Below are 1153433 nucleotides of genomic sequence, written 5' to 3' on the forward strand. Positions count from 1 at the left end.
AAACATACTTCCCTGAATACTTAAACAATATGTTAAAGTGGGTTGCGCATTCCAGTTTCTACATCGCTTTTGTTCTGCAGTGCCCTAAGTTTTCAGGCATCTGATGCAAAGATTATGGACTGCTGTAGTCCTGAGTTATCTAATATCTGAATGTTTCATTGCTACAGGTATAATATTGCTACTGCATGTTGCCTGCTTCAGTCGGGAACTTTTCTTCCTACTGTCACAAATTCGCTTCCTTTCGATTCATGTGCTCACACAATCACAACCTTGATTAACTAAATTGGGCGTGAAAGTAAATGCACCCCATCATTGCAATCAGCTTATGTGACAAATAGCGTCTGGGCAAGGCAGGCTGTCTGAAAAAAATAAAGATATCAGTAGAAAGTTGTGAATTTTAATAAAAACAGCTTTCAGCAGTCATGTGTCTGGCTTACTTTTTCTTCTTGTTTACTCCCCATGTAGCTATTTCTAAAGGCAAGAGAATAGCAATAAATTCAACAACAAAAGGTAAATGAGCAATCCATTTCTGAGCCATGAAGTCCCCATGGAGATGAGAGATTTTTCAAGGTTGAATAAAATAAAAATCAGAGTTTTGACTTTTCTTTTATAATTGGTTTATAATGGAGGTCATTTTTTCATATTGCAAAGTTGCAAAGTATATTGCCCTGGTCAAAACAAATTATAATTGGCAAAGTGTACTCTACATATTTAATAAGCTTTCCTCAGCCTACTTCATAAACTCACTTAATAAAAAATATGTTTGTAAAATGTGTATATGTGCTCTACGACCTCCATTCCATTGCGGTCAAGAGGCATGCAAAAAATTAGATGAAAACGTCCACAAGGCAGAACCAAATATCCCCTGAGCTGACTCAAAGATTTTGTTTACTGCCGAGGAAAGAAATACCACGGGCAAAAGTGTCTCCAATAAATTTGTCCTTTCTTGAGGCTCAATAATTTGGTAGGCCTATGCCCTTTGGGTAATATCTGCCCACTCCAGTGGTTTAGATCAATCTTCTGCATATCCCATAAAAAGTAGAATATGAAACTCACAATATATGTTAAGTTTTTTCCAGAGCTATCAGACTCAGATAGCAGCACTAAACTCTGACTATTCTATTTAAAGAGGTGGAGGTTCCAACTATAGCAATTTCATTAGATGCTGATAAGGCTTTTGATTGGGTAGAATGGGAATATTAATTTCATGCTTTAAGTTGGTTTGATATTGAAAAATCCTGTGAGTTGTTGCATGGGGCCCCTAGAGAGAGGTCATCGTGAATAATATCTTTTCAGATTCCTTTGTTCTAGACCGAGGTAACTAGGTAGGATGCCTCCGGTTTCCACTTTTGTTTAATTTTGCACGAGAAACTTTAGTAACTATTTATTTATTTTTATTTATTTAAAACTTTTTTTTATACCGGCATTCGTAGGACACATCATGTCGGTTTACAAAAAACTGAGAAGGAAAGGAAATTACAAAGAACAGGGTAGGGGGTAACTGGGTGAATATACAAGTGTAAGAGAGTAAAGTTAAAAGGCAGCGATACAACTATTTGCATTCGATTCGGATTAGATATGCAAAAGAACTAATATACAATGTTACATGGCATGTGCATTTGATACATTTAGCATATGGAACTTATTTACAGTGCAACATGGCATGTGTACTTGATATACAGTGATGGTTGCGGGGTGGGGGGTGAGGGGGGGAGGGGGCAGGGGGGGTGGGGAGGGTTGAAGAGAATAAGGTAAGAGGATATAGGGTAGGGTGGGATTGAGGTGAATCAGGGAAAAATCTGTTAGGATTGGGTGGAATTAGGGTATGCTTGTTTAAAGAGCCATGTCTTGATTCCTTTTTTGAAATGGCTCAGGGACGGTTCTAAGCGGAGATTGACGGGTAGGGAGTTCCAGAGGGTGGGGCCCGCAATGGAGAAGGCTCTATTCCTAGTGGCGGTGAGGTGCCCAATTTTAAGTGAGGGGGTTTGGAGAGTACCCGCAAGGGAGTTTCTAGTGGGACGGTTAGCTTGACGGAATTGTGGCATGTCTTCAAGCCAGGGTGAATTGTTGTTGTGTAGCGTGTTGTGGAGAATGGTAAGGGTTTTATATTGGGAACGGAAGGTGATGGGGAGCCAATGGAGGTCTTGGAGTATGGGAGTGATGTGGTCAGTTTTTCTAGTGTTTGTTAAAATTCTTGCCATGGCATTTTGGAGGATTTGGAGTGGTTTCATGGTAGAGGATGGGAGTCCTAAGAGGAGGGAGTTGCAATAGTCGAGTTTGGTAAGTATGGTGGTTTGCATAACCGTGCGGAAGTCATGGGCATGGAGAAGGGGCTTCAGTTTTTTGAGGATTTGTAGTAGCCCCCTTTTAGAAGGGATTTAATGTGAGATTTGAAGCAGAGTTGATTGTCAAGGGTTACTCCTAAGTCTCTGACACTAGGCGGTAGTGTGTGAGATTGTGAGGCATTGAGGATCATTTGGTGGATTGAGTTGAGGGGTTGGTTAGCTAGGATGAGGATTTCGGTTTTCGAGGTGTTAAGTGTGAGATGGAGATTGGAGAGGAGAGAATTAATGGATGTCAAGCATGTTTCCCAGTATTGTAGGGTTTCGCTGATGGATTTTTGAATTGGAATAAGTATTTGTACGTCGTCAGCGTACAGGAAGAATTTTAGTCCAAGTTTAGAGAGGAGGTGGCAGAGAGGGAGTAAGTATATATTGAAGAGGGTGGAGGATAGAGAGGAGCCTTGGGGTACCCCTTGTGTGAGGGGAATGTGTGTGGATTCAAAATTGTCAAGCTTGACTAAGTATTTGCGGTGGTCTAGGTATGAGGAGAACCAGGATAAGGCTGTGTTTGCGATGCCTATCTCTGCTAATCGTGATAACAGGATTTGATGATTCACGGTATCGAATGCGGCTGAGATATCGAGAAGGGCGAGTAGATATGATTGGCCGTGGTCCATGCCTTTGAGAATGGTGTCCGTTAATGCGAGTAGGAGTTTTTCGGTGCTGCGGTCTTTACGAAAACCATATTGGGTGGGGTGTAGGATATTGTTTTCTTCTAGGAAATCGGAGAGTTGCGTGTTAACCACTTTCTCCATGATTTTAGATATGAAGGGCAGATTAGAGATGGGTCTGTAATTTGCAGGGTCATTGTGGTCAAGGGTAGGTTTCTTTAGTAGTGGCTTCACGATGGCGAGTTTAAGTGGGTCGGGGACTTTCCCGGAAATGATGGAGCAGTTTATGATATCTGTTATAGGTTTTGCAATGGCAGAGGGAATGGAGAGTAGGATTTTTGATGTGATGGTGTCTGCGCTATGCGTGGATGGTCGCATCTTTTTTAGTATGGATTAGAAAAACTTTTTTAGTATGGATTAGAAAAACTAAAGAAATTCATGGGTTCAGTGTTATGACACTACATGTAAATTATTTATCTATGGCTAGGCAGATGATTTAATAATTGTGTTAGATGTTTCCATTTCTAAACTGTCAGACACTATTGCCTTATTTTCAGATTGGCCAGGTTACAAAATCATCTGGTCCAAGTCAGAAGCTCCCTTCCTTAGTATTCAAGATACAAAGGCTACTGTAAATCCTTACTCATTTCAATGGAAACAAGAGGTGATAAAAGTATTTAAAAGTAATATACACAATGATTTAGAAAAGACAATTTTGATTAATATGGAAAAAACTTATACTTCAAGAAGTTTCTTTAAAATGTTCACCATTATACTTATTGTGGTGGGAAACTATTACAATGTCTATTACACAGCAGATAAATTCTATACTATGGGTTGGATTTTAATATCTACATGTGGGCGTAGATTTGTGCGCGCAACCCGGCGCGCACAAATCTACACCCGATTATATAACATGCACGTGCAGCTGTGCGCATGTTATAAAATCCAGGGTTGGCGTGCTTGTGCATCTTGCGTGCGCCGAGCACTAGGGGAGCCCTGATGGCTTTCCCCGTTCCCTCCGAGGCCACTCCGAAATCGGAGCGGCCTCGGAAGGAACTTTCCTTCTGCCCCCCCCTTCCCCTATCTAACCCACCCCCCAGCCCTACCTAAATCCCCCCCTACCTTTGTGATGTTATTTACGCCTGCCTCTGGGCAGGTGTAAGTTGCGAGCGCCGGCCAAGTGCCGGTGCATGATCTCCGGGCCCAGCGGGAGTGGAGAGGCCTCTGGCCATGCCCACACTCTGCCCCCGGACCGCCCCTCCCCACCCACGTCCTGCCCATGTTTTCAAGCCCCGGGACTTACACACGCATCCCGGGGCTTGCGCACATCGCCAGGCCTATGCAAAATAGGCTCGGCGCACGCAGGAGCGGATTTTCGGGGTTACGCGCGTAACCCTTTGAAAATCCGCCCCAATGTTTCCCATACTTTTTCTATTTAAGTTTTATAAAAATGTGGACCATATATTTCTGATTTCCTCTGGAAAAAGAAACTTCTGTATATATAGCCCTCTAGAGCAGGGCTTCCCAAACCTGTCCTGGGGACCCCATAGCCAGTCAGGTTTTCAGGATATCCACAATGAATATGCATGCGATAAATTTGCAACAGTATATGCAAATCTCTCTCACACATACCCACAATGAATATGCATGAAATAAATTTGCGTCCGTATATGCAAATTTATCGCATGCATATTCATTGTGCATATCCTGAAAACCTGACTGGCTATGGGGTCCCCAGGACAGGTTTGGGAAGCCCTGCTCTAGAGGCTTAAAATGAGCAAAGAGAAAGGTAGGATCAAATTAGAGGGAATAGAGCAGTCTTTGATGCTTAGAGGTGGAATGTGAAAGAGTCTTTCCTCTTCCTCTCAGTCAGATTCCATGTAGGGTTCCCTTCAAAACATTGACGAAAATTGACTATTAACATCAGCATGTAAAGCATTTAGAAATGGGATAATTCATTGAAAATTAAAAGAAAAGAAACTGCCAAAATGTTTCTATAGTGCATCTTAATGTTTAAAATTAACAGTTTTGCTTTGATTGGTCTGGGTGGCAATTGTTGCGTCCGACCTCAGACAGCTTCAACCTCTGTGCCTCACCTTTCTTCCTGCTCTCTCCTCAAGCCTTGGGAAGTTGGCTGCCACCACGTCTTCTTGCCGCTCTCCCTGGCGTCCCCGGATCGGCTACGGCGACGGCGTTCGCCATGTTTCTCCTGAGGGCCTCCTGAGGTGCGCGCACGCCACCCACGTCTTTATCCACATCATGGAATGAACCTCGGGGGTGTCCCCCCTCGAGTGACATCATCACATCCTGGTATTTAGCCTGCCCTTCGTTTGCTAACAAACTGAGTTAGCAAGGATTGCAATAGCTGCGGTCTAATCTGCTCTGCCGCTTCCTAGCTGCCGCGGGAAGCTCTCGTCACCCTTCTGGGTTTTGCTACTAACTTGGGTACCCGCTCCTCGGGGGCCCTTCTTCTTTCCTTCAGGTGCCTCTCCTGGGGTCCCAGGTACTCACTCCGAGGGCCTGCACTCCCTAGACCTGGTGCCTGCCACTGAACAGCTTCTACCTGCCAGGACTACTACAGATACAGCTTCTGCTTCAGTGAGTACTATCTTCAGTCTCTCTCACCTACAGATACAGCGCTTTACATCCGGGACCTGTTCCTGTTCTCTGCATTGTCTCCATCTATCACTGTGAGGTGGGTTCTCCCTGCTGAGGTCCTCTGGACTGTTATTGCTGGAGCTAACCATCACCACTGTCCGCTCCTCGGGACAGTGCTGTATACCGTGCTGTATACCGTGCTGTATAATACAGACTATGTTATCTGTGTGTGTGCAAAGAGTCTAGCCTGGCACTAGAGTTCCTCACGGGGCTCCTCCCCATGGGAGTGTCCATCACTGTAGTACCCAAGAATCCACTCCAACTCCTCAGAACCATAACAGCAATGACAGGGCATATGGATGTTGGATCGGATATTAAAAAGAAAAGGCTTATGATCTTCCAAGAGATAAATGTGAAACCAAACTTAGCAAGTTCTTGAAGATTTGTATGGCTTCACTTGAGGCTCTGAATGTTAGTAGGGAAAACTGATATTCAATGCAACAAAGATTTTCTTTTAATTTTTGATGAAATGCTGGCATCCTTTTAAGTGGCTTTAGGGTTCTATCATTTTCTAAGGCTTTTTCCCTATTCTGGGTTTATAGGAAAAATGCTTAGCAAATCAGGCCCATTGTTTGCAGTTATTGGGGGTTAATGAGGGGTGGGAAAGGCATGAAACTTGCACAAGGGGCTATTTTTTTGGAGTAAATTGCTAATAGGTTTTGATGTCTGTATTTCTCATTCAGACATTGCATTGTATTCCTTATAGGGCACTCCGGACCAGCAAAATCCCCCCAACTCAGTGTTCAAGAAGATAATAAATGTTGGTTTTGACACACAGAAAAAGGATTATTTGTACTTATGTTACATTTCTATAACAGCATAAGCACGTTCTGGGCAGGGTTATGGGGAAGGATTATAGATATGCTGACTAACAACTATGCAATGTAAGTTTCCAGTTCAAACTATTTAGAAATTGATGGCAATTACAAACAATATTTCTGTCTGTGCTGAGAAATGGATAGATTGATATTTTGTTATAACACTGACATTCTCAAGAAAAATAAAATTAAAACTGAAAAGGAAGGTCCCTAGTTGTACAATTTGGTAGTAGCGTCCTCTCAGATGAGCTAATACTACATTCACTAAATAGAAATAGTATAAAAATGAATTATTGTGAATGCAATAAAAATATATGAACACAAAGCCATGTCCATATAATTTAGATGTAACTTTTTTTTTTTATATATTCACATCTAGAAAGCTGTTTCAAACCTGCCTGTTTTATAAACAAACTGAACCAACGCGCAAGCAAGAGCCAGGGAAAGATATGCAACCAATTTAAACCGTAGCACGCTGTTGCCTAAGTTATAATGAATGCTATCAGCATACTGCTATAGCACTGCAGTTCATCAAATGTACTTTTTAATATTCATGATTTTCTGTACCTATCCTGCAGAGATAGTCTGACCTATTTTCACATGATTTCAGTTGCCATCAAACTAGCAACTCGCTTGCAGCATAAGGAACAAATAAAAGGGCATGCATCCAGTTAAACTTATTTTGAAGATCCTTTTTGGCCCACTAAAACAAAAAACAAAACTCTTTGGCAAATCTGCACCGTAGCTTCTAGCCATTTAGTTTTTCTACAGTTTATTCTTTTAATATTGCAGTTTTTAATTGTGTTGATTTTTTTTTACAACAAAACAGGACTGTTTATATGTAGAAGATGCAAAAATCTATAACCAAGTAAACGTACTGGAAGGACTGAAAAATACCAAAAGGAGATTTTTAAAAAAAATGGGAAGAATGGTGCTAATGGTCAGTTTGGAAAATGAGCTTGAGTGCTAAAAAGTGCAAAACTGTGCATCTGGTATGCAAACGTCATTAAACCATTTCTCAGTTATAACTGGAAACTGTGTTTCAAGAAAGAGATCTAATAGCATTCATCTCAGATGAGCACAAGGTAGCCAGTCGATGTAATAAAAGGACGGTGAAAGTAATAGCATGATCGGTTGCATAAATTGAAGTACTAGCAGCGTGGAGAAAAGGAGGTAGGGATCACCAAACGTCTCCCTTTCAATACTATGTTCAGTTCTAGAGGCTGTATCTTCATACCGATAGGCGTCTACTCTACAACACAGTGGACATCCTTGTCTACATCATTTATGTATGTATATTGCTGTTCTCCACCACAGACAATATTGCGATGTGAGCAGAATCTAAATTGTTTTAAATAAAGGGAGAGGCCTAACAAATGGAGGTCATTGGTGAGGCCACACCTAGAGTACTGTGTGCAACTCTGGAGGCTGGAGATGGTCCAGGGCAGAGGAAGATCCAACACATAAGTACTAGAGCACACACTGCACTCAGCAATATTAGTATAAACACCACAAGTGCAGCAAAGTTTCTTGATGGTCTTAGTGGAAACTTTATTAAATCATTAAATGTATGGCAACTCCACTGTATTGTAATCAAAATTTTAAAGGGTTCCACCAGGGCAGAGGAAGGCCACATAAGACATTTCAAACCACCGAGAGGGCTGGTGAGAGGGTGGTCCCCTTGTACTTTGCTACAGGGAAAGGGAAAAAAGCAAGGGGCAGGGTTCCTAAAAGTGTCAGTAATAATGTTTCGCTAATTGTACAAACCCTAATCTATATAACATGTAACCAATCTAAGTGCAAATGACCTGTTATATGGATGTCAAATAGGATTAGAAATCTGAGTGTACCTTCATATGATGCTGTAAGAAATACGGCTATCGTGTCTGTAAGCCTATATGAGGGCTTTAAAAATCATTAGGTACCCCAGTAATGAATGAAAACTCTTGAAGTGTCCACTTTGAAATTATTACATTGATGATAACATGGATACCGCCGTGATAATCACTTATCTTTGGCTCGTGGTCGGTCTTGCTTCAGCCCGACTGAATCAAGACCGACCACGAGCCAAAGATAAGTGATTATCACGGCGGTATCCATGTTATCATCAATGTAATAATTTCAAAGTGGACACTTCAAGAGTTTTCATTCATTACTGGGGTACCTAATGATTTTTAAAGCCCTCATATAGGCTTACAGACACGATAGCCGTATTTCTTACAGCATCGTATGAAGGTACACTCAGATTTCTAATCCTATTTGACATCCATATAACAGTAATAATGTTTCTGCATTTCTTGGAAGCTAGCAACTGTGCCACACCCTGGGAACCCTTCCTTCTACATCTGCCACCCCACCACCCCAAAGTATATGTGGGGGGAATATCTTTGTATGTGTCTTTATGTATGTATAGCATACTCCCTGCCCTCTGTTTTCTCCCCACTCTATCCTATCAGTAACCCCCTTCTCTTCCCTCACTCCCCCTTCCATCCCTTCATTTCTCCTCCCTTTCATTACACCCCTTTAGCTCCCCTCCTCCCCACTTACTTTCACTACCTTCCCTCCCTTTTCTATGCCTAAGGTGGTGGCAAATTCTTTGCCACCCCAATGCCCTGCAATCCTGCCACACCTGCTGCTGCCCTTCCCCTCCCCTCCCAGATCTCTGTTCCCAGCTCCAGCAGCGATCCTCACAAGGAAGTAAACACAGGGACTGAGTCTGTGCTGACAGGCCACACCCCCCTGCATGGAAGCCAAGAAGGGGTGGGGCCTGCAAGAACAGGCTTAGTTCTCCACGCTAACTTTCCTGTGAGGTTCACAGTTGAGCTGAGAGAGAGAGAGCTGCTGAAACCTTTGCCAGGGCAGGCAGAGACAGCACTTAAGCAGTGCCTCAGGAAGGCAGAGCTCTAAATCCATCCCTGCATTTTGGTCTTTATCTGTTGATTTTTATTACCAGATTACTATGAAGTGATTTGCAAAAGGAAATACTAAAATGATACAAGGAGAGTCACTCAACAAAACAGCACCCTGGGCAAGTGTTGCTTTTGGTGCCCCCCCCTTCCCCTTTGGGCTCTCATGTTTGAATACACACAGAATGACTCAAAAGGGTGGTTTTCCCCTCCTTGTACCCACCATATGCACGCACGCCTTGTGATGGGCTTGAATGTAAGGTCTGTAACACAAACCCTACAAAGAGGATGAAGATGCTCAAACTGCAAGAGAAAAGAAAGAGTAGGAGAGATATGATAAAATCATTCACATATTTGCTAGATCAATAAAGTTTGAAAGATGAAATTTGTCATAGAAAAAAAAAATTTAAGGACAAGAGATCATCAAATGAAGTTGAAGGGAAGAAGGCTGAAAGGAAAATACTTCTTTACTGAGAGGGTTGTAGATGCCCAGAATAGGCTAATGAAAGAGGTAGTTGCAAACAAAACCAAGACTGGATTTAAATACGCTGGGAACAGACACAGAGTACAGTGGTAAGGACAAATGGAGAGAAATCAGTGGAAAATATGAGGGAGGGGGCTTAAGAGTTTGTTCAGTCATATGTTATTTTAGAGGGCCAAAGAGGACAGAGTGGTGGTTCGGCTTTGTTGAGCTTCCAAGACTAGGGATAACCTGCACAGAGAAGCCATGGTTAGAACCTTCACATCAACAGTACAGCTGTATTGGGTTTCCAAGAAGGCCGGAGTAATTTCATGGCGTGGCCATGGTTACAACTAACAACAACAGTACGACTGCCTCAGACTTCCAATAAAACTGACATAACCTGCATGGGGCCATGATTATAACCTTCAGAGGCTGGCCAGATCTCTTGGATAACAGCATCAATAGTTTTGGCCACTGCTTGGAGGTAAAACATGGGAGGGTGGATTTGGATACTGCATTAAGTTTGGGACTTGTATGAATGACAAAGGAAGACAATAAGGCCTGTAATGGTGTCAGGGCTGATCAAACCAGAAATTGGCTTTAGCACGAGGGGAAGAAACCCTGCTCCCTGGTAAAGCCAAATCCATGTAAGTAAAATGGCTTTGTGATGAGCTCGACATGGACCAACAGCCACATCCTTAAGGAACCAGACTGGCCCCCCTCAACCCTGAAAAACAGACTGCAGGAAATGGCAAGCATTCCCAGCATCATTATGGCTACTGAGCACCTGAAACTATCCAGCACCTGAAGACTGCCTGTCTGGTCCTATGCACAAAGGCTACCAAGCACTTCTAGGTTGCTTGGTTCTATGCTAGTGTACCTGACCAATAAGTGAACATTTCCCAAGGCTGACAGAGAAACTCAAAACCTTCACAGAAAAGAATTAACAGGAAAAACTCTATGTAATCCTGGGGAAAAGAGGAGCAACATCAGCTATAATGAAGTTCCCTAAATACATATTATTTTTATTGGATGATAAAAAGGAATCTTGAGCATCAGGAAAGGGAGGAAATCTAGGGGATGGGGAGAAGAGAAGATGGTGAGAGGACCAGGGAGGGGGAAAGAAGGGACTGGGAGAGGAGAATGAGGAGGTCAAGGAATGAGGTAAGGAGGTGAAAGAACTAGGGATGGAGGGAGGAGCGTGAGGAGAAGAAGAGATGACTAGGGATGGAGGAGAAGGATAGAACCAGGGATGGAAAGCATCAAGGAAGAGGAAGATAGATAAGAGGAGAAGAACCAAAAATTTGGGATGGGGAGAGGGAGGAAGATTCTGGTATTGAGGATGGGGAAGAAAGGAATAGGAGAGGATCAGAGGAGGGAGGATCTTGGATCAGGGGTTGGGGGTGGGTTGCAGAATTGATGGAGAGGTAGGAAGGAATGGAGCAAAATATCCTGTCACCAAGCCAAAAATGAAACCTGACCAGGGATAATATGAACCAGCACCAAAACATGAGTTTTGTACCTATTGTACTTTCTGTAGCCTGTTATTTTATTCCACTGTTATTTTATATTGTTTTATTTTCCTTTCTTCCTCTTTTATGGTCAAATCTTTGTTTTCAACAATAAAATACAACAAAATGTGGGGTCACTGGTGTATTCTGCTTAGTATCCAGCACAATCAGTCGACAATAAATGAACAATAACCCTCCCGGCCCCAACCATACCCCCAGCACCCATTATCATTTCTCATTAAGCGTACTACTTTGGCAACACGTAAAACTGTAGTGCCAATAAAGCTATCTGAATCTGCATACACTAACCAGTGCCACCTGAACTGCCTGAGAATTCTATGAAATTAACTGGACTTGAGCCAATTCTGCACTAAAGAAACTGAGAATTATTCCTGAATCCATCCATGTCCCGAGGGAGCTAGTATTTGGGTTTTGAATCTGTTTAAGGAAAGAACCTGTATTTTTCTGTTAACCTTGCTGTTTGAGATGAATCCTACTTGGCATCTGACAAAGGTTTTGGTTTGAATAAACTCAGTCTTGAAAGCTGACAGAAAGCCTACAAAAGCCTGCACAGAATGGAAGTTAAATATAGGATAACCCTTACTGCAGCCCTGGAAAACCAGGAAGAGATTCGCAAAACTCAACAACCAGGATTCGGTCCGGCGGGAACCACCAAAGGCTGGAAGGCCCCAAGGGAGCTTTGCACTCAACCAGGCAAAAAAAAAAAAAAAAATGAAGCTCCACACTCAACATGTTTTGTTTTTTTTCCAAACCAGAGAAAGAATTTATGAAAAGAAAAACAAAACAAAACACAAAGCCCAAGCAGAAAGCAGGTAGATAATAAAATAGTCCAAGAAAACCCAAGATAAAAGAGTCTCCTAGTTCAGTTGCTCCACAACACTACTCACATTTAGCTAACTCCTCTAAACCCAAGGGCTTCGGCAAAGCTCTCTATGATCACCCTCACAGGAAGTTTCTTTTTCCCCTCATCCAGACCCAGTGAAGAAAACAATTGCCCTTTTCTTTCCTTCACTCCTGACTACGGGCTTCCTCTTAGGATTTGGGCACACACAGAACCATCAATCTGCTCCTCCAGCAGCTTCGTGGCTCCACACGCCAGCCCTGGACTCTTGGGCTGCGACGCCAACCCCCAGATTTTGCCGCTTATCCGGATATCGTCAGAAGATTAGCTGGTTAAGCAGCACTGCTTTTAAATAAAAAATAAAGAGGTAAAAGGTCCAGTGGCCCAGTTCCCTTCCTTTCTCCCATGAAACGTCATATGGCTGCGGACCATGCATACCCTCCCCCCCTTAAACGTACAACTGAGATCCTGGGGGCTCACAGTTCGGTTCCCCCTTCCCCTGTTCTTTTCAAAAATAAAAACCTGGCTGCCCCCCTTCCCCCCATGACCCAGCCATTTGCAGTCCCTATTATGCTGAGCTGCCCCCCCCCCCCCCCGGACCCTCCCCCTGATATCGGCCTCTCTCAGGAGCTGGAATGGAGGGGGGGTCTCAATTGCAAGCCCCGGGGGAAGAGGTTAAGAGGATGTTCTGCCCGATAGGGCCATATGCAATCATGTAGGGGACGGAGGCCATAAACCCTTTTACATTTTACATTTACTACTTGCCCAGATATCTTTCGATAATATTCAGATAAGTAGCAGGTTATCCGGCCACACAAGGCTGGATAACTTGAAAATACGAGTAAATACTTTGGGAAACACTAGTGTCGAATCGTATATTGAAACAAAAATAGCTAGTGTTATATTTTTTGTAACTTCTGCTCTGTAAAGATTCTCTCAAACAATTTTTCTCGTGAGATGCTGGCCACGTCTGTGGTTTTTTTTGTTTTTTTTTTTTGGGAAGTTCCAGTTTCAGCGTTGAAAAAGACCCACGATCACTATCAGAGAAGACAACGGGAAATGTAAGGTAAGTAAACGCTGATGCTTTGAATGAAGAGGAATTTTGTAATTTCTGCCGGGCGTGCTTCTGCTTGATTTAAATCAGTAGAACCAGAGGACACGAAATGAAACTCCAGTTCAGGGACAATTCAGAAGCAATATCAGGAAATATTTCTTCACAGATGCCGGGAATGCCCTTCCGGAGGAGGAGGTGAAGACGAAAACAGTCAAAGAATTCAAAGGGGCATGGGATAAACACTGTGGACCCCTAAAGTTTAGAGGATGGATAATGAAGAAAAGGGTGCTTGGGGGTAACCTCTCAGTGCGGTAGTTACTACCCTTAACAGAAGGCATGGAGATTACTACCTTTAACCAATAAGCCTGGATGCTTTTGATGCAACTGCAACATCACTTTCCATTTCAATGGCTTTGGGGGGGGGGGGGGGGTGAATTGAATTCAGGCAACAACCAACAAGGGTCCTGACTTTTATGGTCTGGGGTACTGATAAGTTTGGGGGTAACATGTATGGAATGGGAATCACTATACCCTTAACCAATAAGGCTTGATGCTTTTCACGCAACTGCAACATCGCTCCCCACTTCGATGGTGGGAGGGAGGGGGAAGGGGGGGAAAGGGGGAATTGGATTCACAACACAAGCCATGACTTCTGCAATCTGAGGAAGGGATATGCAGACCTAAGGGAAAAAGGACAGGACTGTGTCTGTGGCCAAATCCAAAAATAGAGCAAGTCAAGCGGCATTGTCTGAAATTTCAAGAAGGCTCCTCACCCAGTAGATATGTTGCTAGCAGTAATTTTTGTATGGGTTTGACAGTTGCTTGGTAATGATTATGAATATTACTACCCTTATCATAAGGCTTGGGGATAAATGCACGAACTACCCTTAAAAGTAACATAGGGCATGCCAGATACTACCATAAGAAGCTTGCTGGGCAGACTGGATGAACCATTTGGTCCTTTTCTGCAGTCATTGCTATGCTACTATGTTACTATATTCAGAGCAAGTTATGCGGCTGACTTTAGCCAGATAACTTGTCAACTAAATGGCTTACTGACTAACCTATCTTGTAGAAAGTCATGCCACAAGGATGCTGGTGTCTGTGGTTTCCCTTTCTCAAGTCAACTTTGCAGTATCCTATTCTTATAAATGTACCTGCTGTTCTACTATTTAGAAACTATGCAGGATGTACTTTTAATTTCTAAAGGGGCTTTACCATCTTATTTAAAAGCTTTGTACCTATTGGTAACTAGCTTGAGAGCTTTGAGCGTAATACAAGAAGGATCTGCTAAAACTGAGCTAGCTCTGAGCCTAACACAAAATTATGAAAATGTTAAAGAAACAATTGTGGGTAAGGTTTGCTTTCACACCGAACAAGTCTAAGCGACAGAAAATGGAAATTAGGGAGGGAATAGGAAAAGAACAAGTTTTAGATTTCGCCCTTATTTTTATCACAGTAAGATGACAGCCTTACAGACCCTGAAGCTGTAATAACTGGCTTATGCAAACATATATTCCAGCAAATAACGTAATATCATTGGATAGAAACAGAATATCATATTTCATCCTAGTCAAGACATATCTATCTTGACACCAATTAAGAATGAATGACAACTAAATCATAAAGGGAAGAGAATGTTTGTTTTATAAATTTCAGTTGTGGAGAATATTAAATTTAAACCAGTACCTTCTCTTCGGTATTGTAATTAGCTGTGGAAGAAGAAGTGGTATCTGCTAGCTTGCAGGATGCAATTATTATTATTATTATGGGTTACATATAAAGCAAGAACAAAAGGAGTGCTCTGGGGTACTTGTAGATTAGAAAAAAAAATTATTTAGGAAGAGGCCCAAAATTGGCTTAAATCACAGCAATAAAAAAGTATTGCTCACCAGTGCCAGCCAAGTGAGAATAGAATCTGGGAAGAAAGCACACATCAACTAAGCATCATTGTTGAACACATTGCTGTCTGTATCTAGAGCTGTAGAATGCTACAAATTATTTTACAAAAGACGTTTCTAAAATAAAGATGAATTAGCATAGAGAAATTTAGGATGCTACCCCAAAGTGCTTATAATCCAAGTCATGGCAGAAGTGGTAGGCGTAACATAGAAAGACACACTGCAAGAGAACCAGGGACAACGTCAAGTTGCAAACGCCTAGAGAACAGAAATGGCAGAGGAAAAGGGAATAAATAATGATATCAAAACCTGCAGAGCATTCTAGAAGGATAAAGATGGATTTGCCAAAAGGTACATTAGCCTGTGCCTAGGGTGGCAAAATTCTGGAGGAGCAGCAAAATTGCTTCCTCTCAACTATGCTGAATCTCACTCAACTCTCTGCATCCTGCCTCATACTCTCTCCTCCCTTCCCCTCCCAGGTAGTGTGCAGGGAACAGCAGGGGAGGGGGCGAGACTGGAGCAACAGGACAAAGATAAGCTGCTCTGCTCCCTAATCCAGCCCTGCCCACACAACATGCAAAGAACATAGTATTGACGGCAGAAAAAGACCAAAAATGGTCCATCCAGTCTGCCCAGCAAGCTTCCAAGTTAGTAACTGCCGCTCTGTGCAGGTTACCCCCATTTGGAGGCTGCGAGCGAGGAACAGAAGAGTCTCACAGAAGAAATGGGTGAGAGTGAAGGCCATAGAATGGCTGAATGTTTTCTGAAGGGTTTTGTTCATGACAAAATTTGTGAAGCTTTGTGAAACAGTAGAGGATGGGAGAGGGGATTTTTAATGCTATTTCCATGGATAAAAAGAGCGCTCTACTCACTGAAAGTGCCCTTCCCGTAAGCGAGTGAACTTATTGGCGTGGTGCCATTACCCGTGTAACTTCACCCACGATGGTCGAGAAGGTGTTCCCGGGGCAGTGAAGTGCTCAAACTGGCACGTGTGCTTTTGAATTTTCCAGACATGTAGCATGATTTTGCTCAGGAGGGGGGGGGGGGGGGGGAACTATCCCCACAAATCAGCAGCTGTAAATGTGTGCAGGTTTGTTTTCCCGGGAAAAGGTTCGCATTTTTATGTGTGCGCATACCTTCACTTTGAAAATGAGTGTAAAGTTCACTGGGGAAAAGTACTCCCACCAACCTGGGCAATTTTAAAATTACCCCCTTTGTGTCTATTTGGGATCCTTAGGACATCTGTTATAGGGAGAGCCATGCTAAATCTGAGTTAAACTTATATGAGAATGTTCTCCATAATACAGATAGCCATAAACAGGCATCGCTATAACTCTTGACATAAGATAGCATAAAGCATTTATCTTCACCATCAGTGTTGCTGTATTTCTCTGTGGCTACTGATGGATGATGAGTGTTTGATCGATCGCAGTATTCCTTTTCTACATGTACTGCGTTACTTTCTTGTAATGACTAGATAACTATAGTGTGGTGCCCCGTAGGCAAGGAACAGAGGGTAGGTTAATATGATGTGCAAGAAATGGAATTTATTGACTGCACAGCAAATGATGTACCTGGAAGAAGCTGCTGAAAACCTTTTTTTTTCCCTTTCTCGGTTACAGTCATTTTCAAGCAAGCAGTTATGCAAAAATTACGCACATCTTTAAAACAGCATCTATACACCGTGTTCCTAATGAGTTTCAAACGGAGGAAATGTGTTTCCAGACAAAGGAATATTAGATATAAAGTGAATTATCTGGCAAGCAGTTAAGACTTTTCTGAGTTCATGCAGCAGGTTCATCTTCCATGCACTCTGGGACTTTGGGAAACTGTATATTCAGTAATTGATTGCATTGATTTAATTATGCTGTAATATTCATAAGTCTTCTGTTTCAGTTGTGCTTTGCAGTTCATCGTGCGAAGGGCAGACCTAGAGAGACTTTGGAATTAATCAACAGTAGAGCAATAGCAATTAGTTATTAAATTGATTGAAGGTAGCAATGTAGTGTCATAAGCAAAGCATCAGCCTGGAATAACGCCTTAGTCACTCAGCATCACCACCTCCACAGGGGCATCTGGTCAGGGTAAGCAGAATATATGCAAGGCCTACTCTGTCGCTCTCTACTCACTTCCAATGTCTTTTTAACTTTTATTCATTTCAACTTCCAAGAAACTTTGCTGCAAACATTTATACTTTTATACTTATGTAAACTCTCCCCTCCCCCTCCTTTCTTTCTCGGGGGGGGGGGGGGGGGGGGTCACCTTCGGGCACCGCAGGAGTGGACAAACCAAACAGGAGACCCGGATATGGATTCATCCCATGGAGATAGCAAAAGCATTTTGCACACACCAAGAAAAGAAAAACAGCAGTCCACACCCAAGTTATGTTCCAAAAGGAGATAAAACCAATCATCTATTGAAAGTCCAATAATCAAAGTGCAGAAGATAAGGAGAAAAAAAAAAAACAGTCCAAAGTGTACAAAAAAATTTTGAAAAATACAATTCCTTAGTCAATTCACCAATTTCTCAGCGGTTACTTACTCTCCTTTCATGTAGCTTGAGTCACCAGTTAGCAGAACTTTTCAGCAATCCACCTTAGGACTTCATCCTTTCTCAAGTCCCATAAGACAGAAAGGGAATCCTCTTTGCACCTTCCTTCCAATCACTAGTAGCAGACGTCCCCAGGGGGGAAAAAAAAAAGGAATGATGCCCCCCCTGGACTAAGGGTCTGCTTCTCCCAGCAGGCCTGTGCACTGTGCCAGAGAGATGTGTCAGAGCTCCCTACCCCCCAAGGACCAGCACAACACAAGGGATTTCTTCCTTGAGCTCCGGATAAAATATCTTACGACCAACTTTCTCACAGAATCCCCCCCCCCAACTTCCTCCCAGTGCCTCGTGGAGACATATCTGCACCACCAAGCCCATTTGTCTTTTTTGGGAAGGAACCCATCCTTTCTCAAACTGCCTTGAACCTCTCACTGGCGGAAAATTCTCCGTTACAGATTTTAGTGACTTCAAAGGGATCACGCTCAGACAATTGTACTTCCTGGGCATCATTTGAGTAAGGATTTTACATTTTTTAACTGACTTTCATCTTCCTGATGCTTCTTCTCCCAGTCACTGTGGTTGATTACAGCAAAACTAATTTAGTACAATTACAAAATTATTTAATTGACCGAAATGACCAAAAAAATGTATCATAACACAATTCATATAAAATCCCAATTACAATAATTTCATATACTGACAAAACAGTAAATACAATTAAAAATAATCCATTTATTCTGTAGTACACAATAAATCAAAATACACATATAGCAAAATATCAAAAATATATCCAAGAATCAACATGACTTATCAAATTGTATTGTATTTGAGATTTTTTCTGAGTTTATTATGTTATGATAAATTGTTTTTAGTCATTTTGGTCAATTAAATTATTTTGTAATTATATTAAAGTTGGTTTTGTTTGTTTCAGTGCATGGTTGCCATCCTTTATCCTTTGCTGTTTATGGTTCCATTATAAATTCCTCTTTGTTTTTGCAGCAAAGTTATTTGCCTTCCTCAAAGCTGCACATGCTCACAGGCTTCTTGTCTCGCTGCTGTATATCCACTAACTTAATTTTGGTTTTGACTTCTAGTCCCCCTTTCATGACTGGCCAGCCCCCCTGGAGGGCAGACAACTCTTGTGACTCTCTCAAAAGAAGGGACTCAAGACCCAAATTCTAGTAATGAATCAGACTCTTTCTCTGGAGTAAAAATAAAGGCTGCTTGTCCGAATCCACCTGACATCTGCCCATATAAGCTGAGGCTGTGAGAGGTGAGTGGGAATGAGGATTCCTGCTAGGGAAAGAAGGCTACAGATGGGACATATCCCCCTGGTCCCCTATATAATGTCTCACCAGCTGCCACTGCCAACCTCTGGCCAGCCTACCTTGCTAATGGCCCAAACTTATACTTTCTTTTCCTCCTGTGCATCTCTCTCTTGTCTCCTGAAACATGATGACCCAGTTGTTGTCTGATGAAATATCATCACATAGCACTTTTCTTCTCCTGGTTATTCCTACTGTTTCTATCCTTAAAACTCTCTTCTTCTCCCTAATGTGTAGCTAACAGAAATTCATGTATCCAAAATACAGAAGGAGAGATGGTTTTATTAGGTGAGGAAAACGTTTGCTTCTAACTGGATTATCAAAATGCATTCATAGCAGTGGGCTTTCTTTGTTTATGCAATGCAGAAGAATATGAGAGAGAAAATAATTACTAGATTCCTCAGGCAAAGACGGGAGATTGGTATATCTGTCTCATTTGATTGAAACTAATGTTGTGGCAGTGTGAGTTGAAGGGTCCTTTTGATCTAAGGACCAAAGATACAGAAGCTGAGCCACCATTTTGAACTAGAAACTAGAGTATCTGGAGGTTCTGAGACTTTTTATTGTGCTAACATTAAAAGTATCTAGAGATCTTATGCTTGAGCATTCAAGGCCATAGAATTCCCTTTGTCTACAGACAATTAGAACCCTGTGTCAATGACCAGGGTAAGGAGATGGAAATGCATGCATTTGGCCCTAAGTGAACTAAAATTTCCCAACGAGCTAATACAGCATACTGTATGTCAATTTATCTGTGTTAACCAGGAGTTTATGAAATATTTACAGAGGAGAGCAATTATTTTTTTTGATCATCTTTTGGACTTTGACACATTTCAATCCTACTATAATGTCTTGATAAATGTTTTCCCCGACAGATCAGTGAGACCTTAACTTGCAAGAAAAGACATTCTCACCTGGAAAGAAAAAGCTGGGGGAATCCGATTACCTTTTATTAGTATATCGGTGGGCAGAGAAACATTTTGCATTCATGATAGTGAGTCAAACAATGCACCACCTTAAGATTATAAAGAAAGAGTCTTTTAAGATGAAATACTTTATAATTATCAGAATATACTGCTACCTCGGTCAGTTCTATCCACATCCATGAACATTTTTATTCTTTAAATTAAAGTAAATGAGTTCCTGGAGGCTAATAGAATTACTGGATATTTATATATATTAAGATTCTAATTAATAGATACTCATCCAGTGATTTTCTCTTGTTGCCTTCTTGAAGTCAAGAAGGAATTCTTTTGCCTGTAAATTATAACTGGTTTTTTTCCCTTTATGTCTTTTTCTGGATCACCACCAATAAATAATTGGACAGATGTGAGTAGTTCAAATGAGATTAAACTCGATGGGATGATATCTTTTTTCTATCAAATTAACCACTGTACATATGTACTGTATAGGAGGACAACAAGAAATCATTTTGCAATTCAACAGCCGTCAAATGAAATTAACTCAATTTCAACCTTCTACACTTGTCTGAACAAGCAAACAAATATCATGAGATAATATTGGAAAATTGTTAATTTAAAACTGCAGAAATAGAGGTCAGAAACCAGCTGAAATCTTTTTATTGGACTAAATCTAACTGTGAATAACTTTTCAGATCTCTGCTGCATTCATCAGGTCAGTAAAGAGAGAGCACAGTTATACGGATTAAATAGCACAGAGTCAGCTAGACATGAGATTGCCTCTAGTGCTTTTTCTGGAAAAATAAGGAGCTGGCACTCGTATGCAGGAGAGGGTCCACAGAGCAAATTAAGCAGATGGAGGAAAAAGCTGCAGGTACTCAGCAAGTACCTCTTGAAAAAATAACCCTGGTTCTTTGTATATACCAGGAAGTTACAGGTTACATTACAATTATAGCTCAGCAAAAGGATTGTGGAGTGGTGGTAGGGGCTGGCGGGAACCCTGGTTTCACAAAGGTGACTGAGGTGATGACATTACGTGAGCTCTCTCTCTCTCTGCGACAAACAGCCCCAGCTCTTCAAAGATATACATATCCAAAAACGAAAAACGCCCTCCAGCTCCGTGCCTCACCTGTGCCACTTCAGCCATGCTTTCGAAACTGCCGCCCTTACCGGATACTCTGCTACCCTGCCCACTTCTGGTACCCTATGCCATTGCCTATCCCGCCTATTGCTTCTGCCGGCCCTGACTTTACAGGTCCAAGGGGTCTATGTCTGACAATAGTTGAGAAAGCCAATGTCCTTAAGTTCTTTTGTGTTGGTTCCAAAGTATTTGAACATCTGAGTTTCAACTATTTTGCGTTCTAGCATAGCTCTGAAATTCCCTTTAAGTACTTTGATTATGAAGTTAAATGAAGGGAACATTTAGTCAATCCAATACAAAAGTATTGCACATGATTTGTTTGTTGAACTTTAGTTCTACATATTCCAGTGGACTAATAATAGCAACAATTATTTAAAATTAAAATGTGTAGTCTTCCAACTACATACATGCAACTATTACAACTATACCTCTGTATGCAGAATAGTTATTTCAGAAATGTGCAACAAAATAATGTCATCTGTTTTGCATAAAATGAAGCAGTTATTCCATCTTATAAAATGAAGCTGTTTGCTATTGTAACTATCTGGACTGTCACAGTTGCCCTGCCAAAAAAGTGGTAAGAAATATTGGATAAGAACATAAGAAATTGCCATGCTGGGTCAGACCAAGGATCCATCAAGCCCAGCATCCTGTGTCCAACAGAGACCAAACCAGGCCACTAGAACCTGGCAAGTACCTAAACACCAAGAAGCTCCCATGCTACTGATGCCAGTAATAGCAGAGGCCATTCCCTAAGTCAACTTGATTAAAGGAATACTAGTTCCTGCTAATTCTCGTTCCTGTAGTACCACAGATCAGTCCAAACCACTAGGTTCTGCCTCCCCTCCAGCAGTGGAAGATGGGAGCTGTCAAGGGATTCAATGCTTTGCATACTTGCTGCACCTGGCAGTAAGTGATACCATGAGGCTGGGGGCCAACTGAATATTTTCACCATAGCATGAAGGGAGGGCATAATGTAGAAGCCTTGGAAGCTCAAGCAGAAGCAGAGGAGTTAAATAAAAATGTTATCAAATCCGATACTGCTTTGTAGAGAAAGGTAGAAAACCTACAGAATGCAAGAAGGAAAAAATAACTTGAGGTTCACTTTCCCCATAAGCCCTATGTTGCTCCTTTGGTAATGTACAAGTGGTTTTTGCAAGAAATATTAAAGATCTTAGCAAAAGCCTTTCCTCCTACTGCAAAAATCTATTATCTTTGAGGGATCCCGTTAGTCCTCTACTAGATTTAAGAAAAAAAATATACCAATTGGTGCGTGAAGAGAGAGCTAAAAATAACTGTGGGTTTACAGCTCTTCCATGAGGAAGCTGGTGAATTGTATGTCCCTCGGGCACTTAAAGCCAAGGCACCATTTTGCTTTGTGGATTCCCCTTTTGATTTTGGAGTTCTTTCCACCCTCCCAGTCCACCTTAAAGACTTTACTTAATTTATTTAAGTGGGAGTGCCCAGCAACTTGGGACTTAATTAAGCTAATTTGTTTTACTCTACTATCAGTTGGAAGAGGGTCACTTCATGCAAAATGGACCTGAGATCACCAAGATCCAAGCAGAGGATGATGTTCAGCCACCCTAAGGATGGGAAGAAGGGGGGAGAGAAGTTGGAGTGGACCCCAAACTGGTTGATGCATATCTACGAAAAATAAGAAGATGCTACAGGTGTCATCATGATACTGAACAGGAGAGAAGGAGAAGGACTTGTGCCTTTCAGGTACACTGAGTATTGCGACCATCGCTGCTTGATGTCCTCACTCCGCCTTCTTTACCTCTGTGATGACTCCCTCCGGGTCTGATGGACGGGTGGCTGCCGCGGCATCTCCATGCAGTCTCCCTCCGGCGACCCCGGACCAGCTTGACGTTGCAGATCCACCATGTTGCTTGAAGACCTAGGGTGAGCGCGCATGCTCTGATTGAAGTACCAGCAAGAATGCGAACCTCAGGGGCGTCCCCCTGAGATGATGTCATCCACTTCCAATATTTAAAGGTCTCTATTTCACTAACAAACTTAGTTAGCAAGGAATGTCATTGGACTCGCTTCGGCTATCCAAGCTACTCTGCCTCCTCAGACTTACCAGAGGTACCCGCTCCTCGGGGGCCTCGCTCTCTTTACTTTCAGATTACAGATAGGGACTGGTACTCGCTCCTCGAGGGCCCATGTTCTTGGACACTCTGAAGATTCTCTACTGCCTGGAAGCTATCATTGCTACAAACATTTGTGAGTTACCATCGCTCTCTCAGAGCTTTCCCTGGAACCAGGTACTCGCTCCTCGAGGGCCTAAACCTTTCCAGCTCCTGAGCTTCCTTGAGACCTTATGTGAGTTTTGTCATCTAGTTCTGTTCATGAACTCTGTCTACTCTGCCTACTCACTTTCTACAGTTTCTCAACAGCTCAGCCATCCTGGATCACTGTTCCAATACCTGAGGGACTACAGCCCTGCCGGGCATATCAGCTCACTACTGCCACCTCTGGTGGTTTCAAAAACCTGTTTAATAAAAGAACTAATGTGTGTCTGTCTCCATACTCAAGCCTAGCCGGTGGTCCCTCTCGGGATATCCTCCCAGGGGTGTGGTCATCTGCCACCAGTCCAGGGATCCACCCACAACTATATCAGATTCATTACAGATTGCTACTCCTTAGCAAGACGATATCTGAGACACTGCAGGATTGCTGACTCCTCCTCCTTAGGAGCCAAAAATAACAGATTGCTAACTCCCAGCTCTAACACAGAGCTTTCCTACAGATTGCTAGCTCCTCCCTTCTTCAGGAGCCCGCAACACAGATTCTAACACTGAGGAGGTCAAAGGAGAAAACTACAGAAAGGAGGTAGAAGATAAAATGACTATGTAAGGCCATCTCTTGATACTTCACCAACCTTGAGAGGGAAGAATAATATCAACTTAAGAAATAAATTGATTTAACATCTTGAACTTAAGAACATGCCATACTGGGTCAGACCAAGGGTCCATCAAGCCCAGCATCAATTGGCTTTAATATCTGAGACTTAAGAAAGACTGAAAGAAGTTACAAACTTACTAAAAAGCACTTGTACCATCAAAGTGAATTAACTCAGCTGTAAAGAACTTTATTTCAGACATGGTATCTTATCAGTAAAGAGAAAAGTCGGAAACCACCAGCATTTTCAAGTATTTCTCTGAGTTGTGACTTTAAAGCTTATTACTGCTGAGATAATCACTGTTGTGCATGATACATTGACATGGGACCTTTACTGAATGCAATGCAAAGGGCCTTGAAAGCTTACCTTCTCCCCTGTGCAGGAAAACCTGGAAATACACCTCGTAGCATAATGACAGTGTTCCACTTAAAATATAAATGTGAGATATGGCCTCTGGAACTTTTACCTGGGTTCAACCAGCACAGGGGTTTAATATATGTAACCCCCCTCTTCGGGGACCTACAGGAAATTCAGGGGACACACATTCTTTCAGCTCTATCTTTTCTCACACCAACACAGTCCACGGTCTCACCCCCAGAATGCCGGGGTTCTCTCCAGTGGGGAAAAAGGATTTAACCTCCAGGGCACCTCTGCCCTCTAAGCAAGGACATCTCACAAAAGACAACAGACATGCTGTTAGGGTGTTCCAAATTAAATTTACTGCAACCGAAAATACTGAAAGTCCTATTAGCAACAAAGATTATCCAATTGATCTTCTCACAAAAATTAAACAGTCCAAAAATATGTCTTTACTCAGTTCTGTCAGTTGAGTCAATATCCTTTAGATGGCAAGTACTAGACAACAGCCCAACATCCTTTAGTTGTAGAAAGTGGGCTCCTAGTGGGAACTGGGATCTTCTAGCTCGTTCTCTGATGTTAGCTCTTAGACTTCTGGTGTTAGAAGTCCCAAATGATATCCAAACTCCAATGATTTCTCTCTCTCTGTAGGTAGGAATGGTGACAAACAAAAAACAAAAATCCCTCCCAAAACCATAGGAACACAACTCCTCAAAACGCACAAAGTGTTGCTCTCTTCTTCTCTGTCAGGTTGCTGCTGTCCCTCCTTAGCAGGGGAAGGGGAAAGAAACCACAGCACTTGATCCTGACCTTCCACAGGCAGGGGTGAATGCCCTCCTGGGCAGGACCAGGATCCAAAAAGGGAACACTCTTCTCAACACAAACAGTTCGCCAACTAAAAACTCCCCCCCCCCTTCTCTTCCAGACCTGGGGGGGAAGCTACTCTTTTCCCCTGTGGGGCCTAAATTGGGGACCACTGCAACTTTTGCCTGCTTCTCCAAATCGCAGCTCAAAAGCCACCATCTTGCTCCTCATGCTCAGCAAACTACTTAATCCTAACTCAAGGTTTAAGCTATAAAAATTGAGTTAGTGAGGGACCTAGAGGGTCTCTTACATGTACCACCAGCTAGGAAAGTTGAAACTTCATTCTGGGCTGAAGGAGAGAATCAAGTTTCTTTTGATATATTAAATCTCTCTCAGAAACCTTTTGTAGAAGAGGTATGATCTCTCCTGCAGTTCTTGTGATTGCCTATGTTTTTGAGACTAACAAGGAGTCAATTCTAAACTTTTTTTTTTTTTTTTTTTAGAAATAAAGACCTAGAATTTGTTGTTTGAAAAACACGGTATTCTCAGCTTCTTGGGGTTTCCATTTCAGTTTTCTCTGCATGCTTCCGTTTTTAATTTGTGGTCCCTTATTTTCTATTACTTAAGGGTTGGACTGGGTGACTGAGGTGAGGGATTCTGCTAACATGTATTGTCTGTGTGGGATCTATAGCAATCTGGCTGGTGTACTGGTGCTTTAGGGCCTGTAGTAATATTTGATTTGCTGCCCTTTTTTGGAAAGGGTTGCTACTATTTGAGTCCTGGAAGTTAGTGCTGTTATAGTATAGCAAATTTGCTACCTAGGTTCTGTGTCTTTTTTGCAGGATTTTGTGTTACTTCAAAAAAGTGTCTGGCAGTGAAAGGTATTTATGTTGCTGTTACTGCGGGGGCACTTGGATTTAATTCTTTATTTTGCATGGCAAGTTGTAATGGGAAATCCTGCCTGCTGTTGAGAGAATTTCTGTGGATACAGAGTATGTGTTACAGAACTGGAAGTGCAGGATTTTTGTTGAGATTCTGACTCTTCCTGTATAGATTCCAGACTTCACTCCCTACATAGATGAATTGATTAAATGATGCTATCAAACAATAAATTAATATTACAATTATTTGATTTATATTCCACCTTTCAAGCACTTCAAACTGGATTACATTCAGATGCTTTAGATATTTCCCTATTCCCAGAGGGCTTATAATCTAATGATAATTTTACCAGGTGGTAGAAACTGGCTAGGAAGGGGTTTGTTTAATTGCATGGATGGTCTCTGGAACATTTTCTTATAGCCAGTTTAAACATAGGGGGCCATCCTGTGCAGACATGTCACTGACTTGCCCCCTTCCATATTCAGCTGGTTCCCTTGTCACCTCCTCAAATACTTCTGTCTAGAGACACAGCTATTGCTCTGGGATGGAGACAGTCAGATGTTCCATCAAGGTGCAACTAAACAGGATTTTCAGATCAAGAGGTGTCCTATAAGGTGAAAGGGTTCCTTTGAAATAGTCAGAGAACTTTCTGCAATGAATTAAAAAGATCCTGATTGGGACATCAGATTCTTCATCAAGTAAATGCGCTATTTGTCAAACCACTTCTATTAAAACCATTTTGTTACAGTAAAGACTTTTGTTTGGAGGGCAACAAAATGGATTAGATGCCAAAGTTTCTAATTGGACAACCTTTGATGTCTAATCCATTTTGTTGCCCTAACGGCTTTCTTAGATAGCCGACCCTCCTGTTTTGTTGGTCCCAAGACTTGTTTGGAGCACCACTTTTGAGAGCAGAAAACTTAATGGGACCAAGTCACTACAAATTAAGAGCCTTGAAGTCAAGGTCCCCCCCTGCTCAGAAATGAGCCATACCCAGAGACCCCCTTCCTACTGAAACAAGTGTGTGGGGGGGGGGGGGGGGAGAGGGGAGGGTGACATACAATTTTGTCTCATGTAATGGAGGTGAGAGATTATTAGCACTAGCTGGGCTTTAGACAGACACTAAGCAATCTTCAACGCTCTGCTCTGTCAGTCAGTGAGACCCTCCCCTCCCCTGGAGCATCCCTTGGTGTGGTATTTCTGTGATTCAGACAGCCCTGTCAGTGTAACATTTTTACTTAACTGTAGAACCTTCTGCTAATCCAGTTCTGCTAATCCTGCTTGCTTCCATAGGGGAATGCCATCTGCCCAGAGATTTCAATTCAGAGCACCTTTGTTTTATTTAGTAAATTTTTCTCAGATTCACATTTTACTGCCAAGTTGGCTCATTTTGCATATCTCTAACACTGACTTGGTCTCGATTGTCTGAAATACGGCTATGTTTGCCTCCATCTGTTTCTTATTTTCATGCCAATGTGTTTCTGAGAAGACTTCCTTGTTGGTTTATACCAGCGTTTTGCAATGTCTTCAGACAGCCCAGGTCTTCTAGATTTTCCGGGCTGCTCCCGTGTTGGCTGCTTCTCCTTCCTGCCTTTCATTCTCTGCTCATTCTACCATTCAGCAGTTTCTTTCATTTCACAACTGTTCCTGGCAGCCAAACAAATGCAAAGAACCACCAGCACTTTAAATTGCTTCACATCTACTGTCCGTACAAACAACAACTGAATCAAGTGCTGCTATTTTCCACAGTTTTGTGTTTTTAGGATTTACATTTGTAAGCGGGTTGACTGACTAAGTCTATACCACTGATAGGACCTTGGACTGGGAATTCTGTGCTGTTGGAATGATGGCATAGAGGTGCAATCTAGCATAGCCAACCAGCAAGGAACAGGGGAAGTCTATTTAGCTTCCAGTCTAAGTGAAAGGTAGCTCCTGTGAGGTGCATGTGGTACACAAAGTTGGAATCCCTAGCACTGGAGGATGTGTTCGACTGTCCTCTGCAGATATGTGAGAACTATGGGAATTCCTGCAGTGGTGTAAGGAGATGGGCAGTGTACAGCTATTGTAGTAGCACAGAAGTAGAAGAAACTAGCCAAGCTTATCCCAAGAAAGTGGACCTAAGGTGATACCAGTTGCCTGGAAACAGCATAAAGTTTCCATGACTTGTTTAGGAGAAATAACTTTAAAGCAATTGTAGTGCCCCCTAGCTGTAACTGGTGGAAATGGTGACTCTCTTCCACTACGGTGGTTCGAGTTTCCAAGGGGCGGTGGGGTAGGTCAATGGTAATGGAGCTGAGTTGCAACTATAGTGGTTCCACACATTTCCCTCTTCCTGACTGGGTAATTTAAAAGAAATGGGAAATCCCACCCAGCCAATGGAGCTCCCAGAGGTTGGGATGGGAAACAGGCAGTAAGAACAATATTATGTAGGAAAAAATTGTTTAAAATTAACAAAAGCTTTACGGTGGTAGCAATTATGAAATGCAAATAAAAACATTTTACCAGCTGGCAAGGATGTTAAAACCAGTTTCAACAGCTATTGGGAACCAGCAGAAAATACAATTCACTTTAAATCTTTTGCAGTTGAGATAGTCACTATGGTAATTAGCATTTCTTTCTAAGTCTCTCTCAAAAGAAGCAAGATGCTTTCAAAACAGTTATTCAGACAAGTCACAATATTGTCCACTCTTGTTCTTTATACTGTATTTTACTTAACACCAATGCATTCTCTGAACTTGATGCTTTGGTCTGCTCTCTAACTTGCAGTATCTTTGAATATTTTTTCTTGCATAAGTATAATTTTCTTCCTGTAATTCTGTTATGTATTTCTTTTGTTTTTGAGTGAATGTCATTAGTGTCTGGCCAGACCTAGGCTGTTGTGAGAGTGCAAACTTAGCTGTAGGATGCAGGGTGTGTTGTCTCTGATGCTCCAACCTAGGTGCTTGTGGTGCTGATTGAGAGCGAAGCACTCCTGGTTTTGAGGGTATAGTCCTCTTCTCTTTGGTCACCTTCCAGGAAATGCAGGAACAATCTATTGACCTGACTTTAAGAAAATAAAAAAGAGGAACTAGCTGCCTCTCACTGTTTATCTTCTGGCAATCTAACAATATGACCCTATTATGTGTGCCACAGGAACCTACCATGTACTGAAATTCTAATAAAATAAAAGGATAAACAATTGTCCTTAACTACTGGCCCTTTCTCTTCCTGTGGGAACAGAAATTATTTAAATTATTTTTCCAGTCACTCTTCCAAAATGTCCCACTCCTTCTTTGTGCAGGGAGGAGTTTGAATTTGGTATCTCCTTTAGAAGTCTGGCTTTTTGCTTGGATTGATACAAAAACCCCAAACAATTTAATTGTCCCGCTTAATGTCATTTGACTGTCCAAACAGTAACACTGACTCAAAACACTGATTTTTCTTCAATGGAATAACATTTCAGTATATAGAAGGCAAAATGGGGTAAAGTCACTTCTCACTGGTTCAGTCCAGTTTTTTCCCCCTTTGTCCCCTCTGGCAGAAAAGTTTCACTCTGGGACTAATTGGATTCAGAGCTATGCCACAAATCATACACTTCATTCTCCCCTTCTGCTTGGAATCTTGACTTAAAATGTTACTGGAAAAACTGTAAACTGGTAAATCACTCCTGAATAGAACAGGTAGGTTCTGCAATCCTGTTCATTTAATTGTTTTCTAACTTTGTCTGTATTTCTTCCTTACCTTGATAGTGGATTTCCTTATTTTCATAATCTCCTCCACTCTTTTGCTCAGGCTTTAACAATGATAGATTTTCTCTCCCTTTTCCCACTATTTCTGTCTCAAACAAACAGGGTTTTCTCCTTTGTCCCTGATTTCAAGGCAGAGCTCCAGCTGTAAGCCTCTGCTTCTGCACAAGACCAGTCTCTTTCTGCACGTGGCTTTTTTTCCACAAGGAGGATTACTGCCCTGGATGAGGTCACAAAACAGAAAATAGTTCCTCACATAGTGCAATATATCCTTAAACACTTCTTACTGGACTCCTTTATAACCTCCTTAAGATGACAGAAGTCTGACCATTAATATAATCCAGTTAGAACTTCTGTTGTTAAACACGGTACTAAACTTTTATGAAACACAGTCAACTCACAGCTCCTTGATTCTTCCACAGCCTTTTTACAACTAAGCACGAGGCTTTCTTGCAGCTAACGTCAGCATCCATGCAAATTAGCCTGTCACGGGGGAACTATTGACACACAGAACCTTGTGGTACCAGCTGAATGGTGCAGCTCCTTGACCTACCATAGATTTGCATTGGCTCCAACTGCTTCTTGTGAAACACCATCCAACTTCATCTTCTAAAACTTTTTTAAAGCTTAGTTTTGAAATAAAAATTATGTGAAGGGATTGCTCAATGCTTGCTCACATTTAGGCTGGCACTGGTTTCAATTATTTTATTCTTTTTTTTCAGAATAATTTACATTACTGGAGCTCTGTGCTCATGTCACTTCCTTTTTCCCTTCCCTGCAGACCCAGCTGATTCAAAAGGTACAACTGCAACTTTCTCAGTGCACTCCCTCTGTTTTTCTGTGAGTCCTGCTTCCTCTGTAATGAGATGAATCCTTTCTGTTCTGACTTCTGACCTGGCTGAAGCCTGCTTTTTGCTGTTTTCAGAAACATAGAAGGTAATCAGGCATGGATGAGATAAAAACACAGGCTGGCTCTCTCAGCCTGTCTCCCTGTTTTTAACCATTGCAGTGTTTCTGGGATTTCTTTCAACCGGGCATACAGAATGCAAGTATTTTTTTTCACTTATTTACACTATTATTGGAAGCAAAGGAGTAAGGAGAGCCACTTACACACATAAAAATGTATTTCAAGTACATAAAAGGCTTTGAAAATTAGACACCCCCTTCCCAAATGTACTTGTACTTATTGCTAATAAAAAGATGTAAAAAAAAAAAATCTGACCAAAATACTTACAGGTGAAAACAATTGCAGGCCTCTACCCCAAAAGTTAAAAGTAATGATGGAAAAGAAACATGGAAGCTTAAGATAGTGTTGTTCAGTCAGGAAACTCTTGCTATAAGGCCAGATGTATGAAGCATTTTTATTCACTATAGGGAAAGCCCTTCATGCCTCCTGCCCTCATTCAATAGAGATTTCATCTATAGGCACAGAATAGGGAATAGACCTTTATTGACGTAACATGGCAGGTAGAGATGCAGGTTAACGAACGACCGGCACTCCTGACCATACAGCACAGTTCCTCTGTGCTTCTCGGCTGGCAGAAACAGTTTGCCTTCTGCATCGCAACGAGCCTCGGGTGAGTAATTGTAGAATCATGCTACTAAACACAGCCAGGCTCCGCAACACTACTTTAAGCTAAAAACATATTTCTTTCCAAAAAAAAGAAAAAGAGTTTTGTTTCTTTTCCAAAGGTGTACAATTTTAAACTTAGTGCGGCACAGCTAGCCACAGTTCCCAGACATATTATTCATCCCTTTTAGAGTAATGCATGATCCTCCTGTTCCCTGGAAACTCTGGGTAATCATTCTAATTTATTTTGGTGACATTTAGCAGGGAGAGCAGGCCGCATCAATTGCAAGCAGTTCAGATCATTCCAACAGATGCTCCCACTTTCACCATCATAAATAACTTTTTTTGGATTGATTTTCCTCCCATCCAATAGGGAAAGGCTGACATCACTGATATTAGATCACCTGACAGGGTAGGAAAGCTGCCGTCGAAACCGATGTCTAACACCCATTCCTCCTTTCACTTACACAGATAATGGTGTGGTTTGGCAGTGCTAATTTTTCACCTAAAGCCAGTTTTGATAGTATTTTCAGAGACATAATGTCTTCAGATAGCATTTCATACGAAAGTTGAAGAAGCCATTGTATGAATCCTTTAAATTTATTGGTATATTTACTATTAATCTGGTAGTGATCTGCAACGGGATAATTAAAGTATTGATAAGGCCTGGAAAATCCTGTGTTTTAGATAAAAGGCTAATTGATTTTTAATGTGAAAGTATCCCCTGCCTATAAATCAAAGGATGAGCTAGGGGTGGGTGGGACAAAAGACAAATATACACAAACTTTTTCCTACCTTTGGCTTGCCTTTTATAACAAATGCACACACACACTAAAGAGCCTAAATTTGGCTTGCAGAACCTCCCTTCCACATTTTCCTATGTTGTTGGTGCCCACATGTACCACGACAGCCAGCTCCTCCCCAGCACTGTCTAAAATCCTATCTAGGTGATGCGTGAGGTCTGCCACCTTCGCACCAGGTAGGCATGTTACCAGGCAATCCTTATGCCAACCAGCCACCCAGCTGTCTACATTCCTAATAATGGAATCACCAGCTATGATGGCCCACCTAACCCTTCCCTCCTGGGCAGTAGCCCTGGGAGACACATCCTCGGTGCGAGAGGACAGTGCATCACCTGGAGAGCAGGTCCTTGCTACAGGATCATTTCCTGCTACACCTGGTTGGTGCTCTCCCATCATGAGACCTTCCTCTTCCAAGGCAGCACCAGGGCTGCCAGACTAGAGATGGAACTTGGCTACTATGTCACTGAAGGCCTCATCTATTTACCTCTCTGTCTGCCTCAGCTCCTCCAGGTCAGCCACTCTAGCCTCCAGAGATCGTACTCATTCTCTGAGAGATAGAAACTCTTTGCATCGGATGCATATATATAATTTCTCACTGGCAGGTAAAAAAATCATACCTGTGACACTCGATGCAGAAGACTGGGAGGTCCCTCTCTTGCTGCTGTACTGCTACCTTTATCTTAAATTTCTTCAGTTCCTAGTTAAATTTTAGGTTTCTATGGGAGAAGGACTGCATACAATTAGGGTCCTTTAAATGTATTAGTGTGTTCACTATATATCTGGTAGTGACCTACAAGGGAATGATTAAACTCTTGATTATGTGTGGGGAGCTTCTGAATTTAAAAGGCTGATTAATCTTTTTTTTTTGTGTGTGTGTGAAATTGTCACCTGCCTACAAATTAAAGGATGAGCTAGGGGTGGGTGGGAGAGGAGGGGAAAACAAACACACAAACTTCTGTTTTTTGCCTGCCTACCCAATACTTTTAAGTTTTAAAAATGTCTCCAAGCAGTACTTACTGATTCTTTTCTGCCACCAGCAGGGCGATCCTCTCCTCTCAGTGCTCCCACTGGATTGTAGGTTACCGAGCTCTTCCCATGCAATGCTGGTACCTAATCATATCAATCACATTACCCTAACTCCTTTCCAAGATGAGTAACTGACCTTTTTCACCCTTTTTACTTAGGTATACACTACTCCTATCTTATTTCTACTTTCTGGCTACCATTTTAATACAACACACAAACTTCTGTTTTTTGCCTTCAGCAGGGGACAGCTGAAGGCAATGCACCCCTACAAGGGAAGCTTAAAGCTTCCACAAAGTGAAATGGTGATCACAGTTTATATACCAGCTGAACTTACCATTTGCCTTCTCCCACATTAAGGAACTACCTACCTACATGGTTACTATGTTTCCTCTGGTAAGAATATACCCCTTACCACTATCATCACATAACCTACTATTTATTCTGATGGAGCAAAGGCAACCTAAAAAGAGTGAATGACCATCATATCATCAGTGCTAGCTCATGCTTATTAAACCATATGCCTTATGCATAATCATAGGTCCTACAGTCCAGGTATTCTCTAATAAAGCCTTCCTTTTTGTTTTTATACTGAGTGCAAGCAAAAGACAAAACTAGTCACTTATCCTAATAAAATGAGAAAATCACACGTATCTGCTCATTATTTTGCTTATGCGTTTCTTGCAATGATACTTGTGGTACTTATCTTTTTTTTGGGATGATGGTTTTTGTTCTCCACACAGATCCTAATGTCACAATGGAATCAAAAGGCCAAACATCCCAACACAGGCTTATGTTTCAAACTACGTTTTTCTTTCGAGGGTTGGTTGTTCACAAGCTGCCGCAATTGCTATAAATATGCACTTTCTGGACTTTGTTTCAGTTACTGTGTTTCCTCACCACTCAAGGGTTTCTGGTACAGAACTAACAGGATCTCTACACAAGAAAGCATGGAAAAAACAACGCCGAATGCGTACCATGCTGAACGTGCATTTTTTGTAGCAACTATGGTATCTTCTGAACAACACGACCCCTAAAAAAGAGCACAGTCTGTCCAGATGTTCGGCGTTTTGATTTCACTGCGACATTAGGATCTGTACGGGGTCTATAGACCATCATTGCAAAAAACGTATAAGTATCACAAGTGTCGGTGTGAAACATTCATAAGCCATATAACGTGTGCGGATAAGACTGGGACCTACCATTGTAGGGGCCGAAGGACAAAAGGGATGGGATCCAACAGCAGTAAATCCTTGGGCTCCTGGAACAAGCAAGGATGCAAATCCTGGGTTGGGGAGGGTGGCTTGGCATTCAAATTTTAGCACAGGTGGGTGAAGTATGTTGTACCAGCCTTGAAATTTTCCATCTCTCATCTATTGCCAACCCCTAAGTTCACCACACACTGAGCTCCTATTGTGGGGGCTCATTTTTTCCCACTTAGGGTTATGCAACAAGGTTAATCCTTCCTACACAATTTCCCTTCTTTTGATACAGTAATCTTTCGTTTAAAATACTTTCTTTTACTGTACATTTGCTTTTTTTCTATAGCTCGCGCATGCAGAATTTCATGGTTCATTTTTCAAATATATATCCTTAAATTGTATTTAAGTGAATGCAAAATGCACTGCAACTAATTACCATCAAACACTGGTATCAACCATAAAAGTAAATTCTGCATGGACAGAGGTAGCTGAGAGCCCAGCAGTGATATAATTATGTTTAGCATGGCTAGCCATTATCTGGAGGATGTTTCTTTTGCTGTCATTGGAGAAATGATTTATAAGCTTAAGCCCCTAAACAAGTACACAACTGAATTCATATTAGCTGCATGGCAGCCTGCTGTAGCTTTAAAATTAATGCCATTGCTTTACTTGTTCTTGTGATCTTATAATAGCATGGATTTTCTGTTTTGCTTCCCCCCCCCCCTGGGTACATTCTCACTGCATTGCTGCATCTGACTTATTTTATTTCAGCTTTACCATTATGAAACAGAGCAGACTTGGTGGTACAGCGCTGTCCATTGTAAAATTAGTTTTCCAGGACTGCCTCCTGTGACTTGTGTTCAAATTTCCTACCTAACATGTCCGACAAGTTTTGGGCGTGCCGTGGAGGAAGCTATGCTTAAGCCTGGAAGGAAGGTGAGATATCTGCCGCTGCTGCAATGACTCCTGCTGGCCATAGAGAAGAACTGAGGGTAGGACTGCCACCTCCTAGGGCAAGCCACATAGGTTGTGCATCTTGTGTCCAGAAATCAAGTTTATGAAAGAATGTCTGAATACTAATCAGTGCTAACCTCTGTCACTGTCATATGATCTATTTGATATTTTGTTTATTCCCCAGAGGTATTCTTCACTTCTGAAATGCAAAATGATTACTCAAAAACACTAGAGAAATATGACTAAATACACAAAAGATGTTGTTATAGGTACTACTATTATGGAGGCAGTGAATAATATAAAAACAATCAGGTGTCTTGAGTCCAGTTTGGGGATTTGCAGTATAAAAAGAGAACTTATGAACTAACTGGGAGCCCAGTGAGCATGATGAATCATGTTAAGCACAATAAAAGATAATAATGCTGGAATTATTAAGAACCAAAAAATATCCACTTAGGGAATACTGAATCATGCTTAATGCTTACGTGCATTATAGATAACAACTAAACAGTTAGAAGTGATAAAATTTAAGAGGGCTGAGGAATTACAGGATCACCAGGGGGATTGCTAGTGTAGTAGGAGCTCATATTATTGAGTACAGAAATGGCTGAGAATCAGCCAGTCAATATCATACGTTTCTCCTGATGTTATTACATTATTAGTGCCTTCGGATCTCATGGGACAGCTGCAGTCACTCAGCACCATATGTTAGTTTAGAGTATTTGCTCAAAATGAATACAGGTAGAGCAGGAATTAGTGCCTAAACTGAGGAATAAACAGGGTGGATGTGGCCGTCCCTCTGTTTTAATCCTGCAGCCTCTGCAAACTACTCAATAGTCTTCCCTCAGCTCTTCTACTCACTGGGATAAAACTAAAGCAATGACTTGGGACAGGGCTTACTTCATTTTGTGCACAGCATTCCCAGGAATGAAGCCTGGATTTCCTGTATGGCAGTGCAAAAGCACGTGGCGTCGAACCATTGGCCGACCCAAATAACATTGGGTCTAAAGCCAAGCAGCTTTCAGAAGCCCATGTGGACCTATTTGCCAGGGTATATTTTATGGTCTTCAGAATATGTTCCACTGCGCTTTCCTGAAAACCTTAAAGAACGGAGCACGCAGGAGTAGGGATCACCTTTATTTTTACATCTGTTGCTCTCACCAGATTCAAAACTGTTTCACTTTACTTCTCCCGAGTTCTTTTGTCACATGTGAATCGCAAGCCATTTTTCCCTGGGTTGCTGGATGATTTGCCTCCATTCAAGTTTAGATTCAAGCACAGGTTTTCTACTTAAAGGAATGGGTTTTTTGTATTTCTGATATTCATCTGCATGTTTTTTTCTCTTGTGTGGCAGGCTAATCTTTATATGCTATCTGAACTTGAACTGGATTCTAAGTTGTAAAAATGTTTAAGTCCAGAACCTCGGAATCGCACGGATGGTGCTGGTGACTGAAGTCCTCCATTTGGCTGCTGTGAGGAGAGTTTTCTAAGGCTTGCTCAGCATCCACGTGCTTAATACATAGAGTTACCTACATGGAAGGCCCAAATCCACAGAAGTAAAGTTTGAGTTTCCTTGAAAGTACATGTGTGTTTTCACAACACGCATACCTTAAGTCACATGGAAAAGAGGCATTCGGGCTGGTAAGGTGCATCTTGGAGTTGTGGTTGGAAACCTCGTTGCAATTAATTTCCAAAACGTAATTTATGTGATTGTTCAACGCTGCTTTAAAGTGTGCGTTGTAGAGCAAGCTGTTCTTAAGAACCAGTTACCTAGGGTCCCTTGTGTTTAAAAATTGGATGAATTTGTGCTGGTTGAAAATTACACACACTAAAAAGTCAGGCACCTTACAAAATATGTATTCTTTTCAAGTCTATACATAGACTTATAGTTAGTTTTGCTACTGTTTGACATATCTATAGTACTTCTAGACATACACTGTGCTGCACACATGCATCAAATAGAGACAATCCCTGCTCTATGGAGTTACAATCTAGGCAAGACAAATGATTTCTAGTAATCACTTAATTATTACAGTAAAAGCATGTTTAACTTGAGGGATAAAATCAAGAAGAGTCTGGTATTTTGGATTTAAAAGAAATCTCAAAGAGACAAGTCTTGAAGTGGGACCTGACTAGTTTAATAAGAGGTAAGATGCATTCACGCTGTACTCTGGCAAGACTACTAGATGGTTAGTGGATGCTATGCCAGCTCGACGCATTTGCAAGGAGTAAAAAGCTCTGTATTCCTTAATCCATTGATGAGATGCAGTCATTTTGTAATCCAGAGCTTTTGTAACTGGGAATTACTTAAAAAAAAAAAAAAAAGTCAGAAATAACAAATAATATACAGAAAAGTTGACAAATAATTATTAATTAACTTTGGTGATAAGGGATTATCTTAATGGAAAATAAAATGTCAAACTGGTTAAACCTAATGTTTAAGAAGTGGATATGATAGTATGAAAAATGATTTTACAATGGTGTGGAAAGGTTCATGATTACATGCAAATCACTGGAACGAGAGAAACTGCTGCATGGAAAAGATAAGGTATGGGATGAAATCAAAAGGAAGCTATCCACAGTAGAAGTATGGAGATTATTTATAAAACTTTGTTATTCCACTGCAGAAGAAAAGTTCTCCATTTGTGTATGTGTCTAATTCAGAGGCTTTAATGTTAAATATGTAGTGATTCCTGTGGTTTGGTCAGTTAGCCGAGGAAATAAGCTTATTTTGCAGTAGTTATTTCTCAAGTGTCATCTACAACAATGGTTCTAAATCTGTAGGTCAAACATCCAAACTGGCTTAACTGTTCTAATTGGCTCGAATATGAACCTCTATTAGGAAAATCAGGAACAAAGGACAGACAGTAATTAGTTCATGTTTTCAGAACAAACTAGTCAGAGATGCAAAAAAAACACAACCCCAAATAAAACATGAAACTGAGTGGCAGATGACCAAATGTAAATTGCATGCAGTGTATAAGGGCAACACTGAACGGTGTTAAAGAATGCTCCATTATGAGAATATGTTGTGTTGAGGCAGTGGATATGTACTTGAGGTAGTGGTGAATGGAACAGCCTCCCAATGGAGATGGTGGAGACAAGAACAGAATGTGAATTCAAGAAAGCATGGGATAAACACAGGGAATCTCAAAGGGAGTGATGGGAACTAGAATACTAAATTAGTTGGGCGAATAGACAGACTAGATAGGCCATATTGTCTGTTTCTGCCGACATGTTTCTATGAATTCTGTAGTCAGAGAATCATGTGTAACCATGAATGCATTCACACTATGGACTTTTCTCCTTTTGTAATTACCTTGGGCCTGATATTCAAACAGCAGATAGCCAGTGGCCGCTGAATATATCTGCTCATGTTCAGCAGCCAGTAGATAGCTAGATAAGTCACTTTCTGGGCATTGGGTGGTGCTACTTGATGCTACTCAATAGCAGGTCTAAACTTAGACGGATATAACATATCTGGCTAAGTTGCAATATATACGTGGATATTCAGCAGCATAACCGTGCCACTGAATATACTTGCAGCTTAGTTGGATAATACTTATCCAGCTATGTTACTTAGCCAACCAGGATTTGAAAACTGATCTCCTTGTTTGAGGGAAAGAAGTTCAGCTCTCCTTATTTATTGTGGTATGGCACTATTAATCTAGTACTTGCGTCTAGCTTATATATGGCTCTTTACTAAGCTTTTTTTTTTCATTAGAGAGAGAATGAGAAACAAGCCATAGTAAATCAAGTGTGTTGTCTGTAACTGTCCAGAAGTTCTTGATGATTGTGGATAAAACAATATTATTAATATTTTATGCTTACTATATTATATATGCTATTTACATGTTTACTGATATTTCTCATGTTTTAATTTTATTTATTGCTTGATGTAAAGAAAGGCTAGTGATATTCATCTTGGTTTAATTTAATTTTGCTATTAAGGTTTGATTTTATTTGGTTTATTGTTTTTATTTTTCTGTAGCAGTACCTCCATTTGTGTTGGTGACATCATCCAGGGCATTACTGTTTACTGGGATTCGTCCAGTGGGGGAGGGGGGGGAGTTCCTGGGCCCCTGCCCCTGGTGTGGTCAGTAGTCCCACAGCTCAAACAGTCCACAATTCAGTTGGGTGATGCTTAACAGGTGCAGAAAATGCACAAAAGACCAAGGAGAAAAGAGTAACAAAAGTGCTCAATAACAATCAGCCCACTTACCATCCATTCAGCATGGACAAAGTAGAAAAAATAAATCACCCACAATTAAAACTAAGAAATGAACAGAGTGGTCCGTTCCATACATAACTGTTTATAGATAAGGGAATGTGCTCTTTCATGGAGATAGGCCTACTCAGATACAAAATTGTCTGATTTAGACTATTTGTATCGGATATCATGGATGTTCTTCTAAGGAATCCATGGCATTAAAAAAAGAATTATATGAATGTCCTGCCCAGCAGACATAAGAGGGCAATTGAACCTTCAAAATTCAGACAGATGTGAAATACAAATGTGCTGACTGCACAGCAAACATCAAAGAAGGAACAAACTATTCTTCCTGGTTCTTGATAAACTTCAAAGGAGAAACACCAAACAAAACTCTTGAAAACATATGAAATGGACTCATCAAAAAGCATGCATTAATAAAATGAGCCTGTCACATCATTCTTTCAATGATGGATTGATTGAAACGCTCAATATTTTCTTGAGCTGTGATGTACCAGACCTGCCTATTACTCTGCACTGCTTCGAGTTGTACATCTGAGGATGGTTTTCTGCAATAACCAGATCTCAACATATTGCAATAGAGTCTAGACAAAATTGTCATCCATGTCATTAAATTCATTTTTTTTTTTAGGTACCTCCTGTACTGTTCCCACCCTCACACACAGTTTTTCATAATAACCTGTTCTCACTTCCACCTCCTAGGGTACTTCTCTCTCCCTTCCCTCTGTGGTAGGACAATATAAATTAGTTAAAAAAAATACAGCTTCCTGATGGATTTACAGACCTCATGACAATAGTCATCAACTTTTTTTCCCCCAAGTTATTTTCAAATATAACACATTTTGTTAAGAAGCTTTGGGCATTATTTTTTTTCATTCTACCACAACTGGATTTTGAGCTACACAAATATCAGACCTTTTTGCTGCAGTCCTGTTTATTTTTTTAAACTCATATGGAAAAACATTCTCGGGTCTCAGGTCATTGTCTCCATAAGAAAAAGTGGTCTACAAATCCAATTATCCTTATTGCTAGACATTAAATTAAAAAAAAAATTGAATAAAAAGATTAGCGGGAAATGCACACACTCATGGCCTGATCTGGTCACCCTATATTAGCCATTTTATTAAAGGACCAGTACAAGCAAAATAAGTTAAGGATCTGCCTTTCTTTCCTAGAGAGAGATTTGTATTGAAAGTTATTGCAAAACCTTATTATGTAGCAACTCTTCCCATGATTATGAAGGAAATTAAATCAACGTTCTGCTGTGTTGATCTCATGCCTGAACCACAGCCATAAGAGGCATATGACCCAAACAGATGAAGGGTGACCCAGGAAAGGGAAATTTTAAAACCAGGCAATTTAAACTCCAGGTTGCACATCTTTTATTACAACAACCTACGAAATGAAATATATTAGAGCAAAAAAGAAAGGACATCCAGGAACAAGCTTGTTGCAGATGTACCCTAAGGATCAACATTATCCTCTGCTCTTTTTAATATTGTTTTAAGACCATTAGGTGTACTTTTATCTTCTTTGGATGTTGGTTATGCTTTTTTTTCATTCAGATGACATCCAATTTTATATTTCGTTTGATCCTAAAAGATTGTTTCCCCGCTACAAGTTACTTGATTGCTTTATTCAGATAAGTGATTGGATAAATAATAATGGACTAGAAATACATTTACAAAGGACAGCATTGGTTTGGTTTGGGAGGGAGTGTTGTCTGGTTTTCAAGATACATGATATTAATGATGTAAATGAGTCTTGCCGGTGTAGTTCCTTTCTCTGTATGCCTGTCACAGAAAAAATGTCAGAGCAATAGTGCTTCAATACTACTGACCCACTCAACATGGCTGCTGTAAGAACATAAGGCTTGCCATACTGAGTCAGACCAAGGATCCATCAAGCCCAGTATCCTGTTTCCAACAGTGGCCAATCCAAGTCACAAGTACCTGGCAAGATCCCAAGGGGTGGATAGATTCCAAGCTGCTTATCCCAAGAATAAGCAGTGGATTTCTGCAACTGTACCTTAATAATGGTTTATGGACTTTTCCTCCAGGAACTTGCCCCAACGTTCCTAAAGGAAATGTTCATAAACCAGATGCAGATATCCCCCATCAACATATCCTATGGGTGAATGGGGCATCTGTTCATCGCAGCTACACTAGCATCTGCTTAAATATTGATGGACATTTTCAGAAACTCAGAGGGTACAGTCATGTGGTTGCTAACTTCTGTATGATAAGGGACACTGAGTGCTGCAACACACACATGGGTGGAACAGGAAATTATACTCTCATTGTCAGGTTTGACCTAGCAAAGTCATTCTCTATCTGTATAAATTAGATCTTGATTGCTTCAATCCTATATCAGCTCCTCCATCCTTAGCTCAGACCATTTTCTTTGCTAATGCTATATAAAATCACTTACTCTGAGCTCTTAAGGCAGGGGTGGACATCTCTGGTCCAAGGGCCACAAACCAGTCAGGTTTTCAGGATACCCTTAATGAATATGCATGAAATAGATTTGCATGTACACTGCCTCAATTGTATAGAAGCCTATCTCATGCATATTCACTGGGAATATCCTGAAAACCCAACAGTTTGTGGCCTTGAAGGTCCAGAGTTGCCCACCTCTGTCTTAAGGACACAAGCAATCAGATTGCACTTCCATTGACCAGAACCACAGTGGTTCTCAACCCGGTCCTCAGGATATACTCAGCCAGTTGGGTTTTCAGGATATACACAATGGGGTAGATTTTAAAAAAGTGCGCCTTCGCGTACTTTTGTTGGCGCATCAGGCGCAAACAAAAGTACGCTGGATTTTAGTAGATACGCGCATAGCCGCGCGTATCTGCTAAAATCCTGGATCGGCGCGTGCAAGGCTGCCGATTTCGTGTAGCCAGCGCGCGCCGAGCCGCACAGCCTACCTCCGTTCCCTCCGAGGCCGCTCCGAAATCGGAGCGGCCTCGGAGGGAATTCTCTTTCGGCCTCCCCTCACCTTCCCCTCCCTTCCTCTACCTAACCCACCCCCCCGGCCCTGTCTAAAACCCCCCTACCTTTGTCGGGGGATTTACGCCTCCCGGAGGGAGAAATAAATCCCCGCGCACCAGCGGGCCGCTGGCGCGCAGAGACGCGACCCGGGGGCGGTTCCGGAGGGCGCAGCCATGCCCCCGGACCGCCCCGGGCCGAAACCATGCCCCCGGGCCCGCCCCCAAAACGTCGCGCCGATCGGCCCCGCCCCCGACACGCCCCCTCGAAAAACCCCAGGACTTACGCGAGTCCCGGGGCTCTGCGCGCGCCGGCAGGCCTATGGAAAATAGGCCTGCCGGCGCGCAAGGCCCTGCTCGCATAAATCCAGGCGGATTTATGCGAGCAGGGCTTTTAAAATCCGCCCCAATGAATATGCTTGAGACAGACTTGCATTTAATGGAGGCAATGCATGCAAATCTCTCTCATGCATATTTATTGTGGATATCCTGAAAACCAGACTGACTGTGTTTCTTCTGAGAACTAGCTGAGAAACACCAAACCAGAGGGTAAATTCCAATGAGTATGATGTAAAAGGTTAAGTGTGTATAGCCTCTTTTTGAATGTGCTACTCATCGACAACTCTACTTCTCACACTCTACACTGAAATATTATTTTGCTAGAAGCCAAGATAATCAGCAAATACCTAACATGACTGCTATGAAAAAAATAAAATGTGATAAAACACATGCAGTTACAAAACAACCACCAGAATTGTTATGGTCATGTCCAAGCTATCAACAAAAATGCAGAAAGTACAGAGGAAGAAGATAAGCTGATAAGAGTACCTTAAATATGTAAGGTTCCTTTGGTTTTCCTTACCAGGAGTGTACTAACTTGCTGGGGAGGTTCAGAGAGCTTACGGGCCGATACAGTACGGACGAGCAAGAAAAAGTGCGGCAGTGCCGGGCGCCTGCTCGTTTGATGCGCACACATTTTGGTTCACAAGCCGCTCGATTCAGTATTCAAATTAGACGCAAATCCAAGCGGCAGCAAACGAGCGTTCAAAGCGCGTCAATGAAGCAGTAGGTGTTCGTAATCCATTTTACTGTATAGAGCGGTATACAGTATCCAGGGTGCGCTGGTACCTGTCATTTCAAATGTCATTCCACCAGGTAAGTGGATGGTTCTTTTCTACAGACCCCGCATGGACACCGGGGCTGCTGCCCTGAGCATCCGGACGTCCTCTTGTTCGGAGGCCTCCCCCAACCTTCCACGTCCGGATGCCCAGCCGGACGTCCAAGGTCGGGGTTTCCGTTCATGGAATTTCCAGCTTCTATCTGGGCATCCATGATCGGAGGCCCCGTTGCCTTTGATGAACACATATAAATCATTTAACAGCACATACATGGATAGATTTACTAGCAGGGCAAATAGAAAAAGTTTCCCAGTACATACATGGATATGCAACACTGTGGATTCTCTGGTATGCAACACTGTGGATTCTCTGGTATACATAGTTTTACTAGCAGCACATATAAATTATTTAACAGTACATATATGGATCTGCAACACTGTGGATTCTCAAGTTTGTATTCTTAAATAAGCTATGCGTTCTTAACTAAGCTTTTACTATTCAGAAATGAGCTATGCGTTCTTATTTGAGTGTTTACTACAATCAGCAGCCTCAGGGATGCCTAATTCTTGACGCAGGAGGAAGGCTCCGTATAGGCGCCCATATAGGCGTCCATATAGGTGTCCGCTGTCCCTCCCCCCCCCCCCCCCCCCGTGCCTCAGGATGCCTAGCAGACACCGGATGAAGGCCTGGTGCGGCTCCCATCTCTCCGGTGTCCGTAGAGGCGTCCATGTCCGGAGCCTCAGAGACGCCCAGAGATGGATGGTACAGTTGAACCCTGGCTTGGCGCGGCTCGCATCTCTCTGGCATCCGTAGAGGCGTCCATGTCTGGAGCCTCAGAGACGCCCAGAGATGGATGGTACAGTTGAACCCAAACAGAACACATACTTCCTCCGGTCTTGCTGCTGGGTTCTCCGGTTGGCTGGGTTCTCCTTGCTGCTGGGCTCTCCTGTTGGCCTCTCCAATCTGCTGAGCATTTCTCATTCTGCTTCTCAAGCAAATGAAAAATATCGCCAGAGCCAATATATGCATGTTGTCCATGGCGCTGTCTGGTACAAAGTAGACTGAACACCACACTAATGCCAGGGTAGGCGGTAAATATTGAGGTTAAAGACGCGATAAATAAGCTGGTTTAAAAGGCGATAATTTGGGCGCACGTTACTGTATCGGGGGGAATAGCTAATCCGATCATTAACATGTCATACATGCGGTGGGCGGTAATGGATACACGTCTTTCGGCAAGCGCTAAGGACGCGTAAAAGATGATACTGAATCACGCGTCCATCTTACACGCCCAAAATGTGCGTCCGAAGCGGGTTAAAAACCATGCAACCGCGGCCGCGCTTTACTGTATTAGCCTGTTAGTGAGTAGAGGTCGAAGTTGTGACTCCCCCACGTGGGAGCAGCAGATGGTATGCTCTAGTAGTATATAAACTCTTGCCTCTGTCTTTGGGAGTAGATTTCAGTTTGGATTTCTGTTGTGGATTCTTAGTTCAATTTCTCTTCAGTTACCCTGCTGTGGGACAGCCCTGCTTGTGCAACCCCACTGTTGATTATTTTTTTTGGGGGGAAAGAGGTCTGAGAGCCTTCTTTCACAGAGACCTGGGTAAAGAGAGAGTTGGAAACAGTGTCTTAACCCTACTGTTGGTCCAGAGATCTGGAGACTTTTGTGGCTGGAGAAAGAAGATTTTTCCACATTTCCTTTCTCTCATTTGGTTCCCTTTTTTCATTAAGAGTTTGTTGTCTGTGTCTTTACTGACCAAGAACCCTAGGACCCGGGGACTCAGATTTTGGATTATACTGAGGAAGAGGTGCCTCTCCCTGGAAAGACCCCGAGAAGAAGCTGTGCCATCGCAGACGGAATGGATTCACATCCACAGCCAGAGAAAATGAATTAAGGTATTTTTCAAGAGTATTTTCACTACTGACTCAAGTACCGCCAGAAGGAGATTTAGGAAAATGGAAAAGACTTCAGAAGAGATATGAGAATTGGGACTTTTCATTCTGTAGCTGGGACTAACTTTATATCTGTTATACAGTGGAAAGAATATTCAAGCAAATTTGGGAAACTGCAGAAAAGATTACACTTTCTTCAAATCTGAAAAGTGAAGGACCTAAATCATTAAGGAATTGGCTAATACAAATTCCAAGTACTTTTGCTGGACGAGTAAGGTCATGAATTGATTAACTTTAGTTTGTAAATCAATTAGATTTAACATCAAAGAGCTGTAAAGAACTTTTCAGCCATCTTATCAACTATCAGAAAAGTTGGAAACTACTTCACATCCAGCATGATTATTGCTGCTGTAGACTGTTGGAGGTTGTCAGCATGGATGTGAATCGGGTGCCCAATCGTTCCCACTTTTGGGTTCATCTGACCATGGGAAAATCTTGTTTTCCCGCGGATCCATGGGGGTTTTTTTCATGAAAAATCGATTTTCGGGTTAGTGCGCGCTAATGGGAGTTAGCGCGCACTAACAAAAAATAGCAAAAAGTAACAAAAAATAGCAAAAATAATTTTTTTGTTAGTGCGTGCTAGCATGAGTTAGCGCACACACTAACCTGAAAAACGATTTTTACGAAAATTTGGGGGGGGGGGGGGGGGGGAAGTGATCATTTCTTTTTTTATCCGATATATAACGAATTTAGAAATATCGTACGATATTTCAATTCGTTTGAAAAACACTTCACATCCCTAGTTGTCAGAACTGTTTACAAGGGACCTGACGGGCATTGTAAGGGCCTTGAAGCTACACTCCCCCGCCCCCCCCCCCCTCCCACAGGGAACCCTAGGGCCTCAGATTTATTGAACTCCTTTGATAACATTGCAAGTAGGGTCTGAACTTTTATTGTGCGCCTTTGGGTCAATTATACAGGTTTTCCCACCCTGGGGTTACAGATACAAACAAGCAGCTTCTGAAAGCAGGTTCAACGTCAAGGCCAACCAAAGCTCAAAACAAGAACATCAGATAGGAAATTCGATTCAGGACCAAGTCTGACACCTCATGCATATCCAGCATAGTTCTCTGCTTCAACGGCAGGCGAGCAAGACTGATGCTTCACTTTCAATGCATAGCCAGCATGGCTCTCTGCTTCAACGGCAGGGAGGAATGAAGAAACATGGATCTATATTCAGACAACAACCAACAAGGACTGAATTACATAGTCTGGATAAACAGATAAGCATGGGTGTAGCTTGCTTATTGCGATGGTTAATACCCCTAACTAATTAAGCTATTTCACTTAGATGCAGTTCCAACACTGCTCTCTACATTAATGGTGGGGGTGGAAGGAAAATAGAATAAAAAAGGTTACTAAGAGCCAAGAGTAAGCTTGCTGGGAAGACTGGATGGGCCGTTTGGTCTTCTTCTGCCGTCATTTCTATGTTTAGTGAGCATGAAACCAGATGCAGGCCAGGAACAGAAGTATTGGAGATTGAAAGAACAGGAACATGGGAACAGGTCAGGAATGGATCCAAAAAATCCAAGATGGAACCAGGAACAGGTCCAAACAGAGTGATACCAGACAAGAGCAGGTGTGAACCTGGAAGCTCTCTAAGGCAGCCAATCTGGCTGACCCCTGCTGGTCCCATCAGAAGACAGAGGGTAGCATCAAAAGCAGACTCCCAGGTTAAAAAGGTGAGCTAGCTAAATGATATTAAACACTAACTGGAAGATGTCGATCACCACGGAGATCATATAACTGTGGAAGCAGCAGGGAATTGGTTCATGACAGGCTAGCAAGAACAAAAATAAATTCCAAAGATGCCATAGAATTGCACAGAAGGAAAGCTATTGAGCATTACGGAATAACATTTGCTTCCCTGCAATAATGTTGAATCAGATTAAGAGATTATTCATGCTACAGTTTACCATTTGTTACCAGCTCTCCAAGCAGATTACAGAAGAATTTCCCATGTTAATGTTCAGTAATCTGCCCTTAATACCAGCACAGATTAATTAGCCCCTGCTGCCAGCTAAAGTCTTTAAATATGAATCTTTTCTTATTTACAATGTGGATGAAAAGCATACAGATGTGTAGAGGAAGAATGCAAATAATGTAGTATGTGCAGCTGAAACGTTTTCCATATCCATAACAAAGCATTATAATTAGACATTCATGAATAATGTTCTATTATTATTACATTTGTGAGCAGCAAATTATTCTAATAGCAATTGCCGGTGTTCTGTTTATCATTGTTGAAATTTACATTTGTAGTCAGTAACACTTTGGGATCAATTTTCAAGGGATTTAGGAGCCCAATTAAAGGGGGATAGGAAACGAACTGGGCCCCCTTTGAAAACTGACCAGGGCTGAGCTCATTTAGTCTCTTAATTTCACTAGGAACATAATCTTAGCTGCCTAGAACAGTGGGCTCCCATCCTTTCAGGAAACTCAGACCCCTTTGCAGCTTCCGAAAGTTTCACATTCTCCTCCACACTTCTCTCTAATTTTTGCACGCCATAACAAAAAGAAATAACGAGATTCACCCCAGAATCATTCATAAATGCATACAACTTTGATCTAAGCTGAAAACGTAGGGAGGGCAGGTTCCAAAGCCATTTTAAAAATCCCCCTCATAATTGAAGTTGAGGCCACTCCACCGCCCACTGCAGCTGCAAAGGGGAAAAGGAAGCAAGTGGCAGAAAGTTCAAAAACGTTCCAGGCCGGCAAGCTTGGAATGACCCGGCAGAAAATCAGCACCGCTGCCCGCAGACCTGCAATCTAAGGGGGAGATTTTAAAAGGTGCGCGGATTTTATAATCCGCGAGCACATGTGCGGGTGGTGCATGCGGGGAGGGGGATTTTAGTAAATTACACGCGGCGACGAAATCAGGCCTATCCCCTGTTCCCTCCCCCCTGCCTAACCTCCAGGGCCGGTGCAAGGGGATTGGGCGCCCTAGGCACCTTCAGCCTTGTACCGCCCCCAGCCCTGCCCCCTGTCGCAGCCCCGACTCCAGGGGCAGGGACCACATGCCGCCACTCCCCCACCCTCCCAACCTCCCCCCCCAAAAAATTACAAAACACCTGGTCCAGTGGGGAGCCCAGGAGTGATCTGCCGCTGCCGGGTTGTCGGCTGCCACTAATTAAAATGGCGCCAGTGGCCTTCAGCCCCTACCATGTGACAGGGCTACCGGTGCCATTGGTTGGCCCCGTCACATGGTAGGGGCTAACTGCCACCGGCACCATTTTGGTTAGTGGCAGCCGAGGCCCCGGGAGTGGCAGATCGCTCCCGGGCCCTCCACTGGACCACCAGAGGGGCATCGGGAGGGTGGCACCGGACAGAATTTTAAGGGGGCACTTTTTGCCCTTTCAAAATTCTGCCACCTGAAGTAGCCGTGAGTGGCAGCGGTGCCCCCTAAATCTCGGTGCCCTAGGCACAGGCCTAGCTCACCTAGTGGTTCCTCCGACCCTGCTAACCTCCCTTCCCTCTCTCCACCCCGACCCCTAACCCCTTCCTACCTACTTACATTTTTTTTTGTTTCAGTACTCACTGCTCCTCAGTCTCTCCCCGCCCCCTTTTTAAGGGCCCGGCACTCGTGCGCATATCGGGAGTCACGCGTGTGCCCAGGCCATTTTGAAAATGCGCGCGGTGCACGCAGGGCCCGGCCACGCCCATTACTGCCGGTATCTGCGTGCGTGGCCATTTTAAAATTAGTCCGTAATTTTCAAAGGGAAGCTGCCCGCAGAGTGCAGAGTTTCCTTTTGAAAATTCGGGCTGGCAGGGGAGAGCCAGTACTTTTGTTCCTACGTACTTTTCATCTGTGTTGAAGCAGCTGCAAAGTCCGTGCATAAAAGCAAGCCCGAGGATTTCAGAAGTAAATCTCTGCGTGTACTTCCCCTCCTCCAGTCTGGCCCTGCTCCTTTCTTCCGCTCAGCAGGTAAAAGTCTGCAATGCTGGTCACAGTGTGGGTACTTTTATCCTCAGTGGCAGGGGGAAGAACAGTAATTTTCAAAACAGCCCTCCCTGAAAGCTGACCCCCTTTCAGCCAGCTTTTATTCCCCCCCCCCCCCCCAATTATATATTTACTAATTATATCCATCATAAACAATATAACAAAGAAAGGCATACAACTGAAGAATACATAAACAAAGGAAAATATCCTCAAATATCATCCAGTTCAATTCCTCATCAAGGGGCATTGTCCGGAAATATAAAAAGAAGAAACAAAAGTAAAATTCACTGTTGTCAGTCAAAAATGAAAAAAAGATTTAAGTAAAATATCTCTCCGGATCTAAACATTAAACCTTAGGTGCTTTACCGTTGAGGAAGCGATCTACAAACACATAGGCGTTCCCCTGGTAGCTCACTACACATTTACAGGGAACGTTCAAGAGAAACGTAGCCCCAAGGAGAACAGCGCGCTGCCTCGTTTTTGTCTCACGGGTTACGTCGGGGATCACTCGCACTTTCTGCCAGCAGAATTTTTCAGCCTTAGACTTGAGGTGCTGCTTAAGCACAATCTCCTTATCCGTATCAGAAATCAAAGAGACCCACAAGGTTGCCCTGGTTGAAATTACATCCTGGGAACCCTGAGGAAAATCAGATAAGTTAGAGCTATCTACAGGCGCAAGCAAATCTAAACCCCACTTCAGGCCTCACCTCTCCTCTCAGCTCAGGGAGATAACATTTAGATAACGTTATATCTTTATCCTGAGCTCCCTGTAATATTATATATATATATATATATATATATATATATATATATATATATATATATATATATATATATATATATATATATATATATATATATATATATATATATACACACACACACACCTAACACCTTAATAACCTAGTATTTCCTTTCTCCAGCATAAAACTGCTATCATTCTATTACCCAACTATGTACTTATACCAGAATGTACCTTTTCATGCTGCCCAGATGTAGATTATGACCTCTGTAATACATATATAATATCTAATATACTGTACCACTCGAATCTTGTAAACCGTTATGATGGCGAAACCGAATGACAGTATATAAAACTCAACAAATAAAATATATACACTTCTTAAATAATTCAATTGCAGAAATAATTCACGATTTTGGAAGGTTTAGTAATCTCCAGTTTTTAGACCTCGCTACATTTTCTATAGCTTCAGTTCTATTATGCATAGCTAAACAATCCTTAACATAGGATGCCACAGACAACTGCAATGTTTTAACAGAATTGTCAATAGCCAACGTCTACCTTTCCACAGCGTCCATGCTATGGCCAAGGTCTATGAACTTCTAGAGAAAGCACAACAATTGGGAGACTGACTGGGAAAGTGAAGACCCCATCCTAGAGGCCACCTTCCAAAGGTCCCCAAGGGTTATATATTTTCTGGCTCTTCAATAGGCACAGCAACGAAATCTCTCCGATCAGAGGATAAGCAGCACAGCGGCCGGAATCGGAACCCGAGGATGCCGCTCCCGCTTCACATGGCTGCTCTCGCTGTACAAAGAAAAGCGGTGATACTACAGGCTCTGAAAGGATTACGTGAAACAGCTAGCTTTTCTCCCTCTGCTCTGTGGCTGGGAAATGGCGGCGGAGTACGATCACCCACACTCAGGGAAACGCCACCGGAATCTGGCAACACAGAGTCCTCTGGGTGGTACAGTGCTCTGTCGACTCCATAGTGGGTGTCGAGGCTGAGGAGGGAAGAATCAACTTCCCTTTTCCCATTTCTTTACCAATTCTAATACCGGGGAAAAAAATTGGCTAGAAGGGGCGCACCCCCCTTAGGCGTGCGGCTTTGGCGCGCAGCAGACCGGCCACTTATATCCCCAAAGACTGCCTCAGGTGCCCGCAGAGACGCAGGATTGAACCGCAGGCGAAGGAAACTCACAGTGCACTGGATAGATGAGAAAGGTCCCCCTAGCCGACTTTCCTTTTTAAAAACACATGCAGAAAACGATAGTCAAAAAGTAATGCCGATTTTACAAAAAGCAATACAATAGCCTGCTTTTCAATGGGAAGGCGGCTAATGAGATCGGCATGACTGTCTGTCTCCCCCTAAATAGCTCATGTTTAATGTCACATCTATTCCTGGCTGCTCTCTCTTCCTCCTTCATCCCTGGTGGTCATCTTTCCCTTCTTCCCTCCTGGACCGTGGTGGTCTTCTATCCCTCTCTCTCTTTCTACCTCTGTCCAGCATGATCCCTACGGGTCCTCTCCTTCTCTCCCGACAGTCTGCCATCCACTCTCACTCCCCCTTAACCAGGTCATTCATGGATTCCTGTCTCCCTCTTCATCCTCCATCTCTTCCTTCATTCCTGTCTGGTTCCTGCTCCCACCTTTCCCCTCATACTGTCAACCCCAGTTCCAGTTCCTCTTTTTTCTTCCTTTGAGCCATTGTGCTCACCTTTTTTTTTTTTTTTTGGCGCTGCTCTCCCCTCCTGTCAGGCCAGTGGCAGAGCTTATGGCAATAGTGGGAAAGGTTTCTCGATGCTGTGATATAACCCAAGCTCTCCCTCTGCTTTCCTCAGTGTGCAGCAGACTTTACAAAGGTTCTGCTCCCCTCTCTTCCCAAAGTGCAGCAGTGGGGAGGTTTATGATTCTCAAGGGGTTGCAACCTGTCCTTCCTTCTTCACTACCACTAAAAAAAATGCAGCAGTGTGAACGGCCCCCTCCCTGTCCCTCCTACTCTTGGTCTGCAGCAACGTGGGATGACGTTTTCAGGGCCATAATGGGTCCCACTCTCACTCTCCTGGCCACTGGCAGCAGCCCCGCTAATCACAGGCGGCAGCAGCCCCACTCATTTTCTCTCTAGCTTTCTTGCATCCCTTCTGAAGGAAACCCGGTTGGGAACTGCTGAAGCGGAGTTAAGGAGGAGAATAAAATAGGGCTTAGTGTTTATTCTCAGCTCTAGACATCTAAATTTGGAATATTAAATCTCGGTAAATGAACCGGAGGCCTCCATTTAGGCACTTGGGTTTCAGGTTCCTGAATGCTGGTCCTGCCCTAACCCGTTCCTTTAAAAAGATGATGCCTGACATCTTTTTGGTGCTGGTCTCGGGTCCAGTTGTCACCATTATATTTGGGCATCCATGCAACATAACAGCGCCAGCCAGCCGTGAGACCAGTGCCAAAGGGATGTCACCATGGCACAGGCTTCAAGGCTACTGGTGCCAAATCTGAAAGGAACAGCTCAGGGCAAGAGAGGGCGGGGGCATTGCTCTTTACCCTTTCTACACCACTGACCCCCACAGAAAGAGTAAGCGGGGGCTGCCCCAGAAACTTTTATGGCAGGGGTGGGGGGGGGGAGGTCAGAGGGACCCATGAAAGCCCCAGTTGGGCTCAGCTTACCCCAGCCAGCTAGGCCCAAGGCCACGCAGCTTTCTCTGCAAGGGTGGAAAAGGGGTTGGAGGGATGTAGGGAGGCTCTAGTTGGGTTTGGCTCAGCTCATCCGGGTAGGCCTGGGCCTATGATTCTCTTTGGGGGTAGAAGGGGGTTTGGAGGGCCTCAGGGAGGCCATTTTTATAAACGAAATAAAAATAGCTGATGATTTTTGTGTCTTTCCATTCAGAATGAATCAAAAATTGCCCTTTTCAGTTCAGATGTGCCATTTGTTTAAAACAAATGCACATCCCTAGTTACAGACAGATAACCGCCTCTTCCTGGGTACTTTTAACCGTATTGAGGGGAGGTGTTCCTGGGGCATATTTATATCGGGGGATGAAAAGTACATGAGTAGACTGCATTTTCAAATCTTCCCTCACAAAAATACTGCACAAATAACTGTGTGAGACAACATTCAAAGTAAAAATGTGCTTGTACTTTCATTTTGAAAACTGGTGCAAAATCCATGGGTAAACAAAAAATACACACACACAGTCTTCATCCCAATGCAAACAGTTCGAAAATTGCCCCCATAGAAAAAATATGGTTTTGCACAAAAGGGGAAAACCCATAAGAATGGTGCTTTTTAATAAAAACTATGTGGAAGGGACTGGGTAACTTGGGTGGTCATGGCTTGAGAAACAGCCAGTGGGATAAAGGAGGCTGGCCATTTCCTTATGTTGCTATTTGATTTACAGTGAAAAGCAAAGCAAAACAAACTAAATGCAGCTCACCTTGCAGGTCTGGTAGCACTAAAGCACTAAACATAACAGGTCTTTGCAAATACCTACTCCCCAGGGCCTGTCTAACCCTTCTGGGCCCTGACTCCCTATAGTATGGTGAGGGGAGCTTCCCTTCACCCAGAATCCCTTGCAGGGCTGATCCTTAAGGAGGACCAGTCCAGATAGCTGTGGCCAGTCCCTTAAGGTGGTTTGAGGGAGTTTCCTGTACACTCCCTCACAGGGACCCAACATGACTAAAAAAAAAACCCAAAACAAAGTGCACACTACAACAGTAAACCATAAAAATTCTAAACATGGTACAACAAAATCACCAAACTATAGATCCAAAGATTTCCATGATGTAATATAAATAATGAAAGGAGGCATCAACTGGACTGCTAAGATATCAAATACTTCCTCTTAACATGATCTGACATTCATCATTTGCCTCCCAATAAGCTTTATTCAAGCCGTTTTTGAGCATATTGTATGTCAATTTAATCAGACCATGTTACTTAGCTCAAAATTATAAAGTGCTTCATGAAGTCTCATTTTTAAGACATTAAATCGTTTGCAACCGCATATTACATGGTGGAACCTTTGCATCTATGGTTTGGCGATAAGGATTTTGTCATAGCATGTTTGGAATTTTTTTTGAGTCTACTGTTGTAGCGTGTTTAATTACTGTACATTCATTACAGTCATTCGCTATCACCATTCCTTTTCCATAGAAGAAAATGGGTATGAGTTTTGCTGTCACATCATGCAGAAACCTGCACTATTCTAAGCCATTAGATGCTCTTTAGATATTTGTTTCATCTCTGTTTCTAATGCATGTGGCATAGCAATTCATGACCAGTTACTGGAAGCTAGCAAGAAATTCTGAAACAGTTACTGTCATGCCCTGCCTTTTGTTGCACTGATGAATGGAATAATTCAGTAGAGCAGCACACTGCCATATTTTAATACGAGTTCCCGGATCCTGATTTGTAAGTGTGTGAACCATTAAATGTTAATGGCTTAGTAGAGTAGCAAAGATCTCAGGGGCTTTTTCGTTTATCATTGAATGACCTTGCATTTTCCTTGATACATTTGGAAACCTAAAATCATAGCAAAATATGCCCAAATTCACCTGGCCACAAACAAAGGTAATTCTGCTTATACTACAGCTCTTCTTTTGTTTGTGTTTCAATTCACAAAAGTTTACTTTGGTCTCTGGAGATTAAATAGTGGGGAAAATGTAGTAAAAGCTGTTATTAGGGAAATTTTTTTATTTAAAATAATAAAATAACTGTCATAGCCTGAATAAAAGCTATTCCATGCACAAGATGCTCCATTAATGCCCCCATTCTGCCCAGCCTAAACATTTCTTTAAATGCATCCACGCCTTTTATTCATCTCTGGAAGCTCTCAGACTCATATATAATTACTCTAATTTCAGACACTGGGCTGTAGTTATGTAGGTCCCATTACTTCTTATAAGAGTGATCTAGACACTAGTAAAACATTTTCATACATCCAGAAAAAAAATAGGAAATCAGCTGAAGTGATAATACTTCTGGCCAAATGTTACTCCTTCACCAATTTTTAAAGACTGCTTACTTTTTCCCCATTCAAAAGCTACTTAGATGATCAATGTTACTTTTCCTGCTAGTTGCTCATTTGGAATATCCTAATGTCTGAATTAACCTATGGAACAATCAAATCATAACCTTGTTATAGATATATCATTACATTCATTTCTTCACTCCCATTCTCTCTTTCATCCTCAGACAGACCTCAAATACTTAGCCTACCACACTACAACTTTCTATCAGGCTGATCCAATAAATCTGCGCGGAAAATGGGTTGTCGGCGTTATCGCCCGCTTTCCTAACGCATGCCCAGCCACCTCTCCTGGGCACGCACTCGAATATTTAAATGATGGGGGTCAATCTACAAAGGATGCGTTAGGGACAAACGTGCGCCCCTAGCATCTCCTTGGCAGCGGACACCCAGGAAAGGTGGCTATCAGCGGGTTAGGAAAACGGACACTCAGTTTTACAAGCGTCCATTTTCCTAACTTGTGCACAGCCATGGATTAGGAAAATTGATGCTCGTTAATTGAGCGTCCCTTTTCCTAATCTCACTGCCAGCACACTTTTTTTTTTTTTTTTTTTTTAACATTCTTGTCCTTTTTGTTCCTTCGACTTAATATCGCTACAATATTAAGTCAGAGGAAGTACAGAAAAGCAGTATTTTCTGCTCTCCTGTACACTTTTTGGGCTGCTCAGAAATTAACGCCTGCTCTGGGCATATTGTATTGTGCATGCAAACCTTTATTCACATATGTATGTCTCATCTTCTCAAACAGCATAATTAGGACTCTATATAAAAAGTACTGTATTGCTTTCATAATTTTTAGTACTGTCATACAAAACAGCTATCTTAACAAGCAGGATTCAAACATATACTACTCATAGAACTACCTATTACTACTATATGCAATTATATCTCTCATCATACAAACTACTGTACACATATGTCATTCAACCCACCTTCATACCACATGCAAAATACCTCCACATATGATTCAACAGCTCCATAATCTAGTAAATGCATACTACAGCAGTAAACATTTCATCCAGGAAATTATTCTCAAAAAATGAAGGAGAAACCAAAATGTGTCACTTGGAACTTAGAAAAATTACAAAACTTTAAAGACAAAGAAAATATAAACAAAATTATTCACAGAAAAAAAAAGGGGATCATACCAAGGCCATCTACAGTACACGAATACAGAGCTAGCTTTTTGTAATCACCTACCTCTTAATCTATTATAGTTAACTCAGTGGATACTTAAAAACATTTTTAAGTCACTAATGAGGTCAATTTTCAGTAAGCAGGTAAGTGCTAAAGTTATCCAGATACCCTTAGTTGAATATTTAGTAGAACTTATCCAGATAAATGCTCCGCTGAATATTCTTGGCTAAAACTACCCAGGGAAAGTTATTCAGTTAAGTTCGCCACTCAAGGGCTTACTGATTTAAAAACAAAAATAGCAGCCAAGCAGTGGCCAATCCCCCTTCCTCCCTACCCCCCAATATCTTAACAAATTGTCAGACGAAGCAATACTGAGCCCCCTCCCTTAAAAAAATTATGGATAAAAATCCTCATTCCCAACCTCAGTGTTCCCATAGCAGAGCAGGAGGAGAGGATCTTAGCTCCTCCAGCTTTGCTAGATGCTAACTGCTGGTATAGCCACTCTTGGGATTCATTTATTCACTTCACTAGCAGGTGAAACAGCCAATCTCTGCTCAGAACTCAGCGCTGAACTCTGATTGGCTGCTTCCCTGTCCGTGAGAGCTGAACAGGGATTGGTCTCTTCCCTGTCAGCAAAGAGACCCAAGCCACATTGAGCAGTCACTGACTCCAACTTGCTAACTGGAAATTTTTCCATATCACAAATCTGTTAAGTGTTAATGAATGGCTTGAGTCACCCAATCACTGAACTTTTTATTAATCTTTATGTCCTGTAAAAATTGCTATCCAATTTCACGTATTCTTTCCTGGGCAATAATTGGGATGTATGAGAGAAACAGAATTTGGGATCATAAGTAAATCAGCTACAGCAGATGTTCACAAATAGTGTGAGTAGTATCTTTCTTGGTTCAGGATGTATCATGCGATGCTGGTGAGTAAGAGACCCACAGGGCAGCATGGTTCTTGGTTCTCTGCCCAGAGCTGAATAATATCTTGCAGTATAGTACTACAACCTGTCCAATAAGCAGACTTCAAGAGGAGGTGCGTAGGGAGAGATGAGAGAGAAGTAATGACTACAGTCTGTGAAATTCCAAAGTGTAAAATAAAGCATACGCAGGAATAATTCTCTATGCTATTGAGTGGAGTACCCTGGAGTTGGCTCAAATATTTTTTACACCATGAGAAAAACCTTTTTATAGGTCAATTATCTAGGTTTGGACATTTATATAAGAAAGAAAAAATGATAGAATGGAGACTTTACAGAAGAGAATATCAGTTACTTTCCAAACATGGAAACACAGAATATAACAGATAAGGACCACAAAGCCCATATAATCTTCCTAATTTACTTTCTGGTGCAATGCCATAGATCCCAGTTGACCTCTGGCTTTCTGTCCACTTTTTCACAACTAATGATCCTCTGTGCTTGTCCCATGTTTCATAATATTCTGTTACCACTGCAAAAAAAAAAAAAATAAAAATTGTACCAGGTCTGGCCCAGCGATGGCCTCCACCTTCCACTTCAGTTACAATGGGGAAAAGGAAGCGAGTTCAGAAGAGTTCCAGGTTAGCACCAAAAGATACAGGTTGGAGATCTGGCATCACCTGGCAGAAGATCACCACTGGGCACCCCCCCCCAGGGAAGCTGCTCCATGTATCAGTGCTGTGAAACCATCCAACGCGAAAGCGCACCTTTCATGCGCCAGTTATTAAAGTTTCAGCCCTGCCTGCTGTGAAGGAATAGGCTCCGACGTTACTTCTAAACCCTCTGAGTCCCATACCATGCAAAAAGCTGATTGTGTTTATATTACTGTATCATAAAGAAGCTTTGATTCTCTCAACAGTTATGTGTTCTCACGTAAAGCTTCCAAGTTTTCAAAACCCGTTGAGCAGACAAGCTTACATTCTAAGGGGCGGATTTTAAGAGCCCTGCTCGCCTAAATCCGCCCAAATCCGGGCGGATTTAGGTGAGCAGGGCCCTGCGCGCCGGTGAGCCTATTTTACATAGGCTCACCGGCGCGCGCAGACCCCGGGACTCGCGTAAGTCCCGGGGTTCTCCGAGGGGGGCGTGTCGGGGGCGTGTCGGGGGACGGGCCCGGTCGTCGCGGCGTTTCGGGGGCGTGGCCGCGCCCTCCGTACCCGCCCCCAGGTCGCGGCCCGGCGCGCAGGAGGCCCGCTCGCGCGTAAATCCCCGGAGAAAGGTAAGGGGGGTGTAGACAGGGCCGGGCGTGTGGGTTAGGTAGAGGAAGGGAGGGGAAGGTGAGGGGAGGGCGTAAGAGGATTCCCTCCAAGGCCGCTCCGATTTCGGAGCGGCCTTGGAGGGAACGGGGGTAGGCTGCGCGGCTCGGCGCGCGCCGGCTATACAAAATAGATAGCCTTGCGCGCGCCGATCCAGGTTTTTAGCAGATACGCGCGGCTCCGCGCGTATCTGCTAAAATGCAGCGTACTTTTGTTTGCGCCTGGAGCGCAAACAAAAGTAGGCCTATTCGCGGAGTCTGAAAATCCGCCCCTAAGAATCTGCATGGGTTGGGTGATGTTTAGCTGCAGTGGAAAAACTGGTAACAAAATATGAAAAATGTGCATTACCTTTAATCTTAAAAAAATAATGTGAACACAAAGGTCAAACAAACAAACTGTAGGTGATACTTTGTTGGTCTAACTCAATACACCTGTGACTTGCTTTCAAGAGCTGTGCTGCCTTCATCAGGTCAGTGACAGAATAGCACAGTTACCCTGGATTTAAATACAGAATTTTGCTACAAAGAACACAATTAAGATCGTTTCCCCCTAAATATAATCTCCAGCTATAATCTGCTATGAAGAGAGTAATCAGATTATTAATTATTTTAATTAATGTAGTCAATTTATACTCCTTCCAGGTCTAAGATTAAATCTTTTTAATAATTCTAAAAAGGTTTGCTATGAATCCACAGCTGCCTGGGTTCCTGGCTGGCTAGAATGTGATGTTTAAAGACACAAAGATGACACACCCTCTTTCAGGGTGACCACAACACAAAAGTTCCTAGACATGATAGTAAGGGACACTTTTGTGACACTCTTACACATATCACAACCTTACCTCTGAAGCATTACAGACAAGGAGACACCCAGTGCCAGGCTCCAACCAAGCATGGGGCTTCATCTTGTGGGCCGAGAGGCAGGACTTCCTGTGGCTTCTCATTGGTGTATGCCAAGAATTTGTAATCAATTAAACAAAAGTGTTACATTCTGGCCTACAACGGAGACTTTTGGGAGGTCTTCCAGGTGAAAAATGTGTATTTCGGCTACCATTGTATCTAGATCAAATCTCAAATCATAAACTACAATTGTAATTGCACCAAAGGATTTCAGTGGTATTGTAGACTATTCGCTATTTTGCCATCTTTTATGCTGTATATTCAGGGGGTTGTTTTGTATGTATATACAGTATATCAATCTATCTATATGTACACATATGTGTGTAGATACTGTATATATAAAGGTATATGTACAAGTATATACATGTATAGACAAAGCTTATTCCACACAGGTGTAATGAGCTAGAATTCATCCTAAATTGCAAGTGTGTCCTGGGTACTGTGGGACAATGGAAGATTTAGTGTTGATTTGCCAGAAGTGCAGTAATTGATTATGTGCCTGGTTTCATGTCATTTGAGTTTCTTATCTGCCAGAAAACACAGTTTTCTGTTTACATCAAGGGAGACAGCTGAATATCCAAGCAGGCTGAAAGGGTCCAGATTGTCTCAGAAAATGCTAATTAAACTTGATATTTTGGGGATAGCAAAAAAGAAGTTGCTTCTTTGAAGGAAAATTTAAATGACTGCCTTGGCGTAAAACATGATGTTGAGATCCTGAAGATGATGGATAGTTTTCAAGCATAGCTATTTCAAAAACAGTAGTGATATGTCTTCATAAGACCACTCTTCCTCCATTTTTAAAGGGACCATTAGAAGACATAGGATCCGTTCAAGACAGTTTTGCAAAAATAGAATGGGGGAAGCCATTTTGAAGAAAGTTATGTAATAAGCAACCAAGGCACAGTACTAAACTTTCGGGTTTTGTGTTCTCTTGACTCCGGATGTTTGCCTAGGCCTGGATTTCCCGCTAACCAGCAATGTGGGCAGCTGCTTAAGGTCACCAGGCTGAAGGGTGCCCCTCCTCCTTCTAAGCTTGAGAAGCTGCACCCCATTTGGACCAGCCCCCCTTTGAAGGCACAGGAATGGTCCAGCAGCACTCAGAGCACAGGGATCTGCTGCCAGCCTGGTGGCTCTAATGAGACAACGAGCAGAACTTGAAAGAGGAAGAGAAGAGAGGAGGCCGTCTTTCACCAAAGAGCTTCTCTGGGCAGACACTGCATGCTTGGAGAGGGGTTTGCCCCCATCCCATGACTAAGGGCACCAACAAGATAAACCCAGCCCTCTGTCTACCCTCCTAACCATCTCTACGCCGCGAGCAGACTGAGGGGTTTTGTGCGTACGTAATGTAGGGCACTTCTTCATATCCAGGCACATGGCTGAGGTGTCTTATTAAACTGCAGAAGACATGGATGCTTGTGCCAGAAAGTTTTTTTGTTTGTTTTTTTTTAATTTGCTTTGTAGAGCCAAGCACATTGCCACAACTGTTTTTATGTAGTGCAGTAGCAGAGAATTACAGTACATGTATGGTCAGAGAGCAGCCAAAAGACTGTTTTCCCTAATCACTTTTTGGGAGACGAGGCTGATGACCTCTATAGATCTTCAGAGAGGAGAACAGAGGAGGAGGAGGAGGATCTTGGTTATAAGGAGTCTGCATTAAGAGCATGCTCTTAATGCAATCATTTTAGTGCACACTAAGCGGGTTGTAACGCTCACCAAATGCTTTTGGCATGCTACAATGTTAGTGCATGCTATAAATGAAAAAAAAAAATAGAAAAAAAGAAACACAAGTTTTTCCCCCTAGCACACTGCTAGCCTGCATAGTGCTGCCACCGCTACAATGTTTCTGCTTTCTGTTATCACAGCAATTCTGTTTATATAACTGGTATTTTTTCTCAGAAGCTTAGCTTGCCAGAGCCCTGCACTGAAACTATTCTGGGCTGATATTTTAAAAAACTGACCATGTTTATCTTACCTCTGGCTAGGGAAAAAATAACTTTTAATTTACATTTTTGCGTTGTTTAAAGGGCCAGTATACTTTGTGTGGCCCTTGGACACCCTTGTAAAAAAAGGTGTAAATATTAATGGAAACTCCACCTGGATTCTCCTTAAGGAGTAAAGGCACACACTCAATACCAAGGCTAAGTTCTAGCCTTCTCTCTATCTGCCCCAAATGCAGATCCTCCGTTGGGGGAAAGATAAGCTTCCAAGGTCCTGGGTGTTCACTGTATTTTGTTCTTACAAATGCGATGAAGAAGCTGGACATTGAGATTGCTTTGCAGCATAAAGCTTTACTGAAACGGTAGCTCAACATGAATAATATGGCACTCGATACAAGTCTCTCAGATTATCTCCATACTGCAACTAAAAGCAGTAAATCTGTGAATTTATGGTCCCTTAATCCTTCCCACTGGGCAGAACAGGTGTAAGGGTATTGGGTGCCGTTGGCGAACCTTCAGTCTCGCACCCTTCTTCTTACGCTCCTAGCGGAGGCAGCTCTAGCACAGCATCCACCTCTCTCACCCCACTCAGCATCCCTCTTCACCTCTGCCAAATCCTGCATCCCCCTTTCCTTTGTCCCGTCCACTTGTCCAGCATCCCTTTTCTCTATCCCCTCCCCCCCCGCATCATCCTTCTCCCCTTCACTCTGCACAGCAAGCACCACCCTAATCTTTTTGCCATTTTGCTGTACCCAGTGTGACTGACCCTTCGGTTAGCCACTACATGGCCCTAGCTTCCTTACCATCAAGACTAATAACTGCTTAGTGGGGTTTTACATTCCTTTCCAGTCTCTCCAATGAGCTGACTGTGATTGGCTATCCCAAGGGCATAAGGTGGAGCAAAAGGTATAGAAAGTGTGGTCATTTTAGTTTAGCTCTTGAAAGAGTTAGGAGCTATTTTTCCTTTCACCCTGCTGAGTTTGAGGCTACCTGCCCAACTTGGTATTTTTCCTGCGAAGGGAGGCGATTTCCCATCAGTACACTCCCCGTCTGAGAGGGTCTGCCTCATTTTTGGAAGAAAGACGATTCGGTCAAGTTTTGATTAATTGTTTCTCATTCTGGGAAACACCCTGTACCCCTTTAGAGAGGGGAAACCCCCCAATCCAGAGAACAGGGGCCGGAGACCTGTGAGCTACCCCTCTACTCCCTAGAGGAAGCAAAGCAGTGACAGCACAACCCAGCACGGAATTCTTAGGATTTTGAGAAATTTGGGGGTTTTCCCCTTTCTTGTTAGTGTGGAGGTGCTTTCCCAGCTCTCCTCACAGAATTGGATTTAGTAAGCAGATAATTTTGTCCAAGACTGCAAACATCAGACTTCTCCTCCCAAGAAGACACACAGAGAGGAAATAGAATACAGGATTGAAGCATCAAGATATGGATACTCCCCACAGGATCTCCACCCCAAAGGGACCAAGATATAGGCTGTGGACAGGAGACAGAACTTTTGACTCAGGTAGGATCTGTTCATGTTTTAGGGGTTTCCCCAGTAGGAATCCCCCTACAGTTTAGGGCTTGTACACTGATGAGTAAAAAGAGGCAAGCTCCCCTCAGGACTTGGAGAGAAGGATACACTATGCCAATGCAGTAAAGTGCGCATGAGAGCCGGCGCTCCGAGGCGAGTGCCCGCTCTCCTGACGCGCGCCCAGGCCAATCTCCTGGGCACGCGATTCACTATGCAAATGAGGGCCCGCGCTAATAAGGAAGCGCTAAGGACACTAGCGCGTCCCTAATGCCTACTTATTGGCAGAAGCGGCGGCTGTCAGCGGGTTTGACAGCAGACGCATAATTTTACTGGCGTCAGTTGTCGAACCCCCTGAAAGCCAAGGGTTCGGAAAAAGGACGCTGGCAAAATTGAACATCCAGATTTTTTTTTTTAAGATTTTTTTTTTTTTTTTGGGGGGCCTCCAACTTAATATCGCTATGATATTAAGACAGAGGGTGTACAGAAAAGCAGTTTTTTCTGCTTTTCTGTACACTTTCCCGGTACTGGCCAAAATTAACTCCTGCCTTTGGGTAGGTGCTAATTTCAGAGAGAAAAATGTGCAGCTTGGCTGCACATTTTACTTTCTGTATCATGCGGGACTAACTAATAGGCTCATCAATATGCATTTGCATGTTGAGGGTGCTATTAGTTTCGAAGAGGGGTTGGCCATGTATGTAAATAGTTCAAGTGTACAGTTTTTGTGGGAAGTATGCTGGACTATGATAGACATTTTGGAGATAATTGGTAAATTTTATTTGAACACCCAGTCTATGTCCAGCCTGTCTGTCCCTGAGGAAATTTCCATACTATAAAGATACAAACACTTAGCGAGAAACACACCATCAATTGCACCAAGAAGTATTTCTTCCCCCCCCCCCCCCCCCCCAGCAAGACCTCCCTCCCTGTGATCTCAAATGAGAGGAAAGAGTAAGGAAAGATTTGTCCCAAAGACCAAATATTTTTATGGCCCTAGGGGAAACTGCAAACCCCCCAGCAAATGGTTTCACTAGCATCTTCTTTCTCCATCCCCTACCTGACTAGTCCCCTCTCTCTCTCCACGCCACCCTCTCCCGCTCAACACACACTCTCTCTCTCTCCTACCCAGCACCCTCTCTCCACAATTCATCTAGCATCCTCTCTGTCTGCACACCCCTCACAAACACATCTACCCAGTATCCATTACCTTCTCTCTTATAGTGCTGTGACTTAAAAGTGGGAAGGCAGCACCTAGAAGATGTTGTGGAGGCAGTGCTGACAACCCTTAGGACAGGGGTGGCCAACTCTGGTCCTCCAGAGTCACAAACAGGCCGCTTTCAGGATATCCATAATGAATATGCATGAGACAAATTTGTATGCACTGCCTTTGATTGTATGTAAATCAATCTGATGCATATCAATTTATTTATTTATTTTTATTTATTTGTTTTTCTATACCGATGTTCAGACATATCACACCGGTTTACAGTGTAACAGAGGGGTCTATCAACATAGACTTCCTATTTTACATTGGAACTTCGCGACATTGTAACTATTATTATTATTGTTGGTATCCTGAAATCCTGGCCTGTTCGTTACTCTTGAGGACCAGAGCTGGCCACCCCTGCCCTAGAGGGAGAGAGTCTCAGTCATCATGCAATAGCGACACCTAGAGGTCAGATTTAGGGCCCATGACTGTAGAGTTCCCTACTGCATGACCCACAGCCAAGCACTGCCACTGTAATGACTGGACTAAGGCCTAGATTTTCTAACGTACCGCGGCGGCATGAATCGCGCAGTACAGGGGGGGTGGGGGGCGGGCCTGCGATAGCCGGTAATGATTGCACCTCCACGGTGTGATCGCTGCCGTTTTCGCACCCAATAGCGCCATCGTAAAAGGTGGTGCTATTGGGAGTGAAATTGGAAGCGAAAAGGCTCCTTACCTTTTCGTCATCCACGCTGTCTTCGCAGCGTCCGCCCCGACTCCTCCTCTTCCGGGGCAGAAGCCGTCCTGACCCCGCCCCTTTTTAGCTATCGCACACGAAAAGGGACTTTTCACGTGCAAAACATCCCTTTTCGCGTGCGCTAGCTTTAGAAAATGACCCCCTAAGTGAGTTGGAAGGGGAGAAAAAAAATAAGGGAATGAATGGAAATTCATGGCTTCCTTAGTTCTGACTGAGCTGGAATCCCACAGGGAGCAAGAGAAAATGCTGTCCTCCCTCTCTATCCCCCCCCCCCCAAAAAAAAAAACAACCAATAGAAAACCTTGAGTAGTTGCAATGAAGTGTTATATACTGTGGCAAGCAGAGACTGGCTCTGATTGAGCTGGAAATCCAAAACAGCAGGAGAAAACTGCACCATACCCCCATCATAAAAAAAGAATAAGTTGTCTACTTCTTGCTTCAGCAGGTAATCAGACCCAAAAGTATCCAGTTTGCTCCTTTCAGAATTAACATACACTTACAGTACACAGATTTTGCTGATGCATTTTCACTATCCGCTTTGATATTCATTTTCCTTTGAGCTTCTAATTTTTTAATAATCATCTGCTTAGGAACCAGTCAGTCAGTAACATGCATTTCAGTACCTCAAAAAGCCTTGTGCCTTAAATCCTAAGCATCTAAATAAGTGAAAATTAATTCATAAAATCTTATTCAAAAAGTCAGGAATACTTTATTTCTTACATCTTCAGATTTTCAGGTAAATGTCACGTACTATTGTAGCAATTCTCAAAAGCCATTTACACGTGTAAAATGCACCTGCAGGTGAATATCTTATGGACAATTCAATGGGATATACTGTAGAATTTTCAAAAGTCCACTTACATGGTTAAAGTACGGTAAATGCACATGCACGCGTGTAAATGCTTTTCACAATCAAAAAGTGTGTAAATCTTCTCCCAGAAAACTAGTTTTGTTTTATTTCTCTTATACAGTCATAGCTTGTGGCTCATGAATTACCGTGCTTGCCAGTTTAACCAGACTTTCAGTAATCCAGCATATATTCATTTTTTATTCTATTGGATGGAAGGATGTGCATTTAGATGTTACGGTTGCTTGTCAAACAATTATCACAGGGGGATGCTACCAGGGGAGGATTATAGGACAATATCAGCTCCGGGGGGATTTTTCAAAACCAGCCCACATAATACCTGACTCCCTCGTGCACTTTCTGGGCAGCATATGCATCAAGATCTCCCAAAAGCACGACAAGCCAATCTCTGACAAGTACAGCCTTTGACCTGGAGTCTAGCAAAATTGAGCCAAAATATCTCCAACATAAATTTCACATTTTTCCTAAATAATTAAAGCTTACCCTAGACTAGACATGAGCAAACAGAGCTGCAGTCCTCATGTCATCCATTCAATTTGATGCTGCTTCCCCCTCCCACTCAAGTTTAGATAACTCTCATATATTTAAAGATATTCCTGGCCTGATGCCAACCAGTCAGCTTTTGACCAGTTGCCAAGAAAGGAGGCAAACCACACTGCCAGCCAGTGGCTCCTACATACACACACATTCTGTTGCTGTTCTGCTGTTCATGTGCTCACTCAGTGAGTGTCCCCCACATCATTAAGTAAAGTTCTTGCATGCTGCTAGCCCTACCCTACAGCAGCCCCCTTCCTTTCTCTTTCCCACACTCTCTCTCAGCCCACCCACTCTCCAGGAAACTCACTGGTTCCATAGGCAGCTGTCCCTTTCAGAGCTTAGTTTAGCCACCTGATACAGAAGCCTCACTCTACAGTGCCACTCACATACTCATACTGAGTCATACTCATGCACACATTGTCATGCATGCATACACACGATCAGACTCTCACACACCATCACACACATACATGTTGACACGCACACTCACACATGCTTACTGACTCACATAACTGAAAAAAAGTTTTACTTACATTGGTGGTTAGGGAGAAATCCAGGCATGGCCCCAGGAGAACAGGGCAGGGGCATTGCTAGGTACTTCAAAGATCTGGGGCACTGGCCCACAGGTCTTTCCTATCCTCCCCTGCACCCTCCACATTTCCACGAAGCCAGGGGGAAGGAGGAACCTGATCACCTGATTCTCCCCCTCTTTTTTGCCACCATTGCCCCTGAACCGGCCTCCTCTCTCGTCCTTCTTTTCCTTTTATTCTAACATCCCCACTGAACAATCTAACAATGGCACTGAACAATCTAATAATGGATCAACAGAACCAGCAGGACCACCAATGATGAGTGATACGCTCATGATTCAACATGAAACATGAAAATGATGGAGCACAATCTGCATGCCATTAATTGTCTGCATGCATGTGTATTGTGGGTATATTGCTCATTTTTCCCAATATTATGGAAATATTATGAGTGCATTAATCATCCACACTCTTTACTGACTTCTTCTTAAGGTGCTCCTAACAGATGGCTTCGCAGGCACTGTGACTAACACCAACCATGTGACTGAGCTGACTGGCCCACCGGGGCATGCCCGAAGCCCTGATAGGCCAATCTTCCCCTCGACGCTACAGTCCTCCATCATTTTGCAATACAAAAGCAACACAAAATTGGTCACTTGTGGCTTTGAATGAACAGGAGGAAGCTAACCCACATCCATAAATACCCAAGGCAAAACAGAAAACCTAGACATTCCAATCACAACTTGCCAAGTTGCCAATGCAGTTTAACAATAAGATTATGAACAAGACTAATCTTGAATGCTACTCTGAGTCTATCTAGTTCAGGGCTTCCCAAGCCGGTCCTGATGCCTCCACAGTCAGTCAGGTTTTCAGGATAGTCACAATAAATATGCATGAGACAAATTTGTGTAAGGAACCCTAGGTTTCCTTACCAAAGGAGTGAACCAGTTTTATAGGAAGGAACAGAGAGATTAGTCCATATACTGTAGGTTGGTGTTTTGACACCCTCATGTGGGAGAAGGAGATGACGTCTGCTGCAACCACAGCCACCATCTTAGGGTGTGGAATTTTAGACCTCAGTGCATTTCTGTTGTGGATTCTTAGTTGGATTTTTGTTGGCTTCTCCTGAGTTACCCTCCTTGGGTCAACTATCTGACCCATTTTAGCTGTGTTGGGCTTTTGATCCACATTATGGAACTCTTTTCTGTGAGATCCTTGGTTCTCCTTCACAGAGGATTTGGGAGGCCCTCTGTAAGGTTAGACTAAGGGGTAGGGAAGATTCTGCTGCTCCCTATCTCACCTCAAGTGGATAGATCAGTTGGTGACCCGATGGAGAGAGATTCATTTTTTAGTTGGGTTTTCTCTCATTCTGGGAGATATAAAGAAGCTTCCCCTCCCCCACCCCTTACTGTCTCTTGTTTGTTTTTTCCCTTTTTGTTCTTTTGGGACTGAATACCCTTGGTACCTAATTTCCAAATCATGGGGAAGAAGGGATGCCTTTCACCTAGGAAGAGCCTGAGAAGAGACTTCATCTTTGTGGAATGGATTCCCGGAAGGAAGGCGTTGAAGGTATTGGGAAAGAGTGAGGGGGTTGTTTTGCTGACTCAAGTGTGCTGTATTTGAGAGGAAAGTGCCAACCCAGTGCTTCCAGAAGGAGATCTAAGAAACTGAAGAAAGACTGCAGGAGAGCTGTGAGCTTTGGCACCTGTGTTCTGATAAGTAGTGGGGACTAAATTCTAACCATTCTACAGTGGGGAGAAGCTTCAGATACATTTGAGAACTGGAAGAAGGATTACACTTTCTTCAACCTGCTTAAGTGAAAAGGAAGAGGAGATAAATTGTTAAGGAATTGGCTTCCATAAATTCAAAGACTTTACTAGAAGAGTGAGGTCACAAATTTATTAATCTTTTTCTTCATTATTGTTCAACAACTTTATTTAAAACCCGAGTGCTGTAAAGAATCTTCAATCCATTTATCAACTATCAGTAAAGGAGTTGGAAACCACATTGCTTTTCAGTGTGATTATTGCTGCTATAGACTCTAGAGATTATCAGTGCTGTTTACAGAAATCAGAAAAGGGCTGTGCACTTTGGTAAATGCAAAAAGGCCTTAAGCTACACTTCCTCTCCCACCCCACCCCCTCCACCACAGGGAGCTCTGGACCTCAGAAGTAAAAGCTATCCATGGGAGAATTGTTAGCAAATAGGGTCTATTTTATTTCTATGTGTCTCTGGGTCCAGCACCTGGGTCTTATGGCACCCGGGAATTACATTATACATATTATTACATATATTTGTGATATGTGATATATAATTAGTGAATATCAACACTATAAACCGTGGTGATCTAGTGATTTTCACATGGAACAATGGTATATAAAACCTCTAAATAAATAAATTAATTAATTAAATTAAATAAATGTACCTCATGCATAATCATTGTAGACATCCTGAAAAGCTGACTGGCCCTGGGGTTCACCAGACAGGTTTGGGAAGCTCGGATATAGTCCAAGAACGGAGTGCAAATTGAAAGATACTTTCTAAACCTCTGATATGAGGAGGCTGTTGGCATTTGCAGAGCTGATGCTACCCATAGCCCATGAAGCTGTTTATCTTTATTTGAATGACGGCTCTGCTTCCATTCTTTGGCTAGCGAGATTGTAGCCATTATAATCAGCAATGCGGTATATGTAATAAGTTCAGCAGCGAAGATGAATGTCAGCTTTTTTTTAAAAAAATAATAATAATGGTTGGTTTGACAGTGTGGAAATAAAAGTTCTCATTTGTATTACAAGAATATACAGTACAAAACGAGCTACTGGCTTGCATTTAGAAAAACAGAGTAGATCTGCTCAGGGTCTCCTGCAAGCTAGCCTTCATTTCATGTAAGCCAAAACAGCCGTGAAAAGTGTGCTAGGCACCTCCTGACTTTCTGAAACCTTTCCTCGCTCTGGCCAGTGGAGGAAATAAGAGGCAGCTCAGTCGCCATCAAGAATAACTTTAGTGCTGGTAGTTTATTTACAAATACATGTGTGCAATTTAAGTTACCAGCACTTTAACCCAAACAAATAAAAGTTTTCCCCCTGGAAACCCAACTACACAATGGCTGGCTTTGTTGGCACCTCTAACACAGTGCAATAACCAGCTAGGCTGAACCTCTGCTTCTTTGCAAAAGTCAGTCCCTGGTGTTTCATCCTCTGTCCATCATTGCTCTATCTGTTCTCATCTTCTTTCACTCTTTAAGGAGAACTGTCCCCAACTATGTCAAACCTAACAGGGTCCTTTTCTCCCAAAATCATAACAGCAGTGGCAGAAAAACACCAGGAGATAGATATTAAGACTTATCTGGGTATGTAAGCTAGCCAGACAAGACTCATCCGGGCCAACTTACCTGGGATATTCAGCTGCACAGCTATACTGCTGAATATCCATGTGCAAAATGTAAATGAGCCGGATAAGTCTTACCTGGCTAAGTTAGACCTACTCTATGGCAGGTCTAATTTATCCAGTTAACTTAACCAGATAAGTCTGAATATCGGCACTTATCCAGCTAAGTAGCACCCCCCGTTATACCCATTGCCCATCCCTGATTTATCCGTCTAAGTGGTGATTGCTGAACATGGGGCAAGTGATGAGGGCCATTCCCAACGGCATGGGCCTAGAGAGACTGGGGAAGGAAGAGGGCTGAAGCAAAAATCCAGTAAATCGACAGGAGCCAAACGTGAGGCACTGAGAATACCGAAGCTGGAACAGGAAGACAACAGCAGGTAATACGGAAAGACCAAGGGGGCGAGACTGCAGGGGGTAAACCTGCTTTGATACATCCACGTTAGGATTTCTCAGACGACATGCCCAGACAAGGCATTCCCTAGAGTGACGGTTGCATTTTATTTTCTTCAGCCTGTGAGTTTTGAAATTACATTTTACACTGCAAAAGGGGGGCTCACTTCAATCGCCGCTGAATGCATTTAAAACCGGTTTGAGTCGGGTTTCAAAATCTATTATGGCGAAATTAAAATGCAGGCTACGCTACTACTGCTATTAGTCAAACATAATGAACTGTTGACTTCAAGAGAGACCAGACTACCTAGGTCCATATCTGTAACGATTGCCAGAATCCTGCCAGCCTGTTTGATCTTGTGGAATTATTAGACACCGTAAGAGCCTTGTGCCTTCTGCACTGTGGAGTACAACATCACCGTCGTATAAACAGGAAAGAGTATGAGCTCTGGCTAGTCAGATGTAAAACATTAATAAGGCAAGGCAAAAAAAGAATTTCAAACGATGCCTGCCACTAACAAAAAAAAAAAAAAAAGCTAATGAAAAAATTTCAAGGACATTCAAAGCAAGAAACCTGTAAAAGGGGTCAGTGGTATCGCTAGTTGACCAAGGGTTAAAAGGGGCACTCAGGGAAGACAATTGCAACCCGTAACAGCAGTGGTACGATTGCCTCCCTGCCCTCCTGAGCTTATACCGTACCAGGTCAAGGAACTGGGACACGAAACCATACTGGATGTGGGGGGTGGGGGGGGGGGGTTTCTCCCCCTCTTCAGTGGTGGTTCACTCTTGCTTTCCTTAGCTTGGGGTCTCCAATTGTCCCAGCACCAGAAAAACAAAAGAATCAAGGAGTGTGCTAAAAAGCTGAAGGTTGTGCAGCATTCAGCCTATTACTTGTCCTGGCTGCGAGAACAAAAATGGAACTAAAACAGTTGTTTTATTAGCTTTGAGCTACTGTCTGCAAAACCCAGCAAAAGGGTTAACAGGCAAAACGATGCGAGCTGGAAGGGAGGGTGGGAATGGGAGGGAAGCTGCATGGAAAGCCAGAAAGATGCTTGGCTGCATAGGGAGAGGACTGGTCAGCAGAAAAAAGGAGGTCACTTTCCCCCTGTATGGGTCCCTGATGAGACCTCACTTGGAGTACTGTGTACAATCATGGAGGATATAAACAAGATGGAGTCAGTCCAGCGGGAGGCATAGGGGGATAGACATATATCTAAATATGTGCGCAGTAGGGGAAAGATGAGATAAGGAAGATATAATAGGGACATTGAAAAATCTCAAAAGTTTTCATGCACAGAAGGTGAGCCTTTTCCATGGAAAGGAGACTCTAGAACGGGGGGGGGGGGAGGGGGTCATGAGATGGGTTAAAGGGGTAACATCAGGAGCAATATTAGGAAATATTTCTTTATAGAGAGAGTGGTGGATGTGTGGAACAGCCCCCAGTGGAAGTGGTGGAGACAAAAACCATATCTGAATTCAAGAAAGCAAGGGGTAAATACAAGGGATCTGTAAGGAAGTGATGGGAATTATAATGCTAAATTAATTGGACGGATGGGCCATACGGTCTTTTTCTGCCGACATGTTTCTACATTTCTAAGTCAACTGACTGCAGGAGCTGCAGAATCTCCTGGGCTGCAGACAGAGAAAGAGAGACACTAGGGAGCAGAGAGGAAGAGAGACGTTTGCCCTTGCATCTCCGGGGTCTATGTGGAGAAGAAATAGGAGCAGCACACCGGTGCTTCCGAGGATCTGGAGAAAAAAAAAAAAAAAAAGTGTGAAGGTCAAGGCTTCAGCTGCACCAGAGTGGCTGAGGAAGCTGGGACCTGCGATTTTGAGATAAGAGGGCAGGGAGATTTGTTTTCTCTAGTACAGCTGGAAGTACTTTTCATGACAAACACCCACTAAGAACTGCGGCCACCTTCACAGTGCTTGGCTGGCACCTCAGAAGCAGTTTTGGCTGGCTAGTAAGGGTTGTTAAGCCAGGAAAGAGGAGGAAGGACTTCCTTAGAAAGGAAGACAACCATTTCAGTGCACTGCACCCAGCCTCTGGTAGCTTGCTCTGTGCATACAAATAAACCCGCAAGGGTCCAGTCGATATTTTTTTTATATTTGTGTACATACAGGGACTATAGCCTGAAACTGGGATACCCCAGGTTACAATGTTTACAGTCTGGCATTAGGATTAGATAAACTAATTGTCCAGTGAACTGTTAAATGTTACTGAGTTCAATGCAAGGAGAAATTCCTTATATATGTGGTGAAACTAGGTCTCCATAATCTATGCCAGGGTTCATTCATTGTTCCTTTTCATGTTTTATTCTTTTTCCAATATTTGATTACCCTCAGTTCTCTTTACTGTTTTGCCAGTAAGCCCTTAAACTGTTTCTTGGTGTTTGGGGTCTCTGGGGGGGATGTGAGGAGCCTGGTTGATCAGGCAGACACAGGGTGTCTGCCTGATCAACCCCCCCAGAGACCCCCCCAGAGACCCCAAACACATCTTAGTGTTTGGGGTCTCTGGGGGGGGGATGTGAGCAGCCTGGTTGGGGGCAGACACAGGGTATTGTATTGGGGTTGGGTATGCTGTCTTGACCCCTTTCCCTCCAGGCCTGCAGACTAAACTGTTTGCTTGTATGGTAACTATCCTTCCTTCCTCGGCAACAAATAATCTATACTACCTCAGACAGGGGTTACACTTGCATCATGTTAACCTGCACAAAATGGCAGCTGCAACCCAAATACATCAGTGGTACGATTGCATCTGGGCTCCATGAAACCATGGGGGTAGCCTACAACTTCATCAAGGCTCAAAGAAAACATGGGGAGGCCAGAACTGATGACTGTGATGTATTTGGGCATACTTGGAACAGATTTGATATGAAAGGGTTGAGATGGGGTGGAAAACCCAGTGGGGGAACTGGTGTTGGGTTGCATTTTGGAATTCTATATGCACATCTATCAAGAAAGGATGAATCTCAACTAGGCAGACAAGGTGGGCCATTTTCATCTTTATCTGCCTTCCTTTACTATGTTACCATGTTATCATTTATAAAGCACTACCTGACATATACAGTGCTGCATAGATACTCATAAGAGACAATCCCTGCTCCATGGAGCTGATAATCTAGACAAGACATACAACAAAAAATTAAGAGACTTTGGGGTAAGAAAGCAAAGCCATGACTGAGATGAATTAAAGTAGGTGGTTATAGTTGGGATTAAACTGAGGATATTAATAGACTATCATGCAATGTTTATGTTGGGTGTCTGTAAATATTTAAAGGAGAACTTTAGATATGCCATCCCACCAGATCTCAGAAATGAGCCATGCCTCCTAACTTTTAGGAAAAGACTTAAGACATGGCTGTTTAGGCAAGCCTTCCCGAACTCCACTTAACATGCCCACCATTAAAGACTCCACTCAGCAACTGTATATTTCGGATTGTGTATATATACTGTACTATTGTATATAATTAACCTCCTTTTTCTCTTTCTATTTTCCCCCTCCCAGTTATCAGCCCCTGTTAATTGTAACTGCATCTCTTCTTCACGTTTATTTATGTTCTTGGTTGTTTCTTCACACCCCTGTTTCATGTAAACCGGCATGATGTGAATGCTTTCATGAATGCCGGTATAGAAAAACCTTAAATAAATAAAATAAATAAATAAATATGCATATTTGTTTCCAGTCAGCCTTTTTTTTTTTTTATTTATATTTGATATCCTACCTATGCACCATAGGCCTGAGAAGGCATACAAATTCATTATATACAATTATGCAATACCAATATCATCATAAATTAAACACCATCACAAAACAGTGAATGATCACAAAATATATAATATAACGTACTTTTTATTTTATTTATATTCCACTTTTCAGCACTTCAGAGTGAATTCCATTCAGGTACTGTAGGTACTTCCCTATCCCCAGAGGGCTTACAATTTGAGGCAATGGAGGGTAAGGTGACTTGCCTAAGGTCACAAGAAATGGCAGTGGCATTTGAATCCTTGTTTGTAACCACCAGGCTACTCCTCCACAAATCTGTTAAAGACCCTTACCTCCTATCCTACCTCATCCCCCAAAACACATCTCTACCCCCCTTCCACAACTCGATGAAAATAATTATAACTCCCAATACTCCTCACCCATATCATCAATCAAATGCCCTTCTTAATCAGCGGAGCCAGGCTCTTTTTACTACCCCCCTCCCACAGTACTATCACAAAAACTCTGCCTGAAGAAGATATTGCTCAGTCGGTCCATTTAACTACTGACAGGACCTTATTGTCCATTCAAAGCTCTTCTGGCACAAAGTTCCACATTTTATGGACATAGCAACAAATGGCCAATTTCCTGGTCAAAACTAGTTTAGCTACTGATAAAGGCAGAAGCTGCAAGCAGTTACTGCTACTGCGAGGACTGTAAGGCCCTACTACATGAGAGTACCAGGGAACTTTTTTCTCCTTTCCTGTTCCTAGTTGTTGGAACTCCCTACTGTTAGTGCTCTACCTAGAGAAGGATTACAATAAGTTTAGGAAAACACTCAAGACCTGCCTATTCCTTCAAGCCTTTTCATCTGATCAGACATTTTATTACCAATGAGACTTTTTAATACATCTAATAGACTTAGTTCTGCTATTATTATTTTATGGATCCTGATGTGCGGTTGTTTTTTTTTAGCTGGTTTCTGTTTTGATGTTATCCTTGCTAAGTTTTTGATAAAATTGTTTTTGTTTTTTGATACCTGTACAAAATAATTGTAAGGTATCTTAACTATTTATATTATACATTGATTTATACCATTTTGAATGTTTATTTATACTGTTTTATTTTTAATTATCTAGTTTATGTTCTTATTGTATATTGTATTATATTATTTATTTACATTGTCTAAATGTTATTGTATATCACATTGGTTTACAAATTGTAAGAATTATGATTAATTAAGATAAATAAACGTATAATATTCAAATCAATAAGACAAATCAGACCAGCTCCACCAAGATATTTGTAAACCAAGCTTGAAACCTGAAATTATATTCTGCCAGTTATAGGGGGTCAGTAAAGCTCTTGCAGGATCAGAGTCATATGAGCTTGCTAAGAGTTCCTCACCAGTAGCCTCGTTGTGGTATTCTGGAGGAACTGGAGGAATTAAGAGTAGAGCTGGCAAACCTTAAAAAAAAGAATTGCCAGAATCCAAACAATTAAATACCAGTTTGTGAATAACACTGGCTAATTCGTTCTTTGGTAGAAAAATATGAAATGGACAAATTTGCTAAAAGTGTCCAAACACCCCATGCACCACTGCTGAAATCTGAACAGTCAGATTTAACTGTGCATCTATTTTATTCTTAAGAGGAATATTTACTCCAGAAATAGCATAGTGTAACACCCCTTACCTACAGATACTTCTGGCATAGCTTCCCAGAGTGTGCTGCATCCTATGGCCTAGTTTGAACTACCTACACTTCCTGAAGCCCTTTTTTAGACCAGGCAGCCAGCACTTCCTGGGGATACCAACTCTTGATGTCATCTCTGCTCTAGCATAAAAGGAAGCTCTGCACAGCAACCCAGCACCTCAGCAATAGGTCTCCTGCTGTGCTCCTGCCTGCTGTGCTAGTTGCTTCATGGTCCTGACTTGCTGTGTGCCACGCTTTCTGACCTCCTGCTTTGTCTGGGTCTCCCTGGTCTTTATTAGAGATGTGAATCATGTCATCGATCGACTTAACGATCGATTTTGGCTGGGGGGGGGGGGGGGGGGGAGGGAATCGGATCGTCGCGGTTTTAGGTTTGTAAAATATCATTTAAATCGTGTTTTAGTGTGCCGGGAAAACGGCACACTAAAACAACCCTAAAACCCACCCGACCCTTTAAAATAAATCCCCCACCCTCCCGAACCCCCCCCCCAAAATGCCTTAATTACCTGGGGTCCAGAGGGGGGGGTCCCGGTGTGATCTTTTACTCTCGGGCCTCCGGTGTGTTGTAGAAATGGCGCCGGCGCTACCTTTGCCCTGTCATATGACAGGGCAAAGGTACAACACACCGGGACCCCCCCCCCCCTCTGGACCCCAGGTAATTTAAGACATTTTGGGGGGGTTCGGGAGGGTGGGGGATTTATTTTAAAGGGTCGGGGTGGGTTTTAGGGTTGTTTTAGTGTGCCGGTTTTTCCGCCCTCCCCCTGATTTACGATTTTTTATGATAAATCGGGGGAATTCCTATTATATATCGCCTCTAATGATTTTTGACGACTTAAAATATATCGGACGATATTTTAAATCGTCAAAAAACGATTCACATCCCTAGTCTTTATCTCCTTGGCTTTGTTCTTCAGTTGCTGACCTCAGACTGGACATTGACCTTGCCTTGCATGCCACCTGCTATGTCCTTACCTAGACTTTGTCTATACCTGTGCCTGCTGCCTGCCTTGACCTCAGACCGGAAACTGATTTTGTATTTGCCTGCTGCCTGCCTGCCACAATCCCAGGTTGGATCCTAACCATTCTCACTCTGCCATTGGCCTGCAGCTTCCCATATGGGAGACATCGCACTGGCCCAAGGATCCATGCAGTACCATGTTGCAAACAAAGGGACAACAGTGGCCTATTTATGTGACTAATCCATAGGGCTTCAGATTTTGCTGGATTCAGGTATAGCTCATGCCAATGCAATCATCTGGCCACTGCTTTTAAACTTGCGTTCAAAGCTGCCAGCCCTGGTCTATATCCAGATGTGCTAATATCTAGATATCATCTGCATATAACTGACACATCAAATGAAACCCATGAATAAGCACTGCAAGGGGGACCAATTAGATGGTAAATAGGACCAGAGACAACACCGAGCCATGGGGGAATTTCCTGCTTCAAGTAACGAACATTGCTATTTCCAGTATACCCATTGCTCCCTACCATTCAAAAAGCAGTCAAATATCTTGATGATGCTTTCTTATTTAGTGTAAGTAGGCATAGAATATCTCTCTCAGTTCTATTCAAGAAACTGAGGAGACCCACAGTCTAGAGCCCATATTGATGAATCTGTTGCATGAGCAGGAAGAATTAAGATTCAAATATTAAACACATAGGAGGCATTAAGTTATGACAGGGAGGCCATGATTGGCAGGAAGAAAGCCCGGTGGGTTACATGTAGTTAGGTTCAATGCTGATATACATTTATACATATTAATTTCCCTTCTTTGACAGATGTCTGACCATCTTTTTAAGGTATCAAAGTCTTTTTGCATTACATACAGCTTGTCCACATTCACTGTATCTTTCATGTCATCAGTGAGAAATTATTCATCCACTCACATTCAAGATCATTTTTAATCTGTTAAAGAGTCATTGTCCTAAATGCAAGGCCCACAGAGCTCTGTTTTTCACAACACATCAATCATACACAGCAGCAAGTGAGTACCATTAATTAATAACCCCTGGCATTATCTTCTTAAATGATTTCTGATTCAGTTGTAAATTTTGCTTCAAGCATGCAACAAATATTGGGTACTTGATATGCACCTAAATATTCAGGAGCAAAAGAATGTTTTACATAGTAGTAAACTCTTAAAATACCAGTATCATTTGCACACAAAGGTACCTTATAGATTGCAGAGAAACATGAGGGCAGAAAAAGACCATATGGCCCATCTAGCCAATTTTTCTAGCCCTTACAATTCCTATCTCTCTCTCAGAGATCCCCTGTATTTATCCCATGCTTTTCTTGAATTCAGATACAATTTTTGTCTCCACCATGTATGTTATTAGTGAGCTTTGCACAGTACTTCCCAGTGGAACAACATCACTAATTTCCACATATTTCCCACAGCACAAATGTTTTATCTGAAACCCTTGAACCCCGTGATTGATGGCGAGTCGTGGCTGCCTGTGCTAGAGGATATATAGTATTGTTGGATATCATGCTATATAATAAAAGCTAGTCTCTGTCTGTCATGCTCCCTTCCATAAAAGGAATGTGGCACCCCCCACCCTGGAGTTGCTGATTAGCTGCAAGGAGACAAAGATCAGCCAAACACTCTAACGTCTGCTGCTATCACTGCCACCACAGGTGATACAACCTGGTGCAGCTGCCTCTCGAGCATCCAAAGTGCTACTGAAGCAGCATCCAATCCATGTCACTCTGCTACAGGCTGAATTACCATGGCCGACACGAGAGTACCCGAACGCCACCAAGTCAGGTCTTCCCGCTCCTTCACCCTGATCTCCAGCAGTTGTGGCACCTCACGGACAGCTCCACTGGTCAAACAGAGCCAATGATTAAAGAGGAAAAGTCTCAATAAACAAGTCTGACACACACACAAACAGCAGCAGTCTCATTCACAAATTCACCTAGACGACACAACTTATTCTCTCTCACATATACCTACACTCTTCCTCTCATTTAAACACACATCCTTTCTCCTCACACACAGTCACCCTCTGCATCTCACCATGAAATATTTGAACTATGAAATCCTGTCTTATTTTTTAAAGGCTTTTAATCTAGACTGTTATATAACAGGCTTTGAGAATCCTGTTATGTGAAGGGACAATCCGTGAGAAATTAAGGATTCCGTTTATGGCACTAATGAATGACAATACATTTTTTACATTGCTTGCCAAACCAGATCTGCAGGAGGATGTCTTCAAAAAATTCAAAACGGTTGGCTTTTTCACCAGGTTTAAGTTGCATGCAGCTGATACAACACAATGGCATTTTCTACGGCTACATTTGTTCTGGCTGGTACAATGTGTTACATACCAGCATTTTTCAGTTTTGAGTAGTATTGCCACTTAATCCAGATAAGCTTGGATGGATGAATCTGTTCCTATCTGGGACATGTAGTCCTTTTGCCATTGAAAAGAAAATATATCTGGACTATATGTTTCAGAATGCAGTGGAAAAGGTTTTAGAAGAGCAAAACTGGCTTAGCCTGTCAAGGTTAACTTGAGTTAGAAGGCAACAAAAAAAAATCTAAAGTCATCCTTTAAAAATGTCATCAATAAGCTAAGAAAAGGTGAATAGAGAATCTTGATTTGTATTTCAGGTATAGCTAGGCAGGAGATAGGAAATGGAAGCAGAAGAAGGAAGATCAGGTGTGGATTTGGTTGTTATAGTATGAGAAAAAGATCACAATCATATAGAATATACAATACATATAATATAGTATGAGAAAAATCTTTCATATAGGATATATAATACATTTAAAATGAATATAAAACATTTACAAGGTATTATTTTGGTCTTGGTATTTCTAAGGCATTTTTAATTATTTGAACTTCAGGTTTTAAGAATAAGGCTGCATTAGGCAAGTTAGATTAAATCTAGAACGCCAATCTTGTCTACTCCCTCTTTGGGTTACTAGGAGTGGGAGGAATATGAAACTTAACATGGGCTTTTATGGTTTGGCCTAGATCTGACTTGATGCGTGTAATGAGTATTTCAGTTCATTTTACCAACTATTCACAAAACCTCAGTATTGGTTCACATGATGGAAAGTCACATTTTCATCTTCCATTCCAGAAGTATCATCACTGTTTTCAAAACGTCTTGGAAATTGTGCAAACGTCCGTGGTATTTCTGGGACAGAAGGTGAAACTTTGACTTTCCAGTTCCACCACCTGTTGGGGTTGATGTAAATGTGCATCCATGTGTCTTGCAGCTCCTTAGCACCTACCCCTTTCTACCCTTACCCTCCATCATGCTTCTGCTCCTGGGACCAAGCCAACTGTGACTTGAGAGCAGGGTTACAAAACTGCAGTGGCCAAATGGCAACCATAACACTGGATCATCTGACCGGGTTTACTTCGGAGGTAATGTGGCACATATTCAGTGGCCGAGTGGTCACTTTAAAACTGATTTGATCACTGGTTTCATTAGAAGCGAGCCAAATGACCATCAAGATTTCAGAGGATCTAAGCTGAGTCCAGTATGATTCTTCCAATTCTGCTGAGGAAGATAAAAAGGTAAATATTATAAACTTTATTGAAAAGGTTACTGTTAAAAGAATTTTTTTTCCTGCAATATGAGCTTCCTTTGTCTTAGAAAACTGATGTTCAGGTTTACTAATGCCGTAATCCTAGTTAAAAAATAGTACAGGTTTCTAGAGTTTCTGAGCTCTTGAGCACTGAAGAGCATTTATTTAAAAAAAAAAAAAAATGAATTGTCGTCAGGGTCCTTGTATCAGGTGAACTATGCATTTTATAAGCAAAATAAATAGTGTATTTGCTGTCACATAAATTTTCCTCACATTTTGCTGGATTTTCTTTAATTCATTGATGCATATTTCTGGTTGTTCATAACCTAAGGTGGATTAGAATAGCTCTGGTGGAATTAAAAAAAAAATGAATATGCCATCATCAATCAGCCTAGTGAAACATTAGACTAGTTTCCATGACCACAGTGGGAGAGGAGATTTATTGCCCTTTCTCTTGTGGGTGTCCAGATTACTGACTGATGTTCAACCTGCATGTTGAGCTTGCTTAAAAAAAAAAAAAAGTAAGATTTTGTTGCATCTAAATCACAGAGTTCTATGTAATGAGCTATGGCAGCCTGGAAACAGTCTGAAGTGAGGAAGGGAGAATACATCATCGGGCTGACCTGCTGGCCCAGCAGCAGGGCTGTGCATTTCTGTGCAGACTTCCGTGTGGCTGCCACATGGAAGTCTTGGAGCAGGAGACTTTGTGGAAGCACCGTTCATAGCCTGGGGAAAACACCAGTCATTGATGCCTACAGTGCCTCAAGGGTCCATATCCTAGAGGTAACCATGGTCAATAATAATTATTGAAAGTTTTAGAAAGTTCTTTCTTTCTGGCATGATAGGATCTCCATTGGAAATTCATTCTAATTGAAGCCTGCACAAAACAGCCTGATTTTCAAATATAAAGTAGCTGTATGAGTTGGGTTTGAATACATGGCTAAGAAGTACACACATGGCTTTAGTCATATGTGTAGCGGTAACCTGCCAGTTCCTCATGTACATATTTGGAACCTGAAATGTGCACACACATACACGTTACAAGCACGCCTCCAAAATGACTCTAGAATGCCTCTTTTCTTTTGTGGCTGTGTGACAGCCGAATAAAATCTTTAAAGGCTGGAGCAGGAACCACGCTGACTCCAGCCTGTCTTCATGCAACTCAAACTTGTATTAATTTAATCAGCAAAACCTTCATCAGCAGACTGCCTAACCTTCTAGCAGCAGCCCTCACAGCTTTAGTCAGGACAGAAATGTATTTAGGAGCTGCCTTCTCCCAGAGATGCAGGGCCTGGTCTGGCCTGCTATCTCCACCTGGGTCTCATCTTCCTCCCCTAGGGCTCTGCCCCAAGAGCTCCCCTCCCTAGGAATTAAGGTGGACCTGGCTAGATGCCCGGTTCTGCACAGGTTAAGGAGGGGTTCCAGAGCCACTCCTTCACAGTGGCCAAATGTACTTTAGGTGTGCTATGAAAGTACAGGCAAATGAGAATCCATTTATGTGCATCCAGACAAATAACTCCCACAACTCCTTAGGCACACAGATCCCGGCCAACCCTTCAGAACTCTACATAGATTAAGATATTGCTAAGCTGATTCTTTGCAAAATGTAATGGAGATGAGGTACCATGTGCTTCCTCTTGAACTATGAATAGAAACGCAGAGATGAAATCAAAGGCCTTGTGTGCTAATTCCTTTCTCCCTCCTTTAAAATCTCCGAGTCACAGTTTTGCTTGAAATAAACTACTTCTAGTCTGTAAAAAGCTTCTCCCCCCAACCCCGGCCATTACCACCACCATCACCACAAAACCAGCCATGATAAATGGGTCAAATGAAGGGAAAAAAAAGGGGAAAACAAGGTAACCCGAACAACCGTATGACAGTTGCAGAAGTTTAAAACATCTGTGATAAGATATCAGTAATGTTCTGTTTTGTAAGGGTCCTTTTCCTTCTTCTTAATGCCCTGAATATTCTTTAATGGTCTCAATTGCACAAAGTATTAGAGGCTCCAGTGCAGTAGCATCACCAGACAAAGCACTGGCTGAAAGGAATACAGGATACTACACCCAAAAATGTGAAGGGAATAGAGGGGTAAATCTAAGGCTGTATTAACATCAGGTGCACCCCCCAGGCACAGATGTGGTGGTGGTGGGGGGAGACTCTTCTGAAGTTGCGAGAGCAAGATTGGGGGTCCCCTCAGACGCTATGGCATCAAGGCAAAGGGGGGGGGGGCATCCTCTCCAAGGATGTACCATGAACATTTCCTCCAGGTGACCACCTCTCACCTTGGACTTGCCTCCTTAAGGGCACACAGAGTCCTCCAGACACAAGGCATGCTAGACAGGTACCTTCTGGGCCTAATGGGAAATCCAGCTGTGCATAAATCCCTGTCTCACCATCTAATGATGGGAGCCGGATATGGCACGGCACTCAGTATACATTAGTAGGGATGAGAGAATTTTAACTTGTATTCGGGTATATGGAATATATTGCAGAATTTAAAAATGATCATATTTTGTTAAATATTTCGGAATCTACTTGCAAAAGATTTCCCCCTACTCTTTGCTGACAACAAAACTGTTGAAACTTAAACCTGGTGACCTGTGATTTATATATATACACATGCATTTATTTATGTATTTATTTGAAGGCTTGTATCCCACTCTATCCACAGTTCTATGCGGAGAACAAACTGAACATTCAGAGAATGTTCTCCATAGCAGGCCCCAAGTTGCGGACTTCACTTCCAGAGTCATTACACCAGATAACAGAAAAAAAAAATATATCAAAGGTGAAATGAAAAGATGGCTCTTTAGAAAAACTTATGATTTAACATAAAACACCATTAAACTGAAAACTTAATTGTCAATACAAGAGACAATGGTAGTAAAGTGAGCAATAAGTAATGATTGATGTAAAATGTATAGATAGTTGAATTAGAATCTGCATTTGCTGTAATGCCGACTTTCAAAGATGTACAAATATGAAGACAATAAATCTACTGTCATGTTGACCAAGAATATGTACGAACATGAATAAATACCTCCACGAGGGACCGAGCCCTCTCCATCGCCGGGCCCACCCACTGGAACTCACTACCCACGAGCCCCAGGCTTGAGCCTTGTACCATTAAATTCAAAACTAACTTAAAGACCTGGCTCTTCAAACAGGCCTACCCCGAATAGATCCTCTGCACTCTTAACACATGCCGCACCAGCACTCAGCCCGATACTTGGTATAAGTTATGTTACAATGTTTTCTTGTTCTTGTTTTTTTTGTTTTTCTTGGGATTTCAAGCAGCCTGTTGCTCTTGTTTGCCAGTTCCAAGCTATATATCTCTGTTCCTATGTAATCCCATCCCTGGTGCCTGTTTAATGTAATTTCAATCTTCAGTTCTGCTGTAAACTGATATGATGTAGCTACTAATATCGGTATAAAAAGTGTTAAATAAATATCTGCTGTGGTTCTGACCTAGATTGTGAATGCTGGCTAAGAGTATGATTGTTAAACAAGAATATGAACAATGATTGCGTAAAACATGATCTTATTCTGGAACAGTATATAAAATGCCTAAATAAATATAAATAAATTAAATCAAAATGTACATAAAACAATGGACTAAAAACAAATATATAAACAAGACTATAATAAAGGCATGGGAAGATGTCATTTGAACCTGATAACAGAATGTCTGCATGTAATCTCTCTCAGCACGTAGTTCAAATGCAACATCAAGAAGAACAGAAAGGCACTGAACTGAAGGTAGTGCCACGTGACAAAGTGGGGGACCATGAATTGGACTAAATACAATAGTATTTACCCTTTAAATGGAAGTATAAATAAATAGGTTTTTAACATCTTCCTGAACTGAGATAGAGAAGATTCAGTTTTGATAGTCTCTGGTAATGAGTTCCAGAGGAGGAGACCAGTCACCCCATACAGCCTGTCCCAGGTCTCAGCCAGTTTGATAAGTCTCGGGGATGCTATGTTAACCAAACAAAGTGATGAGGATCACAGAAGACTGTATAGTTTTAGAACAAAAGCAAGCCCATAAGGGCTTTGAAAATCAATGTCAGGATTTTAAACTTAATCCTCCAAGAAACCAGAAGCCAATGAAGTTCAACAAAGACAGGCATGATGTGTTCACATATAGCAGTGAGTGGCTGTATTTTGAATATGTTTTAGAGCTCTAATGGTGGATTGAAGAAAGCCAAGATAAAGGGTGTAACAGTAATCAATAGAAGAAATCATGAAGTGACTGCATGACACTAAGGCAGGTTAAGAGAGAATTTGAAATGAAGTTGGCCATAGAGGCAAAAACTCATAATAAAAACTTTTAAAATATATATCCAAATCAAGAAACCTGTGAGGGAGTTGATTGGATCATTAGATGACAGAGGGATTGAAGAGGCTCTTAGGGAAGATAAGGCCATTGCAGAAAGACTAAATGAATACTTTGCTTCTGTGTTTACTAATGAAGATGTTGGAGAGATACTGGTTCTAGTGATGGTTTTCAAGGGTGATGAGTCAAATGAACTGAACCAAATTACTGCGAACCTGGAAGATGTAGTAGGCCAGATTGACAAACTAGAGTAGCAAATCACCTGGACCAGATGGTATGCACCCCAGGGCTCTGAAGGAACTAAAAAATGAGGTTAGGGCTGTTCAGCTTGGAGAAGAGATGGCTGAGAGAGGATATGATAGAGGTCTTTAAAACCATGAGAGGTCTAGAACAGGTAAATGTTAATCAGTTATTTACTCTTTCAGAAAATAGAAGGATGTGACTCTGGATTATCTTGAATAAAGATCCTAACCGGATCCCTCTCTACACTGGTGGTAGTTGTGCTTTCTTCTTGGACTGCCTATATTGGTGGGGTAGTGGACCAACGTTTAACCCTTCATTTACCACGTTGTTCTGATATCAGCATCTTACTCCTGTCATACCTGAAGCGTAGCTCTTTACTGCAATCCTAGACACCGGAGAGGTATTTGCAGTGGTTATGCATCAGATAGGTGCAACTTCTCTCCTAAGAACATAAGAAATTGCCATGCTGGGTCAGACCAAGGGTCCATCAAGCCCAGCATCCTGTTTCTAACAGAGGCCAAACCAGGCCACAAGAACCTGGCAATTACCCAAACACTAAGAAGATCCCATGCTACTGATAAAATTAATAGCAGTGGCTATTCCCTAAGTAAACTTGATTAATAGCTGTTAATTGACTTCTCCTCCAAGAACTTATCCAAACCTTTTTTGAACCCAGCTATAATAATTGCACTAACCACATCCTCTGGCAACAAATTCCAGAGCTTTATTGTGCGTTGAGTGGAAAAAAAAACTCTTCTCCTCTTCCTTACTTCTTTTACTCCCTTTGGACATGAATGTCCAAGTTTTTCATTAATTTTGGTTAAGTGGGTGCTGTATATCTCGGATGGAGAGAAACAGATGAGCAAAATCAATCACAATGTTCAAAGTGGCAGGACAGGTGGATAAACTTGCTTCAGAGTAAATTCCAACTTGCAAAAGCCATCTCTTCATCAAAAGGGAAAACAAAGAAAGTCTCTTAACTCTTCTCCAAATCTAGACCCCAATGTGCAGAGCCTTCTTCACAACAACCAAGAACTCAAAAGGAAACACTCCTCACTCTGACTTTCATCTGAAAGAGATTCACCTATCCACTTGGGGTCTTGCCTTATACAGAGACTAGGCAGCAACCGCTGCATCAGCCTCAGGGCCGGAGGAACCACTAGGCGAGCTAGGCATGTGCCTAGGGTGCCGCAATTTAGGGGGCGCTGCGGCAGGTGGCAAAATTTTGAAAGGGCAAAAAGTGCCCTTTCAAAATTCTGCCAGCCCCTGCCTCGCCATGCCACCCTCCCGACGCCCCCCTTGTGGTCCAGCGGAGGGCCCAGGAGTGATCTGCCGCTCCCGGGGCCTCGGCTTCCACTAAGCAAAATGGCGTCGGTGGCCTTTAACACCTACCATGTGACAGGGGCCAACCAATGACACCAGTAGCCCCTGTCACATGGTAGGGGCTAAAGGCCACCGGTGCTATTTTGGTTAGTGGCAGACGAGGCCCCAGGAGCGGCAGATCGCTCCCGGGCCCCCACCTGGACCACCAGGTATTTTGTAAGTTTTCTTTTTTGGGGGGGGGAGGAGGAGTCAGGGCTGCGGCTGGGGGCGGCGCAAGGCTGAAGGTGCTTAGGGCACCCAATCCCCTTGCACCGGCCCTGATCAGCCTTATAAGGGAGTGCTGTGGCATAGATGGTATGCTCCTCTCATCCTGTTCTACAGGAATAGCCCCACTGGGGCCCTACATGTGTATTTGTACAGAGCTGCAAATGTCTAGTAGTGCTTTAGAAATGATAAATACAAATAGTACTAGTAGTATTAGTGTGTTAAAATAAAGTCAAGCTTGAAAAGGGTCTGTGTTCCAGTATCTTCAGACTCAAAACCTGATAAAAACCCAGACAATAGCTATTTACAGGTTCCCGTTCCTTGATCTGACACAGTTTACCTTGTGTTCACAGTTCTGGCACAGTTCTGACACAGTTTTACTTGTGCGCACAAGAAAGCTTACAAACTAAGGCTACAATTATTAGACCATCATTACTAAAACAATTTTTCTACTGGAAAAAGCAGTGGCTGGAGGCGGTCCAGCATTATTGAAAGATAGCACTGCTATCTCAGTCCTGGCTGAATACATCAACTAACATATTTCAGAAACAGCCATAATACTCAGCAAAAAACCCAGAAAGATAAGACCCAGTGGGGAGGAATTACCATAGACCCAGCATGGTCTCTATTTTCAATGACAGACCAAGCAATTTGACTGATAAATACTTGATGCTCTCTGTTTTGAAAGGTATTTTATTTAATGACAGCACCTTTAAAGAGTTTATGGTAGGAAATACAAAGAGAATCCACACAGAATGCTTCAGATGTCACTATAGACTGATCTGACTGTGAGAATAGCATTTAACCAAAGCATTTATTTCTCTGAGACAATAAAACTGTCCCATCTGTTTCTGCACTGCTCCCATAGAATTGCTCATAATTCTCACTTGAATAAATACAGAAGGATCTACTTGCTGTGCAACACTAAAAGAAGTTACCATGTGCTAGCTTTTAAATGTGTTCTCCTTCCAATGACTTTTCTGTCCGCTACCTTACTTGACTCTCTGAGCTCATCATTCTCCCACATAGAGCCCGGCTGTGCAGGAGAAAACACTGAAGATCCCATTTGTATGAGCTCCCAGTGGGTAATGTGTAGCGTTCAAGTGTTTTGAAATGAAACAAAACATTTTGGTGCTTGAGATTCGATTTTCCTGTACTCAGTGTTGAGAAAAGAAGGATTATACTTCTTCAGCATAGCAGTTCATCATCTGCCTTTGCTCCATTTCACGAGATCTGACTCGTTGACGGTTCACCCAACACACCCCAGTGCTAACAGTAGGCTGCAGACAGGGTAGTTTACAGTTACTGGAGAAGACCAGGACCAAGGGAATGGAGTAGATGCCAATTGCTTTTTTTCATATCACAGGCTACTGAATAGTCTAACTCAGGGGGTTGGCAATGCCCAGCAAGTAGTACACAAATGGATTCATAACTGGGACACCAAGTCATAGAAAAATACTTGCATCCTGAGCATTTTTTAAAACTCATGTTCTGGCTCTGCTGACCTTGCAATGCACACGAGAAGCCGGGCTGATCTCTGAATGTTGAAAATGCTCATGGTTATAGCACTTTGCCGGGTGAATAAGCAGTGGTGGCAGGGGTGATAGTGTCTAATGATCTGAAGTCGGCGAAACAATGTGAGAAGGCGATAGCTACAGCCAGAAGAATGCTGGGCTACATAGAGAGAGGAATATCTAGTAAGAGAAAGGAAGTGATGATCTCCTTGTACAGGGCCTTGGTGAGGCCTCACCTGGAGTACTGTGTTCAGTTCTGGAGACCATATCTCCAAAGGGACAGAGTCAGGATGGAGGCGGTCCAGAGAAGGGCAACCAAAAAGGTGGATGGTCTTCATAAAATGACTTATGAGGAAAGATTGAAGAGCCTAAATATGTACACCCTGGAGGAGAGAAGGAGCAGGGGTGATATGATACAGACTTTCAGATACTTGAAAGGTTTTAATGATCCATAGTCAACAATCTTTTCCATTGGAAAAAAAAATCAGTAGAACAAGGGGACACGATTTGAAGCTCCAGGGAGGAAGACTTAGAACCAATGTCAGGAAGTATTTCTTCACAGAGAGGGTGGTGGATGCCTGGAATGCCCTTCCGGAGGAAGTGGTGAAGACTAAAACTGTGAAGGATTTCAAAAGGGCATGGGATAAACACTGTGGATCCATAAAGGCTAGAGGATGGGAATGAAGAGAAGAGCCATGGGGGTGGAGTACTGGAATAGAGGCTACTACCTGATGATTACTACCCTTACTCAATAAGCCTTCGCAACTGAATGACAGAGAGGATACTTCCCTATAGGGGAATGGGTTCTGTTTTGGTATAAAAAGTGCTTCCCAAAGGCTCAAGGTGGCGTTTAACTGTCAGATAAAAGAGTTCTGCAAGCAAGTCAAGGCTTTTACTTTGTTCAAACTTTTGGCTAGCTATGCTCTTATTGCTTGGCCACTGTGATTTGGTTGATTTTATATATTTGGTTTGTTAAGATTGAGATACCATTGTTATACACTATGAATTTTTTTTACATTGTGTTCCAGCTAAAACAATTTAAGGATTATGGTGGAATATTTTTTTAAAGTTATGCTCTGCGGTATTCCAAGCCTACACGCCTTGCTCTGTGTCTTTCTAGGCCTTATGACTTTGCTCTGTGAGCTTTCAGGTCTACCTGCCATGCTCAGTGCCCTCTTGGGCTTTTCCATCCTGCCTTGCAGCCTTTGAGCCTTTTAGGTTCTTCTAGCCAGCTTTGTGCCCCGTTTTGGGCTTTCTTGTTTCTTGTTGTCTGTTCAAGTCCTAACCTTGTGCAGTCCTTGTCACAGAGCCGTAGTGTACCTATAGCCTTGGCCACAGGCACTGCTACCTTAAGCACACCCTAGTGCTGACAGCCCCGCTGGAATTGCCGGCAGAACTGCCCTACAAAGGAGGAAGAGCACCAAATTTCTGCCAGAATTGCAGGTGGAGCCTTAAGAGGAAGAGGAACCTGGCAGCCATGCTAGAATTGCCAGTGCAACTTGAGTTAAAGGAGCAGGAGCACTGTTGCAGCCCCGCTGTAAATGTTGGAGGGGCCTTAGAATGAGAAATACCATGGGTGTGCTAGCAGCTCCAGTGAGCGCTAACGAGGAGGAGCGAAGTGGCCTGCTTTGGAGGAAGAGCACTAGGCCATAGCTGGGTTAGCCCCAAAAACACGTCATTCTGTTAGCTGCAGAGGCTGAAGAAGAAGACTGCTGCTGCTGTTTCAAGAGAGGGAAAAGTGAGAGAGAGCATAAGCATGTGAGAGTGAAAGAGCATGTGTACATATGTGTGAGACAGAGAGAGAGCATATATGTGTATGTGTGTGAGAGGGAGCATATAGTGTGTGTGAGTGTATAAGTGAGAGAGCATGTGTGTGTATGTGTCAGAGAGAGAGCATGTGTGTTTGAGAGAGTATGAGCATGTGTGAATAAAAGAAAGCATATATATGTGTGTGTGTGAGAGAAAGAGAGCATGAGCATGTGAGAGTGAGAATGTGTGTGTGTAAGTAAGGGAGCATACATGTGTGTATGTGTGATAGGGAGCATATAGTATGTGTGAGTGTATAAGTGAGAGAGCATATGTGTATGTGTGTGTGAAAGAGAAAGCATGAGCATGTGAGAATGTGTATAAGTGAGAGCATATGTGTGTGTGTGTCAGAGAGAGAGCATGTGTGTTAGAGAGAGTATGAGCATGTATGAATAAAAGAGAGCATATATTTATATGTGTGTGAGAGAGAGCATGAGCATGTGAAAGTGAGAATGTGTGTGTGTAAGTAAGGGAACATGTGTGTGTGTGTGTGTGTGTGAGTGTGTGTGAGAGAGAGTGAAAGAGAAAGAGATGGAGCATGTGTGTGTGAGGCAGAGAGCATGAGCCTGTATGAATGAAAGAGAGCATATTTATGTGTGTGTATGAGTGAGAGTGTGCATGTGTGTGTGTGAGACTGAGAGAGCATGTATGTGAGGAAAAGTTTGTGCATAACAACCCCCCTTCCTTTCTTTCTGTCTGCTAATCCATGACAATCTCAGGGTATCTGGAAATCAAAAAGTTTGCAGGTAAGGAAAAGCAGGGATCTTTTTAAAATCCTTATTAGTTTTAATTATTGCCTGTTATTTGATATGTCAGTTTTTAAATATTTTACTGGTGTTCGGAAAATGTTTACATGAGTTTTTAATTATTGGGTATTATTATATTTGTTAGCTGTTTTGAATTATACTTTTTATTGATGTGGTTTTACAACAATTGATATAATTTATGTTTTTATTGTATTCTTTTATGAGGAATAGTAATGTTTCTTTTTTTCCATTGTTGCACTGCAAACAGAATTTGGCTTGCAATGTATTCTGTTTTTGAAGGTCTGTCTATGTTCTGCATGTGTGACTGAATTAGGTATTTCACTAGAGTGTAGTTTCTGTGGAGAGATTTATAGCAGCTTGGTTTATTCTATTTTCTGAACTGGAGGTGCATTGGTATTTTAGGCCTGGTTTTATATTTGCAGTGTTGCCTTTTCATAGGTAGGGCTGTTGCTGTTTGAATGCTAGCAGTTAATGCTGTTTTGATATAGAAAGCTTATTGTATTGTAATTCTGTTTTCTCCTGGCTTTCTCAGGGCCAAGCCCATGCCCATGGCACTTTACAGTAGACCTAATGCAATATGGGGTCCAAGTGTGCTTTTTTTGCAGGGTTTTCTGCAGGCCCCACAGCATTGCATGTAAATATACATATTGTAAGTGATATTTTACTTCAAAAGACTATACTTTGAATATCCCTTTTCATGTAAATGTTATTAACCCCATATTTACTTATCCAAGTTATATCGACCTGTTCATTGTAAGACATTTACTTGTCAATGTTACTGTTAATATGTAAACCGAATTGATCAGTAACTCTGTTATTGGAAAGTCGGTATATAAAAATGCTAAATAAATAAAAATAAATGTAAAATCTGTTATTCTAAATGTATAACTTTTAATTGTGTATAGGGAGAGCATGACAGGGTTCAAGGCTGTAATTTTTGCCTGGGGCACCTAATATCCACGCACCAGCCTTTGGCTTTGCTGGACAAATATTTAACAGAGTCTCCCTACTCTGTTGTGTGTTCTGTAATGGGTGAGGGCACATTTTTTCACTAGGCCAGAGGTGCCAGATTGCCTAGCTATGGCTCTGCCTTGTCCAGTCCAATCCTCGTCTTGCCCTGCCCAATCTAGTCCCTTGTATGCTTGCCTCTGAACCAAGCCTACTCTTGATTTCTAGCCTGTACCATGTTTCAGCTCCCAGCCTGAGACATGTTCTAGTACGAGCTATGTTTATTTATTTATTTATTTATTTAAAGTTTTTTCTATACCGACTTTCCAATAACAGAATTATTGATCAATTCGGTTTACATTTTGAACAATAACAGTGACAAGCAAATGTCTTACAGAGAACAGGAAGAATAACTTGGAAATGAATATATGGGGTTAAACAAAGAAATACAATATACATAGCCTAATATAGGCAGAGGCAGATAACTTCTGTGTGGGGTTGATTATAGCTTTTAAGACTGTCAGGAGGTTGGGAATTGCATTTTGTACTTTTGGGCTGCCAAGGAGTTAAAGTTGAAGAATTCTTTGGGGAATTCTTTGTGATGATCTATGGAGTTCTTTGTGTTGTTCTATGGGGTATTGAATAGGGGTTCAAAGAGTTTTTAGAATTGAACTTGTCTAGTTCTTGTGTAGTTCTCTTATAGGTTGTTGACAATAGCTGATGTTCTTATATAGTTCTCTTATGTTTCCAGATAAGTCCTGCTGGCTACCTGAACACAAGGGCTCAACCTGCAGGAGAGGTGGCTGGTATAGGCAGAAGATCCAGTCTGGCCCTGCCTCTGCTGGGGGAAATCCTAGCCCAGCCTGCCTGCCCCATGACAAAAGTTATTATGATAATTGTCCTCAAACACAGTTCATTCCTAAGGATAAAAGTGTAAGAAAGCATGAATCCATCAAAATCGCATAGGAATGAAAGCTCAAGGCACCGGGATCCCAACCCTGGTTCTGCTTGAACTGAAGGCCCAAAAGAAAAAAAAAAAAAAAAAAAAAAAGAGTATTGCTAAGGCAATCAGATTTATTCTCATCTCTTTCCCTTTAACCAGTGTCATTAAGTCTTAAAAGAAAGATAGCTGCAGGGTAGGCATGAGAGAAAAACATCTGTGCAAAAATAAGTGTATGAAACCCCCTCCGCTTGGATAGAGGGGGAGTCGCGCTTCGAAGCAGTGTTGAGCATTGATCCACTCATTGCCAGGGTTGGGGACATGGATTCTGTGATAGGGAATAACTGGGATCGCTCTCCACCAATAAATAATCCACACTAAAAATTGTGTTCCAAACAGAAAGAACCAAAAAGTTTTTACTGACGCAAATTAGAAGGTCAGCAGCTACAAAAACAGGTAAGAGCTCGGATTACAAAAACTAAAGCAGGACAAACAGTTTTTCACATCCCATAGGCAGCAAAAGTAGAAGCACCAAGCCTTATGCTGTGCAAGTACTGTTCCACGGCAATAAGATCCCAAAAAAGCCTTTAACTCTTCAGTCCCCAGAACCCCCATGTTCTCACTCTGAATGACTCCCGAGTGGCAGGTTGGTGAAAGACAGTTCTCTGCCCAGATCCTGGTCCAGATTCCTCCTTCTCTCCCACTTTCGCCACTCATACATTCGAGACCCCGAGCAGAGCCCAGCCCTCGGGCTGCTCTCCTTGGGTCCAATCTCTTTCCAAGAACTCCCCTTCCCCCCCCCCCCCCCCCCACCAGTGACTCACCGAGTGATCGTTCACTCGCCCTTTCACCCTGTTGCTCCCAGTTGACCGCCTTCTCCTGGAAGCTCCCATTGCTGGAATTTTACCTCGAATGTCCTACGGGGGAGACCTAACCCCCTTTCGCCTATGCGATTTGGATTCTTTCCTTTCTTTGTTTTCTCGAAGTTCAAGGGATCTTTTCTGAAGGGCACGCATCTTACCCTTGACGCTGATAGAGAAGATGGCAGGTAAACTGCGTGCCTTCACTTTCCCTTTTTTCCATTAATTTTTGGAGGAAACTGCTTGCCTAGGGCAGCCGCTTTCTACCACTGAGGAATTGTCTCAAATCAATATTCCTCCTTTGCTGTGAGACTACTGAACATGCAGGTCGAGTCGTCCTCGGCGCTGCGTTCGCTGGAAGGCATTCCTCTCTTCTCATGTTGGGAAAAGCGGGCCGGCAAATCCTCTGAGCTCTTTGACTGTTCTGCCAATTATGATTCACTTAAGCACTTCCTTTGAAGTTATTACCCAGGCTTTACTTCAGACGCTGAAAAACTGGAAGCTAAGGGACAAGCCTAGTTATTTTGTTCCCCTGGAAGAGCAGTAAGGAAATGTCGTCTATTTTCATTTTGCGCTCTCCGATCGTGAAATCAGGTTTTGGAGGTTAATGGCCAGTTTTACTTTTTAACTCTTTTGGAAAGTTAGTTTTCTCTGAAGGGATGTTTCGTTTATACATAGCCTCGTTAGGGTACGCTCATGATACCAGTCAGCCAGCTTGGTTCTTTCACATGAAACTAGAGAACCCCCAACTTCATGCCACTTCTTGTCCACTCTGTTCCCTAAACAGCGCTGCAGGTTGTGCATTGCTCAGTCACTCAAATGACTGGATTTGCTTGCATAAGAGAATCTCCTATTTTCTACTGTTTTAGAAGTTTGATGCATGAAAAGAAGTTGGGTTTGGGTTTTTTTTACTTACAGTGGAGCAAAGTGGTTTCCAACCCTATCCTGAGGCACATGTCATCTAACCAGTCTAGTTTCCAGGATATCCAGCAACAATATGCATGAGACACAGTTGTGTAAGGGCCCATTGAGAGCCTTATTAAGGAGTGTGTCCTTGTAGAAGGGTAATGTGGGCCAGAGGAATGTACCATGTGTCCATAGTACCTCACTGAAGGTTGCTAAATTGGTTCAATCCTATTTCTATATTGGAGAGAGTGACCATTTACTGGTTCTTGTGGACTTTTGAATTGGAGTTTCCAAATCCTGCTTCTCAGTAATTGATTTGAAGGTCCAAAGCCTGGATGGGGAGCCTTGGTCTGGGTTGAGAGATTTGCTGCTAGCTCACACCCAATGACTAGTAGGCTATTTTCTCTCTTTTGTACTTTTGTTTTGAAGGGGAATTTTAATTTGGTCTTCGGGGGAACAAGACCTGGTTGTAATTTTGTAAGAAGAAAGTTTATATTTTAGAGGCTGGAAGTTTCTTTTTTTGGGGGGGGGGGGGAAATCTGTGTCTTGCAGCCTGAGATATTAAGTGCCAATGGAGCAGAAGTTGTTTGTGTGCCAATCTTGTGCCACATTGGGAGAAGGAAAACTATTGAGTTACTCATCTGGTGCCCACCCAGTGGAGACAGCATGTGCACATAAGGTACAAAAAGGAGGAGTGGCGCTGAGTTGCAAGCTGAAGCAGTGGATCCCGGGTATCAACAAGGGGAAACTTTAAGAACCTTGCCAGCTGCTCTGGGGCAGGTCCTAAAGCCCATGAGAATACAGAGGGGACCCAAAATTAGAGAATCAAGGGACTACATAAGTGTATTTCATGTTTCAGTTATACATCATGGATGCAACCAAAAATAAAATGTACAAAGTGCCAAAATTATTTCTGTTGAAGAATTGATTCAGTAAATTTTTATGTTGAAACACCAACAAGGAGTTCTGCCTAATTATTGGTACTATCTAGATAAAGAAATAGTAAATGACTTGGGCCCTGGAGGATAATCCTTCCCCCCACAGAGGAATACACACAAGGTTCTGAAGCAACTGAGACTCAGTGCTGGTACTGAGTGTGGATCCCTGTACACACAGGAATTGCTCAGGAAGGAGTTACAGTTGCATGCTTTGGAGATCTAGTGTATGTAAATCTATCTTATGCATATTCATTGAGGCTATCCTGAAAACAAGACTGGGTAGTGCACCTCCAGGACAAGGTTGGGAAACACTGGGTATAACTTATAAAGCAATACTTACACCGAGTCATGCTCAGATTGTGAGTTCAATCCTCACTTAGTGCTGGTATGTATAATCTCCCTGTGTGATAAGACAGACTTGCAGTATGCATATTTAATCCATATGACTATTAGAACTCTAAAAAAATAAAAATGGAAGATCCTCAGGCTTTATTAAACAGAACTGCACACAATTCACGACGCAATAGCTCCTACCTCGCCAGCTAACAGAACTCAGGGGCTCACTGGGATCCATGCTTCTGGATTCCTCTCCCAAGAGGCAGAAAGGAAACATCTTTCAAGGCCATTAGGATTTCATAGAATTCTTCTGCATTACTTTAGTAAAAAGAAACACACAGGCACCAGGGGCTATTGTTCGCAATTAAATCCTTTTACTGAAAACGTGATTGGAGGTGTAAAATCACTGTTAAACAGCGCACATCAGTGCATATCAATGCTGAAAATAAAGTTCCAGAAGAAAAGCAGCGGATACCATCATTAGCTAATCTGCACACTCTCTGGCAATAGGTACTCTTCACAAGGAGGCCCCCATTGGTACCTACAAGCAAACTGGATAGAGACTCCTTAACAGGAGTCAAAACTGGAACTCCTCCTGATGAACTTTAGAAACTCCTTATCCCCGCAAGGCAGTCTTTCATCTGACTCCCTCCACCCCCCCATAAAGAAAATTATTTTTCTCTAGCATACTACTCTGTCAGACAGATTATGCACGATGAGATTAACATCCCTCTTCTGAGAAACTCTGCTTCTTTGGAATAAATCAAGAAGTCTGCTCTTGGACACCAACACAGATCTCCCTGACAATCCCACCCTTGGTTCACTAGCCACCTTCTCTAGATAGCAGACAGGCAGAAAAAGAGAGACCCTCCCCCCAAGAAGAATCCACCTGAAGTCTTAGCCACTCAACACCAAAACAACCCCAAGCCCAGTGGCCTCAGTAGTTTTGACAAAACACCACAATAGAAAAGACACCTCTCACTGGGGACTGTCGGCCACATTGCTTCACTCCTAATCCATCCTACCTCAGTGTCCCTTGAGACACTGATCTCACTAGTAAGGGACACCCTTACATATAATTCTAGTTGTTTGATTAATTTTGCACCACATGGCATGATTCATACCACAAGAGACCACAGAAATATGTAAGCCTTTACTAGATTTCAGCAAAGTTCATCAATTTATTTCATTTCCTGAAAAAAGAGCTCAGAAAATAAATTCTTGTAATGCTTCTTGATATTCACATACTATGATAGACAGACTGTGCAGTAAGAAAGATAGATCTATCCAGAGTAGGATAAAGGGTTCTAGTAAGAGGTACAATACGTGAAGGATCTTAAAATATCGACAGTGGGGGAAATGGCCCGATGACAACATCATGCGCTACTATCTGGAAAGTCCCTAGTTTCATTCCTGGATTAGATCTTCTGCACTCTAGGATAGGGGATGCTGCAAAGTGGGGAAGTTTAATGGCCATCAACAAAGGGGACACCTGGTGGCTGGATTTGGACCACACTTGAAGGGGCGGATTTTAAAAGGGTTACACGCGTAACCCATTTAAACCCCTCCTCCCTCCTGCCCTGGGATGCGCGTATGTCCAGGGGCTTGAAAAAAGGGGCGGGGGCGTGGCCAGAGGCCTCCGAAGGCTCGGTAGGCCGGGGGATCATGCACCCGCCTACCGGCCAGCGTGTGCAACCTATGCCTGCCCAGAGGCAGGCGCAACTTAAATAATAAAGGTAGGGGGATTTAGGTAGGGGAAGGGAGGGGAAGGTGGGGTGGGATGAAAGGAAAGTTCCCTCCGACGGGGAAAGCCATCAGGGCTCCCCTAGGGCTCGGCGCATGCAAGGTGCACAAGTGTGCACCCCCTTGCGCGTGCCGACGCCGGATTTTATAACATGAATGCGGCTGCACGCACATGTTATAAAACCGGGCGTAGATTTGTCGCGCGCGCAAATCTACGCCCGCGCGTAGGTTCGAAAATCTGGCCCTAAGGGTTTCAGAAGGAGAGCTGGTGCATGGCTCGCAGCCTAAGGCCTGTTAACTGCAATAACCGGACTAGGAACAGCAGGAGGGGGAAGGTCTATTAAAACAGGGAAAAAATCCCTGCGTAGATGTGAACGAAGGCTCATGCCATGGCACCAGGATCTCATCACTGTTTCCTTTTGAGCCAGAGGAAAATGGAGAAAGGGGGGTGGGGGGGGGGGGGGGGGGGGGGGGGGACGACTACCGAGCCAAAAAAAAAAAAAATAAGAGCCTCTAGGTAAAATCGCTCGTATACTCGCTGCTCAAATATATTCTCTGGTGTAATGCATGGATGTGTCACAGCCTCTGTGCTTCCCCTCCCTTCCTCCAGCTACCTAAATGCAGCCGAATGACCTGAGCCAAAGGAAAGCCTAAAGTTTCTAGCTCTAATTTTTATGGTTGCTGCCACTTCAGACTCCACAGAATTGGTCAGCTGTACTGATGTTTTTTCAGGGTACCAGAGTATTTTAAAGAATCCGCTAAATTTCATTTGCTTAAAACGTGGTCTCTTTCATGCGTTTTCTGATGTTTGGCGGGGCATTGCGGCTTTATTTGCCTGCCAAAAAAACGGCTTCATTGTTCCGACTGGCTGATGCAAATGTTACTGACGAATAAAACTGCAATGCACGGGAAGCTATGAAATGATGCAAACCCCCTACCCTTTGCTGATGATAAAGTTAATGTCTTTGCTGCTACGGTGCTTCTCCTTTTTTTTTTCACTGGCAGACCACCCTGGTTATTGTAACTTGTCAGTCTAGCGCCTTGTTATCTTTTATTGGTTTTGAAAAAAAATTCAATAAAAAGTATTGAACTGGAAGAAGGAAAAAAAAAAAAAAAAGATACGCCACGAAGAAATGTCAAGTCTGTTGCTATGAAGAAGTATAGGAAATTGCTATTTTTTTTTTCCTGTCTGCTAAAGAGCAGAGCTGCCTTCGTATCGCCGTGGAGTTTTAGCGCAGCAGCAATACAAAATGCGCCATATGGAACACCCCAGCCTATAAAACGTACGGAAGCGGGAAGAAACAGAACTAAATGAATCCGACTATAGTTAGGTGACAGATGATATTTTGCCAACTGCAAGATACAGTATGAGCGCTATAAATTATTTGGGCAGGGCAGTTTTTCAAAGGCTTTTTCCCAAGCAAATGGTGTTTTGCTGGCATAAAATCGTCTGCCTGAAATGTGCTCCCTTTCTAATCGGGCTAAAAAGCGACTGCAGGGATCCATAGCCTGTGAGCGTTTAGCTACGTTCAAAAGAGTTGGCCCCCGGAGATGTGGTTAGGCCCCGGGAGGAAAAGCGCCTCCATACGGTACTTTCCACTTTCAGAAAAGGGCTTAATGTTTTTTTGCTGCCACTGAGGCAGCCATGCAAGCATCAGGGGGAAAGTTTGCAGATACTTTTAGCGTGCATTCAGAGACGGATTTAGGGGGTTTGCCGCCCCCTGGGCACTGCTGCTACTGTTGCACCCCCCCTCTTCCACCCGCTAACCCCCACCACCCCCACTCCGGGGTAAGGTCAGAGAGCAGTGAGCAGGAAATGTAAGGCGGGGTCCCACGCTTGGCTGCGGCAGCTCAGGCACAGATTCAGTGGCAAAAAACTGGAACAATCTGAAGCACCTTGGCAAACATTTGCATCTTTCATATTATAAGAATTAAGTGACTTTCCAATCTTGCATGTATCTGTATTATGATTTATTTTTTTGTATTGGGTGAGGAAAAAGGATGTCAAGTGTCAGTACAGGGATGGACAAAAGAGAAGGAGAGGGTGAGAGGGCCAGGGATGGGAAGAGGAAAGGAGGAGGACTAGGAATGGGGGTGAAGAGAAGGCAAAAGGACTTGGGGATAGGAGGAAAAAGGACTGGGGATGTGGGAGGAAAGGTAGAAAGGGATGAGGAGGATGGGACATTGGGAAGGGAGAGGAAAGGGAGAAATCAGGAATCTGAGATGAGAGGAAAAGAGGGAGAGGGACGGGAGAAGGAAATGTTGGAGGGTGGGTTCCAGGATCTGGAGAGAAGGAAGAGGAAAGAAGGGAGGATCCAGGACCTGGGGGATAGAATCTGAGATCAAGGGAGAGAGAACCTGAATTGCAGTGGGTGGGGGAGGGGGGGAAGGAGAGGAGAGAGGTGTCCTTACTGTGCACCGGGGTCCTGCTCCCCCTTACAACTCCTCTCTATCCACTCAATCTGGCGCACATACAACACCAGCTCCAATCTCTTCTCACACACACACACACACACCAGCTTCAATCTCTTCTCACACACACACACACACACATACACAGAAACACTTCCCCCTATCCTCCCATCTGATCCACTCTCCCATCAGCCTCTCTTCTCATCCCCAATGATCCCCATTCAGCCCCTCCTAATCTTACCAAAATGATCCCCCTTTACTCTCTGTGCTCCAGGCTCTCCCCTTCCCATTTTGTTCCCTGCGCGCTGCCTGGGAAGGGAAAGGCTGGATCAGGAGGGAGAGGGCTGTTCTCTGGCTGAGTGAGATTCAGCACAGCTGGAAAGCGGTAAATCTTCGGCCAGCCTGCTGCCCCTACCAGATCTTTGCCTCCCTAGGCACAGGCCTCGTGTGTCTATTGGCAAATCCAGGCCCGTGTGTGTATATAACCCTCCTATTAGTAAACATCCTGGTACCACAGGGTTTCCAGTCAGGCACACAGTCTCCGGGATCAAGAAATAATCGGTTAAAATACTGGAACGGACCAGGCTCAGAGGTCCAAGGAGTGGAAATCATTGCCTGGACAGTAAAAACAAGTAAAGAAAAACCTTCCCTGCTTGGTGGCCATCTAACTCTCCCCTACCATACACCCCTCAACCGGTGGAACTCGTGCCCTCTTCTAAACTCCTCATCTTCATCAAGCCCACAGCCCTGGATTCAGCAAAGGGCATCTCAAACTCTGGCATTATCAAACTTCATTTTCTCTTCTGGGGTACCAGCAGTGACGAATATAACAAGGAAAATTCATGAGATGCTAACAGCAGTGATACTGATAGTCCTGGGTACACAGATCTTCATTTTTGATAGAAGCATAATAATTAGATCTCCGCTCAGCTTTAGAAAAAAATATAGAAAAAAAAAACCCCTTCAGTTTACCCCTTATAAATCAGATAGTCTGAGTCCTTCTGCAACGGCCTTTATGCATTATGAGTGAGTCTTTGAGAAAAATATTTTTAACTCAATTATTTCAAGCACTTACCAACGTTAAAAAATCCTTATTAATCTGAACTAATTTATATTTGTTGCAGTTTATAAATACAGAAGATGAATATGTAAAAAGCAAAAAAAACACATAAACAGCAGATCCAATCACTCATGTAATAAAATAAATATCAATGTATTCTTTCATGAATCCTCTTTCCAGAAAGGCAGAGATTACAACTACATTAAAATAGTAATAATCATTAGAGTGGGTGCAGAGCAGAACTAGGACAGTTCACATTACAACCCAACATGCAAAAAAAATATATTTAAATTCTGGAGTCGCTGCAGCAAAATAAAATTCCTGCACTGCTAAATAGTCATGAATTTTCAAAGGAGTTAAGTGTATAAATGTAACATACTATTGTAGCAATTTTCAAAAGCCATTTATGCATGTAAAGTGCACTTACATGTGAATATCCTATAGACAATTCAATGGTATATATTGTAGCAAATTTCAAAAATCCACTTACAAGGGTAAGGTGCATTTATATGTGTAAAACCCATTTTTAAGAGTGGAAATGCTTTTGAAAATCAGGCCCTTGGTGAAGTTACACAAACCACTGAAAAAAAAACCCAGCCATACCATACAATAACAGCACTAACTCTCAGGACTCAAACAGCAATTTTATCTATGAAAAGGCAGCAATGCAAATATTACACTAGGCCCTAGAACTCTAATATACCACCTACTGGGGTAACAGAACAAGCCGGACTGCTACAAATCCCTAAGAAGAAACTACACATAGCAGAAATGCTGCATCTCGGACACACATACAGAGCACAGACCATCTCTTACCTAATATGAAATAAGGGATTACAAATTAGAAACAAAAACATGCAGATGAAACGGAAGCGTGAGAAATCAGCCTCTGAACAGTGGAATACTGATGAAAGATCAAAATACAAAAATATGGCATGTTCCATTACTCCTCTCACCAAATTCTGTGCTCCACTGAGAATTCGATCTAAAACTGCTCCCTCTCTCATTGGTTCCTGAACCAATTGCTCCATAAAACTGTCATTTATTCCATCCAGGAACTTTATCTCTCTAGCATGTCCTCATGTTTCATTTACCCAGTCAATATTGGGGCAACTGAAATCTCCCATTATTACTGCACTACCAATTTGATTATCTTCCCTAATTTCTCTTAGCATTTCACTGTCCGTCCCACTATCTTGGCCAGTAGTATATACTTATCACAATACTCTTCCCCAACAAACAAGGGATTTCTACTCATAAAGATTTGATTGTGCATTTTGTCTCATGCAGGATCTGTCTCCTGTTGGACTCTCTGCCATCCCAGACCTAAAGAGCCACCCCTCCACCAAGATGCGCCTCTCTGTCATTGCAATATAATTTGAATCCCAGTATAGCACTATCCCATTGGTTATCCTCTTTCCACCATTTCTCTGAGTTGCCAATTAAGTCTATGTATGTGTGAGAGAAAAAGGGAGCATGTGTGTGTGTGTGTGTGAGAGAGAGAGAATGGGAGCCTGTGTGTGTGAGAGAGAGAGAGAGAGAATGGGAGCCTGTGTGTGTGTGTGTGTGTGTGTGTGTGTGTGAGAGACACCTGCCTATGAATTAAAGGATGAGCTAGGGGTGGGAGGGTTGAAAAAATACAAATACACAAACTTTTGTTTATTGTCTGCCTTTCTGACTACCTATTCAGTACAGACACACAAATAAACTAAATAAAATACCCCAAAAGTTTATTTCTCCCTAATACTTCTAAGTTTTAAAAATTTCCCCAAGCAGTTCTTTTCAGTCACCAGCAAGGTGACCCTCTCCTCTCAGTGCTCTCTCACACACACACACAGGCTCCCACTCACACACACTCCCATTTTCTCACACACACATACAGGCTTCCACTCTCACACTCTCTTGCATATACACAAAGAGCCTCTTCTTCAGCAGCCACCAGACTCCTTCAGTTGCCATGGGATGTGGTCCATAGTGGACCTCTCTTTTGACCACCACAGGATGGGATCCATAGCGGAATGGGTCTGTGGCATCCCTCTCATTCTTCAGCCACTGCAGAATGAGGTCCATGACAGTCCTCTGCTTCTTTGGCTGCCTTTGAATGGGTCCATGGTGGCCATTCTGTAGGCCTTCCAGTGTCAGGCAGGCATGATTGAGTATGCCTAAACCCAACGTGAGCCCAGGCCTACACTTGGGCTCACTTAATCTAGCCTTTCCAAGGGTTTGTCAATAAGTATTTGGTTTTATGTACAGGGTACTTGCCCTGGAGATGCTAGTCTAGGAAATGAATATATATGGAAGGAAGAAATTGGTGGTACCATTGTTGGCATAAAGAGTAATTCTCAAGAATGTAAAATATTGGCCTGAATCTGTTTAAAGAAATGGCAAGATTTAGTCTACATCACTGCTTCATTTGAAAAACTGATATCCCGTATGAATGGTATAAGTGTCTTTTCACAGAATCTAGGATAGGATTTTTGCTTATTAGGATGGGGGTTGAATCTTTATGTAGGGAGATCCCCAATTCTGTGTTCCTTTTCTGTTCTAATTGTACCAGATATTTTGGGTGAAGGATACCTTGAGATTCTCATTGGTTAAAGTTGATCTAAAATATTTTAACTGAAAGTATAATACCTCTGAATGATGGCATTTGTTTTGGGGAGGTCTATATGATGTCTTAATGTTGTGGATATGGTGTGGTATGTTGGCCTTCTTGAAAGTGTGACATTATGTGATTGGTGAACTGCTGTGTCCATGGGAGGATTTGGCAGGAGTTTGCACTTTCTAGGTTGGAGCTGGTAGAGGGAGGGACCTTCAGGATGTAGGGACCCCTCCATATGGAGAGGATCTTGCAGGGGAAAAGACCCAAAGCCATGGCATGGAAAGGAGAATTCCTTCCATGAAGGAAAGGGGTCCAGGAGCCGAGAGACCCAGGTGTTTCCTCCATCTGAGGAGCAAGCCAGAGTCGGAGGAGAAACCCCTTGAAGTCCAGATCATGGAGGAAACTGGAGAATCCTTCACACTGCTGGAAGATTGAAGTGGAGGAGACTCACAGGGATACAAGTGAGTAATATGATGGGGCTGGGGTACAGTGGTGAGAGGCCCCTAATTAAGGGAGGTGAATTCTACATCCCACAATGGAAAGCAGATATATATATATATATATATATATATATATATATATATATATATATATATATATATATATATATATATATATATATATATATATATATATATATATATATATATATATATATATATATATATATATATATATATATATATATATAAACTTCCCAGTGTTTATGGACTGGAGAAAACTAACTCCCTGAGGTATATATATATATATATCTCTATCTCAGGGAGTTAGTTTTCTCCAGTCCATAAACACTGGGAAGTTTGAGGATTGTAGCAGGGTATAAACTCTGCATCCTGCCAAAGATTATGGAGAAATAAAAGGTGTTGGATACAATTGGGGACTGGGAGGTCTGTCATTGAAGTGAAGACATACTCTTACTTCTAGGTCTCCAGTAAACATCTCTGCCACTGACGATATTCCCATGAACTCTGATATTTTCAATATTTATTATATTATCCTCTACTAAAATGTATATAATTACTGACTGGAATATCCAGAATAAATAAAAGTTGGAAGTTGGTTAAGTTAGTGAGTTGGTGTGGCATTGTTCTTATCTTGCACTTGAGCCAGCACTAAAGTAGAGATACAAGTTCATGGGGAGCAGAGCGAAGCATGCCTCTCTTTCCTCATTCTAAGCGCAATGACCCTCTACCTATCTGCCTTTACCTGGGTCCACCTCACCATCTGCATGACCTAAAACTAAATTAGAGAGCCTGCCTCATTACCTATGACTCAGAACTTGTCTTCATTTCGTATAGCCCCGAGAATGGGGCTACATTTAATTAGCTAGCGATTTTTCACCTAGATTCATGAGTACTGACCATGGGGAATGGAGTGGCGTGAGTACTGGAAAGGAGAAGTTTCTGGTAAGAGGCTGGGTATTGACGGGGAGCAACGGTTGGGTTTTGAGAGCATGTATGGCTTGGAATTCTTTTATTTCTTTTTTGACTTTGCGGCATTTTATAAAGAGATTGTCAGATGAGAATGAAATTCCGAGAAGTATTGATAAAACTCCTGTTGGATTTTTCTTTATCTGTTAGAATGCTGATATATGCTAAGAACAAGAAGTTTGTTTTGTTAGGAAACAGTATAAAGTAGCTCCCTCAATAAAAACTTTTGAATACAAAAAAAAAAAAGCAGTAGAAGAGAGAACCAGTTCAGACTATTTATTTATTTTTATTTAAGATCTTTTAATATACCGATACTCAAGACAAATGTCTTATCGTACCGGTTTACAGTGAAACAAGGGGATAACCAGTAATATAGGAGAAAGTTACATAAAACAGGGAGATGAAAAACAGGACAACTAAGGAAAGTAGAGTTAGCTTAACATAGTGCTGCTATAGCTTAAACAATAAGTAATTTGTAATCGTAACTTGGTAAACAATAGGCAATTTAAGATCGTCACTTGGCGAGAGACCTAAAAGGAACTCAAAAAATAAACAAAACTAACAATTCTTCATGGATGATTAAATCTATGCCAGCCGACGCATGAACGGAAATAGAGTTGTAACTTAGAGGGGAGGGGTTGGGGGGGGGGGAGGGTGAAAAAGGGAGAACGGAGGAACTAACGGTGGTGGCTTGCATTATTACTTGTTAAGGAGCAAGAGAACGGCAAGAGTTATGGAGGTTCTTAAAGGAACAGAGTAGACTAGTTTCATTGTGTTATTCCTCTCATTCTTGGAGCATGCCTCCTGCCTGCACCATGGCTCACTGCATAAGTTACCACTAACTTTTTACAAGTTCCCACTCTCATGGAAAACTAAGATTGGATTTTTGAGCCTTAAGTCTTTCCTATCAAATATGCTCTGGCTTTTTCGGTGTCCCTGATCATGTCAAGACAGCTGGACGTCATTCTCGGGGGACTTTCTAAAGCATAAATAGAAGGAGACAGCTGTAGGTGGGAGGAATGACTTTGACAGTGTCAGAGTAGATGCTGCTTGCCGTCTTAGCCCTCTGAGTTTAGAATTTGAAATGAGTCAGGCCTTTTATTTGCATGACTGTTTGCTTTGGTGTAGGTGGCACGTGGTAAGGGATTTGTTGCGATGTTTACTTACAGCTGGCAAATTGGATGATAATATTTTGGCTGTGCTGCATGCAAACTCAAATTATACAAAAGGGGTGCCAATAATATGTAGGACTTCTGCTGACAGCTATTCAAGGCTTACTGTTTGTTATACAAGAGACTGCTAACTAATGAGTCAATGTGGTCTTAGCAAAAACAAGTGTGAGGCTTCTTTGGCACATTCACAAAACTGGAAATATTTTTAAAAACTCAGCTGTGCCCCTTTGCTACATTTTAAGAAACTGCAATAATTCATTTATATCATTCCATGTGTTACCTTCTAGCACTTGAATTTTAAAAGGGAATCATATGGCAAATTTCATTTAAAGACTGCAGTTTTATGCATTCATCTAAAGTCCATTTCCAACATGATCTTGAAGTGCTAATGGGCTGAATTTGTTGGGATGCTGAATTATTATTGTGAAATGGGAAGCATAAGACAAAAGTTCCTGCATGCATTAAGCAAACATTATAAACACAAAAAAAAAAAAAAATCAGTAAATCATATAAACTCATCTTCTGATCATTTTACCTTATAACTGTAGGAAATTTTATACAGGTTTATTTTCACTCTGCTATTTCATTACGACTCAAGTGAATTCAACTATGTTTCTCCCTATTACTAGTATGTCACTTCCTCTTGTGAGCACTTCAGATGTGTGTACATGAGCGATAAGACAGGAAATAAATTGCCAGTATCCTCTCTTTCCCATTTCGCTCTAGTATTACACTTTCATTGCATGCACCTGGGTTTTGGTTGTTTTCCCAAAGTCTTCTGAAAAGTTGTCTGCAGCACCCAGTTTGCATCAGAATGACTTTTGCCTATACCGGGACATCTGTTTTTATTCTGCTTTGTAATAGCACCAGTTCAAAAAGTACTGCAGTCAACTGAGATATCAATCCAAAATCATCTGAGAATCTCCTCTGGCAACGTTTAAAGGGCTGAGTAAATGTAAATGAATCATAGAAATAAATACTACAGCGCTTATTCAGGCCATAAATAATCTGGAATGTATGCTCTATAAAGGATTGTAGTCAAATAGTAAATGATCATCTCATGTCTTCTAGGACAGTGGAGCTTTACCCAGTGGTAGCTTCAGTGAAAACGAACTTTTCACTCGTTTATAAGATGTCCCAAGCTAGGATATAAAAGAAAGTTTTGTTCTTCTAGAAATACAACTTAGGTTTCTATAATAATTATAAGCATTTACTAATATATAGTATATATTTTTAAAAAGGGGAAAGGGATAATATGATTTTTTTTTTTTAATCTTAAGTATCTGGCAAAATTCATAAGTTATAAGACTGTAGCATTTTCTTTGGAGAAAGAAGTTCAAAGGCATCAAGTTGAAAGCTGTGAGGCTCAGAAGAAATGCAAGGATATACAGAGAAATGCTTCCTTACTGAAAGAGGAGTAGATGCCTGGAATCGCCTACTAGCAGAGATGGTAGTACCAAAACAGTGACAAAATCCAGGCATGTTTAGTGCCTCAGCTCTAGGGGAAGCGATTTCCATAAAAATGACCCAGCATACAGAACTGCTCTTTTCTGCGTGCCCACATATTTGATATTTCCAACAAAGGTAACAACAAAAGAGCTTCCTGCAAGGGCTGTAATGATCTTGAAGGTTCATGAAAAGAAAAACGATCACAAAGATATTGTGGACCCATATCATTTTAGTGATCTAAAAATCAGAGACAGAATTTTAAACTTACCCACCCCTCCTACTGTTTAATTTAGTTACATCATTTATAAACTCACCTTATCCAATCAAATACCTGTGCAAAGCGGGGAAGAACATGAAGGAAAAACGTCAGCATCAAGGGCCAGCCCCCATTCCTTATCTGGTCACTGCAACACCAGTCCTGAGGCCGGGAGCCATGTACCAGGGCTCCTGCTAGAATCTTGCATCCTAACTCTGGCCACCAGGTGTCGCCCCTTAATGATCATGACTCCATCCAATTCCCGCCCTCAGGGACTGTGAGCAGTGCCTCTGCCGTACCCCTAAGCCTGATCCCAGAACTGAAATGGGGAGACTTCTGCATGACAGGGCACAGCTCTTCCCCCTAAGCCACTGGACTGGCCTGGGAGCCTTTGTGTTTCTTCCCTGCTCTTTGAACTTCATTACCATTTTCGCCTGCCCCAGCTCAACTAAGAGGCATGATTCGACCATCCACTCTGAGCAGAAATATCTTCTGTTGTTGCTTCTGCATCTCCCCCTTGGAGCCTCATGCTGTCTATGACCGTTTGTTCTCAAATATTCTTTCATCGGAAAAAGGTTTGCTCCTGGTGAAGTTCTGTTTCTATATCTCGACCATATCCTGCCTAGCTATCCACATACACTCAGGACCCCGTCTCATCTCACATGGCCCCTGGCCTGCAGACCCTGTATCATCTAATTCCCCGTTTGATACATATTCATATCCCAGCCCCACTCGTCATGCAATGCTTCCTCAGATTGCTGTACCTCAAATGCACAACTGCATGTTTTGCACCGAGCCTTAACTGCGAAATGATCCACCATAAGAGCATAATTTCATGCTTTGTATAAATATATTGCTTTCCCCTGCACATGAAATAGAAACAGAAATCCCGAAATTTAAAATTCTCAATAAAAAGAAATCAAAGAGATCAAATAAAAACAACATCTGTCAAATTTTTGTTGCCAGCGCAATGTGATCATTTGTCCAGAAGGAGAAAAAAATCCTTCTGTTACTATTGACAGACATAAAATCTAACCAGACAATATTAAAAAGGCAGCATGCACAGCACTCTATTTGCATCCAGACATTCTTCTCCAATAGAGTCCAGGCAGTTGGGGCCCGGTATTTATATAAACTATAAAGCAGAACAATGAAACACAAAGGATTCCTCTCCATTGTTCATTATTAAATGGAACTGGCATCTCACTGAAATAACAAAGGAGTTTAATCTCTCTGTACTTCCTGTGAAAGGAAAACCACAGTTGAGTCACATTTGCAGTTTATACTGAGAGAAAAGACCACCCTTTATAAAAATTAGCTAATAATCATTGTATGCCAGTGGTGCCCAAACCATTCCTTCGGCCCCCCTCCCTCCCTTCGCCAGTCAGTGTTCAGGGTATCCCTAATGAATATGCATGAGATATATTTGCATGCAGTGCCTCCGAGGGATACAGATATCACATGCATTTTCATTAGGGATATTCTGAAAGTCTGACTGGCTGAGTGGGGTTGGTGGGGGGGGGGGGGGGGGGATTTTGAATCCTATAATCTATTCAATAAGAATTTAGAGCACAGCTTCCCCGAAGTTCTGTCCTCAGAATATTAGACAGGAAACAGATGTATTACTTATTTCCCATTTTTTTAGGCATTCTTTCGGAAATGAAAAAAAAATAGAGCTTCTTATGTGCTGGTCCTATCCGTTTGGTTATCTGTATGACCTTATTTTGATGTCACGCTCTGGGATGTGCCATGTGGCTGGTGCTGTGCCAGGGGGGGGGGAGAGGAAAACCAATGGCACTTGGAGCCCCGGAGCCATGGATCAGCCAGATGCAGCCAACCAACACGGGAGAGCACCCGCACATTGGCACGGCGGTGAAAGGAGACACACGCACTAGAGCCGGGGGCTCAGGGGAGCCGCCGCACCAGGGAAGCTGCAACGGAGCAAGACGGACGCTTAGAGTCGCCTGGGCTGACGCGCCCGCACGGCTATGTGGCAACCAACTGGGGCCCGCAGGACGCTGGAGACAGAGACCCACAGACCAATCCCAGAGCAGGGCTGGCACAAGGATATCTGGCATCCTAGGCGAACCTACGGTCATGCACACCCCCCTACCGCAACTTCCCTCCAGAATAGTGCTCCCTGCCACCGGAGGCCGTGACTCCAGCACTGCGCCCCCTTCTTTGGCAGTACTGGCTCTGGCACAGCTCCCCATGGGCTTCGTCCCTCCCCACACCCTCCACTCCCCAAATTTTGGCCCTCTAGGCGAGCGCACCTGGAAGCACCAGGCCTGGCACAGAGGAGAGGATGTACACATTGGACCCGGTGGAGGGTGCAACGGTAGCACGGAGCTGCTGGGCTGGGAGTCAGGAGAGAGAGAGAGAGGAGCTTGTGAGCCTTGGAGACAGCATGGCCTGGCGTAAAGAACATCGACTTTTTCTGTACAATCCCCAGGAACACAAACTATTCAACTTTTTTGTTTACACTCTGTTATTTTGCAATCAAGTCAAAGTTTAAAAAAAAGACAGCTTCTTTAATCTGGCAGATCCTAGGAGGCTGCCCTTGTTGTCAATAAACAATTTCCATTCCTTTTTTTTTTTTTTTAATAAACGGTTACAGCTCAAGAATATAAAGTCATAGACATCTAGGGGACAATAATCAAAAGTTTTACATAAGTAAACCTATGCTTACCCTTGTAAAAACACAAATTGATTACGCAGAACCTCCTCCCACTCCCCCTCATATGTGGGTAACAGTGTTCAGTGTGTTTCACAGAGTGAGTTCCTTTACCTGCAGAAAAATGTGTGGTTATTATGAAGTTTCTGAATTGTTTCGGGAGTATTTCCTGTTTTCTTGATTTCAAACTTGTATTTGATGCAATATTGTTAAAATGCTAATTGAAAAAATCTGGGTGGATTAATGTTAGGGGAGTGGAAGAATGGGAGAAGACTGAATTTTCAAATCTCTGCATGTACATTACAGCATGCACTTTGCAGCTGCTCCCATGCAGGCGAGCACTTTTGAACCCACGTGGTGCATGCTGGTCATATTTTTGAAGGGAGGAGCATCCCTTGTGTAAATTAGCTTGGCCTGGAAGCTCCACTGGGAGTCTCATTCTTGCCCTTGCCAAATATATCGTGCACGTCTAAAATGCCCGTAAACAAAACAAAAATCAAGAGCAGACTGGCCGACTGGGGGATCGAACATCCCCCCATGAGCCGGTAAAATTGGTCACATATTAACAGAAGGAAGCATGACCTCTATTGTGTCCCCACAGCCTGGTGAATGGCCGAGAAGAGCCACTGCTGGAAGCTGGCCAGTGGGGCCAAAACTGGAGAAGAGAGGCTGCCAGACACCATCGGTGCCCAGGCCGGCAGCAGCCAAAGAAGAATCAGAGACGCTGCACCAGCCACCATCGGAGCCCAGGCCGGCAGCAGCCAAAGAAGAATCAGAGACGCAGCTCCAGCCACCATCGGAGCCCAGGCCAGCAGCAGCCAAAGAAGAAACAGAGACGCTGCACCAGCCACCATCGGATCCCAGGCCAGCAGCAGCCAAAGAAGAATCAGAGACGCTGCACCAGCCACCATCGGAGCCCAGGCCGGCAGCAGCCAAAGAAGAATCAGAGACGCTGCACCAGCCACCATCGGATCCCAGGCCGGCAGCAGCCAAAGAAGAATCAGAGACGCTGCGCCAGCCACCATCGGAGCCCAGGCCGGCAGCAGCCAAAGAAGAATCAGAGACGCTGCACCAGCCACCATCGGAGCCCAGGCCGGCAGCAGCCAAATAAGAATCAGAGACGCTGCGCCAGCCACCATCGGAGCCCAGGCCGGCAGCAGCCAAATAAGAATCAGAGACGCTGCACCAGCCACCATCGGAGCCCAGGCCGGCAGCAGCCAAATAAGAATCAGAGACGCTGCACCAGCCACCATCGGAGCCCAAGCCGGCAGCGGCGGCCAAAAATGAAAAAGAGAGGCCGTGTGCTGCGGGCCTCCAGTAGACTCCAGGCTGGTTGCTGCCAAAAAAGAAAGAGAGGCTGAGGACTGCCGGCGCCATCAGAGACCAGGCCGGCGGCGTCCAAAAAAGAAAATGAGAGAGGCCGGTGGTGGCTGAAATAAAATGAGGTTGTGTGTATATGAGAAGGAACCTGATTGTGTGTATGAGAGAGAAGGAGCCTGCCGGTGTGTCTGAGAGGATTGAGAAGAAACCTACTGAGAGAGAGAGAGAGAGAGAGAGAGAGAGAGAGAGAGAGAGAGAGAGAGAGAGAGAGAGAGAGAGAGAGAGAGAGAGAGAGAGAGAGAGAGAGAGAGTTTATGCATGTGTCTGAGGAAGGCAAACATTTGCACACCTCCTTTCTCCTGCTAATCCACAATCTTAGGATGACTGGAAATCAAACATTCCCAGGTATGGAGAGCATGGGGTATTTTTGTATCCATTCTAATTTTAATTATTGGGTATTATTTGATGTGTCTCCCAAATACAAAAAAAAAATTTTACACATTACATTTTTTTTTAAATGTGATTTTTTATTTTTTGGATAGTCTATTCATCAACTGTTTTTAAATATTTGCTCTTTTTTAACCATGTTTATATTTCTTGATTTTATTTGATGTTTTATGAGGAATAGTAATGTTTCTGTTTTTTGTATATGGTATCTAGCTTGTTGTTGTTTCCAGTTCAGTTTTTGCCTGCACATTTCTGTTTATGATCTCTTTTTATTCTGTATTTGGTGAGGGTCTGTTTGTGATCTGCCTGTCTCAGAGCGAAGTGAAGTATTCCATAATGGAAACAGAACAGTTTAGCTTGTTCTGTTTTCCTAATAGGAAGTGTATTGATGTTTTAGGGCTTGCAATGTGGCCTTTTCATAAGTAGGGTTGTTACTGTTTGAGTGCTGGCAGTTAGTGCTGTTTTTGTATGGGAGGTTTACTATATTGTAATTATAATTTAGTTTACTCATGGCTTTCTGAGGGCCAAGCTCATACTCACTGGGCCGGATTTTAAAAGGTACACGTGGGCGTACATTTGTGCATGCAACCCGGCGTGCACAAATGTAGGCCCGATTTTAAAACATACGCATGTAGCCACGCACATGTTATAAAATCCAGGGTCGGCGCGCGCAAGGGGGTGCACAATTGTGTAACTTGCATGCGCCGAGCCACGCAGCCTTCCTCCGTTCCCTCCGAGGCCAATCCGAAATCGGAGCGGCCTCGGAGGGAACTTTCCTTCCTCCCCCCCCCCCCCCTACCTTCCCCTACCTAACCCGCCCTCCAGCCCTACCTGTAACCCCTCTTACCTTTATCCTATAAGTTGCGCCTGCCTCCGGGCAAGCGTAGGTTGCATGCGCCAGCCAATGGCCGGCCCACAATCCCGGGCACAGCAGCAAATGGCCACTGTGCCTGGAGGCTCTGGCCCCGGACCACCCCGCCCATGCCCCACCCCTTTTTTCAAGCCCCGGGACATATGCGCGTCCAGGGGCTTGCGCGCGTCACCGAGCCTATGCAAAATAGGCTCAGCGCGAGCAGGGCGTTTAAAATCTGCCCCACTGTGCGTTACAATAGGACGAATACCATATGAGTTCCAAGTGTCTTTTTTACTTTTTTGCAGTGTTTTCATGTTGGCATCACAACAATGCCTGAAATATAGTTTACATGTTGTGATATTTTTATTTCAGAAGACCTTACTTTGTCCTTTTTTCATGTCAAATCTTATTACAAATGCATAACTTTTAATTGTGTGTATGTGTACGTGTAGTATGGTGGGGCTGGGGATTGCAAGGCTGTAAGCTTTGCCTAGGTTGCCTAATACTCTAGCGCCGGTCCTGGCTGCCCTGGCTCCACGTTGTGGGAAAGCAGATTTTTGATTTGGAGTTATTTTAATCATGGGCCAGGCTTTCCTCAGTCTTGGCTGCGGCAGTGATGCTTAGCTGATAGTGTATAATTTTCATTTTCTTAAGCCCCTGGGGGAAGCAGGCAGTACGGATCACCTCTAGTCCTCACTTCCCCAGGAGTAGGTAGGCAGAGCAGAGCCTAGGGAGTCATATAAGCAGCAGACTGTAGCACAGAGTCAATGAGAATGTGCCGGAGCGGGGAAGGCCCTGGGAAGTGGAGCAAACTACTGTCAGAGAGGGAGAGGATGAGCAATGTTAGTGAGACTTCTGCCTCAGGTGGCTGGGCTGAGCTTTGAGAGGCAACCGGCTGTGGAAACGACGAATCTTCTGGAGAAGTGAGGGTGCCAAGAAGGGGTGAGAATGGGAAAGGGTTGAGGTTGATGAAGGGCTGGCAATAAGCATCACCTTTTACATAATGATGCAGCAGTGCTGGGGGTGGGGAGGGGCAGTCACTGAGCACGAGAGACGCAGCACCACAGCACATGCGTGCGTCTGAGTCACCGGCTGGCAGTGCGGTGGTCTCATTACTTGGCAACTGGTTCAAGAGCTGATTGGTTGGCATCAAAAGACTTTTAACACCAGCCCAGGATATATAAGAGATGTAACCAAACCTGGGGACCCCAATCCATTACATGGATGGGAGGGGGGTCTGCAGCTGAGTTTGCTTATGCCTGGAACCAGAATGTGCTCTGCTTAAGGCCTCATTTACTAATCATTTTTCCCATAGACACAGAATGGGAGAGAAGCCTTAGTAAATCAAGGCCCTTCGTTTGTTAGGAAAGATGTGGAATTTTATTTGAGGATTTTTTTGGCTCAGTTCTGCCAGCCTCCGACCGGTGTTCCTCTCGATGATTAGCTCGGGGGTGCTTTTTGGGAGCTGCACAGAAAGTGCACGAGTGAGTCACAGGTACCTCTCGTGGGCCAGTTCTGGAAAAAAAAAACCCAAAAAGCCCCGGGCTGATATTTGCCTGCAATCCGCCCCTTGCATAGAATGAACAATGAACTTTTCCTTAGATGCCCCCCTGGCGTCTGCTCTTCTCAAAGGGGACCTGTGAAATCATTTCCACCTAACTCGCTTCACCTTCCGTGGAGCGCTGCCCACAAAACTGGGTCTTTTTCAACTGTTGACCACCCAACGATAAATGGTATCTTCACCTCCGAAAGAAATAGTACATTTTGGTTTTTTCTGGGTTGGGGGGGAGTGGACAGTTTACCCAAAGAAGCCAAAACCTTTCCAAATTCACCCCAGCCCTGTGCGTGGTGCCGGAAGCGGGATTAGGGTGGGACCAGTGAAGCTCATGGCAAGGATTTTCATTTTGAAATCTGACCCCCTGCGGCACTATCCCACTGCTGGATTTTCAAAGGGAAACTCCTCGGGGGTGGGGGAGGGGATGAGTGGCTTGCTACCTGCAGACCTGCAAGCACTGCGGGGGGGGGGGGGGGGGGGGGGAGGCTGAAAAATCGATAATTCATTTAATACAGAATCACATTCATCCCTAGCTTTTAAAACCAGAAACAGAACAATCTTTAAGCGATTAACTTCATAAGGGGTTCCCCAGTCTGTTTGAACACCGTCCGTAATTATCCATTTTTTTTTATTACAAAGACAAATTTGAAGTTCTATTAATGTAACAAATACCAACATCAGCTGTGTTTCTGTAACTGTCAACGTATCAGAAATCATTATCATCTATTATTTACCCAACTAAAGCCCAAAATTAGCTTTGTTTAAAAACATCATTACATATCAATCAGGATGACTTATCCAGGAATGTTTAGACTACATATATATATATATTTTATTTTTTTTTTAATGTCTAGTGTATTGTGGACAAGAGAAAAAAAAAAAAAAAACATTTACTTTTTCTAACTTACTTGTTAGGGGGGGCCATGCCCCTGAATATGCCTCCCCCTGAAGGTGCCCCACCGGCACGGGCACAGGCTGCCTGGCGCACGTTTAGGCCTGGCTGGAGCAAAGGCTATCCCAGCCCTAGTGGAGCAGTTCAGCCAAGAGGTGGGCTAAGGCCCTGACTTCTTTTAAAAAGAATAAAAAGTTGATTCCCCACCCCCCCCCTCCTGCTGCTCATTCCTCATTGTTTCTAACCTCCCCCCCCCCCCCCCCCCCACTCCAGCACCTGCAAGGAGGAAGAGTTCATCCTAGCAAACACAGTAGCCTGACGGGATAGACCAGATCCCTCTACATACAAGTGCAGGAGAAGTCAGGGCAGTGCCTCTCTCTATCGGGCCGATACAGAAAACTTCGCCACTCTCCTGGGCGCGCGATCCAGTAAAGAAAATTATGCAAATGAGGGCCCGCGGTAAAAGGAGCGGCGGCTGTCAGCGGGTTTGACGGCCAACGCTCAATTTTACCGGCATCGGTTCTCGAACCCGCTGACAGCTACGGGATCAGAAAACGGACGCCAGCAAAATTGAGCTGTCCGCGCAGGCAGATTTTTAATGTTTTGTTTTTTTTAATTTTTACTTTTTTTTTACTTTTTGGGCCTCCGACTTAATATCGCTGATATTAAGTCGGTGCCGGCCGAAATTAACGCCAGTCTTTGGGCAGGCGTTAATTTTTGAAAATGTGCGGCTTGGCTGCACATTTTACTTTCTGTATCGCGTGGGACTAATAGGCTCATCAACATGCATTTGCATGTTGCGGGTGCTATTAGTTTCGGGGGGGGGGGGGGGGGGGGGGGTTTGGCCGCGCATTTTCGACGTGCTATTACCCCTTACTGTATAAGGGGTAAAAATAGCGCGTCGAAAATGCGTGGCCAAACGCGGGCTAACAGTGCGCTCCACCGGAGCGCACTATACTGTATCGGCCTGTATGGAAGCCCAGCATCCATCCTTCTGGCCTTAGTCACTACCTTGTCACATTGCTTTGCTACCTTCAAATCCTCAGTTTTCTCTCCTGGTCTGTAGGCGTCAGTCTCTTGCCCCCTTCATCTATATATGTTCCTAGGATTACTGTGCCCCAAATGCATGACTATAGACCTTCACACTGAATTCCAGCTGCCGAACCTTCCCGCATTCCTTCAATTGTTTCCTACATCTAGCTTAATAGCGCTTTACTCTGCTTTTTTTTCAGATAGATTGTACAAGGCAGATTACAAAACTAAAACAGTGAACATTGAGATAAAACATATCCCATTAGCACCCAACAATACAATTAAAGACAAAAGAAGAAACTTAGCTTAACCAAAAATAATAAAACTAACAGATACATTTTAAAAGGAGCGCACATGTGTCCATTGGCCCGCGAGCAAGGATGTGCTTAATTTTATATCATGTGTGCCAGTGCACGCGTATCCTTTAAAATATCCCTGCTGCATGTATGAAGCCTTTATGCGCATATTAGGGCATATGCCCTAATCTATTACCCCATCTTTAACTAATCTTTTCCTTAATCTATTACTCCATCTTTACCTAATCTATCACTGTCTTTTCCCTAATCTGTTACCCTTAACTTTAACTTCATCTATGCCCTTTTCTGCTCATTCCTTCTACTTTTGTTACCTTCTTATAACCACTGATTTTGCCTTCTGTATATATGTATATAACCCATTCCTTCCTGACCCCTTATTTTTCCTCCCCGTTCCAATTTGCTCCCCACCCCACTCTTCCCTCCATTTTTTGCCTTGATATTAGATTAAGTTATGCTATTACAGTTATTTTTTACTATATTTTATAATCTATTATTAGCTAAATAAGTTGTTCTTGATACCGTATTATACTGTTTTAATGTAATTTGGATTTCAGCTACTATTATACTGTTATATGTACACGCAATTGCGTATTTTTGTTCTATGTACACCGACGTGATATCTTTGATGAGCGGCGGTATATAAAAACCAATAAATAAATAAATAACTAAAATAATATTTTAATAACATGCTCACACAAGTGACCTGGGGGGAGAGAGACAGAGAGAGAACCTCTGTTAGAGAAACAATATGATACTCTATATATCTCCCACTGAAGAGGGGCACTTTTAACTAAAGATGGGTTTTCGGGGAGGGGGGGTGTTACACTACAGACCACTGCACCCGCCCCAAAACGCCTATGCCCCACCCCTTTTCTGCCTCCTTATTCTTGACGCACGCACAGGTATGTACGCGCGTACTTCCCGGCTTCCTAAAATTTGTGTTGCTCGCGTGCGGCCCACATACATCTATATGGGGCCTTTTTTTTTTTTTTAATCTACCTGTTTGTAGGAAACATCGAATATGCTTTGGATAATAACCGAGATTTAACTACTTCCCAAACACTGTGAAATTTGACTTAATGTTAGCGGCAAGCTGTTCCATACTATAGGTCCAGCAAAGGAAAAGGGCACGGAAGGAAGACAAGTCATGGCGCTGAACTGTGAATAGATTGCAATGGAGAAAGACACTTCAAGGGGATGCCTGCAAAGAGCAGGCTGCAGTAGTCTAAGCAGGAGGCGAGAAGAGAGTGCGTGAGCATTTTGGTAGCATGCATGCAACAAAGTGCCGGCGTTTAGTGACGTTAGAGGAAGAAATGACATGCTTTAGCAGTGTTTGGGGCGCGCGCTCCACACATGTTATGCAGGAGAAAGCATTCTGGTGGCCCCCAGGACCTTAGCAAGGCTGATGGGAAGCGTGGAGGGCAGCAACTCTAAAAGCTGAGGGAAAAGAAAGCCTGAAAGCTCTTGAGGGATGAGAGAAGGCAATGCTGCGGGGCATCAGTTCAGACACACAAAAAGGGCTGAACTCCCCCAGGACTCCAGATAGCAGATGGAAGTACAAATGGACACAAGGCACGAGTCCCAGTTACGTCTTTGTCTAGCAGTATGCAACAATATCTGCCATAAACAGAAGCAGGATATTTATTGTTGGGCTTTTTTTTTACTATAAAGGACCCAGTGGCTGCTGGAAGGGCCTGTGAGCTGATCTGCGCAGGAAGACCACAGGGGGGGGTGAAGAAATCAAACACAGGGGCAGGGAAGGACTTGCCGAATTTATGCAGCCTTGACATTGGAAGCAGGAGGGAACCTTTAAGCCACTTGAACATTAACTTCCTAGCAAGAGTTCACATGTTTGCATGTGAAGAAAGGTGGCAAGGCTGAGCCCGGAGTACAAGCCACCAGCAATCCCACAGGACGGCCCTGTGGCACCATGAATGGCCTTAGAGTAGCCAGAGGGCAGATTCAGACCGGACTCTGGCAGAAATCTTGCAGAAACTCCTTTATTAGTGACAAGAAATCAAACTAAAGCAGCTCTGCTATTCTTCGCAGCTCAACAAGAGAAATGTAGTATCACAACTTACAGTTCTCAGCAGCGCTCTCTCTCTCTAGGCTTCCTTCTCTCCCCCTGGGCTTGCTGTTCCTTCCTAGGCCTGGCTAAGGACCTCTGCCTGAACCAGGATTCCCTGCTATCCCGGGCTTAAGGTGGACCAGGCCAGATCTCTGGATCCGGGGCTTTAAGGTGTTTTGCGGTTTTTCTCCTTTATAACTCCTTCAGAGGCCTCACATATTCTGCATGAGTACAGCCAAAATGAGCGCAGTGCCACTCTTTAAAAAGGAAATGCCCAACCCCTCTTTCAGCAAAGAGCCCGCAATACTTTCTCATTCTTTTTTTTTTTACTCTTCAGATGTGTCCACTCTGCTGAAGATCTTAAGTGTCACATTCCAGACCAGTTCCACTCTGTCTAGCTTGATTTAAAAAAAGATTCATTATTATGCTTCCCCCATATTATTTAATGACAGTAAACCAAATGGACTGAAAAAAATCACGGAGGGGGGGGAAGGGTTTGGATACCTCATTGTTACTTTTCACTTGCAACCAAATAAACATCAATGCATTCGTTGCATTTTTCTATTCAAAAACAAAAGGATCCCTAATATGAACCATAGAGGTTTTAGCATCTGATAATGGGGAGCAGAATAATGTTGTCAAGTTATTTTGGATGTTCTCTTTCATACGGTTACTTAATATTTTCTGCAGCATTCCTTCCTGCTGATTAAGTCCTATTTACCCCAATTTTCTAAAGAACTGTTCTGACTTTGGATCTAAGGAGATAAAATGTTCTCTCTCCAATGTCTACAGTTAAGCTAAGCTTGCAGCAATTCTGTAATTGTTCTGCCGCGATTACAGTACACTGTCACAGTACAGTAAACCTTACTGGTGAGGTTATTTTTCAGTACAGACTTCATCTAATTCTTGATGCAAAATTTCAGAGAAACAATTTCCAAAGGCATTTCTGCGAGCGAAACGGTGTTTCATGCATGGCAGTGTGCTCCTTGAAAACTCCCTACCCTCTCTGGGCATCAAAAGGAGCACGCAGTGCCAGCACACATGCAGAGAGAGGGACTCTCTACCTGGGTAACATCAAGCTAGGTTGAGAGAACACTACACACATCTCATCTTTGGGTGAGTTTCCTGACTCCGAAGGTCATCAAATCTTCACAAGAGAGCACTGCTCTGTTTGTACGTCTCACTTTGAATGTCAAAGTGGCCCCTAACCCCTACACTAAAACCTAAACCTCACCTCGAGTTACTAGGTGGGCCTCCTATAGAGGTAAAATACCTACCTAGTATGAGGGCATTATGGCTAGGTATGTTCTCTCTCTCTCTCCCTCCCTCCCCCCCCCAGTGGCTGTAGGAAGGCCCTGATAGCTAGGCTGACTCTCCAGGAGCTTAAAACTACTGAAAACGGCGTTTGTGAAAACATCGCAAAGTGTGATAAAGCCCTATCGCACGGCTTTACGCAAATGAAAAAGGTGTAGTTAAAATCTGCGGTAAAGTCGTGCGATAGGGCTTCGCAAAACTGTGAACCCAGCCCACTTGGCCTCCAATCCCACCCCAAACTCCTCCCCTTTTTTTGATTTGCATCGCACCATGCGTTATGGTGCTTTCGCATGCGAAAACACCATATAGCACTTTGATAAATGACGGCCCAAGTTAGCTAAGAATTTCTTACCTACAAACAAATGTTAAAAGATATTAGGCATATGTTTACATATATAATATAGTCTGAAACACCACAAATGCAGAGGCCTTTCATAAACATGATGGATCCTATTTTCAAAAGGATTTTCTCCCCTTTCTATGCCTAAGTCAGAACTCTCTAAAATTAGAGTATGATGAATTTTTGAATACTAAGGAAACATTAACTACTTTGCTTATGTTAGCAAAGTTAATCAGAAAATAATGACATGATACATTTTGTGACAGTAAAGCTTATGTAAATTAGATATTTTACACAATGCTTCTAGGAACCAGATGCTAAAATAAATAGCAGATGGCTACCAGCCTACCACCATCTTAAATTACATTACATTAGGAAAATCTAATATATATTTTGAAAAGTTTGTATGTTCTTTATCCATTTGGACACCCTTCAAGTAAATGCAACCAAACTTTACAGGGGATAATTTTTTGTCTAGAGGAACGTCATAGATTATATTTTGACCCAAAATGTCCAGTCTTATGTGAGCTAAAGGCTTGAACCTGAGATTTTTGCATTTAAATGAAATATGTACTTGCATTAGCTAGCATGCTTTGTAAAACAAGAAGCAAATTTGTGTTTTCTTTGGAACAAACTGTTTAAGATAAATAACCTGTGGGTTTTTACAAAGATATAATAAAGAGGCCATTTTTCAATTCGAAAATAATGCCGCCAAAATGAAGAATCCCAATGGGCAGAAGAACAAATGTAGAACAGAGGTGAATTTGGTTAATCACAGCAAGCAACCTCATGGCAACCAAAAAATGTGGCCGTGAGGTGAATTTAGTTAGATGAAGAACAAGACAAGCAGTTTCATGAGTAGCTGCAAATATAGAAGTCCATCAAACAAGGTAGCAGATAGTAACCTCGAAACTCCTTGCATTTCTCATGGGCAATTTTATGCAGCATGCTCAAGAGTTGAAACTAGAAAAACAATTATCTGTTCACCCTTAACTCTAAAACATAAAGCATTGATTATTCCACTGCTTTGCAATAAAAATTGGATATAATATATATTTTACAAAGTATATTTGACTTTGTTTGACCGCTTTGTAATATGTCAGTCATTAGATATTGGATCTCCCAAGAAACTCTGGGTAACTCATCTAGTCAGAAATAATTTACATAATTTGCGTAGTAGATAAGGAGCAAAAATCATAATCCACAACCCCTTTCTCTTATCTGGGGGGTTGTCTGCATGCAAGACTTTTCAGATCTCAAGCCCTGATTGGGGAAAATCCAAAGTCTCGAAAAAGGGAAACAGAATGAAAATGTGCCTGATATGATCAACAAAATGAAAATGGGTCGATCCTCCAAGGCAATAAGAAAGCAAGCATTTTTCACAATGCTCAGAAAAAATATATATATTTCTTACCCATTGGTGGATTCTTTGCAGCTTGTGATCCCATTACCTTTTATTGTACCAACGTAAGAATGATCTGAAGTTTATGATGTGCCTTGTGCTTTTGAGACTACATAGGGGTTTTCTTCAAACGTGGGATGAAACGTTGGAACCATTGGCCAATGGAGACTGCCATGGCTACAGCAGTAACTTCTAAGGAAGTTTGGACTCCCGATGTTTCTAAAAAAAAAAAAAGAAGAAAGCAGTTTCTCTTATTGAAGCCTACAGCTGAAGGGCTGGCTATTCTTTTTTAGCTACATCCATGCAAATGCCTAGTTACGTTTCAAGGAGCTAAATATATCTTTTTTTGTCCCCTCTCAACTCACCGTATTTCTGAGCAATAAGACTGAATCAAACCTCTGAGCACCTCTGCTTATCTAGTTAGGTTATGGTATTACTGGTCCCTTGTTTGTTTAATTTTTCCTATATTTTGTTATTTGTACGCCCTTTTGTGGACCTGTGGATTATCTGTGCTACAATGTTTTTCCTCTTGATCGATATATTCTATGTTGGAATATTTTCTTTATTTTTTTTCTCAGTTTTCCTTTTCTTGTACAAGTTTGTAACTTGCAATTTGCTGGTTAAGAATCAATAAAGTAAAAAAAGAAATAAAAGGAAGATTTGATATGGATCAGGGAGAATGAAGATGAGCGTAGCTTTCAGAGAAAAATGGAGATCGAGGAATTTAAGCTGAATTTCTTTCGACCACAGGATTTTGCTTTTGGATTTCTTGCCTTATGTGCACAGACATTTTATTCATTCTGTTTTGGTTATTATTTTTGTTTTTTTATTTCATTAGCTTGTTTCATTTCTTTTTGTTGCTTAAAAAAAGCAGCAAATGAAATTTAAAAAACAAAGCAATCTAAAAGTAAAGAATGATGGGGTCCACAACCAAACCCTTGCCCTCCCTCACCCCCCCCCCCCCACCAGGCCCTCCCCTGATTCTTCCGAGCACTTCCCCCTTTTCTGCCAGAGATGTTCCTGTCTTGCAACCATCGCTATTGCAAATGGCACCGGCAGACTGAAGCTGACACCACTATAAATGTTTGCAATAAAATAATGGCACTGACGTGGGCCTGGCCGCAGGAGGGACCGGGAACTGATCCCACCCCGGGAAGAATTTTTTCAACAGGAGACTAAGAGGGTCCTGGTTAGGGGGAGGCTGGGGAAGGCTCCAGGAGTGGGAGGGGATTGGCAGTGGTAATGGCGGCCTTATTTTTAGTTTAGTTTAGAAAAAATGTTGCGGATAGGAGACAGACATTTATGGATGCAGAGAAACTCTCGGACATCAGTAATGTAAGTATTTAGATCAGGACCTTCATACCACCCCACGGATGGTGAATGATAATGCCAGTCAGTATTTTCACCACTGGGGGGTCACTTTTATTCATCTGTCCACTAAAAAAATATGTTTTGCAATTTTTAGAAATGTTTCAAAATTCGTAAAAAGAAAATACTTCTCTGCACCCATAAATTTCTCTCTCTTATCCGCAACGTTTTTTTTCTCTACTATTCTTGTTTCCTTTCGGGGCCTTATTTTTATTAACAAAAATGAATTAAAACAAACTCAATTTCATTTGATTTTCATTCAAATTGCTCATTTTGTTTCTAACAAATGTACATCCCTACAGATTACCATGCAGAAAGAGCTGCTAAGCAATTAGAAGTTACAACTTGATAGACCTCTGGTATTCTAATAAACTAAGCAACTATGTAAATGAGCATGCCAGTGCTGTCTGGGTAAAATTATGTTAAAGCTGTTTTTATGCTTTCCAACATATGGAATGTTGGAAGGAATTATGTCCGTCTGTAGACAAAAAAGCTCTGCAAAATAGGGATGGAAATGCACCAAATTGGCATGCAGGAAGAAAATGTGACTATCTCGGCTGCGTCTGAAGACCAGACAATCAGATCAGTATTTTCAGAGAAGCCTCCAAAAACAAAATCCCCGTTGCTTTGAATGGGAGAAAAATCCCCATCGTTTTCTGCGGGAAACCGCTGGAAGCTGTTTGACTGCTAGAAAGCCAAGCAGGGTTCCATTCCAAACACCTCCCTTGCCGGCTCTCGCTACCCTTCCAGAACTTTGGGACAAAGCAACACAGGCAGAGAGACAGAGAATAATAACTGCAGCAACCAACAAAGAATGGCACGGACATGTGCTTCCAATGTACACACACACACACTGCACCCCCCACGTCACCCCCTCCCCCCCCACACACACCTACACACTCCCATATACTCCCTCTCCTCCCAATCCCACCCACCTCCACAACCACTCTTACACACACAGATACTCCCATACAACCCTACACACACCTTCACATGCCCCCAACACACACAAACATACACCTCACATACACTCGCACACACATCCATACACAAACACCTCACATACTCCCTCCCACACACACATACATATCCCACACACACCACAATACATATATAACTCCCCCCCACACACACACACACATGGAAAATAAATGACAGAGCTTCTGAATTCATCCCCACACATTTTCACATACATACAGACACATGCTTGCTCTCTAACCACACCACACATCTACTCACACACACACAACCATACCCTAAAAATATCCACACCCCACAACACTCATAATATACACAATGCTGCCTCAGAACTCCCCACATAGAGAAGCCCACCCAAACACACATCTGTTCCCCAACACACACCCGATAGCTACACACATCCACTTACATTCTCCCACACCTATATATCCAAACTCCGAAACATCTTCACACTGCAGGCAGGGCTTATTTTGAGGGGGGGGGGTGTCTGGAATGCAGTTCAGCCACAACCTTTTAGACTTCAGAGGCAGAACAGCAGGGGGCGTTCTCCTCTAGCCCCTCCCCTTCAGGCAGCCTGCAGGGAAGAGGGGGATGAGCCTAGCCCCAGTGGCATACCAAGGGGGGGGCAAAAGGGCCAATGCCCCCAGGCACAGGGGGCACTGATGGCTAACAGCTGCCGGTGGACTTCATCCCACCGATCAGGAAACTACTGCTATGCTGTATGCAAGCCACACGCAGCAGGAAGATTGGCCCGAAGAAAAAGGTCACCTCCAAACCTTCAGATGCTTCTCCTCCTTCCTGCCTGGGGGGTCTGTGTGTGTGCATGTTTCCAACAGTGGCCAATCCAGGCCATAGGAACCTGGCAAGTACCCAAAAACTAAGTCTATTCCATGTTTCCGTTGCTAGTAATAGCAGTGGCTATTTTCTAAGTCAACTTAATTAATACCAGGTAATGGACTTCTCCTCCAAGAACTTATCCAATCCTTTTTTAAACCCAGCTACACTAACTGCACTAACCACATCCTCTGGTTGTAATGGGCAGGGACATTGTATTTACTAATGAAGACATATAGTATGTCTCACATCGTCTACTGAAAATGCTAGATTTTATTTACTGCTTGCTTACAACAAAGCAGATTTGCAAATTGTACAGATCAAAGAAAGCAACATGTGCAAGAAAGAAAATAAAAAACAAAAATGATCCTGTCTGTTAGATATATTCTAGGATGTTCTTTCGTTTTGAAATGAAACAGAAACATCAATGACATTCGTTTCATTCCATGTTGTTTTCAAAACAAAACAGAAAAAAAAAAAACGTAGCATGTTCTAAAACAATTTACCATCCATTAAACATGCACTAAACTATTTAGTGCACAGTAAATTGTTTTAGTGCATGATAAATGGTTTTAAAGTGGGCTCATCCCTTTTTCGTGCACGCTAAAACTAAAACTTGAAACACAATAAAAACATAATTGAATGAAATACAATGAAAAAAATATCTCCAACAGGACAAAACAAATAACAAAATAAAATATGTTTTCCCTGCTGGCTTTACAAAAATCAAGGATTTCTACTTTGCAAGGGTAGAGCTCAATGAGGCTAGCAATGCCGGACCATCTTCTCTTGGAGGTAGCTGCTGCAAAGCAGTTAAAGTCAAATCATCTTGAATTAAGCCCACAGCAGTTTGTGAAATGAGACATCGCATTTGTCATTGGTTAGTAAACAAACCCACTCTTTTCACATCAGAATAGATTTGATGGCATTATCTAACACCAAACTTTGACAATGGGAAATCATTATAGTTTGCTTGCACGGTTAAGTTGCTACTGCCTTACAATGTATACATGAATATGGCCTCGAGAGAAGGAAGTTGTCCTTTAGGTAAAACCAAGCTGACAGGTGATGACATACAGCCCCATGTACATATTGTTACGGCTATAATTGCTACACAGGGGCACTGGGGCAGTGAGAAAGCAAAGTGCCTTTCTAGCAACTCCATTACCCACAGAACTGCATGCGTAGCATTACCAATAAAAGGACAGGATGTGCTGGAATACCCGACGTAGGGATAAGAGAGTGAAGTTTATTAGGAGAGGTACAGGCTGGGAACTTGGATAATGGGAAGCAGAGGAAGGGGTTAGGAGGGTGTTGACAGCAACTACTTCGGTGAAGCTTTAGGTGAGTCTTATCAAAATCAACTACTAAAAAAAAAAAAAAAAAAAAAAAAAAAGTACTGTACGTGTGCATTAACCCATTACGTCCCAAATTGCTCTAAATAGTACACTACGACATAATGGGTTAAGAGATACAAAAGCATTTATGCAGGCAACGAGCAATGTACCAGGGCAAATTGGCGAACAATTGTCTTCCCTCAGTCGGGCTAAAAGTACTTTTAGAAGCCTTTGGGGGAGGCGTTCCCTGTTTTGGGATTGTAGTTTCGGACCTGCACGGTTGCACTGTTTACCATGAAGCGTCTGCCTGCGTGAAAAGCAAATGCAGGCCTGCATGGGCACTTTGTGCCCGCAGCCGTCTTTCAAAGTCTGTGGGCAAGATGTGCCTTCTAGTGAGGTGATCACAATAAAAGAGAGGGGGCGCTGGGTTTACACCGGGTTACAATCTGTACCGGCTTGACTGATGCCTAGAGGTGCCTTCGCTAGTAAGGAAACAATTCGTAGGCCGGCTGACTTTGTTGATACTTCTTGGTTTTCCATGTCCCAGGCGGCAGGATGAGGCAATAATTGGTTTATAGGGTGCAGGCAGTTTTGCATAATTCTGCACTAAAGTGATTCATGGATGTACTCTGTGTTAACAGCTACATCTTTAAAAGTCAGTATTTCTTCCACAAGCACTTAATTGCTCAGCGTACTACCCTAATTTTAAAGGTTATTTCGCAAAGATAAATTCAGATTCAGATCATTAACTGTGATGCTCTGAGGAAAAAAAAACTCTAGACTCCCAAAACAATATGCTAGTTTTTCCTCGGTTAGATCAGCACCGCTTCAGGTTATCACAAAACTTTCCTTGCAGTCTGCACTTCATGTTGATCTCTGTAGCTGAGTTTTGTTTTTTTCAGTCACACAGGGCTCAAGGTCTACTAAGACCTGCCCTCTACCTCACACACAAACACTGCTCCCCAGGGTAATAACCCCAGCTTTAGAAAGTTGGGCCTTTTGCCATTGTTCATAAGAACATAAGAAATTGCCATGCTGGGTCAGACCAAGGGTCCATCAAGCCCAGCATCCTGTTTCCAACAGAGGCCAAACCAGGCCACAAGAACCTGGCAATTACCCAAACACCAAGAAGATCCCATGCTACTGATGCAATTAATAGCAGTGACTATTCCCTAAGTAAATTTGATTAATAGCCATTAATGGACTTCTCCTCCAAGAACCTATCCAAACCTTTTTTGAACCCAGCTACGCTAACTGCACTAACCACATCCTCTGGCAACAAATTCCAGAGCTTTATTGTGCGTTGAGTGAAAGAAGTTTCTCCAATTAGTCTTAAATGCGCTACCCTTGCTTCCTGTACTGAAGCAAGGGTCACGGGACCCCCAGGTAGCCCACGCACTGCAGCAAGAGTTACACAGCACCCATTTGTAGCTATCGCAATCGCGCTCTGTCACCTTGTTTTCTCATTGGGCCGCATTTCAGATTTATTTTTCACACAGATATGAGGTGCAAGCATGCCAGATTGCACAGAAAAACCTCTGCAATTCCCCTCTGCTCCGGACTCGCGGGATTAGTACCGTGCGCTAAATTTGGTCAGTTGCATTATTTTCAGCCTTGCTTCGACAGAAAGGAAAGCTTATCAAACCATGCCTCTGTGTGTGTGTGTGCGCGTGTGCGTCCCTTAGAACTTTTGAACGACCAGATCTAGTTCAGTGGGGGGGGGGAGGGGGGGGGGGGAAGGGCATTAGAGGTGCTGGCAGGGCCACTGGAAGAGGTGGGCGAGATGGGCACAACCACTTGGGGCGCCAGGCCCAGGGTGGCACCGGCACACCTCATCATGGGGCGGGATGCCAGCGCGCCGCACCACTGCAGTAGCTGCGGATCTTCTGAGCTTTCATGGCGGCTGCTAGCTTGCAGCCCACCTCATCGGGGAGAGACCGCAATCAGCAACTTTCCAGGGGGGGATCCCCACGCCCCTTACGGCTGGCCTCATCTCCCAGATTACCCGGGGCGCTGGCTGGGGCCAGCAACAGGTCTGGGTGTGGAAGGGGGACAAAGATGGGAATTTTGCCATACGAGATGTATTGGGACGAGAAGCGAGACTTAGGCCTGGATTTTCTAAGGTCGCAGACCTTAGAAAATCCAGCGGTAACGGGGGAGGAAGCAGGGGGGGCGGGCCTGCGAAAAAGCCATCGCACCACTGGCGGCGATAAGGGTCCTTACCTTTCGCCGCCAGCGATGTAGCCGCCCCGGTGCCGCCCCGACTCCGCCCCCATTTAGTGATTGCACACGAAAAGGGATCGCTTTTGAAAATGACCCCCCCCTTAGACAGCACGTTTGCTCCTTCTAAATATCGTGCTCTTGGCAGTCACTCGTACAGGTCAACAACATGCATGGTTTTGAAAGCAGATCTCTTGGGTTTTAAACGGGAAAGGGTTCGTGCCTGCATTAAAAAAAAAAAAAAAAAAAAAGTTCTTGCTTGTGCCGAGGCATGGCCTGCCCCCAGCAAAGACCACAGCAAAGTAGCACCTACCGCTAAAATAAGCCACCCGCTTGTTTCAGATACAGCAAGCGTAAAGATCTTCTCGGAGGATTATAATCTATTAACCCCATCAACCAATGTCTGAGTAAATATTTAAGTAACCAATTTGTTTTCTGGCAAATGAGAAAGAGGTAGGTGGGGATCCAATGTGCTCTTAGATGCCCTGGCTATTGACGTAATTGATTTGCGGTAAGACCTTTAATTGTTAGAGGTGGATGGAGGCGGGGGTCACAAAGGACTGCTTAAGTCCACATTTAACACTCATGTTATAGAGTCAAAGGGATATTACCATCTGCAATCCGAGAGCCAGAATGGCTATTTCATTCCTAACCACGACAGGGAGAAAATTGAAGCCGTTTGAGCGGAACAGCTGCTTCATTCCATAAAGAACAAGGGCACCATTTATTATTTTTATTTGCTGTTTTGTTGCTCTTGCTTTGTGTGTGTTACTTGGTGGTGTGTAGGAAGGGTTGATAATATGCCCATTAGCAAATTAACGTTCTTTAAAAAAAATCCACAGAAAATAAAGAGTCGTAGCTGGCTTGAATCCAAATGCAAGAACTAAAACTTTACTGGAGGAACAAAATTAAGCCGGAGAGATTCAGCTCCGCGGTGAGCTTTTTAGTCAGAGTAAACTTAAGGGGAGGGAATTGCACCAAAACAGACCGCTTAGTGCCATAACTGCAATGATATCAATGCAACTCAAACACACATTCTTTAAAATTGTTTTCTAAAGGCAAACACAGAGATATTTTTTTTTAAAGGGAGAAACAAATTTGGCAAAAAGGCAGGCGGAAGAGAAATCCTACCCTGCCTTAGGGATCAGTTTAGCCAGTCATCCTACCGTTGTTTCCTTGTTCCCCCCACACCCCTGGTCACTCTCCGGCCCTCTCTCCAGCTCTGAACATGCCTGGCTTTCAGGATATCCCCCCCCCCCCAGGAATATGTATGAGATACATCCACACACTTTGCTAGGACAGCTTCCTTTGCAGAGTTTGGTTATCCTGAAAATCAGACCTTTCTCCCTAGCTCGGGCCATAGGTTAGGGGTTAGGAAGGAGGCAGGGCAGCCCAGCCTTGCTAGGCACTTCCTGTGGAGCTGGTCTGCCAGCCTGTACGAGTGTTCAGTTCGAGTTTTGTAAAAGGAGGAGTGTGCTGCTTTGGAGTTTCCCCTGTTTCAGATTTAGGCCCCACATATGGCCAGGTCCCTGGGAGAAGGGAGAGAGGGGCCAGTACCCAACTGGACTGGAAGGGAGAGGTGGGGGGGGGGGGGAGCCATGGAGAGAGAGAGAGTGTGTATCTTGAGTCTTTCTTTTTGTGTGGATCCTGGTCCTGCCTCTGGGGAGATTGTTCATTCACCCTGCCTGGAGGAGGTCAGAGAGACCTGTGCTTACCTCCTGCCTGCAGTACAAGGAGGGCCAGCAGCATATGGACATCAAAGAAGTGAATTGGGTTGGGGTTTTTTTGTTTTGGGAGATTTTTGTTTTTCTTTTGGGAGCAGTATTAAACCATTGTTCCTGCTTAGGAGCTGAGGAGGACAGTATTTTTTTATTTTTTGGAACTGTCTACTAGAGAGAACCCTGGAGGAGAGAGGAGGGGCAGGGAGACCCAGACCCCACTATGGACCTGGCATCCCCCATCCAGAAGTAAAGGGTTCTCCTAATGCCTTGCCATCCTGAGGGGCACACAGAGGAGCAGGACTGAGCATCGGCGGGCACCAGTGGGTTTGATGTGGAGGATTCAGTAAGATATATGCACTTTTTCAGCTGATGTGTTATGACAGCATATTTAAACCTTTTCAGCAACCAAAACAAGGTTATGCTACCTCTGATAGTATTTCAGACTGTGACATGTGCTAATTACGATAACGGGGAAACGATAACAAGATTCCTCAGTTGTCTCCACTAGCAGAAGCAGTTCTATATTCAAAACCCAAACTAACAAAGTCCTTTTACAATAAAACGCTGCGCTCTGATGGCATATCATGGGAGAGTGTGAGGAAAATATGAGAAATGGATACAGGAGTCCTATCTGATAAAAACTGAACGGCAGTAGTTAAGTATCTCAGACATGTCAGTCAATAATAACCTGGGATTCATACATTTTACTTCATTCACAGAATTTCTTATTCAATGGTTGGGTTGTTTAAAATTGATTGACTGCCGCGGCGGATACTTTTATTCCATTTAGGTCTGTGGCTTGTGCATTCTGGATGGAAGTTAAAACCGCCCTGGAGTCTGCGCATTAAGCCAGAATTGATTTTGATCCGACTACGTTTTTACTGGGCCGCCCTACTGAAATGAGTCTTTCCAGTGATTTTCTTTTTTTTGGTGAGCTTCAGGGTAGTTTCAGCTTTGACTCGTGTTAGGATTGCCATGAAATGGAAGGAGAAGACTCCTCCAGTAAAGGAAGTTTTTTTTGGTTTTTTTTTTTACATATATTAAATGTGATCCCCAAGGAGAAGGCAGCATATGTCCACCAGGGTGACTGAATTTTCCATGGATCTTAACTGGACACCCCACAAAACCTGAGGACTAGGGGAGGAGGAGAAGGAGAGTCTTCTGTTACGTTGAACATTCTACAAAAAAGTATTAGACATTAAAAAAAAAAAAAAAAACCCAACAGATCAAGACAAAAATATAAATATAGTTAAAAAGGAATTCCTGGTGCATACATTTTCAAAACTATACAGACAGGTTCCATGCTTGTACTTTCCTTTTGAAAAACTGCTCAAGGAAGAAGTACCCCCCAAAGATCTGCATTTGCCTTTTCTGTTGACATGTTTTCCAAACTACGCACATGGTTGCATCCCCTGGCCTAACCCTGCCCTGGAAACATCTCCACAAAAAATGCAAGTAAAAGTGCATGTTTTTTTTAAATAATTTGCATGCTTTTATTCAAATATAGGGTAGATAGCTTTAAAAGAGCTCTCATCCTGGTATATAGCATTTATCCAGGTAAACAGCTTCTGAAAATTTCCCCTGTAAGGAACTTCTGCAGGTCAAACAGCACTTCACTCACAGAAATGGCTCTGTGTGCATAAGCATTTCTATGCAAGATAGAGGAGATATGATAGAGACATTTAAATACCTCAGAGGTATCAATGCACAGGAGGTGGGGCTTTCAATGGAAAGGAGGCTCTGGAAGGAGGAGTCATGGGATGAAGGTGAAAGGGGGTAGACTCAAGAATAATCCAAGGAAATATTTCTTTACAGAACAGCCTCCCAGTGGAAGTGGCAGAGACAGGGACAGTATCTGAATTCAAGAAAGCATGGAAGAAACACAGGGGGTCTCGGAGGGAGTAATAGGGATTGTAGAGCTGAGCAGCTGTGTGGATGGGCAGACTAGACGGGCCGTGTGGTCTTTTTCTGCCATCATATTTCTGTTTTTTGGAGATTTCGAAAAATATGCACAGAAATTTCCCCAAAATCTCTTACACAAAGAGTGACTTTCTACCTTTGTGCGGGTAGCTTTTGTGAGATAATTTTCAAAGCAAATTTACATGTGTACATTTGTTTTGAAAACTGGTGTAACTTAGGAGTATAACAGCCCTCACATTTACCCAGGCTGTTATAAAATTCTCCCAACGTGAGCAGCTGAAGTCAGCCAAATCCAGTCTTTTGGAACCTTTAGTCTCCATTGTTCATTCTTCTCTTAAATCGTATCCAGTCAAAATCAATTATAGTGCAGCCTTTACTCGAAAAGCCACCTTACATCCATTTAAATCTTTTAATTACAGGCCGATCTCTGGTGTCTCTTTTTTGAACGAAGCCATGGAAAGAAAAAACTGCGTCTGCTCAGTTACAAGAGTTCTGGGGTTTCAAAATGTATTTGATCCATTGCAATCTGGATCCAGGTGCTATTACAGCATAGAACGCACTCTCCTGGCTTTTTTTTTTTAGACTATCTTTGGCAGGAGCTGGACAAAAGCGCTGACTCCTTTTCAGTTCTTATAGAATTTTATGAGATTGCTGATTGGTAACTTAGCCTTTAATTGCTTCGAATCTTTCTTGTCTAATAGATCACAGATTGTCAGGCTGGGTGAGACATCCTCCTCCTATTTGTTTGGGTTGCAGTGTGAGGTTTCTCCAGGGGGTCCACATTAGTCCCAATCTTTTTAACATTTATTTTCAGCCTTTGGCTTCTCTACTACAAAACTGTGGGATTCAGGATTTTATGTTTGCCACTTGACAGTGATGTCCAATTGGTGGCCCCCTTAGGGCCCTGACCACGAGTTGGTGGCAGCTGAGCTGAGTTTACGGCTTAGACAGATTTTTAATTGGTCTACTCGGAATAAGATGAAATGAAATCCCGTTCATTTATCCTGCCCTATATTATCTTTGAATGATGCCCCTTGGATAATTAAACATGAAATTAGAAGACTGGGGGCGATCCTCGATTTGTCTTTGAATCTAGATGCTCAGGTCACTGCTGTGGCAAGGAGGCTATTTTTCCAGTTACACTTTGTTCTCCTCTCTAATCATGATTTTGCCACAGTACTCTGTGCCGTTATTTTGCATCTAGATTATTGTTTATATTTATCTATCTACATATATAATACATATATACACACACACACACACACACATAAAATAAACTTAGCCCACAGGATGGTGTCTGTCGATAATCGATGTGGTGAGAATGCACATGTCACCATCCAATGAAGAGCCTACGCATATAGCTCTGTGTTCTCACCAAGCTAGGTGCACAGCTCCGAGTGCATGTGCATAAGCACTGTGTTATGCATGTAAGCGCATAAATAAGAAGTTACACATATGCATGTGTAGGCATGCATTCCACATTAGGTGCTTACTCTTCACTGTGAGATAAGTGGTCTATGCGTCCCACCCACCACTGAGGATCCTATGCATGTAGCAGACAGGGACTGTCAGCAGAGCCATAGGAAACCAGAGAGCCACAGCACTGAATGAAGTCCCAGTGACATGCGGCCTGCAAAAGAGGGCCATGGAACCATGGGGAAGTAGATGGGTGAGATGGGGGAAACACATGATTACTCGGATTGGGTCAGATCAGAGTGGGAGAGGAGGAATGGGAGTGCTGGGTTCAGGCTGGGAGTTGGTGGGGTGGCAAATAGCCAGGACTTTGAGACTCTGTCCTGTCTTGGTTCTCTTCTTACTTCTCCCATTGCACTTTTAGTGTTTCCTCTAGTGAATCCTTCTCTATTGCCATCGCACTATCAATTGGTGAGCCTCAGGGTTCTGTCTTGGGCACCCTTCTCTGCTCTTTATTTACTAATTCCCTTGGTGCTCTGAGTTCCTTTCAAGGCTTTCAATACCATCTTCATGCTAATGATTCCCAGATTTACCACTCTGCACCAGAAATTTCATCAGAATCCAGTCCCAGATTTCAGCCTGCTTGTCTGACATTACTACTTGGATGTCCCACCGTCATCTTAAACTCTACATGGCCAAGATAGGGCTCCTTATCTTCCCCCCAAACCTTCTCTCTCTATTTCTGTGTATCAAAAAGCTCAAAATCTTGGTGTGCATATTGACTCACGCCTATCTATGTGCTTCCACATCTCTACTATAGTAAAAAATTCAATTTACAAACCTCATCTGCTAAAACATTTCTGTCCTTTGCTGTTTTCAAATGATTTCCATACTGTTCTACAATCTCTCATCCTTACAGGCATTGACTACTGCAACGCCCTCTATCTTGGCCTTCCAGAAAATGCTCTCCGCCCTTTACAATTAATACAAAACTCAGCTGCAAGCATTCTAACAGTCACTTCTCGCAAAGAGCATATATCTCCAATCCTATACTCACTTCACTGGCTTCCGGTCAGATTCAGAATAAAATACAAAATTTTATCCCTCATTCACAATCTAATTCATAACGACACTTCAACTTGGCTATGCACCCTACTTTGAATTTATCAACCCAGCAGACAGCTCCGCTCACTACATAAAAATCTTCTGGAGTTACCATCTGTCCGGCTAGCTAGATTAGACATCACCAGACGATGTGCCTTCTCTGTTGCCGGCCCTTCACTTTGGAACACCCTCCCAGACCATCTTAGACAAATAACATCACACACAGACTTTAAAAAAAAATGTAAAGACATACCTCTTTGCTTTAGCCTTTGGCCCTCTCCTGATGCCTTAACAAACAATACCCTGACTTTTGTTCGCAAATCACTTTCTCTGGAGCCTCTCCTTTTAAAAGTTTCCCTCTTCACCTTACCCCTTATATTTTAGCTCTCCTTTTGTTACTTGTTTTTGTCTGTTTTTATGTCATTTTTATTATGTACATTTGTAAACCATTTTGCCCAAGTATTTAGTTGTAAAAGCGGTTTAAATACCGCTTTTACAACTAAAAACCGTTTTTACAACATTTTTAAACAACGTTTTTACAACGCTTGCCATAGTACTTTCAAAAAGAAACTTAAGACTTGGTTCTTCACACAAGCATTCCCGGAGAGCTAAGAGCAGGAAGAATGACATTATCAGCATAGTCGTTGTTCCCCAGCCCTTTCTGTACATAAGTTCCTGAAGAGTTCGTCATTGATATTTATACAATCATGAATGTTCACTGTAAGCTCCACTAAGTTCCTCTTTGCGCCTTCATGTTGTTGTTAATTGTTATTTGTTAAATGTTTCAATGTAAACCGCCAATGAGGCGACAGTTTCTTCCTTGTAAACCGGTGTGATATGTATACTTTACAGGAACATCGGTATATAAAAATAAATAAATAAACTCCTTTAAATAAGTAAATAAATAAATACCACTGTCATCCTCCCAGTCCCTTCAGCCTGTAACCTAGGAGTCATCTTCGACTCCTCTCTCCTTCTCTGCGCATATCCAAAACACTGCTAAAATTTCTCTCTCTATAACATCGCCAAAATCCATCCCTTCCTTTCTGAACTCACTACCAGAACCCTCATCCATTCTTTCATCAGCTCCTGCTTAGGCCATTGCAACTTGCTCTATACAGGTCTCCCAGTGAGCCATCTCTCTCCATTGCAATCTATTCAAAATTCAGCTGCACGACTTATCTTTTGCCAAAGTCACTACACTCATACAATCCCTCTTCTCAAGTCACTAAATTGGCATACGTTTCCATTTCAAGCGCCTCTTACTCACCTACAAGAGCTTTCACTCTGCAGCTCCTCACTGCCTCTCCTTCCTTACTTCTTTCTACACCCCTCCTTATGCACGCCATTCATCAGGCAAGTCACTCCTATCTATGCCCTATTCCTCTGCCACCAATTCCAGACTCTGTGCTTTCCACCTGGCTGCACTATGTGCTTGAAATAGACTTCCTGAGCTAGTGCATCATGCTCCCTCTCTTGCCTTACTTAAATCCTGTAAAAAAAAAAACAAAACACCTTTTTGAGGATTTTTTTAAATCTTAATTTTTAACCATATTTTTAATAAATTCTCAAACTCTCTCTTGCCCTGTATGTTTGTCTTGATTAGATTGTAAGTTCTTTCAAGCAGGGCAAGTCTCTTATATGATTTTGTATAATCTGTAGACATCGAGTAGTGTTAACAAAGTATTAAGTAGTAGTAACAGTAGGATGGAGGTGACTGGAGGAGAGACGGAGTACGCTGGAGAAGGGGTAGGGAAAATGATGGGGTTAGGCTGGGGAGAGGAGTCGAAGTGTGCTGGTGTCAGGCTGGGGAGGAAAGAAGAAAACTCTGGGTTCAGGCTGATGAAAAGGACTGGAGTGTGCTGGGGAGGACTGGAGAAGGGGAAATTAGTGTTCTGGGAATGGACTAGGGATGGGGGTGTCAGTATATGGCTGTGGTCAGGCTAGGAAGGAGGGGTGTGAATAGAGACCTCTGAGTATCTACCAATTATCTGCTAGTTCTCAATATATTAGACTAATTAATCATATCCAACTTGTTTAGAACTCAGCAAACTCATTAAAAGACAGGAAACAGAGAGTAGGATTAAATGGTCAGTTTTCTCAGTGGAAAAAGGTACTCAGGGATTTGTACTTGGACCGGTGCTTTTTAATATATTTATAAATGATCTAGAAAGGGGTACAACAAGTGAGGTGATCAAATTTGCAGACGACAAAATTATTCAGAGTAGTTAAATCACATGCAGATTGTGATAAATTTCAGGAGGATCTTGCAAGAATGGAAGATTGATCATCCAAATGGCAGATGAAATTTACTGTGGACAAGTGCAAGGTGTTGCATATAGGGAAAAATAACCCATGCTATAATTACACAATGTTGGGTTCCATATTAGGTGCTACAACCCAGGAACAGGATCTAGGCATCATAGTGGATTATATAAATTAAATAAACGTTGAAAGAGTGTTTCTTTAAAATACACACCCTAAAGAAATTAAAATCTTTGCTCCACCTTCCTGACTTTTGTACACTACTACAAACTACAATATTTTCTAAAATCAATTACTGTAACTCACTTCTCCTAGGCTTACCCAAAAACTCCATCCACCCACTCCAAATTCTACAAAACACAGCTACCCGGATCCTTACTAACATGCGCAGAAAAGAACCCATTTCACCCGTTCTAAAGGAATTACACTAGCTCCCTATCGCATCCCGAATCCAATACTTGTTCTCATATTTATACTTGTTCACTTGTTCTCATATTTATACTAGACCCTATGTTTTAATGTAACGCCTAAGCTGCCACTGTTATGTTGTTCTATTTACTCTATTAGAAGCTTTGTTTTAATGTAACACCTTAACCGCGATTGTTCTGTTAGATTGTAAACCGATATGATTTGTCAATTGTACAAGAATGTTGGTATATAAGAATTCTAAATAAATAAATAAATATATATAAGACCCTCTCTATCACACATAAGGCTCTTCACAATCCCGATATGAAATGGTTCAATGATTCACTGATATTCCACGACTCATCTAAACCAACCAGTCTCCAATACCTTGCTACCATACGTACACCTTCCCCCAAAATCACCAACCTGGCATCCACAAGAGCACGTGCACTCTCCATAGCCGGCCCCGCCTTATGGAACACAATGCCAGTAGATCTACGCCAGGAGGACTGCCAAAACATATTCAAGCAAAAACTAAAGACGTAGCTGTTCGCACAAGCTTACACCTAATCCTACCTATCCCAGTCACCCAGCATCCTCCTCTGTTCCATCCTCATGTTGACGTTTGCCTATATTCTTGATACATGTGCAATAATCTCTATTTCCTAACTGCTCTTAACTAATCTCTAAGGTCTACTTTGAACCATACCACCCTCTATTCTGTACCTCTTAACTTCAATACAGATTCTGTTCTGTAACTAATAGGGGATAGATAGATAGATAGCGCCACTTAAGCGTAGTTTCTCATTTACTGTAAACCGATGTGATATCCCTAATGAATGTCGGTATATAAAACTGTTAAATAAATACATTATGGAACACTCTCCCGACTAACCTAAGAATGCAACCCAACCTAAAAACATTCAAAAAGGACTTACAAACATGGTTGTTCATCAAAGCCTACAAAGACACCCATGGTCAACCAACATCCTACCCACAACAGACCTACCAACCAGACCTAAACACGCCAGCTCCCCAAAGTCAACATAACAACATGACTACCCAACAGCAACAACCAAGAACTTAACTATTCCCTTTGCACGAAAACTGCCTCTTTACTGTAACCTCAATATGATCCCTTACCATAATGGTCTTTGCCCAGACTGCTCCTTTCCCTTTGACCACTTGTACCCTTGCATGCCCACGTTACTGTACTTTGAGCCTCCCTTCTAATTTCAAAATATGTAAACCGTTGTGATGGCAATTCCCGAAGACGGCATATAAAACTCGATAAATAAATAAAGCAATACCAAATGTCTTTGCCTTTGATCTCCCCAGAGATACCAAATGTTCCTTGGGGCCATCCCAGCTATTTATCAGCTCATTGTTTCCAGAATGTCTCAGGAATGCAGGGAACACATGGTAATAGTGTCATGCCTTTATACAATCTTAGTACTTAAATTATATGTAATATATTGGTTCATACTCAGTCATTGAGTCTGTTCTGATCCATAGCTGCCTAAAATTATCTTCCCACAGCTGATAACTGATTTCATGAGTTTTAGGAAGTTCCTTAAAACTCAACTGGGTATTCTGGCTTTTAAGTTGTGAGGATTGTGTTCGATGTATTATGCTGCTATTCTGTTTTGTTATACTTGTATTGTGGTTGTCTTATAACTATTGCTATTTTGTGGTTGCCTCGGCATGCAGTTATATTTTTAATATTATTGGATTTTATTTGTTATGATAAATTATAAGGTTCTCTGCTTTGGGCTCTGAAAAATGAATCATAAATCAAATGATAAATACATAATAATAATAAAAAAAAACAAAACCAAATACCAGCTACCAATTCTCCCTCTTTACAAACAGTCCAGTATCTCAATTGTTAATTACTGAAGCTCGTTTTGCCCGGTATACAAGCATATTTGCTCACCTTGTCCTCCTATCCACCACCGCCACTACCACCCCCCCAGAAAAATAAAATAATTCACCCTTTCTGTAAAAAGATCATCTGTGATTAGAAAGGCACAGCATTTTGAGCCCTGGAGGACAAGACATGCCTTGCCTATGCCCAGGGCTGCTGGAGGAAAATGGGACAAAGTTCTGCCACACTGCACGCATTCCAGCAAATATAAAACTCATTCTCCTTTTTCAGCCTTCTTCTCATCTCTGCTCCTTTCTATATAGCACGTAAGACCATAAGAAAAGAAAAAAAAAAAAAAAAAAAAAAAAAAGAGAGGCTCAATTAGAAAATTCAACCCTGAAAATAAAAGAAAATCAATAGGCTTCTATTACAGAAACCATTGGAACAAACGAAAATGAAAGGGAGGTGGACTGTAGGTAGTTTTAATTTCAGCTCGCTTTTGGACTATGAGAGGTCGATACATAATATTTCCGCAGGTCAGATATCTAGCAACACAACTACAAAATTGCTCAGAACAAAACAGCTACAGGCGATATTACCTGGGACTAAAATCAACAACTACAGGATGCCAAAGGTCCAATTCTGGGGGGGGGGGGGGGGGGGGCAAGACCTGGGGCAAATCACAGTCCGTGCAGAGGCCCCCCTTAACATTGTCCTATAATTTAAAAAAAAACTCACTACAATCCATGCTCCTGTCTCCCCCTGCCTGCCCCCCACCCCTGCACAATCCTCTCTCTCAATGCCTTCCCCACCCTGTGTGTGATCCTCTTTTACCTGCCGGTACATCTCCCTGCCAACATGATTAACTTTCAGCTGCTGGCACCCCATTCCCACACTCATGAATTTTTCAATCTCCCCGCCATATACACACATAAATAGATACATACACTCATGCATATACACACACACACACACACACACACACACACACACACACACACACACACATATGCATATATACATATTGTCGTAGGCTCCTCCGGCTGGCTCCCCGGCAGGGCTTATTTTCTTCCTCCCAAGCTTTGCAGGCCCTCCAATCCTGATAGCACGGCTGCAACTGCTGGTGTCTGCTGTAATCCTAGTGGCTCTGACAACCCTCCAATGTGGTTATTTGCAAGCCTTTCAAAACAGGCCCGAATCCTTAACAGGGCTAATCACTCTAGCCAGTACCCTTTTCAAGGTCCACACAAGTGGGGGAATAACAGTTTTCCCCCTCCCCCACAGGGCATGGGTTAACAAACAAAACAAAACAACAAAGAATAATTTAGTATTAGTTCCAGCTTATTCCTCTCTCTCAGTGTTGTGCAGTAATCCTTCTTCTATAGTCCCGTGACAGAAAAACTGCAACCTGGAACCTCTTTACCCAAATGTCTGCTGTCAGGCTTTAATCCAAGCCCTAACAGCCTTTTTTTTTGTTTGGGATCCAGCACAACTCACCCTTTCTCCCCTACAGCTGTGCTATAAGTAATGTTTTACCTCTACCACACAGTCAGCACCTTCTTTAGTTAGTGCCTTTTTGGAGAAACAGGTGAGACAAACAATTTCCCCCAACAGGTTTTTTCTCAGTTCTGCGTCACATTACTTCTCCACTTACTCTATTTCCATGCTGGATAAAGAAGAGTCCTCTGTAGGCAGCTCCCAGTCCATCTCCTCCTCCTCAGAGCAACTGCTCTCTTCCTTTTCCTCCTCACTCAGGGACACACCCTCTCCTTCCCACAGCATGGACTCAGCTGAATCTAATTCCCCCAGATCATCTTCAGCAGCCACCTCAGCCTCCTTCTGGTCACGAGCCTTCCACTGCCGCTCTGGAACTCTGGGTATTGTAGTCCGTACAGGTTGTCTCAACGCCTCCTGCTGTTTCCCCTTGGGATAGTTAGACAACTGTTTAGTTTGGACCCGCTTACTGTCCTGCCGGGATAGGAGCTTGGTGCTCTTCTCCTTACAATATACATACATAATTACATACATACATACACACACATACATACATACACACACACACAAATGCATACACACATACAGCATACATAATTACATGCATACACACACATACATACACACATACATGCATATATACATACATACACACATACATGCATATGCACACATGCATACACACATACATGCATACACACACAAATACATACACACATACATAATTATATACACACATGCATACATACACACACATACATATGCATATATACATATACATACATAATTATATACATACATACACACACATACATACATACACACATGCATACATACACACGCATACATATGTATATATACATATACATACATAATTACATACATACATACACACATGCATACATACATGCTTTTCTCTCTCCCCTCTTCCACATACACACTCACAGTGGAAGTGTTTATTTCCTCCCTGCTGATACAATCCTTTCCCCCATAGCACATCATAATTCTAACTGTCACTAGTGTCTTCTTTCTCGTGGGGCCTGGGACCCCTTGAGCACGTCATAAATCCATTCCGCCACCGCCGCCATCTTCTTGCAGGGGCTGGACCCCTGTATTGCATCGGCCTGTGACAGGGGGTCTCTTCGCTTCAGTCGCGTGGCTGAAGAAACGAGGCCACCGCCTGCCGGGCCGCGTGGCTGAAAAGAGAAGGCCGGGCAGCCCAAATGACAGCGGCCGCTTCCCTTCAGCTGTGTGGCCCGGCCAGCAGGGGCCCTCTTTCTTTTCTGCCACCCGGGCCCAGCTGACAGGGGGGGGTCTCCTTCTTTTCCGCGGCCCAGCCCACAGAGGTGTCTTCTTTTCCTCCGTGTGGCCCGGCACAGGGTAGCCCCGCAAGCCACGTGACTGACCTGGCTGGCCCACCGAGGCATACCCAAAGCCCCGAAAGGCCAGTCCGCCCCTGGCAGCTGATGTTGGTTTAAGTCTGGCAATTTATAGGCTTAATCTTCCCAAAGCGGTATAGAACCAGGCAGAAAAACAACGGGACAGACTGAGTGTGCGGGCTAATGGCTTTTATATCTGGTGTCATCTACTATATTACTGTGGGGCCAATGTACTAACCCAAGGGAGTTCCCCACAGGTCAGCAACCTCCTTTGCAGGCAACTTTGCTCCTGGGGTGGACGAAAAACGACACCTATATCTCATTGTGGTGTATTTACCTTTTTGGCAACAGGTGGTGTGCAAAGATGTTTTTGCACACTGGCTTTTATGAACTTCATAAACAATGAGCTGCTTTTCATGCTTTTGTATTGCAGCGGCTCACTAAATAAACTTTCACGCTGAGCGGACCACTCACGGAAAGAAGAGAGGGCAAAATTTTGCAAATTTTTTCGCAAAAAGGGAGCGAGACGCCTACAAAACACTGACAATCCTGCGTTTTTGTGAGTTGTGGGGCATTTTGTGTGTGTGTTTTTCGCACATGTGTTTTTCTATAAAAAAAAAAAAAAATGTTTGCTTTTCAGTACATCAGCCTCTGTGTTATTTAAAAGTTTTGCTACATATTTGCTAATGTGTTCTGTGCAAGTAATTGAGGGCTCTGTTGCTGGAGGTGATGCCGAGGAGTATACTTGAAATGAAACGCACCCTCAGCCCCTGCATGTTGAATTTCACTGCCTTTTTAATTAAACCATACAGTGAAGGCATGCATACTAAAAATGAAAAGAACACTGAAGGAAATATTCACCAGTCCTTTGAAATCCCTATTTAATCTAGTCACGTTCTCTTTCATTCGCACATCATATTTATCAACAGACTAGGATAGCTTAATAGCATTACTGCCGCTAATACTGAAATAAGGCCACTGTGTGTGTGAAGTGGAATCTCTCTGTCTGAAAAGTAAAGCACATATTCCCCTTAACTAGTGAATCTCCAGGGCAGAGGGCATGCACTTGGCTTGCCTGGACTCTTGCCTCATGAATATGAAAACGAGTTTGCGAATGTGAAGAACAGAGCAGAGACGCGCACAGCAGGGGGCGCTCTCACTAGGAGGCTTGATTAGGACACACCAATTTAAATGGGGGAGAAATATTAGAGAACAGAGTTTAAGTGATCCCTTGATATCTCACGATGCGGCTTGCTTTGTCGGGAGGACCTCAGGGTCGCCCCGCTGGGGAACATTCTGGCATAGCCACCTCTGTCTGCCGTGAGCTCGACTGAAATGCTCGCTGGCAGCCTGACTCTGCTCCTTACTGAGCTTGCAAAAAAGGCCTGCAACCGACATACTGAATGGTTGATTGCGAAGGGCTCAGCGTTAATGATGGGGATACCTGTAGTAAACCAGCCCTACCATACGGGCAGAAAAGCAACAGATTATTAGGCACACTACTAAAATGCTCCCTGCTTGGCTGCTTGGTACAAGCATTGCCACTAATTTTTCCCTGCAGTGGTGTTGTGAGGAAGGCTCCTAATCTTTCACTCCACCACTCGTGACCTTCTGCCCCATACGGAATTATTCATTAGAAGTATCATCAACAATTTTTTTTTTTTAAATTTCCTATGTATAGAATGTCAATTCATTGTTAAGGTCAGAATTCTAACATTAGTCTTGGAGAGAAATGGATTATATTCCGTATTAGAGCAACATAAGAGGTATCCAAAGAAGGTGATGTAGGTGAGCTCTTGACACCACTTGGGTCCCTTCTTCAGATGCTATGTTCTTCTGAATGCTTTCTGGTTAGAATGAGGCAGGGAAAGACAGAGAGAGAGAGAGAGAGAGAGAGAGAGAGAGAGAGCATTCTTCCTCTGAATGTAAAACAGAGAGATGAGGCCAGAGGAGGACACAGAGACTGCACACTTCTTTAAAACAGGTTCGCTGAACTGGAGAGAATTTTCAAAGCCTGTTCATCAAGCCAACTCAACTTTTGGAAGAAAAAAAACCGAAAACAATGTGAAAGCTTGTATTTGAAAATTCTCTTTGAAAAGTCTGAGGTTTGGGTAAATCTGCTGGAAAAAACTCCAATAGATTTTCTCTAATTGATCACGTGGGTGGATCACTAAATTTGAACCGGGCTGATACCAACTTCAAAACTGGTTGCGGGTCTCTGCAAGATGAAAGTGAGAAGGGGGAAGAAATAATAAAAACCCTGTTGGGATCATGTGAAATGCTTTGTGGGACTTTAATACTTAGATGAAAACAAAATGTCCTTCCCAGGCTGCAGGAACACGTGGCTGAGTGCATGCTGGTGGCAGGGCGTGCAGCGTGTACATGGCACTTCTTTGTGCAGCTGGCCAGAGGCCCTGACTGTCCTATCAGACAAGCCTGGGGTTTGTGACGCCAGATCAAGAGATGCAAACAGTTGCTGTCCCTCTCCGTTGAGGGACCCTAAGATCTCTGCTACAAAGAGAGGCTAGGCTTTGCCATCTACTACAGTACATCTCGGTGACCTTAGCTGCCTCTATTTTGTTTTCTCCTACCAGTAACTTCCAAAATATTTATAATGTCTTTACAAAGAATAAAAAGGTAAGCCACTGTCTCCCTAAAGGTTCCACTTTATTGCAACAATCTTTGGCTATAATAACCTAAGAATATGAGGTACGAAATCATTAATCTCCATCGTGTTCACCTCTATTTTTTCAAAGGTCATACACAGGATGGGTTCTCATTACAAACAGCCATATGCAAATATATGCCAATTCATATGTAAATTAAAGATGGTGCATGTAAATTTGTTTCATCCATATGGAAATTGGATAGCCTAAAATCCCGACCTGCTTGTGGCCCTTGAGGACTCCAGTCAAGTGCCCTTGTCATACTGTATTTGAAGCTGCTGCTTTGTTTAAAAAGTTAGTAGGCATTAAAGATGCAAGGAGCTGTTCGGTATCATTTCTGAGAAGTCAAAAAGTCACAAAGAATTGAGGAAATTCATCTATAACAAATAGGGCTTTGTTTGCCTCTTTTCCAAAGGAAAGCTCGTCCTCGGCAGCCCTTTAAGGAACTCATGAAAGGATTAGCTGCATCCAGTGTGCATTACAAGGATATGTCAAAATATTTCATAAATTATACGTACGTGTTTACAGCTCACATTGGTATTTTCTGTCTATAAACAAAATCCAGAATGTATTCAAATTCAAATTTTATCTGTAAGCTTTGTTCACTGCAGTTTATCTTTAGGATCCCTGTCTTCCCATGTCTCTTCTCTTTTTTTCTTCTCCCTTTCCCGGTTTAAGGGGTATTTCTCACATAAGAACAATCTGTCTCTAGTACAGTACATATTTTCAGTGTTATATCAATCTCCCTAAATATGTTTACAAGCATGATATATTTGCACTGGCTATTTCCCTGCGCGGCCTCTAAAGTTCGTCTAGAATGGAGGAGGTATAATCTTTATTCTCTTGTGAGCAAGTGAATAAGGGGCGGGAAGTAATTATGGGATACAGTATGCACTGTTACGCACATGAGCTGCCTTTTTCTGCCATCCCAGAGTTAATAGTAATATGGAGATAAATAATGACTTTTGATAGGGATGAAGGTCAAGGCATTGACTCAAGAGATCAAAGTTGAACGAGAAGCTGGGGCCTTTACTAAAGCAGAGGGCAGAATGTGAGTTGCAGTCCAGCACCTAGATCTTTCCTCAATAAAGAAATGCATTTTCTATGAAAGAAAGCAGTTTAGAATGAAGGTTATAAGCATGAGCTTGCATAACACTCCCCAGCTCCCTCCACCAACAAGGCTGATTGAAGCGGGGCTCTGTATCCCTCGTCGTAAATCAAGGGAAGTCCACCAGACAGCTCATCCTCCTCAGCGGTGAAATACGCTAGCATGGGGGGGAAACGTTCTATGATTTTATGAAAACAGAGCCGGGGAGAAATAAAATGAAGGTAGAGGATGGGAAGAGGGATATCAAAAGGAAAAAAAAGGAATAACAGGGAGATGAAAAAGTATGAAGTGAGAGAGATTGAAGAGATATTGGAGATATGATGGGCAAAAGTTCAGGTAGGGTTAAAGATAGTGAGGTGGACACGGTAAGCAACAGACATGACAGGAAAAAGAAATGTGAGGTGTTAGAGACAGCGAAGAGAAACGAAATGTGGGGAGAAAAGTAAAGGTTTGAGAAGAGAGGGGTAGAGAAAGGAGAGATGAGGAGGAAGAAAAAGAAAATGAAGGGACTAAAAATAACAAAGGTGCAGATGGAAAGAAACAGTGAGAAGGGAAGAAATAAGGCAGAGAATGATGAAAGAATAAGTGGTGACAAAAAATGGGCTAATGGGGTCCAGGGCAATGAGAGAAACAATGGAAAGAAAGATGACAACAGAAAAAAAAAAAAGATTCCAAAGATAAGACAAGAATGGACTCTGGAGATAAAGTGGTATAGAGAAAAGAGAGAGCTGATACTGACACACAAAGAGACAAGGGAGAGACAGAAATCCAGAAAGCAGATGGAGGAAAGAAAAAATACTCAGAGATGGAATGGAACTGAAAAAAGCAAGATTTTTGAATTCACAGTGAGATTTAGTGAAGCCAGTGAGCAGAGATAAGATTAAATATTTAATTTGTTCTACAAAAAGGAACTTTTACAAATTTTAAATGAAAGCTACATTTTTAAACAAGCCAATCTCTTTGCATAGTTATCTTTCTTAGTGAACTTTTAAGAGCTTTGAAGAGCAAAGACGACCCTAGTCACCACTGCTCACTTACAAGTAAATTTTCAAAGGCCTGCACGTGCAAATATTGGTGGATACTGGCGTGGCTGGGCCCTGTGCGCGCCGCGTGCATTTTCTAAAGGGCCCGGTTACACGCGTAACCACCGATATGCGCAGAAGTGCCAGGCCTCTCAGAAGGCGTGAGCCGGGGATGGGGTCTGGGTGCTGAGGGGCGGGCTGGGAGAGCAGAGCAGAAGTTCTGAAATACAAAATTTGGGGTTCCTTAGGTTAGAGTTAGGGGGCAGGGAGGAGAAGGGAAGAGGGAGGAAGGTGAGGTAGTGGGGCAGGGAAGTTCCCTCCCAGTCCGCTCCTTAACTGGGAGGGAACTGGGGTAAGACTGATTGCATCGCCACGTATATTTAGCAAAATTCCCCTCCCCACCCCCGTGCATGCTGCTTGCACATGAGCGCACAGATTTTAAAATCCGGTGCGCATGTGTGCATGGCCATCAGATTTTATAACATGTGCATGCCGGGAACCGCGCGCACATGGACGAATGCACACTGCTTCTAAAATCAACCCTTTAGTTCCCAAAACCAGACCTGCCATGGGGATCCAAAGAATGAATTAAGTATTATAGTGGTGTGGATACTGTAGAAAGTCTTGGGCAACTTATCACCATGGGAGAATGTACCACCCCCACCAAAGAGTCATCTCCAGGGATGCAGCTGGTCTCCTTCTGGAGCCTTCTCTTACATCTCTGGCACATAAGAGAGAAAGGAAATGAGCAGTAACAAACCTTTTCTGGGTTTAAAAAAGTTTTGGATAAGTTCCTAGAGGAAAAATCCATAAACTGCTATTACGATAATTAATAAGCAATAGTAGCTTGAGATTTATCTAATGTTTGGGTACTTGCTAGGTACTTATGACTTGGATTGGCCACTGTTGGAAACAGGATGCTGGGCTTGATGGACCCTTGGTCTGACCCAGTATGGCATAGCTTATGTTCTTACCTCCATGCCCTTTCCTGCTGGTAGCAAAGAATAGGTGTAAGGAGGGCAGCCCTTGCTGGTGTCAGAGGGGTAGCCTTCAGGCCACTCCATCAGCCCTTTCAGACAGGGTGTAGGCAATGTGGGGAACGGTAGCTGAAGTGCAGTAAAGAAAAGCCCAGGTGTCTACCTTGTCCACAAGCAGAGATACCAAGTCCAAGTACTGAGTGGATCAGGCAAAAAGCAACAGAGTCTGATAGAAGATCCAGGGTCAGGGCAAGCAGCAGGCAAGCAAAATCCAACACAGTCCAGGATCGAGGCAAGCAGGCAGAGTCCAGAATGGTCTGAGGTCAAGATGAGCAGTAAGCAGGCAGAATCCACAAAGGTCTAAGGTTGGGACAGGCAGCAAGCAGACAGAATCCAGAACAGTCTGAAGTCGAGACGGGCAATAAGAGGCAGAATCCAGAACAGTCCGAGATCGAGATAGGCAGTAAGCAGGCAAAATCCAGAACAGTCCTAGATCGAGACAAGCAGCAGGCAAGCAGAAGCCGTCTCCAGAACCAGGCATATAACAAGCAAGGCAGGGACCAGGAACAGGCCAAAGAACCTGATGCCAAGGCAAGGAGTCCTGAGCATGTGACATTATCATCAGGGCGATTACCCGACTCTTCTGCCAGAGTGACAGAATCATACACATCAATGCACACGTACACCCTAAGCATCTCTTCGCCAAGTCCTAGCAACATACGTGTCAGAGTGTGCAATGTCATCTCCCGCACAGTAAGCAGTCAAAGCCAAGGAGTCTGGGAAGGCAGCCCCTCCCTCCAAGGGCCTCTCCCCAATCTTCTAAGTCCATGCTTGGCAGGAAATCCACAATGAAAATTCCAGATTAACTGAGGAGCCTAAAGATTGTCTGCTGGTTTCCAGGAGTTCTCCTCCAACCGTAATCCTTCCAGACTATAAGATACTGGAGTTTCTTTTGTATCCTTCTGGAATCCAAAATTTTGCCCACCTCATATTGAGTATCCTCTTCCACCATGATATCCGAAGGTTGATGTGGAGTCTAGAAGGCCAAGACAAAACGGCGGGCTTTAAAAGGGAGACATGGGAAACGTCATGTACCTGACGTGTGGGTGGTAATCTTAGCTAGTAGGCCACACTCCCAATCTGGCATACCAGCAGAAAAGGCCCTGCAAAATGAGGAGCAAATTTAAGCAAGGGCATGCGAAGTCATAAGACAAGCAAAGTATGTTATGTAAAAAGTGAAACTGGTCAGTCTCCTTAGACCCCCAAATACTATATACACTTCTGAAATCCCTGAATAAGTGCAGATATTAAAACATAAAGATCAGTGATTTCAGCATTTCAATCTCTCTTATGTCGAGATATTCTTGATACTGCTAATAGTAACAAAGATGTATTGCAAGAGTTTTTTTGGGGGGGTTTTTACAATTGGAAAACTTGAATATTATTGACTTATCTCCACATCTTGCCTAGCAAATGTGTTCTGGAAAGCATTAGGAAAACAAATATAGAATTGATTATGCAAAGGCCAGTTATTTGTGTAATGAATCTCTATGCTTGTTGTACTCCGGTCTGTTTTATGAAGGTTATAATTCAGAGTCATCAATAGCAGTCATAGAGACTTGGGATCAATAAATATTACAAGTTTTGCTTCCGCTCCATTGATCTTGTTGCTTTTCATTTCTTGTTGGTTTCTCTCCCGTGTACAGCAGTTGGGCTGAGAGCAAAAACTTAATCTACATAAATAAGCTCCCCAAATGTTCTGCTTCACTTTGAAGAGAGCTATGTGGAATCAGGCAGGTAACAAAAGAATGAGAGGGCGCTCGCTGAGGGATTTCAGTACAAACCCCAGGAGTGGGGAAGGCAAGAAGGCTGAATGCAGAGCACCCTCAGCACTCCAAAATGTGTACCAGACTCCTTTAGACACTGGAAAGTGACACTAATGTGGAACCACGGGCAAACGCGATTCCTCTGCACAGAAGCGAAAGTAAGGAGGAGTCTGAGGAGCGCAGGCTGGTTACTCTAGCCTCAGTGATGAGTAAATTAATGGAATCGCTACAAAAACAGGGGATGGTGCAGTTTCTGGAATCCAAATGGATTACATGATGAGAAGTAGCATGGTTTTACCAGAAGCTGATCTTCTCAGGCAAATCTGATCAGTTTTCTTTGACTGTGTGAATGCAGAGTTGAAGCGGAGAGAGTGCTAGATGGATAGTACTTGGATTTCAGCAAGTCCCTTGATATAGTTCTGATTAGGCAAATTTATAAACAAACTAAACACCCTAGGTATGAACAGTAAAGTGCCTGATTGGGTTAGCAACTGGTTGAGTGGGATGTGACAAAGGATAGTTGTAAGTGGCATTCATTCCAAGGAAATAATGGTTACCAGTGGTGTGCCACAGGGATCGTCCTCTGTCCACTTCTTTTCAATATTTTCATTAGTGATATTATGGAAGGATTGCCAGGAAAAGTTTGTCTTTTTGGGGATGATACTAAAACCTGCAACAGGTTAGACACCTTGCAAGGTAGGGAAAACATGAGGAGGGATCTAATTAAGCTTTCAGAATGGTCTAGAATTTGGTAGCTAAAATTTAATGTTAAAAAAAATGCAGAGTTATATATTTGGGTTGCAAAAACCCAAGGGAACAATGCAGTAAGGGGGCTCAAGTTCTGTGCATAAAACAAGAAGTCTAAAAAAATAAGAAGGGAGAATTAGATGGCTGAATTTTAAAATGGCCGCATGCTTAAAAATTGGCACTTGTGGGCGAAGCCGGGTCCTGCGCGCACCGCACGCATTTTCAAAAGGGCCTGGCCACATGTGTAAGTGCCAATAAGTGCACAAGTGCCGGGCCCTGAAAAAGGGCCGGGCCAGAGGCAGGGTGGGACAGATACCAACCGGAACAGCGGCCATTAACCGCTGTTCCAGGGAAGTGCGTCGGCAGCTGGCTGGCGCACGCAAGTTGCTTCTGCTCCAATGGAGCAGTAGGTAAAAAAAAATATTAAAAATTCTTTTAGTTAGGAAGGGGGTAGGGGTCAAGTGGAGAGAGGAAAGGGAAGGAAGGTTAGGATTGGGGCTAGGGAAGTTCCCTCGTAGTCCAATCCTTAATTGAAAGATATAGCAGAATTAGAAAAGGTACAGAGAAGGGCAACTAAAATGATAAAGGGGATGGTAAACAGGCTAAAGAGGTTAGGACTATTCAGCTTGGAGAAGAGACAGCTGAGGGGAAATATGATAGAGGTCTATAAAATAATGAGTGGAATAGAACAAGTTAATCACACTCAGTTGTTTACTCTTTCAAAAAGTACAAAGACTAGAGGGCACACAATGAATTATTAGGTAATACATTTAAAACTAATAAGAGAATTTTATTTTTTTACTCAATGCAGAATTAAGCTCAAATTCATAGCCAGAGGATGCGGTGCATGCTATTAGTGTAGGTATGTTTAAAAAAGGTTTGGACAAGTTCCTGGAGGAAAAGTCCATTAACCATTGAGGTAAAGTTGCAGAAAGCTACTGCTTATTCTTGGGATAAGAAGCTTGGAATCTATCTAATCCTTGGGATTGTAACAGGCACTTGTGACTTGACTTAGCCACTGTTGAAAACAGGATACTGGGCTTGTTGGACCTCTGGTCTGACCCAGTATGGCAAGTCTTATGTTCTTATTTCTTATCTGGGGGTGATCATGTCTAACGATCTTAAGGTGGCCAAACAGATAGACAAGGCAACAGAAAAATGCTTGGGTTAGAAGGAAAGGAATAGCCAGCATTTAGCTATCTCCATGGAATAAATGCACAGAAAGGAGGATCTGAAATGAGGAGTCAGGGGATGAGGGTGAAAGGGGTAGACTTAGAAGTAATCTAAGGACATATTTCTTTACAGAAGGGGTAGTGGACACATGGAACAGACTCCCTGCAGAAGTGGTAGAGACAAGGACCATATCAGAATTCAATAATACATGCAACAAGCACAGAAGATCTCTAAGGGAGAGGAAGGATCTATAAATTTGAGCAGGAAATGAGAATGGCAGAACGGATGGGCTGCATGGTCTTTATCTGCCGTCATGCTCTATGTTCCTGAAGCTGGACCTGGAAGCTAAAGCTGTTGCTACAGCCACAATTAGGAGCAGAGTTTCACTGCTATAGGAGAGAATTCACCTCGCTAAAGAGCTTGGGTAGCCCTCTGGTTGCTGTGAACAACTTCCTAATTCCCAGCAATACCTTTATGCCAATATGGTTCATTGGGGCCACCATCTCCCTTCCTGGTCTCTTATGGTCTCGTTTGTCTCCAGCATGCTGGTTAGCTTAGTTGCTAAGACTTCAGCCCTTTCTCTCCTAGTTATCACTGCTTGGAATCCTACTGGTGCTTTTGCTTAACAAGCTGTAATCACATGCTCTGAATCCAGGCTGGCTCTTTGCCAAAGGTCAATCACTAGATGTTTCCTGAATATTATAGTCCTGATAAGGCAGAGCTAATGACTTCTTAGCTTGCAGGAGCCATAGGCACAACTCAGATTTTATTGCCCTTGGGTCCAGAAAAAAAAATATGTATTTTACTTGTAAATTATTTGAAAAAGAACTTTGAGCAATACAGCAGAAAATAAATATTTGAAATTTCAATAAAGTTAAAGTGTGGTAAGATGTAATGTAGCACTGTTAAAGCTAAAACAATAACAAATATGGTGCTGTAGCTAGAGGACCCGACTTGAACCAATAACTAAAGCAATGTCCAACCATCCTTGTGGCCATCATAATAGGCACTTCCGGCAGAAAACCACTTTCCTTTGCCTTACGTTTAATCATAGGCCAATCAGTCCTTTTTTATGAACTTTTATAATGCAGATAAAAATTACTTATCTTTTTCCTTTTTGAAAAGAAGAAACAGATTCCCCGACACGGGACTGTATAATCGAGCATCTGCATCAGGGGGATTCTATTTCATGGTCACATTCGCTGCCTATTACACAGAAGAAACAGCTCTCGATCCCGTGTCAGGGAGCCCGTTTCTTCTTTTCAAAAAGAAAAAAGATAAGTAATTTTTATCTGCATTATAAAAGTTCATAAAAAAGAACCGATTGAAAAGCAATGGATGACCATTACGCAAACTATACTAGGATATACTCCAATAATGAGTTTATTCTGGAGACGAAAATGGCCGAATATAGAGGAATTGAATATTCGATGCACACTTATACTTTGGGCAAAGTGGCGGACAAAATTAGTAAGGAAAGAAGTGGTGTTTTTTCCAACCCCGATTAGGTATCTGGAAGGCTTTTCAAGTGGCAGGGAATATGAGGTCTTTAAAAAGTGGGAAGAGAAGGAAATTCGAAGAGTGGGTCAGGTTTGGATAGCAGGCTCAATGATCCCCTTTGCAGAACTTCAGACTGGGTATGGGATATCATAAGGATTTCCTGGCATATGCCCAGTTACGACACTTTTTCAATACAAAAGAAGCTAAACAAGAACTAATGAAAGGGGCCACCCAAATTGATCTCTAAAATCTATAAAGCTTTAACAGAGGAGGAACCATCTGACCCTCACATTAAAGCACAGGAAGGAGATTTGAAGGCTCAATGAGACAAATCAAAATGGGATGACTGGTTTCAAAGAATAGGGAAAAATATTGGGGCCATTTCCATGATTGTAAATAGATACAAATTATTGTATAGAGATGTGAATCGGTTCCGGAATCGGTTCCGGTATCGGGTTCATAGAACCGAGGGAAATCTTCATTTCCTGCAGTCCTGACCGTGTTTTTTTTCGGCTGTCCCGAGTCGAAACCCCCCCCCCCCCAAAAAAACTTTCCTAAAGTACCTGGTGGTCCAGCGGGGGTCCCGGGAGCAATCTCCCGCTCTCGGGCCGTCAGCTGCCAGTAAACAAAATGGCGCCGATGGCCCTTTGCCCTTACCATGTGACAGGGGCTATCGGTGCCATTGGCCGGCCCCTGTCACATGGTAGGAGCAATGGACGGCCAGCACCATCTTAAAAAAATATCCTGCCAAGCTAGCCAGATGGTACCCTGCAGTATCTGATAAATGTTGGCGTCATTGTCAATCAATAGGTACTTTTTTTCATGTATGGTGGACGTGTGAGATAATACAGAAGTTCTGGCTTGGGGTAAAAAAAATGCTTACAGAAATTCTGGGGTGCGAGGTACCCATCCAACCAGAGGTGTGGCTCCTGGAAGTATTCCAGGAAAACAAATTAACACCCCAAAGTCATCTTATTAACTTTGCTGCTACGGCCACACGCCAAGTGATGGTGGCATGGTGGTCTCGGGGAGAAGAGCCTCCAAGATCTCTGGTAGTCAAAAAACTAATGGGTATATGGGGCATGGAAAAAATCTTAGCATTAAGACAAGACCGATTAGCTAAATATGAGTTAATTTGATCGCCTTTTGAAAAATGGTTGAAAGTACAGCAACTGCAGTATCCATCACTAACTAAGCGGGTCATTTTCAATAGCTTTTCCACACGAAAAGTCCCTTTTTGTGTGCGATAGGGTGATCGGGGCAGAGTCGGTCCCGGAAGAGGAGGAGTCGGGGCAGCACTAGGGCTGACGCTGGTTTTCCAGTAAATCCCCAATGACTATACAAAAAAGATATATTTATACATACAGCAAAAGCTCCATTTCCTGCATATATGAGGCACTGTCAATGCCGGTTAGTTGAATATGCTAGCTGTCTGAGAGCCATAGAGAACAGGAAGGGAGAGAGGGCAATGCTGGAACGCAGAGCAGAGAAAAGCTACTCTGCTCTCTAACCCAACAACCCCCCCCCCCCCCCCCCCCCCAATCATCTCTCCTCTTCTCCTCTCCTGTCTCTTGCAAGGAACAGGAGAAGACGGGTGATGCAGCAGTGGACATAGCAGGGAGCAGAGCAGAAAAAAGCTAATGTGCTCCCTAATGTTGATTAGCATTCTGTTTAAACCTGCTTGGCAAGTCTCATTGCTAAATGCCAATTGAGCTTTCCAGTTGGTTGAATGCTGGATAATGGGGCCTTTACTGTATTTGGTTTAACAGCCTAGTTTACATAGTTTCGTTATTCTAAAACCGAAATTTAGCTGAGGTCTGGAGTTGTGCACTCCTGTATTAACTGCCCATTAAAAGGTTTCAGGGCAAGATCATACACTGCTGTTTTACAACATAAAACTTGATTTATTTATTTTTTTAATAGTTTTGCAGACTTAAGGGCTGGCTGACCATTGATCACTGTAGGGAGAGCCACCAATACTGAATCCATGTCAAGTAAAAATTCATTTCATCATCCTAGCTGACTGCAGGTTATGTACTGTGGAGGATTTCATTGTATGTACTCAGTGACTCTGAACACCCAGGAGGTACATATAAATCATTTGATGGTCCCAGGAGAAAGTATATTTACTTTACAATTTTTTAAAATTTGTCCACCTGCAAATGTACAATTAGTTATTTCAGTTGAAGTCTCAGAGACGTTTCAACACATTGTGAAATCAAACATTATGGAAGCTACTTTACATAGATTAGGTCTTTCTGATGTCACCAGGCCGGAAAATTGAAATACTTGGTTGTGTCAATGCCTGAGAAATCATAGTGCTTTATTTTTCTCGTTCATTCCATAAGTGAGAGATAAGAACTGACACACTAGTTTTCAATACAATGAAACCACCCCATATAATCCCAGTAAGGCTTGACATTCCAGGTTCCTGCTTGCCTAATAACAGCCCAATATAAAAAGCATTACAAATATTATATATTATACATTACAAACATCACAAATGTTTTTATTAAAATAATGCCAGTATAGCTATTAAAATTAATGAATATTCTCTTTCTAGAATACATGGATGTCACCTGTGAGGTAATGTCCTATGTAACAACCAATCAGTTGGTGGAATTCCTTCCTTCCCCCTCCCTGATCACATGTATGAGTGGAACAACTAGAAAGAATATATTCAATGTTGTGATATTAAGGTAGTACTTTTATTATTACTATTATTATTATGATGATGATTTTATCAGTACTATATAGAATGTGTTTATTATAACTTGGATATATGCATTGTCATGTTTGGCCACCAGGGGGTACACTAACATCCATTTACACTCTGTGTGTTCTGAATGCTAGTATAAAATAACCATTGGCAACTCTGGTCTCCATCCATCACTGTTGACGCTTCCCAGGACATTTGATAATAGCCTTACAATGATATAGAGGGTACAGGAAACTGATTTTATTTAGACAGACACACACAAGCACATAAAGTGATTCCTTTATTTATTTTTTAAAATTTCTATCACACTGATTTAGAAAAGGGAGTATAAATACCTTAGCTTTCTGATGTTCCCTGTGCCATCAAGTTTTTAAACAGGACAAACTACTTCTAGAGCTGGCTCAAATAGCACAACACAGATTTAACACAAATTAGCCACAATTAGTTACAAATGACACGTGCATTGTATTGTTTCCTGGTGCACAGCATCCTAGCTGTACACCGGAAAGAGGTGTAGAAAGACAGAAGGAATCTTTATAGGTTGTGATAGCTACAAGGATTCCAGCTTTCTCCCATGTGGCTACGAGAACTGCACTACAAAACGGTCGGTAACAAGCATCTAACAAAATCAATGAGCTGCACAAAATGATAAAATACAAGAAAAGTAAAGTATGAGTTACATTCCAACCCCTACAGGCTTTCAACTTACATGGGTTTGTGTGCTGAAAGAATAATATTAGCCATTTTAAAGTCTCGTTTCCCTTTCCCTGTATATTTCTAGCATTTTGATCACATCCACAGTCGGACGTCTTAGTTTCACTGATTGCGGTTTTTACTTTCTTCAATATCTTCTTGCTCCTGAAAACTTCCGTACTCCGTACTATTCCGGATGGCTCTTTTGTCTCTAAAGCTGCTAAAATATCCCTCCGGTCTTTCTAACTGGGACATCTTTATTTACAGAAAAAAGTGGGAGATGCACGGAGCAGCCTCCCAGTGGAGGCAAAAAAAAAAGTTAAAGAATTTATGAAACCATGGAATAAGCATAAAAGAGGTGAAAGGGAAAACTGGTGAATAGGTGGGGGGGAGGTCTACATATCATAACAGAGAAGAAAATTGGGCCAACTAGCAGGGCCTTACAGTCCTTCTCTGCCATCACATGCTTTGTTTCTCTGTTACTGCCCAATGTGCTTAAAACGCTATCGGCGTTCTCTGCCAGGCACTTTCCCTCGTCCCTGCGTTACTTCATTAGAATTCTGCCATGTAACTCATCGGAGACCGTGGCTTTGTCAGATTTGTAATACTCATAATTTGCTAATTATCTGCTCCAGTGCATTGGTTAGGGCACTTTTTTTTTTTTTATTAAACTTTTATTGAAATATTATAATACGAATAATGAAACATTTAATGAACAAAACAAGAAAATCCAACATCCCTCACATCACTGAAAATAACAGAGAACAAGTACAATATCCAGTGACCTTCCTAACAGCCAGAATTACAGATTTTAGGTTCTAAGCACAACCAACCTGGTGCTCTCAAACGTGACTGAATTATTTGTAACCTGAAATCTGAGCGAGCTCTGCAGAATACGCTGCAGAGGCGAATAGCCTTCCCACATTACCTGCAACTGTTGCTTAAAACAGTCCCTTGTGAAAAGCAGTTTCCAAGACTGTTCCTTGGACAGGTGTAATCCCGTTTTTTCCTCCAGGCGCTCCCTGAAGGGGCCACCTTCAGATGCTGCAGAGTAGGAAAAATCCAGATCAGTGGGGGAGGGCTGAAGCTGTGAAACCTAAAGAGGATCACCACACACTGTCTCAATAAAAGAAGTCCACACAATGGGTCCAGTTCCAACATTCGTACTGAAGATAAACATCAGTCAAGTTTTTGTAGTAAATAAATACAGCCTGTATAGTTTCAACAGTCTATGCCATAGACTCTATGGCACAAAAATGCAGATCATCAAGCCACTTGAGGAGCAATTGCAGGAAACTGGGATTTCCTCTTGCTCCCAATAGGTTTCTTACTCCCCGAAACCCATTTTGGAAACTATGACATTCTCTTAAGCTACCCAAAGAAGCGGAAATGCCTTAGCTGGTCGTGCAGAATCCTGGACAGCCCATTGCCTGGAACAGAAAGCTTCCTATACCGCTGACTGCACGCTGGATCCTCCTGGAACCCGCTCCCAACAGGAAGAGGGGAGCAACTCACTTTATCAAAAGGTCAAGGAGGACAAATGGTCCTTCCTCTGTTGCATCAGTGGGATACGGACTCGCGTCCAATCGCGGGTTAGACCGTGCGTTGCAGCCGGCGCACGGTATGGCATCGGCCTGAATGCTGGAACTTTCCACATTGTTCACCTATAGACTTCTCTTTCCCTACGGGTAGAAGCCTTAGGGGGCACTACAAGCTGTTTGGGGTTCACAAATATGGACCCGAGCTAATTCTGTTTTAGATGGAAACTTAGCGTAACTACAGTACGCAGGAAAACACGTTCCCAAAACTACAGCAACACAGATTAATCTGTGGGAAACCAGGCAACAATTTATTTTTAGAGTAACTTTAATCCTTCGCTGCGGGACAGTCCACTGATTTGCCGATTCTCTGTTTATTAGTGTAGAAACCCCTTAGATCTCCACTAGATGGCCCTAGCTCCCAGCCCTTGGGTTAGCCAGTGGTAGAGGCAATTTACATGGGTTTGTGGGATGAGAGATTAATATTAAGCCATTTTACAGTGCCATTTCCTTTTCCCTGTATCTTTTTAGCATGTTGATCACATCCACATTCAGACGTCTTACTTTCAACTGACTGCATTTGTACTTTCTCCAGGATCTTAAAACATCCTCCGGGGAGTAGCCAACTGAAATGGTGAGCTGCCAGTGCACAAGGGGGAGGGGGCTGGAATAGAGGAGAGAGTGTGTGCTCGTTTTGCTTTGGATTTTGCAGCGTGAGGAGTTTGTTTCTGTTGTCTCTGATTTGAGTTAGGACTGACGGGCCTGACTTGAGGGGTAGGGAGAAAGGTTCCTTTCAGTGCATCCCTGGCCCGTGAGGGTCTGCCTCCAGTGTAGAAAAAGGAACTATTGTTAGCGCAGTTTCTGGATTTTTCCCCTCCTGGTCATTCTGGAGTAAGGACATCCTCAGATCCGGTGGTCCGGGGAAGGAAGGTTTTTGGTTCGTGGTCTTACTGCCGTCCCTTCCTCACACCAAAGTCGGGCTTCTACGTCCCCGCTTCTTCCAGCATCAGGACCTTTCCCCAGGAGTGGTTCACCGAGGCGGAGTCCAGCGTACGAAGGAAATGGAGGGGAGAGGAGAGGTCAATGGAGGCCCATCCCTGGGATCTCTACCCTATGGGACAAAGGGCTCAAGATAGGGTTTTTCAGAACTGCAATTCCATGGACCGCAGGTACGATTTTTTTTTGGGGGGGGGGGGACTAAGGAGATCCTCCTCGCACATTGTATTACCCTGCCCAACCGGGATAGTTTACCCATCCACTCCAGGAGGGGTAGAGCTGTAGCCCAGGAACTGTACCGAGGACACATGCAGAGAGGGAAGAGGAGCTCGGCGAGGAAAGAATATTAAGCCTGAGCACAGAGGCAATTTGGAACAGTTCCCAAGAAACTGGACTTTATTCATTCTGAAGAAGTCACAGTAAAATGGAATTCGAACACCTAAATTGTGCGCTGCCTGGTCCCCGCAGCATCATCACCACTGCGAGAAGGTGCGGTAACTCCCAAAGGGCAGCGGTTTCCACGTACTCGCCTGGGGCCTGAAGGACATCCTTCCTCCCATTTGAAAGAACCGACCGCCAGCCCCACAAGGACTAGTGAAAGTGACAGGTGGAGTTAGCCCTGAGATATATTATCTTTTTTTATTCCCTCATCACCTTGAATTGGGGTTACATTGGAATCTGGCATGACAGCATCAAATCCATCCCTAGCAAGAGGAAGATCTTTTGGAGTTATTGTGTTGCCTTTCAATTCAAATTCCATCCTCCCTGGGCTGGGTTTTTTTTTTTTTGCCAATGTGAATGCTATTAAGAATAACCCTGGGGGAGATTTCCTGGCATGTCACCCTCCCTGCTCTCTGCTTCCACGACAAGAGGTAACGGGGAATTGGACTCAAGGTAGCAATATACATGGGCCCTGACTTTTACAGTCTGATCAGTATGGGGGGTGACCTGTTCGGCGCAGCGGGTGCTGCCGTGGGCTTGCTGGGCGGACTGGATGGACTGTTTGGTCTTTTTCTGCCATCGTTTCTAGCTTTCTATGGACCCCTTGGCCAAACTCTCTCTGGCTATGCTGTAAGAAGAACCAAAGGCAGAGGGGACACAAGAGGGAGATGCCGGAAAGAGAGTCAAACGCTCCCCACCTGTAGCCGGTCTGAAAGTGCAGGGTAGTGCAACGGCATTCACTCCCCCCCCCCCCCCTCCCTCAAGTCCTCGGGGAACACAAATCACACCCGGATTTAGGCACAGGCAACTGCCTCCACTGCCAAGCTTTCATAGCTGACAGGACGCTGCCGCCCTGCCCCCCCATCCAGGCCCTGCCTCCAAGCTGCTGTTTCTTACGTAGGAGGGGCGGCGCTCCAATCTCGCAGCGGCAGTAACTTTATAAAGGAAACTCAGTGCGGTGCTTCCCCATCGTGCGCTCACAGGCGACTGTGGTGGGCCGGGGCCGGGGCCCCCCCCCCCCCACACACACACACAGGGTTTTCACAGCAAAGAAAGGCCGGCTGGGAGTCCTGTGCAGAGGCAGTGCACACAGCATGCAGCAGGGACACCTAGCAGCCATAATCAAGGGGGAGGGAGGGGGATAGTTATGTACCCCCCCCCCCCCCATGGCAAAGGATCGCTGCTGAGATATCTGGCCTAAGAGGAAGGGAAAGGGACATAAAACAGGAGTGAAATGCACTGGGCGAGTTGTGAATTAAGGGTCATGGCACCTATTCAATTCATAGCCCCGGTTCTAACTGAGCTGGAAGAATAATGGAGGAAGAGAAAACTACCAGGACCAAACAGAGGCATATATTGCAAAACTGTTTATCCAGGCTCCCTGTCGGAATTGGAGGTTGCCTGATCTCTCATGTGCATGCCTGCCTGTGTTCGTAAAAATAAATAAATAAATAAATAGTGTGACATTTCATGATGCCTGATTTTCTTTGTTGATACAGAAATCCGAACATAATTAGGACAATGTTTGTTGTGCGGAATATCTTTGTAATAAGTACATTCGGGGTGGGCAGGCAAAAGATTTTCTTTTCATTTTGGGGTTTTTTTTTGTTTAAAATGTGTTTTTGTTATTATCATTCCTTTTGTTTCCATTACAGTCAATGAGCGCCTCCCTCCTCTGCACTCACTGACTGCAAAGGAAGCAAAATGATGCCCTTTTCCCCCCTAAGTGAAGGACTAGCCCTGGCGGTTAGAGCGGTGGGGTATGACCCAGTGAAGCCGGCGATCAAATCCCACTGCTGCCTCTCGCGACCTTGGGCAAGCCACTCCACCCTCCATTGCCGTGGGTATAAACTTAGACTGTGAGCCCACTTGGGAGAGGGAAATACAAAATAGCACCTGAATGCCATCCTGTCTGAAAGGTAGAAAATAAATAACCCCTGCCTCTTCTCCCCTCTTCCCATCCTCTGCCACCCAAAGACCTAGCATTTGTCTGGTTACCGCCATCATCCATTCCCTTTCTCTCTCTCTCTCTCTCCTCCTCCTCCTCCTCCTCCACACCTCCCCCCCCAGTATTGTAGCAGTTCCCAGTCATCTCCCCTCCTCTTTCAGCTGCTGGCGGGACGTCTGCTCCGCTTTCCTGGCTGCCTTCTCCTCAGCCACCGGCCATCTCCCCTCTCTTTCAAAAGCAAAGTTAAAATGACATTTCGGCTGTGTTTCTTTTCACGTTGTTTCCAAATAACACGAAGCAAAAACAACTCGTCTCATCGGTCTTTTCATGGCCATTTGAAAATGAAAGTGCAAGTACAGCATTAAACATTTTGAGCCGTATTGAAAAGCAGGCAAGAGACGGAGTCAGCCAGTGACCTCAGGAACTAAGCAAGGCCAAGGAGTTTTCAAGGCAGGCTTAATGTCAACAACGGGCAGGGCAGTTTTAAAAAATGCTCCATGCAGTCCCAATGGGCTCTTACCTCCCTGAGATTTCAGTTTAACTTGAACTGAACTGCGCTGGCCTGTTTCGCTGCAGGAAATAAACAGGAAAGGGATTTGAAGTGTCAGGGGGAATCGAGGACACATGAAAAGTATGAGCAGGTATTCCACCATCCGCGGCAGAAACTCGAATCACGTTGGATGAATGATTCAAAGGTTATTGGGGGGGGGGGGTGAGGGGTGGTTTTTACAACTGTAGCGATGGTTTGGGTCGGCCGCCTCGGGAGGCTGCGGAGCGAGCCAGAGCCGTTTGCATTGCTGTCTGAAGTCCAAGACCCGTGACCACGCAGCCCGGATGGTACAGGTTGGTCTTCGGGGGGGGGGGGGATTTATTTAGAGGGAAACGGGACGTTGTTCCAGCAGCTTGAGAACCGGGAGATCCGCCCTGCCCGAGTGGTGCACTTCCCCAGTCAGGCGGAGTAGATGATTAAGCCTGAACCGCAACCTCCAGCTGAGGCCCGAGGTCGCCCCTGTGAATGCGCTGCACGCCCAGCACCGGCGGAGGTGCCGTGCTGGAAGTAAGGCTAACCAAGCGTCTCATTTGAAAATAAACACTACGTTTAATGTTTCCAGGCTGGTAAACCTGACAGTTTGAGATGTTTTAAGGCGTAAGAGCTGAAATAAGAGGAGGAAACAGGAGCAGGGTTAAGTACGAAATTACTGGAATTTATTTTCAAGACAGCAGCACGATGGGAGCACCAATGCCAATGCTAGTGTTTTATCATTCTGGTACGTTTCACAGACACATGAAACGGAAACATACAAACTAAAATTCAGGGTTACGTTCATCTTGAGTTAAACCCTTGGTTTGTTTTTTTTTAAGAGAGAATACTGTATTTCTCCATGATTTTAAGAAAACAAAGGTCTGACTGGTTTGCTTTGCATGAACATAGAGTGTATAACAAAGAAGACTTTACCTGGTGCTAGAGATGTCTATCCACTTTTCCCAACAATTTTCTGACCTCAAAAACTTCTGGAGGGCTCACAGACATTTGTTTGTTTTGTTTTTAAGTTAAAACTGTAATATTCTCTAAATATCATGGACAGAGATGTAGTCATGGACTTGTTTAGGTCTCTCTTTTCCAAAGTGAGCAAAATGAATGTTAATTAGAGGTGTGCATGCTGAGGAAATCCTCAATGCAATCCCACTTGATTTAAATCTCAGTCATGGCCTTGCTGTTTTTAATCAAAGCCTCCTACTTTTTTGGTGTTGTTGCGTGTCCTGACTATCCATCTTCACTAGATTGTAAGCTCCAATGAGTATGGACTGTCCATTAGGTGTCCCTGTATAGCGCTGCATGCATCTGATATGCACTAGACAAATCATGACAATAATAAAAATAATATTCATGTGTGCACCTGTGAATATAGAAATTACACATTTATCAAAAATCTAGCCTGCCTATGGTCATTTGATCAAACATTTTTTTTTTTGGCTCACTTTTGAAAATGGCTCTTGCAGTGCTTCTCCCGCTCTATGCCATCACCCCTCCAAATCATCCTCAAAGCCAGATTCCAAGCTTGCTGCTTCCTCTAGGGATTTTTTGTTAAGGTGACCAGCTGGCTCTGTCAGGACAGGCAAAACCAGTTCTGGTTTTATGTCCCTGAATGCACAGTCTTTTACTGCTACAAGTCGAGATGTGTAATGGAATAAAACTAGGATGCGATCATCCTGTCCTGATAAAAAAAAAAAGTTAGCAGGGCTGTCAAAGTCATTTCAAGGATGGGCCACGTTTTAGATGCACGCACTTGAAGCAGGCTGGTCGAGCAGCAGGTGGGCGGGTGGCCCCCCTCAGCGCTCCTTAGTCTAGACAGCATGGCAGAAAGTGGGTAACCAGCTTGAGCACTTATATTACTTGAAATCGTGCTCGTATCAGCTATGCAATCAAGCTAAGACCTGAACCCTTCAAATAGACAGTTGTATAATATATCTGCCATTCACTCAGATACAATTCACATGGTGCGATTTTTTTTTTTTTTAGTTATCTAATGCAAGCCAAAGAGGTTTTGTCTGATGGGAATGGATGGTGCTGACTGATTGATCACCAGATTAAAATCCAATGATGTCTGTTTCACTACTATAGATGGTCTTGAAGGCACCAACCAGCCAGACCCATACCGTCATTATCTTGCTTGGGAGATCTTTTTCTTTAGGACATTTTTATGTTCAGGGACATGACATCAAGGATAAACAGTCCTTTCCTTCATTGTCCATGTTTCTCCTACTTTTCACAGAAATGTGCACCTGCTTGCATTTCTTGGTTGACTGGGATAGAATGGGTCCCATTCTTGGCGATCAAGCACCAACAAGAATATAGTTGCTAAAGAGCTTGCATTGGGTTCCTACTTTTGCTGTGCAACGTTATGATGGCTGCTTCTGTAGAACTGTGCTTATTATTATTATTATTATATGTTTATAGGAAGAAAAAGATGCATAATGAAATGTCAGCTTGATCTACTCTTCTTTCAAAATCATTGTGCATTCATCTTATATTACAATTAGGTGGCTAATATTGTTCCATGTCAACAGGCACAGGAAGATGCAGTGCTGGTTTTCTCTCACTGCATATATAGCCCTCTAGCCCTGGGTTTCCTAGGAAAATCCAAAGTACATTTTCATGCAAGATGTAAAATTAAGATTGAATCAGCTCATCCCATTTGGCATGGAGCTCCTTTGTCTCCCTAGTGCAGTGTTTCCCAATGTTTTCAAGCCCAAGGCACACCTATACTAACAAAAATGTTGTGTGGCACACCAGCCTCCACAGGGCAGGCAATGTGGCTGTGTATAAGATCAAAAGAGCTGGGGATGCACTGAAAGCGCCACCAGTCTCTCTTCTAAATTTTAAAACAAAATGAGAGAGGAGGCAGAGACACACATGAACCCGTCATGATGGACCTGCTCCTTCTATGCAAGAGTGCACAAGAAGGGAGAAGTTGGTGTGGCGCGGGTAGCTGGCTTGGTTAGTTACCTTGACTGCTGTACGTGACTGCCGGAGCTCCTTCACTACTGCTATGCCCAACACTCAGGGTAAGCCACATCCAGTGCTTGGTGCATGCACTGAGGCTGGAAACACTCAAAGGAGGAGGCTCGGGAAGAGGAGGAAGATGCTGCTGGGTGCAATGTGTGTGCTATACAAAGTGAGACCCAGCTACCCGTGCCCTGCATGCTGCCCATTAGTCACCATACCCCGGGGCTCCTACTGTAGCTAGGAAGAAGAGACATGGATGATTGCACACATTCTCAAAAAGGGACTCCTACATGTTTAAGATACATCACTAGTGTGTCTTGTTGCTGCGAGGTGCTGAGAGCAGAGCCCAGGGGCTTGCCTGGATCTGAGCATCAGGCAATGGTGACTTTTCCATGGCACACTTGACTTGATCAGGTCTGAAGGCGCAGCAGTACACCATGGCACACTGCTTGGAAAACACTGCCCTAGTGAATAGAGATCTTATCATGCACTAAAGAGCAGGATAATCTAAATGGTATGTACTCAGACCTGTTAAACAAAGAAGAGTCTATCTCCAATTCTGTCAGTCTCTGCAGGGAATAGCAGGCATTTAACTAGAAATTGGCATTGGGATTGCAGAATTTCACCAGGGCAGCTGTCTGACCTCTGTCACTGGTGATCATGGCCATGCATTATCTCTTTAATAAAAGCCTGCTTCAATCCTCATCCTTGCATGCTCACTAGAATTTCGAAATGATTAAAGGGAGAGCAACAAATACGCAATGTAAGCAAGAGTTTGGCACACAGATAGTTAGTGAAGTGGAAACCAACTTCTTGTTCCCCACTCTCTTATCGGATCCACACATGGTCTATCAATGTTGCAAGGTCTGTGAGGTCACATCTAGGGGGCTGGCATTCTCCATCATAATCTTCATAATATTGGATGGAGATCTTAGGCCCAAGTTTGTGTAATGAAAAGATCATGAAACAGTTCATCCTTCCTCTCGGGTCAGGCAGGCAGCTCATATGTCATGTTTACAGCAAACAGCCAGCTGCAGAGGTTCCCCAGGGATCCTGCTATCAACCCTAACCTTGTCCCAATTTCAGAATGCTCCCTTCCCCTGTCGATATTTTCAGGTCACAGCTATCCCGTTTCAACAGTCTTTAACAGAACTGGGTGAAAATCGTTGTGTTATCTGTAAACTGGGTGAAAATGTTTTATGTTATCTGTAAACTGGGTGAAAATCGTTATGTTATCTGTAAACCGGGGTGCTGCTCCCAACGACTCTCGGTATATAAAAAATGTTTAAACAAATAGATAAATAAATAAAATCGGCTTTGTTGCAGATTTAACCCAGATCTGAATAGAACTATAGGAGATTAAAACTAGATACTTCATCCCAAAAGTGCTGTCAAGAGTAATGCACATGCAACAGTGTCATGCAGTCAGCACAGCATGTAAAGCTTTCTCAAGTCATTAGTTGACAGTACTTTCATTCTGCCTCTCTACTGGACATGAAAGACAATGGGCATCAGGGGACTTTTGTGACATAATTCATGTGAAGGTGACTGCAGTGGCTTAGCCAAAGGGTCACTCTGCTCACAAACCCCCAACCTGCTATCTCCCACCACCAACAACAACTTGAATGGTTTATTCTGTTTTGCTCAGTTTAGAGGTGTCAGGCCAGGGTGTGCTAGGAGTGGTCGAGTGCAGAATTAAAATTCCTCCGTGTGCAAGGGGGCTGTAGTCTTGCACGTTTGGAATATTCAAAAGGTTTTCAAATTAATGTTAAAAACATATTTATTCAAAACAAGCCTTTGACTGAGTACTCTAAATAGGGATTCCCATTACCTGTTCTAGGATTTTGGATTTTGTCTTCTGCATCTTATTCTGATGTTTTTGCTTTGTTATATGTGTTGCCTTGTAAGTCACTTAAGGTATTTGTAAGCGCTTAACAAATAAATAAATAAATCAGTGTGAAGGAATTGGTTCCTTAATAAGGAAGTGAAGGCAAGCCAAGGTATAGAATGGAAATGAGAGGGGAAGGTTTTATAGCTGTTTTATTTACATGTGAGTCTTACACAATCTTTCTAAAATGATCTCTGCACACTATCATAAATGTAAAAGGGTTTTTTTCAATCGTTTTGCCACAGTTTAGAATTGTTCCTTATTTCTGCTTTCCACATTGAATCCTATGGATTTATTTACATTGGGAATTTTGAGTATATTTTTTAAAAGACAGCTGGGTAACTAAAATGGCATGTTTTATTTTCTTTCCAAGATACACATCGGCTCAGAGCCACGGCTTTTTTTTTTTTTTTTTTTTTTAACATAGGATGCAATTATTTTTTATTCACCAAAAGGGCTGAATATCTTCTAAGTCTTTCGGAGTGGTGGTGAATGGAAAAGCTCTGATACTTTCTGTTCATCCACCAGAGAAGCTGGATGAGCTGGCTGCCTTGCCTCCCCACACAGGGCTGTGTATGTGTTGTTAAGAGTAGGACTCTGCCAGGGTTAACCTTTTCTGTGTTTCTTTGTGCTCTGAGAAAGGATCACCGCTTAGTGGGCAGGGGGAGGCTGATATCTTGCTCTTAGCATTGAATTTCCAGGTCTGAACCAAACTGCTTCTCCGAACACAATTTCCACTTCAAACTTTCCTTGGGTTGCCCAGAGGGCCAGAGCGTGAGGCTCCCAAGCGGCTGAAGGAGAGCACTAAAGAGGGCAACGTTCAAAGCCGCTCCTGAGTATAAATAGTGATTGACGGGCTAAATTGGCAGTTTAAAGATTGTCCTCCCTCCATAGAGCCACCAATATGCATGTTGTTTTACAATGAGCTTCCTTTCGCTCGCATTTCCAGGAGGCATTCTCGGGGCACATGGAGATCATATTATCAACTCTGTGGCACATTATGTCCCATGAAAAAGCAGGTGCCACCTCCCCTGGCAGGTTTCACAGTAAAAGTGCAGGTGCAGGCTCTCTCTTTGAAAATCGAGGTGATCACGGTAGCTGGGGCAAGCCTTTACAATTTCTTACGGTGAAAAGTCCGTAAAAGTTGACCATACCTGTGGACTTAGTCCCAGTGCAGACACTGGAGCTGATCCAAAAAAAAGAAGTCTGAATACTCAGCACCCCGCTTTCTTAGCTTGCCCCAGGCACCTCTCCTGGGGGGGGGAGGGGCACCATGCAATATTTAAATTAGGAGTTGCGCTGTCAAGGAGGTGCTAGGGTCGATTTCATGCCCTTAGCGCCTCCTTGATAGCGGGAGCCCACAAGCGATTGGCTGTCAGTGGTCGTCTACCAGTTAGGAAAACGGACGCTGAATTTATCGGCGTCTGTTTTCCTAATCGGCGCACAGACACGGGTTCGGAAGAAGGACACTTGTTAACTGAGCGTCTCTTTTCCGAACCTGTCTGCTGGAATATTTTTTAAACTTTTTTTAAAAAACTTTTTAAAAGTTTTTGTTCCTCTTGCTTAATATTGCAATGATATTAAAATAGGAAGGTGTACAGAAAAGCAGTATTTTCTGCTTTTCTGTAGAACTTTTGGGAGTGCTCAGAAATTAATGCTTGCTCTAGGATGCTTGCTGTGGATATGCCTACACAACCTGCGTCCAACTGCGGGTTAAACAGTGCACTCAGCTGAGTGCACTGTATTGCATCGGCCCCATTGTCTATGATCTCTATTCAACCTCACCATGTTTTGACACAGATTTCAAAGAAATCTGTTCTCCTGATGCAGCGAAATTCCTGACCATGAATGAAGGTTCATCATAGAAATTCAGCATTTTCTCTAGGTTGTCAGCACTTGATAACATTTTGAATGTGAATTTTAGAATTATATCAACAAAACCAGGTACAAAATGAGCAGTGGCTTTTTAAATCAACCTACATCTTTGCCTCTCAAGACTGCTCTGTTTCTGAAGGTCCAGCTGCCAGGAAAGAGTAGTTTATTTGTGTCTGTGTCCATTTACTCTTTGGCCTGCAGGTCGAGACTGCCAACAAGGGTGGCACCCGATAATGCCTGATGTAATGTGGACCACGGTCTTAGACCAGGGGCCATTCCACTCATTCATTCCATGGTAACAACATCCAGCCACTGCAAGGCAGCACTGCAAGTGCTGGTCTACTTAAAAGGTAAGACCCTCTACAATACGACTGTTCATTTCATTTAAACTGTTGCCTGCCATCAGAATTTCATTCTACAACATTCCAGGAGGACGATCGCGAGAAAACTGGGACATTTGAATAACTTTGTTTTACCCAAATCCACAATCACGTTATTACAGTTAATAGGAAACCATTGGCAGTAACTCATCAGTGCATAATGCAGATAGTTAAAATCTTTTGTTTGGTTAGCAGACCTGAGATGGGACTGGCTCCCAGGGTGGCGGTGATTACAAATGCCAGGGAGAGCCCTGGAGGAATGAGTGACAACTTAAAAATGCTCATCTACAATTCAAATTTCCATTCCTATACATTCCATCTCTCCTGGGGTTTCCGAAATGGAGTACCATCCTTTTACTGCTAATAGGGAAACAAAAACCTGATCAGGCCAAAAAAAAGGAACATTTTTTTCAGGAAACTTGAAGGGATCAGTCTGGTTTCTAGTTTGAAAAAAATCATTCTGTTGTTGAGATTATACATTTACAGCTGCCACTGTATACCATACTTGAGTTAAGAGTCAATTAATGTGAATGCTTGAAAACCTGCATATGGACTGCCAAAAGTTTAGACAATATGAGCAGATCTGCAGGGTGTGATGGCATACAGTGGCCCTCTGCCTGTCATGTTATAAAGGCCGAGGCTAAGGAAACCTATTCGTAAAATGACTGTTTTATCTGACTTTTACTGAATGTTTATGCGCTGATTTGCTTTTACAGGCCTAGATTTATCATGTTCTTGTTTTGGGCTGGATAGAGAGACAGAGAGACTGTTTATAAGGCTCTCATATTAGGCAACTATTTATACCACCCTTAGGAGGAGGGGTCAACTACTAACATGAGATGAGGTTTTTGGTGGTGGTCTAGGGCTTGGGGGCCAGTTTTACCTGCACAGTCAGAGGTACAAGCAGCACCGTACACATCAGTGAACATTTGATGTGATTTGGAGTGAGGAAAGGTACACAAGGTTAGAGTGCATCGAGCTAGGGTGATGTGTACTGTGCTGTTCGTACCTCTGACTGTGCATGTAAAACTGCCCCCCAAGCCCTAGACCACCATCAAAACCTCACCCCAAGTTAATAGTTGACCCTTTGACTCTCCTACAGTGGTATAAATAGTTGCCTAATATGTGTGCCACCCCCAGAGGCGCTCTCTCTCTCTCTCCTCCACTCCATTCCTCTTCCTTTCCCCCCTCCCTCTCCTTCCTGCCCAAAATGGGATTTGCAATAAATATCACAGAGTTTAACAGCAGAGAAAAGCTTAATGCCAGGAAAAAAGGGGTAGTTATTTCCAGCATGTGTTACGCTATTGCACACATCATTAAACACCCCTCATTTCATAAACCCCGCCAAACTCCTCCCCTTTGAATACATTTTCAAAATCTGCATTTGCATCATGAAATGCAAAAAAATAACGCATGCGTTATGGCGTTATCACTGGCATTAGGGCCCTAATGCCCGCAATAACGCCATAACACGATTTGAAAAGTGACCCTGTTACTTTGCTAGAATCAGTCGTCTTGATTGGCTAAACTTTGACCGGTATCACTGGTGTATGGATCAGCAATATATCTGACATCAATTTCCTTTAGCATCGTAATTGGTAAACCGCTATCCACAATTTTATAAAAACCCTCCATAAACGCCCCATACTAATAATGGTCCAATAATGACAGTGTTAGAAAATGTTGATACATCTCAAGCAGTCTGATTTGCTTCCCTCTTTCTTAGAAGAGCTATCAAATCCCACCTTGACGTTTAACCCGTGCAGTACACAGGCCTAGACATACACACAAGCCTAGCAGGTCTAGGACTAGGGTAGCAAAGTTCCTGTTCACCTGTGGAGCTCCAGTCCTGCCCCAAACGCTCAATCCCTTTTCTCCCACTGCACTCACAGACTCCAAGGCCCTGGCCCTGTCCATGCTTTCAGCAGAAGGCAGCGAGTGCTGAAAGCACAGGACCCGCCGACTACACAGAAGCCCAAAGAAGCTGAGGCTATTGTGGTGCCTGTGAGTGCAGGTCGACTGAGTCCCTGGTACGCATTGCTTTCTGCTGACAGCGCTGCCAGGGCCCTGAGGTTTGCAAAGGGGTGGAGGATGGGGGAAAAAAGGGATCAGCAATCTGGGGAGGGGGATACTGGATAAAATCTAAATCTGGGGCATGAGGGAAAGCAGTGTAAATTTATTTTCATACCTTTAAATAGGGAGGTTTGGAGGGGGGGGGTGGGAATTGAGGAGAGCTTGCAAGAGTCACTGGTGCATTCAGGAGTTGTTCCTCTTCCCTGTCGCCCCCAGTCCGTGTTTCGAGTGCAACAGTCTTCCCTCCCACTGCAGAGCAATGCAATGACATCAGCAGCCTACGCCTAATAACTATCTAAACAGCGGTTGCAGGTAACAAGACAGCATGCTGCTAGAATAAAGCTGCTGTAGGAGTGCTGCCTGTGACAGGAGAAGCATATGGAGGAGTAGCCTAGTGGTTAGAGCAGTGGGCTACGAACCAGGAGACCAGCGTTTGAGTCCTGCTGTCACTCCTTGTGACCTTGGGCAAGTAACTTTACCCTCCATTGCCTCCGGTACAAACTTAAGATTGTAAGCCCTCTGGGGATAGGGAAATACCTATAGTACCTGAATGTAATCCACTTTGAAGTGCTGAAAAAAGTGCAAAATGCAGAATATAAATATCCATTATCAGCCTTACATGTTGCTACTATGTGGAATGACATCTCATACCCACATTTGTTGAAAGGGGAGTACTGAGTAAATCAGGAATCAGCAGCAACCAAGCAGTGCCACTCAAGAGATACTGGACTCCTTTAGCACTCATTGCCTATCTGTTTGAAAGTGGTGCAAAGAATGAGTAGTCCTTCTGAAAAAGAGGGATTTCCTACTCTCCCTCTCCAAGGAAAGTCCACCAATTATAGAGAGCAATGTAAAGAGATGTAGTTTGCAAAACTGAAATCTACGCAGGAATGTCAACACTATGGAGGAAGGCAAAAATATAACAGGCCCACTTGAAACCTTTTTTCTAATTCTACACCAGCCTCAGTGAGGATCTTTTTCTGATTAAAAGATTCAGTTGAAGATACTTTATAATTTTTATTTATTTGAAAATTATTAATTTTCATTTATTTGCAATTTGTGCCCAATAGATTGTGCTGTGAAATCCAGTAGCTCATTTTCACAGGGAGTCACATAAGGTAGTAGGTACACACTCAGTTATTACACACACGTCCATGCAATAATCATAACAAGGATTATATAAAATTATAGCACTCTATTCTTTGAGTGGCAGTCACAAAGTAAAGTCAAAGCAAGCTGAGACATATTTATATAACCAGTATTAAAATCATGAAGTTTATCAATAGTTTATATCTCTGTGAAAAGCTTCTCATATTCTTTTGTGGCCTGTCTCACTACTGTTTTTCATCTCATTTAGCAGTGCTTATGCTCTTGGCTATGTTCCTCACTTGGGTCTGCGTTCCATTTTTTGAAAGATGACCTTTTGGCTTTAACTGTCTCTTCAACTCATCATTAAACCATGCTGGCAGTTGTTTAGTCATAAGAACATGCCATATTGGGTCAGACCAAGGGTCCATCAAGCCCAGCATCCTGTTTCCAACAGTGGCCAATCCAGGCCACAAGAACATGGCAAGTACCCAAAAACTAAGACTATTCCATGTTACTGTTGCTAGTAATAGCGGTGGTTATTATCTAAGTCAACTTAATTAATAGCAGGTAATGGACTTCTCCTCCAAGAAATTATCCAATCCTTTTTTAAACACAGCTATACCAACTGCACTAACCACATCCTCTGGCAACAAATTCCAGAGTTTAATTGTGCATTGAGTGAAAAAGAACTTTCTCCGATTAGTTTTAAATGTGCCACATGCTAACTTCATGGCGTGCCCCCTAGTCTTTCTATTATCCGAAAGAGTAAAAAAACGATTCACATCTACCCGTTCCAGACCTCTCATGATTTTAAACACCTCTATCATATCCCCCCTCAGCCGTATCTTCTCCAAGCTGAAAAATCCTAACCTCTTTAGTCTTTTCTCATAGGGGAGCTGTTCCATTCCCTTTATCATTTTGGTCGCCCTTCTCTGTACCTTTTTTAAATGCATGGAATACATTTTACCTGGGCTTCCAAGATAGTATTTTTAAACAATGTCCATACCTCATGCAACCTTTTAACCTTGACAACTGCTCCATTTAGTTTCTTTTTAAATTTCCTCATCTCTCTATTATAGTTTCACATTTCAAAGTTATATGCTAATGCAACAGTTTTACTTTACTTAATAAAAGAACTAATATGCTACAGTTAAGCTAAAACTCTTAATACATGGGGCATGAGATCATCATTAGTATTTTTCAGGATTAATAGGATGTAGTTTAAATATAAGACATGCTACACTTATTTTCCTTCTGCAAAATGGAAATACTAGGCGATTCCACCATTATGATATCCAGCATGCCACTTCCAGGGAGTCCAGGAAGACAAATTAACTTGCAGGACCTTGACTTCTGAAGAACAGAGTACTATTGCCAATACTTGTACTAGCAAGGGCCTCAGCCAATCTTCAGGATCTAGGGACTAGAGGGATGCTGAGGCACTAAAAGCTGATAACAAATGACCAACCAAGTACAGAAAAGACAGGAAGGACCGCAAACCTATCCTTCAATCTGATGAAGTGGAGGGGTCTTAGTTCATAAAGTGGCCTCACATTTCGCACAGCTTTATGGGAAGCATTCTAGGACCACTGGAGAGGCATGTCTTGGCTGCCATAAATAGCATTGGATTGGCACCCAGGGAGATGGAAGAATTCAAATACAGGTGATGTGAAAGCACAGGTGATCTGAAGGGCTACTAGGACCAGCAGCTATACCAGAGAGTCTATTGCCAAAAACACCATTTTTTAAGTCACTGAAAGCAACCAGACAGTTTTATCCTGAGAAGAGACAAATCCAACTCATTCTACATCACTCCCATAACTCTCTCTTTGATGTAAGACACCATGTCTACAGGTGTCTGATACCAAAGGGCATATGTATATAATTAAGACAAACACTGGAAATGATGTTTAACAGACTGCACAATGATACTAAAAACCTTAATTTTATACTCATGATAGAAGTACCATTTTTTTTTTTGTTTTTTTTTATATATACCGACATTCGATCTCAATCGAGATATCACACCGGTTTACATTCAGGTACTGTAGGTATTTCTCTATCCCCAGAGGGCTTACAATCTAAGTTTGTACCTGAGGCAATGGAGGGTAAAGTGACTTGCCCAAGGTCACAAGGAGCGACAGCAGGACTCTTTCATCATGTTTATATGATGAAATAATAATAAAAAAGAAAACCTAATAAATCCACCACAATAATAACCCACATTTCACCGTGGACTTGAACCAATGCTTATAAGTGACAAATGCAATAGAATATGCTAAAAAAAGAAAAGAAAGAAACATAACCACATGGTGAAAAAGAGAAAACATACATTGCGTTGAATCTATCCTTCAGGCAAAAGAAAGTCCCTTCAAAAACTTGAATTGTGAGCCCTCTAGGGAAAGGGAAATACCTTCAGTGCCTGAATGTAATCTGCTTTGAAGTGCCAGAAAGCGGAATATTATATAAATGAATAAATGCGTAGACCATTGCCTCCGCATGCATGCTTTTAGTCAAGAGGAATTTACATTGTCCTCTCCTTCTGAAGCCACGCATTTACAAGGCCACCACTTCCTGAAGGACCCAAAGCACTCATCGTCACTCCATCAGCCCCAACCCCCCCCACCTCATCACTGTCTCTAGAGGGACTCACTACACCCAACAGTCACCCTGGAAGTAAGCATTCCTGGAAATGAAACTTTATCTGGTACTTTGCGTTGTCTGATCATGGTCACAGCACATGGAAACTTTGGCAGTTTTATAGTTAACAGCTGCATGATATCATCTAGGACAAAGTTGTATTTTGTAACATGATGGTCCCAATCCAATCACATCACTTCCCAGGTCCCCATCTTCTTTCTCCCTTTTCCTACTTAGTGACGGGAGATTGATGTGTGCTCTCCTTCAATGGTTTAATTCTGCATCCCTTGCAGAAAGAGCCATTGGGAGGCTACACCAACTTGTATATCAATGTGATTTTACAGGTATCCAGGACTGGATTTAGGTGGAGGCATGTGTCTAGCATGCTGAAAACTGAGACTCCCTCCATTGTTCTCTGAGTTCCCAGGAGAAAATCTCCCTACCCTGAGTCCTCTGCCTATGGGCGCTGTAATTTTAAATCCAGCCCTGCAGGTATCTGGATGCAAAGGTCTTTTGTCTGGTATGAACAACTTCTAAGGATGTCTTTAGTGGGGTATTTTGTCTCCATAGCTGCCTTCCCTAATGCATGGTAGTTATGGAACGAGAGACTGAATCTCTATGTGGGCAGATTTTGAGTGAGCATTGTGTAGGTGAAATGGGTGCCATATTTTTTATAGATTATTGTACATCATGGGGAGATTGCTATGGCCTGCTTGATGTCCTGCTTTGACATGTAAAGGTAAAATGTTGCTGACGTGATGCTGTCCTGGACAGGAAGATTTCAGAAAATACCCAGACAGCTTGAAGGACGTTGGTGAAGGACGTGGAATAGTGTTCGTGAAGAAGTGTGAAACTTACAAACAGCCGCTATATTCAGGGACAATCTTAAAAAAAAATCAGGGACTTCTGGTAACCCTGCCTCCGTGGATCATCACAAAGAAGACTGCGTCGGATGCCTCAGAAAAGGTCACGATGTCTTTGGATGTGGCATCTGCTTGAAGATGTCACCTTGAACTATCTATTCCATTTGGAAAGGTCCCATCACCATCATTTTCAGAATAGATTTCTTTGGGGAGCACTTGCAATCCTTCCTGGCCATCAGTAACCTGCAAGGAGCAGCCTTGGTATTAACACTAATAACCATGAGCATGATTTGAACAGATGTGAAAGGCAGTGGTGGGAGCAGGGTTAACGGGTGGGGGGAAGGACATGCTGCGGGGCAGGGGGAGCTGGTGTTCATTTGGGTACTGGGAGTTTGTGTGCATATCTTCCTAGTGTGACAGAGAGCAAGTGAGGAAGACAACTGGGCAGACTCAGGGTGCTAATTGGTCTTTATCTGCTGTCATTTTACTGTCATGATGAAACTTGATTTTGTGAGCAGCATGACAGTACTGAGACCGAACAATTTGTGCAAAACTGTTAAAGTGTCAAAGATGTTCTTAAAAAGGTGAGTGTTGCGATCTCCTGTAGAGAAAGCTGTACTCTCTCTTTAAAAGTATCTTCTGTGATTTGAAAGTGCCAGTGGGGGGGGTGGTGTTTTGTCTGTGTGGATGAAGATTTTTTTTTTCCCCACCTTTCCCTATCATTTTGCATTGACAACTGGCTCCATTTTTTTCTGGGCAAGTGGATCCAGTCCTGGAGTGTTTCCCCACTGCATGCAGGAATTGTAGTTGTGGTTTTCTTAAGACTGTATACATTGTATTGCCTGGTAATTGAAGTACTAGTAAGGGAGGGTTACAGCTGCGACTGATGGAGGAAACATCAATCACTGTATTTATTATATGGTTTAATATTTGCTGAGATCTGTTTTGCCGTATTCGTGATAAAACGGAAAATCAAATCCAAATAGAAGCAAGTCTATGGGCCAGATTTTCAAAGGGATACGCACGTACCCCCTGAAAACCTGTCCCAAACACCCCCTGCACGCGCCGAGCCTATGTTGAGTAGGCTCGGCAGCGTGCACAAGCCCCGGGACGCGTGTAAGTCCCGGGGCTTTCCTGGGGGGGGGGCATGTCGGGGGTGTGTCGCGGCTGACGCGTCATCGGGGCATTCTGGGGGCGTGGCCGCGGCCTCTGTACCAGCCCCTGGATCGGACCATGACGCGCCGGCGGCCGGCCCAACGCGCGCAAGTTACGCCTGCTTCGAGTAGGCGTAACTTGACAACAAAGGTAGGGAGGGGGTTTAGATAGGGCCAGGGGGGGGGGGGGTGGAAGGAAAGTTCCTTCCGAGGCCGCTCCGATTTCTGAGCGGCCTCGGAGGGAACGGAGGCAGGCTGCGTGGCTCGGCGCGCACAGGCTGCCGATTTTGGTCAGCCTTGCACGCGCCGACCCCGGATTTTAATGGATACGCGTGGCTATGCTCGCATCTATTAAAATCCCACATACTCTTGTTTGCGCCTGGTGCGTGAACAAAAGTACGCGTGGGCACAGATTTATAAAATCTACCCCTCTATGTGCACAGTGGTTTAAAACCAGGAGTGGATCTGCCTGTCTTGAAAGAATGGAGCCAGTTAGCATCCCTGCTTTCACTACATGTGATAGAGGGAAATGGCACAGATTGATTAAACTATGTGTGTGCTCTTGTTGCCATGAGGGGAATAGAACATGGAAGTGTCAAAATCATTCCCATAGACTATAACGGGAGCAAGGGACCTTCAGGAAATGTTCCATCCCCAGGCAGGAGTAAATATATTCAGGTTTAAAGGCTTCTGGCGTCAAATGCTTTATGGAGTAGTCGTGGGTCATTCATGGAGCTGATTCAGTGGTTGGTTCTCCTGCCTGCCCTGAATATTTCTTCAGCTGCTTTTATTCCAAATATCCCAGGCTGTTGTCTCTCTGGATCCCAAAATTACAGAAAAGTGTGAGCAGAACCCTTTATGTTCACCAGCTGTGAATAAATCGAAATTTACTGTCAGCGTTTTAAAAGGAAGAAAAAGTTAAAAAAAAAAAAAGAGACACAGGCACGTTAGCCTTCATGTCACTTTGGCATTGATTCTCCGCTACGAAGAGAAGCCTGATTTGTCCTGCGGCTTGAGAGGGCCAGGCCGAGCTACCATCTCCTAGTGCCCGGGGGAGCCCCAGTGCTGTCAAAGTCCCCAGGCTGTGCGAACGTTCCCTCCCCACGCCTCGCTCTGATTTGGGGAGCAGCCAGCTGGGCCAGGCAGCGTGAGTCCGGTCCAGCAGCCGGCAGGTGTCCCCCGCGGGAGGCTTTGCACCCCCCTTCCCCCTCCCGCATGGATGTGGTGCGGGCAGATGTTCACTCGGTAGCCCTGCGCTGCCAGAGACAGCCCCTGCCAGTCCCGTCAGCACCCCCCACCCCACTCCACACGCACCCCACACGCACACGCAGCAGGCAGCACTTGGCAGCTGAGCCACGCCGCCCAGCTTCACTCGCCAGCCTCAATAGGCATTTGTAAGTTGAAGTGGGGGGAGTGGAAAGGGAGGAGGGAGAGGCTGGCGCTGGTGGCGAAACATGGGCGAGCGGTCGCTACCTTCTTCTCGCCGCTCGCAGGGACCCGGTAGTTTTGGCCACGCTTGGTTAAAGGGACCGGGCGCCGCGGCGGGGCTTTGAACCTCTGGCGGGGAGAGCGATTGCCCGTCTGATTCCCTCCATCCGGAGGGGGGTGGGGGGGGGGCGGTGGTGGAGGGGGAGGAGAGGGGGGGGGGCGCGCTCCGGCACCATGAAGACGAGCCGCCGGTACAGAGCCCTGCTGGCAGTGTGCCTGAACCTGGTGGCGCTCCTCTTCTCCACCACCGCCTTCATCACCACCTACTGGTGCGAGGGCACCCAGAAGGTCCCCAAGCCCAGCTGCGGGAAGGGCAAGAGGACGAACTGCCTGAGCGCCGGCGGCAACGAGACGTCCGGCGGGAGCCGGCAGAGCGCGGTGCATTACAGCTGGGAGACGGGGGACGACCGCTTCCTCTTCAGGTACTTCCACACGGGGATCTGGTACTCCTGCGAGGAAAACATCAGCGGGCTCGGTAAGTAGGGGGGGGGGGGGGGTTGCTGGCCCTGGCTTTGACTCACAACAACTTGCAGGCTGCCTTTAGCGTTTGGGGCACCTCTTCCGTAGGCTGCAGGGGAAAGGTTTTTATGCAACGAAAGGGAGAGGGGGAGAATCAGAAGGGACTGTCTCGGACATCTCAGAGGCAAACTAATGCATGCAACACGGTGCCGCTGCCTTCCACCAATCCAGCATGCCAGCTTTTTTTTTCATTATTATTTGCGATTCTCGCTGGGGCTCCTGGCAATGTCGTATCTTGCAGAGGCGTCCTGTTCTGCAGGAGAGCAGTCTCCTCTTCTGAGTCACAGGGATCCTTCCCCCCTGCCTGTCATGTACTTAGCACATTTCTGTCCCTTTCTAACTTTCAATACCAGTCAGTTTGCAGCCTGCCTGCTTCTCGCCCCTCCCCATCGTCTACTTTGTGAGATGGGTTTTATAATCTTTCTGCCTTTTTTATTTCCCCCCCCCCCCCCCCCCCCCTTGAACACCAGGCTTTCTTACAAGGTCTGTAAAATACTAGTGCCAGAGAGGAAGTGCTTCAGCATGCAGGGGGTTCGCTCGGTAGCCCTGCGCTGCCAGAGACAGCCCCTGCCAATCCCGTCAGCACTCCCCCCCCCCCCTCCACCCCACACGCACACGCAGCAGGCAGCACTTGGCAGCTGAGCCACGCCGCCCAGCTTCACTCGCCAGCCTCAATAGGCATTTGTAAGTTGAAGTGGGGGAGTGGAAAGAAAGGGGGGAGGCTGGCGCTGGTGGCGAAACATGGGCGAGCGGTCGCTACCTTCTTCTCGCCGCTCGCAGGGACCCGGTAGTTTTGGCCACGCTTGGTTAAAGGGACCGGGCGCCGCGGCGGGGCTTTGAACTTCTGATTTATTTCATCCGGAGGGGGTGGGGGTGGGGCGGTGGTGGAAGGGGAGGAGAGGGGGGCGCACCGGCACCATGAAGACGAGCCGCCGCTACAGAGCCCTGCTGGCAGTGTGCCTGAACCTGGTGGCGCTCCTCTTCTCCACCACCGCCTTCATCACCACCTACTGGTGCGAGGGCACCCAGAGGGTCCCCAAGCCCAGCTGCGGGAAGGGCAAGAGGACGAACTGCCTGAGCGCCGGCAGCAACGAGACGTCCGGCGGGAGCCGGCAGAGCGCGGTGCATTACAGCTGGGAGACGGGGGACGACCGCTTCCTCTTCAGGTACTTCCACACGGGGATCTGGTACTCCTGCGAGGAAAACATCAGCGGGTTCGGTAAGTAGGGGGGGGGGGGGGGGGGTCGCTGGCCCTGGCTTTGACTGGCAACAACTTGCAGGCTGCCTTTAGCATTTGGCTGCAGGGGAAAGGTTTTTATGCAGCGAAAGGGAGAGGGGGAGAATCAGAAGGGACTGTCTCGGACATCCCAGAGGCAAACTACTGCATGCAACACGGTGCCGCTGCCTTCTACCAATCCAGCATGCCGGCTTTATTTTTTTTAATTATTATTTGCGATTCTCGCTGGGTCTCCTGGCAATGTCGTATCTTGCAGAGGCGTCCTGTTCTGCAGGAGAGCATTCTCCTCTTCTGAGTCACAGGGATCCTTCCCCCCCCCCCTGCCTGTCATGTATTTAGTGCATCTCTGTGCTTTCTAAGTTTCAATCCCAGTCAGTTTGCAGCCTGCCTGCTTCTCGCCCCCTCCCTGTCGTGGGAGGGTGGACAGCCCAGTACTTAGGGAGATGGGTTTTATAATCTTTCTGCCTTCCCCCCCACCCCCACCCCCTCCTGAACACCGACTTTCTGACAAGGTCTGTAAAATACCTAGTGCCAGAGAGGAAGTGCTTCAGCATGCAGGGGTTTAAAAAGGCAGAAATTTGGCTGTGCCCAGAGTTCGGAGCTAGCTGCCTAACCTCTGGGTGCCCAGACTTCTGCTGTGAACTCTTTGAGGCAGGGACCTTAAGTTGGCACCACAGAGATTTCAGCTCTCCCTGTTTGATACAGAGGCTGAGTTTGCTAGTTCCCCTATGCCAGGGCAGCTCGGCAGCTGTCACCCCCCTCGTTCCTCAGCAGATCTCTCTGGGAAAGGGGTTTCAAACACTCGTGTGTATAGGTCTTTGAGCTTTATCTTATCCAGAACCCTCCAGCAGATATAAAGAAAAAGCTGGACCTGTTATAATTTATGGGGCAACATCAGAATGAGAGAAGGGAAATGAAATGGGGGGGTGGGGAGGGGGGGAGTATACAAGGTACACAGTGATGCAAGGAAACTCTATAGATTAGGTTTAGTTATGTATATTTATTGCTCCCTCCATGTGCACAAGTGGAAAGAAAGCACTTTAAAAAAAATGCCCTGTGAACCCTCAATAGATTTTTCTGATGTTTTAAAAGGTTTTCTTGAAAGAATACTTTGCATTGCTAATGAATAAATTAATTCTAGCTAAGCCATCCTGGAACTGGCAATTAAGGTTGCAAATACTCCTGAGCAGTAAAATTCAACAAGAAGCTGAAAAAAAAAGTCCTCAAATGCCCTTATTTCAGCTACATATATTGCAATTAAAATAATGAATATTTATATTACCTAAGTGTTCTAACTATAATAAGCCACTATTTCGAAGCTTCAGCGACTCAGAAATAGAGCAAACCATTTTATTGTTTTTATCATCATTAGTTTATTCAGTGCTCTTCCCAGGTCTACAGATGCATCAGTGTGGCTGCTTGCTGAGTTTTTTGATACAGTCAGGTTCAGCTCATCTATTGTGAGAGGAGCTGTGAAATCATGGCGAGCCTGGCATCTCACGAGGGTATGGAGCCAGAGTTGCCACCTCACCCAGATCACCTATGACCGTGGCTGATCCATTTCTGGTTCCAACCTATTGGCTCTATAGACTTATAGTTGCAATTTCTCTAGGAAAGGCAGCCCTGCAAGTCCATAAATCCAGTGAGGCAGAACTGGAAATAAATCAGCCTGTTAGGGTTGACCTGGGCTAGGTGAAAAACCCTACATGGAGATAGATGGGCATCATGGTTGTCATGCAGGGATTGCGGTACCTAAGACCATTTGTCAATTAAAGGACACCTAGCTAGCGACTGAGGTCATCTATGTTTACCGGTATGCAGAAAACACTGTAGCTTTGTAGAATAGCTTGCAAATTACTGTGATTACATCTGGTGAGATGTTGTTTGCCTACATGCCATGCATTAAAATGCATAGGGTTGGCAATGTGACATAGTTACTGGACTACAAAGCTGTGAACCTCTGGGCTCGGGTTTGGTTTCTCTTTCCATTGCTCACGCTTAGGTTGTAAACTTTAAAGGGCAGAGACATAGATATTTAAAATGTCTTTTATAGCAATGTGTACATTGCTGCTGGCAGTTTCCATAGTGATATAATATATATTATAAAGCATTGCTTAACACCTTTTCAGGAAGACCAAAAATCTATAGTCCTAATGGAATCTTAATTAGGTTCATTCTTCTGAGGAATCAGGTTCTGCCTGTCCTCCAGCCCTTACTTTTCATTGGAAGAAAGGCGATTAATTCAGTAAATAAACTAACAATGGCCATGAATACAAAAAAGCCTGGGCCAAGGAAGGGAAACACGTGTTCAGATTAGCCTAGGGTAAGAAAAGCCTTAGGTTTGGGTAGAGCTGCAATCACATGTAGGTGCCGAGGGTGGCACCTTGCTGATCATTTTATGCCTTGTGGTCAACACAAAGTTGGAAAAGCTCTTTGTATGATTGGAACCTTGGGTACAATACCATTAGTATGATAACTTTCTGTAACTATTGTTTACAGTGAACCTGCTGGTTTCCTACTACCGCTAATTAATGTACACTGATGAGTAAAATATATGTCAGAAGTGTTATGGTTAAAAAAAATGCCAGGTGTTCTTATTAAACTGCTCAAAAGCTGCCAACTGCATTGGCAGAAAGTCAATTCCAGCTAAGCACACGTGCCGCCTGCTTTCTTGGTTAAGAAATGGCTTAGAAAAACGAATACTCCTCTGTAAAAACAGCAATGATGCTAATTGAGTTTCTCCTGGTCTTATGCATTATCCAGAACCTATAAAGCAATTGGCCCAGCAGTGTAATCTAATAAACTAGGTGTTTAAACTTGAGGGGGTGGGGGGTGGCAGATGGAAGGCAATAGAGTTGGGTTATTGACCCCAGTGAGAAATCCACAGGCTACCCTTGAGCAAAGGGGTGAACAAGGGGAGCAGGTATGAGATTATCAGAGTACAAACAAGGCTGCAATACAGTTCCAGATCTGTAAGTCTTAGTGGCAGAAACAAACCTAGGGGCCGATGGAATACACTATTTATCCCATGGTTGGACGCACGTTTTGAACATGTGTTCACAACCCCTTATGCTATAAGGGGATTAGCGCATCCAAAATGCGTATCCAACCCCCCCGGGAAACTAATAGCGCTCATCACATGCATGTTGATGAGGCTATTAGCTAATGCCCCTGATCTGAAAAAAAAAATAGTTTTTTTATGGTTCCTCCTACTTAATATTGTTGCACTACTAAGCAGGAGGAACTACAGAAAGCTGCAACAACAACAAAAAAAAACTTGACAGTGGTCAGGTTAGGAAAAGGGAAGCTCAGTTTATGAGCATCCATTTTCCTAACCTGTTGACTGTACACGGGTTAGGGAAACGGATGCTCAGAAAATTGAGCATCCGTTTTTCTTACCTGAGTACAGCCACATCTCCTGGGTGCTCGATGGCATGGATGTGCTAGGGACGCGCAAATTATCCATTGAGCGTCCCTTTTAGCGCGCCAGCTCATTAGAATATTAGATCAAGCGCCCAAAAGAGGGGGGATGTGCGCACGTTCAAAAAATGTGCATCCAGTTTGGACGCACATTTTTTGCGCACATGCTATTTCATCAGCCCCCAAGATATTGTAGCCATCATGGAGATATGGTTGAATGAGCCCCATGAATGGGACACAGACATACTGGGCTATAATCTGTTCAGGAAGGATAAGGATGGCAGAAGAGGGGGAGTGGTAGCTTTTTTTTATGTAAAAACTAATATCAAAACAGCTGAAAAGTGGGGGTGAGGGGTGGGGAAAAGAGGAGGAGTTCTAGGTTGTCTTAGGAAGGGAACCCGGCACTTTCATACGACAGAGGTCTGGTCAAAGACATCCAAAAAGTGAGTCTGAAGAGAATGTGGTGTTGGTGGGAAATTGAACCCTGCTTGATACGGATTGAAGTTCCCTATCTACAGAATCTGTTAGAAGCAGAGAGTTGCTGGACTCTTGTCAAGGGGCTTTCTTCAGATATATATTAGTAGAACCCACATGGGAAGAGGTGAAACTGGATCTGGTTCTTATGAACAGAGGATGCATTTCTAATGGCAGCAGTGATCATCAGGCAGTCTGCTCTGAGACACCAGCAAAGGCAGAGGGAGCCTCACAAATGTCACGGTCCTGAATTTCAAAACTACTAACTTTGGTAAAATGGGGAGGTTTCAGAAGGAGATGCTGGCGGGGGGGGGGGGGGGGGGGGGGGGGAGAGATTAGGTGAAATGAAGGAATAGTGGGGTAAACTAAAAGAAATTGTAAAAAAAAAAGGAAAACATCTTTTCGTTAAGAAAGTAAATGAAAGTAAGAGGAAAAGGAGACTGATGTGGTTTTCAAAAGAGGTGACCAAAAAAAGTGAAGTCAGCAAGGTGGGGATGCCACATTGTGAAGTTTGCCCAGGGTAGCCAGAAACCTTGCACTGGCCCCAAGAGACTCCATGAGACTGGAGAAGGGCCAGTACTAGTATCCATTGTATAAATGTGGTCACAGAGAGAAGGTTGCAAATTAAAGGCCAGTTAGTCTGACTTTGGAGGTAAGAAAAAATGAATGGGGGCTCATGTGATGAAAAGGAGAGTGAAGCATCTTGAGCCCAGCGGGTTGTGGGGATCAAAGGGAGCATGACTTTGTTCCTTCAGTTGGATGGCCAGGAAATTAAATTGGCGGTGGGCACTGGGTATGGTTTATTTTGATTTCAGCAAAGCTTTTGATACAATCGCCCAGGAAGCTCATAAATAAACCGAGCAATCAAGGGTGAGACCTAAATTGGTGGCCTGGATTAGAAAGTGGTTGAGTGACAGATGAAACATGGCACGGAGTGAAGATCAGTTTGTCCGAAAGGCGATGAGTGGAGTATCCCCGGTACTGGTCCTGGGGCATAGCTCTATGAAAAAAGGAACCGATTATGCCTTTGTGCATAACTGGAGTCCATGCTGCTGTAAGAGTATAGGCAGAGTGGAAATGGTTCAGAGAAGAGACTACCAAAATTGTTTGAGGTCTGGATCAGAAGCCCTGCGAGGAGAGGCGAGACAAAGGCGATATGATAAAGGCATTCAAATATCTATCAGGTATTCATCACACACAAACCACAAACATGTTTTCAATGGAAGGAAAGTTCTAGAACACATAGTTATATTAAGGGTCTGAGGAAGACTCAGGAGTAATGTCAGGAAATGTTTTTTCACGGAAAGGGAGGGTGATGGATCATGGATGCCTGAAACGCTCTCTTGGGGTAGGTGGTGAGGGCTCAAGCGGTAATGGACTTCTTGAAGGCATGAGGTTGTAACCCCCCCTGACAGGGGCACATAAAACATGAGAGGCATCTGATGCCTGTTTTGGAGCCAAGCACCAGTCTTTCTGCGGGTTCAATAAAAATACGATCAAGCAGATGGTGCAATGGACCAGGCACAGAGGGCAACCGAAAAGAGGAACTCAGAGCACTCCTGTTTCACCTCTGTGATCCCCCACCTTCCTTCTGGTCTGATTCCTATCTCTGAACTATCTCAGACCTTGACATAAAGTAGGGTCTCACACACAAACAGAACTTTTATTTTGTGGTTTCTGGTAGACAGAATACAGAAAACAACAAGAGATGTTAAAAGGCAATGATTTAATAAGGGGTTCACAGGCATCCACAGCATTGGGCCTTCCAGCCCATTCAATTCAACCTCTTCAATTAATTCAGAATACAGCTGGTCCGCAAATTAGCAAATTCTACCTGGCATGAACATACCACACCCATCCTCCGAGCCTTGCACTGGCTACCTATATCCTTTCGTATACAGTACAAAATTCTCACAAAGATTCACAATTTAACAAACAATAACTTTTCTATCTGGTTATGTACAACCTTACATATCTACAAACCTGGAAGGCACTTCCAATCAGCAAATAAAAACCTCATAGACATTCCTATGACTAACGGGCCGATTCAGTAAAAACGCGGGAGAGCGGACGAACGCCCGCTCTCCCGGCGCGCGCACCGGCCACTCGCCGATGTGCGTGATTCAGTATGTAAATTAGGTGGTGCAGTAGAAATGGGCAAAAGGAGGTGCTAGGGACACTAGCACCTCCTAGCACCTCCTTTTGACCCGGAGCGGCGGCTGTCAGCGGGTTTGACAGGCGACGCTCAACTTTGCCGGCGTCAGTTCTCGAGCCCGCTGACAGCCACAGGCTCAGAAACCGGACGCTGGCAAAATTGAGTGTCCGGTTTTCGGCCCGACAGCTGCCAGCCCAATTTAATTTTTTTTTTTTTTTTACTCTTTACATCCTTCGAGACCTCCGACTTAATATCGCTTTTCTGTGCACTTTCCCGGTGCCGGCAGAAACTAGCACCTACCCAAAGGTAGGCGCTAATTTCTTAGAGTAAAATGTGCGGCTTGGCTGCACATTTTACTTACTGTATCCCGCGCGCATACCTAATAGGGCCATCAACATGCATTTGCATGTTGAGGGTGCTATTAGGTGCCGCGGGTTGGACGTGCGTTTTCCGCCCCTTACTGAATAAGGGGTAAGGGAAAAGGCGCGTCCAAGGGCAGGTACTGTATCGGCCTGTAAGGTAGCTAGACTTGACCTCACTAGAAAGCATGGTTTTTTATCTCTCCTCAGAATGCTTTGCCTGGCTTGCTCCACTTAACATCTGATATTAAAGAGTTTAAGAAAAATTTAAATACACACCTCTTTAAAAAAGCTTTTGGCAACACAGGTTGAAAAGGTTTCTGTCAATTTAGATTAATATTTTTATTTATCTAAATACTGAGATATGTCCGCAAGTAAATGTTTTCTTTTTTTTCTGTAAATTGTTCACTATGGGGCAGATTTAAAAACATACGCGTGGGCGTAGATTTGTTCGCGTAACCCGGCACGAACAAATCTACGCCCGATTTTATTACATGCGTGCGCTGCCAAAATCGGAGCGGCCTTGGAGGGAACTTTTTTCCCCCCCCATCTTTCCCTCCCTTCCCCTATCTAACCTACCCCCCAGCCCTAACTAAATCCTCCTCCCCTACCTTATTTTGTGGAGTTACGCCTGCCTCTGGAGTTACGCTCCTTGCCCCGGCACAGGCCGCGATGTCGGAGCACTCGACCTCGCCCCCGGACCGTCGTCACGCCTCCGGCCCTGCCCCCTCAGCATGCGCAGGGGGAGGCAGAGGTAGGTTTTCGGGGGTTGCGCACGTATCTTACGCACGCAACCCTTTGAAAATCTATCCCTATATATTTAATTTATTTTATTTTTTGCTTTTTGTTTTAAATGTCCTAATTTGTTTTATTAAGTAACACTGTGAATGTCGTATTGTAAACCGCCCCGATCAATATTGTTTGAAGGGTGCAGAATATAACTTTTTTTAAATAAATAAATAATTAAGGCTGCAGTGTTAGCAACAACTCCATAAACATTAACCAAATGCTTGTCTTTCCTCTATGTACTTCTTCCTCTTTTCTGAGAGAAATACTCAAAGGTTCTCCTCATAAATAAACAATGTTACTCACAATCTTTTTACTCTTCACATCAATGGCAGTAACTATGTTACTCACTCATTGGATGTAAAGTAACTCTTCTCATCCTTTCATGTATCTCTGTGTCTTTCTTGTACCAACTCTTATGTCTTCTTCAGGAATTTTCCTGGTATCTCCAGCCCTCACTCCTCAGAGACCTCCTCATCTCCCAGGTCTTCCACCATCAATGGGGCATCTGGCAACCCCTGTACCTCCAAGACCCAGCTCAGGTTTCTTGGTTGTTTCCCTGTGGGAAGAGCCCTGCGGAGCTCTTTCCTTGAGAAGAGGTACTCTGAGCGCCCCACACTCCCGGTGAGTCTCTCCAATCCCCACCCTATTCCCCCTAGAGCACCCTTTTCCCCAGATATCTTAAAGGAGACACCCCATTAAAACTCAGCAGAACTTCTATTCATAAACTTCCCATTAATTAACTTACATCATAATCTTTTGTCATGTGCCCTGTCATCTAGTGGCTATTAACAGGTACTTGTCAGCATCAGTCCATTTGCCCAGTCAGCCTTTCAGAAACTCCACATGTATTTGCAAAACCCCAGGAAGAAGATAAGTGAACTCCTCCACCCAGACCTCCAGGCCACATTCTGGTGAGATAGAGCCTAAGTTTGGAGGCCCATCACAGGATAAATACAGAGAAGAGCTAGAGAAAAAAAAATAGCAGCTGAATCTATTGGGCAGGATGCAAGTACAGTAATAATTAGACAGCAGAAACACAGGTACTTACTAGTTGGATCTGTCTGGCAGATTTCAGTGACTGAATTATTTAGCAGTTGAGTCTGTTTAGCAGTCTGCTGGTACAGAACTAACTAGCAGTCCTAGAAAAAGCCTGGGTACTCCCAGAGCTGGTCTTTCTGGCAAGCTACATGCTCCTCATGTTGACCTGATCCATGCAGAGGGTTGGTGGTGTTGGGGAGCCATCTGGAAAGGCCAAGGGTAAATGTTCAGCTAACAGCCACGCTGGTATTGATGGATGTATGGATTATTGTGGATCCTTGTGGTTGGAAATGGGAGGGAAGGAGTGCTTAGTGTCAATTGGGGAGGGGGAGGCTCTTGCTTGTAGACTAACCCTCGAGGGTAGAGTGCAATAAAAGAAGATGGTACAAGTTATCCTGGATAAGGAATGGTATCCTACAGGTGATCATGTTCTATGGCTGGATGCTGGGATATTTCCTTTGCATTATAGACAGGAATAATGTGGCAGAAGGTCTGCAGCACTGATCTTTTTCTATCATCATCTACTATGTTACTGGGGTTTTTTTAGGGGTGAGCAAGCCAAAGAATGCCATTTTGTGACGTGTTGTTTTGGGGGTCAATTTTTGTTGTCGTTGATGTTTTCCTTTTTTGTATGTTTCTGAAAGAGTGCGCATTATTCAGAAATAGTATGCACTAAACATGTTAGAAGAAAAGACATGACATTTTCTGTTTTCTTCCTATTGTTTTGTTAATGTTGTTGACATTGTATCTTTTCAAATGAGTGCACATCCCTACTGTTTTATCCAAAAATCCCCACTGGTGGGCAGAATGAGGATACAAGGTATGCGCTGGAAATTCTGCCTTCCTCGACATGTAATTTCCCTTCTCTGTCCTTTCTGTGTCTCTTTTTCTCAGAGGAAAAGTTTAGGTGCACTCTGAACGTGCATGCACTTTTATCTCCATTTTCACACAAACGTAAGTTTTCCAGTATAAAACATTCTCATCATTGCCCACTAAATGTGTTAAGGGCTCTCTTACCCTCAGAAGCTTTGTTAAACCATCCACATTGTCATCCATATGTAGGCTGAGTGTTGAAGTTCTTTCACTCACTGTGGGCTGGATGCTGAGGCTCCAGTTACAAAGGTATTTCTTCTGTGAAACCACGGGTCTTATCTCTATGCTGTTTTCCCATCTCACTGGGCTTCAGAGAGTGCAAGACAGTCCAACAAAGACTGCTCTTTTATTGTAACACGGCACTGATCAAACTCACAGCGAGCGGCAAAGCATACGGATTGATGTTAAATCGTAATCAAATCTTTTGACTATTCTGTAAAAAGTCTCTATAAGTATGCTTCCACTTCATTAGTATTCATCCTCCACTTGCAGCAGCTCTGAATATTCTGTCTCATGCTCCATGCTCTTAGCACAGTCCAGAGTACTCCCCCAAAGTCTGTTCTGCCGATTCCCCAGATGGAGCAGGAAATCCATTGGTTTAACCCATGGGTCCTCCTTAGGAGCTAGCAATGCTCAACTGAGAAGCTGCTATAGCTCACATATCCAGATGCCATTGCATCCACTCGGTGAAAGGTTTCTAAGATTGTCAGACGCCTACGGATAGGGTTCTCTCTGTGCCTCTGCTCCTCTACCCTCTCCCCCCAATCATGCTCAGTACCAAGCAGGGTGACCGGGCTACACCCATTTAGCAGGTATGGGTTAGACATCTGTATCCTGCTCAGAGATGCCCAAAACTATATACTCACTTCAATTTTCCTCCTGCTCAATTCCCCCCGTTTAAAAACCCTAAGCACCATAATGGTCAGTTTTAAAAATTTTCCATGCCCAAGTTAGGGCTCTAAAGATAGGCAGATTTTCAGCCACATTTTGGCACATAACTTTTTGATATAAAATTCACCAAAATTTAGGAATCTAGAGCCTGATATTAAACTCTGGCCGGTTAAGTAAATTAGCCGAATATGACTTATCTGGCTAAGTTACAAGGGATATTCAGTGGCATGGCACCGCTTATCCGGCACTCCTTATCCGGCTAAGTACTGCCACCTAGATCTGCCCACTGTCTGCCCACTTTCAAGCCGGCTAAGACATAGCCGGATTAAGTGACATCGAATGCGCAATCCGCAACATATAGGTCCCTATTTGTTGCATTCGTGGGTCCACGAAATGTATGGCGAACCCCCACGAATGCAACATATAATTAATGAATAAACCCCCCTCCCCTCCTGACCCCCCCCCCCAAGACTTGCCAAAAGTCCCTGGTGGTCCAGCAGGGGTCCTGGAGCGATCTCCTGCACTCAGGCTGTCGGCTGCCAGTATTCAAAATGGTGCCGATAGCCTTTGCCCTTACTATGTCACAGGGGCTACAGGTGCCATTGGTCGGCCCCTGTCACATGGTGCTCCTCCTATGTCACAGGGGCTACTGGTGCCATTGGTCGGCCCCTGTCACATTTTGAATACTGGCAGCCGACGGCCCGAGTGCAGGAGATCGCTCCAGGACCCCTGCTGGACCACCAGGGACTTTTGGCAAGTCTTGGGGGGGGGGTCAGGAGGGAGGGTTGAAGTTAATTAAATTTAAAGGGTTGGGATGGAGGGTTTTTTTGTTTTTTTTCCAACTTTAATGGAAAACAAATACCGAATGCAACTAATGGATAAATTGGGATTCCCTGAAAACGGATGCAACGGATTTGTGTCCCGGCGCAACGAATACCGAATAGCAATGAATTGTTTTCCTTCTGCACATCCCTATTATCCGGCTATCTAGCGGCTTCTGATTTTCAGTGGACTGCTAGATAAGTCCGACTTCTCTGGCTATCAAGCGCTGAATGAGCTTTCAATATTGAGTTCCTAGAATTTAAGCGTGTAAATTGAGGCCTGCAATTTGCTGCCCTAGATTTAGGGATCTAAGTAAAGTGCCTATTGCTAAAAATCAGTGCTAAGTTCTTAACATTTTTTCTGTACCCTAACTCCACCCCCCCCCTTTAAGTACCTAAATTTATGTCCCTAATGAAAATAAGCTCCTAATTTTAGACATTTAGTCCTCATCGGTTTTTCAAAGGGGCTAATTTAGGTCCCTAAATCCCTTTTAAAAATTTTTGGGAGGGAAGGGGGTAAGCTCACAACATCATTTACAAATTAGCCAGCAAATATGCACATAGGTTACACCAGTTTTCAAAGCAGACTTACACACAAATGTCCACTTTGAAAATTATCCCGGCAAAACTGGGCCACACACAATTCTACCTGCTATTTGGTGCAGACGCTTTTAGTGAGAGAATTTACATGCATGACGCTTAAAATCAGAAAAAAAGTCTGTGCGTAATTGCCAACCCGCCCCGACTCCACCCCGGGACGCCTCCCCCCTCCGCGTGCACAAGTTGGGAGCTGTATAAAGGATGTGAAAAGCAGACTGCGAATCATTTCACGACCATGTCTCAATCAAACAGATACTAAGCTAAAGAAAAAAAAAAGGTGTAAGACAAAGATCAACTGGAATTTCTCAAGAACATCAGCGTGAAAACATTCAAAAAGAGATTCAAACCCCAGCCCCTGTGCAACTCGGCTGCAGATTTCATAAGCAAAGTTTGGAAACACAGAAGCAAGAATAGATAACCACTGAAATACTAAAGCAAACGTCGTTGAGGAAGAATCTTAAATGGTTGAACAATGAGAATAAGGAAACCACAGCCTGAATTTCACCAAGCAGCCCTCACAGTGCAGGGGGAGGGGGGGGGGGTGTCAAAGCAAGGAGGCGGCCCACGGACCACCATTCCAGAAGGGCCAATGAGTCATCTTCAGGCAGCAACAACAGAAGGGAAAAACAGTGCAAGGCCTATTAGCCAGCGCCTACCCACAGGCCCTGCAGCGGCACCCCGCTTCCTGCATGGGCTACCAAGTTACCAAGGCCTCACATTGATTCTCTCTTCCATGGCTGCTTCTTCCACTACCTACAGATGCCTGCTGCCATCAGCCAAATGAGGCGAAGGAAGGGCAGGAGTCGTGAGGGGTTAGGAGGGCAAGAACCTAGAACGAGACCTTGGGGGAGATGGATAATAGGGAGAGAAAGCAGAAAATGGCCGACTTTAGTTTTCCCCGGCCGCCGCCCGTCTTCAGAGGAGTCCCCTCCTGCTCCTGGATGCTCCACCCTCTGCTGCTGGATCTTTGTAAAGGAATTCCCCCCCCCCCCCCCTCCTTCTCCCTGGAGGCCCCTCCCCAAAATGTTTGCACGGGGGGGCCCCAGACTTTGAACCTATGCCACTCCGAGGAAATAACAAAGAAATTGAAAAATATCGTAGAGAAGCAAAAGAAAGATACTGTCAGGAAAAATGTGAAGACTGCAAGACCTGGATGAACATCGATGCACCCTACTGTTTAAAAAAAAATGAAAGAAATCTGAAACATAAGGAGGGTAAGATGAAATCAGCACTTAAAAGATAGGAAAGGCAATTTACTGCCCACAGATGAAGAAATTAAAGAAAGATGAGAGAAGTATATTGGAAAAGAGCTCCACAATGACAACGGACGGAAAAAAAACCCTTTATGTCCACTAATGGAAAAAGTACAAGATCAATGAAGAGGAGGTAAGAAAATGTGAAAAAGAAATTTGCTAAATAATAAAGCACCTGCTGCTGACAGTATCCATGCGCAGCTTCTGCAAATTGTGGGCAAGAAAGGAGTTAAATCTCACCAATTTGATAAATCTGTATAAATCCTTAGAGAAATCCTTGCCAGTATCTCTGTATCCCGGTCCCCGAAATCGACAAAGCACTAGAGTGTGGAAATTAGAGGATAAATGTGCCGTCATATTCATTGCAATCCTTTGCAGGTCATGGAAAACAGAATCACATCTATTGTTTAACAGCATCTGGATGAGACAACACTAAAATTTAGATGAGGGAAGAGGGACACGATAGGGTCATTTCTTACTATGAATAATAGCTGAGAGAATGATTCAGAAAAAGAAAAATTGATGCCTTCGCTTTATTGACAGTGGCAAGTAGGGCTGAACCTATAGAGGTGCAGGGCTGGTGCAAATAAGCCCGCCCAATGCCTCTTCCCCCCATTCGTGTCCCTCTTTCCTCTTTCATTTCCCCCCTCCCCCCACCCGCAATGTTCTTTCTCACCCTACGGTCAATAGGAGAGCAGGGCTTCTTACTTGCATCTGTCTTCTCTGCCACTTTGACTCTGAAGTTTGAATGCACAGTGCCGATAGGTCCCACAAGACTAGGGGGGCCCGCCACGTTTAGCCTTCAGATTGAAGCCAACAGAGGAGGCAGGCACATGTAAGGATCTCTCTGCTCTCTTCCCTGCCAGTGGGAGCGAGAGGGGAGAGGAAACTGCCCTGTCAGGGTGGAAGGAAGAGGCTGCTGGTACTGCAGGCCTGCAGCATAGCAAGGAAGGATTTTGCCACAGATGGGCTGGTGGACAACATACCAGCCAGCCCGCCAAAGGCTGCTGATGCACAGGAGCTCCCAAAATGCCAGACTCAGAGCAGTCACCCCAGTTGGGTCCCCATGCCTGACACCTACAGATGGCCCTGATGCCAAGACATTTGATCGAGTAAATCTTGGCAAATAAAGTTTCAGTACTTATCTTTCAACGCTTTTACAATTGGTGAAGATCCCTGTTAATATGGTTCCTGACACGCATCCAAGTATTGAACTGGATCTGCGTCAGGGGTTGATTAGATGTTTTCTTCTATTATCAATTTTCTACCGTGAATAATCTGTCAGCAGTCATGGTTAGTTTGGCGCCATAATTTTAACCAAAACTAGCCATGAACACTGTCAGATTATTCACCGTGGAGTATTGATAATGGAAGAAAACATCTAATCAACCCCTGCTGCAAATCCAATTCGAAAAACGGACTTGTGTCAGGAACCATATTATTAATAGGGATATTCACCAATTGTAAAAGCATTTGAAAGATAAGCACTGAAATTTTATTTGTAAAACAAAAAAATTTTCAAAAATATTAAGACTGGACTTATGATTATTTAAAAGGCTATGAAAGCGTTTGCATGCTGGTAGAGCCTAGCATGAGGCTGTATTATTATTATCTAGAGGCGGAGATTTGGAAGTGAACATGTTTTGAATGCTTACATATGCTGTTTTAAATGCTTGTAAGTCCCAGTATTTTTTAGTTTTATGTTATGATTTTATGATGTAACTGTTGTCATTTTATGTTTTATTTCTGTACATCATTTTGGGTGATAATTTTTATCATAAAGCAATTAATAAATGAAGACATAAATAAATATACCTGGGGCTACTGTATGCTATTATTTGTTCCCCTTGGTCTTTGACATTTTTACATTATGACACTAATAGAAGTAACATGTAGAGCTGGTGTACCAAAACATAAAATCAGAATATTCATGATCTTACATTGGAATTAACAGCTACGTCAAAACAGTAGGAAACACAGTGAACACAGAAATAAACAGGGGGTTAAATAAAAGAAAGATACATACAGTCCTTCTCCCCTCCCCCCCCCCCCCACCCCCCCACACACACACATACATATTCATGTTTATTCAATTTAGACAATGAATTTTAACTTGAGGAGCTCTGGAAGACCAGGAAGGCTTAAACATCCATGGCATAAACTTGACAAATGCTACTGACATCTAAGCAAAAATGCCTACAACAAGATAAATAGATTATGTGTAACCTGTAAGGCTTATGGAATGATCTTGACTACCAAGAACATGAAAATGATAATAATCAGCAAAAATAATACAAACAATCTAGCATTATCAGCTGATGTAACACATCTTTAAAAGTATATAAATATCTACCTATTTGGATCACAGAATATGATGGAAAATGTTTGAAAAAGAAGTGAAGACAAAGAAGATTTAGGAATGCAAAACATGACTTTTGGGACAGTAAGGAGTTTCTTAGAAGGAACGTAGATTTAAAGCTAAAAAAAGGACTACTGATTGTAGACCTCTTTTCATTGGATGGATGCCAAAGTGAAACATGGACTTAAAAACATAAGAACGTAAGAATCACTGTACTACAGCAGATCAATGATATATTGAGTCAACCTGCTGTTTCCAATAGTGGCCGGTCCTAATCACTTGGAAGTATTCTGAAAATCCCTTCTCTGCTGCACATTCCCAGATAAAGGTGGCAACAATCCCCAAGCCTGCCTGGAAAATAGGGATGTGCCTTTATTTTCAAATGTCACGAAAACACCAACGAAAAAAAAAAAAAAGCTGTTTCATTTCATGTCGTTTCCAAAACAATGCGAAAAGAAACTAATGAAACTGGCCTGGGGGACAGTGTTCCCTCCCGAGAATGGCTTAAGTGTGTGCACATTTTCTTTTTCACGTGAGCAACAATTTTTTGGATCACGGTATTAGCGTTGAATTTCAGTATATGGCGCAAAGAAAAACGTATGCGAGCGACCGCGTGAAACTTGTGAGCGGCACTTTGAAATGTACGAGTGATCGTTAGCGGGAACCGTTGCCGGGGGGGCGGGGTCTGTCAGTGGCCAAAGAGGAACGGAGACAGTGCAGGCTGTGGTCAGAACCCCCATCACACCAGCAGTCAAAGACGAGAAAAGAAATCCAGAACTGCTTCGGCAGCGTGGGGACGAAGATAAAGGGGGGTGGATGGTGACGCCTTGGCAGCTGTGGCATGGGATCCAGTGGCAGGGGAAAAAAAAATGTTCGGTCTGGAGGTGGGGATGAGGCAGGGACAGAGTCGAGGAAGAGGGGGGGTAATCTTTTTGCTTCTGTTATGATCAGTGAATGCACAGCAGGGAGGCACCAATTGACCAGTAAAAGAAATGAAATGACTGAAACAAAAAAATAAATAAATAAATTAGAAAAAGAAACCCAAATTTTTTTTTCCCCTGCATGCCTCCGCTAGCAAATAAATGTTAATGGACCTTTTCCTCCAGAAATTTGCCCAAACCTTTTTTTTTTTAATTCCAGCTATGCAATTTGCTTTGACCGCATCCTTCGGCAACAAATTCTATCCTGTCCTCACTGCACATGATGCATTACAGCTGTACAGACAGCTATTTGGGCAGTTTTTCGTTTTATGTAAACCGGAGTGATTTGTAGTCCCTACAAGAATTTCGGTATATAAAAATTATAAATAAATAAATAAATAAATAAATAAATAAATATACTCTGATTCAGCTTGATAGAAGAAGACAAGGCTGAGCTTTTAACTTCCAAAACATTTATGGAAAACTAGACGGCATAGAACCCACTATAAAATGAAATGGAAATAAAGAGAAACTGTCGCAGTCTCTGAACTGTTGCAGCTATTGTGGCTCCTCATACGAACATAAGAACATGCCATACTGGGTCAGACCAAGGGTCCATCAAGCCCAGCATCCTGTCTCCAACAGTAGCCAATCCAGGCCATAAGAACCTGGCAAGTACCCAAAAACTAAGTCTATTCCATGTTACCATTGCTAGTAATAGCAGTGGCTACCGTATTTTTCGCTCCATAAGACGCACTTTATTTTCTCCAAAAGTGGGGGGGAAATGTCTGTTCATCTTATGGAGCGAATGTAGCGTCCCTCCCTCTCGCGCGCTGTCCCCCTTCTCCTCCTCCCAACTCAGCCCAATCAGTATGGCGCAGGTGAAACATCAGCTGTTTGAACCACGTGCGCTACGGAGGACCCTCCAATTCGAACAGCAGACCAGCAGGGAGCTGAAGCTCTGCCGGCAGAAGACGATACATGGCATCAAAGTTAGTTCAGGCCATTTCCTTCTCATTTGTTTATATATTAGATGTTTCATGCATTTGACTGCGACACCATACTGATTGGGCTGAGTTGGGAGGAGGAGGAGGGGGATGGCACGCGAGAGGGAGAGACGCTACATTCACTCCAGGGGGAGTTCTGTGCAGAGCCCGTCATGGGGACAGAATTTTATTTTCTTATTTTCCTCCTCTAAATTCTAGGTGCGTCTTATGGTCAAGGGCGTCTTATGGACCGCAAATATGGTATTTTCTAAGTCAACTTAATTAATAGCAGGTAATGGACTTCTACAAGAACTTGTCCAATTATTTTTTAAACACAGCTGCACTAACCACATCCTCTGGCAACAAATTCCAGAGTTTAATTGTGCTTTGAGTGAAAAAGAACTTTCTCCGATTAGTTTTAAATGTGCCCCATGCTAACTTCATGGAGTGCCCCCTAGTCTTTCTATTATCCGAAAGAGCAAATAACCAATTCACATTTACTCGTTCTATCCTTTGGATACTTCTGCTGAATTTGAGTAAAAGGCAATGACTTCGTTAGGTTCTGGGACGCTGATGTGACTGGTGCTGCAAGCGTATCTGAGCACCTGACACAAAATGGAGGATCCTCATACAGAGGGGCAAATAATCCAGAATATTCTTCTGTTTACCCAATCAGAGCAAAGGTTACACATTCCTGTGTTAGCATAGTTGTTCCATTCCCTTTATCATATTTATCACTTTTCTTAGTAGCTTTTCTAGCTCTGCTCTATCTAGAACAGAGACTTATAGTAAAGAGATTGTAAAGAAAAAAAAATACATTTGAAATGTGGTGTTAATGAACAATTCATAGAAACATATAGAAACATAGAAATGACGGCAGAAGAAGACCAAACGGCCCATCCAGTCTGCCCAGCAAGCTTCACACATTTTTTCTCTCATACTTATCTGTTTCTCTTAGCTCTTTCAAATGAAATCAAATAAATGTGTTTTTTTTCTTTACGGTTTCTTTACTGTAAGTCTCTTTCCATGCAGTATAAAAACAAATATGAAGGTTAGATAGAAAGAGATGATTTCACGTGAAAGAGAGCATGAGATGATGAGAGTTGGAAGATCCCTGGCAGAAGACCTGGCTAAAAGGGAAACATGGGATTTACTGGTCACGTATGTAGAGGACATGCTGGCAAGTTACTGAAGTGAATAGTTAAGGTTTTAAAAAATGTGTAAGGTATGGCAACACAGGTAAAACAAAGAGGAAAGCCACACACAGAGAGAACTTGCATGCAGTAATCGCCAACACTCTCATCAAAGATGGCACTTGATGAACGTTATTTTTGAATTTATCTGGATGTTTGCAACAGGGCAGCTGGGGGAGCACTTGCAGAGATGAGCACCATATGGAAATCCTCCTGTAAGCACCGGCTGGAATACCTTCTGACGGTGCCACCCAGACAGGAGGAAACGTATCCTCCAGGCCTTTCAGTAAGCCTTTCCTCTCCTTAACCAGGGAAGAAGTTCCCCAGCAGTTTTTGTAGCACGTTCTCTGTCCTCTTGCTTCAGGGAGTTACAGTCCAGTTCTTACCCTCTGCAGAAGGGTCAATGGTCTTCCACTGACCTGACTTTGATGGTCCCTTTGTGTTCTTAGTCTGAGCTTAGAATTCAGGCCTAGCGATCAACCTGCCAGACAGCCACCCAGGGAGCTCTTCCGTCCTGTACAGCAAAGGGAAGCGAGCACTTCGGTGCAGGGTTAATCCTCCTTGCCACAGTACCGGTCTTTTCCTGACTCTCACATCCCCCCAAATTTCCTTCTTAGTTTAAAAATTATTAGTTTTTGTTCCTCAGTTACCTTATATGTGATCACACTGGATCGTATTCCACTGCTGTTAGCCATTTCTCTGATGTATCTAATCACCCTGCACCTTTTCAAGATCGGCTGGATAGTTAAATATATAGTTTATGTTAGTGCCATCAGTGAAAATTGCTGGGTGCCCTTTTCGGTGTAAATCATTACTAAACATAATAAAAATTAGGGTCCCCAATACAGATCCCTGTGGCACTCCGCACCAGTCAGAATTAGGGGTGAGCATGGAAAAAAAATTCTCTTTTTTTTGTTTCAGTTTGCAGTTATTTCTTTATTTCTTTTTGTTTTCCCATCTATATTGTTTATTTCATTCGTTTTCTTTCTTTCATTTTGAGCAAGGGCTATTTTATTTTATTTTTTACAAGATGTGCTATATTTTATTTTTTTTTTATAACCTCCATTGGTGAATTTTGCAAACAGCGCACGCTAAACTATTTTAGTTTTCACTGAAACGACAGATCACAAAATCAATATTCAATTAGCTTTCCATGTTGTTTCAGACGGGGAAATGACTCGGAAAAAGATGTAACAAAGAGCATTGATATTTTCATGTCATTTCATGTTTAAACTTTTTTATTCAAATAGGACAACATAATAAAATGACTGGCATTGGTCCCGGGCCACGTGTTCTTATGTACCCCTGCAGCATAATGCATGAAACAAGATGCATTGTATTTTGACTGTAGATAACTCTTCCTCTATCCCCACCCCAAATAATCACACGTACCTTATAAGAACACACATAACAATTCCAAACCTACTCAACCAGCCTTCCCCCACCCCTACCACACACAGTTTCCAATGCACACATCTCAACCGCCAATAAGCAGTCCACTTTCCAGTAGAGGTAAACCTACAATTGAAACAACCCCATTTCAACGAAGAATCAGAACCTTTGCCTTACTAATAGTTACAAACCAAACTACGACAGTGTGCTCTCCAAGATGGCAACAAAGAACTTGTGCTGTTAATCGCTAACTTTTTTCACCCTGCCACCCATCCAGTTTCCAGGTAATCTGCATATACACTTTCTCCTGTCGTTCGCTTTCATTGACCGACTTTGCATGAGGCAGTGCACCCTTCCCTTTTAAATTTTCAGCTGCGTTTGTGAGCTGCTGGATGCTGAACGTGATCCCTGGTGTGTCTTGCCATCAGAAGACTTTAGAGACACAGTGGGCTGGATTTTAGTACCTACGCGCGGGCCTACATTTGTGCGCGCAACCCGGCGCGCACAAATGTAGGCCCGATTTTATAACATGCGTGCGCGGCCGCGTGCATGTTATAAAATCCGGGGTCGGCGCGCGCAAGGGGGTGCACAATAGTGCACCTTGCGCGCGCCGAGCCCTTGGGGAGCCCTGCTGGCTTTCCCTGTTCCCTCCACCTTCCCCTCCCTAACCCACCCCTCCCCCCCAACCTTTATTTTATAAGTTGCGCCTGCCTCCGGGCAGGCATAGGTTGCGCGCGCCAGCCGAGTGCCAGCGTGCGATCCCCCGGCCCAGTGGCCATACGGAGGCCTCTGGCCTCGTCCCCGCCCCAGACCACCCACGCCCCGCCCCTTTTTTCAAGCCCCAGGACATTCGCGCACCGCGGGGCTTTATGCGCGCCGCCGGGCCTTTTGAAAATAGGCCCGGCGTGCATGTAGGCCTTTTAAAATCTGTCCCAGTGCGTGCAGCCAATTCTTGGGCGAGTGCCATGGCTACATTTCCATTGCTTGAAAGATTCTGAGGGCAGGGATGATGAGGATGATTTTTTTTTATTTCAGTTAGGCGATGCTTTTAAAGAGCTGTCATGCTCATTTCCTGGAACAAATGTGCATAGCTAAGGACTCTGTAGTTTTTCCGCATCTCATGAACTAACTATCAGCTCGATCCAGTATCGTCCGCTCGAGGATTGCCCGTCTGTAACGTGCTCGTAGCGCACAATTCGGGCGCGCAAGGCAGTTCGGCGATACAGTGTCCAGTTTCACGCGTCCGTATCGCTTCTGAAAACAGACGCATAACCCTTTCCGCACCCGGCATGTAAATGAACGAAAAAGCTGTATAATGAAGGAATTAGCTATTCCCCTGCGATACTGTAACGGGCGCTGATATTATCTCCTCCGTAACCCGCTGTTCTGCCGCGGCCTTAACCTGCTAGTTTACCGCCTCCCCCTAGTAGGAGTTAGTGTAGTGTAGTGTAGGGTAAAAACATTGCTTACCCGCCCTGGTCCCGTCCGGTCTCCTGCAGCCCCGTCCGGACCGGACGGGGCTGCAGGACCGGACGGGACCAGGGCAAAAAAAAACAAACGAAAAAGTAGCAAGGCTCGGGCCTGCTATGGTAAGTGTAAAAAGTGTAAAAAACAAAAAACCTGTGTGTTATATAAAAAATAAAACAATTTTAAATACCTGTCGGAGGGCCGTGGGTCCAGGCGGCCGGTGGGCGGCGGGCAGCCATCAGCGGCATCCGGTAGTCCCTTCTCCCTTCCTCCCTCCCTCCCCTGCCTGGATGAGCGCCAAAATCGCACGGGCGGGGGGGGGGGGGCGGCAGCAGGATCCGGGAGCGGCGGGTAGGCAGCAGCGGGGTCAGGGGGTGGCAGCGAGATCCGGGGAGCCAGCAGCGGCAGCATGTTCGATCGCGCAGGCAGGTAGGTGGCAAAGTAAAGATGGCCGCCTGCACGGGAAAATCGTGCAATTGGCCGCTGAAGACGTGACGTCACGACGTTTGGCGTCACGGGGTGTGACGTCACGTCTTCAGCGGCCAATTGCACGATTTTCCCGTGCTGGCGGCCATCTTTACTTTGCCACCTACCTGCCTGCGCGATCGAACATGCTGCCGCTGCTGGCTCCCCGGATCTCGCTGCCACCCCCGGACCCCGCTGCTGCCTACCCGCCGCTCCCGGATCCTGCCACTGCCCCTGCCCCCCCGGACCCCGCTGCTGCCTACCCGCCGCTCCCGGATCCTGCTGCCGCCCCCCCGCTGCCGACCCGCCCGTGCGATTTTGGCGCTCATCCAGGCAGGGGAGGGAGGGAGGAAGGGAGAAGGGACTACCGGATGCCGCTGATGGCTGCCCGCCGCCCACCGGCCGCCTGGACCCACGGCCCTCCGACAGGTATTTAAAATTGTTTTATTTTTTTATATAACACACAGGTTTTTTGTTTTTTACACTTTTTAAACTTTTTTACACTTCCTGGTGCCTGTCATTTCAAATGTCATTTGAAATGACAGGTACCAGCACACCCAGGTTACTGTATAGGCGCTGTTACAGCGCCTATACAGTAAAATGGGTTGCGCGGGCATAACCCTTCCCTAACGCTTCATAGCCGCGGCATGCATTTGCATGCGATTAGAGGAGAGTATCGGGGAGTTAGTGAAGAGAACTGTGCGTGCGGGGAGGAAGGGTGCGCCTGACACTACCTCACTGTTTTTACCGCGGCCTTACTGGATCGAGCCGATATGTGATAGTTCTGCTTCTTTTGGAGCGATTGAAGGATGGGAAGAATTACCATCTCATTATTATTTTCCAAATTAAGGTATTATTTTAAAACTGTATGATAAATGTGCCCAAAATATATTGTATGAATAAAATCTGAGAGTTCGTGCTGAGCCACAAAATAAAAGAAGGCTATTTATTTATTTATTTTTAAATTTTTATACCCTGCTATATCAAAAATTCATGGTGGCTTTCAAAAAAAAAATCACATACATAGTAATCTTCCCCATACCTTCCTAGAGAGAGATTGCAGCTCTCTCCAGAACTCAATGCTCATGCATCTTGAGTCCGGCCAGTAGAGGTCACCATTGTGCAATAGCCGAAACTTCCCCTTGAGACTGAGAACAAAGGTCAATTCTCACGCAAGCTGAGGATTCAAGAAGAGGCCACGAAATGCCAAAGGGACGGAAGTGAGGTTTGAAATGAGGAAGAAAAGGGGTGGCACAAGCAAATAGAGAGTCACAATTGCTGGGCTAAAGAAAATCTCCAGGAGTTGAAGTGGCTTGTTTACAGGTGCACCAAGCCAACAAGAGGATGGAAATTGTCAGACAGGGTCAAATAGGAATTTGAAACAAACAGGATGTTTTATTAGCCCAGATCTTCTTGTTGCCAACCATCTAGGCATGCCTTGCATTTCCATTACCTATTTGTGTAATATTTTAAAAGAAAAAGTGCAAGACACAGAGCCACGATGTGCCACCCACTATATCTGTATCCGTGGCACAGTGGCAAAGATATGCCAAGTAAGGCTAAAGATTCAGAAGCTGCAGATCAAGAACAGCTTGGGGGGGGGGGGGGGGGGGGGGGGAAGAGATAATCCCGTTCCTTCAGTTAGCTGCATCACAGCTGTCTCTAAAAGTCAGCCATTTTCATTGTACTCAACCCAAGTGTGGCCTTTTAGTGAGCGGCAGCCTTCGGGTTTAACCATTAGACCATGCCACCTTGCCAAGGACATTTGCGTGCCAGTTATTTATCTCTTGACACTGCAGTTTTCCCGATGCGATTACCGAGCGCCAGAATCATTCCCTGCCGTACCTAGACGACAATAACTAGAATATCTTTTGAAAGGCTGGCCAACCCATGGAGTCTGAAGGTAAAGTTAAAAAAAACCGGAAAAAAAGGAGGGCAAAATGTGTTGTTTTAAAGTCTGGAAAAAGAAATGTCTAGAGGAGGCACAGAGAGAATCAGTTCTTCCTGCTTAAAATAAGCTCGGATGATTCCCAAGAGAGACAGAGAAAGCATTAACCCCAAAACCCAACCAATTCTCAGTGCAGCTCTGCTTATCAATTGTGTGCGGAACAGGACTGGAAAATAACCAGCACAGGGGCAGGAACAGTCAAGTCACTTTATCCCTAGCAACAAAGCACAGAAATCTACATCTGCTATGAGGATTCTGGGGTTTGTTTTGTTTTTTTTTGTTTAAAGAGCTTTCTCCATCTCATCCGTTGCTTTGTCTTGGAAGTATGAGTCACCGCATTCAATTCCCCCGAGCCTGGCAGCGGCACCTTTACAAGGTCTGCAATACCCCACTGAACTTCTCTGGTACCGGCAGTACTCGCTTCAGGCACGCAAGGCCCGAGGGCAAGCGCGAGAAGTAATCCGGGGACAGACAGAGAGCATTTCAATTCCGTGCCTCCAAAAACTAGGAATGGAGGGACTCTTCTTTACCTAGCGGCAACAGGCACCGAAAATGTGGGGGGTGAAACTAAATCCTCCCTTGCGTTTTAGAGCTGGGTGAAAATTAACAAAAGAAAGAAAGGACTCTTGAGTACTGAAACAATGTTAACACATTAAAGGTGGGTAGATAAAGTGAACATTTTCCCACCAGCTCTCTGAGAAACGTTCCCTGGCCCCGTGAAAGGGTGCTCAATATGTCTTCCACTTTCCTCCTCTAATCTTGCCCTTTATGAACTCTTAGCTGTTCCTCTGTAAGTGCCTGCTGCTGCATGGCTACCCGCAGGAGGACTCCAGTGCCACCTCTCACCCGCCAGCTCCGGAGGTTCCCTGTCTCCTGAGTCAGTTCCAGCCCTAGGTGATATCTTCTGCTCAGGCCCCAGGGTGCCTCGCCTTACCTCCTTCCTCTTATAGGGTTCTGCCCCGGGAACAATGGCTCTCGGCACTTAGTCCCCGTCCCCCCGGGCCCTAGAGGTGAGTGCAGTCTGCAGGACGACAAAAGGGGGACCAGCAGGTCAGAAGCAGGGGGTGGCAGCAAAAAAGTGCTGGATCGGAGCCCTGGCTTTTCCAGTTCTCAACTTGCTGCTCTAACCACTAGGTCACTCCTTCAGTGTAGAGCGAGCCTCATAAATATCATGTGAACATGTTAAAATCATGTTCTTGGACCATGCTTATATGACAAACCATTTTACTTTGATTTAATTTTTATGTTTGCATTTATATTTTGCCTTTTGTGGCTGGGGCTGTAGACGTTTCCCTGTCCCCAGAGGGCTTTTGTAGCTCAGGCAATGGAGGGTGAAGTGACCTGCCCAAGGTCACAAGAGGGTCATTTCAAATATGCTTTAAGGTGATAAAGTTCATTTTTACAAAGTCATTTTAAATGTACTTCAGTGCAAAAAAAACCTTCAAAACTACCTTAAGTGTGACTTTTTTTTTTTTTTAAAGTCCCACAGTAGTAAATACTTATACCAGGAGCCAGACACTGAACAGAGTCTTCAAAGAGCTGGCCAGGAAATCCTGAGAAACCAACCACTCAGTGATGCAGCCCATCATCTGTACCAGGGCAATGTCAAAGATAAAATGCAGTATTCTTGGACATCACTTTTCCGATGTACAGAGCCCATGGAGAATATAACAATTGTTAATTGTTCCCTGTAAAGGCCATGCCTAAATGATAGTTACGCTATCATAGTTTTAAGTTATTTGTAAACCGATACGATATGCAAAACGGTTGTCGGTATATAAAAGCTTCAAATAAATAAATTAAATTAATAAATAAATAACGGAAAAGGGCAGGTGACATCTGTTAATGAGGGGACTGAAAACCAGACTGTTTTTCGGTAACTGTTGATGAATTCTCAGCATGCCAGTTAATCCACTATTAAAAAAAATAATAATAAACTACACGAAAAGTCAATTATTCACAATAGGGACAGAAATTAATTATATTATGTGTATGTTTTTGATATCACCCTATTCCATGAAGAAACATATTAAAAAGCCTGCCGTGACAAATGTGCTTAAGTGCATTGCTGACAGATAATTTGTTTCACTTGTATTCTGCCTTTTGTTACACTTCGAAGCAAATTTCATTTAGGAACTGTAGGTATTTCCCTGTCCCCTGAGAGCTGTACCTGAGGTAATGGAGGGTCAAGTGACTTGCCTAAGGTTACAAGGGGCACCAGCAGGATTTGAACCTTGGCTTCCCTAGTGTTGCTGCTCCTCCATGCATTCATTTATAAAAAGGAATGCTAATCAGTAGTTGCATTTAAGCCCTTTTGGAATTCCGGTATCCAAGGTAAAGATTCATTTTGCTTCTTGTCTAAAGTTCACGAGCTGCACTCCTCGGCAATGGTCTTCTCTCATCAGTCAATCTTCCAACTTGTGTTTAAGCCCTGCTGCGTTCTCCATGCTTCCAATACTTTCCTACAAGGACGGCATTAGTGTTTCAGTGAGGGTACGTAGTGAGCTCTTCGTCTCACTGACACGCGTTAAGTTACACGGGCACACAATTACATGTAGAAGTTAGTAACAGGTCTTAACTGAAAAATGTTAAGACTAATTGGATGGTCACAATTTTTTGATTTCCCTAATTACCCGACAGACCAATTGTGTCATTTAAAGTGTCCGCAAATGGCAGTTGCCAGAAATTCCTAACATCGGTTGTAATCATTGGTAACGTAGCAGCAGTAACTCTCTTCCCCTATGTTTGGGCCGTGAGAGCATGAAAAAAATGGGGTGGAGATAACAAAACCTGATGGTTTTGCACAATGGGCCCCAACTTCTTCATAATGTCGGTGATCTTAGGAGTTAGTGTGGATTATGGCAGACAAAAATTGTCTTCATCATCAGAGAACTTTTCCTTAGATAACAAATAATCGTTGGAGAAAAGTGCAACTTGATTAACGGTACACACATATTTGTGAGAGTACCTCTTGACACAAACTCTTCGAACAAAATTTTTGATTCATATTTAAATGAATGGAAACCTGAATGCAGCCCCCTCAGCCAAAAAAGACTGACTGAGGCATAAACTATTTTTTAAACCATCTGGGATGAGGAATTATTATGATCAGATCAGTAGTGGTATGAAAAACAGAAGTGGAAATTCAGCCATTTTGCAAATTGATGTCCAAAAATGACACTTTAGAAAAAATATCATAATGAAAATGTGAATCTTAGGCTGACAATATTTATAATGCTCCATGAGTGAAACTCAAAAGGTTACTCTACTGAACTTGTCTGTTATACAAATCTGTCATCAATCTACCTTCTCCAGATGTGAAATGGGTGAATGGCAGATGTCATTTCTCATTCAGCAATGAACAATTTCACCACATCTGGCTTTATGGAACCATGATTCTGACACATTCACAGTGATATTTATCACTAATTGAAATGTTGACTGATGTGAAACCAGTTTCAGATGCATTGTGGATAAAGGTTTTTGGAAACCCATGCAGTGGTTTGACCTGACTTGCTTTTTGTGGACCTGGGAATAGTCGGCATGCTCTTGCACATTGCTTACCCTGCTCCTGGCAGAATCTCCGTGTTTCATTTCTCTTACATGTCAGCTCAGGAAGCAAGTTCGATGTCATTTGTACCTATTGAGACCACTGGCAGGTCTCCTAATTAGCTTCTTTCCAAGCCCAGAACTATATTCTTTATTCTAAACCGCTGTAAACACTTGGTGATTCACACTACCGAAGAATAAGAAACCCTAAGGGAACAAAAACGGACTAAAGTTAAAAAAAAAAAAAAAATTAACTAAAGCTTTAGTATCACATGCAGTCCTCATGGAAAAGATTCTGTATGCTCTCAAACTGTACTGTAATCTGTTCTAGCTCATTGATCCTCAGCCTTATCTATCTCACCCAGTGCTTTTACTCCACAGAGTACTGTCATTCTCTGCCTCCATAGGAAAACATAAACATATCCAGTACAAACTCATCATAGCAGATGGCAGGTAAGGACCAAGTTCCCTATTCCTCCCCCCCCCCCCCCCCCCAGGTTCTGTTAGGTTGTTTCCTTCCACATTGCTATAGTTAGAGATCTCCCAGGCATCGGTTGCGCATGCTTGACCACCTCAGGATACTCCATATCTAAGTCAGTTTTTGTTGTCTATCCACTTTGGTATTCTGTCATTTTGGGTGGATATTGGATAACCATATAGGTTTCCATGCCCAAACCAATACCCAAGCCACCCTCCCTCCCATCCCCTTGTATTATTTTTTTTTACCACTGCTGCTGGTAGGTTTACTGCTTTTGAGCAATATTTGAATAGAACCTGAGATTGGGTATGTGATGAGCACCTTCATACTGCTATATTAAAACTGGATACTCTCATTTTACTTTTAAAACAAAACAGGAAAGACTTATGAAAATGAGGTTTGTGATACTGCCCTCTCATTGATCATAGCCCACTATAATAGGAATATATTTGTAGGTAACTATCTTGTAGTGTGAAGGATCAAGGGCACTTTGATGCGGAGAACCTAGGTCGGATCCCTGGGGGTCAGATCTTCCATTCTCTGCGTAACCTGGGGAGGGTGGTCTCGACCATCATACAACAGCGAGAACCCATAAATGCACGGTTCCAGAAGGAACGCTAGTATGTGGACCCCGGCCGAGGATTGGCGCTGCTACAACTGGGCTAAGTGAGTTGGGAGGAGAAATAAAATGGGGGGAAGCTGCAAATTAAGGCTCCTGGCGCCCTGGCCTGATGGAGGCTTGTTCTGAAATACTTTCTAGTTTAGCAGAGCTCAACTGCTCGGAGAGCATTTGTGTTCTTGCATGGTGAAAGGAGTTTTTTTTTTAAGGATTATTTTTAATTATGAATGTTATTTTATGTAATCCACTTTGTCTTTGTATTACTTGAAAAAATGTGGAATATAAATTTGGAATTAAATTAAATTAAATTGAGCTAAAAGCCTAAAGGAGCAGAAGAAAACTGCTGAGCCAAAATAAAATTCTGTAGAATCCTAAAATGAACCCCCTTCACGTCCTCAGGTCAGCTTGTCTAGTAGAGTTGATATAAACACAGAGGACAGTCTCCAGACAAAACGGCTCCCACCCCTCCCTCATTTTGGGGTTCATATCTTTGTAGACTTTCAGACTGACTCAAAAGGGCAGAGTAGCTCTCCCTCCTCCTTGGCTTGGCGCCCAGGGTGGGCATCCTTCTTGCCCGTCTCTTGTGGGACTAAGGAACAGATTTAAGGTCCTGGAAGGGAAAATAAATTGCCAAGGGAAAATATTATACGAGCATAAAAAAAAACCATTGCAGGACTTTTGCCAAATTTCTGTTGTGGGGCAAAAACTGCCCAGTGCTGTCTGCAGAGCTACGGGCACTGGACAGGTCACCCAGCAGTAATGGAAGAATGGTGGCGGAGAGTGGGCACATGTAGGAAGTGTCTGTTGTCTTTCTGCTAGCAGATGGGGGAGGGGGGGCATCAAAGCTTGGGATGAGGACTTAGATGTGCCAAGTGGAGAGGGAGAAGAGAAGGAAATCGAGATGATTGGGAAGGAGAGGATTGGGGAGGATATCCAAGGTCAAGGTGGGAAAGAAGTGTGGGATGGGGAAAGCAAAGATCTACTGGATGGAAATGGAAGGGAAATACAATAACTTGCTTTGGCTTGTTTTATCATGAGCAGGAGATAAGCCAGTGCCGTACAGTCAGGAGATCGGCCATCACCTGCAGGGATGCAGGAGACAGGTCCTGGGGGCAGGGGTCTCCCGCTTAATGAAGGAGGCTTTTAAGGTCTGCAGAAAGTGATATTTTATAAACACAAAGTTAAATAAATGTTAAGCTAAAGCATATCTGACAAGTTCCCCTTTCCTTACTAACATAAAGGAAGTATATCTGTAAGTTTTTTTTATTAATTGACCCAGAAAATAGAGTTTCATTAATGCACTTATGAAAATGCATATGCTAAGCTATCCAAGGTGGTAGCACGGGAGGAGGACAACTGCGCAGAGTGGGTGGGTCAGCTGCTCCATACCCACTGCTGTTTGCTCTATTCCTCCGTTCGCATTGGCTCAGTCCTGAGTGTGGACTGTATCTGACTCCTGCTGCAGTGGGCACGGCTAGAGCTTAGTGGCAAACTTGGAATCCATATAAATGATGTTGTACCTTTCAATGCAAAGTGGAAATACTGTGAAAAACCCAAAAGTATATACGTATTATATAATATATAAAAGAGGCAATTTCTCACAGGTACTTTTCTATCCACAGTTATGTGAGATGGATAATCTCTCTTTGAAAGTTGGCTAAGAGTGCACGGGTCCCTACAGATGTTGTCCCTGCTTTTTGTGTGGTTGGGGTTCCAGGAGAGAAATTATGCACACATAACTGAAAATTAAAATACATAAGTGTAATTTTCTAACCTTCCCCACCACCCGGGAAGCCTACGTGAAAAGGAGAGTAGTCAAACCCAGGGACCCAGCTGCCTGGCTCTGAGTTTCAGTGTCTAAGATCCCTTTTGAAAATTGTCTTCCCCATGTATAAAAATTAGGTCAAATTATACACCAACCAAAGACAACCCCATGGTCCTATTTCATGGTTATGAAAAGCTATTTTTCTATTGAAGTTTATGGTTAAGGGTATTTTTTTTCTGTAGTTATTGAAAGTTATTGAAGTTATTGAAATTCATGTAATGGACTGTGGTTTATTGTACTTTGCCTCTAACAGTTCATTGGCAAAATCCACTAAATCTCTCTCTCTCTCTCTCTCTATATATATATATATATATATATATATATACATATACATACAGAGAGAGAGAGAGATTTAGTGGGTTTTGTGCCAGATATATATATACATATATATATATATATACACACATTATATATATATATATATATATATATATATATCCTAATACAAACTAATGCTCCTTTCAGAACAGGGTAAAAGCACATTAATTGTTTAACAATTACCTCTTTTATTAAATCTTTGTGAAAGAACATACAAGTGTCAGCAAAAGTTACAAACACTCACATAAAATAGCTTAAATTTTACATACTTCCTCAACATTCTATTAAAATCAACATTCATTCATACTCATCCATACCACCCTTTTCAACATTCATGCTCATACTTTGTGCAAAATTAGTCTTTAAATAGCTTTTATATCTTCCAAAAATACATAGTATCCCTTACAAAATTTTCCAATGGTTAACATCAATATAAGTAATACATATTACCTTACATTTTCATTATATTCACAATCTTAGCAATACATTACATAGTACCAGCAATTATATTTGTGTATTAAATCTATCCCAACCGGGCCCTCGTTTCCCCTTGCGGCTTCTCCAGGGGAACTCTAATAATATTGAATGAATGATCTATGTCTCACGACAATCATAAATTCCTTGCCGTTCGTCTTGTTAATCCTTATGTACTTTGATGTACCGCTGTTTTAACATCTGCTACTGTGTATTATGATTAACCATTTTCTGCGTCTTGTTAATCTTTATCTACTTTAATGTACCGCTGTTTTTACTGCTCCCAATACTGATCACTCTGATTCCGTCTCAATTTCCTTAACTCTGTTGTCTCACCTCCTAACTTTCACATTACGGCGGCGCCAAAATTATGCTTTCCCACAAAATCCTTTATCTTTTTCTAGTTATCCTCGGACAAACCAGAACATCCGTTTTCTATTTACTTCCTAAAAGAATTTACACACATTCTCTCGCGCTTCCCTTAGTGAATTTCAAGGCATGAATACACTCCGAAAATGCTTGTCCTTTTCAGACGCTCAACTTCAATTAATAAGATGACGCTGAACTACCGCCATGTACAATTTGCTTCCACAAATACCTTCAGAACTACTCCTTCAAATAAGGCTTGTGTTGTGTCGGTCGGTCGGTCAGTCACACTATTGTGTCTGTGTATGGACAGCAGGTGGCACCCAGAATGGTGGAAGGTGCACTGTGCAAAGACGATCTGCTTCATCTGCAAAGCCCTGTCTGTAGGCACTTGTTGCTAGTAAAAATATATATAAAACACTCTTCCTTCTGTCCTCTGTTCAGCAGTGCACAAAGGAACAGTGCAATGGGGTTCAATGTGACATGGCTACAATTGTTCAATGAAGGAGAGTTTGAACACCCGGTTGGATGAAACTCTTTTTGACTGTGATGAGCCACGCTCTTATAAGCTTTTTTTTTTTTTCTCTTCTATTGTGCATCCTGTTGGTGATGCTAAACTAAACGATGTTACGGCAGTGACTCATGAGACATAATTTCACATTAGTCAGTGAGATTACACAGACACCCTGACAGACTCAAACCAATATTGCCTGAAACAGCAATACTGGAAGATAATTTGAAGGTATAATCTCTCTCTTTTCTGTTTAAATAACCCCATTGAAAATGTACATGACATAACCAGGATGGAGGGGGTCACCCTCGGCGCTTGCTTGTGACATTTCTGTACACTTGCCATTCGCGCACACACGTGGCTAGCTAGAGCACGCAGCTCACCAGATTGCACGGGGCGTACTTTTAAATATGGGATTCTGTTTTGGCCCAGTACTGTTCTCTCGCACCCATCTTTCCCACTTTACAAGACCATTTCACTGACTATTTCTCTGCCCAATTCCTGGGAGGAATCAGATCTCCTTACGTGGCATTACTTACTTACATATCATTCTTTCTACAATTTCGTAGTTAGCATTGAGTGTCTTGGTCTAGATTATGCACCGTACATAGATGAGGGCTGAAAAATGTTAATCTCTCTGGAGCTCAGCTTCACTCTGCTTTGACCCGTCTGTGCTCCAGTTTGACAAATCTTTTATTTAGTGACTCTGTTTCTTGATGCACTTTTCAGTCAATTTTTCATCTACTTGCAGTTCATGTCCTCACCCCAAATTCTTATTGATTTTAACTGGTTTATCAGTCATTCAGCTCCAACTGTACTTTATCAAGGATTTCTCTAAAGTCTAGATAAATAATGTGGCAAACTATACCCTTGGCCTGACTCCTGCCAAGAAGATAGAAAACAGCATTTCCAGTAAAACCCTTCTGACTAACTCAGTAACGTAATATGTTGACTGAAGAAACAGTCCAGAAGCTTTGGAGAAGAGAAATGACTGAGCTACAGAATTCATGATTAAAAAGGACGCATTTGTGGGCCATTCCCGTGGCTCGGTGGCACTGCTGCCGTACGGAGAATCTGGGTCCAACTCCCAGGCTAGGAATCTGCTCCTCGGGCTGGTGGGGGCCCGGGGGTGAAATGATGGCAGCCTGCACCTTGTACCGCCAACCACCCTGCAGAACATATAGCAAAGACGTACCATCAAATGTAGAAGACAGGAACCATCCTGCCCCGCTGATCATAGATGGCAGCAACGGCATGGAGAGAGGCACTGAAGTTATGCCACTTCAGCTGTTGAGGTGTAAGTTTTGATGTCTCGTATCTTCGTTATAATTTTGCCTTCTTGCGTGTGAGTTGCAGCTCAGTTGTGTGTCCCTTTTTTTGGATTTGCCATTGTGCTGTACAACATAATGGCGCAGGCCACCCCAGAGACAGGTATCGAAGTGATGTCACTTCAGCATGTCTCTGCATGCGGCTGCCGCCATTTTTAAATCTACAGATGACGGGGCAGGATTACTTCAGCCTTTTGCATGCTTAAGGACCCCCAGCCGGATCCCTTCTGACCCATCATAGAAACAGAGAAACAGAGAAATGGCAACAGAAAAGGACCAAATGGTCCATCCAGTCTGCCCAGCAAGCTTTTGGCAGCATCTGCTGCACCATGTAGGTTACCCCCATGGTTATCAGTTTCCCAGCCCCTAAAAGTCAGGGCCCTCATTGGTTGCCGTTTGAATCAAGCATCACAAAAATCAAGCTGGGGCCTGGGCCTACTCGGTTGGGCCTCTCAGGGCTCCTCCCACCACCTCCCAATAGACCCTGGCAAACATTTCCATAGGGATGGCGGGAGGGACCTGGGGAGGCCCGATGGGTAGGTCCAGGCCTCAGGATTGGTTCTTATGAGGCTGGACGTGGGATGGAGGGGCCCTCCGGGACACCTGTTTTTTTTGTTTGCTTTGTTTTGGGTTTTTTTTTTACAAACTGAAAAACCTGAAAAATTTAAGGTATTTTCAGGAAAGGCTACATTTGGTTTTTTCTGTTTGAAACAAACCAGAAATGAGCTCATTTATCCTATTTTTACCCATTTAGAGCAGGAGGGTTTTCCTGCTCCTTCTTTAGTAGGAAGTCTGCTTCTCTCTGTCAGCTTTGGGAAAAGTGCATTCCTTATATCTTTGCATTGGCGCAGTTGAGGAGGAAATGCACTTCCTCTTTCTAATCTCCAGTGCTGCACTGCATACAGAGCCTGCCGCCTTCAAGTTATTTTCCTGTATGCTTTGAGTTCTAATTTGCAGTCCCTTCTTCTATATTTGGCGAGGGCCTGCCCCTGTCTTCTGTGCGTTTGACCTGTCTCTCCATTTCCTACCTTACATAAAAGAATGTTTCAGTGGCATTACAGCTGTACTGTCTGCATCGAGGGCGCAGAGCCTCACAGGCCTTCTGATGTCTTTGACAGGAGGAATTTATGTCCCGTGTAAGACGGGCATGCCAGCAGTGCCCTATTTTAAAAGCTACACTATGTGGCACGACTGCATGAATACTGAGTCTTTTTAATTGTTAGAATGTGCTGTAGTGTCTTCCCCTCAAAGAGCTGGTGTGGCAGATCGAGGACTTAGTGTGTATAATTAATATGTTAAATCAACACTGCTATCATGTCGAAGTGTTCATACGGCTCGTCAAGCCTGATTAGGATTACTTTGCTTAACGTTCTGAATCAAAATAGCGTAGGAGTGGGGGGAATGTATTGTTTCCTTAATCACTGTTTTTATCTTCAGTGCTTATAAGTTAGTATTAATGATAGTTAAATCCGTCAAAATATTGTTATCAGCAGATTCAGAAGAGGGTGGGGAATTGAAGGGAACTGTTAACACCGGACTTGTCAAGCTATTGCGACGGAAGAGAAAGTCATGCAGCAGTAATAATGCCACATCCAAGCATTGCCAGTGGCAAACGACTATTTATTTTTCTTGCTTTTTCAGACTGGATTTAGTTTATATGTTTTTGGGCTCCTGCTCCTTTGGGCTTCCAGCTCAGTTGGAACCGGCCTGTGTTAGGCCTGCCTTCCCATCCGTGAGCTACGACTCCCAGCTATCCAGGGTTTTCCCCTCCCCAATGTCCTATCTTTATATTTCCCTGCCCAGCTCAGCTCAGTCATCGCAACAACAGTTCTTGGACCAGTGACCGCAAGCTGCAGTTCCCTTCAGAACCCGGTCAGCCTGCGCCCCCGAGCCTGGTCACCACTGGTCACCGTGTTTGGCGTCGGCTGAAACTCCCTCCTCCCGCCTCCGCTGCATCCCCTTCCCTGGCCGGCCCAAGAAGCAGAGTCCCAGCCAGGGAACGAAACGCAAGGCTTGCGCAGGGCAGTGCACGCCACTGAGCCGCTGGCCTGACACTCCAAACTGGATTTCAATAGCGTTGTGTTCTTAACTGTTTTCAAAATGATAATAAGCCCACAGCATTAGAGGTGACAGGGAAATTATCTGCTTACATATTTTCCTTAAAGCTCTCTTTGCCAGCCTTCTTCGAATTTGTGCGGCTCTGCGCTGTAATGACATTGTCCCGTTAAGGATGGCACTGTAAGGTAGCGCGCCTCTAAACGTTTAAAATGCTGTATTTACTAGAGATGTGAATCGTGTGATCGATCGTCTTAACGATCGATTTCGGCTGGGGGGGGAGGGAATCGGATCATCGCGGTTTTGTTTTTTTAAATATCGTGTAAATCGTAAATCGGGGAGGGCGGGAAAACCGGCACACTAAAACATCCCTAAAACCCACCCCAACCCTTTAAAATAAATCCCCCCACCCTCCCGAACCCCCCCAAAATGCCTTAAATTACCTGGGGTCCAGTGGGGGGGGGGGGGGGGTCCCGGTGTGATCTTTTACTCTCGGGCCTCCGGTGCGTTGTAGAAATGGTGCCGGCGCTACCTTTGCCCTGTCATGACGATTTAAAATATATCGGACGATATTTTAAATCGTCAAAAAACGATTCACATCCCTAGTATTTACCGTTACTATTAAAATCCGCCCTAGGTCCTGTCCCGCAGGATAGCTCCTGCCATCGTGCTGACAATCTTTCCAAGCTACTTATTTGCCTTCGGAGCATCAACCAGGGAGAGAAGAAATGGCCACAGTGCACGATTTCTCCATGGCTGCATGCTTGCTGATATTATTGTTCCTTGGTGGCCTAGATATAAGCGAGAGATTTCTAAGGCGGTGACCGGGGCGTACGTCTTTGGACTGCTTTTTCGATATTGTCCTTAACTGTCACTGGGCCCTGCCGGCGATATCTCAACTCCTGCACCAAGACGGTATTATTTAGTAACGTTCCCAAGTCCACATTGTGCTGTCACGAAGGTACGAAGCAAAAGCCTTAAATTTCCTTCTTTTAGTCTGCTTTGCTTGAGTATGGTTTATGTGATTATGAACGATACTTTATTACTAGATGAGCTGCGTATACCGCCAGGAGAAGGGGCCTTCCCTTGATGCTAGAGGGCTGTTTCCTGAGGATCCCAAAATGTAAGCGCCGAGGGGGCATTTCTGAGGAGCCTGCGAGCATTTTTTTTCAACCTGCAGACCTCGTAGTTCATTCTCAAAGGGGAAACTACATGGGTAGTAGTTTCCCTTTCAACATTGCCTACGAGGCCCCCTGGGCACAAAGCACCCGCCGGGCGATGCACCTGCCAATTCTGTGGGCAGGAGAATGGTTTGCAAAACCTCATCTGTCGATTTGAAAATCAAATTCTTCCCCTACCCCGTCTTATTCCCTCCCCGGGATGCCTTTTTGCAATCCAGCTAAACCTATGTGTACATTATGGATGACCTTGTATCCTTTTGGCCAGACTGAGGCAGGGGGGCGGGGGGGATGGACATTGATGGCAATTTTCAGACAGGCTAAGCTATCCAATTTTGTTTCTTTCCGTACCAGAGATCCCAGATCCCTCAAAAGCCACCGCTCTCACTGTTCTTGTGTAGTAATAGCAGGAGTGGAGAAACCTCACATACCAAAGTTCAAATGTAAACAAAGAAATGTGAGGAAATAATTTAGATCCCAATGTAGTCTTCTTGATGATACGGCGCAGTCATGAGAGAGCCAAATGTCAAGTTCAAAATAACATCTTTATTAGCTTCATGCTGATATTATCACTGTATCGGTTACTGAAATTTTAAGCATTGGAGTCTCTTTTTAAGCATTAGAGTCCCCCGATACGGCCGTGAATCGCCAATCGGCTTCTTCAGGAGGGACCTCACTAGGATACCATGAGCTCCCTTCCAAAGAAGCTGACTGGCGAAAGATGGCCATGTCAGGGGACTTTAATGCTCCACTGCTTAAAAATTCACTGTCACTGTTCTTTTAACATATTCCTGCACATTTTAGATCAGACATTGATTTGATCATGGAAAGGCAGGAATAAAATCAGCATTCAGCCATACATTCTGAAATTGTTTATGGCATTTCTGGATAAGTGTATAAGAAAAGTATTATTCTACTTTTTTTGTTTTAATTCTTTTTTTCAGGGGCACGTTAACACGCATTTTCAAACAAAATAAGCAAGCTATTTGGTGAAGACTATGGGGAGGGCAGGGGGGGCATGATATATCAAGCAGAGTGCATCAAAGGATGCTTAAGAAGTTAGGAAAAAAGCTTTTAGCACTGGGAGAGAATGCACAGGAATTATCTGCAATACCACTAAATACTTTCCTGAATCCAGAAGTGGTCCTGGAGTGCAGGCTGTGATTTCCTTTCTTGATTAGACACGAGAATTTCGCAGAGATGATCTCAACAGAAAAAAAGAAGAAACACCAGACCCCAGGTTTATGACTTCTAAAGTCCCATTTTCTCATACTTTCACAAATGCCCGCTATATAGCACTATGGTCTGGGCACTACCCTTAGGGCAGAAGGCTCATTGCACCCATCACCTGCCTATTCCACACCAATTCAAACCCTGTTGAACTTTTCCATCTTTCTGAGAGTTTGAAAACTCGCCAAATATCCCTTTTTAATGACATAGGTGTTCAGACAACCTGAACAGCTTGAGTGAGACAACCCCTTAATGATTACTGCCTGAATACCTAATTACACAAAAAGTGCTGATTTACATATGAATTTCTATAATTTCTTGAAATCATGACTAAACGCTCTTCATGGTTAAAATAACAGGTTTAAGCATGGAGAAAGATAAGTCTTTAGTGCAGGGGTTGGCAGCGTTTTTTGGTAGAGTATAAAAAACCTGGAATATCTGTCTTGTGGAAAGAAATGATTACATCTGCCTGGGGTGGGGGGGGGGGGCGGTAAACAGAAATCCCTTCTGAAAATATCTTGCTGCCTTCGTGGATCTCCATTCCCGCCTCACCCCCACGGACCTTCAGTCCAACCATTCAACTTCCCAGCCCGAGACCTCAGAACCCTTTCTCCCACGGACCTCATGGCATCGATGACAGTATCAGAAGCTGAAAGTGAGCAGTCACGTCCTTCTGTTTGGGTTAACCCCTGCCATGAGATCTATGGGACAGAGAGAGAATTGGGGGCTGCACGTTAGATCTGTGGAAGTGGTATAAGGCGGAGGATAAGCAGTCTGCTGGAATCAGGTGCAGAGGAGGAAGAGGATCAGGGTGTTGGCATGCTGGCAGAATTGCTTTGAAATGTCGGGGAGTGGTATGTACACCAGGGGCCGTTGACCCTTATTATAGAGCATAGAGCAATATTTTGTATCTAATCCCACTTTTTAGATGCTAAAATCCAGTTATTGCACCTCTTAAATGGATTTACAAGATGTCTTTTGTGATTTTGGATGCATAATTTTGTAATACAAAATATTAAGTAAATTAAATACACTGCTTAGTACTAAAGCCTTTTTCATTAGATCCTTAATGAAATTTGTATCCCCAAGTTGCAAAGATAATACTGACCAAATGAATAGGACTGCACATTTTAGGGGATTAGATGGCTCAAGGGAACTGGACTTTCACCACTTGATTACTGGTTCAGTTTTAGCCCATATCAACCCAGGTAAACTGTATGACATGAGATGGCCTAAATTTAATCCCCAATAAATAGGTGACCACGACAATTAAAAAAATAAACCATCCACAATTTGACAATTTATTGGTACAATATTTTCCAATAAATTGCCAGTTTCAGCAGAGGTCAAAAATTGCCTAGACATGGGGGTTGAATGACCCCCCTCATTCTTAGAAGTGGGCCATCTGGAGCAAGATTGAGGCACATTAGTAGGGCATTATGTAGAAGCTTGCATTTCCACTGTCTGTATCTACCTATTCTAAAAGTTCCTTATCAGAATTCAAATTACTGTGTCTATTTGCTAATTTTATATCTGTAGTGTAATTTGTCCTAAAGTATCTGGATTCATTGAGAGTTGTGATACCTTTTATTAGACCAACATAAGAATAATCCAAAAATGTACGACATGAGCCTCAAAACACTTCTGCAAATGTGACTGCAAGAACGAAGAAGCTTATTATTTAGCTTTATTGCATGTCACGGAGGTATAAAAAGCATTTCTCACCATAGATGCCTTCAGGAGGTGTCAAGAGGTGATTGGATTACAATTAATTAACCAAAGCTTGGTTGCTGGAGATGTTAGCAATAGGGTGAACAAGAGAAGTGTTAGAATAACCTCTGCTCAGAACTGTGAGGAGAAGGTGTTAAAAGCTAGCAAATCATGAATCCCTCATCTGGATTCACTCTTTACTCTTCAGTTGCCTCTAAAGATTTATAAAGAAAGCAGAGCTAGGAGTGCTCTAGTTGGTTGAGGAACTGTCTCGCAGGTGTGGTGATGACAGTATGTCGATGGTGACTGGGAAAAAAAAAAAACATGCAGGCTTTCAGATCGGAATAATTGATGCAGTGTAACCACCTTTGACATGTATCAAATACACCCTATCGAAGGGTGTATTTGATACATGTCAAACTGGACGAGACTAAAGTCTAGTAGAGGCTCACTGCTGGAGACCCTTTGCGGTATATGCACCTTTGGGACTCATTGTCCCTGACCCTTTAGAATTTCCATCCAAATATACATTTGCAGGGCAATTTTGAAACTCGGCAGGCTGCTTGAACTGCTTGTACCTGTGTCTGCAAGCCCTATTTCAAAAGGAAATGCTCAGCAAGTGCAACGTATGCGGGGTGAAGAGCACGCAGGGATTTCGAAATGAAATCCCCGCATGTATCTTACTGGGCCTGCCCTAAGCCCATCCTCGGCACTGACACTTTTCTTCATGGAGGGGGGAGGCAGTTTTCAAAAGGTGTTTCCCCCCCCCCCACACAACTATTTACTCACAGAAATGCATTTGGAAATTGCCCCCTTAAGAACTAACAATAAAGCAATCCTTCACCTCATACACTGCACCATCTGAGGCTTCACAGAACATAACAGCTACAACTATATTTAGCAAAAAGTTCCCAGCAAAGTGACCTTTATTCTAATAATGTTGTGAATTATGTTCTTCCTACTGGGGATCTGAGAGAAAGGAAGAACGTGTGTGTGCGTGTTGAGGTGAGGGGGGGAAGAGAAATAATGCAGAAATACTAAACAAATACTTTATTTTAGTACTCACAGAAGGAGAATTTGTTGACAGTGATGCTAGGAGTACAAGCAGAAGAACTGCAATCTATTCACAGAATAGATAATTCAAACGGAATTCGGAAAAGTAAGAGAGGTCAAGGCAATGGGGTCAGAGCATCAGATGAGAGCACATCCTAGGATATCAAGCAAGCTTACACAGGATCAGGAAAGGAGAAATCAACTAATGTAGTATCTCTTTACAACACTAGGAACAGGGAGGCAGCTGGCAGCTGTAGACCAGTTAGCCTGACCTTGATGGTGGAGCAATTAATGGAATCACAAAGAATCGTGCTAGAGCAGTGATAGCAAACTCCAGTCCTCGCGTGCCACAAACAGGCCAGGTTTTCAGGATCTCCACAATGAATATGCATGAGAAAGATTTGCCTGCACTGCCTCCATTGTATGTAAATCTATCTCATGCATATTCATTGTGGAGATCCTGACAACCTGGCCTGTTTGTGGCACGTGAGGACTGGAGTTCGCCATCACTGTGCTAGATCATAAGTCCAGCAATTTATAGGATGTGAGTCCGCAGGGATCCACCAAGGGGAGTCACTCAGACAAATCTGATTGATTTTTTTTTTTTTTAATAAGTGGTCAAGGAATCAGATCATGGGAGAGTGCTGGTTGTTTTCTACTTAGATTTCAGTAAAGCCATTGACACTATTGCACATAGGAGGCCTATAACTATGCCGGGCATAGGAGCCAACATTTCAAAATGACTGGGGTGATAAACTCAACACAAAATTACCCATTTCTGGACACAGTGAAGGAGTTTGCTCACTATTGGGTGTGCTCAAGCTCCCATAGAGCTGGCACTTATGATGCCAGGGACCTTGGAGCTGGTCCTAAAATGATAAACAGGGTTAGAAATTGGTTGCATGATAGGCAATACAGGAAGGTGGAAAACAGGGCAAGTACTTTGGATGAGAGGGTAACCAGGAAGGTTCTATAGGGTTTAGGCAAGGAATTGGTTCCGTTCAATGTTTTTGTAAATAATAAGTAAGCATGCATAACTCAATAATGTTTCTTTATTAACAAATAGAATGCTACATCCTACTAATTTTGGTTCTAAGCATAAGACCTTCCCTGATGTGTTCAGGGATACCTTTCTATGTAGTTATTAATACAGTTCTTTGATAAGATACAGCTGATCTCTACATAAAGCTCATCTATGAAATGATTCTGCTTCTTGCTAGTTATTATTTCTTTGTAATGTCATTGTTAATTGGGCCTTCAGAGATGCCTGAATTGTTTCCATGGCCCTAGGCATAATTGTCAAGTAACAATGTTGTGACAGAGTCTGTCTGCCCTGTGAGCAGAACAGAGAGGACGGCGAATCCACAGCCCTACAGGGCAACCCCAAGGATAACAGGCAGATGGATAAAGCTAACCAAGAAGAAGAAGAAGAAGAAGGAGAGATTAAAAAAAAAAAAGGGAGGAGTCCAGGAAGGGGATGAGTCCAAGGTCAGCACCTTCTGCAGGCACCACACTTTGGGAGGTGGGATAGAAAAGGGGGCTTGGAGAGGTCTCACGGGACAGTGTCTCCAGATGGATTTGTCGCCCGCATGCAGTGATAGGGCATGTGGGTAGGCTTTCGGTCTCTCACACTTACAGTTAGTGATCTTGTAGTTGCATTGTGCCAAAGATAGCTTCCTTCTGGAACTTACTGGGTTTCATATGTGCAGGCAACGATTCAAGGTGTGCTTGGAAGTTCTTTCTGCTCAAGTCAAAAGAAATGGGAGCATTTCTATACCTTTCTGCCATACTTTCTAGATTGCATCTCTTGGTACGTGATGATTCTGTATGGAACAGTTGCTTGATATTGACACTTGTGTTAACAGTGTTGTTCTCCTTTACCACTGTGGGTTTTCTGGCACTGAGCTTTTCTTCAGTTGGGATACGAACGTACCAAATGATCACATTTTTTTCACTGTTTGCGGTTCTGTCAGTGGGAAGAGAAAGGAGCTGAACCTTGGAACACAGAGAGGACAGAATGTGAAAACTCTACATTGGAGCATAGAGACAGCCTAGTAACGTGGCTTAAGTTACAAAAGGCTGGTGAGATGTTTGAGACAGGACTGAGAGAAGGACTAATCCTGCCCTCTCATGGCAAGGATTACTGACTAGTCATAATCAATTGAAGCGCCAGGATTTTATTTTGTTTGCTTATTGCCTGCTAGCACAGAGGACCCTGCCCATACCATAGAACAGACAGGAAAGCCAGAAAATGGAAAGAAAGAGCTGAGAACTTGGCAGTTTATTTGCTCCATACTAAGGACCAGAGACTCTTAAGAGAATAAATAGGGACAGTCAGAGAGAGCACAAGACGCCAGGAGACTACCAGAACCTTCATAGCAGTTCCTTTAGTTGCTTCATGTACTAACTTGTGAAAGTCAGAGCAGTCAGGGGCTGCCCCAAGTGGAAGATGCATACCCGAAGAGGCTAGGCCTAAGGCATGATGGTGGAACCCAGAGAGGGGTGGAGCAGGAACACAGGAACAATCTCAGACTCAGAGCTAAACAAACAGAGCTTCTACAGGGAAGATGCCAAGAAAATTGTTGGACCAGCAACTGTGCACCTTTGGATAGCACCTTATATGTTGGTCTCTATTTGGGGCACACCCCCTACTGTCCAAATTGATATATCTGGATCTTCCTAGCGTAGAGGGTAAAAATGGCAGGATTCTCTAGAGCAGAGCTTTCCAAACTTTTCATGTTGGTGACCCACTTTTTAGACAAACATAATTTCACGACACAGTAATTCGGTCTACTAGCAAACCAAAGGTTAAAGTTTAAACAAACGAAATGTATTTCGACAATTTATGTATGTTTCCTTAAATATAAACATAAATAAAATGTTTCACGACACAACCTATCTCATGAAAACCTTTCATTTATATTAAAAATATATAATATTCCAAGCGCTATTTTCCAAAAAAACAATGCCAAGAACATGTCTGTCCCCCACACACTCATCTCTCTCCCTCCCACCCCAGCACATGTCTGGCCCCCACACACTCATCTCTCTCCCTCCCCCCCCCCAGCATATGTCAGCCCCCCACACTCATGTACCTCTTCTTTTTGATTGTTGCCAGTTAAGTGCTTCACTCCCTTCAGGGTTCAAGCCTGCCGTGCTGCATAAAACCTTCCAGGATCACCAGACACTGCTGCTTGCAGTCAGTACTGCTCGTGGCCAGGCCTCATCGGCAGCAGCAGCCAATGACAGGGACAGCTGGGCTCAAGTCCCACCCACCATGCCCAACAAAAACCCCATGATTGACAGCAAAAATCGCCCAATAATAAGCAACCCACGAACTGAAAAAAAAAAGTTAATCGCTAGAAAAAAAAAGCTCAAACTCACGTCGGAGTTGACGGTGCGGCATGCGACCCACCTGCACACTGCAGGTGACACACTAACATGTCGCGACACACAGTTTGGAAAGCTCTGCCCTAGAGAGCCAACAATTGTAGCACAGTGGCAGGTTTACAACCTACAAGTCCCATGGCTCTGGTTTCTAAGCCTAACAAAGGGCTTTGCAAATCAATTATCATAGCCAAAAATGGCAAGTAGCCCACATTTCCATATGCTATTTTCTACATGTAATTTTACGTTTGTGAAACCATTTGCAAAAATCATTCAAAATTGCTAATTAATTGAAGAATCATCCAAATCAGCTCATTAATTTTTGCAGAAAAAAAATTATGCATAGAAAATTGCAAAAAGCATTCATTTTTTATTCAACTTAACTATACCTTAGGGAGAAGTTGTTAAGACTATTTTGCAATAGAGTCCACCAGTTTGCACTGGACTTAAAAAAAAAAACCCACAACTCACAAAGTCATTTCCATAGAAGCCAGTATCTCAAGAACAAATGTGCCCGGTTCTGGCTGAAAGCCCCTTGCAGGTTAATACATTCCCTCTTGGTCTTTAAGTAGGATTCTATTTTTCTTCTAGTCCGCAGGGATGAGATTTGATTGCAGTCCCGATATATGTTTGTAGGGTTTTACAGCAGCTGCTTGAGAATGACATGCGTTCAGATTGCTTCCAGTGGAGTTGTGTATAAGTGCTTAAGAATATAGTTGAATGCAGCAGAGTGGGAACTGAAGCCTCGGAAAGCATTTGCAGCTTCTTGACTTTAATTCTTGGTGACATTACACTGGGATCCTGTGTAGTGCACTTCTGCCACTCACTTGTTAAAGTTGATGATGTCAGTACAGCAATGCTATAAATCAAGGAAAAGATTACGAGGATCAGGCCTATTGCAATGATATGCAGAATGCTGTTTTTAGTGAGGGCTATGCTGAAGTAAAAAGACTGTCTAAAGCAGCAGCACCTCAGCAGAATAAAAAACTATGAAAACATATTTATTTATGATCCCAAAATTACCAATATTTTGGTTCTAGCCAGAACTGTTGTATTGGCATTTTTTGGGGGAATGTAAATAAGTATATTCATATGTTTTAATCCAAGGAGTTGCTACTGCTTCTCATTGATGCTCTTTAATAAATTGAAGGTTAGAAACATGACAGCAGAAAAAGCTTGTATGGACTGTCTAGTCTGCACATCCACCCAACTAATTTAGCTTTACAATTCCTATCGTTCCCTCAGAGATCCCCTGAATTTACCCCATGCTTTCTTGAATTCAGATACTGTGTTTGTCTCCACCACCTCCACTGGGAGGCCGTTCCATGCTTCCACTACCCTCTCTGGAAAGAAATATTTCCTAAGATTACTCCTGAGTCTACCCCCTTTCACCCTCATCCTATGACCCCCCTCATTCTAGAACCTCCTTTCTATTTAAAGAAGCTCACCTGCTTGCTGTGCATGGAAACCTTTGAGATATTTGAATGTCTCTATCATATCTCCTCTAGGGCATACATATTTTGATATTTGGAGATGCTTTAAGTTCTAAAGCATCTCCATATGCTTTAGAACATAAACCACTTACCATTTTAGTAGCCACCGCCCAGACCAAATCCACCTAGTTTATAACCATTTGAAGGTGCGGTCTCCAGAATTGTACACAGTATTCCAAGTGAGGTCTCACCAAGGACCTATATGGAGCAATATAATTTCCCTTCTTCTACTGACCATTCCTGTCCCTATGCAGTCAAGCATCTTTCTGGCTTTTACCATCGCTTTATTCACCTGTTTGGCCACCTTAAGCTCATCCAATACATTCACCCCAAGTTCCTGCTCTTCTTTCATGATTAGAAGAATTTCTCCACAATACTGTACCTCTCCCTTGGATTTTTGCTCCCTAAATGCATTCCTCTGTATTTTTAGCATTAAATCTTAGCTGCCAGATCCTAGATCATTCATTGAGCTTTGCTAGACCCCATCTTCCTGGCAATCTACCCTGTTGCAAATTTTATGTATTTAAAAATGTATATCCCGCCTACACAACATTCAGAGCAGTTTTGAAAATGAGAGACTTAAAATTTCAGTAAAAATAAAACATAAAAGATGAAGTCAACAAAAAATGGGCCAGTCCTTAAAATATTATCCTAATCACAAGCTTGTTTAAGCAAAAAAAGTCTTCACAGCTTCTTAAAGATTTTGATGCATGATGTTAAATGCAACTGCTCTGAAAGACTATTCCAGGGTAAAGAGCCTGTTACGGAAAAAGTTCTTTTTCGGGTTTCGTTCAGTCATAATTGAGACTACCGGAGGAGGGTGCAATGCAGATTGCGTACTTTTTAACAGCTCACAAATCCATGAGTTATCCACATATTCCAGTAATTTGTGGATGATGGAAATAAGTTTATACATAATTCTGGCAATCACAGGTAGCCAATAGAATTCACAAATGACCGGAGTAACATGGCTCCTGCTGCTAGTGCCCATAAGAAGCTGAACTGCAGAATTTTGTGCAACCTGGAGAATCCTGCAGTGCAGACTGAGGTAACCCCAATTAAAAGGAGCTACAGTAACCCATCCAGGTAAATATTAACGTTTGCAGAACCTTTCAAAATGTTGATTTCTCAAGCAAAGGTTTTAAATTACACAGTAATTCAAGTTTGAAAAATATACCTTTTTATATCGCACTAACTTGTGGGCATATATGAATTGGAAAATATAATACAACCCCAAGGTTCTTTACCTATGTTTAAACAGGAATTTCAGAGCCCTTAAGAACAAATTTCAGAGGATTATCAACTTGAGGGAAAAAAATCAAGATTTCTGTTTTAGCAATGTTCAAAAGTAACCTGTTATAAGAAAGCCATATCTTGATGGTGGAAAGGCAAAGAGACACAAATTGAGAGAAAGCATCCCATGATGGTCAAACCAGATAAACAAACAATATCATCAGCATACAGATGATAGTGTGCTTCAAAAGGCAAAAAGACAAAAATGTTGAAAAGAACCTGGGTCAAAGGACTGATCCCTCAGACACATCACTCATAATGCCCCCCTCCTCGGAGTAAACTCCATTTACCAGTACCCTTTGTCACCTCCCACTCAGCCAGATTCTAACCCAATTAGTCATTCTAGGTTCCATATTAAGGGTACTCTATTTTTAAGTCTCCTATGCGGAGCCATGTCAAAGGTCTTACAGATATGCAAGTCTACTATTTTATTTATATTCTGCTTTTCAGGTACTCCAAAGTGGATTATACACAGGTGATGTAAGTATCTCCCTATCCCCAAAGGGCTTAGAATTTAAGGGCCTCATGTATTAAGCATTTTTCCCATAGACACAGAATGGGAGAAAAGCCTTAGTAAATCAGACCCTAAGCTTGCATCTAGTGCTCTGCTCCCCCTTGATCCAATTTTCTGATTGCTTACCCTGTCAAATAAAATTGATCAGATTCATCTGACAAGATCTACCTCTGGTAAAACCATGCCACCTTGGATCTTGCAATTCATTGGATTCTGCAAACTCTCCACCCCTCCCTTATCCCTCCCCCCTCTTCATTTCCCCCCCCCCCCCCCCCCCACTCACCTCACCCCTCTCCTTCTCCCACTGGACTTACCATGTTAATAATCGCCTAGGATAACTCTCTGTTTATGTATCTTTAACATATAGTTTTTTGTTGATTATATTTATCACTCTCCAGTTGTTTTAGTTTAAATTCTGTCCTGTCTTCCATCTCCCATGTTTTACGCTCCCTGTTTAATGTAACTTTACTTTCTAACTAGATGTTAATTGGTTTCCCCTCAGTTACATTGTAAACCGGTACGATAAGACCCGGTCTTGAGCATCGGTATAGTAAAAGAAATTAAATAAATAAATAAATAAACTGCACTATCCTTTGTTTTAACAGTGATTCCATTAATTTGCTCAACGTAGAGGTCAGACTAACCAGCCTGTAGTTCCCAGCCTCCTTCTTACTTCCACTTTTATAAATAGGAATCTCAGGCATCCATCTCCAGTCCCCTAGAACTACTTCTGTCTCTAAAGAAGCATTGACAATGTCAGAAAGCAGAGCTGCCAGAACTTTTCCAAGTTCTCTTAGTACCCTCAGATATATCTCATTCACACCTACAGCCTTATCTACTTTTAGTTAGCTCCTCACAAATACACTTATCTGAAAATTGATTTAGGTTTACCTCACTTCCAATATTTGTGCTCATTTTGTGGTCCTGCTCCAAGCCCTTCCACAGTGAACAGAAATATTTACTAAGAAATTTCACTTTTTCCTTCTACATATTCTTTCCCTTCATGTCTGAGTCTCAAAAATACTACTTTTGTACTTCCTTCTATCACTAATCAATAAAAAGTCTAGTACCCACATTTTACTGTATTTCCTATTTTGTCTTCCATTTGAATTTTGGCAATCCTGACTGCTTTTCCAGCTTCTCAGCTTTTCCAGATATTGTCGAGTGACTTCCTCTTTCTGTGATCTCTTGTAGTTTATGAACTTAGTTTTTCAACTATTTCTTTAGAAAACTATAGCATCCTCTTTTTCCTCTCTTTTATTTACTTTCCTAACAAAGGTTACTTGCCCTTATAATATCTCATTTTAGTTTTGCCCACTGCTCTTCTACATCTCCTAGATTTTCCCCATCTACTTCCCCTAGATTTTCCCATCCAATTAATTACTCATTGAGGTACTACCCCATTTTAACAAAGTTAGTTTTCCTGAATTTTAGGACCCTCACCTTTGAATGAGCCTTCATCTCCTGTGCTCTTACACTGGACCACACCATCCAGTGATCATTGGATCCCAGATGATCATCCACAACATCAAAGATACTGTCCCCATTTGTAAGTTCCAGGCTCAGTATTGCCCCTTCCAAAATAGGTTCTGCTATCAGTTGACAGAACAATTCTCCTTGAAGAAAATCCAGGATCTCCCTGTTTCTAGAAGACACCAAAGCTAGGATGTCCCAGTCAACAGATTATTAAAATCTCCTAGCAAAAGCACCTCCCCTTTCACAGCAATTTAGTGAATATCCACTATCCATTTCTTCCATTCCCTCTTTTCAGATTAACCCATAGTGCTTCCTTTTTACCATGTAAGCCCTACAATTCTGTTGCTTTAATATTACTTTTTATATATAATGTCATGCCTCCTCCCTTCCTTCTGAACTATTCCAAAACAGAATTCAACACTAATATAGGAGTTGCAATCTAATTTTTGCCTAGATTTGCAAAAAATGCTAAAGTTGTACAACCATATGTTAAGAATACAGCTTAGAAGCTGTGACCCCAGAGAACAGAGTATGAGGGTCCCAAATTTCTCTTGATGGATCTGCTTATCTCTTTTCTTGTAAGGAACTGTCTATGGATGAGACTTGCTCACTTCAGGGGGATAAAGCCAATTTGAATGTTGTCAGCTGGACAGGAGCTTTATCCAAGTCTGAATTTAACGAAGACTCTAGATGAATAATACCTGTGGAGTGGTTACCTAATGTCCAATGCAATTCTTCAGTGTTTTGCAAAGGTCATCCAGCTGTCAACACAGTGGGTGGATTTCCAGAAGATGGCTAGATTTCCTCTCTTAATATTCTCTGAGTTTTATCTCCTTTTTAAAGAATGTTTTTCATAAAATAGGCGCTCTATGGTAAATTAGCCTGTCTTTGACCGCATTGACTTTGGTTAGTGACCGATTCCATCACCTTAATCCTCATATTTTGTTTCCCCTCATCTTGTTGCTGAAATAACCAGACTTCCTGAGCATGCTCAGTAATTACTGAAGCCATCTTGGAAACCCACCTGGAAAAGTAGTTGGCGCATAGCAATGTCGATCACTAAAGGAAAGTATATGAGTCATTCAGGTGGTCATGAAGGATCTCTACCTCCAGAATATGTTTTCAGCAAAACTATAGGCACAGCACACTCTCATAATGCTATAAAAATGTAAACGCATGTTATAAAAATGTAGCAAGACCAACAAAATGCAAATGAAGATTTAAAAAATAAATTTCAGGTTATGGCAGGTACTCTTTTTAAATTTTCTGGCTGAGAAAAGAAAAAAGGCATTTTTCACTGCTAACAAACAATTTGCAAACACAAATGCTTTGACAAATCTCTACAACTATCTTCTTCCAATTATGTTTCTCAATTACCCTCTTAGTCAGCACAGCAAGCCAGTATAATGTATCTTGCCTTATTTTGTCCTTGTTAAGTCACACGCTTCTGAAGGCATCCCAGTCTTCATCAGTGGGTCCTCATGATTTACACCCCATGTCAACATGAGGAAAAAAAAGAACCCCTTCTGACATATGATAGCAATCATGAGACTCTCCGGGAGTATCACTTTGTATTGACTTGCGTGGTAAATTTATTACCATTAATCAAAACGAGCCCAATCCATAAATCCTCATCCTCCCTGCAAGCAGCATTTTGCTGGTTCTCTGGAAAGGTTTTGGTCAATTTAACACAGCTGCATCCCACTGCCCTGATGCAATAGCCCCCTTGCAGCGGAATAGCGAGGACTCCTCTGTTCTTACCTCTTCAAAATTATTATTCTGCTACTTCAGTCACCTTAACTTTAATTAAAGAAAGACAGGCGAGAATAGACGGCTTTCGGTTATTGATGACAGTCATGCCATCCCCTTTGGTCAGTTGCCAGGCTACCAGTGTCCTCATTAAATATCACATGGAAACCTGCTGCCTTATTTATCAGATAAATGGGAGAACACCTGAGTGAGCACTTAACCCGGGGAGGGAAAATGCAGAAGCATTCGCCAGTCTTCAAGAAATAACTGAAAGGGCAGCCAACGAATGTTCGACAGCTATTAGCATTAGGGCGACACATGGAGTTCAGTGTGGACAATGCAGGAGCTATTAAATCTTTCCAGACTGAGCCTCATCTGCGCGATAAAGCGAAAATGAGGAAGAACTTTAATGAAGTAAGATACTGCTAAAGGCATTGCACTTGGCTGCTAGGCGCTGGGGGAAAGGATGCAGAGCCAGCCCTGCTTTCCTACAGGCTGGCTTACCTCTGCCCGGCGCGCTAGGAAGCAAAACGAATGCAGGGCACATTTCCAAACCACAGGGAGGGCGACATTACTGAGATTTCCACAGCAGCTGGGACCCTTGAGTCTCTCAGTTCTTTTGCACTTCCAACAGGTTGTTAACATTTTAAAAAGCAAAATGTGCTTGGCTTCTTTGCCTGATGATTGCATATAATCCAGTGGCTAGTATAAGAGGCATTGAAATTATAAACCCCATAGACCAATCTAGCCTACTCCTTTCCGCTCTCTACTGCAGTGCCAAGGACTCTGCTTGGGTTCCAGCTTCATTCTTGCCTCCCTGTCACGAAGAGTCTGCTCATCCCATCCTCGCTTGACTTTTACTACCTCTTTTGCTCCTTACTGCCACCTTCAGTTGAGAAGCTGTTGTATGTCTGCAGAGACATATTTCCTTGTGCTCCTCTTACGTCTACCCTCTTTCTGCCTTCCAGAATAAAGCAGAATCCAGTCTGACCAGGAGTGAATAAATAAAAAAAAAGTCCTACTTCAAAATGACATCACACCTGCATGGACCAATCTGATACTAGCGTATGTGATGTCATTTACAGTATGACCTTCTGACTAATATGGCCCATCTCAAGTGGGCTGGGAGTTGCAACTTAAATAAGGGGTTAATTTTCAAAAGGTTTCTACATGTAAAATTGACCTATATACATATAAGCAGCATGTACATGCGTGTATGCTTGTGGGAAACCAGTTCAGGTTTTCCCTTGTATTTTAAGTTTACTTCTTTTATAAAGACTCTCTTCAGACAGCAGCCTTCAGCTTAAACAGGTTTGTTTGTTTGTTTGTTTGTTAGTTTATTTATGTATTTATTTTGCATTTTTATATACCGACATTCTTGTATCAGATACAAATCATACCGGTTTACATTAAAAACAGAGTATGCAGGAAAATAGGTTTCCTAAGTCAAATACATTGAACATATTTAATAAACAAAGGATTACTCAACACCATGAAAAAGGTTAATTAACAAAGGAAAACTTAAGGGAATTAAAATAAGCGTAGCACAAAGGATTGCACAAAGGGGTGCACAAAGGGGAGTGCCCCTTTGGCGCACCCCTTCGGCGCGCGACGCCTGGTAGAATGTGGCCGTTTACCGGCTCGCCGCTGAGCGTGATGACGTCAGGGGGGGCGGGTCTCTTCATCCCTGAGTTCACAGTTTGTTTGTATGCCACCATTCAATAAATATCGTAGCGGTTTACAAGAAAGCCATACATAGCAATTTGTACATTTGTTCACTCTGCATACGTTCAGAGGGTGACAGTCCAGCTCTCGTGTGAACACAAAAGTTTACCACAGGCAAGCCAAAACAGTTCCAGCTACTGGTTTAACTTTCAAGCAAAAGCTTTTCCTGCCAGCCCCGGTCAAGTTTTTGTGTTTGGAGTCCTGGCTTCTGCATCTCTGGACTTGAGGATTTAGTTAGCTTGGGCTGGCTCCCTGGATTCCTTGCCTCAGGTCTTTTCAACTTTTCCTGGGTTGCCCCAGCTCTCACCTTTCCTGCTTTTCCTTGGTCCGGTTTAAGCTGGCTCCCCAGGGAGTCAGCAGGTTCCCATTTAAGAAGATCTGCCTAATTCTTTATTAAAGATGTGCCCCTTTACCCTTGTAACCCTTACAGTGCTATTTTGGAAGCATTGCGAGCATACATGTACTTGCAGTGTCACGTGGGAATGTTAACAGGGAAAAAAGGAGTCATCTGGGGCAGTTTAGGGGCTTTCTGGGACAGGGCTTGGAAGCACGCTCACAGATCGCTATTTTGTAAGCAGTATTCACCCATACGTTACTGAAATTGTCCGTCTGGTTTTACACTTACTAATTAAGTCACAGAAGTTCAATTGTACTTGTCTTTTGTCTGCAGCTTTTGGGTGGGAGGTCTAGGTTAAGTGGTGGGTGGTCGGGGAGAACTGATAGAGAGGTCTGGGTGAACTGGTGGAGAAGTCGGCGAACAGGTGACTGCGAGAATGCACTCAAGTAAGTATTTTAAGAAGCGGAGTACGTGCATTCATTATAAAACGCATGTCTCCTTGAGTATTTATTTATTGATTTTATATACCATCATTCACTCGAACCATCACAACGGTTTACAAATTTGAGTGCTAAAAGATACATTCATAAATGGTAATAAAATAATGAAAAAGTTACATTAGTAAAACACTCAGGCCGGGATTTTCCATTCTCACAGAGAATGGAGAATCCTGGCAGTAACGGGGGGCGGGGGGGGGGGGGGGGGGGAGAGGGGGTGGGCCTGAGAAAGCCGGCAGTGATCGCACCACCGCGGTGTTATTGCTGCTGGCTTTCCCTCCCAATAGCGCCACCGTGAAAGGTGGTTCTATTGGACGTGCTACTGGCGGCGATAACGGGTCTTACCTTATCGCTGCCAGCGAAGTTACCGCCGTGTCTGCCTCCTCGCTGCCCCGACTCTTCCCCGCCCTGACTCCGGCTACGTATCGCACACGAAAAGGGACTTTTCGTGTGCGATAGGCTTGCAAATAATCCCCTAAAATAGCAGATAAAAACATTTGAATTGAATTAGAATAAGGCTAAACATAAGCAGTTAAAAAGGAGGAGAGTTAAAAGAGTTAATTTTGTCTTGTAGTGATTCCTCAAAGGCTTTAGTGAATAGCCAAGTGTTTGGGTTTGATCTGAATAATTTGTATTTATTTATACAACTCGGGATTATTATGTGCCTGTTATAATTATTACATGCGTAAAATACATGCACATAATTTTATAAAATGGGGAAAGTATATGTGTTCGTGCAATACAAATATACACGTCTACTGAAACACATGTACGTACTTTTGGGGTAGAAATACACAGTGTTTTATAAACTGTGCAGTTCCCGCCACACATAAAATGCTAGCATAAATCTGCATTGGCCATTTCCATGTGCATTTATAAATACTACGAAAGTTGGGCTCTAAAAGATCAATATTATAAACATTTGTTTTGAAATAAGCAAGGAGGGTTGCCAAGCTGACCGTAGGCTCCATATTTTCAGGACAGGTTGATCCATTCCTGGTTTTACCCCATCGTGTGCAAAAACTTGCAGTTTTGATTTCCACTAGGAAAAGTCCATGTTTGTAGTCAAGTAAAACCAGGACTGAATTGTCCTGAAACCTGGAACCAACTAGCAACCCCATCAGTGAATGAGTACAGTATGTGCAAAATGTGAATGTCTTACTCTGCAAAAAATTATGAAACTGTGGTAGTTTTCCCCATCAAACTATAAATATCTTTAAGCATGTGGAATCTGAGAAATAAGAAATACATGCATAAGTGATAGCAAAAAGTTATGCTAAAATCAGGTAGGTGCTTTTTGGGGGAGGGGAATTAAGGTGCAAAGGGATATTCATCACAAATTATTGGCAAGAAAGGAACAGTTCAGTTTAATTTTTGATATGAAGATTTTTGTGCATTTCTATCAGAAAACACAGTTTTAATTTCTTCAAAGTTAAGTTCCTTAGCCCCACCCAATACATAAACTCCTTCTGTGGTATGTGTACATTTCTCCATCAAACTGCATTTGATCTTTTTTCCTATTGTGACCCAGGGTAAAAAAAAAAAAAATTCCAGGTATTTAGAATTAGAAAGTTATTTTAATTTTTTATAAGCCAAAATATTATGCAAAAAAAAAAAAAATAAAAAAAAAAATATATATATATGTAGTTTTGGAAGTTAAATACTTTCAAGCTCTTGTGTTTGGAAAGTTTTTTTAGAAAAGATTCCAAACTGTCATTGCTGGGAGCCTTGCTTTTATCCGGCATCCCTGAGGATGATGAGAGAGGATCTGAAAAAGCAAGGGAAGGAAGATCAAATGGAGGAGACAAAGCAGACATGTTAATTTCTTTTTTTTAAGACCCAGACGTCCACAAGATACCCAAGTCAAGCTAATGTGTGAGCACCTTCTCCTCATAAACCATTCTGTTCAGGTCAAGCTTGATCAGTAGATCTTTTTGTCTATTTAAATTCTTTATTGAGTCTCAGATAGCATACTGATTTATTAGACTACATAGCTCAATACAGTTTCCACCTCACACAAAAACACTGTCCTTCCCTATGCATGCACACACACGCAAATATCAGAAAGATTGTTCAGAAAAAACAATGCCATATTGTGCTCCTGTATTCTGAAACCTCAGTTAAAGGAAATTAACTTTTGCTTTTCACAGCACACATACGTTTACCCACAGTAAGGGGGCACATCAGGACATGCTACAGAGATAATGTTTCTAGATGGAATAAATGACAGCTTCATGGTACAATTGGTTCAGGAACTTATGAGAAAGGGAGTTATTTTAGTTCTAATTCTTTGTGGAGCACAGGATTTGGTGAGAGACGTAATGGTGGTGGGGCCACTTGGCAATAGTGATCATAACATGATCAAATTTGAACTAATGAATGGAAGGGGGACAATAAGTAAATCTACAGCTCTAAATCTAAATTTTCAAAAGGGAAACTTTGGCAAAATGAGGAAAATAGAAAAAAACTGAAAGGTACAGCTACAAAGGTTGAGTGTACAAAAGGCATGGACATTTGTTAAAAAAATAAAAAATCTTAGAAGCATAGTCCATATGTATTCCATGCATTAAGAAAGGTGGAAGGAAGGCCAAACAATTGCCAGCATGGTTAAAAGGTGAGGTGAAAAGAGGCTATTTTAGCCAAAATATCTTCCTTCAAAAATTGGAAGAAGGATCCATCTGAAGAAAATAGAAAAAAGCGTAAGCATTGGTAAGTGAAACATTGACAAGATAGGCTAAAAGAGAATTCAAAAGGAAGATGGCTGTAGAGGCAAAAACTCATAATAAAAACTTTTAAAAATATAAGCAGGAAGCCTGCGTGGGAGTCGGTTGGACTGTTAGATGATCGAGAGGTTAAAGGGGCCATCGCAGAAAGACTAAATGAATTCTTTGCTCAGCGAGACGAGGGCGACTCGGAGCGGTGCCAGGCCTGCGCGATCGGCGCCGGAGACCCGCCGGGGTAAGGCCTGCTTAACTGCACACTTACCCACGACCGCCTCCGACCCCGACCACGAGGCAGCCCCTGCCTTCCGCCGCTGTCTCGCCATCCTGCCGACCTTCCTCCGCCGCCGAGGGAACACGCTGCACGCTGCCGACGTCCAGCCAATCAGGGGACAGCCCTGATTGGCCTTTAAAGCTGAGAACCTCCCAGGCGCCGCGCGCCGAGCGTCGCGCGCCGAAGGAGCGCAACAAAGGAGCCTGCTCCTTTGTGCGCTCCTTCGTGCACTCCCTATGTGTACTCCCGCATACTTTTCTGTTTCCACAACCCTCCCCACTAATCCCTCCACAACCCACCACAACCCTCAGCAACCTTCCAATCCCCTATATTTGCCTCCCAGCACTCAACCCATGAATCTTCTAAAAGCAATCTCACAACTCACAACAATATAACCCCTCACACAAAAAACACACACAATGGCCTTAGCCCAATACATCCCCAAACTACCTCATCGCTACAACCACCACCACACTCCTAAAGCCACACCCATCACTAGACGCCTCACCAAAATCCACACCAACCCTAACATACCCTATACCACAATCACACTCATTACACTACTCCTCATCAATGCACAATCGATCACCAAAAAAATGCCAATCATCCATGACATACTCACAGACGACCAACCAGACATATTCTGCATAACCGAATCCTGGCTGAAACACTCCGACACTGTCCTACTCAATCAACTACCCAGAAATACATATAACATATTCTCCATTCCCAGAAACAAAAGAAAAGGAGGTGGCCTACTATTCCTAGCTCACAAAAAACTTAAATTCTCCTCCCACTCCCCTTAACTTACCACCTCCACTCGAAACCAACCTATTCAAATCTAAACATCTCCAAATCCTCCTCCTCTACGCCCCACCTGGATGCCTACAGCACAACCTCTCTCCCCTAATCGAATCCATCACAACCCACATCAACTTACAAGAGCCAGCCATTATACTAGGAGACTTCAATCTCCATATCGACTCCCATCCACTTTCTCCAACCAGTGAACTACTCCTATCCACCATGTCTGCCATTGGATTCACCCAAATCATCAACACGCCCACACAAAAAGCGGGCCACACCCTGGACCTAATCTTCCTAAACAACAAAATATCCGCAACTGGACCACCCTCCACAACCCCATCCCATGGTCCGACCACAGCCTCATACAAGCCAAGCTTCAACTCCAATCAAACCCACAAAAAACAGACAACCGAATCATCGAATTCACCAAACCATGCTCCAGTGAAGATATCGCCGAACTGTTACCGGAGGCACTAAAAACAATCAACCTAAATGACGCCAACACCGCCACAAACTCCTGGATATCCATCAACGCAGACATAGCCAACACATTATGTCCCACGATAAAAAAGGAAATCAAACAATCTACAAAGCAAAAAGCCCCATGGTACACCCAAGAACTGAAAACCTCAAAGCGAACACTGAGACAAACTGAAAAACAATGGAGACGAACCCCCACCTCAAACCTGAAAGACAAATACAGAACGCTACTACACAACTATACAACAGATCTCAACACAGCAAAGCGCAATTTCTACACGTCAAGAATTCATGATTACCAATTTAACCCAAGGACCCTCTTCGCCTATGTCAAAGATTTAACCAACCCCATCCAAAATGACACAACGCCTAACTCCAGCAACATCTCCAGCGAAAAACTAGCTCAATTCTTCAAGGACAAAGTCGACAACATTATTGCCAAGATTCCACAAACCCACAACGACCCCACTGTCATCCACCCCCCCATCCACATATGGTCACAATTCGCACCTGTTGCTTCTACAGAAATCGAACCCATCATCAAAAAAACCAACCCTGCATCCCACCCATTAGACCCCATCCCCGTCAAAACCCTAAAACTCATCAGAGAGATCATTGTCAAACCAATAACCTACATCATCAACTTATCCCTCGAACAAGGAATCTTCCCAGAAAAACTCAAAAATGCCATCATCAAACCAATCATCAAAAAACCTCAACTCGACAAATCAGACCCAGCAAACTACAGACCAGTCTCCAACCTCCCATTCCTAGCAAAAATCATAGAAAAAACAGTCAACAACCAACTTACAGACCACCTTGAAACCCATAATGTTCTTCAGCCAGCACAGCACGGTTTCAGAAAATTCCTCAGCACTGAAACCCTCCTCCTCTCCCTTACTGATACCATCCTCAGAGGCCGTGACAAAGGCAAATCGTTCCTCCTGATACTCCTTGACATATCAGCCGCCTTTGACACCATCAATCACAGAACACTCCTCGCCAGACTTAAAGAAATTGGTCTTCAAGACACCACAATCAAATGGTTCAAATCCTACCTCTCAAACAGATCCTACATCGTCAAGACAAACTCATCCGAATCCTCTCAAGTGCCCCTCACACATGGGGTCCCACAGGGTTCTTCCCTTTCCTCAACCCTCTTTAACATTTACCTCCTCCCACTATGCAAATACCTTTCAGATGCAAACCTCACCTACTTCGTCTATGCAGACGACATACAAATACTTCTCCCCATAAACAAGTCCATCCAACTCACCATGGAAAAATGGAACAACCTCAGCTCAAATCTGTCCCAATTACTATCCCAACTATCACTATGCCTCAACCAAGCCAAAACAGAAATCCTTCACATCCACGATGACCGTCCCTCTTATCCCCTCAAGTGCACCCCCTCCAACCACCCAGGAACCTCAATCAACACGGGAGTGCCACAGATCTCACAAATCTCACTCACTCCATCCACAAGAAACCTAGGAGTAACAATTGACAGCCAACTCAACTTTCAACGACACATCTCCAATACAATTAAGGATGGATTCTTCAAACTCCAAACCCTGAAAAAACTTAAACCCCTTCTCCAAGCGCACGACTTCCGAACAGTCCTTCAATCAATTATCCTCTCAAAACTCGACTACTGCAACTCCCTTCTCATCGGCCTACCAGAAATCCACATCAGACCCCTCCAAGTTCTACAAAATGCCGCCGCCAGAATCATCACCAACAACAAAAAATCCTCCCACATCACACCTACCCTCAAAGAACTCCACTGGCTACCCATCACACAAAGAATCCATTACAAAACACTCACCCTCATGCACAAAAAAATACACAACAACAAAATGAACTGGCTAAACAACGCAATACATCCACACCCCCACACAAAGAACCCTCAGATCCACCAACACTGGCCTCCTAGCCATCCCCAATCTCAAATCTGCACACCTCAACGCAACCCGCAAACGAGCCATAACAATAGCGGGACCCACCCTATGGAACACCCTCCCCACCTGTCTCAGAAATGAACCATCACTGCAAACCTTCAAAAAACACCTAAAAACATGGCTGTTTTTAAAAGCCTTCCCACCCGACCCTTAACCTGCCCGAACGCAACACACCTCATCCCATACTCAAGTCTTCTCACCCCCCTGAATCCCTCACTCCGCTACTTCCTCCCACCCCACCTTCCCCCCTCCCTTCCCTCATCCCCCCCACCTCTATTCCTAAATTACCTAACCAACAAGTCCCTGATCCTAAATTTATTTTATCAACTACACATTCATGTACATATGTTATTTTCTATAACCTTTTGTTATATCCTATAACCTTTTGTTCCATGTACCACTGTTATAATATGTTATAATTGTTTTGTTTTTTTTTTTTGGTTACCATGTTATAATGTAAAATAGGGCGGACTACGCCCTATTCTCTTGGTTATCTGGAAACCGATGTGATATCTCGATTGAATGTCGGTATATAAAAGAAATAAATAAATAAATAAATAAATAAATAATGAAGATGCTGGGAAGATACCTGTTCTGGAGACGGTTTTCAAGGGTGATGATTCAGATGAACTGAACGAAATCACGGTGAACCTGGAAGATGTAGTAGGCCAGATTGACAAACTAAAGAGTAGCAAATCACCTGGACTGGATGGTATGCATCCTAGGGTATTGAAGGAACTAAAAAATAAAATTTCAGACCTATTACAGTAATTTGTAACCTATCATTAAAACCATCTGTTGTACCTGAAGACTGGAAGGTAGCCAACATAACCCCAATATATAAAAAGGACTCTAGAGGCGATCTAGGAAACCATAGACCAGTGAGCCTGACTTCAGTGTCAGGGGAAAATCGTGGAAACTATTATAAAGAATAAAATCACAGAACATACAGATAGCCATGATTAAATAGGACACAGCAAGCGTGGATTTACCCAAGGAAAGTCTTACCTCCCACATTTGCTACATTTTCCTCGAAGGGGTGAATAAGCATGTGGGTTAAGATGAACTGGTAGATTAGGTGTATTTGGATTTTCAGAAAGTGTTTGATCAAGTCCTTCATGGGAGGCTTCTAAGAAAACTAAAAAGGAATGGGATTGGAGGAGATGTCCTTTTGTGAGTTGCAAACTGGTTAAAAGACAGGAAACAGAGAATAGGATTAAATGGTCTATTTTCACAGTGGAAAAAGGTAAACTAAGGAATGCCTCAGGGATCTGACTGGACCAGTGCTTTTTAATCTATTTATAAATGATCTGGAAAGAGGTACGACAAGTGAGGATCAAATTTGCAGATAAAACACAATAATTCAGAGTAGTTAATTCACAAGCAGATTGTGATAAATTGCAGGAGGACCTTATAAGATTGGAAGATGGGGTGTTCATATGGCAGATGAAATTTAACATGGACAAGTGCAAGGTCATGCATATAGGGAAAAATAACCCATGCTGTATCTGCACAATGTTAGGTTCCATTTACCACCCAGGAAAAAGATCTGGGCATCATAGTTTAATATTACATTGAAATCATTGGCTCAGAATGCTGTGGTGGTCAAAAAAAAACAAACAATGTTAGAAATTGTTAGGAAGGGAATGGCAAATAAAATGGAGGATGTCATAATGCCTCTGCATTGCTCAATGGTTAGACTACATCTTGAATATTGTGTGCGATTCTGGTTGCCATATCTCAAAAAAGATATAGTTGTACTGGAGAAGGCACAGAGAAGAGTGACCAGAATGATAAAGGACATGAAAAGGCTAAAGAAGTTAGGGCTGTTCAGCTTGGAGAAGAAATGGCTAAGGGTGGATATGATAGCGATCTACAAAATTATGAAAGGACTTGAATGGGTAAATGCGAAACAGTTATTTACTCTTTCGGATAATGCAAGGACTAGGGCGAATTCTGTGAAGTTAGCAAGTAGTACATTTAAAACATAGTTTTTTCATTCAATGCACAATTAAGCTCTGGAATTCATAGCCAGAGGATGTGGTAAAGGCAGCTAGTGTAGCTTGGCTTAGAAAAAGGTTCGGATAAGTTCCTGGAGGAGAAGTCCAAAAAGTGCTATTAATCAATAGGGAATAGCCTCTATTTGTTGCTGGCATAAGTAACATGGGATCTATTTAATATTTGGGTACTTGCCAGGTACTTATGGCCTGGATTGGCCACTGTTGGAAACAGGATGCTGGGCTTGAAGGACCCTTGGTCTGACCCAGTATGGCATGTTCTTATGTTCTTATGTCCAATGGAGTCACAGCCAGCCATCACCCCTCCTGCAATTTAGAAGTGTCGTCCAAATTTCAGATACATCAGGATAGTTTTTTTTTATTCTTGGTAATAACTGAATCAAAACGTAATGGAGAGTTTGGAAAGATTAGTCCAATTCTTTAGAATAAACCTTTTTGCTGCTAAAAATGCCATTTATCAGTGGGATACCCTTCTGAGAGCTGAATTAAACTTTCCCCTCCAGGGACCCCCAACAGAATCAGATCTGCTGGGACTGGATGCTGTGTTGCTTCATGTGTCCATCACAAAATGTCTGACCAGAAAATGTGAATTTATAAGACATTGCTACCACAGAAATAAATAAAAAACCTCCCCTATTCTCAGCAATTTCATTAAAGTACTGTAGCCAAGCTGGTAAAAAAAAAAATATTACACTTTTTTTGACAATACAGCCAGGCTACCAAAATTTGAATATACTTAGTGTCGTGGGTTTGTGCCACCGTCCACTCTTCCAGTTGCAATCCAGCTGGAATTCCCTGGTGACTTGAAGCAAAAGGACGAGTCTTGTGACTGGCAGGGCTGCTGCTGCTTCCTCTTGTTCTTCCAAAGAGGGAAACAAGTGAAAGAGCATGAGAGGCAGAGCATATGTGGGGGGGGGGGGGGGTGACTGAGCATGAGAGACAGTGTGCGTGTGTGTATGATTGAGCACATGAGACAGCTTGTGTGTGTCTTTATGATTCAGCATGTGAGGGAGCACGTGTGTGATTGAGCATGAGAGACAGCCTCTGTGTATGTGTGTATGTGATTAAGCATGAGAGACAGCCTCTGTGTATGTGATTAAGCATGTGTGAGAGAGAGTGTGTGTGTGTGTATGATCAAGCATGTGAGAGGGCCTCTTTGTGTGTGATTGAGCAGGTGAGAGGAACCCTCACCCCCCTGCAAATCCACGATAATCTCAGGGCATCTGAGAATCAAAAGTTCCCAGGTATGGAAAGTAGGGGATTTTTTAATATCTTCATTAATCTTAATTTTGGGTGTTATTGGATGGTATCTAATGACTTGAAATATTTTATTGCCCTTTGGAATATTTTTAGATGGATTTTTAATTATTGGATGCACTGCATTGTTGGACAGACACAGTAGTGAACAAACCAAACCGTGGGATTGGAAAATTTGGAAAATCAAGAATAATTTAATTGCAGCCATCGATTCATATCTCATATTTCTGAAATTAATATTAACCCCCAACACTTCAGATGTTACAGAAAAAGCTGGACCAGTCAATCTGCATGCTAAGTCCATGCGGGGTTACAGCTGATCTCCGACTTTTCCTTCACTTTGTCATAAGTAAGGGGCCCTCTGGACTTACCCCCTGCTTTCCTGAATTCTGTTTGCCGCCACCTCCACTGAGAGGCTGTTCCATGCATCTTGTTCCCGACTCCACCCCCTTTTAAGCCTCCTATTCTACATCTTCCTGTCGGCCGGAAAGGATGATCTTTGCTTGTTTATTATTTATAGCTGTGAGGCATCTGAATGCCTCTTAGGGATACACGCATACTGTCACATCACGTGCCAAGAGTGGAAGGGGGTCCCTGGGGCGTCAGGAATGATATTTTGGAATGTACTGTTATGAAAGTTACTTAATTAAAAAAATGTCTGGTTATGGTGTAGTTATCTAGGCCTCATGTGCCGCTGTAATTAGCGTATTGTTTAATTGCTGAAAAATAATTGTAATTTTTTTATTTTTTTTAGGTGAAAAATGTCGAAGCTTTATAGACCTCGCCCCAGCATCTGAAAAGGGTAAGATAGATAGATATATAATCTTCCAGTATTTCCTTGCAGACTAATTCATGATACTTAACAAATTTAGAGCCTAATTTACAAAGGCTTTTTCCCATTCTGTCTCTATGGGGAAAAAAAGCTTACTATATCAGGTCCTTATAATTTTATTTGTGTGGATTTTTAAAAAAATGAAGAATACAACATGCCTGTTTTTAGCTGTGAAGCCAGAGAAGAACAAATATTCAAAATACACCCAGACACTTGGATTTGTAACATTTTGTCTAAAATGAAGTCTTGTTCGCTCATAAATGGTGGACACAAGATCTGCTTTAGTGAGTTCAGAAAAGACCATATCCCAGCTGACAATCCACTTTTCTGTTCTACAGCAAAGATACTATGGAAAAAAGTATTAATACCTTAATCAGATCCATAGCTAGGGAAATGTCATTAAAAAGTTGCTTTAACTATAAAACATACTAGGCATACTATTATAAGAACTACTGCTACCGTCATATCACTTCTATAGTGCTACGTGATATGTGAGGCCTGCACAAATATACATAAGAGATAGTCCTTTCTCAATAGAGCTTACAATCTAATCAAGGCAAACAAACAGGAGAAAAGTGAGATTTGAACCCAGATTGACAAAACGTTTTCTTACATGTAGTGTGAAAAGCTTTGTGTATGTATATCTCCCCCTACTGAGACAGATATTCAAAAGAAAACGACTAAGTAAGTTTTGTGGATAAAACTTATCTGGCTAATTTACATGGGATATTCAGCAGCACGGATGTACTGCTGAATATCCCTGTATATGGTGCTACTTAGCCAGATAATTTAGCTGCTCAATGGCAGGGCTAACTTTTCCGGTTAAATTAGCAGGAAAAGTACGAATATCGCTACTTCTCCGGCTAAATAAAGTGAAGAAGTAACACCATCCCACTCTGCCCAGTGCCCACCCACTAGATATCCAGCTAACTACTTAGCTGGATAAGTGACTTATCTAGTTAAGAGACAGCTGCTGAACATAGCTGGATATTCAGCGGCCACCACTTAGCCGAATATGTCAATACTTATCTGGCTATGGAACACTCAATATCAGGCTCATAATTTTGAATGAAAGCTTGATAAAGGCCATAATCAGCTCCATATAACATTTTAAGCCTTTCTTTATAGGAATATGGCATTTGATTATACTCTTAGTTAATCACTTCAAATATAAGTAGTAGTAGTATTAATGTCAGCAGATGTAGGTACTATTTATTAAGGAGAACAAGTGAATAGCAGATGATAGAGAAAAATCCATAAACTGCTATTAATTCATAAGCAGTAGTGGCTTGAGATTTCTTTAATGTTTGGTTACTTGCCAGGAACTTGTGTCTTGGATTGGCCACTGTTGGAAAGAGGATGCTGGGCTTGATGGACCTTGGTCTGACCCAGTATGGCATATCTTGTGTTCTTATGTTATGTAATTTTCATTCCTCTACTTAGAACCAATATAATCAAATTGCTGTTAGTTAGCACGGACATAAACAGCTGGCAAGTTGAAAAAATGCCAAAGAGGCATTTTTTCTGCCCAGAAGTTATGTCAAATAAACTATCCATACCGAAACATGATTATTACTTAAAGAAAGCTGTATATATTAGCCATAATCTAAGCTAGGCATTTGCGAAGTGGTATTCATACTCGAGGCACCATTTGTTTCATTGTATCTGGGGTAACTTGTAGGTGTAGGCTCAATTCACCGTAATCAAGACTTAGAAAATGCTGATAGCCAAAAGATATTATGGACTTCAGCGACTCAAAATTATCACCATGCTTGTTTAAAAATAAAAGCTGCTCAGATCCCTGCTTATCTAAAAAAATAACTCCTATGAATGTCCTTTCTGGCTGCCAGTTGAACAGAGGATAATTTTTAAGGTTGTATGTATTATCCATAAAATTTTATATGGGGATATGACTGATTGGCTGAATACTGCAATAAGATTGCATGTACCACGACGTGAACTGAGGTCGTCAAATAAAGGACTTCTTACAATTCCGAATATTAAACCAGCCCACCTGTGCGAAGTAAGAGAGCGAGCTATATCAATTGCAAGTCCGAAATTTTGGAATAAATTGCCACTAGACGTGAGAGTACAACAAGATAAGAAACAATTTCAGAAGGATCTAAAACCTGGCGGTTTCGGCAGGCATATGCAGACGAGTAGAGAATATTGGAGTCCTTAGGCAGTGGCTGTTTTTAGCGGTATCTTAACTTTTTTACTGTTTATACCTTTTAATCAGTAGTACTTTTATTCTTTAGCTTTTGTTAATTTTATATTTTTTAAATTTTAGCTTTTTAGAGATATATTATAATATGATAATATGTATTTTCCTTTTCTATTTATTCTTCTTGTTCTTTATTGTATTAAATTTGTAAACCGTTGAGATGGACCTGTCCATACAACAGTATATAAAACTGTTTAAATAAATATAAATAAAGACTATACTTGGAATAGCATAAAACACTGTTGACTTCATTACAATGTACGTGATCCGCATTAGCTCTTTCTCAATATACAGAATTGATCTCATGATGCCAAGAAACATCTGGGGAGACCAAAAATAATTTGCATGAATTGAGGCCTATATATAGTTGGGCTCTGAATATGAATAATCAAACGTGAGTAGGCATAAGAGAACAGAGATGCGGCTTTCATTGAAAGGAGCAAACTGGTTGGTAGAGTTGTCTAACCATTCCTTCGTTTTGTTAAATAACGCTCAGTATTCCAGTAGATGTCATGTAATGTTGCACAGAAAGCTGCAGGCAATATTAGGAAAACCACAATGCAAATAGAGATGGCTTGCGCTCAAAAGACCTTCATGAAAATGTCAAAATCAACTCAGTTTAATGTCAGAAATGAATAGTTTCCTGGCCTATAGGTCATTATGCCAAAAGAGCCAATGCCAGTCAGAAAATGCAGTTAGCTCTACTTTGGGCCTGTCAAATATTTTATGGCATGCGTGTCTAGATTAATATCAGAAGCAGAGGTCGAAGAATCACTCAGAAATCAGCTCCTGGGCTCATTTCCTTCTCTGTGACTCATGGACTTGCTACACGAGCTTTAACAAGCTTCTTTACGTTTTGATTCTCCGTTCACCCAACTGAAATCAGGATACAATGGTAACACTGTTGTGGTTGTTAAGATGCTAAAGCATTCTGTGGCCTTGCTTGGTTGAAGACGCTACGCTACAGTATAAGAGCAGAGTTGTTATGACTGTGCATTTAGTAGGGATTATGCTGGTTATTTTTCCTGAGCTTGGCTGATAGAGACTGGTTCAAGGACTTTTTCATTTTCTTTCAGAACACAAATTCTGGAAATACACTAAAATGACCAAACTCAAAAATGAAGAACTGAAAAGTTCACTTTTTCAGAACACAAATTCTGGAAACACTAAAATGACCAAACTCAAAAATGAAGAACTAAAAAGTTCACTTTTGGTTTAAAATGTGAGTCTATCACTTTCAGCATACAAGTAAACAGGATTGAGATTAATCTAAATTGTCAAATCATCTCCATTTAGAAGTTTTATTCTTTCATGGGCCTTCAAAACCTAAGAGCAATGTGATCTGTAAGATTTAGAACCTGAGCAGTGTTGAACAGAGCCAGTACTTGGATAAGGGTGGGACAGAGCTTAATTTGAGGCAACATGGGCAACAGCCACAAAGTGTCCATAAGCCAGTGGCAATAGTGGTCTTTGCATGGGCCACTGATGTGAAAGGAATCAGCAGAGATGACTCACTGTGGAAAGATAATTTTAGGCAAGTTAGCTAGATCTCCGGAAGCTGTGAATAGACAGCTATGGATCAGAACAGGTTCCAATGATTGATAAGCATGAATCAATATATTGCATATAATTTAAATACAAAGATTGTACAAAGGCATAATGCCATTACCATTTGTTCTCTCATTCCTGAGACTTTCTGGCACCAATGTGCAGATAAAGAGCAGGGATGGCCCCAAGGAACATTAAGTGTCCCTGGGGACATCAAAGACTAAGACATTTGGTATTTCTTATTGCCTGGGAAGATAAAATGCTAAAGACTAGTACTCGTACAAAATAACTGATAATAAGTTAAACAAATGATGTCTTTTACCAAATGGGAGATCAAAGGACTGGTACTGAAATACCTTTGAAATACCTAACTTGCAGAGAGATATATAAAGCATGGTGTTTGCTTATTCTAATTAGATGGGCTGAGGGAACAGAGAGGGAATAGCTGGTTCTTTTTCAAAGTCTCCAGGCCCGTAAAAGTCCTCCGGATTTCCCATGAATGCTGGTTTATATGAGGAGGGCATACAAGGGAGGAGTTCATACTTTTGTATTCAATGTTGATATTATTTTGCTGATTTATTATCCATATATTTACAACATTTAGTAAACTAAGTTTTGTTTTGCAATATTTGTTTCTGCGTGTTCTATGACATAATATAAAAAAATATACCCCTACATGACCACCGTTCACACCCACATTGGGCTGATGTGAGAGAAATAACATGGGGCCACTTGCCTCACTTGATCTGGTAGTCCAGGTTGAGGGACTTCATAAAAACACGGAAGGAAATGATGTTGGGGGTTCAGTAATAGATATGCTTCAAATAAGCACCAGCACTAAATTAGTACTTTGGCATGTTAATGGGTACTATGGGTAGTATTCTCTGTCAAATGCAGGGAAACTGATGTCCATGTTGCTGACAGGACCTTAAAGACCCCATAATGCCTTTCAAAAAAGCAAAAATGATAGTTGTAATGCCATGGCTGAATTCCAACACAAATTCAATCTGCCAAAAGTCTCTTTTGAGAAAGAAGCAGGCTCTGAAAAAAATCTGTCCCATTGTCTAAATATGTATGCCTTACTAAAATTGTAGTTTCATCCTTTGACTAAAAGCACTACACAGATGTGCAAATAATAACAGCAATGGGCTTCCAAATTTTTGTTCCTGTAGCTTTCATAATTGGGGTATTATTTTGATTTCCAAAAATTACATGCAGATTTCCAAATTTAGACAGGAGTGAAAAATTCCTTGCAGAAAATAGAAGTTTAATAGAGCCTTTGGGTCACATCCCAGGAGTAGAATTATTAATAAATTGAATTTGAAAAACATTTCTGGTTCCTCCCACAGCATAATTATAATAATAATAAAAATAAACTATTGGAGGGAGGAAGTAATGCTTCTGCCATGGCAAAGAAGAGCTAGTCTTTGTGAACATAATTAATGATTATAGGTTGCCAAACTACATAGTTTCTCAGTTCCTTTTACTACCTCCTCCTATGAGATGCTCTTTAATCATTTTTTATTTTTACATTCTTTTCCACCCTGGATTCATGCGTTAAATAACTGCACTATCAGTGACTCTCCGAACACTGTGTAAGAACCTATTGTACTAGCTCATAATTTGATTTTGTGCAGGAATATTCAATTTAACAACATTATTATCCCATGGTTTGTTCCTTAACTGAAAAAAAAAAAAAATGAAGCTTGTTCTTTTCTGGTTCATCCCCCTGACTTATAATAATAATGTTTTTCTCAAAGACTGTGCATGTGGGAGGAGGGGGAAGGAGGAGAAATGAGTTTAGCTGTCAGAGCACAGAGCGAAGACAATTCTTCGAACTCCCAGGCAATGGCCCTTCTGTATGGATTCTGACTGCTGTAAGTCCTCATGGCACGAATGTAACCCCACACCAGTGTGCAGGTCCAGCACAGGTGAGGCCATAAAGTTATTTATGCTCTTTGGGGCAGGAACCCCGACTAGCTCTTCCTCACTCCCCAGGTATGGATTCTTTGACTAGGGGTAGAAAGGAGTCCCCCGTCCCCCCTCGGGGAACAGTGTCTGACTCCCTATGCTGAATTCCCTGGGTTAGGTGAACTTCCTCTGTGTGCTGTGTACCCAAAGAAAAATATCAGGACCACCGGATTAGTGTCCAAACTTAATACTTTACTGTAAACAAGCTGGTTTGGTGGCACAATAAATATGATTTCCAGCTCCACAGTTCTCTTTTCTCTCTCTCTCATAGCCTCTATCTGTGCAAGAGTCTTTAAGGCCAGGAATCCAAGCACAATCCTAGGTTGGGTGGAGCAGCGGTCCCCTTGGGTTAGGGCCCCTTTTGTGGCTGAAAGACCCTCCCGGATGGCAACAAAAATCTGTCTTGGCACAGAGTTAATGTCTCTATCTGCCCAGGGTTTCAGAGACTCCATGTGGGCGTCTTCCCTGTAGATCTAATATTTACTCAAGTTAGTTGTCCTCTCTCTGGATGTGGATCCCTGGTGGAAGGGATCCTGGATGGAACGGCAGGTCCACTGATGGGTAGGAAGAGGGCAGAAAATCACTTCCTCCAAGGTCTTGAAAATAACTTTGTGTTCCCCAAACTAGATAACATCGGATGTCCATCTGCAAGGGTCATCACCACTTCAGGGCATCTTCAACTCAGGGTTCCCCAGTCCCTCAGTCTCGGAAAGGCCCAGGCCTTCAGCAGGGCTCCTACTAATCAAAGGTCCAAAAATCCAAATCAGCCCCAGGGCAACTACTCTGCACCTTGGGTTGAGAGAACAGCAATGGAGCCCTGACCTGCCCTGGATGAGTCTCAGATGGCTTCCAAGGCTCCAGGTAGGCCCAAAAGGTAACTCAGGATAAGCCTCCAACCTTCCTCTCTAACTTCCAACTTAGACTGCTCCCAGCCAGAGCCCTTTTGGGAGCTGAGCTATAAAACCTTCTGCAGGGGATAACCATTACAGCACTTGCAATGGGAGGGCTGCCAAATTAATGGATCTTCCCCCTAATTATCTTTCTAACTGCACTACCCTATATGATCCCAGGGCTTACTGGTATCCCGGAAAGGCGCTTGGGTGTTACGGGTTCAGACTGTGCACATCCTGCTCAGGGGCTCTGAGCTGGGGGGGCTAATCTCATATAAGCACACACAATAACTGGGATTATACCTGGGCGCTTGAACCCAGGGGCTTATCCCCTACACAAATGGCCACACAAACTTTGATCACAGTTCCAGGTAAGAAAGTAAGTTTATTTGAGCGATAGAACAAATAAAATGAGATCATATAGAAGAAGTAATGGTAGATAATAACAATTGTAAGGTTTTTATATCTAGTAGCATTTCCAAAGGATCAGCCGAACCATCTCGCCCAGGGCTCCCGCTGTCTCCTTATACACTACAAACTCTTGTGGAGAAAGCAATGTTCCCTCCCTCTGAGTTATCAAATTTCAGACAAGTGTGTGGCCTTCACTTTCTCTCTCAGGCTTTAGTATAAGCTAATTGCTAGTTTTCTCATCATAGACTTAATGGAATAGCTAAATAAACAGACTCCTGCATGTTTGTAAACATTTCACACAGTGCAAGACGGTAAACAGGAGTTCCCTCAGAGGTAGGCCTGTGGCCTTCAAACTAGTCTGTGTCTGGGTGAATCCATATGGCCTGACCACTGTATACATCCTCAGCAAAAGTAACAAAAAACGACTCCAACACCGGGTTACACAAAGGATTAGCATACTGCTCAGCTAGCATGACTCAAATTATATCAGTTATTCATAGCTTTACATAGCAATTACATGCTGTCATCTCTCTGTCACACCAACTACTACCTACAGGTTTTTTTTACACCCCTTCCTCCCACCACATATACCCCTGCACTTACAGATCATTAGTCACATATGCTCTGGCATATTATACAGCACTACACAGTCTGTCGTACATTCCTGAATTCGTTTCTGTTGTTCATTTAACGTTTTGTCTGTTGATGTATTATCATGCTCCTTCTGCTGTGCCCCACTTTAAACGATGGTCGGTCAAGGCAGGACATAAACCTTTTAAATTGTTAAATAAATAACAACTAAATAAATAAATAAATAAATAAATAAATAAATAAAACAGATGCAAGAATGTAACCAAAATATAAAAAAATTAAAATTAAAATTAAACATTGCACTGTAAAATAACTTTCCTGCTGTTTTCTAGGGGAGAGTCACATGGTAGGCTGGGGTTAAACTGCACTGATGATTCGTGAGCACTGCCGCTGGGGAGGGTCCAAGGCAGTGTTTCTCGACCCCCTGGTGCATGGGTCGGCTCTGGTCTCTGGCAGCATTTCTGCCGGTCCACGGAGATGACGGCGATCGCAGAAAGGTGAGAAGGGCGTAAAACGTGCACCCTTTGCACTACACCCTGGCCAGCAGAGGCTTCCCCGTACCCCGCCCTGCGGACCTTTTCCTTCTTCCAGTTGGGGCTGGTGCTGAACCCCCATCTCTGGGAAGGGAGTAGCCGCAGCTGAGTGTTAATAAGCGGAGCATGAGACTGAGTTAGAGTCTGCTCTGGGTCTCGTGCCCCCCCCCTTCCTTCAGTACAGACGCCGGGAGGAAAGGAAAGCCACTGCAGTTGTTTCCCCTCCCAGAGATCGGGCCTGTGGACTGGCCCCCAACTGGAAAATATGTCCATGGAGCGAGGACACTAATTGGAGTAGTGTGGCTGGCTGGCTGGCAGAGGAAAGGGGGCAAAAAATTTTCTTAAACTGGCTAGTTACCTTTCTGAGAGGGCCAGCAGTGCCGTCACCAGTAAGACCTGGGTGAGCCCTTGTTTTAGTTAGAAAGAGAGAGAATGGGTTATTACCCTTTCAAATAATATTAGGACCAGGAGACACTACATTAGGGATATGCAATCAGAATTTTTTTTTAGTTTCAGTTTATTTTTTGTAGTCAGTTTGTGTTTTTCTATTTATTTCTGCTTAATTTTTGTTTTTAATTAGTGCATACTATTTTGATTTAATGTGCACTATTTTGATTTAGTGTACACTAAAAATGAAAAAAACAAAAAACAAATGTACTCCAGAAAGCTAATAGATAGCACATTTAAAACAAATCCGAGAAAGTTTTTTTTTTCAGTCAGTGCACAGTTAAACTGTGGAATTTATTTCTGGAGGATATGCATAGCCTGGGGTTTAAAAAGGATTTAGACAAGTTCCGGGAGGAAAAGTCCATAATCATTATTAACCATGTAGACTTGGGAAAGCCCCTGCTTATTCCCGGTTATGCCTGAGAGGATCTATTCTTTGGGATCCTGCTGTGCAATTGTGACCTGAATTGGCCACTGGCAGAGACAGGATGCTGGGCTGGATATTCCTTTGGTCTGATCTAGTAAGGCATTTCTTATGTTTCTTATGATGGATAATAATAAAGGTTGACAAATAAAAACAAAATAAATTAAAAAAAAATAGATAATGTGCTATCTTTTTATTGGACTTTCTTGACTAGCTTTCGAGAGCTAATACTCTCTTCCTCAGGTGAGAGTAGAATAAGCAAAAGATGACTTGACTATAGGGGAAATATAAGAGAGTTTTAGTTCTCAAAATCTAGTCAAGGAATGCATTTAATCCAATAAAAGGATATCACCTTATTTATTTTTTATTTCTTTTATTTCTTTGTCAGTTTTATTGCTGTTCATCCAAGTGGACTAACATGGCAACCACGATATTTTATCTGTGATGGATAGAAGAAAGGCAGAGAAGAGAGATGTGTGGGGGGGGGGGGGGGGGGTTAGGAAAACAATGTCAGTTGTAGGGGGAGAGCTGGAGAGAGAACAGAGAGGAGTCCTTACCTATGAGAAAAGGAAAATGGAAAGAAAAAGCTGGGAAAGCAATCCAGGAACACCAGAAAATTCAAGTAAAAGAGCAAGAACAGTCAGATAGGGGGAGGGGAGAAGGGTAAAGGTAAATGTATGTTTTATTTTCAAACTCTCAGATTCTATGACTTTGGAAAGGGTTTTTGTTTGTTTTTTTTAATGATTGTAAATGTATTTTCTTAAATTTCTAGCTGCACTCTTCAACACCTTGCTTTGGCACTGGTGGTCTGTTCCTGTCAGGTTGGAAGTCTCTGCGGTACAAACCACACTGGGAATCCTGTCTCACTGCTGATTTATTATTAGATAAGGCAGTAACATAAACCTTCTCTGACTATAGATACAAATCATCAAGGGGGCAAGCACTCGCAGTTCGGTTAAAGCTTAAAATCAGGCCACTTACCCAGTCCAGGTCAGTTTCCACAGTAATTCCTCTTCATGGACAAATACAGTCAATACTTGAGACACAACTTCTACTTACAGACCTAAAACAAGGAACTGCAAGACTTTCACATAACATAATATCAGTATACCTTTGGATCTTACAAAGCCCAGCATTGGCTTATGTTGAGCTTTTTCTCTGTCTGGCGTATTGTAACTGCACCAGTCTTACAGTCATAAGAATGTAACCGCTTAGAGGCTGCGAACTTAAGTAACCATAGCTAAAAGCAGAATTAATAAGATCATGTGTGTGCAAACAGAACCAACTTCAACTAGCTTTTTGTTTGCCTCATAGAATCTAATTGTTTGCTGTAATGTAGGCAATATTATTATACATAAAGTAACGAATCTACTAGAAGTTTAGATAGTGAAACTGAATGCTTATTGGGCAGAAATAGACTTTTGCTTTATATGGAAGTATGCTATTCTTTGGTAAGACCATCCAGAGGAGGCGTACACCACTTATAAACTAAGTACTAGGGATGTGCATTCGTCCTAGTTCGGAAAACCCGAAAGCCAAAGGAATTTTTACCGAAAAAATTTTTTTCGTGAAAAATGTTTCAGGAAAAATTTGTTTTCGGGTTTAGCATGCACTAACAGGGAGTTAGTGCACACTAAAACGAAATTCGGGTCCCCCCAAATTTTAAAAGCCCGAACCGCGGGAAATACGAAATTTCCTATGGTGCGCAGAAAATGAAGCCCGAACCAATAGGTTCAGGCTTCGTGCATCCCTACTGAGTACTAATAAATGAATGCTAATTATTATTGCAACCGTTAAAATGATGAAAGGTTCTGTATCTCTGAGAGAGACAAATTGCATTGTGTAGTCTCCTTGCATGCAAATTTCTATAATAAACCTTTTACTGGTTTCATTGGGGGTGGTTCTCTATAGGGAGGCCTTAGGGGAAGTTTAGGGATTCCACCTGCCTCACTGTGATTTTCCAGACAATACAAAGGGACAAAAGCTCACAGGTTTTCCTCTGGGATCCCAGGCAGCCCCTTGGCTTCCTAGCCTCTAAATACCAGGAATGCCTTCCAGGTGTCCTAGCGCACCTTTTGTATCCCCCCTCAAGGGTGGGGCCACACACCAGGTTATCTGTAGTCTGAGCCTGACTTCCTCAGGGCCATTCTGCATAGCACAACAGCCCTCAACCAACACTTTTTACCCTAACAACTCCTTATAGCTCTAGGTCCTATCATTTGGGGGGAGGGGGTGCTGCACGCACCAAAAGTTTTGCTCCTCTGCCCTTAAAATCTACAGTTCCACCTTGGGCTGCCTGTAGAAGGGAGATTTGTAAGACGGATGGAGACAGGGAAGAGGAAGAGAAGAACCTGTGTGTGCCAGAGAGAGAGAGAGAGAGAGACAGGATGGACGTGCGTGTGCATATGAGAACCCAAGCTGATTGTCTAGGGCTGTGTGAGTTGGAGACGCCTTGCGTCCTTTTTGGAGGGCAGCATATGAATAAATAATATAATATATGGAGAGGGGGGATGCTTAGATCGAAAGTGATGAGAAGACTGTAGTCTCCTATCCCCTCCCCCATCTTGTCCTCCAATTTGGAAGGTAAAAAAAATATCCGGCCCTCACCCTTCTCCCCCCCCCCCCCCCCCTCAATCCTCAAGTTTGGTTGGGTGTCCAGTTACAGACCGTAGAAAAGGTGGCAAACCCTAAATGAAACCTATAAATGTATTACCCAGTTCTGAGTAGGGGAATATTTTAAAACTCTGCACTAAGGGAGTTTATTCAGCTTGTTTGAATGGCAGGTTTTCTGAGGAGAGGTTTTTTGCACATAGGATGCAATTATTTTTATTCACCAAAGTCAACAAAGAGCATTCTTCTGGAAATGTATCTAAGCCTTGTATTCGAGCGATTCTAAGCCTGTGATCTTACAAACATTACATTTGCTCCTCAGTGAATGCTTCAGATTACCTGCCTTTAATTCAGGAATAATGTTACAGCATGGCTCCTTTTGAAACGGGTCCACATTCCACAATAACTAAATGACACGAATAAACCACACCTTCAGAACGATGTAAACTGGATGGAGACTGTTCAGAGAGTGACTATTAAAATGGTCAGTGGTCTTCACTGTAAAGCTCAGGAGGAGAGATTTCAAGTTCTAAACATGTACACCCTCGAGGAAAGGCAGGATAGGGGAGATATGACAGAGACATTTAAATACCTCCAAGTATCAATATAAGCAGGTGAGCCTCTTTCAATGGAAAGGAGGCTCTGGAATGAGGGCTCATGCGAGGAGGGTGGCTATGCCACTGAATATACTCAAATAAGTTGCTAATTATCCAGATAAGTCATATCCAGCTAACTTTCAACTGCTGCCACTTAGCCAGATAAATCCCTACTTATTGGCTAAGTAGCACTGAAAATCAGCCTCCAATTCTTTTTGGTAGGTTGGTCAAAGTCATCATATATACCCAACCTTATTAGCCTCATAGGATCACAAGACTGATAGAGCTGGTCAGTGATTGATTATCACCAAAAGTTCAACCCTATTGTAAACAGTAAAAATAAAATAATATTACGGGCCTGACACTGCCATGATCGGACATTACTTTCTTTTTAATTTATTTAAAACCATTTATATTCTGCTGATCTTAACATTAGTTATCCTGAGCAGATTCCAGCAATAAAATATATAGCAGTATGGGCAAACAATAGTAATATGTCATAAAATCACATTTCAGTAATTAGCAATAAGACATAATAAATAAAATCAAATCCTAAAAGATCATCATCGTACCTGGAACGACTCAAGCAAAACTCACAATTAGCATGTTTTTAAAGACAGCTGTATCATTTGTGGTGTTCTGGATACAGCAATTCATTAAATAAAACCTTATCTTCAAGTCTCTCTAGTCCCACTGATAACCTCCCATTCATTTTTCTGATCCCACTCACCTCCTGCTATGAATTAGTAGCTATATATATATATATATATATATAAAGAGGACAGGTTATCATTCTGATTCAATTAAAAAAAATGTCATTTATAAATCACATCACCGTTAAAAGTTTAGGAATAAGTTAAAAGCTCTTCCCAGTATCCAGTTTCCTTGCTGGAGAGAATATGCCATAAGGAAACAAGATGCTGAAGAACGTTTGCTCTAAGTGACGTACAGGAGCCTTAAGGAAGCACTCATTTTCACTTTGGTAGTCAGCCATTAACATGCATGCATCACTATATGGGACAATGTGACTACAGTGTACAGACTGTTAATTTAGTGCAAAGACTGTGAGTGAAACTGACCAAATGAGTCCGATTTCTCTAGACAGACAAGTTTCCTTTAAGGCAAACTACCAACTGGAAACAAAGTATGGCAGACAGTGCTGTATCAGAATGTGAATTCAGAAGATGAGATCACTTCAGCTCTTAATGCTCATGCACGTTCACCTTCTGAGGTGTGAGCATTATGGGACTCCATCGAAGCATTGCAGTAAGGCAATACAATTACGTGGTCTCTCATAAAAAATATATATATATATTCCCGAATGCCAGACAGGAAAGTACAATGTTTCAGTACACTCGAACAGATCAGGCTGATAATAGCATTTAAACAAATGGGGAGGGAATATGAAGTGAGGCAGCGAGCTGGTGGTGCAGGAGCAAGGGACAGGGGGGAGGTCATTCGAGGTAGAGTATGAGGCTGCAGGTAATCGTATCTCCAGCTGTGCATCAGGATGGAGCATGGAGAGGAGCTCTTTGGGGAATGAGAAGCAGAAATAAGGCCATAGGGATAGGCAAGAGCAAACATCTGGAGAGCTTTAACTGCAAAATGGCAAGTATGAGTTGAAGATTGAAAGAGAAGGAGAGCCAATAGTGGTGGGTGATAAGGTGCTGCTTTTGGCACAGACGAGGAACATTCTGGATACGTTGATGATGAGAAACTAGAGAGGCTTGGAAAGGCCACTGAAAAAGCTTTAAAAGTATAAATGAGAATCTTGGCAAAAGTACAGTCAAGAGTTAAAACTAAATTAGCACGGCCAAGATGGAGCCAGAGCGAAGCAAGGGTGTCCCCTGTGCTCCCCCCCCCCCTTCTCCACCCATCACCCACCAGCGCATGGCACCACCGTGTGGGGTCTCATCACTGGGAGGGAGTGGGGGCGCTGCCGTGCAGGGCAAGTGCAACTTTTTTTGCAGCCTTGTACGAACAATTACTGTGCTGGTCCCTCCTCATTCTGTGTATTTAGATTTTTAACATTTAATTTGCATTCTTTTCCTAATCAGAGTCGGTGAAAGGGTATTAGGCACAGTAAGTGAATTCTATAGCTTTCTGCCCAGCCTTCCCCCTACCATGGCCCTCTCCACACACAACTTCAAATTATGCATTTATAATAAAAGATTTTACATGAAAAAACACAGTCAAAATATAGTGTTTTGAAATAAAAATATTACAACAGCATAAATAATATATTTACATGCACTGCTGTGGTGTCAACCAGAAAACCCTGCATAAAAGCCAAAACGATTCTTGGAACACAAATGATATTGGGACTATTTTAAAGCATGTGCATTGTGAGCTTGGTCTTCAGAAAGCCATGAGCAAACTAAATTAAAATTACACCTTTCCTTCTGAACTCCATTCACGGGGCAAGTCACTCTTGTGAGCGCAGACGGGCACTCGAGAGCATGAGCGACCGACACAACCCCGGGGCTGGCTGTGTACCATGCCGCTGGCGGACAAGCACATCCAGCACAGACTGGCTAAAACAGGAAACACTCTTGACTTGGAACAGGAATACTTGGACATCCAACATGCTCCAGGAACTGAGAACCAGCAACCCATGCTGGTCTCTGGGGTAGCCCTCTGGCCACTCCGAAAGCCCTTTCAGATTGCTGCTTGGACACGGTTTCAGCGTGAAGACAGTTGGAGGCTGAGGACTCAGAAGAATACTCTGGAGGCGTAGACAAGACACTGAAGACTTAGAAACATAATGAAGGCTCAGGACTTGGAAACATGAAAAATACTCAGAGAGATACCAGCGCCGCTGCGTGCCCTACAACCCCGGGGATGGCTGAGGACCATGCCAATAGCGGTGCAGGTAATGGACTCAAGGACTTGGAACAAGAACTCCGAAGACCAGGGACAGGACTCAGGAACTTGGGACTCAGGATTCAGACTCAAGAACTCGGACTCAGGAACTTGGAAGACTCCAAAGACCAGAACCAGTGGAAGACTCAGGCAGATCACAGACTAGGAACAGGAACCAAAGATTTGAAAACAGGCTTGGAAGCAGGATCAAAGACTTGGACTCAGGAAACCAGGAAGACACAGGAACCAGATGAGAACCAGAAACAGGAAGACCATCAATGATCACACGAGACAGAAGACCAGGAACAAGATGAGAGACCACAGGATCAGAAAATCCTTGCGAAGGCAACAAGCAAGCATTTGAAGAGCTCTTTTATAGGGCTATTGGAAGGATGTCATCAGAAGGGGCCATGTGGCTTTTCCCACTGCAGTCCCTTTAAATCTCGAGCTGGGCATGCGCACTTAGGAGAATGCTGACAGGAGCAGGAATAGAGGTCGGCTGTCTTCAGGCCACGAAGACTCAGAACATCAACGGTGTCCCTCTGCCGTGTGTCTCACTGGCGGCAATAGTGATCGGGCTGCGGTGGGTAGGCCACACAGGACAGCAACAGCAGAGTCTGCTGGAATCGAATGTCAATGGCGGTCCAGCAACAAGGATGGCAGGGTTAGGGTTGCCTCTCACCGCCGCATGGGACAATGACAGCACTGCTCAGCGGCCTCGGGAATGAGCAAGCTGCTCACTGAACCCTCCCATGAGCGGAATCACAACAGTTCTTACCTTTATTAAAAATGTATTAATCACTTGGTGCACAAGGCTCTGAGCGATTCGCAAAGTTACATAACACAATTGCATAAAACATCAATAACAAACACCAACAAAGCACAACATAGCCTACAAACAACCAGCCCAAATTCATAGTTTTTCTGCAAAGTTTTAGCAATTATAAATAGGAGTGGTTGTAGTAGTAGTAAGAAAATGGCAGAGATAAATAACATTGTAAATATATTCATAGATAGATCTACAGATAATAGAACAATGAGCTGAACATTGGAAACAGATTTATTTATTTAGCATCTTTATTTATTTAGCATTTTTATAGACCATTATTCGTTGGGAACATCATACCGGTTTACATATAACATTAATGCAGCACAGCATTGTTTTACAGGGAACGTATAAGTACATGTAGTATTTGGAACATCGATTAAAAGTAACATTGGAATTAACAGGAAAAATTAACATTGTAATTTTGTTCCAATTAAGACTGGACTAACATTAACATTGGAACATCGATTAGAATTAACATTACTTTACAGGGAAATTGCTTTAGTACATATAGTATTTGTTACATGGATTAAAATATATGGTAATTGTAATGAGGATTCATAATGAGAATTAGGGCATACCTGTGGTTAGTGGCTGGCATGCTCAGCTCTTTGAAATTGCTCACACTGAGAAGCTGGCGGGCTCTTTTAAGGGCTCTGATGGACTGTGCGATTCTATTTGGGGAAATCTTTGGTCCTATCACTCGGCTTTGCATCACAGAGGCGACATTATTCTCATATCATTTATTTCGACTTGTTGATCTTTTTAAATGCTCATAGAGATATGTAATGCCATATCTCTGATATTTATGGAAGCAGAGTTTCTCAACTGCTTAATATTGTGGCGGTTATCTGTATGGATGTGTAAATAGCTGTGTCTGTCTGTTGTAGAAATAAAAAGATGCAAATAAAAAAGATAGCGCTGTATTTACAGCAACACGGAAATTGTTAACCAAGAAGTCGAATGTGAGGAAAAAGTCAAGACGAGGGACAGAGAGTACAAAATTGTGGTTGGTAAAGAGAGCTTCTCAGAGGCAAGCGTCAGAGAGGGCGGTGCGTTTAGTAAACAACTTTGAAAGGTGTACAGAGAAAAATGTCTCAGCCTGTTCTGTTGAAAGGCTTTTCTCTAGGGCATTTGTGGCATTCCATCATGTTTGGGTCCCTTAGTGCAAATGAGAATTTAGAACTTTTCCGCGGGAAGTTTCTATAGGTTCTATTCCCAGAAGGATCATTTTTTTTCTCTATTCTGTACTGATATGAAATTAAAAAAAAAAAAAGAAAAACGGAACACCACATTAAATGTCACAAGGCCTCACAATGCTGTAGCAAATTTGTGGAAGGTTCCTGACTCCTGGATATGGTAAGGAGATTGAACAACGCTTCTCTAGATTTCATTGTTTAAGGCATCAGCTCCATGCTCTCACGTTCTAGTAGATATTAGCAGCCTTTTGGCATCCTCACAAAACAATATTGTAAAGGTATTATAATTGTCTGGACGTAGTCAGCAATGAATGATTGCTGTTCAAGTAAACATCAAGATTTAATGACCCAAAGCTGAAGTATTGATTGAAGCAAAGCCACAGTCAATGTATCTCATGAAGGACAATGAATCTCAGTGTTCAGTGGCATAAGAATCCGGTGAGTGATGACACCACCATCCACATGTGAGCAATGTCTAAGCATGACAAACAGGAAGGAACTACAGGAGTGAAGGCCCCTGTTTGACACAATTCTTGCTCAAATCAGTAACCTTTTCTTCAGTGCTAAGTCAGGCAAACACCAGGAGGAAAGGTCTATAAAATGTGTCAGTTGTTGATGTAGGCCATAGGAGTTGGAGTCGAAATGGAGGGGGGTAGGTGATGCAATTTGAATAGTTCATGCTGTTTGCAGTGTGTGTGGGCACTTTTATCCCACTTACGTTGTATCCAATTTTCAAAGGGAAACTATCCGTGTTTTCCCTTTGAAAATTAGCAAGCACAAAGCAGACGCATGCTTTGCATCTCCTATTTGTGCGGGCGGCTGAGTGGAGGCCAAACAAACAGCGCTTGTGCATTTCAAAATGCCAGATAAGAGCACGTGCTGTTTTCCTACCCTGACATAAACATGCCCACAAGAACATCTCTTTTTAAATCGGCTCAGAATGGGGAAGCCCACACATACCTTCAGCTTGGCAGAGGAGGACAATTTCTCAGCAAAGTCATTTTGCCTGGGTAAATAGTTATTAATCTGTGTAGTGCCCCTCTTTTACAAGGGGCCATAGTTCAGAGACTGCAGAGCACGTTTGCACTGTGTGCAGTGTCTGGAAACCGAACTCTGCTAGGAGGGGACAGGCTAACCTGTAAGGCCCAAGGGATTACACTCAATCTCTTGGGGGGAAAAAAAAATACTACAAAAGTAGTTTCATGCGAGAGAAATCAAAAGTTCAGCAGTAAAATATAAGTAACACAGGATGCAAAGTCTAAACAATCCAGAAAAAAAACCCAACAAAATGATGCTCTTGGTCACAAATACCAGGAGCCACACCACATTTTATCTTCTCAACCCACTTGAGTTCTTGAGCAAGATGCTGGGGACCTCTCCTAATTCTCCAATCTCCCTCAGAACCCCCTGAAACCTGGAAAATCCACTTCTCCCGCTCACAGGTGGGAGCACTCTTACCTGATGAGAGACCCAGTCTTCAATGCCTTAGTGTTTGGAATAGGGTGCAGCTGACCTCCCTTGCAGGAACCACACTTTTGAGGATGGACCCTCACCATCACGCAAACTAGCCCCTATGCCCCTTGAACCTCCCCTTGTTGGAAGGTTCCTCTGTGTACTCCATGGGGAGGCCTGGCCAGCCGCCCACCCAGATAAATGGTGTTGAGCCAGAGCATAGAGATGTATCTTGAAGGACATTGCTTTCCTCTCTACATCACTGGAATTAATTCTGTTTATTAGTATGTTTATGACCTAAAACATGATATCAGGGGTATTTATGTAATCTTTCTTGATGATACCAAGATTAGTGACTTTGTAAATACAGCAGAGGTTGCATAGAATAAGTAAAGATGAATATGTAAATGGATTTAGGTCTGTCACTAGAATGTCCTCACTCCCAGCATAGGACATTGATGGAGGCCAATCTTGATATTTCTTGGCCTTCACCCAATGCACATCATCGACACTCTTCGACACTGGAACCAACAAGGCTGAACCCTTCACCTACTGTGAGTGGAAAGGAATAGATAATAGTCTATTCCCCTGGCCCTTCAAGGTGCTCAATGTCTAGGGATCAACGCCCTCTTGATGCCGATGCCACTCTGGGGTTCTTCAGTGTTGATGCCTCTGATACAGATATCAATGGGCTGGACTTAAGAGAATGCTTTGCCATGAGGTCAAGCCAGCTTGTGGCTGTGCAGAGAGGACACCCTGGGATATCATTGTTGGATGCAGGCAGAGGACACATCTGTCATAGGGGTCAATGATAGTCATGACCTTCTCACACAGGGGCACCTATCAAAGCCATGGCCTTTTCCTCCAAGAGAGGCATTGAGCAAAACACAAGCACAGAAAATCAAACAACTTGATGATGCAAAAATGTGTTAAATGACTCCTTAATGCACTTGTACCAATGCATCACACAGCTACTAAAAAAGAAAGTAAACTTGAAAAACAATCAAAAATCCTATCCAGGTGACTAAAGGGAATATGAACAAACCATGGGACCCTGCAATAGACAAATCCTGCAACTTTAGGAAGCCTAAGGTTCCGTCACAGTAGGAGAGATAAAAATCTGTGGAAAGATGAGACTGAGGAGCCTCTGCATGGACTCATGGCAGTATAGCTGCCCATGCCCAGTAGGGCATACTGAAAGCTTATAGAAACTTTGATTTTAAATGTCTGTACCAAGCTCCATTTTATGGTGTCACCCATGTGTGCGGGTTGCCATCCTGCTTGCCCTCGGAGAATAAAGGTTTACTGTTTGGTTTGTTCAATGAAAATTAATTGGCACCAAGTACATTTGCTTCTGGTCACATCCATAAACTCATCACATCAATAAATCGAATCTAAATTGATCTTATCCCAGGTTTCCTTTTCTTCCCTTGGGTAGAATGTATGCTGCTTGGTTTACACCAGAGAGCGATCTCCTGTCCCTAAAGGATCTCCCTTGCATAGTACCTGTGGACCACAGCTTAATCCTTCTTACTCCATAACTCTTTTCCCCTGTTCTCCTGGCTGTAACTCCCATGTGGGGGTCCCACTTTCCTCCTTCTTTCCTCCCAGCTCCGGATTCCAGTTGGTATCCACTCTTTTTCCTCACCATTCTCTTCGATGGCACCAGGATCTTTTAGTCAGAAGGTTCCAAAACACTTCAAAATGGGGAAAATCCTTCTTCCCCCACCTCTCTCTCTCTCTCTCTCTCGGGCAGGAAGAGTGAACAAAAATCTACTCCCAGCTAAAATCCACTTATGCGCAAGGCACACCAAATCATGCAGAAATCACAAGGACTTGTTTTTTGGGGGTTTTTTGTTTTTTTTTACTAACTACTGGATATGCGTTAGCAATGTGATCTCTGTGCTTCCTAAACTCTTCAACAAAGGTATCAAACCAGTACTGAGGGAGACTAGGGGAACTACTTAAACAGACCTCTTCCTTCAAATTCCAAAACAAAATGCCACATTGGATTTGGGGGACCCTTGCTACTATGCAGGTTGGAAACTACCATTGCAGCAATCTTCAGGGGGAGGGGTGCTGTACCAAGGTGGAACATTCCTCTAACCTCTGCTGCTAGTGCTTGGTCTTCACCACTAAGCCAGATTTCTAGTGGAGATCCCAATAGGGTCTCTACAGGATGATTAGCCAATTTCAAACCAGAGTCATAGAAATGGAAAAAAAAAAAACTGATATCAAAGTGAAACTCTGCAGTCTGGCTTTGCCCGCGATCCACAAAATAATTCAAAACATTTATAAACAACTTTTTATATTAATGTACTAGACTCATACACTGAAATGATGTCTTGATAAATACGGTTTGATTTTGTTTTAGGTTTGTTTGGTTTTTTTTTAAAGCAGGTGCAAACTAACAAAATGAGCATATGGTTTAAGCCAGCACTAGTTGGCACTAGTTTTTCAGCCCATCTGGTGGTTAGCATAATGTTGTCATTTACTACCATCTGCCAGAATCCCTTGTGCCACTCCAGCAGAAAATCAGAAGAGAAATAGATCCGATTTTTTTTTTTTAAAAAGCAGATAAAAGTATTTTCAGGTATAAGAGAAACAATGGCAACTTTTTAAAGTTTGTTGTCGGTGAACAAGTCGTCAAAGAATGATGGAGGGTCTTTTTTTTATATCGAGCTCTTATGGGTGGATGCCTGGTAATGTCTGGACTACTGGGCAGTACTGCAAAAATCGCCATGGAAATTGGTGCACAGCGTCTTTCTGCCCCTGTCTGACACATTTGGCATATATTATAGGAGGGTAGGGGGGATTAGAACCCACACAAACATTTTACCCAGTGGTTTATTTGGGGATTTTTTTGCATGTCTTGTGCCTCCCCAGCTTTTGGGCCGTCCTCTTTTTGAGATGGGTCTCTGGGGTACAGATGGCTTCGGAGCACGTGCAGCGAGGCAGGGGGTTGGTTGCAAGGATCAATGAAGTGGGTCAGTGGCACAGTGAAGACATCGATCCAGGATCTCTCAGGGTAGAGGAGTTTATTGAAGAGGGGAGATTTTTGAGTAGGCCCTCAAGGCCTGGTCAAGTTGAGTTTCCGAGAAGATTGGAGAAGTGATTTTTGATATTTTGCAAGGAAGGACTGGATATCTGATTCTGCACCTTGTGTCCACTTAACAGCAGGGTGGAAGACAGATTGAAGTTTTTGAATTTCTTTTGGAAAATCCATCTATTTTTGAAGCTGGGGGAAGGTTTTGTCATCACTCCTAGTGTATGTTTGAACTGGAAGAGAACTTACCTACCCTAATATGTGAGGGGATTTTGGGACCAGGACACAGTAAAGAGAAGGAGGGTCATCAAAAGAAGCACCATGGACAGAGAAACTATTTCTATTTGATTTGTATCTTTCTCAGTTTTGGGGGTTTTTTTGTTTTTTGGAATCTTTGCCTGGATATTATTTTTGAAGCTTAAGTAAACCTTTTCACGATTTGAACACAAACCTCGGTCTCTGAGCTTTTATTCAAGTGAGCCCTTTTGGATCGACACCCCCCCCCCCCCCTCATTGTGAGTATTGAGCAAAGCATGAGAGTGATTGTGCAGCCTGGTTACCCCACCACAGCACTTAGGGCCCGGAGGCTCAGGCCTCTTCCCCACCGGAGATCCCCAGCCCCCAGGACTGAAGTTGGACGCATGAGATAGTTAGAAGTGCGAGAGAGTAAAGACAGCCCTGGGACTTTGCTGTAGCCCCTGCATCAGGAACCCTCTGCCAGAGAGGGGGTTTACGGAAAGAAATGGGTGAAGCATTGCAGATTAAATTCAAACCCTTATCAGAGTTTTAGGTGGAGGTGGAGGCAAGGCTGGCTTAACCAGTAGGCAGATTAGGCAATCAGATAGGATGCCAACTTCGGGGAAGGGGGGCAGTCACAGGAAAACAGGTCCTGACAGCCACACAAACTCACAGCCATCACCACCTTTAATCACTTTGTCTTCAAATCTTTCATGTACACAAATAAACAGCCATACCTAGTACTGATTTTCATCATGGCTTTGTTTGTTTTGGTATGTTAGGCTTCATATTTGTTTGTTTTTCAAGTGGTTTGACTTGCTTTGTCTCTATACATCTGACAGGACATTCAGCTTTGTTGATAAAGTGTAGTTAGTGGTGCGGCGAATGGGAGGGAAGATGGTGAGATTGGTGCTCTCAGAGTAGAAAAGAGCTACCCTGCTCCTTAATCCAGCCCCCTCCCCTCCTGCTGGTTCCCCATCTCCCCCATCAGACAGTTTTAGGGTACAGGAAGGGAGCAGGGCTGGATTTAGGGATAAGCACTATAGGCGCATGCCTAGTGCACCAAATTCTGAAGGCATCCAAAAACTTGGACTCTTCTGCAGCTCTCTGATTTCCAGGGGGTGAAACACCCCCCCCCCCCCCCCCCCCCCCCATCTCTGTTCTCTGCCTCTGGATGCCATAATCTTAAATCTGGCCCTGGAGTGGAGGGGTATGACTGGAAGGAATGGGAAAAGAAAGGATAATTCAGCTTCTAATTATTGGTCCCTTAATCTGTATTTAGTAAGGGACTGTGTATGTTCTGTGTGTGTGTGATTGAGGAGAGATTTTATGCTAATGTGTCATTTCTGTGTAGGCATCTGTAGCAGTTTATCTTGTTCTGTCTTCCCAATAGGAAATGTGCTATGATGTGATGTATGATTTTTTTGCAAGGTTTTGTGTTAATTTACAGAGTGCCTGCTAATGAGATACGATAATCCCTGTCTTCAATTAAACTGCATATATTAATTCACCTTTGAGATTTTAAACTTCTTCCCTCATTCTCCCCAAATGTTTATTGGTCTTGTCTGGGTTTTCTATTTATTTATTTGTTTGTTTGTTTATCTAATTATCTATTTTTATTTTGATAATTTATTCCGACTAGACTGTAAACTCCTTGGAGCAGGGACTGTCTCGTACTTGTATCTGTAAGTAACTAGAGAGAAAAAAAAACACAAATTCATGTTTGTTTTTTACCAGGCTGCTGTAAAGGCAAAGGCTGAATAGAGGCAGCATTTTTTGTTTTTTGTTTTTTGCTGTTGCTCCTGAGTTGAGCCTGTACGCGAGGGAGAAGAAAGTTTGTGCACCCCCCCTACCTCCTCTAATCCATAACAATCTCAGAAGAACTGGAAATTAAAAGTTCCCCGAGTATATAAAGCAGGGGAGTTTGAATATCATTGTTTTTAATTATTGGGAGTTACTTAATGTGTCTGCTGTTTTAAAATATTTTGGTGGTGTTTGGCAAAATTGTAAAAATATGTTATATTTGTTTTTAATTGTGAATGCTCTATTCATCAGCTGTTTTGAAATATTTATTCCTTTTATTATTATTATTATTATGGTTTCACTATTAATGATAATTTATAATTCTTGATTTCATTGTTTGATGTTTTATAAGGAATGGTGATGTTTTTATTTTTCCATTGTTGCATTGTAATAGGGTCTGACTTGTTGAGGTTTCCAGTTCAGTTTTTGTCTGCACATTTCTGTTTATATTTTCTGGTCTCTTTATTCTGTACTTAGTGAGGATCTATCTGTGTTCTGCATGTGTGACCAAAGTGAGGTATTAAGCTTAGTATGGCATTTCTATATAGGGATTTATAATAGCCTGGCTTGTTCTCTTTTCCAAATAGGAGGTGTATTGGTGTTTTAGGGCCTGATGTAATATTTGCAGTGCTGCCTTTATAAAGGTAGGGGGGTTATCACTGTTTGAATTCTGGCATTTAGTGCCTTTTTGGTATAGGAGGTTTATGCTATTGTAATTGTAATTCAGTTTGCTCAAGAGTGTGTGAGAGCCAAGTTCACATCTAAAATGTTACAATAGGCCTAATGCAAGTTTTATTTATTTTTGTTTTGCAGGGTTTTCTGGTTGGCACTAGAGTAGTGCATGTAAATATAATGCATATGCTGTACATGATAGTTTTACCTCATAAGTTACTTTGAATGTCCTTTCTCATGTAAAATCTATTGTCATAAATGCATAATATTAAATTATGTGCGGGGAGGGAGGTGCTGGGAGGTACAAGGCTATAAGGTTCACCTATGGCACCTAATACCCGTGCACCAGCCCTGGCTGCACTGAGAAAGCAGGGTCCTGAAGCTGTGCTGCTTTGGGCTCTGTGGCTATTCCCAGTGTTGGCCCAGAACTTAATTTCTCTTTCTCTCTTTTTTTTTTTTTTTAAGCCCTGAAGGAACAGCATGAATCACTGGTGGTTCCCCCTTCCCAAAAGTAGGTGAGCAGGGCAGAGTCTAGGGAACTGTAAAAGCAGCAGCAGTCAAAGGGAATACAATGAAGTGGAGGCAAGCAACAGTCACAGAAAGGGATGGGGTGAGCCAAGAGGAAGTGCCTTTGCAGTTTTGGGGAGGCTTCTGGCAGCTGGCTGTGGAACCAGTGAGTCCCCTGAAGACTGGGTTTGCTAAAAAGGGATGGGAATTGGAAAGGAAGGGGCTGCTACAGGCTGGGGAAGAGCTGATGACAAGCAAAAAAAAAAAAACTACATGAGGATGTGGCAGGCAGTAGTGGAGTAGGGGCACTCACTATGTGAGCACGAGCAGCAGCACAATGACGGAATGTGTGTGCCTGAGAGAATGTGTGCGTGGGTGTCTTTCTAACACAGAGATACCCACACATTCACTCTCAGTGTAGATGTGTCTTTCCTGTTTGACACAGAGAGTTTATGTGTGGGTGGGTGTCTTTCTATGTCAGAGAAAAAGACACCCCCCCCCCCTACACAATGACTTTCAGACACAAAGTGGGTGTCTGAAAGAGTATGTGTGAGTGTATCTGACACTGGCTGGCAATATGGTTGTCTCATTTCTTGGCAACTGGTTCAAGAGCTGATTGGTTGGCAAAAGGCTTTAATACCAGACCAGGAGTCCAGGATATATACACTGTATATATACTATGAGAGATGTAACCAAACTGGAGGGAGGAAGAGCAGCAACTGATTGCTTGGAAGGAAGGGGGCCTGCAGCTGTGCTTGCTCACTCCTGGTCTGGGGTACGATCTACTACTTAATTAATTTAGAAAAATGTGAAATTTATATTGGGGATTTTTTTGGGTTCAGTTCTGCCAGGCACCGGATTACATGATGTACCTCTGAAGGGTCAGTTTGGCATGCTTTTGGGACCTGTTGAAACCCATGCTGCAGGGAACACAGGGGAGTCAGATACCGCGTGGGCTGGTTTTGAAAAAAAATCCCCCGGGGCTGATATTTTCCTGCAATCCAGCCCTGCCTATGTAGCACTTGTCACATGTGTTAGCCTCCTGCTGAGATCCAGGTATTATTACTGAATTGGTTTGTGTTCATTTAGCGCTCTATGAGGAACCAGAAGGACACAAGTAAGAAGTGCAATGTGTGCAACAACTAAACCAGCAACATGGAGCATATGGGCGTGGCAAGCAGGAGTTACCACAATTGGGAGTCAATAAAAATAAATAGCATCCCATTTAGTTATTCCCGGTGACATGAATAATATGTTGTCATAGCCTGTAACAGAATCAGTTTTAAGCTATTGCCTTGTTCAATCTGATTTAGCACATTACCACAGCCAATAATCCATCTGCCCACGTGCCACGTGTGGACGTCCTTAAACGAATATGTGGGGGGGGGGAGGGGAAAAGATGTTGAAGTGCGTCCTTCCCGCAAACCACATAGGACTTTGCTCGTGGCCCAATGAAGAGCCAGGTTTTAGGTTGGCAGAAGATGGGGGGGGGGGGGGGGGAGGAGGGCAGAGATCCGAGCCGTAGTCCCCAAAATAGTATTTACGAGCCAAGCTCAGGATGTACGTGCCCTGGTCTCCAATGGCAGCTGTGCCCTGTAACCCCAATCAAGGGAATCTCGTTGCAGTGGCTGCAGTGTAGACAGGGGGAGGGAGGATATCAACAGGGGGCAAATACAGCCTGCCTCCAGGTTTCCACTGACACAGTGTAGGCAGTCATATCTACCGGCATTACAGCTGTGCATGCAAACTCCTTTTTTTTTTTTGGCATCTCAGTTATTGAAAACAATTAACATTCTGCAATCTTTTAACGACATCAGATTAGTAAATGTGTTTGGTCGTCTTCTTCCTGCCTGCCTTCAGAGATCCCCGAAACTCTGTGTTCCTTGTTTCAAGGTGTTCTCCTTTCTCCCGCAGGACATGAGTTATTTACTGAGCTCTGGCTTAGATGACAGTAGACAGATTTCTTTCCATATTGAAAAACGGTTCTTGATTGCTTCTAATTTCTGCTTTAAATGATCCCGCTTCTGTGATATGCTCCTCAACTCATCTTTCAGTTCTGTCTGAGCCAAATCAATCAGGTTTTGCGACTCCTCTAAGTGAGTAATGCCGCAGGAGGTCATTCTTCAGTGGGAATCTCACGGCAGGTTAGAAGGATCTGCTCCTTGGCTGAGTCTGCTCTGCTGCTATGAGATTTTTAACTGTGACTTCATAGTACTTCACATCTAATACTTTATCAGGCCTTTAATTCATGTTTTAGGTGTTGTCTAATTTTCAGACAGGAACTAGTGGCCAAGTAGTAGCTCAGCAGTGGCCTCCACTTCTCTTCCCAGTGTAAGCAGCTGGGGCAGGGCATTTTGACCTGGGCGGCACCTGCTGGCAAGGACTATATACTACTGAGACTGGTACCAGTGATTTAATATTGGCCCGACCCTTTCCTGCTGGCATGACCTACATAGTTTCCCTTTGAAAATTAGCTACAAGTTTCTGCCCGCAGAGTCTACAGCTTCATGGGCTTATGTGATAATTATGCGTAAGGCGAGGACTTCCCAGACCTCTCCTGGTGACCCCCACAGAAAGTCAGGACATCCACAGTGAACAAGCATAAAATGATGACATTTGCATCTTTTGAGGACCCAGCATATGCAAATTGATCTCATGCCTAAGCATTGTCGATATCTTGAAAACCCGTCTGGCTGTCTCACCAGGAGAGGTCTGGGAAACCCTGCCAAAGGGGCAACATTTCAGTACAGTCAGCCTGAGAGAAACGCACTGTATTATTATATAACCCATCAGTGGGTACAGCCCTGCCTGTACCTGTAGAGTTATCTGCCTTTCCCACCTCTTCCACCTCCCCCACTGTCCAAATTACAGGGGAGGTGGGGGTGGAAGTCCTGCTAAAGGGGTCATGGAGGTGTTGTACTGGTCCCATGGAGGCAGGGAACCCAAGAGGAGCTGCAAGAAGGTTCTCCGCACCCTGTGTTGGTGTTTCCATGCTTACATTTATTCTGAGGGACCCAGTTGTGGCTCTTTATAACCATAGGTAATTCTATCTATATAGTATAGTTTATTTTGCTTCTTTCCCACCATCGTAAGGGCATCTCCACTAGACTATTCAGCAAAGATTTCCATCCCACTAGGGATATTTATTTGGTCAGGGCAAAAGAGATTCCATTTGCATTTGGCCCACAAGATGACATCCAGAAGTGTGCTGTTTTCTGGCCACCATGTGCTCCTCGATGCCATTTTCTGGCCACCATGTCAGTGTAAGGGGATTGTCCCCTCGATGCCGTAGGAGCACAGACAGGAGAACATCAAGGATACCAGGACCCGGATGCCATCTATTCCCAGTTCCCATGGACTTAGACTCCACACTGGTCAGCTTGGTTTCAGGTCATCCCTCCTGGTGCAAATCCTAAGGCTTAGGGCTGATTCCATTTGAAGGGTCCAGCAGGGGGAAATTGGGTTATGATCCCCGCACTTCCTCCTGACTCCTCTGACCAGGGCCAGTGAAAGCATTCGATGGACAAGGCAGTCAGCTTGAATGCCACAATTTAGGGGCAGCAGCAGCAGCACACCTGCTCCACTGCCCCCTGCCTCCTCTTCTCCTTTGCAAGCTCTGGGGCTTTCTGGCCCTCCCTCCTCTTCTCCATGAGACTTTCTCACTCTTCTTTCCTAATCTCTCCTCTTCTCCCTAGGCGCAGGCTGTGGAAGCTGTGCAGGTGCCTCCCAGCCCCCCAGGGATTAGTGAGTGTTGATGGTGCAGGATTGGCGCTTCCTGTCTATTGCAGGACAGCAGGGGGGGGGGGGGCCGCGCAGGCTTTGGTGGCGCAGGCTTGGGCTGAGGGGAGTAAAGAAATGGGAGCAGGGATGGTAGCGGCAGCAGGTGACGAGCGCCCAAAGGGGCGGCGGCCTCAGTCACCTCCTACCATTGCTCAGCGGTGGCAGCGTGGAGGGAAGTGCCATATGATGCAACCCCCTACCCACTGTGCATGCTTTATCAACAGCTGTGGCCTTCCCCAGGTCGTATGGCTGTACAGCAGTGAGTCGGTACCGGGGAGGGCGAGAAGAACCAACCATGCCCAGGGGGAAGAGAGAGGGTGAGCAATGACAGAAGAGTGACCAAACACTGGACGAAGGCACTCCTGGCCTGCTCCGGACCCTGCCCTGCCTGGAAATTTGCAAACCTTGTTGCTGGAACTCAAGCACACCCGCAGGTGGGGGAGACCTGCTGAAGGGGGAAGCATGCAAGGCTGATGATTCACTTAGAGCGCCTATTACCCTCGCACCCGCTCTCCCCCTGGCATCCTCCCTTAGACCCTTCAGCAGATGCCTCTCCTGGACTGAGATGCCAGTACTCCCCCTGCTGGACTGCAACACTCACAGTCTCACTATAGGAGGGATAGGATTAGTCCATGCTCTGTGTTAGGGTGACCGTTTATTTTAGACTAAAACAAAATAGATGAACATGAGACTGGATAATGTCAATGCCGAAAAATGTCCATTCTGCGGTGAGTTTGAGCTCAGGAAGTTAAGTAATCTGTTCAAGATCCCAGTGAACGGTGGGCAGAAGAATGACGTTTGGGTTCACAGCTGTGTATTATTCTGTGGACTAAAGGCAGGGGCATGACGAAATGCTGCGTTAATGCTGTGATTTTTGTTTTTTTCCACATTTTTGTCACAAAAAAAAACTAGCCTCTCCTTGCCACTGCAAAGACTATGCAGAGATCCAGACAGTTATATTCTTTCCCGGGCAGCACACTGAAAGGTGGGGGTCTTGGAAAAATGGGAGTTCCAAATGGTGAGGCTGTCAGAGGCTGAGGAAAACTGGGGGGGGGGATTGAGATTACGATCTGCTTCCAGCAGTGCCGCGCAGCTTCCAGAGCACAAAGGGCCAGCTAGCATCGTCCGAGGAGAGGATGGGAGCCAGTATGAAGCGCTGTCCACCCGAACAGGGAAGCATCTGCTTGTCCTTTCATAAACTATCTGTTTGGTATTCATGGACACCTCAGTAAGATGAAGCCCCAGCACACCTTAAGGGTGGAAGGGGCTGCCAGAAGGCCATTAATCCAGTAAAGGATTCCCATTTAATACATTCAGCAGGTCAATATCACTATTTAAACGCGCCTTGGGATGTCTTATAATTACTTAATTGCATACATCCAGCAAAAATCAATATTTCCCATATATTTTAAACTTGCCAGTCTCATCTTGTATGCTCTTTTTTTTTTTTTTTCTCATCACAAATTGTGCACAGCAAGAATGTTTTCCCCTTCTTCAGACAGCATGCCCTGCCTTCACAAATCAAGCAGCCAATAGGTACTACAGATGTGTGTCGAACACCTGCGAAATACGGTAACCTTTCCATGTTCCCAACCCACACAACCACGCCCAGCCCGGGAGTAGTAATGAATGATTTCCCCGGCACGGTTCTTATCGCTCATGGCTTGTTTACACAGATGACAGCCGATTAGGACCAGGTGGCCTGCCCAGTCGCCTTTCTCTCTGGCTTTATTCCTCTTTGGGTAGATGAGCATATGAATTCCCAGACGTAGCCCCCACACCAGCCCCACTCCACTCTCCCATCACTCCCCCCCCCCCCCCCCCCGTCTTTTACCAACCTCAGGCCTCAACCCAGTTCCTACCTCTGCTCTCTGTCTCTATCGCAAGCACGTTTAAACTCTTTTACACTGCTGCAGGGTCGGTGCAAGGGTACGAGGCACCCTAGGTGAACCTTCAGCCTTGCACCACTCCCACCACCACCACAACAACCTCCATTAACTGTCTGCCCCCATGCCCCCTCTCTTCAGAGATTTCCATAATTAAATCCCACTGCCACCCCTCCCAGAGCAATACTGTCAAAAAAAACCCCCAAACATAATTGAACATAGGGAGGCCAATTTTCAAAATTAGTTTACATCTGTTAATTCTTATTTACCAAGGTAAAAGGTGTTTTTGAAAAGTGCCTGTTAGTACACATGGTCCAAAGCAAGCTATGCTGAAACATTTGAGGTTTCAAATCTATGCTTCTGCCACTGCCGATCCTTGAGCAGGTCTTTTATCTCTTGGTGCCTCAAGAATCCACTTGGGGCGTCTGTATTTGGACCGTTTGTCCAGCTATGAACTTTGCTGAGAACAAAGCGGGTTTTACATTTCCCACTGCCTCCGACTTACCTGCCCCAGAGTACCTCGATTGGAGGAACTCTGGGGCAGAGGTAACTCGGGCGGCTAAATCTGGGCGTGCTGGAGAGCAGAACGAAAGCTGGCCGGATACATTGCTCCAGCAAACCAGGACTTTATTCGGCCAGATTCAGCAACAGAGCAGCATTCTGCTGGATATCTGTGCCAGTTTTTCCGGCTAACTTTAGTTGGATAAATTGTCTGCTTGCTGTGCTGCTGAATATTGACCTCTTAAATTATAATTTTGTAAGGGCAAAGGATTTACTGTACCTGAATTCTAAAAAAAATGCTGAAAGTCACCTCGAGTATTACTTGGGAAGGTGGGCTTTCAATATACCTCCTGTTGGGAAAGTAGATCAAACTGGACCTACATGTAAGCACAGTATCTCAGACTGATCAAATCCCCAGCTAAATACAAAATAAAGGACCACAAATTATAAACAGAAATATGCAAACACCATACTGAACGCTTGTCAGCTCCAGCCTTACCCTCTCCCCTCCTGTAATCTAAATATCTGGCTGGCCTCCTGCTCGTTGGTGTTAGGGTTGTAACCATGACCACTCTGCGCAGTTACTCCCCAAGCTTCTTGGAAGGCTGATGCAGCCATAGTGCTGCTATTAGGGATTAGAGAAAATGTCCCCAGTGTAATTCTGTTCATCCCGTGCTATGACTGCTTGTCCTTCCTTGTATACACATGTACATATAATCTATTGGTCTCCTCTTTGTCCTTGTATTTTCAGGGGACACAAATCGAAAGGTTTTGCGTGGGTAAACATACGTTTAACTATGTAACAACTTGGGCCAATGTAGAGAGCTGAGCGTTAAAACCATGTGCTGTAATTCAGCACATGCTTTTTTTAACACACAAGTTTTTTGTTTATTTTGTTAACTCCAGATGCCATAAGCTAATGGTATGCTAATGCACTGGGAGTTAAAACGCGCATGCAAGCCAGAAAATGTGCGCACAGAAAAGGCCTGGAGTACAGCAAAACAAGATTTATGCACATAATTCATATTTTATAGAGAAAAACACATGGTTTATGTGCACAGATCATGTTTTCTGCAAATAAAGAATGATTTATGCGCATAATTAGCAGCAGAGAGTTAGGAGTATAACCTTTGTTCTGCTGACTCATGTTGTATCCCTAACTTGAGTGCCAGGATCTAAACTTGGGGTTTATGTGCAGAAATAGGCTTTGTGCATAAAAAGCTCGTTTTCCGTGCAGAAAATGCAATTTATGAGCACAGACACTGTTCTCGGCACAGAAAGGGTGTTTTTATGTGCACAAATTATTTTATGCATGGAAAACCTGCTGTTTGTGCACCAAACATGTTTTCTGTGCAATAAATCTTCAGTACAGGTCCTGGCCCCAGAACTCCAGCTTCTGCCAGTAGACTAACATTAACCCTGGGAACTTTACCTTAGGCTAGGAGTAAAATTTCCAGCACTCAGAAAACAGGAGTTAAGCCAGCGCACCTCTCTGCATTGGGGGGGGTAATAGCTAATGTCCTCATTAGCATGGCATTTCCATGCAAAGGTGCTAAGTAATACGCACAGCCCTCTAAGCACACAATTTTTGGTTCACAAAACTCCTTGCTGTATCGGCACTAAAACTGGTGCACAAAAAAATGTGGGCAAAGCTGCTGGTTCAGGGCCGGCGCATCCTGTTAAGCAAACTCAGCGGTCACCTTTGGCGCCGACCCTTAGGGGGCACCAAAGAGCAGCCATGTGGGGCCACGAGCGGAGCCTATCCTGCTCGAGGCAGAGGAGTAGAGAGACTCGGCAGGCTGCGAGCAGAGCCCAGAGAACCATACACTCGGCAGACACGAATGTGGTAGGAGCCAGGGCTGAGATTGGGGGGGGGGGGGGGGGGGGCACGACCTGGGGGTGAGCGGGCACAAGGCATAAGGCTCGCCTAGGGCGCCTAATACCCTTGCACCAGCCCTGAGTGGGTTAAAACATGCACACTGCCAAGCACGTCTTATTTAATCGGCCCCAGGATCTGAAGATTGCCCCCTCTTAGCGTGTACTTTTGCCAGTGGAGAAAAATGAGCCGGGTTGGGTCGGGGAGGAAAAGCACACATGTTGATCGCATTTTCAAATCGCTGTGCGTGTTTTCCCTCGTATACTATGTACCTGCTCCCATGCAAAGTACAGGTGCATAGTACAAAAATACAGACCTACCCTTAGTGTGTGCGCTGCCCAGGTTTTCAAAGGGGAACTCCACAGGGTTTTTTGTCTTTGAATATGTACTCACAGGGCTGTATCGAAAGTGCCTAGGAATGTGTGCTCATGTCAGGTTGGATCTTATTCAGTAGCTCTGATTACTTTTTCCCCTCATATTTCTTCCACCTCTGATTCAGTCCCTTGTTGATTTTAAATTCACATTCTAAAAGGATTTCAAGCCTTCCTGCGTTCTTTTTGGATGTTATAGGCTAAAACCAGCCTGCAGGGGATGCTTACAGCATTAACTCCAAATGGAAAAAGTGCTGAAACCGCCAATTCATTTCATACATGAAACAGCTTAAAGATAATAATGTAATTGACCAATACTAGCCCGAAGTACTGTGGATTCCAATAGATGAAGAGGTGCAAGACTCAGCAGCTCGGTGTCAATCCACAGAGCCATCTATTCCTGGAAATAAAAACCCCCAATTCCCATCCATGCAGACCTGGAGGTGATGAGCTCGAGATCCCTGTGCCAAGCCCATGAGACATCCAGTTCACCTCATGCTTTGCATTTCACTTTTGACTGGCTCGCCTCAGTTTCCATTCAGCATGTTGCCCTATGCTCAACCATCAAATGTACAAGAAACATGTTCGTCCATAGTAGCAAAACCCAACACTGGTGGCACTTTACAATCTAACAGATTTATGGAAGCATAAGCTTATAAAGACAAGAGTCCATTTTGTCTGGTCTTTATGCACCTGATGAAGTGGATTCTTGCCCTTGAAAGCCTGTGCCTCAATAAATATGTTAGTCTACAAGATAGCACCAGTGTCAGTATTCTTTTTGCTACTATAGTCTAAAAGGTTTTAGCACCTGTGATGGCTCTCTTTTGGTAGACACTTCAGAACAATCTTTTCCTATTGCCAAGATTACAGAGCTGATGCCTCCCTTCTGTTTCGGCACATCACCTGAAATCCTGCCCCCATCAATACTCCAGTCATGCCTTCCAACCAGTTCAGCACCTTTCCCAATCATGTGTGCTTGCTCACACTTCAGACCAAGTCATCCTTATGAGTGCCTCCACTCAGGACACTGTTCCTTCAGTGACACACAAACAGAGATTTTCCTTCTCATGGCTCTATCAAGAGTACCAACACCACCTTGTCTCCATGCTATACTTTTCTATCGTCTGCATGGAGATCAGACAATAAACCTCATACTTTCGTCCAATTGGTTTAGGCCTGCAATTTCCATAATTTTCAGCTCTGCTACTTTTCAGGGAGGTTGTGTTCTTGTTAGTGCTAGCAGCCAGGAATGCTTCCATTTAAAGGAATTTGTCAATACACCTTGAACGGCATTGCATTATAAAAAGCTCAAGGAAGGGAGTGCAGTAGTTGATTTATACACGTGAAGATCAACTCCTCTTGTTGACAGATGCAATATTCAATGTGGAATTACATTTGAAAATTAAACTACAGATTTATTACCATCTCATGCTGACAATTATTATTACATCAGCAATGCATGCATTGTTCTTTTTAAAACTTAAAGGTCAGTTCTGTCTAAATTAACTGAAGAACTTTATTAATGAATAGGAATAACCTTAAAAAAAAAAAAAAAAGAACCGATGAGCTCAGATTTGAAAGATGAGCTCCTGTTTCCCCCATGACAGTTTTAGAGATGGGATTTCTGAAAAGGCAAACGTTGATGGAAGCAAAGCTCTGCCGCAAACTCAGCCAGCTAGAACGTCTATCCAAAACCAGTTGCCTACTACTGGAGCCACAATTGCAAATCTGTCCATCAAATTCACCTGCCTTTACATTCCATGGCTAGCACTGCTCGGCTGCAATTCACAAATTCTCTGAATAGATTTTCCAGGACAGCATTGTTTTATAATGAGAAAGTAGTTAAAGAATATTAAGACATAGAGATTCTCACCTTCCGTTCAAGCAAACCCATGAATGACATTTCAGTGGAGACAGCTGTAAAGATGATAATGCAGGGAGTTGCAAAGTTATTTTCATTGGTGGTTCACCTTGTGCTTTTTCTTAAGTATTTTTATATTTTTGTTTTTCAAGCCCTTTTGTTTCTTTCCTTCGTACCCTACTGCAATCATCATGATTGACCTCTAATATTTTCCCTGCCTTCTCCATCTTCCCATAATTTTTAAATACATGTTGGCCAAGTTCCATGAAGGCATCTAATTTGTTGAACAAGCAGGATGCACATTACTCAGGAGATAATGGTTTTGATTGCTCAGCCACTAGTTATCTCTCTCTCTCTCTCTCTAAGAAAAATACTTGGCTTAACTCAAGTAGTCCCAGCTCCAGCCAAGTGCAGGAACTGAAAATCTTATCTATCCTAGATCATCTTCTATGACTGCATGCAGAATTTCTAATATCACTAAATGTGAGACTACCCACATCTGCTGTAGTTCTGTTTATAACATTCGTACTAAAAACAATACAATAATAGTATAAATGGTGTTACCATTTGACTATAGATCATCTGAGAGAGGATGTAGTAACCCTGCTTTTAAATTTCCACTTGGTCAAATTAGTTTATTGAGAGGAAAATGCCCCCCTCACTTGAAGAACAGCTTGGAATGGTACAATTTAAGTAGAAATTTCCGATCCAGTCACTAATCGGCTGTGTATTCCTTCAATAAAGGCATTTCACCAGGTGCATTAGGAGAGTAAAGAATTTTCTTCAGCAGTGTCACAACTGTGAAACAATTTCTCATTGGGAATTGGATCAGAAGTTAATTTTATTGTCGTTCAGGAAAAAATACTTGATTGTTCTATAACTTTGTTAAGGGGATATAAGAGGGGATTTTGGAAAGCAGGGCTTATTGGCATGATGGACTGTTATTTGGTTCTATTCTATTGGAAAAGGGTCTAGTGATATGCAGCTGTCTCTGAAGGATATGACATTCTGTATACTATGTATTTTAATTTCATTTTATTTTTGTTTTATTTTGTATGAATTTTAATTATTTGACTTGTTTTATTTATTCTGCATTTGGATTGTTATCTGGTTGCTGTTTTTATTTGTTGTGCACTGCTTTAGTGATTCTTGATTTAGAAGGCAGTTTATAAATAAGTGTAAATAAAATATTTACTCCTGCTTTTTCTATGGGTACCTTTTCATGAAACATCACACGCTTATCTTTGAAAATAGAAAACTATATGCATTGTACCATTCCCCACCCTAATCCTGCTCCCAAAAATATATGCACATATGTACTTTTAGACGTGTGGTTCCCCCTTGGGTTAGCCACTAGATGGCCCTAGGTCCCTGCTTGAAAGTCAACATTTCTGTGAGTCCATCTTCTTCAGCCCTTCCCAACCTGGAAGGCTGGGATTGGTTGCCTCAGCCTATTTAGTGAAGCTAGTTTAATATTCAATGTGGTCATTTTCAGTTAATCAGAGGAATCATATGTTTTTCATATGCCTGGTGAGGCCTTTCTGCCTCATCAGGAAATTTAGTTTGCATTCCCTGCCAAAGGATCTCCCTCATATTTTTTGTAGTGAGATAGTTTTGCCAGATCCCTCTCACTGATCCCTCTTGAAGATCTGTGAACCTCACTCTACTTCCTAGATGAGGCAAGCACCAGTTACAGTACCCAACAGCATGAGATTTTTGACGGTTAAAATGTATCCTATTTTTAGAGGAGACTGCTGTTTAAACCTTGCACCCTTTGGAGAAGGATCCCCGGACACAAGGGACAAGGGCTGAAGACCTGCAAACCCTAATCTATTCCCTAGATGGGGCAAGCACCAGTGACAGTATGGTAGCAGTCACTGAGAGGTTTTTGCGGCAAGCAAGTGTTCTGGTATTGTTTTATGGGGAGGATTTTGTTGATCCACCCCTCCTCATGGGGATCCAGGGCTGAGATAGCCTGGTTTCCAATTATCCATGACGTTTCCTTCTGAGAAGTCACCTCAGTTGAAGAGACCGTGCAAGATTTTTGGAGTCTCCTGCAGGATCTCCACCAATATAGGACCAGGACAAAGGACGAGTGACTGGGAATGAACATCTGAAACAAGGTAGGATTTTTCCATGATAAAGGAGATCCTATCCACTATAGGATTTCACTGCAGTGTTGGGACAGTTTATACACTCAGGGGTAGATTTTAAGACCTGTGCATACACATGTATGCCCGACTTTATAACATGCACGCGCATGTTATAAAATCAGGGGTCGGCACGCACAAGGGGTGCACAATTGTGCACTGCGCGCGCCGAGTCCGCGCTGAGCTGCGCTGCCTTCCCCGTTCCCCTAACTTAAGCTTCCCACCCCTTCCCCTAACCTTTCCCCCCTAGCCCTACTCAAACCCCCCCCCCCCCCCCCCCCCCCCAAATTCTTATCATACCTTTTGCACCTGCCTGGACTTAGACTCGTCCTGGGGCTTTACGAGCGTTGCCGGGCCTTTATAAAATAGGCCCAGTGCGCATAGAGCTTTTAAAATCCAGCCCTCAGAGTATAAGTTGTAAGCTAAATCCCAGGAGAGTAAGAGAAAGGACACCTACCCAGAAAAGAGAGACACATGTGTAAACATCACAGCTGTATCTTTCCATTCTTGATACTTTTCTTTGATTTTTAAAGAATCAGTAAGCTTTTATTTTAACACCCATCAATTGTCCTGCCTGTTTATCTCAGGATCTCACCTCTTGGGATCCACCTCTAACTACACCCAGTAAGAGAAGAACACACCACCACCCAGACCATAAGCTTTAGCTTACCCCCATGAAAAGATTCACCCTTGGGATAAAGACTCATGTTTGGGAGAAGTGTCGGCCAGAGCAGTCCCGAAGAATAAATAGATTTGTGTGCCCTTGGGTCTTAAACCTCCCCCAGCAAAGGGTTACAGACACATTCAGATAGGGCAACGTTCAAATGGCTCTTTTACCCATGTACGTGAGCCCCTCCACCCCCACACACATACACACACTTCCTGAGTTGAGGGGCATGGAGAGAACCTGATTCCATTGAAATGAACTGCAATAGGAAGAGGAGGTGTAATAAAATGAGCTGTCAGCCTGGGAAAATTACAACCAAGCTGAAAAGATGATCAGAACCGTACCGTAGAGGTAAACGTCAAAGTTTCAGGTTGGGGATTTGCATAGAACTAAGCCTCTCAGCCTTTGAATTACAATCAAAGAACACTTCATAAATAATAGCAAAGTCCTGAATTGCAGAACATGACAAAAAGGGGAATTTATGTTGGGAAGGTATCAAAAATACGGTTTTACCAAGAAGATGGATCCTGACCCCCAAATGACAAAGGGTGGTCAAAAACCTTGGGCTTCTGGTTTTCAAAGCAGAGGAAAGGGTCAGGCAGGATGGGTGGGCAATTACTTTTTTCTCTTTCCATGCCCTGCCTGGGTCTCAGCCTTGTGGCTGAGAAAGGAGGGGTTTGTCCTAGCTAAGTAAATCTGGTTAGCAGGCCGTGTACTTAGCTGAGCTAGGATCCTTGAAAGCTGTGATTGTGGAGCAATAGGCAAGCCACGAGCCTAGCAATGGGAACCCTTCCTACTGAGGAAGAATCCTTGGGATGCTGGACATGCAGCAGGTGGAGCTTTAGTCCAAAGCATTGACCCAGCAATTGATCGGAAGATGGAGTTCAGACTCCCAGGAGGGCATGGACCCAGGAGCTGATTGGGAGGCAGAGTCTGGGCCCGTAGAAAGGTTTGGACTCAGTGGCCGATAAGAAAGCGGAGCCTGGTCTCCCAGGAAAGTGCAGACCCAGAAGCTGTTCAAGAGGTGGAGTTTGGTTCTGAACCCAGGAAGCAGAATTTGGTTCCCCTGGAGGGTGTGACCCCAGGAGTAGAGCAGAGAGGAAATGGGGCTTTGGTCCCCCCGTGAGGGGTGCGGGTCCAAAGAGAGAGCAGAAGTGGAGCTACTGGAACAGAGGAGACAGCAGCAGTCTGGGCACAATGGATCCCCTTGGCAGTACTTACCAGCCCAATCACATTCCTACATATGAGTTAGACTTGGGGTAGTGGGCAGGGAAAAAAGGGGAGGGTAACTTTTTAATACCCCAAAGAGAATGCAAGAGTTCTTCCTTTTTTGTGATACCTTGTGAGGACTAATATCCCTCAAGTAGCTCAATGTGTAGAAATGTACAGCCTTGTAATCTAATAAAACTTGGGCATACTTGTAAATATCTGCCAGCCCAAGTTTTGTCTGATTGGGCTCTTCTGGGGTGAAAGGAAGGAAAGCCAAATCACTAGTAACCTCTTTCCCAGGAGAAGGCACCCAAGGACCAACGGATTCTGTCCAAGGTGGGGAGGGGGGGGGGTTACTCCAGGTTGGTCCAGACCCCAGGATCACCCCCACAAGCTAATTGGACACAGAAACATTACATAAGTAAACATTTACATGGTCACCGGCTTTTGAAAATTGTCCTTTTTATCTTCTTTTATATTTGGTACCCCATACCATTGTAAGCTTTTTGGGACAGAGACTCATTGTACCAAAATTCTAATAATACTGCAAGCCACTTGAGCATCGTTTGGAAAGGTGGGCTGTAAATAAAAAATTAATTAAATTATAAAAAGTCCTTCACATTTCTACCTAAAGAATCAGGAAGGATGCGATAATTCAGAAATCTCTAAAACCTTACAGGCTAATTTTAAAATGAGCAGGCGTGCACCCATACGTGCACGTATCGGCATGCGAGTGGAGATCCGCTGCAATTGCAAATTAAGAACATAGGAACATGCCATACTGGGTCAGACCAAGGGTCCATCAAGCCCAGCATCCTGTTTCCAACAGCGACCAATCCAGGCCATAAGAAACCTGGCAAGTACCCAAAAACTAAGTCTATTCCATGTTACCGGTGCTAATGACAGTGGCTAATTTCTAAGTCAGCTTAATAGCAGGTAATGGACTTCTCCTCCAAGAACTTATCCAATCCTTTTTTAAACACAGCTATACTAACTGCACTAACCACATCCTCTGGCAACAAATTCCAGAGTTTAATTGTGCATTGAGTGAAAAAGAACTTTCTCCGATTAGTTTTAAATGTGCCCCATGCTAACTTCATGGAGTGCCCCCTAGTCTTTCTATTATCTGAAAGAGTAAATAACCGATTCACATCTACCCGTTCTAGACCTCTCATGATTTTAAACACCTCTATCATATCCCCCCTCAGCCTCAGTCTCTTCTTCCACACCTATGTTTTAAAATACACCTCATGCGCAGAAGTGTGTGCCTAATTTTAAGATTGCTTGAGAAAACACACTTTACATATCTTGCCTAGGACTTTGCTGGCTTTTACGTGCATATGTAGTCAGATATTAAAACATGCTCACACGAGGAACAACCCAGATTTTCCGGTTGTCCACCGTTTATTCCAGTTAGTAGCGAGTTCTTCAAGACCCCTCTGTTTCTTCAACCCGCATGCCATCTAGTTGACGCAGATCCCTCACCCTGTCCTGTAAGCCCTAAAACTTGAGATCTACAGACTTGCTGCTCATCTGGAGCAATGCGAAGTTCCACATTAGGAATCACCACTCAGGAAAAGGATTTAGGTGTCATCGTGGAAAATACATTGAAATCTTCTGCTCAGTGTAGAGCAGCAGCCAAGAAAGAAAATAGAATGCTAGGGATTATTAGGAAAGGGTCGGAGAATAAAACAGAGAATATCTTAATGCCTCTGAATCGCTCCATGGTGTGACCTCATCTTGAGTATCGTGTGCAGTTCTGGTCACCACATCTCAAGAAAGATATAGCAGAATTAGAAAAGGTACAGAGAAGTGCGACCAAAATGATAAAGGGGATGGAATAATTCCCCTATGAAGAAAGGCTAAAGAGGTTAGGACTCTTCAGCTTGGAAAAGAGATGGCTGAGGGGAGATATGATAGAGGTCTATAAAATAATGAGTGGAATGGAATGAGTAAATGTTAATGAGTTGTTTACTCTCTGTAAAGACTAGGGGATACACAAAAAAGTTATTAAATAATACATTTAAAACTATTAAGTGAAAATAGTTTTTTATTCAGTGCATAATTAAGCTCTAGAATTCATTGCAGAGGATGTGGTGAAAGCTATTAGTGTAGTTCCTGGAGGAAAAGTCAATTAACCATTAAGGTAAAGTTGCAGAAATCCATTGCTTATTCTTGGGATAAGCAGCTTGGAATCTCTCTACCCCTTGGGATCTTTCCAGGTACTTGCGATCTGGTTTGGCCTCTGTTGGAAATAGGATAATGGGCTTGATGGACCCTTGGTCTGACCCAGCATGGTAAGTCTTATGTCCTTATATGGATAAAATGCTGACGCATGCCACGTTCTCTGTTTTTAAAATACCAAGTTATGTGCATAACCTTTGGTCCTGTCCATACCCAGCTCCTTTTCCCGCCTCTTAGTTTTGACCCGTGCATTAGTATATATGCAAGTACTTCGTGGCTTTTTTGCATGAGCAATGCTTTTAACATCGACCACATACAGAGAAAACACCTCCAGCCTGGAGTGTCAGAGAGATATAATGAGGCTCAGTTTTACAAGGGAGGCAATTGGCCAAGTTCAGCAAATTTTTCAACACACTATTTTGAAGAAGTCTGCATTTCTGAACTAACGAGGATGTATTAAATGCTGATCCAGCAGTGTAAGATGGGTATCTTATTTGTGGACCAAAAGACTAGGTCATGTCTGGGTAGAGTAGCCATCAGCATATTTAGGTATTCAGGATCACACTTAAGACACATCATGCAAAAATATGCCCAGACACTCATCCATGGATCATATGTAAGGCTGTTTTTCTATATAGAAAATAGGTTGCTTACTTTCCAGCTCATTAAGGGTTCTTTGGGAGTTCAAAACCCCAGTATTCACTGCATGTTTTGCCCAGCTGATAAGTCATCAGCATGGAAAAGGCACAAAAACAGAGTGGAGGACCAAGACGAGCAAGGGGAGAGATGAGAAAATACTAGGGAAAGTGGCGTTTATCCAGTGTTTATCCCCCCAAGGGTGTTTGATCGGTGTTAGTTAAAACCTAAAATCAAGAGTCTTAATCCATTGTTTCCCGAGCAGTGTGCCATGACGCACCGATGTGCCTTCAGACCTGATCAAGTGTGCCATGGAAAAGTTACCAACTGTCTAATGCTCAGATCCAAACCAGTACCTGGGCTCTGCTCCCAGCACCTCGCAGCAACAAGAGACACCAGCAAGCAATGGCTCTTAAAGGTGTAGGAGCTCCTTTCTGAAAACACGTGAAATCATCCATGCCTCTTCTTCCTAGCTACAGCATGAGCTCCAGAGCGTGGGAATTAACGGGCAGCACGGGTAGCAGGCCCCCCCCCACACACACACTCACTTTGTTCAGCACCTCCTCGTCTTCCCTCTTCTGAGCTGCCACTTTGAGTTAGTCCCAGGCTGACTGAGCTAGGGAGAGCGCGCAGCGAGCCTCGGGTGTGGCTCACTCTGATTTGGGAGCCGCACAGTAGAAGAGATCTGGCAGCCACCTGAGGCAGTCGAGGTAAATTAACTGTGCAAACTGCATGCACCACCACGACTTCTCCTTTCTCCTGCACTTGAATGCGGAGGGAGATGGTCCATTTGTGAGGGGTTCATGTGTGTGTCCTCTCCCCCCCCCCCTCCCCTTTGTTTTAAAATTTGGAAGCGAGATTAATGGGGGGGGGGGGGGTCAGTGCTTCCCTCACTCTTCTGATGGCCAAATGGAACCACTCTGTGTCCGCACCGTCTGTTCCTTGGGGGATAGTGTGCCACGCAACAGTTTTGTAAATGCAAGTGTGTCTTGGGCTTGAAAAGGCAGGGGAGCACTGCCCTAATGATACAGTCTGCTTTAGGTTAATTTAGTGCCACCCCTTTTCAGTGACTCAGGATCTAGGTCTGGAGTGTAAAATATCAGAAGCAGTAATGAGGCACCGGGTTTAATATCTGTGACAGATTGCTTGCATTATGTTTTCAGAAAACACACTATAATGGAAATCTTTTTTTTCAAAATTAGTGTAGAGGACACGGGGACATAGTGCTCCCAGGGCTAAAGGAGTAACTCGCCTTCTGTGCCTGGGCAGCGATAGTGGAACAGCCACAAATTCGGGACACCGTGTGCCACTCTAATCTGAGAGTGCAATTTGCTGCTTGTTTGGTGCAAATGGGAGCAGCAGCTTCTGATTTAATGCAGCAGTAGGCAGTGTCCTTTTAAGTATACATCTTCCCTGTGCAAGGCTTTGGTTAAGTGCCTTTCAGAGACATTCTTCTTTCAAATATCGTGCAGAGACCTCCAAAATGATGAAAGTACATGGCTGCCCCAAAATTGATACACTCTCTTTTTGTAAGTGGGGCTATTTTTATTACATAAAAAAAAAAAAGCTTACCGATGCTTGAGCCTTTCTGCATGAGAGGAGTAAACATCTCTGCCAGAATCAGGAGAGGAACAAGTCCTTTATTGTTAGCGGAAGAATATTTTAAAAAACTGGGAACTTAACAAGCCAAGGCGATAGAGATAAATGGAAGTATATTTTTCTTTATCCTCCAATATGTCAAGTATCTTTCCATAGTCTTTATGTAAAAATAAGGATCAGCAAACGAGCTTTACCTTTATATTGGACTTGCTACATCGGTGAGAAGCTGTCAAGAGTTATCCTCCCTTCATCAGGTCAGTGAGGAAGCAGCACAGCTGTACTGGGTTTAAATAACACAGTCAGCTGGTCTTAGGTTGCCTGCCATTATAATTCTAGGGGGGTGGGGCGAGGAAGGCTTGACAGAGGTGATGGAGACAGAACAACCAGGAATGAAAGAGGGGTGTGAGCTTTGACTACTCACACATCTGAACCAAGGTACTGTATCTTTGGAATTAAATTGACCTACCAGGGTAGCAATCCCCGAGGAGGAAGCTTAAAACTACCCCAGATCTACTTAGGAATCAATACTTTACATAGAGAGCTGGGTGAAGCCTGGACTTGACTGTAACTTGCCGTTACTATTCTTCTACATTGAATAATCAGGAAGGTTAAGTTGGTACCTCAACAGGGCCCCCATCATGATTTTTACTTAAACGGTACTTTTAAAGACCACCCAAGGTTTTGGAGAGAAATTCCCCCCCCCCCCCCACCCCCAAGGAAGCTCTGGAAGGAGTTGTGGTTTATTGAAATTATGGGAGTTGGAAGATAGAGCAAACCGCAGTGTGTAAGGAGTGCCCTTGGACTCCATTGGAGGATATCAGCCCGGGGATGATAATAATTAATTTCAAATATTTTGTGTTCTTGTAAAATTCCCTTTAAGTACCTTGCTTGGTGGGTCATTAAGGGAGCAATCTTCCTTTTGAGAAATGTTCATCTACTGAGCTGTCATTTTGTTCTTCTCTGTAATGTTTTATGTCTATGAAGATTGATTCTTGTCCTTAATTTATGGCTTGTTTCACCGATTTATATATTACCTAAAGTATACAGCTCTCTCTCTCTAAGCCTTCTGGATCTCCCATAATAGTAGGATTATGTTTCGATGGTATTGACATATGCAACATATGCCAATATATACTGAAGGTTTTGACTTCGTTACACTGTTTTGACCAAAATTCTTTTATCTTTAAAACCTTAGTTCTGTTTTGCCTTTGTTTAAAAGAATAATTAGGGTTTCCAACTGGTTCCAGATTTTCAGGACAGGTTAATCCAGTCCTGGGTTTACTCCCCTGCATGCAGGTACTTATAGTCTTGCTTTTCCTAGGGAAATCAGAATATGTCCCAGCATGCAATGAGGTAAAACCTGGACTGAATCCACCTGTCCTGAAAATCTGGAGCTAGTTGGCAACCCTAGTAATAATAGCATCACTGGACGAGTAATCAGTAAACTAAAGCAGCACGGACAGACCAAAACAGCAATTAAGCCTAAGGGGTATCAGTAAGTTAGGTCAGTCTGGTGTATTGTGTAATGGTGTCTGGCCAGATCAATCATTTACCCCCAACACTATTATTTTAAGGTTTTTAAATTGCACATATAAAAACTTAAAAGGGCAATATGTTCTAATCCAATGGAACAATGTTCAGTCCTAAAACATGCACACACAGTATGTAAACACTGACTCTGTCACCTTCCAATGTGTAGGCATGACTTGCATCAGGCAGAATTAATGTTTAAAGGTCATTTAGCTCGGTATTGTGCTCATCTCGGGCCAAAACAGATCATGGAACAGCCAAAGTTCACGTGTATAAGCATGGGGAGTCCAACAGTCATCAATCCATTCAGCTGATTTAAACAAAATGACAACCAATGTGACTGGAACCTGATGTGCTGAATGACAGCTGGTAACATACAGAGGCTAACAGTGGATACAAAAGCAGCAAATGAGACAAGATCCAACAATTTACGTCATTGGATCACAGGTAGACACGAATCAAAGCAGTTTGTGAAGGAGCCGAAATCTGAAAAAATATAAGATGAAAGTAAAATGGAACATGAAATGCCTCCGTTGTAATACAGAAGGTCGTAAAAACACAGATAGATCTAGCTTACAATTAAGACTAAGAGAATGCAAGATGCATACACAATACTTCCACCACTGCTCCAATTCTCAGTTTCTTGAAAAGGTTACCTCCATGCCAATGAGGTGTGACCTGATCAATAACATGCTGTTTTAATTCAGTGTTTTTATATTTTGTATTGTTTTTATGTATGTTATTTTGTAATCCACACTGAACGGAATGGATATTGCAGAATAGAAGCTGTATTAATAAATAAATAATAAATAAATATTAAATCATAGCTAGGTCATAAAATATGTGCTGGAACTCTAGACAATGGACCACAATACATAAAGGAAGTAATTGTCAAAGGAGTTATGTTCATAAATATAACATACTATCATAGCAATTTTCAAAAGCCCATTTAGGCTCTTAAAGTGCACTTACATGCTTAAAACCTATTGACAATTCAATGGCATATATTGTAGCAATTTTCAAAAGCTCATATACATAAAGTGCATTTACACGTGTAAAACCGTTTTAAGCATGTAAGTGGGCTTTTGAAAATTGCTACAATATATTTTTACATGTGTAAATCCTTTTGTAAATTACCCCCATTCTTACATAATAAATGATGGCAAATAAAGACCAAAATAGTAGGGATGTGAATCGGTACTGATTCACTTTGTTCGGTACCGATTCATTTTGTTCGGTACCGATTCACTTTGTTCCCGCAGTTCTTAGCGGTTTTTGTCGGCTGTCTCATGCCGGGAAAAAAAACCCCACCCCGACCCTTTAAATTTAATTATTTCAAATCCCCCACCCTCCCGACCCCCAAAAACGTTTTTAAAGTACCTGGTGGTCCAGCGGGGGTCCCGGGAGCGATCTCCCGCTCTTGAGCTGTCTGCTGCCAGTAAACAAAATGGCGCTGATGGCCCTTTGCCCTTACCATGTGACAGGAATATCCATGCCATTGGCCGGCCCCTGTCACATGGTAGGAGCAATGGACGGCCGGCGCCATCTTAAAAAATGGCGCGGGCCATCCATTGCTCCTACCATGTGACAGGGGCCGGCCAATGGCACCGATAGCCCCTGTAACATGGTAAGGGCAAAGGGGCCATCGGCACCATTTTGATTAGTGGCAGCCAACGGCCCGAGAGTGGGAGATCACTCCCGGAACCGCTGTTGGACCACCAGGTACTTTAAAAAACGTTTTGGGAGGGTCAGGAGGGTGGGGGATTCGAAATAATTAAATTTAAAGGGTCGGGTGGGTTTGGGGGTTGTTTTTGAGTGCCCTTTCTTCCTGCCCCCTTCCCCCAAAATGATAAGAGAACCCCACAAAATTAATCGTGAGGTTTTCCTATTGCTATCATGGACCCCCCCCAATATTTGATGAGTTTGAAAATATCGTACGATATTTTCAATCGTCAGATAAACGATTCACTTCCCTACAAAATAGTTCATCTAGTTTGCCCAGCAACTTATTAAAGACGCGGTGACCTGAGAATTGTTCACACAACTCCTGTGTTCTGTCTGACCTTAACAACCCTTATAGTTTTATCGACATATAGTTTAACACATGGGCAGTGTATCACATACACTACATTGGAGGTCAAGCAGTCCGTACTGAAATAATGTTTAATGACAGCTATAAAACAACTTGGCACTGACTGGCCCTGAAACCAGCACCATTTTCCAAGTGGAGCTGGCAGTGCAGGAGAAACGGGATCGCTCCTAGCACTTTGCTAATAGCAAGCACTATTTACCAAAATGAAAATCCAAAAATGTTTGGATTTTTTTTTGGAAACACCCGCAACATTTTTGTCTGAAATGAAATGAAAGGGACATTTTTGGTTTGGACTATTCATTTGTTTCAAACAAATTCACATCCCTAGCACAGGTAATGTAACAGAGGATCTTTAGCATTGGAGAAGTGAAGGTAAAGTTGGAAATCAAGGAAGAATGGAAAACAGGCAGACCAGATGAGCTTCACCGTTTTCCTCTGCCATCATATTCTCATTTCTAGGATTAAGGACCGGTGAAAATGCAGGCTCTCTTTAAAACAAATCGAGACAGAAAAGTCAGAAAAAAAGTTGTAGGCGATACCTCTTTATTGGACTGATGCCATTTCTGAGTAGCTTTCAGGAGTTGCACTCTCTTCACAGGTCACGGCCTGATGAACGGGACTATTGCTCTTGAAAGCTAGACAGAAATGTATGAATTTAGTCCAAGGAAAAGATATCACATACAGTTTATTTGTTAATCTGTATTTCTACAGTCCAAGCTAAATGAAACACAGTCCATGTTGGGGGACCATGAGAAGTGGATTACAAAGTTCTCTGTCTTTGTGAAATACCTTCAAAATGCAATAAAAACCAACTTGATTGGTTAATCAAAAACATTCTTGGACATTCTACCATTCAGCCAATCCTTATACTTGGCTTTCGTTTGACGGTTTATTTTTCCATCCCTTTGATATGCCTTGTGCAATCCAAGTGGACCAACACAGCAACCATACTACTTTATTTAAAAGTATGCGGAGATTTTTTTTACTAATTACATTAACTGAACATGCTTAAAAAGGGACAAAGAAAAACTTTCCTATATTCTAGACCAATGTTTCCCAACCCCTCTCCTGGAGGCACAGTTATCCAGGATTGCCACAATGAATATGCATAAGATAGATTTGCATACACTGGTTCTCCAAAGTAAGGAGATCTGTCTCATGCAGATTCATTGTGCCAATCCTGAAAACCTGACTGGATATGTGTGCCCATAGGAGAGGGCTGAGAAACATTGTTCTAGACAAGAAAAGATAAAATCTGGGTCAACAGAAGTGGAGGGAATCAAACACACCAATGCATGCTGGATGCTATGAGTCATAGTACATTTTCTCATACTGGAAATCAAATAAGTCACCCCAGGAAACAATATTCAGAGGAAATAGATTGAGAAGTGGTACTCGATGGAAGGTCAGCTGCAAATTGGCAAAACTGAAATACAGAGCACGCTATATAGACTGGGACTTCCCAAACTTGTCCTGATTGCACGAAATAAATGGGAATGCATTGGAGACTCAGTACATTTCATGTATGTTTATTGTGGATATCCTAAAAAAAACCCAACTGGCTGTAGCATCACTAGGACAGATTTGGGAAGCCCTGCCATAGACAATAGATTACATGCAGTCAATATTCCTATGCACATATAGTTCTCCAAGAAACCACTGAACGCAGCTTATTTTTCTCCTAAAGTTCTCATTTTGTTTTCATACTGCATAAAAAAAGCTCGTGGCAGAGGTAGAAATAGAAACCCCAGTGGCTTCTTCCATTTTGTTTATTGTCAGGCCTTATGAAAGCAGGCAGGAACAAATATGACAGCAGTTCCCAGATTCATGCTTCATCTATCATATTTTATGCTTTGCACATGGTCTATAGCTACGAGTACCAACATGGAATTATCTGTTATCATCTTGAATGTTTGGGAATAGAACATGGGCCCAGAAGCAGCTGGATTGGTGGAAGGGATCAACAACAACTACAAAAAAAAAAAAGCATTTTGAATATGTCTTGTACAGAATGTCCCCAGAGATACTTCAGTACTGTATGATTTTTGACTTTGTGTCTTATTTTTATCGAAATATTAGCTAGTTAAGAAGATTAATTACTGCTGCCCAGGTAACAGCATGGAAATTAATTTTCTCTTTGGAAAAGTACAACTCCTCCTTCAGGGGCTGTGCGGTTAATGGAACTTAAATCGTTTGTACTACTGGAAACACAAATGTATGATCTTAAGATGATGGAAAGTTTGTAATATCTAAGACCAGGGATCTTTCTTGGACTTGATCCCCCAGTGATGAACTTTTTATGTTCAATTCTAATCAAGCTTACATGCTGTGATTTATCTGTAATTGGAAAGAGAATATTCAAAACCTCAACCTTTATCCTCTCTCAAATTCTTATGACTGAATTAAACATTCCCTAATGTATATAACATGTAATATTCAGAGGCTCATCTAGCCTTGACATGGGAATTTATGTATACTGAAATTCAATGACGAGAAAATACACGTTTTTGGCAAGTGCCGCAGCTTTTCCGTTGATAAGCAAGCTGAATTAGCCATCACATGTGGGGGATGTCATTCAGCAGCACCGAACAGCCTTGTTTCTCCAAGCTAGTAGCACTTGGAGATGGCATGTTATGTTTGGGATGGCATAGAGTCCAACAGGATAAAGATCTTTAAGGAGACTAAATGCACAGTAGAATCTTTATGGATAAAAATCCCATGTGTGTTGGAGAAGACTATGGTTATGGGAATATACTACCATCCACCTGGCCAAAATGATCAGATGGATGATGAAATGCTAAGAGAAATAAAGGGAGCTAACAAATTTGGTAGCCAAGATAACTATTCTTGCTCACTTCAGAAAGCAGATCCTCCTCTCTCTCTCTCTCTGACAATCATTCTACCTTTCCCAGAAAACATGAAATCTGGAGCCAAATTAGATAAAACCTGACAGGAGTTGTCTCTCTGAGATGGAGGTGTCAGAGCAGGAAGATCCTAGTATGGTAGCAGGTGCAGTTCAGTAAAAGGCCATTAGTGAAAAGATGAACTAATAGAAAAGTGGCAAAGATAAATGAGATTTTGCTTCTTCTTAGGTTTAGGTTCCTTTATTTATGTGCCGCTTATGCAGTAGCCCTAAGCAGCTTATGCAGTAGCCCTAAGCGGCTTACATGAGAACATTCACAATTAAACAGCAAAACAGAATTAAGACAAACAATCAAAACTAGCAACAGAGTAAAAAATCAAAACAAAAAACATTAAGGGGCAGATTTTAAAACCTGCACACGGGCGCAGATTTGTTCGCGCAACCCGGTGCGAACAAATTTACGCCCGATTGTATAACATGCACGCCCTGCCGCGCACATGTTATAAAATCCAGGGTCGGCGTGCGCAAGGGGGTGCACAATTGTGCAACTTGCGCGCACCAAGCCGCACAGGCTGACTCCGTTCCCTCCGAGGCCGCTCTGAAATCGGCACGGCCTCAGAGGGAACTTTCCTTCTGCCTCCCCCCACCTTACCCTCCTTTCCCCTACCTACCCCCCCCAGCCCTACCGAAACCGCCCCCCCCCCTTACCTTTGTTCCAAAAGTTACGCCTGCCGGTCAGCTGCCTGCGCACCATGCTCCAGCACAGGCCACTGTGTCGGAGCACTTGGCCCTGCCTCCGGACCATTGTGATGCCCCCGGACCGCCCCCGGACCGTGGCCCTGCCCACAGCCCCACACCCGGACCGCCCCTTTATCTAAGCCCCGCGACATACGCGCGCCCCGGGGCTTGCGTGCGCCGCCAAGCCTATGCAAGTTAGGCTCACAGCGCGCAGGGGCAGCTTGGGGCAGCTTTTCGGGGGTTACACACCCCTTAATGTTTTTTGTTTTGATTTTTTACTCTGTTGCTAGTTTTGAAAACCTGCCCCCTAATAGTTTATAAAAAGTTAAGATCCAACATGCTCAGCATCCAACGGCTAAGTTTACCCTGGGCAAATTATTATTTTATTCTGATTATTTTTATGTAAAGACACCGTTAAAACATTTGTCTCAATAAAACTTTGGTAGCTCCACATCTCACAAAGAGGAAAGTCTTTAATTAACTGATTCTTTAAAATTTAGTGCAAAACATAGATCTCAGTTCTTGTGGAAGGCTCTTTATAGTGGTTGTGGAAGGTAGAGATAACGCTACTAATCCAGCTGGCAGTGATTTCAAAAGCAGCAGTGAAGAGAACAACCCGCTAGTACTGATACCCAAGATGAAAAACTGAAAAAACTGTTTCCTCCAATTGCTCCGGTTCAAGGGGCACAAGTTGAGCCAGTCCTGGTTTTGGCACCTTACATACATGGAAATATGTTGTTCCGATTTTCTTGGAAAAATCAATTGGGAAATCACAACTACATCACCATGCGAGCAATGGGGAAAACCAGCACTGGATCAGCTTCTCCGATTTGGCTAGGAGTTCTGTGGTCACTATGAATAAACAGGTTTTCAGAACGAAAAAAGTCTATTTTTGGTTCATTTCAAATGGAATGAATCAAAAATAAACGTACCCGAAAATATTTAAAATTACCTGATTTTAGTTCGTTCCTGCAAAAGAATTAAAAAAAAAAAATAGGAAGGGACATACCTGGGCCCTTTGCTGCTTCCTCGGGTCCTGGAGGGCTCCCCTCACCCACCACTAATAATCCATGATCTCCGATGGCCTCCACCCCATCCTCCATGCCAATAAGCCAGGCTGGGCCTATCTGTCTGGGCTCAGCCAAGCCCAGCAAGGGCCTCCATGGGTCCCTCTGATCCCTGCAAAGAAACAGGGGCCAGGAACTTCGCTGGAACCCCCTTTACCCATCTGTGGACGTCTGTAGCAGGAGGGATTTCCAGCCACTCCTGCTCCGCCAGTGCAGGAATACTAGCTGGTCCTGAGTCTAGCGTAATGTTTGAACATCAAAGATCGGCACTGGTTGCATTGCCAGCTGCTGCCATTTTCAAAGGGATGCCGGCAGGGCAGGAGCAAATGGGGATTTACCTTTCTTTCCTGCAGAACGGATCCCCCATGGAAGGGAATGTGGGGGGGGGGCCAGGGAGGTACCTGGCTCCTGCTTCTTTGTAGGGTGGGTGAGGGTGGTTGGTCCCAGGAAGGCCCTGGCTGGGCTCAGCCCTAGCTTATTTGCAAAGGGGGCCCCTCAGGGAGACCTCGGCTTATTGGTGGGAGCCTCCTGGGACCTGAAGAAGCAGCCGGAGGCCAGGGGAGGACCTGTTTCATGTTTTTCAGGAGAGGTTCATTTAATGTTTATTTTGAATGGCAATCAAACAATCTAAATATTAAACTAAAAAAATGAACAGCCCTCCCTTCCGAAAAATGAACAGAAACTACACTTTTTGACTGCAAATGCCAAATGGTCACTCTTCAATAGAAGACTTATGTGATTGGACTTGCAGGAGTGTCATGGTGGATCAATCTACTGCAGCATATGAACAAAAATTCATCACCTGGGGTCTCTGTAAGCACCACAGTACTATGGGATGTCTTTTGGGTGGAAATTGTCCCATAACACTATGGGCTAGGAATGTACATTCGTTTGAAACGAATAAGGAATCCGAACAAAAAAACGGCCATTTTTTTTGGTTCAGTTCATTTCAAACAAACTTAATTTCTACTGGGAACAAAACCCACAAATATTTTCAGGTATTTTCATTCCGACAAATAGTGCACACAATTTGACAAGGAATAGATTAGAAAAGAAATGCCACCCCCTACCACCTTCCACCCACCCCGTGCTTGGCTCCTCATTCCTTTTGTGTGGTTCTGCAGCAGAAGAACGGGGCAGAGCAATTCCCCACGTTTCTGTCCTGACGGTATCCCTTCAGAAATGGCGCAGGCCGGCACTGGAGCTGCTGCCAGTCGTTGTCGGCAAACTTCCACTGGTTTCGTTCGACTGGCGCCCTCTTTTGTACACGGTAATACAAGAAAATGGTGCAGCCTGCCCTAAGACCGGCAGCATGTTGATGAAGCCAATTTGGCGCCGGTCTCAAGGCTGGCCAGCACCATTTTTAAAGAGACTTCAGCAGGGCCTGGATCCAAGTAGGGATTGCTCCTGCTGCAGATAACCCACAGAAGGAGTAGGTGGAGGCTGGGGAGGCCCACATCTCTGGGTGTGAGAGGGGATTGGGAGAGCCTGGGGGAGACGCCAGCCTCGGCCCTGGGTTACTGGCAGGGGAGGTGGAGGATGGAAGGCCCATTGAGACCCCTGCAATCTGAGAAAGTGATGGGGAGACCCTGTTTATGTTTTGGAGGCTGGTTTAATGTCTGTTGCAGTTTGGCAAATGAACCAAACCAAAATAAATATTAAACAAACCAAAGATCCAAATAAACATTGCCCCTCCAAAAAAAAAAAACAAAAAACAAGAAATGAAAGAGTGAACTGAAACAAAAAACTGACCCAATGCACATCCCTACTGCATTGTTCTCTTTCTCGTGCTTTGAAAAGAAACTGCCCACAGGGAGCCGGGGACGGGAGTCACGATTCGTTTCAAATGGTCAGCCACTCTTGAGGCGAGGGATGCTTTTAAATCTGCAGCGATACAGTAAAAAAAAAAAAAAAAAAAGAATGCCCTCCATTTGCGCTTCTCTTTTGACTTATGTGCGGTTGTCACCTGAGTGAATACAGTCGAGATGCGCCAGGCTGAAAACAATATGTACCGACAGGCTTTGTGGAGTCCAAGAGAGAGTGTTTTCATTCAATCATGGAAGGGAAAAGATGATACAGTGCCAATCCTTGCAGCTCCAGTCAGCCACCGCACCGGCAGCCTAAGAGGCACGTAAAGATGGATGCACTGTGCAGGTCTGGAATGCATCTACCCTAAGATTTACATCTTTAAAAGAAAGAAAAAAAAAAAAAGAAAAAGCATTGATTTTTACCATCGCAGAAACAGATTCAATAGGCCTGCAGTCTAAGTATAAATAACCCTCTGTTCTATTACTCCAGAAAACTTCTGTCAAGTGAAATATTTTTGGATGACCTAGCCGTTTTTGCTACATTTCAATTAACATATACCAGCGGCGATGGATTTAAGGAGACGCGGATCTGAATGGCTGAGAGATGGGTGCACCAGGTCAGCTTCTTTGAAACACGGATCTGGTGAGCAGATGAGGTGGAGAGAGAGGAGGCCACGTGATTTGGCTTTGATGGAGAATTAGCTCCCCGGTGCTCGAGGGTTGACTCTCTTCCTACATTTGCAATACTGAAAGTAGGGGAGTAATAATGGGGCAAAAACTTTGAGACAGAACTTGTAGGTCCTACATGTGCTCTGTGTATTGGGGGAGGGGAAGGTTTTTCCTTTCACGGGGTCACCATGTGGCAGGACTTCCCTTCTCAAATGAAAAAAAAGAGATCAGTTTTTTCCTGTTCTATTCTGGTCAAAACTTTGCAAAATCGAGGCAGGTCCCCTTGTACCTCCTCTAACATACCTAGGGATCTTCGTTTTCAGTTTTTTATTTATTTCCGTGGAAAATGAATCCACGTTTATCATAACGAAATAAAAACAGGAGAAAATTCAAGGGGTGGGGGGAAAATAACCCTTTTTTCCACTGATTTTTTTCTGGGTTTTTTTTTGTTCATTATTCCCTGGGAAAATAAAATAAAAACTGAAAAAAGAAAGCCCCCCCCCCCCCCCCTAAGCAGACAAGGAATTTTGTAATCACCAGGTAGGAGTAGCAAGAGTTATTTAAACTGGGTCTTTCCTCACCGTAAGCTTTAAAAACAGAGTGCATGGGGCCCTTTGTTAGGGACCAGAATTTCTCTTTTTTTTGTCCCTGCAGTTCCCTTCTGCTCTTTTTGGTTTCCTGCTGAGTTGGGAGGGGGGCCTCGATTGGATGACAGCGCCAGGAGGCCTTCATTTCCCATTGCCCAAGGTTTCCCCCCCTTCCCCCCTATCATAATTGCCCACCTTGCCCAACCATTGTAGCGATGGTCCTTGCCCATGGCAGCCTCTTGCTGGCCGCTAGGTGCCGTCATTGAACGGTGCTCGAGATTCCCCTTGCCCCAGGAGCTGTGAGTGCTGCCTCTGCAGCATTCCCAGCCTCCGCTGGCCTGGAGAACAGAAGCCCAGACTTCCATGGAATTTTGTTAGAAAAGTCCCACCATACACTGACGCAGGAACTAACTCCTGCTATTAGGCCGTCACAGCAACATATAAACAAATCAGCCTGCAGGACTGTGAGTGAAGCTACTAAAAGAGCATTTCAGATCATTTTTCTTTGGTGGAAAACGGGTGCGCTTGGTGAGGAAAGGATGCATTCAACCAACCACACTAAGCAGAGAATAACTGGAACTTTCCACAAGACTTGAATAACATCAAAAGTAGCCAGCTGTCTGGGCATTGTCTTCTGGCGACCTGAATTCAAATCCAGCGTGGTTCATGCATGAAATTAACTTGTACTCTTATGTAGTCTACATGCAGTTCCTAACTCTGTGCTGATCTCTTTTCCATATCGCTCAGCTTGCTCAAAGAGATGATTTAAAGACATTTTTACTAATCTGGTGCTGGAGAGTGATGTTTGTAGCAAAACATGACTGCATGCAGTTGAAGATGAGATCTACTGTGGAGGAAAAAGGACAGCTGGTCCAGGCCCTAATCTTCTGAGAGATCCTTCAGCTGCACCAGAATGAAGATGGCACGGGTCCTATTTCACTCATTTTGCAGAAAGCAGTCCCATGATTTTAGTCCTGCTCAGCCTAGAGAGAGCAGAACTTTTGGTGACTCAGCACTTTTCTCCTGCTTCATTGGGTTTCCAGCTCAGTCAGAACCAAGGCTGGGATGTGGCACCCCATCGTAACTTAGTCCAGTCATCACAGTGACAGTCCTTGGCCAGAATCCATGCACCAGGGCTCCTTCTGGAACTTTGTAGTCCTGGGTTCTCAATGCAACCAATGGGTGTTGCCATTACACAATAACTGGGACTTCTGCCACCTAAGGATTACCAGCGATACTCCCAATAGCTCCAGCAGAGCCATCAAGTGCAAGGCCTGACCCAGGAATCAAACCCAGGTCCCTCTGCATGGCAATGCCCAGCACTGCCACTGAGTCACCAGGCCAAGCCCAGAGACCATTGTTTGATGTTCCATTATGTTATAAGTGGAATAAAAAGCCTTCCCAGGTCTCTAATATGGTCCATGAGGAATAATTGCACCATGACCTCAGTAATCCAAAAGAGGCAGCAGAAAGTATACTACAAAGTCGCTGCTTCCTTAGCTCCTTTAGAGAGCAGAAAGTAAGAGCCAAACCCTTCTAGGAGCAGCTCTCTAGAAGAGCTGATAATGACTAATCTCTCTATTGGGCCGATACAGTAAAATGCGCGGGAGAGCTTGCGCTCCGAGGCGAGCGCCCGCTCTCCCGACGCGCACCCAGGCCACTCTCCTGGGTGCGGGATTTTGTATTTAAATGAGGGCACGTGGTAATAAGGAGGCATGTCCCTAGCGCCTCCTTATTGACAGAAGCGGTGCTGACAGCCAAATCCTATTGGAGGAGATCGAGGAGTGGCCATAGTTAGTGAGGGTTAAACCAGAAGAAAAAGCTCTGAAATGAAGAATAAGAACCAGGAGGGGAATGAGATGCAGAAATCTTTGGGAATGAAGAAAGATATTTAGAGGGTAATTTTATAACTGCGCACAGAAAGCATCTCCCCAGGCTCTGACAGCCATGGGTTCGGAAAATGGACGCCGGCAAAATTGAGCGTCCATCTTCCAACCCACGATTGTTTTTTTTTTTTATTATTATTTTTGGGGCCTCGGACTTAATATCGCTATGATATTAAGTCGGAGGGTGTACAGAAAAGCAGTTTTTCTGCTTTTCTGTACATTTCCTGGTGCCGGCTGAAATTAACTCCTGCTTTGGGCAGGCGTTAATTTCTGACAGTAAAATGTGCGGCTTGGCTGCACATTTTACTTTCTGTATGGCGGGGAATGACTAATAGGCTCATCAGCATGCATTTGCATGTTGCGGGCGCTATTAGCCTGAGGAAAACACGTGTCCAACCCCCCAGAAAAACTATTACCCCCTTAGCAATTTAGACTAATTTGTAAATTTGATTAATCCTGTTCTTTGTAAACCGGGGTGATATGTATATTATACAGGAACTTCCGGTATAGAAATACTATAAATAAATAAATAAATACTGTATAAGGGGTAATAATAGCACATCGAAAACGCGTGTCCAGATGGGGGCTAACAGTGTGCTCGGCCTGAGCGCACTGTACCATATCGGCCCGAAAATCAGTTATGCTGCAATTCTTCTCTGTTGCCAGGTCATGTTCTATTCTAGTGAGGTCAAACAGCTGTACAGTTTGGCACTGTGAGGGGGGAATGCTGCAGGGACAGAAGTGATTGGAGGATCAGAGGTGGCCAACTCCAGTCTACAGTCCAGAGGCTACAAACCAAAATATGTGAAGTCAGCATAACCTACAGCTTTTCATTGTAATCTAATAAATATTCTCTCTGCATATCATGAGAACCAGACCGATTTGTAGCCCTTGAGGGCTGAAGTTTGACATTCCTTGAAAGACACATGGTAGATCAACAGAATGTACAAAGGTCTTGTAAAGGGTTGGGATTACGTACAATATTCCCTACTCAAAGATCAGTAGAATTACTCTAATAATTGATGTAGACAGTTTGGCAGGAGTTCAGACTTTGTCAATTAGTCAGTTAGACAAATTGGCAGGCCCATGTCTTCCACAGTTAATGCACTTCTCTCCTGCTATTTATTCACTTCCACCATGTCCTTGTAAAGAATTGGCAGGGAAGTCTTTATCTTGCAAGTAATGTTTAAAAAAGAAAGCCTCTATGAAGTAGCTATGCAGAACTTTTAATATTCATGGCGGTGCCGAAGATCTCTTTAAGAATTCCAGTGCTATGAGCACATTTCATTGATATGAAGCTCCAAGTGTTTGTTGGCACTTGGATCCCAAATAAAACAGGATGGGTTGGAATTTATTATTTTTTTCAAGGACCCAATAAAAAGATATCGTAAGCTTTGTTAGTTCATTAAAAAAAAAAAAAAAAAAATGAGTTCCAAATCTTCACCTTCTCACTTTTTCTTCACCCTCTCATCATTAAACTCAAGCTCTGACAATGGTTTTACAAAGTTTAATTTGTTCTTCGTTTATCAGATGGAAGGAACCTTTGATTTATTATGTGCAATCTATTTAGAGATTGTGTATAGTCATTATGAGGAACAAATATTATTTGTGTAACCCATGAGTAAAATTGTTTGTCCTACTGAATACAGACCCCCTAGTGGTGGAGCCCAGGGTTTACCTGGACGGCTCACAGAGAGAGAGAGAGGAAAAGGAAGTGAGCAGTCAACATGGAGCGAGTGACAATGATTTAGTTCCCAAGTTAGCTGACCTGTCGCTCCTGGGGGTGGTTATGCAGAACGTCCTTGCAGGGTGTCCACCCTGGGGAATCTTTTCTGAGTAAATGCCTAGAAGTGTGACTGCCACAGGTCTCTCCCACCAGATGCAGAGAGTGGACAGGGGAGTACCTTTCACCTGAGGTCAGATATCTGGGCCTTGTGAGGGGAAAAGGGATCCTCTTTTCATGAAGACAAGGAATTAGCAGCCACATGCTGAAATTCCCCTAGTGCTTTAATTGAAGCAAGCAGGGGCTGGCATAGCTCTATCTATATAATTTCCTATTGACTACTTCTGTCATAGTTCACCGATTTTGACAGAAACTGAGAACTGTAACAGCTCACTGTTTTAAGTGGAATGCAATCTAACTGCTCTCTTGTAAATAAACTCTGACCAGATTGGAGCCAGTTCTGCTCTTGTTTGGACTCCTTAACAGGATTTGCACCCTTTCATTCACTAGGAATCTCCACCCAAGGTTCACTATAACAACTGACTGACCTGAAGCCATTCAGGTATTCCCCCTGAAGTAATCGGCTACGTTTGCAATACTGTAACATTGATGCTGGTGGTGGTGGAGGCCTCTGGGGATCCAAGGTCCCAGCCAACTTGGCTATGTTAACAAAAGGAAACGTTGCATATTTGCTAGACATTGGCTGTAGGCTTTTTTATTATTTTTTTTAATGAGGATCACTAAACTGTTCAGGTGGTTGAGCACCATGGCATTTGGTTTCTGGCACAACTCGCTCTTCAGTAATAACCCAGAAATATCTTATTGCTTAAAGCTGCAGTGCCACATAATTATTCATTGTCACTCACATTGGAGTGAGGTAGGTGATCTAGCCCCCAGCCGAGTAATTCAGCCAGTTTTTCCACTCCTACGTTTGTCCAGTTTAGCAAGAACATGCTTAAAAAAACAAACAAAACAAAAACCAATGTAAATTCAATGTAAATATGTCTGCCAGGGAGCATCTTAAGAGTTTCCAAACTGGAATTCCTGTTAGCTGAACAAATGAGAGACAGGCGTGGGGATACTATTGATGCATTTAGCGAAAGCAGAGAAAAAAGCAGCGCAATTCCAAATCCTAGTGGAGGAGATCGAGGAGTGGCCATAGTTAGTGAGGGTTAAACCAGAAGAAAAAGCTCTGAAATGAGGAATGAAAACCAGGAGGGGAACGAGATGCAGAAATCTTTGGGAATGAAGAAAGATATTTAGAGGGTAATTTTATAACTGCGCGCAGAAAGCCTCTCCCCAGGCTCCGCATGTATTTGCACATGGACTGAGCCCTGGGCTGGTTTTTAACATCCATTTCCATACATAAAGCACGCATTAGTGGCTTGAAAAATTCAGCTCTTAATGGCGCGTCTGTGGAATGTCACTAGGAGGCACTGCCAGCTCCTTTGGCTGAGAGGACTTAGCTATAACAGTAAGGAGATAGCAACTCAAGTTGGACATTGTTTTAAATATGAACAGCGCCATGGGGGTGAGACAGGAGACTGAAAACCAGCCATATTTTCTGGTGGTCATTTCAGAATAAGGCTAGTTGATATAACCATTATTTTTTCTTCTGACTTTACCAATAGTACTCACGGGGAAAAAAAAAACCCCTGACTAGGAACACTTTCACTTACTGTGTATTATATAAGAAAGTTTTTTCTTGACTATTTTATAATAGTGACTCTTATTGACTAATGCATTAAGCTTCACAGCATTCTGTTATATTAAATTGATTTAATAGGTAGCCACTGTTAAACAGAACAGTAATTTCTGGTTATGTCAAATTGTCTTATTCTGAAATGACCCTCACAAAATATGGCCACTCTTTAATCTCCCCCAATCCTAAGTTGATGTTTGTATTTAAAACAGTCTCCTTGCTGCTAGAGCTAAGTGCTCTCGGCCAACCAAAACAACTATACATCTGAATTAAAGTAGTAGTGCGTTCTAGCCACATATCCAAAACAGTTATTCAGGGCTGAATTTTTAAAGCTATTTATGCACATAAAACCATGTTTTATGCATGTAATATCACACAGCTTATGCAATGCTTCCTAGGATTATTAAGCTCAGAGAGGTTCTGATGGGTCCAATAGATTTTAGAGACTGCAATAGTTTCATTTGACCTGAGAAAGGTGGATGTAGTTTATTTTCATAAATGTGGTAAGACAGAGGAGGTTGGAAACTATGGGCTGGTTAGTCTGTCCTCAGTGGTGTGAAAAATAATAAAAACGTTAGCAAAAGAAAGGATAGTGGAATATCTAGAAGCCAATGGTTTCCAGGATCTGAGGCAGGTTGCTTTTTACCAGACAGAAATCATGTTATTATTATTTTTATTTTTTTATATATATATACCGACATTCGATCTGACATATCACATTGGTTTACATTCAGGTACTGTAATCTGATTTGATTTTTTTTTTTTTTTTTAATGGGTGAACAGAGAATGTACTGGATGTGCTTTACTTGGATTTCAGCAAAGCTTTTGATACTGCCTCCCATACATGGCTCATAAATAAACTGAGCATCTTGGAAGTGGGAGCAAAGATGGTGGCTTGGATTAGAAACTGGTTGAGTGATAGCTAACAGACTCTAGCGATAAATGGAATTCAAGTGAAAACAGTGATTAATGGAGTGCTTCAGGAATCAGTCCTGTGGTCATTTCTGTTCAATTTTTTTTTTTTTGTGAGAGACATTGTAGAGGGGTTAGAAGGACATAAAGATCTGCCACGGAGTGAACACCCCTCAGGGAGTACAGAGAATGAGAAATTATCTCAAAATCTTGAGGTCAAATACGTGGCAGTTAGAATTCACAAAGAAAAATGGTAGAGTCATACGATTGGAGGTGCAGAAATCTGAGGAAGCAATACAGGTTGGGTGGTGACGAGCTGATGTGCACTGATCAGGAATGAGACCTCGGATGACAGGTTGTGATGATCACAGCGTGAAAAGGCAGTGGCCACAGTCAGGGGGGTGCTTGGCTATGTAGGGGGGGGGGGGGGAGGCATGACCAGCAGAGAGAAGTAGTGATAGTGCCTCTGCACGGGTCTTTTGTATGTTCAGTTCAGGCCATTCAGAGGTTGTTCAGAGAAAGGTAACCAAAATGGTGTACCAGGACTTTACCAAAATCCATATGAGGCTGAAGAATCTAAACATGTATACATGAGAGAGGATAGGCAGTGGGGAGGATATGACAGAGACATTTTAAGACCTGAAAGGTATTAATGTTGCACAAGAGGAAAACCTTTTTCAGTGGACTGGAAGTTGTAGAAAAAGAGATAATGGATGTGAAGGGGGCAAGGTTCAGGAGCACCATCAGGAAATTTATTTTTTTTTCACAGAAAGGGTAGTGTGTGTCTGAAATACCCTTCCGGAGGGGAGGTGATAAGGACAAAAATGACAGCGGAATTCTAAAGTGCATGGGATAAGCACAGAAGATCCACAGTGGCAAGATGGAAACGAAATACACTAGGGATAACTTGAAGGGAGCAATAGTTAGTTACATCCCAAAACAGCAGTGGTATGATTTGGATCACAGCTCCAAGAAGGCAATGGGGATAACCTGCACGGAGCAGCAGTTACAGCAGTGGTACGACGGCATCAGGGATCCATGAAACACTGCATTGGAATTTAGCAATGCTTGGTACAGATATGAGAGGAGGGTTGAGAGATCAGGTGGAAGACCCAGTGGGGGAGCTGGTGTTTGGGGTGCATTTGGGAAATGTTATATGCACCTCTGCCAGAAGAGAATGAATTCCAACTGGGCAGAATGGATGGGTGGGCCATTTTGGTCTTTATCTGCCATCATTTACTATGTTACTGTGCAAGATCCCCAGCCTCCTTGAAGCAGCTCAATAGTAGATTCTGTGACAAGAGTTAGAAAATTCTGCAGAAATGTTCATAGGTTTGCATATAGTTTATATTGTTTAAAGCCTGATTTACTAAGGGCTTTTCTCTCATTTTATGTCTATGGAGAAAGAACTTGATGAATCAGAGGCTGATATTGAAAGGATGTATGTCAGTAAACTTTGGAGTTACCCATACAAAAACCAAACTGAATATCTCCCATGGTAACTGGCTACATTTTTTTTTTTTTGCATAACTCATACACACAAATATATGTGGATAAAAAGGAGCATCACTGGGTGCATTCTGGGAGTGGAGCTTACATTTTAGCCAGTGAGTCCTCATAATAAGCATATAAATCTGTTCAGAAAAATAGTTGTCCTAAAGCTATGCAGGTAAAGATATGCATATAACTTTATCCGAAACTTGACCAGGGAAGACCTACTGAATATTTGGAAAAAGTTGTGTATGTAACTTGACCTGGATAATCTACCACTCACTGGCTCTCTGAAATTGACCTCCTCAATGGGCCAAACCAAAGAACATTATCCAGTACAAATTCATTAATTTTCAGTATAAAAATAAAATATTTTCCAGTATCATAGAAATATAGAACCTGTTGGTAAGGCTGATCCCTATCTTTTGTGTACCTCTCATTATTGTCTTTTCTTAATTTTATTTGCTTTCTCCATTTCAGTTCTTTCTTCCTAGCCTTTAAAAAAAAATAATTCATTGTTTTCTCTCCTCCATTATTCCCTCCCCTGTGTGATCTTACCTCTATCCTCCAATGCACTCTGCTCATTCACCTCCATCGTTCCCCCCTCTCTCAGATCCTCCACTTCCAAACTCCACCCCATCCTGTCCTATACTTTTTTTGTCAGCACCCCACAGCTGCTCTATGGAAGCAAAAGTGGGAGCGGCAGAGTCCTGTGCAGTTGCGGAAGGGGAAATGTGACAGAGGGGAAGGGGAAGGGGAAATGTGACAGAGGGAAGCACAGGAGGAGGAAGAAAAAGGATAGGTAGGTGGAAACAGTGGAGGCCCTGCAAGGCCTGATAGGGCCATCGAGAGAGGCCTCGTAGAGGCCAAAGAGGTCTTACATAGGTAGTGGTTGACTGACCCGTGTCCCATGATTCAGTAGAAAGGTCCAAATTCTGTGGTTGTTACTGTGCTTATGGAATTGTAGGAAATCTGGGGCACTAATTCTAGGTCTTCTGGTAAATCATGATATGGCCAATGCAATTCTTTCTACCTGTGTTTGGGCTCTCAACCTCTGTCCTTAGGGAAAATATGTGTTCCGGTTTTTGAAAAAAATGGCCAACAGACTCCTGTTTCTGTTCTGACCTTATTGCTAGACTGTATTTACAAAATATTCATAAATCGGGAAGAGCAAAATTGAATTTAACTTGAAGATTCCAAATAATCTTGTATGTATGAGATCAGACAAGAACTACTTTTTTTTCCATGCTAGCTCTTTCTTTCTTATAAATAATTATATGTTTGCTGTGCCTGTCACCGAAATGCGTGGTGGTTGCTCTGGAGGAGACATTTTCACTAATAGTAAAAATTTATATAATTATCTACATCCAGACAGAATTCTTGTTTGTTGTGCAATTATAATGCTTGCAAAATATAAATACAGCTAGCTCTGAAGGCAAGAAATTCAAACTGCTGGTTTTATTGCCTGAGCCGAATAAGTGCCTCCACATCTGGAGGAGTGCGAAAATGTTTTCAGGGGTCCTGTGAAGGTGGTAATAGTGTTGGGGAACTGTCGGCACTTTCATAGAACTGGGCAAGAGACCAATAGTACCAGCTGTTTTAAGAAGAAATATGAAAACTCACAAATTTGAAGCCTATTTGTATGAGAGAAAAACTCCCCACAGTGTGGAAAAGTGTCTTCTAAGATATTATGGATATTATGGTACCATAAATCCTTGTCAAGTTTACAGGTTGTTGTACATTCATTTTGCTCTGTATTAGTAAAGCTCCTTTGGTTTATTTGAAGCTTTCAGAATTCCATGTTGATTATCAAACCACATGTGCAAGCTCACATACAGTCTGACATAGCACTATTGCCAATAATCAAAAGGTAATCAATGTGTTGGGGTAACCGCACTGTTAGTTTATCACAGCGCTATTGCAACATTAACAACAAAAAGCCAATGACAATAAAATTTTGTTTTAAGCGTTTGAAGGGAGACCATTTTACCAAGAAAATAAAATATTGGGGAGGAGCCAAGATGATGGAGTGAGCAGCTCTGAGTGCAAGTCACTTGCTGAATTCTTCAATTGTTTCCTCTGTGCCTTTCTGGGAAGATACCTATGAAGAGGAAAGAGATACTGAGAGTCTATCCCTCCGAAGTCCTGGCTCTCCCCTCCATTCAACAGGGGACAGTGTCCGCATTCCAGGTGATTGTGAGGACTGATGTCCCACTGCTGATTCAGGTGAGGGAGCACCAGACCAAATTCCTAGAGGATGAATCCATAAACTGCTATGAAGGTAATTAATAAGCAATAGTAGCTTGTGATCTACGTAATGTTTGGGTACTAGCCAGGTACTTGTGACCTGGATTGGCCACTGTTGGAAACAGGATGCTGGGCTTGATGGACCCTTGGTCTGACCCAGTATGGCATATCTTATGTTCTTATATGTTCTAAATGAGAGAGAAGGTGTCTCTGATGCTTTATGATCAGCTATTTTTACTGCTGGAGGAATGTTTCCTGAGCCCAGTGATAGCCGTGATGTATATTGATGATGTCACCTGCAGTGACACTGTGGAGGTTGCTGGGTCCCTGGCATGTTTCTTAGCCAACAACACAAGCAGAAGCAGAGGATCAGGTGGACTTGGATTGGAAAGCAAGCAGAGGTTGGAGGACTAGCCGAGATGGGGAACATTCCATGTGATGTTGAAAGATGGCAGGAGCAGTTGCCCAGTCCCTAACAGAATCAACACCTAATAATTCTTTGCTTTGGTCTTTGCTTGCTAAGTCCCTGAGGGTCACCTTGGATGCCTTCCAGGGGTGTTTGGCAAGACTGGATGAATCATTAATGAAGTGTTCCTCAGATATTAATTCCCTATCACAAAATATGGAGATATTGGCTCATAATCTTGAGTCCCTCTTCCAAAGAACAGCTTGGAAGATTTCAAGTGTTAGAAAGAGATGTTAAAGAGTTAGAAATGTGAACATGGCTTTATTTCAATATAAAAATATCCCACATTGGAAATTGGAGTTTCTGGAAAATCATATTAGATAGTTGAACTTCTGTTTGTTAAATTTTCCCAATATGGCACCTGGAGAGACTTTTAAACATATAAAGGTTCTCCATGTTTCTGCTGATGTCATTCCACTGCTAAATAAGATCTACTTCCTTCCAGCTGAGAAATGTAAAGGAATAACAAGTGGGGGCCCAACTTACAATGGATAGTTTGAACTTAACAGCTTTTTTAGAATGGTCAAACTCAGAAGAGCAGAACAGAGCTACACACTTGGTCTCATTTGTGTTTGAGCAGGACTTAAATATGATGACAAGTAGAGATGTGAATCGGAACCAGAATCGGTTCAGATTCCGGTTCCGATTCACATCGTGGGTTTTTTTTTTGTCCGGCCCAATCGCGGTTTGTTTATCGGCTGCGCCCGAGCCGATAAACAAAAAACCCACCCCGACCCTTTAAAACTAATCCCTTAGTTTTAAAGGGCCATCTTTAAAAATGGCGTGGGCCATCCAGTGCTCCTACCATGTGACAGGGGGCCGGCCATGGCACGGATACCCTGTCACATGGTAAGGGCAAAGGGCCATCGGCGCCATTTTGATTAGTGGCAGCTGACAGCCCAGGAGCGGGAGATCACTCCCGGAACCCCCACTGGACCACCAGGTACCTGTAAAATGTTTTTGGGGGGGTCGGGAGGGTGGGGGAAGCTAAGGGATAGTTTAAAGAGTCGAGGTGGGTTTAGGGGTTATTTTTGTGTGCCGTTTTTCCCGCCCTCCCCCAAAATGATAAGAGAACCCCCACGAACAATATTGTGGGGTTTTCCTATTGTTTTTGGGGAGCCCCAGATTTCTGACGATTTTGAAAATATCGACGATATTTTCAATCGTCCGAAGCCCGATTCACATCCCTAATGACAAGTCCACTCTTCTTCATACAGTCAATAACACAATAATGTTTGTTATTGACTGTATGAAGAGTGGAATTTGTAAAAAGAACTATATTCAACCTTAGAATCAACTATCAGTAAAGGTATTCTGGAATCTTGTCATCAGAATCCAGCATGAATTTTACTACTTGCAGTAGAGACTGTGAAAGATCAATGCCCAGGGACGTAGAAGAGTATTCTCCATACCTCCTCCTTACCACAGGGAATTCTGGAGAATATGGGGGCTAATGAACTACTTGGGGAGAAAAGCTTAAGCCCCAGTGATTTGTGTGCCCATGGACTCCTTATGAAGACCTTAGCCCAGGGGTCACATTTAGAATTATTTTAACTCACCTTATCTGCAGAAGTGCTGAAGGTAAGGAACAGGCACAAATGAACAAAATTCCTGCACACAAACAAGAACTAAACATAATAAAACATTAGCAGTGCAAAACATAATCAACAAAATAAACTGAAACAAAGCAAAAAAACAACTTCTCAACCATGAGAGGCTTCTAGGAAAAGTAAAAAGTCATGGGATAGGTGGCGATGTCCTTTCATGGATTGCAAGCTGGTTAAAAGGCAGGAAACAGAGAGTAGGATTAAATGGACAATTTTCTCAGTGAAAGGGAGTGGGCCAGTGGCGTAGCCACGGGTGGGCCTGGGTGGGCAGGTGCCCACCCAACTTAGACCCAGGCCCACCCAACTAGCACCGGAACTGCAAGGCTGTCGCGGGATCCCATCCCCGCAACAGCGAACAAGAGAACCCACACCTCGCGCGCCATCACGGCACACGTGGGGAAGCGCTGCTGCGGCGTATGGCCAACCGGTCTTCCTGTTCGGGGGGGGGGGGGGGGGGGAGTGGAAGCGCCACGCGCAGCTTCCGCTTCCTCCCCCCCAATGCAGGAAGATCAGCTGCCTCTCCTGCTTGCCACCCGTTCTCCTGCTATCTTCGGGTCAAATGGCCCGCCGAACTTCCGGTTTGGGGGAGCGGAAGCGCTGCACACAGCTTCCGCTTTCTCCCCCAAAGCAGGAAGATCAGCTGCCTCTCCTGCTGCCACCCGTTCTCCTGCTATCTATCTTCTTCGGGCGTCGGGCCGTATGGTCCGCCGATCTTCCTGCTTGGGAGGGGGGAGGGAGGAAGCGGACGTTGTGCGCTGCGCTTCCGCTCCCCCCCCCCCGACAGGAAGTTCGGCGGGCAGTACGGCCCGACGCCTGAAGATAGCAGGAGTCCGGTGGCAGCAGGAGAGGCAGCTGATCTTCCTGCTCTGGGGGAGAAAGCGGAAGCTGTGCACGTGCTTGAATGTGTATGTGTGGATGAGAATGGGAGTGTGTGTGTGGGTGAAAACTGGAGCCTGGGTGTGTATGTGGGTGAGAATGGAAGCTTGAATATGTGGGTGAATGGGAGCTCGAATGTGTGTATGTGTGATTGAGAATGGGAGCCTGGGTTTGTGGGTGGGTGAGAATGGGAGCTTGAATGTGTGTATATATGGGTGAGAATGAGAGCCTGGGTTTGTGTGGGTGGGTGAGAATGGAAGCTTGAATATGTGGATAAGAATGGGTGCTTGAATGTGTGTATGTGTGGGTGAGAATAGGACCTTAAATGTGTATATGTATGGATGAGAATGGGAGCTTGAATATGTGTGGGTGAGACTGGGAGCATGGGTTTGTGGGTGAGAATGGGAGTCTGGGTTTATGTGTGTGGGTGAGAATGGGTGCCTGGATGTGCGTCTGTGTGTGCATAAGAATATAAGCCTGGGGAGGGGTGAGAAAGTGAGAACTTGAATGTGAGCTTGTGGGGGGGTGGGGGGGGGGAGAGCATATGAGAGTGACAGCTTGAGTGTGTGAGAGGGAGTCTGTGAGAGAAAGCGTGTATGTGTGTGTGTGTGTGTGTGTTGTGGAAGGGAAGAAGACAGTAATAGAAGAAAGACATTGAAAAGGAATTAGGAAATGAGCTATAAGGGAAAAAATGGGAAAAAGAGACCAGGACCAACTGATTAGAAAAATACAAAGATCAGACAACAAAGGTAAAAATATATATCTATATTTTGAGATGTTAGCAATTTAAATATAAGCAACACAACCGCTCTCTCAAAATTTATGGACAGTTAGGAGCCGTTGTATAAATCGTAATAATAAGAAGGCTAAAGTACCACAAATCACCGTGAATTATGTTTGTATCATTAAGTAAACCTCATACTTAGGCGTAGATGTGAATGCTATGCTGCATAATTTGGCATTATTTATCAGTAAAAAAACAACTAGTAGACCTGCATGCCTACAGCCCACCCATGTTAACCTTGTGCCCACCCAAAAAATCAATTCTGGCTACGCCACTGGAGTGGGCAGTGGAGTGCCTCAGGGATCTGTACTGGGACCCTTACTTTTCAATATATTTATAAATGATTTAGAAAGAAATACGACGAGTGAGGTAATCAAATTTGCAGATGATACAAAATTGTTCAGAGTAGTTAAATCACAAGCAGATTGTGATAAATTGCAGGAAGACCTTGTGAGGCTGGAAAATTGGGCATCTAAATGGCAGATGGAAGGTGATGCATATAGGGAAAAATAACCCATGCTATAGTTACAAAATGTTAGGTTCCATATTAGGAGCTACCACCCAAGAAAGAGATCTAGGCGTCATAGTGGATAACACATTGAAATCGTCTGTTCAGTGTGCTGCGGCAGTCAAAAAAGCATCAGAATGTTGGGAATTATTAGAAAGGGAATGGTGAATAAAACGGAAAATGTCATAATGCCTCTATATCGCTCCATGGTGAGTCCGTATCTTGAATATTGTGTACAATTCTGGTCGCCGCATCTCAAAAAAGATATAATTGCGATGGAGAAGGTACAGAGAAGGGCTACCAAAATGATAAAGGGAATGGAACAGCTCCCCTATGAGGAAAGACTAAAGAGGTTAGGACTTTTCAGCTTGGAGAAGAGATGGCTGAGGGGGGATATGATAGAGGTGTTTAAAATCATGAGAGGTCTAGAACGGGTAGATGTGAATCGGTTTTTTACTCTTTGGAATTTGTTGCCAGAGGATGTGGTTAGTGCAGTTAGTATAGCTGTGTTTAAAACAGGATTGGATAAGTTCTTGGAGGAGAAGTCCAATACCTGCTATTAAGTTCACTTAGAGAATAGCCACTGCCATTAGCAATGGTAACATGGAATAGACTTAGTTTTGGGGTACTTGCCAGGTTCTTATGGCCTGGATTGGCCACTGTTGGAAACAGGATGCTCGGCTGGATGGACCCTTGGTCTGACCCAGTATGGCATGTTCTTATGTTCTTACCAATATGGCCACGCAAACACTGCAATATTTAGCTTTGCTTGCTCTGCGGTGTACTGTATACAGAAGAATATGGAAGACAGGTATCGTAAACTGTAGTACAATCTTCTGAACTAAATGGAATAAAACTGATTTCAAACCTTTGATGCTAAACAATGAAGTCATCTTAGAGTGCCGTTAAGGCTGGTTTGAAAGTTATTTCTAATTCATTTGAGTAGAAAGGTGAACAAAAGCACAGAGTGCTGTGTAGGGATACGCTATCATTTTAACACAGGGATGGCCAACTTTGGTCCTCAAGAGCCACAAGCAGACCAGAATTTTAGGATATCCACAATGAATGTGCATGAGATAGATTTGCATGCACTGCCTCCATTGTATGCAAATCTATCTCATGCATATTCATTGTGGCACTCCGGAAAACTTGGCCTGTTTGTGGCTCTCGAGGACCACCAGAGTTGGCCACCCCTGTTTTAACACAACATTAAAATAGCAATGATATCTGTTACATTTTTTTTTGTCAATTCTCATCCATAACCACACAAACAAATTTGATATAAAGGACAAACCACATTTGACCTTTCTATCGAGCATGTCAGAGTGCGCTCTTCGTAAAGTTTAGCAAAAATATGCAGCTGAAAGTAAAGTGTGTGCGAAAACTAAACAAATTATATACCCAGGGAAAATAAATCATATTAAAACACAACACTAAGACATGAAACAACTTTTTTCCCCCACACACACACCAAGTGCTGACATCATGGAAGCTTGTGTTGGACATCTGATGGCCCACACAGGTTTATTTGGGTTTGTCACCATCTATCCTGGGTTAGGCCGCAGTGCCTATTCTGGCATGTCACGTTCAATCACCGTCGGTCCATCTTTCTCTAGGTCAGCCTGGCTCTCTTCTTCCCTCTTTTCGGTGTTTGCATCTCATGAAGCACGAGCCCGCAGAGCAGTGAGATCAGCACCACACGGGACATACATGCATTGCTTTGGTCTCGCATTCTGCTCCTCACTACCCGCAACGGCTCATGCCACGACAACAGGGGCCATTGTTTAGCAAATCCCTTCTGCCCGCATGGTCTCTAGTTGAGATGCTGGAGAAACAATTAAGCTACCCGTGCGTTGCCGCTCTGTGACTTCCTCTTAAGCCAGTACCTGCTCAGTGCATTCTCTCAAATCCCAGCACACACTTTTATATTGTTTTGCTTTTTGTACTGTTCAATTAATCATTTAAAAAAAAAAGAGGATTTTTTTTTTAATTTTCTCTTTTTGATGAATGCTGCACACAGTGGGGGAAAAGGTGTTTTAACTTCACAGTTTTGTTTTTTAAAGGGTATTTTAAAAAATGAGAGGGTAACAGCATTTGCAGTCAAAGGATAAAGGGGGTAGAACTGAGGTTGCTTTTCTGCTTTGAAAGTTAAGTGTAGGAAGGAAGCTCCTGTCAATTATTGCCTACAATGGGCCAGATGTGCTAAGCATTCTCCCCATAGTCACAAAATGAGGAAAACCTTTCATACATCTGGCCTAAAGCAGTGTAAACCTAATCATCAGACACCTTCCCTGCAATGACCTTCGCCATGACATTCCGTTTCTAGGATGTCCTGGTAGGTACTGGTGGGGAACCAGCTTTAAGTACTCAGTTGTGCTTGTTAATTTTTTTTTTTTGGGCTAAGTGTTGTATCTGGCATTCCTCATGCACCTCAGCAGGATGACTCAAGGCAGAAAGTGATCAGACCAATGGCATGTAAGCTCCTCCACCCTCAACCTTGGAAGATACATTTAGCAAGCATGTTGCACTGCGGCAATAGTAAGCAGACATGGAAGCCACCCACAATCTCTCACTCGGCCATATAAAGTTCCAGCAGTTCATGACGCCCCCTGCTTTTATTTCCATCCAGTTTCACCACATACAGAATCTGTGTGAGTGAAGAAGCCTTTTGCCTCATGCATGTCAACTGTATTTTCAAATGAATGGGGGTTTTCCTTTCCCCAGCCACTGTCAACAGCGGTAAACTATATTGGAGGAATCTGAATTTTTTATTTTTTTTTTTATTGAAACATAAACAAGTCAAATCTCAAAATGAAATTGCTCTTTAAAACCTGAGGACCTGCAGTTTCACAAGGGTTACAAGAAGCAATTTGTGGCAAAAATAATGTGATTGTGCATGCTGGTACTTAAATGGCATGATTTTGTAGTAGATTTTTAGCAGATTGTGAGCACGAGGAAGCTTTGGGAACTGTGGGCATTAGGTATATATTCTGGACAGTCGTCATTCCCTCAGTATGGAAACCAGAATAAATTTACTGCCTCAAACACAGGACTAAAATCTGGAATGCCACCTGAAGTGAATAAATTGAAAGGCCAGTGTTAAATCATTATATCTTCCAAAAGTTTCTGTTTCTTTGGCTGAGACTCAGCTTCATTTGCTTTCAGAATGAAATAAAGTTCTAAATGAGCCCCTGCCTGCTTTTAGATAAAAGTATCAAAAATGTATCATGCCATTAGCCGCTATCCCGGGGAAGGTAATTTACGTGTGCCGGCCACCTGCCGGCACGCGTAAATTACCTCTGCTCCCAAGGAGCAGCAAGTCCATAAAATAAATAAATCCATGCAAGGTAAGTTAGCTTTAGGGGCTGGGGAGGAGAGGGGATGGGGAAGCAAGGTTAGGCAGGGGTTTAGGGAAGGCCCGATTGGTCGCCGCGCAGAAATTGCAAAACTGCATACACACACACATACACCCGTGTGCGCTGCCCGTACACGGCCAACGGATTTTATAACATGCGTGCGCATATATATTTGAAAGTCTACCACGTAGAGACTATAAAGGCAATAATTTATGCTCAGACTGATATACACAGATTAGGAAATACATTCCTTAAGGCAGGAGTTTCTCAACCTGTGTTACAGGTTCACTGTGTGGGTGTGGTAAGACACAAGGTTAGTATTGCTTACGTAGTTCCCTGGTGAGATCCACTACTCCCAAACATAAAACATCACTCTGCCATGCATGAGTCAGTACAACTATAGATTCCAGAAATAGGCTTATATTATGTGCTCAGTTATGCTTTAGAAAGCAATGCGGGAGAAATAATACATAGCTATTGCAAAAACAATGGTTATAATAATAATAATAATAATAATAATAATAATAATGCAATACTTCTCTGTTGTTAAAAGAGCCCAAGAAAGCAGCATGGTTCTGTTACTTCTGGAAGTTTGGGTGGAGTCTCTCCCATGCCTCTGTTAGTTATATCCTTTTCATCTGCACATCTGAAAGCATGTTTTGAGAGAGGCAAGCAATCTCCCAAAATGAAGCCCAGAATGAGAAACAGCTGCTTTCTCTTGTGATTTTTAACTCCTTCATCACAGAGCTTGTACATCTGTTGTTTGCCTCTCCCTTTCCCACACTAACCTTGCAGTCACATGATGCAGGATGAGTGGGAGGACACTGAGACCTACTTTCAGAATACGTCCTTAGCTTAAGCTTGCTAGACTTAAGCTAAGCCATCCTCATCCTCAGCACTCCATCCCATTCCCCACCTGCAGGGCCAGCACAGGGCGCCCAAATGATGCTCCTGTTCATCTGCAGGTCATCAGGAATTGAGTGCAGGGAGGAGAAGCAATAACTGCTGCCAGAGAAAAAGGGGTCCCTGAATAGAGGAACCAGTGCCAGAAAAAAAGGACCCTGGGCTGATGCTGCGTCCAGCAGAGAGGAGGTGACCTCAGACCAAAGGAGACACTGCTTCCCCCCACAGGAGAGGCAGGACCCCCAGACTGCCACTACCCCTGCTGGAGCAGAGAGACCTTGTGCTACCACTGCCACCCACTGAGAAGGGATGAATTGCTGCCCCTGAGGGAGCAACAGCTGGTGGGAAGAGGGTACTGATGGGCCTGCTAAGAGGAGGGGAGCTAAGGAAGGGAGTAGATTCTGGGTAGGGGTGGAGAGGAGGAGATGGTGCTGGGCAGGAGAGGCAGGTAATGGAACTTACTTTTTCAGATCGGTGCAGGGAGGAGTGTGAGAAGCATGGGATCTAGCAGCATATATTATGCTTCAGCAGCTAGAAATGTAATGTCTAGATCTGATAAACCTGGGAGTGTAATGGGGTTTGAGAGTATGATTTTTAGCACTGGAATAATCTCTTAAGATGTAAGAAATCTTAAACATAGTCAATAATATTCATATCACAAGGAAGTACTTAAACTAGAAGTTCTTCCTCATGCATTTGAAACATTTAGCCCAGAACTCTGTGCATCATGATACACCAAAAAGACAGTGAGCTCCACCATGGCCTTAGTGACTGATCACCTTAGACAAAATTACATGATAAGGTTGTGCTTTGTACTTCTCTGATGTTGGATCCACCCTAACCAGTCAGTTACACTGGCAGCATTTTCCCCTTGTCATTCTTATAAGAGAGAGAAGCTTCATTACACAATTAGTGCTATAAAAGCATTCCTGTTCTAATCTAGAAAAATAAGACTATAAAATACATCTGACTTTGGGTTTTTTTTGACATTTAGAAGCCTGATGGCACCATGGGAAATATCTCCAATTGGCCAATAAACTATATCTCTCACTGTTTATTTCCCAGCAAATGTAAGCGTGGAGCACCTGATTCACTAAAGATTTTTCCCATTGACACAAAATGGAAGAAAAACCTTAATGAATCTGGCCCGGAAAGAGGAACAGGGTGGGGGTTTTTTAGGGGAGGAATATTATTTTTTTTTTAATTTGTTGAATGTTTTATTTCTGATTATGCTCGTATACATAGTGACGGCACCTGTCAAAGCGACGCGCAAGCACACATTGACGTGTATGCGTTGGCACACGCCCAGATACGGAGACATTTTATAACTTGGGCACGTGCTATAAAATAGCCAGTGCATGTGCACATGTGGGCGCAGTTTCAAGTGTGCACACAGCCAGCTGTGTAGATCGGGTTTCTAGCACTTAAATCAGGGTATTTTTAAATGGGCACACATCCATGCCGTGACCAGTTCGTCCACCAGGTTGCCCAGTGTGGAGCTAGGTCCTCCAACCCCCTTGGCTTAATAGCCTGCACTCCCCCCAGTTATCCCAGACCCTTTAAACCCCTCTGAAATAGCTGTGTTTGGGTTTTTTTTGTTTGTTTTTGTTTTTTTTAAACATACACCTCCTCCATAGCAGAAGTAAAGTTACACAGCAGTGGATGATTAAATATTTACAGGCACATCTCTTGGCCACACAACAGTCAGACTTGAAACAGCATGTGCTTTGTCCCAGACTGCCCTCCAGCAATGGCTGGGGGCCTTGAAATGCTAAATCTGCAGCACTGCAACAGCTTTTTAGTCATCCTAAATTAGGGTGCATATCGGTTTCAACCGATTGTCGTCTTTGGAAAAATCTGGGAATTTATGGGTGAAAATTGGTTTAAAACAGAAGACGAAGGGCCTTAATACATTCTGCACGACCTCAGCTTTTCCTTTCACAGCCACGGACTCCTCTGTGCTTCCCTCATGAGAAAAATCAAGCAGTCTGGGTGGACTAGACAGGCAGCATCATGTGACTGGGCATCAAAATACTTGAATGCAGTCAATGCATGAGGAGAAACCAACCAATGGCAAAATAGCTTTAACAATGTTTAAAGACATCACAAGATTCTCTAGCATTGCTGAAATGTCACCTGATCCGTTTAAAAGCATTAAGCAAAAGTATTGCTTAATTGTACAAGCAAAATTACTGTGTGGGACAGGGAGAGGAAGACATGTTTTATGTTCTTAACCCTTCAGAGACGTGTATGAAGAACTTCAGCTCACTTCCCAGATGCTGAATAGACTAAGAATGCAGCCTGGGAGCAACCTGAAATTCCTTAATACACTCTTTAGAACATAAGACTTGCCATACTGAGTCAGACCGAGGGTCCATCAAGCCCAGTGTCCTGTTTCCAGCAGTGGCCAATCCAGATCCCAAGTACGTGACAGGATCCCAGAAGTGCAATAGATTCCATGCTGCATATCCCAGTGGATGTGCACATTTGTTTTGGGCATGAACCAGGGGGCAAGGTCCTATTAGCAAAATTTGTTGCCATAGTGTTCTAGTCAGGGCTGGATTTAAAGATTTTGGCACCCAAAGGTATGATCAGAGAGAGAGTGTGTGTGTGTGTGTGTGTGTGTGTAGGGGAGGAAACTGGGGTCAGAGTGTCACGTCAGTGCCCCTTTGAAGCAGCATTATTGCACAGCCTTCGAGCAAGTGGGGGAAGGAGGCTCTTCTTCAGCCCAGGAGCTTGGTGCCTTCAGAATTTGGTGCCGAAAGCTTGGCCTGGTTCTAGCTGCTGTTTGTTTATTTATTATTTATTTATTTATTTACAAGACTTTTATATACCGTGAATTGGGCAGAGACCTGACTGTCTAAGCGGTTTATAATAAAAACATACATAATTAAAATGACAATGCATGCAATGCTCAAAATGCATCCTTAAATTACATTGGCTTGTGCCTGAAAAATATGGTAGAAGAGTTTGACAAAAGTTGCCATCAGGGGTTGTTAGTACTGTGATAGGAATTAGTTAAGTGATTTTGTACGCTACGGTAAAAAGATGTGTTTCTAAAGCTTTTATTAAATTCTTTATTGTTTGCTATTAAACGAATTTCCTCTGGAATGGGATTCCAGAGGGTCGGGCCTGCAACTGAAAAGGCTCATTTGCGTGTTAATTCTAAATGAGCTAGTTTTACTGACGGTACTTCCAGGATGCATTTGTCCGTAGAGTGTAGTTGCCTGGTCGGTTTGTATATTCTTAGAAGTGTGCAGAGCCATACTGATTTGGTATTATATAGTAGATTATGGATTATTGTGAGAATTTTATATGTAATGCGATAGGATATTGGTAACCAATGTAAATGTTGTAAGGCCGAAGTGATATGATCTCTGCGAGGGATATTGTATGGTATACGAGCTGTGGCATTTTGGACAAGTTGGAGAGGGTGAGTAGTAGAGATGGGTTAAACCTAAATACAAGCACTGCAATAGTCTAGACTTGTTAAAATTAGAGCCTGGGTCACAGAATGGAAGGAAGTCTGATGGTAATAGCAATGGTTTTAGGTTTCTTAGCATATGAAGTTTAAAAAATGATTTTTTTTTTACTAAAGCCGATATATTGTTTGTCATAGAAAGTCTGGCATCTATTATTGTTCCTAGATTTTTTTGCATGTGATTTTATTGTGATCGCTTGTCCTTCAAATGTTGACGCACGGCACTCCCAAACTTGAACATGCTGTAAATCAGGAGTACTAACCTTGGATTGTTACTTCAGTTTATGATGCATGTATAAAATTTGTAAATATTAACAAAACATAATCGTGATAGCACCCCCATCTTCAAGCTAGCAATTTTTTAATTTAAGCCAAGCGACATGAAACAAAGATGTTAATCCTAACTCAGGACGTGCTCACTGCCCTTGCCTCAGGAGCAGCACTAAATCCCACAAGTAGCCAAGCAGTCCTTTGCTCCATAAATCAGTTCACAGTTCCTATGTACTCACAGAGGGAAGCCAGTCTTGTGGCTTTAATTCCTAAGGCTCCTAGGGAAATGGAATCAAAATCTTTCCTCTTGGTCAGGCTCCTACTCTAATGCAGCAGCTCTGTTCCAGAAAACCTCTCAGGGCTTTGCTGGTCTCCTCTGCGAGCCCAGCTAACGCTGCCTAAGCCTCCTTTAATTGCAGATTCCTTTTTCCCTGGCCAGGTCTACCAAGCTGGAGCCGCAGATTCACCCTGCCCCCTGCATTCCACCCCCAGAGAACCTTTATCACACGCAGGCAAGCTCCTCCAGATTATTTCGGCCAGATTTTAAGAGGCCCGCGCGCACAAATACCGGCGGTTATGCGTGTGGTCGGGCCCTGCATGCACCACGCGCATTTTCTAAAGGCGTAACCAGTGATACGCGCAGAAGTGCTGGGCCTAAAGAAAGGGGCGGGCAGGGAGCTGGGTCTGGGTGGGCCGGGACAGCGCCATTAGCCGTTGTCCCGGTGAAGCGCGCGCCGGCAGCTGGCCGGCGTGCGGGATTTACCTCTGCTCCCAAGGAGCAATAAGTATAAAAATAAAAAAAAATTGGGGATAGGTAGCATTCGTGTAGGGGGTCGGGGAGGACAGGGGAAGAGGGAGGAAGGATAGGGGTAGGGGTAGGGAAGTTCCCTCCCAGTCCGCTCCAATTAAGGAGGGAACTGGGGAAGGTCCTGTTGCGGCGGTGCACGTTTCTTTCAAATATCCCCCCCCCCCCCCCCCAAAATCTGCCTGCACATGCGATTTTGAAATCTGGTGCGCATGCATGCATAGGAATTGTATTTTATAACATGCGCATGCCGACACACACTTGTTATAAAATAGCCGCATCCATGTGCGCGCGACAGGAACCACTCGCACATGGACACATGGGCAGACTTTTTAAAATCGACCCCTCTACTAACCCTGTGCAGCATCTATGCATTCTGTCACTTTAACATTTCAGTAATTGAATTTCATTTTGAATGCATTCTTATTTTTTTTTTTAATTATGTGCATTTTTTATGTAGGGCTGGTGGTGTGCCCAGTACTGGACATGATAAAGCACAGCTTGAATGCAGTAGGTGAACTTCAAGGTCACACACAAAAGGGGAATATCAAACCTAGACTTCCAGGTGTCACAGGTCTAAGTACTTAGCTACATATTTACTTCCTAAAAAAAAAAAAAAAGAAAGCTCTCTTTATTCATCTACAGTATATCTGGAGGACTAGCCTAATGGTTGGAGGTAGTGGGCTGCAAACCAGGGAAACCAAGGCTCAAATCCTGCTGATGTTTCCTTGTGACCTTGGGTAAGTCACTTCACTCTCCATTGCCTCAGGTACAGACTTATGGCCTGATTCATCAAGTTATTTTCCCAGAGACACAGAATGGAGAAAGCCTGCCTGAATCAGGCCTTAGCTTGTGAGCCCGCTGGGGACAGGGACAGACCCACAGTACCTGAATGTAATATCTTTGACGTGCTTAAAAAGCAGAATCAAAATAAAAAAAAATGCAGTTGATTTAAAGAATTCAAACACAAAACTCATCAAGGTACCAGCATGCCCCTGAAGTCAGAAGAGGAGCATGTCAGAGTCAAACCTCATTTTGATTAATTGCTGAAGAAATGCAAAATGGAACTGGCTTTTTCTTACAGTAATTCGTACTTCTCTGTTCAGGTTAGAAGATTGTTATGGTACTGACAACACAGGTGTTATCGGAATTCTGCGTCTCAATTAAAATGTTATCAATCTAGCATGCTACTCAGAGATGTAGAACTCGCAATCACCACAGCCTTTACCGAGTGCTTCGTTCTGTGCTAGTGCACAATTCAGTACATACCTTAATGTTCCTTTTTCGGAATGGAGGAGACGTGGTTAAGTTTCTAAGGGCTGCAGAACTTTGTCCAATCAGGTTAGAACATTGTGTAACAGGATGTCAAATTCTGCCACCTGCAAGCACGTTTACCTTTTCACTTATTTATTTTAAATATCTGAGGTCCCTATTCAATAACTGTCAAATAGCAAAGGTAGCTGGAAAAACCAAAATATACAACAATTCACGTTGAGTCACCAGGCCCCTAGGACAGATATAGGTTTTAACAGCAATTTATGGGAAAGGAGTAGAGAGAAGGTGACGGAAGGAACGGCATTCAGTAACAGTCATTTAGTTTTCCTGCAGTTCCATATGTGAACCTGTAGCTGCTGTGTATAGGAAGAGTCACTAAACCTGCTTCTGGTTCTGTGTTGCAGGTGTCCTTTGGCTGTCGGTAGTATCTGAGGTGTTGTACATCATGCTGCTAGTCGTCGGATTCAGTCTTATGTGCCTAGAGCTCTTTCACTCAAGCAACGTGATAGATGGGCTCAAGCTGAATGCATTTGCTGCTGTCTTCACTGTGCTTTCAGGTAAAGTACATCTTTTTTGAAACCTGCTGAAAAAAACTGAAACTAAGAAAATGGTACAGCTAGACCTCCTTCAAGGATGCCTCTTGAGCTAAATTAAGATGAACTCAAATCTTTTGTAACATTTTTTTATTACCCATATATTGGGGGGAGGGGTGGTTCCATTATCAAGAGTGCTGACTTTGTAGGTTTGTGAATCAGGAGCCCACATCTAGATATGCAGGACCTATTCTTTCATAAAACATGAGACCACCCCTTACCCAAGGGGGTTTGGATTATATTTGAGGACAGAGCAAATCAAGGTTGGAAAACCTGCCTAAAGTACAGCCCAAAACAAAATCCATAGTTGACAACTTAGCCTCATCAGGGGATGATCAAAGCACCATGATTCCATATCAGTACTGCCTTCATCATGTACAGCGAGGCTTTATGGGGCGCTCTACGATGATGACAGTCTCTCTTCTTAAAGTTATCAGTATTAAGGTGTAGCACTGTGCAAATGGATTCATTTTTCCTTAGCTTTTTGCTCTGCAAATACAACCCTTGCTTTCAGGCAAGTTTATAAATATTCTGCAGTCAGACCACAGCAGTAGTAAATTTTGGCAAATTCTGTGAAGTTTTTCAAAGAACTTCTAAGGCATAGGCACATATATTCTCAGACAAGCGGAACTGTCCATATTTGACACAGTCCATCTCTCTGGAACACACAAACAACTTTCACATAGTGCAGCCTTTGTACTGTACAAGGTAGCAGCCAGATGTAGGACTGATGGCTGCAGCGATATGAAAACTCCAGAAGCATGGGTTCCAGTTCTAAATACTGCAAAAATACTGTGAATTTGAGCAGCGAGCTTTATCTGCCTGTATTCTATTAATTTTAATTAACATGGCTCCTCATCATCTTTGGGAACATTTATATAGATGAGATGCCAGAAATGCACCCTAAAGGTGATTGTTCAAATGATTTTTATGTATTAAATTGTAAAATGCATTGGGATCCTCCTGTCTGGATGAAAGATGCTGTAACTATTACCAAAATTGCCATGTAGTTGTAAAACGCCTGGGACTGCTTGTGTCTCTTTGCGCCTCTTTTCTATCAGTCCCATTGGCTTCTTGACCTTGGTGGACCCCTGTAAGGAAGCACACTTCGAACAACATATATCTTCATTACTAGAACAGTTAAAAGTCTACATAAGGCATCGAGATTGTTTAAAAATTCCATCATGGAAGCCCAGATAAAATGTATTCCATAAGTTAAAAAAGGTCAAAAAAAGAAGTAACACATGCCTGCACAGTTAAATGGTGCTGTGGAAGAAGCACCCTTTAAAAATAGAATGCAAGACCTAATGCGCAATATGCACAATAATTCTGCAAATAAATATTATATACTGTATAATAAGTACAAAGCTGTAAAAATAAATATCATAAAAATAAAATAGGGACTGGGAACTGAGCATCTAAATGGCATATGTGGACAAATGCAAAATGATGGACAACGGGAAAAATAATCCAAACTATACATAAATAATGCTGAGTTCCATATTAGGAGTTACCATCCAGAACAAAAACCTTGAAGTCATTTTGAACAATATGTTGAAATCCTTAGCTCAGTATATAGCAGCAAACAAAAAAGGTAAACAGAACATTACAGGTGAATTTTCAAAGGAGTTACGCACATAAATGTAACATAGTATAGTAGCAATTTTCAAAAGCCATTTGCCCACATAAAGTACACTTATGCAAGTAAATTCTATGGGTAATTCAATAGTATATATTGTAGCAAATTTCAAAAGCCCACTTACTCGAGTAAAGTGCATTTATTTGTGTAAATCCCAATTTTAAGCGTGTAAATTATTTTTTAAATCAGATCTTAGCATACCAGGGAACTCTCTGGGTTTCACCAAGGGACACAGAGGTCAAGCTAGAAAGCTCTGGGCCATTATTTACTGCTTCAGCAACTCCTCTTCAGGAAGCCTGCAGGGAGCAGGAGAAGAAGGCTGAGCATGGAGCGCAAACTGCAGGCAGCATGTGGGGAGAAACTGGAGGGTTGCAAGAGATGCAACTCTGTCTGCAGGTGTGATTCCTGGACTTCTGATTCAACTGAAAGTAGGAGTGATGGTGCCCAAGTCAGGGAGCTGTTATGAGAGCAAATGGAGTGCTAGGGTCAAGAAGGGAGGAAGGAGAAGAATGCTGGAGTTATCCCTTGTGGAGAGAAAAGTGGTGATAGTGGTGGGAAGGGAAGTAAAAAAGCATGTGGATTAGTGGGGGGGGGGGGGTATAGTAGTGGTGGAAGAGAGAAAGCCGATATACATTATTTCTCTCACCCCACTCCCCATCCCTAATAAACAGTAATCTTAGGGTGACGGTAATTCAGAAGTTCCCAACACACATTACCGTAGGCCTAATACCATTTGGGTTCCAAGGGTCTTTTTTGCATGGCTTTATTTATTTATTTATTTAATTTATTTGTTTAGATTTATATTCCGCTTTTCACACTTTTTTCAGCGCTTCAAAGTGGATTACATTCAGGTACTGTAGGTATTCACAGCAGTGCATGTAAATATAATGTAAGTGACATTTTTTGCCTCAGAATACTATACTTTGATATTTTTTCATTTAGAATGTAATCAAACTCTTTAACTGTGTGGGTAGAATGGAGTGAGGGGCGTTGTGCAAGGCTATAAGGTTCGTCTAGGGCACCTAATACCCTTCCACCAGCCATGAGTTTGGGGTGGGGTCTCAGTTTGGCGGGCCCTGGGCCAGAGAATGAATGAGCGGGGGGGGGGGGGGGGGAGCACAGTAATTGCTTGCACAGGACAGCAACAAAGCTGGCACCGGTCCTGGGTGTGTGTGCCAGAGAGAGAGAGAGAGAGAGGAACCTGTGTGAAGAGGGGTGTGCAAGAGACAGTAGTCTGTATGAGAGAGAGAGGGGGAGCCTTTATGAGGGTGTGTGGGGATGAGACAAGGAACCTAAGTGTGGTGTGAGTGTGAGAGAAGGAGCCTGTCAGAGTGAATAAGGGTATGTGTATCTGAGGGAGAGGGGGTGTGGAACGAGAGAGCCTGTATGTGCTTATGTGTGAGAAAGAACAAATGTGTATAATTATGTGTGCGTGAATGAGAGAATGAAGGTTTGTGCACAACAACCCCTGCTCCCCACCCCATCAGCTAATCCATGACATCTCAGGGTATCTGGAAATCAAAAGTTCCCAGGTAGTTTTGTTAGTTTTTAATCATGGGTATTAATATATGAGGTGTGTGCTGTTTTTCAATTTTTGTTTTGGAGCTGGAACATTTTTTATTTTTTATTATTTTGAATTTTAGTTATTAGCTGTCACTCTAGTTGTCTGCTATTTTGAAATATTCCTTTTACTAGTATGGTTTTACTGTTATTGATGTTTTATATTTCTTGATTTAATTGTTGCATAATTTTTACTTGTGCATTGAGCTGGGAGAGGTCAGGGCCGGGGCCTGGACCTGGACCTGGATAGGGGAGTGGCGAGGCAGAGGGTTTTGCCTAGGGTGCCTAATACCCTTGCACCAGCCCGGAGGTTGGGACTGTTCACCTTGGAGAAGAGTTAGTTGAGAGGGGATATAATAGAGGTTTATAAAATAATGATAATGTGGAACAGGTAAATAGGGAACAGTTATTTAGCCTTTCAAATAGTACTAGGACTAGGAAATACTGTGAAACTAATGGGTAACAAATTTAAAACCAATTTAAGGAAGTATTTATTTACTTGCTCTTCAATTAAGCTGTGGGATTTCTTGCTGTGAGGTCAAGGTTAATAGCATAGCTTAATTTAAAAAAAGGTTTGGACAAGTTTCTAGAGGACAGCAGAGATGAGCACCAAAAAGTTTTGTTTCATTTCTTTTATTTCTTTAGTTGTTCATTTTGTTTTGCTTACGTAAAACAAAGAAAATTTAAAAGAAAAGAAAATAGGCTATTGACAAGTTTAAAAATAAATCCTCCCCCCCCCCCCCACCCCATCCCACTTGGTCCAGTACCAGACCCATAGCTCCCCATGCAATTTCTTGCCCTATCTGTGGGTCTTCAGTGGGCAAGACCGATCCCCAGTTGCCTCCTGCGCCCCTGCTGCTGGTTTTCAAAATGGCCACCGGTCAACTCGAGGCTGGTTGCCATACTGCGTATAGTAGAATTCCGCTGTACAACCTAGTGATGTCAGCCTCAGGTCCACTCATGTCCATTTGAAACCCAGCAGCAGTGGAGTAGGAGTGACTGAGGATCGCTCCTGCCCACCGAAGATCCAAAGATGGGGTAAGAAGTGGCATGCAGGGGTCCGGCGAGATGCATGGATTGCATCAAGCTGGGAGGGGGGGAGGGGCAGGATTTTATGGAAGAAGTGGAATTTTGGGGTTTGTTTTCTTTATTTGGGTTTGGATTGGTTTTTTTTGTTTTGTTTTGTTTTTTAATGAAACAAAAAAAACCATGCAAAGTTTTGTTCAGTTTTCTTTCATTTTGTTTCAAAAACAACTTGAAATGAAATGAGAAATGTTGTTACAACTTCCTGTTTCATTTCAAATGAATGTGTATCCCTAGAGGACAGGTTCATTAGCAGTTATCAGCCAGGCAGACAAAGGGATCCCCACTTCTTCTTTCTGGGAATGAGCAACAGGGAATAGATCTCCATCAGAGAGAGATGCTGGTCTCAATGGGCCATTGGCCCTACCCAGCATGGTGGTACTTAGTAAAATAATAAATGATTTTTTTTTTTAATATAACTTCTGTATTCTAGGCACAAAGCAACAAACAGCTTGCCACGCTTTGTAAAAATAAATCTTTATTTCAATATCTTAAAACGGCCATCCCTTTAGCTTAACAAAAATCATGTCTTCCTTCATTCCTCAACCCTGCCTCTCTCCCCAGAGTCATTGATGCTGTGCAGCTGCAAATACCAGTTTTATTTCACATTCAGGTTCATTATTGTTTCCATGTTTTACCCTTTTTTATTATTAGTTTTGTTCCGCTATTTTCAATTTAGCTTTATGTTATGCAAATTTTTGTACACATTATTGTACTACTTGTATTGATTTGTACAACTGCTTTTTTTTTATGTAGAAGTCAGTCTATATAAGAAGTATTATAGTTGAACTTTTATTTTATTCCTGAAGGTAATAATTGAACTGCAAAATCATACCCTGAGCCACCATCATTCAGTAAACGATATGCACAGGAGGTATGTTACTTGGAAAATGGCGATCCATTTGCTGATTACTTTCCCAGAAAAAGTAACCTAATCACTTTTTTAGTACATTCTCTTGATCTATAGTATTATGAAAGAAGTAAGGGACAACGCACTAAACAGATTTTCCCCGTTTGCTGTCCATGGGGAAAAATGCTCAGTATATAAGCCCCTAAATCTTCAGGATGGTTAAACAGAAATGTGTCTCCTCTCAGCAACATACTAAAATGGTTTGCTGGAGGAATAGCATTGGAGGATTTCTTTTGCCAGTGAAACCTGCAAAATGTATATAGCCTGCAGAAGAATAGCAGATATTTTGAATTACATTAATAATGCTATTAAAGTTGGGAAAAGCAAAAAATAAATAATAAAAAAAAAAAAATATATATATATATATTTTTTTTTTTTTTATTGCCTTTAATTCTAACAAATGGCGGTGTAGATTCCAGGCAGAAATTCCTTACTGATATCTCTGTCACTTTGATTATTGGCAACCAGTTTCATTAACAACCTGCAGCTGATGACATCACAGCTTGGCTGTCTAGTCTGGAGTTCATATATTCAAACAATGATGTCATCTCTCATGCCTCAGCTGTTTTTTTCCTCCAGCACCAGGGATTAATAGTATAGTGTTTATTTTCTACACACATAGGGGAACATAGATTAAAGGCACACTTAGAAAGGTTTGAGAGCTGCCTTTGTTGTGTGACGCTACTTTTTGCGGAAACGATAACATTTATTGTTGCCTCAGCGCCAGCAGAAAGCAGCAAGGAAAACACCAAAGGGGAAAAGGTGAGGAGGAGAATAAAAGGCCCAAGCCATCGGTGCTGGCATGCTTTATGACACCTGCTCTCACCGGGAGATAGAAAGCCCATTAAACCTCTGCTTGGCTTCACATTTATGATTCAGCGGACAAGCCTGAGCCCCATCCAAATGGCAAAAGTGGAAAGGGTGTTAGCACAAAATATCACATCCATACAAACAAGGAAATTAAGAATAATTTGTCTTGGTGTAAATCTCCGGCAGAGCAGGTGCACGAAATTGCACTGGGATGAGACCTGTCATCTTACTTCCTGTCTCATCTGTTTGCTAGACATCTGAAGTCTGGTGAATGACAGGCCACTGCATCCTCCTGTATAATGCATTTGGTCAGCTCTCCACAACATTGCATCAGATGAGGATATTCAGGAGAGAGAACCATGACCCCATTGTTTCCCCCTAAGATGCCACGTATAATGCTCTGCATTTTATTATTACCGAATGTTATGCTTGTAAAATCAAGATGTTGTTCCAGCTGGGGCCTTGCTTTCCTCATTGTATAAGAGAAGAGCCAAACCCTGTAGAAAGGATTGGCTGGAAATCCTGTAACTACCATCCCCCAGCTCTTATAACATAGATTCAGAGATCAGACTGATGGGCTCACTGGCTACAGCTGGCCAAATGGTCCTTCCTTCTGCCCCTTTCTGATGTTAATCCCTTTTGAAATCATAAAAAAAAAAAAATGCCCTGTGGGAAATCCAAATTCAAGTTCTTGGATCCCATTCTGCCTTTTTGGGGATGCGAAGGCGGGATGGGATGTGCAGTCGATTGAAATATCCCTAAGAAATACCAACAATATTCTTATGTTTAACTTTCCCTTCACCGGGGGGGGGGTCACTCTTCAGGCACTGTAGGGGTGGGGAAAAAAACCTGTCTACAAAACCCAGAACCAGGGTTTCTTCTACGGGGAATGGCAAAAGTACGGGAAGTCATGCACCACACAAAAATAGCCATCCACACCAAAAAAGATTCTTGTTCCCAAACAGGAAAAAGATTTTTATTAAGGTCCCTAATAGAGAAAAAAGGCTGAAAAATAAATTAAAATGGCATAGTCCAGTACTTGAAAGCAGAATAGCAGACAATCACAGATGTTACTCACATTTCTCCTTAGTACAATGCTAAGTAGCAATATTTTGTCTTAGTCGCAATGTTTACCAGCTACGTTAGACGGTTATAACTGATTCGGCTAAGTAGAAATATATATGTGTATATTCAGCAACAAGGCTGTGCTGGCCGAATGTACTGTGTAATTTAGCCAGATAAGTTATATCTGGCAAGTTACTTAAATGGCCATCTTTCGATACTGGGCCCCTAATGATTTAAAAGTCACATACATTTGTTTCCAATATTTCCCAAACCACCAATAAAATATTTCAAAAAGGCAGACACATGAAATAACACCCCAAAATTTAAAATAATTAAAAAATTAAGTAATTAAAAAGTCTCCAGCTCTCCATACCATTAAATAAATAAATACCTGGCATCTTTTGATTTTCCAGAGATTGTTTATGGATTTGGGTGAAGGAGGCCACACAATTTTTATCCTCTCTCTCTCTCTCTCTCCTTCACACACATAGGCACACTTTTTCATATCCATGTAGGCTGTCACACATACATGCAGATTCCCTCTGTCATACACACATGCAGGAGCGCTCTCTCTCATGAACACATGCAAGTACTCTCATACAAACATGTAGGCGCTCATTCTCTCAATCACACTTGCAGGCTCTCTCTCTCTTTCATGCAGGCTCACCCTCATGCACATATTCAGGCTCTCTTTCATACACACATGCAGGCTCAATCTCTCTCATGCACACATGCAAGTACTCTCATACAAACATGTAGGAGCTCACTCACATATACATAGGCTCTCTCTCATACACAATTACAGGCTCTCTCTCATACACAATTACAGGCTCTCTCTCTTTCATGCACATATTCAGGCTCTCTTTCATACACACATGCAGGCGCTCTCTCTTTCATACTCACATGCAGGTTCACTCTCATACACACATGCAGGCTCATTCTCATGCACATATTCAGGCTCTCTCTCTTTCATCACCCATGCTGGCGCTTTCTCTCTCCACACAACACCCCCTCACAGGAGTCCTCCCTTTCTTCTGGGTCTTGGCCGAGCCTGCCTTGCTCATTTATTGCTGAAGGGGGAAGTGGGAGGAAGCAGCCCTGCTACTGCCAGATGCTCCTGTTGCCGAGCCTGTAGGCCTTTCTTTGGGCCAAGAACCTCCCCCAGGCCGCGCCGACACTTCCCTCGGGCTGCGATGGGTTGGGCTCTGTCGCGGCCCGCCGACATCTCCCTCAGGCCACGTTGAGTTCCACGGCAACTCCCCTCAGCAGGAGCTGAGATTATCACGTGACCAGGCCGACTGGGCCCATGGAGGATGCCGATCTCTGCTAAGCCAATCGCCCCTGCTCAGAGGCTATGTCCAAGACTGCAGAACTCCTAAAAACATTATTACTTATTTATATTCTAAGTTTTGACCCTTCAAAGTAGATTACATTTAGGTACTGAGGTATTTCCCTAACCCCAGGTGCTCACAAGGAACAACAGTGGGATGTAAACCCTGGTTTCTACTGATTTGTGGCCCATTGCTTTAACCACTAGGCTAATCCTCCAACAACTCCAACTCTAAACTCCCAGACAGATGACTCCCCTCAGAGCTTGTGGAAGCTCCTTAAATACCTTTCTCCAAAATTACCATCACTCAGTGTCTAGATACACACCTGCCAGAACCTCCCTTACTGGAAACTTCTACCTTAAGAACACAGAAACAGAATTTAGTAGGCCTAACAAGGGTCACATGGTTTCTTTTTCTTTTTTTTTTTTTTAACAAAACAAAATTGAAAAAAAAAGCATACCTATTAATCATTTTTTGTGGTACTATTTGCACATTGGGGTAGATTTTCAAAGGGTTGCGTGCGTAAGATACACGCGCAACCCCCGAAAACCTACCCCTGCTCCCCCCTGCGAGCCAAGCCTTTTCTTGCAATGGCTGGCAGCGCGCAAAGTCCCGGGGCTTGCCAAAAGGGGGTGTTCCGGGGGTGGGGCCATGGGTGGGTGCCAGCCTGGGGTCGGGAACCGAGGCCTCCAGCACTGCGGCCGTGCCAGGGGATGGAGAGCCGGCAGGCGTAACTTCTTTGATAAATGTTAGGAGGGAATTTAGGTAGGGCTGGGGGTGGAGGCGGAAGGAAAGTTCCCTCCAAGGCCGCTCCTACATATTGTGCACCCCCTGCGCGCACCGACCCTGGATTTTATAACATGCGCGCATGTTATAAATCGGGCGTAGATTTGTTCGCGCTGGGTTGCGCGAACAAATCTGCGCCCGCGGGGTACCCTTTAAAGTTTTGCCCCATAGTGCCCAGAATTTCAAAAGCAAAATGAAACAAAACCCAACAAAACCAAAAAGAGGAAAAAAATGAAAAGAAAATTAGGGGCATTCACAGCTTCTGGGAAGGGGTGGTGGTGGTGGGGTGGGGGTTTCCGGCTTTCACACAAAAGTACTCAACCAATACATGCACATGTCAGGTTCAGGAGGGAACCACAGTCTGAGGGCAATAAAATAAAGGAGGGTCTAAATTAGAGAGGAAAAAAAAAGCAAATTTTGGCCCACCTGTGAAGAACCCTGGAACCTCAGATAAATAGCCCCTGTCCTTGTCACCAATGGCAATGACAGAGGTGGCCAACTCTGGTCCTCAAGAGCCACAAACAAGCCAGGTTTTCAGGATATCCACAATGAATATGCATGAGGTAGATTTCCATACAATGGAGGGCAGTGCATGCAAACCTATCTCATGCATATTCATTGTGGATATCCTGAAACATGGCCTGTTTGTGGCTCTTGAGGACCGGAGTTGGCCACCCCTGGGCAATGAGGCAGGTTCCAACGGGCTGGAATTTAAAGGTAGATTTTTAAAAGCCTTGCGCGCGGAAAAAACGGCCACATACGCGTGTAAGTGGGCCGCACGGGAGTTACGTAAATTTTAAATAGCCAGAAAGTAGGCAAAATTTCTAAAAAGAGTTGATTTGTACACTGAAGTCTCTGCTAGCTGCATTGTACAAATCAACTCCTTTTTCATCAATTAAAAAGTCAAAAGTTTCAACGATATCAATTTACAATGGATACCTCTGAATGTCTCTGTTTCACCCCCTCCCGAAAACTCACCCCAAAGAAATGTGTGCCCTTACAATGGTCCATATATGGAGTATCAGACAGAGCCCTATAAAAGAGGTTCTCTCTCTATCTCTTGTCCACCAGGACTCTTGCACCTACCAAGGAGCTGTGGCACATGTAAGATATGAGTAGACATGCACATTATGAGTATTTATAACCTACACGCGTGGTTATAAAATAGCACATATTTTTGTGCACGGCGACATAAGCGCATTTATGGGCACACTCGTGGCCTTTTTAAAATCTACCCTTAAGTGTATAGAATAGGGTGGACACCTCCAGTCCTCAATAGCCACAAACAGGCCTGGTTTTCAGGATATCCACAATGAATATGCATGAGATAGATCTGAATACAATAGATGCCATGCATGCAGATCTATCTCATGCATGTTTATTGTAGATATCCTGACAAGCAGGCCTGTTTGTGGCTCTTTAGGACTGGATTTGGCCTCTCATAGTGCAGAGGAGAAGGCCAGAAATGTAATCATAAAAAGCAGTGGTATCAAACTTTTCCTGTTCCTTTCCTCTCCTATTTCTCTTCTAATTAAATTCATAGGTATTATTTCTTTTCTGCCCAAATATTTAATACACACTTTAGGATATGTATCTTTTATAATGCTCACACCCCTTTGTTAAAAAAAAAAAAAAAACCTCCTTCCTAGACTTAATTTTTCTGCAATTCATAATGGGGCCGGATTTTTAAACCTATGCACGGGGGTACATTTGTGCACACTACCCGGCATGTACAAATTTATGCCCGATTTCATAACATGCGCGCACAGCCGCGCGCATGTTATAAAATCCGGGGTCGGCGCAGGCAAGGGAGTGCACACTAGTGTACCTTGTGCGTGCCGAGCCCTAGGGGAGCCCTGATGGCTTTCCCCGTTCCCTCTGCCCCCCACCTTCCCCTCCCTAACCCGCCCTACCTAACCCTCCCCCCCCCCCCAACCTTTAATTTACAAGTTGCACCTGCCTCTGGGCAGGCATAGATTGCGCATGCCGGCCAAGTGCTGGCGTGCGATCCCCCAGCCTAGTGGCCCTACAGAGGCCTCTGGCCATGCCCCCCCCCACCCCGCCCCTTTTTTCAAGCCTGGGACATATGCGCATCCCGGGGCTTTGCGAGCATCGCCGGGCCTATGCAAATAGGCTCAACTCACATAGGGCTTTTAAAATCTGCCCCATTGTATTTGCACTTCATATGTATTAATTTGTTGCCTGAATATGGTTTTGATGAGAATCAGCCCGACAGTGTTCCAGTCTTTTTAGGTTCCTAATTTTGGGAGGGATTAAGGGCCAGTAACTTTCAAAGTAGCGCGTGGCATACATTGGCACATGTAATAAAATAGCCTGAACATGTGCATATAAATCCCATTTCTGCATAAACGGGCTATTTTAAAACATGTGCGCGTCCATGCCATAACCAGTTTCACTAGTTCGTTTACCAGTTCGCCCATTGTAGAGCTAATGTCGGATTAAAGATCCAAACAAAAATAACCTCCCAGCCTAATCGCTGCTGCTGGAGGACCTGGCTGTTTAAAACATCTCCACTGAGCAACTTTAATTTTCCATTTCACAGAGAAGAAAAAAATGATAAGCAACACAATTCATCTTTCATTGTCATTATTAGAGAAAAAAATTCTACATAGCTATGGCACAGTTGCTCTATTCATCCAATCTGCCCCCAACCCCCAGGGGTCATCTCTAATATCTTTCATTAACAGGGCATGTAACTAATCAATGCTTCATTCCCTGATGACAAGCATTCTTACATCACATCATTATTCTTATTGTCACATAATTGGTCCAATCACAGACTTTATTTAGGATCTGCTGCCAGTCATTTATTGTTCCATTGTAACAAAGTCCAGATACTGAAACACCACCCATTTTCATACATGCTAGGTCTCATCAATTTTATCATGCTAGGTGTAAGTTGCAAAGTCTGATGCAACATTAGACAACCCATCTTTCAATTCAGCATGTAGTCAGTGTGCTTAAACAAAATCTAACAGTACATTTACTTCTTGAGATAACAGCAACTCAGAACACAACATACTTGCTAAGCTCCTCAAAATCTAAAATGTTTTTTTCTTTTTACCTATCCACTGTGCTTCTCCATATAGTCAATTCATCAAATAGAGACCTATAAGAACCCAGAAAAAGGTATTTTCTTCTTAAATTCCACATTAGGTCCTCAAACCTCCCTTGGCTTGATTACCTGCACTCCCCCCAGTTAATCCAGACCCCTTAAAGCCCTCCAAAATAGCTTTTGTTAAACAACTTATATTTCCTTTCATAGAAAAAGTAAACATTACATGGGTAGTGGAGCTTGTACGCAGGCAGAAACAACCCACGCCTGCTCGACCATACCCACACCAAACCCCTTTTTGAAAATTGAGTGAGATGTACGTGTGGCAGGAGATATGCATGTATCTTGGTGGCTTTTAAAATTCGGTGGGCATGCGCAAGCACGACTTGTACATTTATCTCCCAATTTTGGTGTGCACTGGGCTTTTAAAATTCACCCTTACGGGGGCATCTTTCAAACACTTCAGTCACTAATATCTCCTTAGGAATTAATTTGGCAAATAGTGGAGCCCAAGGGGAACTCTGAGAAGAGTTGTCCTCTTGCAGCTGCTGGCACTTATGGGCAGCGTAAATGTGTCCACAGTTTTTGGAAACATTATCCATTCAAAACCCTTGCACACCACTCTGCAAGTGCTGGGAGCTACAGAAAGTCAGCGCAGTCCACATCTTGGAGCTCCCATTGGGCTCTGCAACCTTGCCAAATTAAAATCCATCAAACTAGAAGTCCTAACAATAACTAAAAGGATTTAATTTTCTGACAAGGAAAGCCAGATGAAGTCAAATACCTTGTTTCCAATAAGGTCCCAGAAAGAAAGGGGCTTAGCCCATGTCACACAGAGGGTCAGCAACGGAGGAGAGCCTTGGCATTATTTCCCAGTATGCAGTCTGAATCATCATGCAGTATTTTAACTACTAACAGAAGGGTAACCTTGTCAAGGTGACATAGCACAAAAGAGAGAAGCTGGTGGCACCTTATAGACTAGCAGATTTATTGAGATATGAACATCCAAAGACAAGTCCACTTTATAAATGGAGTCAGTCGTGTCCTCCAAAACTTATACCTCAATAAATCTATTAGTCTACAAGGTGCCACCAGCCTCTGTGTTGTTTTTAACTAATCTACTCCACCTGCCTGAGAGTGGCTTGAGTTCTGATATGAATGGTCTAGGCTTATACTTAAGTCAGGCTTGCCCTGTTTCCACTTGGATTATTCATATGAGATTCAGATTTAATCTGATCGAGTTCATCAAAGCTTGCAAGGAGTCCTGAATATCCAGATGAGTCTGAACTGCCTTGTTTTCTGACCTTGTTTATTGTATTTATTTTAGTTCCATTATTTATATCCCATTTTTCTGAGAAATGATCAAAGTGGTGAACAACAAATCAGCATTAACAAGCTTAACGAATGGTACCTTAATCGATGACCTCTCTGCTCTAGTTATGAATAGAAGTTTAAGATGCATTTACAATTATATTTTCATTTATTTATTTCATTTATAAGCCACTTATGCAGAGTCCTACGTGGCATACAATAAAACATATACCATATCATACATCATAAAACATACACAGTAATACAAAAATACTACATAACAAAACTGATGTCTAGGAGAATCCAGTCCAGACAGACCTGAAGATGAATAAATAGGTCTTAAGTCTGCAAGAATTAACAGCTTGAAAATAGAACATGCTGAAGTGTCATCAAAATGAACTCCAAATAAAAATACATTTAAAGTTTTGACAGGGTATTTCCTTCAAGTTATCAGTAACAGAAGGCCAGAATTAGCAAAGCTAAACTGTACCGTTGGAAAAAGGATAAGTTTACCCAGCAAGGCTCATTTTCAAATGCAAAATATATTCAGTTTAAAAACCACATAGGAAGATAGATAGATATGTATTTGTTCCTTATACCACATTGATATTATATAGGTCTGATATTTACTATCCTTACAAATGTATTGAAAGCCAACCAGGTATCTCTAAACTTGCATAATAGAAGTAATTCAAGCACCACAGCAGTAGCAAATGATAGATCATCTCCTCTTTAGTAATATTCTCACTGTAGCATAAACTCACCCAGCCGCAGATTTTTCATTTTTAAAGTGAGACTTCAATGACGGGTCATGGTGAGAAACTGAGACCTTCAGATTATTGATGTTGCTGCTCTGGAATTTTCAGATCGTGCAATATTTTCTCATTTTACTTACTGAAATGCATGCAGTAAAATGCTGCACAGTAAAACTGAATTTTGAAACTCAGGTTGCAGATCCTAAACTCCTCTGTATATCTGTGAAATGAGCCAAGCTCTGCCAGGTTTCCAGTGGACCAGTGCATTTGTTGCTAAAACAAAACTGCACTCCTAATTGACACTGATGGTCACTCAGCACAGAGAGGCCTGGAAGTGAAGAATATGGGTATAAAATATCCCGTACTGTAAGTCTAATGCCCATAACTTTAGGTCTCAGTAAAAATGACACCAGCAATATTTCAGCAGCTCTGGCTTCAATTTTCCTAAGTTAACTGTCCTGATTTTTAATAATTGAAGGTGGGAAAGGAGTTAACCACAAACAAAGGTTCAAAGACACCTCCTTGGCTTTATAAATGGGTGACCACCATTGAACGTTCAACAAGGTCTTTTAATAAATGCAGAAGAAGGAGCAGGCAAATGTGCCTAAGGCAGGCAAGATATAGAGGCATACATGATTGTGAAATGATTGTAAACTCATTTACAGAGGAGGAAATACTTACAGTACCTACACACAGAGCATACAAAATGATGGGAATGGATAGAATACAGACCAATACAGTTAGTTTAGTATACTGCTTTTTATAGGATAAACCAAAGCAATTTACAATCTAAAATACAATATAATAAAACAGACATATAAAACAGTAATATAATTAATACAAAATAAAAAGCATAATAAAATACCAATGACAAAAACACAATGTAAAATGAGATATAAAGTTACTGCATTCAATTTGTATTAAATGCCTGATTATACAAACACATTTTGATGTTCTCCCCTAAATTTATTGCAGTTCCTTTCAAAATGAATGTGGATAGGCAATGAACTCCATAGAAATAGTGACTGATAAGAGAATGTGTTGTAATCTAATTTCAGATGGAGCAGGCAACTTAATAAGACCCTGCTGAGAGACCTTAGAATTATTACTGTAATGTATGAAATTAATAAATTGGCTAGATAAACCAGTTGACCCGTAGACAAAGCTTTAAAAACTAAGCACACAATTTTAAGTCAGCTAAGGACTGTACCTTTCATAGCTCTGCTCGAATTGTCTTTCAAGACAATTGAGATTCTGAAGGAAAGCAGATCTAGTCTCACTCCACAAGAAAGATACTACTAAATAAAGTGGATTAGAGGACCCTGGACAAAAAGGGTTTACAAAGGGGAGATCTTGTTAATCAAACTTAATTGCATTCTTTGATGGATCAGGGAGGAACAGTATATGCTATTATATTTGATGTATATGATGCATATGTATTTGCTGATGTAATATTGTGAACTGTCCTGCAGTAGGCGCAACATATAAATCAAGAATGTGTAATGTAATGTAAATGTGGCCTACCTGAACTCCATTAAGGCTTTTGACGCTGTTCCACACAGAAGAATAGCCATTAGGGGAGTAGAACAGAAAGTTAAGTGGATAAGCAACAGAACACAGAAAGTGATAGTCAATAGAGTCCATGCTGATGAAGGAACAGTGGGGGTTCCACAGCAATTAGCATTAGGGCCACATCTTTTCAATTGCTTTATTAATGATATTACAGAGAGAACTGAGGAAAATACTGCGTGTCTCTATTCTGTTACAGAGTATTCTGTCTTCTGCAAGCAGGCACATACTATTTTAAAATTTGTATTTTTATTAATTTTGAACAATTTAGAAATCAAACAATGCACTTGACATCAGAATCTTACAGATAGGCAACTACTCATGACAAACATAAAAGAGAGACAGAGAAGAAAACAAAATGCTAGGTCCATCCGTATGACCACATGGGGGGAGATAAAAGGAGCATGACCAGAATAAGAAAAATTCCTAGCTATTACATATTCAGGTAATATTTAACCACCAAACAGCGAGAGACCCAGGTCTGGAGAAACTTTAGCTGCTCAGGGTTATATAAAATATATTTAACATTCCCCAAATTGACATTACATTTACAGGGGAACCACAGAGGAAAACTAACTCCTAATGTGATAGCACACCATCTCTTATCCAAAACCTGCTTACAGTTAATCTGCGTAACTTTAGATAAAAAAAATGAAATCTTGTTAACAAGAAACAAATTTCTCTTTTAACTTAAAGAACATCTGCAAGACAGAATTTGTAATCAGACTCACTAGCGTAAGTAGCAAGTAAAGCAGAAGTCAGGACAAGACATTTACTTCCTGACATTTAGGCAACAGAATACCCATTCCATCATTCCCAGATGGACAGTCCACTCTGACGGAAGGTTCTTCATTTCTTCTGCCAGAGAGATAGAATACTTTAACTACATAAGGAATAAGGTCTGAGGAAACTTTCAGATACTCGCTATAAAATCTCCTTAACATGTCCATTGGTGTAACTGAAGAGCATTTTGGTAAGTTTAACGAACATAAATGAAGAGTACAAGAAAAATTCTCAGCCTTCTCCAACTTGCAGTAAAGAATCTCATTATCTCTAATAAGAACAAGCAAAGAGTTCTTCAGTGTATTAATCTGAGAATCTAAATTCACAATTTTATTTTTTTTTATCATAACCTTGGATCTGAGAAGAATGAGAGTCAATTTGGGAATGACCTTGCTCCATATAAGACATAACTCTCTATCGATCCTGATAGACAAAGCCTGATCCATAGTTTTAACAGCCGACCAAAGAGTCTCACAGGTAGGGCTACCAAAATGCGATGGAGCCTGCAACACAAGCACTGCATATAGAGGCTTAAGGAACCCAAAATGTATTTGGGTTAAGAAAGAAGGGAAAGGGGGTGTATGGCAGAAATATTCAAAGATGTAGTTGGCTTCAATATATTACATTAAGGGAGGATTCCCCATAAAAAATGAAATTAACAGACAAAGGGTCAGAATGTAAAGCTGGAGGGAGAAGACTCAGGGGAAATATGGAGAAATATTTCTTTTATACTGAGAGAGAGGTAGATACCTGGCATAGCCTACCAATAGAGGTGGGAGTAACCAAAACCAGGATAGAATTTATCTTGCTTCGAAGAGACACAGATGATGATTGTAAGAGGAAGGTTGGGGAGCAGTAGGGTAAACAAATGAGGACCCTGCCTGGTTGGCCAGCTATGGAAAATTATATGCTCGTCTATCCTGAAAAACAGAGGGCCACAAAGGGAGAAGATAAAGCAGACTTGCACAGATCGGTACAAGAAAATGAGGCAATGTTAACCAACATACAACAGTGGTAGGGCTCTGGTGCATTCTCATGTTCTTAGCATGGGCAGCAGCTTGATGGCGGTTACATTGCCCAGCTAATGGTAAAAAAAAAAAAAGAGAAGGCATGATCACCTGCAAGTTGACCAGCTTGCACAACTCTTGTAAAAAAAAAAATAAATAAATAATAGAAATAAAATAAATATAAAATGTGCCAAAACTTATTATTTTATTATTTATTTTAACTATATACTAAAATGCTGACAGAGGGGGTAAGTCATATGTGGAAAAACTCTTGAGAGTAATAGAGAAAACCCACTCATTCTAATCATAGTCCCATTGTCCTTATAAATTTATCAAGGTTTTCTTGTGATTTCACTTCCATATATTATAAAAATAGTGCAGTCATATCAGAAATACTGATGCGGCAGAAATACTGACTCTCAATGCAGTTATCGGTTCAGAAACATGCTGTTATCATGCTATAATTATGCTGCAATTATGATTTAATCATGCTGTAATTAGGCCGCAATCACCTCTGCTATTCCTGTTCTTACCCTCACCCCCCTCTTAGTTTTCCTATTCTCCCTCCCTACCCCACATAGCTCCTACCCTGACAGCCCTGTCCTTCCTTAAGAACTAAGTTAAGTTCTAATTTATCTTTATTCTAGGTTATCCTGAATCTATCTTGACTACTCCCTTGTTATATGTAACTTTTCCCAGGTTTGGTTTGATGTAAACCGGTGTGATAAGACTTTTTGTCCTGAACGTCGGTATAGTAAGAAGATGTAAATAAATACTCATCTTACATATTTATAGGTCCAGAAAAATCAACACTTGCTTCACAGCCAAGAAATGTTTAACACTTCACTTTTGATGAAGAATTAAACCCCGGACAATGGTTCTGTGTTTGGTATATCTGCTTTGGGGAGGATAATTTTCTTTATTTCCAGGACTGTTCCTCTTGCTTTTACTCATATGTTGCCTCAAAGGTCTCTGTGAAAAAATGAGGATGATGCACACACTTGAAAAAAAAGAAACGTCTCCCCTTACGAAATCACTCACAAAATCTGCTAATTCCTTATGATTAAATTAAGGAATTCCAGTCCAATTCCCAATTCTATCTATGGGGGTTCCATGGTTTTTAATTTAAATATCCAGACTTGCTCTTTGCAATTAAGGGGTACTTTGTAAATCACCTCCTTGCCACTGTGGTTTAACTTCTTCTACAATTAGCTACCTTATTTGTTCAAAACGAGGCTGTTGGGAGATGCAAAGCGAAACCCAGGTGCCTCTAAACAGGTTTTTTTAAAGCGACTGTGATGTTCAATAAGGCAATTCTTAGTGCGTGCTAAGAGAGAGTGTAAGATGTGTCCTATAGAACATCACAGTCGCTTTAATAAAACCTGTTTAGAGGCACCTGGGTTTTGCTTTGCATCTCCCAACAGCATTGTTTTGAACACTTGAAGTGGCCAATTGTAGGACGAGTTAAACCACAGTGGCGAGGAGGTGATTTACAAAGTAGTCTTAATTGCAAACAACAAGTCTGGATATTTAAATTAAAAACCATGGAACCCCATAGATAGAACTGAGAATTGGACTGGAATTCCTTAATTTAATCATAAGGAATTAACAGGTTTTATGAGTGATTTGGTAAGGGGGAGACGGTTTCCCTTTTTAAAGTCTTTGTATTTTCCTCACTTTTTCAGAGGAACAATCCTAGAAGTAAAGACAATTATTCATCTCTAAAGCAGGTATATGAAACATGAAACCATGTCAGGTGCTTAATTTTTCATCAAAAGGGAAGTGTTAAACATTTATGTTTTGTTTGGTGTTGAAGCGGGTGCTGATTTATAAAATTTCTGATAGGAGTGCACTATTTTTATAATATATGGTAGTGAAATCACAAGGCAACATTGAAAAATATATAAGGACAATGGGACTCTGACATTTGCAGCCCCCCTTTGAAATAGAGAGCCTGCATCACGGTTTCCTGCCTCAAAAGTAAAAGCAGACTTTTGTGCAAGGGCAGCAGTTTCTGTGTCCCTGTCGACTGAGGTTTTAAGTCATTTTTCATAATTGTGAAAAACTTTTTTCAGCCACATCCCAAGCTCCTATCTGCTTGAAATGGTAGTCATTGCATATTCATCAAAGCTCCAAAACAGTCCTTGCAAAATGATCATCTGTGTACAGTGTCCTGGTCAGGTTTCTGAGACATAAGTTGCGACTTTCCGGCAAGGGGTTAAACTTTCCTTGCCCCGGCGCGACAGCTTTCAAGGAGTATATACCGTATGATTTCTGTCCTGCAGGTCTGTTGGGAATGGTGGCTCATATGATGTACACCCAGGTTTTCCAGGTCACAGTCAGCCTTGGACCGGAAGATTGGAGGCCACACTCTTGGGATTATGGATGGTCCTTCTGGTAAGTAACTTATTTTAATAAGTACAACGAAATATCGTTATATTTCTAAGCATTTTTCATGCTAAAAAACACGCACCAGAGTATTGTGTGGTAGTGTTTTCGATGGTTCTACAAAGAAAACAGTGAGGCTGTCCCACAGTGTGAGGTCACAGGAGAATGACATTGCTGGAGAGTACACTGAATAGGATGGATTTAAAGGAGTGAATAAAAGTTTGTACTGGAAAAGTTGTTGCCAGAACCTTAGCCCGATAAGAGATTCCTGAACTGCAATTTTCAAAACTGGACAGAAAAAGAAAGAGAACCAGTGAATGTTTCAAATAGAGAAACATGATCCAGTGGTTTAGGAGAAGCAGGGAGTCAGCCACCAAAATTAAAGATCTGCTGGAGATCAGAGAGTTAACAGCTGGAAACCACCATTAAGTTTTTCTGTAACTATTTATTTATTTAAACTTGATTTCTCCCTATAACCTAGAGACCCAGAGGGAGTTACATGACATAAATCCACAAAATGTGCAAAATACAAACTGATCACTTGTGCCTCTCAAACTAACAATTCAAAAATCTTGAAATTCAATCAGGCGAGACCTTGAAGGCAACTTTTAATAGGGATGTGAATCGTGTCCTCGATCGTCTTAACGATCGATTTCGGCTGGGAGGGGGAGGGAATCGTATTGTTGCCGTTTGGGGGGGTAAAATATCGTGAAAAATCAAAAAAACGTAAAATCGCAAAACCGGCACATTAAAACCCCCTAAAACCCACCCCCGACCCTTTAAATTAAATCCCCCACCCTCCCGAACCCCCCCCCCCCCCAAATGACTTAAATAACCTGCGGGTCCAGCGGCGGTCCGGAACGGCAGCGGTCCGGAACGGGCTCCTGCTACTGAATCTTGTTGTCTTCAGCTGGCGCCATTTTCCAAAATGGCGCCGAAAAATGGCGGCGGCCATAGACGAACACGATTGGACGGCAGGAGGTCCTTCCGGACCCCCGCTGGACTTTTGGCAAGTCTTGTGGGGGTCAGGAGGCCCCCCCCAAGCTGGCCAAAAGTTCCTGGAGGTCCAGCGGGGGTCAGGGAGCGATTTCCCGCCGTGAATCGTTTTCGTACGGAAAATGGCGCCGGCAGGAGATCGACTGCAGGAGGTCGTTCAGCGAGGCGCCGGAACCCTCGCTGAACGACCTCCTGCAGTCGATCTCCTGCCGGCGCCATTTTCCGTACGAAAACGATTCGCGGCGGGAAATCGCTCCCTGACCCCCGCTGGACCTCCAGGAACTTTTGGCCAGCTTGGGGGGGCCTCCTGACCCCCACAAGACTTGCCAAAAGTCCAGCGGGGGTCCGGAAGGACCTCCTGCCGTCCAATCGTGTTCGTCTATGGCCGCCGCCATTTTTCGGTGCCATTTTGGAAAATGGCGCCGGCTGAAGACAACAAGATTCAGTAGCAGGAGCCCGTTCCGGACCGCTGCCGTTCCGGACCGCCGCTGGACCCGCAGGTTATTTAAGCCATTGGGGGGGGGTTCGGGAGGGTGGGGGATTTAATTTAAAGGGTCGGGGGTGGGTTTTAGGGGGTTTTAGTGTGCCGGCTCACGATTCTAACGATTTATAACGATAAATCGTTAGAATCTCTATTGTATTGTGTTCCATAACGGTTTAAGACGATATTAAAATTATCGGACGATAATTTTAATCGTCCTAAAACGATTCACATCCCTAACTTTTAATGATTCACACATGGCAGAGGTGGCAGTTACATTCATACATGACTCCAGCCAGTTAATCTCAAGGTCGTTGGAGACTCATGCAAAAGATAACTTCTTTTAGATGTAAGAAATCTTTTGAGATGCATGTGGTGATATATGTGAACTTTTATTAGAATTTAAAGATTATTCAGCAGAGACAATTTTAAAAATGGTGCTCCTACCATGTGACAGGGGCCGGCCAATGGCACAGATACCCTGTCACATGGTAAGGGCAAAGAGCCATCAGCGCCATCTTTATGAGTGGCAGCCGACGACCCGAGAATGGGAGATCACTCCTGGGACCACCACTGGACCACCAGGTATTTTAAAAATGTTTTGGGGGGATTGGGAGGGTGGGGGAAGCTAAGGGGTCATTTTTAAAGGGTCGGGTGGGGGTTTGTTTTTTTTAAATCGGGCAATCGGCGCCATTTTTGAGTGGCAGCCAAAATGGCACAGATGGCCCGAGAGTGGGAGATCGGTCCCCGTGCCCCCACTGGACCACCAGGTACTTGTAAAAAGTTTTTTTGGGGGGGGGGGGGTTCGGGAGGGTGGGGGAAGGTAAGGGGTCAATTTTAAGGGGTTGGGCCTCACTAAAAAAAAAATTAATGATGTGAATCGGAACCGATTCAGATTCACATCTCCACCGATCAGATTTTTTTCTCCCTCCAGCCGAACCCGATCTTTAAGACGATCGGGCACACGATTCACATCCCTACTAGATATAAGGCAGGGATGAGCATGATGGGAGCATTCATTCGATGACGCCTAGTATGAAGGTCATCATCTAGATTGAATTTTGAGATGTTTGAATTGTTAGATTGAGAGGTTCAAGTAATCAATCAATTAGATATCCTCTCACCATACTTTATTAACTGGATGTGCTTATTGTTTTTTGGCTACAGACATATCAAGACATGTATAGTTCTTTGGTCCCCAACCACAAGTTAGTTAGTTAGTATAAAATTATTCATAGAACTTTCTCTTTGTAAGTTTTAATTTGCTCCACATTAGTATTCTTTACTAGTATTTGCCCATCATTTTGCCTAAATATCTCACAGTATATTCATTTCCCCAAACTTTTACCATTCTACACTGGGAGGATTACTTAGAAAATGCTCTTCAGTACTTTGCCCATAGTTGCCAAACAATGAGGTTCATCTTCATCTACATGATATCGAATATAGTAAGACTGCTTATTTATCATTTTCATACTGTACAATGCAAATGACCTCTTGACCTATGGAATTACTTAGTTTTCCTGACTGAACTGATCACTGTAGCAGAGCAGGTATGGTAGTGGTTATGACTGAACTACAAGTCAGGAGAAATCTTGAGAGATGAGAAAATTCCTTTTTGGCCACTGACTCCCTCTATCATCTTGTATCTCAGCTGTAATTGTATTATTACAAATGCTGATACTTATCCTCTTTGGATGAATCTGTGTAGTCCTGATATTATAAAATGTACTACTAGTAACTACTTGGTTTTCTGCACAAGACATGATGGGGCGCATGTTTCTGAAGTATGAAATTATAATGCAATTAATAGTTGAATGGGACACTTAAATTTACCAAGTCGTGGTGGCATGGAAGGAAACCCTGTGTGGCTGAATGTTTTGATGCTAGTCCTATGCCAACTTGAAGAACATGCAACTGGCAGCAATATCATCTTCAATTTATCACTTCCAGTGTCCCCAACACAGAGAGGCCAATATTCAACCCACAGCTGAGCAGCTAAGGAAGCCAGTTGTATTATGATAATTTTCAATCATAACCTAACCGAATACGTGGTGGCTGAAAACAGGCTTTAATCTAACTGGTTACAACTATGCTCCTTAGAGAAAGCTGCTTACATTATCCAGCTACAACTGAAATTGAGGGCTACTCCGCTAACTTTCATCCCCCTGACCCCTGAAATGCCCAAAATTTCAGCAGCCAGAGAGCCATCTTGTTTTACTAGACACCTAGATTTAGCTATTCAGTGATAAGTTTTCACCCCGAGGTATCTAGTCTGCTAACTCTTTGAATATCACACCCCACCACCACCAAATTGATTCCCCTCTTCCAGTATTTTCTCTTTCCAACCTGTCAGGACTTTTCTCTCTTTCAGTCTGTGTCATTATTTCCTCCACTTTGTTCCTACCTGTTTGTGAGAAAACAGAAATCTCTCCCAATTGGGATTAATGATTTTCAGGGGACCTCCTAACCCATCCTATAATTTCCCAGGTCAGTGGTGCTGCAGCTAACAAGAAAGGCTTCACATTTCAGCAGACCGGCTGATTTCTGACAAATTTGATGAATCACACCGCAGCAAAGGTTAATACATTTTCTGGCAGTTTAAGGTGAACAATAACCTATGATAATTTTTTTTCTCTATCTTGTGGCTGATTGTAATTATGGTATCCTGGAGGCAACATTGATTTTAGTTTCAGCTTCCAATATTTTTTTTTTCACTTTGTTTTGTAGTTGACTGTAGCCTCCGTTTTGAAGTACTGGCATTACCACATAAACAGAACCCCTGAAAGGATGATTTACTTCACAAAAGGTTTATATTTAGGTGATTCTGACATCAGGTGATCAGAAGCCCATAGTTGTTGCTGACTTGTAAATCAAGATTTTATCGCATTGTCAACTCTCAACACTGAAAAAAATGTTCATATTTAAAGTAAATATATGCTGTATATCTGAGAAAACTAGTGTGCAATCAGTCATTAGACAGAAAATAGTCTTTTCTATTGTAAGTTAATGGTAGTGATAATACATTTGAAAGGAATACCTAATACTATTGAATTCTGCTAAAACTGAAGAGTTTAAGATTGAGATTTTAAATAAGGTGTTAACCCCATGGACTTTAAAGGTGGATTATAAACTGATGGGGACTGTAGAGAAGGCATAACATATCTCAAATGAAATGAGATGTTCCAATGCATGTTAAATTGCTTACTAAAGATCTAAGACTTAATTGTTACATTATTCCTGTATTACTTGCCTTATCACATGATCATGTGTAAATTGTTTTGAGATTCTTATGTTCGCTTATTCTTCCTTCTACTTCAATTAATATCTCTCGTCTATCTTGTTGTTGTAGCTCTTTGCATTCTGATGATATTGTTAGGTTGTATGCATTTTTGAATAGCCATGTTTTTAGCTCACATTTAAATCTCTTTCTATCTGGTATTACATGTAACATCTCAGGTAGAGAATTCCAAAGCTTTGGACCTGCTATTGAAAACACATGATCTCTTGAGTCAGATATGTACTCCATATATTAGGAACATTCAGTAGTCCTTTATTTTGAGATCTTAGTGTTCACTGAGGTGTGTATGGTTGTAATGTCATGTCAATCATACCAGTGTTACTAGAATGAATGATTTTAAATATTAATGTTAATACTTTGTAATAGATTCGGGATTGTACAGGCAGCCAGTGCAGCGAGATCAGTGACGGTGTAATGTGATCAAATTTCCTGGTTCCTAATAAAAGTCTAGGTTAGGTATTTTGTAATAGTTGTAATGGTTTCAAGAGATATGCAGGAAGACTGAGTAATAGAGAGTTACAGTAGTCTATACTTGAGAAAATAAGAGTTTGCAATACAGTATGGAAGTCTTTTAAGGTTTCAACCACTGTAATATTCTTAACTTGGCATAACCTGTATTCATTATTTTAGTTATGTGCTTTTTCATTGTCAGGTTTTCATCCATCTGGATACCTAAATTCCATACTTGGTTTATGGGGGTAATTTGAAAAGTATCCAAGTCTAGAACTGGAGATGTAACTGTAGAGGGATTTCTACTTAGCCAAATTACTTCAGTCTTTCTGGGGTTTAATGTTAGTTTAAGATTAGATAGTTCTTGATGTATTGCTTTCATATATGTCAATAGTGTCGATACTATATTTTCCAATGATTTGGAGAATGGTATGCAAAATTCTAAGTCACCAGCGCACAAGAAGAAAAATTCCTAAATCTGCCAGTAAATTGTACAATGGGAGCATATAAATATTGAATAGTGTTGCTGAGAGGTACACCTGTAGCAATATGGAAAGTATCAGATATGTGATGACCTATTAGATAAGAAGGAAGAGGACCATTTAAGAACACTGCCTTCGATCCAATGCTGCTTAGTTGCTGGTATGGTCCACAGTGTCAAAAGCGGCCATTAAATCGATTAGAACAAGAAAATTAAAAGTCCATTAAGGAGAGGAGTAAAGTCTCAGTTGAACAGTGTTTCCTAAATCCAAATTGATTAGGGAAAAGAATATCTTGGTCTTCCAAATGATTCACAAGTTGAGATAACAGCTTTTTCCAGTACTTTTGAGATAAAAGACAGGTTGGATATGGATCTATAGTTGTCCCAGGCTTCGGTTCTAGAGGTTTTATTTTTCAGAATCAGTTTTATCACAGTTTGCTTTAACCCAGGTGGTACAATTCCTTCTGAGAGAGAGAGAGAAATTAAGATTGTGATTGTCAGGGTGATAACACTGTGTACTTGTTTCAAGGAACTGGCTGGAATTGGGTCACATGGGTGAATAGCAGGGTTAATTTTGGCAATAATTTGGCTAATTTCAAGATTAGTTTCTCTGTCAAACGTATTCCATTTAACCAGTGCATGTGAATCTTCAGAGGCTCTTGTGTGAGAACAGACTGGGAGATGTGTTTTCAACCTATTAATTTTATCTAAAAAAGATGCGGCATTCTCAGTGCAAGCATTTGAGAAGTTATAATTTCTCAGGAAGGAAGATGACGGGTCCTTAATTAACTGTTTAACAACATTGAAGAGTAGTTTAGAATTGTATATTATGCCATGAATTTGTTTAGCATAGTAATCCTTTTTTGTTTTATTTGTTAATGAGAGATCTGTATTTTCTTAGGGATTCAGAAGATTTACATTACCCCATTGTTTCTCTAATTTCCTGAGGGTCTGTTTGGTGCACCTTAAATTATCATTGTACCATGGCTTCCTGCATTTGGAAGTATTCTTTTCTTTATTAATAATTTTTGTGAGGACTGTACTGAGGTTTTTAGCTATGTTATTGACAATCTGATCCCAGGAATCAAATACCGCAGAGGCATTTTCCTGATTTAATTCAGGGATCTTATTTTCTATTGATTCTGAGAGTACCTCCATCTCAATCTATTTCCTGAAGGTAAAAGTATGGTTTTTAATCTATACTTTTATGAGGGGTTGAGGAAGGTTATTTCTGCCTTTATTAATTGGTGGTCCGACCAGGGCAATATCGTGTGAGAAGTACTGATTAGACAGTTGGTGTTGGCAAATATTAAATCTAAAATATGTCCAGCTTTAGTGTTTCTAAAGCTACTCATAATCACCCCACACGACTTAACATGGTGCCCCTTACTTAAGTGGGTCCTCACTCCACTTAAAAGGCAATCTGGACGAAACCCTTTTTAAGTTCCAGACTAAACAAAATGTCTTCTACCTGCAGATTGCTCTAACATCACGTCAGCAGCTGTGTGACAATTGAGGAGTGAGGGCGTTGTGTAGGTTAGAGAATCCCCACAGTCAAAGAGAGGACAGCTAGGAGTCCTGTTGTTGCTTGGGACCAGGCAGACCTCCACAGACTGGCTGCCCCCACCCTGTATTGGGCTGGTATGTGGATCTGTATAATACCTGTTCACTAGCTCTCATCCTTAGCTAACAGGTATTATACAGATCCACATGCTAGCTGTCTGCTCTTGGGTGGTGAGAATTCTCTAACCTACACTATTCCCTCACTCCTCAGTTGTCACACAGCTCTTGAAACTGTGTTAGAGCAGTCTGTAAGTAGACAGGGGGATGGATGGTGTACACTACAGACAGATATCCACTCATCCAGAAATGTGACACACCATATCTGAGGTCTGAAGCTGTCAAATTTCACATCCCCCCCTCTCAATGCAAGGAATAAACAGTGTGAGTCATAGGTGGAATGTTCTTTGAGTAAGCATGAGGCCATTTTCTCCCCATACAATACAATCATATCTCTGAGGCACCCGTTGTAAATAGTAGAAGCACAGGATCACTTTTGTGGAGAGCCAATCTGTGCAAAATGGATGCACACATCACACCTATGCATACCCAGAGCAGGCAGTGTAAGGGAGGAAACAACGAGGTCAACATCACCCTCAGACACAGCTGTAGACCAAGGCTAACACAGTATGTCACTCATAGGTATTGGCCTTTTTTTGGGACAGACTATCTCCAATAATGGGCAGTGAGTATGTTCCTGGTATGTCCATCATCCTCCATCATTGATGTTTATGGCTGATAGGACCCTAACTGAACCTGAGGGAGTCAGAGTCTGAACTACACACAGAAAGTTAGGTACACCTGCCAGCATAACAAACATCTGTGAGAAGCACATATAATAAGCATTTTGTCAGAGGTACAGACATGGGCTCTCTCATGCTCTCAGATGACAGTAAATGCTTGTCTTACAAGAGACCAGCACAGCAAATGTATAAGCCATCATGCCAACCACATGACACCTCTGGGAGCAGTTGTCCCATACATTTAGCTCAGTGACAGGTTTCCGAATGAGGCAGATTGTAGGGTCCTGAGGTCATCAGCTGACAACAGCTTCTCTACCCTTTATGCTATACACAGAGCTGATGATTGTGAGTCTATCAGCACATTTGCCTTGCTCACCACTAACTGTAAACGTGACAAACACCACATGAGACACAGCCTATAGGACAGCAACTCCAGCTTGGCCACAAGTCACGCCAGCTATGTAGAGCAGCAAGAGCCTCCAACCATAAAACCCCTGAAAGGTGGTGACTGACCTTGGAAATGGACCATTCTGCAAGTTGTTCACCCCAGGAGACCTCAGCCTATGTGCTTTAAGGGTGGCCATAGATAGCATAAGAACTAGCTATCACAACAAGCAAACTACTCTGCATGTTTTCTAGGTACATACAAAAAGCAGCAGCACCTGACTAGCCCTGAACTAGACCGGCCAAGGGCCTTGCAGCATCTTGACATCTCCATATTTGACAAAGGCCACCTGTGATATGTCAGATGAGGCAAATAGCTTCTAACACACCTTTGCGTTTGGTTCAATGATGTGAACCTTTTCTTAGAAGACATGTGGGTGCTCTTAGAGTCATTAGAAACCATACTGTGACTTTGACATTTCTGAGGTGACTTGTAAATACAAAGTTAAGGCATGACACTATCTGATTCCCAATCCTGCCTTCACACAGTCTGACCAGCGTCCTTGTTTAGCCTCCCCAAGAAGCTAACCTAACCAACATGACATTCCAACTACCAAGGCCCTCACCATCTGTTGACATTTTGCCTAGGTAGCTGTAGTAGGGTGCATCTGTGTAAGGGTGCATGCAACCACAAAGAGGTATGCTAGCTTGGAATGACCTGTGAGCATTGTGGGAATGCCACAATGTTGGACAGGCGCTTTACTAAAGGCTGTAACTGAAGGCCTGCTAGCTGAGCACTCTGATGTCAGCACTGGCTCTGAAACAGCTGAGGCAGTGCTGTCAGCAGTCTTTGCAGGCCCATGTGATACAAAGCATCCCAACTTCACATACACATGATTGTCAGCGATGGGATGAGGCTGTAAAATGGAAACTCTACGACTGATACTTTAAACTGTCTACCTGTAGCTTTAGGCTGTGCCTTTAAGCTTCAGAGCTATGTGTGATTTATAGGATTTCTAGAGCTGTTGCTCTCCATCTTCAAGGCCCAACTGGAGTTTCATCACAACTATGGCACTCTCTTGCCCACATGTGATGGATAGGACAGGTTTCTAGGGGTAGGACTGCCAAGCAAAATTCTGCAAGCTAGGCCAAGCTATGTACATGGTGTTGGCAGTCCCACATGAACTCTATTTAGATACTTACTATCAATCAGAAAACATTAGGCCAGCCGCCTGTTTTTGGAGTTATCTTTAATTTGACTACAATTTTTCAAGTACAGTCTACTTGTGAGAGTTTTAACACAAAAATGATGCTAATGTGGTAATGGGAAGCAAAACTATGCATAATAGCTCATTATCTATCAGTACAACAATAAAGTATATATGCAAACTGCTTTACAGATCTAGTAACGCAAGATCTTAACTAGACTTCATGGAGATATAGCTATGTTTTTGCAATAACAGCCATAGGCCTCATATGGACCTCCTTAATATTGGCCATTAGTATGAGTGTAACAGCAGATATTGGTGCACTTTAGTACACTGGCTCTATGCTGCCATCCTGAGTTTTGTTTAAAAAAACAAAACAATCCATGAGTATAGTATTTAGAAACTCAAAGCACTTTCTGAACTGCAAAAAAGAAACTTTGCTAGAGTATATAGAAACTTGCTGAAACTAGCTGTGGGTAACCTTGAGGAATGAATGTTTTATTACAAGGGTTTTAGAACTGTTCAGGGAAACCAGAGAGACACATTTACTAGATATTTATGAGAAGAGAGTGGATGTGTGCTTTATAAAAAAAACAATATTCTGCTAGACTGATGTAATTTGTCAGGGGATCTAGTAGATAACGGAGTGGAGTTCTTATGCAAATTAAAGACAGCTGAAATGGATGGGTACTATAAAACGGCAGGGGGGATATTTCAACATCGCTGATATTTTGAAACAATGATGTTGAAATGCTTCTTTAATAATATCTACGCTGTATTTTGGTTGGTTGTTTTTTTTTATTTTTGTTTTCAGAAATCTACCAAAGTAATTACACGGATGGAGTGAATGACAATATGTCCAAGACTGTCGTGCAGCACAAATAGCCTTGATTTTCCTTCCTCACTATGTGAGGATGCAGGGTTATGTGCATGTCACTGGCAGCATGTTCTTTTACTATTTAGGAAAAGGTAGGGAACACTAAGATACTTGACATAGGCTGATGTAGTGGGGAGGAAGACAGTGGATTTTTAATAAAGGAAATGAGTTTGAAGAATAATATTTAAAAAGCATGTATTAAAAAGCTAATTAAAAAAAAAAAGACAAGTATGTACTGAAATGGAAAATATTGATTAAAATCTTGAATCCTTTAATAAATACATTCAGAGTTGGTGGAAGAATATAAGGTACCTCAGGTGAGCCTTCAAGGCTTGCAACTAATCCCAAGATTATGATAATTACTCAACAGTTATGATGACCTCTAAGACCTCCCAGAACAATCCTATAAAAACTTATAATTGGACATAAGAAATGCCAAGTTGATATAGGCCAATGGTCCATCAAGCCCAGCATTCTGTCTCAGCCACACAGTGGTCAGTCTAGATCACTTAGAAGAGCCCAGCAGATCTTAATAGGGAAGTCCATTCCTTATTGCTTGCTGCCCAAAATATGGACCTGCCCACCAGAAACTTGCTTAGACCTTGTTTACATTCAGTTGTTTCATGTATGTATATGTATGCATAACACAAATGTGGGTTAGAAATCATTTATTTATTTATTTATTTATTTTATTTAACAATTTTTTATACCGACTTTCATAGTAATAACCATAATCGGATCGGTTTACATAGAACAAGGGTATAACTAAAGCAATAAATAAAAGTAATTAACAATAGAGGTGAATAAGACAAAGTTACATTTAACAAGGAGTAAAAAACTTGGAAGCTTAAATAGCTGGAAGAAAGGTAAAGGCAGGAGGTAATTATAACATAATACAATAAATAATATGGGTTAGGGCTTAAGGTGCTTTAACTTGGAAGAGCCCGATCATGTCACAGTGTTGGAGGAATGTGTTGGGGGTAGACTGCAAAAATAAAATTAAGCAATACATACATTTTAAAAGTAAAAGACATCCATAGCGCATTGGCTGAAGATAATCTCTGAAATGACTGGCTGGACTGAATTCAGATACTTTCCTCTACTACTCACGCTACAGAAAAAAAAAATTCAAAAGCTGGTGTCACTTCAATGACAGTGAAAAACTTTTCCATTACAAGACATTTGGTGAGGTATGAAAGCCCTGCAAAACAGTCACAGGACCTAGATAACAAACCTGCCATACCAACATAGCATTAACTCCCAGAACTCCAACAGCAACAAACCTACCTATGAAAAAGCAACCCTGTAAATATTACACTTAGAACACCAAAACACCAATATCATGTATTTTATTTTTCAGAAGGCATTTGACAAAGTCCCTCGTGAGATACTCCTCAGAAATCTAAAAAGTCATGAGACAGGAGGCGGCCTTACTGTAGACTGGCGACTGGTTAAAAAATAGGAAACATTGAGTAGGTCTAAATGGTCAGTTATCCAAATGGAAAGCAGCAAATAGGAGAGTGCTTAAGTGATCTATATAACATTCATTAATGATCTGAAAAAGAGAGAGGAATGAGTGACATCAGCAAATTTGTAGTTTATAGAAAAATATTCCAAGTAGCTAAAACACACAGATTGTGAGGAACTGTAGCAGGATCTTGTCAGACTAGGGAATTGCATATGTCACGCAATTCATTGAATACGGTATACCCCCCTAAGTGGGCCGGTGTAAATTTCCGCTTAACAGCGTCTTTAACGTTTATGCACTGATGCCAAGGTGGCTGCCCATTCACGTTACAATCATAGGGTAACCTTTTTTTTTCAACGCGTGATTAGCGCTGCCGTTTATTTCTTAAGGCAAAACTTTATACTGCCGTTGTTTCTCACTCTCGAGTTTAACACGATTTTTTTCAAGAAATTTTTCAATAACCTCCAACTTGAAATTATATTCTTAAAAACGAATGAGCTCATCCGCTCGCTCTGCTAACATGTTAGCAGAGCGAGCGGATGAGCTCTATGGACTCTAGCTTTTTTTCTATTGAAAAGAGATAAGTACATCCATTCATAAGGATATTCATTTTTAAGAATATAATTTCAAGGTGGAGGTTATTGAAAAATTTCTTGAAAAAAATAGTGTTAAACTCGAGAGTGAGAAACAACGGCAGTATAAAGTTTTGCCTTAAGAAATAAACGGCAGCGCTAATCACGCGTTGAAAAAAAAAGGTTACCTTATGATTGTAACGTGAATGGGCAGCCACCTTGGCATCAGTGCATAAACGTTAAAGACGCTGTTAAGCGGAAATGTACACCGGACCACTTAGGAGGGTATACCGTATTCAATGAATTGCGTGACATATGTGACTTTATTTTGGGATATTGTTATTACTTAGTCACATTTCTTCCAGTTTTCCTATTTTGAGACTAGGGAATTGGGCATCTAAATGTCAGATGAAATATAATGTGGACTAATGCAAAGTTATGCACACAGGGAAAAGCAATCCAAACTAGGACTGTGCATTTGTTTTACTTGACTGTGTAAAATGCAACAAATGAGTCTATTTTTGGTTCATTACAAATGGAACAAACCAAAATGTGGCTCATTCCAAAAATTTGGAAAATTGTTTAGGAGATTCGTTTTGACAAATTGTGACACAAATTGCAAATCCCTAAATATAGGTACACAATGCTGGGTTCCATATTAGAAGTCACCACCCAGGAAAAGGATTCATTGTGGACAAAATATTGAAATCCTCAGCCCAAAAAAACAAACAGAACGTTTGTGATTGTTCGGAAGGGAATGGAGAACAAAGCTGAGAATATCATAATGCCTCTGTATAGACCAAGGGTAGGCAACTCCAGTTCTGGAGTGTCACAAACAGATGTCCACAATGAATATGCAGGAGATATATTTGCATGCACTGCCTATATTTTGATATATATATATATATATATATATATATATTTATATTTATATTTATATTTTGGATACCCTGACAACCAGATCTAGTTGTAGCACTTCAGGATTGGAACTGCATACCTCTGATATAGTTCCAAGATGCGATCACATCTGGAGTATTGTGTGCAGTTCTGATCGTCCCATCTCAAAAAAGATAAAAGCACTCAAGGGGTGGTCACATCAGAGTTGATAGAGAGGCACTATGATATTTTCTGTTTTATTCTTCCTTTTTGGATCATTCCTAACCTTTTGTTTGCTTTTTTGATTGCTGCCGCACACTGAGCAGAGGATAAATAGGGACAGCTATTTACCCTTTCAAACAGTGTAAGGTCTAGGGTACACATCATGAAACTAACTGAGCACATTCAAGACAAATTGGTGAAAGTATTTTTTTTTTCACTCAGTGCATAAGCTGTGGCATTTGGTGCTGAGGAATGCGGTCAAGATATCTAGCACAGTTGGATTAATGTTTGTGGGTTAAGATTAACACATGGTTGTGATTTGTATTTGTTAAATGCAATAAAATAATGTAGTCTGGCTTGCTTTACTTGGTGGCAAATAGGAACCAACCACCACCAAGTTATCTGCAATCTAACCTTTAATAAAAAAAGATTTGAAATCAAAGGGGTTTGGACAAATTCCTGGAACCTATACACCATTATTAGCCAAGTGGCCATTTATTTATATATTGTGTATTCAGCTAGTGCCTTTTCATTGGTAGTTCAAGGCGAGTTACATTCAGGTATAGTCAGGGGCGGATTCCAGATGACAGACCGGCCCAGGGATTCGCCGCCGCAGCCAGCCCCGGAGATACCACGTGGTCTGCCGAGCACGGCTCTGTCACAACCATGTGCGGCAGACCACATGACTAGAGCGACCGGCCCACTGGGGGATGCCCGATCCCCCGATAGGCCAATCCGCCCCTGGGTATAGTTAAACCACAGTTTAGCCCTGGGAATGAGCAACAAGGTGATATGGTTTAGTTACTGTCAAAGACAGGATGCTGGGCTTGATGGACTCTTGGTCTGACACCTCATGGTATGCCTTATACTACTATTATTATTATTATTATTATTAATTATTATTATTAATAAAAGTGCTGACCAGATTCACATTAAAGAGATTGTAAACTCCTTGAACAGGGACTATCTACTCAAGACTATCTACTCCGCCAGGCCTATCAGGGAACACTACAAAGAGTCACTCCAAATTCCAAAGGCCAAAACCTACCAACATAAATCCTTGAGTCTCAGAGCCTTCTCATCAGCAGGTCCAGCTCTCTGGAACTCGATCCCACCTGATTTGAGACAAGAGCCATGCTCTTTAACATTTAGGAAAAGACTAAAAACTTGGCTTTTCAAAAAAGCATTTCCAAGCCTTGAATAAAACCTCCTCTCACTAGCACTAACTCGTATGCAATAATGGAATGTAAACACGAATCAACCAACCTCAAACCCTCTCTCACTAATTCCTGCTGAATATTTATCATACTATTACCATTCACAACTGTGTCATATTTATTCATTTGATTACCTATGTACCGTTTCATAGTCTTATTTTTTCACTTGCTATTCTAATGTATCAATAGGCTGAAATGTAAATATTGTGCTGTTCAATTTCTCCCCTTCCATCCCAAGTTTATTTTCCTTGTTTTTTGTAACTTTCCCTCTCCCTTTTTCTGATTCACTGTATTTAAAGTTCAAGGTTCTTATTGAAAATATTGTTTTTTACGTTACGTTATGCTTTACACTCCTTGTTATTTGTAAACCGGGTTGATGTGATGCCTATCATGAAACTCGGTATAACAAACAATAAATAAATAAATAAATAAATAAAGACAGATAGACAAGACAAATAAGTGCTTGGGGAGGAAGAGAGGAAATGTTTAAAGTCCCAAAGGTGGGTTAATAAGTAAAGACTGGGATAACTATCTCTACAAGTAACAAAAATCATACGCTCGATGCATAAGTAGAACACCTCCTATTGGGAAACCAGAACAAGCTGGACTACGACAGATCACTGAGAAGCTACACATTAGCAGAATAACCTCACCTCTGTCGCATATGCAGAACACCAACAGATCCTCAGTAAATATAAACTAAGGAACTACAAATTAGAAGTAGAAATCTGCAGACAAAACTGAACTCTTCTTAGCTCTGCAGTCCATTCCAGCCTAGGAGGGTATATTGAAATAAAAGGAAGGAGCAGGCTGGATTAGGGAGCTCTGTCTGCTCCAGCCTAACCTCCTCCCCTCCCATTTTCTGGCATGACAGGATGGGAAGGGCTAGATTGGGGAGCAGAATAGTTCTCTGCTCTGTCTTTGCCAACTTCAGCCATTCCCTTTCTGTTCCCTATACCACAGGCTAAGCCTGAGAGCAAAGCCAAAAGCTCAGGGCCTTTCAGAGATGTAGAGATAACGTTTCATAAATCTAAATACGGTAATAACAATTCTACATTTCTTCTAATGTATTCAGGGCTGGCTTTGCACTACCCTAGGTGATCAACTAGTCTTCTTAATTAAGACAGTCCTGAATGCATTAGAAGAAATGTAGAGTTGTTATTACTGTATTTAGACTTATGAAATAGCATAAAGGCTAATGTACTTGAGTAATTTGCAGTCAAGAAGGAACTATATAGCTGAAAATTAACTACTGGTTTCTACAGAAAATGCAAAGCTCTGTTCAGACAAGGGAATCAAGAATGTCAAAATCTAGGCCATAATCCTGATTAAAATGGCCTAGATTAGAAAAAGGAAAAGAATTAGATTTCACATGCAGGAGCTGGTTACATAAAATAGTAAATCAATTCACTTTAGAAATTACAAATACTGCCTGCTGCTTAGCTAGCTAAACAGTTGCTGCTCAATCTTTTGTAATGCTTGAAAATTAGAAAAGCAGCTACAGCATTCCGGGTATTTTGACTGGTTACAGGGCAAAATGTAGGCAGGTGGAGATGCCCTTTGGCCAGTCTGCCCACCCCTCTCAAATGATGACTAGCTAGTTGGAAATAAAGATAATTACAGTTAATACTTTGGAAAATAGGAGGTGGTGACTTTTATTAACATTTTCACAAAATACTGCTGTGTTGGTTAGCGGTTTGTTGGAGTACAGTATGCCGTAAGGCCCTTATTATACATAATTATATTATAGATGGAAGAGGCATTTGTTTGATGTGTGACCAGATATACAGAGCTCGCTCAGCCAATTTCCATCAGCCACAGCAAGCCTGGTTTATCTTGAAAATTGATCGCTCCATCTTTCATGCCCTTACAAATTTTACTTTTTGGAGAATCTGCACCCTCATCCACTCTCCTCACCCCTCCCACTTTTATAACCTTAAACACTAGCCATTTCCATCATCCTCAGCTGTGACAATCTTAAGGGTTCATCTCAGAGGGAGAGTAGATAGGTTTTGCTCAGCAGAAGTGAACTTGGCTGCACCACACCTATCCTTCCAAATGAACTCTACTTTCAAGCCAAACCCTTTTCTACCCGCAAGGTTGAAAGAAACCCCTAGGGGAGACTGCAAGACAAATTCCACGTACATCATGCTAACGAGCAGAGATCATGCTGAATAGGCATGATGACCAGGCATATTTACCCGATTACCTTCATCCAGATAGTCAGACTTAGATTAGGGCAGCTGTTGCTGCAGATGGTGTTGGTTCACACAAATTTATCCCGAGTAGCACTGAATATCATGCTACCTTGCTAAATTTTAAAAGCCTGACCCAGGAAAGTCCCCTTTTAACTTGGCCAGATTTGTTCAGGGAGCATATTTACCAGTGCAAACATAGGCCTGGATTCACCTTTATCGCAGAATGGTGAATCCAGCGAAAACGGGGGCCGGGGGGCGGGCCTGCGAAAGCCAGCAGCCATCGCACCACTGTGGTGTTATAGCTGCTGGCTTTCGCATTCAATAGCGTCATCGTGAAAGGTGGTGCTATTGGGTGTGCTACTGGCGACGATAACTGTGCTTAACTTATCGCCGCCAACGAAGACATCGCAGCGTCTACCTCCACGCCACCCCGACTCCACCCCCCCCCGGCAAGCTATTGCACGCGAAGAGGGACTTTTCGCACACGATAAGCAACAGAAAATGACCCCCTTAGCCAGGTAAAAGGGGAGAAATTTTGATCAACTCCAATTTACCCTGTGAAAATCTAGTCTTAGGTTAATATCCTCACAGTTTATAGCAGTCTGAAAGGAGGAAGTGAAAACCATGGATTTCACTGAAAATAAGAACATAATAAGCGCCATGCTGGGTCAGACTAAAGTCCATTGAGCCCAGCATCCTGTCTCCAACAGTTGCCAGTTTGGTTCACAATTACCTGACAGATCCCCAATAGTTGATCGATTTCTTGTATCTCACTCCCAGAGATAACCACTGGCTCATAAATGTTTATGGACTTTTCTTTCACTAAGTTAATTGCTTTGACCACATCCTCTGGCAACAGATTCCATTGCTTGATTGTGCGCCAAGTGAAAAAATACTTCCTATGATTTGTTTTCAATCTGCTGGTTGCAAGCTTCGTGGTGTTTCCCCCAGTCCTAGTGTTATTTGAATGGGTAAATAACCATTCCCTAAATACCAAATTCCACCCCACTCATGATAATATAAATCTCAATGATATCCCATCTGTCATCTTTTTTTTTTTCCAAGCTAAAGAGCCCTAATCTGTTCAGCTTTTCTTCATGAGGGAGCTTTTCCATCCCTTTATCATTCTTGTTTTCCTTTTCTGCACCTTTGTTAGTTCTGCAGTCATTTTTGAGATGGGGAGACCAGAACTGCACATAATTCTCAAGGTGCAGTCACACTATGATTTCATGCAAAGGCATTATGATAGTCTTAATTTTGTTCTCTGTTCCTTTCCAAATAACTCCTAACATTCTATTTGCCTTTTTGACCGCTGCCACACACTGAGCTGCAGAATTCAAGGTATTATCCACAAGGACTCGGGACCTTTTCCTTGATGGCAATTCCTACGTGGAACCCAGCATCATGTACCTGTAATTGGGATTATTTCTCCCTACATGCATGAATCTGCACTTGTCCACATTAAATTGCATCTGGCATTTAGATGCCCAGTCTCCTAGGCTCACAAGGTCTTTCTGTAGTTCCTCACAATCCGTCGCTGTTTTACTGACTTGAAACAATTTTGTGACATCTGCAAATTTGATCATCTCATTCACTGTCCTTTCTCCAGATCATTTATGAATATGCTAAATAGCACAGGTCTCCGTACAGACCCCTAAGGCACTCCTCTAATGACCTGTCTCCATTTGGAAAACTGACCATTTAGTCCTACCCTGTTTCCTGTCTTTTATTTAGTTATTAATGCACCACAGGACTCTGCCTCCAATCCCATGACTTCTCAATTTTCTGAGGAGTCTCTCATGAGGGACTTAATGCCTTCTGAAAATCTAAATACACTATATCATTCAGCTCACCTTTATTTTTTTTGAAGTTGTAAATAAAAATGAAAAACCTCTTTAAATTCATAAGGCAAGGTGTCCCTTTTCAAAAACAATGTTGACTCTCCCCCATTAAACCATGGATATCTATATGCATGGCTTTTACCATTTGGCCTGGCATCAATGTTAGGATCACCAGTCTGTATTTTCCTGCATCAGGTTTTTAAAAATTAGCATCTTTGGGTACTGTGGCTTTTTTAAATGAAAGGTTGCAAATCACCAGAAAAAGGTCTGCAATTTAATGTTGGAGTTCCTTCAGAACTCTGGGGCGAGTACCATCCCATTCTGGTGATTTTCTTTAGTCTGTCAATTTGATTTCACCCATATCCAATTAAAGGTCATTTTCAATAGGGTAGATGCCAAACCCATGCTCCACCTTCCCTTGAGCATGGACCCAGTGGTGAATTTTCATAGAAATTGTGCTTCCAGATGATTGAACAGATTGAATAACTGCTAGAGTTCTTTCAGCTTTGGTAGAAAAAAGAAAAAATGAACTAAAGTATCATAAAGTTATGAAAGCAGTAATCTTATAAACTGAGAAAAATAAGAAAAGAGATCAGTTACTCATAAAGGGATAAAGAAGGTAAAACCAAGCTTGGAATATGAGCGCCATGCAATTTTGTGGTTTGCAAATTTGTTAAAAGACAGGAAACAGAGAGTAGGATTAAATGGTCTGTTTTCTCAGTGGAAAAGGGTAAACAGTGGAGTGCCTCATGGATCTGTACTTAGACTGGTGCTTTTTAATATATTTATAAATTATCTGGAAAGGGGTACAAGTGAGGTGATCAAATTTGCAGATGACAAAAAATTATTTAGAATAGTTAAATCACAAGCGGACTGTGATAAATTGCAGTAGGACCTTGCAAGACTAGAAGATTGGCCGTCCATATAGTAGATGAAATTTAATGTGGACAAGTGCAAAGTGATGCATGTTGTAGTTACACGATGTTAAGTTCCGTCTTAGGAGCTACCACCCAGGAAAACAATCGGGGCAACATAGTGGATAATACATTGAAATCATAGGCTCAGTATACTGTGGTGGTCAAAAAAAGCAAACCGAATGTTAGAAATTATTAGGAAGGGAATGGCAAATAAAACAGAGGATATCATAATGCCTCTGTATCACTCCATAGTGAGACCATATCTTGAATACTACTTTGTAATTCTAGTCACCACATCTCAAAAAAGATATAGTTGCACTGGAGAAAGTATAACCAAAATGACTAAGGGCATGGAACAGCTCCCCTATGAAGAAAGGCTAAAGTGGTTAGGACTTTTCACCTTAGAGAAGAGTCAGCTGAGTGGGATATGATAGAAGTCTACAGCATCATGAAAGAACTTGAGTGGGTATGAGTGAATCTGTTATTTACTTTTTCAGATATTACAAGGACTAGGGGGCACATATAAAACAAATCAGAGAAAATTCTTTTTCACTCAATGCACAATTAAACTCTGGAATTCGTTACCAGAGGATGTGATTAAGGCAGTTAGTGTAGCTGGGTTTTAAAATATTTTGGATAAGTATCTGGAGGAGAAGTCCATAAATTGTTATTTATGGACTTGTTGCTAGCTTTAGTGATATTGGATCTATTTAATGTTTGTGTACGTGCCAGGTTCGTGTAGCCTGGTTTGGCCATTGTTGGAAACAGGATAATGGGCTTGATGGACCCTTGGTCTCATCCAGTTTGGCATTCTTATGTAATAAGGCCACACTTAACACAAGAAAAAAAGTATTTAATTTTCTTCATGGCACCCTGCCTGGGGCTGCTTCACAAGCACAAGTGAATTAACAAAATGAACAGTACATAATGAATACAATCATACAAAAAGAGGAAAAGGAATGGAGGAGTAGTGGTAGGTTAGTCTGAAAAGGTGTGGAAAATTAATCTGGACTGGAAACATTTAATGTGGAAGTATTTATTCCAGCGATAGTGTGGTAGAAGGAAGAAAGCCCAGAAGGGAGAGAAGGCCCGCATAATACAAGGGCTATTTAGAAGTGTAAGGACAGATTGGAGAAGACATGGAGCAGAATATCACTAAATAAGAGACAAACCAGATCAAGAATGTATCTGAAAATCTGGTTTGAAGAGAGAATGAGACCTGACAGGAAGATGGTGAAGTGAAGCAAGGAGAGAAGCAGTGTGAAAACACCCAGACAGCTAGCAGAGAAGTCTGACAGCAGAATTCTGGAGAAGCTCCAATGGGTGAAGAGACAACTAAAAAATATGTGGTATGAAAGAGCTACATTCAGGGCTCCTAGCAACACATAGCTCCTGATACTCCAGGTTATTGCCAAAATCCTGCAACCTTAATAATTTTGGTAGTTTTATATCAACTTATTTAAAAGAATAAAATAATTTGTTTATAGGGCTAACAAATATTTAAAGATACAAAAACTTTCAGGAAGGCAAAGGGTCACTTCATCAAGCAATGGCTGGACGTACTTAGTCATTCAGTTTGCATCTTTGAACATTAATTTGGCATCAAGAGGCCCATATTCAAAAGCATTTAGCCGGCTAACTCAGAAGTTAGCCGGATAAATGAATATTTGGGCACTTATTCAGCTAAATTCTAGCTGGCTAATAAGATAAGTAGCTAGAATTTATCCAGCTAAGTTGAAGGGCATGCCAGGTTGCAACTGGGAGGAGTTGAGTTAGCCAGCTAAGTCTGGTCAGGGCAAAGAGCTATCCTAAAGTTAGGTGGCTAACTCTAAGATAGTTGGCTGTATTCAATAGTGCAGTTTCACTATTGAATATACCTCCACTAGTAGCTGGATAAGTTTATCTAGTTAACGCTGCTAGCCACACTGGGTCTGAATATGGAACTCCAAATTTATCCAGCTATTTTGTTTTTTTTATTTCAACTAACATGATATTTTCTTTCTAGTTTCCATGACTTTCAAATCAATTCTCTGTGTTTATTTTCTTTTCCCCCTATTTTTTTTTCAGTCTTGCCTGGGGTTCCTTCACCTGTTGCATGGCAGCTTCTGTCACCACTCTGAACTCCTACACCAAGACAGTCATTGAGTTCAGGCACAAGCGCAAGATTTTTGAACAGGGTTTCCGAGAGGAGCAGACTTTCATAGACCAAGAGGCAATCAAATATTTCCGAGAGAGGTCAGTGCAATCAGTCTCCAGCTCAGTGGAAGTATTCGTAGACCCTACGGTTAACAGTGGAAAATCGGTGATAGCAACAGCTTCTGTGGACCTTAGTGACATGCCAGAGACACTTGGCGAAGAACAGTGTTAAAAAGATAATATATATATATATATATATAAAAAGAAAAAAAAAACGGACAAACTGGGACATTCCTGTTTTTGTGATCACCTTCTCCCCCCCCTCCCCCGTTACAATTCTCACATGTATAAAAAAAACAAACAAACCCTGAATACCGAGAAGAAACCAATTCCTCTGTCAGTGTCTGGTCAAATTTTCAAACCTTTTATAAGAGCGATGCTAATTTTTGACAAAGATCTCTTTAAATAAAGAAGGCAGAACTGTTGGGAATAAATTGTGAGTTGAAGCTTACATACCCAAATTGGAGACCAGTATCTAGAGAACAAGGACTGCAGCCTGTCCTTTAACAGCTGAAATGGGTGTTTTTCCTTAAACTGAACAATGAATACTAGCTACCTGGATTTCAGTTCTCCATCATTAACATGCCATTCTCCAAAGAGATTTTCATCCTGAAACTTTTTTCCATCATCAATAAAGATATATCTATGTATATTTATACTTTAAATGTGTACAGTGTGTGATTGTATCTGAAGAGTGTGTATGCAACTATATGTTTGGTTTTTCTCTTGCCACTGAAACAATTGTTGAAAGAGCATCTCTCTCACTGAGCAGGGGGATGGCTAAATGAGAAATGAATGTGTAGAGCATATATGCTGCTCGTAAGGACAGTATTCCTAGTCCTTTCCACAGATAAAAAAATGCATTTCAGTCACAGAAATTGGAGTTTTAAAAATTGCCAACCTGTCTGCGGGTATAAGAACACATCTCTACAATCTGCGTACTTCTCCCCGCAGACTGCAAAGGGGGTCTTGGAGGCAGGCAACTGAACACCACACAGTTCTGGTTACATAAAACTATGCACCTTCAGTGCCAACATATTACCCAGAGAGAAAGCAGGTGCAAATTTCAGGGGGGAGGTAAGTTTTGTTTGGGCTATAATCAAAATAAAGTAGCTGGGTACTTTTGCTTTTATGGTGCAAACCCCGCAGGTAAAATGCACCCACAAAATTTGCACCTAGTATAGGAAAATTAGTTCTTACTTGCTCATTTTAATTCCTGGAATACCACAGATCAGTCCTGAACGAGTGGGTTTTGCATCCCTATTTCTCTGTCTCCATCTGCCATCTGCTGGTAGGGATGCAAAACCCACTCATTTGGACTGATCTGGGGTATGAACAGGAAATACCCTTTTATGGTTCTTGCACCCACAGATATAGTAAAATAGAGAATCTACAGTGTTTGTCCATTAAATGAAGGTTGTAATCAGACCATGAGAGGAGCTTTATACCCTTCTGCATGGAAAAGACCAGAGTTAGAAAAATGTTGCCTTTATGCCCACACAGCGAGATCTGCCAAGTATTCTGTTTGCCACACACAGAAGGAATTCTGTTTCAAAAGATGCTAATTTGGCTCCTAATACTGCTCTGTAGGCCATTTGATTTGACATAACCAGTGTGAATGTTGGACGCTGCCAATGCGATGTCACCAAACACCATCAAAACAGCTAACTCTGTGGCAGAGATCAAATCTAATTGGCATAGTCTGCTGCATCACAACAAACCAACTGCAGAGCAGTGTGCATACGTTTTTAAAGATGAAATTACTTACTGATAATTTCTTTTCCTTGAATAAAGTCAGACCAATCCAGACTAAATGGTTATGCACACCAATCAGAGAAGGAGACAGATCAGAGGCTCACTGATGCCACTCCTTATATGCATTCAAGCTGACACCAGCCTGCCAGTATTTCTGTAACAAGCTAGCTGTGGATAACTAACACTGTCAACGTCGTCATATCAGATTTCTGCTCTTTGTTTTATCCAGTGGCGTTCCAGAAGAATCAGGAAACAAATGAAAGAAGAGTTTCCAAACATCTACTCACCTGCAGTGAAATATAAACATTAACTATATTTCTTGACTATGCTCACTTGCTGCAAAAATAAATAAATAAATAAAATAAAATAAGTCTTCTCTATTGTAGAAGGAAGAATTACTCTGACAATAGCAGCAGCAGCAGCATATGGAGGGTCCTGGACTGATCTGACTGTATTCAAGGAAAGGAAATTATCAGGTAAGAAGTAATTTCACCTTCCTCTTCATCCAGCCAGACCAGTCCAGACTAATGGGATGGATGCAAGCTACTTTCTGATAGGGCAGGATGCTGCCCAAGCCCCTTGCAAAACGGCTGAGTAGAAGGAAGCATCCTCTCTAGCTCTGATATCTAGGCGGTAATGCTTACAGAAATTATATAAAAAAATAAAATAAATAAATCACGTCGCCGCTTTACATATCTCCAGAGAAACTAACTGCAACCTTGCCCATGAATGCGCCTGCATTCATGTGGAGTGAGCCTTTTCTTGCTTCCGCAGTGGAGTACCCCATCATGCAACTGTAACGCTAGAGGCTTCACTTCCCTTGTGTACTCTACTGTACAGGCCAATTATATTATCTGATCTTCTAAAGGCACTCTTGACCTTGAGATATCATAGACTATGTCTCCATACGTTCAGGGGATAGAGAAATGTATAGTCCTTACAATCTGTCTATTAAAAGGCAAGGAAACAGATAAGATGAAATTCTGAGACAATCTTTGAAAGAAAGGAGGAAACTGTATGAATATGAACCCTGACCCTCCTAATTGAGAGAAATGGTTCCCTACAAGAAAGATACTCAGATATCCTCCAAGCCAAACAAATTGCAACCAGTAAGATTGTATTCAAGGTCAGCAAAGCAGAGAAATAGATTTAAGAGGCATGAACTGAGATCCTGCCATAAAGAATAAAAACAAATTCAGATCCTAGAGTGGGACTGGAACTTGAAGCAGAGGCCTAATATTCTTCACTCCTCTCAAGAAACGAGGCACATCTGGATGAGAAGCTAGTAATCTACCTAGAATATGCCCCCTATAATAAGAGAGAGCCCCCACCTGCTCCTTCAAAGTGTTAACAGCCAAGCCCTTAAGAGTGTCAAAAGAAATCCAAAATCACAGGAACCAATGCTGTCCCACATGCATACTGACAGCCAGTGCAACAATCCTCAAATACTCTCCATATATAGACATAAGCCAAGGAAGTGGAAAATTTCCTAGTTTCAAGAGCGTAATCACCAGAGCCTAAGAATAACCTCTCTTCACTAGATGTGTCCTCTCAATAGCCAAACTGCACTTAGGGAAAATAAGACCATTGTAGAAAGATTAGATGAATTTTTGCTTCTATGTAAACTAATGATGATGTTGGAGATATCGGTTCTAGAGATGAATTTCACGGGTGATGAGTCAGATGAACTGAATCAAATTACAGTGAACCTGGAAGATGTAGTAAGCCAGATTGACAAACTAAAGAGTAGCAAGTCATCTGGACTGGATGGTATGCATCTGAGAGTTCTGAAGGAACTCAAAATTAAAATTTCAGATTTATTAGTTAAAATTTGTAACCTATAATTAAAATAATCCATTGTACCTGAATACTGGAGGGTGGCCAATGTAACCCCAATATTTAAAAAGGACTCTAGGGGTGAATCGGGAAACTATAGACTAGTGAGCATGACTTCAATGCCAGGAAAAATAGTGGAAACCATTCTAAAGATCAAAATCACAGAGCATATAGAAAAAAATGGTTTAAGAACACAGCCAGCATGCATTTCCCCAAGGAAATTCTTGCATCACAAAGCTGCCAGACTTCAGTCTAACCCCCAAACCTCAAAGACTCACCAGCGAAGTGGAAAAATTGTCCCAGGAGCTCCAAAGCTCTGTAGCTGCACTGCCATGGCCAGCACCACTAAAGCAGGCCCTCCAACTGCTCTCTTTTTTTTTTTGGTACTTTATTGACCCAGCCTCCAAAGCAAGGAAAACAAACTTTAAAGGAATAGCCAAAAGAGGGAAGCAGCAAGGAGAGGAGGATGAGGGTGGGGGAGGGGATGGGAGCAAAGGGCACCCCCAACGCCCTTGGTTCCAAATCACTCAGAGGGAGGGAGCTTAATGCTTTCACCCTTGTAGTATGTATCCCAGATTAATTTTTGTTTTCTTTTTATCTACGGACCCCGCTCAACGGGGGTGGGGGGGGGGGGGGGGGAGAACGACAGTGGCCTAGTCATTCACCCCAGGAGCACTAACAAGCCTTCCCTATTCCGCCTACCAGACCTGAATCAACAGCACAGGATTGCTTGCCTACCACCTGCTGGAGATAGAGAATACAGACAGGATGCATATAAGGAGTGCATCAGTGAGCCTATTGATCTTGGTCTCTATCTGCTGGTTGGTGTGTATAACTTGTCTGGTCTGGTCTGACTGGATGAAGAGGAAATACAAAATGTGTGATGTCTTAATTTTGTATTAGCTTTTGAACGGAGCAGGCAAGATCACATGCTGCTTAAGATGTCTCTTGTTTAAACAACTGCATTCCTTTTGCTTCAACCTGGGGGAAATTTGCAGAGTTTTTTTCTTCATTCATGCCTTTAATCCTGCCACAGGGGAAAGTCAGTGAGGGTACATCCCATTTCCCTCAACATTCCTTCATGTGTGCCTGTTAGTGCTGTGGAGCAAGCAGATTTAAGTTTTACCATAAACCATGTATAAAAAGGATAGGCCTGAATCTCCCCACTACACAACATAAGCCCCTTTTCATTGGCTTGCCCTAGAACAATAACACACTTGTATTTCAAAACTATTTTATTAATAATTGTGAAACTATTATACAGAAGGAACGCCCAAGTTAAAATCTATATTAAAGTGAAAAGGCTTTTTTTCTTTTCTTTTTTTTTTTTTTTTTTTTTTTACAGAACAGTATGTAAAATATACAATTATTGCAACAAAAATACATACTTAGGAACATCATTATCCTGAGTATAGTTAGGTTGTGTGATCTATGTCCAGAATAAGCATCCTAATGCCTGGTCAGAAAGAAAGACCATGTACTGGGATATTGTAGAATGTGTCTTTATACATTATCAATAATTTATTATGTCTTTCCACATCAATAATAATCTTTGTAGGAGCCTTCACTGTAAACCGCAGTTACATGCAGCTACCTTTCCTTTAACTTGAGGTTAAAAAAAATAAAAAAGTCTCAGGCTAGTGTTTCTCATTCTCTTATCTCAAGTGCATAGCTGCTCTAGAAGCAAAATTTACCTGCGCTTCCGAGTCAGGTATTCCATCCACCCATGCTCTGTTTAAGTCGCTGCAGTTATCCGACAAGAACCAATCAGGTAACACAGAGCAGATCCAGGCTGCTTTCAGAGAGCATGAATGCTGCTGTAAACAGGCCTACACATTTAGCCTCACATTCAGAGCCAGGTAATTGGGGGGCAGTCTCTCATGGCTCATTTTGGATGCATATATGTGGAAACAAAGCAGGCAGACTAACAGCAGAAATAGTTAATAGCAATGTGACGTTTCTTTTTTTGTTTGCTGCTCCTTTAAAAGGCACAATGAAACTCAATAAATAAGTCATGAAAAAGATATGGCTACCACACAGGAGCCCATCAAATACCAGGGAAAAATACATATATACATATAAAATATTCAATCCCGAAACATTTGCCATCAACTATATTTCAACAACTGAAAAGCAGAACAGCTTTCCATCATTCTGCAGTCCCATGTAAAACTAATAGGGTCAAATTAAAAAGCCTTTTGCTTTGTTAACTGTATGTTTTTGTATAATGAGGAAGATCACCTCATGCAAATTATCTTTTACCAACTGAGCACTGCGAGGAGGGATCCGACAGGCAAGTAAATGAATACTCCTTTTTGTAGGTCCATTTAGCCAAAGGAAGATTTAGATTAGAATTATCGGACTGAAAACTGGTGATTTCCATATACATCCATTCTGTTTAAATGCCAGTAATCTGTATCGATGGGAGTCCAACCCAGGACAATACTGCACCATTACCGATATAGAACTAGCTGCTTAATGGACTGGAGAACCCTAAGTGAGTACCAGCAGAAGTCCCCATAATGTGTGTGAATCCAAAAGGGAGGCAGCCTTTCCACATTATGGGCTAAGCAGTACACTTTAAGCTCAATAAATAAAACGTCCTTTAAGAAAAATAGAAAGGTTTATAATCACTGTATCACAACATACAAACACAGTAGTGGCTTATTCGGAAGTGCAATAAATAGTGTTTCTGTCTGTGCCAGATTTGGTTTGGAACAGAGCTTGTAAAGATGCCAGTGGGTCAGTATCTTCTCCTCCTCATTATTTCTTTATCAGTTATGCAAGTTTTTGGACGCAAAGCTGTTTGGAAAGAAAATAGGTAGACACATAAAACATAGAAGTGTAAAGCCCTACCCACCCCAGAAGGCACATCCCACCTATGCCAAGACGTCTGGAGGAAAGTCTATAGATTAAGCCCCGCTGTGCTATTTGGCTTTGTAGGGTTCACCACCCTGGCAGCAACCAATCTTCCATCTTTCCTGAATCTTGAATTCAGCACCTCCACAGCATGCCCAAATTCTACAGGCCTCCGTCTGATATGAGACCCTAACATTACTCTTTTTCTGGTAGAGAGTTTGACTGGAATTCAGTCCCTCAGCTTTGCTTTAAGTCCTTATCTTCAGTACTCACCTTCTGGCAGGCCCTAATACTGAAATCAACAATACAAGCTATATTGCTCAAAATATCCATGCACCTCTAATTATAGCCACAACTGCTCCTTTTAACATCTCCTTCCGGGAGTTCAACTCTTACATTTTGCACATTACATTGATGGCTTTCAGGATACAATGTGATACTGCTGTGTTGCTCCTTGTCAAAACTCATGCAGGTATCTTTAGTTTCTTAGAATAATTATAGTGGGAATAGGAAGTAGAAGTTTTGAAAAATATTAAATACCAATATCCCCTCATTAATGAAATAACACAATCAAAATGAAATAAAATAAATTAAAAATGTATTTGCCTTAACTTTCAACTGAATTATCTCCATTTTTATCCGTGTACTTTTGCTTTAATGTGTTCTACAACAGGTGAGTTTCCTCTTTTAAGCACTACTATGAAGTTGATATTTAGTGCCATGTGTCTGGCTAAGTTCAGACTTAGCTGGACAAACTGAAGGATTTGAACATTCCCACTAGCTGACTGACTATCTCCAAATTATTTGGCTAAGTAGTTAGCTACATAAATCAGATAACTTGGAAGCATTTCAGGGTCATTTTTGGGTGAAGCTAAGTTAGCCAGATAAGGTATGAAGTCTATGTATGTACGTGTGTGTTTCTCCAACAGAAAAATACACACTAGTTGAAACCCACTGACATTTCTGGAGGCTCCTATTTACTGTCCTCCCCTACACGATCCCAGCACTCCCTTGTTCCCTTCTCAACTATAATACTTCCTTCCCTTCTCCTCAGCATACACTGATCATTCCCCCCCGCCCACCCCCTCCCCAGTCCACTCTCTCTGCCTGAGCCCTTGTCCAGTATGGCTCCAGCACATTCCCAATCACTCTACACAACCCGATGCCAGCACACTGCTCATCCCCATTCCCCAGCCCAGACCCAGCACAATCTGACCCTTCGCTCTCTAGCTTAACCCCAGCATACCCTGATCCTCTGGCTCCAGCCCAAACCCAGAACTGCCTTTTACCTCCGCAGCCTGAGCCCAACACATCTTAAACCCCTACCCCATCTCAACACAAGCGCTCCACTCTATCTCCCCAGCACTTCTTTCACCTTCCCCAGCTTGACCTCCACCACATCTGCTCACCTCCCCTCCCTAAACTGAGGGCAGCACACTTTGACCCGGCCCCCCAGCTCAACATCAACACATTCTGACCCCTTCTTCCCCATTTTAACCCCACCACAGTGGCTACCCCCTCCCCAGCTTGATCCCAGCACACTTCACCCTCCCCCCCCCCTCCCTAGCTGGACTCTAGCACAAATGGTACCCTCCCTCCCCAGTTTGACCCTAACATACTTAACACCCTCTTCCCAGCTCAAGCCTGGCACCCCTTCCCCTCACTAGCCTAACCCAAGTGTACGGCGCCAGCCCAACCCCTGTACACACTGACCCCCAGTTCAATCACAGCACTTCCTTTTCCCCTGCCCAGATTGGGCCTCCAGCACATTTCTGATCCTCTCCCTATCCTGACCCCCTCCCCCCTGCCTGGATCCAACACACTGCTGATACGCCCTAACACTCCCAACCCCCCTTTCAGTTCCCAAAAGGGAAGACACAGCAAACAGGAAAAAAAAAACTCTTGAAAAGACAAATAAAAGTAATCCAGGCCTCTCATCTACAAAACCTGATTCAGCCAAGGCCCCCTCCCATCCCAGCCCTTACCCCATCATGGAACAGAAGTTATCCCCTGTTGCTCCTGCTTTGTAAAATTGCCACTGGTGAACCAGAGGTCAGTGGCATAATACTGTACAGCAGATTCTATCATACGACATCATGGCGCTGGCATTCAGGCTGACCGGCAGCCATTTTGCAAAGCCAGAGGGGCAAGCATGCAGGGAAAGGCTCCTGCCCCTGGAAGCTATGCCAAACTGCAGTTTGCTACATCACAGGATGGAGAGCGATCCAAGAGGGGAGTCCTGAAGGCAAAGAGGGTCTTTTAGTAAAGCAAGCTCGGTTGGCGGGGGGGGTCGAGGGAGCCTAGAATCCTGACCCATTTTTCCCCCTTCTTTAAAATGTTTAGGATTTGGTGGGGAGCTCATGTACTCTATCATTTCCCCATCTAGGGGGCTTTCGGTCATGCAGGCTCACTGGGTGGTGGTCCTGGACCCTATATCTGTATATATATATTTTTTTTTTTAAATGTTCTAATTCGGTGGTTAGTGGCTGGTGGGAAGCGCATGCACATCCCATCAATTGCCGACAAACACCAATATCATATAGTGAAATTTAAAAAGGGGATAAAACAAGCTTAAAAGCAGAAAAGATTTTACAAAATGTAAATAAGAAGATTCTTGATTAATGTATTTACCCTGCTCCTAGAAAGAGACCTGTCAAAATTCAAAGCATGGCTCTGCACTTTGTCAAATGACAACTGGAATCTGAGTTGGCTGCAGCACCTTTTATTGGACCAACAACAAGATAAAAAAAAAAAAAAGATGTCCTACATAGGCAAAGAAGGGACCTGCTTGGTCTTGGGAGCTCGACAACAAAACTTTTACATCACCTCTACGGCATCACATACATTAATACTCAAACTATCCCATGCTTTACATGTTTGGGAGTTAACATTCTTAACCAACCTGGGTCAGCGGTTTGTTTCTTCTTGGAATATGCAACGATTTTATTTTCATTCATCATTCTTACATCCTGATCTTCTACATGATTACTACAGGATCAAACGGGAAAAGAAATTAGTACAAGAGACAGCATTACCCATAGGAAATGAAGAATCTGCTAGTGGAATGTTAATTGCCATTTGATAAAGGAAATAAAGTAATGAATGAAATTGTTCTTCTTTCTCCTAGCAGTGTGCTAGATTGCCTAACTTTTGTTTATTACTGTTACATCATTTGTTGCCTCTGCTTTACACTGCAAATATGGCTTCCATACATTTCCTTCAATTTTTCTCTCTTTGCTCAGCAGCTACCTCCTACTTCTTGGATTTCCAGCCCAACTGGAACTTGCATTAAGTGGGGCTATAGCTCCCAAGAGGCTTCACTCTTAGCTACCCAAGGATTCTTCCCCATTGTGTTCTCTCTCTCTCTCCACCCTCTCATCTGATTCAGTCAGTGCAGAAATAGCCCCCTGGTTGAGAGGTACAGATTATTCCTCCTTCTGGAGCCCGGTGCAAGTACACCCATAAGCCAATCTGTAAATGTTGCAGTTGAGTGATGGTTGGGACTCTCTTTCAGAGACTATAAATGCTGCTTTGGAAGCATCTCTTGGTTCTCAGTACTGGCAGGAGGAGTAGGAGCCAGTACTGGGAATCAAACCTAGATTTCCTTCTAGATAACTCCCTAATACTGCTGCTGAACCTTCAGGCTAACTCCAGGTACATAATGGTACGAATTACTGTGAATACTTCTGTGGTTGGCTACCAGAAGAGGCATTAACACTTTTTAAACAAGTATTGTAGTATGGCACAAAGTCTGTGGTCAACTGACACCAGAAAGGCTTAGCTGGCTATTAGTTTTCAGCAGTAGATGGCCCCAGGACTATCAACCAGACACTGTTAACATCAGAACCATCTGCTGTGTAACTGCCATCTGCTCAGCTATTGTCAGTGTTCGGACTTCACTGTTGTCTGAAATAGAACTGCTTCAGACAGATTACACATTACAACATCAAGATAGCATTTCATGGTGTACAGGGAATATAAAATTGCCTACTTTTAATGAGCGTTCGTTGATCATAACAGTTAAATAGAGACACACATACAGGCCATGTGATCTGTACTGTCATCTAGATAGTTCCAAAAAATATTTCCAAACATGCAGGGAAAGGACCCACACAACCATCATATTAACTGCCATCCAGATAACAATTAATAAGAGATAAAAAAATTGATAAAGAACAATTTCCAAAGGAAAGGAGAATAAGTTATATGATGCCATGTAACTACTGTCAGAGAAAGTGACTATGGAAAGTCATGGCCATGACAGAGGCAGTTAGTGCTGCCTCTACTAGAGGCCAAGCAGATTAGCTGTATTCCACACTCTTCCCTTCTGACTACACCTGACTGAAATTCCGTATATTTGCCCTGATGGACATACTGAGGAAACATTTGAATGTCAGTCCATAGGGTATACAAGTAGCTAGCCATGTAGCTTTGGTAGACTGTTATACAGGAAATGAGAACAGCATTCTAGTAAAATCTTCTCAAGGAAGTTAAGTCTCAGATTCATAGCCTAGTAGGACAGAAGCATGAAGCTTAGGATTCATAGCCTTCATCAGAGCCAACTTTGATCATCACATTCTCAGAGCTGATTGAACACAGTGCTTCATTTCCAAGAGCTTATTGTCTGGTTACAGTGAGCATGGCTGTTCCCAGTAACTTAACACTGCATCTGAAGGGAGACTGTTGACAGATACTATCAACTCCTTAGAGGAATCTACAAATTTCAGGAAACCAAGGGGTGGTGCCCTGAGTTCTTCTGATACCATCTTTTGAACAAAGAAGGTGAAGAAAATGTCCTCAGATAGAGAATATGGCACAGGAGATGGCTCTTAAGGGAGGCCTGGATCAGAAACCCTTTCAGAACTCAGATCTAGGTCAATAGGATTCAGAGATTTCTAAATCCTCTATAGCCTCAGATTCACACACTGAAGCACCAAAGGACTGTTTCCACAGACTCCCAGTATCTTTTTCCTAAGTCAGTTTGGAATGGACAACAGATGGATCAGTAAGGAAGGCCCAAATGACTCAAAGTGATATCCTAGAACAGATGTCCCATTCAGAGATATGACTTTTCCCAAGACAATGGCAACACTAAGGTAATGATCTGCGATAGACATCCTATAGGAACATTGGGAGCATCTCGAAGTTTTTGGCCTGCTTCATGGACAAAAAAGAATATGAAGATAATTTTCAATAGTGCATGCAAGTCATCATGTAAAATTGGTGCGTTAAGGCTGTATTTTAAAAACTGCGAGGTGGCAGTTGCAGAATTTTAAAAAATACTATGTATCTTCGCCCTGAAAGTATGCACGTGTCAGTACGCACTCTTTTTTAATGCAGAGATCCGTAAAATTTGTGCACCTGTTTTATAAAAGTACACATATATATTTTCCATAGGAAATCATTGAAATGTGTGTGTGTAGTAACCCTCAGTTCATGTGTGCAGGCAGGTATTTTATAACATGTGTGCGCACTCCGCTTATGAAAATGCTTGTGCACATCCTTTTAATCACCAGTTCACGGACACCTTTACCACTTCACCCTGACCTTACATCCAAAAACTGCAAACAAATGCATTTCATTTCTGCACCTCGAATAGCAGGTAGGAAAACCTGCGTATAAATTGCACCTACACCACTTGACTTGTGAACTTCCAAACTTCACCCCGGAACTTTTTTTTTTTTGTAATTACATAGAAATATACGTGTACTTCTGACTTTTGGAAGATCTGTTTACCATGCATAAGGGCTACATACGCACGCATATTCTGATTTTATGTGCACAACCCCCGCATAATCTTTGAATATTGATCCCTACATGTTCAGTGAAGCACAAGGCCTACTGCAATCAGCACATAAAACAATGAAGGAAACTTTGAAAAGAGCCATAATACATATCTAGAGAAGCTACAAGGAAAAAAACCCCATTAGTTTTGCAACATAGTGCAAAAAGAGCATGAAAAGAACTGAAACAATCCAGCAAAACACTCCTCAGATGACAGACAAAATTGAAATGGAGTAGCATTTAGTGGAATGTCATGGGGGAAGGTTCCTCCTTCCCATGCATTCTCTAAAGCCTTTACTGGGAACTTCCTAGACATTTTTCAGACAATACTTACAACCCATATGCGTGCCTCCATTGAGGCTGCTTGCTATTAGAGAACTAGAGTACAGTTTCTTTGCAAATACCATGATAGGTAAATCCCTTGACATTTTATGAGGTTCAAATTACCTTAACCTCTTGCTGCATTTTAAAGCTTGATAATTTGTTTACCTACCTAACAACTGTATTCTTTTCTCTGTGGGAAATTCTCTCATCATTGGTAAATAAGATGCTATGATAAGGGACCACAGGGTCACACGTTGGTAAGATTCCATGCACTATGTGGCTCACAATGTCTAGGATTCCATTATACACAAGCAAGTCATCTACCAGAAGCTAAAGATAACAAAAAAAAATTGATAAATATCAATTAATTAAATTTAAGGGCAATAACAGTCGCCAGTAATTTTACTATCCAAAATAAGACAAATAAAAACAGACTTGTCACAAACCCTATAAACAGCATTGTTTGATTTTGCATCAATTTAGTGAGGACATGAATGCACTTTCTAAAACTGCAAATGGCTAAAATGTACAATTTCCTTTTCTCCTATCGCTCATTTCCTCATCAATCTGCTTTCTTGATAATTGTCCAAGAAACCATAAAAGATCGTATATTTACAGGAGATTGAGTTGTGGAAAGGAAAATTGGTTCTTACTTGCTAATTTTCGTTCCTGTAGTACCACAGATGGGTCCAGACTCCTGGGTTTTGCCTCCCTTCCAGCAGATGGAGACAGAGAACGGTTTACCGATACTGCTACTTATCCACACGTGCCACCTGCATTTCCTCAGTATTAGTCTGTACCCAAGCCAAAAGAAAACCCAAGCAAACACAAATTTATTCAAAATTTTAAAAACTCTCAACTAATTAATGTTATTTAAACAATCCTGTTTATACAAACAGACTGAGCAGACAACTCTCCCTCTCTACCAAATGGGAAGATTCTGGACTGATCTTTGGTACTACAGGAATGAAAATTAGCAGGTAAGAACCAATTTTTCTTTCCCTGTACGTACGTACCCAGATCAGTCCAGACTCCTGGGATGTACCAAAACTCCCTACTCAGGGTGGGACCTGGAGAGTTCTGCTCGCAGAACACTTTTGCCAAAAGACGAGGTACCCGTGTCCCCCACATCCAGCCGATTGTGCTTGCAAAGTATGCAACAACTTCCACATCGCCGCTTTGCAAATCTCTTGCGGAGAAACTAGTTGAGCCTCCACCCACGAGGCCACCTGAGAATGTGTAGAATGAGCATGCAAGCCCTCAGGAACCGGATGACCCTTAGTAATGAAAGTGAATCCAATAGCTCCCTTACAGGCCGATACAGTACAGGGCGCTCTGACGGAGCGCACTGTTAGCCTGGTCTTGGACGCGCGTTTTCCCTTACCCCTTATTCAGTAAGGGGAGGAAAACGCGCGTCCAACCCGCGGCACATTTTACTTTCAGAAATTGGCGCCGACCCAAAAGGTTGGCACTAATTTCTTCTGGCACCGGGAAAGTGCACCCTCCGACTTAATATCATGGCGATATTAAGTCGGAGGTCCCGAAGAGTAAAAAAAAGGCAAAAAAAAAATAAATTTGAATTTGGCCCACGGCTGTCGGGCCGAAAACCGGATGCTCAATTTTGCCGGCGTCCAGTTTCCGAGCCCGTGGCTGTCAGCGGGCTCGAGAAAAGATGCAGGCAAAATTGAGCGTCTGCTGTCAAACTCGCTGACAGCCGCTGCTCCTGTCAAAAAGGAGGCGCTAGGGATGTGCTAGTGTCCCTAGCGCCTCCTTTTGCCCAGATCTACCGCCAGGCCTCATTTAAATACTGCATCGCGCGCACCGGCGAGTGGCCGGTGCATTCGCCCGCTCTCCCGCGGACTTTACTGTATCGGCCTTTTAGTAATGTAAGTGAATCCAATAGCTCCCTTAAGCCATTGTGCAATAGTAGTCTTAGATGCCTTCAAACCTCTTTTTGGCCCGCTCCACAGAACAAAGAGATGATCAGACTGTCTGAAGTCATTAGTCACCTTGAGATCTCTCAACAACGCTCTCCTCACATCTAACAACTTGAGCTCCCTTACATGAGGAGCGGAGGGATCCACCTCAGGAAAAGTCAGAAGCTCCACTGACTGATTTATGTGAAACGTGGACACTACCTTAAAAATGAAGGTACTGTTCGCAGCAAAACCCCCCCGAATCCAAAATCTGAAGGAATGGATCACGGCAAGATAAAGCCTGCAACTCAGAAATTCGAGCCGAACATACAGCCACCAGAAAAACCACTTTAAGAGTCAAGTCCTTAAGGGTAGCTCTTCTAATCTGTTTAAAAGGAGCCTCACACAACCCTCTAAGGACCAGATTAAGATTCCAAGATGGACAAACTTTCTGCACTGGCGGATGTAAATTTTTCATCCCTCAAAGGAATTGAACCATATCTGGATGATCTGATAAAGTAGAGCCTTCCATTTTGCCCTGAAGACAACCCAGAGCTGCCACCTGGACCTTAAGAGAGGTCAGAGACAACCCTTTGACCAAGCCTTCTTGCAGAAAAATTAAAATGTCCGATACTGAAGATTTGAGAGGCTGAACTGCCTTAGAGCAACACTAGAACTCAAAAACCTTCCATACCCTCACATACGAAAGATTAGTAGATGTTCTCCTAGCTTGTAACAATGTAGAAATGACCGACTCGGGATAACCCTTACGTCTCAAACGCGGCCTCTCAAAAGCGATGCCGCTAGGCAAAAGCAAACGGCCTGGTCTGAAAATATGGATCCCTGACGAAGAAGGCCCACTAGATGACTGAAGCAAATCAGGCCGTCCTCTGCCAAGTTGATTAGATCCACAAACCATGGGCAACATGGCCACTCTGGAGCCACTAACTGCACCTCACCTTGATGCTTCTCTATGAGCTGCAACCCTTTGCCACAAGTGGCCAAGGAGGAAAAACAAAGCAGAACCTCCCGAGGCCAAGACACTACTAAAGCATCGATGCCCTCAGCTCCGAGCTCCCTTCTCAGACTGAAAAACCAAAATGTCTTGGTATTTTGATGAGTCGCCATTAGATCCACATGAGGAGAGCCCCACCTTTCATGAAAGAGCTGCATTGCCGACTCCAATTCCCACTCACCTGGATGCAATATCAAATAATCCGCTTGAACGTTTTCATCCCCATTGATGTGTGACAGCGCTGTCCTCTCCTGGTGTTGCTCCACCCAAAGAGCCTCCTGGGCTACTGCCTGATTCTTGGTTCTGCCCTGCCGATTTATGTGAGCTACTGTTGTCACATTGTCTGACAGGACCTGCACCGAACAACCTCTCACAAATAGCAGAAAAGCCTGTAAGGCTAAGCGGACCGCCCTGGACTCTAACCAATTAATAGACCATGCAGACTCTTTCATGGACCAGTAACCTTGAGCCGACTGATGCTGACAAACTGCTCCCCAACCAGAGAGACTGGCATCTGTAGTAACTACCACCCAAACCAGGACTTCAAGGTTTATCCCACGAAGGATATTGGGAGTTAGAAGCCACCAGGACAGACTTCCCTGCACGACTCCCTTGAGCAGCAAAGAAAGATAAAACTCCTCCAAGACCAGGTTTCCACTGCACCAAGAGCCTTCTGCAAGGGTCCCATATGAGCAAATGCCCACGACACCAAATCCAGAGTCAAAGCCATAGAACCCAGAACCTGCAAACAGTCCCAGACCTTGGGCATAGTCAACCCTAACAAGCGCTGACTTTGCCCTTGCAGCTTCCGAACATGCTCCTCCGAAAGGAAGACCTTGCTTATCAGAGTGTCGAATTGAGCTCCCAAATACTCCAGGGAATGTGACTGCTGTAGAAGACTATCAATATTCGAGTCACTCAGCTGGATGGTGAATTTGGCAAACTTCTGAAACAACTGGTGACAAAGAACCTCAGACTTCATCCTGATAAGCCAGTCATGTGTCCAGATAAGGATGCACCAGAACTCCTTCCTGATGCAATGCTGCTGCTGCCACCCACCACCACCTTAGTGAAGGTGCCTGGAGCTGTGGCTAACCTGAAACTGGAAATGTTGATCCAGAATCCTAAACCACAGAAAACGCTGAGAGTCTGGCCAAATGGGAATGTGCAGATATGCCTCCATTAGATCCAGAGATGCCAGAAATTTTCCCTTGCGAACCGCTGCAATAACCGATCTCAGTGTCTTCAGACTGCAGAACTGCAGGTTTTGCACTGTCTACCATCTGCTGGAGACAGAGAAATATTGAGGAATTGCAGGTGGCACACATGGTTAAGTAGCAGTATCAGTAAAACTTTCTCTGTCTCCATCTGCTGGAAGGGAGGCAAAACCCAGGAGTCTGGACTGATCTGGGTACTTACAGGGAACTAAGAAATCATCGCCAAGTGCCTGCAAACAGAGGACAATATGCCTTACACATTCTCAGCCTGGACTAGTTAAGTTATATAAAACTTTTCATAATACTGATTAATTAAAAAAGGAATTAAAATATATTGTTGCCTCAATAAAATGATTATCAATGGGGGCCAGATTCACTAAGATGTTTCTCATATTTGTGCCCTACGTGCTAAAGATTTTCTCCCATTTTGCATCTATTGAAAAAAATATTTAGTATATAGGACCCTTAGGGTCCAATTTTGAAAGGGTTCAAGTTCCTAAATTAGCCCTTTTGAAAATTTACTAGGGCTGAATATCTAAATCTAGGATTCTACTTTTACTAGGTTACTAAATTTAGATCCCTAAAAAGTGAGTGGCTATGGGGAAGAGTTAATCAAAGTTAGGAACTCAGCAGTGATTTTCAGAACTATTTATGGATCTAAATCTAGGCAAATGAAAAGCAGGCCTAAATTTAGGGCCCTAAGTTTTAGACTCCTAAATATATGCAGCTTTTCATCTTAAAATAGGAACCTCACTTAAGAGCCTAAATTGAGGAGCTCTTCAGAGACCACAGGAAAAATGCTTGAAACACCTGGAATTTAAAGCGAGTTTTCCTATATAGCTAGCAACATGCAGTTTTCTTAAAACTTAAAGTGAATTTTAAAAGCCCAACGTGTACCAAAACCAGGAGATACATGCGCAAGTCGGGATGGCATGTGCCGAATGGATTTTATAAGTCACCTATGCGTGTATCTCCTGCTGTGCGCACAAATAAAAAGTTTAGAAAGGGGCAGGGCATGGTATGGGCAGGCCATGGGGTTCCAAGATATGCACTTGAAATTTGCGCGTACGTATGTTCACGCACTGCTGTGCTCCAGGGTTCCCTGCCGCATAAACGTTACTTCTGCCATGGATGACGTGTCAAGTCATAAAACAAAAACATTTAGGTAAATCAGCGGGGTTTTAACAGTCAGGGCTAACAGGGGGTGGAAGCGAGACAATTAAACCAGGGGGGCTTGGAATTCTATCCCTTAATTGGGTGAACTGGGAACAAACTAGGAAAAGCAGCAATGGCGTTGGCGTGTGTTGCTTGTAACATTTCCCCACTTACTCAGACGACGCAGGATTTGTGCGCACATCTAACATTAAGCGCACATGTATGAGCATCTAGGCTATTTTATAACATGCGCAAGTTATAAAATTGGACGTATTTCTGGGCGCAGGCTGACAAACGCATGAACATGTGCACCAGCGCACCTGTTTAAAAGTTACCGCCTTATTGCACAGAGCTCCAACAGTCTAGATGTGATACACACTCTTAGGAAAAAGAAGGCAGTACAGTGATACAGACACCTCTTGCATTCCTTGGCGATAAAGAGGGGAACATTGCATATTTTATATACTGGAAGGCAGTTTTGTACATTTGGGTATTCTGCTGACCAAACATGAATGCCAGCTTTTAAATTACATGAACAGAAACCCTTAACAGATTTACATAAGCTTTGACACTTGAGAAAACGTGCTTTACAAGGATCTTGGTGAACATACCATGGCCAAATATCAAGGGCTTTCAAATTCTTCAATATGCACCGGGGAGTGAGTTTCTACACTTTCAAAGAGCAGGCCAGGGAAAAATCAAACTGTGGTTAGTGCAGTTAGTATAGCTGTGTTTAAAAAAGGATTGGATACGTTCTTGGAGGAGAAGTCCATTACCTGCTATTAATTAAGTTGACTTAGAAAATAGCCACTGCTATTACTAGCAACAGTAGCATGGGATAGACTTAGTTTTTGGGTACTTGCCAGGTTCTTATGGCCTGGATTGGCCACCGTTGGAAACAGGATGTTGGGCTTGATGGACCCTTGGTCTGACCCAGTATGGCACGTTCTTATGTTCTTATGGAATATTTGTAAGGCAGCATATGACTATATGAAAAGCATGATTTTTTTGAAAGCATTCTTTTATTTATTCTGAGACCAGGTAATTCCTCCTTGTCTTTTTTTTTCCCCAGCTTAATCGGTAGCATTTTAACATCCCATCCCCCTACTATTCCTAATTTGGTCACTGCAGCAATGGCCTCGAGGTGAGGAGCCATGTACCGGGGCTCCTTCCAGAGCCCTGCACCACGGGCTCTAAATCCAGTCACAGGTGTCACCCTTGATAATGACCATGACTCACTCTACCCCCCCCCCCCCCCCGGGGCTATGAACTCTGCCTTCGCAGCATCCCCAGTCCAGGCCGATCAGAGGTGTGGAAGACCTGATTTAGGGATCCAACTGCATAGCAATGCCAGTGAGCAACCAGATTGGCCCTTTCCCAACCATTTTGTAGTATAAAAAGTCTATTAATGCATAACTGTTCATCCCCAGGTGTCAAATGCATAGAACAAATTATAAATCAGCAGAGTCAAGTATCAATAATTTCTGGCGAGAGGCTACTTACACCAAATTCTTTTATTCCTCTTTGAGGGGTTTTTGAGTAGTTCCAGAGTTTTATCATGGACACTGTAGTGGGTTTATCAAAAATGACGTAAACCCGATTCACCTGTCAGAAATATTAAATTCTACATGTTCATACTTGCTATGAAAAGAGCCATAAGGTCATAAAAGATAACAAAAATTACAGCATGTCCTATATATACATATGTATATTTATTTAATTATTTAACATTTTTATATACCGAAATTCATGTTGCAAAGTTACATATCATTTCGTATATAACATACACACACATACAAATCTGTATTCTGTAGCTGTCGTATTACAGTGACTTCAAGTCAGCTCTGCTAGCTTCTCATCAAAATGTAGAATTTGATACAGGTAAAACAATCCAGTATTTAAGAGGAGACAATCCTCTATCTGAATATTAAAATTATGTTAAAAAACTAGACACTTGAGGGTCTCACTGCCTCTCACATGCTAAGTGGCACGCCACTGCTTGACTGAATACCTGTTCACAAAAGGCCAAATCACTTAATATGTGTATACTTAAATGGTTGAATATTATGTTCTTGTCTACTCAGTCTTACGGCATAACAAAAAGAAAACAAACGTGGATAAGGGTGAGCTGATCAATAGATTATCTGGATTTTCAAAAGATATTTGACAAAATCCCTCATGAGGCTCCTCAGAAAATTTTAAAATGTCATGGAATAGAATGTATTGTCCCTTGTGGGACAATACATTGAAATCCTCAGCTCAATGGGTGGTGACTGTCAAAAAAGCAAATAGAATGTTAGGAATGATTCAGAAAGGAATGGAGAATAAAATAAAGACTATCATAATGCTTGGTGCAACCGCACCTTGCATATTGTGCAGAAAAAAAAGGTTAAAAAAAAAAAAGGCAATACCAATTTTTAAAATGCTATACATTTCTTGACTAGATTTTGGGAGCTATTATGCAGGTCAGAAAGGAAAATTGGTTCTTACCTGTTAATTTTTGCTCCTGGAATACCACAGATTAGTCCAGACAAGTGGCTTTTGCATTCCTAACAGCAGATGGAGGCAGAGAATAAAAATACTTTTCAGGCACTGCTATTTAAGCAAGAGTGCCACCTGCAGTCCCTTGGTATTGACCTGTAACCAAATCATAATGTCTACTTCCCAAACTCCAAGGATATTTTTCCCTCTAGAGCGAGCTGAGAAATAAGTTGGAACCCCCAGCATAACTGAACCCTCAACTTAGGATAAAGAAAAAAAAAACTTCCATTCTCAAAATAGCTGAAAACTATGTACAATCTTGTTCAAATTCTGCAGCACTCATTTAAATTCTGCATCACCAGCAGCATCCAAAAGCAGGAAAAAGGTCTTTAAAAATAATAAGGGGATGGGAGTCTGGACTAATTTGTGGTATTCCAGGAATGAAAATCAGCAGGTAAGAACCAATTTTCTTTTCCTGTTCATACCTCAGATCAGTCCGGACAAGTGGGATGTACCCAAGCCCCTCTACACTGGGTGGGAACCCGAAAGATGCACACGCAGTACACTTTCACCAAATGAGGCCTCCTCTGGAGCCTTGACAACCAAACGGTAATGTTTAGTAAAAGTGTGCAAAAAGGACCAAGTCGCTGCTCGACAAATCTCCTGCGGAGAAACCAAGAGACACTCCACCTAGAAGGCTGCCTGCGCCCTAGTAGAATACACACACAATTCCTCAGGGATTGACAAACCTTTACACATACAGGCCGAAACAATCACCTTGCAATCGTTCTTTTAGCTGTTTTGCAACCCTTCTCTGGTCCACTGAATAAAACAGAGATGGTCCAATCTCCGAAATCCATTTGTCACCTTGAAATACCGCAGTAGAACCCGACGCATGTCCAAAAGGTGAAGGTCCCTTGCATGGGGAGAATCAGACGTCAGGCGCGGAAACCCTGGTAATTCCACCATCTGGCTATGATGAAATGCTGAAATGACCTTGGGCAATAAAGATGGCACCGCATGCAATGAAACTCCAGCACTGGAAATCTGTAAAAAATAATCTCTGCACGATAAGACTTGAAGCTCCAAAATTCGTCTAGCCGAACAAATCGCCAGACACCGATTTTAGGGTAAGATCCTTCAAAGAAGCCCTTCTTAATGGTTCAAAAGGAGGTCCGCACAATACTCAATGAACCAAATTAAGATTCCAAGACTGACAAATTCTACAGACCAGAGGACACAAATGCATTGTTCTTTTAAGAAAACGAACTATGTCTGGATGAGACGCTAGAGATCGTCCTTGCAACCTCCCTCTGAAACAAACCAAGGCTGCTACCTGGACTTGGAGAGAATTATAGGCTAAACCCTTTGACAAGCTATCTTGTAAAAAGGCCAAAACCTGGGCAACGTTCACCTGCAATGGATCTGCAACATGAACCTCACATCAGGCCCCAAACACTCTCCAAACTCTGATAAATGCCAAAGAAGTAGATGATCTTCTAGCCTGAAGAGTAGTAATCATCGGCTCTGAATACCCCTTCAAGTGGAAACAACGCCTCTCAAAAGCCAGGCTGCTAAACAGAAGCGATCCGCCTGTTCCAAAAAGATGGATCCCTGATGCAGCATTCCCCTTAGGAGGCTTAATCAGATGGGCCCATCTACAACCAGCTGAACTAGATCCACAAATCACGGACAGTGTGGCTACTCCGGCGCTGCCAGGATCACTCTTCCCAGATCTTGTTCAGTGTGCCTTAACGCTTGACCTACGAGCAGCCATGGGAGGAACACATACAGCAGAAGTCTCACTGGCCACGGCTGAACCAGAGCGTCAATCCCTGTGGAATCGAACTTCCTCCAGTGGCTGAAAAACCTGCTCACCTTGGCATTCTTCCGCATTACCATGAGATCAAACTGGGGCTCGCCCCACCTGTGCCGAATGAGGGCAAAGGTCTCCGCTGACAGCTCCCATTCTCCCAGGTCCAGCTGTTTGCTGAGATAGTCTGCTTGCACATTATCCACACCTGCCATGTGCGAAGCTGCTAGTGCTGCTAGATGAAGCTCCACCCCAGGCAAAGAGTTCCTGAACCACCAAACTAGTCTTCATTCTGCCCTGCCGATTGATATAGGCCACAGTCGTCGCATAATCCAAGACACACGCACTGCACATCCCTGAAACAGAGGAAGAAAGAACAGCAATGTCCTGCACACTGCTCTCGTTTCCAGTTGACTGACCAGGATGTTTCCACCGGTGACCACTGTCCTTGGGCTGTAGATCCCTGACATACTGCTCCCCAACCGCTGAGGCTGGCATCTGTGGTCACCACCACCCAGTCCAGAACTTCCAGATCCATTCCTTTCTCCAAGTTGGGATGCAACAGCCACCATGAGAGACTGGATCTGGATTCTTCCTGGAGTGGTAATGGTAGCTGAAACTCCTCTGACAGCAGATTTTAATGGGACTGGAGCCCCCCCTTCTGAAGAGGTCACATGTGAGCAAAGGTCCATAGCACCAAATCCAATGTAGAGGCCATGGAACCTAGCATTTGTAAATAATCCCAGACTTTGGGGGCTGCTAGATCCCACAGTTAAATCACTTGCGACCACCCTCTCTGGGGTAAGAAAAAACCCTGCCTAACTGGGTGTTGAATCGTGCCCCCAGGTAATCCAGCGACTGGGGATGGCAACAAATGGCTCTTTGCCAGGTTTATCACCCAGCCCAGGTGCCTTAGATGCTCTGTCAACCTGCCGAATGGAACAGTGACACTCCACCTCCGATTTCCCCGAATGAGCCAATTGTCCAGGTACGGATGCAGCTAGATCCCTTCCCTTCTGAGGGCCGCCACCACCACCACCACCACCACATTACCTTTGTGAATGTTCTTGGTGCGGTAGTCAGCTCGAAGGGAAGAGCTTTGAAACTGAAAAGACTCTCCTAGCACTGCAAAGCATAGAAGCTTTTGATGACCTACTTGGATGCGAATGTGTAAGATCCAAGGAGGTGAGAAACTCCCCCTTGGGTACCGCTGCAATCACTGTCCGCAACGTCTCCAGATCTCATGAAAGTGAGCGCATGGCAGGAAGACCTTCTTACTCCCTTTCTTATCTTTGGGCAACTTTATTCCCTTTAGAATCTGACAAATGCTTCATCAGCTTCTCCAGATCCTCTCCGAACATCAACTTTTCTTTGAAGGAGGAGATTGCAAAGCTGCACTTTGACCACACATCCGCCGACCAATTACGCAACCCACAGGATTCTCTGAACGATTATCGCAGACACCATATTCCGGCCAAAGTCTAAACCATATCATACAGGGCATCCACCACATAGGCCACCTCCATCTGCAACCGAGCTTCCTGGCTAGAATCAACAGAGGTCTCCAATATCTTCTCCTGCACCTTCTGCACCCAGCACAAACAAGCTCTCTGTATTAGGCTAGCACAGATTGCAGCTAAAGGGCTCAGAGCAGAGTCCTCAAACAGCCTCTTTAACAAGATCTCTAGCTTCTGGTCCTGGGCATATTTCAACACTGCTGACCCTGCCAATGGTAGTCTTCTTCGTCATGCCCACACCGCCGCATCCACCTTCGGAAGCTTCCACAACTCCAAAGTGTCCTCTGGCAAGGGATACAACCTAGCCATAGCCCTGCCTCAGGGAAATCTCATTTCTGGTCAATCAGCTTCTTCACCTCTTCGGCAAAGGGAAAGCTTTTGGTGGCCCGTGCAGAACGTCTAACACCGGGTTTACCCCCATTGTTCCGAATCCTCCTGTGCAAACCTTGATTCCCAGTTCTTCCAGAACCTGGGGGATGAGAGATTGCAACGCCTCCTTATGGAACAATCTCACCACCCTAGGGTCATCCCCATCCATGAGAGGAACATCCTCCGCATCTGGGTCACTACCCACCGGGACAGTTGCATAATCTGTGGCATGGTTCGCACCCGGGCCAATACGCTGATCCTCCTGAGGATCGTCGCCTTCTGATTCATCAGAGGAGTTCTCCTCCACTCCCAATCGTCCCAGGTCCAGTAGGCGAAGAATGGCCCCCGACCTGGGAGGTGCTTCAACTTGAGGCTTCTTAGCCATGCCCTGGGACTTCTAGGTGGCCAACCGCTTATCGGCTGCTTTCTTCTTGGCAAGGTAGGTTTCATGCAGCAACAAAACAAAACCAGTGGGAAATCCATCACACTTACTGTCCTCTACAGCAGACAGGTCCTCCCCTTCCTGCCACATGGAGACAATATGGCGTTGCCTTCTTCAATCCCCCCTGGGGCCTCTTGGGCTGGACCTGCAGAATGAGAGCAGTGTTTGCCTGCTGAGCCCTCTGCATAGGCCCCTTCACCTCCAGAAGCACAGCAAGCCTGCACTGAGGCCCGATAGTTTCCCTCTGCAGGCCCGACAGACTTTCCCGCGCTCCACGGGAGGGAGCATGGAGAGCGACGTGGCCCGCAGCTAAAAATAACCCTGAGTGTGAAAAAAACAGCTCCGATAACACTGCTGATGCTGTCCCAGCCCCGGGTACTGAAACAGCACCTTTTTTTTTTTTTTTTTTAAAGATACAGTCACCAAGCAACCCAGAGAAAACAAAGGGAAGTTATACTTTCCTGTTTCTGAGTGCTGCTAACTGGTGCAGACAGCCGGACCAGGTGAGAAGGCCTCAGGGTGAGCAAGGGAACCAGGACCTCTGGCTTTCCCTCCCCATGGAACCAAGGGTCGAGCCTGGCCAGGATTTCCAACCCTCCCACTTGCCATGCTCAACCAGAGAGATGGCCCACGAAGGAACCCAATACCTCTGCAAGCACAGTCTTCGATTCTTCTTTCTTCTCTTTCCTAAATCTATGCTATTTATTTATTTTAGTAAGTTCAGACTGCAGGTTTGCACCTCTGCCATCTGCTGGAGCCAGAGAAATACTGAGGGACTGCAGGTGGCACTCTCAGTTAAGTAGCAGTTTCTGAAAAGTTTTTATTCTCTGCCTCCATCTGCTGGTAGGGATGCAAAATCCACCTATCTGGAATGATCTGAACAGGAATAGAGTATTGTACACAGTTCTGGTTGCCACATTTCAAAAAAGGATAAAGCAGAACTAGAAAAGTTCAGAAAGAGACAACAGAAATGATAAAGAGGATCAAATGGCTCCCTTACGAAGAAAGGTCAAACAGGCAAGCCTCTTTGGCTTGAAGAGGCAACAGAGGGGATATAAGAACAAAAACATGAGAAGTGTCATGCTGGCTCAGACAAAAGATCCATCAAGCTCAGCATACAACAGTGGCCAATACAGATCATTAGGAAGTAACTGGCAGATCCCAAAGAACAGATCCAATTCCTTGCTGTTAATTCCCAGGGATAAGCTGTGGCTTTCTCCAAATCTACCTGGCTAAAATTGTCTATGGACTTTTCCTCTAGAAACATGTACTAATCCTTTTTAAATCCAGCAATGCTAGATACTTTGACCACATCTTCCAGCAACTCATTCCACCACTTAACTGTGCACTGAGTGAAAAAATACTTTCCCATTTGTTTGAAATCTGCCAACTGCTAGTTTCATATAAGATTCTCTACCCTTGTACTGATTGAAAAAGTAAATAACCATTCCCTATTTACCTGCTCCACCCAGCTCCTGATTTTATAAACCTTTATCATATCCCCTCTCAGTGATTTATTTTCCAAGTTGAAGAGCCCTTACCTGTTTAACCTTCCTTCATAAGAGATCCATTCTATCCCCTTTATCATTTTTGTTGCCTTTGTAACTTTTTTAGTTCCACTATATCTTTATTGATCTGGAGCAACGAGAAATGCACACAATAATCAAGGTGCAATTGCACCATAGATCTATACAGAAGAATTATGATATTTACAGTTTTATTCTCCATGTCTTTCCAAATAATCCCTAAAGGAAAATTAGTTCTTACCTGTTAATTTTTGTTCCTGTAGTACCACGGATCAGTCCAGACCGTGGGTTGAGCCTCCTGTCCAGCAGATGCAGACAGACAAACTGAAAAGTGTATCCTATATCAGGACAGAGCCTACCCTGCATCCCTTCAGTATAACTATTGTCAAAGCAGAGAAAAACCAAAAGAATCCAGAAAAGAGACCAAGCAAGTAGCCAGGACTCAAAATGAGCAACAAACTAAACAAGTAGGGAGGAGGAATAGCCTAGTGGTTAGAGCAGTGGACTATGAACCAGGAGACCAAGGTTCAAGTCCCGCTGTCACTCCTTGTGACCTTGGGCAAGTCACTTTACCCTACATTGCCTCAGGTACAAAAAAACTTAGATTGTAAGCCCTCTGGGGATAGAGAAATACCTACAGTACCTGAATGTAAACCGGTGTGATATCTCAATTGAGATGAATGTCGGTATATAAAAAAAATAAATAAAATAAATAAATAAGTAACAACAAGGAATGGACTCTGAAGAACAGCTCTCTTGCATATCCTTGGTCATCAACACAGATGCTTCCGGCGTCCATAAGATAATAGGTGGAATACAGCCAGAGACCTACAAGAAAAGCTTCGAGGGTGCGGCAGCAAGAAAAGAACTAGGAAGGGCATCTGGACTGATCCGTGGTACTACAGGAACGAAAATTACAGGTAAGAACTAAATTTTCCTTTCTCTGTATGTACCCGGATCAGTCCAGACCGTGGGACGTACCAAAGCTTCCCTAAACAGGGTGGGACCGAGATAGTCCCGCTCGAAGCACCTGCCGCCCAAAAGAACCAAAAACCGGGGCGTGCACTTCTAAATGGTAGTGTCGAGCAAAAGTATGCAGGGAATACCATGTAGCGACCCTGCAGATTTCTTGCGGAGAGACAGAGAAACTCTCCGCCCACGAGGTAGCCTGAGAACGCAAAGAGTGAGCCTTCAAACCCTCAGGAACTGTCCGGCCTTGGCAAAGATATGCCGAAGAAATGGCATCCTTCAACCACCGTGCAATGGTAGTCTTGGAAGCCTGTTTGCCCTTATTTGGCCCACTCCAGAGGACAAACAGATGATCGGAGAGTCTAAACTCATTGGTGACTTGAAGGTAGCAGAGTAACACTCCAGACGACGAAGATCGCCCCCAGAGGGACCCACGATTTCCTCCGGGGAGAATGAGGGAAGCTCCACAGACTGATTAAGATGGAAAGAAGAAATGACCTTCGGTAAAAAGTAGGGAACAGTCTTTAGAGAGACTCCCGCATCCGAAAAATGCAGGAAGGGCTCCCGACAGGACAGCGCTTGAATCTCCGAAATCCATCTGGCAGAACAAATAGAGACCAAGAAAACCACCTTAAGCATAAGATCCTTTACAATAGCCCGACGGAGAGAGCCCGGAGGACTAAATTTAGATTCCAGGACGGACATGTGGGACGGACGGGTGGTCTCAAATGTTTGGCGCCCTTCAGAAACCGAACCATGTCCAGATGAGACACCAAGGTGTGCCCATCCACTCGACCGAGAAGAGAACAGAGCGGACACTTGGACGCGCAACAAATTGAAGGACAGCCCCTTGGAGAGGCCATTCTGAAGAAAGGAGAGAACCACGGAAATCGGCGCAGAGTGCTCTGAAACACCCGTTTCCGAACAGACATTCTCAAAGACTTTCCAAACGCGAACATAAGCCAAAGAAGTGGATGTTTTGCGTGCCCGGAGGAGAGTGGTAATCTCCTCCTCCTTATAGCCCTTCCGCTTTAGGCGTCTCCTTTCAAAAGCCAGGCCGCTAGACAGAAGCAATCTGCCTGGTCGAAAAATACGGGACCTTACCGAAGCAGATGAGGGAGATGGCCGAGACGAAGAGGCCCGTCTGACACCAGGTTGATCAGATCCGCGAACCACGGTCTGCTGGGCCATTCTGGTGCTACCAGGATGACCGGCCCCTCGTGGAGTTCTAGTCTTTGTAGCACTTTTCCCACGAGAGGCCATGAAGGAAACACGTATAGAAGGACATCCGAGGGCCAAGGAAGAGCGAGGGCATCCACTCCCTCCGAACAGTGCTCCCTCCAACGGCTGAAGAACCGGCTCACTTTGTAGTTGCTCAAAGTCACCATGAGGTCCAGGGGTGGAGGACCCCACCTGCCGATGTTCAAGTTCATGGCTTTGTCAGACAGCTCACACTCCCCCGGATCGAGACGCTGGCGACTGAGGAAGTCGGCCTGAATATTCGCCTTGCCAGCGATGTGGGAGGCCGCCAGGCAATCCAGATGCCGCTCCGCCCAGGCAAGGAGGCGGCTGGCTTCCAGGGCCATTAAGTGACTCCGCGTGCCCCCCTGTCTGTTGATATAAGCTACCGTAGTAGTGTTGTCGGAGAGGACCCGTAGCGCCTTGCCTAGGAGCAGAGGGAGAAACTCCTGTAAGGCCAGGCGAACCGCCCGGGCTTCCAGCAGATTGATGTGCCAGCGGGATTGGACCAATATCCCTGGGTGGTCCGAGACTGACAGACAGTTCCCCAGACTGGCATCCGTAATGACGATGATCCACTGTGGAATCTGAAGAGGCATGCCCCTAAGAAGACTCGGAAGCAAGAGCCACCACTGCATGTCGGCAATGATAGAGGCCGAAAGCGGGAGCACCATTTGGAATTGTTCCGACACCGGCTGCCAGCTGGATAGCAAAGCTCTCTGTAACAGTCGCATATGCGCAAAAGCCCAGGGGACTAGGTCGATGGTTGAGTCCATAGTCACCAGGGCCTGGAGGTAGTCCCATGCTGTCAGGAGCGGGAGTGAGATAAGGTTGCTCACCTGATCGATGAGCTTGAATGCCTGAGCATGGGGCAGGAACACCTTGCCAAGTAGCGTGTCGAAACGTGCCCCCAGAAATTCCAACACCTGGGAAGGCTGTAGATGGCTCTTGGGGAAGTTGACTATTCACACTAGGGAGGTAAGAAAAGCAAGAACCCGGTCGACTGCCTGCCGGCAGAGAATCTTCGACTTGGCCTGTACGAGTCAGTCGTCCAGATAGGGATGGACCAAGATTCCTTCCCGGCGGAAAGCGGCCGCCACGACCACCATGACCTTGGTAAAGGTGCGCGGCGTGGTGGCGAGACTGAAGGCAGCACCCGGAACTGAAAATGCTGGCCCAGAACATGGAAGCGAAGGAACCTCTGGTGTTTGGGGCGAATCGAACACCAGAGGGTCTCCATCCGAAAATGGGGCACCTTGAGAGCCCAGTTTACCCTCTTGAGGTCCAAGATCGGACGAAAGGAGTCTTCCTTCTTTGTTACTATGAAGTAGATGGAATACTAGCTGGCACCAAGCTCTGCCTCCAGAACCGGGACAATGGCTCCCAGCTGCCGGAGCTTGGTAAGGGTTTGGGCCACCACATCCCGCTTTAGGCACCTGCAGGGAGAGACTACATAGAGGTCCGATAGATTGAGAAAATTCTAAAGCATAACCATCGCGGATGATCGAGAACCCACTGGTCTGATGTGATCTTGACCCATTCCTCGAAAAATAGGGAGAGGCAACCCCCTGAGATTGGGGACAGAGGAACGGGCCGACCAGATCTCATTGCGAAGCTGGCTTTGGGGTGGCCTGCTGAAAGGCCCCTCGCGGAAGGGCCGGCACCCTCGAAAGGGCTGGGACCAAGACTGAGACCTGGAAAGGTACCCCCTGGAAGAAGCAGCACGCCCGAGCGCCACATTCTGACATTGGCCCCGGAAAAGGGAACAAGAAGGCATAAACGCACAGGATTGTTTCGGCCAGTCCTCAGGCAGCTTATGAACCTTGTTCTCACCCAAGGAATTAATGAGCTGTTCCAGGTCCTCGCCAAAAAGCAACTTACCCTTGACAGGCAGGGTGCCCAACCACACCTTGGACGATGGGTCCGCTGATCAGTTACGCAACCAGAGGAGCCTACTAGCGGAGACTGCCAAGGCCATCACCTTTGCCTGGACTCAGAGCAGATCGTACAGAGCATCCGCCCCATACTCAATGCGCTTTCCAGCCGTTCAGCCTGCTCCGCCTCTGCGGATGGGAGGTCCTGGGTGCTGAGTAATTGCTGAACCCACCTAAGGCCTGCCCGCTGCATGAGACTGCTGCAGATAGTCGCCCGGACTCCCAAGGCAAGCATCTCGAAGATGCGCTTAAGGTGGAAATCAAGCTTGCGATCCTGCACGTCGTTCAAGGCCGTAGCACCCACCACTGGGATAGTGGTGTGCTTGGTCACAGCGGAGACTGAAGAATCCACCATGGGAATTTTCAGCAACTCCAAACAGTCCTCCGGGAGCGGATAGAGCTTGTCCATGGCTCTCCCGACACGTAGCCCCGCCTCGGGAGCTTCCCATTCCCGAAGGAGTAGCAACTTGTGCATAGGATGGAAAGGAAAGGCCGACGCCAGAGCCCAAAGTCCTGCCAGGACGGGGTCCATATGCTTGGGTAGCACGGCCGTCAGGGAATCTGCTGGAGGGCCCTCGATCCCTAATTCCTGAAGGACAAAGGGAATGATGGGCTCTAACTCCTCCTTGTGAAATAGCAGGAGAACCCTAGTGTCATCCCCGTCTAGAGGAAGCGTCTCAGCCACATCCAGACTCTGATCCGGATCTGGGGCCCCCAAGGGTGCTGGAGGGTCTGGGAGAGGGGGGGCCCCCGGACCACCCGCACCCGAACAGACCCCTGCCCATCCGGGGGCGCAGGAGCGAGAGGGGGGTCCAATCGTGGAACTTTGGCCGGCGGGGGACCAGGGGAAAAATCCTCCTCCTGCAAGCTGGCCAGATAAGATTTGTGCATGAGGAGCACAAATTCTGAAGAAATACGCGGCCTAGACTTGCTGTAGGAGGGGGAAGGGGGGGGGGTCAGGTACCTCTGCCTGGGGACTCACAGGACTCAAATAGGGGGTGGGGGCCCTAAAAAAAAAAAAAAAAAAAAAAAAAAAATCAGATCATCAGTGCCAAGCAGCTCCGAATCGGGAGCTACAGAAACTCCCAAGATGGTCACCGTTCCCATGGTTTGCCGACCCGGGAACGGCCTGGCCACGCGACTACAGAGCCACCCCGGATTGAATTTAAACGCGCCCCCCGAGAGGGCCCTTCATCCCCCTGTAAGCATGCTGAGCAGAGCCCCTCGTGCGAGATATGTGTCGAGGGCTCTCCACACGACAGGCAGCAGTTGGAGCACGGCATGATCACTGGAAAAAAGCCGCGAAGAGCAGAGAAAAATCAGCTGATTGCAGTAAGAGCCAAAAATGTGCTGCCGAGAGGAGTGGAGGCAGCAGACTGAACCCTGCACGCTCCTCTCCCAAGCCACCCTGACTGCCGCCCCCCGTCGACGAGACCAGGCTGGAAAGCTGTAAAAATAGGTTTGCCCTTGTTCTCTGTTTGCTTTCCTTTTACTTTTTTCTTTTTTTTTTTACAGCCTAAGGCAGAACTGAGAAAGATAGGATCCCAAAGAGAACTGCCCTAGGGGGACTTCCTTGGCAAACTAAAGGCAGCCAGGGGAGGGAGAAGTGACTGGACCACCAGTTTCACCGGAAACAGGAAATCAGGCTATGTTCCCACAAGGGGCAGAGCCCCCCTAAGCCCTGCAAGAGCGTGGAGACAGGACTGTCTCCTGAAAAATAGAAAAACAGAGCCAATTGACTTTTTTTTTTTTTTATTCTAAACAAAAGAAAGAGTACTTGCTTGATCCTGAGATAGAAATACCCAAAGTGGGAAAAGGACCTCAGGGTGAGCTGATCCAACTGCTGGAGACAGACAAATACTGAAGGGATGCAGGGTAGGCTCTGTCCTGATATAGGATACCCTTTTCAGTTTTAGTCTGTCTTCATCTGCTGGACAGGAGGCTCAACCCACGGTCTGGACTGATCCGGGTACGTACAGGGAATACTCTATTTGCTTTTTTAACCACCAAAGCACATTAAGCTGAGAAATTCAAAGTATTGTCCATAGTGACTCCAAGATCCCTTTCCTAGATGGTTACTCCAAATATGTAACCTAGCATTGTGTACCTATGGCTTGGATTATTTTTATCTATGTAGATCACTTCACATTTATCCACATTATATTTCATCTGCCATTTAGAAGCCCAGTTCTCCTGAGTCCTTCTGCAGTTCTTCCCAGTATGCTTCTTTTAATTACTTTGAATATTTGTGTCATCTGCAAATGTGATCACTTCACTCATTGCTCCCTTTTCCAGATAGTTAATTATTACGTTAAACACTGGTCCCAGAACAGATCCCTAAGGCACTCCACTATTTATCTTTATCCATTAGGAAAATTGATGATTTCGTCCTATTCTTTGCTTCCTAAATTTTAAACAGTTACCAAGCATTGTAAGACATCACCTTCTATTTCATGACAGTTTAGTTTTTGGAGGATTACCTCATGAGGGACTTTATAAAACATCTTCTGAAAATAAACTGTGTTGATCTGCTCACCTTTATCCACATACTTATTCATAGCTTCAAAGAATTCTAATAGGTTGGTAAGGCACAGCTTCCTTTTGCTAAATCCATGCTGGCTCTTCCTCATTAAGCCATAATTTATCTATATGACCAGTAATTTTGCTCTTAACAAAACTTCCACTATTTTATCTGTTATCAACATCCAGGTCACCAGTTTGTAGTTACTTTGGTCACTGCTGGAGCCCTTCTTGAAAAATGGCATTACACATGCTACCCTCCAGCACTCAAGAATAGAGGTAGATTTGAATGATAGGTTACAGATTACCAGTAGCAGATCTTCAATTTCATATTTGAGTTCCTTTGGGTGAATACCATCAGGTCCTGATGACTTGCTACTATTTCGTTTGTCAATTTTCTCTAGCACCTCTACCAAATTCACACTGATTTGATTCAGTTCCTCTGAATCATCACCTATAAAGAATGATTCATGCATTGATATCCCCCTTAGTAAAGACCAAAGCAAATTTAGTTTTTCTGCTATAACCTTATCTTTCCTAAGTGCCCCTTCTACCATCCACCCTTAGTCATTAATCACCCAACTGACTCCCTCATAGGTTTCTTGTTTTTAATGTACTTGGAAAATATTTTTATTAGCCTTTGCTTCTTTGGCAAGCCTCTCTTCAAATTCTCTCTTGACCTTCTTCACTAACATTTTGCATCTCATTTGGCAGTGCATATGTATGTTCCTATTTTCCTCATTTGGTCCTGCTTTCTTTTTTTAACATGCATTGTTGGCTTTGATAGCTTCTTTCACTGCACCATTTAGCCATGCTAAAAGATGCTTTCTATTCTATTGAACCGAGTGGGGTGGAACATGTAAATAAAGAATGGTTATTTATTCTTTCAAATAGTACTAAATCTAGGGTACACCTCATGAAATTAACAGCAAGCAGATTTAAAACAAAATGGAGAAAGCTTTTTTCACTCAATGCACAATTAAGCTAAGGAATTTGTTGCTGGAGGGTGTTATCAAGGCATCTAGCATCGATGAGTTTAAGAGAGATTTATTTTTATTTATATTTTTTGTTTATTTAGCTCACACCTTTTCATTGTTAGCTCAAGGCGAGCTACAATCAGGTACTTATAGGTATTTCACTTTCCCCAAAGGGTTTACAATCTAAGACTCATTTACTAAGCATTTTTCCCATAAACACAGAATGAGAGAAAAGCCTTAGTAAATCAGGCTGTGAGGCAATGGAGAGTTAAGTGACTTGCCCAAGGTCACAAGGAGCAGCAGATTTGAACCCTGGCTTCCCTGATTTTTAGACCACTGCTCTAGCCACTAGGCTACTCTTCCAAGCTCCTGAAGGAAAATTCTTTATATCATTAGCCAGGTAGATTTGGGAAAGCCACCGTGAACAAAAAGGAAATGATCTTTTCTTTCAGATTTGTTGGGTACTTGCGACCTGGACCTACCGTCTAAGACAAAATCTAGGCTCAATGCACCTTTTGTCTGACTGAGCATGGCACATATGTTCTTATGTAAAAGCCTCTGAGAAACATGAACACAAAAGTAAAAAAATCAGTGTATTTGCATACCAGACCAGGAAGAATAGGTGCAAGCCACATATGTCTGCCATCACTGGAGTTATTCACACCATCAATAAGTTTTTCTGGTGTTCTGACATCTCCGTACACACCATCTAAAATATTGACACTATCTGGGAAAGCTGCAATATCTGAGAAGAAGGATTAAGCTTAATACTGACATACTGATATGAACTTCATCATTTTCTAGTCTGAATTAAAAAGGAAATAACACTTGCTAAATATCCAATTAGTTGCCTGGAAGTTGAGCTTACTTAGCTTCCAATCCCTTTCTAAGCATGGTGCTCACAAGACTTTGGACTACTAGCAGGAAAGCAAGTATAGTTCTTTAGTGTGCAATAAGCACCACCGGGTCCACATTCAGTTACAGTTCGGCTAGCAGAGTTAGCCAGGTAAACTTATCCAGCTAACTTTGGAAGTGTGTTCAATAGAGAAACTGCACTATTGTGTATAGTCAGCTATCTATAGCCACCTAACTTTAGGACAGCTTTTTGACCCGACCAGACTTAGGGGATCACTTTTCAAATCGCATTAGGGCCCTAACGCCAGTGATAATGCCATTACACATGCGATAAATAACACATCACGAGATGTGTATGCAAATTTGAATAAAAGTTAGTTAAGTGGGAGGAGTTTGGGTTGAGTAAATGAAAATGAGGGGTGCTTAACGTTGCATGTGATAACGTAATGCACGCTATCTCGGGTTTTATCGCCGGAAATGACGACACCTTTTTCCTGGCGTTATGTCTGTGATAGCTGTGTGTTATTACAAATCCTGGTTCAGATGTTTCATAAATCCTGTTTTGAGCGGGGAGAGGAGAGAAGGGAGGGGAGGGGAGGAGATGAGAGCGCCTCTGGGGAGGCACGCATATTAGTCAACTTTTAATATCACTGTAAGAGGGGACATTCTGAACGTGGGGTGAGCATTTTGTGGTGTGCTAGGCTTTGGAGGGCAGATTCACATGCTTACCTGCTATCTACGTAAACGTAGATAGCAGGATGAATTAGCCATGCTGTCTGGGAGCATCTCGCGACCGGTCAGAAGGCGGAGTTTTCTCAGTCAGTCCAGAGTTTTGAACTCTGTATGGCTGCGCGGTGAGCTTCCTGTGCGATTGCCTTGTTACCTCAGTCTCTTGTAACCAAGCGAGATGTACGTGGAAATGTTTTTTGGTAGAATCTGTAGACTGTCTAGGGAGGTGGGAAGGTGGCTAATTCATCCTGCTATCTACGGAAACACCATTTACAGTAAACAAACTTGCTTTTTTCCCGTCGATAGCAGGGCTGAATTAGCCATGCTGTCTGGGAGTCCCAAGCTCCCGGGTTGTGTCCATATAGTAAGTTTTTATGATTTGAGGACACTACCCTTCAATAAAGATAGACAGTCTTATTCTGTATTTAGGGTGGACAGAACTGCCGAACCCAGAGCTGCATCAGAAGATGTTTGCAGTCTGATACAGTAGTGAAATGTGAAAGTATGAAGAGAAGACCAAGTTGCCGCTTTGCAGATGTCCAGTAGTGGAACTTTTCTTAAATGCGCAACAGATGCTGCTGTTGCTCGTATCTGGTGAGCTTTTGGTTTGTTGCTCAAAACAATAGAACGCTTATTGTAGCAGAATTCAATGCATTGGGATAGCCAACTAGCAATGGTTCTTTTGGAGACAGGCTGGTTTGGATTATTAGAGTTAAAAGAGAGGAACAATTGAGATGTCTTCCTTGAGATTGAGTCCTTTGTTTGAAATAAGCTAACACTCTTTTACAGTCTAAAGAGTGCAGAAGCTTGTCTCGGTCTTTATGATGAGGTTTAGGTTTGAAGATTGGCAATGTAATTGACTGGTTTATGTGGAAAGCCAATACTACTTTAGGAAGGAAAGTAGGATGAGGCCGAAGAGTGACCTTATCATGGTAAAATTCTAAATAAGGAGAATAGTGAACCAAGGCTTGTAGTTCACTTACTCTCCGTGCTGATGTGACTGCCACTAGAAATACCGTTTTCCATGTGAGGTATTTAATGTGGCATGAATCTAATGGCTCGAAAGGAGGCAGCATTAGCTGTTCAAGGTCTATATTGAGATTCCATGGTATTTATTTTATTTATTTATTTATTTATTTAATTTTATATACCGACAGCCGTTTGCACATCGTGCCGGTTTACAAGTAACTTACAACCATAAGATATATAGGCAGAAGCCTTTACAAATAACAGTATGTAACAGGTGGCTTTGACACCGGTGGCCGTAGACGTAGCATGCCCTGCATGAATCTGGAGATCAGCGGATGGTTGGAAATGGGAAGTCCATTATGAGAGTGGTGGAAAGCTGCAATAGCGCTAACATGCACACAAACGGAAGCAAACGCTAGACCAGCAAGGTAGAGTGTATAGAGATACTCTAGACGTTGCATGGCTGTTGACGAGAACGGATCTAGTTGTCGCGGTTTGCACCATTCCGTGTAACAATGCCACTTTCCTGCATAGTTATGTCTGGTTGAAGGTTTCCTGGATGCAATGAGAATTGTCTTCAAGTTGAATTAGCAGACCCAGGTGGCTTAATAAATGCCCTTCAACCTCCAAGCTGTCAGGTGGAGGGAACGATGCATTGGATGAAGGAGGGACCCCCCTTCCTGAGTTAACAGACGTGGATGGTTCTCCAATGGAACTGGTGGGTGAATGGAGAGCCGCATGAGATATGGATACCAGGGCTGCCTTGGCCATGCTGGAGCTATGAGGATCATATCCACTGTATCTCAGATGCATTTCTGAATTGTCCTTGATATTAACAGAATGGGAGGGTAAGCATAGAGCAAGCCCTCTGTCCATGGGATGAGAAAGGCATTCGGAGCGTGACGAAGTTTGCTCGGGTAAATGGAGCAAAATGCTTGTGTTTTGACGGTTGCTCTCTATGGCAAAGAGATCTATTATCGGGTTGCCCCAGCGTTGAAAAATCCTTATTGCTACTTCTGGATTCAAAGACCATTCGTGTAGATGAAATATTCTGCTGAGGCGATCCGCTATGACGTTGTCTAAACCCAGAAGGTAAGTGGCTTGCATTGAAACTTTGTTTGCTATTGCCCATGTCAGTATTTGAAGTGTTTCCCGACAGAATATCCATGAACCTGACCCTCCTTTGTTTATGTAGAACATGGCGACTTGGTTGTCTGTGTATACCATGAGATGCTTGCCCCGAACTTGAGGGGAGAAGGTTTGAAGCGCTTTCCAGACAGCTCGAAGTTCCAAAAGGTTGATCTGTTGTGTGCTCTCTTGAGGAGACCAGAGACCTTGAGCCTTTAGATTGCTCAGATGGGCTCCCCAACCCCTCCTGGATGCATCTGTTGTGAGCATAAGTTGATGGGAAGCTAACCGGAAAGGTGCTCCTGAGGTCAGGTTGTTGGTGTTTTTCCACCATTGAATGTCAATGCGCATTTGAGTCATAAGTTGTATCCTGGTTGAAAGGGGTTGAAAGTATTGAGACCACTGATTCTTTAGTCCCCATTGTAGGTGGCGCATGTGTAGTCTGGTGTATGGAACTACATGGATAGCTGCCGCCATGTGACCCAGTAACTGGAGGACTTGACGTGCCGAAGTATCTGATCGGTTGCATAGACGTTGTGCTAGTGAGGAAAATGGGATTTGCAATAAATCCCCTCTCCCCGTATGGTAGATTGTGCCTTCTTGATCGCATCTCTGGCCCTTTGGAATACTCTCCCTGAATTTTTGAAATTTGCAGACAGTTTAAAGACCTTTAAGTAGTCCCTGAAGACATGGCTATTTACGAAGGCATTTTATTAGCTGTCTATAGGGTGTTTTTATGACCTTTTTAATAACTGGGAACAGGCTAGTTAGATGTTTGTACATTTCTGTTCAAATTTTATATATGTTTATCCTTTGTACACTGCCTATTTAGGAGATTAACAAATTTTAATAAAGATAAAGATTTGCGATAAATCCCGTTTCGGCCGTAACGCACAGCTATTGCAGACATAGTGCGAGGAAAAAAGGTGTATTTATTTCCAGCGTTAAATCACGCGATAGCATGCAATGCTAAACAGCCCTCATTTCCATTTACTCTGCCCAAACTCCTCCTACTTGAATACATCTTTAAAATTTGCATATGCATTTTGTGATGCGATATTTATTGCATGCATTATGGTGTTATCGTGGGCATTAGGGCCAGCCAAATTCCAGCCGGTTATCTTATTAGCTGGCAAGAATTTAGCTGGATAACTGCCCAAATAATAATTTAGTCGGCTACTTCTGAGTTAGCCAGCTAAATGCTTTTGAATATGGATCTCCACATTTCTAAGTTATTAATGTTAATAAAATGTTATTTCCTGTCTCAAAAAGGTATGTGGTAATATGTTTTTGGCCCACAAGGCCCTGAGGATCCTACCAATCCAAAGTTTTAACTTAGCTAAATGCTTTAATAGGTGTCATGTTAAAAAAAAAAAAAAAAAAAAAAAAAGGCATCTCCTCCTCACATTGAATTTTAATATCTTTCCTATACCAGAAACCTACCCATATCCTGTCTTCTAGACCTCACTTCTGTAGATACTAGTTCATTAAAAGGATACTGTTTTCTGTAAGAGCAATTTTTTCTCCATGTTCACCATAAAACTCCAATCCATTCAAACCGATGTAGTATGGATCACCCCAACTAGTAAGAAGTTGAAACTGGAAAATGACTAACATATAATATTAAGGAAAAATGTATTTCTAGTCTGAGCTTTCTTTTTTAAAGCCACTAGTAATGCCAAACAGCAATTACAAAACACATATACAAATGACCTTAAGCAGATGACAAAGTGGTTCAAAAGGATACAGCCACAAGGCATCAAAGGTGATTCGTAGTCCATGCTAGGTTGCCCTATACATGTTAAATCTGTCCTGTAAAAAAATAAAAATAAAGTGTATATATATATACACACATACATACATATACATATATATATACATATACACACACATACATCTAAATATAACTTATATAAAAATATATATACATAGGGTCAGTTTTCAAAGGCAGAATTAGGGTGGAAACCAAAGTTAGGAGTTTAGCACTGATTTTCACAACTAGGCACCTAGAGGCTGATATTCAGTTAAGAAGCGACTTATCTGGCTAAGTGGCAGCAGCTGAAAATTCGGCTGCGATCAGGGTCACCACTTATCTGGGTAGGTACTTATCCTTATCTGGCTAAGTAGTTAGCAGGTTAAGTGGTGGGCAGGATAAGGCATACTGAAAAAGAGCTACTTATCCAGTTAACTTAGTTGTGCTGAGATTCATACTTAGTCTTATCCAAATATCAGCTAACTAGCAACTTTTACTGGGATATTCAGCAGCATAGCCATGCTGCTGAATATCCCTTATAAATTAGCTGAATAAGTCGTATCCAGCTATCTGAACATTGAACCCCTAACTTAGGGACCTAAATCTAGGCAAATGAAGGTTATCCTTAAATTTAGGTCCTTAAGCTTTAGGGTCCTAAATTTATGTGAATTTTCATTTGAAAATTTAAAGGTAGATTTTAAGAGGATGCGCATTTGCCAATGCGTGAACATGGACGTGTTGATTTTATAGCATGCACATGTTATAAAAATCGGCTACCCGCGTGCACATGCATACATGATTTTATATTGATGCACACACGGGATTTTAATAGGTATGCAAGGCGATGTAATAGGCCTATTTCCCAGTTCGCCCCAGTAAAGGAGTGAACTTCCTAAACCCCCTACTTAACTTACCTCCCTTTTACCCTTCTAGCCCCAATCCCTATAACCCTGCTGATTACCCCCACTTTTTTTTTTTTTTTTGATGTAATTACTTTCACACTGTCCATAACAGAAGCAAGTTACACGGCTGTGGGATCCTGGTGTGCGCTAGTATGTGTAACTGACTTCATGGGTGCAGTCCGAGCCTGACCATGCCCCACCCCCACTCTGGTCACACCCTTTTTTCGCCAAACCTTTTTTTTATCCGCGTACCGGGTGATACGTGCGTGGCTTACGGGCCTCTTAAAATCCGCACGGCCCACGCATGTCCCAGTCTTGTGCATATCTCCCAGCTCTGCCATACATAGGGCTTTTAAAATTTTGCTATTTAGGCTCTTAGATGCCTAAATTCAAACTTAAAAAAAGGTGCTTGAGCCTAAATTTAGGGGCTCGTTTTTTGAATATCAGCCTCATATATATGTTATATATAAAATGCAAATAAATACACACATGCACATAAACACACACACATATACATATATATATATATATATATATATATACACACACATATAGAACATGACAGCAGAAAAAGACCATATGACTTACCTAGCCACCCAACTAATTCAGCTTTACGATCCCTACCACAGCCTCAGAATTATAAACATGTTCAAGTCCTATCTGAGGACCTGGCAGCAACTCTGCTTACATGGAGACTGAGGGGGATGTACTGTACAAAGGGCAGCTGATTGAGATGAACTGAAAGGAAGTTTCTATGACTGGAGAGTAGTCATGCATGCAGAGTCCCCAATAAGCGCTGGTCCAGGGATTTATCCCAACTGTCATTAGACCAGGTAGAAAACCCTTTTCCCTTGATAACATAATTGGCTGATGCTCCCCAGCATTTTTTATTTTTGACTTCCTCAATCATCATCAACAAATAAGTACCCCCGATATGGCTATCTTGACGACAGCTGAACTTGAAATATCTTTTCTGACCAAGTTGTATTTATACAGATATCATGTTTAACGAAATAGCGACAGAAGAAAGTGAGGATACTACTGAGGGGTAAAGAAACATGATGGATTCTTCCAACCAGCAGAAAGGAGCATTTCTTCTTGCCATTTACTATGTTAAACAAACAGTGCAGGAGGGAAAATCCCTAGTATGAAATATAAAGGAGGTGAGAGATTAGTTAATTAGAAAGAGTTTTAACAATAAGGGAAAAGGAAATATAAGGGACAATGGGTTCAGGTTAGGATAAGCACAAAGAGGTGAAGCTGGAAGCAGCTTTTTGAGGTGGTTGCACACCTCGGGACTAGAATCTAAAAAATAATTGTGCAGAAATAAAAAAGGGAGTGCAAGAATTTTAAAAAATTAATATGGGAGAGACTAACAGAAGTGGCCTGGGAACAGACTCTAGTAGTGACATTAAAGGAACTATCTACAGAACTGGATTGCAAATGTTTCTGCCAAGGACCCCTTGGGCATTTGACTATATTTCCTGGCCACCTTTTCTTTTTTCTGGGCCTGTCAGACACATACAGATTCATTTTCAAAGGAAGATGTAAATGTAACATTATTGTAATAATTTTCAAAAGCCCATTTACCCTACCCTCAAGTTTTTTTTTTTTTTTTAAATCTTTGCAGCCCTCCATGGAAGATTTCCCCAACCAAAAAGAGCAAAACCCAGTCCTATCACAAGAGCTGAGGCAGAGGGAGAGATGGAAGAGAAAGAGGGAGCTGGATCACTGGAGACAGAGAATACTGAGCGGTGACTCTCCGTCTTAAGTACAGCAGGATAGCAAAGTTTTTCTTCTCTGTCTCCATCTGTTGGTAGGGGAGAAAATTCCAGTTGTCCAGACTGATCTGGGGATAAGGAAAAGTAATTTATGATTGCACTGCTATTGGTGACACAAAATGGGTGTTCCCAGCAACAAAAGAGCTTTTAACAAGGCAATGTAGCTCATTATCTACTTGCTATCTTTTAACTCAAAGTGGTTTACAATAGACTTGGACTTGAAAGGTATGGTGCATCATGGCAAATATTCATCCAATGACCAATAAAAGGTCTTAAAATGTAGCACTATTATGGCGGTACAATGATGCTATTGGGACATCTAGTCTCTCAGAAAATGGAAAATAATGCTACAATACCCTAGATACATTTAATTGTGGGTGTGATAGTTCTGCAAATGGGAGCTGTGGAACTTCTGTTGTAAACATGCATTAAGGTACATTGCCCAACTCTTGCCCTGGTTCTCAGCTGTTAGTCTGGATCCAGCTCAAACAGAACATGCAAGGGATCATAAAATAAAGTCCAATAGGGAAGAATATGCACCACTAGATGTCAATTTAGAGGGAACTGCAATAAATACAGCTCTGTGATCTGAATATCTGAGAATCCTCATGACAGTAAATCATGATAAAAAGATACATTAAAATATATGAACTTCATCTACTATTGTAGTGAATCTTGCAATTCTGGCATGACCACAAAACAGAAAAATATTTGGAATTGGCTGAAGTGTGTGACGTCAGAGCGGACGAAGTTTGGGCCCAAGCTTTTAAGCACTAGAAAGACTAATACAGTCACAGAGCAGAGTACTAAACTCAGAAAAGGTGAAATAGAGAGCAAGAGGGGAGCTGGGGAAGTGATTGAAAGAAAGGGCAGTGGCCGAGTGGAGACTTTAAAGATGGTAAGAATCTGATATGCTCATGAACTTACAGTTTACCTCTTATGTTGCTTCATTTGTTGGGGCTGTAAATAGTCAATAAAGAGAATTTCCTGAGCAAAGTCAAAGTGACAAACTCCTGGTCCTTTGCGAATAAGAAAGCCTTCCAATGGACAGATGCAGTGCCCATCAAGGGAAACGTGGACTACTTTAGCCTATGAAAAGAACACACCACTATTTTAAACAAATGTGCCAACTGCATTGATAAGTCAATTTCTCCTTTCTAAAATGTTTGTATTAGTGATCAACAAAAAGCTGTCTTCATGCTGGATCCAACAATACCACGAAATACTGAAAAATGGAGAACACAGTTTTAATGCAAATTTCACAGGTATCAGTCATATTTTTCACACATTACAAAGACATTCTTTATGTATGTAACATGTATAAATAAATACATGACATCAGGTATTGAAAGCAGTTCCTGGACAAATCCCTTTAATCATCCAGGATATGGATTATTACGGCATCAGATACATTGTGCTGTAAACTGCTTTGGGTTGAATTTTGTTCAAAGAAAGTGGTCTATAAACATAACATACCTACAGTGTTATTTTACCTATTAAATGCTGAAAAATAATTTAAACAAATGAAGCTTCCAAGAATTTTGGGCCATGGTTATAACCCTAACATCAATGAACATGTGGTGATCAGATATTTCAAACAGCCTTATTAGTTTTGATGGCTATTTGGATTATTACAAAGCTTGGTGGTAGAATATGAAAGGGGGGGTGGGGTGGTGGAGGTCTGGGAGTTGGATTAAATATAAAATGTAAGAATCAAAGAAGATGACAATGCTTGGAGTAGCCTACCAGCGGAGGTGATGGAGGCTAGCATTGTAAAGAAATGTAAGCATACCAGGGCCAGATACAGAAGGCAGGGATGGGAGGATTGAGATGATGGCTAAAAGATATGGGGGCTAGGAACTAGTAAGGGAGTTTATAAAAGATTATATACCCAGAGCTGGAGGATCAGAGAGAAAGACAAGTGGGCAGACTGAGTGGGTGGATCGATTAATCCTGGTCTGCCATCATCTACCATGCTATTATGCAGCAATGAAGATGTCTCCCAGTTGCTTCTTAAAACATAAATGCTATTATATGGCATTGATGTCATTTTGCCCTCTAAGTTGCACAGTCACACAGGGGAGCTCCTGACACTGCACATAAGCAGCAAGTAGTGCTCCTAAACTTCCAGTGCTGGACCGATACACTGGAATGAGCTGCACTGGTACTGGTTCATCTGTGCACATCAAGACAGGAGCTACACAAGCTCTCTTCTTTCTGAACCTTCAATGATCTCTCACCCCAGCATGATGTTAGATGGCACTGTGCTGCTAAAGGTGCCCTTTTTAAGATGACGTGTCAAAACATCCTATCTATACTTTCTGAATATTAAATACCCTATGGCATTTTTCTTAACAGTCAGTACGCCAATATGGATGTCGGTAAATGCATTTCCAACACAGTTTATTTACACAATCTGGTACCTACAGAAATTCCTCCAAGAATCTAATCTCAGAAACATTTCTGTGCCATTTTATTTATTTATTTTTGAAAATGTGTATCCTGTACATTTCATAGATGCTCATGGTGGCGCACAAGAATATGTACAGAATTAAAACAAATTAAAGCAAACAAGGGAGAGAGAAAATTCAGGCCTTAAAAGGGGGGCAAAACTTAACTAACTTCATTCCAATGCATCTTTAAAAGCTAGAGTAAAAAAAAAAAAAAAAAGATTTTGAAGTTTTTCAAAAGTAGGAGCATTACACAGCAATTCCGGAACAGAATTATGTACATCCTCTCTTAATTTACTGTAAAAATGCTATACAAATGAAATAAGCGGTCATTTTGAAGAGATAATGTGCCCCTGCTTACCCCTCTATATGTGTCTTCAGGAGATTTGTTGTAATTCCAGAAGCGTAACCCTGCAATATTCTGTGCTTTGTCAAAATTGATTCTGACAGTGTGATCTCCTCCATACACAAAAGGAATAAGCCACATATGGTTATCATCGTTTGTGATGTTTGTTCCATCTATTAACCTTGGAAGACAAAGATTTCAATTACCGAAAAGTCTACAGTTAGCCTCAATTTGGAGCCTTATTCCCAGAAATATTTAAAAAAAAAAAAAAAAAAAAAAAAAAAAAGCGCATAATGAATGGCTTTTCTAGTCACTGAGAATCTAAAGCAGCAATACCAGCAAAAGTAGATTTTGAAAGTTTTGAAAATTGTATGCAACACTATTGGCCCCTTCTGTTAAACAGGTACAATACAGGAAAATTGGCCCTTACCTGCTAATTTTCGTTCCTGAAGTACCACGGATCAGTCCAGAGAAGTGGGCCATGTTCCCTTTCTCTCCTGTGCACCGCGATCTCATGGCTTCTGTTCCTCTGAGGCAGGCCTGGCCACATGGAGACAAGTTGGCATGGACAGCGATTTCCCAGCAGGGGAAAGCTTCAGGCTGCTCGGGGAGCTGGAGGCCGAGAGGATGCGAAAACTGCCCATCACAGCCTCCAGCTCCCCTAGCAGCCTGAAGCTTTCCCCTGCTGGGAAGCAGCGTGATCGCGGTGCGCGGGAGAGGAGGGAACACGGCCCCCTTGTCTGGACTGATCTGTGGAACGAACAGGAACTATGTTTGAGTAACTATACTTTACAAGACCTTTTGTATGTAATTTGGATGTTTTGATCTTTAACTAGGCTGACCCTGACCAGCTATTAGAAGGCGCATAGTATGAGTGAGTTAAGCCTTTCCCCAGGATATTCAGGACCATTCTACTGCCTCTATTACTTTTAGTCCAATAAAAAAGGTCAACAAAGCAGCAGTAGATGGGACCGTTTTTTGGACTAACTTAACAGAGTTGTGACTAGCTTTGGAGAGTTCTGCATTGCAACCCACACAGACCTAACAAAGGAAGCACAGTTCTGGAAAGGCAGTCACAGCTGTTTTTAGCCCAGTAGAAAAGTATCACCTATAACTTGTCTGTTGACCTTTATTTCTACCTAGCACAGGTAGATTAACAAGGCAATCCCACTACTGTTACTGCAAAAAAAAAATAAATTTCTAAAATGCATTATGTTAAACTATATAACCTAGTCTCTTGCACCCTCCTTCAAAATACTTATTCTCTCCACCTGTTTACTTGACCTATTTCAAAGCTATATAAATTCTACCTATTCTGTGGTCTCCAATATTGGAGAGTATACAATATTACATGAATATTTTGATAACTTGGGACTTGATTTATTAAGGCTTTTTCCCATTCTGTGTGTATGGAACAAAAGCTTAGTAAATTAAGCCCTTAATCACTTGAATGCCTATGAGCTTGGGGAGGGTAATTTTCAAATATCCTACATAACTTATGCCATATATATATATATATATATATATGTACAAATTACAGTTTTCAAAGGACTTAGGTGCATAAGTCTACTTTGAAAAATTTCCCACCAAATCTACCTTGTGTGTGCACAAAAATTTCCTGAAAATTTACAGGCATACAATTTTACAAAATATATGTCCAAACCCCTCCCAAGGAACACCTTTAGCCAGTCTGGATAAACTTACACCCCAACATGACATACACATGTAAGTCTACTTGTATATCAGGTGGGCAGCTTTGTAAAAGGCCATGTCTGCATGTAAAACAGGTAAAGCACAGTTTTACTTACAGAAGTCCCTTAGCAAAATTACCCCCATAATGTTTTGAAGGTAATTTTCACAAGGACTTCTGTGGGTAAAACAATGTTTTACCTGTAGGGGCCGATGTAAAACCTGCAGTCGGATGTGGGTTAAATAGGTGTAAATCTACCCCTTAATGCAATAGGGGGAATAGCGTCTATTTAACGCGCGTCCGATGCGGAGTGAATGAGATAGCACTCATCACATGCAAATGCATGTGAATGAGGCTATAACTCATTCACTCCAAATGCAAAAAAAATAAAATGTGCGACTTATCGCTGAGATAATAACGCCTGCCCGGAGCAGGCGTTAATAGCTGAGCGCATGTTAAAAAGTACAGAAAAGCAGTTTTTTCTGGTTTTCTGTACTTCAGTAAAAAAACCAAAACAAAACAAAAAATACCTCGGCAGACCGCCGAGTTATGAAGACAGACGCCGGTAAACTCGGCATCAGTTTTCATAACAGACGGCCGGTTATGAAAACCATACAGAGTTTACCAGCATCGGTCTTCATAACCGGCAGCCACCGCGGGGTCACGTTAGCAAGGAGGCGTTAAGGTCGCCCAAGCGACCCTAGCACCTCCTTGCTAGCGCGACCCCCTAATTTGCCTATTGCATGGCGCCCCCCTTGTGGGCGCCATGCGTGCGTTAAGAAAGAGGGCGCTGAAAAGTCAGTGCCCGCTTTCCGCGAAAATTATTGCATCGGCCCTTAAGACAGCTTAAGCCTTCACCATAGGTTAAAGAGAGGAAATTTTCAGGGGTGAAGAGTATTTAATGGAATGTCTGTCCATCCCAAAAAGGGCAAGTCTTTGTCTAAAATATATATAAGTGTTTCCATTAAGCACTGGAGGAGGTCATCGGCCAAGAAGAGCAAGTGAGAGGCAGTGAGGTGCTCCAGTTTCCTGGAGAGGGAGGAAAGATTTCCTTCCTCTGCTTTTGGGAGGATTGCGTGGGTTCTCCTTGTCTGCGGTGTTTCAAGACTGGAGAAGGTGCCAGCTGCAGCCGTTTTCTGGAGGGTGAGTTAGCCCACTGTGAAGAGAGACTCATTCAGGAGGCCAACTGGTACAAAAATGCCATCTACGATGGGGAAGAGATGGAGTTCTGCTTTCAGACCCGGTTCTGGGGATTTATGGCTCTGCTGCAAGACAAACCGTGTGCCGCAGCTGTTTGCAGTGTGATCTGATTTAAAACTTAAATTAACCTTTTTGTGTGTGAGACTCTTACAGATGGCACTTCTCGTCTACTGTTTTCTGGAAAGAAGTTGCAACAATCAAGAGGGGGTTTTCTCTCTTCTTTTTCCCTCATCCTTGTTTACAGGAGAATTCATCTTTTTTCTGAGCAGAACTATAAAGTTTTGGGGGTTTTCCCCACAAGCAACCTAAAACTTTTTTTTTTTTTTTTACTTTTTTCTGCCTCATGTGAAGTCATATGAGCTACATAATTTCTTTTCTAGTGTCTGTGTGTGTGTGTGCCTTTTGATTAAATAAAGAAGACCAGGGAGCTAGGTAATAGTTTTTTCTACTGTTTGAGTCTGCACCTTTGATTAAGAAATAAAAGCCAGAAAAAGGTAGGTAGTTTGCTTTGAAAAGGTATTACAGAAGGGTGACTGACTTGTAGGTGTGAAGTTGTTACACAGGAACAACAGCAGAGGGTCATTGGCAAGCAGTTCTGGTTACTGCATCTCAAGAAAGATATAGTTGCATTGGAAAAGGTACCGAGAAGGGCAACCAAAATGATAAAGGGAATAGAACGGCTCCCCTATGAGGAAAGGTAAAGACGTTGATTCTGTTCCCTATTTTACCTTAGAAAATGCTTCTGAAAACTGCCCTTATAATACATTTGGAAGATTGCTGGTATATATGCTGGTATATATGTTGGTCAGTGCTTTCTGCTATTGAGTGTGTGCACTTTGCAAAGTGTGCATGCTTGCACATTTTTTTTGCAAAGTACCTGCTGCTTAGGAAATCACAGCTGCAGAGCCAGAGGGAGGCAGTGGAATGGGCAGGCTGCCAGGCAGAAGATGCCCGCTCACTAACAAGTAGTGAAGACTGAGGAAGAGTTTTGGGGGATGAAGGGTGGGGGTAGCAGGGCAGTGCTCAGGTCATCTAAGGAGTAAACGAGTACTAAGATAGGGCCGAGCAAGGCTGGGGGGAAAGTGCTTGGATCAGGTTGCCTCCTCCCAAAGTTCAAGGGGTTTCCACTAGTACTATATTCCGTAATATTTTTGCACAAAGGTTTATAGAAACTTCTCAAATGACCTTTAAACACATATAGCTTACATACACAAGTGAAACTAAGAAAAAGTCATTATTTTGTTACGTACTTGTCTAAAGTCCTGGAATCATTACTGTACTCTGGCAAATCGTTCAAGTCTCTGGGAGATGCAGAAATCATATCTAAGCTAATTGGTAAAGCCTGGCCATCCATTCCTACAACTTCTAGTCCTGTCAGTCCAAGATAGTGGGGATCTCCCCATGATAACGTGAAATTGAGCTGAAGACCTAGAAATGAAACCAATAAAGAGACAACCAGATCAGTGCAGGATAATAAAAACATCAAGGATGTAATGTTTGTGAAAAACATTTCAGGAAAGCCTGCAGCTAATATTACAAAGAGCTACCATTAGGAGGCCTATTCTGACAGGGAGCTTCCTACTCCAACAAGCTTCTATTTCAATTGCTGAAAAAGGTAACAAACAAAAGCATTAGGATGAGAATATCAGCTTTGTAATGTAAAAGCATATCTACTTGAAAACATCCAGTTAAATAAATGGCTGCAAACCATATCATGTCCTTGACTTTATTCTACCCCACATTAACAGAGGTCACAAACCAATCCTGAAATGAATGAATACAATGTTTATTTCACTCGTCTGTTACAAAGCAGTAATACAAAACTCTTTAACACAAATTCTTATATCCATCATATGTAGAGCAAATATTCAATATCGCAGCACCCACAAACATAATATTCTTGCCCTAACAAACTCACACCTATTATATAATATAAAAACTCACTCACAATCATAATCACATACATACACATTCATACCGAATACATTACATACAAAAATATAACCAACATTTAAAATCAAATGTGTATGTTAATAAATTAGCTGCCTCAAAATCAATTGAGATGTCCCAGTTCCAATATATTTTATATCCAATTGACTACCTCAAAATCAATTAAAGTATACACTAGTCAATAGACTTTAACCCTACCCAATTGAAACATATCCCAGTTCCACTAACTTCTATATCAAATTCTTCAATGACTTTTATGCTCTGCCCAACAAGGGCCCTCATTTCACCCAAAAGTGCTTCTTCAGGTGCTATTCTACCCAAAAAGGGTTCTTCAGAGACTGTTCACAAACTTTTCACCCCGATCGATTTCTCAAGGGCAACCATATACCGGTAGTTCAGCTTGTGACAATTCACACTGCAAAAAAAATAATAAACTACAAAAAGTTAGAACACATACCTAGTTTACCTTGACCACAAATATCAACAAAATTTTATGCTAAGGAAACTACCTTGCTTATACAATTAAAAGGTGCAGCCATTGAATGCCAGTCACAAATATAATACCGAACTTCTCAAATTCTCAGAGTTCAGCCTCACTGAAATCTTCCCAACATCAGCATCTCTAGGATAACAAAATATATGTCTATAGCAATATACATTTTAATAGTACCAACTACCATATTACTCATATCAATTCTTAACAAAATTCACATATATATACCTCCAGTGTACGACTACCATGTATACTTCATTCTTTCAAAAAACTGCCAATCAAAATCGCTCTACAAAAAAGCCAAAAGAACAAATAAAAAAAATATCTATGATTCCACTTCTCCCTCAATTTCCGATCTGAGCTCTGAAAGTAACTTACCCAAAAATGCTACGTTAACCATGCCTTAACAGTTTTCAAGGAACAGACAGACCAAACATATACACTCCATGTCCGAGATGAACACAGTCGACCATCAAAACATTCCTGACTGCGGCCATGTTTAAAAACCTTCAGCCAGCCAATCACAAATCGGGTCCACACCTCAAGCTGAAAACCCTCCAATCAAATCTGCTCTATTTCACAAAAACCTTTATTCACATCTCAGCTCACCACAGCACACCTGAACAGGGTCATCAAACCAGTATTTTAATAATATGCCTCCCATTCAATATCCTTGTTCAACCCCCAAGGGGATACTGTGTTCCACTTGAAATAAACTGTTGTTCCAGCCGCCTTAAATACTGCACATTATCACTACCATTATCGCATTGTGCTTGACACATAACGAAAAATCTAAGGTCCTCAACCGAATGTGCACATGCCTTCCAATGCTCTACACAAGGGGCATTCCATCTTTACCTGTCCTCAACCGACTTTTGTGTTTTTTATTCTTAGATGGATCTCTCTCTTAGTATGACAGATGTATATAAGATAGCATGGACATAAAATTCCATAAACAACCCAGATCATTGGACACATGTAATGTCCTTTAAGTATGAAGGGGCTTCTAATTTGTGGATGATTAAATGAATGAATATTCAGAACATTACAACATACCGAACATCCCACACATTTAAATTGTCCTCTATCATTCTGGGTCATCTCTCCTCTAACCAATGTATATGTTAATAAATTCCTTAAATTCTTTCCCTTTTTCATTGCAAATATGGGATGTTCAGAGAGGCAAAATAATTAACTCAAAATAGGCCAATGTTTTAAAATAACTTATTTAATCAAAACAGCTCTGGATGAATAAGGGATACTACATACAGCATTCCTTTTTGTTGGTTTGACATACACAGAGGTATAAAGCTGATCCTTATTTTTACATACTGTCAAGTCCAAAAAGGAGAGATGACTTGTACTCTATTGCATAGTGAATTTCAAAGAATTTAGTTAACTGTTCAAGATTACCAGACCAGATCCAAAATAAGTCTATATATCTCTTGCAAAGATTAATGCATTTAAATGATAAGGATGAATATATATGTTTCTCTTCAAACATCGAGACAGATAGACATGCCACTGATGGTGCAAGGGGGGGGAGGGAACCCATAGGAATTCCTTGTATTTGTTTGTAAAGCTTACCCTGAAAAATAAAATAGAAATGCATAATAACTATTTCAGCCATCCGCATAATGAAACCCTTCCTCTGTTTTGAAAAATACAATACACCCAACATCTGATGAATAATATCAAGAACCCTTGACTGGAGGATATTGGTATACAATGCTGCAATATCAGCGATTACCAAAAACCAGAATGAATCAACTCGAGAAATGGAATTCAATTGATTAATAAAATCCATAGAGTCTCATACATATGAAGTAATCTTCTGTACCAAAGTTTGAAGTAATATATCAATGAATTTAGCTAATGGCTCAAAAAAAGACCCAATTCCAGATACGATGGGTCCCAAATATATATATAAGGTGTAGAGAAAGATAAAGTCCTTTGTCCAGGATGTTCCTAATCTACACCTGTAAATTACATCCAGGATCCTCAAAAATTCTTTCATAATATTGGGGGTCCTCTAGTTGTCAATAAGCTTCCCTTTCATATTGTGTCTTGTCCAATAGGACTATAGCTCCACACTTATCCGCAGGTCTAACTATAATAGACTCATCATTCCTTAAAGACCCTATGGACTGAACTTCATTCTACGTTAGAATTATAGAGGGAACATCTTAAATATAATTTAATTGAGATAAATCTTGCAGAACTAAAGATTCAAAAGCCAACACTAAGAGGCTCGAGGGTTCAATTGGCATCCAACCCTTGGACCTATACAATGATTTAGTGCCCTGATCGTGATTGGATGGATCAAAATAATCAATTAGATGAATTTTCCTAAACATTTTTTTTAAACTCGACCAGAGTATAAAATGGGTCATATTTGCTATTGGGGATGAAAGATAATCCCTTATTCAACAATGAAGTAATATTAGCTGACAAATATTTCGATGACAAATTGACCACAATGTTTTCATCATTTTCCCTTACCCCTCTCCTCAGCTATTCATGATTCATTTATGAAAATTATATGGTTCCCGATATATAGGGGTCTTTTTTAACCGATGGTTTAACTCTCTCTTGAATTTCTGCCACAATTTTGCGCTATGAGCCCCCTCATCTCCCCACTATTAATTACCTCTTCACTTCTACTACTATGTTCAGGAATATTAAACATCAGTTTCCTAGATTTATCTCTCTGTGATGATCACAAAAAAATCCCCCTTCAATCTATATCTTCCTTTTCTATTTTTCTACATCCATGGATATATGTAGCCAGCACTGTAATCTTTTTCATCTCTATAACATTTGTTAAGTTTAACTTTCTTAGTCTCAGTTCTAAATACATCAAGCTGCTTCTGACATTCTGATAACTAGGCTTCAAACACTTCCTTTGGAAAAGTTGATTGTAATACTAATGAATCCTTCTCAATTTTTACCTTAATATCGTCTATATGAACTTTAATAGTGGAAATGATTATTAGCATGAGATCATACGCACATTTACTTAAAACAGTGTTCCAACGCGAGACAAATTCCTCATCACCAGCAAACAATGAAGGTTCTTTTATAATTCAAAGGCCTCCAGGAATTTGCTTCACATGGTAATATTCAGCCAACGTGGCTGCATGTAATTCCATTCGAATCCGGCAGGCCGCATATGATCGGGCTTCGCAGGCTCCCGGTGCAGCTTTAAAAAACTGCTTCCAGCTGACAAAGACGTGCCTTCCCCCCCCGGGAGGCACGCAGAACATAACCCGTTGTGCGAAATGCGCGCATCCCTGCAGGTCCAGCAGGCCGCACCACGCAGCATTGCGGCCAGGCTGGAGCGTGAAATTGGGAAAGAAAAATCAAGTCACAGCGGCAGGGGGGACTCAGCACAGAGGAGGAAAAGAAGATGCAAAACCGGCTGTTTTTTTTTTTTTTTTTTCAAACCTGAAAACAAACTTCTATCAGCGCGGGTTCTGTCCCCTATGAGGAGAGTGAGCTGGGCTCCACAGTATCTCCTCAGTGCCGCCGGGAGCTGTAGCGGGATTCTCTACCCCTGGCTCCACTAGCCTCAATACCAGGGGGGATGGTCCCCTCAGGACCTGCCCGACTCCCTGGGAGGCTTCATCACAGACACTATGGTTATCTTCTCTTTTTTTTTTTTTTTTTTAAAGAGATAGTACCATGTAAGTAACTATCCCAAGCTAACCCCAACTAAACCCCCCCCCCCCCTTTTTTTTTTTTTTTTTTTTTTTAAAGAACTAAGACTAACTACAGACTGCAGTATTTTGCACCTCTACCATCTGCTGGAGACAGAAATACTGACAGACTGTGGGTGACACCTAGGGGTATAGGGCAGAGTACATCAAAACTTCTCTGTCTCCATCTGCTGGTGGGGAGGCAAAACCCAAGAGTCTGGACTGATCCTGGTATGTACAGGGAATAATATAAACCCAGATAGAATGTCAGCTGCAGCTTGGTCAGAGAAGCTATACATATCATCCGTCTCAAAAATATTTAAAACAAGAGTACACTGGAGTACAAAAAATGTATGCTCCTCATTAGGTCACCCTGCACAGTACAACACTAAGGAGAATAATGTCTCCCCTGTATCAATACATACTACCCCACATTAAGAGGTCACAAACCAATCCCCAAATGAATGAATACAATTGTTTATTTCACATGACTGTTACAAAGCAATAATACAAAACTCTTAAAGACAAATTCTTATATCTACCATATATAACTCCTCGCTGATCTCGGTCTAACGCACTATATCTACGCGGACGATGTCCAAATACTCATCCCCATCACTGAATTCTTACCTAAAGCTCTTAAGACCTGGGACATCTGCCTCACCTCCATCAACCGCCTCCTAACTAACCTCAACCTTGCCCTAAACACTACAAAAACAGAGCTACTTCTCATATCCCCAGACCACCACAACCTCCTTCCCTCTGATCAGTCCTCTCCCTTTCCCCAGTACATCAGGGACTTAGGTGTCATCCTTGACAGCCACCTGAACCTAAAAAAAATGTAACACCACCACAAAAGACTGCTACTACAAACTGCAGGTCCTCAAGAAACTAAGACCCCTCCCTCCATCACCATGAATTCCGAACTGTCCTCCAAGCCACTATATTTATCAAGATTGACTATTGCAACACCTTACTCTTAGGCCTTCCCGCAATTTTCATAAAACCTCTCCAAATGCTGCAAAACGCAGCTGCTAGAATCCTCACCAACTCCCGCAGAATAGATCATATCACGCCAATCCTCAGAGATCTCCACTGGCTTCCGATCCCCTCCAGAATTCTCCACAAGACCCTCACAATTATCCACAAAACGCTACACAACCAGAGTATTCATTGGCTTAATGACTCTGCACTATCACACATCCAACAGACCCACCAGAGCGTGCTATAAAGGATCCCTGGCTATACCCTCTCACAACACATCTCCACAAAAGAACGTGCTTTTTCCATAGCGGGACCTATACTATGGAACTCCATGCCTCCAGAACTAGGCCAAGAACACTGCACAAAAACCTAAAAAAAACCCCAAAAACTAAAAACTTGGCTATTTAAATGGGCCTATACATAACAGCACCCCCGCCTATTTTTCTCCCTAAAGCATTCTCTCCCCACCCCTCCTCAAAAAGCATCATCTCCCCCTCCCAAAAAGCATCCTCTCCCCCTTCCCCTCCCCCACCTCAAACGAACCTTGAAGCCTAATCTAGTTAACATTCAGTTAATTCTGAATTTAGTTTAATACAGGATCTTATAAATAATTAATCTCTTCTACTCGCCCTTCTCTAGTCCACTTGACCCTTTCACTTCCTCTCCTCTCCCAACTTGTTCCTTCATCTCCCTGTTACATGTAACTTTATTTTTCTTTTCCTAAATCTTGTTTAATTAACCCAGTTATTTGTAAACCAATGTGATATGCATATGAATGTTGGTATATAAAAGATTTCAAATAAATAAATAAAAATAAATAAAATAAATATATAGCAAATTTTCAATATCATAGCACCCACAAACATAATATTCTTACCCTAACAAACCCACATCTATTATATAATATAAAAACTCACACTCACAATCACATACATAAACATTCATACCCCATACATTACATACTAAAACATATATCCAACATTTAAAATCAAATGTGTGCGTATGCTGATAAATTTGCTGCCTCAAAATCAATTGAGAAATGTCCTAGCTCCAATAAATGTTATATCCAATTGACCACCTCGTGATCAATTAAAGTATATTCTTACAGAAACGTGGATAGGAGAGGTTGGCATCATCACCCTTGCTCAACAGGATGCTTAACTTAAATTGACCTCTGACCACACTAAGCATGTTCAGGGTCTGAGCCAACAGACTCGGGCCACACCAAGCGTGTTCAGAGTCGCAACACATCTCTGTGAAAAAAAGGAAAAAAAAAATAAATCTGAGCAGAGTTCAAAAAATGGCTCTCAATCATATGCAATTTCTCCCTCTTCTAGAGGTAAGAAAGCCAATTCCCCATCAGAATCCTCCAATGTCTCATGATCCACACCCCCTTTAACATTACCAGGGATAGCCTCCCTGTGGCATTTGCCCGCCATGTCTGACAAATAGGATGCCCGAGCATGTGATCCCTGCAAAGTAGATTGCTTTGCCTTTGCTGGGCACCCCTACAGAAAGGTCTGCAGGCCCTGGAAACATTCCATCCAGGAGGAGGAGGATAGATCTATACCGGAGCCCATAGGCCCAAACTTGTTCTCTTCAACCTCTCTCGATTAAGTTTCTGCCCTCGGGAACAAGGGAGGAGAAGAACTCACCATTGCCTTGCCTCCCACTCTATTCCCCTCCATAGGCCGCGGGGATTATTCCAACATGGACAAAAACTGTAGTAGTCAAATCACTTTGAGCTTCTAAACAGCACTGACACAAATGGAGAGAAAGTGAAGACTGAACTTTTATCAGATGGCAAGCCTCACAGATAGCAAGGCACTCAGACCTGTTTGTCCCTGGCGCCTAGCTCTCCTGAACTTTGCCTCTAGGCAGCCTCCTGTGCACACACTAATGCCACCCAGGCATACCCCTCCAGGATGTGCATAAATATGTGCTCAAGACTAGGTCGCGGTCGTACGCTCACAAGTACATGGGTAAATACGCACTCGTATAGGCCATGGTTCTACGCGCACAAGTTCTGCGCAAATAAATACACGTTCAAGCTTAGGCTGCAGTCATGCGCTCAAATACCCACGCAAATACGCGCTCCAGTCTATGTCGCAGCCTTTCATGCATAAGTAGCTATGCAAATACGCGCTCAAGTACCTGCATAAATATGAGCTCAAGTCTAGGTCGCAGACATACGCGCTTAAATCTAGGCCCTGTCTTACTTATGCACACAGGTCCCTGCGCATGCAACCGCCACTCTGCAAGAAAACATGTACATGCCTGTGCATGCAGGAAAAGAACTGCTGCCATGACCTACCACACGGCTAAGCAAAGCCTGCCTGCACCTTCAGCACATTTACGCCCAGATCCGTTTAACATCCTGTTACGATTCCTCCTGTAGCTGCGCCACAGGAGGCATCTCACCTTTTCTGGAGGCCGCTCTGAAGCCAGGGCCTCGCCTGAGCAATTGTCCAGATCCTGCTCCACAGCCTGGGAGGCCTTCAGTGTTGTTCGGGGCCTACTCGAGGCCTGTTCCACTGCAGCCTGGATGCTCTGGTGTGGGCCACGCCCTTCTAAGGAGCGGGCCCGCGGCTCCTTTCCACTCTTATGGAGCTAGCGAGGGGCGGACCATCTGGACTCCTTCCAGGGATTTGCCTGCTTCTGGGCTATAAAAGCCTTGCTCCAGCACTCATGTTTTGCCTTGCATTGGAGTTACACCTCTCCGGATATCTCCTCTTCCAGCGCTCCATCAGGCCTCAGTATTTGCTTCAGCTTGGTGTCCGGGTCTTGCACGCCCTGATGTTTCATGATGTTCCTTGGTGTTTGTTCCTGACCCTGATGTTTTAACCTGCTTTAGACTGCCGGTGTGCAGTAGCCTGCTGTAGACTGCCGGTGTGCAGTACATTTCCCTGGACTGTTTTGTGCAGCATTTCCTTTCCTGCACTGGTTCCGCTCCCGCGGATGAGGGACAGGGTGGTCTGTGACCAGACCAATCGTACTGGCTGTGTAGGGCGCCCTGAGGGACAGTGCCTACGTCACCCTTCCTATTTGTTTTAGAGTCTACGTCTACAGTACCTTGCTTTAGAGTCTACGTCTACAGTCTATGGTTCCCAAGTCTTCGTCTATTGTTTTTGAACTTTCGTCTGCCCACGCCCTGAGTCCGGCCTGCTGCCTCTTGCCATCCCAGCGGCAGGTCCGAAAGGGCCAGGAACGGTCGGAGGACTGTTCATCACCAACACTCCACATGTTGGTTCTAGAGGCATGCAGGTCCGGCTGGGGGTCGGGCCCAGGCCTCACCTACCCTTGGTGCGGGATCGTGCCAGGGGCCCAAGGGCACACTTTCTCTAATGGGGATCACTTTCCTAGCGCTCCCCGGTAACACATCTGGCACCGAAAATCATCAGCCTGAAGAGCTTCTCATTAGTATAGGCCTCTTGACTGGCCAAGAATCCATGGAGACTTGGGCCAAGAGCCAGCATCTTGCTAAACACGCTTTACGCCTAAGCAAATTAAAACTGGCAGGAGACCTCTACCAGAGATTCCTCCTCAGTGCAAGTGCTTCTTTGCACCTCTGCCGGACAGCAACATTCGAAGGGGGATTCTCCTGCCTCTCCTGCCGACGCTGCTAGGGAATTGAAAATGGCTGCTGTTTCCACGCTGATGGGGAAAGCCTCAGCGCTAGACCTCATCACCTGCAAGGCTTGTTCTACCGGTGTGGTCATGCTCAATGCAGACACCCCCACCGAATGCCATGCCGCTTTTGCCACATGCTGTTCTTCCCTGCACCTGCGGCTCCACCAGCACCTCAACGGCAAACAGGGGAATAGTTCCTCAGCGCCACGGAGCCAACACCTGGTCTCCTCCGCAGGCAGAGAAGCTGCTGAAAATCTCATCACTGAATTCCCTGAGCTGCTAAGGTAGCTTTCCCCCCGGAACCCCACTGCTGCACAGATTCCTTGTTCTCTCTCTCTCTTTTTTTTTTTTTTTTTTTACACTCTGAGAACAAATAAAGATACATATAAAACAATACTTTACTTTGGTGCAGAGGTTCAGGTTCCAGAAGCACAGGCCGCTTGGTAGATCAGAAAAGGGCCAGACCACTGGCAATATCCATCTCATTTCGTCAAACCTTAGCAACCCAGCCCAGGAAAAATGGTATAAAAAGGATACTTCCCTGTTCCACTGGGCTTGCAGTACAGAATTGCCAGCAGGTTCCACTGCTGTCTTGTGGGGAATGAGGGATCTAGACCACCAGATGTCCACCCCACGGAGTTCTGGCCCGAGCTATCACAAGGGTCACCAACTCCTTGGCTAGTCCATCTCAAACCAGGGGGAATGGCTCCATCAGGACCTCACAATCCTCTGGGAGGAACCAGAAATTTTGTCTTTTAATCTTTTTTTTTTCTCTCTCTCTCTCTGGACTGCAGGTTTTACACCATCTACTATCTGCTGGAGACAGAGAAATACTGAGGGAATACAGATAGCACACTGGGTTATGTACAGTGTCAATGAAACTTTCTCTGTCTCCATCTGCTGGCAGGGAGGCAAAACCCAGGAGTCTGGACTGATCTGGGTATGTACAGGGAACCACAAATTTAAACTAAATCCCTCAAAATGTGAACTGTTTTGGTTCAGCTGCTGAGGACAACTGGAGAAATTACTTACCTGATAATTTCATTTTCCTTAGTGTAGACAGATGGACTCAGGACCAATGGGTATAGTGTACTCCTGATAGCAGATTGGAGACCGAGTCAGATTTCAAAGCTGATGTCTGCCTACAAATACCCATGCAGGAAGCTTAGCTCTTCAGTATTCTCCTGAAAAAGCAATTGTGGATATATGTGTGCTCTAATAACTTGATTAAAATGGTAAACTTGATTAACTTGATTAACCAGGACTGGTTCATCTGATTTCCAATTGGCGACCACCAGTGCACTCAACCAGATAATGCCGACACCCAGCAACTATGGGTGTCTTAAACTAGGGGTAATCCTTGGCTTACCTGTGCTCGTCTTGTTCTCGGGGCTTGTCACCAGAGGTTCTCTGATTCCAGGGCAGCTGTGGGTGGGGTGCTGAGTCCATCTGTCTACACTAAGGAAAACGAAATTATCAGGTAAGTAATTTCTCCATTTCCTAGCGTGTAGCCAGATGGATTCAGGACTAATGGGATGTACAAAAACTAGTCCCTAACCAGGCGGGAGGCTGCCCGTGGCCCACTTAGTACTGCCCTTGCAGAGGTTGTGTCCTCCCGAGACTGGACATCCAGGCTGTAGAACCTGGAGAAGGTGTGTATGGAGGACCACGTCGCCTCCCGACAGATCTCTGCGGGCGACAGCATCTTGGTTTCTGCCCAGGACACTGCCTGGGCTCTTGTTGAATGGGCCTTGACTTGCAGAGATGGAGGCTTCCCTGCCTCTACATAGGCCACCTTGAAAAAACTTCTTTGATCCAGTGGGCTATGGTTGCCCGCGAGGCCGCTTCTCCTTGTTTCTTTCCGTTGTGAAGGATGAATAGGTAGTCCGTCTTTCACACAGACTCCGATCTTTCCAAGTATCAGACTAGGAGTCTGCTTACGTTTAGATGGCGAAGGAGGCGAGAGCCTTCAGAGTCCTTATGTTCGTCCAGAGACGGCAAAGAGATGGTTTGGTTTAGATGAAATTGAGAAACCACTTTCGGTAGAAAGGAGGGACACTGCATAGCTGTATGACTCCCGGTGTGAACCTGAGGAACGGTTCCCAACAGGATAGTGCATGAAGCTCAGAGATGCAACGGGATGAACATATTGCCACTAGGAATGCAGTCTTCAAGGTCAGAAGCCATAGTGACAGACCGCGTGTTGGTCTGAAGGACGTTCCCGCTAGGAAGTCAGTACTAGATTGATATTCCATAGGGGTACTGGCCACTTTAGTGGTGGTCTGATGATTGACCCCTCTCAGGAAGTGGGAAACATCTGGATGAGTTGATAGATTGGTGCCGTCCACTTTGGCTCTGAAGCAGGCCAGCTCGGCCACCTGAACCTTGAGGGACAACCCCTTCAAGCTGTCCTGCAGAAATTCCAGAATCATGGGAATTTTGACTGCGGAAGGATCTCGTGGTCTTCATACCAGGTCTCAAATACTCTCCATATTCGTACGTAGGCTAGAGAGGTGGAGAACTTGCGTGCTTGAAGCAAGGTGTCAATCACTGCCTTAGAGTATCTGCTTTTATTCAGGCGAGTCCTCTCAAGGACCAGACTGTAAGAGAGAATCAAGTCAGGTCTTCATGGAGGATCGGTCCTTGGTGGAGAAGGTCCCTGTGTGGAGGTAGAACAGGGGGTTCCCCGCAAGAAGTCTTCGCATGTCTGCATACCATGGCCTTCTTGGCCAGTCCGGAGCCACTAAAAGTACTAGTCCCCTGTAGTGTTCTATCTTGCGGATGATCCTGCCCAGTAGTGGCCAAGGGGAAAGGCATACAGCAGGTCTTCCTGTGGCCAGGCCTGGACAAGGGCGTCGATTCCCTGGGATTGTGGTTCTAGTCTGCAGCTGAAGAACTTGGGAACTTGAACGTTGGACCGGGTTGCCAGTAGATCCATGGCTGGGGTTTCCCCAGCAGTTTACTATCAACTGAAGCTCATGCACTTCTCTTGTTCATGCCCCCCATGTATTCACTGTTACCTGTTTATCTCAAATTAACTCACCATTTATTTTTAGCTATTTTATAACTTTATTCACGTTAATGGAAGAGTTATTGTTGTCTACTTTATATTTATATTGTTATATTTTTTTTTCAGTTTATTTTTATACTTATTAATTATGTTCTTATGTTCAGAATCACTGTTTAATGTAACGCCTTATCCGCGACAGTTTTTGTTCTATGGAAACAGACCTGATTTGATATTTATATCGAGAATGTCGGTATATAAAAATCCTAAATAAATAAATAACTGGAAGGCTGTGGTCGACAGCGTCCATTCCCTTGGGTCTAGGCTCTCTCTGCTGAGGTAGTCTGCCGAGATGTCTTTTCCTGTGATGTAGAATGCTCAGATCCCTTGTAGGTTTGTTTCTGCCCATGCCATGAGGGGGTCTATCTCCAGGGACACCTGTTGGCTTCTGGTTCCTCCCTGGCGGTTGATGTAGGCAACTGTCATGGCGTTGTCCGACATGACTCAGACTCGCCCCGGAGTCAGTAACTGAATCGTAGACAGGCCAGTCTGACAGCTCGGGCTTCCAGCCGGTTTATGTTCCATCCCACCTCTTCTGGGTCCCACTGTCCATGGGCCGTCAGTTCCTTAGGGTGGGCTCCCCCCACCCTCGCAGGCTCGCATCCGTGATGAGCAAGATCCAGTTTGGTGGGGATAGTCTTACTCCCTTGCTCAGATGGGCTTCCTGTAGCCACCACTGGAGTTGGGTCCGAACCTCTGCTGGTAGCTGGAGGTGAATAGACTAGTTCTGGGACATCGGGTGCCATCGGGACAGTAGGGAATGTTGTAGTGGGTGCATGTGGGCCCTTGTCCATGGGACGACTTCCAGAGTTGAAGTTATGAGGCCGAGGACTTGGAGGTAATCCAATACCTTGGGGTGGGCATAGTTCAGCAGTTTTCGCAGCTGAGCCATCAGTTTCCTTCTCCTTGGAGGGGGAAAGACCACCTTGTCCTGCTTGGTGTCAAACCGGATTCCTAGGTACTCAACGATTGAGAGGGCTGCAGGCAGCTCTTGGCTGTGTTGACGACCCACCCGTGATTCTGCAGCAGATTCTTGACTCTGGTGGTCGCCTGGTGACTCTTCTGGAGATTTTGCCCTGATCAGCCAATCATCCAGGTACGAGGATTCCTTCTTTCCTCAGTGTTGCCGCCACTACCACCATCATTTTGGTGAAGGTCCGAGGGGCAGTAGCTAGACCGAAGGGTAGCGCCCTGAACTGGTAATGATGGTCCAGTATCGTAAAGCGTAGGAAGCACTGATGGTGGTGATGGACCGGGATGTGGAGATAGGCTTCAGATAGATCCAGTGAAGTTAGGAATTCTCCCGGCTGTACTGCGTAGGGTTTCCATGCGGAAGTGTGGTAACGTCAGGTAACGATTGACGTCTTGAGGTCCAGGATGGGCCTGAACGTTCCCTTCCTTCTTGGGAATAAAATAGATGGAATAGTGACCAGTATTTTGCTGGTGTGTGGGCTCCGGGATTATCGCCTTCAGGCCGAGTAGTTTTGCCAGTGTGGTTTCCATTGCTATTCTCTTGGAGAGGGAGTGGCACGGTGATCTCACAAATTTGTCTGGAGGTCTGCTGTGGAAGTCCAGATAGTATCCCTCTCGAATGATGGATAGGACCCACTTGTCAGATGTTATCTCGACCCATCTTTGGTAGAAGAGGGTAAGTCTGCCCCCTATGACTTCTTCCTGTGGATGGGTCTGCTGATTCTCATTGTAGGGTGTGGCTGGGGCCTGTACCAGAACCTGCTCCCTTCTTGTTGTGTCTGTTCCGAAAGGAATGGGCTCTGCATGCAGGGCGAGGTGCTTGGTAGTATGTGTTCTTGTAAGGTCTAAAGCATTGGACGACTCTGCCCTTGGTTCTTCGGGGGGAGGACAGCTGGTTTCTTTTGTTCCTGTCCTCTGGTAGATGAGGTACTGGAGACTAACCCCATTTGTTGGCTAACTTCTCCAATTCGCTTCTGAACAAGAAGGATCCTTTAAAAGGCATTTTTGTCAGGTTCGCTTCGGAGGTCGAATCAGCTGACCAGTTTCGGAGCCATAGTTGTCTTCTGGATGCCACTATGGAGGAGACACCTCTGGCTGAGGTGCGCACTAGCTCTGAGGTCGCATCCATAAGGAAGGATATTGCCAGTTCCAGTGTTTCACCAGACGTGGTTGCGTCTCTGGAGAGGAGCAAGCAGGCACGTGTTACTACAGCGCAGCAGGAAGCGATCTGCAGGGTTATCGCTGCAACATCGAAGGACTGTTTAAGGATGGCCTCCTGACGTCTGTCCTGGGCATCCTTGAGTGCTGCTCCTCTTTTGACTGGAATGGTCGTGCGCTTTGAGATGGCGCAGACCATGGCGTCAACTTTTGGGAGCCGTAGGAGTTCCATGGCCGTTGGTTCCAGAGGGTATACGGCTTCTAAGGCCTGTCCTCCTTTGAAGCTGGCCTCTGGCGTATTCCATTCCAGGTCAATTAGTTGTTGTACAGCCTGTAACATTGGGATATTAGCATGAGGCCTGACGGAGGGACACTAGGACCAGGGTTTGTCTTTGGCTCCGCTGTGGTACTCGTGCCTGGAATGGCCAGCGTCTTCAGGGTCAGAGACATGAAGGCTGGTAACTCGTCTTTGGAAAAGAAAGGAAAATTAGTTCTTACCTGTTAATTTTCGTTCTTGTAGTACCACGGATCAGTCCAGACCGTGGGTTGAGCCTCCTGTCAAGCAGATGGAGACAGACCAAAACTGAAAGGGTATCCTATATCAGGACAGAGCCTACCCTGCAGCCCTTCAGTATAACCATTGTCAAAGCAGAGAAGAATAACGATAACAAAAAAAAAAAGATCAAGCAAGTAACCGAGACTCAAGTGAGTAAAAACTGAACAATTTCCAACATGGAATGAACTCTGTAAAGGAGCACTCTTGCAAATCCTTGGTCATAAACACAGATTCTTCCAGTGTCCTTAAAATGATAGGTAATATGCATCCAGAGATCTGTAGAAAAAGCTTCGAGTAGACAGCAGAAAAGAGACAGGGAAGGGTGTCTGGACTGATCTGTGGTACTACAGGAACGAAGATTAACAGGTAAGAACTAATTTTCCTTTCCCTGTATGTACTCTGATCAGTCCAGACCGTGGGATGTACCAAAGCTTCCCTAATCTGGGTGGTACCGAGAGAGTCCCGCTTGAAGCACGTGCCGCCTAAAGGATCCAAAAACCGGTGCTTGGACATCAAGCCGGTAATGTTGAGCAAAGGTATGCAGGGAGTTACCTTCACCGCCGCACTCAATTCTGCACCTGCTGCCTCTAAGCCACTCTGGGGGCTAAGTCCACGCTGGGAGCCACCAGACCGAGGTCTATCTCTGAGGGATCTCGGAAATCACCTTAGGAATTCGACTGGGAGAGGGACCCTTAGGTATCAGAGCGGGGCTGGTCTTCTTGAGGTTAATTTTCTCTTCTATATTTTAAAATTGCTAACACTATTCTAGTGTGTGTAAATGTCCCTATCTGCTTAGGAAACTGAGAAATACTGAAGAGCTAAGCTTCCTGCACAGGTATATGTAGTCTGACGTCAGCTTTGAAGTCTGACTCCATCTCTAATCTGCTATCAGGAGTACACTATACCCATTGGTCCTGAGTCCATCTAGCTACACACTAGGAAACCCTGCTTTCTGTATAGTCTCTATCAGGCATCCCTCCCACCAAATCAGTACAAAGCCTTGGGATTCAACTTGACAAAACTCTCACAATACAATCCCACATCAACGGTAGTACACAAGCTCCGGCAATTATGTAACTATCTTGATCAGCACAACCTAGCCACTGTAATTCATACATCAATCACTAGTAGGACTGACTATTGCAACTCTGCTGAACAGTATTTTTCCACTACAGTATGAAACGCCTCTAGCTCTTGCTAAATATTGTGGCCAGAATCTTATTACGGGCCAAAGCAACAGACCACGTAATGTCTATCTTATATAAACTACACTGGCTGCCAGTAGAAACCAGGATTAAATTCAAAACTCCTTTGTTTCATCTTTAAACGTTTAAGTAAGCAAGCCCCAGAGTACCTCTCCCTTCTTCTTGCCTCCTATGACCTCACCAGAAAACTCTGATCCTCCCAAAAGATCTCTCTCTCTCTCCTTCTCCCAACTTCCTCAAAACTGGCCTTTACAAGACTCTGGGCTTTCAGCTGCTATGCACCCAAAATCTGGAAAGAGACACCTCTTTCCCTTTGTCTTGGATCGTCCTACCTCACTTTCTGGAAACAGGCAAAGGTATGGTTTTTCAACCGGGTCTTCCCTCAGACTGCTCACTAATGAGGTAGAAATATGAACTGTTGCTGAAACTGTCTCTGTGATAACCATACACTACCCCTGAACATATTGCTATGCTATCACTTGTGTCACTTTGTCTATACTGATGGTTTGTACCTGTTAGACCATTTTTTTGATTGTAATCCGTTCTGAGCCTTTTGGAAAAAAGCAAAATATCAAAATATTTGTAAATAACTAAATATTTTTACCTGAAAAGAGAAAAGTCTTTCTTGGTCTGAATTTAAAGTGGTTTTATTTTTCTAAGATTTTTGGAGGCTTAAGAAAACATGAACAGCAACTAAAAGACAGGCATGCACTGTCTAGCCAGTCCCCTTGTTGCATGTTACTATTTACATACAGAACACACTTACACTTTCCTGTGTATACCCCTGGTATTGCATAGGTGGGCTCGGATGAGGTGCTTGGTGAGATCATCTCTTCTTGCATCTGAGGAAACACATAAGCGTACCAATTTAGTATAGATGCACAAAAAAAAAGCAAATAGCCTTATATGCCAGTTGCAAAAATGGCAATGTTTGGTCAACAAAAACAAAAGCATTGAATGGCCAAGAAACCAAGTACAAAATATGTCTCTCACTTCAGACTACAGTTTATAGGCAGTACAAGAAAGCAATCCCTCCCCAGCAGTACTCAAACACTCCACCGGGCCCTACTGGTTAAACTGGTATTCAACTAACAGCAGTGAAACAAAAAGGAAGGAACTTTTTTCTCATCTCCAATTCCACTGTTCTGTTTTGGAGTTTAATTATCAGAGTTTAATCTAAGTTTGAAATTCATAGGAGCTCAAGTGGATATGGTTGAAGGAACAGCCTATCTACCAGCCCAGAAAGCAGCCAAATTACAAAAGTATGGCAAAGTCCATATTCTCAAATATGGACTTTGAAACTTCATGAAATTATTAGGCCATATGCATTCAACAATGCATGTCATTCCCCTTGTCCATCTAAGGATGAGACAGGCACAATAGCATCTGAAAAATTACTGGAATCGGCATGTACAACTTCTCCAAAGAATTCCTGTGACAAAGGAGATAATCAACTAAGAGAATAGACTAAGCAAGAAAGCTATCTTCGAGGTCAAAGCATTCAACTAACAGATCACTAGAAAATATTAACAACGCCTCGCAGCAAGGATGGGGGGCACATATGGATTAAATTTCAACACATGGTCAATGGACACAGCAACAATTGTGTCTTCATCAACCTCTTCGAATTTATAGCTTTTCTTAATGGCCGACGAATACTAGAACCATGGCTGAAGAACAAGATGCATCAGGTCCAAATAGACAATCAAGTATAAATAAAACAAGGAACAGGATCCTCAACTTTGCAAAGAACTGCTAGCAATTTGGAATTGGGCTATCAAGTGAAGAATGTATATTTCAGCGATATATCTCCCAGAGTAGGACAATATACTTGCAGACAGACTAAATCACCACCTTCAGTTGCATGAATGTCCCTCCATGATGATACATGGAAAAATGTTTACAACAACGGTGAATGCCAAAAACAGACCTCTTTGTATCTCCACTCAGTCAAACTTCCACGCTACTGTTCAAACAGCAATAGCGAGGGATGCATTCTCCATTCCATGAGACAGGTGCCTACTATCACACTTTCTCTTCAATTCCATTGACAGTAAGGACAATCCAGAAATTGAAAAAAGACAAAGGACTGATGATACTAATTGCGCCTTACTGGCTGTATCAGAGTTGGTTTCTGTGGTTCAATAGACTGGCAGCATTTTCACCAGATTACCATTATTTCCGACCCTCTTGACACATTATGAGGGATCTGTCCTACATACAAATCTCTAAACTTTAGCACTGGCAGCCTGAATGTTGAAAGCCAGCTAGTTCAAAAGCTCTACCTAAAAAGAGGTACAAAAAACATTCTCCTTGCAACAAGAAGGCCTGCAACCCAAAGATCCTACATCTATAAATGTAAAAGATTTAGTAATTGTTTCAAGTTCAAAGAGCAGACCCTTTCACATGCCCCATACCAAAGCTATTAAGGTATCGCCTACAATTAAGTAACTCAGGACTAAAATCTAATTCATTTAGGTGTACCCTTAAGTGCCATTGCAGCTTATCGTTGGCACATAAAGTATCAGCCAATCTCTCAAGACCCTTTGGTATCTAAGTTTATTAAATAACTTTACAATTTATAGCCATCAGTAAAAGCACCTCTTCTACAATAAAGCTTAAATATAGTGCTGAGACAATTAATGGAAAAATCATATGAGCCTATGGCTACAATAGACAAAATTTGTCTCATGGAAGACAAATTTACTGATTGCCATAACAACGGTGAGAAGAGTAAGTGAATTAAAGGCTCTAGTAACCTACCCATCATACATGAAGATCTTCAAGCATAATATGATATACACAATTACCAAACCCTACTACAGAACAAGAAACCAACTGGGACTATACCTTTGGACAAGCTGTGCTCAAAATAATTTTAAAATAGAACTCTCAACCTTCTTGCTCAAGCAAGAACTCTAAAGAATCAATTATATTGCTGCGGTCTTCAGCTTGGGAGTGCCACCTTGTGTGGCGATTTATGCCTCTTGTCCGTGGAGAAAGTGAAGTTGCTTACCTGTAACAGGTATTTTCTGGGAACAGCAGAATAACCAGCCACAGAATCCTTCCCTCTTTTCCGAGAAGTTGAGATCAGCTAAGAAACAAACGGAGGGAGGGCTGCAAGGGAACTGCCACACATGCTCAGAGCAGCTCAAAAGAGTTCAGAGCTGAAGGAGACTGAACAGATTTGATGCCGTTGGATGATGTTATCCATTTTGTGTGGCTGCTTGTTCTGCTGCTGTCCATGGAGCAAGCAAGCAACTTTGCTTTATCCTCTTTTGTTAAAAAGGTATTTCAGGTTACAAATACTTGCTGTTACCTGAAGACAATATTCTGACAGAATCAGTGTTGCATGACTGGCTCAAAAGAAATTCTTGCAAGCTCTAGAACTTTCACAAAGTTCATGTACCAGAAACTAGTGTTAAGAGCTGCTGGAATGAAATAGAGTAAAACAACCTCCTAAAAAGTAGAGGTAAGTAGGTTGTGAAACTATGATAGTGCTCTCTTCAAAGAACAGTAAATTATAGGTAGGTAATTATATTTTCTCTGATGAATGGGATTAGCTAGTAAAGGGTCATCTGCTAAACCAAGGTCCAATGACAAACCTTTAGCTCCTGGGAGGGAATTCCCTGTCCGCTACTACCTGCTTACATCTCTGGGGCCACATGAAGGGAATCCCAGATGTCACTGTCTCCTCAACACCATGGCCTTCTTGACCATTACTGCTGAAAGCACTTGAAAATGAAATGTCATTTTAGCAAATATCAGCGTGATAATGAATATCACAATTTGTTTTGTGTTTAGCATTTACTCTTAAAAAAAAAAAAAAAAAAAAAAAAAAAAAAAAAAGAGTCACCTGCATAAGCATCCAAACATCAGAAATGAATCTGTTATGGGGCCAATATTCAGCAGCCTAGAGATAACAGGTTATATACTTACTTTGGGGAGTTAGGAGGGAGCATCGGCACTTCAGATATATTACACTTTGGGGGGGGGGGGGGGGACGACAGCATTTTTTCTTCTTTTTTTATAGTATGTATAAGATTGTTTTCTTTTCCGTGAGTTGTTGTATTTAAAATGGAAATATTCAATAAACAAATAATTAAAAAAAATAAATTATTAATAAAAGAGATCTTTCAACCCTTTCTTGTTTCAAGACCATTACCTGCTGTTTTACCTAGTGGTAATTATTCTTTTATGTATATTGGTTAGCACAGTACCACATTTATTAGCATAATCAATCCAGTATCTTTTCTTACTATATAGATATATCTATAGATATATAGATGTCTCTATATTTTTTTTTTTTTTTTTTTTTTTTAAGCAGACTTGGGGAAAATAATTGACTGGACAGATTTAGGCCTCCTACTGCAATGCCTAGATTTGTCCTGCCTTTTGCCAAGAATGAGCCCAAGGCAGATTACAATCAACTTTAAAAAAAAAAACAACCCACCAGTTACAGCTCTGAATATCAAACTAACTGACTAAATATACCAGAGCCCAACCTCAGCATCCTTGAAATTAGTCTCCTTTGACTGGCTAAATCGGTACTAACAGCAATTTTGTGTGCAGAGATTTACCTGGTCAGAGGAAGGAGATTTTAAACTGCCCATTTTGATGATTATCTGCTATCATTTACCAAGTTACTATGACAGATTCAACTTGCTGCTAGAGTTAGTTGGTTACATTTTTTGAAAGACTGACCCCTACAGATGTTAGATGTCTTGAGAAAATTTTTATTAAAGGATACTAGTTTTCATATACTGTCTATAATGATGTATGTTCCTATATAAGAAGGGGTAGGAAAGGATATGTGGAAGATCAAACCCTGCTATTCACTCACATTATTATTATTATTATTTTTTTAACCAGTTAAAGCTGGTCATTTACCTGTTTCTCTTCTGTTCTGGAGCCTGCTTGTGTGAATGGCCTCTCTTCCCCTTCACCATCTGCAGTGCTTGGTCTGTTCAGATCTTCCTTGCACACCGAGTGAATACTTTCAAAATCTCCATAAAAAGTCTCATCATAACGGGACACGGCCTCTAGAATTTCATCGTCCGTTGTGAACAATATGGTATCCCCAAACTGCTCAGAAGCTGGAAAAAGTGACGCGAATTATAAATACCGATGCATAAACTCAATTGCCAAAGCATTTCAAATCTAAAAACGTGAAGACACAGAATTGTAGAGGATGCAATATTGTTCAGATTCCCCTTAGGATTTTGGAGCTATAATATTTTAATATAACTCAGTCCAAAATATTTCACATACAACTCCATTAGTCTGAGTTTTCCTCACATATCCCATGATTTTCACTATGATCACCACTTAAAAAGTGATTTCTGTATACCAATGGTTGTAGAAGACAAGATGATTTCAAAACAAACTATTTCACAAAGCATACAAGCTGTAAGAACATAAGAACATGCCATACTGGGTCAGACCAAGGGTCCATCAAGCCCAGCATCCTGTTTCCAACAGTGGCCAATCCAGGCTATAAAAACCTGGCAAGTACCCCAAAAACTATGTCTATTCCATGTTACTGTTGCTAGTAATAGCGGTGGTTATCTAAGTCAACTTAATTAATAGCAGGTAACGGACTTCTCCTCCAAGAACTTATCCAATCCTTTTTTAAACACAGCTATACTAACTGCACTAACCACATCTTCTGGCAACAAATTCCAGAGTTTAATTGTGCGTTGAGTAAAAAAGAACTTTCTCCGATTAGTTTTAAATGTGCCACATGCTAACTTCATGGAGTGCCCCCTAGTCTTTCTATTATCCGAAAGAGTAAAAAAACGATTCACATCTACCCGTTCTAGACCTCTCATGATTTTAAACACCTCTATCATACCCCCCCTCAGCCGTCTCTTCTCCAAGCTGAAAAGTCCTAACTTCTTTAGTCTCTTCTCATAGGGGAGCTGTTCCATTCCCCTTATCATTTTGGTAGCCCTTCTCTGTACCTTCTCCATCGCAATTATATCTTGTAATTGTGATGGAGAACACAGATACAGAAAGACATTACAGTGAGAGATTTACATTTAAGCAAATGACAATACTAATGGTCAAGAACTATGCACCATGACAGTGTTCAAAATCAATACTGTATACAGTTCTGGAGACCACATCTTCAAAAGGATAAAGAAATTTAGATACTTCCATAGTTTCCATGTAGATGAGGTGAAAAAGGAGGGGTCACGAGATGAAGGTGAAAGGGGGTAGACTCAGGAGTAATCTAAGGAAATATTTCTTTATAGAGAGGGTAGTGGATGCATGGTGTGGCGACAGGACAGTATCTGAATTGAAAAAGGTGTAGGATAAACAGAGCAGACTCATCTGGGTAAGTGGCAGCAGCTGAATATTTGGCCGCTACTTATCCAGATAGGTACTTATCCAGCTAAGTAGTGGACGGAAAATGGGCAATTCAGGAAGGAGCTGTCTGGATAAGAAAAAATATTTAAACTTATCCACTTAAGTTAACCAGATAAGTTAGACCTCCTCAATAGAAGGTCTAAAGTTATCCGGATAAGACTTGTCTGATTAGCTAGCGACTTTTTCGGGGATAGACATGCTGCTGAATATCACTTGTAAGTTAGCCAGATAAGTCTTATCTGGCTAACTTACTTAGATGCTTTCCTTTGAATATCTACCTCAGATGATCTCTGCAGAAGTGGTAGGGATTGTAAAGCTGAATAGTTGGTGTGGATGGGCAGGCTTGATGAGCCATAATGGTCTTTTTCTGCCATCATGTTTCTATGTTAAGACAAAATACACCACTATTTACATACAGTAGTTATGTGAACCTCATCTCCCTGCTCCTCCTAGATGTTTCCAAAACCACTAATCTCCCCTACCCATACATTTCAGACCCCCTGGATCTCCAGGTCTTACACTGTACATCTTCCAATCTATCCTGCAGTCCCACTTTCCTCTCTGCATTTCCAATATTTGCTTTCAGCACCTCCAACTCTCCTGGACCTCCAAACCATTCCACTTTGCTCAAATTGTCCCCGTATTTCTAATCTCCACCACCCTTTCAGTTTCTCCCTTCAGTTTTCAATAGCCCCTGTATCTCCAATCTCTCTACTACTCTATTTTACCCCTCCCCCAAGGTCTCAAAAACTTTTAAATGTCCCACTCTCCATATCTAAAATCCCATCCTCTACCCCTCATTTCCTTTTGCCTTACAATAGTTCTCACTGCACACTCTGAGGATAATCCAGTGGCCTAAACCCCTGGCTCTTTCCTCAGCCAGCATTACTGACTTTGCCCTATGGCAGCTGACTGGGTCCCTACCTTCCCTTCCCAACATATTGCTATGGTCCTGACCAGCTAGTGATTCCTTCCAGCCCCTACTCCCCAGTCAACATTTTGGCTGCAGTCCTGTGTGTCTGGAGTCACTATTCTTTTTCCATTGCCAGTCAACATATTGTTATGATCCTGACCAATCAGGTCCCTACTTACCATCCCTCATCCTAAAACAGCATACTGTCATAGCAACTGAACAGCATATCTGGGAACTCTCCGGATTTGACCTGGAGACTCTGGAATTCTAAGCAAATTTCCAGGTCTCCGGGCCAATGTGAGAAAACACCGGGTGGGCCGAGAATGTGCCCACGTGGCCCAGGTGACCTTGTCCTGGCCGCATGGACGCGAACGAGGAGGAGATGACAGTCACGCGGTGGGAAGGAGGAGTGTCTGCAGGAAGGAGGAAGTATCAGTGAGAGCAGAAGCCTCAACGGACAAAAGCAGAAGGAACTTTGCTTTCAGTTGCGTGGGCCCGAAGGATGCTGCTGCTGCTCCATCTCACAGGCCAAACGCAATTAGAAAGAGGCTGCTGCATCGTCCACTAGCTCTGAAGGAGGAGGAAGCTGCTGCTGAATAGTGGTCCCAGAAGAGGAAGAGGCTGCTGCACTGTGGGTCCAGAACAGGAAGAGGAAGCTTTTGCTACCCCGCAGGCCTACAGGAGGACGAAGCTGCTACTCCTGGTAGGTTCAGGATGGAGAAAGAGGGATGAATGAGCATGTGTATGACAGTGAGTGAGAGACAGAGTGTGACATAGGGTGGGCATGTATGAGAGAGAAGAGTTATAGGTGAGTGGGCATATGCGTGAAAGAGGGAGAGAAGAGAACTAGCACGTGGGTGAGCTTTGTGTGGGAGAATAAGAGTGCTTATTGGGGAATGAGTATGTGTGTGTGTACGTAACATGTATGTGTATACCATCACCCCTCCCCACTCTGCTAATCCAGAGTGACTGGAATTGAAAAGCTCCCAGGTATGCTGACCAGCCCCTGGTTTCTTCCTTTTCCACCTCAATTCAGGCAGTCTGCTTACTTGCTCTCATGTGGGAACTAATTAGAAGCTCTACCAACAGCTACTGAATTTAGAAACCATGTGTTCCTGTGAGTTACAGGTTTTCCCAGAAGAACACTCTTATCTGCTAAAAACAGTGTGATCACTTGAGAAAAAAAAAAAAACCCTCCATGAGCTGGCAGCAATGATAATGGATCCCAGTTGAGCACAGCACAAGAAGCAATGAGAGAGACTGCAAAGGAGGGTAAAAAAAATGACGTGCATTATCTAGTATCTCCATATATTGTTGATAACAATAAACCATGTTTATATAAACTAGTTTTTAAAGACAAACCTCCAGACAACGTTCCTGAAGCTTTTGCAATTTCTCCTTTAAAGATGCATTTTTCGTCAAGTAATATTTCAATATCTTTCACGCCACGAAAGGAATGTATTCTGGATTTATTGTAATTCCAAATCCTAATCATTGCCACTTGAGAAGGAGTCACAAAGTCAAGATAAATAAAATGAAGTTTTCCAGGAGTAAAGGGTGCCAGCCAAAGATGCATATCATCTTGAGTTCTGTTTGTCCCATCAACTAGGTTGGTGACGACTCTGGGATCTTTGCCATAGACCGGCAATATATTGATATCAGGCGGATCAGCCTCAATTCGAGAAACCTGAACAGGTTCTCCATTAGAAGTGAAAATTTCAATTCCATTAAGGCCCACATAATGTCTATCCCCCCAGGTGGATGCAATTTTAATAACCAGATGCTGCCCTTGAGGCAGCACTGGAATTTCAAAATCACTTCCATCATCTCTATCAGTTTCAACAGAATTATCTTCTTCCAGTTCTCTAAGCGTCCCTTCCTTTTTGACTGACTGGTGCTCTCCTTGCCTGTTAATCTTTTGCTGTTGAAGGAACTCATCAAAAATATCCCCTTCAAAGTCCATGTTGGAGATTCTGCCCCGCTGCGAGCGATTGAACTTCAGCAAGGAGTTCCACGATTCCAGCAGCGAGTAATCTTGCTCATTACGCCACTTTGCTCTGGGAGATTTTTGGGATTTGATGAAATGTAGCACATCTACAAAAAAAAACAAAAACCATTCATTGGTACAATGTTATGCTTGTTAGGAGAAATAACTCTCTGCATAGTGGTAAAGTCTGCATGTACAATGGGCACAGACTTTATGAGGGGTGGGCGTTCGCTCAAAAAACCCTTCCCCAATTGGCTGGATATTTGTGGAATTGTTCATACACAAAGTTACACCTGTTCCTGTTCAGAAATAGAAAGGTTTGCATCACCACACCCCAACTCCCTGTGCATGTTCGATCACATGCAAAACCAGGTCACAGCTGTACTTTTACCCGCATTGGTCCCCAGTTAATTTTCAAAGTGCCACTTACGCATCCTATAAAAGGGCATTACAGTTGTGCTCACAAGTTTACATATCCCTGGCGGAATTTGTAAGATGAGTGGCATTTTAAGAAAGCATGAGCGATCAATCGGAACATGTTATTTTTAAATGTGTCTGAAATTAAACTGTTTCACATCACAGAACAGCACAATCATTAAACAAATCATAGCAATAAAGGAAATAAAAATGGACAGCAGAAGAATCAACCACACAAGATGGGTAAAGTTGTCTGATGGTACTGAGTTGGCCTCTGTTCTCTCCTAGCCTTGACATTTTTGGAGTCCTTTCAAGGCATGCACATGATTTCCCATGTTAGCAGTGCCACATACCTCCCTCAGTCTTTCCTCTAGCTTGTGCCCAGCTTCTTGGAGGGAGAGAGGGATAGTGTGGCTGTTTGCTCTGCTTTCCATGGAGAACACCTGCTACAGAGAAGCACCTTTGCTTTCTCCATGGACAAGTACAACAAACAAGCTGCATAAGATGGGACTCCCTGGCTAAGGGTTGCTTCTTTGTTTTCTTTTCCCAACCATGGCTATTGAATGGGACGATCACTTTAGAATATTACTGAGCACAGACTGTCCAAATGTACTGTCTCCAAGAGACTCTTCTACCAGACAACAGTGCTGTTCAAAAGGTGTGTAGTGAGGACTATGTTGTTGCTTTACAGATGTCTTACATGGATTTTAGATGAGCTAACTTTGAGGCAACAGCTCTTAGCTGATGCGCTTTAATTTGATGTGGTACTTGACAGTTCTGTGCCTCATTACAACGGGATATGCATTACACTTTCGAATAATAGAAGGACTAGGGGGCATTCCATGAAGTTAACAAGTAGCACATTTAAGACTAATCGGAGAAAATTCTTTTTCACTCAACACACAATAAAGCTCTGGAATTTGTTGCCAGAGGATGTGGTTAGTGTAGCTGGATTCAAAAAAGGTTTGGATAAGTTCTTGGAGAAGTCCACTGATGGCTATTAATCAAGTTTACTTAGGGAATAGCAACTGCTATTAATTGCATCAGTAGCATGGAATCTTCTTAGTGTTGGGTAATTGGCAGGTTCTTGTGGTCTGGTTTGGCCTCTGTTGGAAACAGGATGCTGGGCTTGATGGATCCTTGGTCTGACCCAGCATGGCAATTTCTTATGTTCTTAAAAGTCATCTGAAAAAATTCTGTTTCATTACTGATGTTGCAGTTCCTGGCCGCAGCAGGCCCCAGCCGGTCCCTCCTACCTGCTCCTCCATGCTGCAGCCTGGCATGGTGCACCCCGCTCAGCGGCAGGCCGACCATGCCCTTTAAAGGGGCCATGGTGGGAAAATTCGGCCCGGCCCCGGAAGATGACATCACCAGGGAGGGGTACTGACAACAGCCTTCAGGACTTTGCCTTTGCAACAGGTAGTCTCCTCTGAGTACTAGCTGCTGTCCAGACGACTTTGTTCCTGTACTTGCCTTGATCCTGTTCCTGGTTCCGTTCCTGCTGTTCCAGTCCTTGTGTTCCTGATTCCAGTCCCGGCATTCTAGTTCCTGCTTTCCTGCCCGTGCCTTCATTCCAGTCTCCGGTCTTCTCCTTGCTCCTCAGTTCCTGTGACCCCGTCCTTGGCTTGATCTCCTGGTTTGACTTCGGCTTGTCTTCTCGTCTCTGCTTGTTTGCTACCCGTCTCGACCCGTGGCCTGGTACTCAATTCTTGCCTGCCTGCTGCCTGCTCTGGACCATCTGCTTGGACTCTGTTCCGCTCCTTCGCTGCCAGCCCCGACCCGGACCTTGGATCCAGTCTTCTTCATCCGCTTCACCTGCTTCCTTGAGGCACCCGCATCTAAGTCCTGCTGGACCAGACACCCAAGGGCTCAACCTGCGGGGAACGAGAGCTGGTATAGGTGAAGGTCCTTCCGGGTTATCCTCACCAGTGCCACCTCCCGGAGACGAGATCCTTTGGAGGCAATCCCTCAGTGGTCACCATCACTCGCTCCTGCTCAAGGGTCCACAAACACAACAACAGAGTTTCCTCTCTTACTTTTGTCAAAGGCTATGAACAGTAGAGTCATTTTTCTGTGCAGCTTAGTTCTTTCTAGGTAGAACAAGAGCATTCTTCCACAATCTAGCATATGAAAAGTTTGTTCTTTCGGTGTTGAGTGTGGCTTTGGGAAAGATGGCAACACAACTGATTGATTTAGCCACTATTTGGATAGGAACTTGGGGATGAGTATGTAACACTACCTAATTTTTAAATACCTGGGTATAGGGAAAGTAGTTTACCAAAGATTGTATTTCACTTGCTTTCTGGCTGAAGTTATGGCTATGAGGAAGAATGTTTTCCATGTTGCAATAGGCTCATATAGTGGCTTCATCAACTGCTAGAGCACGGTGCTGAGATCCCATTGTGGTGGAAATGCTTTAATTGAAGGCTTTAAATTGTAAAGATCTTTAATAAACCTAGAGATATTGGATGGTTGGAAATTTGCTGGCCTACTTCATGCTTATGATAAGTGGCGCTCAGATGCACTCTTCCTGAGTTGGATTTTAAGCTGATGTTAAGTAGATGAATTAAGTAATTGAGCAGAACAAGTAAAAGGGTCTGTCTTCTGTGTTTGATACTAGTGACTAAATTTTGTGCATTTGTATGATTTTTTTGGTGGATGGGTTCCTCATGACCAGAAACATTTCATTTATTTCTTGCAGCAGCTGAAGATTCTGAATTAGCTGGCTTTCAACATCTTTGCTGTCAGTGCTAAAAACTGGAGGTTGGAATGAAGGACTGTTTCTCCTTGCTGAGTCAGGAGGGTTGGTATTAACAGCAATTGGATAGGTGGAGCTCTTGCAAGCCTGTGAAGCTATGGGAAGCAATTTTAGCATGGCCAAAATGTGGCTATTAGAATCATTCTTCCCTTGTCTTTTTTCAATTTGAGTATTGTCCTTGATATTAAAAGGATCAGAGGCAATGCATACTGCAGACCTTTGCTCCTTGATGATGATGATGATGATGATGATGATGAATATATCCATGGCCGGAGTGCTGTCGGATGGTCTCATAGATCAATACTACTGCAACTTGTGTCTGAAAGGTAATGCGAAATGGTCTATGGTTGCTGTTTCCTAAATTTTGAAGGGGCATGTTGAGTGACTATTCTTGCAGTTGAAGTTGACAACTTAATCCATCTGCTAGGACATTGCTTTTCCCAGGAAGACAAATAAAGAAAATACATATGTAGCTATCACCAATTTCCAAATGGTTAGTGCTTCCTTGCATACCTTAGTAGGTAAGAGATTGTTCCTCCTTGCTTGTTGATATAGAACATTGGTACTTGACTGTCTGTGTGAATTTGTACTGTTTTGTTCTTCAGACAAGATTCAAACACTTGAAAGCCATTACAAATCACTCATCTCTAGAACAGTGATGTGACATGTTCACTCTTGGTCTGAAGACCTTGCATGCACATTGAGTCAATATGTGCTCCCCACCCTTGATTTGGTGCATCTGTTGACAATATGTTTTGCATCTGCAAGAGGTGCATTGACCCTGAAATCGAATTTTTGTTTTTGTCTACCACTTTAGCAAGACCAGGAGTTCCAGTGTTACTGGTATTTTGAGGTTTAAATGGCTAGACATGATGATCTCAGTAGCTCTTTAGGTGTCACTGGGTATTGTCTCATTTTGAGCCTTGATAGCAGTGTAACTTGTACCATTGAACCAGCAATCTCATGTATTGGACGTGCTGTAATCCATGCCTTTGGAACAGAGAACAAGTGCTCTTTGAATAGTAAAGTAGGTCTTCACCTTGACCATGTCTAGTTTCACACCTATAAACTATCTGCAGGCTTGGTACTAGGCTGGATTTTTAAAAATGCATTATAAATCTGAGATTTATTTATTACCCGTTTCATATTTTTTTTATAGCATTTTTATAAGATGCACTCAATATTAGCCAGTTCTCTAAATATGGAAACACAAGCAAGTTCTGTTTCCTAAGATGAGTGGCTACTACTGCTAGACACTTTGTGAAAACTATCAGAACTGCTGCTAGACCAAAGTGTAATACTCTGTATTGAAACTGGAAATCTTACAGAGTGAAACTTAGGTATTTTCTGTGTTTATTGTTCATCCGGTATATGCATAAGCATCTTTGAGGTCTGGCGAAGTCAATCAGTCTTGTATTGAAGATGCTAATTTTGAACTTTTCTTTCTTGAGGAAAGTGTTTAAGCCTCTGAGATCCAAGATTAGACAAATGTCTCCTTTTTTTCCCTTTGGAATTAGGAAGTACCTAGAGTAAAATCCTTTTTCTTGTTAACTTTGTGGGACCAGTTGAATTGCTTTGGATTTCAAATGGTATGCACTTCCTGGGTTAATAGTTTTAGTTGTATTTTTTAATAAAGCTGATGAAAAGAGGTTAATTGAGGTGGTAGACTTTCAAAGTTTAGGCAATATTTGCGGTTTATGATCTTCTAAACTCATTTGTCATTGATGAGATTCCAATGATCTTTGGATAATCTTAAACTTCCTCCTACTGGTATGTCTGGAATGGAATTTGAGTGGATATTTGTTGAGTGTCAAAAGCTAGTATTTAGTCTTTGTGGAGTCTATTGCGTTTGTCTCTGTTCTTGTTGGACACAACCCCTCTGTCTCGGCTGCTTTTGTTGTGATTGTTGCTGTAAAATTATTGGTCTTTGCTGATAATATGAGTATATCTTCTTTTTGAAAGTAGTAATAAGGTCTTTTATATTACTCTATGAGGAAGTGTCCATCTGTGATACATATGACTATAGTGTGATGCTCTGGTTTTGATAGACTATTGTCTTGTTGATTTTATCTCCGAACACGTTGTAACCCGCACATGGGATGTCTGCCAACTTCGTTTTAAAGGATCGAGGTGGGTTTAGGGGTTATTTGTGTGTGCCGTTTTTCCCGCCCTCCCCCAAAACGATAAGAGAACCCCCACGAACAATTTCGTGGGGTTTTCCTATCGTTTCAGGGAGCCCCCAATTTCTGACGATTTTGAAAATATCGTACGATATTTTCAATCGTCAGAAGCCCAATTCACATCCCTAAAAAGGTATGGTATCAGACAATTTCTGTAGAAAAGATGGATAGATGGTATCCTCTAGTGGTGTTAACGCTCTGTTTGGTTCTGGAAATAAATTTGATGGATGATTTGGTGAGTGGCCTCCAGATATGAATTCTAAGGAATCATATGAATCTTGTAACATTTCTAAATTTGATATAACATATGATGGCAAATGTGAGCTTAGTTCTTAAGATCTCAATGGTTTTTCTATTTTTTTTTCCAGGTTTTACAAAACAAGACAGTGGAAGTTTAGTTCTTAATTATCTTCTCAATTTTTCTAAAACGGGTTTTCAGAATATTAATTCATTATCCGGTCATTCTTCCATCTAAGTTTTAATGAAATTGTTCCAGAGCTTCTGCACGAATGTTTGAAAACTGGGGAAAGAAATCTTTGGCTCCTTTCTGTCCAGTGAAGGTAGTCCCACTGGTTGCAGCAAGGATGGCGACAATATGACACTTAGAAAAGCAGATGATTCTTAGCCTTTCCCCCCCCCCCCAAACATGCAGGTTTTTGGGCCCCAATTTTTCAGCACTATGCACTGCCCACTCCAATGCAATTGAGTGTGTCTGGGGGCGTGTGGGCGGTCTGGGGGTGTGGCTGAGTGCCCCGACACAGCAGCCTGTGTCGGGGCCTGCCGCGCCGGTGCGCGTAAGTTACTACTGCCCAGAGACAGTAGTAACTTCTCCGATAAAGGTAGGGGGGGGGGTAGAAAAAAAAAAGTTCCCTCCGAGGCCGCTCCGATTTCGGAGCGACCTCGGAGGGAACGGGCAGCGTGCGCAGGGCTTGGAGCTCAAGTTGCACAAATGTGCACCCCCTTGCGCGCGCCGACCCCGGATTTTATAAGATACACGCGTATCTTATAAAATCCAGCGTACGTTTGTTCGCGCCTGGTGCGTGAAAAAAAGTATGCGCGCGTATGTTTTTAAAATCTACCTCTAAGTGGATGAAAAAAGACTGAGGGAGGGAGCACAGCAATGCTAACATGGAAACTCTTGCACATTCCCAGAAAGGAATCCAGAAGTTTCTGAGCTAAGAGAGAATAGAGGCAGACTTGGTGCAGTTGGATGATGTCATCCATCTTGTTTGGCTCATTTGTTATGCTTGTCCATGGAGAAAGCATGTGCATACTTTCCCTTGGAGAACTGTATTCATGGGTGAATAAAAGTATTCATGGATTTTGCACCTGCCTGCATAGTTTTGAAAATTGCCCTGTTAGTGTTTACAAATGGGGGAACTTTGCAGACTTTCTACTCACAGGGAAATTTAGCTAGACAAGTTATCGGAGATATTCAGTGGAACATTTAGCCCACTGAATATCCATAAATAAAATTAGCTAGTTAACTTTAATCAGATAGCTACTTAGGTTTAAAGTTATATTTGAATATTAATATCAAACAAAATTATTCAGAAAATACATTCATCACAAATTTTAATAAAACATATCAAAATCTCTAATCAAAATTATAATAAACCTTAAAATATATCAAACATATATATAAGCTACCATACAATTACAAATACAAAAGCAAAATCAAATGACACCAAAAGGGGTCAAAACACACAGTGCCAAACAAAAATCCAAAAACAAAACAAAACATCAACCTCTAATAACAAAAAAAAAAAAAATTGCAATTCTCAAATATCATGTAGACTCCCTCATGCCCATGTAACTTGCAACAATAAGAATAATAAAGTCAAGAAAACAGCTTTACAATTTATTTCTAGAAAATGGGGTATAACATTAGAAACTCACATCCACAGGTTCATCACATCAAGTTGAAGCAAGCTAAAAATCTTTAAGAAATGTAACACCAAGAGTCAATGGAAGATGGAGGGCCTTAAGAAATCCATCCTGAGACAATAGACCATATTGGTTTCCAGACACAACTCCTGTGTCAGAAGAATTTGCAGCCAATAATTGTTAGGCAGTAATTTTTAAACCACTCAAAAAAAAAAAAAAAAGTATTAAAAAGCCCATGAAGCCACCTGCAGCCTGGTAGAGTATGCCCTCAATTTCTTGGTAAACAGATATGTAACCCTTCCCTTTCACTTCCTTAATCCAATGACCTATCGAAACCTTCAAAGCTCCTCCTCCCTTTTTAGAAACACTAAACAGAACATAGTGATGGATGACCAAGCAAGTATGTCGATGACAAATTCAGATGCCAGGCAGGTACTGAGTCTCTCATCGGAGACTGAATATGCTTCTCTCCCTGAAGAAAACAAGACACATTCAGATGAGTTGATAAGGGTCTGTCCAACAAATAGCTTCGGAAACAGGCAATAGCCACTACCTGTACCTTTAGGGAGTTAAGGGTCAAGCTTTATCTAATCCCCCGTTCAGGTTTTCCAAGATAGCCAGCACCAAAGCTCCTCTCGCCAAGTTCTTACTAACTAAGCACCAAACCTCATACAACTTCCAGATCCTCATATCAAGGATGGGGAAACTTTCTTGTACTGCAAAAGGGTATTTATAACTTTCTGAAATATCTCTTCTCTGACAGATGAGCCCTCTCAATAGCCAAGCTGTAAGACAAAACCAAGACAGATTCTTATGAACCATTGTTGACTGAACAATAGCCCTTGTCCAGATTCAACAACAATCATGGATCCTATCCAGCATCTTCCTTAGATCCGCATACCAGAGTCGCTTTGACTAATGGGAACCTACCAATACTAGCCCTTGATGCCCAGGAATCTTCTGCAAGACTCTTGACACCAGAGGCCATGGAAGGAACACTTAAAGAAAGCCTAGGCAGTCTTGAATCAGGGCTTCCACACCAGATGATATGCTTACCCTTCTTCAATTGAAAAATCTTTGCATTTATGCATTGCTGCTAATCATCCTCCTCCATTGGTTCTCCCCATTTGGACATAACCTGGAAAAATGCCTGCTGGGACAGGTTCTATTCTCCAGGGTCTAGTTTGTTGTGACTGAGGAAGTCCACTTGTACATTCTCTACTCCCACTATATGAGCAGTAGAGAGCCCTTTTACATGCTTTGCTGCTCAGTCTAACAGATCTACCTCTTCTGCCAAATGCTTCCATCTGGTGTCCCCTCAGGACAAGACATATGCCACTGCCGTAGCATTGGCCAACAAGGTCCTGTTCATTCAAGCCTGAAGAATGGAAGCAAACTGAAGGTGTGCTTTCCTTATCACTCTGGATTCCAACCAACTGATGGACTACTTCGCTGGATTCCAAGTAACTTAAGCCACTAGGTTTTGACAGTGAATGTCCCAGCTCCAGAGACTGACATCAGAGGTCACTTTTATCCAAATGGGAGTCTCAAGATTTGAGATCCACTCCCACTTCCAGGTTCTTGTATACCAGCTACCAAAACAAAACATTCTTTGGGTTACATTGTCAGAGGGAGCCTCATGGAATACACCTGGACTGAGAAGACCACATCGAGAATAAGGCCCTCTGCAAGAATTTCATGTGCACCCTTGCCTACAGAATTAAATCTAAGACAGCTGCCATGGAACCCAATACCTGAAGATAAATCCAAACTATGGATCTCTGAATCCCCAAACCATTCACTTGGTTCTGCAACTTCCAAATCTAAAACTGCAAGACTTCCCCTCCCCCCGTTCTCCTCTCTTCTGCTCTGAAATTTCGTCACAGGAGAGAAACCCAGAGTTGCATTCAGCCCTATAGGAAAATGGCCTGATGCAAACACTTTAAAACTTTCAGGAAACAGAGTCCCAACACGAGAAAGATTCACATCTCCACATAAAGAAAAGGGAGCTGTTCCTCTTGGAACTCCACCCAGAGCAGCCATGGACCAGACCACTGAGGCATCTGCGACCACCCAAACCAGTGTAAGAAATCCTACAAAATTGAGCATCGGCTGTCAAACCCGCTGACAGCCACCGCTCCTGTCAAAAAGGAGGCGCTAGGGACGCGCTAGTGTACCTAGCGCCTCCTTTTCCCCGTTTCTACCGCACCACATAATTTGAATACTGCATCTTGCGCACCGGCGAGGGGCCGGTGCGCGTGCCGGGAGAGCGGGCATTCGTCCACTCTCCCGCGGACTTTACTGAATTGGCCTGAATGTTAGCAGTGCTTATCAGGAAAATATCCCTATGTCACTCAAACTCTAGTATTCTGAGAAGAGGGGAAACTGAAGTATGTACAAGAGTTGTTATGGCTCTAAAGTATAGAGGGCACTCTGTAGTTAAAACAGATGAGGACTCAGGTCACTGCCTGCGGGGTTATTAAGCCTTCTTGGATTGTTTAAAATGGAGGTTGTAGCAGCCATTTCATGAGCTTGGACAGCATGATGCCCTGGCAGACACCACTCTAGTCTGTTTATTCACTCACAAGGTCTGTGAATGCATAATCTACTTAAGGGAAAGTAAAGATCTAATTTTAAGAACTGGAAGGGCCCCTGGATGAAGTCAGAGTCTGTCTGCTCATGTTATGGACGCTGGATCTTTCCATGTAACTGCAAGAAGGATGTGTGTGTCGTAGGACTGTAATTGTGAATGCTGTTACTGGTGGTTTCATATGTAGGAGTTAGTAATAAAAGTGAGTGAGTAAGGATAACTGATATTTTGTGATTATGCTATTGGCAAGTGACTTTAAAATCCCAGTAAAAGACCTGATATCACCTCACAAACTAAGACCAGAGATCTCTATAGATTTAAAAAGGGATACAAAAAACTATGAAGATCATGTCCGGGAAAACATTCTGGTGGATTTTAAAAGCCCTATGAGTGCCAAAGCTGGGAGACACGAGCGTATCTCGGGCTGGCGTGCGCTGCACGGATTTTAAGAAGTGGCGGGGCGTGAGCGTGTCAGGGGAAGACCAAGAGGAGCACGTGCCGGGGTCTCCACCGTGTCATTTTACTTCTGCTATTGTTGGCATGTAAATCAAAATATAAAAAAAAGCAGGGCTAGTCAGCTGGGTTTTAAGGGTCGGGACTAAAGGAGGAGAAGGGAGCCTTTAAACTCCCTAGTTAGGAAGTCCTATCCCTATACAGGGTGAACTGGGAACAAACTGGGAAAAGGGCAAGTAGCCTTGCTGCACACCCTTATAAAATTCCCGCCACTTACATGGTAGATGCGGCATTGCATGCTCATACGTGCTTCTATATAAAACTGAGTGCACATGTACACGCACTGACGATTTTATAAAACATGTGCATAGATGCGTGTTATAAAATTGCTGTGTCCATGTGCGTGAGCCAGCATACGCGCGCACGGGTCTTAAATTTGACTTCTTCGTGATTTTGAAAGAATTATTCAAAATACTGTGAATCATTAGAGCACGTTTGCTGAATAAAACAAACAATCTTATAACTAGTCAAAGGGATCAACTTTCATAAAGGTTTTACATAATTAAATGGATATTTTCCCTGCAGAAACACACCTTTTGAAAATTGCTCCCATTCCCACTCCTGTCCTGGGGACATCCAGAAATGTTACACAAGGAGTTGATTTTTTTTTTTTTTTTAACTCCAGATGGGGAGTTTGTATCGGCAAACTTTGAGGATACTTATATACCTATAGCTCCCCATTTCATAGGGAAACTCCACAGGGACCTAAACAAGCCCCTGGGAATGCCTTCTCCTTACCCAGGTAAAAGTATGGATGTTGATCTCTGCACGGATTTTTGCCTAAGTAAGGGGTGAGCAATTTTCAGACAATCAACTTTCCCGTTTAAATGGCTTTTGGAAATTGCTCTCATTGTAACATAGGAACAGGATCTACATGCTAAGGATGTTTTCCTGGTAATAAAGATAGTCATGTCACTCTGCAAGTCCTATATTAATATGTTGATTTCAGTCACTAATAAACATACACTGGAAAAAGGATGGGAAAACAAATTCGAACTTTCATTCTTCAGACTCTGATGTTTTTTTCATAGCTTCTAGTTCGGGCACATTGAGGTCCCAATTCACTGAGTTTTTCCCCCACTCTTCTCCCCCCATTAGATACAGAATGGGGAAGGCAAGCCTTAGTGAATCAGGTTCTATAATTACAATGGCATCAAAAAGCTCAACATAATCTACAAAGAAAGCAGAGTTGCTTACCTCTAACAGGTATTTCTCCTAGGACAGCAGGATGTTAGCCCTCACACATGGGTGACATCGGATGGAGTCCGGCATGGAAAACTTATGTCAAAGTTTCTGGAACTTTGACTGTGCACACTGAGCATGCCCAGCATACCCTATACCAAACATCCATGCGGGGTCCCTCTTCAGTCTCATAATATAGAATTAAGATTAAAATAAAAAATAGAAGAAACCCAATTCCGTTGGCTGAGGGGCGGATTTTTGTGAGGACTAACATCCTGTTGTCCTAGGAGAACATCTGTTACAGATAATCAGTATGATAGTCCTCATACATGGGTGAATCCCTAGCTAAAGGCTGTTCCCCAACATAAAAGGGGACCAACAAGCACTAACCAGGTGCTTTTGGTAATAGAGGGGGAAGACAGCCTGAACCCAAACAATGGGCCCTAGGCAGGGAGAGTTGGGTTCTACACCTCAAAGAAATTCCGAAGGATGGACTTGCCAAACCTACTGTTGTATCAGCCATCCCTATTCAGACTGTAGTGAGATGCAAATGGAGAGAACTCCATGTCACAGCCTTGCAGATCTCCTCCACGGGAACTGTTCACAAGTGGGCCAGCGAAGTTGCCATGGCTCTGACAGAATGAACCTTGATATGACCCCCAAGATGCAGTCCCCCCCCTGGGCATAATAGGAGATGCAATCTGCTAGCCAATTGGATAGTGTCTGTTTGGCAAAGGAAACTCACAACCTGTTTGTCAAAAGAAATAAAAAGTTGGGTGGGCTGTCTATGGGCTTCTGTCCGCTCCAGATAAAAGGCTAAGGCTCTCTTGTAATCCAAACTGTACAGTGCTCATTCGCCTTGGTGTTAATGGGGCCTGGGAAAGAATGTTGGCAGGAGCTTGACCGGTTAAGATGGAAATCCATCACTACTTCAGACAGGAACTTAGGTTGCATATGCAAGGCCAGCCTGTCATGATAAAACTTAGTATAAGGTGAATAAGTCACTAAAGGCCTGAAGCTCACTGACCCTGCATGCACCACCAAAAATATGACCTTCCAGGTCAGGTACTTCAGGTCACAGGAGCGCAGCGGCTCAAAGGGAGCTTTCATCATTGGAGCTAGCACCACAATGAGGCCCCAAGACACAGCAGGAGGCCTTAGGAATTGGAGGATAAGCGTAGAGAAGAACCTTGTCCCAATGGCGGGCAAAGGCATCTGAGGCTGGCTCGCCATCTGACCTGTACAGTGAGTAGAACCAAGTCACCTCCTTGTTGCAGGGGTACGTGAACAGAGGCGGAAGATCCGATTCGCCACCCCCTGGTCCAGAGGCCACTCGTGGGGTCTGAAGGCACATCAATCTGTCCACTATCATGTTTTTCATTCCGGCTAGATACATGGCCCTGAGTACTATCCCATGGGACAGGCCCCAGAATCAGATCTATAGACTGCTTCCTGACACAGGAAGTATGACCCTGTGCCTCCCTGCTTATTGACATACCACAGCGCTACTTGGTTGTCTGTTTGAATCAGGACTATTTTGTTGGATAGCTGATCTCTGAAAACCCACAGCACACACCTGATCACCTGGAGCTCTGGGAAGTTGATTTGACATCATGCTTCCTAGGCAGACCATGAGCTCCCCACCACAGGGTGGACGCATCCGTGGTTAAAACAATTTGGGTAGGGGGATTATGGAAAGATATTCCTCGCTCCAAATTCAAGGGAACCTGCCACCAGGACAAAGAGTCCCGGAGAGACAGAGTGATTCGGATGCAAGCCTGGAGGCTCTGCGTGGCCTGGCGCTACTGTGACCTCAGGGTCCACTGGGCTCTGCACATGTTTAAGTATACCAAGGGAGTATCATGGATGGTTGCAGCCATGTGGCCCAACAGTCTCAACATGTGCCAAGCTAATACCTGCTGGCTCTGTTGAATCACTGCTGCTATAGACGCCAAGGTGACCGCCCTGGATCGCGGCAGGAAGGCTCTTGCCTAAGCTGTGTCTAGCTGGGCTCCTATGAAGTCCAATCGAGGTGACGGGCTAAGGTGGGATTTCATGTAGTTGATGATGAACCCTAGTGACTCCAACACCCGGATAGTGAAACGCATGGACTGACTGGCCCCTGCTTGAGAGTGCTCTTGATCAGCCAATCATCCAAGTAAGGGAAAACATGTACTCCCAAGCCTGTGGAGGTGTGCTCCCACCACAGCCAGGCATTTTGTAAAGACATTTATTTTTATTTATTTATTTATTATTTTTATATACCGACATGCAATCTAAGATATCACATCGGTTTACATTCAGGTACTGTAGGTATTTCCCTATCCCCAGAAGTTTTGTACCTAAGACAATGGAGGGTAAAGTGACTTGCCCAAGGTCACAAGGAGCGACAGCGGGACTCGAACCCTGGTTTCCTGGTTCGTAGCCCACTGCTCTAACCATTGGGGCCGACGCTAGCCTGAATGGCAACACTCTGTACTGGAAATGCTGTCTTCCCATCACAAATCTGAGATACTTCCTGTGACTTGGAAAAATTTTCTATGTGAGAGTATGCATCCTTTAAATCGACAGGGCATAGCCAGTCCCCGTTTTGCAGGAGAGTAATCAGGGTGCCCAGGGAAACTTTTCTTTTTTTTAGAAACTTGTTCAAAGCCCTCAAGCCTAGAATGGGATGGAGTCCCCCTGTTCTCTTTGGAATCAAGGAAGTACCAGGAGTAGAATGCCTGTCCTTTTTGCCTTGGCGAGACAGGTTCAACTGTTCTGGCCATTAAGAGGGAGGAGAGCTCCCTTAACAGTACTTCTTGATGCACTGTTGGTCGCCAAAATGGGCACAGAGGACAATTTGGTGGGCACCCTATAGGTTCAATTGGTACCCTTGATAGACTATGGACAGAACCCACTGGTCTGAGGTTATACTGGGCCACTGATCCGCAAAGAACCGTAGCCCGCCCCGACCGAGGGATCCAGTGTCTTGGGTACATGCTCCCTACAATCCAATCAAAACCCCGTCCCAGGATTGGGAGCTCTGTTGCCTGGGACAGCAGTGGGAGCAAGGGGCTGGAGAATAGTACTTCCTCTGGCCCTGCCTCGCAAACCACTTGGCTGAGGAAGGCAAGTCCGAAGTGCTAGCAGAGTTGCTGGAGGGTCTCATGGCGATCCCACAACTGGGCCACCGTGTCCCTCACCTTATCGCCAAAGAGATTCTCTCCTGTACATGGCAAGTCAGCGAGTCTTTCCTGTACCTCCGGTCAAAGATCAGAGGCCTGCAGCCATGCCATTCTGCGGGTGCCAATTCCCGCTGCAGAGACTCTATGCTATCTCGAAAACATCGTAAGGTTGAACAAACCTCGTGCTTTCCACACTCCAGGCCCTGACACACCAGTGATAAGGTGTCTTGCTGCTGTTGAGGCAGCCACTCAGCCACCTTATGTACTTGCTTCCAGAGGTTGCATGAGTGTTGGCTCATGTAGAGCTGGTAAGAGGTGATGCGGGCAATGAGCATGCCCCCCCCTGGAATACTTTCCTCTCAAGAGCGTCCATCGCTCTGTGATCTTAATCTGAGGGCACTGAGGCATGGGTCAGAGAGCGCTTGGCCCTCTTGAGAGAGGATAAGACCACCACCAATTGATGTGACAGCTGATGCTTCTCAAATCCGGTAGCCTGCTGGACAAGGTAAACCCCATCCATCTTACTGTTTACAGGAGGTACCGTGAGGGGGTGTTTCCAGATCCTCAGCAGTTACTGGGACTGCCACAATCTCCTTAAGAGCCTCCATGAACTGGAGGATTTCCAGCATCTTGTGCTTGGCATCCTCCTCTCATCAACTGAAACAGGATGGCCTTGGCCATCGCCTGCACAAAACCTGCAAATGGTCAAGTCCTCTGGTGGAGATGGCTCTGAAGGAAGAGCCTCAGAGGAAGATTCTGCAGTGTCATCCCCCCAGGGATCATATGGACCCATAGTAATCCACAGGGGATGGGGCCCTAGGTGCTCGGCCGTCCAGAGGCATGGGCACCAGCGCCGACCCTAGCAAAGATGGACAGTAGGGCTGCAGGCCTCTGTGTCCCTGTCGGCCTCAATGGAGCTTCCTCCTCCTTGGAAGCACTAACAACCACTGTATCAGTCGGGGGAAGCATCTGTGCCCATTGGGCATAGATGGCCTTCCAGGAACAGATGCCAACTGGGTTAGTAACACACCATTGAGCTGTTCCAGCAGCAGTTCCAGCAGGGAAAGCACAGACATAGACACCATTGGGGCTACCAGCTCAATGCCCTGCAGCACCTGCTCCACCCACAGCTGGACTCTGCACTCCAACTCCTTCTCAAACTTTGCTAATGACAACACCGACTGGGAGGCAGGAGGGGTGGTCAAATCTTACTGTGATTCCCCAAGGTGGATTGGCGACTGGCACTGGGACAGGTGGAGACTGTCGCAGACCCCCGGCATCAATGGAGGATGGGCACTCCTCACCGCAGGGTCACACTGGGGGCATCACTGCATGAGCCGGCTACTTCCTGAGCACCCATGTGCGAGGACTACCACCCTGCTTGTCCTAGGAGAAACACGTAGTTGAGGTTCACCTGGAAACAAATTAAGTTGGAAGCTGAAGTTCAGATCTAGTCTGAGCCAAAAACCCTACAAAGACAATGACATTGACTCTTACCTAGGTTAGGGGTGCAGTCTTCCATACAGTGTTCATTTGTCAAAACTTCCTTTCTTGTATTCAAGTTACTTCTTCTTCCACTTATTGGGCGTTCAGGGCTATGGAAATCTTGGTTAATGAGGTTGTCAAACTCATCTGCACAAACTTTTCTGGACAAATGTGATGAGCTGATAACTTCACTGGCTTTCTTCATGGACTTCTCTAATTCACTTTTATTATCCTCCTCACTTAGATCTTGCCAGTTACTAGCAGTGCTGTCTGACTGAAGCTGAACTCCCAGTTCTAATGACTGTTCTGTATCTAGCCAGGAAGGTTTCTCTTTACTGCGATTTTGACTCTTCTCTTTCATGTCAGAAGAAGCCTGTAACCAAGATGGAGTCTTACTAATGGAGTCTGTTATTTTTCTACCAATTATTTTTTCTAGTTGTTCTTTCATGCTTAGTTCATTTTCAAGCTCAGAACACTCCATAACTGCTGTTTTGTCTGTTGTGTCTTCTTGAAAGTTCAGACTGGTACAAGATGTGGATGCTACACTGAAACTTTCTTCTTGGCTAAACAAGCTGACATTTTGCAATGGATTAATGGAGTTTACCTCTTCATCTGCCTGATTTTTGGAGATAGCATTCTGTGCACTTAAACTGTCACATTGTTCTGGACTCTCAAAACCAATGTCCAAGATAGTCTTCAAGTTACTGGCCTCATTAGTGTCTGCATTTTTCGTATCAGATGAAAGTAAGGTGTCTTCTAGCATATTGATTGTGTTGCTATAGTCAAACACTTGGTTCCCACAGCCTTTCTCTAACATGCCATCAAATACCAGGGTTTCATCAATATAAATTTTCACATCCTTTGCACCTATGTCAAGATCCTGAAAGAAAAGAAAATGAAGACGTGTATTTGTTTTGCCTACATGTAATATTTTACAAAAGAACAGAGTTCAGCATGTCTCTTCTCACATTTATCCCAATTTCTCTTTTTTCATCAAGACTGATCTAATACATTTGATGATTATTACCATAAAGTTACAATAAATAAAACTAACCATTGTATGTTAGAAATCAAGTTAGATAGGCATTTCTTGGTTGTGTTCCCTGAATTGTTACTGTTTTATTAGTTCTGCATCCCTTAATACATTTTATTAAGTTTCACATAGAAAGGGTAAGTTTACAAGCAGTTTCCATGGGTAAAATAGAGCATTACTCACAGAAATAGGCTTTTTAAAAATTGCTCGCCTGATACGCAGGTAAACGTGCATGGGGCCTGTATGCACAAGAAGAGGTGTTCTTGTGGGCGAGACTGGGGCAAGATTCAGAAACATACATATACTTTTTTTTTTTTTTTTTTTTAAAGAACGCTGTTATTTTTCCTCATGAAAAACTACTCATACAATTTAGCAGGTGTAAATGTATGCAGGTAGTTTTTCTAGAATATTTTTTAAAGGAAGAGTGTGTTTGCACTTTCACTTTGAAAATAAGCATAGAGTCTGAAGGTAAAAAAGTATTCACAGATTTTGCACTAATGCGGGCAGTTTTAAATTACCCTCAAGTCTAAAATTAAGAGGACCAATACTGAACAATATACCTTGGGGTTTATTTAAGCTCATTTCACTGCTGTGCAGCACAGCTCCTGGGACAGACAGATGGAAATTAATAGCATTTTTAACGTTACTGAAACACTAAAAATGGATATTTTAAAGTATTGGCATTCTGGGGCTCAGGCCCCTCCTCAAAACACTGCTTTCTCAGGAACACGGAGCAGCCTGGCTTTGAGCGTCAGTGTCTGAGCCCCACTTGGCTTGGTGAGTCAGCTGAACGCCAGTCCATATCGCAGATTGAAAGCTACCTGAATCCCACAAGGTTCTTTAGCTTGCCTGAAAAAGCCTTTTTAAAAAGTCTAAATTTTTTCCCTTCTATTAGCCTTTTGAGGTGCAGTTCCAGCTTCAGTGTATTCAATTGCTGAAAAGAGAAAGGAGATAAAACTTTGGGGGCTCAAGCATGATGCGTCTCTAAATTATGCTGATTCTCGGAATTCATAAATTATGCAAAATAAAAAACTCCCAATCACTTGGCACTTCACACTTATGCAATCTATCTCTTTAAAGTAAAGATTTCATCTTCATTGCTAAATGATATTAATCAAACAGTTGGGAAGAGTTATGATGCATTCTGCAATCACACTGAATTAGCTTATTAAATATTATATAAGCATCTCAATATGAGCTAGAAACAGAAAGGCTTAAAAACTTTTATGCACCACGCTATTTTAAGGATGTAATTCTTTTTATACCCTTTTTTGGGGGGCTTGATTCATATCATTTCTGTTGCTGCCACATGTCCTTCCTCCTCCCCACCTCATTTCAGCAATGTTAGCCAAGCAGACTACTTTTTTTTCTTTTTAAATATCATTAAGGTGTACAACTGCATATCTGTCACACAAATACTTTGCATCAGCCCTTTTGCAGAGAAAATTAAATATAGATGTAAACAAGAAAAAAAATATATAGGAAGGAAGATAAGAAATACAAGTTATTCTGAAAAATATTTTTCAGCCATTCAGTATGCTAAAGCTGTCATTCTGAAAACACTTCAGTTTTGTAAAAGGAGCTAACATTTTTCATATAGGTCCATCCTAACTATGCTATTTTATCTTGCTGAGAATCAACCAACCTGGCCTACAAGAGTTAAATAACCTACCTTAGTGAATTTCATCAGATAAATAGGCACAATTAAGGATATAGGACACTGCTTTCATTAAAGGAAAAGGAGGTGTTGTGAAAGTATCTGTATTGTCATGTGCTTAGATAAGAAAATAAAATGACAGCCTGACAAGAAGGATAAGCTTATTCTAAAGCACTAATCCATGGCTAAATCCTCTATTGCTCTACATAGTTTCTTCACAGACGAAACACAGACAAGTAAGCTAACGTGAAAAAGCTCCAAAAAGGCATTTTTGGAGCTTTCACACTTTTTTCAGCACTTCAAAGCAGATTACATTCAGGTACTGTAGGTATTGCCCTATGCCCAAGGTCACAAGGAGTGGCAGTGGGACTTGAACCCTGGTCACCTGGTTCATAGCCCGCTGCTCTAACCACTCTTCCTACATAATTTATTGTGATAGCTATTGAACATTTAGAGGTCAATATTCAGTAAGCCTACAAGTGGAGAGGTTATCCAGATAAAGTTACTTGGTTGGATGTGTTTACCTTAATATCCAGAGACACTTATTCGGGTAAACATGCTGTTGAATATGCTCTCTAAAATTACATAGATAAAAATGCTATCTGGGTAACTTTACCAAATTACCAGCTTACTGAAAATTGAAAAAAAAAAAAAAAAAAAAAAGTAAAAGCTGAGTGCCCAATACCCTTCCCCCATGAGCCCCCCCCCCCAAAAAAAAGTCATGAGTGTAATCTCCACCCCCTCTGCTTGAAATAATCCATCCCTAAATTTTGACTGATTAAATTATTTAAAAAAAAAAAAAAAAAAAGAAAACAAATGCCAAGGAAAAGAAAAAACTAACCAAGCTGCATACACAGATCATGATTCGATAAGGCCAAAGCTGTAATCACACGTAGCAATGATGAAAAGCAAAGAAAATCTTGTTCAACAATGTTCAAGTTAACTAGTGACACTTAAGAAAATTTCCCAACAGCCCAAGGATGGCTAAAGTCTGCAGGTACAGCTGGGCTGAAAGCTGGAGGCTACTACTGGCCATCAGTAACTTTTTTTTTTTTTAAATGACTACTACACACAACCTTATGAAGCACCTCTTTAAAAAACAAAACAAAAAAAAAAAACAAAAAAAAAACAGAAGTGAAAAAGTGAAAAAAAAAAAAAAAAAAAGGAAAGGTGTTTCACCTTTTTAGAATGGTCCTCATTTCAGGTTTACAGTTTATAGACACAAACTCATGTGGAACTGAACTATTCTAAAGCTTCAGGTTGGTCTGAGAATAACACTCGTTTTACATTTAAAGATTGGTGAAGAGTAAAAGAGTTGAAGACAGTTGTGGCTGCTTACACTGAGCGTCTTGTTGTAATTCCATATCTTGATCTTGGATATTGCAAAATCACAAGACTTGCCTGGATTGCGGATAACAAAGTAAAGCTGGACAGGAGGATGGAAAGGGCAGGTCCACATGAAGCGCTCCTTCGTGGTCTTAAAAACAAATAAAAAAAACATATCAGGCAGCAATTATTATTCTAGCCCCACTTAGATATACATACGCTGCTTCAGTATCATGAAAATTACAATATTTTTGCAAAAAAAAAAAATAAAATACTGTCCCATCACAGATTAAAAAAGCAAAACTCATGATTACATTTGATCATTATTTTACTATTGGCACCACTTGCTCTCCACAAGATAGCCGAAGAGGTTGAAGATTGAAGCCTCTTTCGAGGTCAAACCTGTCAGAATCATCTGGGAGAAACCTAGGGAGTGCCTTTTTCATCATAGAATCAGCCTTTTTTCTTTATGATTGCATGTGACTAGTTTTATCAGATAAACCAAGCATTTCAAGAAAGGTGGGTAAAAAAAATAAAACAAAACCCTTACCATGGATTTCACAGCAGGCAAAAGTCTTGTAAACAGGAAGTTAGTCCCAAAACTAAGAGGTTAATGTACTAAAGTACGTTAAAAGCTATTGCAAGCAGCATGTGTAATGTTAACATTACAAAATACTGACAATTATGTGAAATTTATTTTATTTTCCTGTGCCATGCACCTTATGTACTGTAACATTTCATTTGATGTGTTAATTCCTTTTTATGAATACCACCTCTGTAAACTGTCATTACTTGTTGATTTATAATTATGAATATTACTTTTGTAAACCATTGTGATCTTTATATGGAAAGACGGTATATAAAGTGTCTAAATAAATAAATGTATGCTAATAAGGTAATGGTATGCAAAAGCATGCAAAATAACTCTACCTATTAATACAGTGAAAAAGTATGCATGTTAATGTGGGCAAACTGTTTATACAGGCACATTAATGTAAAAAACAAAACAAACAAAAAAAACCCATAACTATGCCTCGGGAAGGTATAGTTAAGTTTTTGTGATTCCATCCACATGTAGCATTTGGGGTAAAGTGTGTCATTTGATACACACCGCATTTACACATGTTAATGGCCAATGTTAACATACTCTAGTATATCTAATATATCAGCCCCTAAAGAGGCCTACTTTTTGTACATGCATGCAGGCATCCACAGATAAGACGTAGATCCAAAAAACTCCATCACTGTCAATCCTCATGTCCCCCACCCACCTGACATGATAGGAACACACACATACACAGCGATCTTTTTTGTTAGAAAGTAGGCTAAAATCCTGGATTACCTCACATACTCCCAGCAACTTCTGTGACAAACATGAAACCAAGTGTCCCCACCAGATAAGAAAATGAAACGATCTCCAGGAGAATACCCTCCAGAGGTAGGGTTTAAATTATTACACCAAAGCTCAATAGAGTTCTGTACACTGTTCTGCTTGTCATGGTATAATGTAGGAATGTAAAATTAATAGTTCAGGAGAGTGGACATCCAGAATCACGTCTAGTCTTGCATAGAGCATGGTCAGGTTCTGATTCCGGCGTGTCAATAGACTATAGAGACCTCTCTGTTCTTCCATATTATTAAAACAGCCACAAATCAGTTGATTCACAAGTGTGCTATAGAAAACTGTGCCAGAATCAGAACCTGGCCGTGCTGTATGCAAGACTAGATGTGATTCTGGATGTCTACTCTCCTGAACTGTTAATTTTACATTCCAACATTATACCATGACAAGCAGAACAGTGTACAGAACTTTATTGAGCTTTGGTGTAATAATTTAAACCCTCCCTCTGCAGGGTATTCTCCTGGAGATCGTTTCATTTTCTTATCTGGCGGGGACACTTGGTTTCATGTTTATCACAGAAGTTGCTGGGAGTATGTGAGATAATCCAGGATTTTAGCTTACTTTCCAACAAAAAAGATCACTGTGTATGTGTGTGTGTTCCTATCATGTCAGGTGGGTGGAGGACATGAGGACTGACACGCCGGAAGGAGTGGAGAGAATGAGACGGGGATTTAAGGAAGCTGGAAGAGTGGTCGAAGATATGGCAGCTGAGATTCAATGCCAAGATGTGCAGAGTTATGCATATGGGGAGTGGAAATCCGAATGAACTGTATTTGATGGGGGAAGAAAGGCTGATGTGTACGGAGCAGGAGAGAGACCTTGGGGTGATGGTGTCTAATGATCTGAAGTCAGCGAAACAATGTGACAAGGCAATAGCTAAAGCCAGAAGAATGCTGGGCTGCATAGAGAGAGGAATATCGAGTAAGAAAAGGGAAGTGATTATCCCCTTGTACAGGTCCTTGGTGAGGCCTCACCTTGAGTACTGTGTACAGTTCTGGAGACCGTATCTCCAAAGAGACAGAGACAAGATGGAGGCGGTCCAGAGAAGGGCGACCAAAAAGGTGGAGGGTCTTCATCAAATGACTTATGTGGAGAGATTGAAGAATCTAAATATGTACACCCTGGAGGAAAGGAGGAGCAGAGGTGATAGGATACTGACTTTCAGATACTTGAAAGGTTTTAATGATCCAAAGACAACGACAAACCTTTTCTGTCGGAAAAAAATCAACAAAACAAGAGGTCACGATTTGAAGCTCCAGGGAGGAAGACTCAGAACCAATGTCAGGAAGTATTTCTTCACGGAGAGGGTGGTGGATGCCTGGAATGACCAGAACTGTGAAGGACTTCAAAGGGGCGTGGGATAAACACTGTGGATCCATAAAGTCTAGAGGACGTGAATGAAGAGTGGGTGGCTCACAGGAATGACGGCTACTACCTGGAGATAATACCCTTATTCAATAAACATACACACGGTTAATGCGACTCCAACATTGCTCTAAGCTTCAACAGCAAGAGGAAATGTGGAAAAAAGGATTTGCATTCACATAAAAGTGGGGAGTAGCTTGCTTGTTACAGCGGTTACTACCCCAAACCAAATAAGCCTGATACTTCACGCATATCCAGCATAGCTCTCTGCTCCAATGGCAGGGGAGAAAGACCGCTACTTCACGCATATCCAGCATAGCTCTCTGCTTCAACAGCAGGGGGAATGAAAAAAAGTGGATCTATATACAGACAACAATCAACAAGGACTGAATTACATAGTCTGGGTAAACAAGCATGGGTGTAGCTTGCTTACTGCGGCGGTTACTACCCCTAACTAATTAAGCTAGATATTTCACTTAGATGCAGTTCCAATACTGCTCTCTACATTAATGGTGGCGGTGGGAGGGAAATAGAACCAAAAAGGTTACTAAGAGCCAAGAGAAACAGATAAGTAAGAGAAAAAAAAAAAAAAAGTGTGAAGCTTGCTGGGCAGACTCGATGGGCCGTTTGGTCTTCTTCTGCCGTCATTTCTATGTTTCTATCCAAAGAAGATCCTCTGATACACATTTGCAAAACAGATTCCTGAGATTTTAAAGTAAGTTCATTAAGAGTATTGAACCCCGCTTTACGAATTTTCAAAAATCCATAGCAATTATATGGGAAGGTGGCTTCAAAGAAAAATAGAAAATGCAGTTCTTTAGCTAATCTGTATAAATTGCAAATAAATATTGAAAGCAAGGCAAGTGTCAAAATAATTTTTAATGGAAAAAACATTTAATCTATATTAAAATAATACTGGAACCACCTAAAATCTGCTGGAACTTATCAAACACAAGACAGGAGGCCAATATTCAAAGAACCAGATAACTCATCCAGCTAACGTTAGCCGAATAAGTTATCAGGGATATTCAGCAGGCTAAATATCCTGAGGAATGTATGCAAATAAAACGTTATCTGGCTATGCGAAGCCAGGTAACTTTGAAACACCTAACCAGCTATGTTGAATAAAGTGGTTAAGTTTCAAAGTTATCTGGGAATGTATTCCCAGGAAACAAAACTACCCAGCCCGAACTTCCCTCCTCCAAAGCTCCAGCCCAGCCAGACAGCACCCAAAGCTCTTAATCACTCCCAGTGCATTAAGCATTGCTCACACGTGAATGCTAGTTGTATAAACAACCAGCATTGCAGCCATAGTATTGCTTACACAACAAGTGTCAATGCATGATCATGTTCTAAGCTCATTTATGGCAGTAAAGGCTTCAATGAGGGTGAAGGGGATGCAGGCTGAATGGAACATTTTGGAACAACCGGGAGGGGAACGGGGGGCGTGGTGACCCACCCAAAAGATCATACAGCTTCTTTTCATTCTTTGGGAGGGAAATTGGGCCATGAGGCCCAACCTTGGCATCACTTGGGTTGTCACGAGAGAGAAGGGGGAGAAATCAGGTACTAGTCCCACTTTGCTTATCTCTTTTCGTGTGTGCTTTTGAATATTGCAGGTTAAGTGAAAATTGTTCAGGAATATGATCCCAGATAACTTTATCTTTACTCTTGAACACATCTAGGGACAGCCAAATAAGTTTTTTGGCTAACTCCAAGAATTAAAGTTGGCCAATCTCAATGCCCTCCCCCCCCCCCCTCCACCTTTGGGAAAACCCTCAATACATATCCTACCAATACAGCTATAATTTATCTGGATAAAGACTTATCAGATAAAACAGAAGTGCCGAAGATATTGAAAAGTTGGCATTTAGCTGGATATCTCATAAGTTATCCAGCTAAATATCTTTGAATATTGACCTCAGTTTTAAATTCATTTATCATTTGACCTTCACAAAGCCCTCCCAGAGCAACCCCATTCATTTTTTTTTCTTTTGAACTAGAAGATGGCAGGGAAAGGCATGCCCTAAAATTATCAGGCTCAACCACCCTAATATGAACCTGTACAAAGATAAAAAAGTGCAGCTTACTTTCGTTTTCCCATTGACCAAACAGTTCAGGTCTCCAGGATAATCAGCGTTTCTAACATCAACATCATGAGGTGAAACAAAGATCTTTTGATTCCTTAAATCGAAGAACTGCACTTCTGTCAAGCCAACACTGCTGCTGTTCCCCCAGTTGGATAGGATTTCCATTGTTACATAAATTACATCCTGTGCTGCTCTTGCTCTAGTTGTAACCTATGTTAAAAAAAAAAAAAAGAAAGAAAGAAAAGAAAAAGTAGTAAAAATAATAAAAATGTTTTATTTACAAGCACGTTGAGCTCATGATCATGACTAGCTGCAAAGAAGAAAAGGCTGAGGTTCTCTTTTCATACTGACATTTCAAGAGTTTTGCCACTGACTCAGAATGAGGCCCAAGAAAAGCACTGATTAACTTCAGAAATGAGGAAGGAAAGAAAAGGCTGTATTGATCTGCATTTCAAAGTGGCCCTCTACTGGTAAAGTCACGATACAGAGAAAAGATCTTCGGATTGTATATTTATGGCAGAATGACTTTCAGGTTGCTTCTATAAGGAGGTTGATGCACTAAGCCGTGGAGTTTTCTGCAGAAATGGATAGGTATAATATGGAAACGTGTGTTACCAGCTCATTTTAATAATATGCAAATGGTTAAGAACATAAGAAAATGCCATACTGGGTCAGACCAAGGGTCCATCAAGCCCAGCATCCTGTTTCCAACAGTGGCCAATCCAGGCCATAAGAACCTGGCAAGTACCCAAAAAAAGTCTATTCCATGTTACCATTGCTAATGGCAGTGGCTATTTTCTAAGTGAACTTAATAGCAGTTTGTGGGCTTTATGATTGTGATAGTTTGTGTAAAATCAAATTTTACTGCAAAAAAAAAAAAAAAGAAAGCATTTTTACTCTACCTCTTTGAAGTATAGTTAAGTTTCACTAAAACTTATAGCACCAATTTAGCATCCATTCTCTGACCAATTGTATTCTGCCTTTATTCTTCTGGATGTATGCGTTCCAGAACTGGACACAATTCTCCCAGTAAGATCTCACCAGTGGCCCATACAAAAGATAATCACTTTCTTTTTTTTTTTTTACTACTGGTTAACCCTCTTCCTATACACACTAGCATCCCTTCAGCTCTGGCACTGTTTTACTGCCTTGAAAATTGTTCTTACCTGATAATTTTCTTTCCTTGAGTCCTGCTAGACCATTCCAGTCCTCTTGTGATTTCTCCATTCATCAGCTGACAGAGATAAGGGTCACATCCCTTTCATGACCACACTTTTAGTCCTAAATTGATAGTGGTTACAAGCCCTTGCCAGTAACCTCTGCCAAAGCAAGCAGATAAGGAACCTCCTCTATATTCCCTTTTTAGGGATTCTCTCCCCCACCCCCCACCTTTTTTGGTCCCTTGAGGTCAATCTCCCCTTTAAGAAAGAGAGGAAGGAGAGAAATGAAGGAAAATAGGAAGAAAAGAAGAGAAAGAAAAAGAGATAAAGAAAGATAAATCTAAGCACCTCACTTATGTCCCCTTTCAGATCATTTATAAATATATTAAAAAGCACTGGTCCTAGTACAAATCCCTGAAGCACTCCACTGTTTACTTTTTCCAGTGAAAACTGACCATTTAATCCTACTCTGTTTCCTGTCTTTTAACCAGTTTGCAATCCAGAAAGGACATTGCCTCCTATCCCATGACTTCTTAGTTTTCTTAGAAGCCTCTCATGGGGTACTTTGTTGAACGCCATCTGAAAATCCAAACTTACCACATCTACCAGTTCACCTTTGTCCATGTTTATTCACCCCTTCATAAAAATGTAGGGGTGAATAAACAAATTCTAGAGCTTAATTATGCATTGAATAAAAATATATTTTCTCTTATCAGTTTTAAATGTATCAGCTAATAACTTCATTCTATGTCCCCTACTCTTTGTACTCTTTGAAAGAGTAAACAACCGATAAACATTAACTTGTTCTGACCTGGTGTCTAGGCCTCCTGTACCTTTAAAACGCAGAAGTATGAAAATCAATAACCTCTGAACCATTTTGAACCTCTGAAATGACCTGTGCTGTACTGCCATTTCTAGTGTCATGCGCTTCTAGTTTAATTATTTTTTTATTTTCTTAAGAACATGCCATACTGGGTTAGATCAAGAGTCCATCAAGCCCAGCATCCTGTTTCCAACAGTGGCCAATCCAGGCCAAATGAACCTGGCAAGAATTCTTAAAATGAAATCTCTCTTTTCTCTACTTTCTCAGAACACCTGTAGTTATTAGTACTGGGAAAATAGCCAGCACTTTGTTAAGGTAAGAAACAGGGAATGACCTTCATTAATGATGTATTCTAGCTTGGCAAAGTTCCCAGAGTTTGTGTCTTAATTAGCACCAAATTCTAGATAAATGATGTCTTTTGACCTTCTGCAATTGGTATAGACATATGCCTATTTCAAATAGTAGTTAATATATTTAATCATTAGGAGTTTTAGATGCTTGATGTCTATGGTACTTTGACATTTCTTTACTTATGTATTAAAGTTAGAAATATGTAATCAGGTACTCTTCTGTCCAGATTGATGAAGCAAGATCAAGCCACACAGATGTCTCGAGAAAACATATCTGATATAAAGATTAAAGAATTTTTATAGCTAAATTTTCCTGGACATGTAACATGTCTCACATATGTAATTGTTTAGTAATTAGAACACATGAAGCCGGATGTCTCTGGGATAGTTTAACTTGATTTATATTGAAATAGAATTAGTATAAGCCATAAAGGTCAGCAAGAGAAAGGATATATATACCGTGAAATCCAGATGCTTGGGGCTGCTGTGCTATTCAGAGTATGGCATGACCGAAACCCTGGCAGACTTTACTAATTGGTAAGAGCCATCTTTCATCTTTTATTTTCCTGTGTCTATCATATGACTTGATCAATTAAATACTTTCCTTGTGTAAAATTAAACTAATTCTTTAAGAATATATTTCTGAGTAATTGAGAGGCTCTGATCTCAAATAATTAACTGAGCTCAAAATGATGCATCAACTCTAAGGAGCACTGATGTGTTAACCTTATGCGACATGGTATTCTAAGGTCAAGAGGGTAAACTTTAAGGGAACCCCTTACTAACATCCTTCTTACTAAGAATTATCTATCAGATCAGAACCAAGACAGTTTCACTCCACTTATTATTTTATAGACTTCTATCATATCTCCCATCAGCTGACTTTTTCCAAGCTAAAGAGATCTATCCTCTGGTCTTTACTCATAGGGGGAATCATTCCATCATTTTGGTTGCCCATCTCTATACATTTTCTAATTCTGCTATAATTTTCAAACAGCCTGCATAGGGCTAAAAAAGTCTTGAGGGTACTTATGTGCATAAAAATGTTTTGAAAATTAATGGATGTACCTGGTACATGCAAAGACTTACAAGCAGAAAGTGGCACACTGCCTGGTGCAGACAAAAAACTTTCTGCAAATAGAAAATTTAAGAGGTAATTTTCAAAAGGATTTACACACGTAAAAGTAGCATATATCATAGCAAATTTTTAAAGCCCATTTATGCATGTAAAACCTTTGGAAATTCAGTGAAATTTCAAAGAAGTTATGCATGTAAAATAGCAATTTTCAAAAGCCCATTTATGTAAGTAAAGTCCATTTACACATGTAAAACCCAGTTTTGCAATTGTAAATCATTCTGAAAAAGTACCTTCTATGCATAAATATTTTTCCTGCCCCAACTCAGCTCCCCACTTAGAACACCTATCTACTAATAGTGTTTCCATTTGAAAATCTGCTTGTGTAAGGTCCACAGGAACAAAAGCACCAGATGACCCTGTACTTGCTTTAACTGCAGACAAGATTCAAGTGGGAAAGTATGCACCAGGATTTGAAAGTCAAATCCCCATGCATACCTTCTCTCTCTTGTTTTCCCCTGCAAATGACCTAATTTCCAGTGGCTAAATCTAGCCACCATATGAAACTCCTTAGTTACTTGGGTAAATCCCTTTGAAAGATGTCCTCAAAACGGAAAAAGTATTGTGCTTCCCACCGCATTTGTTTAGTTTAGAGAAACATGTCCACTTAGGTAGCCATATTTGTTACTTAATACAATAGAAAACCAAATACCCAAACCTTCAAATTAACCCATGTTTCTGTCTGGCTCTCAGGGACTTTCCACATTTTACTGAAATTAAGAAAATCATAAGCACTTAGTATAATGAGCATGCTTTGCTTATTTACTTAAATGTTCTCAAAAAGGAATTACAGTCTTAAAGTCTCACCTGGGTATCTGCTGTCAAAGGATATGCAGTTGTAAGGCTTTGTAAGCTAGATCCATTCTCTATCTTCTGCAGCACTTTTAAAAGCTTCTTCTGTTGACTAAAATGCAGACAGTCTTTAAAAGCACATAAGTTTGAAAATAAAAACATATTGGCTTTATATATGACAAAGCAAAATCCTGCCATTTCAAGATAAAGCATGTGTTTTTCACAAGGCCCATTCTCATTAAAGCACATGAAAGCCAGAGCCCCAACATCCAAGCAATAATGCCTAGCAAGGTGTGCAACAACTTCCCAGTAGCCACCTAGCAAAATTTCTTGCAGAAATACTTTGTGACTCAGCCCAGGAAATTGCCTGAGAACATGTTGAGTGCACATAACCCCCCCACCCCCACCCGGCAGTGGGCGCCCTTTAGAAATGTAAGTAGACTCTATAGCTTCCTTCAGCCACCGCACAACTGTAGCTTTAGACGCCTTACTTCCCTTCTTTGGACTCTCCACAGTACAACGAGGTGATCTGATATATGGAAATCATAAGTGACCTTTAGATACCTTCAATCTAAGAGCCTAAGCTCCCCCACGTGAAGCATAGAGGAATCCAAATCCAGAAAAGCTGGAAGCTCTACTGTCTAACTAATATGGAATGCAGAGACTACTTCAGACAGAAAAGGCGGCACCATAAAGATAATCTCAAATAAGATATCTGTAGGATGGGATCATGACACGACAGTGCCTGGAGCTCCAAAAAATCTCCTGACTGAATAAATAGCCACCAAGAAAATAACTAATTCAAACCAAGCCTCACACAATCCTTTAAGGACTAGATTTAGATTCCAAGATGGACAAATGTTCCACACCTGAGAACGCAAAGTCTAAGCTCCTTGAAGGAACAGACAGAGAATATCCTTGCACCTTATACTGGAAACAACCTAATGTCGCTACCTGGTCTCTCAGAGAGTTAAAGGCCAGTCCCTGGAGCAGAATCTCTCTCTAGAAAAGGCAAAATATGCAACAGGCTGAAGCTGCACTCTGTCAATAGCAGACCAGTACTCAAAGATCCTCCAAATTTGCACATACATCAAGGTCGCCTAGCCTGCAATAAGGTGCAAATAACCACTTCGGAATATCCTCTCCATCACAGCTGTCTCCTCTCAGAAGCAAAGCCGTGAGACAGAAGTGAGCCACCTGACCCAAAAATATTGGGCCCTGGTGAAGAAAAAAAAAAAAAAAAAAAAAGAGTCAACCAATGATTGATCCTCAGGGCCCGTCTATGGTCATGTTGATCAGATCTAGGAAGCAGGGTCGATGTGGCCATTCTGGCGCTACCAGGATCACTTTACCCAGAAGTTTCTCTATCTGCCGTAATTCCTTATCCTCCAGAGGCCACAGAAGGAAGACAAAAAATAATCCCTTCTGTCCACAACAGCACCAGAGCTCCGATTCTTTCCCTACTGTGTTCTGCTCAGTGGCTGTAAAACTGCAATGCCTTTGTGTTCTTTTTGATTGGGATACCCCCATCTTTTGTGAATGAGCTGCATCACTGCCTCTGGCAGCTCTCATTCCCCGGAGCCTAACTTTCTCTGACTGATAAAATCCACCTGAATGTTGTTCACTCCGGAGCTCCAGTTGTTCACTGCCAGCTGCTCCAAGTGCTGCTCTGCCCAGAAAATAAACTCCCGGGCCTCGAGTCACTGCTTGATTCTTGGTTCTGCCCTGATGGTTGATATAGGCCACCATTGTCGTATTGCCTGATAAGATCTGTATTGGATGACCACATAACCTTGGCAGACAGGCAAGCAACGTAAAATGCACGCGAACAGGTCCCCATGCATGCAACCGCCTCATGGCAAGAATGAAAGCACACGACTAGGCATGTGAGAAAAGAACCGCTGCCACGGCCTACCACATGGCTAAGCAAAATCTGCCTGTACCTTCAACGCATTTAAGCCCGGATCCACTCAACATCCGGCATTGAAAATCATCGAAGGCCTGAACAGCTTCTTGTCTGGCCAAGAATCTACGGTGACTGGGGCCGAGAGCCAGCTAAACAAGCTTTGTGGATAAGCAAATTAAACCAGCAAAAGACCTCTACCAGAACCAGAGACTATTCCTCAGTGCAAAGCCTCTCTCCTCCATGGGTCAGGGAACCACCACTAGCATCTCCCACAGATGTTGCTAGTGGATCGAAAATGGCCACCATTCCCGCACTGACGGGGAAAGCCTCAGTGCTAGACCCTGTCACTTGCAAGGCTTGTTCTACCGGCGCAGCCATGTTCGACGCAGACCACCACCCCCCCAAATGCCAACATGCTTTTGCCACATGTGAAAGCTGTTCCTACCTGCAGCCGCGGCATCACCAGCATCTCAACAGCAAGCAAGGGAACAAGTCCCTCAGCACCATGGAGCCAACACAAGGTCTCCTCCACAAGCAGAGAAGCTGCTGAAAAACCCCATTGCTAAACTCCCTGAGCTGCTAAGGTAGCTCCCCTCCTGGAACCCTTATGCTGCACAGATTCCTTTAACTAGGTCCTTGTTCTCTCTTTTTCTTTTCCTCTGAGAACAAATAAAGATACATAGGAAAATTGGCTCTTACCTGCTAATTTTCGTTCTTGTAGTACCACGGATCAGTCCAGACCGTGGGTAGAGCCTCCTGTCCAGCAGATGGAGACAGACCAAAACTGAAAGGGTATCCTATATCAGGACAGAGCCTACCCTGCATCCCTTCAGTATAACCATTGTCAAAGCAGAAAAGTATAAAGACAACGAGTATAAGGTCAAGCAAATAACAAGATAACTAGTAAATAAGTGAAACAATTGAACACTAGAACAATTGAATGAACTCTAAATAATCGCTCTTGTATGAATATCCATGGTAATCTTAAGAAATGCTTCTGGTGCAGTCAATGAGAATCCAGAGATACCTGTAAGAACAGAAAAGAACTTCGAGCGGTCAGACCGGAAAACACATGAGAGGGCGTCTGGACTGATCCGTGGTACTACAGGAACAAAAGTTAGCAGGTAAGAACCAATTTTCCTTTCCCTGTACGTAACCACACCGTGGGATGTATCAGAGCTTCCCTAAATAGGGTGGGACCGAGACAGTTCCGCTCAAAGAATCTGCCGTCTGAAGGACCCAGACATTGGCGCCCTAAAATCCAGATGGTAATGCCGAGCAAAAGTGTGCAGAGATTTCCACGTAGCTGCCCTGCATATCTCCTGAGGAGAGACAGACGGACTCTCCACCCATGACATAGCCTGAGAACGCAAAGAATGAGCCTTAAGGCCGTCTGGAACTGCTCAGCCATGACAAATATAGGCTGAAGCAATCACCTCCTTCAACCAACGAGCAACAGTAGCCTTAGAGGCCTTGTTGCCCCTATTTGGATCACTCCAGAGGACAAAAAGATGATCTGAAACTCAGAACTCATTGGTAACCTGGAGGTAGCGCAGCAAAACCCGCTTCACATCAAGCCGCCTAAGATCACCCCCCAGCGCCGTACCAGCTATATCTTAAGGAGAAAAGGCCAGGAGTTCCACTGATCGACTGACATGAAAGGAAGAGACAACCTTCGGTAAGAAGGAAGGTACCGTCTTGAGGGAAACCCCTGAATCAGAAAGCCATAGGAAGGGCTCCCTACAGGACAACGCTTGAATCTCTGACACTCTTCTGGCGGAGGAAATGGAAACCAGGAAAACAGTCTTGAGCGTCAAATCTTTAAGGGTAGAGCGACGGAGAGATTCAAAAGCGGCCTCGCAGAGGGCCCGAAGGACCAAATTAAGACTCCACGAGGGACAAGTAGCCCGAACAGGTGGCTTTAAGTGCTTAGCACCCTTGAGGAAACGAATGATATCCGGATGAGCCGCCACCGAATATGCCTAAGAGGGAGCCAAGGGCGGACACTTGGACCCGCAAAGAGCTGGAAGACAAACCCTTGGATAGGCCCCTCTGAAGAAAAGAAAGGACCTGGGGTATCTGAGCTTTATGAGCCGGTACGCCGGATTCCGCACATACATTCTTGAAAATTTTCCAAACCTGGACATAAGCAAGAGATGTAGATGGCTTCCGGGACCAAAGCAGGGTGGAAATAACTTCCTCCTTGTATCCCTTCTTTCTTAATCTCCGCCATTCAAAAGCCAGGCCGCTAGATAGAAGTGCTCTGCCTGGTCGAAAAATATGGGACCCTGCCGAAGTAGGCATGGTAGATGGCAGAGGTAGATCGCCAGGTTCACCAGATCCACGAACCACGGTCTGTGGGGCCACTTGGGTGCCACGAAGATGACTAGCCCCTTGTGGAGCTCTATTCTTCTGAGAACCTTTCCCACTAGGGACCACGGAGGAAACACGTAGAGGAGAACGTCTGAGGGTCAGGGAAGGACCAGGGCATCTACTCCTTCTGAGCAGTGCTCCCTCCAGCGGCTGAAGAACCTTGGTCAAGGTAGCCATCAGGTCCAGGTGAGGAGGACCCCACCTGCGAACAATCAGGTCCATCGCTCCGCGAGACAACTTCCACTCGCCAGGATTGAGACCTTGACGGCTGAGGAAAATCGGCTTGGACATTCTTCTTGCCCGCTAGGTGAGAGGCCGTCAGGTGCTCCAGATGTCTCTCTACCCAGGCGAAGAGTTTGCTGGCTTCAAGGCCAACCAGACGACTCCTAGTACCTCCCTGTTGATTGATATAAGCCACCGTAGTGGAATTGTCGGAGAGTACACGCACTGCTCTGCGGCGGATAAGAGGAAGGAAAACCTTGAGAGCCAGGCGCACCATTTGTGCCTCCAGATGATTGATGTGCCAGCGGGACTGGATTTGGGACCAGTACCCCTGCGTGGCCTGGGATTTACAGACCGCTCCCCACCCAGAGAGGCTGGCATCCGTCGTCACTACAATCCACTGCGGAGTCAGTAAGGGCATTCATTCCCTTCAAGAGGTGCGCTAGAGACAGCCACCATTGTATATCGGCGATGGTAGAATCGAAGAGAGTTAGGGGCGTCTGAAATTGCTCGGACACTGGCTTCCAGTGGGATAGCAAAGCTTTCTGTAATGGTCGCATGTACACAAAAGCCCAGGGGACCAGGTCGATAGTGGAAGCCATGGTCCCCAGGACCTGAAGGTAGTCCCATGCCGTGGGAAGCGGAAGCAAAAGAAGTTTGTGTACTTGGTCGATAAGCTTGAGTGCCCGAGCGTCTGGGAGGAACACCTTGCCGACTCTGTATCGAAGCGCGCCCCCAGAAATTCCTGGACCTGGGAGGGCTGAAGGTTGCTCTTGAAGAATTGACTATCCACCTGAGGGAGGTTAGGAGAGCAAGGACCCGAGCTACTGCTATTCTGCAGAAGAGTCACCGACTTGGTCTGCACGAGCCAGTCGTCCAGGTAAGGATGGACTAGGATTCCTTCTCAGTGAAGAGCTGCTGCCACCACCATGACTTTGGTAAAGGTGCGTGGGGCGGTGGTGAGGCCAAAAGGCAGAGCTTGGAACTGAAAGTGTTGGCCAAGGATGTTGAAACGGAGATACTTCTGATGCTTGCGACGAATAGGTATGTGGAGATAGGCCTCCGTCAAGTCGAGGGAGGCCAGGTATTCGCCTGGACGAACTGCCACGATCACCACCCTCAGGGTTTCCATTCGGAAATGGGGTACCCTGAGGGTCCGATTGACCCTCTTGAGATCCAAGATGGGACAGAAAGAACTGTCCTTCTTTGGCACGACGAAGTAGATGGAATGCTGGCCGACGCCTCCACCAGAACTGGGACTATGGCTCCCAGAACCTGGAGCCTGGCAAGAGTCTAGCAGACAGCCGCCCGCTTCCAGTGCTCGCAAGGGGAGACTATGTACAGGTCCGGCAGATCTCGAGCAAACTCTAAAGCGTAACCTTTTTCTATCACCTCGAGGACCCACTGATCCGACGAAATTTTGACCCATTCAACCAGAAAACGGGAGAGACATCGACCTAAGTCTGGAACGGAGGAATGGGCCAGGCGGATCTCACTGGGAGGTGGGCTTTGCAGTAGAATGTTGTGGGTTACCATCCCGGAAGGCCCGGCAGCCACGAAAGGAATGGATGTAAATCAGAGAGGGCCCTCCAGTCATTCAGCCTGCTCTGTCTCTGCAGACAGGAGGTCCTGGGTGCCGAGTAATTATTGAACCCACCTAAGGCTTGCCCGCTGCACGAGACTGCTGCAGATCGTTGCGCGGACACCTAAGGCCAAGACTTCGAAGATATGCTTGAGATAAAATTCAAGTTTGCGGTCCTGGACATCCTTGAGAGTGGTGGCTCCCACCACCGGAATGGTGTATTATGGTTTGAGCTGCTTCTTGATACTGCTGTGGTAAGGAATTTGAGAGATCTTGTATCTGTTTCCACAGGTTTCTCTGGTATTGCATCATATATAACCGATATGACACAATCCTTGTATTGAGCATGGCCCCTTGATAGATTTTCCTGCCCAAGGAGTCCAGGAATCTGTCATCCTTGCCTGGAGGAGTGGAGGAATGAGGTCTTATTCGTTTAGACTTCTTTTATGCAGACTCCACAACAACTGATTGATGTGGCAGTTGCGAATTCTGGTATCCAGGGACAGATTGTACCAAATAAGTGGTGTCCACTCTCTTATTTATGGATGGTACTGAGCATGGATGGTCCCAGAGTCTGTACTGTAAGTCTAGCAGAACTTCGTGGACAGGGATGGCCAAGACTTTTTTTGGAGGGTCCATGAACTGAAGGACGTCCAATGTTTGTTGTCTTGTGTCCTCTTCTGATACCAAAGAGCACATGAAGACAGCAGTTACGGCACATCATAACACCTGGATTGCCCACTAGCTCTCAGCAGAGAGAACCTGCAAGGTCCCATGCCCTATTCATACTTTACCACAAATCCTCTTTAAAATATATTCAAGTACTTACCTTAGCTCCAAAACCCTGATTCTTTCCATGGCCTCATTAACTACAGTTCTCTCCTCTTGTTTTGGTTGGGAATAACTTTTTGTTATTAATGATGGGCCTGAGACTAGTGATAGCTGTATGTAAAAAAAAAATATAACTGCTTAATGTCATGGCGTACCACACCCCCTAAAAACATAAATTAAATACAAAACTATCATCAAGTCAACTTGCCTTTAAAGAATGCAAGACTAGTTATGCAATAAAATTTGCTAATCTGAATATCTTGTAGCATGTTATCTCATCCACTTGATATGGAAAAGGATATTGACTGGTGACATTGTCAGTAACAGCTGTGAGGCTGACACTGAAAGGCTTTGTGCAAGTAACTTTTTAAGTTACCTGAACAAAAAGCTGAGATTTGAATAATTTACCCTCTCTACCCAGCTGTTTCTGCACAAAACCTGCCCAGACTTAAAAAGGCAGTGCTGGTAGCATTTTGTGGGCTGGGCTTCTCTAGCCAGAAAGCAACAATATTCAACACTTTTTGGTTAAAGGTAGCCAGGTAAGTCTGGTTGGAAAAACTGGTGTCCTATAGTTACCAGGATAACTTTAACCAGGTATATTCAGAGGAACACTTAAGCCTGGTATGTTCCGCTGAATATCCAGGTAAAATTGCCCAGTTAACATTCCCACTGATCATCCTGCTGAACGAAGACCTCTAGGAAGTCAATTTTCATAGGGTTTAAATTCCTTACTTTGCGAGTCAAGTTCCTAACTCATATATTCAGATTTAGCCCGTTAACTTATGCAGCTAAGTCTAGTCATACTACTGACCTGACTTAAAATTAACTAGATAAACATATCTAGCTAACTTTAAGATAGCCAGGTATATTGAGCGGCGTGACCGTGCCTTTGAACATAAAACTTATCCGGCTAACTAGCAGGGTATTTGGGTAACTAGCCAAGCTGCTCACCAGCTGAATGTTGCCCCCACTAGATTTAGGTGGATTTTCAGTTGAAAACTCAGGCCCCTAAGTTGACTGAAATTAGGCACCTAACTTTTTTTTTGACTAAGTTCCCCAATAAATATATGGTGATGGATGAATGAGAATTCCCAGCTTATTTCCTGGGGATGTGAGTGTGTAGGGAGACTACTCCAAAATGGAAGTGAGCATACCCCATAGTAAAGAAAAAAAGGAAACTCAGAGTCCAAGAGTGATCCAGTCTGAGCTTTAATCTGATAAGAACACTTCTCCAAATTTACCGTTTGCTGAACATCAGCTATCTCCTTTGCATTGGACTGCATCTCTCTTTGTAAAGCCTCATTTTCCACCTGCATTGCACTGATAACTTCGTTAGCAGACCTGTCTGGGTCTTTGCTCTCCAAAATATTCTTTCTGACCGCTGACAAGGGTCTCTCTCGACGACTTGATGGTCCTAATACACACACACAAAAAACAAAAAACTGCAATGAAATAATAAAATTACACCACAAACATTTTAAATATATCATTATGAGTGTGTTAACAATAAAGCTCTATAATGAACAAATTATACATCCTCTATATTTTCTCAAGCAATACAACATGGAATCTAGCATAAAATTAGTTAAAAGAAAGGAAAATTGGTTCTTACCTGCTAATTTTCGTTCCTGAAGTACCCCAGATAAGTGGGTTTTGCATCCCTACCAGCAGATGGAGGCAGAGAACTAAAAACCTTTGAGTGCCACCTGCAGTCCCTCAGTATTGACCTGTACCCACCCAAGCCAGCTGTAGAGTAACAACTCAACAACCCCCTAAATGAGGGCATATATATATATATATAAAAATATAAATATAAATATATATAAATATATATAACTCTTTACTACTTGGTCTACCAGCTACCACCATTAAGCCCCTACAGATGTTACAGAACTCGGCAGCTAGGATCTTGACCAACTCCAATAAAAGAGACCACATCACACCTATCCTTTACAACCTCCATTGGTTACCAATCAAATACAGGATTTTGTACAAAGTGCTGACCATCATGCATAAATCCTTATACAACTTAGCCCCAATGGATCTCACATTTCAGCTATGCATTAACAAATCCACGAGACCGATCAGAAAAGCATACCAAGGCACCCTTTTCGTCCCTCAAGGCAAAACTTCGCTAAATAACAGGGCACTATCCACAGCAGGTCCTACCCACTGGAACACACTCCCACCAGAACTCAGACAAGACTCCTGCCAGATTTCGTTCAAAAAAAACAAACTGAAAACTTGGCTATTTAGCCTTGCATTTCCTTGAAAGCCCACAATGGACTACCCATGACAAATTTGATTGGTTCCATTTCTTAAGTTCACCCTTAATTCCTCTCCTTTCCTACACCCTCTCTCAATCTCACCCTTCCACCCTTCTTCCATGCCCCGTGTCCACCTTTCTTTCTTCCGCCCCAGTATTCCTTCTCAATCAAGTCAATCCGGTCTGTTTTTCGTTTTTACCATTGATGGCTCATTTATTCACTATGGGGGTAATTTTCAAAAGGAGTTACACATGTAAATGTAACTACTATCGTAGCAATTTTCAAAAGCCATTTACTGGAGTAAAGTGCACTTACACAAGTAAATCCTATGGACAATTCAATGGCATATATTATAGCAATTTTCAAAAGCCCACTTACTCAAGTAAAGTGCATTTACTCGAGTAAAACCCTGTTTTACTCGAGTAAATGCTTTTTAAAATCAGGCCCATTGTGTATAAGAATTGTTACCAAAGGTTCCATCTGTTTTAATGTTTAAAATGTTCCTCATTTTTTATGTTGTGCTCACAAGCACTCCATTGTTCTATGTTCTTTTTGTTCTTTTGTTCCATGTAATGCTCTTAGGCAAGTTGAACTGTTTCACTGTAAACCGGTTTGATTTGCATCCAATGCAAGAAGATCGGTATATAAAAAACCATAAATATATATATACATATATATACACACACATATATACACATTCTGACAGTTCTTCCCTGTAAGCATGCCAGAATACAGACTTGCCGTAACGGTCTTGAGAACATTAAGGGGCTGGGTCTCTGGACTGATCTGTGGTGCTTCAGGAATGAAAATTAGCAAGTAAATACCAATTTTCCTTTCCTGTTTGTACCCCAGATCAGTCCAGGCAAGTGAGATGTACCAAAGCACCCCTACATTGGGCAGGCCCACAAAAGACCCCTTCTAAACACACTTTCGACAAACGTCGGCTCTCCTGGAGCCTGAACATCTAAACGGTAACGGCAAGATAAAGGATGAAGAGAACACCACACTCTACAAATCTCCTGTGATGACACTAATTGACACATGGCCCACAACGCTGCCTGTGCTCTAGTAGAGTGCACATGCAAGCCCTCTGTAATTCTTCTCTCCTTACAAAGGTAGGTTGAAACAATAGCTTCCTTCAGCCAACGCACTATCGTGCCCTTGGAGGTCTTGTATCTATTTCTGACACCTTCAAACAGTACAAAGAAATGATCTGACCACCAAAAACGGTTTGTGACCTTTGCCTCTGGTGACTCAGCAGACCAATTCAGGAAGGCAGGAGCTCCACAGTCTGATTAAGGTGAAATGAAGTTACCACCTTAGATAGGAATGCAAGTACCATGCACAAAGACACTCCCTTGTCCGAAATCTTCAAAAATGGTTCCTATAGAACAAAGCCTGCAGCTCCTTCTGAACAAAAAAATTACCTACAAAAATACAACCTTGAACGGGAGGTCCTTTAATGATACCTTCCCTCTGTCTCAAAACGGAGGCCCACAAAGCACTTGCAAGACCAAGTTTAAACTTCATGTCTGACCCAATCTATGCACCGGCAACCGCAGAAGGTCGACCCCCTTCAAAAAACTCACAACATCTGGATGTGAGGCCAACAACCTTTTCCTAGTAGTATACCTCTGAGACACCCCATGGCTGCCACCTGAACCCACAAGGAATTGTAAACTAAGCTCTTGAAAATCACGGCCTCAGGAGTATCCTTTTTCTCGCAAGTGCTTGCTCTCAAAAAGTCAAGCTGCTAGACAAAAGTAATTTGCCTGATCCGAGAAAATAGGACCTTGCCTTAACAGCCCCTGCAAATGAGACAATCTCAGGGACCCATCAATTGTGTGCTGAACTAGATCTGTGAACCATGGATGACGCAGCCTTTTCGGCACCCCCAGTAGCACCTGGCCTGGATGCCTCTTGATGTGCCTTACCACTCGATCTATTAACGGTCATGGAGAGAACACGTTTAGCAGGATCCTTGTCGGCCATGGAAGAACCCGAGTGTCTATGCCCTCGGCTGCGACCTATCATCTGCAGCTGAAGAAACTTGCTGCCTTGACGTTGCTCCTTGTCACCATCAAATCCAGGCAGGGACTGCCTCAGCGAGACTGGATAAGGCTGAAGACCTCCTTTGACAGCTCCCACTCTCCCGGGTCCAACTGTTACCTGCCGAGATAGTCCACTTGCACATTGTCCACTCCCACAACATGTGAAGTGGCTATCCCATGCAAATGTTGCTCCGCCCAGGCAAAAAGTCCTGGGCTCCTTGGGCAACCATACGATTCTTCGCTCCCCCTTGCTGATTGATATAAGCCACAGTTGTCGCACTGTCTGAAAATCTATGACCATTCGACCTTGGACTTGTGGAAGGAATTCCACCAATGCCCTGCACACTGCTCTCGTTTCTAAGCGATTGACAGATCAGGATGCTTCCAATGACTATCACAAGCCCTTGTGCCAGCCGTTCTTGACAGACTGCCTCCCAACGCTTAAGGTTGGCATCTGTGATCCCTATAACCAGTCCAGAACCTCCAGGCCCATCTCTTTCTCCAAATTGGGCTGACACAGCCACCATGAGAGACTAGACCTGGAAATATCCTGCAGCGGTAAAGCCCAATGAAACTTCTCTGACAGATTCCAGCACAACAGCAATGCCTCCTGTAGAGGACATGTAGGCAAAAGCCTATGGCACCAAATTCAAAATAGATGCCATTGAACTCAGGACCTGAAGATAATTCCAAGCCCTGGGCACTGGCTTCTGCAAAATCTGCACCACTTGGGATTATAACTTCTGAATCCTCTCCAATGTGAGAAACACTCTGCCGAGCTGAGTATCAAACTTTGCCCCCAAGTATTTCTGCAATTGGGTAGGGCTCAAGTGACTCTTCACCAAATTCAACATCCTGCTCAAGGACCGCAACATATCCATCACGGTATGCACAAACCACCGGCATATCTCCTCCGATTTCCCACGTATAAGCCAGAGATTTGAACTATGAACTAGGATCCCCTCCCTGAGGAGAGCTGCTGCCACCACCACCATCACCTTTGTGAACGTGCAAGGTGCAGTCGCCAAACCGAATGGGAGGGCCCAAAACTGGAAGAGTTACTCCAGAACCATAACAAAGAAATTTTGATGTTCTTTCTGAATGGATATGTGCAGATAGGCTTCCATCAAGTCCAACGAAGTCTGAAAAACTCCACCAGACAAACTGCTGCTATCACCATCCACAATATTTCAATATGCAAAAACGGGGAACTTGCAGTATCACATTTCACCTTTTGCAGATTGAGGATGGGATGAAAGGCACCTTCCTTTTTTGGCACAACACAGTAAATAGAGTACTTTCTGTGACTGCGGTCCCAGGCCATTACCGGTACTATCATCCCAGCAACTGAAGGCGACAAAGTGTCCCAAATCACTGCAATGAGACACCACAAAAGCTTCCATGATGGGGGCAAGAAAATTTTAAAGCATAGCTGCCCCTTATTACCTCTAGGACCCATTGGTAGGACCCATTGGTCTGAAGTAATCCTGGTCTACTCTTCATAAAACTGTGATAGACGGCCTTCCACTGCCATCTCGAAGAGAGTGGATCAGCCTGGCTTCATTGTGAAGCCTTACCGCCACCAGCCCCCTGATTGGAGCCCTCTCAGGGAAGTCGACGGGTTCCTCAAAAGGACTGCTGCCTATCAGAAACCTTACTGGGACAAAATTGCCACAACTCCTGAAACCTAGAGAGAGAGAGATGGAAAAGACTTCCTGACTGTCATCTTATCCTCTAGCAGCTTATTCACTTTAGACTCATCGAAAACCTTCATCAATTGTTTCAGGTCCTCCCTGAACAATTTTCCTTCCTTTAAAGGGAAGATTACAGAGCTGAGACTTGGACCACATATCAGCTGACATTCTGCAACCACAGCAGATGTCGCACTGAAGCCAAACCATATTCCTGGCCGAAGTCCAGCTCAAGTCATAAAGCATGTCAGCCTCATATGCCATCCTGGCCTCCACCTGAGTTGCCTGGCTATTAAACACCAGCATCTGCTGAAGACTTCTCCTGAGATTTCTGGATCCAGCATAAAACAGGCCCTCTGCATCAGACTTCCACAGATCTGCTGGAGACAGATAAATTCTGAGAGACTGCAGGTGGCACTCTCAGTTATGTAGCAGGGCCTCAAAAGTTTTTAGCTCTCTGCCTCCATCTGCTGGTAGGGAGGCAAAACCCACTTGTCTGGTCTGGTCTGATCTGGGGTCCGAACAGGAACTACTACCTTTCTGCAAGTCAAAGTAAATATTCTAAAGCACTGATCAACAGCATCTAAGATCTTGCGGCTTTGTATTTCATAACCATGTGCGTGGTTATGCAAGTGATCCTCCTGCTCTACCAGCATTGCAGAAAACATGGAGCCTCAGGCTAAAGTATCCTTGGTCAAACAATGGGTCTTGAACAGGTTTTTTTTTTTTGACAGAGTGCATAGTGATTCCTTCAAGAGGGTGAGAGATAAAGCTGTGTCCCCATTTCTTGCCCATCCCAGTTCCCATCTCTCCCCCATTTGAATAGTTTTCTCTGTACAGGTGTCAGGTCATGGTATGTTAGGAGTAGAAGAATGAAGAATAAATGTTTTTTAGCTGTGCAAAGAACTGAAGTCATGTTAGTGAAATGTACAATGCTGGTTAAAATAGAGCGAGGACAGAGCAAAGTGTGCAATGTAGATTTGGGGGTTAAGGGGATATTTTTTCTGCTTAGCTTTTCCTAACCTCTGTAAAACGGTCTCTACAATAGCATTATAAAAGTAGGAGGTTGATATTTTGACAAACCCTGAAATTCCCACCCCTGCCACCTGCAAAGTTTTATCCAGGTAAGTTATTACCCAGCTAAAATGTATTTGGTTAAAAAGAGGCAGGGGAGGGGGACGGCATTCCAGGGGCATGGCTAAAATTTATCTGGCTAGCACAGATATTCAGCACTAGCAAGATAAAATTACCTAGGAGTGTCTGGTCAGAAAACTTGCTCTCCTAAAAAAAAGTCACCTAGGCAACTTTAGCCATGCATAGTGGAAGCCTTATCCAGCTAAGTGCCACTGAATATCCAAGTCTAGCTACCCAGGAAACTTTTCCTCTCATTGACCCACTGAATACCCAACCTTCTTATTTTCAATTATATATTCCTTTCACTCATTTTCTTTTCTTCTTCTGCCTTCTTCCCCTCCCAAGCCAGGGAATGCTGTCACCTCTTTTTCACTCAGCGCATAGTTAAGCTCTGGAATTCATTGCCAGAGGATATGGTTACACAGCAGTTAGTGTAATTAGGTTTGGATAAGTTCCTAGAGGATAAATCCATAAACTGCTATGATGGTAATTAATAAGCAATAGTAGCTTGTGATCTATCTAATGTTTGGGTACTTGAGATTTGGATTGGCCACTGAAATAGGAAAACTGGGCTTGATGGACCCTTGGTCTGACCCAGTATGGCATTTTCTTATGTTCTCTTCCCCAGCTGGGATTAGTGCAGTGGCTTTGGCAAAGGTTTGGTAGGGAGCCTGGGATCAGTGGCTTCTTTAGTAGCAGAGAAAATGGCAGTAAGTGCAGCACTGTTTGGCAACCAGTTTTAAACCTAAAAAAGTTCGTAAACAATACCACAAAGGACTGCTTTTACAAACTGCAAGTCCTCAAAAAACTTAAACCCCTCCTTCACTTCTCCGACTTCAGGCTAGTACTACAATCCATCATTCTTTCTAAACTCGACTATTGCAACTCCTTGCTACTAGGTATACCAGCCAACACTATCAAACCATTACAGATGGTTCAAAATTCAGCAGCTAGAATTCTAACTAGCACCAACAAAAAAGATCATATCACCCCAATCCTCCGGAACTTACATTGGCTCCCCATTAAACAAAGGATACTCTATAAGGTACTCACTATCATCCACAAAGCGACAAATAAACTAGCTCCCATCTCATTAAGCTCTCAACTACAACCACACACCTCCTCCAGACCAATCAGAAGCGCATACAGAGGAACACTGCAGGCTCCACAAATTAAATCATCATTGAGCAAACGAGCGCTATCTTCAGCAGGCCCTCACCAGTGGAATATGCTTCCCCCAGATCTTAGACTAGAACCCAGTCATCAAGAATTCAAAAAAAGATTGAAGACATTTCTCTTCCAACAAGCTTTCCCAGACGATTAATTTTACGGTGACAAACAGACTTCCCAATTCCTAAGTATCCTAATTACCCTAATTATGGACACTGCATCAAGTACTAATTTTAGAATCTGCTACTGGACAATTACCGTTGAGCACAAAAATTTACTGTATTTTATATATATATTTGGCATTGCTTATATTTATTGATACGTTAAACAGTTAAACTGTCTTTATAAAATATTATATTGCTTTATTTATTTCCAGTTAAACTATTATTACTTTATTTAGCACTATGTTAAATTGTCAACCAGTTATACTTTTTCATATGTTCCTCGGTTCCATGTAAAGCTCCGCCCTCTGTTGAGCAGTTCTTCGTTTTATGTAAACCGGATTGATTTGTAGTCCCTACAAGAACTTCGGTATATAAAAATTAAAAATAAATAAATAAAATAAATAAAGAGAAAGCAGCGACCTATTTTTAAATGAATGGTATAGCACAACTCAGCTGGAGGAAGATTGTTTTTGCTAGTGAGCTGGGTTTTGAGTTTGGGGGGGGGGGGGGGGGGGGGGGGGGAGGGACGTGCTTGGTTGTGATTATAGGACGAGGTTTATTTTTTGACATTCAGAATGTCAAAAAAACCTTCATCTTATTAACTGGGCCAGATAGAAAAGGAATCCAAACACATAAATAAATAGTAAGGGTTTTATGGTTTTTGCCCTGAATAGAAAGGGTGGCAATGACTTGAGCTCATGCTGCCCTGATGCCAGACCTAATCTCTCACTGGTTTTATGCTTGACATTTTATGCCAGGTTAGTTTCTGCTCCAATGTGGTCAGTTCCAAGGAGGTTGGAAGTTGAGGCAGGGTATGTGACCAAAAGTCTATGAACCGGTTGATAACTGGGCACATGACTTCAGAGAGAAATCAGCTGGGAGCTTTCTGGTCTTCGGTGATGCATCCATTAAGAGACACAAGAATATATCTGCTAATTACTGTTGAAAAGGTTCACCCCCAACCTCCACACATGGCATAAAACTTGCCCCTGATTTCTTCTCCCGCCCCCATCCAAACACGTCCACTAGTGAATTAATGCACCTGCGTTTCACCAAACCAGTGGTCAAGTACCAACATGATTTGTCCAGGCTTACAAATAACTGTTTTAAGACCTGGGTTTATGCCATCTCTGGGAAAAATTCATTCTATGAGCAGAAGGTACGATGAAGTTTAATTATTTTTTTACATCTGTATCAGGTCATTTTTGCCATACACAATTGTTCATGTTCCGATCGCAGTTTACTATTATTAGATAGTTAGGGTGGACATCTGAGCAGATAGAGTATTCCTTCAAGACTCTCACAACTTGCTTGTGCTAGTTTGTAACATTCACCTTATGTGCTTTGTTAGAATATATATTATATAACATGAAATCTCCCTTACAAGTCAAACTGTATTCACACTTACTGTACATAGATTATATGGTACAATCAGGGCTCCCTGTATTTACATTATAAACCATGGTTTTTTTGTTGTTTTTTTTTAATGTTCGCCACTGTGTCTGCCTCTACAATAAACGTCCTTCCCACTGAGATGTATTGACCAATGACTGATGTCCGCCACACACTAGTTACGTTACAATCTAATATATAACATGTAATAACCCAGAACATAGTCCAATCAGAGGCATACCCGAGTGAAATCAAATATAGATGGATATTCTGGAATGTGTTACTACCTTTATAAAATGGTGGCAAACAATTAAAAAAAAAAAAAAAATGTAGCAGATCAATTTATCCAGTGGAGACCTTCCTGTAAAATCCACACACAGTACAATTCCTTTCTGTCTTTTGCCATTATGTCCTTTTGCTTACTTGAGAGATAGGAATTCTGCTCCTCTCGATATGAAGAAGAAACAGAGGATGGCCTCTCCTGCTTACTTTTTACCATCACAGGCTTTGTGGGAATGTAGTCTTCAGCATTATCTTTCCTTCTGGCTGACAAAAGTCGCTCTTGTTTCCTGCCTAACACTTAAAAGATAAAACAAAAGGATGGGCTTCAACAGCAACATTCTAATGAGGCCAAGTTCATTTAAGTAACAGGCAAAAGCTAACCAAATGCATTTCTTTAAAATTCGATGCCAATTTAAAATGTGATCACCAGCAAACTTTACAGAAACAGTAACAAAAGGATAATTCTCAAAACCATTTCCCTGTGTAAAACAGTTCTTTTAACCACATAAATGGACTTTTATAAAACTGCCTACCCAATATTGGATAAAAGTACATGCATAGGGCCTGTATGCATGCACTTTTATCCAAAGTAGGAAGAGGCTTTCTTGTGGGTGGCATTTGGAATCACACACACACACTTGATTTTTCAAAAGCATGCATGTAAATTTTCCCAAAAACTTGTGCACAAATATTAGCAGGCTTCTGTGTGTGAAGATAGTTCTGGTGGGATAATGTTCCAAGGGAAAAATATACATGTTCTTTTCCCTGCAAAATCTGCAGGGAAAAGTAACCACAGACTTTACAATAATGCGGGCAATTACAAAACTACCCCGGATTGAAATGATAGATCAAAATGCAACAAGAGCCATGCAACAATGCAGCCTTAAGGACATTAAGAAAGCTATGTAACAGAAGACATGCCTCAAAATAATTATGTTTACGTTAACTAGAAACTGTTTTGTCGGCAGTATCTTTCTTAGATTAATGATGTATAATTTATTGGTGAATAAAGATAGGTATGCATTAGATGCAATGTTGCTCTTCTTAACAGAAACATATTCAAAAAGTAATTGTATTAAGTGTTATTGAAAACCTGCTGGGGATGGATCCACAGTAACCCTTTCCAAATGTATGTTTCATAGAAATTAAATTGGCTTATGTATGATATTGATAACTGTGTGGCACAAAGTTTGATGACAGGAATGATAATTTTCAAAGCCATTTCTATGAGTAAAAACAAACTGTGCTTCATCCGGGGAAATGAGCTTTTAGAAAACTGTCTACCCTATATGTGGGTGTAGGGCCTCTATGCATGTACCTTTACCAGCAGCAGGGGGAGAGCTCCCTGACTAGAGACTGGGGAGGACTTTGCATACTTTTGAATTTTCAGGTAAGATGCTCTGCTCACTTCCTTCCGACTACGGTCACGGGGAGAAGGCCAAGAATGCAAGCGAGGTACATATACTGCAACTAAGTACACTGGCCCTAACACCCTCTGCTCCTAAATGAGAAAAAGAACACAATGAACTTACCACTAGGACTTGGCCCAAATTCCAATACAATTAAATCTCCAAGCTCTAGATCTGAATGCTTTCTGGCTCCCTCACATCTTGGAAGACTCTTCTGCGATGACTTGCTGGCTTTAAGCAAATGGCTTTCAAAACTTTTAGGTGTATCTTCTATTTGTGTCTGCTCTTCAAGAACATCTTCTTCGATGGAGTCCGACTCCTCACTAGAGCTGTCTGTTTTGTCTCTACTTTGAAGATTGACACTCAGCTCCAGGCTCTCTCTTATTGCCTGATCACAAGAATAAATCTGCCTTTTTAACAGATACTAGAAACTTTTGAACACAACTCATTATTGTAATATTATTCTAAAAATATGAAAGTGCTATAGTTTAACTGTACACATCTTGAGCTGGAAACTTTACAGATACTTCAATCTAGCTGAGTCAATAAGTCACAAGTGGACAGTACTAACAAGAACTGTGTACCCTCAGAAGGGGAAAAACAACAATTTTTTGATGAGAAATTAAATTTCTTCATTACTGTGGCAGTGTCATGCAGTAAAAGAATTAAAAACTTGGTTGTTCAACAAAGCATATCAAACCACCCAAAGAATCATCTAATCATCACCGCCCTCCATTACAACCTCATGATTAAATGAATATCAGCACAACTATATTTTTCTAAAATAAGAATGAACTCATTTTAATCTTAAGCATGAATTTGTTTACTACTAAGCCTAACATGTTATGTTTTTACACCCCTTGTCAACCCCTTTATCCCTAACACCTTATTTTGTAAACTGTTATGGATGGCGTTATTTTGACGTTTCCGAATGACTGATATAAAACTCGTTAAATAAAAATAAAATAAATAAAAAAGGAAAATGGTTCTTACCTACTAGTTTTCATAACTGGAATACCACAGATCAGTTCAGATACATGGGTTTTGCCTCCCTACCAGCAGATGGAGACAGAAGAAAAGCTTTACTGACATTGCTACTTAACCTAGTGTGCCACCTGTATTCCCTTAATATGACCTGTATCCGGGCCAAGATGAGATTAAAATGTAAATACTAATTTCAACCTCCCTCTTAAACCAAGCAGGAGGAAAGTGGAGCACCTCCAACAAGTGTGGATGATAGAACTTTCCAACTAGCAACCATTTATATATTGAAAATGAGAGTGGGCGGGGGCTCTGAACTAATCTGAGATATTCCAAGAACGAAAATTAGCAGATAAGAACCAGTTATCCTTTCCTAATCATACCAGAGATTGCTTCAGACACATGGGATATACCCAAGCTCCCCTAAATTGGGCGGGAACGTGACAGATCCGCTTGCGGTACACTCACCAAAACCATCTGCTTCTGGTGCCCTGACATCCAGCCGGTAATGTCTGGTGAAAGTGGGTAGCTAAACCCAAGTAGCCATCTGATAGATCTCCTGCTTGGAAACTAGCTGACATTTGGCCCACGAGGTTGCCTGTGCCCTAGTAGAAGGGCCAGCAGACCCTCAGAAATTGGTCAACCCTTGCAAAATGTATGCCGCTCCAATTGCCTCTTTCAGCCACTGAGCAATAATAGTCTTAGAAGCCTTACTCTCTTTCTTTGGTCCATTCCACAGAACAATCAGGTGATCCAACTTCCAAAAATCATTGGTAACCTTGAAGTACTGCAGCAATGCCTGACATATATCTAACAAATGAAGCATCATCGAATCCAATTTTGGAAAAGTGGGAAGCTCCACAGCCTGATTGAGGTGAAAGGCAAAGACTACCTTTGGAGGAAAGGAAGGCACCATGTGCAAATATACACTCGCTTCCGAAAATTTGAAGAAAAGGATCCCTACAGGATAAGGCCTGAAGCTCTGAAATCCATCTGGCTGAACAAAGAATACTTTCAGCGTGAGATCCTTTAAAGACATTCTCTTTAATGGTTTAGACCAGTGGTTCTCAAGAGGTGTGTCGTGAGGTCCCGGAAGGTGTGTCACAGACCCAGCAGAAGGCTGCTCTTTCCTCATCAGTCTGGGCAGGAGTTGGCCAATTTCTCCTTTATTGGCTATGAAAGGAAGCTGCTCTTGCTTTCTTCTCCTCTTCCTGGCCCAGTGGGAGGTTATTCCCTTCTCTTTCGCCCAAGTCAGAGCGAGATATCTCCAACTCCTTGCAGGGAAATGGTAATGACCTTCTTGGTATATCCCTTCCATCTCAAAACAATTCCTTTCAAAAACCAGGCTGCAAGACAAAAGTGATCCGCCTGATCCAAGGAGACTGGAGCTTGATGAAGCACCCTTTGAAAATAACCTTCAGATTTAATAGATCTGCAAACCACAGCCGATTTGGCCATTCCAGAGCCGGGAGAATCACCTCACTTGGGTGTCTCTCTATCCATCATAGCACTCTTCCCATCAGGGGCCATGAAGGGAAATCATATAGCAGGATCCCTGGTGAGCAGAATTCCCTCTGCTCCACTCTCCCATCTTGGACTGAAAAAGCAGCACACCTTGGTGTTCTGTTTCGATGCCATCAAATTCATCTGGGGAAGACCCCACCTGGCCCGAATGAGAAGCCAGGTTTATTCTCCAGTGTCCAACACTTGCCAACAGAGAAAGTCCACCTATCCAGTCTGGTGATAAGAGAAGGCAGAGCCGCCAGGTGTTGCTCCACCCAGCAAAACAGCTCTTGAACCTGAGAGATTATTCGACTCTTGGTTCCCCCTGATGGTTGATATAAGCCACCATTGTTGCACTGTCCGACCATGCAATTGCAGATGAATCGAAAGCAATGCTAAGTGAACTGCTCTTATTTCTAAGCGATTAATAGACCATGAAGTTTCCTCCACTGATAATCGGCTTTCAGTCGTCTAACCCTGACAAACTGCTCTTAAACCCAAAAGGCTGGAACCAGTGGTTACTACCACCTATTTCTGGATTTCCAACTCCACCCCTTGTTCAAAATTGGCTCGAGAAAGCCACCATGAGAGACAGGATCTGGATTCCCTCGAAAAGCAATAATGGAAGATGAAACTCCACTGATAGTGGGTTTCATTGTCCCTCTGAAGGGGCCACATATGAGCGAATGCCCAGGGAACAAGATCCAGTGCAGATGCCATAGAACCTAGGACCTGTAAATAATCCCAAACCTTGGGCATAGTTAGCTGCAACAAATGGTGAACATGCATCTTCAGTTTCATCACCCTGCCTGCTGTGATAAATACCCTTGCCTATCCTGGTGTCAAAATGGGCCCCCCCAGATACTCCGGTGATTGGATTGGCATGAGTTTGCTCTGTCAGTTCACCACCCAGCCCAGAGACCACAACTTCTCCATGACCCTCTGCACTGACTGCTGACACAGGGCCTCCGACTGCCTGAATGAGCTAGTTCACTAGTTGTTCAGATAAGGATGCACCAGGACCCCTTCCTTCCACAGAGCTGCCACTACTATCAGTCACCTTGGTGAAGATTCGCAGTGCCGTCACTAACCTGAATGGAAGGGCATGAAACTGAAAATGATATCCCAGAATCGTTAATCTTAGAAACTTCTTATGCTCTGCTCGAATGGGTATGCGTAGATAAGCCCTCGGTTAGATCCAAAGATGGCAGGAATTCTCATTTGCAGATTACCACTAATGACTGATCAGTCTCCAATCAAAACCATGGTACCCAGAGAGCCACATTCACCTTTGTTAAATCTAAGACCGGTTTGAAAGTTCCCTCCATTTTTGGGACCATGAAGTAAATGGAATACCTTCCCTTCCCTGCTCGGGGAACTGGTACTATGGCATCCAGGTGCAGCAATCTATCTTCTGTGGTGCAAACTGCCTCCTGCTTGGCAAAAGACATTCAAGAGGAAATTATGTCAGCTTCTCGAACTGGCCAAGCAAATTTTAATGTGTAACTGTTTCGTATCACTTCTAGTACCCACTGGTCTGTTGTGATTTTGGCCCACACCTCAAAGAAAAAGGCTAACTGCCCCCCAGTGGCCTTCAGGAAAGAGTGGACCAGCCTTGTTTCATTGCAAGGCCTTACTTTCCCCGGTTCGCTGACCAGAGTTTTCCTGGGCTGGCTTACACATTCCACAAATGGACCAGGCCCTGCCCGAGCTTTTCCTCAGGGGAGGAAGGTCCTCTATTCTGAAGTTATTTATTTTAAAAAGTTTTTATATACTGTATACACATACACGAAGTAGATATAGGTGGTTTACAAATGAGAGAGTAACATACATAATGATTACAAAAGAAGGAGTAAAAACAAGGATAAAACATTGAATAAAACACGGAGGTTCAATTTCCTTATGTCTCAAAAACATGGTCAAAAGGAGAAGCTGTGGACCCTGCCACCAAGATGGTGGTTTACTTGGTCACTACCGAGACTGATGCGTCCACCTCTGCAAGCATCAATAGACCCAAGGCCTCCTCCATTGCTCTACCCACCTTTAGACCAGTCTTTGGAGTATCCCACTCCCTGACCATTAACTTCTTTACAGATCTATGGAAGGGAAAATCCTTCACTGGCCTTCGCAAGCATTCCATGATGCGAGTCCTCTTGGGGCACATTAATCCCTAGCTCCTTAAGCACATATGGTATTTAAAGGCCACAATTCCTCTTTTCTGAACAGCCAGATCACCTTAGGATCATCTCCTTCTGTCATTGGCACTTCCTCAGAAAAAATCTGGGACAGATTCTCCTGGACCCTCTGCACCATCGGAGTTCTCAGAGTCCTCCACCACACTGTCATGCTGACCTTTCAGACTAAGAGGATATTTGCAGACCCCCTTCTGAGGATGAAATCTTGGCAATTTTGATGGCCGCGGGCAACTCTGTGGGCAAGCACACTTCTCTCCCTGCCGCCTTGCTAGCCAGAAAAGCTCTATGCAGGAGATGAATAAACTCTGAATAAAAACTGAGTCTTATGAGCCCTCCTCCCACTGGTTTTTAGGGGCTTCTGAGTCCTTCTATGCCACCGCGGGACTTTAAACAGCTGGGGATAAAGGAAGGGAATTGGGCCACTCTTTCCCTGTGCTTCTGTGCCGACCTCATTGGAGCAGTCTTCTCCCCCAGAGACATAACGTATCCACAGGCCCAAAGACAGTTTTACATGTGGCTCACCAAATGAGTGGCAGCTTTAACTGTGCTGCTTTGCCGGCAACATTAGGGCCTCCCCTGTATGTGTTGCTGGTCACTCACAATTGCTATTGGTCTCCTCACCGATGGATGTTCACTGCTTTGGCATCAGTCCCCAACCACCCGCAGAGTCAACCACTAAGTACCATTGTCAGCCGACCTGCTCCTTTTTCTTTTTTTTTAAATAAAACTTTAACCACCAAATAAAACAATACAAACTTCCCTTTGTTGAATTGCTGAGTTCACTATTGGGCAGGAAGGACTTTCTGGGGCAAAGAGGAACCTAGTCCACCAGTTTTCGGAGGAGGAGGAGGAGGAGGAGGAGGAGGAGGAGGAGGAGGAGGCGGCCCCCCCCCCCCCCCCCCCCCGACACACACACACACACAGATCCAGAGACAAAAATGGGTCACCAATCCCTGCTCATCTGCCTCAACCAGGGGGGATGGTCCAACCAGGCACCTTACAACCCCATCCCCACCCACCAATGGGAGAAACACTCCCTCTTTTTTTTCCCTATTTCCGACTGAAGGTTTTACACCTCTACCATTTGCTGGAGACAGAAATACTGAGAGACTACAGGTGGCATGTTAGGTTAAATAACAGTGTCAGTAAAGTTTGTCTTTTCTGTCTACATCTGCTGGTAGGGAGGCAAACCCACGTAACTGGACTGATCTGGGGTATGAACAGGAAAGCACATGTTCTGTCTCTGGTTGTGGTACAACCCCACAGAATGTACAGGAATCTGCATGATCTTGCAGCTACTTTCTGATAGATGCAGCAGGATATTACAATGCAACCAGATGTGCAGTCCCCAGAATAAAACTACTCACTCAAATTGTTTTGTAATAAGATTGTTTCACCTTCTGAGATTGAATAGCACTACACTTTAGTATCATACTTTCACAGGTAGTATTTCAACCAAACTGACTGCGTCACCTGGCTTAAGGTGATGTCAATATTCAAAAGATTCGCCCAGCTAAAACTGGGATTTAGCTAGGGAAATCTTACTTGCTCAAAATTCAATTCCCCCGCTGCTTCTCCCTTTATCCAACTAAACTTGTAAGGGTGAAATCGCTATGCACATAAATTTAGCTGTGTAAGAAATGAGCCGGATCAGAGCATTCCCATGGCGGGCTTTTTAAAGTTTAGCCAGCTAAAATGATATTCAGTGCTACACAGCTAAATAAGTGTGAACAAACAGCTCCCTAAATCTTCCCACACAATTTCTGTGGTTAGATTGATCTGGATATTCTTAAATCATTTCTACCTTACTTTCCGAAGCCCTGTATTGATTGGAATGTGAGAATTTCTTATCGTAGTACTTTCTACTGCTGGGAGAATTCTGTGCATTGAATTTTAAAATTCTGCAAAATTCTGCATACTTTATATTGATCAAAATACAATATATATCATAGTCTGAGTAATTAATGGAAAATGTAACAGAAAAATTACTCCTCAAAGAAGAAGAGTTTAATATTTTGAGCAAGATTCCCCTAGAAGTACACTGCAAGAGTGTCTCCCTACTCCACTGGCCATTTAAATCTTAGCTTGCAGACTCACGGGAGCAAAGCTCTCTTTGCCAACTGAATACTACCCTATTAGATAACTCAGAGCCAGCGAGAAGGCAAGTTAACCAGCTAGCATTATGCATTAAGGAGGTATTTTAAAAGGAGTTATATGTGTAAACGTAACATACAATTGTAGCAACTTTAAAAAGCCATTTATATGCATAAAGTACACTTACATATGAATATCCTACGGATGATTCAATGGCATATATTGCAGCAATTTTCAAATGCCCACTTATATATGGGTAAAGTGTATTTATACATGCAAAACCCAATTTTAAGTGTGTAAATGCGTTTTAAAATCAGACCCATAACGTTTTGCAAATATTCAACAAGATTTACCTGGATAAGCCCACCGCTGAATATACATGGATACAGTTATGCACATAGCTTTACCCAGATAAAATTAGGACACTTATTTATCCAAGCAGGTATGTGTGCATAACTGGAAGTAATTTTAAAAAGGAGTTACACATGTAAATCTAACATAATCTAGCAATTATAAAAATTCATTTAAATTTCGTAAAGTGCACTTACATGTGAATATCCTATGGATAATTCAAAGGCATATATTGCAGCAATTTTAAAAGCCTACTTGCACAGGTAAAGTGCATTTACGTGTATAAAACCCAATTTTAAGTGGGTAACTAGTTTTTAAAATCAGGCCCTTAGTTTGCTTGCCAACTAAAATGTATCCCCATCCCAGAATGCTTCCATCAACATCCCTTTGAGTTGAAATCAATTTTGTGTGCACAAATTTTATGTAGTCAGTAGAGGGAAATATTCAAACACAGGGATTTTGTGCAGGTATTTTAAAAAGTTATTCGCAGAAAACTTTTCAATATTGACTATTGTATGACGGTAACTATCAAACTGACGCGCGTGTGCCTTGTGTGCGCATTTGCCGGCATGCATACGTGGATGCGCCGATTTTATAAACATACACGCATTTATGCGCACATGTTATAATATCAGCTACCTGCGCACACTATTTTATATCGACATGCGCAAGTGTGCATGAATGCCATGTGGAGCACGTAAGGGGGGAATTTTAGTAGATGTATGGCGACGCATTAGGCCTTGTTTCCCAGTTCGCCGCAGTAAAGGAGCGAACTTCCTAAATCTCCTACCTAACTTGCCTCCCTTTTACCCTACTAGCCCCAACCCCTAAAACCCCTCTGATTACCCTATTTTTTTATATTGCATTGCTTACACGCAGTCCATAGCAGAAGTTACCTGCTTGTGGGATCCCGATGTCACTTGTGCACGTAACAGACTGGATGGTGCAGTCCTGGCCTGCCTATGCCCCACCCCTTTTCCCCCAAAACATTTTAATGCGTGTAGCAGGAGATACGCACGTGGCTGTGAGCCTTTTAAAATCCACGCAGCCTGCACGCTTCCGAGCCACAAGCTTATCTGCCACCTTGGCTGCAAGTAAGGGTTTTTAAAATCTACCTGTATGTTTTTTCAATTAACTTCAAAATACATTTCTGGATTTTGTGCTGAAGTCACACAAAAACATTTTTTCTTTCTTGTCTGACATCTTTTATATTTATTTATTTCAAAACTTTTTTATACCGGTATTAGTAGATACATCATACTGGTTTACATCTGAACTGAGGTGGAAATTACAAACAGGTACAGGGGATGGGGCTACATAGAACAATTTTATAGCATGATGATCAATTCAAAAACTATAAATTAATATTAAAACAAAAAACAAACAGAAAAATACTGATTCTCACCTTTACATCCTGAAAGTTTAAAAGCAGCCTTTCCTTTTCTACCTCGCTAGATTCACTTAAATGTGCATCTGTGCTTTGGACTGAGCATTTAAAATCACTATAAACGCCATTCTTGGAAGACTCAAGACTCTAAAATAAATAAAAATAAAGTCATACAGCCCCATCAAATTATAAAAATAATGCAACAGCTAGAATAATGGTTTGTTACACAGCATTTCAGAATATAAAGTAATAAGGTAGAGGAAAAAAAAAAGTGTTTGTACCAAGATTTTTCTTTATGTTCTAGAGAATACAAAATTCCTTAAAGCTTCCCTGGTTGCAAATATTCTTCCTATTATTTTCTGAAAGGAAACAGGTGGAAAGCCTATGGGGAACTGTTTTTGGTTATTTTAAGGTTTTATCTTCTTAAAACTTGATACTAGCACCCTACTCAAGCAGGTTAAATGGTTACACTCTTCTCTAAGGATAGTGATGCATAGTGCCTACAGATAATTCTATAACAGCCTCTCTCTCATGTCTGTTTCTGCTTCCAGTGAATTTAAAAACAAAAACAAAACAAAAAAACATCAGCAGACCCTTCTCAGCTACGATCAAATGTAAAGAGCTGAACTGTGAGCTGAGCATGATTGGTCCCCTCTTGGCTGAGACTAAGAACTTGTTCAATATGGTGTATTTTTGTATCAGCAATTCAATTCCTTATAATACTGGCTGGTGATTTTAAGTTCATTTTAAGAACTACCATACTTGAGAAGAACAGTGTCTTAAAACTAGCCCCTAGTGTAATCAGTGTATGTGCACACATTCGCTTGCAGGAAAGTTACACCCTCTCTTCATAGGACCTAACTTGCATGCATACTTTTCAAAAATCGAAAATATGCACATTAATTCCAACTTCATTTCCTAGAATGCTTCTGCTCAGTTTGCGTAGAACTATACACGTACTTTTACACGCATTCAGCCCCCCCCGGCTGTTTTAGTACCGCCACTGACACACATAAAAGGAGAAATTAGGTCTTTCCTGATAATTTTGTGTCCTTGAGTCCAGCCAGACCAGTCCAGATGAATGGGTTTTGCACCCTGAACAACAGATGGAGACAGAGAAAAACAGGCTTGTTGACGTCACCTTTATATGTATCCGTGATGACCTCAGCCCGTCAGTATTACCTGTAACAAGCTAACTGCAGACAACATAAAAAAAAACTGCATCTCTATAATTTGTTTGTTTTTTGAAACCACAGTACTTCAGACCAAGAAAAATCCCAAGTAGTAATGTAAAGAACACAAGAACTATAAATACACATACTTAAGGAGTATCACTTCTTTGAGCTTAATGGCTAGTTTTGTACTGTAGCAAAAAGACAGGAGTTTGGCAGCACAGGGAGGAGTCAGGATTGGTCTGACTGACTCAAGGAAAGGAAAATCAGGGAAGACTTAATTTCTCCTTCTTCTTCATTCATTTAGACCAGTTGGATTGTACCAAGCTACTCCTAAACTGGGCAGGCCACTGGCAAACCTACTCTCGGTTCCTCAGTGGCAAATGCAGCTTCCTGACTGGCCCCTTCATCCAAATGAACGTAAGGAGGACCAGGTCACTGCTTCTCCAGATCTGTAATGGAGAAACCAAATATAGTTCTGCCCAGGATATTGCCTGAGCTCTAGTAGAATGAGCTTGATCCTATTTATGTAGATAATGATAGAGCTTTACCTAATGTAATGGTCTCTGTAATCCAATGAGCTATCAAAGTCTTCGACACTGCCTCACCACTCTGAACTCCAGCTTACGACAAATAGATAATCCGATTTCCTGAAGGTATTTGTGACCTTGAGATATCATAAAAACATTCTGAGCACATTAATTGATGCAGTAATCTGAAGTTCGCCTTCTTTCAGTAAGCGTTTGGATGAAATAATCAGTGATTTAAATTAAATGCAGAAACCCACCTTTGGAAGAAAGGAAGGTATAGTCCAAATCCTGACTATATCTAGAAATCTCCAAAAAAATGTCCTACAAGATAAAGCAGAAATCCTTCTGGTAGACCAGATTGCCACCAGAAATACAAATCTTTAAAAGTGAGTAGCCCAACTGATATCTCCTTAATAAGCTCAAACTGCAGAACTTCCAAAAAAAAAAAAAAAAAGTCAAAACCAAATTAAGATTCTAATAAAGAACCAAAGCTCTTCATGGAGGCAAAATAATATGCTTCATTCCCTCCAAGAAATGATATACATCTGGATGAGAGCATAAGGTTTTATCCATTACCCTACTTCTGTAACATGTGATAACAGCCACCTGCATCTTCCGGGAATTAAGAGCCAATCCATTAGAGAACCATTGCCTTCAGAAGAGTATGTACCACCGCCTGGGAATAGCCTCGCAACTAAATAAGCCCTCTCAAGGACCAAGATGTAAGACAAAATTGATCTTGATGAAGGACCAGACCCTGAGAAAGCAGATCCATTTGTTGGGGAAGGCACAATGAACAGCTGTGCAACAAATCGCACTAGATCTGCATATCAGGGCCAAATCTGGAGCACCAGAATGACTAGACCTGGATGATCTGAAATCCTTTGAATTACTCTTCCTATCAAGGGCCACAGGGGAAAAACATAAAAAAGACTGCCTCCAGCCAATCCTGAACAAGAACATCCAGGCTAGAAAAGCAATGCTCTCTTCTTCTGCTGTAAAACCTGCTGACCTTTATATTCTTGAAGGTTGCCATCAAATCAATCAGTGGAAAACCGCACCTAGATATTATTTCGCCGAATGCTGGCAGAGCAAATGACCATTCTCCTGGGTCTCCTGCATACTGACTGAGAAAATCCACTTGAATATTCTCCACTACTACTATATGAGAGGATGACAGTAAGCTCAGATGCTTTTTGCCCAGCATTTCTATCTCTTCTGTCACCTGCCAACTTTTTATGCTACCTTGATTCACATATGCTACTGCCAAGGCATTGCCAGACATTATCTTGACTGCCTGTCCCACACAAGCAGGTCATTCAGATATTTTTTGGCATAGTCAGCTGCATGGAGTAATCCCAAGGCTGTGGTTTAGAGGCATCACATATTCACATGTGGTGGGAGTGTAAATTGATGTTGGTTTGACGTCCAAGCTTGAATACTTGCTATTATTCACTCGCAGACAGAACTCTCTGCACAGATATGCCTACTAAATTTGAGAGAACAAGATGAGGTTGATAAATGGGTGGATTCTCTTACTGTAGTGTTTTTCTGGAAATCTACACCCAACTTGGAACATTGGAAGAACATGCTAGGAGAGGTGGCCACCATGGAATGGCTAATCTTTTTGTTAAAGGGCACCTTACTGGGTATGGAACTTGTTTGGGGAAAAAGGACAGTTGTATTTTTTTCTCTTTGATTTGAGTCCTTCCTTTCTGTTTTCTTTTCGTAAAGTCCGTTTCTTTTTTTCATTGATGTCTGTACCCTTAAACTGTGTGGTTTTTTTTCTGCCGATGTTATGTTCATGAAGTGTTTTAAAAATGATTTAAACAAGCAGTTAAAATAAACAAACAAAAGACTCGCCCAGCTACATTCTTCCTTGTTGCTGTAACCAGACTATTGGAGGTGGGGGGGGAGGGGGAACCTCTGAGCCCAAGATTCTCCTCAGTGCCTCTGGGTTTTTTTTGTTTTCTTTTTTAAATTTTATGGAGCCAACTTCAGAAGGAAGGGGATTCAATGCAAGCAGCAGGGGGAGAAGGCGAAAGGAAGGGGGTAGAGAAGGCAGCAAGGCCAGATCCCCAACCAAGTCTGGAAGCCCCCCGGGCTCAGGCTTTGCTCAATTAAGGGAGGGAGCACTGTGCTTTCACCTCAGGAGCTGCCTGATGTTTTGGTTTTGGGTTTTTTTGTCCAAATACCCTATACCACTGCTCAATTGAGGGAGGGACAATAGGTCTTTCACCTCAGGGGCTGCCTGGACAAGAAGTTTTATTCAGCCTAACCAGGCCTTAGTCCACAGCATGTGAGCACACCTATACCATCCGCTGAAGACAGAATCCTGGCAGGCTGAGGACAGCACAGATGCCTATAAGCGTGACATCAGCGAGTCTGTTTATCTCTGTCTCCATCTGCTGTTTGGGGCGCATTACTCATTCATCTGGATTTGTCTGACTGGATGAAGAGGAAACTAGGTTTTTTTGCACATAAAAGGCTTTGAAAAATTATACTCGCAGAGGATAACTTTCAAACAATTCTGCACGTCCCCATATACACGAGTGCACGGAGATCTACTACAGAATTTTATAACCTGCATGTATCTGGTCCATGCAGATTATAAAATATGCATAGGTCCACCTCCCAACATACGCACGTATGTTTCAGTCCGCACGAATATCAATAATGCACTAAAAGCTCATACTTTTTCTACCTACTTCATAAAGATATACACATATATTTTATGCAAGAAAAAAAATAAATAATACTAGTTCACGTAAAACAGATGTAAATATTCAGAAGTATAATTTTCAAAATTTCACACATAACTGAAGTCACCAGATTGCCAATACCTGCACCAGTTTGCCAGTCCGGCTCCATTTCATTAACACCCTCCTAATACTTCATCCTGAATTCCCCCTGTTCACCTATACCTCCCACCCAATAGCAAAACGCACGTCCAACTGCATGTTAAGCTGAGCGCTGCCTGCAGCGCACTGTATTGCATCAGCCTGATACTGCATGGGGCAGCTAAGTATAGTATTGTTCTCTTAGGGGCAGATTTTATAAATCTGCGCACACGCATACTTTTGTTCGCGCACCAGGCGCGAACAAGAGTACGCGGGATTTCAATAGATATGCGCGTAGCCTGCCTCCGTTCCGCGCCTCCGTTCCCTTTGAGGCCGCTCCAAATCAGAGCGGCCTCTGAGGGAACTTTCCTTCGCCCTCCCCCCACCTTCCTGGCCCTATCTAAACCCCCCCCCCCCCCACCTCTATCACAAAAGTTACGCCTGCTCGAAGCAGGCGTAACTTTGCGCGCGGCGGGCCGGCTGCCACGCTCCATGTTCCGGTCCGGAGGCCGCGGCCACGCCCCTGGAATGCCCCAGGGCCGAAACCACGCCCATGCCGCCGCCCCCGGATGACACGCTGAATGCGTCACGCCCCCCTCGTCACACCCCCCCAGGAAAGCCCTGGGACTTACGGGCGTCCCGGGGCTTTGCGCATGCCGGAAGCCTATGCAACATAGGCTCGGCGTGCGCAGGGGGTGTTTGGGCCAGGTTTTCGGGGGGTACACACGTAGCTTACGCGCGTACCCCTTTGAAAATCTGGCCCTTAATACTTGCCAGGTTGCTACTGTGCTGAGTTTAAGTTCAAATATGCTCTGCTCTTGCTTGTAAACAAAAGATTTTTACAGTACTCAAAACAGAAGACTGGAAAAGGTGGTATGGAATTAGAATCAGGAGAAAAAACACTGAGGGTTCCTTCATGGGCAACAACCTAGCCCACCTGCTGCCAAGGCAACGGATGTCACAGGAATAGCAAATACTTTAAAAATAGATAAACCAGACCAGCCAAATGCACCAGTGTGCAGCTCTCAGAAGGGGTCAACAAGGGCCAAATATGACAGAGCTGAGAAAATCTATACAGAACACAGAATGAAAAGTTTGTAAAAATCAAGTTGAAATAAGACAAAAAGACCAAAAAGGTACAAAACAAGATTTTTTTTTTTATAAACTGAAGGCTAGTGGACCAAAAAATATTTACTAATACCTAAAGTACCTGAATATAATTTGCTTTGAAGTAGCTGAAAAGCAAAATATAAATCAAAATAAAATATTAAAGTTTTTTGCTTCATTACCTGGGAACACTCATGAAGATGCTTCTCAGCATCCATGTGCAAACTTTCATAAGGTTCAAAATCTTCAGCGTATTCCGCAGGAGGACCGATGTGAACCCGAGATCCACTTTCTGTTTTAATCTTTATTACATTCTATTGAGATTAAAAAAAAAAACAACACATGAGCAGATGCTCAAATACCGTGTCAGGATCATAATGAATTATGGGTTATAATAAAACTACCAAGCACACTTTTTTTGCGTTAAAGTTTCCAACTTAGGGAATTTATGTCTGCCATGGACGGGCACACCAGCTTTACCACGAGTTAGAAAAAAAGATGAAACCATCTTCCCTACGGTAATTTTATTAAAACACCAATTCCAGTTCAGTTAACTGGTAGCCCAGAACCTTAACCAGTAGAATGCATTCATTTTCTTTTTTCCCCATCTCTCATCATTCATCAAACAATTACTTTTCCAAAAGCACTTTACCATTAATCAGAGTATGACGAAACAGAAAGGCCCAGAAAAGGACAAAGAGGCACAAGGATCATATTGCCATTTATTGAAAGACCCAGAGTATGCCCCATAGTGCTACATAGGACGTTGGGTCGGAGTCTCCTGTCCTACAAGTGGGTCATGGGTGTGCCATGGAGTTGATGCATTAGAACTCCAGGGAGGGAGAGAAGGTGGCTGCTGCTTCTGCTGCCATGCCTGCCAGCTCAAGAGAGGCTCAAAGGGGTTTAGTTTCTAAGAAGATGTCTCTGTAGGCCCGACTAGCAAGGGCATCAATGTCACCCTAAGTAAACTGGCTATGGAGGGAGCTATAAAAAAAAAAAAAAAAAAAATATATGAGAGAAAATGCAGGGAAAAATTGTTCCATGTGGCCCTTCAATTAAGCAGGACACCCTACTCTCAAGAAACTGTAATTTTGTTTCCAGAAGAAGGATTTCTCTTTGCTTGTCTCGTACATGCCAGCGGGGAATGACACTTTGTAGTAGCTCTATTCTGTACCTGAATCCATCCTCTGCGCTGGATCTTGCCTGGTGCAGTTTGAGTTCTACGAGCTGGATGGTCTGCAAGTTCAAGGTTTTTTTTTAGGTGAAAGAAAACAAAAAGATATACATATTTAAAATATGAGAAACATGTAGGCAGAAAAAGGCTATATGGCCTATCTAGTCTGTCCATCCATCCAATTTACCTGGCTCTTAAATTCCCTCATAAGTTTTAGATTCATGTAACACAAGGAAAGGGGGGGGGGGGGGGGGGGGGGGGGGAGTTCTAAAATTTGGAAGTTTTAAACTCTTGTTTTTTGTTTTTTTTAACATATGGTTGTCAGCAATAATTCATGTCTTTACACACAAAGTGCTCTGAAAAATCAGGCCCAAAAATATTGTGTGTGAAAAAACCTTATGCTTAGCTTACCATGTGACCTTGTAGACTGTGCACCACTTTTTAAGAAATCCTGATGACTAATACTTTTGGGAGAGTTTCTCAGTTCTGAATTTGCTCCGTTCAAATAAATAGAAAACCCTTGTTCCAAGCGCTCCAGCTGGACCTGCATTAGGTCCTTTGACTTCAATTTCTTGACTATCCTGAATAAAAAAAAAAAAAATGGTTTGTTAGCCACGTGAATAACTAAGAAACCTTGTCAGCTGATTAGTTCAATGGCTGCACATCTGTGAAGGTAAAAGGGGTACACGTGCAGCATTCAGAGCACTCACTGAGGCTCCAGTCAATGACAATGCAGTAGGACATCATAACCCAATGTCGCTTCAAATTGTTAAAACAAGTTACAAGTAAGTGAAATTGGTTTTTACCCGATAATTTCCTTTCTGAATCCAGTCAGACCAGGCCAGATAAATGAGTTATGCCCATTGAAAAACAGATGGAGACAAAGAATAAACAGGCTCACTGACATTACCCCTTCAACATATGTACTGACCGCAGTCTAACAGGATTACTTCTAACGAGCTAACACCACACACTTTAAAATCCAAAATGAATAATTTTTTTTTGTGAACCAGAGTGCTTCCCAAACACAAACTGTAGGGATATACAAGAAGCAGTATTTACAGACTGGTGGTAAGCTCACCTGCTCATTTAAATATCACCAGGCAACCCATGTATTCTTGAACTACTAACTGAAAAGAACAGAAGTTTGGCAAAAAAATAAAAAGGGAGCATCCTGGACTGGTCTGACTGGATTCATGGAATGTCAATTATCAGGTAAGAACTAATCTCACCTTCCTCTTCATCCAGTCAGACCAGCCCAGACAAATGGGATGTACCCAATCTACTCCTGAACAGGCAGGACCCTGCCAAAACACACACTCAAAATTTCAGTGGCAAAGGAGGCCTCCTATCTAGCACCAACATCCAAATGATAATGCAGAGAAGAAGACAAAGTCACTGCTTTGCAGATATCAAGCAGAGAAACCAAACTCAACTCTGTTCCAGAAGTTGCCTGAGCCCTAGAATAATGTGCTCTAACCTGCTTTAGCAAAGGCTTATTTACGCTGCATAGATGACCTCTTTAATCCAACAGCCTTCGATGTATCCTCACCCTTCTGAACAAAGCAAAACGATGATCCGACCTCTTGAAGGTGTTAGTGGCTTCAAGATACCTCAATAGAATTCTCCTCACATCCATATTATGAAGAGAGTGGTAATTCCGCTCATCCAAACGCCTACTAAAATGAAAGCAAACAAACCACCTGATTCAGATAAAAAGTTGAAACTATCTTCAGAAGGAAGGACGGTACCGTCTGAAACTTGATATATCCTTTGAGAAAACCGAGAAAGACTCCCTGCAAGATAGATGGATTTTGGAATTGCAGGCCCTATCTGAACATCACAAAAAAAACCAAAAAAAAACCCACTGGCTTCAGTGTCAGAAGCCTAAACAAAATATCCGAAAGCTCAAACTGCTCACCTAATAAGAACATCAAAAACTAAATTGAGATCCTTCCCACCCCCCCCCCCCCCCCAAAAAAAAAAAAGGAAGTCATACTGGAGGCCTGGTATGTTTCACTCCCTTAAGGAACACTACAAATCTGAGTGACAGTTTACCCATTATGCATCCCCTGTAGCAAGCGATAGCCACTATTTAAACTTTCAAGGAACTAAATGCTTAATCCTTAGCAAGTCCATCCTGCTAAAACTCCAAAACTATGGGCATTGACACTGACCTAGACAGCAAATGTCTATCTGCATACCATTGCTCAAAAACTCTACAAATGCATACAGAAGCAAAAATAAAAAGAAAGTTCCTAGCCCTCAAAAGAGTATTCACCACTTCCAAAGTATAACACTTTTTGGCTACACATCCCTCTTAAGGGCTAGGCAGGATGACAAAACTGATCTGGATCCTGAGATAGTATCTCTCTGTGCTGAGGGAGTCTTAGAGTTCTGTGCAACAGCCACATGTTATCTGCATACCTAGGACATCTCAGTCAGCTGGAACCAGTAGAACTACCAAACCTGGATGATTGGAAATTCTCTGAATCACCCTTCCTATCAAGGGCCACAGAGGAAAGACGTACAGAACCTTCTTTGCTGACTAACACTGAACCAGAGCATCCAGCCTGGAAGAATGTCATTTTCTTCTCAAACTGAAAAACCGGTTCACCTTTGCATTTTTGGAGGTCACCATCCGATACATCAGTGGACACCACCACCTGATCACTATTCGATCAAACCCTGCCTGAGATAAGAACCACTCCCCCAGATCCACCTTATAGCAACTGAGAAAATCTGTTTGTACATTTTCCATTCCTGTTTATGTGAGAGGCTGAGATTATCTTCAGATTTCTTTCCACTCAATGGAAAAGCAGATCCACTTCTTCCACTATCTGCAGATTCTTGATACAGCTTTAATGGTTCACATACACTGCCGCTGGGCTTAGTTGGACATTATTTTGACCATCTAACCTTGAAGAAATGAAACAAAATGAAGCACAACCAACCAAATGGCCCTGTTCTCCAAACATTTCCCCTCAGAGACCAACAATTTTGAGCAACTTGCCCCAGACAATGAGTCCCCAATCCTACTAGGCTCGCATCCATCGTCACCTAGACAGAGAGCTCAAGATCTACCACTACTACCAGATTCCTGGAATCCAGACACCACTGCAAATTGCTCCTGACCTCTCTCGCCATCAGCAGCTAAATGGAGTAATGTGAGACTGAAGATTCCACTTAAATAGCAAGACTCTCTGCAAGGGCCTCACATAAGCTTGTGCCCAAGGCACCAGGTCAAAAGCTGCTGCTATGAAATCAAGAAGCAGCAGATAACTCACAGTCGGAAACCTGGCCAACAGCTATGATCGAACTTACTAGTACAGATTTAGGACCCTTAACTCTGTCAGATGTACACGACCTTCCTTGGTGTTGAACAGAGCTCCAGATACTCCAGAGTCTGAGAAGGGTTCAAATTGCTTTCCAACCCAAGTCTTGAAACATCTGAACCACCCTCTTGGTGATCAACATACTTTCTTGCTCTGACTTTGCTCTTATCAGACAATTGCCCTGACAGGGATACTCAAATTCTCTCTTCACAGTACTGCTATGGCCAAACCAAAGGAAAGAGCTGGAAACTGGAGAATCTCTCCCAGCACTGCAAAGCTAAAGAACTGCTGATGCTCCTTCCTGACTGGTATAGAAGATAATATCCAATGAGGTCAGAAATTCCCCTCACTTCACTGCAAGAACAACTGACCTTAAGGATTCCATCCTGAAGTAAGTCACCCTCAGGAACTTGTTGACCTGCTTCAAATCCTTTCTTGAGAGCAAATTAAATCAAGTAGCGACCCAGTCCCTTTTGTAATTTTGGCAACAGCACTACTGCTTTCAAAGCTAGGAGATGCTAGAGTGTGGCTCTTACTGCTTCTCACTCTGCTGCTAAGTGACAGGAGAAAATTATAAAAATATCTGAAACCAAAAATTCTCTGACCATGTGGAGCCTACTTTGCAAAAGCTGCAGTGGTTACCCGGTTGAGAGTAGGGCAAAGTTCAAAATACTATGCTTTGTCTTGAAATGCTTGAAAATTGGTTGTCTCCTGAGTATCAACCCCAACTTAGGCTTACCCACCACTGGCATCAGCAAGATTTACATGCACGAGGCTTTGTGCATTCAGCTGCTTTGCAGACAAAATATGGAACAAAGAGGGTAATTTTCAAACAGCCTGCACAGGGTAAAATCTGCGTGTAGCTGGAAAAACTCAGTAAACTGCATGTACAAAGAAAAGCTTACACACGTTGCTTTGAAAACATTCAAATCATTGGATCATTGGGAAGGTATACACACTGACTCACGTAAAGTTATGGCTCCTGTTCAGAGGGCATAACTTATGCGCATACTCTAAAAATCAAAAGGCATGCGCATAAATGTAGACTCCTCTCCTCAGTAAAGGGCGAATTGTAAAAGCCCTACGCACAGTAAATCTGGGAGATATGTGTGTGGCTGGGATGCATGCCAGCCATGTAGATTTTAAAGAGGCCCGCAGCCACGCGCATATCTCTCGGTACATGGATAAAAATGGTTTGGCGAAAAAGGGGTGGGACGGGGTGGAACCATTAAGTCAGTCTCATGAGCATGTCGGGATCCGTTGACCATGTAAATTGCTGCTCCTATGGACTGCGGGTTAGTAAAACAAACAAAAAAAAAATCTAGGGTAGTCAGTGGAGTTTTAGTGGTTAGGGCTAGGAGGGTAAAAGGGAGGCGATTAGGTAAGGGGTTTAGGAAGTCAATTCCTTTACAGAGGCGAACTGGGCGGGAACTGGGAAATGGGCCTATTGCATCATTGAGCATGTAAGGGGGGGGGGAATTTTAGAAGGCATGCGCGAGATAGGATTTGCAGGCATATGTGTGCGTTGATATAAAATCGTGTACGCACGTGTGCATCAGTAGCCAATTTTATAATATGCGCGCATGTCATAAAATCAACACATCCATATGCGCGCACCGGCCAGTTCTCTACATCCAACTTGGCTTGGTTTAGTCAATTGTCTAAATACGGATGAACTAAAATTCCCTCCTTGCAGACAGCCGCGGCCACCACCACCCATAGCCTTGGCGAAGATCCTGGGCACCATAGCCAAGCCGAAAGGCAACACCTGAAAGTGGTAATGGCGGCCTAAGACCTCAAAACGCAAGTAACACTGGTACTGTTTGCGAATCAGAAGATGTAGGTAAGCCTCCAAGAAGTCAGAAACTCTCCCCTCTGCACCGCCATAATGACAGACCTTGTGGTTTTCATTTGGTATTGGGTAATCTGAAGAACTTGATTGACCACTTTTAGATCTAGAATAGTATGAAAAAGGAGCTCTCCTTTTTTGGGAACCACGAAGTAAATGGAACAACGGCCTGTTCCTTCCTGACTCTCTGAAACCAGAACAACGGCCTTCAAAGCAAGCAGCCTGATAAGCTCCAAAGCATATCTGTCGTGCACCACCTCAAGACCCACTGGTTGGAAGTGATGTGGGCCCACCTCTGATAAAGTTGAGGCAGGAGGCTGCCTATCTTGGAACCAGAGGATGGATTCCCAAAACTTCACCGGGAAGATCAAGGAGCTCCGGAGCCAGAGGCACAGTCTTTACCTGGCTTCTTTGTTCGAAAGGACTGAAACCTCACAAATGAACGAGACCTCTGATTACTCAAACCTCTGGAAGAGTGAAAACGCCAGGTGTTCTGAAATCTCCCCTTTGTTGATGAAAACCAGAAGTAGATATCCTGTCCTTGGGTAACCGAGGAAACTTTGATTCTCCCCATCAGCCATCTTCTCCAATTCCTCCCCACATAATAAGCACCCCTTTAAAAGCAACTTGGTGAGACTGGATTTTTAAATATTAACAAACAAACAGTTATGCAGCCAGAGAAATCTTCGGGCTCCAATCACCGAAGCCACCCCCCCCAAGCAGCCATACACGCCAAATCATATCCTGCATCTGCCGAGAACACAGCTCCCGGCTCCAGGTATGGGCCACTCTTACCCAAAGCCTCCTGAGCCAAATGTAATCCAACCCTGGCCACCACAGAACAGCAAGCGGAGATTTGGAGGTTCATGGCCACTGCCTCAGAGGCCTGTTTTAAAATAGCCTCAATGTTCCGATCTTGGGCATCCTTTAAGGCTTCACTTCCTTCCACTTGAATGGTGGTACATTTTGTCACCACACAGACCAGGGTATTCACCTTGGGAAATCAGAACTGCTCCCTAGCTTAGGAGCCATAGGTTACAAACCTTCTAATGAGGGACCCGTTTAAAATTAGCCTCAGGAGAACTCCATTCCAAATCGATCAATTCTTGAACAGTCTCGTGCCTTTCACAAATTAACCATCACAGGATTCTTCAGATCCAGAGCCTCTGCAGGCAAGGCCTCCTCCAACCAGGGGCCTTTAGTGTCTGCAAAAGCAAACCCAACATCTTGTCTCTGTGAAAGAGCCGAAGCACTGTTCTGTGCAACTCTGCATCTGGGGGAATCTCCCTCCAAAAACGCCTTCTGGGATCCCCCATCAAAGATTCCGACTCCTCCCAGGAGTCTCCTGAAGGATCAGTCTCCTCACCTTCTCCAACAGCACGCCATTCCCTTCTCTGCTTTACCCATCTGGTGAGAGACGAGACTTCCATTGACTGATTCCATGATCCTTAGAAGGAAGACCACTGATGCAGGCGCTCCTGAGATTCCACCCGGGACCTTTCCTGCCCTTTACAAAAAGCCAGACCCAAAAAACAAGAAGGTAGGCGATCTAGAAAAGCCATTAGGAAAATAAAAAGGGTAGATGCCAAAAGTCTTTCAATTCTTTACTGTGAGCGGAGACGATACATCCCGTTGTGGAGCGGAAAGACGCCCTTAGATGAATAGAGTCTACATGATTATGATCTGTCACATATAAATTAAGATAGGTATCCATTGCGGATCACTGATAAATGATATAAACCGTACGCTCGAAGCCATTTATGGGTTCGAGTCTTAATGAGCGACTAAGCCCCTGAGGCAGCCGCTTTTAAAGTGGTGAAACTTGGCCTGAGTCGGGCATTGTTTTCACATGTCTCCACCACAATAAAGAATTGAAAGAGAGACTTTGGCATCTATCCTTTTACTTTCTTTACAAAAAGCCTGCAGACCACCCATGATACGGAAAGATCCATTGGCTGAGTAGGGAAAGCCCCCTTCTGATCTCACCCCTGTGAGAACTGGCAGGAGAAGCAGCGGGGAAGACTCCTCACCTTCCTCGGGAGGAGCTGTAGCCACACTTCCCCTCCTGAAGTCACTGCTGGGACAAATTTCCCTGCAGAGACATCCCCTTGAGCCTCCATGCATTTCTGGCAAATGCTTAAATGATCTCCTGGGGCTAATTACATGCATATGACAGGCAGAGCAGATGGGCAGCTTTTTCCCCTCACTGCGCTCCCGACACCATCTCTCCCCTGTGCACATACTACAAGTTCAAAACGGCTCCTGCTGCGTGGTTTCACCCTACTGCGGCACTCCGGCCAGCTTGAAAACTAGCAATTCTGCCCAACATCCATGCTCCTCCTCAATGTGCGATTGCTGTTACTGTCTCTGCCGATGCAGGATTTTTAAATTTTGTTTTAAAACTTTATTCACCGCACTGAAAACCGGGTAAGGCAGCCAAATGCCAGAGAAAAAATAAACTGGTGCAGGGAACAAGCAAAGGAGAGGAGGACAAAACAGAGGACATGAAGAGAGACAAATAACAGGGCTGAACCCAAGGCTCCCTTTTCCTACAGGAACTCTCTCCCTCTGTCTGCCTTCACCTCACTTCTGTCCTGAGATATCAAATACTCAACTGAGGAAGGGAGCCAATGCTATTACCACAGGAAGTCAGAACAGCCTGTTCAATCCTGGCAGGGAGAAGTCCACAAGCAAGGATGCATGTCTGCCACTAGCTGGAGATGGAGAAATACTGGCTGGCTGATGTCTGTGATGGGCTATATGAGAGAGACATCAGCGAGGAGTCATTCTCTGTCTCCACCTGCTGGTTGGGGTGCACAACACACTGGTGTGGACTGGCTTGTCCAGATGAAGAGGAAAAACACTGAACAGCAAAATTTGATTTTTTTTGGTTGCAACAAAGCATGTATTTGCAACTTCCATCCTGATTTTCCCATCAGGCAGCACCCGATGAAATTCTCTGCTGATTGCTAATAAAAAAACAAACACACAACTCAACTTTGCCACCTTAAGGACTATAAGTTTCATTGACTTACCGGTTTCTTTGCTGAAGCAGTATTAAATACTCATCATGCTTTTCATCAAAGTCAACAGCTATGTCCTTAACATAATCCTGGAACTAGAGGAAAAATATTAAACTTGCTAATATTAAAAGTGCCAACAATAAGGGGAAATTTAAAAAAAAAAAAAAAACACAGACTAAGAAAAGCAATATAGCTTTCATATAAACATTATCATTATGCAAAAAACTTTAAGGAGAGGGGCTGGGGTCATATTACTATTTCATTTATATATATTATCCCCATCCTAACGCAATTTATAAACACAGAGCGAGAGTGTAGCTGCTGCTGGGGCAGAAATATAGCAGCATCAAACAATGCGCCATAGTGTAGAGCAGGGTGGCCAACTCTGGTCCTTGAAAGCCAAAAACAAGCCAGGTTTTCTAGATATCCACCATGAATATGTATGAGATGGATTTGCATTCAATGGAAGCAGCGCATGCAAATCTCTCATGCATATTCATTGTGGATATCCTGAAAACCTGACTAGCTAGGTGTATCCCAAGGACTAGAATGAGAACCCCAGCCATAGGAAGTTTCCCTTTGAAAATTAGCTTGCAGGTCAAAAAGAGCGGAAGCAAAACAAGGACCATTGGGGTCTTTGCACATCACTCTCTCTTCAATTCCCACCAGCCTGATCATCTCTACCTCCGCCACTCAGTCTCTCCCGGAGATGTATTTGAGATGCACAGTGCCTGTTCTCTTGCTTTCTCAATCTCCTGAGAATAGCATAGGCGTTCCATCAACATGGGGCTCATACTCACCAAGCGTAACGCAGGGCAAAAAAGCATCAGCTGATCCAAGGACAGCAACAGAAAACACCATGAACAATGGAAGAAGGGGGGGGGAGAGGATTGGCAGGCTTATGGATAAAAGGAGGAATGGCTGGTTGTCACAGGGAGGACTGGTTAACAGGCTGAGGGAAGAATGAAGAACAAGCTGTTTGGTTGTGGGGGAGGGAACTAACTAGTAGGATGGCTGGGAGAGAGTGAGTATAAGGGTATAGAGTGTGGTAGGGACGAGCTGGGGACATAGAAAGAGGGAAATAGGAGAAACAAGCTGGAGGTGGAGCAAGGGAGAAAGTGGAAGAGGGACAAAAAAAGAGTGGTGAGGGGGACTCTGGGAATTTGTTTAGCAATCTGCAGACCCTGAAAGGGGCTCTGAGCTGCTGGCAGCACCAACCACAGACACCCTATTTATTTATTTAAGATTTTTTATATACCGGAGATCATGTACTAGTACATATCGCTTCGGTTTACATATAACCAGAATTAGAATTACCAAATGGTGTACACTGAACATTAACAATTAATAAATAAGGTATACATTAAACATGGAGTATTTTGTATTTGAAACATAAAATATGTACAGTGAACTATTAATAAATAATTAGGGTATACATTGAACCTGGCGTATTATGCAAGAAGCATAAAATGTATGGTGCAGTATAGGTGGTAAGGTAGTTTATTGATGGCGTGCGAGTTTAAGCGAAGGCTTCGGTAAAGAGCCAGGTCTTAAAATTCTTCTTGAATGTCCTCAGGCATGGTTCTAAGCGCAGTTCCGATGGAAGATTGTTCCAGTGAATAGGGCCTGCTATCGAGAAGGCGCGTTTCTTCATTGACGACTTGGCAGGGGGTACATAAAGGGTGCCTAGATACGTTGTTCTAATGGGTCTGGATGCTGAATGAGATCGGAGAGGGCAATTTAGTTCAAGTGTGGTTTTGCGAGTGGATAGTTTTGTGTATTATAGTTAGCACTTTGTATAAAATTCTGAACTTTATGGGGAGCCAGTGTAGGCTCTTGAGTATAGGAGTGATGTGTTCACCTCTACCGGTATTGGTTAGGATCCTGGCTGCGGAGTTCTGTAGCATTTGTAATGGCTTTGTAGTGACCGAAGGTAAGCCGATTAGAATGGAGTTGCAATAGTCGATTTTTGAAAATAGGATAGATTGGAGAACTGTACGGAAGTCCTGGAAATGGAGGAGAGGTTTCAAGTTTTTTAGTATATGTAGTTTGTGATAAAAAAAATTCATCAATAACACAACAAAAGAATGTTAAGTTCAGTCTGTTGTCTATGGTTACTCCTAGGTCTCTTATATGTGTAGTCGATGTCAGTTGAGTTGATAGGGGGTTTTCGTCCTGGGTGATGAGCAGTAGTTCTGTTTTTGCAGTGTTAAGTACAAGATTAAGGGTGGTGAGGAATGTGTTTATGGATTGTAGGCAGGTGCTCCAGAACTTTAAAGTTGTTGCTATTACTTCCGAGATTGGTATCAGGATCTGGACGTCGTCAGCGTAAATGTAATATGTAACCTTTAAGTTTGTGAGGAGTTGACAAAGGGGGTAGAAGATAGATGTTGAATAAAGTGGGGGATAAAGAGGATCCTTGAGGGACTCCAAGAGTGGCTTTGACTGGGTGCGAGTCTATGTTATTTACTCTAACCTTGAATTTTCTATTGTCGAGGAAAGATTCGAACCAGTCTAGGGCTGTTCCTGATATACCAATCTCTGATAGCTGTTTGATAAGGATGGAGTGCTTCACCGTGTCAAAGGCCGTGGATATGTCGAGTAGAGCCAGCAAATAAGGGGTCTTTTTTTCTAGGTCTGTGTAGATTCTGTCTGTCAGTGAAATGAGAAGGGATTCTGTGTTGAGGGATTTACGAAAACCATATTGTGCTGGGACAGTGCTATACCGGGGTACAAATTATATCGCAATGACAGAGAGGAGCACCCGGGAGGTGGTGTGGCGCTTTATGTTCGGGATGGCAAATCCCCCTCCAGTCCCATTCCCACATCAGCAAAATTCAGCAGGAATCAACTCTCTCTGAGCCTCCAGGCAGTGCTGCCAAGATTAGAGGGAATACCCTGCTGTGATGCCCGAATGTGTCAAGCAGTGCAAATCACAAGACACTTCGGCTTCATTGCTCCGAAACCATGGATAAGCTGTCCACTAACAGCATGCTTAAAAACAAGCGTCTGACAATTGTGAGTCCAACTATATTTCATACAAGGCAGGTCGCCCAAGTATGAGATGCTTATATTTGACATCCCATAAGCATGTACTCCACAAGGATGAAGAACTTAGACACTAGGATCTGACGAATGCCCAAAATTTGTATGCACAATCTGCGCAGTCCAGATGGAAGCCCAACCTGAACATGCAAGCGTGAACCAATGTCAGTCACTGTTTCATGGCAGACGTGCAAAGATGGCATATGAATGCCACCACGGCCTACCACACAGCGCTTCAGAGAAGCTTGCGAGTGGGGCCTATCCAAAAAGGCCACTCAACCTGCAACTCCCCAATCCTCTCACAGAGGCAGGAACGAACATCGGATTGGCACACCAAGGCTCGAGGACCAGACCAGAAGATGGGGAAAGGAATCCCTAAAATTCTCTTTTATGTATATAGATTTTTTTTTTTTTTTTTTTTTTTTTTTTTTACACACATCCCATTACCTGAGCTCAGCTCATCCCGGCTGAGTATAGAGTCAGACTTTGGCTGCAGGTGGAGAGGGCTAATGCTTTCACCACTGCGCTCGGCTTCTTGCACCTGCTAGCCTCTCAGCTAAGTCCACACCAGAAAACCGGCTACCGAATCAAGGCACTCGACTGAGGGAGGGACCACAAGTTATCATCTCAAGAGAAGCGGTACATGATTAATTTTTTTTTTTTTTTTAAACAAGCAATCCCCAGTAGGGAGATGCACGTCCACCATCTGCTGGAAACTAAGAATAATGGCAGGCTGATGTCAGTGCTGGGGTATATACACCATGACGTCAGCTTTGCTCTGTCTCCATCTGCTGGTAGAGGTGCATAACCCACTGGTTGTGGATTAACCTGTCTGAATGATGAAAAACATTTTACAAAACATACATTTAATGCAGTGCATAGATGCCTGCACAGAATCTATATAAAATGTTTACATGCTACAGTGTTTTAAGGTTAGATGAGCATTTTACCTCATTCCTTTTCTTTGATCTAGATCTGTTTCTTCCAGCGTTCCTCAAAGAGTTACCTGCAGCAGTTCAGAGCTGAGTATTATTCATCATATAGAATAAAAGGGATATAAACCTCACGTGCACACCCTGCAGGTAGATATGTTGTAGTATTGTATCAGCTTGGTATCTAAATAATTTTATATAAGGTGTACCAATGATTAAAGGGCAGATCAATTAACAGTGCAGGTGGCTGAATGAGTGGCGTACTTTTAGTTTAGCAGACAGCAGACCACCAATGAGAAACCAACAAAAAATAACCTGTTCTACTCTAAATTCACTGAGTAGGAAAGTTATCCAGGTAAACTGCTTAGATAATTTTAGCTATCTAGTCAGCAGAAAATGTACCCAGATAAGTGGGCCACTGAATATGCCCAAATAGTTATCCGGACTAGGTTTACCTGGCTAACTTTGTCCAGGTGCTCAGGAACACCCCCAGCAATGCCTTATTACCCAGGCAAAGTTTGACAGGGCAAAATGTTGCCCAGGCCAAATTTTAACCAAACAAAGGAGGGAAATAATCAGATTTCAGGTTTTTTTTTTTCCCCCATGTAACTCAAAGTTACCCAGACAAACCCTTGGAATATTGATCTCAAGGATTTTAGGAACAATTTCAATTAGTAGCTTGTAAAATGGGGATGAATAGCAAAAGAAGACTGTTAGCCCAGGAAGGTGTCTTACTTATTATTAATTTAAATAAAGCTAATTATTCATTATTTAAATCATTAGGATAACTGCTTCTTTGGCCTCATATTAAAAAATAGTTACATAAATGGAAACATAAAAATGATGGCAGAAAAGGAGCAAACAGTCCATCCAGTCTGCCCAGCAAGCTTATGGTAGCATCAGCCATGCCATACAGGTCTCCCCTATCATTGTAGCATCAGGGGGTGGCATCCGAGCTGTACAAGTTACCCATACTTAGTTTCCCAAACCGTTAAAATCAGGGCCCTTGTTGGTTGCTGTTTGAATCCAATTTCCCGTTATCTCCCATCTCTTGCCAATGAAGCAAACAGCAATGTTGAAGTTTCATCACAAGTATAAGGCTTATTGGTTAAGGGTAATAACAGTCGCATCGGCAAGTTACCCCATGCTTATTTGTTTTCCCAGATCGTAAAATTCAGTGTCCTTGTTGGTTGCTGTCTGAAACTAAATTTCCCTTTCTCTCTTTTCCCCCTTCCGTTAAAGCAGAGAGCAATAATAAGTTGCATCAACAGTATGAAGGCTTATTGGTTAAGGGTAGTAACCGCCACACCAGCAAGTTACCCCCATTTATATTAAATCTGACAAGTGTGGATTTTTTATTGTAAACCATCTAGACAATATGCTAGACAGTACAGAAATTTGTTAAATAAATAAGCAAACAAGTAACAAAAATAAGGATCCAAAGTACCTTATTGTGTGAGGTTTGTCCGGTGGGAAAGCTCAACAAGCCAACTATTGAGTCTAGCTTGCTGAATCGTGTTCCCTCGGGCAAACCTCACGCAATAAGGTACTTTGGATCCTCATTTTTGTTATTTGTTTGCTTATTTAGAGGATCTATCTTGGGGTTATATTGTGGTTGTAGTTTATAGTAAATAAATAAATAAGCCTACTATTATCTGATGATACTCATCCATGCTTGAAACATATCAAAAGTGACTTCATGACTCTGGGAGTGAGCGTGAAGCTGAAAATTGTGCAGATCATTTTCTCCTCAATTCTCTCAGCACAGATAAAGGCTAAGGCAGAGAAGTTTGCATTCAGAAGGTCAATAAATGGTTGCATAGATTGTGTCAGAGCATTTTGGCTTCTATGATATGGACTGCTGAGTAGAGATGGTGTTAACTTATTAAAGAAGGGGGCAAAATGTTTTCCAGAACACACTAGCAAACCTGCTGAGGAGGTTTTGATACTAGGATCATTGGGAATGTTGGAAAAAAAAGCCAAAGTAACACACACACTAAACACTTATATAGAAATGGGGAAAAAAGGCCACATCTGGAAAGCTATGCACATTAATGCCCATATTAATGGAAGGAAGTCCTCGATCTAACGGCAGACATGGAAGACGATGACTTGTACTAGCTGTCAGAGACATGGTACAGGAAGGACAGAGTAGGAAGAAAGAAAAGCGTAGTGACGCTATATTAAAAATATTATAGCAACAGAATTGCAGGGCTTACGATGAGGAGGTAATGTGAGTTAATCTGATAAGAGGGAATGGAACATCTACTGTATTTATGCTGATATGATATACAGATCTCCTTTGCAGGCAGAAGAAATGGATACAGATTTAATGGAGGGTATTCGCAAAGTTGCTAAAGCAGGGAAATCCTGGATTCTCTGCAGGAAGAACTGTTCTGTCAGCAGGTAATGGAACCCACATGGCAGGGGGAGATACTGAACCTGCTGCTTACCAATAGGGATAGCGTTTCTGCTGTTGCAGTGCATGATCATCTGGGATCCAGCTATCACTGGATTTGTGGTTCAGTATTAGAATGCAAGCAGTAATGGTTCATTCTGAGGAAAACTAAATTTGGTTAAAATGGGAGGGGGTACCTCAAGGAGTCATTACCTGGACGGGAAAATCTAGAGGAAGCAGAAGAGCAATTGGCAAAACTAAAGAGAGATATAATAAGGGTAACTAAGGCTATATAAGTAAAACAAGGTCAGACTAGGGTAGGAAGGCACTTTAAACTCTAACCTAAATTTCTTAAATGCTACTCAAAAACACAGGTCACCAAAATATGCTCCCCAAGCCTGCTTACATGAGGAAAGAACATACACCTTAATTAACTCTTATAGCAGATTCTATATGAAAAAAAAGCCCTAGCTTTCCCGATACGCTTATTGAAATTTAAAACAGAGAGAAGAGCAAAGGATTTTTCTAAAGTACTCAAAAGCAAATTAAAAGGAAAATGTTTTAGCAATGTTTCCGCAAGCAAATGCAGATTTAAGGAATTATAGTTCAAAATCAAGTAGAGGTTAATAGGGAGCAAATTTTTTCTATGAATGAAACAAAAGTGGAATCTAGGGGTGATCATATCTAATGGTGATCAAACAGGTGAATAAGGTGACAACAATAGCCAAAAAGATGCTAATCACTTTAATTTATGTTGAATTGCAGTACACAAAAAAATGATTAAACTAAATGAAAAAATTAACTTTGGGTGCATAGGGAGAGGAATGGTCAGCAGGAAAAAGGAGACGATTGTGATGATCAGCATGGAAGTGAGCCCTTTGTGTTGTGGCGTAGTTGAACCTGGTGAACACACCCTGAAGTGGGACAGTCTGGAGCTTTACCTATACAAACCGCCTCCCCCACAGGTTGAGCCAGCATGGCTTAGGAGGGTGGCAGACAGAACAAGAGTCCAAGGGCATACCAGTGTCAGGACAGGCAGAAGACTGGAGATACTGGAGACAGGCTAAGGGTCGGGGCAGGTGGCAAGCAAGCATAGACCAGTCCAAGACAAGAGGTCAGATCCAATGCAAGAGGTCAATACTAGAAGATCAGGCCAGAGGAATGCAAAGGCACATGAAGAGCCACCAGATGAGACTGGGATGAAGAGACAAGACAGGCTAGGCAAGGCAAGGTTGGACAAGGCAGGTTGGGCAGGGCAAGACAAGACTAGACACAGAAACAATCAGGATCACAGGAGCAATACGCACTACTCTAGGCAGGAGACCTGTTGTTGAGGCAAAGCTAGAGCACACGGCTGGGGCTTAAAACACCCAGCCATGCTGATTTCATTTTCAGGCACCTTCCCAGAGATTCCCGCCAAGGGGCTTTTAAATACCACCTAAGGACCCAGCAGGGGCAAGACATGCAGGAAGCATTGGTGGTGTCTTATGCCACGGTAGGCGGCACTACCTGTTGGCGGCATCGGGGGTAAGGCAGCTCGCAGGGCCGTCCCCTGTCTCCAGTATCTCCAGTAACTCACGCCTATCCGATCACCTTGAACAGAACAACATCCTCCCTCCTACCCAATATGGTTTCAGGAAGCATTTAAGTACTGAAACATTGCTCCTCTCCCTACACGATACCCTTATCAAAGGAACCGACTCCGGATCCTCCTACCTTATCGCATTACTTGACATCTCGGCTGCATTTGACACAGTCAATCACGATGTCCTACTCAACATACTCAGAAATATTGGGATCACTGGCAAGGCCATCGATTGGATTCAATCTTATCTCCAAAATCGCACTTTCACTGTCACAATGGACAACAATGAATCTGATCCCATCAGTCTTCCCCAAGGTGTACCCCAAGGTTCCTCACTCTCATCCAAGCTATTTAATATATACATGCTTCCCCTTACCATGCTTCTCACTAACCTGCACATCAAGCATTTTATTTATGCTGACGATGTGCAAATCATCTTCCCTTTCTCTGACACCATCCAAACTGCTTTACACAACTGGGAATCCTGTCTTTCCTCCATCAACCAACTCCTAAAGGACATGCACCTAGCTCTTAATTCCAACAAGACTGAGCTATTAATCATATCTAATAGGCAACCGATCCCAGACATCCCTCCTGCTTACTCAGCTACCAACTTCCCATCGCACACTCGCAACTTAGGAGTTATTATTGATAATCACCTCTCATTTAAACCATTCATCAAATCCATCATAAAAGACTGCTATTTTAAACTCCAAACAATAAAGAAACTCAGACCCCTACTACACTTCAATGATTTCCTTACAGTCCTCCAAGCTATTATTTTATCGAAGATTGACTATTGTAATGCGCTCTTACTTGGCATTCCTGCAAAACACACTAAGCCACTTCAACTCCTACAAAATGCCGCCGCTCGGATATTGTCAAACACAAAGAAAAGAGATCACATCACCCCCACACTTATTGAACTACACTGGCTCCCTATACAGTCACGAATTCTTTATAAAACACTCTCGATCATACATAAGAGTCTAGTAAATTCCAACCTCAACTGGCTTAACCCCCCCCCCCCCCCCTTACCTCGTACCTCCAAGAGACCTACACGCCCAGCCCTCCAAGGAACACTCCATGCCCAATCTATTAAATCTTTTAAACTCTCCTCCACTATTAACAGAGCCTTTTCTCTTGCCGGCCCCACCATATGGAACTCACTGCCCCATGATATCCGCATAGAGACCTATACCCCCACTTTCAAAAAGAAACTTAAAACCTGGCTCTTTCAGCAAGCCTACCCCATCTCACCCCCTATTACATAAAACCCCCCTATGAATGTTATACTGATATCTTGGTATGAACGCCTTTATGTCTGCTGATTTTGTACTTTGCACTATCATGTATATAGTTATATTCCATAGCATCTACCCATTGATGCCTGTTATATGTAAGGGCTCCTCCCAAAAATTATTTATATGTTGCCTAGTTCATCATATTATATTATGTTATCTGTTATATGTACGGGCACTGCCCAATGGTTTTTTGTTCACTGTGAACCGATATGATGTGCGAACGGATATCGGTATAAAAGAAATGTTAAATAAATAAATAAATAAATCCCGCAAACTGCCAAACATAACAATATTGCCTCTGTGTAAGTCCCTAGTGAACCTCACATGGAATACTGTGTACAATTTTGGAGACTGCACCTTTGAAAGGATATAAACAAGATGGAGTCTGTTCAGAGGGTGGCTACTAAAATGGTCCATGATCTTCATTTTAAAGCACATGGGGAGAGACTTACAGAGCTAAACATGTACACCCTAGAGCAGGGGTGCTAATTCCGATCATTGAGGGCCGCCAACTAGTTTGGTTTTCAGGATATCCCTAATGAATGTGTTCTGCTCCACATTTGCTTTTCTGTTTGTTCTCTGTTGTACTGCTTCCACACCAGCTTTTCTATTTGTTTACTAACACTGTGTTCATTCTTTTATTCTGTCTAGTTCCTTGTTTCTGTCAATTGGTGGTCAGTCTGCATATTCACAGCTTCTGCTGTATTTAGTGCAGCTGGCTCTATGGGTTAAGCTCTAATTAGAAAGCAGAGCATCTTGTGTATTTTTCGGTCTGCTCTGTCCTGTCTGGTCTGTATACATCAGAAGTTAATCAGACCCAGCCCTGCAGAATTATCCTCATTTTATCTATCTTTATTTCAGAGGCCCAGACTGCACTGGTTGCTGTTATCTTCAATTTATGCACAGAGAGACTCTTAATTGTTTTTTACTTGTAATAAGTTTGGAGTTGAAGCAGCCTCCTCTATCTGTAAGTAAAGATCAAGTTAATGTATCTGTTCAAGTTACACCAAGGGAATGTGTAACAGAGAGAATAGCATGAACTAGATTAGCATACAATTAGGGCAGTGTCTATGCAAATCTGTCTCATGCATATTCATTAGAGATATCCTGAAAAATGGTTGGTGGGCCTCGAGGAGTGGAATTGCTCACCCTTGCCCCAGAGGCAAGGTGGAAAAAAGGAGACATAATTGTAAACATTTTAAAATAAACAAATGAAACAGGCAAGGCAAGCAGAACCTTGATGAAGTCGTGGAGTTGGCCATTAAATTTAAAATTATATATATAACAACAAAAATTGGGTGGTCTGCTGAGCGGAGCCAGAGCCTGGCAGAAGTGGAGCAAAGTTGAGGTGAATCCCAACCCTTTTACCTGCCTCTACTGCCCCCACCACCAAAACAGCACGCGACCAGCGCAAGACTAGAGGTCGTCTTTTACGTACCAGGAGCAGTAAAATAATCTGTCACCAGAAAACATTCGGCCTCTACTGCCCACAGCGCCAAGGGAACTGACAAATGTCAGCAGGAAGCTTCTCCTTTAAGAATTCGTGACGTCACACCAGGCCTTCGATGGCAGCATGGGTATGACATCTCTACCACCCCCAGCCAATCACACTTCAGCTTTCATCCATGATGTTACAATTCCCATTCTATACACTCTGTGCATCTTCCCTGACACACCTCGAAGCTGAGCGTTAGCACCTGCTCCCCACACTTAGTCCACTAGCCACAGACACACGCCCCGGCGAGTCTTCCCTTCGGACAAAGCCGCTCACTTACTCGCCATGTCCCCGGGTGTGTGCCAGGCTCGTGTCCCCCGGGAGGCCTCTCACTCCCTGGGACTCACCATCTCACTGAAGGGCTCACAAGCCACCTTGCAACGACTGTTTGGAGTTTCCTCTGGTTACCAGGCTAGAAACAGCCAATCACGTCCTACTTCGGAAATTACCAATCCGCTTCCACTCATTCGGCCACCAATCAGATCCTCGTTCTTAGAGCTACACCCACGACAAGAACTTGGCGTAACCAATCAACAATCCGTCACTTAATTATCTGACTTCCTCCGCCAAGCAGGAGGGGGAAACTCACCAATCAACTTTTAGTTTCTGGAGATAAACAAGCCGTCTTCCGGTTTGGTAGAGCCAATCAACTAACGGCTTCGAACAGTACGTCCGCTCTCCACCCCCTCCTAGACTGCCTTACTCACCAATTGCTGACCTTAATTTTTCGCCTCGTCCAATAGCTTTCAAGCCTGTGACAAAACTGACGTTCGGAGCGGAACTGGTTTGCTCTCCGCGGTGCCTGTAGTTGTTACTCCATGGATGCGTCTGAAGCGTTGGTGGACGAGGTGGCCCTGGAAGGTCTGGACGGCATCACGCTGTCGGCCCTCTGGTGCCGCTTGGAGCGCCGCGTGCCTCAGTTCCCGCTGCAGCTGGACGCGGCCACCCGACAGTTCGTGTGGCGGGCGCTAGTATGCAACCCGGAGCTGAGTTTCTACCAGCTGCCTGCGGATCGTCCGCCACTGCTGCTCTGCGAAAGGTAAGAGAGGTGCACGGAAAGGCGGGCGGCTTTCCAGGCCCCTTATAAAGGCAGTGGAGCAGGTGATAAACAGGATGTTCTTGTTATGCAGAAAGGCTGAAAAGGAACCTTTTAATACTGCAGTAGCGCTCCCAGTCCTTGGTGTTAAGAAGGGCAGTGCTTGGCACCTGGGCATGCTGTGGCATTGGAAGTAGCTCCAGAGAGCCTTGGGAGATCCTTCAATCGCACGAATCCGGACTGGCACTGGAATACAGCAGGTGCTAAACGTAGTGGAATTCATTCACTCCGTAAATTGCAATGGGTTGCAAAAGCAGGGTCTCATTTGCCTGATTCTTTCTCCTCTTCCTGACTCACCCCTCCTTTCCCTGTCTCCATCTCTGCACCTGTCAGCTCCCCCCCCCCCCCCCCCCACTTCGCTGTAGCTCTCTTTCACCCCTGTTCCCATCCTCTCGCTAGCTCCTTCATCTCTCAGCTCGCTATCTATCTCCAGTACTGTATTATAATCTGTTTGTTTATTTGTTCCCCAGACGTTCTCATAAGCATTTGATTTGTACATATGTTACACAGAAAAATGTAGCTTTTCATACTTTCACATAAGCTGTAGCCAAGTGTTATTTTCTTAGTTGTGTTTGTGTGATGCAGACTGCAAGGCAAATACCCTTCTTCCTGAACCCATTACCAACGTGTGGGTGTGCATCCTTTTTACCTGTGAGGGAGAAAAGGGGTGGGGTGAAGTCAAGGGAAGGAAAATGTGCATCATGCAAAGTACCTGCATTCCCCTGCTGGACCCCGCATGTCATTTAAAAGTTACTATTTTCATCCTTGCCACTTCTTCCGGGATTATGTTCCAGGCATCCATCACCCTCTCCAAGAAAAAAATATTTCCTGATGTTAGTCCAGAGTTTGAACACCCCCGCCCTCCCTCGGTTCTACAGTTTTCCTTTCCAATGGAAAAAGTTTGAAATTCGTGCATCCTTAAAACTTTTCGGGTATCTGAAGGTCTCTCTCATATCTCCGGTGCACCTCATCTAAATATGTATACTCTGGAGGAGAGGGTGAGTGGAGATTACTAACCCTAACGGGAACCTGCACAGAGCAGCAATTGCAACCATAAGCTGGGCAGACTGGACGGACTGTTTGGTCTTTATCCGCTGTTATTACCATGTTACATATTTTTATGTTTCTAGTATTGCACTCGGTAATTCACCCGATTAGAGGCTCTTCCCTCAAGAACATAACAGTTTTTTAAATCTGAACACAAGGAGGTACAAGATTAGTACCAGATAAATTCTTCAAGTATCCATTTGTCTGGTTTTGTCCTAAGTTGCTTCCAGTTTTGTACCCATTCCCCTTTGCTTTGCTTAAATATATTTTGTAGTGAATTTTAAAAGATTTAAGTGGGGGTGGTGCCCATAAAATGGGCGGGTAAGTGGCTTCTGTGAGTGATAAGCACATATTTTATTTATTTTATTTATTTTGATTTTTTCTATACCGGCATTCGTGATAACATCACATCAAGCCGGTTTACAGTAAACAATGGGGTAATAACTGGAACATAGAACCAAATATGTAATATACATATTATAAATACAGTTACAATAAACAAGGATACGTACAACTAGGAGTAAGAAGAAGAAAAGATAGGAACTTTAACATGTTGTATTAACCTGTAGAATGGTAAAGTTTCCAAAGATGGAAGTGAATGATTTACAATGAATTGTTCAGTTCAAAAATGCAGTTTTTAACAATGAGGAAGAAAACATAAGTAATGAAGATTCTGGATGTTTATAAAGTGTAGGGGAAGATTATCAGGATGGTTATAAAAGAGAATTGTTGCTTGGAATTTGAATATCGGAGAGAATTGTTTTTAGTCTGAGTCTGGGAAGGCTTGTTTGAAAAGCCATGTTTTGAGTCTTTTTCTAAATGTCAATAAGCAGGGTTCTTGTCTAAGTTCCGTTGGTATGGAATTCCAAAGAGTGGGTCCTGCTGTGGAGAAAGCCCTATCTCTATAAGTTATATGGAGGGAAGTTTTGGAAGGTGGTACCTGCAGAGACTCTTTGTAGTACTCTCTTATGGGTCTGGAGGAAGTATGCTTTATGAAAGGGATTTGTAGGTTGAGAGGAGCGATTTGTTGGATGGATTTATAGATTATGGTGATTGACTTATAAAGAATTCTGAAATGGATTGGCAGCCAGTGTAAATCTTTTAAGGATCGGGGTGATGTGCTCTCTTCTCCTTGTATTTGTTAGAATTCTAGCTGCCGTATTTTGAACCATTTGTAGCGGTTTGGTATGTGTTGATGGGGTACCTAATAATAAAGAATTGCAATAGTCTAACTTGGAGAAGATTATTGCTTGTAGGATAGTCCTGTAGTCATGGATGTGGAACAGAGGTCTTATTCTTTTTAGAACATTCAGTTTATGAAAGCAGTCTTTAGTGGTTTGGTTTATGAATGCTTTTAAGTTAAGCCTGTTATCGATGATTGCGCCCAAATCTCTTACTTTTGTTGTTTGTAGATTAGTTGGAGGGATTGTAGGGGTGTGGCTAATCTCAGATGATATTAGAAGGAGTTCCGTTTTTGAGGAATTTAGGATTAAATTCATACTGGAAAGGAGGGAGTTGATTTCTTGCAGATAATATTCCCAAAGATCGAGGGTTTTTTTAATGGATTCTTTAATTGGTATCACAATCTGGACATCATCTGCATAAAGGTAGTGTTTAAGGTTCAAGTTGTTTAATAGATGGCAGAGAGGGAGGAGGTAGATGTTAAAGAGGGTGGGAGAGAGGGATGAACCTTGTGGAACTCCTTGAGATGAAGGGTAGCGTTTAGATTCTTTACTGTGTATTTTTACCTTGAAGCCTCTGTTTTTCAAGAATGAGTGGAACCAGGACAGTGCAGAGCCTGTTATGCCGATGTTCAATATTTAGAAGGCTGGGAGCACGTTTACTGTTTGGCTGCTGCACCAGAAAGCACGTGCATGCACAGAGTGTTTGGAGGGTGTGCCGGGTGGGATTTGGAAGTGTGCCCATGTTTTATGTATTTTTATAAATGGAGTATGCGTGTCATCGGATATGCGCAAATGCTTTTACACCTGCTAATTAATTACCATTAGAAACATTGCCTGCATGGAATGCCTGAGGTCTTGAGCACTTAATAACCCATTCCTCATTTTTCCAAGCCTGGAAGATGAAAGTCTAAGATGACCTGAATGGCATTTGAACCTGTGAGCCTCAAATATATACCGGTTTCCAATATTACATGCTGCTGCTGTCTTAAACACCAGCAGTGCCCCTCCATCCTTAGGTAAAGCTTTTACTATTGTGAAATTAAAAAGAGGTTGATAATTATTGTCTTTTCATTTCAGTTATGAAGAACTTGATCAAGAAACAGGAATTTGGGAGTCAAAGAAAGACCTTACACCTTTGGAGGATATTTATCCTATTCACATGATCCTAGATGATAAAGATGGTATACAAGGATCTTGTCAGTTTTTTAAGGAGAGACTGTGTATTAACAGCCAGATTAGGACAAAGTTATTACAGCCTTGTTTTACTCTTGAAGATGCTGTTAAAAGGTACTACCAATTCTTTCATATTTAAAAAAAAATATACTGTTTTTCTTGTGAAAGATACCAATTTGATAGTACTAGAAAGCAAAAAAGTTATCTGGTTATCCTTATAACAAGTACCACATAGGTAGTGCAAACTTTTTGCAGTCCTGTTATTGTGCCTGAGGCCTCTCTGCTGAGATGAACAGGTAATGGTGCCAAATTATGATGTGTATGCTTGTCCCCTAGTAACTGGGGTGAGACCAACTCATTTCTCATAAGTCACCGAGCAGTTTTATAAAATTAATAACTTCTACTCATTTCCAACCTGAACTGGATTTTAACCAGTGACTTTCTCACCTTCTTCCAATTCCCTTGAGCTACCTGGTTCATAGGCTGCCTATGTAAAAATGTAGCTTGTAAATACTATTCCAAAATGTAAAAACTTAAAGGGAAAAAACAAAACAAAAATAATGGTTCAATTAAAGCAAGACGGTCAAGCAAATTAAAAATGTTCTAGTGTCTGATCTGGAAAGTAGCTAGAGTTTACACCAGTGGATGTGGATGTATTCTATGTTTTCAGAGTACAGTGCAACTTCAATACAAGCATCCCATTTGGCTATTTTCTGAAGTTATCAGTACAGAAGCTCATTTTTAGAATCCAGCTTTAGAGTTTTCAAAAATCGGAAGTGGATTTAATCAAATCAGTGGGTTGGAAATCCAAATCTTTTTCCAGAAAGAGGGAGAAAATGCTTGGCTGTTGGCAGGAACTCACAAAAAATGTGACTGTCATCATGAATGCTCAGCAGCTCCCCGGTTTTATTTTTAACATATTACAGATAGAACATCTTTTATTCTGACGTTCTGGTTAATGATATAAGATTTTGGGATAATGAGAAATTTTCCAGATAATAGAACATACGAAGCCAAACAATTTTCAAATATGTTTTTCTGGATAATGGAACCATGAAACCCCTGATTTACTTTTGAATGATAGGAGTTTTTGTATAAAGGAAGTTCAGATACAAGGTGCCCTACCATATCTTGCACAGTCTTCTTCTGCTGGCAGATTTGTTCACATCTACCACAGGTTGCTGCATGGTGCTGGGGAGTTCACTGTATTCAACCTGTTTCTTACCAGGACAGAGGTGCTGACAGCAGGAACTCAGAGCATATGGGGACTTGGTTAAAATAATGTTAACAATATAACATTATGATGTTTCTGCTGTATGAGAAAGTAGTTTGTTTAATTTAAATTAACAGTAGTTTGGATTTACAGTACATATAGCGTCTTTCATCCAAACTGAATCAGTGGTGCTGCGTCAACTGTCAGATTATATTGAAGATAACATACTTGTATATTAAAAAAACATAATTGTATATTTGTTTAATTGTTCAATCTGTTTGATGTAATTTTCTGTTCCTTGTTCCGTGTAAACCGAAGTGGTATGCACTAGTGCATGAACTCCGGTATATAAAAGCCTTTAAATAAATAAATACTACACGCTAACCAACATGGCTTTAGGAAAGGACACAGCACAGAAACACTTCTTATCTCATCATTTGATACAATCATCAGAGGCTTTGACACTAACAAAGACTATATTATGGTATTTCTTGACATCAGCAGCATTTGACACTCTAAATCATCAGCTACTATATCCAACCTCAAACAAATAGGCATAACAGGTACTGTATTAAAATGGTTCAAATCTTTCATATCAGACAGATTGCAAAGAATTACAATTGGAAACTTCAAATCAGACTGGTACACCACTAAATCTGGTGTACCACAAGGACCGTCACTTTCAGCACTTCTGCTTAACATCTACCTCCTCCCATTATGCCGTCTTCTATCTGTTTTAAACCTGTCATTCAAAATTTATGCAGATGACATTCAATTTCTAGTCTCATACTAACTCATGGCAACCTACCTTTTCATTATTACAGTTCTATTTAATTTCAATAAAAATCTGAATGTCACACAACAGACTAAAATTAAACACCTCAAAAACAGAATTCATCTTCCTTTCATCAGTCCTGGATTCCATATTTCAACCTCCAAAGAATTTCACATTCAATGATCATGTACTAGAAATAAATCCTAGGTGTCATCATCGATTCCAAATTATCTATGTCACATAACATATCAACCTTAGTAAATAAATCCTCCTTCAAGCTTCACATGCTAAAAAAACTAAAAGCTCTACTCTTCTCATCAGATTTTCGATCAGTAGTACAAGCATTAATATTGACAAGTCTAGTTATTGTAACGCACTATATCTAGGTCTACCAAATGCCACTATCCGTCCATTACAGCTTATTCAGAATTCCACAGCTCAAATCCTAGGTAATTTATCCCGCATGGACCATATAACACCAACCCTGCAACAGCTTCACTGGCTTCCCATATCCTACCGCATTTCTTATAAAATCCTGTCGATAAATCACAACGTACTATATAACGCTAACTCCGAATGGCTATGCTCCCTGCTTAGAGTATATAAACCATTACGTTCCATGGACAAATGTATTCTAGAAGTCCCATCAATCAAAATTGCGTGATTAGACATGACACGTGAACGAGCTTTCTCAGTCGCAGGTCCACGTCTCTGGAACACTATCCCAGAAGAAATCAGACTGACACAAAATAATTCAAAACACAATTGAAAACATATCTGTTTACTGCTGCCTTTAATATCAGTTTCCTTTTTTCAGCTATAATTGACCTAAATAATAAGAACTGTTATTGAATAATATAACAAAGTTTGTAGAAATTATCGATACGTTATTTTAACTGTGTGATATAGTATTGTTTTAACTATGTATGTTTTATTGTAAACCGCCTTGACGGCCTGCCCATAATGCAGTATATAAAAACCTTTTAAATAAAATAAATAAATTGTGTTTTACAATTTGACAGCCTAGCAGCACAATTCTGATGTCTAAAGAGCATAAAAGTTTCAAAAGAGGAGAAGAAACAATATTATTGTTACCCTTATAAATGTCAGCATGCATCATTTTATTTTTGCTATGTCTGTTTTTCATAGATGGGGTGAAAAACTCATCATTGTCGCATCCCAGGTCTTAAGGAACAGGGCTTTGATTGGTTGGCAAGGAGATCCTGAGTTGATATTGCCAGACTATTCTTACTGTATTCTGGAGCGACTGGGTCGAGCCAGATGGCAAGGGGAGCTTCAGAGAGACCTTCACTGTGATACTTTCAAGTAGGTTTTATGATTCATTGCTTTGTGACTTGATCTAAAGAATCTAAGGTAGGAGTCAAATGACGTGAGTTTGTTGTGTAAAAATGCAGCTTGTTTCTTAGAAGTGGTGTTTACAACTTTAAGTGAAACAAAAACAAATTATATACTGCCACTCTGCCTCAGCTAACAATTTAAAATGTGAGCAGTTTATATTCTTGAAATAAATACACATGCAGGGTCATTTTGAAAGGGACTCCTGTAGGTAAAACAGTGGTTTACCCGCAGAAATAGCCCTTTTGAAAATAACCCAGCCAATCTGCCCTTAAAATTGCATGCATATACACCCAGTGCGTAATTTTAAGCACATTGCAGAGAGGTGTTTTGGGGGTGGAGTCTGGGCAGGGTTTGCATCTACACGCATACTTCTTGATTTTGAAAAGTGTGCATGTAAATTTCCCCGAAAATCATTACCTGCCCAAAGTAGCAGGTGTAACTTTTTGCAGGTAGTTTGTTCAAAGCAAACTTATGTGGATAAGTTTACATTGGAAACTGGTGTACCTTAGGCAACAACAGCCTGCAAATTTATGTGGGTTGTTATAAAATGATCTTCGCAGTTCAGTGTGATATTGATCATCTTGGGTTACTCCAGGAATGAGCAGTGTGATGGTGAAAACAGGGCATCTTCCTCCTGGGCCAACCACCTTCCCCTCAGGTTGAGCCCTCGGGTGCTGATGCTGCGGAGGCAGAATATAAAAATGGGAGAAAAAAAATCCCCTGGGTGTAGTTGGGAATGAAGGCTCCTGGCACCAGATCCCAACCTTGGTTCCAACTGAGCTGGAAGTACAGAGGAGAGGGAGACATTGAAATTGCAGGCTTGCTACTGGCAATCTGTAACCCAGCATTCAAATCTGCTTTTTAAGCTGAGGACTTACAGGGTAGCAAATGTAAGGCCAATTTGCAAATAGGGCTCCAGGGGTGCCCCGAGTCATTTAGATATCTGGTTTACCTGTCTTGCCAGGTCCTTCTGCAGTTCCTCACCGCCTGCTTGTGTTTTAACTACTTTGAATATTTTTGTATTATCTGCAAATTTGATCACTTCCCTCATTGCTCCTTTTCCCAGATGGTTAATAAGTATTTAAAAAAACCACTGATCCCAGTACAGATTCTCAAGGCATTCCACTATTTACCTTTTTCCACTGGGAAAGCTAACCATTTTGTTTCCAATCTTTTACCCATTTACCAGTCTACAGTAAGATGTCCTAGCCCATGGTTTTTAGTTTTCTGAGGATTCTTTCTTGAGGTACTTTATGAAATACCTTCTGGAAATCCAGGTCCGCTATGCTGATTGACTCACTTATACTCATCTAGTCCCTATAAGTACACAGATCAGACTCCTGGGGTGTGCCTCCCTTCCAGCAGATGGACAGTTTTACTGACACTGCTACTTCACCACATGTGCCACCTGCAGTCCCTCAGTATTTCTCTGTCTCCAGCAGATGGTAGATGGGTGCAAACCTACAGTTCTGTGACTGAGACAATTTTTTTCTTTTTGAGCCTTCCTCCCAGGGGTTTTTGAATCCTAGTGGGTTCTTCCCTGTCTGATTGAGGCGGGCTAGCCGGGGCTTGGTAACCTTTGTGTGTTCTCGGCCCATGCGCCCTTGGGGTGAAAATCTGATGGTCCAGATCCCTTCCCTTCACGAGGCCGCTTAAGCGGCTGCAGGCTTCAGGTAGGCTTTTGATCTGAGGCAGCCTATTTTTTTTTTTTTTTAGGCTTTGAGTCTGTTGCTGAATATTCACTAAAGTTTAAAAAAAACAATAAAAGAGAGAGGGAACTGAAGGCAGTTTCATAGCTCTCCTGTGTGGGAGGCTTCCTCCTCAGTACTGAGTGCCTGAAGTAGGTTTGTTTTTCTTTTTGTTTTGCATTTTTACCGCTGGTCTCTTGGGCAGTTTCTCTCTGTTTTTCCAATGGGCCGCAGTGGGGAGGGCTTGTCTAATTGTCCACCAGCCACGAAGCAACGTTGGAGGTCCTGCTGCCGCGCTGCCACTGCTCTGGGGCACTGACAGGGGTTTTGATCCTTTCCCGGTCAGCGCAGGAATGGCGGCCATCTTGGATTTGCATTCGGCCCCGTGCTGCTGGTGGGGGGGGGGGGGAGGAGATGCTCCTCCATGTTTGTCTCCAGCCCGCCTGTCTCCGGCTACGATCAGGGGAACTTTGAGGAGGAAGTGAGCCCCATGCTGCCAGTTTCTGGTTCTTTCCCTGTGGGGGCTGCATGAGGCTTACTTGGCCAAGTAGCAGGCAGCTCGTGCAGCCAGGGATTTGCAGTCCCTCCCAGGCAAGCCTAAGGAGGGGCATATGATTGACCCAAAACAGATTTGTTCTGGAAGAAAATGGGTCACTCCGGTCCAGAGGTTATTGGGCCCCCACTCAGGTTCTAGCCCGGGGGGGGGGGGGAGGATGAGTCTGTTGAGGCTCCCAAGGGGGGCAGAGGAGGCTCAGAACCAGGATGATCCGGTGGATCCAGTAGATCCGGTGGCTGGAGGTGTGGTTCAAGGGATGATGTGGTAGGCTTGACCCCTGAAGGGGATGACCTGAAAGTGGAATGCCTTTTTAGAAAGAAAGATTTTGATGCCTTGCTGCCTCTGGCTTTTCAGGTTCTTGGGGTTAAGTTCTCACAGGAGGACTCTGACCTGGAGGAGGTGGATCCAGTCCTAGATGGGATGCAGGGTCCCCCCACAGCCTTCCTGTATCACAAGTCGGTACAGAAGTTGGTGGAAGCAGAATGGGGAGTTCTCAATTCTGGCTTAAAGGTGAGAAGGGCCATGGCAAGACTTTATCCATTGCTGGAACAGGTGTTAGAACTTTTTACTTTCCCTAAGATCGATGCTGCGCCTTTGGTGGTTACTAAGAGAATGACTATCCGTATGGTAGGGTCAGCGGCATTGAAGGATGTTCTGGATTTTAAGTTGGAAGTACGCCTCAAGAGGATTTTTTAGGTCTCAACCCTGGGGTTGCATGCTGCTATTTGTAGTAGTTTTATGCAATGTGCTTGTCTCTGGGTGCAGTAGATGCAAGAGAACCTGCTGACCTTGGGTGAGGAGGCAGATAGGGCTGAGAGAGTTGAAGCGGCAAGTTGCATACAGAACGGATGCTTTGTATGATTTGCTACATACTTTGACTCACATTATGGCATCTACGGTTTCCGCCGGAAGGTTACTCTGGCTGTGGAACTGGGCAGCGGACATCTCCTACAAGGTGCAGCTAGGCTCGCTGCCTTTCAAGGGTAGATTCTTATTTGGGGGGGACCTCGAGCAATTGATGCAGTCTCTTGGGGATAATAAAGTCCTTAGGTTGCCAGAGGATAAACTTAAGGGGATAAGGTTTATTGAGGTGCATTCCCATTTTCAGCTTATTAGGAGGTCTCAGCCGTCAAGACTTGCGTCCAGGCCCCAAAGGCAGTTTTCTCTTCGGGGGTCAATCCTTTCAGGGTGCTCGCAGGTCATTCCAAGGCATTGCCGGGGGGAGTGCTTCCGGTAAGTCCTCGCAGTGAGGCGAGGCTGGACCATTCCATCATTCCTATTATAGAAGGTCGCCTGACAAGGTTTTACGAGAAGTGGGCCAGTATTACTCAGGACCAGTAGGTTCTCAGCATGGTAAAGTATGGTTATATTTTAGAATTCGCTCGTCCCGTCCACGATTTGTTTCTAATTTCCCTGTGCCGCTCCTTGGATAAACAAGTAGCAGTTTGAGAGATGCTAGACCGTCTGCAATGCCTGGGGGCAGTGATTCCGGTTCTACACGAAGAGCTTCGCAGGGGAAGGTATTTCCTCTCTCTCTTAGGAACCACAAAGTAGATGGCTTTCTGCCCAATTTTAGATTTGAAAAAAGTAAATGCAGCACTCAAGGTTCTGCATTTCAGGATGGAAACCTTAAGGTCAGTGATTGCGGCGGTTCGCAAAGGAGAATTTCTGGTGTCTCTGGCTAAAACAGAGGCCTATCTGCACATCCCCATTCATCAGGACTCACTGTGTTTTCTGCAATTCATGCTTTTGGGGCAACATTTTCAATTTTAGGCCCTCCCTTTTGGATTACCCAAGGTGATAGTGGTGGTGTGGCAGCGGCTTTCCTGAAGGAAGGGATTTTGGTGCATCTGTACCTAGATGACTGGCTTATCAGGGCAAAGTCGGAAGTTCTGTGTCGCCAGTTGGTTTGCAAGGTTCTCGACATCCTCCTGTCCCTCAGTTGGGTAGTGAATCTGGCGAAGAATTGCCTGTTACTGATGCAGTCCTTGAAGTATCTGGGGACTTGGTTTGACACTCTAGTCAACAAGATGAACGTGTGTAGAAGCTGCAGGGGCAGATTCGGCGGTTGTTGCAGTTATGGGTGCCCAAGTTCTGGGACTATTTGCAAGTTCTGTGCTCTATGGCTTTGACCCTGGATTTAGTGCCGTGGGCATTTGCTCATATGAGACTGTTTTTGGCTCGGTGGACTCTGGTCTTGGAGGAGTTTCAACTTCTATTGCCACTCAAGGGCAAAGCACGGGAGAACCTTTCCTGGTGGCTTCTGACTTCCAATCTCATCTGGGGTGTGGACCTCGAAATCCCGGATTGGGTGGTAGTTACTACCAATGCCAGTCTCTTTGGTTGGAGCGGTTTGTCAGATTCAGTCAGCTCAAGGTGCCTGGTCCGTGAAAGAGTCTGCGTGGTCTATCAACTGGCTAGAGACCAGAGCGGTTTGCTTAGCCTTGTAGGAATTTCTTCCGTTAGTGCAAGGTCGATCAGTGAGAGTGCTCTCGGACAATGCAACGATGGTGGCTTATATCAATCGACAGGACGGAACCAAGAGTTGAGCAGTTGCTCGAAAGGCACAAGAATTAGTTCTTGAGGCAGAACAGCACCTGGAGCGAATAGCAGCATCCCACATAGCCAGGGTCGAAACATTCAGGCAGATTACTTATTTATTTATTTAAGGCTTTTATATACCGACATTAGTATGCAAACATCATATCGGTTTACATTGTAACTAAAAGGAAGGAAAATACAATGAACAGGGGTATGGGGAGGGGACAAATATAAAGCTGCAGAAGGAGATTTGCAGAGGATGAAGAAGATGCAGAAACAGTAACGGTAGTGAACTTTTTACAATGTAGAGTAAATTATATACACTTATGTACAGGGCCAAAGATCAAATCGTGTGCATTAAGGGGTGGGGGCGTGGGTGCAGGTTTGTGTCAAGCGGTGTAGGAACTGCAGTGAAAAAGGTCTAATCGGGGTAGGCTATTCGGAAGATTACTTGTGTTGGACAGTGTTAAATCTGGGCGAATGGGAGTTGTCGGAGTCCATGATACAGCTCATTCATAAGCAGTGGGGTTCACTGCATGTGGACTTAATGGTGACTTGTCTGAATGCCAAGGCCTGTCGATTTTTAAGTAGGAGATGAGAGCATTGGGCTGAGGGCATCGATGCTCTGGTGCTGCCTTGGTTACGAGGGGTTCTACTTTCTCTTTTCTCCCTGGTTGCTCGTGGGCAAGGTGTTGCATCACATAGAAAAGCATCAGAGAGAGGTCATATTGGTGGCACCAGAATGGTCACAGCATCCATGGTTCATGGATCTATTCGACTTGGCTGTGAATGGGCCGATTCGCTTTGGTCATCTAGAGGGTCTTCATCAGGGGCCCATATTTTCAGATCAGGCTGCTCACTTTTGTGTAGCGGCGTGGTATTTGAAAACACAGGGGTTATCCAGAAGCGGTCATTTCTACATTATTGCAAGCCAGGAGGAAGTCTACTAATATTTCCTACATACGAGTATGGAAGGTTTTTGAGCCTGGTGCTCAGCTAAAGGTGTTCATCCTCTCAGGTCTTCAATCCCTGACATTTTGTCCTTCCTGCAATACAGTTTCGCCAAAGGCTGGTCTCTCGGCTCCCTTAAAGTTCAGGTGACAGCTCTGAGTTGTCTTCATGATAAGATAGATGGGTCCTCTATTTCTGCACATCTGTACGTTATTCGGGTCCTTAGGAGGGCGTCCTCCGCTATAGCAGGTTTGTCCATCCTGGAATCTTAATCTTGTCCTCAGAGGTTTATGTGAGGCTCCTTTTGAACCACTCCATAGGACGACACTGAAGGACTTGACTCTTAAGGTCATTTTTATGATGACCATATGTTCAGCTAGGAGGATTTCTGAGTTGCAGGCTCTCTTGTCGTGACCCATTCCTTCAGATTGGCCTTATATTTGCTACCCTGCAGTCCTCCGGTTTAGCTGCAGATTTGAGTACTGGGTTACAGATTACCAGCAGCAACAGGCAGGTAATTTCAATGCCTCTTGCTCCTCTATACTTCCAGCTTAGTCGGAACCAGGATCTGCTGCCAACGACCGGGGGATTTTTCTCTTCCACTTTATATTGTGCCTCTGCAATATGCCCAATTCCCAGCTGGCCTGGGGAATGGAAGACTTGGCTCGAAGATTGAATCAGGGACTTTCTACATGGTGACAGCATTACCACGGAGCCACCAGGCCGACCCCAACCTGGATGTTTAGTTTGCACAGCTTGATGTTCTAACATTTAAGCTGCATATCAAAGTTCCCTAATAAGTGCTTAATTAATAATGTTATCCATTAAGCACTGATTTAAAGTACCTGTAATCTGCTAATTGAAATACCATTTTAATCAAAGCAGGAAGAAAAACACAGTAGTTCTTTTTTTTTTTAATATGAAAAAGGAATATCTTAGGTGGGAAAAAATGCTGTGTGCAATTATAAGTTAGTAATGTATAAAGTTTTTAAATCATTGGTGGCCCAAAGCTAGCTCTGACTGACAGGTTTATAAAAGTCTCTGTTTATTTCTCTAAGTGGGTCAGAGATGAATTTAAGAGATCAGTGTAAGAAAATAAGAAACTGTTTGTCATTTAAAAAAAAAAAAAGTTACTGTAATCACAGGAACTGATTTTTGCTTCATTGCATATGTTACTGTACAGTTGGCATAGTTTTCTAGCAGAAGACATTGATTTAAAAACAAATTGTTGTTTTCTTTCCTTCCCAAGTGCCAGTTGTTTTCTTGTATAATAGTGTGATGCACCCCATTCTGAAGGCATTGGTTGTGCTTCAGTATCTTATATGTGACATATCCCAGTAATTTTTTCCTTTGCTCCCATTGTTCCAATAAGTATTTTGGGTGTAGCCAATGCATTAAAAATTGTTTTTATAGCTACTTAAAATATTAATACCCTGGTCAAATTTCCACATTGCAAGGTAGCAGGAAGTTAGCTGGGATATTTAGTGGCACAAAAGTGCCACTGCATATATTTGGATAAAGCTATCTAGGTAAAGTTACCATACTTTGAAATCCTTGGCTCAGTGCAGCAGTGGTCAAAAAAAGCAAACAGAATGTTAGAAATTATTAGGAAAGGAATGGAGAATAAAACGGAGAATGTCATAACATCTCTTTATTTCTCCGTGGTGCAACCGCAACTAAAATATTCCTTATAGTTCTGTTTGCCACATCTCAAAAAAGATGGGAAAAAATACAGAAAAGGGCAACCAAAATGATAAAGGGGATGCAGCAGCTTCCCTATGAAGACTAGAGATCACGAAATGAAACTCCAGGGAGGACGACTCAGAACTAACGTCAGGAAATATTTCTTCATGGAGAGGGTGCTGGATACCTGGAATACCATTCCAGAGGAGGTGGTAAAGATGAAAACAGTCACAGAATTCAAAGGGGCATGGGATAAACACTGTGGATCCCTAAAGGCTAGAGACAGAATTGAAGAAAAGGGTGCATAGGGGTAACCTGCTGGTGCGGCAGTTACTACTCTTATCAGAAGACATGGGGATTACTATCTTTAAACGGTAAGCCTTGATGCTTTTAATGCAACTGCAACATTGCTTTCTGCTTCAGCAGCAGGGGAAAAGGGGAAATGGATTCAGACAGCAACCAGCAAGGACTCCAACATGTATGGTCTAGGGTACTGATGAGCATGGGGAAAACCCACATGGAGTGGCAGTTACTACCCTTAACAAACGGCATGGGATTACTATCCTTAACCAATAAGACTTGATGCTTTTGACACAACTGCAACATTGCGTGCCACTTCGATGGTGGGGCGAAGGAGAATTTGATTCAGACGACAGCCAACGTGGGCCCTGACTTTCATGTTTTGGGGTACTGATGCTCGGACATAAGGGAAAAAACACAGGACTGCTTCTATGGGCAAGTCCATAAGCAAAGCCCATCAAGCAGCACTGTCTGAATTTTCAAGAAGGCTCATCACCCATTAAAAATGTTGCTAACAGAACATTTTTATGGGTTATCATAAGGCTTTGGAATAACTGCATGGGATGGACGTTACTATCCTTAAGAGAAACATGGGGGTAACCTGCACGACACATACACCCATAAGAAGCTTGCTGTGCAGACTGGATGGACCACTTGGTCCTTTTACGCATGGGGACGGGATGGCTAAGGGGGGGATATGATTTGAGGTCTATAAACTCATGAGTGGAATAGACAGGGTAAATATGAATCTGTTTACTCTTTCAGAAATGCAAAAACTAGGGGACACTCCATGAAGTTAGTATTTAAAACAAACTGGAGAAAATATTTTTTTCACTCAACGCGCAATTAAGCTCTGGAATTCATTGCTGGAGGACGTAGTGAAGACAGTTATTCCCTATACGTACCCGGATCAGTCCAGGACAGCTGGGTTTTGCCTCCCCTCCAGCAGATGGAGACAGAAAAAGACTTCGCGGACTCTGTCCTATACCCCTGAGGTGCCACCTAGTGTCTGCCAGTATTTTTCTGTCTCCAGCAGATGGAGGTTTAGACATGTTCCTGGTGGAAAAGTCCATAAAGTCTAGCTTAGGTTCTGTTGACATTTTGGGATCCTGCCAGGTACTTGTGACCTGCATTGGTCACTGTTGTAAACAGGAAACTGGGCTTGATGGACCCTCGGTCTGACCAAGTAGGGCAAGTCTTATGCTCATTGTGCAATTGAATATTGTTAACCAGAAAAACCAAAAAGCAGTGGGCCAAAATTGGGCTTGATCCTCCTCGCTCCCTCCCACCCTTACCAGAGTTTAAAAAGAAATGTCTGTGTATAAATATTTATAACATTTATAGCCTGCCTATTGATATTCCTCAGCAGGCGATCCCCACATCACCAAACGAAAAATAGTGGGCACCAAATTCCCAGTTCTGCATCAATCTCCTCCCACAGCTCTTAGAATCACAGCTGAGAGCTGTTGAGCAGGCTGGGAAATTCAAAACCCAGAGAAGTCCCAAGTGTCGAAATTCCAATTCCCTGTACGTACCAGGATCAGTCCAGGACACCTGGGTTGTGACTCCGCACCAGTAGATGGAGACAGACTAAAACTTGTGGGCAGAGCCATATATGCCCCTGCGCCAGTCACAGCCCCTCAGTCTTATTCTGTCTCCAGTAGATGGTGCAGGTGCGGTCACAGCTCCTGCCTGCCCTGGTTCTGGTACTCTGTCAGGGTTGGTTCTTTGTTTCTTGGTTTTAGGCCAGTTTAGGCTATAGTTAGTTTGGTTTTTTCTGCAGTTTTAACTTTTTGAATTTTAAATTGTCACTGTCGTTCCATCCGCCCTGCCTCCCAGGGGGGTTGTGAGGTCCTGAGGGGACTACCCCCCCCTGGTTGAGGCCGCTGCTAGGGTCGAGGACCCGGCTTTACCAGTAGCAGCGTCAGGGGTGACACCGGGGAGCCCGGTTCACTCACCCCTGCTGGATTAGGGCTCCAGGACCGTGGACAGTGAGCGGTGTTTTTGTAAAAAAAAAAAAAAAAAAAGTTTTGCGTTGGCTTTTGTTTCCGGCTCTCTCTTCCTTCGCGTCGCCGCTCCGGGGGGGCGCCGCTGGCAGGGGGGAGTTCGTTTCGCTTAAGTTTATTTTGGTTACTCGCGTTGCTTTCCGTTTTCGCCGCGTTTTGCGTCAGCATGCCTCCTGGCTCGTTCTGTTGGGCCTGCGGCTCAGTCGTTTACTCCCGGGGGGCTTACCAGGTCCTGAGGGGACCATTTTCCCCTGGTAGAGCACTGACTGGGCTAGGGGTCGAGGATCCTGTGGTACTTTACAGCCCAGCCGGGGTGTTGCCGAGGAGCCCGGCTCCCTCACCCCGGCCAGACCGCTGGACCATGGTGAGGGACAGCTGCAGGTAATTTAAAAAAAAAAAAAAAAATTTGAAAACCGGAGCGGTTTCTCGTTTCAGCGTGAGCGCAGGGGTTTACCTCTATACCGGTCGGGTCGGCGTTTCGTTTCCTCCCTCTCCCTTTCTCCCGCTTAATTTTTGTTTTTCTGTCACACTGCCGAGCAGGCCGCTTAGGTCGGCCTGCTCGACTTGTGGCTCCAGCGCCGCGCGCCTCTCTCGGGCTCAGCTGTCTTCAGGCTGCGGCACGGGGGGCACAGGGTCGTCTGCCTCGCTTCGGGGGGGTGTTTGTTTGGCGGCAGCCTCTCGTTTTTGCGGTCGGGGTCCGTCCGGCGGCTTTCCCCAAGCTGTTGCCGTCTGCCGCGGGAACAGATTAAAAAATAAATAAATAAATAAATAAATAAGTCGACCTCTCGAGCGAAATGCGCAGGAAAATCGGCCATCTTTGTGCCGGCTTCAAGCGCGACTCCAAGCGCGGCAGGCCCCGAGGATTCTCCTTCCCCCCCCCCCCCCCAACGGCCGGCTCCGCGGTCTGTTCGCCATCGGAGGCGGTGGGGGGGAGGGCTGGGGGAGCCATGGCGAACTCTGCAGGACTCTTTGCCCCTGATTTATTTTGGCCAGGCATAGGGTTTTTTAAGGCCCGTAAAGCCCACAAGCGACCTGATGGCCAGGCGGAGGGGGGGGCCTGCGAGGCCACTCACGGCCCAGACACGCCCCCGGCCACGGAACACAGCGGGGCGATTCATAGCCACGCGCCCGGTACGGGCCATACCGCCTAGAAGGGGCACGGACCCTACCTCGGAGTCGTCGGATCCGGAAATTTTCAAGGTGCCTTTCCCTCCTCCGAGGGGAACTGAGGGAGATGGCGCGCCACCGCAGGGGGCAGCGAGGCAGAAACAGGCTTCGGAAGGGGATGGCTCGGGATTGATTCGCCCCTTCATAAGGAAGGGGCTGACCCATGTTTCCCGCCACCCTGGAGGAGTTGGGAATCGCCACGCCGCCTGAGCGGTCTCGGCTGGGCTCCATTCCTTTTCACCTCTCTGTGTCAGCTCTGCTCTATCGAGAGGGGGATGCTCCGGTTTTGCACCTGGAGGTCGCGAAAGCTATGGGTACGCTCTCTCACTTGCCGGAGGACGACGGGTTTCCCTAGGGGTAAACCGGGTTTTTCAAGCGGCCCGAGGACAGATCCAGAACGCGGTCTTCGTTTTTCGGCCAGGTCCCGCTTTTGTGGTCCCAGGACGTCGCGTCCTCAAGGGTAGTCCGGTCAGTCGTTTAGTCTTCCTCCTCCCGAACCCCGCTTTAGCGACAGCAGTCCTTTCGGGGGCAGCGGGGGAGCCCCGGCAGGCGCAGAGTCCGAAGCTTCGCCATGAAGGGTGGTCGGTCTCTCTCTCTCTCTCTCTCTCACCGCAGCCCCGGCACGCCGTTCCCAACGTCGGGGCGCGGTTGGTATCGGTTTTTCGAGCGATGGGCCGGCGTAACGTCAGTCCAGTGGGTCCTCCATGTGAACAGACGCGATTACCTCTTCCGTCCCGGTCTCCCTCGCGGCGGGGGAACCGTTAATCCATTCACTTCATCGTCCCCAAGGAAGGCGGCACGTCCAGTCCAATGCTGGATCTCAAGAGTATAAACCGATGCTTTCGCGTTCCTCCCTTCAACATGGAGACGGTTCGGTCGGTGATTGCCGTGGTACGGCCAGGCGACTTTTTGGCCCCCCTAGCTCCCATGGAGGCGTATCTTCACGTAGGCATTCAGCCATCGTTCCAGCGCTTCCTCAGGTCTGCGTTCTAGGACGGCAATATCGGTTTCGAGCGCTCCCGGTTGGTCTCGCGCCGGCCTCCCCGGACATTCACGAAGGTGATGGTCGTGTGGCGGTGCGGCGGCGCCGGGAAGGTCTCCTGGTCCTTCCTTACCTGGACGATAGGTTAATTCGGGCGAAATCCGAGGATCACTGTCGGGTGCCAGTGGTCAGGGTCCTACAACTGTTGCAGTCCCCTGAATGGGTGGTCAACTACAACAAGTGTCTTCTGACACCCACGCGGACCTTGGATTATCTGGGAGTCGTTTTCGACACGCAGCAGGGCACGGTGTTCCTGTCGCACGAGCGGATATGCAACCTCCGAGCTCCAGTACGGTGCTTATTGTCTCTCCGCCGACCGCGGGTCTGCGATTACCTTACGGTCCTAGGTTCCATGGCTTCAACGCTGGCGCTGGTTCCCTGGGCGTTCGTTTATCTGCAACCATTTCAGTCGTCCTTACTATCCCGCAGGAAGCCGGTTTCTGACGAGTTCCACTTACCGCTTCTACTAGGGGGACACGCGAGCCCAGCCTACTCTGGGGGCTGGATTCCAGTCATCTGTCCTCTGGAGTGTCTCTTCGGGGGCCCAATTGAACGGTGGAGACCACGGATGCCAGCCTCTCCGGTTGTGGAGCGGTCTGCCTAGGGAGCTCGGTCCAAGGCCTATGGTCAGTGTCGCCAGCCCAGTGGTCTATCAACAGACTAGAGACCGGAGCGGTCCGTCTGGCTCTGCAAGCCTTCCTACCGGTAGTGCGGGAAAAGAGTAAGATAAGCAGAGGGATATCGGACAACGTGGCCTACATCAATCGCCGAGGCGGGACAAGGAGCCCACCGGTGCCGAAGGAGGCTCAGCGCTTCATGGTCTGGTCAGGGCTACATTTCAGCAACATAGCAGCCTCTCACATTGCAGGAGTTGACAACGCTCAGGGGGAGTTTCTCAGCCGGCGTCGCCTGGACCCCGGAGAGGGGGAGCTGGCGGACGAAGCATTTCTTCTCATTTGCGAAACGTGGGGAGTGCCCCACATGGATCTGGCCACGTGGCACAACGCGAAGGCGCCGCGATTCTTCAGTCGACGTCGAGAACGGGGGGCAGAAGGCGTCGATGTGTTGGTGCTTTCTGGCCGACGAATGTTCTGCTGTACATGTTTCCCCCGTGGTCGATGTTCGGCACGATTCTGCGGCGCATAGAGTTGCACCCAGCCAACGTGGTCCTGGTGGCACCGGAGTGGCCGCGCCAGCCGTGGTTCGCAGACCTCGTCCAGCTCGCAGTAGCGGTACCCCTTCAGCTCCAGGGAAGGGCGGGTCTTCTACGTCAGGGCCCCGTCGGTTTGGTGGATGCGGATCACTTCGGTCTCGCGGCATGGCTTTTGCGAGGAATCGGCTGAAGAGAAAAGGTTACTCGGATGCGGTGGTAGCCACGTTGCTACGTTCCAGGTATCAGTCGCCGTCCCTGGCTTATGTCCATGTCTGGGGGGGTTTTTGAGGAATGGTGCGTGCAGCGTGGGGTGGACCCCACTTCGTCTCTATCTCCATCATTCTGGCGTTCCTCCAGGCGGGTCTAGCCAAGGGTCTGGCTTGCAGTTCTCTACGGGTCCAAGTGGCGGCACTTGTTTGCGAGATAGGGTCCGTGGTATGTCCCTGGCTCTTCACCCGGATATGTCCCGTTTCCTTCGGGGAGCTAAGCACCTTCGTCCTCTATTGAGTCTCCACTGTCCGGCTTGGAACCTTGATTGGGTTCTCTCCGCGTTATGCGCGGCGCCGTGTTGAAACCTTGTAACGCGTACCTATTAAGGATCTCACGTTGAATACGGTGTTCTTGGTGGCGATTGCTTCGGCACGGCGTGTTTCGGAGTTACAGGCCTTGTCCTGTAGGGACCCCTTCTTGCGTAGTTCCGATTTCGGAGTTTTCTTTGCGGACGGTTCCTTCCTTCCTGCCGAAAGTGGTGTCAGCCTTCCATGTACCTCTATCGGTTGCGCTGCCCGCTTTCGCGGTCAGGGAGACCTCTGATCCAGATGCGAGGGAATTACGGCAGCTTGACGTACGGGGCTCCCTCCTTCGCTATCTGGAGGTCATTAATCCATTTCTGGTCACAGATCATCTGTTTGTTTTTTGTTCTCTGGTCCCAGGAAAGGAGCTGCAGCATCCCGCGCGCAGATCGCCCGTTGGTTCAAGGAGGCCATTGGTTCGGCGTAGATCGCCCGTTGGCTTAAGGAAGCCATTGGTTCGGCTTACTTGGTGCGGGGCGAACCACTTCCCGTGGGTCTTCGGGCTCGTTCGACTCGATCTCAAGCTGCATCTTGGGCGGAAGTTTCCCAGGTGTCCCCTCAAGAGTTTTGCAGGGCGGCTACCTGGAAGTCTATGCATACCTTTATCAGGCATTACCGGTTGGATGTCCGGTCTGACGACTCCGGGGGTTCTGGAGAGAGGGTACTCCGAGCGGGACTCTCTGCTTCCCACCCTTGATAAGTTTGCTCTGGTACATCCCAGGTGTCCTGGACTGATCCTGGTACGTACAGGGAAAGGAAAATTAGTTTCTTACCTGATAATTTTCGTTCCTGTAGTACCAAGGATCAGTCCAGGATCCCGCCCGCAGTGCTACGTTAAAGTAACGGGGAGTCCGCTCATTGGTCTGGTCTAATCGGATCCGCTTGTTTAGCTCTCTCGGTTGGAGAGTCCGTTTCCAGAAGGGGTGTTTATTTCCCCGTTCTATTCTTTTAGCGATTTATAGCTAGTTTTGGTTTTAGTTCTCTGGTTGTGTTTCTACTTTGACATTACATATGACTGAGGGGCTGTGACTGGCGCAGGGGCATATATGGCTCCGCCCACAAGTTTTAGTCTGTCTCCATCTACTGGTGCGGAGTCACAACCCAGGTGTCCTGGACTGATCCTTGGTACTACAGGAACGAAAATTATCAGGTAAGAAACTAATTTTCCTTTGCTGTTAGAGATTTTTGGAAGACCTAGAAAAATGTTTCCTTTTTTTTTTTTAAATTTAGAGTGGATGCTGGGAAGATCCACTATCACAGGAAAGTGCTAGTTAAGAATGGCTTGGTGACCATGCAGTCGAATGTGATACAGCTACCTAATGGAATGCAGCAGCACTCTATTCTGCTGCTCCTGAGCCGCTTCCATGCTGACAGGTAGGTGAAGCATGCACTTCAGGCTTTGAGTTGGACTGTATGTATTCTTATTGCCCTAGCTAATCGCTCTGTTGAAGAAGGAGTGATCCCGGTTCAATTTATCAAGGGGATTGTGCGTCCCATTTTGAAAGGATCTCTTTTTACCTTCTAAAGAACCTTCAAAATATATCATCCAATTACAATTCTTCCTTCACTGGGTAAAGCTGTGGAGAGGGTGGTGTTGATTCAATTGGCAAGTTATGTTGAGGATTACATGATTTTACATGAGCAACAATGTAGATTTAGGAAAAGGCCGGGCAACGGAATCTTCTGTCGCCAACTTTGTTACATGGGAATCGTACGAGAGGCGTGAGACTGGATGGAACATTTTGGTCCTTTTCTGCCATCATTTCTTTGTTTCTATGTCGTTTTATTAGACAGAGCCTCTGCTTTTGATTCCCTCTCCCACAAGATATTATAGCAAAGGCTGAAGGAGGTTGGAGTCAGGGTCTTAGTTCTCCACTGGTTTAGCTCCTTTTTGGAGCATCGGTGGCAACAGGTTGTTATCGATGATTCCAGTTCTTCCTGGGTCCCAGTGACTATGGGTGTCCCCCAGGGCTCATTTCTTGATCTGCTCCCCCTCTGTCATTTGTTATAACATTTAGGATTTTTTTTTTCATGGTTTAAGCTGATGATATTCAACTGGCGTTCCCAGTAAGGGGAGCTGTGGAAGATACGTTTATGTAACTTGAGTGTGTTTGAAGAAGGGTGAATGGGTAGATGTGTTCAAACCATTTATTGTTAAATGTTTCTAAAGCTGAGATTCTTTGAATCTCCAAGAGTTTGAGAGTTTTCCATCTCATCTATTTTTGGATGATCTGGCCCCTCTCTGTCTTGACTTCAGTTAAGAATTTAGGAGTGTTAGTGGACTCGGATTTTTCTTTCTGGGAGCAGCTGCGGGCAGTGGTGTGAGCTGGGTTTTTTAAGCTCTGTAAACTGCAACACTTGAAATATATTGTAGATAAGGGAGATTTTAGGTTGTTAATTCAGGCATTGTTTTTTTCCAAATCACAATACAAAAGAGTCCTGAAAAGAATGCATTATATAGAGATACTCAAAACAGTAGCACTCACAATCAACTAATAATTGCTTATAATTGAAACACCAAGGAACAATGTATCAAAAAAAACGTCATAACACCCAAAATAGTGAAGTATATTTTTTTTCTTCCACATACAAGCTGGGTCATGTATAATCATCGGTCTTAAAGCATATTGCACAGTCCCAAAGAATTTTTTAAAATTTTTAAAATTGCAAATAAAAATCCACTTTCCTTAGTAGCATATGTGCCAACCCGACATAATGTTATGTTTTGAGGCAATAATAGCTCTGCATCAGGGGTTCCACGCTTCTATGGCATCTCACAGTTAACGCTACATTATTATAGCTGCATCACATGGACTATTAAAGAAATTTCTCAATAATGTAGATAATGTAGATAAATTTTATCTCATGCATATTCATGACTGGGAGTCATCCAGGAAAGGTTTGGGAACTGCTGATCTAGAGCCGTATTTAAATATTAATATATGGCAATATGGAGAAACTGGCATGATTGGGAATTCCTGGTCACGCAATCCAACTGGAAAAGCTGATGTTTCTAGCCAAGTAATGACATCTAAAACTTAGGCCTGAATTGGGCCACAAATGCTTTGTGAACGAGAAGCAGTATTCCTTGTTTCTTATTTGCAGTAATTTCTAACCCACCCAGTTAACAGACATCTGTTCTGGGTGGTTTACAAACATCCATACACAATATAAAAAACAAATGACAAACAGCATAAAACAATCAATTAAAAATGAAAAGAAACCCACATTGTGCTCATCCTAAAGCCTCACGAAACAAATGGGCATTAACCTGTTTTCGAAAAACCCTGTAATTTTGTAGCTGCTGAATCTCCTCGGGAAGCCCATTCCACAGGAGAAGGGCAGCCCAAGAGAATAAGTTACTTGGTGGTTCTGAAAAAAAAAAAAAAAAAGTGCCTAGGTATTGTAATTCAGCTGATTCTTGTTGAGCTAGATTAAAAAATAGTTTCTCTTTATTTCCCCTCTCTCCTGTATTGGGCTTTTTTTTTTGCCTTTAAAAGAAGACTATTGTTTCTAAAACATACTGATTTAATTTTTTTTTATATTTGGTTCTGTATTTTTCTGCATTATTTTCCCACTCATTCTAGGCGGAATAAATATGATATTCTGATGGAGAAGGTGTCTAGTCTACTGAGTGTTCGTCCAAATCAAATGGAGACATTGGGGAAGCTGAGGGAAGAACTGGTGAGATCTGCGTTCTTTTCAGACCTCAGGATTTGCCTTGAATTTGATTTATGCCATGCTTTAGAAAATTATTTATAAAGGTCACTAACTTGCCTAGTTCCTGTGAAAAATATAGCTAATGTTGGTTTCCGATTGCACAGATTTCCTTGGTCTTAGTTGTTTTATACGAATAATGTTAGAATATTTTATTCATTGCTACCTATAAATGCCCAAATGTTTGTAAATTAGTGCTTAATTATAGTAACTGTACTGACCTTGGAAAAAAATGTAAATCTTAATAGGGCAATACCTTTTTTTTTTTTTTTTTATTGGACCGGCATAACAAGAAGATGTACACGAACGTTTGAGGTTATGCAGGTTCCCCTTGCCTTCAGTTGCTTTCCTATAGGACTTCTGTGGTCCCAAAAGCTCTCCTCCTACAGCACTTTTACATTGAGCCAATAAAAAGTATCACAACCAGCAAATATTAAAGCAAGCCATAAACTGTTCTTTTTGTTCATACCTTTTTTTTTTTTTCAGAAAGTAAAAGTAACTTTTACAAGAAGCATGCCCATTTGTAAATGAAAGGATTTGAGCGTGTACTGTGCACACAGTCCCTTCTCCCTCAAGACTGGAATGTGTGTGCTGCTTGGAGTACACACAATTTCCAAAGGCCTTCTTTATATTGTGTGTCTCTGCTCAGTCCATAGTCTTTTTACTCTGCCTCCCTCCCTTGCATGCTCTGCCGTTCCCTCAGTCCTCAGCCTCTATCATTCCCCACCCATTCCTCGGCCCAAATTTCGGGCTCCCCAGCAGTTTATTCCCTTCTCTCAGTAGAAAGGGTCAACATCCCACATCGGACTCAATTTACGCATGTGCATATGTGCTATAACTATAAGTTATAGCTTATTACAACCTGCCTTAAGGGCTCATCAGTGAATTAAAAATGAGAAACTGCAATTGAGTTTAGCTTGTTACTTACTTACTCCCCATATTTACCTGAATAATGATGGAATAACATTTGCCTATTTGTTTTAGGGTCTTTGTGAAAGACCATTTAAGCGTGTTTATCAGTACTTAACAGCAGCTGGGTCAGCTAAGGTGATTACTGTACCTTTACAAGATATGCATCCCGATGGAGGACCCTGCAAGACCAAGAGAGGTAGCTACCAAATTGCTAGTGCCTGTTTATGTTCTCCCTGTCCCCATACGGTATACATGCATAGGTGCTTGTTGTATGAGCGTCTTAATCCAATATAGACAGCCATTGAGAAAGAAGCATCTTTGTAAAAGACAATGGCTTGGCTTTTCACCAAAACCACCTCTTATAGTAGATTACAGGATAACCCGGTGGCCTTCCATATTCTAGGAAATGCATTCTGACTACTGCAATTAGAAAAGTGGCATCTTCTGGAGCCAGGTCACTGTAAAGCAATCACCAGCTTGTGCTCAAAGAAGATGTAAGAATAATGAAGTTGTACTTATATCTGTCAAAAAGCCATTTATTATCATTTGCAAATAACGCAGCATAGACTCAGGAAAAGTTCTAATAATTCTAGCTAGACAAAGATCTATAGCACAGTAAGAATGCTTAACATTATTTATTGATTTATTTTTTTTAATGTTTAATAAACATTTATTAAGAACAAGAGTAACAGGTACAATATATTTTTGTATAGTAGCAATCTCCAGTTCCACCATATAATGCAGTGTTCTTCAAGGTAAGGCCCATGGGCCAATAGCAGTTCTGGTGTACCCCAGCTGGTCCCGGGGTTCAGCCCTCATAGCTGCTATGAGACTTGAAGGACACATTACTGGGCTGCTTTTTGTGAAAGGCAGTGGCACAGTACAAGCACAAAACCCACCCTGCGTGCTGGTGATCGTCTGGGAGAATGGCTGGGTGGAGGTGTGGTGGTAACGGTAAGCTGCAGCCAGTAGCTGGGATAGCTGCAAACCCTGGAGCCGTGCAGCAGTGCCTGTACTTGGGTTGCCTCCATCTGTAGCCAGGTGGAGAGTAACTGTTGGCCATTTGCTGTCCAAGCAGTCGTTACCTGCAGGCAGAGTGCCACCCACAAGAGGTAACAAAGTAGAAAACAGCTTCTGCTTTACTGCCAACAGCAGGCTGGTTTGTAGCTGCCTCAGCAGCCTGGCTGGCCTTGGAGTACTTCCCGCAACTGCTAGGAGCAGCTGAAATCATTTGCAATCTGACAGCTGCTCTGAGGCCCCAAACTTCTTTATGGTAGCAGGCAAGGCCGCTTCCATCAGGGCCAGCATTTAAGGATGCCGCTGGGTGTTGGTGGGGGGAGACCCTTAGCAAGCAGCCCTGGCTGCTCCCTAGGCCCTTCTTCTAGGAGAGCCTCATCGGACTTATTTACCCCATCCATTCCTCCTCACCTCAGATTATTTCTAGGCCCTAAAATCAAGTTATTTATATCTAGTTTTGTGTTTAAGTGTGAAGAAAGCAGATGACCCCCAAAGAGCCCCCTCTTTCCAATTGGAAACAACATTGGAAGGCTTCCCCCCCACTCCCCTTCTCCTCTAGTCGGCAATAACATTGAAGGGGGGCTCCCACCCAGCTCCACTTCAGCCCCACTGAATCCAAAGTGGCCCCTGCTTAAAAATTAGTGAAGACTACTGATATATTGTGATATTGCCAAGCAAGCATATTAAGGGATACCTGTGGTCATTAAATGACCTAAAAGATTTAGCATCTTATCTACTTATATTCCAAGTAATGCTCACTTGCTGCTGGCTTAACATTATTAAAATGCCCTTGAAGTCAATGAACGACAGGGCTTCAAAAACCTTAAGTGCCCTACCCCCTCGACTCACCCTTCTGGTTCTCAATTCATCCTCTTGTCGGATAGCTTGAATCCTAAATGCACCCACCCACCTCTTTATCTTTCTGAAGATTATCCGTCTTCTTTTGAAAAGAACTAGCTACTATAGCACAGCTTGGTATCTTCTCATTAACATCCTTACTCACTACTCCCAACAATTGATTAACTGTGGAGAACAAGACACTTGCATTCTTCTTGCCATCTCAATACAATCCATAAAAAAATGTCTCTTAGCGTTCAGTCCACCACAGTTTTCTAGAGCCCTCATCTCTCTTATGCAACCAACTCAAGTCCAGCTTCCTAAAAAGGCATTTAAAGTTATGCAAATCATGTGATGCTCTCCACTGTCTGCTTATATATTAAAACCATTAATACCTGGTTGCCCCATAATCGTCTTAAAATGAACACATCCAAAACTGAAATTCTCCACAATTCCTCAATCTGCTTACAGTCCGTCTTCACATCTATTTGGATGGCATATCCATTCCCATAGTGTCCAAAGCACATAACCTTGGGGTAATCCTAGATTCAAGTCTATCAATGTCTCATCGCATCTTAACAATGGTAAAAAAAAAAACCAAACAACCCTCCTTCTATAAACTTCATATGTTAAAACGTCTTCATCCCCCTACTATTCTTAGATGACTTCCGCACAGTACTACAATCTCTTATCTTCACTGGGATAGACTATGGTAATGCCCTCCTACTTGACCTGGATGACAGTGCCCTTCATCCTCTACAGTTAATTCAGAACTCTGCGGCGTTCATCTTGACCGGAGCTTCTCGAAAAGAACACATTACCCCAATCTTATACTCTTTACACTGGCTTCCTATTCATTACAGAATACAATACAAAATTCTCTCCTTCATACACAACCTAATATGTAGTGATTCTTCCACATGGTTATGCACTCTACTTCGCATTTATCAACCTAGCAGACACTTATGATCCCTATACAAAAACCTGTTAGAAGTCTAGAACGGGTAGATGTGAATCGGTTATTTACTCTTTCGGATAGTAGAAGGACTAGGGGACACTCCATGAAGTTAGCATGGGGCACATTTAAAACTAATCGGAGAAAGTTCTTTTTTACTCAACGCACAATTAAACTCTGGAATTTGTTGCCAGAGAATGTGGTTCGTGCAGTTAGTATAGCTGTGTTTAAAAAGGATTGGATAAGTTCTTGGAGGAGAAGTCCATTACCTGCTATTAAGTTCACTTAGAGAATAGCCACTGCCATTAGCAATGGTTACATGGAATAGACTTAGTTTTTGGGTACTTGCCAGGTTCTTATGGCCTGGATTGGCCACTGTTGGAAACAGGATGCTGGGCTTGATGGACCCTTGGTCTGACCCAGTATGGCATTTTCTTATGTTCTTATGTTCTTAAGTTCCTACTGTTTGCCTTGCTAGGCTTGACATCCCCAGAAGATGTGCCTTCTCAGTTGCTGGCCGTTCAATCTGGAATTCCATCCCAGATTACCTAAGGCAGATATCGTCGCACAAAGAATTAAAAAAAAAAATCTAAAGGCATTCTTATTTTCAGTAGCTTTTAACTCACTTTCTCTCTCATCGTAAGTTCCTCCGTACATGCCATCAGCGCTCAAACAGCACAGATCTGTACTTGAGTTTCACTCATTCAGACTCCTATGGCACCATACTTTGTATATAAAATCATTGATTTTTTTCTTATGTTTTTTATAATGTACTATGTTGTATGTTATTAAATTTGTAAACCGTTTTGACTGACGTACGTTGTAAAAGCGATATATAAACATTTTTTAAATAAATGTGAGAACTAGCCTGCCTGCCTAACTTCTGGAAGACAATTTTCCAAGGGACAATTCAAATATTACTCCACTGTCATAAGATCTACTGTCTTTTCTTGTATTAAATGCAATTGATACAGTAGGAGGTCACTGAATACCCTGACATCCATTTACCTCTCACCCTATGCCCTGTAGATTCTCATGTAGAGAGAAAAAGAGACCACATAACGGTCTGACCTAGGATCGAGCCAATCTTGCCTGAACTTTAGCTCCTTCTCAATAAGTAATAAGCTAGAACCAAAGGCCATGACCAGTGTGTAGAAAGCATCAGAACCAAAAAGGGAGAAAATACCCTCCTTGGATAGGTAAAGTACCATATTGCAGGATTTCCATTTGGTCTTAAGGCACCGTGCCCCTCAGCTTTTGGCACCTTGCACAGCATTAAAACATCTTGCCATGTTGATGTCAGGAAAGATGGGATCCTCTTGGGTTCTCACCAAAGAAATAATGCATCAGAGCTTTGTGGAAACATCTCAAGAAGGGGCTGATGAGGGCCTGAAAGCTAATGTAGAGTGATATCCACACTTCATATAGGCTAGCATTTTTATGTTGGGCTGGTATAACATACCTCAACCTTCAAAGCACCTTGTACAGGACCTGGAAACACATTACCAAGGTTTATGGTTTGTGTTATTAGGAACTGCCATCATGGTTCGGTGCCTCAAGCTATTAAAGGAATATAAAAAGAAGGTGGAAGTGGAGCAGGGGAATGACGAGGACGATGATGAAGAGATTATCGGCAAAGTTGTTCAGCCAGTGGATATCGTATGCGAGAGGGACATGCTAACACAGGCCTACGAGCTAAGTAAGTCATTTGAATCCCCTCTCTCCTACCTCTATAAGCCCTCATTTCTGCCCTCCCTCACCCCCCCTCTTCTCCTTATTTGTTCTCCCCTACCCTCCATTTGAATCTCTAAATTACTCTACTCCCCACTGCTGTTTTCTACCATCTACCTACAATGTGTTATAGTTTTAAAGTTATTGTATTGATAATATCATGATTCCCCCAGCTTAAGTGTTCTCCTTAGGATATTCTCTTAAATATAGTTCCCTCAGTAACTCCGATACTCCCTACCCGCACACACATATATATCTCTTGTATTTTTATTGTACAGTTCTATTTATTACAATTATATCTCCTGTATTTTGTTTCCACATTGTTATACTGTTCTTTGTAAAGGGCTCCGCCCATAAATTTTTAGTTGTATGTAAACCGATATGATGTGCAAACGGCTATCGGTATATAAGAAACCTCAAATAAATAAATAAATTTAGACAACAGATTGGGTTGTAATAACTCAAATTGGGTTGTAATCTGCTTAAAATGAAATTGGACTTCAATAAAGAAATAAATAAAAAAAAATGAAATTGGAAATATTTGTGCTTTCAGGTGAATCCTTTTAGTTCATTTTGTATTTTGAGGGGGTTTTTTTTATTATTATTATTTCTTTTGGCTCCTTGTCTTGCAGAAATTTATCTCCTTATTCCTTTCCTTTAGGGTCAAATTGAAGTCTCTGTGCATCCATTTCTATCCAATTTCTGCCACAGTTGAACTTAACACAGTGGTAAAATTCAGAATTCACCTGTACTTCATAGACACTCTTGTGAAAGAAAAATATATATGACCATCATATTAAAGACTGGGATATCTACTTCTTAGTAGAAAGTCAAACTGGTCTTTTCCAGACCTCGTCTTGACTTATAACCATAGCTCATACAAATGATTTTTTTTTTTTTTAAAGAATTTTTCAATATGCAATTTTTAGGAAAAGTGAAAGAACTTAACTTGAAACTCCAGTGTATTATTCTTGTTCTTAAAGGAGAGCCGCCCGACACTGCCAGCACTGTTTCAGTGTTTCGGTTCCTCTACATCAGGAGCAAAAGATAAAATGTCAGTCTGACCAAATGAATAGAATGAGGGAAACCAACTTTCAAAAAGTCATTATTTACAAACTGCTTACTAAGTTGGTAGTGTAGCTGTCATATTATCAGTTCACAATAATGCTTCATTCGTGGAAATGTCGATTATTCCCCCTTCAGTTCATTTTCTGTAAACATTTGAACTTCAGGCAGCATGCATAGTCATTCACTGTTTTTTCTCATTCGCCCCACCACCACCTGACTGGTGCATGCATTTTTCACCTTTAATTCAGTGGCTTGAATGTAGTGCATCCTGAGCCAATTTAATATAGTGCAGCACTTTGGCCAGTCATCAAATAGTGTTGTAGGATTGGCCAAGGTGTGCTGTTGGCATGCTGTTTTCTCCATTCTCCTCCTAATTTTGTTTCTTTTAATCAGTGGGCACCTACTAAAATATAAACTTAGCCAATGGGAACCAGAGGTGTTTTTCTGAGATAAAGTCATCATTTCATGATTGTGAAAGCTCCTATACCGTTTCACACCAACTGGCACAGATCTAACTAAATTGTGAATCCAGAGTGTGAGTTGTCAGAGTTCTTGATCCAAAAAAAAAAAAAAAAATGGAAACCACACAGACAGCTGAAATATGACCTTGGGGACAGTGGTTTTTAGATGTTATATAAAAAAAAAAAAAAACAGGAGGTGGGATTGTCATAACATGATTAAACAGATGTGGTCAGGGTAACATAAAGGAAAACCAAGAAAAAGATCATCAAAAGTAAGTAGAGATGTGAAAGTAAAAATGAAAGGAATTTAGGCTGAAAAAGACTGTTTAGTAATATCCCTGAAGACTAGGGTTTTCCAGCTCTGCTGTCAAGTGTAGTTTTAGGGACGTGTGACCTGTTATTGTTCTTGAGATCAAAGCAGATATGTTAGTGTTGGAGCTTCAGTCCTTTGGAGAAAACCTTTCAAAGCTATTTAGCCAGGTAAACTGGCTTGTCTGAAAATTACCTTCATTAGAATGGCTAAAAAAACATATTAGGAGGTTCACAATGCTCATATTGGGAGCCACATTGAAAAGAAGCATTCCAGGAGGCACGTTAAAGTCCGGGGCATAAAGCGCATGCACAAAATTGCAATAGAAAATCTGTGTATTTATACTTGTCACACCTTTTCCTCCACTTGCAGACAAAGGAGATGCAAAATTCATGGGGACTTCTTTGCCCATGTACCCATGCAAGCAAATTTTCAAAAAAGAAAACTACAGGTATGTAGTTTTGCTTTTGAAAATTCCCTAACAGGTCTGTTACCTGTGGCCTTTGCAGCCAGGTGAGCTATTGAAAATTGCCCTTTGATTCTTAGTGCACTTGTCTGCACTAAGAATCAAAGGTGTTTTAGAGCAGAGACACACAGTCCTTGGGAGGTAATGAAAAATGGATACAAAATATTCAACAGTATGTCATGTTTTTGTGAAGCTCCTTATTAGCCTATTTTCTGATGGAAGAAAAGTAGGATTAGGAAATCACCATGTCTATAAAGTGTATGTTCAGTGTCCTATCCACCACAAATATTGAGGATATGGAAAAGGGATGTTTGTTTTGTTATTCATTTAAGTGCATCTCAGAAAGTAGTAATGTTCTGTGCAAAGCTTTTAGTTTTAACTTTTTATTTTTAAACATTGTGTTTCTGAAACAGTTTTAAGCAGGGGAAGCAAAGGAATTTCACAGACTGAAATAAGGCTAGCCATGAATGTAGGAAAGCTGGAATCACGCATGCTGTGTCGCCATCTAGAGAGATACAAGCTTGTCAAGGTAATGATGTTTCTTGTTGGGGTTGATGGAGGCAGGAGAAAGAGAGGGGAAGAATACTTGTCTACAGTTTTTATTTAATGCATGGAAACATTTTAAGAAGAATTCCTGTTCGTACCCCAGTTAAGTCCAGACAAGTGGATTTATGCATCTCTACCAGCAGATGGAGGCAGAGACCAAAACTTTGAGGCCCTGCTACATAACCGAGAGTTCTGCCTGCAGGCCCTCAGTATTTCTCTGTCTCCAGCAGATGATAGAGGTGCAAACCTGCAGTCTGGAGTTTAAAAAAAAAAAAAAAGAGAGAGAACATTTTTTTAGGAGATTTTGGCTCCCCGAGGTGGTAAGTTCTTTGCTGGGCCAACCCTCAGATTGAGCAAGGTGAGCAGGGGATTGGAGATCCCTGTTTTGTCTCAGCCCTTGTCGTCAGAGGGGGTGAAAGCCATGGGTCCTGGAAGTATTTGAATTTTCTTCTCTTCCCTGGCCCTGTTTGTGAGCGACTGTATGTTTTAAGTTGTTAAAAAAAAAAAAAAAAAAAAAAAAAGGAAAAAGATGTTTCCAGGCAGAGGAGGAGCAGGGCTGAGACAATTGAGCAGGCAGACTTCCTCAACAGCCAGCTTCTGAATCCGGGGCAGTGGATGTTCTTGGCGAAGGCCTTTTCCTTGATTCAGGCCAGGTTGGGCAGACCAGCGGTGGACCTCATGACGACTTCAGGAAATGCGAAGATGGATCGGTTTTTCAGTTGCAGAAGGGAGGTCGGATCGGCGGGCGTTGACGCTCTCGTTCATTCATGGCCAGCACATCTGCTGCTGTACATGTTTCTACCGTGGCCTCTCGTAGGTCAAGTGCTGTGGCGCATCGACTTCATCCAGGCAGAGTGTTTCTGATGGCACCCGAGTGGCCGCGCCAAACGTGGTTCATGGACCTTCTTCGTCTAGCGGTGATGGTCCCGTTCACTTGGCCCATCTGTCAGGGCTGTTGCTGCAGGGGCCTGTATTTTCTGACCGGGAGGATCGCTTCCGTCTAGCGGCTTGGCTTTTGAGAGGCAGCATTTCCGCTTGAAGGGTTATTCTGAGCCTGTGATTGCAACTTAGCTTCAGGCAAGGAGGCCTTCCACTTCGTTGGCTTATGTCCAAGTGTGGAGAATGTTTGAGTGTGGTGTTTACAGAATAGGATGCAGTCTTTGAATGTGGACATTTCACAGATTCTGGCCTTTTTGCAAAGTGGCTTGGCTAAGGGTTTGGCCTATAATTCCCTTCAGGTTCAGGTGGCAGCTTTAGGGCCCCTATGAGATAGGATTCAAGGAAGACCTTTGGCATCTCATCAGACTGTGGTTTCTTTCCTCAAGGAGGCAAAACATCTTTGTCCTCCAGTCCGGAAGATTTGTCCAGCATGGAATCTGAATTTGGTTCTTAGAGTGCTGTGTGGTCTGCCCTTTGAACCGGTTAGAAGGGTTTCTTTAAAGTATTTACCCCTGAAGGCTATCTGTTCAGCTTGAAGGATTTCTGAACTGCATGCATTGTCATGTAGGGACCCTTTTCTGCGTTTTTCGGAGGATGGGGTTTCTTTACGTACAGTTGCTTCCTTTTTTTTCCTAAGGTGGTGTCCTATTTTCACCTTAACCAGGTTGTCAAGCTACCAGCCTTTCCGAATTTGGCAGCCGATGCTCCAGTGGCAAGAGAGCTACACTTATTGGATGCATGTTGGATTCTTTTGCAATATCTTAAAGTGATGAATATGGCTTCCAAGGGCACTATTGAGCAATGGTTGAAGAAGACGATAGCTTCAGCTTACATCTATAAGGGCCGATCAGTGCCGGAGGGGTTAAGGGTGTAGGCAACTTTGTGGGCAGTTACTTTCTCCACAGGAGATTTGTCGAGCGTTGATGTGGTCTTCTCTTCACACTTTTACCAGACATTACTGCTTGGATGTGTGAGTATCAGAAGAGGTGATGTTTGGGGAAAGGGTGTTGCACTCAGGATTTTCAAATTCCTGCCCAGAATAGAGGGGCTTGGGTACATCCCACTTGTCTGGACTGATTCTGAGTATGAACAGGAAAGGAAAATTGGTTCCTACCTGCTAATTTTGTTCCTGACGTACCACAGATCAGTCCAGAGACCCATCCCCATCTTTTGAAAGGCTTCCTTGTTTCTGGATGTTGCTGAGCTGGTATGTGATATACTCAGATTAATGAAAAGTGTACATAGTTTGGTATATGCTTTATGTTAAGGGGGCCTAGATTTCAGGGGGCTCCAACCTTTAAGTCTCTGTTCACCCAAGGTTTATTGGGTTTGTTAAGGTACACATCTTGGCTTGGGTACAGGTCAATACTGGGGGACTGCAGGTGGCACACTTGGTTATGTAGCAGTGCCTCAAAGTTTTGTTCTCTGCCTCCATCTGCTGGTAGGAATGTATAAACCCGCTTGTCTGGACTGATCCATAGTACTTCAGGAACGAGAATTAGCAAGGAAGAACCAATTTTCCTATAGTTTTTATGAGGAAGTTCAATATTTTTGTTCATTGAATCCCCTTTTAGGGTTTCATGGAAGATGAAGGTCGTCAGCGGACAACAAAATATATTTCCCACCTCTTTGCTGAAGACAGTGACTTAAGACTGCAGTTTGAAAGGGAAAAGGCAAGGAGTGAGCAGCTAGCATCTTTCAGCCTGGCTCCACCCGAGCCTTCGATTCAGGATGAGTTGCCTTCCATCAATGAGTCGGATGCTGCCGAAGATTCGGCTGTCCTTTCAGAGACCGATATCAAAGAGGAGACGAGTGCTGGAAGTGTGAAATTAAAAAAGAGGAAAAATGACACAGGATCCTTGTCTAAATGCAGAGTCAAAGAAGGCCAATTTCAGAAGCCAGCGGTGAGAGGTAGGAAGTACAATTACTGCAGAACCTCAAAAGGAGGCTTGCACTACCACTCCCATGTACTCACCGTGGGGTCAAACTTATACCACCAGTAGAGGCCAATGATTTTATGATATCTTACATTTTCTTTTTTTGCAGCTAAGTTTAACAGAGCGTTATTTTAAATTTAGTACACTGACAAGATACATGGGGAGGGGGGTAAGTTTTTTTTAAACCCCGTGGGGAACTTTTGGGTATTTTGTACCCTCAGGCCTGTAAGCGAATTTTCAGAGGGAACAATTCCATCCGACTTTCCCTTTGTATCTGCAACGCCAGCCAGCTCTGCCTTTCTTCAGAACCGGTGGGCTTTGCACACTCTCTCTTGCAAGTAAAAGTACCCGCATGGCATAGAGGAAGGTGGAACTGGTAGACGATGCTCAGGGATTTCATTTTGAAATTCTCACATAGCATAAAATCTGAACCGTAACTCTCCTGAGAATTTAAAAATGAAATCCCCGTGTGGTGTTTGCCTGCTCTGCCCATCTCTACCTGTCCCCTCCCCTGTGCAACATGAGTACTTTTACCAACAGTAGATTTCTGCCCCCGATTCTACCAGGGTAAAATATTCTTTTATTTTGTTTTTTTTTACGTATTATGACAGAACTTGTAGCATCATCTGTATCACCTTTCATCATTTTCTCCCACAGGCTAAACTAATATTGGCTGATAAATCGCCATCCAGAAGGGATCCCCCAGTGTTTAATCATAAACAACAAAAGCAAAAAGCACACTGGTCACAACTTTAAACTTTCCATTATCCCTTGTACTATTTTGTAAATAAAATATCAGTATTCTTTTTACTCCAAAAACATTTACAATGCAACAGTGCCATTCAGTTCCAGCCAGCAGTAATAGAATTTACCTTGCAAAAAATGCCAACGCCGACATGGCCATGTTTCGCTGCCTCAGGGCTGATTCACAGATAACATTTCTCAGCGACGTCCATCTGCTTAAACCTGAGGCAGCGTTTGCTGGCAGAGAAACATGGCCATGTCAGCGTTGCCCTTTTCTGCATTGTAAATGTTTTTGGAGTAAGAAGAATACCGATGTACTTTTTTGCAATAAGTTGGGATTACAAATGTTTATTAAAAAAAAAAAAAAAAAAAAAAATTAAGAAATTAAAAAAAAAAAAAGTTTTATACATTTTGGAAAATTTTGCCAAAAAATTGTTGCAAGAGTTTTTCTTCCTGTGAAAAGAAGTTTCACAGGAGTTTCCAGCTTGAAAAGAAGTTCATTGTAAAGTACTGCGAAAGTCTTTATACTTTGCAGTTGCTGTCTGAGGTTTTCCCTTTCCATATTATGGAACACTATGCCCCTTGATCTAAGACTTCAGGGAAATCATAAATTTTTCAAAACACACCTCGAAACCTGGCTTTTCAAACAAGCCTTCAAGATGGAGAACGACGCAGGCAAACAAACAAATAAATAAATAAGGATAGGCGGTCATAGAGCACCCAGCGCACAATTTCCAGATACCACTGGAAATTATTTTATCCCTCTGATAATTATAGTCAAACCGACAGGTTGAATAGCAATAAAACATACAATCCCCCATGAGAATTTCATGACTGTAAAGTCCACGTCAAAAACCATATTATACTTAATGTCATTTTTGTTATCGAATGATTATGGCACCCTCTATGTAAAGTATGATCTATATTTTCTTTGTTATATGTGCCCTATTGTAAACTGTTATGATGTTAAATAACTTAATGACGGTATATAAAAACTTTTAAATAAAGAAATAATGAAAAGTTTTTGGGCATAGAATGTGCTATGCATAAGTTACATTGGTATTGTAGAGTTTTTTTGGCACAGTATTCATTGCTTGCATAATTAATAATTAAAAGGTAAATACAGGTTAATGGAAAGTTCAAAATTGTGATCAGCGTGCATTTGGCCTCTTTTTTTTTTTTTTTTTTTTTTTTTCTTTTCTTTTTGTAAACTAATATGGCCCCATCAACATGGTTTTGGAGAACTAGATCAAGGTAGTGATAAGTTAAGGCAATATAGTAGAAAACTTTGTCCGCTCTGTGTTTTCTCACTAATTCCTTTCCAAGCAAAATTATTTTTCACTAGATTGGGAATAGGAAACATTTTTTTTCGAGCAAGTAGACTGCAGAATGAATGCTATGTATCATACCTTGGAGTGGAAGGGAATCAGGATTGGGTGCTAAATTTTCATAATATTGAAATAAGTATCAGGCCCTCAGTTTTTGGGTTTTTGTTTTTTTTAATTAGGATTAAAGCTTTCAAAGCTGAAGCATAAAAAAAATAAAAAGCCACAAGCAGCAGAAGGCACAGAAGAGTTATCTAGTGACGTTGTGGAAACAGACCAAATCCAGGATAACTTTCAACAGGACACAGATTTGTCCTCCGTACATCCAGCAGATGAAGATAGTGCTGCAGCTCTGGTGGAAGAGGTTATGGTTGAAAATACAAAGGTACCGTATCTTCAGCTTATATTGCAAGGCACCTGTTATGCTGTACAAAAATACCTCGTTCCTGGCATACAGTAAGTAATTCAAGCAAAAGTTAGGAAATGTGAATTAAGTTTTGTGATCCCCACATCAGGGCTACAGGCAACACTCTCTCATCTTTAGGTAAACTGGTTTCTTTTTCTGTGCCGTTCTGCGTTATTTATATTCTATCATTAAAAATTTGACGTAGGATAAGCTTGCCAAGGAAAGTAAGAGAAAGAGGCCCTCCAGACCAGTGCCGCTGGTTAAATCACAAGAAACATACCGGCTGCTGAAGCGAAAAAATATGATTGTGGAAGCTGTACGAAAACTAAGACTCGTAGAAAGTTTGTTCACGTAAGAGTGTTTCCTTTTTTTTATTTTTTTAAATTGCTATTGTTCGTAATTGTGTGACTGGAGATGCGTCAATGTTTTCATATCTTAAGCAAGACTGGGAGCTTTTGCCCTTGCAAATTGTTTGTCTCCGACTTGAAGAAGCACACTGCCATTGACTAGTTGATTTCAGATTATTTTATTTCATGAGAATTTACTGTTAATTTTTTTTTTTTTTTTTTTTCAAAATAATTTGCCCCTTTTTTTTTTTTTGCTTTGATCCTGAAAATTGTCTTTAGATATTGACTGTTCACATGAAAGATTGGCATTTAATTCTTGGGCTAACATGTCTCTTGAAATCCTGTATGAAACTCTAAAAGGGTAATTTTTTAAAAGCCATTTCCACAGGTAAAACAGTGCTTTCTCTTCATCCAGTCAGATCAGTCAGTGTTATGCTCTTGTCTGCACTGATCTGACTGGATTTAAGGAAAGGAAATTATCAGCTAAGAAGTAATTTCCCTCTCTCCAGAGGGCTTTGCAGTCTTAAGGGCCTGATTCATCAAGGTGTTTTCTCATACGCAGAATGGGAGCAATGCCTAGTGAATCAGGCCCTAAGCTTGTTAGTGAAGCAGTGAAGGAAGTGACTTGCCCAAGGTCACAAAGAGTGTCTGTGGGAGAAGCTTCCCTGACTCTCATCCTACTACTTTAACCACTAGGCTGTTCCTCCACTCCTGTTTTCTCCTTTGAAGAGTGTATTCTCTAATGGCTAGTGCTGTATGCCCAGAAGGGATACATGGCAGCATAATGAGAGAGTTCAAGTGATTCTGTAACTTGCGTGTCTAGCATCGTCTTTGCTTGTTTTGTTTTGTATTTCAAAGTTCCTGAAAACTGAGGAAAGTCTGCTCTTTCTGATATGTTTAGACTTCAGAAAATGATTATGGAGCAAGAGAAGGAAGAAGGGGTATCCACCAAGTGTTGCAAAAAAACGATCATCAGATTAGTCCATAAACTTTCCCAGGAAGGACTTGTCCGCCTCTACCGTACCACAGTTATCCAAGATGGCGTCAGCAAAAAGGTAACTTCATCCTTCATGCCGCAGTTGTAATATTCTAAAGATGATGAAATAGAAGTCCATTCTCAAAGTGGTTTATGCAAGCAAAAAGTGTTACTTGGCTATTTGAAAACTCTTCTTCCCCTCCCAGCGTGTTCCTTCCCCCAACCTGCATGCTTTTAGTTGCATTGAGAGGAAATGTGCTCATGAGTGCTCTTATCCTCACCCCCAGCCTGGATGGTATTTTCTTTCCAGTAAAAATCTACCCGCAGGAAAAGCGAGCGTAAGTGACCATGCATATGCTGTACCCACAGCCAGTCTCAAAGCGTGTCCGTTTTCGATTTGGACATTGGTGCAAAGCCCATAGGTTAAAAGTACATAGTCTTTGCCCCCATAATGTAATGCATTCCAAATTTAGGAGCAATAATTTATGAAAGTTTAAAAAAAAAAAAAGAGGAAAGAAAAAGCTTTGGCAGTATTATACTGGCTTCACTGGTTCTATACATAACATAAGTAATAGTGATGCCATAAAACAAGCCAACACTGCCTCCAGATGCTGGAAGGGGAATAAAAGTCCTGTGTCCTTGACTGGTGTAGCAGAAATAGAGGAAAGGAAATTAACAGGTAAGAAATAATTCCTCCATACGGCTTAGCACCCTTGCATGGAAATCCCATGCGAATGAGGGCTTTAAACAGTGCTCCCCGATGCAGAGAGGTGTGCTGGCCTAACCCAGGTTTTCATAATGCTGGAAACGTAACTCCTGGTTCAGAGATGGGAGTTAAGTTTTCCAGCTTCTGTGTGGGCACAAAAAAGCCTTTCCTGCTCCGCCACCACTTAGCCAGATAAATAGTGATTTATCCGGCTATCTGGCCGAGGTTAGCCACCACCATTTAGCCGGGTACATCAGTACTCATCTGGCTTATCTGTCCGTGGTTAGCTGGACTGCACTGGGGGGGGGAGGGATAGGACCTACCACACACTCTCCAAGGAGGACCCCACACTCAGGCAAGGCCATGTATAAAAAAAAAAAAAAAGTTTGCCTAGCTCTAGCTTAGGGCAAGGAATAACAGCAAAGCTACAGATTAAAGTTGTTTTTGGATTGATAGTTCATAACATGTGCACCGGCTTAAAGAATGTCTTCGGTCACTCTGAGAAGTTTACTGTGTGGCCGATTGCTTACATCTCTCTGCTTACCTGTTCAGTGAATCCTTGATGCCCCCTTTGTTTAATAATCGGTAGATCTTCCAATCCCACACGTTTCTTGACTTGGATTGATATAGTATTGATTTCAAAGCTAGCGCAGAGGAGAGGCTGGAATGTTGCTGAAGGATGGAGCTGCTGGTCATGTGTACTGTGTCTGAAATCCAGAATAAAAAAAATTACATTTTAAAATGTACTTTTTGTGAAATATATCCTTCCATAGGTGGAGTTGGTTGTTCATCCCTCCATAAATCCAAGTGATCCACTGGTAAAAAGTGCTATTGAACAGGTCCGGTTCCGCATCTCCAATTCTAGCGCAGCACATAGGTACGTTGAGAAGAAAAAGATTTGTTGATTTATTTCAGATTTATAGTCTCGGCAAATATGGAAGCTTGCTTAGTGCCTTTTGTCAACAGTGCATTCTGGGACAATCACTTTTAAATGTAATGATCCAAGAATCTTCCATGTTATCTACATGCTTATAAAAGTGTCATATTCTAGATGCTGTGCAACATTTGTAAAGGAGCAGGATTAGGGGATGCCCCATGAAACTATCTGGTAGCAGTTTTAGAACAAATTTAAGAGTGTTTTTTCAGTCCCCTGGTGCCCAGAGCATCTTGCCAGCCAGGAGTTACTCAACAAAATGGACTCGCCTCAAAGTTTTGTTCTCTGCCTAAATCTGCTGGTAGGGACGCATAAACCCACGTGTCTGGACTAATCTGTGGTATATATATTTAATCTATTGAATGATACATCTTATGCAGAGCAGTCTACTAGCACCTTTCCAATGTTTCATGTTGCTAAATGGAAATATAGGTTTCTGCCCTTTGATGCTGAATGTGGAAATCTGTGACCTTGAAGGAATCTAGGAGAGCTGTGGAGCTCTGCAGGTACTTCTAAGTATGCTCACATTTCTGGGTTTTTGAATCTAGGCTGAAAGTACCTCAGACACAGACATCGTTAAATAAGGAAGAAGAGGGCTCTGGAAAAGAGAACTTCCATGCAGGAGGAGAAGGGCAAAAGAGCTCTGCCTGTCAGCCTGAGAACAGTGGAAGGAACACGAGGAGGACTGATGAGAAAATGGGCATAACCCAGTTAAAGGACTATACTCCTGTGATAGGTAATGCTTCTTGCCATTTTGTAGCTCTACTTTTAAATTAGCAGCCAGTGTTAGTCGAAAGCACTTTCAGCTCGTGACTCCTGCTGGTACAGGCACTAATAGGTAGCAAGTATTAGAGATTTTAAATCAAATACAATATATCATATATATTTTTTTTCTCTGTTTTTTCTATTCCTTTGCATTGGCTGATGGCTGTGAGAAATCCACTATTTTATTATTATAAGATTAGGGGAAGGGTAAAAAAAAAATCATGTACATTTTTTTTTTCTTACTATATATCTGCTTGAACTTGTGTAGCATGATATGGAGGTAGCACCCTAAGAGCGGTTCATATTAGCTGACATGATTTTCATTTACCATGAATTGCTGCTTTTAGTTGTTAAGTGATGGAGTAATCTGTTTATAGTTTTATGAGTGGTGTTTTTCATCTCTTACCTTACTGATCAAGTCTTCCAAGTTCCCCAGATAATTAACCCATGATTGTAAGGGAAGCTCCCTCAGAGGCCGAGCTTGTCAGTGCAATTCTTGAGTTGGCTGGCATCATCTAAGCTCAACTAATCATTAAATCTATTCTCCAAACTGAAACAAATTACCACCTGGATGTATCTAGACCTAACTGGACAGGACATTGCTGTGTGCAGTTTTGAATGTTAAAGCATTTTCACATATCTTAAACACATTTACTAATTTGTAGGCTGCCCATTCAGGGCCTCATGCCTTTGAGAATGGTTCAAGTCTAGACATGCGACTGAGCATGAATACAAATGTGGCCATTTTTCTTATTCCCTGCATAAATCGGTGGACGTGGTGCTTCAGTCTTAATGCCCTGGCAGTGTGACACATGATGCACACCCACTGTGTTTACAAGAGAGTTCTCATTGGGTTTATTAAGGTTACTTCCTGCCCTTTCGAGTCAGGAAATTGCATGCCGAGCAGCCTAAGGAGCTCTAGTAGTTGCACATTTTTTAGTTTTTTGGTTTGGGCTTGGAAGTTTCCTTCTGTTCCTTTGGGCTTCCAAATGAATAAGAACCAGCTTCTGCTGGACTCCAGCACCATGAGCTTTTACCCTCAGCTACCCGAGTCAGTGCAGCAGCAGCAATCCTTGGGCAGGAGCTTCTTCCAGAACTCATGTGCACCCGAAGGGGGCCTATGCAATAAAACTCAGCAAAAATAACTTTTAATGGGCACGTCAGTCACCTAATGAGAAATGCAAAAAAGATTGTGATTGCAACAAAACATGTTACACTATTCTTCTGCACAGAAACCCAAAAACCTTTCAACTGGACTGTAGTTCCCTAAATTGAAATGCCTCTCTAACTGCATTCAGTTTCTTTACCCATTGAGCATCAATGATGGCTGACTCCCAGCATTGGACGTATGGATAAAAAGCAGCCAACTGCTGCCTGATATTGAACAAACTTCCTATGCTGAAATTGACCCCATGCTTGCCGCAAATGATCATGTAAAGGGCAAGCTAAACTGAGCAGGCTTGGTTCTCATTTCCTCTGGGTTCCTCCTGGCTTTCAAGAGCTATACAACCCAAGGGTTACTTGTGCGTGCAGAAGGAAGACGTGGGAATCCTACTACACTCCTGCAGAGGAGAGCAGAGTGTTCCAGGAAAGCAGAAAGCGGTCATGACTGCATGTTCAGAACCCTCTCGCTTATGTGTCAGTAAAGATCTTCTTCAAAGAGTGGTGTGAGAAAATGTGCACGAGGACAAGAGGCAGCATGGAAGGGGGGAGACCAGGGAGGAATCTGGCAGCTGACCATTCCCCCCTCCTGTCCCCCGAATGACTGCCCTGCAATGTAGGCACCACAATGACTGAATCTCCCCGGGGACTGTTTTCAAAAGATATCACCCAATTAGCTAAGCAGTTATCTGGATAAAACTAAAGCATAAAACTGCCCCCTCTGCAGATAAAAGCACCTGCAGTGGTTCACAGAACAGGTACTTTTATCCGTGCCAAAAAGGGGCAGGGCAAGGGGAGAACAGAGAGGGCCAGTAGTGCACAGGGAGTGCATTTTGGTTATTATGTGAAATAGCTGAATTTAGGGCCCACGATTGCAGGGTTTCCAGAAGGGGAGCCCTGGACTAAGGAGGGGGGAAAAAAACCCCAGGTAGTTGCGAATGATGGCTCATGATCCAGAATCCCAGCTCTGGTTCCGACTGAGCTGAAAATATAAAGGAGCAGGAGGAAACTGTGAGGTTAAAAAAAAAAAAAACAAAAAAAAAATTTGCCTTGTGCAAAGAAAGTTGGATTTTTTTCTTTTTTTTTTTTTTAAGTGTTCAGGCATGTGTCAGTTTTTCCTCTCTCATTCTGTCCTTCTCCTTCATGTCTCCTCTGTCCTGCTGGTGCACCTTAAAAGCTTTCTTTGTGTATTTGGAGGAGAAAGAAGAGAGGGAAATGTAGAGGTTGGGGGAAGCGGGTGTGCATTGGCTGGTCGCTTGACTTTGGTGGGGCTCCTCCTGCTTGGGAGGCTCACCAGTGAATGGGCTGGGCTCCATTAAACGCCAGCTAAGGAGCAGGAGGAAAGTAACTCTGCTGCTAAGCCTCTCTTCACTGTTTGGCAACTAAGAATTCTCTCTACTTATCCCAAATATTGACGAGGGCATGGGATAAGCCTATAGAATCCTTAGTTGTGGTGGGTAATCTAACGCCATGTATTTTTTGTTCTAGTTTTTCCTCCTCAAAAACTCACCTCCCTTTCTTTCTTCAATCCTAGTTCCTGGACTTGGCCGATCGCTTGGATTTCTTCCAAAAATGCCCCGCTTAAAAGTGGTCCATACTTTCCTTTGGTACATAATTTATGGTCACCCCTCATGCAATCCTCACCAACAGAAATTATCAGATGACAGAGCTATAGACAATAGGCTAAATGGCCAGAAATCTTGGAAATCCAATCAAAAATCCTCAAAGCACAAGAATGCAGCTGATAAGGTTGAACATCCTGAAACCAGTAATGAAGGAACACCTGTCAAAGATGATGGCGGAGAATGGTTGTTGGATTCTGAACTCGAATTTACTACTGAAACAGGTAAGAAAACTCGGTGGTTACCTTTTCATCTGCTCAGGGATGCAGTTCAAAATGGCTAATTTAAAAAAAATGGGTTATTTTGAAAAGATACTCTTTAAAAGTGTGTGTGTGTGGTGAGCCCAATATTCAGCAGTGCAGGGAACAGATGTTACCTGGCTAAAGTTAATCTTATAACTTGGCTGGGATATTTAGCTGAGCACTGTCGATTTAGCAATCCACTGACTACAGCTGGATACAGTCCCAGTTAGCTCAATAAACTTATCCGGTTAACTTTAGGAATGCTGTCCAGCACGAACAGACAACTGAATAAGCTATCTGCTAACTTAACTCCGCCCTAGATTGCTTCCAAATTATCTGGATGAATTTCATCTGGCTAACTATTTGTCTGGATAACTTGGTGAAAGTCAGAGTGCAGAAGTTTTAAAAGCCTGCAGTTTGGGAGGAAGTGACAATGACAGCCTGATTTCAGAGCTCCCGACCTAATCCGTGATCATCCCCATTCACAAGCGAATTACCTAGCAACTTGAACGTGTGAATCGGGCGGTGATTGCTCCGGTACACGTGTGATGACTTCTGTAAAGAAAATGATGGACTTCAAACTGTTCTCGTACACAGGAGCAGCAACTGCAGGCGTGGGGGGCCTGCCGCAAGGCGCAACTGCAGGCTGCACTGAGACCAGCGAGGTGATTGGGACATAGGAAGAGGGGGAAGGGGAACTCCTTCCTGCTTGGAGTTTCAACAATGGTTCAGGAAGCTGAGAGGAGATATGTTGGTGATGAAGCAGGAAATCGCGAGTACTGTTGCTGATTTGAACGTGGACTTGAATGAACTAGACCATCGAGTGGAGGAGGCTGAGACACGAATTGAGGGTCAGGCAACTGATCTGCTTAAATGTCAAATGGCATACGACAAACTGGCGCTCTCTCTCCCTTTTGAGCTAAATACTCATTATCCATTTTTGGATAATTCTAAGCGAGGTGATGATGAGTTTAGGGTGTCCAGGAAGGTGCTCAAACAGATGATTATTAATAGAGGTTGGTGGACATATGGCGATTAAAATTTCCTTCGGATCGAGATAGGATATGGTTTTCTAGTTTTTGCACTTACTCGTTGTGATGTTTTCTGTACGGCATTTGAGTATTTGTGATTTTCTAATTCAATAAAGCAAATTTAAATGGCAAAAAAAATAAGCCTGCAGTTTGTCTGGTTAAGTCCTGAAATTAGCCAGACAAACCATTTGAATATTGACCCCAATGTAATACTTTACAGTTTACAACCTCCAAAAACCATTTTAACTTGACTGTTTTTTTTTTTAAGCCCACTAAATTGAAAAACCTGTTTGACAGTATTTGATACCTTAGTCGTTGAGCATCAGTGTGGCCTAACCCCAGTACTGAATGTATGGCTAAAATGTAGCAGCTTCCTTAATGACTGCCAGTCCAGACGTATGGGGTTTTCTCCCCTACCAGCAGATGGAGACTGAAAACAAAAGCTTTGCTGCATTCTTGGCACTTAAGCTACTGTGCCATCCGTAGTCTCTCAGTATTGTCTGTCTTGAGAACATGGTAGAAGTGTCTAACCTGCAGTCTAATTTTTTTGGTCACAAGAAATTGCTTACAGGGTGTTAGGTCCAGTTTGGGCTATCCCCAGGTGGGGTACGGGTGAGTTGGGGGTTGGTGGCCCTTCTTTGGCTTCTGCCTGGTTCTCCTGGAGGGTTTTATAGTCAGCAGGGCTGGCTTCCTCATTACCCTATCCTCTTCCTCCTCCCTGATCAAGCTCTAGGCTGCCTGGTGGAACAATTCTTCGGGAAAGTAGTATTTTTTCTTTTTCTTCTTGGCTGCTCTTTAGAGGGACATTGCCTCTTTTTAAAAATTTTTTTGGGGGGGGAAAGAAAAAAGCATGTCACAAGGTAGCACTGGGAGTGGTTCATTCTCTGCCTCTCATGTGGCTGGAGTGGATAATGTTCAGATGGATTTTCAGAGCAGGCACAGACTGGATCCTGGGGAATTGGAGCTAATGGAGAAAGCATTCTCATAAGGTCCAGATGGGGGTTTCCTCAGATGGACTTGATGGCTTCAAGTCAGAACTCAAGGATACCAAGGTTCTTCAGTTGAAGACAGTCCTGGTCGGAGGGTCTTGACACTCTGGCTCAGGCTTGGCCTCCAAGTTCTTCTGTACATGTTTCCCCCTTGGCTGCTAATAGGAAAAGTGTTAAGGTGAATAGAGAACCATTGAGGTCCGGTGATCCTGGTTGCTCTAAAGTGGCCCAAGCTTCCGTGGTTTCCTGATTTCATAAGTCTTGTGGTAGATGGCCCGTTACATCTGGATCATGTACCCTAGGCTACTGTTTCAGAGTCCAGGTTTCTTGGGTTAAATGGATCGCTTTTGTCTTGCAGGTTTGAGAGGAGAAGACTGAGAGTTAAAGGATATCCAGAAGAGGTTATTACCACTTTATTGCAAGGCAGAAAGAGGTCTACATCGGTAGCATATTGTACGTGTTTGGAAAGTGTTCAGGTCTTGGTGTTGGGAGTCGGGTCTCTATCCTCTTAAGACTTTCATTAAAGAAATACTCTTATAAAAGCGGTTGCAGCAGGGTTTGGCCCTGAACTCCTGATAAGGTGCAAAGGGCAGCATTATCCTGGGGCAAGGTTCATGGTTCATCTATTACTTTGCATTCAGATGTGACCTGTTTTCTGAGCGGCTTGAGGCATTTACATCCATCTGTTAGGCCTGTGATACCATCGTGGAATCTGAATCTAGTCTTAAAGGCTTTGTGAAGGTCACCCTATCAGGCTGATCAGGAGAGCATCTCTGAAGGATCTTACTCTGAAAGCAGCGTTTTTAGTAACTATTTGTTCAGTGAGGTGTAATTCAGAGTTACAAGGTTCATTTCCTTCAATTTTTGGTGGATGGGGTTTCTATACATATGGTGCCTTCCTTCTTGCCTAACCTGGTTTCACTGTTTCACCTCAATTAGTCAATTGAGTTGCCGGTGTTTAGGAGATTGCAGAGCCTTTTGACAGAGCAGAATGAAGAACTTCATGTGCTGGATGTCCATAAGATTCTTCTAAGTTATCTGAAGGACACAAATAGCTTTTGAAGATCAGATCATCTTTCGGTGCTGTTCAGTGGCCCTAATAAGAGGCAGAAAGCATCAAAAGTCTCTATTGCTAGATGGGTTAAAGAAGTGATCTCATTGGCTTATATTTGCCAGGGCCTAGAGGTGCTGGTCGGTCTTCACGCCCATTCCACTAGGACTCAGGCAGCATCTTGTGCCAAGTGTCAGCTGGTCTCACCTCAGAAGATCTATAGGATAGCCACGTGGTCTTCATGACACAATTTTGCCAAGCACTACCATTTGTGTGTTCAAGCTAAATCATCCTGGTACCTACGAAGAACACCGTTTACAATAAGTAAGCTTGCTTTCTTCTGCATGTGTTCGCCCAATAATCAACCTAGCTAGAGATCATTAAGGCTTGTTATTGACCTCAATGAATGTTCATATCTTTGTAGTAGTCTTGGACTGATGACTTCTAAACAACATTAATTATCACGGCCCAGATAGTATACAAAACAGTAAACATTAGACCTGATAGCTATCTTCCAAGACAAAATTTAATCAGGTAAAACACGTTTATTTCATTTTGCTGTTGCCTACTTGCCAGCTTTTGATTTTGAACCACAGTGAAAGGATGCCGAGTTTGATGATGTGCTTAATTGAACATCTATGTCCTACATTCTATATACCTGAACATTTTTCCCCAGTGTATGTGGACAATGCCTCATGGATGAGATATGTCCCTGCTGTTCCTGTGCACAGAGAGTTTGGACACGGCTGGGCCCTTATTAGTGATATTCTTCTGTGTTTACCTCTATCAGTCTTCATCCAGATCATCCAAGTCAGCTACAAGGTAATTCATCTTGTATCCTGATGAACTAAATATACCTGAAGATCTTTTGTCTGGTTTTAGATACTCTTTGCACTGACTTCTTTCTGCCACCATCACAATTTTGTTTTCTCTTTTTCTTTTTTAATACGGAGAACAATTAGAACAAAACTATTGTTTCTGGCTATTACAAAGTATGTGTAAACTTGTCAAAAATACTTTTGTAGGTGGAAGACCTTGAAGACTTCTTAAAAGATCCTATTAAGAAACACACTTTAATCAGGTTTTTACCTAGGTCAATTCGGCAAAAGCTTTTGTATAAGAGGTAAGTAATCACTGAAGCCAGTTCTAAATAATGTTGAGTTTCAAACCATATAATTTAAACAAAGCACTGTAATTGTTTTCCTCTAAATCTTTACTTAGAATCATTATAGAGCAAATATGTTCATCATGTAGGGGGCCATTTTCAATAGCCTGTCTAGTTTTATTTATTTATTTATTTCAGCACCTTATTATTTGCTTACTGCTAAAGCTCTAAGTGACATAAATCAAACATTCCTAAAATAACCATAAAACAACAGATAAAACAGGACATTTATAACAATTTTCATAATTCAAAAATTGCAACAAAAACTCACAGAATGCCTGCTGAAAGAAAAAGTCTTGTTGCAAGAAGTGAGGCGCAAGTTTTCTGGAGAAAGGGAGTAGCTTCTGAAAATCCCCTATCCCTGGTTTCTGCAAAACAAGCTTGACAAAGTTATGGAATGGTCAGATCGCCCACACTGTGACAACCAAAGAGAAAGTTGGATTATAAACCCAAAGCATCACATTTACCCATGGGTACGAGTCAAGACCCATTGTACTGTGTACTAAGAGCACAATTTTATATTGGATCCGCCACTCTGTTGGTAGCCACTGCAGTTCGTACAAGACTGGGGTGATATGGGCCCTCATCCTTTTCCCTGAAATCGGACTGGCAGTCCCATTCTGAAGTAACGATAATGTTCAGAGGGTAAAAGTCAGTAACCCTACATAGTTGGAATTACAGTAGTCAAGGAAATCCTCTTGCACTTTTGTATGTATGTACCTTGTGGGCATACAAATGTGTGCATACAAATTGTACAAATAGTGTGTGTGTGGACTTTGCACCTTCTGTTTCTGTGAGCAACTTAACTTTGTGCATCTGAAAACAAACGGGGCGATTTTTAAATAGCCCGGCCTCCACATGGCTGGTACAAAATGTGTACTTTTACCCACAATGCATGGAGGCATTCCTGGGGATGGACTTGGGTCGGAGGAGGCAACAACTTGCTTAGTTTTGTATTTTCAAAATTACACATGTTGTTATGCAGGGAAAAAGTACCTGCAGAGAAAGGAGCGACAAATCCATCTGGGTACTTTTTCCTGGAGCAGTTTGGAAAGGTAAAGTATGCACGTACATTCCCTTTTAGAACTGGTGTAAGGGCCATAGGTAAAAAGCACATGAAGTCTTTTCCCTACAAATGTAATTCCCTGTACGTACCCGGGATCAGTCCAGGGTCCTGGGTTTATTCATCCGTGCCAGCAGATGGAGACAGAGAAAGTGTCACTGATACTGTACATAACCCAATGTGCCACCTGCAATTCTTTAGTATGTCTCTGTGTCCAGCAGATGGTAGATGGTGCAAAACCTGCAGCGCTGCAGTCATGAGACTGTTTTGGATTTATGAGTCTTCTCCTCAGGGGGTTTTTGGGTCCTAGTGGGTCCTTTCCTGTCTGGTCAAGGTTCGCTTAGTGACCCTTCTGTACGCTCGCTCCTTTCTTCCATGGGGTGTAAATCTGATGCTCCAGATACATCCCCCTTCATGAGACTGCTGAGGGAGCTACAGGCTCAGGGCAGCTGTTTTTCTTTTAGTCAGTCCCTTTTTTAATTTGGCTGATTTTCTTTTTTTTTTCTGCTAGCAGCTTTGTGTTCTGTTCTAGAGTGTAGGTATAGTAAGTTTGGTCTGGCTTTTTTCTGATCTGCCATGTGGCCTACACTCCTGAAACCTGAACCTCTGCACCAAAGGAAAGCATTGGTTTCTATGTATCTTTATTTGTTCTCCGAGAGTTAAAAAAAAAAAAAAAGAGAGAGAGAGAACAAGGAACTAGATAGAGGAATCTGTGCAGCAGCAAAGTTCCAGGGGGGAAGCTACTGTAGCAGCTCAGGGAGCTGAGCGATGGGGTTTTTCAGCAGCTTCTCGGCCTGTGGAAGAGCCCGGATGTTGGCTCCGTGGCGCTGAGGGACTGTTCTCCTGCTTGCTGTTGAGGTGCTGATGGTGCCGCGGGGGGAACAGCTTGTATGTTTAGCAGAATCTTTCAGGGGTCTGCATCAAGCATGGCTTCACCGGTAGAACAAGCCTCAAGGATGATGGGGTCAAGCACTGAGGCTTTCCCTTTCAGCGTGGAAATGGTGGCCATTTTTTATTCCCTAGCAGCTTCAGCAGGAGAGGCAGGGGAAATCCCCTCCTGAACTATCACCAGCAGTTCCCACGCCTGCAGAGGTGCAGAGAGGCACCTGCACCGAAGAGGAGTAGAGGTTTTCTGCTGGTTTTAATTTGCTTATGCGCAAAGCGTGTTTAGCAAGATGCTGGCTCTTGGCCCCAGACTCCATGGATTCTCGGCCAGTCAAGAGGCCTGAGCTGTTGAGAAGCTTTTCAGGCCGATGATTTTCGGTGCCGGATGTTAAAACGGATCCAGGCCTAAATGCGCTGAAGTTGCAGGTAGGCTTTACTTAGTCTTGTGGTAGGCCTGCAGTGGATCTTTTCTTGCATGTGTAGGTGTGTGCACGCATTCTCACCACGTGGTGGTTGCATGTGCTGGAACCTGTGTGCATGAGGCTACAGCCTAGATTTTAGTGTGCACGTCTGTGACCTAGACTTGAGCGTGTATTTATGCAGGTACTTGTGCGAGGAAGGCTGTGACCTACTGTAGCTCGTATTTGCGCGGGTACTTGTGTGTGTATGACCGCAACCTAGTCTTGAGCACATATTTGCATGCATCCTGGATGGGGTTTGTGTGTACACTCAGGTGGCATTGGTATGCACACAGGAAGCTACCTGGAGCCGAATTTCAAGAGAGCTAGGCGCCAGGGATGAACAAGTCCAAACACTTGCTATATGTGAGGCTTGCCATCTGATAGCAATTCAGTCCTCACTCTCTCTCCATTTGTGTCAGTACTGTTTAGATGCTCTAAGCGATTTGATTACTATAGATTTTGCCCATGTTGGGACATCCCTCTCGGTCCATGGTGTCTCTGGAGGGGGGGAGGAATGGGAGGCGAGGCAACGGTCAGTTTTCCCTTGTTCCCGAAGGCAGAAGCTTCCCCAAGAGAGAGCAAGGTTGGGTCTATGGGCTGTCAATAACTCCATTCTCCTCCTCCTGGGTGAAATGTTTCCAGGACCTGCAGATCTTTCTGCAGGGGTGCCCAGTGAAGGCGAAGCTAAATACTATGTGGGGAATACATGCTTGGGCCTCCCATTTGTCAATCACAGCAGGCAAATGCCGCAGGCACCTCTGTTGCCAATCAGTACAAAAAGTACTGATATGCTTGAAGTCTCTAGGATTGATAGTGAATCTAGCAGTAAGCCATTTAGTCCTCTTACAAACTCTGAAGTATCTGGGAGCTCAATTGAACACTAGCAGAGAGTGTTTCTCATGGAGAGAGATTGCTGAAATTGGAGAGTCATATTAGGCTTCTACTAGAGCTTTCGGTGGCCAGGGACTATTTATGGGTCTGGGTTCTGTGACATCAACAATGGAATTAATGCATTGGGTGTTTGCACATATGAGCCTCCCCAGGGGGCTCTTCTCCTGCTGGAATGGTTAATGGAAGAGTTTCATCTTCCTTGTCCGTTAGAGTGGGAAGCCAGCAACAGTCTTTCATGGTGCTTACTCGCACCAATCTCGAGCATGGTGCGAAATTGGAGATTTTGAATTGGATAATAGTCACCACTGATGCATCTCTGGATGGAGGGCAGTGTGACGAGATCAGTCTGAGCAGGGCCAGTGGTTGAAACAGGAAGCCTCGTGGCCTAATAATCTGTTAGAGATGAGAGCAGTGCATTTCGCATTGTTTGCCTGTCTGCCAAGGTTACGCAGCCTTCCAGCATGGATCCTTTCAGACAATGCAACAGTGGTGGACTACATCAACCATCAAGGTGGAACCAAGAATCAAGCAGCGGCTTGAGAGACCCAGGAGTTGATTCTCCGGGCAGAACAGCACTTGGAGCAGCTGGCAGTGTCTCACATCATCAGAATGAACAAAGTTCAGGTAGATTTTATCAGTCAGAGAAAGTTAGACCTCGCGGAATGGGTGCTGTCAGAAGCAGTAATGTGTCTCATTCACGGAAGATGGGGATATCCTGACCAAAGAACACCAAGGCGTCATGGTTTTACAGCCGCTGAACAGAACACTGTGCAAAAGAATCTGAGCTCTGGTGCTGCCGTGGTCTCGAGGGATTCTTCTTTCTTCCCTCCCATGGCCTCTGGTGGACAAGGGATTATAACAGATAAACATCCAGGCAACGTGATCCTGGTAGCTTCAAAGTGGCCATATCAACCATGCTACCCAGATCTGATCAACATGGCTATAGATGGGCCCCTGAGGTTCGGGCATCGGTCGACTGTTTTCCACCAGTGCCCAATATTTTTGAGATGGAGAGGATATTCCAAAGCTGTTATTTCCATCTTCTACATCCATGATATATGTGCAAATTTGGAGGATCTTCAAGTCCTGGTCTGTTGTTGACAGAGTGCAGCCTCAGTCTGTTCAGGTTATGGTGTCTCATATTTTGGCTTTTCTACAGAAAGGTTCTGATCAAGGGACTGGCCTTTAACTCTGAGTGTCCAGGTAGCAACATTGGGTTGTCTCCAAGGTAAGGTGCAAGGGTATCCTCTGTCCGCACATCTGGATGTTCTTTGGTTCCTTCAGGGAGCTAAGAAATTGTGTCCTCAAGTGTGGAACATTTGTCCATCTTGAAATCTGAATCTAGTCTTTAGAGGATTGTGTGAGGCTCTGTTTGAACCACTAAAGAGAGCTACAGTTAAGACTTGACTCTTAAAATGCTTTTCTTGTTTGCTATTTGTTCAGCCAGGAGAATTTTGGAGCTCCAGGCGCTGTCATGTTGAGATCCCTTTCTACAGGTATATTTTCTTTTTTGAATGGGTTAATAAACATATAGATAAAGGTGAACCAGTAAATGTAGTGTATTTGGATTTTCAGAAGGCATTTGACAAAGTTCCTCAAAAGAGGCTTCTAAGAAAAGTAAAAAGTCATGGGATAGGTGGCGATGTCCTTTCGTGGATTACAAACTGGTTAAAAGACAAGAAACAGAGAGTAGGATTAAATGGACAATTTTCTCAGTGGAGGGGGGGAGCAGTGAAGTGCCTCAGGGATCTGTACTGAGACTCGTGCTTTTCAATATATTTATAAATGATTTGGAAAGGAGGTAATAAAATTTGCAGATGACACAAAATTATTCAGAGTAGTTAAATCACAAGTAGGTTGTGATAAATTGCAGGAGGACCTTGTGTCACTGGAAAATTGGGCATCCAAATGGCAGATGAAATTTAATGTGGATAAGTGCAAGGTGATGCATATAGGGAGAAATAACCCATGCTATAGATGCACGATGCTAGTTTCCATATTAGGAGCTACTACCCAGGAAAGAGATCTAGGCGTCATAGTGGATAACACATTGAAATCGTCGGCTCAGTGTGCTGCAGCAATCAAAAAAGCAAACAGAATGTTGGGAATTATTAGAAAGGGAATGGTGAATAAAACGGAAAATGTCATAATGCCTCTGTATCGCTCCATGGTGAGACCGCACCTTGAATACTTCTTTTCTGCCCGAGGTAGTCTTGGCGTTCCATCTTAGTTAGACAGTAGAACTTCCAGCTTTTATGGATTTGGATTCCTTTATACCTCATGGAGGGGAGTTTAGGCTTTTAGATTGGAGGCATGCATTATTGAGGTATCTAAAGGTCACTCATAATTTCCATAGATCACATCTCTTTTTTTGTAGATCATATCACCCCTTTGTACTGTAGTGGTCCAAAGAAGGGGGATGTAAGTCATCTAAGGCTACAATTGTGTGGTGGCTGAAGGAAGCAGCCGAGTCGACTTACATTTCTAAATGGTGCCCACTGCTGAGGGGGTTTAGGGGCCTACTTGACATGTTCTCTGGCAACTTCCTGCGCTGAGTCACATCAGTGTCTGTGCATGAAATTTGCTGTGTGGCTACCGGGAAGTCATTGCCCACTTCTGCTAGGAATTATCGCTTGGGTGTCAGGGCTCCGGCTTCCATGTGCTTTAGTGAGTGTTCTGTGAGCGGAACTCTCCACGTCCCTCCCAAGTTACGAGGAGCTTAGGTACATCCCAGGAGTCTGGACTCATCTGGGTGCCTACCACGGATCAGTCAAGATACCCGCCCATTTACTGAACTCATACTGTTGCTTTGTATATAGTGCGGCGTAGTTGGAGGTTTTCAATGCTGATTGCTTATGTTAAATTTGGGAAACAAGTTTTCTGTTGTCTTTTTGGGCAACTTCACCTTCTTCTGGCTCTTTGGAGGGGAGCGAATTTGCTTAGAAGTTTGCTTGTTGCTGTCATCTTGGCTTGGGTACAGGTCAATACCAAGGGACTGCAGGTGGCACACTGGGTTATGGACAGTGTCAGTGAAACTTTCTCTGTCTCCATCTCCTGGCAGAGAGGCAAAACCCCAGGAGTTTGGATTGATCTGTGGTTTTTACAGGAAAGAAAATTAGCAGGTACGAACCAATTTTCCTATATGCTGGTTTCCCTTTTCTTTTTAGCTGCTCTGAGGGCAATGGTTGTATGTTGAAAAGCATTTTGTAAAACCATTGAAAAGTGACTGCTGATTCCTTCCTTGCCCGCTTCCTCCTTCCAGCCTTACTCCCTCCCTCGTTACCCAAAATAATGCCTGTTTCTTTATTTGGATTTATTTGCCTTCCCAAAACATTCAAGTTTATGAAACGTCAACCCCCAGCATTTGCAATCTAAAATAAAACGTGTAGGGAACAATTTTCAAAGGAATTTCCATGATGAGAAGCATTTTACACACGTTGCTCAGCTCTTGGAAAATTGCCCTCCCTTAATGTGGCTAAAAGCCTGCACGTTTTTCCATATTGAGAAGAAGCTTGGTTGGCGGGGGTGGGTGAGAGAGAGTGCGCATGAGGAAGGAACTTTTCAGATCTTCCCGCATACTTTACAGGTAAAATTCCACCCACAGAGAACGCTGCGAGCGACCACGGTGAGTTTCAGAGTGAAAGGAGGTGCATACTTTCCCCATCAAAATGTGGGCAAAGCTCGCAAGTGAAAAGTGCACGTATAGTTTTTGTCCCAGCACAAATAATTTTGAACATGGCCTCTGTAAAGGTCTTCTTTGTGTGTGATGCGGTTTGTTACATTAAATTACACCTTATCAGAGATGTAAGGATTTTTTTTTTTCCCCCTTTCAGGAGATACATCTTCTCCGTGCTGGAGAGTTTACAGAGATTGTGTTACATGGGGCTGGTGCACTTTGGCCCTACTGAGAAGTTTCAGGACAAGGACCAGGTTGTTTTTTTAAAAACTGAAAATGTAATAGTTTTGTGTTACGGATGTGGTATCTTCCATCTTGATAAAGCAGTGCAAGCGCTGTAGAAGCCTGCTTGGCTGTGTAGAAACAAAAGGCAAACCTGTCATGGGACCTCTCCGGTTTTTAGGATATCTACAGTGAGCTTTCATACACTGAGCCTCCAGTGCATGCACATTTATCTCGTGCGTATTTATTGTGGATATCCTGACTGGGCGTGGGATCCTCAGGACAGGATTGGGAAACCCCCGTTGTGGGCAAAGCCTTTTCTGCTGAACCGACGCAATACATTTCTGAACAACTTTCAGGAGCTGGACTCCCTTACCTTTTCTTGGCCCTTCCTCGGGTATCATGATCTTGAATAATTCAGAAGGCAATGATCAAATCCTTGAGGCAACTTGCAGGCCTGGCAGATTCTTTGCATCCCCGGGCCTGTAGGCAAAGGGAAATTCTTTAGAGGGATTCCCTTTGAGAAATCGGGTGGCATGGATTTCAAAATGAAATCATTGGGCATACGTTTCCTCCCACCAGCCCAACCCCGCCCCTTTTTACCCCCACCAAGGAGATGGAAGGGGGGGGGGGCACAATGAACAAACCGTGTTTTTGCTTGGATTCTGAGTCTTGCTCGTCCCTGCATCTTAGGTCGCGTGAAAATCTGGGATCATCGTTGATTAGATGCAGTTCTGCCTAGGAAAGTTTGTAACTTGTTAGGCAGCAAAGAATTTCTTTTTGGTGGTGTATTCCATATTTTTTTGTAACAAATAATATTTTCACAGGTATTTGTGTACATGAAGAAAAATGGATCTATTGTTGACACCACTATTTGTGATCCCCATTATAACCTGGCTCAGAGCAGTCGTCCCTTCGAAAGACGCTCCTATGTTTTCAGTGGTTTACAGGATTTGGAGAATTTTTGGTTTGATCTGCAGTGCGTCTGCCTCAATACACCATTAGGTATGATTGGTTATTGGTAAAAAATCTTATTCTTTGGGAATATTTTTATCCTTTTTCACCCCACTTCTCTCTGAGCTATGAAGAGAGAACATTGCAGTTAGTCTTTAGTGCATGTCATGCGTTTGCATAGTAGGAGGCAAGCCTGATTCTCAAATTAAGGACATTGTATGCATAACTGTCATATTCTTTCATTCCAAATGCTAAACAACTTGACCAGTTTGTGACATTCTGGTGCTGGAGGTGGAATTTGTCATTTTGTTCCTGAGTAAATCGCATGCTGCAAGGTTTGAGTCGGCAGTTTTTGCTCTTATTACTGCCTGATTCTGGTTCATTCAGCATTAACTTTGAAAAACCCGTTTTTGTCTGAGAAATGAATAACAAGCATCTCTGTCGCTATGAGTGATGCCTCTGGGTTGTATTCATTACAGGAGTTGTCCGCTGTCCTCGTCCAAGGAAGACGAATCCTCAGTCTCAGAATGGGGACAACAGTACAAGAATAGACTTGGAAATAGAACAAGAGACAGCTATGGATAAACACAACCTAGAGCGCAAGTGTGCGTTGTTGGAGTATACCACGTTAGTTTGTTGTCTATTTACTTATTTTACTGCAACATTTTTGTTGGTGGCTTATTGGCTGTGTTTGGGAATACTTTAGATCACAGGTTTGAATCCGTCCCAAGTCCTTTTCTTCCTCTGTGACATCCCTTAAATTTTATTATCCTCCATTCCTTACACACTCCAAGTAACCTAATGACGCCTTATCTTCCTCATTGTCCTTATCAGACCAGTCCAGATACATGGATGTAACCAAGCCACCCCTAAACTGGGAGGGATCCTGATAATCCTGCCCTCAAAATGCTCACCCCAAAGGAGGCCACACCCCGAGCCTGCCCATGAAGACAGTGCCTGAAAAAGGAATGTAACCAAGGACCAGGTAGTGGCCCTACAAATTCCTTGAGGTGAAACAAATTCACCCTCCTCCTAAGAGGTCACCTGGGGCCTTTTGGAATGTACCTGGAGGCCTTCTGGAACCACTAACCCACTGCAAATGAATGCTGAAGCAATAGACTCCTTATTCCATCTAGCAATCATAGTTATAGAAACCTTCTCTCCTTTCTTGTGCCCACTGAAAAGCACAAAAAATGGATCTGACTTAAAAAATCGTGTCACCTTCAAATATCTCAACAGCGTTTTGCACACATCCGAAAAACACAGGTCCATAGAACTAACCCCTGACATTGGCTTCTCAAAGACTGGCATTTCCACAGACTGTTCCAAATGAATGCAGAAAACACTTTTCGTAAGAATGAGGGTACTGAGTGACCTGGCCTCTTCTCCTCTGAGATCCTCAAAAGGGATCCCTGCGTGTCAAGGCCTGTAACTTTGCGACACATCTTGCTGCACAAAGTGCTTTCAAAGTAAAGTCCTTCAGTGATATCTTCCAAATGGGATCAAACAGAGCCATCCCCAAGACCTTCAGTACCTTATTGGAGATTCTTCCAAGCCCCCTGACCTAACATCTGAGTCTGGTTCCCTCTTGGCCTGGAAAGGAATAGTTGGTGAGGAACTAGGAGGGGTCTCTAAGGAGCCTGTTTTTTTTTTTTTTGGGGGGGGGTTTCCCTGCGCTCTACTGAATTAAATAAGCCCTTTGCAATAGACCACCAGTTCTGGAGAAAAAGGGTTCCAAATGGGCAGAATCCTCTTCCTGATCTCCTTCCTGTAGTGACAAGTACGCCTCCATGGGACCATGCCAGAGGACCTCTGCAGACCTCCCTGCCTTCCATCATCCCTCCTGAGTGAAGTCCTGAAAAAGGCCTCTGAAGGAACCACCAGTTCTCCTCCTGAGACCCCTCCCCCAGGAGGCAATTTTAGCTTCTTTTGCCTCGCAGCCATGGGCTCTCCGGAGTGACCCTGTTGCCTCCTCCCTCTCCAGGGCAGGATAGGCACAGGCCCGACTGCAGAATGCAGCCATGGCGGTCACCAAGAGCAGGGCTTCCCCCCCCCCCGCATACGCCAGTGGTGACCATCTTAACTGCACCGCACAGCTCAGGAACTGCGGCCTTGCACAAATTGCCCTTATTTCAGAGTAGTGCTGCAAAGTCGATCTCCGATTCTCCTCCTGCACCGCAAAACAATCAGGTGTCCACTGCTCCCCTCCTGGCCAAAGGACCTGCTGATATTGTAGCCCCTCTGTCTCTTCACTGTACTTGTTTTTCTTTTTATGTATAGCTTTCTGCAGCCACAGAAAATGAAATTGCCCTATCCAAAGAACCAAAGAAGTAATAGTAAACGTACTTCCCTGAGCCGGGTTTTTTATTTAAAAGTATTTCTTACCCGCATCCTCCGAAGTTTAGGGCAGGGTAAAGGAAAAACATACAAAATATAAAAACGTCTTTTACTCATCTTATTGTATACATAAGATGTTAGGGGGAAAGCCTTCTTGAACAGATAATTTTAAAAACTTCTAAAACATTTTTGGAGTCCTGCTAAAGTACGTAAATAAGGAGGGAGATAGTTCCATAGAACTGGCCTGGCAATAGAGAAATCCCTTACGCGTTTGCTGCCAATCTGGAAAGACAGGGAGGTGGAACATCTAATAAGTTTTGGCCAGAGGACTGAAGAGTCCTAGTGGGGGGTATAGATCCATAATGTAGCACAGATCTGTGGGAAGGAGACTCTATTGAGATGATTGTGTATTGAATACACCATTGAATAGGCAACCAATGCAATGAATATTAATATTGGAGAGATGTGTCATGTGTGTTCCTGTTCGTACCCCAGAACAGTCCAGACAAGTGGGTTTTGCATTCCTACCAGCAGATGGAGGCAGAGAACTTAAACACTTTGAGGCCCTGCTACATAACCGAGAGTGCCACCTGCAGTCCCTTAGTATTTCTCTGTTTCCCGCAGATGGTAGAGGTGCAAACTTGCAGTTAAGAAAAAAGAAAGAAAGAAGGGACAGAAGAAGAGAAGTTAGAAGACACTCCTTGAGGTGTTAGGTTCCTTCGTGGGCCATCCTTCAGGTTGAGCTGGGTGAATGAGCGGGGGATTGGTCAGCTTTAGCCTGCAGCAGATCCAGGGGTCTGAGGTAATCCTCTATTTACTGTGTGCTTCCATGATGGGGCGAAAAAATTCTAAAGCACATCCCTTAGAATTTTTTCGCCCCATCATGGAAGCATTCGTGGTGTCTTATTGCAGTGTCCGAGGCAAGCAAGTGGCGATTTGGGACACGAGTTGCCATCAGTTGTTGGCATGATAGTACCGGTAGCAGCCAGGGAGCACAGTCGCGGGAGATACTCTATTTACTGTGTTGTGCCAAAAAAAAGGAAGGAGCCTTTCATCCCATCCTTGATCTGCGAAAGGTGAAATGTGATACTGCGAAGTCTCTGTTTCTCTGTATGGAAATGTTGTGGACAGTGATGGCGGCAGTTTGTCAAGTGGAGGTTTTCGGGCCTTGCTGGACTTGACAGAAGCCTATCTGCCATACCCATTTGGGAAAAACGTCAAAGTTTCTTTGTGTTATGGTTCTGGGGTAACTTTTCCAGTTTTGGACCCTCTTGTTCGGTTTGGCGACTGCAACTTGCACGTTCACAAAAATGATGGTGGTGGTGGCAGCAGCTCTCCACAGGGAGAGGATCCTAGTTCATACTTATGCAGATGACTGGCTTATCCGAGGGAAATTGGAGGAAATATACTGGCAGTCTGTGTGCACAGTGATGGATGCGTTGTGATCCTTGAGCTGGGTGGTGAATTTGGCAGAGTCAGCCAGATGCTGCAATACTTGGGGTGAAGTTTGATACTCAGCTCGTCAGAGTGTTTCTCACCTCGGAGAGGATTCGGAAGTTACAATCCTAGGTGGTGTGGTTTTTGCGGATGCCAGTGCCCAGGGCTTGGGATTATCTTAAGGTCCTGAGTTCAATGGCATCTACGTTGAATTTGGTGCCATGGGCTTTTGCCCACATGCGCCCTCTACAGGGGGCGTTGCTGTCATGCTAGAATCCATTGTCAGAGGAGTTTCATCGGCCTTTACCGCTGCAGGTTACTGCCAAGTCCAGTCCTTCGTGGTGGCTGTGTCGTCCTAGTTTGAAGAAAGGGATGGGCCGTGGAGGTTCTGGACTGGGTTAGAGGGACACGGATGCCATCCTCAAGGGTTGGGGGCGATCTGTCAAGAACGGATGGCAAAGGGACTGTGGTTTCCAGTGGAAGCATTCTGGTCTATCAGTAGCTTGGAAACTAGAGCAGTGTGCAGGGCATTGGTGGAAATGTTTCTATAAGTCCAAGGTCAAATAGTCAGAGTGTTTTTGGACAATGTGACAATGGTGGCTTATATCAATTGGCAAGGAGGAATGAAGAGTCGCATGGTTGCCCAAGTAGCCCAGGACCTTTTTGCCTGGGCGGAGTGATATTTGCAGGGGAGTGGATATGTTGAGGGAGTGGACAATATGCAAGTAGACTATCTCAGCAGGCAACAGTTGGATCTGGGAGAATGGGAGCTGTTGAAGGCCTTCAGCCAGAGAGGCTGTGTTATCCGTGGTTTGCGAATCTGGTTCAGCGCGCAATTGACGGGCCCCTGAGATTGGCTCATTTGCAGGGGCTGTTAAGTCAAGATCCTATTTTCTCGGATTGGGCGGATCACTTTTGTCTCGCAACTTGACTTTTGAGAGCAAAAGCTTGCGATAAAAAGGATACTCTGAGCCCATGTTTTTCAAGGGCTTAGTTATAATTCTTTGCAGGTTCAGGTGGCAGAGAAAACGTTGTTGGCCTCACAACCAGATGTGAGGTTCTTGAAGGGGGTCGAGCATCTGCGACCGGCGGTGCATAGACTAGGTGCAACATGGACTTTAAACTTGGTCTTGCAGGTGCTTTGTGGGCCTCTGTTTTGAGCCTTTGAGGAAGGTGTCATTAAAGGACCTCATGCTGAAGATGGTATTTTTGGTGGCGATGTGTTGATTCAGAAAGATCTTGAAGTTGCTGAAGACAAAAGTCACAAACAGTTTTTGGCAGTTGGATCACTTGTTTGTATTGTTTTGAGGTACCAGAAATGGATGCAAGGCCTCTCAGGACACAATAGTGCATTGGCTGAAGGAAGCTATTGTTTCAGCCTACATTTATAAGTGGAGAAGAATTCCAGAGGGCTTGCATGTGTACGCTTATTAGAGTTCAGGCCACGTCATGGGCCGCGTGTCAGTGTTACCATTTAGATGTTCAGGCTCCAAGAGAGATGACCTTTGGCGAAAGTGTATTAAGAGGGGGTCTTTCGTTGGCCCGAACAGTATAGGGGTGCTTTGGTACATCCCACTTGTCTGGACTGATCTAGGGTACGAACAAGAAAGGAAAATTGGTTCTTACCTGCTGATTTTCGTTCCTGAAGTACCACAGATCAGTCCAGAGACCCAGCCCTTTAATGTTCTCAAGACCGTTACGGCAAGTCTGTGTTCTGGCATGCTTACTGGGAAGAACTGTCAGAATGTACATCTACAGTACCTAAGAAGTTTGCCAGGTTGTGGTTAGCCCCTTGGGTAGATTTGTGGTTTTTCTGTTTGGGAGGCTCTAACTTTTAGGTTTGGCATTCGCTCTCATTTAGGGGGTCGTTGAGTTGCTGAGGAGTTGTGACTCTACAGTTGGCTTGGGTACAGGTCAATACTGAGGGACTGCAGGTGGCACTCTGTCATGTAGCAGTGATTCAAAGTTTTTAGTTCTCTGCCTTCATCTGCAGGTAGGGATGCAAAACCCACTTGTCCTGACTGATGATGAATCTAGGGGCAAATTTGGTGTGATTATATTCAGCTGAAAATTTTCCTAAAGATAATTGGTTAAAATTAGTCACTTATTTTTGCTGCTTAGAAGCTTTTTGAAAATTGCTGTTGCTGACAGTGCTATAATTGTAGATTTTTCTGAGAAATGTATTTTTTAAAGGTATTAGAAAACTACAAGGAGCACTTCTCTTTACCAGCAGTGTAAAAACCACAAGAGGATGTAATGTGGAAATCTGCCACCATGTATTTCCTTCGTAATCCTTTCCCTCTTCTCTGAAACATCCTATACTGTATTGTAGGGGAAGTCGAGAAGTGGTGGATGATGGGTCTATTCCTGGTGATGGACTGGGGGCTGGAGGACTAGATTCTAGTTTTTATGCACATATAAAACGGAACTGGATTTGGACAAGCTACATCGTAAATAAAATCAAGAAGGTTAGTAATACCATACCCTTATTACTCCTGAAATCAGTTTGGTACTCTTATTTAAGGTTATAAACAAAAAAAAAAGTATCTGATGAATTTTAAAAGCCCAACACGCGTATCAATCAGGGGATGCACAATTAAGTCGGGCTGGTGCACACCAAGCGGATTTTTAAAGCTGCCCAGATATGCGCATATCTTCCACTGCGCGAACAATGAAAAGTATCCAAAAAGGGGCGGGGCATAGTATGGGTGGGACTTGGGCGTTCCGGGATTCTAATCTGGCATTTGCACGCAGATACTTACTCGATCCAGCGCACGCCAGGGTCCCCTGTCCTGTAATTTTTCTTCTGCTATGGATGACATGTAGTGATAAAACAAAAAAAACTAGGCAGATCAGTGGGGTTTTAAGGGTCAGGACTAACAGGGGGGAAGAAAGGCTATTAAACTAGGGGGGGTTGGAAGACCTATTCCTTAACTAGGAAAACTTGGAAGATGGTAATGGTGTTGATGTGCGTCTCTTTTAAAATTCCCTCACTTACACAATAGAAGGGATTTGCGCGTGCCCAGGTTATTTTACATCATGTGCGCATATTTGCGTGTATGTTGTAAAATGTCTGCATCCCTGGGCACGGCCTATCAAATGTACTCAAATATGCGCTTAAAATTCACCTTTATGTGTTTAACTATACATAAGAACATAAGAAAATGCCATACTGGGTCAGACCAAGGGTCCATCAAGCCCAGCATCCTGTTTCCAACAGTGGCCAATCCAGGCCATAAGAACCTGGCAAGTACCCAAAAACTAAGTCCATTCCATGTTACCATTGCTAATGGCAGGGGCTATTCTCTAAGTGAACTTAATAGCAGGTAATGGACTCTCACTTGTTTTGGTTGCCTTCTACAAACTTTATTTCAATTTGTTCACACACTTACATGTTCCCTGTTTGCATCATTTAATTTAAGTTATATCCGGCTAACTTACATAGCCATTCAGCTTTGAATATTGAGACCAAAATTTTGGACATCACAGTTGAATCTGCCAAAAAGCAATCTGACTGAATGCTGAAAGTGAAACAGCTAATGAACATGTTTTGATGGTTACTTGGATTATTGTAAAGACATGGGAGGAAGCCAGGATATTATATTAAATATGGGACTTATAAGAACCAAAGAGGAACATGGCGAGGCCAGAAACAGCCTCCCAGTGGAGGTGGCAGACACAGTACTGTAACAGAATTTAAACATTGCTTTGGACAGATCTGGAAGGAAGTGGTAGGAGCAGGGTTGAGAAGTGGGTAAAAGACTAATGGGACGATGCAATATCAGGCGCTCAGGCCAGTGCACCGGTTAACTCTGTATTGGACGCACGTTTTGTACGCATTAAGCTAAGACCCAATGCAGTAACTGCACGTAGCTAGTAGTGCTCATCACATGTAAATTCATGTAAGATGAGGCTATTAGCCATTACCCTGGGATGCAGAAAATGACCGCATGCCCATCTCGCCCTGTTTAACTTGGAAAATGTAATGCCAGCAATGGGCTTGCATTGTCAAGCCATGCTTAAGGGCTCAGCAAAAAAAAAAAAAATGCTTTCTATGGTTCTCCTACAAAGTATCATCACGAAACTAAGTAGGAGGAACCACAGAGACCAAAAAAAGGCTTGACAGTGGGAAAAAAAAAAGGTTCAGGTCGCAGAATATACATGTACAATATATACAGTCCAGGCCATGTATATCGTGCATGTATATTGTGCTGGTAGCATGAGAAAATGGACACTGTACTGAGTGTCCGTTTTCCTAACCCGCACTTATAGCCACCTATTGCTGAGGAGGCGCTAGGGATGCACAATTTCTCCATGCGCCTCCTTTTTAATGTGGCAGCCCATTTCCCTACTGCATTGCGAGCCTGGGAGAGGGGGATGGGTGTGCATTAGGAAAACAGGCGCTTACATTGAGCGTGTGTTTTTAGCATGCTTATGTTGCATGAGTCTGTTGGGTAGGTGGGTAGTCGGTGTATGGAAATGTATGTGCTCCTTTTTTTCAAAGAAGTAGAGAACCAAAAAGAAAGACAATGGGGCAGACTGGATGACGCAGCTGGGCCTTGCCTGTTGTCATCTGCCATGTTAGTTTAATAGCAGAGGATAGTGTGGACATTTGCCTCTAGATAATGAAAAGAGATACTGCCAGCTTGTTCTTTTCAGTTTGACAATTTCAAACAGTAGTATTACCAACAGTTTTTTAGGTAATTGAGATTATGGTGAAAATAAGCTAAATCATTACAATACTGCCGCCTCCTTTTTTTTTTTTTTTTTTTTAAACTTACTTTTTTCTTTTTATTCCTGAGGAGATAATGTTTAAAATTATAGAAAGCTCATCTTACTAAGTCATGCCCACCATTAGAAAACAAAGTATGTTTTCTGTGCTGATCGTTATCAGAGACCTATGCAGATGTCACACCGATACATGAACAGTTAATTAAAAGCAGATTAAAACAAACAAAAAAAAAAAAAAAGCAAAACGAGATTTGGTTGTAATAAAAAGGTGTAAACCTCTTATTCCAAGAAAGTGTGAAAATATAAGACACATAGGGGGCCAATTTTCAAAACTCTGCCTTTTGATGCAGAGTCCATGCGTACTTTTGCTGGTGGATTTTGCAAGAGATCTCAAAGGCGAGGTATACGTGTACTTCTCCTCCCTTTTGACAATTGCCCAGGGAAAAAAAGTTCCCTCTGACATTTGCACCTTCTTTTTTCTGTGGGTAATTTTTTAATCAAAAATAATGTGTACAGTTCTGAAAATACACAAAACTACGTGTGTTGTAATATCCCCTGTCCTCTGGACTGCCTCGGCTCAGTGTGAGTAATAGACCACATGTTGTGGAACAACACGCATGCTTTCATCTGCATACAGGGTGGGCAGTTTTCCAATATCCCGTTGTTCTCTGTAAGCAGCTATTTACACAAGTAAATGGCTTTTGAAAATTTCCCTCATAAGGCACAGTTTTCAAACTTTCTGCATCAAGACAGAGTCCACTGGTACTTTTAACTGGCAGACTGTACCCACAGTTTGCAGAGCTTTGAAAACTGCCACAGGTAGAAAGTACCCACGGACGTTTGCAAGCCTGTTTTGTGTGGGTAATTTTTTTTTTTTTTTTCCATGGAATGTAACATGCGCAGATTTGAAAATTCAATCAAGTTGTGGTACAGCTCGGGGCTCCTGAGGCTGGAGACCTCATCTTCCAAATTGCATTCATTGAGGACCTTGGAATCTTTTCAAATGCACATGATATTTACAAATACAAGTAAATAAAGAAGCAAAAAAAAATAAACTGGCATTGGCAGAAAACTATTCAGAAGCTTGGAAAACTTTCTTCAACGATGCTGCAAGAACAGCTTTTGCTAGCGAAGGAGCAACCTCTGAGGCTTCCCTTATTACCCTGCTGCTACTGTTTTTCATTTCATTTCATTTTCAGCTATAAAAAGGGCAATTTTCAAAAGATTTACCTGCATAAAATGGGCTCTTTGGAAATTGTCCAGCCTCTTTGCGAGTGGAACAGTGCGTGTACTTTGCTTGTGGGGAGAAAGAGGCATTACCGGAGATGGAAGGAATTAAAGCAGGAGCACAGATTTGATTTTCACATTTCCACATGGACTTTCCTGTGGGCCCGACCTGCACAAATAGGTGCAGAGCCCTTGGCTATTTTTCTAGCCATGGAGTTTGCAGGTCCAGTTTTCAAAGGAAAAATCCATGGTAAGTATCCCTATGGAAACTAGCCCGCAGGGTCCACAAGCTCCTCGGGGATTTAGAAAATTGTTCCCATATGAGAGAGTGTCTGCTCCATGGAGCTTACAAACAAGGCTTCAGGAAATGTATGCATTATGGAAAACATGGCTAAGATCAACACGGCTCGGGGGTTTAAGATTTTAGACCGGAGCTGAACATGGCCAGAGATCACAATGCACCGGCTCAGGAAGGCTGTTTCAGATGCACGGCACAGCGCAGAGCCTGGAGGAAGGGCACAGAGCACAGCAGCTTACCTGGCGAACGGAGATCACAAGGAGAGAAGAGGCGAGGCATTGAAGAGCTACAGAATGAAGGGAGCTCTGGCAGCAGAAGGTCTCAGTTTTTTCAACATCAACCTCGCAGGGAGGTGAGGAGGAGAAAAAAAAGAGAACCAGCAGAGCATTTGGAAAAACACACTTTCAGAAATGAGATTCCTCCGCTTTGTACCAGCCTAGTAAGATCTGAAATGTTTCTTGTGATTAGGCCGTGCAAGTCCAGCTTTGTGATGTTAATCATGGCTTACCAAATGTTTTTCTTTTTCAGGTTAATTCGGTTTCCGATAGTGGTGTTACAGTGCGACTGCAGACTTTCCTGAGCAAACATTCCCTACCATTTGGCACAGGAGGTAATGTTTCAATGTCCCTGTCTATATGCATCCAAATCTGTTCTGATTTAATCTTTGTTTCACATAAAGGGCAACTTGCAGAAGCCTTTTACCTGGATAAATGGACTGCCCACCCTTTATTTGGCTAAACATAAGTCGGGGGATCAACAACGCTTGTACTTCTGGCAGCAGTAGGAGAGGGGGTCCTCTGGGGTTTGCTTAGGTCAGGGAAGGCAATTCACTTATTGCATTGTAGATTGCATTTTCAAACGTCTCTGCATTATTTTCAAGGGGAAAAATTCCCCGGGTGCAAATCTTTGTAGGTACTTTTTCCCAGGGCAGTTTTCAAAGGGAAAATGCTTGCGCTTTCCTTTTTGAAAATTGGTGCAAAGACCATGGGTGAAAATACCCATGGACTTTGCACCAGCATGCAGGTTTTTTTTTTCAAACTTCCCCAGTGTAATCCTTTTCCAGAGGAGACTGATGTGGAAATGGTACCTGCTCTTAAAAATCAATAGTGTTTTATATATATTTTTAGAAGACAATTTTCAAAGCTATTTATGCAGAAACAGTGATTTCCACACTTAAATTGGCCATCTCAAAATTTTCTTTTCTTTAGGGATGAATTTTCAAAGTCACCCTTGTTTTATGTGTAGAAATGGGGGTTCCTGAACCTATCCAGATCAGTCCAGATAAGTGGGTTTATGCATCCCTACCAGCAGATGGCGGCAGAGAACAACACTTTGAGGCAGTGCTACATAACTGAGAGTGCCACCTGCAGTCCTCTCCGTATTTCTCTGTCTCCAGCAGATGATAGAGGTGCATGCCTGCAGTCCTGACTGAGAGTGGAGACATTTGAAGATTTAGTGGTGGGGTTACATGCACTGAGCCCCTGACATTTTTATAAAAGTACATGAGTAATCTGATTAAGCACATAAAGTAGAGAGAGGTCTTCAAGAGGGGAGGTGGTGGGGGGACAGAGTTGAAATGTGCATGAAAATGTTTTGATTTTTAAAGCTATGTGCATAAATGAACCCTTACAAGTTAGACCCTGTAGATAGGAGGTGTAACTTTTGTGCACCTACCAGGACATTCACCTGAGCATTTTTAAAGCAAACATGCATATAAGTTCACTTTGAAAATGTCGGCTAAAGTATGTGAGTATAAGTTAGGCACAGACTTTAAACCCTACCTGCACTATTATAAAATTACTCTCTCAATGTGGCTAAAGCTACACACATTATAGCACATGTACTTTTAGCCACCTTTTGGAAGAGTTATTCCAAGAGACATGTTCAGGCTGGGATGGAAAATAATGTCTGTACTCTTCCTCAGACCGCCCACGTTCCCCCCCCCCCCCAAGAAGAATTTTCAAAGGGCAATTTCTGCACAAAGATCCTTTTGAAAAATCACCTCCTTATGATCCTCACTGGAGAATTCCACAAGTCCCTAGTGAGACAACTGTGCAGCGCACCTGAGGCCTTCCTACTGTGACATTCGGTGGCCTCACTGGTTGATGTAGATCTCTTTAAACATCTCTCAGATTGCAGTTCAGCCCTGCCCCGGGTGTGCATCTTTTCTTTCTTTGTGTGATACGTGGGAGCAGTATGATTTGAAATATTCTGCTGCATTTTAGGCAATAGGTTAAACATCATGGGAGGGTCCCAGCGAGCCCCCGAGCTGGCTGCTGAGACCGAGGAACTGATTCAGGTCGAGAAAGAAGAGGGACTCGAGAGGAACAAAAAAGTCGTCGGTGGCAAAAACCAAAAGCGCAAGAGACTTAAAAAAGACAGTGGCAAGAAGGCAAAGAAAAAGAAAAAAGGTAAATCACCACAAAGGTTTATGGAATTCTTCTTAATTAGTGCAACATTTAGGGGGCAGTTCTCAAGCCGGCAGCATTGGGGCAGAGTCCTCGTGTAGCTTTTCCCGCTTAATTGCCCCAGTTTTCCCCAGGTACAGATTTGGCATAGATAGTTGCACCTGCTTTTTCTGTAGGTGGAATTTTGCAGGGAAAGTTTGCACGTTATTGCCCTCCCCGCGACTAAGAAAACCAATGGTTTTCTCCATGATTATATATTTCTTGCAGGGCCACCACCATGCCGTTCCCCAAAACCGTTGCAGGACATTCCCTCTGCTGAAGGCTGTGTTAGCCTTAGATTGCCTGAAGTGAGAAAAATCCAGTGCCTCTCCTGAACCGGGGTCTCCCACGAGAGTGCTTCTTGCTAAGCACTGAGCCTTCATACATTGACTGGAAAAAAAACAGGCAGTGATTTAATAATTGCGGCAATTAAAACACAGCCAAACGATGGGTGTAAAACATAAACCAGTTTGACCTGATCCGGGATGGCAATTCTTATGTTCTTAATTTGTAGACTACGAAAGCAAATAGTAAAATAAATAAACCAATTGGTCGATAAGTGAAATCCTTATCCTCATTATGTGTTTCCATGAAGAAGACAAACTTGAGGACGAGAAGAGTAAGCGATGCCGTTACCACGATGAGGCAGATCAGAGTGCTCTGCAGAGAATGACTCGCCTGAGAGTGGCCTGGACAGCACAGGAAGACGGGCTGCTTATGCTCTGCCGAATAGCCAGTCACTTCCTTAATAAGAAGGTGAGCAAATGAGCATGGTACAAAATAATTCTACATTATAAATTGGTGGAATTTGATCACTGCAGCACGATTGCTGCCAAGTGTTTTGGCCAGAGCAGGTAATGCAAGCCAAGCCCAATGGTATGGTTGGCTCCAAGCACTGCACGTTACTTGGCTAATAAAACCCCCACCTTGATTGCATAATGAAACTGAAGATCAAATGGCATGAGCCCTCAAAATGTGGCATGCCAAGGGACAATGTGACCTGTAGAGTCTTACGCAGCTGTAAAAGAAAAAAGTTTCCTTTTATATTCTTGATTAAGATTTGGTTTGTTGATGATTTCCATCATAACATAAAATGTGACAGCACAGATTAGGCTCATCCAGTGGGGACTGATATTGCATAACCCATAAAATATCCATGGGATAGGGTGAGGGGGCCGGTAATTTTGAAATTGCATTAGGACAGAGACCTTATGTGCTTTTTACCGGTAGGCTTTGCACCAATTCTCAAAGCAAAAGCACTCATGTAATTTTCTCTTGGGAAAATTGCTGTGGGTACAACGCAGGCCACGATCATTTGCACATGCTTTTTCTGCAGATACAGTTTTACTAGAAAAGTACGTGTGAAGGTTTGAAAATGCGGCCTACCCGAATGCTTATCCTCCTCCCAACCTAAACATGTCTCGAACATCTCCTTTCAGTGCGGATGCTTAGTTGCAGTTAGAAAAGGCAAGTTTCATACACCCGATGTATGCTGGTAAAATGGCTTTTTTCCTAGCGAGTAGCCAGATGAACTCAGGACCAATGGGTTATGCTCCCCGTTATGGAGGCTGAGTCAGGTTTCAAAGCTGATGTCACCCTACATACACTCCTGCAGTGACCTCAGCTCTTCAGTATCTCTCCGTCTCCAGCAGATGGTGGACGTACATCTCCCTATGGGGATTGCTGTACTTTTTGGAAGAATAAATTCTACTTTTAAAATGGAGAAAAAAATTGAGCCCCACTCTCCTGTGGTGATACCTAAAGGTCCCTCCCCCAGTTGAGAATTCCTGAGGTGATTTCTGAGATCCTTGTGAGGTGTGCCTTGGTCCAGTAGCCAGTTCCTGGCATGGACTTTGCTGCTGAAGCAGCTGAAAAACAGTGGGTGCAGGAAGCAGAGTGCGGCGGTGATGTCTGTGGGCAGGAGGTCTCTGTCTGTGGGCAGGAGGCTGCCCACAGACAGAGACCGTCTGTGGGCAGCCTCCTGCCCTGATTGGGAGTATCTTTTGTACATCCCATTGGTCTTGAGTCCATCTGGCTACACTAAGGAAAATGAAATTATCAGGTAAGTAATTTTTCCATTCCTCCTGGAAATCTCTTTTGAAAATTCCCCTCAAGATGACTTGTAGTAAATTACAAGCAACCTGATCAGCTCGGTACAAAGGGCATCTAAATACAAAGACACTAGCCCTAAACTGAAATTTAAAAGTAATGGAAAACAGAATTTGGCCAAGTGCTGTGCTGACTGTGATTCTGAGAAATGAAGCAGTAGCTTTAAATGTGCATGTTTTCTTGATGCAGGTGAAAGGGCCATTTGTCCCTTGGCAGATTGTTAGGGATATCATGCATGCCAACTTTGAAGAGTCTCTGGATAAAACTTCTCATTCTGTTGGACGAAGAGCTCGTTACATTGTGAAAACCCCTCAGACTTACCTCAACTACAGGTAAGCTGCACCTAGCTCCATTTGTAAACTGCCGTGATTGTATTTTACAATGATGGTATATAAAAAAAAATAACTAAATTAAAATTACAAAGCACCAAATGACTCTGACAAATGTAGATTCCACCTTTCAACTCTCATGGACACTTTTCGGTATCCGGCTGTAAATTGGTGTGTCTCTCTTGACACCGAGCACACCTTTGTGTTAAAAGGAAAGTTGGGAGAAGGAAGAATATTACAGGAACCAAAAATGTAAACTAATTCTAAAAAAAGGTTTGGGTTGTCTCTTGTTTGTTTGTTTTTGAGACCCCGGCCTCCCATTGGAGGCTTATGTTCACATTGAGCAGGCAAGGGTATCGAACATGGAGCAGCAACAGAGCAGCATCCTGGCCAATTTTTGTTAGAAATGCCACGGATAATCTCCATATAGTGAACTGGGGTCACTTTTCTGTTCACTAAAGATAGATAAGCAGGTGGGAACAAAGGCAGTGCCTTGGGGGATGTAAAACAGTGCTGCCTCTTCTTGTGAACAAAAAGAGGATCTTTTTAGGGAAGAGTTGCACTTGAACTGGTAACCACTTTTATAGATGAATGCATGTGTAGACTACATTTTTGTTTTGTTTTTTACAAAAAAAGGAGCAAATAGAACTGTGATCTATATCAAATATATGTTGTTTTTTTTATAGAGTGTGTTTGGCTGAAGTGTATCAGGATAGGGTGCTGATTGATGACTTTATGAACAGGAAACACAATTACCAGGACCCTAAGGTAGGAAGGGGAATGTTTGAAATCATCTCTCCAAAGCATTCTTAGTGGGTGCATAGCTGAAGCCATTACAGTACCTCAAAAATTCCCTATTGGCATCAGAAGCATGAGCTAATCAGGACGCCTGCTTTCACTAAAAGCATTTATTGAGATTAGAGAAAATTCATAGGTAAGCAGTAAACTAAATAATTTTGGCCTGAAAGGCCAAAAGTAGTCAAAGCTTGCTTTGTAATAGTGATCACATCGCTTATCCAAACCACCAAAGCAACATGGAACTTGAAATATCGCTTTATTTATCTAAATCTATAGTTGGAAGGACAGTCTGAATACACAGTACCTTGTTTAGTTTAATAACAATAAAATGAATTTTCTATACTTCTAGTTAATTAATCTTTATTAACATGTTAGTTCACCTTTTGCCTGAAGAAAGTAACATGGTTGCTATATTTGTCCATTTAGATACATAAAAATAAAGGTCAACAAACAAACTGCAGGTTCATTTTGTATTAATCTGATGAAGGAAGCATTGTTCCTCTGTGTCACCCAAAAACGTGCTGTAGCATACGAGAATGTATGCTTCCTTCATCAGGTCAATATAAAATGAGATTGTTGGACCTTGATTTCTACATATTCTTTGCCTCAGGACACTTTTTCTTTTGGTCTTTCATCTGATCAGGGTCTAGTTTCAAAATTATGTGCCATTTCTCAGAGTAAATAATTGTATAGCATAAGGGTAGGCAACTCTGGTCCTGGAGTGCCTTAAACATGTCTGTTTTTAGGATATCCACAATAAATATGCATGAGGTATATTTGCATGCACTACCTCCATTGTATGCAAATATATCTCATGCATATTCATTATGGATATCCTGAAAACTAGTATAAAATTATAAATAAAGCATATACATTACATGGAGCATTAAAGAAAATTGAGGTTGTTATATTTTTTCTGGTATCATGAATGTACTATGCACATTTTCAAATGCTGATTTTTTTATAGAATTAAGCTGGAATGATAGCATCTAACTTGCGTATTAAGATAAAAGAATCAAATACATTTTTACAATTTCATTTCATTTAAGAATTTATATACCGTATTACTTGTTATGCAAAATCACCCATGTGGTTAACAACTTAAACATACAGCAGCATACATGCAGATTAAGAACCAAGTAATGGCATTGCTTCTGGGAATATTTTGTGTAAAACTGGTTATTGAAAATGTTTGTTTCTCTGGTTGGAGGGCCTTTTAAACATCGGGTAGTTTATTAAGATACAATGTTTAAACAAAAAAATCTGTTCTTGTTCTTACCCCGATGAGTCCAGACTCTTGGGTTTTGCCTCCCTGTCAGCAGATGAAGACAGAGAAAAAAGTTGTGCCTCTTTCCTGTCCTGTTTCTCCTTCTTTCTAGTTCTCTACTGTCATTTTGCTTTTCCTGTGTCTTCTGGATCTTCCATGTGATTGTTTTCCATTAACAAAATGTTGTAAATGTCAAAGAATAGAAGGGAATCACAGCTAAGGTTCCAAGGTGAAGAAGAGAGAATGAAGAATCTGAATGCATGGGGTTGTAGTGCTTCAGCAAGCCATTTGCCATCTTAGTTATTTTGGTGAGGGACAGGGGCTGGAGCATTTTTTTCAAAAACCCGCTCCATGTTTGAAATGAGTCAGTACTTTGTACCCTAAGTCACTTCAGGTGGATTTTCTGGATACTTTGTGTTGGAAAAGGTGCCTGAAATTCTGAGTGTATAAAATCCCACATATGTTTCCACCTGCTGTTTCTGTGGGTTGACTTAATGGGAGAAACTATGCATGCATCTTGGAAAATCCAAGATACATGCATCGATTTCTTCCAATCTTCCAGAATGTCCACTTTTTGAGTGGCTCAGTTGGGGTAGGTTTTCACTAATTAGCCAACTAAATCCCTTTTGAAACTTGTCCTCCGTGTTGCTTCTTTTTGAAATAGCATCCATGTGTGGGAACATTTTTTGCATTGCGTTTTTTAACCAGATTATTGAATATGAGAGAAAATGAACATGTATTTAAAATATATATCCTTTGTTGGGGGTGGTTTCTTACAGGTTTGTGCAGAAGAGTTTAAAGAATTTGTTGAGAGGCTGAGGGAAAAGTTCAGTTCAACTGTAGGAACGCCTAAATATGAAATACCAGATACACTGCAAGAATTGTTCAGCAAGTAGGTATATCTAGACATATTGCTATTGTAAGATGTGTAGTTGTGTGAGGGAAGAAAAAGAGAGATGGTGATATGCTCTTGGCGCCCTGTTAGCCCGCTTTTGGACGCGCTAGCTTTACCCCTTATACAGTGTCCAACCCCCCCCCCCCCCCTCCCCGAAACTAATAGCGCCCGCAACATGCAAATGCATGTTGATGGCCCTATTAGTTATTCCCCCGCAATACAGAAAGTAAAATGTGCAGCCAAATGCCGCACATTTTACTTTCAGAAATTAACGCCTGCCCAAAGGCTGGCGTTAATTTCTGCCGGGAAAGTGTACAGAAAAACAGAAAAAAATGCTTTTCTGTACACCTTCCGACTTAATCATAGCGATATTAAGTCAGAGGCCCCAAAATTTAAAAAAAAATCAGAAATTATAAAAAATAAAATTTAAATAGGCCTGCGGGTCAGAAGACGGACGCTCAATTATGCCAGCGTCCGTTTACCGAACCCGTACCTGTCAGCAGGTCCGAGAACCGATGCCGGCAAAATTGAGCTTCAGCTGTCAAACCCGCTGACAGCTGCCGCTCCTGTCAAAAAGGAGATGCTAGGGATGCACTAGTGTGCCTAGCGCCTCTTTTTACCGTGGGCCCTCATTTACATATTCTTCCCTCCTGAACTGCACGCACAGGAGAGTGGCCTGTGTGCTAGGCCTGGAGCGAGAGAGAGAGAGACTGAGACTGACTAGCCATAATGCCCTCAACCTAGATAGTTATTTATATCTCTATGGGAGGCCCACCTAGTCACTCGAGGTGAGGGTTAGGTATTAGTGTAGGGAACAGAACAGTGCTCTCTTGTGAAGATTTGATGACTCTCGGAGTGAGGAAACTCACTCAAAGATGAGATTTGTGCAATGTTCTCTCAACCTGGCTTGATGGACTCTCTACCTGGGTAACATCAAGCTAGGTTGAGAGAACATTGCACAAATCTCATCTTTGGGTGAGTTTCCTCACTCCGAGGATCATCAAATCTTCAGAAGAGTGTACTGTTCTGTTCATATGACTCACTTTGAATGTCAAAGTGGCCCCTAACCCCTACACTGATACCTAAACCTCACCTCGAGTGACTAGGTGGGCCTCCTGTAGAGATAAATGGCTATCTAAGGTAAGGGCATTATGGCTAGTCAGTCTCCCTCTCTCTCTCTCTCTCTCTCTCTCTCTCTCTCCCCCCCCCCCTTGGTGCTCCGGGTCCTTCAAAACTAGTAACACAGGCCTTTGAGAACACATCGCAAAATGCAAGAAAGCCTTAACGCAACCCATTGCACACCTTAACGCTACTGAAAAAGGCGTAGCTAAAATCTGTGATAAAGCCATGCGATAGGACTTCCCTTTATGTACCACGGATCAGTCCAGACACCTGGGTTTTGCCTCCCCTGCTGGATCAGTCCAGACACCTGGGTTTTGCCTCCCCTGCTGGAGGGGAGGCAAAACCCAGGTGTCTGGACTGATCCGTGGTACCACAGGAACGAAAATTATCAGGTAAGAAATTAATTTTCCTTTCGCAAAATGGTAAACCCAGCCCACTCCTGCCCCTAACTCCTCCTCTTTTTCAGATTTGCATCGCACCATATGTTATGGTGCTATCGCATGCGATAAGCCCTTAACGCATGCGAAAACGCCTTATAGCATTTTGATAAATGGCCCTCTTAGCTGGCTAAATTCTAGCCTCCTAACTTACAGGCCAATACAGTAAAGCGCGGCTGTGGTTAACCTGTTTCTAACCCGCTTTCTACCCACAATTTGGCCGAGTAAGTCTAACCCGCAATTCACTATCCGTTTTTACCAATCTTTACCGCCTCTTTAAATCGACACATATCCCTTTCCGCCCGCGGCATGAATATGATATGTAAACGATCGGATAAGCTATTCCCTCCCATACAGTAACGTGCGGCCCAATTATCGCCTTTTTAACCAACTGTTTTGCCGCGTCTTTAACCCGCTGATTTACCGCCTACCCTGACCCTGGCGTTACAGGGATGTGGCAGCAATAGGCAGGCTCCGGTCAAATAAGTGGGTGGGTTGGAGCAAGCGAGTAACATGGTGTGGCCTGGTTCTCCTACGCTCGGGCATCGGGGATTGCCAGTCCTCTCTCTCCTCCCCTCCCGAAGCAAGGCGCAGGGCAAAAATCGACTCGACATGTTATTAAAGCAAAAAGAAATTGTAACAAAAGTAAACTTACTGCATGCTTCCAGCAGCCCCAGTCCTCTCTCCCCTCCTCCCGAGGCACCCACCGCGGCTCCCCTGCCTCCCGGGGGCAGCCGGCGGCTTCCAGCAGCTTCCAGCGGCTTCCAGCAGCCCCACTGGCGAAGGTGCATGAACGCACGTCCAATTTGGGCGCTCCAGCTGCGAAGGCGCATGAGCACATGCCATGACCTCGGACTTCCATCCAGGCGCTCAGGACTGTATCTTAAATAAGGAGTAGCCGCAATAAAAATATTAAATAAATAATCATTTTGAAAACTCTCCCAGGAACTTACTTCATTCTTGCACTTGTATTGATGGTTCTTTTTCCTGAAACACGTTTCTACAACAGGCAACACTTCAAGAAAACACAGGTGTCTGATATCTGCGCCGCCTATGATGGTGGTGTATATGTATGAATATATGTGAATGAGTATATAAACGATGATTTTCTACATACATTTTTCTTTATTTTTCAAACTAGATTTAGAGTTTTGGCAGTAGGAGATGAAACTGACAAAGAGAAAAAGCAGGACATCATCACTAGGTGAGTAACAAGGCAAATGATGATGGCAGATCAAGACCAATTGGCCCATCCAGCCTACTCCAATGTCATCCTTTCTGGTAGAAATCCCCATACTGACACCAACATCAGCTCTCCCCCCTCACTTTTTTTTCCTGTATATCAGCCGTGTGCCTACTCCTGCCCTTTTATGAGGACAGTTTTCTAGCTGGGTAACAAAGGTGTGAAAGAGGCTGAAAACTGTCCCATGTGAGCTGCTAAATATAGAATAGCTTGGTCATTTATATTTAGCTCCTCAAAAACTGGGCGTTCCCATGGGCGCAGAAAGGTCAGAGGAGAAAATGACCTCCATAAATGAGATTTTCCAGAGTTCTGCTGCTAGTTTAGCAGAATAGATTTGCACGGTACAAAGCTATGCCTCTGCTTTTTGCCTCCAAACCCTAATCTCCAGTAAAGGAAACTCCTCATCCCCCCCCCCCCCCCCCCCCCCCCCGCAGTCTCCCCCCTCCCCCCCCACTCGATCCAGTGCAAAGACCCTCCGGCAGCCTCCCCTGACTGCTCCTTCCAGGTTACATCCGCTTTCTTTTAGAAGCTTCTTACCACTGCCCTTAGGGTTGTGACCATGACCTCTCCATTCAGGTTACCCTAGCCTTTGAAGTCTGATGCAGCCCATTCTGCTCTTCTCTGCCCGCTGGCTTATAATTACTCCCCTAAAGCTTTCATATGACTGAGCAGACACTCGAGCTCCCCCCATCCTCGTTTCCCGTTTCTTCTTCCTGTTGGGGAAGCCCAAAGGACTATTTGTGATTTACCCTTCACAAACATTGTTCATGCTTTCCGAAGCTGAGCTGTCTCTTGTCTGTTTTTCATTCCAGCGTTGACGATATTCACCTTTTAGTGCTTCACAACCTGATTCAGAGCACCTTGGCCCTCTCGGACACGCAGATGCAAATCTGTCAGTCATTTCAGGTATCTGTATCGCTGTCTGTTTGTTTGTTTGAAATCTTTAATAGCCATATTAGGATTGAAAAGACCGGGCCGAGCACCATGGGAGATCTCTGAAGCACCGCCACCGGTCTCCTCCTCATGTGGTGCGGGGTTCAGGGTGCCCATGGCGCTTGCCACCCTGCTCCTGAAGCGGCCCCTGCAAGAGGAGGCCTCATCCGATGACCCGAGGCCGTCCACAACGATTCCGGTGTCGGGCGCAGACCCCTCCTTGGCATCCCGAGGGGCTGGCCTCACCTCGCCCCTCTCAGCCTGCCCTTTCATCGGAGGCTTTTGAGGCAGAGCTTGAACGTCGGGAGTGCCTGGCGGTGGAACGTGCTTTACGTGACAGGGAGGCGGGGCTCCTACCACTGGTGCCAGTGCCTCCCTCGGTGCCGAGATCTTCGCCTATGCCGGTGCCTGCACTGACGCCGGTTCCAGCGGTGCCTGGGTTGGAACCGTTGTTGGATCAGCTCAATGCTCTCTCCTCTGTGTCCTCCTGACCCAGTTGTTGCCGGCACCCTGTGATCTCTTGGTGACCCGTCGGGCATCGAAGTGTAGGGTGTCTGAGCTAGTCCCCATTGGGGACTCCTATGGGGACGAGGACCCATTGGTGCCCACTGCGCCAATAGGACCCTGTGTGCCCGTCCCTCACTGCCTGAGCTGGTGCACGTAAACGCAGTTTTAAAAATTGCCCCTCCTTCATTCTCCCATGTGTGTAAAGCTACTGTACTTTTCCCTGCTGTTAGGTCGGAAGAGGAAAAGTCGTGCAGAGGTTGTATAATCAAATCTGTTTCTAGAATTTGCTGTGGGTACTGTGCGCCTATTTTGTTGCAGGTATAAAGTGCACAGGTGCTTTGTACCTGTAGTCCACACACCGGTGGGATTTTCAAAGGTAAACTTTATGAGGGGTTTCCCTTAGACAGTGAGCTTGCAGTTCTGCCCATTTTTGTCCTCCCCATGGAAAGGTAACCTGTGCACATGCATGAAAAGAGAGAATTCAGCCCAAGGACTGAATGCCTTTCTTATATCGATACATAGAAACAGAGGAGGTGTCAGCACATAAAGATCACTTGATGCACCCAGTCTGCATGCCTGCCGTGCTCTTACGGGTCTTATTCGATCTGCAATCTTCTCCCTATTCCCGCCACTAAGGTCCTTTTTGTGGCTGTCCCATGCATGCGTGAATTCTGCCACTGTTTATGTGTATAGCGCTTACTTGGATCAAAATGAATTGGATGCATTTTGCTCTAAAACTACAGAGAGTAACACATGAAAAGTTCACTTGCTGATTAGCAGTGCCCTCTCTGCATGAACTACAGATAAAGAGGATACTTTTCAGAGGGAGATACCTGGCTGGATCCCCCAGGGTGAGAAATACACCCCTCAGAGTGACTAAATCTAGCTACCCGGATTTAGTTAAAACAAATCCCGAGGGAGGAGATGGGTTGGGGAAGGGAAAATACATGCATAGATTTGAATTTCAAAGTGCATAACCAATCCCAGATATTGTAGCTGCATGGTCTACAGGTATTTTGTACCAGAGGACTTTTTAGCTGATTTCCTAAGGGGAAATTAAATGCCAGGAACATGGATACAAAAATACCTGCAAACCATGCACCTGCACAGGTTACTCTAAAGTGCCCCATAAATTTTTAAGCTTGATTTAGACACATAGAATTAGCAGAAGTTTTTGAAACTTGTGAGCAGTAGTGCCAGTCATCAAGGCTTCAACCCTGGCTACTGTCCATTCACTTGTCTTTCACATACATTCATAATTCAGTCATTTAAAAAAAAAAAAAATAAATTTTATCTAAAGTAGACAGTATATCTCACATTTACTTTCCTCATGGTTGGATCTGAAATGGCAGAACAGCAGTTAGATTGTAACGTTTGATTTAAAATTCTTTAAACAGCTGCTCTGTAATTGCTCAGCATAGTCGGAAGCAGCCACACTAAAAAGAGGCCAGCAGGTGAGAGCTCACACGTTAGTATCCATCCAGTTGGTCCATACATCATGTGAGGTTGCATGTGACATTCATTGCTAAAGTGAGCCAGCTAAATTCAGCACCATACAATGTCATTTGTGACGTTGTCATGGACTTGCAGGGGAGTTGCTCGGAGAGAGAAATAATTTTGCGGCAGAGCTAGGGTCATCGCAGGACTTCCTTTTGCTTTCCAAAGGAAAAAAAAAAAGCAAAGTTGCTCTACTATGCATTAGGATCAGTACTGCCATTGCATATCTGCAGATAAATCATATATAAAACTGATGGGAGCATCAGGAAGACAGAGGAAGTGTGTGCATGCTTGTATTGCATTTAAATGGCTAGTACTTTCCTTTTCCCTGTAAGGAAAAAGTACTGAACGAGTGACAGTAATAATGTTTGAAAATGAAATTTCAGTTGCATGCAGGATGTGTGTTCTTATCACACATGTTTTTTGGGAACAAGATAAAGATTTCACTGCAAATATTAGTCTAATGGGTCAAGCACCTTATTCGTAGAGTCTGTGTGTGTGCAATTACCTTCCAGAGTAGTTATCCTTCGTTTCAGCAAAGCTCCCTTTTATCTCTGAGCCTTACAGCAATACCATTTAACCCAAACAGTACTACTTGTACATCATGTATTCAGTTAACCTACAGTGTTGTTCTCTGAACATCCCACTTGAATTATATGCAAAGCATTTGTCTCGAACAAAGATTTTGAGAGGGAGCCCATAAGTACGGAAAAGTGAGTCCACTCCGTGATTATGGTTTGCAGTCTAGATCTAGACTGTAAGACTGGCCACATAAAGGCGAAGTCTGCGAATACTTTTAACCTGCAAATTTTGCACTGATTTTCAATGTGAATGTCCGCCTGTACTTTCACTTTTTAACTGGCGGACCAGGGAAACTGCCTGCTCACATTGACGCCTACTAATTTCCGAATAGCTTTGCAAGAAAAAAAATGTGCGCATGCTTTTGAAAATTGAAAAGTGTGTGTAGAGTTCTAAGCCCCACCCCCAGAAACTGCAGGGTTACACGCATGCACATGAGTGCACCTGCCTATGGGGAGGGCAGTTCTTAAGGAGCCATTTCTGCAGGTGTAAAGTACTATTTTTATCTGCGGAAATGGCTTTGAAAATGACCCTCCGAGATCCCCTCTATGTCCTTTTAATGCAGTACTAGGGCATTGCACGGTCGCTGTAGCTTGGTAAAATCCCATGACTTCTCCTTGTTTTTGTAGACATTTCGCCTATACAGGGATTACAGTGATGACATACTAGTGAAGGCATTCTTAGAATATCAGAAGAAAGGTTTGGTAAATCGCCGTCGTGTGAACCACACTCTGGGCCCCAAAAAGAAACGGGCATTACCATTTGCACCTATGTCTTACCAGCTCTCTCAGACTTACTATCGGTAAGTATGCTGCAGAAATGGATTCATGCATGTGAGTGCAAGCACCATTTCCAAATTTTTCCCTTGATTTCTTGAGCATTTGCTCATGGCGGCAATAACCTGTGCTTTCCTCTTTCCTTCAATGCAGCGTTTTTACCTGGCGGTTTCCAAGCACAATTTGTGTGGAGTCCCATCAGTTTCTGGAGAAACTGAGGACTGCTGAGAGAAGCGACCAGGCGGACACGTTTTCATTCGGAGAGCAGGAGGCGACTGCAAACGTGGTCATGTTCCCTCTGGATGGGCCTGGGGGCCAATGCACAGCCCTTCTGTCCCTTCTCTCGCTGGGTCTGGCTTCCGTGGATGTGAGAATTCCCGAGCAGGTAGTGGTGGTGGACAGCACCATGGTGGAAAATGAAGTCACGAAAAGGTAAGCGTCAGTAGAACCGCTCACAAACCATGGCATTGGTCATGGGTTGGGCCACTGGGTGTATTTGGTCTCAGAATTGCATTCTCTCAGCCATTATAAAATGGCAAAAAAATGAGAATGGGCAAAAACAAAAAACAAAACTTGTCCTAATTTTAAATTTAGAGACTAATTTTGGGCAAAACGGTGCTTTAGCTGCAGAAATTGCCTGCCAGCTCTGCGGGTAAACCTACACACGTATGTTCTGTATTGTGTATAACTTTACCCACACTGAGCAGACGTGTTCCTAGGGACAGGGTTGGGAACTTGTATGCCTACTTTTGCATGTTTCAAAAAGCATGTGAGTACATTTTCCTGGGAAAACATCTTTGCACAAATTAGCAGGTGATCTTTTGCTGCGTAGTTTTGGTGAGATAATTTTCAAAAGGCATGCATAATTGAAAACTCTTGTCCGCAAGTAATTGCCTTTAAAATCTATGCAAGCTGCTTTAAAAAAAAAAAAAAGATTTTATCCCCTTAGAGTGCAGCTTTCAAACTGTCCACTGTGGGACAGAGACTGGGTGCACCAGTTCTCAAAGCAAAAATATTTACATACTTTTCCCTTTAAAACTTGCCATGGACACAAAGTGCATGTGGTCATTTGCTACCTGCTTTTTCTGCAAGCACCACCATTTTTAAATGGCATCTCCAAGCGTCCCTTTCCTCTCCCAACCTACACTCTCTCACGCATACACCCCTGGGAATGCCTCCTTTTGCTGCAAATATATGCTTTATAGAACAATGTGCAGACTTTTTTATGCATGTTGAGGGAGGGCAGTTTTAGACAGCTTATTCATGCAGGTTAAGCACTTTGATAATTGGTCTCATAAGAACAAATGTATTTAATCAAATGAACATGCATTATTTGGGGAAAATAACAGTTGACTGTTTCATAACAATGTAAATCTTTTTGCAGTTACTAGCTAAATCAATATGAGATAGCTCAGTAGTATGTAAGTACTCGGAATAAAAAACCTTAAATAGTTACTCTGCACTGCTTGGTCTCCTGGGAAAACCATGGTAACTTTAGATATAGTGTTGTCTTGAGCACAGACAATGCACAGATACCTGTCTTGAAGAGAAAACAGTAAACACCTGACCTTCCTTGGGTGTTAGTAGTTCTTATGCATTGCTCTCTAACTTATCCCCTCAATAGTGAACAGGAGCTGTTATCCAAAATCTGGAAAGTGGCCAAAGGTCATTGCTAGTCAGTCAGTCAGACTTATCCAGATGTGTGGCTTATGCTCACCGATCAGCAGATGGAGACAAACAGATTCACTGATGTCACATAAGAACATAAAACTTGTCATTCTGGGTCAGACTAAAGATCTTTCAAGCCCCAGTATCCTGTTTCCAAAAGTAGCCAATCCAGATCACAGGTATCTGGCAAGATCCCAAGGGGTAGATAGATTCCATACTGTTTACAACCTTATATGCATCCATTGTGACCTCAGCCTGCCAGTATTTCGATAAAAATGGATCATCAGTGCTTCCTTTGCTTTGCAATGTTAGGACATTTTTAATTTCAAGTCCTACTCTTTGGGTTGGCCATGGCTCCAAAAACCTTTTTCAAAGGTGATGGCAGTTGTGGCAGCAGCACTCCACAATGAAGGGATTTTGGTGCATCTTATCTGGACAGCTGATTGATAAGAACAAAGTCAGGAAAGTACGCTGGCCACTCAGAAGGTGGTTTGTTTTTTGCAAGAGTTGAGTTGGATAGCCAATTTCTCCAAGAGCAGTTTACAACTCAGACTCAGGAGTATCTTGGTATTCTATTCAATTAAACATAGGCCAACTTTGGCTGATGGAACAAAAAATCCAGAAACTGAGTCGTCAAATTCTTGCATTGTTGTCCGCCTGTCAGGTGAAGCAGGCCCCACATGAACTGGCCCATAATGGGCTGCCTGGAGACAGGAAAACTGCCAACACCCACTCACAGCACACAGGGACCTGCTCCATCTTCGCCGTGAGCGATGCAGGCTCCTGCTCCATCTTCGCTGTGAGGGAAGGCCATTCCGCTCATGGCGAAGATGAAGCAGGCCCAGGCGTGCTGCGAGCAGAGGCCGTCCCACTTATGGCAAAGATGGTGCAGGCCCTGGTGAGTGTGTGGGTAAGAATGCAAGCCTGGGGGGTGAGAGAGAGAGAGGAAGTGGAGTGTGTATATGTGTGAGAGATGGGAGCTGGTGTGTGGTAAAAGGGATATTGTGTGTGTGTGTGTATGTGTGTGCTTGCTTGTTTTGTTTGTGAGAGCAGGAGCCTGTGTGAGAGTGTGTGTATGTGTAAGTGAGAGCCTTTGTGAATGGATGTGTGTGTGAGAGAGGGAGCTTATGTGTAGGGGGGAGGTGAGAGAGAGATACAGGTGATATGCAGGGAGGAACCTCCAGACTTGCATGGGATGTGGACGCGGCTCCAAATGCAGACCCGGATGCGAATAAGGATGATCCGGATCAGGGCGAGATTCCGGTGTCAGAAAGAGATGACCCTAGGGTGGTCCGCTTGTTTAAGAAGGATGAATTGCGGCCCCTTATTCCTCAGGTTTTGCAGGAATTGGGGGTTAAGATAACTTAGGAAGAGTCTGATAAAGAGGGCATGAATCCAGTCCTGGATGGGCTGTGGGGCCCTCCTAGTGCTTTTCCCTTGCCTAAGAAGATTCGCAAGTTGGTGAGCCGGAAGTCCCACAGAAGTAGGTCTAAAGGTTGGCAGGGCCATGGCTAAGCTTTACCCTCTGATGGAGGAGACCTTGGAGCTCCTGTGGGTACCAAAGGTGGATGCGGCAGTTTCAGCGCTGACCAAGAAGATGACCATTGCGGTAGCGGGGCCTGCTGTGCTCTGTAGGATGTTCAGGACCAGAAGTTGGAGATTGTTAAAGTGGATGTTTGAAGCCACAGTTTATGGCAGCATGATGCAGAGGGCTTGTTTGTGCTGAGTGCAGAAGGCTCAGTCTGTCTGCTTGTCTTCTTTTAGTAAATTCTGCTACGTCTGAGTATAAATTACTTTACACCTTGGATGAGAGGAGACTTGCTATGAAGTGTCTCAAGGTTACTAATGCTTTCAGGAAGTCAGATCATCTCTTTGTTCTGTGTGGGGATGTGTGGAAAGGTGAGGGAGCTACTAAAGCCACAATAACTTGGTGGATTAAGGATGGAGAATCCGGTAAGTCTTTACCTGAGCAAGTGAGGGTGCATTCCACAAGAGCGCAGGCTGCTTCATGGCCAAAGCTGCAGTTGGTTTCTCATCTGGAGATTTGTAGAGTAGAATTGGTGGTCTTTGCATTCTTCTAAGCAATATAGTTTAGTCTAACTGTTGGGGAGGAGACCTCCTTTGCTTCCAGTTTCCTGCCCTAATTAATCATAGCTTTGATACATCCAACACATCTAGAGTGGTCTGACTGGATGAATAGGAAGGAGAAATTACTTCTTACTTGATAAGTCTCCTTTCCTTAAGTCCAGTCAGACCAGTCCAGGACCTTTCCTGTGCTGCTAAACAACTCAACTTTCAGTTAGAATTTAAGACAATAATTGGTTCTGTGGTTTTTTTCTATAAGACAGGTGAGTGTTTTTCCATGTTTAATAATTTATCTTTTGGCTTCCCAACTACTTTATTTCTTGGAAGCCCTCTGGTTTAAAAAAAAAAAGGAAAATAAAATGTGTTTAAATTGAAGTTTTCCACAGTTAGCTTGTTACAGATAATATTGGCAGACTGAGTTCACCGTGGATGCATATAAAGAGTGACATCAGCAAATCTGTAGTCTCTTGTCTCCAACTGCTGTTCAGTAAGCATAGCCTGTTTTTTGAATGGACTTGAGGAAAGGAAATTATCAGTAAAGTAATTTCTCCTTTCCAAGATAAATCCAATGGTTAAAATGTTTCTTCCACAGACCTCCAGATTAAATGTAAAGTTGCTCTACACAATTCTATTCAAATTATATTACTCTGATTTTGAAATCAAAAAGTGGAGAAATTGATATTCTTATGGTTCAAAAGCCACTTTTATGATCCTTTCAGCCTCAAATGACATGACTCGTTCAGTTTCAAGCTTACAGGCTGTTAATCTTTTAGTGTTGTGCAGTAAAAAAAAAAAGAAAATAGTCTCTGTAAATCATACAAATCATATAACAAGCTCAGTTTCTGTGAAAGAATGCAATGCTCTGTATTACAGAATTGCTAACGGTACATTTGTGTTGCAGCTTCACAAAGGATGGCTTGGATGAGGATTTTGATGAAGATGAGGACTTGGACGAAAGCCCTGTAAATAAGCACAAGATAGAAGTGAAAGCTCGGCAAGCATCTCACACCAATTATTTGCTTATGCGAGGATACTACATGCCGGGGATCGTCAGCACACGCAACCTCAACCCAAATGACAACATTGTGGTGAATTCTTGCCAAGTGAAGATCAAGCTACGATGTACACCCACTTGCGGAAGGCTGAATGCTGCAGGTCCGTGCCGAATCACAAATTTTCAATGCAGGTAGAAGTGGGAGGTTTATTTGGCAATGATCAAACCATAGACCATGAAAGAGCAAACATCATAATTATTTCATATTCCTCTTATGTCATGCAAACTTTATACATAAAAATAGATTTCCTGTTCCGTGTACGTACCCGGATCAGTCCAGACCGTGGGTTGAGCCTTCTGTCCAGCAGATGGAGACAGAAAAAGTTTTACTGATACTGACATATAATCTGGTGTGCTACCTGCAATCCCTCAGTGTTTCTCTGTCTCCAGCAGATGGTAGAGGTGAAAATCCTGCAGTCTAATAAAAAAAAAAAAAAAAAAATAGATTTTTAGGATTGGAGGATTCCTCCCAGAAGTGACAAGCAAGGGGGTTGGGGACCCTTGCCTGGCTTGGTCGTTTTGCTGCTGGGGGTGGACAACTGGTGGTGCCAGTTCCCTTTCTCCCAGGAAAACTCTTGGGGTCCTGCAGCAGTTTGGCCACACAGGGAAGTACCCCTTTACTTCTGCTTTCTCTTTATTTTTCTCTCTGGTAAAGTTTTAAGAAAAAACAAGAAAAGCAGGCAGAGTTGCGGCAGGCAGAATGGCAGTATTACAGCAGCTGAGAGGGCTGCGGGAGGTATTCCAGCCAAGTTTTATTTGTGGAAGAGTTCTCGGGAGACACTTTCAGTTTTGTGCCCTTCCTTTCAGATTGGCAACGACTCGGCATATCTTCACTAAGTTGATGGTGGTTGTGGTGGCGGCACTCAGAAAGAAGGATATACTGGTTCACCTGTATTTAGAAGACTTGCTTATTCAAGTGAAGTTGGAAATCCTTTGCAGACAGGTCCTGCAGCAGTTGAGGTCAATAGGCTTGATGGTGAATCTGGCAAAAAGTCATCTCACCCCTTCTCAAGTTTTGGAGGTCTTAGGAGTGTGCTTAGACACCAGGATAGGAAGGGTCACATATTCAAACTACAGACACAGGTTCGCAGACTGTTGAATGCTACAGTGCCCAGGGTCTGAGACTACCTTCAGGTTCTAAGCTCTATGGCATCAATGTTGAAGTTAGTTCCTTGGGCCTTTGCTCATATGCGGCCTCTGCAAAAGTCTCTTCTTTCCCGGTGGGATCCATTGTCCGATCAGTTTCATCTTCCGCAGTCTCTGAAAGACTGGAACTGGCAGCCTCCTCCAGAGTGGCTTGGCCAGCTCATCTGAGTTGCAGAGTGAACTTGGATGTTCCAGACTGGGTGGTAGTTACTACCGATGCCAGTTTCACTGGATGGGGTGCAGTGTGCCAGGGTCAGATGGTCCAAGGATGAGGCATCCTGGTCTATCAATCGGTTAGAAACGAGGGCATTGCATTTCACGTTGCTTGCCTTTCTGCCTCTATTACGTGATCGCCTGTGCGCATCTTGTCGGACAATGCAACCACCGTGGCTTGTATCAATTGACAAGGGGGAGCCAAGAGTCAGGCCCAGGATTTGTTTCCCAAGAGGAACGACATCTGGCGTTGCTAGCGGCGTCCCAGATAGCCTCACTACTGCGGTCGCAGAAGAGAACACGGGGCATTGGGAGTCTATGCTGTGGTTCTACCTTGGCCCAAGGGATTCTTCTTTACATGCCCCCCCCGTGGCCGCTGATGGGCAAGGTGCTATGGCGGATAGAAAATCATCTGGGAGAGGTGATCCTGGTGGTGCCGGAGTGGCCACGATAGCCATGGTTTGTGAACCTGATCAATCTGGCCGTAACTGGACGGTTGCAGCTCACGCATCTATCAAGGCTTCTTTTTCAGCGTCCAATATTTTCAGAACAGGTGGATCGCTTTTGTCTTGCGGCTTGGCTTTTGAGAGGAAGCATTTGAGGGGGAAAGGATATTCAGAGGTTGATATTTCCACCTTGTTGTAGATTAGAAGGCCATCCACTTCCTTGTCTTATGTGAGGATCTGGAAAATCTTTGAGGCCTGGTGTATGGGTCATGGAGTAAGACCTACTCAGACCTTGGTAACTCACATCTTAACCTTTTTGCAGAAAGGATTGGTGAAGAGCTTGGCCTTTAACTCTCTCAAGGTGCAGGTTGCAGCCTTGGGCTGTCTTCGTGGCAAGGTGCATGGAATGTCCTTGGCCGCTCATCCAGATGTGGTGCAATTTCTTTGGGGGAGCAAAACATTTGTGTCCTCCAGTGCAGAAAATATGTCCTTCCTAGAACTTAAGTTGGTCCTAAGAAGGATGTGTATGGCACCCTTTGAACCTTTGAGGGCAACTATAAAGGATCTCATGCTGAAGGTAGTTTTTCTAGTGGCAATTTGTTCGGCCCGAAAAATTTCTGTGCTTTAAGTATTGTCATGTAGAGATCTGTGGATTCTGGGATCTCATTGCATACAGTGCCCTCTTTTCTCCCAAAGGTTGTATTAGCGTTCCATTTGAGTCACATGGTGAATCTTCCAGTTTTCCCAAATTTGGACTTGTCCACTCCACACACGAAGGGATCTGCGGCTTTTGGATGTAAAACGAGCTCTGTTACATTACCTCAAAATCACCAATAGCTTCTGGATATCTTACCATCTCTTTGTACTGTGGAGTAGGACTAAGAAGGGGCAGAAAGCCTCAAAATCCACGATTGTGCAGTGGTGGAAGGAAGCTGTAGGCTCGGCTTGTATCTGTAAAGGGTGTCCTGACCCGGTGGGATTGAGGGCTCACTCTACTCAGGCGCAGGCAGCTTCCCGGTTTGAGTGCCAGCAAGTGTGGCCGCAGGAGATTTCTCAGGCGGCCACTTGGAAATCGTTACACACTTTTGCCAGACACATCGTTTGGACGTCCATGCTCCAGAGGCCTTGGGCTTTGGAGAGAGTGTTCTTTGAGCGGGACTCTTGCAGTTCACCCTAGTTAGGGAAGCTTGGGTACATCCCAGGAGTCTGGACTGATTGGGGTATGAACAGGAAAGGAAAATTGTTTTTTACCTGCTAATTTTTGTTTCTGGAATACCACAGATCAGTCCAGAGTCCGCTCGTATTTCTTTTGTATATATGCTGCAGAGTTGCTCAGGATTTTTCTGCTGTTTTGTGGTTGGAAAGAGAGGATTTTTCCATTGTGGGATTCTGCCTTTCTCCTGCTTATTGTGGGAGGTTCAATTACATTAGGGTCTTATAGTATGTATCTTGGCTTAGGTACAGGTCAGTACTGACGGGACTGCAGGTGGCACACCAGGTTATATGGCAGTGTCAGTGAAACTTTCTCTGTCTCCATCTGCTGGAAGGGAGGCAAAACGCAGGAGTCTGGACTGATCAGTGGTATTCCAGGAACGAAAATCACCAGGAACGAACCAACTTTCCTTTCTCCTTCTAGGTTTATCACGTAGGATGTGATTCATGAATAACCTTTTGGGGTAAATTTTCAAAAGGATTTTGATGGCAAAAAGGGCAGGGCTGGGGCAGGCCCACAGAAGTATGCCTGGTGATTTCACTTTCAAATCGCCGTGCCTGCTTTATCCTGCACTATTTTGCACTTCCCCGTAGCATCAGACTGCTGGGGGATTTTCAAAAGGATACTCCACAAGAGCAAAAGGAGGCCAACTAATGTCATAAGAGCGGCCAGAAGCACTCTGTGAGCATTGTGATCCCAGCACTTGGACTGAATTTCTCAAGGTGCTGGCTGGGTGGGAGGGTTACTACTGCTAAGAACCGGGGAGGCCAGCCAGAGGACCCCACCACATTTCTGTTGTATTTGCTTCCTGAAGGATTTGGGGGAGGGGGTGCTTGGCCCAGCAGGGCCATATTTAAGGCCAGTTAAGTTTAAGGTTATCCAGCCACATGCAGCCGGATAAACAGAACAGCTCTGAGGTATTCCTAAAGTTATCTGGCTAACTTAGCTGATTTTCATCTAGATCTAGCTAAGTTGGCTGGAAAAAGTAGCTCCCCGCAGAACGCTCCTACATTATCCAGCTAAATTTTAAGTGTCTGACATATTCGAAGTCTGCATTTAGCTGGATAACTTACAAGCTATCCAGCTAAATGCCTTTGAATATGGACCTCTTGATATTCCCGTCTTTTTCCAAGAATGGCCTCAAGGCAGATTATAATGAAATTTAAATGTAACGGCAAAGTAACAACATTAGTGGTAATGTCATTTGCAGTCGTATCTGAATGAAATGTACATTCACAGTAGCATTACAGTTTTCCCCTTTAATATTTTGTAGTGCACCAGATACATCTTAGGAGGATTTATTTGTCTTCTCCACCTTGGTGAATGAGCGTGCCTCAGGCTGTTTGGTCACCCTGCCCTGTTTTAGCACTGAGCGCACTATGGCTATGTCTTGTAGGCCCTTCTGTAGTTGATGATTTGGGCGTGGGAGTTCCAGGTCTTCCTGCCGTCTTCACCAGACTGCTGACTGTGAGGAGTGAGTACAGCTTGGAGGAATTGGAGAAGCAGTGTGTAGACTATCATGGGTACACTTCCAAAGACGTGTCTGCCATGCTGGAGGTGCTCGGAGCCATCGAAGCCAGCTCATATGTTGGCGTGGACAAGTTTGACGTGGGCGGCAGATTCTCCAACTATAAAGAAAGGGACAGTGAGCGCAGCAGAACGCTACAGCAGTATATTCAGGTTGGTTCATGCCGGCCTTTCTAGGTCTGTGAATTGCTTTCGGCATTTATTCTAAGACATTTTCAGAATAAAGTAAGGGTTTATAACAAAGATGTTTTTGACAGTCTGTACTGTCCCATTCACTTCGCCACATCATTAGAATCAGCCTATTATTCTGAGCCCATCTGAACTACCTGCCCCTGCTCACTGCCCTTTGTGATAGGAGGGCTTTCATTTACAGCAATCAGGGGGCATTTCTCTGATTAGGTGCCACCCCCTTGCTTGTATAACCCAGCCCTGGGTAGAAAGTCACAAACTGTGGCACACCTTCAGTCTCACCCCTTGGTGTTGCTGTTACATGATGAGTGAGATTCCCTTCCCCTGGGGATTGTGCACACTGCTTCCACAGCACTACAGATAGTGAATTTAAAGGGGCGCTCCCCCTTTATAAAAAGTGAGCATTTTGTCCCTGCATGATAATTCTTAAATTAGTGTGAATTTATTTCTCTACTACTATTGAGAATCTAGGGGATTGGGCTTTATCTTTTGAGGAAGGTCGTCTGTATACAAAAAAATCTATAAATAAATAAATAAATGTTAATGACAGCTGAGCTGTACAGTAATGAAACATTGTTTTATTTTTGCCTTATTTAATAATAATTTGATTTTATGTAGCACTGTCATCTAAGCAAGTTTCCCATGCCCTTTATTTAATGAAACTCAAAGGTGAGGAAAAATGTTTATGCAGAAATAAATCTCCATGTGGCAGGACGAAATACCCTTTCATCCAGCCCAAATACTATTTTTACCAAAGAAAAAATGTACATGGCTGAGGAATTTTGCAGAATGAAGGCTGGTATAGTTTAGTTAGAGCATTCAAGAAACAGACATGACATGGAGCTCTAAAGCCCCATTCTTTTTCCATAGAGCAGTTTTTGAAAAGAGAATGATTTTCATTTATAATTTCTGCCTCTGCTAGTAACTTGTGGGAGCCACTATGGGTTTGCCAAGAATAAAATAACTGCAGTCTTCGATCCACTGTATGCAGTGATTTCTGCATCTGGGTCCGTCTAATAAATGCTAAAAGTATGATGTTCCTTTCAGGATCTCATAAACCTGCAATATGTGCTGGAAGTAGGAGGCAATTCACTACGACTTGTTGCAATGATGCATGCCCATCCTTGGCTATTACATTCAGCACGCTTCAAGAATAAAGAGGAAGATCCTACTGAAGGAAATCTAGCCAAAATAACACACGAATCCATTCCTCCTTTAGAAATGCAGCAGCACTATGATGGGCAAGATCCAAAGACTCAGTCAGAGGAATGCTCTGAGGATGGAAGCCAGTTACGAGGAGCATTCAAACCAGCCTTCAGTAGTAACGGAACATGCAAAGGACCAAAAATGAAAGATTCCAGCCACCTTGTCCATGAAGAATCGAATATGAAGAAAAGAAAAACGTGTGAAGATAGTGATTCTGACGGATCAGCTAAAGAGCCACTTCCTAAGAAGGCCGTGCTGGAAAACCAGCCTTCAGAAAGATCTACTGAGCCCAGCAGTGTAACAGGCTCCATCCCGCCTCGTTCATTAGGGGTGGAGGAATCAAAAATACCAGAAAACCTTGTCAGTGATGATCAAAGTGAGCAAGGGACAGCACATTCTGAAGAGGCAGAGAAGAAAGGAGACGATGTCAGTGTTAGCGGAGAGCTACAGAAAAGAGTAACGCAAATCACAGGATCCTCAGCAATTGCTAATATTTGTGAAGAAAAAGAAATTTCAGAAGAATCCAAGGGTAAGGATCTTAATCTGTGCATGTTATTTCTTTGGTATGTAATAATTGTGCTTGTTTGGCATTTCTAACCACACTGGGATGTTAAACTAAGCATTCCACAAACATTTCTAAAATGTTTAGGACTATAACATTTATTACCTGTCAGTGTTGGTACTTCAATCTGCTAGACGGAGGGGCAGGATGGATAATATTACCAGTTACAGCTAATAATAATGTTTAATTGTCCAGGTTTTGTTGTATTTAGTATTGCGCAGGCTTTACCACGTGCAATGCTAAATACAGTTTAAGCTTGAACCCAAGAATGGTAAGTGACTTACTCAAGATTATACAGTGGGGGGCAGAGGTGGGAATCAAACTTGTGTTTCCCCAGCTGTATTTCCCTAAGCTCTTAGCTAGTCTGTTAGGCAGAGGAAATTACTGTTCCACAGTCTTACTTAGCAGGGTTAGAATGCAAAGTCCCTCTCAGAGGCTGAAATGGATGAGCAACCAGGAATGTCCGTCAACACCAAATTCATATTCCCTGTACGTACCTGGATCAGTCCAGACCGTGGGTTGTGTACTCCTTCCAGCAGGAGTCAGAGCAAAATTGTAAGGACAGCCCCTTATAGGTTAGAGCGCCCTCTGCGTCCCTTCAGTATTACTCTGACTCCAGCAGAGGAAGGTCACACCTGCGGTTTCCCTTGTTTTACTAAATTTTCTATCTTGGGATGGATCTTTGTTAGAAAAAAAAAAAAAAAGATTTTCTTTTTAACTTAGAGGATTTCTGAAGGCAGGTCTCCGTCCACCAGCCAAGACTTTCCCTTTTCACCCTATGCTCCTCCAGTTGTTCTAAGATAGCCAGTACCGAAGCTCCTCTCATCAAGACTTTCCTAACTGAGCACCAAACTTTAATCAACTTCCAGACTCTCACATATGCAAAGATGTGGAAACGTTCTTGTACCACAAAAGGGTATTTACAGCCTTCTGAGAATGTCCCTTCTCTGACAGATGAGACCTCTCAAGGGCCAAACAATAATACAAAACCAAGTTGGATTATTCTCGTGAACCGCAGGCACCTGTACAGTAGGCCTCTGTCCTGTCAACAACAGCAGAGCCCAGCCAGCATCCTCACTAGAGCTGCATACCAGGGACACCTTGGCCAGTTGGGAGCTACCAATAACACTAGCACTAGCCCCTGATGCCGTGGAATCTTCTGCAAGCTCTGCACACCAGAAGCCATGGAGGGAACACTTAAAGAAGACCTTGAACCCTCCAATCTCGAATCGGGGCATCCAAACCAGATGACCCTCTTACTTTTCTGCAGTTGAAAAATCTTTTCATCTATGCTCTGCTGTTGACCACCATAAAGTCCACTACTGGTTCTCCCCATTAGAACACAACTAGGAAGAGCACCTCTTGGGACATCTTCTCCAATGTCTAGCCTGTTGCGACTGAGGAAGCTCATTTATGCATTCTCTACTACTGCTATATAAGCAGCAGGAGAGCCCTTTTGCATGCCTCTCTACCCAATCTAATTGCAGATCTTCCTTTTCTGCACATGCTGGCACCTGGTCCCACCTCGAAAAAATACATATGCCACCATCATGGCATTGGATGACAAAATACTGACTGCTGACCCTGAAGAATGGGAGCAAACTGAAGGAGTGCAAGTGATTGATGGACTACTTGGTTTCTTTCAGATTGAACCACTAGACTTTGACTGTAAATGCCTTAGCCCTAGAGACTGGCATCCGAGCTCACCTTTTTCCAAATGGGAGATTCAAGATTAGAGATCCACTCCCACTTCAGTTACCAAAACAAATCTCTCATTGGCTTACATTATCAGAGGGAGCCTCATAGATTACACCTGGGATTGAGGAGACTACTTTGAAAGTTAGGCCTTCTGCAAGGATTTCATGTGCACCCTTGCCCAAATAACTGAATGCACGGTAGCCACCATGGAACCCAATACCTGAAGATAAATCCACATCATGGATCTCTGAATCCTCAAACTATGCACCTGGTTCTGTAACTTCCAGATCATTTACATCTGTCAACTGGATTCAGCCTTCCCTGGTGTCTAATTAAAACCCCAGCCCAGGTCTTGCAATAACTGCATCACTTTGGCCATCGCTGATTTGCTTTCCTGGGCTGACTTCGCTAAGATCCAACCAATCTTCCAAACACAAATGCACCAAAATATCTTCTTTACATAGGGCTTCCATCACAACAACCATCATCTTGGAAAAAGATCTTTGGCAGTGGAGCACATAACCTATTGGTCCTAAGTCCATCTGGCTACACGCTAGGAAATTTATATTCTGCTGTTTGTAATCTGCTTTGAGACAATCTCTAGCAATCAAATTAAGGATTCACAAGTATATTAATAGAACTACTGGTTAGCAATGTATGTCAATTTTAATAGATGAGGTCGAAGGCATAGGGAAGCTTCGTTCTTCCTAATTAGTTGACTGTAAAGTCCAACTAATTCATATTTGATTTAATATACATTGGATTTCTAAAATAACCTGAACCCTGAAGACCCACTTCTACACAAGCAAGCGGCAGAGTGCTCACTGTGCATCTCAGCCCAAAGGCGAGCCACTGAAATCATGAATCACAAGTAAACCAGTGCTTTACCCACAGAAATGGGTTTTTAGAAAATTGCTTATCTCTATACGCAGGTAGAAGTATGCACATAAGTTTGCCTGCAACGAGCAGAGGCATTTTCAAGAGCAAGCTTGAGGCGGGATTTGCACTTATAATCATAGTTCTGAATTTTTAAGTGTGTGCATATTTTTGCCTGAAAAATCTATGCATTCAGATTAGCAGATGTAAATATATGCAGGTGGGGGTTTTTTTGTTGGGTTGGGTTTTTTTTTGGATAATTGTCAAAGGGAACATGCATGCATGCTTTCCCTTTGGAAATTAGTGTAGTCTGCAATTAAAAAGTACCCACAGACTTTTTGCCTGAAGCAGACAGTTACAAAATTACCCCCTAAATGGCCAGTACAATCCTAGAAACTGTGCAGAAAGTGAATCTGATCAGCAGTGTATGAATTTTATGATAAAATTTCATGGTTGATCAGTGATTTGAGTAACTCGTCCTTTGTGTGGAATCCGATTGATGAATATGCTTAACACACTGAGACTTCTCATAACTTTAGTCTGATTGTAAAAAAAAAAAAAAGACCCTGTATACTGTAAACTTCAAACTTATTTCTTGCCTTCTATGAGTTTCAAAATTTTCAGTCCTGGTGTGGTAACGTGATGACAAAATTGTGTTTTGGTTTTTTTTAAATTGTTCAGTATTCTGTTCACATTGTCTTGCCTGTTCTGTTTCCTTCCAGAGTGTTCTCCAAGTACATCCTATGAGAGGTGAGTTCATTCATTCAAGTAACTTGAGAGTTTTCTTAATTATATAAGAAATGGGCAGCCAGCAGATTAAGAAATTAAATAGTTTGCAACAACAGAATCTAGCTACTATAATAAATGGTGGTACAATAATGTGTGGGCCAAGACAGTTTACTATAATCTGGTGTGCGACAAAAGAGATCTCTGTAATTCGTTTTTGCCACGTCAGAGCTCTTCTACGTGTTTTTTCTTGGAGTTTTCAGAATTACGCTTGAATGAAGTTGCATAGTTGCCATGTTAGTCTACTAAATAAAGGTGAACAAATAAGGTGCGAGACTTTATTTACTGGACTAACTTATATACTTATTTCTTTGCATAACCCCCTTTTTGGCTGCGGCCCAGAATGCAGGGGCCACACAAAGTCCCCAGGGCCAATTTATCTTCCTGGACTTCTGATTTGCTCTGGAATGTGTACCACATTCTTGTTCATACCCATATATCATGTAGCACTATAGAAATGTTAAGTAGTAGTAGATCAGTCCAGACAAGTGGTTTTTGCATTCCTACCAGCAGATGGAGGCAGAGAATTAAAACTTTTCAGGCACTGCTGCATAACCGAGAGTATCACCTGCAATGCCTCAGTATTTCTCTGTCTCCAGCAGATGGTAGAGGTGCAAACCTGCAGTCTGGAGTTTGAGATTAAAAATAAAAAAGAAAGAAAAGAAAAAAAAAGATTTTTAACACCTCAAGGTGTTAGGTTCCTTTGCGGGACATCCCTGGGTAGAGTAGGGGGAGGGGGGTTGGATATCCCTGATCTGACTCAGCCCTAGTCTCCCAGGAGGGAATGCCAGGAGTCCTGGTTCCCTCGCTCCCTCTGTAACTTCACCCTCAGCCGGCACCCAACTTCATACAGAAGCACAGAAGTATTCTTTCTATTACTTTTCTTGTTTTTAGGCACTGTCACTATAAACTTAGTAAAGGAGCTGGGCAGCAGGGCTGCTTGTGAGCCAGGAGGCCAGGGGCACGGGTGAGCAAGAATGCAGGTGATTTGGCGCTAGACTAGGTTGGGGCACTGGCTAAAGCTTTCCCACTGTCACAGGGCACAGGATTGCTGCTGACCATGGCAACATGGCGCCACCCGCTGAGTGCAGGAAATTGTCAGGGCTGTGGCAGAAGACAATTATGCCTCAATGCAGCCCTGTTATGCCTTGACTGTGCCTCAGAGGGAAAGGGAACTCCGCAAGAGTCACTTGTGGCGATCACTGTACCCAATCCTCCGATCCCTTGCAGGAGGCCCCGGGGGCGGGGGGAGGTCAGAAGAGACATTGGCCATTTTTGTCTGCACGTGGCAGAAGGCAGGTCTGTGAAGCAGAGCCCTGTGGAGGGCAGGGGAGGAGGAACCTGAGGGTTGATCTGTAATCCAGTGGCGCAGAGGAATTCTCTGCGGATTTTATCCTCCTCCTCCATAAAGACTATTTGGCAAAGAAGGAAGCAGGATCTAAGTGTCCTGCATCCTAGAAGTCCCAGTATTCAGCTAAGAGACCAAAGGTGACTAGGCAGTCAAGATCAGGAGAAATCCTCCATCTTCTGGGGCTGGCATGGGGCACATTTAAGACTAATCGGAGAAAGTTCTTTTTCACTCAACGCACAATTAAACTCTGGAATTTGTTGCCAGAGGATGTGGTTAGTGCAGTTAGTGTAGCTGTGTTTAAAAAAGGATTGGATGAGTTCTTGGAGGAGAAGTCCATTACCTGCTATTAAGTTCACTTAGAGAATAGCCACTGCCATTAGCAATGGTTACATGGAATAGACTTAGTTTTTGGGTACTTGCCATGTACTTGGGGCCTGGTTTGGCCACTGTTGGAAACAGGATGCTGGGCTTGATGGACCCTTGGTCTGACCCAGTATGGCATTTTCTTATGTTCTTATGGATATTCCTTGGGTGACAAAGATGACACCTCGGACGATGCTGACAGTGCAGATGGTCTTCATAATGGTCCAGGGGATGATCCGGACAAGGATCTGATGGATACAGCGGTAGATACCACGCCTGATGATGAAATCCCTATAGCTGAGGGAGACGATCTAAGGGTGGTGAGATTGTTCTGTAAGAAGGAACTACGGCCACTGATTTCCCCGGTGTTGGAAGAACTGGGGTTTAAAGTCACACAAGAAGATTTGGATATGAGCTGCATGGTTTTGAAAGCTCATGTAATGCATTATCACTTAGATTAGTCTTATCCCGGTCCCCAACATGCTGCAACCTGCAAGGAATACAATGCCAATGAAGTAACTGTTTCTTTCCTTTAAAGTGAGTATGAAAACATCTGCTTCATGGGGCTGCCGTGGCGCATTGTGGACGGCAGCCTGAATAAACCAGTGTGCAAGGGAATGCTGGAAGCACTGCTCTACCACATCATGACCAAGCCTGGCATTAGCGAACACACGTTGATGCAACATTACAGTGGCGTGCTCCACCCTGTTGCCATCTTGGAGCTATTACAGGTAGGGCTTCATTTGCCGATTAACCGATGTAAAAAAAGTCATTGAAAGCCGCAGTGCCAGCCAAAAAAAAAAATTAACCAGGTCAGTTGGCAGTTAATTGTTAAGGTTCACCTTTTTTTTGTTCTGAAGTTTTTCATTACTGAGTGCATATTGGTATTTAAAGTTTTTTTGAATGCTCCACCATTATGAACGTATCTCAGTTGGAACCCCAAACCAATGGAAGGGCAATTTTCAAAAGATTTTACCTGGGCACAATTGACAATGCCCTCCCCCTTTGCAGGTAAAAGTACTTGTGCTGTTTTACATGGGGGGGGAAGCAGTGCCACAGACAACAGGCGGGGATTTCAGGGGCAAAGCCCACCACTACTCAGTAGCCCCCCACAGGGAGTTCCCCTTTCAAAATGTGCAAGTTCCCCATGAGGTTTACATATTACCCCCTTAAATTATGACACCATCATAGTCAGCACTGCGTATGTCGTGTAGCGCTATAGAAATGTTAAGTAGGAGTAGTAGATAAAGAACTTTTGAAGAAAAAAAGGTGGGTTTTTTGTTTTGTTTTTTTCCTAGATAGCACTGCTGGTTTAAAAGCAAAAAAAAAACCATTTTTTTACTGATTGGAGAAGGCGTATGTTTAGCTGCACAGGAATGTTTGTGGCTTTAAACTCCTACTTGATCAATTTGGGATTTCTAACTGGAAGCCAGTATGATGTTTAACATTTTTATGTGGATTAGGCTGGACTTGATTGCCTAGATAAATAAAAAGGGAGAATTATTGGTAATAAAATTGGAAAAGCTATTTATTTGAACTGTAAAATGCTTTTTCTAGTAAATGAAAATCCCAGGCTTTAAGCCCTGGGACGAGGAATCGATTCTTGCAAGTGGAATTTGTTGTTCATAGGCACGATACGCAGTTGCTGTGCAGTTAAACAGAACTTGCATGGTGTGTAATGCAGGACCAACGGGCTGAAAGAGCAGAGCCAGGGTTCAGCAGAAACATTTGGCATTGCGATTACTAGATCGGCCTTCATGTCCCTCTCAGCTGCATCAATTCATATTACTGCTACTGGCAGATGAGGGAGGGTGCAGGCCATCTTAGGCAATGTCTCACCATGCACCCAGATAGTACAAGCCTTAGTGTCATCCATGTGGCCAGCCACGAACAAGCCCCTGGCAGCAGAGCTGATATTACTAGGAATAACAGTTTTATGCCAGCTGTAATAAACTTCAGAATCAAAACTTTAAAAGAAATTTAAAATAAGACATTGGATTTTACATGATGTCAGATACAATGAAGGCACAAAGCCAGTCTCCAATGATATTAATAAACCTGACACATAGCAGAGCACTGCAAAGGCTTTTCATCCTGTCTGCCAAAATATGATGTCATTTTCACCTAGGAACCCTGCCCTCTGTAGCAAGGCCACTCCTGCTGTTAACGGCTTTCACTAGAGCGCAGCCATAGATCCAATATTTTACTTTAGGTCATGTGATATCAACTCTGACATCTGGGATCTGATATATAAAATAAATATAATGCAATATTGATTTATTTTTTTTACATACCTAGTTCTCTAGTAATTGGCAACATTGACTTTCCACCTAGCTCCTGTATCATCGTTGTATGCTTGTACAAATATTACATGAACCTTTTGTTTCTTTGACAGGGGCTTGAATTTTTTGGCTGCATTAGAAAACGTAACCTTGCAAAACTGCCACCAGTCTCCCTGTTCTCACGGCCCGTGTTTGGAGAGGAAATAGAGAATCCCAACCTGAGTGAGAACATGACAACCTTCTATGAGCCCACCATTGACTGCACCCTCAGACTGGGAAGAGTGTTCCCGGCTGAGGTCAACTGGAATAAATGGGTGAATTTCATCCATATTTAAAAACTGTAAGGGCGTTCGACTGGTCCCAAACAACTGGATCAATGTAGCCTCTCCTTTCTGCTGCCAACGTTTGTGGGCTCTTAAAAGCAGTAGCATAGCATTTATATATTTATTTATTTTGATTTTGTACAAATTGTAACATGTTTTGAGAAATAAAGTGTTTACATTGTAATAGTTTCAGTGGGGATTTGTTGTTGCTGGTTAGCTGGTACTTGGGCCGTTGTCTCTTCCGGAGACACAATTCAGCCCCTGCAACTTGACTAAAAGGGCTATTGGCAGGACCCTGTGCTCTTAGATTTCCAGGCTAAAGCAGGAGGGGAAATCCTGATCACAGTGGGTGGGAAATGGAATGGCCGACCGCTGCCATGTGGACACGATTCATGGCCTCTCATGAGATGACATGCTGCTCTCTTATTCTTCCTGACCAAGATGTTAGTGAATCATCATCATTTATAGACAGAAGATCCCGAGACTAGACGAAGGCTGTACTAAAGTCTACAATTGGTTCTTGTGATAGTGGCCCCATGCTGAGTCACCACCTATGGAACTGAATCTTTTCACCAATCACGGGGAGGGCAATTTTTATATTGCCCACTGCACGAGCAAGATGATTTTCAAATGGAAACTCCCAGAGCAGGGCCTCCCCTTTGAAAATCGTATGGTGGGCCAGTGCCCTGCAGATACTTTACCTGCATGCATTACAGCTGCAGAGAAGATGGGGTAAAATAGGCACCCAGATTTCCAATGAAATCCATGTGTGTTTTCCTTACCCCATCCTTTTTACTGGCATGGACGGGGGACCAGTTTTCAGAGATTCTCAGCAGGTACAAGTTTACCAGCAGGGAATACCTTTGAAAACTGCCCCCAAAATAACTTGGCCAACATCTATCCAAAGCCCAAAAGCCACTGCCAGGATTTAAGCTGGTCAGGTAAGGGAACGCTACTGCCTGTCTTTAGGAAAAGGTGGTTCTATTTCCTCATTACCTTTGGAAAAATCCCATAAAAGGTACAGTTATAGTGTAAATAAACGGCATGATGTACAGTTGTACTATAACTTAGAGCACAAAGATGTAGCTTGAGGACCCTCTGCCAGCTCACCATGCCGTGTAGGCAGGAGCTGCTGTTCTGTCCCAATAATAGGCTTCACCCCTCTACCCATTTTCTTCTGGACACTCATTAAAAGAGAGGCTGTCAAGCAGTAAATAGGTCCAGTTCTAGGCCTGAAAAATGCATAGAACTGCCACTTGCCCGCATTTTGTTTTCCAGGGTCTGCTGATTCCCCTCCAGTATGAAAATTCTGTTTTCCTAATTCATCTTAAATGTTGCTCAGAAAGTTACCAAATCGATCTAAAGCTTTCCTCTGTCAAAGAATAAGTTGGTCACAATGGGAGTTGAAGTAATCATTTCTGACTGTCAGCAAACAGTCCAATGAAAAAGTGGCACGTGCTTGCTGATGCTACTAAGACTGAGCTTAGTAGGTCCAATAACTTATTTCAATACACTGGTGATGAGGGGTTAAAAACAGAGGTCTGCCTTATTGACTTCTACATCATAGCTGGAAACTGAGGCAAGAACAGTCCAATTCTAGATGTCCAAAATGTTTTCATTTCTTTGTATTCCTATAAATACAAAAATAAATCTTAACCAGCTAGATTAGCGTATGCTGTATTTATAAATCTGAAAAATACTAAAGTCAGTCAGGCATCTGTTACAAATCTAAAGGTTACCTGCAAGAGAAGACACTACCATCTGGCTCAGCAATGGGTGAATACTACTCGCTGTAACAGAAATGATTACTAACCTGCTATTCCAATCCTATAGTTGTGATTTAAAAGCACACCTATAGGGCCGGATTTTAAATGCCCTGCATGCGCCTATTTTGCATAGGCCGCCGGCGCGCGCACAGCCCCGGGACGCGCGTAAGTCCCGGGGCTTCGTAAAAGGGGCAGGGAGGGCGTGTCCAGGGCGGGACCGGGGGGCGTGTCCCCGGCCCGGGGGCGTAGTCAAGGCCTCCGGACCAGCCCCCGGGTCGGGTGATGGCACGCCAGCAGCCTGCTGGCGCGCGCAGATTTACGTCTGCTTTCAGCAGGCGTAAATCTGCCAACAAAAGGTAGGGAGGGGGGGGGTGGAAAGAAAGTTCCCTCCGAGGCCGCTTCGATTTCAGAGCGGCCTCGGAGGGAACAGGCAGCACGCGCCGGGCTCGGCACACGCAAGTTGCACAAATGTGCACCCCTTGCGTGCGCCGACCCCGCATTTTATAAGATACGCGCGTATCTTATAAGATCCAGCATACTTTTGTTCGCGCCTGGTGCGCGAACAAAAGTATGCGCTCGTGCAAAATTATAAAATCTACCCCATAGGATTTAGCACCATTTATAATGGGTATAAAAAACAATCTGATTTCAAAGCTCTCTCTAATAGTAAGTTGAATACCATGTGTGACAATCACCACAATCTATGAACATACCTTAGCAAGGTATATATTTCTACATTATCAGAGAATGTAACTGCAGTTTCCAGCCTACCTTAATTATCTTAAGAATATAAGGCAGACCAACTGTCCAAGCCCAGCATCCTGTTTCCAACGGTAGCCAATCCAGGCCACAAGTAGCTGGCAGCATCCCAAGGGAACCTTAAATGTGTGAAAGCTAAAAGTGATTCTTCTTTTTAGATAATTTTGGTTTTTGCATCAATCCTTCTTGACACTTTTCCTTTTTTGAGGAAGGGGATTCAGCAGTTTCCTCTGCTCCTTTGTGCTTCCAGCTTAATCAGAAACAAAGCTGGGTTTCTGGTACCATAAGCCTTCATTTGCATGAACTATCCTGGGATTCCCCAATATACCTAGTCTGGATATTACAGCAATAGGCCTGGCCTGAGGGCCGTAAACCAAAGTCTGCCACAGAGCTGAGAGCCAGGAAAAATGTGGTAAACCTGAAGAATGGTCGTCTGGCATGCAAGCTAATTATATGGACGGGCTTTTCAAAAAGGCCGCTCCATACAGAGAAAACTAACTGCCAAATAAGAGAAAGAAGAGTTGTGGTATTTAAGGCAAGCAGAAAACTCACCCATACATGCTACTTCTTCCTTAACTTCTTTACGAAGACCACCTCGTCTCTGTTTCTAATTCCATACCTACATTGAAATAAACAATGTGTGAATCATGATGCACTTTTTTTTTTAACCAAAAAAAATCATATTCATATCTGTGGGTATGAATCACATCTCCTGAAATCTGATCTGCAGCCAAATACCTGGACAACAGGCAGGGCTGGTGAGCATAATGTTTCAGCCCACCTCTTCTACTTAGACGTTGTACTCTTGAGGTGGGCATGATATTCTCAAATAATTACACACAGTGTACACACTCCGGTGTAACGTGCATTTGGAAAACAACTCACTTTCTGCAATGGTATTTCATCAATATCCATGATAATTTACATCAGATCGATGCATGTTGGAAATTTGTCTATAGCAACTTTACAGAGCCCTTTCAGTCAGGCTGTGGGAAGAGGATACAGGAAAATTCGTTCTTCCCTGTTAATTTTTGTTCCTGAATTACCACAGATCAGTCCACATAAATGGGTTTATACATCCCTAGCAGCAGATGGAGGCAGAGAACAAAATTGAGGCACTGCTACATAACCAAGTGTGCCACCTGCAGGTCCCTCACTATTGACCTGTACCCAAGCCAAGATGTCTACCTGAACAAACCAATAAACCTTGGGTGAACAGACTTAAAGTTGGAGCCCCCTGAATAACTAGGCCCCAATAACTTAACACAAAGCACATACTTAACTATGCACACTTCTCATTAATTTGAATATATCATATATCAGCTCAGCCACATCCAGAAGCGAGGAAGTCTTTCAGAAAAATGGGGACGGGTCTCTGAACTGATCTATTGCACTTCAGGAATGAAAATTTGCAGGTAAGAACCACATTTTTCTTTCCTGTTCATACTTCAGATCAGTCCAGACAAATGGGATGTACCCAAGCCCCTCTTCTGGGCGGGAATTCGAAAGACCTGCGCGCAATACACTTTCCCCAAAAGATGCCTCCTCCAGCGCCCACATGTCCAAGTGGTAATGTTTGGTAAAAGTGTGAAGAGAAGACCACGTCGCTGCCCGACAAATCTCCTGCGGAGAAAGCAATTGACAAAGTTGCCTGCGCCCTAGTGGAATGCACTCTCAACCTCTCAGGCACTAACCGGCCCTTACAGAAATAAGCCAAAGCTATCGTCTCTTTTAACCAGTGTGCAATAGTGCTCTTGGAAGTCTTATTTCCCTTCTTTGCTCCACCGAACAAGACAATCAGATCTCCGAAAGGCATTTGTCACCTTAAGATATCGCACATCGATTAAGTGACGCTCCCTCACTACAGGAGCATCCACTGACGAATTTGCAAAGGCCGGTAACTCGAGCACCTGGTTAAGGTGAAAGGAGGAAACTACCTTAGGCAAAAAGGAAGGAACCGTTCATAAAGAAACCTCTTCCTGTGAAAAGCGCAGGAAATGCCTGCTAACTGAACAGATAGCCACCAGACAAACAGCCTTCGGGTTAAATCCTTTAAAGAAGACCTCCTAACCGATTCAAAAGGGGACCATACAGCACCCGAAGAGCCAAATTCAGATTCCAAGCTGGACACATCTTCCGAACCGGACGACGCAGATGATTTGCTCCCTTGAGGAAACAAACCACATCCGGATGAGACGCCAACAGTCTCCCCCGAATCCTACATCGAAGGGACCCTAAAGGCTGCCACCTGAACACAGAGAATTATAGGCCAAACCCTTAGCCAAGCTGCTTTGCAAAGCGGCCAGAATCTGAGAAATGTCCACTTTTAAAGGTTACACCTTGTTCTGCAAACAGCATGCTTCAACCACTCTCTACACTCTGCTTCAGGTAAGGAAGCCTTCCACATCATTGGCTTATGTCAAAGTTGCAATCACAGGCTCCGAATAACCCTTCAAGTGGAGCAGTCACCTCTCAAAAGACAAGCTACTAGACAGAAGCGATCCTCTCTGTCTGAAAATACGGGTCCTGCCCTGCCCTTGGACTGCCACCAGAATCACCCTGCCTAGATTAAGTTAAATGTGCCACAGCACTTGACCTATAAGAGGCCATAGTGGAAACACGTATAGCAATAGATGTGTTGACCACGGTTGAACGAGAACGTTGATGCCCTCCGATCCAACCTTTCTTCTGCAACTGAAAAAGCAATCAATCTTTGCATTTCCTGGAGTCGCCATGAGATCCACCACTGGTCTGCCCAACTTGGCCTGGATCAAGGCGAAGACCTCCACCGACAACTTGCACTCCCCCGAATCCAAACACTGTCTGCTGAGGAAGTCCACCTGCATGTTGTCCTCTCTGGCGACATGGGAAGCAGCTATTCCTACCAGATGTTTCTCCGCCCAATTCTTGCGCCTTCAGTGCTAGATGACTCTTTGTTCCACCCTGATGATTGATATACACCACTGTTGTTGCATTGTCCGAGAATACTCATACAGACTTGTCGTGAAAAAGCAGGAGCAACGACAGTAATGCTTTGTGCACTGCCCTGTTTTCTAGTCGATTGATGGACCAGGTCACCTCCTCTGACTACCACTGACCCTGGGCTGATTTCCCTTGACAGATCACCTTCAATCAGAGAGGCTGGCATCTGTGGTCACCACCACCCAGTTGAACACTTCCAGATCCATCCCTTTCTCCAGATTGTGCCGAGAGAGCCACCACGAGAGACTGGACCTGGCATCTTCTGGGAATGGCAAAGGAAGCTGAAATTCCTCCAAAAGTGAATCCCAACGGGATAATAGAGCCCTCTGCAGAGGACACATGGGCAAAAGCCCAAGGAAACTAGGACATGCAAAGAATCCCACACCCTGGGAACTGACAGACGCAGCAGCCGAAGGATCTGACTCTGCAACTTGACTACCTTCTCTGTAGTCAGAAACACCTAACCTTTCTGGGTATCGAAGCATGCCCCCAGACATTCCAACAACTGGGCCAGCTTCAAATGACTCTTTAACAGATTCGTCACCCAGCCCAATGAGTCCAGGAGGTGCAGGACCCGCTGCACTGAATAACACTCCACTTCCAACTTCGCCAGTACTAGCCAATTGTCCAGGTACAGGTGCACCAGGATACCTTCCTTCCTGAGTGCCTCCACAACCACCATCACCTTTGTGAACATGCGTGGCGCTCTTGCCAACCCAAAGGGAAGGGCCCAAAATTGGAAATACTCTCTCAGGACCATGAACCCCAGGAACCTGTGGGGTTTGGCCCAAATGGGGATATGGAGATAGGCTTCCGTCAAGTTCGACGCTAGAAACTCCCCTTTGCACACCGCCGTTATCACAGTATGCAAAGTCTCCATCCGAAAAAGCGCCACCCAGAAGGCAGCATCGATCTTCTGCAGATCGAGAATGGGCCAAAACGTCCCCTCCTTTTTGGACACCACAAAGCACACAGAGTTCCGATCCTGTTCCCTCACCTAAGAGGTACTGAAACAATGGCCCACAAGAGCTGTAGCCGTTCCAAAGTATCCCGCACCACCTCTCATTTGTACTAGGAGATGCAGCGTGAGATTACAAAAGGCATCCCTAAATGGACAAGAAAATTAGAAGGCGTAGTCGTCTCTTACCACTTCCATGACCCACTGGTCCGAAGTGGTCCTGGTCCACTCCTCATAAAAGAGGGACAGCCTCCCTCCGATAGCAATCAGAGAGGAGAGGACCAGCTCGCCTTCAATTACCCATCTTGCTTGCACTTCCCCCCTGGGGGTCACTATCTCTCGGAGGTATGTGGTGGGCTCAAAAGGACTGCTGTCTGCCTGAATTCTGTTTTTGCGCCACCAGACCAGGGCTCCTGCCAGAGTGAAATCTCCTTGCCTCTCGAAATTGAGCACACGGCAGGAAAGACTTCTTGGTGGCTTTCCTGTCCTCCGGCAACTTATTACCCTTAGACTCCCCCCAACTGCTTCGTGAGCTGCTCCAGATCCTTCCCAAAGAGCAACTTGCCCTTGAAGGGGAGGTTAGACAACTGGGCTTTAGACCACATATCTGCCAACCAATTTCATAGCCATAGGAGTCTCCGCGCTGCAACCATAGAAACCATATCCTACCTGAAGTCCAGATCAAGTCAGTGCGGTGTTCACTAAAGACGGCCCTGGAGAAGGAACATCGTTATTTTAATAAGAAAATGGAGGAGGGTGGAGTAAACAAAACTCCATTTCCAGAAGAGCTAGGAAAATTGAAAGTGGACAAAGCCAAGGGGCCTGATGAGGTTCATCCCAAGCTACTAAGGGCGTTCAGAGATGTGCTGGCGGGTCCGCTAGGTGATCTTTCAATAGATCCCTGGAAATGGAAGTGGTGTTGATTGACTGGAGAAGAGCGCTGATGGTCCCGCTTCACAAGAGCCGGAGCAGAGAGGAGGCTGGAAACTACAGGCCGTTACTTTTCCCAACCACTGAGGTGAAGTTAATGGAAATGCTGCTAAAGGAAAGAATAGTTAACTAGCTCCAGTCAGAAGACTTGCTGGACCAGAGGCAGCATGGATTCACCAGAGGAAGATCATGTCAAACGAATCTGATTGACTTTTTTGATTGGATAACTAAGGAATTGGATTAAGGAAGAGTGCTCAATGTCATCTACTTGGATTTCAGCAAAGCTTTTGATACGATCCTGCATAGGAGGCTTGTAAATTAAAATGAGAAGCTTGTGACTAAGCACCAAGGTGGTGGCCTGGATTACAAACTGGTTGATGGATAGAAGACAGCGTGTAATGGTAAATGGAACCTACTCTGAAGTGAGAGCAGTGTTAAGCAGAGTGCCGCAAGGATCGGTGTTGGGACCGGTCCTGTTCAGTATCTTTGTGAGTGACACTGCAAAAGGGATAAAAGGTAAAGTGTGTCTTTTTGCGGATGATACTAAGATCTGCAACAGAATGGACACGCCGGAAGAAGGAGAGAGAATGAGACATGATTTAAGGAAGCTTGAATGGTGGTGGATGATATTGCAGTTGGGATTCAATCAAGAAGCACAGACTCGAGCATCTGGGGTGTGGTAAGCCAAAAGAGCTGCATGTCTTGGGGGGTGAAGGGCTGTGTGTGCATGGAGTAAGAGAGGGACCTTGGGGTGAGAGTGTCTAGCAATCTGAAGTCGGCGAAGCAGTGTGACAAGGCCATAGCTAAACCCAGAAGAATGCGGGACTGCATAGAGAGAGGAATAACCAGTAAGAAAAATGAAGTGATAGCCCCCTTGTATAGTGCAACAGCCAGCATCCGCACCCAGTAGGGAGGTATGCCAGCTCTTGAAAGCAGCAGCTTCATGTAAACTGACTGAGCACCAAGCTACCGCCCTCCCCCCCCCCCCCCCAACAAATTTTGAGAAAAGAAAAATTGGGGACTGGTGATGTTTACACTGCTCGCTAGTCCATGAACAAAAGACTTATGGATCATGCTAAAATATAAATAAATCACCCAAACTTTACATGTGCCTCCTTTTTTTAAATGTTTGTATTTTTTTTCCAGATAATAGAATTAACCAAAAAATATTAAACATCTGGAAAAAAAAGAAGAGTGAAAAAGGATATTTTATACCAAAAGTTAGCTCCAACTGTTATGGCAGTCACTGAGATCATCATAAGCAAGCCAAAAACACTCAATGTTTAAGTAATATATACTATTTTTCTTAAATGTGCTTGTCAGCCGTCTTGCCAAAACAAAGTGTTCTGTAGACCAACTGCACACTCAGCTCTCTTATCTGCTGTAAAATAAGCAAGGAAAGGAAAACAAATACTTAATATGGCAGAAGATTGATAAGCCCTAAAGCTGAATATCCTGTAAATCAGAAGGCTTCTCTTTGCACTGGATGCCTCCCCACTGAATCAGGAGGGACAGGTTCATAAAGAAAACCGTACCCTGAGAAAAAAAAAGTTAAATTTGCACATCTCACTCACTCTTTAAGTTTCTTCTTGTCTTCAGTTAACTTTTCTCCAGCATAACTTAACTGGTAGGTCCGCCATACGTACTTCCTGTAATGGAAAAATGAGATCCGCTGTCCAAGTTCCAGTTTCAGGGGCATAAGAGCACATTTGCCTGCCAGGTAGGGCCCTTGGCCGATTTTCCCATTTTCTGTTCTGTAAATAGGAATGACAAAGGGCTCACCAGCTAATGAACTGCACCCCTCCTTCACGTTCCTGCTTCAGTTGCACATATCTCTGAATTGCTTTCTTCAAATCGAAAACAGTGGCATTCTGAATGACGACAACAGCTGGAAGAGAAGAGAGCAAACTATCATCTGTGGTAGGGCATCCTCCACCCCTCCAAATAATAATCAGGCATGTACAGGAATCCGGGCTTGTGTAACCTTTACATCAAGTTTCAGTCCATTATAGGTTCCCAGCCAGGCAGACAAGGAACCAGCTCCCCCCTCTACCATCTCTGCTAGTCAGAGACCTCCACCGTGCTGCCGGGATTTAAAGAACAAGACCTATAAAGCACTTACGCATCACTTCTCCATCCGCCTTGCTCACTTTCACTGTCATTGCTTGACCATATTCCAGAGCAATCTGCGAGTTTATTTCCTCTAGAGTAACCTAGAGAGAAAAGTATTTGAAACACTAGCACGAATGCAAGAGTTCATACCCATAATAATGACTTTAAGGTTAGTAGGATCTATATAATGATGTTTGAATTAGGTCTCACAGGCCAATGCAATATCATTGTGTGAAAAATGTGCAGCCAAACTGGCTGCACATTTTTTTTTAATGTACGCACATTCACCTCTCCTGGGTGCTCAATGCAATGAGCTGCCACGCTAAAAGGGATACGCAATGGGTAATCTGTGTGGCCCTAGCACTCTGCATCGGGCACCCAGGAGAGGTGGCTGTGCGCCCACAACAGCCTGGCCAGAGCTCCCTTCCCCACCCCCAGCAGGGCTGTACCCGATTGGTCCTTTTCACTGATAACTTGTCAGACAAAGGACAGCCTTCTGGAAGGGGATTGGTCCTTTCACTGACATGTGACAATGAATGGACCAATCGGCAGTAAGTGGAGTGAATAAATTAATAGTAAGTGCCCAATGCTTAATATTAATTTATTCATTCCTTCATTCACTACTGGCAGGGGTTCTAATTGGGCCAGACCTTGAGGATGCTACTTTCAGTGGTTCCCTCTCTGAGGAACCACAGAAAGCAGGATTAGGGGGGTTTTTTGAGCTCTTGAGCATGGCCCTGGCCGTGCAGCAATTTTTGGCATTGCTGGGTAATAACCTCATCCACATGGAATTTGCATGTAATAAGCGCTATTGGCTGGATGCTCGAGCGGACACGAGCTGGATGCTTGAGCGGACGCGCTAATCCCCGTATTGCATCGGGGTTATTTTAGCGCATCCAAAACGTGTATCCAATAGAGTGTTACCCGGTGCGTGAGCCTGAGCGCATTATATTGCATCGGCCTGTAAATGGAAAATAAAGGCCAACAAGCAAGCTGCAGGTGACTTAATATATTTCTGACTAGCTTGTTATATTCTCTTCATTATGTCAGTGCAAAATTAATTTATTGACCTTTATTTTTTTACATATCTGAAAGGAATAACGCAGTAACCGTGCTACTGCGTGAGGGTCATTTTCAATAACCTATGTAGAGCTAAAGTACATTGTACCCATTGACTTCGGCCCATATTTTTAAAGCAGCTTTACATGCATAAACCAGGATATAGGCATGTAAATCCGTTTGAAAGTTACCCCCTATTTGTCCAAAATGGAAGACGCCTATGCAGTGAAACACGCTGAACAGATTTCAGTGAGAGCTGCTATGCGAAGAATTTCGGCAGGAGCACAATAAATTCTGGCCACCCGTTTGAGGCCATGATAGTAGAGTTACCATATCAAGGCAAGATATGGCCATGACATGGTAACTCCAAACACATACCCTGTACGCTACCATCTGAAATGTCCACTGCTAGTTGGCCCAAAGTGAACAGGCTGGTTAGAACCAAGAATTTCCTCCCTCCTTCAGTTACATGCAGGACCTGCTGGGGCATCCCTCAAGCACAGAGCAAGAACAAGCTCCGTCTGGGCCTTCCCAGCCCTTTCCTCCTTTATCACCCCTAGCAGCTAACATTCCACCCGTCCCCCTGCAGAACCAAAAGCCCCACCTCTCCCCCACAGTACTGGACTATCCCCAAGTCATTAGTGCCCTCCCAAACCATTCAGCGTCCTTGCCCCTGAACCTTCTGGAAGATGAACTCACCCTGCTGGAGGGGGGTCCCAGGTCTTCACAGGCAAGAGGGAAGGCAATGCCATCCTGCCTCCAGCACTCCTCTTTAGTAAAGGGCGCCATCGGACATTAAGCAGCACGGCGGGCAGAAGGGCTTTGCCTTCTCTCCTGTGCACGAAGACCTGAGACTCTTCAGATGGGCGAGTTCATCTTCTACAGGGGTGCAGAGGGGGTTAGGAGGTCCGGTTTGTTGGAGGAAGGGACTGGTGCTATTTTTAGCATGCAAAATATGGGCCTTATTGATCATGCATGTTAAAGTTTATTAGGCTCCTAAATAGGGTACAAAACTGTATGAGACCTTTGTGAAATTATTAAAGTACTGTTCTTTTAGATAGGAGAGTTCTGTTTATCCTCTCCTGCTAGAACTATCTCCTTAATCCTTTCCATCTCTCACCACTGATCCCAGCTGCATCACCTCCTGTAGCTTCCTACCTAGGATATGCGCTGAGCGAGCTCCTATAGCTGAAAGCCAGATAAAACATCCAGGTTTCGGACTGGAAACAAGCTCCTGCCAGTCGGAGAAACGCAAATTCAGGAGCCTGAGCCCAGGTTTCCCACTTGGCAGCATACAAAAAAGCAGCCAGAGAGGAATGCACTCTGTCCAGCACTAACACCCCAGATGTGAGCAAAGTCAGGGCAAAATAGTGTCAAAAGCCAAGTAGGCAGCTGCTTTCAGATTTTTTGAAAAAGAGCATCTTTTGTCTCAGAATTTAATTTCCCACAACTTCTGGAAGAAAAAAATCCACAGGAGAAATTCTGCAACCAAAACTTGTACAAAAAGCAGAGCAGATAGACCAGATGGGCCATTTTGGGCTTTATCTGCCATTGTTTATTATGTTACCTCCAAGGGCTAAATTTAAGGATCAAGCCACAGTCTCTCAGATTGTAATAACACATTTTTCCATGAGCTCCCACTGAAGACCAGGGTTCTTGATTATCCTAGTGTGCTAAAAAGAATCTCTTCCTGACTGCTGGGCAGAAATGATAACTTGTCTTATCTAAGCATTTGCATATCCATCTGCGAACCCTAAAGCTTTACAGTGATTGGACTTACAGAATAATGATGTCCAGTGTCTTCATTAGGCTTGCCGCTGAAAATATTTTCACAGAATCCAACAGAGCAAAAAAGGACCCATGCCCCGTCCCTCATCTCCTAAACTTCTGCGACGTAGCATGCATAAAGTAATTTAACAGCCCCTTCCATGATTTCAGAGGACATTTCATTTATCCATATCACTCATCCAGCAGCCCAAGTAATTAGCCTTTGAAACGTAGGTCTTGAAATTTTTCACATATTCATTACCTGGATAGGCAAATCGCACAACAAAGGGTCTTGCACGATCATTGCCAGGCCTTCCTGAAATATATCTACAACTTCTGCATGCGGCAACTCATCTTCTTCTTCCTCTTCCTGTTGCTCATCAGTGAAAGTTGCCTCTTCTTTCACTACAGGTTTCTCTGGCAAATCGTCTGCTGTCTCATCCATTCCCTATGGCACATCAGAACACTTCACACCTAGATGCCTAAAATATAACTACTGTTATCAAGTACACTTGTAGATTACAAGTCTGAAAAAAGTTCATTTAGATATGTATCAGTATATATATATATATATATATATATATATATATATATATACACACAATAATGTCACTCTTGGTAGGGCTAGGAGGCTCTACAACAGAGGTTCCCAACCTTTTTGGGCACAGGGATCCCCTTTCAACATCCAAAAGTTTTAGGGTCTCCCATCCTGTCCACACCAGTCCTGTGCTTCGCCATCAGTCAGCCCCCCCATGAGTTTTTCTCTCCCCAACTCTTCTCCATACGAGTCTCTCTCCCCAGTCCCTCCCCATAAATTTCTTTCCTATCACCATTCTTTGCACCAGTCCCTTTCTACAAGTCTCTCCCGCTCAGCTCCTGCCCAGCCTCACCCTATCAGTATTTTAATCCCCATACCCTCCTCACCAGTTTCTCTCATCCCAGCACGTTTACTAGTCTTACCCCCAGCTCACACCTCACCAATTTCTCTTCTCAGCCCTTCCCTACTAATTTTTCTCTCTCAGTTCCTCCGCACCAGTCTCTCCCTCCCTGTTCTGCCAGCCAAAGGCCCTCCCTCACCAGTTTATCTCCCCTCCAGCAATCAAATCACCAGCCTTTCCCACTCAGCCCCCCCCCCCTCATCTACCAGTCTCTTTCTCTTGCAGCTTCCCCCAGCAAATTTTGTACTTTGTATTCCAGGGGCCTGCAAGCAAATTTTCAAAAGGATACTCCCTATGAAGTATCCCTTTAAACATTCAGGGGCTAGTGGCACTGCAAGTACTTAAAGCCCACAGACTTTACATGTAGGGATTTCAAAATGATCCTCAAGGTAGTGATCAGCCTTGAGAATCTGTCAAAACTTCTCGGTCTCCATCTGCTGGAGGAGAGGCAAAACCCAGGAGTCTGGACTGATCCAGGTACATACAGGGAACCTGGGGTCAGGCAGTGGAATCAGCCAGCAGCAGCATTAGAGCAGAGCTCCTGAGAGAGTAGGTCTGCCTGCTCGTTTTCTCAGCAGCTGCACTTCAATCGCCTCTCTTCTGGCAGACCCCCTGTGATGGTTTCACAGACCCCAGGTTGGGAACCACTGCTCTACATACAATTTAGAAAGAGAAACATTATGACGAAAAAAGACTTATACCATCTGTCTAGTCTGCCCATCCACACAACTGCTCACCTCTAAAATCCTTACCACTCCCTCAGAAAACGACTGTCTTGTCCTATGCTTTCTTGAATTTAGATTCTATCCTTGTCTCCACCACCTCCTCAAGAAAGATATTTCATTCATTCATCATCCTTTGTTCTTCTAATTTAAAGTGTTACATCAAAAAGACACAGCAATTTTTATACACTCTAATTTCCCCGTCTTCATATGCATACCAGCCTCTAAAATGAACCAAAATAGAGAAGGGGGCTACTCTAATTTGAAGAGCACAGAACTGTTGTCTGCAGAAGTCTTGATTTCTGGGTGAAAGGTTCTCATCTGCAAATTAATCTCCATCTGACCATTTTATCTCTCCTCTGCTTCCATTTACCATAAGTAACAATATAATATATGTCCAATATAAGCGAAATCTAATAACTTTAGAAATAAATAAGGACAGCACTGTGCCCTTTGAAAACTTTCATCCAATCTGAGTCTGAAAGCAAGATATCTATTGCCAGGCAATCTAACCTGGCGATGGCTAATGTGCTTAGTAGTCAGCGATTTCTGCAAGAGATCCACTATCACTTCCCATGGGTCCCTCTCTGCGCAAAACTCGCTGCGATCCTGGCCTTACATTAAGCTTTCCCGGAAGGAGCCACTTCTCGCATCACCCAATCCCTCACAGCTATCCGAGCTCCAGACTTCCTGCACACATGCGCCGCCCAAGCTACGTCAGGCAGCTCACAGCCAAACACCTTCCTCACGTGCTCCGGGAGCCAGAAGGAGGCTTGAAACGCAAACGCCGCTAGTATGCTTTGCGTTTCCAAGCACAAGCCCCTCCCCTTAGCCGGAAGCACGCAGCTGTTAGCCTTTTACGTCAGCCGGAAGCGGTCTCGAAGGGTGAGGTTGTGCTGCTGATGGTGGGTTATGTTATTGTTTTGCCCCACGTGCGGGAATGTGCTGATCGTAGAAGAAGGGCAGAAATGTTACCGGTTTGCCTGCAATACCTGCCCTTATGTGCACAACGTGACTCGAAAGGTAGGTGTTGGGCTGCCGCTGGCCGTGCGATACGCAGAGCAGCAGTTAATTGCTGGAGCTCTATTGATCACTGCAGTGATGCAATGGGTGGGTCCCTTCTGCTGCAGGTTGTAAAAAACTTCTAGTTCAAAGCATTGATACAGTGTTAAAATACTTCATTGAAAGAGCTACAGCTTTGCCAAATGTTTGGGTTTTTTACCTTTTAAATGGAAAAGCGGACCTTTGCGGGAAGGAAGCAAGCAAAAAGTTTTAAAATGTGTCCTCCATTCAGGTAATATAGCCATGCAGATGAGACCTACAGAATAAACAATTGATATACTAAAACGAAATTCAACAGTTTTACGCCTAAACGTCAAACTCTAATACTCATAGTCGTGTTTATTTATATGATTACTGTATTTAATCTGCAGAGTCCCATGTTTTAGTTTTAATATAAAGGCAATATATAGGTAAGATTATGATACATTACAGGAGGACCTTGCGAGACTGGAAGATTGGGCATCCAAAGGGCAGATGAAATTTAATGTGGACAAGTGCAAGGTGTTGCATATAGGGAAAAATAACCCTTGCTGTAGTTACAGGATGTTAGGTTCCATATTAGGAGCTACCACTCAGGAAAAAGATCTAGGCATCATAGTGGATAACACATTGAAGTCATCGGTTCAGTGTGCTGCAGCAGTCAAAAAAGCAAACAGAATGTTAGGAATTATTATGGCGGGATTGGTTACTAAATCAGAAAATGTCATAATGCCTCTGTATCGCTCCATGGTGAGTCCGCACCTTGAGTACTGTGTACAATTCTGGTAGCCACATCTCAAAAAAGATATAGTTGCAATAGAGAAGGTACAGAGAAGGGCAACCAAAATGATAAAGGGGATGGAACAGCTCCCCTATGAGGAAAGGCTGAAGAGGTTAGGGCTATTCAGCTTGGAGAAGAGACAGCTGAGGGGGAATATGATAGAGGTCTTTAAAATCATGAGAGGTCTTGCATGAGTAGATGTGAATCAGTTATTTACACTTTTGAATAATAGAAGGATTAGGGGGCATTCCATGAAGTTAGCAAGTAGCACATTTAAGACTAATCGGAGAAAATTCTTTTTCACTCAACGCACAATACAGCTCTGGAATTTGTTGACCAAGGATGTGGTTAGTGCAGTTAGGATAGCTGGGTTCAAAAAAGGTTTGGATAAGTTCTTGGAGGAGAAGTCCATTAACAGCTATTAATCAAGTTTATTTAGGGAATAGCCACTGCTATTAATTGCATCAGTAATATGGGATCTACTAAGTGTTTGGGTAATTGCCAGGTTCTTGTGGCCTGGTTTAACCTCTGTTGGAAACAGGATGCTGGGCTTGATGGACCCTTGGCCTGACCCAGCATGGCAATTTCTTATGTTCTTAAGATTAGTTTGAATGTATCCTTTCGAATTGTATCTTTTTCTTATTCCAACTAGGTAACCAGCAGAAAATATCCCAAACTCAAGGAGGTTGATGATGTATTGGGAGGAGCTGCAGCCTGGGAAAATGTGGACTCTACAGCAGGTTAGCTGTCAAAGCCCGCACTGTAGTTGTAGCATGGCATGTTCTTAATTGAGTTCTTTAGTGCAGCACTAGGAGTGATACTGGTCCTGGAGAAAACTGGCTTCTTACCTTTAGACTGGACCAACAAAAAGATTATCTTCCAAAACCACAAGTTCTTCAGCTGTTAGAGGACAAGAACCAACTTAAACATTTTTTTTTATTGGTCTTGTCAAAAGGTGTCACAACCTAAAATGACTGCAGTGTAAATTAGCATTTCTTTGCTCTTACAAGATCATTTTGATTTTTGAAGGGAAAGGAGAGGCATATTGTACATTGCATTAGCATCAGTACATGTATGTACGATTGGAACGTCATGCAAAAGTTTGTAAGATAGTAAAACTTGTTTATTGATTATTATAATGACTTTGAAAAACACTTCACATGGTTAACAGTGTTGAAATGTCCTCTAAGAATGGATAGTCCTAAAATATGGCACAGAGTTCCCATTCAGAGGAGAAAATACTACCGCATTAAGTTATTTCTGCTACAAGTTGGTGGTGTACATGCAGCATAACCGCTCTGCTTCCTCTCATCTTCTATACGGCACCCATTATAGTAAATTTGTACTCTGGGAGCCACTGTCTGATGAGACCCAAATGGGAGTTAAGAGTAGCCCAGAGTGCAGCCCCCTGTGATGGAGAAAACTATTTCACCTCTGTTTTTCAACTTTGAAGGCTGCATCTTGCTGGATTTGAAAACATTTTAACATGAACAATGTTCAAGCCAAGTATGTTGGCATGCTGATTTAGTAGAGTACTAATTTAATTTATGGTTTCTCTTATTTGTTACAGAAAAATGTCCCAAATGTGAGCATCCACGTGCATTCTTCATGCAGCTTCAGACGCGCTCTGCTGATGAACCCATGACCACGTTCTACAAGTGCTGTAATGTGTATTGCGGCCACAGGTGGAGAGACTAACCGTAAACCCATCAAAGAGCCCCAATTCTCCAAGCATTTCTGCATAGACTCAGAGCAGAAAACATCTTTTGTAAATCAACCTAAAAGGATCTCCTGTAAGGAATTATTCTCCAAAGTGTTTCAGAAGGAAGAAATGTGTTGCAGCAGAATTTCTTTGGTAAATTATGAAGAGAGTGCTTTTCTTGATTTTGTGTAAATAGTTTTGCATGGAACAAGGCTAAAATAAATGTCTTTGTTTTTCTGTATATTTGTCTTGGATGGCATGTAAATACATCCCAGTAAAAAACTTTTAATAAGCAATTCCATGGTGATTTGTCATTGTATCAAGGGGTGTTACTGAAAAATGATACTTTGGGTTTGATTGGTGTAGGTCTTCTCCATAGACATAAAATAGGAGTTGGGCCTTTTGTGAATTCAATGCAAAAACTCACGTTAGCATCCTAGGGAAAGTGAGTCACTATGGTCCCAGCAGAGGACCATGTAAAATAGTAGCAGTTCTTAATGGCTCTGTCTGTCTGCTTGCTCTCTCACATAAATACAGTCATTGTATCACACCAGGGGATGATTAGCAAATCAAATTGCATGATTATGTGACACGCTTCTGAAGGCCTGGAAGAATCAAGAGATCCAAGTCACTTGGTGCCTAAAATTCAGAAAAGTGGAAAAAATAAATAAAAGCCAAACTAAATAAGCAACAGCAAAAAAGCAAGAAAATAAGAAACATTTTTTGTGGCATTTTGACTGGTGCCCAAGTTTTTTCTAAATATATTTCCACCCCTGCTACCTGTGCAAATTGACTGTTTACTGCAGGCCATGCTGCATTTCTAAAATTAAAAATAAAATCCATAAAGTATGTACTAATGTAAAAATGGTACTTGCTTTGTAGTACGCAAATGTGGCCAATTGGAGTAATAAAGAAGCTCAAAGGCGGTCGTATGTTTGGATATATAAAAAAGGTAGCACGAGCAGTAAGTGGGAGGTCATATTACCTCTGTCCAGGGGTCTGGTGATTACTCCTTCCCTGTACGTACTAGGATCAGTCCAGACCGTGGGTTATGTCCCCCGTCCAGCAGATGGAGTCAGAGCAAACTTCCGAGGGTGCTGACATATAAGCAGGTGCACCCTCTAGGGATCCTCAGTATCTCTCTGACTCCAGCAGATGCGAGTGGGGGAACCTTTGCTTCCCCAGTTGGTGGCTTCTGCCCCACTATTTCTATCTTTTTCTTTTCAGGACAGGATCAAGCAGGCCTGGGTTCTAAATTATTAAATAGAGTTTAAAAAAAAAAAAAAAAAAAAAAATTTTCTCTTCTCAGGGAGTCTCTCTGAGCCCCTGCCCGGGTCTCGCAGCCCTGGTTAGCTTGCCAGCGGGACTGCTTTCTCATTTGTCTGTCTTCTGTTCTTCTGTTGTTTCCTCCTCTCTCCGGCGGTAAGTTTTTGTGTTGCTGTTAGTTTTTTCTTCACAGCTTCGCCGTCGGACGGCTCAGGGGCACGCTGGTGGAGCCAGTCTCTCCCCTGTTCGGAGCGCCGCGATTCGAACCCCTCCCCCTCGGCCCTGCGAAGTTTCATTCCCCGGGGCCGCGGCAGCAGGGAAGTCCCATTCCCCTGCTGCTCCTGAGGGGAGGGTTCTCGGAGTTGAGCCTGGGCGGACGAGCCCGCTCCTCCCGCGGCGCGGTTTCCCCGGATCCGGCCCCAGGGGCAGTCCCTGAAGGGGTTCTCCCTCCCGACCGGACGCCATGCAGCGCTTTCAGGGGGCTCCGGGCGCCGACCCGGGGCAGGGCGGATCGCGGGATGTCTCCTCCGGCGTCGCTCTCCCCGGGGGGGAGTCCGGGCCGTCTTCCCCGCCTTTTTCGCCGTCAGGCTCGGAGCGCCGCGGCTTGAAGGGAAGGGCCCCGCCCCCTCCTTTGGCGGGAGCGGCGGCCATCTTGGAGCTAGAGAGCGCTGCTGACTCGGAAGCTGAGGAGTCACAGCATGGATTTTCGCCGCGCTTGAGGCCGATTCGAGCCCCATCCTCTCCCCCCATCGCTTCGGGCCCCTCCACGGACCTTGCCCTCGCCGTCCCCCCACCGGCAGGGGGGTTTACGGCGGATTTTGTTCTTCTAATGCACCAGGCGTACCGCCAGAGTCTGCAGCCGGTGGGGGGGTCGCCCGGCGGTGGCCAAGCGAACCCCACGCCCGCGAAGATGCCCCGGCTGGTGGGGGTGGGGGGGGCCAATCCAGCGCCCTCGGGGGCCGGCCAGAAGACGCTCCTGGCTCTTCCACCCAGCGGAGCGACCCCACCGCAGGACCCTGGAAGTGACCCGGCTTCGACGGCTGATGAGGATTCGGTCCTGGCAGCGCACCTGGAGTGTGACGACCCACGGGTGCTCCGGATCTTCCGAAAGGAGGAGCTGTCTGACCTCATCCCACACGTCCTCCAGGAATTGGATCTCGACCCGCCCGTCGAACCGCCTGGGCTTCCGGCTCCCTCCGTAGCCTCAGCAAGCTCCAAAGGGGACCCTGTCCTGGCGGGCCTACGTCCCCGGGCGCGAACGTTCCCGATTCATGAGTCTTTCCTACACCTTTTGGTACGGGAATGGGACACGCCGGAGGCGTCGCTCAGAGTGGGCAGAGCCATGGACAAGCTCTACCCTCTTCCCGGAGACTTCTTGGACCTGCTTAAAGTACCCAAGGTCGACTCGGCAGTCTCTGCCGTCACCAAGAGGACCACGATTCCCGTTACAGGGGGAACGGCCCTCCGCGATGTCCAAGACAGGAAGTTGGAAGTCTGCCTCAAGAAGATCTTCGAGGTCTCTGCGCTGGGGGTCCGCGCAGCTATTTGTGGTTCACTCACCCAGCGTGCGGGGCTACGGTGGGTGCAGCAGCTCCTTACTTCACAGCAATTGCCACCTGAGGAAGCGGCGCAAGCGGACAGGCTGGAAGCCGTCATTGCCTACGGGGCCGATGCTCTCCACGACTTGCTGCGGGTCCTGGCGAGGACCATGGTTTCGGCGGTTTCCGCCAGGCGACTGCTGTGGCTTCGGAATTGGGCGGCGGACGCCTCGTCCAAGTCCAGCCTAGGTTCTCTACCCTTTAAGGGTAGGTTCCTTTTCGGCGAGGATCTTGACCAGATCATTAAATCCCTGGGGGAAAACTCCGTACATAGGTTACCCGAGGACCGCCAGAGGTCATATCGTCCGTCCAATTCCTTCTCCAGGAATCGGTCCCGCTCTCAACGGCGATTTCGGAGCTCCAAGCCCCAGGGTCCGAGAAACCCCTCGAACAGGTCTCAGTCTTGGACCCGGTCCTTTCGTGGCCGCAGACCACCAAGGGATTCCTCGGCGCAGGGAGCTTCCGGCAAGCCCAACCAATGATGTCAGGCCGGCCCACTCCCCCCTCCCGAAGATCGGTGGACGACTAGCCTGGTTTTACGAGGAGTGGGCCAACATCACCACGGATCAATGGGTCCTGGATATTCTAAGGCACGGTTACGCGTTGGATTTGCGGCATCGCCCCAAAGACAGATTCGTCTTCTCGCCCTGCGGGTCAAGTCACAAACGTCTAGGAGTACAAAGCACGCTGGACCGGCTCCTAGCCCTGGGGGCCATCTCACCCGTCCCCTCCGGAGAGGTGGGCTCGGGTCATTATTCCATCTACTTCGTGGTGCCCAAGAAGGATGGATCCTTCCGTCCCATTTTAGATCTCAAGGAAATCAACAAGGTCCTCTGGATACCCCGGTTTCGCATGGAAACCCTCCGCTCGGTCATAGCGGCCGTTCATCCGGGGGAGTTCCTAGCTTCCCTGGATCTGACGGAAGCCTACTTACACATTCCGATATATCCGGCCCATCACAGGCTCCTCCGCTTCAAGATACTGGGACAGCACTTCCAGTTCCAGGCCCTCCCCTTCGGGTTGGCAACGGCACCCAGGACGTTCACCAAGATCATGGTGGTGGTGGCGGCTGCGCTCCGACGGGAGGGCATTCTAGTACATCCTTACCTGGACGATTGGCTCATCCGAGCGAAGTCCCTTTCGCAGGGGCGACAGGCGGTCGACCGGGTGGTCGAATTTCTGCAGTCTCTCGGCTGGGTAGTCAACTTCGGCAAGAGCAGTCTCCTTCCGTCTCGGCAGCTGGACTTTCTCGGAGCACGCTTCGACACAGCTCAAGGCAAAGTCTTCTTGCGGCCGGACAAGGCCCAGTCGCTGAGGGAGCAAATCCTCCATTTTGCCGCTCTCCAGGTCCCAATAGCGAGGGATTACCTGCAGATCCTGGGTTCGATGGCCTTCGCAATCAACCTGGTACCTTGGGCCTTTGCACACCTGAGGCCCCTACAGATGGCGCTACTCTCGCGGTGGAAACCGGTCTCGCAGGACTATCAGGCGATACTACCTCTTCCGCCGGCTGCCAGACTCAGCCTTCGTTGGTGGCTAGATCCCAGGAACCTGGCGCAGGGCTGTCCCCTGGAGTCGCCGGATTGGATTGTGGTCACAACCGATGCCAGTTTGACCGGCTGGGGGGCAGTGTGTCTCAGAAGCTCAGCTCAGGGGCAGTGGACACAGGAACAGGCGTCCTGGTCGATCAACCGCCTGGAGACCAGAGCAGTCCGATTGGCGCTCATCCAATTCCTGCCTCTCATCCGGCAGCGTGCGGTCCGGATTCTCTCGGACAATGCGACCACGGTAGCCTACATCAACCGACAGGGAGGCACCAAGAGCCCGGGGGTGGCCCTCGAAGCGGCCCGCCTCATGGCCTGGGCAGAGCGGTTCCTCGACCGCCTGGCGGCCTCCCACATCGCAGGCGTGGACAATATTCAGGCGGACTACCTGAGTCGGCAGACTTTGGACCCGGGGGAATGGGTTCTCTCCGACGAGGCAATGTCGCTCATCACGCGGCGCTGGGGAACTCCTGCCATGGACCTCATGGCAACGTCGGGCAACGCAAAGGCTCCGCGGTTCTACAGTCGGAGGAGAGATCACGGGGCGGAAGGAGTGGACGCCCTGGTGCTACCCTGGCCACCTCATGTTCGGCTGTACGTCTTCCCGCCGTGGCCCCTGGTGGGCAAGGTGGTGCGAAGGATAGAAGATCATCCAGGGCAGGTCATTCTGGTGGCGCCAGAATGGCCGCGGCGCCCGTGGTTTGCGGACCTACTCAACCTGGTGGTGGACGGACCTCTGCGATTGTCACACCTTCCGCGGCTACTCCATCAGGGTCCGGTATTTTCGGACCAGGCGGAACACTTTTGTCTCGCGGCTTGGCTTTTGAAAGGCAGAGTCTCCTGCGCAAGGGATACGCAGTAGCCGTGGTAGACACTCTTCTCAAGGCACGTAAGACATCCACTTCAGTCGCCTATGTACGGGTCTGGAAGGTATTTGAGGTCTGGTGTGCTGGACATGGGGCCTCCGCGACGGCGCCTTCGCTCCGTCAGGTCCTGGCCTTCCTCCAGGAGGGCCTGGAGAAGGGTCTCGCCTACAACTCCCTGCGTGTGCAAGTCTCGGCTCTAGCCTCCCTGGCTCGTACCACGGGACATCCAGACCTTTCGTCTCATCCGGACGTCTCGCGCTTCCTCAAGGGAGTCAAGCACCTGCGGCCGCCGGTGCGTCATCCCTATCCCTCCTGGAATCTCAACCTGGTTCTCCGTCTCCTTGGACAGGCTCCCTACGAACCACTACGGCAGGCCTCCCTCAAAGACGTCACACTTAAGACGGTGTTCCTGGTCGCCATTGCCTCGGCGAGACGCATCTCCGAGCTTCAGGCGCTCTCGTGCCGGGAACCGTTTCTCCGCTTCATGGATTCGGGTGTCTCTATACGTACGGTGCCTTCATTCTTACCTAAAGTGGTGTCGTCCTTCCATTTGAACCAGTGGGTGGAATTGCCGGCCTTCCCGTCGGATGCGCCTCAGGCCCTCCGGCGTCTCGACGTGAAGCGCTCTCTGCTGCACTACTTGGAGGTGACCAATGAGTTCCGGGCTTCCGACCATCTCTTTGTGCTTTGGTCCGGTAATAAGAAAGGCCAGCAGGCGTCTAAGACGACTATCGCACGTTGGCTCAAGGAAGCGGTTTCCTCAGCCTACATCGGCGCCGGGAAGGCGCCCCCGGAGGTAGTCCGGGCTCATTCGTTGCGTGCCCTGGCCACGTCCCGGGCTGAGTCTCAACATGTTCCCATTCAGGAAATCTGTCGCGCGGCGACATGGAAGTCGCTGCATACCTTCTCGAAGCATTACCGGTTGCAACTGCCGGTAGGTGATTCGGGTTCCTTTGGGGACAGGGTTCTTCGAGCAGGGTCTTCAGGGACCCACCCGGTTTAGGGAAGCTTTGGTACATCCCACGGTCTGGACTGATCCTAGTACGTACAGGGAAAAGAAAATTATTCCTTACCTGCTAATTTTCGTTCCTGTAGTACATAGGATCAGTCCAGACGCCCACCCGGGTTTCTTAAGTAATGGTCAGACGCCTGCTCGTGTACGTTCTATCTCCTGTCCCTCCAACTCCTACATTCTGAGGTTTTGTTGTTGTTCTTCACAGTTCTCCTTGCAAGTTGCATTGGTTAGATGTTCTGTGGTTACAATTTGATTGGTGCTTGATCCATCCTACTTTTCTGTCTAGTGTTGTTTTCTCTGGGCTTTGATATTCTCGATACTGAGGATCCCTAGAGGGTGCACCTGCTTATATGTCAGCACCCTCGGAAGTTTGCTCTGACTCCATCTGCTGGACGGGGGACATAACCCACGGTCTGGACTGATCCTATGTACTACAGGAACGAAAATTAGCAGGTAAGGAATAATTTTCTTATCTTATTTATTTTTTATTTTTATATACCGACATTCTTGTATAATATACAAATCATACCGGTTTACATTAAAACAGGAGATGCAGGAAAAAAGTTGACAGCGGTGTTCCGTTCTGGACATCTACAAAAAGACATTGAGAACATGGCCATCAAAATGGTGCATGGCTTGTACTGTAAGCCATACACAGAGAGAGTGAAGAAGCTAAAGATTTATTCTTTAGGAAAGAGGAGATATCAAAAAGTAGCATTTTCCATAGAATAAGAAGCTGAAGAGAGGGAAGCTCAAAAGGAATGTCGGAAAATGAGATGATGATTGATGCCTGGAATAGACTTCCACTGGAGGCAGTGGGAACCAATATAGTAACAAAATCTAAGGGACCGTAGTGGTAGAGCAAGGGAGGGAGATGACCAGAGAGTAGAGTTTGTAGCAGCAGACTGGGAAGACCAAATGGTCCTTTATCTGTTGCTGTCTCTTTAGGGGCTAGAACCTCATCCTATAGAGTTATTAGTGCACACTTATCTTACAGAACACTTCTCCATACTGCCCTCATCCCACCGTCTTCGGCAAACGTTCACATGATAGCAGCTTTCTGTATAATAAGATGCCAGAACTTTTGAGCCTCTACTGTTTGGAAGTGGATTGTAGCAGTTTTATTTTGTGCTTATTGTGCTATCAGACACAATTAAGCATATGTTGAGCTAGAGGGTAAGTTATAGCCATACATTGTTACCTATATTTCTTTCATATTTTTGTTCACAATAATTTTTTTTTTATATTTTTTAAATTTATCTTTATTTATATTCTACCTTTCATGACTGGTCAGCCACTTCAAAGCAGATTATATTCAGATACTGTAGGTATTCCCCTATCCCTAGAGGGCTTGCAATCTGAGTACATTTTTAAAGGGGTTACGCACATAAAAGTAGTATATACGCCGGTAAGTAGCATGTACGCCAATGCAAGCTATTTTATAATCATCAAACGTACGCACATTTGCCTGTGCAAAAAAGGGGTATTCTAGGGCCATTCTGGAGTGGGGCCAAGAGGTATGCGCTTAAGTTGTTGGTTTAGAAGAGATCTGCGTGAACATATTAGGCGACTTATTCATGCAATTTTATACCTGCTAATTAACTAGCGCAATTGAAATCAGACTTGTTTGTTGTCTGCTATTTTTGAGTGGGGTGTATGGGGGAGGTATCAGCAAACTGGTGGTTTCAAGCATGTGCACAGATATTTTAATAATACCTACTTCTGCATGTAATATAAGATATGACATACTGAGTCAGACCAAGGATCCATCAAGCCCAGTATCCTGTCTTTAGCAGTGACCAATCCAAGGCACAAGTACTTGGCAAGTATCCAAACATTAAATAAATCCCATGCTACTAATGCTGGCAACAAGCAGTGGCTATTCCCTATTAATAAATAGCAGTTTATAGACTTCTCTAGGAAATTATCCAAACATATTTCAGTCCCAGCTACAATAGTTGCCTTAACCACATCCTCTGGCAATGAATTCCAGAGCTTGATTATACATTGAGTGAAAAATAATTTTCTCTGATTTTTTTTTTTTTTAAATGTGATTTTTTTTTAAATGTGCCTCTTGCTAACTTCATGGCATGCCCCCCTAGTCCTTGTATTATCTGAAAGAGTAAATAACTTTCACGTTTACCCATTCAAGTTCTTTCATGATTTTGTGGACCTCAATCATCTCCCCCCTCAGTCATCTCTTCTCCAAGCTGAACAACCTTAGGGGGTCATTTATCAGGGCTTTATGTGTACAAGCTATATATTTTTTTTGTATGTAAAATATATGCATGCATATTTATAAAATAAAATGTGCACCTTCAATGCACTGCAAATATTCACATGTAACATACATTGGGGAACAGATGTATGCATATTTTTATAAGCTGCACAGACTAGATACACGCAGATCATAAAATACCATAGTATATCTCTGCACGGAGATATTTGAAAATTATCCTTTATTCGCACCTGGGGCAATGGAGAATGAAGTGACTGGCCCAAGCACACAAAGAGCGTCAGCAGGCTTTGAACCCTGCTTTAAACACACATTTTATTCTGTTTAACATTTTAATTTAGATTTATTAAAATGTATTAATTTTAGAATATTGTCTTTTTTCCATTTGTTATAGTTATTTTATTTTAAAATATTTCTTCCTCTATTTGCATTTTACTTTTTCACTAATTTTCATTGTCCAGTTTTTCCCGGTTTCCACTTATGGAGGCAGTTTTCAAACTGTTCACTTAGATTTAAAGTTCTTGCACTTACCTTCCTTCGAAACTTGCTCACATGAACAAAGGATGCACAGACTTTGCACCTGCTTTTTCCGTGTATAAAATTTCTGTGAAAAATTAATGCATGGAGATTTGAAAATACAATTTACAATTCTGCCCAAAACTCACTCCTGGGAATGCCTCCCTCAATCCAGCTAAATGTAAGTGCGCTATAGAACCACTACAACTACTTATCACTTCTATAGTGCTACTAGACATACAAGTATTATTCAAAAGCACATAAAAACAGTCCCTGCTCAGCAGAGCTTACAATGTAATCAAGACAAACCTATGCACAATTTTAGCCTGACTCAAGACAGTTCTCTTACCTTGGGGAAATGGCTCTGAATATTACCCTCAGTCACTTCTATGTTACTTAAACAGCGTGGTTCATATGCAAATGAATTTCCATATAGTTTCTTCAGTATGTTCTTACACTGATAATGCCATCCATTTTCTCCCCTCCCCCTCCCCCCCCTTTTTTTTTTCTTTTAAAGGATACCTGCAAAATCACTAAAGAAAATGTTGTTAGTATCAGGGCCACGTCCGTTTCTTCTTTGCTTTGCCTGCTGGCAAGAATACAATTTCAAAAAGATTTTGCCAGTTCACACACAAGCAGTTTGTTTATAATCTTGCTACCTCTTTTACGGTGATGCTGATTTATATTTGTCCTTTCCCATTCAGCAGTTACTAAGGTTTAGTCATTCACTCTCCTTGGAGCACACTGGCACATCAAATGTACTTAGACAGTACATTACATACATGTATGCGCCGAGGCTCTGTTCATGGTTAGTAACTTGGCTCCTTTTCACAATTGTTTAATGGATTTTACAATACTGGTTCCTCCTTTTGCTTCAGTTCATTCTGTGTTAGTTCCATATACTTTGTATAGTCAGAGAAAAGTAGAAATAGGACAAGTTCATTTCTGATGTTTTATCATCGCTGCCCCATCTCTTTTTTTTTTTAACATTTTGTTTATTTTTAGTTCCTCTCTCTTTTTATTAGAATGAAATTCTGTAGTCTGCAACTTCTGCCAATGAAATTTAAAGAGTAAAGGAAATAAACTTGTCTAACCAAGCTTTCCTCTTCACTGAGTCAGGCTAGTCCGTAGGAATGGGTTATGCTCACTGACCAGCAGATGGAGACAGAGATCAACAGGTTTGCTGCCATCACTCCTTATAGGCAACTGTGCTGACTTCAGCCTGCCAGTATTCTCGGTCTCCAGCAGATGAAAGGCATGAATTCCGTGCTGTAGATGGCGGCCTGGTAGGCTGAAAAGGAAAATTACAGGAGGCTCCTGAGGGGAAAGACTAACTCTCCCTCAGTTGAGTGGGATCCTTGGTTAGTTTAAAAAAAAAAAAAAAAAATATATATATATATATATATATATATATATATATATATATATATATACACACACACAAAAGAGCTTAAAATGAATTCTGCTCCTGAGATGAAAGCCCTATGCTCCCTCCCTCAGTTGAGAGAGCCAGCACAAGGGGGACTTCCAGGGGGGCTGATTGGGATACCCTCCTTCCCTTCCTCCTCTTATACCCCTCCTTCTCTCCCTAACTGTGACTCCAGGCTCTTCTCTTCCATTTTTTTATTCTTGTGGTTGCTTTTCCTTTAAGGTATGGGCTATTGGGCAGCAATAAAGTGCAAAACATATGGTGTAAAAAGAGGGTTTTCAGTGACCTGGGCAATCTGAGGGGCTAGGATTTCTTAGTCCTCTTGGTGGCTGGAGAGCGGAGGGAAAGCCTGGGTGAGTAACAAGCAGAGCTCATGCCTTTGATGGGACCACAGGGATCTACTTCACATTGCCCAATTTGAAGGGAGGTCATTCGCTAGCTAAGTTATACTCCTTGGATCCTCTACATTATGACATTTTTCATTTTTCCCAGAGTGGATGTGTTGGTCTGCTTGGTAACCAAGAGAACCATTATTCCCCCCCTTTGAGCAAGGTGCAGGCCTTAAGGATTTTCAGGACAGAAAGATAGTCTGTCCTTAAACAGACCTTTCAAATTGTTAGTAAGGCACTTCAAATAGGAGCTTGTAGCGGTATTGCAGTAAGATCCAGTATGCACTTGGCACAGCAGGTGCAGGATGACAGTAAAAGATAACCCTCAGTTGGAAGCTGTAGCTGTATACTTGGCCGATGCCTGCTTTGAATTAGTTCATTCTTCTGCTAGAGGAATTGCTTCTATTAGGCAGTCAGATGGCTTCTCTGGCTGAGAAATTAATCAGTGGACTTTATCCCTAAGATTAACCTGACCAAGCTTCCTTTTAAGAGCTACCTTTTATTTGGCAATAAGCTACTGGATGGCCCGCACCATTTTTAAAGATGGCGCCGGCCATCCAGTGCTCCTACCATGTGACAGGGGCCGGCCAATGGCACGGTTACCCTGTCACATGGTAAGGGCAAAGGGCCATCGGCGCCATTTTTATTAGTGGCAGCCAACGGCCCGAGAGCGGGAGATCGCTCCCGGGGCCCACTGGACCACCAGGTAATTTTAAAACATTTTGGGGGGGGGGGGGGGTCGGGGGGGGGGGGGGGGCTAAGGGAGCGGTTTTAAAGGGTCGGGGTGGGTTTTTTGTTTATCGGATCAGGCGCAGCCGATAAAAAAAAAAAAAAACCCGATCGGGCCGGACGAAAAAAAAATGCACGATTTTAATTGGAACCGGAACCAAACCGATTCCGGTTCCAATTCACATCTCTAATCTTTGATATGATTGTGGCCAGATGGGGATTACCAATGATCAATCTTATTGTGACTTTCAAGAATGCATAGGTACAAAATTTCTTCAATCGGAAGACTGAGAGGTCATCAAGAATTGATTCTCTGGTACAAGTGTGGCCAACAGACGCACTCCTGTTTGTCTTTCCTCCATGGCCCATGATAGGAAGAGTCCTTAAGAGAATCTTGCGATATACATTGTATGCATATCTCATCTGTTTGCTTCATGGAAGGCCCATGCAATTCCTGTCCAAACAGGAGATGGTTTTGTAAGGTCCAGTAGTTCACGAGGATCTGGTTCAATTTTTTCGTACAATGTGGCCCTTGGGCAAAATTAGTTAAGAAGGGATATTCTCAAGCTGTGATAGCAACTTTTCTAAAAGATAGAATGCTCTCCATATATTTGGCCTATGTACGAATCTGGCCTTGAAAAACAGTGTTCTCCTGGTAAAGTGTCAGTGCCTATGATTCTCGATCTCTTGCAGGAAGGACTTTCCTTGAAAGTACAGACTGCAGCTATTTCTTGCTGTGGGGATCATATTTTGGGTAGATCTTTGTTGTCACATCCAGATGTGACTTGTATTTTTGAGGTGTGTTAAGCATATTAGACCTCCACTAAGGTCTCCTGTTCCATCTCGGGATCTGAATTTGGTGGTGTCCTTTTTGGAAGGGTCGCAGTTTGAACCTCTCAAAGGAATTTCTTTGAAACTTGCTTACTTGAAAGTTGTTTTTCTAATTGCTTTCTCTTCTGTTCAGAGGATTTCGGACTTGCAGGTGCTTTCTTTCTTTTTGTGGTCATGAAGGATATGACCGGGATATGTATGGTCCCTTACTTCCTGCTGAAGGTGGTCTCTGCCTTTCATTTGAATCAGTCGGTTTGTTTGATGCATTCAACAGAAGTATTGAGGGGGGCAGAGTATCACCTGCTTCGTGTTTTGGATATGAAGAGTTCTTTTAAGATACCTCAAGGTCCCTAATGCCTTCAGAAGATTTGCTCAAGTTTTCATTCTATATAGCAGAGTGCAAAAAGGTGAGGCTGCAACTAAAATCACAATAGCTCATTGAATTAAGGAAATCATTACAGCAGTCTATGTGCTTTCTGGTATTTCTTTACTGAAACAGGTGAGGGCTCATTCCACAAGAGCTCAGGCCTCTTCTTGGCCTAAACTGAGGTTGATGTCGCTGTTGGATAATGGCAAGGTGGCAGCTTGGTTAGTCTTGCATTCCTTTTCTAAGCATTATCACTTAGATGTTGCTGTCAAGGAGAAGGCTTTGTTCACTTCAAAGGTGCTGAAAGCAGACTTGGCAGCTCCCTGCCCTATTCGGGCGTAGCTTGGGTACATCCCATTCATCTGGACTGGTCTGACTGGATGAATAGGAAGGAGAAATTACTTCTTACTTGATAAGTCTCCTTCAGTCTAGTCAGACCAGTCCAGGTTCTTCCCTGTGCTGCCAAGCTGATGTGTCTATGCATTTTCAAACTAATATGGTCAAGAGGAACAATGAGTTTGCTTCCACCTAGAGCAGGTGAGTATTTCTCGTCTGTTTATCAACCTGTTTTCTTTCTGCTTCCTTGTTCTTTTGGAAGTCCATTGATTACCAAAAAAACCCCAACACAACTGAAGGTATTGTTGATTAGTTTGCATTCAGGTTGTCCACTTAGCTTGTTACAGATAATCCTGACAGGATGAAGTCAGTGCGGTTGCCTATAAGGAGTGACATTAGTGAACCTGTTGATCTGCCTCCATCTGCAGGTCGGTGAGCATAACACATTTATCCGGACTGGTCTGACTGGACTCAAGGAAAGAAAATTATCAGGTAAGATCTAATTTCATTCATTTTACAAATTGATTAATTGTATACTGAAAGCTAAGGGAGGTGGATTCTACTTTTGTATCTTCGTTTTCCTGTATATATTTTTTTTATTTTTGTATCCTCTTTACCTATTATGTAATCATTGCTTCTATTGTGCCTGTCTAGCAATTATATGAATCCTAGCCCTGCTTAATCTCACTGATATACTGCATGTTATGTCAAAATGAGCTGTGGTGTTATCTGTAATACGCTTTGAAGTCTTTAGCTGAAAAGGCAAGTCATAAATAAACAAAGATGATCTATCTAATTCACGGCCTCATTTACTAAGCATTTTTCCCATAGACACAGACTGGGAGAAACGCCTTAGTAAATCAGGCTCTTTATATTATATTTATTATAATTGGCATTATCTATCAGTGAAATGAAATATTTTTAATTAAATAAATAAATAGGCATACTCAAGCTGGAACAAATTAGGTACAAGGACCATGGTCTTCACTTCAAGGTGGGGAGTTTAAAAATGGCACATTAACTGTATGGTAGACATCGGTGCAGTAGCAGCCAGCGGACTGCTGCACCACAACTGTTCCTGATTTTTATTCAAACACACCAAAATTAACAAAAATAACTCCAAAACTTGTGACAAATTCCTTGGTACTATTAATGAACGAGTTCTGGATGCTAGACCTCATGGCCCTTAAACAGGGGAGGGTAACCAAATTATGCAAATTAACCTGGGTCTTAGACCAAATGTATGCAACTATATGTCATGCATATTAATTGGATTCATCCTTGAAAGCCCAGATCTAGATAGGAACCGAGGCATTAATGCAACAATTACCAGTAAGCAATGTCTCATTTTCTCCCTTAGGTACATATATAAATATATTATAAGGCAGGAAAAAGATTATTCTATTGATTATGAGTGGCTTTTCTAAACCAGAAATACTGCAGGCATTCAGAAAGCTTTAGAATGATTGGTGCCACATTGGCCTGTATGTTAATGCTGCTTCTTTTGTATCTTACTCTGTCTCTCACAATCTGGACCTTCTTATAATGGCTGCCTGTGCAACAGTTCCCTTTGCTGATGGTCACAGATTCTGCAAGGCCTTAGTTGAAATGAGCTTCAGCATGCTCCCATTTTTGTTTTAAAGCTGTGCTGAGATTGAACTATAATTAAATCGGCGGTCGGGAACGGAAATGGTTGTAAATGCAGCATCTCTTTTCTTGCATGCACTGGGGTAACACAAAAGGCCAGCTGCCGAGTATAAACGTAAATGTAGATGAAAACTCTGAGAATCTCTATGTAAGATGGGACCTTCAGACTGCAGCTTCCTGCTCCCATGTGCTCAGGCTACTCACCTAAACTTTCCTACCCCTTCCCCACCTCCACCTCGTTTTTCCACAAAACAATTCAGGCTGTCACTGACCTCTTCCTGTCCCTGAAAGTATCAAACTTTCCTATTGTCTAATCTTGACATCAGTCCCAGCAGCCCCCTGTACAGTAATGTCGAAAAATTGATGTAACCACTTGAGCAGATATGAGCTGAAAGTCAAAAACTAAGTAAGTATGTACAAACTAGCAAAAGCTCTCACTCTTCCACAGAGACTTTTTTCCCTGGTGGGACACATTATACATTGGTGAAAACAGACACCAGTGATATTCAAACCTCAGGATGATTGTTTCGATAAATGACAGCAACAGCTAATGGAGAAGAGATGGCTGAGAGGGGATATGAGAGGTCTACAAAATCCTGAAAGGACTTGAGCAGGTTAATGTACATCGGTTATTTACTCTCTCAGATAATGGAAGGACCGGGGGGGGGGGGGGGGGGTTGTCACTCCATGAAGTCAGCAAGTAGCTCATTTAAAACAAATCGGAGAAAATTATTTTTCACTCACACATAGTTAACCTCTGGAATTCATTGCCAGAAGATGATGTTATGGCAGTTAGTGTAATTGGGTTTAAAAAAGGTTTGGATAAGTTCTTAGAGAAATCCATAAACTGCTATTAATCAATAAGGAATTGTAGCTTGGGATCTATTTAATGTTTGGGTACTTGCCAGGTAGTTTGTGACTTGGATTGGCCACTGTTAGACACAGGATGCTGGGCTTGGTCTGACCCAGTATGGCACATCTTATGTTCTTAGTCTAGCCAAGTCTTAATGCATAGTCCTTGGCTTCCCAACCTACAATGGTGACCAAACTTATCTCATGCATGCTCACTCTGAATATCCTAAAAACCCGATTTACTGTGGTGTCACCTGGACATGTTTGGGAAGCCCTGGCTTATCACTGTGCAGTAAGTGACCAACTAAAAACCGGTAAACCAAGCAGACATGGCGTGAAGTCACACGAGGTAAAAATGGATCTCTGTTTCACAGTGACTTCTATTTCATCGTTTCAGTTGTGAAAAACAATCCCCCATGTGCTTTCAACTCAAAATGTTAAATCCAAAAGCAGAGTATGACTCATCTGAGGACAGAGTGCAGGCTCAAGGAGGAATACAATTTAAAAAAAAATGTAGCTGAGCAGTGGCCATCTTTGAAGATTACAGTGCAAACGCTAGCAATAATGGTAAAGCACTACTGGTCATTCAGCATACGTTTAATATATGGGTGCACAGTATGGGACAATTCCTGATTTATGGCTTATGTAGTATTTGAGAGAGACTCTGATTTAGGACCACGTCTAACCAAGTTACACTGCAGTACAGAACCCAAATTCAAATACCATCTTTGTGGTGTTGGCTTTTCATCCTTCTGAGGTAGATAAAATGAGGACCAGTTAAAACCAGCTATCAGTAATGTGTCACCTGTCTACAAAATGACTGAGATCTTAGGCTGCAAGCTACACTCTGTAAGTACAAAAATTTATTTTTTCTTTGTTATGATTACTGTTGCCAGAACAGTATACGGGAAGATCCTCTTTCTGCTGCTAAGCTCTTTCCACTAGGAAAAAAAAAAAACAAACCATCTGTCACATATTCTAGGTAAGTTTTGTATTTTGCTGCACAGCTAACGGTAGCTAAAACACTACCTTTTCTTGAATCACCACCGTGGCAGTAGTAAACAGAAGTGGTTAAGATGCTGTAAATTAGGTCGTAACAAAAGAAGGTCGGCAGCAGGATAAAAGTGAAGTAAGGCACAATGATCCTTCTCAACCTAAGGCAATGCATGGCCTGCCAAGATAACATTTCAATTATCAGAACAGTGGGAGAAGAATTTAACTTGTCACATGATTAAAAGGTTCAGTGTTCACAGAATCTTCCACAGCGGTGAGCACTGGCTGTTCCTGGGTCCCACGGACAGCAGTCCAGCTTCTGGTCGTAGAGACGGAGAAGCCCTTTTCCTTTCAGTGGAGTTGGGTGTCCAGGTCGTATTTTTCACAGAACTTGTCTGTAAATGGGATGCAAGTCAAATATTCACACCACTCACACTTGATTGGGTAAAAATAAAACAAAACTACCAGACCTGAGAAAAGGCCAAAAAATATGAGCAGGAAGATGATGATTTGGCAGCGTTTCCGGTACAAGTCAAACTTCCCGAAACTAATGTAGGGCAGGAAGGCAAAAGAGAGGAAGAAGCCACTGATGAAGCCAGAGATGTGGGCAAAATTGTCAATCCAAGGCAGGAGGCCAAACGTGAAGAGGAAGAGCACGACCGTCAGCAGCTTAAAGAAGGCCCTCCAGGGACTCGCCAGGATCTGCCAACTCTGGAAGAGCTCCACAAACAGACAAGCCAAAATTCCAAACTGGGATCCGGCAGGACCGACCTTCCGGGGAAAAAACAAAAAAAAACAGAGTCGTGTCAACCTGGGACAAAGTTTCACACAGCTGGTTATTATTTTGCTACTTTTGCAGTGCTTTGGAGAGGTTACTGAACGTCATTGGCGGTGTTAAAAAAAGGTTTGGACAAGTTCCTGGAGGAAAAGTCCATGCATGGTTAGTAGCCGGGTACATTGCGGAAAGCCAGCACTTATGTCTGGGCATCAGCAACGAGGACTGGCTCCTTGGGACCCGGCTTGGGGCCAGGATGCTGAGCTTGATGGGCCAACTCAGCATGGCATAGCCTATGTGCAGTTGGTTCCCTTTCTTTTCATGAGAAACCTATACTTAATGCACATTACAGGGCATGAGTCGCATACAGTACGTAGCAATATATTCTAAAATGCGTCATCATAAAACAGCAAGTTAACACGTCATCATCCCAAACACAATACTACAGCATAAAATCCAGGCTCTACCCTAAATATGTCACTTAACTCCACCCTCGCTCTCACTAGAGAAGAGAAAGCCAAAAGGCCAACTCAAACTAAATCAACAATGAGCAATAGTCTGAACCATTTCATTACACACACACACACACACACTCTCACTCTCTCTGGAATATGAACAGCCCGTTTCCACAGTACAAGGAAGAACATGAAAACTATGCACTTACGTGGACTCTCTAGCACTTTTCAAAGTTACCCTATTGAAAATGACCTCAGCTTTATCATTTTCAACAGCGTAATGTGTAGGACCCACAGTGGACCCTCCTCAACGGTGCATGTTAGGGGAAGTTAATGTGCCTCCAGATCATAAAACACAAACGGATTGAACCTGACCCAACTGCTTTTATCTACATATTGGAAAAAAAAAAAACACTTCTCGAAAATCAGTCCACTGCTCTCCCCAGCCTGTATCTCAAAGACTGATCTGAGAGGACATATAAAAGCAAATTTTTAAACCTTTACTAGGAGTGTAATTGCCAGGCTCAGCCTGGAAAAGAATTTGGAGCATGCCCTTACCTCTGCTCTGTAAGGCAGGAATATGGCACTGGTGAGGTTGCCAGTGATTCCACTGAGAATGTAGATAATGGAAATGCGGTGCCAGCCCGCCAGCTTCTCCAGATCCCGCAGAATTGTCATTTGAAAGCAGACAGACACCAAGCAGTGCAGGATCCTGTGGGAAAAATCCCATATATTAGACCACATGAGTGACAGGAACATAATACCAGGGTCTGTCAATGGGGGAAGTGCAGCCAGTCCTGGTTTTACCCCACTGAACATAAGCACATAAGGTATGGCATACTGGGTCAGCCCAAGGGTCCATCAAGCCCAGTATTCTGTCTCCAAGACTGGCCAATCCAAGTCACAAGTACCTGGCAAGTACCCAACCATTAAATAAATCTCAAGCTACTATTGCTTATTAATTAATAGCAGTTTATGAATTTTTCCTCTAGGAACTTATCCAAATCTTTTTTAAAGCCAGTTACAGTAACTGCTGTAACCACATCCTCTGGCAATGAATTCCAGAGCTGAAGTATGCAATGAGTGAAAAAAAAACATTTTTTCGATTTGTTTTAAATGAGCTACTTGCTAACTTCATGGAGTGCCCCCTGGTCCTTCTATTATCTGAGAGTGTAAATAACCGATTTACATTAACTTTTTCAAGTCCTTTCATGCTTTTGTAGACCTCTGTCATATCTCCCCCGTCCATCGTCTCTTCTCCAAACTAAACAGCCCCAACTTCCTTAGCCTTACCTCATAGGGCAGCCGTTCCATGCCCCTTTATCATTTTGGTCGCCCTGCTCTGCATCGGATTCCAATTTCCCAATTGACTTCGTAAGAAGAGCAGGCCTTTTGCATGCAGTGCAGTAAAAACAAAATTGGCTCGGCCTCTTCCCACAGACATGGAGCCATATGGTCACACCCTTTCTATTCACAGTACTGCAAGCTCACTTCCAGGCAGCCAGGACTTTAGCCAACCTATTTTCCTGGCCAGCGCAATGAATGATCATGTGGCATGAGGGGGCCGGGACATGGCACTATATGGAATTTCTGTATTGCACGCACCTAGCATGAAAACTAACTTATCATTGGCCTTGGTTCTTGATATGTGCCACTGTCTTGAAACATAAACCTGCTGACTGCCATCACCAAGAGGGAACCTCATTCAATACAGCGCAAAGAAAAGAACTCACCCGGCGTGAAGGAACAAAGACAGCCACATGCGGTAGAACTGATCCGGGACTTCGGGATTCAAGAAGGGCAGCAGTCCGCACACATCGTCCATACAATGTACCTGCAAGTGCAAGCCAACAGGCTTAAAAGCCTCTCTCTGGAAAATGGGTTTCTTCCCAGCGCAGACTGCACGACAGCAAACATCTCTTAAACTTTGGACGCCGGCTGGTCAAAAATACCAGGCCAAGAGAGCCACTTTTGAGGGCAATTTTCAAAGCCACTTGCCTGGGTAAAATTGGCTCAGAAGAAAATTGCCGTCTTCTGCTAAGTCTGTATGGGCTCTCAGAGCACGCGTATTTTTTTAGTGAGGCTAAAAGGAGGCGTTCCCAGGGGCACATTCAGGTTGGGGGAGGAGTTCCCATGCATGTTCTCATCTGCCCACACAAATAGTAGGTGCAATACATGAGGGCGCTATGAAACCTGACCGGAATATACACAGGCTAAAAATACTCACCATAGACCTCAAGATCATTTTTGTTACTTTAGAGTTTGTTTGTTTTTTTAAACTTTGGCGGCTTTATCCTGCTCCAATGGCACCATGAGCCTGCAACTGCAACAACTGGGGGAATTTCTCCGATTTATTCCCCTCCTGTTTCCTCCTCCCTCTGCTTCCATCTAGCTTAGCCGTAGTTTTCTGGCTGAGCCAAATGATCTGCAGTTCCCCTGAGAACCAGCTACATGTGCATTCTCGTGCCCTCCAGTAGGTGTCACTCTTGTGCAAAGGCTGTGACTCCCAGCCCTGCAGCATTTCCAACTACAGGAGTGAATGGAAAAAATGTTTTGTTTGGGTTTTCATTTTTTCTTTTTTTTTGGGGGGGGGGGGGGGGTGTTTGTTTCATTTTACTTAGCAGCACATTAAAATGACAAAAACAATACATTTACGAGCCAATTCAGTAAAGTGCGCTGGGCCATGTGCATTGTTCAACATGCATTTGGCCGTGTATTTTTGAGTGGCGTCTAGTACCCCTTATGCTGTAAGGGTTTAGCGCCTCAAACGCGTGGCCAAACCCCCTGAAAACAAATAGCGCTCAACACATACAAATGCATGTTGTCGAGCCCATTAGTCATTCACCCGGGATTCAAAAAGTAAAATGTGCGGCCAATCCTGAAAAGTGTACAGAAAAGCAGAAAATACTGCTTTTCCATACACCCTCATACTCAATATCCTAGCGATATTAAGTCGGAGGAACCAAAAATATAAAAATAAAATTTAAACATTTTTAAAAATGTGCTGTCCGGTTAGGAGAACGGACGCTCAATTTTACCGGCGTCCGTTTCCCTAACTGATCGCCGTCAGTGGGTTCAGAAAACAGACGCTCATAAAATTGAGCGTCTATTTCCTGAACCCGCTGACAGAGCCACCTCTCCTGGGCCAAGGAGGCACTAGGGGTGTGTAATCGCCCCCAGCACCTCCTTTTAGTGCGACCCCTCATTTAAATATAGGATTGCGCACCCAGGAGAGATGGCTGGGCGTGCGTTCCGAGAGTGGGCGCTCAACACGAAGCACCCATTCTCCTGTGATCTTTATTGAATTGGCCCGTTAATTCTTTGTGTCGTTCTGGATTGGAACAGGCACAAATCAAAACAACAAATGTAGTTGACATCTCCCTGTTGTTTTACGATGGCAGCACTTCCCTGTACTGAACCCCCGCAGCACTTCCCTGTACTGAACCCCCGCCAGCCCTGGATCCAAGAATGTATTTATTTATTTTATTTATTTAAACAGTTTTTATATACCGTTGATTAGACAAAGTCCATCTCTACGGTTCACAATTTCTACATTACAATAGTATAGAGAGAAAGGAAAAATTACAATTTCTCATAAATATAAAATTCACTAAAAGCAGTAAATTAATTAAAACTTCTAAAATAGCTTGGATCTCCCCCGTCCTACAGCGGCTAGGCCATAGGGCCAAACCCATTAAACTGTTTTCAACATTTAAGCTCCTAGTTTGCTGAATAAGAGTTTCCATTAACTCCCAACAAGCTCTGTGGATTGTCAACATTCAAATCTCTGAAAAACCATAAGCTCTAGTCATGGTGCACTGGGTTCCTGGGGGCATTTACCTTCTGCATCTTTGAGGAAGCGCTTCTCATACATTTATCTTCTACCTATTCCGCATTAAAACATAGACAATCATAGCAGGCTACACTAACAAAGGCTTGTTCAAATAAATACGCTTTCAACAACTTGTATACCTCAGATTAGTTCCTGCACTGCAGTTGGATTGAATTATTATTCAACATTCTAAGATTAAGGTGGATTATTTGACAACTATTTTGAAGAATTTAACAATAAATGGGGAAGTATGAGAGTACGTTACACCAGTTTTCAAAGTGAGGATATGCGTCTGCTTTTGCTGCAGGTAGAAAGCACCCAGGAACATCTGCCCCTGCTTTTTGCATGGAAAGTTACCCAGGTAGATTTGAAAATGCAATCTGTGCAGGCACTATTTTCTTACCTAACCAAAACGAGCTCCCAGGAATCCCTCAGCTAAATGCAGTGAAATGTTTGCATGCTGTGGGATACTGCAAGCATTTTTAGCTGTCCTGAGGGACAGCAATTTTCAGTTGGCTGATTCGCATGCATAAATTGCTAAATTAATTTGAAAATTGTCCTTGTGCACAGAATTTGTAAAATCTTTCGTGCAAATGTTTTTTGTTTTTTTTATAGAAACATAGAAATGACGGCAGAAAAAGATCAAATGGCCCATCCAGTCTGCCCTGCAAGCTTTCATACTTATCTGTTACTCTGACCGCTGAGGTCAGGGCCCTTATTGGTAACTTTTTGGTTCTAATTTTCCTTCCACCCCTGCCATTGATGTAGAGAGCAGTGCTGGAGCTGCATCAATGTGAAGTATCAAGCCTAATTGGTTAGGGGTAGTAACCGCCGCAATAAGCAAGCTACTCCCACGCTTATTTGTTTACCCAGCCTGTGCAATTCAGTCCTTGTTGGTTGATTGAATATGAATCCTCTTTTCTTCATTCCCCCCTGCCATTGAAGCAGAGAGCTGCTTGGATATGCATTGAAAGTGAAGTATCAGGCTAATTTGGTTTGGCCCAGAGTATCCCCGGGATGGTTAATGCTTGCTAGGGTCCACATTACAATGAAACTGTGCCTTCTGCTGGGATTCCCTGTCTAAGTGAAGTTTTCATAAAACAGCATAAACTACCTGTGAACAGAGAGTTGCCTCTTCATGGAAATACCCTTTCATGAAGTCGCAATATTCCCTGGATGATATTTCACACCTTCAGGAGAAAACACAAAGTGCAGTGAATAATAACATGATCTGGAGACTGTGCAATTGTTGGGGGGGAATTTACAATGGAAAAACTCTAAGCTGCTTCAAATCTCTTTCACCCTGGTGCCCAGACAATAATTAATTGCAGACCAGAAGCAGCTTATTTAGAGACCAGAAGGCCAATATTCAAAACAGCACTTAGCCGGCTAGGATAAGCAGGTGCCACTTAGCTGGAAGTCAGGGGCAGGGAATGGATGAATCAGGTTGGCTGGAGAAGTTAAGCAGATAACTCAATGTTCAGAGTTAGTTGACTGAATTATCTGGTAGGGCCATCGGGCTGTCCTAAAATTAGCCGGTATAACTTTATCCGGCTATCTTTAAAATAGCTGGGCGTGTTCAGCGATGCAGCTGTACCACTAAATATACTGCGCTATTTAGCCAAATATTTTTATCCAGCTAACTGGCACAGCTGTGTGGCGGCTGAATATGGATCTCCACATATAATCAGTCTTTAGCACCCTGATGATGATGATCAGCACAGCAGTACCCTGCTTTAGATGCAGTCATAACAGGGGGAGTGACTAAGCATGAGGATCTTTCAAAAGCCATACTTTATAATGATGACATTTTTACTGCAGGTGTTAAATCATCTCGGGCACAGTCTCTGTAATCAGCATTTTTTAATGCAAGTTAACTCTGGGTCTGTGTGTCCCACAATTCCCAGCTAAATGATATAAAATCCCAGCTTTGCAATACTGTATGCACAGCAAATCAGGAAGAGAGACCCTGAAATGAGATCAAAAGAGGAAGCAATGGAACAATGTTGGCCAACTAAAAACGTATCTAACAGCTGCACTTCTCTCGCAGCCCAGTCCGAGTTACACGATCCTTTCTTCGTCTATTAGGCAGTGGCAACGCAGCAGTGTTTTAACAGAGAAACGGCATCGTCTCCCTGCCTGAGGGCACAGCAGAGCTCACCTTCCTTTCGTACCGATACAGCAGGGCCTGCCTGTGATAACACAACCCATGTGAAGATGGTTTGGGTAATTGCCTCCACTGGTTTTGGTGCAGATCTGAACAGGAGCAAAAAAAAAAAAAAAAAGGAGGGTTAACCCCATGTAAAATGATTCCCCCCCCCCCCCCCCCCACAATGGTTGCTAAAAGCTAGGGCAGAGCTTCCCAAATCAGTCCTGGTGACCTCCCCATAGCCAGGCAGGTTTTTAGGATATCCACAATGAATATGCATGAGATAGGTTTGCATACATTGGAGAGAACCTGCCTGGCTGTGGGGTTTCCAGGACAAGTCTGGGAATCGTACTGATCCATGTTAAAAGGTCAAAGTTCAACCAGTCCTGGTTTTCCTCCTGGTGCATCCGTGGACGTCCATTTCCGGATTCTTAAAAATGCAGGGACTAATGGCAAAAGCAGAACTGGCTCAGCTTGTCCCTTTTCTATCTATCTAAAGTTGCCCTCCATAGACACTGCGGGCTGGGGTGGCCGATACTCAAACCCTTGGCCAAGTGCAAGAGGGACACTTACCGGCCATTTTGTGATATCATCAGGCCACTCGTGTGGTTCTTGGGAGGCCGGCTCATTGCAGAACCTGCAGGCAGAGAGACAGAGCAAGCGGGTCATCAGCTGCCTGCTGCGATCATCCCCTTATCCGTCTTTAGCAATGACACTGGCACGATTCGTAATTCCGGAAGTAAAACAGCAGTGCATGGGAAAATCAAAAACTGCCTGGGAAGGGCAAATCTCACTAGGGCCATGCACAGAGAGCAGAGCCATCCAGGTTTGGGCAGGGGAGGGGGGGGGAATAACGGGGAATGTAAAAGTGGGCAGCCGGATCAAGAAAAGATAAATAAAAAATATGGACGGCAAATCCTTTCGTTTATGCTTCCTCCCGCTAATCGTCCGCCAACGGAGCTGCACAGTCAGGTTAGGCGCACAGGCTCGTGTATGTCCTGTGACATGAAGACGAGGCCATGCTGCTGGTCACGTCATTCTTCTGAATAATCATTTCGGGCCGCCGGTAAGGGCAACACGAATCTCACAAAATCCTGCGGCGGTGCGACAGACTTCTGGCAGTTTTAAAGGGCCTGTGCCGAGCGAACGAGTAACCTAAACAGAACCCCCAAGGGTTCGGGCTTAGGGCGGCGCTCTTATAAGAAGCCCACAGTCCATAATGACAAAACATCAGTCAGAAAAAGAATTAAAGATCAAAACTACAGTAATACTTTCTGCGACAGAGTCGTGGTCGCGGGCTGTAAATGCCTTCGGCTGCCTTGGGATTTGCCTCCCAGCTGCATCTCCCAGTATAACTCCAGTTTATAAACGCATAGCTGGGGGGGGGGGGGGTGTGTCACTGACCTACCTGGGGTCCTGATGGCAAACTGACCCGGACTGGCGTGCGGTTTTATTCCCTATCAGGGGATGATCATGAAAAGGCCACTTCACCCACACAGCAAGCGTTGACTGGAGAAAGAAAAGAAATCAATGTAATCTGTCACCTCGCAGACATGCATAAGATAAAATAGTACAGTAGCCATCAGCAGACAAGGAGGACCCTGGCCCATCCAACCAGCCCACTTTCGTTCCAGGCAACTCTCTCACTAGAGACCTGGCAAGTCTCCCTCACGAGCCCATCTTAAAATGCAATCTCACTCTTGCCCTGAACACTGACGCTGCATTATCCAGGCTGACCTTCCTCCTTCAATGTCACTCCTAGGGGCTCTTGGTAACTCCTGGTAATGGCAACGGGTGGGGAGGAGTCAAAGAGAGCAAATCCATCAGGTCAGTAATGTCTGCAGCCTTTGGGCTTTTAATCCAGCACTGGGTTAGATGCTTCCCTATGTAACTTTCTAACACTAAATTGGACATCACAACATTAACTTTCACCCGCGTCATCAGCTTGCTTTGCTCAGCATCAGCAGCGTACCTTGGGGTCACCTAAAACCCCAAACTCACATGCATGGCCGAAGTCTTATTGGTCCGAAATTTAGAAGTAATTTGGCTTTAGAAGAGGAAGCGATGATGATATGTTGATAGCATTATAATAATTATGAGAACTTGGGACATCTTATCAAGGGAAATCCTAACCCGCTCGTCAGAAAAACATCCCTGAGAGAGACTCTAGCAAGCAGCCTTGGGCCCTGACTGATGTGTCATCAGGTTGTAGGTTAACCTGTGCGTATGCAAATTATTCCACACCTGGGTCCACTGTATGTACATTTGGGGTACATTTTTAAAGGCCCACATGGGTGTCCATGTGTGTGCGGTTTCCGCGCACGCACATGGATGCACCGACTTTATAACATGCGCGCGTCGCGGCAACACGATCAGGCCTTTGCCCAGTTCCTTCCCAGTCCACTCCAATTAAGGAGTGGACTGGGAAGTGAACTTCCCCGTCCCCCTAACTCATCTTCCTCCCTTTCCCCCCCTCTCCACGCCGACCCCCTGAACTGACCCTACCTACCCTATTTTTTTTTTTTGTTTTAAAACTTTACCTGCTCCTTTGAACAGAAGTTGTGTGTGCCAGCCGGCTGCCGGCGTGCGCTTGACCAGGAGACAGCTCAAAATGGCACTGTCCCACTCCACCCATACCCCGCCTCCAGCCCACCCCTTTTCAACAACCCAGAACATCTGCTCGTACCGGGAGACACAAGTGGCCAGGCCATTTTGAAAATGCGTTCGGCGCGCTCGGCCCGGCCACACGCGTATCTCACGGTATTTGCTCACGCTGGGTTTTGAAAATGTATACATTAATCTCCATCCCTCTGTTTGTTTGGCAACATGAAACTTAGACCCCCATGTACAACAGTCAAAGACCAGAAATTTCCATATCTTCCCTAATCCCCCCACTTGTCATGTCTTACTGCCTTAAAGATGACCATGAAAACTCTGTCCATTGACCGTAATGTGTTATGTGATCTGCAGAATATAAGATTTAATAAATAATCAAATTCAAGGTGGGAGAATAATCATATTATGATTTGGACCTCATTAGAATTGCTTAATCAGCAGAAAAAGGAAATAAAGTGACTTATCCAAGGTCGCGCAGAAAGCCAAGGAGAGAGCGACCAAAGCCCCCGCAATCCCCAGGTCACACGGTTTGAGTTTCTCTTTGAGGGATGGGTAAGATTGCTGCAGTTCGGGTTTCTCGTAGAGTGGGTAGGATCGCCAGGTATATTTATCTTCACTCAGATATTCAGCCTTATGTAGCCAGCTAACTGTGCAGCTGAATATCCGGCTAGATCTGTCCTCTCAAAATTTGAGCGGATGGAGACTGGCCTGCCATTTGCACGGCCAGGGTTAGCCAACTAAATTTAGCCGCTTATTGCCAAGTACCCTGTTAACGGGCTGAAACTGAAAAGCCCGCCCACCCTGCTATTTTTCTGTGACTTGAGATTTTACCTTCTCAAATTTAGCCGGTCAAAGGGGCCACATTTTTAACTGGGTAGATTTATCTATAGCCGATTGTAGCCAGGTAAATCTCCTGAATATTGGCCCCTATAGGTCCTGGACTCACCGAGCATTCTTCCTCCGAGGTCTGCACGCAGCCAGACTTGTCATTGCGGACACAGCAGGCCGTGTGCTTCTCTCTCTCTCGCTTCATCTGAATGAAACTGTGCACCTGCTGATCCTGCCTCATGCACGGAGAAAACTTGGCACCAAGGTGTATTAGCGCTTCCTGGAAATTAAAAAAAAAAAAGAAAGAGTCTCATTAGAAATGTAAGATGTGCACACAAATTCACAAAGCAATAAAACATTTTTTTAGAAAGCACTGTAAGGCTTGGGTTTTTAACCTTGCTTTTAACTAAATGTTGGTACTGCTAATTGCCTGCCAAGCTTGAATTGATAAAGGTATTGGGAATTATCTGGTTATGTCACATTGGAATTGTTCATGGATCGTACAATCTGATTTCATATTACTTGGGTTATTATATTTTAATGTTTTGGGGACGGGGGGGGGGGGTTGTGTTCTCTGCCCTGAGCCTATGGGATAGGTGACTGATAAATCCAATAAATAAACTTCTACGACACTGTTACAAAATGTTAAGAAAAATTATAAAAGACCAAGAGCCCTCTGTGGGCATCTTGAGAAAGAGAGTAGTAGAGGACCGATCTCCTCGCACAGCTATAGGGCAAGAAGGAAAGCGTCATGCTCTCCATAAAGCAGGCACTTTAAGAAGGCTGGACAATCCCATCGCTCAGGGCTGCCCGCACCTACATTCAGTTTCAGTATCAGCAGGCACCGTGATGGGATGGATCCCGACCTGCGGGAACATTAGCAGGGCCCCCATCAGGGCTCCATTGCATAGATTCAGGGCACCAGGGGAGGGTACCTGACATTAACACATCCCACCTCTCCCACCATCCCCAATAGCATCTGCTCAAGGACAGCCTCAGATCAAACCCATTTACCTGTTATAACTCAACATTTATTTGCCAGAAAGACAAATGTCAGAGATCCACATTCAGGCATCACTGTGGCTTGGTTCTAGACTTAAATCTTTACAGCCTACAGGTTCTGAGCTTCACGGTATGTCTTATAAACGTTGCCACTCCAAAACTCCTGCACTGTCGGACTGGCGAGGGTGGAGCACATGGCTACCTCAGCCGCACCAAAAGTTGGAAGCCTGATTCAGCCGAATGTTGCTGACTCTGGAAACTTACAAAGGAACTCGGCAACTGTGCTGATGGATTCATCAACAGATCTCAGGGCTTTTAGCTTCAGCGACACTTACTACAAAAAGCTGCCAACTGGGAGCTCCTGAGTTTGCCCTTGTGAGGGTTGTGGTGGCTTGGGACCACTGATCCGGAACACGAGTCAGCAGCTCCAGCCCTTGAGAGCTGCAGACTGGTCTAGTGTTCAGCCCAACCAAAATATGCAAATGAAAAAAGGTTCGTAGACCACATAGATGTAATCATGTCCAATAAATATTCATTGCAGATGCCCTGAAAACAAGACCTTAAAGACGAGCATTGCCCTAAACCTTGGGTTAATAGTCTGAAATCTGAGTTCCACCGCTGAAGCTGCAGTGTGACTTGTAGCTACGGGCTAATCAGAGGCTTGTTAATAAACAGAACAGCCAGTGGAAATGTGGGTTACTCTGGGTGATGAGCCTCAGCCCTCCACAAATGCACGCAAACAGAACATTAAGCAGAATTCCAGTCACTAAGAACGGCTAACACGGCAGATGGTCATGTAATACCGGGGACAACTTACAGAGCTTGGTCCAATCCAAAAGTTTTCCTGTTGGACATATTTGACGTTTTCATAGATGCCTCTGTTTCGTAGTACCTAGAGCAAAAGACAGACGTTTAAAGTCCAGTGTTTGTCTATAGCGTACTGTACTAGTTTCTTCATGGGCTGGTGAATGGCGCAGGCGCACCACACCCCTCCTTCACAGGGGCCCCGTGCTGCCAGTCTTCTTCTCAGCTCGTGCTGCCCGCCAGCTGATCACTTGTTTTCTGGCTGGCGCAATTGGCTTTTTCATGCCAACTCCTTCTGGGAGGTGAGGCCTGTGAGCGGGTGGTCCCCACGGACCCATCCTGGTGTGCTGCTGCTGCTGCCTCCCTCGTCCCCAAATCGCCCCACGTCCTACACACTTTGCCCCCTATCACCTCCCCTCCACCTGAAAAGGCCCACACGATTCACAGAAACTGCTGGTTTTGGCAGAGACTGCTTGCCTTACCATACACTGAGAATTAATGTTTATTGCTCAGCCAGGCGAAGGTACCCAGCCGGCTAGGCAACTAGATTTAAGAAAGCAGTTCTCTTCAGGATCTTGTGAGCCACCGGTGGATCTGGTATCCAAGATATCCACAATGAATGTTTGTGATCTATGAGCAAGCTAATTTGGATACGTTGGTTATCTTTAAAACCAGACCCGTCTAGTGGCTCACCAGAACAAGTGATCTAGAATAGGGATCTCTCAATCTGGACCCTGAGGGCCACAAAGAGGTCAGGATTTCAGGATTTCCACAAGGAATAAGCATGAGATATATTTTCATGCAATGGAAGCAGACTGTGCAGCTCTAACTCGGGCATTTGTTTTATTGTGGAAATCCTGAAAAACAGATCAATCTGTGTGTGTCTGCCCGTGAGGATGGGGTCTGGGGACTCCTGAATTAGAACAAAGTGCCATTATTCTGGGCAGAGAAGTCGGAGCAGTGCAGCTTTAGCGCCTCAGCCCTGGCCACGAGGAAGCTATCGGTAAATACTGGCTCAGACCTCCCGCCCATAGGGGATGGAGAGAATCAAGGCATGTGTCCATGTCACCGGTACTAAACAGACTCCAGACGTGACTTCCAAAGAACACGACAGAACCGAGGGAGACACAGCAGGATGGCTTTCCCATATTTAGTAGGTGGCGTTTTCTTGTGTGGTAGCTCCAGTTATTTATTTTTCACTTCTTCAATGGCGTGATTCATCCTGACACAGAATGTATTTATTTATTGAAAATCTTTTCTATACCGTCACAACGGTATCTATCATGTCACTTAGATTGAAAATGCTCCCTGCAGTTGTCTAGCACTACAGCACAGCGCTATCCCATCCTCAAAGGGTTGCAAGTTACTTGTCTCTAAAAATTGGGGGGGGGTGATCTTCTCAGTGCCACCTATTTGACCGCCCTCAAACCCGTTTGCTAAGCCCACACCAAGGAGGAGCGTATGAGACTGCCCTGTGTGACAGTGCCAGCAGGGGGGTAGGAGTACTATTGGGTGGGGGTGGGGGGAAGAGATCGTCTCTCGGCACGTTCCAATTTATGGCAAAACCTTTCAAACAGAAAGTTATTTTACAAAGAGTGGAGGATGCTGCAGGGGCAGCATTAATGGGAGAAGAGGATCCCAGTCATCACACAACTGTAATGTCTCTGGGTGGGGATTCAATTCTGAGTTATAGATGGAGAATGAAGGGGCCTCACCGGAACCTTGAAGCCTCGGGTTTGGACCTCTTGACTGTGAGCAGCGATGGGACAGGTTCCAAGTAGGCTCATTAGCTTAGCCCCCATACAATAGAAAAAGGGGACCACGTTAGCATCAGTGCGAGCATTTCCGCCCAGCCAGCTTTTTGGGACTGATTAAACAAATACTTTCCAAATACCCAAATACCTAAAACATTTACTCACTGAATCTACAGTTTCATGTTGTGAAAATCCAACAGGTGCAAATCCATAAATACACACAGCCAGGATCGTGATCAGGGAGTGCACGAAAGTTATCCAGTACGTGAAGAAGGGCCTGGAAGAGAGGACGGCACAGAGGAGTTAGCCCACTTAAGCCCCTCCATCTACTCTCCCCACTTTCACTAGCTGGTCAGATTTAGCCACTTTTAAAGAGGGAATTCCCAGGGTCAGGGTGGGAGGAGACATAGATGGGAGTAAGCTGTACATAATTGAATCTTCAAACAACACACACACAGTTTCCCCCACAGAAAGAGTGGGCACAAACCAGGCGGTTACTTTTGTACCCATATTAAGTGCAAGAGAATCTAGGCAGGCAGTTTCTCTTTGAAAATCCACTTATACTTACGCAGGTACACTGCTACCTGTGTGCCACACCGCTAGGTGGGCTTAATGAAACTTCTCTCCTTCAGGGTCAGGACTTGAACCTATGACCCTCGGGTTCATACTGATGCTAAAATGCAGGCTGCTTGGATGGCACAGTTCTCTCCGGCTGGAAAGCCAGAAGCATCAAAGCTACAGTGGGAAGCTTACTACACCAGCACCAGATTACAAAAATAGGGTCACCGAGTGACTCCAGCAGAGACAGTTCAGGCCTTGTGCCATTTCACACGGATTAACTGGTAGTCATACTGCCCTTACAAAAATCAGAGCAAACCCCAGGCCTGGGGATGCAGCAGAGGCAGTGTTCACAGCCCCCAGGGTGCAGGGAGGGAGTCCTGTCGCAAGGGAGGGCGATCCCTGGTGGCAGAATTTAGAGGTGCTCGGCTCTAGGCCTCAGGACCAGTGTGGGGGTGGGGGTCGATCTATTAAAATAGAGAAAAAAAATCCCCAAGTAAGCAGGGTTCCCAACCGGCTCCAGATTTTCAGGACAGGTTGATCCAATCCTGGTTTTACTGCCCTGCAACTCAGGTACTTAGAGAGTCTTGATTTTCCTGAGGGAATGCAAACGGGCAATCAGAACAAGTCCCAGCATGCAATGGGGTAAAACCAGGACTGGATCAATCTGTCTTGAAAATCTGGAGCCGGTTGGCAACCCTACCAAGCAGCTGTGGATTAAGTCTCACGGTGCAAGAATCTCAGTAGTGATTCTGAATGAGCAGAAAGCAAAAGGTAAAAGAATAAACTACCGGGCCTAAAAAGAAACCTGCACATGCAATGGGGAAAAATTAGGAGTGGTTTAGCCTGCATTTGATGGCCTAATGGCCCCCGTTCCTTTAACTGCCCCTGTTTACCTGTGATCATCCATGTCTTCTATCTGCCTCTTCACGTAGCTGTCTATGCGCTTGCGATAGGTCCGGTTGGTCAGCTTGCCCACCATTCCCAGTCCGTACGGCCTCTTCTCCTTGGCGAAGAGTTTCTTCACGGGTATGGCGATGCGCTGCCCTCGCTTCTGTGCATTCATGCTGATCACTTCCTGGCGTAACCGAACCTTCGGCTGCGGCAAAGTTCCTTCCCGGGGCTTGCGCCATCCTCTTTCCAGCGGGCTGAAATGGAAAGGCAGCTCTCACTGACCGTGTCTGCCGAGGGGCTGGCATCCCAGAAACGGCCGCAAACAACAACCACCAGGAAACGTCGGTTATCTCCCATCACTCGCTGTACAAATAATTCTGCTGTTTGCAGAAGAAATACATGGTGGCAACATTTCGATAACAGCGGAACTGTAGCCCTCCCCGCCCGACTCCCCCCCCCCCCCCTGCTTCTCAGGCTGAATGGACGCGTTCACAGAGAGATCGGAAACCGAGGCATCCGTCGGCCGACTGAGGGGATTGCACCAGTGCAGAAATTCAAAGGAAGCCGTCCACCTCAGCCACTGCCTCAAGTGATACTGGGGAGGGGGGGAACTAAGAATAAGGGGGGAAAACCCCCAGTGAGTCACAAATGAAGCCCCCATCGACTTCCCGAATAAATATATGCTGTGCTGTTCTCGTACCCAGGCCCAGACTTAGGAAAGAGAACTACCCAGCGCACCAGATTTTGAAGTCGCCAAACATCCAGGCCAAAGATAGGCCCTGCTTCTGCTTGCGTTAGAGCAAAGCTCCGGCAGAGCTTTAAAGGGGCAACGCCATGGCACGCTGCCTATGGATGCCAACATCTTAAATCCTTCCCTGCTCGTACCCTGCACTTTATCAATACGTGGTCTGGTTCACAGCCCCCCAGGCAGAAGGGAGTCCCAACCATTGCTCAACAGCACCACCTACTGGCCGGACAGAGGGTGTCCATGGACCGGGCCCTTTAGGGAGCTGCGGTTTGTGGCCCTTGGCCAAGGGCAGTTACGGTAACAGCTGGGCTAGGTGAGGGAATTTATAAAATGGGGAACCCACCCTCTCTACCCCTGGTAAACGAAGGTTCATGACAACACAGCCCAATAGAGACAGGTTCTGATGGAGCTGGGAAACCAAAGAAGAAGGCGAAAACTGCAAGGTCAAAACAAAAAGCACGCGGTCTATCTCGGGGAGGGCAACATTCAAAAGCTGTCTGAAAATTGCATCTCCCCCCCCACCCCCCCCCCACTTTCCCCGAGTAATGCCCAGGGATCAACAACATGCGGGATTTTACCCACCGGAAAAGCAGTCTCAGAGACGGGGTTAGGACGGGGAGGCAACAGCCGCACGCAGGGGAAAAGTTTCAGCAGAAGAGGCAGGTTCGGACCTCTGCGGGTCCTTTTTCAAAGGGAAAGCCTGCTTGCCCTCTCCTTTCAGACGGGCAAAGTCCGTGGGGGAAAAGCGCCCGCAGGCTTTGCAGCTACGCACAAAAAACCTGGAAACTCGCCCTCCCGGGATGCGCACTGGCCTTCCACGCGTGCCGTCTGTCTCACGCGGCAGGGGCCACCGCCGGCTTTAAAAGCAGCGCCGGCCGCACGACTTCTGTTTTATTTCTCTTTCAGCCCCCAGCCCCGCGCTCCACCTCTGGGAGCAGCAGCAGGAGGCTGCCAGGGGCAGAGGAACCCACTCGCAAGGCGTCCCGAATCTTTGGCAGGCCATTTCCTGTCTGCACACCCCCACCAGGGACGAGGGAAAAAAAGTCTTTGACATTGTCACTGAAGTGTGTCTTTGGTACCGTGCAGCTCAGCTGCAACGCTACAACAGCCCAGGGGAGACATGAACAGAACCAAACTTGAACTTGACCTTAAACAAAAGTGCAAAATTATAATAATAATAATAATAATAATAATAAACTGTTGCAGCTTGATGTTTCATGCAGACCAGAAAAGTGCCCAACAGCCTTCACTCACTAGAAGTAGCTTCCATTAGCACTGCTTTTACCAGTGGGCGTGTACCGGGCTACTGCATAGCACTATGCAATTTATATTTTTACTTTTTCCAAAAAATGTAAGTATTTCCACAAAGAAACGCTTGCTAAAGAAAAAAAAAACACAACACCTTGTTTCCAGTTTCAACCGAAGAAAAACTAATTAGCAAGTAATTTACAGCCCAAGTGACCAATAAGAAAAGTGCCTAGACAATGCTGGCCAAGAACTGGTTATTTTGAATCACTACAAAGAGGCGATATTAATAAATAGGCATTAGCTGTAACAAGAGGAATATTCAGTCTTGTCTTTCTTTTACTTTCCAGTCTTAGCACTGTATTTCTTTTTCACAGAAACAGTTTTCAGAAACAATCAAGGTTGCCACCTCACTCAACTCAAGCTGAGGGGACTGACATGCAAGCAGTGTGGTTCTGATTTTGAAAGTAGGACTACACCTCCATGCATGCAACGGGGCAAAACCCGGTTAGCATCAGTCACTTCAGCTTGACCTAGATGAAGTGGGAAGTCTGGCAGGGATACTGAAAGCAGAAAACTCAGTACCAGGGCTTGTGCTCCCCCCACCTGCGTGAGACTTACATCAGCAAGTGACTCCTCTCAAGTTCGCTTCTGTCTAAGGCACCGCCTGTCATTTCAGGTTGATCCTCCGCTTTCAGTTCAGACTCCTTAATGGCGGCCTCCGAGGGAGACTCGAAGACCTCATCGGGGTAGGTGGACAGTTCCTCGTGCAGCACTCCTTCCTGACCAAAGAAAGCACGGAGCAGTCACATCCCACGATCTCCACGCAGTTATCAAAGAGAAGTGAGTCAAGGCCATGCTACAGGAGCAACAGGGAGAAAGAAGCGTTCTAATCTAATCCATGTATTTCACTTCCGAGTCTGAGTTGTACAAACAGGGGGACGTGCTAGAGCATACAACATGTTATCAGCTCATTGTGTATATCCACGGTCAGTGCAGATGTGAGACATCTGGGCTCTGCAAGAGAGTGCTGGCAGCCAGGGGCTATGGCCAAATATTCATGGCCACAGCAAAAAGTAAGCTTCTCGCTTTTCTGGAAATAACTGCAAAAACCAGTATACCTTTGCAAATGCTTCCGGCACACATCCAAAGAAAAATGTATTTTTGACATGAACTAGAAAAAAATGAACAAAATTTTGTGGGGTTTTTTTTTTTACAGTGTTCACAAATAGCCCCCTGATTTAAAAAAAAAAAAAAAAATAGCCAGAATACTACACAGCAGGGCTAGCCCTGTGGTTCAGTCAGGGCTAGTTGGTCCTGGGCATGTCACGGAGGTGGCGCTCTCAGGACTGGGGAGAGGGGGGAAGGAAGATAGCTGCAGCCACACTGGAAGCCCCCACCCACCCACCAACCAACCAACCGGCAGTGCCGAGGGTGTGCTGCCAAGGTAAGACCATTTATTTATTTATTTATTTAACATTTTTCTATACCGAACTTCATGACAAGCTTCATATCAGGCCGGTTTACATCAAACTTAGGGGTTAACTTAACAAAACCATATAACAAGAAGGCCGAGGCGCAGTTACAAATAACAGGGAGAATGAACTTGGGGGCTAGAGTAGCCAGGAAATAAAGGACAGAAAAAACTGGAGAATGAACATGAATGAATATACAATGGCTGGGTCGGGCATTTAGTCTGTTGAGCTAAATGAAAGAATTGTTGCAATGTTAGGCTTAAGGGAAGGCTTGGACGAAAAGCCAAGTCTTGAGTTTTTTTCGGAAGGTAGTCAGGCAGGGTTCTAGTCTTAGATCAGTCGGCAGGTTGTTCCAGATGATGGGGCCAGCTGTGGAGAAAGCCCGTTCTTTCATGGAGGTTAGTCGAGCGGATTTAGTTGGGGGAACTTGAAGGGTTCCTTTGTGTGCCGCTCTGATGGGTCTTGCAGATGTGTATAGTTTGAGTGGGAACTGAAGGTCTAACGGAAGTTGGTTGTGTATGGATTTGTGGATAATGGTGAGTGCTTTGTGCAAGATTCTGTATTTAATAGGTAACCAGTGTAGGTTTCTAAGTATAGGGGTGATGTGAGTTCTCCGGTTAGAGTTGGTTAATATCCTGGCTGCTGAGTTCTGGAGCATCTGTAGTGGTCTAGTGGCAGAGGTCGGGAGTCCTAAGAGGAGAGAGTTACAGTAGTCGGTTTTGGAGAATATTGTTGACTGAAGGACCGTTCTGAAGTCCTGGAGATGGAGGAGGGGTTTGAGTCTTTTCATTACTTGTAACTTAAAGAAACAATCCTTCGTAATATTGTTGATTGATTTTTTTAGGTTTAAATGGTTATCAATGGTGACTCCTAGATCTCTAACTTGAGTGGTCTGAGGAATAGAGGTTGTCTGATCATGGCTGGTAGAATGGTCGGAGGAAATGAGAAGAATTTCTGTTTTGGTTGCATTGAGGACCAGGTTCAGGCTTGTGAGTAGGTGGTTGATGGACTTGAGGCAGTTATCCCAGAAGGTGAGGGTCTTTGGAAGTGATTCTTTTATAGGGATCAGAATCTGAACGTCGTCAGCATATAAGTAGTGAATGAGGTTAAGGTTTGTGAGGAGCTGGCAGAGGGGCAGTAGGTAGATATACCATCTGGGGAAGAGGTGGGCTGGCATACATCAAACGTTATGAAAGGAGCAAAAATGTGGGGGAAAAAACCCCAACCACTTCCGAATGGGGATATTGTACCGTTCTCTGCCTTTGGCATGGAATTTCTCCCTTTAAAGCTCATAGCAAATAGTTTTGTGAATATGAACATTTCACAGATCATTCACAAAATGAAAAATGTCACCTTTCAGGTTTGATGCCCCCCCTGCTCACCGCAGGATCCAGCTTCAGAGGAGGCCTCTGTTTATCGTGTGTTATAGGTGTACAGGAGAAACAGGGGAACCCTCGCCCCCACACACACACACACAGACAAAGACAAAATACCAGCGCTGTTTCTCATCGCTGCTTCTGACACACTTGCAAAGATATGGCGGGCTTGCACAGATATTCCTCCGACAGGTCACGTGATTAGTCTCTCTCACACATGGCATCATGAGGATACCCAATCTGCTTAATTCAATTAGTAAAACCCTCTTATTCACAGCAAAATGACAATTTAGCAGAAAAGAGGAAGGGAAACCTTACGTCAATGAGAGAAGAACCGAAAGGGATGCGTCATTTCAGTTTTTGACTGATAAGAGTAATGTAGCTGCCATGTTAGTCCACTTGGATACATAGAAATACAGCTCGATACGTTTTCGGTGATACCTTTTCTATTGGATTACCTTAATACAGACCAACTGATAAAGGGAGCGCGGCTCCCGAAAGCTTAGTCATACAAGTATTCCCTATTCAAGTTATCGCGTGAAAGAGGAGAGATTCCAAGAGACCGGTGAAGAGCAGATTTATTTATTTATTTATTTAACTTTTTTTTTTTATATACCGAGGTTCTAGAGACAAAATCACTAAGCACTTCGGTTTACAGACAACAGTTGAAATGACTGACGTGAGTCTTACAGAGAATAGGAGATAAGAACTGGGATAAAAAACAATTAACTTGTAATGACATAAAATCCTTAAGTAACAGAGTTAGTAAAGATTGGTAGTCAAAACATGTAACAGGAGATTAAGTGCGACTAGAATATTATAAGATTAAATCTATGGTTGTTTGGCATCAGAGGTGTAGGAAGGATTACGACCTAATTAAGGGTAGGCTAGGGTGAAGAGCCAAGTCTTTAGTCTCTTTTTGAACGTAATTGGACAATGTTCAAGTCTAAGTTCTGAAGGGAGAGAGTTCCAATGATTCGGGCCGACTGTGGAGAAGGCTCTTTTATTTGAGAATGATTTGATTGGAGGAGCTTTTAGAGAGCCTTTTTGGGCAGCTCTCAACGGGCGGGAAGATGAATATAATTGTAAAGGGAATCTGAGGTCAAGAGGGGATGATTTGTAGATGGATTTGTGTATGATAGAACAAGATTTATAGAGAATTCTATATTTTATAGGGAGCCAGTGGAGATACTTCAAAATTGGCGTGATGTGGTCTCTTTTGTTTGCTTTTGTTAGAATCCTGGCTGTGGCATTTTGTAGCATTTGTAGAGGTTTAAGGGAAGTCGCTGGGAGACCAATTAAAAGGGCATTGCAATAGTCAATTTTAGAAAATATGATCGCTTGCAGAACTGATCTGAAATCATGGGGGTGAAGTAGGGGTCTGAGTCATTTTAAAACTTGTAGTTTGAAGAAGCAATCCTTCACTGTGTTGTTGATGAAGCTTTTGAAATTGAGTTGGTTATCCATGATCACTCCTAAGTTTCTGACCATGGGAGAAAATGAAGGTGATTGAATAGGGTGAGAGATAGAGAGTTGGTAGTTGCCATCTTGGGTGATGAGGAGGAATTCTGTTTTGTTGGTATTGAGAATTAAGCAAAGGTCCTCAAGGAGATTGGAGATGGAAGTAAAACATGAGTTCCAAAAATGAAGAGTTTCTTGCAGAGATTTGGTAATTGGAATGAGTATTTGGACATCATCCGCGTAAAGGTAGTGGGTTAGATTAAGATTAGCTAATAAGTGACAAAGGAGAAGCAGGTAAATGTTAAATAAAGCAGATGTTAGCAGTGCCACACGGAGGAAGGAGAAAACCACAGACCAGTCAGCTAAAGCTTGGAGCTGGGTAAAGGAAGGGAAGCAAGGCAGTGCCATGCCTTGAAGCCAGCGGGTTACAGGTTTCAGAAGCGGGAAATCTTGTCAAATACATCTGATTTATTTCTTTGACGAGGCCACCAGAATAGCAGATCGGGTGGGTGCAGCAGATGTGGCCCATCTGGATTTCATTAAAGCCTTTGACACCACAATCACACAGAAGACAAGAGGGCAGGTTAGCCAGGCTGGGAGTTGGAACAGCAATCATAAATGTGAGTGAGGAACGGGTTGAGCGAAAGAACTCAGAGTGGTCAATGGGGGGGGGGGGGGGGGGGGTGTCTGTTCTGCTGATGGGAAAGTGATCAGTGGGAGGTGACCCAAGGCCCCGTCCCCTTCTATTATCCGTCTACGTGACATGGGAGGAGGGTGAGAAAGGAAAGTGTGCCAGTTTGCAGCAGATAAGACGAGAAGTTACAACAACGTGCACATGCCAGAGGAGGTAATATGAAAGATGATTTTAAAGATATGGCAACTATGCTTTCATCCAAAAGAAAGGTAGAAATCTAAGAGTCAACTAGCTTGTTTGAGATGAAGAATTAAAAGCCACAAAAAAAGGAAAAGACCTGGGGGTCATCAACTCTTCTGACCTCAGGATAGCCAGTTGGGAAAACTAATAGTATACTGGGGTGCTCATTACCAGTAGAAAGAAGGAAATGGTATTTCTTCTCTACAGGTCCCTGCTATGAGGCTCCTGTGTTCATCTACAAAAGGACAATGACATGATTGAGGCAGCTCAGAGGAGGGCCACCAAAATGGTGAGCAAACTGGCCTATAAGCCATTCACAGGGAGAATGAGAGAGCTACAAACGTGCTTGCTAGGAAAAAAAAAAAAAGGAGGAATAGGGGAGATATAGACAAATGTCTAGCAGACTTCAATAAAGTACCAGGAGAAAGTCTCTTCCACAGAATGAAAATGTCAAGGTCAAGCTCAAAAGAGAAAATCCTGAGAGGGCGGGGGCCACCTGGCACAGCCACTGCCAGTGGAGGTTCGAGGTGCCAACAGAGTGGGGGAGGCAGAAAGGGAGAAGACCAGAGAGCAGGTAAGAAATGGGAGGGCACAGCAGGCAGGTGCCAATGGACAGACCGGGTGCAGCACATGGTCCTTTTCTGTAGACATCTGCTATGCTTCTATTGTTTAAGAGAGTCCAATAAAAAGGTGCCACCTACATCCCATTTGTGACCGGGTCCCAGAGGCACAAGGAAAGCTCTCTCGGTGTCCAAGATCACAGGATCCTCGGGAGCGCAATTTTCAAAGTCGCTTGCAGGAGGAAAGAGTAAAATGGTGTGGCTGAGAGGCGCTTTCCTCAGAGCACCTAAAAACGTGTGGACTTCCAACAGCGGGAAAGAGTGGCGCTCCTCTGGGCACGGTTAGGTCAGGCAGGCGACTGTTGCATTTTCAAACGCCTGCTTTCTGCTTTGCTCCTCTCCTCTGCTGCCTGCAGAAATGGCGGGCGCAAAGCAAGTGGATGCTTTCAATGAGCGAACCTGCACCCGCTCGTTTACAAATAGAAATGACCTGGCTAATTTGCCTTTGGAGAACCCGTGGGAGCTCTGCGTGTTAAAATGCAGATCTGTGGGCAGTTTGAAAATTGCTCCCCTCCCAATCTTAAACGCCTCCAAGGATTTATCTGGCACCATATGGCAATGCTCTAAGCACCCTGCCTCCCCGATGAGCCCTCAAGCCTTCCTCCTCCTCTCCCGGTCATTCTGCCCCCTTTCAACCACCAAGCTGAGCGCCGCAGAGAAATCCTCAACTAGCAGGTGAGGTGCACGATGAGACAAACAGGAAGCTACTTGCTTAGCTTCCAATTAAAAGTATAAATGTACATTTCTGCTTATCATTGTTAACATAGCAGAAAAGCAGCGGGGCATCTTTTCCTTTCCTACAGAAAAGGTTGGGTTGTCATCCTGTGCAAGAAACACACAGGCGGCCACCTGGATCTCACAGCACTTTTTCTGCGCAAGGTTGAGAAGTGACAGCTACTCAAGAGAAGGAACAATAGGATTCCTCTTCCCCAATTGCAGTTGGCCAAACTGGTCACATACGGTCAGTGGCAGAGCTTTCGGATCGTGTTCAGGGGCTCCAGGATCCCCAGCCCTTGCCTCCGTCCCCCAGCTGCACCTCTTCTCATCAGAATACGCAGAGCTTGCTGAGCCTGCGCAGAGGGAAAAGGTCTGGAATCCAAAGAGGTAAAAAAATCTCTCACCCTTGCGAAGAAGGAGGTATCCAGCTCATCGGGAAAATCCACGGTGTCCTCTTCCATGAAACTAGCGGGGGTGAAGCTGCGCCTCTGAGCCCTCCTCAAGGTGCTCTCTTTCACCGAGCGGCCCTACAACCAAACAGTAAAGGATGATGGGGAGCTGAATGGGGGTCACATGAAAGGATACACAAAACAGCAGCAGAGTTAGAGAAGGATTAACACAGAACCATCCACACCTCGCATCTCAAACTGCACCAAGCAAGACCGTTCAAATGCAATACCATACTGACAGCGCACTGTGCAAATCTTATCCCCAAACTGCTTACATCAGGGACAGAGAGCTTTCATAGTTTGAGTACCCAACATTTAGAGTAATCAGACTTTCCAGATTACTGAATGTCAACAGCTCCTCCTTTCTTGCCCCCAATCTTTTCTCCCCCTTAACCTTCATTCTCTGTATCCCTCCCTCAATCCCTTCTACATCCCTTTATATCTCCGTTCCTTCTCGTTCTCCTGCATCTGTTACCCGGCAGCAGCTCCTGCCACCCTATGCCACCTCCTTTGTTGTGGTTAGAAGCACGGCTCTGCCGTCTGCCTCCAGGACTCCCCACCACGGACCACGGGAACAGAATCCGCAGGTTTGCAGAGAGAGAGCAGGAGCGCCGACAGAAGATGCCACGGGCTCCCGAGGACACTGCAAGATCCACGTGGGACTCTCGGCATACGCGCCACAGGGTTCCCCCTTTCCTGGTTTACAATCTCAAAAGAGCTACAGACTGCAGCTACAGAAAGTACATTGACAATTTATGCAGAAATAGCAAAAAAAAAAAAAAAAAGTAACTACAGACTTCAGCATTACTGTTTGACCACACGGGCATAAACAGAGATGCTGGGAGATAAAAAATTAAACATTACGAGTAACCCACGGAGGTGTACGGTCCATGCATACTTCTACACTCACGTACCTTGTAGGTAATTTTGAAAGAGCAGGTGCCCGTGTAGTTTCCATTTGGAAATTACTTACAAGGTTATGTGGGCTTTGCGCCTCTCTCAACTCCCGGAAAGCCCCATTTTTTTGCCATGGCTATAACCTAGCTGCCTTGTTAAACCAGACAACCAGCTTTGGCTGCCTTGATGGGTGAAATGATGGGTTCAGCCCAGACAGCCTGGCAGGATAACTCCTTAGGTACCCTTTGAAAACTGACCTGCAATGGAAAGTCACCCGGAAACCAAGCTGGAGAGTCAGGATTGGAAGCCCCTTTTTGCTCAGGCTGCAAACTTGAGTTCCCATTCCCAAAATGTGCCCGAAAGGCCTCGGATGACTCAAGGATTTTGGAATTTGAGGGGAAATCCCTGGGTTCATGTCAAAGTGGCAGTGCCTCTTCTCCTAAGCAGGAGGACTGTTCTTACCATCATGAGGGGGGTATTCAACTACCCTGGGGGGAGTTTCTTTTCAAACTGGTTCCTGTAAGAGAGCCCTGAGGGAGCCCATTTTCTCCTCCTCTTCCCTTTACGTCCTGCGCTACCAGTTGGCTCATTCTGCCATGCACCCAGAATCCGCACCTTTGGGCAGACTGAATGGGCCTTCCGGGCCACAGCTGCCCTCAGCTTCTGGATTTCTTTGCTTCTGTTTGCCTTGCATGGGAAGGCACCGCTGCTTTCAAGGCACGTTATGTCAGCTTAGCTAACTCCAGCGCCAGCAAGGCGGAAATTCCTCCTCAAGAGTGCACAGCACGCAAGGAGAGCCCTGAAGGCCTTCACAAGGCGCAGTGAACATTACTGCGCTGACACTCCGGCGCTCGGCTCTGGCGCCCGGCAGCATCCCAAGGGTATGCGTCATCGCACGGCACCACACACCCCCCCCCCCCTTAGGACATTTGAGATCCTTAAAATGTGGGCTCCTTCCTTCCCCGTCAGGTGCTACAGAGCTGATCAGCCCCCCCCACTCTCTCTTTCACAAGAGCTGAAAGGTTATCACTCACCTTTACAAGTGCCGCCGCCGCTCGGAAGCTCATTTTGGCCACCGACTCCCTTTTCCGCCGCCTGGGCAGGCGGTTGAATCCGGAGCGGGAGCTGGTGAAGGAGCAGAGGGAGGCCGCCCCGGGTGTGATGGGAGTGTGCGGCATGCTGCAGCCATCGCTGTCCTCCGCCATACGGAATGCACGACCTCGTGCTAAGGGGTCGATAATCTGCAAGCAAAAAAAAAAAAACTGTGATCACATGAGACGCAGCCAAATTCCTGCCACAGCACCACATGCAAAAGAGGGTTGGGTTTTTTTGTTTTTGTTTCTTTAAATTGCCAGCAAGGGCCACCCTCCTACGGTCCTGAAAACTGGGTTAACCTCGCACTCTTTAGGGGAGATTCCTCCCGATGAGGGCTGAGACACATCTACTGCACAAATGGCCTGTGCACATCTGCGTGCCTGCTGCCAGCAGGCGGCACACGTGAAAATCTGTAGGGGACTAGCAGGTAATTTTGGGGGAAGCTTGCACTGCCACTATCCATGCTGTACAATACTCATCCTGTAGGTAAATGGAGAATTTGTGACATGTTTTATGCTCTTATTCCAACACCTGCCAAAGCAAGACTCGCTAAAAATGTTAAAAGAAAAAGAGTTTATGCACACGACAGCGAACTGAAATATCATCTGATAGGCTGCATCGCCTCTTCAGCCCTTAACTCCCGGAATGTTCTATAAAGAAAAGGCAGGGGTGCGGAAGACCTTGGCCGAAGGACTCTGGTTTGTTGGGGCGAGCAGGACCCAAGGACATCGTGTCAGCAGTGAAGCGACCAAGCGCACACCCCCTACAGGCACCGAAGGACTCGGCCTTAGAATCGGCTTTCCTTCCAGCTCTCCGCCATCACCATGCACCTGGAGAGAGGCTCAGAGAGGTGGGCGAGAGGGAGAAGATGGGAGACACCAAAAAGGGAAGGAAGCAACTGGTAATCTGCCAGTGCGTTTCATTCTGAAGTGGTCCCTCACAACGAGAACTAGGACTGAAATAGCTCACCTTAGGTACTAACAGCAGTTCAAAAAAAAGAGACCATCAACCCAATTTTCAATCTTCCAAATTTACTTTTTATTTATTTTACTAAGTTTATTAACAATTTTTCTCTTTGCAATTGTGTCTTAAAACTGCACCAGAATGGATAAAATTAGATCTGAACATGTTCAGTCACCTTCATTTTTGCTTACATTCCTGTCTCTCCTGTTTATATTTCCATCCAGCAGCTCTAAAAATACAGCGTTTATGTCTGTGCATCGCAAGGCACGAGAGACATTGCTAAGAGCGAACACACCCAGACATCAAGTGAGCAGGCGCATCAGTGGAAACAATGGCGATACCTAAGCTAACGCTCACTCCAGAAATCACTGCCATAGCATTAACACCAGAGCAATTTACTCCCCAAGTAGGAGGTTCCCTGGACACGGGTATTCTGCACACCAGTCCTGGAGCCCACGCCACCTCCTGGCCTCCCTCTCATGTTATATACTAGCCCCAATCAAAAATCCCTTACAACACAAGAGGCTTCCAATGTTTCATAACTTCCCAGTCTGTGAACAGACCACCCTGACAAATATCACATTGTTGATTTTTTAGGGAAATCTGTCGTGGCCAAGAACATCATCATGATGTGGCGGCAGAGCTGGGTGTTTCAGATCAAGCGATCTCGAGTTTGTCACGGCCAGAACAGTCCATGTGTGCACTCACGATCACATCATGTATGATATCCCAGGAAGAAGAACGGGTAATAGCAGGCACTGCAGGGCTGATGCAAGGCTATTTAGGTGAACCTTTGACCTTATGCCCTCCCTCCCCCACCCGCCGAGAGCTAGCGACTGGCAGCAGCTTCAGCACAGTGCTCCCTTCTTCGGCAGCACTGGCTCTGACACTCCACTCCATCCCCTCAGTCACCCTCTAACCCAGCATCCCCCCTCTCTCTCTCTGCCCTCTGACCATAGTACCCAGCATCCCCCTCTCTCTCTGCCCTCTGTCCATAGTACCCAGCATCCCCCTCTCTCTCTCTGCCCTCTGTCCATAGTACCCAGCATCCCCCTCTCTCTCTCTGCCCTCTGTCCATAGTACCCAGCATCCCCCTCTCTCTCTGCCCTCTGTCCATAGTACCCAGCATCCTCCTCTCTCTCTGCCCTCTGTCCATAGTACCCAGCATCTCACTCTTTCTCTGTCCAGCATCTCTTCCTCTCCACCCCCAAAGTATACTCTTCTATCCACTTTTTTCCATGTCTAGCATATCAGCATCACCCCAACATTTTGCCCTATTTCCAGAGTGCCAGTATTCTCTCTCTCTCTCCACCCAGCACCCTCTTTCTCCATCTCTTCGGTCACTGGCAGGATGGGCTCCATCAGAGATTAGGAGCCTCTTCCTCCTCTTCGGCCACTATTGGGATGAGCTCTGCCAGTGGCACCGAGGCCTCATGCCACACATGTAACACAGTACCTCCTTAAATCTATATAAGATCACATAAATAAACTCCAATTTGGTAGACCATCGCTCTAGGCACTCCCAGTAGTAAACCTTCATTTGTCTTTCCCATAATCACATGGTCAAAGTCCAATTAATTTTCAATTTTTTGTTTACTTTTCAATTGCACATAAAATCATTTACCTTGATCAAAGCATCCAGCAGATCTTCACGTATATCAGTCCGACACTGGGAATGTGACCATATGATTATTGGAGAGGCAAATGAAGGTTTACTAACAGGAACGCTTAGCATGACGGTCTACCAAATTCAAGTTTATTTATATGATCTTATGTAGATTTAAGGAGTTACTGAGTTACAATGGTAACGGTTAGCCGTAGGGCCCTGGAGCCTTCCTATTCCAACTGCACTGCCCTCAAGCAGCTGAAAGGTGTAATAGGGAAGAGGGAGAAACCAAGTAAATCCCACCCTGACCTCAGAGGAGAATAACACCCTTTATAATATATCATTCCTTCACCTCCATCAAAACCCATGCACACACACAATTTCAGGAAATTACTATAGAGTGGGGCCTGGAGGGAAGCAGATGGGTACACAGGTGGCAAGCATGTTATTTTCTGTACATTAAATAAACTATCAATTTGTCTTCATTTTGAGATGTTCCTAAAAATAACAATGCAACAAAGAGCCAAAAAAAGTCCCATAAATTATAGCCAAAACAAAACAAAAGCAGCAAGCCTGATCATGTACCCTAATGATATATGGGTCACCCAGTTTTATATCATTCACCCTGAATAAAATGTAGAACCCCACACATCATTTTTTGAAGTAAAATGAGAAATCTCCTTCAAAATATTATCAAAAATAATTTTGTTTTGCCTAAAAATAACAAAACAAAATCCTAAGATACTGGTACAGCCCTCTGCCCAAGGTCTGTACCATCTGAAAGGGTTCACCATTCTCAGTGGTCTGGTCAGCCCTGAACCTCACAAACAAATAAGAAGACATTCACTAAAGAAATAAATAATACAAACAGAGAAACGTGACCATTCAGTCTATCCTGCCTGCTCATCCACAACAACCATGCAACTCTACAATCACTACCACTCCCTCAGTGCTTGTCCCATGCTTTCTTGAATTCAGATACTTTCCTTGTCTCCACTGGGAGCCTGTTCTATGCATCCACTACCCTCTCTGTAAATAAATAGTTCCTTGGAGTACTCCTGAGGCCTACTTCCTTTCATTCTCATCCCATGACTCCTCGCTCCAGGGCATCCTTTCTGTTGAAAGCGGCCTTCCTTGTCTGCATGAAAACCTTGGAGGTACTTAAATATATCTGTCATATCTCCCCTATCCCACCTTTCCTCTAGAGTGTACATATTTAGATCTTTAAGTCTGCCCCATAGGCTTTAGAACGAAGACCACTGAAGGTGGTCTTTGTTCTAAAGCCTATGGGGCAGACTTAAAGAATACCTCATTTGGAATACACCAGTATTCCAAATGAGGTCTCATCAGGGACTTAATCAGGCAAGGCCAGAGTTAGGCATAAGCAATTTAGGTGAATGCTTAGGGCACCAAACTCTAAAGGCACCCAAAACATTGAACTGCCCCACTGCTCTCATTTTGGGGGATGAACCCCCCCCCCCTAGTATTCTGCCTCTGGGCCCCATAATCTTAAATCTGACCCTGTATATAGGGGCAATATCGCTTCCTTTTTTCTGATGACCATTCCTCTCCCTATGCATCTAAGCTTATTTCTTTTTCTTGGCTGTCACTTTGTCTACATGTTTGGCCACCATCATCAGATACGATCACTCCCAGAGCCCACTTTTGTTTTATGCCATCACCATTGTTATCACCCCATTGTTTATTGTAAACCGGCTTGATGTGACATTTTCACGAATGCTGGTATAGAAAAAATCTAAATAAATAAATAAAATAAATGCCTATAAAAATCTCACGCTCTGTACAAACACCGTGCATATTTTGCAAATCTTACTATTTAGTATGTGTGCATTATTTTAGAACTTACACGGAATACACAGAGCAGCAATTGGAGGTGACCACAGGCACATGCTCTCTCCAGCTTTGTGTCTGGAACCATCTGCACAGCCCTTCTATGAACAACGTACTCACACCAGCCCTGCCCTTACCCAGTGGTACTGGACAGGCCCAGCTGTGGTGTTCAAACAAATAACAAAACTCATTTCAAAATAAAACCCGCCATGAATGGCCTTACCTTCTGCATGCCAAGCTGGGCAGAGCCCACATAGAGCGGAGGTGGAGTCTCTGTGCTGGTGAGAGAGATGTTATCCTGGCTCGGGAGGTCCATTTCCCGGATCACCTGAGGTTTTAGTTTCCCATAACGCTGGCTGCAGTGGCGAAGGCTTTTCCTTTGCCATTTCTGAGTGGCATCACTGTCCTTGCTCACACCAAACCAGTCCGCCGTTCCCCTGGAATATGGCAGATCGTTAATGCGTGTAAGAGGTCCTGGGCCAGAAGGAACCTTCAATCAAATCAGTCCTACTCAAGCAACTTTTAAATAGAGCATCTGTTGCCCAAGGAGTCAATTTCTTGCAAATTCTGGAAGAGCAAAAATTCCATAAAAACAACTGTGCAAAGCACTACGGGATTGTTCACCCAATTTTTTAATTTATCTTTTTCGGATGAAAGTCTTACACAGGGCATTTTGCACAAGTGTTTGTTTACAGGATTTTTTTCTAGGCATTTCTTCCCCTTCTTGAAGTCATGAGAAATTAAGTCTTCAGACAAAAGATTCACTATTCCATAAATCATGCAAGCAAACTGATTTGCAACTTTTGCCCCGGAACTCAAACCTGGCTCTTTGAGCTATTTTTTTCAGCAGCAGTTTTGGGGGTATTCAAATCCTCGCCCAAGTAGTAGAGTATTAGCAAGAGGCATTAGTATCACATTACAGGTTTCCTCTTTATGACTAATCTGGAAGTCTGGTCCTCCAAATTAAATATTGTGCGGAACGGTGTTTGTTGATGTAGTTGAATTACGCTATAATAAATTCTCTTTCTAACAATTTGTTGGCTCCCAGCCCCGGGCATGCAGCATTAAGAAAATAATATGTCAGAAGCTTGCACAGTGTGACACATCAGCAAATCCAGTGAGAGCAACAGGAAATATGTCACGAAAACACCACTTCACACATAACCCGGTGAAGGGACTGCCTATGTGTAGAAAGGCTAAGGTTAAACAAAATAGGAGGAACGAAGATCTGTTATAAAGTTTTCAAGGAGGGAAAGAAAGCATCGGAGATTGTGGGTGTGAGATCAGGAAAAGCGGCTGGGACAGAGGAGGAAGGAGAAAATGGAGTGGGCAACATGAGATCAACAGATTTGTGGAAGAAATAATTTTGGAGAATCAGAGGGAAGGAGGAAGAGCTTGATAGAGATGCTGGACAGAGACAGGCCTGGACAAAGGAGTTTTAAAAAGGCTAGGTTACGGCTAGGACTATATTAGAGTTACAGGCTCTTCTCATATACCATAGTAACATATTATACAGGCTGATAGTCCATGAACGCTGAGCATCCAACCTAGGCACTTCTTTTCAAGTATCTACATTTAGGTCTTCAACCCTAGTCATGTTTCAAAGAGGCATTTCAGGCGTCTACCTCTCAGAGTAAGACTCCCTAAACCCTCTGAAGATTGACCTCATAGTAACATAGTAGATGATGGTGGAAAAAGACCAAATAGCCCCTCCAGTCTCCCCAGTTTTCTGTCCACACTGGTAATGATACTTCCCAGCTGCCAGCCACAAAATATGGCCACCTGCATACCACTCCTTATTCAGGTCAGTCTTATTTATTGTCATCATTTGTACAACACCATTTGGATAGATGGGCATAGAAAAATCCCGTTAAGTTGCCTCCAACACTCCACTTTCCCCACGTCTAACCACAAAACTCCATAATAATCTAAATAGCCAACAATACTAGCATGGTCATTACCCAAACATCTGGCCTCCTAGGTTCCCTGAATAGCCTACCAGCCAGACCTGGCAGGCTCTGCAGGGGACCTAGGAGGCCAGATGAGGGTTTGCGTTTACACTAGCTATTTCCATATTTACAGCCTGAATATTTTCAAGATGAGTGTTTGTGTTTACAGCTACAGTTATTTCTGTATTTACAGCTGGCCACATAAAAGCAACCTAGCAGCTGGGTCTATCATCCCAGCCTGAGACAGACAGCTACTATTTCTTACTAGTGAGCCTTCCTGGTTCCCCAAATAACCTGGGAAGCTTTCTAGCAATGGTAGCTCTTTAGATCAGGTGTGATGGTAGAAAGATTAGCAGAAATAACTAGATAGATATAGACAGATAGAAAGAAAAGATATTGGAAAACCTATGCTAATAAATATGGCACCATCCTAATGCATATACATGAAAAAATATATGTTTACCACTAGGGTGAAACAGCATGTAAAGAAAAGCTAAGAAAATGAATTGTTTAAAAAAAAAATGACTTGACTACATCTTTATTCACAATGTATAATAAAAATACATAAAAAGTGTGAAAAATATTTGTACTATCATTAGTAAAAAGTGCTAGTGTATATATATGTAGTACAAATATAGTTAATTACATACAATTAAAAGTCTGCTAAAAATTAATATAGGATATAATAATGTATTGCACACACACCACATGCATACTGAAAAACTGCCTTCCAGTTCCCGCGAAACCGGCAGACAGCTCGGAGTTTGCAGGGAGGAAGGCAAGACAAAATAGCTGTCATCAATCTAGTTGCACAGCGGACCGTCTGGCATTATAAACAAGTTAAGATCGTGCAGCCACAGCAGCATACATTTACAAGTAACTATCTGCACAAGTCTTTTAGATTTTGCATTGCTACACAGTTTCTTTGCTGGCTACATATCAATACAGCTTTTCCTAAACAGACAGTACATTCCGTTTTATTTTGAACAGACTTAGCTCGGTCTGTTCCATATTCCCCCTTGAAGAAGCCAACGGGTGAAACAAGGATCCCAGTTGGGGTTCTTTCAAATTGGATTTCAACATTGGGTCACGTGATGTATACTGTTTGATTGGCTCTCTCTCTATCACCATTCTTTTTATAATTGTCTGTTTGTCAATACATATATTTGTTGTTTCAACCCTGACCTTAAGGGCCTTGCAGAATTGGATTCCGATATTTAGTCATGTGACATGTTCAATTGGTTTGGTCTCCTCCATCCTAGTTTTTATAATTGTTGTTTTGTCAATACATATATTTGCTTTTTGAACCCTTATTTTTAAGGCTGTTTTAAGTATGCACATGGTGTGTGTGCAATACAGTATTATGTCCTATATTAATTTTTAGCAGATTTTTAATTGTATGTAATTAATATATTTGTACCAACAAAAATAATGTGTGGCAAATAATATACTGGTCAATAACAGTTAACAGCAGAGACTTTTTATTTTGCATATGCACACATCAGTTGTGCATAATTCTCAATTCATAAATAAATTGTAATATGTAATCGAAGGATCCCGACATGGACGTGTTTCGCATCAGGGCACCATAGTATCCACAAATTTAATATTTGTAAGAGGTCATGATGCACAATTGGTTCTGAAGGGTAGCGAGCAGCACGGGACTAAGTTTGACAGATGTGAAGCTATTTCGCATGGGGGCCACGGAGAAAACTCAACCATGGCACCAAATAAGTAGATAACTTTGAAAGAATTGAGGATCCTAACACAGACCTTCACACCTTAACTTCATTTGCTGGGTTAAACAACGTAAATGCTGGGAATATCGCTAAATAACACCCGATCTACGCCAAGAACACTGTACAATAACCTTCAAAAAAAAGTTTGATCTCATAGCAATTGTAATATAATTATTGTTCCCACCTTCTACTTATTATTAATCTCGTTTCCACCTTCTACATATTTATTTATTTATTTTTAATTTTTCTATACCAATGTTCCTGTAAGAATACAAATCACACCGGGAGAATACAAATCACGCCGGGAGAGCGGGTGAGCGCCCGCTCTCCGGGCGCGCGCACAGGTCACTCTCCTGTACACAGGAGAGTGACCTGTGCGCGCGATGTAACCTTTTGGCATCCTGCCATTATATGTTGAATGAAGACTTCTAAAGATGTAACCTTTTGGCATCATGCAGCATGATAACATGAGCGGTTCCACTAGTGCGTTTATTTGTAATAAAAAAATCCAAAAAGAAAGAGTATTACAGATGACAACTTTCATGAAGACATAATGTATTAATCAGGCAATTGAAGGCTTTAGTGTGAATCAGCTGCTAGTAGTGCCTGTTCTGATGGTCACTTTCACACCAATGGAACGTGTGTATAGAGAAATGTAAAGTTTGATGCTGTGGTGATGGGCTCTTACAGACAGATACAGTACAGTGCGCTCCGGCAGAGCGCACTGTTAACCCACGTTTGGACGCGTGATTTCAATGCGCTAGCTTTACCCCTTATTCAGGAGAGTGACCTGTGTACAGGAGAGTGGGACAGTAGCGCGTCCCTAGCGCCTCTTTTTTGACAGGAGCGGTGGCTGTCAGCAAGTTTGACAGCCGACGCTCAATTTTGCCGGCGTTGGTTCTCAAACCCACTGACAGCCACGGGTTCGGAAACCGGACGCCGGCAAAATTGAGCATCCGGTTTTCAACCTGCGAGCCATGGGCCGATTTTACATTTTTTTTTAAATTATTTTTTACTTTATTTATTTATTTATTTAACAGTTTTATATACCGAGGTTCAGGTAACAGAGTTACTAATCACTTCGGTTCACATTTCAACAATTACAATGACAGTATAAAGTATAATGTCTTACATAGAACAGGGTGAACTTTGGGACCTCCGACATAATATTGCTATGATATTAAGTCAGAGGGTGTACAGAAAAGCAGTTTTTACTGCTTTTCTGTACACTTTCCCACTTTCCCCCTTTACCCCTTACTGAATAAGGGGTAAAGCTAGCGCATTGAAATCACGCGTCCAAACGTGGGTTAACAGTGCGCTCTGCCGGAGCGCACTGTACTGTATCTGCCTGTAAGAGCCCATCACCACAGCATCAAACTTTACATTTCTCTATACACACGTTCCATTGGTGTGAAAGTGACCATCAGAACAGGCACTACTAGCAGCTGATTCACACTAAAGCCTTCAATTGCCTGATTAATACATTATGTCTTCATGAAAGTTGTCATCTGTAATACTCTTTCTTTTTGGATTTTTTTATTACAAATAAACGCACCAGTGGAACCGCTCATGTTATCATGCTGCATGATGCCAAAAGGTTACATCTTTAGAAGTCTTCATTCAACATATAATGGCAGGAGAAACCTTCTTCATCCATTCTACCATTCTAATTTTGTTTAATTGCCAGTCGTCAAAACCCAAGCGCCGGCAAATGCCAACTGGCAATTAAACAAAATTAGAATGGTAGAGTGGATGGAGAAGGTTTCTCCTGCCATTATATGTTGAATGAAGACTTCTAAAGATGTAACCTTTTGGCTTCAGGTAACACGACAACATGAGCGGTTCCACTGGTGCAGATTTCACTTCGAAACACAGTGTCGTGTCGGGTTTACAAAAAGAAGCTCTGGCATTGATGAGAAGAAGCCATAATTTTAAGTTAAGTCTTTTTATTTGCAAAAAAAAAAAAAAGAGAGAGAACTAGAGTGTTACAGATGACAACTTTCACTATGATTAATTAAGAACTCAATTGAAGGCTTTAGTTTGAATCAGCTGATTTCACACAAACAGGACAGGTCTATATAAATACATTTAAAGCTTAATGTTGTGGTGGAGGGCAAGTCTTCAGGCACTAATGCAGGGCTTCACAAACCTGTCCTAATGACTCCATGACCAATCATGTTTTTAGGATATCCACATCAATTATGCGTATATGCAAATTTCTCTCACATATATTCATTGTAGATATCCTGAAAACCCATAGGGTCTTCAGGACAGATTTGGAAAGCCCTTCGGCAATCCACAGGGTGTGCCCAGAAGGATGACCAGCCCTCAGAGATTGGGTATTAACAGAGAGGATCAGAAGAGAAATACAATGGCACTCGCCCTGGCCCACATTGTAATATACAACAAAGCGAAAAAACAATCCACAGATCACTGACAGAAAGCACGTTGCCACAAAAAGAACAGTAAAATTTCTCATTAATTGAAACAAATCCAAAACTAGCAGAAATTACTACTGAACCACGAAATTCACCTTACCAGAATCACAGAACGCAAGTACACTGTCAAAAGAAAGTTATGGCTGACTCAGTCTGTACTTCATCTGCATCTAAGCTGTCCCATCTGATCTTATCTAGCAACTTCTCCCTGACGGCACTGTCCCAAAACAGACTCCTCCTGCCATCTGCCAACTTTTCCCATTCCGTTCTGAGAGGAATGGAACAATTTCTGCATTCTTCTGCCTATGTACAATATCACATCTGCCCAATACAGGAAAAGAAAAAGAAAAATAAACAGAAGGGTTGAGGTGGAGCTTTATCCACCTTCACCCCCTCCCCTCCCCCAACACACATGAAAACCTGTATAATGAATGATTTGTAATAATAGTTGTCTGGTAGATCTGACACTCAAACATGACAAGGGAGTGGGGGTGGGTGAGTTTTCCTATCATATATGACACATGAAAATTCATTACAAGGATTCTGAAAATATTCCCCAAGACCATTTCCAAGGTACACAACACCAGTTTTCTCCATTTCTCCTCAACAAGCAAGAGTATTTGCAGGTGGAGACGTCTTTCGCACAATCAAAAATGTTTCAAATCTCTTCCCAATTGCAGGGGCAGTTTTGGTTCTCCCTCCCACAATTGGTGGAATAGGACTCTTCACTAAATTTAAATGGCATACAATACAATCCCATTTGTCATACTTTAATCCAGATGACTACTCCTTATCCAACTTATTCCAGTATATTCTGATAATATTTCAGTGGTTTTCACCAGATAGAGGTCATAGCTACCTCCGCTACCCTCCCCCCCCCCCCCCCCCCACCTACCTTCCAACCCCCCTACAATCCCTCATTCCTACCCCCTCCCTCGGAATACCTTGTTACCCCAAAAAGCCAACTGTTATCAGTTCTTACCAGTTTTGACATGTTACTCCCCATGCTTAAGCTGTATCCAAGTTTTTCTCGCCCCCTGTTCTATGTAAGACAACTTTGTCACTGTTTTATGGTTGCAATGTAAACCGGAGTGATAATTAACTCTGTTATTTGAACTTCGGTATAGAAAAGTTACAAATAAATAAATAAATAGTTCCTTTTCTCACATCTCTCTCCGGAATGAATGAAAATTCACTCCTTCTGCTGACCTTTGAAGGGGCTTTGGATCTTGCTAGATACACTCCTGACAAACTCCTTTCCTTATGATGGTGACTAAATTCCCTAAGCCTTAGAGAATTTAGTTGATTAGACCAAACATAAAAATCCAGGCATTAAAAAGCAACAAAAGATGAAGGAAAAGTGGATAAAACTTTCCCCAAAGCAAAGTCCAAAAAGAAATAAAAGATGTTTCTCAAAAAGATGAGTTATCCTTTCTTCCATCTAACTCAAACCTTATTCCATAAGGCCCAAGGATACTGCCCTCCAAACAATAAGAACAAAACCTGGAGCAGGAAAAACTCCATCCTGCCTCCTCAAAAGTCAACTAAAAAAACGCTATAAAATGGTGTTCCTGATTTTTATAAAGCTAGGGCATTACCATTATAGCAACCCACATGGGGAAGCTATACACCATCTAGGGATACTTCCATTTTACCTACTCAGATGGAATGTTCCTGTAACTTTGCTCTGGTTTGTGAGCCTAGAGGCAGGGGCACATGAAGGTCCAGGGGCCACTTTGTCAATCTTTTTCTTCACTTCAACAGTCTAGGGTCCCAAGGCAAGGTTCTTATCCAGACAGGGGGAGGAATAGATCTTCCAAGATCCAAGATGGCAGGGATTACTCTTCATTTCATTGCCCTGGAGAAGTATTGGTTCACTTTCACAATTAAGGGATGTGTCAACAAAATACGCTGGATGCTCAGATTGAGTGTCCAAAATAATTCTTTACTGGAAATAATTCATAATTGGCAGATTGGAACAGTTCACATCAGTTCTTGGCACAAAACAATGGGAAATCACAGGTCTCCAATCTTTTCTCTATCTGTGCAAGGGTCTCTGGGCCAAGAAAACTGTCACACTCCTGGGCTTGAAAAAGCAAGGCTTCCCTGGTAGACAGGGTATCTCCCAGGTGGATGGGAAAAAAAATCTCCTTCCAAAATACTGGTGGAAAAATAATTAAGCTCAGTCTTTGCACAATCTCCCCAAGGATACCTCTCTCCTAGGTTGAAGACTCCAGATGGGGTCCTCAGATGTATCAAACAAAATGTTTTACTCACAGTTAATCTTCTTAGGGGATATATCAGGGGTCTTTCTTAGGAAAGGTCCAGATAGCAGAGAATACAGCAGCTCTTTCAGATGTTCCTTATTCAGGGTAGGAAGAGTGACAAACTTTCCCCCAGTAACTCAAGGCAAAAATCTTCACAAAAAAAGTGGAAAAATCTAGAATCCTCTTGCCATGAGTCACTCCTGACCCAATCTTCTGTGTGTGGGATGGAGAATAGCGGAATCTTCCCTACCTCCTGATCTAAACCCAGCTAAGGGGCTCCCCGAAATCCTCCAGCCAGGCATACCAGGGCTCTCACAGGAAAGAAACCTCAAAAGGAAAAATCCAAAATTCTTCAAATGAACTTCTGGAAATAGCACCTGGAGGCATGTTAGACTTTAGGCCAGTGCCAAGAGCCGGGGAACAAACTCTAGCCCAGGAAACACTTCTATTTCCTCACAACTCTAACTCAGAAGCAGCAGCCATTCCAGCAACCTCCGTGGAGGAGCTACTCCTCCCTCTACTTCTTCTTCCTCCTCTCCAACCTGAAAAAAATGTGAACTGGGGCCATTTTGTGATGATTCCCAAAGAGTCATTACATTCCCACTAACAGTGACACGGTCCACTTATCTTAAGCAGCAGCATCCTGATCTTGTGGTGGCAGCAACGTAAAAAAAAAAAAAAAAAGAAATTCAGGGGCCTGCAGCCACCAGCTCAAGGCCCTGCCCTGCGCACAGGTTTCCATAGTAACAGGAAGTCCTGGTTGTGAGGAGGAGGCGGCAGGGCTGCTGCATGCCCCGCTCTAAATTTGTTTTTTTTAAGTTGCCGCCGCCGCAGGATCCAAACACCGCCACTGTAGGTAAGCAGCTGGGAGGCAGGCCTGGTGGCAGGCAATGCTCCAGCGACTATCAAAATCTGGCGCCGGAGGCAGTTGCCTGGGTTGTCTATTCCTAAATCCGGGCTTGAACAGGAGTAGATTTAGGTCGTGAGGAAACGAAGCTGGAAACTGTAGCAGCTGTGAGAGCTTCTCAGAGGGAGAGTTCAACGGCCACTCCTCGCCCTGTTCCCGAGAACCTTCAGAAATTGCCATTTTGCAGAGGCCAGTTTCAAGTCTCCCTTCAGTAAATACACGGCACTAACCACGGAGGTCTAAAACTGTGATCAAATATCTGAGGATCTTTCCCTCTCCCAGCACTAAGACAGTTCCAAAGCCCACCTAAATCCACACAAGCATTCTGTGTGTAAGAAAAAAACTGCTAAAGATAAAGGCCACGAAACATTCACCGCCTCAGTGTTTCCCAGTTGTGGTGCACTGGCGCGCCTTCAGGCCTGATCAGATGTGCCACAGGAAAGTCACCTCTGCCTGATGCACAGAACCAGACCAGTACCTGGGCTATTCATGCAACAAGAGATGCCAGCGCTGGCTCTTAAATGTGTAGGAGCTTCTTTTTGAGAACAAGGGTAATGGCGCATGCTTCTTCCTAAACACTTCATGAACCCCAGGGTGTGGTAATTAATGGGCAGCCTGCAGGGCATGGATAGCTGGGCCCCTCTGAGTGCAAGCCACACACCGCACCCAGCACCTCCTCATCTTCTGAATTTCCTCTGAGTTCTTCCAGCCTCTGTCCTATCCCCGGGCTGCAGAGAGCGTGCACCGAGCACTGGCTGCGATGTACTCCAAGTGTGTGGGAGCAGCAGCAGGGAAGGAGCTCTGGCAGCCACGTGTGGCAGCCAAGGTAACTAAATGAGCCGGCTGCCCGCACCATACCGATTTATCCCTTATCCTGCACTTTTATATTGAGGGAACTGGTCTATTGTGACGGGTTCATAGGTGTTTCTGCCCCCTCTCTCCCTTTGCTTTAAAATTTGCAAGACAGACTGGTGGGGGCTTCCGGTGCTTCCTAGCTCGTGTCTGCACTGCCTGCCACGTGGAGGCTGGTGGGCCACACAACATTTTGGTTAATGCAGGTGAGCCCTTAGACTTGAAAAGGCCGGGAACAGTGCAACACATTTATACCTGGCCTCTGCCAGCCACAGGCAACGTGACCATTTCAGTTTGGGAATGGGCCTCTCTTTTGCAAACTAATTTGGTTACGGTATGGGATGCATCAGTATTAGTCAGGGAGCCAAAACCTGCTCAGCCGTCATTTAACTTCCTCAAATAAGGACTGACGCTTTGCAAGCTGCGATGCCTCTCACTGGACCAGCATCATAATCATCCACACTGGCTTTCCAGACCACAGGCATCCCCTTCTCAAATGAGGCGGGAATGTGTTTCCGCCAGAGTTTCGAGGGAACCGGAGACCGATCTGTGCAGTGAGCTCAGAGAGGCATTTTCTGCTTCCTCACACAATTCACCTCAAACGCCTTTCAAGCTACAAATGAAAACGCATTTTATCTTTATCCGAGGGCAAGCTAAATGAAGACTCTATTGCATTTCTTTTAAATTGGAAATAACAGTTGTCAATTCTAAATTACCTTTAGCGTATCCAGCACGCTACAAGATACACAGGGACCTTTGTTTTCAGATTTGATTTTATTTTTCCACAGAACTTCTCAGGGTTTATTACAATACAAAAAAAAAATGGGAGAAAATCAGTGGAAAATTATGAGTCCACTTTCTCCCACTGATTTTTTTTTCCCCATTTTTGTTCGGTATAATAAACCTCGAGAAATTCCTGGGGAAAAAAATTAAAATAAAAACTGAAAATGAAGGTCCCTCCAGATAAAACTTACATTTACCATTTTACTTCCCCATAGAGTTTTCACACTATATTATATATTTTTTGGGATCAATAACTGTTTACAGAGGGAGGGGAGAAGGGCTGTCTCCATGTGGCAGCACGAAAGAGAGGTGATTTACTGAGATATCTTTTAGCTACAGGAACTGCATTTAGAAAGCATTTCGAGAGAACTCTTCAAAACTTGCAACCAAGCCATAAATGTCCCCCATAAGTGACAGATCCACTGCTGTGGCTCCATCAATAGCACAGTACGAGGACGACATTTCCTAAGGTCTTCCGTCTCCCCTCCCTAATTCCAGTGGCACCACCCACGCTAGGTTAGCTCCGAGGAGTCTGCTCTAGCAGCAGCTGGAAAAAAATACAGCTGTTCTGTTTTCCTAACCCTGAACGAATAACATACATTTCCTTTCTGTAGGCAGCCTTACAGAAACCGCCAATGTGAGATAAAGCTGAGCTCAAGGCAGAAGGACTCAACAGGAAAAAAGTGAGGCAGGGACTGGAGAAACACTGATAACTGATCACGCAGCCTTAATCGTAATCATAATTCTCTTGCCAGCATCTTATCCATTCTTACATGGAAATGTCCGTTAGCCTCTCAAGTGAATCTATTTTAAACATACCACTGATATGGTGACCTTATGAACATCTTTGCATAACATTGTTAAAGGCATGCAAATATCATTCATGCTTCTTCTCCCGGAGTCCTGTAAAAAGAGGATGTAGCATTTTCCCTACCTGTCCAGCTCCTCCCAAGTGGCCAGATATGTCATCACGCCAGAGACAGTAAGTAAAGCCTCCTCTGCTGGCAAAATAAGAACTACCATGCATCCTACTTTTCAGGATTCTCCATCCTGCCTTGCCTTCATGCTGCTCCAGATGGCGTTTCACTTCAAACTCCTGTGCCAACAGCTTCGCCTTCTGGACTCCGTGATCTTGGTTTGCTAACAACCACCAAAAAGGACTAACCTATTGATTTGCAGATAAATCTGTGGGGCACAAAAAGCAGGATGCAGCCAGCCAGCCACGTGACCTCGTTTTTGCACTGCATTCCAGAAATTCCAGATGTGAAGCTAACTGGCCATTTGACTAGTTCTTGCGTGCAGGAGGCGGCTTCTCATCAACGGTCCCCGACTTGCCCTGTCCCCCCAGTTCAGGGGCAGGAGACGGTCCAGACCCCGGCTGGAGATGGGCTGTAATGAGCCTCTTCTGGAAGTTCAGCACTAGTCAAGGGAAGTGTGCGTGATAGGCTTTGCTTCAAAGTTGCTGAGCGTACATGTTCGGACATGCCAGGAGGATTACAAGAAGACTGAGAAGAGGAGGAGAAGAGAAAGCAGCCTGCAAACATTTCCAGCTGTGTAAAGCAAAAAAAACACTTATAAAAACACAGCAGAGGGCTTCCCACTTGCTCCTGTTTGTAGATCTCTCCGTGCCCATTGCCATATCAGGCAAGTTTATATCTTTGGGAATGAGGGCTCTAAAGTAACAGCTCACTTTGGAAAAAAAAAATAAAAAAAACACGTCCTGACTGTTATAAGAGCTCCAGCCTGCCAAGGGCAGTATGTTGCAATCCCTGCTGTGGCCTGATTCTGGCTGAGATAGTTAGCAGCACAGCTGTACACGGAGGGTCTTCGCTCCGCATTCCCTACAGCACAGGCTGCGCGGTGCCAGCTGCACTCAGAGCAGCAACACCACCCCTATGACAAATGGGTCCTCAAGTGACTGGCAGCTGCTGCTCAGAGACTCTGCTAGGAGTACCAAGGTTTTTTTTACCTTGTTGCGTATCTATGAACTTATCATTTCTCCAAAAAAGATGACCCTACCCCAGACTGCATCTGCTTCAAGTTTTGAGGGGGAGGGGGGTGGGAGGGTTGTTTTTATTTGTGCTGACATCATCATGACATACTCCAGCCTCTGCACAGCCCGGGATGCCATCAGTCCGGGGGATACGCATTAGGGATGTGAATCGTTTTTTTGACGATTTAAAACAATCGTCAGATATATTTTAAATCGTCAAAAATCATTAGAGCCGCGATACAATAGCAATTCCCCCGATTTATCGTCAAAAAATCGTAAATCGGGGGAGGGCGGGAAAACTGGCACACCAAAACAACCCTAAAACCCACCCCGACCCTTAGGGTTGTTTTGGTGTGCCGGTTTTCCCGCCCTCCCCCGATTTTTTAACAAAAAAAACCATGATGCTCAGATTTCCCTCCCCCCCCAGCCAAAATCGATCGTTAAGACGATCGATCACATGATTCACATGCCTAATACGCATTGCTTAATGATGTCAGATGATGCATCCTTGGTACGTCGGCTGAGGGTAACCATGTTCACGAATAAGCTGGACGGAACCCAGAAACATAGGAAATGTCAACACATGAGGACCACCTGGCAACAGGAAGGTCTCATTTTTCCATGGACAGTATATTTTCATGTGATCTGTATCACCATACTCTGCAACCTAGATTTCCCACTCCGAGCGTGCGCATGCTTCCCGGCGCGCGCGCATGGACACGCTGATTTTCTAACATGCGCGCGCCGGCGCACTCATGGTAGAAAATCCGTGGGCCGTGCATGCATATGTGCGGGCGGCGGGCACAAGGGGGGGGACTTCTGCAATTTCTGCGTGGGAACGCATTCCAACCTTCTTCAGTTCCCCCCTCCAATTAAGGAGCGGTCTGGGAGGGTTCTTCCCTACCCCCCTACCTAACCTCCCTTCCCCTTCCCCTCTCCTCCCACCCCCTAAACCCTACCTTTTTCTTTGCTGTCCTGGCCCGCCCCACCCTGCCCCTTCAAAGAGGCCCGACACTTATTCGCGTACCGATATTTACGCGTGTGGCCGGGCCTCTTTGAAAATTCACCCGGCTTGCGCGAGATCCGGCCATGCGTGTAAACGCCAGGATTTGTGCACGCGGGCCATTTAAAATCTACCCTTAAGTGAACAGAATATCATTGTCCTCCAGTCAAACCATAGGGAAACGTGAACAGCAGCTGTCATTAAAGTATAAATAATGAAGAGACCCATCGAAAAGAGAAAGAGATCCCACAGGCATGCGGAGAAGAGCCACCTTTAACACTCTTATCAGCTATTTATTTCAAAAAAGCTTATATACCACCTCCCCGATCCAATCTGGATCACCGAAGCAGTGTACAGCAGTAAAATACATAATGAACATTCAGAAGAGAAAACATCAGCTGAGGGGGAACTAAGAAACTTTCAAAAAGCCAGAGCTGCAAACCATTTATAGCAGCAGACAGAATGTCTCAAATTCTGTCCCCAGACTCGCCCATTAACACCCATCCAGCCAAATACCCGAATGATTCGCTCCTGCTGCAGACTGGTACAGAAACTGGCCAGGGCACTGCCACTGCCGGGAGGCTCCTGTACGCCATATGGGAGCAATTCTGACATGTTTAACATTTGTTTGTGAAGAAATAGGAACTCTGGCTGCAGCAAACCCTACTTCTCTTCCCAGATAACACCTCAACACTAAGTTCTATTTTTTTTAAATGCTGGGCTTAAGCTTCTCATGCAAAAATCACTTTTAAAGGGACAGTGGCTCATTTTCCAGGAGGGTTTACAGTGCTTGCCTACACCTGAAGTACCCTCCACCCCCTATATTGCCCCACCCAACAATTGCAGTATCTTTAATTAATATATGTGTAATTTTAATTTCAGAAACATCTTTACTCCTTGTCCCTCAGCACTAGGTAGCACTACCACAACCAATTCTATACGTTTCTGTACACAAATCTAACCCACACCTTCCCGCAAACCCCATCACCACGGACAGTAAGTACTAGCATACTTTCTGCATCCATATCACAACACAAAATAGGTTACACACACACACTAGATACATAATGAAACTGTTATTGATGTATTTATTTACTTATTTCCTGCACCCACCAAAGTTCGCGGCAAGTTACAAAAAAAAACGTACCTAAATAAAAGTATTGATTTGCCTTAAATGGCAAGTAAAATAACAGAGCAACAAACACATTTACAGAACGAAAAGGAAGCTAAACATTTGAATTTGTTGCCTGCACATGGCATGGAGCCTGTGGCTCAGGTGTGAGTGCACCGGGCCCCACTGCTGGAAGGGGAGGGTCGCACTGTGGCCGCATGGCACAGATCTGATGTCCTGAAGCTGGGGAAGCGTCTGGGGCCATTCATGGACACGGGTGCTAAAAAAAACAAAACAACAACAAAATAACCCCACACAGGATGGCAGCAGGTTGTCATCGAGTGCAGGGGGGCTGTGAAGAGGCTCACATTTCCTTACTGCACCAGATTCCATGCCAGCCTAATGCCAGCCCTGTGCGGGCTCCGTGCCTCCTTGGTACTGCTGGGGAGGGGGGGGGGGGGGGGTAACAGGTGCTGGAAGGCTTCTGGACCTTCTTCAGTTGCTCTTGTGGCTGTTCTTGCAGCCCTAGAAACAGCCCGTCATTGTGCAATGGGAAAAAAAAAAACAACACAGCATAGGATCACAAGTACTTAAATCCCTACATTAAACCCTCCTTCAGCAAATACCAGGCACACAAAGAAGAGGAGAAAGCAAAGAGACAATTAGGGTGTCCCATAAAGGAAGCAGCAACAAGAGCAGAATTCAGAACAAGATACAGTGTCCACCATAACCACAGGAAAGGTCAGCTGGGAAACGAGAGAGCAAGCAGAAGACCAAAGGACCGACTGACAATCCCCAAAGCTGAGCAGCATATAGCAAACATGCTCCGAACAACTGAAACCCTACATCGTCAGGCACCCATCATGGCTCACACACCGATGGACAGTGGTGACCATGACACGACTTGGCCACACTTATGTGTGCAAAATGGAAAAAAAAAAAAAGTAGCCAAACTATTACACGTGCACATACTACTGGACAGCATGTGAATTCACACTTGAAACCAGATCCACACACACACGCACACTCACACTCATTCACATTCAGTGCAGCAGAAACAGCTCAGCCCTCAGCAGTGCTGCTGCCCGGGCGAGAAGCTCTGCGCCTGCTGCCGTCAGGAAGCCCTGTCATCTCGGGGTTCCTGAGCTCCGGAGAACGAAGGCGGGGGTGGGGGGGGGGCCTCAGCTGGTTCCCTGGACCACATGGAGGGCCTGATCCTCTCCTGCGCTGGTCTGAAAATAGAAACACAGGTAGTCCTAAGGCTACAAAGATTACTATAAGACAAGATTATGAAAAGAAGCAGCCATTTACTTACAGGGGTAGGTAAGTGCATCCTTCAGGTCCTAGTACGGGTCCAAAAGCTCCAGCTCTGGCGTGTCCCTATTGCATAGGCTGCATGATCAGAAGTAAAGCCTACACAAGGGAGGTGGGAGGGGTGATAGAGGTGGACATGCTTTGCTCAGAGTCCACAGGCTGGGCCACCATGCACGTTCTTTCTGCTCCTGTGCTCGTGCTGGCCAGGATCTGTCCCCTGCCCGGGAAAATCTGAGCTCGCTGAGTGGCTGGTGGCTGGCCACGGCTGCCACAGCAGAGCATAGTAAAGGTATAACATGTATTTTTCAGTAAAGTCCCCTGCTGGGATAGGGACTGAACCCTCCTTAATGCTTGGTTCACTTTGTACTGCCTGATGGAAGTGGCAGGTGTGGAGGAGGCTTTTGGGAAGCCCGGATTTATGTGAGTCACTGCTGCTATAGTTGTGGTATCTAAACTTTATGGGGATCGTCCTTGCCTTTCCATAATATTCTCCTTGTTGGTGAAAGGTAAATTGATTAAATTGATGGAGAACAGCAGTTTACATGTTAAGTGTAATGTGCTGGATATGTGTATGCATTCTTCAATTTCCTATGCTAGTTGTGGGATAATCGCTTGGGTTAGAACTCCCTCAAGTGGTACTGAAAATTCCTGACATCTGCATTTAAAATGAAATGATTATGTAATTGTGATGTGTCTAAGATGTGGGAAAAAAAAAAGATATGCACCAATAATCTTGTCCAAATTCTTCTTTTTTTTTTTTTTTTTAAATGGTCAGGGGAGGATATAGCGGGTATTAGAACCCGCTCTAATATTTTCCCAGTAGTCATTTTGGGATTTACGTAGTTAGGTCTTTTTGCATATCCTGCATCTACCCAGCTTTTGGGCCATCCTCTTTTTGGGATGGGTCTCAAGGTTATAAATAGCCACTGAACACATGCGGTAGTCAGAGGCAAGACGAGAGCCAGAGGATTAGGAGATCATCCCTGGATCTCACAGCGGTTTGTAGGAGAAGGCTTGGGTAGGTCTTCAAGGCTTGGGTAAGTGAAGACGTTTTGAGACTAAGAGTTTTTTTGAGGATTTTGAAAGAGGATTTTGGATCGGTTCCTGACTGAGAGCGAGGACCGTGTTTTGCATCTTGCACCTAGTTAACAGCAAGGTGGAAGACAAATTGGAGGGTTTTTCTTTTGGGTTTTTTTTTTGTTTTTTTTTTAAGAGATTGAAGTATTTTGCGAGTTTTGAGACATTTTTGATAATTTATCTATTTTGGAAGCTGGGAGAAGCTTTTCATCAGCAGGAGGAGAACTTACCTACTCTAATAAGGGAGGACATTTTAGACTGGACACAGTCAAGAGCAGGAGGGTCATCAAAAGAGGCACAATGAACAGAGAAACCTATTTTTTCTTGATTTGTATTTTCCTCATTTTATTCATGATTTTTGGAATCATTATATGGATCCTAATCTTTATTATTTGACCACCACCCTTGGCCTCTGAGCCTTTTTATTCAAGTGTGCCCTTCTGGATCGGAAGGTCCCCCTCACTGTGAGTATCAAGCTAAGTGTGAGAGCGACTGTGCAGCTTGGTTACCCCAACTCAACATCTAAGGCCCTGGAGGCTTAGGCCTCCTCTGCGCCAGAGAAACCCAGCCCCCAGGGCCGAAGACTGGGGTTTGAGAGTGAAAGAGGTCCAGGAAAGAAAAGACAGCCCTGGGACTCTCCTGTAGCCCCTGAATCAGGGAGCCTCTGCCAGAGAGGGGGGTTACGGACTAACAGAAAGGATGATGGGGGAAGAGTTAGGGAGATGGAGATGTGGGGGAAAAGTCAGAGACAGGGAAGATAGAAGACAGGGAGAGGGGGAGAGGAGGGGTGGGGAAATGGAGAGATGAAGATTGAAACATAGGTGGAAGAGAGTGAGGCATTGGTAGTGATGGTGCACAGCCTGATGGAGAAAAAGAGGAAGAAAAATGAAATGAAAGAAATCTGAGAGACAGGTGCAGGAGAGAACAACAAGGAAAGGCAGAGACAAGTATAGGAAAACAAAAAGAGAAAATGGAAAGGAGAGACAGGCAACACAGCTAGGAGACAGACAAGAGACAGCCGAGGTAGAGAGAAGGCAAATGTAAGTATAATATTTCCAATACCCTTTGAATTTTTGCAAACTCAGAGGTAGGCAAGACATCTCCCACTGATGAAATGACAGTGATTAGAAAAGGTAGCTGCTCCGCCTGCTTAGCGCACGCATTTCCAGCCCGCCTCACCCTCCTTTCATTAGTCATTTGCCGGCTGTGCTTTTTTTTTTCCTTCAGGTGTGCTGCTTTTTTCTTAACAATGATATTATTTTATAGCACTGTCACTCTACAGACTGCTGCATAAGCTGAAATAATTATGTTTAAGTATTAGTGACACTACCCTGAACAGGCCTCTGGGCTTATATTGGGGGTTAACATGATGTTTGTCACTGCTGAACTCACCAGGCAACAAAATGACTCCTTGACACCTACTAAGCAAGCTGTCCAAAACCAGGCTATATAGTCATTAAATGTTATAGATTGGGATTATATTTATCTCATTTTATTCTGTTTTATTTCTTGCCCGTTTACCTGTCTTTTATTTTTACATAATGAAATGCTATGATAGTTATTTGTTTGTCTCATTTATGGTTCTGGTTATTTTAGGTTTTTAACTGATTTTTTTTTTATCTTACTGCACACTGCCTACAGTCCTTTTGAATTAGTAACTTATAAATGTAACCCTATCCCAGGGAATGTGTCCAATTCCAAAAGGCCATAGAAGAACGTATTAACCATGACTAGCTCTTCATGAGAAGAACCAATAACTTTAATAGCATGGCGAGAATCATCCCAAAAATACAATCCTCAAGACCATTCTTCTGGGGGAAGAGCACTAATCAGAGGGTCATCGCCCTCCATTCTACACAAATCAACCTCCTTCAAAGAACTTTGAGCCAACCTGGTCTCCTAGGGGAGGCCAAAAAAAGAACAGACACTCTGGCCTCTTCCACCCATGAGGTGGTGAACAATGGGCCTACATGCACCAACTGGCTGCAAGGATCACCGAAGATTAAGTAGGGCAAAACGCTACACCAACCAGCAGGGAACCATTAGAAATGAAACACATATATTTGTGGTAATCCCAGTGGGGGATACTCAACCCTTTTAAACTGAACTCTTACATAATGCTGCACTTAGTAGACTCAAGGCAATTGAAAAGTGAAGGTACCAAACCACAATTCCCAAACAATTGCAAAACGGGACAAAAACCAAAGGGAATTAATCCATTTAAACAATGCAAAATACTTTTATTACATATTTCAGCTCAATTTTTTACAATATCAAAAGATATACATGATCCATAAACCCTCGAATACCTAGACTATCATACACCATTCTTCATCATTCTGCACAACATTCTCTCCAAAGAATAAAAACCTTTCGATTAATGGTATCTCTTATGAGAGAGAACCCAAACTAACATACAAGTGATTTGTTCAATTTGTATCGCTCCTAACCTCAACCATCGCTCCTAATCTCAACCATCGCTTAATAGATACAATGTATACAACAAATACAGTTTGAATGTATCTAATAAATACAATGTACACAGTAAATAAATACAATGTACACAGTACCCCAACGGAGGCCACTGTTTCACTGGAATAGCTTCATCAGAGGGATTTGTTGATGGATAACATACATATATGTCACAACTGATTATGAAAACCTCTTTAATTAAACGGTGGGTTGAAGGTGAAGGTATTTCCTTATAATCCTGTTTGCAGATTTTCACTTAGGGTCAAGAAGAGGTTTAATTGAATGTGGTACTGGAATCCCGCTACAATCAAAATAACATTAAATATGACAAAAAAGATTTAAAATAAACTAAAAAATTTAGATTGTAAAAAAATTCTCAACAAAGTGTGCTGAATATTGAAAATACTTACTGACAACATCCAGTGAGGATATTTATAATTATTCCTCCTAATTTCACACTGTCACCATAATAGATAAATCAAATTCTCTTTTCCATATTCTGTAAAAACAGATTTTAAAAAGGGCATCTTGCACTATCAGGTTACACTGGAACCTGATAGTGCAACGGATGGTAAAGGCTTCTTTTGCTGCTATCTTTTTAAACTTAACAAACAGGGTTTTAATAGGGCGCAAACCGCAACGGACAATTCCTTAAATGAATGGATTTGCAAGCCATTTCTTACTTCTTAGAAAATCTATAAATAATTAGTACAAACTACAAATATGACCTTATTGCATTGTATTGGACCCAATAACCCAAATATAAAACAAAGTCAGAAAAAGTTACCTGATACAGCTGCAGTTTTAACTGAAATGAAATTTGAAAGTCGAATGCTAGCGGCGCTACTAACAAATATTGGTGACAAAGCACCATGCCTGCACAAGCCTTTTTAAAGATGAAAGCCGCAGAGAACCACTCTTTAAAATAAATAGGTTTTGGAACCGTTTCTCTTGACCTTTAAGGAGAATCTGCAAATCATTGAAAATATTTTCCTTTAGAAGTTCAGTCTTGGAAAATGTACAAAGTATTTGAATATAACAAGGTGTTTAAAAGATATCACAACTGAACTCCAGTAACAAGGCTTAGATGTAACTGATGGCGTTACTGACCAGTGGCAGCAAAAGAAAACTGCACGCGGAAATCTTTTTAAAGCCCTTTCTGCACATGCTCTATCTAAACTACAGAACCGCTGCCCATTCTCTCTCGATTGAGTCCCCTCGGGTACAAAGCGTGCCATTGGAAAACCTTTGAGATATTACCTCCCCTGTGTGTTCTCACCTTGCTAATAACAAAAAATGTTAAGTCCTCCATGGAATGTCTGGATGCCTGCCAATGTTCTACTAAGGGTGCCTGTGTTTTAGATGTGCGGATACAGCTTTTGTGTTCTGTAATCTGCAAGCATATTTGTCTTTTTGTTTGCCCTATGATTATCAATTGGCGCGGGCAAATTATCGCATAAATCACCCTGCTCATTTGGCAGTCAAAATGTTTGGGAATAATGTAAGGTTTTGGTAAATTAGAGTGCCTGAAGGTTGAAATGCTTAAAGAGAGTGGGCACGGACAGAACAGTGCCCACATGCCAAATGACTGCCATTTTGTAACTGTCCCTCATCAAGTGGGTAGGGCAGAGGACACTAAAAAATTACGCAGATTTTTATTTTTTTCTAAATGCAAAAATAGGAGGCTTATCAAAGGGACCTGTATTTGCTAGTATATGCCAATGTTTGCTTGCCCTTTTTGAAAAGGGGATGGTACATACTATACATTCTAATGGACTTTGTTCAGTATTGTGCAACAATACTGATCAGATTATTTCTGTGCTTGTCTTTTATACTCCTGGATGGAATAACACATTCCTCTCAAATGCAAAAACTATCCAACAGGAATATTTTGCTTGAGGTTTCTGGGTTGAAAACTAGACTGATGGAAAAGCATGCTCTTATCTGTTGTTTTCCTATAAAGGGTGGTGACCACTGTCTCATTTTCAAATTTGACTAACAAATCTAGAAAAGAAATTTGTTGATTATTGCAGTGAAAAGAGAATTTAAGATTGGAGTCACAATGGTTTAACCAGTGGATGAAATCCTCCAATTTATCTGATGAGATGGATCAGATGAAAAAAATATCATCAATATTAAGTCAGAGGTCCCGACAGTTACAAAAATTAAAGAAAAAAAAATTTGAAGTTGGCCCGCGGCTTGAAAACCGGACGCTCAATTTTGCCGACATCTGGTTTCCGAACCCGTGGCTGTCAGCGGGTTTGAGAACCGACGCCGGCAAAATTGAGCGTCGGCTGTCAAATCTGCTGACAGCTGCCTCTCCTGTCCAAAAAGAGGCGCTAGGGACGCGCTGGTGTCCCTAGCACCTCTTTTTACCGCCGACCCTAATTTGAATACTGAATCGCGCGCGCAGGAGAGTGGCCTGTGTGCGCACTGGGAGAGCCGGCTGTCGTCGGCTCTCCCGCAGACTTTACTGTATCGGCCCGATGGTTAGCAGTTAATAGCTGGATTCCAGGTAAGAAGGTATCCAACCTAAAGAAAAATAATTGTTAATTATATAAATAATTTTTTCATAAATAAATCAAGGAACACCACTTTTTTTCCTATATTTTTCTCAACCTTTTACTTATTTTTTCTTCAAGGCATTTGTTATTATTATAACACTATTTCAATTATTTTATGAAGCAGCAATTTAATAAATCAAAATAGACATTCCACCCTCTACTAAGGGAAATGTCTGTATTTAATGCAACTACGCCATGCAGGCCTTCTGGTCTTCCAGGCTGCTTGAACTGGCCATGTCAGCTCATTGATAGAAGATTTCTTCCTATACATAGTCCACCCTCCCATGGAGGGACAGCAAACAGTTCATCGAACTTTGAAAATTTTTAGCTTCAACAGGCCAATTTCTTCTGGAACATTAACTGAAAATTTAGCAAAAGACAAACCTGCAGACAAGAAATTGCAACAAGAGTCCTCACGCAAGGACAAACACCCTCACTGCCGGACAGGATCTTCATCATCCTCATTCTTCCTTGGTTGGGCCAGCTGCTTTATCTTTGGCTTGGCTCACGCTGCAGCAGCTAGACTGTACTCACTTAAAGGTACTCCCCAATGATAGTCTCCCACTCCGCGAGATCACTGCTCACATCTGTAAATAACGGGACATTGCACAAGTAGAAGCTGGTATTTGTATGTTGTGGGTATTGGCAGGCATGGCAGTCCACACATTCTGCAGTGAGAATTGTGCTGCACCCACCAAAGGACATGCGAAGCCGGCCACTGTATTGCACCACCTTGGTTAACTGCGTCAGTCTGAACACCTGCCCGATATCACTTACTGCCCAAGTTACCATTCCCGGGGCTCCAGCAGGGAACAAGCTGATCATAGATGACCCATTGTCTCCAGGCCGCTGTAGTGGATTCCCGTTTCCCCTCCTGGACGGTTGGGTTCCTCCGCTCTGCACATGCCTCACCTTGTGCAAAGATGTGCTTCATTAGTGTACCACTGATCTTATAGTCCCTCACTGGCTATACACTGCAAGCATCACTGATGACATCAGATGCACGAAATACACTGGCTCTTCCTTTTGGTGCGCATTGCTTTCTGCCATACTCCAGCGGGAAAAGTAGCCATTTAACTTTTCTTCACAGTTTAACTTCAGAATATATACAATAATGAAAAAGTCTCAAAACTTTACATTTCTCTTCGGCAACAACACACAATTCCAAATCTTCCATGCCCTTGAGCCCCACATTGGGCGCCATTTTATATAACCCTCTTTCCAGGAAGAATGATGATTCCAAAGGGCCATAAAATAATTTATACAATGCAGCTAGCTGCTCTGCCTTTTCCTCAGCTCTTCTAATCCCAAGGGGTGGGTCCTTTCTGTGGGGATGAAGGAAAACTTTCTTGGCCCAGGCAGGGTTGTGTAGTATTCCATAGGTGTATGTTACCCTTGCTCTTCAGGACGGGTACATTTGCAAACCAGGCTGAGCTCTCTGGAAGGGTGTTCAAATTAAAGTTTACTTTGACTGAGTTGAAAATAATCAAGAGGCACAACAAAGGAAATGTCCATTTACATCCAGGGTCCTTAGATTTACATGAGCCAAGATTTAATTGATCTCTAACTCTGTGGATGTGTTCCTCCAGTCATGGGCTCGAAACTGGCTTATTGTCCATGGCAGGGAATGATAAGTGTCCCAAATGGGCTGGGGGTATCCTAAACATGACGGATACCCTACCCAGTACCTGAGTCCTCAAAGAATACTGAACTCCAATCTGTAGTTTCCACCCCACCCCGTGTCCCAGGGGTGGAAACTCCATTGGGGGGGGGGGGGGTGTCTCTAAATGTCATTCTCCTCTTTTCTCCCTCTGACTCCTCTTCACAATGCAGATGCAGCCACTGAAAGCAGTCCTTCCAGCTCAGGGCAAAGAAAGTTGGTAGAAAACAGCTTCCTTCCCTCTTGGTGATAAAGCTCAGTCTATTATCAAAACATTTCTCTTCTTTCTGCACGATCACTGCAACCTCCTCAGATTGGGCGATTCTGCCTGCCAGAAGGCTCAGGGCAAAACTGCTTCAGAAAAAACTCCAAAAATCCTTCTACTTCTCTCTTTACCCTCCAGTCCACGTCTGGGAACCTGGAGGGCAGTGTCTCTCCCTCTCTGTGCTAAGCTGAGGGCCCAACTTGGAGAGCTCACTGAAAATACTCCTCCTTTGAAATCAAATCTACCCTATCTAACTAGGGCTGTAACCCCCCCTTGTGGAGTAGGAGATCATAGCTCACAGGCTGCCTCTAAGGGAGGGCCTATGCAGGAATGCTGTCTCCACCTCTGCTGATATAAATCCTAAGGGCTAGGAGCTAGGGCCAATTAGTGGCTGACCAGAGTCTGGCCACATAAATATAATATAATGTAATATAATAAATAGAACAGGATTTAATTCCATGCCATCATTATGCTGCTGCATGTCACACTATCTATACTCCTGGGGTAATTCTGTGAACAAAATTCTGCATAATTTATATTGGTCGAAGTAGATTAATATAGATCACAGTTTTTGAGTAATTAATTTAAAATGTAATAAAAGTTATTACTCAATCATGCAGCGTTTTAAATATTTTGAGCAGAATTTTCCTAGAAGTACACTGTAAGGGTGTCCCTTCCACCCTCTCTTCCTTCTCCTTTGGCCAGATCCCTTTCACTTTACCCTCTCAGACCCCAATTTCTCCACCCTCCACTCTCTCTCCCCCTCCTTCTCTAGGCTCAACCCCTTCCACTTTATTTTCACTCCTCAGTGCTCCACTCCCAGTGCTTGACCCCTCTCTCATACTACCTCTGTCCCTCCCTCTCTCACACACTGGCCTCTTACACAAACTCCCCTCACACAGATTTCCACTCTCTCTTGCACACACAACCACACAAGCACTCTCTCTCTCACACACACACATAGACCCCTTCACACAGACTTCTTCTCTCACAAACACACACACACCAGCAACCAATCTCTCCTCACATTCAAACACACACCCATGTGTGCGGCATGCACCCTCCCACAGGTTCCCTCTCTGTCTCTCACACACAAAGTTTGCACACAGGTTCCCTCTCTCATCAAAAAACATGCAACCTCACCTCCCTCATCTACCCAAACCAGCTTCCAATTTATCACTCAAACACTCCCTCACAATTTCTCCTCACATTCGCACACCCCCATGGCATGCACCCTCACATAGGCTCCTTCTCTCTCTCTTGCAAAAACACCCATACATACTCACACAGGCTCTCTCTCGCCCACACACACACAGATTCCCTCTCTCTTACACAATACTCCTTTGCACACAGGCTCTCACCGGTCTTCTCATCTTGCCGAGTGTGTCACATCTTCACCACAAGTGGGATGGGCTCCACTCACGGCCGCCAGGCTTGCCAGGCCTTCATCTTTGCTGCAAATAGGATGGGCTCGCAGCTGCTGGGCCTGTCAGATGTTTGCTGCGAGCGGGATGGGCTCTGCTCATGGGCGCTGTGCCTGCCAGATGTGCATCATGAGTGGGATAGGCTCCACTCATGGCCGCCAGGCTTGCCAGGCCTTCATCTTCGCTGCAAGCGGGATGGGTTCTGCTCGCGGCCACTGGTCCTGCTAGATCTTTGCTGCAAGTGAGATAGGCTCTGCTTGTGGCCCGCTGCCACTCTCTCCAAATTCTACAAAAAAAAATTGGAATTCTGCGCAAATTCTGCGCTCCAAATAGCGCAGAATTCCCCCAGGAGTAAATAATTATGCTTTAGAGAAAAGGTGGTTTCTCTTTCCAGGGAATGCTCCCTGTTTAATTGGGGTGCCCTTGTTATATAGCGAGGGCTTCCTTTCAGTCAGATTGTTGATGTTCCAAATCTGTGTGACACACACACACCACAAGCTATAGAAAGATGCAATTTTATAGTGGCAGGTTGCCACTAGCAGGGTTCCACTAGCCTCTTGGCAGTGCTAAAGTTGATAGGGAATGATTATTTAGTCCTGAAAACAAACAGTCCTAGGACTAGGGGACACTCCATGAAACTAATTGGTAGCAGATTTAAGACAAATTTATGAAAGTATTCTTTCGGTCAACGTACAATTAAGCAGTGAAATTTATTGCCGGAGGATGTAGTTAAGGCTAGTAATATAGATGGGTTTATAAAAGGTTTGGACAAGTTTCTAGAAAGCAGGCCCATTAACAATTATTAGCCGGGTAGCTGTGGGGAATCGCCACCTCTTACTTAGAGAAGGGATTTCTCTATTAGGATCTGCTGGGTACTTAAAAGTGACCCAGATTGTCCACTTTTGCAGGCAGATTGCCAGGCTCGATGGAGCATTGGTCTGACCCAGCATGGCACTTTATTGTACTACCTGCTGCGCCACCAAGCTCACAAACAGATCCTGCCAGCTTCTCTCTCTCTCTCTCTGCAGAGAAGGCTCTCTCTCCCCCCCAGGGCCAGCACAAAGAGATTAAGATCTCACTGTCAGAAAGTGTAGACAGGAAAGCTGCGGAGGAAGGACTCCAGAATCCTGGCTGGCGGCAAGGAGAGATGAAGAGAGAGATTAAGAGAGCGATGCTTAGACAGGAGCACCTCTAGTCTTTGTTCTGCAGGTGTAACATTTGAAAAACCTGCAAGCCACTACTGGCAGGTCCGCTACACATAAGGGAGCCCCTTGTTTCCTGCTCTGTGGGAGATTAATAAGCCTTCCAGGTTCATGGCACCTTCCAGCAGCCTTCAAAGGACACTGCACACTTCAACAATAAACAGGACCTGCCTGGTCAATAGAGAGGAAGCCAGAACAGTCTCATGATCAGAGGAGGCAGAAAATCTCTGACCGTCTCTCTGTGTGGTCTCATTTTTGCCCCATTACAAATGACTACGGGTAATAATAATGATGGAATATTTTTTTTCCTTTTCTCTCTTCTTTCGTAAGCCTCCAGTGAGGGGCACAGTGGCAAAAATAGTCCATCCTTTTAATCTACTCTACACAGCATGACCTAGAATGAAAAAACATGAAACTGATTCAAAACCCTATCAAACTCAAAAATGGTCAGAAAGTGGATATAGCCGAGAAAGCTTGAAACCTGGGAGTAATAATTGACACAGAACTTAGCCTTAAACACCACATATCACTGAAAGTCAAAGAAGGCTCCGCCAAACTTATGGTCCTCAGGAGGCTGAAACCGCTACTAACCCAGAAACACTTCAGGACAGTCCTCCAAGCACTTATCTTCACAAGTACAGACTACTGTAACACACTATTTCTGGGATTACTGTACTCAACAATAAGACCACTACAAGTCCTACAAAACTCTGCCACCTGAATACTCACTGACAAGAGCAAGAGAGACCACATTACTCAAACATTGGCCGAACTACACTGGTTACCAATAGAGCAGAGAGTGCAACTTAAAACACTTTGCATAATCCACAAACTAATCAATGAAGATAAAGCAGACTGGTTAAGCACAGCGCTACGCTTACACGTACCCCAAAGAAATCTGAGATCAGCCAGTAAAGCTCTACTAACAATGCCCTCGATAAAGACAGCGAAACTAACACAAGTCAGAGAGAGAGCGCACTATCTTTGGCTGGTCCAACATTATGGAGAACACATTGCCACTAGAGACAAGATTACAGAGTGATCCAAAAATCTTCAAAAAAAAAAGTTTAAAAACCTGGCTATTCAGAAAAGCATTTCACAATGAGAACAAAGAATGAAAAAACACAGAACAAGGTTACCTAGATTCGTGGTCCCACATTTTTTCATTTTATACTCAATAATTATGTTAGAGAACTCCAGCTTAAGCACAACCCTTGTATGATTACCATATTAATCATATACATGGACTAGATACATGCCAGCTATGCTATACCTTATTTTATATAAGCATGTACCGGCACTTTTGTCGATACCTTTGTAACGAAACTAAATATATCTGCCTATATGTAAACCGTTGTGATAGTGCATTACTAAATGACGGTGTATAAAAGATTATAAATAAATAAATAAATAAATAAATAAATATTAGGCCACACTCCTTGGTAGGGATCCTAATGGGGCCCTAACATGAGCAGACATCTCTAGCCACCTACTTACTAGATACCAGTTTCTACACCGTGTCGCTGGTATGTGCCCCTGACTTGGTGACAGCTGGCTTTAAACATTTTTTTCTTCTGAACAGCCCTGAAACTACTCACAGACCCTAGGCCCTCTCTCCAACAGTTCCACCTCAGAACTCGTCACCAAGCTGACTTCTGGCATAGGATCGTTACCATGCACCAGAAAGTTCAAGGTCAGCAAACGCCGTCAGCTAAAACTCTATCCTTGCAGTCAGAGGAAAAAAGAGGTGGAAGTCATCTCTGCTTCTGCACCAGGCAGAGCGTGCCATTTCCGTCTCCACCCGTCCCTCCCTCTCCCAGACAAAACCAGATGAAAGGGGCAAACCAGCACAGCACAACAGAGTTTTCTGGCCCTCGCCGGTATTCCTCTTCCCATTGGACCCTGATGATTCCCAACTGCTTTGAAACATGCACACACACGCACACATCATACCTTCATGCATAGAGCAAGCTGCAGACCCTGAACCTGGCGTTCGTGCTAGGCTGCAGGCTTCTTGTTTAGAGGGGTTCTCACCAGCTCTGCCCCGCTCACGAGTTAGTTTTGCTTACACAAAGTAATTTAGCAAGGGATGGGGGCATCCTGGAAGCCCCCCCCCCAACCTCCAGCATATCACCGAAAGAAAGCCGCATGCATTGAAATGCTGTCAGTTATACGAATCGCATGCCTCTCTCCCCACCTACACACGCATGCTTTGCTTTTAGGTGTCCACAAGCATGACCAGTACCTGAAGAAAACCCTGGACAGCGCCTGCCGCCTTCGAGCAGGTAAACGCCTCCTGCTGGCCTGCTGACCCTTTATGGGCATGGTGTGAATTCTCTCAAACCGCACCCGCCTGCTTCACGGGAAGACAGCAAAAGGAAAGAGGAAAACACGGAGACGGTCTGTTTTGCAGAATGCAGGACACACACATGAACTCAGAAAAGGAAAGAAAAAGCAACCCTGCGGGATTAATAGCCAGCTCTGGTCCCTTCCTATACTTTCTGTTGGCCAGTTATTGCTCTCCCTAACTTTTTGGTGTGTAAAAAATAACGAATAGAGTAAGAGACCCATATTCAAAAGCATTCAGCCAGATAACTCAGAAGTTATTCCGCTAAATGAAGATTTGGGAACTTATCAGGCTAAATTCTAACCAACTAGTAAGTTAAGTTAGGGGCATTCCAGGTGTGTAACTGAGTGGAGCTGGGTTAGACAGCTAAGTTATCCAGCTAACTCCGATATTCAAAGTTAGTCAGCTAACTTAGCCAGCGGCTAAGTCTGGTTGGGCCAAAGAGCTAAAGTTAGCCAGATAAATATAGATAACTGAATATGGCCCAATAACCTAATATGGACCTCTAAATTTCTCTTAAACGTCTGTAATCTGCAAAACTCAGTGTGCAAAATGTTATGCACAAGAGCACATTTCTGTGGGATAGAGCCTAATGTCCCCTTCAGCCAGCCTGATGATCTTTGCCCCCTTTTCATATCTGCTTATGTTTGGCTATTTCCACGGTTCAGGAATTTTGCGGGATCGAGGCCCTAGTGGCCTAGTTGGTGACAGAAAACTCACTACTCTCTGGGGGATTTACTGCTGTACCCTCCGATACATTGGATCCATTACTACTTCACAAATGATTCACTGCAGGCCTGGTGTGCGAGGCAAAGCAGCATGAGGTGAAATTAAAATACCCCAAACTGTACAGTTTGAGACGCCTTTCTAGTCAGAGTGACAGGACAGATGAAGGTGAGGGAACAACAGATGTATAGCAGGAAAATACTGGGTGGGGGGAGAAAACCCAGCTCACCTTTTTGCTCACTCTAAAATGGTGCATCCCTGACACATACAGCACCCAGTAATCCCAGACAATCATTCACAATGGGTGGCAACGGGGTCTTGTGATCAAAATCGTGGATAACGCTTGGGCAAGAGGACTTTTAGCTGACAAAGAAGTCACGGCTGTAAAGTGTCCACATTTTCCCTTCAATTTGGTTGTGAAACATGAGAATAAAGTTGCAGTCATGCTGCAGAGAATAAATATTAGGTCTGCCTGCCTTCTTCACGCTGCAAATATAGATTCTGGCCCGCCTGTACTTCCAGCGGTGGAACAGACAAGGAGTTGCTGGTTCCAGTTAAATAAACCTCTCTAACAGTGGGAAGGCTGGACGGGGTGGGGGAGGGGGGAGCTTGTATTGCAGGCTTTTCTCCCCACTGAGTAGGACAAGCTCATAAAAGAGGGCTCTCTAATTGTTGATCAAAAACAAACACCTTTTCTATTTGGTTGTACTCATTTCACCCACCTACAATGAGTCTCACTTTTCTCTGATCAGAGGAAGTTCGAAACAAACATTTAATGCCCTATAATAGCTTACTCAGTATAGGGTCAGGTTATTTATTTCTTCACCCCACACACACATAAAGGATAACACACACACACACAAACATACACAAGCAGACGTATGCGTACACAAGTAGACGGACACAGGCGCACATCCAAACGTGCACAGACATTCAGAGGCAGACACTCGCAGACCAGCACAAAACATGGCAGAGGACCGCAAATACCGGGACATGGTCTCCCTTTCCATGCCGCCACGTCAGTAACTGAGGCAAAGTCTAAATTCAATCACAGACTGAGGAAAAGGCACCGAGAGGACCTCGGTTGTATTTTAGTTATTGGACGTACAAAACATCCCCCCCAGAAAACAGGCATCCACATTGGGAAAGATGACACGCTTTTGAAAACCCATGTAATCGTCATATCCCAATTTTTTTAGATGAAAATTAGCAGCTTTGGAAGTTAAGTACCGAGACCCTCTGTTTAAAAGAAATAAATGAGATCCCTAATCATGGAGGTGAGCCGGAAGGCAGGCTTCTCCCTGTGGTTTTGGAAACCCCACATCTATCTTCTGATGCTTCTACTTTTGTGACGCTTCCTGTCCTTTGGCAGACCCCTGACTTACCCTGCGTAAATATATTTCAGAAGTGGAGAAACTGCTAAAAGATTGTTTATTCATAATTTGTACATGTGAGGAAGAACTCTATAGGCAGTCAGCTAGAATAGGCATTCCCTGAATTTTTCAAGGGTCTGAACCAGGAGAAAAAAAATCCTGGGTATTATCATCAGGGCCGAGTAATGAAAAAATGCAGGGAGTGACTCAAAGGGGATGCCCCAGAGGCTGCCAGTACCCTCTCCCCCCCAATCAACCTGTCCCATCGCTGCACTAAGCTGGAATTCATTCAGATACAGTGCCATTCGCTAAAAACGCTGGAAGGTCCTCCGCACCCAAAGGGGACAGGCAAAAAAGAAAAACCAGGGAAGTTACATTATTGTCGACAGTGCTGCCGGCGGGTCTCCCACGCTTAGAATGCAGAAAAACACAGAACTTTAAAAAGATGACCAAACAGGGGCCCACAAATACATTTTCACCTGGCCAGTATCTACTGGGTAATTACTGCACAGGAAACGGGCAAACTGTCCAGTCAGATTGGGTCAGTCAACCTCTCAAACCCCATGTGCCAAGCCAAAATGTTTGAAACAATCATGTCCTAAGCTTTCAGGTATTGGCAAGGTCGTAATGTCATTCATACGGGGGGGGGGGGGGGGGAGAGGGGTGGAGAATGGGGTCCTGGAGGCCTATGGCAATAGGGAAGTGAGCGAGCCAGGTTATGAGTGCATGGACTAGAGGGAAGGGGGCTTCCCAATCTTAAATATGTCCCGGAGGGTCTTCAAAGTTTCGTCCAGCCCGGCGCCTGTGTAATTAGCGCCCTACAGTGCAGGTTGCTGGGACACAGCTGGATTCCTGCCCTGCGATGTTGCTTTACCTTTTGATAGTTTGGGTGATTGAGGTCTGGCGCTGTAAGACTGGCCTTCGCTGCTCATTCGGAGGGGAAGGAATTCGGCTATGTTCAACAGGCATGCTAACACTCCTAAGGAATCCCGGTCGTTTATACGGCTGTAAACAAACACAAAAAAGTTTGAAAAAAAAATCAGTGGGTGATTACTGGAATTTCCTGTCATTTAAATTTCCATAATAACTACTTGGCAAAAAAAATATATATATTTAAATATAAACAAGCCAACAAAGGGTGTGGTTTTCCTGGTTAAATGACTGTGTTCCTGTCCATTAATTGCATCCAGACTCTTCCTTTTGACACACCAGAGCAGCTCTCTGTTAAACCCTAGCATACAGATTCAAGGAGCACGTTAACTTGTCTCACTCAAAGGGCTGGCTAGCTTGAAACGAACCCAAACAGCGGGGGCAAGACTGCATCGGGTTTCCAAGACACGGAGCGGTGGATAAGGCCCTAACAACAGTGGGATGGGCTGCACTGGGCTTCCAAGAATGGCAACAGAGGTGACCTGCATGAGGGGAGCATTGTTTAAACCTGATTTTCAAAGAGCAGGGGAAGGCTGGATGTTCTTGGACAGGGACTTTGTCGGTTTTAGCAGCTGTGTGGATTATTAGAAAACATTAGTAATGGGACCTTATTACTGGATTTAGTATTGGTCTTGTAAGACTCAGAGAGGAAGGTAACAAGACCTGAAATGGCTTTAACTAATGGAGACGGCAGAGGCCAACATTTTAACAGATTCTGGGCGTGCTTGGGACTCATATGGTGGGCAGTGGTACGAAAGGGGACGAAAGTTTAGGTAAAAGACATGGGAGGGTGATGGAATTGGTATTAGACTGAATGTTCATCTCCCCAAAGTGGAAGAATTACATCTGGGCAGACTGGATGAACCAATCCTATCGTCTTCTGTAGTTATTTACGATCTTATTGTGTTACCATGGATGTAGAGTGCATAATGAAATTATTACATTTTTTGGCCTGATGAAGGAAGCATAGCTCTCGAAAGCTAATCACAGACTTATTGAGTTAGTCCAATAAAAAGGTCTCACCTACAACTTGTTTGTTGACCCTTATTTCTTTAAATTTTGTTTAACCTTTTAGGGTTTGCCCTTTGACCTACTGTTAAGCCTTTCAGCAAGCAGCCAGAGCACCAGTGGGTGGGGAATCAGTGATGGGTTTAGGTTAGAAAAGCACCATTGCACTGTCAGTTCCTTCTCCCTTCTTCCTAACAAGATCGGATCATTTTGTGACCCTATGAATATTATCGCCTCCACAATCTTGACAGAGATTTAGTAAGCCTGTGCAGAACTCCAGGCCTGGAGGGAATATAGGGTTGCCTGTTGAGCTCCAGGCCTCAGATTTCAGAATATTATGCCACATGTTAATGCTATACACCTGCTGAAAGCATTGCAACCTGATCATGCTGGAGCACAATTTTAAGTCACTGAGTATTAGACATTTGTTGAGTAGAGTTTCTCTATGACACATTACCAACCAAATGTTGGCAATATCTAAATCAGGTTCTTGAGGTTACAAACTGGCCTTGTTTTCATCACATTAACACTGAATATTCCGTAGATCATTTATATACTTGGCATAAAAATCAGATCAGTTTACACATATTGAAAACCAGACCTGACTGTGGCCCTTTAAATGCAAAGCCACAGGTAGTTTTAATATAGGGTTCCCAAATGGCTCCATTTTCTCAGGATAGATTGATCTAGTCCTGGTTTAGTCCACTGAATGCATGAACTTGGAGTTCTGATTTCCCTAATGATGTCCCCAGAACTACAAATCCCAACACGCAATGGGAATGGGATAAAACCAGGACTGGACCATCCTGTCCTAAAAAAACTGGGGCCAGTTGGCAATTGCAATTTAATATAGGACATGTGTGGTGGATAGTGATATAATAATGGGGTCAACAGGGTAAATGACTAAGGCAAGCAAAATAGCTGACAGGAAAGAAGCCAAGTGGTCCCCAAACCTGTCCTGGAGGGCCACCAGCCAGTCGGGTTTTTGGGATATCCTCAATGAATATGCATGAGAGAAAATTTACATGTTATGGAGGCAGTGCATGCAAATTTTCTCTCATGCATATTCATTGAGGATATCCCAAAAACCCGACTGGCTGGTGGCCCTCCAGGACAGGTTTGGGGACCACTGAGCTAATGGATAGGGCTGCTCATGATAAAACTGGTCAAATTCCACAATCTACTTGCAGTTTCCAAACTATGAGACCAAGAAATCTGCTGAATTTACATCCATGTGGATGACTTCCTGCATGGCACAACTGCATCCTCATGCTGCATACAGTGGGCCCTATTCCTAATACCTGGACAAAGACTGGTTCTTCCGGTGGTGGGACCACAACTGGTATGTCTAGCTTCAGCCATGGTGGCTTCTTCTTCTGCAGACTGCTTGTGCTATCCCGGCGGACTTCTGTCATCTTGGATTCTCCGACCACAGTCCTAGTAAGGAAACATGGGAAAAGATAAATGCAGGAAAGAATGCCCTACTTTTTCATAAATATATCAGACAGGAAAATCATCTGGTACATGGAAGGCCACTGCTGATCTTAAACCCAGGCCCAACTGGAAGCATGACACTTAACTTTAAAATGGTTTCAAAAAAAAAAAAAGCAATGCTAAGAAAACCGATTTTGTAAAAGGTTATGTTTTAAGGTTGGCAAGGTGACAGGATAGCAGCAGTGTGGCACAGAAGACAAACATAGTAACAAAAGTAAATGTCGGCAGATAAAGACCAAAATGGTCAATCCAGTCTGCCCGGCAAGATGTTTTGGGTCGTACTGCTGCTCCGTTCAAGCTATCTGAATGGCAAAGAGTCCCCATCCAAACCGTAAAAGCCAGTGATGACCAGACTAACCCTCTCAACTTTATTCATTCATTCCTTCTTGCAGTACACAGAGGGCCTGCCCCGACCAGAGCAGCACAGGAGCAGACTGCTCCATCATGAGTGAACATGATCAAACTTCGATGAAGTAATGTATTCAGCCAGATAGCTCAACTATACGTTAACTGTAACATGTGCCCAGATGGATCCCTTGAATGATTAGTTATTTCTTAATTTATCATATTTTCTTACCATCATAAATCAAAGCAATGTGCAATTACATTATTAAAAACTTAACAGTCATATATCAAAGCAATGTACAAACATATTATTAAAAACAAACAACATTCAGATAAAAACAAAAGACATCTAAACCAAAATATATTTTAAAAGTGCAAACAATGCTAATAATAAACTAAATAAAGCAGTACCATACTAATATAATAATGTTAAACCAAATAAAATAAAAACAATTAGAATTAAACAAGAAATAAATCTTGAGCAGTCATAGTTGCCTAAGGTCTATATTCAGACACAGTCCAGATAGCAAAGTTAGCCGGATAAACTTATCTGGCAAACTTTGGAGGCATATTCAGCAGTGCAGCCACACTACTGAATGTAGCCAGCTAACTTTAGGACAGCTCTTTGATTCAATCAGACTTAGCTGGCTAACTCAACTCCTCCCAGTTAGGTCCCAAGCCACCCCTAACTTACCTGGCTAAATTCTAGCTTCTAACTTATTAGCTGGCTAGAAGTTAGCCGGATATAAGCTGAATATAGCCGGGTAACTATTACGTTATCCATCTAAATGGCTTTTGAATATGGACCTCATTAAAAATAAGGGAAGACCATTAATAAATCTTAAAAAAATGAAGTCAGCTAAAGAACCAGCAAACAGCAAGAAAGATGTGAGAAAACGAACCTCTCATCCTCAGCCAGCTAAAGAAGAATCATAAAATGATAAATCAGAGTAAATCAGCTGGCGGGTAATTGAGCTAGGCTTATGGAAAAAGAAAAGTCTTTCAAACTCTCCTAAATTTAGAATGGTCTTTTTCAAGCCGCAGAGTTAATGGAAAAGAGTAACAAGGACTGGACGTTAAACAGGAGAAGCTAGCCTCTCTGATTTTTTTCCTAATCTGATCTCTTTCATTGATGGCAATACCAATAATTCCTGTTGTGGTGAGCGGAGCGGCCTACTAGCTTGATATGGAACGATAAGACTGGAAAGACATGGTGCTGCTCCCCATTACAAAGCTTTAAAGGTGAGCACATCCAATTTTAAGCGAGACACGAAGCCAGTGTAAGTCTTGTAACTGGGGAGAGAGACGTGATCATATTGCTTCTTACCAAAGATCAGCTTTGCTGCCAAATTGTCTGAAGTTGCTTTAACTGATTTAAAGAGAGACCATGAAACAAGGCGTTACAGTAATCGAGGTGACTGAGGAGTCAATGAGATTTTAGATCACTGGCTGGTTTAACTGCTGCTCCATGCAGGTTACCCCCCATTGTTACTCCAGTTCTTCTTTTCCAACCTCCAGACACATGGGAACCTCGGTGTTTATTCCACTCTCTTCTGAATTCCGTTACCGTTCTTCACCACCTCTTCCGGACGGGGATTCCAGGGAGCCACCCTTTCCATTAACCTTGTTCCTGAGTCCAACTCCTTGAAGCTTCATATTGTGACCACAAGTTCTACAGCTTTCTTTCCGATGGGAAAAGATTTGATTCTTGTATTTAAAAGTCTATCATATCCCCCCCCCCCTCCCCCATATCCCTGCCACCTCTCCTTTCCTTTTTGGTATAAATATTTAAGTCCTTTAGCCTCAGCTCATATGGCTTTTGGTGCACACTGTACCATTTTCGTTGACTTTCTCTAGACCGCTTCTAACCTGCAGTATTCTCTATCCTTTTTGAGATATATATATTAAAAATATTAAAAAAACCGAATCTAAATCCAAGTGATCCCAACAACTTCCGCCCTATTTCCAACCTTCCATTCATAGCCAAAATAATGGAAAAATTGGTGAACACCCAACTTTCCAACTACTTGGAAGACCACGGCATTCTGTCTCCAAACCAATATGGTTTTCGAAAAGCTGCAAGCAGAGAAACTCTACTTCTTGCACTTTCAGACTTCCTCCTCGCCGGCATCGATAAAGGCAAAGCATTTTTACTAATCCTCCTCGACTTCTCGGTGGCCTTTGACACCGTCAACCATTACCTCCTCTTAAAACAACTGGCAAATATTGGAGTGACAGCTACTTCACTAACATGGTTCAAAACCTTCCTGGAAAACAGAGGATATAGGGTCAAAATTCACAATACAGAATCCCAATATCACCACTCCACCAGAGGGGTGCCACAAGGTTCATCCCTCTCACCCACCCTATTTAATGTATACCTCCTACCACTCTGTCAACTACTCACAAAACTAAGCCTTAAACACTTCCTCTTCGCGGACGACGTACAGATTGTGATCCCTATAAAAGATTCAATCTCGTCAACAATGGAATATTGGGATAGTTGCTTATTAGAAATCAAACACCTCCTTACCAGCTTAAACCTAGTCCTTAATGCGTCGAAAACGGAATATCTCCTTATAGCACCTGAAAACAACATCACGCTCTCAAAGCCACCTACCCTCCTACAAACCACCCATGTAAGAGATCTAGGAGCCATCCTAGATAACCGTCTTAACCTCAAACCATTCATAAACCGAACTACAAAAGACTGCTTCCACAAATTACATATTCTGAAAAGAATAAAGCCACTTTTCCATGCGCAAGATTTTAGATCAATCCTGCAAGCAATAATCTTCTCCAAACTAGATTATTGCAATTCTCTACTACTAGGCCTCCCAGCTTCTTACACCAAGCCTTTACAAATGGTACAGAACACAGCAGCTAGAATACTTACAAACTCCAGGAAAATCGACCATATCTCCCCCATCCTCAAAGACCTTCATTGGTTACCGATCCACTTCAGAATTATGTACAAAACCATTATGATTATCTACAAGAACATCCATCAACACACTCAACTTGACTTACAAATCCCTTTTAAAAAATACACATCCGCCAGACCCATCAGGGAACATTACAAAGAATCACTTCAGGTACCTCATGCCAAAACTTACCAACATAAATCCTACAGTTCAAGAGCTCTTTCATCAGCAGGTCCAATCCTTTGGAACTCCATCCCACCGGACTTAAGACAAGAACCATGCGCCCCAACTTTTAGGAAGAGACTAAAAACGTGGCTTTTTAAAAAAGCGTTCCCAGAACTGGATTAAATTCCCCACCCATCAGCACAAACACAAAGTTAGTGAACTGTAATAAACCCACTAACTTCATACTCAGTCACAGCATCTTATTATTATACTTCACAACAGCATCATATTTGATCATTTTTGCTACTCATCTATATTTTTATAATACTATACATATTTATTAATTGATACAGTTGGCTAAAATGTAATATTCTTCCTTCAGTTTCCTCCCCCTTTCAGATCCTAGTTATTTTTCCTTGTTTTTTGTAACTTTCTCACATCCTAAATATTGTTATTATATCTGTTAAGTTTCATTCTATATGTGACGTTGAATTGGGAAATGTTTTACTATGTTACTCTCTGCCTTTACTCACATTGTTAATTGTAAACCGGGTTGATGTGATTCCTATCATGAAACTCGGTATAATAAAAATAATAAATAAATAAATAAAATAAATATAGGCCTACAGAATTTAAGCACAGTATTCCAGGGGAGAGCTCACCAATGACCTGTATAGGGGCATTATCACCTCCTTTTTCCTGCAGATTAATTTTCTTTCTATAGGGAAATCCATAAGTGTGAAAAGGATCCCCTTAGTTAGTTACAAAAGAGTACTGAGGTCCACATGAGTCCAGATTGTCCCCAGCCTGTGCCCTCTGTCCCACAGGGTGAAGATCCAGGTGTGGCTCTCCAAAGGGTGTTGCCTCCTTTTTCTCCAAATTCCTGCTTGTGTGACCTTTCTGGAGGAAAGGGCTGATGAAAACAGGAACCAAGCTATTACAGCCCAGCTCCAACGTGAGGAGGGGTGGTACAAAAACCTCCACCCTAACCAAAAAGGGAAAACTATTGGGGGTTTTTTAAATTAAAATGTTATTGAAATTTTAACATTAAGAATTACCGGATTTCCAGATTAGCTCATATGTACAATTCAACAATTGCAATGTCATAAATTACAGCACAAGAACTCGTAACCTTTCTTCCACCATATTATAGTCCTCACATTATTCTTTTTGAAGTCACAAGAAGAGGCCCAAACTGAAACTAAATTGAATTCCTCACTTTACGACACAAGCACCAACTAAGCTTTTAAACATTTATCCCCCTATGTGTCCTACTATTATAAAATATCTTCCTTGTTAAAATATTTTCTTATTATGCCCGGTAATGACAACTACACCAGTGCAATGGCATGGACCAGCCAATAGCCTGACAAGTCAGTCAATTGACAAACCACATCTTACACTAAAGAAGCAGGCCAGCAATTCTTCAAGAGAAGAATGCAGTGAAGAGCTGGGCAGTTACACGGACAGCTCGCTCCAGGCTACGCAATGCTCTCACTTCCAGCTGGAACAAGGCCAGTGTCTAAGGTCATCCCCCGATGAGTTTGTAGGAAATAACATCTATATATAGCTTGAAATGACACAACCAGTCTGTCACCTCTACAAACAATGAACTATGAGACAGGCCAGCCAAAGAGGACAGGCAACCATAGGAGCCAACTTTTCAAAATGATTGGGGGGTGCTAAACTTTCAATACAAATTACCGCTCCCAGAACACAGCGAAGGAGTTTGCCCAATACAGGGGGTGCTCGAGCACTCACGGAGCTGGCATCCAACACATAAAAGGTGCAAGAGACTGAGTGCAAGTTTAAAACATATCACTAGAGGGAGACAACTGATCAAGCAATAAGGCCTGTAAGGGAAGCTGCCTCACTTCATGAGAGCAGGAAATTCTCTCGGCAGGTGCTAACAGTGGTAATGAAAAATAACTTTATAAAACGTAATAATAAAAAAATTAAAAAAATGTGCAGACATAACAACACATGGTTTAGCGCACATACAAAAATTGTGCACAGCAACATAAGCGAAACCATGTAGACAAGTCAGCGCTCCTCATGCAAATCCTATGTTAATCAAGGAATTAGCTATTATGCCCCAATGCCGAGAGGTGTGTAGGCTTAGCGCATGCTTCATTAATGCTGGAAATTTAACTCTGGCTCAGAGGTGGAATAAAGTTTCTGGGGCCAGCGTTATCTATGGAGCTGAACGCAGACTCAGGATATTTGCATAGAAAACATGATTGGTGCACAGAGAAATGCTTTGCGTTTTATGTATATAAAACCTATTTTGTGCTTCTCATTTATTTGTGTACACAATTGTTGGGGGCTCTGTGTTTAGGCTCACAAATTATTGTTTTCTGCATACAGACTTAAGGCCACAACTTGTATGCGCACAAATCATGCCTACAACCATGCTTTATGTGGGCTAAACATTTGTGTGCGTGCACTTTTTTTTTACAACTCTTGATGCATTAGCATAACGTTAGTTTTACTGCCACAGGAGCCGACCTTTTTCGTGCAAGCACGTTAAGAGAGCTGTGCTTTAGCTCAGTGTGCATCTTTGACCCCTTTCATACTACACTGGGATCAGAGTTACCTCACAGGTCTGGGTGGCAGCTATGAAGGTTTCCACAAAGTATTTCTGTGACACTCAGCTGAGTCGTAGAGAAGGGATGGGAGAGGGGGAAGGTTAATAACAGGTCTAAAAGTTCCTTCTACAAGTACAAGCTAGGGAATGTATTGGGCCTGCCTCTTCTTTAAATTTTAGTGAGGCTTAAGTGTTAATGTCGCAGTGAATTAGGAGGCAGTCTGGGGTCTTAAAGGATATCACTTCCTGTTGAAACCCTTCTAGGAAGATGTGTAGAGCAAACCCAAACAAGATGACTCAGCCGACCTGAGCAATGACAATCCAGAAACCCAGATCAATCTTACATTTCACAGCAGGCATCCTTCAGCCACTAACAGAGCAGTATCAGTGTCCAGGGTAATTGGAGGCTTCCCTGTAGGGAGACCGATAGAGATCTATGTCAGAAGGGACAGGCTAAGCCAGTCTGTCCTACTGCTAGTTCCAGTGTAGGTGAAACCAGAAATGGCTTATTCCTGCCCACGCCATGCCTGGCCCCCCTCTGCTTCTCTGTTTGATCTGAGGGCACTGCCAGGGACTTCCTTTAATCCTGAAATAATGAGTCATGCTGCCAAATCGGCAATTCCTACAAGCTCTGGATGTGATTTCTACAAAGTCCCAACTCCCACCCCTCCCCCCACATACACACAAACTGTCAGGCCGATACAGTACAGTGCGCTCCGACGGATGTATGCACATATCTCGCTTATGAAAATATTTCTGTGCGTACTCTCAAACCCCAGCTCACCGAGACCATCACTAGCGTCATTATCCACTATACCAGTACCACCACGGTGTTAACTTCCTGCTGCTACCTCCCAATCAGGCCAGTGCACAGAGCTGCCAAGCAGCAGGGTTTCTGGAGGGTGACTTTAAAAAAGAAAAAAACAGCCCTGGCTTTCTGACATTCCCTCATCTCTCCAGATGCTGGGCCAACTGATGCCCTAGGCTGGGCTGGGGAAAGGTCGCCCCCTTTGAAGTTCCAGCTAGCCACGGGACAGAGACCCTCCCGCTGATGCTGCGGCCACATACGACCTCAGAAGAGCTCCTACCAGTGATGTAACAGCGGCGGCAGCATTAAGCACTAGGGCCCCCCACCCCCTAGAGACATAATGGCACCCCGGGCAGTCACCCATCTCACCCGCCCCTTCCGATGGCCATGCCTTGTAGTGCTCATTTCTCTTGGGAGAAAAAGGATCGTGAATGCCACAGTGCAGTGCGGCCTACATTCCAAAACCAGGACCAACCAAAAATCTCCCTCCAGGAGCAGCCACCTGCCAGCTCTGGGTAGACCTTAGAGGCAGCACCCTGCCGACATCGCAGGTGAAAGCAGTAAGCAGATTTAAAACTAATTGTAGGAAGCTCTTTTTTCCCTCAGCAGGCAATCGAGCTGCGGACTTCTTGGGGCCAGAAGATGTGACCAAGGTGACTAACATGACGGGGTTTAAAAGAGGTTTGGACGCGTTCCTGGAGGAAAAGTCCCTAGCACCTTATTACCCAGGTAGATAAAAGAAAGCCATTGCTATATCTAGGAGTGAGTAACAGGAATTACATCTACACTGTGGGATTTTCCAGGTGCTTGCAACCCGGACTGGCACGGACGGAGATAGGATTGATGGGCTCGATGGACCGTGGTCTGACCCCAGCACGGCCCTTATGTTCTAAAGGGAGGCAGAGCTGAAAGACTGTCATGTCAGCCCTTGCTACTCGTAGCCGGCCTCGCAAATCCATACAGTACCATCTGAGTCACCAGGAGGGAGAGGAAGCTTGATGACAAGGGGCAGACAGGGATACTGTATTTAGCGTGCGACTTGTCGCTGTTGTGTCACGTGGCTGTGGCATGGGAAGCTGCCGGGCTGACAGCTGGCTTGGAATCTCTGGTGGAAACGGCTTTCGTTACTCCAGTCAGCGTGCGAAACGCCGTGCTGAGCAAAAAGGGACCTGCAAAGGGCCCTACAGTCTTTCCTATAGGTAACAATCCAAATTAGGACCCCGTCTCAGGAACAATAACGATGGCTTTCCGAAATCAATGGACCAGCGCGACAGGGTCCTGATTTGTCCGTAAAACAAACAAGACATTTCCTCAGCTTTACGGTTTTTCTCTTTCATTTTTACAGAAGCTTTTCAGCAGCGATCCATTATAAATGGTTTTGTTTTGCCTGCTTGACATCATGTTTATTATACCTGTATATTTTGAGTCATGTTTAAATGTTGTTCGTGACTGTTATTAATGCACTCCACAGTGAACGTCTTTGCTCTGGAAGTTAGCAGAACATTTAAGATTTTTACGTAAATTAAACAGATAAATTAATTGCCCCTTGTACGTTTTGTTCTTTTTTTTTTTTTTATCAAGTGATTTACATACCTACATACTGGTAACGCTTCCCTTTCCGATGATCTAATATCACCCCATTCCTCTCGCTTCCTATAACTGAGATTCTTCCGCCTATTTTCACTTTATCTGGAAGGCTGCCTTGCTTGTCTTGAGAGGCCGGACGGCTGCTCTGCGGCAAAGCGAATGCAGAACTTTGCCCGCAGCTTGTCGCTGAAGTGAGTCACGCTGGCCACAAGCCACGTCCCGAGTCTTAAGTCCTGAAGAGGTTTGAATGTTACCCTCCTTTTAACCCTGAAAGAGTTTAAGCGCCGTTTGAAAAAAAAAAAAAATTCCCAGGATATAAAAAAGGCAAAGACGCGCGCCAGGTCCCTGGAAAGTCCCGTGAGGTCGTGTGGCAGTGGGACGGCTCCCTGGCTCCGCCTTTTTTCATTTAGCTAACCATCTGGTCAGATCTTTTCCTCTCACTCTGCTTCCATCAGTTGTACATTTCCTTCCCTAGCCCAATTAGAGAGGCAAAGGTAGGGTCTAAAAACCGGCCTGATGAATCGGTGATGTAATGCACCGGATGATTACTTTCCAAGGACTGAGTCAGTGCAGCTGATTACTTTCCTGTTCTGCTTCTCAACAAACGTACTCAGCTACTTTCTGTCTCCTAAATGTCACTTCCAGCAGCTTTATTTTCTTCAAGGACACCCATTTTCCTTATGTTTTGCACTTTCCAGAGTTTTAACCCATCTTCTGTTTCTACAATTACACACATTAAACAAAAACTCTTGTTGTTCAAGCACTTCCCAGACTGCGAACAGTCCTGAATTTGTTTCACCTAAAAATGTGCATTAAAGCAGGCGAAGAATCCATCCCCTGAAATGTACTCTAAAGCTCGGCACGGTCAGGCCGATCTGGAAAAGATCCAGGAGCATAACGTAAGGAGAGAGGCGCCTAGATCGAGCAAATTGAAAATATTCCCCATCTCAGCTCCTGAATGGAAGCACCCCCCGCTACCAAGCACCTAAAGTCAGGGGCCTGAAAAAGTGAAGGGTCAGGTAGGGGGAACCAAGCCAGGCGCTCAGCGAGGAAAGAGCAGGCCTAAATTTAGGTATTTAAAGTTTGCTGAAACTTAGGAGCTCAGCTTTTCCGCATAGTGACTTCAATATCCTTTAAATGTACTTGGTCTTATGTTCCTGGGTGGTTTTGAAATTTCCCTTCTGTATTTAAAAAAAAAAAAAAAAAAGGAATTCCACAGCTGTCCAGGGGCGCAAACGTTCGACCCAATATTTTGAGACGAGCACAAAGAGGATGCTCTGATGATCCAGAGATCAGTCTTCAAGAATTAAGGAAAAACCTCACTCACACGCCTCTGGCTTTCCACCTTCCCTCCTGCCCATCAACCCGGCTGGCTCAGCACCCGACAGGAGTGTGCAGGGCGCTGCTCTCTGGAGGAAAAAAACCAAACACACAAATAGCACTAAGGTTACCGCTGAGAGCAGGACTTTTTACGCCAGCATACACTCACCACCTTTCCACTCCCCCCACCCCAGCTTCCTGTTCGAAGATCCAACCTACCATCGGCTTTTAAATTCGGACAACATCAGCCCTAGCTCGTTCTGCCCTGGCTCAAGGAAAGAAGTTTAACGCTAAAAAGCTGCTCACGATGAGCGCATGAGGCTTACCCAAAAGATTATCTCCTGCGGCTTTGCTGGCGGGTCTGAACATGCCCCCAGCAAAGGGAGCCAACCAAGCAGCATTCTGTATAACGTTATGTCCGTTCTGAATCTGTACACAGCCGTGGAATGGGGGGTGAGAGCCGAGTTTGAAGTGGAATCCTCACTGCGACGATGCGCACTGTTCACTGATAACCGAGAATAGCAGGAGACCCAGCTGCTGTATCACAGGGTTTTGCTGTGAGACGGGAATCAGTCACTGCATCACATTGTTTTGTCCTCCACGAAAACCGCACTGGAAAGCAATGGGATTTCTGGCAAAAATTCACTGCAGTAGAAAAATAAAAAAAGAGGAGCTTTGTCATCCAAACATCTTTGGGTCTTCAGCAGTCTCATCCTCCTGTCCATGACCTGTGACCCCCACACACACACATACCGAGATTGATCTAGGACATTTTTATTTTATTTATTTCTTGGCCAGAAGAAATTTTTCAGTTTTCATTTTCCGCAAAACTTCCATTTTTCACTCTCCTGCACGGAAAGGCGAGAGACTCGCGTGGCTGGGACAGCTTTTCCGCACAAGCTGGACCCTGTCGCACAGAGGGATGAGCAAACAAACCACAGAGAGAAAACTGCCACTGCCGTATACTGGAAATGAGGCCCGTTCCACAAAACGTGCCCTGACCCAAGAGAAGGACCTCGCGTAGCAGAGAGAGCAACTTCCAAATAACATCTTTTGAGATTTCATGGATTATTATTTGCAAGACATCCAAGTGTTTTTTTCTTTCCTTCATTCTGGGGCTTTTTTTTTAATAAAACTGCCGAGAGTGTTGCTATGTGGTAGCCCAAGCTTTTAGCATCTCAGTCAATTTATTCTCAGGACTGTTTATTATGACAGAGGCAGGTTTAAAGATAATGAGCAATCACTATCATGTTATACTGCTTTTAGAGATAAAGATCGCTGTTTGGAGCCCCCCCCCCAATACCTACTAATCGGGCCGATACAGAAAACCCGCGGGAGAGCCAGCGAGCCCCCACTCTCCTGGGCGCGCGATTCAGAAAAACAAAACATGCAAATGAGGGCCTGCGATAAAAGGAGGCGCTAGGGACACTAGCGCATCCCTAGTGCCTCCTTTTTGACAGAAGCGGCGACTGTCAGCGGGTTTGACATCCGACGCTCAATTTCACCAGCGTCGGTTCTCTAACCCGCTGACAGCCACGGGCTCGGAAAACGGACATCGGCATAATTGAGCGTCCGTCTTCCCATCAGCAGGCCGCGGGCAGATTTTTAATTTTTTTTTTATTTTTGGGGCCTCCGACTTAATATCGCTATGATATTAAGTCAGAGGGTGTACAGAAAAGCAGTTTTTTTCTGCTTTTCTGTAAACTTCCCCTTTGGCAGGCATTAATTTCTGAAAGTAAAATGTGCGGCTTGGCTGCACATTTTACTTTCTGAATTGCGCGGGAATAACTAATAGGCCCATCCACGTGCATTTGCATGTTGCGGGTGCTATTAGTTTCGGGGGGGGGGGGGGGGGGGGGTTGGCCGTGCGTTTTCCACGCACTATTACCCCTTACTGTATAAGGGGTAAAAATAGCGCATCGAAAACGCGCGGCCAAACGGGGGCTGACAATGCGCTCGGTCTGAGCGCACTTTACTGCATCGGCTCGAATGTAAGTTATAGGCGTTGCGCTGTAGCAACTGGAAACCCCACTGCTATTTGTATCTCAGCCCGCAATCAGGAAATCCGGGCTCCAGTGTCGTCTATGCTGGCAAGGTGCAGGTCTTTATGTCGCTGAGATCTGGCACAGGCACGGCTGTGTCTTGCACAGAGATGGAAATAATAATGTCTGCTTTGCTGGAGTTTAACACTAAATACATCTCCTGCGCCCCTTAAAGAGAGTTAAAATGTGCACTGAATGATGCCCCCTCTCCCGATGAAGCCTGGGCCATCCTCCTGCAATGTGCAGCAACGCCGGAGGTTTCCTACTGGCTGATCAGGACGGGCCAGCGGGTTTATTTAAATGGCTTCTGGCACGGGGAGCCACGATGAAGCCCTGCATGGAAATGTTGCTCTGTTTCAAGTTAGTAAGAAGGCTTGTTTGGCAATTTGACGAGACATAACGGTAAATTTTATGGTTTACTCTTTCCAGTATCCCCCTGAAGCAGGCAGTCAGCCACCGAAACACTGCGGGTGTCAGGAACCTTTGTATGGAAGACCTGCCCGGAAGCAGCTCCTCACGTTTCGACTAGGAGCACTCTTAAGGACGAGCAATTTGCAGCCTATACTGGTAAATGATTGAAGCGCGTTTGCTGTTTCATGTTGCTGTTTGAAGCTCGTGGCAGGCAAGGGACAGCGGCTTTAGCAGTCAGCAAATCCCACCTTCTGATGCCATTTGCGGCTCCTATATTAGAAATTGTAATTTCGGAGCCCTTGTTGGGTTCCTTTCGCCCTCACTTCTGTTTCTGTTCTTGATTCGGTTTATGTAAGGAGTTTGGCTCATTTTTTGTTTACCAGGATTTACATCCTCCTGACGATCACACTAAACAAGGATAAAGCAGCGTGGGTGCCTTGTTCGCCCACTTGAATGCACAGCAATAAACGGTTAAGAAATAAAATAAAAATATGTAACAAGGTCAGGGCTGGCTTTTGGGGGGGGGGTGCGACCTGCTGCCGGTGCCCCTTTCTTCCGTGCAGTACCCTCACTGTATGAACTGCACAGGAAATGAGAGAGAGAGAGAGGCTGACAGAAGGAAGCAGCATTTAGAAATACCGGCGGCCACCAGTGCTGCTTTCCTATGGGCAGAGCCAGGCCGGGGCAGGAATGAAAAGTAGGAGCCGGGAGAGGGGGGGAGAAAAGATGGCAGGGCTGGAAATTGGGAGGAAGAAGAAAGGTAAGAATAAGAATAGAATGAGCACAAGGTGGCATTCAATTCTGACCTCTTGGAGAGAGCATTAGTTCCCAAAAGCTGCTCAAGAAATGTGTTTAGTCCAATAAAAAGGCATCGGTGCGATTGGTCTCCCTTACCTTCCAGATGCTACTGGAACATCATGTCCTCTCCACGGCTGCTGTCTCTCCAGGCGCGCGTGTGCACGTGCACACTTCCCTCCTATTTAGGCTCCTTGCAGGAAACCTCTCCACGGCGCTCACTGATTACGTTAGCCAGCCGGGGGGATTTAAAACCCAGCCGCACAGTGTCCGTGAGGTAAGTCTTTTAAAAAAAAAAAAAACATTTTCGGACATGAGTTGTAATTTTTGAGTGTTGTGGATTTGTTAGAATAATGTTCTTTTTATGTTGTTAGATTTTGTGTGGGAAGAGCGACCTGGAATTGGGCTGTTGTGGGTTTGATTGTGTGTTGTTTTTGACTATTTTGAGGTTTGTTTTGTATATTTTAGATTTTGTTGTGTGTGTGTTTTTCTTTTCCATTTCCCCTGATGCAATTTCTTGATTGAGGTGAAACGCGAGCTCAAGTCTGGCAGTATTGGCTATTGCTTGAATTTTACCTGATATCAGACAGCATGGGCCAATGCCTAAAATATTTTCTACATCTGAGTAGGAACATCATGAGCGTTAGCCTGGAGCAAGTTTAACCCTTTGATTTGATAATACCTGGAAATGGTCAGCAATGAGTGCAGAAGGATAGTGATCTCTCTTTGAAGTATTTTTGTGGAAGCAATTCCTTGGGACCTTAGTTCTTTTGGAGGATCTATCAGAAATATTTGAGGTTATGTTTTGAAAGTTTTCCACTTATAGGATTGTTTGTAAAATTCTTTGAGGGTTAACTGATTGATTTAATATACTTGTTTTCCAAGGGACTGTAAGATTTATATAGATATATATAGATTTTGTTTTATTGGGTGGGAAATGTATGTGTCTGATGATAGTGCCATCTTATAATCCTGTACAGGGTTGATGTGGGTTATGTTTTGAGTGGGGAGGTGAGTGTGATTGTATATTCATGTATACTGTTTGCGTTTAATTGATTTTTTTATTATTGAAAAAGGTATGTTTGTATTTAATTGATTTCTGATGTTTGTAAAGCTTTTTTTTAAAATATTTTTATTAATTATGATTGTTATAATTTTATTTTGAATTAAAGTTTTGAATCTTATGTATAAATATTTTTGTTGTACACTTTCTCTGGTTTTGTTGTATTATCTCATAACGAGCCATAAAATTTTACTGGCCATCATCTTCTGATGACCTATCACGTCCCTCCTCACCCTGCCTTTCCCTTCACACTATCATTGGAATGTCTTTTATCATCCACTTATATTTACTGATAAAATGTCATCATTTGCTCATTCTATTCTGATCTGAGAAACAGAGTACTAGCTCTCAAAATCTAGTCAAGAATTGTATTGTTAGTCCAATACAAAGGTATATTTTTTCCCTATGATTTTGAGATGCTTTACCAACTGAGGGGTTTTAAGACCAGAAGTTTGCAAGGAAAATTGTAAAACCAGACCAAAAGCATGAGGTTCCAATCTCCATGGGGTCCAATTTTTTTATTTTGGCTCTCACCCCCAAAGCAATCTATTTTTTGCAGTCATGTTTCAACTTAAAAAGCAGACCCATATATTCCCATATGTGTTGGGTTGTTCTTGGCAATCTGAAGACATCATCTGGTGTCTCTAACCTGGGCCATCAATGATTGGCAGTACATTCTTTATTTAGACAGTATCATCCTGATAGACCAATAAGTCACTTGATGTTGTGCTCCCAAAAATGTTGCAATCTCATTTTTGGTCTGTTTATGTAGGGCTTTAATCCAAAGCACGCTACAGAAATCTTGAACCATTATCATTACCCAACTACAATAGCTATTCATTGTACAAACCTTGTAAAGCTGCCAAATAACAAGCCAAGAGTGACATTTATCAACAAACACAGGGAGACCAGATATTTCAGACAACAGCCACACTAGGTTTGGTGGCTGTTTGGATTATTACAAAGTTTGATGACAAGACTTGGAAAGAGGCCAGGGTGTTGGATAACGTGTGGAACTAGTAAGAGCCAAAAACAAGGCTAGAAATAGCGTACCAGTGGCAATGATGGAAGTCAGTCAGAACACTCTAATGGAATTTAACCAGGCTTGGCAGTAGAAGGAACAGGGTTGAGAGGTTGTATAAAGGACCTAGGGTAGGGGTGGGGAGCTGTTAAATAAGGGAATCTTTATGCTTTGGTAGAAAACCAGAGGAAAACAACTGGGCAGACTGGCTGGGCTAATTAGTCTTTACCTGCCATCATCTACTTTGCAAGTTACTGTAAGGACTAAGCCGGTCACCGTTAATAAGGAGCTTTGTGCTGCTATAAGCCAAACTGAATGCAGACCGAGCCACACAAAATGGAAGCCAGCACCATGTGATACCTCTTGCAGCTTATAACTAAGGACAAGCAGCCCGGAGAGAATTGCTGGATAAACTGAACATTTTTTTCTTAATTGGTTGGTACCCTAGACACTGACTTGACCAGCATGTCATCATCCACCTCAACCACCAATCCTATGCCCAAGGGATTGTGGTAATGCCCACTCAAGATATGTATTTCTACATCCTATTCATTTACATGAAGGACAGATAAGCTCAGACAAAGATCTTAAAAAGAAGTTGGAAACAAAGGACTACAGCTTCCAGTCTAAACTTTTAACTTGAGCTTCCTGCGCAGCCCTGCTCCACTCATCTTTGTCTTTTCCTGCTTGCCACTTGCAGAATAACCTGTGCACCATGCAGGTGGCCTTTGCAGGCAGGCTTAACATATGTTCCTGCCTCTGGTCTGATGCAAATATCTACAGTACTGGAATGTAATTTGCTCTAAAGTGTCATGATAGGCAGAATATAAATAAAAAGTTATTATTAACAGAGACTTCTAAGTGCCCCAGGATTGCCATTACCATTGACCAGACTCTTTGATGGAAACCTGGATTGCAGAAGAGAGTGAGGAAGCCTCAGACTGTCCAGCACTCGATTTATGAAAGATTAGCTGGATAATTACTCTTATGCTGGGTATTTAGCTTCTAAATATAATTTTGAAGTGCAAGTTGAGATTAAGCAGGCCTATAGCAACATAGTAAATGTTAGCAGAAAAAGACCCAAGTGATCCATCCAGTCTGTCTTGCAAGTTGTTTTTTGATTTTTTTTTTTTTTAAGGGTAGTAAGGTGTTTTCTAAGAATTGTAACTAAAAATTATTTACTATGCTAATGTTGTGTTTGGCGGTCAATGGGACGGGCCCGCAGACCACTGCACTTACCTCCAGCGCCAAACCTGGTAGAATAAGCCCCGATGCCATGAAGGCCCCTGAATAGACACGCGCAGACCGCCATGTTCTACTGCTCCCGTCACGATGTCGTCACTTGCCCACTCGCCCTTCTAAGATGCACAAACACCCAACATCGCTACGCTTAAAGGGCCCATGACAGGAAAAGGCCAGCGGCGTCCAATGACAACACAGATCTAGGCCTAGAAAAGGACACTACTGCAGCTCCTCCTTGCCTTGGCAATAGGTCCACTACTGAGAAGTAGAGTGAGTTGCCTCAGCGTTCCTGGTCTTCTTCGTTCCTTGTTCCCATGGTCTTCGTCTATGGTCTTCAGTTCTTCTGTGTCTTCAGTGTCCTTGCCTGCCCACCTGTGTTGTTCCGTGCCTTTCTTCTGCCTGTCCTTGGATGGATCTCTGGTTGACTTCGACCTGACTCCTGAGTATGCTTGAATTCTGCCTGCCACTGTCCACTGCCTGACTCGACCACATCTGAACTCTGCCTGCCTCAACCATTGCCTGCTCACTGACTATGCCTGTACCATCTACCCCGGACCCTAGCCTGTGACCAACAATTCTCCACAGATCTCCAGCTCAGCAGAGGCCCCCACCTAAGATCTGCCAGTCCCAACACACCTAAGGGGAACGTGGGCTGGTATACGTGAAGCTCTAGTTGGGCCTCTGTTTCAGCCAGCTCCGCCAGCCGATGGTGGGGACCTGCAGGGCTCTACCCTGCAGGTTGCACCACCTCCACCTTAGTCCAAGGGTCCACTTCCATAATGTCTATATATCTAACCACTGCATATTTTAAGCTGCTATAAAAAAAAAAAGATTCCTATTATCCGATTCAAAGTGCAAGACTTTCTGAACTCTCATTAATTGAACTCAAATGTTATCTGATATCTAAAAAATTCAGATTACATGCAAGATAACAGGGCTTACATTATTAGGGGCAGATTTTAAAAGCCCTATGCACACCAAGCCTATTTTGCATAGGTCCGGTGACGGACGCAAGCCCTGGGACGCACGTATGTCCCGGGGCTTGAAAAAAGGGGCGGGGCGTGGGCTGTCCGGGGTGGAGGCATGGCCAGAGGCCTCCGTAGGGCCTCTAGCCGGCAGGCGCAACCTACACCTGCCCACAGGCAGGCGCAACTTGAAAAATAAAGGTCGGGGGGGGGGGGGGGTTAGGTAGGGCTGGGGAGGGGAAGGTGGGGGGATAGAAGGAAAGTTCCCTCCGAGGCCGCTCTGATTTCGGAGCGGCCTTGGAGGAAATAGGAAAAGCCATCAGGGCTCTGAGCGCAAGGTGCACAAGTGTGCACCCCCTTGCACACGCCGAGCCCACATGTTATAAAATCAGGCGTAGATTTGTAAGCGCCGGGCTGCGCACACAAATCTACGCCCACGCGTAGGTACTAAAATCTGGCCCTTAGTCTTTACTATCTTCTGCTTCTTTAACTCCTACTTCACGGAAGTCTGACTTCTGAAAAACAAGACTATACATTTCCCAAAACAGCAGAAAAAAACATCAGGCGTTCTAGCCTGTGGCTAACTGCAGTATCTAAGCCATTACGTAAGAGATGCCGGCTAAGAGATTATTCACTAACACAGTAAAACCCAGCTGGGGGATTTCATCACTGATGACTCAAGACACATTACAAAGCTCAAGATCAAAAGAAGGAGACAACCAGGGACAAAATGTAACATTTTTGACAGATTGTTGGGTTCTATGCAAGTAACATTATCAGATTGCTCCATCCCCATCAATGATAAGCTAAGAAACAACTGCTGTTCCCCCCATTCCCCTCCCCCACTGGGTGCTATCCATGGACCTGCTATTCATTTGCCTAGATTCAGGCACCCTAAATTAGGTGCCTAGTGCTGAAAAATCAGTACCAAGCGCCTAACATTCTTCCCTTCCCTAACTCCACCCCTGTCCCCGCCCACATTTAGGCATCTAAATTTACCTGACTAGTGAAATTAAGCTCCTAAATGTAAGAGCTCAGCTGTAGTCTAGTTTCAAAAGGGCCCATTTAGGTGCCTAATCTTCTAAATTTAGGCACCTAAAGCCTTTGAAAATTGATCCCTAGGCTAAAGCAGTGACAGGAAGACAGACAACAAATATCCCCATTGTGTGGCTATGAATGCAGAAGGGACTTGGCCTGCTCTTATGCCTTCTTACTCACCGACAGTCATGCAGACTTCTAAATATTCCTACAGAATACACTCATTTAGAAGTAAAAAAAACAAAAAAACACAAGTAAGACTTGTCCCAAACAAACCAGATGGCCTGAAGACATTTGGCAGCTATCTAATGTTTATGAACCAAAATGTAGCAACTTGTCAGGAAGCATTTCAGATACAGCGATCAATTATCAGGCATCAGCTTCACAGCCCGCTTAAAGCAGTGAAGCAATCATCTGTCTAATGTGGATTTGATTAGTAGGTGCAACGTGACCACCGCTCCACTTAAACTGTCAAGGAGGACGCTCGGATCCCGAACTATAGCAATAGCGTCACTGTTCCCAGCGAGCGTTAAAATACAAACCAGAGGGATAAACTAGGAAGTTGTTCACTGTTCTTCTCCTTCAAAAGCACTTTCTCCCCCTCCCGAGGATGGGGGGGGGGGGGGGGGGGGGGGGGAGGGGGTGTTTGTAGCCGGTCCTTTCTTCACGTAACTGTTCTAACAGAGATTTTTCTGCATTTCAGATTTTCCAAGAGCGAGTTGCAAAGTATATTTATAGCAGGAAAGCATTAAAAGTTCTTGCCAATTTCCTGCTTCCTAAAATTAAACAATCAGCGTTTGTCACAGCCACACCAAAGAAAATCACTTTTGCCCTAAATGTAAACAATAAGGTTTCGGAATCTGAGGGAAAAACCTACACCTGCTGAACCACTGATGTCGTCACAAGATCCCCTCAAACTGAGCTAGAATCTGTCATACTATCTGGAGGAGGGAGGAGAGTTACTACAGTACATGGCTCCAAATCTTCATAGCATGCTGGTAGCCTTATTCTACAGGTACAGATTCTGTTAAGGTCTAAAAAGCAAAACAGGAGATTCTCCAGAGTAGGGAAAGGAGACCCTCTCCAGTAGGTGCTGCAATGGTAACCTAGTAGGTGGCACCCTTCTCTCTGAGTTGGTACTGAACGGATGTTCCAGCATGATGCCTGGGACACTCCGCTTCAGAAGGGGTCTATAACAATACTGGCTGCTAGATGGCCCTCTGCCAGCAGGGGTCCTCACTGAGCCATGCTCGGACCCCACTGTAGCCTCCACCTTGAAGGCTGCATGACCCAGCAAGGCCAGCCCTATAAAACCCGCCCACACTCACAGCTCCCTGTCTCATCATCGAGTCTCCTAGCTCCTTCCTGTGGCCACCTTTATGTTTTATCTTGCCTTGTCCCTGTTCCGGTTCTCTGTGTGGCCTGCTAAGAAGCCTTCTTGCCTTGTCCTTGATTCCTAGCTCCTTGTGTGGCCTTCCAGTGGCCCTTCTGCTTGTGTCTTACCCTTGTTGCCATTTCCTACTTGTTTGGCTTTCTAGTGTCTTACTTCTCTTGCCCCTGCTTTGCCTTGCACCCTGTTCCAGATTAGCCTTGCCTTGTACTCTGTTCTTGCTTTATCCCGGTTCTTGTCTGCTCTGTTTCCTGCCTTGCTCTAACCCTGAATCTTCGTTTGTCCCATGCTGGCCACCAGAACCTGTGGGGAGACAGCTGGTTAGACAGACGAATCTGCTCTACTTTGCACTTCAGGTCTGCAGCAAACCTGCTGGGGATTTACTCTTAACCAGCCTGCACAACTAGTGTCTTCCTTTTTATGTGGACTTTAAGGACCCCACAGCACTTTGCACCATAAAGCTGAACAGAATGAGGCCCACTGGAATTTCAGGAGACAGATCCAGTTGTACTGTTGAAAACTGGTCATTAACTTTGGCCCATTAGCCCTCAAGCCAAACTTTACCACGGATCTGGCCAATGTAATTTTGCAGGGAGTTGCAATGACCTAACCAGCTGACAAACATTGCAGATTTAATCCTTATGTACAACTGGCCAGTGAGTTAGGAACTTTTGCAGATAGAGCCTTTTCCAAAATCTCTGCTGTGCCAGAAGCCACTTTTTCAAGGTGAGATCCTCCAGTGCGCATCGGATTTGAGACTCCCATGAGATTTCCGCCTAGAACCTCAGAGACGTCAGGATTTATTTTTTGATTCCGTCTTCTTCTAACGACATACAAAAACAAGTATCATGCAAAGAAATGTTCTCAGTTCAGACCCATCCATCGCTAACCCCCCCAACACTAACAAGCCCATCAACAGAGGAACGCAGACTCAGGACTGTGGTGATGTTTGCTAAACATATCCCTTCCGACATCTGGAACTCATAAATCCTCAACACCTTGTCACTGCTTCCTTACCACACGTAGCCCCTGCTAAGCTCCTCTTTCTGATGTTTTCATTAAGTCCTGCCATATTGGCTTCTGCAGATGAGTCCATGGCAAGCACAGATGATGCTCTTCAGCCCACCGTTGTTTTCTTGAGAGTGGGCCGAAGCTTGGCCTACTCGGATTCTGATGCATTTGAACTAACATCCCACACGCATTCTGTTACATCCGAGACCAGAAAGCTTCTCTAGGACTGTGTCCAACATGACGCGGGGTGTTTCTTTTGACAAACCCCACGTGGGCAAGGAAGCCTGCAAGTAATCAGACACGGATTCACATATGGGCCTGGGGAAAACGGTCAAGTGCTTTACCCGATTGAAAAGCTTCATGGTGGAAAAAATATGTTTATACAATTTGATGATCTTCTAGTCTAGGAGAAAAAAAGGCTTGAATTTCTTTTGAAAGAAATAAAAGGAGAAATCAAATACAGGGAGGTTAACACCGTTAGGCTTTAGTAGGGTCCTGTTCATCAAAATGTTATTTAGATTTCAAGCCTATCATAAGCTCTCTCTCTCTCCCTGCAGGGAGAAGGCAGCTCCAGTCCTCAGAGCACTCCTGAACAGCTCTGGTTTTGAGAGTATTATCCACTATGAAGATCAGCGGTGGATGTACTGAGTGTGGAGTAGGGGGTGGGAGCAGAAAGCAGCCAGTGCCAGTTGCACCAGGGCCCAGGAAGTGAGAGGGGCCCCCCCACCGTGATCAGGGGGTGGCTACGCAGTTCCGGGTCCCATACAGCCCCACAAGCTCCCAGTGAGCAGGCCATGCAGATTTCCTTTGACTGCAGCCAGCACTTTCCGCAGTTCGATCACTGAACAGCTCTACCCTGCACGCTGATCCTGAATACTGGAGGTCCGCAATGAAGATGCGATTGAGATACATTTGCACGTATTTGGATTGAAAACCTGAGGACTGGATTGAAAACTCCGAGGACTGGAGTTGGGTGCCCTTGCCCCAGTACTATACACCATGCTACTATTTATATGCTGTTTAACCTGACCCGATATAAAGCACTCAGTGATTCAGGTTCCCTCTCTTCTTCCTCCTTCCTCCCCTTGCACAGCTCTTGATATACTTTTGGTGAACAACAAGCTTGCTTAAGGCTGGTTCTTCTTTGTCTAGGAAAGACAACACATAGGCTGGTGGCACCTTACAGACTGATTTCAAGTACTGAAACTGATGAGGGAGGTTCTTGCTCTTGAAAGCTGATGCCCCAATAAATCTGTTAGTCTATAAGGTACCAACAAGTCTCTGCTGTTTCTGCTACTATAGACGAACACGGCTACCCCTCTGGGAGTTCAGCAGAGGCGCCTGACCATGCAGGCACCTTGTAAGAATTTTCAGAAACAGAATGGAGGAAGCCCCAGGGCACTAAGTATTCATTTATAAGACACCTTGAAGCACAATAATTATATAACTGACTAAACAAATGGAGCTCTGGTGCCCTGCCTGCCGATGAGGAACAACATTTTAAGACATGACGCCTGACGGACTTGCCCATGGAGAGAATTACCCCTCTCCCCTGCCTTAGTAACTACAGGAGAGTAAGAGTGTGCCAACCAGCTCTAACCAAAATCAAACCAAGGTGGATTTCAGCTTGGTTCCGTTCAGGAGATGGGAAAAACCCAATAGTTTTTGCCAAGATCCCCTATAGAAATCTAGACCTTTTTTTTTTTTTTTTTTTTTTTAATGTGGTGAAAGATTGATATTGGCTCTTGTGGAAATCCAACCGCCTTCCATGGATCTGCCACAGATTCCGTACTGAACCTCACGACTGAAACGAAAACAAGTTTCTCAACGAAATTCAGGTTCTTCAGATTTTGCACGAGTTCGGTAAATATGCTCACAGACCCGTTTCCAAAGGTTTTGTGCATCTCTGCCAGAGGAAAAAGTAATTTTAACCCTCCAATATATTTTTTTTATAGGGGTCTAGCTCAGCACCTCGGTCACAGGGTCCTTTCAAAGTGCCAAAGCCAAAAACGTATCACGGCGCAGGTAGCAGGTAACAGGTAAGCATGGCCTTCACAACACACAGCAATGTTTGCGTCTGGTGGTGTGGGAAGCTAGAATAAACAGCTTAAACCTGTTCCCCACCACCATTCAGCCTAAGTGGATTGCCTGTGGCAACAGTCCAGCCATTCATCCAGAGGTCAGGTCTGCCGAGGCAGCACGCCTGCTTGGCTGTCATGTTAACCGGAAGGAAAGCAGCGTAGTAATTGTGGTAGCACTACCGTCTGTTGCTTCCTGACATGGCAGTGATCGGTAGGAACTAAAGCATGTGTCCAGGCTTTAACGCTGGCGACAACTGATATGAAGAGAGTTTAACCCCTTGCTGGCAGTACTTTGCAGATACGAGGAGGAGCATCAGTGGTCTCACGGTGTTCTTGACGTTTAATAGACAGAATCAAGGATCACGGAAACGCCACAGGGCAGGACTTCAGGCTACAGCTTGGGCGTTCCAGTGACGACCCTCCAGCTGAGGACAGGGGGCTACTGTGCTCTATGGAAACCTGTGGGAAAGGATTCTTTTGACTAGCCTGTAATATTTTGCGGCTGAGCAATGTTCAGGCGCGCGAGAAGTATCCCCCACAAGCCTCCAAAGAGCTCCCTGCAGACCTGGTGCAATGTTTCCGACAGCCCTAGGCAGCTTCCAAATTTGGCGCCCTTCCCCAACCCCTGGACAACACCAGCACCAATGATGCCTGCTTCCTCCTCCCACTGCTGGCATCTGAATCTGCCCCGCCTGCTCCATCCCTGCTGATTGTTCTTCCCCCCCCCCCCTCCCCCCATGCGGCCCTCGCCAAGCTTCAGCTACTGCTAAGTACACCTGCTCGGCTCCTCGAATGTATGGTGAGCAGTCGCACAGGTGGCTTGAATGCAGATACCGAGTGCTCAGCGTGCCTGTGGCAACATGGCCCTGGCCTTCCCCCCTTCCTTCGGAAGCATGCCCAGGAGAGGAAGGAGGTGGGGGCTGTGGCATGGCAGAGACTGGAAACTGTAGCAGCCCACAGCTGGATCCATGGCTGCCCGGGATGGCAGTGAGGAGCAGAGGAGAGGGAGGAGAGTAGTAAGGAGCTGGAGGACTGCCAATGTCAGGTGTCAGGTATTACAGCTAGCATGTTAAGTATTACATATATGATAGATTTAAAATGTTCTAAGTGCCACAGTCAGATATTTAAAGTGAAAATAGCACATTTTTTTTACCTTTTGTCTTTTCCCCCACATTACAGTGGTAGCCACCTCTGATTTAACATGCAACGCTCTTTGTTTCGAATTTTCTGAATTTTGCACTTCAAATGGAATTTCCTTTTTTTTTTCTTTTAATGAAAACCACGAGTGCACAAAGTCGGGGGAGGGAACAGGAGGGAGAGGTTTTCACAGCAAGCGGGATCCTTTGAAAGATGAAATCATCTATTCAGCGAGTAACGACGAGCGGGTCCTCGCTGCGCACGGAGGCCTCTGCTTGGCAGATGCTGCCAGCGCGCACAAATTCTTCGCTGCGTTCCCACCCGTGGCACTGGGGCGAGGCTGGAAACTGTTTTCGAATCCCATCACATGGGCCCCGGCAGACTCCCAGTAAAAAATTCTTCGCTCCCCTTAACTAGCCGGGCTTGTGAGAGGGGATTGTTGTCTCTCTCAACAGATAAAGACTCTTTTGTACGAGCAGCAGCTATAAAAGCCAAAAAAAAAAAAGAAAAGAAAGAAAAAAAAAAGCCCTCGGAGCCCGTCCAGAAACTCCAGAGGGCTCCAACGGTAGCGCCCGGTGCCCACCGGACCTGGCTATTCTTGGCATTCCCCCCCGCGAGACATGCCAGCTGGAGGAGACAGCACCACCCAGGTGCTGTCTCCTCCAGCCACCCCAGCTGGGTGGGGAACCGAATTGCACCCAACAAGCCACGGTTGCATCTTCCACACGCACAGAAGGGTTCACTTTCTGACACAGCTTTGAAACACAGGCCTACACAGCAGCAGTGCCAGCCAGCGGGGTTGCTTCAGTGCATCAGGTCTGCAGGCTCCTTTTGCTCTTATTCTCCTACCCCCTTGCATTTTGTTCTGTCAGAGTTCATTTTACACAGTTACGGGGAAAGGGTGGGGGGGGAGGGAGGCAGATCGTTGATTACAGCCCTTGTTGTTTTGATAGGGCTCTTCTTTCCCATTGCCACTCTTCGTCTGCGCATGCCTGCACGGGGCTCTCAGATGAGGATCACTATGGCACTGCAGTGCTCACCAATTTATTTAGCTTTGTAACGTGAGGTGTGGCAGAGCGGAAGTCGCTTTCAAAAGCTGTCACCGGTGCATACGGTATTCCCAAGGAAATTAAGCTGGGATCCTAATGATTGAACTGTCAAACCGAGTTATCTAAATGCTGCTTTACAGATGTAGCACTTTTCCTGGGGGCTCACTGGCTACCGGGGGGGGGTTTCCAGAGGGCCCAGGGTGTCGTTTCCCCACCAGCGACGTTCTAAACCAGCACAGTGGAGCTAGGCCTCGCATTTTAAGGTAGAGAGAAAAAACACTTGTAACCAGCTTCTTCAGTCTCAGCCCGATGCAGGATGGGTTATCGCAGTTTCACTTCTGTTCCCCCAGGCAGACTGCATTCTGCTTCCCCTGAGACTGGTTCTGCCCTACCCCCATCATGAACCTACACCAGGGGTAGGCAAGCCCAGTCCTCAAGCCAGACATGGTTTTCAGGATGTCCACACTGCATATTCAAATGCATCTCATGCATATTCATTGTGCACATCCTGGAACCCTGACCGGCTTGCAGCGGTCGAGGGACCGGCGTTGCCGACCCTTCGACTCCATCCAAAGCTGGGAAACAAACAATGGGAGCAGGAGAGATGGCAACCAGCTCTTGGCCCTGCCAGTACCAAAGTCCAAAATGGCGCCGGACAATTTTAAATCAGAACCTGCAAGGAATTCCGACCCGATAGAGCTACTAGAGCCCAGCGCTATGCAGTGTTTCAGCCACAGCTTAAAGCGTAAAGAGGAAACTGAGCTTTCCTGTTGCTATTGTTTGAGAATGATGAATTTATTGAATCTGCAGAATATTAAGATTACCTGCCCAGAGTAATAAAAAGTAGTGGCCAGCCCAACAGGAGTCTCGATTCATGCTTCAGACAGACATTCGGCCATTCAATCTCGCTTTTAAAGAAAATGCTTATGCCAGCATTCCACCCTGGCTGCAGACATCCTAGAGCTCATAGTTTGGGCGCAGTTACAGTTAGCGTCTGTAGTGGCTCATTTTAAAATAAACCACTGGAGGAAACGGGACTATTTTGGAAAGTGATGGTGGAGGCTGAGCAGCTGAGGGAGAGCTCGGCGGAGACAAGAGACAGCTGGAAGGAAACGCCCGCATAAGTGCACCCATAAGGCACGCTCCAAGAGAGAACGCAGTCTCTTTTTTTCCCTGGCCGATCGCCCTCCTTTCCCTTCAAAAGGAAATGGGAAAGTAGGAACACCAGGGAGAACCTGTCATCTGTTTTCTGGTTGTAAGAAAAGCTGATCTTATTTTTGAGGCATTTCCTCAGCTTTTTTTTACACACACAGTCTGCTGCCAGGAGGCTGGCACATGGTATTATAGGATCCAGGTGAAAATTCACCCCAGTATATGGCTTGAGGGCAGATTCCATTCCATTAAGCAGACCCCCACCCCCGGTGGTAAGCTACGTACGCACACCTGTCACCCAGACAGGAGCACTACAAATCCGTTCAGCAAGGTGGCAGGTACCCTCACGAAAGCCTTTTCCCTTCTCTCTGAAAGGGAAAGTTCCAGCGGGGGGTGAGAGACAGAGGGTACCGAGGAAGGGATGATTTATGGGAGGCAGAGTTTCAAGAGTGCTTAAAAAAAAAAAAAAAAGTCCACCAGGTTTAAATATCTTTCATGGTGGGGCAGCGCTAAACTTTGTGAATAAATCTTTCTAAAGACAAAATTCTTCCTCCAGAAGACACAGGGCTTTAATCTGGCTGCCTTTCTCCCACACAGACCCTCTTCTCATGCAGCTTATCAGGAATCTGCTGGGGGAGAGCCATGTTTCTGTAACAGGCTCTGCCATGGATGAGAGCCAGAATTCTTTGATTGTCAACTAAGCCCCTCACATCAGTACAAATAACTTTCTTTATTTGGGGGTGGAGGTAGTTCCTCCTGTCTCCTTTTTTCATCCGGCTCAATCAGAACCAGTGCTGGGATTCTGGCACCATGAGCCTTCAATTGCAACTACCTGGGAATTTTTCCCCTATTTTAACTGACCTGCCCTCTGGGTCATTGCGGCAATGGCCCTGAGGTTTGAAACCCTGTATCACAGGCTCTGAATCCAGCCTCCCTCCCCACAGGGGCCATGAACAATATATCCACAATGTTCCTAGCTCCAGCCAACCCTAGGAGCAGAAGGCCCGATTTGGGACTCTAGAACTGTGATCCAGAACCTCTGTAAGACACTACTATGGCAGACTCCCCCCCAACGCACACTAAGGTATATTACAGGTACGATGAGCTCTATTCAATGTAGGAGAGGTCATAACCTTCTCTCTTTAGGAGAGCTATGCCCCCTTATTTGACAAAAAGAAGTTTCCACTCTGCCATAGTGTCCCTCCTAATAATGTCCTTGTCTATAGCACACATCAGTGAAGAGTAGAAGACCTTTTCATTTGGAGAATTAAGGGTTGTCTGATTTGCCTTCAGCTGTCTGCCATGAATAAGGAGCAAATGCACCTGAAACAGATATTATGAAGGATTCAAGTAACCTCCCCTTCCTTGCAGCATCCAGAGTATCTTGTCCAACTCTCACAGAGGATTCAGAAACCCAGGTAAAAATTGTTTACAGTGGGCTCTGGTAAAACAAGACCTGTGACTCTGAGACACCCAGTTTCCCCACCTTTGAAGCATAAGAACATAAGAAATCGCCATGCTGGGTCAGACCAAAGATCCATCAAGCCCAGCATCCTGTTTCCAACAGAGGCCAAACCAGGCCAAAAGAACCTGGCAAGTACCCAAACACTAACAAGATCCCATGCTACTGATGCCAGTAGTAGCAGAGGCCATTCCCTAAGTCAACTTGATTAATAGCAGTAAATGGACCTCTCCTTCAAGAACTCATCCAAACCTTTTTTAAACCCAGCTACACTAATTGCACCAACCACATCCTCTGGCAACAAATTCCAGAGCTTAATTGTGCATTGAGTAAAAAAGAATTTTCTCTGATTAGTCTTAAATGTGCTACTTGCTAATTTCATGGAATGCCCCCTAGTCCTTCTATTATCCAAAAGTGTAAATAACTGATTCACATCTACTCATTCAAGACTTCTCATGATTTTAAACTATCATATCTCCCCTCAGCCATCTCTTCTCCAAAGCTGAACAGCCCTAACCTCTTCAGCCTTTCCTCATAGGGGAGCTGTTCCATCCCATTTATCATTTTGGTCACCCTTCGCTGTATCTTCTCCATCACAACTATATCTTTCTTGAGATGCGGTGATCAGAATTGTACACAGTATTCAAGGTGCATCCAGAGTATCCACCCCCACTCCCACAGAGAAGTCTGACATCCAGGATTCAGAATCCCAGGAATAACTGGATTACAGTGGGCTCTGGTAGAATAAGGCTTGTGATGAAGAGGCACCCACTCTCCCCACTGTTACATAATGCATTTTCTGCATTGCACAATGAAGAAGTCCAATTAACAGAATATGAAATTATTTCTGAAAGGGTAGAAACCCTTCAACATGATCAAATATCATAAAAGAAAGCTGCTTCTGCTTGGACAGTCAATCTCAGAGGAACCAATTTGGGAACTCATTTTGATGGGAACACAAAAGTTAAATGCATTCCAAGATCCTCATCTAATAGAAATGGAAACCAGGTAATCAATGCAATTATAGAAGAAAGTAAGAACTCTGATATCAATGTTATCATTCTTCTGGGAACTAATGACCTTGCTAGAAACGTGTCCATAAAGTACAGAAAGAATTCCAAAATCTAGGGAAAAAGATTAGACATGTGGCAAAGACTACTGCCTTTTCAGAAGTATTACCTGTTCATGGAAAGGGAAAGGAAAGGTTATGCCATATAGATAACTTCAATGCCTGGCTCAAAACCTGGTGTAAAGAATGGATTTGGATACATTGGAAGCTGGGGCTGTGTATGGAGCAATAAAAGTTTATATGGTAAGGATGGCCTACATTTGTCAATAGCAGGAAAGAGGATGCTAAGTGAAAAATTCAGAACATGCATATCAGACATTTAAACTAGGGAGTCGGAGTGGCAGGAGGTGGCCAGTGAATTTGCAATGTCACCCCCAAGCAAAATAGGAAGAGGGAAGAGTAAGTAATAAAATCAGTTAGTTCAAAAAAGCAGAAAAGGTGAATAAGAAGAGCAGCTGGAAGGCTATGATTACAAATGCTCATAGTCTGGGCAACAAAATCCCAGACCTGCAGGCCTTAATGGTGGAGGCAGACTTGGACATTAAGAACATGCCATACTGGATTAGACCAAGGGTCCATCAAGCCCAGAATCCTGTTTCCAACAGTGGCCAATCCAGGCCATAGGAACCTGGCAAGTACCCAAAAACTAAATCTATTTCATGTTACTGTTGCTAGTAATAGCAGTGGCTATTTTCTAAGTCAACTTAATTAATAGCAGGTAATGGACTTCTCCTTCAAGAACTTATCCAATCCTTTTTTAAACACAGCTACACTAACCGCACTAATCACATCCTCTGACAACAAATTCCAGAGTTTAATTGTGCATTGAATGAAGAAGAACTTTCTCTGATTAGTTTTAAATGTGCCACATGCTAACTTCATGGAGTGCCCCTTAGTCTTTCTATTATCTGAAAGACTAAATAACCCATTCACATCTACCCGTTCTAGACCTCTCATGATTTTAAACACCTCTATCATATCCCCCCTCAGCCGTCTCTTCTCCAAGCTGAAAAGTCCTAACCTCTTTAGTCTTTCCTCATAAGGGAGCTGTTCCATTCCCTTTATCATTTTGGTTGCCCTTCTCTGTACCTTCTCCATCGAAATTATATCTTTTTTGAGATGCGGCGACCAGAATTGTACACAGTATTCAATGTGCAGTCTCACCATGGAGTGATACAGAGGCATTATGACATTTTCCGTTTTATTAACCATTCCCTTCCTAATAATTCCCAACATTCTGTTTGCTTTTTTGACTGCTGCAGCACATTGAACCGACGATTTCAATGTGTTATCCACTATGACACCTAGATCTCTTTCTTGGGTTGTAGCTCCTAATATGGAACCTAACATTGTGTAACTATAGCTGGGGTTATTTTTCCCTATATGCATCATCTTGCACTTATCCACATTAAACTTCATCTGCCATTTCGATGCCCAATTTTCCAGTCTCACAAGGTCTTCCTGCAATTTATCACAATCTGCTTGTGATTTAACTACTCTGAACTATTTTGTATCATCTGCAAATTTGAGGAGGAACAACAGTGGGCCAAGTTATAAAGGCAACAAATATATATGTTAAAAAAAAGTAAACAAGATTAAGAGGAAAAAGAAACTGATCTGATTCTCTAAGAAGGTAGCTGAAAAAATAAAAGCAAAAAGAATAGCCTTCAAAAAGTATAAGGAATCCCAAAAAAGGAACACAGAGAAGAATATCTGTTAGAACTGAGGGAGAGAAAGAAAGAAATAAGGACAGCAGAAGGTCAAGTGGAAGAAAGGATGACCAAAGAGGTAAAGTGAGGAGACAAAACATTTTTCAGACATATCCGTGAAAGAAGGAAGGTCAAATGTGGTATATTGAAATTGAAAGGTGACAAGGAGCAATGCATAGAGAGTAACAAAGAAATGGCAGAAATATTAAACAAATACTTCAATTCTGTATTCACCAAATAAGACCCTGGAGAATGACCTTTGCTGGTTAACAAGACTGAAGATTGGGGGATGAAGTAGACAAAACTCTGTTTACAGAAGAGAATGTATGAGAGGAGCTAGGCAAACTGAAAGTGGACAAAGCCATGGGGCCAGATGAGATACACCCCCAGGATACTGAGGGAGCTCAGAGATGTGCTGGCGGGTCCGCTGAAGTACCTGTTCAATAGAGCCCTGGAAACAGGAGTGGTGCCACGGGATTGGACAAGAGGGATGGTGGTCCCACTTCACAAGAGTGGTAGCAGAGAGGAGCCCAGAAACTACAGGCCATTTAGCCTCACCTAGGTGGAGGGAAAATTAATGGAGCCTCTCTTGAAGGAATGAATAGTGAACTATTTACAATCTGGTGGGTTGCTGAATCTGAGGTAGCGTGGATTTCACCAAGGGACGGTCCTGTAAGACAAATCTGTTTGATTTTTTTCGATTGGGTGACTAGAGAATTGGATCGAGGAAGAGCACTTGATGTAATCAATATGGATTTCAGCAAAGCTTTTGATACGGTCCCACATAGGCTTGTGAATAAAATGAAAAGCTTGGGAGTGAGCACCAAGGTGGTGGCGAGGATTACAAACTGGTTGAATGATAGGAGACAGAGTTAATGGTAAATGGAACCTACTCTGAAGAGAAAACCGTGTTAAGTGGAGTGCCACAGGGTTCAGTTTTGGGACCTGTTCTGTTTAACATCTTTGGTAGTGACACTGCAGAAGGGATATAAGATAAAAATGTGTCTATTTGCAGATGATACTATGATCTGCAATACAGTGGACACGCCTGAAGGGGTAGAAAGAATAAAAAGAGATTTAAGAAAGCTTGAAAAGTGGTCGAAGATTTGGCAGCTGGGATTCAATGCCAAGAAGTGCAGCGTCATGCATCTGGGGTGCAGTAATCCAAAAGAGCTGTGTGTGATGGGGGGGGGGGGGGGGGGGGGGTGAAAGACTGATGTACATGGATTGAGAAAGGGATCTTGGAGTAATAGTGTCTGGAGATCTGAAGATGGCGAAGCAATGTGACAAGACGATAGCTAAAGCCAGAAGAATGCTGGGCTGCATATAGAGAGAGGAATAAACAGCAGGAAGGAGATGATAATGCCCTGGTACAGGTCATTGGTGAGACCTCGCTTGGAGCACTGTGTCCATTTCTGGAGTCCTTATTTCAAAAAGGACAAAGATAAAAAGATAAAAAACGATAAAAAGATTAAAAAAAAGACAAAGATAAAGATAAAAGGACAAAAATGAGGCAGCCCAGAGAAGAGCGACCAAAATGGTGTGGGGTCTGTGAGAGAAGACCTATGAAGAGAGGCTGAAGGATCTGAATTTTTATACCCTGGAAGATAGGAGGTGCAGGGGAGATATGATACAGACTTTCAGGTACCTGAAAGGTTTTATTGTTGCACATTCGACAAACCTTTTCCATTGGAAAGAAATCAGTAGGAGTCATGAAATGAAATTCCAGGGAGGACAACTCAGAACCAACATCAAGAAATATTTCTTCATGGAGAGGGTGGTGAATGCCTGGAACGCCCTTCCGGAAGAGGTGGTGAAGACAAAAAATAGCGAAAGAATTCAAAGGGGCATGGGATAAGCACTGTGGATCTTTAAAGGCTCGAGGATAGAAATGAAGAAAAGAATGCACAAGAGTAACTTGCTAATTTGGTGGTTACTACCCTTAACCAATAAGCCTTCATACTTGATGCAACTCCATCATGGCTCTCTGCGTCAACGACAGGGGGGGGGGGGGGGGGGGAAGGGAATTAGATTTGAATAAGAACCAATGAGGCCCCGATTTTTATGGCCTGGGGAAACAAATAAGCATGGGGGTAACTTGCTGATCCAGTAGTTATTACCCTTAACCAATAAGCCTGATACTTTAATGCAACTCCAACATTGCTCTCTGCTTCAATGGCAAAGGGTAATGGAGAATTGGATTCAAACAGCATCCAATGAGGGCCCTGACTTTTACAGTCTGGGAAACTCATAAGCATGGGGGTAAGGGGGAATTACATTAAACAGCAACTGAGATCCTTGATGTTTACAGTCTGGGAAACTCATAAGCATGGGGGTAACCTGCCTGGTGCAGCAGATACTACCATAAACTTGCTGGGCATACTGGATGGACCATATTTGGTCCTTTTCTGCCATCATTTCTATGTTTCTTTCTGCCACCAAATCATCCTGTCGGGTTTTGAAAGGTAAGAAGCATAGATAAAGAAATCTTGCAAGGGATCACTACTAGCTGATCAGCAGAGCTGAAATTTGCTAATCCTAGCTGAGACATAATTTCTCTTGCAGTGAGGATGGCATTGGGGAAGATTGTGGGAAGATGATAAAAAGGCACAGTAGTCCATCACAAAGGACTGAGCCAAAAACGAGTATGTGGGAAACAGGTTGAGATCCCAGACTGGGGGGAAGGTAACTCCAGTCCTCGAGTGTCACAGAGAGGCCTGGTTTTAGGGTATAACCCACAATGAATACGCATGACAGAGCTCTGGATACAAAGGAGGCAGTGCATGCAAATCTATCCCATGCATATTCATTGTGGGTATCATGAAACCCAGAGTTGTTTACAGCACTCGAGGACTGGAGTTGCCTGCCCCTGTTCCAGACTAGTGAAAAGCTGCCAAGCAATGAACCAACCTTCTGTCTAAGACCTGGCAGAGATTTTAAAGCAGCTTTCTTTAGTAGTGCATTCAACAGGTTTGCTCCAGATTCGGACTTAATCTTTACTCCGTGAATCAATATATATTCATCAGCTCTTTAATCAAAGAATCTGTGACAGCGCGAACAAGCGCTCCCTCCCAGGCCAAAGGTCCCCTAAACCACAGAATCCAGGTTCTGATCCAGAGATGAAGGAGCTAAGGAGATATACTTATTCATGAAGCCACACTCAGTTCTTCCCTAGAAAAGGCTCCACGCTCACAAAACCTGTGAAGAGCAGAGGATAATTCTTGCAGAGCAGCTGTGCTAAACTAAGAGTCAGATCAGACAGGTCTTGATTTTTTTTTCTCTTGTCATATAGAACTGGGCTTGCTTCTTTGTCTCTGGACACAACAAAACTCTGCTGGACTTCTGAAGTTGTTTTAGTAAGACACCAGTATCAGCCCAGGGCTCTGCTGGACTTACGTAGCTCTTTAATGTGGGTCCAGCCCCAGTGCTCTAAGGGAAAAGGCTGTGCAGGAATTAGATAGCTTTTCAATGCCTGTAAGAAAGCATATTGTGTCTAAGAACCTCCGAGCTAAACTGTCAGAGGCTGCACAGATGCTGATTAGAGTTAGAGATGTTCTGTCCCACCTGTTTCTGAATGGAGACTTAGTTATTTTGTTACACTGAAACTCAGGCTGTGGCTGAGAGCCAGAAAGCACTCTGTGTTACGCTGAGGGAGGGAGCTCTGACTGACACTGTCTCACCGACTTGTGTTTTTTGCTTATAATAAACTCTCTCGTAATTCCAACATCACTCCCTTGCAGAATCAGCTGAACGCGCTTCCTGAAAGGACCAGAACGTTCGGTACACTTTTGGGTTTTGTTATTTTTCTAATAAGGCTAAGATACCTTGGGGTGGGGATGGGGAGGGGGGGTTCAGCCCTAGAAATGCTAAGATCGGGAAGTTCTGTTCCTTCCTGAATGAGTGCAAGGGTGCACAGATACAAAAACAACCTAAAGAAGGGCATCCTCAATCAGTCAACAAGTGCAAATCTGCTCCTGCAGCCAATCACCGAGCTTCTCGCCAGACACAGACGATGCTCCTGCAGCCAATCACCGAGCTTCTCGCCAGACACAGACGATGCTCCTGCAGCCAATCACCGAGCTTCTCGCCAGACAGAGACGATGCTCCTGTAGCCAATCACCGAGCTTCTCGCCAGACACAGACGATGCTCCTGCAGCCAATCACCGAGCTTCTCGCCAGATAGAGACGATGCTCTTGCAGCCAATCACCGAGCTTCTCGCCAGATAGAGACGATGCTCTTGCAGCCAATCACCGAGCTTCTCGCCAGATAGAGACGATGCTCCTGCAGCCAATCGCCGAGCTTCTCGCCAGATAGAGACGATGCTCCTGCAGCCAATCGCCGAGCTTCTCGCCAGATAGAGACGATGCTCCTGCAGCCAATCACCGAGCTTCTCTCCAAACACAGACGATGCTCCTGCAGCCAATCACCGAGCTTCTCACCAGACAGAGACGATGCTCTTGCAGCCAATCACCGAGCTTCTTGCCAGATAGAGATGATGCTCCTGCAGCCAATCACCGAGCTTCTTGCCAGATAGAGACTATGCTCCTGCAGCCAATCACCAAGCTTCTCGCCAGATAGAGATTATGCTCCTGCAGCCCGCTGCTCCTGCAGCCAATCACCGAGCTTCTCACCAGATAGAGACGCTGCTCCTGCAGCCAATCACTGAGCTTCTTGCCAGATAGAGACGATGCTCCTGCAGCCAATCACTGAGCTTCTCACCAGAGAGAGACGCTGCTCCTGCAGCCAATCACTGAGCTTCTCGCCAGATAGAGATTATGCTCCTGCAGCCCGCTGCTCCTGCAGCCAATCACCGAGCTTCTCACCAGATAGAGACGCTGCTCCTGCAGCCAATCACTGAGCTTCTCACCAGAGAGAGACGCTGCTCCTGCAGCCAATCACTGAGCTTCTCGCCAGAGAGAGACGCTGCTCCTAGTCTTTGGCCAGAGTGGACAGGTTTCAAATCAAAGAAGGCAATTTTCAAAGTTTTTTTACATGAGTAAACAGCAATTTATCGGGGCAAAGTGGCAGTCTGGAAACTACGCTCCCTCAATCTTCCTAAAAGCACACAGGGAGTCGTAAAACAAAAATGTGTACTTTTACCTTCCTTTGGGGGAGGTGTTCCCCCTCCAAAAAAAAATGTCCCTGCATAAAAAGCAGGTGGAAAAATCCATAGATACTTTATAGCCAGAGCCATTCCCTCTCATTGAAATGTGGTACAAAGTCTGTGGCTAAAAAGTACCTGTGGACTTTGCACGAACGTGAACAGTTTGAAAAACTGCCCCTCTTTTCTGTGTGACTGAAAGCGGGCAGGCTGTGAAAGCTGCCGCAATGCTTCCCAGCAATTGAACACGTGCAGTCAGCCGCTCTAGCCAATGTAATCCCCATGAAGCCTTTGAAAATGGATTCCCTCCATGCACACCTAGCAAGGCCCACAATGCTTTGAGCATTGCTGCATTGAATACCGGTGCTATTTAATTAATGTATAAACAGGGCTTCAGATGTTAGGTTTTAACCAATAAACACCCCAATGCAAAAAAACCAAAATAAAATCACCTGCAGTTTTTGTACTCTCAGAGAACCCTTAATTAGCGGGAAAATAAATACCTAAATTTACCATTTATAAACACTTAAGAACAGAAGCTCTACGTATAAGTAATGCTCCCAACTCCAGGCTGCCCGAACAGATTTTCTATTCCTAATTTATGACGTGGACTTGTTCTAGAGGTGGCCAGAGAAAACACTACAGTAGGGGGTGCTTAAACCGGGACACATCTCCCCCCCTCCCCCCCAGTCAGGTTTTCAAGAAATGAAAAATAATTGCATACATAGGAGGTAGTGCATGCAAATACATTTCATGCATATTCATTAGAGATATCCTGAAAAATGGTTGGGGGGGACACACCCCAAAGGATCGGTTTGAGCACCCCTGCACCATAAGGATGTTAGGTATAATCTCACCATCTGCAATATTGAACCAATAGCATGACAGCAGCTGCATTTGAACATCCATCATGGAAATCTAGTACCCAGCATGTGCAGCAGTCTGAGAGACAAAGGTCCCAATAGGACACTGAAAAATGGGCACAAAAGGGGACGAACGTCCGTGACACCCCCTATTACAAACAATGACAACTTATGCTGTCACTGCAATAAGCTATGTGGTTCCGGGATTGACCTAAAAAAAAAACCTGAATATCATATTTATCCATGGAGGACAAGCCTACTCGACTCTGAGGGATTCCAGATGAAGTAATGCACACCTTCAACAGATACTCAATAATCCGTTATTTCTTTTTTTTACAAAAGTAATACTCTGGTACTGTTAACATGCCAGATCTATCAACTGGGCACAGAAATAAACAACCGGAGACTACAGAACTCCAGGGCATAACACAGGCCACCTTTCATAAACTCTTCAGAGAGATTTGGGGTCAGGAAGAGTGGAATGTCTTCATCTCCTATGGAAATGAACGGGAGTCAGGGACCTTTACAGGGAATAAAAAGCAAACCACAGTTTTGGGGGGAGTCTCCCTTCTATACAGGAAGAATTGGTCAAGGCTGCAACTCTTGCTAAAGCAGCCACCTTTCCCATCTGCTGCCTCCCAAAGGATCTCCCTGGAGACGGTTGGAACCCAAGTTCTATTTATACCACCTCAGCACCAGACTATTTGAAAGGTCTGCTCTACGATGCTGTGTTTACACAGGAACCAGCAAGAGAAAGATAACAAGGCTGTGGAAAAATGCATCTGCCCTTCATTTATAGGACTGGAAAAGAAAATCCTCATTCTTCCTGTGGCTTTCCAGTTTTCCCATTACAAAGTATGTGAGACACAAATGAACTTACAGCAAAAACAAACCCAAATGAGCCTGCCCCAACACTGTTTCAACAATACTGATCTGAGAGACAAGACTTATAACTCAAGCGTATGGCAGCCAACATTGGGTATTTCTAGATTAACAGGAGCTCCCATCCAGTTTTTAAGATTTTTCCACAGCAGGAAAGAGTTTAAACCAACAATCCACCTTAATTGACGGAAAACGGGTTGGTTTCCAGTGGAAGTGAATAGTGCCACACCAGCCTAGCACATTGTACTGTACAATGACTACAGAACAAGGAGACCTATATAATGATGTTGGAAACAGGATGCTGAGCTTGATGGACCCTTGGTCTGACCCAGCATGGCAATTTCTTAATGACACTGGGACATGTCCATCTAATCCTGGATTATCATCATCCTTCCCAAAGCTGGCAGTCATGATTATTCTATAGGAACAGGTTAGAAAAATGCAAAATGGGATATGGGGTGGGATGCAGAACCAGAGAAAAATGTGCTGAGGCTGGAGTCACCCAATATGCATTTCTGGTTCTTTGTCACAGAGCTCCTGAGGTTCATATTTTTTTTAGCATAAATAGAGATCAAAACAGACAGAACTGAAGTTTCCATTTTATTCAGCTTTGCAATGTTCTTGCATTCTGTGTAAAAGAGAAAAACCAGATGTTGAGCATAACTGAAAGAAGCAATTCTGGAAAACAATGGCTTTCCAAGCAAACTAGTTATAAAGAGGAGCAGGGGGGAGACATCCCAAGCCACACTGGATAGTTATGAGCGTAGCAGCATTCAACACCCCTGCTGGTGCCAAATTCAGTTTCTAAAATCACCATGATTGACAGAGAATTTGCCATTTTCTGTGTCCAAAAATTTGATGATTTACTTCTTAAATTGGGAAATTCCATGATTCCACTTTCAGTGAAAGAAGAGCAGAGTCCTAGCTTGGCTACCCTCACCTTCTTTAACAGAAATTGAAAAATGTCTCCTACAACATAAACACACTCTCGTTGTTTACTTGATCTTTATTCTATTGCTGCTTTGATAATGAGGAAAGTCTTATTTTTTAATATAAATATCATTGTGAAGTCTTTACAAAAGGGCATTTTTTTTCAGAAGCATTTAAGAAAGCAGTAGCGCGTCCTGTGTTAAAGCATGGGTCTCTTACTCAGGTGATAGGCCCACTCTGGACAAACCTTTGCAGCATCTGCAAGCATTCCTGGATGATTGTAACACCCTAAGCTTCCATCAGTGAGGATTCAGACATAAACAAAGTACAGAAATGCTTATTATTAGTATCAGATTGTCTTCTTCACACAACAGATAGTAAAAAGGCTGGAATCACTGTGTTTCTTGATATTAGTGCAGCATTTGATTGAATAAATCATGTGTCTGCTAAATAGGCTTAAGAAATATAGGAATGAGAGGCCAGGTTTATTCTTGGTTTGAGTCCTAGTTAACAGCTGCATATGTTCAGGTGATAGGAGAAGGGTAAGAATCCACTTTGCATCCGTTGAAATCTGGGGGTCTCTCAAGGGTCCCTTCCGTCACCAACCTTATTTAATGTTGACATTAGTTCCCTTACCACTATTCCTGATAAATACGTACCGTTTTATAACATTTATGCAGATGACATCCAGTTCTTTTTTCCAGTGCAGTTTGATATATTTAGAACAACCCAATCAATCCCTAATTGTTTGCAGTTAATCAAAATTTGGATGCCATCAAATCAGATGGTGCTGAATAAAATCCAGAAAACAGAAGCCATGTGGATCTCCTACTCCCCCACCTCCAGTCTTTTATAGGCTTTAACAATTGAAGGCATGTTTGTACCGTTTGCTACTTCTGTTCGTAATACAGGCTTTAATTTTGATTCAAATTTAACATGTGTATCGCACATTCGTAAATTATTGTAATGGGGATTTTATAAACTGCGGCTTTTACGAAATCTGAGATGTTTATTACCAAAGGATGATTTCAGAATTTTAATTCAGGCATTTTTGTTGACTGGAATTGACTATGGAAATTCCCTTTTAATTGGTTTGTCAATTACTTCAGAATGCTGCCGCGCGCTTAATTGTGCCTGTTCAGCAGAAAGAGCATATATCTCCCATCTTAGCTCAATTGCACTGACTGCCTGTTGAGCAGCATATTAAATTCCAGGTGTTGGTTCTAGTTTGTTACAGGTCTTGCTCCTTCTTATTTATTGGATCTGTTGGCTGGTTATCAACCCTTGCAATCTGTTAATGAGCGTTTATTGACTGTGCCTTCGCTGAAACAAGGTTGATGGTGAAGACCCATTCTAAAGCCTTTTCCATTATTGGCTCAGTATTATGGAATTCTTTGCAGAGTACACTGCGCCATATTTTGGACATCAAGCCTTTTCGCAAACAACTAAAAGTGCATCTATTTCAGGAAGTGTACGGCATTCTTTAATTTCAATAATATAGACATGAGGGTTCTCAAGTATTGTATGTTTTAGAAATTTATAATTTATTGTTTTATAGATTTATTTATATGCAAGTATTGAGGTTGTTGGTTTTCAATGTGTTTATTTTTAATGAATTTATTGTATATTTGTTTATAGGTATAAAGTGATGAATGCACAATTGTAAACCACCTAGTACAAACTTTTGCTTTAGGCGGTATCTAAAAATGTTTAAATAAATATAATGGTTTGAACTGGGGTCATCTACAGAAAATTTGCCCTCCATTGTTTCAGCTACATATTTAGACTGAGAGCCCTCTGGGGACAGAGAAATGCCTACAGTACCTGAATGTGACTCACCTTAAGCTACCAATGAAAAGGTGTGAGTTGCATAAATAAATAAATACAGTTACAGCAGGAGCCCTACGTACCCAAGAGCTAGAGGGCCCGATATTCAAAGCTAGACTTATGCAGCTAAGTAACGGCCGCTGAATATGTGCCTACATTCAGCAGCAGCCGCTTAGCCATATAAGTCCCTTATACGGCTAAAAGTTACACACACACAAAGTAGGCGTGTACCTGCAGGATTGGGGGTGGAACAAGTTAGCCGTATAAGTATCCGTGTAAGTAGAGCAGGTCTAAACTTAGCTGGGTTAGCCGGGTAGCCTTCTCCAGCTAAGTGTGCTTATACTGGGGTATATTCAGCGGGTTCGTGGTACCGCTGAATATACCTCGTAACTTTGCCGGATACGTTCTATCCAGCTAAGATTCATCAAGGTATTTTCCCATAGACACAGAATGGGGGAAAAGCCTTAGGGGCGGATTTTCAGACTCCGCGAATAGGCCTACTTTTGTTTGCGCTCCAGGCGCAAACAAAAGTACGCTGGATTTTAGTAGATACGCGCGGAGCCGCGCGTATCTGCTAAAAACCTAGATCGGCACGCGCAAGGCTATCGATTTTGTATAGCCGGCGCGCGCCGAGCCGCGCAGCCTACCCCCGTTCCCTCCAAGGCCGCTCCGAAATCAGAGCGGCCTTGGAGGGAATCCTCTAACGCCCTCCCCTCACCTTCCCCTCCCTTCCTCTACCTAACCCACCCGCCCGGCCCTGTCTACACCCCCCCTTACCTTTCTCCGGGGATTTACGCCTCCCGGAGGGAGAAGTAAATCCCCGCGCGCGAGCGGGCCTCCTGCACGCCGGGCCGCGACCTGGGGGCGGGTACGGAGGGCGTGGCCACGCCCCCGGACCGCCCCGGGCCGTAGCCTCGCCCCCGTACCCGCCCCCAAAACGCTGCCGACACGCCCCTGAAACGCCGCGACAACCGGGCCCGCCCCCGACACGCCCCCCTCAGAGAACCCCGGGACTTACGCAAGTCCCGGGGCTCTGCGCGCGCCGGTAGGCCTATGTAAAATAGGCTCACCGGCGCGCAGGGCCCTGCTCGCCTAAATCCGCCCGGTTTTGGGCGGATTTAGGCGAGCAGGGCTCTGAAAATCCGCCCCTTAGTGAATTAGTTAGTGTAACTGGGTTTAAAAAAGGTTTGGATAAGTTCCTAGAGGAAAAATCCATAAACTGCTATTAATTAATAAGCAATAGTAGCTTGAGATTTATTTAATGTTTGGGTACTTGCCAGGAACTTGTGACTTGGACTGGCCACTGTTGGAAACTGGGCTTGATGGACTCTTGGTCTGACCCAGTATGGCATAACTTATGTGCTTATGTTCTACTGTGTGGTACAGGAGCTTTGGAGACAACACAGGACATCTCAGAAGGGACCTTGATGGTCTTGAAAGCTCCTGTACTACATCTTTTTTTGAACTTTTTCTTCTGTTCACCTCCACTTGTCTCACACACCTCAAATATGACGAGTCACTGTATGTAATGCAAACCTGTTTTAGGAGAACAAGCTCCAGTCCTGGTTATATCTCATTCTGCGCATGGAATCCTAGTCTTCCTTTTCAGGATTGGATTTGTCTGTCCTGCCAAAACAGAGCCAGTAGATCGCCCTGCCGTAATCAGATTTTTAGTGAGGGCTGCTGAGTTACAGCACGCAGACACCAGCATCACAGCATGGAAGGCCGAAGAAAATCACCCAGGTCACCGCAGCATCTCATGTGTGCTGCCGTCACTCATGGAGGAGCTGACTGCCATCATGACATCGCCTACTTCCTCTCTTAACTAAGAAGATCAATTTAAAAACAAGAAGTTCCACCCAGAACCTTCCACAGCCTCATTTCTGGTATGTGTCCACGTGTCCTTAGTCCACACGTGTCTTTATGGAAAAGAGCTATCCCTGTCAAAATCATCAAGGCTCCTCCTAAGAAGCCCTGAAAATGCTTCATATCCTGTTCTGTCACTTTTGTCTCTGCGACTCTGTGATTTTATTTTGTTGTATGTCGCCTAGTAACTTTTGCTGAGCGTGAGTTAGAGTGTAAAAATTCGATAAAGGAGAAAGTTATTAAGGGGGACCACATACACGAGAGAGATCTCCCAAGCCTTGCTTTTCTTCCTAAAGTAGGCTAAAAAGAAATGCTTGAATGGCACACACCAGAAGTAAGATTCTCCAGGCCTGTAGCACAACAAGAAAAACCTCAAAAATCTTCCTGATTAGTCACTGGTATGGTTAATCTCCACAAAGCCATCACTCAGAGATGAATTTACTTTAGCAGAAAGGGCAACCAAAAAAAAAAAAGGAAAGATAAGGTGAAAATAGCCAGGATGGAAAAAATAACACAGGAAGAGATGCCACAGGGATGGAGAGCAACAAGAGTGCTGGAACTGTTTATCTCCGCACTAGAAAGGCCTCCGGCCAGCTGTGCTGACTGCTAGACTGCAGAGTATTACCAGGCTATGTAGACAGTGCGGCAGATACTGCACTGCAGGCTGGGGGATGCTGGACTGGCTTCATCACAAGACTGACCTGCTTTACCATTTAAAGCTCAGCCTTCCGTAAATCCATGCAGTTCTGATGCTTGCTGGATACCTGGGCTGGTGCAAAGGTAATAGGCACCCTTGCACCCCCCTCCTCCCAGCCTCACATACAATTAAAAGGTACGCATTTATAATAAAATTTTGCATGAAAAATGACATTCTGGTATAGTCTTCTGCGGTAAAAATGTCACTTACAACATGTATATTACATTTACATGCACTGCTATGGTGCCAACCAGAAAACCCTGCAAAAAAAAGAGACACGTGGAGCCCATATGATATCAGGCCTTTTGTAACATCTCTTGATTATGGGCTTGGCCCTAAGAGCCATCTGAATTACAATTACAATGTAGTAAATCTTCTATGCTAAAACAGCATTAAATCTGTGCGTGAGTCTGAGTGCGATTGTGTGTTGTGCTGTGTAATTTCATTATGTCATGAGCAGCATGAGAGCGAGCCCTTCTTGCTGTGGCGTAGTTGGCACAGCCTCGTGGGCAAACCTACGAGGCTTACGTCGATAGCTAGCAAACATGCCCCAATGCTGGACGGACTGGAGCTTCGCCTGTACCGGCCACCTCCCCCGCAGCTTGAGCCCTTGGGTTCTGGCGGCCAGCAGGACTGAGGGGGGTCCCTAGGGTGGTGGGGTGAGCAAGAGTCCAGAAGTACACCGGTGTCAGGACAGGAAGCAGACTGGAGAGACAAGGAACAGGCCAATGATCAGGTCCAGGTGGCAGGCAAGCTCCAATGCAAGAGGTCAGGGCCAGGAGATCAGGCCAAGGCCAAGGACAGATGAAGACACACAGGTTAAGTCAGCAGGGCAAGATCAGGCTGTACGAGCCAGGTTGGGCACAGGAACAATCAGGAGATCAGGGACAAGCGAGAACATAGAAATGAAACATAGAAATGACGGCAGAAGACGACCAAACGGCCCATCCAGTCTGCCCAGCAAGTTTCGCACTTTTTTTTTTTCTCATACTTATGTTACTCTTGGCTCTTAGTAACCTTTTGGTTCTATTTCCCTTCCACCCCCACCATTAATGAGAGAGCAGTGTTGGAACTGCATCTAAGTGAAATATCTAGCCCAATTAGTTAGGGGTAGCAACCGCCACAATAAGCAAGCCACACCCACGCCCACCCAGACTAAATAATTCAGTCCTTGTTGGTTGTTGTCTGTATATAGATCCACCTTTCTTCATTCCCCCTGCCGTTGAAGCAGAGAGTTATGCTGGATATGCATTGAAAGTGAGGTATCAGACTTTCTCCCTCCGGCAGCATTAGTCAGTGGTGGGAGTGAGTGCGACAACTCACGGGGCAATCCTGTGAGCCGCCGAACATAACATTTTTAAGGGAAAGATTATAATGTTTGTATCTGGTCATGGATGTTATGCTTAAAGGGTTTACCAATCTAGTTGTCTCCAGAGAAAAGCGACCAAAATGATAATGGGGGTGGACGGCTCCCTGAGGAAAGGTTAAAGAGGTTAGATCTGTTCAGCTTAGAGAAGAGATGTCTGAGAGGGGGATATGATAGAGGTCTTTAAAATCATGAGTGCAATAAAATGAGTAAGTGTAAATTGGTTATTTACTCTTTAAAAAAAAAATTAAACAGACCAAGGGTCATTCCATGAAGTAAGTTAGTAGCACATTCAAAACAAATTGGAGAAAATTCTTTTTCACTCGATGCGCCATTAAAGGTGGATTTTAAAAGCCATCTGAAGGCCAAAGCCAGGAGATAGGTGAGTATCTCAAGCCAGCGCATACCGCACAGGTTTTAAGAGGTGCTCAACTATGTGCACAAATCAGAAGGTCAAAAAAGAGCAGGGTGTGGGCGGAGTCTGAGTGGGACATGAGTGTTCCAGGTCTGTAACCTGAAGTATGCATGATAATTATTTATTTGTACAAGCGTGTGCTGGGGTCCCCTACCATGTAACTTTACTTCTGCTATGGATGGTGTGCAAGTTTTAAAATAAAAAAATCAGGGCTAGTCAGTGGGATTGAAGGGGTCGGAGCTATTTTGGTAAAAGGGAGGCTATCTAGCTAGAGGGATTAGGAAGTCCTATCCTTTACCAGGACGAACTGGAAATGAAATGGGGAAAAGGGTATTTGTGTGCCTAGCAAAATCCCCCTACTTATGTGGTAGAAGAGGCATTTACGCATACATGCGTGCATCCATATAAAATTGTGCACACATATACGAACGTACAGCTGATTTTATAACATGTGCACATATAAAATGGCCATGTCCATTCGCCCGTGCGGCAGGTTAAAAGTTACCGTCTTCAGCTCTGGAATTCATTACTGAAGGATGTGATTAAGGCAGTTAGCATAGCTGGATTTAAAAAAGGTTTGAACAAATTCCTGGAGGAGAAGTCAATAAGCTTATTAACCAAGCAGACTTAAGAAATAGCCACTTCTTATCACTGTTATGATTGTGGACCCTTGGACCGGAGCAAGTGGTGGTGACCACTGAGGAACTGCCCCCAATGGGTCTCGTCTCCAGAAGGTGGAGCTGGTGAGGACAGCCTGGCAGGACCTTCACCTATACCCTTGGGTGCCAGGGCCAGCAGGACATAGGTGCGGGTGCCTCAAGGAAGAAGGTGAAGCTGATGAAGAAGACAGGGTCAGAGGTCCGGTTCTGGGCTGGCAGCGAAGGAGCAGAATGGAGTCCAGGCAGAAGATCCGGGGCAGGCAGCAGACAGGCAAGAACGAAAGTACCAGGCCAAGTGTCGAGACAGGCAGCAGACAGGCAGAGACGAGAAGACAAGCAGAGGTCAAACCAGGAGATCAAGCTGAGGACAGGGGTCACAGGAACTGAGGATCAAGGAGAAGACCGGAATGAAGGCACAGGCAGGAAAGCAGGAACTGGAACGCCAGGACTGGAATCAGGAACACAAGGACTGGAGTAGCAGGAACGGAACCAGGAACAGGATCAAGGCAGGAACAGGAACGTAGACGTCTGGAACAGCAACTAGCACTCCAAGGAGACGACCTGTTGCAAAGGCAAAGGACTGCAGGCTGCTGTAGGGTTTAAACACCTCTCCCTAGTGATGTCATCTTCCGGGACCGGGCCGAGTTTTCCCGCCGCGGCCCCTTTAAAGAGCGGGGCCTCCCGCACATGCCTAGGGAGAGCCCCCGCCGGATGGAGGAGGACTGCGTTCGGGGCTATGCGGTAGGCCGTGGTCGGCCTGCCGTGGAGTGAGTCGCGCCGCGCCGGGCTGTAGCGGAGGCGGGCGGAGGAGCAGGTAGGGGGGGGGGACCGGCTGGGAGCCGCAACAATCACTGCCAATCGCAGCATGGGATCTTTTTGCTGTTAGGGCTCCTGCTAGGTACATGTAACCTGCATTAGCCATTGTTGGAAACAGGATATTGGGCTTGATGGACCCTCACCCTGACCCCAGTATGGCAAGTTCTTAAGTTGTTTTTTTTTAAGCCTTGTAGCACAGATGTATTTTGTTAGAGATTGTTAATAACTGTAGAGTTCTGATTATTCATTTATTTACAGCCAGCATCTTTGCGATTTATTCACTGGTTGAGATTCTGCCTCTTTTTTTGTCACATCCTGCCGGTGGCTGTTTCAAAGGGTTACGCCCTTCAGTGGGCTGCCATTGGTGTGTTGCCGCCAAAAGATAGGTCTTTGTGTTCCTTTCTGTGCAACCAGTGGGTGCTCTGGTCGTAATTTTAAAGACAGGTTTGTTTTTTTGCTTCATTTTTTAATAATATTAGCTATGAATATTAGCTTAATCAGGAGGTCTGGGTATTATTTGCTTTTGTTTATGCATATTATTTATTTGTGAGTCTATAAACAATACGATGTATGAGATACCTGTTGTTACAGGTCAGGGGAGATATCGGTCATGGGCCTCTTTCTCAGTTATGCACCAAGCAATTCCATTTAGACCTTTGAAAACCCCTATGAGATCACAAATCTTATCAAAATCAGGATCACAAGGTCACTGATTTATTAGTTGGTTATGCAAATGCATGTTCTATGAGAAATAAAGATGCTTATATACGCAGCTTATTAGCAGATCATGATCTGGAGGCGGAGGAGGAATAGCCTAGTGGTTAGAGCAGTGGGCTATGCCTACAGTACCTGAATGTAAACCTATGTGATATCTCAGATCGAATGTCGGTATATAATAATAATTTTATTTTTGTCAGAATCTTGGCACTCGAATGCTGATTTGGTTGTTTATATCAGCTTTGATCTACAGGTTATACGTTTGAGCATCAGCCTTATAAAAAGAGAAAAAGTGGAGGTGCTCTTATTAGCTTTAAGCGGAGCCTTCATCTTTCTAAAAGTTGGTTGTGTTTTTCCTTCTACTTGTGAAGTCTTAGCCCTTGGTATGAGAAAATAGGCTTAGCCGCAGATAAGTCAGTGCTAATGGGGATTGCTGAAATAACTGCATATATACCAGCGTGGATTGGTTACTGGCGATTTCAATATTCGTGCTGAAGCTCCATCAGATTATGGGGATGAATTTTTAAATGCTATGTTGATTTTAGGGCTCTCTCAATTTATTACATGTCCTACACAATAAGGCTGCCCGTATTCTTCCTCTCCTCTTTCTACCTGAATCCTTTCAGGAATCAGCAGGCATTAGGCTGCTCCTGTCTGGAGAGGAGGGGGCTCGTTTCTTTTGCCCACCCCACAGGCCCAACGATGGATGCTGTTTCGAGCTGGCCAGGACGACTGCTTCCTTCCCACCTCGCGGGCCTAAGCGACAGGACATCCTATTTCAGGCTGTGGCTTAGCCAACCCTAATGCTTCACCAGCCTTTCTGGCAAAGAAACATTTCAAGCCAGCCAACTCAAAAAGCCAGAAAAGTGTAATGCATAGCATTAAAGTAAACCTGGGCTTCTCAGACCCATCCTGGTAACCCCACAGCCAGTCACACTGAATATACAGGAAATAAATGTGCAATGTATGTAAATTTATCTCATGTATATTCATCAAGGCTATTCTGAATACTCTAACTGGCTATCAGGGACAGCTTTGGGAAGCCCTGAAATGTATACGGCTCAGGAAGAGAGACTGCAGCTCTAATGCCCTGGAGAAAGGAGATCTTGGAAGCTCATATACTACGCTACCTTTCTTGTTAGCCTTTTAAAAACGTACAGTGCCTACAAGTACTCAGAGGAAAGTAATATTCATATTAAAAGTCACTTATTTCTTCCTGGCCCCCTGGCTCAGGCAAAGGGAAAGTGGCTGCTACTCTTGCTAGTGCCGAGGTTCATCTGCCACTTTGCATCTGATCATCCGTGCTGTGCTCTCTATCGCGTAGGGACCTTGCAGCTATGTGCGGCTTCTAACCGCAATCGATTACTTCTTCATTAAAGAAGATCAATCGGAAAAGAAACAGAAGACGACTCTGCGTGGCTTCACGCCAGGGAGGTGGGTACAAAGCCAACATTTCGTCACTGGCTTGGTCTTAACTAACCAGCAGGAAGCTATCATTGTGCTCTTTCCCTTTATGGATATTTCAAAACATTTGTTTTGCCACCAAACCACAGCTTAAAATACTTCCAGATCAATGGACTGAATCGGGCAAATGATCATTGGCATGGCCTGTGGATGTAATGGAAGACCAGCACACATCACATAAGAATGACTTGGCTGACGCTCACAGCCTTTGCACGTCTCCTGTATTGCGTTTGGATTTATGGCCAATACGAGTGTTAGAACAGCAACATCTGGCAAGCGCACTCCTTCCCGCTACTCTGGGCTGAACCTGTGTTTTCAGTTTAGCTGCAAGAACCTCCCGTGCTGGGAATCATGAGAAACCGGAGGCCCTACACCTTTAAACTGCCTGGTTTAGATCCAATGCAATCTGACCAGAAAGCCGAGGATATAAAAGACATTCAGGATGAAGCAGCCTCACGGCCATCAAAAATCAACATTTTCCCTTTCCTCAGTTTCCACCAGGCAAATGTTTCAACCCCCATATCGAGACCTCATACTATTAGTGCATATCCTTCCTCACTTAGAATCCCAGTTCAGCCAAATCACAACCATTATCGGAACAGTACATGCACCCCTTCCTCGCCTTGCAAACCTCATGAATTTTATCAAAAACCTCTCCTGTAACTGCTTGAGTTTTACTTGCAGGGGGTGTCAGCTCCAATGTGCTGGCAACCACCGCTGCTCTCCCTCCCTCTGAAGTGCCACTGAGAGAGAGCACACACTGCCCCAGCATAGGACATCTCTCAGAACCTCCCTCTCTCAGCCACTGCACTGCAAACTCCATTTGTTTCTCCCTCAAGCTTTCATTCACTCCTAGCGTCGTCGTCCCTATCTACTCTGTCTCTCTATCCTCCCCCCCCCCCCCCCCCCCCCCCATGTTTTCACCTCATCTGTTTCTTCTCTGCCCATTCCTGGATGTCTGTTCACCCCTCAAAAACAATTTTGAGTCTGTCCCCATCCACCTCTGTGTGTCTGTTATCCCCCCCACTAGTCCCTGCCAACTGGCAAAGCCCTGAAGACCTTGGGCTTTTTGATTTAAATGAGTTGCCTTTCCAAGTCTGAGTGCAGGACAACTTAGATTCAAGCAGACTAAGTAGCTCTAAGCTTAGAGTGGGGAAGCTGGATCTGAACCCTTACTTCCCTGCTCTAACTCCTCTGCTCCAAGCTTGGAATTCTAGAAGTTTGTCCCCTTGCAATATTTCCCAGAGGCCTGATGCAAAAAAGAGAGGAAGAGAAGAAAGGGAGACTGAGGGCCTGCCTAGACACTCCAAGGATTTCCGAGTTGTGGAAAAGACTTTTTTTTTTTTTTTAGAAATTTTGCAGAACTAAAATCCTTACAGGCTGCGATAGCTTTCATTAGAACAATTTAAGAATTATCCAAATAGGCTGTTGTACATGAGTCTTTGAGGCCACAGATGTGATTTTAAGGGAGGCACAGATGCAAGACATGAACCAGCTACCCTAGCACGTGACCCAGTTTCTGGAGCAAGACTTTAGGTCAGTCCTGGTTTTTTGGAGCTATCTCCGACGCAGTTTTCTACCTGTAATAAGAAGCCCTCTGGGGGATAGGGAAATACCTACAGTACCTGAATGTAATCCACTTTGAAGCAGTGTGAAAAGTGGAATATAAATCTAAATAAATAAATAAAAGCAAGACCATAAATGCCATCGTGTGATAGGGTATAAACTCAGACTCCAAGAATAAGGATCTGCGGGGTGCCATGGTCTGACTCAGCCTGGCATTTCTTATGTTCTGACCATTACAGGACAGGACTCTTCCTAGGATAACCAGCATGTTAGTGTTTTTATCTTTATTTTCCTATTGCTGTGCCCGACCAGTGGTTCTTTGGCAATGAAACTTGCACCAGGGATCAAAGCAAACTGCAGAAACAGACCTCACCTTCACACGGATTCCAAGCAAATAACTTTTAACTACTTTGATCCACCACTTTTGGCACTTCATTAAAAAAAAAACTCAGTTAAGTCAAAACAACACTGTAAGAGATGGCAGATAAAGATTAGTTGACACATGAAACCTGCTCAGTTTTATTCCTCTCTGGTTCTCTACCTTTTTGGGTAGATAAGCATACAAATTTATTTATTTATAAATATTTTTAGACAGCCTTCCTAGTTCAACAATAGCCCAAAGCTGTTTATACAAAAAACATATACAATCCATTTACAAGTTACAAGGGGCATTGCTAGCCATGGGCATATAGGATTTGTGCCCTGACTCTATTGGCCAATGCCACCAATCTCAACCAATCTCTGTTTTCTTCTCTGTAGGAAATGGAACTAGAAGGGAGGAGCTGGATAAAGGAGCAGTACAATTGGGGATTTTTTTTTCTCTGCAGTGTCTGCTCCAAACTCAGCCCCTCCTCTTCAGGTCTCCACACAGGAGGGGAGGGGGTGAGACTGAGCAGACACTGCAGGCAGCATGCGTGGAGAAACAGGAGCAGAGGGGCTGGACAAGAAAACAATTTGCCTTTTTGTTCTGCTGTGTCCCTTTGCTCTAGTGGCATTCCAGGCCATCCTTTCCCCTGGTTTCAACAGGAGGGGAGGGACTGGACCAGATTCAGACCAGCATACAGCCTGTGATCACAGGGCTCAGGATACAGCTGTGGGGGCGCAGGAAAGAGGCATCTTAGAGCACAATCAGGGAGATGTAAGTAGGCAGCATCTGGAGGTTTCTTGGAATTTTTCTGCTGCTGCCCCCCCAGTAAAAAAAAAATGTTGGTACCCTAGGCATCTGCCTAGTTAATGAAAGGCTAAGCCTGCTAATGAAGAGAAGCCTAACGTGATGAGGAGGGGCGAGGGGTGGAGAGCAGTGAAAGGGATGGGTGAACCAAGCCTGCAGAGGAGGGGAGCTGGCTGAGGAGGAATGAGAAAGGAGGGGGAGCAGAACAGGAGAAAGGGGGTAAGGTATATGGAGAGGAGCAGGTAGAGAGGTGTTAAAAACCCACCTCAAAATATAAAAGTCAAGCTATGCCCATGCAGGAAAGGGAGAAATTAAAAAAAAAAAAAAAAACAGCGCAGAGGGAAGAAGGAATGGATGTGGAATAGAGGAAAAGATGGGGAGAGGAGGAAGACGAAATTAGGAGAAGGTCAAAGAAAACTGAAGGCTGAGAGAGAAGTGGTGTGGAGAGGTGAGAGAGAAGGGGGCAGAGACTGTGGTGAGGATGGGGTGGGGGAAGAATGACTGATGGGACTCCGAGTGCTTCCCTAGCTTTCATTATGGCCGCATGACTCTTCCCCGTGTCAACTCTACCTGCTCCTCGCTGGATATTTAAACCCGGGCTGGACGGTCAAGCTCATGACCCACTGTGTTTTTTCCTCCTTTTTTTTTTTTTTGCTGGGGGTGCTGTAATTTGTGTTCCGTTCCTCGACTCATTTCCTAAAGTTGGTCCCTATGCTTTACAGTATGAAAGGCTTGCGAGGAAGCCACGGACATTGCAACGGGAGGCGCTTACAAACAGAATGATCATCCCTGTACTGTTGCTACTCGACTCCTGTTTTCTAGGGCCTACTGTGTGGGCACAAATATTTTAAGAGCTATTCCTTAAAAGGACACTTAGACAATGCCTGATAACACTGGGGCAGCTGAAACCAGCCATCCCTTAAAAAAAAACAAAAACAGATGTGTCCGTGGGAGAGACACAAGCCTGAGAGAGCTGCATGGGACACCACGCTTTAAATGGAGCGGGGCTGCTGGCCCTTGGGACCAGGCTACAGCACTTCCAAGCAATGGGAAACTGGCACTAGCTACAGGGTCCTGGGATGACATGGAGGGTGGAATTTAAAAAAAACAAACCTTCTATAATTATCTAAGAGCGAGACAGTGCACCAGGAGATATGCTTCACAGAGCTAAATCGTTCAATACAAACTGCTCAGGTCTCTTGATACTCCCTGCAAACTCATTTTCTAAAGGAAACTCCCAGTGTATTTCCTCCCTGGCTGTCTGTGCAGTGTGTGGGGGTGGGTGGGGGGTGTGCACTTCAGCCTCTGGAGGGGATGAGGGGGGTATACTCCAACAGCCGGGAGAATATATGTGTATGCTGGAGGGAGTGGGGGGGTTAGTGCTTGTGTAGCATGTGGTTGTAGTAGTGGGGGTATCTGTGTGCTCCAGCTACCACGGGAATGTGTGGGTGTTGGTATAAAGTGTGGAGGATGTGTGTGATCTCCAACAGCTGGGTGAATGTGTGTGTTGGAGGGGATATGGATGATTTGCGTTGGCGAAGTACGTGTGGGGGGTGTCTGTGTTCTCCAGCCACCAGAGCAATGTGCGTGCGCATGTGGAGTATGTGTGTATGGGGGGAGTGTGTGTGTATGGGGGGAGTGTGTGTGTATGGGGGGAGTGTGTGTGTGTATGGGGGGGAGTGTGTGTGTGTGCGCGCGCATATGGAGTATGTGTATGGCGTGTGTGTGTGTGTGTGTGTGTGTGCGAGCATGTAGAGTATGTGTGTGTGGGGGGAGTATGTGTGTATGGGGGGAGTGTGTGTGTGTGCGTGCATATGGAGTATGTGTGTATGGGGGGAGTGTGTGTGTACGGGGGGAGTGTGTGTGTGTGTGTGTGTGCATATGAGTAATGTTGGTGTAATGGGGGGGAGTATGTGTGTATTGGGGGGGGGAGTATGTGTGTATGGGGGGAGTGTGTGTGTATGGGGGGAGTGTGTGTGTGTGCGTGCATATGGAGTGTGTGTGTATGGGGGGGGGAGTATGTGTGTATGGGGGGCTGGTGTGGTGTAGGGGGGCGTTGGGTGTGTGTCTGGGGAGTGTGTGTGTGTGTGCGTGCATATGGAGTATGTGTGTATGGGGGGGAGTATGTGTGTATGGGGGGAGTATGTGTGTATGGGGGGAGTGTGTGTGTGTGTGTGTGCATATGGAGTATGTGTGTATGGGGGGAGTATGTGTGTGCATACATGTGGAGTATGTGTGTATGGGGGAGTAAGTGTGTGCGCACATGTGGAGTATGTGTGTATGGGGGGAGTATGTGTGTGCGTACATGTGGAGTATGTGTGTATGGGGGAGTAAGTGTGTGCGCACATGTGGAGTATGTGTGTATGGGGGGAGTATGTGTGTGCATGTGGAGTATGTGTGTATGGGGGGAGTATGTGTGTGTATGGGTGGAGTGTGTGTGTGCGCATGTGGAGTGTGTGTGTGCGAGCGCACGCATGTGGAGTATGTGTGTATGGGGGGAGTATGTGTGTGTGTGCGCGCGCATGTGGAGTGTGTGTGTATGGGGGGAGTATATGTGTGTGTGCGCACATGTGGAGTATGTGTGTATGGGGGGAGTATATGTGTGTGTGCGCACATGTGGAGTATGTGTGTATGGGGGGAGTGTGTGTGTATGGGTGAAGTGTGTGTGTGTGCGCGCATGTGGAGTGTGTGTGTATGGGGGAGTATATGTGTGTGTGCGCGCATGTGGAGTATGTGTGTATGGGGGAGTGTGTGTGTATGGGGGGAGTATGTGTGTGTGTGTGTGTGCATGTGGAGTATGTGTGTGTGTGTGTGTGTGTGTGCGCGCATGTGGAGTATGTGTGTATGGGGGGAGTATGTGTGTGCATGTGGAGTATGTGTGTATGGGGGGAGTATGTGTGTGTATGGGTGGAGTGTGTGTGTGTGCGCACGTGGAGTGTGTGTGTGTGAGCGCACGCATGTGGAGTGTGTGTGTATGGGGGGAGTATATGTGTGTGTGCGCACATGTGGAGTATGTGTGTATGGGGGGAGTATGTGTGTGTGTGTGTGTGTTCCTGCTGCCAGCTCCTCTCACCCATGGAACTTTATGTGCATAACAGGGCCCTGCAGAGCTGTTTTTTGGGGACTACAACCTGTGCAGCTGCAAGGGGCGCTATGCTCAAGGAGGGGGGGGGGGCGAAGCCCTCCCTCCCCCTTCCATATGATGTCTGCAAGCAGGAGACTCAGGAATGTGTGCAGGAGCAAGGAGACTTCTGTCTGAGGTGGCAATGTAAGGATCAGCAGGGAGGAGGGGCAGCAAGAAAGAGAGGGAGATGCTGCTGGGTGGGAGAGGGAGGATGCTGGGAGGAAAGTGAGCAGGGCAGAGGGGGAAGGAGATGGCTGTGCTAGGCAGAGAGTGAGGAAAGGGTGAGTCTGGGGGAGGGAGCTGGATAAACTGTGCAGGAGCCACTGCCCAAGAGTGAGTGCTGTGCCAGAGCTGCCGACAAGGGGCTTGGGGGGGGGGGGGGGGATTTCAGTTTTCATACAGGGCACCAGTTAGTCTAAAGCTGATCCTGGGGCTGTGCCTGAGGAGAACTTTTGTAAATAAAATATATAAAATGCAGATCTAAATCAACATTTCGTTAACACAAAACCAAACAGCAAATCTCATTGTGAGTTCCTTGTCATTTAGAAACGTGATGGCAGAAAAAGACCGTATGGCCCATCCAGCCTGACCTCCTGTCCCACTAATCCAGCACTACAACTCCCATCAACTCCTTAGAGAGCCCCTGTATTTATCGCTTTCTTGAATTCAGATACTGGTTTTGCCTCCACCATCTCCATTCATCCACCTCCCTCTCTGTAAAGAAATATTTCCTAAGATTACTCCTGAGTCTACCCCCTTTCAACCTCATCTCATGACCCCTTGTTCTAGAGACTCTGTTCCATTGAAAGAGGCTCAGCTCTTGTATGGAAACCTTTGAGATATTAAATGTCTCTATCATATCTCCCCTATCCCACCTTTCCTCTAGGGTACACATGTTTAGATCTTTAAGTCTGTCCCCATGTGCTTTAGAACAAAGACCACTGACCATTTTAGTCGCCACCCTCTGGACCGACTCCATCCTGTTTATAACCATTTGAAGCTGCGGTCTCCAGAATTGTACACAGTGTTCCAAATGAGATCTCTCCAGGGACCTATACAGGGGCGCAATATCACCTCCCTTTTACTGCTGACCATTCCTCTCCCTATGCAGCCAAGCATCTTTCTGGCTTTTGCTGTTGCTTTAAATGGGTGGCCACATTTAAAAAAAAAATGACTGCATATCCTAACAGGTACATTTTAAAAGCATTGCCTGTGCAGAAATGGCCCCATACATGCGTATGTGGAGCTTACAAGATGAGTGAACGAGAAAGAGAGACAGAGATAGAGCCAGAGAATCTGACACGATATGTTTCCCACTTTAAGAGGGGCACTTTCAACTCAGGGTGGGTTTGGGGAGGGGGGGTGGCGGTGTTACATTGGTCTGCCTAGGGTGCAAGGGTCCGTAGACCCTTGTAACACTGTGTCCCATCCCTCCTCAAAACCCACCCTGAATTGAAAGTGCCCCTCTTACAGTGGGAAATATATCGTGTCAGATTGTGTCTCTCTCTCGCTCCCTTCCCCCCCCCCCCCCCATGGTCACTTGTGCGAGCATGTTATTACAATATGTACGTAAAGGCTGCACACATACGCACGGCAGGCATATGGTAGATAACAACGCACGTACTTGCATGCACGATATAAAATTAAGCGTTATCTCTGCTTGAGTGCCAATGGGCGCACATGCGCTCCTTTTAAAATGTACCCGTTGGTGCGTAATTTCCTACCAGTATGATTTAGCAGATGTGAACTGTCAATGCACCCGCAAATGAAAAAAAGGACACAGATGGACACCATCATCGGGCTTCTTAAGCTGTTCCAACGTACTATATTGTAACGAATGCCTAATGATGGTGGGGGCGGAAGGGAAATAGAACCAGAGCCAGGAGTAACAGATAAGTATGAGAAAAAAAAAAAAAAAGTGCGAAACTTGCTGGGCAGACTGGATGGGCCGTTTGGTCTTCTTCTGCCGTCATTTCTATATTTCATTTCTATGTTTCTATATGAGAAAACATCTGACTGAGTGGCTTTGAGGGATGACTCAGAGGCTGATGTATTAAGCAGCGCTAAGCTTACTGCAGGACTTTTACTTGCGTTTTAGCGTGGGTTTTTTAGGGCTAGCATTGCCCTGGCATATAAAAAGGGGTTTAGTGCCAAAAACACCCGCACTAAAAAACCTACAGCAAGCTTAGCATAGGTGCATGCAAAGCACAGGGTAATAGCCTAATTAGCTAAGTGCCCAACGCTTAATATGAACTTATTTACGCCTTCATTTACTGCCGATTGGTTGCTTCACTTATTCTAATTTCTCTTCCCAGTTTTAAGACCCTGTTGTAATGTAACTTTTGTTCTCCTTGCACTTGTTTTTTCGTTTCTTGTTCTCACCCCTTGTTTTATGTAAACCGGCATGATGTGGTTTCTAATCATGAATGCCGGTATAGAAAAACGCTAAATAAAATAAATAAATTGTCACTTGTCAGTGAAAGGACCAATCCCCTTTCAGAAGGCTGTCCTGAAAGGGAATCGGCCTTTTCACCCGTAAAAACGGACCAACTGGGAACATCCCTGCCAGAGGAGGGGGACGTCAGCAAGGGCATTTTATTTTCTGAAATCATGGACCAGCACTTTAAAGGGACTTGCTTGTGAGGGAGCAATTTCATCAGGATGGTAAAAGAGAGGGCCCCCAGAGCCAGACACTGGCCTGGACCACTTGGTCTACTGGGCCAGACCTTGGAGGGAGGGGTTCGGCAACCTGGACAGGAGGGACTGGGTTTTCGGGGGGGGGGGGTTATTTTTTAGAATAGGTTGACATGCAAATAAACCAAGGGTAAAAAAAAAAAAAGTACATAAGAACATGCCATACTGGGTCAGACCAAGGGTCCATCAAGCCCAGCATCCTGTTTCCAAGTGACCAATCCAGGCCATAAGGACCTGGCAAGTACCCAGTACACTTTTACAATTTAGCGTGTTTTTTTAACGCATGGTCTATGTGCATATCATTAGCCTGCTGCATCCCGCGGGGACCACCAATTTTAGCACACTCATAAAATCAAACCTGCACTAAAATCTATCTCCAATTTTAGCGCGGATTTTATTTCATCGGCCCCTGGATTTGTGGGAGGATGACCTGGATTGGAGAGCAGCAGGGAAGAAGGAGGTGAGCCTGGAGCAGAGGGCATCCGCCCCCCCCCCCCTGCCTATTGTTCTGCCCCCTCCCCTCCTGCTCTGCCGGGAACAGGAGGGGGCGGGAGTGATCCTGAAGCAGACCCTGCAGCAGGTAGGGCAGACACAAAAAGGGGTTGAATGAGCAGAAATGCCAGTCATCAAAGCTTCAACCCTGGCTACTACGCTACTGGTCACAGGTTTCAAACTTGTGTCAATCCAACTCCTTTTTGGGTCTGTTACCCGGGACTTAATATCTGGTGGAACGACCTGGAACTGAGGAAGTGAAGCAAAAGCCAATGGCGTAAATCGGTTCTGGTGGGCAAAAAAGGTTGAACACTGGTAGGGGCTGGGAATAGAGGTGGAAGGATTTTAGGAGAGAGAGCTCTTGGCCCTATTCGTGGTCATGACCTGCTGTCTGCTCTCTGCCTCCCTTGCTTCTTTCTGTCTACAAATTAAGTCCTGGATGTACTCGAGGGTTTTTCCCCATTTTGTGTCTATGGGAAGATTACTCTGTACATCTGTCCCTCGCTGTTGTGACCTAGGGTTGAGTGTTAACCGCTTTTCAGAGTTAGTAAAGCTTTAGAGTAAAGAATAGGGCAGCAGAACCACACATCCTGCTTCCTTCCCTGGAAGCACGCCACAACTCGCCTGACTGTGTGCGCCAAATCAAGGGATGCGGCCAGTGAAATGAAGGATGCCTCCGTCTCTCTTACCACTCAAAACAAAACACAAATGCACCGAAGTGCTTTCCAAAATTCATGAAGGGTACAGTAAGCAACGAAGCACGGTAGAAGTTGATATTCAAAACCCTCTATGTGGGTACATTTTGGAATTACACACACAAAAACTGCATTGAGAATATTCCCCCTCCCCGACTGACCGCGCCAATTCTGTGCACGCAGCGTTTTGTGCACAAAAAAAACCCGTATCGGACATAAAAGAGGCATCAGTGGAGACATTCCAAGAGGCAAAAAAGAGTGCGCACCCTGAACACTCTCTGGCTAAAATTACGCGCATGATTGGAAACAAATAGCAATCCAAACTTTATCTGAGCATCTTCAGCGAAAGGTCTCGTGCACGTACATCTCGCTGAATATCAGGGGCAAGTTAGGCCCATCTCTCTCTTCGGATAAATTTGCCGCTCACCACATCACAGGGTTGGCTTAAAACTAAACTCCGTCAAGAAACCTGAGCAGCCTGCTCCAGGGAGAAATCTTATGTTTATGGTTTCCATCACCAATTCTGAGGCCGATGCATAAAGTGTGCTCCGCCTAGCACACAGGTTAACCCGTGGTTGGACTTACTTTTGGATGCGCTAGACTAACATCCGATGCAATAAGGGGATTAGCCCGTCCAAAACACGCGTCTAAACAAACGCGAGGCTAATAGCGTTCATCACACGTAAATGCCATGTGGATAAGGCTATTAGCTATTACCCCAATGCATAAAAAATCGCCATGCACCTGACACGCACTTGTTAACATGGCAAATGTAACGCCAGCCCAGCAGCTGGAGTAAAATCTTGCCACTCAAGGGCTCAACTAAAAAACGAAAAAAATGCTGCTTTTCTATAGTTCCTCTTACTTAGTATCATTGCAGTACTCCTTGAGATGACTAAAAAATTATTAAAAAATGAAAGGTTTGATGAAAACAACATTTTTGGGGGAACACAATATACATACTCCAGGCCATGCACATTGAGCTGGTAAATTATCTGTGACAAGATAAAACGGACGCTCATACTGAGCGTCCGTTTTCCTAACCCACGCGCAGCCATGTCTCCTGGGCGCCCGAGGCTTTTGAGTGCTAGGGACGCACAATTTATCCCTAGCACATAGGGGCGGATTTTAAAAGCCCTGCTCGCGTACATCCGCCCGGATGTACGCGAGCAGGGCCTTGCGCGCCGGCGCGCCTATTTTCCATAGGCCTGCTGGCGCGCGCAGAGCCCCGGGACTCGCGTAAGTCCCGGGGTTTTTTGTTGGGGGCGTGTCTGGGGCGTGTCTGGGGGCGGGATGCGGCATTTCGGGGGCGGGCCCGGGGGCGTGGTTTCAGCCCTGGGCGGTCCGGGAGCGTGGCCGCGCCCTCCGGAACCACCCCCGGGTCGCGTCTCGGCGCATGGATTTACGTCTCCCTCCGGGAGGCATAAATCCATGGACAAAGGTAGGGGGGGGTGTTTAGATAGGGCCGGGGGGGGGGGTGGGTTAGGTAGAGGAAGGGAGGGCGAAAGAGAGTTCCCTCCGAGGCCGCTCCGATTTCGGAGCGGCCTCGGAGGGAATGGAGGCAGGCTGCGCGGCTCGGCGCTCGCCGGCTGCCCAAAATCGGCAGCCTTGCGCGCGCCGATCCTGGATTTTAGTGGCTACACGCGTATCTACTAAAATCCAGCGTACTTTGCGACTGGTGCGCCAACAAAAGTACGCAAACGCGCATTTTTAAAAATCTACCCCATAGTTTTTAACGCAGCAGCAGCAGCTCATTATAACATCGAATCGCGCGGCCAGGAGAGGTGAATGTGCACGTGTTGGGAAAAAAAAACGGGTGCTCAGTTTGGACGCACGTTTTTAATGCAAGTGAAATGGCATCAGCCCCTCTGAAAGGCGACTGTGCTGTTTATTTTCTATACAGGCAGAATTCAGCTATATTTGTTATGCTAAAAAAAAACCACACCTTTCCAGAAAAAAAAAAAAACCAACCCTGCTGATAGTCAAGAGAGAAGACCGCTTCTGACTTTTTCAGTATCCAAAAGGAATGAGCAATTTGCTGTATTATCTATACATTATGCAGATTTTGGGTAGGTAGTTATTGCTGGGGATAAGCCAGAATTTTTGCTGTGGCCTCTGTAACAGTGACATTTCCATGTGGCCTCGACAGACGTCTACCAGCATTCCCGATGACAGACAGAAAATGTACTGCAACCGTCAACGGTGTGTACAAAACAACCCACAGCGAGGGGGATAGAGGTGCCTGTCAGTTAACCTGCGTAGCCACTTTATTGACCATGCAATTTTGCCTTTATTCACTGGAAAAAAAAAAAGCTAACCTGGCCATTCTGAACAGACAAATTCTACCTCTCTGGCAAAAAAAAAAGCAATTATGTTCTGGCCAGGCCGCCTGAGGGATCATGGTCTCATTTGTCTCATGGTCAAAAGGCAAAAAGAAGGAGTAGGAGTTTGTCCTCTCTCAATGTGCACCATGCTCATAGCTCCCACTGATCAATGTCTGCTGAACGGCGAAAGACAGAGGACTTGCTTCATCCTAAAAGGTCACCTATTACATTTACTACAAGATTTTTAAATTACTCTGCTAGCATTCCTTAGCATGGTACAACCTTCCCGTACCAAGATATCAGTACTACACCTGAATTATACTTTCTATAAATATCTACCATGTAGCGTGCAAGGGGGACATTCAGGGGGCAGGGGCAAAGGAGAGGCACAAGTGGGCAAGCAAGCCCTCTCCAGCCACTTCCATAAGGAGTCACCACAAATGTCTGTACAGTAAGATCTCCAGTGTCACGGAATGGGAGCTGGGGGGAGTCCTGGTCTCCCTCTTTCTCCTCCTCTTCATCACGTTCCGTAGTTTGGGTGCCATCCTTAAAAGAGGGGACGAGATGACTGGAGAACAGGGGTGGGGGGGGGGGGGGAGAGAGAGAGATCAAGGTCCCCTACACATCTCCTGGGCTCCTATTTCATTAAGTGGGATTCAGGCCACATGTGCGAAGCATTTTGACATAGACCCCAAAATAGGACAAACCCTTCAGTGTATTTATTAATGTAAACCATTTCCCACCCAGAAAGTCTTTCCTCCAAAGCATCTGGCCCTGAATGCATTTAGAAACAAAAAAATGCAGGTTTGCTTTTCAAAAAGCGGGGCTTCCCACGCCTGGTCTCCCACCCTGCAGCATGAACATTTATTTTTGACAATGGCGCAAGTGACAGAGCACAGCACGTGTCAGCGGAGAAGGCCCCGACAACCATGACCTGCTACCAATTTCTTAACAAGGGGCTCTCTCCGCACTGTACCTTCCTGGGCGAGTCAAATCCAGGGAAGCCCCCTCCGGTGCAGCCCCCCCCCCCCCTCAAATCTCTGACCATCTCCCACCCTCTCCTCTGGACACACAAATTCCTACCATGAGCTGGAGGTACTGCGGCTTTAAGTTACGAAACCATCTGGAATTCAACACATTGTTTCTCTCACACTGTGATTTAATACATTAAAGTGATTTAGTCGGACTGCAGAAGAATTCAGGATCCACACAGAAGTTGTAGATGAGATTGACGCAACCGCTCTTCAGCCCATATGGTAAGATTTAAAAAGCCTCAGCCTGAGGGGCAACGTTCTTGAAAACTGGTTTCCTTCTGACGACTCTTGAAAGCATTGAGACCGGAGCGAACAAGGGGATGGAATGCTGTGCACTAACAGGGGTCGGGTTCAGATTTATGAATGTATACGGCGTAGTCGCCTCTTCCTTTCAAAGCGCTCGGTTTTACACATGTAAGCGTATTGGGGGGGAACGCTAGTAAAGAGATATTTTAAATGCTGACCTGACCCACCCCCCATTTTCTTTCTAGTTCGTACAGGTCCTGCTCACTCTGGAAGAGCTCCGAGGCCATTCAGGAGCAAGGTGAAAAATCACCGAGAACATTTCAGTCTCCGCCCATGATAGCACTAAGAGGGTATAATGCTGCATCAGAGCTGGGTATGCATGGGAATGAATTCCAGCATATCCGGCTTTATTTGGATTTCTGGGATCAACGTTCAATCAACCCAGCCAAGTGCAGTCCATGCTTTGACTCGCAGACATGGGCCTAATTTTCAAAGGAAAAAGTATACACGCAATTCCCTTTGAAAATCGTCCACGGATCAAAGGACTCAGGGACTTTCCGCCCGTGTACTTTTTCCCCCTGCAGGCAGATATATTGCTGAAAAACAGCATGCACAGATTTGAAAATTCAACCTAGATGCCTTGTTTTCCAAGCCTGCTGTGGATGGATGCCCGTTGTATCTCCTCCCCTCGTTCTGGCTACACGCACTTCTTTTATGGAGCCCTGTGCATGCTTTTTGCTGGACTGAGTGCGGACAAGGTTCGAGGAAACTCATTTAGCCTGGTAAAAGGCTCTGAAAATCATCCATTTTTTTTTTTTTTTTTTAACAACCTGCAATAAATTTGCCAAACACATGCATAAGTTACACCAATTTTCAAAACAGACCTATGTGCATAAGGTCACTTAGAAAATTATTCCACCAATGCTAGCTGCACCCAAATTACACCTGTTAAAACCTCGCACAAATCTACCAAGAAAACTGAAGAGCAGCCACGAACAGGGAGGCACTGGAGACCCATTTTAAATCCCAGAATCCAACATGAACCACGTCCCTCGGGGTAAAATAATACATAGTTGATAAAGGATGGAAACCTTAGACTGTAACAAAACTCCTGGCCCTTGGGGCTCTGAATTAGACCCTTTGGGGCAGATTTTTAATCCTGCACGCTAACCGGCACGCACAAATGTACACCCGATTTTATAACATGCGCGCACCGACCCCGGATTTTAGAACATGCATGTGGCAGCATAGTTGAGAGTGCAGGGGAGAAATGGGGACCAAATGGCAGGGAAGAGTATGTCACACACACACACCCCTATCTCCCCCTCATCCACGGGTGAAGATATGGAGACAAAGTGGAGAGTGCAAAGGGGGAAAGCCGTACATATGCCCCCTCCCCCACACCCCTTCTGCACACATTACTCCACCTGCGGGGTTGAAGAGCGAAGCGAGCAGGGGCCTAACCTCTATTACAATTACAATAATAACCATGGATTTCTCCCTTACAAGGCAAAAAAGCAATTTGGGGAAATCTTCTATGAATTATACTGAATTTTTCAAACATTATTTATTGAATTTTCAAGTTAAAGAATGCAGAGAATAATAGTATAAAAAATGTTTCAATGTCCTTGTGCAGTTCATGCATCATATACATGCAATAAATATATATTTTAATACATGCAAGGCTAAACCTGAAGCACATGAACTGCAGCAGAGGGAAGTTCTGATCAGATTATATTACTGGGTACAGTTACAGGCGATACTGCTGCAGCAGGTTTAGGGGGGAGGGGCAGAGCTAGAGGCGCCCGGCACAGCGGCCATTTGCCAGGGGGGCCGGCGCGCACAACTTGCTCCTGCTCCTTGGCAGGAGCAAAAGGTAAAACAGAAAAATTCGGGCTACTTAGGATAGGGATAGGGGGAGGGCAGGATACGGGAAGGGAGGTTTGGTTAGGGGGTTGGAAAGTTCCCTCCCAGTCCGCTCCTTAATTGGAACGGACTGGGAGGGAACTAGGGAAGGCCCCGATGAGTTGCTGCACGTATTAGCTAAACTCTACCCCCCCTTGCACACACTGACCTGGCATTTTATAACATTCGCGCACCAGCGCACACGTTATAAAATTGCACGTCCATGTGTGCACACCGGGTAGCGCGTGCACATGGACGCACGGGCGAAAGCTTTGAAAGTCTACCCTTTAATTTTTAACCTCTCATTAAAATCATCCATTGTACCTGAAGACTGAAAAATAGCCAATGTAACCCCAATATTTAAAAAGGGGTCGAGAGGTAATCCTGGAAACTATAGACTGGTAAGCCTGATTTCAGTGCCGGGAAAAATTGTGGAATCTGTTAGACATGGTTTAATGGGACACAGCCAGCATGGATTTACCCTAGGGAAGACCTGCCTTATAAATCTGCTATATTTCTTTTGAAGGGGTGAATAAACAGAACAAAGATGGACCAGTAGATGTGGTGAATTCGGATTTTCAGAAGGCATTCAACAAAGTCCCTCATGAGAGGCTTCTAAGAAAAGTAAAAAGTCATAGGATAGGAGGCGATATCCTTTCGTGGATAACAAACTGGTTAAAAGACAGGAAACAGAGAGTAGGATTAAATGGTCTGTTTTCATAGTGGAAAAAGGTAAACAGTGGAGTGCCCCAGGGATCTGTACTTGGACCGGTGCTTTTTAATATATTTATAAATGATCTGGAAAGGAATACGACGAGTGAGGTTATCAAATTTGCAGATGACACAAAATTATGCAGAGTAGCTAAATCTCAAGTGGATTGTGATAAATAGCAGGATCACCTTACAAGACTGGAAGACTGGGCTTCCAAATGGCAGATGAAATTTAATGTGGACAAGTGTAAAGTGATGCATATAGGGAAAAATAACCCTTCCTGAAGTTACACAATGTTGGGTTCTATCTTATGAGTTACCACCCAAGAAAGAGATCTAGGTGTCATAGTGGATAATACATTGAAATCATCGGCTCAATGTGTTGTGGTGGTCAAAAAAGCAAACAGAATGCTAGAAATTATTAGGAAGGGAATGGCAACTAAAATGGTAGATGTCATAAAGTCTCTGTATCGCTCCATGGTGACACTGCACCTTGAATACTGTGTGTAATTCTAGTTGCCACATCTCAAAATAGTCATAGTTGCACCAAAATGATAAAGGGGCATGGAATGACTCCCCTATGAGGAAAGGCTGAAGAGGTTATGACTGATCAGTTTGGAGAAGAGACGACAGAGGGGAGATATGATAGAGGTCTACAAAATCATCAAAGGACTTGAACAAGATAATGTAAACTGGTTTTCTCTCTCAGATAATAGGACTAGGGGGCACTCCATGAAGTTAGCAAGTAGCTCATTTAAAACAAATCGAAGAAAATTAATTTTTCACTCAGCGCATAGTTAAGCTCTGGAATTCATTGCCAGAGGATGTGGTTATGGCAGTTAGTGTAACTGGGTTAAAAAAAGGTTTGGATATGTTCCTAGAGGAAAAATCCATAAACTGTTATGACAGTAATTAATAAGCAATAGCAGCCTGAGATTTATTTAATATTTGGGTACTTGCCAAATGCTTGTGACTTGGATTGGCCGCTGTTGGAAACAGGATACTGGGCTTGATGGACCCTTGGGTTGGCCCAGAATGTCATACCTTATGTTCGGTTCAGGAACCATCTATCTTATGAGTTACCACCATCACAGCATTACAGTGCTTTCTAGCTCAACTGGACCAGGACTCCAAAAGGTGGCCTAAAAAAAGCTGAGTCGATGGCCTCAGTCCAAGGGTCGTGGCAGAAGCCTTCACATCGTGCCCTGGGACAGATTCCTACACATCTGCATTCTGCTACACACCGGGTCAGTGATTTGTGACAGGGACACAAGCTGAGAGAAACTTCTTGAGGCTTTTTTTTTTTTCAAACAATCAAATTCTTCAGCTATAAAACTTCAGGAACAGACTGCACCTTCTGCCCAGGTACTACAAAACACTTGCAGGACACCAAGTGAATAAATAACTTTTTATCTTGGAGGTACTTGTCTCTTTGACAGCCTAGGTTATTTCCATTGGCTGCCTCCTTCTCCTTGATTGTTTTACCTTAGAATAAATGCTGATTCAATTAATAATGTACTTTGTCCATCAAACAAGACAAGTCTCTGTTTTCTCTTGTGCTGCAATAGGCAGCACTGCTGCAATTCTTCCTGAGAAGTCTGTTTACATCTTCATCTAGTTAACTTTTCTTGAGTTTGAGAAAAAATCTCTGACGCTATATTTAAGACAGCACTTCAATACCTTTGCTTGTTAGGCCCTTCTATCATTCTAAAGTGTATCCTGCTGGATTTAGGCCACGGTAGGCCCTCTGAATGCTACACAGCCGACATTCTCCTCTCACAGCAAAAGAATCTCCCAGGAAGGCGTGATCTCTACCAGCAAAAAAGGTTTGAAATAAAAAAAAAACATGGATGTAATTTGGAAGCCCATTTTGAGTTAAGAAATTCATAAATGAGACTTTGGTTCTATCTGTATCACCATCCTGCCATTGAATTAACAGTCAGTTAGTTTAAGTTTGGTTGGGTTGCTTCACATACCCACTACAGACAGAGTAGCCACAATAATTTCAACAGGGAAGTTGTGAGGTCAGCTATTTGGAGGACTGTTTTTAACTAATCTGGTTCAATGCCGATTGCATTTAAAAGGCACAAACCAAGAGGCGTCAATCTATCCAGTGCAGCTTTGAAAGTTCCTGAGAATGACCACAATGAACCAAAGCCACTCTTCAGAGCAATTAGGGCTGAATGGGCACAGTCAAACAGCAGGAAGGGCAGGCGTTCCTCACCTGGAATATTAACCTGCTGGCTGGTACTACGTGGGGGGCAGACAGCCAGATTTTAATGACCTCTACTCTTACCATTACATCAGCAGAAAAGCCAGTCTATACCAAACTTGTTGATGTGCAATTGTATCATTACTGGTACTTTCCAATTCATTAATTTCCTCTGTCTGCCAGTACTATGCAATATTGCTCTATTCCCCCCCCCCCCCCAAAAAAAAAAAACAAACCCCATCAAGATGGCAACTGCACCAAAAACTTTCCTGAATTGGGTCTATCCTCATTCAATCATTTCCTTAACTTTCCAGTGGTAGATGTGCACCATCCCATACGGCTACCTCCACCCCCATCAAGAAGGAACAGCTGAGGACCTTTGGCAGAAGGACTGCCAAGCACAATCATCACTCAGAAATCACTACCCACCCTCAGACCCCACCGTTCAGCCATTTGGTTTCAGCCTTCTCCTGAAAGGGTGAGGCTCTCCGAAATAGTTTCTGGGCTTGTCAAGATCTCCGCTGAGTCATTCAACATCAGTGGGGTCCTGTGGATCGCCCGGGCTGCAGCTGTGGTGCTTTCAATCTATGACTCACAGTGCGGAAGGGGTGCAGGAACTCCATTTAACTACTGATAAGACTACTGTTTGACTACGCATCTGTCAAACAACTATTTCTGAATGCTGACAATCTGATATAAAACTTGCTTTGAACTCGGGTTGCTGGCAAACCGGGTCATAAATACACACTGATGACGATATTAAGTGTCTAGCCGTAAACAGTCTTGCGTACTCGTCGTCTGTAGGTGGTCTGGGTTTCTAACAAGATAGCCACTTGTGAAACATACTAGCCTTAAGGCGTACGTCTCTGCTTTCAATCCCTCCCCCCTCAATACCTATTCCATGCCACCACCACTATCTCACCTACCCCTCCCCACCTTCCCAGCATGGCTCCTCAGCACTGGCAAAGTCTGCAGATACTTAAATCCGTCAAAGAATAGTGGCTTGGCCATACATTTGGAAACAGCAAAGATTCATAAGTGAGACATTGTGGCTCGTTCTTTTTATTTATGTATTTATTTATTAAGACATTAATATTCCACAAGTATCACTGAAAGCAGATCACAAGATAAAAACACCTAACATAATGTAACAAACAATTTTAGCTTCCCTGCGACCAGGGCAGGACATGGTACATGCTTTCTGACGATTTGGGCTGCTTTTCTTCAGGGGAGGTTTCATCCTGTTTTGGCCATGGTGGCAGTTTATTAACGCCCCCCCCCCCCCCCCCCCCCCCCCCCCAATATTGTACAGGATCTCGATTTCAGTCAAAAGGCTACAAGGGATTCATCTTCGGCTCATGGCTGGGACCCGCACTTGGATCTCAGCCCTAAAAGAGGGCGCAAAGCAATCCCCGTGGCAGCTCCCCCTGCGTGGCAGCCCTTTTTGTGCCTTGCTTACGGTGGAACTTATTTCATTCTTAGCCTGTGTAGGACATGGTCATGTCCAGGACAAGGTCCCTCACAATCTCTAAGGGGCCTTGGCAAAAACTTTCCCATGTGCTACTAGCTCTCTAATGAGGTCACCTTTATATTAAAAAAGACAGAGAACTGCCTGCAATTAGCCACCCTCTGAAATACTCAGAAGCTTTATGTCTCACATTATGACGTACAACGCATCCGATTAAACACCTCACAAACAGCAGTCAAGTCTTCAGCAATACAAGTACAACAACTATTTAATGGAAACCTGCTAAAAACTTTGCGGCAGCTTAAACTCTGCACGGACACCAGGTGCAGAACCTGTAATGAGAAAGAAAGATGGCTGCTGCCTGAGGAGCGTGGCCTACTGTTAACCCTAGTATTGCTGGGAGCCTTTGTGATAGCATATAAATAACCAAAGACTGTTTTCCATAGCATCAGTCTGCCACATCTGTGTAAACCTGTGGGTCACAAGTTCAAATCCTGGCACTGCTGGCTATGGGAGACCAAACGTTGTGCCTGCCCAACATCTGGGTTTCATGCCCGGAAAGTACTTGGGACAGGGGGGGTAATATAAGAACTGTAAAAATAACCATAAAAGCACTGGAAGTAATGCCGCTGCTGCCGTCGTCATTATTCGCTGAGAACCTGCGCACATGTGCTTCTGCTCGGCCTGCTATCAATCCCAGGAAGAATCGGGGGAGCCGAGCGGAAAACGCTGCAACCAGCTGCCTGGCATTGCCTCACAGCCCAGTTCACAACAGCACAAGATATGCCCTGCCGAGTCAGACCAAAGGTCCGTTGAGTCCAACATCCCGTCCCTGACCATGGCTGATCTGGATCACGGTTGGCCAGCAGATCCCAAAGAGTGAATCCATTGCTTGCTGCTCACTCCCGAGTCTACCAGTCTAGTGATGGCTTACGGACTTTCCCTGCACGAAAAATATCCAAACCAGCTGCACTAGATGCCTTCATCATGTTCCCAGCAACAAATTCCACAGCCTGAGTGTGTATTGAGTGAAAGATTACTCTCTCTTTTCTGTTTTAAATCTGCTTCCTGTTAGTTTCATAGAATGTCCCTTAGTACTATTTGAAAGGGGAAATAACTGTTCCCTATTTACCTGTTGCACTCACTCTTTGTTTTATAAACCTCTGTTGTATCCCCTCTTAATTGTCTTTTTGAAGCTGAAAAATCCTGCTCTGTTCAGCCTTTCTTCCATCTCCTTTGATCACCTCACTCTTTGATCACTTTTCCAGTCATTTATAAATATGTTTCTACTGTTTGCTTTCTAACAGAAAAGGTTCGAGGAACATGCATCATCAAAACCTTTCAGATAGCTGAAGGTTTGCATCTGCGGCACCTTCCGAGAACCTCCTTCCATAATCTGTTCGTATCTCCATTAGGAGTCTTTCCAAAGAAAGTGCTGGGGAAGTTCAGGTTCGTACACAGATCAGTAAATGTGACTGAGTCACATCTATGTGCCATTGAAATTTTACAGGGCCTTGACAGCCATGCTCACATAGCAAAAGCCAATACAGAATCCACTTCCTGCCTTCTGCCAGTACAACTGAACTTTAAGAACAGCTTCCTATTTAGCCCGGCATCAACAAAAAGGCTCACCGGGCTGCAGTTTCCCAGATCACCCCTGGAGCCCTCTGATAATAATCTGCCATTATATTGGCCACTCTTCTGACTTCAGGTACTGCAGCTGTTTTTAATGACAGACATGGGGAAAGCCTCTGTTAAATCCCTGGGCATAAGCAGTATGGAATCTAATCTACCATTAGGGTTCCTGCCAGGCACTTTTGACCTGGATTGGCCACTGCTGAAAACAGAAGATAAAATAGATAAAGCTGCAACCAGCAGATTAAGGAAAAGAATTAGAAAATAGCTATGCTTTTAAGTTTTTCTCCCTGAAAGACCGGACACACTCCTCTTTTTAGCACGAAGGGGAAGGAATTCCAGAGAGCTGGGGCAATTACTAAGAAAACCCGATGACGATGACACTTCAAGGCTGGGTCAGGCAGAAGCTTTTGCTCTGATGACTGCAGAAGACGAGTGGGAACATAGTCATGCGACAAGTTTCTTTTAAACACAGCGCGAAATGCAACTGCTGGGCTGGAGCCCAATCTTTAAAAATAAGCCCTGGGGATGTGAGGGGAGGGGGGAGCAGCTAACGTCCACCCCACTTTCTGTACAAGTTTTTGCTTGTACAAGGTTTTCCCTGTGAAATAGTTTCCTTTCCAGAAGCTGCAGGATATTAAATCCCTGGGCAAACGACACCCCATTTCTAAACTACTACCACACCATCACAAAAGGGCTACTGAAGAACAGTTTCGGGAATTCAAAAACCCCCACATTTTTCTATTGTCACGCATCCCTGGTTTCCAAAGGTTTTGATTTTCAATTTCAAAATGTATAAAACAGCCCCGAACCGTAACCATCTATGTATAAAAAGTATAAATCTCTCTTGAAAGTGAACAGCTCTTATCCAAGATGGATAAGAAGGATATCTTCTGGATAAGATTTTTTTTTTATTATTTTAATCAACCAGGGACAAAGGATTATTTAAAAAAAAAAATTGCTTCTTTGAGTTTTCTCACTAAAAGACCCTGAGTGGTATAAGAATATCCCAAAAAATGTCCTTCAGTAATGCCTCTCTGAGAGAGCTGATGATATAACAAGTATCACTGTGGTTTCTGATTTTGTATTTGCTCTTATTAGTGTGTTTGACTACTTCAAACTTGAGGCAGCAAACTTGACTTGCAGACTTTGCATGCTTCTTTCATTTTTTTTTTTTTTAGCTGAGAATCTCTTCCAAGGAAACCGGAGGACGTCATGCTCAGGTGCATGAGTTTTGGTGTGGCATGGGCCTGCTTCTGTGCCAGTGAAGGGATGGTCTGACAGCTAAGTAACAATGAACAATTAGGCTGCAGTGGTGCAGGTCTGAGCTTGATTACCACCATTTCATCGTCTTCTTCCGCCCTAATTGCTCCTGCAGCAGCAAAGCTGGGGGAGGGGGGGGGGGAACACAGGTTTTAGTGCAAGAGCCATTTGGCAATAGTGATCACAACATTATCAAATTTGTCTTAATAATTACAGGGAGTACAACAAAGAAATCTACTGTGACAGCATTTAACTTTCAAAAAGGTGACTGATAAAATGAGGAAAATGGCTTAGAAAAAACTGAAAGGAGCAACTGCAAAGATGAAGAGTTTAGCTCAGGCATGGATGTTGTTTAAAAATATCATCTTGGAAGCCCAGACCAGACGTATTCCATGCTTTAGAAAAGATGGAAGGAAGGCTAAATGACTATTGACATGGTTAAAAGGTAAGGTGAGAGAGGCTATAATATCTAGAAGAACATCTTTCAAAAAAATAGAAATGGGATCTGAATGAAGAAAAAAGCAAAAGCATAAGCACTGGCAAGTCAGATGCAAAGCATTGATAAGGAAGGCAAAGAAAGAGTTTGAAAAGAAGCTTGCCATGGAAGCAAAAACTCCTAATAAAAATGTTTACAGGTATAATTCACGGTAAAAAGTCTGCTAGGGAATCAGTTGGACCATCAAATGATCAAGGGGTAAAAGGGGCACTTAGGGATGGCAAAGCCATAGCAGACAGTCTAAATGAATTCTCTGCTTCGGAATTCACTAAGGAAGATGTAAGAGATTTATCCATGCCAGAAATGATATTCAAAGGTGATGATTCAGAGGAATTGAAACAAATCTCAGTGAACTTGGAAGATATACTAGGGAAAATTGACAAACTAAAGAGTAGCAAATCACCTGGACCTGATGGTATACATCCCAGAGTACTGAAAGAATAGAGCAATGAAATTGTGGACCTGCTATTGGAAATTTGTAAACTATCAGTAACTTCAGTACCTGTTGCCAATGTAATGCCAATTTTTAAAAAGGGATCAAGGGGTGATCCAGGAAACTACAGACAAGCAAGTCTGCCAGGCAAAATGGTAGAAACCATCATAAAGAACAAAACTGCTAAACATATAGATAAGCATAGTTTAATGGGAAAGAGCCAACATGGATTTAGCCAAATTTGCTAATTTGGTTTTGAGGGTGTAAATAAGCATGTGGGTAAAGGTGAGCCAGATGATATAGCGTATCTAGATTTCCAGAAAGTATTTGATAAAGTACCTCATGAGAGACTTCTTAGGCGATTAAAAAGTCATGGGATCGGGGACAGTCTCTTATTGTGGATTGCCAACTAGTTAAAAGATACTGTAGAAAATAGAGAGTAGGGCTAAATGGTAAATTTTCCCAATGGAAAAAGGTAAATAGTGGAGTGCCCCAGGGATCTGTTCTGGGACCACTGCTTTTTAATATATTTATAATTGACCTGGAAATGGGAACCACAAGTGAGGTGATCAAATTTGCAGATGACATAAAATTGTGAGAAATTGCAAGAGGACACTGCAAAACTGGAAGACTGGGCATGCAAATGGGAAATGAAATTTAATGTGGACAAGTGCAAAGTGATGCATTTAGAGAACCTTATCCCAAATTATGGCTCCATAATGCAAGGTTCCACATTAGGAGTCACCACTCAGGAAAAGGATCTAGGTGTCATTATTGTAAATATGTTGAAATGTTTTACTCAGTGTGCAGTAGCAGTCAAGAAAACAAATAAAATGGTAGGGATTATTAGGAAAGGAATGGAGAATAAAAAAGAGAATATCATCATGCCTCTGTATTGCTCCATGGTGCAACCCCATCGAGTATTTTGTTTAGTTCTGGTCACTACATCTCAAGGAAGAGTGACCAAAATGATAAAGGGTATGGAACAATTCCCCTATGAAGAAAAGCTAAAGAGGTTAGGACTCTTCAGCTTGGAGAAGAGATGGCTGAGGGAAGATATGATAGAGGTCTATAAAATGAGTGCAGTGGAATGAGTAAAAGTTAATCAGTTGTTTACTCTCTTTCAAAAAGTACAAAGACCAGGGGACACACAATGAAATTACTAGGTAATACATTTAAAATTAATAAGATAAAATATTTTTTTTTACTCAGCACATAATTAAGCTCTGGAATTCATTGCCAGAGGATGTGGTGAAAGCTATTTGTGTAGCTGCATTTAAAAAAAGTTTGGACAAGTTCCTGAAGGAAACGTCCATTAACCATTATTAAGGTAGAGTTGCAGAAATCCACTGCTTATTCTTGGGATAAGCAGCTTGGAATCTATCTACCTGTTGAGATCCTGCCAGGTACTTGTGACCTGGCTTGGCCACTGTTGGAAACAGGATACTGGGCTTGATGGACCTTTGGTCTCATCCAGTATGGCACGTCTTATGTTCTAAAATGCAGAGAGAAACATCCTCCATCTGCTTTTCAGCAAGGCGGTAAAGTTAGATGTGACCTGGAACAAGATGATGACAAGGACAGCAGGCAGGACTGAATCGGATGCAGCATTGTCTGCTGACTGTGTCACTCCGACTGGTCCTGGGACTTGGCCTCAGCACGGAAGGCTGCGGGTGAAGGGCACCTATACTGGAGTCTCTAGGGTGGTGAGGTTTGGGCAGATGTGGATTGCGGCTGCCTAGTGGTCTTCCAGGGACCACCCTATCCAGCCCGAAACCTGCCATCCTCATAACAAGGAAGGAAAAGGAAACAGAGCCAAAACAAAAGGTGCCTCAGATGATCCCTGGCATGCCAGTCACCGACAAAGGAACATCTTCAGCTTCCCCCACTTCTCAACAGCAACCCTGAGGAGGAGCGCAGTCATTCAGTCCAGTTATTACCAGAGAAGAGCGAGAGTCTCTCCACCGACTCGGGGGTTTTCTCTGACTTTTTAAGTCATGCCCCTTTTTTTCTCTGTAATACTTTTAAGTGCACCTTCCTACAAAAAAGGTAAAAATGTATATATTTTAAATTGGACTGCAATACACAGCACTTAAAGTTACATCAAACCTAACATCTCATGCTCTCTCCCCCCCCCCCCCCCCCCCCATCCCATGATGTACCCAGTGCTCACCATCAGTTTGAGAGCCACTGCCCCGAGCAAGAGTGTGTGTCCCCCTTCCCTCCTGTGACACTGGGCAATTCTTATTACCCTCACCCCACCCCCAACCCAGATAACACGCTGGGACAACACAGGTAGCCTCGACAGAAAGCTCTTGAGACTTATCCTCGAGTTCTGCTCCGTGGCCAGGAAGGGTAATCCCTCTTCCTAGACTCAAGCGCATCTCCACCCAGCTCTTCTGGGTCCTGTAGGATGGAGACTTGGACACGAGTGCTGGTTCAACCCTATTATTTCATTATTTTTTTTTACCTAGCTCTGACATGGCACCCAGCCCTGTAGAAGGTGAACAAAAATAAGCTAGTACAATTGATTCCAGATGATAAATTCCAGGCAAAAGGCAGAGTCCGGCTTCATACAATTCTCCCCACACACTTGGGATTTCTGTGGCACGTGTGAAATTGCTTGATTAAAAAAAATCTAGCCATTGCAAGGCATGGCATGGGGAAGAACAAGAGTAGAACTAAAATTCCCTTTTGAGAGCAATGCAAGAGACGGGAAACCATTTCAGATACCTGCTTTATGTACAGCTACAGATGCAACTGGGTCCGAGTCTAGTAAGCCACTGCAGATCAGGTGTGCGGCACTCCAGCTCATAAAATCAGCAGCTTAATCGCCAGGGAGAAGGCGAGGAGAGCTGCAGCAGCAGTCAGCTGCCACGCTGTGCCTCATACCCCCCCCCCCACGGCTGCAGCCAGAGCAGTGACGCTCCCCAGCCAGCAGGGTCACCACGGGATGGGGGCTGGGGAGGTGAGCCGGCCCAGTGATTCAGCGACAAGTGCTGCAGGTTCCAGTCAGCCATGCCGCCGGTTCCTGTAAGGAGAAGTTAGGATACAGCCGCGCCAGATCCTCCTGAAAAGGCCAAGAAACCGTTCCTGAACCTGGTATTTAATAAAAAAAAAAAAAAAAAAAAAGGTATTTGAGATTTGCATCTGTGGGAAGGTTCGTACAAGTATGGTGTTGCGCTGTTGGTTTTTGCTAAATGCGCTGCTGGTACTCGATTTACAAATTTAAACTGGAGCTGGTCCAGAGCTTCTTAAAAGTAACAGGCGGGTCGGCAGTTGAGACAAAAGCTGAAAAAAAAATCCCTCCCACTCCGTTTATTTGATCAAACCCTGTTGGCAACATTTCGCCATATATTTTGGATGGTAGCAGCATTCCAGTCCTGCATCTGATTGAACCTATTCTTGAGCCTAAGTGTCAACCTGCAAATAGAATCCATAAAGAAAAGTTTCCCTGCCTTCAATCTACTGCTTATTGCAAGAGGTTTTTTAAACAATGGTAACTGATGTGTGTGTGATTTAATAATAAATCCCCCTGATGAAGCTACATTAGCAAAACAACAGTGGCCTCTGTTAGGGTCTGTGTAAAAAGACTGAGTACACTGCTTCTCTGGGACACATTTTAATAGCATTTGTTGTAAACTTTGTATCAATCAGGGCTTCTGAAAAAAAAACTGTACACAGTTTCTTCAGGACACATTTCAATAGCAGTTGCTGTATACATTGTATCAATTTAGTGATGGCTGTGGTTAGCAATGATAAACAGTCATGCAAGTGTTGCATATCTATGAGGTGTTCCCATCTTGTCAGAGACACTTTTGATCAGGAAGTTTTATGTTTGACAAGAATGGAGAATGAATGATGAAAGACTGTGGGAGTAATATTGGATGGTTGATATTTTAAACTGAGCGTGTGGAAGTTCCTGTAGTTTGGGTGTTAGGGGACTTTGAGGGCTTATGGATATCGCTTTGATATTGTAAGAACGCCTGGCCAATATCATATATAAAAATCTCATGATAAATTGTAAAAAAAAAAAGTTAAAATAAAATGTAAAAAAATAATCAGGCCGATACAGTAAAGTCCGCTGGAGAGCGGGCAAACTCCCGGCGCGCGCACCGGCCACTCGCTGGTTCACGCGATGCAGTATTTAAATTAGGTCCGGCGGTAGATCCGGGCAAAAGGAGCGGCGGCTGTCAGCGGGTTTGACAGCCGATGCTCAATTTTGCCGGCGTCGGTTCTCGAGCCCGCTGACAGCCACAGGCTCGGAAACCGGACGCCGGCAAAATTGAGCGTCCGGTTTTCGGCCCGACAGCCGCGGGTCGAATTCAAATTTATTTATTTATTTATTTTTACCTTTTTCTACTCTTCGGGACGTCCGACTTAATGTCGCCATGATATTAAGTCGGAGAGTGCACAGAAAAGCAGTTTTTACTGCTTTTCTGTGCACTTTCCCGGTGCCGGAAGAAATTAGCACCGACCTTTGGGTCGACGCTAATTTCGGGAAAATAAAATGTGCGGCTTGGCTGCACATTTTACTTACTGTATCCTGCGTGCATACCTAATAGTGCCCTCAACATGCATTTGCATGTTGAGGGCACTATTAGGTGCCGCGGGTTGGACGTGCATTTTCCTCCCCTTACTGAATAAGGGGTAAGGGAAATCGCACGTCCAAGACCAGGCTCACAGTGCGCTCCGTCGGAGCGCACTGTACTGTATAGGCCTGAATGTGAATATATGTAATAAACACATTTTGTATTATTTGGATAGATTAAATTCCCTTCAACTTTGCATTTTAAGTGCTGTGCACTGCCATGTGGGGGATGCAGGCCAGGAGTCTGCTCCCCCAGGACCAGTCACGCTCAGGAGGTGCCTGCCGCTCACAGACCCTAGAGGAGGAAGTCGTAGCCATCACTCAGCAGGCGGATTTAGGGTCCACATTCAATCATAGCTTGTGGCTCCTGGCTGATCGCTGTCACTGTGAATCGCAGAGGGCAGGGCAGAGCAGGGAGAAGGATGCAAAAGAAGGGGAAAACTTCAGGTAGCTACTAATGAAAGCTCATAACTCTGACTGAGCTGGAGGGCCCAGAGGAGCAGGTGGAAACTGCTGGCTCAGAAAAGGGGGAACACATGGAAGAGGGAAAGCGCATCACAGATAAAGTGTCAATAATCTAAGAAATGCAACTTGTCGCCTTTTTGACCGTGTGGACACTGTAAATAGGAGCTTAAAATCTCAATGAGACATCGTTATTTGATTTGATTTTTCTCCCACCTTTCATGACTTGTCAGCCACTTCAAAGCAGATCGCATCAAGGTCCTGCAGGTATTTTCCCTGTCTCTAGAGGGTTTATTTATAAAACTTATAGCCCGCTGATCCACAGAACTCAGCAAGTAACAAATTGCATACAGAATAATCAGAAATCTTAAAACAACATAAATAAGCTAATAGAATAGAGACAAAACAAAAAATATGACTGTGGTAACTTGGGCGATAGCAGCTGGGATACAGCCAGAGAAATAAGGAGGCAGAGTCTGGCCGTTCCTTAGGTGCCATTTATTTACAGTGGAAAAATCAAAACAGTCGGTGCAGCTCACTTTAACTTCAGTAACACACAGTCCTGAAATGTTCAGGTCTTGGCATGCAGTGGGTATCTGCCTGCTCCCTGGGACCTGTTTAACCCTTCTAGGCCCTGAGTTCTTAAACTCCGGTGAGGGGCTCCTCCCTTCACCCGGGATTCCCTGTGGGACTGGATTTTACGGAGGGCCAGGCAAGACAGCTGTACCCGGTCCTTTAAAGTAGTTTGAGGGAGTTTTCTATATTCTCACTCACAAAGGCAAACGGTTCTACAATTGTTGGTAGCTTCCAGGCTTGCTACACATTGACAGGCCGATGCAATAAGATGCACTTAAAAATGCGCGTCCAAACCGGGCACCCCTTTTTTTTTTTTTAAAGCGCGCACAGCCACATCTCCTGAGCGCCGGATGCAATATTTAAACGAGCTGCTGTGTTAAAAAGGACGCGCTAAGGAAGATTTGTGCGTCCCTTAGCGCTCAAATGCATCAGGCGCCCAGGAAACATGGTTGCGTGCCCACAATTGCAACAGGGGGCTCAATACGAGCGTCCATTTTATCTCACCTCAGTTGATTTCACCTGAAACATGTATATTGTGCATCCAGAATTTTTTTTTTAAGATCACATTATTCCTTTAATCTTGAACATTGCAAGCAGCACATCTAAGTATTGCAGCAATACTTAGGAGAAGCAGTACACAAAATAGTATTTTTGCATTTCTCAGGAACCCTTGATTGGCGGAATGACTTAACGCCGGCTCCAGGGCTGGAGTTAAATTTGCTGTATTGAAAAGTGTGCGTTGGGTGCCCGACGATTTACTGTATCAAGGGGTAATAGTGAATAGCCTCATTTACATGAAATCCACTTCTCAGTTGTTTGGGCGTGCGTTTTGGATGCACTAATCCCCTTATTGTATAGGGTGCTAGACTAGCCTGCCCAAAACACGCGTTAACGTGCGCCCAGCCTAGTGCGGATTATTGCATCGGCCCCTCAGACAGAATGTGACAATGCTGCACAATCTGTCAAGATAACTGTGTGTGATATCAGGTGGCCAAAGCAGAGGAGAAAATATAAATATTTAGTAGCTTCCTCAAACGCCGCAGGTCGTTCTCAGCTTTAAGTAGGTTAGGGAGCTCAACAAAGCAGTGACCCCCCAAAAATGCATTCCTGAGATTCTTTTAATCAAATCTGTTTGCATGTGGGGATCACAAGCAATCTTTTGAAGGAAGAGCGCAATAAAACGAGGACAGTAAGTGTCAGGCTCTGGAAACCAAATGGATGTAAGGCCACTGATGGATTTAAAGACTTAGTATGAGAATTTTGAACCTAATATGTCAAATTGTGGGAAGCTGATATAGCGGGGAGAAATGGGCACATAAAGGGCTTCTCGAATCCAAACGAGACGCCGAGTCCTGCAAAGCTGCAACACCTTCATTGAAGGCTTTGGCAAGACCCCACAACAAAGAATTTCAGTAATCGAGTGAGGACAAAAATGAATGCCCGAGTAACAAGCCTAAAATCCTCGCTGTTCAGAAATTGGTTTTGTTGAATGCAGAAGGCACAATTTAAAGAAAGATCCATGAGCTAATGACTGTATTTATGGATGTAATGAAAGAGCAGCAACTACCACCACTCCCAAATCTCTGGCTTCATGGGTTTGCAATCTAAGGGCCTGATTTACTAAGCTTTTTCCCCATCGACACAGAAGGGGGAAAAGGCCTTAGAAAAGCAGGCCCGGAGGCAATGGAGGGGTGAAGTGACTTGCCCAAAGTCACAAGGGGCGGCAGTGGGATCTGAACCCGGGTTCCCTGGTGCTCAGTCTCCTGCTCTAACCGCTAGACCCTCTCCTCCCCCCTCCATTAAAGATACAGTATTAGCATAAAAAAGTATTAAACACCCCTCCCCTCCCCCCATCCAAGGCTTCCCTTGCCTGTCTCTCAGTTTTGAAGTTCATGCCTTAACCCGCACACTTTGCACCAGCTCTTACAGGGGAAAGCATTCACTGACTTTCCCCTTTGAGAAAAAAAAAAAAAAAGTACCCGCCGAGATCTGCCCCTGCTTTTTCTCTTCCCCACATGCACAGCTTTCAAAATGCAAAGCTGCGCGCGTTGTAACGTTCCCTGCCCTCCGCGCTCCCCACCCCCCACCCACCCGGGAATGCCTCCGTCCAGTCTGCTTGAAAGGTCGGGGGCGCTGTAGAACATTGCACATATTTTGGCCTGCACAGTTGCTGGCTGATTTTCAAACACCCAATTTGGGTGGATTTAATCGGGACCAGATTTTAAATTATGGTGCCCACAGGCGGTGGACTGGGTAGACGGGAGAGTTTTGCCCAGAAATCAAAAAGCAGCAGCAGCAGCAGGAGTCCCAGTCTGAGTGACATTAGAATGTGGTGGCCCTAGGCACGTGCTTATGTTACCTCTGCCCAAAACCTGCCCTGAGGTCCATACTACATAAATGGTATTTAAAAAATGCCCTCAGTAGGATCATCCATGACCTCTTTTGTCTAGTTTTATTCTCTTGCTTTTCAGATGAGCTGCGCGTGTAAACTACTGTAAAGATTTAGAGAAGAATTGTCAAAGGATGCAGCCAGCTAAATTTTGGAAATTAGCTAGTTGCCACCTCTGCTTTTGAAAATGACTCCCTCCTAAGTGGCTACATAGGGCCTCCAAAATTCAAAGAGCAGCTAAATTTAGCCACGCAGAAAAGAGATGGCCACGGGAGTGGAATTTGGAGTCTAAAAATTAGTGGGTTAGCAGGGATTTTTTTCTCCGTTCTATTTCTGTGGGGGTGGGGGACTTAGAAATTCAGGTACTCAGCCAAAACTAGGCGTGTCGACTGCAGGCTTACTTAAATCTAATACAGGATTTTGGCCTTCTCGCTCAAAATCTGACTGGCTAAATGCAGACCTAGCAGTACTTTGGAAATCTAACTCTTAATAACTTGTATTTATTTATTTATTTTTATTTCTGCACTGTTGAATTTTATTGTGTGTTTTTATGGTTTATAAGAACATGCCATACTGGGTCAGACCAAGGGTTCATCAAGCCCAGCATCCTGTGTCCAACAGTGGCCAATCCAATCCATAAGAACCTGGCAAGTACCCAAAAAGTAAGTCTATTCCATGTTACTGTTGCTAATAATAGCAGTGGCTATTTTCTAAGTCAACTTAATTAATAGCAGGTAATGGACTTCTCCTCCAAGAACTTATCCAATCCATTTTTTAAACACAGCTACACTAACTGCACTAACCACATCCTCTGGCAACAAATTCCAGAGTTTAATTGTGCGTTGAGTAAAAAAGAACTTTCTCAGATTAGTTTTAAATGTGCCATATACTAACTTCATGGAGTGCCCCCTAGTCTTTCTATTACCCGAAAGAGTACATAACCGATTCACATCTACCCATTCTAGACCTCTCATGATTTTAAACACCTCTATCATATCCCCCCTCAGCCGTCTCTTCTCTAAGCTGAAAAGTCCTAACCTCTTTAGTCTTTCCTCATAGGGGAGCTGTTTCATTCCCTTTATCATTTTGGTTGCCCTTCTCTGTACCTTCTCCATCGCAATTATATCTTTTTTGAGATTCGGCGACCAGAATTGTACACAGTATTCAAGGAGCGGTCTCACCATGGAGCGATACAGAGGCATTATGACATTTTCCGTTTTATTCACCATTCCCTTTCTAATAATTCCCAACATTCTGTTTGCTTTTTTGACTGCCGCAGCACACTGAACTGAAGATTTCAATGTGTTATCCACTATGACGCCTAGATCTCTTTCTTGGGTTGTAGCACCTAATATGGAACCCAACATTGTGTAATTATAGCATGGGTTATTTTTCCCTATATGCATTACCTTGCACTTATCCACATTAAATTTCATCTGCCATTTTGATGCCCAATTTTCTGATTTATATTTACTTTGCTAATATGTGTTAATGTGATTGGAGTTGTGTTTTATTTGTATATGGTTTTAATTCTGTGCACAGCCCTGATCAGGCTTGTACCTGCATGAGTGGTATATGAAAGAAAGAAAGAAAAAGTCATTATGTAAAAATGAGATCATTGGGGTTTGAAGAGAATCATAAAGACTATTTTTGAGATGCACAAGATATCAGGATTATTAAGGATATAGCTTGAAGAAAACAATAAGGAGAGTTGTTTCTTTTGAGACCCATGGAAAACGGTTGTGGCCTGTTTTCTATATGGATATTGTTATTTTATATTGGTGGTTGTTGTGCAATTAGCAATATGTGTATGTGTTTGCTTGAGGTATAGGAATGAGTATGGAATTTAAGGAATTGGAATGAGTGATATTCAGGGAATGGGTACTTGAGGTCTGAGAGTGTATTTTTAACTTGTTATTTTCATAAGGGTATAGATTATAGATAATTCAAGTGAGTTGATTAATAAGTATTCAATGTATATTATGTATGTGAACCATGCTTCATTAAATATAAGTATTTTTTTGTATTGAAAAATGTTGATTGCTTATTGCATGAAATTTTACTCTTCTGTCTATATGTAATACTGTATATATTTGAGAGAGGTTATAGTTTATCTTCGTATATATATATATATATATATATATATATATATATATATATATCTTGTTGAATAACCATTTCCAGTCACATGGGCAGTGAAACCTGGGCCTGGCACATCGATGGCATCACGGAATGAAGGGCACAATTGTCTTCGCATAAAAACACTGAAACCCTGAGCCGAAGCACAGCAGGATGCACAGTGAAAGAAACTGCTCAACATGCTGAATAGGTTTTCACTCCACTTCTGTTTTTCTGTTTTGTTTTGGGTTTTTTTGGCATCTTGCCCTGTGTACCCTGTAGTCCACCGGCATTTCTGCCCCATTCTCTGCTGGAGACAGCAATATTGCCAGCAGCTGAGAATCTACCAAATATGTTTCCAAATCTCCAGCAAAACCAATTGCCAAAAAATGACTGAAAAATCTCTGGCATAGCTCAGAGAGGCCTTAGAAGGCAGGTCATAGATAAAAGGGCTCCATGCATGCAGAATTAATAAATGTTTCCCTGTTTCATAACAAAGCTGGCGAAGCGTGAAGAGCACCAGGTCATACAGTATACAGCCTTGGTCTCATTAACTGCACCACTGAGCAGGTGACTGGCACCTTCCAAGCGGCTGTGCATTAAGCAGAACAAGGTCAAGAGAGGAGACAAGGTCTGGTGGCTAGCTTTGGATCAGGGTTCAGAGCCACACCTTTTAGCACTCCTTACATAAATATTGGATATCATCCCTCGGTACGCCTGCAGGGCTGTAATTGGGGGATGATCTTGAGTATGGAGGCGGGAAGGTCTAGGCAACCCAAGATATCTGGCGATTCACTCTGGCAGCATAGTGAGTGGACCGAACAATTTGCTATGGCACTCCCTTCTAGGAGCGACCTGTGAGGGAGTGTATCAGAACACCTTATAGGACGCTCACGGCTACCTGATCTGGTCCTCAAGAGTCAACCTAGCAAGGGATTCTGGGCTAGGGAGTATTCCTGCAGCCTCGGATAAGAAGGCAGAGCCCAGAAAGCTGGGGAGGCCCCAGAGAGAAGGCAGGAAGCCAGCCTAAGTAAGAACGGTGTACATTGGATTGTTGTGAGACTGCTGAGGTAAGCAGACCCTATGCTGTATTTTGGGGTTTGCTTGTAAATGAAGAGTTTGTTTGTGTGGAATCAGCCAGAGTTTGGCCCCCTTTCTGTATCCCTGGCTGTTTCCCCAAATCGAGGCCGCTCCCAGGTGACCACATGGCCACAATGCTGCAGTCCAGGGTTTGGTTAGAGAAGCCCAAGCATTTTCTGGGCAAAAGGAGGAGTAAGGTTAAGAGTCAGGAGGCTGAATAGAAGCAAGCCTCCCGTCTCTGAAGGAGTAGGGAAACCTTCTTCAAAGTCATATAGAGAGCCACACAGACCGATTCCCTGTGGCGGCGCTTCTGATACTTAGTGAAAAGTAACTGCTCCTGTTGGCGCCATCTGTGGGGTGAAGAGTATCCCCGATCTAAGGGAGTAAACCTCTGACCCTGCGTCGTCTTTCTATGGGGTGGGGAGAGGATCCTGATCCAAGTTCTAATCACAGGATCAGCGAGAAGTGAGAGTCAGGTGCCTGTGCAGAGGTAACCAACAGTGGGAAAAGAAGTAAGACGAGAGAGAGCTGATCATCACGTGCTCCGACCCAGTGCCCCAGTCCAGAGTAGAGGAGGAGAGACGTGCACAGGAGAAAGATTCAAGCATTGGGGAAATCATGTACCAACAAGGGTCCTTGGAAGACAGAAAGCCCTAATCTCCAAGATCAGGAGACTGTAACAGCAAGGATCAGAAATCCCCCTGACACCTCTCAGTGCCTGCTTGTGGATTATTAACGCTTGCAACTATTTATTTTCAAATGTTTTCAGTAAAGACTTCTAATTTTGGAGCACCATACCTTGGGTAAAATGTCTCCTTGGTGTTGGGCCCTGAAAGTAATGTCAGCCCCTCCCCCCCTGCCACCCCCGCTAGAGGATCCACTCCAGAGTTTTCAGGACCGAGTTGGCACAGAGCCCTGGTATTGAGCATCTCCTGCTCAAAGGTGTACCTGAAAGGGGGGGGGGAGGGGTGCACTGAATGTGCCACGAGTGCGCACCATCTCTCCGATGCGCCCTCGCCCTGCTGAGACTTGCCGAGACCTCGAGACTCCTGTATCACGACGCCCAGTGCTGCAGCCAAGCCACAGGGGCCCAGCTCAGCCCAAGCGTTCTGGCAGCTGGAGGAGGAGCTGGATAGATAATACTGGCGCTCACATGGCTCTCTGCTCGCAGAAAGAAATCCAGAGAGAGTCATTCGCAAAATAAAGGAGGTAGCACAACATTATTTGCGAATCAACTGAAAACCTAGACTGAAGTGAGAAAGCGTTCGTCGGCGTCTCACTGGTTAATGCAGCGTTTCAGCTCAGCTGACTTACTGCTGCACGGTGCCGAGGTTCTCCTGCATGGGCACAGGGGTGGTGGTGCAAGCATATTTGGCGTCCTGGGCAAACCTTTGGCCATTCACACCCCACCCCCACCTTAACTACCGGTGGCAGTGGCTCCGGCACAGCGCTCCCTTCTTTGATAGTATTGGCTCTGGTACAGCACCCCTCTAGGTCCCATCCTGGCAGGATTCTGCCATTCCCAAAATCTTGGCCTGCCTAATGGAAGCACCGGCCCTGTACATAGCACTACACACCTTGGGAGATAAAATATATGATTATATATATATATATATTTTATTTTTTAAATATATAAATGCTTTAAACCATCAGGCTGGGAAATATAAAACTCCCTCACCAATGGCCTGTGATCCCCTCTCTCCTGCTTGCCCGATCAGTGAACACGACAGGAAGGACCTGCCCTGGGTGCCAGAGCCAGCAGGGAGCTCATGTGCCACTGGCAGCGCTTTCTTGAGTTCTTTGCATGTGCGACCCCAGAACTCAGGGGCTATAAATAGCATTTGAGTTTTCAGAGTTATTTTTAACCTTTAAGCAATAAAACAGCGCGATGCATGCCATGGCGACTTAGCCACCCACACGGCCGCCTCTGGAGTCGGCCGTGCTGAAGTGCTGCTACAATGCAGCGTCGCTCAGTGTCGGTCTACGCTCCGGCCACCTCACTACGCGGGAACAGCAAACGGTGACCCGCTGTCACGGTTCTCTCCGAGAGGCTGCCGTGCACATCCAGAGCTCTGCAGGCATTTTCCCAAATGATACCCTGACAATGTTAGCAAAAAATGCACGTGACATGTTAGTGGGGTGGGAAGGGATTATTGTAGATGCCCTCGAATTTCTGCTGCTTCACATATTTGATTTATTCAACATCGGGTAGTGCAACAACCTACAACCTCTTCTGCTTAAACTGACTTAGCAATTATCATTCACCTTTGAGTAACGTCATGGCTGGATTATTGTGCTTTGCTTTGTACAGTTCATACTTTAAAAGGGACTCAGCAGCCAGAGCATATCCAAAAATGCCGCTGCCTATCTACTGCTGGGCTTGAATTCATGGGATCGCAGTCCGCCCCCTCTTCACCCATGTGCATTGGCTACCAAAAAGTGCCCAAACACATTTTAAGTCACTAGTGCTGGCTTTTCACAAAGGTTGGGTTTCCCAACCTTTTCAAGCCCAATAAAAATGTGAGATACAACAACCTCCCACCCACCAGGCAGTGTGGACATACAGAGGATTTATATGGTCAAAAGGAAAACTATGGAAGTACTAAAAGCCCCAGCAATCTCTCTTCCAAATTTTAAAACAAAAGGGAGCTAGGAGGCAAAGACACATGCACCCTTTATATGAAATGCAGGAGAAGGGAGCAGTCAGTGAGGTGCGGGCAGCCGGCTCAGTTAGTTAACCTTGGCTGCCGCACGTGGCTGCCAGAGCTCCTTCACTGCTGCTGCTCCTGCGCACTCAGAGGGGTCAATGCCATAAAGTGCATCCCACCTATCGCACACGTTCACATGCGGTTGGATGTGCTAGACTAGCACCCGATGCAATGAGGTGATTAGCGCGTCCAAAACATGCACCCAAAACAAACGCATAGCCGACAGCGACCCTCGCATGTAAATTCCATGTAGCTATTACCCACCCCCGATTCAGAAAAATCGCTGGGCATCCAATGCACGCTTTTTAACATGGCAAATTTAATTCCAGTCCCAGAGGTGGCATAAAGTTAATCTGCGAGTCAAGGGCTCATGAGAAATTTTAAAAAATAAGTGTATATTGGTTTGATTTAAAAAAAAAAATGTTTCCTTCTGGACGCACAATTTAGACTCCCAAATCAGGGGGCACTTAAGCTATAGGTGTCTTCAGCAACCTCAGCCAGAAGTGGGATAGAAACGCACGCTCGTACTGAGCGCCCGATGCATTTTGAGCGCTAGGGACGCACAAATCTCCTCTAGCGCATCCTTTTTTCACGCAGCCCCTCATTTAAATACTGCATCGGGGGGGGCGCCCAGGGGATGTAGCTACTTGCACATTTAGGAAAATGGACACCCATTACGAGCGCCCGTTTTCAACGCGCGTCTTACTGCATCGGCCCCCCCCCAGTGTGAGCCACATCCGGTGCTCGGTGCATGGCTCTCCCCATTTCCCTCAGCCTGGGGGATAGGAGAGAGGCTGGAAAGACTCGGAGGAGGAGGCAGCTCAGGAGGGGGAGGATGAAGAGGTGCTGTGGGTCATGCGTGTGCCACACAAAGTGAGGGCCAGCTGTCTGTGCCCTGCATGCTGCCCATTAATTATTAAGCTCCAGGGCTCATGCTGAAGCTAGGAAGAGGAAGCAAGCAATGATTATAACTGCTCTCAGAAAGGAGCTCCTACACATTTAAGGTAGAAAGGAAGTGTGACCTAGTGGTCAGCATAATGGGCTAAGAACCAGGGAAGCCAGGCCTCAGACCTTGCTTCTTCAACTGACCCTACTTGTGACACTGGGCAAGTGACTATTTACTTGGATTATAAATTCTCTGGGGTTCAGGCTTATCATACCTGAGTACTGATCACCATTGTACTGCATTATAAAAATAAATAAATATCATTATGGCGTCTCCTGCTGCCGTGAGGTCCTGAAAGCAAAGCCCCGGGTGCTGGCCTGGATCCGAGCATCAAAACACTTGGCAACTTTTCCATGGCACTCCTGGTCAGGTCTGAAGGCACATCAGCGGGGAAACGCTGCCCTACAAGAACCCAGGCCTGGCATCCCTCAGGATTCATCTCATATTTCACTCTCCTGCTAGACGCAGTCCAAGAAGCCTTTCTCCGGGCTCCTCACTAGCAACAATGAAATTGCATGGAAGGAACCCCAAAGTGTTATTGAGGACTATTTTGCATTCAGAAAGCCGGTAATGACGTTTTCACATTAGCTTTTAATTCATTTCAGGTTTAGTTTCGTTCATTCTAACATAATATATTATAGAGGCCGATGTACTAATCCGTGCTAATACATCCACAGCAAGACTGCCCAAGGAATTTTTTGCACATTGGCAATGGCCAGGAATTTTGCGCATTACCAACTGTGACAACATGTGAAGGTGGCCTGGGATCCTCAGGGCTACCCTTCTTAAAGGGGCCACACTGCCCATGTGAAGTTGCCTCCCTCCCCCCCACATGTTCATAAATATTCCTGATGGCACCAGTGGAGTCCCCCACCCCAACCCTTTTGCCTCTCATGGCTTTAAATGTGATAAGTATTTTGCCATAAGCTCCACCCCTTAAGCCCTTGTCATGTCCCCCCTCCCCCCCCCCAAAAAAAAAGAGTAGCATTGAGGTCCCCCTGCCATCCCCTCACCCCCCTGTGCTCCCAAAGCTTACCCCATCAAAGGGATCATCTTCTGGGGCAAGCGTGATCCGGGCGTTCCTTTGCACCTCTTTCACACAGAAAGGCAAAGGTGCACCTGGGGTCAACAAGTACCATTTAGAAAAATGGTGCCAGCAGGGCAGGAACAAGTGGGGGGGTCAACCTCTTCGATGGGATAAGTTTGGATGCACAGGAAACTAGGGAACAGAGCTTATGACCACATTTTTGCCACATTTACCGGGAGGAGGGGGCGAAAGTCGGGTTATTTACTGGGTCCATCAGGAATGTCTGTGAACATGTTGGGCCAGGGCTGACTTCAAACAGGCCACAGGGTCCCTTAAACAAGGGGAACCAGTGTGTGCTCAGCATGGCTCTCCAGGGCAGGCAACAAAAATACAGTAACTAGACTTCTTGAAGTATAGGATTTTTTTTCTTTATTTTATTTTTTTTAGTTTTGTGAAAACAGGCCTGCAAAACTTTTTTTGCACGTCTAGTTTTGCAAAGTACCACATAAGCTGCTTTTGCATTGCTGCAACTCACTGATGTGCCATTTGCATAAACTTCTGCATGTAGTGGATTATGTGCAAAATATTTGCTGCTGCACAGCCCACGTTTGCAAAATCTGGGCCTGATTCACCAAAGCATTTCTCCCATTCTGTGTGTATGGGAATATGCCTTGATGAATCAGGCCCTCTGTTCATAAAAAGAGGTTTTCGTACAAACAAATCATACAAAATGCTTACATTTTAGGATTTTGCATATTTATAGCCATTTTTGGCTATTTTTCGCATGAAAACTTTTTTTGTACCTGCCTTAAAAGTCAGCTCAATTGCTTTCTAGAAATTTCATGGAACCCTGACTATATTTATTATAATCTGTTTTATCTTTTATAGTACTGGCTTTTTTTTTTTATAGTGTTTAATTGGTTGTATTGTTTTATATTACCTTTTATAAGTGTTTTATACCAGTTTATGTTGCTGAATTTGTTTTGTATTGAATTCTGTTAATGTGTATTGTTTTATGGAACTGTATTATGTTTATAAGATATTGTATTATATTTTGGGCATCTTTTAGAAAGATGGTTATAAATCGAAGAAATAAATAGAATTGCAGAGTCATGACTTTGGGGAGTTTATGAAAGATGCGTCCTGCTTTCAACAGGAGACAGAAATTACAACAAAATACCCTTAAAATACATCATAAAAATCCATTGGCATGTTTATGTTCTACTATTCTTGCAACCCAAATTCACTAAACATTTTTCCTGTAGACAATTAATGGAATAATCCCCTCAGTACATCTGACCTTTAACAAACTGCTTACATCAAGTCTCCCTCATAATATAATAATTAAACTTATAAATTAAGTCTAAACTTTCTGCAAAAGGACTGCCATATTGATGCTGTGTAGTCATCACCCGTAAACAATTTTTAAACAATTTTGGAGTAGACAATAGAAAGAATTAAAAAAAAAATGCGTCATCTCAGAAAGGCCCACCAACTCTTTCTAAAGGCCTTTCCTCTCTGTAAAAGAAACTTTTAAGATGATTTTACGAGTATTTTAGTGATGAAGTAGAAATAGTTGTAACAAGATTTTACCATGCATCAACTGTCATAAGTAGATAGAAAGTTTAAACGACCCAATCATATTAATTTTTCATTGGGAAGCAATAATTCTGTGTCAGAATGTTGCTTAAAATGTTCCCTTTAACCATACCATGTGTACACACAAAGGGCTTTTCTTTTTAATCCTTTCAAATAGCTATCTTCAACATCAATAAAGAAAAATTGAAGGAGGGGGAGCACTTACTAGAAAAGCAAAGTTGTTTCTTCTCTTAAGATAGGGAACATCAGCAGCTGCTGTAGCATGTGAGATCACTCACATCCTACAACCGGACACAGGGCTCAGATCACATCACTCAAGTCAGAGATTAAACTGGAGATTCTCTAATTCTCCCACCACTACCACAGAACATAATATTGCAAAACAGCAATAGGTTTGCATGCACTGCTCTTTTGATGTGTGTGTGTGTGTGTGTTTTGACAGGGGTGGCCTTTTTTTTTTCTTAATCCATGCATATCTGCAGATGGTGGACATATGCAAGCATGTCCCAGAAAATAGGTTGCATTAGTTCTGTGTGGAAGTTCTTATTCATGGCCTTGACAAAGTAATGGTTGTATTTACTGTAACTACTGTACTTAATAATAGTGATCTGGGTTGCAATTTTAGGAGAATTGCAAAAGATAAAATACCCAGGCAGAAGGCACCACACTAGGCATAAAGATCACAGAAATCTGAACAGCGTCTGATAGCCTGCCTGAAATTTCACCGTGGCAACCGCCTTCCTTGTTAACTTCCTTCAGTGTAATCTTTCCACTTTGTAGCCTGATAGTAGTGATACAACAACATTTGTAGTACCAGTGTACACAACACGTGGAAGCCATTTCACACGGTTAAATATCCCTGCCCCTAAGAACTTACAACCTTAACTAGGGTAATTCTTCTGCAGGCCACTCAGTTATGTGTTGAGCAAAGGAAGGGAACTAGACTTTCCAGATCTGCAGCTCGGACCAGTACTAACACTTGGCTTAGATTACTTTCTACCACATCTTATTAAAGCTCCGAGAAGAGCTGGCAGTGGCCCCGGGTTTTAAACGAGAGAAAAGTGTGCGAACAACAAGTGTGTGTGTGTGGGGGGGGGGGGGGGGTCGGGGTCTGTGCTTATAATGCTTGTTATTTGCATTAATTACAGTAAAAAAAAAAAAAAAAAAGGGGGGGGGGGGGTGATGTAATGCAAAGCGAGTACAAGCTCCGCGGCTGCATTCTGAGCATCCGGAGTTCAAGGAGCAACCTGTCAACTTGGATGACCTGCCCGGCATTGCGGCACCTGAACACAAGGGACCCAACAGCGTGAACGTCCACTGTCCCTAAACCTATCCATACCTGGGAACGCACGCAGACCTGATCTGACAGCACGGGCGCTGCGCCGGAGCAGCACGGGGCCGATCCTCCACGAAATGAAAGAATGAACTGGGGAGTGTCCGAAACCCAGGGCGCAAGCCGAGACACGAAGAGGCGCAGCGGCCCCCTAACCGGCTCCTTCCGACGGCGGAGGCTGGGAAGGGATCGGGTCCTTCCCAACCGGCTCCTGCAGCCGAAACCTAAAGCAAACAGGCACGCGAGCCATCCACTTACCCAGCTGTAGTCTCCTGAGCAGAGAGGCGCGTTAGAAATCCAACCAGAAAAACAGGCTCCTATGCTCCATGGGATCCAAAAGGCACTTCTGATAGCTGACAGGGGATTGGGAAGGACGACTTTAGGTCGCACAGTGAAAGGAAAAAGAAGCAGCAGACATCCGGAGCCACAGCCGGAGAATTCCAGCCAAGGTGCAACTTGGTGACAAGTTTCGACGATCCACAGCCGCGCGACCCGGGAAGAAGCGCCCGCTCCCTCTGCCAATCAGCGGCAGGGGAATGCCGTTCCTACAGCGACTATGCAAATAAAGGGGCGGGGCCGGGAGGCTTTGAAAAGTCACCGCGCTGCTCCGGGCTCCCTTCAGTTGAGCTGCGGCTGTCGGGCAGAGCCGGGGGGGGGGGGAGGCGGGGGCTCGTGGCTGTCCCTCTCGCGGCGCTGACTCACCTGCGAGGAATGCCTTCAGGAATGATTAAACTGCTCCCGCCACCTCCCAGAAGAGGGGAGCGGAAGCAGCTCGCACATGTTCAGACCCAAAAGACTTTGCAACAAGCAGGAAGAATGTTAACAGCGAAACTGGAGGCCAGAAAATACAATTAAAAAAAAAAACCCCGAGGAGAAATGATGCGTGCGCCTCACACGTCATTATCGATCGTCTGACAGAGCACCCAGAGCCAGCGCCGTCTCAGACCTGACAAACATGAAGCAGCTTTCTACAACAAAAAAAACAACATTAGATCAAGAGTTTCTTTCAAACCCTTGATCTAATGCTAGCACAGTTATTTGCTATTTTTTATGCGCAGTAAGGGGGAAACTGCAGACAAAATGTGCAGTATCCTGTATGTTCTGAAAGTTTGTAAATGACAGGAGCTTGTAGATGACTTTTACAACAGAACCTATGCCATTTTGATCTAAGGCGGTTGCAAGGGTATTAGACGCCCTGGGTGAACCTTTGCACTACCACTCCCCCCCCCCCCAACACACACACAGTTCCATGCATTTATAATAACAGATTTTACATGAAGAAGGACATTGTGATAAAAATATAACTTACATCTATATTAATACACTAGTGTGGCACCAAGCAGAAAACTCTGCAAAAGACACTTGAAACCCATATGGTATTAAGTCTATTGTAATGCTTGTTGGGTGTGGGTTTGACTCTCAAAGTCATAGGCAAATTGAATTATAGTTATAACATAGTAAACCTCCCATGCCAAAACAGAACTAACTGTCAACACTCAAACAGTAACAACTCTGTCCTGGAAAAGGCAACACTGAAAATATTACACTGGGCCCTAAAACATCAATACACCTCTTATTAGGAAAGCAGAACAAGCCAGCCTGCTATAGATTCCTACACAGAAACTACAAGTTGGCAGAACACCTCACTTCGGTCTCAAAGACCTTCACCAAATCAAATATATACACTGTAGAATTGGGCAGACAAAAAAAGTGAACTGGAAACCACAACAAGCCAAACTCTGTATGCAGCACAACAATGGAAACATAGAAACATTACCATGCCTCATAAAACATCAAACAAAATCAAGAAATATAACACATCAATCATAATAATAATAAAGAAATATTTCAAAATAGCCAAACAAACAAATAGAATATCATCCAATAATTACAATTTCATATACACATTATTAAAATCTTTCCAAATACCAATAAAATATTTCAAAACATTAGACACAGCAAATAACCAACAAAACTAATAAAGATATAAAAAAAAATCTCCTGCTTTTCATAAAGAGCTTTTGATTTCCAATCAGCCTGAGATTACTGTGGATCAATGGGGAGGGGGCCCTGGACACAAACTCTTTCCTTTCTCTCTCACATAAGCACATGTTCCCATATGCACAAACTCTCCCTTAAACATACTCTCTGACACACACGCACATGCTCTCTCACACACACGAACCCATAGATGCACTTATGCTCTCTCTCTCTCTCCCCCCTCCCCAAATGTGCAGTAGTAGCTTTGTCCTTGGGCAAGCCCGATGTTCGAAAGGCCTCTTCTCGTTCCTGTTTGTGGGCCTGCAGATCCAGGTAACACTGGGCCTGCTCAGTTCTTGCCAACCCAGCCAATGCTGTTCCTCTCTTCCACTGCCCAACTAGTGCTGCATCTCTCTTCTGCCACACCATATGGGTTGGCTGATACTGGCTCCACCTTCCAGATCCATGGGGCCAATGACCTTCCTGCTCCTTAAGGCTGTGGCAATTGGGCCTCCTTTTTCCTGCCCCTATAGCTCATGGAACACGACTTCTGCTTCCGGCCTCCAGGGTGGGAAGAAGGGGGCCCAGTCGCCACAATCCTGCCAGGAGCAATAGTGGAGAGCATTGATCTGCTGTCTAAAGGTTATGTCTGAGCAGAGCAGGGCCGGAGGAACCACTAGGCGAGCTAGGGCCTGTGCCTAGGGCGCCGCGATGGCAGGATTCTGAAAGGGCAAAATTCTGCCAGCCCCCACCTCACTGTGCCACCCTCCCGATGCCCCCCTTGTGGTCCAGCGGAGGGCCCGGGAGCGATCTGCCGCTCCCGGGCTCCCACCTGGACCACCAGGTATTTTGTTAGTTTTCTTTTGGGGGGGGGGGAGGAGTCAGGGCTGCGACCGGGGCTGGGGGCGGCCCAAGGCTGAAAGTGCCTAGGGCGCCCAATCCCCTTGCACCGGCCCTGGAGCAGGGCCAATGGAAGCAGTAGACAGTCACCCCCAAAATCTGTGATGCTCTAAGCGGATGCCCAGCCTGCCTAGTGTTTCCACCGGCCCTGCTGTAATCGCACGATCTAAGCAGATTAAAATCATTCTCAAGTAAATATCCTCATTTTAATTCATATTTACATGTGAAGCAAGCTTTTTTTTTTTTTTTACACCCCCTCCAACCTTTCCAACACAAAAAAGGCAGGCATGGGATGAATCTGGAAGCCTGCAGCGGCTGCTGTCACTGGAATATTTTTGAAGGAACCAGAGCACTCCCGCATGGATCAAAAGAGAAGGCGTCCTCAGGAGTGGAGCAGTAAGGAGGCTTTCATGTTGTTGTAAACAGAACCATATATGTGATTTTCTGCCGGGCTGCTGCCACTCTTATAGACTACCCTGATACAATGTAGGAGAGCTTCTATTGCAACACTAAATGCAAATATTTAATGCTATTTGGCTGCAGACTGGCTGAACCTGTTTCTTTTCACTTGCATTCCAATGCATTCTATACAAGTACCAGGGCGTGCTTGGATGGCAGTCAAGAACCAGGATTATAAAATATAAATTTTATTTGGAAGGCTGGCAGTCTGATTGGTTCACCTGCCTGCTCACAAACCGCCCTAGCCAAGCCGGAGACAGTTTCACAGCACTGGATGACATCACAGATAAACATTAAAAGTGCGACGCTTAAAACACCCAATGCTGAATTCACACACAGCTAAAAATTATGCCCTTTTTGGATGTATTTTAAAACTGTAATAAGCACTCCATGATCTGTGTTATTGTGTAATTCTGTTTTGCAAGTTGTGTGTATTGTGATCAGTGGATGCGTTGTCATTTTATCGTACACCGCTTTGAAGGGTCTGTGACCCAACCTAGCAATTTATAAGCTGTTAAATGAAATTCATAGCATTTCATACCTAATTGCATAGTTAGATACATTTACTGGCATTCTGCCAGCAGCATCATGCCCAACAGCGTATCCTGGTGTGTGTAATTATTTACAAATCTAAAATGCACACCATCTCATGTCTTTTCTTTTTTTCTTGGTTTTTTTCGGGCCAGCAGTTTCCTCCTGCTCAATCAGAACTGGCCTGGAATGCAAAGCAGCGTCATGGGCTTTCATTCATAGCTACCTGGGGTTTTCCCCTATTTTTTTTTTATAAGTTGCCCAGGTGTTGGCATGATGGTCCGAAGGCCAAGGGCCAAAGACCAGGTCACCCTTCAGAATCTGATACGTATACACCCCAAGTCTGGCCTATAAGTGCCACCATTGACTTCCTCCCTGCTGACTGTGAATGCTGTATCCCCAGCTCTGGCTGACCGGGAGCAACAGAAGACCTGACCCAGGAATCAGACCCGAGCATATCATGTCTGAATTGTTTTAACTGGCTCAGCCTCTCCAAGATGACTTGGGTCATTTAGTATCTGTGCACTTATCTCAGGTCAGAATAGTGAAGTGTTTAACACTGTGTGTGCATCCAACAGTGATGGAAACATATTAATCTATGCTTTTTTTTTATAAACATGTGTCAGACATCTGATAAATTGATTTATAAAACCTCTAAGGATAAAGTATGATTGCATCAATACAAAAAAATTATTTCTGCTTTGGTCTGATGAAGGTGCCACAATTTCTAATTTATTTTTTTAAGTTTGTAAAATGCTAAATAGGTAACTTTTGTCTTAAGCAGTGTAAAATACTAGAAGAAATTCTTTTTTCATGAATAGGTTCTGCTGTAGCTTGCTGATAATTAAAACAAATCTTAAGACACACAGCATCCTAGGAGAACCCACTGAGCAGCAGAGGAAGGAAGCTAGGGCTAGAAAGGGTGAAATCAGTTGCATTGCATGGGGAAGGATGTGAGAGCTGCAGGAGAATACATAGGGCAGAGTGTAATCTATCATGTCAAGAAGGAACAATGTTGTGGTGTATAGGGGACAGGAAGAGGAAACCTGAACAAGGAGAATGACAGTGATTCGGAAACTGGCGCTTACACAATTGCTTTTCATCAGAATACCCCGGAAATCCTTCCTAACTCTTTATTCTTACAGCATTTTGATCACTTGCTAATTAATGCCATATCCAAGCAGCAGGCCTGACTGAGATTCTCACTTGCTGTTCCCATTCCCTTACAAGGCTGAACCTGGGAGGACGGTTCAGTATTGCTGTTACGGCGACACCTAATGGTTAGCAAGAGAACAGCATTAGAATTAGCTTTTTAATGAGCTGCTGCTGGCTTTCACGTGGGCCGGAGGCGTTCCCGCGTCCTCCAGCACAGCCACGCCGGCAGCCGGCCGGCGCTTGCAAGTTACGCCTGCCAGAGGCAGGCATAACTTGGCGAAACAAGGTGGGGGGGGGGATTTAGGTAGGGCTGGGGGGTGGGTTAGATAGGGGAAGGGAGGGAAAGGTTGGGGGGGGGATAAAAAAAAAGTTCCCTACAAGGCCGTTCCGATTTCGGAGTGGCCTTGGAGGGAACAGGGAAAGCCATTGGGGCTCCCCTTGGGCTTGGCGCACGCAAGGTGCACAAGTGTGCACCCCCTTGCCTGCGCCGACCCTGGATTTTATAACATGCACACGGCAGCACGTGCATGTTATAAAATCGGGTGTACATTTGTGCGCACCAGGTAGTGTGCACAAATGTACCCCGTGAGCGTAAAATTTAAAATCGGCCCCTGTGAAGGTAAACACACAAGAAGAAACCTCCAATAGGGGGATCTAGAGAATAAGCTGTTGGATACTTTCATAGTGCTGAACAGTGTTAGACAGGTAGATGGAGCAAATAAAACTAATAATCTCATGCTGGGGGCCACTAAAAAGATATGGTGGGAGGTATACAGGCTGGCCAAGGTATCACATGCATTCTCACGAGCAGCACCAATAGGGAAGAATCCAACTTGGAAAATAAATGGCAAAAGTTTCTTTTGGAAAGTGTGGGATGAATTAGACATCTGCTATATCCATCAACTTTTTCAACAAAAGATCCTGAAATCATTTATGTAGTATGGCCTGCATAAAAACAGTTTTTGAGACAAAAAGGCCTATTGTCTGGGGAGATTTGAAGGAAAACTGAATGGGATAGATTTACATCCTATAAAAAGATGCTTGGACTAATGCCACTAGGGGCTATAGTATCTTAAGGGATGCTTTACCAATTCATTTAACTATTTTAAAAGAAAACGGAGAAAAAGATCTTGGAGTTCCCTTATTAGATGAGAGTTGGGGGGAAGTCTGCATTATGTGGAAAACAAAACCACATAGAGTTTCAGAAACCAGAGTCATTCTCTACAAATTTCTCTACAGAATTTACTGGAACCCAGATCAACCTAGTACAATACACAAAACTAATTCTTGGCTTTGCTGGCGAAATTGCAAACCAAGGGGCACCGATTTCATATGATTTGGCACTGCCCTCCTGTACAAAACATTTGGCAAAGGGTTTTGGATTTTGTGGATCAGGTGGTGGAAACTTGATGTCTTAGAAAGTTCTATTGGGTTTTATCGGGGGTTGATTCTACAGGTTTCTAAAGAGCTTACTGATGATATTCAGCTGTAAGAGTCCTCTTGAGACACTAGAAAATTATCCATAACGATTTGTTTAAAGAATGGATGTATTGGATTTCTTTTACGGCATCCTATGAAAAGACGACTTCCAAATTTCAAGAGAAATCTGCAAGAATTCAGAAAGTTTGGGGAAAACTTTGGACAGAGATTGGGACAGAAAGTTTGGGGCAAATTTTTAAAATTGAAGAGAGATTGTTTCCTTAGTATTAAAGAGATATGAATGAAGATACATATCTGGTTGATCAATGTTCTAATAAGAGGATTTCTCCTGCAAGTTGGGTGAGTGAATGAGAGTAGGTGGTGGGGGAGAGTGGGTTTGGAAGAAGGGTAAAACAATGGAAGGTAGAATTGTTATATTTGTCAGAATCAAAATTTATTATGTGAAATGTTTCTCCAATAAACATTTATGATTAAAAAAAAGGAATGCTGTTGGGAATCCCAGCAAGGCTCAGCCTGGCTAGAGCTGGACATTTCATGACAGGATTAATGTCCAGACTTTCTCTCCCCTTTGATGGCCACCTAGCACTGTTATTAAAAATACAAAATTGTATTCATACTAATACACAATGTTAATTTCTGAAACTTAATTTTGTGTGTGTGCGGTAAGGAGGAGTGGGGAGGAGGGCTTTATGTTCATCTAGGGCAGGGTGCTGCAACTGAGCCCCCTCTCCCAGTCTGTCGGGTTTTCAGGATATCCCTAATGAATATGCATGAGAAATATTTGCATTCATTGGAGGCAGTGTATGCAAATAAATCTCAAGCATATTCATTAAGGATATCCTGAAAACCCGACTGGCTGGGGGGCGGGCAAGGACCAGTTTGAGCATCCCTAGGCCTAGGGCATCTAATATGCTTGCAGTAGTAGCCCTGTTAACATGGCTTTACAGGCATTGAGGGATATGAAAAGTTCCATAATAAATGTCAGGGAGAGGATGAAAAGAATGAAAGGTGCCGGTGGTGTTGCCTGAGAGGTTGTGTAAGTGACTTTTTAGAAGCATTTATTCAAAATAGTTGCTTCCTTTGCTCCGCAAAACTGACTTCAAAGAACAAATAGACATTTAACAGCTTTATGCAATCCCTTTTGAAGTCAGGAATGTCAATTGGTCAAAACAGAACATGTTCTTTGAAAGACAATAGAAGGATAATTAACTGTGTTCACAGTGGACTATTAATGGGCTTTGGTCCCTGGAAAAAAAATGTTCAGTCACATCAGGGAGCCCTTTGGCTGGAAGCCAGTGCTGTATTATTTTCTAGACTACATTTACACCAAGTGGACACTACTGGAAAGAAAGGATACTAGAATTTATTATAATAAATGTTTCTAGGTCAGCCAATGAGACACTATTTTAATTTAAAATAATCAATATTAGACTTTTGTCTAACACGGGTGCTTTGCTCAGCACAAAGGGGCCTGCTGGAGATACCTTCAATCCGTCAGGTTTGCCTTATTGAACTAAGAGAGAGACTTTTCATTGTTGCTGGCCTAACACTGTGGAACTCATTAAATGTGGCTTTACAAATAATTGAATGTATGTAGACTTTTAAAAAGATACTGAAGACATATTTATTTCAACTGGCATTCTATGTATAGAAACAGCCTTCACATTTCAAAGGACAGATATCGATGGCAGCTATTTCAATTTCAAGAGATCACTTAGCTGATCTATACAGGATGACATTAGAACACTAATGAACATATGTTCATTAGTGTTCTAATGTTTTTGTTTAATGTTTTTTATCTTTTGTGTATGTTGGCATTGTAAGCTGCTTAGGGCTGTGAATAAGTAGCATATAAATCTTTGAAATAAATAAGTAGAGCCTGGATGGGCGATACCTGTTTGGAGGCAATGAGAGAGTGGGAATCAAATACTGATGAGACTGATTACCAATCAATGCTGCTTCTTTGAAAAAAAAAGGGGGACATTAAAGTGAGCCAGAAAGAGAAGCAGAGAGAATCAAAGATAGCTAGCCATAGGGTGAGACATTACCTGCAGCTGGGCTGTAGACTAACATGAAAAGAATAAAGGAAGGGGGGTTTTTTGTTGCTCTCCTGTTCAGGCAGGAGAAATAATCATAGTCCTTTTAGTTGTGGGGTTTTTTTTTTTGTTTTTTTTTTACCAAGAGTAATTAAGTTGATTTTTTTTTTTTTTAAATAAGCTTTGGTTTGTTTATTTTCAAGTTAGCCGAACAGTATTAGCATAGTCCTTACATCCATTTAGTATTAGGAAATTTAGTTTTGTAAGATTTGTCGCAATTTTATTTAGAATAGAAAGGGAATTTATTTCATTTTGTGAAAGTTTGAACATTTTCTCTGTAAGACAAGTTGATTGCTGGACTCATTGGAGTTCTGAAAGCAGTTGTGGATTTCCCAAGCTTCACCAACTGTTTCATCAGCCATCTGGACTGTAGAGAAGTTTGTCTAAAGGTTTCAACAATCATATGAGATTAAACGGACGATTTATGCTAATATTCTGGCCAGAATTTAGATGAGAATTTTGAGAACTTTTTAATTTGCTTGAATTGAAAACAGAAAGAGGATGGGATTTGAGGTTTTTCTGTCATAATATATAAAATCTAATTTTCTTAATTTTCCAATGCTAACAAATTTTTCTCTTACTATAATGCCTTGTGCTTCTGTTTCCTACAGGGTGTAAGAATCTAAATGTGTTACATAAATGTGCATGCATGCACTAATTTTGCTTGCATTAATTGCAATAGTAATAATTTGTGTTACGGTATGTGGACCCTTAGTCTGGAACGAAGGAAGGTACTCACCGAGGAACAGTCCCGATGAACTCGCCTCCGGAAGGTGGTATGGAGAATGGCTCTGCCGCGAGGAGTTCCACAGAACAGCTAAGACCCCCCAGGGGGCTGGATAGTCTTGGAGTGTCAAGGCGTCCCCGAGGTGCGGTTACGAAAGACGGACCTACCCCTTCAGGAGACCAGCAAGGTACAGTCCAGGGGTCCAAGCCAAACGTCTGAAGCTGGCAGCTAGGTGCGGAGCCGAAGTCCAGTCAAGAGGTCCGGGGCCGGCGACAAGGTGCAGAGTCAAAAGTCCAGTCAAGAGGTCCGGGGCCGGCGACAAGGTGCAGAGTCAAATGTCCAGGCTGAAGATCCAGGGCAAGCAGCGAGCAGGAGAAATCCAAAATTAATCCGAAGTCAAGCCAGAAGTCAGGAACACAAGGGAAGCAAGGCAAGAAAACCACTAGACCTTGTTGCAAAGGCAACTTCCTGAACCCAGGGAGAGGTTTAAATCTCCCTGGTTGATGATGTCATCTTCCGGGGCCGGCCTGGCTTTCGCGCCGCTGTCCCTTTAAAGGGCGGAGCCTGCTGCGCTCTGCCCGATGCTGCCTGCAGGGACACCAGAGAATTTGCGCCGTGAGCCGTGCATGGTCTGCCGTGTCGGGGGGGGGGGGGGGGGGTCCCTGAGCCGGTGAACTGATTGAGGTAGGGGGCCTGGCCACGGGCCACCGCGACCAGGCGCCACAACAATTTGTGTTATTTTCATTTTATTCTGCTCCAGCTTCTCCTCCCCAGCCCTGGGAAAACTGTTGTGTGTCGACGTGTTACACATGTCCATTCTAACTCACGTGGTGGAGGTGGAGTTATTTATGTGGCTCCTCCCAGAAGCAGGGGTTTACAGTCAAATATCAGATTCTGCAAAGGTCACAACAAGGGTCGGAGAGCAAAATTGAAAGGAAAGGAAAGAAAAGGAGTTTTCAGCTGGGAGTTTGGGACAAGAGAAGGAATAAGTTGTACAAAGGAAGCAAGGGGAAATGTTTCAGATTTTGGGTTTAGAGTAAGAGAACATAGTTATTTCAAGATTTTCATTGTATGTAATGTCACTAAGAACTGTAGTCATCCCTGAAAGCCGCATTTCTCACCATGTTTGTTATTTAAACCTTTGGAAAACCACCATGTACGTAAAATGTTAAGAGTATAAAATACATAAAATGAAAAGTGGCAGAAAAGCAAGTTAATTAATAAAATACAAATACATGTATAAAATAGATTGCATGCACTAACAATGCTTTTAGAGCTTATTAACACTTGTGAAAGCATGAACCCATTTTAGTACATTGGGGCTCCCATGTTTGCTTCCCCATGAGGATACAGTTTTTAAAATATACGCCAGTATTTTTTCACAGGTTTCGAGCATGTCGGAGCTTGGAAAGTTGACTGATCCATATTGTTCCTAACAATCAAAGAACACATTCACACCCACAAATTAATTATTCAGCACTGACCTTAAACCCAGATCATTAAGTGTAGATGTGGAAAACAATTAAAGATGCTAGTGAATCTCCTTCCTGACCTTTCCATTACCACCGTCTGTTATTCCTAGACTTTCCTTAACCTTAGAGCAGGAGCTGGTGCTTCCTTACTTCCCTCAGAGGTGTGATTTATCAGAATAACACAGACTTCGTTCCCTGCACCAGTCCCTCAGCTTCTACATCTATTGCTTAAGTAAGTGGAAATAAACCACGGAGCACAAAGCAGACACACCCAAATGAAATGCTGCTGTCAAGAACCAAAGAGCAATGGCAAAACTACAATGTGTACTTTATGTTCCTCTGTCTTCTCTGCTGGCTGGAGGTCATGACAAGTATTATGATTGGCTGAAGTCAGGAGAGAAGAAGTAGACAAGGCAAATATAAACCCATTTACCAGAAGAACTGTTTTCGGTTCAGATATGTTTAGAAGGACCATTCCAGCCTTTCCGGCTATCATTAAGGTTTCTCTGTTTTGAATCTCTGAATATTCTAGCTCTTCTACAGCTTTTATCTTTCTCCGCTGAGATTTGTGTGCACATAGACGAAGGGATGAGCGGTCTTGCTTGTTTTCACAAGGGCTGCCAATTCATGGAGGATTTGCGGTGACACAATTAATCATGGGATTGGAGCTTGAGTCAAGCAGGGAATGCCACCAGAACTGTACGGTGGAGTTGCGCTTTAGCTTTGCCTTTTAAGTTAGGAGTAAAAAAAATAAACAAATAAAAATGTTCATTTTGAATATAAGCAATTTGTGACCACTTTATCCTGGATTTAAAGTGATGTTTGGTACTGCATCTACTGTACAGGTAACAGGGCTTGCTAGGTTCTTTAAATTAGCCACCTGCCTGCTTTTCAGCGCTGTTGCTTCTTTTGCTAATCTTTTGCCTATATCTTCTTTCTTTCTAAGTAGCAATATATTTTATTTATTTTTATTTATTTTTTCCCAATAAAAAGGTTTGCATGCTTTGGGCACATCCCTCGCTTCACAGCTCTCCTTCCCTGAGCCCACCCCTTCACTGTTAATCTAATATTTCACTTGGATGTCTGCACTGAATTATTTCGCACATCCAAAAGGTGGTTTTGATAAGCAGGTGCCACTTATTAACAGGTGATACCTCATACAATGTGTTGCAATTTTCTTGTCTCATTTTTCACATCCACAAGTAACTTCACAAGCTTTACAGTCATTGAGGGCTATGAAAAGTTCCATATTAATGAGAGGGAGAGGATCAAATGAATGAAAGGTGTGGTGGGGGTGACTGAGGGGTCAAATACCAGATCCTGCAAAGATCACGAGAAGAGTGGGAGAGAAGAATCAAAGGGAAAGGAAAAGAGTTTTCAACTGGGATTTGGGAACAGAGAGGAAACGAGTTATGTGAAGGAATTAATGGAACATGTTCCAGATTCAGCACAGGAGGTCATAGTTATAAACTGAGTTTTCACGTCGGAGCTCCATCTCTTAAAGCCACATTTCAGCATAGTCGAGCAGCCATGTTGGTTATTTAAACATTTGGCAAACCACCATGTACACAAAATTTTAAGACATAGAACAAGAGTAGAAAATACAAAAAATAAAAAGGGGCAGAAAAACTGCATACAGTTAAGTACCTGAACCAAACGAAGGAAACAAAGAGGAAGGAAGTGAAAATCATGCACACAACATGGATTTTCCAATACTCTTCATAGAAAATGACCTCCGCCTGATAGGGTGAATTCCAGGCCCATGATTTGGCCTTCTCCCCAAATATGGTCCTGATCAGTCCCCTCTGAAGAGAGTTAACGTGTTTCCAGATGGATCATAGCTGCTACCTGTAAACTTTTGAGCTTCCCATATAGAACTGGATAAAAAAAATGGACCTGCCCATTGGGGTTCATAAATATTTTGGAACCATCTGTAATTTTGATGCATCTCCTTTCCAGCTCCCCAGCAGACAGGAGACAGAAGTGACGCATCTTGAGAAAGAGGCAAAGAGGCTTCAATATTCTCCGAGGGGGTAAAACTGACAAAAGACGACTTCCAAGGATGTAACCCCTAAGGTCTCGCCGCACCTCCCCCCACCACCACACACACATACACACTACACACCATCAAGCCCAGTATCCTGTTTCCAACGGGTGGCCAATCCAGGTCACACGTTCCTGGCAGGAACCAATCCACAAATTGTCCATGGCAGATCTCTTAGCAGCAGCAGCAGCACCACTAAAAATGTTTGAGAAAATGCTTCTGATTGCCCTTTTCTCAGATTTGTTAATTTTGTTCCTTAGACAAAATAGCTTCTTCCAAGGTTTGGAAAGCACTTTCTGCTTAGTAAAGCCCACAGTTATGGGTCTAAACATCAGGGTCCCACATACTGAGCATCATCAGAAAGCGGGCATAAAAATGTTAAACAGTGGGGGGTGGGGGTGGGGGGGTGGCGATGACACTGAGCTGAGCAGGTGCTCTTTCACCCTGCTCCCTCGGGATTGCCAACTATTTATATTATTACCGTATTAATTGCATTTTTTTTCTTCCTACCCTTGTCTACCCTGCGAGAAGTGACTGCTTGAACTTTTCTTCGCTGCCTCTACGCAAACAGTGTGGAACGGCCAATAGATCGAGGAGACTCAGGCCCGATCACATGTTGGGCCCCAAGGACAAAATGGCGTCCGATGCCGACTCTCCCGTGGAAGGCCCCTCAGAGGCTATGTTGAAGGCTGCAAAAGCTGCAAGCTTCAGTAGAAGACTTGCATGATAAACTGGATAATTATAATGCGTTGCTTTCTGGAGTCGGCCAGCGAGCGAGTGAGCACAGTGATCCGATCGACTCCCTTACCTTGGCAGTCACTGAACTAACCCAGAAAAAGAAACATCTTGAGGACAAGCTTGACAACTTGGAGAATCAAAGTCGTTGCAACAACCTGTGAATAGTGGGTCTGCCAGAGAATATACAGAGGGAGGAGCTGTTCACATTTTGTGAACAATGGCTGCCGGCGGCTCTGCATCTTTCCATTTCTGACAGAAAAATCATCGTGGAGCGGGTGCATAGGCTTGGCCCAGAGAGATCAAACGGTGGCAGGCCGCACCAAGTCATTGTGAAATATCTTTATTGACAAAACCAAGATTTTGAATGCCTATTGTAAGGCATCAGATCTTAAATATGGCAATACTAAATTGCTGTTTCCTGATTTTTTGGTGAGTGCAAGCCGCCCGAAAAGATATTTCTCCTTATTGCACTCAGCTATTCTGGCAGGGGATGTGCGTCTCGCTGCAATTCTCGGCCAGACTGAAAATATTCCATCAAGGGGAAACTAAGCTGTTTACCTCGTCCCGTGAGGCCAAGCCATTCCTGGACTCTCTGCCAGATTATTGTGCAGATTACAGCTGAAGTGGGTGTTCTATGCATCTCTGTTTATAGGTGCCTACCTCTGTAGGACCTTTTCTAACTTTCACCTGTACACTGTGGGAGGTTAGTTTTCCCTTCTGTTGTTCCAGCATCTCGTCTACAGACTGAGCAATATTTTCCCAGTGGCCTCGTTCAGTGTCGGCGTTGAAGCAGTTGCCTACTCCCTTTGCTCTGTTATTTTTCTGGGACTGTGTCTCATGCATTGGGGGGAGCATTTTGTTGCACTCAGCCCTGTTTCTCTTCCTGTTTTGTACTTACATAACCGGCGGATGGGGCTCAATTCCTGAAATCACAGTTACTAAGGATTTTTTGGGTAGGATGCGATGGGCCTGCAATTCTGTTCCTAACTGTTCCATTTCTTACCCTGGCGATACCAGGAGACCTGTGGAGTACGGTGCTTCGAGTCCCGCATTGCGAGAAGGAACCACTCATTCTGGATATTATTGTGGTAGCATTCTTCATTGGTATTTGGGGTTATACTGAGTTTGGTGGGAAGGGTCAGGATTTGGTGTAACGAGTTTATGGGTTTGGGGTTCTTTTTGAGTGGGTTCGGGATCGACGGCATGTGTATCTGTGAATGTGTTGTTGTGGGGGGGGGGGGGGTGTTTGGCGTTGGCTGCTGTGCCTGCTTGTTCTTCTTCTTTGCATTCTTGTTGAACTGCGCATTTTATTTCTTCATGTGCTGTTAACTCTGCTACTGTGGAACTCTACTGGTTATCAAATACTTGGAGGAAGCCTAGGCTGGGATACTTTCCTCTTGGGCTATGAACTTGATTGGCAAATGAGAGCTATTTTGATCTTTCCATGATTGACATAGTTGCATGTTCTCTTAATGTTGACAGCCTGTATTCACCAATCAAATGGAAAAAATTACTGACAGTTCTCAAAAAATAAATGTAGGACAACTATAGCTTTGCTTCAGGAAATGCATCTAGATGATGTTGAGCATGTCAATTACATAGGGAATGGGTGGGCCAATGTTTTTATTTCGCTTTTTCCTCTAGGCAAAGGGAAATTGCTATTCTCTTTGATAAGACCATTTCTTTTTTACTTGAGAAACAGATCTCTGACCCCAAGAGTAGATTTCTCATCGTGGCAGGTATGTTGATGGGCACCAAAATTGTTTTTGTAAATGTTTATGCCCCTAATAAATAATCTCATCAGTTTTTCTCTTTATTGCTTATCAAATTGTTACGCTGGGAAGGTTATGTCTTTGTGTTCGGAGGTGATTTCAATATAACCGACAATCCCCTTTGCAGGTTGCCTCCCCTCTAAGACTCTAAAAAAAGATACAGGCAAACACTGGTTTGGTTTCCTTTGTCAAGAATTGGGGGCTGCTGACAGCTGGCATCTGCATCACCTTCATGACAAGGAATACTCTTTCTACTCTCATGCCCATAATGTGTACTCAAGAATAGATTACATCTTGACTTCCGAGTCTTATTTCTCTCAAAGAAAACTGTGTGAAATGTATGATGTTCCCTTCTCTGATCACACTCTCACGTGCACATATGCACTGGTAGGTGCGGGAGGCTGTAAATCATATTGGAAAATGTCCCCTCTACTTTATCATGATAAAGAGCAAAACTTCTTGCAATATGTTTCAGCTCTCACCTACTGGAATGCTGCTAAAGCTGTGCTCAGGGGGTACATTTTGGCTTATCCAGTATGGAAAAGATGGCAGGTTGCTCAAAAAGAATTAGACCTACCTAAACGGGTGGCTCATCTCTAGCGCACTCATATTAAAATCATGACTCCTGATGCCTGACAACAATTAAGCCAGGCCCGCAGGGAACTTGATGCCTTACTGAATTCCAAGGCAAGCCAATCTTTGCTATATCATAAGTATAAACTCCATCAGTGGGGAAACAAATCTGGTAAGCTTTTAACTCGACTACTTAAAAATTCTGGCCCCAAAATGTTCATTTCTAGGTTGAAATTTCATGATAAAGATTATGTGGGCATGGAAGAGGTTCTGAATCTTTAATAGTTTTTTTCAAAGCCTTACAAGAGTGAGCTGCAAAGTCTCTTGCGTAGACAGCAGTTGTTCCGGGAATTAACCTTTCCGAAATTGTTGGAGGATAAAGTTTGGAGAAATTAGAATGGTGGTCCAGGGGCTCAAGTTGGGCAAATCTCCTGGCCCTGATATTCTAGGTCCTGAATATTTTAAAATCTTGGGAATGCAAATTTTTGACACATTAAGGTAGATGTTTTGGGAGGCTTTGACCAATGGATATATGGGGCATGAGAATAAATTGGCTACTGTTGCCCTCCTTTTAAAACCAGGTAGGGATCCCATGGCTCCTGGGTCCTATCGACCTATTTCCTTATTGAATCTAGATGTTAAAATCCTTTTGGCTGTACTGGCTGCTCAGGTTAATAATCTCATTCATAGCATAGTGTCTGCTGACCAGACTGGTTTTATTTCTCACAGATATTCCTCTTCTAATGTGTTAAAAGCTATTATGGTCTTTGATGTTAAAAGGGCATTCTACGGGAGATGGCATGTTAATAGGGTTAGACACAGAAAAAGCGTTCGATTGGGTGGAATGACTCTACATTTGGTGGGTGTTGGAACAGTTTAATTTTGGGGAGCACTTTATCAGATGGGTACAGACCCTGTATGTTACCCCCAGAATGCAAATCATGGGGAATGGTGCGCTGTCTTCTCCCTTTGTGTTGGAGAAAGGAATATGCCAGGGGTGTCCCTAGTCTCCCCTTCTCTATGTCTTGGCGATTGAACCTCTAGCCATTTTGCTGCATACTATGCCTTCCTTGCAATATTTGTCAATCTGCAGGAAAGTGGTTAAACCTAGCACGTTTGCTGATGACATGCTTCTCTTTATAGCTAATCCACAAGAATGCCTAGGTGATATTATAGATTGTATCGATACATATGGCTCTTTTTCGGGTTTGAGTATCAACTATGACAAATGTATGGCTTTCCCTCTGGCTCCTGACCTATCTGCTAGATGTGTGCCCCCTTGTCCCTCGCGGGACAAGGGGGCACACATGCATCTCCGGGAACCTGACGAATATCTGAAATGCTCTCACCTGGTTGGGAATTTTTGTCACATGTTCTCAGAATGTCCGATGTTGTAGGTACGGACCCAAAAAACAAAGCGGAAGCCGATCCAGTGAGCTGTGTAACAGTGACGACAATGAGAATCGGATAAAAGGGCTTGCTTTTATCCGATTCCCGATGTTGTAGGTATACTGGCAAAGTGTTCATGTAGCTATAGAGAGAACATTACATTGCACTGTTAACTGGGAGGGAAGTCTTTTCTACCTGTATTTGTTTGACGATATTCTTTTCTGGGAGGGGGTCAGAGGCTTCTTGTAGTTTCTTTATCTTTTGGCTAAAAAGGCGATTTTAACACATTGCCACAATGATACTGTATAACCCTTTTTAGGGAATGGCGGCAAGCCATGATTCAATATGCAACATTGGAACACGAGGAAGAGGGATGTTGGTAGCAAACGTAGAGTGTTCGCTCTAAGAGGCGATTTTGCATTCTGGGACAAAGTTGTACAATGGAAGAACAGTTAGGTCCCATAACACTCTAGATTTTTTTATTTTTTTTTTAACATTAGTCTGGGTTATGGTAGTTGCCTTGTGTATTCAGGTTAGTACCTGATGCGTGTAGGGATGAATGTGGTGTGTGTGTGTGTTGGTTGTTGTTGGGGGGAGGGTATTTCCTGAATCCATAAAAATAAAAAAAGGATGAGAAGTGAACGTGTAACACCCCAGTGTGCATTTTTTTGTCTTGTATGCATTCGCTATCTCTGCTTGCTATCATGTTCACATTCACTTCCATAAAAATTAACATAAAAAAAAAATGCTAAACACAGACAGGTGATGCCATAATTAAAAGAAGCACCCTTTATGTTAAACAAATGTAAAATAAAATAAGAATCAAAAATATGGTTGGGCAAAAATGAAAGGAGACCTATTAGTCTATAAGTCAGATCAAAATGGGAAAGAAAAGCACGAAGAACAGGCAAGCTGGTCTCTACTGCCACTTTAAGTGTTTCCTTGGAAGCATCTCACGCCATCTTCAATCATAGTAATGATCTGATTTATGCATTTCCATGTGAGGTGTATGCTAATATCTTTAATTGCAGGCCAGGTGCTCATTAACAGAGCTAACACAGTGAGCGGGTGAGAGCTGTACTGAGTCTGACACCCTAGGAATCGCCCTAGTAAAGGCATCCTGCAGCGATGTCCTGCAGACCCCTTACTCTTACAGGGCACGACGCTGCTCTGTGCACCTGCTGTAGGCAAAAAAAAACAAAAAAAAAAAGATCCTTTCTAAAGTTAAGTCATACATTTCATTTTCCAGCAAAAATCCCAAGAAAGGACTTTACATTTAATAGCTGCAATTAGCTTAAAAATGGTAAATGAAACAAGCTGGTGCTGTGATAATGGGTGTTCTGAAGCTGGCACAAAAATCATTTAGATTTTGTTTTCTCGCTTTAGTTAGTGTGTGCTTTTGTTGCAGGCAGTGGTCCGAACTCATGAGTAGGATGGTGAACTGCTCTGTGCTGCGTTACAGCTCGGGTTAGAGTCCGTGCACGGGTTTCCTGGGCTGGCGCGAATGGCTGTTTCTGCTCAAGCCTATTTCTGAAAAAAATAAAAACACCTACAAGAATGGGCACTGGACTTTGCAAAACATTCATTGTTCCGCCGTAGCTACATTTTCTTTTCGTGCAATTATAATGCCAAGACATTGTTTTAGCAGCTGGATTTAGAGACAACATTAGATGGCAAGTTAGATTAATAACATGAATAGGTATTCTATTCTTCATGAATATTCAGCAAACACACACAATATATATATATATATATATGTTTATTCTGAATATTCACACAAATAAATATTTATCACAACCCGATTCCTATTTAATGATATGAACACACAGTAGATCACGGAGGAGTTACTCATCTGGCAAGTGACACCTCCAGCAACTTGGGACTGTGCAATGTACAGAAGGGAAAGTTCAGACTCCAGGCCAGTCAGATGACCCACTGGTGGTTAATGTCATCCACTGTTCTAAGCAGCAGATCTGGAGCTGGTCACTAGCTAAGGAGGGTCTGAGCTCTTTGGACTGCATCTGGTGTGGGGTTAGTACAGAAGCAGCCCTTGAAAAGGGCTGGGATAGAAGGCAGCAGCACCTGTTGGTCTTGGGAAGTCGAAGAGATGCACTGTAAGTATCGGCAGAGAGCTGTATCTGGTTCCATCGCTCTTAGGGGGATGTGGTATTGCAGTACTTGGGAAAGAAATTAGGAAAAATACTAACTAGGCCACAGGTAATACCTTCTGGATGCTAACTGGGTACAGAGAAGTATGTACATGAATGTACATGTTTAGCAGAGCAGTGTAACTTTATTGTACTTTATACTGCCAGTTCACCCAGAGTCTGCTCCGCCATAGCAGAGGTGGGAAAAGTGGTTTCCATCTGACCCACAGTGGGAAGATTGTGTCACTTCCATCTGGAAGTGACATTTGTAGGAGTGGCCAACCAATGACTCTTCAGCCACATGTATCTCTTTCCTGAAGAAAATATAGCTCTCCCCTGCACACCTGCATCCAGGCACCTAGTGGCAGAGAGGCTGCACTGAGATCTCACACAGCTGGCAAACATACACACTGGGGCATCAAGCCTTTAACCAAGACCACTTTTTGGATTACTAATAGTCTTGCAACAGTCTAGTGCATTTAGGGAAATAATTAGGGGAGTACCCATTCATGACCAGCCCTCCCACTGGTGGAACTGTAATGGATACCCTTGGTCCTGAGGTTTTATAACACAGCTCTGCAAAAGGCTCTGGGGCAGTCTAATTTGAGAGCGAGAGTGAGAGGTTGAATTTTCCTAAGTTGGATTTTGGGCCTACCTAGAGTCTCAGAAACCCTCAAAGACCCCTCCAGGATAGGTCAAAGGGGCTCCACTGCTGTACTCTCCACACGAAGCGCAGAGTGGCAGCTCTGGGAGTAATTTTGGGATTTCGAATGTTCGTTTAGAGGAGCCCTGCTGAAGGCCTGAGCATTTCCAAAGCCCAGGAAATGGGGAACCCTGGGCTGAAGATGCCCAGTGTTTATGGAAGATCTGCCCAACAAAGGTTGTGACCCGTTGCAGCAGATTCCTGCAGTTATTTAAGTTGGGGAAGAGGATTTGTTTTCCAACATCTGGGAGGATGTGATTTCTGCCCCTTTTCCTGCCCATCATGGGGACTAGCAAGAGCTAGATTCAATGACCAACCCTCTATAGACTCGCAATGTCACAGGCATATAATTTTTCCATACTCGATGCCATCTAGTGGCAGCTCAGTGAAATCACCCCATCAGCAATCCCTCACAACCCCAACATTGTTAAACCAATTACAATGACCCAGGCAGACCTCTCTCACACAAACTCCTTTTCCAGGAAGACTCTGTTGCCATGGGCCCAGTATAGGGATCCCAACACAGGAAGAAGGAATGAAAGAAGAAAAGTGAGCAGAAAGAGAGAAGGAAGACAGAGAATTCATATATCCATTCTGAAGGAAAGAGACAAAAGGGAGAGAAAGAACTGACACAAAATTTTTAAAAAAGCAGCGCTGATAATACCAGAGAAAAACATAAAGGAGAGGATAAGCCAGAAAACCAAAGGTTGGAAAATGTTATTGCCTGATAAAGAATATTAATAATGCATCAGTGTAAAATATCCTGGAACTCTGGACACGTCTCCCCCATAGAATTTGTGTGTTGATGAAAACTAAATTGTGTTTGTTTATTTGACTTTATTTTCCTGGTGCCTAATTCATTCTCCCATATGAAGATATATCCGCCAGATCTGAAGCGTTCGCATCGATGGGTCCAAACTATTTTGTGATAACCAAACTTAAAGAGCGTGCTTTGCGGGATATTTTGAGAGTAGATTACTACAATTCTGCATGGGAATTGTCTACCTTCCTCCCAAACAAAGTGTGTGCTATGTCCAGCTCAGGCCATTCCGGAGGGGCTTCAGTGGGGTCTTCTTCCTGCTCCTGAAACATCCACCCCCCCCCCCTTCCTACCTGCTGCTTGGGCTGCCCAACCGATTCTCTGAATTTTGGATTTGTTTTCCCTGCTCAGCCCCCAGTCAGGAGTCATTACATAATGGGATGGGGACGAGGGCAGGGTTGTCACTACCTCCTTGTGTGCGATCAGTTGTTGTGCTAGGCCTCCCCCCTCTCTCCCCACCCCGGACAACACCCCCGGCTCTTCTGTTCACCCCACAGCTCCAGCTGCTGGCTCCTTCCGGGCCTTTATGGCTGACAAGGCCTGGGGGGATCCTTGCCAATCCTGCAGCGTTGACCACTGGTTCCTCCATTCAGTGTGTAAGGTACAAGGCGAGTACAGAGGGGGATATAAAGTTATTTGGGGCCCTGGCTAGCTTTTACTTCTCTTCCCATCCCATGGTGTAAGTCCTTCGGACTAGGGGTGGAAAGGAGTCCTCTCCAGTCCCAGTACAGGGTGACTGGTGAGCTGTGCTGGAGTTTCCTATTTCTACTTTGCACTGTGCGTTGTGTGCCAGACAAATCACACTTGGACCACGTAGGCAGTGTCCAAAATAATTCTTTACTGATACAGTTTCGTTGATTGACACAGTTAAATATAGTAAATCACCCACCACGGTCTCCGCAGTTTCTCTCTTAATTACAGATCTTTTCTCCTCTATCTGCGCATTGGTCTTTATTAGGCTGGGAATCCATCCACACTTCTGGATTAGATTGTGCAGTGGGTCCCTCTGGGCCGGACCCCTTGAATGGTTGAAACCCCTTCCCGATGGCACAAAATATCTACTTTGGCACAGAGCTAATGTCTCTATCCCTCCTCTAGAGCAGTGGTTCCCGACCTGTGGTCCACGCACCCCCTTAGTGAGCTGTGGGAGCTCGTGCAAAGAAAAGGGTCCGATTCTTGGAACCTCAACCCCTGTGGTGCAAACGATCTTTGGAAGTAAAGGTACTGCTTACGTTTAGCCTGCGATCTGTGAGCCAGGATGCCAGTGCTTTCGCCGTTCTTAATAACGTAATGCTTGAACGTTACAAATGTGTGCTTGGCAGGTGCAGAGGCTCAAAACCAGACACAGGCTGAGCGCGTGGCCTGGGAAGCAGAGCAGACAAGTAGGATTGTGGCCGGCGAGAAACAGACTGCCTGAGAGTTTTGAGAGACTATCAGGTGAATCTTTAAAGGAGTTCCATGCATTAATGTAACATCCAATTATAGTAATTTTCAAAAGGCATTTACACGCCTAAAACTCACTTACCATGGACTATCCAATAGAATATATTGTAGAAATTTTCAAAAGCCCACTTATACGGGTAATGTGCATTTACTCATGTAAAACCCAGTTTTAAGCATGTAAATGCTTTAAAAACCAGGTCCAAAGTTGCTTAGATTACTTTCTGCAGGGGATAAGGATATGGAATAGGTTGACCAGATTTGTGCCCCAAGGAGTAGATAGAAGGCAAGGACTCTGAGAACAGCTGCTTGGGATTTTAAAGAAAAAGAGCAGGACTGAAAGCTCAGCCAGTTGGGGTGGAGGGGAATTGGGGATACAGGACGTCGAGGAGCCAGACATACCAGCAGAGTCTTCTCCTGAGAGCCATTGCAGCAGCGGTAGATTTGTTCATACTCTCCTCCTCTATTTTTGCCTTGGTCTCTACCTTCATCTCCTTCTCTGCAGTTGTAAATGGTTAGGGTGTTGCCATGACTTTTGTCAGGCAGGATTTAATGAATGACTTGATTTCTGATGCTGTTTCTCGTCTTTAGCTCATACAGTCACACCTTTTTCTATTACCCTGAGGTGGAGTCAACGTGAAAGAGGCCATATCATTTTCTTAAGTTTTCTACTCCATATAGTCTAAATAAATATTTTTTTTATTTTGCACATTTCTTGTGTCTATTATGACTTCATGTGGTGTGTTCTTTAGCGTCATGTATGATCACTCAGTTGTGATGTTGCACGTACAATCTAGTGTGCAGTAATTTGTGTGCCATGACTGTATGCCATAGCGCTAGCCTGAGCTATTATGCGTCACTGTGGCAATGTCACACTTGGTAATATATACGCAGAGAGCTCCCGGCTCCCTACCAGTTCAGTCTAAACCACGCTGTGCTTGGGAGGACACAGGTTAAGGTGGTGGGTGGTTAGCTCCCCCATTTGGGAGATGGTAAATGCTGAGGTCCTCTGATATAAAATCCCTGACCACCATTTCACCTTGTGGAATTTTATTACCCTTCCTAGGGGCAGCTTCTCTGGGGACAGTTTATATTTAACAGCTCTGGCCTCCACAGAGACTTTTGTTTTCTTTTGGACTTGGGAGATTTTCTTCCAGCCTATCCAATTTTGAGTTCCTGTGGACTGATAATGATTTTATTTGCTTTCTTCTGATCTGACTGGGTTTCCCATCAATTCAAGCTCAGTGGTTGTACGTTTTGTTTTGGTTTTTTTTTTTCCTTTTCCTTTCTGATTGGACTAATTTCTAAAGGAGAGGTTTCCTTTCCTTAGAAGGGACCTGGGATCATCTGCATCCTGAAGGAGGGATGACAGATGGCTGTCCAGAAAAGAGAAGGGGAGAGGAGTTCTCTTGGACCTCACCAGGGTTTATATCCAAGAGTTTATTTTATCTCTTGATTTATCACATTTCTTACGCCAGTATATCAAAGCAACCTGCAGAAGACAGGAGAAGAGGGATTCAGTATTCAGGCACTGTGAGGAGAAGGAAGAGCTATCAGAAAGCTCTTGGAGGAGAAGTCCATTAATGGCTATTAATCAATTATACTTAGGGAATAGCCACTGCTATTAATTGCATCAGTAGCATGGGTTCTTCTTAGTGTTTGGGTAATTGCCAGGTTCTTGTGGCCTGGTTTTTGGCCTCTGTTGGAAACAGGATGCTGGGCTTGATGGACCCTTGGTCTGTCCCAGCATGGCAATTTCTTATGTTCTTATAAAGCTATTGGAGGGGCAGTAAGTATGGGACTGTGTTTGTTTTTAAACATCTACATTACACTGCCTATTCCTAAATTCCATCTCCATGAGAGGGAAGCTTAACCTTGCCCTAAAACAAGGGGACGGGAAGAAGAAACAAACACAAGGACTGAGAAACACAAGGACTGAGAAAGGAGGAGTAGATTTTAAAAGTTGCATGCGTCCATGTGTGTGCGGTTCTTTTAAAACCTACCCTTCAGTGTGTAACATCATCACTGAGGACCAATTAGGCTGTAAAGAACATTCCATTCACTACGTAATGCTTCTGTAAAGGTATTGCTGGAGACCATCAAGGCATCTAGCAAAGTTCTTTGTTGTTAATGCCATCTAACAGCTCATCAGTGCTGTTGGTAACTGGGTGATCATCAATGCTGTTTATCGGAGCTGAAAGAAGAGATTTGGGGACATTCACATGCACACAGGGCCTAGAAGGTCTGTCTTCCCCCTGCTCAGGGAATCCTGGACAGTAACACTGAAAATGCATGCTGGCCCATTCCCCACATAGGACCAGTAACTTTATTCTTTTTTTAAACATCTCTTTATTGAGTCATTAAAAGAAGTAACACGTCAAACACCAATAACAGCAACATCACCCATATTGTTTACAATAATGACCCAGTTTTCCACACCAAATACAATCCCCCCAAACACACCATCCATCACAACCACTTACACACTCACTCTCACACACCCACACAGGTTTCCTCATTTTGCCTGGTACTGATATGAGGCTCATCAGTCTACAGCTACTTGGGTCACCCTGGAGCTTTTCTTGAAAACTGGACTTATATTTGCTACCCTCCCGTTCTCAGGTATAAAGGCAAATTTGACTGGAGGCTATAGATTACCAGTAGCAGGTCTGAAATTTCATATTTATGTTCCTTTAGAACTCTGGGACAAAAAATACAGTCCCAGTGATTTGCTACTATTTAGTTTGTCAATTTGCTCTAGGCCCTCTTCCAGATTCAGTTCTTCTGAAACATCATTTACAAAGAATGATTCAGGTGTAAGCATCTTCCCAACATCCTCCTCAGTAAAGACCAAAGTAATAAATTAATTTTGTTTTTCTGCTATGGCTTTATCATCCCTGAGTGCCCCTATTATCCCCTGGTCATCTAATGGCCCAACTAACTCCTTTGCAGGTTTCTTGTTTTTAATGTACTTGAAAAAATTGTATAATTAGATTTTACTTGGCAAGTGCTTCCTCAAATTCTCTTTTGGCCTGATTTATTAATGTTTTATAACTAATTTGACAGTGCTTTTGTGCCTTTTCTATTTTCCTCATTAGCTTCTGCTTTCTATTATTTTTTAAAGATGCCTTTTTGGCTTTGATGACCTCTTCAACAGCACCGTTTTGCCTTACTGACAGACACTTGTTTTTCTTGTGGAATACATTTTATTTGGGCTTCCAAAATGTTTTGTTTTCTTTTTTTTTTTTTTTTTAACTATTTTCATGCTTCATTCAGACTTTTAACCCTTGTAACTGTCCTTTTAGTTTACTTCTAATTAGTGTCCTCTCTTATGGTAGTCTCCCTTTTAAAAGTAGTTATTGCAGTAGTTTTATTTATTATTTTCCTTCCAATGTTTATCTTAGATTTGATTATATTATGATCATTATTGCCAAGTGACTCCACCACCATTACCTCTTGCACCATATCCTGCATTCCCTCTCATTGGTTCAATGATCAATTGCTCCAGGAGGCATGTTCAGAAACAACCTCCTGAGATGCCCTAATGTCCTCAAATTTACCCAATCAATATTGGGGAAACTGAAATTTCCCATTATTATTTTGTTTTCACACTTACTAGCCTGTCTAATCTCTGTTGGCATTTCACAATCTGTTTTACCATCTTGGTAGGGTTGACCAGGGCCAGTGCAAGGGTAATGGGCCCTAGGCGAACCTTTTGCCTTGTGCCTGCCACCCCCACCCCCCCGGTCCAGGCCCCGGCTCCAGCCCCACCTTTATTCATTCAGACAGGCTCCCCTCTCTTAGGTTCCTTGACTCATTTACACACGCACCCTTAAATAGGCTCCCTCCTTCTCTCTCACTAACACCATTGCTCTTTCATACACACACAATCCCTGTAACTCACACACACACACACACACAGTGGCACTGCTCATGGCCCGCTGAGTCTCTATTCCTCTCGGCCGTGAGTGGGATAGGCTCCACTCGTGGTCTCACATGGCTGCTCTTTGCCATCCCCTAATGGCTGGTGCCCTCGGTGACCACCTAGTTCACCTTTTGGGACATGCAGGCCCTGGGATTGGCCTTTTGCCACATTTCCATGCTGTAAGCAAGCAAGGTATCACTAACATATCATCGAACAAAGCAAATAAAAAATAACAAAGCTAATTCAAATACCAGAAATAAAAAATAATTGCTACTGTATTCTTCTTCTAAGGTTCTTTGGCAATATTAATTATTGTCATAAGACTCTCTTGCAAAATTAAGTGGGTGTCATGCTTGAGCTGATGAAGTCATGTGAATGTGCCTTTCACTGAATTTTTTTTCTTTTCAGGTTGAGTCATTTGCTGTTGTATTGCATATACTATCATTATTTTAATTTGTCTATACCTGATTGTTTTGCTATGTTTAGTTAATTTTCCTGAATGTTATTTGTAATCCACTGAGATTTGTGGATCAGCAGACTATACATTTTGTAAATTTATTTAATTTATTAACTTTTTTATACCGGCATTTGAGGGCACATCATGCCGGTTTACATTCAACAAATGGTTGGAAAATACATATTAATACAAATAAATATTAAAATATGTACCTTGCATGACTGTATGGGAATTCTTAACACATAATGCCGTATCTCCACCATTTCTATCTACTATGTCATTTTGATATATTTTGTAACCTGGCATCACTGTGTCCCTTGATTGTTCTATTTCTACCAATGCCTATTATGTCTACCATATATCTTCATCTAATGCCATACACTCTCAAATTCCCATCTTATTTTTTAGACTTCTACAGATATTTAAATGTATTATTTTTATTCTATTTCACATCCCGCTTTCTGTCAGAAAGCGGGATGTGAAATAGAATAAAAATAAAATAGAATAAAAATAAAAATAGAATAGAAATAGAATAGAATAAGAATAACATACCAAGGACTCCACAAAACTCTCAACCATTAATCATGCCTTTTGTACATAGCATCTAATTTATTTGTATACCGTTTAACCGTTTATTCTTTCCTATCTCTTCCTTCTTCTCCAAGTTCTGCTACCCTTGTTATTTGTAACTGCTCCTTCGGTCACCACAGTTCGAGTTGATGTATTTAATGCACTCCCGTTTCATGTAAATCAGCAAGATATGTTTTCATGATTGCCGGTATATAAAAACCTTAAATAAATAAATTAATAAATAAATAAATTAATAAAGTGAAGTGAAAGCTGGCACAGGATCAGAGTTAGGAACTAGAGCTAGCAAGCTCTGGCATCAGAGGAGCTGGACATGGGCAAGGTAGCACCTCTGGAATCGGTGGAACTGGAGCTGAAGCCTAAAGCTGAGACATAAAACTGGAACTAGGACCTCAGAGCAGGAAAAGAAGCAGAGACTGTAAGAGGATCGGATCTGCAGCTTGAAATCAGGACTGAATCACAACAGGAAAATGCCACCTCCGAGTGCAAATACATCTCATGCATATTCAGTGTAAACCCGAACAGCATGCAGTACTCAAGGATTAGATTACCTCTGACCTAGAAGCCTAAATTTAGCTTAGAGAACCCTCTTCCTACACTTTCTTATGTCACTGGACCCGCATGGACCGCACGGCAGACTCCTCCCCTGCATTCTCTAAAATCCTGCGTGTCTTGTGATAACCTTACAGTTCAGTGGATACATCAGGTCATGGATATATGCTGTATGTTTCAGCTGACATTTTAATATGCCAAAAAAAGACCAGGCTGCATGTATAAAATTTGTAGAGTATGAGAGAGAAATTAAATGTGACAATAGAAAGGAAAAGTAGGTTTAGATTAGAATGAGAGAGATGGTGTGCATATTGCAGATAAGATTCTGGGCTTTCGGGTAGGCTCTAGACGTTTTCAAAGGCAGGACTGTGATTCCCAATGGGATAAGAGGCACTGGCCCTGTAAAAATGAATAGAGACTTTTGAATATAACAATTTAGACAGTGTTTAAAAAACAGTGGAAGGCTGTTAACATTTCTTGCGTGTGGTACGTGACACGATAGAGTAAAAGATGTGTGTTTCTATAAACTAGATTTCCTTTCTTTACTAAGCTTTAAAAGATTTCAGTGTCAGCATTGGACCCACCAGACTTAAAGTTATTGTTTTGGTGCGAACTTCTTATAAGCGACTGATGAGACATTGGATATTTTACGGAGGTTGATTTTGTGTTAGTGAGTTTAATTGAATGAATGAAGAGTAGCTCGGGGAGGACTGAGAGGGCGGAAGGGAAGGGAAGGAAAGGTATGAGGAGGAGCATTACCACAGAAGGAAAGGTTGAGGGGGTGGGAGGCAGGGTTTCAAGGCTGTGCATTGTGTTTGATGCTGACCGATTTTACTGTTTGGTTGAATATTGTGAACCACCTTAGGATTGTTCAGAATAAGGCAGCACATCAAGCTTAATAAACAAAATAAATGAATAGGAACTTTGCAATGGCGGCAGCAGCAGTAAACATGCTCAAGTCTGAGAGCTGCCAGAGGCAAATACAAGGTGCACCTTTGGGTGAATACAAACTAGGAACTGTGTAAATTATGATGTATTGCAAGATAAATATTTCATACGAACATCATAAATCCAAGCTGAAGTATGACTAGATGTTGGGAATGTGATACCTCATATACCAAGTGAGCCTCTCGATATTTGTTAGAGGGTGCTCATAGCAGTTGTATCAAATATACACAACATTAACCACTATCTTATAAGATTGGTTTAACGTGATTGACTTCCTTTGTAATCATTGGTATCTACATTCCATTTTTTCATTTTTTTCTATTTCATTTTTGCATTCTTATTTCATTTTTGCATTCTATTAAATAGATATAAAGACAGATCACTTATCCTTTATGTAGTGTAGAGTGGTGACAAATATTTTTTCAAACACCGGCCGAGACCCGACACGATCCGTGTTTCGTGAGCTTCTTCAGGGGTACGGTGTTAAGCGGTGTATTTTAAAGTCTGTCCCATAACATGACGCTATTGCATGATCTCAGCTTTGGGCCTATCCGGATGGTATCTCACCACCAACCAGCCATACTGGCCCAGTATTAATATAGAAAAGAGTGCTTTGGAAGAGATGTTTAATTAGAAGGGCTCATGGCCACAGTAAGAGGTGCACACCTCTTATTCCAAATAAATACATGATTAGTGCAGTAGCTGTGTTTAAAAAAGGGTTGGATAAGTTCTTGGAGAAGGGGGATGGAACAACTTCCCTATGAGGAAAGACTAAAGAGGTTAGGACTTTTCAGCTTGGAGAAGAGACAACTGAAGGGGGATATGATAGAGGTGTTTAAAATCATGAGAGGTCTAGAACGGGTAGATGTGAATCGGTTATTTACTCTTTCGGATAGTAGAACGACTAGGGGGCACTCCATGAAGTTAGCATGGGGCACATTTAAAACTAATCGGAGAAAGTTCTTTTTTACTCAACGCACAATTAAACTCTGGAATTTGTTGCCAGAGGATGTGGTTAGTGCAGTTAGTATAGCTGTGTTTAAAAAAGGATTGGATAAGTTCTTGGAGGAGAAGTCCATTACCTGCTATTAAGTTCACTTAGAAAATAGCCACTGACATTAGCAATGGTAACATGGAATAGACTTAGTTTTTGGGTACTTGCCAGGTTCTTATGGCCTGGATTGGCTACTGTTGGAAACAGGATGTTGGGCTTGATGGACCCTTGGTCTGACCTAGAATGGCATGTTCTTATGTTCTTAAAATGAAGAACCAGGGAAGCTTTTTTGGGAGTGGCATTGCTCTCTTGCAGTCTCTCTCCGTAGAAACAAAAGAATAGGAAAATCAAGATACAGGACTCAAAAATATGAAGAAGGGGAAGAAAGAAGGGCATTATTACACTGAGTCAATACGGCATTTAGAAAACATTTCAGCCAAGAGAGTGAACGTCATCAGAAACAATGGAGACACTGCATGCAAATGCCGCTCATGGATATTCACTGGGTGGATATCCCGAAAGCCCAACCAGCTTGTGGCCACTCAAGGACTGGAATTACCTGCCTCTGGTATAGACCAATGAAAGGGTAATGCTGCCAGTTTCTTGCTAAGGGCCTCTCACCGGCTCTGCTGCACTCAGTGAGATATGCTTTGTTTTCATTAAATAAGAGCCCCTTCCAGTACATCACTGGTTTAAACCTTAAAACTCAAGAGTCAGAAAGAAAGAGAGGAAGGGAGGAGGCACGGAGTGGTCTCAGAGCTATATGTTGAACAAAGTAAGATAATCAAATGTTTCCATTTGTAAGGACTATGGTGACATTCTGTGCCTTCCTTGAAGCTCTGGGAAAGGCTCTACAATAAATCCAAGAATAAATAAGGCTTGCTATTGAGTATTATTTCCCTAGTGTTTGGAAATATTTCACTGCAGCTCACCTGTTGTTGTATGCACACAAATAAAGGGGCAGAAGTTTAACTGGTGAATGGTTGTTTCCAAGAGGCTGTTAATTGAAAATAAGGCCAACATCAGGGCTGATTCTTTTGGGGGGAGGAGAGGGCAAACAGGACAATGACCTGGCACCCCCAGGGTCACAAGCCTCCCCGCCGGGTGAGCGATGTCACTGAGGCAGAGATCCAGGTCTGAGCCCAATCTATTTTCCTCCCTGAGCCCCAGTGTAACACCAGCCCTGGCAATGCGATTTATGTTTACAAGGGTCAGTTTCTTGCAAAGTTGCTCTGCGTACTATAGAGCGCAGTATCTAAGATGTACAGTGTGCACGGCAAACAGTAATAGTTAATCCTGTACCAGTGAAAAATGTTTTTCATTTGCCAGGCGTAGAATACTTTAAGCATCTGCCCCTCAGTTCTCTGGAACTTCTGGGAGCAGTCCTGCTAAAAGAGAATTACAGAATTTATTTCATTGGTAGCTCAAGGCAAATTACATTCAGGTACTGTAGATATGTCCCTGTCTCCAGAGGGCTTATATTCTAACTCTCTGAGGCAATGGAAGCTATAGTGACTTGCCTGAAGTCACAAGGAGCATCAGTGACATCTGAACCTTGGCTTGTAGCTTCTTTCTCGGTTACTCCTGCACTCAAGTCATAGCACATAGAGTCCATATGAAGGTCAACGTTCAGAGGTTTAAGCAGGATTTGTACATGGATTTAGCAGTCTAAACGTATAGGGATGTTTTCAGTAATGTGCAAACTTCTAGCCGTCATTAAAAAAAAAAAGAGGCATTCTAACTTGGTTGGGGGTGGAAGCTACGTGCATAGGTTAAAATTTAAAAAATGCACGTACTTTGCACCCTCCTTTCAGATGACTTTTACAGTATGTAGGCACATACATTTTGTTCACATAACAATCCTTTCTTCAACCTGTGTGGGTAAATTGTGTCTGCATATCAGATTGGGTTTGTATGGGCTGAGAAGCTCGCACGTACTTTTGTTGTTAGGTGCCTTATTGAAAATTTGCCCTGTGATGTCACCCTTGACATCACACGGGCAAAGAGAGCGGGACCCAATCAGCTCCCACGGCCTTTGTGATGCAGCTGAGAGAACTGCCGTGCACATGTATCATCTCACGAGCTCCCGGGAGTTTTCAGCAAAGGTAGCTTTGAGAAATTCCCAAATAAAAGGCCTGGTGCTAACTTTTCTCATTGATAGAGTGAGAGCTATTGCTTGCTGTGTGTACGGCACAGGATGCAGAAGGTACAGCTTTCCTCTCACCAAGGCAAGTCCTGCTGGCTGCTGTGCTATAATTACTTGAAGAGCTCTGTGTCTGTGCATTTAGTAGGTTTTGCCACTTGGATGACTTCATGAGCTCATGCTTGTCTGCTGCCGCTCTGTCTGTTGGCTGCAGGTCCATTTGTGGAGCTGACGGAGCTCTGAGACAGAACACACTTCAGTCATCACAGTGTCCCATTTAAATATGCTCAAAAGCACTTAACGCTCCAGAGGAGTCAAAGAAGGTATAATTTAAAATGAAAGCGATGCATACGTATTTCATTCTTTGTGGATTAAAAATACCACCGCCATAAGCAGAAAAAAAAAGTTTAAAAGAAAGGCTCACACTGGGACAGGCTAGTGACTCAATGGCAATGCAGACGTTCCTGGGTTTAATTACTAGTTTGGGCCTTCTGCTCCCAGGGTCACTATAGAGGTAGCATTCACTGCCTCTAGGGCAGTGATGGTGAACTCCAGTCCTCGAGTGCCACTAGCAGGCCAAGTTTTCAGGATATCTACAAAGACTATGCAAGAGAAAGATCTGCAGGCATGGCTTCCACTGTATGCAAATCTATCTTTCATATATTCATTGTGGATATCCTGAAAACCTGGCCTGTTTCTGGCACTCGAGGACTGGCGTTTGCCATCATTGCTCTAGGGGGGAGGGCGTTGTAGTCATCACACAATGGCAACACCTATTAGCCACTGTAGGGCCCTGGCTCTGATGCGTGGTCCCAGTGTCTGGGCTGAGTAAGATAGGGGGGGGTGGATATAAAATAGGAGCAAAAAGCATCCTGGTTATTTGCAAATGAAGGCTTATGGTACTAGATTCCAGTCCTGGTTCCAATCTGAGTCCATAAGAACAGAAGAAAATTATTAGCTTAAAAAATAATGAAAGGATCACATTGATGTAAATAGGAAACCCCCCCCCCCTATTATAATCATTGCATGGAAGATCGAGGACTACAGTATTCCCTTCATAAACAACACATCTTGACATTCCACAACTGGGAAGTCTCTTTCTTCACTAAATCTATCCCAGGGTAGTGTGTGCTGAGAGTTCCACACAGCATAATATTGGGCATCCTAGCAACTTACTTAAATAGATTAACTGGAATGGATATATCTAAGGCCCTTTGTTTTCAGTTTTTAATTCAATTGAATTATTTATTGTATTTTATCAGTGTTCATTATAACAAACAAAAAATGGTACACTTTATTCCACTGACCTTTCTTCTGTTTTTGTTCATTAAATAAATATTCATAAATTCCAGGAAAAATAACATAAAACTGAAAATGAAGGTCCTTAGATATATCCCACCGCCTACACTGCACTTCTTTCTAATCAGTAGGACCCAATGGCTACTCAGCTGCATGAACTGACATGTATCTGCAATGCTTCAATCATTAACTCATTTCCACAGTCCTTGGGATCAGCTGCATCGCTATAAAAGTACAGCCATCATTTGCTTTCCTCCATTATGTAGAAATTCATGTAAATAAATGAGGGCTGCAGAATGCTGTACATGAGGTTCTAGCTCTTAGCGTTTGCTAAAACAGTTTTTAAAAGGCGAGTAATTGCAGTCCCCTGTTACGGGCGGGGGTTTTTGTGTGCCCATGGGCCTCAGCCTGAACCCAGACAGATCCAGGACCAAACCGAGGGTTGACGGTGTGTTCCACCATGGCTGACAATCTTACCCTCTGCCAGGCCTGCAAGCTCCCAAGGCCAACAACAGGGGTGATGTTGGAAAGTGAATGGTCCTCCAACCATTCTGAGCCCTTTCGGACCTGCCGCTTGGATCAGCAGGCCTGGCCTGAGGTCGAGGGCAGATGGGCCTTGACACGAAGACATGACAGCAGGATCGATGCAACGGCATCGCGGACGAGGACTTGACACCAAGGCTGATGCAGACAGCATCAGAGACGAGGGCTGGCACAAGATAAGATACCAAGGTAGCTGAAGACATGACACCAGGGTCGATGCAACGGCATCATGGACGAAGACATGACACCAAGGCTGATGCGAAAACATCACGGACCAATGGTCGATGCAACGGCATCCCGAACCAGGGTCAATGCGATGACATCAGGAACAAGACATGATACCAAGAGTGATGCAACGGCATCCAGGACGAGACGAGGAACTGACAAAGTCCAGGCGAGACAAGAAGCTGGGCGGAAGGACATGGGCACTGTCTCTCAGGGCGCCCTACTAAGTTCACCCGCGGAACTGAGTCGCGGACCACCCTGTCCCACTGCGCGCCCTACACAGCCCGAGGAGGCTGGTCACGGACCACACTGAGAACGGGACGAGCGCAGGGAAGGATCCAGTCGAAGCAGAACTCCAACGACAGACCCGAGGTCGTCCGAAGCTCCACCAACGGCTGGCAGGACATGACGGCTCAGGAGCACAGGACACCAGTCCACCTGTAGGCTAGCCCACGCTCGGGCAAGGCATCATCCGAGGGACCCCCGGCCTACGGGACCAGAAGGCTCAGGAATGCTGAAGACGAAGACACAGGAGCAGGACATCAAGGAACCAGGAACAACAGGAAGCAGAAGACCAAGACGAAACACCAAGACATCTGGACGGGGACCTCAGGCACGAAGACATAACTTGACATGGCGTGACAACAAGAACTCCATGGAGAAGATGAAGAAGACCTGACGGAGCTTTGGCAGGCAGGAGCCTCCAGAGTGAAGCAACTCCGATGCAAGGCGAAGACTGAATGACGGAGCAGCCCTTTTATAGGGCTGGTACAGGAAGTCCCATTAAAGGTGGGGCCAGCACATTTCCTGTGTCTGGCCCTTTAAATCTTGAAGAGAGGCGCGTGCCGGCGCCTAAGGGAAGCAGGAAGAGCTGTGCAGGACCGCGGACAGCGGCCTGCACAGACGACTCCACACGCAGATGCAGGGCTGGCCCTGGATGCAGGCCCCGAAGACGGCAGCGGCTCTGGCCGCTGCAGGAAGCCTCGAGGGCAGCTCCAGCCGCCAGGAAAGACCGAGGCTTTTGCGGCCTCCAGCCACGAAGATCAGGTGACGTCGGCGGCGGTCCCGGCCGCACAGGTGATGGCAGGAAGTCCGCGGCTCCAGCCGCAGCGAAGAGGAGCAGCACGGGCGGCTCCGGGCCGCGAGGGAAAACACAGTCCGCAGCTCCAGCCGCGTGGGAAGGCCGACGGCAGCGTCCTGCCGCGTCGGTGAAGCAGAAAACAGCATGAGGTGAGTGAGCCTGCTCGCGGGGGGACCCGCGGGCAGCGAATTCATAACAGTCCCCAGCAGGAATAGCGCCACTGATCTTTTTAAAAGTGGCTTTCACAAGGTAAAGCCTTAGCCAATGTTTAAAAAGTTTTACGAGTCCTCTTTAGTAACCATTTAAATATGTGATTCTTTTTGAAGTGTATCTCACTGCATTACTGTTATTGGATTCCATGAAAATTAATAAATAAAGAGTTGTAAAAAAAAGTTTTACGAGTCATGTGATAGAACATAAAAGTGGCTTTGTTGCTGCAGCTAGCTTTCCTCTTTTCTTCCAACTGTAAGAAAGTCGTAAAATTGTCAAAAAAAACCCCCAACTTCACATACAGGCCGATACAGTACAGTGTGCTCCAACAGAGCGCACTGTTAGCCTGCTCTTGGACACGCGTTTTCCCTTACCCCTTATTCAGTAAGGGGAGGAAAACGCGCGTCCAACCCGCGGCACCTAATAGCGCCCTCAACATGGAAATGCATGTTGATGGCCCTATTAGGTATTTGCACGCGATTCAGAAAGTAAAATGTGAAGCCAAGCCGCACATTTTACTTTCAGAAATTAGCGCCTACCCAAAGGTAGGCGCTAATTTCTTCTGGCACCGGGAAAGTGCACAGAAAAGCAGTAAAAACTGCTTTTCTATGCACCCTCCAACTTAATATCATGGCGATATTAAGTCAGAGGTCCCCAAGAGTAAAAAAAGTTTTAAAAAAATAATAAATTTGAATTCGGCCCGCGGCCCTCGGGCCGAAAACCAGACGCTCAATTTTGCCGGCGTCCGGTTTCTGAGCCCGTGGCTGTCAGCGGGCTCGAGAACCGACGCCGGCAAAATTGAGCGTCGGCTGTCAAACCCGCTGACAGCCGCTGCTCCTGTCAAAAAGGAGGCGCTAGGGACGCACTAGTGTCCCTAGTGCCTCCTTTTGCCTGTTTTTACCACCAGGCCTAATTTAAATATTGAATCACGCGCACCGGTGAGTGGCCGGTGCGCGAGCCCGGAAGAGCGGGCATTCGCCCGCTCTCCCGCGGACTTTACTGTATCGGCCTGATAGGAAATAATGGGAGCTATGCAACCAGGGCTGTGCACCGACCTGAATTTACATAATCCTCAGGAAGAAACAAATATGTTCCTATATCAAAAACTTCCGGAGGTGAATAAAAAGCCTGTGTGTAGTTGGGTGGATTGGTATCTTTGAGCGCTGGAAGGAATAAATGGAGCTTTTATTGTTGTTTCTCATGCTCGCTTTGAATATCTTTTTTAAATTTTTTTTTTTTTTTTACTGAATCTGTAAAATATCCCCTTGTATGAAAGTGGTAAATATTTACTATTATTCAAACAGAAGTCCTTGCGTATGCCTGGAGCCTGAGCTGACAACGTGAGGCTGTTAAACACTGTATGGCTGGTGGAAGAAAGCAAACGTAAAGCAACGCTGCAAATACGTGAGCTTAAAATCCTACTCAAATGTAGTGCTGCCTTCTGCTATCTGCTTGTAGTTCTGGTCTCTTTAATCTCTACTCATTGTTCTGTCTGTCCTCTTCCAGCACCTAAAGATGCAGGGGTGTCCAAGGAGAGCCCTGCGGAGCTGTGATGTTTCAATCCAGTTATTGAATTTTAGGAATTTCTTTGTATAAACATTTACGCTGCTTGCCAGATTAGTTCCTGATCCACATCTGGAAGATGCACTTTGACAGAAAGTGCTGAGCAGCCTGGGCACTCAGATGTAATCCTGTTAAATCTTTTTTGTCAGAGGACTGGCAGTGAAAAGCATTTCAAGCTGATTGATCTTCCCAGAAGTTCCCTCTCCTGGCACCGCATAATCATATCTGCTGAACAGCAGTTTGTAGACTTTACTCCTCTTTTATGCATTTCCTTGTGCAATAATCCTGAACTCCACTGACACCTGGGAGTAGAGAGGATTGCCCCCCTTCTCATACCTGAGGTGGATACTCAACGGATATCCACCATAGCCCCCAGACACATTTCTCCTTGATGCATGTAATCTCATTACAGAAAACCTAAAATGATCAGATGATGAAATGCTAAGAGAAATCAGGGAAGCTAACCAATTTGGCAAAGCAGTAATAATGGGAGATTTCAAGTACCTTGTAACAACAAAAGGGAACCACACCGTCTATTTCAACAAAAGCTTCGGAGAAGGTGTCAGCAAGCCTGATGTTGTATATTTCATTAGAAACCAACCAGTCTTCAAGTACCCCAATATTGACTGGGTAAATGTAACATCAGGACATGCTAGAGACCAAGTTCCTGGATGGAATAAACAACTGCTTCATGGAGCAATTGGTTCAGGAACCAAAGAGAGAGGGAGCTATTTTAGATTTAATTCTTAGTGGAACACAGGATTTGGTGAAAGAGGTAACGGTAGTGGGGCCACTTGGCAATTGTGATCATAACATGATCAAATTTGAACTAATGACTGGAAGGGGGACAATAAGTACATCTACAGCTCTAACCCTAAACTTTGATAAAATGAGGAAAATAGTTAGAAAAAAACTGAAAGGTGCAGCTGCAAAGGTTAAAAATGTTCAACAGGCATGGACATTGTTTAAAAATACAATCTTAGACGCATAGTCCAGATGTATTCCACACATTAAGAAAGGTGGAAGGAAGGAAAAATGATTACCAGCATGGTTAAAAGGTGAGGTGAAAGAGGCTATTTTAGCCGAAAAAATCCTTCAAATTTTGGAAGAAGGATCCATCTGAAGAAAATAGGAAAAAGCATAAGCATTGTCAAGTTAAATGTAAAACATTGATAAGACAGGCGAAGAGAGAATTTGAAATGAAGTTGGCCATAGAGGCAAAAACTCATAATAAAAGCTTTTTTCAATATAACAGAAGCAAGAACCCTGTGAGGGAGTCAGTTGGACCGTTGATGATCAAGGGGTTAAAGGGGCTCTTAGGGAAGATAAGGCCATTGCAGAAAGACTAAATTAATTCTTTGTTTCCGTGTTTACTAATGAGGATGTTGGGGAGATACCAGTTCCAGAGATGGTTTTCAAGGGTGATGAGTTAGATGAACTGAACCAAATCATTGTGAACCTGGAAGATGTAATGGCCAGATTGACAAACTAAAGAGTAGCAAATCACCTGGACCAGATGGGTATGCATCCCAGGGTTCTGAAGGAACTAAAAAATGAAATTTCAGATCTATTAGTTAAAATTTGTAACCCATCATTAAAATCAAGTGCAATGTGATGCATATAGGGAAAAATAACTTATGCTGTAGTTACACGATGTTAGGTTCCCTATTAGGAGCTACCACCCAGGAAAAAGATCTAGGCATCATTGTGGATAATACATTGATATCGTTGGCTCAGTGTGCTGCGGTAGTCAAAAAAGCAAACAGAATGTTAGGAATTATTAGGAAGGGAATGGTGAATAAAACAGAAAATGTCATAATGCCTCTGTATCGCTTCATAGTGAGACCACACCTTGAGTACTATGTACAATTCTGGTTGCCACATCTCAAAAACGATATAGTTGCAGTGGAGAAGATACAGAGAAGGGTGACCAAAATGATAGAGGGGATGGAACAGCTCTCCTATGAGGAAAGGATAAAGAGGTTAGGACTGTTCAGCTTGTAGAAGAGATGGCTGAGGGGGGGATATGATAGAGATCTTTAAAATCATGAGAGGTTTAGAATAAGTAAATGTGAATCGGTTATTTACTCTTTCAGATAATAGAAGGACTAGGGGGCACTCAATGAAGTTAACATGCAGCACATTTAAAACTAATCTGAGAAAATTCTTTTTCACTCAACGCACAATTAAGCTCTGGAATTTGTTGCCAGAGGATGTGATTAGTGCAGTTAGTGTAGCTGGGTTTAAAAAAGGTTTGGATAAGTTCTTGGTGGAGAAGTCCATAAATGCTATTAAGCAAATTGACTTAGGGAGTAGCTACTGCTATTACTAGCATCAGTAGCATGGGATCTACTTAGTTTTTGGGTTCTTGCCAGGTACTTGTAGCCTGTATTGGCCACTGTTAGAAACAGGATGCTGGGCTTGATGGACCCTTGGTCTGACCCAGTATGGCAATGTCTTCTGTTCTTATGTAACCTAGCTCCTTTTCCTTCCCCCACAAATTGTCCAATTTGTAGACCTTTCATTTGTGTGGACCAGCAATTTTCTCCTGCTGCTTTGAGCTTCCAGCTCAATTGCAACCACCTTTGCCAGGGCAATGGCACCACACACCTTCATTTGCAACTACTTGGGGGTTTTCCCCCCGTTTTTCATTTGTTTCTGGCCCGGTGGCTTTCCGTCAATCAGTATTGAGTTCCAGTTTCCATGACCTTCTTGGGTGTCATGATTTCCCCGTCATGCCTCTCTTTACCCCTTTTGGCGGCGTTGTCGCAATGGTGGTAGTTGGCCTCTTGTTTCCTTTGGAGTGTGGTCCACATGTGCCCTGTGTTGGCTGGTAGATTTTGCCAGCCAAGGCGTCCCCTTCCCTTCCCACCAGTTATTGCAGCTACTCACTTCAGCCTGGGGGCCTATTCAGATAGGGGAAGAATCTATGGTGTGGGTGAAAATGAAGGCTCGTGGCACTAGGATCTCAGCAATGGTTCTGACTGATCTGAAAGAAAAAGGAGAAAGGAAGAAAGGAAGAAGTACAGGAAAAAAAAAAAAAAAAAAAAAAAAGAGTGCAGAGGTAGCCAAATCATTACTTTTGCTCTTGTTGAGTTGTTCCCGCATTGTCATACTTCTGTTAATTCTTTAGGAGTTGCAATTTTTTTGTTGAAGAGGAATATTTCTCTAAGTGCAATACTGATTTTTCTCTCTCATATTCACATGCGGGAGTTTTTTGACCTGATTTACGAAGGCTTTTCCCCCCATTTAATATCTATGAGAAAAAAGAAAACAGCTGTGTGAACCAGGGCCTTTGTTTCAAACAGTGGAGTAGGTTATTTCCAAAATGTAGCGGCCTTCCTAATTTATTCTCCAGTCCCCTCCTTGTCTTCTCTTATGCTGGACTCTCTTCTTCTGGTCCCAATTTGATCCACTTCTTATACGCTCCCATGTTTTTTAGATTAAAAGTTGGATGGCCCCATTTCTGTTGTTAAGGAAAATCATCACTCTACTGCGGGACATGCAGGCAGGAAATTAAAAAACTACCCACGCTCATCTCAGCACTGACATCCCACACAGTCACTTTCACTACTGCACAGATGCACAGGATGCATTTTCAAACACCCTTTATGAGGGCAACAAACAAAATGAACCCGCCTACATCCATCGTATCTGGGTAAGCGGATCTTTAGCTCCTTGAAAGTCTGCACGTACTTTCTCAATGCATGTCCTTCTGACCGCATGAGAAAGGGGTGTTCTGGCTGGCGTTTCGGAGGCATTTCTGGAGAGAGAGACTATGCAGGGACATCTAATTTCCACAAAAGTGTGCGCACGGTAGGAATGCCAATAACGCACACAATTTACGCCATTGGTTTAAAATCACCACCCAGGGGTAGGTGGGCACTTTCAGTTGCATAACAACCTGATACTGAAGCGCCGTGACAGCAGGTATCTCGTGTCCGGAGATCAACTTGTCGTAGGTGGGCTGGGCAGTATGGGTGTACCTTTACAGTTCGGTCTCCTAGCAAAAGTTTACCTCGGTAGCATGCTCGCATTCACTAATGCCCATATGGTACATTAAGCAGTACACACCAGAACAGGGCATTACGATTAATCATTACACTAAACTGCACTATAGTTTGGAAAGCTTTCTTTCTTTCTAGCAATCCTGATTGTTGCTGGCAGGTGATTTTCTGCCAGGTTATGCAAGAGTGCTGACCTGGAACGTTTTTGCACATGCTTTCAAGTTCCCCATTGCCGCTCGGGTCAAAGGTGAAGGCCACCACTGGCATTGACCTAGTATCTTCTTCTTTTTTTTTTTTTACAATCTGCCATGCTGGAAATCTTATTTTATTGAATTCTTATTTCTCCATACACTTTACATCCCTACAGTGCTGCATATGTAACCCCTGTTACTTCGGCTGGTCAGTTGCAGGGGCTTGCTTGGGAGTGCTGGGGGCCATGTGCTGACCCATGCTACCAGGTTCACTTCCTGATGGGGGGTGGGGGTGGAAATGTAAAATCTTGCAAGGCCCTTAGGCGCTCTAGAGGTCTTCTGCTGTCTTCCAGCAAAATGCACCTAGACAGCTGTCGTTCAAAAAAAAAAAAAAAAAATCCTGTTACTGGTTAACTTGATTGTAGGTGAAAATTCAGTTTGGAATACTGCACCTTCAATACAGAATTAAAGCTCCAATAAATCACCGATACCATCACTGGTAAATCGGCACTCCCTGCCAGTAGGTACTTTCAAACGGCACCTTCCTTGGGCGCGTCCCCTGAATGGTATTTGCAAGCAGGAAGCAGACTCCCTTCACGGTAGGAACCTGAAAATTCCCTCCTGATATAACTTTAGATGCATCTCCGTTGACAGATTGTTGCAACAAAGGGATGGTTAACTTTCAAACGGGCGCACATGTATATGCGTGCGTGGCCGTGATCCCAGAGACGTGGCAGTTCTGTAACTTGTCCACACGCACGCGCGTATGTTATAAAATAGGCTGGGTGCGCGCATGCGTGTGCCTGATTTTGCAAGTGGGCGCGCGCAGCCACCTAAACTTGGGGATTTTCTAATAGGTGCGCGTCCACGCCATGAACAGGTTTCACCAGTTCATCCACCCAATTCGCCCAGTCTAGAGCCAGGTCCTCCAAACCCCCCTCCCCCCCCCCCCCCCCCCGGTTCTTTAGCCTGCATTTCCCTCAGTTACCTCAGACTCCTCATGCGCTTCAAGGAAACTTGCACTGCACTGGACCTGGGCGCACACCCAAGCACTTAGGGTACTTGTGCGCACAGCAAGAGGAAATGTGGAAAAAAGGATTCACACTCACAAAGAGGGGAGTAGCTGGCTTGTTACGGCGGTTACTACCCCAAATCAAATAAGCCTGATACTTCACTTTCAATGCATATCCAGCATAGTTCTCTGATTCAACGGCAGGGGAGAAGAAAAACCGATACTTCACACATCCAGCAGAGCTCTCTGCTTCAACGGCAGGGGAGAAGAAAAGAGGGTTCGCACTCACAAAGCGGGGAGTAGCTGGCTTGTTACGGCGGTTACTACCCCAAACCAAATGTGCCTGATACTTCACTTTCGATGCACATCCAGCATGGCTCTCTGCTTCAACGGCATGGGAGAAGACTTATACTTCACGCATATCCAGCATAGCTCCCTGCTTCAACGGCAGGGGAGAAGGAAAAACAACCAATAAGGGCTGTATAACATAGTCTGGGTAAAACAAATAAGCATGGGTGCAGCTTGCTTATTGCGGCGGCTACTACCCCTAACGAATCAAGCTAGATATTTCACTTGGATGCAGCTCCATCACTGCTCTCTACATTAAAGGTGGGGGTGGAAGGGAAATAGAACCAAGAGCTAAGAGAAACAGATAAGAATGAGAGAAAATATGTGTGAAGCTTGCTGGGCAGACTGGATGGGCCATTTGGTCTTCTTCTGCCGTCATTTCTATGTTTCTATCTCTTGGCCCCGCCCACACCAACCCCTTTTTTTTCTCTGGATGTGAGATCTGTGCACACTGGCACACGTATGGCCACTTTATAAAATCGGGTGGACACACACACCTGCTAATGCACACCCATCTCCCGATTCTGGCACGTGTCTAGCTTTTTAAAATTCACCTTTAACTCTGTAAGTAGATTTCCCAATCTAGCAGTATTCAAGGTGATTAGGTAATCTCCCACGGAGATGGGACTAACTCCCTTTGAATCACCTCTTGGTTCTTTTCTACTCTAAAGATCTTCCTTGGATCCCAAGAAAATCTTCCAAGTCCTCGTAGGGCCTACAAGCCCCATTCCTTGGGTCCTAGCTATCTTCTCAGGACAAGGGACAGGAAACTGAAAGAAGAGATCTCAAGTCAAAGTGGGCTCATGAGGTTTGTTAAACTCTCCCTGCACGATATCTCCTATTGGGGAGTGTCAAGAAAAACTACCCACTCCTACTTTCTCTGACAGCACACATTCAATATCTGTGAAGACTCTGATGCATATAGTAAGGAAGGGCCCTGAACTTGGTGGTTGGTGAAACAGATAAGTATGGGAAAATAAGTGTGGGAGCTTGCTGGGCAGACTGGATGAGCCATTTGGTCTTTTTCTGCCATCATTTCTATGTTTCTATGTATCTGGTATAGGATAATAAGGACAAGCTCTCTCACTTCATCAGCTAGCAGAGAAATAATAGGGCAGAAAAGGTCGTAAGTAATGCAACAAGATGAAAACGTTGAGCAGGTTCTTCCCCATATGCTGTTCTATACGGGACTATAATGTGTTGCAAAGAAAAAATACTGCCAAGTCTATACTGCTGCCCTGCTTGGTTCATACTTTACTTGTAACACAGACAGTAACTTTCAGGTTTTGTAAAGGTGATAATGGGAAGTGTGCATGTGTTATTTCACCTCAGAGAAATCAGAAAAAAAAGGGATATAATTTGCATTTTTGTTAGTTGTAATAAAAAAAGTTTTCATTCTTTCATATTTCTTTTTTTTAGTTATTTCTGAACTCGATTGTCATGCACATGCTTAGTCTTCTTAGTTTTCCATCTTTCTGTTTTTCCTCCTTGTTTATTTTTTCTGTTGGAAGCATCCAGGAATCCAGTCAACCAACCAACCAAGCTTTTGGAAAAGGCCTGTAGCAAATGCATCATTGACTTTCATTGGCAGGATCCAACTTTTCAATCTTTTTAACTCTGCCTATGCTATACATGTTGTGTTCAATTAATCACAGAAATAGTAAGACACGCTGTGGCTTCCTTTGGTACCTGATATAGTGTATTCCTGAGCTGTAAGTTAACAACTAAGGCTCCCCTGTGCCCCGGGGATTGTGAGCAATGCCTATCCACTGCGTCCAGCCTTGATCGGCCAAAGGAAATGGAATTGAATTGATAATGTATCCTATAGTACAGAGTGTTACCATTGAGCCAATGGACCAACTTAATATTCTGTAACTTCCAAAAACTATATTAATCTTATTAATGAGCTCTAAAGAACTGTTGCATCAGCTGAAAATTCAGGCACACGAACACTGCAACAGGCAATGCTGACCATTTCATTCTTAACTTTTTCCAGAACGCTCTCAACAATGGTTCTCCAACATGGACAACGTTGTTATTTTCTGGTCTTGAATATCTCTCTCAGGGGCTTTAAGGGCAAAACCCAGCAAATGCTGATTTCATTAATCCCTCACTGATGCACAATAAGGATACAGCCCTTTAGTTAACATGGATCTGGCAGAAGGGGTGCTGAATAAGTCATTATGTTGCATTTGCCCTAAACTGGCTCTCTGCTGCAGAGTGTGTAGGAAGGAAATCAGTGAATGTGCCTTTGTGAACTAGCCTGGCAGTAAGAAAAGCTTATGTACTGAAAACAAGAATGTGCTTATTGATGTCACACTCAGCTGCCCTTTAAGAAATGAAAGGATCCCTTCCCTTTCCTGAAATGCTTTATTCAGAAAAGAAGAAGGAGAAGACAGTAAGCAGACTGTTCCTTATATATTCTCCGGTCCCATAACCCAGGCTGCACCACATTACAGATAAAAGGACCGAGATGGACCAGTCCACAGTAGGAGGTCCACACACTTTCCATGAGCAATCTCTGAATTTGCTTGGGTTGTTGCAAATCCCACCCTATGATTCACAAACGTTTGAGGTGCGATTTCACGTTTGAGAGTTGCCGAGTGGCTAATTTCTTGAAAAACTTTGCCTTTCGAACTTATTTGGTTTAAATCTGTTTATTGAATTGAGAAAAAACACAGTCAACGTGCTACGTAATTTTTACATAAGAACATGCCATGCCGGGTCAGAGCTAGGTCCATCAAGCCCAGCATCCTGCCTCCGTCAGTGGGCAATCCGGGTCACAAGTATCTGGCAGATCCCAAAAACAAAGATCTATTTCTTGTTACTCACTCCCAGGGATAGCGATATTTACTTACTCTACCTGGCTAAATGTTTTGTGGACTTTTCCTCCAGAAACTTGTTCAAACCTCTTTTAAGCCCTGTTAGGCTAGTCACCTTGACCAAATCCTCTGACAACAGATTCCACAGCTTGATTGCGCATTGATTGTTATTTCATGGTATGTCCCTTGTTGTAGTATTATTTGAGAGGGTAAATAGCCGCCCTTTATTTAACTGTTCTACTCCAGTCATAATTTTATAAACTTCTATCATTTTTCCTTCCCAGACGTCTCTTTTCCAAGTTGAACAGCCCCATCCTGTGAAGCCTTTCATCACCGAGGAGGCGTTTCATCCCCTTTATCATTTTCTTTGTCCTCTTCAGCACCTTTTATGCTTCCTCTGTCTTTTTTGAGATGGTGGCAAGCAGAACTGCACCCAGTACTCAAGGTAGAGTCACATCATGGATCGAGACAGAGGCAATATGGTATTTTCCATTTTATTCTCCGTTCCTTTTTGGATCACTTCTAATATTGCGTTTGTTGGGGTTTTTTTTGACTGCCACCATGAATTGAGCTGAGGATTTCAATGTATTGTCCCCTAAGGAGTCCAAGGTCCTTTTCCTGGGTGATGGTTCCCCAGCATTGTGTGTACCTGTGGTTGGGGCTATTTTTTCCTATGTGCATCACTTTTCACTTTTACACATTAAATTTTATCTGACATTTAGATGCTTAGTCTCCTAGTAACACAAGATCCTTCTGCAATTCCTGATTTGTAATTGTGCTGCTGTCTATTAGACCTAGAGCCCAATTATTTTTACCATTATTGATTGCATGGTGGTATGTGAGCTACAGACTTATACCCTATCTGGAGGCAATGAGATACAATCAATGCACTGGCCATGGAAAAGGGAACGCGAGTGAAAAATCTGTGCTAATTTTGTGGAATTAGTTTCACAATTCCAAACGTTTGATGCACAAAGGCCTAAACTGGCTCATTTGTATTCTTCCCCTGCATGGCCTCTCTCCTTTTGCGTTAGTCAACAGCCATGAAAAGAAGTGTTTGGTAAAAATATATGGAGGTCAAAATTCATAGCCTATCCATTTATCTAAGTTAGCCAGGTAGAGCACCTACATTTAGGCATCTAAAATCAGGTGGCTATGGGGACAGAATTAGATGCCTAGCACTGATTTTCAAAATTAGGCACGTAATTTAGGTTCCATATCTGGCCAAATGATTTATAGACCTATATTTAGTTCTCTTAGTAATCTAAATTTAAGGAAAGCCTATGTTTCCAGCCAAAAACATAGGCTCCCAAAAATTCTCCTAAATCTAAGTGCCCAAATAATACACTGAATTGACTGCTATAGATCTACAGAACACCTTCATTATGCATAGTCAAAATGTATACAGAAAACGTGCTAAGCAGACTGTTTAGATCACTTGGGTCTATTTCTGATGACATTTACTAGGTTAGTTTGACTGGCAACCTTGGTCATTCAAACTGATTAATGTAATTTTATACTTTTTGTATTGAAATACAGTTTCCAAACCCTTGACGGTTCTTCACATTTTTTTTCTTTTTAATTATTTTCCACCCATCTCATTGTATCTACCCTATTACAAATTTGTGTGTCATCTGCAAACAGGTATATTTTCCTTCAAGTCCCAATGGAAAACCACTAATAAAGATATTGAAAAAGCACCGTCCCGAAGACTGAGCTCTGAATTTCCACATTGGTCACAACTGACTATGACTCTCCGAGTCCTGTTGCTTCACTAACCAGATCCCCATCCAGTTAACAACTTTCTGCACTAGTCCCATTCTATTAGGATTTTTTTTTAACATTCTTTTATGTAGAACAAGTTTCAAAAGCCGTATTGAAGCCCAGATAAGCAACATCCACTGCACCTCCCTGATCTACTTCTTTCGACACCTCAACAAAGAACTGAATCTAGTTTTTGTTAAGATCTCCTCTTTGTGAATCCATGCTGTCTACGGTCCTGTAATCTACTTGCTTCAAGGTACTGCACACTATCCATGACTTTAGTAGCATTTCCACAGCTTTGTCGGCTGCTGATGTTAGGATGACAGAGCTGTAGGTAAGTGCCTCCTTCTCGTTTCCATTTTTTTGGGGGGGGGAATGGGACAGCATCCACTCTGCCCCAGTCCCTTGGAACCTGTCCCATCTCCACAGGCAGGTTGAATGGAGCTATGAGGGTTACTGTCAGCACATTTCTGAGCTCTTTCGGTATTCTGCGACGTACTCCATTTGGCCCTATTGCCTTATCTAGAGAGGTCAAATCACAGGGAAAAAGTCTCTTGAAAACAGACGATTATCAGACAGTTCTTTTCTAACTAAGAAATCTCTCAGCCAGGGTCAATCTGCTTTTTGCATGAACAGCTCTTGAACAAGAAGGAACTTTAGCGGTGCTTTGATGCATGTAATGGTGGCTCATGGACAATCAGTTCATCTCTGTGGTATGAGGCTGTGGTTTTTTTTTTTTTGTCCGACTGGTAGATGGGCTGGAAAACAAGCCACACAATTCTAGTCACAGACGTAGCTAAATAAATTAGAGAGAGGGGGAAGCCAGAGAATGTGACAAGCACAATAAGCTCTTTTTTTACCAACTTCCTCGCTTCCCTTGTTTCATTTTGTTTATACACTTTAACTTCTTCTGCTTTTCTGCTTCTTTCTGTGGTTTCCATGGCTTCCATTCCATCACTGTTGGATGACATATGAACTTTTATATACAGTGCACCACAACTTTACAGTGGTACTATTATACAATGACACAGTGCTGTTTTATTGTGTATGTATATAGCCTCTTTTACACAAATGCACCCCCAGACGCTTTACCGTCATGATGTGAAATACATTAACTTTCAGGAAAAGGGTGAAAGCAATGAGAGGAGGCACAATTCAGTTGACTCAAGTTGGAATATCAAATTGCAATAGTGCAATAAAATCAAAGATCAAGGTGCAAAGGTAAGTTTGCAACTTAAAAATTGAATCAGAATCAGACTGAACACAAGGTGAGACCATTGTTTTTTACTTTCTCTTAATTTTCACACATGCAAAAGAAACAGAGCAATAGAAGTCACCCAGGGATTAACAGAATTTTTCAGAATCAGAACCAAGTTTCTCAGATACATGAGATACTAACGGAGGTGCCTGAAGTAGGATCCTAAAATAAATATTGTGAAACCACTGGATATTTAAGGGGGCAGAGGAATGAACAGGACTTCCACTGATGGTGACAAAGTTGGAGGATGAAGAAATGAGACCAGAGCTTGAATAGAAGGAGTAGAGGGAGGAATAATACTCAGTGAAGAGGTTTGACAGGTGTGCAAGATCGGTCCCATGGAGGATTTTCAAGACTAGTCAATTTTATGTGGTATCATGAAACAGAAAAGGAGCCACTGAAGTTGTCTGAGGACAGCAAAATGTGACCCTGTGTTTTTTGTGCAAGTAAAGAGTCAGACAGCTGCAATATGAGCATATCAAAAAGTTAGTGTTTGGGAAAGCCATTGTGATTGGAGCAGTCAAGGCAAGAGAACATGAAGGCATATATGAGCATTTAAGTAGAAGAAAAGTCAAGGATGTGGCTGCTGGTGCGGGCAGGGTTGTTGGAAGACATAACTAACAGTTTTGTAGACATGAGAGATTGAGTGGAAACAAATAGTTTGGGATCAAGACATACACCAAAGCTATGAACAGATGTGGAAAACATGAGATCAGATTCAAGAAATGAAATAGAAGCTCAGCACAAGGTATAGTTGAATGCCATCATCTTCTGAGGGTCAGCTGAGTTTCAGTTTAAATGCCCCTTCTCAGGTATACAGTAGGACAGTTCTCCCTCCTTCGAGTTGCGCTACAGAAATGATTAGCAGAAGCTGAAACTTTTATTACCAGTTAGAATGGCACTTAAGCAGCATGAGGTACCTGTATCCCAACGCTGTATAATATAGATCAGAAAGTGGAAAAAGTATTATGGATCATTTGAAAGCAGTTTTAGTCATTCATTTATAAGTTAGTTCATTAGATATGAAGATCCATCTTCCTGCACATTGGGATCAATTTTCAAAATGCCTCCGAGGAGCAACAAATAACTGACTAATTATTTTTAGGTAAATTTTGGCCAAACCTAACCGGCTTGGCCCTAGATTAATCAAAATGCTATAAATCTAGCAGAAATAGCGCCTGCGATAAAAAAAAGGGGGCATGGTTAGGCTAATTTCCCTGCTCCCGCATTGCACACTACATTTGGGGGGGGGGGGGGAAGAGAGCTTCTGTAGAGTTTATTATTTATACCACTGTAAGAGGGGCACTAGTAACTCAGGGTGAGGTTTGGAGGGGTGGGGTAGGTTATGGGGGACAGTTTTATATACACAGTCAAAGGTACGAACAGCAAAGTTGACATCAGTGAAGATTTTCTGTCATTTGGAGTGATGAAAGGTAAAAGAAGAGTTGATTTGTGCAATGTACTCTCTACCTAGCTTGATACACTCTCTACCTAGCTGTCAAGCTCTGCCTATGTATGTAAAACTGCCCCCCAAAACCTACCCCACCCTGAGTTACTAGTGCCCCCTTTTACAGTGGTATAATTAGTAAACTTACACATTGGGCTCTACAGAGTCTCTTCTCTCTCTCTCTTTCAGCTTTGAAAACTATCCCACTAAATTTACTTGTACACTTATTATGTGTTGGAAAAATTTATCTGCACACTTTTGAAAATCCAAATGTTACCATCTTATTTTTCCACAAATTTTCTTCTGTTTTGTTTCTAAATGAAAACTAAACAGCTGTAAATCCTTGAGAAGCTAAGCTAATGCTGAAACTCTTGATATTGATAAAAAGCCTTATAAAAACCAGACCAGACTTCTGTTTTGCAAGAATATTCAGTCCTAGATTTAGAGCAGGGGTAGCCAGCTCCGGCCCTCAAGTGCCACTTTCCATTCGAGTTTTCAGGATATCCACACTGAATGGGCTGGATTTTAAAAGATTTACGTGCTTAGAGTGGCTTACGCGCGCTGGGCCTATTTTATAAAGGCCCAGCGACGCGCATAAAGCCCTGGGACGCATCTAAGTCCCGGGGCTTTACTAAAGGGGCGGTCTGGGGCGGGGAAGGGGCGGGGAAGAGGCGGGGCCAGAGGCATCCAGCACAGCGGCCATTTGCCGCTGTGCCGGAGGATCGCGTGCCAGCAGGCTGCCGGCACGCACAACCTGCACCTGCTTCTAGGTAGGCGCAAAAGGTGAGACAAAACTTTGGGGGGGTTAGGGTTAGGGACGGAAAGGCTAGGGGAAGGGGTGGGAAGGTCAGGCTACGGGAAGGGAAGTTCCCTTTCAGGCCGCTCCGATTTTTATAAAATCGGGCGTACATGTGTGCGCGTCGGGTAGTGCACGCACATGTACGCACGCGCGTATTTTTTAAAATCTACCCCAATGTGCAAAAGATGCATTTGCATTCAATGCCTCCACTACATGCAAATGTATCTCATGCAGATTCAATATGAATATCCTGAGAAGCTCATCGACTTGCGGCACTCAGCATCCGACGCTGCCTACACCTGATTTTGAGAATGAGAAGTTAACATAGTCCAAGGTACATGCAGTGCTTGGATGCAAATTACTGTTTGGTACTCTAGAGGAAACAGCAGTGACACACGGAAAGCAGATCTTGAGCCTTATTAATTAATTAATTTATTTATTTAACCAATGCTTTTCAACCAAGCCATTCCTCTTCCACACTGTTTAAATCAGTCAAGGAGCTCAGTCCTTCAATCGGTCTTGGGATCTGGCCCTTGCCAACTATGTTCTGTATGGTCTGGTCCTGGCCCCAGTTATAACCTGGGTTGTCTCAGAGATCCCATCAGAACTCACTTTCTGAGAACAGTTTCCAGTTCTTAACATTCTTCTAATAACCGGACTTCAAAAGCCAGCAGCAAAACTTCCTTTGGTGGTACCTTACAGACCTTCAATTTACAAGCCCAAGCCTAGAGAAAACTGCATTATAGGTTCTTGCCCTGCCAAGAAATTGATGCCCATTTCAGTTTGAATGCTGCAGTCTTTTGTTAGTGATGCAAATAACTGGTAAAAAAAAAAAACATAGCCTCTGCTATCTCAGAAATGATCTATTAATTTAATATACAGTCCTAGTACTTTCTCAAATAAACTTCACCCCTACAGGTTCAGTTATTTACAGGATAAGTCGTAAAAGCGGTGACATTTCCAAAAGGAGATCGATGGCTCTGCAGAAACAGGTGTGCGACACACTGCTTACATACACCATGCTTTAAAAGTGCACAGGGTGTGTGTGTGCTGTACATATGCATCTCTACAGCCACGGGGTCAAGAAAGGAGACAGGGGGCATGAGGAAAGAAGAAAGCAAGACCGAGAAGTGAAGAGGTAAAAAAGCCACAGGTGAGGAAGGGGTGAGCCAAGTGGGAGACAGTTTCATGGTCCTCAGTTGCTGAGTGCTCTTTTGTTTGAAGATAAAATCCTTGCTCTGAGCATCATACTGACTCCGATAGCTGCTGCACTGATATTTATATCGTTTGATGGCTTACACTCGGGATATTCTAGGAAAATACTTAACCTGCTCTACCAGGCATAAGCCCCCTTCACAGGAGGCCACACTTCAGACCCTGCTGAGCAATGAATCACTTGGTATAGCATCTGGAAAAAAAAAAAGAAAAAAAGAAAAGCACAGATTTGTGCTGTGGGGAGCAGGAAGCACCTGTGAGACCCAGGAGATCATCAAAATAAAACACAGCAAAACAAAAATCCAGTCCACACCATGGGTTGTGTTCCAAAAACAAAACAACATTTTACTTAAAGTCTAAAAAATAAGCAGTCAGCTGAGAGAAGAAAAATCAGCAATACAGTGCAGAAAAATCACAGAGGTCACAAATCCAAAAGACTCACTCTCTGTTCATGCTACTTGAGTAGAGTCCAAAAAAAAAAAAAAGACTCTCTCTCTCAGACATCCAACCCTGGTCCCTTTCTTCCTCCAGACACAGATGGAAAAAAACAAAACAGGAAAACTCCTTCTTCTTTATCCAAAGCATTCGCTGACTGCAGATTACCCCAGTGTAATCCTTTGCCTGTAGCCTAGCATTTGGGATTTTCCTGAGTGGTTTTCCATCCTTACCAGAGCAGGGAAACTCCCCTCTCCAGCAGATCCACTCAACGGGGAAAAGCCACCCAAGGGGCTGAGCACACCCCCTTGGGTGGCTTTTCCCCGTTCTCCCTCAGAAGTCATTCTTCAACGCATAACTCCACAGAACTAGCTAGAACCGTCTGACTTACCCTTTGGGGGTGGAGCCTCTTATCACTTATTTCACCAAGACCACCTCTTGAATCTCCCACTCCTGGAAAAGTCCCTATTTTGCAGAATAGTAGGGCATACATAGCCCTACCCAGGTGATGGTGGATCCTTACCAAGCTTACGTTAGCCATATCAACAATGTTCTTCACTTCAGTGGATCTGAGGCAGGACCAAGGAATGGAGAGGCTTTCTTCACAAGAACAATAACGTGTTTCTGCACACGTCACCAGGCAATGACGTACATGGACATTTGCAATATATGTTGTGTGTGATATCCGTACTGTATTTAGTTCAAGGACTTTCAACTCTAGTTGTCAAGGTCCACAAAATACAGTAAGTATGGTTTTCCGGGTAACCAAGCTACACAAATTAACCTTCTTAGATCCTATGCATGCAAATTCTTCTGATGAGATACTTTGTGGATGTTCTGAGAATCATACTTCTTGTCTGTGGCACTGGCTGAGAATCCTTGCTTTAGTTGAAGAGGTTGCAGAACTGTACTGACAGCCTTCATTTACTTTCCTGAGTCCCCAAAATAAACCCCACTAGCCTGGGTACCCAAATGCAGCATGCCTGAAGGGAACCCATGCCCTCGTCATTTATCTTTAGAAAGGGATGTCTAGAAGTGTTAGAACATTGAAAGAACTTTTTCAATTCAGTGCTACTTGCGCAGATTTTTCCCAGGTATCTTTAAACTTATTCTGGCTTTACATGCAATTTTGTAAGCTACCAACTGCTTCTTTGAAGATAATTGTTTACATTTGTACCAGTGACCATTGTACCCTACAAAACTAATTTGGAATGATTTATTTCTTACCATTTTTTTAAAATATAAATAAAGTACTGCAGTATTCGTCTGCCTTTTGATAGTAAATGGTGTTATTTTTCGTATTTTTTACCCACAGTGTTTTCTGCTTCAGCTTGCATGTGAGTTTTTTAATATTCAGTGCTGTTTCTTTCCCTCTACTAATGTATCCTTAGTTATTCCTGTGATCAGGAGGAATAGGACACGTCTATAATTCAAACTGCAGATCTGACAAACACATAATATGCACTGTGGGATATCATCACCTCATTTATAACTGTTCTGTCAGCGAGATGGCATGAGTTCAGTAACCATTAGATCAATGGTAATTTTACTCTTGTAGGTTCTACAACTTTCAACATGCTTTTAGGTTTCCATCTTTTTTTTGTCTAACAGACTGTTTTGAGAGTACTAAATACCAAGCTTAAAATAATCAGCCTTAGGCACGGTTCCCAAGGTCCAATGATGTTGCTGTCTGCTGTCTTTCAGGCACGCCGAGTCTAAATCGCAGCTCAGATTCTTTCTCCTGAAGTCAGACCAGGGCTCAGCTTCAGAGCTGGTCCTCTGAAGATGAACGTGCAAGATGTTGAGGCACTGTTACACCTCCCATTCGTCTTATTATTGTACTTACAGCAACCTCTAGATCTAGAAGAAGCCTAGTTTCTGATTATAGGAAGGCTATTGCTTCACCCAGGATACAACAAAAAAGGTGATTTTCCATCACTTCAGTGCGGATCATGTGAAAATGCCAACTCATTGATGTGATAGTGTCTGATGATCTGAAGGTGGTGAAGCAATGCAACAAGGCGATAGCTAAAGCCAGAATAATGCTGAGTTGCACAGAGAGAGAGGAATAACCAGCAGGGAAAAAGAGGTGATAATGCCCTTGAACAGGTCCTTGGTGAGGCCTCATCTGGAGTACTGCGTTCAATATTGGTGCCCGTTTCTCAAAAAAGGATAAAGGCAGGATAGAGGCGGTCCAAAGAAGAGCGACCAAAATAGTGTGGGGTCAGTATCAGAAGACTTATGAGGACAGACTGAAAGATATGAATATGTATACCCTGGAAGAGAGGAGGTGCAGGGGAGATATGATACAGACCTTCAGATAGCTGAAAGGTTTTAATGATGCACAACTGACAAACCATTTCCACTGGAAAGAAATCAATAGAACTAGGGGCCATGAAATTAAACTCCAGGAAGGACGACTCAGAACCAATGTCAGGAATTATTTCTTCATGGAGAGGGTGGTGGATGCCTGGAATGCCCTTCCGGAAGAGGTGGTGAAGACAAAAACTTTCAAGGAATTCATAGAGGCATGGGATAAACACTGGGGATCTCTAAAGGCTCGAGGATGGAAATAAAGAAAAGAGTGCATGGGGGTAACTGGTAGTAACTTGCTGGTGTGGCAGTTGCTACCCTTAACAAATAAGCCTTGATACTGTTAAAGCAATTCCATTATTGATCTCTGCTTCAATGGCAGTGAGAAAAGGGGAATTGGATTCAGACAGCAACTAATGAGGGCCCCGACTTTTATGGTTTGGGGAACAAACAAACATGGGGGTAACTTGCTGATGCGGCGCTTACTACCCGTAATCACTAAGCCTGATACTTTTCATGCAGCTCCAACATTGCTCTCTGCTTCCACGGCAAGGGTTAAGGGAAATTGGATTCAAAAAGCATCCAAGGGCCCTGACCTTTATGGTTTAGGAAACTGATAAGCACGGGGGTAACTTGCACGGTGTGGCAGATACTGGCATAAGCTTGCTGGGCAGACTGGATGGATCATTTGGTCCTTTTCTGCCGTCATTTCTATGTTTCATTAAACATGTGTGATACCATGGTGGTAGCACGTAAATTAGCAGCTATGGAAAAAAGATATGGACTGAGAGAGATGAAGCAAACAGAAAGGTGACTCAAATGAGATTGTGGAAAAAGAACAAGCAAAGGAAAGGACAGTGAGAAAAGTTGTAGAGGAGCACGTACTGAGCAGACAGAGAGAGAATGGAAATGGAGAAGACTGAGAAAAACAGAATGAGCAAGATCAGGAGGATTAATCAAACCAAACCAAAATGAAAGATGGGAAACCAGATGTCTTTTATTTTATCATTATTTAGCACCTTTTTCTCTGTTGAATCTAGCAATTTGGTTCAGCATGTTTGGCTCTAACAGCCAGGGTAGAGCCTTTGTCTTGGCTTTGGTTGGACTTGCACACCATAATTCCAGGTCCTCCACGGTCCAACTTGTCTCTTCACCGTCCCCCTTTCTCTGTGTAATCCCAGTTTAAGGTAAGGGCTAAATCTTATTAGGGCAATAAAAATCTCAGGGTTGAGTCCCAATGCTCCTTTCACCAATCCTTTTGCCCCGGGGTGTGGGTTCTTGATCTCTTGGGGGGAGGGGGGGAGGATAACCTTCAAGACCCAGGGCATAATGTGAAATCCCTTCTGTGCAAGTTACATTAATTCTTCAAGACAGGGACTCCCTGGATAATATAAGGTCTAGTTATCTCCAGGTTTAACTGTGCTATGGGAGTACAGTTTTAAAGGCTCTCTATCTATGTGGAAGTGTCTCTCAGGGGTGGGGGTTTGAGACTTGCTTATCTTGTATGGGGTGGACTGACAGGTGTCCCAAAGTGACTGGGATGTCCTAGAAGTGAATACAGTCCTCTCCCCATGGTACCTGAGGTCCAAGGGTACTCCCAATCATCCCACCCTGGTAGTGTCCTGTGTCCTCGGGTGAAAACTCCTTTGAAGGGTCTCCAGATGTCCTTCATTCATCTTCTCTCCCTTGAACTCTTTTTCACATGACAGATGACTGTAGAGCTTCTTTGATGAAAGACTGATCACTGGAAACAGTTCTTAAAGTTTCCAGCTCTGGAGTAAGGAAGGGTGGCAGGAAAAAAGAATGTCCTTCCCTCTCAGATGGACAAAGCACAATCTTGGGGAAAACATATTTCTGGATATATCTCTCTTCAACTTGTGGACAATGCAATCTGCTCTTCTTCTGGGAGAAGGGATAAAGAGTTCACTCTTAGGCAGGGGAAACAGCCTCCCAGAAAGGCACAGGGGTCTGACAGGAAAAAGACTCAAAAATTTAGAAAAAGGGTAAAACTCTCTTCTTCTGAATTCCCATCCAGTCCTGCAAAGGAATTGGCAGGGCCGTGCCTCTCCCTTCCTGGTCTAGAAAGGGGCCTAAACTTGGAGATCACACAAAAACTAGGGTTGCCAGCTGACTCCAGATTTTTAGGACAGGTCGATCCAGTCCTGGTTTTATTCATCTGCATGAATGTACTTATAGTCTTGCTTTTCTCGGAAAATCAGAATAAGTCCCAGCATGCAAAGGGTCTTCCTCAGGACCACCTGTAGCACCATCCTTTGGCGAATCAGTGTTGTATCCCACTGGCCACTCTGTAGTGCCCCCTCCTGGGCACTTTGTGTCACCACTTCTTGACAAGGCCACAATGCTCCATTCCAAATAGATGACTATGGCCCATTGTGCTTCCTGGTTCCATTTTTGCTCAGCCTAGGTCTGCTGTCCCCTTGCAAGGCTCTCTTGTAACTTTTCTTGTAACTTTCTATCTCCTTCCTGGAGATTATGGATCAGTTCTTGCCAACTTTGTTCAGTCATGTCTCAGACTGCTGCATTCGGGTGCTGAGTACCCAGGCTGCTCCACTCCAGATTTTCTCATGGCTGCACACCTTCCCTGCAGAGTGGCTTGGTTGCTGGAAGAGGGCCCCACCCTATTTCCATTCACTGCACTCACAGCCCACTCTGACAGCTTTTCCAGGGTCACACCCTATTCAGCACAGCCCTGCTGCATCAGTGTTCCTTTCTCTTTTCTTTTTTCAAGACAAAAAAGTGAAAAAAAATAAAGCCTGCATAACCAGCATTGACTAAATCACTTTTAATCCCTATCTACCTCCAGTCAGGCTTCTCCCGTTAGCCGCTACAAACCTACCACTTCCTGGCTGTCCCTGCAACCAGGCCCACTCACAGTTTCCTCTCTACCTGAAACTTTTAAACTTTGGGGTTTTTTTCTTCAGTGCAGCTTCTGAACCACACCCTTTCTCAAGCTACCGTACTCTGTGCACCCTTGTGCTCTGTACTTTGTTTTAGAGCCATAAGCCCCCCCATGTTCTTTACTATGTTTAGAACCACAGGTCCTCTTCACACATTTCTGTACTCCAAACAGACACTTTCTTGGAGGCTGGGGTTTTTTTTTCTGTGCAAAGCTTTAGAAAAAAATCCCATGCATGACATCATATCTAGGAACAAGTGGTGATTCCCAAAGGCCTGGAAACAAACTAGTCTGATTCCAGACTTTCTTAAAACACTTATCTTTATTACAGCTTCACAATCACACAACAGTAGACTGTCCTCCCTTCAGAACAGTGTACTCATTTACAGTTTCAGTACTGCTTCCCTCAGTACTCACAGTTCAGCTTTAGCCCAGCTCAGTGTTGGACAGTTTTACTTTATAGGAGCTGCCTTCCTCCTGGAGACCTAGGCCTAGTCTGATTATCCCTATTTAGATTGGTTTCCCCTCAGTTATTGTAAACCTATTGTAAAGCTATTGGTTTCCCCTCAGTTACATTGTAAACCGGTACGATAAGACCTAGTCTTGAGCATCGGTATAGTAAAAGAAACTAAATAATAATAATAAATAGATCCCAGCTCTTATTCCCCAGTCTCAGGTTATGCACTCTGAGCTCCACCTTCCCTGAAGGATCCCACCCACAGAGCATACTCTCCTTAGTGGATTTAAGGTCGACCAGGTGTCCTGCACAGGTAAATAGGGGAACACTAGGGGCACTATCTCACAGAAGGCAAGGAATGTAGCAATTTGGCCAAATACAAATATAGATGTTGAGATAACACCTTCCAGAAGCTAGGATGAAGCAACTGTAAAGATCTAGTGCTAATTCCTGTTGACACCATGGAATAAAGTGAACAGTGATCTGATCATATTTAACATAGTACCGCTATTTGTCATGGATAAAAGAGGATTTTTTTTCAGGTTGTGAAATCTTTTATTTGACCAGCATAATTGTCCAAGGATGTTATTGAGCTTTCCAGACCTATGTGTATAAGTCCATTTTTAAAATTCAGTTTTTAGCCATATGTGGAATGATGAAAATTAACCTCCCAATGGATATGGATGAATATTAGTTGTTGACAATCAGACTTGCTTCAAAGAATTTGTACTACTAGAACAACCAATGACAAACAGGTTGTAATTTACTAGTGAATATTTACATAGCACAACAGTTCAAATGTAATAGCTGAGAATGGTTCACAATTTGGAAGGTCTGAAATCCACAGCCTGACAGGTTATGTTGTAAGACGAGAACACTGCTGCTTTAAGAATATGTTCTGTTGGGTTTAAACTCAATATTAGCCTTTACCAAAATAAGAGCGTGAATGAATGGGCCCTCTAAAAATTGCTCTTTGATTGCCCTTAAACTTTGGCCTCCTAATATTATTCTGACATTCAAGACCACAAAAAACATTTCTAAATCTATACACATGGAAGATTTTTAACTTCCAGAAATTAAAATATAACCAAAGCCCTACCATACATAACAAGCACAAAGCTTAACTGAGAATTCTGAGCTGTCATGACTGAGATAATAATGTATGTTTGTTTTCATGTGGTGGGTTTTATCGGATTTCATTACAGGTTTCTTACTACATCTCCTGTTGCATTTTGCTCATTTGTGTGCCAATACCCAGAATGCTTTTGGGTTCACACCCTCGTCTTTAGTCACATTTATCCAAGCCAATTCATAGTGAAGTTATTCTTTATTTATATCTTGTCACTTTGGGACCACAAACACTTCACCTGGTTAAATTCAGCCATGAAGTCTCTATGCAAAGTATGAAGTGGGGTGCAGAATTGTTCGCCGTTTGTCTGGGCATCGGCATCAGCGTTAGCAAACACCAGGCTTTTTTTTTTCCTGCATGTCTACTTTACATTTTCATGGAGGCTCCTCATTACAAGGCTTGGACAAGACCCAAACCCAGCTGAGATTCCCAAGACTTAAATAGGGAGCAGACAGCCACTTGCATGCTCTGTATTCCACGAGACAGCCTGGATATACATAGAAACGACACTCAGCAGGCCTACAGTTTCTTAAATACTGTCATGTGCTTGGAATTTTATCCAAGTAAGACTTCCTGTTTGATCGTCTCTGACAACAGGAATAGAACATTTCTAGTTTAAAGAAGCACTTAATTTCACTTTTTTTTTTCCTGTTTTCAGTAGAAGATTGCTATGCTCTCTCCCTGCAATACATTAATTTTTTTCCCAGCACCAATCATCTCATAAAACGTTGCTGTAAAAGTTGGCACACGGCAGCTAAAGAAATGTGCAGGGCTTAGGGTGCTCTTAATCACGGCCCCCAACCCGGCTGGCTTCCTCAGGTGCTCAACTTCTTAGTGCCAAAACCAGACACAGAAACCAGGGATGGGGCAAAGGTGGTCGCCACCTTGCTTGGAAGTGGCTCACATCCTACGGAAGGGACCTTTGGGATCTCAAAATTTAATGCACAAGATAATATTTGGATAATTCTTACATCACTCCAGTAGAAAATACCTACAAAGAATCCTGATAGTGCCAGCTTGTTTTGGGGTTTTTTTAAATTAATTGTTAAGGCTGTTTCTTAAAAGAACTGCGCCGGGAAATAAACTTTAATAAGGAAGCAAGCATCTCTATTCTAGAATTTTAAAACATGGACATCCCTCTCTTTTTTTTGTTTGAATAAGAAAAGCCTTTTCAAATATCTTTGAAACAAGGCACTGACATCGTTCTTCACGGGGAAATGCACAGGAAGGCATCATACTTTTGTTCCACCCTCTCTCGTCGAGCGAGGCTTTCTACTTTGTAGCACCCAGTTGTTCCTTTGAATTTTCATTTATTGCATCCCAGGCATGGATGCGACTTAATAGGCTTAGGTTATGAAGCACTGAAAAGTCACGGAAAATGGTTATTACTCATGTGTGTGCCAAATCCCCCTCCTATGAAGAGAAACTCCCTTTTATTGGGCCAAAAAAAAAAAATCCACATGCTTGTCATTTCCTCTTTCCGAAAAGTTCCTTGATGCAAGTACATTTAATACAAAGATTAAAGAGCAATCACCTGGTTTTCCTTCCCTCTGCTTGGTTGTTTTTTTTTGGGGGGGGGTGGTTTGCAATGGTTCTAACAGTTTTAGCATACTTGGGGTCCTCATCCTTTGCACGTACTTCCATCCTCTCTTTTCTGAACGTGGCTGGGTTTTTCTTTAGACCGCTGGCCCTGATTTTAATAACTGCACTTAAAGAGCCAGAAAAAACTTGAGGCGCACCAAACGGATGGAATGAATGGAATTGTTTGTGTCCTTCCCTTTAAGACGTCATCCTTGTATTCCTCCTAAACTCCTCCCTTCCAATGTTTAAAAATGTTGCCTTATATGGTGTGTGCAGTGGGCATTGCATCAGCAATCAAAGGTTATAGATGCTGTCCCTTCTGATGTCTCTTATAGAATAAGAAATGTGGTCATAAGACAGCCTCCTCCCCCATGTTGAACAAGTTGAATCAGGCCTGCTCTTTCCTTCATCGCTACTATGGGCTTTTCTAAGAAAAGCAGACCTGCAAGACCCCAGTAAAATGGGCTAGAACCAAGACGGATTCAGTTTGTCCCAATAACATGGTGCAGTTTAGTAGTGCTTCCCATAAGTCTGCCCAACTGTTCCTATAAGATTGCTTGCTGCAGCAGTCATTAACTTACATCCTGTTACAATCTTTCATTAACCCCTATACACACTGGAGGCTATTCTGCAAAAATCTGAAGGTGTGAAAAACTGTACACACAAGAGGGCACCTGGAGAGACCTGAATATTTCCCTAAATTGGCCCAAATAAGCATGAGGAGGTAAATGCTGTGGCTCCAATATTCCAGAGGTTTCTCTGACAACACGGCTCAGTAATTTCACAGTCTGCACCTTGACTTTATCAATCTATGTGAAAGTATTTGCATAGTAAATTATAGTAAATTCTGATTTGACCGTAAGCTGTTCTAATGCCTCTGTTGATTTTAATTTATTGTAATCTGCCTTGAGGCCAGCTTTGAGGAAAGGCAGAATATCTAGTGCTCATGAATGAATAAATAAATTCTCTTGAGTTATCTTTATTTTCTAACACCAGAAAAAAAAACCCCAAAACAGAGAAACACCCGTGTAGGGATTGTCAGATCTCTCTTAGGAATAAGCATAGGAGCAAACCACTTTTTGTTTTGGAGGAAACAAAATGACCATAGTGTGGGTGTAGAGCTCCCCCATATGGAGTATTTGGTAGGTTCTTCTGGTATATGAATTCAGGCCACCATCTTAGAGTGTGGATTTTTTTGTTTCTTTCCTAGGGACAACATGTTCAGGGCTATCCCCTGTTTTTCCAAGTGATTTAAATTGAACCTCCATGGAGATTTTAAGTTATTTTTAGATACGGGAGTTTTTATTCTGCCCTTCCTATCTATTCAAGTTTTAAGTTCCTGAAGCTTAACGGGTAGAGGTTGTCTTCACTGAGAAGGAACCTGCGGAACATCAGTATCCAGAGGAGGAATGACTTGCAATCATCCAAGGAAGAAGAAGAAGGAGAGAAAGGGGTTGGGATGGACTCCAATAGGGTATATCAGTATCTTACGAGATCTGAAGAAGAGGAGTAACAGGAGTATCATTCTGATAATGGAAGGGAGATGAGGAGTATACTTGGTGCCATTCAGGAACTTAAGAAGTTCAGAGGAGAAAATACATGGAGAGGCAGGAGATAAATGACTTTGTAAAATGGATTTCACTTTTAATACCACCAACATTGGGAGGGAAACACTAACTTACCCTAAGCAATGGGTTGGGAGAAACATCAAATTAAAGACTGAATCAATTGGATTTAACATCTTAAACTTAAGCAACACTGTGAGAAGTCATAAATGTATTTAGTTTATTAAAAATGTGTTAATCGCTTATTTATTATGAATGTAATTCTGTACTCTGCATTGAACAATGTGGAAATAGCGGAAAATAAGACAGAGTAAATAAATAAAATATAATTAAGCCAAAAGCACTAAGAGATGTACAATATATACATTCCTAATAAAAACAAAGAAAACATAAGTAGACAAAAATAAAATAAGACAATAACAACAATCTACAACTGCATTATTACCACTGAAAAATGAGGATGATATCACTGCGATAACTTCAAAGTATTACTTGACAAGGCATAGTGCATTTATTCATCGAAAAGTGAACTGGACTGCTGTAAAGAATATTTTCATCATTTCAAACTATATCAGTAAAAGTATTGTTGGAAACCAAAGTGAGCTTCCATTGTTTTTTTTACTGCATAGAGACTTTGGCACATCCTTGCTGTGGTCATCACTGCTGTATGTATACAAGCCATTGCCCCCACTCAGAGAACCCTGCAGTTTGAGATATTATAACATTATGAGAAATTTACCACCTGAAACTGTGATTTGAGATATGGCTTCTGGTACCATTATCCGGGTATAACCAGCCCAGGGGTTACACCTGTTTAAAAAAAATAGGTTTAGATTTTTTACATTTCAAAGTATCAAATGATTTGCTCCTTGTAGCTCTCTGCTTATCATGAATGTTTTCCTATTCCAATGGAGATGTTGCACATGTTACTTATTAGCCCTTGGACTAGTTTTCTGCCTGTGGTTTTTTGTACTTTTATATAGAGTACAAGTACATCTGAGTAGCTTCTCCATTCAGATCTACCATTTGAGGTTTATTATTAGTAGCTGAGAAAAATAATCAAGCATTTCTGATTTGTCAGATGACCTCACATGACCAGGAGTCATGCTCCTTTAAATATGCAATCCGCGCACTAGGTGGGGTTAGCCAATCACAAGACAGCATCAGCAATGCCTGATGACATCATAGTATGCTCCAGCTCCACAGAAATTTGAAATGAAGAAGTTAGAGATAAAAGTTATTCATAGTTCATTTCCTTTTATCGTAAATCAGAACGGCAGAGCATAACATTTTAATGTGCAAGAATAGCCTCCACGTTGTGCATTAAAATAAAATGCTTTTGATGCACTTCCTGGCTGATAAAGGCACCCGGTTCCTCACAACATGCATAATAACAATCTGATTTTTTTCTTGTGCCTGCCTCTGTGGTTTTACCCATGCATAATTGTCTAGGAAATGGCCATCACTGAGGTTAAACCCTGCCGGCTGTTTACTGAAAATAGAATCACAGAACATACAATTATATCCAGAGAGCTTCCTCCTGCAATGCACTGTTGATTCCTTCCAGCTCGCCTGCATAACACTTGTGTGCAACTGGTTCCTGAAAATCTAAACTTGTGTGTCAGCTCCAATGAGCCATACGGTGCTTCCAGGACGGCACTGCTGTGCTTCCACGGCACTCCACTCCCTGCCAGCGTAACGGGAAGGATTCCCAAAGGCCTAGGCGTGCCTTCCCATATTTCCTGGGAATTAAAGAGTTTGTGGAAAGCTAGGCCTGCTGACCCAGCTATAGTGACTGCGGCACAGAACTGTAATACCTGAAGAACGGAGACACTCCTCTTTATCCTATAGGCCCAGCCCCAGTCATTCACTGGTTGGCATTTCATCTTTCGGTGTTCAGATGTACGTTGTTGGCGATTTGGTGCAGGGATAGTGCAAATTAATGACACTACGTAAAGTAAAATAAAGACCAAAGGTGGCATGGTGCGTAAAGATAGAAGAATGCTAGCCTCCACATTTCAGACATTGGTGATTTAGGGATGGGGAGGAGTTCTCCTACAATAACACCCTTGGGACCTGCATTTAAAGCTTCTTGCAGTATATGTAAAGCTCTTTTTTTTAAATTTATTGTTTTGGCAGTTTCCTCCTGTTTATTTGGGCTTCCGGCTCAATCAGAACAGGCCTCTGTTTGCCCTAAGCCTTCAATCCAAACAACCTGAGAATTTCCCTATCCCTCTCCACCCCCTTTCTTGCGTCACCTCTCAGCTTACTCAGCCCAGCCATGGCGGTGACAGACCTCAGCCATAGCCGCCCTTCCTTTCACGAATTTAGCCCGGTCCAGCCAGGGGGGGTGTGGTTGTTGAGCAATGGCTGGGACTTTTTCCATCCCCGGGGGATCACATCTGCAGCCTCTGCATCATCCCGGCCTGAGAATTAATCCCAGGTTCCCCACCTGGCAGCAGCACAGTTACTGAGTGATCGGGCTCTAGAACTCAATATGCTTCTGTTGGAATAAAAAATGAGAAAGGCTGCCTCCATGAACATATTTCTCTTAACAGTGGCATAAGATCCATTTACGGGCGGGGGTTGACAGTTTTGGAAAGGGCACCCAGAGCAGGGGGGGAGGCAGTTTCACATCTGAAGATCTGGGACTGGCTGTGAGTAGTAGGCCCCCTTCTTCCTTGGTTCTCCCCCAGCAATGCAGGCCACTTATGCCGCTGTGGCCCACTCAGCAGCCTCTAGGATTGAATTATTTTGGGAACAGAGTCCTGTAACCTAATCAGCAGAAGGTGGTGTTTTAAAGAAGTTTGCCATAGTCACAGAATTTCAGAAATGCATTTTTAAGGTGGGCCTCAGAGAGCTTTCACAGCACGAGCTACTTGGGATTTGGAAGAGATGTTTTTATTGTAAGCGATGCGCTTTTGTTCAGTAACAGGAGTTCATAAAAGCTGTATTGCAGTTTTCCTCTGGCTGTCACTTTGAAAAGGGATCTGCTTTTCTTTTTTTTTTTTTTTTTTCTTACTGTGCTTTCTAACTATTTGCAGAGCCATGGATGGCTGACGCCAATAGGAAATTTGAATGTCTGCCGTGCTTGGCTGCATCATGAATTACAGCATCTGAATGAGCCGGGCCCGAGGAATATTTTAAGGCTCACCCTACATTGCTCTTTGAACCATTCCAGCCCCGCTGTCTGGCCCCCTACCCCATACCTGGGAAACCTTTGGCTTGCAGTCCCCCTGAGAATGGTGGGGGTGAGGTGCTTGGAATCCTATCCACTCTCTCTTTATTCCACATCCCCTTATCCCAGATACTCCCCCCACACTTATTCTCTCTCTCTTCCTCCTCCCCCTGCAACCTCCCATTGCCCTTCCCTTCTCAGGCCAGACCCCTGCATTTCCCCCCCTGTTCCCCCACCAGACTGAAGCGCCAGCACACTCCCCTCTACCCCAGTGCCAGCGCTCCCCTTCTCACACGCCTGGCCCCAGCAGTCTCTCTCTGGGTTTTACTTCAGTAAGCGGGCTTTTGAAAATTGCTATGACAGTATGTTATATTTACGTAACTAACTCCTTTGAAAATTACCCCCTAAATGAGCATGAAATTCCTAGGTCAAAGGTGGCCAACCAAGGGCCTCAAGAGCCACAAACGGACCTAGTTTTCTTGATATCCGTAATGAATATGCGTGAGATATATTTGCATATAATGGATATCCTGACTTGTTGGTGGCTCTTAAGGAGCAGAGTTGGCCACACCTACAATAGGTGCTTAATAATAGGTTAATAGACAGACCTGAATCCGTCATGATCCTCTCAAAATAGTAATCCTCTTAAATAGTATGTGTCTTGCCTTATATGGTAACTCGTATGATGATCTCTAATTATTCTGGGTTTTATTGGCCCAGTAGTTTCCTATCTTCTCTTCTCTCTCCCCCTACACTTTTCCATATGAACCCCATTCATCGGGTAAGATGTCCTATCTGTGTCCTTCTCCTCCATTGCCAACTCCTGACTCGGAGGTTTCCACCATGCTGTGTTGGTGTGTCAAGCTCTCTCTCTCTCTCTGGCATATTCAAATCCAGTTTAAAAACTCACCTTTTAAATCCTACGTACTGTACATCTCTACAATAAAGACACTTCTCACTGACTCTTGTTTATCATGTATGTGTGTCATGACTAGACTGTAAGCTCCATGGAGCAGGGACTGTCTCAGGTGCACCTGTACAGCACTGCATATGCCCAGTAGTGTTTTAAAAAAGATAAATAGTAGTAGTATTAATAGCAATAGCAGCAGTAGTAGTTTCCGCTTGCTTCTTTGGGCTTCCAGCTTAAGTTATGTATTTATTTTATTTAAATAAAATATTTCTAGACTGCTTTCCCAGCCTACAGGCTACCCAAGGTTGTATAATCAGAAACCAGCTTCAGCTGGGCTACAGACTCATGAGCCTTCATTTTCCTCTATTTCATAACTCCTCACTTAGCCCAGTTATTCCAGTGATGGGTCCTGGCCAGGGTCACAGACCCTGGCTCCCTTTGGAACCTGCTGCATGTGCACCCCGAGTCCAACCAATGGGTGTCACACCATTGACTGATGAGTGAGACTCCCTTCCCCTGGTGCTGTGAGTGCTGCCTCTGCAGCATTCCCAGTAATGACTGGCCACATTCTCTGATACTAAGCCCAGAGATTGCCTTTTGAATTCCCTTCTTCAATTGTTCTCTCAGTGAATGGTTACCTCTAAGCTTTGAATAATGGCTTTAAACAAGAACTGGTTTTGTATTTAGTGAGCAAGTTTTTCCCAGAATTAAGGATTCTGAGAGGAGAAAATAAAATACCAGAAGAAATAACGTTAGATGGGATCATGGGAAATGGAAAGTTCTGCATAGTTCAACAACTGCACCCATGCCTGCAGAACTCTGTGTAGTGATTGGCAGACCACGGACCTATCCCATGGCCCATCACTCTTACCTCCAGCCCGGGCCCAACCATGTGCACTCCCGGCGTCTCAGCCGGCCTTCCAGTGCGGGCACAGCCGGTCACGGCATCTGTCTCCAGTCCCACACTCGTGTCCCTGGTGCCGGGCTCTCTCTCTCTCTCTCCTGCTCACGGCAGAGGTTGCGTTGCTCCACTACTGCAGGCTGCCCTCTTCCTATGAAGCGGGAGGCTGCTGACGCTACGGAATCCAGTCCCACTTAGGGCATGCGCACGCCGACAGTACCATCTTTATTGGGCCAGTGGCGGGAAGTACCCCGTGGCACTTCCCAATGATATCATCAGCTCTGTCCTATAAAGGGCTGAGGCCTTCACTCCTCCAGCGCCTCGGCAATAGGTCATCTCGTCTGAGAAACTCCTGTTTCCTGCTTCTTGTTCTTCGTTCCTGTCTCCAGTGCCTTTTGTGTGTTGCTCCTGTGTCTCCATGTCATACTTCTGGGTTCCTGGTAGTCTGGTTGTTCCAAGTCTTCGTCTTTGTGGTCAGTCCTCCCTTGTTTGTCTTCAGCCTCTCATCTTGCCTCTGTGGTCCTCTACCCGCTCTCCTCCCTGGATTGGACTTCTGGCTTGACTTCAGACTGGACCTCGATGTTGCTTGACTTCTGCCTGCCCAGATCACCTGCCTATATTCTGACGACTGAAATCTGCCTGCCTTGACCTTCTGCCTGACTTTGTCACTGACTGGATTCTGCCTGCTTCTGACCAACGCCCTTTCCTGACTCTGTTGCCTGCTGCCTGCCCAATCTGACTCACTCTTTATCGCTGGCCTGCCACATCGGATCTTCATCTCCATAGGGGCCTTTGCCTAAGTCCAGCCATCCCCAGCACCTGAGGGCTCAACCTAAAGGGAACGAGGGCTGGTATTGGTGAAGCTCCAGTTGGGCCCCTGCACCAGCCAACTCCACCTGCTGACGGTGGGGTCCTGCAAGGCTCTCCTCCCTACAGGTAGCACCAACTCCACCTTGGCCCATGGGTCAACTTCCGCTAAAGATTTAAAAACAATCACCCTTGCACTGGGGCTATCATGCATTGATGAATGCAATTCTCTATATCTGGGTTTGCCAAAAAGAGTGATCGATCAACTGTAGATAAACCAGCACAATGCACCCACCTAATTACAGGGGACAAATCCTGAGGGAGAATAATCCCCATTTTACAGGAGTTTCAATGGTTCCAAATACACTTCCAAACATAGTTTAATGTCTTAATTGTTACTTTCAAAGCCTTGTATGGGCTAAGACCAGAGTATTTCAAGGATCTGGGGATCTGCTACTTTTTGGTCATTCATGAAGCTTAGCTTAGTATTCTCCCTTAAGAAGTTTAAATCACTTAGATTAAGGCTCCCATGCTCTTGGAACATCTTAGTCAAGGAAACTCTTCTAGAGAAATATTATTTAGCCTTCAGTGAAGCGTAAGGCTGTCTAGTTGGGAGCGGATTGATTTTAGGACCTGGGGTACATTTTGGGGGGGGGGGGGGGGTGTGTGTGTGTGTCAGGACAAAGGGGATCTGATGGTCCTCAGCGATATTTCAGTACAGTACAGAAAACCAGGGTATGCTGACAGGCCTGGGCCATGGCCCACCTGCTCCTGCATGGGTTTCCTGTTACTCGGAGGCCCCAGGGTTGGCGGCTCTTCCAGCCCAGTAGTTTGACTGTTATAAAACTTCCATAAGTCAACAAACGAGGGTGGGGGTACCCCAAAGTCTTGGTGCCTAGGGGCCCCAGAGGGTTTTAATTTGCTATTGCATATTGTGAGAGGGGAAGACCCAGGTAGGGGCTTTGGAGGAAAATTGTTTCTAAAAATCAGGGACTGGAATTTGAATTCGTTACCACTTAGCCAGCGCAGTTTGATGGTAAATGACATGGTATAACTCCTTGGTATACCGATGACAGATTTTTCTTTCCTTTGATAAGCATGCAGTGATACAGTGGGAGAGATGGAGGGGGTTTACTCTTTCTGTATTCATGTTATTCTTCTTGTTAACTTGAAATGTGTCACTCGCTTTATTGTACGGATAGTAGTGTGAAGTTCCAAGAAGGTGTGCAGGAACCACTCACCATCCTGAATTTGAGTATTAATGCTTCAAATTTAATTAAAAAAAAGATTTGAACATAAAAAGTCGCTAGTTTATACTTGATATTCCTCAAAAAGAAAGCAGAGCTCTTGTATTTAGGGAGGGAAAGAATTGGGCTCTGCCTCTTACTCCTGCCAGGTGACAGCCCTCGGGCAGAAAGAAAGTTATGAAAAAAAGAAGAGATCCAGCTTTGCTTAAGTGCATGTTTCTGATTAAAGCAGGAGAACTAGTAAACAAAAAAAAACCCCCTTTCCAGATAAGTCAGTTAAAATCATTAAAGGACTCTTTTCTTTGTACGGCTTGCTGCTGCTTTCCTAAGGGCAATCTGATTTATAGAGATTCAGAACAGCACTCCCAGCATAGTACATCAAGGTAAACTGGGGGCACTGGTATGCTGGCTGAGCTCTGCCAGAACCCTGCACTGACATCCCGGGTATAAATACAGCCGAGCGGCTGAAAGGTGGACACAGGGTTTTAAGAATCAGGCGCAAACTGAGGCAGAATAAAATCCAAAGAGATGCAATAGAACCAGGAAAGAGTTGTGATGGGGTTTGTGTACCCTACATGGAGTACACCAGTGAGGGAGGAGACAGGCAGAAGGAGGACATGACCTGCTTAATAAAGTTAAACAAACGAAAAAGCAGGCAAAGGAAGACCCAACGTCAGATTCTGCCTCTGCTGCAGCAGGAAAAAAAAAAAAAAGAGAAAGCATGCATCTCTGGGGCAGCCCTCTGCCCTAACCATGATGGCTATACCTGGGCACAAAACTCAAAGAGCTACAGCCACCCATCACAGAACCACAACAGCCCAGTACCCTACCGTAGGGGCTTCACCAGAGCCCACCTGAAGCCACCACCAGCGGGCATCACCCAACAAACCCCCTTTCATCACTGACAGACATCAAGGGGCATCACCCCAACCTTTAAGTTAAAATTAAAAATATATATATATTTTTTCTGTCCTGGTCACATTCCTCTCCACTTAAAGTAAGTGGGTGTCCACGGGAACCACTGTTCTGGGTCTCCTCCACCAGCTCATCCCCGCTGCTGCCAGGTCCAAACTCTACTGGTCAGTGCCACTGCGGCTGTCCCTTTGTCCTGCACCCCACACTCGTGCACCCCTGGCTGCTACCAGCCCGGTGCAGTTTTTGCCATATTTACTGTGCCCCTTACTGTAAATGTAACTTCATGCCCCTGTCAGAAGGAGAGAAGGAATTGTGGTCATTGGGGAGCCAGGGCCCAGGTGAATACTCTGACGGGATGCTGGTCAGACAGAAAGTGGGTTGCAGAAAATATCTCAGCATTAGCTGGCCAAGAGGATGGACAGACAAAGTTGGTTTTTGATTTTGTTTATGTACTGGCTTATGCCTGCTCCCGTGCAGAAATGAAGAAAAGACCGGCGTACACCGAAGGCTGAAAGTGGGGTTGCTGAGAAGGACTGAGTGGGAGAGTGGGCAGTAGAGGAAATGAGTGGAAGAGTAGCTCACCCAAAACTCTGTGGCAGCTGGCAAGTTGGTATATTGAGGCCTTTAGGTAGTTCAACTTCACAGAGGTCACATTTCAGCTGTTTATGCTGTGTTTTATAATGTAGATGTGCAAGGGTGGGATTAGGGCAGGCTTTTGATGACAAACAGCACTGCGGCATCCTGATTAATTTTGATACATTAAGGTGAAAGTGTTAAAGTATAAAAGAAATTGAAACCAGAAGAGGAAGAAGATATGATGATGCTGAGTTTTATTTTTATTTTGGCCCAATCGTTTCTCCTTTTTTTTTTTTTTTTGAGTTGTATCAGAGCCAGAGCTGTGGTCTGACGTTATGAGCCTTCCTTCATAACTAGCCAGGGAATTTCCCCCTGTTTTCTCAGACACCCCCAGTCTAGTCACTGCAGCCATGGTCCTAAGGCAGAAGCTCTGCACCAGTGCTCCTTCCAGAGCCGTGTATCACGGGCTCTAACATTGACCATGAGTCCCTCCCGATGCCTCCTCAGAATCCTCAGCCCCAGTCAGAATGAGGTGCAGAAGAACCGATCCGAGAACTGAACTGGGAACTCTTCACTTGGCAGCATGGGGCCCATGATGTTACAGTTTGCAAGCACGGGCGGTGCAGTAGAGAGCCGTGGACCTGGGCCCCCCAATTGTGTGACCCTCCCGGTGGGTTCAGTATGAAACTGCAACCTGCCATTGGTGGCATTATGAAATTATGCATATTGGTGTCCTTATTCCAGGGGTGGGCAATTCCAGTCCTCGAGGGCCACAAACCTGTCAAGGTTTTAGGATATCCTAATGAATATGCATGACATAGATTTGCATACAACTGAGGCAGAGTGCATGCAAATCTCTCTCATGCATATTCAGTAGGGATATCCTGAAAACCAGACTGGTTTGTGGCCCTCGAGGACCGGAACTGCCCACCCCTGCCCTATTCTAACATTGCTGGCTGAGTGCTACTCCTTTAAAACAGCGGCAGCCTTGAGAGAGAGTCGAGATTCCATGTACTATTGCCCATCTGTCCTAGAGAAGCAGCAAATTCAAACATGTTTTCTGAACAGAAGAAAGCCTTCCGGGTAAACGTGGGGGTGGAAAGCATCTTTAAAGCAGGTGTCGTCTGCTGGAAAACACAGGTGGGACAGTTACAGGATACAGGGATCCTGGAGCAGCTTCGTTTATTTGTTTTTAAACATTTATATTATGCTCTTTCCAAGAAGGACTCCTCCAATGCGGATAAGCAGGGTATACAGTCATAATTTAAAACAGACAACAACAACAAATAATAAAACAAATACAATTAGTACTAAAGCACCTATTATCTAACCGTAGGCTTCTTTAAAAAGACGCGCTTTCAGTTTCTATCTAAACCTCAGGTAACCACTTCCTCCCCCCTAACTCATCAGACAATGATATTCCATAAAACAGAACAACTGCAATTTGTAGCCTCAAGCTGCCTGCTCTTTATAGATATTTGTTTAAAATGATCACAAACTGCAATGCAAGATGGAAAGCACAGCACAGAGCAGGAACAAAGGCATCAGTGGGGGTTTTCCTTCTGCTTCTGGGACTTCCAGCTCAGTGAGAACCAGGGCTGTCAGGTCATCCCAGCAGCAATCCTCCGCAGGGGGAACCTCCTTGCAATCACGGGCCCTAAAATTAGCTACCAGACGTCACCACTGAGCAACCACTAAGGCTTCCCTTCCCCCCCACCCACCCACGGAAAAGGAGAATTTTGGAGAGATCCACGCACAAATATAGATTATAAGAAAAAACATGTGACCGATTGTAATTCACACCATGTAGTATATGTAATCCAACGTACTTGTCCTTTGCTCTACGTTGGCCGGACTACAAGAGCCATCAAAATTCGCCTTAGAGAACACAGAAGTAGACTAAACACGGGCAATTTAGAAGCGCCCATAGTAAAACATTGTTTAGCAGAAAAACACGCATTTACTGACTTGCAATGGTCTATACTAGATATGGTCTCCATTAATATTAGAAAGGGGGACATCAATTCACTAAAACATTCTAGCAAGACCCCTCTGTGTATATGCACTCCTGCTAGTGCCAAGGAACTACAGAGAAGCTTGCATTACCACTGCCTATGCCAGAGATGGTAGACAAATTATGGCCCATGGATCATAAGAGGTTTTCAAGCAGCCTGTGGCAGTGTGAGGTGGGTCCCGCTCTGGGTCACTTCCTGCCAGAAATGATATTGTCACTGTCTGACCTCTGGAGTCCTCCTCGCAACCAAACTGGGCTCTCAATGTGGCCCTCTAGCCCATACGAACAAGAACCTTGCACCAGTACATCTCAATAGACTAGGGTAACCAGATGGCTCCATATCACGCAAGATAGACTGACCCAGCCCTGCATGCACGGACTTGAAATTCTGATTTTCTTAGCTCTGATACAATGGGGCAAAATCAGGACCGGCTCGGTCCCTCCCTGATGACCTGGCGCCACCTGGTAACCATGCACTGGAAACATTGTCATTTTACAAAAATCCAAAGACAAGAGAAGCACACAAATATGAGATGACAGTAACCTGTCATCTCACCACCTCTGCTGCCTTGTCCTTTCCATGCATCAGAAGAGAATACTGTGAGTACAGCTTGTGCTTTTATTAGAAAAGTGGTCAGAGAATGGGAATTTTCTCCTCTTAAAAGTGTGGGGATAGCTAATTCTGGCTCTTGAGTACATGATGCTTATCAAACACTTGCCTGCTAGGACAGTTAAACATAAACTCTGTGAAAATGTTGGCAAATGCCTGCACATCAGAGAGAACAAAGCAAAGGGTAGAGAGGAGGAGGCTAGGAGCAGGGGATGGGCCTTTTGATGCTCAGTGGGTTCAATGCAAAGGTGTTCAGAGGCAGTGAATGCCTGCCATCAATTTTCTGTAAGTCACACTGTTGCAGTGCTGAGCAGCAGGCAGATGTGTGCAGCTGCAGGGAAAGGGAAAACATGCAAGACATTGGATGGCCAGTGCTCAAGCAGACCATATAGTGGTGGGGTGGGAATTTATGCTCATTTAACCCTTTCATGGGAAAGGTCACCCATGTTCTGCTTTGCATCCTGCTTAAACAAACATTGCTGAAAGGCAGAAGCAAGGAAGCTAAATGTTTTTATATTTAGTTTTTCAATATCAAATCTGTTTTCTACTTCCAAGGGGATTTTAAAATAAGGTCACCGCAGAGCATGAGCCTGGGAAGTAAGCGAGTACGGTTTTTAAAGATCTAAATGTGGACTTGCACGTAAAATAAGAACATAAGAAGAGCCACGCAGGGTCAGACCAAAGGTCCATCTAGTCCAGCATCCTGTCTCTGACAGTGGAAGCAGCGGCTGCTTGCAGTAACCGGGTAATAAACAGAGCTCATATAGAGTTATCCTCGTTTCTAGCAGTCACCGTTTAGGGATGCATGGAACCCTGGGGTGACGCCCCTGACTCTTCTGTTTAATAGGTTTCCCCTGGATGCAGGCTTATGATTAATTTTGTGCTTTGATTATTTAAGGTTGATTATTTAAGGTTGTATGTACGTTCTTTGTAAATCACTTAGGCATGCAGGCAATTAGTAAATAAATAAATAGAAATACTGCCCTATCTTCCTTAAATTTGCCTAATCCATTTTGAACTTGGTGATGAGGTATTCTACGCTTTCACCGAGCTGAAAGGTAATGTCTCAACTGACCTTAGTGATCTCCTCCCTTCCCCCCAATTCCTGCGGCATGGCTCCACAAAGCTCAGGTGACAGTGGACTCAGAACTGTCAACGCCATTTCCACACAAATGATCTGCTTGCCAATTGTCCGCCCTCCATGTGAGTAAAAGTACGCGGTCTGCTCTACAACACACGCAACTACACCAGCATGGTTCCTGAGAGTCTGCTTAGGTTGGGGGTAGGGACAAAACACACGCAGATGGTATTTTCAAATCTGTGCCTTGTTTCCGAGGGAAAAAGTCCCCACAGGAAAAGCAGGGGAAAAGTACCCCTGGGGTTTGCACCAGTGCAGGCAGGCAATAGGAAAGAGACCCAGATAACGATTACACAGATGTGAATGTATCTTCTGCTAATAAGCGGGTTGTAAATACCAAGAGAAATAAACATGCAAATAAAAACCATACTTTAAACTGTCTGTATGCAAATAGCAGAAGGTTGACTAGTAAAAGTGGACAGATAGAATGCACGGCCTGACACAAGGATATGGACATTAAAGGCGTTTCAGAGACATGGTGGAAGGATAACCAATGGGACACTGTGATACCAGGGTATAAATTATAGTGACATGAGAGGGTACCTCACATTGGCAGAGGGAAGGAGTAGAGTAGTAGTTAGAGCAGCAGCATAGCTAGAGTTCAAACCCTGCTGATGCTCCTTGGGACTTTGGGCAAGTCACTTCCCTCTCTGTTGCCAAAGGTGCAAGCTTAAAAGCCTATTTTGTAAGAGGTCCATGCTCGGTAAGCCAGTGAGCAGCCAACTTGTCCCAGATATTCAATGGGATGAACGTCCCTCTGAACATGCTTATCCAGTACATGCAGCTGGATAACCTAACCAGCTAGGTTTCTAAGTTGTGTGGCTTAAATAGTTTTCTACTTAACCATATTATCTTCAAAGATATCCAGTTAAGTAGCGTTATAATAAAAAAAAACCAAACAAAGCACTTTTTGGGCCTCGATATATTTTAACTGGCCCTGCCAGGCCAAGCAGCCCCCAACCCCCCACCAAAGATTTTTTTTTTTTTTAATGAGGTTGCAGATCACCCCCACCCTCATCCTTCCCTGTTTTGTTTAAAAAAGCGCCCCTCTTCTGAACCCCTCCCCGCCCGCTGTGAAACCTCAATAACAGATAACGGGAGTGAAGTACCCCTTACCCGCACTTCCAGCAGCGTGCTGAGAAGAGAAGCGCTGGAAGCCTATGCTACCCGCACTATTCAGAATTGGTGCACACTAAAAACGATAAAAAAAAGTTAACACACAAAACGTCATGTATTTTCTATTGTTTCATTTTAAAAACAACATGAAATGATACAACGTCACATCCCAACTACGAAATAGTGATCACAATGCAATCAAGTTTCACATAATCGCTGGTGGGAGAGAATTAAATAAAACTACTGTATTAGCATACAACTCTATAAAGGCAGACTGTGCTAGAATGGGGAAATTAGAAAAAACTAAAAGGAGCAGTTGCAAGAGGTGTGGCCATTGTTTAAAAGCAGCATCTTTGAAGCCCAGATAAAAGATATTCCATGCATTAATAAAGGTTGAAGGAAGACCAAACAACTGCCAGCATGCCTCAATGGCGAAGTGAAAAAGGATGTTAAAGCCAAGAAAGCATTGTTCAGAAAATGGAAAGCAGATCCAAATGAAGAAAATAGCCAAGCGCATAAGCCCTGGCAAAGTTTGATATAAAATAGTAGTAAGAAAGGCCAAGAGAGAATTTGAGAAGGAATTTGCCAGAGAGGGAAAAAATTAATAATAAAAAACTTTTTTCAAGTACATTCAAAGCAAAAAGACTGTGAGGGAGTCAGTTGGGCTGCTAGATGACCAAGGAGTAAAAGGAGTGAAAGGGATGAAAAAAAAAATAGCAGAGACACCGAATGAATTCTTTGCCTTGGTCTTCCCTGAGGATGATGTTTGGAACATACGCATTCTGGAAACATTCTCGGACAGTGAGGATTCCAAGCAACAGAAACACATTTTCTATGTTAATGAAGAATGTAATAGATCAAATTGACAAACTAAAGAATAAAACATCACTAGATGGCCATCCACCCCACAGTCCTAAAAGATCTCAGACATGAGACTGTAAATCTGTTGCCAATAATCTGTAACCTATCATTTGAAACAGCCACACTATCTGAGGACTGGAGGTTGGCCAAGGTAATGCCGATTTTTAAAGTGGGTTTCTGGGGTGATCTGGAAAACTATAGTCTAGCGAGTCTAATGTTTGTGCCAGGCAAAATGATAGAAGCTATTCTTGAAAACAAAATTACTGGCCATATAGACAGACATGGCTTAATGGGGAAGTGTCAACATGGTTTTAGCAAAGAGAAGTCTTGCCTTATCAGTGTTTAAGATTTTATTGAAGATGTACATAAACATATAGATAAAGGTGAGACCGAGAAATAGTATATTTGGATTTAAGAAGGCAATTAAAAAGCCATGGGATAAGAGGCTATGTCCTCTCGTGGATTGGTAACTGGTTAAAAGACAGGAAACAGAGGTAGCACTAAACAGTTTTCCAAATGGAGCAAGGTCCTTAGTGGCTGCCCACATCTCTAGGCATCACATTCAAATTCCTAACCCTCACATTCAGGCCACCGAAGAACATTGGCCCCCACATACTTACAGGAAACTGAGAAGGTAATAAGATATCACCTACAGAAGAATCTTTGCTCATGCCATAAATGACAACTAGCTGCTCCGCTCATTAAAACTCTCCAATTAAAGAAAAGCAGAACCAGAACCTTCTCAGAAGGAGCACCAGAACTATGGAACATACTCCCTTGGATATTGCGATGACAACGGAAAACACAGCTATTTACCCAACTGATTAATACCCTGTAGCCTATAGGCTGTAGGGTAACACATTACCCCATCAGGACCATCAATTCACATAAAACCTGCATGTAACACATTATAATGCATACAAACTGCAATAATCTTAAATCTGACTTTACATCCATAACTGATCTACACAACCATTATGCTTGCTAGATATAAATAATTGCTGATTTAATTACCTCTAAATGCAACTATGCACACTGGATGTAAATAATTGCTGAGTTAAAAAAAATAAGATGTAAATCTAATTTTCATCTACTGTACTGACATATCACATTGCATGCAAACTTGCCTATAATGTAGTTTAATGAAACCACTGAGTATGTAATCTGCCCATCAATTATGTAATCCACAAAAGGTGGAATAAAAATTCTAAATTAAATTAAATTCAGATGTTTCTATTGTGAAAATATTCACCTAGTGGGAGAAATGCGCTGGCCACAAAAGCATTATATCCAGCATTTCCTAGCATTTTTGCTAATAGAATTCTCTTTAGATTGACATTAAAACATGCCTTTTGCTCACTGCAGACCCTGGCATGGTAAAAATATTTTGTACAAACAATTCCATTTCTGTTTGTTCAGTGTAAAAAAAAAACAAAACCCCCAACACTTACATTCCTGTGTTTTCAGTGCAAATGTTTGCAGTTCTGAGAACATGTCTTGTAGAGATTTGTTGATTTTTGGATCACAGTGATGGATCTTCTAAAGGCAGAGACCCATCAAGTTGCTTGCCAGACGTGGTCGTTTTCAGAATCACAATCACTTTTTAACCATCCCAGACACTCTGATTATGGATTGTAATCGAAAAGTGACTTTCTCCTCCCCACCCACTGAAAACTCCCGGATGGGGCCATGCCTTTTTGGATCCCTGTCTTCCCAGACCAAACAGCGGCACTGCTCTTGCTCCTTGCAAAGATTCCCATTTCAGAATGTGTACGTTTTGTTTAGAAAGAGCTCTTGTGCATTTGTGGTAGCATTCTGTCATGGATGCGAGTCCTTGGACGGTGGTGTGGTTGACGCAGCCTAATAGGCGAACCCACTAGGCCCACGCTGACAGTAGGTGGACACGCTCTTACAAGGACTACGACTAGGACCCTCATCTCTGCCAGCCCAGTTCCCGTCAGGTTGAGTCCTTGGTTCCAGGGGCCAGCAGGGCTTAAGAGAGAGTCCTGTAAGGAGTGGTCAGACAAAGTCAAATAGTAAGCCGAGGTCAGGGCAGGCAGCGAGCAAGAAGTGCTGAGATCCAGGTGGCAAACAGGCAGTGTTGAGGTCCAGGCCAAGGTCAGGGCTGGCGGAGATCTGGCAGTGTCTAGGTCCAAGCTGAGGTCAGGCCAGGTGGCAGTCCAGAAGAGTAGTCAGAGGCCAGGGTCAAAACCAGAAGTCAGGCAGAAACGGACAGACAAGGACAAGGTACTGGGGACCAAGACATGGCAAGGCACGAAGAGGTTAGGAAATGAAACAGCAAGGCGAGACAGAGAACCAACAGGCATGGCAAGCACAGAGACAGCAATAGCAACAAACCTCCCATGATATCATCCAGCAGTGCCAACCAGGGTTTCCTGCTAAAGGGCCTATAACTAAGGCAAGGGTGTGTGCAGTGGTGTCCCTGCCGTGAAGAGGCAGGCCGGCGGTGTCCTGGAGTGAATGCAGCCGGTCGCGTGGCCATCCCAGAGTCGGCCAAGCATTACACGTCCTTGCTATGATTTTAGTAGCTGGTCCATTAAACATCGGCCACTCCAGTGACATTCTACTGGCTTCTTATCCAGGGACTCTTGCTAATTCTGTTCTAATTGGTGACCACTAATTTAACAAGCCCCAGGAGACCCCTTCAGCACATCACTGATCCACAGCTCTGCATTTTTATTGCTTGGTTACCCATATAATAATTGTAAGAGAGTTTAATATGTACATTGTATACTCCACAACCAATTTCATGAACATTTTCATTGGATGCATTGTTTTACTTTTAATTTACTACATTATCTGTATTAAGATAAAATAGGGGAAAACATGCAATTGATTTGCAGTGACAACACATAATTTTAAAATCTGCATGACATGATTTATATCTTTACATAAGGGAAGAAAACATGAGAGTGCCTATTATGTGGTCTAGTGGTTTGAACATTTCACCATGGAGGCAGAATCCCATGATGTGAATTTAGGATGCCTATTTACCATTGACTCTGCGTGCTTTAGGCCAAGTTACTTTATCTCCAGGCTACAGTCTGTTCAACGGTAACAGGTGTCTACTGATTTAATCATATACTATGAGTCAGAAGAACTCCTAAAAAGATTGTGAGCTTTGTGACCTTAAAGTTACCTAGTGTCTTTGTACCTAAGCTTACACAGTTGTTATAGTCATAATTAGAATTGTAGCAAATACTGTTTTAACTGCACTTTGGAGATTGTCATTCCATTCAAGCACCAAGTATCGTCTACCAGACACTATCCTCTACAGGGGTGACTGCATGAACATTTCAGGAATGTTGTGTTTGTGCACTGGGCTGAAATCCTGATTCTGAGGCGTCATAGTTTTAACTGACCTCCTCTCTCTAAATTACCACACATTCAAATGATCAGTCAGAGCATTACTTGATCACATGGTTGGTGAATGTCAATACACGTCTTCTTACCGGAGACACGTACGGTGCATTCCACAGCAGAATCCACCTAGATACAGATATGTTTTGTAAGAACACACGGTTCAGTGAATTTACAAAAAATGCCAAGCAAATACCAATTACAATGAATCTGTTTTCTGAAGAGAATGTAGCTCCTTGGGAATTAATGCACATATTTGAGATCTTTAGAGTGAAGTTATGTGTAACTAATCCATTAAGCCCATCCCATTTACTGGCCAGGCCTGTGTCTGGTCATTTATCTGCAGCAGCTAAATTTATTTATTTATTTAGCAGTTTTTATATACCGATGAACGTTGGGAACATCTCATCGGTTCACATTAAAACGAAAATCAGCAACAAGTGCTTTACAGTGCAACAAATGGTACGATGTGCTGGGTGCACTACCAGGACTCAATGGGCTGCTCTGTGCAAAAGGTACAATCCTTTTAGGGTTGTTTTTGCATCTTTCTGGACTCCCAATGTTTCCCTTGTACCGTATATTTGTCTTGAATAGGTTGTAAGCTCTATGTAGCAGGCATCGTTTCTATTAGGCATTTGTACAGCACAATGTACGTCAAGTAGTTCTAAAGAAATTATAAGCAGTAGTTAATACTATGTTTTTCCTCCTTGCCCTTTTCAATTTATTTGCACTATAGGTAGTTCTTTACTTCTAGAGAGATGAGTTGACTGTACGATACTCCAGTTTCCTACTACTTATCAGAATGTTGCTGTGTGCGTGTTTCTTTCACTGCAGCATATGAATATACTACCTTAAAGTGGATGTCAGACATGGCTTCAGGGTGGCACATATTCAGGAGCTTAACGGTCGATCATAAAAAAAACCGATTCAAGAAAATAATACTAGCCCAACTCTCCAGAAACATCCAAACATTGGACTTAATACATTTAGGGGTCAATATTCAGAAATATTTGTCTAAGTAAGTTAGCCGGGTAAGACTTATCCGGCTAACTTATGCTATTGAGCAGGTCTAACTTATCTGGTTAACTTAATCAGATAATCTGAATATCGGCACTTCTCTGGCTAAGCTAACCAGTTAAGTAGCTCCAATCCACCCACAAGTTATCAATCTAACTGCTTAGCCAGATAAGTATTTATCCAGCTAAGTTCAACCGCTGATTGTAGTCAGATATTCAATGGCCACCACTTAGGCGGATTAGTCGTTACTTGTTCGGCTAAATAGCGCTGAAAATCAGTCTCCTCAGAGGTTAATATTCAGTGCCACTTTGCTGGAAAGTTCCGACTTATCTGGCTAAGTGGTGGGTGGGGTGGGGGGATAAATGGGAGGAGCTACTTATCCAGCTACTTAGGCTTAGGTTTACTAAAGCCGTGATAAGGCGATATCGTGAGTTAAACAGCATATAATGCACGTTAAATGCTGTTTATCATGCAATATCGAGGCACTACTGTGTGATATAGAAGAAGATTTCCTTGCCCTATGCAAATAAGCTGCTTTGCATGCATTTGCATGCATAAAATTGCCTATGCAGTTTATGCATATGCAATCCTATGTTAATGACATAATGTGGCTGACAGAAAAAGAGTGAGCCCTGTCATTTCAGCACATTGGAGGGAGGAGTAATTATTTTCAGGAGGGGGTACTGGGGCGCTAATGCAAGTCCCCAATGGTCCCGTGGGAAATTTTAAGATCATAAATCATCCTGGGGCAACCTATGCCTGCCCCCTCCCCACCAGCTTCCAAGGCAGCTCTGGTGCCCCCACCAAGGAAAAGAAACGTTAAAAGGAAACCACATGCCAACAGCTTTCTCCCTTCCCCAACGGACATTCAATTCTACATCGAAATGAGCACCGCCTGGTCCGACACTGAGTTCTGTTGGTATCTGTCTGCCAGCCATCCGGCAATGCTTGCGGCACAACAAACGGACTCTAAGCATCTCAAAAACAGAGTTTCAAGTTATCCAACACTCAGGCATTATCAACTTTCCTATTTCGTCTTACACTAGGACTCATCATCATATAAAAACTGTGATTAGAAATGGCTTTTTTTTAAACTTAAGAGGTCTCCATGGCCTGAAGGATCTTTTAGAACCTAATGATTTCAAATTAGTGGGTCAGTGCCACCCACTACGACCTAATGCAATGCCATCTATCTTGGGCTCCCGGATTCATCATTAAAACCTTTTCAATTACTTCTAAATGCCACAGCTCGGCTGGCGAGCGGAACTAAGCGCACGGACCTCGTCACCCCGACCCTTTATCATCTTCAGTGGTTACCAGTTCGCTTTAGGGTCCAATCCAAAATGCTGTTTCTTACCCATAAGCTTCTTAGCATTTCCTCTTTACCTTGGATTAATTTTTTGTTAAGAATTTATCAACCCACCAGACATCTTAGATCTCAAGAAAGGGGTCTTTTGGAAGTGCCTTCAGTATGGGCGGCGAGATTGAAAATGTGTTTTTTCGGTAGCACCTCCTCCCATGTGGAACACCATTCCAGCAACTTTGAGATTAACGGAGTGTACCAAGAAATTTAAATCAGTGTTAAAATAAATTCTTGATGAATTTAGCATCTAGTAAAATTATGCTTAACTTTGGGTGCTTGAACAGCTTATACTTGTCTATTTTTTGCTGGTTTTTTCGTGTGTTAATACTGTAAATCGCTCAGAGCTTGCGTGTGTAGCGATTAAGCAATTTTAATAAATACAATTACAACCTTTCCAAAAAAAAAAATCCACGTTAGTCTTAGGACCACCCCAACAGCCCCAACCCTTCCCTCCCATTCAAATAATGAAATATCCCTGGTGTCTTGTGGTTCCCTCCTTCACCCACAATAAAAGAACCCTAGTGGTTGGAGGGACAGCCAGACATCCCCCCCTTTACTCCCCGAATACACCTGTACCTCTTACTTAAATTATAGGTCTTTAGTGGGGGCCCAGAGTGCCCTAGCTCTGAGCCTGTCAACACCATTTTTCAAAATGGGACAAAGTCTGGGGCCTGGACTCTCTAGGGGTTTGCCGGACAAACAAGCTGTGAGTGCATGGCTTTCCCCAAATGAACCCAAGGAACAGGGAACAATGGACTAGGGAAAGGGTCCCTTTGTTTTCCCTTCCCTTTTTTCCTTTCTTCTCTCCCCTTCCCTGTTTCACTATCCCCTCTCATCCATGTTTGTTTTTTCTTTTTGGTTCGGATGTTAATATATTTTAATTGATATAAATGTATATTGTTATTTTTAATTAAGGAATCAATTGATTTTTCTATCTCTTGTACCTCCTGGTGGGTCTTGGTGGTTTGTTGTTGTTATTATTATTATATTGTTTTAATTATTCTTTACTCTCTCTATTTTTTAATACATTTTGTTGTATTTTATTTTTTCGGTTCGTGATTTAACATCTCATTCATGTCCAGTGGTCAGATTCTTCTTCTGCTCTTAGCTAGAAAATATGTATGCATTACTTCTTATATATTGTGTTTAAATAATTTGTTTTCTTGATATTTATGTTATGTGTTATTTTTCCTTTATTTCCTTCTGTTATGTTTTATTATTTTATATTAATTTTATAATTTTTATTTTCAATTATGCAGTACTATTGGTTTATTATTTATTATTATGTTTTACATCTTGTGTTTTCAATATTGTATTTTGTTTGCTGTTTATTATAATTTTACTAGTTTGATGATAGATATTCATGGTGTCTTGATAGGAACTAAGGACAATCATTTATTTAATCACTCTTGTTGCAGACACTTTGTTGAAACACAGACATATTGGGTGTATTGGATCCATCACTGTGTTAATTTTTCATTTTGGATTTTTATTGTATTTACATATGCAATATTTTATCTTACATGTTTTTAAATATTTACTTTTATATAACTAAATATCCATTTATTACCTTTTTGTTGTTATGTATCACTCTTATTGTTTTCCTATTTGTTTGTGTAGTTTACTCAACGCTCTTTTTGTCTTTCCTTTATCTTAACCTGCCTGGACTACTGCAACAGTTTACTGATTGGAATCCCTAAAAAGTATGTGGTTGATTTTAAAAGCCCTACGCGAACCAAAGCCAGGAGATACGTGCATGACTAGGCCCAGCAGGCACCGCGCATATTTTAAAAGCCACACAAATAGGTGCATATCTCCTGGTATGTGCACAAATCATAAAGGGGGCAGGGAATAAGCGGGTCATGGGGAGGCCGAGTCTGTAACAAGTCTGTTTGTAAGTATTTACATGCATAAGCGATCGCCAGGGTCTCCTAACGCGTAACTTTACTTCTGCTGTGGATGGCATGTAAGGAATAACAAAAACTAGGCTAGTCAGCGGGGTTTTAAGGGTCGGGGCTAATAAAGTAAAAGGGAGGCAAGTTAGCTAGGGGGTTTAGGAAGTTCTCTCCTTTACTGGGATGAACTGGGAATGAACTGGGGAAACAAGTAATTGATCGCCGTGCATATCTACTAAAATCCCTCCCTCTTACGTGATCAAGGCAGGATTTGCACGCTCATGCATGCATCAATATAAAGTCATGAGCACTTGTGTGCATGTATAGCTGATTTTATAACAGGCACACGTATACACGCATATATATGCGTATGTTATAAAACCACCACTTCCATGTGTGTGAGCTGGCAAATGCGTGCACATGTGTCCACATGCGGGTCTTAAAATTCACCTCTATCTGTTCTCTTTATACCTGATGTAGCATGTCGCAGTGCATGTTATTACCGATGCAAAAGCGAGCATATTTTAAAACAACTGCACTGGTTGCCAGTTAGCTATTGCATCCATTTTAAGACTGTGTGTTTGGTTGTTAAATCTGTTCATGCAGAGAGTGCTGTTTGTCTTCACCCCCATTGTCCAAGTAGATCTCTCCATTCTTCTCAAAGTATTCTTTTAGCGACACTCTCATTAAGAGAATCTTCATTTATTATTATTTATGTAAAAGTGCTTATACAGCACTTATTCATTATAATACAAGGCACATTTCACAATAAAATTAGAAAAATTCAGGATTATTTGACATCTCATAGGAAAGTAAGAACCCTTTTGCAGGATTATAGCCCTTTCCCTCATTGTATTTCAGGGTTTTCTGATTTCAATATGGGAGATCTGTCATAGCTGGGGTACTGTGATTTTATTTTTGGCTGGGATTTTGATGTTGTAACTTTTTATGATTATATTGAATGTATTTTGTATTTTTATTTATTATGTATTTTTTCACTCAACTTATATACCACAATTCTCGAATTATGTTCAATGTGGATTTACAATTAAAAACACTCATAATAATAAATACATAAACAATACAAAATGCATTATATAAAAGAAAACATAATATGCTGCTTTGAAACTCCCTGTTTCAACTGAATTTTACCATTCTACCCATGAAATGCTTGTCTGAATAAATGGGCTTTGACCTTTTTATGAAATACTTAATAGTCCTTCTCAGTTCGAATCTCCAGTGGCAGTATGTTCCTAAAAAATGGAACAGCTAAGGAAAAGGCTTTGCTGCTGAAAACTATTCAAAGAAGGAACATTCAATAAGATTTGAAATGCTGACTGAAGAGAAAGTGCTGGTGCAAACCAACTGACCTTGTCAACTAAATAATGCAAGTCCAGCTAAAGCACTTTATTTATTTTAGATTCTGCTTCTCAGGCACTCAAAGCAGATGTTACATTTGCCAGTTCATGGCATGGCCCCGCGAGCTGGTGCTGTCCGGCAAACCACCACCACTCCTCTGCTTCATGGCTAGATGCCACTGCTCCCTCTTCCTCCTTCTGATGTGCTTAGGCATGTGCGCATGGGTCTCATGCTTATTTAAAGGGCCTGCAGCGGGAAAAGGCTCACGGCACCCGATGATGACATCAGACGCCAGGATCTATATAAAAGGCAGTGCTGATACTCATTTCTCACTTCAGCAATGGGTCAACTACCCCTAGTAGTGTAAGTTGCTGCTTCGGAGCCTTGCCTTCATCTTCCAGCCTTGTCTTCAGCTGCCCAGCCTTGTCTTCATCTTCCAGCCTTGTCTTCAGCCTCGTCTGCTTCTTCAACCCTGTCCAGCCTTATCCTTCTCTTCTGCCTGCCAACCCTTGGTATCGACCTATGACCTGACCATCCTCGTCTGCCACCTGCCTCGACCATAGCCTGTAACCACCGACTATCCTCGCTTGCCGCCAGCCTTGACCACAGCCTGACATTGAAGCCTCTCTCTTCAGCATTCACCCCAGAGACTATCATCTAAGACTTGCCGGCTCCCGGAACCCAAAGGTTCAGCCCAAGGGGAAAGGGACTGGTAAAGGCGAAGCTCCAGCACAATCCCTGCACTGTCTGCTCCACTAGTTGACAGTGAGGACCAACTGGGCCTTCCATTAGGTTGCATCATCCACATTCCAACTCAAAGGTCCACAATCCTAACAGCAGATTACATTCAGATACTGTAGGTATTTCCCTGTCTCCAGTGGGCTCACAATCTAAGGGCCTGATTCATCAAGGCATTTTCCCCATAGACACAGAATGTGAAAAAAAAAAACAACCCATAAGGAATCAGGCCCTAAGTTTGTCCCTGAGACAATGGAAAGTGAAGTGACTTGCCCAAGGTCACAAGGAACAGCAGCAGGTTTTGAACCCTGGTTTGCAGCCCTCTGCCCAAACAACTAGGCTATTCTTCCACTTATGATTTATGCATAATTGAAGCCTCTGGATACTTGGCAACCAGTGTCATTTTTCAAAATATGGCTTCAAACTGACCCCCCTAAAGTAAACTAAAAATTATCCTCATGGCTACATTTTGTACCAATTGTATTGTTTGCTATGTTTATTTTGCTCTGTTATTGTGTTATTACTGTTGTACCTTGCTTAGAGTGTTCTCTACAGTTCAGGGAGTTATAAGTTTAAAAAATAAAACACACATCATGGACCTCCTGGCTCAAGTGAGATTTGAATTAAAACCAATTCCAGCTGTCCCAACTTTATCTAAGACCAACTGAAATCATAGCCCCAAATGACAGATTTTAAGTGACAGCCAGCAAGTTCTCCTTTAAGAAGCCCTCTATACCAAATAAATGCATTGGCTCTTTGCTTGTTTCTTATAAAGATGGGGGAAAACTAAACTAATGCCAGGACAACATTAGGAGACTCCTGGTGATGCACACCCTGCTGTCTTTCACAGACACTCAATACAGAACTTGGCCTATAAGAAGAGGCAGAAAGAGGAAAATGCTGAAAACTATTCATGGTAACTCCTTGAAAAAAGGCAGTAGTAAAAAAAAAAAAAAATACACCCTTAGATATTACATATTCATGGAAACAGAAAAGTTTGCCAGACCACTCATTACACAATCCCTCTAATGATTTTTAGCCCTTGACTGGAGATTTTTCACGAATGCTGTTGAAGGGCTGCTGATTTTTTTGCTGTAGTCATGGATACATTAAATGTCAGGAGCTGAAAAGAATGGAGGCTCCAGCAAAATACAGAACCTATGGGCCAAAAATATTTGGTTTCCCAGTAAAATGTAGCCCGACTAGGTAGGTTACAACAAGGAGACTGTGGGAGTAGGTAATACAAACTTTGGAATTCTCTGGCTGCATTTTGCTGGAGGTCAATGTGGACCAACACTGCAGCTCCACTTTAATCCAGGCAGTAACTGATATATTAGTTGTCTGTCTACAGAGAACTATAAATTACTTGTCTACCACAGGGCACTGACCGCCAACTAGCAAAGGAGGAATGAAGACAGCCAATAATAATAATAATGAAATGTTCCAGTTAATGCTTTGAAATGTATTTGCCTGTAGAAAATAAAAAGAAGATATTGTTTTTAATTAACTGTCTAGACAACGAGGGGGCAATTTTTAGAATGGGTGCAGGGCTTGCAGCGTAATGAGGCCCTCCCCAACTGCAGGGCATCAATACAGATAAACTACTAAATATTTTCTCTTGCATGCAAGTGGCTGAAAGAAACACCATGTTAGGCTGATGAGGCTGCCTGAAGTTCCTTTTCCCTCTAAAAATCAGTTTCAGGGGTGTCAGCGCCTCCTCCTCCTCCCCAGCCCCATCTTGCATTTTGCTGGAGTGTGGCAGTTTAAGCACCAGCATCCATCTCCTGGATCAGAGCCTGCAGCAACGGGAATATTTCTGATTATCTCTTGCATTAACTCTGAAAGTCCCTGGATGCGCCTTTATTTAAACCCCCCCATCCAGTTCCCAGCTAAGAGCTCTTCTGATAGAAATTAATAGCGCCATTGATGGGAGCAGGTTTCTCGTGCTGTCACAGCCTGACTGAATCAATTGCTTAGTTTATAGCAGTCTTTCCAAAAAAGAGCTTGAGGCGAGAAAGAATAAATGTGACTTACAGAGACCAAATATATCTCTTTCCAGGTCACACACTCTCTTGCATCTTGAGCGCATGTGTTGGAATATTTGTCCTCAAATGTTATGTTATATTTGTATACGGCGGCCTCTCTTAAACAAACATTTGCTCCAAAGTGGCTCACAACCACACAATAAATACAGCAGTAAACAGCATCATAATAAATGAGTTTAGTTAGAAAACAAGTAGATCTGAACATGCATATGTGAAACCCAACTTTTTTTCATGGTGAGTTTTAGTAATGATAGCGAAACTCACAGAGTTCTGTTACAGTGCTATATATCCATGGAAAAGCCTTTCAGTATAAAGCTTGGATCAGCTAAGCTAAAATGCTGCGTCACTGATCAGGCTTAGGCTTCAAACAGGAAGAAATCTATTCCAATCCCTTTGTTTGTGATAGAAAGAAATCGATTCAAGTCTCTGGGTTTGTGATCAAGAGGAAGAAGAAAAAAAAAATAGAAATTTAAGTTGGCGCGATTCCCAGAGGAAACAATTCCTTCCCCACCTCAAGCAGGCAATAGGAGGGAAATCCCTGGATCAGTGAGGCGCTTCTCGTCAGATGAGTCTGATCAATCTCTTTGTTTGGGTGACCAGAGAGTTGGATCAGGGGAGAGGGCTAGATGTGGTGCATCTGGATTTCAGTAAGGCCTTTGACATGGTTCCAAATAAATAAATTGAGAGCCCTTAGCCTGGTCCCTAAAGGGAAGGATTGCATTAGAAACTGCTCGAGTGGGAGGCAGGAAAAGGGAGTGGTAAACGGAGTTTACTCTGAGGAGGGGACGGTTACTAGCGGGATGCTGCAGGGATAAGTTCTTGGACAGGTTCTTTTCAACATTTTCATGAGTAACACTGCAGAAGGATTGTCCGGAAAGGTTGGTCTTTTTGTGGATGATACCAAAACCTGCAACAAGGTAGATTGCCATGAAGGTAGGGAAAACATGAGGACAGATCTAGTGGAGCTTGAGGAATGGTCTACAGTCTGCAGCCAAGATTTAGTGCTAAAACATGCAGAGTCGTGCATTTGGGCTGCAAAAACCCAAAGGCGTGGTGGAACCATATAGGTGGTTGAAATTCTGAGCACGAACGATAGTCAGATCTGAGGGTGATCATATCAGATGATTTTAAGGTGGCCAAACAGATAGATAACGTGATGGTAAAAGCCATAAGGATGCTTCGCTACATAGGGAGAAGAATGATCACTAGAAAAAAAAAGGAGGCAATATTGCATGTATATTACGTCCCTGCTGAGACCTCACTTGGAATACTGTGTACAATTCTGGAGACCACACCTTCAAAAGAATATAAATAGGATGGAGTCGGTCCAGAGGGCGGCTACTAAAATGGTCAGTGGTTTTCCTTCTAAAGCATACGGGGACAGACAAAGATGCATGCCCTTGAGGAATGGCAGGATAAGGGAATTATGATAGAAATATTTCAATACTTCCCAGGTTTCCATGCACTGGAGACAGGCCTCTTTCAGAGGAAAGGAGGCTCTATAAAGAGGAATGAGGATGAAAAGGGGTGGACTCAGGGAGTAATCTTTCCAAAAAGGGCAGTGGATGCATGGAACAGCATTTGTGTGTTGGTAGTGTAGACAAGGACAGTATCTGAATTCATGGGATCAACACAGAGGATCGCTGAGGCAGTGGTAGGGATTGTAAAGCTGAATATTTGGTGTGGATAGGGAGATTCGATAGGCTGCCCGATCTTTTTTTGCTGTCACGTTTCTATGCATTGGTTATAGTCAATAAACGTATACATGATTTTCCAAATCTTCACCACACAATAACAGGCGAATAATTACAGAATGACATCAAACGTGGAGTATCAGCAAGAATTTTTTATAAGTGAAAAACTCCACCCCCCCCCCCCCCCCCCCCTTGTCATCGTTTGCCAAAGGGCTTTTTACTTTCCGCTTTTCTCTTGAAAAGGTTTTCACTTTTGCATATTATGCGTTTATGCTACATGTAATCCCCTTCCCTCCCTCATTCTCCAGGAGGTGATGGGCCTGGTTCTCAGCAGGCAGAACTCTTATAAAGAAGGGCTTTGATTCACCTTCTCAGCCGGACGTGACTTGTCCTGGAAATCTGTATGCGGTGTTAAAACAGCGCAGAGTCCGTCTTTGCCTGGAGCCTGAATGAAAACCGCCAGTTGGGCTTCACCAGAAACATCCCTGTTCTTGTCTATTTCAAAGACTTTTTCCACAACTTGGTCAATTCACCTTGGCTTTCATTCCTACACGTCTGTCCGAGGAAGGGGTTAATGGGTATCACTTTCATGATTTTTGAATTATTAAATGTTTTTTGAGACCTTACAAAAAGTGTGCATTTTTTTCAGCTAGTAATAACGATAAATATAGGAGGGACATAGCAGTCTGAATTAAGTTTTGGAATGAACTAGCTTTTTCACTCCCTCTTTGAAATCTGTCATAACAGTCTTTATTTGTTAATAGAAGGGCTCTATTTCACTTCTTTCTTTTATTATGCCAGTGCTGGGGAACGGGCTGCATAACTTAGTAATAGAAAGAAGAAAAACAGAAAGTGCCAACTTAAATGTCTCCACAGCCAGAGCCCTTGGAAAGTCAGAAGACATCTCCATCTCATTCTGTCACAGTCTCTGAGGCAGGGAGCCCAACCAGGGGATCAAAGCCAGTGGAAATCGTTGACTGCTAATAAACCCTGTGATCTGGCAGCTGCCCTGAGCAGGAAATGGGGTGCTGAGTGGTTGGCATAGGCCCTGCTGCTAGGGATGAATTGCAGACCCCTCGTACTGGATCTAACCTATGTGATCATCATGTGTGATCAAACACAGAGAGGTCAGATGTACTAAAGCATTTTTCCCATTTAGTGTCCATGGGAAAAAAGCTTAGTACAGAGGCCACAAAATACCCTACTGTGACAGCATGGAAATTCTCCTCACATTGCAGTATCACACAAAATGTCAGCCCATTCTAAAGGAATGTGAAGATAAACTCTGGACATAGAGAGGCAAATGTTTTAACTGCGTGTGGAGAGTCAAGGTCTGCGTGTAACTTGTACGCACAGACTTCAGCCACAATTTCTGAAACAAACATGCGTTCTGAAAATGCACGGGTTAATTGGCCCAGTGCAAAGATTAAAAGCGTGAAACGTTTGATGGGTCAATAGGCGCATGCTTTTTAATATAAAAAAAAGCATTCGTGTAAGTTCCAACTTGGCCTCCCAGAATGCCTCTCTCTAAAGGTCTTGTAAAAGTCTGCACGTAATTGGGTTACATGCGTACTATTATGCACACAGTGCCCTGGGCTATTTTCTAAGAGCCATCTGTACACATGAGGACAGGAACTTTTAAACAGCCGCACGGGCACGCGTGTTTGCCGGCTCGTGCTCAGGGATGCGGCCATGTTAGAACATACGCATCTATATGAGCGCACGTTATAAAACAGCTCGACTGCACACGGGTGTGTGCGCAATTTTAAGTGGGTGCGTGCCTATGCGCACAAATGCTGCATCTACCGCGGGAGTGGGGGGGATTTTAGTAGACACGCGCGTCAACACAATTACCAGTTTTCCCAGTTCGTTCCCAGCTCGCCCGGGCATGGGATAGGACTTCCAACCACCCCCCCTTCCCCCAGTTTAATAGGCTCTCTTTTCCCCTGCTAACCTCGACCTATAAAGCCTCCGCTCACCTCTTTACTTTCTTTGGTCATCTGCCTTGCACGTCCATCCAGAGCAGAAGTAAAGTTAGGTGGTAGGGGACTCCCAGCGCACGCTCGGGCGTGTAAGTATGCAGGCGCTAGTTTCCTTGTGAAAGCCAGGAATGCCCACGCCCCGCCCCTTTCTTCGGGAAAATGTATTTGTGCATGTAGCAGTAAGTACGTCTGTGTGCGCGCAGGCGCCTTTTAAAATCTGCTCGGTGCACGCCGGCCCAGCTTGTGCGCCTATCTCCTAGTTTGGGCACGTGCCGAGCTTTTAAAATCTACCCGATAAGCGGGCTCCATGTGCATACACGGCTTTGGAAATCAGTTCCATAGCCCGGATCCCACGTTCACACTTAATCCCCGAGTCCCGCTGCTCCAGAATTAGACGGAGTCCCATTTTGTTCTAAATTACACCCGTGATTGCTCCCATATTTTGGGCTGGAATCCACTAAGAATACTGGTCCCTGCTCGCTGTTTTCAGATAGCTCCCTGCAACGTGAACTTCTTTCTCCCATCTCTCAAGCCTCTGTGATTTTCAGGAGTCTCTGTCCATGTTCAGCTCATGATGCACAGTATCTGCAATCTCCAGACAACATGAAGACAAGTTGACCTTCAACAGAATTCTTGGAAATTGCCCTGATAAAAAATGACGTTCATTGATAAAATTATCAGGACAGGTAGATCCAGGGCTGGCTTCACCTCTTGGCAGGCATGGACTTGTAGTCCTGTGTTTTCTTTCCATGGGTTACAACCAGAACCAGATCAATTTGTTCTGAAAAAAAATGAGGCCCTATTGGTAGCCCTAAGCCCCTATGGTAGTTGTAGCTTTATGACTGCTGGGGCCCTGGCCAAGAGAAGCTTAATTTTGATGACCTATAAGTAAGCTGAACATTTGTCCTTGAATTGGCCATGAAAAGTTGTATCATCAATCTTTTCAATATTCCTTGGGGGGAAATTAGATAAATAGTTGCGCATTAAAATTACCATAGAGTCGCTTCCTTGCAAACACGTCACCTATAAAAGTATAATGTAAAAATGTGGGGGGCCCTGGAGTGTTTGTCTGGTTTGCAACCCCCTAACACCACCTCTGCTTATCCATTTCAGTACTGAGGGCAATGAGTACAAAACTGTGGGCGCTGGCGTTTCCTAGGACCTATCCCTGTCCCAAAGGGCAGGAGCATCCCCTCCACTGTGACAGCATCGCGTCAAGAGCACCAGATGACATTTTTTCATGGACAATGGTTTTCCCAGACAAAATTTATCTGCTCAGTGGGCAAAGGGGGGATATATTTGTAACCCCATACATTTGTTTGGCTAACTCCCATAATTTAAGAAGTTTCATGTTTGTAGAAGGTGACAAGGTCCAAGTAAGTTTGTATCCCAGAACAATTTTCATCAGACCCGACAGGGCACCGTAATATTCGGAGCATGAACAACCGGTCCCTTTCCAGTTAGAATTCACAAGTCACACTCTATTTTATGGACAACTGAATAGTCAGGCAAAAGGATTTTAATAAAGATGGTGGCAATGCTGGCTAGCAACTAATTCTAATCTGTGGAGCTTAAGAAGATTTTGCATCAGAATTTTCATTGGCTGCGGCTGCGTTTTGCCAAGAAGCCCACTTCGTTGGAAATATCTCTGGTAGTCGTCAGGCATTTGGCTTCAGGGCAGGAGCAGATTATCCAAGACCCTGGGCATGGAGCGCTGACACATGCCTTCAAAAACCTGTGACTCTCTGGATGCAAATCAGGAAGCTTAAGCACTTGGCAGGCAGCAGGCGGGTTTATAAAACAAAAGCAACAATGACGCAGGCACTTGCTCTGTATTTCACTCATTTAACCATCTGCTCGTAGGGCTTCAAGGATTTCTCACCTCTGGGTTTCTGGGTCTGATTTGCCTTCTGTCTGAAGCGGATTGAGACACAAAGTGCCAGATTGTTTATGACCCAGCAGGCTTCGAGAGACTGATGCTTCAAGCTCCTGGTTTTATAGAATTTAGAAGGCTCATAGCATTTTTGCATCCCAACTTTTTATAATATCCATTTCGAGAGCTTTTTGAGTACCTGAAAACCTTGAGCCTAAATGTGAATATTGTAGCATAAATTATATGCAACAGTTACATTCCTTAAATAAAAATAAGCCAGCAATCTAGTCTGAAATTTCCTGAGGATAGGATAAAACAGAGATTTTGTTTTCAAAAAGCTTTACCTAGAATATAAATTTAAATTACACTTTTCATGACTGGTTGGGCACTTCAAAACAGATCATATTCCGGTATTTTCTTGTCCCCAGAGTGCATACAACCTAAGTTTGTAGATGAAGTCATCTACCCAAGGACACAATGAAAGTCAGCAGGATTCAAACGGTGGCATCCCTGATTCTTATCCTGTGGCTCTAACCACTAGGCAACTCCTCTACTTTACAACAGCCAATGTACTAAGCTATAATAAAGCCAGCCTTCAAGGGAGGTTTAATGTTCATTAGCACTGCGCCACGCTTAACCCACTTCACTGCACTGGCCCCACGGAAGGGAACAGCCCAAGGTAGAGCACATCACAACTGTATCATGTCAGCCATTACTCTGAAAGCATTTGACATACTGCTTAAAATCAAGCAGACGTAAAAACAAAGAATGACAAAACAAAAAGTTTATATTTGTTTCATTCATGTCTAATACTCCCCATGTCCAGCTTCACTATATAGCTGTTTTATACTTCTGTATATGAATGCTGGTCTCAAAAGCATCCCCATCGGCATACATCACAAATACTGTTTTATGGCGACCAGAATTGGTAAGGTATGTTATGCCAGAAATTTGAATATTTACTTCACCTAGAACAATGGTTCCCAAACCTGTCGTGGGGGAATCCCCAGCCAATCAGGTTTTGAGGACATCTGCAACGAATATGCATGAGATAAATTTGCATGAGATGGAGGCAGCAAATGCAAATCTGTCTCGTACATATTCATTATGGATATCCTGAAAACCTGACTGGCTGGGAATCCCCCAGGAGAGGTCTGGGAACCACTGATCAAGTGCCCTCTAAACCAGGTGTGTCCTCAGGACACACCTAGCCGGTCAGGTTTTTAGGATGTCCATTGCATGCAAATCTCTCTCATGCATATTCATTGTGGATATCCTGAAAACCTGACCGGCTAGGTGTGTCCGGAGGATTGGGTTGAGAACCACTGTCATTTTGCTGTTTATCACTTAAACACACATTTTGTTCAACCTAATGCTCAACAAATATTATTTTGCTTCCCGCTCCCCTGGTCAAAACTCAGTTTTAAGTGGACATTTTGGCTACCTTAGCCAAAAAAACAAACAAACATGTATTTTCAGCTTCTGCTTAAAAATCAGTTGATCTTACAGTGTTCAGGCAAACAAAAACCAGTAAAGACTCAATGAAGTATAAGATAATATACTGCGGATACTGGGAAAGCCTGCCAAGTGTTTGGCACTGTATATCAAAGTAAAATCGGAAAGGAGATTAATTCTAGGCAACCACCTCTGCCCAAAAATGTACACACACTTTCGCCTCCATAGAAGCTGTTGCACACTCATGCTCATGTGTGTGCTCTGCTAAATAGAGACAAAGGCTTCATTGAATTTGCAAATGAGTACTAATTTCCTTTTTTTTTTTTTTTGGCTCAGCAGTTTCCTCCTGCTTCTTTGTACTTACAGCTCAATTGGGCTGGGATCTGACACAAAGAGCCTTCATTCGCAACTACCCAGGGAGTTTTCTCTTATTTAATATTCCCCTTTCTCATTAAACCCACCCTGCAGCGACGTCCCTGGGTCAGCGGCCATGCACCAGGGCGCCTTCCAGAGCCCTGTCCTCCCGGGCCCCGAATCCAGTCGCTAGGAGTGACCACCGAGTGACGACCATGACTCCCTCACCATGGGCTGGGAATGCTGCCTTTACCCAGCTGACCTGGGGAGCGGAAGCCCTGACTCGGGGATCTAACCGGAAACTGCCCAGGTCATCCTCTTGTTTTGAGAATGGGCCCCATTTTTGCAGGGCTGTAATGAATGGTGGGTTTTGGTTTTTTTTTTTAGTTATTCTGCAAATACACTCCTTTTCAGGATTCGACCACATCCAAAGTCAGAGGATGTTCCATAAAATCAAATAGCATCAAAGCACAATTGTCATCCATCTTGTCTTACAGCTTTATACCAGGACTGTTGAAAACTACAGCTCCACAAACAGAGCACAACAGTTTGCTGGAATCGCGCCGGTCTTTATTTTCCTGCTTCATCTTGTGACGTGCTTGAAAGGCTTACATCACCTACAGTACCGTGTTGTCCCACATATTGGAAACCATAGTCCTAAAGCAGCTCTTGTACTCAAACTATAATTTTTGTTTTAAATTCTAGATCTAAAGCATTAAACCATTAAAAGGTGCTACATTCAGAATTACATTATAAGCCTCCACATCTCAGTTTTACTAGATTCAAACAAATGCACATCTCAGACACATTACAGGTGTTTATATTTTCTCTGGAAAATACAGCAAGGTCGTATAAGAGAGCACCATCTCTCTGTGCAGTTATTTTGCACTCAGGCTGCTAAGGCTAGAACAAGAGGTAAACAGTGAACTAAGGGGTCCAGCTTTTGCAGACAGCAGTTTATTTTGCTGCATGCAAGTTGTAACAAGAGACAAAGCTTAAGAACAGGCTAATCATATCTGCTCCATCTTTTAAGCATCATGTGATATGCCTCCAAGCATTTTAGTTGTGGTGACATCATGTTCAGTTTTCTTCTGGGCTGGACATGGTATAACATTCCTTGTGACTCCAGAGAGTTATAGTTAGCTCTGCTACTGTCCTTGCCTTGGCTTTCTTCCAGGACCTGTTAAGGGCACTTATAGGTAAAGGACTATACGACCTCCTCCTGGTCCTGCACACTCTAGGTGTTCAATCTTCGATCATAAGTGAATCTAGGACCACCTGTACTGTGGTGGGGAAGTTTTTAGAGAAGCATACAGTGCTGCTGTTATTAATGTCAAACTATTGTCAGAGTTCCTGTTATCTCACACTTCACCAGAGGCTGTTCATACTTATTGTAGTGTTAAGCCACCTCTCAGCAAGGCACAGAAGAAATATCATGATTCTTCTTGCAGAGCCTGACCTTCGGTTATAAGCTAAGTGGCACTTTGCATTGTCAGTGCATTGGTATCCATCACAGCAACTCACAGAGGAGAATATTGTATTACGTAGTAAATTCATTAGCCATGAGGTGGTAAGGCAACATTTCTGATTTTTATGGCTATATAATGAATATCATGTTTACTTGTCTAAAAACAGGGTTTCATTTAATTGTTGCCCTTCCCTCCCCTCCCCCCTAAGAGTGCCCCCTGGACGACAATGTGCACACTTTTCACCGCGCTGAACATGGGCGTTGCCAGGGAAGGGCTGGGGAAGGACAGGAACGTGCGGGCATTTCATTTTCAAATCCCGGTGCAGACTTGTGGGTACATCCCCTGCATCCATTTCCATCCATGCGCAAAGGATGTGGGTCCCCGGCCTGGATAGTCAAAGGAAAACACTGCGGAGAATTTCCCTGCCTGCAGGCTCCCTGCGGGACTCCATTATGACCCTTGCTGTGTACACGGATGACTCTTTATGAATAATAAGTTACCTGAATAAAATCTTATGATTATTGCACCCCCAGTATGCCCAAGATACATCTCCCTGCCTCAAATAGTTTACAACTGAACTTTGAAACAAAAGTACTGAATGACAGTACTTTAATTCAGTTCATGCCTGTTTACATCTGGGAAACTTATTTTCTCTATATTAGATTCTGCTCTTATAACCTTAGGGGCAGATTTTCAAAGGGGTACACGTGTAAGATACGCGCGTACCCCCCGAAAACCTGCCAAAGCTCTCCCCTGCACGCACTGAGCCTATGTTGCATAGGCTGCCGGCGCGCGCAAAGCCCCGGGACGCACGTAAGTCCCGGGGCTTTCCTGGTGGGGCGTGTCGGGGGGGGGGGCACGTCGCAGCCGACACGTCATCGGGAGCGTTCCGGGGGTGGGGCCGCGGGCGTGGTTCCGGCCCGGGGGCGTGGCCGCAGCCTCCGGACCCGCCCCCGAACATGGTGCGCCGGCAGCCGGCCTGGCGCAAGTTACTCCTGCCTTTGGATTAAAGGTGGGGGGGGGAAATTAGTTAGGGCCGGGGGGTGGGTTAGGTAGGGTAAGGGAGGGTAAGGTGGGGGGAGGCAGAGGGAACGGAGGCAGGCTGCACGGCTCGGCGCAGGCAGGCTGCCGATTTTGCATAGCCTTGCGCACGCCGACCCAGGATTTTAAAAGATACGCGCGTAGCCGCACGTATCTTTTAAAATCCGGTGTTCTTTTGTTTGCGCCGGGTGCACATACTTTTCTAAAATCTGCCCCTTAGTCTATGTCACTTGATCTGCATTCATTTCCTGTCTTCATTCTGCGTGATGCTATAGGCAGCAGACAACTTGTTTCAATTTAGTAACCCCATGTCATAGAAGGGGTGGATGTGTCTCTAAATAATCACCAGACCAAGCAGAATCCTAAATACTGATGTCTGGAATAAACAGAATACAAGGTAATAAATTAGTTGTAGAAGCAATAGGCTGGGATAAAATCTCATGCCTAGAATACCTGAATGTAACTCGCCTTGAGCTACCATTGAAAAAGTGTGAATTAAATAAAAATAAACGCCACTATAACCCAGTTGAATCCAAATTAAAATCTTTAATACTTCCTGTGCAAAGCTACAGATCACACTGGAGGCAACGACAATCTGCAGAGTAAAACAGGTGATTCGGTGGATTTATTTTTGCCACCATCTGTGGCTCACACAGTCCTCATCCTGTATTCAAGAACCATTCACAGTCTGTAAAAGTCAAAGATGGCTGAAGACACAACTACACTGGTAATGAAAAAATGGTACTGCACAGTCAGCTAAAGAAAGAAAGAAAATGTAATAACAAACTAAAAACTAACTATAGTCCCGATTTCCAAAATAGCTTTGCTGTAATCGGAGAATGAAAGAACGTCTGAAAGTTCCTTGAAAAGTGGTCGCAGACAGATTACACTTCCAAGCCCTTTTCTGTGGAAACTCCTAGCTCTTGCTCCACCTCGGTGAAAGAACAGCTGAGGTGCTATTAAGGATCAGAATGGAGGAGTAGCCCAGTGGTTAGAGCAGCAGGTTGAGACCCAGGGACGTGAGGGCGGAAATCCTGCTTCTCCCATTAACACCTCCTTGCAATCTTGGGTGAGTCGCTTCACTCCCCCCACTACTTCATGTAGAGACTTCAGTTGTAAGCCCCGGGGGAGGGGGCAGAGACCTATTGACTGTACCCAAATTTGTAATTTGCCTTGAGCTCAGATTTGGAAAGGTAATTAAATCCAACTTGATCCTCTCTTGTTACTCTACACAAAGATATTTGTAGATTTGATATCTCAAAGGCCAATCTCCTGTGAGTGGTGATTACTTCTGCTAATTATTTCTAGAGTGCTGCTGGACCTTCACTAGAGCAGCTTATCTGATGAATGGAGTTTAGCAGGAGGGCTGTGAGGAAGATAAGAGAGGAGAGGTAATTCAGTTGCTGCAGAGGGAAGGCACTTGCTGAGTGATTCTTTGTAGGAAAGACTTTCATTGTCATAGATAAATATGGAAACAAATAAAAATATTGTGTGAATACAATAGGGAGATGTGTTTTATAGATACTGAGTTGTCCTTCCTTTTTTGCGGGATTTGTTTCATGGGTATTTGAGAAAAGGGGGTTGCAATGACATTGGAGGAAGATAAGTTATGCAGCTGAAGTTTGAATAGATTGTAATGGTTTTCATTGGATAGAGGTTTCTCAACATGAGGTGGATGGACCTAAGAATTCAAGTAATAGATTTTCTAGGATGAAGCCTAAGGCTACTGTCATAAGCAGGAGTACTTTCTTTGGGACATGATTCCTGCAACAATTTAAAAAAAAAAATCCAACAAAAAACAAAAACGGGAGTCAGCTTCCTAGAATAAAAGACCAAAATTACATGAATCCTGTACAGACAGGAACCTTCACTGTAGGCATCCTGCTGAAGGTCAGCTGATCTCAGAACTCAAGCAATGCTGAAAATTAATTTGTGCTCATTTAAGTTTTGTTGATCATGTGCCAAAGACGTTTAAAGGACTGTCAGATCAATCCTGTGATGCCGTCACCAGTGTTTAATACTTCTGTTTGTTTTATTTAAGAATGTAACTTCAGCATTTGAGAGAAAGAAAATGTTTCTAATATTTAAAAACTGTCCTCATTTTTGAAACGTGATTCAAGACTTGATTCACCTTCGTGTGGGATCTTGAAAAATTTGTGAACAAAAGATATTTGTAGTGCTGGGGAATTTATTTGTAACCACTGTTTATAAAAGAAGTCTGCAAAATTGCTCTGCTGACATAGGCTGGAAGTAGTGTATGGAGCATGCTCATGATGCAAAGTCAGCTTGAACTGGAGGCAAGAAGCCAAAAAAGCTTGCCTACACTTTATTCCCAATTCAACTTCATTTAAATAAGCATTTCCCATCAAACAAAAAACTCCTGCTTTTGGAAGGTACAAAGCACAATGAACTGCTCTTAAGGAAAGCCAATATTCATGGAAACATGAAAATTACCTTTTGCTATATATGCACTCTGCCTTCTCCCTAAGATGGCAATTTTAGAAGAAACTTCGGTGTACTTTTATGAGACGAGACAGGAGATGTTCCCGGGGACAGAGTCAGGAAGGAGTTAGCTTTTAGAACGTTTGTGCACAGTAATGTGCATGTGTGAAATTTCACTAGGTAAAGTATCTACACAGATAATAAGTACAGGTTTATGCGTGTACTTTTTCTGACCCAGTTTTCAAAGAGAAAAAATTTTCCCTTTGAAACTTGATGTAAAGTCTAAAGGCAAAAAAAGGCCTGAGATTTTACATTTCTGTGCTCAGTTTGAAAACTGCTAATTGAGTGACCGCTATTCTGCCCAACACGCTAGAAAACTGCATCTCGGATGTAAAATGCCACCTTTCTTTTGTACAGAATAATCACAGATTAACTCCTCTACGTTTGACAAAAGTTTTACAGAGAGCAAACCATGCAGAAAAGTTAGGGGCAGTGGGACGTGCAGCCTCATTTATCCCGCAAAAGGACTCCATCTCTGCGGGTCTCCCATCCATAACATCCTCATCAGTCAGATATTCACATGGGGGGGCTTTCCCTTCATATATACCCAATTATGCCAGGACAAGTGAAACATGATCATCACATCCTGTTTGTGAAAAGCTCCTTCTTGCCTCGTGCGTCTCTGTACTAAGGCAAGTAGGGGACCATGGTATGCAGCAAGCACTTGACCACACATGAAACAAAAAATTGTGACTGCTGCCACTCATTCTTCCTGCCCCTTTTATAAAGGCAGCTGTTCAGGGTAAAAGGCTATGAATCATCAGTGCAAGTGAGCTAAAATAGATGTGGGCTCTTTAAATAGTTCTGCTGTGCTGCCCTTTTGTGAATGCCTAGCAGACTATTAAAATACAGGAGTCGCATGTTGTTGCTCTTGCTTAACTGATAAGGGAGATGTGATACTGGTCAGCAGGGTGGTCACCCGACTATCTTTCTGGCCGTTCACCTTCCCAGCTGTCTCTGAAGTGCCCACCTCCCAATTCTGATAGCAAAGAGTATTTTACAAGTTCCTAAAATGTCAGGGCTTTTCGGGGTTCTCACATATTGCCGCTGGCTCTGCTGTGTGCTAGGAGCATGACCGTGAGCAGTAATGGGAGCACTAGACTGTGCTCTTACCTCTGTCAAGCCATGTGCAAAATGATGCTTTTGATTTTATGTTTTTCCCGAATGAGCAGGAGATTCTAGTCCCGATAACCAAGGAGGAAACCTTCCTCCTGACACATAGGAGGGTGTAGATTTCCTAGTGGCTAGAGGCAGGGGGGAGCAGCACGCTCAGAAGCCTGTGCCCCCTCACATGTGACTCAGACCCTTCCTCTAGCAGCAGGCTCATATCACATCTGTGTCAGCCTTTAAAGGTGCAGCCAAGCTCCTGGAGGCACTGGAACCACTGCCAATACTTAACCCTCCTCGGCATTATTTCTACTAAACATTTCTTAGCCCTTCATACTAGGTGTCATCAGAATAATGTACTTAAACATTTTTCACCATCTTCAGCCTTCTATATAATCATTGGTCTGTGAAATTGTCCCACTTTTTTTTTTTCATTTTATCTCTTGCAATTAATATGTATTATCTTATCTAAATTCAAAAATAGTCCAGCAACTTAGTTCATGTAGAGTCGGCCATATCAGAAGAACGCCATTGATAAACAGTAATCCCTTCAAAGAAGCCCGACACGGGTCCATGTTTCAGGGCAAAGTTCTTCTTCAGGGTGCTGTCTCATAAATTGTCTTGTAGTCAAGGTATCATAGCGTCAAACTGGAAAGGGAATCTATGTAGACTATTGTTGGTTGGCACTCGAATGCCTTTGAAAAGGCTAAACTGAACAGGGAAACAACCCTGCCCTTGGGCTAGTCCTGGAAAGATTTGAGGCCATCAAAGTCTTTCTGTTTACTTTTGGCAGGTAGTTGCCCCCTGCTCCCTCCAGCACCTTAACAATTAAGGAATACATGGGCGGATTGGAAGCCTCTTTACATAAATGCTGTATGATTTACACTTGCAAGAAGCAGCCATAGGGGACAGTGAGAGACTGCCAAGGCATGGAAAGAGTGAAAAAATAGAAGACACAATGTTACCAGATATTAAAGGGTTTTATAGCCACTGCTGTGAAGACCTGCATAGGATAGGGTAAGGATGGGAGAGGGATAGGAATCTAGCACTGTGCTCCCCCCCCCCCCCCACCTCCATGTTAACCTTCAGCCCCTTAAAACATATAGTTCTGGTTAGAGGAGGTCCTCAGTGGTATAACAGCCTGGAATTACAGCTTTCAAGAGTCATATATGACCACTCCATGAGTCTATTACTCGGCAGACATCTGGTTTTCTTGCTTGATGGCTTCCCCGTGTGTGGCTGAAATTGTGCTTTTATGTGCACTCTGTGTTTGTCTGTAGGCATTCTTTCGTTCTGCCTTGTATAGATCAGCCTGGAGAGAGACAGCTGAGAGGATGCTTAGCTACATCCCATTCATGTAGACTGGTCTGGCAGGGCAATGAGAAAGGTTCATTTAGATCTTACTTATTAAAGACTTGATGAAGACCAATTAGCAGGTAAGATCTAATTGAACTGTAGTTTTCTGGCTCAGGATCACCCCTGGAATCGGGTGGGATGGAATGGGAATGTTACAATCCAAGTCTGTACCTGAGGCCCTGAAGGGAAACATCCACACTGGGGTGGGGTGGGGGGGGGGGGAATAAAAATGACTTGCCCAAGGTCATAAGGAGTTGCTGTGTGATCAGGACCCTGGTCTGTTGCCTGCTGCACCAGCTTCTAGGCTACTCCCCTGCTCCTTTGCGATCCTTGTTCATCATGTCTTCTCCAACCCATCTGGTTGGCTTGGGAATGGAGAATCAGTCCCTGGGAGGGTTCTTGTCCCTGGCTACTCTAGGGAAATGACCTTAGGAAGGCCATCACCCTGGAGCCACTTTTTCTTCCTTACTCTGTATAGCTGCAGCACCAATCCATACTTCTACTGAGCAGCTATGGCAGCATCAGGCTCTTATATGGAAAGTGAAGTCAGTATTGAGCTTTTGGTCTCTGCCTCCATCTGCTGGCCAGAGGATATAACCCATTTGTGTAGACTGGTCTGGCAGGACGATGAGGAACGATCAGTGAGACTGACATCAGTGCCGGGGAAAAATGGTTGAAACTATTTTAAAGAACAAAATTACTGAATATATAGCTAGTTATAGCTTAATGGGCCAAAATCAGCATGAATTTAGCCAAGAAAGTTTTGCCTCTCCAGTTTGCTACATTTTTATGAAGGTGTGGATAAAGGTGAGCCAGTTTATATAGTTTATCTGGCTTTTTGAAAAGCATTTCACAATGTACCTCATGAGAGACTCTTGAGGAGATTAAAAAGTCATGGGATAGGAGGCAATGTTCTATTATGGACTGAGAACTGGTTAAAAGATAGAAAACAGAGAATAGGACTAAGTGGTCAATTTTCTCAACGAAGAAAAGTGAATAGTGGACTGCCCCCCAGGGATCTGAACTAGGACAGCTACTTTTTAACATATTATAAATGACCTAATCTTAATATATATTAGATTATGTATGCTTTATTGTGCACCACATAGGGCATCTGCATAAGCGGGTTATAAATCAGTAAATAAACAATGATTGAGATGATCAAATTTGCTAATATTACAAAATTATTCAAAGTTGTTAAATCATAAGAAGATTGTGAGCAATTGCAAGAAGACCTTGCAAGACAGAGACTGGGCATCCAAATGGCAGATGACATTTAATGTGGACAAGTGTGAAGTGATTCACCTAGTAAGAGTGGATAATACATTGAAATCCACTGCTCAGTGTGCAGTGGCAGCCAAGAGAGCAAATAGAATGCTAGGAATGATTAGGAAAGGAATGGAGAATAAAACAGAGGATATCCTAATGACTATCACTCCATGAAGCAACCACACCTTGTGTGCAGTTCTATCTCAAAAAAGATACAGCAGAATTAGAAAAGGTACAGAGAAGGGCAACCGAAATGATAAAGGAGGATAGACTGATTCCCCTAGGAGGAAAGACTAAAGAGTTTAAGAGTCTTCAGCTTGGAGAAGAGATGGCCGAGGGGAGAAATGATAGAGATAAAGTAATTAATGGAGTGGCATGGGTAAATGCAAAAAGTTGTTTCTTATGTTCTTCCACACCAAAACAGCATTAATTGCAGCACTCAAACAGTATCAACCCTACCTATGCAAAGGCAACACTGCAAATATTATTATACTAGACCCTAGGGGTGATCCGGGAAACTATAGAAAAAAAAATATATTAAAAAGAAACCTAAATAAATAAATAAATAGACCAGTGAGCCTGACTTCAGTGCTGGGAAAAATAGTAGAAACTATTCTAAAGATCAAAATCATAGAACATATAGAAAGACATGGTTTAATAGAACAAAGTCAGCATGGATTTACTCAAGGGAAGTCTTACCTAACATCGGCTTCAATTTTTTGAAGGAGTTAATAAACATGTGGATAAAGGTGAACCGGTAGATGTAGTGTATTTGGATTTTCAGAAGGCTTTTGACAAAGTCCCTCATGAGAGGCTTCCAAGAAAACTAAAAAGTCATGGGATAGGAGGCGATGTCCTTTCGTGGATTACAAATTGGTTAAAAGTGTTAGGGTTAATGGTGTTTGGGTGGATCCTTGGACACTGTGGCAGCTGACCACGCCCACAGGGGGCAGTCCCGTGAGGGACCATGGTGTCAGGCTAGACTCTGGACAGACAAACACAGATTTGAATCTTTTATTAGACAGTTTAGGTGACCACCAGAGGTGGCAGTAGTGAGTAGTGGTTGTAGAGCCCGGCTGGGCGCGTCTCACACAGAACGCTGGAAGAGCGGATCCTCTGCAGAGCTGTGCTGTAGTGCAAAGAGACTGAGAGTTATGAGCACACAATAAGATTAACATTCAGAGTCCCAATGTAGAAACAGGAGAAGCTCCGAGACAGGGAGAGCAGGCCCTCGAGGAGCGAGTACCTGATCCCTTAGAGCAGAGAGACTCAGTAGCATTGTACTCACTTAGCAGTAACAGAGATTCCACTAGACGAGAGGTCTGGCACTGGAGCAGAGAGCAGGCCCTCGAGGAGCGAGTACTTGGTTCCAGTGAAGCAGTACTGTGGAAAGAGATGGTATCTGTACTCACTGATGGTAACTGTAAGTTAGTTCTTCCAAGTAGAAGGGTAGAGGTTGCAGGCAGCGACTCAGGGAACATGGGCCCTCGAGGAGCGAGTACCGGTTTCCTGATAGCACCTGAAAGAAGCAAAGAGGCCCCCGAGGAGCGGGTATCCTGTTAGAGACCCCAAAGGGTAGTAAGAGTTGCAGATACCGCTGGAGTGGCAGAGTAGCTTAGGAACGGAGAGCGAATCCCATCCGTACAAATCCTGTTGCTAACTCAACGAGCTAACAAATACTGTAGGCAGATATACCCAGAAGTCGTGACGTCAGAACAGGGGGATGCCCCTGAGGTTCGCACCAACGTGGAGTTAAAGATGAGGGCGGCGTGCCCCTAAAGGTACTTTGAAGGAGAATGGCGGGAGGCAGCATCAAAGCCGGTCCGGGGATGCCGGAGAGAACGGCATATAGGGAAAAATAACCCTTGCTGTAGTTACACGATGTTAGGTTCCATATTAGGAGCTACCTCTCAGGAAAAAGGTCTAAGCAACATAGTGGATAATACTTTGAAATTGTCAGTTCAGTGTGCAACAGTAGTCAAAAAAAACAAACAGAATGTTAGGAATTATTAGGAAGGGAATGGTTAATAGAACGGAAAATGTCATAATGCCTCTATCGCTCCATGGTGAGACCGCACCTTGAATACTGTGTACAATTCTAGATGCTGCATCTCAAAAAAGATATAGTTGCGATGGAGAAGGTACAGAGGAGGGCAACCAAAATGATAAAGGAGATGGAACAGCTCCCCTATGAGGAAAGGCAGAAGAGGTTGGGGCTGTTCAGCTTGCAGAAGAGACGGCTGAGGGGGGATATGATAGAGGTCTTTAAGATCATGAGAGGTCTTGAACGAGTAGATGTGAATCGGTTATTTACACTTTCGATTAATAAAAGGACTAGGGGGCATTCCATGAAGTTAGCAAGTAGCACATTTAAGACTAATCAGAGAATATTCTTTTTCACTCAATGCACAATTAAGCTCTGGAATTTGTTGCCAGAGGATGTGGTTAGTGCAGTTAGTGTAGCTGGGTTCAAAAAAGGTTTGGATAAGTTCTTGGAGGAGAATTCCATTAATTGCTATTATTCAAGTTTACTTAGGGAATAGCCACTGCTATTAATTGCATCAGTAGCATGGGATCTTCTTAGTGTTTGGGTACTTGCCAGGTTCTTGTGGCCTGGTTTAGCCTCTGTTGGAAACAGGATGCTGGGCTTGATGGACCCTTGGTCTGACCCAGCATGCAATTTCTTATGTTCTTACCAATATACTTGCAAGGGACTTTTGGTTTCCCCTTTCTAACAGAATGTACCACTATTCTGGGGAGATTTTGTGTAGCAATAAGTGAGAGAGTTGGGTTTTGCTCCCTGTGGGAATATTCAAATGGTATGTGCAAGTTTCTTATCATCCCAAAGCACCTGCTATCCTTATGGATTTTAGTTTGGATTTTGATGGAGTAAGAGCTCTCTGACTCCTGTCTTCTAATTTTTCCTTCTAATTTATAGAAAAGGAGTGAAGAACTTCCCTTGTTGCAGTGGCTTGGGGTGGCCCTGTATTCGAGGCAGGATGTGGGGTAAGGAAGACTTGCTTGTGCTATGTCTCCTAACGAGCATGCACAGTGAGAGGTGATGTGCTGCTCCTTCCTGCTTCTTGCTTAATTTTTCTCCTTTATGTTCAAGTAATATTTTTCCTACTTGGAGCTGATAACCAATGCTTCTTGGGAGTCAGTATCCCAAATCTTTGGAATAAGGGAGTCTTTCATCCAGAAAGATACAGAGAAGTTACAAAGTCCATCTAAAACAAGGGATCCCAGTAAAGTGCACTGACAGGAGAAACAAAGAAGATACAACTTAAAGGTAACAACTTTGTTGCTATTGGGGAAGGTTACTTAAGGGTGACAGAAGTGCCCACCCAGTGCTGCCTAAGGACTGGAAAAATTCAGGAAATACAAGGGAGAGTAAAGTACCCTTCAGGTGCTGCATAAGGAGTTAAAAGGATTCAAAGCAGATTTCTGGACAAAGTATTAAATTTGGGACTAAGTTTTGATTAAATATTGGAATAATATTGTATATTCTGACCACCTACAGTGGGTAGAACTAGAAGGAAATAAATTGGGAGATAAATGTTTTGCTTTAATTATGTTTACTTGTTTCATGTTTAAGAATTCATATATTAACCTTATGTTAAATGTATAACGCTCTGGCGTATGTTCCTGTTCTCTGTACACTGACGCGATATCTCTGATGAGCGGCGGTATATAAAAAACTTTAAATAAATAAAAGATTAAATTGACTTTATTTATTTATTTTTATTTTTTTCTATACCGACATTCCTGTAAAATATACAAATCATATCGGTTTACAATGTAACTTCAACATTCGCTCAGGGGCAGTACAAGGAACAGTGGTGACAATTAACAGTAAAAAAAACAGGTCAAAACTCATCTTAACAAATCATAAAATAAAATCCTCTCATATCTTTAATCTGTACAATTGAGGAAAATTTAATCTTTAAACTTTAATCTGTACAACTGAGGAAAGTAAGGAACTGGATGCAAGAAATCATTCTGTGTAAATATAACACTTCTCCTAAAAGTAGAGACTTTACTAGAAGATGTGGAGTCACAAGTTTATTCTATCTGCTATCTTATTATTTATTGCTGCTATTCAATCAAATGAGAGAAGTGTAAATATTATTCAATCATTAGTTCAAACTATCAGTAAAGAAGATGGAAACCACAATTCCTCTCTTGTGTGTTTATTGGATGCTGAGACATAATTATTGATGCTGTGAACCAAGGATGGAAACAGGGCTAAATTGCAAAGAAGCAGGGTATAAGAACTATTGTTTGCCCCCACATATTGGGACTCTTGGACTCGGATTGAAGCTATCCATTGGGGAGAAGGCGTTGTATAGAGACTGAGAGGAGCTGTGCATAAAGGGCCCATCTCTACTTTTCTTTCTATATGCTCCTGGGCGCCCAGTAAAGGATCTGTCCCATCTCTTATTAAGAAAATGACTCACTTCACACACACATGCAGAACACAACAGACCCTCACCAAATGCAGAACAGAGCAACCATAAAGTATAAATAGAAGCATACAGGCAAAAATTTAACTGGAAATCTCCACAAGCCAGATGATCTATGCAGTGCAACAATAGGGAAACAAAACATTATTCCTCAAACATTAAACAATAAAATGAAGACATATAATAGATATAATACATAATAATAAAAACATACTAATAAAAAGAATATTTCAAAAACAGCTGATGAATAGAAGAGACAATAATTAAAAACTCATATAAAACTTTTTTTTAAATTTCCCAAACACCAATAAAATATTAAAAAAACAAACACATCAAATAACAACCAAAAAATATAATAAGGATAAAAAAATTCAAGTTTTCCATACCTGGTAACTTTTGATTTCCAGTCACCCTGAGGTTGTTGTGGCTTACTGAGTGGGGTGCGCAAACTTTCTCTGTTCCTTTTCAATATACACACGTACATGCTCCCTCTATCATATACAAAAGCTCAAACACATCTGCTGCCTCTGTAACACATTCTCCAGCTCTTCTTTGGTTGGAATCTTCCATCAGCCCTGGGTCCTCTTCTTCTGCCCGCGAGTTGGGATTCTCCGGCAGCCCTGAAACCTCCTCTTCCCTTCAGTCTCTGGTGGGTTAGGATATGCTAAGTGGCCCTGTCCTCATTTTGGTCTTTCCTCACTACCTCAGCTCTTCTCCCCCCTCACTATCTCGGCTCTTCCCCCCACTTTTCCTCACTACCTTGGCTTTTTCCTTTGCCTTCTCATTCCTTACCACCTCTCTTCTTCCCTCACTACCTCACTCTTTCCCCCACTTCCCACCCCCTTTGCTCCCTCCATAGGCTTCTCCCTCCCGAGATACCCCTTCTCCATCCTTCTAGAGATTTATTCCCCCTTTCTACTCTCTTTCCTTATTACCTCAACTTTTTCCCCCTTTCCTCCTCTAGAGGCTCTTCCCCACCTTCTCATCGTCTCCCTTTCTATGCCCTTACCCTACATTGTCACCCTATCCCTACCAGCTTCTTCCCCCTCCCACTCGGTGCTGGGACTGTCTTGGCTCAGTTAAATACACTTGGGATTCTGCCTCCTCCCCATAGAACCCAGCAGTAGCAGCATTTCAGTGAAGGCAGCTCATGCTGTCGCGAGAATTGTGAAATCTCACTGCTCCTCAGGGTTGACAGACGGTGTTATTTCACATCCAATTGGGCTACTTGTTTCCTTCTGTGTGGGTTGGACTAGGTAACTGAATGCTCTCTTTCCTTAGTAACAAGCAGCAGTCTGTAGTGTACGAACTATGTCACTCTGAATGTACTGCAGAACTAGACTTTAATTCTGTGGTGGGGCAGCAGGGATCGAACCTATCGCCCTAGGTGCTCAGGCCAGGGAATTTTTCCAGTGAAGGCACGTGGCCTCTTAGCCAGCAGTCGCGGGATGATGACTCATCGGCAGCAACCAATCAGAGGTCACAGAAACAGCAGCGACGGTTCCTTCAGAGCAGTGCAGGAAGAGCTCTTTTAGCCTACTGCGGCTCTGCTTTTGAGAATCAGAGCTTTCATCGCTGATCTTGCTGTGTTCTCCTTTCATTCGGTTCTAAACCCAAAGCTGCTGACGCTCCCTAACCCAGCTGCTGCCTGCGAACGGGACACAGAGGAAAGAGGCGAGATTAAGGGAATTTTTCGCCCCCCGATTGAGGATTCGTTTTCCTAGGAGAAAGAGGAGATAAATTAACACTGTAGGATAGGTGGAGGATAGAAATGGGGTTGGGGGGGGGGAAGAAAGAGAGAATATTAAGCACCATAAAAAGAGGGCAAAGACGAAAGGTAGACTGGGGATACTGGTGCACTGTCAAGAGTAGAATAAGCAAAGAAAGGTAGAGACAGGAAGAGATGAGGGTGAGGAGCAGAGAAATAATGTGGTGGGCAGAGAATGGGGAGTGGGAGTGAGGGACAAATAAGGAGGGGTAAGGATTAAAGGGGAGAGCTGGTGAGCAAAGAGGGAGTTGGTGGTAGAGGGGAGTGTGGGGGGCATGAGGGGAGTATGAGAGACAGAGAGGGGAGCAGGTCTGGTGTGAGCTTTTTTGCTGCCCTGTGCAAACAATTACGATGCAGCTAACACCCCCCCCCCCTCCTGATTCACTCAGTCTCTGTCCCCGCACGTAAAAAGAAAAAAGCATAGCTCCCTCCAGTGATCTCAACTGTAAAAACTGAACTGGGTTTATTGGATAAGCATTGATTGTCTTTCTGATGCATGGGGCTCAAGGGAGCCTTTCGCTCTCTCCTGCCCCCATCTTAATTTGAGGATCATCGGTTGGGAAAAATGGGGGTGTTGGAAGAATTGGGCTGCAGGAGCCCATCTATGAGATGGGAGGGGGTGTGGATCTGGCTGAGGAGGTACCTTGCACAATGGGGGAGTAGGGTGGGGGAATTGATCGGGATGGGGAGGCCCATCTCTCCTCACTTTAGGGGGTGGGATGTTGGCCAGAAGAGATCCTTCTTGGTCTCAAGGCAGGGCGTAGGCCATCTCAGTAGGCACGTGAACCTTCTGTGGCAACCCAAAATACTTAATTATACCTCCAGGAAGCAGGAAAGTTTTGAGAGTCCCAAAGCTTAACATAAATTACATTCATTATTACAATTTGCGCTAACCACATATGAATATTGTGTGCTGTACAACTTCTTTAAATGTTCTTTGACTTATGTCAGGAAATTTTTTTTTATTGATAGTAATGTAAACATGCTAGCATACTTTTAATGAATAGTAAATAGGTCTCTAAGTTCTTCCCCAGTTTAAGCACTGGGTATGGAATGTAATGACTTTTTTCCCCCCATTCTTGATAGGCTTTTGAAAGTCATGCCAAGGAAGAGAAAACTGGTTCCAGATTCAGATGATAAAGGGCAGAACAGTAGAATTTCCAAGACCCCCACAGTGGAGCATCAAGACGGGAAAGGGGATGCCTGCTTCGCAGTCAGCAAATATTTTGGTGATGAGAAAATGAAACCTTTCCGGCTAGGTCCAGACTTTTTCAACCAACCATGCATCGGTTTGGCAAAATCATTTCTTGGCCAGGTAATCTAGGTTAGGATCTATTTCCAAGATTTGGATATTTTCCATCTGTGCTTTGCAAACTGTAGGGCTTCACCACCCATGTTCTAAAGCAGCTTTTGAACATAGGCAAAAGTCTGATGGGAAGGGAGCATTGTAACAAATCCCATTGTATGCCAGGAGCTGCCATTTCAGACCTTGTACTTAATTAGAATGAATTTTTATTGCCAGCAAAGCTATAGATTTGGCCCTACCTACCTGTTCAGGTGTGGCTGAGCCAATAAATAGCTTGGTCCTCAGACCCCCATCCCAGACCTGATTTTCAGGATAACAGCAACAAATATTTGTGGGAAATATTTAGATGTATCTGTTTTAAGATTCAGGCATATTTTGCTTATCTTAAAAGTCAAACCTGGTTGAAGGGGTTCAGTTATTGGTATAGAATGGTACAGTGATTTTACTCCATTTGGAAGTAAAAATATGCTAATAAAAAAAGGCATGACCTTTGTGATTTTGGGGTTGTCTTCTGCTTCCTATCCCCTCTGGAGCAGGTGGGCAGAGGCAGGCTTATGGCCTGCACTGAGATGCATCACACGTATGGGGGCTAACTTTTCACAAGCTTATATACCTTTTTAAGGTGGGTAAAATTAGAGTTAACGTGACTAAGCCAGCCATATGCTGGTGAATGGATTTCTGGCTGCTTGAAAGCACAGGCATTCTAGGCACGCCACTAATGCACCAAACTTTGGCTGCTGAATTGAATCCTTTAAGGCAGCATGCACACTTTTATCCATATAGCAATTCGATGTTCAAACAATGTACGCAGGTACGCTGCATTTGAGAATGGGCTTGCTTTCTGCAGTTTTAAAAGTGCACGAGTACTTTTGCAGTTAGGCACCCTATTGAAAATGCAACCCATGAAATGCATGCTACCTGGTAAGCTTGGGCAGAGGTAAGGGAGGAATTGATTCTGCCAGGCCAGTCCTCCATACTAGTATGTTTTTTTTTTACTTGAGGCTATTTTGACTTCCAAAGGATGTACAGTATTCCACAACAGTGCCCTGCAGCTGTGCTGAGCACTGCACTAGTCTGTGGGTTGCTGTGTTAAAATATTGTTTCTAAACATAGCTCTGATTTCTGTGATGACAGTGAGTTGGATAAAGAAATCAAACAACAGGTGGAGATTGTTCAAATATTTAAAGCGCAGGCAAAACTCAAAGCTGTCCTTGAAGATTTTCACTCGTCAGCAGCCGATATAGCAGTGGGAATTCACACCCTGCAAAAGTCATAAACAGGCCTTCTCTGTAGCTTTTCTGCCAACATGTCTTTCCCTCCTTCCATCCCACACACTCAGTTCAGCTGTTGCTAAGTGGTCAGGTTGCTTCATGCTTTGGACCTATAACAGCAGGAAATAAATGCAGGTTTCTGATTGCTGGTGACCTGATCTTTGTTAAAACTAGTAATCCGATAGAAAGGTTTTGCATTACTCTGCCACCCAGTAACTCTGTGGTCATTTGTGTTTGATTTGTAATTAATCATTTGCCTATGCTGTACCTGCCATTTTTGTAGGTTGTAATACCATTTAAATGATCAAAAAATATATCAGAATACTTTTGCTTTTGAAGTCAAATAGATCTCTTCTTCTAGAGCTCCTGTACCTGTACTATGTCAGGATAATAGCATGGAAGTCACATACATATTGTAGCACTAAGAGGTGCCATAACTTGATGCATGCACATCTGGATCATCTCAAGAACCAAAGTTAGGACTGAAGGAGGCTTAAAACCACAGAGCCAGGTGCTCTGTGATTTTGACCAGGAACTCAGTGGCATTAAGGGATTATTTATGAAGCTGCATTGAAATGATGCATTTCTGTGGGATTTACCAAACTGTGGTAATTTGAGTTCTGCAGCTTACTAAATCTGGCATTGGTGCTGGGAATACAGGTTGCCATGGCTGGAAAAGTATGTGCTATCCTGGCTTAGATAATGTGTGATTGCAGCCTGAGGTTGCAGTCTTTAAAGAGAGAATAGCCCTAAGTAAACCTTTATCTCTCCTCGCCCCACCTTGACCCAACAGAGGCTAAGATAGTAGCTCCAGCTCCAGACCTACCCCGACATCTCCAAACCTGCCCCCACCCTAATAGAGGCAAAAACTTTCTCCAAGGCTGCCTCCTTGGCCCACTCAGATCTGATCCCTACCTTTGCCCGAGGGCAGCTTCTGGGTCTTCTGGGCAGGAGCAATGCCCAGTTGCTCCTGCCTTACCAGTACTGTAATTCAAAATGGCACAAGCTGGCCTGCATCTGCTCTTTGCCCTACATGTGAGGGGCAGTGAATTAAGTGTCAAAGGAGCTCCTGTGATCAGCCAGTGTCATTTTAGAACTGGTTTCAGATGAGGCAGGAGTGAGTGGAGAACTTTGTCCCTGGAAGACTCCTGCAGCTGTCAAGGAAAGCTTTTGGGTGCTTGGAGTGGGGGGAGGGTGCGGCAACCCTTAATTAGGGTTTTCTATGTATTTTGAAGGGCAAGGGAGCAGGGTGGAACAGGACATGGGGCTCTTACTTTGACTTTTGGCCTGTGAGGGGCACCAGAGTGTGGGTGGTCGGGGCCTCGCACAAGCCATGAGACTCCTTTATATCCCCATGGTAGTTCGCATGAACCACCAGTTCCCAGGCCTGGCCAAGAAAAGAACTTTACTTCTTGAGCTGTAGTGTTGTTTTTATTTTTTGCAAAAATGGGTCCGTGAAGCCTTTTTTAGTGCTCCTGTTTTTGTAAAATGCTATGATTTTGATCACAGCAGTTCATTAACATGCCATTTGAGTAAACCTTTGTGTATAGTGAACTATATGTGAAAGTTTGCTACTACAAAGTGCATTTTTGTAATATGTTTTCAAAAAGTGTGTTTGCTAAAAATGTGCATCTCTGCTCGGCAAAAGTTTTCGTGCAAATAACTTACGAAAAAATGTTTGAGCTTAATGTATCGTTCTTATAATCTGAAACTGTTAAGTCTTGAAATCTGGTTTTCCTTAAGTGCGTGCTTTTACATAGAAATCTTCAACCAGTGCCAAGAGCTCTGAAGAACAAGTTAGTAGATTTTCGCTTATGCTGGCTTAAGTGATTTTACTGGACATGAGATTAAAAGCACTGTCCAAAAGCTTTATCGTAAAGTGGATCAATTGCCATGTGCAAGCCTCTGGTAAATCTATTCATGTGGCTTGCCAACAATCACCAAGAGTTTTGGCAACTCTGTGAAAACATCTGTCAGGAATTAAAGTCATTATTTAAAATGAATCCCAAACCACTTTGAGAATGTACAAAGCAGCATAATTAACAGAACAGTGAGCATCTTGTGGCAGAAAGCTTAATGCTGCAATATCCCAGAAATGTACGCAAAGAAAACAAGATAGCTGGAAAGTAAATGAGGCCAGATCAAAATAAAAAAAAAATATCCTGCATAGATTTCCGTTCCATTTTGCTTCCTTTCTCTACTTCTCCCATGTGCCTGGCTTCACATTTCCATCCTCACTGGCCTATTCTTGACATCTTATACCACATAAGGTGGTGCGGTTATTGTTAAAGGGGACCTTGGTGTTCAGAATTCAAGAAAAAAAGAATTTGGAATACTCTTCAGAGGGGTAGCTATGTTAGTCTGGGGTAGCAAAAAATGACAGGAGTCATCTGATGGACACTGTCTCGAAAGCTCAATAAATTGGTGCCATCCGACTCCTGTCATTTATTTGGAATACTATTTCCAATTCTGGGGACCCTACCTTCAAACGTGCATAACCAGTCATCCAGAAGGCAGCTACTAAAATAGTCAATGATCTTCATCATAAAACCTGAAAGTAAGGTGCGAGAGGGGAGATATGATTGAGACGTTTTAAATACCTCTAAGGAATAAATGTACAGGAGGTGGACATTTTTATTTTCAAGGGAAAGGAAGCTCGTGGGAAGAGGGTGAAAGGGGCAGATCCAGGAGTAATCTAAAGAAACATTTCTTTACAGAGAGGGTGGTAGATGCATGGAACAACCTCTCAGTGATCATGCAGACAAGAACAGTATCAGAATTCAAGAGAGCATGGGACAGGCCCAGAGGATCTCTGAGGGAGAGGAAGGGACTATAAAGCTGAGCAGGAGGTGTGGATGGGCACACTTGATTGGTGTTATGGTCTCGATCTGCCATCATGTTCTGTGTTTCTGTGTGTAGTCTCTCAACATAGGAGGGCCGTTCAATCCACTTTATCGCTACCTTTTCTAGTTCCGCTTTACCTTTTTTGAGAACTGGAGGTGTGGTCGCACCATAGAGCGACACAGAGGCGTTATGATATTCTCTGTTTTATTCTCCATTAATTCCTAGCATTCTATTTCCTTTTTTGACAGACGCAGGACACTGAGCTGAGGATAGCAGGGAAGGCTCCATCTCTGTGGCATATGTTTATTATAAAACTTAACTAAGCAAAACTGCAATTAGAAGTCCAACTAAGTTCAAGAACCTTAGGTCTGGTTCTTTTAGAGCAGAAAGTTCCACAATTTCTGGGATTTCACTGTGTGGGCATGTCTGACGGTAATGAAGTTAACCCATTTTTTTGAAACATGCTACAGAGCCTCATTGCCAGTCACTTCCACTTCTCTCTGCTTGTCATAGGTGCATCTGGCACTGGGTTGCTTGGATACACCTTGCATGATTACGGTAACTGAGCAAAAGAGTCATGGCCAATCATTCACCTCTGTTTCTAGTCAAGGTGGTAGTACTCTGCCCTGTTTCCCCACTCCCTCAACTAAATCGTGCTGATCATATCTCCTCCTGACTCGAGCAGAAATCCTCAGTGTGATCTAGTTGGACAATGTCCCAGGACATGAATTCAAGATTCCCCTCATCCACTGACTCTGTGTGTGTCCTTAGCCAGGTCACTTTATTTCCCTGTGCCTCTGGGTTCCAAATAAATACAAGTGAAAAGAATACCACATTGCACAACATTTAATGTATTCTGGAGATTCCGTGATAAAAGACGTTTTTTGTTTTGTTTTTGGAAGATTTTTGTGAAAAAAAAAATAAGGAAAGATGTTAATCTGCTAAAGTGTATGGGCTAGATAGGGTTTTGTCAGGACAGAACAGAAATATCCTTTTTTTTTATTTTTCCAGTCTAGGGCATGTGAGAGTCCATTCTAAAGAACAGCGCTTGGCAGCAGAGATCTCCATGGAGCATTTGCCAAGTGAGCACAGCTCAGCCACATGATTCGGGGTCAGTCCTGTTTTAAACTCTGAGTAAAGCATCTTAGGCTTGCTTTCCTTAATAGGAGAAAACAGAACCTACAAATCCTAGAATAATTTATTTGATGGGAGTCAGAAAAGTCAGGGGTCAGTTAGGAACCAGTCCAAGTTGTGGCCAATTGCATCTGTAAACTGCCTTTTTCAAAGCAGCAGGGAGAAAACCAGGACTGGTGCAGCCTGACCCTTATGATATGGGCTTGGCAGCCCGAGCTGGCATGTCCTTACTGCAGCCAGGTCTTGCTTGGTACACCAGTCTTTGAGCCTTCTTTTCTCTTTTGCAGTGCCTGGGGGAGTGTAAAGCTTCCTACAACTTTTAACCATATTTTCTGCTTTCTTCTAAATTTTCTCCAGATGGCTGTGCAGGGCATATTCTATATTTAATGATTCTGAGAGTAAAGGTTGATTATTTACTAGATTGTCGTTGACCATCTTATGGAGTTTAAAGCTTCATCTTACTCTTGGATTCCTCGTCTCCCTCCAGACTTACCTTTTCCTTGTATTTATGTTTGTGTTCAGTGTGTGTTTTAAGCCATACAAGTTGTGGATAGTCACAACAGTTAGGCATACTGTTACATTTATCCTCTGGTTTAGCAAATCCCAGGCAATGGGAGTTGCCTAGGAGGAGGATTTTTTTTTTAACAAAATAAACTTTATTGATGAAAAATTATACATTTTTCAATAGTGATCGTTAATGCAGCAATTATATAATTTATAGACTGGGCAGATTACATCAGGTACATTTGGTCAATCTCCCCTGTTTCATGATTCAGATGCCCCTGTTCATGATGTTCCCAGATATCTCTGTTCAATTATTCAGGGTTTCTACCCTGTGTTATCTTGTTCTATTCATTCTTCTTGCTATGTCATCTCTCATTATTGTTAATGTTTTAAATTTCAATCATCGTTCAATGTAACATGTTGTTTGTGTATGTAAACCGGAGTGAAGGCAACTCTGCTATACCTTGGTATATAAAAAAAAAATGCTAAATAAATAAATAAATATATGCCGTTTGGTTAGAAATCTTTGAGATAAAGGTTGTCACTGTCTTGGAAACTTACTCCTTGGTTGCCCTTATGTGGTAACCCATGGTTCCTTCCTGGGACAGACAGTAAATTTTTTTTTTTGCACGGCTCAGCAATGCCGGCTGCAAAATTTTGTGAATTATCAACATCACAGAATTTATTCTTTCCTTCACTGTTAAAAACAGTTTAGTTTTGAATCTCGTAATTTTTTTCAATATTTACAACTATCAAGTTTTTTATTAATAAAAAATTGGATCTCTGGGGGAGATCTTATTTTTTGGGCTCTTTTCAGAGATCAATATCCCTGTTTCAAGGAAGGAAGCAATCTTTGGCAGGCTTATATATATTTCTTCATTCTATCCCCTCTTACAAACAATTTGTGATATTGGTGGGGATAAGGAATTTAGATCTGGGCTTGGAATTAGAAGGGGATGATTGTTTGACCGGTATTGCTGATTTTTATTCAAATATTCCCTCGATAGTGCTACAAGAGCAATATTTGTGTGTCCTCCATTGGCTAATCATTTCGTCTCACAGAGCCTTTCAGATGAAAGTTATATCATCCCCGCAGTACATAAAATGTTCCACCGATCATGCAACTTTGAGTCATGGGCTTTGGGAATGCCTTCCTGTTTATAGTTTTTGGGCGAAGATGTTCAGATTTATGTCTGAATTAATAGGGGTCGCGATTCCTGTGGTGGCTTCTTTAGGTATTTTGGGGATACATTCTGATGATATATGCAGCAAATATGATTGTAAATTTTTGTTTAAAGGAACATGTGTTGCTCGGAAATGTATTTTATTTAAATGGATACAGACAGATACCCCTTTGTTTGATTTTTTGGCATGTGGAAATGTTAGACCTTTTTAAATTTGGAGTTTCGGTCATGAATCAAGACTGTGAGGGGATGAAGGGAGAAATTTCTGAGAATATGGACTTTTATTCAGCTGCCAGCTTCGATAAAAGGACGATTTAAGCACGCAGGTTCCTCAGGTGTATCAATGTAAGGTGGATGTCCTTAATGATATGCCTCGGACTATGTTATACTGGGTTTTGAGGGTGGGAGTGGGTTTAGGTTATGGAATTTTTGAGTCTTTTGACATGACTATGTCCGTGCTTTTGTTATGTTACTGCTATAAGTTGGAAAATTAATAAAGACATATTAAAAAAAAAAAAAAAAGATTGCTTTATGGACACTGTTTACAGAGAAGTTTAATTGTAATAAAGATCTTTTTGTATTTTGGTAAAAGGTTGAGAGTGTTTCCCAAAGGAGTTTGTGAATATTTATATAGAATAGAGGTGATCTAGTTTCTAATTTTAGAGAGTGTGTGTGTGTATGTATGTGTGTGTGTGTGTGTATGTATGTATATATATATATATCTCCTAAAGTCTTATCTGATAAGACTTTTACTGTAGACTCTATACCATTTCTCTATATCCTTTCAGAGGAGCATACATAATACTGAAATGTTGCACTATACCAGGTGTTCTCAACAAGGGCCAGAGACGGGTCTAGTTTTCTGCCTGTCCACAATGAATATTCATCAGATGTATTTGCATGCATACGAGGTAACATGGCTTGGTTACCTTGGAATCAAAACTGTTTGTGGCGCTTCAGGAGAGGAGAACCTCTTTACTATGCATTCTCAAAGGAAAAAACCAAATTATAACATTTCAGTCTAGCTGACTTTTTGAGGTAACAGAGTTCAAGTGCCTTTCCAATTTTTAGTGCAGTGTAAGTTCACTTGGCTACACGAAGCCCGCTGTAATGGATCGTGTCAAAGATAAAGACTTTCCTTTTGGCCACTTGCTTTTTTCGCCTCTCTGCAGCAATTATTAACAAATTCTAAATTTCCAGCTAAAAGCTGCATCCTGACTAATGCCGAATTTGACTTTATTTTTCCCCAAAGATTCTTGTGCGTAAACTTCCCGATGGGAGAGAACTGAGAGGCCGAATTGTGGAAACTGAGGCTTATCTGGGCGGGGAAGATGAAGCTTCACATTCAGCAAATGGGAAGCGGACAGGGAGAAACGTGGCAATGTTTATGCCAGCGGGAACCATGTACGTGTATCAGATCTATGGCATTTACTTCTGCCTCAACATCTCCAGTCAGGGTGAGTTGAATTTTATGAGTGAGTGCTGCTAATTAAAGTGGTTGTAGGCTTGGCTTCAATTTTTTAAAGCCTATTTCAAACTTAGGCTTTATTGTAAAATTCCACGCACAGGGGCCATTTCTGCCCAATTATGTGAACGTGAACTCTTTTTCTTAACTATATTTTACTGTATGTCAGACTTCTCTTTTTAGGTTTTAATCAATCAACATTAATAAAACACCTCTGGTATAAAAAAAAAATAAGAGGTGCTTATTGGATAAACACCAGAAAAACACCTCTGCTCCTAGTCCACTTTCACCCCCCCCTTGCCAATCTTGTATCTTCCACTCTGTTTTTGTGCCTTTTCAGCACCAATGGCTCTTGAACTGCAGAAGGTTTTAGCAGCTGATGTGCTCCATTCTCCTCCTCCCACCAGCTCCGCTGCACAACTGTTCCCAATGGCGAGCATTGGAGCTGGTGGTAAGAGGACGAAATGAGCAGGGGTGAGAGTGGTGGGAACAAGCTGATGGCGGGGAGAGAGTGTGGCAGAAGAGGGCTGAGGCTGTTGGAAGGAAGAGTGCTGGAGCTGAGGGAATATGAGTGCAGGTGCTGGTTACTGGGGGAGTGTGAGTATTGGTTTGTTATGGCAGTACACTTTTGTGTAATGGTGATATATGTGTTCGATTCAACTGGAAAAGCTACCCAGCAATAGTACCAATGCCATGAAAACCCAGATGAACATGGATTTTTTTGTACATGCAATAAACACCTAAATTGTCAATTTATAAACGCCTAAAATAGAAGCCCTAATTATGTCGGTGGTAATGAAATGATTAAATGAATTGAGTGTGATCAAGTGACTCCATGTAAATTGAGCCCAGAAGGCAGAAATGAAACTCAGTGTTGACCCTTAATATACTTTTTTACCTTTAGCTTACATTCTAGCATTTTAGCAGCCTTGGATAGTTTTCACAAGTCTGATCAGTGCAATCTCATTGCTATAATTATCTTTTATTTCTTCACTGCCACCAAACTAATCTGGCTTCCTGGGAAAACCTTTTAAAAGCACCCTTACATTTGGAGCATAAAGACGTGGGATCATAAGCAATCATTGCTAATGTTCCAATAGGGAGCCTCTAAGTCATGCTGGCCCTTTTTATTTATTTGTATCCTCCAATTTTTCCTTTTTTTTTTTTTTTAACACCTTCATCCCAGATTTAATGCCTTGGTTGCTCCATGCTGTCATGGAGTAGGCGGCCTGGAGGAAAGTTTTCTGAAAGACTTGCCATCAGCACTGCTGCTTTGTCCAGTGGGGGCCATTTCAATAGCAGAAGCCTTTTCCAGAGCTCATTTCTATGGTTTACCTAAACCCTGCCAGCTCTGTTGGATAGAGAGCTCAAATTTTAAATCTCTTCTACCACAATACACAAGACTATATGTGACACATTTCTGCAGCCTGAGTCCTGGTGCTGTTCTCGGTTTACTGGTCTTTTTAAATAAAGCTTTCATCTTCCTTTTGATACTCTATTTTAAAAATCTTGCTTTGTCTCTTCTTGACGCTACTCCTGCCTACCTTAGTTCTAATTACCATACTACTCATGCATAATCTGTCCATTAATGACATTATATTTTCTCTTGTTATCAGGGTTGTCTTTAGGTGTGGCTGCACTAGGGACCCTGTGATGGTTGCACCACACGTGCCTAAAGACAACTCTTGTAGCTTGGAGCAGGGTTGGCCATACGGGATACACCAGTGGGAGAGGTCGCAGCATCTGGTAATGGGGTTGGTTTCCAGAAGCAGCTGAGCCTATGAGTTGGGGCATGTTCACAGGCCTCCGCCACTTCTCCTCAATGCTTGGGCTTCCTGTTAGGGAGAAGCAGGACTTTGGGTGTGCAGTGACTCTCTGGTGCCTTGCTTGTAGCTTGCTGCCGCCACCACCTTCTCTTCTATTAGCTTATCCCAGGACCAACTCCATCACCTTCCCACATACAAGATGAGTGTGAGGTAGAACAGGGCGTGAAGGCCGGCATGATGAAGGGGAGCTGCCAAGGAAGTAGCTGAGACCAATGTTCAACTCTGTTGCATGCCTGAGTAGGTGCGCACGATTTAAATCCCTCCCACACCTGCCTTCTGCTTCTCCATGCACTTGTCAAGACTTGTAAACCAATAGTTCCCAAAACCATTTGCGAGTCCTTTGGAGTCTGTCTGGGAGATATGTGAGAGAGAGGAGATAGGGAGTGGGGGGGGGGGGGGGGGGAGGACACAGGGAGGATTGGCTGTAGCGGGTGAGAGAGGAGCTGGGAAATTCAAGAGAGGGGTTGGAGTTAGGGACAAGAACAGGATTAGAGCTGGGATGTGTGTGGGTATGCAAGATTTTGGAGGGAGGAAAGGAAAAGATTGTTTTATTTTCAGAAGTGTTGGGGGGAGAGGCTGCTGTTCCACTGAAGAGAGGAGAGAGATGATGTTTGGAGGAAAGAGAGAGGGGAGAGAGCAAAGAGAGACAAAAGTATGTAAAAGGCTGATATGTTTATATATGACTGGTATTATTTTATTTAAAAAAGCACAGTGTGGTGATGCTTAGTGCATTTTTAAACACCATTAAGACTATTTATTATTTGCCTGTCAAACCATGTCCAGGTGTACTTTGTTATGATACATTTTGTACTGCTTTTTTAAACATAATTTACTTTATATATTTGTCTTGTCATTAATAATATAAACTCCCCCCTCCTCTTGTTGACCAACGGAGAGGAGGGAAGAGAGACCAATTCTGCATACTTGCAAAATAGTGCACAACAGTATTGCACATCTGTAAACTCTGAGAAAACAATTCGAGGGAACATTGGCCGAGGCCCATGAGGTGGAGGGGAGAAGGAAGTGGAGGTCTGTGTGATGGAGAGGATCTGAGCTGGGCGTGCAGCAAAATTCAGACCACAAGATAAGTGGAGGAGGAAGAGAGATGGAGAATTAGAAGGGAAGGGGGACAGGGATAGGTGGAAGGAAGAGGAACTCTCCCTGCCTTTCTCTCCCTCTCTTCCTGACCCTGCATTTATTTATTGCACCAGGATCCATTCCAGTTTAAAGACGGTTCTGCTAGTTACCCTTTCATTCATATGACTGTTTCCCACATTTTTTCCTTTAACCAGTTTTCTCTTCTTCACTGGAAAAAGCTCCCTTCCTGAATTCACCTTGCTCTCATTACATTACTATTAATTCTCCCACACCTTATGATTCAGTCTTTAATGTATTAATTCACTATGGATTTCTTTTTGTGTGTTTTATGTGTATGCCATGGGACATAAACTAGCTAAATCCATCAGTCATGAGACTCAGAACTTTGCATTGAATGTGTTAGAGCAAGTGAAAGCTTGTAGTTACCCAGAGCAAACTCGGCTGCCCAGCTCATTCTTTTCACTCTAGAGGAAGATTGGAAAACATTCTACAGGCTTAGTAAGAACGCTTCCTTACGTCCCAGCTAGCTGACTCAGGTCAACCTCATGGTGCCTTTTAGGAAGCAGCCGAAAAATGATGGGTTATATGGACTATTGTCTATGCTGCACCACACCAAGGATTTTATTTTAGGAAAGAGAGTAGGTATTTCATCCAGATGATGCAGAATTATGAACGAAGAAGTCCCAGTCTTTTATTTCAGCATAAAATAATATAGCTTGTTATTTTTAAGCAAACTTGAGGAGCTTGGTTGATGAAGTGCTATTCGGTTACATCTGTGGTTTTAAACATTTTGTCCAAATCTTGTATTTTCTTTATAAGCCCTAGACTTGCATGTGATCTTTAAATAAGGGTTTTACCCATCCATTATACAAAGCAGAATAATAGGAGGCAAATTGCTGATGGTAACTAAAGCTAGCAGATTCCAGCCTTTAAGGAACTGAAGTCTCTTCACCGCTGCAGACTTTGTCAAGTTATTGTGGGGGACATAATGCTCACTGTCCCAGCACCACAGTAAACCTCGCAAGGATGTAGGAATTGGGTTCACCAGCACATGTGAATTTAATTAGGATGTCTCAAAGTCTGTCCAGAAAATGAGGAAGGACTTTTTCAGTAATAAGGATCAGACTCGTACCAGTAGAAAAGCTGCTGCTAATTTCCTTTAGCAAATATACCGCCTCATCCTTCCTGTTGAGAAAAGAGCATCCACCGAGTGCAATAAAGCAAATGTTCCTTGCCAGCAACTTCTTAAGTACCTGCAGACACTGATCTGCTTTACAAGTCTACAACTCTACATGAGGTCGTCTATTGTAATTAATTAGTACAGCGTTACGGCAAATATAGGCAGGATTTGTTATGGCAAGTTTTGACAGCTGCAGCAAATACCGTACAAGAGATGTGCTGGAGGAAAAGGCTTCAGTTTGCTACAACTGAAGCTTTGTATGAGAGGGAAGGATGCTGCTAGTACTCGTGTTTAGTGTGTAAAGTGCCACTTGATAGCATGCTTGCCTTATTGGAGACCGCAAAAATCTAGAAAAAAAACATAGAATAGAATAAAGAAGCAACAAAGAATTCTTTCCAACCTAGATTTATAGAAGGGGTGGAGGGTACGGATGTTTGGGTGGTGTGTGGAGATGCATCGAGGTTTGTGTGTGGGTGTATAGAATAGGGGGACATGGGTAGAGGTATATAGGAATGTATGGCGTGTGAGTGGGGATGTGTAAAAGTTGGGGTGGTGGGTTTCAGTGTATGTGTGTGTGAGAGAGACTTTAGAAATGTCTTCTGGTGCCATCCATCACTAGCTCCTTTCTTTGTTTCCCTGTCTTGGTCTGCCTGTGTTGCTCTGTGTCAGAGAGCTGGAAGGGTGGAGGGAGAGGGCTTTTGGAATAGGAACAGTGATCTGCATTCTAATAGTTCTGACAGCTTCTAGGAATTTCTCACAGAAAGCAACAGAATTTTTTTTTTTTTTTTTTTTTTTTTTGGAGTCTTGATTCTCTGAAAATACAGATATAATGTTTCTGGTTTCCAAACTTACTTGAGATCTTCACATTTTCTTCCTGCATGGCAGATTTGGTGTATTTCCATCCCTTTTTGGGAGAGTTGTGCCTGCAGACACGTAGATAAATGGACATAGATGTCTTTACTAAAATTCTTACCAACATTTTGTATGTCAGAAAAGCATAACAAAATGCATGTGAAAGTAGTACCCTACTTTTAATTTTCTAAGGTATTTTGATACTTTTCTGATGAGTTGTTAAGAAAGAAGGGCAGACGCCTTAGTTTCTAAGAGCCACGGAGCAGAGCTACAGGAAATTTTAATGAATGTGAGGCACAAGACCAGAAGGCATTGGAGATGCCAGTTGCTGTAGTGCACTTGCTGGTAAGTAAAAGCTGGAAAAAGGTGACGAGGTTGCCTTATGAGAGAAAATAGCCTGCCCAGTTGCTTTAAAACCTGTGATAATGTAAACATTTCTGCAATGCCGTTGCTGCTGCTTTACCATTCTGACAGCATGGGACCCAATGGCATGACAGGGCAGGCAGCTCTTCCTCTTTAAGATACAGAGGCCTCTTCACACATCAGTCCTGTGGGGTTGGTTTTTTTGTTTTTAGTGTTTCATGTTTTTAATTTATCCCATCATTGATATTCACTGTCCTTTCCCTAACAGAACTGTATGCATGCCACATACTGTGTGACTTATGCTTTTCTGTGGCACTTGAGTTTGTGCACCTGACATTTTGTTCCTTTTGAGGTGGTGTTGATGTCATTGTGGATTATGCATTAATTTCCATATGTTCAAATTTTAAAATGCAATAGTCTATTTCATTTTTTTTTTTTAGCAGTGGGGTTTGGCGGTGCAGTTTGATGATTATTTTCAAAGTGTCGCCATCCAGGGATGTATTTGGTATATAACATCAAACAGCTTTGCCTGCTCCAAAGCAGCTTGGTACTCAGGCTCACTCACAGCATGGTTTTCTTGGCGGGAGCAGTAGGCGATACTCCCTGGGTGCTTGGATGAAAAGTTCCTTTTGGAGCACTTGAGGTACACAGCCGTAAGGGTAGAAGTTTCCTGGCTGCTGATGCATAACCAGGCAGTGGTGAAGATGAGCGAAGAGCTGGGAGTGGTGGGGTTAACGAAGAGGAAAGTCCTAGAATCCTGGGTGATAGTTTTGTGGTACCTCTGATTCAGACCTGGTTTTGAGGTAGATAAGGGCCGGGGATGAATCCTTGATTAGGTCTGGATTTTCTCGGGAAAGGAGAAAGCTCTCGAGATCTAAAAAAAAAAAAAAAAAAAAGTAAAATAAAAAAGCAAAACAGTATCGGAAAAAAACTGAAGGACAATGCTGATGATGATCCTGAGGCTACAATTCATGATCAGGAATGAGAGTTGTAATGTGTGCAGCTGGGGGAAAAGATAGACTAAGCGATTTAAATATGTAATTGAGTACTGAATGTCAACACAAGTTACACTTCGCCTATCCGGACCCAATTATAGGATGAGAAGTCAATAGAGCCGAAAAAAGGTTAAGCAGATGCTTTTTCAGTGAAGAAGGAAGATTCCTATGCACTGAAAAAAGCAGGCCCACGTCAAGCATAATTATCTAATCCGAAGTTTGTAGATATCCTCCTAAGGGAAAGGAAGCCTGTGAAAGAGAGGAGCCCCAGAAGACCAATTATTCTTTCCTTCTTCTCAGAAATGTCTTCCACAGCAGATTTTTTTTAACTTTTTTTTTTGCATATGGTTTAGCAATAAAGTATCACATGCCATGGAGAGAGAGAGCTTTCTGTATAACCATACTTAACCAGCTGCTGTTTATCTTGTATGAGCCCAGATAAACACTACACATAGAGTATCCCAAAGGAAAACTGTATTCTATTGCAATCACCAACTAGCTATAAATGTTATCACGAAGAAATGCGCCTCTTAGTGAAAAAAGTAGCGCCAGCATTCTTGAATCCATATAAATGGATCACATGATCCATTTATATGGATTCAAGAATGCATTTTTCATGGGAGTGAAGGAGACATTTTTGTCTCTCTGAATTTTCCCTTTTGATTCCGCCCTCCCATCCCAGTTTCTCTTGATCACCCTCTGTTGGAGATCTGGAAAGAGAGCCTTTTCACAGATACTTTCAGGCGGGAGAGCCGGCGCTCCATGTTGAGCGCCCGCTCTCCCGATGCGCGCGCCCAGGCACCTCTCCTGGGCACGCAGTTCTCTATTTAAATGAGGCCACGCGCTAATAAGGAGGCGCTAGGGACAGTAGCACGACCCTAGCGCCTCCTTATTAGCAGCAGAGGCGGCTGTCAGCGGGTCCGACAACTGACGCTCAATTTTACCGGCATCTGCTGTCAAACCCGCTGACAGCCACGGGTAAGGAAAATGGATGCTGGAAAAATTGAGAGTCTGTTTTTCTAACCCGCTGACTGGCGGGCAGATTTTTTTATTTTTATTTTTAATTTTTGGTTCCTCTGACTTAATATCGCTAGGATATTATGATGGGAGGGTGTACTGAAAAGCAGTATTTTCTGTTTTTCTGTACACTTTTCTGGGTTGCTTAGAATTTAATACCTGCCCTTGGACAGGTGTTAATTTCTGACAGTAAAATGTGCGGCTTGACCGCACATTTTACTTTCAGTATTCCGGGCAACTAACTAATAGGCTCATCAACATGCATTTGCATGTGATGAGCACTATTAGTTGTGGGGGAGTGGCCACACATTTTCCACTAGCATTGTTTTGATCAGAAAAAGTATCAGCAGAGATGCAAATCTCTGCAGGTACTTTTTCCTTGGACAATTTTCAAAGTATGCGAGGAGTTCTGTGCAATCAAAAGCCCATTCTGTCTTCCTAGTTCTCAACACATTGCATTTTGTCATAGTGCTGGTACAGGGTCTTTAGGAGAGGTGGCATATGAACATTTGTTTACATCAACTGGTTATTTTTCCCTTTTAATTGATCCCAGCACTACTGCTTTCTCCTCCTGATCCCAAACTCCACAGCAACGATCCTCTACCAAGGGTCATAGATCTTGGTTCCCTTTGGAAACTGCTAGTGTATTCTTGTTGGCAGTAGACGTAGTGTAAAGCAATTTTCTTTTTTCTTACATAAGAACATAAGAAAATGCCATACTGGGTCAGACCAAGGGTCCATCAAGCCCAGCATCCTGTTTCCAACAGTGGCCAATCCAGGCCATAAGAACCTGGCAAGTACCCAAAAACTAAGTCTATTCCATGTAACCATTGCTAATGGCAGTGGCTATTCTCTAAGTGAACTTAATAGCAGGTAATGGACTTCTCCTCCAAGAACTTATCCAATCCTTTTTTAAACACAGCTATACTAACTGCACTAACCACATCCTCTGGCAACAAATTCCAGAGTTTAATTGTGCGTTGAGTGAAAAAGAACTTTCTCCGATTAGTTTTAAATGTGCCCCATGCTAACTTCATGGAGTGCCCCCTAGTCTTTCTATTATCTGAAAGAGTAAATAACCGATTCACATCTACCCGTTCTAGACCTCTCATGATCAAGACATTTTCCCTTCTGAGCACATTACCAGGATGCTTATATGTTCTCTTATCACCTTCTGCTTAGTCTAGTGCAACCTGCTCCTTGCAGGTCTCCCAGTGAACCATCTCTCTCCACTATAATCTATCCGAAATTCAGCTGCATGACTTGTATTTCGCCAAAGTCATTATACCCATATAACCCCTCAAATCATTGCATTGGCTCTCTATTGTTTATGCATACAGTTCTAGCTCCTCTTACTCATCTACAAGTACTTTCAATCTGCAGCTCCTCACTACCTCTTTGCTCTTACCTCTCCCTGTCCTCCTCCTTCTGATTGCCACTCATCAAGCAAGTCGCTCCTACCTATGCCCTTCTCCTCTGCCCCTAACTCCTGATTCAGTGCTTTCTACCTTGCTGCATTTGCTGCTCGGAATAGCCTTCCTGAGTCGGTGCATCATGCTTCCTCTTGTACCTTATTTAGATCCAGTCTAAAATACCACATTTTTTAGGCTGCTTTTAAATTTTAACCCCTGATTCTTCCACTTAACAGCCTCATTGATTTTATCCATTTTCTTAATAAATGAAATTACCAAAGTTTTTTTATTTTGCCCTGAATGTTTGTCTTGAATAGATTGCAAGTTCTATTGAGCAGGGACTGTCTCTTATCTGTTTTTTAACAGTGCTGCGGCCATCGAGTAGCACTGTAGAAATGAGTTGTAGTAGTATATGGTGTCCAACTGACCAAACTTGGTTTTAAAAATTCTCATTTTTCTTTCATCTTGCACTGCAAAGAATCTCCCCACTCTAACACATTTTAATGGGGCATCAAGATGCATCTCTGTTATTTCATACATCTCAAAATGTTCCTCATGGTAGCATGTGTTAAGCTGATCATCCTAACATATAGTGGTCATCCTTATCATCGTTTGTGTATATCACACCTTTCCAGCCAGGGAGTTCAAGGCGTGTAACAGGCAATACATGGTTAAAATAACAGACAGCAGTAGGTTACACAGTTTAAAAAAAAAAAAAAAAAAAAGAAACTTTCCATGTTACACCATTTGGCCTTTACCAACTAATAACTTATCTGAGTCTGGGCAGTGTTCCCAGTATCTGAGAAATCAGAAGTCTGCTCCTACTGTCCCTTGTAGCTCATTTCCCATGGACCTGGCTAATGTGGTCAGAGTACAGCTGTTGCAGAAAAACTGTTAGCATTGGAAAAGAAAGGCAAAGTGGGCCGAAAACTCAAGCAGCTGTTTTGATATTCGCAAATATCCAAAATACTCTTTGAGAATATCAAGATAAAGCCCAACCAAAATGCAAACCCTTGTGGGCAGACCCTGTGGCTCAAGCTATAACTCTGTGTATGCAGCGGCATGGGGGGGAGGGGGGAATCCGGCTTAAGATTTCCCCAGCCATCGGGGCTAGTCTGGTCTGGGCGTGCCAGAGCAGCGCTGCACCGAGGCTCCGAAAGAGAAAAGGGAGGAGAGCTGCAGCTACTCTGGCAGCCCCAATAAGCAGCACTGAAGGGTGTGTCTCAGGCCAACGTGTGCTTACAGTCACCCAAACATACTATCTAGGGAGAAGGGCATTAAAAATGGAGAGCAAAAAAGGGGAAAAGACAACACCCCCCCTCCCCCCCCCCAAAAAAAACACACAAATATAGCCCTAAAACAGTTCTTTCAGTGGCAAATGCTCACCAACAACAAATGGACTAGCTCAGCTCTTCCTTGACTTCATCGTGCTTGTATTTTAAGGGCTTGTTAAGGATGCATGTTAATTAGAAGGTGGTCAGGCAGCCCATTGGGCTTTGCAGGCTCGAGGCAGACGTTCGGTTCTTTGCTCCATCTGTGCGGCTTCTCTGGGATTTTTTTCCCAGCAATTTTTGTATCGCAGAGTTGATGCATTGCAGGAGAAATTGGGGATGCAGTGAGTCACGAGGGCGGAGGAGAAGCAATATCCTGTTTTCTCCATCAGCCGAAATCCTGTTTCCAAGAAAAGAGCATGAAATGATTATTGGAAAGGAATTTTGCTGTAATTGGGCCCTGGAGGGGAGGCATCAATCTACCAGGCAAGAATAGTTACTGGTTCTCTTTTGGTTGGGGTCATTTTCTTGTCCTTTTGAGGTTTGTAGAGCAAGTCTGCATTGCAATCACCGCCTGTTTAGTCTGTGGGAGAGCTGCAGGAATGGATGGCTTTGTTAGCATTTCTTCCTGAGCTGTTAGATACATAAATAGCAATTAATGGACCTGGCAGTTAAAAGAAATAAACAGGATCTGCTCTCCTCCCATCCCTTTATTGTTTTCATTTATGTTTCATCCCAAAGAAGATCTTCTTCATTCTTTATATTTTTTTAAAGCATCTCCTACTTAGCAGTGCAGTTAGGGTCCCTGCTGCATTGGCTTTTATCAGAAAATCTTATGGGCCTCTCACTATTGTAATCTGCCTTGACTGTACAAAGAAAGGAAATATATTAAATAAAATAACTAACAAAGATGAGGCATGAATATAGAGGAGCTTAAGGGGGGGATGGGGACAATAACAAAAAAATTAAATAGGGATGTATAAGAGCAAAATCGTTGACTTAGTTCTAAAAACAATAGTTGTTTAAATCCTGGGAGAGGCAAATGATCTGCCATGGCAGGAGCTCTTGAAAAGTGGGCTTACAAGTTGCATGCTTTTTTTATTTTAAACAAGAACTGGAGAAAGGAGCCTAGTCTGGGAGATGCATGGGTGCAGAGCCGGAAAAAAACCCACCCCTGTTGGAGTATTCATGTCCTGAAAATTCGGTGTGGCTTGGAAACCAAACGCAAGGTTATGAGAAGGACACGGACAGAGCGTTCTCTTAAGCTTGCTTTCCCTTTGGACCGTAGGCTCAAAAAGTGGAAAAAAATGAAAGAAACAAAACATCTGTTAGGCTCAGTTAAAAAAAAAGAAAAGCAAGTGGGAGTTGAACCTAAAGGGGGTGTGGTTGAGCCAGGACCTGGGCAGGCTTCTATTTTGAGGATTGCCACAATGGCCTGAAACAGGTTACAGCCTGGGCAATGCTTTGGGGGCAGAGAGTGTTTGATATTTGCTGTTATTTCATGAAGTAAGTTTTTCTATTGGCTGATGTCCACGGCCATGCCTACCCAAAAAATGTGAGGCTATTCTTAGGGAAATAATACAGGCAGCTACAATCTGTAAACTGTGGAAAGGCTTAATCCTGTGCACAGTAAGTAGGGAATTCCTTCAGTGCATATTGAAAGGTGCAAAGAGGATTTAGTAGCGTTATGGCCCCCTGTGCTCCTGATTGAATTGATGGGAGGGGGGGGGGGGAAGACTAGCAGCCAGCTGGATATCTGGATTTGCCACCTACTTCCTCTCTCACCATCCCCTCCTGTTCCTTCCACCATATTGAATTCTTCCATTGTCTGTCATGGGTGAATCGCTCCTGCACAGGATAAAAAAAAAATAAAACCAAATCTTAGAAAACTCTCTGGGGAAAGTGAGATTTCGAGCTGCTTTCTAAGTTAATAGCTGTCGTTGCTACACCTCTTACTGTAGAAAAGTGTTACCATACATCGGTTTTGGCTGGCACAACCACTTGCCTTGACTTTACCAGTGGCAGTGCGTGTGTCCAATATTCCTCCCTCCCATCCATTTCCTTAAGAAGCCATTACTAGAGTGCAATCTGTTTCCTTTTGCGATCCAGACCACGCCATTCTGTTCTTGTAGTTCATTTCTGCTGCCACAGCTATTCTCTGATTAAATCATTCCCCTTTTCCTAAATTTTTTTTTTTTTTTTAACAGGATTTTCATTTTTACCCGAGCTTTACACTCCAAGCTTGGCTTGGATACTGTTGTTTTGATTTTGGCATTTGTGCTTTGGGTGATAGGGCTGCACTGATGAATGAAAATAAATTTAAAATCCATAAGGGTTACTCAGTGCAGGCCCCTGTAACTTTGAGCAGTCTGGACTCGAGTCCCCTTGTTGGCTTGAAGGAACCACAGTAACAGCAAGCTTACCACAAAACCCCTACAGCTGCTCCAGAATGCCGCCGCCAGAATCTTAACCAACTCCAGCCGAGGAGACCACATCACGCCCATCCTCAGGAATCTCCATTGGCTCCCCATAAGCTTCAGAATCCTTTATAAGTCTCTCACTTATTCACAAGACCATCCACAATCAACACACACACGCACGTAATCACTATCACTTATTGTTCCTTCCGTCACTCCCTACTTTCCTCTATCTTCCAAACTCTGGTAACCCTCTTCTCTGTAACTTACCTCCCTTCTTAAACGATTAAGCTATTGTTAATCCACCCTTGTTCGACGTAAACCGATGTGATATGACTTATTTATTTATTTATTTATTTATTTAAGTTTTTTTATATACCAACATTCAAGACAGTAGTCCCATCATGCTGGTTCACAAGAAACAGGGGTGCAATAAACTTTACAATTTGAACAATGGTGCAGAAAAGCAGTTACATGTAACAGGGAATCAATAACTAGGAGTAAGAAGGAAAATGAAGATCAAATAATTATATATATATATATATATATATAATAACATTATAAGAGGTGGCTATTAATGCTAATACTAGCGAAGAATGTTGATTGGCTATTAATGCTATTACTAGCGTTCATGACTTGTGTCATGAACGTCTGTATAGAAAAGAATTAAATAAATAAGGAACTCCTTTGGAAGTTTGCCAGCTTTTGAAAATTTGACGAGTCTAGCAGCGAAGAGCTAATGCTAAAAAAAAAATGGAGTCATGCATTTGGGCTGCAAAATCTACAGGAGAGGTACAGTATAGGGGTGAAGTTCTTCTGGGCACAAAGCAAGAGGGGGATCAGGGCGTGATCGCATCTGGTGACCTTAAGGTGGCCAAACAGGTAGACAAGGCAGAAACAAGAAGGATGTTTGGGATGCACAGGAAGAGGAATAGCCACCAGGAAAAAGAAGGTGATAGTGCCTCTATGTAAGTCTCCGGTGAGACCTCGGTTGGAGTTATTGGTACAATTCTGGAGACGGCACCTTTAAAAGGATATAGACAAGATAGAGTCGAGCCAGCGGGTGGCTACTAAAATGGTCAGGGTTCTTCATCATAAAGCGAATGGGGATCATACGTAGACCCTGGAGGAAAGGAGAGAAACATTAAATACATCCAAGGAAGAAATGCACTGGAGGCAGCCCTCTTTCAACAGAAAGGAGGCTGAGGGGATAGGATCAGTGTGTAAGGTGGCAGGCTTAGGAGTAATTGAGGGAAATATTTCTTTACAGAGTGGACACATGGAGCAGCCTCTCTGATGGTGGTGGAGACAAGGATCCAGAATTCAAGAAAGCATTGGCCAAGCACAGAGGATCTGTGGATGGGAAGGCAAGATGGTCTGGCTGGTCTTTCTCTGCTGTCACTTTCTGTGTGTACTGCCTGCCTAACTTTTTTTTTTTTTTTTTTACTGGCACGTTATCCTGGCCATTTTCTGCACGGCTGCACTTACTGTGCCAGGATTCACCCCTTTTTGCACGAAGATGGAATCCCCAAGCCTTAAGCACTGCAGCCTCGCAGAGCCTTGAGCACCTAGCATCGAAGAGACAGGCCCTGTCACTCATGACGGTAAATTTACTGACAGATAGCAATCCTGCTCCTATGCGGTTCTCGAAGTAGAAAAGCTCCACAGCAATGGCCACATGTGTGTACCATGCTGTACTGCCATCAGCACTGTATTTAAAATAATCGATGACCTCTACCACCTCCAATGAATGGGGCAATACATGCACAGAGGCAAAGCCGAGATGCCCATGGAAAAGATGTTTTGCCAAATCGAGCTGGTGTTAAATTTGTGTAAAAGAACTCTAAACTTTACAACATATTTTTGTCCAGTTTATTTTATAATGGAATCTGATTTTCATCTGTGGGAAATCGCCTGGGTCTGTGTCAGTCTTCAGTGCATGAGTTCTGGGTAGGAGTAGTTCTAGCTGGGGGAAGTATGATCCTGTGTTAAAGTCCACTCCCAGTGATAATAGCCACTGCGATGATTCTGATTTGTTTTTAGACCATGAGGACCATGTGCACCATGCTGTGCAAAGTACACCTGGATGTTCGTACAAGGGATGTTAGAAATGAGTAATAAAAGTCATACAGGTTTTATTTATTTATTTATTTATTTTGAATTTTTATATAACCGACATTCCTGTAAAGAATGCATATCACACTGGTTTACATTGAAACAAAACTTTCACTGGGGGGCGATACATTAAACAATGAACATTAGCGTATTATAACATTCAAACATTTGGAAACAAGGAACAATTACAACCGCAAGCAGCTTCAACGCAGAATGAATATAAAAATAACATAAAATAAGAATAAAAAATATAAATACATTAATACAGGATAAATTAAAACAAGTAGGAAGGTTAAGTAGCTTGGAAGAGGGGGTGAGAAGGAGGGAAAGGATGTCAAAAAGATGTAGGGAGGGAGGGGGCTGTGTAGTGAGTTCGGTGTGATGAGTATGGCGTTCCCTGCCCCAGTCTAAGGAGGAGTCAAAGGTGTGCTCCCTGCTGGAGAGGCAGATGCGGGTCCAGTTTCAGGAGTCTGCAGGGCTGATACAAACCCGGAGGATAATTAAGAACATAAGAAAATGCCATACTGGGTCAGACCAAGGGTCCATCAAGCCCAGCATCCTGTTTCCAACAGTGGCCAATCCAGGCCATAAGAACCTGGCAATTACCCAAAAACTAAGTCTATTCCATGTAACCATTGCTAATGGCAGTGGCTATTCTCTAAGTGAACTTAATAGCAGGTAATGGACTTCTCCTCCAAGAACTTATCCAATCCTTTTTTAAACACAGCTATACTAACTGCACTAACCACATCCTCTGGCAACAAATTCCAGAGTTTAATTGTGCGTTGAGTAAAAAAGAACTTTCTCCGATTAGTCTTAAATGTGCCCCATGCTAACTTCATGGAGTGCCCCCTAGTCTTTCTATTATCCGAAAGAGTAAATAACCGATTCACATCTACCCGTTCTAGACCTCTCATGATTTTAAACACCTCTATCGTATCCCCCCTCAGTCGTCTCTTCTCCAAGCTGAAAAGTCCTAACCTCTTTAGTCTTTCCTCATAGGGGAGTTGTTCCATTCCCCTTATCATTTTGGTAGCCCTTCTTCTTGCAGAAGCCCATCTCAGCAGATAGTGGAATATTTGGGATCTCTTCTGTCTCTTTGGTTTTAGAAAACCCTTTCACTGTAAGGAATTGCAGCAAATCCTTTTCCTCTCCTGTTTTCAGATACTAAGAGAATTCAACAGCCAAAGGGAGACCCTCGCCCAGTGAAAAAGTTGGGGTCCCCTTGCCTATTAGGAGGTTTATCCTGATAACTCCCAAGGGTTTCTGTAAAGTACAGTGCAGAACCAGCCCAGAGCAGATTACCAGGGCTTTGCCGCCCTCACCAATCATGTGTTTACTTAGAGCTTTCCTTTTTCTGGGAGGACGATGACCGCACCGAATGGACGTGTGCCACCGGCTCCAGTGTGCACGCCCCATGCTAGTAACCTGGGCCAGATCCAGGGTTGAATTGCACAGCTGTGGGGCTCCTGCAGTGCGTGACCGTGAAAATAGCAGACTGCTGTTTCTTTTAGAGGCAGAAACCCCCCACCTAGTGCTTTCCTATTCCACAGGCCTCCTGCTCCTTGGAGACCTCCCATTAATGAACAGCTGGCTGTAGTACAATGCGAATGAGGTCAGCAGCTGTAGGGGGAATGCCTAGCTCTTTTACACTGCAACCAGGCCTTAAACTGGCAGGGCACGAGATTCAGTAATCCAGAAGTTTACTTAAACCCATAGAAATGTAGACGAGAAGAAAGCAATTGAGGTATTAACAAGCCTAGTCCCGAAAGGGTGCGACTGCATTAATGAGGAAATTAGAATGGGAGCTGGGGTTAGAATAGATGAGGTATGCTTTTGCGGTTGTACAATTTAGTGAACAGGCATCTTAGTGCACCCACTTCTTGATTTCTGAGTGACTCTCTGTTTACATTATAAGAACTCTTGATTTTGTTTTTACTGAAAATACTATATAGCACAGAATTAAGAGTCAGAGCAATGTGGGAATATTAGTATAAGGAAATGGCAGACAGATAAACCAATTATTTTGCAGCTGGCTGTACAGATGAAAAAGATGGGGGTGGGAGATGACGACTCAGGAAATAAAGTATCTGGAGTGGTTCTTCAAAGATTAAACTTTGTAATCACTTGGGCTTATTAATGTACAAGATCACTGAATGAGAGAGATCTTCCCCCTTGTTCTCCTCTTACTTTCCTTGTCATAAGAGATCCTGCCAGGCCACCCTGGATATCTCAGGGAAGAAAGAAAAAATGACAGCTGGCTCTAGCACTGCAGGGTAGGAGCACAACAGAAAAAGGGGATGGACAGACCCTATGGGGCCTGCTTTAAGGTCATGTTTAAAACATGGGGCGAGGCTGAGCCTTCCATCCCACCCAAATTCCTCATCGATGCTTTTTTTTTTAAGTCAAATTCCAGTGCTTTCTTCCTGTTATTCCGCTATTCCTTACCCCACCCTCAGGCTCTGTTTCTGGTTTTCATTTATGACACCTCTTACCACAGATAGTACTGGGCAAAGGAATTATAGTGAATGCACCCTGGGAAAATAAAATCCTGCCTGCTTTGTGGCTCTGCCCTCTCTTCATGCCTTTTGCTCACGTCAGAGGGCAACACATGTTATCTGTTCTATACAAAGTTATTTAGATGCCAGAGTGCAGACCTACTATGAGAGATGCAGCCATGCCACTTTTGTCCATTGTATCCAATGGGAATAAAGATCTGCTGCAAAATATAAAGATTCTTTCTCCATAGTACCTTTCGAAAAGAAACAGAAACTGGTATTCTTTCTTATGTCAGAAGTATTAACACCCCCCCCCCCCCTAAATTATCTCCGTTTATGATGGAAAGGTTTATCTTATAACTAGTTATTAAAGCACTTTACTACCTCAGAAACAGGAGAGAGAGCAGGATTTTTTTCTTTTTTTCTTTTTTTTTTAAAGATTTTTAGGCCTTTTGGAAGAGCTCCTTCCAATTTTGACCCATAATAGACAATTTGCGTTCATATAGGGGGTGTGGCCTAGTAATTAGCCATGAGGATGTCTGGGAAGTGAGTTTGAATCCCTGATAGCTTGGATTGTGTGCAAACCTCGGGTGGGTCACTGTGCCCCATTCTTCAATGGACTATTCAGTTGTAACTGAGTATTAGTAATGTTCTTTCTCCCTTGTATAAGGGGTCTAGAAACGATCAGCCAAGACGGCTCATCCCGGAGCTGCAGTTTCTGAAGTGTATTGGCATCCTGTTTGAATGGAAGGTGCAGGGCTGGGAAAAAAAACCTTGCATGTCAGGTCGCCCAGGTGCCCAAAAGTCAGCACCTGTGCCTAATGGAGGAATAGCAGCTCCAGATCAATAAAAGCAGTGATAGCTCCAGGCCATAAAAAAAAAAAGCAGTAGCTGCTGGGTGGGGAAGAAGCAGCAGTTCTCCAGACCAGAAGGAAGGGGAGGATGGGAAAAGGTATTGGCAACCAGGGCTAGGGCAAGGAGCAGCAGTGGCCCCGATCTGGAAAAGCATCAGCAGCTGTGAGCCGAAGGAGCAGTGGTAGCCACGGGGCTAGCAACGATAGCAGTATGGTGGTCCCAGCCTAAGAGGAGCCCCTAACAAGGGCCAGAGCTGGGCTTGGAAGCAAGCAGCCGCCAGGCTGCAGAAAGTAGGAAATTGAGGATAAAAAGAATGAGGAAAGGAAACAAGCAAGAGAAAACAAATAAATAAACAAAAAAAGTAAAAAAAACCAAACAAAAATAACTAAAGAATTTTTGCCTCTCTTCAGCTCTGGCTCCTAAGAATTTTGGCTGTCACCACGCTGAGGTGTGATAGAAATTATTGTTGTTCATTGTACTTATGATAACACTTCAGTAGCATGGCAACCCTCTGCTGCCAATACACTGCTGCTGAATCCTCCATGCTTGCTACCTTGTAAATAATTTGCTGTCAGTTAACTTCCCCTCTTCTCGCTTCCAGCTCCCAGTTATTTATTTCCCTGTTTTATTGTAACTGTCACTCTCCTTACAATGCTCTTGTTTCAATTGTTTGAGTTCTCTCTTACCTTGCACACTTTGTTAGATGTAAACCGGTTTGATGTGATTCTTGTCATGAAAGCCGGTATAGTAAAAATAATAAATAAATAAATAAATGCTTTATGGTTTGGGGTTGCATCCATTTTCCATTTGCTTTTTTTGTGCTGCAGCATTTTAATATGTGGGTAGGAAGAAAGAAGACAAAAAGGTGGAGGTTATGCAAGGTGACTCGCTGAGGGCCATGGCCTTGCAATAAACAGCGAGCACCGCGGGACACTTGGTTTCTGCAGTGTAAAGGGATGCTTGAGGGCTTCCGGCATCGTTGAGCATCCATACTTAGTGGTTAATAGCTGTAGGTTTCTAATGTGCCAAATAACGTTTTTAGTAAAATATATTTGATATTGTATTGGTCAAAATGTAACTGTAAACTCTGTGAGGCTGTGCCATACTGCCTGCCAACCTAGATTTTTTTAACCATTCTTATTTGCTCTGCTTTTTTTTTCCTCTCTGTCTGTCTGCGGGGAAAAAGAGCTTTGATAGTAAATGATCCAGTCAGAGGGATTTGGCTAAGTATACGGTGTAGATTCAGGAAGCTACATGGAGGAGTTACGGTATCTGAGTGTCTTTTTTGCATTAGGAAGCGCCAACGCTATACATAGAAGTGCTACTCACCCAGTTTCAGCCAGCAGTCTCAAAAGCATGAGCTGGATTTTCATTTTCAGCTTCTTTACAAGAGAGTTGTTAAAAGTCCTTGGTCAGATTTTGTTTCAGACAAAAAACAGGGCAAAAGTGTCTGATCAAACCTCAGCCCTTTCCCTCTTATCAAAACGTAGAGTGGAGGAGGCGCCTGCTCCTTGTGACTTCACCCTCCCTTGCTTCAGGTACAAACTTCTCCCTAGACTCATCAACCTGCAGTGTTTTTCCATGGGAGGGGTTCACGAGTGGGAGTGGGTGGGAGTGTTGCCGCACTAGTGGGGGCCCCTCCCCTGAAAGGAAATCCCAGCTCCATGTCTCACAGCTGAACCCCGCAGGACAAAACAATGCGGCGAGCGGCACTTTAACGCGAGAGCAACTCCCAACCTCAAGGGACCAGCTTTGTTCCCCCCCCCCCCCCCCCCAAAAAAAATGTTGTGGCCACATGGGGAGGTTGAATGGGGGTCAATGTTGACCCTTGACTGAATCTGGTGCTGCCATTTGAGGAGCCCTAACTCCCCCAAAGTTTAAAAATTTAAAAAAGTGAGCCCATCTGACAGCCCCTGCCCCCCCCCCCCCCCAATCCATCAATGGAAATTTAGGTCCCACTCTCGGACCCCCCCCATCCCTCAAGTGCATCAATTAAAATAAAGTCTCAGCCCCTGCCCCCCCCCCCCCCCCACCTCCCTGCAGAGCTAAAAACAAATTAGGGTCCCAGTCCTCTTCTTGTACCAACCTCCCACCCCTGAGAAAAAATTAGGGTCCAGGCCCCCACCTCCCTGGAACCTTAAATTCAAGTCATTGTACACCCTGGCACCCGGTCTGGTCGGCACGCGGTGTCCGCCTTTCTTTCTAACTAGGCCACCATCCCCTTATCAACGTCGCTAGCTGGCCACGGTCCTTGCTCTGATCGCTCTGCAAGAGGTCCACGTGTGTTTGCTTCTCCTAAGCTCCTCTAGTCTCCAAACCTCTTCTCTCCAGTTCTCCCACTTTCCATTCAGTCATGAAAGTAGATTTATACGATAGAGACGTAAGGCTTGATCTCTACAACATCACTAGGAACCAGTATGACTGTGGTTGCCTGGCTTGCCTGTTCAAACACTGCCTAAAATCAAGAAAGCAGAAAATATTTGCAGTTGCTCACGTTGCTGCCTTGCGTAGCCCACATGCTTACGCTAGACCACTCTTTGTAATGAAAATAAGATTTATTTATTTTTTTTTAGCAGACCAGGGGAAAAACAGTTATTTAAGAACAAAGTCACGATGATTAAGCATGGATGAGCTGATTTTCAAAGACACCAAAATAATATTTTTTGGATTTGGAAGATTTAGTGCTTTGTGTTGCTGCAGTCTGTGTTGCATTTGTTCTTTCCTGTTTATTTATCCTTGATTGACTGTCATCTGTTCTTTTGAGACCCTCTCACAGATTACAGGGTGTTTGGTTTGGAGCCCAGACTATCAAAAAAAGAAGAAGAAAAAAAGGGAAGAGGACTTAATAAGTAAAGGCTGTCTAAATTGAGCTGTTTTTCTTGGGATGGTGGATGGGTGGGAGGGAAGACTGGAAAGAGAGGGGAACTTGCTTCCTCCTAAGCCAGTATGGGAGTGAGTGGACAATGAAAAAAACTTGCAGGACTTCTATAACTGTAGATAGAAAAAAGGAGGGAGCCCATTAAATGATCAGAAATGAGGTTTTAGCTGATTGAAAGGAAAGTATTCATTACATGGAGTATGAATAAATCCCATTTCAGGCTCCTTCCATCTACATTTTTCACATCCATTTCAGTGAGTTTCATGAAAAGGAGAGTAGTGCCAAGGATATTCTAGTAAATAGGTGATGGTTTAGGCACGTGCTGTGGTCACTATCTTGAGCCCTGGAAGGAATTTCACATCCATTGGAATTCTGCAAGATCTCTTTTTTTGCCTTACTCTGGATAACACCAAGGAATCATTTTAATCCAGTCTCCTTCCCGCTAGCTAGGGGCAGTTATGTTCTTTCAACCAGACTACCATGGGCAGTTCTGTAACGGTGCTCTTAACACTCCCCCACCCTGCTTCTCTTGGCCGCAGTAGAATGAATGGATGCCTCCATGAACACCGGCATTATTTTATTACTTCCGTGGAAGAAGCAGGACTACAAGTTACCACAATGCATTGGGTTAGGATTTACAAATCTAGAACTGGAATAACACACCCAATCCACTTTTCCTTTACTAGCAATTCTGCTACATGGCAGCTACGCTGAACGGCTTGAGCTCCTGCAATAATTATTCGTGATACCCTGGAACGGAAGCTAAACACTATTTTCCATTAGGTGTCCAAAGGACCACAACAAAGATTTCGAAGCAGAAATAAAGGGGGAAAGACTGATAGCTTTTATCGAGCTAATTTAAATACATTGCTTGACTAAGCTTTCGGAAACTAATCCTCCCTTCCTCAGGTGAAAGCAAAATGAGCAGCCATGAGTGAATCATTGATTACATTATGACGGAGGGGGAATGAGCAGCATGAGAAACACAAAATAGTGTCTGGTAGGGACTTGAATTGAATCCAGTTAAAAAGAACTTGCGAGACTAGGCTTTTACGTTAGTACTGAAGTACTCTTAGACACTCCTTTCAGCCCATGCTCCTGTTCCCCGTTTTACATTTTCTCTTTTTGTCCTTGTCTCTTGCGACAACCTAGTTTGGTATATTTGAAAATGCCAGGGTAAAGAACTTTCAAATGTCCACCAGTGCAGGGACCGTTTTCCTACATAAAAACTGGATTGGCTTTTGCCACATCAGAGAGAAGCTAAATAAATGATTACATGTGAATTAAACATTGGTGGACATTCGAAAGTTCATTACCCTGCCATTATGTTTATGGATGTCCATTGATGGTCAGGTTCATCACCTTTTTTTGCCTTTGCATATCTGAAAAGAACACGTTTGTCATTGTGCTTTCCCTCTCTGTATTTCTACATTCTGTTCAGCTGCTGGTTTACTTCCTAGAATTAGAAAAATATATATTGAAAAGAGCACTTAGAACTGGGTTAAGATGCCCAGTGCTTATTTGTATTGTCAGATTATTATAGGAGGGAACTTCTTTAATGTTGTCACTGTTTTATTCTTTTACAAAGGTAAAAATAGCTTCTAGTTACATTGGCTGGAAGGAAGTCTTCCTCTTTCATAGCAGGGGACTTGGGGTTTGACCAGTGGAGTAGAAATCCAGTGAGCAGGTGCCCATCAAAACTGATTTGGCCACTCGTTTTTAGCAGGGGGCCAGATGATCCCCAGGCTTGAATGGGAATTCCATTATGCTGATCTTTTCCCTTAGGATTGAGATTAAGTTGTTATAATTAAATATGACTATTGTAGAAACTCAAATGAATACATGATTCTGGGTTAGTTCTGTAAAGGAAATAGATAACAGAAAGAGTTAGGGATCTCATTCAAATAGAACAAAAAAACATCAGTTTCACAGCTGGACTATCCATTACCTGGTGCACCAATGGTCAATTACATGGAAACGACATTTTGCATGTGCTTTGCAGGGTTTCCGGTGCAAGTTTGATTTTGGACTTGGCATAAATAATGGAATTAAGGGTGAGGTGTGATAAAATTCCCAAACAGTGGCCATCTTTGGATGCTAACATAGTAATGATGGCAGAAAAAGACCAAAATGGTCCATCCTGTCTGCCCAGCAAGCTTCTTAGGGTAGTAACTGGTGCTCCGTGCAGGTTACCTCCATGTTTCTGTTAAGGGTAGTAACTGCCGCCCCCTACAGATTATCCCCAAGCCTTATGTTAAGGGTAGTAATATTAAAAATCAAAACCAAGCTGTCAATTCGCAACATTTTTACAGAATGAGCAACCTTTCTGATAATTCATACAATGCTGCTGCTTGAACGTGCTTTGCCTTTGAAGTTGGCTGTAGAAGCAGTCCTGCACTCTTTCCCCTAATGTCTAATTTCAGTACCCCCGGACCATAAAAGGCAGGGCCCAGCATTGGATGAATCCAATTGTCTTCTCCCCTCCCCCCAACCCCACTTGAAGTGGACAGCAATGCTGCAGTTGTATCAAAGTCTTGTATGCTAATTGGTTAAGGGTAGTAATGCCCATGCCTTCTGTTAGGGGTAGCAGCTGCCACCTCATGCTGGTTACTCGCCATGCACCATTTTCTTAATTTCCAAGTCTAGCCTTTAGGATTCCAGTGTTTGCCCAAGCCAGGTCCCATAGACTGGCAATGCCCCCTCTGTTGAAGTGGCATTCCGCGTAAGGGTTGGAGGGAGCACAGAATTAATTTCAGAATGACCGCTCTAGGCTGAGAAGTTGCATGCTCCTGAAAGCAGCTGCTCAATCTGTTAATAAGATGGTGAAAACCCCCTGTAAAATATTAAGTACAATATGACTATCATTCTACACAGTATTCATCTGCGAGCTAACCAGAAACATACATATGAGCAAGTCACCCAATTAAATGCTTCCATGTGTGGGGTTTTTTTTGTCTATTTCATGAACCTCACGTACCATCATCACCCTTTTCCATAAAAACTGCAAATTAGAGGCTTGGCCAGTGATTCAGTGGCATTGCTGGGTACTGACATTTGGGAGACCTGCGTTTGATTCTTAAACCGAATGCTTTGGAGGCATGGTTAACATCAATGTGGGGGTGAAGGGGTGGATCCTCAGCCATCATGCATCCGGGGCTGAGATTTGGGGTAAATGCAGAGTGAGTTCTGGAGCGAGATATGACCTATGCCCTTTTGCTGAGGTCTGCAGTTGCAGAACTAGAGGAGAGAAGGTTACAAATGGAGGAAATGCACAGGTGCAGTCAACAAAAGCCATCCTGCTGGCTGCATAAGAGGTGGACCAGCCTTGGTATGAAAATAGAGCAAAGGCATCATTCCCATCTGGATGGTTAGAGGTGAGGAAAAGGGAAAAAGAGTGAGAAACCAGAGGATATTTGGGAAAGGTACCATGGGAGAGACAAATTAGTCTTGTACTAATCAAAAAAATGAGTCCTTCAGTAAGGAAGATGAGGTAAAAGTAAGTGGCACAGCAAGCAACAGAGTTAACTAGATAACTTTTATCTGGTTAACTGTGTGCAGATATTCAGTAGCACTTCTCTGGGTGTAAGGGCCAGTGGAAAGACCCCATAAAGTTTCTGGTTATCTTTCGGCCTGCCAGAGTTGTCCGAGTATCTTTAGCTGAAATACAGCTCTGTCTGGCTAAAGCTTCACCGTGCCCCCAGAACATTGCCAACCCTGCCTCTTATGTGTGCAAAGTTTTCCACAGGCAACAGTTTGCATGGACAAAACATACCTGCTTAGTGCTGAGGGAGGGATTTTTTTTTTTTTTTTTTTTTACAGCAAAGATGCATGGTAGTTCCCAAAGCCAGCCAGAAGAATCTTTTGAATATCAACTTCTGAACGTCTGCCATACTGTTGCAATTTATGCTTCTGAGTGTCTAGTGCTGTTGGGGCAGTCCAGGTCTCCTATGCAGCTGTGGCGCACCTCTGGAAACGAGCCTGGAGCAGCAGTATTACTGTACCTGTTGCCCAGAAGCAGCAGTATGGGAAGAGTTTCCTGCATGGGTTGAGAAGTAAACGCCCATGCACTTGTCAGCTTCCTTCACAAGTTCAAATTTACCTGGTGATTAGCACAAGAAGCTCCACCTTCTGGCCATTTGATCCCAAGCATTTTCTCTAGGGTCCCCCCTCCACTAAGAGGTTGCAGACAAAATAAAGCCAAAAGTGACTTTTAGAATATTATACATTGTATGTAATGAGGATGGTCCACTGGAAATGTTTCATGCTTGGCATTTCCAGCGATAGCTGAAAGCTCTGCCTCCAAAAGTAAAGGAATTTAAGGAAGTTTTGTTGTTCGTTCAGAAGTTATATTGGTCATTTACTAGAACTTAGGGGAAAAAACAGTTAAGTGCATTTTCTTTTTTCAACAGCACAAAAGGAGCCTCATGGCTTCTAAACTGCTGGCACGTAAATTGCAATGAAAAAAAAAAAGATATTTTTGTGAGAACTTTGCTGCCTTTCTGGAAAGAATTGGTCCTGAAAGAATTTGACTTGTCTCTTTTTTTTTTTTTTTTTACAGGGGAAGGGGCTGCAGTCCTCCTACGGTCATTGGAGCCTTTACAAGGCCTGGACACAATGAGGCATCTGAGAAACCTTCGGAGGAAAGAAAAAGGGAAAGCCCTGAAAGACTGGGAACTGTGTAACGGCCCTTCGAAGCTGTGCCAAGCCCTCGCTATCAACAAAAGCTTTGACCGCAGGGACCTGGCCAGCGATGGGGAAGCCTGGCTGGAACGGGGCCCAGACGTACTTACTGCTCAGGCCGTCGTGGCAGCGGCTAGAATTGGTATCAACTATGCAGGAGAGTGGGCTCGCAAGCCCCTGCGATTTTATATTAAAGGAAACAAATGTGTCAGTGTCGTGGACAAGGCTGTGGAGAGAGAGGCACTGTGAATGCCGCCAGATGGGCTCCCACTGCCCCACTGGGAAATTAGATCTGCAGCGGAAGGGGGGGGGACTGTGTAAGCAACTTGGCTGGGCAGGAGCAATGATTTTATGAAATGTCTGCATTATAGGATATTGATCAAATGGGAAAGCCATGCTGTGGGTGCAGGACTGTTTATTTTTCAAGGTTATAGCAATTGGGACTGTCATGTTTTCCCACGTGGCCCTGATTAGATTTCAGGTGCTTAGATGACATGGCTTTTAAAGTGAATTGTTCATTTTTTTCACAATAAATGGACCAGGTTCTTTTTCTTTAATGCAAAGGCAGCCATGAGCTGAAGGACCAGAGTTTCAAAAAAAAATTTTATTTTTTTTTTTAAAAGAAGAAAATTTGTTTATGCATTTTCTAGTACAGATGCTTTTATCAAAAAGGGGCTGCTGGAGCAGGGTGTGGGATCTTCATTTTGCATCCCTCATTCACTGTGCTGCTAATTATCCGGCGGCACTAACCAGCTCCATCTTTTCAAAGGGAAACTGCAGGATTTTGCTTTTGAAATATGCTTGCAGATGCAGAGGTAACAAAGCAGCCATTGAGATTTAAAAATGTGTATTCCTTATAGACAGCTTGAAAACTGGGGTGAAAGGGGATGAGGACTGAGAGATCCTGTGTTCAGCCAGGATCCACAGCAGTGAGCACCATTTGCACTTTTAATTTGTTCTGACAAAGGTAATGCAAACAACATCCTTACCTGCATCCGGCTGTGGTTTGAATTACGACTTTTAAGCATTGGAGAAGAGACCTGACAGCAGCACAAAGTTGTGGATAAATCACCCGAGGTAAATGCTTTGGGTGACATCAAAACAAGGTCCATGCTGGGTCTGGGACCTCGAGCAAGTGATGCTTGCAAAACGCTAGGTCTATTTAAAAGAACATCATTCTTAGAAAATTGAGCATCTGCATTATGGAATTAAACTTGGTATATTTGTCAAGCTTCAGACTGTGAAGTTTTTAAGTGCAAAGTAAAAAATAAGTGTTTGATATTAAAAAAGATTTTTCAGTGCGAGATCTTGTGGAACTGACTTATTGACCTATGTATGATTAAAGCAGTTATGAGGTCTCTGTGACTTGGTTATATCATTTTTAACTCAGAGTTAAGTTTTAACTATATACCATAAAAAGGTTGTAGCAGCATCTGTTTACCGAGTTGTTTGGAATTCAGATACTCTACCCACTTTTCAGTCATGATTGTCATTAATGTAACACATGGCTGATGGAATCAGTCACTGAAAAAGGGATCACCTACCCTAAACGTGCAATGGCTTGGAGGCCTTATTTCCAGATATGGTGATGGATTCAGTGATCAATGAGTTCTCTCTTCACTCTCTACTTTCTTTTCTTTTGATTTTTTTTTTCTGTGGTGGGAATGTGTTGGTGGGATGGGTATGTTTTTTTTCTGACTGGATGTTACCACGGTCATTTATTCATTTGTACTAAATGGCAATGTTTTGTTTAACTTATGGTTGTTCTCTGCATTTGTACAGGTTCATAATAAAAAAAAACTGTTTAAAAAAAAAACCAAACCATACAACTATTAAATATTTTAATTAAAAAAGGATATTGACTGGAATATATTAGCTTGCTTGAATACACAGAAATAAAAGTTAGCAAATATGGCACATTATTTATTCTTAAGGCCATGATAAATTTAGAAAAATGTTAAATTCAGCATTTTAAGGCCACAATCTTGCATTTATTGCAGTATAACTATAATGGGTCTCACTTTTACTTGATTTTAAAAATATGATGAGCACCTAAAACAGTTGAGGATCTCAAGTAAAAAACTTTATTCACATGACTTCTATAATAAATATACAGTAGGGTGGAAATAAATTGATATTACAAATCATGAAAACAGACCATTAATCTAGTTAGATCAGTACTTGTCAACTCATGGCCCTCAAATAGATCTGCTTTCAAGACAGCCACCCCGAATACATAATGCGCATATTTTAATTACTCGAAGAAAAAAAAAATTTGTGGTGGGAGCCATTAGGGATTTTAAACGACAGATACATTTTTCCTTCTTTCCTCAAAATGCTACAGAAGAGGGAGCCTACATTTGTACATTTCTCCAATAGTTTCAGATCCCCACGTCCAAACATCTAACCATAGACCTTACAGTGCTTCAGACAGGTCTGGTTTCAGGATAACCAAAATATTTAAATTATCTATGGACTAGAATCTCTGTATGCAAACAAGACCATAACTATATTGCAGACATGCTGGGAGACGGACCTGAGAAATTAGGAACACTGAGTGGCAGAGCATAAGGAAATGAATAATGGAGACAATGGACTCAACAGAAAATGTATTTTATTATTTTGCTGCTATGGTGGATTGTGGATTTGGTTTTTGGCTTGCATTATGCTAATATATGCTGTAGAGTGCTTTGCACTCTCTCATTTGATCTCGAAATTTTGTAGATAAATAAAATGTCAGGTGGTTTACAGAGATGGCAGATAAGCCGGCTCTGAACTGAAGGCATCCAAACTAAGCTGTTTCATGGTTCTCTAGAGAACACAGTTTTAGTGAGAAAGCTTTACGTGGCTTTACTCTATTCAGCCTTTGATGAAGGGACTTAGGTAGTCTTAAAAGCTCATCTTTTTTTTTTTTATTGGTCCAATAAATGGTATCGGAACCTACAAAGACTCCAGATACTGAACTGAATCAAGTGTTATTTATTCAGCAATACAAAGGCAACAATCTTTCAAAATACACAGACCGGAGAGACAAAGCATTATGACAAATCCTGTATCTAAAGCAACTGGATATAAAGGGACTGCAGAGTGAAATAAATAATATTCTTTATCATGAAAAATATATATTTTAATATATTAAAAATGTACAAGTATGTGTCTATATAACAATTTTAAGAAAGCACTTCTAGTCACAGTAATTTCTAAAATGAGGCAATATCGCTGACATCAGATTGGCACTTTGTGTCATGAAGAAAGTGACTGAAAGACGGAAATGACTGGATCTTCGTGGTTAGTCACCACCAGCACGCTGCGAAATTTATCGAACAGCATCAGCAGCTGTGAACGCCGCATATTCTCGTTGTACATGATCTCCTCCAAGTGGTGTCTGCCGCGGAAATAGTGTAAGAGCCTAAACAGGAAAAACCCACCATAAGGTTACAGAACTTCACATCCATGAAACTCAGACACAATCAGCAACAATTTTTTTTTTTTTTTGCAAGCAAGCAACTGTTGGCGTATACTGGAATGTGTCAGGAAGGGTGTGGTCTAATGATGGCCATAGAGGGAGACAAACTAATTTTTACTACATTGTGTTCTAAACCAAAAGTGGCTAGAAAAAGTCTGCACCCCTTGAGCATGTTCCATAGTTTGTGGTATCTGGGCAGACTTGCATTTCAATGATTCTTTTATTTTTCACTCAACACACCATATTCTACATCTTTCAAGGCCAAAAATGTTTTACTGGGGGGAAAAGCATATATTTCCAAAAGACAAAACTGAAATCCAGCTGGGTAAGTCTTCATCCCAGAGTCAATACCTGGTGGAAGACTTTTCGCAGGCTGCGAGTCTGTTGAGCTAGATATCCACCATCTCTGAACACCTAAATTAGTCATTATTAGAGCATTCTTTACACAACTGGTCAAGCTCCTTGGGACGCATTGGAGGACAGCACTCATCAAATCATGCCACAGATTTCTGACTGGGCCACTTCAACATCTACCTTTTTGTTCCTTAGCCACTCCAGTGCAACTTTGGGTTACTGTCATGCTGAAAGGTGAACTTCTGTCCCAGCTTTGGCTTCCTAGAGAGGGCAGCAGGATTTTCTCAAGGACTTTTCTCCATTTATTGTCCCCTCCACCCCAATGAGAAACCTCCCCATAACCTGCTGCTGCTACCACTGCCCTGTGTTCTCTGGCTGAGGTGCTGCATAAGGTTCATGCCAAAGTGTTCTCTCCTAGGTTTGTCAAACCACAACATTTTTTACCACGTAGGCACAGTAGCCTAAGTGTTCCTTTGCAAACTTCAAACCATGTGCAAGGTGGGCTTTCTTAAGATTTGTGGAATGATATTGTCACGTGCACACTGACCAGTCTTGGCCACAGAGGACTATAGCTCTTTCAAAGTTGTCATTGGCCTCTTAATTGCCTTCCCCCTAATCAGTCTCCTCCTTGCTCCCGTACATTTTTTTTGGACCGCAATCTCTGCGCCCCGCACTCACAGGCCTCCGCCGGACGCTCCCCCGGATCCGACCTGCTCCACGCCGGACCCGACAGCGACCCTCAGCCGCAACCTGCCCGGAAGCAAGCCGGAGTCAGCTGAGGAGGACAGCCCGATCGGCGCACACCCGTCAGCGTAAGGCCTACCTTAGTCCCAGTCTCCTCAGGCCCTGTGCGTCGACGCTCCGCCCCCTCATCCAAGCTCCACCTCACTGGAGGCGAAGAGAAGGAAAAGGCCTTAAAGCCTCCTGCAGGCCCCAGGCGCCGCGTGCCGAAGGAGCACAACTAAGGGGCCTGCCCCTTTGTGCCACCCTTTGGGATCTTACCTCACCTCATCAGCCTCCTCCCCATCCCTATCCCACCCCACAAACCCTCCTACACCCACTTTCCTCCACTCCAATTTCCTTACAAACAGTGCCTGCTCCCGACTCTACATTCTCCCGACATGGCAGCACCTCACCCCATTCCCAAACTCATCCACCTCCATAACCCCAACCCCCTCCACTCCCATGATCCCAAAAACCTCACACACCACACCTACCTCGCCAGACACCTCACCAACATCACCATCAACCCCAGGGTCCTGTTCCACGCTCACCATCCTTACCCTATTCCTCATCAATGCCCAGTCAATCACCTCCATGACCTACTCATTGACACCCTACCCGACATCTTCTGCATCACCGAATCCTGGCTGAAAAGCACTGACACCGTACTTCTGAACCAGCTCTCCAGAGACATCTACATTTTTTTCCATCCCTAGACCAAAAAGAAAAGGGGGCGGCCTACTATTCATAGCACAGAAAAATATAAATTCTCATCCCACACCCTCAATCTCCACCCCCCCCCCCCCCCATTTGAGACCGACCTGTTCAAATCCAAAAACCTCCAAATCCTCCTCCTCTACACACCCCCTGGAGCACTCCAACACAACCTATCCCCCCTGATCGAAACCATAACCACCAACATCAACATGCAAGACCCCGAAATCATACTAGGGGACTTCAATCTCCACATCGACGCAACCCCTCTCCATCCTGCGAACTTCTCCTCTCCACCATGTCTGCTATTGGATTCAACCAAATCATCAACACCCCCACCCAAAAATCCGGTCATACCCTTGACCTAATCTTCACCAACAACAAAATATCCAATATACACCCACCCACAACCACTGCAACACCTTGGTCCGACCATAAACTCATCCAAACCAAGTTCCATCTTCAACTTCCCCTCACGAAGCCAGCCTGTCACACCAAGGTCATCAAATTCATCAAACCCCGCTCCAGTGACGAACTTGCCGAACTACTACCCGAAGCCTTAAAGACCATCGACAAGAATGACGTCAACTCATGGATATCCATCAACTCAGATATAGCCAATTCAAAATGCCCCACCCTAAAAAAAGTAATCAAAACATCAGCCAAGCGCAACACCCCTTGGTACACCCCCGAACTCAGAAACACAAAACGAACCCTGAGACAAACAGAAAAACAATAGAGAAGAACCCCAATGCCCGAACAAAACAATTCTTCACATTTACACAACTGACCTCCTCACAGCAAAATGGAATTTCTACACAAAAAATCCACAAATTCCAATTCAATCCTAGGACACTTTTCTCCTACGTTGCAGACCTAACCAACTCAAACCAGAATGCTACAACCCAAGACATCCCCACCATCTCCAGCGAAAACCTAGCGTGCTTCTTCAAAGACAAAGTCTCCAACATTATCGACAAGATCCCCCCAGTCTACAGTGACCTACCAGAACCACCCTCCTACAACACCACGTGGTTACACTTTGAACCCGTCGCATCCACTGAAATTGAATCCCTCATTCAAAAGACTAAACCCGTCACACACCCAACTGGACCCCATTCCCATCAAAACCTTAAAACTTGTCACCAAGCTCATCTCTAGACCAATAGCTGATATAATCAACCTATCCCTCGAGCAAGGCATCTTCTCAGACAAGCTAAAAAATACAGTAGTCAAACCCATCCTCAAAAAAACGCAACTCAACAAATCTGACCCAGCAAACTACAGACCAGTCTCCAACTTCCCATTCATAGCCAAGATCCTTGAAAGAACAGTCAATAATCAACTCACGGACCACCTCGAAAACCAGAACATCCTGCTACCAGCACAACATGGTTTCAAGAAACTGTTCAGCACCAAAACGCTTCATCTCACCCTCACCGACACCATCCTTAGAGGTCTCGACCGTGGCCACTCCTACTTCTTGATTCTCCTCGACATATCCGCTGCCTTCGACCCCATCAATCACAAAACTCTACTAACCAGACTCCAAGAAATTGGCCTATGAGACACTACAATCAAATGGTTTGAGTCATATGTCAAACAGAACATTCAATATAAAGATAAATACTTCAAAATCTTCCCAGATACCCCTTCCACATGGCTTCCCACAGGGATCTTCCCTCTTCTCCACCCTATTTAACATATACCTCCTCCCGCTTTGCCAGTTCCTCTAGGACTCAAACCTCACATACTATGTATATGCGGACGACATACAAATCCTGCTCCCCAAAGACAAAACCATCGAAGATACTCTAAAAAACTGGAATCATCTCCTCATAAAAATAACTCTTCTTCTATCACAACTGTCATTCTGCCTCAACCTAAACAAGACCAAGATCCTACACATATCCAACAACCACTCCTCACCCCTCCACAACAACTTCACACCTAACCCCAAGGGGTCACAACTTACTCATGCTACAAAAAACCTAGGAGTAACCATCGATAACGAGCTAAACTTCAAACATCACATCTCCGCAATGATCAAAGACGGATTCTTTAAACTGCAAACCTGAAAAAACTCAAATCCCTCTCCTTGACGTCCAAGACAACAGAACCGTCCTCCAAACAATACTCTTTTCCAAACTCGACTACTGCAATACTCTACTCCTTGGCCTCCCCGAAGCCACCATCAGACCACTACAGGTACTACAGAACGCTGCCGCTAGATCCATCACTAACATAAAAAAATGCGACCACATCACCCCCACCCTCAAAGAACTACATTGGCTACCCATCAGCCAAAGAATCCAATATAAAACCCTAACCCTCATCCATAAAAAAATGAACAACAATAAGATGGACTTGTTAAACTCTGCCATACTCCCATACACCCCACATAGAAACCTCAGGTTTATGGACTCTGAGCTCCTCACCGTCCCCAACTCCAAAACAGCGCATCTCACCTCTACCCGAAAATGAGCCATATCAGTAGCCGGCCCCACGCTATGGAACTCCCTCCTGCCCCTCCTTAGAAATGAACCTTCTACTCAAATCTTCAAAAAACACCTCAAAACCTGGCTCTTCTAAAAGCCTTCCCGCCAGAAACTTAGACCCCTTGCCCAAGCCCCCACCCCTGCTCAGAAATGAATCTTCCCCAGTCTGCCATCAACCACCCCTCTGGTTCCCCTTGTAAAATAACTGTACATATTTAATCCTCTATGTCACCCCATCCCTCTCTCTATCTTTTCCAAATCATATGTTAAATGTTATTTCTCAAAATTACTATGTAAATTAACCTTTCAAAGTTACTATGTAAATTTATCTTTCTAAATTATTATTTAAGTTACAATGTAAAATAAGCAGCTTCTGCCTTATTTCTGTTCAGTTACATGTAAACCGATATGATATCTCAATCGAATGTCGGTATATTTTTTTTTATTTATTTATTTATTTATAATTTTTATATACCGGAATTCCTGTATACAATACAAATCAGTCCGGTTTACATGGAACGAAAAGATAGCCCTGGTCTGGGAAGTCAGATCAGGGTTTTTTTTACAAAGAACATTGAACAATAACATATAATACATTCATAATACAAAGAACATTGAACAATAACAATAAATCCTTAAATATTTTCGTAATTTAATTAAAATTAGGCCAATGGCATGTTGAACTTAAATTAAATGTAAGGTAAATTGAAATTTAATTTTGCATAAAATTGCATATTATTAACTGTAACAGAATATTCCCAACAATATATAAAAACAAACAAACAAATAAATAAATAAATAAATAAATAGAGTTTGGGGAGTTGGCCAGTCGAAGCAGTGTCTGGGTGATGCCATACAAGTTCCACTTCTTAATCATCTTCTTGACTGTGCTTTGACAGATCTTCATTGCAACTCTTATTACCCATCCCCATATCTGTGCCTTTTCACAATTATGTCCCAGAAGTCATTTGGCAGCTCCTTGTTGCTCACAGTTGAGTCTTTGCTTTGAAATGAACTATCCAGCAAAGAAAACCAACAGGAACTGATGTATGTATCCAGTCATTATGTGAATCAATGCAATCTCACACAGGTGGGGCCAATTCTCTTAGTGTTGCTTCTGAAGGGGATGATTTACACCTGAGCTTCAAGTATTTAGGATTGCCAGAGAGGTACAAGTGGGGGTGCTTCATTTTCTAAGAAATTCTGGAATATATTTTTCATTTGACATTTGTAGGGATACACAGAGAACCTTTTGGAAGGGGGTGTAGACTTTTTATAAGCATTAAAAATCTACCTCAGACTATAAGACCTTAAGCAGTTTACAAGTAAACTAGCCACCAGGTACTGCACATAATGCTATAAGTACGTATCTCTTATGCTGGGTATCAATAGAAAAGTGTGGGGCTGCTATTCAGCCACAGAACAGTTGGTTAAGTTAGTTGGATGCACTTATCCGGGTAACTTAAATGGGATATTCATCATCATCCTGCTAGACCTATCCAGGCCCACGTAACATGGGCAGGAGGACAGGGCTGCCCTGAGAATGCCTGCTCCAAAGGCCACATCTCTCGTGGCTTGACAGAGTCAACCAGTGGCTTCTGGCCTAATACAACTGCGCACTTTCCAAATGTAATGAGAATGTGCAGATTACATTTATATATACATTAAGTCCTAGGCTGAAGGATTTGTACACCACGCAGTCCATATTCAGATTGCTGGCAAACGGATAAATTATTCTGGTAAAGCTACCTTACTTGAATATTCAGTGGAATGCATTCTGCTGAATATAGCCAGATAAAGTCCAAGTTATTTGGATACAGCTATCTGGATAACTGCTGGAGAACAGTCCTAATCCAATTTAACCAGATAGCACTGAAGGATCAGCATTTCCTGCCAGATCAGTCCTGTCTTGAAACACCTCCAATTTATCCTGATAAAATCAGGGGCAGTTGGCACAGCAGGAAATTCAAAACCTGTGATTTGTCTAAGTTCCAAACTCTGCCAGATAAACCATTTCAATATGGACCTCTATACAGCCATCATCATCATCATTATAAGGATTAACTCTGCACTTAGGGTGTAGCCTCTTCTACACAAGAAGTAAAGCACAGATCAGTCCCTTTCTTCTGTAAGTACTTTTATATTTCAAAACCAAAACCACTAAGGAGGGGGAGGAAGATGGCGAGCTTTAAGCAATTATGCGCCTTACCCAATAACATTTTTCCAACAGGCACAGAATGAACTTAAAAGGTTCTTTTAGAAGGCAGTCTCAGCCTCAGTCTCCAGAAGAGAGGAATATATCATGGGCTGAATGTAGGGCTCTTGGTTCTCCACTCCTGCCTGTGGTAGTAGAGGGTGGAGCTGTTCAGAGGAAAGTAGTTTACATGCACAGTGCATGATGCCTTGAGCTAGGATCTGGGGGCAGTGACTTGCATTTCAGCAGGGGAGAACAGCAAGATGGGATTGCATTGCCAGTTTAATGAACAGAGACCCCTGGCTCTACTGTGTATTTCGTTAAGAGTATCCACATTTCAGCTGAATTTCATCAAAATTTACAAGTATGCGAAGAAACCTAATTAGGCCGTATTAGCAAAGCTGTACTGTTGAAATTCTGTGTGGACAGACGACACTAAATACCTATAGAGCTATAAATATCATTATGCCAGGGAAGTAGCTGTTTGTTACAGTTAGGAAACAAATTATATGTTGTCCGAGCATTTTTGTATCATGAAATCTATGAGTTGCCATTTCTTTGTAAATGAAAAATAGCACAAGAGCCTCAACTACCAGTTGTTCCGACATTCGTGAATGCTATGAAGACAGTATTCAGGGATAGGAAGGGAGAAGGGAGTCCTTGCACAACAGTGACATCTAGTGGCTACATTTATGGCCCATGGCAACAGAATTCAAGGAGGAGCCCTGTTGTGTGGCCCCCCCAGGCGAGGACTGGTACTGCACTGACTAGGTGAGATGAGCTGGGAAAGAATATAAAATCCCTAGGAAACTGTGCATGAAGGCTCATGGTGCCAGATCCCAGCCTCCCATCCAACTAAGCTGGATGCTGAGATTTCTTTCAGGCCACAATTTAATTCACTTGAGGGCGGGGAGGGGGCAGGGAGAAACCATATTAATGTCTATAACTGGACATCAAAATTATAAACTGTGTCTGCGTGTGAGCAATCACAATTGGTAAAGAAAGCCCCTTGAAATAATGTCAGTGCATCCAACCGTAATCTTCTCTGCTGGTCTTCTGAGCACGCAGATCAAAGCTGCTCTGACAAGCGAAGGAAAGGAAACCGAGTTATCTGAGCTTAGGTCTCAGGAATCAGAATCTCCTTCGGCAGCCGTGACTCATCAGATGATCCTGTTCACAATCTGATGTGATACTACCATGACCAGTGTTCAAAATCAGCTGTTTTTCTCCATGCCTAACACACTGCTCTTCTGGTATCAGACTGCAGACAACTTGCCCAAACTTGCCGGCACGCCCACTCCTCTTTCAAGTACATAGCATAGAAGATAACCAACCTCTGCTCTCAAACCACTCCATGGGAATATTATTTTTTGGAATACCTTATATCCAAATAGTATTTGAAAACACGCTACAATCTCATAAAGCCACAACACTGCTACTCATCCAACTGCAGCTGGGCTAACAGAACACTAGGGACATATAGCCACGTCCCCTAAATCACACAGAAAATTACTCCTATAAATAGAAAATAAAACCCACACTTCTATGAGCAAAGATTTCAATTCCTAGACCTAAACTCAAACTCCCCAGTGTTCCTTCCTTCTCTTGTCAGAGCAGCCTTTATACGAGTGCTCATAAAACCAGTAAAAAAAATAAAAAATTGCCATTGGAAGCAATGACATATTTCAAGAGGCCTTGTCAATTGGCTTGCTCACACATACTGTAACTACATATTATTAACCGACATAAAAATGATTTGAAAAATCAGTGTGAAGAAGTGAAAAACTATCTACCTTTAGATCTCCAGTAAAGGTTTTAAAGCACAAACTAGACACCTTCTTGGAAGTTAAAAGAATTGTGAGATATATAAAAAAAAACCCCAAAATGGCTACTTAAAGACATTCCAGAATGAAGGCACTAACTAGCTCGGTGGGTGACCAGCAGGTAGTGGAGCAGTGTGAAAATAATGCGGTACTTCTACAGATGTGTCCCAAACTTGGACGTTTTCACCTGAAGCTCCGTAGCACTGCTGAGGATTAAAGTGCTCATCTGCAATTAAAAGTCACAAAGCTGTAGCTTCCTTACAACACCACAGCTTCATTTATCTCCTGAATCAGAGCAGTGCTTTCATCTTTTTACACTCACACACACATTTCTGTTTTCTCTGCCAAGACTTAACTTTTTGTATAAGAAACCTACTGTTTAAACACCTGTAGAAAGAACCAGCATTTTCCATCAAAGCTAACTACACTAAATCTGATCAGCAGCACCTGTTCATTAGAAACACATATTATAAGTGTATGTAAATAGGCCCACATTATTTATTTGACCAAGGAACGACTGTGGGATTTGAACCCTGTTTCCCTTGGTTGTAGCTCGCTGCTCTAACCACTAGGCTATTCCTCCACTCCTATCTATATCTCTCTATATATTTTTTTAAACATACACACCAGTGTAATGATTGCTGCAAGGAGGTATCATAAACAGACTGCAGGAGTGCCAGCATCCATCCTACCAGTGAAGACTGGGACCTTGCAGAATGGTAAGGCCTCAATCCAGAGAATTATGAAATCTTTTTACTATGGGATGCTTAGCGCAAGGATTTGGCAATCCAGCACGCACACTAAACAGTCAAGGCAGCTGTTACCTTTTAGGCCTTCTCAGGCACATACCTGCTAAAGCCACATTTACATCTGTGTACGTGTCTATTTCAGCACTGTGTCCATCAAACAGTGCTATAGAAGTGCTAAGCAGTAGCAGTAGTAGCACGTATCCACTAAACTTTGTTAGAAATTGAGAGGTCCGTATTCAGTCACTGTCCAGATAGCAAAGTTGGCCGGATTAACTTATCCAGCTAACTTTGGAGGTCTATGCAACAGTGGAGAATTATAGCTGGCTATCTTTATCCGGCTAACTTTGATATGCCCAGACATAGCCAGATAAGTTATTTGGCTGATGTAAATCTTCCTCAAAATGTCCCCGGAATTCCCCTAAGTTATCCTGCTAAATTTTAGCTGGATAAGTCCCTAAATATTCATTTAGCTGAATTATCAGGTTAAATAAATAGATAGATAGATAGATAGATAGATAAATAAATAAATAAATAAATAAATAAATAAATAAATAAATGCTTCTGAGATGGCAGCAAAAGACTGTGTGGTTCATCTAGTCTCCCATCCACCCAAACAATTCAGCTTTACAATTCCCATCACTCCCTCAGAGATCCCCCGTATTTATCCCAATGTTTCTTGAAATCAGATACTGTTTTTTGTTCTCCACCACCTCTACTGGGAGGCCATTCCATGCATCTACCACCCTTCTCTGTAAAGAAATATTTGCTGAGATTACACCTTTCACTCTCATCAAATGACCCCACATTCTAGAGTCTGCTTTCCAGTGACAGAGGCTCACCTCTTGGGCACAGAAACCTTTGAGATATTTAGATCTCTCAATCCCGTGTTTCCTCGACAATATACAGGTTTAGATCAATCCTCACACGCTTTGACCATTTCAGTAGCCACCCTCTGAGTAAACTCCAACCAGTTTATATTCTTTTGAAGGTGTGGTCTCAAGCAATGTACACAGTATTCAAAATGAGGTCTCATCAGGGACCTAGAGAGGGGCAGCATCACCTTTATTTTCTGCTGACCAATCCTCTCCATACACAGCCAAGCATCTTTCTGGCCCTTGCCATCACTTTATCCACCTGTTTGGCCATCGGATACAATCACTCCCAGATCCCGCTCTTCTTTCATGCTTAGAAGAACCAGTCCAAGAACCGATCCCTGAGGAACACTGCTAGTAATGCCCCCTTTCTCAGAGTAAACTCCATTTACCACTACCCTTTGTAGCTTCCCACTCAGCAGTTTCTAACCCAGGCAGTCACTCTAGCTCGTCTAGATAAGTCGTCTATGCAGAACCATGCCAAAGGCCTCAACTGAAATCCAAGTGCCCTACGTTCAGAGCTTTTCCCTGATCCAACTATCTGGTCACCCAAACAAATAAACTGATCCGACTTGTGTGTCAAGATCTACCTCTGGTAAAACCATGTTACCTCAGGTCTTGCAAGCCACCGGGTTCCAGAAACTGCGCCGTTTAGCAGCGATGCCATTAATTTGCTCACCACAGAGGTCAGACCCAGCGGCCTGCGGTTCCCATCCACTTTTGTGAACAGAAATCACGTGCACCTGTTTTCCAGTCCTCTGGAACTATTCCCGACTCTAAAGCAGCCAGGTCAGGCAGCTGAGCTGCCAGAACGTCTCTAAATTCCCTTAGTGCTCTTGGATGTATGTGGTCCTGCTCCTGGCCTTTCTACAGAAATATTTGTTAATCAAGTTTGCTTTTTCCTCGTTATTTATATATTCCTCCTCTTCACCTCAGAGTCCCACAATGCCACTTTTGCACTTCCTTTCATTACTAACATATATATATATATATATACACAAAGTTTTGTCCCCTGTTTTACTATATTTGCTATTTTTTCCTCAATTTGAATTTCTGCACTCCTGTCTACTTTCCCATATATTGTCGCCTATTTTCCTTTTGCTGCGATCTCTTGTAATTTATGGATGTTTACTTTTTCTCCTTTACCTTTTCAGCTACTTCTTTAGAAAACCCCTTCCTTTACACTTGTAGTTTGTGAATGCTAACCTTGTGTCCTTTCCTTTTCAGCTACTTCTTTAGAAAACCTTTTTCCTTTATTTACTTTTCTAACAAAAAGGTTAGTTCCCTTATAGTTTTGCCCACTGCTCTTCTACTTCCCCTAGATTTTCCTACCTAGCTAATGACTCCTTGAGATACTCCTCCATTTTAAGAAAGTTTTCTTGAAGTCTAGGACTCTCATCTTTGAATAAACCTTCATATCTCATGCACTATATTGAACCACATCATCCACCTCATCAGAGATACCGTCCCCGATGGTAAGCACCAGGCCTGGTATTTCCCCCTCCCGTGTGGATTCCACTACCAGCTCATAGAACAAGTTCTCCCTGCAGAGAATCCAAGACGACAGTACAGCCGGGATTGTCCCAATAAACATCCGGCAGACTGAAATCCCCTAGCAATTTTGTGGATGTCCTCTCTTTAATCTCTATCCCTTTCTTCTGTCTGTGATGGAGGTCTGTATTACACCCATATAAATAGATGTTCAAGTTCCTCTTTTCAGATTAACCCATACTGCCTCCTCATCACCTCATTAACCTGCAATTCGGTTTGCTTTATTATTGTTTATTATATATAGCACCTCAGCTCCTCCCTTCCTTCCTATCTGGTCCTTCTGGAATAGGTTGGAGCCTAGCATAACTATATCCCAGTCATGGTTTTATGTATACCACATCTCCATGACAGCCACTACATCTAAATCAGCTTCTTCCGTGACTGCCTCTCCAGATATTGCCCTCCCCCCCCCCAATAGAAATGGGAGACAAAAGGGCAACATCTGGAATGCTACCGTATGTTGAGACCAAAATGGCATGCACACAAATACATTCGTGAATAGTATGCTAGATTTTATGCACACTAAAACAGCCTTAGTGTGCACACTTACCATCGACACAACAAAGGCCTGTAATAATTATGACATTTCTATCCATAAAAAAAATATTTTACAATTCTACTTTTTCTAAAACTAGGAAATCCTCTTTCATAAACAAAGTTACTCTTTACTTGCTCTCTGCCTTTAGACACACAAGTCATATCCTTTCCTAATGGTTCCAGCTCTTCTGCTTTACCTAAGTTCCTGTATTTGCATTTAGACACTTTCTGGTTGTCCTCTTCCATCATGCCAGGTTTGGTTAGATTCCTCCCACTGCAAATGCAGTACAGTCTTTCATCTTATTCTCTATACAATGTGTGCCTTTTCTGCCTTTTGCTCCTCTGTTTAATCATCCAAGTGATACAATACTAGGTGGATTAATACTTAATAGATTGAAAGGCATTTTCTTTCACCTAAGTGAAAAAGTTGTCGCCGAAAAAAAAGATAAAGACAAAAAAAATTACCTAAATTAAAAATGGCTAAAGAAGTGTGATTGCCTTGCTAATCGACCTGAATGCATGAAAATTAAAAAGGAAGAAAAGATATAAAAGGAAGAGACAATTTCCACAACTGCAAGAAGATAACTGTTTTCTGAATTTATTGACAGAAGGTGCGAAATGATTCATCTCAAAACTAACGGCCTTTCAGTGAGGAGACTGACCGAGGCCAATGTCCTCAGATGAACCATTCCCCTGCAGCAGCGGGGGAGGGAGGGTCGGTCCACGACAGTCTAGCTTTTAGGCAGGATCAGAGAGGTTCAACGTCTCCTATAATGGTCATTAAGTACGATCACTTGCGGAGCACATCAAAGCTATATGTTTCACCGTCACACTGAACTAAAAACTCTTAGCTGCAGCCAACTACATGAAAATAATTGCAAATTAACAAAGAATTAGTAAGTGTAGCTCTAGTAGCAAAGGATTTGCCTGTCAGTCATTTACCGTGCCACTGGTCACTAATCAGGTACTGAGCATTGGTTTCCTTCAGCTTCTCAATGGATGGAAAGGTTCTCACCTGTTCCCCCTGAGTTTTCTGACAGAACACACACACACACATACAGAATTCGACCATTATCTCCACCCGTTTCATGACTGTCAGATTAAAGAGGAGCTCTGTCAGTGAAGGTCCTGCACACAGTTGTTCTACAGTTCTCTACCTTGCAAACATACGGAGATCCTCTGGATTCTGCGCTGCGAGGACACCGAGGATGGCTTCTCGTTCATGCTCCGACAAACTCGCAAGCAGATTCTCAGTCATTCTTTTGTTTAAAGGCGACTCGCCTCCGGGCAGCAGCTCAGCACTGGAATTGTCCATACTGGGGCTGGTTAAGGTCATGTCATCACTGCTGGCTGGAGAGAAAAAAATCTCAAAAGGAATTTCTACTTAAGGAAATTATTAGCATCAGCATTGTACATTCATCTTAGTAAGAATTTAAGAAAAATCACTGCACCAAACACACAAGTGTGTTAACCTTGCTCTCCCTTTCAGATCAGTCCCAAAAACATATAAAGGCAGGATACAGCAACAAGGAAAAGTGTGCCATTCAAAAGAACCGGATTATTACCTGATGTGAAGAAAACACGTGTTCACCTGTGGAGATCAGTGGCAGATCAACAGGATAAGTTTTAAGTAGAAAAGAAATGCGGCTGACTGCCAGTGGAATTCTTAAAGGATAGAAGACTTCCTGGAACTGGGCAGAACCCTAGCCCAGAGGCTTGTTATAATCAAGCCGAGAGGAGATACGGGTATGGATGAGTGTTTCGATACATAGCCCATCTACTGAGGTTCAGAGTTGAGACTTTGCCTTCTGAGGGAGTGCTGAGAGCAAAAGATGATTTTGCTAGCAACTGAAGAGAATCAGTATGGCAGGAAGCAATCCTGCAGCTACGATCTACCCACCAGGTGATGCAGTTTCCTCTCGTACCAAGGATGCTTCCTCCAGGGGCAACTGTCCAGATGTGAAGGGTTAGAACGAGTGTTGCAGTTGGTGATTCGATCATTAGGAATGTAGATAGCTGGTAGATGTAAGGATCGCTTGGTAACTCGCCTACACAGTGTGAAGGTGGCAGACTTCAAGCATCACCTAGATAGGATATTAGACAGTGCTGGGGAGGAGCAGGCTGTCTAAATCCTTGTGGCAACTAATGACATAAGAAGGTGCAGGAGGGAGGTTCTAGAAGCCAAATTTAGGGTTTTAGGTAGAAAGCTGAAATCCAGAACCTCTCGAGTAGCATTCTCAAAAATGCTCCCCGTTCCATGTGCAGGACCCCAGAGACAGGCAGAGCTCCAGAGACTCAATGTGTGGGATGAGGCAATGGTGCAGGGAAGACGGATTTACATTCGTTAGCAACTGGGCAACATTCTGGGAAAGAGTGTGCCTATTCCAAAAGGATGGGCTTCACTTTAACCACGGTGGAAGAATTGGCTGGTGCTATCATTTAAAAAGGAGACAGAGTAGATTTTAAACTAAATCATGGAGGAAAGTTGACTCACTCAGAAGCACATAGTTCAGAGTAAGGTATCTTCAAAGGATACTGGCATAATGGGGAAATTATTTCCCAAGAGAGAGGTTGTGCTAAAGGCAGAAATAGCCCAGGCATTTAAATAAAAAGCAGAGAGAGATCCATAAGCTACCCATTTCAAATATTAGGTAAGTTGTGAATACAATTAAAGATCTTACTTTGAATTGTCTATATGCGAATGCCAGAAATCTAAAAAGTAAGATTCGATAGTTAGAATGCATGGAAGATGCAGACATAATAGGTACCACACTAAAAATAACTCAAATACTCTTATTAATTTATTAAAATATTTACTGTCTGCTTATAGCATAGCACTGTTATGTTATAAGCAGACAGTAAATATTTTAATAAATAAAATAAATAAATATTGATTGGGTAAAATGTCTCGTCAGGACCTGCTAGGGAGATAAATAAATACTTTTTGGACACTTCAAATGTATCCTAAGTTAAGAAAGCTTGCTTATAAAGGAAATAAAATATTAATTTTCCAAGATTTTTCTAACCATGTCTCCAAGAAAACAAAAGGAATTTGCAGCAGTATGTTCCGATCTCAATCATGCAGTCCGATTCGTCTTACAGCATCCTGCCAGGTTAAACATTTTGGCATGCTGGCAAAATAAAACTGAAATCAGTAACGAAGGCTACATCCTACATTCAACAGCTGTCCAGTTCTACAGGAATGATCTAGCTGTTTTATATGGCAAGAAAACTCTTCATTATCGTATATGCCGTGCAGGTCTTGCTGGTATTAATTGCTGGAGACTGAATGGAACTTTCGCAAGTTTCTTTCCTTTTTATAAATCATCTTTTCTTGACTTGGATGGTTTAAATATTTTGCTGCTCTATTCCATTTTCCCCCCCCCCCACTGGATAACCTTCCAGAAGAAGGGACAAATGGAGAACAGGAGACACTCTTATCTTATCTTCATTTGCTATACTTTGTGGATAGTCTCTTTCTCCTGCTGTGTTTACGATCTAGTAGGATCTAAACCGAGGAGTGCATTCCAAGAGGCAGGGGATGCAGCACTCCTTGTGTTTGGGCAACTGCGCTTCTACACAATCAGAGCATGGTTTGGCGCCTTGTATTACACCGATGGATGCAATACCCTGGGCAGTCTCTAATAGGGCTCGAAGTGAGAGCCAGAAGCCAGGAGTTTGGATACGATTGCTATGTGCTGATATTATATGAATAGTTGAGGTGTCTGGGGGTGGCATCCTTATGCGTCAATAATGATCCCTGAAAGCTTTTCAGAGCTGAGTTTTGTAGAAGTTTGCAGTTATTTGCATTTGGTAGGTTAGTTTTTGGAGGAAGGGGTTTGGCTATGGGGTGGGATTATGAGAGTTTATAGGATATGGATAGGAAGGAGGATGCAACTACAGCCTTTTTTTTTTTCAAATATAGTCTAGTGATTTATGGGAGATCTGTGGCTTGGCCTGGGATGTGGCAAATCTCCCTCATGAGAGGCTTCTAAAAAAACTAAAAAGTCATGGGATAGAAGGCAATGTCCTTTTGTGGAAAACAAACTGGTTAAAAGACAGGAAACAGAGAGTAGGATTAAATGGTTTGTTTTCACAGTGGAAAAAGGTAAACAGTGGAGTGCCTCAGGGATCTGTACTTGGACCGGTGCTTTTCAATATATTTATAAATGATCTGGAAAGAAATACGACGAGTGAGATAATCAAATTTGCAAATGACACAAAATTATGCAGAGCAGTTAAATCACAAACAGACTGTGATAAATTGCAGGAAGACCTTGTAAGACTGGAAAATTGGGCATCGAAATGGCAGCTGAAATTTAATGTGGATAAGTACAAGGTGATGCATATAGGGAAAAATAACCCATGCCATAGTTACACGATGGTAGGTTCCATATTAGGAGCTAGGAAAAAGATCTAGGCATCATAGTGGATAACATATTGAAATCATCGGCTCAGTGTTCTGTTGCGGTCAAAAAAGCAAACAGAATATTAGGAATCATTACAAAGGGAATGGTGAATAAAATGGAGAATGTCATAATGCTCCATGCACCTTGAATACTATGTGCAATTCTGGTCACCGCATCTCAAAAAAGATATAGCTGCACTGGAATAGTTGGTGCAGAGAAAGGCGACCAAAATATTAAAGGGGATGGAACAGCTCCCCTATGAGGAAAGACTAAAGAGGTTAGGTTTGTTCAGCTTGGAGAAGAGATGGCTGAGGGGGGATATGATAGAAGTCTATAAATCATGAAAGGACATGAATGGGTAAATGTGAATTAGTTATTTACTCTTTCAGATAATACAAGGACTGGGGGCCCTTCATGAAGTTACCATGTAGCACATTTAAAACAAATCGGAGAACATTATTTTTCACTCAATGCACAATTAAGCTCTGGAATTCATGTAGCTGGGTTTAAAAAAGGTTTGGCTAAATTCCTGAAGGAGAAGTCCATAAACTGCTATTAATCAAGTTGATTTAGGGAATAGCCACCACTCATTACTGACTTTAGTAGCGTGTGATCTATTTAATGTTTGGGTACTTGCCAGGTACTTGTAATCTAGACTGGCCACTGTTAGAAACAAGATGCTGGGCTTGATGGATCTTCAGTCTGACCCAGTATGCCAACTTCTTATGTTCTTGACGTCTTTAGAATTGAAATAGTTTGTTAATTTATGGTCTAATGAGCATACTTAAATGTATTTCTTGGAATGTTGTTGGGCTTGGCACCCCTATTAAGAGAACGCTCTTAGCTATCAGTCAAGACTTAAATGTAGCATTGCACTTTTGCAAGAAACCTCTCTCTCTGGAAGAGCTCTCAAACTGAAGCAGAAATGACTCTCTCAAGTATTTTTCGCCCGGGGTACAACTAAGAGTTGTGGTTTTGCAATTTTGATGAATAAATCTGTGTCTTTTAATTAGACACATCTATTTTAGATACTGATAGTAGATATGTTATTTTACTGGGTGAGTTGTTTGGCTAAAACACACTATATTGGTTTCCACCTATGCACCCAACCAATATGACCATGACTTTTTCACTAAACTGATATCACTGATCTTGCCTCAAGATCTGCTATTGTATTTGAGAGGTGATTTAAATTTTATCGTTGATCCTGAGCTGGGCAGAAATTCTAAAGGCAAAATATGTGCTATGAATGATCATAAAGGGATTAATTTTTGTAGAAAAGTCTAGCTTTGGTAGATGTCTAGAGAGTTTTGAATCCAAATTCAAGCGATTATACCCTTAAGCAAGAGCCTATGACACACAGACATGAACTGACTTTGTACTGCTCTCGAAACACCTATTTGGCAGTGCACTTAAAACTGACACTGAATCCTGTGTGATTTCAGATCATTGTCCAGTTTCCTGTCTGGTGAGCTGCTTCCCAAACAGGTCGTCTGGAGAACATCGCCTGGACTGGTGCAGGATAAGTAGTCCACTCTCCACGGTGAGGGTCAGGGTTGCTTTTCCGTAAGTGCTCTGCCACGCAACCCTCAGCTTGGGATTTCCTCCAAGCCACGGCTAATTCAGCCTTGCTTATCAATGGAAAAAGCAAGTTTGTCTACGGAGTTCTCCACAGACATCGGGATGAATTAGCCTTGCTTAATAAATGCCCACCTTCCTGGAGAGTCAACTACCTAGCTCAAGCTAAGCTCTGCAATTGACTGAGAGGCTCATGAGGGCGTGAGTGAGCAGGAACTCCCACGCATGCTCAACAATCAAAATGCACCAAAGAAATACTATTCTCTTTGGGTTCAATTTGAAACATTCATACAGACAATCCATTTTCAACGAAGAATTATTGACTTTAACAACTTCCTCATTTACCATGAGGTCGATTTTCAGCACCTCTTAGCCAGATAAGTTTGGACTTGCTAGGCTCGCTGGTGCTGTTTGAACGTTAGACTACATTTAGCGGCCGCCACTTAGATGGAGAACTATTATCCAGCTACGTCGTGGGCAGGAAGGGGCATTCCGAGGCATAGCTGCTTATTTGTGTAAGTGGCAATATTCAAACAGTTAGCCAAATAAATTACACCTATTGGGCAGGTCTAAAGTTTGCCAAATAAACATATCCAGTCAACAATAAATTATCCAGGTATGTTCAGTAGTGCGGCCACACCACTAAATATCCTGGACATGTTTGTCTAACTTATTCAGCTGGGTAGCGGCTGAATATGGACCTCCATGTCTTTAAAAAGAAACACACAAAGTTCATTGCCTGTACGAGAACATCATTTGTTTCCCATTACATTTGTAAGCAGCTACAGCAGACATAAGGACATGCTGGTTAAAATTCATAAGCTGTTGCTCCTTGTGACCTTGGGCAAGTCACTTTACCCTCCATTGCCTCAGGTACAAAAACTTAGATTGTAAGCCCTCTGGGGATAGGGAAATACCTACAGTACCTGAATGTAAACCGGTGTGATATCTCGATTGAGATTGAATGTCGATATATAAAAAAGAATAAATAAATAAACAAATAAATAAGCATTAGAACTCTAAAAAAGTTAATACAATTAAAAGGGGGAAAACAAAAGTCCTTTAAAACAGCTGAGAGGGAACACTTAGGTACAGATATTCAAAAAAAAGCTGAGCTCCTAAATTTAGGAGCCTAAGTTAAAACCCTAAATATAGCACCTATTTTCAGCTGAAAACTCATGTTTAGGCCCCTAAAATTTAGAATTCTAAATTTAGGCCTGCTATTCATTTGCCTAGATCTAAGCAACTAAGTTCGGGGCCTAGTTCTGAAAATCAGTGCTAAGCTCCTGTTTCCCTGCCCTAATTCTGCCCTGTCACCACCCACTTTTTAGAGATCAAAATTTAAGGTCCTAGTAAATATAGGACCTTAAATTTAAGAACTTGGCCCTAATATATTTTTTAAAAGGGCCAATTCAGAAGTCTAACTCCAAAGGTTAAGAGCCAAAACCCTTACAAAATTGGCCTCTTACTCTTTGCTGAGCTATGAGTCTTTAAGGAAATAAAAAATAAAAAAACAAACAAGAAATTGTTCCTACTTGGTGAGCCAAAGCTCAGAGCATTTGGAGTGCTGAGACTTCTCCCTCCAACCCTGGCAGCGAAGGGCACATCTTCCTCCCGAGGCTGGATGTCTTCCTCTTTGGGTGGCACCATGAGGCAGGCATATGTGTGCAGCTGGATGAGAAGCTGGTGCTGCAGCATCCAAACTACCATCTGTATGAGCTGAGGCTGCAGAGGCAAAGTGCTTGCCTTTAACAAATCAACACATCCAAGAGCATCAACAACAACAACAACAAAAAATCTAGTACCAGCAAAGCAAACCAATGCTTACACGATTGGGTTTTCAACTATACAATCACAAAAAATCTCTAGTATGTCAAAATTACCGTATATACATGTGTGTAAGTCGATCCCATGTATAAGTCAAGGGTAATTTTTGGGCCCCAAAATCAAGATTTATCTGCCACCAGTGGATAAGTTGAGGGTAAAACCTAGGGGGCTTATGGAATGGTGAAATGTCCCTGCTGTATGAATCCTTCCCCCCCCCCCTCCCCTCATGGCTGCCCTCCCTCTTTCAATCCTTACCTCCCTCATGTCAAAATTGAATTTAAAAAAAGACCCCAAAACAAGCCCTAACCCATCAAAGTCCCTACCCTTCCAACCCCCCCCCAGACTCACCCAAAGTCCCTGGTGGTCCAGCGAGGGACCCGGGCGCGATCTCCCGCTCCCAGGCCGTCGGCTGCCAGTAATCAAAATGGCGCCGACGGCTCTTTGCCTTTACCATGTGACAGAGGCTACCGGTGCCACTGGCCCGCCCCTGTCACATGGTAGGGGCTTGTCCATTGTTTCTACCATTGTGATAGGGGCCAGCCAATGGCACCGGTAGCTCCTGTCACATGGTAAGGACAAAAGGCCGCTGGCACCATTTTGATTACTGGCAGCCGATGGCCCGGGAGCGGGAAATTGTGCCCAAGCCTCCTGCTGGACCATCAGGGACTCTAGGTTAGTCTTTGGGGGGGGAGGGGGGCTGTGCACAACATCGTATACTACGCGTGTATAAGTTCAGCCAGCTTTTTTGTGCTTATTTTCTAGCATAAATTTCTCAACATATATGGTAAGTGTAAGGCATGAATTCACCTACTAACAGCCCCAAGTTAGGATACTATTAAATTCTGAAGCTTAAAATTTCAGTTGTGCTTTAAAAAGCTGGCCAAAGTCTCTTTATTCTATGACATTTTAGTTGGTGCCAACAGATGCTAGGCATCCACAGCTCCTGTACGGAGAGTCTCCTCTCAATCTAGTGATTTATACAACAGATTCCCTATATCCCATGTTAACCACGCCTCCTCTATTGTCATGGACATGTGAAACAACTGAACTCAAGGTTTTGTATTTGATGTAAAAGAAAGACATTTGTGCAGAACTGTAAGAACTGCCTTGCATGACTGGGTAGGTTGCAGTAGCCATTTTAAGGGCAAAGTAACAGTGACAACCATCTTGTCATTTGGCTGCTGTTTTGTACTCCGATCCTTCTGCCCTTCTATGATATGTAGTGTTTCACTCCACTGATGATGAAAGAAAATACAAGCCACGTTGAATTATGGATAAAGTAGGTGGCTGCTGTGTTAATTCACCTTGGAACTGACAAAAATGAACTCAAAGACTTAGGTTTCCTCTCACATTATGAGCAATAAAATTAATACTGCCTGCCACCTTCTGATTACCCATGAAACTCCCTCTCCCCTCTTCACCTTATCAATGGAATGCCTTTTATGATTCACTTATGGCAGCCACACTACTCTCTATATATTCTGGTAATGTCATCTTTTGCTCATTCAAATTCTGATCTGAGGAAGAGTATTAGAGCTCTCGAACGCTAATCAAAAAATGTATTAAGTTAGTCCAATATGAAAGGCTCCATCCTGTATAACTTTATGTGCTATCCTTTATTGCAGTGCTATTTAATTGTGTAATCCCAGAAGTCTGCAAATGCTTTGCTCCTCAAATGCCTGGGGCCAGCCTTTGGCTTCCCATGTTCTGTAGTTACTTGGAGGCATGTGGCTAGAGCCACGACTGCTCCTTGTGAAAAACAGGTGGGCAGAATTAACCATAAAACTCTCCAGAGAATATGCTTTGAGGGCCAATATGCAAGGGCAAATAACTAAACATCTGCACTTCCACTGTTACTGAGAAAACTACATCTTTCTCATGAACAGTCAGAAACTTATCATGATCTTATCTAATTCTTCTTCACTGCCAAAACCCTACGAACATTTCCTTTCCCATTTTTGGAATCTGACACCATAAAGCAAACTACAGTCTGCAGAGCTCATTTGGCTGGCTTTTCCTTCACGTGACCAGATTCGGCCAAGGGAGGGCGTTTTTGGGCTTGTTTTTATTAAGCTGAGGCTGCTGGGGAAACAGGCCCCGGGAGTTCACCACTGATTGATGCCACCAGTGGGGTGGCCAGGCCTCGCCAGCGGTGGAAGTGTAGGTGTCAATACGGTGACAATCCAGCCGAGAGCAGCGGGGGTCATGTTTAAGCAAACGTCATCGCCTGCTGCCCCGGGGTCAGTCTCGCATTCGCTTAAACGTGACTCCTGCTGCTACTCACACCAGGACCCGGAAGGCCACTGCAAAGCACATCCCATGTCAACTGGAGGAGCCCCCAGCGATTGCCAGCATACCCCATCCGGATAAGCTTATCTGGCTAACTTTAATACGTATCCGAAAGAATTCAGCGGCAGTGCAGTGGTGCTGAATATCCCGTGTAAGTTAACCAAATACGGTAAGTCTTATCCGGCTAACTTACAAAGCCAGATAGCTTTAAATATTGGCCTCGTAGACTTTTTATTTATTTAATTATATACTACCCTGTTTTGTCTAGTACTTATTAGGCGAGTGCTTTTTGGCTCTGTGTGCATTCATATGAGTTATAAGGGGAAAAACCCAAGATCCACTGTATGTTATATGACCAGTTACATACCAAGAAGAGTGTGTATGGAGGACAGGAGCATGTTCATTTGCTTTGCTGCAGATGTCCTCAATGTGATGCAACAATATGCACTATAGAGATCAGCAATCATGTCAGGGGACATTAGAAAAAGACGGAAAATGTTTGTGTAAAAAAAAAAAAAAGGTTTTTGCAAAAGACTTTTTAGGCCAACTTTTTACAAGAGTTTGTTTTTTTGTTTGTTTGTTTGTTTTTTTTAGCAGTCCTGAATCAAAGAAATTCAAAGCTCACTGCCCAGCTTCCTCATAACTGTGCTTGACAGTAACATGAAGAACAATCTGTAAATCTATAAATTACACTAATACAGATATAAAAATTCAGTGTCACAAGCAGTATGTATTTCAATGAAGAACAGAGCAACTTTTTTTCCCCAAGGCAGGGGGGTGAGAAGGGGAGGGGATAGCAGGATAAAAAGGATAAAAAGGATAACTCTGTCACTGCTCCTTTCATATTTCAGCATTAAAATGTTAGCCTGAGTATTGTTAACTGCAGTAACATCCTAATGAACCACACTCCATGTCATTAAAATATTAAAATCTTAAGAATTGCCACTAAAGCTGCTTATCCTAACTTACCTCCTGTCCCGGTGGGGCCAATGGATTCTTGAACTCCGATAACGAAACTGGCAATGAAAATTTGGCCAGCACAGATGGCAGAACATGGCCAGGAAACTGACAGGAAAACTGATCCGCCAATGACGAATACCTAAGGAAGAGAAAAGGGAAAACGCATGCAAAAGAAAGCCACATGTCACAGGTGATGTACAGAGGCCCAACAAGAGCAGACGTTTATGTCCTGGAGCACAGCATCTTTCCAGCATTCGCTCAACAAAACCCTGCAAAGAACAAAATCTCTGGGTTTTGTAATCTTGCAAGTCAGCAAAATGGATCCTTTTGCCGCACGTGTGCAGGAGTTTCAAACCTTGGGCTCTTTCAAGACTGCAGACATTACTCCACATCCCTTATAGCCCCTGTGGGCATGTAAATAAATGAGGATGTAGGGAGTGAGAGTGGAAATAGCTGAACAGCAGGGGCAGGGGCAGCAGAAGGTTTATAAATCTACACACTCACTGGAGATAGAAATTTTAAAATGGTAGGTTCTTAAAAGCAAAGCTCTAGCGCTGTGTATTCAATTGCTTAAGCAGCCTCAGATCACCTCAAATCATCTAATTATCTTGCTGAAATAAACTGCTGGAAATCAAGTATTAAGAAAATGAATATCATCTGTGGCATTCTTCAAAAAATGCAGTGACTTTTTTTTTTTTTTTTTAACAGAAATTTTTCAAGATTCCACAGAAAAACAGTTTATGAAAACCAATCCTCCTAGCTGCTAGCTCTAAATAAAGTTTAACGTTGTTACTGGTCCCTTGAAGCCTTCAGTCATCAGTTGCTTTTGATTCTGATCTCTCTTGATTTTATGAATGCTGATAGGAAACCAGGCCCCAAGACCCATAAGCTCTTCTTTTACTTAACTAGACAGAAACTGATTATACTTGCACTGTAATATAAGCTTTTCTGTGTTTTACATTTTGAGATCTTCTGATCTGGCACTGGACCTAAATTTAGAGCTGGAGGTCTCTTTTGCTACAACAGACTTGCAGCATTGGGGCTTCTAATTTGATATTAAACGGGGAGTTACTTGGAAGATGAGATGTAAATGCTATCAATAAAGGTTGAAATTTTATAATTAAAGTTCCATTACTTTATTGCTATTGTATAATTAGCAGTAGATACAATCACTTGTTACATTATTACTGAAGTTGTACCCTAAGTCAATGGGACATAGCCTCCTACCTCCTACACTCCACAAAACCAGATTGTGGGGGTTGAATGTGTCAACTGTAACTGAGAAAACCCATCAACAATAATACATTAAATTTAAAATCATTTTTCATGTTTATTTTCATCCAACCACATTGTTTGTCCTAAGGAACTCATTACCCAAAGCTACTGGGAGATTTGGACTGTGCACAGTGAGAACCAGAAGGCTACAGGACAACAGTCCCCAAAGCCTTCTCCATGAAGGAACACTCTGGATCTATCCCATTTTCAGAATGGAGGTGCATGTCTGATGGAAGTTAAGACCTTCAAACACTAAAAGCAAACACTGTTGCTGAGCGACTAGAGCTGCTGCTCATCCGGCTATGGATTGGGAGACTCCCATTTTAGCATGGCCGCACATTTGAAGCATTGAGAAATACCCTGAAATCAATGCCAGCCAGACTGAATAATGTATACTCACAGACCAACGTTGGCATTGGGGGACAACATATAGACATTGTTTTCACACAGCGGATAAATGATGATGGCTTTTCCCCAATATACCAAATGTGCAGCCAGCTGGAAAACCTGTGCAACAAAGAACAAGGTCATTATTCCCAAGAGATGTGCCAGCAACGTCACGTTTCAGAATTTCAGACATGGCCTCCTAAAAGCAGATTTCTTTTATTCAAATCACTGGTAGGTTTTTTTGGCAGTCCATTTTGGTTCTGCTATATTACACATTTATTTATTTTAAAAATGTTTAATCTGCACTATCACCAACTCTAGGCAAATAATTGCATGGACAAGGTTCCAGGTATAATTCTAGAGGTCAAAGACAAGATTCATGCTAACTTCTATGAACGAAGACAGAATAATGCAGAATACTGGTGGCTAGGGAAAAGCCAAGATCAACCTTCTTGCTGAAACTGCCGAGAACGCCTGTGTCTGGGTAGACACTGCAAGCCTCCCTGTTTACTAATATAATGGGAAAAATCTCCTTGCAAAGCCAAAACATATTCTGAGTCGAAAGTTACAGTGATTCTGTCCAGAAGACAGGCAAGATAACCCATGTCTGTCAGAGACATGCTGCTGAAATGTTGTAAGAGCTATCATCACAATCATCATGAAACAAATTGTAGACGCAGACTTCTGACCTTCCCGCCCATCTGATTTACCAGAAGCAGTTTTAGCCAAAGCGCTATTTTATTCACTTGCAATGATAATCAAGCAGAACCTTGCTCTGAGTACAAATTCTGAGATCCCAAATATCTCCATTTCTGCAAATATATATATAGTCTAGCATATGAGCCAATTCATCTGTGATTAACAAATCAATTGGCGTTTTAGCTCATATACTCTCGGTTTCTCTCCCTGTTAGAGGAGAAGCCTACCAAAGATCATTGGGTGATCTTTATAGCAGGGGCTCCCCCCTGAGGGGGCCGCTTTTGGCCAAAACAAGAGAGACTTGTTGGGGCAATCAACACCATACCCAGGAGGAACACCTTACACCTTTTTGCTTTCTGATTTATTGCAAGCACTTTTTGGATAATCGACTGGCTGCTCATTTTTTGTACTTTTCAACACTGTCATTGTATTTGTCAAGGTAAAGCATATCTCGTGTTTAAACGGTTTTCGTGTTCATTATTGCTGTAACATACTTAGGTCTGCTTGAAAGTAATTGTGTCATGATGGCCAAGCATTGACAACAAATGTATTAGCACTCACGCCATAGGAGTGCACAGTCTGCAATTGATCTATGTTTAACTTATCAATATTTATTTGTATAAAGGTCACATGATTGTTTGTGCCACATTTGTTAATAAGGTGTTCATTTATTTTAATTTTATTTTTCTGTGAATGATTAATAAAGATTTATGTTTTAATTAATACCATAGCAACAATACTAGTGCTCTTTTGTCCATTCCTTTGGAATATTTTTCTGCTTGTTTAATGAGCACCTTATATACACACACATATATACACAACACACATTATAATCTGATTGCTTATGATGTATTAATTATAATAAAATAGTTAATTTTGGTGACTTTCTAAAATATTAGTTAATTTTGGTGACTTTCTGGTTTCCAAGAATTATGTTTTATTTATAAGCCTTATTGTTTATTTTTGTATTATCACTGTTACAACTAATTCCACTCACAAACTGGTTACAGCCTGTTCTATCCCCTCTGAAGAAAATCAGAGTAGAGTTAATGCATGCTTGATTTTCAATGCAAAAAAATAAACCATTATTGAAACAGATGCACTCTTCAGGCAGTGGCTAGTACTCAGTGCTGATAGATCTGGGTTCAGCTGCAGGCTCCCTTTTGCCTCTCTTGGTAGCCCCTTGTGGCCACACCAAAGACCAGCAATAGAAGTACCTTGCAGGAAGCATGAGATTTCTATCACAGTAGTAAACCTTTGGTATATACCAAGAACTTATTACTTTTGGAAAGTAACTCATTACAGATCACTTCACTTGTCCAAGTTCTGGAATACCAGGTATCACACAGAACAAGCAGAGTCCATTTTGGTTTTACCTCTCTTCATGCCTAGAGATTTAGTCTTGCTTTTATTAAACAAATCAGAACCACATCTCCAAGCATGCAGTGGAGCAAAAGCAGGACTGGCTCAGCCTGTGCTAGGTGACAAGGAGTCAACCTTCTTAATCTACTACTGAGGTTTCACAAAAAAGGATTAAACGCTCAGGTCACTCATGACCCTATGCTCACAGTTTTGCTATAGGTACCAAACCTTTTGGACAATTGGAACTGCCTCCGTTTGAAGACTAGGAGATGTCAAGTTTTAGTCCAAAAGCTGCCCCACTGACCTGGACATAAGATGCCTGATAATGTGCTCCCCATCCCACTTAACTGGCATCTGTAATTACTCCCATCCTTAGCTTACTGTCCAAGATTGCAGCCCCTTAGTGTAATCTGTTATTTGTTAAAATAATATTATATGCTACTAGTTATTGTGACTAGTTATTTCACAACTCTGTATACATGTGTAAAGGAGTAGATAAACTACAACAGACTCATATTCACAGTCGATTGCACAGTCCAAAATCCTCTGTGAAAAGTTACAGAGTGCATCTTGACGAGCACATCTCAAACAATCAGTTAAGGCTAACAGCTTTTACCCATGGCAACAAATCTAAACTCTGATTTACCAAAAAAAAAAAAAGATTCTTCAAAAGTTCATATTAAAAAAAAAAAAAAAAGAAACCCAGACCTCAAAGCCTTTCTGAAAGTTCAATGCAGAAACTAAAAACCACACACCACAAAATTGTTCAGTAAACAAACTGTGCAATGACCTTCTGAGTCTGGAATGCAGCCTCTTCCTCAGCCATGAGATCCAAAGGCTTCTCTTTTCTTATCGTCCATTATCACCTAAATAAGCATGATGTAAAGGGCCAGCTTCGCCTTTGATGAACCAACTACAGTAGCTTGGCAGGGACAGGCAGCACTACAGACGAAATCAGCTGCTGCTCTCTAGTGGCGCTCCATCTGTTTTAGGAACCGGGAATTTCCAAGAACAAGCACGGCCCGTGAGGTCGATATTTGGACGCCAAACAGCCAGATAAGTAGGACTTATCCAGCTATATAGCAGCCACTGAATATCCGGTTATGTTCAGAGGCTGTTAGATGGCTGGATAAATCCCTTATCCGGCTATATGGTTAGCTGGATAAGTTGTGGGCAGGCAATGGGTGGATCGGGGCAGTGCTACTTAGCCGGATAAGTTATCCGGCTCAATGGTGATATTCAGCCTTAGATGGATATCTTACTGGCTAAGTTAGACCTGCTCAATAGCAAGTCTAAACTTAGATGATTAAGACTAATTTAGATACCCAGCTAGCTTTTGATTACCTACCTCAGTATATTCTCTGATGGGCATAGGGAAAGTTTTCTCTTACAGTTTAAGAGATCAACTTGCAGTGGTTGTGTGAAAGATGTGTGTCTGCTCCAACCAAAAGAAATTAAACATTGCTATAACAGACCTCTCTCAAGGTTTCCCTTAACATGCCATAAACAAACTATAAATTTCACATTCATGGATACTGGTTTAGTCTTTTCTTAAATAAAACAAGATATCAGTGAAAAAAAGATTAACTGTGTCATTGCCTGGTCCACAGATGACTGTAACACCAAATGTTAGATAACTGATTTCAACTCTTGGGGCTGGAGCATGTGTCCTACAAGGAGAGCACCATTTCTTACCCGTAACAGGTGTTCTCGGAGGACAGCAGGATGCTAGCCCTCACATATGGGTGAGGACTAGCATCCTGACATGGAAAACTTATGTCAAAGTTTCTAGAACTTTGAATTGGCACACTGAGCATGCCCATTATCACTCGTCATCCCTCTTCAGTCTTCTAATATACAATTATTTAAAAATGAAATATTAGGAGAAACCCAACTCCACACAGCGGCGGGTGGGGTCATGAGGACTTGGAGAATACCTGTTACAGGTAAGCAACTCTGCTTTCTCCAAGGATAAGCAGGATGGTAGTCCTCACACATGGGTGAATTCCTAGTTACAGGCTGCTCCCTAACACAAAAAGAGACCAACAGATACACAATCAGGTGCCAACGGACACAACACTGGTGCTGTTGGTAAAAGAAGGGAACACAACCTGAACCTAAACAACAGGCTCTAGGCAGAGAGAATTGGTTTCTACACCTCAAATAGATTCCAAAGGACAGACTGCCCGAACCTACTGTCATGTCAACCATCCCTACCCAGACAATGAGATGTGAATGTGTGGAGACAACTCCATGTTGCAGCCTTGCAGATCTCCATGGGAACTGCTCGCAAGTGGGCCACTTACACTGCCATGGCTCTGACAGAATGAGCCTTGACATGACCCCCAAGACGCAGTTCCACCTGAGCATAACAGGAGATGCAATCTGCTAGCAAACTGGATAGCGTCTGTTTGGTAATGGCAACACCCAACCTATCAAAAGAAATTAAAAGTTGGGTGGATGTCCATTGGCTTTTGTCCACTCCAGACAGAAGTCCAAGGTTCACCTGCAGCCCAAAATGTGCAGTGCTTGCTCGCCTTGATGAGAATGGGGCCTTGGAAAGAATGTTGGCAAGACAATGGAAGTCCATCACCACCTTAGGTAGGAACTTAGGGTGCGTACACAAGACCACCCTGTCATGAAAAAAACTTAGTGTAAGTATGTTAAGTCACTAAGGCTTGCAACTAACTGCCACCAAAAATATGACCTTCCAGGTGAGGTACTTCAGGTCACAGGTATGTCCTGGCTCAAAAGGAACTTTCATCAGCTGAGCTAACACCATGTTGAGGTCCCAAGACACAGCAGGAGGCCTTAGGGGAGGCTTCAACTGAAGCAGGTCCCACATCAATTGTACAACTATAGGCTATACAGAGATGGGCATACCATTTACACTCTGGTGGTATATACCAGTTGCATTGAGATGAACTCTAACGGTTTTTAAGCCAGCTTCCGATATGTGTAGAATGTAATCAAGCAGTTTTTGTGGGGGGCAGGAGAACAGATCTAGGGCTTCTACTCACACCACAAGGAAAACCTCCTCCACTTCAGTCCATAGGACTTTCCAGTGGAACATAAGAACATAAGAAAATGCCATACTGGGTCAGACCAAGGGTCCATCAAGCCCAGCATCCTGTTTCCAACAGTGGCCAATCCAGGCCATAAGAACCTGGCAAGTACCCAAAAACTAAGTCTATTCCATGTAACCATTGCTAATGGCAGTGGCTATTCTCTAAGTGAACTTAATAGCAGGTAATGGACTTCTCCTCCAAGAACTTATCCAATCCTTTTTTAAACACAGCTATACTAACTGCACGAACCACATTCTCTGGCAACAAATTCCAGAGTTTAATTGTGCGTTGAGTAAAAAAGAACTTTCTCCGATTAGTTTTAAATGTGCCCCATGCTAACTTCATGGAGTGTCCCCTAGTCCTTCTACTATCCGAAAGAGTAAATAACCGATTCACATCTACCCGTTCTAGACCTCTCATGATTTTAAACACCTCTATCATATCCCCCCTCAGTCGTCGCTTCTCCAAGCTGAAAAGTCCTAACCTCTTTAGTCTTTCCTCATAGGGGAGTTGTTCCATTCCCCTTATCATTTTGGTAGCCCTTCTCTGTACCTTCTCCACCGCAATTATATCTTTTTTGAGATGCGGCGACCAGAATTGTACACAGAATTCAAGGTGCGGTCTCACCATGGAGCGATACAGAGGCATTATGACATTTTCTGTTTTATTCATCATTCCTTTTCTAATAATTCCCAACATTCTGTTTGCTTTTTTGACTGCCGCAGCACACTGAACCGACGATTTCAATGTGTTATCCACTATGACACCTAGATCTCTTTCTTGGGTTGTAGCACCTAATATGGAACCCAACATTGTGTAATTATAGCATGGGTTATTTTTCCCTATATGCATCACCTTGCACTTATCCACATTAAATTTCATCTGCCATTTGGATGCCCAATTTTCCAGTCTCACAAGGTCTTCCTGCAATTTATCACAATCTGCTTGTGATTTAACTACTCTGCACAATTTTGTGTCATCTGCAAATTTGATTATCTCACTCGTCGTATTTCTTTCCAGATCATTTATAAATATATTGAACAGTAAGGGTCCCAACACAGAACCCTGAGGTACTCCACTGTCCACTCCCTTCCACTGAGAAAATTGCCCATTTAATCCTACTCTCTGTTTCCTGTCTTTTAGCCAGTTTGCAATCCACGAAAGGACATCGCCACCTATCCCATGACTTTTTACTTTTCCTAGAAGCCTCTCATGAGGAACTTTGTCAAACGCCTTCTGAAAATCCAAGTATACTATATCTACCGGTTCACCTTTATCCACATGTTTATTAACTCCTTCAAAAAAGTGAAGCAGATTTGTGAGGCAAGACTTGCCCTGGGTAAAGCCATGCTGACTTTGTTCCATTAAACCATGTCTTTCTATATGTTCTGTGATTTTGATGTTTAGAACACTTTCCACTATTTTTCCTGGCACTGAAGTCAGGCTAACCGGTCTGTAGTTTCCCGGATCGCCCCTGGAGCCCTTTTTAAATATTGGGGTTACATTTGCTATCCTCCAGTCTTCAGGTACAATGGATGATTTTAATGATAAGTTACAAATTTTTACTAATAGGTCTGAAATTTCATTTTTTAGTTCCTTCAGAACTCTGGGGTGTATACCATCCGGTCCAGGTGATTTACTACTCTTCAGTTTGTCAATCAGGCCTACCACATCTTCTAGGTTCACCGTGATTTGATTCAGTCCATCTGAATCATTACCCATGAAAACCTTCTCCATTACGGGTACCTCCCCAACATCCTCTTCAGTAAACACCGAAGCAAAGAAATCATTTAATCTTTCCGCGATGGCCTTATCTTCTCTAAGTGCCCCTTTAACCCCTCGATCATCTAACGGTCCAACTGACTCCCTCACATGCTTTCTGCTTCGGATATATTTTAAAAAGTTTTTACTGTGAGTTTTTGCCTCTACAGCCAACTTCTTTTCAAATTCTCTCTTAGCCTGTCTTATCAATGTCTTACATTTAACTTGCCAATGTTTATGCTTTATCCTATTTTCTTCTGTTGGATCCTTCTTCCAATTTTTGAATGACGATCTTTTGGCTAAAATAGCTTCTTTCACCTCCCCTTTTAACCATGCCGGTAATCGTTTTGCCTTCTTTCCACCTTTCTTAATGTGAGGAATACATCTGGACTGTGCTTCTAGAATGGTATTTTTTAACAATGACCACGCCTCTTGGACATTTTTTACTTTTGTAGCTGCTCCTTTCAGTTTTTTTCTAACAATTTTTCTCATTTTATCAAAGTTTCCCTTTTGAAAGTTTAGCACGAGAGCCTTGGATTTGCACACTGTTCCTTTTCCAGTCATTAAATCAAATTTGATCATATTATGATCACTATTGCCAAGTGGCCCCACCACCGTTACCTCTCTCACCAAGTCCTGTGCTCCACTGAGAATTAGATCTAAAATTGCTCCCTCTCTCGTCGGTTCCTGAACCAATTGCTCCATAAAGCTATCATTTATTCCATCCAGGAACGTTATCTCTCTAGCGTGACCCGATGATACATTTACCCAGTCTATATTGGGGTAATTGAAGTCTCCCATTATTACTGCACTACCAATTTGGTTAGCTTCCCTAATTTCTCTTAGCATTTCACTGTCCATCTCACCATCTTGACCAGGTGGACGGTAGTATACCCCTATCACTGTAGTCTTCCCTGATACACAAGGGATTTCTACCCATAAAGATTCAATTTTGTATTTAGTCTCATGTAGGATGTTTATCCTGTTGGACTCTATGCCATCCCGGACATAAAGCGCCACACCTCCTCCCGACTGCTCCTCTCTGTCATTGCGATATAATTTGTACCCCGGTATAGCACTGTCCCATTGGTTATCCTCTTTCCACCATGTCTCTGAGATGCCAATTAAGTCTATGTCATCATTTACTGCTATACATTCTAGTTCTCCCATCTTACTTCTTAGACTTCTGGCATTAGCATACAAACATTTCAAAGTTTGTTTTTTGATTGTATTTTTATTCTGCTTTTTAATTGATAGGGATAAGTTAGAATTTTTTAGCTCAGGTGAGTTTTTAGTTACAGGCACTTGGACTACTTTTCTAATTATTGGAACCTCACTGTCTAGAAGCCACCTCACTGTCTAGAAGCCACCAGGACCTGAGACACATCCTCTGAAAGATCAAGTGGCTGCAGATTTAATCTCTCAACATCCAGGCTGTGAGTGACAGGACCTGGAGGTTGGGATGATGCAACCTGCCTCGATCGTGATTGAGGAGATCTGGGGAAATCCCTAGACTGATCGGTCTCTGGATGGTCAACTCCTGTAGGAGTGGAAACCAGACCTGTCTTGGCCAATAAAGGACTATGAGGATCATAGTCCCCTTTTCCTCACGAAGCTTCAAGAGAGTCGGAGGATACGCATACAGAAGACCCTTGCCCCAGTGATGGGCAAGGGCATCAGAGGCTGGTTTGCAGTTTGACCTGTACAAGGAGCAGAACTGAGACACCTTCCTATTGCAAGGGGATGCGAACAGATCTATGACGGGGCTCCTCCAGATGAAGAATACCCAATTCATTACCCCCTGGTATAGGGACGACTCGTGGGGTCTGAAGGCACAACTCAGTTTGTCCAATACCACATTCTCTGTCTTGGCCAGGTACACAGCCCTGAGTACCATCCCATGGAACAGGGCCCATGACCATATCTGGACAGCTTCCTGACAGAGGAGGTATGCTCCGGTGCCTCCCTGCTTGTTGATATACCACATAGCTACCTGGTTGTCTGTTTGGATCAGGAAAAAACTTTGTTGGACAGCCGATCTCTGAAAGCCCACAGCACATACCTGATCGCCCAAAGCTCCAAGAAGTTGATTTGACAACAGCTTTCCTGAGCAGACCAGAGATCCTGGTTGCTGAACCCATCTATATGAGCTCTCCAGCCCAGAGAGGTCGCATCCATAATAAGGACAATTTGGGTAGGAGGCCTTTGAAAAGAAATTCCCCGTTCCAGATCTGAAAGTACCAGCTATCAGGACAATAAGTCCTGGAGAGACTGGGTGACTGATGCAGTCTTGGATGTTCTGAGTGGCCTGGCACCACTGCAACCTCAGAGTTCATTGGGTTCTGCCCATGTGTTATCGTGCAAGGGAGTGACATGGAAGGTTGCGGCCATGTAGTCCAACAGCCTCAACATGTGGAACGACCACAGAAGCCCTGATGGAGTTGACGGGAGTGAGGGGGCACTTCCTCTGGTGAAAGAAAGACTTTTTTTGTACCGTTCTCACTGGCCTCCTAGAAGATAAGGATGGGTCCAGCGTGCTGGCAGAGTTTTTGGAGGGTTTCATGGTGGTGCTGAAGTTGGGCAACCGCATCCCTCACTCTATCTCCAAAGAGTTTCTCTCCAGTACATGGCATGTTGGCGAGTCATTCTTGTACCTCTGGTCGAAGATCCGAGGCCCGCAGCCATGCCATTCCTCGGGCACTGATTCCCACTGCAGGACTCTCGATGCTGTCTTGAAAACATCGTAGGTCACTCAGACCTCGGATTTCCTGCATGCCAGGCCCTTATGCACCAGCAACATGAGGGTGTCTTGCTGCTGTTGAGGCAGCTGCTAGGCCACCTCCTGCACTTGCTTTTGGATGTCCCGCAAGTACTGGCTCATGTAAAGCTGCTAGGAAGCAATGTGGGCAATGAACATGGCCTCCTGAAACACTTTCCTCCCCAGAGGGTCCATCGCTCTGTGGTCCTTGGGCAGGCCGGGGCTGAAAATTCTGCAGAGGCAGTAATCTCAAGGTTTTTTTCCTCCCATGATCGTCTGACTACACTCTCACAGAGATCCATGAGATTATGAAGGAAAACAATCCCTAACACAGAGTTGTCGATATCAGAGACGTTCCTGATAAAGCGGGTAGCGAAACATGATCATGTCGGACTAGACTCTGGGTTCAGACATTAAATATCCACCGAAAAGGGAAGTACTTCAATCCATACAAGTAGTTAATGAAAATGCTTTATTTTTTAAGAAAAAAGATAAGTAAATAAGAAAAAAAAACCCAAAATTTTAATTTATAGACTGTTTTGGACCAATGATTAAAAATGACCCCGTAGCCACAAAAATTTGAGCAGCAATGCTCTTTATCCATGGGGTGTTATGAAGGTCCTTGAAGCATAATATAAATAATAAAACATATACAAGGTGACTGGGATCTTGGTGAAGAAATAATTTGTTGAATTTAGAATATTTTCATAGTTAGCGTCTTACACAATAATATCTAGATTTGTTGACTAAGAGAGGAATATACTTTTTATAGTATTAGCATACCTGTAATAAGGCCAGGTCAGCATCCTGGGCCAACTGCTGCAGGTTCTTCACAGCAGAGGTGGATTTAATCACTCGTACCAGAGCAGGGGAGCAGTCTAGGGGGAGCTCACTCAGCAAGGACTTCTCATCGTTCAGGAGTAGCAAGGCATGGTAAGGCCTGTGGGAAAGGTAATGAACGGTGCTGGTCATTCTTCCCTCACTGGGGCGGGGCGGAATGCTGTGTCTACCACTATATAATGTGAGGCATGACATTTCAGGTCCAACTAGCCAAAACAAAACATTTGCACTCACTCTAAGATCAGTGGAGGAGAGGGGGCCCGCAGGAAATTCCATCCGTGGGTTTTTGGAACAAGTAGGCACCGATGTGCCCATCATGCAGCTGGGTGCCACCTACAAGAGTGAACCAGAAGGTGCCACGCCCCTGCTCTGTTGGAAGCATTTGCCTGGTGGAAAGCCAGCAATTTCTACTACTCTCATGTGTCCCAGAAGATACCGAGTAACACCCTGCTTCTTCTCTCCTAGGTTTTACAGCCAGCCCCCCCTTCTTTTCCCCCCTCTGTAGCTTCTCTTGCCTGCATCAGGTTTGCTGCCCCGCTTCCTCCTCCTCTGTGCTGACCCTCTGCGTATTCTCCCCACAGCAGTGCAGCGCTCCAGATCTTCTTTCCACTCATCTCTCCCCGCACACTTTAAAACTGCACAGTATTACACTGACCCCACAGGAGGGGGGTAAGGCAGGAAGTGCTGCTGCCCTGCCTCCTCCCTTTGCCTACTGGCAAAATTATGTTTCTACTGCTGCTGCAGTCTATAATCACTGCCCGTGTCCTCTTTCAATACAAAATCTCAGCACCAAGACATCAAGGCCCAAATGATATATTCTGAAAGTAGACAAAATGGCAATTTCAAAACTAAGTGACAATTTTTCTATGCAAAATATTATAAGCAACAATGCCTTTAACACATCACCGGAGGAGTCACTGCACTACAAGTGAATGGTGTGTCTCTGTATGTAGGGGGCTTACAGGTAGCCAAATCAAAGAGAGGAAAGGTTTCACCCATTTCTGAAATCATAATTTAGTTAACATTTGGGGGCTATAACTTTTGGCAGTTCATATTTTCAAAGCCCGCATGGAGGTTGCAAAGTTCCTGTGTGCCTGCAAGCTCATTTTCAAAGGGAAACTCTACATGGAGTTTCCCTTTGAAAATGCCTTCCCCAGCAGGAACTATACTTACAGAAAAATAACTACCAATGCACAGGGCTGGATTTAAGATTTTGGCACTCGTAAGCAGGGCTGAGAGACAGGAAAGGGATAATTCCTCCTTGGAAAACAGGGACCATAGTGCTACAGCAGCACCCATTTGAAGCAGCACCAGTTCAAAGCCCTAAAAGCAGGCTGGCCTGCACTAGCTATTTCTGTTGGGCAAAAACAAAGGAAGCGGTCAAATCTCAACAGCATAAAAAAACGGAGACAAGTGGCTTTAACCAAGAACCCTGGAAATCTACCGCACAGCCCAACTTGGGAACCTATTGCTGAACTGAGCTTTCCAGCACACACACACACACACAGATCAAAACCAGAAGGGCAACAATGCAGAGTCCCCTAATGACATGCAAAACACTGAAGAACATTACATGTTACGGGGGATTGTGGGCAGTGTTTAGGATCAGGTGCATGGATATGCGCAGTGGCTTTTCATCATTCTAAAACCTAATTAAGTCACTTGTACATCATGGATGAGTGCCTTGGCCCACATGCTTCTAAGAAAAGCCAGACTATACATCCATAGATGGAATGGGGAAAAACGAGGACTGGCTCAGCCTGTTCCTGATAACCATTTGATAACCCTAAAGGGTTCTATACATTTTTAGTGAGGAGACTGCAGAGGATAGGGAGAACTCGAAACATGAATTTAAAATATAGCAATATCAGCACCAAGAAAATTGGCATGAAAATGACTCAAGTCTCTATGCTGCAATATCAAGAGGGTAAAGCAACGATGCAGAAAAATAAACACGTGGGACAAAGTCAGACATCCAAGACAGTCCAAATAGCACAAGCGTTATGAGGGGAGGAAAAAAAAATTCGACAGGTCAAATATCTCCTGACCTCAGTCTTTTATGCTGCTCAGGAACTTGGGGGGAAAAAATGGTCCTTAATGCATAAAATCAAAAAATTACTCCAGCTAACATGTTGAACCCCTCTGGAAATTCTGCGCAACACCCACCTGCGGACAGCAGAGGAGCGGCAGACGATGACCTTTCTAAAAGGAAGCAAGCTTACCGGATGGCTTTCAGACTTCTCTCTATGGCTTCCGGTGGGATAAATTTTGATGCAACGCAATGGATTTTATGAGGCAGACAGAAACTCACTTCCAACCAGTTATTGATATGCAATCGTACCACACCTGTGGTACAGAGGCTGCACAACACAAGAAAAAGGGGAGGGGGGGGGAAAAAAAAAACCTTTGCATTAAAATCCCCAAACTTTTATTATGAAGTGCTTAGGCCAAGCCTGCCCTCGGTTACCTTTTTCACCAGGGAGGAGGGGTAGCAATTACCTTACATTCCACTTTAATAGTTAATAAGGTTGATGTGGCCTCTGTTCCTTTTGTGGACATCTTATTTGTTAAGTTCAATGCTAAAAACGTTCTTTTACTTGTATGGCAGTTTACTGCTCCCCCCCCCCCCCCCCCCCCCAGTTCAGGTATATGAACCAAACTAGAAAGAACTGATTTGCTGAAATTTACACTATTCATTCAAACTTGAAATTTTAGAAGATATTAGTATTCCATTTTCATGGTCAAAAAGGTTCCATTGATGTGGAACTTTTATCATCTATGACTAATTTGGGTTTTGTACAGCAAAATCCAGGCTGGTACCACATAAAGCTGAGCACGTTTTAGATTGAATTTTTATTTGGGATGTGCAGAGGTGAAAAATTTGTCTCCGTTCATTAATTTATTTTTAATGGGCACTTCAATTTCTTTCTTTAGTTTAAAAACATGAAAATATTTGTTAATTCGTTTCAGAATAAAGTCAATGGGGGAAGGCCACTGCCCACTGTGTAAGAAAGACAGCCGAGACCCAGCTCAAGGCTTTGAAAGCATGGATGTTTTCCCAAATCATATGAAGATTCTAAACTAACAACTTCATAACGTATCTGGTTTTGTTTCTGCCCCCCCTCCAGAGTATTTTAACTTATGTATTCTAAATATTTTATTGGAATTTATTTTATGACATGTACTGCTTTTGAACTTAGGTTTTTATTCTTAACCAATATGAAGGTGTATAACCTGAATCAATCAAATCAAGAGCAAGTTTGCTTACCATAAATGGGGCTCTCCAAAGATAGCAGGATGAATAAGGCATGATATGTGGGTGACATCATCCAATGGTGCCCAACGGACCCTTCTCTCCTAGCTCAGAGCTTTTGCTAATCTGAGTTCATGTAGGAGTTCCCTCATGGATGCTGCCTCATGAGTCCCTCAAGTTTTTTGTAACGCTGAGCTTTAGCTTGGTAGTTGATTCTCCAGGGAGGTGGGTGGGAATTAAGCATGGCTAATTTATCCTGCCTTCTATAGTAGACAAACAGGGACAGCCCTGTGACTGGTTGTCCACGATCAGGTTGCCACCTGCCCACCCTGACACCATGCCTTCCTCTTCATAGCATGGACGCCACCGCTCTCGCACGCTCTCTTCCCACTTAAAGGCTCTGCGGCGAGAACAGAACCGTGATGCCCTCTGACATTATCAGCACTCCAGTATATATCCCCCAGCTGTCCATCTGGCTGAAGCTTCAGCAACAGATCCTCCTGCATCCTGTGCAATGCATGTTGCTCTCCTTCCGGCTTTGCCTTGTCTTGCCTTGACCCTGCCCTGCCTGTCTCTGCTTTGCCCTGTGCACCCTGTTTTTTTTTTTATCCCAGCCTTGCCATCTGCCTGTGTCTTGTCCCCTTTGCCTGATTTCTGCTCTGAGCTTGGCCTTGGACTATGCTTCTGGATCTCCACCTTCCCTGACCTCTGCCGGGATTTTGACTGCTTGTTTGCTGCCTGCCCCGACCGTGGCCTGCTATCCAACTTCATCTGACCACTCCTTACAAGACCATCGCCTAAGCCTTGCTGGCCCATCGAACCCAAGGGCTCAACCTGTGGGGAACGGAGCTAGTATAGATGAAGCCCTAGACCATGTCCTAGCAAGAGCATGTCCACGTTCTTTTGACTTGGGCCTAGTGGGTTCCCCTGCTAGGCTGCAACCACACCATAGCCAAGGGCTCATATTCCATGATACTCCATCGACTTGCAGGGCTGAATTAGCCATGATATGTGAGGAGTCCCAAGCTGAAGGCTGCAGTGGAGCAATTACTAAAAAAGCAACCTGAAGTGTGGACTACTGGTTTGAGAGGCTGTGCACAACTGCTTCTTGATAATTTGTCCAGACAGTAATGTGATTTGATGGTGTGAACTGACAACCAAACTGTAACTTTGTAAATATCTTCAATAGGCATGGCTATGAAGTGCACCACTGATATAGCCATGGCTCTCGCCTAGTCTGTGATCTTGAGGCCAGCCAGAGCATAGGAATGAATACAGTCCACCAACTAGTTGGACAAAGTGTGCTTGGCAACTGCTATGCCCAGTCAGTTAGGATCATGAGAGGAAAAGTTGTGAGGTCTGACAATATGACAGCTCTGTTTCAATAGTGAGCCAAGCTCTTTTGCAGTTTAATGAATGAAGAATATCCTCACCTTCATGTGCATGCAACCTCAAAAAGAACATGGGCAACATGATGGCTTGATTTATATGAAAAGCAGACATCACTTTTGGAAGAAACACGGGGTGAGTGCGGAGCTCCACTCTATTGTGGACAAACTGCATATACAGCAAGTAGCGCACTAATATCTGAAGCTCACTGGTTCTTCTAGCTAACATAATGGCAACTAAGAATAGTACTTTCCATGTGATGAACTTCAATACAGCTGACTTCATGAGCTGCACCAATATCACATTAAGGTCCCATGGCCTTGTGTGCTTTTGATAGCCAGATATTAATTTGCCAGTCACGTGAACATGGTAAGCCACTAAGGCACTAAGATGCATTTTGACTCGAATAAGGAGAATAAGTACTATAGCAACTTCTTTGGCTCACAGGTGAAAGAGTCCAGAGATTTTCCTCAACACCAGGAAGAAAAGCATTTCCATCTGAATTTGTAAGTTCTTCTGGCTGAAGATTTTCTGGTGGAAACCAAAGTATTCCAGGGCTTGGAGCATCAAATATACTAGGACCTGATGCATCAACAGACCAGATGCTTCACTGGTGCTGAAAGCATCATCAGCGCCAAGTGGTGATGCTCAGATGGTGTTGGGGCTTGATGTGTCAATGACACTGACTGTGCTGCCAGCTCTGACATATGGTGTTTTCTTCTTGGTTGCCACCAAGTTCCGCAAAGCCTATGAAAGGCTAACGGACTCCTGTCAATGCTCACTCCTGTTGAAAAAGTAGACTCAAGAGCTCGAACTACAGGAGAGGGAGCTCTGCTCAAGTAGTTCCTGTTCAACACGGCACCGGAGGAGTTTGAGGAGGAGGATAGACTGTGGCTTTTACTGACCTATTTAATGCCGCCATTTTCCAGGCTCTGGACCTCCAAGTCCTCAGTGTCATCTGATTACAGTAGTAACAATTCGGTGCATCGTGGTCTGGCCCTAGACATTGATAGTACATGTCGAGGCCATCAGTGATAGACATTTTCTTGCCACAGACGCAGTCCTTAAAACTGCTAGAAGTGGTTTTCTTAGGGCTGGAAATGCTGATCTTTAATCTTTTTTTTTTTTTTGTAACACTGAAAAGTGCTGTTGAGAGGCTGCCAAGCCTGCAAGGCAAGCCAGCAATAATGCTGGAGTAAGAAAAAAGTGAAATAGGTAAAAGGAAAATTCTAAGATACTTAAGAAAAGGGAACAGCAGCTCAGACAAAAATATTTGAGAGCTCACGAGGTAGTGCTCACATGGGAACTCCCACACATGTTCAGTAGAGCAAAAGCTCTATGATCTAGTAGCGAAGGGTCCATTCACTGCCAGATGACAGCCCACATGTGTCATGGCTAACTCAGCCCTGCCTGTCAATGAAGAATAAATAATTTAAAGTGATGTATCATGTGTTTTCATTACTTGATCCTCTTTCTTGTATAGCAGAAGTCCTGGTCCAGCCAGGGTTGAGCAGAAGATATGAGTTCAGTTCCTGGAGCTGGAGTCATGCCTTTGCACCTGGCTGGGGGGGGGGAGGGGGGGGGGGGTAAGGGAATGTCAGATCCTGATCTTTGACTGCTATTTGCAGGCTGGCCCTATATAGGGTAGATGCCATGCCTAACAGAATAAAATGTCAAGGAACCAGAAATGAAGGTTGTGTGGTGCATCAAGCCTCTCCACCTTCCTTCACATCAAGTGCATGGGGGTGAGGGAATAAAGCTAACGGATCTTAAGAACAGTGGGGTAGAGGCTTTTTGTGAATAGAGGATGGAAAAAGACAGGACAAATCAAGACAGAAATACAGAATTCTTTTAATTGAGAGGTTACAAGTGAATGCTCCAGTGTATTATGCAAAATAAAGGTAGAGTAATTCATTAGGTCTTGTTTTCCTGATGGTGCAATTAAAAATTGGCTCCCAAAATACTTTGAAACACTAGAATTGAGAAGCTCCTTATCCAGAAGCACTACATAGGCTTGGTGAAATTTATAATCCTATAATTGTCATAATGTATTGGTTATATACTGCACTACCATCTAAAAAAAAAAAAGCTGCTCTGAAAACCCTTTTTGTAGTCTGCTCTGAAAAATACGCAAAAAAGGAAAAATATAAGTGTTCTGGACTGCACGCACATGCTAGCGAGTGGATGTGCACACGTTTTTGTGCGCAGAACTTAAATCCTGGTTTAGCAAGGAATTTTGCACAGAAAAAAATAAAAAGCACACAACCACACACTAGCAAGTGCGCACAAATTAGTGTTCCTCCATGCAAAAACCCTTGTTAATGACGGCATTAGCTATTAAGTCCCAATGCAGAGAAATGCGAAGGCTTAACTCAGGTTTTCTTAATGCCGGAAATTTAACTCCTGATCAGAGAAGGAATAAAGTTTTGGGGGCTAGTGTTATCTATGGGGCTGAACCTGGAGTTCGTGGGGCGGGAGTGTTTTCTGAGCACAAATCCCGTCCTGTACTCGGGATTTATGCGCAGAAAACATGGGTTAGGCATATGAACACTGTTTTTATGTGCACTGTCTGCAGATTTTTGGGTCGGTAAACCTTTTTTTGAACTCCTGGGGCCATTAGCCTACTGTATCAAAGTTAAGTCTTTAATGTGTGAGCAAAGAAAACGTGTGCTGAAGTTCAGTGCATTTTCTTACTCGTGTTTTAATGTCAGGAGATACACCGAGGCAGGGGAGAAACTCTTGTCTTTTTGGTACTTGTTTCTTGCAGAAAAACACAGCTGTAATGACCACTCCCACTCTAGTTTTATAGCTGTACTTAAAAGGAAAGGAAACCATAGACAACAAAGACCAGATGTCCTGAGAAAGGCAGGAGGGGGCACAAATAATTGGAACATATACTGTTTTCTTTATGCACATTTCTTTCTTTGTAAAGCACTATGTATCTATCTAGCTGCAGATCTCAGCTCATTTATCATCTGCATCCAAGTAGCTTGGCTTTGAGGCAGGTTCAAATCCAGTCAGGGAGCAGGGACAGATCAGCCAGCTTGAATGCCACACAGACTCTGGGCCTTTGGCTTTTATTAACATTCTGTAACTTTAATGGCACGTGTGGTTCCCCTTTCATCTTTCCCTGACTCGTTTGTATTAAGTCTCATTATAGCCACTGAAATTTCCAGCAGGCTGCCTTGTGGCTGCAGGATGCCACAGACGCATAGGGAAATAATCAGATCAAATTCTGTGTGGACAATTTAACTGCTACAATCCTACAATTTCTCTCTTTTTTTTTTTAAATTTAGTCTTCAATCCTCCTCGGGCCTTTTTTCCCTTCTTATATGGATTCTCAGCCTCAGCCACTCGGAGATATCTTTACTGGTGCAGCAACAGTTAAGGCTTCTCAGAGTTCTTTGACCAATTTCCTTCCATATTTCATACAATAGCAACTTTTTCATGGCAATGATGGGTATTCTACATTGTGCAGAGGCTTTTCCTTCAGATAAAATTCAAGGTCTTTGCTGCCAAAGCCTCGCCATAGGGTCAAGTCATCCTTGTACACTTCCAGATCTCTCACCGCATGGGAGCAATTAAACTAGAGATTAAAATCTGGAACATTAAAGAGCAACAAGACAGTAATTGCAAAGTGCTGTAAGGCCACCAAATCTTCAGCTAGTTTGTCATTAACAGAAAATTGCCCCCAGTTCCTTAACAGGAAGGAAATAAAAGACAGAAGATATTTCTAGATCTAGTTACCCTCTCTTTGATAAAGAGGTGTTCATAAAATATGAGGTCCTGATTGAACAAACACGATGCATGACTGGAATTAAGCAGGCCTCAGTTCATACGTAGGAAGAGAGAAAGCAGAATTGCTTATCTGTAACAGGTGTTCTCCTAGGACAGCAGACGGGTGACATCATCAGATGGAGCCCGGCACAGAAAACTTGCTCAGCATGCCACTATCCGCACGGCCACGAGGATTCCCACTTCAGCTCGTATCTTAGCAAAAAATAAAATAAACCGATGGAGAATCAAACTCCAAGGCGTGGCGGGCAGGTTTCCTGAGGACTAACATCCTGTCCAAGGAGAACACCTGCTACAGGTAAGCAACTCTTTCTCCTAGGACAAGCAGGATGGTAGTTCTCACAGATGGGTGAATACCAAGCTACAAACTGCCTCCGGCAGTAAGGGGTAAAACTAGCGCGTCGAAAACGTGCATCCAACTGCGGGTTAACAGTGCGCTCCACTGGAGCGCACTGTACTGTATCGGCCTGTGTGTGGGTGTACGCATCCTTCAAATTAAGAGAGCGGAGCCAATCTCCTTTCTGAAGGACAGAAAGGGTGTCCAAGGACACCATTTTGAAGTGTTCTCGCTGCAAGAATCTGCTTAAGGCTCTGAGGTCAAGAATGGGCTGGAGGCCGCCTGATTTCTTTGGTATCAGAAAATTTCTTGAGTAGAACTCCTGGCCCTGTTGAGAGAGGGACACGGTGTTCTACTGCTCCGGCCTTTAACAAAGCTGAGAACTCAATCTCGAGTGTTTCCTGATGCCCCAAATCCCACATTGGTGGTGGTGGTGAATACGCCAGGACTGTCCTGAAATTCAGGCAGTAACCATGCTGTATGATAGCCAGAACCCAGCAGTTGGTGGTAATAGGGGGCCAGTCGGCCCCCAACCAGTGGGTTGGGGCCCATGGGCACTGCAAGGTGGCCTCCACTCTCTCGCCGCCAGTCAAAAGCCCACAGCTGGCTGGGTTGTGGGGCTGGCGAGGCTGCCCCGGGTCATAAAGCATGGTGCCCTGGCACGAGAAGCTGGAGGGTAGAGTCTCCTCTGGCGGTAGAAGGACTTGCAAGGTCCGTGATGTAGAGACTTGCATCAGAGGATTGTGGGTCCAAGATACTGGCTGAAAGCTGACCCAAGAGGACATTGGCTCAGCTCCTGATGGTCCTTGAGCTGAGCCACTGCATCTCTGACCTTGTCCCTGAAGAGATTTTCTCTGGTACAGGGCAGGTCCACCAGCCTTTCCTGGACCTCTGGTTGAAGGTCCGAAGCCAGGCACTAATGCCCACAGCCGAAACCCTGGCTGCTGTCTCAAAGACATTGTAAGTTGTCCGTACCTCACGCTTCCCAGCCTCCAGGCCCTTTTGTACCACTGCCTACAATGCATCTTGCTGCTGTTGAGGCAGGTGCTCTGCCAACTCGAACTTGTTTCCACAAGTTCCTGTTGTATTGGGCCATGTATAACTGGTAGGAGGCGATATGGGCAATAAGCATGGCCCCTTGAAAGACCCTCCTTCCAAGGGCATCCAGGGTCCTGTGCTCTCGGCCTGGAGGAGCGGAATGGGTACGAGATCTTTTGACTTTCTTTAAGGCAGACTCCACAACCACCGACTGGTGGGGGAGCTGACGCTTCTGAAAGCCAAGGGCTTGTTTGACCAGATAAAGTGTGTCTGTCTTTTGGTTGACTGGGGGGACAGAGTCCGGGTGCTCCCATATCCTGTACAGAAGTTCTAAAAGAATTTCATGGGATTGGGATGGCTACAACCTCCTTCTGTATATCCACAAACTGGAACACCTCCAGCATTTTGTGGTGGGCGTCTTCCTCTGTGAGGAGCTGGAAGGGAATGGCCTCCAACATAGCCTGGACAAAGCCTAGGAAGAAGAGGTCTTCTGGGGGCCAGCAATAGTGCTCATCCGGCAGAGAAGGCTCGGAAGGCAAGTTGCCAGAGTCACCGGGGGACATCAAGGGAAGTCGGAGCCTCTGCCCCTCGGCAACGGCAATGAGGGATGCCTCGGCAATCTCGGTGCCGGGAGTCTCAAGGGCAACGGCGGAATCAAGGGCATTGATGGTACCCAAGGCACGAAGGGCTCGGTGAGTGGAGGCACCCTCGAGGGCTTCGGGCGCAGTTGCATATCTTCCTCTTCGGAGGATCTGGGAATCAGAATCACTCCAGAGGGGAACCTTGGTGGCAGATCAAGGTTTGGTGGAAAACTTGCCTTGTGGCAAGTTTTCCACAAGGCGTAAAAACAGCCAAAGTGAGCTCAGTCACACCGCGAGACTTACAGCCCGCGGAAAAAAAAGACTGGCGAAGGACCCCATGTGGATGCATGGTAGGGGACATGCTGGGCATGCTCAGTTGTGCCTAGTCAAAGTTCTAGAAACTTTGACATAAGTTTTCCGCATCAGGGCTCCATCTGATGATGCCACCCATGTGTGAGGATTACCATCCTGCTTGTCCTCAGAGAATGAACATTATAGTTTGAAATGATTATGGGCCAGTTATTCTGGAATATAAGACCATAGTCCTCGAGAAGTGTAATGCTTTTTTTTTCCTTTTTGTTCATGGAAATTACTTTCTAATAGAGATGTGTATTTGTTTCAAAGGAATACAAAAAAATGCAATGAATGCCGCCAATTTCAGTTCTTTTCCAATGGACTGGACCAAAAATAGCCTACTATGAAAATACGTCAACATTTTCAGGCATTTTCATATTCGTGGAATTTGCGGGGGGGGGGGGGGGGGGGGGCTCTGGCACCCTTGGCTGAGCCTCCCCAGGTGACTCAGACCACAACTCTCAGCCCAAAACTCCAGCCGTCGGGCTTGATCCCTTCAGTTTTTGTATGTTTTTTAATGTTCCTTATATAATTATATGATAATTGTAAAGCCTGTTGCTCAGTTCTGTTCTCTGTAAACCGACGAGATGTTCCCAACGTTCGTCGGTATATAAAAGCTATTAAATAAATAAATAAAATAAATATAGGTGCCAGGATGCTCCCAACCTGGCTCCCACTTTCCCCCTTTCCAGGTTTTTGGTGGAAAGAGACAACTGCAATGCCCACTTGCTTCCACCCAGTTCCTGATGCATTAAAAATGGCACCATCCACCTGAAGGACAGCAGCTAAATGACGTCACTAAGGCACCTTCTTCTGGTGCAGTTGGTGCCATTAAGATGTATGGCAAAAAAATAAAAAGAAAACACTAAAGGAACCAAAAAAAATGACACCCCCTCACCCCCAAATGAGAAACAAAACAAAAATATTGGGGGCCACACCTCTCTACCATCTAATCTGAGGTGAAGAAGATGCATTGATCATTTAAACTATGACTTACTGCAGAATAAAACAAAGAGGGAAAGGGCTTGCCTGGACCCACAAGCAGGAATACCTACAGCCTTCGCTTCAGCTTTAAAAAAGTACTTTTGGGAAATAAGTGCCTTTTGATCCTAGGAAACTGGGCTGGCATAAACCTCACTTGTAATGTTCCATGCTGTGGTGATCCTGGTATCCGAGGAGAGAAAATGGAAACTTTAAATGCTGTTGTGCCTGAAAAACGCTGGCTCTGAGAAGTGAATTCCAGAAAAATGTTAACAGGCCTTACATGGCCCAGTTGGTGATCTATTACAGCTGACTTTTGCTGGGCTGTAAGTATCCGTGATCATGTCACAGGAAAAGCTGTGTTCTCTGCCTCCATCTGCTGGTGGAGGGAAATAACCTGTGCATCTGGACTGGTGCAGCAGTAAGATAAGGAACGAGTCACTTCTGACTTGGGGGGGAGAGGGGAGCAGGGTGGCTATGTCATATACATAAGGCTTATATGCAGTTGGCATTCCAAAATGGCTGCTGTCAAATGATCTGATTTCATGAGGCAAATCTTAGGTCAGCCTTGATTTTTCAATATCCCCTTCCTAATGAATTCTGGAAGCCTGAGGTGCCAATTTCAAGTGGAAAAAATAAGATCAAAGGCATCATAACATTAAAATAGATATTAAAAACAAACCAAAACCCCCCCCCCCCCAGAACTGGCCAAAACACTTGCTTCAGAAAACAAGTCACTTGGTTGTTTCTGGTAATGAACCCACAATCATTCTGAAGGACAGTCACACTGACCAATATCGTCGTTCCACTACTAAATAAAAAGATAAACATCAGTCAGCCAAAGCAAGTGATGAGGCAGCTTTTTACTGCTTTAGCCCAGGGTACAGTTTGATCACTCAAGATGATCCATTTTATAAGGTGTTGAAGGATAGGGGCCTGTTATTGTGCGCTTTGAGAAAGTCCTTGATACACCAAATTCCTTTAGCTATCCAAGAAGTACAATAGCTCTTTCTAGAGCAGATTCAAAAAAATGCTTCTAATGCACCCAAATGCACAGCCCTGAGTCCCATTGTTCATATGGAATAGCAAGAGAGGAAAAAAAAAAGTACGAAATCAACAGTGATGTGCCTACCTTTACTGGATATAATTGAACAGTGTAATCATGATTAGCCAATAAAGCTGCCTGATTGTCCTGAACCTCATTTTATGATGGTAAATATAAAGAATGCACTAAGAGCTCTGTCTGAAGAGCGCGGCAGAGTCAGATTATAGTTTCCAAAAGATTTAATCATTTTCAAACCACAGGACACGTCTTTCTCCAGTAGCTTACTCCACTGACAGGAAGCAGTGAAGCCAAGACCCCAGAATTAAGCCAATACGGCTGCTTTAAGTTAGGAATGACCACCTTTCCACCAGAAAAGGAGCTTCTCTGAGCCTTTAAACACTGTGGGATCCAAGCATCAGGGGAAAAGAGGTTTGTGTGTCTTACCATGGGTAACCTGCAACCTGCTGTACTCCTTTCCCAGGACAGCATTCAAAGGCAGGAGAATAAGAACCCCAGTTTTGAAAAACCGGGTTATAAAATATGAGAACATGAGCAAAACAATCTGCGTTTAAAATGCATTCTTTTTACAATAAACATGGATGGCCACTAGATGGCACTCATGTAAAAGAGCTCAGCAAGCATGAAACAAATTGCTCTTCGTCCTTCAGCTGAATAGTGTCCACATAAAAATGTTTTAGGATACATGACTTCAAAATTGCTTAACCAAGCTACGCTTTTATAGGTCAACTTTCTTTCTTGGGTCACAAATATATATTTTACCTTATGCTACCTGTATAAAGAAGTGTAACTTCAGTTTATTGGCTGATGCAGTACTGTGACATGCTTTGGATCAAGGTGCTACACAAGAACCATATTACTAGTATCAGTCTGTTACCTTAGATTATTTGCAATAAGCTCAATACTCATTTTTAGGATGCTGCTCAAAGTGTTTGGACAAGGTCCAGAGGCAGAAGTCCATAAACTATTATCCCATTATTTATCACTATGCGATAGCAACATGGGATCTATTTACTGTCTAGGATCTTGCCAGGTACTTGTGTTGGAAACAGGATGCTGGGCCCTCTGTCTGACCCAGTATGACAATTATGTTTTTTTAAGGTGATTCACATCTTAACCAACAAGCTATAAATGTGCCTCTTAGATTTCCATGTGCCACAGTGAGACTGTAAAGCGGGCACTTCACATTATCCTCTGCCAGTTCCACCTCGTCACCCACTCCCTGTCCTCATTCCACTGCCAACCAGCGCGATGGGAAAAGCAAGTGCCATACGTGCCATGCAGGGCTCTAGTGCATGCCTTGTGTGCACCAGGACCGACTACATACCTGGTATGTGCCCTGTATTTGGACAGCATGTGTAATGAATACGCCCAGTACACAGCTCTTTGTTTACCTGTCATAAGCTTCTTTCAGGTCTCTGGCCAGCTTGCACTTGGGTAGAATATGATGAAAAGGAGACTGGGGCCCGCCTTTAGCTACAATTAAAAACGCAAAACAAGATATGGCAGTTACAGATGGGCAAAATTGTTTATTTTAGTAAATACTTAAGCATTCAAAATAAAACCTGCTAAATAAGTAGATTACTTTTTTTTTTTTTGCTAGACATTTGTGCTTTTTACAAAGTACATCAAACTTGCAGAGCCCTAACAAAGCCTCACAGGCATGTCACGCAATGCTGCACAAACTCAAAAGTGCAAAACCATGGTTTTAGTAACATAATAAAGACAGCAGAAACACACCCCTCCCCTCCCCCCCCCAGGAGTGGTCCATCCAGTCTGGCCAGCAAGTTTGTTTTTGGGGGTTTTTTTTAGGATAGTAATTGCCCCTCCATGCAGGTTAACTGGGCTTAACCTGCAGAGAAAAGAAGAGATATACAGGCAAGAATAAATTTTAAAAAATAAATACAAACGAACAAAAACACTTCTGATTTACTATAGGTGACTAATGCAAATGTGAAACAATTTCTCCTGACTTCAGCCTTTAAGCAGGCCATTTTTTTTTTACTAAATTGTCTAGTGGCAAAGTACGCAGGTAATTTTATACCTGTTTGCTGATTCTCAAAAAGAAGCTACCCATGTGGTCTCACTTTGAAAATTAGCTAACAATATATAAGTACACAAAACCTGAGTACTTTGCCTCTCCTATTTGTAAGTCTGGGGATCAAGGGGAGAAGCCAAGTGCAGATAATTTAAACTTTAGTTATGCAGCATTTCATTTTCTCCCGAGACCCAGATATGCCCCAGAATGCCTACTTGAAATATAGGCGTGCTGAGCAACTATATTCTAGATCCTTCTGAAAGCTGTCCTCTTTGAGGGTAATTCTGTTAACAGCCCACGCACATTTCAAGCACGCATGCGCCTTACCTTTGAAAATTATCCCACTCAAACGACCCGCACACAATCACATCTGCTGCTTTGTGAACAGAGGTCTTTCAGGAAAACGTGTGTGTCATTTTGAAATTACAAACGGATACAAATGCAAACCCCCCACCCATGGGAACACCTCCGCTCACTGTGGGTAAACTTAATGCACCTACAGACCATACATACGGAAGCTTCCCCGCATATCAGGGGGGCAATTTTCTGAACAGGCCATTTCCGCAGGAAAAATAGTTCGACCTACAAAAATGCCTTGAACATTACCCTCTAAATGCCTATGCAATACGTGAATTTTACTCCTTGGGCGGATACGGTAATCTAATCAGGGGAAACTCTTGCAGGATGCTTCAGAGCACTAGCACGCATTAAGCAGAAAGGTACCGAGTTTCACGCTAGCAGCAGTGCTCGTGTGCCTCATCACTAGAGACCAGGGGGGCTTAGTTGTTCTGACTATTCTGAAGGGTCCTGCAGTAAAAGAACGGTAACAGGTTTCACTCAGGAGATCCAGGCAGGCAGACCTGCAGCTCCTGAGCCAACCAAATAGCAGCAGCCCTCAGCCAGCTGCTGGACCTTGGAGGAGGAAGAGACACACTGAACAAGCCAAAAGCTACCACTGACTTTCTGCCATTGCCGTGACTTCGTCCTGGATGGCGAGGATGAGCGTGGCTTCTCTGGTCAGATACTGGCAGCGACGCTCCTCATGCTGCAGCACTATCGCGATACGGCGCGATAGGTTGTGCAAGCAGTTTATCACCGATGCATCTGCATTAGCCTGTGGGTAAAAGGAAAGATTTTACACCGAAATCCGTTTCCAGAGCTGAAGGATGTCCGAGATGGCACGGGCAGTTCTATCTTCCACTCACAACAATGGAGAACGTCAAAGACCAGAAAGCATACTGGGAGTCTACCAAAGCATCCAGCGCCAGATATTCATGGTGATGATTTACCATTTCATTAACTCAGAAAGCCAGAGAAGTGGGAGGACTCACAGTAAGCGTAAAGTACTAAAATATAGTGCTATATTATATGATCTTAACAGTTGGAACATGAAACGATTCCCCTCCTCCCCTTGATCTTACTGCTGGGTGAAAGGTGCTGGCTCAGTAAGACTGAAAACCAAAGTTCTCCTTGGATCTACAGGACAGTACAGCATGGGCAGTGGCAGTACAAGCTTCCCCATAATGCTCTGCTTATGTGCCTCAACCCTGCTCTGAAGGGACAAAAGGCAATTTGTTCTTCAGAACTGTGAGACAGCAATAAGGGTGCCGGCTATGGCCACTTGCCTAGGAGGAACCAAACAGAGACCACCAACTCGTTGCACAAGACACTAAATGGCTTTCAGATGGTAACAAATTTTTATTCAATTTGCACGCCAGATTTTGAGCACAGATTTAGAAATGAGAGGATCTGGAACCCAATCCCACTCCAAGCCATCCAGCAGTGCCCTTCCTTAAGGTTGTGTAAACTGTTTCCAGGTAACATGGAACTAGCTAGGATTAGCCCTGGTCTGCACAATCTAGCAGGGAGCCACTGGCACTTTGAGAAGCTTGGCAAGGCCTGCTGATGCAGAATAGATCCTTTCATTTAAGACTGTACATCACTATATTTTAGCACTTAAGCCCTCAGACAGCCTGCCAACCTCAGCAGCTTTTTGTCTGTGAAATTTAACTATTTAATACCCCAGGGAAAGATTGGAACAAAAAAGTTTTTCATTTTTATACAAGGTGACATGCTCAGTTTTATTCTGTAAATGCATCAGGATATATAAAAGGGGTAGACAAACACTGGAATTTTATTTTGCTAAAAACTATAACAAACAGGTATATCTGTCCGGCTTCACCCATGACTCAGTAATTCCTAGAGAAAGGGAGGAGTAAGTATTGACACTGCATTTCTTAAAATGCGTTGACGGGTTACATGAACTGAAAGGTTGAATCAGCAGATAAGTGGTTCTGTCCTATGTAGCAAACCTTGACCAGGCAGTTTTCAGGTCATACATTTCTAATGAGTCATGGCCATGCGGGAGGTACTGCAGGAGGCAGAAAGGCTCATCCCAGGTGATAAGACTGAACTAGTAGATAAATTGTCCTATCCTAGGAAGCCAACCATTACACAGCATTTCTTGGGACTTCCATTACTGATGAGTCATGTTCTTTTACAGAACAAACCGGGTGGCTGCTGATTACACTGCCATGCCCCTTCAATTGCCTCATTTACAACTGGTGAATACTGGCCTGGTTACAAGTCCACTAATTCCTGCCCAGATGAAGTTCTTTCCCTGAGAGGCAGGGGTGCGTCCCGATACAGTTTTCCCTGAGAAATTAGAAGATACTTTGAAGTTCCCCCCAAAGCAGGCAGTCATCGCCGAAACACTGGTGTCGGGATTGACGGAGCTATATTATTTGATCAGATATAGTTATTTGGGATGGTGTTCAATAAAGACTCTGCAAGAAAATTTGGATCACATATGTTTGCTCTCAAATTTGGGTTGCACTCTGTTTCAAAACTGCACAGATAAAGTGTTTATAATTTCTTTATAAAAGAGGCAGGATTTGATGGACTTTAGGCATGTACGATTATAAATAGTAGTGCCTTATTCACTTGAGATTTGCGACATTGAAAGTTATAGTACCTCATTATAGGACACCCTTTCTTGAAAAACAAATTTACAATTTTTTTGATAACCTATTTGTGATCAGCAATACTTGGCACCCAGATAAAAAGCAATGAATGGCCGGCGCCATCTTGTGCTCCTACCATGTGACAGGGGCCGACCAATGGCACCGGTAGCCCCTGTGACATAGTAAGGGCAAAGGCTATTGGCGCCATTTTGACTACTGGCAGCTGACGGCCCAAGTGCAAGCGAGCGCTCTGGACCCCCGCTGGACCACCAGGGATTTTTGGCAAGTCTGGGGGGGGGGGGTCAGGAGGGTGGGGGGGTTGTAGTTAATTAAATTTAAAGGGTTGGGATGGGGAATGGGGACAAAAAAAAACCCCAAAAACATTTTATGCCCTACCCTAATTTGCTCCATAAGACGCACAGACGCCCGGGAACAGAGCCGGTTTAGCACACCATTTTTTTTTTTTTTTTTTTTATTTTCCTGCTCTGAATCCTAGGTGCATCATATGGTCAGGTGCGTCTTATGGAGCGAAAAATACGGTAAATACACTAAGGGCCCAGATTTCTTAAGGCTTTTCCCTCATCCCATCTCTATAGGAAGTACCTCGATGAATTAGGCCAGAGCTTCTCAAACCTGTTCTGGATACCCCACACAGCCAGTCAGTTTTTCAAGATACCCACAATGAATACGCACGAGTTAAAAATTTACACACAGGATGTCTAATGTATGCAACTTTACCTCAAGCATATGCACTGTGGGAATCTTGAAAACCCAATGAGCTGTGGAGTCACCATGACAGGTTTGGGAAGCTTGCATAAGTCCCTAGAATCCTCCCTCTCATGAAAATGTTAAACGATATGAATTAGATTATGTTAACATTTCTGTTTTCTTGCCAGGCCTCTAAGCATTTTAGCGCTCCCAATTGCACACTAAATGTTTTGGGGCTCTAAAAGTGTTTTTGATGTCCTAACGAACCCATTCCTACAGAGACTATCACAAGACCATTGCCCGCAACCCAGCTTTGATAATCATGAGTCAGAGATGAGGGTGATCTACAAAACCTAAGGACAATTAATAAAGGATCTGCTTAATTCACCTGCCAGTCAGGGACTTTTAAACAAAGAGACGGAAAAAAAAAAGATACAAGCAGTATTCATTTTAAACCGCCTTCCAGTTGGGAATTCACAGATTATTCTGCAAATACTAATATGCATTGTTCTTCCTGTCCTCTACCCCCAAGAAGCCACTATACAGTCTAAATGCCACTAATTTATTGCCCGGTCACATTTCAAGACTTGGAAACACACAGGTAACGATGACTAGATAAGGCCAAATTAAACCTTTTCGGGGTTTTATTCCTATTACAGCACATTATTGTCAGCCTCTGTTTGTTTATTTATTCTTAGATTCTGCAATTTTCATATAATTGTCTAACGCAGAAAATCGACGTTCATAATATATAAACACACGACATAAAACATATACAAGCAAATGAAAATGACATACATTAAAATGCAAACAGTGCTGCTAAAACTCATTCCTTTGTTCCATGGTCAAGTAAAGGCCCGCGTAAACAAAACCGCTTTCTGAATTTTAGACAACTCATGTCCCCTCCTGAATATCAGCTGCTAAACTGTTCCATAATGGTACAAGTCGAGTCGTTCCATTATTACCGCGCCCAGCGCATCGTGGGTTCTGCTCCTGGATCACTGGGATCCGCTCCGGTTACTGCTCAGGGAGGCAGACTTGGGACTTTGTTTTGTCACTGCCCTGGTATTAGTGTCACACGGGACACAACTGCAAAGCGGGCACGGCAATAAAGTATAACAGGGGGGGAGCACCTAAGATAGCGATGGTGTAGGAAAATCCGCTTACTCGGAGTGCAAACACAACGCTGAAGAGAATCATGGTGGGCACCTCCCTCTTTGGCGACGGATCAGTTTTCGAACCCTGAAAACAAAAAAATCAGAAATGAGGTTAGAATGGAAACCTTAAAAACACAAGGCGAAGTAATTGCTGTTTTTCACACCTTCTCTCAAAACTGAGACTGCTTTGCTGTTATTGCTCCTTCCTGCTGTAGAGAGCAGCTGGAGACGCCTAGCCAAGCATCTGCTGAAGGGGAGTATTGGGGATACCCAGGAGTCATTCTCTGGGGGACTCCTGCAGGAAAACCAACCCCCCAACCCCCCCCAGGCATGCCTCTCCTGCTGGTGGAGCACGAAGGGAAAGCTTCACATTTTTTCCATGCTTTTTCCATGCATTTTTTTCTTAAATGCATGGAAAAAGCTTTCAAGCGCTCGCTGAGCATCCATTCCCCACCTCCACCAAAATATGAGGAATGTGATAGACAGGGAGGTAGGTACTTTTTTGTAGCAAAAAAAAAACAAAACCCCACACATAGCTAAACAAATTGTATTTTGCCTACATATTTTTAAATTCAAAAATATACAATTTAAACACAAATCTCTTGTAACAGAAATCGAGAATCAGCATCAGAAAATAAATGTATTTTTATTCTGCTTTTCGACACTTCAAAACAGATTACATTTAGGCATTTCCCTGTCCCCAGAAACCTCACATTCTACATTTGTAGATGAGGCAAGTGACTTGCAGCAGGATTTGAACCCTGGCTTCCTGGGTTCATTGTGTGCTGCTCTAGCAACTAGGCTACTCCTCCACTCCACATAATAAAGGAAAAAAAAAAAAAGTAGAGTCCTTTATTTAGTATAAAGAAAAAAAAAAAGGGGGGGAAGTCAGGAAAAAAAAATCTTCATGTGTGGAAAAAAGGAAAATAGAAATTTCTAAAGAGCAACATCATTTGCAAAACTTAATGCCATGACCAAAATAAGCCAGCATTAGGCACTGTCACCCTTTCTTAAAATCAAGAAAACATCTTAGCTGATTTGGCTCAAAGAAAACACAGCCAGCATTTTGCACTCTCAGGATACATTTATACGGAATAAATTGTGACCCGAGAGCCAAGGCCTCAAGGCACATAAGAAACTTTTTGCTATGATCTCAAATAGTTCTAGTAATGTTCAGATAAATCCTAATTTTCTGACTTTAGTACAAAACGTTGGCCTATTACGCAGAAACAATCTCATAAAAGAATCACAATCTTGTGGAAAAACGGACACCAAGAGCGCACCTCTACTGACCACGATGGTTTCACCTGAATGTTCCGAAAAAACAGTCAAGGCTACGCTGTAGACCAGAGCTTCCCAAACTGTGGGTCGGGACCCCAAATGGGGTGCCTCAAAGGGCAGTCCTCTCCAGACATCACCAATAGCAGAAGTAGTGGAAACCAGCATGGGATCTTTGAGCTAGCGTGCACTCTCGGGTCCTGCAATGGTCTCGCCCTCGCTTGAGTTTCCACGTTAACAGGAAGCCATGTGTGAGGAGGGAGTGGGGCGCCACTGCAGGGCCTGTGAACTTTTAATGGCTCAAATATCCTGTGCTGACTTTCATTATTAATGCCGCTGCCAGTTGCAGATCAACATCAGGCATTGGAACAACCATTGGGGAAGAGTGGGCAGAGTGTGCACAGGTCTGTGCAGGTTGTCACTTGTTCTCTATCCTCTCCCATCACTGAGTTTACCTAAGAGAAAAATGTTGCCCCTGTCATCAGCCTGCCCGCTCTTCCCACTAGCTGTCATCCACTTATCGCCTGAGGCCCAAAGGAAAATGTTGCTGCTGATCTTAGTCAAGGGGATGTTTGGATGGGGGCTGTTTGAAGGGAGAGATCAGATACAGGAAGGGTTTGAGGGTTGGATCAGTGGGAAAGGGATTGGCTGTGGAAGGTGAGGGGGGGATGCAAGAGAGGAGCTAGGGGTGAGAGTATCAATTGGGAAGGTATATGAGAAAAGAGAGAGGAAGGGGATGACAGATGATCAATTGGGGTTACAAAAATGGCTTGGAGGTGAGAGAAGTTCAGTGGGGAGGATGTAAAAAGCTGGAGTAGGTGAGTGAGCAGCTAGGCTGGGAAGGGAAGAGGACTGGAGGATGTAAGAGGGATCAGCTGGAGGGGCAGAGGTTGAGAGGCCCTCTGGAGGGAGATGGAAGTTGAGGGAGGGGATCAGTTGGAGTGCACGAATGGTGAGTGGAGGGATTATTGGAGGCGAACTACACCTTCGCTAATTAGGTTTGGTTGTCCTCTAATGTGGTGAGTGACCCCAACTGGTGGGAGATCCAACAGGTTTAATCTGAGTGACACTGATTTGGTGGGAGACCCTATAGGTTTAATTTGTACCCTCTTCTGATGATGCTGAGGAGAGACATGTCTGAAGTTATATTCGGTCACCAGTTTATATAAAACCAGAGCCTTCCTCCAATCAGCAGGTGTTCTGGTACGGGTACCGGGATACTGGTAATGCTCTCCACAATCCATTCAAAAGCCATTCCCTGGAGTTGACTGGGTAGCTGTCTGGGATTTTGGATGGATCATGGAGAGCATTTCCAGTATCCCGGTACCCATACCAGAACACTTGCTGGTTGGAGGAAGGCTGTGGTTTTATGGACAGCCATGAGGGGCCTGCTGTGCACAGAACAGAGGGCGTGAAGGATAGCACCTTCTTCGCTGGAAAAAATACCCCCTCTGCCCAGGCCTCAGGGACATCCTGGCAGAGGAGGCTGGGGTTTTGCATGCCAGCAGAGAACTGCTGGAGCATAGTACCATGATCTCTGATCTGTCCAATCGCTCTTTTCACTCTATCGTCAAAGAGATTCTCTCCCGTATACAGTATGTCAGCAAGTCTGGGTGGAGACCTGAGGCCCACAATCAGGTGAATCTGCAAACTCTATGACAGACTATTAATGTCTAAAAAACAACCCCAAGCGGAGGGCGTCTTTCTGCTTTTGAGGAAGCTGCCCAACCATGCCCTGCATTTGCTTCAGTAAGTCCTGCATATACTGGTCAATAAAGACCTGGTAGGAAGCTATGTAGGCATAAGAACGTCAATGGTGCTAGATTCCTTTCCCCAGGGCTCAAAGGAATGAATTCTAGAGCTCTTGGCATTCTTGAGAGTGGATTCCACTACCACAGAGTGGTGTGGCAACTCTCTCTTTTCGAATATGGAATCCTTCTAGATGATATATCATGTCTGCCTTCTTGTTAATAAGAGGCACAGCGAAGGGGTTCTCCCACATCCTCGCCTGAACCTCCAGAAGGACTTTGTGGACACGACTTCCTTAGGGTGGCTCCATGAATTGGAGTATGTCAAACATCTTTTTTCTGGTTTCATCTTCCATCTGTAACATAAATGGAATGCCTTCAGTTATTTTCCTGATAAAGCCTGTGAGGGAGAGGTCCTCAGGAGTGGACTTCCTTCTCTCTGGTGGAGGAGAGGGGTTGGAGGGGAGACCCGTCAACAACACCTCTTCAGAAGCATCTGCAGAGTCACAGCCCCACCCCCAAGAGTATTCAAAGTCCAACCTTGTGCTCGATACATAGCCAAGGTCTCCAGGACAAGTACATCTGGCTGTTTGGCTTGGATCATGAGGCACCTTGATGTCCAGGAAAGCTTCTTCTCCCAAGGAGCCAGAAATCATTAGCAGGGCAGTGGTCAGACCCCGATCCCCCTCTGGCCACTGGTATCAGTGCCTCGAAGCCAAACAAGAATCAAGGAGAGGCTCATCTGTGCCTGCCTTTGTGCCCCAGCACAGAGGCCTTGCAGTGCCTGTGCCAAAGCCTACTGGATCTTTCTATTTAACTCCTCCTTGAAGATAGCCAAGGCCAACACTGACTGAGATAATCATGTCCTCCTTAGAACAGAGAGATGGATCGGTGGCAGATATCTGATCTAATGGAAGCTGCTGAAAGTCCCTTGGCATTCTTAGGAGGATGAGTTTTCCTTGCATATGGAGACCACTTAGGAGGATTCTTGGCATGCTCCGGACCATCCCCACTCATGGCATTGAGCATCAAAGGAAAAGATGCTAATGCTTCTTTGGTTTCCCTCGATGTTCAGCATTCGATCTCCTTGATGTTAATTTCAAAGTGGTAGAACCCTACATCTTCTTCAATCAGGAAGACCAGTCTTTGAGTGCATTTATGTATAAAAATTTGTATTCCACAGATCTACAAATCTCAGTGGATAACAATAGTAACATACATACATAGTATAAATCAAAATACATAAAACACAATAAAAATCAACAAAATATTAAAAAAACATCAAAACCAAAAATAGGTAAAGATTAGACATCAAAGCCACCCCACCTGCGACTGTTCACAAACTGATGCAATAAAGTAGAAACATTCCACACCCCTAGCAAAGAAACTCAAAAGAATGGAGTGACAACTAGGAAAGGCCAATGCAAACAAGTGAGCCTTTAATTTTCGAAAACACAGCAAATCCCCCTCCATTCTAAGAGATTCTGGAATGGCATTTCAGAAAATTGGACACATCACAATAAAAATTTGCAAGTGGGATTCCTGTAACCTAACTTTTTTAAGGGAAGGAACAACTAACAAATGCTTAGAGGAAGAGTGCAAAGTGTGTATAAGCCAGTATTCTTTCAAGTCCACAGCGAAACAATCTGGTAAAACACCACAAAAAAATTTAAAAATCAAAATAAGAATCCTAAACTTAATGCGCCATGAAATGGGTAGCCATGCAATTTAGCTAACATTGGAGTAATGTGTGCACATAAAAAACTTCCGAACTTCAGTATTTTGTATAAGTTGCAATGATCAGAGAGAGGACTGAGGTAAACCAAGAAGTAAAGAACTACATAGTCTAATGAGGAGAAAATAAGAGATTGTACACCACCACAAAATTCCTCAATATTCAGGAAGGGGTTCACTGAACACAAAAGACTTATTAAAATAATCTCTCACTATTGGCCAGTGCTGTGAAATACATGGAATAGAAATTAAATAAATAAGAGAACAGATAGTTCCCACGGTACCAATGACATTCCCACCACAGATATCTCCAATGCAGATGTCAATGGATCGGTTTTCTGGTGTCCAAAATACTTTTCCATGAATTCCAGTTGGGACCAGTGTCCTTCTGGGGGTCATAGTCACACATTAGCAATAACTGTAGACATCATACAACACTCCCAGACACAGGATACATCTATAATGGGGGGCCACGATGAACATAATCCCTGAACACCAGGGGTGTCACTGAAACCCGCTAGACGTGATCGGCTGAAAACAAAAGGGAAGCAAAACTGAACTCCATGGCAGTGGTGGCTCAATGGCCAGAGGGCACCGGCAGTACACCACCAAGGAATCAAGAACAGGAAGAACAAAAACTGAACAATGAAAAAACCTTACCTAGGAACGAAACCATAGGACCCTGCAACAAACGAGCAGCTAATCTGGCAAAAAATTTGAAGGCTCCATGGAAAAAAAAGACCAAAGGGACCCTTTATGGAGATGGGGCATAATAGCATGTGTGGGCATGCTCAGTGAGGCATAGTCAAAGGTCTAGAAACTTTGAAATAAGTTTTCTGTGCTAGGCCCCATGAGGACAGTCATTACTGCTTTGTTTTCAAAGAAACAGTTTTATCACAAGCTTGTTACATCAGCCTCTGAGCTTGGTTATGCCTTTCAGCAACAAGCAGCGAACATTATGGGCACTGACGGAACTTGGAAGAATTAACCATACCTGTACAAGTGCGTGCTGAAGCAGAGTTGGGTGACCAACAAACCGAACATTGTCAATCTTCAGCTCAAACTTCCTACCACACATGTCCGATTTAGTAGCCAAAATGGTTGCCAGGATAACATCTGAAAACCTTCAAGTATACAGAAATGCAAGTCATTATCATTAATAGTAATCTTATTTTTTTAAAAATGGCTGGGGGAAAGGAAGGAGAGAATTTAAAATGCATATTTTGTTTAGTGAAGGTTATATTGTATATTAAATAGTAAAATTAGCTCGTTAGCCACATTAATTTTGAAATAATTTTTCTTAAGCTACACATATCTAGGCAGCTCAGCATCACATACTGCATTCCACATGAGCAGAATTAGAACATGGAAATTACCACAGATTGCAGAAAGGGATGCATGCGTGATGTTACACAAATCACATGCTACAGGAAATGCAATATATGCCGCAAATTTCAAGTACAAGCCTTCTTTCAAGGCATCATAGCAGCCACAGCAAAATAGCCATTTCTTTGCTTTTGCATTTTATGTTTTAGTTTTGTGTGATTGATCTTACTGTGATTTATTATGAGTATTTTCATTATGTAACCCATTTAGATATTTTTGATAATGCAGGATACAAGTACCTTAAATAAATATACTAAGCAACAGGTCTTTTGGCCTTCCTACTCCTTTGGGCTGGAATGTTGTACCATCTTCATTCACAACTGGGCTGAAGGTTATGTCTTCTCTAAATTTATCCCTCGGCACTTCTCTATGGCTGGCAAGGGCCACCGGCGTAGCAGCAAGTATATACCCCCCCCTCCCTGAGCTCCACCACATCACCTACATGGCATGCTCAAGCTCCTATTGACAGATTGCTAGTGGCCTGAACATAAGAAAAACAAACAGAGGAGAATTCATGGAATAACAATAATCCCTCTGAAACGCGGGAAGTTATTTGGCCATTTTCTGATTATAAACCTCCAGCTAAACCAATATTTATGGGCACCACTGAATATCCGCCTTGCTGCTCGGACAGCCATGAAATCTTTTGTAAATCAGTTTTTTCATTTAATAGGTAAATTTCAATATCCCATCCACTCATGAAAATTCTGCAAGTGCCACTTAGTGATCTCACTGCAAACTCAAAATTTTGGAGTCAGGAGGCCGGATTTTTGTTGCAGTTTGCTCAAATTCTTTCAGGCAGCTGCCTCCATAAAACATATTTGAAAGTCCTACAGCTCACGTAGGTACATTACAACACAATTTGTGTTCATGATGTGGTAGGGAAAAAGGACATGGACTACTTTCTAGCAGAGGCAGTTGCAAATTTCATCATTATTTAACCACATCAGAAATGCAAGTTTCTAAGAGTTGTACCCATAGGCGAGGAATGAAGACATCTTTGAGAAGTAGAGCTCTGTGTATGGCAAACACTTAACAAAACACTGTGTGGACTTAGAATGGACAACTCTATTTTTAAGATTCTAGATTGCATTTCAAACTATTTCTGGAAAGTGAAATAAAATTAAAATAGAAAAAAACAAAAGCTGATATTTTCAGTAAGTGCGAGATGACTACTCTTCCATTTATTACCAAAATGAGCTGAGAAGGGGGTCTCAAAGATCATCTAAAGATACACACAACTTTTTATTTTTTTTTTTCAAAGAATCCAATTTTTCAAACTTCTAACCAAGAACGACAATGTCACAATCAACAGATTGCCAGGCCTGTTCCTCTCTCCTCCTCCCAGCTCTGTGCTGCAGATAATACAGGATGTCCCAAAAGCATGGGCAGGGTCAACAATGTGTCACCTGTATTCCCTTTATCTCTTAACTAGAAACCCAGCTGGGCCTCACCATGTTCCTTCCAGAATAAAACACCAACTCTGGCTACCATCTGGCTTACATTCAAGGACCATGGGACATATTAAAGCCACAGAATAACTTATACTCATACATACAGGCAGCACTGTATCCTGGCTGACCCAGTAGTCAGCTAGTCTGAAATATTTCCTCACCCGCAGGCATGAAAAACATATTCCCAGGAGAACAGAACTTTATAGAACACAAGGCAATGCCCTCTGATTTGTGGGTCAGAAGCTTATTTTCTCTCCCTTGATAGTATTTTACCCCCTGACAAGGCTATACTGCTGAAAGGTCCAGCAGGGGAAGCAGGACCTAGATAAAAATCCCTCAGAATTACAGAGAAAATAAATTATAAAAGGAGTCCATATTCTTGAATTAAAAAATAAATTTTCTCCCGATTTCAGTCAAATAAAAGTTCTATTTATATATCTATATTAGCCCAATGAGCAATCCAAGGGTACAAAGCTGGGAAACACTATGCATGTATATTTCCTAGCTACATTTATGAACTTTTGTTGCCAGAGTAGCCTCATTAAAGATGCACTTATATTTGACTGCTCAATAGTCAGCCCAAGTTGAAACTCCCTACTCTCACTAGTATAACACTATGGGGTCAATTTTAGGACCTTGAATTTAGGGAGATTTTGAACCAAAGTTAGAACCCTAAGTTTTCAGCTGAAAACTCACCTAATTTTAGGCACCTAAAACATAGGTTCCTAAATGTAGGCCTGCAATTCATTTGTCTACATTTAGGCACCTAAGTGAGGAGCCCAATACTGAAAATCAGTGTTTTCTCCCCCCCCCCCCCAAACACTGCCCCTGCAGTCACCTAGTGAAATTAGGAGCCTAAATTTAGGTGTGCAGCATTAGTCAATTTTCAAAAGGGACCAATTTAGATTCCTAAGGCTCCTAAAGCCTTTAAAAATGGACTCTTATGTTCCTAGAAAGAGAAACATTGTATATATAGAGTTAATTTTTCTCCAGAATTGGGGGGGGGGGGATTTCTTTTTCCAGGTGTGAGAGACTTGGAAGCCCACTAACACCCTCAATCTGAGCTAGTTGAGTATTGCAATGGAAGCATATCGCTCTCCAAAAGGAAAGTAGCACGAAGTCCCACCTCTCCATGAAGGATGCCCAGGATACACTTATCTTTAAAAGATGACGTCATTCAGGATGTCGTTTCATGGGTGCAGTGCAAGATGGCAAATATAACTCTAGGGGCAGACCAACATGTCTCATTTTCCACGATTCTACACAATTTCTTCAGCCCATCAGTCAGATGGTGAAATTTTAAAACTTACTCCTGCCAGACCAGCCCAAATAAGTGGGTTATGTCCTTCTCCTGCCAGCAGATAGAGATAAAAAGCTCAAAGCTGACCTCACTCCCCCTATAAAGATCTAATGCTGCCTTTGGCTCTTCAGCATCCTATGTCAAATCTAAGATTATCAAAGGCAATTGTATGTTTTTGTTACCAAGTCAACCACAAACAAAACCTAATGCAGCCATGAAATTTCACTGCATGATCATTAGGTAAGCCCCACACCCAACGCTGGGCATCTAAAACAGACTTCTACATGTGAGACTACAATTAATTTGCCTAGAAGATTCTTAACTTAGGAGCCTGATACTGAAAATCAGTTCTAATTTTTTTCTTCCTCCAATTACTTTCAGAGTGGGCAACAATCTACTTGTTAACTTTCTTAACTTGTCAGACACAGCCCTTGAATGCCAAGGCTTCCCTGGGTGGGTTCTGGACTGGTCTGGCAGGCCTAAAGGAAGGAAACTAGCATGTAAGTTCAAATTTCACCTTCCTTATCGTTAATGCCAAATCAGTTCAGACAAGTGGATGTACCAAAGCTCCACCCAGTCAGGGCAGGAGGAAGCTCTAATAGCTCTGAAGACTCTTGCATTCAATGGTCACTCCTGACCTGCACCCCACACTAAGACATTTAAAGCAGGGATGCAAAGGAGAAAAGCAGGTTACACAGCCATTATCCTCTGGAAAGACAGTTTCTGATTCTGCCTATGAAGAGTTCTGTACCCCTCTGGGACCTGCACACTCTGGCTGAAGCAGGCCAAATCACTCATCTCCTAGATTTCTCCTGAAATCAATGCCTTAGAAACCACTTTACGTTAACAGGACATCTCAAAGATCTATCCAAAAGGAAACTGGGCACCTATAAACATTTCAAAGGCGACCTACAACAGACTTGAGAATGGCCATCCTTGGCGTGGTCTACCTCTCCTGTTTTTACCATCTTGAGAAAAGCCCAATTCCAACAAAAGGAAAACATTACCCTCCGAAGAATACTTTGTACAGAGATACTCTTTCCTTTCAAATCAAAGGAACTGATTTCACAAACAGACTCAACATTACCTGACGAGGCTTGAGAGGGAGGCCAGCCCTTCAAAACTAAGCTCCTGTTCCCAGTCAAAGAGCCCTCCTGCAGTAGAGGATGTGAATTCTTCCCTTCATGGAAATAAATATCCTGAGAGAGTAACGAGAGAGCTTGCATGCAGCACATCAAATGCTGCCACCCAGAATGCTTTTTCCTGAGCTGGAGGCCAGGATTTCTGCAGCGAAGGCTGGCTCTGGCCTGCGGCCTAGACTTATACCCATTGTTCTAAGATTCCTCAGCTACTCCAGGTCATAAATCCCCTCCTGTCTTATAAGGGTTATGCCTACAGTGAGAACAAACCATGCAAGAGAGAAGAAAAGTAAGTTCTGTGACATAAAACTACTGGATATCACCATGTGTGGAGTCCAAATGTACATGAGCAAGACACATGCGGGTCTACAACTCATGGTACTACCTTCAGGTCACTGCCCTGGTGCCTAGAACTCGCAGAATGGATCAAGCTCGGGGAAGATGCAAAAACAAAAGATCTGGACACCAGAAGTGAGGCCTTCAGACCTTGGTGCCCAAAGCCATAAGATCTCTTTCTTCTTTGAAGACCTGCTACAATCTGTCAAGCCACAGAAAATACTGAAGAGCTGAAGACAGCACCAGACCTTTACAGGGGGAGCAAAGACAACTTTGAGGCTTGTTCTCTGTATCCATCTGCTGGCAGGGAACATAATCCAATTTTCTAGATTGATCTGGCATGGATAATAAGGAAGGAGCCAGTGAACAATAGCACCAATATCTCCTCTGGTTTCACAATAACAAAATGGCCAAAAAACAGAGGCAAATTAACCACAATGAGAACAGAGTGCTCTGGAACTAACATTAAAAATATTTATTCATATAACCACCCATAAATATTCAGGAAACAGTTCTCATAAAAAATAAGAACATAAGAACATGCCACACTGGGTCAGACCAAGGGTCCATCAAGCCCAGCATCCTGTTTACAACAGTGGCCAATCCAGGCCATAAGAACCTGGCAAGTACCCAAAAACTAAGTCTATTCCATGTTACCGTTGCTAGTAATAGCAGTGGCTATTTTCTACGTCAACTTAATTAATAGCAGGTAATGGACTTCTCCTCCAAGAACTTATCCAATCCTTTTTTAAACACAGCTATACTAACTGCACTAACCACATCCTCTGGCAACAAATTCCAGAGTTTAATTGTGCGTTGAGTGAAGAAGAACTTTCTCCGATTAGTTTTAAATGTGCCACATGCTAACTTCATGGAATGCCCCCCTAGTCTTTCTATTATCCGAAAGAGTAAATAACTGATTCCCATTAACCCATTCTAGACCTCTCATGATTTTAAACACCTCTATCATATCCCCCCCTCAGGCGTCTCTTCTCCATGATTAACAAAAGTCAGTCATTTTTACATTACTGCCCATGTTTTTATGAGAACCTGAATCCTGAATCTTTACAGTTGATCTATATATATTTCTACTACATTTCAACCACTCTTTCCTCATGTAAATATTACTACCCTTATCATAAGGACTGGGAGTAAATGCACAAATTACTCTTAAGAGAAACTTGGGGGTGACCTACACAGCACAGTAGATACTACCCATAAGAAGCCTGCTGGGCACACTAGATGGACCATTTGCTACCAATAATATGTTACTATGTTATATATGCAGGCTTCAGTAAAACCAGGGATGGTCAACTCCAGTTTTGAAGTGCCTCCACTGGGCCTGGCGTTCAAAGTAACCAAAAGATGCAAATAAATTCTAAATTTGAATCACTGGTCCACACACAAACACATTTTTCTTGAACACAAAATGAGAAATTGCCATTCATATCTAACTTCTTGCAAATCGATGTCATGAATATTCATTGTGGATAGCAGATTTATTTGCTGTACTTATGGACATATGTTTGCTAATTTATTTTTTTTTGTTATAGCAGGGCTGGCAAACTCTTTATATATACTCTTGATCACCAATTATGTACCAATTATGTACCAAGTATGCAATATAATCAAGGAGAAAAATAGCAGAGTTGCTTATCTGTAACAGGTGTTTCGAGAACAGCAGAATGTTAGTTCCTCACACACGGTAGTCCTCACACATGGGGATGGAGCCCCGATATGGAAAATGTATGTCAAAGTTTCTAGAACTCCGACCTGCCACACTGAGCATGCCCTACACCATGTGTCCACGTGGGGTCCCTCTTCAGTCTTATAACACAGAATTAGACATAAATCAAAAAACAGGAGAAGCCCAACTGTACAGGGTGGCAGGCAGGTTTCGTGAGGGCTACCATTCTGCTGTCCTCGGAGACCACCTGTTACAAGTAAGCAATTCTGCTTTCTCCAAGGGTAAGCAGGATAGTAGTTCTCATACATGGGTGAATCCCTAGCTACAGGCTATTCCTCAACATAAAAAGGGGAACAAAAACACCTAATCAGGTGCCAATGGGCACAACAATGGTGTTAGTAACAAGAGGGAGAGACAGCCTGAACTCAAACAATGGGCCCTAGGCAGGAGAGAGTTGGGTTCTCACCTCAAACAAATTCTGAAGGACAGATTGGCCAAACCTATTGTACCACCTAGCCCTATCCAAGCAATGATGAGAAGTGAATGCGTTGACAGAACTCTATGTCGCAGCTTTTCAGATCTCCACAGGAACTGCTCGTAAGTGGGCCATAGACACTGCCATGGCACTGACAGAATGAGTTTTGACATGACCCCCAAGATGCAGTCCTGCCTGGGCAAAACAGAAGGAGATACTATCAAATTGGCTAGCAGATTGCGTCTGTTTGGCAATGGCAATCCCCAAATTATTTCAATCAAAACAAAGAAAGTTAGGTAGACTGTCTATGGGTGTTGTCCCCTTCAGATAGAAGGCTAAGGCTTCCTTGCAGTCCAAACTGTGCAGGGCTTATTTGTCTTGGTGCAAATGGGGTCTGGGAAAGAATGTTGGCAGGACGATTGACTGGTTAAGATGAAAGCCAGTCACCACCTTAGGGTGGTCTTGTATACACACTCTTGTCATCATAAAACAGCATAAGGTGTGGTTAAGTCACTAAGGCTTGGGGCTGACCCTGAATGCTAAGGTGACCGCCACAAAAAATATGACCTTCCAGGTCAGGTACTTCATGTCACAGGTGCACAGTAGCTCAAAAGGAGCTTTCATCAGCTGAGCTAACTCCACGTTCAGGTCCCAAGACATAGTGGGAGGCCTTAGGGAAGGCTTCAATTGAAGCAGTCTCCGCATGAATCGTACAACTATAGGCTGTACAGAGATGGGCATACCATTTTATTTTTTTATTTATTTAAAACTTCTATACCGTCGTTTGGTCATGCACCATCACAATAGTTTACAAATAGGCACATATATTTAATGTTCAGCTAGGGTGATACTATCTTACAAAGTGCCAATATAGTTTCGGTTACATGTTTCAATAATACAATCTATGTGTAAGGTGACATGGTACTTGTCTGTACATATGATTACCAGGGTAACCACCTCGGTGGTATACACCAATTGCATTCAGATGAACTCTGATGGAGTTGGTTTTCAAGCTAGCCTCCAAAGTTGTAGAAGGTAATCAAGCGGTTTTTGTGTGGGATAGGAGAACTGATGTAGGGCCTTCTGCTCACACTAAATGGAAAACGTCCTCCAATTCAGTACATAGGACTTTCCAGTTGAGTCACATATTCTGAAAGACTGAGTGGTTATAAAACTAATCTCTTAACATCCAGGTGACAACCTGCCTCAATCTTGAGGGATGAAATCTGGGGAAGTCCTCAGACTGAGCAGCCTCTGAATGGACAGCTCCTGCAGGAGAGAAAACCAGACCTGTCTCGAACAATAAGGGACTATGAGGATCATAATCACCTTGTCCTCTCGAAGCTTCAAATCTGTCTTTGCTACTAAGGGAATCTGAGGATACGCATACAGAAGACCTTTGCCCCAATGCCGGGCAAAGGCATTTGAGGCTGGTTTGCTGTCTGTCCTATACAGGAGCAGAACCGAGTTACCTTTCTGTTGCAAAGGGACACAAAGATCTACATCCGGGCTCCTCCAGAGGCGTAATATATGTTCCACAAATCCAAAGACCAATCGTGGGGTCTGAAGGCACAGCTCAGTGTGTCCGCTAACAAGTTCTCCACACTGGCTAGGTACATAGCCCTGAGCACTATCCAATGGGAAAGGGCCCATGACCAGATCTGGACTGTTTCCTGACATAGGAGTATGACTCTGTACCTCCCTGCTTAACATACCACATTGCCACTTGGTTGTCGGTTTGAATCAGGACAATTCTGTTGAACAGCCGATCTCTGAAAGCTCTTAGCACATACTTGATCATCCAGAGCTCAAGGAAATTGATTATCAATAGTGTTCCTGGGCAGACCAGAGCCCCTGGGTGCTGAGCCCATCTACATGAAATTCCCAGTCCAGAGTGGATACATCTGTGGTTAGGACAATTTAGGTAGGAGGACCTTGAAAAGAGATCCCCCCGTTCCAGATTCAAAAGTACCTGCCACCAGGACAAGTAGTCCTGTAAGGAAAAGGCGATTCAGATGTGATCCTGAAGGGTCTGTGTGGCCTGGCACATTTACAATTGTGCCAAGAGAGTAACGTGAACAGTTGCAGCCATATGGCCCAACAATTTCAACATGTGCCAGGCTACCTGCTAGCTCTGATGACTCTCTGCCACAATGGTCAATAGGGTGATGGCCCTTTGACGAGGCAGGAAGGCTTTGGCCTAAGCTGTATCTAGCAGGGCTCCTATGAAGTCCAATTGAAGTGACAGGCTGAGATGGGACTTCGGATAGTTGATGACAAACCCTAGTGACTTCAACACTCAGATGGTCATGCACATGGACTTGACTGTCCCTGCCAGATAGATATTCTTGACCTCCCAATCATCCAGATGAAGGGAAAACATGCATCTCCCAGCCTGTGGAGGTGTGCCGCCACCACGGCCAGTCATTTTATAGACACATGGGGCTGACGTGTGACAGCAACACCTGATACTGGAAGTGCTGTTTTCCTGCCACGAATTGGAGATACTTTTCAGTGACATGGGAAGATCTCAATGTGGGTGTATGCATCCTTCAGATCGAGGGAGCATAGCCAGTTCCCTTTTTGTGAAGGGTGGGGGGGAGATCAAGGTGCCCATGGAAACCATCTTGAACTTTTCCTTTCTGATAAATCTTTTCAAGGCCCTTAGGTCTAGGATGGGACTGAGTCCTCCTGTTTTCTTTGGAATCAGGAAGTACGGAGTAAAATCCTCACCCTCTCTTGCCCTGGTGGAACAGGCTTGACTGCGCTGGCTGATAAGAGGGAGCAGTTAGTAGTACCTCCTGATGTGCTATCGTCCTCCAAAACAGGCTCAGAGGGCAATTTAGTAGGGCACCCAATAAGTTCAATCGTTACCCTTGACGGACGACAGAAAGAACCCACTGGTCTGAGGTTATACTGGGCCACTGGTTTGCAAAGAACCACAGCCTGCCCCCAACCAGTAGAACCATCGCCCCAGGTATGGGTAGCTGCACTACACTCCCTATGACCTATCAAAAACCCCATCCCTGGAATTGACTGAGGCATTGGCTGGGCCTTAGGAGCTATCTGCTGCTGGGACAGTCGCGGAAGCTCTGATGCTGCTGATAGGAGCAAGCTGGCAGAGGATAGTACTTTTCGTGGGCAAAGAAAGACTTCTTCTGCCCCGATCTCGCTGACCTCCTAGTAGAGGACAACGGGTCTAGAGTGCTGGCAGAGAATTGTTGGGAGGGTTTCATGATGGACCATGGGCTGGGCACCCGCATCCTTCACCCTATCTCCGAAGAGATTCTCCCTTTTACACGGCATGTCAGTAAGTTTTTCCTACATTTCTGGGTGGAGATCCGAAGTCCGCAGCCATGCCATGCTGCAGGCGCCGATTCCCACTGCAGAGACACTTGATGCGTTTTGAAAAATCATAAGTCACTCAAGACCTTGTGTTTTCCGCATTCCAGGCCCTTATGCACCAGCAATATGAGGGTATCCTGCTGCTGCTGAGGCAACTTCTCGGCCACCTCCTGCATCTGCTTCCAGATGTCCTTCAAGTACTGGCTCATGCAGAGCTGGTAGGAAGCTAAGCAGGCAATGAGCATGGCTCCTTGAAAATCCAAGAGCATCCATCGTTCTGTGATCCTTCCCCGGGGGTGCAGAGAAATGGGTCTGAAACCGCTTGGCTCTGTTGAGAGCAGATTTGACTACCACTGATTGGAGAGGAGCCTTCTAAATGAGGTAAACCCTGTCAGCCTTCTTGTTCACGGGAGTGTTCCCACATCCTCAGTGGTAACTTCTTAAGGATGTTGTATACTGGGACTGCCACGATCTCCTTAGGAGGATCCATGAACTGGAGATTTCAAGTATTTTGTGCCTGGCATTCTCCTCTGTCATCAACTGAAAAGGGATGGCCTCCGCCATCACTTGAACAAAACTTGAAAAGGTTAGGTCCTCAGGCAGAGACCTTCTTTGCTCCACTAAAGGAGAAGAGTCTGAGAGGAGACCCTCAGAGCCATCGGAGGATGACTCCATGGTGTCATCCCCCCAGAGGTCACAAGGGCCCTCAATCTCACTGACATCGACAGAGGATGGGGCCCTAGGATGGAGGGCTGCGGGCCTCGGTGTCTCGGCCGGCATAGGCAAAGCTTCCTCCTCTGAGGAACTGGCCACAACCATCGTATCAGCAAGGGGAGGCGGTGGTGCCCCGACAGGCACCGATGCCAACTGGATCAGTGCATGGATTTTCTCCAATGGCTCCAAGATGGACAGTGTCGGCTCGGTGCCATCTGTGCCACGAGACCAATGTCCCACATTGTCTGCTCGACTGCAAGCTATACTAACCTAACTCCTCAAATATTGCTGATGGGAGTAAGGAGGGGTGACCAGATCCTCTTCAGAACCAAGAGAAGGATTGGTGGCTGGCACCTGGACTGATGGATACTGTGTGGCACAACACAGTGCCTCCATTGGCACTGTGTTGTGCCAATGGAGGCATTCTAGTCCTCTATTGGCACCAATGGAGGACTAGAATGCCTCACCATGGGTTCGCTTCAAGGGCATCACAGCATGAGCTGGCACATCCCCTTGGGCGAAATAAATGGGAGAAAAGATCAAAATCAATGGCAATGGACGTCGATGGCCGGCACCACCGCCGTGGAGAATCAACCGTGAAAAGAAACTTACCAATAAATGTTGAAAACCCTCAACTAGGAACACTACAGGGAAGACCAAGAGGGACCCGGCCTCAAACACGTGTGGCTACTGTAAAGAAAATCGCATTACAGAGAAAAGGGAAAAGTTTTCCAGAAAAAAACAAAAAAGAGCTCACAAACCACGATGCTGCAGCTCTGCAGAAAGTCTGAATAGGGACCCTGGGTGGATGCGTGGATTAGGGCTCACTGAGCAAGCTCAGTGTGGCAAGTCAAAGTCCTAGAAACTTTGACATTAAGTTTTCCATGTCGGGGCTCCATCTGATGATGTCACCCATGTGTGAGGACTAGCATCCTGCTTGTCCTTGGAGAATTTCTGGACTCCCTTACTCTAAAATGGCAAGGATTACATATGCAGTTTAGTTGGGGAGGGGGGATTTCATTAAGGAAATTATGGTGATTTTTTGGGAGCTTCTTGTTGGGACTTTCAGCCACAAGTAATTTTAAATGTATTGTAATAGCACTGGAAGATGGGCTTCTGAATACATCCAGTTGGGTAAACCCATTAACTGTGACTTCTGATCTCATGACCCATTCTTGGCTGTAACTTGTTCAGCCACTATATGGCCACTGCTGCAAGTGTGTCATACTGCCCTCATATATATTATAGTCCACTCATAGATGTACACAACTATATAAAAACACATGGTGTGTTTGTGTGCACACATTTCTGAATGTTTCCCACCTAACATAACACTGAACTTTCCTTCTAATTAATAGATTTTGAATGGTCACTAAATTTGCTTACATTGACAACATAAAACAAAGGTAAAAAATGAAGCTAATAAAGCAGAATACAAGGAGGTGAAAACGAACAAAAAGTTGATTTCAAAACAAAGAAGTTATTGTTTAGAATATTTGGTCTTACCCTGCAACGAATTGCTCATCAGTTAGAGGACATTGCTCTCTGAAATGGGAAGGAGGTCATAAACAAGCAGAAAACATAATAAAAAGAACAAAACATATAAAGTAACAAAGGTACAATAACAAAAAAGAATGACAGTACAGTTTTGAAAATTATAAGGGGTGCTATCATTAAAGGACTAAAATAATTTTCTCTGTTAAGAAAACGACAAATATATGCAAAGCAGAACTATTCACATATATTTGAAAAAAACTAAAATGAACCAATAAACAGAACAAAAACTTACAGGATTATGATAAACACAGATAACACTACTGTAACTAATGTACTTTTGATGATGGAACCACCAGCATCTCTCAATTACTGCCATTAGTCCCCCCCAGGCTGGGACTAATCGTAGTAATCTGGTCCAGAGTCTGGAAGCACTTTAAATATGAGCATTAAGAACTGAAACTTTGCTCTGATGGAGATGGGCAACCTATGCTACCCTCAGAGCAGGAGTAGAATATGTTCCCTTCTACCAAACCTAAGAATAAGTCTCGCAGCAGCATTTTTAATTATCTGCAATGCATGTAGATGTTTCTTGGTGAGCCCCAAATAAACAGCATTATGTAGTCTATAGTCGACAAGTCAACAGTAGAACTACTGTTAGGAAGTCCACAGCAGTAAGTAAAAGACCTCAGACGCCTTACTAGTCTTAACTTTAAAAAGGCTAACTTCAAAACCTGCCTCATCTGTGGATTAAAGAATATTTTGGTATCCAAACGAATGCCAAGCCTCTAACGTCTTACTAAAGTGGAAAAGTCGTTTGCTCAACAATTGTTTGGTCTTAGATAAATTTAAGGCCAGCTCATTTCTGGTCATCCATACTTACATCCTTAGGATACATTCAGACGTCTGACTATACCTAGTTCGAACCTTATCTACAATTGGAAAAATGAACTAATGTCATCAGCATAAAATTATCCCCTAGTGATCTAAGGGGCTTAGATAAATATTAAAAAGGGTGGCCAATAAGGGCAAACGCAACTCTTTTATTTTTACCTGAAAGTGCAAACAGAAAGATAATTGGTTTCCATGTTAAGCACTGTAACCTCTGTACCAATTGAAGATACTCTCTCATGATATTTTACTTTCTAGGTTATCAAATGCTGATGAAACATCCAAAAGCATTACAATTACAGACCTCCCCCCTTATCAAGCTCTCTTAATAATATCTGTCATTGAGACTAACAAAGTCTCGGTCCCATGGTGGGGCCTAAACCCACATTGATGTAGAAACAGGAATTGATTATCCTCTACTTGGTCATTAAATTGCTTTAGGACACCTTCAACAGCTACTGCTCCACACAACCAGAAATAGCAGTAAACAGAGTGATGACGCTGAGGAGCATTTCTGGCCACTGTTACATGTGCTCTGGCTGTCCTGCGGGCTTGACAGTGAAGGAAAAAAGATGCATGGAGATAGCAGTATGGCAATGGTAGGGGTCAGAAGGAAGGAGAGCCATAGTGGGAGCAGCACTCAAATCGGACAGAGAAGGGGAGCACAGGGAGGAGAGGGCAAGGAAGAGTGTACTCACTTGGAAAAAGCTTAAAGGGGTGCTTTAAACGTCTGCTACAACTGCCATTGCTTGTCCCTGGGATAGGCAGCATGGTAGCTATTGAGCTTAGGAATCCTGCCAGGTGACTTGGACTGGCCACTGCTGGAAACAGGATGCTGAGCTTGATGGACCTTTGGTATAAACCAGCATAGCAAAACTTATGTTGTTATTATTTTACTACGATGATTGCATTTATTTGTTGCAACCTATCATTGTGCTGTTTGTATTCTTATCAAATTAGTTCTGTGTTGAATTTACTGAGATGTTATATTCTTAATCCTGTTTTCAAGTTTAGTTCTGTTCTACATTTTACCTAGTTTATTCCCGTCATTGACAGATATTCTTTAGTCCTTTCTGAAGTCTCCTTTAGACTGAATGACACTTTTCGAATATTTTGGATGAATTCCTTATTCAAAGTGATGGGTAAAAATCCAAATAAATAAATACTAAAAGAACACTTGGGATGGAGCAATGGGGAGAGGGAAGCAGGGAGAGAACCAAAGAAGGGGCTACAAGGAGTAGAGGAGAGGAGGCAAGGCAATCAGGAAGGGGCCATGGAAGGATGCAGCACTTTAAAAGGGGCCATGGAGTAAAGGCAGGCGTGCAGGAAGGAAGGCACTTGGGAAGAGACCTAGCATCACAGGAGGAAGGATATTAGGGAAGGGGCCAGAAGAGGAAGCAAGCAGAGCAGGAGGGAAGGCACAGGGAGGAGAGAGGACAGGAGGGTAAGCACTAAGGAAAGGGTCACAGGAGGAAGGCCAGAACCAAACAAGGAGCTGCAGGAAGGAAAGTCCCTCGGGCACCAAAAGGGCACCAACATCAGACCCACAGAATACATGTTCAGTAAAACAGCCAATACATACTCGCAGATGCACCAAATGGTACCCCCATAACCGGTGCCATCCCACAAGGTTAGCTGGAGGCCAGTTCTTACAAAAGCCACAACAGATAAATCTGCATTTAAAGAAGGCAGTGCATGTATGAATCTCTCTCGCGCATATACAGGGGACATCCTGAAAACCAGGCAAGTTGCACGGGTCCCTAATACAAAGTTGAGAACCACTGGTTCTAGTGGTTGGATATCCATTGGCCAAACTTCTCAGGTTTCTTCTCCTCCAGCTGGCCAGGGCTGTGACTACTACTGAAGAAGCATTCTGAGCCCTAAGACTAGACGGGACAGACAAGTACAATTCTTACAGGAAAATCCAATGACTAACCAATAAGCAGCACTGGACGGTGGAGAGCTGTATCCTGCACCCAGCAACAGGAAGGAACTGCCATTATTTGCCCTTCAAGGGCAAAAGAGATATAAGACAGAAAACAGGGGACTATTAGCGTGCATATATGCTGCCTACTTAATGATATCCAAATGGAAGAGAGTAATAAAAGAGACCTTGGGAAAAAAAATACAACGGGGAAAAAAGTTTATTCTTTCTGCAGATATTTTAGAATGAACGTGTCATGCCTAAACATTTGAGTTAAAGTGCAAACCAGAGAGCTGGATGCATGGAAGCAGCCTCCTAACGGAAATGGTGGACACAAGGACAGTACCTAAATTTCAAAAAGCATGGGACAAGCATAGGGGATCTCTGACAGACTGGTAGGGATTGTGGAGCTGAACTGCTGTATGGATGGGCAGACTACATAGGCCATCCATTACTAGGAGTTATCATCGACAACCGTCTCAACCTAAAACCATTCATCAACCAAACGACCAAGGATTGCTTTCACAAATTACATATCCTTAAAAGAATTAGGCCACTCTTCCACTCCCAGGACTTCAGAACAATTCTACAAGCAATAATCTTTTCCAAGTTAGATTATTGTATTTCTATTCTACTAGGTCTCCCTGCTTCCTATACCAAACCCCTACAGATGGTGCAGAATACAGCCGCCAGAATTCTGACTAACTCCAGGAGATTTGACCACATCGCCCCAATCCTTAAAGCCCTTCACTGGTTACCTATCCACTACAGAATTATGTACAAGTCCATCACCATCATTTACAAAGTCATCCATCAACACGCCCCGCTAAACTTACAAATTCCTTTCAAAAAACACACCTCCGCCAGACCCATTAGGGAGTGTTATAAAGAATCACTGCACGTTCCACACGCAAAAACCTTTCAACACAAATCCCTCAAAGAAAGAGCGCTCTCAACAGCAGGACCACTTTTATGGAACTCCATCCCAGCTGAACTGCGCCAGTAACAGTGCCTACCGACCTTCAGGAAAAGGCTGAAAACCTGGCTTTTTAAAAAAGCCAATCCAGACATAGACTGATCCCTGCTACCGACATCACAAACACATTGTTATCAACGGGTTTAAATAGTAACCATTCACCAACACCAACACTGTCATCAACCTCATTCACGATTTCATTTCTACCACATTGGAATTAATTTTGCATCTCTGTAAATAATCGCTGTAAATAATTTGCTGTCAATCAATCTCTCTTTTCTTCTTCTTCCTCTGCTCCCAGTTGTGTACTTCCCTGTTTTATTGTAACTGCAATTCCTTTAATCATGCACCAGTTATAGTTGCTCGAGTTCTCTGTATATTGCACACCCTGTTAAATGTAAACCAGTTTGATGCGACTCCTGTCTTGAAAGCCGGTATAGAAAAATAGTAAATAAATAGGCCATATAGTCTTTTTCTGTCATTCTGTTTTCCCGTCGATAGCAGGGATGAATTAGCCATACTGTCCTGGGATCTGTCAATCAGGTCCGGGAGGCGGAGCTTGATAAAGCAGAGGATAGAGTTTTGTACCCTCTGCGGCTGCGCGTGGTTTCCCGCGCAGGCAGTACAGATTCTCCCCAGTCTGTTCTTTCCGCGCGCGAGATAGCACGCGGAGCTGACAGTCTCCTCAATGTCTAAATCGGGTTTCAAACGCTGCCGCTGTGGTAAGGTGATGTCGGTCACGGATGGCCATGACCGATGTTACCGCTGCCTCGGCGGTAGCCATGATGTACCCAACTGCGATTTTTGTAAAAAGATGTCCCCGAGAGCCAAACGCCAAAGGGCCTATCGTCTGCAGGAACTTTTAAGCACCTCGGACCCTTCGGAAGTTCACTCTTCACCGGGCCCGGTGAAGCAGTTAAAATATTCAATGCCCAGAACGGCATCTTCCGACTCCTCACGCCCAAAGGAAAAACAGGTACAAGGGAAACAGGGCTCTGTTCTCCCCGACCGCAGAGGGGCGTCGAATAACTCCAACAAGGGCTCGCAGCGAGACTTACCTCTTCAAAAGGATCGACCGCCAACAAAAAGACGCAAAATGGCGTCTGAGTCCTCGGAGGGCGCACAGACGCCGACAACGGCGCCGTCTCCAATGAGATCACAAACGGCGCCGAAACAACATAGCAGTACGGCGCCATACCCCAAGGCGCCTGTACCACAAAGTCATGCGAAGCAGGTATCGACACATTCAAAAACGATATCTTCTCGTCACAAAGACCGCAAACACAAGACGGCGCCGAAAACAGCTACCTATACGGCGCGGGAACCACCGCACTTTGCGCCGGATCCAAAATCCACAAAACCGGCGCCGCCATCAACGGTACCTAGCAGACCATCGGCGCCGAACGGAACGGCAGAGCCATCGGCGCCGAGTGGGCAGCCAGAGCCATCGGCGCCTAGAGAGACGCCGGAGCCATCGGCGCCGAGAGAAGCGCCAGAGCCATCGGCGCCGAGAGAGACGCCTAGAACAACGGCACCAAAGACGGCGCCGAGGTCAGCGCAGAGTGCATCTGACAAGACGCGAAAACCACCAAAGGTGACTACCGCGCCGCATTCCCGACCACAATCCACGGGACGACCAAACACAGAATCGTCCTACAAACACAAAATAGCACCAACTAAGAAGCTATCACACCCAGAAGGCTCCTTCATTACGGAACGTACTGGTAGACGACCAGAGCTCTACTCCTTATCGAGCAGCACACAGCTCGGCGAGAGATCGCCTAAACGTACACGCAGGTCTTCAGAGCACTCCTCAGATAGAAGGACAACCTCCTCTCATCGAGACCGAGACCCACCTCGCAAATCATCTGCCTCAAAAAGAAAACATGACAGGCATGCAGGTGAATCTCACTATAGACGAAGAGACAGGTTAGAAATCAGTCCTTCAACCTCAAGATCATCGGGGATCTCCCATTCAAGACATTCAAAATCACCTATCTACCTGACATCCTCACAGGCTTCTTCTCCATCTAAGAAGTCTAGTTCAACTAGAGACCATAACGAACCAATAGAGAAGCAACAAAGAGCAGTTCTGCCACAGGCTACCAAGGATGCTTTCTGGCAACTGTCACAATCGTTAGAAGGATTCTTTAGTACCTTACAGTCAGTCATTCATACTGGATAAGGAACCCACGAATACAAACTCTATACAGAAAACTTCACCACCAAGGGCGGACGCAGGAGACACACCAACCTCTCCTGGGGAACTAACTCCGCAGCCCTCTCCAACGCGCTCCAACTCACCGGAGCACTATCGATTCCATTCAGAATCCCCCGCTTCTTCAACGGGGTACCCCTCCGATGTGCCGGAAGGTCAACAAGAACCATATTCTCCACCAGAGGACCTCTCATATCCTCGCTTTTTAGAGAAAATGGGAAACATCCTCCAACTACAGATTCAGAAGGAACCGGACCCCAGAGCAGAAACTCTGGGTTTGTTAAAGATATTCGATGTGCCAGGAGAACCTACCACACTTCCCCCACATGATCTTCTTCATCGCCTCCTTCTGAAATCTTGGGAGACACCCCAATCAGTACAAGCGGTCTCCAGGAAATCAAATCTCAAATTTCGGATCAGGAAGGATATTCCTTATACCCTCTCACAACTACCACACGAATCGGTAGTTGTAGAATCAGCGTTGCAGAGATTTCGGAAACAAAAACTCCATGCCACCTATCCTCCTAACAAGGATCATAAATACTTGGATGAAATAGGTAGGAAAATCTACCAGAACGCTATGCTTACTACACGTATCATGCACCACCAATTTTATATGGTGCAGTATTTGTACGAGTGCGTGCAAGCCACAAAAGGATTACTTTCTTCGACAAGGGAAGAACTGCCCCAAACATTACACGATATGGAGGAATGTTCCCGACATCTACTTAGATCAGTATACGAGGGCATGGAAACTTCCTCGAGGGCATCGGCGACAGCTATAGCGGCGAGGAGGACAGCGTGGCTCCGCTCCAGCTCTATTAGAGACGATGTGCATGAGAAGCTAGCCAATCTCCCTTGCACAGGAGATCACCTATTTGGCACAAAATTGCAGGAAACGGTAGGAAAGCTTAAAGACGAGGCACTAGCGGTCCAATCGCTACAGACCCATCAGCCTTATCAAGCCCCCAAACGCTTTTACCCTTACTCTCGCAGGGCGTCATATGGGCGTAGGCCTTACCGATCTTATCAAGGTTTCCGTACACAACCTTACCCAACCTACCAAAGACAACAGAATCACCAACAACCATCTCAGCTTCCACGTAGAGGCAAACCGAGAGCGCAACGCCAACAAACTCAACAGCAACCGACGGCAGCTAAGCCGACTCAGTCTTTTTGAAACTGAAGCCACCACCACATCCATCACCACCGCCAGGAAGAATCCAGTCATGTCTACACATGTGGGAACACATAACGTCAGATCAATGGGTGCTGGACATTGTACGTCAGGGATATCAGTTACATTTCCACTCAAAACCAAACCTGCCACAATTCACCAATCCAAGGCAGGTAAGAACCCAACCACAACTACAGCAGGAGATTATTCACCTTTGCCAATCAAAGGCCATTGCACTCCTCCCCAAAAACCTTCACAATCAAGGTTTCTACTCCCCATACTTCCTGATTCCCAAGAAATCAGGACGACTACGACCCATATTAGATCTACGGGAACTCAACAAATTCCTAGTGAAGGAAAAATTCAAAATGGTATCCTTGAAGTCAATCCTACCACTCTTACAACCCAACGACTGGATGTGTTCCATCGATCTGAAGGATGCATACACGCACATTCCAATGCACCCCTCTTCCTGGCATTACCTCTGCTTTCACCACAAGCACAGACATTACCAATACAGAGTACTCCCCTTTGGGTTGTCTGCGGCTCCCAGAGTGTTCACCAAGTGCATGGTAGTGGTGGTGGCTCACCTCAGACAACAAGGAATAACAATCTTTCCTTATTTGGACGATTGGCTAGTAGTAGCTCCGACCCGGGAACTACTCGTCTCGCATCTGCATCACATCCTGCAATGCTTACAACAATTGGAATTGGTAGTCAACTTCCAAAAATCTCAGTTACAACCAGCACAACAACTCCAATTCATAGGAGCGTATCTGGACACCAAGCAACACAGGGCGTTCCTGCCGTTGGACAGACAAATTCAATTGCGACAACTTTTACAGACTTTACAGACAAAACATATAACATCGGCTCGTCAGGTGCTGGTGGTCCTCGGCCACATGGCAGCAGCCAATTTCCTAGTCCCAAATACCAAGTTACACATGAGAAGGTTACAGTGGGGACTCAAACGGCAGTGGAAACAGCACTCACAACCTCTCTCTCAGGCCATCAACCTTACCAAGGAAATGAAAAAAGACATCTCGTGGTGGCTCCTTCCATCCACGTTAGTCAAAGGGGCTCTATTTCGCCAACCCATGCACAACACAGTTCTAACAACAGATGCGTCCAGGAAGGGTTGGGGAGCACATCTAGAGGTATACGAAACACAGGGCCTATGGTCCATTGCAGAACAATCCCTACAGATCAACCTGCTGGAACTCCGAGCCATTCGCCTGGCTCTACAGGCATTCCAGACATTCTTGCGTGGCCGCAGACTAATGGTATATACGGACAATCAAGTGGCAATGTTCTATATCAACAAACAGGGGGGTTCCGGCTCCTGGACCCTCTGCAAAGAAACATTGCAAATTTTTCAACTTGCTCATCGGCAGAGCATACATCTTCAAGCGACTTATCTTCCGGGTATAGCAAATACAAGAGCGGACAGATTGAGTCGCATATTTCATCCCCACGAGTGGACACTCAATACAGATGTAACGCTCCAAATATTCAACAGATGGGGAACTCCATCAATAGACCTTTTTGCTACGGAACACAACACGCAACTTCCCAAGTTTTGTTCTATCCATCCAAGCAAACTCAGAATAGCGCAAGATGCATTTCTGATTCCATGGTCAACAGGCCTACTCTACGCCTTTCCACCAATTCCCCTCATCACCAGGACAATACAAAAATGCATAACGGACAGAGCGCAGATGATACTCATCGCCCCATCATGGCCACGCCAACCATGGTACAGTTACCTCCTTCGCCTCTCAACGGACGACCCTATCCGGCTCCCGAATCGGTCGGACCTTCTCCTTCAGGATCAAGGGACCCTGCTCCATCCGATGCACTCCTCCCTTCACTTGACAGCCTGGAGACTGACCGGTGGTTACTAACACAACAACAGGTATCACAGAGTGCACAACTCATACTTCTAGAGTCTAGGAAACCCTCCACTAGATTGAATTACAGTTACAAATGGAAAAGATATTCCTCGTGGTGTGCATCACATCGCATATCTCCAGTGGATTGCTCACCGCATCAATTGCTGGATTATCTGCATACCCTCTACGAGACTGGCTTAGCCACGGCATCGATTCGTGTTCATTTAAGCGCTATTGCGGCCTACCATAAACCGGTTAATAATGTCACCATAGCAGCTCATCCCCTTCTAGCTCGATTCCTCAAGGGGATACTGCATATTAGACCACCGTTCAAGAAACCGGCGGTTCCGTGGAACATCAACATAGTATTGGAACAGCTGATGCATGCCCCATTCGAACCCATAGAATCATCGCACTTGAAATACCTAACCTGGAAGGTGGTATTTCTAGTCGCAGTTACTTCAGCGAGGCGTGTTAGCGAACTTCAAGCATTAGTCCACTATGAACCATATCTACAGTTCTTCCATCAAAAGGTAGTCCTGAGAACGCATCCCTCCTTTTTGCCGAAGGTTATTTCACAGTTTCATATTAATCAAACCATTGATCTACCAACTTTCTTTCCAAAACCACACGCCAATGAACGAGAAGCGTTATTACACACCTTGGATTGTAAAAGAGCATTAGCTTACTATAGAAATAGAACTGCGGCTCCATCACGCCCATCGCAACTATTTCTCTCCTTCGACCCTAAGGGGACAGGACTTCCGGTCACGAAACGGACCATTTCCAGCTGGATAATACAATGCATCCAGTTCTGCTATAACAAACAAAACGTGCCATTGCTTCACAAACCAAAGACACATCAAGTTCGGGCCCTATCCACCACGTGGGCACACCTTCGTAATATTCAACCAATAGATATATGCAAGGCAGCAACATGGACTTCCCTACATACTTTCACAGCACATTATTGCTTAGATCAACAAGCTGCAGCGGATACACAATTAGGTCAAACAATCCTACAATCCGCATCAGCTTTCTCCAGGTGATTGCCACAACCTGTCTCACGTTTTAAAAACAGCATAGACTGAACGTGACGGGAGCTAGCGACTCCCAGGACAGCATGGCTAATTCATCCCTGCTATCGACGGGAAAAAACAAGTTTGCTTACCGTAAACGTTGTTTCCGTAGATAGCAGGATGAATTAGCCATGCTGACCCACCCACCTCCCTGGCAATCACTAATCGTTAGATCTACTACTGCTTAATCACAGACTGAGGAGAATCTGTACTGCCTGCGCGGGAAACCACGCGCAGCCGCAGAGGGTACAAAACTCTATCCTCTGCTTTATCAAGCTCCGCCTCCCGGACCTGATTGACAGATCCCAGGACAGCATGGCTAATTCATCCTGCTATCTACAGAAACAACGTTTACGGTAAGCAAACTTGTTGTTTATGTTCAACTAAAGAACACCAAGAAGTTTGATGTCATGCAAATATTTGGGTTTTTTTTTAGGACACCAGTGAAAAAACACCTCTTTTCCTGAACATGTCAATTTATGGTATCTAATTAATAATTCCCTTCCATACCTACTATACAGTCAATCACTTTTCCACTAAAAAAAAAAAAAAAAAAAAAGAATAGTTACAAAGCAGCTATATGAGAAATTTCAGCTGCACTTGACATACCTGTTGCACGTTACATTGATTCTAACAAGTTAATTGCTAAGGGATAGCTATGTAAAACATTGATTGCATTAGGACATGCACAGATATCATGGTCAGGGGATTTAAATTAAAGCAGCAGGGCTTCTTACTTACAGCAAAAATCAAGCATCCTGTAAGTGGGCCAGCCCAGCTATAGCAGAGGAAGCTGAAGCCCCAGGATCCATTTCTCAAAAATTAATCCCATTCCTGATGTGCCGTAGCTCCTGGTTAATTGGAAATGAAAAACAAAAAACACCCATAAGCTTTTGGTCTCCCTCTAACTCATCCCTTCCTCCTCCTTGCTATGCTCCCCAATTGGTGGTGATAGACACGGTAAGGAGGAGGGTGGAAGGCTCACTGGGTATTCCACAGCAGAAACCATGCCCTGGAGCTGTTTTAGAAAAGAGAACCACCCCCCCCCCCCCCTTTGAGGATTAGCTGTCACTTTAATCAGGGAGGTTCCCTCCCCCCCTACTTGCTGCAAACTTGAATTTTGCCAGAGATAGAAGTGGTGCTTCTTTAAAAAGTTTAAATCTGAGAAGTAAAAGAAAAACTCCAGGTGGCCAAACGAAGAACATGGACTTGGAAGCAAAAATAAAAGTAAACTCACAATCTTTATAGAATGTAACAAATTTGGCAAGTCCTTTACTTTCACCCCTGTAATTTAAGGAGTTATTTTGGAGTAAAAAAAAAAAAAGCAAAAAATCCTCTAAATGCAAGTCAGCCGAAGCCCTGAGCCTTGTATTTCAACAGGGATTACAATGTTTTCTGATAAATACTGTTTAATAAATAAAACCATTTAAGAAATTCTTTTACCTTACTTGCAGTCTTGGATAGCAGATATATGGCCTTGAGAAACTTTTTTTTATACTCTATTTCTTACATTTTCCAACATATACAGAAGGAAAAAAAGGTAACAAATACATAACTCAGGGTAAAGATGGTAACACTGCTAATTAAACACACTTAAGCAGTAGAGCCTAACAGTGAGAATACTAATAATCAAGAGACAACATTTTCAAGGTACAAAAGATAAGGCCCCCAAATGATGTTATATTTAAATTGCTCATGGCGAAGCACAAATCGAAGATTTTCAATATCAGCAACCTGGCGGATTTGTTTCTGCCAATGCTCAAAGCCAGGGTTTCTTTTCCAATATGTGGCAATGGAAAGTCTAGCCGCTAAGAGCAGCTGACTCACCAGACGTCTGGATTTTCTGGGAACTAGACAACCAACCCATCTATCAAGGAGGCCCCGTAAGGGGTGCAAGGTAGATATGAACTGCAGTCATGTCAGCAATGACATCTACCACCTTACACCCTCACAATGCCACCACATATGTATATAGGAGCCCCTCTCCTCGCAATCCCGCCAACAATAGGGACTGGCATCAGAGCATATCTTGGAATAGCTGATCGGAATTCTATGTTCGATGTAACAGATGGATCATTAATTCGACCCGTCGTTGACAGAGGGAACTGCGGTGCGCATTGATCCAAATAGCCTTCCACTGTGGCATAGTGAGAGAAGTACCCAGTTCATCATTCCATTGGTGAATGAGATTACAGGGAGAGTCAGTACCAAATTTCCCTTGAAGTATCCCCCAATATATGCATAGTACCCTTTGCAAAAGTTTCCAAGTCCGAGAAATAATGCTGCATACCATTGGGCTCTGGGAGAGGGACTCAAAGGTCAAACAGCTGAGAAAAAGCAGTTTGCAATTGTAAATAATTAGCACGTGTGCACATGGGAAGATCAAACTCAGAACTCAAGGATGTAAAAGGTAAAAACAGCCCGTCCTCCCAAAGGTGTGCTAAGCTCACCAGGCCACATTCTCGCCATTCTTTCAAACCCAAGGCGTAAGTAAGGCCTGACATTGTAGAGTTTCCATATATAGGGCCCATTAATAGTACCGCTTCTCTAGTCAGCCCCAAGTAACTCACAACATGATTCCATACCCGCAGCGTATGGGTCAATATGGGACTATTTCTAGTCACTCTCCTGCGAATCGGGGAAGTGGAAGGGACAAAGGGAAGGAGAGTAAGATCCATCTCATCAGATTGGACCTGCTCCAGGGATCGCCATGCTGCCCCCAATATGTCAGAACCATACTTTAAGCGACAGCAGTCGGGTAGCCCACTAATATACTCTAAAGTTAGGAGGGACCAACCCCCTTGCTTCTTAGAGAGCCATAATTGAGCAAGTTTGATACGCCGACGTTTATACCTCCAAATAAATTTAAAGATTAAGTCATGTAGAGTGTCAAAACATCTAGCTGGTATATCACAAGGAACATGTTGAAAACAATATAAAAATGTTGGTAAAATAGTCATTTTTATTAAATTTATGCACCCTGCCCAGGAAATCGGCAAACCCACCCATTTCTGCAGGTTACAACGAACTTCCACCAGCAAACTGTCGAAATTATGGGCATATAGAGTTCTTATATCTTATGGAATAAAAATACCCAAATATGTAAAATCTTCCCGCACAACTCTAAAATGGTCATACAATCTGGGATAACAATTTGAGGGCCGATTGGAAAAATCTCAGATTGTCATAATTAATCTTGTACCCAGAGATTAATCCAAACTGCCAGAGGACTTCCAACAGTGTGGGGCTGGAGATATGTGGGTTAGATAAAAAGATTAAGACGTCATCTGCATATAAGGAAATATTATGCTCTTGCATACCAAACTGAAAGCCCATAATATCCCATCATTGCTGGATAGAGGAAGCCAGGGGTTCTATAGCCAGGGCAAAGAGCAATAGGTAAAAGGGACACCCCTGCCAGGTGCCACGGCCAATAGAGAAAAATGGAGATAACACCCTGTTGACCAAAGGTCGGGCCTTAGGACCCGACAAACAATTATACCCTAAGCAAGCAAAAATAAGTCAACATAACAGTGTGTGTGAAAAGTAGCAGTGAAGACATTAGGAGTTGAAAACTACCAAATCTAACAAGCAGTAGGAAGAGTAATTTAGACTCTGAAATATAATTAAAAACAATGAAAACCACCCTCCCCTCCCCCTGGTAACAACCCAAAAATCCTTAGCCACCCCACTCCATTAGGGTGACATGGTAAACCCAGGAAGCATAGAGCTGGGACCCACCCCAGTGGGAAATCAATCGAGACTGGGAGCCCAGCCTTAAGGCTACCTTTCCTCGAACTACAAAACACAATCCCCCCTCCACCCACCCCAAAACAAAACTCCCCAAACCCACCACACCCCTGCATCCCACAAAATGAAGGTTACTGCACACCACACTGGCTCATAGTTGCTGAAAGGACTACGTGTCCCAGGCAAATCCAAAAACTTAGTACAGCTATAAAAAAAAGGAGCTATGCCAAGGCAGGAGCATCAAGCTACTGTAAATAAATAAATAAATAAGCAAGCAAGCATGACTGGGTCGAAAATGACACGCTCTGATAATAAAGTTATGGTCGGCCCAGAGGCAAAAAATGCCAATAGAGAAAACAGGGATCAAAATGACCACAGTGAAGGGGCTCGAGCCCTCGGAAAAAACTGCCAAAAATAAAGAGCTCCAGAACAAAATATTACATACAAAGGGACCCAGATTGTCTATCAAAACAAAGCAGTAGCAGCTCCAAAGAGCAACATAAGCTAGAGACAAGCCTTGACAAGTAGTGATAAGCTTGGTGGGATAGATCATCGCATAGGGCAGACCAAGATTTCCAAATTCTGGCTTACCGGTCCAAAGGCCTGTCGATGTTTCTGCAGGCCTGGAGAAAAATCAGCAAAAATCATGATTTTTGTCCCATCATGGGTTAGCATTCCAGCTTCCCTGGCAGCAGTCAAAAATCGCTGCTTACCTTGGAAATTGTGCAGACGTACTATGAAAGCCCGTGACAGTCCTCTCCGGACCGGCATCAGCACAGTGATGCAGTGCACTCAGTCAATTCTGATGTCGCCATTTTTACTGGGGATGGTAAGTAATTGAGGCACTCAGCAAACGCTACGGGATCCCAACCATCAGATTTTTCCGGGAGGCCTATGATGCAAATATTTTTGTGCCTTGAGCGATTTTCAAAGTCGTCCATTTTTTTGAACAGCAAAGGTCTGCTGCCTCTCCATTTTCTCGACTTTGGTGCTCAGCGAGGTTAACGTGTCTTCCAATTCAGAGATGAGAGTCTCTGCCTCTTCTAGCCGCCCTGAATGACTACACACTCTATCTACTAAGAGTGCGATTTTATCAATCACCACTCCCAATTGGGTATCCCAACGAGAGGTAAAGGTCTCCAGAAGATCCTCCACTTTATCCAGGCTGGTTCCCTCAACCGCCGGAGTGCCACCAAGCTCGTCCTCAGATGGAGGTACCATCAGGTCATCCTCCGGCTCCAGTAATTTAGCCTGGTTTTTTTTTGTTTTTATTTAAGAGGGCTTCGATCTCTTTTTGGCCCACAGTGCCAGTAAGGAGCCTTGTGAGAGATCCTTGCTCATCTTTTCCAGGGGAAAAATTGTCAAAGGAGTAAGGATTTATTAAAGAGAATAAATAGGCCCTGCGGGAGCAGCACACGTCCATTTAGCTCAAAGCATCACCGGAAGCCTCCTTGAGAAGCATTTTGTTGCACTTTTTCAAAGCAAGTTTAGTACTAAAGGAGAGTTAATAAATGTTGGAAACTTCATTTCTCCACAACACCAGTACAGCACAGGCAGAGACTGATTGACTCATCCTACAATATGTGCAACAAGTCTATCATATGTTACATATAAAACGACACTGGGGCTAAGACCGTTATTCAGTTTCCAGACTCATTCTTTAGCCTCCATGTACAGAGCCCCAACAAAGTTACCAGTTAGAATCAACCGAGCGGTGAACTCACTGCATAGACCGCAGAACAATTTGTTAGATGGGCATCAATTAAAGCCACTATCAACCTGGGACAGGCTCTGTTATCCCGGTGCCAATTCACAAAGGCTCCAAAGAGCTTTCAGATGGTAATGGCTTTTGGCCAGTACTGAGCTAAGCTGTATTTGAGCTGAAGGCATTGTATCCCTGTATCACGATTACCTGGTTGGTCGCCAAATTATTTACTGTGTTTATTGCCCGGGATTTGACCTCATATGCCCCTCCCTCGGGAGGTGGTGCTCTATTATAGGTTTCTAGAACATGCTATGGTACGAGTCATTCTGAATGCTGGTAAAAGCTTTTTATTGTAATACTGCCCATAACTGAAATCTGTACCTGTTAAGCAAAAATGACCCAACCTTAAGCAGTGTCCCAACACAGCATGAATAAGGAGAGCAGAGAGGGACACATGTAAATTAAAAGCACCAGGCATATACGTCAATAGCCAAATGCTGAAATAAAGCTTGCTGGTAGCCAAGATACCATGATCATAAAAAACGTAGGACAATGAAGCTGTGCATCAGCACAGCCAACTTCAAAGCTGGCCAAGCTGAAATGCTTCCCGTGCTAAAATATAGTATTGTACGCCCTTTCAAAGGGAAGAAACCTCTTAGATTGATTTTCTCAGTAAGTAAGAAGCTAACCCCAGTTGCTCAGTCAAACCTCTTCCTAGGACTTTTCAAAACGCTGGCAACAAACTAGGGCTCTACAGTTAAGCCCCAATTCTCAAAGGACATATAACAATGATTAGAAGTTAATGTTAACAGTAAACAGATGATTCCAGGATTGGAAAGGATGGAGCATGAAGATAATATCAGAGAAACATGGCACGTGTCTGCATTCTTTCCTTTTTGTATGCTTTCACGGTTTTAAACTTAACGTCCGTTACAGAGCACAGTATAAGTTTTTCTACCTGGCATCTCCATCTTGATCGTCAGAATGGTCTCCACTATTGTTTAAAGCATAGCGGCTCCTTGGGGTGCCTAAAAGCAAAGCAAAACATGCCTTGTATTAAATCCCATCATCCAGAACATTCCGCACAGTAACTTCTAGACTATTTTAAACGGTTTCCCAGTAGGTGATGGAAGAGGAAAAGGAACACACATGAGGAGATAGTATTTCAAAGATATTAAGCTCCTAAATAAGATCAATAAAGAATAAATATTATTAATCTAAAATTGCAGCAAACTGTATTCTTCTTTTTCTGGGTCATCTCTTGCTAAGGCATGATTAAACTGATACAGACATACCAAACACTGCACATTCTACTTCTTGTTAAACTTCTATCATCCTCTTCTTCTTCTCCCAGTTAGAACCATCCTTGTTTTATTGTAACTGATTTTTCTGCGCACTTGTTATAACTTGTTATAATTTGTAAATGTATACTCTCATGTTATATTTATGCACGTTTATAATGTATTGATCACCCCTCGTTTTATGTAAACCGACATGATACGAATCTCCGTGAATGCCGGTATAGAAAACTCAAATAAATAAAATAAATAAATATGGTACCCATGACATCCGAATACCCATAGGTATCTAGATTTTCAGAGGATTTACGCGCGTGGGGGCGGGCCTATTTTATAAAGGCCCGGCGACGCGCGTAAAGCCCTGGGACACGTCTAAATTCCGGGGCTTCGAAAAAGGGGCGGGGGCGGAGCCAGAGGCCTCCGGCACAGCGGCCATTTGCCACTGTGTCGGTGGATCGCGTGCCGGTGCGCGGAACCTTTCATCTGCCCAGAGGCAGCGCACGCACACGTATGCTCGCGCACTTCTTTTAAAATCTACCCCACAGTGATCAAAAACAACATGGGGATCAAAAATACCAACCCAAAAACGGTATATAAATAATTTTAAATAAATACATCTACAAAATAAATATATAAGGTATTTGACAATGTCCAAAAAGGCTTATTTGTTTATTTTTATGTGCTGTTTTTCGACACTTCAAAGCAGATTATGTTTGGGTACTTGTAGGCATTTCCCTATCCCCAAAGGGCTCACATTCTAATTTTGTACCGGAGGCAATGGAGGGTGAAGTCTCTCGGCCAATGTCACAAGGAGAAGCAATGGGTGTTTCCCTGTTTCACAGCCTGCTGCTCTATTAGGCTACTCCTCCATTCCTGGATTTAACAAACCGGAGTACATTTTTTATTCAAATTAATACAAATTTATTCAGGTTTGTTGAATAAACCAGCTTCTTTGTTGAGCATTTTTATTTATTTATTTATTTTTGTTAATTACTCCCTCCCCCTCATATGCCTGTTGAACATCCACAATCGCAAAAATACAAACAGGATAAGATACAACAATCAAAGGAACGTGAGTCTAACAACAACAAATCCCAATGTTTTTTGGGATTTATCTACATCTAATAACAAATCCCAATATTTTTTGGGATTTAACTATATCTAATAACAAATCCCAATATTTTGGGGGATTTATCTATATCTAATAACAAATCCCAATATTTTTTGGGATTTGTCATCTTGGTTGTGATTTGGGGGTTTGTTCTTGTCTTGGAATATCCACAATCAACAGACGTTCAAAGCAAGCATTTACACTTAGAAATGATACTGATGAGAACCTACTGATAAAAAAAAAATCTTGGTACCTGTTTCATGGCATCTGAGCACTCAGAACAACTAGTCCAGTGCCTACCACAGAAGACCAGGCACCAAAAGTGACCATTTCAGGTTACCCCCAACAGCACTCTAGATAACAGATACCCCATTTGAGGTGTTCACATTTTTGTTCCAAGTTCTAGAAAGGTTGTTTCAGGACACACGCCACAGGTTCTAAATATCATGTGCTTATCATCACAATAGTTTAGGTTGTCTTTCTTGAATCCACCACACTAGAGACATACCCTCGACTCCACAAAATTGTTCAGAGTAGTTAAATCACAAGCAGATTGTGATAAATTGCGGGAAGACCTTGTGAGACTAGAAAATTGGGCATCGAAATGGCAGATGAAATTTAATGTGGATAAGTGCAAGGTGATGCATATAGAGAAAAATAACCCATGCTATAGTTACACAATGTTAGGTTCCATATTAGGAGCTACCACCCAAGAAAGAGATCTAGCGTCATAGTGGATAACACATTGAAATCGTCGGTTCAGTGTGCTGCTGCAGTCAAAAAAGGAAACAGAATGTTAGGAATTATTAGAAAGGGAATGGTGAATAAAACGGAAAATGTCATAATGCCTCTGTATCGCTCCATGGTAAGACCGCACCTTGAATACTGTGTACAATTCTGGTCGCCACATCTCAAAAAAGATATAGTTGCGATGGAGAAGGTACAGAGAAGGGCAACCAAAATGATAAAGGGGATGGAACAGCTCCCCTATGAGGAAAGGCTGAAGAGGTTAGGGCTGTTCAGCTTGGAGAAGAGATGGCTGGGGGGGATATGACAGAGGTCTTTAAGATCATGAGAGGTTTAGAATGGGTAGATGTGAATCGGTTATTTACTCTTTCGGATAATAGAAAGACTAGGGGGCACTCCATGAAGTTAGCATGTGGCACATTTAAAACTAATCGGAGAAAGTTCTTTTTTACTCAACGCACAATTAAACTCTGGAATTTGTTGCCAGAGGATGTGGTTAGTGCAGTTAGTGTAGCTGTGTTTAAAAAAAGGATTGGATAAGTCCATTACCTGCTATTAATTAAGTTCACTTAGAAAATAGCCACTGCTATATTACTAGCAATGGTAACATGGAATAGACTTAGTTTTTGGGTACTTGCCAGGTTCTTATGGTGTGGATTGGCCACTGTTGGAAACAGGATGCTGGGTTTGATGGACCCTTGGTCTGAACCAGTATGGCATGTTCTTATGTACCTTAAGAGTACGCCAGTTGTTTCTCAACCTATCCTCAAGGAACCCAAACTGGTCAGGTTTTCAGGATATAAACATAAGATATTTGCATACAATACAGGCTGCGCATGCAAATATATATCATGCATAAAAACCCAAAAATGATTGGGGGGGGGGGGCCTCCAAGGACAGTTTTGTACATCACTGGTTGATCTGATGTACTTAAGTCTAAAAACATTTCTTTTTTTTTTTTTTTTTTTTTTATAGTTTATTAGAATTTTTACAAATTATCAAAAATGCAAAAAAATCAAAGAAATACAATTGCATATAACAAAATTAAATCAAGAACCAATTTATAATCATTTATCCTCTATATGACAAAATTATAGTCCACTAAATGGGAGGATCTAAACCAATTAATACATAAATAATATAAGAAATTGTAAAGTCTAAAAACATTTCTAACAATTTTCAAGCCATGCACTCAAATCCTGATAGGAAATGCAAAACGATCTGCATTTTTTTTTTTATAGCAAATGCAGTTATCTTGTAACTGGAGATTGAGCCTCCATGGATTTCTTGGCTCAATGTTTCTTTAGGAGGCCAAATCACTAACCATCATCACTTAGCAACCTAGCTTACTAATGATTTAGCATGGGGGCAAATCCACGTTAAATTGGATATGTATATGCACATTAAAAAATTAGGGTACAAGTGCATTCAAAAATGTATTTCTTACCTAATCGTTACAGTGCTCTGGTTGAGACCAGGTTTGGTAAGAAAGAGAAACCTTGGCTTTTAATTAATGATGATTTTTATGTTTTTATCCTTATCTGAAGATTAAATTATTAATTAAGTAGTTTGTTACATGATGTAAATGTAATGTCTTAATGTATAATTTTATTTCACTTTATTGTTCCTCACGCAGAAATCTAGAGGGCAAAGAAGGGTGTAAATAAGTAACAAAATAAAAAAGGTAAAAGCAAGTAAAATACAATACAATACAAAGACATCAACACGAGACAAAAAAAACATTAGCATACTATGTAGTCTAGAGCTGGAGCCAATCATCCAAGTCGAACCAAATTCCAAACATACTTTAAACAAGCAAATATAACTATTTATTGCCAGCACAAAACAGAATGGAGCAGTGTATACTAATCAAACGTTTACAAATAAAACAATTCAAGTCAATAAAATGAAGAACAAAACAATGTAAAATAGCTATTATGAATTTATAAATTAAGATTAAAAGCAATCAAATTAAAAACGCCAATCCAATGGAGCTGAAAAAAGATGACAGGAAATATCTTGGAGGCTTGTGAGAACACCCTATTCATTAAGGCCCTGGTAGATTTAGCATCATCTCAAGGATAGGTAATTAAATGGAGCAACCAAGTAGCTACCAGAGGGCCAAACTCCCTAGAAACTAACTGGATCAGTCCCAGCAGGTTATTGGTAGCCAGGTAGTGTCCAGAATGATGATAAAGCGAAAACAAGGGGAAGACAAGAAAGTATGACCTAGCACAGGGGTAAGCAACTCGAGTCTTCAATGCTCCAAGCCAGACAAGTTTTCAGAATATCCACAATAAATATTTACAAGATATATTTGCATACACTACCTCCATTCTATGCAACTGCATCTCATGAATATGTGCATATCCTGAAAACCCAACTGGCCTGTGGCCCTCAATGACCAGAATTGCTTATCTTGTGACCTAGCAACATTGCAGGCCACGAAGTAACCAGACTGGTACCAGCCTACAACTCTCCAAAAATTAATGCAGTCAGTTGCAGTAAGTTGGTAGTAGTACTGAACAGCAAGGCCATAGAGACCTAGTAAGCCAGATGTTCAGGCAATAGCCTCACTAGTTTTAACAGCTGTTTAGATAACTGCAAAGCTCGGTGATAAAACATGTGTGGTGATGGATTAAGATATCCTTAACCGTGTGGACAGGAATAGCAGAACTTACTACATGGGCCATCTGGTTTCTCTCTGCCATCATCTAGTTCAGGGGTGGCCAATTCCTCAAGAGTAACAAACATTACAGTTTTTAATATCCATGAGATATATTTACATACAATGGAGGCAGTGCATGTAAACCTCTTATGCATATTCATTATAGACATCCTAAAAACCAGACCTGTTTGTGGCTCTTAAAGACCAGAGCTGGTCACTCCTGATCTACGGGCTGATTCAGTATGGTGCGCTCATCTGAGTGCACCGTTAGCCCCCATTTGTCCGCGCGTTTTTGACGCGCTATTTTTACCCCTTATATAGTAAGGGGTAATAGTGCATCAAAAATGTGCGGCCACCCCCCGCCCAACTAATAGCGTCCGCAACATGCAAATGCATGTTGATGAGCCTATTAGGTAGTCCCGCACGATACAGAAAGTAAAATGTGCAGCCAAGCTGCACATTTTACTCTCAGAAATGAATGCCTACCCAAAGACAGGAGTTAATTTCGGCCGGCTCCAGGAAAGTGTACAGAAAAGCAGAAAAATAAAAAATCTTAAAAAAAAAATATGCCCGCGGGTTGGAAAACGGACGTTCAATTTTGCAGGCATCCATTTTCCAAACCCGTGGCTGTCAGCGGGTTTGACAACCGACACCGGTAAAATTAAGCATCGGCTGTCAAACCCGCTGACAGCCGCCACTTCTGTCAAAAAGGAGGCACTAGGGACTTACTAGTGTCCCTAGCACCTCCTTTTTACCGCGGGCCCTAATTTGTATATCTTTCCTTAGTGAATCACAAACCCAGGAGAGTGGCCTGGGCGTTCGCAGGCTCTCCTGTGCAGTTTATTGTATCTACCCACTAGTTATTTTGCCAGTAGAGCTGCAAAAGGAGCCTTTGTTGCCATGCTGGTTTCAGCCAGCTCCCAATAAGGCTTCTTTTGTATTGATTGGAAGGTATCCCCCCCTGTTAACACTGCTTTTGCACTCTAACCCAGTTAGTGCAGGGAATTTTGATATGTAGACTATGCTCATGCTCACTTTAGTGTTTTTTTAGCATGTTATGTGCATATCATTAAATCAGTGACTAGCAGCGATAAACACGAAGAGAAGGATCGGTAAAAAGGACTTATTGAATCTTGCCAGACTCTGGCCGAGTTTCGCTCTTCTAGTGGCTGATAAGCCCCCTGAGGCAGCTGCATCTGTTGGTTTTTCCACGGGCACACTATTTTTTAAGAATTACAAGGTATTGAAAGTTGAATCTTTCCATACATTGGAACCATGTATGAGAAGTATACTTATTGCTTGAAACCTCACTGTGGATCCATCAAGTCTAGAGGGCGTGAATAAAGAGGAGGCATTCAAACACTGCACGGAGCGGCAGTAGCCACAGAGGCATTCAAACACTGCACGGAGCGGCAGTAGCCACAGAGGCATTCACGGAGCGGGTTGCCAGTGGCCAGTAGTTGGTGTTCCACCTTCACGGAGCGGAAGGATGGAGGGCTGCTATCTCAAAAAAAATAAAAAATAAAAATAAAAACAGGGGTGGGTAAGAGTATGGGGTAAGGGTGTGGCCTGCTTGTTACAGCGGTTGCTACCCCTAATTGATTAGGGCTGGAGGGTACTGGAAGCCAATAGTAACAGGTGGGAGAGAAAAAAAGGGGAAAAAATGGATAAAGTGCGTAGCTTGCTAGGCAGACTAGATGGGCCGTTTGGTCTTCTTCTGCCGTCATTTCTATGTAGTGAATGTTTCAACACCAATATATACTCGTTTGTTAGCAGCAAAGCTAACATAAAGCTAACATAACAAACACACGACACGCCACAGCTTTGCTGCTAACAATCGAGTTTATATTGGTGTTGAAACATTCGCTACATTAGTGAGGTTTCAAGCAATAAGTATACTTCTCATACATAGTTTCAATGTATGAAAAGATTCAACTTTCAATACCTTGTAATTCTTAAAAAATAGTGTGCCCGTGGAAGAGCCAACAGATGTGGCTGATAAGCCCCTGAGGCAGCTCCTAGAAGAGCAAAACTCGGCCAGAGTCGAGCAAGATTCAATGAAAGTCCTTTTTTCCGATCCTTCTCTTAGTGTTTATCGCTGCTAGCCATCTTGGATCAGCTTCCGCTTTGCTTTTTGGGACCATTAAATTAGTGACTACAGAAAAATACAGTAGAAATTTTCAGAAAATCTGAAAACATATAACCCCGTAACCCCCCCCCCCATAAAAGTTAGTTATGCTCACTAAATAGAAACTAGATTAAAAAACAAACAAACTGTGAATTCAGTATGAACACCAACAGGCCGATACAGTAAAGTCCGCGGGAGAGCGGGCGAATTCTGCTCTCCCGGCGTGCGCACAGGCCACTCGCCGGTGCGTGCGATTCAGTATTTAAATTAGGCCCGACGGTAAAAACGGGCAAAAGGAGGCGCTAGGGACACTAGCGCGTCCCTAGCGCCTCCTTTTTGACAGGAGCGCGGCTGTCAGCAGGTTTGACAGCCGACGCTCAATTTTGCCGGTGTTGGTTCTCGAGCCCGCTTACAGCCACGGGCTCGGAAACCGGATGCCGGCAAAATTGAGCGTCCGGTTTTCGACCCGACAGCCGCGGGCCGAATTCAAATTTTTTTTTTTTTAAACTTTTTTTACTCTTTGGGACCTCCGATTTAATATCGCCATGATATTAAGTCGGAGGGTGCACAGAAAAGCAGTTTTTACTGCTTTTCTGTGCACTTCCCGGTGCCGGAAGATATTAGCGCCTACCTTTGGGTCAGCGCTAATTTCTGAAAGCAAAATGTGCGGCTTGGCTGCACATTTTACTTTCTGTATCCCACGCACATACCTAATAGGGCCATCAACATGCATTTGCATGCTGAGGGCTCTATTTGGTGCCGCGGGTTGGACGCACGTTTTCCTCCCTTTACTTAATATGGGGTAAGGGAAAACGCGCATCCATGAGCAGGCTACAGTACAGTACAGTACAGGCTACAGATACAGTACAGTGCGCTCCGTTGGAGCACACTGTACTGTAACGGTCTGCAAGTTAGCAGGCATTTGCCTTTTTTGTTTTTTTCAGCATTTACTCATAGAAACATAGAAACATAGAAATGACGGCAGAAGAAGACCAACCGGTCCATCCAGTCTGCCCAGCAAGCTTCACACATTTGTTCTCATACTTAACTGTTTCTCTTGGCTCTTAGTAACCTTATGTTCTAATTCCCTTTTCACCCCCACCATTAATGTAGAGAGCAGTGCTGGAGCTGCTTCCAAGTGAAATATTAAGTTTGATTAGTTGGGTAAGCGGCAGCATAGCTCTCTGCCATGAAGCAGAGGGCAATGCTGGAAATGTGTGAAGTATCAGTTTTTCTTTTCCCCTGTCATTGAAGCAAGGAGTCATGCCGGACATGCACCGAAAGTGAAGAATGCCTTGAAAGTCACATTAACTATCATCAAATATTGAAAAGCCTAATAATTGGTAATACCTATAAGCCCATGAACCCATCCCTGTTTTTTTTTCTTTTTTTTCTTTTCTTTTTTTAATTGGGAGATGGATGCCCTTCATCCTTCTACTCTGTGAAGGTGGACACCTACCACCGGCCACTGGCATCCCGCTCCGTTAATGCCTCTGTGGCTACTGCCGCTCCATGCAGTGTTTTACTACCTGCTCTTTATATGCGTCCTCTAGAACTGATGGATCCCATCCCTGGGTTTTTTTATTATTTATTTAATTGGGAGATGACAGCCCTCCATCCTTCCGCTCCGTGAAGGTGGACACCTACCACTGGGCACTGGCATCCCGCTCCGTGAATGCCTCTGTGGCTACTGCCGCTCTGTGCAGTATTTTACTACCTGCTCTTTATATGGACACCTACCACTGGCCACTGGCATCCCGCTCCGTGAATGCCTCTGTGGCTACTGCCGCTCCGTGCAGTATTTTACTACCTGCTCTTTATATGTGTCCTCTAGACCTGATGGATCCCATCCCTGTTTTGTTTTTTGTTTTTGTTTTTTATTTAATTGGGAGATGACAGCCCTACATCCTTCCGCTCCATGAAGGTGGACACCTACCACTGGCCACTGGCATCCCGCTCCGTGAATGCCTCTGTGGCATTCACGGAGCGGGAGGGCATAAGACTGCAGGGCCTATCCTCACGGAGTGAGGATAGGCCCTGCAGTCTTATGTATAGGTTTAATTTCAATTTTAGCATGAGCTATTAGACTTCACTATTTTGGAATTAATCAGGGAGCACTTTTTATTATGGTCACAGAATCTATTTTAAAAATCTCCTTCCTTAAATCCGCTCTTCAGCAGTATGGGTTGTGTTCACCCATTATGTTACATTAGTGTGATGTGCTTAAAGGGTCTCGATTTTTCATTCATAGCGCTAGGAATAACTAAATAGGAAGAACTTTAAAAAAAAAAAAAACAAAAAAAAAAAACCAACAACAAAAACCCTTGATCACTGAAATCTCCTCTGCAATAGAATCAGAACGAGGGAGGTTATTGGAGTTTATTTACAAACCTCCTCTTACTAATGCTGCTGCTTTGACGCCGGGGCTGTTTCTTCTCACTTACCTGACTGCGAGGCCTGGTGCTCTTGACTCTTTTGGAAAGGATACCTAAAAAGCAACTTATTTCCCTTGCTACCTGAGCTCACCAGGATAACACTTATGGGGCTGCTGTTCTCCCACACCATGCTCGGGCAGCGAAAAGCCTAAGGGAAGGATGGGGCTGGCTGGGTGTTTTCTCGGCAGTGTTGCTGAGTGAACGCTTTTCTGGCTAAATCGGGTTTCTTTATAAAGTTATATGCTTTTTCTCTCTCTCTGCAGCGGCCTTTTCACCAAGCTGTCGCCGAGTCACGATTCCCGCCCTCCTTGTTTCACATTCAGTTCGCACAACCGGAGGAAGAGGGCGGGACAAAGATCGCTCAGGCAGCCTGCAAGCAAGGGCTCGCTCTAACCGAACACACTGCTTCCGGTCCCGCGGTGACTAGCGTTGCGCACGCTCCTTAAAGGGGAAGGAAGAAAAAAAAAATGCCACATCGGAGCATTGAAGAAGGAGGCTCCGGGTTAGCGGGTGTGTACAAATCGTGCAATTGCACAGGGCGGCACACCCGGGGAGCGGCGACAGAGGAAGAGGGAGGAGGCCACTAGTGGACCCCGTTCCCACCGGCGGCGGAAGAAAGAAAAGGGAGCCCATTCTCCTTCTCGCTGCCGGCGTGCGCTGACCAGAATGCGTACAGCTAGCACGTGCTCGAGGCTGATCTCGCGATGCCCGAGATCAGCGTAGAAGAAATGCTAGCCCCGCGCGAAATTTGATTAGCGCAGAGACCTGAATACAAGGAGGAACGATAGAATGCTCCTGGTTTTGTGAATGGGAAACTGACTGGAAGGTGTTATGTGTCTATTGGAGTAAGGGAACCTAACTGGGGAGTGTGTGTAGGAATCTAACTGGGGTATGTGAGGTTTTGCTAACTTTTAACTTGAAAATCACTAGAACTACTGTGAAAAGTTTCCAAGGGGTTTGAAAATGATTGTTTTAGAAAAAAGAAAATAATACAAAACTATTTAAAAAAATGAACTCTAAAATTATAAAAGGTAGTAAACCAGATAAAATAATAAAATATGTGAAAAGGAAAAACTAAAGATCCCTGAGGAGGTTGTATCCAACATGGAGAATTGAGCTCAAGGTACATAGATTAAGAAATCATTTCTCAGTCTCACTTCTTTTAACAATATTAAACTGAACACACTCCCGCAGTGAGCATGGGAATGAGGGATTTTAAGTGATTTAAGGTTTATTATTTTTAAAATCAAAATTTTCTAGGTAAGGGCCTGCGCTATATTACCAAGCTCCAGTTCAATCCCCTTTGAGGAGCTCTAGCAGTTTGTTAACCGTAAAAGCAGCAGGCACAGATACTTGCATAATGTTGCTGGAAATAGGCTAGCCTAGAGCACAGCGTGCTCTGACTCTCTCAGGTGTCCAAAGAAAAGAAACTGGCAAGCACTCGGCACTTTCCTTTGCTGCAATCACAATTAAAAAGCAAGCAGGAAAGCTAAGAGTGAGGCTCAATCTGGGCCAGCCCCCCCCCCGGGCTCAGAGAAAGTGCCCCTGGGAGAGAAAAGGTCTCTCAGATCCCACCAGCACAGTAAAAAAAACCAACCCAAAAACTTGATGACTACAGCTGTCAGTTTGTCAGTGATAGGGTGATAACATTCAGGCCCATGCAATACAGTGCACTCAGCTGAGTGTACTGTTTAACCCGTGGTTGGATGCACCTTTTGCACAATCCCTGTTTGCACAGGCCCAAAATTATTGAAAGTTCCCCCTGCTCCTTTTTCCAGTCAACGTAGAGGTCGATGCTGTCAAAGCTACCCCTGCTCCTCCTTCCTGCCATGTTCGTTGGTGCTGTCCGTACTCGGACACTTGCCCTGTACCTACTGATGCTCCTCCTTCCAGCCCGCACAGGCCCTGGTGACTCCCTCTTCCAAGTCCTTGCAGGACTCTTCAGCAGCAGTAGGCCTGAGGTTTGTGGTGTTTGCCGGGTGTTCTAGCAATTTCTTTGGAGTTCGAGCCTCCAGGTCAAAACCAGCGAGTTCCCAGGTACCAGAAGGTGTCCTCACTGAAGGAATGAGGGCATACAGAGGAACCTCCACAAAGATAATGTCCTGTATCTGAAAATAATTTCCTATATAGCACAGGATTATTTACAGTTAGGTGCCTGGAATGTGGAGCCTTAATTGATTTATACAAGTAACAGCACAATAGTGCGATACCGTTTTGAAAAGGGCTTTGGTTAATTTTTGGAGTCCCCCTTTTATTTAATTATGTTTAGTCATTTGCAAGGTGGACTGGTTTTGCTTCTTTATTTTTGGTGAGTCATAAACCTGCCCTAAAATATTTGGTCTTTGCTTGCTTTATTCTATCTTTAGCTGGAATCTTTGGGGTAGATTTTAAAACGTGCACACGCGTGCCCATGTGTGGATGGGCCGCAACTCGCACGTGCAGGTGGGGGAATTTTGTAAAGTACACACGGCAACATGATCAGGCCTTTGCCCAGTTCCCTCTCAGTCCACTCCAGTTAAGGAGCGGACTGAGTAGGGAACTTTCCTACACCCCTACCTACCCTTCCTCCCTTTTCCCCTCTCCTCTCTGACTCCCCCCCCCCTAAACCCACCCTAACTCCTCTAATTTTTTTTTGTTGAATTATTTACTGCTTCTGGCCCACCCAGAACCTGCCCCCCCCCCCCCCCCGATCTGCCCCTTTTTCTTCTGCGCGTACTGGCAGACACGTGCGTGGCCGGGCTGTTCTTGAAATGTGCTCGGCGCGCACAAGGCCTGGTCACGTGCATATCTGCAGGGATTTGTGCTCGCCAACCATTAAAAATTCGCCCATTTGTGTTACTGAGAATCGTTGACTGGATGATAATTGTTTATATCAGAGAAGTAAATGGTACAAACATGGGAAGGGATCAGAGAACCTGCTTTTCTGAGGTTGCTGTTGGATTCTAAACCCTGGATTTTTCCCAGTCATAGTCCTCTCCATTTTTAACCAGGTTCACCGCCATAAATACGTTTCCTGTAACCTCTCATATCTGTGTATGTCAACTGGATTGTAAGCTCCAGAGAGAACAGAGAATTTCTTTTTCAGTGCATTCTTTATTACATTTCTATTAGAATTGCATCACACTGAAAAAACAAGAACAAATACAAAAGGGTGTTTCCTCTGTGTTTCTGCGAAGTGCTTACCCGCGCCCAGTGGCACTGTAGAACTGATAAATAATAGTAGCAGTGGCCTGTATTCTCCTGCCTCATCCTTAAGCAACACAAATTCTGCCTGCCAGGCAGAGCGAAATCCTAGGGAAGGCAGAATGGATGCTCATCACGAGCAAGATTGCCTATGGGCAGGACAATCAGCTCCCCGTCTTCTGGAAAATTGCAACCCTGGCCACCCTCATTCTTCTTGAAATGAATTGGGCCAGCAATGTGCTGTCTTTTTAAAAATATATGAAAAAGTCTAGCTCAAATTCTACAGGATTGTATGAGATCAAACTGGGGAAACCTCATAAATTGCCGATAATAGGCTAAAGTGAATGCCTATGAGGCTACTTAAACTCCAACTCTAATCCAACGCTGTGGATGTCAGAATGTATTTGTAATCATTGGTGACCCCAGTTGAAAAGATGCTTAATTTGTTAATTCATTAAGCTATCTTATGAGTCCAACGTAAGTCCACTGTTGTCAGTGTCTTCGCAGCGAGATGAGCAGACCGAAATCGCGCAATTAATAAGGAGTTTTCACTGAAGAAGCACACCGACCACAACCATAATGAGTCAATGCTCCACCTTTAGTGCACGAACAGCATTTCATTGAAGGAGCTCAGTTACTACAATATACTAGGGATGTGAATCGTTTTTTGACGATTTAAAATATCGTCCGATATATTTTAAATCGTCAAAAACCGTTAGGGCCACGATACAATACCAATTCCCCCGATTTATCGTCAAAAAATCGTAAATCGGGGGAAGGGGGAGGGCAGGAAAACCGGCACATTAAAACCCCCTAAAACCCACCCCCGACCCTTTAAATTAAATCCCGAACCCTCCCGAACCCCTGACCCCCGCTGAACGACCTCCTGCAGTCGATCTCCGCTCCGGGACCTTCGTTGCACCCAAAAGGAACTTTTGGCCAACTTGGGGGGGCCTCCTGACCCCCCCAAGCTGGCCAAAAGTTCCTTTTGGGTGCAACGAGGGTCCCGGAGTGAACGCGCGGGGAATCACGTGACGCCGCGTCACTCCGACGTGACGCCGACGTCACGTGCTCCTCGCAAAGGAGTTCAGAAATGGCGTCCTGACTCCCTGCTGTACCACCAGGGAGTTTTGGTAAGTCTTGGGGGGGGGGGGGCGGGGATTAAGGAGGGTGAGGGGTTTAAATTTTTATTTGCACATATGGACATAGACTCAACTTATGGAATTCTCCATATGTCCATATTGACCGCAAATTGACCACCCCCCCCCCCCCCCCCTTTCGACTTATGGACTTATGAACATAAACTTTTGCTCTGCACATCCCTAGAAGCTGGTAATATCCCACATAGCAGGTACTTCGTAAACCATTTTGTAGAGAAAGGCATGGTGTTAGTGATCCCCTTTCACTGATTTACAACTTAGGTGGCTTAGGATCCTTGCTAAAAACCATTCCTCATGGACAATATGTTTCAAATTGTATCCAGTTCCATCTAGGAATATAGATGATTGAGAAAACTACATCAAGATGTATTTTATCTTAAATATTTCAAAGGAGAAAGGCCCCGTATTGAAACAGAATAACTAGCTTTCTGCAAACATGAACCAAACAAAATAAAAAGACACAGTGCTCTGCAGACTCTTGGAAGTTCTGCTCAGATAAGTGATAAAGTGATTTTAATGCATGCATTTATGCCTTTCTGAAACAATTTGACTTTAAAATAAAAGACATTCCTGGAATAATTTCAAATATTGCTTTTCATAAAAGTGTCAGAAGTGCAAACAAATTTCACACTGGTACTGTTATGGCATTTTAATATTTTATGTAACTTTGGGGCTTAATTTCCAGTGTCTTAGGGTTGAATAATGCTGCAGCCAGCCAGCCTAGAGTAACAGGCAACAGTAGGACTGGTGCTTTTATTAGGTGAACTAGGTCGTCACCTAGAGTGCCACACTTGGACCCTTCCAAGTCATGGAAGGAGGCCTGGGGCCACCAGGGAAGCCTGTCCTGCCAGTGGTGGAAGAGTACAGGAATTGCCACCAGTGAGGAAGTCGAGGGTAGAGAGAGGAGCAAGACTGATGGTTGCCCTAGCATCTAGTACCCTTGCACCAGCCCTGGGCTGCAGATTCTCACTCCCATTCCCAGAATATCAGCAAAGATGTGCCTGAGACAGAAACTGAATAGTTGTATAGGGCAGGGTACTGAGAAACAAATACAATTTGTAAAATCAAGAGGCATTTAAGTAGACATGGAAGAACAAACTAAGCTTTCAGCACAGCAGAAATATTTTTTGCATGTTAGCAAAATGTTGCTTTAGTTAGACACTTTCTGGCAAGATTCCAGGGATCTGCTTGGACTCTCACTCATTGCAAAGTGGAACCCAACATTGGCAAACAGAAAAGCAGGAACGCCCCAGGGTGGTACCGCTCCAGCCAACCAGGTCCAAGGTGGGTGGGGTGCAACAGAGGGGCAGTACTGTATGGGATGGGTATATAATGTGGGGAGTGGAGGCTGAGGGCATCGTCAGGTGTTGCTACCCAGACAAGTTGCAAAGATGGTGTTGGGAGAGACAGAGTCGAAGTCCGTTTGTTCCTTTTGGAAAGGGGTTGAGCCTCATGCTGAACAATTTGGCTCAGAAGCCTTATGGAGGTTGGTAGAACGCAGTATGTAAAATGATAGAAGTGCATTTTGTAAGGGAATTGCCTTTGCTGTGTTTTCTATGCCTCATGCCTCTATGTCTTACATGCTAAGAAAATAACACTGTCATGCTTTGTTGTTCCTTTTCTCCGCAGGATGTTTTGCGCACATCCTCAGACCAAAACATATTTCACTAAATTCGACATTGCTAAGGGCTCTAGTGACCTTAATATGCATGGCAAGAGGGTAATGAACGCCCTGACTTTAGCAGCTGGACACCTTGACGATATCTGTCACGCTCTAGATAAGCAGAGCCATCGCCATGCTAATGAGCTGATGGTGGAGCCGACAAACTTCACAGTAAGTGCCAGTATTTAATCTTCTAAAATTAAAGTACTACAATAAAAGTTATGCTTAATTTAAATGGAAGAGCGGAAATGTATTTTTTCTGTTGACTTTGGGACTCACAAATGATTTTTAACTTGTTCCCTTGGCATACTCAGAGAATATAAATGTAAATTATAACTATATTGACCCTTTTAACATAGGATATATCGAGTCATCTCTCTGTAACTCCTACTGAATTCAGTAGGTTACCAGGAATATAGTGACATATTTCTTTATATGCCATATCTGAGATTAATGAGGAAAATAAAGACAATTAGGTCTGTAAGTACAAATGTTGGTGTTATTTCAATAGCCAAATCTTTTAAAGTACTGCATCTTATTTCTTGAGGATTATACATGCTGGGCCATCCATGGTAATGTTGTACTTTCTTTCTTATTTCAGTTACTGATAGACTGCATGCATGCAGTTTTCGCCTTGCATTATGGTCAGAAATACACTCCTTACCTTCACGCTGTTGTGGACAAGTTTCTCTGTGAATGTGCTTCAGCTCTGATGTCCCATTACCGTTAAAGGCAACCTGTCCGAGCACTTCATGCCCTTGTCACGTGAAAAGTGCACTTGTCACCATAAAGATGTTCTGAAATAAAACCATCCTTCAGTTGTACTCTCTAATGTCTCTGTTTTTAAATCTCTCTCTGTTCGATGAGCTCCTCCTATAGTTGCTCTGCAGTCACTCATCAGGAGGTTTATTCTTTCTAAATACGGAGCGAGTGGCGTGGTGTTGATTGCCTGGGCCACAGCATGCTCATGGCTCACATCTTCAACTTACACATTATGCAGAAAACTTTAAAAAACTGTGTTGAAATGAAACAATAAAAGTTCTCCAATAGTTTGGTATACAACTTGCAAGGGGGGGGGGGGGGGAGGACACATTTCATATAGCAATAGAAAAATAAATCTACACAAATTTAAAACATTCTCATGATTTTTCAAGGAAGGAACTTGCGTGAAATACTTTCCTAGGGACTGTGAAAGTGACTGCTACACAGAAAGTGGTAACATTTTAAAGCCAATTTTCTTATGGTTGCAAACATACAAAGGGTATCAGTTTTTAAAGTAGCAAATACATCATCTGGGGTTTTGACAAAACACTTAAGAGGGGTTCAAATATATACTATAGTCATAAGGCCCCTCATGCTGGTCCATTCTCTATAAATATATGTGTGAACTGAGTAGTGCTAAATGAGGGGATTAACATGTTCTTAAGAGAAAAAAGACACACCCATGGGAGGAACCTCTGGGAAACAGGACACCCAACCAAACTTTTCCCCTAAAGAAATCCTTGCATCCATAAAGCACAGTTCAGGTATGAGTTAACAGGCTATACTATGCTTTTGGGGGGTTGTGTCAGACATGCTCATATACATTTATTTATTTATTTATTTATTTACGATTTTTATATACCGATGTTCATTTAAAAAAGAGATATCACATCGGTTTACAATAAGGTACAATAGGTAATTCACTATCCCCTAAAAGGGCTTACAGTCTAAAATTTTTGTACCTGAGTTACAGGGGCCATCAGAAGATGCATAATATGTTTGCATTATTTCCTTTAAAGGAATGTCTAATCTAATTTAAAATGCATATTATTTTGTGCATATGCGTGATATAGTTTGGAGTACAGTTGGTCTGTAATGTATGCACATACAACTCATATTTGTTCACTGTGGCCATCCTGACTGGACAGGTGTATCTTCAGGATAAGGCTGCGAGCCACTTCTCCAAGACACTATTTATAGAAACATGGAAACATGATGACAGAAGAAGACTGTAAAGGCTATCTAGGCTGCTCATTGTAATAGACTGCTGGTGGGCCATGCACTACCTGCTAACAAGCTTCTGGAACACACACTACTCAGAGCCAACCACTTGCAGTAAGAACAGCTTTATTTCAGACATCAGTGTTCAATCCAGTTTCTGTCTTCAGATACCAGTCGGATCACCCCAGTAAGGTACGTTAACAGTCAATTGTAGGCCAGCCCAGTTTCCCAGGACCATACTGCATTTACTTCCCAACGGTACCTTTTGTAGATTTAAAAGAACTACCAAAAGCTGCCCTCTTGGCTCCACATCTGGTTCTGTCTTCTTTCACTGTCTCCCTTCTTTCCCTCTGTAGGCACAGCTCTCTTTTAGACACACTAACTGCTCTGCAATTTCCCTTAGCTGTCACCCAATTATTAACCCAGCTTCTTGTGATTACCTTAATAGGGCTTTTGCATAAGGTCTTCAGACTACATTTCCCAGCGGCCTTGTGTTTCCTTTAGCCGACTCTTATTCAGTTTTCCTTTCCCCTTTGGGCCACTGTTCTCCGTGGACCTCCTATCAGAGCTCTTTCTGTCTACTAAAGATGTGCAGGGGTAAAAAAATTGTTTCATTTCATGTTTAAGTTTTCTTTTGTAAAAAAAAAAAATAAACATCCCCCCCCCCCCACCACCAAATCAGATAGTGTGCATGCATGTACGCCAGCGCACAGGTTTGAAAATCTACCCCAATATGTGCAACAGTTCAGCAATTTGCTCTCATAAGATTTTATAAAAGGCCCAAGGCCATCCAATCCAGGTGCTTTCTCTAATTTCAATTTTTTAATATCAAAATCAATTTCAGTCTGAGTTGTGAGTGAATGAAGCATTTCTATACACTTTTCAGCTATCTCAGGAAGCTGGGAATCAGCAAATATACTTTCATGATTACTAGTAGAGCCATCATAGGATGAATGGAGCTGAGTATAATAGTTCACAGAAATATTTGTCATTTATTTAATCCTTGTTTGTTCAATGCCCTGTGGATCTTTTAAAGTTGTTATATAGTTTAGGTTTAGCACTTTTTATTCATCTAGCAAGAAGCGTACTAGCTTTATTATCATGATGAAATAGCTAACTCATAAACATTGCATAGATCTAGGGGCCCTGAGATGTAACAGCCGATTTAAGCTTTTCTTAAAAGTCTCTAATTTTTCCTTAGTTTCAGATGATAAATTCCCAATGATGTTTCAAGACAGCCAACTTTATGCAGTCTCAGAATTTCAGCGTCAGAGATTTTGTTTTGTATGTGTGCTACATAAAGAATAATTTCTCCTCCTATAACTGCTTTGCTAGCAGCCCCTTAAGTCATGCGTGGGCACATATGAAATGTCATTAAGACTCAAAAGTCCTGTCATTTATCATGGAACTGGTCACAGATTTTGTGATCAGAAAAGAAAGGACTCAAACATCACTTAAAAGATTTAGATTGAATCGATATCAACAGAAATCGGAGCGTGATCAGACAAAACTATCATTTCTGCACCATGGGGAACAAAGATGATGAAATCAGTGGATGCCAAGGCGAATTGGGGGGGGGGGGGGGGGGAGTGTGCTCTTACCTCACTCGCTACTCTCACTTTCCCATCCACCCTCTTTCCCTCCTACCTAGTCTGGAACTCCCTTCCCTCCCTTAACCTCTCCCTTCTCATTCTTCTCACTTATCCCTCTTATATCCCCTCTTACTCCCTGTACACCTCATGCTCGGACCTTATCTTCTTGCCACTGGCAGGGCCTGGAAACTCCCACCATCCTTTCTACTGCCACCACTGCTTTTTTTTTTTTTCTTTTGCATTGGTTGGGTCTGGGGAATCCCCCACCAGCCTTTCCACTTCAAGTGCTGCCCCAGTTACCAGTGCAGTGGTCCTGACGCCAAGCATCACCCAAAAGGTAAAACACCATCACTGTCCCGTTGCTGTCAAAATCTGCCGTGACCGAGGTGAATTTTAGAGTTACATTTCACCTTCTCCACAGACGATATCAATGGCAAATTGCTTACCCCTCACAATGCAGCACTCAAAGCATTACATAATCGTAGATATCTGAAAAAGTAAGCATTTGAGAATCTTTAGTAAATAATTGAACTGGAGTATTAATTCATTTCTGTTTCCGGATCTGATAGCCGGTTACAGAGATACTCCGATTTTGTTAGCATTAAATTTTAGCTGCCAGAGCCTAGACTTTTCCTTGTTTTTTTGCTAGATTCCTCTTCCTGTTTTTCACACCTTCTTGATTGTCTGCCCTGTTGTAGATTTTGATAACACTGGCAAAATGGCAAACCTTTCCTGACAATCCTTCTGCAATGTCGCTTATGAAAATGTTGAAAAGAATCAATCCAAGGTCCGATCCCTGTGGCACACTGCTAGTAACACCCTCCTCCTCTGAGCTGTCACCTCCAGCTCAACCAATTTCTAACCTAATCAATCACATTACAGCCCATACCAAGGGTGCTCAAGTCGCCTATGCAGAACTGTGTCACAGGCCTTATTAAAATACAAATGCACAGCATTTATTACTCTCTCCTGATTCAACTCTTGGGTCACCCAAAGAAATGAATCAGATTCATCGGACAAGATTCATCTCTGGTAAAACTCTGCTTCTTCAAATCTTGTAATCCATGGGTTTCCAGAAACTTCACTATCCTCTGTTTATGCAGCGATTCCATTAATTTGCTCAATATAGAGGTCAGACTAACTGACCTGTAAGTTCCCAAACTCCAAATTTGCTTGAGTCCAGAACTACTCCAAGTTCTAAAGAAGTATCGAAGTATTAAAATGGTCAGCCAGCAGGGCTGCCAAAGCTTCTCTAAGTTCCCATAATAGCTTAAGATGCATCCCATTCGCTCCAGCGCTTTAAGTTTAGTTACTTCCTCATGAACCTACTGTAACAGATTGAACTCTCCTAGCAACTGCACCTCTCCTTTAATAGCAATTTTGTAAATATCCTCCATTAAACCTCTATCCACATTTTTCTGTCTGTAATAAAGGTCTATATCAGTGATTCTCAACCGGCGTGTTGCAACACACCAATGTGTCGCCAAGCATTGGCAGGTGTGTCGCGTGCTACCTGCAGCCAGCAGGGCGGAGGTCAGGCTGACGGGGGCTGAAAACTGGAGGGCTGCTGTCGCCGGGGACCAGGTGGTGTCGCCACCACCGGAGACTAGGCCAGCAGGGCCTGAAGATTGGAGCGCTGCCATCCCCAGACCAAGCCGGCGGGGGCCAAAGATCGGAGTGCTGCCGACACTGGAGACCAAGCCAGCGGGCCAAAGACTGGAGTGCCTTCGCCGCCACTGTTTCCCTAATTGGAGGTGTATTGGTGTTTAGTAGGGGTGTGCATTCGTTTTGAACGCATATGTAAAACGCAACTTTTTTTTTTTTAACTTAAAAAAGTGATGAGGCGCAACGATTGCGATTTCCAACTTATTCAACATTTGAATAAGTTGGAAATCGCGATCGTTGATCCTAAATAAACACTTAAACCCCCCACCCTCCTGACCCCCCCAAGACTTACCAAAACTCCCTGGTGGTCCAACGGGGAGTCAGGAAGCCATTCCTGTATTCCTTTGCGAGGAGCACGTGACGTCGGCGTCACGTCGGAGTGACGCGGACGTCACCGGAACCTTTGGCCAGCTTGGGGGGGTCAGGAGGCCCCCCCAAGCTGGCCAAAAGTTCCGGTTGTGTCCAACGGGGGTCCGGGAGCGGAGGCGCGGTGAATCACGTGACGTCCGCGTGACGCCGACGTCACATGCTCCTCGCAAAGGAATACAGGAATGGCTTCCTGACTCCCCGCTGGACCACCAGGGAGTTTTGGTAAGTCTTGGGGGGGGGGGGGTATTAAGGAGGGTGAAGGGTTAAAATTTGTATTTAGGGAACCGGTGCACGTATGGACATAGCCTCAACTTATGGAATTCTACATATGTCCATATTGACCGAAATTGACCCTCACCTTCGACTTATGGACTTATGAACATAAACTTTTTGTCTGCACATCCCTAGTGTTTAGGGCCTGGTTTAATATCTGTAGTGTTGCCTTTTTATAGGTGGGGTTGTTCCATGTGAGTGCATGCCATAAAGTAGGTGTAACTTTGTGCGGATTAGTTTTTGTGCATTATTGCAGATCCTGGTATGATGTTAGGTTATATATATATATATATATATATATATATATATATATTTATATTTATTTATTTAACGTGTTTTGTATACCATCATTCAGTTTCGCCATCAGAATGGTTTACATAGGTTGTATAAACATCATCACAGTAACTTTCTGTTTCCATTTCTCCAGTTTTGTACTGCAAGCAGAGTGGCTTTTTTGGGTTTCCAATTTCTGTCTCCACATCACATAATACTCAATAATTAAAATAACAGTCAATCAAGAAAAATGAACTTAAAAAGCCCCCTTTACTTTATTTATTTATTTAGTTATTTAATATCTTTTCTATACCGTCGCTAAGTCATATACCATCGCAACGGTTTACATCTAGGCACATAAATTAATGTAGGTGAGGGCGTACAATAGTACATTCTAACAGGTGCCGCTAAAGGTTCGGTTACAATATATCATTAAAGTCAATCAATTGTTTAGTGGCATAGGTCATGACCAATTGTACCAGTAAGGTACTGTTCAGGGGTAAAATTCACTATTCATAGTGTTACAATTATGTTTATAGTGATGTAGAGTTCGTGGACCACTCTACTGTACTGTACTCTCCAGTAGTTCTACTCCTTTCCCTTGCAGGCCACACCAGAAGCAAGCAGTAACTGCAGAAGCTGACCTCGTGGTCCTCTTCCATAGGGACCAGAACCAGACTCTGTCTTTCTCTCTCTCTCTCTCTCACACACACACACACTCACATACACACACCAGTCACATCCTCAGGCCCAGTTTTTGTCTCACACACACCAGTCACCTCCATCAGTCATTCTCACACATATACATGTCACCTCTCTGACCAGTCTTTCTCAATCACACAATGCCCTCTCTCTCTTACTTATACACAGGCTTTCAATCACACACACATTCTCTCTCACACACAGGCTTTCAGTCACACACATATGCTCTCTCTCACACAAGGCTTTCAATCACATACATTCTCTCACACACACACAGGCTTTCAATCACACACATGCTCTCTATCTCTCTCTTACAAACAGACTGAAGCACCCTCCCCCCTCACATACATATCTTTTTATATACTCAAATGATAATGTTAGAGAACTTCAGTTTAAGCAGATTCTTGTATGATTTCCCTATTAATCATATAAATGGACTAGATCCATGTCACCTATCTTATAACTTATATTATATAAGCATGTACCGACACTGTAATGGCACTTTCATAGATACATTTTTTAACCAAACTAAATATATGTGCCTCTACGTAAACCGTTGTGATGGTACATTACTAAACGAAAGTATAGAAAATATTTTAAATAAATAAAATACACACCACACACACACCCCACAAGCACCCTCCCCATTTTGAATACACATCACACACACACACAAGCACCCTCCCTGTTTCAAATATACACCACACAGACACAGACTGGCCCCCAGCTGAACAGCTCAGTCTTCGGCCCTCACCGGCCTGGTCTCTGCTGGTGGCAGCACTCTGATTTTCGGGCCCCACTGACCTGGTCTCCAGTGGCGGCCAGCACTCTAATCTTTGCCCCTCACTGGCCTGGTCTCTGACGGCAGCAGCACCCCAGTTTTCGGCCTGTCGGCCTGGTCTCTGGCAGCAGCCACTGCTCTGATCTTCGCCCTGCTGGCTGCGGGTAGCATGCAACACACCTGCCGGTGCTTGGCGACACACTGGTGTGTCATGACACATAGGTTAAGAATCGCTCTTCTAGATAAGTAAGGCTTGGAGGCTACACTATTTGTATGTATACTATAAAGGTGACAGAAAAAGACAAATCTGTTCAAGAGCATATTGGGGGAAAATTTGTATTTTTTAGTTTTGAACAGTTCGGGGGCCAAGGTTTTGCTCACTGAGCCACAGATTGGCTCAGACAAAGCTGTTTCTACTATACAGGTAGCCTACTATGTGGCCCTGCCTCTTGAGGATCCAAATTGGTCCTCAAGGAATTCAAAAGGACTCACAGGTGTTCCCAGAATATAAGATGGCACAGTGGCCATTACAAAGTGTGGGATCCTGGAGAAGAGCTGTGAGCTACTAAGTGTGTACTTATGTGATATGTATTGAACTGTGTTGTGAAGTCTTAGTAACTGTGAAGAGACCTGGACTGTATTTAAGGACTAAGAATAAGCCTGTTCCTACTGAGTTTTTACTATTAAGTGTACCTGCAGTGCTGTAAGACAGGAGGAGGTCAAAACTAAATATTTAGATGGCTAACTTGGAGTTAGATGAATAACTTGCTATTTAGATGGCTTTGAATAGTGACCTCGAGCTGTTTATGTTGACATTGCTAATAAATCCACTTGCAAGCATCTCCTATGTCCATGTGCTACAGGGGTTGTTAGGCCTGACACATAATGGAAGTAACCTTGCTGAAAGCAGATCCATATAGAGAAGAGGGAAAGAACATATAGCAGTGCTATATGCAGGTCTTCAAATGCTACTACAAATAGTGACCATGAAACAAATCAACACATTTTTAATTGTGCTAGCTAGATTTATCATTGTGAATTGCACCCTATTTATTTATTTATCTTGTCTTATATATCACTCAACTCAGATATAAACCCTATCCAGAGCAGTGTACAACAAAACACTGATGTACAATAGAAATTACAATAAACACCATAAAACATATAGTAAAAAGAAAATAAAATTAAAAAGAGCCTTCCCATACTAAGTGGCTGTGATTGAATTTTAGCCACTTTTCACTACAGTGAGAGCAGTTGTGGAGGCTTTGTCTGTCTGTCCATCCATCCATATGATTCAGTATGTGCGAATGCGCGGCCATGGACCCTTAGTGAAGTGGCTGCATGTCGCAGGTCAGGGAGCAAGGATCTGTATGGAGAGCAGACTGAGCAACAAGAGTCTGTGCCGGTGCCATCACCACTCCCCATCGCCAACCCCGGAACAGATTCAGTGGGGGAAGTGGTAGGAGCAGTGACGGTCCATATCCACGCAACTATTGCCACCAGTGCTCCCCAGCTCTTCCAACCCAGCAGACTTGTGTAGGGTAACAAGGAAGAGGTGAGCTAATAGAAATACACTGCTATAGTGTGCACTACATTTAACAAGCACGTTACAACTTGTTATATTTAAGTGTTATATTCCTTCTTATTTAAAAAAATCTTTCACCCACTCCTTACCATCTAGTAAGAACAATTAGTCTCCACTCTAACATCATCAGCAACTAGATTTCAGAATTAAGAGTGGGTTGTGGCACCTATAGCAAAATAGTCAATTGGAGAAAGGCTCTAGCATATATGAGTCCAAAAAACTGGAACTCCCTACTAGCAACTATTGAACAATTGAATTGTCAAAATATATATATATATTTTTTTTAGATAAGACAGTTTTTGGAAACCAATAATGGCTGTCCATGTACTTTTAGACTTGAGGACTCTGATTCTGATGTTTATGCTGCCGATAATTTTGTGCTTTTATCTGTAATAAATTATTCCTACCAGCCCAGCAAGACTTTCTCTTGGAAAAACATTTTGTGCCTTGGATATAGAACAAAATTTTAAAGTAGGAAATGTGTTGTACCACCAGCCACTGTGCTTAACACTAAAAAGGGGGTGGAGAAGGGAAGTTGTCTGTTTAGAGTCCAATAATGAATTTCATAAACTATTGAATCTTACTATTTCTCCTTATAAAGGCTATAACGGGATATGTTTAATAAAAAGAGCAGAATCATTTTATCAGAATTTCCACTCAGGGTGTTTCTTATCAGCCCTTTTTCAGGTCTGGGCGTACCAAGCAGTCTTCATGTGCATTATCTGGAGTCCAAAACTGTATCTCTGACAGCCCCAACTTGCAGGGCGTTTTCAAGAATTTCAGTCAGTAAACAACTTCTTCAGCTATCTTTCTGAAGTCAAAAGTGGGTTAATTGCTTCTAATATCATTTTATGTTGGAATAAACTAAATGCTCTATTTAGGGCCCTATGTACTAAGCAGTTTTCCCATAGACACAAATGGGAGAAAACTTTAGTACATAGACTCCTAAATGACTTAAACTGAAGCTCTGGGGGGGAAAAAAGGGTTTCTAAGATTATCTGCCATATGGCACGCCTAAAGGTAGCCAGTTAAGTTAACCGGCTAATTCCACTCCTCCCTGCAACTCCTATCTCCCGCCCCAGGAATGCCCCGACTTACCTAGCTGAATATTGAGGTCTATAAGATCAAGAGAGGTCTAGAATGGGTGAATGTGAATTGGTTATCTGACTAACTTAACCTGCCGCTCAGTGGTTAAATATTTGCCCCTTTTAAATTTGGTTGTTCACTATACAAAGTGTCAAAGAAAATGATTTTGAAGGGGCAAGCTGGGAGCCATGCTGCTACCTTACTCACATCATCATGTGACCCTTCCTCCTCGTCCTATAACTTTTTCAAAACACACTGAAAAACAGCCCCGTGTCCCCGTGCATAATAGGAGATATTCAGGAAGGCACAGTATTCATTAAGTATAGGCTAAAACTGCCAGAGGGTGAATTATTATTGTCAAGAGCTTGTTTATCAGCCTTTCGAATGCTTTGCAATTTCTTTTCCTAATATTATATCTTTTGAAACTTTAAATGTCTTAGAAACCCTTTTTTTCCCCCAGAGCTTCAGTTTAAGTCATTTAGGAGTCTATGTACTAAAGGTTTTCTCCCATTTGTGTCTATGGGAAAACTGCTTAGTACATTGGGCCCTAAATAGAGCATTTAGTTTATTACAGCATAAACTGGTATTAGAAGCAATTAACCCACTTTTGTCTTCAGATAGCTGAAGAAGTTGTTTACTGACTGAAATTCTTGAAAACGCCCTGCAAGTTGGGGCTGTCAGAGATACAGTTTTGGACTCCAGATAATGCACATGAAGACTGCTTGGTACGCCCAGACCTGAAAAAGGGCTGATAAGAAACACCCTGAATGGAAATTCTGATAAAATGATTCTGCTCTTTTTATTAAACATATCCCGTTATAGCCTTTATAAGGAGAAATAGTAAGATTCAATAGTTTATGAAATTCATTATTGGACTCTAAACAGACAACTTCCCTTCCCCACTCCCTTTTGGTGTTAAACACAGTGGCTGGAGGTATAACACATTTCCTACTTTAAAATTTTGTTCTGTATCCAAGGCAGTCTCATTTAGACACAACATTTAATCCACAAAAGGACATCGCCACCTATCCCATGACTTTTTACTTTTCCTAGAAGCCTCTCATGAGGAACTTTGTCAAACGCCTTCTGAAAATCCAAGTATACTATATGTACTGGTTCACCTTTATCTACATGTTTATTAACTCCTTCAAAAAAGTGAAGCAGATTTGTGAGGCAAGACTTGCCTTGGGTAAAGCCATGCTGACTTTGTTCCATTAAACCATGTCTTTCTATATGTTCTGTGATTTTGATGTTTAGAACACTTTCCACTATTTTTCCTGGCACTGAAGTCAGGCTAACCGGTCTGTAGTTTCCCGGATCGCCCCTGGAGCCCTTTTTAAATATTGGGGTTACATTAGCTATCCTCCAGTCTCCAGGTACAATGGCTGATTTTAATGATAGGTTACACATTTTTACTAATAGGTCTGAAATTTCATTTTTTAGTTCCTTCAGAACTCTGGGGTGTATACCATCCAGTCCAGGTGATTTACTACTCTTCAGTTTGTCAGTCAGGTCTACCACATCTTCTAGGTTCACCGTGATTTGGTTCAGTCCATCTGAATTATTACCCATGAAAACCTTCTCCAGTACGGGTACCTCCCCAACATCCTCTTTAGTAAACACCGAAGCAAAGAAATCATTTAATCTTTCCACGATGGTCTTATCTTCTCTAAGTGCCCCTTTAACCCCTCGATCATCCAACTGACTCCCTCACAGGCTTTCTGCTTCGGATATATTTTAAAAGGTTTTTACTGTGAGTTTTTGCCTCTATGGCCAACATCTTTTCAAATTCTCTCTTAGCTTGCCTTATCAATGTCTTACATTTAACTTGCCAATGTTTATGCATTATCCTATTTTCTTTTCTGGATCCTTCTTCCAATTTTTGAATGAAGATCTTTTGGCTAAAATAGCTTCTTTCACCTCCCCTTTTAACCAACCTTTTTATTTAGGTGTTGTGATCGGGCGTGTTAGTGGACCCTTGGGCCGGCCTGCGGGAGACCATGGAGAAGGTGTACAATGGTCTCAGAACTACCGGCCTGGAGGCAGACCAGACAGGCTGGAACAGGCTGGCTTCACTCAGGAAGCTGGTGCTCCCCCGGGAGGAGCCCTTGGGAGCCCAGCCGCTTGAGGCTTAGGCGATTCACCCTGGAGACCGGTGCCCCCCCAGGAGGAGCCCATAGGGACCCGGCCGCTGGGACTTAGGAGATCGCAAGTCCAGATCCAGACGAGCTGGGGCTGGGGCAGGCAGGTACCAGGCAGGAGCTGAGGCAGGACGAAGTCAGTCCGAGCAGGAACCAAGCTGGAACTGTGGCAGGCTGAAGCAGACAGTGCAGGAACCTGACAGGAACTGCGGCAGGCAGAAGTCAGGCAGAACAGGAACCATGCAGGAACTGCGGCAGGTTGAAGCAGAAGGTGCAGGAACCAGACAGGAACTGCGGCAGGCAGAAGTCAGGCAGAGCAGGAACCAAGCAGGAACTGCGGCAGGTTGAAGCAGATGGTGCAGGAACCAGACAGGAACTGCGGCAGGCAGAAGTCAGGCAGAGCAGTTAGCCAAAAGCGCTACAAAGAGTCAACACACGAGCTAGGCAGGCAGGCGGGCTAGCAAGCTGGAAACGGAGTGCGAGGGAATCACACTCCGGGGCTCGGGACAACAGGGCACTGCAAGGGACCTAGTCGCTGAAGCGGGCAACCCGGCTGGAGCTGGCAGGCTCGTAGTAGGCAAACAGGCAGGCCCTTGTTAGGCAGGCAAGCAGGCTCTTGGTAGGCAGGCAAGCAGGCAGGCTAGAGAACACCTCGGGGGTAAGCGCAACTGGGGTCAAGGGAGGAACCCAGTTGCAAGGCGCCGCAGTGAGATCCACGGCGAGCCTAAATAGGACTAGGCGTCTGACGTCAGAGCTATGGGAGGAGCACACTCTGGCGGGAAGAGGGCTAGATAAGCGCCGCGTTGACGGGCGCGCGCGCCTAGGGGGCTCGGGGAAATGGCGTCTCCCCCGTGGGGATGCCCAGGAAGCATGCCAGAGTAAGGAACAAACCGGCTGGAAACCCGAGGTAAGGGCCGGGACGCGAGGATCGCGGCGCGGACTGCAACATTAGGTATACACTGCTCCTAGCTTATTTCTAGCTTTTGGCTACTTGTTTTTTTGTTTTTTTTTAATACAAACACTCAGTTCTGCTTACTAGCTGCCTTATAGACTTTTAAAAATAAACACACTAACTACCAGCAAGGTGATCCTCTCCTCTCAGTGCTCCCACTGGAATGTCTATCCACTGAAGTGTATCTTCTTTGATAGTTGGCCACCAATAATACTTCTGTAGCTTCAGCAGGGTACGGCATTGACCAGGATGGCCAGCCAGCTTGGAATCATGCGCCCGATAGAGTACTTTCTTTCTGAGATGCTTTGACACAACGGTCTTACCAGCGGGCACAGAATAAGTTGCTGCTAAGACGACTTTCTTTGGGTCGATTATGTGCTGCGGCTCTTCTGGAATGTCCTCCGAGAGAAAGAAGCATGATATGGCATCAGCTCTGGTATTCTTGTCTCCGAGGCAATATTTGAGCATGAAGTCAAAGCAGTTGAAAAATAAGGACCATCTAGCTTGTCTATGGTTAAGATGTTGCGCATGGAGGAGATACTCTAGATTCTTATGGTCCGTAAACACGGTAATTTGATGTTGAGCGCCTTCAAGCCAAGGCTGACATTCCTCAAATGCCAACTTAATAGCCAGGAGCACTTTGTCACTGATCCCATAATTCTTCTCTGCCAGAGAGAAACGTCGTGAGAAGAAAGAGCAGGGACATAAGGACTTGGAATCTCCAGTCTGGCTCAGAACAGCCCCCACACCGACGTCAGAGGCGTCAACTTCTACACTGAATGGCTTGTTGGGGTCTGGATGATGTAGGCATGATTCCGTGGAAAAGGCAGTCTTTAAATCTTCGAACGCGGAAATGGCCTCCGCAGACCATTTAGAAGCATTGGCCCCTTTCCAGGTCATAGCAGTTAAGGGCACTGTTAAAGAGGAATAGTTCTTTATAAAGCTTCTATAGTAATTTGTGAACCCCAAAAATCGTCTCAGGGCCTTCAGGCTGGTAGGTTGGGACCAGTTCTTGATACTTTCTAATTTTTGGGGATCATTCTGGAACCCATCTTTAGACACAATGTAGCCAAGAAAAGGCACGGAGTCTTTATGGAATTCGCACTTGGTGTTCTGTTTCTACTAACGGGTTGGCAATCTGTTGCAGATCTGCTAAGGAGGCTAGCAATCTGATTGGATCTGCTACTGGATACTCCTATAAGAGGAGGACTTAGCAATCTGTTTGTGCTCAGATCCTGAAGTGGGAGGAGCTAGCAACCTGTTGTAGGATATGCTATGTGGATGGGAGGAGCTAGCAGATGCGAATAGCAGTCTGAGAGAATCCCCTTCCCAAGGGAAGGAATAGCAATCTGTAGTGAACTGCCTCCTATAGGTCATATAAGGAATGGCAATAGGTTATGATGTAGACTGCAGAGTTGGCAATCTGTTCCAGCAGAGTACTGGAGATGGTGCTCAGCTGGACAGAAAGTAATTAGGTGAATCCTTGGGCCGATGGCAGATAACAGCGCCTCCAGGAGGAAGTCCCAGGAGGGACCACTGGCTAGGCTGGAATATGGAGACAGACACAGATAGTTCTTTTATTAAATAAGTAGTATAACCACCAGAGGTGGCAGTAGTGAGCTGGTATGCCCGGCAGGGCAGAAGTCCCTCAGATACTGGAACTGTGCTTCCCAGGTTTTTGAGCTGCAAAGAGACTGTAAATAGTGAATAGACAGGGTATGCAGTTATACATAGCCAGTACTAGATGATAACACATATAAGGTCTTGAGATAGCTTCGTAGCTGGAAAGGGTTAGGCCCTCGAGGAGCGAGTACCTGGTTCCAGGTACAGCTCTGCGAGAGCAGTGATAACTCACAATAATCTGTATCTGGAATAGCTTCTAGTCAATAGAGAATCTTCAGAGTAGTTAGGAACATAGGCCCTCGAGGAGCGAGTGCCGGTTCCTATATATCATAGGGAAAAATAACCCTTGCTGTAGTTACACAATATTAGGTTCCATATTAGGAGCTACCACCCAGGAAAAAGATCTAGGCATCATAGTGGATAATACTTTAAAATCGTCGGCTCAGTGTGCTGCAGCAGTCAAAAAAACAAACAGAATGTTAGGAATTATTAGGAAGGGAATGGTTAATAAAACAGAAAATGTCATAATGCCTCTATATCGCTCCATGGTGAGACCATACCTTGAATACTGTGTACAATGCTGGTTGCCGCATCTTAAAAAAGATATAGTTGGATTGGAGAAGGTACAGAGGAGAGCAACCAAAATGATAAAGGGGATGGAACAGCTTTTGAAACCACTCTTTCTCAGTGAGTTCTCATCCAAGTCTCCAGAACCAACTTCTATTACCACAGAAGAAGACCTTGAATATAAAGTTGAAGCTATTCTGGATGTAAAAAGACTTGGGAATACCTTCTGTCTTGGGAAGATTACGGCTCTGAGGAAAATTCTTGGGAGCCGATGGCAAATATCCTGGATAAGGAGATGCTTCTTCAGTTTCATCAGATTCATCCACACAAACCAAAACCTGGTAAAAGGGCCGGAGGCCACCCTTTGAAGGGGGGTACTGTTGCATCTGTCGGTCTTCGACGGCTTCGCCCCGCCTACCTCTCTCTACTTTCGGCTCCTCCCACTCAACTTGGACTGATGGCCGCAGTGGCATCTGCCTGCCGTTCTCTCTGGCGTCCCCGGACCGGCTTTGGTGCTGCCTCCCACCATTCTCCTTCAAGGTACCTCTAGGGTGCGCGCATGCATGCCGCCCTCATCTTTAACTCTACGCTGGCACGAACCTCAGGGGCGTCCCCCTGTTCTGACATCAAGACTTACGGGTATATCTGCCTACAGTATTTGCTAGCTCATTTGAGTTAGCAACAGGATTCATACGGATGGGATTCACTCTCCGTTCCTAAGCTACTCTGCCACTCCAGTGCCATCTGGAACTCTTACTACCCTTTGGGGTTCTCTAATGGGGTACCCGCTCATTGGAGGCATCTCTGCTTCTTTCAGGTGCTATCAGGAAACCGGTACTCACTCCTCGAGGGCCCATGTTCCCTGTGTCGCTGCCTGCAACTTCTACCCTTCTACTTGGAAGAACTAACTTACAGTTACCATCAGTGAGTACAGATACCATCTCTGTCCACAGTACTGCTTCACTGGAATCAGATACTCGCTCCTCGAGGGCCTGCTCTCTGCTCCGGTGCCAGACCTCTCGTCTAGTGGAATCTCTGTTACTGCTAAGTGAGTACACCGCTACCGAGTCTCTCTGCTCTAAGGGATCAGGTACTCGCTCCTCGAGGGCCTGCTCTCCCTGTCTCGGAGCTTCTCCTATTTCTACATTGGGACTCTGAATGTTAATCTTATTGTGTGCTCATAACTCTCAGTCTCTTTCCACTACAGCACTGCCTTGCAGAGGATCCGCTGTTCCAGCGTTCTGTGTGAGACGCGCCCAGCCGGGCTCTACAACCACTACTCACTACTGCCACCTCTGGTGGTCACCTAAACTGTCTAATAAAAGATTCAAATCTGTGTTTGTCTGTCCAGAGTCTAGCCTGACACCGTGGTCCTTCACGGGACTCCCCCCCGTGGGCGTCGTCAGCTGCCACAGTATCCAAGGATCCACCCAAACACCATTAACCATAACAGCATTACCATGCAACAACACTACACCTTTGTGACAACTGTCCTCGGCGTTTACCCTGAATAGCTAGCATCAGCTTGTCAGGCAGCATTTCACTGTAATATTGAGTATTTGCATTTCATATTCTGCTCTCACCATGGCTGCTCCACTTATCACATGCACCAAAAGAGAGTACTCAAAGATGAAGAAAATAATGCTTACCTGATAATTTCCTTTTCCTTAATAAGGACAGGTGGATCCAAAACCAGTGGGTTATGCACTTCTATCAGCAGATGGAGATGGAACAAAGCTGACATCACAGCCCGCCGGTATTCTCTGCAAAAGCCAACTGTGGACAAACTAACAAAATTTGATTATTAACAGATAACTATTCCAGCACTCAGCCAACAGGAAAATACTGAGCTCAGACAAAGAGGGCCGATACAATACAGTGCTCTCAGCTGAGTGCACTGCTTAACCCACAGTTGGACGAGGGTTGTGTAGGCGCAACCAAATCCCCTTATGCAATAAGGCGATTAGCATTTCCACAACGTGCATCCATCGCACCAGGAAATTAATAGCTCCCTTCCCCTTACCTCAGAAGGAGTGAATAAATCAATATTAAAGTGTCAGGCCCTTAATATTAATTTATTCATGCCTTCACTTATTGCCCATTGGTCCTTTTCACTGACATTTGTCAGTGAAAGAACCAATCCCCTTTCAGGACAGCCTTCTGAAAGGTGATTAGTCCTTTCACTGACATGTAGAAAAAGTTCCCAGCAAGTCAAGGCCTGCAGTTTGGATACTCTATGCGCAGAACAAATTGCCACAAGAAATACCATTTTCAAGGTCAGTAACTTCAAGGAGAGGCTACACATTGGTCAGAAAGTGGGGCCTGCCAACAAATCCAAAACTCCACAAAGGAGCTGGTAACCACAAGGGAGGACGAAGATGCTTCACTCCTTTTAAGAAATGGGCCACATCTGGATAAGCTGACAAAGGTTCACCATTCATCTGACCTCAGAAACAAGCAAGAGCCACCACCTGTACCTTTAATAATTAAGGGCCAATCCTTACTCAATCCATCCTGCAAAAATTCCAAAATGAGTGGGATCTTAACCGAAGGAGGAAAAATCCCTCGATCTTCACACCAAGCCAAAACTCTCGCCAAACCCACACATAGTCTCTGGAAGTGGAGAACTTTCTCACTTGTAGCAAGGTGGAAATCACCGCAGTAGAATATCCATGCTTCAGCAACCTAGCCCTCTTAAGGGCCATACCGTAAGACAAAATAGAGTTGGATCTTCATGAAGAATATGCCTCTGCTGTAGCAGATCCCTGGGCCAATCTGATGCCACCAGAAGCACCATTCCTGTGTGACTCTTGATCCTTCAAATCATTCTGACCAACATGGGCCGCAGGAGAAAGGCATACAGCAAATTGCCCTCTGGCCACTCCTGCACAAGGACATCTCTCCTACGACTGAAGAAGCGAGGAACCTTTGCATTGTGAGACGTCACCAGCAGGTTCAAAAACGGAAGGCCCCAGTGATCCACAACAAGCTGGAATGCCTCATTTGATGATTCCCATTCTCATGGATCCACACTCTGCTGTGAAAGTTGGTTTTTACGTTGTCTTTTCCTGTAATGTGCGAGGCTGAGATCTCCTGAAGATGCACTTCCACCCATACCATAAGTTGGGCTATTTCCTGCAACACTTGCTGGCTCTTGGTTCCTCCCTGCTGATTGATGTAAGCCACTGTCGTCACATTGTCCGACATTATCCGGACCACTCAACCTTGCAATCAGTGTAAGAATTGCAAGCATGATAACCGGATGGCACAGACTTCCAGCCAATTGGTGCTCCAGAGAGACTCTTCTGTGCTCCAGTACCCTTGCACTGTCAACTCCTGACAGTGAGCTCCCCAACCCTGGAGGCTAGCATATATCATGAGTACTATCCAGACTGGTGATCTTAGGGATACCCCCTTTCTTAGATGATCCACTTCTAGCCACCACTACAGGTATATACAGATCTCCATTGGTAGGTGCAGCCAAATCAAATAATTATTAGACTGTGGGCTCCAATGAGACAAGAGAGTGCGCTGAAGGGAGTGCATATGTTCCCTTGCCCATGGCACCACCTCTAGGGTTGCTGCTATCAATCAGATATCTGTAGATAAGACCACACTGTTGGGCATATTGTGTTTGTCAATAGATGCACCTATGCAATCAGTTTCTGAATATGACCATCTGGCAGGAACTCCCTGCCCTGCTTCTTGTCAAAACGAACATCGAGATACTCTAATGACTGTGATGGCTGAAGATTGCTCTTGATCCACACACAAAGAAAGAGAGCAGAAAGAATCATACAGTCCAAAGATTCGTAGTGTTGCAAAATAGGAAATTGACTTCCTTGCTTTTATTTTTTTCATTAGCGGCTACGCCAGAAGCTCAATGCGATATACCAGTCAATTTCCTATTTTGCAACACTACGAATCTTTGGACTGTATGATTCTTTCTGCTCTCTTTCTTTGTGTGTGGATAATAATTGGAGAGCAGCATTCCTTCTATTTGCGTGTTGAAGATTGCTCTTGGCCAGGTTCACCATCTAACCTAGCTGCTGCAACGAGGAGATCACCTTGCATGCGATCCGAAGGCTCTCTTCCAGACTCCTGGCCTGAATCAGTCAATCGTCTAAATACAGATGTACCAGAATCTCATCCTTTCTCAACTCTGCTGCCTCCATCACCACCTTGGAAAAAGTTCTGGGCGCAGTGGCCAAACCAAAAGGCAGCAGTCAAAACTGATAATGCTGCCCCCAAACTGCGAAGCGCAGAAATCGTTGATGCTTTAGCTAGATGGGAATATGAAGGTAAGCCACTGACAAGTCCAGAAACGTCATAAACTCCCCCAACTGTACTGCCAATATCACCAAGTGTAAGATTTCCATTTGAAAACGAGTCACCCGCAAATGACGGTTAACCCCCTTGAGATCTAGGATGGGCAAAAAGAGCTCTCTTTCTTGGGCATAATGAGATAAATGGAATATCGGACCATATTTTCTTGTGATGTGGGCATTGGAACAGCAGCATGCAGGTTGAGGAACCTTGACAACATACATTCCACTGCCTGTCTCTTCTGTGGAGAGTTGCAGGGAGATACCATGAAAACATCCCAAGGAACACTGAGAAACTCCGGCGCATAGCCATCTCTTATCACCTCCAGAACACACTGGTCTGACATGATCTCAACCCACCTCTGATAAAAAAGAAAGAGGCAGCCTCCTATCTCCTATTTCCGGGGGTGGGTCGGCACACCTTCATTGGGAGGTTCAGGGAGCTCCACTACATGAGCCTCATCCCATCTGGGCTTCCTAGGATGAAAGAACTGAGACCTACCCAAAGGTCAAGCCCTCTGAAAGGCCGCTCTTCTGTAGGGTCGAAATCATTTAAAACTCCTAGTATGACCTCTTGTGCTGAATGAGCATGGCATCTGTTTCTTATCCTCTGGTAACTGAGGAACCTGGTATTCACCCCACTTATTGGCCATTTTTTCCAGCTCACTCCCAAACAAGAGTGCGCCTTTAAAGGGCAATTTCATAAGGTTAGACTTCGAGATTGTATAGGCCAACCAATTTCTCAGTCATAGCTAATGTCTGGCCACTATTACTGAAGCCACCCCTTTGGCTGAAGTGCAGACAAAATCACAGCCCGCATTTGCCATAAAGGCAGCTGCTGATTCCATCACTGCCCTATAATTCACACCAGATTCATCAACCTCCTGAGAGAGAAGTAAACAATAGTGAGCCATCAGGGAACAACAAAAAGCTATCTGCAAATTCATTGCCATTGATTCAAAAGCCTGTTTAAGGATAGCCTCATTTCTCCTATCCTGTGCATCCTTCAAAGCCTCTCCTCCTTCTATGGGGATAGTTGTCTGCTTGGTAACAGCACAGACAAGCGCATCCACTTTCGGAAAGTGCAATTGCCCTCTCGCAGCTGGATCCAGGGGGTATAGTCCTTCCAAGGATCGTCCCCTTTTAAAATTAGCTTCTGGGGTGCTCCATTCAAGATCAGTCGATTCTTGAATGGCTTCCATAATAGGGAAGAAACATGAGACTTTACGCAAAGAAATCAAAATGGGATCTTTCTTTGGCTCAGATATGGCTTCAGCCCCCAGTAGACCCAGCATCTTCAATGTCTGGGAAATCAGAGCTGGTAACTCATCTCTATGAAAGAACCGCAACATAGTTCTATATGGCTCCAATCCCCAAAGAATTTCCTCACCCTCCAGGGAATAAGGATTGTCTTCATCATCCGTACCATCTGGGTTCCTATTGGGAAGACCCGCAGCAGGTCTAGGTGTACTCTGAAGCTTACCCACAATACCAGGCATGCGGGAATCTGCAGCCTGCGATCCTGACCTGTTAAGATTAGCCGAAGCCAAGGACTGCACCTGAAGAAGAGACTGCAGTCCATGAAAAAATTCTACCCAAGAGAAAGGCAGAGGGATCCATGCCAAAACCAGAGAGCATCGGTCCTACACCCACTGAACTACCTTCCCCACTGAAGAACCAGTTAGGGGAGCCCCAAAATTAGGTGACATCTCTGGCAGCTCTTTTTCCATTCCCGCATCAGACTGGGAAGAACCGGGTTTAGTAAAATCAGATGGAGGCAATTCTCCTTTGGCCTCCAAACAGCGCTGACACAAGTTAGAGGAACACCAGACTGAGGTGAGCGAATATGACAAGCAGCACAAAGGATAAGGCGCTTAGGCTTCTTTGCTATCGGTGCCATCAGGCTGTCAGAACACTCTAACAGGCATTTGATATCAGTGCATCCAGCTGTGTCCACACTGCAAAACATAGACCTCCAATATTTTGGAGCCCATAAATTAGGTGCTCATCACCATGCCCCAATAAGCGCACAAAACTGAGCTCCCACCAGGACACTTCAGATAGTGCATGTAAATAAATGCGTGTGTGTGCGTTTCTGCACAATTGAGCACCCAGGTAGGCGTCCCTATGTGTCCAACTAGGCACAGAATCTGGACACACAACTGGACACACAGCCAGATGCACAAGCACAAACCAACATAACTGAAGGGGGCAGCCTTATATGCAAGAAAAACGCACGAAAACACCGCCATGGCCTACCCTGCAGTAAACAAGACAAGCCTGAGGCTGCTCAACCCGCCAAGCTGCCCATGTCCCTTAAGCTCCTCCAGAGGTGGAAACGAACATTGGATCGGTGCACTGAGCACGGAGACTGGAGGGGAAAGAAATCCCTACTTAATTCCCCTTCTTCTCTTTTTTTTTTCTTTTAATTACTCTTTGCCTGAGCTCAGCTCATCCCAGCTTAATACAAGATTGTTGTCCGGTTGTGGGGGGAGAGGGCAAGAATGTTCAGCACCACGATTTACTTCCTGTACTCGCTTGCCTTTCAGCTGTTTATTTTCTTTTTACAGCTTACTTTACGCCGGCTGAAAAACCAGCTACCAGACCAAGGTACTCATCTGAGGGAGTGATGCAAAGATATCACCTCCGGAATTCTTGACTGAGGAGGCACCATAAAGTGTCTCCACAGGACAGCAGGGCGAATAAATCTCCTTCTTTTCTCCTTTTAAAATTTTTTAGGCAAACTCCAGCAGATGGAGATGCATGATCACCATCTGCTGAAGACAGAGAATACTGATGGGCTAATGTCAGTGCAGTGGTATATATACCATGATGTCAGCTTTGCTCTGTCTCCATCTGCTGGTAGAGTTGCATAACCTACTGGTTTTGGATCCATCTGTCCATATACTAAGAAAGCTTTATTTTGCCAGTGACCATGAGTGGAAGTGATGCATATGTGGTTTACAGCTCGTCCAAAAACATATTTTTCTAAAGGCATACAAAAGGTTGAGTGACACTAGACCAAGTGTGTTGAAAAGCAGGGAGACAATGTTGAAAAACGATACACATATGAGTTCAGTATTGCTATTGTGTTAATTTTAATAACTTGTACATACTTTTTGATGCATGCACATGCACAAAAAAAAATATATATATACTTATTGTAGTATACATAGGGTAATTTTCAAAGCCATTTCTGTAGGTAAAACAGTGGTTTATTCATAAAAATGGCCTGTAATAAAACTGCTCATTCAATATGCATGGGTATGTCCTGTACACAAGTAAATTTACCTATACTGAACAGAGGTAGTATCAGGGTGGAATTTTCACTTACATACCTTTCAATTATTAAAAAATAAGGGTTCATATTCAGCTGCTGTGTGGCTCGGCTAATTAGTTGGCTAAAAATATCTGGCTAACTTATCCTAAATATTCAGCGGCATGCCACACCCATCTATCCTACAGGTAGCCAGATAAGTAGATCCGGCTAACTTTAAGCCAAGTCTACAAGACTACTAGACTTAGGGCTAGATTTTCCTACAGCACAACTCGTATTGAATCGCACGGTAACGGGGGGCGGGGGGTCGAAGCTGGGGGGGGGGGGGGGCCTGCAAAAGCTGGCAGCGATCGCACCACCGCGGTGCGATCGCTGCCGGCTTTTGCAAACCAATAACGCCACAGTGAAAGCTGCTGCTATTGGGCGCATTACTGGCGGCGATAAGGGCCCTTACCTTTTCGCCGTCAGCAATGTCTTGGCAGCGTCCGCCCCGGTGCCACCCCGACTCCTCCCCTTCCAGTCCCGACGCCGCCCTGACTCCGCCCTGATCTAGCTTTTGCACGCGAAAAGGGACTTTTCACATGCGAAAGCTTTAGAAAATGACCCCCTTAGCCGGATAAGATAACACGCTAACTCAGCTCCTCCTGGTTACATTCCCTAACTTATCTGGCCAAATTTTAACCAGATAAGTGCCCAAATATTCATTTAGCCAGATAATATCTGAGTTATCCAGCTAAATGCTTCTGAATATGGACCTATATCTGCATAAGATTTTACAGGAAATTTGTGCAAATGTTTTAGCAGATATTGGGGTGTGAGAAAAAATTTTCATAGGGGACCTATGCACGTAATTCTGCTTAGAAAATTGGTCTAATGTATGCACGTTTATGCCAACTAACAAATGCGCAATTACAACATTATCCCCTTTAAGACCTCACAACACAATGGAAAAACAGCACAATTAAAGAAATTGGTTAAATACATTTGCATTATCATTTATTTATTAAGCACGGTATCAATACATTTGTATTTCCTCCTGTCCTATATATATATATATATATATATATATATATATATATATATATATATATATTTATATTTATTTATTTAAAATGATTTCTGTACCACCTGTACAGTAGTATAAGATCTAAGCAGATTTACAGAAATAAATAGTAAAAAAAAGAAAAATACAATAAGAATAGATTTTAAGAGAGAAAAATAAATAGTAATACTAAGAAATAAAAGAATAAAATAAAAAAAATAAATAAATTGCACATTAGAAATATAAGGATGTAGTAAGATAATAGTAAATCATACATTGCAAGTTAAGAAAATAATAGCAATATTAATGTTAGCATAATTTAAGAACAATCAGTATTTAACATGGAAATTAGTTGTAAACAAGTGTGTAAAAAGGTTTTGGCTTTGTAGGGACTGGATTAAAAACAGATGAACATAGGTATGTTTTTAGTGCCTTTTTGAATTCTTTACTGTTTGATAGTAGTTGAATTGAATCTGGAAAGGAGTTGCATAAGAGACATATGGCACAAAAAAATGCACGTTCTTTGTTTACTGTGAGCTCTGCAAGCTGCAGTTTTCAGTGGAAAAACTGTATTTATAAATCTTGAGTTAGAAGCTGTACATTACCTACCAAAGGAAATAAGTTCTAAATTGATGAGCATTGCTAGTTATTACTGTAATTAAATTATCAATTTTGTATCATAAATATATATATACCATGTTTACAATAATATCCATCTTAATCCAATTATCACAGGACACTAAGGCACAGATACCACACTCCCTAGAGACTTACAATTAGAAATTCTCTCCTACATTTTTGTGCCTTGTGTCTATTTTATATGTGAAATGGGACATTTCTCAAAATCTTTCTCTATTTAAAAAGGATTTTAAAATCTAATTATTTTAAAACTTTTCTATATAATAAAAAAAATACAAATAAATTACAAATAATCACCATTAAAAGAAAAATGAGTTCAAAAGGAATTTTTCATGATTATGCCTATTTCAAATAAACTAAACGTATGGAACGAAGGTGTAGGTTTAGATGCTTTTACCACAGGGTATCTAATTATTTTAGAGTTTCTGCAGTGATAGCATTTGTCAAGCTATTTCATTTGTCAAAAAAACCCACAATAGATTTTTAATGTAGGTCCCCTGCATTCCCGGAAACTATTTCACCTCTGGTATGCAAGCATTTAGCTATATGCAGTTCTGTGGTCTCAGCCTCAGGGAACATCTACTTCGAACAGCACATGGTAATTAATTCAGAATATAAATATCTGTAAATAACATTTCAAGAAATTTCCCAGTCCTGTGTTCAAGAGTTGGCATACTGAAACACATACAAATTGTTTTCATTAAGAAAGTAACAATGTATAGATTACAGTCAGGAGTTTTATTTTTCAGGAGGCACCAGTTGACTGAGAGGGATCCAGATTTTTCATGGAAAAGAAAAACTAAATTGGGACAGTGAAAATCTATTTAATCTTTGGAAGGGGTCATGGAAATGACTTCTATGTGGCTCACAGGAATAATTTGATGATACTGTAATGTGGCTGTACATTTGCTCGTTAGAAAGAAAGGGAGGGATTCTTCTTTCCAAGTTCTGCAGGGCAGCTCATCACACGTCCACTGGCCCCAGGGTTCTGATTGCAGTATTCAGTTCATGCAGGCACCCAGCAAAAGCCACACCCTCGGGCTAGCTGTTTCCAGCCAATGGCCGTGAGAGCCCAGAGTGGGCAGTGCCATAAACAGGATATAACAACTGGCAGGGACAAATTGTAGGCACTGGTCCTCTCTTCTGCAGACGCTCGAAGTGAGAGAACCTTACAGCAACAATGGTGCAATGGACGGAAGAGGAACGCCATCACATCCAAGAAATCTTCTCCAAACTCCCCATCAGTGATGTAGGACCAGACTGCCTTCGTAGGTATGTAATGCAAACACATTTTAGGTAGCACAGATCAAACAGAAAGAATCACTTTGTATTGCTTTACCTTAACTGTTTTTGGGGCAAAGAATGAATTGTACATGCATTAAATAAAGTGCCTTTTGTTTTTGAAGAGTTCAGACTATTACTTTTAAATTTAGAAGAGCAAAGCAGAGCTACTAGCCAGCTGATCGCTCACTTGCTGCTAAGGCTTTTAATTGTGTTGTGGGCTAGTTGGTCGACTAACAAAATATAAAACAAAGCTGCATTCAAATATCCATGGAAGGATTTCTTTTTTCCCTTGCCAACTGGAATACACTGTGTGCTATGTCTCTGTGTTGCTAGGCTTTTTCTGAAGTGCAAATGGACCCAGAGATACTTTAAAGGTTTTGGAGACTTGAGCAACGAGCATGCCATATGCAATAATGCCCATGTGAATGCCCATGGTATCAAGGTGGTGACCGCCCTCTGTGAGGCCGCCAAACACCTCGATGACTTGAAGGGACACTTTGCCAACCTCAGCAAACACCACTGTCAAACTCTTCATGTGGACCCTGCCAACTTCCCAGTAAGTAAAAGCCCTCTATATTCACTGAGACAGGTCTGACGTTGATAATCAGATGCACTGAAGAGATCTGCAGCATTTAACAGTTGGCTCTTTACTGAAGATTCTTAGTAAAAGCACAGTCTATGGAAGGAATGTTTGCTTTCACAGCCAACGCTCCTTGAGATGTTTAACTTCTAGTGAAAAAGGGGAATGGGGGAATGATAACTGCTTTAACATATGAGATACAAGCAGTTGTGGCACACGGCCATCTAACTAACCCTTATAATTGTGCTTATTTCTTTTCAGATACTTGCAGCAGTCCTGATGGTCAGCCTATGCATTTTCTGCCCCAAGTCAATGACTCCAGAATGCCAGAAATCCATTACTAAATTCTTTCATGTGACCTGTGAGGCTCTTGGCAGTAAATACACATAAATCACCAAGGGTTATCTCTAAATGCAAGCTACAGAAAGGCAGCCATCTATCTGCCTTAGTCATCTAACCACAGATCTCAAAATGTGCTCTGTGTATTTACAGCTTGTAGAAATAAAATGAAATCAGAATAAAAGTGCCATTTGTCATTCAATTGCTTTTTCTTTTTATTCTGGTGTAAAGAATGGAAAACCCTGAAAACTCTGAGGTTTAATGAATAAAAAGACCTCAGTTTTTCATCTCTCTGTTATGTTTTCAGAAAGTAAATGGGGCAGATTATCATATTTCTCAAAAAACAAAACCCACAGTGTTATATATTTTTGTACAAGAAAATAAGGGTGAACTCTAGAAATAGCATACTTCAAAACATTTGATGATAAAATAATGCACAAATAAACCTTTTTTGATAGCACACAGTACCATCATTTCAGATGGGTCCCTTACTGTCTGAAGTTTCTATTAGTTATTAGACCAATTAAAAACATGAGGGCCATCATGGAAAAGGACACTGCCTGCTAAACACAGGCAGATATAGCAAGGCCAGCCCAATGATCCAGTGGGACTTGGTTTGCAGTCCTGGCTCAGATCTTCTGCTCCCTGGGACTTGGGTGCCCCAGTCATCGTACAAAGGTGACACCTTGTAGTTGGCTTTAGGGCCCATGATTGCAGGGTTCCAGAAGGAACCCTGGGACATCAGGTTTGGCTGCAGGAAGTTGGGAGAAAATATAAAATAGGGAAAAAACATTCCCAAGTATTTTAAACTGAAGGTTCATGAAGCTGCCAGATCCCAACTCTAGTTCCTAATGAATTGGAGACCAAAAGAATCAGGAGGAAACTGCAGGGTGAAAAAAAAATCCAGGCAGATCCAGCAAGGGGGAGTTGTAAAAGTCTTAAGAATCCCCTATGCTTCAGAAAAAGGGAAAAATACTATAATGAAAAAGATTTCTTTAAAAGTCCTAAAGATTTAACTGATTTTACATACTTTTTTGCACATTTTTATTATTTTAATTCATTTCACAGACAGAAAATAAGACTGTACGTACATTGTGAACCAAAATTAAATTTACATCCTAATCCACAGCCCGGAACATCCAATACAGTGAAAATAGGAAGAAAGAAAGGATTCCCATAGGGTAATCTATATCATATTTCTGCTTGTTACAACGTTAAATTTCCAGAACTCGTCCCACATTGAAGGTATTGTTTTTAGTTTTCACCTTCAGGGGTTTAATTTCCGCTCTGTCAGAGCCTCACTGAGACAGCAAATGTTTGGCAGGCTGAGTCTGAGCAAATTTCTAGCTGAGCCTATCCAGCCATAAGGGCGATGAAATAAGGTGCATTCAACTGAACATAGGGTTGTACCGCTCTTGAGTGCACATTTTGTGCATGTACACCTTACTGCCAATGTGCTGTAAAACTGTCCATCCAGCTTAGCACCCTCTCACGGAAATCCTTTGCAAATGAGGACATTAAACATGAAAATCCCTTGTTACACTATTGAATGATGTGGGAATCCCTCTTTGGCTCTTTTTGTATTTTGAGATAGATTGATGACATCTTTATGCTTTGGTTGGGAACAACAGTGGAACTGCAGAGCTATTATCAATGGATTAACTCGTGCAATGATAATATACAATTCACTATAAATTATAGTTCTAGGGAAATAACATTTTTAGATGTCACGGTGCATGTGGATGAAAGTGGTACATTTGTAACAACTTTACACAAAAAAGTGACTGATCGTAATACATATCTATCTACATTATGATAGTTTTCATCTGCAGCCTTTGAGGAACAATTTGCCCTTTTCACAGTTTTTGTGAGTGAGAAGAATATGACATCTATTCAGGATTTTAAGAAAAAATCTAAAGAAATGTAGTATGACTTTTTGGCATGAGGCTATCTGGTGAGTGCCATCAGGAAAGCTTAGAAACGTGCTTTATTTTCACCTAGAGAAAGTTTTTTAGTTGGATCGAAACAGAATAAGCATAAAACAGATGAGGAGGTTTTGACTTGCATAATGAGATACTGCAGTTGTTCGAGAGATATTAGAAAGAGCATCCAGAAAAATCTTCACATATTGCAGTTACATGAACAGTTCAAAGATGTAGGCATTAGTTTTGTGTATACCAGGAGTAAAAATTTGAAAGAATTGTTATGTCCGTCTTTTTGCAGGAGAAATGACAGCAAAATTCAAGTATTAAAGTTGGGCATTACAAATGCAGACACTGTCAAGCATATATGGTTACTTTTAGAATTAAAAGAATTTGTGCATCCTATAACCAAGAGAAGATACAAGTTAAAATATTTGACCACATGTGTATCCAAATATGTTGTATATATGTGGCTTTATGCCCATGTGCTAAGATATATGTTTGAAAGACAAGCAGAAGTCTTAGAGTCTGGATATCAGAACATCATAAGTGTTTTAAAAACAAGAGAATGGAAGCACCAATGGTTTTACATTGCATTGATTACAATCATAAATTTGAAGACTTGCGTTTTTTTGCTATAGACATGACTTTACAACATCCACGAGGGGGGTGACAGAGAAAAATGTTTATTACAGCAAGAACAGTGATGGATTTTTGAATTGGATAGCCTTGAATCACAGGGAATGAATGCTAATATTGAATGGATACATTTTTTATAAATGGACATTAAAGATTCTAATAAGAGGATATACTACTATTTTTCTGAGTTTGATTGGCTATCATAAATGATTGACATTTTATAAGGACTAATCAGCAAGTGATGGTGGAAAGAATGTAATAGGATTGATCAACATGAATGACTGACAGTGCCTGTGACCAATCAGATTATTTGAAATAGAACATGTATATTTTGATGTGATTGGCTCGTTTTTTCATTGACAAATCAATGCAGTAATATAGGAATGAGGGTTTTGTGTAAAATGCACTACAATATAAGCTGGTGCCTTTCATTTTCTTTTAATGAGTGGTAGACGCTGTTGTGCAAGAAGTAGACTCTTGTCCTGGTGCAGGATTGGTGAGCCCTCTGGTCAGACCCAGAGAGTGCCTGCCACCAGGAGGCAGAGTACAGGAGGAGATGGATGCTATCTGGAGCTAAGCCAATAGCAGATGGTCTTAGGTGGGCTCGCAGGATCTCCTGGAGAGGAAGAGCAGAGAAGTGCCCACCAGGAACAAGGGTGCATGGTCAGTGTCCAAGGAGGAAGGTCCTGAGGTCATGGAAGGCCAGCATAGAGATTCCAAGTGGATAGCGATCAGACGTGGTCAATGGAGAAGCAATGGTCAGTACCGTGAGATCAGTCTGGAGGCTTCTACCAGGAGATGTGGTCAATGGAGAAGCAATGGTCAGTACTGTGAAATCAGTCCGGAGGGTACTACCAGAAGACATGGTCAAAGGAGAAGCAAAGGTCAGTACCGTGAGATCAGTCTGGAGGGTACTACCTGGAGACAAGATGAAGGAACAGGAGACGCTGGAACAGGAAACACTTGGAATGAGAGACAACACCAAGGTGTTGGGCCAAAAAAGAAGTGCTCGATGAAGGTCCAGCCATACCGGTGCCTCCACCACCTGGGAAGAAGCCAACGGACAGAACAGTACTCTGGGAACAGTCAGCAGAGGAGACGATCCAGGGTGAGCAGCTATCAGGCCAGGAGTGACCTGATTCCAAGGTGACACTGGAATGAGCTCAGAGCTCTTTTATAGGGCTGAAGATGAGCACGCCCAGGGAAGAGTCCTTAGGTGGGGCCCGGGGCGGAACAGCCTTGGGCCCTTTAAATCTGAGGAGGAGGAGACATGGGGCCGCCCCGAGGTGGAAGCTTAGCAAAACCCTGGACAGTGGCCATGCTACCACTGACACCGAGGAACAGGAGAATCCGGGGAAGGGCCGCAGGCAGGCCTCGATGGAGGAGTGGCAGAGTCCTGCCGCTGAAGGCAGGCTGAGGAGCGGCTTCCTGCCGCAGGAGAGGTCCCAGGAGGCAGCAATCTGTGCTGCTGAAGAGGAGCAAGGCCGCGGCTCCTGCCGCAGTGAAGAGGAGCAACTTGGGCAGTCCGGGGGTGGCTCCTGCCACAGGAGAGGCCCTGGCTTTGGAGGCCTCCAGGCCGCAGGCCAGAAAATGATGGCGGTGGTCCGGGCCGCAGAGGGCAGCGGCATCGGGAGTCAAGCAGGCAGGTAAGAGGCCTCCCGTGTCTCCGGCTACGGGAGGAATCGCAACAGATGCTAGTCATTATTAAGCTTCGTATGTTTTTTGGAGAGTACACATCATTTCAAAGGTGAGTCCATAGAAGGCAGTGGATAGAAGGAAATTTTATAAGATTGCAATAATTTTTGTTCATTTTTGTTTTAGGAACTTGACTGTTTAAATAAATCTCCCTGATGCAGCCATCGAGGTGAATCACTGGCCAGCTTGTCAGAGTTTTTTTCTTTAAATGTGGACAATGGAGTCTTCATAAAAGTGGATAATTTGTGCAAGGAAGAAAGCTTATTCAATATAATACATCGGATGATTAAGAGAAGTACTATATGCATTTCTTCATGCAAATCATAGAAGAATACTAATGTGTACCTTGAAACACAATTGTTGAATGAGACTGGTACATAAAGTCATAAAGTTCACTAGAAGCCTTAAGTAGCAATCAAGAAACACATATGTGAGCAGTGAAATGAACTTTGGAACAATAGTAGTAATTTGAGAAGTGCATATGGGAATATGTTAACATATTAGTGGTTCCTTTTTTTAAAGCTTTAAGATTTCAAAATTTCTTTTTTAAAAAAATTTTTGAAAAATTATGTTTTTGGGATAAGGTTAAATAAAGATAGTACAATTTCTATAAAACAGAAAGCAGGAGGTTTTTGAGACTAATGATTTTGCCCTCTACCAGATTGACTATCAAAAGATTGCCACTTTGGCATCTGAAGTCTTTTCCTCCTGGAAATTAAATTTGTTTTTTAGAAATTTATGTTTTAGTGACACATTTTGATGATGTGGATTAAGCAATAGAGTGCGGTGCAATTTTGCAAGTATATATACACCGCGCTAACTGCTTGGAATATTGAATTTTTCTTTTCTTTGCACTGTCTGCTCCAGGCTCATCTCCCCACCATCCTGTTCCTTGTATGATGACTGGCCACTGGTAAAACCAGCCCTGCTGATGATACCCACTTGGGCATGGCATCCAGAGCATCCCCACTCCCAGCTCTGGAAAAGGGGAGGGGAAGATTGTCAAAAGCAGAAGAGAGTATAGTTTTAAGAAGAAACTGCCTCATCAACTGACTCAAGGCAATGAATGTAGTGGAGGAGAGGAGAGATGAGATAGTAGTGGACAGAATACATAGGTTGATAGCCTGGAAATTCCTGAAGGTGTTGGTAATGACTGAAAAGGCTGTAGGAGAGGGTGGTTTAGTGTAAAAATTATCAGATGATGGTCTGAGGAGGGAAGAACTGAGGTGAAGAAGTCTGAGACAGAAGTTGGAAGAAAGAACTAGGGCAAGGTAATGACCATGATGGTGAATGGGGTGGGGTGGTAGAACAGATCTGGAGATAAAATGAGAAGATTAAGGCAAAGAGTTTTGAAGCATAAAAGGCAAAAAGGATCAACAGCATGGAAGATAAAGTTCTCAAGAATAAGGGAAGGGGAAGATAGTTCAAATCAAATAAAGAAGAAAAAAGCTGGAAATCAAAGACAGTGAGAAAGGAGGAAGGGAATTTATTGGGGGTGGGGGGGGGGGGGGTCGATAAATGACAGCTACCTAGAGAGACAGTGGGGTGAAAAAGTGGATTGAGTTGGCCTCAGAAAAAGAAAAGGCATAAGATTGAAGTGGAAGAAGGAGTTGAAACCTATAGGATGGAGAGAACAGCAGCACATCATCACCACTGCAGCCTACTGTGCAAGGTGTATGAGTGAAAAGATAACCTTCATGACAGAGAACAGCAACTGAAGCAGACTTCTCAGGGGAAACCCAAGTCTCAGCCATGTTGAAGAGTATAAGAGATAGAGGACGTAAATATAGGCAGGCTTGTTGGCAATACAACAGACATTTCACAGCCAGGGGTGGCTCTATAATTAGGTAGGCGGGTGACAACAAGCACCTCCCAAAACACTCTCTTAACAGTCATCTGACTTTGCATTTTCAACCTGCACCCAAATGGCAGTGGCAGGAATTAGATGAAAAGCTGGTGGGGTTCTCACACTCTGCCAGCAAGAAGAGGACTCGTGCAGCAGTGTCATTTCATGATGTACTGGTGAGGTTCCCATACACTGTTAGCAAGAAAAGGAACCATGTAGCGGTGCTGTATTATGATGTGTTGGCAGGTTTCCCACACCCTGCCAGCAAAAAAAAAGGATCCTCAGCATGCCCCATTTAATGATGTGTTGGGGTTCACCAACTCACCAACAAAAGCAGAGGTACCTGAAGAGCTGCTGAAGAAGGCCATGTAGTGGATTCAATGGTGACATGCTGAGGGGTTCCCAATGCTTTTGGCAAGAAAACTAGGGGTGTGTGACTAAGAGAGAAGGAAAGTGGGATGAATGAGAGAGAGGGAAGGAGGTTGCATAAGAGAGAAGGGAAGGCCAGAGGGGTGAGAGGGGAGGGAAGGAAAGAGGAAAAGAGGTGTGTGAAAGGGGAGGGAGATTAGTGGGAAGGGGAGATGAGTGACTGAGAGCGAAAAAGGGTGAGTGAGGGGAAGGGAAAAGGTAATGGCTATAAGAGGGAAGGGAGGTGAGTGGGAAGGAAAGAGGGTGTGAGGGGGAGGAGAGGGAAAGGGGTATGTGAGTGAGTGAAAAGGGAGATGAGTGGAAGGATAGAGTGACTGAGAGGGAATAGAGGTGAGAGGGAACACAGTGAGTGGGAGGGGAAGGAAGGGGTGAGAGTGGGAGAGAAGGAAAGGATGGTGTGAATCTTTATGGGTAGAAATCCCTTGTGTGTTGGGGAAGACTATAGTGATAGGCGTATACTACCGTCCACCTGGTCAAGATGGTGATACTGACAGTGAAATGCTAAGAGAAATTAAGGAAGCTAACCAAATTGGTAGTGCGGTAATAATGGGAGATTTCAGTTACCCCAATATTGACTGGGTAAATGTATCATCAGGACATGCAAGAGAGATAAAGTTCCTGGATGGAATAAATGACAGTTTTATGGAGCAATTGGTTCAGGAACCGACGAGAGAGGGAGCAATTTTAGATCTAATTCTCAGTGGAGCACAGGATTTGGTGAGAGAGGTAGCAAGTAGCACATTTAAGACTAATCGGAGAAAATTCTTTTTCACTCAATGCACAATAAAGCTCTGGAATTTGTTGCCAGAGGATGTGGTTAGTGCAGTTAGTGTAGCTGGGTTCAAAAAAGGTTTGGATAAGTTCTTGGAGGAGAAGTCCATTAACGGCTATTAATCAAGTTTACTTAGGGAATAGCCACTGCTATTAATTGCATCAGTAGCATGGGATCTTCTTAGTGTTTGGATAATTGCCAGGTTCTTGTGGCCTGGTTTGGCCTCTGTTGGAAACAGGATGCTGGGTTTGATGGACACTTGGTCTGACCAAGCATGGCAATTTCTTATGTTCTTATGTTCTTATAACAAAATGGGAGGACAGGAAGTTTTTTCCTAGATATGTTAGTGATAGGAGGAATTTTAAAAGTGGCATTCTGAGACTTGAAGGTGAAAGGGAGAAATATGTAAAGGCTGACAAGGAAAAAGCAAAATTGCTAAACAAATATTCCTGTTCGATGTTCACTGTGAAAGAGTCAGGAGTGGAAGCAAGGTAAACATCAACTGATTTTCTGAAAAGTGTTCATGAGTAGGTAACTAAATCTAAAGAGATCCAAAATCAACTGTGAGTTATCCTGCAAAATGCTGACTTTTAAATATTTTAGGCACTTAGCTGACTAAAGTTTAGATGTATATCTCATCTAGCTAAAGTTTAGCCAGATAAATATAGGGGCATTCTATGGGGCAGGTTTCAGGGCGGAGTTAGGATAGCCAAATAAACTATCCAACTAACCCTTATCGTGCTGTAGAGCAGTCCTAAAGTTAGCCCACTTTATTCACTGGCACAACTACAATACTGAATACCTCTCTAAAGCTGGATACGTTTATCCAGCTAATTTTGTAATCAGGCCGGGGAATGAATATTACCTCCAAAGTAGATTAAGCAATGTGGCCGGATGGGATTTCATCCAAGGGTATTAAGGGAACTTGGGTAAGTTCTGGCAGCTCTGCCAGTTGGGACTTGGAAGTAATTCTGGAAGACTGGAGATGGCTGCCTGAGGTTGCTATTCACAAAAATGGAAACATGGAGGAGGCTGGCAACTACAGGCTGATTTAGTCTGACCTTCGTGGTAAGCAAATTAATGAAATCGCTGTAAAAAAACAAAACAAAAAAACAGAATAGTGCAGGTTCTGGAATCCAATGGATTATGTGATCCAAGGCAGCATTGTTTTTACCAGAGAAATCTGAACGTTTTCTTTTATTAGGTGACCTGCAAGCTGGATCGGAGAGAGTACTAGAAGTAGTGCATTTGGATTTCAGTAAGGCCTTTAACACATTTCTGCATAGGTGAGTGTACTTAGTGTGGGCTCTAAAGTCATTTAAGTGGGTCCGAAACTGGTTGAGTGGGAGGCAACAAAGTGTATGTTAAATAGAGTTCATGCCAAGAAGAGGGTCATTACTAGCAACATGCCGCAGCAATCAGTCTTTTGAGCGGTTCTTTTCATGAGCATCATTGTGCCAGAATTATTGGGAAAGGTTTGTCTTTTTGCAGATGATACAAAATCTGCAACAGGTAAGACAGCCAAGAAGGCGTGGAAAGCATGAGGAGGGATCTAGCGAAGCTCGAGGAATCATCTAGGATCTGGATGCTGAGATTTAATACAGTTATGCATTAAAGATGGAAAAATGAGATGATAAGGTGACGGCAAAACTCAGATGATGCTTGGCTGTATTGGGAGAGGAATAGTCAGCAGAAAATGGAGCTAATATAGCCATTATATAAGTCCCTGCTGAGAACTCATTTGGAATACTGAGAATAGTTCTGGAGACCACATCTTCAAAAGAATAAAATCAACTAGAGTCAAGGCCAGCGGAACCACCAGGCAAACTAGGTCTGGGCCTAGGGCGCTGACCATTAGGAGGTGCAAGCTTTGTGGGGCCGTTAGCCGCGAGCGGAAGCAAAGAGAAGGAGTAGAGTTTCAGCTGCTTGCGACCGAGAGAAATTGGGGTTGAAATCGGGGTTGGAGGCATGGCCGCGAGCAGCACCCAACCTGCTCGCGGCCCAGCACGATCGGGGCCAAGACTGGGGTGGCGACACAATAAGGGGTGGCAGTCTGGGGGGGTGGCGCAAAAGGGGGGGGGGGGCGGTGGACGCAAGACACAAGGTGACTAGGGTGCCTAATCCCCTTGCATCAGACCTGATTGGAGTCCAGAGCATAGCTGCTAAAATGAACAGTGGTCTTCAATCTAAAGGATATTGGGAAAGACCCAATTATCTAAACATGTATACCCTAGAAGAAAGATGGGATAGGGGAGATATGATAGAGACATTTAAATACCTTCAAGGTTTCAGTGCACAGGAGGTGGGCGTTTTTCAAAGGAAAGGGGGCTCTAGAACAAGGCGTCATGGGATGAGGGAGAAAGGAGATAGAAGTAATCTAAAGAAATCTTTATTTACAGAGAGGGATGCACAGAATAGCCTCCTCTTGGAAAAGGTGGAGACGAGGACAGAATCTGGATTCAATTAGGGATAAAAACAGACAGAGTGATAGAGATTATAAAGGTGAAGAATTGGTATGGATGGTGTGATGAAGTTGGGACTTCATACACACTGAAGCAGCCTGGAGACACAAAACGAGACTCCAGTAGGCAGTAAGGATGTGCATTCATTTTCAATTAATTTGCAAAATGCAATGAATAAGGGGCAACTTGCTTCATTTGGGGGAGCCATAAGATGAACTGAGGGGCGCCCCGAATTAAATCTTATTCATTTAATTCATTTAAAACTTCATGTCGGTCCTAGGCATGTCGGGTATATCATACTAGGGCCTGGCCCGGATGCCTGGGCCCAAGGTTGGAGCCTGGGCCCAGGCCTAAAGCCAGGACTCTGCCCAGAGGCTGGGTCCTGTTTCTGGGGCCTCAGCCCAAACCCAGATTCGATTCCAGGGCTCAATCTGGAGGCCAGGTTTTGACGCAGGGACCCGGCGCGGTGGGTAGGTCGCAATGTCTGGGCATTGGCCAGAGCCAGAACCAGTCCCAAAGCTTGGGCCTTGGCCTAGGCAAGGGTCTAGCCCGGAGGCCATGACCTAATTCCTATGCCTCAGCCTAGGCCAGGGCATGGTCTCAGACCTGCTACTGGGGCCAGGTCCCAACATCTGGGCCTTGTCCTAGGGTCATGCCCAGGCCCAGAATCCAGGCCTCAGAAGTCCTCTTCTTAGGTCTTCAGTCTTCTTTCTTTTTCTTCTAATGACACTGTCCACTGGGGTCACGCTGGAGTTAATTAACTCCAACACATCCTCTTCCATGGAGAGAGCCATTTTGCTGTATGGCAGTCTGAAATCTGGGTCCTGACACCTAGGCCTGGCCTTTGCACCATGCCCCTGCACTGGGCCCCGGCCCAGGCTCTTACCTAGGCCGAGAGCCAGTCATAGGGACCTGGTCTCCGATTCAGGCTCTGGCTTTAGGCCAGAGCCCAGGCTTTAGCAAAGTCACCAGCGTTGGGCCTAGGCTGAGGCATCAGGACCAAGCCTCCAAGCCTCGACCTTGCATTGACCTTAGGCTGAGTTTGTGGCCACCTACCACAGCCTTGGCCTTCGCAAGGCTTTGGCTTTGACTTGGGTCTAGGCCTCACCAGAAGATACCAATTGGACCGGGTAAAGTGGGGGCCGGGGTGTATCCTGGCTGTGGCATTTTTCTGGGTGGGGACAGGTGGTGGGTTACAGGAGATCCCGTTTCCTTTTTTGAGGTTTATTTTGAGGGGGGGTTATGTTTTTTGTTTTTTTTAACGAAAGAAAAGTTAAACATGAAACAAAACAATTTTTTTCACCCCTACACATCTTTAGTAGGCAGAGAGAGCTCTCATCGGAGGTCCACGGAGAACAATGGCCCAGAGCTGAAAGGAAAACTGAATAAGAGTCGGCTAAAGGATTGTGAAGCCAGATGGAACAAGAAACACAAGGCCGCTGGGAAATGTAGTTTGAAGACCTTTTACAAATTCCCTAATAAGGTGTAATCAGTAATCAGAAGATGGGTTAATAATTGGGTGACAGCTCAGGGAAATTGCAGAGCAGTTAGTGTGTCTAAAAGAGAGCTGTGCCTACAGAGGGAAAGAAGGGAGACAGTGAAAGAAGACAGAACCAGATGTGGAGCCAAGAGGGCAGCTTTTGGTAGTTCTTTTAAATCTACAAAAGGGAAGTAAATGCAGTATGGTCCTGGGAAACTGGGCTGGCCTACAATTGACTGTTAACGTACCTTACTGGGGTGATCCGACAGGTATCTGAAGACAGAAACTGGATTGAACACTGATGTCTGAAATAAAGCTGTTCTTACTGCAAGTGGTTGGCTCTGAGTAGTGTGTGTTCCAGAAGCTTGTTAGCAGGTCGTGCATGGCCCACCAGCAGTCTATTACAATGAGCAGCCTAGATAGCCTTTACAGTCTTCTTCTGTCATCATGTTTCCATGTTTCTATAAATAGTGTCTTGGAGAAGTGGCTCGCAGCCTTATCCTGAAGATACACCTGTCCAGTCAGGATGGCCACAGTGAACAAATATGAGTTGTATGTGCATACATTACAGACCAACTGTACTCCAAACTATATCACGCATATGCACAAAAAAATATGCATTTTAAATTAGATTAGACATTCCTTTAAAGGAAATAATGCAAACATATTATGCATCTTCTGATGGCCCCTGTAACTCAGGTACAAAAATTTTAGACTGTAAGCCCTTTTAGGGGATAGTGAATTACCTATTGTACCTTATTGTAAACCGATGTGATATCTCTTTTTGAAATGAACATCGGTATATAAAAATTGTAAATAAATAAATAACTGTATATGAGCATGTCTGACACAACCCCCCAAAAGCATAGTATAGCCTGTTAACTCATACCTGAACTGTGCTTTATGGATGCAAGGATTTCTTTAGGGGAAAAGTCTGGTTGGGTGTCCTGTTTCCCAGAGGTTCCTCCCATGGGTGTGTCTTTATTTCTCTTAAGAACATGTTAATCCCTCATTTAGCACTACTCAGTTCACACATATATTTATTTATAGAGAATGGACCAGCATGAGGGGCCTTATGACAATAGTATATATTTGAACCCCTCTTAAGTGTTTTGTCAAAACCCCAGATGATGTATTTGCTACTTTAAAAACTGATACCCTTGGTATGTTTGCAACCGTAAGAAAATTGGCTTTAAAATGTTACCACTTTCTGTGTAGCAGTCACTTTCACAGTCCCTAGGAAAGTATTTCACGCAAGTTCCTTCCTTGAAAAATCATGAGAATGTTTTAAATTTGTGTAGATTTCTTTTTTCTATTGCTATATGAAATGTGTCCCCCCCCCCCCTTGCAAGTTGTATACCAAACTATTGGAGAACTTTTATTGTTTCATTTCAACACAGTTTTTTAAAGTTTTCTGCATAATGTGTAAGTTGAAGATGTGAGCCATGAGCATGCTGTGGCCCAGGCAATCAACACCACGCCACTCGCTCCGTATTTAGAAAGAATAAACCTCCTGATGAGTGACTGCAGAGCAACTATAGGAGGAGCTCATCGAACAGAGAGAGATTTAAAAACAGAGACATCAGAGAGTAGAACTGAAGGATGGTTTTATTTCAGAACATCTTTATGGTGACAAGTGCACTTTTCACGTGACAAGGGCATGAAGTGCTCGGACAGGTTGCCTTTAACGGTAATGGCACATCAGAGCTGAAGCACATTCACAGAGAAACTTGTCCACAACAGCGTGAAGGTAAGGAGTGTATTTCTGACCAAAATGCAAGCCGAAAACTGCATGCATGCAGTCTATCAGTAACTGAAATAAGAAAGAAAGTACAACATTACCATGGATGGCCCAGCATGTATAATCCTCAAGAAATAAGATGCAGTACTTTAAAAGATTTGGCTATTGAAATAACACCAACATTTGTACTTACAGACCTAATTGTCTTTATTTTCCTCATTAATCTCAGATATGGCATATAAAGAAATATGTCACTATATTCCTGGTAACCTACTGAATTCAGTAGGAGTTACAGAGAGATGACTCGATATATCCTATGTTAAAAGGGTCAATATAGTTATAATTTACATTTATATTCTCTGAGTATGCCAAGGGAACAAGTTAAAAATCATTTGTGAGTCCCAAAGTCAACAGAAAAAATACATTTCCGCTCTTCCATTTAAATTAAGCATAACTTTTATTGTAGTACTTTAATTTTAGAAGATTAAATACTGGCACTTACTGTGAAGTTTGTCGGCTCCACCATCAGAACATTTGCATGGCGAAAGCTCTGCTTCTCTAGAGCGTGACAGATATCGTCAAGGTGTCCCATTGCTAAAGTCAGGGCGTCCATTACCCTCTTGCCATGCATATTAAGGTCACTAGAGCCCTTAGCAATGTCGAATTTAGTGAAATATGTTTTGGTCTGAGGATGTGCGCAGAACATCCTGCGGAGAAAAGGAACAACAAAGCATGACAGTGTTATTTTCTTAGCATGTAAGACATAGAGGCATGAGGCATAGAAAACACAGCAAAGGCAATTCCCTTACAAAATGCACTTCTATCATTTTACATACTGCGTTCTACCAACCTCCATAAGGCTTCTGAGCCAAATTGTTCAGCATGAGGCTCAACCCCTTTCCAAAAGGAACAAACGGACTTCGACTCTGTGTCTCCCAACACCATCTTTGCAACTTGTCTGGGTAGCAACACCTGACGATGCCCTCAGCCTCCACTCCCCACATTATATACCCATCCCATACAGTACTGCCCCTCTGTTGCACCCCGCCCACCTTGGACCTGGTTGGCTGGAGCGGTACCACCCTGGGCGTTCCTGTTTTTCTGTTTGCCAGTGTTGGGTTCCACTTTGCAATGAGTGAGAGTCCAAGCAGATCCCTGGAATCTTGCCAGAAAGTGTCTAACTAAAGCAACATTTTGCTAACATGCAAAAAATATTTCTGCTGTGCTGAAAGCTTAGTTTGTTCTTCCATGTCTACTTAAATGCCTCTTGATTTTACAAATTGTATTTGTTTCTCAGTACCCTGCCCTATACAACTATTCAGTTTCTGTCTCAGGCACATCTTTGCTGATATTCTGGGAATGGGAGTGAGAATCTGCAGCCCAGGGCTGGTGCAAGGGTACTAGATGCTAGGGCAACCGTCAGTCTTGCTCCTCTCTCTACCCTCGACTTCCTCACTGGTGGCAATTCCTGTACTCTTCCACCACTGGCAGGACAGGCTTCCCTGGTGTCCCCAGGCCTCCTTCCATGCCTTGGAAGGGTCCAAGTGTGGCACTCTAGGTGACGACCTAGTTCACCTAATAAAAGCACCAGTCCTACTGTTGCCTGTTACTCTAGGCTGGCTGGCTGCAGCATTATTCAACCCTAAGACACTGGAAATTAAGCCCCAAAGTTACATAAAATATTAAAATGCCATAACAGTACCAGTGTGAAATTTGCTTGCACTTCTGACACTTTTATGAAAAGCAATATTTGAAATTATTCCTGGAATGCCTTTTATTTTAAAGTCAAATTGTTTCAGAAAGGCATAAATGCATGCATTAAAATCACTTTATCACTTATCTGAGCAGAATTTCCAAGAATCTGCAGAGCACTGTGACTTTTTATATGTCTACAATATACAGTTAAGACAAAATGGGGATGTAATTGGAAGAAGAACTAGAAGCCTGGGAGAAAATGGGCGTGGTGGAACAAAAGTGGGCTAAATTAAAAGATGCTATTACAAAGGCAACAAATCTATGTTAGAAAAGTAAACGGAAGTAGGAGGAAAAAGAAACAAAGTTGGTTCTCAAAGGAGGTGGCTGCAAAAATAAAGGGGAAAAGATCAGCATTCACGAAGTATAAAGGATCCCAAAAAGAGAAACACAGGGATCAATACTTGGTGAAAATGAGGGAGACGAAGAAAGAAATAAAAAAAGCAAAAGGTCAAGCAGAGGAAAGGATTGCCCTAGAGATAAAGAGAGGTGACAAAACACTTTTCAGATGTATCAGAGAAAGAAGGAAGGTATGAAGTGGTTTAGTGAAATTGAAAGGTGACAAGGAGCAATGTGTCAAGGAAATGGTGGAAATATTAAATAGATACTTCAGTTTGGCGGTCACTAAAGAAGACCCTGAAGAAGGATCATTGCTGGTTGGCAAGACAGTTGAAGGAAATGACTAGACACATTTCCTTTTACAGAAGAGCATGTATGGGAAGAGCTAGGAAAACTGAATGTGAATTTACTTTATTTATTTATTTAAGGTTTTTTTTATACCGGCATTCATGAAAGCGTTCACATCATGTCGGTTTACATGAGAATAGGGGTGTGAAGAATACAACCAAGAACATAAATAAACGTGATGAAGAGATGCAGTTACAATTAACAGGGGCTAATAAACTGGGAGGAGGAAATAAAGAGAGATAGATGAGGTTAATTATATACAATAGTACAGTATATATACACAATCCGAAATATACAGCTGCTGAGTGGAGTCTTTAATGGTGGGGCGTGTTAAGTGGAGTTCGGGAAAGCTTGCCTAAACAGCCATGTCTTAAGTCTTTTCCTAAAGGTTAGGAGGCATGGTTCGTTTCTGAGATCTGGGGGGATGGCATTCCATAATTGTGGGCCTGCTGTGGAGAAGGCTCGGTGTCGTAAGGTGCTGTGATTAGTGGTTTTGGTAGGTGGAACAAGGAGGCATCCTTTGTAGGCTTCTCTGGTCGGTCTTGTGGGTATGTGTGAACGTATAGGAATTTGTAGGTCAATTGTGGTATGTTGGTGAATGATTTTGTATATTAAGGTGATGGATTTGTAAATTACTCTGAAATGAATTGGTAACCAATGGAGGTCTTTTAGGACTGGGGAGATATGGTCTCTCTTCCTGGTGTTAGTTAGTAGTCTGGCTGCTGCGTTTTGGACCATTTGGAGCGGTTTGGTGTAGGAGGAGGGGAGGCCAAGTAAGGTAGAGTTACAATAGTCTAATTTAGAGAATATGAGAGCTTGGAGGATGGTTCTGAAGTCTTTGGTGTGGAAGAGGGGTCTTATCCTTTTTAAAACTTGCAGCTTGTAGAAGCAGTCTTTGGTTGTTTTGTTGATGTGGGCTTTGAAGTTTAGTTTATTGTCGATTAGCACACCTAGATCCCTTACTTGAGTAGTTTGTAGGTTGGTTGGAAGACAAGTTGAAGGATTGTTGTTCTCAGGAGAAATGAGTAATAGTTCTGTTTTAGTGGAGTTAAGTACCAGATTTAGGCTGTTGAGGAGGCTTTTGATTTCTTGATGACAGGACTCCCAGAATTCGAGTGTTTTTGAGTATGATTCTTTGATGGGGATCAGTATTTGGATGTCGTCTGCATAAAGAAAGTGTTTTAAGTTGAGGTTGGTGAGGAGTTGACAAAGAGGTAGGAGGTAAATATTAAAGAGTGTAGGGGATAAAGAGGAGCCTTGAGGGACTCCAATGGTCGAGTCGAAGTGTGATGATTCTTTGTTCTGGATTTTAACTTTATAACCTCTGTTGGTGAGAAATGATTTGAACCAGGAGAGCGCCAATCCAGAAATTCCTATCGCTGCTAATTGATTTAAGAGGATAGAGTGATTGACGGTATCAAAGGCTGCTGAAAGATCCAGAAGGACCAATAGAAAGGATTGGCCTTTGTCTATGCCAAGAATAAGGAGGTCTGTGAGGGAGGTGAGGAGGGATTCTGTACCTAGATTCTTGCGGAATCCATATGTGAGGCGGATAGAAGTTTGTTATCTTCAATGTAGTCCGATAGTTGGGAGTTCACCAGCCTTTCCATAATCTTGGCTATGAAAGGAAGATTGGCTATTGGGTGGTAATTGTTAGGATCATTTGGTTCCAAGTTGGGTTTTTTTAAGAGTGGTTTGAGTGAGGCCTGTTTGAGGTCTTCAGGAAAGGAACCTTGAGAGAGTGAACAGTTGATGATGTCTGCCAGTGTTTTGGATATGGTGTCTGGGATTGAGAGGAGAAGTTTGGTAGGAATATGGTCCGCTGGGTGCAAAGATGGTTTCATTCTTCTAAGGATAGTTTGGATTTCGGCAGCGGAGGTAGGTTCAAAGATTTCGAGGTGAGTGTTTTTGATGGGAGGCAGTAGAGACGATGGAAGGGGGGCGATTTTAGAAGGAAGTTGAGTAAGAAGATTCGTGATTTTATTTTGAAAAAATAGTGCGAGTTCTTCAGCTTTAGATTGAGCTTGGTTACTAGGGCACTCTGGTGAGGGTACTTGGGTGAGGGTGGATACATAGTTGAATAGGGCTTTAGCGTCAAAGACCAAGTTGTGGATTTTGGAAGCATAAAAGTCTCTTTTTGATTTGTAGGTGGAGGCCTTGTATTGTTGAAGCGAGAATTTGTAGGCAGAGAGTGTGTTGGCGTTTGGGGTTTTTCGCCAGTTGGATTCCTTTTGTCTTAAATTTTGTTTGAGCCTTCTGAGTTCGTTAGTGAACCATGGCTGTTTTTTGGAGGCGTTTGGGTGGGATTTTTTTGTTGTTAGAGGGCAGAGCTTGTTGGCTATGTTTTCTGTGATTGTATTCCAGGAGCGTAGGGCAGTGTTGGGATCCAAGAGGACTATATCGGGGAGGTGATTGGTCAAGTGCTTGGTGAGGTCATCAGAGTGGCAAGATTTCCTGTAGGGAAAGGAAGGTGAGGGAGTATTAGGGGCGCTAGATTTTTCCAGCAGAAATGATGTAGAGATCAAGAAGTGATCCGACCAGGGTACCTTCAAATTTTTCGGCGGAGAGGACGCTTTTATGCCTTTGTTGATAAAAATCAGGTCCAGCGTATGACCTGCTTTATGTTTAGGACTGTTGACCGTTTGGGTGAAGCCCATCACTGAGAGGGCTAGGAGCAGTGTTTGGCAGCTTGGGGAGGGAGAAGGGTTGTCTATGTGTAGATTGAAATCTCCTAATATTATTGCTGGAGTGTCCAGGTTGATGAGTGTGGTGGTTATTTCGATGATGGGTGAGACATCAGATTCTAAGAGGCCCGGGGGGGCATAGATGAGAAGGATTTGAAGTTGGTGTGATGTGAAGAAGCCGATTTCGAGCTTGGTATCGGAGTGGACCGGATGGTGTGAGAACCTGAGGTCTTTTTTAGTTGCAAGGAGGATTCCTCCTCCCCTCTTTTTCAGTCTGGGAAGGGAGAATATGTCGTAAGTTAGCGTCGGTAGTTGGTTTATTATTGCAGTATCTGAGGGTTTCAGCCAGGTTTCAGTTATTGCGCAAATGTCCGGCTTAGTGTCATTGAGGTAGTCGTTGAGGATTAGAGATTTTTTGGTTAAGGATTGCGCATTGAATAGTGATAGGGTAAATAGTGTAAGTCCTAAGAGCTGGGTTGTCGGAGTAATTAGGATTGGTGTGAGTAATTTTAGGTTACGATGGTATGTTTGGTTGGTATTCTTTTCTGTGAGAGACAGTGGTGTAGGATTGGGATTGGGAAAGTAGGAAGCATATTGGAAGCTTGATTTGTATTAAATGTTGGCATCATCAGCGTGGATGCTGGAATTGTCTGAGAAGTTTGTTTTGTCTGAGTCAGGCGTTGTTGAGTGGATGCTGGAGTCCTGATAGGTTGTCTGCGTGTGGAGTTGTCTGAGAAGCAGTCTGATTCAGGCGTTGTTGAGTGGATGTTGGAGTCCTGATAGGTTGTCTGCGTGTGGAGTTGTCTGAGAAGCAGTCTGAGTCAGGCGTTGTTGATGAATAAGTCCATGGGGCCGGATGAGGTACATCCCAGGATACTACAAGAATTCAGAGATGACTTGGTGGGTCCTTTAAATCAGTGGCCCCCAATCCTGTCCTGGGGGCCCACCAGCCAGTCGGGTTTTCAGGACATCCGCAATGAATATGCATGAAAGAAAATTTGCATGCACTGCCTCCATAACATGCAAATTTTCTCTCATGCATATTCATTGCGGATATCCTGAAAACCCGACTGGCTGGTGGGCCCCCAGGACAGGGTTGGGGACCACTGCGTTAAATGATCTATTTAATAGATCCCTGGAAACAGGAGTGTGCCACAAGATTGGAGAAGAGCAGTTGAGGTCCCACTTCAAAAGAGTAGTAGCAGAGAGGAGGCTGAAAACTACAGGCCAGTTAGCCTCACCTTGGTGGTGAGAAAATTAATGTAGACACTGCTGAAAGAAAGGATACTGAACTATTTATAATCCAGTAAGTTGCTGACCAGAGGCAGCATGGATTCACCAGAGGTTATTTACTCTTTCGGATAATAGAAAGACTAGGGGACACTCCATGAAGTTAGCATGTGGCACATTTAAAACTAATTGGAGAAAGTTCTTTTTTACTCAACGCACAATTAAACTCTGGAATTTGTTGCCAGAGGATGTGGTTATTGCAGTTAGTATAGCTGTGTTTAAAAAAGGATTGGATAAGTTCTTGGAGGAGAAGTCCATTACCTGCTATTAATTAAGCTGACTTAGAAAATCGCCATTGCTATTACTAGCAAGAGTAACATGGAATAGACTTAGTTTTTGGATACTTGCCAGGTTCTTATGGCCTGGATTGGCCACTGTTGGAAACAGGATGCTGGGCTTGATGGATCCTTGGTCTGACCCAGTATGGCATGTTCTTATGTTCTTATGAAGGTCCTGTCAGACAAATCTGATTGATTTTTTGATTGGGTGACTAGAGAATTGGATCGAGGAAGAGCACTTGATATCATCTTCTTGGATTTCGGCAAAGCTTTTGATTCCGTCCCATATAGGAGGCTTGTGGACAAAATGAGAAGCTTCGGAGTGCGTGCCAAGGTGGTGGCGTGGATTACAAACTGGTTGACTGATAGGAGACAGCGTGTAATGGTAAATGGAACCTATTCTGAAGAGAGAATCATATTAAGTGGTGTGCCACAGAGATCTGTATTGGAACCGGTTCTGTTCAATTGCTTTGTGAGCGACATTGTGGAAGGGATAGAAAGTAATATTTGTATATTTGGGGATGATACTAAGATCTGCAACAGAGTGGACGTGCCTGAAGGAGTAGAGAGAATGAAAAGTGATTTACTAAAGCTTGAAGAGTGGTTGAAGATTTGGCACTTGGGATTCAATGCCAGGAAGTGCAGAATCATGCATCTGGGATGCGGTAATGCAAAAGAGCTGTATAGAATGGGGGGGGGGGGGGGGGGGGGGGGGGGGGGGCTGATATGTACAGACCAAGATGGGGATCTTGGGGTGATAGTCTCTGGTGATCTGAAGATGGTGAAGTAATGTGACAAGGCGATAGCTAAAATCAGAAGAATGCTGAGGAATAACCAGTAAGCGGAATAATCAGTAAGAAAATGGAGGTGGTGATGCCCTTTTACAAGTCCTTGATGAGGGCAGTTCTGGAGCCCTTATCTCAAAGGGATAGAGAAAGGATGGAAGCAGTCCAGAGAATGGCTTGCAAAATGGTGTGGGGTCAACATCAGAAACCTATGAGAAGAGACTGAAGGATATGAATATATATATATATATACCCTGGATGAGAGAAGGCAAAGGGGAATAATATGATACAGACCTTCACATATCTGAAAGGTTTTAATGATGTACTAATGTCAAATCTTTTCCGCTGGAAAGAAATCAGTAGATCTAAGGGTCATGAAATGAAACTCCACGGAGGACGTCTCAGAAAAAACGTCAGAAAGGTATTTCTTCCCAGATGCCTGGAATGCCCTTCTGGAGGAGGTGTTGAAAACCAAAGCAGTGAAAGAATTCAAAAGGGCATAGGATGAATATAGTAGATCCCTGAAGGCTAAAGGATGGAAATGAAGTAAAGAGTGCATTGAGTAACTTGCTGGTACAGTGGTTACTACCCTTAATCAATAAACCTTGATACTGTTGATGAAACCCCATCATTGCTCTCTGCTTCAGTGGCAGGGGGGAAAATGGGATTTTAATTTGTACAGTAACCAATGAGGGCCCCGACTTTTACGGTCTAGGGAAACAAGTATGGGGGTAACTTGTTGATGTGGCAGTTACTACCCTTAATCAATAAGACTGATAATTTGATGCAACTTAAACATTGCTCTCTGCTTCAACGGCAAGGCATAACAGGGAATTGGATTCAAACAGCAACCAATGAGGTGACTGACTTTTATGGTGTGGGAAACTGTTAAGCATGGGGTAACCTACATGGCGCAGCAGATACTACCATAAGCTTATTGGGCAGGCTGGATGGACCATTTGTTCCTTTTCTGATGTCATTTCTATGTTTCTATATAACAATAAAACACAATTTGGCCTACACATTAGTGCAAATGAAAAAGAATGAGTGTATTCTAGATAAGTAAGGCTTGGAGGCTACACATTTTGTATATATACTATAAGAGTGACAGGAAAAGGCAGATCTGATCAAGAGCATAATGTTGGGGGAAATGTATTTTCTAATTTTGAACTGTGGTCTGCCCAGTTCAGGGCCAAGGTTTTGCTCACTGAGCCCCAGATTGGCTTAGACAAAGCTGTTTCCACTATACAGGTAACCTATTATTGGGAGTGGAGGAGTAGCCTAGTGGTTAGAGTAGCAGGCTAGGAACCAAGAAACCAGGCTTCAAGACGTATGACAAGTCACTTTAACCTTCATTGTCTCAAGTACAAATTTAGGGCTTACATTCATAGTTACTTAAGAATATAAGAAATTGTCATGCTGGGTCAGACCAAGGGTCCATCAAACCCAGCATCCTGTTTCCAACAGAGGCCAAACCTGGCAATTACCCAAATACTAAGAAGATCCCATGCTACTGATGCAATTAATAGCAGTGGCTATTCCCTAAGTAAATTTGATTAATAGCTGTTAATGAACTTATCCAAACCTTTTTTGAAACCAGCTACACTAACTGCACTAACCACATCCTCTGGCAACAAATTCCATAGCTTTATTGTGCGTTGAGTGAAAAAGAATTTCTCCGATTAGTCTTAAATGTGCTACTTGCTAACTTCACGGAATGCCCCCTAGCCCTTCTATTATTCGAAAGTGTAAATAACTGATTCACATCTACCCGTTCAAGACCTCTCATGATTTTAAACACCTCTATCATATCCCCCCTCAGCTGTCTCTTCTCCAAGCTGAAAAGCCCTAACCTCTTCAGCCTTTCCTCATAGGGGAGCTGCTCCATCCCCTTTATCATTTGATGAATTCCATGATGAATCCCGCAAAAAAGGGGGCAGGCCTGCGAAAAAGCTGCAGCCGTTCGCACCGTGGCAGCGTGATTTTGCCGGCTGCAGCCTTTCGTGCAAATAGACCACCGTAAAAGGTGGTGCTATTTGCTGTGCTATTGCCGGTGATAATGTTCCTCATATTATTGCCGGCAGCGGTGCCGCGGCTAGCTCCTTCCCTCCCTGCCCCGACTCCTCCCCTCCAGCTAATTTGCATCCTATTGCATGCAAAAAGGCCCTTTTCGTGTGCGATAGGGGTTTAGAAAATAACCCCCTTAGATTGTAAGCCCTCAGGGGATAGGGAAATACCTACAGTATCTGAATGTAATCCACTTTGAAGTGCTGAAAAAAGTGTGAAAAGCAGAATATAAAAATATAAATATATTAAAAAATAATAAAATAATATTAGGCCCTGCCTCTTGAGGATCCGACTTGGTCCTCAAGGAATTCAAAAAGACTGCTGGGATACCTCACAGGTGTTCCCTGCATATAGACGGCAGAGTGGCCATTACAAAGTGTGGGATCCTGGAGAAGAGCTGTGAGTTACCAAGTGTGCACTTATGTGATATGTATTGAACTGTGTTGTGAAGTCTTGTCTCAAGCTCTTTTGTATTGTAATTGGAAAGAAGTAATGTGAAGACACCTGGACTGTATTTAAGGACTAAGAATAAGCCTGTTCCTACTGAGTTCTTACTATTAAGTGTACCTGCAGTGCTGTAAGACAGGAGGAGGTCAATATTTAAAACTAAACATACTCAGGCTCATGCAATACCATGCGCAGGCCACAGTGCACAGCTCAACACATGATTGGACTCATGTTTTGGAAGGTGTCTATAACCCCTGATTCAAAACATGGTTAGCGCATCCAAAACGCATGTTCAATCGAGTGTGTAGGTAACAGCACGCATCACATGTAAATTCATGTTGATGAGGCTATTACCTATTTCACTGATTTAAAAAAAAAAGTGCATCCATTTTCCTATCCGGCTGACAGCCATCTGTCCTGTGTGCCCGCTGCCGAGGAGATACTAGGGGTGCACAATTTCCCATAGCACCTCCTTTTTACTGTGGCACCGGATTTAAATATTAAATCGGGTGCCTGGGAGAGGAGGATCAGTACACGTTAAGGGAGCTTGTGCTCAATAATCAGTACCCGTTTAATGCACTATGGTATTGCATCGGCCTGTTAGATGTCTAACTTGGAATTAGATGGCTAGCTTGGAGTTAGATGGCTAAAAGATGGATAATTTGTGAATTAGATGAATAACTTGCCATTTAGATGGTTAACTTGTGAGTTTTCCATCTAAATCACTTTGAATATTGACCTCGAGCTGTTTATGTTTACAAGTCAATATTCTCAGTGGAAAAGGGTAAACAGTGGAGTGCCTTAGGGATCTGTACTTGGACAGGTGCTTTTCAATATATATATATATATATATATATATATATAAATGATCTGGAAAGGAATATGATGAGTGAGGTTATCAAATTTGCGGATGATACAAAATTATTCAGAGTAATTAAATCACAAGCGAATTGTGATACATTACAGGAGGACCTTGCAAGACTGGAAGATTGGGCATCCAAATGGCAGATAAAATTTAATGTGGGCAAGTGCAAGGAGTTGCATATAGGGAAAAATAACCCTTGCTGTAGTTACACGATGTTAGGTTCCATATTAGGTTCTACCGCCCAGGAAAAGATCTAGGCATCATAGTGGATAATACTTTAAAATCGTCAGCGCACTGTGCTGCAGCAGTCAAAAAAGCAAACAGTATGTTAGGAATTATTAGGAAGGGAATGGTTAATAAAACAGAAAATTTATATCGCTCCATGGTGAAACCGCACCTTGAATACTAAGTACAATTCTGGTCGCCGTATCTCAAAAAAGATATAGTTGTGATGGAGAAAGTACAGAGAAGGGCAACCAAAATGATAAAGGGGATGGAACAGCTCCCCTATGAGGAAAGGCTGAAGAGGTTAGGGCTATTCAGCTTGGAGAAGAGACATCTGAGGGGAGGATGTGATAGAGGTCTTTAAGATCATGAGAGGTCTTGAACGAGTACATGTGAATCGGTTATTTACACTTTCGAATAATAGAAGGACTAGGGGGCATTCCATGAAGTTAGCAAGTAGCACATTTAAGACTAATCAGAGAAAATTCTTTTTCACTCAATGCACAATAAAGCTCTGGAATTTGTTGCCAGAGGATGTGGTTAGTGCAGTTAGTGTAGCTGGGTTCAAAAAAGATTTGGATAAGTTCTTGGAGGAGAAGTCCATTAATGGCTATTAATCAAGTTTACTTAGGGAATAGCCACTGCTATTAATTGCATCAGTAGTATGGGATCTTCTTAGTGTTTGGGTAATTGCCAAGTTCTTGTGGCCTGGTTTGGCCTCTGTTGGAAACAGGATGCTGGGCTTGATGGACCCTTGGTCTGACCCAGCATGGCAATTTCTTATGTTCTTATTGCTAATAAAACCAATTGCAAGCATCTCCTATGTCCATGTGCTGCAGGGGCTGTTAGGCCTGACACATAATGGAAGTAAACCTTGCTGAAAGCAGGTACAAATAGAGAAGAGGAAAATAACATATAGCCGTGTAATATGCAGGTCTTCAAATGTTACTATAAATAGTGACCAAGAAACAAATCAACACATTTTTTATTGAGTTTTCTAGATTTATCATTCTGAATTACACACTATTTATCATTTCTTACAATGCAGGCCACTCAGATACAAGACCCGTCTGGAGCGGTGTACAACAAAACACCAATGTACAATAGAAATTACAATAAATAAAAAAAACATACACTAAAAATAAAATAAAATTATAAAGAGACCTCTCATACAAAGTGACTGCGATTGATTTTTAGCTGCCTTTCACTATCGCAAGAGCAGCTGGTGTAGAGGCCGTGTCTGTCTGTCTGTCTGTCCATCCAATTTGAATCAGTGTGTGCGAATGCATGGCCATGGACCACTAATGAAGTGGCTGCATGTCACAGGTCAGAGAGCAAAGGATCTGGATGGAGAGCAGGATGAGCAGCTGTGCCAGTGCCATCACCGCTCCCCATCGCTAACCCCAGAGCAGATTCAGGGTGGGAAATGGTAGGAGCAGTGACGGTCCATGTCCACTCAACTATTGCCACCAGTGCTCCCCAGCTCTTCCAACCCAGCAGACTTGTGTAGGGTAACAAGGAAGAGGTGAGCTAATAGAAATACACTGCTATAGTGTGCACTACATTTAACAAGCACGTTACAACTTGTTATATTTAAGTGTTATATTCCTTCTTATCAAGAATGTTTCACCCACCCCTTACCATCTAGTAAGAACAATTAGTCTCCACTCTAACATCATCAGCAACTAGATTTCAGAATTAAGAGTGGATTGTGGCACCTATAGCAAAATAGTCAATTGGAGAAAGGCTCTAGCATATATGAGTCCAAAAAACTGGAACTCCCTACTAGCAACTATTGAACAATTGAATTGTCAAAATATATCTTTTTTTTTTTTTTTTTTTTAGATAAGACAGTTTTTGGAAACCAATAATGGCTGTCCATGTCCTTTTAGACATGAGGACTCTGATTCTGATGTTTATGCTGCCAATAATTTTGTGCTTTTATCTGTAATAAATTTTTTCTACCAGCCCACCAAGACTTTCTCTTGGAAAAGCATTTTGTGTAAATGAGACTGCCTTGGATACAGAACAAAATTTTAAAGTAGGAAATGTGTTATATCTCCAGCCACTGTGCTTAACACTAAAAGGGGGTGGGGAAGGGAAGTTGTCTGTTTAGAGTCCAATAATGAATTTCATAAACTATTGAATCTTACTATTTCTCCTTATAAAGGCTATAACGGGATATGTTTAATAAAAAGAGCAGAATCATTTTATCAGAATTTCCACTCAGGGTGTTTCTTATCAGCCCTTTTTCAGGTCTGGGCGTACCAAGCAGTCTTCATGTGCATTATCTGGAGTCCAAAACTGTATCTCTGACAGCCCCAACTTGCAGGGCGTTTTCAAGAATTTCAGTTAGTAAACAACTTCTTCAGCTATCTTTCTGAAGTCAAAAGTGGGTTAATTGCTTCTAATACCAGTTTATGCTGTAATAAACTAAATGCTCTATTTAGGGCCCTATGTACTAAGCAGTTTTCCCATAGACACAAATGGGAGAAAACCTTTAGTACATAGACTCCTAAATGACTTAAACTGAAGCTCTGGGGGGAAAAAAGGGTTTCTAAGACATTTAAAGTTTCAAAAGATATAATATTAGGAAAAGAAATTGCAAAGCATTCGAAAGACTGATAAACAAGCTCTTGACAATAATAATTCACCCTCTGGCAGTTTTGGCCTATACTTAATGAATACTGTGCCTTCCTGAATATCTCCTATTATGCACGGGGACACGGGGCTGTTTTTCAGTGTGTTTTGAAAAAGTTATAGCACGAGGAGGAAGGGTCACATGATGATGTGAGTAAGGTAGCAGCATGGCTCCCAGCTTGCCCCTTCAAAATCATTTTCTTTGACACTTTGTATGGTGAACAACCAAATTTAAAAGGGGCAAATATTCAACCACTGAGCGGCAGGTTAAGGTAGCCGGATGCACATATCCAGATAACTGGATCATTTTTTATTTTGCGTTAGGGCCCTAAGGCGCACGATATGGCTGAAACGCACGCTATATGGCTGTAACAGACACGATAAATACTGCAACGCAAATGCATATGGAAATATTACATTGAGTATGCAAGTGGAAGGAGATTGAGATGAGTAAATGCAAAGCAGGGTCTGCTATCGCGTAATGCATTAGACTAATGCACAGTAATGCAAGATTTAATGTAAAGAAATAACTACACCTAGATGTCTATGTTTAATCTTTTCTTTCCTCATTGGCTCTCGCCATGAACTTTCCTGTCTCTGTATGTCACAAATTTCCTGTCTTGTGTGCTCCTTCCTTATATCTGTGAAACAATATTTTATGTTTGCTCTTTTAGTGTCTCTTTACTCTCTTTCTTTCTCTCTCTTTCTGCTTTTCTCTGTAATGTTGTTAGTTCCAGTCTAGCTAGACATTTGCAGTGAGTGTACACCTAGCTTGAAGTTAGTGGAAAGGAATCTTCATAACCTCTACTGCTAAGAACATAAAAACATAAGAAAATGCCATACTGGGTCAGACCAAGGGTCCATCAAGCCCAGCATCCTGTTTCCAACAGTGGCCAATCCAGGCCATAAAAACCTGGCAAGTACCCAAAAACTAAGTCTATTCCATGTTACTGTTGCTAGTAATAGCAGTGGCTATTCTCTAAGGGGCGGATTTTCAGAGCCCTGCTCGCGTAAATCCGCCCAAAACCGGGCGGATTTACGCGAGCAGGGCCCTGCGCGCCGGGAAGCCTATTTTACATAGGCTTCCCGGCGCGCGCAGAGCCCCGGGACTCGCGTAAGTCCCGGGGTTCTCCGAGGGGGGCGTGTTGGGGGCATGTCGGGGGGGCGGGCCTGGTCGTCGCGGCGTTTCAGGGGCGTGTCGGCAGCGTTTTGGGGGCGGGTACGGGGGCGTGGCCGCGCCCTCCGTACCCGCCCCCAGGTCGCGGCCCGGCGCGCAGGAGGCCCGCTGGCGCGCGGGGATTTACGCCTCCCGGAGGGAGGCGTAAATCCCCCGACAAAGGTAAGGGGGGGGTTTAGACAGGGCCGGGCGGGTGGGTTAGGTAGGGGAAGGGAGGGGAAGGCAAAGGAAAGTTCCCTCCGAGGCCGCTCCGATTTCGGAGCGGCCTTGGAGGGAACGGGGGTAGGCTGCGCGGCTCGGCGCGCGCCGGCTATACAAAATTCATAGCCTTGCGCGCGCCGATCCAGGATTTTAGTGGATACGCGCGGCTCCGCGCGTATCTACTAAAATCCAGCATACTTTTGTTTGCGCCTGGAGCGCAAACAAAAGTAGGCTATTCGCGCGCCTTTTAAAATCCGCCCCTAAGTGAACTTAATAGCAAGTAATGGACTTCTCCTCAAAGAACTTATCCACTTATCCACATATGCTGTTAACATATGTGACTTGACAATCGGTGGCAATGGACATGGCTAGAGTGATTAGACAGGCTCTGATTGACACTTCCTGAAGAACTGCAACAGGTCTGTTTTGAGAGCATTGTCTCCTGGCACGAGCTGAATTGTCTTTCTATTCTTTAATTAAAATAATAGAGTGTTCCTTCACTATACCTAACCTGCTTCTCTTCTAATAGTATATTATAGATGTTCCCTTAGGGGTAGATTTTCAAAGGGTTACGCACGTACGTTACGCGTGTAACCCCGAAAACCTACCCCAAACCCCCCCCCCTGCGCGCCGAGCCTATTTTGCATAGGCTCGGCGGCGCGCGGAAGCCCCGGGACACGCGTAAGTCCCAGGGCTTTCCTGGGGGGGGGGGGGTTGTCGGGGCTGGCGCGGCGTTCAGGGCATGTCCGGGGGCGTTGCCGCGGGTGTGGTTCCAGCTCGGGGGCATTTTGGGGGCGTGGCCGAGGCCTCTGAAACTGCTCTCGGGCTGGGGAATCGTGCACCGGCGGCCAGCCAGCGAGCGCGAGTTACGCCTGCCTCTGGCAGGCGTAACTTTTCAAACAAAGGTAGGGGGGTGTAGATAGGGCTGGGGGGGGGTTAGGGAGGGGAAGGGAAGGGAAGGGAAGGGAAGGGAAGGTGGGGGGAGGCGGAGGGAACGGGTAGCACGCGCAAGGCTCGGCGCGCGCAAGGTGCACAAATGTGCACCCTTTTTCGCACGCCGACCCCAGATTTTATAAGATACTCGCGGCTACAAGTGTATTTTATAAAATCCTGCGTACTTTTGTTTGCGCCTGGTGCACGAACAAAAGTACGCGCTCACGCTTTTTTGTAAAATCTACCTCTTAGTATATGTCCTTGTAAACTTATTGGAAATGGGCTAGCTATTTGTGGAAAAGAAAAAACATTATTGAATCTCCCTACTATAGCTAGTACACAGAGAAATTCACAAACTTGATTTGAGAGTAAAAAAAAAAACCTCTTTCATATACATTTGCCCTCTTGGTCACAAATATGCACAACCATTCACTTTACTTTGCCCACTGAAGTGGATTATTGTAGGAGGAAATAGGTAAGTGTTCCATGTGTATGTTCTTTTGGTAATATCCCTCTGTCAGCAGCTCCTTTACGCTGAATTTTTTTTTTTTTAACCTTATTACAACAGTAAATCACAATTTCAAGCTCAGTCAGTATTCGATTTCTCTTCACCACTAATTGTGAACTCTCCTTGGTGTCCTCAAGGATTTTTCTCTTACAGTAATATAGTACTCCAGAGTATTTTGTCAGGTAATCCTATAAGATATTTCTTCCTGACATAAATTTAGCTTGACAAACTATACAGGTTACTTGTAAGATAAAGTCACCTTATTAGTTTAAAACCCAGATTGCTCCATCTTAGTTTAATATATTATTAATACCTTAGAAATGGTTATATCTGATCACAATTACCAACAGAAATCAATTTTGATTCTCTGTTTATCTGGGTTAAGGAACAAATCATCTGAAAAAAGTGATTACCTTCACAAAGAATTGTTTTCTTATTTAATATTTATTTACAGGCTTACTTCTCAATTTCACCCCAGTGAGAATATGAGCTTAGTGATTATATGTTTCACTCTCACTTTCTCTCACTCAGTCTCATTTCTATAAAGATTGACATCTATTCACGTGGGTCAGTCATCATTTAGAAATTAAGGGGCAGATTTTAAAACATGCGAGCTTCCCAACGCACGTACATGGATGTGCCAATTTTATAACATACGTGCCAAATAGCGCATCTTATAAAATCCATTGGCTGCATGGACATGCGTGCTGGACTTTAATAATCCGCATGCGGGCGGCGCACACAAGGGGGGGAGAATTAATGCAACCTCCGCACGGCAATGCATTTAGGCCTTCCCCAGTTCCCTCCCAGTTTGCTCCACTTAAACTCCCTTCCTCTTCCCTTCTCTTCCCCACCCCCTAAATCCTACCTACTTTTTTTTTTTGGGGGGGGGGGAGGGGGTTTGCTCCAGAATTTACTTCAGGTCCTCAGGCTGAAGTAAGTTGCACGTGCCAGCTGACTGCTGGCGAGCAAGTCTTCGAGACAGTGTTCAATGGTGATAGCCAATTTTACCATAAATTTCAGTTTCAAAGCATTTTCTCAGCTATTATATTTAACAAAACAAAAAGTTACCCTCCCCCTTCTTTATTTTAACCACTGGGTTCCATATAAATAAAACCAAAATGGATTATGCTCACAGTGCCTACGTAGCAGACCAAAGGTGGTGAGAATGAGAGTCCTGTTTTGATCCTGCTTGCAGAGCCCATCCCACGAGCAGGACTCTCCACTTACCACTATCGCCGCCACCAGGAAGTCTTCACCAGCGCTACTGCCCTGGACTGCCGGCACACGTTTCGCGGCCTAGGCCCGCTCCCGGACCAGGCCGCTGCCGCAGACTTCCTCCTATGCGGCCCTGAGGCCGCCGCTGCTGCTTCCAATGCCGCCGCCGGGACCTTCTGTGGCAGGCTGCCACCGACGCCATCTTTATGCGGCCTAGAGGCCGCGCCAGTCACCTGTTCTTGCAGCGCGGAGCCGCCTCCGCTGGTCTTCCATCTTCGCGGCAGGAGGCCGTCTGGCTCCTTCCCCCCGAGCGGCAAGGGAAGCCGCTGCCGCTGTGATGCCATCCTGCAGCCTGGAGGCCGCTCCCAATGCCTGCCTGGTTTGTTCTGCGCAGCGGGGACACCACTGTTCATGGTTCTGCTCCTCCCTGGGACCTCCTCTAGGCGCCGGCACGCACCTTTTCACACTATTTAAAGGGCCAGTGGTGGGAAAATCCCGCGGCCCCACCGGAAGTCCTCTTCAGTTCACTCCCTGCTTCAGCCCTATAAAAGGACTCGCTTCCAGTTCCTCAGGTCCTTTGGATCCACAGTTGTCTGTGTTCCTCTTTGGGTCAAGGTCCTCCGTGGTCTTCACTTGTCTAGATGGCTCTTCGTTCCGTGTTCCTGGTCTCCTCGTCCTGATTTTCCTGGTCTTGTCCTTCATCGGAGCTCCTTCGTCACTTGTTCCATGTCCTGATGTTCCTTGGTCCTGATGTCTAGAAGTTCTGTGGTTCCGTTCCTGAGTCCTGATGTTCCAGATGTTCCGTGTTCCTGATGTCTTGGTCCTGATGCCTTCGTCTTCGCCTCTGCAACCAGTTCCCAGTTTCCTGCATCCACCTTTCCTGGCATGCCACCGTCGTAGTCCATGACCAGCCCATGGAGAGCTGTGTAGGGCGCTTCATGGTACAAGGCCTTCTTCTCGTCTGCAGCGCAAGTCTCCGGAAGACCCTTATTTTTAAAGTTCCGAGTTCCCAGTTCCAAATCTTGAATCCTGAGTCTTGAATCCTGTCCCAGTCTTTGGAGTTCCTTGCCTGCTTCTGTCCATGCCCAAGACTTTGCCAGAACTTGCTCTGCTCCAGCGTGGTCCGCAACCAGCCACAGGCAGCTGTGCAGGGTGCGCCCCAGTCCAGGCCTCTACTGAATCTTCGACATGTTCCAGTGTCAAGTTCCACTATTTTGACTGGAGTCTGCTTCGCGCTCAGCGTGGTCCGTGACCAGCCATGGGCGGCTGTGTAGGGCACGCTGCGATGCAGTTCTCACCCAGTACTTTCGCCTGAGTCCTGAAACCTTGCCTGAGATCTTCCGAGTAACCTGAGTCCTCGTCTGTCCTTCCAAGTAATCTGAGTCCTCGTCTGAGTCCTTCCAAGTTCCAAGTCTTCATCTGAGTCTTCCAAGTAACCTGAGTCCTCGTCTGTCCTTCCAAGTGACCTGAGTCCTCGTCTGAGTCCTTCTAAGTTCCAAGTCTTCGTCTTGTTCCTGCCCTCAGCCTCCATCTGGCCTCCCGCACTCGTCGTTCCCAAGCAGCGGGTCTGAAAGGGCTTTCGAGTGGCCGGAGGGCTACTCCTGAGACCAGTATTGTGTTGCTGGTTCTCATTGGTGTGTGTAGGTCCAGCAGAGGGCTGATCCTGCTTGGTGCCTGTTCCAAGTTCCTTGCTTTTGTTTAAGTCCTGCTTTGTTCCTGCTCTGCCCCTGCTTGCATGCTCTTCATCTCCCACAGTGTGGCTCAGGGCTCCTCTCTGAGCCATGCCGTAGTTCAGAGGCTCACGCTCTTACATGAGCTAGTGGCCGCGCCCGCATCAGGACCTGTAGGTCGTGACCGCAACAAGTCCACAAATTTAGGACTAATTGTGGATCTTCAGTGTGGCTCAGCAAGCTGGTGAGGTGCTTTTTCCAGGTGCGGAAGATTTCCTTTTTCCAGAATCTCTCTGCTGAGAATTCACCAAAGCTTTGGTGATGTAAAATTTTATTTATTTGTATTTATTTATTTGAAGAACTTATTTTCAACAGGAAGATTACAAAAAACCCATTCAAAAAGTAAAATATACATTAAAATAATTATAAAAAACAAAACGCATACAGAAATAATAAAATGTGATTAATCAATCAATAAACCTGCTCTGAAATTGTTACTGCAGGTTATACATCACAGTTACTATGCTATATCCTGTTAAAATGAGAATTCATTTTGAAGCAAAAGCAGTTTTTGAGGGACTGTGAAGGGAGTGAATAACGTCCTGGATATGCTTTTGACTTTTGTTGTAGAGTCATAAATGGTGCAAACATTTATGTGTTTCTGTGCTACTCTACTTGCATCATGGCTCAGCAACTAAGTACCAGGGATGTACTGTAATTTTTAAATGACAAAGAAATCACACTGATATATGTTGTTTAGTTTATTGTTTCCCATCCAAATCAACAAAAAAAGATTTGTTTCCCAGGGCTAACCATAGGGAAATGCAGGACCTGGGGTAAGTCTGCCTGAGTGTGCCCCACAGTGGTTAAAGAGCAAGAGGAATCCCATCCCCAGGGGTCAAGGAGCAGGGGTGAAGGGCAGCTCTCATTATACATGGCCAGTGATTTAGACATTGCCTCCTTTAAGAGACCTGGATGATTTGGCAGCCACTATGGCTGCAATAGTAGCCAGCCCTTGTTTCTTTGTTTATCAATTTCATTGGAGGTAGTGCTTCTTTAAGAGCCATCAGCTGCAGGAGGGTAAGGCCCTACTGGTTCTGCATAAAATTAGGAAAGATTGGGCTGACTTGTGCAGAGGGTGGCCTGTGGGATAAGCAACCGGTGTGGCACACAGGACCCCCATTATTTGTAAATGGGCACTGCCGTGACACTCAAAGGGCACATGTCTCAATCTTCAGAGGGCACCCCCTCCATTCTGACAAGTAAAAACCTTCAGAAAATGTTAAGTTCCAGAAGTCCATCCACATCCCACAAAAATTTACCTTAGTACAATGAACAAAGCAATTCATCAATTCCTGCCTCCTTTTTTTAAGGAAACTAATAAGAATTATAAGATAAGACTACAGATCATTTTTAATTTTAATAATTCCTATGACCTGAGGCATAGAACTTAGTCCTAGTGGAATTTTAGATTTAGATTATTATGGTATGTCATCATAAAGCGGAAAGAAGCTTCTTTCCGCTTCTTTCCCCTCCCCCCCACCCCGTCTCTCTACCCCTACGTCTCATTCAATCCCTACACATTCTACCCTCCTTCCCTCTCCCCCCCCCCCTAGGTTCCTCTGCCCCTTTCTCTTCTCATACTCTACTCAAATCTATTTAATATGTCATCGCCTCATATTGGATATGTATATACTGTTATAATATTATTTTATTTTATATATATTAGTAAAGCCTATTCTTAACATTTAACATTCAATGCTACTTTCCCTCCTTATATTCCCCCACTTACCCCCCCCCCCCCCTCAATTGTTCTTTTGTTAATTTGTTATAAATTGTTGATATAACTCTGTTCGATGTAAAACGCCTCCCCAGGCGTCTGTTTGCGTTACAATGTGAACCGATGTGATATCCCTGATGAATGTCGGTCTATAAAAATTGTAAATAAATAAATAAATAAATAAATAAAGGAGGATTGATATGGCTGCTCATAGATCCTTAGTTTCAGTGAAACACCTTTTGATGTGTCCCACAAGAAGTCATTATTTCGGTTCTCCTATTTGTTTTTTTATAAGCAGCCTTTATAATTGCTAACAAGTATAACATTGTAACATGACATTTGTATTACAACCTTATAGTTGTTTATATAGACCGTCAGCTAGATAAGGATACCAAGCACAAGGTTGTCGAACATTTTGAATTGATATGAGGTTATTTGACATTCCATCTGAAACCAAAAGATGAGGAAGTGTACATTCCATCTAAGATTATAGAAGCATATCTAGAACTAGAACAAGGATGAGGCCAATTGACATGCCATCTAAGGTTATAGAAAATATTCTTAGAACAAACACAAGGTTACTAATGATGGCAAATTCCAAGAAAACATTTACATGTGAGACAAGAATTAAATTACCATATGGCTGTTATAATCTGGTGTAGTTGTGGACCCTGGGCCGTATTGAGAGTTGGCTCTACCCACAGGGAGGAGCCCTGTGGGGACTCACTACAGTAGGCGTGGCTTCAGTAGAGACGGACACAGATGACATAAACTTTATTATACTGGAATTGTGGAAATATCCACAGCATGGATAGAAGACACAGTCCAGTAGTAAGGCAGCTCAATGCAGATATCCCCGGTAGTGGCCCGCAGAGCGGGGTATGCCAGGGAACTCCTCTCTTGATGGTAACTCTCTGGAGGGATCCGGTAGTGGCCCGCAATGCGGGGTAGGCCGAGGATCAGTGAGCAGAAATCCAGAGAGGTGCAGGAAGTTAGCAGAGCGAAGTAGATGATGGTACTTACTCCGGAGTGTAGAAGGGTAGCTGGAATGAGCACGGTAATGGCCCAAGGCACAGGGTACACCAGCAGTTCCATCAGCTAGGAGATAGAAGCAGAAGTAATATTCCCTAGGCTGAGCTAGCGATATCCTGAAGAAAGATGAGAGAGTCTCCAGGCAGGAAGGCCCTCCGAGGAGCAGACAGCCAGAAAGTAACAAGGCCCCCGAGGAGCGGGTACCTAAGGCGTTCAAGTTCAGGATGTAGTGAAGCGAAGCATCTCTGAGATGGAGTGGAATAAGCAGGAAGGAAGTCCTTGCTAACTCGTAGGAAACTTGGGCTGGCTGGGTTAAATACATCAGGCGGGTGACATAATGTGGAGGGGACTCCCCCAAGGTTCCCGCCATGACGTCAATAAGAGAGGGCCTGGCGCGTGTGCCCTAAGTAATCCCCAACTCAAGATGGCGGACGGCATCACCCACGCTGTCCCGGGGATGCCAAGGAAAGCGGCGTTTGCAGGCTGAGGCCGCCATGGCCTTGAGAATCGTTGTAGCAGGGAAAAGAGAGATGAGCAGCAAAGGTCACAGCCACCTGCGACCGACGGGTGCAACAATGGTGATTCAGATTATTCATTTATAATGGAAAGCCAAATATAGAAACTGTGGAATGTATGTAATCTAGTTTAGGGGTGGAGGAAACAAGTGTAGAAATCCTATAAATAGTCATACTATCAGTAAAATCATTTGAGAGGAAGTTTTGAAGCCTTGTGTAGCAATCTGCCTGTCCATAAGATACCTTATTATTTAATGTTTAAGATTTATATTATTTTATAGCATTTCATAAACAGCTTTTCTCTACAGCTAGTGGCTTTAAACATTCATATTTCAAAGAACCACAACACAGGGCATAGCTCTCAAAATCCATCATGCTAGCTCATTGTTAGATTCAGTGAGAGCTTATTTATATTTTTATGTTCTGCTATGAATAGTCTTGCCACTAAAAGTATGCATTTCTTCTAATTCACATTTGTCACCCTCTCAGTAAAAGCATAAACCAAAAAAAGCATTAAAAGTTTAAAGCTTTACACTGTTATTCGCTCCAAAGTTATACATTCGGTGAAGAACTTTACCCTCGTTCTTCTATGTTCCTATCTATCCCTGTTAGACCACCTTACTCGTAGCCTCCTTGGGTTGATGTATCCACTGTTCGATGTAATATTTATTTACTTAATATTTATTTACTTAATTATATCAATTGTTTGATGTATCCACTGTTCGATGTAATTTATAACTTGGTTCGATGTAAACCCATATGATATGTCTATGCATGAATGTCAGTATAGAAAAGTTCAAAAATAAATAAATAAATAAATCACATAGACATTTGTGACCAATGATTAGACTTTCATGTGCATAAAGTGACTTCAGTCACACATATGTACAGGTCACATTACCATAAGAAGCTATTTTCATTATCAGCTGATTGTATGAGTATGATTCTCTAATATTTATGCATGTTGTTTCTCACTCTATGGCCTTTTCTAGTGACAATGCTACTTACATAAGCAATCAGAAAAGGGCATTTTTCAATAATATTTTTCTACTGAATTAAGCCCCCACAAATTAAACCCTGAGAGATTTTGAGATCTGTGCCCCACCCCCTTTCATCACTGACCCTGAACTAGGGGCCACAACTTGAAGCTCCAGGAAGGAAGACTCAGAACCAATGTCAGGAAGAATTTCTTCACAGAGAGGGTGGTGGATGCCTGGAATGCCCTTCCAGAGGAAGTGGTGAAGACTAAAATTGTGAAGGATTTCAAAGGGGCATGGGATAAACACTGTGCATCCATAAAGGCTAGAGGATGGGAATGAAGTGAAGAGCCATGGGGGTGGATTACTGGAGTGGAGGCTACTACAAGGTGATTACTACCCTTACTCAATAAGCCTTCACAAGGTTAATGCAACTCCAACATTGCTCTCTGCTTCTATGGCAAGGGGAAATGTGGAAAGAGGATTTGCATTCAGACAACAACCAACAAGGACTGAACTTCACAATCTGGATAAACAAATAAGCATGGGGGTAGCTTGCTTATTATGGTGGCTACTACCCTAAACCAATTAAGCCTGATACATCACTTTGAATGCATATATAGCGTTGCTCTCTGCTTCAACGGCAGGGGGAAAAGGGAGAAATGTGGAAAACAGGATTTACATTCAGACAACATCCAACAAGGCAATGATCTGTGTAGTCCGGATAAACAAGCATCAGAGTAACTTGTTATTGCGGCAGTTACTACCCTTAACCATTAAGCCTTATGCTCACCTTTGATGCAACTCCAACATTACTCTCTGCATCAATGGCAGGGGATGGTAGGACATTTGAATCAAACAGTTACCAACAAGGGCCCTGAACTTGGTGGTTGATGAAACAGATAGGTATGGGAAAATAAGTGTGGGAGCTTGCTGGACAGACTGGATGGGCTGATTGGTTTTTTTCTGCCGTCATTTCTATGTAATTTCTATGTTTCTATGTCTTTCCTTTTGTCCTTGTTTCAAATTGGTGAGGAGGTGTGCAGCAGAATTAATAGATTGGTAAGAATCTGATAAGGGACTGTGATGTGAACACTTTTCCTATGAAACATGGACTGAGACCAACAGCTCATTTCACATAGGCCACCACTGTAGGTTTCTACTGACCTGAGCTAGATTTGAACTGGTGACTTAGAGGTAAAAATCTACAGTATATAATGCTATGACAATTCCCTTCTGCAGTCCACTCCTCATGTTGAGTGGGGAAAAAGGGGGGGCATAGATTTCAAAAGCAAATCATAAATATATTAAATATAATTAAAAAAACCTTGTACTTTCAACCTGTTTGTTGACCTCTATTTATTTTATTTAACAATGAAACACAATTTGGAATGCAACCAAAAAGAATGTGAAATGTTCTGTGTGTATTTGTTGTGCGTTCTGCTAGGATTTAGCAATCTGATGTCAATCTGTTGACAAAGCTCTGTGGTGAAAGCTGGTAGTTAGCAATCTGTCAAAAAGCTCTGTTAATAAAGCTGGTAGTTAGCAATCTGTTGTTATTTAGAATAGTTGTGGGTGGATCCAGTGGCAGATGACCATGCCCTCGGGGGAAATCCCGAGAGGGACCACTGGTCAGGCTTAGTGTAGGAGACAGACACACACTAGTTCTTTTATTAGACAATATAGTAAACCACCAGAGGTGGCAGTAGTAAGCTGGAAGCGCCCGGCTGGGCTGTAGTCCCTCAGGTATTGGAACAGCCATCCCAAGGTGGCTGAGCTGTAGAGAAACTAAGAAAGTGAGTAGATAGGATATGCAGAGTTTAGGGACACGTCCTTGATGGTAACACTCACACAATAGTCTCTTAAGGCAGCCCAGGAGTTGGTATGAATTAGGGACTCAAGGAGCGAGTACCTGGTTCCAGGGAAAGCTCTGAGAGATAGATAAAGACTCACTGATGTTAAGCAACAAAGACTTCTTAGAAGCAATATATTAAACCACCAAAGGTGGCAACAGTGAGCTGGAAGCGCCCGGCTGGGCTGTAGTCCCTCAGGTACTGGAACCGCGATCCCAGGGTGGCTGAGCTGTAGAGAAACTAAGAAAGTGAGTAGGCTGTATATGCAGAGTTCTGGAACAAGTCCTTGATGGTAACAGTCACACAATAGTCTCTTGAGGCAGCCCTGGAGATGGTATGCATTAGGCCCTCGAGGAGCGAGTACCTGGACCCAGGGAAGGCTCTGAGAGATAGATGGAAACTCACTGATATTGTAAGCAGCGATGACTTCTTAGCAGAAGTGGTATTCAGGAGCAAGTCCGGGACGTGGGCCCTCGAGGAGCGAGTACTGGTTCCGGACTGTGACCTGAAAAGAAAAAGAGTGAGCGAGGCCCCCGAGGAGCGGGTACCTCTAGTGAAGTCTGAGGAGGCAAAGTAGCTAGGGTTCCGGACAGCGAATCCCATCCACAGTGACCAGGAGGAAGATAGGTAAACCAATCCCTTGCTAACTCATCTTGTTAGCGAAAACTGAGACCTTAAATATCTGGAGCTGGTGATGTCATCTCAGGGGAACGCCCCTGAGGTTCGCACCAATGCTGGTACATCAGTCGGGCCACGCATGTGCGCACGCCCTTAGGCATCTGGTCAACATGGTGGCTTGCAGCGTTGAGCTGGTCCGGGAATGCCGGAGGAGGGCGGCATGGAGATGCCGCAGCAGCTAGCCTTCCATCAACCCCGAAGGGAGTCGCCAACGAGGTAAGGTGGGCGGAGCAGAGATGTCGGACAGCGACGGACACAACAGTATTCTAGATAAGTAAGGCTTAGAAAGATCTACACATTTTGTATTTATACCTTAAGGAGGACAAGATAAGGCAGATCTGTAGTGAATCAAGAACATACAGGAAGCAAACATTCCTGAAAGTGGCTTTGCATAGGGAAGAGTGAGACAACACATAGCAGATCTGCAAATGCTACTGAGCATGAAACAAATGAGACAAATAAATACATTTTTTATTGTGCCAGCTAGATTTATCATTGTGACTTGCATACTATTTATTTCTTTATAATTTCTTAGATACCACTCAACTAAAATACAAGCCCTATCCAGAGCAGTGTACAACAAAACACTAACATACAAAAGAAATTACAATAAACACCATAAAACATATAGTAAAAAGAAAATAAAATTAAAAAGAGCCTTCCCATACTAAGTGGCTGTGATTGATGTTTAGCCACTTTTCACTACAGTGAGAGCAGTTGTGGAGGCTTTGTCTGTCTGTCCATCCATCCATATGATTCAGTGTGTGCGAATGCGCGGCCATGGACCCTTAGTGAAGTGGCTGCACAGTGCACATGTCGCAGGTCAGGGAGCAAGGATCTGGATGGAGAGCAGACTGAGCAACAAGAGTCTGTGCCGGTGCCATCACCGCTCCCCATCGCCAACCCCGCAGCAGATTCAGTGGGGGAAGTGGTAGGAGCAGTGACGGTCCATGTCCACTCAACTATTGCCACCAGTGCTCCCCAGCTCTTCCAACCCAGTGGAGTTGTGTAGGATGAGAAGGAGCTAATGGAAATGCACTACTGTAATAAGCACTACAGGACTTTACAATTTGTTATATTTAAGCAGACATGGAGTCTTATTTCTTATTATTTAATAAGAATCTTTCACCCACTCCTTACCATCTAATAAGAACAATGAGATTCCAGTCCAATATCATCAGCAACTAGATTTCAGAATTAAGAGTGGGTTGTGGCACCTATAGCAAAATGGTCAATTGGAGAAAGGTCCTCCAAAAAAACCTGGGACTCCCTACTAGCAATTATTGAACAACTGAAATGTCAAAATATCTCTTTTTTTTTTAAATAAGACAGTTTTGAGATACTCATAAAGGCTGTCAATGTCCTTTTAGACATGAGGACTCTGCTTCTGATGTTTATGCTGCCGATATTTTTGTGCTTTATCTGTAATTAATTTTTCCTATCAGCCCACTAAGACTTTCTCTTGAAAAAGCATTTTGTATAAATGAGACTGCCTTGGAAACAAAACACAGTTTTAAAATAGGAAATGTATTATACCACCAGCCATAGTGATTAACACTAAAATGGGGCAGCGAGGAGACGTTTTCTGTTTAGAGACCAATAAACTTCATAAACTATTGAATCTTACTATTTCTCCTTATAAAGGCTATAACGGGATATGTTTAATAAAAAGAGCAGAATCATTTTATCAGAATTTCCACTCAGGGTGTTTCTTATCAGCCCTTTTTCAGGTCTGGGCGTACCAAGCAGTCTTCATGTGCATAATCTGGAGTCCAAAACTGTATCTCTGACAGCCCCAACTTGCAGGGCATTTTCAAGAATTTCAGTCAGTAAACAACTTCTGGAAGCCAAATTTAGGATTTTAGGTAGGAAGCTGAAATCCAGAACCTCCAGGGTGGCATTCTCTGAAATGCTTCCTGTTCCACGTGCAGGTTCCCAGACGTAGGCCGAGCTCCAGAGTTTCAATACGTGGATGAGACGATGGTGCAGGGAAGAGGGATTCAGCTTTGTAAGGAACTGGGGAAACTTTTGGGGAAAGGGGAGACTTTTCTGAAAGGATGGGCTCCACCTTAACCAGAGTGGAACCAAGCTGCTGGCACTAACTTTCAAAAAGGAGATAGAGCAGCTTTTAAACTAGAACAAGGGGGAAAGCTGACAGTCACTCAGCAGTGCATGGTTCGGAGAAATGTATCCTTGAAGGATACTAATGAAACAGGAGAGTTAGGGCATCCCAACAGAGAGGTCCATTAAAAGCAAACATAGTCCATATATGTAAAAAATCACCGAAGCTAATGATTTCCAAATTATCCCAAACAACTGAAAAGCAAGTTGTTAAAACAAACAAAAAACACACTTTGAAATGTCTGTATGCCAATGCCAGAAGTCTAAGAAGTAAGAACATAAGAATATAAGAACATGCCATACTGGGTCAGACCAAAGGTCCATCAAGCCCAGCATCCTGTTTCCAACAGTGGCCAATCCAGGCCATAAGAACCTGGCAAGTACCCAAAAACTAAGTCTATTCCATGTTACCGTTGCTAGTAATAGAAGTGGCTATTTTCTAAGTCAACTTAATTAATAGTAGGTAATGGACTTCTCCTCCAAGAACATATCCAATCCTTTTTTAAACACAGCTATACTAACTGCACTAACCACATCCTCTGGCAACAAATTCCAGAGTTTAATTGTGCGTTGAGTAAAAAAGAACTTTCTCTGATTAGTTTTAAATGTGCCACATGCTAACTTCATGGAGTGCCCCCTAGTCTTTCTATTATCCGAAAGAGTAAATAACCGATTCACATCTACCCATTCTAGACCTCTCATGATTTTAATCACCTCTATCATATCCCCCTTCAGCTGTCTCTTTTCCAAGCTGAAAAGTCCTAACCTCTTTAGTCTTTCCTCATAGGGGAGCACTTCCATTCCCCTTATCATTTTGGTAGCCCTTCTCTGTACCTTCTCCATCGCAATTATATCTTTTTTGAGATGCGGCGACCAGAATTGTACACAGTATTCAAGGTGCGATACTCCAGTATTCTGGAGCGATACAGAGGCATTATGACATTTTCCATTTTATTTACCATTCCTTTCTAATTATTCCCAACATTCTGTTTGCTTTTTTGACTGCCGCAGCACACTGAACTGACGATTTCAATGTGTTATCCACTATGACGCCTAGATCTCTTTCTTGGGTTGTAGCACCTAATATGGAACCTAACATTATGTAACTATAGCATGGGTTATTTTTCCCTATATGCATCACCTTGCACTTATCCACATTAAATTTCATCTGCCATTTGGATGCCCAATTTTCCAGTCTCACAAGGTCTTCCTGCAATTTATCACAATCTGCTTGTGATTTAACTAGTCTGAACAATTTTGTATCATCTGCAAATCTGATTACCTCACTTGTCATATTTCTTTCCAGATCATTTATAAATATATTGAAAAGTAAGGGTCCCAATACAGATCCCTGAGACACCCACTGCCCACTCCCCTCCACTGAGAAAATTGTCCATTTAATCCTACTCTCTGTTTCCAGTCTTTTAACCAGTTTGCAATCCACGAAAGGACATCGCCACCTATCCCATGACTTTTTACTTTTCCTAGAAGCCTCTCATGAGGAACTTTGTCAAATGCCTGCTGAAAATCCAAGTACACTACATCTACAGGTTCACCTTTATCCACATGTTTATTAACTCCTTCAAAAAAGTGAAGCAGATTTGGGAGGCAAGGCTTGCCTTGGGTAAAGCCAAGCTGACTTTGTTCCATTAAACCATGTCTTTCTATATGTTCTGTGATTTTGATCTTTAGAACACTTTCCACTATTTTTCCTGGCACTGAAGCCAGGCTAACTGGTCTGAAGTTTTCCGGTCGCCCCGGAGCCCTTTTTAAATTTTGGGGTTACATTAGCCATCCTCCAGTCTTCAGGTACAAAGAATGATTTTAATGATAGGTTACAAATTTTTATTAATAGATCTAAAATTTCATTTTTTAGTTCCTTCTGAACACTGGGGCCTACCACATCTTCTAGGTTTACCGTGATTTGGTTCAGTCCATCTGAATCATTACCCATTAAAACCTTCTCTGGAACGTGTATCTCCCCAACATCCTCTTCAGCAAACAACGAAGCAAAGAAATTGTTTAATCTTTCCGCGATGGCCTTATATTCTCTAAGTGCCCCTTTAACCCCTCAATCATCTAATGGTCCAGCTGACTCCCTCACAGGCTTTCTACTTCTGATATATTTTAAAAAGTTTTTACTGTGATTTTTGGCCTCTACAGCCAGCTTCTTTTCAAGTTCTCTGTCTTATCATTTAACTTGACAATGCTTATGCTTTATCCTATTTTCTTCTTTTGGATCCTTCTCCAAATTTTTGAATGAAGATCTTTTGGCTAAAATAGCCTCTTTCACATCAGCTTTTAACCATGCCAGTTGCCTTCCTTCCACCTTTCTTAATGTGTGGAATACATCTGGACTGTACTTCTAGGATGGTATTTTTTAACGATGACCTCTTGCACATTTTTTACCTTTGTAGCTGCTCCTTTCAGTTTTTCTCTATTTTTCTCATTTTATCAAAATTTCCTTTTTGAAAGTTTAGCAGTAGGGTTGTGGATTTGCTTACTGTCCCCCTTCCAATCATTAATTCAAATTTGATCATATTATGATCACTATTGCCAATCGGCCCCACCACCAAATCCTGTGCTCCACTGAGAATTAGATCTAAAATTGCTCCCTCTCGTAGGTTCCTGAACCAATTGCTCCATACAACTGTCATTTATTCCATCCAGGAACTTTATCTCTCTAGCATGTCCCGATATTACATTTACCCAGTCAATACTGGGGTAATTGAAATCTCCCATTATTACTGCACTATCAATTTGGTTAGCTTCCCTAATTTCTCTTACCATTTCACCATCCATCCCACCATCTTGGCCAGGTGGACGGTAGTATACTCCTATCACTATACTCTTCTCCAACACACAAGGGATTTCTTCACAAAAAGATTTGATTGTGCATTTCTGGAAACAAGTTACCCAGGAAGTTGCTGATATCTTAGAAGTCCCTGTTCAGGTGACTCCTAAATTGGGGTTATTGGTAGGGATGTGAATCGGGCTTCGGACGATTGAAAATATCGGACGATATTTTCAAAATCATCAGAAATTTGGGGCTCCCCGAAACAATAGGAAAACCCCATGATATTGTTTGTGGGGGTTCTCTTATCATTTTGGGAGAGGGTGGGAAAAACGGCACACAAAAATAACCCCTAAACCTACCCCGACCCTTTAAAACTAATCCCTTAGCTTCCCCCACCCTCCTGACCCCCCCAAAAACGTTTTACAGGTATCTGGTGGTCCAGTGGGGATCCCGGGAGCGATCTCCCGTTCCCGGGCCATCAGCTGCCACTAATCAAAATGGCGCCGATGGCCCTTTGACCTTACCATGTGACAGGGTATCCATGCCATTGGCAGGCCCCTGTCACATGGTAGGAGCACTGGATGGCCCGCACCATTTTTAAAGATGGCACCGGCCATCCAGTGCTCCCTCCATGTGACAGGGGCCGGCCAATGGCACGGATATCCTGTCACATGGTAAGGGCAAAGGCCATCGGCTCCATTTTTATTAGTGGCAGCCGACGGCCCGAGAGCGGGAGATCACTCCCGGGACCCCCACTGGACCACCAGGTACCTGTAAAATGTTTTTGGGGGGGTCGGGAGGGTGGGGGAAGCTAAGGGATTAGTTTTAAAGGGTCGGGGTGGGTTTTTTGTTTATCGGCTCGGGTGCAGCCGATAAACAAAACCGCGATCGGGCCAGACAAAAAAAAAACACGATGTGAATCGGAACCGGAATCCGAACCGATTCCGGTTCTGATTCACATCTCTAGTTATTGGGCCATTGGAATAATTCATTGGTCCCAGTTAAATATAGGGTGTTAGCGGGACAGCTACTTTTAGCCACTTTCTGGATGACTTGCCCAAGTATTGAATATTTTAGGTCACAGGTTAGAAACATTGCAGTTAACGAACTGTTATGCTTCGACCTAAAAAATGAACCCACAAAATATGTTCATATATGGGGTCCATATCATGAATATTTGGAAGATGCTTAACTATTGGTTTTGTTTGTTACTGCATACAACCATACATTTTGAGTTCTTTTGGATTTTATGGTGGGGTAATTTCAGCTGCCATGTTTATTCTGGTCTCACAATTTGTAACCTTTTTCTGGATACTATATTTCTTTTATATGCTGTTCCTTGATGTATGCCTTGAAAATGTTCAAAAATAAAGTTACAAAAAAAAAAAAGAGCCTATGTGAAGGGATGTGTGTGTGTGTGAGAGAGACGGAGCCTATGTGTAGGGCGGGGGTGTGAGAGACATAGTCTGTGTAAGAGTGTATGCATGAGCGAGAAAGGGAGCTTGTGTGGGTGTGTATGCAAGAGAGTGAGGGAACCTGTATGGGAAGGGGGTGTGCAAGAGAGAGAGAAGGAGCCTGTATGACAGTGTGGGTATGTGTGCAAAAGAGAGAGAGAGAGGGAGCCTGTATAGGAGGGTGCACACGTGAGAGAGAGAGGGGCCTTTATGAGGGAATGTGTGTGTGCAGGAGAGAGAGAAGGAGCCTGTATGAGGGATTTGTATGTGCACTAGAGAGAAGGAGGCATGTGTGCGTGTGTGTGTGTGAGAGAGACACAGAAGGAACCTGTGTGAGGGGAATTACTGAGAGAGAGGTCAAATTCTGGGAGTGAAGATAGAGTGGAAGGGTTTGAGCCTAGAGGGGGAGGGGAGATATAGTGACAGGTGGAGGAGCTGGGGCCTGAGAGGGCAAAGTGAAAGGTGATTGGATAGGGAGTAGGAAGAGAGGGTGAAAGAGACACTCTTACAGTGAACTTCTAGGGAAATTCTGCTCAAAATATTTAAAACTCTTCAAGTAATAACTTTTTTTCTGTATTACACTTTCAATTAATTATTAAAGACTGCCATGTATTTTGTGTTATTTTGACCAACATAAACTATGCAGAATTTTGCTGAATTTTAAGTTTTTCTGTGCATAATTGTAAACTTTTTTGTGCAGAATTCTCCCAGGAGTAGCTGTAGAAGGCACTGGACAAGAAAATCTCTATTAGTGGGAATGTCAGATAAGACCTTGTGTCTGTGTGCCCAGGGTAATATGGCACGAAGGGGGGGGGGGCCTTTCGATACAGTGGAGGGGGGTTGGCGAGGGGGTAGGGGATTGGGCAGACGTTCCCGCCTGCCTGATTGGATGTGAGATTGCAGTTGGGTTTGAAATGTCAAACCCGGACTGTGACGGGAGCTGATTGGCTCCTCACGGTCAGGTCAGTGTGCTGGGGGAGGAGTTGTTTTGGATCCGTTGGCATGGCGCAGTGGGCAATTTTATTTGCCTGCCGCTGCCTGACTGAACCGCGTCTTGCCTACCCACCCTTCTATTGATTAAATTATTTGTTAGGGTTTGTTGGGGGTCAGTTTGGTTGTCGCAGCAGGGGGGCGGGGCGGGGGGGGGGGGGCCGGATTGCCCGAGTCAGATGAGTTTCAGCGTGGTGCTGAATGACTTGCTGACCTGACAGATGTCAAGTCGGGATTATAGCTGGGACAACTGGGTGCAGTTGTCCTGGGAGTGGCTCCTTGCTGAATTGTGGCGGGAGCATTGCTGCATGACTCCTTGCTGCCTTGTGGCGGGGGTCGGGGGTGCGCTTGTGATGCAATGTCAATGATTCTAGTTGGCTTGCTGGTAGGTGTTCATCTTGCTGGCCGGTGGTGGTTGCACACTGTGGCTTTGTAAATATTCCTTCACTGGGGGCTCGGGCACCTGTGCTGTTATGCAATAAAGCTGCAGCCTATTTGATCCCATTTCAGTAGTGTGTGCATTCTTTGTGTCTTCGTAAAAGGGTGGGTGCCGGGGAAAGTCCTGGCTACCCATATTATGGATACACATAGGGACAGCTGTATGGTTTGTTGAACAAATATGAATAAAGATTTACTTCTTTAAATTGTTACCATATTCATTCACAGTAGTGCTTTTTCGCACTCCTTTGGAGTGTATTTGCGTCTGTTTGTTGAGCACCTTATGCAGGGTGGCCCATGGAAAAGTAGCTCGCCTCCAATACCAGTGCCACGCTCTTTGGAGGAGGCCGTAGCCCCCTTGCTCTCTGTCTGCCGACTGTCCGTCTGTCTGGCGATGTGGTGTCGCCCCGTGTGCATTGTCTGGCTTTATTTTGCCTTCCTATTCAGTCCTTCTGTGCACTTGCTCGTTCATCTTGTCATACTATCGCCAGAGGCAGGCTACTTTTCCATGGGCCACCCTGTATAATTACATATTACCTGATCTTTTTGTATCTATCTATATGTACATACATACATACTGTACATAGGGTTATTTTAGAAAGCCGTTTCCATAGGCAAAACAGTGGTTTATCTATAGAAATGGCCTATAATAAAACTGCTCCTCCGATATGCATGAAAACTTTCATGAGTATGTCCTGTACGCAAGTAAATTTATACTGGGCAGAGATAGTACCAGGGTGGGATTTTCACTTACTCACATACCTTTCAATATTAAAAAATAAGGGGTTCATATTCAGCTGCTGTGTGGCGCGGCTAATTAGCTGGATAAAACTGTCTGAATAACTTAGCCTGAATATTCAGCAGCATACCACACCTACAGTTAGCCAGAAAATTGGTCTAATGTTATGCATGTTAAAGCCAGCGGCACAGTTATAACATTATCCCCTTTAAGACCTATCAATACAATGGAAAAACAGCACAATTAAACAAAGAAATTGGTTAAATACATTTGCATTATCCTTTATTTATTAAGCATGGTAACAATGCATTTTTACTTGCTCCTATCCTATATAGAGACAAATGATACTAAAAATCGCATGTCCTGTGTTTACTGTGAGCTCTGCAAGCTGCAGTATTCAGTGGGAAAACTGTATTTATAAATCTCATTTTAGAAGCTGTACATTACCTACCAAAGGAAATAAGTTCTAAATTAATGAGCTGTTTCAGCATAAGGGGTTAATACCTTATCCCAACCATTGCTAGTAGTTACTGTAATTAAATGATCAATTATGAATTTTATATGTATATATTGCAATCGTGTTTTCAATAATACCCACCTTAATCCAACTATCACAGGTCACAAAGGCACAGATACCACACTCCCTAGAGACTTTAAAATTAGAAATTCTCTCTTCTACTTTTTTTAGTGCCTTGCATCCATTTCATAAGTTTATTTATTTATTTATTTATTTATTATTTATTTAACGGTTTTATATACCGACATTCATCAATGATATCACATCGGTTCACAGCGTAACATGAAACTAGTGCCTGTGGCGGCGCTTTACATCGAACAAGTTTAACATAATACAGTTAAAACATATTGAAACATAATAACTAGAGAGTAAGGAAAGGTAGGGGAAATAAAGCATTAAACTAAAATTAAAATAACATGATTACAAGAGGGTAAAAGAAGAGAAAAAGGGGGGGGGGGAAAAGTGACAGAAGAATAAAGTTAGATTAATAAATTATTGTAGGCAAAGATTGCAGGTATATACAAAATGTACAATTATAGGGAATAACATAATATAACAATTGTGCAGGGAAGGGGTGAGGTGAGGAGAGGGGGGGAGAAGTAGGGATTGGAAGGGGGTAGGGTAACACAGAAGGGAGAGAGAGTGAAATGGAACATTTCTGAAAATGTTTCTCCAATGATTTTAAAATTCAATTATTTTAAAACTTTGCTATATAATAAACAAGAATACAAATAAAGCACAAACAATCACCATTAAAAGCAAAATGAGTTCAAAAGGAATTTTTCACGATTAAGCCCATTTCAAATAAACTAAACCTATGGAACGAAAGTGCTTTTACCACAGGGTGTATAATTATTTCAGAGTTTCTGCAGTAAAATCCCCTTTCTATGCATTTTGTAAGAACTAGAGGCAGCTGTTATGTAATGATAGCATTTGTCAAGCTATTTCATTAGTCAAAAAAGCCCACAATAGATTTTTAATGTAGGTCCCCTGCATTCTTGGAAACTATTTCACCTCTGGTATGCAAGCATTTAGCTATATGCAGTTCTGTGGTCTCAGCCTCAGGGAACATCTGCTTCAAACAGCACATGGTAATTAATTCAGAATATAAATATCTGTAAATAAAATTTCAAGAAATTTCCCAGTCCTGTGTTCAGTAGTTGGCATACTGAAACACATACAAATTGTTTTCATTAAGAAAGTAACAATGTATAGATTACAGTCAGGAGTTTTATTTTTCAGGAGGCACCAGTTGACTGAGAGGGATCCAGATTTTTCATGGAAAAGAAAAACTAAATTGGAACAGCGAAAATCTATTTAATCTTTGGAAGGGGTCATGGAAATGACTTCTATGTGGCTCACAGGAATAATTTGATGATACTGTAATGTGGCTGTACATTTGCTCGTTAGAAAGAAAGGGAGGGATTCTTCTTTCCAAGTTCTGCAGGGCAGCTCATCACACGTACACTGGCCCCAGGGTTCTGATTTCAGTATTCAGTTCATGCAGGCACCCAGCAAAAGCCACACCCTCGGGCTAGCTGTTTCCAGCCAATGGCCGTGAGAGCCCAGAGTGGGCAGTGCCATAAACAGGATATAACAACTGGCAGGGACAAATTGTAGGCACTGGTCCTCTCTTCTGCAGACGCTCGAAGTGAGAGAACCTTACAGCAACAATGGTGCAGTGGACGGAAGAGGAACGCCATCACATCCAAGAAATCTTCTCCAAACTCCCCATCAGTGATGTAGGACCAGACTGCCTTCGTAGGTATGCAATGCAAACACATTTTAGGTAGCACAGATCAAACAGAAAGAATCACTTTGTATTGCTTTATCTTAACTGTTTTTGGGGCAAAGAATGAATTGTACATGCATTAAATAAAGTGCCTTTTGTTTTTGAAGAGTTCAGACTATTACTCTTAAATTTAGAAGAGCAAAGCAGAGCTACTAGCCAGCTGATCGCTCACTTTCTGCTAAGGCTTTTAATTGTATTGTGGGCTAGTTGGTCGACTAACAAAATATAAAACAAAGCTGCATTCAAATATCCATGGAAGGATTTCTTTTTTCCCTTGCCAACTGGAATACACTGTGTGCTATGTCTCTGTGTTGCTAGGCTTTTTCTGAAGTGCAAATGGACCCAGAGATACTTTAAAGGTTTTGGAGACTTGAGCAACGAGAATGCCATATGCAATAATGCCCATGTGAATGCCCATGGTATCAAGGTGGTGACCGCTCTCTGTGAGGCTGCCAAACACCTCGATGACTTGAAGGGACACTTTGCCAACCTCAGCAAACACCATTGTCAAACTCTTCATGTGGACCCTGCCAACTTCCCAGTAAGTAAAAGCCCTCTATATTCACTGAGACAGGCCTGACGTTGATAATCAGATGCACTGAAGAGATCTGCAGCATTTAACAGTTGGCTCTTTACTGAAGATTCTTAGTAAAAGCACAGTCTATGGAAGGAATGTTTGCTTTCACAGCCAACGCTCCTTGAGATGTTTAACTTCTAGTGAAAAAGGGGAATGGGGGAATGATAACTGCTTTAACATATGAGATACAAGCAGTTGTGGCACACGGCCATCTAACTAACCCTTATAATTGTGCTTATTTCTTTTCAGATACTTGCAGCAGTCCTGATGGTCAGCCTATGCATTTTCTGCCCCAAGTCAATGACTCCAGAATGCCAGAAATCCATTACTAAATTCTTTCATGTGACCTGTGAGGCTCTTGGCAGTAAATACACATAAATCACCAAGGGTTATCTCTAAATGCAAGCTACAGAAAGGCAGCCATCTATCTGCCTTAGTCATCTAACCACAGATCTCAAAATGTGCTCTGTGTATTTACAGCCTGTAGAAATAAAATGAAGTCAGAATAAAAGTGTCATTTGCCATTCAATTGCTTTTTCTTTTTATTCTGGTGTAAAGAATGGAAAACCCTGAAAACTCTGAGGTTTAATGAATAAAAAGACCTCAGTTTTTCATCTCTCTGTTATGTTTTCAGAAAGTAAATGGGGCAGATTATCATATTTCTCAAAAAACAAAACCCACAGTGTTATATATTTTTGTACAAGAAAATAAGGGTGAACTCTAGAAATAGCATACTTCAAAACATTTGATGATAAAATAATGCACAAATAAACCTTTTTTGATAGTACACAGTACCATCATTTCAGATGGGTCCCTTACTGTCTGAAGTTTCTATTAGTTATTAGACCAATTAAAAACATGAGGGCCATCATGGAAAAGGACACTGCCTGCTAAACACAGGCAGATATAGCAAGGCCAGCCCAATGATCCAGTGGGACTTGGTTTGCAGTCCTGGCTCAGATCTTCTGCTCCCTGGGACTTGGGTGCCCCAGTCATCATACAAAGGTGACACCTAGTAGTTGGCTTTAGGGCCCATGATTGCAGGGTTCCAGAAGGAACCCTGGGACATCAGGTTTGGCTGCAGGAAGTTGGGAGAAAATATAAAATAGGGAAAAAACATTCCCAAGTATTTTAAACTGAAGGTTCATGAAGATGCCAGATCCCAGCTCTAGTTCCTAATGAATTGGAGACCAAAAGAATCAGGAGGAAACTGCAGGGTGAAAAAAATCCAGGCAGATCCAGCAAGGGGAGTTGTAAAAGTCTTAACTTGGGCAAGCCGTTGTTTCTGTACATCCCACACCTCCCCGCCCTTACCCTTGACCACAAAAATGCAAAGTAAGGTAAACAATTCTCTTTTATTGAGTGGAAGAAAACGACCACAGCCAATCGACATTATCTTAAACATCATAGAAACATAGAAACATAGAAACATAGAAATGACGGCAGAAGAAGACCAAACGGCCCATCCAGTCTGCCCAGCAAGCTACGCAGTTTATCCATTTTTTTTTTTTTATCTTCCCCCCCACCCCTTTTTTTCTCCCCCTCCCCCGTCACTATTGGCTTCCAGCACCCTCCGGCCCCAATTCCCTTCCACCCCTCCACCAATGCAGAGAGCAGTGCCGTATCCGCATCCCAATGAACATCCAGTTCAATCAGGGGTAGCAACTGCCACAATAAACGGCCACACCCCTGCCCCATACTCTTACCCACCTCTGTTTTGCTTGTTTGTTTTTTGTTTTTTTGTTTTGGTTTTTTTGTTTTTTGTTTTTTTGGAGATGGCAGCCCTCCAACCTTCCGCTCCGTGAAGGTGGAACACAAACCACTGGCATCCCGCTCCGTGAATGCCTCTGTGGCTACTGCCGCTCCGTGCAGTATTTTGCTGCCTGAAGGTGGAACAACTACTTGCCACTGGCATCCCGCTCCGTGAATGCCTCTGTGGCTACTGCCGCTCCGTGCAGTGTTTTACCACCTCCTCTATATTTATGCCCACTAGACTTGATGGATCCACAGTGTTTATCCCACGCCCCTTTGAAGTCTTTCACAGTTTTAGACTTCACCACTTCCTCCGGAAGGGCATTCCAGGCATCCACCACCCTTTCCGTGAAGAAATACTTCCTGACATTGGTTCTTAGTCTTCCTCCCCGGAGCCTCAGCTCGTGACCTCTGGTTCTGCTGATTTTTTTCCGTCTGAAAAGGTTTGTCATTGTCTTTGGATCATTAAAGTTTTTCAAGTATCTGAAAGTCTGAATCATATCACCCCTGCTCCTCCTTTCCTCCAGGGTGTACATATTTAGATTCTTCAATCTCTCCTCGTACGTCATCCGATGAAGATCCTCCACCTTCTTGGTTGCCCTTCTCTGTACCGCTTCCATCTTGTCTTTGTCTCTTTGTAGATACGGTCTCCAGAACTGAACACAGTACTCCAGGTGAGGCCTCACCAAGGACCTGTACAAGGGAATAATCACTTCCCTTTTCTTACTCGATATTCCTCTCTCTATGCAGCCCAGCATTCTTCTGGCTTTTGCTATCGCCTTGTCACATTGTTTCGCAGACTTCATATCATTAGACACTATCACCCCAAGGTCCCTCTCCTGCTCCGTGCACATCAGCCTTTCCCCCCCCCATCGAATACAGTTCATTTGGATTTCCACTCCCCATATGCATGACTTTGCACTTCTTGGCATTGAATCTCAGCTGCCATATCTTCGACCACTCTTCCAGTTTCCTTAAATCCCGTCTCATTCTCTCCACTCCTTCCGGCGTGTCCACTCTGTTGCAGATCTTAGTGTCATCCGCAAAAAGACAAACCTTACCTTCTATCCCGTCCGCAATGTCGCTCACAAAGATATTGAACAGGACCGGTCCCAAAACCGATCCTTGTGGTACACCACTTAAAACCGCTCTCTCTTCAGAGAAAGTTCCGTTTACCATCACACATTGTCTTCTGTCCGTCAACCAATTTGCAATCCAGGTCACCACCTCGGCCCTCACTCCTAAGCTTCTCGTTTTATTCACCAGTCTCCTGTGCGGAACCGTATCAAAAGCTTTGCTGAAATCCAAGTAGATGACATCGAGCGCTCTTCCTTGATCCAATTCTTTGGTTACCCAGTCAAAAAAGTCAATCAGATTTGTCTGACAGGATCTTCCCCTGGTGAATCCATGTTGCCTCTGGTCCATTAATTCTCCTGACTGTAGATAGTTCACTATTCTCTCTTTCAGCAGTGACTCCATTACTTTTCCCACCACCGAAGTGAGGCTAACCGGTCTGTAGTTGCCAGCCTCCTCCCTGTTCCCACTCTTGTGAAGCGGGACCACCACCGCTCTTCTCCAATCTCTTGGTACCACTCCTGTTTCTAGGGATCTATTGAACAGGTCACACAGCGGACCCGCCAGAACATCTCTGAGCTCCCTCAGTATCCTTGGATGAATCCCATCAGGCCCCATAGCTTTCTCCACTTTCAGATTCTTTAGCTCTTCCCATACATTTTCTACTGTAAAAGGATTTTCATCTATTCCACTTCCCTCCAGTTTTTTGTTGTGTAGAGATGGTCCTTCTCCAGGGTCTTCTTTAGTGAACACAGAGCTGAAGTATTCGTTTAATATTTCTGCCATTTCTTCATCTCTCTCCACACATTGATCATTACCACCTTTCAATTTCACTATACCACTTTGGACCTTTCTCTTTTCGCTGATGTATCTGAAAAATGTTTTGTCACCATTTTTTATCTCCTTGGCAATCCTCTCTTCCGCTTGACTTTTTGCCAACTTGATTAATTTCTTCGTCTCCCTCAGTTGAAACAAATATTCTTCTTTGTGCTCCTCCCTTTGGGATCTTTTGTATTTTTTGAATGCTGTTCTTTTAGCTTTAATTTTGTCAGCCACCTCCTTTGAGAACCAGATAGGTTTCAATTTTCTTTTGCTTTTCTTTACATTTCTAACATACAGAGCAGTTGCCTTGGTGATTGCTCCTTTTAGATTGGTCCACTGCTGATCCACATCTCTTTCATTCTCCCATCCTTTTAGTTCTTCCTCCAGGTACTTCCCCATTTCCTCAAAGTCTGTGTTTTTGAACTGTAAAACTCGGGTCTTTGTGGTTCTTTTCCCTATTCTTTTAGTGATATTAAACCATATCGTTTGATGATCACTGGTGCTGAGGTGGGTGCCCACCTGGACATCGGAGACATTATCTCCATTAGTGAGCACTAAGTCGAGTATAGCTCCTTCTCTCGTGGGTTCCAACACCATTTGTTTGAACAAAGTTACTTGCATGGCATCCACTATCGCTCTACTATTTTTAGTTTCTGCAGATGGGATTTTCCAGTCTACATCTGGCATATTAAAGTCACCCACGATCACCACTTCTCCCTTCTTACCTATCTTATGGATGTCTTCAACCAGATCTCTGTCCAGCTCTTCCTTTTGGTTTGGAGGCCTGTAAACCACTCCAATATAAATGGATGCTCCGTCATCTTTTTTTAGGTCGACCCATAGTGCTTCTTCCTTGCCCCAACTTCCTTGCAGCTCAGATGCTTGGATGTTGTTTCTGACATAAAGAGCCACACCTCCCCCTTTTCTATCCACTCTGTCCTTCCTTAACAAGTTATAGCCTGGTATTGTTGTATCCCATTCATGAGATTCAGTGAACCATGTCTCTGTGATAGCAACAATGTCCAATTCTGCCTCTGTCATTAGGGCCTGTAGATCTGGGATTTTATTTCCCAAACTATGAGCATTTGTGGTCATAGCCTTCCAGGTACTCTCTTTAAGGTTATTGCTTTTCCTGGACTCCTTATGAGACTTTAGTTGAGATTTGTTATTCCCTTCACTCTTTCCTTTTGCAGTTGTGCCACTGTTGACAGAGTTATCCATCTCAATTAGATTTTTCTTTTGGTTATGGAACTTGATATTCTGCATGCATTGTGTTTTTTTTCTCTTTTCTGGTAACACTTCAATGTTTTTCTCAAGAACTTCATTAGTTTTTAATATAGAGAAGGCTTTTTGTTCTTTTTGCATTTGGTACATTGTGTGTCTCCTCATCACAGGTCTAATTCTACCAGAGCCCACTGTAATCCTGGATTTTAAAGAATTTCTTAATGACCTGTTTGAGTGGGGGGGTGTATCTGTTGGCTGTCCATTCGTCAAGAATGGGTGACTGTGGGTCCTACCTGAGCCTAATGAATCTCCTTTTCTTGACTCTTGGTTTTTCTGTGATATTGGGGAATTAATTTCTGAGTAATGCAATGTGGGTGTAATACTTGTAATTGAAGCTAATTGAGCTTTAACCTCAGTCAGCTCCTTTTTCAAGGAAGAGAGTTGTGCACAAATTGGGCAAGCTCTAAGTTTCCAGATGCTTTCCCTCAGAATACAGGCTCCACAGCAGTTACATTGGATAGTCCTCATTTTGGTAATATATGATTTGTATTTCCTTGACTTATCAATGTACTAATGTATCTTGCTGCTAATGTTAAGTTAGGCAGTCTTTATTAGAAAACAAGCCCCAGGGGTGGGTGGGTAGAGGGGTAGGGTGGGAGGGAGTCAAACAGTGTAATCTGGGACAAGCTGGGTAAAGCAGGGCACTTCCTGGAGCAATAATAGTCCTCTATTAAATGATCTCTCAGTACTTATGTGCCAATGTTAAACAGATTATAAAGATAGCTCTACAATAAGAGAAATGCAGGTATATTGAATCTTAAAGCAAACGAATTAGCAAAGAACCAGACCAAATATATACTCCAGCCTCTTCACTGACCACAATGGCTCTCCTTCTCACTAACTTTACCTCCCCCAAGGTCTGAGACACACCCAATCCAGTTAGATGAGGTCACTTCTGGAAGTGTATCTGTCCTTTTTGATCAATTGCTTTAAAACAGACTTTATGCCCCAATATAAAAATTTGACCAGATTATTTATGCCAGCTAACTCAACAACCAGCAACACTTTGAACAAACTTAACATTCACAAATAAAGCTGGCCTATGCCCCCACCAGTAAAACTACATGCTATTGCCCATCCCTCCATTTGTTTGAGGTGGCAGACCTCCAACCTTCCGCTCCATGAAGGTGGTACACCATTGACATCCTGCTCCATGAATGCTACTCCAGCCTTCTGCTCCACGAAGGTGGTACACCAATCACTGGCATCCCGCTCTGTGAACGCCACTCCAGCCTTCCGCTCTGTGAAGGTGGGACACCAACCACTGGCATCCCGCTCCGTGAATGCCACTGTGGCCACTGCCGCTCCGGGCAGTGTGCTGCCACCTCATCCCACCCCTGGCCTTGCGGGCCACGCTTCTTTATTTATCTTTTGCCAGGCCTTCATTGGGCCACCCCTAGACCAGCCATAATCTCGGTCTGTGCCATGCTTTGCATATAGCCATCCCCAAGCTTTCCCCCTATGCAGAATCATTGGTGCTCAGCTCCTCCCCTTCCTCCTCCCCCAACACCAAAACGTCCCCCTCTGCACCGGTGAGGGCCCTGCCATAGTAGGAACAGTAACACCTTACTTGTTCCCTACCCCCCACCTAAGCCGCTATCGCTGTTGGTTGCTGCTGTGGCCGTTGCAGGGAGAGTATCAAGATAACCTGCCTACGTGTGATAGATGAACCCCATCAGGCCTGTACGTGCCCGTAATAGGTGATGTATCATCGTGTGTGATGTCGTGTCCCCCTACAGCCCTCACCCCAGGTCCTAGTGATTTATTAAATTAACGCCTGCTTTTGTTCTACCCGTATAAGTGCCCCCTTAACCCTTTCACGACCGCAGGTGAAGAATCTATGACCGATAAGAACAGCAAGGTCAGGGGGAGAAGGGTAAGCAAACGATCCGCCAGACCATGTATGTCATAGGAGGCCTGCTTTATGGGCCAGATGTATGACTTGTATTTATTCGATTGTCAGCGCCCTACTGCTTTGATCTGCGCCTCACTTACCCACTGCTGCATGCAAACGATGTTGCGCCAAATCTGACGGAATGGGTATGATATTCGGATGGGTCCTCCCCTTATCCTTGCTATTCCCTTGTTCAAGACCCTAATAAACTGGTAACACGACCAAGTAGCTCCATCATGATGTTTTAATACAGGGCCCCTCCCTGCATCATTAAATATTCCCGCGTGGCCCTAACTGGGCATATGGCCTCTCTATGAGCCGGATACAACGTAACCCACTGTCAGCCCTAGTTGGTTCTTGCCTCTGCCACCCATCTAAACTCCATCCCCTTGATTAGGCTCTACATGTGCTCCCGCCAGTGCTGGTCTCAGTATGGAGGCAATCCATGGCACCCCAATTCGCAAATCCAGGGTG

At 43.5% G+C, this 1153433-nt stretch overlaps 12 protein-coding genes and 1 long non-coding RNA gene across 38 annotated transcripts; 7 read left to right on the forward strand and 6 right to left on the reverse strand.

Moving 5' to 3' along the window:
• Positions 1–16746: 16746 nt before the first annotated feature.
• Positions 16747–141347, reverse strand: LOC115076187. The gene is made up of 3 exons (XR_003852697.1): positions 141276–141347; positions 122199–122405; positions 16747–17068 (listed from the first exon to the last, which is right to left on the reverse strand). It is a non-coding gene; the product is annotated as an uncharacterized LOC115076187 (long non-coding RNA).
• A 38893-nt stretch (positions 141348–180240) lies between these two features.
• GSG1L (GSG1 like) lies at positions 180241–366000 on the forward strand. Of its 2 annotated transcripts, XM_029577342.1 has the most exons (6): positions 180241–180544; positions 243402–243449; positions 323099–323251; positions 343258–343369; positions 347328–347417; positions 365220–365335. In XM_029577342.1, exons 1-5 carry the CDS (start codon positions 180244–180246, stop codon positions 347386–347388), a joined length of 675 nt encoding a protein of 224 aa, XP_029433202.1. In that variant the 5' UTR covers positions 180241–180243; the 3' UTR covers positions 347389–347417; positions 365220–365335. The 2 variants fall into 2 exon arrangements, with proteins under 2 accessions (XP_029433202.1, XP_029433201.1); XM_029577341.1 differs by lacking the exon at positions 347328–347417 and having other exon boundaries at positions 365220–366000.
• Positions 366001–370229: 4229 nt separating this feature from the next.
• Positions 370230–522335, reverse strand: KIAA0556 (KIAA0556 ortholog). Of its 7 annotated transcripts, none has more exons than XM_029576639.1 (28): positions 522218–522335; positions 515107–515162; positions 511124–511206; positions 503316–503485; positions 502905–502966; positions 501913–502044; positions 496100–496228; positions 487694–487958; positions 486303–486458; positions 477252–477424; positions 476009–476121; positions 469112–469208; positions 464837–465046; positions 459993–460130; positions 455976–456843; positions 439160–439891; positions 435403–435608; positions 431279–431354; positions 414050–414227; positions 409925–410090; positions 408048–408202; positions 404425–404489; positions 404177–404287; positions 399602–399741; positions 384713–384814; positions 378076–378236; positions 374701–374786; positions 370230–371741 (listed from the first exon to the last, which is right to left on the reverse strand). In XM_029576639.1, exons 4-28 carry the CDS (start codon positions 503452–503454, stop codon positions 371683–371685), a joined length of 4719 nt encoding a protein of 1572 aa, XP_029432499.1. In that variant the 5' UTR covers positions 503455–503485; positions 511124–511206; positions 515107–515162; positions 522218–522335; the 3' UTR covers positions 370230–371682. The 7 variants fall into 7 exon arrangements, 6 of the variants coding, with proteins under 6 accessions (XP_029432499.1, XP_029432495.1, XP_029432500.1 ...); XM_029576635.1 differs by having other exon boundaries at positions 522151–522287; XM_029576640.1 differs by having other exon boundaries at positions 515107–515232; positions 522151–522277.
• Positions 522336–522557: 222 nt separating this feature from the next.
• GTF3C1 (general transcription factor IIIC subunit 1) lies at positions 522558–624026 on the forward strand. The gene is made up of 37 exons (XM_029576904.1): positions 522558–522909; positions 526275–526484; positions 529508–529684; positions 544607–544750; positions 546964–547060; positions 548078–548201; positions 552346–552513; positions 555264–555379; positions 557910–558246; positions 560524–560726; positions 560953–561098; positions 561996–562149; positions 563550–563653; positions 564259–564446; positions 567171–567482; positions 571248–571393; positions 571597–571694; positions 578870–578966; positions 579762–579939; positions 580368–580515; positions 585995–586130; positions 590447–590528; positions 592144–592329; positions 592961–593121; positions 594664–594806; positions 595490–595571; positions 597648–597760; positions 600464–600526; positions 601378–601471; positions 604711–604883; positions 605011–605289; positions 609512–609765; positions 614079–614362; positions 615446–616133; positions 619463–619490; positions 621779–621971; positions 623636–624026. The coding sequence occupies exons 1-37, from the start codon at positions 522689–522691 to the stop codon at positions 623855–623857; spliced, it is 6549 nt and encodes a 2182-aa protein (XP_029432764.1). The 5' UTR covers positions 522558–522688; the 3' UTR covers positions 623858–624026.
• On the reverse strand, positions 606150–638608 carry SNRNP25 (small nuclear ribonucleoprotein U11/U12 subunit 25). 7 transcript variants are annotated; one of them, XM_029576908.1, is made up of 7 exons: positions 638458–638608; positions 636441–636626; positions 633363–633453; positions 633023–633128; positions 632815–632889; positions 626923–626989; positions 606150–614310 (listed from the first exon to the last, which is right to left on the reverse strand). In XM_029576908.1, exons 2-6 carry the CDS (start codon positions 636621–636623, stop codon positions 626932–626934), a joined length of 513 nt encoding a protein of 170 aa, XP_029432768.1. In that variant the 5' UTR covers positions 636624–636626; positions 638458–638608; the 3' UTR covers positions 606150–614310; positions 626923–626931. The 7 variants fall into 7 exon arrangements, with proteins under 7 accessions (XP_029432768.1, XP_029432769.1, XP_029432771.1 ...); XM_029576909.1 differs by having other exon boundaries at positions 638339–638560; XM_029576911.1 differs by having other exon boundaries at positions 606150–609570; positions 638352–638559.
• A 72-nt stretch (positions 638609–638680) lies between these two features.
• Positions 638681–641658, forward strand: POLR3K (RNA polymerase III subunit K). Its single transcript, XM_029576913.1, has 3 exons — positions 638681–638861; positions 640313–640400; positions 641231–641658. The coding sequence occupies exons 1-3, from the start codon at positions 638751–638753 to the stop codon at positions 641356–641358; spliced, it is 327 nt and encodes a 108-aa protein (XP_029432773.1). The 5' UTR covers positions 638681–638750; the 3' UTR covers positions 641359–641658.
• A 15685-nt stretch (positions 641659–657343) lies between these two features.
• On the reverse strand, positions 657344–923788 carry RHBDF1 (rhomboid 5 homolog 1). Of its 5 annotated transcripts, XM_029576830.1 has the most exons (20): positions 814452–814725; positions 723726–723861; positions 721361–721491; positions 718286–718396; positions 689244–689457; positions 684540–684746; positions 682564–682686; positions 676258–676418; positions 673646–673897; positions 672357–672468; positions 670451–670525; positions 668750–668911; positions 666596–666696; positions 665761–665824; positions 665200–665294; positions 664153–664228; positions 663047–663091; positions 660940–661040; positions 659765–659918; positions 657344–658747 (listed from the first exon to the last, which is right to left on the reverse strand). In XM_029576830.1, the coding sequence occupies exons 2-20, from the start codon at positions 723837–723839 to the stop codon at positions 658328–658330; spliced, it is 2718 nt and encodes a 905-aa protein (XP_029432690.1). In that variant the 5' UTR covers positions 723840–723861; positions 814452–814725; the 3' UTR covers positions 657344–658327. The 5 variants fall into 5 exon arrangements, with proteins under 5 accessions (XP_029432690.1, XP_029432689.1, XP_029432691.1 ...); XM_029576829.1 differs by lacking the exons at positions 663047–663091; positions 814452–814725 and adding an exon at positions 923390–923788; XM_029576831.1 differs by lacking the exons at positions 663047–663091; positions 718286–718396; positions 814452–814725 and adding an exon at positions 923390–923786.
• A 347-nt stretch (positions 923789–924135) lies between these two features.
• On the forward strand, positions 924136–961237 carry MPG (N-methylpurine DNA glycosylase). Its single transcript, XM_029576032.1, has 4 exons — positions 924136–924259; positions 925858–926086; positions 934267–934471; positions 959815–961237. Exons 2-4 carry the CDS (start codon positions 925871–925873, stop codon positions 960183–960185), a joined length of 792 nt encoding a protein of 263 aa, XP_029431892.1. The 5' UTR covers positions 924136–924259; positions 925858–925870; the 3' UTR covers positions 960186–961237.
• Positions 961238–962838: 1601 nt separating this feature from the next.
• Positions 962839–1063051, reverse strand: NPRL3 (NPR3 like, GATOR1 complex subunit). Of its 9 annotated transcripts, none has more exons than XM_029576028.1 (14): positions 1062468–1063047; positions 1052948–1053017; positions 1036390–1036428; positions 1024042–1024171; positions 1018298–1018372; positions 1014420–1014573; positions 1012816–1012897; positions 1000853–1000990; positions 998574–998730; positions 988156–988262; positions 986490–986619; positions 982940–983150; positions 976575–976767; positions 962839–963345 (listed from the first exon to the last, which is right to left on the reverse strand). In XM_029576028.1, exons 4-14 carry the CDS (start codon positions 1024123–1024125, stop codon positions 963180–963182), a joined length of 1497 nt encoding a protein of 498 aa, XP_029431888.1. In that variant the 5' UTR covers positions 1024126–1024171; positions 1036390–1036428; positions 1052948–1053017; positions 1062468–1063047; the 3' UTR covers positions 962839–963179. The 9 variants fall into 9 exon arrangements, with proteins under 9 accessions (XP_029431888.1, XP_029431882.1, XP_029431883.1 ...); XM_029576022.1 differs by having other exon boundaries at positions 1062386–1063047; XM_029576023.1 differs by having other exon boundaries at positions 982940–983129; positions 1062386–1063045.
• A 4993-nt stretch (positions 1063052–1068044) lies between these two features.
• Positions 1068045–1069211, forward strand: LOC115076225 (hemoglobin subunit alpha-1-like). Its single transcript, XM_029577447.1, has 3 exons — positions 1068045–1068205; positions 1068349–1068553; positions 1068984–1069211. The coding sequence occupies exons 1-3, from the start codon at positions 1068111–1068113 to the stop codon at positions 1069110–1069112; spliced, it is 429 nt and encodes a 142-aa protein (XP_029433307.1). The 5' UTR covers positions 1068045–1068110; the 3' UTR covers positions 1069113–1069211.
• A 25157-nt stretch (positions 1069212–1094368) lies between these two features.
• LOC115076073 (hemoglobin A/D subunit beta-like) lies at positions 1094369–1095662 on the forward strand. Its single transcript, XM_029577190.1, has 3 exons — positions 1094369–1094529; positions 1094875–1095097; positions 1095383–1095662. Exons 1-3 carry the CDS (start codon positions 1094438–1094440, stop codon positions 1095509–1095511), a joined length of 444 nt encoding a protein of 147 aa, XP_029433050.1. The 5' UTR covers positions 1094369–1094437; the 3' UTR covers positions 1095512–1095662.
• Positions 1095663–1108290: 12628 nt separating this feature from the next.
• LOC115076245 (hemoglobin subunit alpha-1-like) lies at positions 1108291–1109455 on the reverse strand. The gene is made up of 3 exons (XM_029577472.1): positions 1109297–1109455; positions 1108949–1109153; positions 1108291–1108518 (listed from the first exon to the last, which is right to left on the reverse strand). Exons 1-3 carry the CDS (start codon positions 1109389–1109391, stop codon positions 1108390–1108392), a joined length of 429 nt encoding a protein of 142 aa, XP_029433332.1. The 5' UTR covers positions 1109392–1109455; the 3' UTR covers positions 1108291–1108389.
• Positions 1109456–1145368: 35913 nt separating this feature from the next.
• Positions 1145369–1146662, forward strand: LOC115076175 (hemoglobin A/D subunit beta-like). Its single transcript, XM_029577323.1, has 3 exons — positions 1145369–1145529; positions 1145875–1146097; positions 1146383–1146662. Exons 1-3 carry the CDS (start codon positions 1145438–1145440, stop codon positions 1146509–1146511), a joined length of 444 nt encoding a protein of 147 aa, XP_029433183.1. The 5' UTR covers positions 1145369–1145437; the 3' UTR covers positions 1146512–1146662.
• Positions 1146663–1153433: the final 6771 nt, after the last annotated feature.

This window comes from Rhinatrema bivittatum, chromosome 14 (assembly GCF_901001135.1).
Source record: "Rhinatrema bivittatum chromosome 14, aRhiBiv1.1, whole genome shotgun sequence".
Lineage (NCBI taxonomy): Eukaryota > Metazoa > Chordata > Amphibia > Gymnophiona > Rhinatrematidae > Rhinatrema > Rhinatrema bivittatum.

Bases quoted from the DNA above. Each gene is read 5' to 3' on its own strand.
- GSG1L (XM_029577341.1), top strand. From the start codon at position 180,244: ATGAAGACGAGCCGCCGCTACAGAGCCCTGCTGGCAGTGTGCCTGAAC. The intron at 180,545-243,401 runs GTAAGTAGGGGG...TATTTTTTTTAG, and splicing joins GGAAAACATCAGCGGGTTCG to GTGAAAAATGTCGAAGCTTT. The intron at 243,450-323,098 runs GTAAGATAGATA...TCTGTGTTGCAG, and splicing joins CGCCCCAGCATCTGAAAAGG to GTGTCCTTTGGCTGTCGGTA.
- KIAA0556 (XM_029576635.1), bottom strand. The intron at 511,207-515,106 runs GTAAAATGCTCA...TTTTTCCTCTAG, and splicing joins GATCAAAGAAAAGGAATGAG to TTCCAGGATTATGTTAAGGA. The intron at 371,742-374,700 runs GTTGGTTAAGAA...CTTTCCAAACAG, and splicing joins GAAACAAACCGCTGACCCAG to CTTTGCGTCCAAAAACTTGC.
- GTF3C1 (XM_029576904.1), top strand. From the start codon at position 522,689: ATGGATGCGTCTGAAGCGTTGGTGGACGAGGTGGCCCTGGAAGGTCTG. The intron at 552,514-555,263 runs GTAAGTCATTTG...TTTCTGAAACAG, and splicing joins AACACAGGCCTACGAGCTAA to TTTTAAGCAGGGGAAGCAAA. The intron at 571,394-571,596 runs GTAATTCATCTT...ATACTTTTGTAG, and splicing joins TCATCCAAGTCAGCTACAAG to GTGGAAGACCTTGAAGACTT.
- SNRNP25 (XM_029576908.1), bottom strand. From the start codon at position 636,623: ATGGATGAGACAGCAGACGATTTGCCAGAGAAACCTGTAGTGAAAGAA. The intron at 633,454-636,440 runs GTAATGAATATG...TTTTCTCTCTAG, and splicing joins TGTGCGATTTGCCTATCCAG to GTTACTCTAGAGGAAATAAA. The intron at 632,890-633,022 runs GTGAGCCCTTTG...TTTCCATTACAG, and splicing joins GGGGTGCAGTTCATTAGCTG to GAAGTACGTATGGCGGACCT.
- POLR3K (XM_029576913.1), top strand. From the start codon at position 638,751: ATGTTATTGTTTTGCCCCACGTGCGGGAATGTGCTGATCGTAGAAGAA. The intron at 638,862-640,312 runs GTAGGTGTTGGG...TATTCCAACTAG, and splicing joins TGCACAACGTGACTCGAAAG to GTAACCAGCAGAAAATATCC. The intron at 640,401-641,230 runs GTTAGCTGTCAA...TATTTGTTACAG, and splicing joins AAATGTGGACTCTACAGCAG to AAAAATGTCCCAAATGTGAG.
- RHBDF1 (XM_029576829.1), bottom strand. From the start codon at position 923,487: ATGTACGTGTGTATATTGAAAAGGAACAGAGAAAGTTTGCGCACCCCA. The intron at 721,492-723,725 runs GTATTAGGAATA...GTTTGTTTACAG, and splicing joins AAGAACCAGTCTTTGTCCAG to CCGTATAAACGACCGGGATT. The intron at 658,748-659,764 runs GTAAGGGCATGC...TTTCCCCGGAAG, and splicing joins TCCTGCCTTACAGAGCAGAG to GTCGGTCCTGCCGGATCCCA.
- MPG (XM_029576032.1), top strand. From the start codon at position 925,871: ATGCCAAGGAAGAGAAAACTGGTTCCAGATTCAGATGATAAAGGGCAG. The intron at 926,087-934,266 runs GTAATCTAGGTT...TTTTCCCCAAAG, and splicing joins CAAAATCATTTCTTGGCCAG to ATTCTTGTGCGTAAACTTCC. The intron at 934,472-959,814 runs GTGAGTTGAATT...TTTTTTTTACAG, and splicing joins CCTCAACATCTCCAGTCAGG to GGGAAGGGGCTGCAGTCCTC.
- NPRL3 (XM_029576022.1), bottom strand. From the start codon at position 1,062,506: ATGGTGTGGGAGAACAGCAGCCCCATAAGTGTTATCCTGGTGAGCTCA. The intron at 998,731-1,000,852 runs GTAAGCTTGCTT...CCTTTCCCACAG, and splicing joins AGAAGTCTGAAAGCCATCCG to GCCTTACCATGCCTTGCTAC. The intron at 976,768-982,939 runs GTAGGAACAATT...TTTTCTCTCCAG, and splicing joins TCTGAGCTTTGGCTCACCAA to CCAGCAGTGATGACATGACC.
- LOC115076225 (XM_029577447.1), top strand. From the start codon at position 1,068,111: ATGGTGTTGGGAGAGACAGAGTCGAAGTCCGTTTGTTCCTTTTGGAAA. The intron at 1,068,206-1,068,348 runs GTTGGTAGAACG...TTTTCTCCGCAG, and splicing joins GGCTCAGAAGCCTTATGGAG to GATGTTTTGCGCACATCCTC. The intron at 1,068,554-1,068,983 runs GTAAGTGCCAGT...TTCTTATTTCAG, and splicing joins TGGAGCCGACAAACTTCACA to TTACTGATAGACTGCATGCA.
- LOC115076073 (XM_029577190.1), top strand. From the start codon at position 1,094,438: ATGGTGCAATGGACGGAAGAGGAACGCCATCACATCCAAGAAATCTTC. The intron at 1,094,530-1,094,874 runs GTATGTAATGCA...CTGTGTTGCTAG, and splicing joins GGACCAGACTGCCTTCGTAG to GCTTTTTCTGAAGTGCAAAT. The intron at 1,095,098-1,095,382 runs GTAAGTAAAAGC...ATTTCTTTTCAG, and splicing joins TGGACCCTGCCAACTTCCCA to ATACTTGCAGCAGTCCTGAT.
- LOC115076245 (XM_029577472.1), bottom strand. From the start codon at position 1,109,391: ATGGTGTTGGGAGACACAGAGTCGAAGTCCGTTTGTTCCTTTTGGAAA. The intron at 1,109,154-1,109,296 runs GTTGGTAGAACG...TTTTCTCCGCAG, and splicing joins GGCTCAGAAGCCTTATGGAG to GATGTTCTGCGCACATCCTC. The intron at 1,108,519-1,108,948 runs GTAAGTGCCAGT...TTCTTATTTCAG, and splicing joins TGGAGCCGACAAACTTCACA to TTACTGATAGACTGCATGCA.
- LOC115076175 (XM_029577323.1), top strand. From the start codon at position 1,145,438: ATGGTGCAGTGGACGGAAGAGGAACGCCATCACATCCAAGAAATCTTC. The intron at 1,145,530-1,145,874 runs GTATGCAATGCA...CTGTGTTGCTAG, and splicing joins GGACCAGACTGCCTTCGTAG to GCTTTTTCTGAAGTGCAAAT. The intron at 1,146,098-1,146,382 runs GTAAGTAAAAGC...ATTTCTTTTCAG, and splicing joins TGGACCCTGCCAACTTCCCA to ATACTTGCAGCAGTCCTGAT.